Genomic DNA, 1,153,433 nt, shown 5'->3' on the forward strand with positions numbered 1-1,153,433 from the left:
GAAACACAATCAATTTAAAGACATTCATTGGTACCCAATTTGAATTGCAAGTAGTACTGCAGACTATAGTTATTTGTCTTTTTAGATATTATATATTCAGTTTCATTCACTAAATGATAAACTATGGCGAGATTGAACATTTGATCTTGCTGCATTAAATATGAGTAATGATTATATGTATTGTAAGAAGTGCTAAGTTTGTAAATTGTCGGCACTATATAGATGAGAGATAATAATAGTAATAATAATAATAAAATGTCCACTATGATGGGATTTTTGACACCATACAAAGTGCACAAATGTATTACTGATCCATATCATAATCAACTCTGCTTTTAGAAAAGCTGTGTGAACGTACAACCAATCCTTCATGCTTGGTATAGTGATATAGTTCACTTTTTCTACATTAACTCTTCACAAGTGAACAGATTAGAGTTACGCTGGAGTTCAACTGGACTAAAACTGCAGCACCTCTCCTTTTAGAAGAACTAGATGCTCTGTTTAAGTTATATTCTCTGTTTTATTTACTTACCTCATCTAACTAGCTTCGATTTTCCAAAATAGTTTCCTGCTTATCATTTCTCTTTTTTTCCTACTTCATTAAACTTTGTTGACTCTTGAGAATGTGATTAAGGAAATCCTATCTATATTAAAAGTAATGCTTGCAGAATTGCTTCCTTGACAGTTTAGAAGAAAAAAGTTAGTTTACTTAGTCTGCGGAAGCTGACTATCACCTGTCGTAAAGTCCCTGATGTTCACTGCAGAAGCCTGTCTTTGCCTAGATGAGCTGGCTGTGTCTGAAAAGCATACTCAGCTCCTCACTTCAATCCATATCTTACCTTCTCATCTGGAATGACCTTACCTTACATGAACTTCTCTACTTTCTTAAAAAATGTTCTATTACTAACCAAACTTAAAGGCAGTTCTTCCTCCAAATTCCAATCCCACTTTTTTGTTCAGGGAGCTTGAAACCCAATCTATCCCCATATCCCTAACTTGCTGCATGACTTTTTACAGTTCTCTCGTCTATCATCTCTACACTAATCCTGAATTATTACAAATACACACATTGATAATCCCACTGCTCTTGCTACCGATAAACTGCTGTCCCTCACCTTCACTCACTATCATCAAATGGACCTACCCATTTTTCAATACCTTTTTCTCTGAGGACTTCCTACACTAGAAAGTATGCTTTATTCTTATACCTCTGCTCTCTATCTTGACAAACAAGAACACTTTGGAACTGTAATTTTATCTCTCCCTATTCCATTTTTTGGGGGCTTTTTACAAGATTTTGAAATGTTTCTGTGAAAATTTTTGCCCATTCATTCAGTACAGCATTTTCAAAGTCAGGCACTGATGCTGGACGAGAAGGCCTGGCTCGCAATCTCTGTTCCAGATCGTCCCAAAGGCAAATTTGATGGGGTTGAGGTCAGGGCTGCGTGGGGGCCAGTCAAGTTCTTCCACACCAAACTCACCTAACCATGTTGTCATGATTAACTCATATAACGTAGTGGATGCATGGAAGGGTAACCCAGCAGAGGTGGTTAGTTTCTTTGTTTAAGCATTCAATGAGTTAATCTGAGGTTGATTTAATGTGTTTCTTTGTGCATGCCCTGTGTATCTGTTCTGGCTAGAGGTGTCATCTTCCCAAAGGACCCCTGTGGTGATTCATGGCCTAACAGATAAGGACCCTGAGTTATAGGAATTCCATTCCTATCTTAAGTGGAGGGGTTTCCATCACCTTTACCCCACCATAACTTATTGGCACATCAAAGATGGGACCCAGTTCTTGGGGATGGTGTCATATAATCAGTCATGTGGTCAGAGGGGCGTTTGCTTGCAAAAGTCTGATTTAGGGACAATGCAGCGACCTCAAAGCAGAACTCCATGATATACTCTGATCGGAACAACATCGTAAGAAACCATCTGAATTTAAGGAGTTCCCACAGGCCTACTTATTGGAGAAACTCGTGAGTGAGGGTCCTGTGTTTAAGTCCCTTTGTTTTTAAGAACTGTTTGCTGTTTTATTTTTATTTTGTATGTCTTGTTTTTGTAATTCTGGCACTGTGTAATCTTTGTCTTTTTGTTATTAAAATCTTCAAAATCCAAGTCTGTTTTTGGGCTCTAGTATTGATATCCACAAACCCTAAGAGAGGATAACTCGTTACCGTATTGTTATTAAGTTCTACGGGATATATATATGTTGGTTGCCCGGGGTGGGTTGATATATATATAGAGATAAAGGTTCTAATTCGGATTTCTCACAAATCCGGTATCAAAATAGTGAGTGGTGGCAGACTACCTGGGGGGATACAGGCAGGATTTGGGGGTTAATTTGGTATAGCTTATGCCTTGTTAAGGGGTCAAGTTAGTAAATCCAGAGGCCTGGTGCTATTAACCCCTTCATGCCCACGCCCTCCACACAGTCACGGCTTGGCAAGTAGTCCTGACCGTGACACATGTCTTCATGGACCTTGCTTTGTGCACTGGGGCACAGTCATTCTGGAATAGAAAAGGGTCTTCCCAAACTGTTCACACAGAATTGAAAGCATAGCATTGTCCAAAATGTTGGTGTGCTGAACCATTAAGATTTTCCTTCACTGGTGGAAAGGGGCCTAGCCCAAACTAATTAATTAAGAGGTGTGTCCCAATACTTGTGTCCATTTAGTGGTCCACAAAGCCAGGTCCATAAAGACATGGTTGGATGAGTTTGGTGTGGAAGAAGTGGACTGGCCTGCACAGAGCCCTGACCTCAATCCCATTGAACACGTTTGGGATGGAGTGTAACAGAGATTGCAAGCCAGGCCTTCACGTCAAACTTCATATTAATGTCTATGTATTTAGAATGAGATGTCATCAAACTCCCTGTTCATGTAATGGTCAGGTGTCCCAATACTTGTGCCCATATAGTGTAGCACATGTCAGAAAAAGTGTGGCTTCATTGCTGCTGCATCACAACAATTAATTCCATTGAAACAGGAAAATGTATTACACCCTCGCTTAATCAAAGCAATGAATTAGCTCTTGACTCAACTTGACATTAACATTTGACAATTATTACAGGAAATATTGATGTCAGTGATCTTTAGTTTTAAGGCAATACCTTCATTTAATTATTTGGTTATTTGGGTGATTTATCCAGCACTTTTATGCTAATATGTGCTTCCTAAAATCATATAAACTGTGTCTTGGAAAGGCAGGCTACCTGATTAGTCAGAATGCAGAAATGTAAGAGTGAATGCATGTCTAAAATTAGTTAAAAGTATGAAAATTCTTGACGATATCAAATCTTATTATGAACAATTAGTTACACGCATTTTGGTTCCTATCTGAAATTCAGTGGTCTTTGCAATCAGCACCTAATGAAAATTTTAGATGAATTTACATCAATCTCATGTGCGTGTTTTTGGCAAATTCTTAATTTACAGTTCAATGTATGGCTAAAAAAATGCCTAGAAAATGACTTCTTTTACATTGTTCCACACAGATATGGGTGCATGGCAATGTAACAGAGCTCAGTTATTCAGCCCATTTTCATGCTGGTTTAGAGGCAGAGCCGGCCTTAGGTGTTCTGGCGCCCTGTGCGGACTACTCCTCTGGCGCCCCCCCATCCCAAAAAAAGAAAGGAATAAAAACTTGTAACAAAACTTGTAACAAAACCCCAATCACTATATACTACGCCAAACATTGATGTGATCTAGGCCTACCGCTTCATTGTCTGGCTTAGTAGTAGGGATGCACCGAAACGAATTCTGGACTAAAACCGAAAGTGCAGCATTTACCTGGCCAAAACTGAATATGACCCCCCCCACGCCATAAAAAAATCTAACACTTTTATTTAAAGTATATACCAATCCACACACATACCAATCCACACACATACCAATCCACACGTATACCAATCCACACGTATACCAATCCACACGTATACCAATCCACACGTATACCAATCCACACGTATACCAATCCACACATATATACCAATCCACACACATACCAATCCACATTTACCAATCCACACATATATACCAATCCACACATATACACTAATCCACACATATATACCAATCCACACATATATACCAATCCACACATATATACCAATCCACATTTACCAATCCACACATATACACTAATCCACACATATATACCAATCCACACATATACACTAATCCACACATATATACCAATCCACACATATATATCAATCCACACTTACCAATCCACACACATACCAATCCACACACATACCAATCCACACATATACCAATCCACACATATACCAATCCACACATATACCAATCCACACATACACTAATCCACACATACACTATCCTTGAACCGGATTAAAATCACTCAAGGGAGCCGGAGGTCTGTTAAAGACCTCCGATACCGCTCCCTTGCGAGCCTGCTCCTCCAGCGGTGGACATTACTGTCCGTCTCTGGAGGGGTGCCGGGTGCCGCAAGTTGGCACCCGCTGATGAGCGGCACCCGGTGCGGACCGCCCCCTAGAGTGTGACGCCCTGTGCGGTCGCACACCCCAAAGGCCCCCCGCTAGGTACGCTGCTGGCGGCAGCGGTACGCTACAGTGGCATCGGACCCCGCGGCGGCGGCGGACCCTGCGGCGGCGGCCGTGGTGGCGTCGGACCCCGCGGCGGCGCCCCCTGGAGTGTGGCGCCCTGTGCGGTCGCACAGGTCGCACACCCCAAAGGTCGGCCCTGTCTAGAGGAAAGCAGGGAGATTTGATCCTTCATATGAAATTTAACACATATCTTTCTTTACATTCTCCCTGCTTTTCAAAATCTTCCTAAGAACACAGTACATTGGCCTTTGGATTCATTAACCACCACCAGAGTCCCTACCAAAGTGCAGAACTTTTTTGACCAGGAGAGGAGATGTGTAGCAACACATCCAGCCACCCCAGGAGCACCAGACTTTAGACATATCGACAAATAATGCATAGGGTGAAGGAATGAGTAACTATGGGGGAGATATTTGATCCTACTATTTAGTTATACTAGTGGATGTCTCTCACTTTCTGGGTTTGGCATGCAGTGTGTTTGGCAGACAGGGGGTGGCACACACAGTCCAGATGCCAAAGCAGTCCAGATACTGAGCCTTTCAATTGGCCTGTTGGTCCTGTACGCTTTGTTTCTTAAAAAAAAAATGGTTCCTACCTCTGTACCGAACCTGCACTGAAAGAAGGCATTTGCTGATTTTGCGGCTACTAGAGATGTCCTTCTGTTCCGACTGCCTGTCTGGGTATATTGCATTAAGAAGGGGAAGCCTGGTCTCTGTAGCAGCCAACAGCTGCCACATATATACATGATGATGTGTACTTGCCTGTAAGTGACTGGCGCATTAGAGAATAGAATAGCGTCACTGTTTCTTCCCCTGCTGATACAGTTTTACTTTAAAGAGCCACCTATAATAAGAATATATAGTAATTTAGAACCCGTTTGTCTGTTAGTATATAAATTAGTTAATGCTAACTTGTGACCGTGAAGATCAAAACTTTGCAAATGGATTTAAGAATCCATTACAGCCAAGCTATACATTAGAATTATCTTCATGGCACTAAACAAATTGATAGTGGTTGTAGAAGTGATATCCTGTCTTCCTAATGCTCCCTTATCTTTATTTTAATTACTCTTTTTTTTTGTAGATGAAGGGACAGTAACACCCTAGGGTAGTTAATCTGGTAAGTAACATTGCAACTATCTCTGTGATCAAGTCGTAATTTCTTTGAGGGTTTTCTTTTACTAACAGAGTGATTTACAATTGACAAAGACAAAAAAAACTTGGTCTGAGACATTGGTTTTAAATAATTTTGAGCCAGTATATTCTCCTGAATAACATTCATAGGATATTAATAGGATATTAGTGGAGTTTATCACGGGGAGTAATGGAGGTCCTTCAATATAACCCATTCCTTTGTATCCATCTTTCAAACTCGACTAGCTTTGCTGTAAACCCTTATTGAGAAGAAAAAGCTTTGTGTTCCTAGTTGTCTATAGAGTGTTCCCCCAAAACTAAGGTTGTTTTGAACACGGTTGCTATAAGAAAAAAACTACATTTTTAATTAAGCCTTATGGTCACAAAATTCGTGCCTGCTTTATTTCATTGTGGAGAATATATTTGTAAGACTATTTAACACAGCAGGTGTTTATATCAAAGGAAACTTTGAAATACTTGTTACCATGGGGCAATGGTCTGAGGGCATGGATTGAAGGTTATGAAAAAGCACACAGATGGTCTGGATATATAATATTCCCTGTACATATCATGTTTTCTCTGTATACAATGTTGTTAACAAATATTTACATTCACACAATGTTGTTGAATGCTGTTAAAACGTGGAAATTGAGACCTCGTTGATGTGTTAAACGTGTCTTATTGCTGTTACAGAGATCAGCATTAATATTTGATGATAAAATATGACACGACAAACGTCTGATTAAGACACGCACCTAAAATGAATTAGAACCGACAAACATTATCTTCTTGCATAAACAATTGAAAAATAAGGGCTCTGACGATTTCCGCGTTTTAAAAGATTAGCCGTTTGCGTTGGTAGACAGAAAAAGAAATAATCAAATCTAATTGCGGAATTTGAGCCGGCACATTTTTCCAAGAGGAATATTTCTGGAACAGTGACAAATTCTAATTAGCAAGTCTGACAAGAATCACTGTGCGATCTGAAGGAATGGTTGGAACAAAGTTGGTTATCTAATGTCTTTCCCACCCTAACGCAATGCCGTTTTCCTCTGGGCCTGGTTACCATAGAAACAGACACTCTTGGTCATTTCCCTTGAGCGCCACAATGCCAATCACACCACCAGCTGTGCATCTCCAAATAAAATATAAAATATATAAAAAAAAGATTTCAAAGTGTCTCAAATCAAACTTTCCAGAATATGAAACTGTTAAGAAATATTCATGAAGGTTGTGCAGGGAATATACCGTTTCTATCCAGATTTTGAATGCATATTTTTTTTGTTCTTGGCAATAAAATTGGAAAATGAGCAGTATTAGCCGGAGGCTAGGACATTTTCTAGACAGCGCTATGGAGATACACATATAAATCCGTGTATGGGAATGTTCATGGATCTGCAGCTACCTGGCAGTTGGCCCTTGCAAACAAGTACTAGGTGCTCAGCACCTGCTGTGAAAGAAGTGTCATTGCCTGTCAGTATCACTTAGGCTTAGCCATGATAATACTTCCCACTGGCATAAGAGTTATCAAAACTAAAGCTTACTGACAAGGCTTTAGACAACCTCATATTGGCTACTTCAGAAAGTGTTAGTCATGCAGAAAACCTTCAACGTCCCGCATGTTTAATGAAAATAAAACCTCATGGATCAGTGTAATTCATTCAAGAATTATGGAAAGGGGGAAAATAATCATAATTGATAGCTCCAAGAAAAAATGAAGGGACTAAGGAACAACTAAGTTATATTATCTATTGTTTTATAATGTATGAGATGCCACAATGTCTGTAAAACTAATACTAGGGTGGGGGGGGGGAGTCAAAGAATTTCAGTGTTGGTTTTTGTTTGTTCCACATTGTAGAGAAGATATAATACAGTTACATTCCTGATAATTTAACAGTCCAAGCCCACTTCAATTGGAAATGATCTTACAAATTAGAAAAAATATACACCATTATACTACCATTAAAAGTGTGGGGTCAGAAATACAGCGTAGATGTTGTTAATGTTGTAAATGACTATTGTAGCTGGAAATGGACGATTTTTAATGGAATGTCTTCAAAGGCGTATAGAGGCCACCCAGTATCAGCAACCATCACTCCTGTTTTACAATGGCATGTTGTGTTTGCTAATCCAAGTTTAAGTTTAAAAGACTTATTGATCGTTAGAAAACCCTTTTGTTATTATGTTACACAGCTAGAAATGTCCTTGTATGTTACTCTTAAAACCAGACCCACCACCCCTACCTCGCAAAAGACACATGAAGCTCTGCGTAATACCTCTATAGGGGTACGATAAGTGTTGAATGAGTCAGGAATTTTCCTGGCTCCTTCTTCAGCACCAACCCAGGGGTAAAACCCGCAGATCTGTCCGTGGAGAGGAGTTGAATAGGTCATGCCATCCACCCCAGGGCCCCCTCTTTACCCAGTTTTTCCATGACCACCCCTGGGTGGCCAACTGTAAATTCCACAGGCTCAGCGGAACTTCCTGGTGCTGAAAAGTGATCCAAAAACTCTCTTCTCACAGGAGAATGTCTGTTGCTTTGCTGTCCCTATACCTGTTTAGCTAAGGGCACATCTCCGCCTTGAAGCAGAGAGAGACAGGGTGAGACTCCCCCCGAAGATGTGTGCTAAAAATGACAGCTTGCATCCCACTTGCACTGGCTGTTGTTATATTGCCAACAGCAGCCTGAGTGTCGCTGGTCTTCAAATGGAGTGGGAGAACAAAATCCGTCTCTCCCCGAGAAAAGACTATAAGCCACCCTGATGCGACGCAGGTCCTATCTCCATTTGATGCCAGGTCATGGACTGGTAAACCGCCAGCCGTTGGCAGAACTACTTGTCGTATCTCGATCAACCTAGACCACCATAAACGGGGCAGGCGTTCCATAATAAGAAGCTTTCAAAAGTCGCCAGTTTTATCTGCTGAAGCTAAGTGTTAGTGTTAGTCTAAGTGCTTACGTGTAAAGGTGATTGGAAACTATATTATTCAAGATAACTACACATTGCACCGCCACCAAATGATTAAAAAGCTGCCCTGGAGGCCTGACAACCAGTTATCATACCCAGAAGTTCCTGAGAAAATCCAGTGAGTTCCAAGCTGTAATTTATTCCTTGAAGACAATTGAGACATACTGTATTTTAATGTCCTCAGATTTGTTGCGCGATGTGACACACCAAATGTGAACATTGTATGCTCACACATTGCTGATGCTATGTTACAGGCACTAATCTATTGGCCTTCATTAGAGGGTGGAGGGGAGAGAGATTTTAATGTCAAGCATGACATATTTATCTCAATACTTCATGTTTATTGCGTATTTCATCTAAACATAAATCAGTCCTAGAGATAGGCCCACAAATCTTCCTGTTTATGAACTGTAAAGTTCTAGAGATGTTTCATTTGGCGCATTTGTTTCTATTACATATCACATGGATTTGAAAGATGTACTGTAGGTTTCTGAGTCTTTGGTATATCTATATTCCGTCTGTATTTTTCCTTTATATCTTGAACAACACAGCGCAAGGGAAAAAAACACAATGTACATTGCAGAAAACTGATCCATTAAACAAAGTGAGTAAAGCGCTATCTTCTGTAATCACTCATTGGCCTTTTAATTTGTACAGGGTGTCTTTAGTAAGCTATTCCATTCACACTCCAGCTCTATCATCTGGTGTAAGGCTAGTCCGCATACCTATCACTCTCTCAGTAAAGTGGTACTAGCTTACATTACATCTAAGCAACCACAGAATTTAGATGATGACCTCTTGTCCTAGCATCTCTGTTCCTTAATGAGAGAACATGAACTCAAATGTATTATGTATAAAACATGAATGCAGTGCTAAAACCTGGACATAAATGTTCTGTCGTACGGACCACTGGATTTATTGCTATGCCAAAGAGCTGTAAAATGTACAGTGTTAGCTATAGAAAGAAAAGCACAAGCAGTCTATTTTGGTGTTATAAGCTGGACAGAGCATTCTGTGTATAACACCATCTAGACCTCCTCATACCAAAAATCAATGGACAGGCCCAGTGACCTTGGAAGCAGCAACTTCCATCTACAATATACAAAAAACCTCCATAACAATATATAAGAACATTTGTTCTTATACCAGAGACAGAGATGAACAAATTAAAAAAATCTCAGTGCTTTGCCTGCACTCTAGCTTTCTTTATCTATAGCTTGTTTAATTATTTATTTTTACCTTATCCTACACGTCAGCAGCAGCTTACATGTGTTCGCACCTGATCCTATCCAACCTTTTAGAATGCAATGCCTTTTAGAAGCCTACCTTGCCTTTAGCGTTAGAACGTTACAGTTTAGTTCTGGATGTTACCTGTTGTTTAAGCTTGATTAGGAGTTCTTGTTACGGACCCAGGCCACCCTTTGACTACTCTTTCCTCTACTATTGATTTCCACAGCTTGCTTTGGCTTTCATACCGACTAGGCCAGGGGTAGCCAATCTTCGGCTCTCCAGATGTTGTGAACTACATTTCCCTTGATGCTTTGCCTACCCCTGGACTAGGCCGTTTGATCATACAGATCTCCCAGGGCCACATGCTGGAACATGGCCTTCCATCAGGACACCATGCTAACAAGATACCTAGCAGCAACATTCAACGTCTTAAGAAATCATCCCACATAGTCCATAAAAAAACAGGATGTAAACTTATGCAGCCAGACATTCCCGTGCTGCATAAAGTGATTTGGCAAAACTAACCATTTATTTGCTCCCCATTAGAAAATATTTTTCCTGCCGCTTTAGGTTATGAGGGGAAGATTTGTCTGTGGCATTGAAGGCACTCTCATGAACCAAGTTCACACCTATATCCCCTGTGACTCTTAGTTACACTGATGGCTCTGTCCTTAAACCTACGACCTCCATATAGAATACAGGATTTTAAAAAAATGTATATAACGTATTTGTTCGAATATAAGACAATGTTTTTTTGCTTTGAAAAATACCCCTCGTCTTATATTTGAGGTTGTCTTACAATCCGACCTCAAATAGAGGTCTGACTATAAGATTAAGATCTAGATCCCCCCGCAGCGATGGACTATGACGGCGCACCGTAAATATGAAAAAATAGTTTACATGTGAATTAATATTTACTAGTAAAACTTTTTTTCCTATAGGGTAGTCCTATATTCAGGGGGGTCATCTTATAATCAGGGTCTTCTTATAATTGAGCAAATACAGTAAGTCTTTGTGTCGTGAAGGCACAGTCTGTGACTTATTTAACAAATTTACTCACAAAAAGATAGAAACAATACCTTATTCATAAACATATTTTTTTATATACATGTAGTGTCTTTTTTTGCTCAATTATTATTAATTTTTTTTTTAAATGTTTCTAGCAAAATCCCTGCTTCTGGTTTGTATGGTGTCTATTAAAGGGTATATTTAGGGTATCCTATAGAAATGCCTTATTATTTGTGTAACCTAAATTGGGTGAAACGAGAGGTTTTCGAGAATAATGTTGTTAATTTATTAGTATTATTCCCTATAATTGATATAGTACCAACAGATTTTGCAGCACTGTGAGATGAGGCTATGAATAAAAATGACATGCTTGCACCATAAAGCTCACAGGCTTTCGCAGTTTTCAACGACATGAATAAGTCCCAGTATATAAGAAAGATGTCGTCCTTTTAGTAGGTGTGTGTAGGACCTAATAAATTTAAATACTGTTTAGACACCACGCTGACAGGTAATTTGTGGCAAAGAGGTAGAGAGAAAATTGCAACACAGCACAACGAGATCAAAGAAGGCAATTTGCTTGATTAGAATATAAAATAAGACGCATCTTCTTTCAAAGTTGGAAAATTGATTTTTTTCCCCCTTCCTAACCAAGTGATTAGCAGCCTCCTACTAGGTATGTTGTGAACTCTTTGTAGTATATGCACCTAGCTTGTTTTGATTCCAATCTCATTAAGAAAGGATATCATTTTCATGTTTGTATATTAACCACGCCACTTAGATCTATTCTGCATTAAACCAAAGTCTTCATTTGATTTTATTCCAAATTAAATACATTCTAAAAAAATATGCATTGATTTGTAATTAAGGGCTTAGCTATAGAAGCAGGTCTGTTTACGACAATCTTCCCAAGTGGGTAAGCAACCTCTAGAAAATGACAAGTAACTTTTTGCATCTGAGCGTCTATATCCAACCGATTTGAGTATGTAAAGATAGTTTGTAAATATATCATGCTAAATCGGACAGCCTCCCATCAAAAGTGGTAGAGGCTAATACAGTGCTGGAATTTAAACATACATGGTATAGGCATATAGCTCTCTTGAAACTAAGATTGAGGTCTGAGTCTTTACATCAGGAAAAATGGGCAGACTAAATCGGAAGACTGGTTCTTAATTGCCATCAAATTCTATGTTCCTACCCAATGTTTGGCAGCTGATTGTTTTCACAAAAACATTTTAAAACTAATATTTTTTTTCCATTATAATGTTTTCTTCATAATGCATTCATCATCAGGAGTGATTATTTGACAACTAAATATATGCCTCTTTTCATTTAGGCTTAAACATTCTCAATTGACACAGTATTTCCACCCACAACGTATGAATGTTGCTGGCAGAAGGTGCACAGTGGGAACTTCATAAGCCTTTATCATTCCCAAAATAGGTATTTTGAAGCCTTATAATAGCAATGACTGGATTCACACTGTCAGATCTTTAGGCCTACCATGATAGTAATTAGTTGCTGTCCCTACATGGTACTCCAGAGATTGTGTAGCTGCCTTTTTAGCTGAACGATCAAGTAGACATGAGCAAACATTGTAGCATAAAAACATGGTTACTCGATTCAACAAATCAAACTGAAGAAACATCAACTCAACCTAAGCAAGCAGTAGAAAGTTCAAGTCATTCAAAGTTATAAGACAGAAGGGAGGATCTTCCCAAGTAATGGAAAGTAAACCTTTCTGCTTTCCTTGGATTCTTTCTCCATTTGTCCCGGAGAAGGTTGGAGGTGCGTTACTTAGCTCCAGTAGCATTATACATTGCGATCTGTCTCTTCATTTTCCACACAGTGGTTTGAAAAGGAGTTTTAATATGAACATATATATTTATTAGGTATACATGTTTATTTTATTTTGTAAAAATTACCTTTTAACATCTTAAAACATTGTAGTTTATAAGCGCTGGGTGGATGCATTTAGGAGTCAGACTTCCGTGCGCCCTTTTGCTTTTGCCTGATTGGAGGTAAACAGTTGTGCTTCGAAGTTTTACAAACATTTCCTGATTGTTTTACAGACCTAGTGGTATCTACCTGTTGAAGTGTGTCAGTTCTGTTATCGCAGGGAGGAAGCTTGGTCTACTAACAGATCAGTAAATGCGCACCAGTCAAGAGCGTATCTGAGTAAAGGCAGATTAGTTATATGTGGCAAAGTCAGAGCTATTATTTATGGATTTATATGGAGTGTCATCATATTCTGCAGTGCTGTACAATAGATAACACAACGTAACAAGTAGTGCATAATTTGACTTAGAGAAAAAAATGCATGGAGGGCTCTGCTCAAACAAACTTCTTGATGTAGAGGTTAATAAGTTGGCCGAGATTTGCATCGTGTGTGTATATAGAATATATTAAACAGCCCCATACTTTTAAAAACAAACATTTCAAAACCAATTTGAATAATAGCAACACCATCTTAAAAGCAGTGCCACTTTTCATGTAAGCATTTGAATGGTGAATTGTTGCAAGCCAGGGACAATAACAGTTGTTGCTGCTTCCTGCATGTCACCAAACAACTTTTATTCCAAAAATATTAGCGATCACAGCTGTGTCTTTCACTCAGCAGGGCCATTTACATGCTAATCGACAGCAGAACTGTAAAAAGCCACTTCATTTCAATTCTAACTTGAGTGAGTTGTTTAGCCCAATACAGATCTCCATTTATTTCATCATTTGGCGTGACAATGGAAAATTCCCGACACATTTCCTTTTCAATAAAAGTAACCCCCACACAAATACCCCTATTTTATCATTAATTTAGATATTGGTTTGTGACCCTAAACAAAAACGTGAAACAACCTTCTTGGCATTATGTCTGTATCAGATAATCCTGGTTAAGTTAAAGCGACAGTTAAAAGCAATGGTACGTCTTTATGCCCAATTCTAAAGTAGGTAGAATGTCACCTTGGTGTTGTTGATGCGATAGCAGCTGGCACAACCAAAGGGAATTCCCAAGTTGCTGACGGTTTTAGAACAAGCCAAAATCTGAGCAATATGAACATTTGCCTTTTTATAATACTCATATAACTATAGGTGGGAGAAGGAGCACTTTTTGAAGTAGTAGTCTCAAAAGCTTGCAATCCAATGCACTTAAGCTAGCTGATAAAAGTATCACCTTCAGCAAATTTGATGGTGTAATAAGATAATGAATTCTAAATCATTTGTGTCCAGTAAAATAATCATTAATGCTTACAATAAATTGGGCCGCTTTTATAATTTTATATTTACTATTGCTGCTTCATTGGTTGCAATCGCACTTCACCATTCCAACTGGAAATCTAACTTTTAATAAAAGATGCATGTAAAGTTTTTATCACATTCAGAGGTCTCTGGATTACTCTAGGTGTTGGATTGCCAAAGCTCCAGCATGTTTTTAAACAGTGTTTTGGGAAGGGGTCTTGAACAACAAAAAAAAAATCTATTCATTGGGAATTGTGTGTTAATAGTGACATGGTGGCATTGTTTAACATTTCAAAAAGTAACCTCATTGGTTGCTATTAGGGTTGCCACTGTCCCGAAAAAAGACATAAGCGTCGGGCCCTGGTGTGCGTGTGTCTGTCTGTCAGAGCCTGACCTGGGGTGTGTGTGTTTGGGTGTCGGTGTGGCAGAGCCTGTTCTGGTGTGTGTGTGTGTTTGGGTGTCCTTATGGCCCATGAAACGGTGGGCTGGTGGGCATTTAAGCCTGCTGTCCACAGGGGAGGAGGGGGGACTATGCAACCATTGGCAGTTTGTCGGACTTAGCAGGGTCCTGGAATGCAAGTGGAGGGATGGCATTCAACTTAGAGGGAGCTTATGTGCATTGAATACTTGCTTCAAAGCACAGAGTCTTTTCTTTAGAGGTCTCGGAGGTCCCACAAGCTTATGTGATCTTTTATTGGGGTGGCGTAAAAAAAGAAAAGGGAAAACAAAGTTGCATTGAATAGACCACAAGACTACAACCAAAAGATCAGAACAGGACATTTCTTATAAGTAACATAATTGCGTGCTTTATTGATATACAGAGTAAAGCATCATATAATACAATAGTAAGGCATATTTTTGGTGAATTTGATATGTTGTGAAAATGCAGGAACAAAAACATTTATATAAAAATAATTAACATTTTTGCAGTGTCGTTAACACTATTTATCAGGATGGCCCAATTAATAAAAACAGATACAGGATAATGATATGACATGCCATAAAATGGCAATGTAATGAATTATACTGCTTATGTTTTAAACTGTAATACTCTGTGGTTAAAAACAGTAAGATAGTTTCCAAATAACACCCAAAACAACAATAAAGCTCTTTTTTCTTTAATTTCTAAATATAGAAATATATATTTGAAAAGAAAAAAAACTCACTCCAAAATTAATGTGTAATAGATAAACAAAAAAGACAAAAATAAGAGGAAACAAACCGTGCAAATTCCTTTTAGATTAAAAAAAAATAAGTCACACACGCACACAAACATCTGTCATGAAGTCTTGATGGGAGCTTGGTTAAAAGACCTTGGGAGAACGAGAGGCGATTCTTTTCAAAAGTAAAGCTTTTAATATATTTATAATAATACAAAAAGAGTAAAATTAAATTTGAAGGAACATCAAGGCAGCCACATAAGCACTGAAACAAAAAACTCATTATATACCTTCTGCTACAATGTACTGTAAATTGAAATGTTAAAATGGGTCACCCATTATGATGTTAATTTTACTACACTAGGTAAAGGATATATATACGTGAATCTTCACTAACAGATCCAATGTACCAATAGCCAATTTAAAGCTAGAGGTTATCTCAACGGGTAACTGCTAATTGGAAAAAGAAAGAATCCCATCGTTGATAAGATCAGTAGGCTTTGCAAGTGAATGTGCTGTGATCCTTCAGAGCATTTTTAAAATCTAGTCCTCCTCCTAGGTAGGTGGCGACACTATCACGTCATCTCTATTGGAATTTAAAACCAGAGCACCCAAGGTCTTGAGACTTTAAATAAAGCATGGTAGTATCTGGTTATACAGAAAGTAGTCCATGGCATACTAGTTTATTAAGGCAATGGTCTGGTATATTCAACCAATTAATAGCTGATGTTCTACCTCAATTAACTGCCCAGACCACTGGTGGTAATCCATGGGAAAGCTTCCTACACAGGACACCTATGTGATGTGCCTTGCATGTAACATAACATGGAGTTTATAAGTGTTTTACTTAAATAGTTAATATTATTACATAATAGGAACTATTCTTGGCTTTGGCAATCCAGCAATTATTATTTAGGCCTATTATTAAAACTGAATTATTAATTACATGTTACTATTTTTAGTCATTCAACAAGGACATTTCATAAAAACATGTTTAATAAATCCTTGTTCAGGTAACGGGTACATTTGAAATTTAGTAGTTTAATGCCAATACTCCATGCACTACGTGAGCATAGCTTTCTCCAAAAGTGCAGTCCCATGGACTCAAGTGAACAAAAGACGGTCAAAAATGGCAAAAAGCTTTAAAAGTAATATGTTCAATACAGAGGCATGGATGTGCAACATATACACATTTATTTCTGGTCTGTTCCCTTGTTAATCTTGCTTACACCAAATCGTATGGATTAAGAACAACCCAAAAAAGTTTGGGACCATCCATTGTGAGCAGCAGTCAGAAGCCTTCATACCACGTCGTACTCTTGAATATTATTTACTTGCTTCAAATTGTACATTCACTACTTAAACATTTAGTAAGAAAAGGCCATAAAGGGACCTAAATTGCTCTCTTGGTCATATCCCTATATATTCACTTAACGTTCTCAATGCATATCAGGTTACGTACCTCCTATATGCTATACTGAACTTTTAGCTCTGACATCACATATGCTTTGCAAGGCCCACTCTTCTTGTAGAAAAGTGCAATATAGCAATATCAACTGCAATACTACATGTTTAACAATGACCGACATCGGTTCACACTGGCATGAGACTTTTAAGAGCAGTTACAGTGGCGTTTGGTTTACAGGGGAAGTGTACTGGCTGCACAATGCCCATTCATACGATGGATAACGTGGCAAAGATGTCACCTATCCTACTCAGGGACACCACAAAACCAAAGTGAGGTAGGTGTAACGTGGCACCCAATGATTGATGATGTTTACACAAAAACACAAGAGCCCAGTAGGACCCAATGAGTAACTGCCAGAGGTAAAATGTTTCCTTTGCCATCAATAGCTGTCTTACTAATAGTGTATGTATGATAAAGTCAGCCATCCTTTCCAGCAAGACTCATTCAGATTCTGTCCTGTCACACTGACCCTTCTGACAGGTAGTAATGAGCACCTGATCCACTCATGTCAAAATGCCATCTAGTCTTCCTGCAGCTTAGTACCGATTGAGATGGAAGGATGACATTTTATGCTAAATATGGGTCTGTGAACTGTTTAAGGTAAAACACTCAGTTGTAGTTTTTGTACCCTGTTTCCAAAGTGTTGACACGACGAGATGCAGCCGATCTAAACTATGTTATGAAGCCGAGAACACATTTGGTGAAAATGGATTTTGCTGATTGCTTTTTACTGGAGAGCTATCGTTTCCAGGAAGTCTGTTAAAGCAATTCACTTCCCAATAGCATCTCTTTTCACATGACATGACAAAATAAGTAAATAGCTACAATTTTTTGGTTTGCAATAGCAGCAATCAACTACCGTCAGTATAAAGGGGAATCGATGCTCCTGGCAATTAGTTGAATAGTCACTTCCATTGCCAGAACTGGAAGTCTGGTACTGCAGGTGTATCTCCCAGTAAGCGACCTTCCTTTTACTAACATTATCTAATTATAAGCGCCACTGCGATCACTGACATGGGTTCAAAAGTATTATTTCTAAAATGTCACAATGCTGGCTTGACTCATATCTCATGACACAGAAATAAAACCAGTAGGCAAGATTTAATTTTTCACTTACAAAAGAATAAACTACTGGTCATAGTCAGGTCAGGGGTTTCTAAAGCCACGGTGACAGGGCAAGGAGGACAAAAGGTTTTCTGAATATTTCCAGGTATGGCTGCATTTATTTAATACACAATACTGCAACCCCCCCCCCCCAGAACTGAGGTTCTTTAAAATCATTAGTCCTGGGGAACTGACCTTACAGGATCAGTAGTTCACCATGTGGATGGCCAATGGTCTTGTATGCATATAAGACAAGAAAAAAAAAATAGTGCTTGGTAAAAACCCTAGAAAAAGACTTTTTTAATAACTTTCCCTTTTAAGCGTTTCTGTGCTGGACTGCTCACCTTTAATGGAACAATGCCCATGGGAAGCTCTAATCTCTGACACATGATGTCTCTATAACCAAATTTCAGTAATTAGCTTGAACCGTTTAGTTACACTACCTGTGTGAAACCATTATTAACATTCTTAAAATCTGCTTGCCTCAGTACTTTCAACATGGGTTATAAACCTAAAAAAGTGTAACCTAAAAATGTCTTAAAAAATATGATATATTATAATTATATTTCTGGGTGCTAGACCATTAAGGAACAATAAAAGCTTGATACATTTGTTAGCCCATTTTATTATTGCTTACATTTAAATAATAAATAAAACTACAAATCCTCAAAACAATATTTTTATTTTATGTATTTGTAGTTTATTTTAGTCTTGGTCAAATTATAAAAATAAGGTATTTGAATTGACTTTTTGTGGAGAATAGAAGCTTTTCTTCTTACTACGTTTATAACATCTAAACCCAAAAATGTCACTTATAACTTGAAACATACTAAGTAACAGTCATCTGCTGCAAGACACATTAAGTTTTGAAAAATGGTCATTCACAGCAGGACAGGAGTTGTGAAATAAACCACAACCTAAATGAGTCTTTCAGCACCGAAAACGGTTGGTGGGGAACCCAGAACCTTAGAATCATTTCAGAACCTTAGGTCTTTATATTTTAAGATGACTTCTCTATTATAGATGTTTCATATCGATATAAAATGAATACTTGTAAGCAACATATCTGCGTTACAATAATTCTTAACGGTGCACATGGATTCAAACTTCAATAATTTCATAGACCATTTTTAGCCACCACAAAAAAAAAAAAAAAAGACTTTCATATTGCACTAGTCAGGGCATAAAAAAAACAAAACAAAAAAAATGCTATTAATACACGTACAGTCGCCTTGCAAAATACCTCCAAAACCCAAAACAGTATTCCTGTTGTGGTATGAGCAGGGTCCCTTTCTACTAATCTTTGCGTGTGGGTTTTTTGTGAGCTGTGCATATGAAATGTAATAAGCATATCTGTGGGGATAACCCACATCACCTTGGATGGGGAAGGGAGTGGGGTAGAACCTGGATGGAAGTGTACGTGGACAAGCACTGTTCCTCCAGCACCGACCTTTGATTTCGAGAGCCTCCGAGTGAAATCCAAGATTTCCCGGGCAGTGGATGATCAGTATTGAGGATGAGCTTGGGTGGCCTCAATGGCCTAGTGTACAAAATGCACTGGTCATTTTTTTTACTGTTGAAATTCTGATTATTCTAAAAGCAGTCTAATTCTCTAAATTATTGGATCAGCAGCTAAAATACTATTATGGTTTGGAGGTATAAACGTATAAATGCGTGTGCGTTAGTGTACATTTGTGTTAAAGCCCAGTATTAACCTAGTTTCCATAATGCCAAACAATAACATTTGTTTGGGAGTTAAAATGAACATGGGACATGCAAATGGCAACAAATAATAGATGGAAAAACAAAGCAGGATAAATCCCGTCAAACACATTTTTACATCATCACATTGATACAACATGAAGTAAAAGAATAAAGCTGCATCAGCCTATACATCACTGATCCCATAGTCTACAGCACCTTGAGTGTCAATAGACGCTGCAGAAAGGACTAGAACATACATGCGGGCTTTGCATCCAGACTGGTTCCCTTTTACTTTTCAATACATCCAAGTAAGTCGTCGGCAGAGAGAGCATTAATTGTATTCATCTGTAGGTTATTTGGTGCTATAAGTGGTGTTTTCAGATACACAAGAAAAATGACACAAAACATGTATATATTGTTGTTTTACAGATACAAAGCCAAAGTGGTCTTAAAGTTAATGTGCTGCCTTTTTTTCTATTATTTTTCCAAATTTTTTTTTTTATAAACAAGTTTTGTTATATAAAGCACACTTTAGTTTACAATCTTTTTTTTTTTTTTTTGATTTGTTACCGATATAAATTTTTCTTAAAACAACCCAAAATTTTCCTCCATAAAAAGAAATGGCAAGTTTTATTATTATTATTTAAGCTATCAAGACTTTACATATAGTTTTGTTGTTTTTTTTGAATTTTGTACAATTGCATAGACATTAAAAACCTGCCATTGTTACCAAAACAATAACAGACTTAAGAAACTAGTTAAATCTACAGTATTGTACCACTACCCTTCACAAAAATAGATATTTTCTTGTAAACTCTTACAGTCTAATCCCCTTTTGTTGTACGAAGTTAATTATATAAAAACACATGCGGTGTGTGGGTTCAACGTTGTCATTCTATCACCTCGTCGTCGGTCATAACCATAACCAAAGTTTCCATCGCTCTTCCCAAGTCATCAGCCATGTGGAAAAGATTTCCTACATGGTTTCCTGAAAGAAAGAAAAAAAAAATGGAGTTTACTATTTTTTTTTTTTTAACTGCTTTATTTAATTTCCAAGGCACAAGCTGGAATTGTGTTGGAATCTGCAATTCGATGCCATCATTTCTTTCTCCTTCCTTACATGCTGTGCAAGATCATGTACATCTTCCGAGATTAAAAACCATTCTCCAGGCAAGAAAATTGAAATCTATTTTTATAGAAATGTTCCGTTTTTAATATTGTTACCTATGGATTTCAATTATTTTGCCAAGGGGAAGACAATATAGCACAGGTAAAAAGGTCATGGTAAAATCAACCAGTTAGTTTCATTATATATTAGGTGGTACGTAAACTGGGAAGCACAACGGTGAGGTTTCAATAGCATGGCAAAGGGGTAAGCACACAAGATGGCCAACTAGACTTCACAGATGGGTACCTGGTGATAATGGAGTGGCAATCTATGCTATAGTGCTGGCTGAGCATCACAAGAGTTTATTTATCCATGCTTGAGATACTGGGTAAAAAGTGGAACAATGTTCTACATGATGCTACCAATTGCAAAGAATAGGGACAGAGCATGCAAAACACATTAGCGCATCAGCAACTTATAACATTTGTTTTAACGCTAGAAAATACAGGATTAAGGGTCTATCCATCAATCTGTCTTAATGGGAAAACAGCAGTAGAAAATGTATCGAAGGAAGAAGAAAAACAAATATTTATAATGCCGAGCAGGGAGCCACTGAAGAACATTTCTTGACGATTACATGTCCTTGATTGAGACAATTGTTGGATAAACCAAATACACTGGTAAAAAATATTAAAAATACAAAACCAAAAAGCAGCAAAGGTGATTTTGGTTCCTCGGCAATACATGAAGACACGGTGAATTAATGTAATTATATATAATAACTTAATTATATAAGAGCATAAATAAAAATGAGGCATGGGATAAAGTGTGAAAATACATACATTTAAAATAAAATATATGCCTGGAATGGTTTTCCTAATTGAGTTACACAACAAAAACATCTTTAAAAGGTGTCAGAATGTTGCACAATATTACACATTAAATATACATAAGACAAACAAGCCAAATAATTACGTAAAAGAACATTCACAAGACGGCAATGATGGTGTCAAAATATGAAGGCAGCATATGAAATGTATACGCTTTTTTTCACCTTACAGAGGAAAATGTTACTTCTGTGAAAACTAAGACATCTAAACTTGCTACTGAGCCCTTAAATTATAAGAGTTCACAGAGTACCAGACACTCCTGTCCGCCATGTGTAAGATGCACAGGTTTGTATTGTATATTTATACCCCATCAAAAGAATGACCAACATTAGATCTACAAATAAAGGATTAATGGGGAAGCCCTGATTTCAAGGCAAACCACTTCCAGCATTTAACTGAATATTGTGTACTGATCTCGCCCAAGTACACATTGTTAACGATGGGACGTATCTGTTCTATCATTGCTGTGGCTCTCTACATATAATGCAACGTTAAAAGGTCTAGACTGTAAGCTGCTTTGACTAGAGCTCTCCTTATAGTTTGTTTCTGTAATGTTATATTGTTATGCACTATTTGTTATGTTCTGTTTACACGCTGTAAAGTGCTGTGAAATATCACTATAAATAATAAATAAAAAATAAAAGGGGGTGAAAAAAAAATTTGTATAACAATGCTAACTTATATATGACTAAACACCAAATATAGACATCGACATAATGATGTAATGCTTACAGAAATAGTTAGTAATGATCAGACAGTCACGGCAAACCACAGAAGATCCTTTTCACAGTAGACAGAATGCAAATGTTAATAGCAAATGGACTTCATACCTCTCAACACTATTTAATTACTTTCAAACGCAGCTACTGATCTGGAAAAGCTAGTGTGTGCAGCTAAAGATCACTTGTAAAAGATGCTAAAGTCAGAGGACATTCAAATTGTGTGTATATGTACAGTGCGTGTGTGTGTGTATATGTACAGTGCGTGTGTGTGTGTATATGTACAGTGCGTGTGTGTGTGTATATGTACAGTGCGTGTGTGTGTGTATATGTACAGTGCGTGTGTGTGTGTATATGTACAGTGCGTGTGTGTGTGTATATGTACAGTGTGTGTGTATGTACAGTGCGTGTCTGTGTATATGTACAGTGCGTGTCTGTACAGTGCGTGTGTGTATATGTACAGTGCGTGTGTGTATATGTACAGTGCGTGTCTGTGTGTATATGTACAGTGCGTGTCTGTGTGTATATGTACAGTGCGTGTCTGCGTGTGTATATGTACAGTGTGTGTGAAAATAAAGCTCCAAACAACTTTGTATTCTCTACAAAAAGCTTCAAACTGCAGCTGTACAAACCTTCTTCCACAGAAAAGAAAAAAAAAGGTATTACTTGAGAACAACCTAAAATTGATATCAACAGACATGGCCAAATGATGTGGGGTATAATGACCGTGTCTAAATCAATTCTAATTTATTCTGGGCAAAATAACCGCATAAACACTGAAGCCTTCCCAGAAGTTTGTCATTGCCCTGCTAACGGTTGAGAGGTACTAAATGTTGGCATGTTAAAGCACGTTTGTTAAATGCACTCGGCTAAAGAGACCGGTAGCTGCAAAAACGCCAGGCACAGAATGTGAGATGTGAAACACACAGGCTGGATGGCAGCGAGCCCAGATCTCACTAACCTCTCTCATTTGCTTTCCAGGGACATTCCTTCCTTTGGAATTGTGAAAAAGAAGAAGATGGTGAGGAAATAAAACAAAGGAAAGAAAGAGAAACATAAATATCAAAGCTTAGCCTTAAAAAATAAAGTATATGTGCACAAATGTGATTTCATTTGTAACAAGTAACACAACGGATACACAGACAGAGAATTCTGGACAACTCAAAGAGTGATCTAGAACGTCTAGAAGCGATGTACCAACTGTTAAAATTAGCAGTTTAATTTGCTTTGTTCCCATAAGGTAATTAGCCTTTTACTATTAGTCTATTCCTGTAAAGATGTCGATATTTTAGCCAACCCAGCTAAATCTCTACTATACATAGATGTTTGGCAGACCCGTACTATATTTACAACAGAACTTGTTTGGTTAAATCTGTCTCCAAATTTGTTTCCGTTATTTTTCTTCTTGGATAATAAAACACAGAAAATATATTATATTCTCCCCAAAACACCTTGGTAGCTTGTTCTTAAACAGCCGGTGACACACTTAATCAGTAAATTGATCTGTATCCATTATTGATGCTTTTCTATCTAGCGGGAACTCCAATGCTATTCTATGGAGACTCATTGCATTTTCTCAATACACATCCTACCCAACGCTACGAGAAGCACAATCTAACTAAATATTTTTTTTTACATTTATGAGACCAACATTAGACTGGTGGGCCGATGGCCACGGCCGCAAATTGGAGGATATACACAATATTAAAAGAAAAATATTTGCAAGAACCATGAATGACTTCATAACGTAGAAAGCTTACAAAGCCTATATAGTTTTCTTATTTCTCTCAGCCAATCCAAACATGTTTTGTCTATATATTTTAGTTAGATTTAAGTTAAGCCATTTTTTTTTTGCTAAACCTTTTGTGGCTTTCTATACTGGAGCCAATAAAATTACTTACAAAATAGAAAGATGGTGATTGTATAATTGGCTGGGTACTTTAAGAAAAATCGGATAAAAGCACTTAAAAAACTGTTTAATCTTACTATCCTACCAAGATCGTTTTTGTGTTCTTTTCATGAGTTACTGATTATAAAGCAGCTATAACTTAATATGACATGTACCATGTCATGTAGATATAAACATTTTTTGGGAAGTCTTGATGTGCCTTTTGTGGCAAACTCTGTATATGACTATTCAAGCTCAGCTCCTTACAGCTAGGACATAGAAACGAGAAACATAATGGGAGGAGGAAGAACCCTACAAACATTCAGTAACAGAATTTCAAACAGAAACGTTATTGTGTTCACATAAAACTTATTTTTGAACAGTGCTATTTCTTTAGCACACACGCTAACATCATATCTTCACAACATTCTGTACCACCTCAATGCCGAGAGAAGAAGTGGCACTGAGATATATTACTCTGCTCTGTGCAATTTGCCGTTTCCAAAGTAAAATCCTTTTCGCAAACAGCCAAACTTAATAATGGTGTTCCTTAAGAAAAGAAATTAAGTTTTGCAGGAAGAATTCTTCACAAAGAATTAGGTGGACATTATGCATGGACACTTTCTGCCGGGGATAGACAATGGGCATTGCAAGTTTTATGTTAAGCCTAAGAGATTTATTTATGCCCACACTTTATGAGCAAACATTTTGTTCCATGGCTTTTTTGGGGGGCTGTCAGCGTTAAATAAATGATTGTGGTGGTATTTAATCACATATTTCTCCTGAACAAAAGACCTCTGGCTTTGACATCTGTTTTGATTTAGCACAACAGCTGCAAGAGTCAGCTGTAACAGATGTGAATTTGCTGTGTGCAGTAAAGCTCCAGGACCTTGCATGGGAGAGTACGAGAAGGAAACGACAAAGGGGAGAAGAGGACTGGAATAACAATGTCCTTGCATTAATTCACAAAGTAGCATCTCAGGATGTGGAAAATAATAACAAAATATCGAATACAATGTATACGAAGTCCAAGTAACTGAACCAAACCAATGTTAAAGATCTGCTGTATAAATACAGAATGCGATGGGGCTACTAGTATTATGAGTGAGTATGAGTGGTTTAGTGCCATCTTTAAACTAAAACGACTTGCCTAGTGAGGTGGGACTCAAACAGAATGCGAAGAACTCTGGGATATACCGTATTTTCTCGATTATAAGACAAGGTTTTTTCCAGAGCAAATGCTCTGAAAAATACCCCTTGTCTTATAATTGAGGTCGTCTTCTAATCAGACCTCAAAATGTCCGCTGGGGCCAGGCTGCTTACTGGGCTTTGGTCGCGAGCAGCAGGAGAACAGGAAGCTAGAAGAGTGTCACATAACTCTGCCTCCCCCTCCTTCCTCTGGGGGCGGGGCCAGAGAAGTTGCTCGCACAGCCGGGCCCCTGCAGAAGTCTTCCAGTGAGAGATCTGCAGTTCAGGTAAGGGGGTGGGGGAGGGTTTCTGAGTATGTGTGATTAATGGAATGAATGAGTATTTAAATGTTTGTCAATGAGTGTGTGTTAGTATGGATGTGTAAGGGGGGTGGTGGTGGTAGCATGGCATACGGAGGCTGTACTCAGACTCCTATCATCCCCAGGTTCCAGTATGTACTGGCTGCCTTGGCTTGATAGGAGTGTTATTGCTGTTAGCAGTTATATATATATATATATATATATATATATATATATATATATATATATATATATATATATACCTCCAGAAATGCCTTTTAACCCCCTATATGCCACTCTGCCCCATGATATGCCTTTTAACCCCCTATATGCCACTCTGGCATATAGGGGATTAAAAGGCACATCATGGGGCAGAGTGGCAAATAGGGGGTATAAGGCATTTCTGGGGGCAGATGTGCATAACTGGGGGGGCATGTTGGCAAATAAAAGGAAATAAAAAAAAAATATATTTTTCTCAATCATAGCTTTTATTAAATATGAAAATATTGTTTACATGAATTAATATTTACTAGTAAAACTTTTTTTCCCTATAGGGCAGTCTTATATTCAGGCTTTTTGTTTTTTTCCTAAATTAATATTTAGATTCCGGGGGGTCGTCTTATAATCAGGGTCGTCTTATAATCGAGCAACAGATTGACTAAGTGAGGGACATGCCTGTACTCATTTCTAACCCTTCCTAAACACTAAATAAATATAGTTTTGAACAAATATTTTTATTCAAATGGAAAAAAACATTTGAATTTCCCTTAACATATAAACAGGTCTGAAATCAGGCCATATGGTTCTTCAACGGGACCACACTAAATTTGGGCTTCGCTGTGAGACCACTAAAATGTAATATTAAGATGATAAATGTTATACTTATATTTATAAATGTCAAAGCTTTGATAGAAGCATATTCTACTTATGCTGCGCTGAAGTAAACCATCACTGATATTTACAGCAGACATTCACATTTGCCTGCTAATGATGGTCATGTTATGAATGAGAAAGATCAAGATCAATTTCTTAGCAGAAGAAAGATATGTGAGAAGAGTTTGGGAAGATTAAGCAATCCATTTGCAATTATGAATATAAAATTTGCAGATCAGATTTTTTTTGCTATTGATAGATATAAAGAAAACAAATGTGCAGAAATAATAAGAATAAAGTGCAAATTAGCCTTTATACCGCTCTGTGAACACAAAGTTCAGGGTGTGTCTAAGGCATAACAGCTCTTGCAGTGATTTGACCGGCATATGATCACAGTGTTAACATGTTGATTAATCAATGAAATTCCTTATGCCATAAATCAATTCCCACTGCCAAATTGACTTTAGAGTGAGGCTGAGCTCACATTCAATCATTCAATCTCAGACAAAAAGAGAGCTAAATTAAATGTTAATGTCTTTTGCAAAGAGACAATTTCTGATCACAATATTGGATATGTGAATTATTATCATTCCCAGTGATCAACAGAGTAGGAGGAAACAAGTTTCACAATTAAAGCTTCAACAAGGTCTTCTAACAAAAGAACTGCCACCCCAACCATTCTTCTAATTGCCGCAAAATGTAGTAGGAAAATAACATGGAAATTATGCAGCAGACATGGAGATTAAACCAGTATGAAATTAAATATATTTGCACACAAAAATATGCTTGTCAATAAATATACTGTATAACGAATATCACCTAATTAAACATATTCCTACATATACCTTCCATGAGTACATTTAAAAAGCAATATCATTTTGCATCTAACATAAAATTCTCACATATAATTAAGTTTCTTGCCAGTCTTTTTTTTTACCTCTTGCTGTTGGGAAGGAATTGTTAAGTTGCTCCATGACTTCTTCTAGACCTGTGCTTGTGTCATGTGGAGGGCTGAGAAGATCATCCTCACCTGAAAGATAATAAAATGCATAACTATCTCACTTATGTGGTAATAACTACATACAGCAAAAGGACTAACTGGAAAAAGTGACTTTGCCAAGCAGCTCTCTTCCATTAGTTTTTTTCTTATATTATATATAACATACAAACAGGTGGAAAAAAGATAAACAGTAAATGGCTAGAACACCTGTTTGTTATTAAAAAAACATGAACATACTAATAAATATATATATATATATATATACATATATACACACACACACACGGTATATATATATATATATATATATATATATATATATATATATATATATATGCTATGGTATGGGTTACAATATTTACATGAATGATGCCTAATACAAAATAAAAAATATATATGTGTATATATGCTTCATATCATATTATAAAAATGGTATCCTTGTTTTACCCCATTTAAGAGATATATTTAATTGAAGTACCTAGAATGAGAATTACCAGCATCTTATATTAATAACTCTCAGTCTGATTAAGCATGCAATCTGGATGGCTGAGTACAGGAAAATTTGTCTCTGAAGTAGTTTATTTAATCAGTGCTTTAATTTAGGTGAAGGTTTCGGTCGGCTTAGAACGATTTGTAAACATTGTGTTACGTCTCTGGCTTAATGGGGACAAATCAATGGTAGGATCAAGGACTTTCTCACGTTTAAGGAACGTTTCCTTCATTTGCCCTAGTCACTCCCGGCAGATTAATAAGTAACATGTCCCAGACACATAACTCGTTTGGCAAAGATATTTCTTGGCAGTCTTTCAGCAGAAGAGGTTACCTTGTTGTCATTATGACATGCAAGGCCTGCTAGGACGCTGTGACCCCTTGAGTCGGAGGCACCTAAGTCTTGCCAAAAACAACATCTTTTCAAATCTAGTCTGCTGTATGTGTACATGCAACTCCATGCAAAAGTCAATTATTTGTTAGTCTATGACGCATTCATCATATTCCATCAAGCTTAGCAGGGTGTTGACGTGACTTATAAGCTACCGGTGCAATTTCAGGTTTAGGAACCGGAACAAAGAGCGAAGGACCTAGGCAACTGCTGTGCAGGTTTTCCATTAGAATTGGTGGTCTCGGTGTCTCTGCACTTCCAACCTGAAAGCTGTATTTTCTATCATTTCTACGTTCTAATCAGTGTTCATATGGATACATTGCTACAGTTGTTGCCTTTATACCTCCCCTTATGCGGTCACTGCTTAGATAAATGATCCTAGTCAGTCAGGAAAGGAGGGCTTGTCTGCAAGACAAGCCACCCAACAGTTGGTTTCCATTGCCATAAGGCCGCAAAGATTGGCATCAAGCATTTCTTATTCAAATGATATACATTGTCAGCTAATGTATACTGTCGTTTTTAAAACCAATGTAACATTAATGAAGGAATACTGTATATAATGTTACAAAAAAGCTTCCTTATAACAGTACAGATCTTGCCTGTTCACATATGGGTTCCAGAAATTATTACATTCATTAAAATATGCTGGGTTGCAAAGAGGCTGCCCCGGACAACAGAGAGAGCATCGTTATGCATTATGATTGATATTAGATGTAAGAGAGATCATACAATGTGCATCCTACACCTGACCTTGGTACATTAAACCACAGCTACTTAAAATAAAGGTGCTACCTTACAATTAACAGCACTGAATTCTATTGCCGTCTATTCCAGCAGCCACCACACAAAAGCCTTTGGTGTTTCTATCATCCCAAAACTGTATTCATAACACAGGCAAACGAGAATAATCATAGGCCTTATGATCGCTGTTCCCTGTAATTACACTAACATTTTAGCTTTTAATACACAAAGCTGTTATTTCTAGACTTAGGGTACTGGATTCAAACATATTGTGTATGTGCATTACGGCCTACGGCTGGCTATTTGCAAAACCACACAGTTTGACAAATAGTTATTGATTATGTCCGATGGCATAATTTTTAATTGTCACAACAGGCAAAATTAATTACACACATGAATGAAAACGTAACATTATACTATTATGTCGTTCATTATGGCTATATGTTACGAAACCATACGTATTTTTTACGACAAACATTATACTGAATTTTACTAGTAACCCAAATATTTATTTTGAGCTGTACTGCTACATCCCTTAAGAAGGCAGACTGGCCCCCTATGTTCTGCAAAAAAAAAATGCGTCTGGCCTTGTAGATATACAGTATTTAATACAGACTACAAAGTTAGTGGAACCCTTTGTAACAATGGCTATAGGACAATGGCTTTACAAAACTATGCAGAAGGTAAGTATCTGCGCAGCTGTAATTGCTCCCAAATATAAGTAACATGTTATGTAGCTAGTGTTAAAAAAATGTTAATCAATGGAGTTGACGAAACGGGACCTTAAAAGAAGAAAATACATGAAATATCAGAAAAACACAAGAAAACGTGGCATTAGAGACGAGACATGCTGTGGAATGTCCAACCCCTTCAGAAAAGGGAGTCTTTAACCCCTTCGTGACAAAGGCTGATTTTACTTTTTGTACCCTTCGTGACAATGGCCTTTTTAACATTTCTGCGCTGCTCGTGTTTAGCTGTAATTTTCTTCTTTCCAGTTTACTGAACCCACACACATTAGATATTGTTTTTTTCAGGACAAGAAGGGCTTTCTTTAGATGACATTGTTTTGATTGTATCATATTATTTACTACTAAAAAAAGTATAAAATATGGTGAAAAATTTAGAAAAAAATGACTGTTTCTAACTTTTAGTTGAAAAATCTTTTACTCATCTATAAAAGGTAATGAAAAAACCTGCTAAATGGATTCTACTATTTGTCCTGAGTTTAGAAATACCCAATGTTTTTATGTTTTTTTGCTTTTTTCTACCCATTATGGGGCAATAAGTACAGGTAGCGTTTTGCTATTTCAAAGCCATTTTTTCCAAATCTGGTAATTCTTCCCCCCATGTGCCATTTCGGGTATCTTTGAACCCGGCCAATGCAATTTACCCCATCAAATCATATATTTTTGAAAACTAGACAGCCCAGGGTATTCCAAATGCTAGTATTTTAACTATTTCCATGCACCATATCTACCACCAGTTTTTGTCAAAAACTTTGTGGTAGTCATTTTTTTGCATTTGTTTTGTCACACACATTTTACTTCAGGTATGAATTAAAAGGTTCTCGTTTATGTCACTATCACAAAACACCCCAATATGTGTTCAGCAACATCTCCTGAGTACAGCGATACCTCACATGAATGATTTTGCCTGGCTGTTTGGGGGCAAAAGGGCCACATTTGGGGCATGCGCATTTTTCAATGTTGAACTTTGGCATTTGAGGATCCACTGCCCATGCCCTATTTGGTACATCTTTGAGCTGGGCCATTTCAGTGTGCCCAACAAAACCATATATTTTTGAAAACTAGACACCCCAGGGTATTTCAAATGCTAGTATTTTAACTCTTTCCATGCACCATATCTACCACCAGTCTTTGTCAAACTTTGTGGTAGTCATTTTTTTGCATTTGGTTTTCCACACACATTTCAGTGTGCCCAACAAAACCATATATTTTTCAAAACTAGACACCACAGGGTATTTTAAATGCTGGTATTTTAACTCTTTGCATGCACACATTTTACCACCAGCATGTTTTCAAAGTTTGCAGTAGTATTTTTGTGTGTGTATTTTTCCCACACACACCTACTTTATGTATGAATTTACAGCTCCTGGTATATGCCGCTGTCACACGACACCCCATAATGTGTTCAGCAACATCTCCCGAGTACAGTGATACCCCACATGCATGGGTGTGTCATTTTTGTGGGAACTAAAAGGCCACATTTGGTACGTGTGCATTTTTCTAATTGGAAATTAGGTGTGTGGCCATCCTTCCCCCGGTGTTAATTGGCATGTTGTTGAACCTGGCCAATTCAATTTACCCCATCAAATCATACCTTTTTTAAAAGTAGACACCCCACGGGCATTTAATATGCCAGTATTTTAACTCTTTCCATGCGAGAATTGTTTTAAGCTAATATGCTAATTTTAGGACTTGCTCACAAAAATATATTTTTTATATATATATATATATTTTTTTTGTCTTTTAAAAAAAAAAAATTTAACATTTTTTTTCAACTTGGAGGTTCCCCTGATAGTGACATCAGTGGGAAATGATTTTTACATTTTACTATTTTTTTACTATTTTTTTTCTAATTATTATTAATTTTATTTTTTAATTTATTTTTACTAATCACACTGTGATTAGAAAGCTGGGTTCCATTGACTTGCATGGTGAATGCAGTACCTGTATTCAACCTGCAAGTGGAGCCAAAGTTCTCTAGATGGTCTGGACCATCTAGCGAACTTTTAAAATTTGTTGGTTCCTGTTACAGGGCAGCGGCCATCTTGCTTGATGGCGAAGATCATCGGCAGCTGCGGCTGTGACCGCTCTCCGGAGCGGTCACAGCCCATCGAAAGGTAAGTGTTTGGTGTCGCTGGATGCCTCCTGATCGAGGCATTCCAGCGACACCATTTAAGTTTAGGAGGCGATCGTCGATCGCCTCCTAAACGCTTTTAAAACGGGCGTCCGCCGCCATACAAAGTATGGCGGATGTTGACGCCCCGTGGAGGGGCCAGAGATGGCCCCTTCGTTCCGATCGCGGCGTTGCTGAATGCCCAGAGGTCGAGGCATTCAGCAACGTTTTTTGGGTGCAGAAAGCGAAAACAGATCGCTTTCTGCACCCGTTTAAAGACGTGCCGGTGCTGGCACGTCAATTGTCGTAAAGCACATGCTTTTCCGTGTCGTGCCAGGACCGGCAATTGTCGTTAAGGGGTTAAACATGTATTTGGCCTTGTTTACATTTTTCAGGTGATTCTTGATTTTTGTTTAATACAAAAAACAGGTACCAATAGGACATTGGCCTAGAAAAAGTTGAGTATTATTGTATTGGCAAATAAAATACCCAACCTTTAGCATGATATAAATTCTGTCATTGTTGCTCCATGCATATAACTTGAGGTTCTCTCTCTCTTTTGGAAGATAGCAGTAAATAAAATTTAAGACAAACCTTCAGAGGAAAGAATACAAAGACAGATCTACTACGGCGTGTATGCTCAACATGCCAGAGAGCGCTTTGCTTTGTCTAAGCAGAACAGCACCTTTCATTGTAATCTTCCCATTGCAAGAGGCTCATAGGAAGGCTGCCAACACAATACACACCGAGTGCAGGACGTGTGTCAAAACTTCCAAAATGGGCTGATCATAGGACTCAATGTTTACTTTGGGATCGTAGGAAACCAAAAAATGTTTGGAGAAATTACCCGGTCAGGTGTCAGGTGGAGGTAAGAATAACATCAGTTCTTGAAAACCTTAATTTTAATAACAGGGAAAATGGAACAGTCAATCAAAATAACACTACAAGAGGGTTCTGGGGAAAGATTCAATTACGGTGTGATCTTAGATGCGGCTATTCTCTTTTAAACAAACTTGAAACTCACAGCGTGTACAATAATGGCGCTTATAGGCAGTGGCATCTCCAGGTTTCATATTTAGGGGGGGCACATGGGGGGCCAGGGACCAAAGTAGGGGGGCCAATTATAAAACGGTACATATACACTATATTATATATATATATATATATATATATATATATATATATATATATATACACACACACGTTAGACGTGCATTTTTAACTACATAATATGCACTCTCTTTGAAGTAAAGACTGTGATTAAAATATGATTTCAAAATAACAGCTAAAGTGACAGTTATTTCTCATTCTTTAATATTAGCCCCTGCTGACAATATATATAAATATTAGACCCTGCTGCAGATATATAGAAATATTACACCCTGCTTCCGATATATATTAATATTAACCCCTGCTGCGGATATATATTAATATTAGCCCCTGCTGCGGATACATACTTATATTATACCCTGCTGCCGATATACATAGAAATTATACCCTGCTGCCAACATATATTAATATTAGCCCCTACTGCCGATATATAGTATTAGTCCCTGCAGCCAATATATATAAATATTAGCCCCTGCAACCAATATTTATTGATAATAGGCCCTGCAGCCAATATATATTAATATTAGCCCCTGTTGCCGATATATATAAACATTAGTCCCAGCTTCCGATATATATTAATATTAGCCCCTGCAGCCAATATATATTAATATTAGACCCTGCTGCCAATATATTTGCCACACTGACTGCAGATCAGGGGAAGACAGTGAGAGTCAGTGCAGTGTTCCCTCCTTCTGACTGCACCGTGACATTGAGAGGTCCTCTCCCCTTTAATCATCCCCAGAGTCCCCTCATTCACTAAACCATAGCGCTCTTTTACTTACACCCTGTAGTTCAGGTATAGCTCAAATAAACAACACATGGAAACAGCACATGCAACTGAATGAGATTAAAAAAAACTTGTATTTGCAGGTAAACATAAATAATGTATGGAAACATAGCATTGCAGGTATAAACCAACAGAACACACAAACCCAGCATTGCAGGTATATATCAACTGGAAATCACATGTACACTCAGCACTGAAGGTTTAGATCAAATAATCAACACATGGAAACAGCACTCCAGGTATTGATCAACTGAATAAGACATACAAATCCTATATTTGCAGGTAAACATTAATAATGTATGGAAATATAGCCGATACAGATGGACAGAATGACACAAAACCCAGCTTTGCAGATATAAATCAATTGGAAATTACATATAAACTCTGCATTAAAGGTATAGATAAAACCCCCTAAATTACAGGCATAGATCATTGGTCACACACCCCAAAGCCAACCCTGGTGTCCACACTGCCCACATAAAACCTGACCAGCACCTAAGTTACACATTATGTCAACTTTGTCCCCAAACAGCTGAACGTACGCCGTTTTTGTCCCATAAAGACCTCTCCCTCCCAATCTATCCTATCTACCCCCTCTCCCTCCCAATCTATCCTATCTACCCCCTCTCCCTCCCTATCTACCACCTCTCCCTCCCTATCTACCACAACTGCCTCTCTATCTACCACATCTGCCTCCCAATCTATCCTATGTACCCCCCTCTCCCTCCCAATCTATCCTATCTACCCCCTCTCCCTCCCAATCTATCCTATGTACCCCCCTCTCCCTCCCAATCTATCCTTATCTACCCCCTCTTCCTCCCAATCTATCCTTATCTACCCCCTCTTCCTCCCAATCTATCCTTATCTACCCCCTCTTCCTCCCATTCTATCCTTATCTACCCCTTCTCACTTCCTATCTACCTCTTCTGACTCTCTAACCCCCTCCTAACTTTCTAACCCCCCCTTTGAAGTTCACTTACCTTGGGCTTGTCCAGCGGTGAGATTGCGAGGTCTCTGTATCCCTGGTTCTGCCGGCTTCACTGCTGGGCGCCGGATATGACGACATATACCGGCGCTCGGCTTGAAATGCCGGCACTGCGAACCAGGAAGAGGCCTCGCGGTCGCGTTGAAGAGTGAGAGGCGCCGAACGGTTGCTGAGAACTTATTCCTCAGCAACCGCTCGGCGCCTCTCACTCTCTCCTCCGGGTCTATTAAAAAAAAAAAAAAAGACGGCGTTTCAATTGGGGGGGCACACCGGGGGGCACAGCATGATGTAGGGGGGGCCATGGCCCCCTCTGGCCCCCCCTGCCGACGCCACTGCTTATAGGATCTCATGTTCTCATTATTCTGTGAAACCTGAGCCACCGGGGAGAAAGTCTACCCACGTCAAAAGTATATGTCACAGTTTACTTCTTCCCAAGACTAGAATTAGAATAATGGGCTAAAATATGTGCTACAAGGTCACAGATTATATATATATATTATATGGCTGAACCTAAATACACACAAAAATAAGACACGTCTGCTACCCTTATTTACACTGGAAATCAATACACTGCGAAGGGCTTTGAAAAATACTGAAGATGACTTTGCATATGGATGGATCGTTGGCTGTATCCTCTGTTGCCATGGGAATAATGATTTAGACAATTGATTAAAGAAAGCTGCCACTGGGAAATCCAGACCTAGGTCAGGCCATGATTGTTAACTTAAGGATAATGCCATCTGATGAGTCTCTGGAACACGCAGACATAGTAGAGGCTAACAGTACAGGAGTTCAAGAATCCCTGGAATGAGCACAAGGACATCCTGAAGAATATATAAAGTATGCATCAAGTATGAAAACATGCAGACCAGGCAGACCTTTTGATTCCTACCTGCTATCATATTTGGTTTTATATGTTATTGATGTACCTTGCTTCTAACATAGGGAGAGCAACTACTGAACGGTCCTGTAGGGAGGTAGATCCCGTAGACATTATGAAACCACTTAAATTATTAGCTAAAATGGCAAAAGAAAACAGTCAATGACTTGTACATGTAGTCAATGGGGGGGGTTTTTACAGTGAAGAAAATTAAACATGCACGGGATAGGCATCACGCTATCCTGAATCTAAGATGAGACCAAGGACTGACTAAAGTCTTTACATCAGGAAGAATGGGCAGACTAGATGGGCTGAATAGTTCTTCTCTGCCATCAAATTCTATGTTTTCGCATAAGCACATGTGTTTATTAACATTATTTATATTGTTTTGTCAAAACATGTGGTGGAGAGATTTGGTTAAGAAGTATGAGAAAATTGTACCCACACTCAGGTTAGTGACAGAATTACCAGAATCAATTTCCCATTTTGAAGTAAGCTCCTCTTCTCCTGAACCAATCAGACACCACCAAAATGGCGATTTAAACCAAATGAGAAGAATACCTTAACGGCGAGGAATAATATGCAGCACATTTTAGAACTGAGAACATTCTTTAAGGGCTCGTATTTACCGCACACGTGTGGCCCGTTATAGGGAATTGACGCAGCTAGTATCCATTATTTAGAACCAGCATGTGCCAGCTTTCCTTTATCTATTTAAAGGTCCAAAGGCTTGCTCCTGCGCCTGTAATCAAATCAGCCACTATTAAAAATGATTTTACCATACAGTTGTGAGAGTTCTACTTTTAAAGGTCAGGGTGACCGGACATACATGGAACAAAACGTAGTTTCTATGGCTGCAGAGAAGCTTAATCTAATCGACATGTAAATAAGTCAGTGACGTGAACTGCAGAAAGTCAAGGGACATTATAGAAAACACCAACTCCCAGAATGCAAAGTCACTACCAATCTAAATCTGATTTAGTTTTCAATTCCATGATACAAAACCTCAGTCCTTTAAATCCGTAAAAAAACAAAGCATTGGAGGAAAAAAAAAATACCCAGACCCGGCTATGTTTTCTTTGTTGACTTATTTACTTGAAAGGTCTCCCCGACGTCTCATTTGGCATTTCAATGTTTTGTTTTATACTGTTGATTAAAAATTGAATACAGAACGACAAGCCCAAAAATACCTTCCTTCAAAAAAAAAAAAAAAAAAAGTGAAACTGCCAAAGCAAGCTGTAGTGGTCTGTGGATGAATTCCATCCTCACAGACAATTCTTTTTACTTATTTATTTTCAGATACCCAGTGGTGCAGTAGCTAATGGGTCGAATACACCTAACGGAGGAAATATTTTTTGTTTGTTAAATCCCTTAAATGTGCTCTTCCGGGACTGTTTGCCAAGAGAGTCCTCCCTGGCTGCTTTTGGGATCACAACTCCAATGGTAGTCAGCCACTTCCAATTTAACACGGCACAAAAAGAGTTATAGAGCCACAATAGCAGGAAAGCTGCTTAATTCCAGTATAAAATTTTGTGCATTTGACTTATACCGCAAAACTGCTAAGCAGGCAGTATACAAACAAAACATATTTAACAGTTGTATGTTTGCATTGCCCTGCAGACAGATCCATTTGATTCAGTTCTCAGCAGGTACAAGACAAAAAGTATCTCCAGACACCACCTCTCTAAGCCTTAATGTATGTCTTTGTATTGGCACACATACATACACACACACACACACACACACACCATGTCTGTGTGCTTGAAAGGCTAAGGCTTGAATTTTTAATCCACCTTTGGACATTTTGGCCACTGTCCCTTTAATGAGAAACGAAATGCCATCTGTATTAATGCCATCTGAAATGAAGATCAGTTCTAGCTGTAAGATCTATGCTTAAGTCTTATTGATCTAAAAGGCTTGCGTCGTACAGCAGTGAGCACTATCAAATTTGGATATTATGGAACACAGATGGTGATTGACAGACCCTAATAAAAGCAACGGAAAAACAAAGCTTGGAGGGGTTGCTGGCATCCTGAAGTGTGGGGTATATATCCAGCTTGTGAGACACCTCTTGACAGCTCTTTAAGAGCTATTGTTCTGTCTCTTTTATCTTGGGTACATGCTAATAGCGGGTTATGCAAATACAGAGCACTAACTCCACTAAAAAAGACCAGCAGCGCAATGTCAGCTCCTTAATTCATCAATTTAAGTGCATTGTGTTCTAAATTCCAAAATGTACATTTCTCATTGATAGTTCTTATATTGGGTTTAATGAAATATTTCAGAAATAAATCACAATCCCATTAGCATGACATTTGCAGAATAACTGGCAGACAAAGCAGACAGTCTACTGTAGCACATTTGAAAGGGATTCACCACCATGGCAGTCCACCCACACACCCTAACACACAGAGATTAGAAATGCCCTTCCCCCTGTTCAGCAGCTGGCAGAAGGTACATGGCTGACTCTTTCAATCATAAAAAAACAGCATGAGGGGGGAAAAAAATAAATAAAAAAAAAAGAGCAGGAAGCATAGCTTGAATGAGAGAGAACGCTGCCGTTTACTGAAATGTTTGCTCTCAATAAAGAAGCAATCAAGCAAGACCAGCATATGGAGCATAAGTCATCAGCCTCGGTCAAGAGCAAAAGCATGGACTAAAAAAAATTTCAATAGCAAGTTAGTAGACAAAACATTACTGAAATTTCTGCTCCCTTACTGAGTGTAATTACAGACCTCAATAACCCCATAATGCCACAGATCAGTATTCAATCAGAAACCGAAGATTTCATTATTCCGCTTTCACAGGGTATAGCCTGTGCTGTAAAAGGATGGACTCTCTCAACTCTGCTATGCAGCTAAGCTCCTACTGTAAGAAAAACATTATTCAGCTAAATGTAAACCGCGTAAAGAACTTTGCTGTACTCTGCGCAGCACGTCTTGTTATAAACTAAATAATGGACCAAAAACAAATGATGTGAATTTACCAAGATTTAGTAAAGTGTGAGTAAAATATGTGTACTAAAGAGGATAACTTGAAAGAAAGCTTGCAAGAGAGGTGCGTGTAGTCAACTTTGATTTAAACTGAACATCTCCTACCAGCTCCTGCTTTAGTGAATAAACCCCACAATGTCACTTTCCTAATCTGTTGATACAGTACATGCTTTGTATAACACAAAAAAAGCAGTTTGGCTTAAAATTTAGCAAAATATTCTGTGGTATTGTTCTAGCATGTAATATGACAAAAATACAAAGTACTTGGTAAATGATCACATTATGGAAGTGTCACGTTAATATTGTCTTTATGAGTATACTGATAGAAAGTAAAAGCTAAAGGTAAGCTGGACACCATCATATGTGTTTACAGTACATAATATTACTGAACAATGTTTTTGCTAAGGGGTTATTACAAAAGGTTTTTCAGATAAAAATATATTGCATCGACGGAATGGACCCTCCAAAACTTGTACAATGGGATGACAGAAGGACATATTTTGATATGATGGGTGGCAAAAAGGAACCATTTCTGACCTTTGGATATTTTATCTCAAATACTTACTCATGGTTTCTGATGTTTGGCTGCCAACAACACGAAGCAACATGGGCTGACTGCTGTCTGATCTCTGCAGCGAGGGACTAGGAGAGGAAAATGTCGTACCATTGACCTTTGCTTCTGCTTGCGGCTAAAACAAGAGCAAAACCAAGACGTTTCTTTTACATGGAGAGATCAGCAATCAAATTATTGATTTTCAGATTAAATATGGAATTTCTAGTAAAACATGTGTCAAGAACATACCACCTCAACGAAGAGATCATATTTTTGTACAGGTTATACAAACAGGCCCGGTATATAATTCTAAAGCTCATCTTTGCACCAAACTTTTAATGTACATGAAGAAAATAATCCAGGAAGCTTGTTACACGATGGGTTTTAACACACAAACTAATTTCCCACCTTGAAGTCCTGTAGTCCACCCCCAACAAGAACTCCAAAGGAATAGAGAGTTTGCACTCTTTGTCATACTCATTTATGGCGAGATCAAAGTTTCCTCCATCCACTACATCTGCTCTGTACCTTTCCTTTCTCTACGTGACCCAACCAATAAATACACAAATGTTCACTTAAATCAGTGTATTTTATGACAAAAACAAGCTCTATTGGGCTGTTGAGATAATTAGATATGTGACTATGTACATTATTGAACATAAAAAATGAGGACCATGTCCCTCACCTGCTCCAGCAGTTGTCTCAGTCGATGGAGCTGGGATTCTAGCTGTTTATTGTGATCCTCCAAAATCTGCATCCTGGCCTCCAGGCGCCCCTTGTGCTGACGCAGAAGCTTGGCTTCCGCAATGAGCTCTGCATCGCGTGGACTCTGCGGGGAGGCCGGCATCATTTCAGGAGGAGAAGGCAGAGGGGATAATCCTTTGTTATCATGCTGCTCCTTGAGTCGATCATATTCGGACTGCAAATTCCTGTTAAGGTACAAAAAAAAAAATAGAAATAACTTAATGTAAGATAACAGGAAAAATATCAACTTGCTTAAAAAAAATGGGATACTTATTTTTTGACATAGACACACCAAAGTAAACACACCAATTTTTATTGCAAGCATTTTTCTTAAGGAATATGTTGTTAGCCATACCTTAATCAAGGAGGGTTTTAATACATTACATCTAGCTAGGGTAGACATAAATACATAACATGTCTTCTGTTTAACTAGAAACCATCTCCACCAGAAATCTTGACATTTTTGGAGGCTGCTTGTACGTAGACGTAAAATGTAAAGAAGACTGACCTATTCTCCTCCTCCAGGTCAGCTAGAATTCTCTCAAGCTCTCCTCTCTCTTCACTCTCCAAAGAGATGAGTATCTGGGCAGGGCTGCGGGGCTGGCTTAAGGGAGATTCCTGGTTCAAGCTTTGGCAGTAGTGCTGAATGAGCAAGTGTTCATCATCTCTACACAGAACAAACCGTCACTATTTACATTAGATTAACAAGAGCAGTATCAATTACACTACACAGTAATAAACAGGGCTGATTTCCTGGTATGAAAAGTTAGGGAAAGACAACATGGTTTGTTAGGTGCCTGTGGCATCTGATGTCATACTGACATTTATGTCCTACTCATTAATGAGTAGGATCTGCTCTGCATCCAGTGGAAGTAACATTATCTTACAATATCACCTCTAGGTCCTCACTTATCCATTATGGCATACTGAACAGCTACTTTTTGGGGTACTATTGCATCAGTACTGTGCATATTTACATACATGTCCTTAATCCCTAGAAGAAGAGAAAGCGCATAACCAAAGGGAAAAAAAACCCAAATCCAGTTGTCAAAACGAGCAAATAAAGCCTATTAATACAGCAATAATGAGATGACAAACACTATTTCGGTGTAGCAAGTATTCACCATCCCCAGTCTAAATTAATATATTTGCATTAATTAGCATCTAGCGTGAGCTGCAGTGCTATACGTTCCTAGTCATCTGGTTAATCCATGCTTGGGACAGAGAAAAAAATATTTAATATATTTTATAAAGATGGTTATTGTTGTGTATTGTAGCATCATTGATAAAAATTTACAGTGAAATTGTACTTCCTTTTAAAGCTCAACTTCACTTTATGCATTTTACAAACACAGATATTCTATATAAAATATTGGACTTATTTTTGCCTTGTGTTGCTCATTTTCGTTATGGTAGATGAGCACTAGGGGATTTTAGAGACATTTAATCGCAAAAAATGTTTCTGATCATGCTTACTTAAAGGGAATCTACTGTAAGCATTATATAAAAAGACCTTTATGTAAACATAGCATGAAGTAGTGTAGTAAATTTCTCACTTCCACATGTGTGACAATTTTTCATACAGTAATTATATTACTCCAGGAGTGTTATTGTGTTCACAATTCATATATCCATAGTCGTCTTCTTCAATTTATGTATGAAGAGTTTACTTTTATTCTTGATGTAAACAACTGGTGATTGCTTTAATGTGACACTCCAGCCATCATATGCACATTCCCATGGTATCTCCTTGCAATAGACCTCTATATCACCTGAATTTTTTCTTGAAAACTAGAATATCTATCAAATGAAAATACCCTAAATTGATTATGCAAATCTATTTGTCATTCACTATAATATTATTGTAATATTATAAAATTAAACCATATATTTCAATATAATTGTAAACCAACAATATTAGAAACTACAGAATACAAGAAAAAAAACAATATAATAATACAGCCTATTGACAGTATACATACATGCTTTCATTGGGAGAAATGCTATCGTTTAGGTAGGATCCATTGGTGTTCTCCATTTCTGCTAGCCTGTTAGAAATATTGAACAAAGAAAAATGTACCTCGGTTATCAGTCTACCAAAGCCCTTAAATTGCTTATGACCCAAATACAGAAGTGCTTATCTCTGTTTATAATACATATCTTACATATGTGACCAATGGGAGGGAGGTGGCTCATGAATTCTATACATATGGATCTCACATCATCAATAACATTTTTTTTTCATTTGGTTTAGTGAATTAGTTCACTTTATCCAATGAACACTGCAGGTCTTGTGAAAGTCCACCACTGCCTTCAGTCTAGTTCTTGAAGAAGACTAGCTGCAAAGTTTCTTAATGGTCCATTTGGGCTCAAGTTTGTCAGATATGAGAATAATGCACATTATTTTTTTCTTTTGGGTTCACTAAAGAGATACAAAGGTGAAATGTGCTTAACAACCCACTTATCAGTAGCTAAATTTGGTTGGTCATTATTTTGATTGCACTCAAAGCATATTGATGTAAACATGGTGATAATCTATATGCTGCCATGCTGTGAAGAACATATATACATAGCATTTTTTGTAACTCTTTGCAAAACGATTACATACCAAAACCTTAGTTGCCACAAGACGCAATAATCTAACCAGCAATGTAATGATGATTACGCCACACTGATTCTACTTAAACCAAATATGCCTAAAAAAGTTACTGTTTGAACAATATTGTCAACTTAACAATAACAGCATGGGAGATCTGTATAAGTATTAAGATGCATAGTATGGTGATGGGAGTGGCATCTTAACTATAACAGTTTAAGGGGCAAGAACACACTTTTGTAGAAATGTTTAAAACTCGGCCTTATACAGAGTAGAAATGAAGCTGATATGCACAATTTTAAATCTTGAAGTTTAATAAAATAAAATACATAATAACTTGCATACTAGAGGCTTAAACTGTTCCCCTGAATAGTGGCAAGTATGTCAAATGCTCCCAGTGCCTCACTATCGTGAGTGCCATAGGAATGAGCAAAGCACTCAAATTACTAACATATTAAAGGGCATATTGTTTAGGCAGCTGAATGAGTGACTGAACAGAATATACATGAATGGACATGAAGGGACATAAAATAGGAGTCTATGGATACTTATGTTACACTGTTAACCTTACTGTAATACATAAGGGATAATTATACAGATATATAATATATTATATATATATATATATATATATACACACAGTCATGTCAAGAAAAAAGTAAGAAAGTGTGAATTCTATTGTTTTACATAATCAGGACATAATCATCTGTTCCTCAGCAGGTCAAAATTAGGTAAATATGACCTCAGATGAACTACAACACATGACCCTGTGTCATGATCTATTCAACAGAAATGAAGCCGAAGCAGAGAAGCCATGTGTGAAAAACTAAGTACACCTATGATTCAATAGCTTGCAGAACCACATTTAGCAGCAGTAACTTAAAGCAATCATTTTCTGCATTACTTTATCAGTCTCTCGCATTGTTATTATGTCCTGATATGTAAAACTACTTTATTTTCCCCAAAGAATTGTGTGTGTAAATATATATATATATAAATTATATACATACATATATTTATCTACAGTTACACTTAAAAAGACATTTAAAACATATGTGTAGAACCCAGTCCAGTTTCAAGACTTAACAAGATCAGGCACTTATTTTAGTTTGCTGTGAATCCTGATAAATGTTGATTATTACTTGGACAATCTAGTTAAGCGATGGTGAACCTATGGCACGCATGCCACAATGTGATGTGATCCCAGAAATATAACATCCCAAATACTACAGGAATTAAGGTAAGACATAAGGGAGAAAAGCAAGATAGTAACTGTCATGATTAACTCATATAACGTAGTGGATGCATGGAAGGGTAACCCAGCAGAGGTGGTTAGTTTCTTTGTTTAAGCATTCAATGAGTTAATCTGAGGTTGATTTAATGTGTTTCTTTGTGAATGCCCTCTGTATCTGTTCTGGCTAGAGGTGTCATCTTCCCAAAGGACCCCTGTGGTGATTCATGGCCTAACAGATAAGGACCCTGAGTTATAGGAATTCCATTCCTATCTTAAGTGGAGGGGTTTCCATCACCTTTACCCCACCATAACTTATTGGCACATCAAAGATGGGACCCGATTCTTGGGGATGGTGTCATATAATCAGTCATGTGGTCAGAGGGGCGTTTGCTTGCAAAAGTCTGATTTAGGGACAAAGCAGCGACCTCAAAGCAGAACTCCATGATATACTCTGATCGGAACAACATCATAAGAAACCATATGGACTTAAGGAGTTCCCACAGGCCTACTTATTGGAGAAACTCGTGAGTGAGGGTCCTGTGTTTAAGTCCCTTTGTTTTTAAGAACTGTTTGCTGTTTTATTTTTATTTTGTATGTCTTGTTTTTGTAATTCTGGCACTGTGTAATCTTTGTCTTTTTGTTATTAAAATCTTCATAATCCAAGTCTGTCTTTGGGCTCTAGTATCGATATCCACAAACCCTAAGAGAGAATAACACGTTACCATATTGTTATTAAGTTTTACAGGATATATATATATATATATATATATATATATATATATATGTTAGTTGCCCGGGGTGGGTTGATATATATATAGAGATAAAGGTTCTAATTCGGATTTCTCACGAATCCGGTATCAAAATCGTGAGTGGTGGCAGACTACCTGGGGGGATACAGGCAGGATTTGGGGGTTAATTTGGTGTAATTTATGCCTTGTTAAGGGGTGAAGTTAGTAAATCCAGAGGCCTGGTGCTATTAACCCCTTCATGCCCACGCCCTCCACACAGTCACGGCTTGGCAAGTAGTCCTGACCGTGACAAACTTGGTGGCAGCTAGGTGGGATATCTAGAGTTTTTTAGTGCTATTTATATTGCCCGGTTTGGTGATTTTAGTACTAGAAGAAATTACATGGGTTTTGTGTAATTTCCCAAAGACATTACTCAGTGCCTAATTACAGACATACAGTGCAAAACGGTTCGTTCCTCTCCCTTTTATTTTTCTCTACCATACTGCATTATGGAGGCATATCGACGACAGCCAAAAGAATCTCTGGAGCTGGTTTGTCAAGAAAGGAATATACAAATTTTTGGCAAAAGCAAAGAGCAGCTGATTTTGGATCTCCTGGAATATGATAAACTCTGTGCAGAGCAGGCCATTGGAGCAGATGTGATTTTGGAAGAGCCTGTGGATCAAGGATGTTTTCCTGATAAAGTTAACGCCTTGAGTGTAATGGACTCTGAGTTACAAGTGGCACTAAAAGATCTGGGGAGCGTGGATCCTCAGCTAAAGTTCAACCTGATTCTGCAGTACAAGGAGAGAGAGAGGGAGGCTGCGGAAAAAGAGAGAGAGAGGGAGGCTGCGGAAAGAGAGAGAGAGAGGGAGGCTGCGGAAAGAGAGAGAGAGAGGGAGGCTGCGGAAAGAGAGAGAGAGAGGGAGGCTGCGGAAAGAGAGAGAGAGAGGGAGGCTGCTGAGAGAGCTGCGGAGCGGGCAGCTGCTGAACGAGAAGCTGAGCGGAGGTACCAGCTGGAACTTCTACGGTTAAAGCAATATAGTCCGTCTCCCCAAAGCATAGTTAACGGAGATGGATATGCTAACCGACCTCGCCTGGAACACTTTCCAATGCTGGAAAAGGACACTGACTTGGATGTGTTTTTGAGAGGATTTGAGAAAGTGTGCCGGCAGTACCAGCTGCCCAAGGAAGAGTGGGGAAAGTATTTAACCCCATGTCTGAAGGGGAAAGCCCTGGATGTGTTTGCTTCCTTACCAATGGAAGTTGATCAGGACTATGAGGCCATAAAATCTGCCTTGTTAAAAAGTTTTAACCTCACCCCTGAATTCTACAGAAAAAAGTTTCGAGAGATGCAGCAAGCTACATCGGACAGTTGCACCGAATATGCGGGACAGCTTCGGACTATTTTCCGGCAATGGACTGGAGGCCTACAAGTTACTACATATGAGGCCCTGGAGGATCTGATGACTTTAGAGCAGTTCCTGAGGACACGAAGTCCAGAGGCCCGAGAGTGGATTCTGGACAGAAAACCTAAGACCACGGCAGAGGCGGCAGATCTGGCTAACGATTATGCCAACAACCGTACTCCAACAATAAAGCGGGTACAAGCATCACAAGGACCATCTACCTGGAAAGGAGCAGCCTACCAGCCACCAACTCCTAAGCCAGCCCGGAGATTATCACCAACACCTTTCCTAGCCAACAGAGCAGGGGCCACATCGGGCCAGGGGGATACCCGCCGGTGTTATCGGTGTAACCAGAGTGGGCACTTGAGTGCCACCTGCCCCTCTAAGAGACCATCTCCATGGACAAGTGGAAATGGAGGTACAGCTGGGGGAGCTGTACCTGTTTTATTTGTGGCTAGACCAAAGGAGGCACAAGGAGACAATTTGCAGTGTGTAACAGTTGGGGAACACCCAGCTGTCTTGTTTGTTTCCAGGTTTCAGGGGAATGAAGAAGAGAACCTACAAAGAGTAACTGTAGGTGGCCGTGTGACTATGGGACTCAGGGATACGGGGGCTGCTTGCACTCTGGTGCGGCCCGAGATGGTAAAGTTGGAGGATCTTATCCCTGGGAAGACCATGTCCATCCATGGAATTGGCGGGGTGCGCCCTGCAGTGCCAGTGGCACGTGTGTACCTTGATTGGGGTGTGGGCAAGGGTTTGCGGGAGGTGGGGATATCCGAGGATATTCCTGTTAATGTTTTGCTGGGCAAGGATCTGGGTCGACTTGTTTGCCAGTATGCACCAGTTGAGGAAACCTGCAAACCTGGAGGGCTGGTAGAGAGCCCTGTCCAACCTAAGGTACTGTCTGAAACTTTGGGAGTAGTGGGTAGCTGGGAGGGAGCCCAGAAGGTAGAGGTATGCCTGTCTGAACCAGCACCCAGGATCCTGTCTCCTGAAGGGATGAAGGGGGATGTGCACCAAGGGACCACACCTAGCGAGCAAGCTCTAGGGGAAAAGTGTGGTTTGACCTTTGGAGGGGCAGAGTTTCAGGAACAGGGAGTCTGTAGTGGCTCTTCTGGTTCAATGCCCCCTGATACGGAAAAGCATAGTGTTACTATGGGTGATCAGGTAGCCAAGGGATTTGGGCATGCTGGGGATACTTCGGCCAAAGTGTCTTCAGAAGTTGTATGCCCAGAAGGTATTATCCCTGAAAAACTAAAGGGGACTGGGGATGTGTGGCCAACCGTGCCTACAGCACCTGAGTATTTAGGTTTGGGTGCAGGAGAAAGTATACATGATATAGGGGTGTCTGCGGATATTCATGTTACTGACTTTCCTCAAAGGGAAAACAAGAGATATATGGAATGTGATGTATCTGTGTGTCAACAGCCAAAACCCTGCTTTCATGCTCCAGAGGAAATGCTTCATTTAACTCTTAAAGTGCTGGAGGTTAAGAAGCAGGAAGGGGGTAGTTTCTCCACGGTGCCTAAGACCCCTAAAGCTGTACAGTCTGGAGATAAGGAGGAGGGGGAGGAAAATTCACATCTTCATATCCCTTTTGTGTGTTCACTGAGTGGGCAGTGTGAGGGGCAGAATATTTCCCCTGTAGCTGTAGTGGCATACCAGCAAGATGCTGGGGCAACAGCTACAGAGGATAATATAGTAAAGGTTGATGAAAAGACAGCTACATTGACCAGTCAGCAAGAAACCCTTAGCCCTGTGAGTGTAGGTGAAGCGCAGAGCCTGGGATCCACACAGGAAGCCCAGGACAATGGACACCCGTTTGCTGTCTTGCTTGGGAATGGGCAGCGTTTAGCTATCCTAAGCAGGGCAGAGAAACAAATGGATGAGGCCTTAAAACATCCGAGTAAGTTATCGCCAAAGGAAGAGGCTTATTCAAGGGTTGGCAGAGAGTGCTTAGCTATGGTGTGTGCTTTGCAGGAGTTACGGCCATGCTTGTATGGTTGTGACTTCACTGTTATAATCTATCACAACCCTTCTCTTCAGGCAGATAGAGTAGATGGGAAGTTTAGCAAGTTGCTCAGATGGAGTCCCGTGCTGACAGTTTGTCTTGTCAGGGGGAGACTAGGATTTAGGCAGACATAGTAGATCAGCGTGTGCTGACCTCCTCTGTCCACCATCTTAAAGGGGGAGGTGTCATGATTAACTCATATAACGTAGTGGATGCATGGAAGGGTAACCCAGCAGAGGTGGTTAGTTTCTTTGTTTAAGCATTCAATGAGTTAATCTGAGGTTGATTTAATGTGTTTCTTTGTGAATGCCCTCTGTATCTGTTCTGGCTAGAGGTGTCATCTTCCCAAAGGACCCCTGTGGTGATTCATGGCCTAACAGATAAGGACCCTGAGTTATAGGAATTCCATTCCTATCTTAAGTGGGGGGTTTCCATCACCTTTACCCCACCATAACTTATTGGCACATCAAAGATGGGACCCGATTCTTGGGGATGGTGTCATATAATCAGTCATGTGGTCAGAGGGGCGTTTGCTTGCAAAAGTCTGATTTAGGGACAAAGCAGCGACCTCAAAGCAGAACTCCATGATATACTCTGATCGGAACAACATCGTAAGAAACCATCTGGACTTAAGGAGTTCCCACAGGCCTACTTATTGGAGAAACTCGTGAGTGAGGGTCCTGTGTTTAAGTCCCTTTGTTTTTAAGAACTGTTTGCTGTTTTATTTTTATTTTGTATGTCTTGTTTTTGTAATTCTGGCACTGTGTAATCTTTGTCTTTTTGTTATTAAAATCTTCATAATCCAAGTCTGTCTTTGGGCTCTAGTATCGATATCCACAAACCCTAAGAGAGGATAACACGTTACCATATTGTTATTAAGTTTTACAGGATATATATATATATATGTTAGTTGCCCGGGGTGGGTTGATATATATATATATATATATAGAGATAAAGGTTCTAATTCGGATTTCTCACGAATCCGGTATCAAAATCGTGAGTGGTGGCAGACTACCTGGGGGGATACAGGCAGGATTTGGGGGTTAATTTGGTGTAATTTATGCCTTGTTAAGGGGTGAAGTTAGTAAATCCAGAGGCCTGGTGCTATTAACCCCTTCATGCCCACGCCCTCCACACAGTCACGGCTTGGCAAGTAGTCCTGACCGTGACAGTAACAACATAAAGAATAAAAAGAAAGATATAGGGGGAGATAATGAGGAGAGAGAGAAAGGGGAGACACAGAAAGAAGGGGGGATGAAGAGAGATGCAGAGAAATAGGAGATAGTGGCAGCAGAAGCACATAGTTCCATCTCATAAACCACCAAAAACCTTGTCCCTATGCTGTTTACTCTAAATATATTTATATACAATGAGATTAAAGGATGGGGACAAGGTATTTGGTGGCTTCTTAGACGGAACCCATGTACTGAAACCCTAGGCTACTCACTTCAACAAACGCTAATTGGAGTCAGGAGTTATCAAACCTGGAATCCGATCGGAGGTGTGTTTGAGCTACTAAAAAACTTACTTTTTCCACCACCACTGTGAACATTTATTGAGTGGGTTTGATAAAGACATCATTGTCTTTGTTTGTGTGTTATTGTGTTTGTCTATAGTTACATGCAGATCAGATTATATTTTATAAACAATTAATGCAGAAAACCATTATCTTAATGCCAAAAAGATTCACTTTTTCTTGACAGTGTGTGAGTTTGAGTGTGAGTATCTGCATGTATGCACTTAAGCAAGTGTGAGTATATACTCGTGTGTGTCTGTTATGTTTGGGTTTTTCCTGTAAGGTGAAAAGGACACTTCACCAGGGGCAGGGACCAACAGGCCGTGTTGGCACTTTGAAGTCTGCAACTTGGTTCCATGCAGAAAATGGTCTACTCAGGCCCAAGAACGTTTGCAATCACTGATCTAGTCAATACAGAAACGTGCCTAAGAGTGGGGAGAGGGCACACAGAGCCGGCCAAATTAACAGTACATACCCGTATCAACAAACAGGGTTAAACGCATGATATGTCCATTCACTCATGCCAGGCAATTAGTCGATTTCTAACCCTGCGTCACTTAAATATGGCATGCTGATGTTCCCGTACATGGATAGACATTTATGTAAAGCTTCAACATGATCCCGCCTGCTTAAAAGCTTCTTGAGAACAGAATCTATAGAAATACTTACACTTATGTAAATGCAAGACCAATGCCTCCTTTACTAAATCAAGACACAAACGTTAGTGGTGCTGTCTAAATGCCAAAAACATGGCTTTACAGTGCTTATCTATATTTCACAAAAACGCACACTGTGTTTAAACAAAAATATTCATCTTTAACTCAAGAAGCCACATTTACACACGTTAAAAAAGTCTCCAGGCTGAGAGTGAAATAGTGGAATTACATGAAATTGCATACATTTTACCGCTTCATTTCTCAGGTACCTACTGAGTAACCAGCATGAAATCCAAAGAGAAATAGACTTTTAAATGGCAGGTTGACAGACCAACCAATCGCCGCGGAGTGTGATGACTAAACGCTTTAGGGGCTTATACCGACGGAACGAACTAAACGGTAGAATTATCTCTAGCATTTTTTTCCCCCCGATGCTTGTGCCAAAGAGCCATACCTGCTAGCATAATGTTCAATTCGCGAGTGAGTATCATCATGTGAAAGCTGGGGAGAGGAGGCAGGGCTGTGGAAAGAAGAATTCAAAGACAATTCAATCTTCACATTAAGATATGAAAGTAAACTGTAATGGTCATTCTTCATATTACTTGAAAATTCCTTTAGGAACAGTTCTTTATATTCCATAAAAAAATCAATTGGTTCATTTTTTTTTTAGCTTTGAGAGGAAAAAAAATATTTGATTTAGCCAGCTAAAGGGCCTACAGTCCATTTGTCTATGACGGCGTGTTCTGATTAGCTTTTGGCAACTTTCCAGTCTACTGTAATGCTTTAAAAAATAAAGATAAGAGCAATAGCCAATATTGACTGGCCTACTTAGGAATTTAATGCATGGATTTATCTTCCAAACAAGCTGCTTGTCATGTAACAGACTGAAAAAGTCTTGCTTTTGAGAAGTGTTAGCTACGGAATATCTGCTTAGCCCAATCCTCATATGCCCCAAGATGACAAACAGGCCACAAATAGCTACTAGATCATTATATATATAATAATATCAAAATATTCTTGCAGAAAAATGTAAATAGATTTTGAAATAGGTGTTGTGGCTCCATGTATGGCCAGTAGGCGAGCTTTACCAGGACTTCTTATGTTATTTTCAGTCACCGACTAAAGAGGAAGAATAACGTATTTTACTTATGTAAAGATTTGGAATCATATTTTAGCTGTTTATATAGATGCTATTAAACATTTTAGGGTTCTCAAACACAGCCATACACTCATACACATCAAAATTATGAGCTACTAAAAAAAAAAAAAAGAAAAAGGATTTTGGTCCAGAGAGGGACCAAATCATTCACTTGCAATCTAACAATATGCTGATATACAAAATGTACAAAAATCCTGTATAACTCTGTGGGTAACATTTTATGACGGCTTTCATCTTTCTACTTAGGTCAAACAGATGAACTCTTGTACAAAAAAAAAAAAAAAATTAGAAAAAAAAAGAAAAGCAAACTAAAAAAAAATTAACAGAATATACCAAATACTCTGTATACACAAAGGGAAAAAAATCTCTATCAATAGAGGTTTTTAAGCGTATCTGCCATTGATTTTATGCTTCCACAGCTACTTTTGGACTGACTATTTTCTTATCCTTTATAGTATACTTATCTATTTGTTCCAGCTTCCACACAAGTTTATTAAAGCTATGGGATTTGGCATTTTAGTTCTGGACTGTCAGAAACGCAATGAATTGAGATGCATTTTATTTGATTTTCACACATATCTTATTGCAGAACTAACTGAGCTGTGAATAGCTGTTGGATTCAAACTGAATGCTGCTAAAACTTAAAACTGCAGACCTGTTCTTAAATTATATTTAGATTTCCACCAAGTTTTTAGACTCGTTTTCGACTACTTTATCTACAGGCAGCTATCACACTGTAATTATGCACATATTTTCTGCTTAGCCTAGGTTAGACAGAAACATGAAGATAATATTCCGGCACAAGTAGCTCTTTTCCTTGTTTTCTTGTGTGATGTAGTATACTACGAAGAACACATTGTGTTAAGTATTTTAAGGAATTATATTGTTTTTGAGGATAAAGAAAGTACTTTTGGACAATTTTCTTGTTAATTATTATATGTGTTTTAGGACGGATGCGTCATGATCCCCTTGTGTAATAGCTTCTGGTTATGTTCATTTTTTAGCGCTGTATTTATGGGGGACACAGCCCCCCAGCCAACCCCTTAAACCTACAGAGGATCTTCTCCTTAACTAGGTGTCATCAGTACCAGCACTCATGCCAACTCCTATGGAAACGATACTGCGGAGGTCAGCACAAATCTCAATAATACAACCGGGCCAGTTTCAGGGGAGATCTTTAAGTGGATGGCACCCAGTGAAGTGGCCCGTGAGCTGCTGACCCATATCTTAAGCCTATATCACAATACTCCACTTGTCATGTGTGTGAGGTCTCCAATCTCAAGGAGCATGCACAGTAGAGCTTTTCCCGCTACAATTGTGTAGTTGAATTATACTGTACAATACAGGTCAGTCCATTAAGGAAATGTTTAAAGCCTACAAAGACAGGGGTTCGACGACGACCTGTATGAGAACCATGTCGCCAACACTTTTAGGAACTTCCAGTGTATGGATACAATGTAATACAGAAGACAAGGCATTCAGTATTTTAGATTTCAGTATGATGCCAAACTGATGCCGGAAGACATATAAAAAAAGGAACCCTAAAACCCTTGGAGAGATGTAGCGGTAAATGTCCTTTGTCTGCCCGATCCGAAAGCAGTGTCTATAGATACCCATCGGTAGTATTCCAAGAAACAGAGCGGTAAAATGCAAGGGAAAATCTTCAATCATGGAGAGCATCACATCTCTTAATGGATTTTGTTAGTGTTAAACAGAATACACACCAGTTGACATGCATTTATGCAGTTCATGCGTGAATGCAAGCTTCTGTTATACTTGACTTTTTACATAGGTGCATCTAATTCAAAATCATTACACTTGCTATTGTTATTACACATTTGCAGTGCATCTGCTAGCTCTTCAATAAAATATATTCTAATAATGTATGGCTTTTTACTGTAATGGCTCATATGTGCCTTAGTAGGGATTTCAATGGCCCATAGTTTGCCACAGAACTCTACATGCACTGCCGACGAAAACCGCTGACATTTAGCAACATTTGATAAAATGTATTCACTGGAGAGGGTAAGGAAATAAGCTAGTCCATTCAATATAATGTATACAGTATATATACGGAAACATTTCACGTATGGTAACTAATCACATTATGGACATATACTACTTTATGCATATACATCATTGCTTAAATAGGGCGCATCCCATCTAACTGAAAACCACTTACCGTATTTGCTCGATTATAAGACAAGGTTTTTTTCAGAGCAAATGCTCTGAAAAATGCCCCTCGTCTTATAATCGGGGTCGTTTTATAATCAGACCTCAAATAGCTCTGACTATGAGACGACTAAGATCCAGATCCCCCGCAGCTGCAGGTGCCCTGGATCCTCCTGTCCCCCCCCCGCCCCACTTACCGGTACTTCTGAGTCCCCGGTGTGTAGCTGGGGCAGCGTGTAGACGTCTACGCGATTCGCGTAGACAACTTCCGCTGCAGCAGGAAGGAGGTGTGGCTAGCAGCGGGGGTTGTCTGCATCCATCGCGCAGACCTTCCCCGGCTGTCAGAGATCAGAGTTCCCCGCACCGGTACACACTGCCCCGGCTACATGACAGGGAAGTCAGAAGCGCCGGTAAATTTGGGGGGGGGGGGTGTTAAATGGGGGGCATAAGGCATTTCTGAGGCAGAGTGCTCTGTGAAATACCTTTTAACCCCCTTAATGCCACTCTGCCTCCAGAAATGCCTTTAACCCTCTATACGCCACTCTGCCTCCTGAATGCCTTAAACCTCCCTATATGCCACTCTTCCCCATAATATGCCTTTTAACCCTCTAAATGCCAGAGTGGCATGTAGGGGTATAAGGCATTTCTAGAGGCAGAATGGCACATAGGGGGTCAAAAGGCATATCATGGGGCACAGTGGCATATAGGGTTAAAAGGCATATCATGGGGCACAGTGGCATATAGGGGGTATAAGGCATTTCTGGGGCAGATGTGCATAACTGGGGGGCAGGTTGGAAAATAGAAGGAAATAAAACCAAAATATTTTTCTCAATCATAGCTTTTATTAAAAAAAAATAGTTAAGATTAATTAACATGTACTGGTAAAACTTTTTTCCTACAGGGTCGTCTTATATTCAGGCTTTTTCTTTTTTTTCCTAAATTAATATTCAGATTTGGGGGGTCGTCTTATAATCAGGGTCGTCTTATAATCGAGCAAATACGGTAAATTGGTTGGACATTTCAGATTTACGAAAACAGCAGACTATAGGGTACCCATGAATCTTATACAATTTGTAATGCCAATATTTTACCTTTAAGACTTGAGAGTACCCTACATTTTGTAAACATACTGATTTACACTTATAATATAGCTTTTGAGAAAAGTATCCCAAATCATGCTTAATATAAAACTATATTGTAAATAAATCCTGATGTGAAAAGACAAATAGTTCATTGCAGCGGAACTCAAAAAGATTTATCCTTATGGTGCTTTAGTGGCTAAAAGACTTAAACCCAACAAAACTATTTGTGCATTGCGTTGCTTGAATATAAAAGGCATCTCGTGTACATTCTGAAAAAATTGAACATTGTAAATATTTTCCAATACGGAAGGTGGACAGTTTATACTTTACGCAGAAGTTTGAGCTTTTCTTTTTTTTTTTTTTTTTGTTATCACAATATTTTCTTGCATTTAAACTGAAACCTTAAACCACAGGTGTGGGGGGGAAACAAAAATATGAAAATGAGGTCATGGGGAGAAATGAAATTATTAACACACATGAAAGCAGCAAGAGCAGTAGCGCAAAATAAAAAGTACTCACGCAGAATCTACTGGCCAGAAGTTGATCAGAGTAACAGGACTGAAAGACAAAAAATGGGGAGGTGAAGATAAAAGATCGAAATCCCACAGAGAACAAAAATAAATAAATTAAAAATGAAACGCGGTATGATAATTGTGAAATCAACATTAAAGGCCAATTTAAGCAGCCAGTGATGAAAGATCGAAAGAAACAAAAAGGTGTAGAGAAATACAAGCTGAATAATTGTAATGTATGTACCGTATTGGCTTGGATATAGGCCGCCCCCGTATATAGGCCGCACCCTAAAAGTTTGGTGCTTTTTTAAAGAAAAAGTTTTTTTTTCTTTAAAAAAGCACCAAAAAAACATGCTGCCACTCTGTCTCCCCCCCCAGATATGCTGCCACTGTCCTCCCTCACCGAGATATGCTACCACTGTCCTCCTCCCCCCCGAGATATGCTACCACTGTCCCCCCCCGCGAGATATGCTGCTACTGTCCTCCCTCCCCGAGATATGCTGCCACTGTCCTCCCCCCCGAGATATGCTGCCACTGTCCTCCTCCCCCCGAGATATGCTGCCTCTGTCCTCCTCCCCCCCGAGATATGCTGCCTCTGTCCTCCTCCCCCCCCGAGATATGCTGCCACTGTCCCCCCCCCCCCGAGATATGCTGCCACTGTCCCCCCCCCCCCGGGATATGCTGCCACTGTCCTCCTCTGCCCCCCCCGGCTTACCGGAGCAGACTCCCAGGTGTCTTGCGGGGCCGGCGGGGGACATCTACGCAACCGGATGTGCCGGCACCGGAAGTTGTATACGCGTATTGCGCAGATGTCCCCCGCCGGCCCCGCAAGACACCCGGGAGTCTGCTCCGGTAAGTCGGGGGGGGGGGGGCGGAGGTAAAACGCATCGTGCGGACGGTCCGCACGATGCGCTTAGACAACCTCCCGTGCCGGCACCCCCCCGTGGGAAGTGCTGGCAGGGGAGGCTGTCTGAGCGTATCAGAGAGTAGGATACGGGTCCCCTGCACCGCTGCGGGGGATCTGTATCCTAACCCCGCTGCCTGCCCGGTGCCCGGGACTGCATGTCCCGGGCGTCGGGCGCTAGACCCCGAATATAGGCCGCACCCCCACTTTAAAGACTTAAAGTGGGTGAAAAAAGTGCGGCCTATATTAGAGCCAATACGGTATTTTACAAATGTCTTCTTAGATCATGTTATTAGATTAGAAAAACCAAATAAATTAAAACTCTAAAACACTTTTGCTAATAAAGTTTTATACTATATGAGAAAAGCATTTAGCAGCACTAAATGGAGTATAACTTCACTCATCTTCAATAATTTATTCTTTTTTTTTTTTTATATTTGAAGGGTGTGAAGGTATAAAAAAAAAAGTAGTGCAAACAGATTAAAGTGGAGCAAAAACATCGGAGATAGCCGTTAGTGTTGTGTTCATTCAAATTAGAAATCAGCTTGTGTTTCCTACAATGAAAATAAAAGGAAATGTGCAAAATTTGAAACAAATTGAGTCATGAAGAGGTAAGGTGGACCAGCATTGACTGCCTCTATGCCAGCTACTCACGTTTCCATGTTGTCTCCTTCTAACACCGTTTGAACAGGGAGATAACCCATCCTTGGGTGTTTAGCAAAATATCTTTTTGTCCTGAATTTATTCTTGAGGACCTTTGCAAAGTCGCGAACATCTTCACCAGAAGTAGTCTGAAAGCAGTAAGAATTAATTAAATGGAAAAGAACACATTTTTTTTTGGATTTTTTTGTTAACATACTAAGGGGCATATCTGCATATCACGTGGTCAGCCTGGTCTTTGAGCCCTTCTTTTAAAAAACTAAATAGCTTTTGGTGAAAAAGCGGCTGAAAAGAAGTCAACGTTGTTGCTTTATGTGTTCTATAAATGCAGGATTTGGAATCTGTTCAGCATTCTCCTTGAGAAAGTAGGCATCCAGGCATTAAATGCTTTACAAGAAAGTGTTTGGCACTTACCCATTATTTAGTGGCTTATGACAATGTGATTTAGCATTTCTTAGGTTCCTTTTATTGTACTTTAAAGTTCAAAGCTAAATTCAGTCATGGATCACTGTTTATTGAACCAACAGTCAAAACCCATATACCAAACGAGACCTGGGCACCGATAAACAGTTCAACTTATTCCAACTAAAGCACAGGACCACATTCAAGGATAGAGACTTGTTTGTTTTGTAGAATCTAGAGGTGTGGTATATCCAAGAATACAAACAGAATAACATTTACAGACACAAAAATCTATCTGAGAAATATGAATGAACTCCTTAACCATATCTAAAAAAATGAGATGAATGATGATGAAATCATCTAGTTTAAAGTGTATAAAAAATAACTGCCAAGAACTAGGGATGCACCGAAATTAAAATTCTGGACCGAAATCGAAAATTCAGCATTCACTTGGCCGAAACCGAAAAACGACCCCCCCACCTTTAAAAAAAAATTTAAACAAATAACCACACATATTTAAAATAAGTAACACCAAAATTGGACAACAAAAATCAATAAAAATACTAATATCAAAAATAACAAAGAAATCAACAACAATTATATATATATATATATATAAAATTGATAACAGCAATCACACACCTATCATGCTAAGGAAGCCAGTACATGCTGGAACCCGAGCACGATAGGAGTGTAATTACAGCCTCCCTATGCCATGCTATCCCCCCACACTTACACAGCCATGCTGTCATACACAAACATTAATTTACTCATTCATATACTAATACTCATATTCATTCCCTTAATCACACATACTTGCTCAGACACCCTCCCCCACCCCTTACCTGAATTGCAGCTCTCTCACTCGCAGACTTCCGAAGGGGCCCTGCTGCTTCCCTCTGTGTTGCTTGCACTCTGTGTGAGCAACTTCTCTTGTCCCCCCCACCCCATGGGAAGAAGTAACGGAGCAAAGTCACGTGATTCCGCTGGGTTCCTGCTTCTCCTGGCCGGTACAAGAGACGCTGCTTGCACACTGTGCAAGCAACTCGCAGGTAAGCAGCAGGGCCCCCGCGATTTTCATCCGTTTTTTTTCATTTTGGCATTTTGCCGATAATGCCTTTTTCAGCCGATATATTTCGGCCACCTATATATTGGTACAACCCTACCAAGAACACGTTATGCTCAAAGAGTCATTTTAATAGAATAAAACTATATTTTGCCTAACTGAAGTGAAATGCTAAATGTAAAGCCTAGCTAGGTTTTTTTTTTTATTTTAAGAAAATGGAGTTCAGTAATCTAGGTCTCCAGACACACTAGGTTCATTGACTGAATCCCTGATGTCAAGAGAGATATCCATTTGTCAAGACAACACTGCTTACAACTTCAAGAGAATGGAGCAGTGAAGTAAATCAAGTATCCCTTCACTGATACTTCAGGAAACAGGAGCATGACTGCATCTTGACACAGTTTTCAGACAGGAGAGTTTGGAACTGTACTCCTTGTAAAGGTAATCCACATTATTAATCTAAAAAGGCATTACAATAAAAATCCTGTTTTTTTCCTAGTATATGCCAACAGCTTTTCACCAATTATACATAAAATCAGCTTTAAAAAAATATAATAAAACAAGGTTGTCTCCAGTAGACTCATCTTACAGACTTATTAATAAACAGGATGTGGAAAACATATTAATTAAGGAGATTGGCCTCACGAATAAAATTTTACATTACATAAGTATCACTATTCTAATAATAAATCGGAATAAATATTCTGTACAGTACTTACCGGAGTGCAATATTCCACCATCGGGTAGTGCATTTTGTGACCTTTTGCAACGCGGCCAGAAAAGAAGCAGCTTTGGCAGATGTCATAATTAAAGTGCTTTAGACTTCGGTACCTATAAAAGGGGAACAACATAGCAATATAAACATGTAGCACAGCAGGCAGACGCTTAGTCTCCATTTGGAGTAGTATGAAAATATTTAAAGGGTTGTAGTTGCAGTCAATTCTAGATCCATTCTCCATGCTCCCTTAAGTTGCTAGCCCAGTATGCCCTATCCCTTCATGGCCCATTTCATTAATTTTCAAAGGTGGCCTCCACGCATAATCCTCTGTCCATCACAGAACAAAAGCCCCAATTGAGGTGCCTGCTAGCGCCATCACACTCACATCTTGGTATCAAGTAGCACCGATAACGAGATATACTCCCATAATCGTAATGTGTATTTTAGGTATTTGTCCCTAAGAAAACAATCATGGTGACAGATAGGTTGGGGGGCACAGTCGTAGAGTGCACTGTGTAAAGTGCGCACTCTTTAGAGTTTCTGCTAATGGCACAATAGTCTGCTTCCGGTGTTCCATTTTATGAATCATTTCATACTTGCCCGTTGAGATCACTTCTATTTAGTATATTAACACTCCAGAGAAGCTTCTAGTTTTTAGGGAGAAATAACTGGGGAGTATAAAGTCGCTATCTCGGAGGTAGTAATCATTTCACAGTCTACTGAATAAATGCATCCTGCATGATTTTGAAGAAGTTTACAAACCACCGAACATAATGTGGAGAATTCATAAGGAACATTTGATTTCTTGCATTCTGATTTGATAAATTCATTGAGACAGATTAACCATGGTTCTTTGTTATGGGTAGAAAACATCGTGGATAAATAATTTAGGAGACGGTACTGCTCTGGAAAGATGCAAGGAACCATTTCTGATTAGCGTGCTCATATATTATCTTAAAAGAAGTGGATGTCAATAAGAATTTATTTTTGGAGCATATACAAATCTTTGGAATAATGTGAGATAACCACTCATTTTTATACAATTCGATTGTCAAAGAAATGAATTTATTTTATCAATTAAACGTGCTGTGCTTTACTTTTGAGAGCTGATGTGAGCCATACCACAAATTGGTTAGGCAACAACATTATAAAATCTGACCTGAGTTTGTTGATGCAAGTTTATCTGCATTTAAGCAGATGAAGACTACACAGCGTACATGCACATCCAGCTGGCATACTTAAGGGTAATGGCACTAAATGCAGCGTTCTTGTGAACATGTGATCAAGTCATCAGTCAAATTGGAAGACGTTTGCATGAAATCACTGAATCATATATCCATCTTGGCTGAAAACCGAACAAGAACCCGACTCAAGTGCTTGATAGTGGAGTTATATCATCTTAAAAATAAAAAAACTCAGGAATTTGTCAAGCTCTGAGAAGCAGTTGAATTGCAATCAAGTTTAAATACCCCCTTGTAATCAGCATTAAGTAAGAGGATATAAAAAATAAGCTGAAAGAATAAAGTGTATAGGAGGGTCCCCAAATTGCCCATTAACCAGAGGTTTTGACCTCCAATGCTCATCAACTTCCAACTCCTTTGAATAGTCCTGCAACACATAATCCTTTTAAATGTGCACGTGAATAATCAACCTGAATTAAAGAGCCAGTAAAGTAAACCACTTCTGTCATAGAAGAAAAAAAGTTAATTTGTGTGCCTCATGTACATTTTCTAATTCACACTTGATTTTCCCAAGCTGTCTCAATGATGATGTCAGAACATATTTCACCCAATCAGTGGAGATGAGAGGTTGACTCTGCAATCTTTTCTTACTGCTCCTGAAATGCGAGTCAACTTTGAAACAACGGAAGCGACCGGTACATCAGCTCATTAGCTAATCTTGCATTGGCATCCTCACATGATGTGGTAAGCAGGAGAACAAAACCTTGTCCTATTACTTCCAGCAATACCCATCTTATGCCATATGAATTCTGATTTTACCAGATAGTAGACTCTAGGGCTTAGACCAAATGGCATCATTCTTGCACTTAGGCAAAGTTTAGGAAAAATATATATCAAGGACATTCCACTTGAGTGACGAGAAAACCAAGGAAATGAGTTGTCCTCAGAAAGCTAGTGTTACCTGAATCCAATAATTGGGCACTCCTTACAGATATTGCACTTGGCTTGGTGTTTGGCAGTTTCGGCAGCGGCAACTCTGTGAAGTACAGGGAGCCAGACCATTGACTGTGGCTCCAACCTCATCCAATCCAGAAATAAAGCCGCTTCTATTTCTGGTTTATTGTTAGCCTGTAGGAGGAAACACAACAGAGGCATGACATGAGTCATATTAAAAGGACCACAAAGTACTCAGAGACATAGAGCTATACTATAAAGAGCTACCCTGGGGCAAGGAACTAAATGTGAAGTGTTCTCAAGGAATTTTCACCGGTTGCTAAGGTGATTACTCCAGGTACCATGAACTTTATAAATGGAAATTGCTGCAGAGAGAAAAACTGCATGGTTAATGGGCATAATGGGGAAAACCACCTGGTATCAGTATATTTTAGCTTCTTACAGGCAAAGAGTTGTGTTAATGGACACATCAGCTACAAATACAATCAATTACATGGAGAAATACAAGCCGAGACTGCTCTAAAAGTCTCAATTATAGAGGCGTTTATTACCGTGTCTGGGAATTCCCAGGATTAGCCCCTTTGGTTTTGCACCAAACTCATACCCCCATGGTTAAATATTAGGGTCATACAGTCTACAGCAAACCCGTACATATTATAATTTGCTGTAAGGATATCCAGGCATCGCAGCTAGTGCTTTACTCACTAAATGTTTAAATTCCTGCTTAAATAAAGGTGCTTTGATTCATAATATTCCTACCACAGCACAAGTAGCACACTTCTTAAGGACCATTACAGAGAATCTTTGTACTGGAACAAAGTTAATACATGAACGGTCTCAGTGACAGCTCCTTTCCTAGGAATGTGTATTAACCCGAGGGCTAATCACTATAAATGAAAAACACCAGTCCAGTGAATATGATCATTCACAGATATATATATTTTACACACACATATACACCACCAACATTGACAGACAGGCAGTCATATGAATACTGGAAAACCTGTATTATAAATATTTTTCATTTAGGATCACGTTCTGTTTCTATAGACATTTTTGTGACTTTTAGGGCTGAAGAACACTCTGATTTGCTCATACTCGGCAAACATTTTGAGATCATTTAAAAGAGGGATTAGGGTTCACTGGAGGACCTGTAGGGAGCATGGCAACATAGTATTTTACCTTGTGAAAGGTGGCAAAGATACTTATTTGCTATGACCCAAGGTCTCGAGACCCACTGCACATAATATTGCATAATACATTGCATTCTATTTCATTTCATCATTTACTTCACATCAGATTTCATGTTTTTTATCCTTCTATAAAAATAATAAGAACTGGGACTTGCAGAAATCAGGCTTCTATAAAGTTAAACCAAGCTTGAGTGGACTGTCTAAAATACTCATATTTCCCTTGTTCATTCATTGGCTGATTCGGCCTACTAATTTAATGCAAATTAAACATATTCTTCTAAAATATGAGAAGGGAAGATAAATCATTACAATATGAAAATAGGAATGCATACACATTTTCGAGAAATTGAGAGCTAATCATTAGAGGGATGTTTATCTACAGAGACTCCGATTCTTCAGGAATCAATAAGCCAGTACATTAATGGAAAAGCTGATTAATATGCATTTTTTAATAGGAAAAGATGCATTCTGTATAGAATAGTGCACTGCATGTTCCAACTAGAATAAGAATGAGCAGTTAAGAGCATCAGACTCCGTTTCGGTAATCAGCATAAATTAAGACGGCAGAAAAAGCCACACAGAGAGGACAGCAATTCAGTAAAACCATATATCTGATTTATTTTTCAGCCAATAATCAATGTTAATTTGTTAATTGTAATAAAGGTGAACCGATGGACGACCCTATCTCCGGAGCCCACACAGGCAAATAACCGTGCTTGGCTGAGATTAGCACGTCTAAAATGTATCAAACATTTGAGAATTACTTGGAGATTTAAAGTCACGTGGTAGAAATCCGGTCAAGGGCAGCCTCTGCTTTTTTTTTTTTTGTGGATCATTTTCTCAGCCGCTAATACAATTTCCTAGGTGACCTCCAATTCTAGGAACGAGCAGGCACAGAGGATTTCACTGAAAATAACAATACACTATAAATCATCAGCAGGTCACAATGGGTTTATGAACCTGTTCATTGCCCAACACAAACCTGCATGCTAGTGTCTTGAACTTAAGATCTGTTATTATTTCATTATTAAATTAACTTCCTCTTCTTATGCCTAGTGGATTTTTGCTTGTACAGGGCCTGATCCATCCATCCTTTAATATCTACATCTATGTATGTATTTTGTTTCCTATAAAACACGGTCATTTTTTCTCCTTAGTAGAGCGTGGAAAGATGTGGACCATGACCATCCATAGTGTAAGCCCAGGAAGAACCAGGGTTGCATTACAATAAGATTTACCTACATGTGAAAATATGATAACTGTGAAAATATTCTATAATATATTTTATGTCCATGAATAAGACCATGTAGAATTTTCGTTTTTACCCTATCTACTGAAAGATAGCTGGGTTGTGTAGAAGTTTACAATGATGATTGTAGGACGTACTTATAGTTGGTAAAATATGTTTTTTTTTTATTGGTACAAGGATGCTACTAATACACACTAGACATCCCATTTTTTTTAAAATCACAATCAAATGGTACATAAAGGGTGGTGACCTTATGTACTTATATGGTGGGCACAAAACACAATTATACTACATACTACATTTTTGATATGTCAGAAATCAGTTTTTAGTCGAGATGACAAACTAAGGTAACTTGGTTAAAAAATTACTGAGGAAGTCCAGTACACAGCCCGTGTGTCCAACCAGCCCATGAAGTGCCCACAAGTTAGAAGGTAAATGTCTAGATAAAGCTCAATAGATATGAGGCTGACAAGAAGCATTGGAGGGGTCATACATGATCTCCGTGGTGGTTTTATCAACCTCCTACCAATAGTGCTTGAATCCCACCAAATGTGGAAGAAGGTCCCTTTATTTCCACTGATTAGTACTATGATAGCAACAACAGCAGCAACCATCAATTGGTTTATCGAGTGAATGTCAGACAGCCTCGCAAAGAAGAAGCAAACCTCGGTTTGATCTGCTTTGGGTTTTTCTTTTGTTTGCAATTCAAATGAAGAAATATAAAGCTGGCCATGGAATGCTTGGGTTACGCTAAAGTAACTGTCTCTTACACGGAACAGAGGTTTGCTTTCAGACTTTCATATCCCTGCAGGCAAACACCTAACCAAAGAGCTCTGCAGCCTGTATTTGCTTTTTAAACATTTGTTTGTTCAGGCCGCACAAACCCAGAATAAAATACCGAAGGAGAGCTAGAGCTGTTTGGATGACATTTACAGACCTGTATGGCTAAAGGGGAGGACACATTACCATTCTCTAAGGGCTAACACGGCATGTCAGGGGACCACACAATATGCCAGACAAACAAACTGCAGCTTTAACATTCTTCTGCAGCACACAATACTGCAATCAGCATGTTCCGGATTGTCCTACATTCCCGAAGGAGAACAAAGAGGGGCAATTTTCCAGTTTTTATTATTTATTTCTATAAATAGATTCAAGTGGGGAAAAAAATGGACATGGGAAAAAAGCAATCAATGTTTTTGACAGTTCCTTTCTATTTCATTGTTTCTTTTTGGTCAGCCTGCAGTGTATTATGGATGGCTACTTTCAGGTTTTTTTGGGGGTTTTTTTTTTTTAAGGGAATAAACTGGAAAAATTGAATAAATAAAATCCCAAAATAAGTAAGGTGGCTGGCAGAGTACACTTGCATTTCAAGAACACCACACTGAGATGATTCTTTATGGTAATGCTAATGAAGTCCTCCTTTAATAATTTCCTCCATAGGCTTTAATTCATTTTTATAAATGTTTTTAGATTTCTTAGTTTTAAAACAATTCTGATAACTTTCTTTCTGAATACCTATTTTCCTTCAAATCTATTTCAACTTGAACAGATATTAGATAAAAATAAGGAAAGAAGTAAATTAAGCCTGTTCTGTAGTTGGGCAGAACTTCCATTAATTCTCCATCACAGAATAGGTCTACATTCAAAAGCTGTATCAGAAAGAGAAAAACGTTATCGTGATTGGTCCTAAAGCCTTTGGATGATTAGTGATAAAGTTCTAGGCTACTAGATATCTGCTTGTAGATTAAAGATAAAGAATTCCAGAAAGCCATAGGGAAAACAAAGCAGCTTTTCTTTTAAATCTCTTTAAGAAATACATTTCGAGTCCAGCAACTGATTTATTCAACAAGGCTTCCTCGGCTCACGCCGCTGATCTGCGTTTTACTTCTAGAGGAAAAAGCACTTTCCAAATGTATATATGCAAGCAAACATTTACTCGAAACGACAGCATCTGATGGGCAGAAGGGTTTAGGATGAAGCAATGCTGTTATTACATTTATTACTTCTCACCCAATTGCACTTTAGTAAACCGAAGCATTGTGAGATAAAATAGGTTGCCCTGTGTCGCTGGGAAAAATTGAGTCTGTATTATATTCCCAAGAGGACAAGAGATTTGTTTTGTGGAACACGGCAGCCATGACCCTGGTATGTTTTCAGCTAGGACCTCGTTCCTGCATAATTAGTAGCAAAGTTGGGAACATATTTGGGATTCTAGAGTGCTCGGTCTATGTTCCGGTAGGGGTTCTGTAAGCAGTTCTAAACTAAAAGGAATAGGAATTAAGCATAAGTGCACATATCGATCAAGTGAATTGCCACGCTTGTCAGTGGTGGCATTTACATGATATGATGCATGATGGGTGGCATTTAGGATAAATGAGATTTATCTCAGTGTACCTTTCCATTTTCTTCCTCTTTGGTATCTATCTTCTATAGTGATGCTTCCTAACACTAGCTAAATGCAACAGGCTAAACAAGGTACACATGATGCATTCTTACTAAATAAACACTAGTGACAATAGAAGAAGAATGCTTACGTGGATGATTTTTTTCATTATTTAGTTCAACAAAACAGATCAGAACACAACGCTAGCTGAACGCAAAGTTAAATATCATCTAAATTGGAGTTGGTCCATTTGGGCTTTGTAATCATCATTTCTTTTCTGTTTATATTTGATCATTATATATATATACACATACACACATACACACACACACACACAAAACTGATGCATGGTGGTGTTATTTAACCCTCTACATGTAGCAAGAAATCTAGTGAATATGTCATTGTGAACAGTGCATTCAACTATCACTATGCCAGGGGTGGATACATGTGGATATGTAATTGCAAAATCTGCAGATCATGCAACATGAACATAATGCATACTCATTAAACATAATAATGCTTTTATACTCAAACATGTTTTGTTTTCGATGTAAAAGTTTCAGGAAACCGTCACTGTCATACAAGTACTCACATATTGAAAGCAGCTCCGAACACTGGGTTCGATGTTGCTGCCACCAAAGGATGCCACTTCTCCCAGCTGCCTTGGTATCTGAATGGCATCATGTAGAAGAAGGCCCAGTCTGCGTTGGTCACAGAATCCAGTCGAACTTGCCACCTGCTTGAACAGGTCTAGAAAACAAATGATTTATACTCAGGATAATTATGTATATGTTTGAAGGTTACAATCAGAGTACAGTTTATACCGAGTTGTGTGTTTCCTAACGTGTTAAATGTGTTGGGATTACTCCAAATAATTCAAATGTCTGCTTAAACTACCGTGTTCACGCTACTGAAATTGTAATCTTGTAATAGTGGGTTCCGGTATATCTAAATGCACATTTATACGGCAAAGCTGATATTCAGAAATGTCAGAAAAACGCTGGATATATATATATATATATATATATATATATATATATATATATATATATTTTATACACATATATATATATATATTTTATACACATATATATATATATATTTTATACACATATATATATATATATATATATATATATATATATATATATATATATATATACACATACCATGTACATTTGGGAAAGGGTACAGGACGTGCACAATAGCCAGGGGGGTAATGGATTTCTTAAAATAAACTCCATGGCAGCAGGCATACTTTTAATTGAATTTTCATCAATTACATTAATGCTTAACAGTCCTGGCTGGTAACAACGGGGATTAATAATAGTAGTGGTTTGGTGTCAGATCTGCTGGGTTTGTTGTACACCAATTTGCAATAGTTCCTTGCAGTAGAAAAGAAAGGTTTTAGGATGATTTAAATTCATGAAATAAAAAGTCCCAGCTGCCTTAGGCAAAAAGGAAAAGTTAAAGACGATTCATGTGGTCCATCCGAAAAAAGTAACTACTCACCATTTCAGCTACTAAATATATAATATATATATATACTGTATATTTATAAATAGATATATGCACACATTCATGATATATATGGTATATGCATACACACACGTATACCGATACAGGTTCTGAGCTACATAACAATACCTATATACTAGTATCTGAAAGCTAAATTGCTATTATTCTCTTCCACTGAACATAGGTTAATTATATGTCTCATTGAGATTTAGAACAGTTAGAAAATACCATAACAGGCACTGTATTTTTGTTCCTTTATTTTATTGGACTTTCATTGTGGAAATCAAACTAAAGTACATGGAATCATTTTCTTAAGAGCTGCCACCCTGATTCTCAAACACCACAACGAGTGCACCGCGTGTCACTTATACGACTATCTCATAATGCGAGTCGGACAGGCACCCTGTGATTTTAATCCGAAATGTTCAAAAGCCATTTAAAATCGTGCAGTTAAAGTCAAAGTCAATCTGCCCTCCCCAAAATAAAAGGAAATCATTTTAAAAAGACCTACCGAATTAAGAGCGGAAATTAAACCGAGCTCCGAACTTACAGCACTGTGAGACATTTGATGTACTCTACTCTGTATTTAATGTCACTCAAAGAGCGAGGGGTTACTTTAGGTATAATAAGGTACATTTTAAAACAAAAAGGGAACTTTATGGCCAAGATGAATTACTAAAGGCACCATTGCGCTATAACAAAACACTTTAGATGATGGTCTTTTAATTCCATACATGCCACCCGTAATGCGTGGAACTGGGTAAATTCCTCGGCAACGTTGAACTGTTTCCCTTTGTATTTGATTTTAAATATTTGCGGGTTTTCTGATCTAATTTGCATACCAATATGCGCATACGACAACAAAAAGGTACATAGACCTTCACTAACCAGCGATGAATGAATTTCCATGCGAAGCCTGCTTAAGGTATACATACTGTAGAGATGCTAAAACAGAGCAATATTGCACAATTTCTAGTGTCTTTTTTTTAATTGAAATATTAAGGCTTTTTAAGACTGTATGTAAAGAACAAATCTGGTACAAAATGGTGAAAGTGGAGATATCAACTGGAAAATTCCATACGTTGATATGATGAATGCCCCTAAAGGTCTTTAACCCACATAAATCACTCACTTAACCATTTTTTTTTTTTTTTAAAGGCTGCCACCTTTAAGATATTTCCTTATGTCACCCGCCTACTTAGAGATTATCATTTAGCAGAGTGCCAGACGCTATCACGGACAAAAAATATTAAAACTGCTTCCCTGTTAATGTCACTCTGTCCTCTACCTTATTTAAAAATATGACATTAAGTGTGATCTGCCTTTTTCTTTTACTAAAGCAAGGCTTTTTATTTCCAAGCTACATCTAGGTTTTCCCATATGTGGTCGCACACCTGGAAGACAGTCAGTGCGCCAATAGGTTTTAGATTACATGCAGGTATCTTATTTGAGGGAAACCTCCTCAGATGTCCTCATGGCCACGTACAAACGACCCAAGACAAAAACCACCATATCTTTGGAGAGCAAGCTATTATTTTCATAAAGAAGTGGCAGTCAGTTCTTGTTTGAACTCTTCAGTCTATTTAAGTGTGCTAAACTATTTAATAAGTATGCACTCATGTGCACAAAGTCTTATTTCCCGTAAATCTAAACTGTAGACACAGATAAATTACTGTGCCTTCCGACGGTGCCATTTTATCTCCCTCTAGAGGCCGCGTTCCAAGTTTCCTCCATTAACACCATATAGCTCAGGTGCATTTCTGTCCTTAAGCCTCAGCATGTTTTCAAGTTCAGTACATTTGATTTACAGATTTGTTTACAACTCGGAAATTTGTTTCGGAACTGGAAAAAGGTGTGAAAATGACAGTTATAAATATACGGGTTACTGACATATTTACGATAATAACGTTGTTCACAAAGAAAATTGCGTGCGCTTCCAGTACTTTGCAACACATTCTCAACAGCTCATAGACAACTGGATTTTGAAAGAGGATTCCGAATACAGAAGAATTACAAGCACAAAATTCAATTTTATGGTTTTTACCGATAACTTTTAAAGAAGTCATCTATACAATGTATTATTTGTATTGAATAAACACATGATGCTAATCCATGAAAGATTTCTGATAAAATTATGAATTAAAATGTACTAACAGGAAGTGGCATAAAAATAAATGTAATATCATTTTTAGAATATATAGACATCCTATCTGTAATTCTAATAGATGCCTTGGATAAATAGCACAGATAACGTAATTCCATTAAGCAAACTGTAAGTACTTACAGTCACAGAGTTAAACATGAGTGAAAAAAATAAACAGCATTATCTACATACAAAGTAACTTCTGGTCATTAAGCAAATGTTAATTTTACTGCATTTCTAAATGAAGCATCATTAAAGGAATACATACATCTATACTTATCTTCCAAATGTGCTTTACACAGGGATATAACGCCAGTTTTAAAAGACAACACACGGATCCTTCCCGTTCGACCTCTGTGTAGAAAATGGAGGGAAAATGCCGCTATTAGATGTACTGTTCAGGTACCAATTTTTTTTTTTATTTTTAATATACTTGTATATTCTGTATATCACCCATCATGTTTAAACACACATGGTTAATATTTCTATTTTACATTTATCATATATCTATCTATATATCACTTCAAAATAAAAGGAGGTTACTTAAATTTTGAAATTTCCCCCGGCAGAGCTTTATTCAATTGAAGCTCAAACTAAAAAAAACTGTATGGAAAACTACTTTGTTATTTAATACAAATATTTAAGTTAAAAATATTTACAACTTTTTCTCTAGAGATTCACCCAATCTTCAAGCTAAAAAAAACAAAGGTTTTAAAGATAGCCTTATTTTCATACAAAGCAATGGAATTGTTCTGCTGATTGCCCCATTTTGATTGATGGGGAAATAAGACCACCTTTTCAAGCTTCATCAGAATCAATTTATATACAAACCCCCCGTGGAGATGTTAATGTTAGTGCAGCCTTCTCAATTCTGAATAATCAAGCAATTTCCTGCCACCTCTTTTTTATTATTATTATGTATGCTGCCTACATCAGGGTATAAATTACAGTCCAATTTGGGAGAAAGGAAAGTATTTACTCCAACACAATGTGTAATCATTACGTTTTGCCTTGGTAGATGAGTTGCGATGACCTCATAGACTTCACTATGCATAATGCAGAGCCAATCCTGGTTTGATTCTTCTCCAAGCAAAAGCAACTATTTATTCGCTTACGTACGGTACGCGCAGTCCATGTTAAAGGAGAAATCTGTCAAGGTTTTCCATTAAAAATCTGTGGGCCCAAATATAGTGAACCGACACACTGAAAGTTTTGCTATCCATTATATGGATCAACGCGAATACATGCATGAAGCATGGTTTTATAAAGTTTGTAGGAATTTACTGTTCCAGTAACTCTACTTACCGTACCGCTACAGATAAGATGCTGGAGTACCAGAAAAAGAAACAACCTATTTCCAACTGATCTATAAATCTCCGGCTATGGGAATGGGGGAGTTAGAGATATTGTGCGCACGGTTCAGCAGACATCTCTAATGCTAGAAACCTCTCGGCAGGGTCATACAGGACAAAGATGAATCCTGTCAATTTATTGCAAGCATTTCCTGTAATTCTATTTACTTATGCATTCTTGCTAACCTGTCACAAAATACATGTGGTTTGTAGAGGCTAGTTTATGCAGAGCATATTATCATTTTCAATCCCTACCGGAGGAGGTGGCCGTGTTCAATGTGTGTCTGGGGATCTTATTTGAAGGCCTCTAAAAGCCTTTTAGATTTATGAAATGCTAACTGTGGCCCTGCTGATTCCACTCGCCGGCATTCGCTGCGTAACAAAAGGTGACATTCCATTATTCTAACCCTAGCGAGCAGTACAAAGTAATCAGGACAACAGCACCCACGTGTCATAAACATTCAGCAGCCAGTTGAGGCACATATCCACACAGAGAGGGACGTTCACTAGGTTGTTGTGCTCTTGTTCCAGTCGATCGTAAATGGTGGTCAAGCAGTTAATAATCTGTAGGATGTCCATGAGCTGGTCGTTCTGCTTGAGGTTGTGCTGGTCCAAGGCATCACAGGCTGCAGACAAACCCAGCAAATCCACTAAAAAGAAAAACAAACAAACACAAAGCACATTATTCTATATTCCATGACAAATATTACGCTAAGGAGAGAAGAAGAATATACGCACTATGCCTTGCATTTCCTTCCGGACTTGCATACAAAAAGACTGGTGGAATGGTAATTGTTTACGTAACGTGTTTTGTCCCACAGGTATTAGAAAAAATACAGTTCAAAAACATGCTTTCCAAAGAGGTTAAGGCCTTGTGTGTTGATGTCGTCAATTTCTAAACAGGCATTTTAACCATTCCAATGATGAGAAGGTTGAAAGGAACAAGGGTCCCTGAAGGTTTCATGAACGGTGTTTTTGCAGGTCACCAACATACCTGACAGAACACATTTCTTCAGTTATTTGTACATTCATGGTCAGCCTCCACAAGCATACTGTCTTCTTGGACTGATTATTATATTCTAGTAGTCACACCATCCATCACTACTACATATTTCTTAAAATTTTGCCTATGAATAAGTCTCCTGAGGGATAAATATACGAACTCTCCCTTAAACGGCAATCTACAATGTCAACAGTGACCACATCTTCACAAGCACGTCAATTGAAAGCTTTAGAAAGAACCCTTGAAAAGGAAGAATACAGAGATACGTCACAGCACAACTAATATTCTCTTATACAATTATACAACGTGACGTGACTTTTCATGCGTATAAGATGCACCAACTAACAAATGGCCGTAAGCTATTTAAATATATTTCAGCAATCTTTGTACTTAGTCATTTTAATGGGGCGCGTTCTTTAGAAAATTTACTTTCTACAATTTGTAATACTACATTTTAAAGTTATACAAATCTGAAAACGAACCTGATTTACTGAAACCTAACAAGAAAGAGTATTCCTATTAAAGTAATATTTAAGACAGGAAAGATGATTTTCAAACATTCAAGGCAGTTTGGCAGTCATCGTTTACTTTTTATTTGATGAACGCAGGGCAATTATAGAAAGGTTGACTTGGGTTAAACTGTGGGTTTCTTCCTCTTCCCACAAAATGAACCCATAGGATACTGGCGCTTTATTATACCGCTATGAACTATTGAAGCAAGGCTGGTCTCACGAGGCTGTAAATCTGTAATATCGCCAATTATCTTACTACCCAGTGATGTAGGAGAAAAAAGAAAAACACCACTGTATCTGTGCATGCACATCAAGCCAACAATAAAGGGATGCACGGTCAGGATACAGACTTAGATTATTTTTAGTATCCCATAAAAAAAAAATGCTGCAGTGTAGTGACCGTAGCATCTATAAATACAACCGGAATCCATATAATTTCACCCATGCTTACAAAGATGGAAACCTTAAGAAGATCCAGTTGCATCATTATAGTATTATATGAAGTGGTCCCATTAAACCACTTACCATATGTCAAGCATGTAATCATAAATGTTCTGTGCACAAGGGGGACACACGGCTGGTAAGCAGATGATATTTTCGTTCCTTGAGAAATCTGCAGTGTTTTAATGAGTGCGGAATCATTAATGATGGCGATAACCTGCGCATTAGCTACAGTCATTAGTCACTGCCACAGCAATCAAGCACCAGCACGGATTTTTTTTTATTTTTTAATTGAGAAAATATGAGCTTTGCCGCCATCTAAATCAATAAGGCAAATAAATACACGATGCTTTGCATTATGTTCATTACTCCATTGGCACGGAAAGCGTTAATACCCCCACTAGCCATTTTAGAGCATAAAACAGCACGGTGCCAAACCACTGGAAATGACCTAGCTTCAAGGTTAGGGACAATATAGCAGCATAATTAATAAAATACATCCAGAAAGAGCAACCACACACTGGACAGTGCAAAGCAATCTCGTAACCTTCTTTGGTGGCAGAGATACCTATTATTTCTAGCTATTATTTTCTACATCCTGTGCGGTGGATGAATAGCGAAATCAGCCAATATAATTGCCGACGTAAAAAAATTATCTAAGATTAGAATTAAATGGAAAACCACATTTCACTCAAATTCTACCTGTCGTTTTGGAATACTAAGAAATCAAAATATATCATTGTGTGCATCGAACTCTGTGATGCATCATAGAACATTGACGCGTGGACCAGAGAGGTAGCGCTACAGTACAGCAGCTACATAGGGTCCACTCAGACGATGTGAAAGGCGAGACACATGCTGCATCGCTTAGGTTATGTATAATTATTCTTTTCATCACTTGTTTCAGACATGGGCCCTTAGATGTACAATATTTACTTAAAGGCCCCTTAAAAATCTAGAACCATCCCTACCTACCAACAGCTTAACCCAATGGTGTAGTTTATATCTCAACTAGACATCACAGACTATAAAACTTACATTTGTAACAGGATAACTTTTCATTTACATATTCCATACTCTCATATCTTAAATGAATGAGAGACCGTTAATAAATTATGGTTTTAATACTCTATACCGAATAGAACATTCTTTCTATACAATATGCTGGTAAGCTCATGATCAAATGTACAGATTTGAAAAATAAACTATTTCTTCCATGTATGTGGACAAAACAGTTGCTATATCAGTGTCCTTCAGAGGAATATCAGAGTAGTCCTCCTTATCTGAAACCTGTGTCGCCAGTATCAGCCTCTGATAAGATACTTGTGCTGTTCCCATCATACAGAGACAACAAACCACCAGATGTAGAGAAATGGCAGATCTAGGGTACTGAAGCTCACCGGAAAAGAGAGGTTCGTAGCTGGATAACCTTATAACATGCCTTCTGGCAGTAGACCACAAACTCGCTTGGTTTACTATGTCCAATATAATACAACAACAAGACATTATGTCTGTAACATGGATGAACAATGACATACCTTCTAAAATAATTTTATAAAAATAAAATTAGAGTGAGGCAGGATCTAGTATCCGCAACAGACCAATGGAATGTTTATCACAAATCCACACTGCATTTTAAAGGAAGGAAGGTTATGTACAAAGAGCAATTCTGGTGAAAAAAGATGAAAGTTGCACAATCAACTATCCTATTGGTTGCCATGGGAACTGCACCACATTTAACTCTCGAAATCATTCAAGTGGTTGTTTAATTTCCTTCCAAAGTTTGTTAATTTTAAAATAATGTAGTCTCCTGCAAAACAAAATCTTCCATTTCATTTAAGATATTATAGGTCGACGACCAAAAACCAACTTCAAAGTTTAATATCATGTTTCTCTAATTGGATTCTGGAAAAAAAATACTGGTTCAGAGAGCCCCTGTGAATAAAAAAAGGTTTCTAGCTTATTATAAACCTTGAGGAAAAGGGCTAATTTGGAAGACTGGGAGGCATCGTCTCTCAATTTGCTGACAAATAAAACCTCAACCATGCTTAGATGCACGTCTTGTCCGACATCAGCAAATCAAGGAATGGCTTGTTTATCAGCAACATTCCCCATGGGTTACAGAGAAACACTTCTGTCTAACACCAATTTATTAACCAGATTGGAATTGCTGCGCTGTCTTCGGAACACCTTTAATTCGACGCTTTCGGCTAAATGCTCGGCTCCTCGGGGACTCAGGATCAATGGTAATTAAGTGAACCCCGCAAGCTTTTGGGTGGCAGTTCAATTATCAGGACGGCTGCTGACAAACTTTTCACGCTACCAGATAGCAACGTCCTAAAAGCAGTTAGTGGAACACTTTATTACAAACCATCTGTCGAGAGTTTACAAGACAAAATGCACGGGAGTGATCACCATGGAACACTACACATCCTTAAGCCTGTACGGCGTGAATGAAGAAAAATACAACGGGAAGCATTATGGAAAGTAGTGAACGTGTGAATATTTAACACGATTAGAAAAGAATTACAAATTAGCAGGCTAGGTGAGGTTGTCTCTCATCAAACAAAAGGAACCGCCATCTAGGGGTAAAATAAAACCTTCCTTTACTCCATTTTTTATGTCGACCTTCCTGTTTTTCCTGTACCTCCCTTGCAAATGCATGAAGGTAATTCAGCGGCATAAAAAAATGGGACCACAGATGGGGTGTTGTGCTGCAGCCGTAGCGTAGCAGCTTCTCCTAAAATTAAATGGTATTTATTCCAGGTTGAAGAATCTACGTTATAGTACTGTATTTTGCGTTCCTTGATGAGGCTGCATGGGACAATGGAGGGTCCATTTAAGCCTTCCTTGTGTAACGCCATCTTTTTACTTGGAAACATAAAACGTAGTAGCAGGAACATTAAATAAATGCATCTAGGTGTGTTGTAAATGCCTGTGATATGCTTCCAATATCACGTTTATTTTATTGGCCTCCGTTTTAATACTGCCATAAGGTATGAAACAGAAAGCTGTGCATTTGCTGCTACTTCATGCTGACTTATCTATGCACAAGGCTTTCATCGGACCCGTCTACCAGAACAACATAACCAGTACTGGGAGCTGTCAGATCAGTGGGTGGAACCAGAGATCTCAAAAAGCCCCAGGCTTGAGATCTTTCTTCAACTGCACATGATGCTACTAAAAATAACATTTAAAAAAAACCTTGAAAAATTATACCTTACCTATTTAGAAGCCCAACCAGTTTACAAGACACAATATATTTGTATATATCACACATACATATATTAATATAACTAGTATTGATATTGCTCTTTTCCCCATGCGAGACTCAGAGCTTTTAGCACACAACCTCGGAATTTACCAAATCAGCAGCTGAACAATAGAGGTTATTTTTACCCAATTAGATGTACTTATACCATATATATATATTAAATATATAAAGCATAAGGACAAAGGTATTGGGACACCTGACCATTACACCAACAGGGACTTTTATGACATTCTAAAACACATAGACATTAATAAGTAGTTGGTCCCCCCTTTTCAGCTATAACAGCTTCCACTCGCCTGTGAAGGATTTCCATAAGATTTTGCAGTGTTTCTGTGGGAATTTTTGCCCATTCATCCAGTAGAGCTTTTGTGAGGTCAGACACTGAAGTTGGACAAGACGGCCTGGCTCGCAATCTTTGTCCCAGTTCATCCCAAAGGTGTTTTTATGGGGTTGAGGTCAGGGTTCTGTGCGGGCCAGTCAAGTTCTTGCCACACCAAACACATCCAACCATGTCTTGATGGATCTTAATCTGTGCACTGGGGACAGTGATGGTAGAATAGAAAAGAGCCTTCCCCAAATTTGGAAGCATAACATTGTCCAAGATGTCTTTGGTATGCTGGAGATTACTTCCAGGGAAGGGTAGCCCAACCCCTGAAAAACAATCCCATACCATTATCCCTCCTCCACCAAACATTAGACACAATGCAGTCAGGTAGCTAATGTTCTCCTGGCATCCGCCAAACCCAGACTCGCCCAACAGGCTGCCAAACAGAGAATCTTGATTTGTCACTCCACAGAACACATTTCTGCTGTTTCAGAGTCCAGTGGCGGCGTGCTTTACACTGCTCCATCTGATGCTTGGCGTTGTACTTGGTGATGCGAGGCTTGCATACAGCTGCTTGACAAAGGAAACCCATTCCATGAAGCTCTGCACAGTTTTTGTGCCGATATTAATGCCAGTGAAAGTTTGGAGCTCTTCGGCTATGGAATCAGCAGAGTGTTGGTGATTTTTACACACCATGCACCACAGGGCTCGGTGACCCCACTCTGTGACGTGACTGAGTTGCTACAGTTCCTAAACTCTTCCACTTTCCAATAATACCACTTACAGTTGACCGTGAAATATTTAGTAGGGAAGGAATTTCATGAACTGATGCCTCAATTCACTGAGCTCTTTAGAACGACCCAAATTGTTTTGATTGATTGAAACACCTGAATTCAATAATTAGGTGTGCCCCAATAGTTTTGTCCACATAGCGTGTGTGTGTGTGTATATATATATATATATATATATATATATATATATATATATATATATATATATATATATACATACATACACATACATAGATAAATACATACATACATACATACACCCACACAAACAGTGCATAAACCTGCTTATTGATCTGTTAGGATATATCTCATACACTAATATAATTTATGTGCAGCATTAAAAAAACCTACCGGTGAAGGTGAAGCAGATTATTTAGCAGGTTATAGCTCCAGGCCTACAAGCGACTCGTGATATACGACGTCCACCGTTATATTACCAGGCTTCACCTTTCCTATGAATTTCTATTCTACAAGGATAGAGGAGGCGACTTGTTACTTACTTCATACCAAATGACCCAGGACCACCTCTCTGTGAGTCTGGTAACATCCAGGGCTCCCAAATCGAAGACACTGCATGGCAGTAAAGGCTATTTTTATGAGCGTGTCACTTATCAAAGCTATCTCCATCTGTTCTGCTATACATGCTAATACAGAGAAATACAAGCAGAGCGGAAAATAGCAAAGACGACCTGATTTTCGCACGTACGTACATACTGGTTTTTTAAAAGCATCTGTACAATGGTCTGTTAGAATAACAATACTTTTTTTCTTTTACAAGTATGGGAAATAACAATGGTTGATGTTAAATCCCCACATACTTTACATTGAGTTCCTTTGTAAAGCCAGCATGCTTCTGTTCATACTTGCCCTTCTGAGCCCTAACTTCACGTGCATTAGAAAGATCTCCTTGATAAACACAGCCTCATAAATTCAAGGGATTCCATAATTACGATGATGTATATGCACTTTAAATAGAGGACAAATCCTTTGGCAACCATACACATCCTGCATTCATCAAGACAAGCTACAGCTCATCCAACAGCCAAGACCACCACTAAATGACAAACTTGGCATGCAATGCGGTGTATGACCAGCATATCCTAGGAACTTCTCTTATCCAAGAAAGTTAAAGGGAAAGTCCCATGGAAAAACTAAAGTTTTTCTCTGAACAAAACAATTATGTATATAAGCGGTTCCTACTCCGTAGTTTGGATAAACCTAATTTGTCTGGCTTTAAATGCTCAAACATCATACTGAGGCGATTCTATATGGCAATGCTAATGACTATAACTACACAAAGAAAGAATAACGGCCGTGGTCACGTAGAATTATTTCTGAAAGTGGATTTAGTAGAAGTTTTAGGATATCACGTAACTAGTTATGGGTTTCTCATAGACTTTTATTAGGCAGAGTGTCCCTCTGGGTGATAAAGACATTCTATGGTTTACCATAAGGCAGCAATATATGGCTTTTATGTCCACGGAATACCAAACTTTTTAGAAAAGCACACCAATAATATATTATTGAAAAACTATGGTGAGTTTTCCTTTAATAGCAGGGCTGCACAATTCTTCCTTGATCCCAAAATGAAATGTTAGCCAGGTTTTAACCATGTCAAACAAAAAAAAATGTATGCATTCCTATTATTCTAGCATTTTGGCAAAAGTAAAGAAAAATATTTACTTATGCTGGCAACTTAGATTTCTAAATTGTCAAAGCATAAGGAGACAATAAATAACAAAATACAAATGAGTTAATAAATGGTGCCAAACACACAAGTAGTTTGGCTAATGCCACTAGCATTTCTTGCAGAATGAACAAGTGAAGAACTGCTGGGAGATAACATTTTACTCAACTATTCTCTACAACTAAACAGGAGTATTCAAGCCATATCTGAGTAAGGATTCTAATCCGACTGATCACACTACTTGGTAATTGTACATGACTACCAAGCTCATCACACATCAACTCCTCACCAGTACATTGCTTTTACTTTGTAGAGCACTAGTGGATTCTGTGGCGCTATTACAGTGAAAATCAACAATATTAAAATTGACAATAACATGTAAGACGTTTGGACCACTCTCGCGGTCTTACACCCCATTATAAATTAGATAAAAATATTTCTTCATCTAAACAGTACATTCCTATCTAGTTATTACCATCAATTACTATCCTTTTAAGAATGCCCCACACTAGCTTGTTGACCTTTTAAATATATACTAATTGTAAATCTAAAACATTATTACGCTTAAAGTTCAGAAAGCTCTGAATAATGAAACCAAATGATTTTGCCAGCAGAAGGTAACATCTTCCCATGTTCTAAACAGAGATAAGAGTGAGCTACAACATTTCACAAAATGTAGCAGCTGCTAAAAGAGTTTGCGGATGAAGAACATTTTCTCACAGTGAAACAAGAGGTGTTTGGGACAAAGTATTCAAAGGAACCCAGTGTGCAAATATTAAACTAATCAGGGTTGCTTGCATCCTAAGTGAACTAGGTTTCTGTGTGTACTTGCTAGCTAACTTGGGTGGGGGGCGTGGGGGACTACCTAATCGTCATAACCAGATGGGAAACCAATTTATTGCGTAACTACATGGTGTCATGTTCTTCACCCCTAAGCCAGCAGATCACTTTATTGTATCTCTTGCATCTTTAAGATAAATGCTTTTATTTGAACCAGTAAATACAAATAATGCTTTGATGATTCACCAAGATCCTCCCTTCCTTGGATAGAAGCAAAACACAGAAAGCATTATACCGATAGACCATTATCAGATCATTTAGGTGCAACACAAAGTTCAACTCCCAAATGATAATGTCAGCTTCATTTAACGAGCTGAAAATATAATCAGGAATCTAAAGATCATTAACCAGCTGCTATGTTGCAGTGAGTAATTTATTTATAAGCCACTAACACAACTATTTTTCCCCATATTCTTTGCTTCGAAGCGAATATAAGCGAGTGTGTGGAAAGGAGGGTTAGAATAACGGTGGACTTGTGGTGACAGGTGAAGAGCACTCACAGCATAAGGCCTTCTGTAGTCTCCTTAACTTCATGGCGGTTCTGTAAGCCGAGAATCTGACATTGTTCAGGTCAGCTGAGGAGGGAAAAGAAAAAAAAAAAGTTACTTGAGTGGAAGGTACAATTCATATCTAGATCATCAAGCAATAAGAATGCAGAGAGAAGATGTGTTAATCTATTAGTTGTCTTTTTTTTTCTTTTAAATCAACAGACACTTTACTCACGCAAAACAATATGTTATACATGTCACGGGGTCATGATATTTACAAGCTTCTTTACAATAATCATTTTAGAGCAATTGTCGGTTTGGGCCACAAAGGGCTGTGAATTCTTCCATAACTGCATAAAAGGAAGAAAAATGGCTGTGGTCACAACACATTTGTGGAAAGTCCTTTCTGAATTCCATTTAGAATTATTTCTGAAAAAGTGGATTTAGTTTTAGGATATCGTGTAACTAGTTATGGGTAACTGCTAGCAAGGAAAATATGCTAAATTAGGAATAGTCTTAATGAACTTCCTGTTTATATGGAACCAGATTTTACTCAGATTGTCTAGAACAGGAAGTAGACATTACATCATTTTCTCCTGGGGCAGTGGGAGGCCGTGCAGTTATCACCCAGTCTACAATAGAACAAGTCTGCAGTGCCAACACCAAGCACTTGGTACAACACTGAAAAGGGCCCTGTATTCAACAATGTCAGCCAATTTCATGCCATCTAATTTCACAAGATAGCCTCGTATAAATGGTAAAAAGTGAACAAAAATACTACAATCCTAGCATAGAATACACACAAAATTGTAGACGGACTAAAAATGAGAGAAGGCTGCTACCGTAGGCCCTGTGGATCTGTGTAACCATGTCAAAAGAACGAGGTAGGGAATTCCAGAGGCGGTGTACAGCACGGGTGAAATCCTGAATACGGGAGAAGAGGTAACGACAGTAGAAGAAGAGAGACGCAAGTCATGAGAGGAACGAAGAGGGTGGTTAGGGGTGTATATTGATAGTAGGGTAGAGAAAAACAGGGTACGAATTTGTTAAGGGCTGTATAGGTCAGGCTCAGCAGCAGATGAGGAACGGTGGGAAAAGGATGATAAATCTAGCTGCAGTGTTAAGGATCGATTGGAGTGGTGAAAGGTGGGAGACCAGTAAGTAGGGAGTTGCAATAATCCAGAAGGGATATCACAAGGAAGTGGATTTGTATTTTGTGTTGATTCTTGTGTGAGGAATGGGAGAATTTAGAAGATGATGTTTTTTGGGTGAAGGTGGCAATTGATGTGAGGCACTGGATGCGAGGGATGAAGGAGAGAGCAGCGAAGTTGGTCTGTTGGTAGGATAGTGGAGTTGTCAACAGTAAGCGATATGGCAGGAATCGTGGACAGAGTGGTTGGCGGGATTACCATAAACTCAGTCTTTGAGATGATAAGCTTCAACTCCAGAAAGACAGTCTGTGAGGCGAGTTAGAAAAGATTTTTAGCTGTTCTTTTTAAAGGTTTGGAGGGCATTGGGTTGGATAATAAATTAAACTTTGCATAACTAAAATAAACATTAATAACAAATAGTTTGATGCAATGGAAATGCAAATATCATTGACCTATGAAATGACTTTGATTTGGTGGGACCAGACATTTAAGATTCAAACCCATTTAAAAACTAATTGAGCGTGTTTCTAAACAGCTTTCACTGACTGCAACAGGAACGTTCTTGAGATAACTTGAGCTGCCCCTTCTGAGAATATGAAATTGATTTTTAGGCTTGTTCTTGGATGGTAAATCAGACAACAATAAATCTCGCTTATATCAACACCGCTTACTGATAATGTATGTAAATCAAATACATTTACCTAATATGATTTGAAGACAGATTAATAGAACAAATTTCAATGTCCTACAGCAATGTGGCCAAGTTCACTTTAATTTCACCCTTGTTCAGTTGCATACATTATTGAGTTGCGGGAGGCTAGAGTCCAAATCGGCAAGGCTTTACTCCAGGTAAATCGTGTTTAATATTTGGCTTCTTACAATAAACACAGTATGCGACAAAACTAGGACTGACAGATTAAGACAAACTGATACAATAGGGAAAGAGTTCATTTTAAAAACTTTGATGGCCTCATTTATTTTAAATAATTTACATTAATAGTTAAAGGTGGAAACCATAGCATTCCAATAACCTCATACCATACAAGGGGAAAAAAAAATCTATAAAAACATATCAAACTAAGAAGGGTCTCCAAGATTAGGTAGACCTGTGAAATATGCTTCATGTGGTATACAGAGCTACTTAAATTAAGGCAGGAGAGAGATGTTAAGCCTCAAACTAATTGCTCTACTTGAGCCACGATATGGCGTTCACTGCTTGGCAGTGCCTGCCGCAGACGAAGTATTTACAGCTGCAAGACACAGATGTTTCTCATACCAACTGTAAAGGAAAAAACTGTGAAGAACTGCTACTTTAGGTCAGAAAACATATTTCTTTATATACATACATACCATCATGTAGCCTTTATATCAGAATTTTCTAGACAATTTTTTTGCCATATTTTAATGGTCTAGAAAAAACAATTTTAACCCCTAAAGCCCAAGTACCGTACATATTTTCTCCTTTGTAATTGTTAAAAACAAAAATTTAAACTCCATAATGCTCTATGGCTATTTTTCTTCTCATACTTGATCCTAGTATTACCACAGGGCTATAAAAACTGGATGCCCAATCATAAGGGTTACCATTAGCCTAAATAAACTGTTAAGGACCACTGAAAACTGTTTTAGTTTGCATTTGGTTCTGAATTACTATCTTTTTCAGTTTCGCGCAAACACAAAATTCACAAAATTATTTCATGTTCCTGAATCACAGAATGTTAAGCACATTATTTACTTTAATCAATTAATGCTGTTAGCGTTCTTCAAATACATTTCAATTGCCAAATTAAGAGAGTGACCCGGAGTTCATTATTTACCTCTTTGTCAGGATCATTTGCAATAAGAAAAGGACATTTCTGTGATTTATACACACCGGAAATTGTAAATGTAGGATGAACTGTTAAATGAATTATAACAATCACTCAATATAACTCAATTTAGAATTATTTACATACATGTGGGAATAATAAATTAAGGAACAGTGTAGAGCTGTTAAATCTCTTCAATGTTTCCTGATAACTCATGGATAATTATGAGCCGATAATGATAACTTGAAAATACACGTACACGTCTTATGTTGCTGACTAGCACACGTTAAGTGCTGCCCGGCACTCACAGAAGGGAATTCATTACCCAGGTATACAGCAAAATGAATATAATGGCTGAGTGTAACCTAATCCAGGACTTGACAAACCCTGGTAGAGAAACCATTTCTTGGCGCTCAGGGTTTTGCAGGACAAGAGGGATAAAAACTGGTTAGGGCTTCCATCCTGAATACAGCACCCTACACATTCCTGCAGAGCATGGCAGGTCTCCACGAGGTGAGAGAGGGAGGGAGAGTGTGTATGTGTGTATTTACTAGTGTCATAGTCAGTGTGTATGTGTGTATATGTATAGCGTCAGTATGACTACTGTACTGGTCATAGTGTTAGCCAGTGTGTGTATGTTGTAGAATAAAAGTGTGGTGTTAGCATGTATGGTGTTGTGTATGCTATAGTATGGCATTAGCATGAATGTGCATCTCAGCACACAGTCTGCGTATTAGTGTATGGTGTTAACATGTGTGTACATGAAAGTAGAATGTTAGTGTGTGTAAGCATAAGATGTTAGTGTGTGTCTCTTACTGCATGGTGTGAGAGTGTGTAAGTGTAAGAATAATTGTTAAACAGACAAGCTTCAGTCTTTATGATGTAATATACCCCTTGTCATTAAGAGGTTAATTGGCACAGCACCAAAGGTGTGTTTTATGTCATATTGCCCCAATAAACATCCTTAAACTGCAGACTAGGGGGTAAAATTAAAATAAAAATGTTACCGAGGAAGGAAAAAGTTGTCTCCTAAATTTTTTGGCTGGCTCCTTAATCCATTTTAGGAGACATGTTCCACTGAACATAGCTACTGCTCAGCAGTGTGCAAATGCGGACGCTATGCCAGCGGGCTCCTACGATAACAAGACCCCAACAACATCCAGAGACTTGTCTTTTAAATGAAGGTATTCTGGCACAGACTGTACATTGTACAAACTCTGAATAGCAATAATTTGGTAGCAAAAAAAGTTCCTTTTTCAAAAAGCCTGCAGTAAGTGTTATAGGAATGTCTTCCAGCGTATATGCAAAATATTGTCCACTATTACTTTCTCATTACCAAACAAAGGTGAGCATGCTGGCAACAGAACAATATTCCAAACGATGATTTAACAGGCAAAGAATTCAGCGTTCAGGGAGAATTTCGGGCAGAAACCACATATTTACTCGCTAGAAATGTCAATTGGAATGCACACATCTGCAACTAAGTGATTGGTTGGTTTGTGTGGTCACAAAACATTTCACCCAGGGCGTGGAATAAGTAAAGAGATAAGCACGTCTCCATGTACACCATAATATCTTTATTATCCCGCTCTTATATTTCCCTCGGCTTTTTCCGTCTAATAAACATTTTCATAGATAACCCAGGAAAGTACTGGTATGAGTGTGTGAATGAGCAAGATCACGTGTGCAACAGAGAATGCTAGAGCGTGTGTGCCAGGGTACGAGAGTGCACGTTGTTATTATATGTTGAATTATATTGCGGCATCATATTCCGCAGTGCTGTATGGGTAAACAGGACGCATAGTACATAACATAACAGTTTTGATTTACAGAAGTGAAACTTGAATTTATAATCTAGAAGATGCAAGAGTGTGTGTGCTCTGTGCAATTGTGTGTGACATATATATATATATATATATACATACACACACACACACACACACACACACACACACACATACACATACATATATAATGAATAAATAAATTGTGAAAATAGAATGTGTAAGCAAGATTCCTATATTATCTTTTAGTTACAGCAGTTTCTGTTGTGTTGCAATATACACACACACATCTATATATATCTATATATAGATATCTATCTATCTATCTATCGATATATATCTATATAGATAGATATATATATATATATTACACACACAAAATAAAATTCTGCTATTGAAATATTAACACCGTTTAGAAGAAATACGAAATATTTTACAGAAATCTACGTAATGTTAAATTTAGAAATGCTGATTTACTGAAATATAAGCAATTTGTTTCTCCACGGTGCGGATAGGCTTTATAATATGCAAACCAGTTGGTACATAATAAAGCATCTTAATTCTTTGACAGATTAAATGTTCAGCATAGCTACCTGTTAGATGTGCAGATGGCTAAACTGAACATAATGATGTCTCAGTTACAAAGAGCAAACATATTCCTAGCAAGAATTAAAGGGAATAAGGGTATAAAATCACTGCTCACTGGCGACGAACGTATCACACTATAAACTGGAATAAATTGCTCCGGCGACTTTTACAAAGCCCAAAGCCAAACTGCTGAGCATAACGATGGCGGGGCTTACTCACCAACCTGTCGAAGGGGGTAGGAAGCAGTACAGTGAAAAAGGCGATAGGGACACATTATAAGAAGGTAAATCAGATCTGCAATATATAGGGGTGTATTCGCTACCTGGGGAGTCTGCAAAAGAGATGACTATTTCAACTCTCTGATCAACAAGCTTCTCCTGCAAGAAGAGCCGAGCTGGTCCATAATTCATAGCTAAATCCAGAGTAGTCTTTAATGTGGAGAAAAGGGGCAAGTGCCGTGGCACAGGCTTACATTAGGAGCCCATTGCAGTTGTCCCTTGGTCCCCCAAGAGCTGCACTGTAATTTTTTACGTATTAATTTACCCTGGGCGCAGGAACACAATATTATGAATGACGGCGTCCCTACTACTGATTTGATGGTGTTGAAGAAGAAAGGGCACGGTGCCACCGTGCATCACCGTAACTGGGCTGGTGGGCACACTGGATGGTCACTGGAGGGAAGGCTTGCAAAGAGTCCTATTATGAATAAAGGCATGTCTGGTTTTTTTTGTTTGCATTACCACTTACCTAAAATTCACCATTTAGTGAATAAATCCAACAGCATAAAAGACTAGAAGTAAATGTTCCTATACGCATGCAATTCAATTTACACCCAGTTTTATTGTTTTTAATATTACTTCTTTCCTTTTGTTTTGTTGGAGTCAAGATTTTAAAAAAATCCACTTAAATTATTCTGATGGTACGAGCCCTTGGTGAAGAGCCGACAGCGCTATATAGACAATTTGGCTTTATTTCCCTTGGAACAGAATCGTGTTATGTCAGAACTTCTAACTTTGTTTAAACATCATAATGTGCCCAACTCCAATTTAACCTAAATCAGTTTGCATAAGAATCAAGCTGTTATCGTATAAGCCCAGATACCTAATCAGTGAGGGGATTCACAAAGCCAAAAATCCTTATTCAGACACAACCTGGCTGCATGCCTTCGCTTCTCTCAACAACCGACTGGGAACCTCTAATAGCGTTCACATATAAACATCTTCATCAGTGTCACTGACCATTCTGAAATAACATTTCATGCAATTCTATCCATAAAAAAAAAATTAATAATTTGGACTACATCTTATTAAAAAATAAAAAAAATCCGATTTAACAATAGAAGAGATGGAAACTTTTTTCCCTTTCAAAAGAGATTTTCCCCCGATTCAGAAGCCTCTCCTTCACACCAAGCTTAGAGTAAGCTGCAGCAAGCACCAGGTGGGTGCATGGGACTGTGTAATGTCTGCTAATAGAGGGGTCCATTTTCTGAATTTGCTCATGTCTGGTAATAGAGAGGTTAATTATCTGAAACGGCTCATGTCTGGTAATGATTGTATGTACATTATATATAAATGTATTATTACATTTGAAATCAACATGTTTCCAAGACTTACTAACAATTAATATAAAATGCATTTTACCTGTATGTGATGGTGTGTGTATATGTGAATCAGTGTGTATGTGCGATCTTATCTGCTTCATAGTGTGTCCCTGAATGGCAGAAATAAAACGTGGTCACCCTAGTGGCAACGTTAATGCGTAACATATGCACACAAAAAGAAGGGTGTCAAGAAGCAATCTACATCTCCACAATAGGTGAAGCATATGATTGCATATGATCACTCCAAAGGGTCTTCATGGTAATTGGCATCCTCAGCCCAAAACGGAAGTGAAACAAATCAATAATCCAGACAAGCGTCACGAAATGCGCCAATTTGTACACAATTCAGAAAAAAAGCAAATACACTATTACATTTTCGATACAATGTTTAATAAGAAGCCTGTATTCATGGGTTCAGATTAATTAGAACTGCTGAACATTTGTTTTGGATGGCAACCAGACCAGGATCAGCATCAAAATTAAAGTTAATCTTCTTTTAATCAGCTTTTTCTTTTTTTTTTAACTGGAATCTGCACTTGTGTGGAAAAACAACCACCAAATAAATAGTAAAAAGGCATAGCGGTGGGTTCCACATAATCGCAACATTAACACAAATACTTTGCAGCTCTTGAGAAGCAGCAAGTTGATATTGCCCCCGTGTCAACTTAGGCATCCGTCTTGTAATAAACACCAGAGCTTGTAAATTACACAATGCCCTAAGGAACCACATTAAATTGCAAGCTCCGAGGGCAGCATTCCAAAGCACCCAATAACAATAGCTTAAAACAACCAGTTGCATGTAAATAAGTGGAAAATGTTGTTGCAACTTGTAAGTAGAGATAAAGTAGCCTCAGGAAGGAACCCAATAGCCTTGTGAAAGGTTTCCAGAAAAAAAATGTTTCTTACCTAAGGACTGGTAGAGCTCAGTCATCTTGGGATGATCCCAGCAGGTCGTTTGTGTTTCATGGCTATAAAAGAAGCAATCATTTGTAAATACATACATTTCAGAACGCAAATTTCACTTAGAGAAATACACTATCTGTGTAATATTGTACAGGGGACATCACCTACGCAGTTGCCATGCTTGAAATACCAAGCTTAATTACACTTGATTGTCATGCATAAACAATCCACATACAGATAGGTATATTTGAAGCTAGGTATAAATATAAATAAAAAATCCCAATAATTAAAAAAGAGAGAATACCAAAGAACACATCCATCCGCGATACACAACACCCTGTTTGAGCATAAAGAATTCCACAGCACACGGTGCCTCCGCTTCTTCAGTCACTATTTGTCTACATTATAAGAGAGTGCATCCTATTACTTGTATTTATTGGAAATGTTAACTAAAATGTTAAATAATCCACAGTTTTATCATTACCCAATAAGCCATCTGGTTAAAAGTTAAAACATATTTACAAAGAACACCAATTTGTCCAATGACTACAAACATAAAATTGTTATTAAAGTTTATTATTAAAAAGAAGGTATAAAAGCATGCTTACGCCGCAAAAGGCCCTGAAATGGTTAACGATTTCCTTCTCTTGTGAATACACTCATGGTAGAAAAGTCAGGTGCTTTGGAAACCTATAATACTGGAGGCACAGATAACACTCTAGATATCAGCTAGACCTCCGTGGGATGGAGCTGCAGAAGATGCAGAACTTGTTACCCCTCGATTCCACTGCCAGAGGGTACATTTATTTAATACTATTGTATCAATTCTCACAGACACCGCACGGAAACCGTATGGAATCCAAATCAAAACATGATTATATTTCATTTTAAGCTGTTTCTACTCCTTGAGGTGTCTTCCTTGGATTTTTCTTTATCCATAATTATCATACCTGAATTACTTTGTCCAACCAATAACCCATAGTATGTGTGTATAACATTTATAAATATAAGTTAGCAATATACCTGTAAAGATGGCAAAACTCAGTTCTATGTAACTAAGTTTCATGAAATAACAGTTATTTTACGATAAAGGTGTAACAACTGCTATGCTCATTTTGTGGTTATTTTTCCAAAATTCTGACATTAGTAAGCAACAATGTTCCCTCAAAGGTGTGCGCACACACACACGTATTTCAAGCAGCGCACAATGGAAACGCATGCACACAAACGGTCACTAATATATTTCTCCCCTCGGTCTGGCAGTCTGCGTTGCCGTCTCGCATATGGCAGACTCAAAGGATGGGGAGGTGAGAGGAGAAATACGTTTGGGTGGGTAAGGAGATGATGAGAAGTTACAATAGCGGGAGCATGAAGATGGAGAGGAATGAGAGTGATGATTGTGATGTGCTCACTAACATTTTACACATACATACATAGACACAGCCACTGTAATACCATACATTTACCATACATACATGCACTCAAACACCATACATGCACACACACTCTTACACACATAGCCACTCTAACACATACACATTTACATGAAGCAAACCCCTGCAAACAAAGTAGTTCAAACTTCAATGTATAAAATAAAAAATTAACTACATTTGTGACTTCATAGAATGCATTTATATTTGTATTGTACATTAGCCATGAGTGCAGGGCTGTACCAAAATAATCTTAGGTTTACACTTGCACAAGGATTCAGTGCACACATATTTTTGTAACAGTGAAAACAATTTGCACAACATACGATTTCTGCATACCCCAACTATTAAAGGTTAGAGGAAACGTTGGAGCGCAATGCCACTTTTACTATTTTCCATGTTTTAGTTAATTAGGCTCTCCTATTTGGTAGAGTACTAATATGACACAAATATTGACATGAAGGAGATTTTGGATATTTAAGTCAAAAATAAAACAGTCAAGCATTATGCAAGGTGGAGCAATCACCCTAAGCATTTATTGCATAGAATTATACAGTATTGTGGTGATCATTTTCCTTCCCATAGAGATCCGCAGCAAATGATCAGTTTCCTTTGAAATTCTCAGATATATGACTACGATCAGAAAGAATCCAAGGACACAACGGAACATTGTGTATTTTACAGAAGTCTCAAGTTTTAATAAAACTTCATAGTTTATTTTATCTTTCTGAAGAAGCCAATTACACTGATGTGGTCCCCCCCCCCCCTTCTTCAGCCCAAAGTATAGAAATTTATCGTTGAGTGGTTGACTGTATTTTGGAAAGTTTAATACAGTTATTAGCTTTGAAAAATGTATTCCTGAGAGAACAGTACAAAAACACAGAAGATGAAGGATTACAGGCAATATCAGAAGTATTTTTTTACTGGGTGTCTGAAAGATAATAAGCTATTATTATTGCCGCGAAGCAGAAAGCGTACAAGTTACTTTAATCACAATAGGGAAAGTTAAGGAACAAATTTTAACAAAATAAGGATTACACTAGATAGACTAAGTGACTTAACAGATCAATAGGAATATTTAAATTGTATTGACTGCTAATTAATGATCATTTTATTGAATTGTCTCATGACCTTCTTTTCCTCAGTCCCTATATACCTTTGGTTTTCCGTTCTGCTTTCCAGCCCTGACGCGATGTCATATCCATTATTTTCCTATTGATGGTACAGACAGACCCAGTACCCTTTTTTTTTTAATTTTTAATTGCTTTGAACACAGCTGCCGGCGGCTGCTTCATCCTTCAGCCGGGTTTAAGTCTTAAGGCTACACACTGGAAAAGTGGGGTATTTGCACGCCCAGGAGGAACAATCTTTTTCTTGAAGTTTAGAATAAAAACAGTATCTTTTTATTGAAGTTTAGAATAAAAAAAGTACCCGTTAAAATGCCAAAGCGATGTTGGTGTCTTTGCTCTTAGAAGTATTTCTACCAGTTCAGGGGGACAGTAAGGCCTTGTCCTCGCTCTCCGGACCCAGCGTCCATACCCTAACAATTGCATGGTGTTTAAACACACAGACATTCACACACTTAAAAAATACACAGAAGTCACATGGAACACTAGTTCACTGTCACTAATATACATTCTGAGAAACCCTGCCAATTACCGATTTCTCAGTCTTTTCATCCTCCACTGTTACCTCCTGCCATTTCACCTTTTATATGTCACTCTCTCTATTGCCTACCTACTAGGATGGAGGGGCCGATAGTAGGTGAGAACCCTTTTGGAATAGTCCTCTGCGGTACAGCTCAATACCTGGCTATTACATTTCATTTCTAGGAGCACCAACATAGTCCTTGTCTGTCTCGCCAAAAAGTAACAATTCACTGTATACAAAATTGACAATGTCATAAACAAACATTAACACATTCTGGTACAGAGGAAGAAAAGGACTCTGTTCCTATGAGCTTACAATCTAAGGTTATGACTATTATACAAATGTGAATATAGCGAATGGCAAGTAAAAGCAAACAATTTTGGTTAAATGCCAAGGATATAATGACATCTTCCTATAAAGAAATGTTTCCAAACGGACGACTCCAAATACAGAGTATTTTGCAGGCAAATATTCTTTATCTTTGTTCAGGAGAATGCGGCTACCAATTTAAATATAAGTGAACTTTTTGGCATGAGAAAGGATTAAAATAATTATCAAGTATTCAATATATAAATATATAACCTCAGAGCACTCAAGAAGTTAAAACAGGCTCCATTCCAATGGGAATCTAATTCAGTGGTAAACAGATTTTTTTGGCAAATTGGTTATTTTCATCAACATCTGCAGATATGGATGGTGAAAGAGAGATGTACACCCTATTCCCATGCCAGGGGGCCGCCAATCAAGTAATGCGTAGATGCTCTCCATTGGTGATGTCATAGGATGGAAATCCCGTTAGGAAATCTGACACATGCAATACAGCGAAACTTGCTTTTGGTTATGAAGGTTTCTCAATGCCATTAACCCCGACAACCAAAGGGTTAATGAGACAGACATTTTTTTCCCAGGGAGTCAGTGAAGCATCCAGGATTACATAGAAATGTACAAAGTAACAGAAAGGTTTTTCAATGGTTTTAAAGAGACATACTTGTTTGTACAGGTGGCTACAGAAACATACATCCTCTCAAATTATGTACACAATGATACAGTCAAGAAGACAAAATACAAATGGAAGGTAAACCACATTTTGTAGATAATTAGATGTTTCTCCTTCCCATTCACTTCCATAAGGTAAAATCCTCTGAATATACCATGTGAATGTGCAACGCTTTAACTCTTTAACTGCCATGTGCTACAGTATTAACACCGATTGCCCTACGCCCAACATTTTAACCCTCTGAATCTTCTGTACATAATGACTTAACTCTTTCAATAGTAACCAAGATGTTTAAAATTTAAAAAGAGACTACTGCTTCGCCAACTTTTAGCCGAGGCATACATTATTTGTTTGTTTTTTTTAAATTGTCTTACAACCAGGGGTTGTGTAACACAAGGAGAAGGACCCGATATCCTTCAGGTATTTATAGGATTAAGGCAAAAAAGGGTTTTGCTCAGTACTGCAGCAATCGGTAGGAAAATATTTCCAACGACGTACCCAACATGTTAGGTCTGCGCTCCAAGTACTGGCAACATCGTTGGGTACAGTAAGATCTGCCCTCTACTGCTTGTAGTTCTAAATTCATATACAAAAATGACATGCTTGAAGTTAACCTGTAAATGGTTAATGCACTATTTTATTTCATTTGAAACCTCAGATGGAAGCCAAGAGTAGGAAACTACAATTAACAAGAAAAACACATTGAATGATGGATTAAGACGACTGAAAGCGTTAACTGCAATATTTTGACAAGAGTTAACATTGAAAAGAAACCAGTCAACCCATCAAATCTCTCCATTCACCACTTCTGCTGAAAGGATGTGCCATTTATCTACCACCTTCCCTGCTTTATATAACTTCCAATGGATAGCAGAAATTTATCATTTTGTCTATATGGTATGCTATAAGCAAAAAAAATAAAATAGATGGGGTGGGGGAAAGAAAAGCCCTTGATTAATAATCATGCAGCTCCCTCACTTATTCTGAATCACAGAAGTGCGATCTAGAAAAAGAGATCCACTCTAGCACACTTTAAGAGAGTTCTCCCTGACCTGTTGAAAACGCACATTGATTGTCACCAATCACACTTTACAGAAGACGTGAAAGGGAACCGTAACAAACAGAGCTGGAGTTGTTCTCATAAATATTTAGCGATGCATTACCAGGAACATTACATTGCGATGTACATCTCCACTCCTGGTATCTCAAGGGACTATCTTCGAAAAAAAGCCTCTGGAGGCTTGTGGCTGCTTCCCATACACTTTTAATAAGCAAAGCTCTGCCGGAGAATTTCTAAATCTAAAGGGTAAGTAAAACTTCAGTAACGCTGAGGTGAAGCCATCACAAGGTCCTTAAAAAAAATAGAAAAAACTCAATAGGCAGATGGAAAGCCAAGGACCATCGTAGCAAATTCCAGAGCACGTCCCTTGGCAAACCGCCTGCTGTGCTAATTGACAAGTGGAGAATTTAAACTGTCGAAAATTATTCTGTGTGGACTGAGCTGAGACTGACAAACATATGACCCTTTAAAATAATTTAAAAAAAACAAAACAATTAAATGTCCTACAAGAAGGATGTGACTGTGTGTGCGGAGAGCGATCGAACAGGACACTTTGGCTGCTACTGATTTTCTGGAGTCTGGTGGCTCTTAACAAAGAGGGCAGATTTTTTCCATGGTATTTTATATGCAGAACGCAAGAAGGCTGCAGCTTTTCCACTTCTGGTCTGAAAAGTAGTGCTGCCCAAACACCCCCGCCCCCTCAACCCCACACACTTTGAGCTCAGAAAGTTATCATTAATTCCAAACACAATCTCGCAGCTTAAGAAAAAAGGTTAGACTCCAAAAGCCAGCTCCTTCCTTAAGCTGTTCTGCCATTTTCAAAGGCCATTTAATTGTTAGCTTTGGGACCGGAAGGTGCGGGAGCCTAGAACTGGGGGAGGGCTTCTTGTGCGAACCCTGCAAGACAAAATGCCAGCTCAGCACATCTCAGCAGCCTTTCCAACACCTTACAGTACTTAATTAGGACTTGAAAAGAAGGGGGTAGCCATAGCAATTTGGACAAAGCAGAAAGAAAAAAAATATTGTTTGATCTTGAGATCAAACTGCAAAAGGATTATTTTCTGTTTTATAGTCATTTCTTAAGGTGATGTGGATAAATGGATTAAAATTTCTATTATTTTTTGTGAAGCCCAATGAGCATCTCAACAAGCCTCAGCAGATACAGCACACTAACTTGGTAGACAACAAGCAAAGATAGAAAGGAGTAAAGAGCTGCTTTAAACCATCATAAGGTTGGAATAAGAAGTGTGAAATTGTCTTGGGTAGAATTAAATGGGATCAAGTAACAGGTAGAACAAGCACTTCCAAAATCAAATGTGCATTTTATAATCCTATAAAACTATACAAGTCTTCCACTGTACCACCAAAACTTGGTCTTGAGAACCTCAGATATATACTTTTAAGATGAAAGAAGGTTTGAAAATGATTGGCCATGAATATATAATCCACAGGGACTACAACAGCAACATCAAAAGGTACAAATGTTAATGGAGGTGCTTAAACAGGTTTCCCGCCAAAAAAAGTCCTCATGGCAACTTGAGGGTAACCAGGGCCACTTTCAATAAAACCGCGACCCCTGAAATCCTTGAAAGACGAAGCGGCATAACATGAACACTTTATAAGTGTTACTAGGTCATTGCTCATTAACGCACTCAATCTAGTTCACGTCAGCATTAACCTGAAGTACTCTTAATGAGTAACCATGATGTTCCTCATTTCCAGGCACTTCCAACTCCTCCAAGTACAGCGATACCCTTCACGAGCAAACACTCATGTGAGAATAGGATACCCAGAAGAGTAGCACGGCCATCAAATCTGAATCTTTACTGATTATTTTATGGCATATTATATATATATATACACATATATATATATATATACACATATACATACATACACACACATTTATTTATTTTTTATCTCCAAGGGAGAACAACCTTGCCACATTTTTCACAATAAATGCTCGCCGGTACAACAACCGCGCGTCCCCTCTCTACCACAGTCACTAGAGATGAAATTATTTCAGCCGCTGCACTTCATAAATGTGGAACAATCAGTTCCCTGTAGATTTGCGGAATAGCAGACTTCACTATGCACGAAACAAATCTGCTGTACCAGTAAGAAAATCCGAAGACTTTACCGTCCCGCAAATCTGACCTAGTTTCCAAACCTCCATTTAGTTTGCTTCCACCGCCTGAATAGCCGAACAACCCAACGCCCGTCGCAATTCATGCCTTATATTAACATCGCTTGTGTCTCCGATCTCACCAAAAAAAAAAGGCCATTCTACAAAGACTCACGTAGAATTACCATATTTCACGACAGCCCAAATCACCATAGCGACAACTGCTGTAGACAGCTTCAGCGAGAAGGTATCTTGAGATTGGTAGCAGAACAACAATAATCAGTACTTTGGGGGAGTTACTTGTGATCCCACATATACATCTATCACATGCACAAGGAAATTATTTCCACTAAATCCCGGGATGAGGCTGATCTTAGCCGAGCATTTCTTTTAATGTGCAGGGCTGTGCAAACTCCGAAAAACCAATAAAAGGGGTTTAGGTAAATATTGAAATTGGGAAGGATTGTGTAAAATGAGCACAAAGGTCACCTATGTGCTAGAAATACATTTTCCAAACTTTTTTTTTTTATACTGTTTGCATTCCCTGGGAGGAGAGAGGTAATGATTACTGCTCGGTTACTTCTTCGTCTTCAGCCAGACCCTCCAGCAGGTCCGCCGGTCTATTTGCCTTTCAAAGCGGACCCCCCCCAACCCGAAACCCCTGCCTCTGGTGGGCTTTGCAACAAATTGTTGAACTATTGTAACAATTGCTGGGCGCTTAACAAACAAAGACAGTTATACAAGAAGAAGAAATATGTACAAAAATCCATTTTGGGGGGAAAAGTGGTCAAAGTAGCGCATTTAGCAACAATAGTCTCTTGGTATGCAGTATTTTAACCCCGTAATGCTTTCTTCAGTTACATTCTCTGATGGAAACGCATATATTTTCCCTATAGTCAATGAAACGTAAACATTTCTTGCCCCCCGACCATGTTTTGGCTGACGGGGAAGACGTGCGTTTAATTTGTGTAGCAGTCTGTAGACACAGCGCTGGGTTACGCGAGTCCAGCATTAATCTTGGATTCAGTATACAGGTACGAGTCCTAAGGCTATATTCTTTCAGAAGGATATTTATCACTATAGATGCCGTGTCGGCAAGTGATCCCCAGAGGCCTACGGATGTAAAAAAGGATTTCACAAAGAATGACTTATTGGTATTGTGCTAGACGGTGTGTGTGTGTGGGGGGGGGGGGGATGTCACCCCCCCACATAGTAAATAGCACACTTTACACTCCTTTCGTATATACAAGAGCAGACAAAATAAAAGGAGATGGCGGCATCATTTATTATAAGATATATCATTTATTTATCCACCTGAACTGCATGGATGAGCAAGACGCTGTCTAGGAAGATGGTGGCAGGTGAACCAACAATAAGAAGCTGGACCATGCCTTCCAGGAAACAACGAGCAAGCCAGGTGTTTGCTAAACTCTCTGCAACTTTTACTTACCCTGAAGCTGTGGGTTTTTGCTGAGCGAGCCCTCCACTGTCCCTAACGACACATTTAAGCGTGACACCGATGTATTAGAGTAAATAAAATCCGTGTACGGCAGCTACTAAAATGCCACTGGGCATTCCCAAAAGAAATCAGGCAGAAAGTTGACCTTTTGAGAAGTTTGAATGGAGCAGATTTAAAAAAAAAAAAGAGAAATGGAGGTGGTGGGGGGGGGAGCAAAGGAGAGTGGAAATCAGATCTCTCCATGCATGTCTCCCACCAAGGTGCTTAATCACCTGCTCTCAAACACCTCCTGCTGATCACAGAGGGGCATCGGGGCTTTAATATGATTAATAAAGCCATGGCGGAGGTATGAGGAGAGGAAGCAAAGCATGCATCCCATGTCCCCAGTTCAACCTGCACATCAGCTGCCTGCCGAGCCTCCAGCATCTGAACCTGAGAACAAATCTCAAGGCTGGCTGCGGAGGGGAAGCACGGGAGAGGGGAATGCTCATCCCCTATAGATAAACACTGGCACCCCAGGTGTGTGTGCCGATCCTGCCGGCGAGGCATGATGGGAGTTGTAGTCCTGAGCAGCTGGAGTGCCAGGGGTTCCCTTATCTCTCTATTGCCGTGATTAGCAGGGGACACGGCTCGACTTACATCTGTTGATGTTGAGGAGGGAGGCTGCAATCCCGCTTTCTACTTCCTCCTTGTAACACCGGTTGTCACACAGTAACACACAATGTCACACTCAGACGGGGTAATAAGCCATTAACCCTTACAATCACACTATGTGCCCCCCCCCCAAAGCAGCCCTGTCCCCCCGCAACTACACGCGATGATTCCACGCACAAAGTTTCCCAAGGTCCCTTCCAGCTGATCGCCACAGCGGCGGCTGCACGGCACGATCACTTACCCTTTCTTGAGCAGCTCCCTCATGGCTGGGTGAGGAGGAGGGCTGGCTGTGGAGGGGCGCTAAGTTCCCGGACTCAGGGCTGCCGGTGAATGAGACTAGTCCAGCAGCAGCAGGATTGCACTGCGGTGATCGGAGCACTACAGGGCTAAGGAGATCTGGGGGAGGGAAGCCTGCAGGCTAGACAGGGCGGGGTTACCGGCCTCGGCTCCTCCTCCACCTCCCACCCATTCAACCTGCCACGGGAGAGGAGGGAGGAATGCATGCAGGGGACGGGACAGGGTGATGGGCTGGGGGACGGGGCAGCTCTGCTCAGATGCATCCCGAACGATTAGCAGCTTTAAAAACGTACTGTGCCTCTTCCCACCTGCACCTAGAGAGGGTAATGCACCTAGAGAGGGTAATGCACCTAGAGAGGGTTGTGCACCTAGAGAGGGTAATGCACCTAGAGAGGGTAATGCACCTAGAGAGGGTTATGCACCTAGAGAGGGTAATGCACCTAGAGAGGGTTATGCACCTAGAGAGGGTAATGCACCTAGAGAGGGTAATGCACCTAGAGAGGGTAATGCTCCTGCGGCTGGAAGTGATGATCACTAAGGACATCACATTGTTTTGGACAGTAACTTGTTAAAAGCACCTGAATACTTCATAAGCTTATAGAACTTAAAGGGACACTCCAGCCATCATATGCACTTTAATACATAAAACAGCCCAGAGGTCCCTTGTAAAGAATTTCCATTGCATTTGCCCCTTACCCCACCCCAAAGGCTATTTTGTATGCAGGACATGTATCCCGTGATACACAACCACCCTGCCCGTATCTACACATGTAAAATAATGATAGTGTAAATAGAAAATACAGTGCCCTGTTTACGGATGACAAACATGGGGCAATAATCCCACTGTGCCCCATTTTCCACCCAGATGTCCCTCTTTTTCATTCCATGGGTATTCCATGGTGTTATTCAGCGGGTAAATGGAAATACCTGGGAACTCGCTTGGTTTCACTCTGAGTCTCCAGGTGAAGCGCGGCTTCCAGGTCACTGCGGAGAAACTCCTGGTTGTTGGGTACGCCCCACTCCCTGCCACACGCCCCACTCCCCGCCTACTTCCCCTCCAAGTAGGCGTGTCCCACAGCATCGGAGGGACCACCCACAGACATCATTGGGACTGCATCGCAAGAGGGGGGCTCCAGGTAGCCGGAGCCATAGAGGTCCCAGATATGTAATTGGGACAAAAGACTTTTACACCACATACAGGGCCGGCCCAAGGCAAAATGCCGCCTGGGTCGAATTTTAAAATGCCGCCCCCCCCTTATCTACCCTTCCTCTCCCTCCGTCCCTGCCCCCCCCCCATTATCTACCCTTCCTCTCCCTCCGTCCCCCCCCCTTGTACTTACCTTTCAGCAGTCCTGCGGCGAGTCTCCCTGTTCGGTCTCGGTGCCGGCTTGTAATGCCGAGAGAGAGGGGCGCCCTTTCTCTCTTTCGCTTTAAAAAAAAAAAAAAAAAAAAAAAAAGGGCTTGGGGCGGCAAAGTGCCGCCCCTTCAAAAGTGCCGCCTGGAGCGGTTGCCCCACTTGGCTCCATTGTCGGGCCGGCCCTGACCACATAACAATATGGGCTAACAGAAGGAGGACCCTGCTCTGTCTGGAAATGTGTTTACTAATGAAATTGTGTAATTACAATAGATTATTCTTCTAAATGCGTTACACATTTACATAACTAGCTACAGGTCACATAAAGACCTGCGTATTGGCAACATCTTAACTGCATCCTCTAATACAGGGGTGTCCAAGTTTTTTCTGCAGTGGGCCACTTCATCAGAATTGTATACGTGCGCGGGCCGCACTAATTTTTCACTGTGAGAAAATATAGCCTTTAATAAAATATGCAGATTAAAATAAAGTAAACGACACAAAACCTGGTTGGCTGGGCATGATAGGAGTGTGATTGCTGTCAACAATCATATATAAATTAATGGTTATTGTATTTTTTTTGTCCAATTTTAGTGCGTTAACCACACTTGTTAAAAGTAACACCACAATTGGACAAAAAAAAAATCAACAATATGACTTGGCATGATAGGAGTGTGATTGCTAACAGCAAACACACTCTTTTTATACCAGGCAACCAGTGAATGCTAGAACCTATGCAATCACACTCCTACCATCCCAAGTCAGCCAGTACATGGTGGTTGTAAGTGCAGACCCCATACTGCTGGCAGCATCAATACACAAGGGGGGCAGCTAGCCAGGTTTCAGCATGTACTGGCTGACCTCGCATGATAGGAGTGTGATTGCTAACAGCAAATACACTCTTTTTATACCCAGGCAACCAGTAAATGCTAGAACCTAGGCATGGTGGGACTGTGACTGCTATTAGCAGATTGCTGTTATCTGTTAGCAATCACACTCCTATCATCCCAAGTCAGCCAGGACATGCTGGTACAGGGTGGCTGTAAGTAATGTGCAGACCCCATACTGCTGGCAGCATCAATACACAAGGGGGCAGCTAGCCAGGTTTCAGCATGTACTGGCTGACTTGGCATGATAGGAGTGTGATTGCTAACAGCAATCACAGTCCCATCATGCCTAGATTCCAGCACTTACACATCCATGCTATCACACACAAATTCATTCATTCACAGATTCATTCCCTCAATCAGGCATACTCATTGAAACACCCACCCCCTTACCTGCACTACAGCTCACGATGCCGCTCACAGACTTCAGCAGGGGGCGTGGCCTCCCGCTTCCTCTGTGCAGGACAATAAGACCTCCCACAAGTAAGCAGCAGGGCTCTTGTGATCCTGGCTGCCGATCTCACGCGGGCCGCACCTCAAGGTCCCGCGGGCTGCATGTTGGACGCCCCTGCTCTAATACAAGTGTCCCTCTTTGGCCACTTGATGTGCTGAGAGTTAATGCATGAAGAGGGATGGTTAACATCAAAGCTTTTTACCATTACCAGATGCGTTTATCGATACGACCCGCCTATAGCGTCCCCTCTCTGATTGTTAAATGCATTAAAAGGTTCCTCTATGGGACCTGTGGCTGTATGTGGCATGGCCAGGATTTTCCGATTCATTTCATTTCCTGAATTTCCCTCCCTTCTCAACAACAATTAACAGACACCATTGCTTCTCATTGAAACACCGCTTGCTTGCTTGCTTGCTTGGTGGGAAACACCGAAGCAACCATGGTGCGGCCAACGCTTTAAGTACCTAAAAGGCCATAAGGCAATCACTTAGCAAACTTACAAGAAACACTAGCACAAAGGGCTAACCAGCCATAATCTAGGTCAGGGGCTAGGCGATTGTTACTGATAAGGGAAGTTCTTTGAGCCCATGAAATGGCTACATGGCGCTTGTTAAAGTGTCACGTGACCTAATTTAATTACACAGGTCGGATTTCTAGCTGAATTTGCAATGTATGCCAGCAGGGCCGGCCCGACAATGGAGCCGAGTGGGGCAACCGCTCCAGGCGGCACTTTTGAAGGGGCGGCACTTTTTTTTTTTTTTTTTAAAGCAAAAGAGAGAGAAAGGGGCGCCGAGTGGTTTTCGCTTACCAAGCTGTCAGTACCCGCTCGGCGCCCCTCTCTCTCTCCTCTGCGGCGAGTCTTCCTGTTCGGTCTCGGTGCCGGCTTGTAATGCTGAGTGCCGGCACCGAGACCGAACAGGGAGACTCGCCGCAGGACTGCTGAAAGGTAAGTACAAGGGGGGGGGGGCGTCAGGGGGGGGGGGGGTAGATAAGGGGGGGCGGCATTTTAAAATTCGCCCCAGGCGGCATTTTGCCTTGGGCCGGCCCTGTATGCCAGATATATTTATATATATTGTAATTATTACATATGCATTCCTTTAGGTTGTACGCTTGCAAGTAGGGACCTCTCTAACTAATGTTTCTTTATTTATTAGCTCTGACTGTCCCTTTAAATCTCTACTAGATTTACTAGATTTTTTTTTTTAAATCTAGTTATTTCTTCTTCTCTTTTTGTAAACAAGTTATTTTGGAATTTTGTAAATCACTAAATCATTGAGTGCGCATATCAAATACAGTATTTGCTCGATTATAAGACGACCCTGATTATAAGACGACCCCCCAAAATCTGAATATTAACTTAGGAAAAAAAGAAAAAGCCTGAATATAAGACGACCCTAAAGGAAAAAAGTTTTACCAGTAAATGTTAATTCATGTAAACTATTTTTTTTAATAAAAGCTATGATTGAGAAAAATATTTTTTTTGTTTTTATTTCTGGTATTTTCCAACCTGTACCCCAGTTACGCACATCTGCCCCCAGGCTTGCCACTCCAATATGGCACTGTGGCCCATGATATGCCTTTTAACCCTCTATATGCCACTGTGCCCCATGGTATGCCTTTTGACCCCCTATGTGCCACTCTGCCTCCAGAAATGCCTTATACCCCTATATCCCATTCTGGCATTTAGGGGGTTAAAATGCATATTATGGGGCAGAGTGGCATATAGGGAGGTATAAGGCATTTCAGGAGGCAGAGTGGCATTAAGGGAGTTAAAAGGCATTGTATAGAGCACTCTGCCTCCAGAAATGCCTTATACCCCTATATGCCACTCTGGCATTTAGGGGGTTAAAATGCATATTATGGGGCAGAGTGGCATATAGGTGTATAAGGCATTTCAGGAGGCAGAGTGCTCTATTAAATGCCCCCTTAACGCCACTCCAGAACTGCCCTATGCCCCCATTTAACACACACACACACACACACACCCTATACCCCCATTTAACTAACACACACACACACACACACTCTCCCCTCCCCTCCCCTCTCAGCCCTCTCTTACCGGTGCTTCCAGCCGGGGCAGCGGGTTGACGTCGCCTTCTGCTGCAGCCGGAAGGAGGTGGAGTTGGCAGCGGGGGTTTGTCTGCGTCCGTCGCGTATACTTTCCCCGGCTGTCAGAGATCAGAGTTCCCCGCACCGGTGCGGGGAACTCTGATCTCTGACAGTCGGGGAAGGTTTGCGCGACGGACGCAGACAACCCCCGCTGCTAGCCACACCTCCTTCCGGCTGCAGCGGACGTTGTCTACGCGGATCGCGTAGACGTCAACCCGCTGCCCCGGCAATACAGCAGGAAGCACCGGTAAGTGTGTGTATGATGGGGGGGGGGGGTGAGACAGGAGGATCCAGGTCCCCTGCAGCGGTGCGGGGGATCTGGATCTTAGTCTCCTAATCAGACTCTATTTGAGGTCTGATTAGAAGACGACCCCGATTAGAAGACGAGGGGTATTTTTCAGAGCATTTGCTCTGAAAAAAACCTCGTCTTATAATCGAGCAAATACGGTAATTTTTGTAGCCTAAATACATATTCATTACAAATATGTAATAACAGCACAACTCATATCATCATCATTATTATTGTTATCTTTTATTTGTATAGCGCCAACAATTTACGCAGCACTTAATACAATACATATATTTAAGGGGTGTGACGAGACGGGAATTGACAGACTAAGACAAACCGATATATTAGGTGGAGAGAGCCCTGCTCGCAAGCTTACAATCTTGAGATCATCATCGTCTTGCTTTACAGACTTGACTGTTAAATTAAAAATAAAATTTGTGAGGTTATTCAACTGCATAGAAAATTAATTTCAGGGGTCATTGTTGTTATCAGCCATCCGAATTCTTCGGATCTCTTTGTTACTAGAACTCAATGCTGAATTATCTATACAACAGACCTAGAACTATTTCTTTTACTCCAGTAACAGAGGGTCTGTGGATTCCAGCAGAGCTATGCATTTTCCTTATAAGACTGTACCGTTCTTAGATAAGGAGAATGTCAGTCCGTGTAGTTTGAAGACGCATAAGAGTATCGTTAAATGTGAATCAAATGTAGGATATATCTTGCAACCAAAGGGCAAGAAGCGACAACCAGTTTGGACATCAAAGCAGCGGAGCAGATTACGCTGTCATACCTGTTAATGTTAGAAAAAAATGTGTTGAACATGAATCCATAAAAGAAATTCTGCAGATAAGCCTGGTGTGCCCCTTATGATATGGTCAGTGACAGCAAACACATCATATGCTCCTTTAATCTCAAAATAAAAAAAAAATCACATTAAATGCTGGAGTTTAAAAAGCAGCTTGTATATCCCAACTGAAATAGCCATCAGTGCTTCACAGATCCCTGAAAATATTGAGGATGTTCCTGTAATATCTATTTTGATTTCTGCACATATATACCTTTTATTTTTGATCTATTATTTTACACTGCACTGCAGTTATGAGATCCACCACCTTTCCATGCAGAATGTGGAAATAAGCTTTGCAGAAGATTGTGTCCCTCCAGAGCATTATTTTTTAATCAACCAAATTGTCAAAGGTCATTTTTTTACCTCTACTGGTTGAAGATACATAGCCCCCCAACATTTTAGCTGTCCAGCTCAGGACACCTGCGTTGGGACTGCGGCTAGAAGTGAGATGGGGGGGCAGAGTCACAGGTGAGACCATCTGTCCACCTTACTCAATGAGATACCTCACCGATTTGCCCCTAGGTATGCAGCAGGGGGACTGCCACCCCAGGCCTGGTCAGCCAATGCCAGAATACACTAGTTGTAGATATTGCCAAATGGGCACATGATCAATTTGTAATATAGATAGACTCTATAGATGCTCCTTGATTTTTCAATCTGATTTACACAATAGGTCATTTCTGATCTCTCTGTCGGAAAGGGTAACGCTTTGTTACTAAATTACAAAAATGATCTCATTTGACAGCTGATTTAAAGGACAAAAATAGCGAAAATACGAAACCTGGAATGTAGCCCAGAAGAAAATGACATTGAAGTTATTTCAATTCAAACAGAGTTTTTTGTAGGAAGTTGTAAACTTCACTGTCTATAATTGATATACGTGTGGATTTCCGTGCCATTATTTCACAACATGTTTCTCTTGGGATTGATAATTTTGTTCTGGTGGGATAAATGGGAAGGTTTGTGGAACAAAAGGATGCGGAATGAAAATGACAGGATGGGTAGTAGAACTGGCAATTTACTTGGCATGCCAAGTGCTGTAGAATAGGGTGCAGCTAGCCATTAAAAAAAAACCACGGGAACAAGAGTATTAAAATGCCTGTTAAGGGGACACTCCATACACACTTTAATGCATATGACAATATGCATAAGATAGCTGTGTGTTCTATATAAATTAAAGTCTTTACTCCCCTTGCATTTGCATGGAAGAATTTTGCATAATTGTCCAATGAATTTGCCTCTTTCCCCATCACTAGCAACTAGGCTTGCAGGACTGCAGCACTGGCTCCCATGTACAAAAATACATGGGACTTACAGTCCTGCCATTAACTGTCTGCTTAAAACAGGGCCACAGCGGGGGTTCTGCGTTGCAGCTCTGGGGTGCTGCGTTCCAGTTCTGGGCGTGCTGCATTGCAGCTCTGGAGCTGTTGTATTCCCCTACAAATGCAAACTGAAGTACTTACAAACTAATTTAATATGATTCCTCGTGGTGTGGCTGTATATGAAACTAGATTGTCAGTTGAAGGCTATTTCATTCAAGTTTAAGTCTAGTTTGAAATGTCACCAAATAGTTTGTTCATGTAAGTTTTGGAAGAAATGCCGCCTGCTGTTGCAGATTCACTCTGATGCCCTATTTTTCTTACGGATTTAAAAAGCTTCCTACTTCTTTATTGCACTTATATACATTATTTATGACCACTTTATTGGCTTTCCTATTGATATTTTCCTGTCCATCAGAGGTATTGTTACAGAAGGGATGCATATTCTTTATTATTATTTATTGTTTTATATAGCACCATCAAATTCGGTAGCGCTGTACAGTGGGCTACCCTGCTGCTGTAATATGATTGAGCCCCGTATAGAGGTCCACCTACCATATCAATTGGAATGAGGAGTGTTTTGGACATTCCTACCATCTTTATAATCTTTAGAAAGTGGTACATTCTGGCTTTTGCTGACTATTCATAACACAAAAGGTCCGATCGACTACTTTACTGGGAGCTGATCATGGTGCACCGCAACTCCTTTTGAAAGATCAGAGATCTCCCTTGAAACTGAAAGGGGGAGATCAACAATGGTCAGAGGGCAACAATGTTCCTAGGGGTCCTGCCAATAAATATATGTGTGGAACCTTATTATTGTTATTTAAACAATGAACAGTCCTAGCCTGTTAGAAATCCCTAGTCAATTCCCTTACCAGGAATCATATTTAAGGTGACATGAAGGGGACCACAGACTATCATGAAAAGTTATTAGTCTCACAACGTGTGTCCAAACATAACCAGACATTTATGAGATAGAACATTGTAAAGATGTATGTGTACATATATCAGTGACTGCTAACCTGAAATGCATAATTGTAATAATGTACATACAGACATAAATATACATATATGCAGCCAGTTAGGAGACTCAACCAAATGCATTTATACAGAGATATCCTACATAATTACTAGACTTGGGCACCAGGGGGCTCTTCGTGTTCGTCTTCGTGCTCGTCTTCGGGGAAAAAAAAATCTTCGTATTCCGCGAATATTCGCCCGTTCCTGTCTTCTCTTCGGGCGAATATTCGCGGACATTCTTCGTGCTCGTTTAATCTTCGTTTTCCTCCTGGTTGCCTAGCAGGGGTTAATACGGGGTTAATAACACATCACAGCAGCAGCAGCTGCCGTGAAGGTACGTGTGTGCAGCTCTATTGGTCGTTTCGGCAGGGGGCTGGTCTGGCATCAACGAGTGAATTGCAGAACTGCAGAATGCACTTCATTCGTTGATGGCAGGCGAGCCCCCTGCCGAAACGACCAATAGAGTTGCACACACATACCGAGGTGTACTGTCCATAGATGTTTAATAAAAGAATAGGGAATATTTTACATTTTTAAATTGATTTTGGACCACTTTACATGCCTAACATTTGCTACCTATTTACAATGGCATACTTTGCAACAACCCAACTTACTTATTGGACAGGACTGGAAAATAGCAGGACTGTCCACCAAAATCTTGGGTGTGTTGGCAGGTATGCTGATGGAAAAATGTTGGACAAGAACTAAAAAATAGCTTAGGGTTAATGTACGGTTATGTTTAAGATTAGTAGCAGTGCACTGGTTTGGTTAAAGATGGATTATGTCTAAATAATAATAATTTAATTTTAATGTTTTTTTTAAAAAAAAAATAAGGGTTTATTTAAATGTATTTTAAAGTTAGATTTATTATTTAGTACTTGATTATATTTATTAAATGTTTATAGTAGCGTTACCTACCGAGCTATAACTACCTATGTGTATTTGCATTTTGCATACCTAGTTTAGCTAAATTAGATGGGACAGGACTGGAAAAAAGCAGGACTGTCCCTGAAAAAGTTGGGTCTGTTGGCAGGTATGTGGATGGAAAAATGTTATAGGGTGAAGTGTGAGTTATAGTGTTAATGTAATGCTATTAGTGAGTGAAGGCCAGGGCAAATAACAAGGAAAAGGTCCTTGTGTTTTGTGCATTGTAAGTGTGTGTGTATGTGTGTTATGTGTGATGTCACTGTGTGTTATATGTGTTATTGTGTGTGTTATGTTTGGTTGGTTGTGTATCAGAAGGAAAATAATGAAATGGAAAAGGAAATGGGAAAGGCAAATGAGTGGGCAATTGGCGACCCGCTCACCTGTTTCACCCCAGGGCAAAGCACCCAAACACTGTCAGTCTTAGACGTTTGGCAGCAGACTTCCAGAGCTCAGACACAAGGCCCTAGCGTAAGCTGGCCACTCCGGCGGAGGTAGCAGGCGTTGCCACACCGCAAACAGAGGCAGCCAGGGGGGAGAAACTGCCCTTACCATTAGGGACATTTTGGGCATGACTCTAGCCAGGAAGCGAACTGGCAGAGAAGAGATGCTGGCACCACCACCAGCAGCAGCATTGAAAAGGCGAATGAGTGGGCAATTGGCGACCCACTCACCTGTTTCACCCCAGGGCAAAGCACCCAAACACTGTCAGTCTTAGACGTTTGGCAGCAGACTTCCAGAGCTCAGACACAAGGCCCTAGCGTAAGCTGGCCACTCCGGCGGAGGTAGCAGGCGTTGCCACACCGCAGACAGAGGCAGCCAGGGGGGAGAAACTGCCCTTACAATTAGGGACATTTTGGGCATGACTCTAGCCAGGAAGCGAACTGGCAGAGAAGAGATGCTGGCACCACCACCACCACCACCACCACCACCACCACCAGCAGCATTGAAAAATTGGAAAGGCGAATGAGAGGGCAATTGGCGACCCGCTCACCTGTTTCACCCCAGGGCAAAGCACCCAAACACTGTCAGTCTTAGACGTTTGGCAGCAGACTTCCAGAGCTCAGACACAAGGCCCTAGCGTAAGCTGGCCACTCCGGCGGAGGTAGCAGGCGTTGCCACACCGCAAACAGACGCAGCCAGAGGGGAGAAACTGCCCTTACCACTAGGGACATTTTGGGCATGACTCTAGCCAGGAAGCGAACTGGCAGAGAAGAGATGCTGGCACCACCACCACCACCAGCAGCAGCATTGAAAAATGGGAAAGGCGAATGAGTGGGCAATTGGCGACCCACTCACCTGTTTCACCCCAGGGCAAAGCACCCAAACACTGTCAGTCTTAAACGTTTGGCAGCAGACTTCCAGAGCTCAGACACAAGGCCCTAGCGTAAGCTGGCCACTCCGGCGGAGGTAGCAGGCGTTGCCACACCGCAGACAGAGGCAGCCAGGGGGGAGAAACTGCCCTTACCATTAGGGACATTTGATTCATGACACTAGCCAGGAAGCGAACTGGCATCGAAGAGACACTGGCACCACCACCAGCAGCAGCAGCAGAATTGGGAAAGGCGAATGAGTGGGCAATTGGCGACCCACTCACCTGTTTCACCCCAGGGCAAAGCACCCAAACACTGTCAGTCTTAGACGTTTGGCAGCAGACTTCCAGAGCTCAGACACAAGGCCCTAGCGTAAGCTGGCCACTCCGGCGGAGGTAGCAGGCGTTGCCACACCGCAGACAGAGGCAGCCAGGGGGGAGAAACTGCCCTTACCATTAGGGACATTTGATTCATGACACTAGCCAGGAAGCGAACTGGCATCGAAGAGACACTGGCACCACCACCAGCAGCAGAATTGGGAAAGGCGAATGAGTGGGCAATTGGCGACCCACTCACCTGTTTCACCCCAGGGCAAAGCACCCAAACACTGTCAGTCTTAGACGTTTGGCAGCAGACTTCCAGAGCTCAGACACAAGGCCCTAGCGTAAGCTGGCCACTCCGGCGGAGGTAGCAGGCGTTGCCACACCGCAAACAGACGCAGCCAGAGGGGAGAAACTGCCCTTACCACTAGGGACATTTTGGGCATGACTCTAGCCAGGAAGCGAACTGGCAGAGAAGAGATGCTGGCACCACCACCACCACCAGCAGCAGCATTGAAAAATGGGAAAGGCGAATGAGTGGGCAATTGGCGACCCACTCACCTGTTTCACCCCAGGGCAAAGCACCCAAACACTGTCAGTCTTAGACGTTTGGCAGCAGACTTCCAGAGCTCAGACACTAGGCCCTAGCGTAAGCTGGCCACTCCGGCGGAGGTAGCAGGCGTTGCCACACCGCAGACAGAGGCAGCCAGGGGGGAGAAACTGCCCTTACCATTAGGGACATTTGATTCATGACACTAGCCAGGAAGCGAACTGGCATCGAAGAGACACTGGCACCACCACCAGCAGCAGCAGCAGCAGAATTGGGAAAGGCGAATGAGTGGGCAATTGGCGACCCACTCACCTGTTTCACCCCAGAGCAAAGCATCCAAACACTGTCAGTCCTTGGCGTTTGGGAGCGGACTTCCAGAGCTCAGACACAAGGCCCTAGCGTAAGCTGGCTACATTGGCGGAGGTAGCAGGTGTTGCCACACCGCAGCAAGTGCAACCAGGGGGGAGAAACTGCCCTTACCATAAGGGACATTTGAGGCATGACACTAGCCAGGAAGCGAACTGGCAGAGAAGAGACACTGGCACCACCACCAGCAGCAGCAGCAGCAGCATTGGAAAAGGCGAATGAGTGGGCAATTGACGACCCGCTCACCTGTTTCACCCCAGGGCAAAGCATCCAAAAACTGTCAGTCCTTGGCGTTTGGGAGCGGACTTCCAGAACTCAGACACAAGGCCCTAGCGTAAGCTGGCTACACCGGCGGAGGTAGCAGGCGTTGCCACACCGCAACAAGTGCAACCAGGGGGGAGAAACTACCCTTACCATCAGGGACATTCGAGGCATGACACTAGCCAGGAAGCGAACTGGCATTGAAGAGAGACACTGGCACCACCACCAGCAGCAGCAGAATTGGGAAAGGCGAATGAGTGGGCAATTGACGACCCGCTCACCTGTTTCACCCCAGGGCAAAGCATCCAAGCACTGTCAGTCCTTGGCGTTTGGGAGCAGACCTACAGAACTCAGACACAAGGCCCTAGCATAAGCTAGCTACACCGGCGGAGGTAGCAGGCGTTGCCACACCGCAGCAAGTGCAACCAGGGGGGAGAAACTACCCTTTCCATTAGGGACATCTGAGGCATGATTTCAGCCAGGAAGCGAACTGGCAAAAGATACTGGCACCACCACCAGCAGCAGCGTTGGAAACGGAAAAAGGTGAATGAGTGGGCAATTGACGACCCACTCACCTGTTTCACCCCAGGGCAAAGCATCCAAAGACTGTCAGTCCTAGGCGTTTGGGAGCGGACTTACAGAGCTCAGACACTAGGCCCTAGCGTAAATTGGCTACACCAGCGGAGGTAGCAGGCATTGCCACACCGCAGCAAGTGCAACCAGGGGGAGAAACTACCTTAAACATTAGAGAGAAAAAATTTAACTTTCCAAGCTAAGAGCTGGGTAACCCAATTTGGGCAGATTGAATTTAAGAAAGGCAATCTGCTCCATCAGATGAGGTGCCATGCGTGAGCGCTGTGGACTCAGTATGTTTCCAGTCATAGAAAACACGCGCTCACTTTGAACAGTGGTTGGCGGACATGATAGAAGCTGCTGCGCAACCCATGAGAGTGCAGGCCACACACTCTTCTTTTCATCCCAGTAGCTAAGAGGATCAACATTAGGAGCAGAAGGAACTTCACAGAGGTAAAGTTTGACCATTTCAGCAGCACTACTCTCCTTTCTGCTGCTAGCTCTGTCAGATGGTCCAACTATACTGCCAAGTGCCTCTTCCCAAAACGCAGCTGCTCCACTCAGCTGTGTTGTGCTGCTTGTGGCACTGCTGCTGATGCTGCTGCTAGGGGTAGCAGACCACATCATCTCTTCCTCCTCCTGCACCTCACCCTCCTCGGACAGCATTCCCATTTTACGCTGCCAGTCACGCACCTTGTTGACCAATTGCTCCCGGTAGCTACTGAGAACATTGAATTTCAAAGCTAGCTTTCCCTTAATTCTTGGATCACAAAGGCACGCTAGCATCATTTCGGGACTCTCTTCCATTCGCTTGCGAAGGTGTACTTTTAGCAGATCCTTCAGCTTCCTGACTATGGCTGCTACGTCAGGATGTAGAGTGCCACCTTGAACAGCCTCACGGTTTCCAAGGAACACATCCATCTTGCTGCCTAGATGGGAGAACACTGGGATTACCTGGGCCAGACTGGCAGTGTTTGAGCTTAAATTTTCTGTGGCATCCCTGAATGGTTTAAGGACTGCCACTAGCTGGGCGATCACTGTCCAATCCTCCCTATTCAATGGAGAGGTAATCCCAATATTGTGCTCTGAGGCAAGATTATGGATTGCCCTCTGCTGCTCCAAAATCCTCTCTAGCATGTCTAACGTGGAGTTCCACCGTGTACTGACATCCTGACGTAGGCAGTGTACGGGAAGACCTGACCTCTCTTGCTCTTCCCTCAAAAGTTGGCTAGCCTTAACACTATGGTGAAAGTGCCCAGCGATCTTTCTGCAGCGGGACAGAACTACTGCTGCCACATTAGTTCCTTCTGACATTGCTGCCTTCACTACAAGATGGATGATGTGGGCTGCACAGCGCACACCAACAATATGACCATCTCGCAGCGCTTTCACCATATTGGCACCTCCGTCAGTTACCACAAAACCAACTTCAACATTGGTGCCCGCCTCTGCTCCCACCCAAAGGCTAAACATTTTCCTAATCGCATGCAGAATATTTTGGGAAGTGTGCTTTTCATCCATCACTTCTGCATGGAGAAGGAATGATCGGTAGCCTGCTGCAGCAACTTCCTTAGACACACCGGGCTGCCACCAGTGTGCTGTCAAAGAAAGAAAGGCATGCTGGGCGCTAGGTGCACTCCACAAATCTGTAGTGAAATGAACACACTGACCAGCAGCCTTGGAAAGCTCCTCTTTCACTGCTGCAACACAGGACCGATACAGCGAGGGGACAATGTTCCTGCTGAAAGTGGAACGTGACGGAACTGTGTATTGTGGAGCCACAGCCGCCATCAATTGTTTGAAAGGCTCCCCTTCAATCATGGAGAAGGATGCCCCTCCAACAGCAATGAACTGACCAATAAGTCGCGTTACTTTATTGGCCTGCTGTTTGGGCATCGTTCTCTTGGAGTGGAATGCCCCAAATTCTTCCAGGGTGGGCTGGGCATGCAGTGCTCCAACCTGCCTTGGTCTCTGGCTGCCAGCACTAGTTGCTGCTGCTGCTGCTGCTGCTGCTATTGGCTCAGAAGAAGAAGCTGTTGGGGTTTTTCCACGGCCACCAGCTATGCTGCCTGCACTAAGTTTTACCTCTGCATCTTTCCCCAATAGCACAGCGTTGTGTTGAGTGCTGAGGTGATGCTTCATGCTAGCACTGGTAAAATGGCCAGACACTTTCCCTCTGCTTATTAGCTTCCCACAATGTTTGCACTTTCCATAGCGCCCTTCTTCAACATTTTCAAAGTGCTCCCAAATTGGGGCGCGCATAGCCTTGGAGTGTGCCTTGGGTGCTGCTCTTACTGCTCGGGGTGGATGAACAGAGGCAGAACTAGTGGTGGTGGGACTGGTGGTAACAGTACTGGCCATAGTGGGACTGCTAATTGCTTTAGATTTGCTAGGTTTTGCTGCTGCTGCTGGTGGTGGTGATGGTGATGATCGTAGCGGAGAAGGTGGAGGCTCAGGGGAAAATTGTGCACTAGTCATTTGGACACTGCTCCCTGAGGAATCTGATTCCTGACCACTCATCTCCTCTACTTCCTCTGGCTCATAGTCTAGCTCTTCATTAGCCAGATCGAATGGAATTCCTGCTAGGCTGGAGCTAAGACTGATATCGTCGTGAGACTCGTGACTAGTAGTAGTGCGAGCAGGAAGAATAGACTCTGCACTTGGCCTCTCAGTCTCAGGCTCCTCTGCTACCTCGCTAGGTGGAGTTCCACTATGTGTAGCCCTCTCTCTAACTGTCTTTACAAAAATTTTGTAAGGACTTGGTGGCTTGCTAGAGGTACTAGGAGGACATGGCGTGGCGGTACCAGTGGGAACAGTAGGCGCAGCACTAGTGGTGGTAGAGGCGGGGGTGGTGGTGGTGGTGGTTTTCCCTACAAAGGAATGAGATCGCTTTGGTTTGGGACCCCTCTGAGTCTTGCTGCTAATTTGGCTCTGCTTGGTACCTTGCATGCTGCTGGTGGATGGGGAAGATGCTGCTTGGGGCAAAAGGCACTTCTTTTTAGTCACTGGGCTGGTACTACTTGTGCTACCCTTTAACTTTGAACGTGCTTCTGGTGCTTTAGGCTTTCCGTAAAAAACCATAGAGCTTGTGGGCCTAGCCGCACTACTACTGCCTGCTTTTGGTGCCTTTCCTTTACTTGATGATCCTTCAAGCAATGCTTCCCCAAATGATAAGCGAGAGCTTGGCCTACTTGGCCGACTAGACTGACGCAAAGGCTGCATCTTAGAGCTGGTGGTGGTGCTGGTGGTGGTGCTGGTGGTGGTGGTGGTGGTGGTAGATGGAGCTTGTCCCTCCTTAGTCCCAAAAGGAGGATCCATTTCAAATTTTGTGTTGTGTGTGTAGTGTAGTGTAGTGTAGTGTAGTGTAGTGTTTAAAAAACTATAAAAAAAAAAATAAAAAAATAAAAATAAAAAAAAGGAAAAACGAATTAAAGACAAAAAAATTAGAGGAAGTTCTCTTCAGTGCTACTGCTTAAAAAGTAAAACTATGCACTACTGCACTGTGCTGTGTGCAATCTGCCAAAATCCTAAAGTTATTGAAATTATTAACTCAAGATTAACTATTTAATAACTAGCAGTATTTTATTTTTAATTTGAATTTACACGGGCCTAAGAGCTTAGCCTACCACTATGCTAGCCTAAAGCTATATTTCCTTACTATAAGTCTACCTCTAGGCAGACGCTCTCAAACCCACTAAGCTAAAGTGAGGTTAAATCAGATTCAGTATATGATTTATTAATTAATATTAAGTTATATAATATTAATAGATTAGAACTAATTTACTTATATATTATGTATTATAGATAGAAGAATATAGATTATGAATTAGAATTTAGAATTAGAATTACTTATATTATAGATTATGAATTAGAATATTATTATTTATAATATATTATAGATTAAGATTAAAGAAGATTAGAATTATTTTAGTACTACAGCTAGTAGCTTGAAGCTTTGCTTAGTACAGCTCGTCACAGTCAATTTTTCTTGAAAAGAATTAGAAATAAAATAAAATGTCACAGCAAAACGGTTATCTTCACTGCTTGCTGCACTCACTAGCCCAACAAGTTCACTTCACTGATGGACTGAGGTGAGCAAAACACTAAGGGTACTTTTAATAAAATTGAAATAAAATGTAAAATAAATGAGAAAATCTTTGCAAAACAGTTAACGTCACTGCTTGCTGATCAAAAAAAAACACAGCACTTATGCGGCTGCACTCACTAGCCCAACAAGTTCACTTCACTGATGGACTGAGGTGAGCAAAACAAATGAAATAAAATGAAAGATTAATTAAGAAAAATTGACTTGGTCTCTTACTGTTGCTAAAACAAAGCACAAACTATAGAGCTGCAGCACCAGTACTAATAAGATTAGCTGAACTATACGCTAGTAGTAATTAATTAATATTATTACTTTTATTTATAGCTAATTTAATTAACTATTAAGATAAGAAAGAATTAGAGAATTATTGATATTACTGATTTTAGATTAGACACTAGTAGATGTTCTGAATGTCTACAGTACACTCTACACTAGTATACTATTACTAACTATAACTGACAAATATATATATAATTTTATAATGAATTCAATTATTAATTATATTAATTAATATTACTGATTTTAAATTAGACACTAGTAGATGAATGTCTACAGTACACTCTACACTAGTATACTATAGTATATATATATATATGACTGACAAATATATATATATATATATAATATTATAATGAACTATTAAATTATAGATTCTATTAAATTGTAATTTATAAATTCTATTTAATTTATTTAAGCAGGACAGGCAATAGGCACTAGTGCCAGCCCAGGGCAAGGGCACCCCAGTGCCACTGAGGCACTGGGTGCACTGTCAACTCAACAGCACTTACACTAAAGTTGATGACAAATTAATTTTAAAAAAATTAAACTAATCAAATTATTATTATTAAATATATTAATTAAGTAGCACTGAAGTGAGGATGAAGTACACAGTGAGAAATGGCAGGCTAAGGCTTACCAGTCTCACACAGAACAGAACAATCTCTCTCTGTAACGCTCGGATGCAGCACAGCAGTGTTGCCAAAGCAGTCACAGCGAAAAATGAATGGATCTCTCAGGCAAGCTCTGGTCTTATAAAGGCGCCTTCAGAATTCAAAAAACAGCAGCACAGGCATTGGACGAGACCCTTAGCGTTACGTCACAAGAGTGAGCTGATTGGACAGACGAGGATCAGCTCACTCCTGTTTGAAATTTTGGCGGTTGCGCGGCAAAAACGAAGACGATCACGAAGAATCTTCGATTCTTCGTGATTGTGAGTCTTCGTCTTCGCCTACGGTTTGCCGGCACTGTATTCTGTTCTACGTTCCTTCGGAACGAACAAAAAAACGGCCTCTTCGTGCTCGTTTTCATGTTCGCCCGAAGACGAATGCACAAGTCTAATAATTACATACACACGTGTGTTCTCAAACAATATAATTGTTCTCTAGATCAGGTGTCTCCAACCTTTCCATTAAAGAAAGCTTCTTATGGCCAACAAACACATTTTAACACTACTGCCAGAATGTATTGGGAAAAAATAGGTAATGACTGGTCTTTCATCTTACCGGCATATTTTCAGGCCCTTACTACACGAAGTTCAGGTTCGTTATTATTATTTGATTAATATAGCACCATCATATTCTGCAGTGCTATACAATGAATACAAAGGTATATAAATGCATTATATAGCAATCAGGATTTGCAGTAACAAAAGTTAAGAAGGGTGCATTCAAATGGGCCCACAATCTAAAAGATCATATGAGATTAATTGGAAAGCCTATGATATAAATATTTAACATTTTTGTTATATTAAGGTTTTTTCTTCTGTATATTATAGTTTAGGTTTTACCCGGTTCTTAGTGATTAGGCTGCAAAAGTGAGTAGATTAAGCAGATATAAACACATAAGTACGCAGGAGTGTGATTAACATTACCTCTGCGATTATGGGGAAGGTGACATGCCACCAAGTGGGTTGACTGTATTGTAAATATACTCTGAAGCAGAAATATCTATTTGATCTAATCTTCTGTAACATATGGTTGGTGGGAAAGACACAAGAGCTAAAAATAGGACAGTTCATTTTTATGGTTAATAAAGCTTAAAGGGAGATTGTGTAAACAGTTTAATACAGAAGGGGTTAATCCCACGCCTTCTCTGTAGGGAAGCGCTATTGTTACCATGGATTATCTAAAACGGCAGTAAAAAAAAAAAAGCCCTTCAATAGAAAACTGCAGATTGAGGGGACTGGAGAGGCTTTTTAAGGGAACCGGATTTCCAATTCAGGCGCCCACATACCTTTTTACTTACAAGTGCTATGCCAGCCATCTAGTCTACCCATTACTCCTGCTGTAACTACCTCAAACCTTATTCGCACATTAGTCCTATTTATGCTTAGAGATACCCTTTTCATAAATATAAGTGATGTTAATCATCCTTTAGCATATTCTAAGGATAAAAGGAAAAATTAAATTACCATTCTAGAGTCAAAAGTTAGCACAAAATGATAACAAATCATTGGCACTTATTAGAAAAGAAATTGCAAACATGAATTTAGCATTACCATGAACTTGTCAACAAATGATATAATTACTGAACGTTCTCCATGGCAAGCCCATGTGTGCTTGTACTAGTTTGTGCAACTGATGCCAAGGACCTTCTCCTAAGGCTATTAATCAGAAATAATACCTAAACCATACCAAAGAAAAAAAAATTACCAAAATGACCAATGAATGCCTCCTACAAGTCTCCTTTTTTCCACAGGAGAGTCCCAGGTTTGTAGGCACTGTCCTAATGTCCAAGGTAGCTTCCCATTTTCCCACTTTTGGAAGCAGTTGGCAACATGGGCTGGTTGGGGAGACCCTATGATCCCATGATACCTACAATGCACTCTATAATGAATATTCACCTTGTTACAAGTTGGACAATTTGATGAAGACCTCTGTAGCAGACTAGACTATGGCTAGCTTTAGACATATTATTGCCAATGATAATAGAGATATTTATTAGGGAATTCAGAGCTGATATGACAGAAGTATTAAGAATAATTTGATTTATTGTACACGTACACTCAAGCATCAACTTTACTTGGGAAAATGAAACCCACCAACCAGAATCCGTAAATAAAACACGGAGGTCACATTCACTTCCACTTTGTTTTTATTCCTCATTTTTTTGTCGTTGCATGCTCTCCCTTTTTATCACATCACTGCTTATCCCTGCAGGCGGTTACATCCTGATAAATGTTTATATTAAACTTGCGAAAATCAGCAACAGAGTTAAGATAAAATTTCACACTTAATTAGAAGCCCAGAAGAGTTGTTCATTTTTAATTTAGAAAGATTATGTGTCGCTTTAGCGTGATTCTGGTGGCTCTGCTGCAGAAATGAACAGTGATCCTTTGTGATGTGGTAATCTGCCTTTCCTTGTGCGGCTTTTTATGTTTTCATATTAACATAGAATTAGGACAAGGACATCCAACCTGGATAATAATAATATTGACTTTGATTTTTATTATGTGGGCTTTACCTGTTTAATCAGTAGAGGCTGATAAGAGCATTTCCAGTCCATATGTCAAAATTAGACATTTATAGAAGGCATGTATATACCATGGCTAACTTTTAATGCCATTAGGTATAGTAGTACTTAATTATATACACTTTTTTTTCCAAGCTGCATGACGAAAAGCCTAAGCACGTGCAAGTTATTAAGAAAAAAGGTAGTCTACGGCTAACCAGGTTAATAACTGGCATTGTAAAAATACCATGGCTGCGTATCTCCCCATGTTTGTTTGGACAACATTTGTCTTTACATATCTAATGTTACATGGTTAATGCAGTTTATATGTTTTTTTTTTTTTATAATTTAAATCCCATTTTGTGTTCTAGAAATATGAAGTAGCTGTGTGTTTTCCAAGGATTTTTACATGTATATAATATTATGCACGTTGCGAGGTATTTTGAGAATGCTCTTACATGTCTTTAGGGTTAACCTGGGGAACTTGAATCTTAACTTTTGCTGGTTCTTCTAGCCAAACTCTTATTAAATGTGTAGCAGAAATGTTGTCTATACAATTATGTAACAAAAATGAGAATGCTTGCACTTGATTGTCCTTATACAAAAAATCCTTATATGTGCAATATATATATATCTAAATAACACATAACTTAGACCCAGTTAATGGGTTAATGCATGGGTTTCTCACTGTTTTCTCATCTTCTGTTCCCCATTAGTCTACATGACTCCCTATGGATCGTATTGAAAATGATAGAAAAGAAAATTTGCATAAATTAATACAAATTGGCAAATAATTCACCCTCAAGGGCTGAAGCACGCATACCCACAACTTTAATACTCTATACCAGTGCTGGTTAAAGAAAACCAATGCTTGAAAAGGTTATGTTGGGCTCCAATTATGTGATTGCTTGGCTATGCCACTTAAGATAGACGGTTACTTGCTAATACACCTCCTCCATAAGAATTTCCAGATCAGAGCTAATTTCTGCTGCCAGTGATATACCTACCAAATTTCAGCAGTCCATGTTGGATAAAGGACTGTATGTTGGTTCACATGTTGCTCAGGCCAAATGCAGACAAATGCTACACTTCCAATAAGTGGGACGTTTAGGTGGACAACCTACAGCTGGACATATGCCTGGTTGGAAGTACTGCCCCAGAACATTTGGAGCTGTTGAGAGCAATGTAATAGGGCACCAGCTCAGTTTTATGTATATAAATTAGGCACAGAAAGGTCCATTCACCAAAAGGAGAGTTATTGTTTAAACTCGCTCAATTCACTGTTTGTTACAAAGGGCTTTCACTGTCAGGTTCCTCCAGTGTAAAGTGCTGATCTGGACCATTAAAATGCACAATTCAGTGGGTGAGGAGACTTTGAAGTGATGTCACTAATTTAACTACACATTACAGGGGGCCAGCCAAGCTCACTGTGGTTGGACCTTCAAAATATATAGTGAAATCAAAGGGCTGAAACAGAACTCTCATGTAAACTCTCCCTTTAGTAACTAAACTTTGAGGGCTGTATTAAAATGTATTTAGAATTCATGTTCCCAAAACACTAATAGAAAAAAATGATCTAGCTAAAACACCCCATCAAACTTGATGTAAGTCTAAGCATACATACAATGATTTAGATCTCTTTGTAAATCACGCAGATGGTGTTTCCATCCAGCCAGAATTCGTATAAAGAAGGTGAATAGCACTTTAGGATCTTGCCAGTTGAAGACACTCAAGAGGCAGAATAGTTTACCTCTGCAGCAGATGTGTGCCGTGAAGCAAATTATGGGAAATAAATACCAAAATATATATTTTAACTTGATAACTTAAATACATTTGCAACACACACACATCTGAACCACAAAGGGTTGATCGCATAAAATCTCGCCCGTGCACAGAAAGACAAATGATGTATTAGCAAGCTGAGCTATCTCCTTCTCATCTAATTCAGAAACATTTGCATTCCTTATTCTCTCCTGGCTAATTAGTTTTGTTTCTTTCCTTAAATGAAAGCATCAAAATCTCATTCTCCACAAATGCGTAAGCTGCAGCCTCTGGAGACACCTCACATTAATGTGCAATATCTCCACCTTCTCTGTATGCCCTCTATTCGGAAACATCCAGAGCTTCCACGAGGCCCTCTCCTGTGCCCTTCCTGACTGCAGGCGTTTTCTTTATATCTTTTGATGTGATATCTTTCAGCAATTCTTAGATATGCCTCCAGATCTGTCTGACATTAGTCATATTGTAAAAACTTCACACGGATTCTAAACAACGCAGATCTGTCGCCTTTAAATATGGCTCCGTCTCCAGAATATACTCTGTTTTGTTGTTCACATGGAGCAAGTAAACAGATCTTGCTCCAAATGTTGGCATTGTTTGCAATCGCCATCCCACTTAGCGTACAAATGAGTATTATATTCAATTAAATTAACAGCAGGTGGAAGACTCAATTAGGAAATAAATAATTTGGGTGGTTTTGTATGATTTTCACACACATTATGTTACGTTTCTTTTTTTCCTCACACAAAACAGGAAGCTCTGAGTCACAGGAGAAACCCCTCTGGTTTTCGGAGTGATAAATAGTTGCTAACAATTTTCAATGAAATTAAAGAGAAAAAAAAAAATCTAATGATTATCTCCTCATTTAATAATAGTTTCTGCTGAACGAAAAAGATGACTTTTATAGAAATGCTATGAAGAAGCCTATTCAGAAAACTTCAAGTAGCCTAGGGCAGGATTTGCTTGATCAGCCCTGGACACCATAAGCTGTAGACCAGGCTTTGGGAGGTCCAGCATGACAGCGTGTAGAATTTATAGACAGACATGATTAAATTATTTCATTATATAACGCTACATACAGCCAGGGAATAGTATTACGATGTGAATCCAAAATCATTGGGTAATCACCGATGTGGACATAGACTCCACTGGTCTTTCAAGGTAATTGGACTCCATGGTGATAAAACCATTTTTCAAGTGGTTGCTTTTTATACATAACCCCATTGTGCTGAGGACACCTGCGACTGGTGGGATCGCACAAGCAACATTTTTGAAATTTTTAAATGTTGTGTTTGGTTTATTTTCGCAGTCGGTGCTGTATTCAGCAGGTTTTTAGTAACTCAGAAATTATCCAAATGTTCCCTTTACGTTGAACCTCAGTCCAGTAAATGTGCATGTGAGCTGCAATTTTCTGGGATGCCTGACTAGGTAGATAGAACCAGCGTGAAGGAGAAGAGCAAAGCACTAACATGCCTAATAATGTTGTGTAAGAGCCTTCTATTATCTGGCGATCCACATAAATGATGATTAGGACAAGTGTACAACTTTGAAGGTTCTCTGTTGTCCGTAACGCAACTGAAAGAAGACCTTAGTTACTTATAAAATAATGAGTTTACATAAAAAGGAAGGCCTTTTATACTATTCATCTGTGATGCTCTGTGGTCTGCTTGGTTGTAACGCCAAAGGGTCTGTCACCTCATTATGCTGTAGTGCCTTGCAGACCCTGTGGCAGCAAATGGATTATTACGCTTACACTTTAGCAGCTCGCTAAAACAACAGCTCATCTGCATTCACACTGCGCGCTGAATTACTGCTATGTGATAACATTTTTCTTCTCTATTCTTTTAGGCAGGCAAGAATGCCAATGTTTAGGTGGGCATTAGTTCCTAAATACAATACTACTTCTAGCTGAATTGCAGACAAATAGGTGATTTTCTGAGGACACCTCAATCATTCATAAATGTTTCTTTTCCATGTTCCCTAGCACTGTTATTTTAGTATTATTGTGTATTATTCATATTGCTTTAAAATATTCTACAGTGGTGTATAATTAGATTTTTAAAAGTTTAAACAAACAACGAAGATGAGGTGAACTGATACACAAGGGGATTTTGGCTGGTGATGGTGGGCTTCATATGTGAAAGCTTTGATTTCAGGGAAATCTGTTTGGAGACTAACAGATACATGTGCTAGAACATTCCTTGCATGCGGAAATAAGAGAATGTGATAAGAGGTGAGGTAAGCATATGTTGAAGGTGCAGTGCTCCAATATAAAACAAACAGAGGATGTACTGTGCCAAACCAGGTGCGGGCTGGCCAAAATTATTCACAAAACGATGATCAAACCTGCACCGGCTCGGCCCTTTGAACAATTTTGGACTGGCCTAGGGAGACATTGTTCCCTCTCAGGGCTAAATCAACTGTGGATCACAAGTAATGTGGCCCCACAGTAAAAACAAGGCTAATCGATGAAGGCCAATTCTGCTGCAAAGCGGTAAAAGTAGAAAGAGCACCAGGGGTATTTCAGCGATTGTTACGATATCTGCACAATTTCTAATTCAATTTTATACATAACACCACCTTATCCAGTGTTCTACAATTGGAGACCCACATATTGGGTGACCCTACACTATAGTTTATGTCTAAACATGTCTGCTACAGTCAATGGACATCTCTAAAGTCTACCATCAAATTGGGCACCAACCCTTAGTTCCATTGCAAAGTGAATATACCAACTGGCTGCTCAATGCATAAGAAAAGAAAGGGACAGCACACCCCAGAAGGGGCCTTTTTCTTTTCCATTTCCTTTCCACTTTTAAATATATCAAAATAAGAGACGTTATAATAGGCATCTGTAAATAGAGGGGAACTTTTAAAATAAAAACAAAAAAAAACAAACTAAAAAAAGCAGCGCTTAAGGAAAAAGGTACACCTGTCTTCATTATCCACAATTTTAAAATGTGTTAAAAATATCTGGTAAATGTAGGCGATTGCATTGTATGCATGGTAATTATGTTTCTACAAACAGTATAAATTCTAACGAGAGCATTTCCATGCGCATGTATGAATATATTAAAATGCATGTGCTATCTCTGCAAGAAATAGGTCAGTTTGGTGAATCTAGCCTTCAAAATGTTAAATGTGTTCTGCTAAGGGTGAATGTTTTCACTTTTCTCATCATCAACATATGTTGCCCTATTGTAACTTTACTGCTTCCCGCTTCTCCAGCTGTCATGTTCTGTGTTAATACGAGATTTTGTAGATGACTTGCAGCTACAGAGCTGACAGCATGTACAATTTCACATTTTATACCACTTTACTGCTATTGAGACCTGCCAAATACCGCAAAGACTCTCAAGTGGCCTGGTTATGCACCTTGAGTAGGCAGGTGGCCCAAGAGGTCACAATTCATGAACCTTGTTTTAGACCAAGTTGCACATGATACAAAGTATGTATTTTGTATGTTGCAGGAGAGAGACAAATAAAGAACTACGTAGGAGTTCACCTACATTCCCTGTCACAATCCGAAGATCGAGTGCAAGGAGATTGTCTGTTCTACAAATAGCACATGCATTCTTGAAAAATAAAGGCTTAATAACATATTGTATTGGTTATCACAAGGCCAAACAGAGTAGCCTAAATTTGTACACCACAAGAATTACAGTGAAGGAAAAAATTATTTGATCCCCTGGTGATTTTGTACGTTTGCCCACTGAGAAAGACATGATCAGTCTATAATTTTATTTGAACAGTAAGAGACAGAATAACAACAAAAAATCCAGAATAACGCATTTTAAATAAGTTATAAATTGATTTGCATTTTACTCAGTGCAATAAGTATTTAATCCCCTATCAATCAGAAAGATGTCTGGCTCCCAAGTGTCTTTTATACAGGTAACGAGCTGAGATTAGGAGCACTCTCTTAAAGGGGGTGCTCCGAATTTCAGCTTGTTACCTGTATAAAAGACACCTGTCCACAGAAGCAATCAATCAATCAGATTCCAGTGTCTCCACCATGGCCAAGACCAAAGAGCTGTCCAAGGATGTCAGGGACAAGATTGTAGACCTACACAAGGCTGGAATGGGCTACAAGACCATCGCCAAGCAGCTTGGTGAGAAGGTGACAACAGTTTGTGCGATTATTCGCAAATAGAAGAAACCTCGTGGAGTTTAAATGATAATGAGAACGGTGAGGAATCAGCCCAGAACTACACGGGAGGATCTTGTCAATGATCTCAAGGCAGCTGAGACCATAGTCACCAAGAAAACAATTGGTAACACATTATGCCGTAAAGGACTGAAATCCTGCAGCGCCTGCAGCACTCAAGAAAGCACATGTACAGGCCCGTCTGATGTTTGCCAATGAACATCTGAATGATTCAGAAGAGAATTGGGTGAAAGTGTTGTGGTCAGATGAGACCAAAATTGAGCCATTTGGCATCAACTCAACTCCCCCCCAAGAACACCATCCCCACCTTCAAACATGGAGGTGGAAACATTATGCTTTGGGGACAGAACAACTTCACTGCATCAAAGGGACGATAGATGGGGCCATGTACCGTCGAATCTTGGGTGAGAACCTCCTTATCTCAGCCAGGGCATTGAAAATGGGTAGTAGATGAGTATTCCAGCATGACAATGACCCAAAACACACGGCCAAGGCAACAAAGGAGAGGCTCAAGAAGAAGCATATTAAGGTCCTGGAGTGGCCTAGCTAGTGTCCAGACCTTAATCCCATAGAAAATCTGTGGAGGGAGCTGAAGGTTCGAGTTGCCAAACGTCAGCCTGGAAACCAAAATCCCTCCTGAGATGTGTGCAAACCTAGTGGCCAACTACAAGAAACGTCTGACCTCTGTGATTACCAACAAGGGTTTCGCCACCAAGCACTAAATCATGTTTTGCAAAGGGGTCAAATACTTATTTCACTGAGTAAAATGCAAATCAATTTATAACCTATTTCAAATGCGTTGGTCTGGATTTTTGTTGTTGTTATTCTGGCTCTCACTGTTTAAATAAACATATTTTATTTCAATGTATGTATCATTGAGGTTTATTCAATAACGATAGAGATGGCAGGAAAGTTGTGGTTTCAACTCCCTAGCATCAGGATTCATCATAAAGGGCCCAAACTGTAAAATGTATAATTCAGTGTGTAAGGAAAGTAGGGAAAAAACTCACTGATCTAGCTCTACATTACACAGGGCCAGCCAAGCTCTCCCTGCAGCAAAAGCTCACTGGAGTTGGATCTTCATAATGTATTGTGATGCCAAGGGGTTGCAACTACACTTTTCCAGCAGACAACTCTCCCTGTGTCTGGGGTAGAGAAAACAACTCTAGTGAATTTAACATGCTGTGTTCGTTACCAGTGAGAATATGCTGTGTTCTGTTACCAGTAAGAATATGCTGTGTTGTTAGAAGTAGGAATATGCTCTGCCGTAACCAATACGAATATACTATGTAATGTAACCAATAAGAATATACTATGTAATGTTACCAGTAAGAATATACTGTGTTGTTACCAGTAAGAATATACTGTGTTACCAGTAAGAATATGCTGGGTTACCAGTAAGAATATGCTGTGTTCTGTTACCGACGAGAATATACTTTGTTCTGTAACCAGTAAGAATATGCTGTGTTGTTACCAGTAAGAATATGCTGTGTTGTTACCAGTAAGAATATGCTTTGTTGTTACCAGTAAGAATATGCTGTGTTGTTACCAGTAAGAATATGCTTTGTTGTTACCAGTAAGAATATGCTTTGTTGTTACCAGTAAGAATATGCTGTGTTGTTACCAGTAAGAATATGCTGTGTTGTTACCAGTAAGAATATGCTGAGTTACCAGTAAGAATATGCTGTGTTCTGTTACCAATAAGAATATACTTTGTTCTGTAACCAGTAAGAATATGCTGTGTTGTTACCAGTAAGAATATGTTGTGTTGTTACCAGTAAGAATATGCTGTGTTGTTACCTGTAAGAATATGCTGGGTTACCAGTAAGAATATGCTGTGTTCTGTTACCAGTAAGAATATGCTGTGTTCTGTAATCAATAAGAATATACTTTGTTCTGTAACCAGTAAGAATATGCTATGTTCTGTTACCAGTAAGAATATGCTGGGTTACTAGTAAAAATATGCTGGGTTACCAGTAAGCATATGTTGTGTTCTTTAACCAAAATAATATACTATGTTCTACAACCAGCAAGAATCTAGTGTGTTCTATTATCAGTAAGAATATGCTCTATGTTTTGTTACCAAAAATCTCTTCGTCAAACACACCCAAAGTATCCCACATACTTGAATAGGAAAATACAGTTTGCTTTTTAGTGCCTGAAATCCACTTTGGGTCTGAAATCCCTTTGGTTTTACAAAAGTGGAGAAAATGAAAAATTTAAGGTAGCTATCGTATGCATTATACTGCATTATGCCTGCAATATGCCTTTAAATCAGTGAGAGTTCTTAAAAGTCCCCTAACAACCATACAGATGTCTCATAAGACACAGTGACTATTTGCTGTCCAACTTCCAGATTCTGAGGAGATGCATAGGCAATCTTATAATATTAGGGCTCCTGGAGCTCTACTTCTATATCACAAGTAGGGCAGGTAAGAGACGCCCAGCCGTGGTGTGCAGAGCACGCTTAGCTTTCTTCCGTGTGTCTGTAATTGCCTAATCCTTCTAGAGATTCCACCAATATCAGGCCCTGTTCTTGTATGAATAATTAGCAAGAACAAAAAAATGTCTTTTGTGCATCCAGACTTTTTGCCAATCTAGAGCGCGTGATGATCTCATAAAGCATTACCCAAGAGATTTAGGGTTCATTACACACCTTGGGTGTGTAAAGGAAAATAAATCAGTATCTTCTTTGCTATCCATTATTCTTTTTATAAACACAGAGACAGAAGTTTCTTTGATCTTGACTTGACTCACTGCCAAAGGCATGTCATTGTCTGTGCAGCTATCGTTAAATAAATGTTCTTCAGTATGGGCAAATGTAGCTTATTCTTGAATTAGCTCTGCCCCCTCCCAGCACCCTTAAAGGGAGGTCTCAGTTGCAGCATTTCTCACAAGTTTTTAAGTATGAATAGAATGCATCTTACACTTAATCAGTCTATTCTGATGTTGGATGGACACATTACGGCCAAAAGATAGACTGGGTATTAAAACAGTCCCTGGCACTTTAAGGCCAGCAGGCGATAAATGATGTACCTCAAAAGTGTATCCAGCATGCAGCCGCACCATGTGCTTTTGCACTTTTAGAGTGTGCAGCCGCATGTTTCCAGCAGCATACGAGTCAATTAAGGTGCCACAGGGCATTCTTGGTTTGCCTGATGGCAAGTCTGGGCCTGGCAGCAGAGGGCACGGAGCATGAGCCTTTCTTTAGGGCAGTTTTACACCACTGGGGCGAGCGGAAAAGCCCTGTTTGGGACCAGGTAATAAACAACCACCATTGCACATCATTAAGTCATAGTGGACAGTTTGTTGGCTGGTCCTACTTTGTGGATTTCTTACTGCTTGAGAACGTAGGCGACAGCCTAACTCCTGTTTACATGCGTGTCTCTGCATAGTTTGTATGCAACATTAAGCAGTATATGCAGCAAATCCCACAAAGGGTTGCAGCCCATTCAGTGATGGCTGTTTAGTGTTTTTTGTCTCATTAAACTAATTAATAGTATTGTGTATTGGTATATGGTTTTACACTCAATAGATTCTATAGAGAACATAAAAACAATGATTTCACAAATCAGGACTCATTTTCTGATGCGGATCATTAGGGTGTAGCCTGGTAATTATTATCCTTTACAGGTCCGCCGAATCCTGCTGGATCTAAGTACTACATGTTTTGTTTTAAACACAAAGCTGTATTTTCTTTTTTACTATTTTTCATCAGTAATTAATATTCATTGGAAACTGTTAATCCTTTACAGACATTCATTATAGACACATGGAGGTTAAAGGTTAATGTACAGTTCCCTCGCTAAATAATTACTGATAATTCACTTGTATGTGGTATTTACCTTTCTTTGAATGGAAAGTGACAGATAAATTACATGGACTCACAGCTTGCAGTTTATACACGGAAACATTTTGTTTCGGTAAAAAGAAACCATAATTGGGTAACTGTTATATTTAAAGTGACAACACACATTTTGTGTACACTATATATATATATATATATATATATGCGTAAATATATGAGTGCTATTTGACCTAATGTATCGGTTTTTCTTATATTTGTCTGTGTATTCTAGTTTTGCTACACCTTGGGAATGCATGTAGTATAAGAAGAGCTGCTTAAATTGTTGTTGCTATATATAAAACAAACCCTAATGCTATAATCAAGGCCATGCAGACTATGTTTATACGCCCATGTAACAATTTATAGAAATCGAGGAGAACAGGACATCAAACCGAAGCTCTACCCATTATATGCAAAGTAAAACACAAAGTTGGAAGCATAGCCTTGTCCGAAAGGTTTTGATATGTTGAAGGGGACATACAAGACGTTATGGACAATGCTATGCTTCCAACTTTGTGGGAATAGTTTGGGGAAGGCCCTTTTCTATTCCAGCATGACTGTGCCCCAGTGGACAAAGCAAGGTCCATAGAGACATGGCTGGATGAGTTTGGTGTGGATGAACTGCCCCACACAGAGCCCTAACCTCAACGCCATCGAACACCTTTAGAATGAACTGGAACGGAAACTCTGAGCCATGCCTTCTAGTCCAACATCAGTGCCTGACCCCACAAATGCTCTATTACTATTATTTATTGTTTTATATAGTGGCGACATATACTGTAGCGATGGGTACAGGATGAATGGGCAAATTCCTACAGGAACACTCCAAAATCTTGTGGAAAGGGAGGACCAACTACATATTAATGTCTATGTATTTAGAATAATAGTTATATATAATAATACTGTGTGATATTGTAGAACTGTAAAAACAAAACACAACTTTTACCAAATAAAGTAAATTATTTAAAAAATAAGAAAAGATAAAGCAACAAACACGTGTTACAAGCAAGATCTGTTACCATAAAAAGGATAGCCCTCCTGAATGTTCTTATCTGCGTTATTCTGCTGTTTATCTTTCCTGCTCTCTCTTTCTGCCGTACTATTGTTCTTTGTTTTCATCCAATAATTTAAGTTAATTAGGGAGGTGTGGGGGGATGGAAGAGTCAATCTGCTTGTAATGGAATTCCAGTGAAGGAGACCTGCATTCTAACACTGAAATAAATACTTGTCCTTCCATCGAACTGATTAGCTTTACCAGCTCACTTTCTTAGAGTAAGTAATATTTAATATAAATAAAACCAGCTAAATAACAAAACACTTTAATCAATAAAATCAATTTAAGTCAATAAAAGAACTTTAATCCTGTTGTACAAATTTCCAGTGTATTCTAGGTGGAGGCATACACATAAGGACATAATGAAGGTCATTGATTCCTTATTCACTGTTACATTGCCTCTCTCTTATTTGCACACTCGTACTACTTTCTACAGAGTTTTGGCATAGAAGTGTGAACCCAAGGGTTTTACCTACATATAGCCTTTCCTTTATTCAGTATTTACACCCTGGCATGGCCCTTTTTGTGCTCCTTTCAGTGGTTTTTCTCTACAGTCTATTTTGGTGAATGAATATTGGAGAAAGCATTGAGCTTTTTTTGGCCACTATATTACTGGTCCATTTAGCTGGGTTTGCCCCAAGGGCTGAAAGTTGTCAGTCCACCCTTGTCAGGCCTCAAGGGCTGCAAACAGGCCACATTTTATTTTGCCTGCATGAGAACATGAAATTATTTGCTTTCAGGCAAGGATACAACATAATTAAAATGCACTGATCTAGATTCTGATAGTTAACCTTAGAGATCCCTTCTTTCTTTTAAACGTCTAAAAGACTATGAACATCGGTTCACTCAAAATGATCACAAACATCACTAGATTTTCTTCATTTAGAAACAGCTTGCTTTTTTTACCAAAGGCTGTTGGCCATCTCCTGTTGTAATTTTACCTCAGTGACACTCAGGTCTGTGGGAATTTGAGGCATATCCAACATAGAAAAAAAAATCTCTGTCCTGAACTTCCCCTTATTCTCTTCTCTAAGCTTTTAGGGACTGCCAGAACCTATTAAATTCCAACAAACGGAAGACTATCCTTCAAGGGAGAAATAATCATGCAAAGCCTTAAAGCTGGATGTTCAGGAAGGAAGAAAATCATAGGGTACCATAACGGAGGAATAGTGGGTCTATATATTACTGGTTCGTGTTATTATAGAAGTGAAAATATGGCACTGGAAGAAAGCTAAGCCCAAAGCTTTCATGGTTTATGAGCTCCAGTGTAAAAACTGAAAAGGTCACTGGGTACTGAATACAATGTGCTTAGTAACTCATTACCAAAGCCTATATTCTTGTTCCAAACCAGTGAGCTAAAGTAAAATAATGTAAAAATATTACCAGCAATATTGGTGATAACAGAAATGATGTAGTAGGATCTTAGAACAAGGTAGGAGATCATAATACCCCCTACTGGAGAGCTACTCTATATAAATTAGGGGGCCCTTCTAATTCACTTGTAAGATATTCATTCCATTATCTTAAGTAGTCCCTACCGAATATTCCACGGAGAAAGTTATCAATATTATTTTCTTAGGGCCTGAATGATTATTCATTCCCAATATGTCTCCCCTTTTGCTTAGATGCTTTTGTAGGGGGAACGAGCAGAAGGAACAGAACCCGGAAATTTAGATACCCCTAGTGTTGCTACATGCTTCTGCCAATCTTATTTTCCATAAGGTCCACTTTTTAAATATCTCCAAAACACAGACTGACGACCAAAAATAACACACTATAGCTACTTTTCACGATGTAACAGCGACAGTTCCCCTTCAAGCCATTTGGTAGCCAAATGTTTTTTTTATCAACAATACCAATATGAACTATATATTTCCAGGGTCCTGCATTTCATTTTTGTGAGATTTTTGCTCTCTTTTTGAATTGCTAGTATGCAAATTGTGTCCAGGGATGAAGTTTTAGAAAACACATACCGACACAGTTCAATTTGCAATGCATTTCCTTCGGATCTATGCTTCTGTTTTAATGCAGCCACCTATCCGTATTAAGAGGTGCACACTGTGGTTGAAATCAATTTTATTTTGACAACGCTTCCCCCCCTCTTTTTTGGGACCAGTTCTTGGACGATTGTCTGATATCAGGCAGCCAAGTACAAGTTAAGCTATTACAGAACTGTGGACAGGGAAACAGCTACTGTAATGTTTTACCGCAGCGGGGTGGCTTTGAAGTACTCTACGCTCTGAGAGTCTGTTGATTATTGGATCGGCCCCATGATGAGTCCTGCCAGCGAGCACGCACTGAACCGGTACTGCTTCACCAGCCTCAGCAACCGATGTTGAACTTGATTGTTAAGGAATGAGCTTTGTACCGTTAAACTAATTAAACAAAAAAAAATAGAAATCCAGTGTTAGCTTTTGTACGAGAGCCATGTTGGAAATAAACAATTGCTTCCCCTCCTACCTTTACCCGGTGGGAGATTAAAAATGAGCAGCAATATTTTATCTCCCGGCTGCAGATGACTCTGTCCCTCCACACCCCCCACCTTTCTTTTCTCTAACACATCCATAAGTTTACTATTTGTACTATTTGTGTACCTTTCTGAGAATGACTCCCTAAATCATTAGCTTTTCAATCTCAGTTTTCTCCAAAAAAGCCCAAAAGTAAGGAATCTTGCAAGATTTGGCTTTTAGGAAAAAATAAGTATCCAATTAAACTGCACTTGTGACAACATTCCTTGAACACGTTTATTACAGACATAATATTATTTAGACTTCGTAGTTAGACTGAGTTCTTACAAATCAACGTAAACGAGGGCGATCTCCGACAAAACTGGCGAAAACGAACTGCGAAAGTTCTGAAAATTTATCATGATTCGTCCATTCATCGCCACGTGTAACCGCCGTTACAAGCTGTGTAGGAAGATACATATCAATGACTGATGGGTAGAATAATAGTAATAATAAGTGGGAAAGTCTTTCCAAACAGTATGTGAGAAAATACCTTCCATTTAGTTGTTGCACTTACGTTTCACCGATCCACTCAATCATCATAGATACAAAATTAACTCTTTGTGTTGGCCTCTGTTAATTTAAATAAAATAGTAGCAGCTTTCATTAAATGTTTACCTTATTGTATGTTAGGATAACTGAGAGGCTAGTAGTCCTTCGTTTGGGCCTGAAATTGATGGGGTGAGCATTTGCACATATCAAGTTACTTATTATAGCACCATCATATTCCGCAGTGCTGTACAATGTGCATGACCATGTCTGTGATTGGTTTAAATGACTAGGCCACCTAACACAACCCCGGGGTGTAAACCTGATAACATTTTTAGGTATGTATTTCCTTAAACTTTGTTCATGTGTTGTTGATGCCAGCCAACCTTACAAAACAATGGGATTTGTTTCTGGCTCTGCCGATTCTCCATCATTTTCCAACACTATGCTTGACTACTTAAACTTAATATACACCCCAGCCCAGTTAGAACCAGCTCCAAAGATATGGGAGAAAGCTCATGAGAAGTTTCACTCTCCAATCCACTTAGCTCTATACAATAGCATGATAAATAACTTTTTGAATTGAGTATTGCCCATTAAAACGGTTATAAATAATAGATTTATTTACAGCATCATTCCCACCTTTTATTCCTATAAACTACATTTAAGCCCTCCTAGACATATACTGCTTATTGAATAATTTACTTCTAGCCGCTGAAAACATTTGTATCTGCAAGAAATACAAAAAAAATGTATTAAAAAAATCTATTTTTCTTTCACTATACAATAACAGATAACTTTTGGAATAAAGAAATTCTGCATTCTAATAATGAAATGTGAAACACCAGCATATTATATACTGCAAAGTTAACAAATATGATTAATAACAATAAGTAAAATTAAAGTTAAACAGATCTGAAACCCAGATACTGCCCGGCTCGGTGTTTTCATGAGAGTACTTTATCATTTCTGCTAGGCAGTTGTCTTCTACCATCTCCCAGGACTCACTCAGCTCTCCTGGATGAATAATTACTTTTTCCTCTATCGCTGATAATTCTGCAATGCTTACCGCCACTGAAATGAAGCAGGCTTTGGATGGGAGATTTTCTCCCCTGCCAGCTCAAAGATATTTATAAAATGATATGGTTTATTTACAAATTATTGCAGTGTATACAGACAGGTTTCTGCGGGTTCGTTTGAACAGCACCAAGTTAAAACCTGTTGAGAGCGGGGGGGGGGGAGTCTTATACCAACTAATTGTCCCTATTTAGTAGTGACAGTCCCTCTTTGGGATCCAAATCCCTATGTCATTCTCTCTCACCTTGATATCCCGCTCAAAATATTTGTGCCCTGCAGCCACAAAAGTGGCAATAATGTGCATATAAAAAAAGCTGAAATTATTAAAATGTATAGATATATTCCTCTTCTTCTAAATGCATTGCTTCATTACATAAACAGTGATGAGAAATTGTCATAAAGTTGCATTAAAGTCCTACTCCATAGTCATTCCTCTAAAAATATAAGTAATTTAGTCACACAGTAAAACATTTTGGCCGGAAGTTCCTGCCTGGATATGTCCGCGGAGATGAGGACGGAGATAAAAGAGAGAAGAGAAAAGATTCTTCTGCGGAAGTGGAAGCAGAAGCGGAGGTGGTTGGCAGAAAAGGTAGGGAAACATTTAGAGAATGTGAGTTAGAGAGTGAACAAGAATGAGAGTTTGAGTAAGTGTGCGAGAGAGAATGAATGATATTGAACATGGGCACCAGACAACGGATTTTGTTCCCTAAGTAAACATGCCCCCCGATTTACATAGAAACCGAATAGGCAACGAACGTAATTTATTGCCCAAAAATTGATGGGCCAAAAACTGAACCACAAAATGTGTCCAAAACGTTTTTTGGCTTGGTTGCACATTTCTGGTAGTAAAAATAAAATAAAATAATTATATTTGCCTTAAAAAAGAGAGAACGGGGGCGTGGCCGGACGAACTCCAAGATGGACGTGCAGTGAACCTGCTCCTCCACGACGCCCTATAATTAGCACCGATAACGGCTACCTACCTCGATTTTCCGCACACCATTCGATAGCTGAGATGCCCGGCATGACTGGGGGCTCTCGCAAGCTGCCGAAGAGGAAGACAGTGCCAGCCATCTTCCAGAAGAAGACACCTGCGGCCGAAGTTCCCGCGCTTCCCATGATGGCGGCGTCGGGCCCAACCAACGACGAAGCCTCAGTTTCCTGTACTAAGAGAGACGTGGAGGAACTTAAAGATTTGGTCTTATCACTCAAGAAAGACCTGATGGATCACATCCATGCTGAATTACGCAAACTGACGCGCGATATCACGGATATTGGTTCCCGCACAGGCGTTCTGGAGCGCACCCATACTGACCTACGACGTGGCCAGCACTTGCTGGAAACAGAGGTGGCTGCTCTTCGCCATGAAATTGACACACTACAGGATGCCCAAGAAGACCTGGAGAATAGGTCCCGGAGGGCCAACTTCCGTATTCGAGGTGTCCCAGAGACGTACCAAGATGCCGATGAGGTGTTGGGCCGGATTCTCCAACAGCTCTTACCTGATATACCGACGTCAGAAGTTGCCGTGGATAGAATCCACAGAGCGTTGAGGCCTAAACCCAAGACGGCGGACAACCCCAGGGACATTATTGTCAAACTACGCGACTACGCACTCAAGGAGGACATCATGAAGGCGGCTAGATCCGTGCAGTTGCGCCTTGATAATTTTGAGCTTCTGCTTTATGTGGACTTATCGCCCAGAACACTCCAACGGCGCAAAGCTCTCCATTATATAACGGCTCACCTACGCACCCACAATGTGCCATATAGATGGAGATTCCCTTTCGCACTCCAGGTCCTCAAGGAGGGTACCAGCTACATTCTCAAGACCCCATCGTAGGCCGTAGAGTTCCTTCACTCTTTAGGCCTTCCCCCCTTAACATCGGGCCGCAAAAGTAGCCGTCAAGACCGCGGACCCAACACACCTGACGACCTGAGTTCTTCATGCGCAGCCCCGTAGGCTGTGATCTCTCAAGGCTCCGTTGCACATCGACCTTCGAGATGGCAGCTCCGGATTGCTCCCGTTATCCTGCTGGCCTGCTCATCCCGAGTACGACCACCCCGATCACCTGGTTGCAGTACACTACACTCCTGACACCAACTCGCCCTTCAACCGACCTCGTCGCAGACACGTTCTCCTGCCTGACCATCGCCCCGGTATTTCCTCCACCTCGAGGAGACCCGTCGCATTCTAGGACTCTCCGCTATTTCGGTATCCTTTGGGGTATTCGGGGGTCATAGACTTTTGCGGACTCCTTCCACTGCGCTGTAGCGGGAAGACCCTAAAGTGTTGCTGCTATATATACCAGGCTCCATCAGGGTGGCTTCGATATTGGGGCCCGCTCTGGTTTAATATAGTTTATTGTTTCTTTTTCGGGATATCGCGTTATTATTATTATTTCTTTAATTTAACGGCATTTTTTCGGCGTACCGAGTTCGTTTCCGTACACACGCTTGTCTTCCTCTGGCACACACCTTTACTTTGTTGCCTAGAAGTAGACTCATGTTATATAGGGCCGCGGAGGCCATTGAGGTAGAGCGTGCCACTAGTTCCCCTTTAAGACCAATGCTGGTCTTCACACAGTCTGGCGCTATGACTCTTCTACCGCCGATACATCGGCGAAGGGGTTTGATAGCCAGGTTGATCCGTCGCATACAGCCTAGCACATTACATATTTTTACGCATCATGTTTGGTGCTGTATGACCTTTGTTACTCCCTCTCATTCTTTCTGTTCCTCCTGCCTTCCTGCCACACCCCTCCCAAAAGAAGAACGGAGTCAGCATCTTTATCAAACCGTATCAAACCGTCACTCAGCTTTCAGCTCCACACGACCAAGAAAGATAAATGGGACAGATATCTCCTTCTTACGGGTCTACTGCACAATAAACCAACAGCAATTCTTAACGTCTATGCCCCTTCCACCTCGGCTGCCTCTTTTTACTCCACCCTTACTGACTCCCTGTTGCCTCTGAGAGGTCATCAATTATTTGTTGGGGGTGATTTCAATACGCTCTGGGATCCGCACTTAGACAGAAGGGGCCCTGCTCTGCTGGCCCATCCTCCACTCAATTCTAAACATCTCAAAGACTTTGCAACGACATCAGCCCTAGTTGACGTGTGGCGTCTCCTTAACCCGCGGACGTTGGATTATACTTTTTTTTCACATCCCCACCAATCCTACTCGAGAATTGACTACCTGTTCGTGGCCCAGCATCAGGCTAATATTGTCTGTTCCTCGAAGATTCACCCTATTATTTGGTCTGACCATGGAGCTGTTGAGTGCGTCTATTGTCTCTCTGACTGGCATCCGGGCCCCAAGCAATGGAGACTGGACGAGTTTATACTTACAGATCCGTCGGTGCTGGGGGAGATCTCGGGCGACCTAGATGAATTTTTTTCGTTTAATGAAACCCCTGACATGGACCTGCTTTTGATTTGGCAGACTCATAAAGCTTATATTAGAGGCTCCTTCATACGTATAAAGGCACGCCGCAAAAAGCTGCGCCAAGAGGCAATAACATCCCTCACCAGTAAAGTGAGCGCTTTGGAAGCCGCGCACAAGACCTCCTTGGACGCTGCTGCACTACGCGAACTGATCCAACTGAAAGGGGAACTGAACCTTCTCCTCAGTAAAGATGTTCTGTAGTCGCTAAATGCCACTAAACAGAGATTCTTTGAAAAGGCCAACAAACCCGACACGATGCTGGCTAGGAGATTGCGCTCCCAGAGAAAGCCACAAAATATCTCGAAGATTATTGACTCGAATAACAAAAGCTGGTTCCACCCTCGCGATGTAGCGGATCAATTTGCGTCTTTTTACCAAAGCCTCTATGATGGCAAGAAGGCTCCACTTACAGCTCAGGACCCGGCTCACCTCCATGCTTTTTTAGACTCGGTGTCCTTGCCCCGGCTTTCGACGTCCCAGATGGAGCGACTCGGAGAGCCCTTCAGTGAAGAGGAACTTCGTGACGCCATTGCCTCTCTCAAGGCTTCCAAAGCCCCAGGGCCTGATGGCCTTCCAGGCTCTTATTATAAGAAATTCCAACATCAGTTACTGCCTCGTCTGCTTTCAATGTTCAATGTATTCCTCACAGGGGTGCCTCCGACACGAGAAATGCAAATGGCCAAAATTATCGTCATCCACAAGGAGGGGAAGGACCCCGCTAGCTGCAGTAGCTATCGCCCCATATCCCTCATCAACACGGATATCAAGTTGTATGCGAAGTTGTTAGCGACCCGTCTGGGGACTGTCCTGCCCTCCTTGGTGCATCCGGATCAAGTGGGATTTGTTCCCAATAGAGAGGCCCCAGACAATATTCGCCGCACGGTCGATCTGATTGAAGTCGCCAAACTCACAAACCAAGAATCCCTGTTGTTGGCTTTGGACGCCGAGAAAGCCTTCGACAGCGTCAATTGGATGTACATGTGGGAGGTCTTGCGGAGATTTGGCTTTCATGAAGGCTTTCTGAGGAGTGTCCGTACGCTCTATGATCAACCGTCAGCCACAATTGCCCTGATGGGCTGTGAATCTTCTTCCATCGACATCAGGAACGGTACCCGTCAGGGGTGCCCTCTATCCCCGCTCCTGTTCGCACTCTGTATTGAACCCCTGGCAGCAGCCATTCGACAACACCCAGATATTAAGGGGATTGTGGTTCGGGACACTCAGTACAAATTAAGCCTTTTTGCTGACAACGTTTTGCTTACACTTACTAACCCTGTGGTGTCCCTACCTAATCTGTATAGCACCCTTCGAGAGTTTTCACGGATCTCCGGCTAAAAAATTAATGAGACAAAGTGTGAGGCACTGAATGTCAACTGTAAGGATCCAGTCCGATCGTCTGGTTGAAATATCTGGGTATTTACCTCACCCATGACTTTCACTCCCTCGACGGGACTAATTATCCTCCGCCCCTCACAGCCCTACGGAAAGAACTTAAACGCTGGTCCCAATACCCTATCTCGTGGATGGGACGTATTTATGCTATAAAAATGAATCTTCTGCCCCGTTCTCCTCTACCTTTTCCGTGCCCTTCTATCACCAGTTAGACGGGATGAGATTGACTCTTTTGAAGCTTCTGTTTTCCGCTACATATGGGGATCAAGGCGAGCGAGGATCAACAGATCCACTATGTATAAATCGAAACACTCTGGAGGATTGGCGGTTCCCAACCTTTACCTGTATTACCTGGCGGCTAGGATATCCCAACCGAAGCCTGGTCCCTTCCCCCAGGTACTCTCCCCTGGATCGACATAGAAAGGGGATTTATACCTTGCTCTGACCTTTATGTGGTCCCCTGGCTGGATCCTCTGGTACCCCCGGAGGCTCCCACTTTACCGGCGATAACCACTACTCTCACCATCTGGCGCAAATGGAGACGTAAGCTATCCCTCATGGGCGCCGTATCCCAGCTCTCTGTTGCACAACCCCCTCTTCCAGGATGGTGTACAAGCGTCTAAATTCAAGTGGTGGCGGGATGCGGATTTGACCAGACTCGGAGCATTGGCCAAAGGGAATAAGGTGCTCTCATTTCAAGAACTCCAGGAGACTAAACGCGCCCCCAATTCGGAACTGTTTCGCTACCTACAGTTGCGACATTTTGCTCAATCACTGCTTCGTGCCGGGGATCTCTCGGCCCTCATGACCTTTGAACAGCGCTTTCTACTTCACAAGCGACTCCGAAGTTCTATATCGTTGCACTATGCTCCCTTTGTGTCCATGCTCTATCCCCAGCCGCCGGCCTACAGATCTCTATGGCACAGGGAACTCCAGGAGGAAATCCCCGATGAAACGTGGGATGAGGCCGCGGAGCACATCCACAAACTGACCGCCAACTGGCTCATCCGTGAAAGATCTTATAAAGTCGTAGCCCACTGGTATCTGTCGCCTGTGAGACTTTCGCGCATGACCCAGAAGGGGGGCGCCCGCAGTTGCTTCAGGAATTGTGGGGAACCTGGTACTTACCTCCACGCCTGGTGGACGTGTGAACACCTTCGCCCGATCTGGTCCTCCTGTTTTGATATGTTGTCACGAGCGCTTAGCGTCGTCATTACGCCATCCCCTGAGCCCGCCTTGTTATTCATGGACACATTGTCCCCCACCGCTTCTCGTCTTATCCACCGCGTCTGTGCGGCGGTCAAACAAGCAATAACCCGACACTGGAAGGGCTCTCCCCCCACTCAGGGAGAAATTAACGCTAACATCTGGCATATTTTTACTATGGAGAAAATGACGACTACCCTACGAGATGAAGTGCCAAAATTTGAGGCGATCTGGGATCCTTGGATATCTACCTTTATGGACCCTGTTGGAGTCCACTCCGCTCTGCACCTCTAGGTGACTGGAGACAATTTTTTTTTTCTTTTTTCTCTCTCTTCTCTTCTTTTTCCCATCCCCTCCTTTCTTACTCTCTCCCCTCTTCATCTCTCCCCCCTCACTCAGAAATAGTCTCTCGACGTTTCTGTATAAAAATAGAAAATCGCTTTGGTGTCACGACACTGTATACATGGTCGTTCACGTACTATTATGGTTGGTCCTTCCTGGTCCATTTCTGTGTCTCCGACATATCACGCCATAATCAACATTAACTGTCATGTGCCTTCTCTGTATCTGCGCGTTGAATGTACTAGTGTATTACATGTATGTTTCGGACCTCATGTGCCGGATATACTTGCTCAATGACCGTGCGACTATTGAGTTTTCTGTCATTTATTTCTGCTTTGTGACCATTGCTAATAAAAAGATTTAAACAACAAAAAAAAAGAGAACATGCTCTCTATGCAAAGTCTTATTAACAAATTACTTAGATTTGTTTTTATTTAGGTGAAATGAATATTATCAGCATAAAATATTCCCAGTAATATACAAAAATGCTGAAATCTTGTTAATATCTTTATAGGATACAATGGCTGAATATCAAAGAGTGCCAACAAGACACAGTGTTGCTCCACTGTCTAATTAAGTAATTTCAGGGGCATGGACGCTCAAAAATGCAGCAAACTAAGGCTATAGTAATAGCAGAGATTCATTAATTAAAATGAGGCTGCACCCATCACACTATATTAAATTCGTAATTACTTATTACAACAGCAGACTCTAGTTATGTTTAAAAAAGCCAAATTGTACTTACAGATAGGATTTAAAGGGCAAATGTTACCAACACAGCTTTTAGTACCATTAAATAAGAGGATATGTGGCAAAAATCTATAAAATAATGAAAAAAGTTCTAAACAGTTAAATAATTAAACATAAAAGATACTGACATTAAAAGACCAGAGCATCAGTACTAATTAATGTATACCACAATAGAGCTGCTGTTATCAAAGATGGCAAAAGTGGCAGAACTAGAATATCAATTAGTTCTTATTTCGCAAAGGCTGCTAGAATCAGCTACAACCAAAGCAAAGTATTTATAAAACGGGGAGAGGTGTCTACATGCAGACAGTCACCCAAACCGCGAGGACAGGAAGACAAGCTTCTTCCATTGAATAAACATATAGATATGCACATAGCTGGTTTTAATCTGTAAATACAATTACCTAGGTTTATATAGTATAATATGCTACAAAATTTAACAACTGCCTTAATTGCTGATGTAATGGACAAAGTGATTCATGAGTACATAATCACAAGGTTCTTGTATGTCCACCTATCATATTGTTAAAGGGACAGTAAAGCCCCATTAGAAATTACCCAATGTTAGCCCTCCTATGCCAGTGGTGTATTCAGGTTTTCTGCTGCCCTAGGCCCGACTACACTCACGCAACCCCCAATCTTAATTTGCCCCACCTCTTCCTTCTCAGGCTGCACTTCTTCCTGTTTATGATCCACCCCTTCCCCAGTAAACTCCACCCCTTCCTGTGCTGGTCCCACCCCTTTCTTAATCCACCTTTTCTTAAAAAATACAGGCCATAGTCACTGGTTATGATCAGTCCGCACGGGTGGAGCCAAAAATGGGGCAGAGTCACTCGTCTTTAAGTTCCCCGTTACAGGTAACAGGTGCCTGGAGCTCATTTCTTGCCCATTTAGATACATTTCATTGCTCCCTTGCGATGCTGCTGGTGAGTAATGCTGAGAGATCAACTGGTCCTCCAACAGCAGGTGGACCAGTCTGCCGCAGAGGAGGCACCCCCAAGACTAGGCCAAGATACAGCACAGCCCTATGCTACACATGGTTTATGAGTTAAATATGTAAATACATTTATTATTTACATAAACAAATATCAACTGGTCCCTGCCCCCAACTATGCCTCAAACTAACCCCTCCCCAAAACCAAACTTATTAACTTAACCTATTTGGCCATTTGAAATGGGGGGAGGTATGCTGTATTGAACCATGCTTACAACAGTGTTGAGGCTCACTAAAGGGTTGCATTTCATAGAGGCTGTGCTCTGTGAGTACTTTTTTAAGACCACCCCCAAACAGGACAACCATTAAAAAGAAAAGAAATAGTAAACTACTACATTACGGGGCTGTCCATGCCTGCTACACAAAGACCAAAAAAGTACCAAGCAGTTGCTTCTTGGTATTCCTTGTGGCTGGGTCTAGACAGAAAACAAAACTACTCTAATCTGGAAGGACCTTACCATAAACCCCATCTAGCTTCCTTTTCTTGAACACACTTCAAACCACATTTAGAAATGAAGACAACTGAACTTCCTAGAACATTTTGGAAAAATAATAACAAAAATAACAGATTTTGTACTAAAAGGCATGCAAGAAAACAAGCGATCGCCCATGGTATGAATTAGTTTTATTGACAACAATCCTTCTGAAAAACAAAATATTCTTGGTACAAGTAATAAAATACCTCTAGCATAGTGAAGGTTAGAAAGTGTTTCACAGAAGCAGGAGTCCAATAAAAGGAGCAAATCATCTCATAACCTTCACACAAAGTTCTAACTTCCTTATTGAAATTTTGGCCACAAGTCTCTTGACCAGTCTAAAAATGTAGATTAACATTTAGTACCATTCATTAAACGAATTTCATTCTTAAATAACCAGGAGTTGAAACATGACTGTGTACACTACATAGAGCTGCATCGTGTACCTATTTCTGCATTCTGAGATTGGAATAATGTTCTTTACCCGATTTATTGCTATGATGTCCTGATGAAGCACGCACCCCATTGACATTAATGTGTATCATACCTGCTGGCACTCAAGGAAGTTAATCCATGGATACATTCCTTGGAGGGAACTGCTTTATGTTTAAGGGTGATTATATTTAATTGAGGTAGCCAATTATAATATATTCATAGACTGCCAAAAAATCCTTTTGTCATAAGGATGAAAACGTACTCCAAGAAAAATATGATGATGTGCATTCATATGGAAATTCCCACAGTATTGTAAATACACCCTTCAGCTGAACAGATTTTAAAAATACGGGGTTTAGAGTTTAATGGAAATCACATATTTAAGATACCGTGGTAAGGCACAATGTTATTTAAATGTCGTTTTTCTGTAGGCTATGTGTAACAATATGCCCTTTTCAGATAGCAGTATTCCGAGGCCTCTTACAGGTAAACATGATGAGAGAGATTCATACTTCTGTTAATGACACATTTCAGGTAATTGTTTAGAACACAGACATGACTTCAATTGTAGTAATTAGTTTTAGCAACGCACAAACACACAGGCAAAATCAGGTATGGTAAAGTGGTATGGTAAATTACTAAATGGTGGATATAGAAAGATTACTAGTTCCGTAGCCTATATGAAAACCCAATGCCTGCTGGCACATGGGTGCCACGGAATTCAGCCAATGCAGTATGGATTTCAAGTGAATATTATTTGCTTCACACCATGCACAGATAAACAAGCACAGAGAGGAGCTCTTTGCACTGCCTAATGAAGGACAACTATTTGTTTCCAGCCCAACTTACTTGCTACAAAACTCCTGGACTCTGGAGGAGACCCTCACCCTTACCTTATTTCTATGATTTGCATGGTTCTATCATGATGTCCTGAGAGGTTTATGCAGAATCTGCTTACTCGTAGGAGAAAATGAATCGTCCACATTCAATATGGGCCTGATATTTCTATTCAAAGTGTGAGTGGAACTTACACATTTTACACATGTTGTCACACATCTGACAATATCACACTATTTGGATTTTTTCTTTTATGTTATTGCGCTCTCATTTTGGACACATCTACTTTAAGCCAAGTCAAAAGACTCAACACACATTGAACGCATGAATGTGTGCCCACTACCTCATTGTTTCGTATTAACTCCAGCCATCTATCCATATGCACCTTAAGGCAAATGCATGAAGGTGTTCACATGGAGCACTTTCTTGCACTATTTGTTGCCCAAGATACCTCTGAAGCTGCAGCATTTTCACCAGGAGTTTGTTTTTAATTTTTTCGGGCGTGAAAAGAATGCACATTACAAACTACTTTAATATTCATACTTTGCTGGCGGTTCCTTTAAACCCCTACTTTTCCAATTGCAAGTCATTTGTGTCAACATGAATTAATTGGAACCTTGGTAATATATAATTGGATGTAATGCATAATTTCATAAATAAAGGGGAAAAAAATGTTGTTTTTGTTTATCCTAATTTAAAAAAAAGAAATTCTGTTTATTACAGCAGGTGGCAAACTGGTTTGATTTTGTGCTAAGCCATTGACAAAACATGTTATATCAAGTTTCTTTAGCCATCTGTCATTATCCAATTCAATGCTAATTCGTTTGGTATATATTACATAAAAGAGTAGCTAAGCTAGTATTCATCTCTAATTCAATAAAATGATCATTTGATAATAATGCACATTGCCGGACTGCAGATGGAAAAGGTAATGGTGTTTGAACACTAGTGCTGTTTCATTATGGCAACCATTTGCATGTTAATGTTGCAGATTATACAGTAAAAGAATCTGCCAATTATCGGGGGGGGGGGGATAATAGGAAACAAAATCATATGATCAATGGACTGTTCACATTATTAGATGTAATGATTTCATTTACATTGTTGGTTTCAAAAAAAAGCAATGTTCAGAATGAGGTTTTTGCAGAAATTGCCTTGCTAGAGAAAAATGAATGAGCAATTTTTACAAATGTACTCAGTTGTACCAATAAAAAAAGGTAACATCTGGAGAAGGATTAAAAAAAACATATCTTTTGACGGTAAAAGCTAGTTTAAACAGAATAATAAAAGGCATTCTGTATTAGTGTTAATGTAAATAATTGGTAAACATAAAATCAAGAGATAAATAGTGGGACTATCATACCAATGGTATGATATATATATCTTTGTGTTTTTACGCTGTCATTACACTTCATTGTTTTCTTCACCCTTAAGAAACTATTTTTACATTTGACATTAAAATATGTGAAGCCCAAAGCCTGTACAATAGCAGCCTATTTATAAAGTCCTTGCTTATGCAGGTATAACAATCAGCTCACAGGTTGGAACAGCAAGTTTTTTTTTGGACATAAATTGTGATCTCAACTGAACTTTTTCTACCTATTCTGCCAACTGTAAAACACTTTTGTAGTTAAATGCAGTATTAGAAACATAATTCTTTAGCACTGCTTATTATTACGTATAATGATTAAAAATATTCTTTATTATTCATAAAAAAATGTCTCATTGATATTTTTTAAGAGAATCCTCATGCGAGACCAAAGCAGACAGTGATAGGTTGTTGTCATAGAAACTAAAAAGCTTTTTTTCTTGTTCTTTTGGTATTGGGAAAAAAAGCATAAGAACTAATAAAATGCCAGTTCTGCTAAGATTTCTTTGTTTTGCAAAATAAATGAATGTTTAAGTGAAACAGCAGTTTTAACAGATTTTTACTTTGAGTTACCAAGTTCAAAGTCATTTGTATAGCTTTTTCCAAGATCTAGGGTCTGATGATTCTTTGCAATATAAAGATGCTAACAGTACATCTTGACCACTTGTGTCTGGGTTAAATTACCCATTATTCTATGCAATTCACATAGTCATTCTATCATGGAAGGAATAACCTATATTTGATTTGTCCAATAACCAATTATCAGCTTTTTTTTTTTTTTTTTGCTTCAGAGAACCTTTTTAAGATCAATTATAACAGAATGTGAAGAGAGCGATCCTCGTGAAAAGATTTATCATTAATATAATTTATGGCTAGCCTTTTATGCCTAGGATGTTATGATGGTAGAGAAATCCATTGAATAATATAATCTAATAACAAGTTGCATATTACAATGTTGATTACTGAAATAACAAAACTTGGCAATATACATAGAACTATTTTATATTTGTATTTGTTTTATCATAAATTAATCAACATTTAACCAAAGATTGTGTGAGAATGTAAAGGTTTCCATGAAGTTACTTCTTCTAAAGTTTGTAATTTTCCATTTTTTTTCCAAAGGTGCTTGACTAATCCCACTTGTTTTCACAGGTACTTTATAACAGGTAAACATAAGGGCTGTGGCATCTGGCTAAAGCACCTTTCAGATAAAATAACAAACCTGTTTGCCTCCTTAATGAGACGGCAAGGGAGAACACAGAGAACTGAAATCTAGACAGATACCAGACGCTCCAGGAAATCCAGCAAGGATTCAATCCAAGCAACATGTTAAAGAGGAAAGAAGGGGAAGCGGGTAAAAAAGATAACAAGCAAAACATGAATGCAATTTATTTTGGTGTGACTTTCAAATTATTTATGAGAAAAGACATTAATGGCCTTGTTTCAGAACTGACCTCTACTGTATACAAATCCCACTCTCATCTTATCTGACAATCTGTGCTACCACCCCCCAATTTTAACTTCTTCTTCAAAATCCAAAAAGAACATACCGCCTCATTGGACAGCAGCGAAGCAAGGATTGTTTGCATCACTCACCCCTACTACGATTGCCTTTTTAACATGACTTTGCCTCCACTCATTACCCTATTATCATGTTTCCTCTGTGAAGAAACAAGAAACAAAAGGCAAGGATAATCGGAAAATCAGTTTAATTAGATCAATAAGGATGGACCAACTACTTTGTGGTTAACTGTAAAAGAAACCACAAACTGAATCTGCATTGTCATTTGTCAAGCTATGTTATGTGACTGATCCATAATAAAGACTGTCTGTTTAAATATTCTGACACTCAACTTAGTATAGATACATTCAAAAAGTAAGATCCTAAACTAAGAAGCTGGAACTCCTACATTTCCTGGTGGTTAATATATATTTGAGACACATGTGGCCGCTTGCTTTGCTCTTACATTTTTGCGCTCTGTAAGTATCGAGGAAACTCATTAAAGGACAGGATCTGCCTCACTAGGAGTTATAAAGGGGACAGACTGTTGACACCGGCCCACTTGGTAGTCTGGTGGCCAGTCCAGCCTCGCTTCTGAAAAACTTCTGTCCAAACAATCGCACCATTGTCAGTCTGATAAATCTGGGAGGCTTTACAAATCTTGCATTGGCAAACTACTGTGATATCAAACAGGGCGCATTAGATTTGGTGTTTTTTAGATGGTTTCAGCTTAACTCAGTCTAAACATAAATATATCATGTTTTTTAGATTAACTTAGCCTAAACATAATATATATCATGTTTTTCCATACAAAGTAGAAGTGCTGATTGCTCTACTGTGGGGCAGCAACCAACTAATGTCAAGGTCATGAATGTATTGCTCATAAAGTTTTGAGGGTAAAATTAATTATAATGATTTGTGGGATTTTCCATGAAATGTTATTACTTCAGCTCACCCCAGCTGTTGTTCCACAACAACAATCTTGTTTCAGGCTGCAGACAATCAGGTAGAGAATGAGTTTATGCTCATTACACATCATTTTCCTAATGTACTATGTAGATAGCATGAAGCAAAATCCTTGGAGGATCTTTCCTCATAAAAATAGAGGACAAGAGGTGAAATATAAATTGAGCGAAGAAGATAATCAAAATTCAGAGCACAAACTTCAACTCCCAACAAAATATTTTTTTACTTTAAAATGGCACATTCTACTAAGGATACTCAAGGGATATGATTAAAATGTTATGACAGAATAGTTTAACATCCACTGATTAAACAGACCTGATATATATATATATATAGATCTAGGTCACGCAAAGGACTTCATCTACATTTTGTGCAAGGCCAGCCTACCACTTTTCAACAGGCCCGGACTGGTGGCCAACAGTGCTACACCCTCATCCATTCTGCAACTTGGTGTGTGGCCAGCATACCTGGGAACTTCTGGGCTCCGGCTACCCGGAAGTACCCCCTGACGTCAGTGGAAGTACCCCCTGACTTCGGGGGCGTTCCCTCTGGCGTCAGTGGAAGTACCCCATGACGTCAGTGGGAGGTCCCGCTTACATCGGGGGCGTTCCTGCTGGCGTCGGTGGGAGTTCCCACTTAAAGGGCAAATGGGCGGGGGTGTCAAGACCCCACTCCCGCAACTCGGAGGATTCAGGTCTTGACCCGGAGAACCAAAGAAGCAGTGCTTCACCCAGCAATCTCAGGGTCAAACCCGGAGAGTTCCCAGGTATGATTCCCAGTGGTTGTATATGCCAAGCTGCACGCTACGGGCGCATAAAAACATAGCATGCGCATATCTAGCTGCTGGCTGCACCTTTGTTCCGCCCCAGCATCGCCAGTCAGGCCCTGCCTTTCAGCGTCATATCAGCAAACCTTAGAACCAGCCCTAATTTCAATATTAATTTTTACTCTCCCCTGTCTCTACTAAAAGCAGACATCGCAGTATGATTCTTACACATGCTCAGTAGAACTCCCATTCTAGTCAATACGAGCTGAGCTCTCATTAACATCAATGAAAGTAGCAGCCACCAATATGTATGCTATCTGAACACTGATGTTTTGCTAGCATACATGTGATTGGCTGCTGCCTCGCTGACTTCCTGGTTCCAAAAGAGTACTTCAAAAACTAAAGAATATAATCTAATAGATTGTAAACTCGAGTGGAGCCTTCACCGTTTGCATTAATAAGTCTTAACTTGTGTTAATGTTATTTTCAATTTAGTAAATTATTTTAATGTTATCATTGGAATATATGAAATCTGCTTGTGCAAGGTAATCTAGTAAAAAGACACATAGATAAAATACACATATTTCAATATTACAACAAAGTAGAGCAAAAAAAAAAACCTGTAAAGTCAAAGGTAAAGAGAGTTAAATTATATTAGCTCAGAAAATGGTATCCCTATTGTCAAAATGTGCTAGACTGTACCACAGAGATACAACTAAAGATAATGATCGCAAGTAAGACTATTGAGCCCATCATGTCAAAATGTAACATAACTTTCTCACTAAAGATGTGAGATTAATAGTGCTATAACCAAAAAGAGACAGGTTCCAGAAACAATTGGTTGTCTTACTTTGTGCTTAAGAGATAACAATGAGATGAAAGACCTGGAAAATACCTCCATTTCCCCTTCTGCTCTTGTCTTCCAAATAACTGACGATAAGTAAAAGAATGAGATGCGGTGTGTAAAAAAATGCACGTGTATGTCAGACACGTATGTGATTAGGCTCTAGTTTGTCAGAAGACACGTAGACAAAATAAAAAGGTGCACATTCCATTACTTTACAGTAGCGTGTGATTCTAGATAAAAACACTGCATGGGAAGTGATAAGTGAATATACTTGCAAAAATCATTTTATGAAACACATTCCAAAGTTCTGAAACAGAAAAAGATCACAATACTATTTTGAAGATGTGTTATACCCGCTTTGTACACCCTTCCACATGCTGATATTCAAGAGAGTATGTATAAGCATACATGCAAGCTACATTATCAGAATTATCCATTAACATCTAAAATTTGGAAGTTGGGCTAACATTGTAATTTGGAGCACATGAACAATTCAGTTTCAAAAACAGGGGAAGCGTGTAATGATTTGGTCATTAAATTTGTAGGAATTTGACTTTATGAGAGACCCCTGTGGATTTTTCTTCAAGGTTTACCAAACTGCACCTAACTTTGCCCATAAACATACAGTCAAATGAAGACCAAAGTGTGCACATTTCCAATCGCTAGCTCACTCTGTTTCCCTTGCACTCTCTCATGCTCTCTCTGACTACCTTCCACACCAACCGTTTCTGCATCCCTGTCTCCTTGCCTCGCAGCTCTGCTTCTCCTCTTGCATCTTGTTCTTCTGTCTTCTTTCTTCATTTGCTGCTCTGTGGACATGGCCTCCCAGTGAATTTTGGCAGATTGGTGATGCCTCTGGGCGCACCCTCTCCCCCGATTGGCAGAACAGGGAAGAGGGTGTCCCTGTTGCTCCGCCCTTTTGCAGAAGTGCACAGAGAGGCCATAATAATGGAGACAGATTTGCTGAGAAAGAGAGGTGCAGAAACTCTCTCAGCTAATCTGTCTTCATTATTCTGTCCTCCCAGTAAATTTACGCAAAAAGGGCAGAGCCTCCGAGGACACCCTCTTTCATGTCCACAGAGAGCTGGACAGAAGACAGAAGAACAAAAAAATGCAAGGGAAGAAGCAGAGCTGTGGGGCACGGAGACAGAGACAAGAAAGTAGTCGGCGGAGAGGAAATGAATACACATGCAAAAATATGAATGAGAGTGAAAAAACGAAATTTTTGGAAATGAAAATTCGGAGCTCTTTGCTCATTTTCTATCAGATGGTTCATTTGAGGAGACTACAGTGCTGCATTAAAATCACAGCTACCTTGCTTTATGTAATTCTTCCTGGTTACTCTGCTCATCCTCACATTGAGGTTTATGAGAGTTCTACCCAAAAGGAGTGTGGCTACTGTCCTTCTGTTCACCAGGATAATGACATTTCAGCAGGTCTCTGTGGAAACTCATACAGCTGGGTCCTATAAATGCCTTTATGCACACAACCCATCTAGTTTCACCTCTTATGAAATGCATCCACATACATTTTAACACAAGCACATTCTGTATACAATCACTCACGCAACTGGTCAAAATCTTGAAAAATACACATGTAGACACAAGGATAGAAATACAAAACTGACCTTTTTTTTTTTTTTTAGCTAAAAACATAATTACAATGGAAAAAAAATGTTTAAAAGCATCGTATTTGCATAAAAGCCAAGTCATATTTCAGGCAACATGAGAAGAGAAGAAAATTTCATTGGTCCTGTGATCACTACATAAACATCTTTGACGTGATCGTCCTTGAAATGATATTCAGAGACGAGTGGATCGGCCAGCCGCATCCACCGCGAAAACTTTCTGTCTTCATAAAAACCTTTACTATTATGATCATTCCTTTGGTAGATAACCTTACCTGATTAGTTTGATAGCTGGATTCTTCTTGCATTGAACTATACTTTGTAAAATGAAGACAAAATAAAGAAAACAGAAAGGCTCCACATCCCTTTCCTGATAATTGTTGGAGACTGTTTCCATGGCAAAGCTAATTTTAACATGGATGCCTCTGGACTTCGCATGAACTCCCCTGTTTTAATTTCTGCAAATGTCAGTTACAGAATAAAAACCTACTGATGACTGGTGAGGGCACAATGTTCCACTTTAATTAGACTAATAAGCAATGCTGATGCATAAAGTACAGGTTTGTGAATTACTGCAAAACCCACGCTGTCAAAATGAATTACTGCTGATGAGGGTTGAACTGTACAAGGTTTTATTTTTTCAGAAGAACCTTATAAATACTTCACCTGAATCAGAACTGAAAGTCAACGGCAAGGTGTATTCTGTATTTTTTAGAATGTCCGCTATTTTCACCCACCTTACGAGGCATTCAATTTAGCGACCCATGAATAGCAACAAATTTATACTTAACAAAAATCAAAACATTGAAAAAAAAATCCCTTTTAATAGGCAGCATAACGGGTGCTTCCATCCAGTTTTGTGACGGGACAACAACAAATGCCTCCAATTGTTAGACTGACAAACTATGGGTGGTAAAGGCTTGTCATGACGATATGAAGACTCTACTGTACAAGAATATTATGTAGCGGCTTTTGTACCTTTCATATATTCTCAGCTGGCATCAGGTCTGTGCTGAGTTGAATGGACTGATCTGTGAATTTAAAGGGACACTCCAGCCAGCACATGTACTTTATTGTATATGATAGCTGAGTGGTCCCTTTAAATTTTCATGATGTACCCCCTGCAAACGCATGGACAGATCTCCACATGCACATGCACAGATTGCATTCTTCTTCAATGGAGCTGTCAGGGACAATAAATTGTCCCTTTAAAATAAATAATTTTACCTATACCTCCTAAATATCCAAAGAGGAACACTGTGGTTGTAGGGCATGTGGTTAGATGATGGCTAGTGGGCAGGGATATATTAAATATGTTATGCAGCTGTGCAACCTATAGCAATTTGTATACCTGAGTATAGAACAATTATGTATTCTTAAATTTATAAATATATTTCTTACTGATTATATGCAAATTATTGCAGGTTTTAGAGGTATTTTTAGATATTATATGTAGAAAAAAAAAAGAAATTTTGTAGTACAAGAAATATTTTGTAATATAGTTTGTGTGAGAAATTATGGGTGTGTATAGTGTAGTCTAAAATCACTACTTTACTTTATTAAAAACAGGCTTCCACGCTTGTTATGAGGGGAAGGGCTTAGGTCTTAAGGTATCTTAATACTAGAAACGTCCAATTCTTTTAATTTGAGACACAGGCTAATTTTGCACATTTAACTTTGTTTCCATCAAGATCAAGAATATCATCGGGAACATTCATTTAAAGCATTTTTTATTTTCTTACTTTAAGAATATTTTTACTGCACAGTTTAATTGTTTTAATAAATCTATGTTAATTAATACCACAGTAGAGATTAGTCATTTCTGCACTAGGCATATTGATGGATTTCTCTCTTTTTTTTTTAAAGTATTTCTCTCAACTGACATATACATTCTTATCACATCCACAGTAGCCAGCAGATGCATCAGATTGCTGTAATGATTTGGCTCGTATTACAATTGCTACTTCGGTGCAATAAGCCCAGGTAGAAAATATTTCTCATGGAAATTAACAGTGCTTGGGCAACCACACCAACAGCTGGACCTTCCTTATCTCAACTTTTACAACATGGTCTGCACCTGCACCCCACTTCTTGCCTAACCATCTTTTTTTTATAGTAGGAACGACATCTGAATAAATTGTCTATCCATTATATATTTTGGGAGAAAACTTGAATTACTCAAGGAATGAGTGACATAAAGGTTTAATACATAATCAGTTTTAATAAAATCACAAATTCAGCTGTAAATTGTAATCACAACTGTAATAATTGTAATTGCCCTGGTTTCTCCCAGAGGCTCCGGGTGGGAAGCCACTTCTCTGGGTCACCACAAAGAATCTCTGGTTGGTGGAAGTGGTGTTTAGGCACAGGTCGGGGCTCTGTGCAGGCCAGTCAAGTACAGTATATATATATATATATATATATATATATATATATATATATATATATATACTGTATACACACACACATACCCTCCTTAATTCTTGTGTTAACATATTAAAAACATCAGCTGCATTAAACAGAGTTTAAAAACACCGACATTCACATTTTTCCTTGACTAGATGAGCTGAGTTATACTTTCTAAGGTATCAATTTGCTTGATTTTAGGCAGAATTGGATTTTAGCACTTTAGGACATGATTTAATAATAATAAAAGACTGCACTTTATTTCTAAATTGCAACCTATATGATAGATGGTAAATGATGGCTTAAGATTTTCTAGCAAACAATGGAACAGAACTATAAATAGAATTTTTAAGGTCTGTGACCTAAAACGCTTGGTAAGTACATGAAAACCACACTTCATTAATTTTGGATTGCATTGCTTGATGTTGTTTAAGGCAATGCAAATGTTATTACAGAGTGCAAAATGATATCTTTAGGTTTTTGAGTGCAGAAATGTTATATTATGTTTAGAGAAACATGTTTAGAGAAAGTTTAACTGTTCTCAATATATGCGTTAAAATAATTCCCTACATATAGATCGATAGGCTCCCATAACAAACATTGAAAAAATAATCTGAGTGCAGATTAGGACCATGAGACCCATAGTCTGCCTATTTTCTGCCTATTCCTGATGTAAAAATGGGGGGGGGGTCAATAGCAGAATTAGAGGCCTGGGATAGAAAGTGAAAAAGGGTAAATGACACCCATAGAATACAGTATATATCCTCCGAAACGCAGGTTGTATGTTGAGGCTACAGGGAATGAAGCAGGCACAGATCTGGTCTAAATTGCCTTGTGGGTAAATATTTCTTGTTTGAAAGTTATCCTTATTCCCTCACTTAAACCTAGATGATCACGTGACTCGGAAACCACCAGTTGGCAGCACTGCATATATACAAACTCTTTACCTATTGATCAACTAACTTTACTTTTATTAGTGTGTCTGAATGTGCTTTCTGACCTCTAGTGCCCTTTATACAAAAGGAAACCCTTCCGCAGCTTTTGATGGCTGTCCTTTTCGGTGTGTGACCCAGGTCGTGCAGAAGAAAACCAGGCACCATGCTTCAGCAAAGGTGTATGATCACATACAAAAAAATACTGAACGATAACAAATATTTATCTAATTATAGATACAGGCACAGTTTTGCATAAGCTATGTATACTAGATTTTCTCAACCTTTGGCTTTCAATACCACCTGTATACAGATGACACCCAGATTTACCTATCCTCATAATCTCTCTCCCTCTGTTTTAGATTGTATAAAGGACTGCCTTGCCTCTGTCTCTAACTGGATGTCTGCATGTTTCGAAAGACCCAATCTCTCTAAAACTGAACTCCTCGTCTTCCCTCCCTCCAATGTTACCGAAACAGTTTCCCTCAACGTGAATGGTGCAATCATCTCCCCGTATCCTCATGCTCGCTGCCTTGGTCTCACCTTCGACTCACCCCCCACACTAAATCAGTGTCAAAAAACTGCCGTCTCCATCTTAAAAACATTGCCCCGATTCGTCCTTTTCTTACACAAGATGCCACCAAGGCTCATGTCCATGCCCTCATCATCCCCCACCCTATAACTCTGTCATAGCTGGTCTCCTTCATATCCATCGTGCCCCTCTACAATCCACCATGAATCCACACTCCTGCCTGGTCTCTCCGCTCATTCAATGATCTCATCTGTCTGTAATCTCCTCTCACTTCTAGTTCTCATTCACTCTAGCAAGACTTCTCAAGGGCTGTCCATATCCTCTGGACTGCCCTTCCCACCCTATCCATCTTTTTCCCTGCCTTCAGCCTTTCAAAAAATCCCTCAAAACCCACTTTAAGGATTTCTATGAATTTACACATTGATGTCCTTCCTCACATATTTCTTTGCTCACCTTTCCTAGTCCCTCTCCTGCAGTACTTATACTAGTGTGGCTGGTCCATCAATGGCACTTTTACCTCTTGTGTAATACACCCTAACTCACCTAACAGGGTCCTCCTCATCTGCAGTTTCTGTAAGTGAAATTGTTAAGTTATATATTACTTGTTATGTCCTCTTTACCCATTGTACAGCGCGACGAAATATGATAGCATATAAAACAATAAATAATAATAACAGAGTCTTTACAGGAACGCAGCACACAAAACAATGGTTTTCTAGGTCATTTATAGTACTTGCACATTAAGCATGTTTTTTTATCTCAGTAACATTCCAACTTTAATGCCTTGCTTAATCTCTCTAGTCTTCCATTTCTTAATGAGAAAAGTCTCTGTAGATGAAACGGATCAGTTCACCAAAAATCAATAACGCTTTTTTAGTATCAGTCCCTGTGCATATGAGTGACACATTATTTTGCTTACACCAGGCGGGTACTGACTTGGCAGGATGAAAATTCGGATTATTAAAGAGAAAGTCAACAAAGCTCTGTGTGAATAAAATGCTGGATCAATGTTTGGTTAATACAAGGTTTTTGACGTCTGCCATTTATAATTTATATTCAGAACCGAAACCAAACATTTAAATTGTTCTGCTTACAGTACTGATTGACACTGTCAGCATTCCTTAAACATTAAAAAATGTTTCATACTAGGCATAGGCAAGGTGTAATTTTAATAATATCACTGGCATACTTGAATGAAAAATTGGCAGCTAGGTTTGGTGCTGATACCCCTGGCAGCTTATACTGTATAGCCATATAGGCAAACATAGTGACACATACATTTCTGAAAGTGTTCATGTGGTTGTTTTAATGTTGGGTTGGTCCATAAATTATTTCGATTTGCTGAGGGGGTTACTGTGGGCAAATCGGCCATAAACCTTTCTGTTTTAATACAATGTGGTATATCTTAGAAAGATTAAAGTTAAGGTGTGTTGTGCCAACATAGTACCCTTAAATGTTTTATTTATGTGTATGTAATTCTTCATCCCAAACAGTTAGGGAAGGGATCCAGTAAACATGCATGGTTATTTCTTAAAATAGCATAACATTCGTATCCATGTAATTCATAATCTAGGCTAGAGGATGAAAACATTTGGCATCTTTGTAGTAATAAGTGTCGTTTTCAATAAAGGACTTCCTGCAAAGCTGGCATCTGTTAAAAATATATTTTCTTCAGTTTCTGCTGTATTCTAATTCGAGGAGGTAGTTGTGCACCGTCCGTTAACGCATTATGTGGCAATTGTGTGGTAAAAGGTTTAACCAATCCCTTCGGCACACAAAGATTTCAAGGGTATCATGGCTCTCAAGGGCATAATGTACCTTTTATTCACACGTACATATCCTAAACGTTTGTATGTAGAAACCACAGGCCGTGGTGCAAAAATTGCCCCGACCCCCCAACTTCACCAAGCAACATGTCCCACAGTGCCGCCTTAGCCCTCAAAGAGCTTGTGAGTGCCAACTTTGCCCCAAGAAACTTATCAATGCTACCCTTACCCCCAAACAGCCTGCCTGTGCCATCGGAGCCCCCAAACAGGCTCATATCCAAGCTCACATACAATTTTACAGACATCCATGCTTGCATACACTTATACATAGACATCCATGGTCACGTACACTTATACATAGACATTCTTGCTTTCATACATGCAAACATATTAAACCCCCTCACCTCCCCTACAGATTTAAGTGCAAGGTCACATGTCATAGCGTTACATGACCCTGATGCGTTCCTGTCTCCCCATGCCGGCTCAAAATTGTTTGGAAAGGGCCCTTCCAACCGGCACAAGAAAACAAGTACAAGTGGCCCCCTAGAGTTGTGACTGCTACGACCCCTGTAGTTATGCCACTGTATAAATTAAAGAGAAATGACCAAGTAGAGATTATGTTTTTTACAAAAGGATAAAATGGGCAGACTAGGTGGGCCAACTTATTTTTATCTGCTGTAACATTACATGTGTTTTAAATGTTCTGCACTTTAAGGAAATGGTCCTGGCATTTAATATTAAATAAATGCTCCTCGACAATGCCTCTGAATCTCATGTTACCCTCTCTCTATTAAAACTGTCCAGAACCGATCTGTACTTGACACTACTTTATACAGACCAGTTTATAGTCACCTTTAAGATGAAAAAAATATATTGCTACATGTAAAAGAAAGCGTTTTCTACCTTAAACAAAATGTTTAGTCCCAAAAATTGTATCTATAATGCATGTTGGAGTCCACCGTGTGTGCCCAATGGCCAGTCCTGGCCTACGTATAAAGATGTCACAAGCGACACACATGTACTACTAAAAGCCAAAGCACTTTGTATCACATCCTCTACACAAAGCTATTGAATGGGTGTTAAGATCCTGAAGATGATGGGATATATCAATTTAGATGAGGTTGTGTAGCAATAATGTTTATTATATACATCTACATGATTCTACAATACTAAGGTCTTTGTTGACTTAACAGTATGGATTCTATACTTCGTTCTTACAGAGGCTTTAGATAAATGCATCTGCAAATCTCATAATGCCAAAATGCCAAAATTGTTGTTTTTTTTTAAGTACTGAAACAGGCGGGTTCAATTCAATCCAATTTAGTTATCCTTATAAAGATTTATTGAAGTTGGACGGGCCTTATTATTAAATAAGACACAAAGATTGAGTCACACAATAGAACAAAAGCAAGTTTTTCTTCCTCACAGGTATGATCCTATATGGTTTTATGAGGTTTTTTGTATGTAATGCCTTTAGAGCATTGCGTAAGTTTGACATTGATGCATTATACGCACTGCAAAATGTGTAAAAGTTTCTGAGCTCTCAGAATTAAATTGAAAGAAAGGAAAAAAAATGTATGAAAATATACATAGTTCAATGGGAGGAGGCATCATGTTTTGAGGTTTTCTACTGAAACTCTTCTGCATGAGGCTTGTGATTTCTGAGTAACAGGAATATTTATCCAGCCACAGAGTGGCTGCATGAACAATAAGTGTATTGTTCGTGTATTGTTGGTGTACTTCAACCATTTGGATGGTGGTCTGCAATATGGTATGTTCTTTGGAAGCCTATGTAGTGTATAAGAGGACTTAAAAATAAAATATCTCATACACTAGCAGACTTGGGAATGGTCTCATGAACTGGTGGACTTTCTTAGTTGCTCTTTCTATTTACTTTTAGTAAATTAATTATACTAGCTATTGAGAGATGTTAAATAATCACTATGACCAAACTACCATGATGGAGTGGGGTGGGGTGAGAGGCAAGTCCAAACTGGGGTAACTATAACATCAATGGGTATGCTCACCAGATTATCACATTCATCCTGCTATCTACTCGCCCAACCAGAGTCTCCCACTAATGGTAACCTGAACACAACTTCATTGATTAAAACATCCCCTAAAATTGTAGTATAATAGAAACCTATTTTACATAAGCATCATTTCTGTAAGATAACAAACTGTAGCTTTACACAAAATAATGTTTCCTACATTTCTGTATTTATCTTTCTAGAATTGCTGCATACGTTAACCAAACTATAATCTCAACACTATGGATGCCGTGCTCAATGAATGTTCTGTAATGATATTTGATGTTATATTATCATTGCGCTATGAGCCTCGTTTTAATATAACCTTCAGAATAAATGCAGGACATTTAGTCTTCCTTTCTACTGCATATCCTTATAAGATTAGCTTCTTTCATTTCTATGCATTTAATTTAAGTAAAATGTTAGAATAAACTTCTTATCATTGACATATGCAAGGATGTATGGGGACATAACTGTCTCAGTCAAATGTTCAAATTTAAAGTACAGTTTAGCCTATTGTTACAAAAGCGTATAGTCTGTCATTTGATATGATAATGGGGTTATTTAATATATCCAGTGACTTTACAAGCTATAACATCTATTATGGATTCTGATCTATTTATGCAGGACTAGCGCCATGACTAGATGGGCCGAATGGTTCTTGTCTGCTGTCAAATTCTATGTTACATTACAAGCTTCTAACTGTCTTCACTCATCTGAGTGCATCTAATAATCAGGAGCATAAGTAGGTGTTTGGTAATTATCTACAGGTAAAAGGATTGTGTGGTAAACATCCCTGTTGAAGAAGACTGATGATTATCTGACAATAGTTGGTGGGAAGGAAAGAAAAGAAAATCACTTGCATAATACAAGTACCCCTATCTGTCCTTCTGTACTAGTCTTTTTGTAATGGCATGACAGAAAATGTTTCCTCGTTTCCACTGGGTAAACCTTTCAGGGCCACGGGGGGTGAACAATATGCTTTTCGTACTTGCAGCGCTGCAGTGGTTTATTTATGGTCTTCAATTTATGTTCATCATCTTACAGTAGGTCAATTATTCAAAAGTAGAGCTATCTCTGCACAAAGAATGAAATTCTTCTCCCATCCTTACTTTATGCCTATTTGCTTGTTAGAATACAATAAATTCCATTAAATGGCTTAAAATGTATACAATCTTACATTATAACGTGTGCAGTGATTTATTGCTGCTAGACTTGTCCCACACATTAGCTTAAATTATATCCTTTTATCTAATCAAAGTGATTCATAAATTTCAGGGACGCAGGAGGCTATTTTTAATCTTGATCCTAAATGATCACGTGTGCAGTGACAGTCCATTGCTGTTATATTCTTATTATGTGCAGTATTATATTTACATTTTTTTAAGGCATATCGGAGTCCAATTTGCATGGTTTGCAATATATTTTCCTGCATGCAAATGGGTGCAGGCATTCCTTAGTCAGTAGAGTACTTCTGTCCTATTTTCCTTCTTACGTGGCCACAGCTAATGAGACAAAGAAGCATTAGTATGTACTCCTTGTACATGCTCAGTAACACTACACTGAGCAACCACTAGCAAGTCACTAAAACAGCAACCAATCACATGTGTGCTTGAAAATCATGCATGTTCAGATAGCATATAGAAAAACATGTGTTAAGATAGCATTTATGTGCTTGGCAGCTGCTATCCTTATTGATTTCCAAGGGAGTTCAGATCCCATTGACTAGAATGGCAGGTCCACTGAGCTTGTGTAAGAAATATATAGTGGGTATGTTCCCTGTTTTTAGTAGAGGTATATTGAGGAGCTAAATGAGGCAGAAGGAATGCCTGCACCTACATGCAGTAAAATACACTGGGGCACACGTAAAAATGTCCAATATGCAGTTAATGTAAAATAGGACTAGAGTGGTCATATTGTGTAAAAACAGGGTCTAAAAGGCATTGTAGTATAGTAAGGCTTGGAGTGTCCACTTTTATCCATTTGAATTCTTTAGTTATAGAAGGTAGTGTGAAACAAGGAAAGAATACTTTTGTCAAGGACCTTCAGTATTGTATGTCAAGTCAGCTTGGTATTTTTTGGTACCTTTAACTCTTACTGTCCCTATAGTATTAGTATCTGTCAGTCTGATGATACCTACCAAAGGACTATGTATAACAATTTTTGGCCAATCAATAGGTTTTAGTCACTGATTCCACATATGAGTTGCAGAACGAAAGAAGATATATCACTTGTTAACCAAATGACTAAACCGTCATGGTCACAGACTGTGCCTTTGATATTATCTCCAGACCCTGGCTAAATGAGAAGACCATGCTTGGCTGCTAGAGTAGGAGGAACCTCAAAGGCAATATTAAGAAGAAAGTCTGAACAAACTCACAAAAGCAACAAACAGACAATTTTTTTGTATCCATTACAATTCAGAACAATATAATACAACATAAAAAGTAAGGACTAGCAGTATCATTTCATGCTCCAAGGCTACCTTGCTCCTGGGACTCATGTATGCCTACCTGCCGGAATCAAAGTCACTAATTCAACTGGCCGTTTAAAAACACTAGACATAAGGTTGCCGTGAACATATATAATCGTTTCAAAGATAATTTAGCACTTTATAAAAATGTGTTGAGCCTAGAAGGCCAAATTGATTTTTAATCTACATTGATTTGTTCTGTATCACAGTATATTTTGTATCTGCCATCAAATTCTATACTTTATATTATTTTTAAAATCTGACCTATAATATCTGGGATTTTAATCGATTAAGCTGTCATGGTAAAAAAAACATATATATTTATTGCAGATTTATTTAGCTCTTCCTTTAAATGAATAACCAGATCACGCATTTCTGCTGGGGATAAATGTCTACTCCTTGTGACAAACATCTTCTGCTACTCCTGTATTTACTTAAGACATTTGCTATGTTGTTACTTCATATAAGCCTCACAAGATATATGGAGAATATTCCCTAGAAACAAATTATAAACTGATGAAGACTTAAAGGGAATTTCCATTAACTGGTGCTTAGTACAGATTTAAAATACATTAAAAGTCATTGCCTTATTAGGGAATGATTTCCTAAAGCCAAACTAACTTTAATGGGAATAAGTAAGGTTTCTAATAACAAGGAGCATGGTTACTGAGCTTGCAAATAGGATTTCCCTTACAAAACACAACCAGACATGAATATTACTCTTAATGTAATAATGCATAATGTAAAAGGTAATCTGCTATGTTATGTACAAATATAAATGTTAATACAGCTCTTTCTTGGGGTGAAAGTGATCAAATCAATGATTGCTTAACAAGGTGAACTTTAAATATTTCATGAACACGCAAAAGGGAGCAGATTTCAGATTCAGATGAGAATTAACTCTTGTCTATAGGTTCCAAACCACTTTTGTTATAATGGGCTTTCTGTTTAGCATGTGGAAGACAGGATATTAGTGTTGTTTGGGTGATATTTACACATCTAACATTATATTCAAACTTTTAAAACAGATGTTGTAGAAGTGAGATTGGGTTATATCATAATTTTAATAGGCAGTTCTGTAATTTTCTTTAGCGTAGTTAAACCACTCAAAAGCAAGATGTAAAACAATAAAACTGGAGAGAAAAAAAAAAACCATAAAGGATGACACAGAGCTTCTGGATGTAAAGAGGCTCATTGTGAAACAATTTTATAAGCCATTCATCTTAAACACAGAGATGCGTTTTGTAGACTTTTAACATTTTAACGTTTTTATATCTTCTGAACTTTAACATTGGAACCACGAGTCCTGTGACATTCCATCACAAGGAGTTCTCTCTGTAGGATTGCCCCGGAATGGGGACCCTAATGTAGTGCCCAAGCTCGCACTGTTAATGTACAGTTGTCCTTAGAAACTGCGTTTCTGTAAGTTTTTTTGTAAGCCGTTTACCATATTTTGTAAACATTGCTAATGTGCATATTCTCCAAAGACTTTATCTCCTGCAACATGACAATCAAGTCTAATAAAAAGAGACATTGTTGATTGTTTGACTGTTCCTTTTTGATCTTGTCTGCATATCTGTAGTTGCACTGTGTGGCTTGAGGCTTAGCAAAATGTCCTGTTGTTACTTGTTCTGCTGATTTATGTAGCAGGCTTAAATTATAGAAAAAACAGGTGGTGAGGCAACATGATGACTTCAGCAGGCAGCGAGAAATCAAAGAATAAAAGCTATTGTTATTGTATTTGCTATTAAAGCTTAACATCGAATTTATTTTGAATTTATAAAATCAATAGTATTCTGAAATTCACAAATCCAGTTCCCTCTACCCTCGCTAGCCAAATTAAGATCAGACTGGCCTTTGGGGAAGCCAGCAAATGAGTTATAGGCCAGTGCCGGATGGAGCCTGATGCGTACCTTTATTGTCACTCATGTGGCAGATCGTGCCCTTTAGTGAGCGGCCACCAGTTGGATACTCATGCCATTTTTTTATCAGCTGCTGGCCTTTAAGTGCCAGGACTGATTGAAATCCCGTTTGGCTTTGAGTCCAAGAATATGTTCACTGGTCTGCATACATACAGAAAATGGTGATCTGTTCACTTGTAAAATCATTGAAATCTGCAAGTAGCAACATTTTTTTTACACAAATTTCATATTTTCTCAAAATACTCTGAAAAGCAAATGTAATGTATATTTTACATAGATTCAAAGATTCCAGCATAGCAGGAATCTGAATAACTAGATACCACCATAGGATGACCAATGGACAGCTTAATATTATTTACACAATGAAGGAACGAGTCCTCGGTATCAAACACCTAGCAGACTGCCGATGTTTCCCATAAACTCGTTAGATATTAAAGCATGAACATCTAGATAGCAGAAGAAGTAACTAGGGAAAACGATTAACTTACACTGAGGTTAAACGTGCTACCACACTGTGCATAGAATGGGTCTATTGAAGGTAAATAATAACTATATTGTCAGATACTATTGCAATAAGAAAATGTGAACTGTCAAGTGCTTCTCAAATACACTCTTCAGTATTGTGCATTTAAGACACAGATGACTATGTTCTTTTGGAGGTGCCCATTAAGGGTATCATACTCATTACCAATGAAAACTAACAGATTGCAAACACCTTAGGCCAAGTTATAGGATGCAAACCGATATACCAGCTGGCTTGCTTCCTGTTGGGTGCCGTGAAGAACTTCTGATCTGGTACACCAAGAAACTTTACTCCCTTCTATCCTGCTCACTTCATTTCCTACCCTTGCAAGGGTAGGTGAGCTCAGTAGCCTGAGCGCTGTTTCAAGACCTCAGTGGTTTTTTTTTTTTTTACATCTGACAGTTTCTAAAGTTCGTTGAGGGATTTGTAGGCTCCACCCTACACTAATAAAAATATAACCATTTACATCCAGGGCCGGCCTTAGGGGTGTGCGACCTGTGCGACCGCACAGGGCGCCATGGTTGCAGGGGCGCCTGACCGGGACTTAGATTAAAGCATCGGGGTTTTTTTTGTGTTTTTTTTTTAAACTTTATTTAACATCATTCATGTTAAATAAAGTTTAAAAAAAAAAAATGATGCTTAAATCTAAGTCCCGGTCAGGGGCGCCGAGCGGTTGCTTGTGAAGTTCTCGGCAACCGCTCGGCGCCCCTTACTCTCCGTGACTCCGTCGCTGTGCCGGCATCTCATGTTGAGCGCCGGACTATTCCGGCTCTCAACATGAAATGCCGGCACCGCGGCAGAGCGAGAAGACGGATGCCTCCCGCTCTCACCGCAGGACTCCGGCAACAAGGTAAGTGGGGGGGTAGTTTGGGGGGGTAGTTTGAAGGGGCAGAGGGGGGTGTAGTTTGAAGGGGCAGAGGGGGGGTGTAGTTTGAAGGGGCAGAGGGGGGGTGTAGTTTGAAGGGGCAGGGGGGGTGTAGTTTGAAGGGGCAGAGGGGGGGTGTAGTTTGAAGGGGCAGAGGGGGGGTGTAGTTTGAAGGGGCAGAGGGGGGTGTAGTTTGAAGGGGCAGAGGGGGGGTATAGTTTGAAGGGGCAGAGGGGGGGTGTAGTTTGAAGGGGCAGAGGGGGGTGTAGTTTGAAGGGGAAGAGGGGGGGTGTAGTTTGAAGGGGCAGAGGGGGGTGTAGTTTGAAGGGACAGGGGGGGTGTAGTTTGAATGGGCAGGGGGGTAGTTTGAAGGGGCAGAGGGGAGGGGTAGTTTGAGGGGCGGTAGTTTGAAGGGGCATGGGGGGGTAGTTTGAAGGGGCAGAGAGGGCGGGTAGTTTGAAGGGGCAGAGAAGGGGGGTAGTGAGGGGGGGCGCCAGAGGAGTAGTCCGCACCGGGCGCCACAACGCCTAAGGCCGGCTCTGTTCACATCAATATTAAATCTGCATCTTTTATCATGTGGCAACAAAATACTTGGGAGGCCATTTATGGCACTAGAAAATAAAAGTCTAAATATTTCAATAAATGCTCGGCAATGCTTTGTAGTTTAATAAAACAGATTGGAATGTAAAATTTCATTGTAAAGTTCTCCAAAGGCATGGATTATCCTACTAAAACAGACTATACTTAAATTATATAAATGATAGAAAATGAATGTTAAAAGAGGTGGAATTATATTTGAAAAATTGTCTACTGCGGCAAACGCAATCTTAAAAATACTAGAATTCCCATGAATACAAATTATACCTATTAAACAGTATGTTGCACCATAATATGCTTTAAAAGAGAAAAAATTTTAAAAATACAATTTTTTGCTTTGCATAAAATGCAGACAATAGCAGCATGTGTTCCAAAGTATTATAGTAAAATATAAAAGCTATGTAAGAATAAATTAGAGAAGAGAATTAACACATTGACTCTTAACAGAATGAAATGGAGCATCAGCTGCCAAGAGTGATCTACCTATTCAGTGTCACTGCTGCTAGCGACACGACCAGTGGGTATTTCTGCAGAAGTACTATGTATTTCCTTCGGGTTTGAAATGCGTAATAGGCCTGTGAAAATGTATTGGATTAGACAAAATCTTAATGCCGTGGACTTTGTAAAACAGCTAAAGCTTTGTACAAAAAAAAGTAATTTCCTTTACAAGGTGGCTGACAATTCTACCAATGTCCTACTGAGAGAGAATGGTTTATTTCATTGTATCCATTGCTGTCTGTGGCCAAGTATAGATGCATTTGTGTGGGAAATTCCAGAACAATGCTACAATTGGGCCTGGTACACTTTTGTACACAGATATCTTGCAGCTTGTCATCTGTAAATAATACTAACAATCTCATTCTGAATACATACCAGCCAACCACACCAATTTAAGAAGGATAGTCCCATTTTTCAGGCACTGTCCTGCCAAACTGTCCTACTGTCCTGGATGATGTGCCAGTTACGGAGTTTGACTGGCCCATTGAGCTGTGAAATCTTGGCTTTAGTTTAAAGACTCCCACACTCAGCTCCCAAGTGACTTCATTTTGAGACAATGAAGCCGTGTACTTGGACTTGATGTCATATCCCAACTTTCTGCTTCAATGCGTTGCGAGGGGGTAAAGAAGGTACATGCTTCTGCCCTCGGCCTCGCATCTTCCCCGTGATCTCTGACAGCCGGGGAAGGTCTGCGCGATGGACGCAGACAACCCCCGCTGCTAACCGCACCTCCTCCCGGCTGCAGCGGAAGTTGCGTACACGAATCGCGTAGAGCTCTACACGCTGCCCGGACTACACACCGGGGACCCAGAAGCTCCAGTAAGTTTGGAGGAGGGAGGGGGAGGGAGTGTTAAATGGGGGGCATAAGGCATTTCTGGAGGCAGAGTGCTCTGTGAAATGCCTTTTAACCCCCTTAATGCCACTCTGCCTCCAGAAATCCCTTTTTAACCCTCTATACGCCACTCTGCCTCCTGAAATGCCTTATACCTCCCTATATGCCACTCTGCCCCATAATATGCCTTTTAACCCCCTAAATGCCAGAGTGGCATATAGGGGTATAAGGCAATTCTGGAGGCAGAGTGGCACATAGGGGGTCAAAAGGCATATCATGGGGCACAGTGGCATATAGGGGGTATAAGGCATTTCTGGGCCAGAGTGGCAAGCCAGGGGGCAGATGTGCATAACTGGGGGGGGGGGGCAGGTTGAAAAAAAAGGAAATAAAAACAAAATATTTTATAAAAAAAAAATTGTTCACATAGTTTACATGAATTAACATTTACTGGTAAAACTTTTTTCCTATAGGGTCGTCTTATATTCAGGCTTTTTCTTTTTTTCATAAATTGATATTCAGATTTTGGGGGGTCGTCTTACAATCAGGGTCGTCTTATAATCAAGCAAATACGGTATATTGACTATAGTTAAAAGTATGACATTTCAAAAATAATATAAATCTTTTTCCACATTTGTGATACTTCTGGTGTTCATCAAACACAGGAAATCGATTTATGCATGAAATAGGTGTTTTTTTTACTATTCTTCTAACTTCTTTTTTGTTCATACAAACTATATTCTCTATACAAGCTATGAAGCCTATAGATACTTTATTCTATGAAACCGGTAAAGTTCACTTTTAATAAGGTTTGGGTTCGGATTTGCAAGCCAGTTGGCTCTGTACAAGCTACTGAACATTGTATCATAGCCGTAAAGCATACTGTCTCACTGTGAAAGACCACGTGGCATCATTTTCTTTGAAAGAAAAAAGATATAGCTCCATGTAAGCCATCCAGAATGTCTCCACAGACATCATAAACATCTCTATTGAAGACACAAAACAAATCTCTCTACCAATCACAGCACATGTGTCTCTCTGTACTAGCCACAAGACATAGCACATATATATATATATATATATACACACTATAAACCATATCTGTAATAAGTGTCAGTTACTTCCACTTTATATTGGATGCACTATAGAAAAAACACTGCAGAGGTAACCTAAGTGAATTGGGGCTGACGCACCCAAGAGAATATAGCAAAAGGCAAAAAAGGTGCATTTGTGCTGCAGTGAACTTTCGTTTCCAGGTATAATCTGACAGTGATTTATCTGATCATCCTCTGTACTGTCTGAAAGTTTCATAAATCAGTTGCAGGGGGAGCAAAAAAGGCAGGACAAAAAATGATGCTTCTGTTAAAAAAGTGGGCCATTGTGTCAATATATGTACAAAGTATGTTGTAATTCCGCCCTATATACAGTCTGGCAGGGATATGCAACCACATTGACACCGTTGACTGGCTTAATTTACTGAGAGTTATAGATCATAGGATGTTACCTTATTTTTTTTTCTGAAGTTACCTTACCCTGAACATTGATATAAAGCTAGCTGGAAAATTTCAACAATTACCTCTCTATCCAGTTGGTTCACCTTGCTGAGATGAAAGCACAACAGTTTGCATTGAAATCAAACTACTAAGCAAAATAAAAAAAAACAGTCTTATTTCATTATTTCTCCATTTTCCCCTCAATCTGCTAATACGGAATGCTTACACTAAGAAAAGCTACAAATTACGAAAAACTGGGATTTACAGTTTCTCGTTACACACTATATTTAGATAGCCTGGGGAAATGTATGCAGTTGCATAATTCCGCTCAAAGAGACAATAATAAAACCATTAACTATTTCCCATTAGCTGGGATCGCTCATCAGACTTCAAGATGCCTCCGTGGTGCTCCGAAAAGCTGACTTTGGTTTTTATTCCCTGTATTTTGCACATTGTTTTTGAAGAGCAAAGAAAGAGGGAAAAAAGCAAGACTGCTATTCCATGACTAATAGTTTTTTTATAGGGCTGATTGGGAATTATTGTTACTGGCCAACTGCCGGCACTGTTAGTATTGTCCTCTGAAATACAGATGTGCTGCCCAAACAATATTTCACGGCTGGCAGCCGCAGTTACACCAAGCGGCCCACATAGTGGGAATAAACTTGCAATCCAGCATAGGCATACAGTAATTCATGATGGTAAAATCAACACACGCAATTTCAGACGGCAGTTGAGTTATGGCGTGCTACTGAGGGCTTTACAACTGAATGTGCAGTTTAATGCACTGCACCATATTCTAAGAGTAGATATTTCAAAAATAATACATTCAAATTAGATGACTGGAGAATAAAACATTTGACTGCTGTTATATCATTATCATGTGCCTTCTGTTATTGAGGACCAGCAAGAGAGCAGAAGTGATGATCTCAAAGGGCCCATACAGAAGGCCAACAGAAGCTTGGTTTTCGGGGGGGAATTAGGGCTGAAACCTAGTAGCAGCTGCTCGCCATGTTGTTCTGTCACCCCTGTTTGAAAGCGTATGGACAATGCTATTCAAAAAGTGATTGCCATTTCTTATTGCAATAAAATGCTTGACTGAAAAAACGAAATGAATACTTATACAGTATATCACAGCATTAGTACTACCTGTTGAATACTTATACAGTATATCACAGCATTAGTACTACCTGTTGAATACTTATACAGTATATCACAGCATTAGTACTACCTGTAGGATTCAGTCACTGTTTTTAGCTGACTACCTCCTGGCATGGCACTGCCTGTCTCCTTCAAGGTCGTAAACGTCTGATACCACAAAGCGTTGGTCCCCGACCAAATAGCAGCCTAGGAAAGACGTCATTATATCACCTCCTCCACACACACCTTTTCTTAACTTTTAGGATGCCAGTATAGCATAGATTTCTCCCACTGCATTGAGGAGACTTCAGTTGCCCACCTGGCAAACTCTAGACCTGCTTCCACATCTTGTTGGCCACACTCGATCCAGCCCAGCGTTGGTAACATGTGACAAAGATGACCACGGAGGAAAGAAGCCTAAACTGTTTAAACTGACATGATAGTGAATACAGTATGTTTTTTTTAGTGCAACACAGTACAGGGCTCTATACTGCTATATATCAGTACGAGCAATGATATAAGGCATACCTGGGAACTACCTGTGAAGAAATCTGTCCTAGGGGCTCTGGGTTAAACTTGGGGAGTTCCCGGGTATAAGCCAAGGCACTTCGGCAGAGCAGATGAAATCCTGCCACAGGGCTCTTTTAACATTATATTTCAATTATCTGAGTATACAAATTTCTGTGTTAAAAGTAGAAATGGATGTAAACTGTCAACATGATACACACTATGTTAATCTCTCAATGCTAGCAGCATTACCTATGGTGACCTGTAGAAAGATAAAACAGTATGCATACCAAGCGTTACAATGACATTCGTTTCCAGGAGTGAAATCATTTATAGGCAATATATACAAAATCATTTAGTAGATATTTGTCCACTGACAAATTTAGTCTCTCCAACCCAAGTTCTCTGATCGCAGAAACAGTTGATATCAGTTGGGTCTCTGCATGTAGAATTCATTAACCACAGTTACTGAATCCTTAATTAATTGTCTTTCATCTTCCGTTTACACAGGCATAATTCATCTTGGTTGTAAATTTTACATTAATGCCTCAAACAGTTAAATACTTTCCTAGCTACATAATAGGAGATACGTTGCGGTAATGAGGGAAATTCACGTTGCTTTCCTGCCAAGAGACCAGATTCCCATTGGCGAAGAGGGCTATTAGCACAAATCAATACATGCACATCAATTTATTCAACAGGTCAACACTGGTGTGTAAAATCAGATACTTTTCCCCCTAGGCAAATAGAACTCATTCTAATAATTATGAGGCTGTTACCGGCAATTCCGATTTATTGTTAAAACATAAGAGTTGGAAGATATTTTCCGCTGACCTCTGGCTCATTGCGTTTTTGTTTGTTCACAGGTGCTTGACAGATAATAGCCGTCATTAAAAGACCAAGTAACTGTCTTTATTCTGCAGCTTGTCAATAAATGCGACCCACACTTTACGAATAAGTCCATTTAGTGTAGCAATACAAGCATCCAAACCCATGATCTGTGAATGCCAATGTTAGGCACATGCCTTTCACATTCGACATAACAACAACAGAATATCAATATCCCTAAACATAGTAGGCTTAAGAATATCAAGACCCCTAAACATAGTAGGCGTCTAGATGTTCGTCCAATATTCTCGGGACTTTCCATAGAGCATATTAGCAGTACAGGACACAGTTTGCAATTATATTATCCCTCTTTAGATGTCACGGGACTGCACTTAGGAGCAGAACTCAATCTAAAGCAGAACAGTCCAAGACAAATGTTATTTCTGAACAACTGAGCTTTCAAGGGACTACGCAAAAGTATAAAAATTGAGTTTGATGGTCACATAAGTTACTTTAAGGGCACATAAAGGACCAATGTGTGCAGAATGGAAAATGGACAAAGTATGTTTTTAAAAAAAAAGATTAAAATATTGCGCTTGCTCACGGTATATAGTACATAAAAAATATAGTCCAATCCCAACCGAATCCCTTTAAGGAAATCAAAAAGTATGTAATTTTATTTTAATTATAGTTGTTATTATCTATCTGACATTCCAGGGAATAGCACTTACACATTGTATTGAGCGTTAGAAATGAACACATACATCAGTGTATGCTCATTAGATTACCTCCAGTAGAATTGTTCAGAAGCAGCTAATGGCTCTAACCCCTAAGTGGATCTATCACATAGTGTTTCATTTATATCCGTATTATCAAAAAAAATGTTTCTCACATTTTACACAGATAAATGTCAAAACAACCTATTGTTTAAGCACAATTCTAATCATCTTTTGGCATGGGAAACCAGATGGATAATGCCAGGTATATGAATTTTTAAATAACATTACTCCGGGGAGTACCCCAAGCAATTAGGTTGCATCATTTTGTGAAAAACAAAAACCTCTCCATAGCACTCCTAGGAAAGAGCAGTGTTAACTGCATTGACCATACTTAATGAAGAAGTGTGCCCAAAGGAGAACACGGCTACAAGCTCATTTCATATATGCCACCAAACAGATGTCACATCATTCAAAGGGCAGCAAACTACAGCATATTGTATACTAATAAAAGTATAATTATATATGTTATCTGGTTTTAAACTACAGTCTAGATCAGAGTATATTGATTAGCTTCAACTCCTATTATATTTATTCCTTGTCATCCAGATGGGTTTTAGCTACTTACACATTATATTATGAGTACCTAAGGTGGATCACATTTTGTTGTAATGATCAGAAAGTCATGCACAAGGTCTTAAAAATCTGGGTACTGTTGGCCTAGGATAGGCTTGAACCCCACCACCCCAATATTCAGTGAAAGCAAAATATGTCATCAGATCTTTAGTTATATAGATCGCTCCTTGAGAAAATAGGTTAAATAGCACTTACTTTATGTAGTATGGTACTTTATTTGGTGAGACTGCCCTCTCCCAAGGTCCCTGGACAGAAGCTGAAAAAAGAAAGGTGAAAACCTTGGTCAGGTTCAAAGTAAACAGCAAAAGACAACATTAATCTTTGGAATTACAATTTTACACTCGGCCAGGCTGGTACTGGTTTGCTCACTTGTCCATGAGCACCGGAAGGATTAACCTGGAGCTGGGTAACTTCTACCCTAGTCTGAAAAAAATGAATTTATTCCACTGGAATGAGTAAATACAAACCAACCTCTTAAAATACGAACATTAAATTCCTCTCTAAAAAAAAAAAAAAAAAAAAAAAAAAGAGGAAATAAAAATCCAGCATACGTATTATTTTTATCACTTTCCCAGCTTTTTTTATATTTATTTTTCATGATTTATTTTTTCCATTTTTTATACATAGCACGGCCTGTTTTGTAGGTGTTAAATATGAACACTCACCTGGATATCTAATCCTGTGGAGAAGCTTTTGTTTAGCGTTAGGTAAAGGTATTAAATATACTAATTATTTTGCCCTTTTACTGTGATACAAACAATACTTTTCAAAGTTACAGTAGTTATGTTGTTTCTGGAATATATTGATGTATTAAAATAAACCTTTAATGTTGAAGGTTTTATATTTAGAAAAATCACCAACTAATAAAACAATCCAAAACTAACTGAAATTCGTGTTTTAAAATATGACAAACATGATACAAAATATATCATATTAATAATCTTATACAGAGGCATTCACACAAATAAATGTACTCCATTGGCCTCCCCTGATTATAGGTTAAATTTGGATGCATCTGAAAGCTATATAGATTCTGTCAGTGTGGCAATTGTAGCTACATATTAGATTAAATAATAATAAAGGTGAGTAAAAGGTGATGCATTTTTATAAGCCATAGGCATTTATATCATGTTTGCCAAAGAGGATAAAAATAATGTATTGATGAGGATGAAGCATGATGACATAATACCCCATGCAATGTAGTAAGGGTGTACATATGACATCACCACGCAGCCATAAACATCTAAAGAGACAAGTATGGGATATATATGCATAAAATCAAGCTATTTATGTTCTGTATACCCTTGATATGTCCATGCACCTGACATCAGCACGCAACAAACTCTATATGGCATTGGCATATACAGTGTCCCTTCAGTCTTGAAACTAGCCTTTGGAAACGTTCATTGGAAATGCTTTTTTGCACAAATCTTGTTTTTTCCGATTAATGCACTGAATTGTATTATTGTTGACATAAGGCAATATTGTATACTCTTGTGTCTATATGAAATGAGCAGCAGGGTTTAGGACGTCTTCGAGCAAACTGCCTTCACCTGCAAATTCTTTGGAATAGAGGACCTGAACAAAAGCAAAATCAGGTATGCCTGCCATATCGTTTGGTCTTAATGGAGACATTGATTTATTGCATCCACAGTTGAGAAGTCCTATATTATAAATGGAGGGGGTATTTGTCATCTGTTACACTGTCGCTGTCCTGAAGATGTGATAATAAACTTCACTTGTTTCTATCCAGGCTGGTGATTGACTGTTTATCTAGGATGTGAATAAAGAGAGTGGACAGGAAAGCTAACCTGTGATTTATCACTAAGGTTATTGCGTTTGACAAAGGAGTGCTATTGTGGCACCTCAGGATTTCAAGAAGGGCCCAAATGATGTGATTTGTGGATCATAAACATCTATTACAAACACCTAATTTTGTATGTAGTTTCAGAGCCAAGCCCTCTTTTACCTTACTTTTCCAAAAAGCACACACACACACATTATATATATATATATATATATATATATATATATATATATATTTATTTTAAGATCATGTTGGCTCTTGGAGTTCCCATGTTCAGTTAATTTTTATTTGAGTTCATTAAAGTCTCCACGGTTGGTTTATTGTTCCATCAGGAAATTGCTAGTAATATGGGTAGAAGAAGTAACTTCTAAGTTAGGACTGAAAACCCAGGTCACTAAGGCACATCATATATGCATCGTGGCGCACAGCTGGCCACACAAAGCTTTATGGAAAGTCATTTCATTTGCAGAGCCGGCTTTATCTTGGTTTGACCCAGGGTCTCTGGGTGAAGCACTGAATCCTTGGGTCTCTGGATCACTTTCCTCTTTCTCCAAGCAGGGGAGCAGTGTTTGGCCTGGGGCTAGCTCTGCTTTCATGTATGGCTAGCCTCACCCCTTGTGAAGCCATTCCCCTCAGAAGAGGGAGAGCTCCAGCTAACCTACCCAGGCTTTGTATGCTCTGCTGGGAAGCGGGAGCTCAGCAACATTGCATGACCAAAGTAATGCCATGGATGTTCCTGGAATCTTTGGCTGGCTCTTGCATGTGGAGCAAATTTGTCAAGCCTTGCTTTACATGGACAATAACATCCAGGGCCACCACCAGGGGGTACAACTGGTACTTGTGTACTGGGACCAGCTGCCCTGCTCTCTCACCTGAGGCTGCCCCCCCCCCTCCTTGGCCCAGCAGGGGTCACATAACATATGTGACCTTGCAGTAGTAGAGACACTGGCCCCTACAGGCCCCTAGCATCAACCCCACAACCCCACTGGACATAGCACTAGACTAGAACTGTGAGCTGTTCTTCCTCAAGCCAACATGCTGAGTGGGAGCGCTGGAATATGACATTATTTCCCAGACATAGCGTGTGAGGACCTTTGAGGGAGCAGAAGAGCTGGCACCGGCCTACCCCCTCCTGAGCCAACATAGGTAGGTTGTGTATGTAGAAGTAAATATGTTTGTGTGTAAGTGTGTTTGTATATTGCTGTTCTGTATGTGTGTATGTTTGTGTGCATGTATGTCACTGTATGTGTATGTATGGTAGAATGTGTGTGTAAGTGGTAAGTGAAAGATAAACAAACAAAATGTTTAGGCCCTGAACTTGATGTGATAGCCTGGTAACTGCTTCAACATGAATTCATCCTATTAAACTACTGTTTTACTTTGAAAAATACACATGAGAAACTGTGCCAAACAATGAATTAAGGTTGTTTATTTATTTACAGCAAATACAAAGAAAACATCCCCACTGCTTGCTAGCTAAGCTTTATGGAATAATAAGCTAGTGCCGTGAAAAATCGTCTCCCACAAAATAAAATGACATTGTTTGATAATTCCAGGCACTAATATCCCTTTTGTGCTGCAAATAATTTTTAATGGGCTTATGTTTTTTGCCGTGCTGCAGATTATAGATTGTTTTCCAAGAAATAACATTGCACAGCCTTTGGCAGAAGAGCTGAAAACCAATTGAAATGCTAAATGGAAACAACATAATTACTATTTCCTACATGGTTTTTACTTGGTTTTCTTTTGGTGGTATATTACACAATTGGGTTAAAAAAAACATAACTAAAGCCTTTCTACTGGCTTTGTTATATTTAGTTTCTGAAACCTCAATGATCATTGACCTTCTTCCCTGCAGAGAAGGCTCATACCTCCAACGGCAGCAAGCTATAACCTTTTGAACTAACACATATCATGCAGGTATACACAGAAGGCAACATATATACATTCTGAATGTTAGCATCTAAAAATAACCTTATCCCGGTGTCATGGAGCCATCTGGCCATCAAAGCCTTTTCTCAAACCCCATAAGAAATGAAATTCTAAGTAATTGCCATGCTGTTCACTTGGCATGAGTTCCGTTGCGGATACCTAATCTGCATATTGATCTGTAATCTCTACTGTTTTACGAAAACCATATTAATATTCTAAAATTATAATCTAATGAATATACATAGGAAACCATCCATGCCACTGCTATGAATAAAACATGTGAAAAATTATGTTCCACGATATTCATTGGAACGGGGCACTACTCATTATGCTTGATTGTAAGATTCCTCGTATTAATGCTGACCTCACTTGTCTCACTAATTGAGATATTTCAGATGATTCCAGATCCATGGATGATTTTCCAGAGTTATTATTATCTTTTATTTACATAGCACCAATAATTTATAAGCACTTCTTACAATACATATATTCAAAAGGTATGACAAAACTAGAATTGACAAACCGAAACAAAGACTTCTTAGGACTCCAGTCCATATACTTAAGATTTTTAACAATACTAAAAGAACCAATGTCCTTAAAAGGCAACTATTAGTGATTGTGGTGGCAGATACACTATAATGATACATGTTCTAGTTTATCATGGCTTCTCTAGAGCTGCGAAACATTTATCTATATTTTTCAGAGCAGGCCCAAACATTAGTTGTTTGTAATGTACTTCCACAGTGTTTTCTGCCTACATCAGCTTCTTTGCTCTCTGACTAAATTAGGTTACAATCATTTGTTATAACTGACCCAGTTAATCTCAAAGGTAAACAAAAAAAAACAATAATAATAAACATCTGCTTAGCTGACGGCAAATTATCTTTGATTTGAAAAATCTCAAAGAATATTGCTGTACAGTGTTTCTAAACCCCTTATTAGATGTGTCTTATTTTTTGTATCTGCACAGAGTAGCCAAACTTACCCCATGTTATCTCCCTTGACACTTAGCACACCTGTCACTTTAACTAGGTTAGGTATTTACCCCCTTTAAGCACTGGAGTAAGCGAATAAGGGGTGGGTTTTTAGGCGGAGAATTTGAACATCTTTGTCATGTGGAACCACCACAGTTATATTGAGTAACGTGGAGCCCACAACTGGACATCAAAAATACATCAGAACCAGTTGCCTGATGCTAAAGGTCTACCAGTGACACATCCTTCAGTTCCTAGAACCAGCAGTAGATGATGTCATCCTGAAAACCTGCAATACTGGACCATTTTTAGAACCTGATGATACTTAGTGATGCATATCTGAACCCATCTCCAAACAAATATATTGTGGGTATTGTAGAATATCTAGATATTTACATATGAAAGCAAATGTCTATCACTTAAGTGTCTCCCTTATATGTAATGACTGAATATAATGCAGAGGAAACACAATAGGAAGATCAAACTGTTAGTGACAAAGTTTTATTTTCTCTGGTAAGCATTTTCAAAAGAATTAAACCAAGGCATTTATCACAATAAGTATTTTAAATATGTTTTTTTTCCCTATGTCCATGACTATGCGCTCCTTGTAGGTATATCACATAATTATATCTCCATAGGATGTAATTTTAAAGCATTTCTTTGTAAAACTATGGCCAATGATTGTATAGTTTATGGTGATATGACAATATTGTGTTCCATTATACATTTTGTCCACCCAGCACAGCATGAATCTGGCCCAAAGTCTGTTACAATTTATTACTTTTAGCTATTCTAAGAGGAAGTGAGGCCAGGAACTTGCTGACTTCATGTCACCAATGATAGGACTGTAAATGTGCAACCTTAATGAAGACATTTGCATTATTTAGTGGATACTACCCTACAAAGATTAGATCTATGTTAGCGATGAGGTTTATCCTTAAGCACAAGCCGACACCATTAATCTTTACTAAATCACATCCCAGACACTGATCCCTTTGGACTATATTCAGATAGATGAAATGCATGATTCATATTTAGTCATCCAGAAAAAGTAATAGGTGACTAGTGAGATGTCTGTAAATACAGTTGTTTATTTTATAGATCAATGTAACAGTTTGTGGTATTGCAGTAATATCACACAGCGGCACAATATTTGATATTTACCAGAGGCTATGTTGTTATTAATGGAATTGTGTTCTTTTCATAGTAAGATGCTTCTTTTACATTTACAAGGCCAACCCTCGCCATACACATGACCTAGGCAGCTCTCTAAGGTCCTGAGCTGTTAGAAGGCATGACCAGGGCTGGCCCTGCCATGGAGCAGAGTGGGGCAACTGTCCCAGGCAGCACTTTTGAAGAGGAGGAGAGAGAGTGGTTTTCACTTATCGAGCCCCCTAGCTCGGTCTCGGTGGCGGCTTGTAATGCTGAGCTCCGGAATATGACGTAATTTCCGGCGCTCAGCAGTGAAGCACCGCTGACCGCGGCAGAGCAGAGAGACTCGCCGCAGGACTGCTGGAAGGTAAGTGAAGTACAAAGGGGGGATAGGGTAGATAATAGGGAGGGAGGGGGGTAGATAATGAGAAGGTAGGGAGATGAAGGGTAGATAATGAGTAGCGTGGGGGGGGGGTTCAAACTAAGCCCCAGGCGCACTATGTCTTGGGCCGGCCCTGGGCATGACTTTTCTGTAACAGCAAGCAGGTGTATGCAGTGGGCTCCAATGACAGATTGCTTAGGATGCCAGAAACCCCAGAACATGTCCTGAATATATCAATACTCTGCAAAGTAAAGGGATGCTCTGACTGTTGCTCCAAAGGGTCCATCACTTTATGTACATTCTGGACCTTAAGGGAAATGATGCAAACCTCCACAAAACATGGGTCTAACAAGGGATCTCACAGGCTTTTAAACAAAGAATGCAAGGACAGATAAGAACCATCTGACCCACCAAGTCTGCCCTTTTACTGTAATCAGTGCTTGGTCTTAGATTCAGGATAGTTCTATGCCTATCCCATGCATGTTTAAGTTCATTCACTGTATTAACCTATATCTCTTCTGATGGGAGGTTGTTTCACTTGTGTACCAGCCTCTCAGTAAAATAACATTTCCTTACATCTCATTTCTAATTTGGACAATATAAGCATGCATGGTCTTTTTTGGTAGTAGACACAAGCACAGACACCTGCCTCATCTTAAGAGCTTGTAGAAATACACTCTTTTGGAGGTATATGGAAATTGACCTTAAGAAACTGCATAGGATGTATGCTTTCCTGTATTTCTCTTTTTTTGTTGCTGAGATCATATCCACACAATTTCCCAGTTGCGTGTGTTTATTAACCCTACCATAAATATATTATTCTACTGCTGAAACCATCTGCAATTTTATTTAAAGGGAACTTTTTGTGTTTCCTTGAAAGAGAATCAGATTTTTTAATATTCCACTTTAGCAGATGTGATTGTAATCATTTATATTCATTGTGCATTCACATACAAATTTGTTTCTGAACAATAAGGCGCACAAAAACTTTTCAGAGATTATATAAAGCATGCAGCTGAAGAAACTTATCATAATTCTGTATCAATATGCTAGGTAGAAAACAGCCTTGTCGGGAAAGATATATAAATATATGTATTTTTTACATTGTAAAACACAAATCAAAAACTTTTTTTTTAGAATGGAAGGTATAAAATCATAATTTAAATTCTGGAATTTTAACAAAATAGTTCAGATTGAAATTTGGTAAATTGTAGCATTTTTTCACTTGAAAAATATTTCTCGGGGTGCCTATGCCAATAAGTTTGTAGAAATAATATAACTTATTCAACACATTCTCTAACAGTATTGGAGATGCAAGTAGTTTTACATATATATATGTACTCAAGTCATCATATGCACTTTAAATTTACATGCATGGGGGATTCTGTAAAATTCCTCCATATGTATTTGCCCCTTTCACCACTGGCCAACACAACTCCTGTCAAGTGATATACGTACCTTAAGTATCCGTTCCAGCAATTACTCTGTGAAAGCTCGAGTATCTAACAAGACTCCCCTTGTGTGGGAGGAAAGCTTTCCCATTGGTTTCAGGTTTGGGCCCTTGAGATGATACTATTGGTAGCAATGTTCCCAGACTTACTCTAACCAATCAAGCCACTTTTTTACTCATCTTCTTACCACAGACAGATTTTCATTAAGGCATATTAAGTACTTAGCCCTATAATGCTACATTATATAGACAAAAGTGTTGGGACACCTGACCATTATACCAACATGGACTTTTATGAGATTGCAGTCTAAGTACATAGACATTAATATGTAGTTGTGCCCAACTCTCTTCTGGGAAGGCTTTCCACAAGCATTGGTGACGTCAGCCTCTGAAGGCGTGGTTCACAATCTCTGTTCCAGTTCATTCCAAAGGTGTTTGATGGGGTTGAGGTCAGGGGGTCTGTGTGGGCCAGTCAAGTTCTTGCACACCAAACTCATCCAAACATGTCTGTATGGACCTTGCTTTGTGCACTGGGACACAGTCATGCTGGAATAGAAAATGGCCTTCTCTAAACTGTCCCCACAAAGTTGCAATCATAGCATTGCCCAAAATTTATTGGTATGCTGAAGGGGACAATTTGGGGAAGCTCCGTTTCTATTCTGGCATGACTGTAATCCAGTGCACACAGCAAGATGGATGAATAAGCAAAAATTCCTGCAGAAACTCCAGAATCTTGTGGAAAGCCTTCCCAGAAGAATGGACGCTGTAATGGCTGGAATTGCGGGGACCAACTACATATGAATGTCAATGTATTTAGTATGCAATGGCAAAAAGAAACCAAAAATTGAGTTGATCCTGGACAATGTGATTTTTCTCTAGACCTAGTTATTGTCCCCTCTACCAGTTGTGAGCCAAAACAAATGCTCTTGATCACAAAATTCAAAGGGAAAACAAAAAAGGCTTCTATCACATAAACCAAAGTTATTTTGAATGTTTACTAGCTCTTTAAATAATCCTGATAACTACTAGTAAAATAAATTGAGGATAAAATTTTGTGAATTAATCCATGAGAGTCTGCTCATTTTCATGCAGATCCTGAGATTGAAGCAAAATTCAGGGGAAAAAACCTTAGCAACCTCAGTGCACGTAAAGAAAGGAATTAATATTTTTTATTAATAAAAACCAGAAATGGTTTCCCGCAATGCAGTAAATTACTGTAGAATTATTGTATCTTTAAATTACAAATTAATTCATAGGGAAGAGGGGTTAGTGAGCCACACCAGGCAGCAATCACTGTGAGGAGCAACCAGGTGACATCTGTGCTTTCTGTGGCTCAGTAGAGAGAGCAAAATAACTAGTAACCAATTATCGGAAAGAATGTTAAAATGAAACTATGTAGATGTGAATTTTTTTAATGTGGAAGTGGGTACATTGTATTGCAAACTCTAATCCAAAGAAGAATAATTCAATGTTCCATAACAAAGTGCTTAACCTTCAAAACCAGTTTGCTGAATCTCCTAGTTCTTATAAATTGGAAATGGAGGGTGAACACAGATCCTTCTAGGGAAATTACCTACTATTAACTGCTCACCACCTGGACTCCGCTGCACCCAACCAGAGATCTGGCGAGGAGAAAGGTGCCTTGCAGGTTCAGGTGGAAAATGAAGAAACACAAAATTCAGTAGTACATTAACTTTTAGTTTGTCTAAGTGTTAGTCACTATAAACGATTGGATTGTAAATTAATGGGCTGATCGGATTAATTAGGCTGGTTATTCGAACTTCCAGAAGAGGGAGAGCTCAAGGTAGCCTAGTCTGGAAAGTTCCCAGGTATAGGGAAATCAAGCAGGCTCTTACCAGTACTATTACAATAGGGAGAATGAACATTGACAACATTAAAATTAACAATCTACAAAAGTAACAATAACATAAGATTCTTTTTGTTAAGACATAGTGCTACAGAAGCAGAAGAGGGCCCTGGTCCTTACAATCTATTAGAAGGTGGACGGGAGATATATACAGTATAGGATAAACAATACTCCTTATGAAAATGTTTTTAAATTATGTAATTTTAACTAGAATCAATATTTTAAATTTAACAACAATAAAGCCAAAGACAGAATAAAATAAAGGCAACACTAAACTAGTTCCTCACAAGATGTTAACTGAACTGCAGATCAAATGACAATTTTGAGCAACATAGTACCGGTTCTTTATAGGATGCCACAAGCTTTTCCATTTTATCATGCTATACAGTGCATGGCTGGCCACTGGGTTTCTAGCACCTTGGTCTACGTCTTCAGGTCTCCCTTCTTGAATTCTCTTACTTGCTAAGTGTCTTAGGCTGCTGCCTATGGTAGAGCGGGCCCTTATATAGTGTTCTCGATATTAAATTATTATTGATACCCCTCATTTTAATAACATCTATGCATACATGGGAACTTCACAAAATAGGCTACTAGGGATTCGCATAGGGATTGGGTTTATCCAAAAAGTTTTTAGTGGAACTGAACTGGGAGAGAAGCAGGGGAAAATTGGGGAAGAGTATAGACACGATATAAGGGGATAGTGGGAATGGCGAGATGCAGCTCTCTTGCACAAACAACGAAGAAACTTGATCAGGTCAAACCTGGAGAGCCCCCTGGTATGCATCTATGCAATATGGTGCCTACAATTAATTCAATCCAAACATATTCTAATTATGGGTGTTCATTCTCAGTATACAATATAGCAAAGTAGCTGATGAATGGCATAGATATTCAACAGCAATACATTCTTTTAGGTTACATGCTGAAATTGCTTTTTTCACTTAAGACCAAAACATATTTGGAACAAAAGAATGGTTTATATATTGATAGCACACCGTATTTTAATGGAAAATCATGCGAGTAGACTGCTGACTTGCTGAATTGTGTCTTCCCTTACAAATGAATGACATTTTTCACCATCATACAGATAATTCCCCCGATACCTGACTTATCTGATTTCAACCAGGCAACGGGTTAATTCTTCTGTTGTGCAAAACTGAATATGACAAATTGGTTTTTTTTGCTTCTATCTAGACGAAATTGCTCCATGTTCCAAGTGTCTGGTTCTATCGGAGCAAGCTTTTATTTTCAGAATAAAGTAGTACTTTATTTTGACAAAGCAAACTGGTAGACGAATAATGCAAACTGATTTAAACACTGTGTTATTTTCCGAAAAGTAAAGTTAGAGAACTTTCTTCTTAAACACTGGCGGCAATACCCTGTGCAAGAGCCAAGATTAATGGCAAGCTTGGATGAAAGCATTAAAACGGACTGCCATGCCACACGCTTTCTCTCCTCGTATCTCAAAGAGATGCACTAGCTGTTCTTACAAGAACAGATGGATCCTTCAAGAGGAGAAGATGGATTTTAACCCTGTTCTGATAAGAATTGTATGAGTCTTCACAAAATGTTTAAACATCATTTTAATATTCCCACTTTTGTAGGTCACTTAATAATCAAAAGCAGGGTACCAGTTATCTACAAATCACGTCTTACAATCCTAGTATTCTGCTGAGAACTGCTAAAAAACAACCAACAAACAATACAAACACATTTTATTTGGCTCAATGTTGGTTATCTAGCTATTTTATTAATAGACTGTGATTGATTATAGCTGTAAAAATGAATACAACTCTAGCAAGGCATTTATAAAATATATCTTTTATATAATACCAATAGATGAAGTACATAAAGATCTGCATGGCAAATTTATGGTCTATGCTACGCTAACACACTTCTGCATTTCAACCTCACGTTGTCCTGATGATTCTGTTGTCCAAGTTAAGACTGCCGTTAACAACACTGTACCACCTATATAATCATACTTGGGAACTCTAAGAGTTTGGCCCCGAGACCTCTGGGAGAAGTGCCCGAGTTCTCTGAGTTTCCAACTCACCTGCAACTCATGATATAATGAACAAACTCCTATATCATAGAAAAATTATTTGACCTATATGCAATTTGAAATTGATATCATGGAGCAAATAACCCTTTGAGGGTATAAAGAGATGAGGTGGATATTAGGATGCCATTTGTGGGCCAGCTTTGGCTGCTTGCAAGATGGAAAATGCTGGAGTATAGTGTTTGCTGTAGTTTCAGAGATAGATGGCTTAATTTACAGCTCTCTGCTGAGGCTTGTGATGGTCTCGCAGGACGTCATCATGTTTTGTTTGCTGCTTCATCTGAAAATCTTACAGCAGCTCTTCTTTGCTCTTAGTCACATAGAGACTATTACCACATCATCACGGGGGAGCAACAACATGTTTGTATTAATGCGAGGGATATACAACTGCCCCACTGACACTTACATGGTTATATTTAACTTTAAGGGGGCATTACAGAAACTATAAGGACATTAAAAAGGTTAACAATATGATTAAAACAAGCATACCCTCACTAAAAAAACCTTTGTTATTAATGCATTGCCTTTCTCCCACGCTGACTTTGAAAAATATTAGACCATTTTAAAAATATATAATTAAAGTAATTAAAGATCACCAAACTGCTAATCCTGCTCTACATACACTGTTTTTCATTTTATGCAAAATCCAAAAATAGCTTGATGCTAGACTGGTTTAAGGGTAAAGTACAGGACTAAGACCCCATGGAACCCTTCTCACTTCTAGCTTCAGGAACCACTACTATCTAGTAAATAACCCTCCTAACCTAAACCATCTGACAGGGTTATGGGGGATTTGGCTCATAAATCAAAGGTCACAGAATTTGATGGCAAATAAGAACAATCTGGCCCATCCAGTCCACGCAAAGGTCTTTACCGTACAGGCTCCATTTGGGTTCTTCTTTACATACCCTAACAAGAGACCATAGTACCAGCAATGTCAATGCTTTCTCCCATTTCTGGCAGTGTGCAGGAAGACAACAGGGGTACCGAAGCTCTAGATTATTCCAGAGTACTTTCAGTGCATGGAGCTTTCCTTTACTGATACTTACTGTGCTTTATGGATAGTTAACAGTTGGGTGGTCAAATATTACTTTTCACTGGGGACATCTAAAAAAATACTCCCATACTCGATCTTTACATTCTTCCTATAGGCGAAGGCTTTCCTCCACACTTATGACCTCTTCATTTTCCCATCTACAAGTCTTCACTTGCGCTGCCTCATACCTCTGGAACCTACTTCCACACTGCCTCTTAGCTTTCTCTATTCCTTATGTTTGTCCTTATCCAATTCCCTCAAGATTGTAAAGCTTGCAAGCAGGACCCTCTCCACTTAATGTCTTAGTCTGTAAATTCTGGTCTTGTCATACACCTTGAATATATGTATTGCAAAAAGTGCTGCGTAAATTGTTGGCGCTGTATAAATAAAAGATAATAATAATAATATGTAGGGCAGTGATGTTATTAATAAAGCTATGTAGTAGATACAGAAATAAATAATTTGTGAAAAAAAACCCTCCAAGTATGAGAACAAACTTTCTGCAATAAACCTTTGGATTACGTGTGTATTTTTTCATATCAAGCTCCAAACTCTGCTCAACCAGTGAAAAGCGCACAGAGCTGGGCTGACTGCTTGGCTGACTCTTGCTAACTGCTTGTCAGCAGTCTGGCTGCCGCTATATATACCAGGTGCTGTCTACAAATTACCTGGCAAAATAAGAAAAGGGCAAACCTAAATGGTGTATCTTGCTGAAATCTAAAATAAAATGTCAGAGGAGAAAGATGAACTACTGAAGAATAAAAAAAAACCTTCCCAAATCACCCACCGTGCAAGGCTTTGCAGCTGTGGTCTATGGTCTATGTACCCGCTAGTGAGCTGGTTCCATTATTAATATATCATGTCAATATTATTGGGAGATCTTTTGTGTTTACAAAGTAAAAAAGTAAAATTGCATAAATACTTTTTATTTTTTCATTCTACATGTTAGTGTGAACATGTGCGTAGATTTAACTTCAGATATCTATTTTGGGGATGAAGTAATTATTACTCACAACTAGTTTTGTCCATATTTTTGGATACAAGAAGTGTAGCCTGGTTAAGATGCCACCTCCTTCTAATGTCCGAGTACAACTTAGATACAAGTGCCCCCTCTCCAGGATCAATGTATACTTAGACTATATATATATATATATATATATATATATATATTTATAAACTACAAATATATAACTGGATGTGCTACATAAAGCACATCAATGCCTGTCTAGATATATTTTAATATAAGTTGAAGAAATAATTTAGACCAATACATAAGGGTTTTATTTACCGGATTGCCGAAGTGGCAATTCATAGGCAACAGTATGGGAAGTTTAAAATCACCATTACTTACAAGGATAAAAAATGGATAAACCTGTGAGCAGCTGAACTTCAGAGGAACGTTGAACAAACTCGACCAGCATGGGTTTCTCATTAAACCTATTGGGGACTCCATTTAGCTAACCTTGATAGTGGGGGAAGGCAAATCAAAGTACTTTTACTGATCTTCTTAAGATAACTTGAAAGAACTAGACATTAACAGGCAGGCCCGGACTGGGACAAAAAATAGGCCCGGGCATTTAAGCCCAAGCAGCCCATTTTTATTTATTTATTTATTGTTAAAGCCCACCCTTCATGTACCATCTTTGCACTTACTCATTCACACAAATCATTAACACATTCATTAATGCAGTCTCACAAATCATTCAAGCAATTCATCCACACATGAATTCATTAATTGTCATACGCATTCACACAATTCATCCACACATTTATTCATTCATTCATTCTCATACGCATTCACACTACCCCCTCTCCCCATCTTATCTGCCCCTTCTCACTATGTTCCCCCTTTTCACTATGTACCCCCTCTCACTATATATCCCCTCTCCCCATTTCTCACTATCTAACCCCCCTCTGCCCCTTCTCACTGCACCCCCCTCCCTCACCCTACTTACCTTGTTGCCGGAGCAAGCAGCAACTGCGGCCGGGCCCGCGGCAGGACCGGACTGACTGGGCCTATGCGGCCTCTACGGCCGCATTTAAGCAGGGCATAAGGGGCACCTGCCCCTTAAGCCCGCCGCAACTGCGACCGGGTCCGCCACTCCAAGGGGCCGGGAAGCCCCCACCAGGGCCGGCCTTAGGGGTCTGCTGCCGCACAGGGCTTCCATTAAAACATCGTTGTTTTTTTTTAAACTTTATTTAACATCCTCCATGTTAAATAAAGTTAACAAAAACTTTATTTAACATGGAGGATGTTAAATAAAGTTTTAAACCCCCCCCCCCCCGATGTTTTAATGAAAGCCCTGTGCGGCCGCAGACCCCTAAGGCCAGCCCTGGTGGGGGCTTCCCGGCCCCTTAGAGTGGCGGACCCGGACGCAGTTGCGTTAATGCGGCCGTAGAGGCTGCATAGGCCCAGTCAGTTCGGTCCTGACTGGGCCTATTTTAAGGTAGGGGCCTGGAGCTGTAGCTCCATCAGCCCCTAAGTCAATCCGGCCCGGCCCACCGGGCAAACGCCCAGTTTGCCCGATGGCCAGTCCGGGCCTGTTAAAAGGCTTTGGGGTTTTTAATATATTGTCACTCTTGTGTTACTTAATGTTGAAACTGAAATAGATTGGACCACATTTATAAAATTCAAGTCCTGCATGGTTGCCAAGCTGTTAAAGGGAAAGGCCACTTCGGTACCTGCATTCCTTCACCCCCTTTTCCTCCTCTGATGCTCCTCTTTTGTAGAAGCTTAGAATGTTGTGCACTTACAAGAGCGATGATTGCACAGTTAATCAAAATGAAGGAAATTAAATGTAGGTGAACTTGTATTGCAGCAGAGAGTAGGGGATAGCATGGTCCAGATAAACAGCTGGCTGGCTGATAAACTACCATGTCCCTGTAAACGTTTCTTTCGACTTTATTACTTTTCCTTTCTGTTATTGCTATTCTGTACTTAATTCAGCGTCCGACATATGAAATCTCTTATCAAGCAGATACTGTACTCTGCTATCTGGGATCATATACATTTTCTGCTGGGACTCAAGAAATTCCAGAAAATCAATACTGTTGTATAGGGTTATATACCCTATCCACAAATTATACCAAATCACAAAGTGTAATGACCTCACTAGACTTTGTTGATCAACAGTTCAACTTGATGGAATTGCTTCTTGCTTCAACCTAAATTACTATGTTACAAGGTTTTTGTTTTTTTGTGGACAATGTTGTCGAAGCTTCCCCACCCACCCTAATGAAGACACAAGGTCATCATTTGGAGACAGAAACAAAGGCCATGCTATTGAGAAATAAGTCTTTAGAGGATAAGAAGGAAATCTAAAACTGACAGTTTCTTATTATTGATCTTGACTTACTACATTTATCTCTATAAGAGCATACCCTGCCCTCTACTTTAAATGAACGCGACAGATAATTGGAGCCTAGTGATATTTCTTCACGGTTAAGTATATAGGTTGAGTTTTGATCCACAGAAATCAATAAAAAAGGGAACAGTGAACAGTGCCAGATGTTGCTGGACTAATGATTTGCCCTGCAATGAAATAAGGCTGACACAGCTGACAATACAGGCATAGAGGCAACCGGGGCTATGCAGTGGGATGTATTCAAAGAAGATATATTATTGGAAGAGACCTTCATCTATTTGGCTGTCCCATGTCCTAACAAATGACACATGGATATTACGGGTAGGACAACAAGAATGGATAAATACAACAAATGTCGTGTCATCATATGAGATTACTGCAAAATAATTTTGGGAAGTAGAATTTATGCTGTGATATCTATAATAGGGAACATTTCAGATACTGGTTTGATGGAGGAACATGATAGGTTAGCTACGAGGATACACATTAACTCCATGAGTCATATGAGCAAAGATGTGTTTTCATGAACAAATAATACTACATTTGTAATGATAGTTCCTCTTTAAATGACTCCCCTATGTTTTTAAATCCCTAAGTAGCTAAAGTACTAAATACGCTTTTCACAAATTACATAAATGGTGGATTCTCATTCAGTTCCTACTAATGTAATTTAAAGAAATCCCTACAGTAACAGATCTTTGCGCTGTACATCCCATTCCTTTTTCATGGAGATAGCTGTCTGACATCTGACCCTTCCTCTTCGCACAAATATTAGCTTTACTAATTTAGCAAAAAGAAAACCATTTAGAATGTATTTTTAATGCCTTCTTTGCTAAATCCTTAGCGCATGCCCCAATCGGACAGAGAGAAGCCACTGTCTTGGGTCATACCATTTAATCAAGATGGTGTCTGTGTAATATGGGTGGTGCTGAGCGTGACAACACTCACTGTTGTGTGAAAGAACATATGTTTGCAACCAAATTATGGAACCATTCACCAGTGAAAAAATGGAAGATCATAAACCTAACAGTTTCTTATTGAAAAATATGGGCTGGGTAATGAATGGAAAATCCACAGGAGTTTGGTATATGGGATTGCCATTTTTTGCATCTGGCTCTTTAATAACGTTAATTCGAAAAAAGTTTTCTGGCTGAGCAGTATTACAGTTCCTAGGTAAAGATCCTACGTAAACTATTGACAGCTGGAGAAAAGAAGGTTCATCAGCAATTTAATGAGGTGAACTAAGGGCATAAAAACTGAAGGTTAAAACAATTAGCATGGCTGGTCACCTAAATTAATAGCAGATTAGGAAAGAAGGCCAGAATTAAATCGACACTGCAGCATTCTGGTGTTAGCTTATGCCTCTTGCATGAGAATACCTGGTTTCATTTAAAGGAGCAGTTATATTGTTTTTTCAACATTTCTGTTTCAGATAAAAAATAAACAAGGTTCCTGGCTACACTGTGTCACACTATGCGGGGCTATGTTATGTATCAATTGGCGGATTTGTGTTAGGAGGCGAGACCCCAACCAACCCATGCTGCCCACAGCTTGAAAAAGCAGGACAACGGGGCAGCTACCAAACCCAGGACCGTTGGGTGGTATGTGTTTTTTTAGTCATAAACCATAATTCTACTGGGTGGCTGCTATCAGAAGAATATTAACACTCAGGTAGGCTGGTGATATGATCAGTAGCCAAGCGTAGAAAAGAATGAGACAAAATAGAAAGTCTTCTAGAACCCTGCCACTACAATATGCTTATAACCACAATCATAATATTCCATAATAAATTACTTATTTATTTAACTACAATAATATTACATATATTTATAACCTATTAAAAATATTTATAACCTATGGAGTAGTTATGGCCCAACTGTACTTTTATGATGAAAGCTTGATTTATATAAATCACTGTATATATAACTAGTAATGCATGTTTTCTGTTTCTCTAGGAATAAACGCATGTGACACGCTGATTAACCTGGCTCTTCAGTGAAACATCATCCTGTGTCCATCTAAGTACATCCTGAAAGCATGCACTCTTTACAGTAAACAATGTCTGACTTACTTTACACCAGAGTTCATATTTATATTGTATATTGATGTTGGGTATAAAGGCTGCTGAAATGCTGATGGTTCAGCCACATTTTAGGTTTTTCAATAGGGCAGGGCTGATTTTTGAGCAGTTATGGAAGATTAACAATCTGGTTCCTTTTACGGGCAACATGGGTACTCTTACAGGGAGCTTTGGCAAAGGATCCAACTGAAGTACCCCTCTGTCCCTGAGACGTACAGTCTATATCATATGCTCCTATTTATTAGTCAGACCTTGGTTTGCTGGCAAACTAAGCCCAAGCCTAGTGGACCTGTCACCTTCTGTTTTTACAACATCGGCCCTTCTCATAGGGATAATGAAATATGGGTTAACCGAGCTAAAGGCATGCAGGTTAATTAATGTAAAAGTGCTTACTGGAAAGAAAATGTTGTGATGTGGGGCCAAAATCCCTATGGGCTTCATGTAACTGTCTGATTCTCTCACCAATGGACATCTAGGAAGAAAAGAAGAACACATGATTATTTCAACATGTAGCAACGAGCAGCAATTAAAGGAACAAGATATTATTGCTTTGCGAGCCTTAGGGTCTTAGACAGTGAAATGCTGCGGCAGACACAAAAGCTAATGGGTTTTTTATTATTATTATTGCTTGAGATACATTGCCTCATTTAAACTCTATACCAAATCAAACACTACAAAAACAAATTGCTATTTTTTTCTGCACACCATTAAGACAAAATCCATATGTCATCACTTTATGACCAACGGCTACAAAACAAACTGCGAAAGGTAAAATTCTTGCTTACTCAGCCTAGGTTGCAAAGTACGTTGTCGCCTTTTAGGAGCCTTTATTGTTACCATTTGTTATTATTACCAAATCACGAGGGTATACAGGACTGATATATAAAAAAGGCTATTCTCGGGTCAAACATTTCAATCAAGGCCCCACCACCTGATTACTTACACAATAGAAGATTAAACATGTTTCTGCATAAAATGCATAAGGAGTCCCCTGGTATCTTTTCTAAAAAAATTCAAACAGCCTACTTAGCTACGGAACAAATCTATATAGCGCCTTTAAAATGTCATTTTACGTTATTTACACAATATGTGTTGTGGATTTAAAAAAGGAATATTCTGGTAGAACCTTTACGAACATAGGTTTACTAGTAATAAAGAGCAAGTGGCAGGTAAATTTCATTTCATCCAAGGCTCAGTACCACTTGTTTGTTCTTCAGAGCAGCAATTATTGTATTAACTGTATAAATTAACATGCCGGAAAATAACATCTGTTGGACTAGTGCAGTAATGGGTAGAATGAATTGACTTCTGTTTACAGCGTTCCAGGTGAGTAAAACCAAAGGACAAAGATGTGATCAACAGACAGCAGGTTTGTGTATAGAGTTTTCTCATATCAAGGTCAACGCTTACTTTTAGTACATGTATTTAATGTCTAATGGTCATTTTTGGATGGACAGTACCACCTAGGGACCTAAATCATTCTTACCATATTGTGTAGGAGCAGTTTTTACAAACCTAAAATTACCTAATGATCATGACTCCTAGAGTTACCTAAAAGGTCTTGGTAAAACCATGTCCCATAGTCATGCTTTCAACCATATGGTACCCCTTCCAAAAAGTGTTCATATACTATACGGCCATCTGTAATGTTTTTAAGGTATAACCACGATGGATGCTCTGGCGTTTATGTAACTCCAAAAGCTAAATGTATTACTAAAAATTACTTAGTGCTACTGAACTTAAATACCATCAAATAAAAATCACTTTCCTGCTCTTAAAAAAACTTTTTTAAATGGCAAATAATCAGAAGTAGGTAGTTCAGTTCCTTTACATTTGAGAATTGAGTATACATACAGGGTTGAGTAGCAAAGAGAATCCATTACTTAAAAGGAGCTTAGCAAAGGTTAATGACTACTTGCACTGGATGGTGAGGTCATAAAAAGTACATTGACTTTAAGGTTCTGCTGTGAATAACAAAATATGAAAAGTCAGAGCATGAACAAATTAAAAAGAGATACTGTGCAGGATAGAGGGGTAATTTAACCCTAAGATCTCAAATATCCATAGCTAGAAACTGATGGCAGCATCTTATGAATGAGAAATAAATACATTCATGCGCTTATGCAGAATACCTTAAAATCAATGTGCTACACATGCAATAAATATTTAGGCTGTCATTATTTAGTAAATCATGCCTTAGTATGGCTTGCTGCCCCCAGGGCACTCAGAGGGAATGTAAATGAGACATGTTTCACTGCTCAGTAAATTATATTGTATTTCCGTGGTGTACAACGTTAAACTCTAATACTACACTAGTTCAATGCTCTCACTTCAGTTGCTTTGCAGGAACGAGTGAGCTGGAATCAATATTTCTACAGCACTAATGTTATATACAATATTGGGCTGGTATTCAATGTGCCGTGAAAACACATTCACTGCAGTACAGGAGGTTTAATCTCCATTCATATAAATGAACTACAATCTTCTCTAACACTAATAGGAAGGTATCACAGAGTGATGAATAGGTGCTTATTAACATAGGGAGTGCATTATAAGTCAATGAATAGAAGGTGAGGTTGGGAAATGATAGAATAAAATTAAATCAACTGATATATTGAATTTTATATTTTGAATGGAACTAATCTAACTGCGGTTAAATCGTGTTGTTGGAATCCAAAGTACGGTATGTTATACATTGTTAGAGAACAGGGAGCAATGGAAGAAAAATATACAAAAAGTATAAAATGAGTACATAAATTGAAAAAGGCAGAGAAAAGGATAACTTAAAAGAAAAACAAGATGGGTTAAATACTTTTGTGACAAAACAACATAAAAATTCCCAGACACTTCCCAGAAATACTTTTTTAATCATGTAAAATTGTGCGTCGTTTAATATTGTTTTCTGCCGAGAACACTTACATTTCATGTTAGACCAAAGCAGGTAACTGGAAGGTGGTTTGATCTAAAAAAGGTTCTTGGAAGATTCTACATTATTGTGATTAAACCATAAAAGGAAGGGATAAAATGACAGATTTGCTTAACATACTTGACAGTATTTTTGTCTAAGTGGAACTGCATCTTTAAAAAAACTTAGGTGAACATTACCGGTTGTATCACCATTGACACTAGTAATGACTGTCAGGCTTCTCCGAGTATATCTTTGTTATCATTGATTAATCATAGGTCTACAGTCAGATAATGGCTCTCTTGCAGCCAGGGATTGAGAGTAAGAGCATGAAGGAAGCATTAGATGTGCGCTTGCTTCCACTTTGCCATGGCTCACTTCAATTTTATTCCTATGTTATCAGAAAGGCTTCAACGCACATCGAGGTCTATTGGAGATGACTATGTTTTTGTGCTGACATTGATGAAAGATTGTACGTAATCCACAGATTATGGACCTTCCATGGCATTGAGAAGCAGAGATATATGCTAATACAATCACTGAATGGTGGTATCCTCATGCATGCCCACCTGTGTCTTCAGAGCTGAAAAAATTATTCTGTGTGCTTGCTTTGTTTCTCTAAGCCTATGTAGTTTTATCATAGAAAAAGATTTAAGTAAAGCAGAAATCTGTTGTTTTAAGATAAAAAAAATGTATTTGTGTTGATAATGGCTTCCTCTGTCTGAAACCAGTTTATCCTTGTTTTGTGATTTTATAACCCTGAAAGAGGCTTTGGGTGTACGCTCTGATATCTACATTTTTTTGTAATCATGGAAATAATGCCAATGACTCGCTGAGATCTTGTCTGGATTAGCAAACTGCAGTTGATATGCAGGGCAGATGGCAAACTTTATCATGCAATTGTATTACTTCTTATCGACTTAGACAAGTAAGAAATATTTGCCTTGTCTTTAACGGCAAAGTTGAAGTCTGTACTGGCTTTATATATATATTGAATGCATGAGACATTACCTACCAACAGTGACAATTAAACAGTCACATCTACACTGAACATATACAATTCAATATAAGCACACCTCCGTTAACCTTTAGATTGCCATGACATACTTTAGATTTCACAAGGGGATCTTTTTTCTTTTGGAAAATTGAGTTTGATATTCATAATGGCTTGAGTGGCATTAACTGTTGGAACAAATTGTTTTCTGTTGCTTCTGCAATGTTTTCGGTGATGTCATTTTTTTTTTTGTGTGTGTGCGCGTGGTTATGCAGTAATTTATTTATACGGCTAAGTTGGTTACAGGGAGTGATGAGCAGATGGGGTTCCTTGAACACTCCTGCTGTGTCACCTCCTTTGGTCCTATCGGTACAAAGCCGACCTTGAAACCTGAAAATGTGCAACCCACATGAAAGCATTTTAAACTTGGGACTACAGAAACGAGCTTCTGCAAATCTGTTATACCAAAGGAAGAAATTTTCAAGTATGCTGAAATACTTTGAGATTCCATTTCTTAGTTAGGCTACTGGTGTATACCACCCACATCCTATATTTTTCCCCAAAAAAAGTTTTAGAAGGACAACATTATTTGAGGTCTTAAGGGAATTTTAAAAAATGCTATCGCTCTCATCTAAAATAAACATATATTGGCTACATGCAAAGTGCAAGTATCAAACTTGTAACTCATTTCCATATATTTATATTCACAAAAAACTATTGAAAACATCACAGGATGATCTCTAAAACTTTAAAATCTGTCAAAGAAAATGCAGAAAGAGGAAAAAAAGGGGGTTAAGTGTTCCTAGGGACTCCCCAAACCTGCCATTCACATAACATCTCCTACTTCACATAGGATAAGACAGTAATAGTACTCATAGGGGCAGGGGTAGACCTCATGAAACCAGGGAGTAGGTAGGACCTGGGGTTTAGAACACACAGGCAGTGGACAGAGACAAATACTATGCCCACCCACCTGGAGGTGAAGCACTGCCCCTATGATGGAAGACCTTGGCTCCTTGGCAAGTTTTCCCAGCCCATCTCAAAATATAAAGAAAACCTATACACATATTCACAACAAAACTGTACTGTTATCAACCCTTCTTGTTGACAGCAAAAGTCTACATAGCAGAACTAGATCTATGCAGCTCTCTCAGTTAAGTTAGCAATTATTGGAAACCCTTACAGATGCAATACAAAACCACACTGGTATTCAAAGGATGCAGTTGATGGCTTGGGAAGGAAAACACTTAGCTAAATGCTTTGACGCAGCTAGGAACACCTGTTATTCTGTACCACATACTACCCTTGTTTACATGACTGCAAATACTTACATAGCATTCAGATTTCAAGCAACAAAAATAATACAGATGTTTAAAGTAGGTGGACAATAATGAACACAACATACAAGTCAACACATCGGCTATTATCGTTGTAGGTGTGAAATTTATACGTGCATATCGTGAATAGAGAGGTTAATGATAATGTGACTATGCATGATTTATATGAAAAAAGGTAATTTATGCAGAGGACGGTTTTATTCAAATGTCTGAAAGCAGTATAATTGCAGAGCATGCAAAAGGAATAAAACACAAGCTGTGTTGTGTTTTTGTTAAAATGAATGTAAGAAGAAAAAAGAACTGTCAGCCTAGCTTTTTAGCAGAGTCTCAAAATTATTTTTCTCATTCTAAAAGTCCCTGTTATCCAGTCGCAAAAACTTCATCCACCATTTTTTTCAGCTGGTATTAGGGTTTTGTGTTCTTGTAAATGTCACCTTTACCTGTGGTTTATTGCCCATTTGTAAAATCAAGTAGTGAGCCTCTATTAGGATACTGTCTGAACACACCAACCGTCAGATATGTATAAAAATGTAAACACTAGAGGTCCTACAGACTGGACCATACCATTGGATGTGTGATGGTAAGATCATGCTGCAAACTTTGAATCAGAATACTTATACATAACCTCAGGTGTCAATAGTTATGATATAAAATACAAAAAGTACACAGTGAAGGATAAACTGCATATAATAACGTAATTAAGCACAGATAAGTACTTAAGCTAGCTGCAAAAGCCATTGTGTTGTTGACCACATCTGATCAACAGGTCAGGATTAGCTCATCCCACATACATTTATAAAGCTTTTGTAGCAGATTGCAAGCTTTAGTGCGTGCCTACTAGCTGGATACATACAGCTGCACACTGCAAAAGTGTAAGATCGTAGCGTGCAGCCATGTGTTTCCAGCCAGTGGCTGGACGTATGTCATTTTATCAACTGCTGGCCTTAAAGTGTCAGATACGATTTTAATTCTCACTCTGACCCTTCGGATGGACTAGACTACCTAAGTGTATTCTTCTAAACAGTCCCGATAGAAAAGACAAACAAAACCCCTTAACAATTTAGTGTATATCTTCCATGGGACACTACAATTAGACTAGAACATTAGACTGCACAATGAGTATCTGGAGACATCACTGTCCCTTATATAAAGAGCTTTACTATCAAGGTCTTGCCTTTGGTCTGACCTCTGTGGTTTATATTTGTAATAAAGTAAATATTAGGGATGTTGTAGCTGTACTAGTTTGTTACAGATAAAACTTCTATACATTTTATTTCTATTCCAATAAAATAAAATCAATACTTTAGAAAATAATCTACTTGATGCATGTACTTCCTTACAGCCTGCTCTAGTCCTGGTTCATGCTAGGCTTCCAGGGGGTCTTTGGAGTTGCTGTGTTTTCAGAATGTGAGAAATGCATATTAAATTACTTACTAATATGCATTAAAGCTGTCCCTTTGATACTGGAGATAGAATTAAGCTTAATTTCAATCCTGCCTAAAATCTGGAATTGGAAAAAAAGAACATTATTGCCTTCAAAGCTCTGTGAAAACAAAGCATTCAGCATGAGCTAGAAGCCCAAAATGGTCCTAGCCCAAAAAATTCACAATAAGATTGTTGACGTAAGTTTCATTGATTTGAGTCAACCCTACCACCCAGTAACGGCTAAAACGCCTTTTTTGTTCCTCTCTGTCAGACCAGTATGTGACTGTCCTTTTATAAATCAATAAAAGAGGATATCAGATCTATTTCACATTCTTACGGAATTCAGTACTTCTTTGTTCCTCAAACATCAAAAGATAAAGGCAGTATTAAAATAAAAGCTGTGTGTGCACGTGTCGGCTAATGAAAGTCACAAGGAGCAAGAAACTGACTACAGCTGTTCCTGGCTGATGATGAACACTTCTGTTCTGACACCTGCTTTGGTCTCCCTATTAAGGTCTCCAAATTGGCTTTACCTTTAGAAATGTCATACTAGGAACTTGGCCTACTTTTCAGATGTAATATGTTTAATCCTGCCTTTTATACGTTACAATAGTTTTCTCAGTCACTTAAGTGAATATGATAAATGTATTCTCATATGTTATAGTGGGGTTGGGTCATTTTAACCATAGACTTAAGACATATTTATACCTGTGTGACAAAATTTGCCTTTGCAAACTAGATGTTATATGGAATTTTTCACTGAACCCACCGAGATATATTGGTGATATATTTTTAATTGTAATAAAAAAGCAGAAGCTCACTGGGGTTGGCCCTTTATAAGAAAATTCCTTGTATCCTGCAAGATAAACTGGTTCTGGCATTGAATGCTGCATAGCTAACTAAAAGTGTACTAGAGTACAGGAGATGGCTGGTGCAACCAGGCCATTGTAACAATCTATACAGCACCACACACTAAAGCTCATACACAAATATGCCCACCTGGATAACCACATGTACTAGTATTTTTGGGGCACAGAAATATCATAAATAAGCATACCTGGGAACTCTCTGAGCTTGACCAGGATAACTCCAAGAGAAGCACCGCTTCTCAGGTTCTCTGTGGTAAATACCCGAATCCTCTGGGTTGTGGGAGTGAACTCTTGACACGTCCGCTCCCTGCCCATTTCCCCTTTAAATGGGGGTGTTTCCCGTGATGTCAGCGGGAACACCCACCTACATCAGCAGGAACGCCCTCAAAGTCAACGGGACCGCCCCATTGAATCAACGGGACCGCCCCATTGAATCAACGGGACCGCCCCACCAACATCAGCAGGCAGTCCTGGCCGTGTCCGCAAGGGTAGGCTCTGGGTAGCCGGTGCTCAGAAGTTCCCAGGGCAATTGTCCCCTGGGCCTGTCCAAATTCTCAGAATAAGACTGATCTAAATGGGGCCAACACCCCCCAGGAGGATATATATATATATATATATGGACACTTGACAACCACACCTATATGAGCTTCTTGTAGCTCCCATTCCAAAACTACGGCTTTATGGTTGCTATTGTTATTGCCACAAGGAAAGCATACAATTGTCCAAAAATGTCTTTGTATGCTGTAACATTACTATTACCCTTCACTTGAACTAAGGGGCATAGCCCAAAACAAGAAAAACAGCCCCAGATCATCATGCCTCAAACTTTACAAAAGGCAGTATGTCTCCAGTTAGGTAGTGTGTTCCTCACTATAGGACTATGGGGGATTATCGGGGATGTCTTTACCCTATTTTGTAGATGGTTACTAAATTGTCTCATTATAAATGTGCTCTTTGTATTTTTTTCTGGGATTGTTTTTCTTTAGCCATACTGCTGTCTTCTCGGTTGGGGTTTCCTTTCGGCCTCCCAGCAGTTCGGGAATTGCTGCTGCACGTAACCCGCGTTCCTCTGCCCCCTCTGTCCAGCGTGACCCTCTGTTATTTTGGTGACACACCCTTTACACCTCTTCCCCTTCTTTATATAACCCCCCCCCCTCGAGGAGTCTCTATCTGATCATCAGTGGGAGAAGATCTGCACTTTAGCGCACAAATGTTCTATTGCTTCGAAGATTCAAGAAAATGCCTACAAGGTGCTCTCCATGTGGTACCGGATGCCTGTGGCTCTTAGCAGGATTTTCCCAGGGAGTGATCCAACCTGGTGAGGAACTCGGCTCCTACCTGCATATCTGGTGTAGCTGCAGCAGGCTCCAGAATTTTTTGGATAGGAGTCTTTCGTTGGCAGAAGGGGTGACTGGGCGGACATTCCTGCTCTCTCTCTGTGCCATGGCTTGCTCTTTCACTATGACGGGTCTCTATCGACCATGAAACGCTGTACTGCTTAACGCTGCTCGCTGTCTGATTCCCTTGTACTGGAGGCGTACTGAGGCCCCTTCTCTCCGACATTGGGTTTCCCGGGTGGAGGAGGTGAGGGTTATAGAAGAGTTAGTTCACCTGTCTAACGATAGGATGGAGGCTTACACTGGGGTCTGGGCATGCTGGATAGCTTTCCAGTCCTCTATGGTTATGGCGGAGATCCTGTAATGTTGTGTGAATCCCATGGGCTCACTTTCTTCTTTTCCCTGTTTATGCAAAATGTTCCCCCTTTTTTTTTTATCCGGTTTCTCCCCTCCCTTACCTGTCTTCCCTCTCTCCCTCCACCCTCTCTTCTCTTCCCTCCGTTTGTAAGGTCTAATTTCTTTATCCCGGTCTCTCCTCTACCCCACCTGTCCCCCCTTTTTTTTTCTCTCCTCACCAGTCTGGACAACGGGGTTGCGTGCCGAGGGGGGCGGGGGCTTTTGCAGACTGTCGCAGGCGCTTACTGGTTCTGTGATTCTGTTTATTTTCACACCTTTTGTTGTTTTTTGTTGTATCTAATTTGACATGACATCTTTGCTGATTGTTCCTCAAGTGCAAAGAAGTATCTGTACACTTTTTTTGTTTTTGCTATATACTGTATTGCATCTGGACTTCTTACTTATTTATCACCTTGTTTCAATAAAATATAGTTTACCTAAAAATGAGGAAATATATGTACCAGTATATTTGTGATGTGAATGACACAACACAATCTCAGGAAACTACTAATTAAGATTCAGAGATATAAAAACATGCACGCTAACAAACCCCTTGCCAAATCAATGAGCTTATCTGGCGCTCTTGCATCAGATTTGATGGTATTGGTATTGTAATTAATATTGATGAGTTGGCACATGTCTGCTCAATACATGTTTTCATAAATTTTTTATTGTATCAAGGAAAAAAAGAATTAAACATACGGTTCAAATTCAGCAATAGTAGTGCATGCCTTGTACATGGGGTAAAACTCTTTGAGGTCTAGATGAGTTCAGATTTTCTTGAAGCTGTGATATGCATTTGGAGGTTACTACACAGTTAAATGTAAGATGCCAAGATTTTTACAACATGCCCTGGGGAACCAAGAAGGATGTGTACAGAACATGGCAGAATGAAAAAGATATGCGCCTATCATCAACATACATGAGGTTTCTCAAGGGTAGGCTACCTGTAGCTCTCCCTCTTTTGTAAAGGCGCAGGGCTAGCCCCTGATAGCCTTTAGTGGGAGTGAAGTGGGCAGGGGCAGGTGAAAGTAGGCGGGGAGTAGGCAGAACGTGGGTGGGGATCAGGCGCCCAAATAATTATTTTTTTTAGAATACTTGGGAATCCCCCAGAGACTCCTGGTCCACCACAGGGGATTCCCGAGTATTATAAAAAAAAAAGGAAGTGTAAGAAATTAATTAATTTTGTCTGACAGTACAAATAAATGTAATCATATTCAATATAACTAATAATATTTTATGGGTAGCATTCAATAAAATATATTGACTGGATTTTTTTAAACCTGCTAACTATGGTAAATGCCTTTAATGATAGTTAAAGAAAAAGAGAAACAAAAATATTCTTGTAATATAATTTACCTTTAGTATATACCTTTAGGTTTTAATGTACATGCATTCTAGGTACAGACAGAAATATGGTAAGTACAGGACTTCTGATGACCCTAGACTAATCTAGCTTGTTTAAGCTTTTTGGGACTCTTACATTGAGAAGAATGGGCAGACTAGATGGGCCGAATTGTTCTTATCTGCGGCCAACTTCTACGTTTCTATGAAAGACCCTCTTTAGGGATAGTACTACGACTCCCTGTCAACAGGTTGAGACCTCGCTGTGCCTTTAAAAAGAAACAAAAAATAAAATGCTACATTTTTACCAGCATAAATTATACTCTAACAAGTTTATTTTAGTGAATATTTAGAATGACCAGATCCTTAGTACTTGGGCATTTCAGATCAATAGACTGACAATAACTGCAAACCTAGCATTTTTCACATACACATTGTGGATTCAGGTTTTCTAAGCTACCCATCAAAGCAAAGAAGATAGATGAAAAGCACAAGTGCTATATATTTCTGCTCTTAATATATCGGTATCAAAGATATATCAACCTTTCATTTTGTTTGACATTTTTATTTCTTGTCACAAAGTTTGCACAAAAAATGACTGTATGAAACTCAGAACAGTACATTCTCCTGGCAAAACTTTCTTGAAAACACCTTGTAAATCATTGTCAATGAGGGCAAAAGGTGCCACCTTCACTTAAAAAGCCACATAAATATATACATATATATAGCTCAAAATGCATAGTTTTTTTTTTTTAATTCTGGTGACAGCTAATGGGATTTAATGCTTAAAGCAGAATTTCCACCCAAATCTTAAAACCTGTATGCCCCAGGGCATCTTGGCAGGTTTATTCACTAAGTGTAAATGTGAGTTGGCACAAAATGAGCAGCAACCAACTCACAAATTCACTAATGCCTATTCACATATACATGTTTGACTTTAATGGAAGTCACCAAATCACTCCCATGGCATACATAAAAAAAGCAGGGGGGAATTATTTCTGCTTCACCCCTTCTTCATCTGCAATGTGTGAGGGCATTTAAAGCATATTTAAAATGCAATAGTTCTTTCTTCCAATGGTTCTTTTTAATTAATACTAAGGCCATGTCAATAGAAACATAGAATAAGCACACACGACAAACCAAAGAATTGCCAGCTGGGATAGGCAAAGTGTCCGTAGAAGGACACCGTTGTCTGTGGTAAGGTTTGTGAGGTCCATAGAATATCATTAAATTGTCCATCACAGACCCCAGTAAATGTCCACCATGATGCATGCAAACAACACATACCATTTTCTGAAGCTGTATGTTGGATACGCTGGCATAGGCGTCGCTACAGGGGGCAAGGGGGGCAATTGCGTGTGTTTAAGGGCGGTATATGTCTATATGTATGTTTATGGGTAGGTGTGTGTAAGGGCAGTGTATGTGTATATGTGTGTTTATGGGCAGGTTTGTGTAAGGGCAGTGTATGTGTGTATGCGTGTTTATGGGCAGGTATGTGAAGGCAGTGTGTAATTTTCAATTCTTGCGTTGCAAAAGGAGCTAGCTACAGCTCTGCTCACAAGAACAAGCCGTTCTGTCTCTGCACTTATTTCTAAACTATAAAGAAAAGCTTTCGATTGTTTTCGCTCTTTCTTAGGTCTGAAGCAATACCTGAGGAAGAGAGGGAAACTTTTGAAAGCTTGTATTTTAAGTATTATGTTAATCCAATAAAAAAGGTATCATTGCATACTGCAATACTCTGGTATTTTAGCATTTTATTTATATATATTTAGTTTTTTCAGTGGCATGATTTAGTGGTAGAACTTATTTGTGCCCCCCCAGTTGTGACTGTGGTATCTTATGTGCCCCCTATATATTGTTCCTAGAGTCGCCACTGTGCGTAGGACTCTTGAATGCAGTACAGTAAAGGAACCTAATTATCCTAAACTTCACTAAGTTGCTAATTCCATTGATGTCATCCAAGATCAACAGCACAACTACACAATATAAAGTTATCACGAACGTATTACAATATATCACAGAACATGTGGATGTCTAACCCACATTACCAACACATATGGATTTCATCACACACAAATTATAAGGCTGTATCTGTGTATCACTGTGCCAAAATGGGATTTAATGTCGCTGGCATTACTGTTTGGTAATGTCAGAGACAAAGTCATTCTATTTTTGTAGGAAGTTTGTAATCTTTAGTATTTAGACTATAATCATGAATACCATATCTTTTTCTTATAGCTCTAAAAGCAAATTAAGAATAAAGGCATGAGACAGTTCTTCAGCAGAACATCATAGCTAGGGACCATAATATCATTAAAATCATTAACAAAAAACACCTGCTAAATCCTAGCTGTTTGCTGTATGTTTTAAAACTTAGTGGTAGACCTAGTGGCCTTTCCTTGTGAAAGGTACAGAATCATTTCCATCTAGCGTACATAGTAAATGAAGAGTGAAAAGAAAATATAATCATTCCTACAATATATCCAAGGTGGATGATATATGAACATAATTTGCTATGCATATGGCCAACAGAATAGCTGTCCTTCATCAGTTCACATTTGTATTGCTTCAGATCTTTAATATGTTCTTCATTTTTTTTAGTATCACAGCAGACTAACGATACAGTCTACAGATTTCCATTTGAATGTTCTCATTTGAAGGATCTGGGTGTAATTTATATCAAACACCCTGAACAGTGGAACATTGGCTGCTTTTTCTATTATAAAAAAAAATCAGTCTATGAATGCTACGTGCAAACAGGCTTTACGATGCATGGAAAATGTTATTTCTTAACTCCGTACCCTGTGGCTAGCCCTGTTTGATCCTTTTTAGGTGATTTAAAGGTCAGAGCAGACAAGCGATGGTCTTTACAACTTTAGAAAGACCATAGGCACAAGCTGTCAGATCAATGCAAAATACCCCTAGCTCACGTGAAGCATCAAACTATGTGAATGCCCTTGTATAAAAGTTATCATTCTAGTTATAAAAGCAAACAAACTGAAATAAAGCAAAAGAAAAAGAAGCACGTGATAAAGCAGCTATAAAGCATTTTTAGAGAGAGGCGATTCCATGGATCCCATTAAAAGTATCTAAAAGGTACAAATAGACGGTTTCAACATCCAAACATAGCTATCCTGAGTATGCTATTGTATGAGCACATCTATGTTAAAGAAGCAATAGTGTTGTTGGTATATGATAGTATGCTGTACCTTTCATATGCTCTTCTTAAAGTTAAGTGAACCAAGCAATTATAGTGTCATTCACATATTTAATAGAGCTTCATGATAAAATAGGACAGCATTTAACATGGTGATGCAGTATCGTTGTTGTTGTACCCAGCTGTGTATTGGACACACAAACTTATAAGAATTGGAACGTTCTTAAACTTATATATTTCATATTGAAATGGGAAACCACCATTCGGTGCAGTCTAGTCCAGACCTCCTAGTAATGAATTCTAGAGTTGGGATAAACAGCCAAGCTCTACATTATTAGTGGTGACAGGTGGAACTTTGGAACCAACAATGCTTGGCAAATGAAAAGGGGCATTTGTACATAAACAAAAGAGCAGAGATGCACCAGAGAGTGGATGTAAGCAGGCTTTAGAATCTCCCAACTGTGTTTTATAAAATTATTCTGGCAGCTGAAACAGCTGCACGAGAAACGAAGAAAAAAAAAATCCAAGGGCTATGATGTAAACCCCTCGGCTACAGCCGTACAACGAGAATGTTATATATTGAGTACATCTGCACACCCGGTCCTCTTCATGCCCTCTGAGTAGGTGTTAGAGAACATGTGAAAAGTTTTTGTGCCTGTGGGATTGCATGTTAAGAATTATTGCAAATCTGTTGTGATAATTGGAAATCATTCAGCCCTGCCTCAAAGGTCTCAATTGTTTCCAGTTTGCTAGTGTTTTGAAATAAATTATGCAGCTAGACAGGCTAGGTGTTGAAAGCCTATAATTATAGTTAATAGGGAAACAACCCCAGAAACTTCACAGTGCGGTATGTTCTTAATACTCTAAAAACCTCTGCGATGAGTTATTCATACCCAAGAGTTACATGATCAACCCATCACTGACGAAGAGATGGGAATGGGGCACTCATACATTTTCTTGTGGTCAGAAGAGTTGAAAATGGTTGATATGGTTTCCCCCTTCATGCCATGGCCAACAAATTAAATGTAAATGGAATTCAACAAGGTCTGAAGTACCCTTCAGCTGTATGAAAAGTACTCCAAGGGGTACATATAACACAGACGGAGAAATGTATGAGAAACATCTACAGGTATAGCAGATCATCATACCACCCACAGGATTTAGTGGACAAGCTAAACACTATGATCAGACTAATTTAACCCTATCATGCTTCCTCACATTCTTGTTTCATTTATTTATTTTGCTCATTAGATTTTTTGCCTTTTAACCAGAAGGTTGTTTTATTATACGTTGCAAAGGCTAGACTCTGCGCAGTGCATTCAAAAAGATGGTTAAGTGATTGCATGGTGGGAAACAACCACATGTTTACAAGAACGAATGCACTTTTAATGTAAATTAAGTAAGAACGAGTGAGCTTCAAATAAACATTAAGCAGTACAAAATTGCTAGCATCTTTAGGGAACTTTTCTTTTAAAATAACCTTATTCACTTTAAGCAATTATAAGTAAATTTACACAGCTTGCAAGAACCATTTAAAATTACATGTGGGTGTATTGTCTGTTTTATTTCCAAGATTTTTTTTGATTTTTTTTTTGTGTATTTCTCAAGAAAAGCAGTGCTAGGATGTGTCAGAGACAATTTAGAATCGTACAGGATCATATCAATCAACAAGACTGGAAATGAATTAACTATTATCTTTTGGAAAAGTCCAAAGCTGTATACCGACAGCACCAACCATGGCTGTAAATTATAAACACTCATAAATTACTAATGAAAACACATATCATGTACCAGGTACTGCTCGATTTAAACTGACGGTTATATTATAGATGAGGGTTCTATTAAAACCTGTGTAACTTCATATTTTTCTTGATGAAAAAACACTGATGAAAATAACTAATTTTCTGGTCTGCACAATAGTCCCTGAAACCCTGCATTATAACACAGAGTCGCTGCCATTCACAACAGCTGTCAAATAGAATTATTTTCTAGAACATTGGTATGCAGAGAGGAAAAAGATTTTTTTTTTTAAATTATTTTTAAAAGGATAATCCAGCCATCATATGCACTTTAAGGACCTTCAGCCAGCTCCAGGACTCCCTTCCACAGGAGTTCCAGCGACACCATCCACTTGCGTGAGCAGAAAGCACGACCCTTTATTTCAAAGGAAGCACATTGCTTCTACTGAACAGCTGCTTTAGTCAGTCAAAAGTGGAGTGAAAACTAGGACACAGTAGGATTTTCAATCCACTCCGTTCTGAAGCTGCAGCTTCTCCTAAAAGTACGCAACTTTTCTACCAGTAAAGAATGCATTTTAAAGTACTTTAATATGAGTTCTTCGTCGGTGAGGTTGCCTGGGTCAGCTAACTGTTCCTTTAGAGTGGTCAATCATATAAAATATGTTATTGTTAAAAAAGAAAAAACATTTTTTTGAGTATTTTACACTCTTTGTAACACAAGCACAATGAGACTCCATTTTCCTTTTCTTTGGGATCATAACATAGTGAATACTTTATATTTGCTATCGACCTTTGATATAATCAAGAAACTCATTATTTTGTGGAAAGAGCACCCAATGTTCCATAATGTGTCAATCATTTCTTTAGTTAAATTCCAAGGTTAAACAAAACTGTTGAAAAAGTTAATCTTCTGTAAATTGCATAAAAAGATCAATTGATGAGATTTTAGTTTTCTGAAAAAATATTTCTAATGATATTCAATGTTTTTCCTATATTGACAAAGAGGGGAATATTAGTCACCAAAAACGAACAAACTACCAATGGTGGTAGAGGTACGTGCACTGTACATATATAAACACCAAAACCTATTGCAAGGAGAGCACGTAAGGAAAAAAGGTATATAAAAAGTAAATCTTTATTAGACACTATGATTCAAATACATATAAAAAAATATATAATATAAAAGCATCTCGGCACCAAGACACAAATAGGAAGGTACATATGAACAGAGGCACAAGACTACAGGAACTAGGATGGAAATACGTATGTATATGAAGGCACAAATAGGAAACACATGGATGACCAAAGCGATAAAGACGAAGCTCATTGCAGCGAAACGTACGTTGGGGTTGGTACGTTTGGATTTGGCACCATTCATTACCAGGCTTTCTGCTGTTTTCAGCCTTTCTTCTAGGTTTGGTTAGTAGCTTTTGAGCACCGATGTACCATTGTTGTATGTTATTTCATTTGTTCCTTTTTACTTTATCGCTTTGGTCATCCTTGTTTCTCTTATTTCTGCCTTCATATACATACGTATTTCCATCCTAGTTCCTGTAGTCTTGTGCCTCTGTTCATATGTACCTTCCTATATGTGTCTTGGTGCCGAGATGCTTTTATATTATATATTTTTTTATATGTAGTTGAATCATAGTGTCTAATAAAGATTTACTTTGTATATACCCTTTTTTCTTACGTGCTCTCCTTGCAATAGGTTTTGGTGTTTAAAGAGGGGAATATGGAACGTCTTCCATACGTTGTTCTGTAACACATTCTGTGCTTAGTTGACTAGGCCTAGGGCGTCAGTCCCCTTGCCGCAAAACCATGGGGAGGGGCAGATGGCGCTCTTAGGTGATCAGATCCTCCAATGTGTTCCTGCTAAATGCATTTACGTGCAGAAGACACATGCACAAGACCCATATTAAATAGAAGCTAAAAGTTCAGACGCTAAAGTTGACTTTTTTCTAACTTGGTCCAGTATTGTAACATCACAAGGAGACCAATAGGCAATATTTTCCATATAAGCCACAGTGGCTAGATAACGTACATGTACGATGCTGTCTAGGATAACCTCAAGGAGAGATGTTTTGCCTTATTAAATACATTTTTTTTTTAAATATATATATATTTTATAATGATATTACATTAGATGGTTTAAAAGCACAATCTGTTTTTATCATATATATTCCACAGACATTCAAGTTTTCACACCAATTAACTGTGTTTAGTAAACCACAAAGCACTGGCATAAAGATTGGTGGTCAAATAAGTAGGCAGATGTTTCGCTCATAAACCATTTTATGCACGGTAATTAGAGGACTGGAAACAGTAAATGTGTCAATCTCATGCAATTTAAATTTAAAGCATTTACCTAAATTGCTAAATGATCGGTATTTGTGCTAATATGCCCCTAAATGTTCTGGCAACCAAAGTCTTCTATATACATCATCTATGTAAACTTGGGTAAGCGAAACCTGGCTACTTAATTACAAGAGCCTGCCAATCACACTTAAGTGTGCCAGTGTTTGTTGTGACTTTGTCGTATTTACGCTTAATTACTGACTTTAATTATTATGCCGTCAGGAGTTTTGTCTTTTTCTGCAGCTGGTATTTTTATTTTGTTATGGAGATAATTTATGATGAGTCTATCACTTTACCCCAAAGATATTAACAGAGACAGAAACACACACTGAAATTAACATCGACATGTTAATGCCACTTATAGCAGTCCTAGAAATGTTTTTATGCCTCACATAGGAGAAGCATTTCTTGTAGTCCCCAAAATGGTTTCTCACTGGATCAACAAGCTAAAACCAATTTTACCCCTGTATATTCTTTGCTAACAAAAAAAATCACCTAGCCCATATTTAAAGGCATTTATTGAATTTGATAGCACAACATCTGGGATATTTAGTGATCTTTATTGTTCTTACTGTAAAGAACTCATTTCATTGGGTGACCTCTTGGTCTTTGTACAGTCCTATTAATGAACAGGTCATCAGAATGCATCTAGTATTGTCTCCATACTTCCGTTACTCCTTTGCGTTATACCCAAGTGCATATTATACTCAATCTTACAGTAGTTTGTGTTATTTCATTATTATGTATCTAGGAGATATCTCAAGCAAGCCAGCACTGGAGCTGGGTAAAGGTCAGTATCCCACGCGTGTGGATTGATAAGCATGAGATCCATTCAGCCAGATGGCAATTTTCCATAGGGGCATATCCATTGAGGAAAAACCGTAATTTAAAAAGGAAGCTTTGCTATTACATGCATTAAAGAGCATATGATGGCTGGGGTGTCCTTTTAAAGTGAGAGTTGCCAAAAGAGAGGAAAAATTGTGCGTTCCTTTTTTCAAACAATTTCAAAGCATAAGTGTAATGTATTACTATACCTTCAGAAGTTTGCAAGTGAGAGAATAATTGTAGTTGGGTACAAGGTAGGTAGACCTTGGCAGAAATCAGTCCCTATGTAATAGCTCAATTAATCCCACATCTATAAATAAAACTGAAATCAAGAACATAACGCATAATCATTTTCTGAGGATGAATCTATTAGCGCAGGCATATTTGGCGGCTTTATGTTTCTCTACTTAAAGTCTACTTTTTTTCGGAACTTTCGGATTACAGGGTTTTTATTTATTTTTCGCTCCTGGTACACTGAAAACACAAACCAATTAAATCGCAAAATATATGTAGAGCCATTTAATTAAATGCCTACTTCAGTTTACAAATGTTGTTAATGAAGCTGCTATCTAAAATTAAATCATACCAAAAAACACTTTAAACATTACAATTTACATTTGTTTATTTTGAGAAAGATAATTATATTGTTCCTGGAAAAAAAGATGTTTCCTATATCATTTACAGCTTTAAAGCCTAAATAACAATGTCTTTAAAATATGAACACTTTAATAAAGCATGTAGATTTTTGTGTTAATTTGGGACATTCTTTAGCAATTACGAGCTGTCAATTAAATACAATGTGCAACGTTTTGGAAATATGTTCATTATGTTTGGTTCTTCTTAGTAGCACAGCGCAACTGTATTTATTAAAACTACATACACCAGGGCCTTAACTGCCATGGGGAAAAAAAGGGGCAGCTGCCCCAAGGCCTGCAAGGTGAGGGGCATGCTTAAGGTGCCCATTGGTAATTACCCTGCTCCCCCCCTACAGAAGCCAACATGACGTCAACACAGGCTGAGATCTTCGATGTTGCCCCAGGTGCCAAAAGCCCTAGTTAAGGCTCTGATCTAAACACCACAACAAAAAAAAAATGTACTACTAAGAATTTCTGAATATCTCAGAATGTCATACTAATGAAAATAAGGTAGAGTCTACTACTGAAAGGAAAAAAAAAATGCAACTGTCGTTTTTCTAAAGAAATGGTGAGAACTTCCATCCTACAAAAAAATACATCAAAGGCTTGTGTAAGGAGATTTCAGAAGAGCTTATTACACCTAAAGCTATGAAAATCAAACACAAGCGTCTTTTAAGACTAGATGAAAGTAGGTTTCTTGTCCTCCATAGAGAAGGGATCTTAACTAAGGGCAGTTACAGTTTTTAATGCACTCCCTATTGAGATGGTACTAGCAGCTACAAAATATGTTAAGTAAAAAAGTACTTGCGTTTTCACAAAATAAAGGATTAATGCGCATTTTACAGAGGTCAGAAAGGATTTTCTTGTTTTCCAACGGGATTTAAGCATAAGCATTTCTAAGGACTTGTACCGAAGCCGTAAACCACAAGATAATTGAGAAGAAAATGCATACTGAAGTCTTTTCTTTCAATTTATCTAGATAATTGTGAAAGCTGCAAGCAATATTATACGTAAACACTGTTAAAAAAAAAAAAAGGAGAACTCACAAATCAATATACTTATCCCCATTGACTAGTTTTATTTGTAATTCCTTTTTAGCACCTGACTTATATATATATATCTATATATATATAGAGAGAGAGATCATTAATTATCTTGTTAAATAAATTAGTGTTATTAATCTGGACGCTCCACATTCAGGTAATTGTTTAATGAATAGCAAGGAAATATTGGAAATGTGTCCTGGGTAACCTGGTACCCTAAGAATGCACATTTGTTCTGGACAAGGAATATGGTTCATACCCGACAATCATTTGGGGCTGTTTATTGAGAAAGCACAGGTAAAATGAAGGAAAAATAGATGACAATTGTAGCATCAGCATTTAATGTATTAATCCAGAGAGAGAGGTGAGACTAGACCTTGTTGACCCAAAAGGGACAGATGCCCCTTGGGCCCCTTAACAGGCGCCTCCATCTGGAGGTCTAATGGCACAGACCTCTCTGAGAGTGCTTTTTGCTTTGAGGCCTCATCATTTGCTGGTGCCCTGGTATATGAAGGAAGCAGTTGTGGAGAGGTCAGTGGCAAAGACCTCCATCTTGCAGTCAAGCACAGGGTGCCACTTTGGAAAGCTTGCCCAGGCACTATCAGGTATAAAGATGGCCCTGCCAATGACCTCTATTCAGAAGGACAGCCATGAACACAGTGGCACCTCAGCATGTTCCTCTGTAGTGTAAATTCGCCAGCTAGGAAGATACCAGCGACCCATTGAGCAACAGGCTCGTTTCACAAAGGAGGGGCTGCTCCATCTCTAGACTTTACATCCCAAGGTCTAAGCCAGAATATGTCACTGTACAACAGTGATGTCATAAATACATGTCTTGTACTTCCTGATTATATTATGGAAGGGGTAATGATCTTTCACGTTATATAAGTACAAATCTATTGCAAGCAAGGAAACATACCGTATGCAAATGAATACAAGGCCATTAATTAATAAAAAAAAAAACAAGTATCTACGATAAAGCCTGGGGAGAATATCTATTTAATTGTTATGGAAATAAAAGTGTTGCTAATATAATTAGTTCCTCTAAGTGTGTGAAGGGCACAATCTGATATGATTATAGTTGAAGGGTCTCCCAGCCGTGCCAGTTAACATTATTTTCCTTTGCATCACTCCTATCTTGATAGACCTTTGGTAGGAAATAGAAAAATTCTTAATTATGAATACATTAGGTAAATTAGTAACAAGAGAAAGATATGCAATTAAGGGATTGTTAATTGAAACAGGAAACACAGCTGTATATATCACTTCAAGATGAATCACATCAGTAATGACGCAGATGTTTTGGAAATGTAATTATTTGTACAGGGCATGCATTGCTGCTGTTACCCAGTCCAATCCTGTATTGTGCGGCTGAAATGATTGCAGAATCCACCACTAGCAGGGAAAGTATCTAAAGCATGACAAATTACCCTCTGTGTTATGTGAATTAATGCTGTGTCAATACATGCTATTTCATCCTCCGGATTTCAAGCAATGCAAATAGAAAATGAATGGAAAACATCTGCTAGGAAATGTTACAAGCTCCTTGAAAAGAAAGCCCTCTGTCTGTGTATCAAGGCCTAGACAAAAGTGCAGCCTAGGACGCAGCACACTCGAATATAAGGTCCTCGATAAAAGTTAAAGGGATAGTCCCACCCAAATTATGTATATAATTTATAATATATATTTATATATATATAAAATAAACTGATTCACAGTTGCTTCTTAGGCTCTTACTGTGTATCATATAGGATTAAAATGTAGATGTAGGCTCCGGTGGGAGACAACAAAAACTTGGTCACAATTGTCTCCCGAGCAACAAGCATCAAACTTTTCCTAAAACAGCAGCGGGAGAAAGAAAATGGCATTACTGTGCCATAAAATCTCTCCGCCTGCCAGCTCAGCTCTATAACCTACAATAATGTGCTTTACCCTCATCAATAATAGGTGTTATTTGACCAGACTGTCTTGCAAGGAAGACACTAGGTTGCAAATTTTGCTAATCAAAGGAGCTTTACTTTCATCGTTCCGCTATACTGTTGCATTTTATAGTAGACTATAAAAAAACAAAAAAAATAAAACACAATACTGAGGCTTTAACTTTTTAAACTGCTGTGGACAGCTGCGGACCGATTTCCGTTACAGCTGCAGGAACGATAAGGTCAAAATGGCCCTTGTGGAGATTATGGCATTTCTAGCCTGTTAAAAAAGCTTTGGAAATGATGCATGGTCCAGTCTCCCAAACAATAACAGAATCTGCTTTCGTTCTCAAAGAAGTGGAGCATTGAAAGGTCATTATTACTGCGTAAATGCAATAGCAGTTATAGCTATGGCTAGGCCAGGACTAGGGCAACCACCACTTACATATATATGCCATGGGATATAACTATATGCTTTAGGTATAAGGTATTCTCAACACATTTTCACTTTTAACATAATTTTTTTCCAGTCAAAAGAGTCTGATGGAGGGTAAATTAAAAGGTTGGGGAGCAGGGCATCCAACCAACTGACCAAGTTCAATGCCTTGGTGTCACACTTGACGCTGCTCTCTCCTTCATCCCTCACATACCAAATCCTGCCCTCTTCACTTGAAAGACATCCCCCAAATTTGCCCATTCCTCATACACAAAACCACCAAAATACTAATTCACTCCCTTGTGATATCCCTTCTGGATTAGTGCAACTCCCTACTAACTGGTCTCCCACCTTTGACCAGTTGAATCCGTCCTCAACACTACAGCTCTGTCACCGTTCCTCATCTGCTCATCTCACTATGTTAATGACTCCACTGGCTCCCCAAACCCTGAATCAAATTCAAAATACTGACCCTGACCTACAGAGCCCTTAACAACTCCGCACACCCTTTTATTTTGTTGCATTACAGTTCTCATGTATAGTTGAAATGTTCTTAACATATACAAACCTTGTTTTTCCATGTACAACATAAAATAATAAAGTTTTAAAAAGCAAATGTAGTTTATTACTTACTAAATAAGCTTTACTATTTCAAGCATGATATTTTTATATACACTGCATTTCATGTTCCCAGTGTAACAAAATCATTTCAAATTTGTAAAACTACTCCACTCGTTCATTTTTTTTTTATTTTTTATGAAAATTTCCTTTTTTTCCTGTTTTTTTCATGGCTTCCGGAAATTTTACATCTCTATCTCAGCCAATCTCCTAATCAAGCCATCTGAACAACCAACAAACTCTACAGTTCTGACTCGACCAACTCTTCCTCTCCCACTGCTTCACCTCGCTTCAACCACAACTAGATTGTAAATTTGCAAGAGCAGGGCCCTATTCTCCTTTTGTACCAATTTACTATTGTTCATGACTTTAAAGAATTTTACTGAGAAATCTGCTGGCGCTATATAAATAAATGTAACGTAACCATGTGTTCTGTAAGGGGCCCCAAAATATCTGATGGCGGCCCTGTTGGGGCATTAACAAGTTAAAAAATCAGGAACTTAAACTTAATTTAAAGATAAGCAGTCTAGATGGGCCAAATGGTACTCATCTATTGTCAAATTTGATGTCCATATATTTGAAAAGTATATTGATATAAATATAGATCCTTAAAAATGGTAAACAAACATATTAGGGGAATTGGAAATTAGTATACAATGGATTACACTGCTACGCATTAATTTAGATGGTCATTATGAATCCATTCTTAGCTTCCATTGATTAGAATCTGTAGACTAAACAGCAAAGAGCCTTAGCTTGTTTCAGTATTCTCCTCTCGCATTCCTCCTATGCAAAAAATATTATCTGTGAAGTGTGTTTATTTTTTATCGCCATTGGTTAGCAGGGCAGAGTTTTGCATAGAAGTGATAAAATTGGCAAGGTCATTTAAGCGTTCATACGGCAATAACTCATTGTTTTATCTAAACTGATATCTCAACCAGGTATTCTTTACAGTCTGAGGTTTCAGTGACACAGCAGGTAATAAATATACTGCCAAGGACAATACGAAGACATGTGAGGACAAAACAGATTTAACTATTGGGTAGTTCCGGGATTATAATTCTTTGCGAGTGACGGCCCGATGTGAAACGCAATATAATGCTAAATTCCACGTGAGCATGATAGATTTGGAGGATTTTAGTGTTATGTGCTTACCTATCATTTTTCTTGCAGTAAGTACCAAAACATGAAATATATATGTATATATATATATTTTTAAATCACAATCAGAAATAGCACAAGAGAAACCTAAAAGTGATTGAAGGCTGGCTGGCTTGCAGCAGCACCTTGTCTTCGTTTGTGATTAATGGAAGTGCTTTCGATGGAAGGATTATTCTTCCATAAAGGAGAGAAAAGAGAACTTACTACTTTTACATGATCTTACTTTAAGTAAGAAGGATAACCTATCCCAAACAACATGGTGAAAAGCACCAAAAAGTAACAATATGCTGTCCTATTGTAAAATCACCAAATCATCATTTCCTGACATATGAATATTTTGACCTTTTTATTTGAGCATATGTAAATTGTATTAATCTTCTGTCCATGAAATAATTACTGCTGAATTAACTTAATTACAGTCGCAGGTGATGCGCACAGATAATTGCACTTGATGATGACCTAGAGGTTTCACCAGCCACAGCCTAATTATTATATATGTATACATTATAAATGCATTCAAACATATATATATACCGTATTTGCTCGATTATAAGACAAGGTTTTTTTCAGAGCAAATGCTCTGAAAAATACCCCTTGTCTTATAATCGGGGTCGTCTTATAATCAGACCTCAAATAGGTCTGACTATGAGATGACTAAGATCCAGATCCCCCGCAGCTGCAGGGGACCTGGATCCTCCTGTCTCCCCCGGCCCCACTTACCGGTACTTCTGAGTCCCCGGTGTGTAGCTGGGGCTGTCTGATCTCTGACAGTCGGGGAAGGTCTGCGCGATGGACGCAGACAACCCCCGCTGCTAGCCACGCCTCCTTCCGGCTGCAACGTAAGTGCGCGGGATCTACACGGTCCCCCGGCTACATGACATGGAAGTCAGAAGCACCGGTAAGCACAGGTATGGTTAAGGAAAAGAAACCAATGCACAAATTAACATTGAAATGGAATGCTGACATCCCATGATATCCCTTACTCTAATTAAAGGTGTTCAAATATAAATCACCGCACTTTTTTCATCTTGCTTCTTAAATGGCTGGTTTGCTCTATAATAATTATAATAACTCTACAGAGAAGCTATGTTCTAAACAATGTCTAGCATTGGAGTCTTGTCTGTTAAAACATTGCAGGTAGAGTATTGGAAGCATTTTTCAACTTCCTGGCTGTAGGGGTTTAAAAGTATATTCTGCAGATAAAGTTCTGGCTATTTCTTTAGTTGATGCCAGAGCTGGAAAACAGAAATCTGAAAAACTTCAAATGATATATTAAATAAAAATAATAAGAGCACAAGTAAAAGATGGCATCTAGTGCAGGTTTTATTCCAAAATGACATCCATTTTTAAAAGCATATAGAATGCTGCACACAATCCTTATGATTACTAGATACCATTAGAATAAGCCCCCGCAAACAGTCCAGCATATATATACACAATATCTGTCAATCACCAGCACTTTGTAGAGTGTTTATACCAGATCAATATGGCATACCTTTCATGGAGCACATCGGGGTATTCACTTGTTCTTCTTTACTTTATAGGAACCTCCTATCAGGTTCATCTTTCTCTTCCCAAAGCGTTCTGACCCAAGGCTCAAGGTCAGATGATTAATCCTTGAGACATGTGAGCACCAAACAAGGTTCTGACTCTTGTTAGTCTGGTAAATAACAGTGAAAAACCTAGAAGAACCTAGAACCTTAAAGTTTTCTATCAGGTTGATAAGGTTTGGCTATACTCTGGTCCCTGATGATAGATCCACTGACTCATCTCAAAGTACTAACATTAGGCCACCAATGCTTTGTCACTTGCAATACCTTTCCAGCAACATGACCATGATGACAACATATACTTCCATTGGCTCGAGTACACAATGCTCCAGTACACAAATGGTAAATGTTATAATTCATATATACCCCAGTACCAAAGAAGATCCATTTGAAGCACAGACTGTTTTCTGTTTGATTTCTTTGCAATATCATATTATGTTCCAATCGACTTTCTAATTTTAATGGGTAATGTCAAGGATGAATAATATCCATTTCTTGTTTAAAGGTGTGAGATAGCAATGTAATTGTGACTTCTGCGAAGATAATTCTTCTCTGTGATTTTGAAATGAGATGACACAAGAATTGTAGCCAAACTCATTCACTTGTCCATGTCACCAAAAAATATATAAATCATGCAATTTAGCAGACTGATGTTCTGAAGAGGATGTTTACATTTACAAATGACAGCAAGGATTTATTCCCTTGCTATTAGCCTCAATACTTGTTTGCAGATACCCCAGGCTACATAATCTACTTTCCCACGGAAATAACAAGATAAACAAGAAGGAAAGAGGTCACAATTTTTTTTAGATTTTTGACTAGATGGGAAATACAGGTTACTTACAGACACAGCTCTTGAATTAAAATAGAAATGGTGGCCATATTGACAGAGAAAGCACATAAACACTTAGCAATGTGTAGAACTATTAGTGAGAGAAGAAGTCAGCCAAAATAAAGGATTCCTGCTAAAGTATTAATATGTGTAGTTATTTTAGAAAATTTCAGTCCTTTGACATTATGGATTATGCATATTTTACTATATTTTTCTGGTATGCTCATAAAACCGCTTTAATGCAACCAAAAAGAATAATAAATAATTTAGATCCATTAATGTTAATAAAACAAACTAATGTTATTTTTAATTGCATAAAATATTGCTACTTTATTTTCTAAATGGATTTTTTATTTATGAAGCAGCTTTACCGAATTTCCTCGTGCAGTGGGTTCACTTAGTAAGCCATTGATAATAGCAAATGGTTGCAGGTATTGTAAATTCAACAATACAGCACAATTATACCCTTAAAAAAGAGCACATATTCTAGGACAGAACTTGTCTTAAAGGGGTAGTTATAGCCTTATATGTTTCGGGGACACAAGCAGTATTTCATGCAGTAACATACTCATTCACCGTACTAGTGACAGCTGCCCACCTAAAGGCAATCAACACTTGCTGTGTGTTCTATGCATGAACCTGGGACACTGCTTGCACATGCAAAGGCGATATAAATCAGTAAGTCTTTTATTTTATTTCGTTTCGAAAAATACATATTAAAGTAAATACGGAGTGCCTTAATATCCGTTCCACTTTAGTAAGGGTGTCAGGCTCAGAAAACTGTCCCTTTTATGTGAAATGTTATTCTCATTTCCTATGAGCCAGTAAAATGTATGGAAGCCACACCTGTATAGTGACCTGGGGGCAATCAAATAGTCCGATGGAGGACAGCAGAGAAGAGATAACAGTGGGTGGGAAGGTCATTTCTGAGTCCAAAGGCTTTAACATTATGTATATAGATTTCTTGAATAGGGAGCAGGAGAATACTTTTTCGTTAAACAGTATGGGTTTTATGCTATATACAGACTTTTATAAAATAAAAAATAAAAATAAACCGCCCTTCAGCAGGTTAAATATAATACACATACAGTATATTTTTAAACAACCAGCTTTGTAGTCCTATTAGTAACTCTTCAAAGGTTGTGAATTGTTTTTATTATAACTTCCCCCTGGTGCCATTTTACCTACCCTAGGAGGTTCTGCCTAAACATACAGTAAACAGCAATGCTAATTATGAACATACTGTTTTGTAAATTAATGTGAAATGATACAGGAGTGAGTTTCAATTAGACCAATAAACTTTGTAGACATGCATAAAATAATATAATAAATATGATAATAAAAAAAAGAGAGAATAAAAAGTACTTGGGAATAAACTATACAACTATTATGGTTTTTAGAGGCACGATAAATTGTTTTAAACATAGTTACATATTACAATTTTATTTTGAAAGCTAGTTTGCCTTAACTAAAAATATAATGGAATTCATGTGAAAGGCTGTTTATGTAGGAGGCTGAGGTAGAGCTTGTTATGTGTCACAGGCATATAATCAGCACTGGTAGTGTTTGGGGGCTAGCAAATTGATTTGGGAGAGGTATCACATCAAATACTTTATGGATACAGATGTAGATACTTATTCATGGCAAACAGTTTACTCTGTTTTTCCATACTTTTTCTCCTTTTCTTTTGTGAACATTAAAATCCACCCTTTTATTTTATTGATTTGCTAAGGCAAATGTGCATGAATGGGAGCAGATCAGTAAAGAGGGTCTACTAGATCGCCTTCCTAGGAGCCAACTCCCCATCTAGCATAGACCATTGTAAAGTCACTATATATCCCGGCAATGTCTACATTAATCCGATGAAGGTGATGTATCATCAGTTTATATATCTTTATATATACAGGCACAACACCAACTTAAAAAATACAATGGAATGTTAGATATGATGCCACGTGTTACAATTAATGTTAACATTTTTATATATTTGAAATATAACACCATGTCTAATATCCACATACCACTGCTCAAATAAACTACATTGAACAAGAAAACCCAAGTATCTGATATTTGAATATAATAAAATGTATTTCAGTTACCTGCAAAAGATTCCACCTTGTATTCAATTCATTCACACGACTTAAATTGTAAGGTGACAGGCTGATATCTGTTCCAGTGAATCGATGTGCAAGATCATTGACTTGGTTTACATTGTTTTTTATTGGTGCAATTTCTGCTTGGAAGGCCTAAGGGGCAAAAAAAAAGCAGACTTGTTTATGCAAATTAAGAAAAAAAAGAAATAAATCAATATAAATGTGTTCAGAAATACACGAGTTCCTGGAATCTGCAATCTAGAGTGAATGGTCAATGAAGAGTTTCATAATACCTGTTGTAAATTGGTTCCTTTGTGATTGGGATCACTATTTGCTATGTTGAAGACAAAACCTTCTAAACTTATATTTTTGACAGATTTAAATAATAGTAATTACAATGTCAGCAAATTACATCCTGTAAAGGACACTGGCTTTATAAATGAGTACAGGGTCAAAACACAATTATATTGGGATCACAAACAAAGTGGGTGAAAGTAATTTTTTAATGGTTTTATTCCTACAAAATAATCTTCTCAAACCCACTCTGAATTCCCAGTCCACCTATAACCAAAGCCCCCAAAACAATATAAAAATAACAGCCTCACTTCCAGTCTTATGGTAATGGTAAGGCAGGGAGAGTGGGAGTTTTAATATTGTGATTGCTGTGATCATGATCATGCAACAGCGCTACTGGTTTCAATGGGACAGACACCACAAAGCAGTCAGTAGCAGCATGCGTACAGAAGCATGTCACTCACTTAATAGTATAACTTCCATGACATCATGATTGAGTTAATGTGATCACCCCAACAAATGAAGACTTTAAACATTACTATCGATGCAAAAAGGGTTAAACAAGCAAGAGCAATGTTTACTGCAAGAGTTAACTGTAGTCAATGTCTTTTTGAAGAGTGAGCTACATGCGTGTCTGAAGAAGTATGTCATATTCTGTTGTAATTTGCTAGAATTCTCAAAGGCTTTTATCATTAATTTTATCTTGCTGCCAGTCATACTATTCTAGGTTATGCTGGCAAGCTCAACAAGATGCAATGCTAATTATGAACTTACTGTTTTGTAAATGAATGTCAAACGATGCAGGAGTGAAGTGCAATTAGAGCTTCCATTTGAGACGAAGCAATCAATAACAGTTGTTAAACAAACACAGACACAGGGACATTGACGACTAAGGACACACTATTGTAAGATCTATTTTATACAAGAAGAGTAGAAGCAAATTAGTATTTGTATTACATTTTTCTAGTTGTTTCTTGTGCACTAAGGATGATACACTTTGATGTGCTCTGCATTTAAACAGTGACAGAGTATTATCTACTTGCTTTTGTCTTCTCCTGGAGTGACAATAGAGTAAACATGGCAGAATTACCCATAAGACAGACTAACCACTGTTTATAATAATAATTTGCAATTTTTACAGAGCTTTTTCCCTGTGAGACTCAAAGCGCTTTACCAACATATAAAAAGACATATAAATTGAGGGTTTCTGATGGGCAGATGAGCTGACTGAATGCCTGATAAAAGAGGATCTTTGGCTTTTATTTAAAGTTTGTAATAAACTCTTTGATTGAGCTGGGTAGAGCGTTTCAGAGTGTAGGGGCAGCGAGGCTAAATGCCCGGGAACCTGACTTAGTCTTTATTAGACTTGGGCATTTGTATTCGGGGGAACATGAAAACGAACACGAATGTTGCGTCTTCATTCCTCAAACTGAATAACGAACAAACAAATATAGCAGCGGATAAATGTACACGAAGACACACAACACGAATATATATATATATATATATATATATATACTAGGCTAGCCTATTAGTTAAGACAAAATCCATAAAATAGTCATAGCTAATCTCCCTGGTCTCTTCCCCCATACAAGTCACTGCCTCTAGCCTGTCTTAAATCTTCCGTAGTAGAGCAGGGGTTAATCTTCCGTAGTAGAGCAGGGGTTAATAGGGGAATCCACAAAGGAGAAAAAGCTAATATTGTTAGAAAAATATATCCCCAGCATCCCAACCTGAAAAAGACAACCTAATGGCATGAGAAAAATAAATCCTTAACACTCTACCCAATGCTCGTTTCACTGAGATGTACCTCGGCTTCATCAGGGCAGGGAATCACTAAGCGGAAAATCCGGCTTTGGCGACAGGATTTAAAGGTCTGTATGAGCGACACTATTGGTCGCTGGCAGTGGGCTCGTCTGGCATCAACCAATGAAGAGTCTGAGCAGCTGCAGCTATGTCAATGCTGTTGCTAACTGTTACAGTGTTATACTAGTGTTATATATTAGAGGGACAGCATTAGATCATTCATATAAATCGCCAGAAGCAAACCTATGAATCAAACAAATGTATAACACTGTAACAGTAAGCAGCAGCAATGACATAACTGCATTCACACTAAAGAATGAATGGGAAAGGGCAGCTGCTCTTCATTGGTTGATACCAGACGAGCCCCCTGCCTGTGACCAATAGAGTTGCTATTAAATCCTGGCGCCAAAACCAGGTTTTCGCTTAGTAAATCCCCACCCTGATGAAGCTGAGGTGCATCCCGAGCGTCGGATTACAGTGTTAGGAATCTATTTTTCTCACACTATTAGCTTTTTTCTCCCTCTTTGAAATAATTTTTATTTATAATTTAGGATAACCTTATGTACATCCGGGAATATTCTATATACATTTTAACAACATGAGAAAACATTGTAGTAGGATTTGTTAGTCAGCAGACCTACAGTATTATATATTTTTTAATCATATCCTTATTTTACATTCAGGAACTGTGAAATGGTGAGGTCATGTTCTTTAAAAATGGTGGCTAAACGTCCATAATATTTAGAAAATGTTATGAAAACAATGTTTATGGAATATTTAATAAAGATTGAATCTGACACAATATCAATAAAATATATTAGAGTTTATATCATAAATAGTATATTTATAAGACATGAAGTATCAATAAATGGAGATTAAATAGATTAAAGCAGATTAGTACCACTAATCCCCTTTGTGGCACTCGATTTAGAGGAAGCCTAGTGTGAAATAACTTTCATATAGCATTAGTGTGTAAATGTGATCAATGATTATGACTGTGTATGAGGAGCATTTGTGAATGTTAGGGCCCTAATATCCTGTCAAAATAAAATGTGTTCTTCCATTCTGCTTTGGGCAGTTATTAAACTGCTGGAATCAAGCTTGTTACTTTTCTTGGTGTGTGGCTGTTTGAATCATTTGTTTAACTTTTTTGGGCAGCTGTCATAAGAAATACAACTGATAAGCTGCTTATTGTTCTGTTACCTAGAGAAACTCCCGTACAGAATAAAAATAAGTAGGTAATTAGGTACTCATTAGATCACCAATCTGTCTTGTATGTCTTCTCTATAACATCCAGGTTGTCAATGTGAGATGTTTCTCCATTATAGTTTTTGGAGTAAAGTTGGAATATGTTTGACGATATTTGTAATAATCACTGTAAATAACATTTTGTTAGGAAAATATATAGCAATGCATTTCTTAACCTAGTGACAAAATCAAATATAATTCTTTGAAAAGGGGGCCAGTTGAACAACTTTTTGAACTATTAGGTAAGTTCATAACTGGCAACAATTAGGGTAATACCGTATTTGCTCGATTATAAGACAAGGTTTTTTCCAGAGCAAATGCTCTTAAAAATACCCCTCGTCTTATAATCGGGGTCGTTTTATAATCAGACCTCAAATAGGTCTGACTATGAGACGACTAAGATCCAGATCCCCCGCAGCTGCAGGAGACCTGGATCCTCCTGTCCCCCCCCCCCGCTCCACTTACCGGTGCTTCTGAGTCCCCGGTGTGTAGCCGGGGCAGCGTGTAGATGACTTACGCTGCAGCCGGAAGGAGGTGTGGCTAGCAGAGGGGGTTGTCTGCATCCATCGCGCAGACCTTCCCCGGTTGTCAAAGATCAGAGTTCCCCACACCGGTGCGGCACCGGCACCGGTGCGGGGAATTCTCTCTGACAGTCGGGGAAGGTCTGCGTAATGGATGCAGACAACCCCCGCTGCTAGCCACACCTCCTTCCGGCCACACCTCCTACACGCTGCCCCAGCTACATAACAGGGGACTCAGAAGCACCGGTAAGTTTGGGGGGGGGCATAAGGCATTTCTGGAGGCAGAGTGCTCTATGAAATGCCTTTTAACCCCCTTAATGCCACTTTGCCTTCAGAAGAGCCTTTTTAACTCTCTATACGCCACTCTGCCTCCTGAAATGCCTTAAACCTCCCTATATGCCACTCTGCCCCATAATATGCCTTTTAACCCCTTTAATGCCAGAGTGGCATATAGGGGTATAAGGCATTTCTGGAGGCAGAGTGGCACATAGGGGGTCAAAAGGCATATCATGGGGCACAGTGGCATATAGGGTTAAAAGGCATATCATGGGGCACAGTGGCATTTAGAGGGTTAAAAGGCATATCATGGGGCACAGTGGCATATAGGGGGTATAAGGCATTTCTGGGGCAGATGTGCATAACTGGGGGGGCAGGTTGGAAAATAGAAGGAAATATAGAAATATAGAACCAAAATATTTTTCTCAATCATAGCTTTTATTAAAAAATAGTTTACATGAGTTAACATTTACTGGTAAAACTTTTTTCCTATAGGGTCGTCTTATATTCAGGCTTTTTCTTTTTTTCCTAAATTAATATTCAGATTTGGGGGGTCGTCTTATAATCGAGCAAATACGGTACTTATATTTATGTTTCACATTTATAAATATTTATGTTGAGCGGCCAAGCTTCCCAGTGTCTGATAGCAGGATAGCAAGTCCTGGGTTTTGCCTGGTCAAAACTTTTGCAAAACGTTTGCAACTGTAAACGGCTCAGCTTGGGAAGGTCACGTCTTGATGGAAGCTGATGTGCAGAACTAGAATGGTCTTAGGCAGACCTTAAATATATATAGGAACGTCATGATAAGGTCAGCTATTATGTGTCTGCTGAGTAATTAAATTCAGTTTATCTAGACGCTCATCAGCAAAAAAAGATTCCCATTTCCCTCATTATGTTTCTGGCTCTACCTTGTCCTATTTCCAATTTAATTGCATCGTTGTTATAATTAAATTATTAGGAAATATATGAAATGTTATCTCTGTTGTTATTAGTATCTAGTCATTTGTAATGATTGTATAACATAGTTATATCTGGAAAAACATTAAGGTCAATCAATTGTTGAAACTTCAGCCAGCAATGGCTGCACATCATTTTAAATTGCCTATATTCCAAATACCCATTGCTATTGTTATTTAAGTACTGCAGTAAGTAACTGTAGCAGAGCTAGGTAACTAGACTTCAATAGGTTTTGGAGCCAGTTACATGGAACATTTTGTTGCCAAATTACATCTATGACCATGTTTGTCAAGATAAATGTGAGATGGTATATAGCGGAAAAAAATGTATATGTTACGTAAAAATACAAATCTAGAGCACACTTACTGCCTTAAACAATCTACTGATTACTCAGAATCAGAGAATAAATATTATCAATGTTGTTTACAATAGTATAAACTTTGTTAAACAACATATTGCAGGGCTTGGTAAACCTCGGGTGCTAGGTCACCATGGCGACTAGAAACCACTTCCTGGCAGGGTTTTATTGGGTTGCCATCATGAATCTGGCACCCTATGTTTTCCTGTGGGGGCATGGTGTAGCGGCACTCTTCTTACTGCGCTCCCGCAAGAAAGCATAACAGTGCCAGATTCAAAATGGCAGAGGATAGGCAGGGGGGTGGCTGGTCTTCACAAAGTAAGGGGATGGGGGGGGTTATGTGAGTGTGTGCGTACTGTAGTGCCAGAGTTAGTGTGTATGTGTGTATATGTATAGTGCTGGAGTCAGTCTGCAAGTGTGTGTATACTGAAGTGTCAGAGTCAGTGTGTATAAGTATAGTGCTGGAATCAGTCTGTGAGTGTGTGTATACTGTAGTATCAGCGTACATGTGTCTAGATGTACATTGCTAGATTAAGTATGTGTGAAAATGTATAGTGCCAGAGTCAGTATGTCTATGGTATTGTAGTGCCAGATTCCGTGTGTGTGTGTGTGTGTGTGTCCGTAGTGCTAACAGTGTGTAATTATATTTATATATATATGTATAGTGTTAGCCAGTGGAGGTGTGTATGTGTACCTGTGTATAAGAATGTGGTGCTAGCCTGTATGGTGTTGTTCATGTTACAGTATGGCAGTAGCATGAGTGTGTATGTCAGCATATAGTATTAGAGCGTGTGTATTAGTGTATGGTGTTAGCTTGTGTGTACATCAGCACAGAATGTTAGCGTGTGTGTTACTGTAAGGTGTCACAGTGTATAAATGTATGTTTGTGTATCGCAAGGCTCAACAAACCCAGAATAAAACTAGAATAAAAACAGTTGACTCTGGCTCCTAGAGCCAAACCAAGAGTTGGTGGCAAAATCCCCATTGTTAATCAGCTACCAACTGAACTTGTCTTTGATCTTCTTATTTCTCTTATATGTGTAAGGCGACCAATTAGATTCAAGGGGAGCAATGAGAAAGTATAGAACTTTAAAATGTAGGATTTTGAAAAGTTATAAATAATGGACTTGTTCATTCAGATTCGTACAAATCGCAAATGTAACAAAATTTTTATATTTTCTCAATTTGTACCAAACTCTGAAAACAAGGCAAAACCCCCTCAGGAAACGAACACAACAAAGCAAAAAGCTCCTAATTGGCAAAGCTTCTGGTGGCATCCTCTACTCCGATTGGAGGATCAGACCGGAAGCTCCAACATTTAGCAGAAAGATACCCGTGAACTTCCACAAAAATGCTGGAGTTACCTGTGACATGCTCTCTCCCAGATCGGGGGAGAGGGTGTGCCCGGAAGCACTGCCATTTTTCCAAAAGATAATCTAATGAGAACGTCCCCAATTGGAGGATGTCACCGGAAGTGCTGCCATTTTGCAGAAGTTCACCGGGAGGTCATGTCCGCAGAGATGTGGACAAAGAAAGAAGACGGGAGAGAGAGGAACAAAAAAATAAAGAACAAGAAGATAAAATGGATGCATATGGGAGCATGTCTGCAGAGATGGTAGGGAGACATTCAGAGAGTGTGTTTCTCAGAGTCAATTCAATGCATATGTTTAATAAACATAGACACACAAGTAAAAATATTATGTCATTTTTTTTTACTTGCATGAATTACTATATCATATATACGGTATATATATATATATATATATATATATATATATGTGTGTGTGTGTGTGTGTATATATCTTTTTTTACCACAAAGGGGTCACAAAGTGCAACAAATCCAAAAGAAAATAAAAGAAATAAAATTCACACTAATTAAAATGTCATAAACTTCTTACAAAAATGCTTATGTAGGGCAAAAAAAAGTAAGATACAATATAATTATAATGTCTAGGATATGTTAATATATCACAGTTTATACAAATCTAGTAATACCTGAGTAGTTACACTGTAAACTTATCAGCTCTGTAAGGTCACCATGTCATTCTGCATATTGAGTTTGAAGAAAACGGTAACATGAATAGCAAAACCATTTATTTTGTACAGAGAGACACACCTCTACAGAGAAGATGGCTTATTCCCATAGGTCCTACTACCTCGCAAATTTATCTTCTTAAAATAGGTTTCGGTGTACTTTACATTCAACAGAGGGCCCGGAGAATGTTGAGTATTTTACACTTATATATAAAAAAGGATCTTAAAATATTAACGTGAAGGGAGAAAAATACATTCTCTGCCCTTCACGCTTTTCCCTATCCATTGCAAGCAAACATCCTTTCTTTAAAAAAGGTAATTGAGGTCTGACACATATCAGATGAATAATAACATGATGTGCACAGGCATGGACAGCTTTTGTAATTCTAGTAATCTTGTTATTTTCTAGAATATATTTTTATAAAATTCAAAAGAAGATTTCTCAATAGCGGGTGCCCCTGGGGCGTTCTGAGGGCAGACACTAAGCCACTGTGATGTAATGGAGAAGTTATCAGAAATGCAGTGCCATACTCCTGTCAAGGCTGGAAAACACAGCAAAATCACAAGTTAGACTTATTTTTCACTTAGTTTTTTAACCATTTCCAGAAGGCTTTAATACTATTCTGTTATCTAGTTTAAGTAACAAAAGTCTCCAATGCCCTTTAATATGTTTTAAGTAGATTAAGCTGCCTGACCAGTTAAAAAGGGTGTTGACAAAGACCATACCAAATATGTAGACTTGCTTTCTTGTAAGTGCAACTAAGGCAGAAGAATTCCATATGGCGAAGAAACCAAGGGGTTCTACCTTTTATTTTTAACCCCTGGCCAATATACTAGATATTGTAGGCTATTCTTTACTGTATATTACAGTATTAAGTTTGGATATCTGCTCTAACTCTTGACTACTGGTTGGTAGGTGAGGAGGCTTAATTCTGGTGAGTTCTTGCATTCACCTTAAGCGAGTCTTTTTCCATAAGGCTAGGTTTCCACTTGGGTTTTTGTCCTGCGTTATTTTCTTGATGAAAAACGCCAGGAAAAACGCCAAGAAAACTGCCACTGCATTTACCTGCGTTTTGGCGTTTTTTCTGGAGTTTTTTCTGGCGTTTTAGCCTTTCTGTGGAAATTGCTTTTTTTGACCTTAGGCAGTTTTTCCAGCCTTTCCAAGTTAGAAGTTTCACCCAGCTAAAAGGGATTAGGATAAATGGCAAGTATCTGCCCTTTCCTGATGTCATTTACTTGGTAGAGTTCTACTTAAACACGCCCCGGCGGACCCTTTTGTCTCTTTTCTGTGGTTTGTAAGGCATGCTTTATTCCGAATGTCTGCTCCTCTAGGAAGATTGGCCCCAAATGATGGTGCAAATTGTTTGCTGTTGCTTTTGGCAGGCAGGATCCAGTTGATGCGTCGGGTATGTTTGTGTCAGAAGGTAGGGGAACGGAGCACAGCGCAGTGAGACGCTAAACACAGGTGATTCCAGAGTGGTGCAAACAGGTATTTATTCCACAAAAGACAGGCATATCCCGGAAGCGATGTCTTAATACAAGCCGTGGTCAGGGATTACAGAAATACACAAGAGTCCATTTAAACGTAGCCAAGGTCAAGGGTAGTAGATAAGCCCTCTAATTATCCACCCTTAGTGAGGAGCTGTCAATCCTCCCTATTCCCCGCCCTCTGCTTACCTAAGCCTCTGCTTAGGCTGGGGATGCGGCCCACTCCGCAACCGCGTGGTTCTCGTACGGCGTCTTAGGTGTCCGGACATGGATGCAGTTCGTGGTGGGACCCTGCACGGCCGCCGAGGTAGGTTGGATGCCTGACAGTTTGTTTGTAATGGCATGTTTGTTCCCAATGGTGTAAAATTCAATATGAACTTTGTTTTGTGTGAAACTGTTTGTTTCCAGCCTATTTGTCGTAGGACACACAGATACTGGGTCCATCCTCTGCATTGTAACTGTGGAAAAAAACCCATAAAAAACGCCAAGGCAAAAAACCCACATAGCTTTTTCATGGCGTTTTTTCTCTCCCATAGACTTCTATTGGAGAAAAACGCTAAACGAGTCCAATAAACAAGCCGAGGTCAAAAATAGCCAGGAAACTTATGTAGTCCAGTAAACAAGCCGAGGTCGAATAGCCAGGAAATCCACAAACAAGATAAGGGTAAGGAAGGGCAAGATTCAGGTAATCAGCATACAGGAATGGGGCACCGCTTAGTTAACAAGCCAGCACTGACTGAACAGTGCTGGGGGTTTATATAGCCCTGCCAGATCCCGACTCCTCCCCTCTAATTATCCACCCTTAGTGAGGAGCTGTCAATCCTCCCTATTCCCCGCCCTCTGCTTACCTCCTGCACTAGCTCAATGGAACTGGGAAGTTGGACACGCCCCCCCGCCATGAACATCGTGTTCGCGGCCATCTTCCGCGAGGTGCCTTTCAATCGAGGCTGGGGATGCGGCCCACTCCGCAACCGCGTGGTTCTCGTACGGCGTCTTAGGTGTCCGGACATGGATGACAGTTTGTTTGTAATGGCATGTTTGTTCCCAATGGTGTAAAATTCAATATGAACTTTGTTTTGTGTGAAACTGTTTGTTTCCAGCCTATTTGTCGTAGGACACACAGATACTGGGTCCATCCTCTGCATTGTAACTGTGGAAAAAAACCCATAAAAAACGCCAAGGCAAAAAACCCACATAGCTTTTTCATGGCGTTTTTTCTCTCCCATAGACTTCTATTGGAGAAAAACGCCAAGATTTCCTTGCAAAAAACGCCAGAGTGTCAACATGCTGCGATTTTGAAAAACTGCCACAGAGCCCAAAAAAGCAGAAAAACGCCAAAGAGGACTGAAAAAACGCCAAACAGAAAAACGCCAGGTGGATATGGCATTCTGCGATTTCCTATTGAAGAACAGCTAACATCTGGCTGCAGCGTTTTTTCACAAAAAAAACGCCATGTGGCTGAATTGGCGTTTTTATGGGCGTTTTTAGCAAAAAAAAACCAAGTGGAAACCTAGCCTAAGAGCAGAATCCATCTTACTGCAAAGGCTCAGTCACAGTGAACAAGGATTTCCTTCCCATAGTGACTTAAGTTTATACCAACCTGAGAGAAAGAGCTAACCAAGATGGTGAGATCAAATGCACACCTTGTGTTGGGCCTCCAGATGGTGTCTCTCTTATATTACTGCCCTAGTAACTACTACAAATGTGCTGTGACTAGTACTATTTATGTAAAAGGATAAATGATCTATCTACACCAAAGCCATAATCCAAACATAGGGAACAACATAGGGGGCTGCCTATGGTTGTCTCCCATGTAGGCCCAAGGACTTTTGAGAGAGGTCTGATAACCCAACACATAAGCCAGGTTACAGCTGCAGCCTGTGTAGTTAAGCCACTGTGAAAATTGTTTTGTGCATACACTTTGCACTTATATATATATCACTGAAAGCATTAAAACACCATTTAATAGTCAATGCAAAAATATGTGTGTGGGGGGGTTATTTTTGCTCCATGAAGAAGACGTTTATTTTTCAGGGAATGTTTAGCTTTTTTGTTAAATGTATAAAATCCTAGAACCAATTTGCAAAGTCAATTTTGTTTTATTCCCATTATACCAAAGCAATTGTCTGCTTCATATAGTGAGCCCAGCTCTTTATATTGCTATACATGGACTCCAGGGAGACAGAATAGAGTAATCAGTGCAAACAAACTAGTAACATTATCCATTAATGCAACAATGTTGACTTAATAAAAATGCAATTTGCCCTAAAATTAATTTTGCAACAGCTTATGTTTTAATTAGCGAACTCTAATAGTGTAAATAACAGTATGAAAGCAAAAGGTTAATTCATTGTCATCGTCTGTGCATGATGTGTTTCCTAATTACATAATTATATTATAGATTTCTTCTCTTACCTACTTTACTATGGTAAAGCTTATATTGTTTTCACAGGAACACAAGCAGAATTAAAGCAGACAAAACATTATTTTAAATGAAGACTATTATGAAATTTATATTTTATATTTTAATCAGTCTTGTTTATCAAATGTATTCTATAAAAAGGTGTTTCTAGCTAAACAAGCTCTAGAACAACTAATGCTTTAGAAATGGTTATCATTGTTACAGAGAACCAATAACTAACTGCAATGGAATGACTATACTATAATAAAAAAAGAATAGCACAAATTGACTAAACATTGGAAAATAATGTGAAACAAAAAACTACAATTCTAATTAATTATACTTATATTCTTGTGTTGCTCCCTTTTATGTAAATGTCATGCTTTTCATGTGGTTCATGTTTATGCACCTATACATTCACTTTGTAAAATAAATGATGCTGTGCTGGAGTTGTTGCATGCAGAGATGCATCTGCACAGGTATTTTTATTCTTGTTCTCTAAAAAAACACTGAAACGTCTTGCTACGTTTTGGTCTCCCTCGGTCACTTTGTGTCTGTAGGTCATTGCATTGCACGCAGAGATCAAACGCGCTTTAGTGTTGTTTTGCCTTTCTTTTAGTAAACGCCTTCTGGACCTTATTGACGATTTTAAAGATTTCACAGCCCACTGCTACTTTGCCACACAATGTACTAAACTGATTTTGTGAAAGTGACATGGGGGTTGAAGCTAGATTCTATAGTATGGAAAACAAAGGAGTAAGAATCACAGAGAAGCGCTAATAGATAAAAGGAGACAAATATTCTCCTACTGTACATATCTATCTATCTATCTATCTATCTATTTATCTATCGTGTAAATAAATAAAATATATGGAAAATAAGTAAACTTGCAATTATGTACTCACAAACAACCAGAAGAAGAAGAGGGCTTATTATATACTGTATATCCATTTATTTCTTGAAATTTATATTTGAAACTCTTTGGGATGCACTCACTAATTCCCAATGGGAATTCCATCCACAACTTCAACCACCAGTTTTATGTTCCTCACTCATTTGGGTTTAGTTTGTTAACCCTGCCCATGAGGTTTAATATTCTGTATTGAGACCATTGCACGAGGTTCAATGTATTAAGTAACAAAATGGGACACCATTTGAAAACAGGAAGACTAACAATAATCGATAGACTAATTTTGTGTACTTCTGAACCAATTATCACAAAATATATCCTATCTTTAAAGCATCCTTAAGAGGGAAATATTTTTTTTTGAAGGAACGACTTGTGAATTAAAGTGGGACAATTTATAATTCAGATTGATTATAGACTTTGATGCAGACAGATGGAGTTCAGATAAAACTAAAAAAGATCTTATATACACTTCAAAGCATGCTAAGCGTTTGTCTGAAACAATTATTTCCCGATAGTGTCTACAAAGGCACTGTGGGAATAAGCAGTGAGAAAAAACCTCCAGCCCTATTTATGTTAGCAGATGCTTGCCTATCTATGCAAATGGAAATTTGTTTTAATATAATTCTTGTAGTTGGATTGTGACCATCTGCACTGATAAAAAAAAGTATCTTCCTGTTTTCATTTTCCAAACTAAAGTGAGATCCTTAACTTTTCAAGTTTGTTTAAACAAAAAAAAAAAGAACAAAAAAAAAATACTTTACATATGACATATACACAGTAAATTATTTCTCTTAAAATGTGCCCGTTAGTTTAGGCCTCCTGCACTTCTATAAATAACATTTAGCAAGTTTCTGCTTTGGTTGTCAGAATAAACGGTCCACGCGCAGACATAAGCTTTCATTTTCTGCTATTCTAAAGTAAACCATTATTCATTCTAAAACTTATACATCCCCCTTAATCTTCTCGCTTCTGAAGATATAATTTATTTCCTTAAAGTGATTTACTTTTCAGGTAGTCATTAAAGTGAAGATCTTGGTGAAGAATACAATTGTATACAATATTTTAGCTTTGCATAAGTAGTTTAGTAAAGTTAGATATTTCACTGTTGTGAAAGTAGTCTGTAATACTAAGTATTCTCCATGGACTTTAACCACCAATATCAATTTTGACTTTCTTTGTCTTTTCTGTGTTTATTTCTAATCTTCCCCTTCTCAGCCAAGCTATCGTTCTGTAAACAAACCTATATAGGTTCCTTACAACTACATCACCTAACATAATCATGAAGAACCTCACTGCTCTTAACTTGCCTACTGCCCCATCTACAAGAAGTAACACATTCATCAGTCCAAACACATCAAAACTCTTTTCTGTACCTCTGTTCTTGAGTAACTGCTGTGGATACACTCTATGTAGTTTGCAGCTGGACACTTGGGTGTCCATAGTGGGGATCAAGAGAAGGCACTTGGAAATTCAAAGAGGATCAGCAGCAGGGGAGTGAGAAACAGGCTGTTTAGAGTAGGTTAACTAGACACAGAGCGCAGAAAGATACCTGGTAGTCAAGGGAGTACAGAAAAAAGCTTTTACTTAATTCTGTACATCCCCTGCATTGTTTGATCTGTTCTCTTCCTCTCCCTCTAGCTGGTCTCCACCGCTTCACTCTGGCAGCTGCTCCTTCACAGGTACAGATTCTCTGCCTGGGCATAGACACAGTTTGCATGCTGCAGACACCAGGTAGTTTATTTCAAACACGTATAGCAGCTAGGGCTAGTTAATACTCCAGCTGTTGAGACTACACATCTGACAAAAATGTCAGATTTAACATTTTCTTTTTACGTTTTTGGTCCATTTGTTTCCTGACAAGAAATGTTGTTTGCTGACCTTTCAGTTTGGACAGAATTTGATAGGGGTTTTCCGTTCAGAAATAAAATTTGTTGTCACTCACACTCATTTACTCTGTCATGATGTCATGATGTTCTCATCATCTTTCACACCCTCTCACTCTTGCTCTCTTCTACCTGCATTCCAACCTTATCCTCCAACTGCTTCCATGTCTCTGTCTCGTCTCCTTTCCTGCAGCTCCACTTCTTGTCTTGCCTCTTCTTTTTCTTTGCATCTTCTGTAGTATTTCTTCTCTTTTGGTTGGCTTCTTCCTGCTGTCTGTTGCATTATCCAGGCCTAACAGAGCCCACACAACCTCTCCCCCAATTGGAGGAATAGGGGAGAGACTGTTCCCGTAGGGTGCGTCTCCAGAAGTACTCCAAGACGCCAGAATAATGCAGACGGATTCATGTGAAAGAGAGGTGCAGAAATGCTTTTCTTGTTGGTCAGCCTCTCCCTATTCTTCCAATCAGAGAGAGGTTGGGTCCGGAGACATTTTGCAGAAAAGCTCTGGGAGGCCAGGTTAACTGGGTGGATAGCGAGGAGAAGCAGTCCAAGAATGAACACTGAAGAAAGAGTACAGAAAACAGAAGCAAGATGCAGGGCTGCGGAAAAGGAGATGGGACACGGAAGCAGTTGGAGAAAGGTAGGGAGACATAGCGTTAAAGAGTGTGAGTGCGAAAAAAAAACTAAGAAATTGTTTGATAGCTTTACGAATTTCACCAATGTCATTAAAATTTAAATTCATACAAATTTGAATGCAAACGTGTACTAAACTTGATGTATGTTATGTGTATTATCCATATATGCCATGGCATAAAGATTTTTGTTCCACTGTAATCATTTAAAACATATATTTCTTAAACTGATATTAACTTCACAGCACCTGGGTGCTCAATGTATTGGCATCCTATGTGTGGTTTCATAAAATGCATATACCTTGGAACTCTAAGGGTTTTTGGTCCAATCTCAGGGTGAAGGGGCAAAATCTCATGGTCATATAGTCTGTAGCTGACTCATTCATACTCGTCATCTGATAAAATTTAATACGCCTAGTTACTGCTTTTGCTACCAGTATGTTAGGCATGGTATCCCTGTTTAAATTATTATTAGTATTATTTGTTTTATATAGCGCCATCAAATCCAGTAGCGCTGTACAATGGGTAGACAGGGCATAACAAGTAGTATATAACATAACAATTTGACTTACAGAGACAACAGGCGAGGAGGGCCTTGCTCAGACAATCTTACAATCTAAAGGGAATTAATTATGTTATTCAATTAAGTATCCTTAAATAACAACAAATCGAGGTTTCCATGAGGACATGTCATTATGTCATTTGTTTAAGTCTACTAAACTTAATGAATTTAATGTATGTTATGTGTGTTATCTATTATGACTACTAGAGAATCTGCATGATGGGCCATTAAAGGGTTGATATGTAACGAGTCTCAGGGTGAGATCATTTACAAATTTTCCAGGCATAAAAATGCAGTTGTTGGTGTCCCAGGAACATTCTTTGCCAAGTGTGCCCACTGACGTATCAAACCTAATCTGTTTCCTAAACTAATGCTAGTTCACATGCAGTGAGCTGAGAAAAAAAAAAGAATCAAGCTGTATTGTGTGGCTCCTTACACATCAGCAAACTCCCCACAGACTGTAATCACTGCAAAATCTTTTTTTTTCTTTAACATGCAGAAAAAAACCCAGAATGTGACCATAACGGGGGATGCTTCCGCAGGTTATTTGTATATTGACGAGCACATAGAAAACACACTAGATATTTTAAAAAAAATAGCTGTGGCAAGCATTCTGATTATTAAAATATGCTATATAATACATTTTAATTTGTAGGACAACACTGATCTTTTTAAAGTTTTGCCTTCATAAGTGTACTGTGTAACAGAAACATAGCCATTTCTGTAAAAAACATGTTTTTTTTTAAATAATAGTCTTTGTGAACCACTTGGTGTGCTTTCAACTTACGTTGTGTGTGATCTATTGACTTCTATAAACGCTGGCATAGCTTCATAATGAACTGACAAAATCACTTAACATGCTGAAATGTGGCACACAGCAAAAACATTTTAAATAAAGGAATAAATGTAACCCTTTGTTTGCAAAGCAATGTAGGGTTCGGGTCACTAGCGTTCAATGGGCTACAGGTACACACACATTATCCAGAAATTATGTTCGTTAATATATCAGAGTAGGGATCCATTCCCTATCTCTAGTCATAAAGCCCCCCAAGCAGTTTTGTTTTCAAGATATTCACACAAATGCGAGATCTCCAATTACAAAGGTGGCCCTATTGGGAAAAACTGGGGGTGATTTAAAAAATGTGTCACAATCAGGAAATGGTAAAAACTGAGAATGAGTAAAAATGTGCCAACAGTTTGGAACAAACTGAATTCTGGAATTAGTCAACACAAACGTTAAGTCTAGCAATGAAAAGCAACATTTTAGGCATTATCTGCATCTTAAACAGTCATGACCAGCATTAAGAATCTGATTTAAGTACCACTACTGTTGTATTGAGGACATGAAGAATTTTTACTAAACCTGAAGAAGGCGCTTCACTTTCACTAAGGGTATGTTATCACACAATGTAGTGCTCCAGCCCATACCATATAGCTGCCTCATTTGATGTACTTCCTTAATAACCAAAAGCACTAGATTAATGTTTCTCTTTAAGATGTATAATTTCAAAAACTGAATACAGTAGTTGCAGTATTATGGACTATACCTTGGTTTTTTCTAGGTCATCCTGTAGTGAGTCAATCAACAAATTCTCTACTGGTTGCCAGGAACTTTCCATGGCCTCTGCTTGATGCAATTTATGGTCCAGCTCATCCATTGCATCTTGGAGTTCTTGCAGTCTTTCAAGTGCCTCGTCTAATTTTTTCTGCCATTCAGCAGACCGTACATTCAACCTGTCCCACTCCATCTTTACTTCGTCAACTTGCTTGCGAAGAATCCTGCTAACATTCTTAGACTGTTCTTCACTGTGCGGCTCTGCAACGTGAATGAAAGAAATGATTGTTCATAAAGGCCCTACTGGCTTGCTGTCACTCAGGTGGAGCATGATATTGTAATGACAATACAATTAATGACCAGCATTATTAAGAAACTGCCTTAAGCAGCAATAAATGACACTTGCTAATTATTTAGCAATATAATAACATGGGTGTTTTCATCTGTGTTGAACAATTGTTATGTTTTTTTCTTAACTTTTCTAACCTGGTAATGTAAACAGACAAAATATCTTGGCACTGGGTTTATTATTGATTGTGACATTCTAGATATGTAATGGCCAGGTAGTAATCACAATGTGAAATAATTTATAATGCATCAGATCTGAAAGTTTCAGAATATATGCCAGACAATACTCCGAGGTTCTGGCATGTTGTTGTTAAACACCTGCAAAGTAATTTGTTTGCATATTTATTATTTTTCCCTCCAGAAATTATTGATGTCAACTCTTGTTGGCAGACTCGCTGTCTTAGCTATGCCTAGTTATTTCAGGATAAAAAAAACACAACAATACATTGTAACTACAAACTTCTGTTCACCAGTGAAACATTAGTAAGTGTACATCTACACATTTACACAAAAAAGGGGTTTGTTCACTAAAGTGTGAGCTGGCTGTTGAGTTTACAGGAGCGCTGCATCTGATCGGGAGCCAGGTATCTCCATGCATGATCGTCCCATTTAATAAATACAAAGAACAATCCGAGCAAAGGTGACTGTAAGATCGCCACTCTGGATCTGATCAGCCGCAGCTAATTGTTCTCTTCTCACTCCCTCTGCTAAGGCCTGTGTGGGATCTGCCCGTCATCACTGTTGTGAAACTTCTGATGACCATAGGCACCGTCCTAATGGGTTGACCTGAAATCCCCAAGAACCAGTTGATATTGATGGTATGAAAAACATGTCTATAGATAGTCAGCTTTGCCACAATTGTAAAAAAGGCAATATCTACTTCTAAACGCAAGTCTTGGATAAGTGGACCATTTTAAATCCCAAGGATTGCGGCCGCTCGTATCCTGCTTAATTTATCTGATTTATTAATGTATTCATGTTACATTCCAAAGATAGCAGTGGTATAAATTCATGAAACTCTAAGTCACCATGATCCTTTTGTCAATATGTGATTAGAACTCTGTACTTCAATTACCTCTTGGCTCCTGATACAGCTTCTCCAGTCCCTCAAAAGGCTGCTCTGCTAAGAATATTCTCACAGTATCAAGTGCACTCATGATAACAGGTTCTTTAGCTTTCACTTCCCTCTTGAAGTCCTGTAAAAATAAAACATACGCGAACTGTAAGTAAGGAATAATGGATTTTCTTTTTCCGCAGCGTGCTGTCTCTCCTGACTGCCCTTAAAACAGCACGTTCGGTAAGTAAAACAGAAAATCAAATGTTTCCCATTTACATGCATCACATCTTCTTGGTGTGGTTTCCAAAGGGAATAAAGTTGAAATACATATTCTTCAGAAAATATGTTTTTTTTTAATAAAATGTGTTTTTATTGTACTGTTCTCGTTCTACTGAGGGCCTATGGCTTTGACTATATGCATTGGTTTGCATTTTCTAACATAATAGAACAAGGGTTCAACCGAAATCCTATTACTTCTACAGTGAACTTGGGGCAACTGGTGGTTTGGAATAGACAAACATAAATAGATCTTAAATAAATGAAACATATAGCATGTCATTTATGATGCTTGATATTTGAACTTAGCTTTTGACTTGGGTCAAGGGTTATCTTTACGGACCTAAATAAGGGTCATAGTGTTAGCCTATATTACAATTTGGATGAAACCAAGCATAGGTCCAGCATGGGATTTGTAATAACCCTGTAACCATTGGGTTTGCAAATTGTAAACTAAGATATTTCCCACAATGCTGATAATGGTATTACAAAATGGACAGGCCAGGCATTTCAACTCCGAAATCCAGTTAACAATGAGTTCTTTAATAATTTAAAGGTCATCTTTCACATTATGAAACTTAATTTTTGGACCTTTTGAATAAAATCAGAATGTTTCGGCAAGCTGTGCAGAAAGCAATGCTGGGAATAGTTCTAAAGGCCTACATTTTAATTGTGCCTCCCTCCAACAAAAGATATTATTTCACTGGAGATTCATTAGCTTCCTCTCTGCTTTTGAAATTAGTATTTTCTTTCTTTTGTGTTAGATTTCAGTTGCTGGCATTTAAATCCTAAAAATGACTTTTTGAGACAATTTCTATCTCCCAGGAAATAAAATGAATTTATTCAGCCAGTGCCGACAAAAGCTATGCCAAAGGGAAGGAGAACAACATTGATAACAGAATTAGCCTAAATGAATGTCTAATTTACAGCTAATGATTCTAAGCTATTTTTATTGGATTCTTGAACTTCTCCCACAGTTTGTGGGCCCTGCTGAGAAAATCGAACATGCCTTATATATGAGCTGACAAATTAACAAGTAAACTACTTTATTTAAGTCCTTCCATTTGTCATATGCACAGAAACAATAATGGCATTCTGTCCTTTGCTTTAATAATGTATATTGATTAGGCCATTTAGGACCCCAAACTAGATAGTTTCGAACATTGGAAGATTAAAAAGATGTTATTAGTGCTTTCAAACTACAAATATAACCAAATTAAAACACTGTATAAAAGGGGAAAACAACAATTTAGGTAACCACATGAAATGCGTGTGTGTGTGTTTTTTTTAAAATCCTACAATAAATGTATTATTGTCTTCAAAACATCATACTTATTGCCTGGTTAATGAACACTATCTTGATGTTCTCTTATCTAATTGCCCCCACCCTGTGTAACGCGCAATCAACTTCACACAGTATGTGGGTTCTTATTAGCATTTTTAAATATGTAAATTTAAAACAGTTTTATATCAGGCTATGGCATTTTTAGCAACAAATATCCTTAATGTTCAGTTTATTTCTTTGTGGCACCCCTACATTTTTTTTATCACCTACTATTTTATTATTATTCTAGTTACAAATGCTGGATGTTTTCACTCCTGAAGGAATACAGTACAAGGAACCGATGAGTCCAATACAAATGCATGTGTCATCTATCGGTTATAAGGTAATGCCTGTACTTGAATTTTAACTTGATTAATATGGGGGAGAAATTGGAGAAACTACAATTGGCATGTGTAGTTAATTCGTAGGTTAGGCTAGATTCTAGCTCTTATCGGGGAGTGGATTCGTGAAGGGCCAGAGTCCCAGATGGCCTTTAGCGTGAAGTGGGAAGTGGCCACTCCACGCTATGACCAAACACTAGCTCAGGGAAGCAGTCTTTCACCTGGAGACTAAGGGTCAAACCCAAGGAGTCCCCAGGTATGGAAATTAGTGAGGGTGGCCCTTAATACTACATTAATTTTGGGAGTTTTAATCTACAACTCTCCTGCACACACTTCTTCCACACTCACATTTAGTGAATACACTCCATTGTGAATGTTATACACAAAGAAGTAGTAATACAAACCACTTACACCCATGGCTAAATGATCAGAGAGCATTGAATCATAGGAACAATGCTCACACGTCTGTCAAATCTTCTTTTAGATTCTGTAAACATCTTTTAGATGCTTTAGCTAAATTCAGAGACCGTACTGCTGCCCAAAATATTTAAGACCAAATCAGCTCTGAAGGCAATTCCCTCCATGTCCTCTGTATCAAATTGACCCTGACCAGTGCTAAAACACCATAACATTCTAGGATAGAAAAGCTGTATACACTATAATAATCTGTTTTCTGCTGAGTGTCCCAAGCTGCATCTAGGATTTCAAAAGAAAATGTTTTTATTTATGTTACAGTTGCTCTCATCTATTTCATTTAAGACTATACACACATTATATATATATATAATAGATAAAAAGAAATGTATTTAATATATACAAAGAAATGACTTCTCCATTTTGGTTTTATTTTTGATGAATAAGTCATGACACGGTGTAATATGTTATGTGTTGTTTATCTGAGGTTGTATTTTCCCCACTCCCCAACTACTTTGTCCAGTTTATCTCCCAGTCACCACCCATTAAAGGCTATCTGGGGATAGCCCTGCCCCTACATGAAGCCACTCCCCCTGAAGAAAGAGCGCTCATGAAAGTCTTTCCTAGGTTCCAAGGTATGCCAATGGGGTCCCAACACAGCTACTTAAATGTAACATTCAAGAGCAGCAGAGCAAAGTATCAAGTATCCCAGTCAAACCAAAAGTGATTTTTTATGACAAATGGTAGTATTTTGAAACTGAAAACAGAAAAAAGCACATAAATAGGTATAGCTCGGAAAAAAAAGTAGACTAGCCCTTTTACCCTTTTTCAATTTTAGCATAATACACACAGGACAATAGTTATAACTTCTCATTGATTTTTCTATTTCAACTTATAAATAGCGAGTGTAAATATATATTCCATTAATCTTCTCTGAATTTGAAGTCACGTTCCCCTTTCTCATTATTTCCAAGCTTTCCTTTCATAACACATCTATTTATTATGTTTTTTTAGCCAGTTCTGCAGAACTTATTATTTATGGTTTTTTTCTCAGATGTAGCCTGCTCTTCCTCATTTTGCTTTGTTTCCACATGAAAATTAAGAAAGCATATTTTCCTAGAGATTCAAACATAAGCATTTCTCATAAATGCATTTTCTATTTATTCTTCAACCTGTTCAGTTTTCTGAAGTCAATAACTATAATGAACCACTTGTGCAGTTCTAAGCAAATTTGCCAGATGCTGGATGTATTTTGTCTACTGTTTTGCAGGCCAATGTATTTAGGGAACAATTAAAAAAAAGGCACACATGCCCTAACATTCCGTGACCAAGATAATCCGAAGTCATAAGCAATGTTCCCTCTAATTTTTCTTGGGTGATGTGCGCAGAAAATTTCTGTTGTGCAAAATTTTTCCCAGAGCCAAAATTTTGTGCGCACAATATGCTTCTACAGTCCATATAAAGTTGGTGGAGCTGAAAAAAAAAATCACATTGCAAGGGGGTGGAGCTATATATTTCCAACCCTTTTGACTCCATGGTCTATTCTAAAGGTGAAATTCTCACCGCAAAAATTAATTATGAGCGAATCATGAGCAGGGGCTCCGGGCTGCATAAAGGATCAATATATATATATATTATTTTTTTTTTTTATTGGGAAAAACTGCATACCATTGACAGGGGTACATCATAACACCTATCACTATATACTGAGGCACACATTGACTGGGGTACAGCATATCACTATATACTGAGTCACACATTGACTGGGGTACAGCATAACACCTATCACTATATACTGAGGCAGACATTGACGGTGTTGCAGCATAACTGCTATCATTATATACTGAGGCAAATATTGACAGTGGTCCAGCATAACTGTTATTATATACCGAGGCACTCATTGACGGTGGGACAGCATAACTGCTATCATTATATACTGAGGCAAACATTGACGATGGGGCAGCATAACACCTATCACTATATACTGAGGCACAGCACAACACCTATCACTATACATTGAGCCAGACATTGCCAATAATGTAGCATAACCCCTATCACTATATACTAAGCCAAACATTGATGTGGTGTAGGCCTACTGCTTCAGTGTCTGGCTTAGTATATAGGGATGCACCGAAATGAAAATTCTGGACCGAAAATTCAGCACTCACTTTATTAAAAATAACACACCAAAATTGGACAAAAACCCCCAACAACAATATTATATATATATATATATATATATATATATATATATACACACACATATATATATATATATATACACATATATATATATACACACACACACATACACATATATATATACATACACACATATATATCTATACACACACATATATATATATATATACACATATATATATATACACACACATATATACATATATGTATATACACACACATATATACATATATATATATACACACATATATATACATATATACATATATACACACATATATATATACACATATATACATATATACATATACATATATATACACATATATACATATATATACACATATATATACACATATATATATATATATATATATATATACATATATACATATATATATATATACACACATATATATATATAAATACACATATACACATATATACATGTACATATATATATATACATATATACATATAAATACACATATACACATATATACATGTACATATATATATACACATATATACATATATATACATATATATATATACATATATATATACACACATATATATATACATATATATATATATATACACATATATATATATACACACATATATATATGCATATATTTATACACATATATATACACATATATATATACATATATATATACACACATATATATATATATATATATATATATATATATATATATATATATACACATATATATATATAATTGCTAACAGCAATCACACTTCTATCATGCCCAGGCAGCCAGTACATGCTGGAACCTGGGCATCATATTAATGTGATTACACCCTCCTTATGCCATGCTATCCCCCCCTTACACATCCATGCTATCACACACACACACACACACACTCATTCACAAACATTCAGCATAAACTACAGCATAACACCCATCACTCTCACACACTTACTAATCCACTCTCACTTAATGTTTTCCTACCTTTCCTCTGTTAGCTACTTTTCCTCCTCCTCTTCGTTCTTCTTCTTGACTCTTCTTCTTCTTCTGTGTCCTGTCCTTCCGGTGCAGTAAAGAAGGTGGGCGTGGCTTCAGTGCTGTGTGCCGGGATCTGACATCAAATCCCGACGCACAGCATCAGTTGCCGCGCACATAGCAAGGGAGCCGGATCGGAGGTCTGTATTAACAGACCTCCCGCTCCCTTGATTGATTTTAAGCCGGTTGGGGTGAGATTTTTGATCTCCCCAACCGAGCTTGCTCCTCCAGCGGCGGACATTAATGTCCGTATCTGGAGCCCTTACAAAAAAAATACTGCGGTTTTTCTGAAGTAATACTGCAGTTTTTTGGACATGAAAAAACTGCAATACTGCACTTTTACTGCAGTATTACTGCATTTGCACTTCACTGTACTGCAGTTGTACTGCAGTTAATTTTGTACGGAAGTACAAATGCAATAAAGCTACAGTACTTTGAAGTACAACTGTAGGTTTGCAGTATAAAAAAAAGTGCAGTAAATGTGCAGTAATACTGCAGTAAAAGTGCAGTAAATGTGCAGTAGTACTGCAATAAAAGTGCAGTATTGCAGTTTTTTCATGTCCAAAAAACTGCAGTATTACTTCAGAAAAAACTGCAGTAATTTTTCGTAAGGGAGGAGTGCCAGCGTCATCCTGGACGGACTGCCCGCCCCCCCCAGCTCCCCGTTAGGTACTGTGTGCACAATGTTAGAGCGTGTGCGCTCCCTCGAAAAGTTATGTGCGCGCGCACAGCTTAGAGGGAACACTGCTGGTTATACCGTTTATGATGGACTTACTAAACGGGTGGTTTGCTAAAAATCATGTATAACTTGCATACCCGCACCTGCAGGAGTGTCAAATTGATACATGTTAAAAACAGAAAGCAACTAGCAGATGTGTTAACCTGTGAGTTTGCGATGTTAGAAAACCCACTTATTCCCTCTGAATCACATCCCCTGCTCAGGGGGGTTGGAAAGGTTAAAATTGCCAAGAATTCACTATGGATTCCATCTCTCCCCTCACCCCCATATTGTTCCTTGTGGAATAGGGGAGGTTAACAAATACCATGTGATGCTTCTATGCTCTCCTCCCACACAGTGGTGAGAGAGAGGTTAAAAAGAACTCTTTGGAGATGCACAGGCTCTATCCTGTGTCTCGCCTATGCCTCCATCTCTGCCCTGTAGGATGCAGCAGTAATTTAATTATAATATACAAATAATTGTAAGTAAGTCCCCCAGATGGTGGGTAGTGAGGTCCATCCAAGCACTCTGGGCACAGAGAGGATGGACAGTGGAAAGCATTCAAACTGTGTAACCTGTACCCAATGATAGCAGAGAGTAAATTGGCTATTGGTTGGCCACTGGCTGAGCAGGAGAGTATATATATTCCAGTGCATCAGCAGCCCCGAGTGGTTGGAGGATTGATTGCCGCCATTGCTTTGTGAAAAGGGTAGTGTTTAAGAAAAAGTTTGCCTAGCAGGAGCTCCACAAGTATGACATAATGGAGTAAAAAGCATGTGGATTTGGATCTGTGATTTGGTGTAAACAGTTGATTTTTTCATGGAAAATGTGCAGCAAAATGACTTGTAAATTCTTGGGATTTTATGTCAGAAAATTTTCCACAATCCACTCTGCTTAATTGGTCATACATTATTGCATATTAAAGTAAAGTATATCTAAATCAGAGTTTAATATTATTTTATATACCCCCTATTTTCTAATTTGCTATTATTACCAGACATGAATTATACTGTAAAATACACCAGAACAGACCTTTTGGCTGAAACTAAAAAATCACCTAAGGAAAACTTTGAAGACTATAAGAATATCCGACCGTTGAGCGTATTGTGGCTATGGCTTCTGGTTTCCGTTGTCATGATAGTTCTGCTTTTTTCAAGCAAACAGGCTAAAATTGTAGAGTGTGCATGGGGTGATCCCATTTTGTGACCCATAAGAGGTATTTCAGAATAATTTTACAAGGGAAATGCATTTGAAATTCCTGCAATTCCCCTTCTTGGAGTTACAAGCAATTTGAAGTGAACCTATAATCAGTATAAATCCTATCCAAAATCTATTTCAGCTACAATGGTATCAAGTGAAAAACAGTGCCAATCATTTTGTTCTGGCCTTTTACTTCTAACAAAGGAAATAACCAAAGATAATAGCAGAAAGATCTACAACTACTATTCTGCAGATACTGTGATGCTTCATCTTCAAAACTAAATATCCTAGGACAGTTATTCCCCAAAACATGTGAGATTTTACAAAACAATTCTCCATTGTTTCAGAGAATTCTCTCTGATATCTTTGCTTGTCACAAAGAAGAAAGTACAGTATTAGGACTGATTTCAAGCTATTGCCACAAAATTCAACAAGGGTTTAAGTTGGTGACAAGTTAAAAAATGCTGCGTTGTTCCTTTTCATTAAAAAAAAAACAAAAAAAACTACTGTATATAAAACCAAGATCATACACTGAAAAAATTAAAGAAAATGTAGGCCAAGTCAGAGCCCGAGGGGTTCAAAATATCAACAGGGTAAGATGTTGTGAGAGCTATAGGGATGCACAGTTTAGGACTAAGACCTGCTTTATTTCATAGTAAATTATCTTCAAATGTGTGCTGCTCAATGATACTATTCCAAATGCATTGTAATGTTACAGAGAGAAGAACGTTGACAAGAACCATCATTTGTACTGTCTGTTTGAAAAAAATGTCAATGTATTTTGGAATCTTCACTATCCTAGGCTCCTATCTTATTTGGCATTTTATAGATAATAATAATTATTATTACACAGCACAAGTTTTACCTTTAAATTACTTTGTATGCAAATGCATAGAGGAATTCAGAAGAATCAGAAGATGGCTGGCACCTTCTGGCCCGGGGGGAGGGCGCAGGTAAATCCAAGCCACCTATCAGCCTCTTATGCACTGGCACACATGTTTACACACATACTTACACTAACAAACACACTCATGCTAACACAAGCTCCATCTTCCACACACTTACACATACATGATCACACACACATTCATGCTGGCCCAAATTCCATGCAACACTAAAATGTCGATATACAGTAGACTTTGATTACATTAAACTACCTTAAAGTCTGATTATGATTGATTACTTTTTCATATGCTTTATGATTTACTTGTTCAGGGTTTTTTTAATGGCAAGAAGCCTAAGCAGATCTGTTCAAGGAATAAAAAGAACAAAAAATGTCTTGCATTGGAAGGGGACACGTTTAAAATGCATATAATACTCACTTTTATTCATAGAAAAACACAGAAATATAGAATTTGACAGCAGATAAGCACCACGTGGTCGATTCATTATTCCAGCTGTAAAAACCTTAAAGATTGTTTCAATTCCCTCAACTTATTAACCTTGTTCTCGAAAGTGGCTCCACTTATCTACCACCCTGCTTTCTGCTTTACCTCTAGAAGCATTTTTAATATTTTGCCTGGCTTAATTAACAGTACATTACAAAGTCTTTCTTGCAGAAGAAACTGACTGGCATCGGCCCTTCATAATGTATAGTTAAAAAACTTTCCACACCATATGTTTATAGTGCTTTTAAAGACAAATATAGGTACACTAAACAGCCATACCCGATGTGCATCAATCTGACTTTGCACTTTGGGAAGATCTCCTCCAACGGGTGCTTGTTGCTTTAACTCCTCATTCTTTAGCTGCAGCCAGGCCAGAAGTTCCTGTAGAGAGAGGTGTATTCGCTTCCAGTGCTCTGTGCTGGCTTCCAAATGAGACCTGCAACACATTATACATCATACAATCACCAGGGGTAGAAAGATCATGGCAAAAGCTCCATTTGATACTGTTAACAGAGAAATAATGATTTATGTATGAACAGCTCCTTGATGAGAATTTATAGCTGGTGGTTAAAAGCAGACTTACAAGTCATGTGTTCTTGCTCATTGCTACTTTGTAGGAAGTGGTATCACCTAATTTATTGGGATACAACACAAAACAGCATGTATTAAAAAATGGCTGCTAGTGTTACATCAGTGATTAACATAATTAATTCAATTAATTACTGTAAGTTTATATGAAAAGTATACACAGATTCTAAAGAACTAGGGGAGTGTAAAAAGGAAACAGATAGTAATTCATTTGACAGATTTGGCATGCGGGAAGATTTTTTTCTGCCAAATTCTTCAGTGTTATAAACAGGCATCCCAATGGGCTATTTTCTGAACATTTTTAGAATTTCAAGCCAGAAACTAATCTCAGTATCATAATCGCCCCGAGTCTCCACTTCCTAGCTCAATAAAAAATCTCGTGGCATAGCAGCTGCGTAGTTTTTCTACATGATAGGATCAGCCCAACCTAAGAGAACAACGGAACCAGGACTTGACAAATTCCCTACAGAAGCCAGCCACAAAATGCAGGGTCCACGAGCTGCTTCTCTATTACTGCAGGACCACCCAGCAGTGTATAAAAAAGGTGTGATGCCTAGGGGAGGCGTGATGGATGTGGGAGTGCTGGTGCCCAGCAGGTGGAAAGGTGCCCCAGCATCGGACGGTAGCATATAATAAAGGATGCAACCTGCTGCCTTTGATGATCGCCATTGAATAACATGGGGAAAGTAGGCACTTCTCCTAGGGGAAGCAATTTTCCCATGAGCCGCCTTATCCTCAGCCAAAGGGTTTGCCAAGATATTTTTGGTTCTTTCCACGTAAGTCCCTCTGTTTATCCGTTTAAAAAATCTCCTTTGATTCCCATCCTCTGCAACATCAACACAAATACTGAACTGTAGCCTGCTAGCATAGAGGAAAGCCTGGCAACGACACAGGAATTAATCGGGTAGCCTGGTTCCCCTTACAGAAGGAAAAAGCCAATTGTTGGACGCACAAACCGGCTATGTCTGGAGCCAGTTGCTGTGTATAGATCTGGTTCGTTGGGCCAACAGGATGCAAGGATGCAATTCCTTGTCGGCCTGGTCACTTTAGGCATGGGGTTTGTTGAGTCCTGAACTAGGCCGTGCATTAGGCATACATGCCAAACCATAACATAAGCCCATCATAAATAGGTACGGAAAACATACAGCTGTACGTTGAAAACCAAAGCTACGAACAGACAGAGTATGAGGAAAAATCTAAAGAGGAGCAAAAAAAAAAATACGAAGGGAAGGACACGTGTATTAGCATTATGAAATGTAGTCCTTGAAACTTGAATTATTATATGAACAAATAGAAATTTGTATTCAGTGTCTTATTCCAGTCAGAAGTTGAAAGTATGTATACAATACTATAGGGAATTCCAGCATGATGAATATTTTTCAATACTATTTTAATCATTTCTGTAAATGTAATATAAGTATTTAAAACTTCAAATGTTAAAATTCTATTTAAATATTGATAAAACAAGAAAAAAGTGGCAAGGTCATTTCAAACGAACACAAAACAATTATTTTTTTTAAATCACTTTCATCAGTGTTATATAATTCAATATATAAATCCAGTTATCTCAAATTGGCATCTTCATTTGGACATGAAGGCATATACATCTTAATAAAATATGACATCACATGTGAAACAGTCCGTACTATTTTCCAGCACAATGACACCAGGGACATTTACTTGCATTTTAATCATTTTTGAATGCCACTGTGGGAATAATGATCAAACATTCCATCAGTTATGTTTTATTGTATCTGCTTTATGCCAGAATCTACTAAATCTGACTCAAAAAGATGTTGAGAATAAATCGGTAAGGGAAAACATAAAAAAACGCATCAAACAGACAGTAAAGGGAAACTTAAAAGGATAAACTATCATGAGTACTAACCTCTCCTAAATGTGTCACCAGCAACGCACAATCCATGCAAGAAAATATTTGATAACTACTCCGTGGCAGTCCCCAAACGGCAATTCTAATGAAGGGTCCATGGCTCATTATTATAGCGCTAAAGAGGAGGATGCCATTGGCATCTGCTACACCTGATATGAAAAAGACTCTGGGAGGGACTATGCCAAACAACTTAGGTTGTTCATATGGCTGGTAGTGGCTACTATTCAATTAGTAAAAAAAGATGCATGGGCACCAACGAAACTTCCACTTGTCTTCATGGGGAAGAGGAGGCATAAATGCTGACCCCTTCTTGGTAAGGGTACCTGCAACAGGAAGGCATTGGCCCAAAGGGGCATACAGCACCAGCAGGGTAAATTTAGGTTGGCAGCACTTCCTAATTACCTCTTTTCCTTTCTGGAGAAATAGCAAAGGATGTCCTTCTCTATTCCACCTACCCTGGTATGGCCAGTCATTATTGTGACAACATTGTTATCTAGCAAGGATTTCTAAACAGCACTCACTGTGTAAGTGTTAACAGGGGAGCTGAGGTTCTTTGGAACTTTGGGAAAGGCAGTTCATATGTGGCTTAAAGCTTCATCTAGGCTTAGGCTCTCAGAGTTTAAGGGTTTAGAAGTGCCTGGCAGGTGTCCCCTATAGAGCTTCCAGCAGGTGGCTGCCTATTTTATTATATAATGGTATTCCGTTATAGTTGAAACACAAAGGATAGAAACACTTCATTGAGAAACACACATTTTAATGGGCTTTCCACAAATAAATTATCTTTTTAACCATGTTTTAGGTACTTAATTCCATTTTTTGTCAAAAAATATAAACACAAAATAGGTTGCTTTTCATAATCACAGTTATAAATATAATAAGAAAATTTGATTAAGAAGATGCCTTTATTGGCTAACTTAAGCCAATAATAATATCTAGGTCTCCAAAGCTTGCAATCTATTATACTTCAATTAGTTATCATCAGGTGTCGTCTATATTGAAAAAAAAACCTTACTATAATGTGAATTCCATATCTTTAGATGCCTCACTGTTAAGATGTTGATATATGTAAATGTCTGTAAAAGCAATATCATATTTCTAGTTTACTGTATCTGAAATAGTATTTCTGATATTAGGATATTAGATACCTGATATTAAGGGATTTTTTCCTGAGCTCATTCCATCTGATAGTCATGCTATCAAGTCTTTTTTGCAATAGGACTCCATCTTCTGATCCCTCCAATGATTTAAGCATTTTCTGCCCATTTTCATCGAGGGAATGAAATACTTCTGTGTGTCCATCAATCTCCCCCTGTAGTTCCTGTAACCAGAAGGAAAACACACACTATAACTTAAATCAGAAATATACCACAAATGCATGACTCATGTGACAAATCATTTATACTTACTAAAAAATGAATTAGAGCAGTTTATGGCACCGTTTCTCATCTCTTTTCTATAAAAATCCATGAATGTCTGAAATGAATTACTTCTTGGCCTCATACAAAGCCCCCGTGCTGGTAAAGTGGCTTAAAGAATAATTAATTTGCAACGTGATAATTACAGAAATAATTGTATTATAAATAAATAGCTCTACTCAAATAGTGACTTAATTGACAAGGCTGGACCAACTTGAACTATGGTTTGCTAACAGGAAATCAGAAACATCTATATACTACGACTGCACAGTTCCCAAGTAGTAAATCATGTTCTTACAAGCCTTATTTTCCAGTAGAACTGCTAGAACTAAGCACTAGTAACAGAGGGGTCCCTAGGCCACGTGACTACTATTCTGGCATGGCTCTGCTACTACTGTCATTTGTGTTTATCGATACGAACAATTGTGATATTTGTCAGCATACCTCAGGCCCATCAACTATGGTACAAACTATTTTACTATATCTGCACTTGCATTAGTGTCTAATTATAAAATGATTGGAGATATGTATAGCAGAGGAGTAATTTTTATGTGATTAAAAGGAGGTAGAATTTAAAAAAATACAAATAATATAAAATATAATGCATGCAAAATCATGGCATGGGGAAAGTCTAAGACTAACATCTATGGGACAATGACCTCCTTTCCCAATGTATTCATGCTGATGCCTACACTACTATACTTAAATAACTGCACTTATTGTACACGCTTTTTATTATACTGTAAACTGTAAAGTCCATCAGTTAGCTCTTAATTGATAATTGATTTGTAAATATACAAAATTACAGCTGTTTTAGTGACTTTGTCTTCCCACTGCAAATGACCTGTTGTAGGAGTGTTCCAAAATTTGAAAAAGTTTCCTTACCTAATAATGGGGAGGGTGGGCAGTCTGCTGATCCCATCCTAATATTCTCCTACTACCTCCATTGCCCAAGCCAAAAATCTATACAACTATACATGAATGGCCCTCACTAATGGTCAGAGAAAAATAAATGGTTGTCGCTAAATGTTTGGTAGGGCTTCACTCAATAAAGATGAGGTTCAGTTTAGCATTGTGCGTTATGCCACTGACCAGTTATTCCAAAATATTGTGTAGTATGATTTGAGAATGGAGACCACAACCTTAGCTCTTAGTTGTAGACTCACGTCATCAAAAAGAAACCACTCTGCTAATATATACATTAAGCTACATATGATGTCTAGCATGTCCATTTAAGTAGTAGATAAATAAAAACCTCACACACATTATCATTGCCAGGTGCCAAGATGATCCCATCAAATAGTATTGTATGCAGGTGATTCATAACCAATACCAAATAATGTTTCCTGACAAGTCCTACTTAATAACTCTTATTTCCTATTCTACCTAGGAACACATTTAGTTGAGGCATTATTAATACAATGGTGAATGTCATGTTAGTTTGATAACAATACTGACTATAAAACCATCAGGGCTGTAGAACATATCAATATAAGGCAGCCTAAGTAGTTTTTCAGTGGAAGTGCCATGTGGGCCAAATGTGCAACCTGGAAAATCCACTTCCAGAGTGTCCACCTTATCCATATGCCACCTACTGCCCAACTATGCTTGTCTAGGTGTGGGGGGAATCACTTTACTCAGGATATTTATGGGGTATACATTTCTAGCTCATTAGGTAAAGGAACAGCTCTTATAGACTCAATAGTAGTTCTTAAATAAATGCCAAAAAATAGAGTACAAATGGAGTACTTGGCATTAACATTCTCTGTAAACCATAAGGCAGCTAGTACACGATAAGTATTTGTTTAATAAGAAAAAAATATTTTCCAATATGTATAGGTTAACCCACTATATAAAATAAACATTTGTTTAAGAACTGTAAAAAATTTAACTTCTTCAAAACAAGCAATATGAACACACTATGATATATATATTAATAGATTGTAAGCCTGTACCAGCAGGGCCCTCTTCTCCATGTGTTAGTTATTGCCCATTTTGTGTATTGTCAGTTTAAATTTTGTTAGTTTTTACTTCCCTTTTCCAAAACAATGTGTGCCAATAATTGTTACAATGCTATACAACTAGGATAGGCTTATAAGCAAGTTAAAAAATTACACATATACTCGATTCCATATATCTATTTAAACACAATATTGCCCATTCCTACTTTAACATTTTCCAGTCTCCAGTATCATCCAGAACATAATTTAAATATTCACATGTATAAACATCTATGTCTTAAAGACGTTAACATAAAACATTTAAAGCCCAGCATTGGTTTAACCCTTTGAGTACAAGAGCATCTCGTTGCCCAATACCTCAGACACCCAGAGAGATAGTGTTAAAGGATGCAGCCCACACTGGGCTATTTGGCCAAGGTTACGAAGATGCTGTTGGTTTAAAGAAAGTCTTTGTCATTCCCAGCGTTCTGACCTGTACTTTGTATTTCTTCCTGTGCAGCATTTTTAAAGCTTTGAGGACCGCAACATCAGCTGTATGGCTTGGTTAAGGCATAATCTATTTGAGGCTCTCTGTGCAGAAATGAGCTGAAATCAAAACTTCTCCTACATTATGTTCTCCAAAATATTTCTCAACACTTGCTTTGACATAAGAGACAACAGCTATGTTGTAATTGCAGTAAATTCTGGTCATGTGTAGGATGAACTTATCTATATAGGAAAAAAAGGGCAAAAACACTACTTAACCTCTTCAACTGTGATGGCCAAGTGGTGCTGGATCTACAAGCTATTGTGCTCCATGTATTGGGATCAAACTGCAATGGGTTAATACTTAGCAGACTTCAGAAACACTGCAGACCATGGCCCCCACTCTCTGATTTAAGTGTGCCAGGGGCTGCCAGAAAAACATTCTTCAACAGGCCGACTGGCATTCCACTCTGCCCACACTCTGAATGGGGTCTTTGTGCAATAACTGAACCTTTGTAGTTGCCTAATTCTGTCGGGCTTTGTTGCACTTTCCATGCCCGTTTGATTCACTGGAGAAAGTTACACATAGAACAATAAAAATAGGTCACATCTCTCAACGCAAGTTTGGAAACTGTAATTTCCATGGAGATATAGAAAAAAAAGATGTGTGACGATCTGTCATACATACTGGAAATAGCTATGTATTTTTATTAATAAAAAAATGCATTAAATGATTTTTTTTTTAAATAATAGCTATTATTTAACTATCATTTAAATTTTATTGTATGCAATCATGAGAACAATCCCACCTAAAATAGTCCCATATTTTGATCCTGGCTGATATAAAACGATGTGATATTTCTTTTTTTTTTACGATAGAATGGATGGGCTTTAACAGTTGCTATGGCAACTCGCAGCTGCCTGATGTCACTCAAGCGTTTTAACTATTTTACATTTAATGTGTGGCATTACCGCTGTAGTCTGATGAATACAGAAATGCCTTATTAATCATTGGGAGACATATGCTGATTAAAAAGGCATTAAATTGGGGTTATTACCCGATTATATACACAGAGTAAGCCTGATAAAACTTTTAAAAGATGTCCTACCACCATAGAAAACAATAGAATGGTTAAGTCAGGAAGAAAACTGGTTGCTATGGTGAATAAGACAACATTTTTAAAGCTACCTGACAGATTCATTCTTGGGTTCATGGCTTAAAACAGAACTTTACATGAGGTTAAATGCAAAAAGAACATCTAAAACAGAATTTATATAGAGTAGATAGATTCCAGGGCACGAGACGCTACAACTATCTTTGTCATCCTTTAATTGAGAAACGCTTATGTTATTATTTTATTACAGGTTTTTTTTGATAATGTGAGAAAAATCACCATTTATGTTTACCTTCCTGTAAATAGGGCCCATAATGGTCTGGTAGCCAGAAATATAAAATGATTACTGTGTTTGCCAACACTTATAAACCTACATATTGTGTGTATATGCAGCTTTTCTTAACTTTTACCTGTAGCAATCATTTCTCAGAAGGGAACCTCTCCTCGGGGAAGCCTTGTAATTGCCTAGAACAATTTATGAGAGTATCTTTAATTATACAGAAGAACCCTGCAACAGAGTTGTGTTTCACTTTCTACTCTCCTGTTTTCGATTCAACTCAGTTCAGATTTGTGATAGACAAAATGCATTTCAAAACAAATGTCTCTGTTGATAATATAGCACAAGGCAAGTAGACACTTTTATTTAGATGAGAGTCACATCTCAAGCTCATGACAATATATTATTTTATTATAATGTACCGCTGACAATGTGCCTACACATCTGCAAGCAGTGCAAGCTGTTTCAAAAATGATTTCTTGCTTTATTTTGCTAGCTGAGAATCAAAACTAAACAAAAGATGTGCTCATCTTGAAGACGGAAATTGACGTATTGCAAACTACCCATTGCACTTCAACAAAGCACAAATGGAGCTTACTTGACTAAGCTGCTGAAGACAAACAAGGTGGTAGGTAATTACCTACCAACTTCATTATGTCTATATATGTAGCCTAAATTCACAGCCTAAGTGCCCCAGGCTGCCCCTGAACAAGTAGCCATTTGTGACAGGAAAGTGCTCCAACTGAAATCATTGCAAGCACTTTCCACACATGCACATGGGGGTCTCATTAGACTCCTCCAAAGTGTTCACCAAGCCAGAGCTGAGGTTGACTGGTGGTAAGTATTGGACTTGTGCATTCAGATTACTACAGATTTTAAATTTTAACAAAATTTGCCAATTGTGAGAAAACAGGGAGAGAGCCCAATGAAACAAACAAAATTGAAGAAGAGACCTCTGAATTTTATGTTTGTGTTTTTTTGCTTTTTCACTCACTTGATGCTCTTTCACATTCTCATTCGTGCTCTCACTCACTCAAGTTCTCAGCCCCACTTCTTCCCTTGGCTCTTCTTTCCCAGTATCAGCTCCATTAACTAGGCCTCGTGGAGCATTCAAATTTGCGGAGAAAGGTGCAGAAAAGCATTCTCCGTGGATCAGTATGCATTATTCTGGCCTCTTGGAATAGTTCCACAACAGAGCAGAGCCGTGCTCATTACAAGGACAGCCTCTACCCCATTCCTCCGTGGGAGAGGTGTGCCCTTTTGCGGAAGTGCTCCAGGAACCCTGGGTAAGAGAGAGTGTGTGAGAGTGAGTGAATGAGAGTGAGTGAATGAGAGTGTGCGAAAGTGAGTGAGATTGTGAGAGAGCACGAGAGAGTGTGAGACAGCATGAGAGGGTGTGAGCGAGGGTGAGTGACAACGCATCTCATTGTTAAATGAGAAAAGTCCCAAAACAAATGGATGAAAAACAAAAAATTAGTTTGAATCGTTTTTGGTCTATAGGTATATCACGTCAGGAGATGTGTTTGGCTAAGCACATCTCCTGCACAGCACATTGCTGGGAGGTGGGGAAAGAGACAAACTCACCTATGCATTACTCAAAACATATTGTTTCATGCTTTTCATATGGATTGGTTGGATACCCCTCTACTAAAAGAAAGAGCAATATGTTTTTTCTAAATGTGCCAAATAATTTACTCATTAGAGGACATGTGGACACATACAATTAAAACTACATCCTACTTAGGGCCTCAGAACTTTTCTTACACACTTTAGATTATTCTTTATCTAAAATGGAATACAAAAACTAACTTAGCTCTATAACAAACTAGCCTTGTGTAGTTTATAAATGACTATGACATTATTATACAAACACATGGCTTCAAATTAGTAAATTAATAATCACTCTACTGTCCAAGAATAAATGTTAGTGTATAAAAGAAAATGTCAAGTGTAAGATTTGTCTTTCTTAACACCAACGATAGATCACTTCAGCCAAGAATACTGACAAAGAGGTAATATACTAGGACCGGTTATTACAGATGGGCATGTTAAAACCGCTAGCAGAACATATACCGCCTCTTTAATATAGAGAAAATGAGTTTCCTCCTTCACTCCAGTGTGCCTAAAATGTCATCAATTAGATGCAGATATAAGGCACGATCTCTGGATAGTAGAGGAAATAAACCACTTCTGGAGAATAAATGTATGTCTTTATGTATAACATCTCTCTTGTTAGGCTAACTGCACATCCAATTTTCTGTGTAATGGAAGCTACTTCTAAGTGGGATTTTTTACCGGGTACATTACAGACTATACAGAAAAGGAACTATACCAGTTCACAGAATCAGTTCTTCCCTGTAACGATGGCCTTTTGGGTTGTCTTAAAGTAAATGCAGGCATTTGGGCATTAAAACTGTGCACAGCACTTTCACCTTTATAAGCATTTTAATAGACACTTTCTGTAAAAGAAGATGTCAACTGGCAAAATAATTGGATTGACAAATCCTATTGGCAACATACATAGTTATGCCAGCTGTGATCATGTGGGGTCTCCTGGGTTTCTGTCCTACTAACAATCCTCTGTAACTTAACTTTCTATTTGTTAAATTATTTGCATAACTAATGGGCCAGGATCATCGTTCTTATTATATACCAATTTTATATACTGCATTTTACCCATATTACTGTAAGGATGAGGAGAGGTTTCTGTAAGTAGGTAATTACCAGGTATCAAGTCTGAAAAGCCAAGGTAAAGAGAACACAAGCAAAGTACAGACAAACAAGCTAAAGTGAGGGCAAAAACAAAGCTCAAACCCAAGAACAGAAAGTCTTTTAGCCAAAGGTACTAAAACATCAAAGCATCCCATAGTTAAAGCTAGGGGGTTTTATTCTGGAACGTTGGAGCCAAACACATTTGGCAATGCATGCACAATGTGCATCATAAAATTATCTTACAGGAATGCTGTATGGATGTTCATGGAGGAAATCTCAAGTTTAATAAATCTCATGCAAACTGTTTTCATTCTTAAAGAGTTAACACTAGCTTACATGAACTTACAATTATTTAAGGTCATTTGAATGTTCAATGCTAAATGAATTAAACCTCTATAGGTTTTCAGATGCAGTCAAAGTAATTTCTGAGGATCTGTATAGTAGTAATCAAATTGTATTATATTTTGCCTTCCTTTACCACCCCTGCATCTTTTTTTTAACTGATTTTCATCTTCAACCCTACATAAAGCATTTGTGGAGAACCTTCTTACTCTTTATAAGACTTCGGGGCTGAAGTCCAGCCCCATCCCTGGTTTTCAACAAATAGCATTATCAGTCATATAACATATTAAGTGTAATCAGTATGAAAGCCAGATAATAATAATGTATTCCTAGATGGTATTAGTCATGGTTAACACATATTTAGCTAAATACTAGGCTGCTGTAGAACACATGAATGCATAGACATGATCTTTACAATATGACTCCAAATAACCTAGTAGGAAAAGTACTTTACATGCATTCTCTGTTGGTGTTACTGTATGGGACATTCGATTGTCCCTTTAAAAAGCATTTGACGACAGCAAATGCACCATATTTTTAAGAATCTCGGAATACTATGATTTACCATGATTTTTACCATGACATGTTATCCCACCATCTTTTTTCCAAAGCCTGAGAGCTTTTAAGGTATTTTCCAGTTTTTTTCTAAAGCATACCTGTTACAATAGCTGAGCCAGGGATGAAAAGGCTGTCCCTGTGATTTGTTTATTGTAGAGACAAGGACTTTTCTGTGAAAATAGCCCGATAACATGTTGGTAAGAATATTTCGTCATTGGGGTATTGACGGCAGGATTTACAGCAGGATATGCCTTCCACAGCTACAGAGAAAATAAACCCCTAGGAACACAATTTTGGTAAAGGCTTGGTAAAATGTCTTCTCTATAGTGGGCATTGGATGGTGTATGCGTTTAAGTGCTTTGTTTAGGTCGTTATAATCAATGCAGATCCGCAGCTTGCCTGGTTTCCTTGCAGAAACCATGCTGCTAATCCATTCAGCCAGTTCTGTTATTTTCTTAGCACTCCAATATTTTTTAGTTTGTTTCTATAAGCCTGAATTGTTATGTGAGGGAGGAACCAAGGAGCTTCTGGAACAGGACATTTGGCAACTAATACGCATGCAACCAACACCATCATAACGAGATGGAAGTTGGAGGAGTGGCATTTGCTTCCAGAAAGTAGTCTTCCGCTCTTTCATTGAAGAAGCGGGTGGACACCTGTCCAGGAGGAACAGGAAATTCCTCTGAACTACTACAGAACCAGGAGAACAAAGCCCAACACAAGAAAAGAATGCAATGGTTACGTGTGTGGATGAGATTGCAGATAACGTGGATGCAGAATCACTGGAAGGAGGGGAGCATGAAGTAGATGGTGAAGAAACACTGAAAACACGAGCAGCTCTTGCACCATTTATAAGATATAAAAACTATATTAAACATTTTATTTGACTTTACTTCACTTAACATAGATATCAAACTTTATACGTTTAAATGTTGTTCTTGACTGTTTATAAAAAAAATGGGATCTTTCAAGATTAAAAGTACTGCTGCCACCTAAGAACATTTGACTATTACAGAATGCGCATGTTGATGCATAAAACCTATAGCTGGTCTTACAAACAATGACAGTTTATAACTTTATTTTATGGGTTAGATTATGCAAAAAGTTCATTACACAAAGAAATTTTTTCTGCTAATGATGTGAATGATTCCAGGGTTGACTCTACCATATAGTAAAACAAAGCAGCTGCCTCGGGGGTCGACCTGGTAGGGTGCGCCACCATGAGGTTTTTTCTTATAGCTCCTGTTCAGCTGAACACATCTCCGACAAGGAAAAGGCGCTGGGGGTGGGGCACATAAATAAACCAAAAAAGTAAATTACATGGTTACACTCTGCTATCATATTCATTAAAGTGCATATTAGGGCTGAAATGTATCCCTTTAAGATATGGAGACAAAAACAAAATTGCATGCTCTATTTCACAAGCATGAAATAAACCTTAACTTTTTTGTTGCATCTTTTTTTTTTTCTTCAAGAATGCTTCATTGAAAGTTCTAAGCCTGTTTTATTTTAATGTTTGGCTTCATGACATTTCTCAGAAGTGGACAATAAAAGGCCGAGGTGTCATGATATCTCGTTTTCTTCGCGCAGCCGACGATTTTAATGATTCTGTTGAAATATTATTTTTCTGCAAACGCATTTTGCATCTTGCAATGATACAATCATTCTACATTTTTTATACATAAAAGCCTTTAAAAGACTTTGCATCTTATTTCACACATTTGGCTGCATGGACGTATAAATCCATTTTAGACTGATGCTGATTTACAGTCAATATATCTGGAGTTTCTGTGGTCTTGAAGTGTAAAATATACATTCACTTTAAAAAGATGACATTTTTGTAGCTGGAAGACTTTTTATATTTTTTTAATGTCACTTGTAGTCTGAAGAATGTTGGCTATTAATACCATTTCATGTATGCCAAATATTTTATTTAAAAGATATAAAAAAAAAAATCACACAAGTCCCAGACACAAATTACTGTTATCCTACCTGCTTAGGAACCAAGAAAATGTGTTTGTTGAAAATGTAAGATTTGAGTACCTTATCGGCCCAAATATAGGTTGCTACTGACTATATGCTGCGCTCTTTAATGTGGATGCATTTCGAACTGAAAATATGATTTACAGTAAATTTGGTGGAGAGGTTTAAATAATTTTAAGGAAAAGTGAGGCTTACATTCGGGTTAATATGGTAAATTTGGTATTTTTGTTTAATTTTGTTTACTAATTAAAGGATTCTTTGTCACTCAGCATGAAAGGACAAAAATCAGACGCAATGCCTGCAGTATTTAACTTAAGATAGCTGACATTTCTAAGGTACAGCTGAGGATTATCCATTTTCTCAGTATGAACAAATTTCCTGCCTGCTTCCCCAGCTACCAACAGGTGACTGCAGATGGTAGAAAAAAGTTCAAGAGAACTTATTTACTTTTAAGATGCCTGATTTACGGAAAACAGTATGTATCGAGAGGTGCTCAGATTTCCCCAACAGTTTTTGTATCCGATCATCTTGAGGTGCAATCTGATGCGTCCGTACATACTCCAGGGTATCAGCAGAAAATGGCCACACGTTGGATTCTGGAAACCTTAAAACTGAATTGATTTGGAGACTCTACACATGTAAACCTTTTAATATCCCATCATATAAATGGTATTGAACTCACATCCTAATGGTAGCAATCAAATAGTTTTAACTAACATTCCATAAGAAAACCATTAACTGTCAGAAGGTATTCTGAATAAAGCCAGCAGGGATTTAAGTTGGGATTCTCCGGTAAGAAAAGCACCAACTGGATGCTCAAATATCATTCAGCGACACTCCTAATTTTTTTATATGATGATGATATTGCTGTTAAGTTAATATACTAATGTGTCCCTAGTAGAGGGTCAGGGGTACGTGAGTATTGGTGTTAAATAAACAGGAAGGTACATTTAAAGAGATTTAAAATAAAGTATTACTTACATACTTCATGCTTTATTAACCCCTTAATGACAAAATGCATTGTTTTCAATGGGTTTAGGGACCACCCATTGTCCTTAAGGGGTTAAAAAAATGTGGTGATACAGGGAATGTCACCCAAAATATCACATGGCAGACAACAATGGCAACATCCAGGTCTCCAGATAAAGGAACTTTATTGGAACCACATTTTTGTCACCGCTGACTTACCGTACAGTATTGTATTTAAAAAAAAATAAATTATTTTCATACAACTAATCTTGACCCATATTTATTATAGAGCTGTCAGTGTTCCTTTAGATTTTCTTAACGCTGTTAAAAGACAATTGAAATTATATCCTGACAAAACATTTTCTAATATGATTTCAAATGTCCTTTAGGAACATGTATTATATGCACACGATTAAAACTCCATACATCATAATGTCATAAATCTCCCCATCTGAATAGCCCGTGTCATGACCCTACTCAAACTCCTGGCTGATTACATTTCTGAACCTCATGCAAACGATGTTATTAAAGAAACACAGAATTTCCGCTATCTACCAGGGAGATAAGTCCATGAATATCATTAGAGACAATTCGAAGATCCAAACACAGTTTTCAAGATAACAGGAAGATAAAAGGTATGTACTCTGCAGGGAAGCCATCACTGACAAGCGAGAGCTGAAAGGGCAAAGCCACCACACTGATCACTGCAGAGGCAAGCAACGCTTGCTGTTGTTTCAGATCTATAACTGGAAAAGCAAAGCCATTTACTATACTACAGAACACTTGCCAAAGTAAAGGCACTCACGATACTAAGGAATATTTGAAAGTCTTTTTTGATGCAGTAAAGAGGGATGGGAGCAATTTATCTCTCGGGAATTCACGTTTTCTGAATAATAATCCAAAGCACTGTCTTTTAAATGCATTGAGCTTTGCTATTCCTGAATGCACCAAGAAACTGTTTGTAGTTTGGTAGCGATATTGTGTTACAATAACAAAAAAAACCTGTTGATTATTCTAATAAACTCAATCGAAAATGTACAATTTTTTTGCTTTAATATTCAATATATTTTCCCTGTTTCTTTCGCATTAAGGTTGCCAAACATCCCTTTAAGTTGTAGGCAAAATTAACTATGACAACTTTATTGGTAAATGGAAAGGTCTAATAAATGTTATGGTGCATTTTCATCTTGCGCTGTGAAGATAACTGATTAAATATATAATAATGTATTTAATAAAAGTATTGTTGGTACTTTCTTTATAAGCCAGAAATAGTATTATTTACACCAGTTGTGGTACCCAAGTACAAATATACTCAATATGAAGAAATCTTTACCCGGGGAGCAGAGAGCTTTTCACCCAATGTTCAGAAAACACGTTTGACAGCAGAAAGCTTTTTCATAACAATAGCTAAAATAAATATGTTACGACCAAAGAGGCTTGGATTTCCGTTTCAAAACCATATTGGATATAATGAGGATGGATGCGCCTGACTGGCAAGCACTAGACCTGCTTTAACGAATTGGTACACCCTGGGCAGTAAGTTTATTTTTGGGAATAGTAATTAATTATATGGAATTTCCAAAAACAAATTTTGCAAAGATTATTTTTCACACTGAAGTATTTTACCACTTGGACAAATCTTTCAATTACAATTTTGGCCGAGGTACAGCAGACAACAGTTTATGTCCCAGAGGTAAAAAGTATCATGATTGGTTATGTTAAGTTTACACAGAAGGACTAGATAAGGCTAGCTGCATTAATCACTGCAGATTTAAAGGAAATCAATACAATGACCTAATAAAGCTGTTTTTATTTAATAACACGGCAGAGCCCTGGATTCATTAAATGGAAATCACTTTTAAAGATGGCTTTAATATATAAATCATACAGTTCATAATTGTACCATACATCACATATCAAGCAAACAATTACATGTAACAGGCAGTTATTTGCAGTGATGTCTTAAACTAATGTTCTGTGCCTTGTTAGATAGTGCTTCGGTTTTGATAGAATTGGGATTCGTGAATTTTCTGGCACAATCTGGTGACTTGATATCTTTGCATGGCTCTACCAAGATATACATACACACAGCGTTGGTGTACTTATGGCATTGCTGCCCTAGGAATAGCCCCTAGCAACTACCCCGAGTAGCGACTTCTCCCCACTGTGCATCTATTGTGCTGAGTGCTGGGACATATCCTGGTTGTCTACTTCTGAAGAATGCCCCGGTTAAGGTATACTAAGAAACTGTTCTGGGTAATTACAGAACTAAGCAGTACGAAAACATAAACGAGATAGGTCTCCCCAACTAACCCATTGAGTTGGAGAGCTCAGTCGCTCAATAAGCGATAAGCCTGCCACTTAAGGCCTCCTGTTTTGACAGTTGGGCCAAGCTGTCTAAGCTATTAATCACCCCCAAAAATATCCAGTTTATTGAGCATTTAATATGCCAATGTATGAGGTGCTAATCAGGCATGTAGCATCATCAATAAACAATGGAGAAGATGAGGTGTTGTATGACCAGAAGGTCCTTTGATGTCACATCCTCACCCACATAACTGATTCAGGAGAAGAGACATGCAATGTGCAGATGTATTGTATTACTTAGAGTACATAATCAAACCAACCTCTTGCAGTTGACATAAGATGTCTTCAAACCCATTAACCCCTTCATGGCAAGACTGTTTCTGTTTCGTAGTACACTTTGGGACAAAGGCTCTTTTAACATTTTTCAGTTTAGCTGTTAAGCTGTAATTTTCTCATTTTGTGCACCCACACACTTTATATATATATATATATATATATATATATATATATATATATATATATATATATTGTTTTTTTCCCAGGACAAGCAGGGCTTTCTTTAGATACCATTTTTTATCATATCAACTAATTTACTATAAAAAAAAGATAAAATATGGTGATTTTATGTTAAAAAAGGACTTTTTCTCACTTTTATTTGAAAAATCTTTTACTCGTCTGAAAAACTAATGCTAAATAGATTCTACTATTTGCCCTGAGTTTAGAAACACCCAATGTATTTATGTTTTTTTGCTTTTTTTTCTGCGTTTTGCTATTTCAAAAACCATTTTTTCCTGAAATCTGGTCATTCTGCCTCATGTGCTATTCTATCAAAAAATGACTGACTGAGGGCTGCATCCCTAGCCACCCCCTCCGAGGTCACCCTCATATACGCATCGTTTTTTAATGAAGTCTGTAACAGTCCGGAACAATCTTCCATAATAAACCAGACCGGTTAAGGAAATCAGAGATGTCTCTTGTAACCTGCCCATTGTGCAGCTGCACATGGGCGGTCTGATCTTGCTGTCCCTCTGGACCTGTGGCCCTATGCTTATGCCAGAATATGACACTAATCTAGAGGACTGCATTGGGAGGCGGGACCCGCCAAAAAACTTGCGGGCACGATCGGTCTTGCTGGTGCTGCGGGTGGTCAGGCACTGTATCTGCGGGTCCCGGTAATCCCGCGCAGTCCCGCAAGGCTGCCTTCTTGCTGCTCCCTTACAGTGTCTCCTCTCTTTCTCCGCCCAGGAACAACACAGAGTCACGTGATGTGAAGTTACTTCCCGTGACTCCACCTTGTTCCTGGGTGGAGCAAGAGAAGAGACGCTGTGAGGGAGCAACTCGAGGGCAGCCTTGCGGGACTATGCGGGAAATCTGCAGTTTAGGTAACGAGGTGGGCGTGATTGGCCACAAATATGGCGGGAGCGGGCGGGATTGGCCACAAATGTAGCGGGAGCGGGCAGGAGTGGAACACCCACATTGCGGGAGCAGGCGGGATTGGGCAAAAAATCAGCAGGAGCGGGGTTAAAAAAGCCATCCCATGCAGGGCTCTACACTAATCATAGATTCACTTAGGTGTCTTCATGAAGATAAACTATTCAGAAGGTAAAAAAGCTGAATTTCTGCATTAAGATAATATCATATATTTATACAAAACACATGCAGAAATGGCCAATGTTAGGAGTTTATTAGCACTGTCAATAAGTTACTTTGAGTTTCTAGTAAAGCAGCAGCATGACCTAACTTTGTAAATCAGGAATTATATTCTGTAAACACCAATAATATAATTCTGTAAATATGCATACTGTGGATTGTAATATGAAAATCAAATTTCATGTTGTGACTCTTAAACTCTGCACCTGTTGTTAATCATCCTGATGAAAGCAAATAGTGAGAAATATCTGACAGAGCAAATTAGTTTTATTTTCATGACTACAGGATGTGGGAGCTATATTTGGTTTTCTAGGAAAATGTCTCATTAAAGCATCGCGGTGCAGGTATGATAATTTTTCGGCCCCGGCATAGACATTTAAAATGTTACAAAAAGACAGCACAAGACATCAGATATCGGAACTATAGTTAAATGTGTGTCAAAGGGGAAAAAAGATTGTACAAGTTCATTATCTTCCAGGAGAATGGGGGGTGGGACAATGCATAGCTCAAATTATGAAAAATAATACTTTCTGTTGAGAGTCAAATTAAAGTCTTTAGCGTGTCTCTAGAACGTAACTGATCTTATCCTTGATAAAGTCAACATAACTAAATTCCTGTCGGGTCTTTTGAACTAGTCTTCTTCTAAAACACTTATATCTGCTGTATGTTTTCTCCTTCATGGACTTTTTTTACAAAGTTACTTATATGAAATAATGGACAAATACTGGCCTACAAGGCTCTTTGATGATTACATGAAACCTGATTTGCTCATTAAATACTGGCCTACAAGACTATAGGTTGATTTGAGAAAACATGATTTGGTTATTAAATAATGGCCTACATGGCTCAAGGATGATTAGCACAAATAGGATCATTTAATCCACCGCAAGGCTCCACCGCATAAAAGGGAATACAACAGAAACTCTTAACAGGGGAGGTTTGGTAAGGAGGGGGTCCATTAATGTTTGCTAATTTTGTTAGTCTTATTTAATAAAAAAGACCAAAAACATCTGTAACAGCATGCACTTTACAATATAAAACACAGTGGTAGAACCTATTAACCAGAACGAAGAACAGTTCCTTTGTACAATCACTCATTCATTTAAATGATGTAGTATTGTTACAATTCAAAATGTAAATGGACATTCAGAATAAAATTTATAATCTGTAATAATGAGTCTTGTGCAGACCAAGAAAAGGAACACTTTAACAATACTAAATGTGTGTTTTAAATCAAACATCACTGTAAAATATGAAAACAGCACCTTCAAAACGCCTAAAACCTACAAAGGTCTTGCTATTGAAATGCTGGGTTCTGGTGGGTGATTTGGAGTTCTGCTGTCTCTGCTAACTCCACATCCCACTGCTTCCAATTAGTACCAATTTTCTCTGCCAGCAAGTAGTCAGAAGGCCAGAACACTACAACAAGCTTCTCAGAGTCAGAGATAACGCTCAAGAATGAAGAATGAATGGAAAATTAAATTTTCCAACCAACTTAACAAAATGGAAAATTATAACTTGAATTGTGGTTCAGAAACGCTGACATGTTAATTAATAATTATATGAATCAACGTTCTAGCCAGTTCACCTACTGGAATGCAAGGTCTAAGAAAAGAAACTAAAATACTTTTCATCTGCCTTACTTATTAAGGCGGAGGCAAGGCTAAATTAAGATAGAAATAATTAAGCTTCCTTGCGCATTACAGCATGGTGCACATGCATCCAAAAGATTAAGGAGTCTAATTCCCCATTATACACTACATATGACCCACACAGTTGTGAAAGCAATTTGTGAAGACCCTGCTCATACAGTCCCATTATCTTTAGCTTGTTGGCTTGTGTTATCAACAGTTGATCCTGCTATAATTTTCAAAAACATCTATACTTGATAACAATCTTCTAGAACAAAACATCAAGATTAAGAATAGACCAATTTTGTCTATTGTCACCTCTGTAACAAGAATTTCTTATCATTCAGATACAAAACTCCTTTGAGTTTTTCTTTTTTCTTTTGCCAGTTTCTGTATTTTATCAATGTGAATCTGTATGACTCCGTTGCATGGCTGATTTGAGACTCTGAAGACAGCACCCGTGAATCAGTTTTAAAATGCCTTCTGTTCACTGAAGTGTGATATATTGTTATTAAACTAATCCCCGCTACATATGAGAAACGTATGGAATGAATGTTTCATATTCAAAACTCTACTGGCAGTAAGAAGCATGGACGGAAAGGAACACAATATTTGTTTAACTCAACAGAGCTAATCATATTTTTTTTTTAGTTTGAGTTGAAATACACTGAAAATTATGATAATATATTTTTATATTGGGAATGATTGCTTGTGCTGCATTGGGAAAGAGAAGACACATTTTCTTTTACAGATACACCTATACATCATTTACAGCGTACAGTTCAATGGCTCAAGATAGATGGAATAAAAACTCCAATAAAATTATGTGAAATCTACAGTATCAACTTCACCTCTACTAGCTGGTTTCTATGAAGGTTCCCTAAAGGGGCCAACTGTGCACCTGAAAATGTTAAGATCCATTGTGGCAGGTATGATTGTCAGCTTAAATGTGTTGTGGGCCAATTGAAATTACAGAATAAGGTTTACTCAACTTGAGAAGGTGATAAAGAATAATATACAAGAATACATTTGGAACCAATTATCTTTGAAAGGTGCGATCTAACAAGGAAAAGAAAACTAAGGTTGATTCTGAGAAACTGTCATATTGAATATATGTATGAGTAACATACATAAGATTTTAGCTATTACATGTCTTATCGAATCGTGGTGTATGTTTGTCTATTCTACCAATAAACTCTACACTGTTTATTTTTTTATCTGATTTTTTTCTTACCCACAACTCACTTAATTAACCAATCTTTATGTATGCCATATATAGTTTAGATCCATATCAGATTCATCATCCAGTGATAAAATAGAATGTGAATACTGCCAAATAATAAATGGGCATGAAGTATATTTTCCATAAACATTAGTGTTCTGCATTTAAATAAATTGATATTATTGTTTTTGAACTCAAAAATGGTCTTTACAATACATTTGCTTCTGTTATAATTAGGAATGATGCCTATTAAATGTGCTGCAACAGAAGGTAATTAATATCCATTTTGGGTGGCCTGGATGTTTAATGACTAAAAATCAGCTATATAGAGCCGTATTGGATGCTGTTTCACATCTGCTGTCTTTACAGAATAGAACGTGCCAAGAAAGTAATTTCCCTATTTCGAGCATGCATTGGTGAACGTCTGATTTACACACCAACTTTTTCCATTAGTACGGAGTAGAATAAAAGAAGATAAAATGGCCAAGATCAAACATATTACACAATAAATACAATTCAATTTACAATAATATTTAAAGTGTGTAGAAATGTACCTTTATAATATAGGTTGATGCAAAAATCATGCAGCACTGAACTATTATCCGAGATCCTTAACTTTAATGGGTGGTACATCTCCATTCTAATCCCACGTGCAGACACATTACAAATGGGAATTAACTATAATTGATAGAAGCCTGCAAACACTGATGTACCTAGTCATGTTGTTTAATGCATTATATTAAATCAGCTTTCACTCTAGGTACTTTTACTCCATCATAAGCTACACGCTAGCCATCTTATAATCATTACTTGAACAAACAGTTTCAGTTCTTTTTTTTCTCTTTAAAACTACCAACAGGAAAGATGCAGTGCCATATGATAAATCAAATAAGTGTAATAATGGTAAGTGATGGTCAAGTGTAGTGAACTAGGACTCCATGAATTGACATTGAAGACCTTGATTATATAACTGATTTTTGTTGGCAGGCAGAGTGGCAAATGATCACCTTGGAGGGATGCTGGGTAGAAGTTAGTATTGGGATCATTTCTCTCGCCTGAGTATTTAGAAGCCTTCTTGTGGTCTTTCCCACACTGACATTTTGTCAGTAAGTCATGTCAGTACAACAGGTAAATGAAAATAGAGAAACGGTGACTATGGATAGGATGGTCTGCCATAAACAAATATACAGTTTGACTAAAGATAAGTACCATTTGGACCATCAAGTCTGCTGTGTTTCATAATGCAAAGACTCAGGCTAAGGTCTCTTCTTCGATTTCAGAGAGACATATGCCTATCCCATGTATGTTTAAATTCTCTCACTGTATTAACCTCTACTACTTCTGATGGGAGGCTATCTACCACCCTCTTAGTAGGTACCACTTCCTTACATTAGATCTATGCCTCTGACCCTCTAGTTTTAGAACAAATATTTGAAGCTTTTTGTTCCTACTCTCTTACAGACAGATAGACTAGTAGTCCAGTATTGTGTCTGTCACAGTTTGGGTATTACAAGCATTCTATGTAACAAATTATACAATATGCCATGAAACATCCTAAAGCTCCCAAAGGTATCTATTTTCAGAGGTGTAGCATCATTCTGTCACTTGCATAGTCCTGAATTTTCGCTAGAGTACGTAGAGATCCCAAGAATGCCTAATAGTTTTGAGGCCCATTTGGGAAGGGTGTGTTGCTTGGGCTACACAGTCTTTTGCCAGTAATTATGAAGACATGACTTTTATGTTTTAATTATGTTTGTGGATTACTGCAAGAACATTCACTAAAGACTTGACATCATGGCCAGCTGAAGCTGCTATAAATAGGATCTGGTATTTCAGCTGCCAGATAACTTAATGTATATGTATTTTTATGTGCGGTCGAGGGATATACTGATCATAATATTTTGAATGGAAAGTAAAACAGATAATCCTTGCATTAGTAAGGGTGTGAGTTCACCCTATATAATCAAAACTGAACACTGTAGTACTATGTTGCTCTAGCTGGGTAAGCCAGTGTTGACTATTATCAGTCTTGTGAAGAGTGGAGTAGTAAAAGACGGAACAGAGATAGTTGAGATCCCTTCTCTTGATTGGGACCTAGCCTATTCATTAAACTAGGTCAGTTCAGCAAGAGAAGTGTGGCAAACCGTTTCAACTTATTAGAACCTTGTGGCTTCGTGAACAAGCCTAACATTTGAGTATGAAATGTACTTCAATAATAATTAAGATCCATTATTCAGTGTATATTGATCAATGTCTGGGTAATGTGCACCAGTATGGAACCTAATTACTAACTTGAATACTTTGCTTAGATTAAAGTCTGAAATTGAGATAAGTGAGATGGCTCTTAAATCAATGCAGAAATTACATTGCAATCTGACTTTAAAGGCTTAGCTACTGCCACAGTGAGTAAATACTACTCCACACTGTCAATTCTGCACTAATCATATATTGCCCTCAGTTCATTTCTTAATGCTCTTTGGTATAATCATCTACAAGTTTATGATCGGTAACACAAACATACTCCTTTTATATATTGGCACATCTCATTAGCTGGTATTTAATATATATATAATAGTTTTATAAAACAAAGTGCAAATACTGATGCACTACTTATTAGAGACTATTTATGAATTGCCCCGCCATGAACGCCATTTATTTTCATGCGTATAGCTTTTCAACACTGCAAGCAGCCTTTGGTGAATGTATCAGATCTTTTTAAAGTAATTTGGTTATCATGTTGTGAGCTTAGCTTTTACATATACTCTTGGGAAAATGGAGATCTTTTTCAAGTACAGCAATTTGCTTTTAGCATCCATATGTGTGTTCTTGTCATTGCACTAAGAGTAAACCATTAGCTCTCAAACATTGGAAAAATGTGTGGTTAAATTGTTCTAAAAGTCCTTGAGCAGATTGTCATGAGACATTTTTTACATTGTCACAGATACAGTAGACTAGTCACACATACCAGAAAAATAGTCACTAATGCCTTCTAAGAACTTCCTTCTAGGATCGTGTCCTTAAAACATTAACCGTATGTTTATAGTATCACATGGCAGAAAACACTTTCCCTTTTTTTAACAATAAGAAAAGATGTTTCAAACTCAAATTCCGATCAAGCAAATAGTCTGGTCATTTATTCAATTCAACATTGAATACTTTAATTTATTTATAGTATTTATGAGCAGACAAATAATCTCAAAAAAACATGTCCATTCAATAAACCTAATAGAGATCTATATTAAGATAACCTATAGATGGTATCTGGTCCCAGTTAGACTCAATAAAATTAGTACTACACATTCAAATAGCTGCTGGCGCTGTCTCACCGATATTGGCACATTTGCCCATATATGGTGGGAGTGCCCGCAATTAATACGTCTAAGAAACAATCTTTCGCAACTGCTTGGATCACTTTTCTACTTTCGGGATCAATTAGATCCACAGATGTTTTTGTTTCATTTGGGACTTGAGAAATTCCGCCTAAATCATAGAATTTAGAGGATATTTTCTTAAAATCAATAGGATTGATAAGTTCGATAATATTTGGCTACCTTGGAAACAATTCCGGGTTATTGAACCAGAGAGCAGCAATCCTACCTGAGGCTTAACCTTTTTGTTTCTCTTTTTCTTTTCTTTTTTATGTTGTTTAAATATCCCTGGGTGAACGTTATCCAACTAAAGATTAAAAGCTTGCTCCTATATTGTTTCTCATGTACTCCCATGTGCGATTGACTGTATGAATGTTTTATGTGGTCTTGTGACTGGCACCTGGTTGCCAGATTTACAGTTATACCAAGAATATACTGTAATTGACATCTTCTTTATTATTCTCTTCTTCATACGGTTGGGTCACTTTCCCTTTTTGACTGTCTACATATTTCTTCAATTATAAATTTTAAAAACAAAGCTTTTTGGGTTGTCTTTAATGAAATCGAACTATGTTAAGAAGGTAGTATACTAGTATATGCTATGTTAAATCAATAGTATAATAAGCTAAGAATACCTCAGTCAAATCTCAAAGGTTGAGTACTTTGTGTGTGTAATAAAGAGATTGTACACTCATAGATTGGAAGCTCCTTATGGCACGGCCCAAGGTAAGCAATCCACTTCAAAGTTTTTGACATAAACATTTCTTTTGCTTGGCTGTTTTTTCTAGGCTCACTCTAAATGAGAGCAATTCCTTGTCTTAGGGCAGATCTTTGGGCCAATGGTAATTGGCTACAAGGTAATTCTTCATTGAGGGCTCTAGTTGGGACAAGACTGGGGTAGTTCATGCTGACTTTTTTAAGCTAAACAACATATAAACTGCCTTACACCCGACCAATTATTTTTAATATCAACCTTTCTTTTGTTATCAAGTACCATTAATAGCAACTATTTAACGTGACATGCTGCTAACTTCAAAATAAGCTCTAAACTCCAGTGTCATGACACAAGGCATAAACATGCTATACGTCATAGCCCATTAAAATATATATATCATGTATCATATTAGGGCAGTATTAAAGTGTATTTAAATAGTCATAGCCATTTAGTTTGCTGTCCACTACTTTTATGTGCCATGGAAGCCCTTATCTGAGATTCTGCTTTGGACTCAACATGCTCATGTCTAAAGACTGAAATATGTGCAAAGGTAACAGAGAAAATAATGATGCAATCTGCATTGTTATTTTTACATTATCTATTATATCTAAATTTACAATATAGGCCGGTCATTACAATTAATGGCTCATGGGTTTATGTCTTTATTGATATTGCAAAGTAGCCCTGTAACGATTACTGGTACCTGCTATAAATCTAAAAATTAATGGCCTAGTAAAATAAATTATTTTTAAAATACATATTTAATTAAATGGGAGCAATCAATAACAAGAGGGAGCGAGAGGGATAATGGCTTTTCACTGGACTAAGCAAACAATGTAGCCATCAAACAGACTTAGCTTTTGATCATCCTCTAAATGACCTGTTTGAAAGTTATGATGCTTACTATTACTGTCACTATTTCTTCAATTTCTTCTTCTTAAATTTCACTATAGAATGCCTCAGTATGTGGTAGTAGTGCTAATTGTTCTTCTTTCATGTATTGTTTTATACCTTCTTAAGACACGCACCAGCTTACAACGAGGACCACCTTGACAAAAATAATTTTTGTAAATGCAGTCCTGTGAGGACCATTGAAAGTAGAAATCTGCTTAATTTTGGAGTAGGTTTTTTCCCTATATATATATATATATATATATATATATATATATCACAGATTTCACAGAATATTTCTAAACCTGACTTGAAATATAACAGTAACAGTACCTTAGCGTAACTATGTTTTTAAAAGCTGATTGATTCAATTTAGAAATGGCCCTTCTCTCTGTGCCCACCTGTCATTCTGTAACATTTTACATAAATAACACTCCCAAAAATTCAAAAAAAAAAACATATTTATCATACTGGGACACATTCAGCTCATTCCACAGAACTCACAACTGGATTTCTGTGGCGGTCCCAAGCACACATGGATTTTTTTTATTTTAATAAACTCTGCGATGCTACACAAAAGAAAGACAAATTCTATCAATATCTAATTACAGCAATATTTCCTGCAGCTCATCCTTTTTCATTAAGACTTGGACTGCTGGGTTTTTTATTATCTGGGTTTGTTTATGGTGGACTTTTGCAAAAATTATTTGGATAGGGCGGCAGCAGCAGAAAATTACCAAGGGAAGCCACATTAAACTGCTGCACAGTCAACAAAATGAATTTTACTACCTAATAACCAATTTATTGTTTGTTCTGTGTCAACAGGGAATTTAAAACAGTAACATCGGATTAATCATTAAAATATCTGATGTTTATCTTCGTGCCACCTACCATAAACAAAACTGAGACAGGAAAATCCACAATTTACTGCAGTTATATTTGTATGTATGCTTTTCACATTGAATGAGGTACAATCTTGTTCTGAAACAGGAATATAACCTTTCTGGACTTGGTACTTTGAAGATTTTACTATGAATGCTGGTTGCCCACAAATCATATAAGATGAGAAAATCAACATGGGAGCCTCATCTCAGATCGAGATAATAATACTTTTGTCCTATATTAATACTTTGGAACTGTCACGATTTGACTCTGGGTCTCAAGCAGCAACATATTTATCTTCATTGCTACATTGCAGTCACCCCTCAGCGGCTGTAGTGCTCATTGCTGACAGCTAGTGTATGAAGTCATCTCCCAATGCTCTACCGATTACGGACATGCAGGGGGATAGCATGCAATGGAGATCTGCCTTGTAACCAGCCCCATCGAGCAACAGTGAACAGAGGAGCCTGATAATCAACAGGACAATCAGTCCTCGGTTTGTTGGTGGCAGAGAGGCTTCCCCTTCCCCCTGGTCTTAGTATTCCTCTGGATTCAAGGCAATGGGGTGACTAGGCCAATTCTGATTTAATGATCGAAGAACATTCCAATGGGAACTTCCGAGGGTAGGCCATCTGGAGTTTTCTCTCTTCTAGATGGTTTTGTGTGTGGTCAGGGCTAGCCACACATGGAGGTGGGGCTATCTGCTTGAAGATATGGGGTAGTCATGTCAGGAGGCAAGGCTAGCCCCAGATAATCTTGAAATAGCTGGGAGTAGGAGGGAGTAGGTGTTGCCCCTTTCAAGAGAAAAAAGAAGGTTACCAGGAGACTCAGGGGAGTAGAGCTTCTCCCATAGGCTCCGGGTCAAACCTGGAGAGTTCCCAGGTATGTTGGTATATCCCAGTGAAATCCTTGCTTTAATACAGGTAACTGATGGCAGAATCTGCAGAGTATTAGAACTGTTGGGTTGGCACAATTATCACCAATAACAATCATCGTGGTGTGCTAATAAAAGGTTAATATCTGAGTTACGGTCAGCACATGTAAAAGGTTCCTATGTCTCGGCATCTGTGCATTGCATTGTGTTGCAAAAAAACAAATGCTTTTTATATGCATTACAATTTCAATACTTATTCGATTTTGCTCACGAGCAAAGATTACAATTATGACTGTTTTGGCTTTTTGGGGACTTTTAAGTCTTCAAGCAATTAAAATAACATATTTAAGTAGGTTTACAGTTTTTATCTTTTTTTTTTGTATTTTTAAATTTACAGATCCCTAGTCATTTCTTTTCTGGCAAGCTCAATTTGAATAAATCATAAGAATTCATATGTTGTCAAATATGTGAAGCTAACTTCAAAGTCCTATGCAGTAGCCTTGTAGTAACGAAAGCACATCAGTGCCTGAAGTGGGAAAGCTCAGTGGAATTTATTTGTATAAAAAAAAGCAGAATGCAAATTGAATTTGCTATAACTTCATAGTTTATTTTACTTTTATTGGATTTTAACCTTATAATTACATTTGGCGTATCTATGCGGATTAAAGAACCTGTCTTTGTAGTGGCTGCAAAGGAGGGATTGGCAAATTAATTCAAGATGAATTTTGAGTCAAATACAACTGATCCATGAAAAAAAAAATTACAAGCAACAGAATCTTCAAAGGAAAATGTGACAAAGACGACCTTATTTACCAGTGAGTTAAAATTTTTATGTGTCCATGCTAAAAATTTTGAAGTAAAACTGCAAACGGTGTTTACATACATATGCTTAACCTATTGAGTACCAGCTATTACCTGCCCCACTTTTTGAGCACTTTCAATGCAAAGTTTAGGTTTCCTAACCCTTTGAGGGAAGGAGGTATGAAGACAGAATAGAAGCCACGTGTTGTGCTAAGATTTCATAATTTTGACTATTACTTATATTGTGATTTAAGAATCTCAAAATACACAAAGAGTGCTTCATTTATACACATGTAAACGTGAGACAAGAGGCATGCCAATGGCTTCATACCAGTTTACTCTTATCGTAGCTATATAGGCACAGAACGGCACACATAGGAAAGAATGATACAGTGCAATAATAGGAAAGGCTGACATCTCCATAAGCCGCTGGAAGCCCCAGGTGAGAGAAGACTTGCACAGTTTAGTGAAAGAAGGCCCTCTCAGCACATTTCTTCCTGCTCTGCATATTTACCGCATCAGCTAGCACTAATCATCCAGCACCCAAGAATCTGCAGACGGTGCTTCCCCCAGGCTCATCTATTACAATAAAATGCATATATTTAAAAATCAAGGCCTTCTTAATCGAGCTACATGTGTATCAGTACGAACTGATGTATCATAAAAGCTCTTGTTGTGTATATATTCTAAGCCAGGGTATGTTTGGAAGAAAAAGAAACATAAAAACAGCATTGGGTAGCATTTGTTTGTTTCTCGCTATTTGCATCAAAATGAATTGTCAAATAGGCTTCTCTGCTACATATAATGTCTTCCAAAAGGGAGATGTGAGAAGGTAAACGTCACATAATGATGGTGGTGGCACATTTTATTATTATTTTGATAGGTGAGGAGGAACCCAATACCTTTTTTCAGATTGTTTGCGGTAAATTCAATATATTCAACAAATTCTATACACAAGCCAACATGATACAGCCAAATTCAAAGGCATGCTTTCATTGCTGGATATAGATTGCTGTGAAAAGGTATTTGCCTCTTCCTGGTTGATTTTTTTTCATATTTGTCACACTTAAATGTTTCAGATCATGAAACTAACTTTAATATTAGATAACAGATGGAATAAGTATCTTGTGATAATACCTTTTTTATTGGACTAACAGAATTTTGGAATGACAAGCTTTCGGGAGCTCTTCGCCCTTTCTCAAGTCTAAAACATTTCTGAGCAAAACGACACATAGAATTCAATGTTGTGTGGCAGGGGAGGGGGGGCTTACTACCCAGATCTGATAAGGGGGGGTGAGATGTTGTAAAAGTATGTGTCCCTCCAGAGGGTCATAATTGTTCTGAGTGGGGAATTTTGAGGGGGGGGGGGGATTAGCACTGCTGAAGATAAATTGACAAAAAAAAACAAAAAACCCATAAGATGCTAGTGCTCACATAGAGGGAATAGGAATACAGTGATGCATATAGGGATGGGAATGTCTACACATGTTATCATATATACAGGTACATATAGATGAAGATGGTGCACTTAAAAATACAGTCCATATAGCAGGTGGGGGGGTTATGTAAAACCTGTGTAGTGGTATTACTGAAGTCCCCTTTCAGTACTTTGATTTTTAGGTCCTTGATAGAATGGTCATTTTGGGTGAAATGGTGTCCCACAGGGGTCCAGTAGGAATTTTCCTTGTGATGTTTAATGGAATGTCTGTGCATGTTCATTCTGCCATTTAATTGCTGGCTGGTTTCTCCAATGTAGCATCCTAGGTCACATTTCGTGCATTGTATCATATACACCACATTGCTAGATGAGCAGGTATATGATCCTTTAATACTGTAGGTCTTGCTGTTGTGGGTGGCTATGTTGTCTGTGCATATATGTTGGCACAGTTTGCAGAGGGGCCTTTTTCACGGTGTGGTCCCTTTTTCTTTATTCATTCTGTCAGTGGGTAGTTTCCGGTTAATTCATTTTTGTTGCAGGTTTGGGGGTTGTCTGAAGTCCAAAATGGGGGTTTCAGGGAAGATGTTTTTTAGTGTCTCATCTTCTGCTAGCATTGGCGGTCTTTGATGACTTTCCGGATTTCTTCAAGCGCTGGGTTATAGGTGACTACAAGTGGTACACGTGTAGAGATTCTTTTTTTTCTATATTGTAGCAGGTGTGTGCGTGGAACTTTGAGAGCAGAGTTGATTTGTTTGTTGATAGTTTTTGATTGGTAGCCTTTCTGTTTCATAGATTTGGAGAGGTTGTTTAGATGCAGGTTGCGGTCATTGGGGTCAGAGCATATTCGATGGTACCTGGTTGCTTAGCTGTAGCAACCTGCTATATGTACTGTATTTTTAAGTGCACCATGTTCATCTATATGTACCTGTATATATGATAACATGTGTAGACATTCCCATCCCTATATTCACCACTGCATTCCTATTCCCTGTATGTGAGCACTAGTATCTTATGTTTTGTTTTTTTTGTCAATTTATCTTCAGCAGTGCTAATCCCCCCACTCAAAATTCCCCACTCAGAACATTTATGACCCTCTGGAGGGACACATACTTTTACAACATCTCACCCTCCCTTATCAGATCTGGGTAGTAAGCCCCCCCTCCCCTGCCACACAACATTGAATTCTATGTGTCGTTTTGCTCAGAAATGTTTTAGACTTGAGAAAGGGAGAAGAGCTCCCGAAAGCTTGTCATTCCAAAATTCTGTTAGTCCAATAAAAAAGGTATTATCACAAGATACTTATTCCATCTGTTATTTGATATTGACACCACTAGACTAATACGGCTACAACCTCTACTCTATTTAATATTAGAGAAAGATAACTGGAGTAAACACAAAATAGAGTTTTAGACATGTAGTTTCCGTGGACATGTAGAAGATGTGACTAAACGCCACTAAAATCACACTGAGTTTGGCATAGAGGAGATGAGAATTGGGAATGTGGAATAAAATGGCAGTACAAATGTGTGTGTGTCTGTGGTTTTAGCTGTTTCGACCTACTACACATCTTCAATAGTACATGATATTTTGGAATATAGCTTTGTTGGCTTCCTCAAGCACCCATCAGTCAAGCCCAGTACAACTGCCACAGAGTTAACTTGCGTACTACGACAGATCTCTTCCTAGTGGTATAACGTATACACACAGGCCCATCTTAATTTTTATTTATTCATGCAATTTTACAAATGCCTTACATTATTGTTTTTATTAACAGTTGATATTTCTGTAATTTGGTTTATTTTATAAAGCCTAAGGTGGGTGACTTCCACCACACCATGATCTTGAATTAAGTGTCAATAATGTGTACACACCTGTACAGCTCTTCCTCCCTCCCTATAGACATTTTGTAGATTTTTTTTTTTAAATCTGCTAAATCTGCTAAAGATTATGAGGCTATTTCTCACATCTCTAGTAATCACTAAAGTCCAACGTTCTATTACAAATTACAATTCATCTAATCCGTCTATATCACATTATTTTCAACTGTAATGCTTTTTGGAATAAAAGGTTTCCAAATTACATTTTTAATTATGTTTGATAATAGCATTAAATTATTAATTGACTGGCTCCCACACAATGCATCAATGATAATTTAACTACAGCTGGGTGGATTTCCAAAATACTGTTTAGAAATTCTATGCAGAAAAAAGTGCACGGTCTGACTCACGGATTATTCCAGTGGTGCTCCATGTCCCTTAGAGAAAATGAGATTTTTATGACTGCTAGAAATACATGTTTAGAGGATTAAGACTCTAAATGGAATAAACATTTCATAAAAACGGCTGACTTTTCATCCAGCATAATAATATCTGCAAGGCCAATTACCCTTAAGAAACATTTTAGAAATATTTCTTGAAATATTTTCTGACATTTCCCTTCCTATATTTCAGAAAATCTTATGAAATAACGCTTGCCACCTTCAAAGTAGTCTCTTTTCACAATAGCCCTAAGCGTATGTCCAAAATAAAACTTTTGTCTACATGTATGCACTTAAGGCTTGATTTGTGAATGTGCTTATTTTTATGTATCTATTTAAAGCATTTATCATGTTTTCCGACATCTCAAATGAAAAACGAGGGGAGGTTTTGTTTTAGAAGCTATGATTAGATGTCTGGCGGGGGACAGGGCTTTATCAAGACATTTTAGATATTGTGAGCCATTAGTTGCTTTTTTTATAAAGTGTTTCTAAGAAGAAGGGAACATTTTTTATACAATTTAGTACATTAACATATTCCGGTTGTTTATATTCATAGCATTATAAGTTTTAGGACTGCAGGACGCTACAATAAACTCATATCTGATCTCCCAGGGCATCAGAGCAAGAAGGATTTGGGTCCAAAAAAGGATTACCCATCCTAAAAAATACTGGAAAGGTATGTTTAACTCATTCTGTACACAATTTATGTCCAGGAATTAACAGAATAAAAAAACAGGTTAACACACAATCTATTTTAATAATCTGAACCAGCATGGAGGGCAAATGCCCCCCTGCCTCTCCTGGCTGCCTTTTGACTCCTGACTGTTAGGGTACAATTTCCTCCTGAAAGACATGTGCAAAGTTTAGAACGTTACAATATTTTTTATCACTCTTAGCCAAGGAAGACTTATGGGGCAAATGAAAGAATAAATGGTATTTCTCCCTGAAATATACTTTATTTTTGGTGGTGTTAAAGCTGCTAATGCCAGGTTATCATCAAACTTGACGTAGTTAGCTCCGGCCATCTAGCTGACTCAAATTGAAAATAAAATATAATCTCTACATGGGATTAAACACAGGAACCGTCACATAAACCTTTTATGAAGGTGGTAAATCCTTAGAATATGGAATATGTGTGAAAGGTGTGTCACATAAATAAAATGTATAATGCAATAAAATACGCTTGCCCTCAATATACTATGGTTTCTGCTGCTCATGCAATATATGACAAGTAAAATGCGCTGTTATCAATAATAACATAATTAATATGTTTGGTTTCATCTATATGCGGTATATATATATATATTTATATATATATATATATATATATATATATATTAGGTATGGTTAACTGAATAATACACAGTGTAGAAATAGAAGAACTTCCAGAGTACTATTTATCAATTTCGAAGAAATGATTAAATCAATTCATGCCAAATTAAGTTGAGCTACTGCAAAAGAAAAAACATTTGATGAAAGTATGTTTTATACAAATTTTTACCTCTTATTTCATCTACAAAACACCCTTAACCTTAAAAGACTGCCAAACCCAAAGTATAGATTTATTTAAAGCCCCAGGAAAAAAACCTTTTTATAACCGGCCTCATTACTCTTTACATTATCCAATAGCAAATCCTTCACCATACATTCCATTCTGTCCATCCCCACCTCAATATCATCCTCAAATTCACTAAATAAACAACTTTTCAGTTACCACCAAACCTCATGCCAAAAACACTACATAATTTCTGCTCTCCGTAATCCTTATTCTCAAGCAGAAAACCAACTAATCTGAATCCCTTTATTAGATGATCCCATGCCATTACACGGCTCCCTCCCACGGCCCGCCTTCCAATGGTTCTCGATGGGTCCATTAGATTAAAGCCGGATTAAATGGGGTGCGGCACATGGGCATATCGGGGGAGGGCAGAACAATCCTAATTGTTAATGCCTGAGTCCAGGACTTTTTATCTCCCTAATTTCAAGATAGGTGGCACGGTTCAGCAAGGTCATGTAATGTCGTGCTGCGTGACTCTGCGGCAGACTTCACCAGGTTAAGAGAGCTGTATGTGTGTGTGTGTCTGGGTATGTTCCCTTGTGTGTGTCTGGGTATGCTAGCGTGTGTCTGGGTAAAGAAAATATATGCAGGTAACATAACAGTTTTGGGGAATAGTATTAGTGATTTTTTTCTCATTTTGGGGCAGCATTTCAATATCGATCCCAGACAGCACAATGTGTTGGGCATTAATATCTATGATGTGTGTGACTTATACAGAGTATCTAGCAAAAGGGGCTTCCTGCTACAAGTTAGTAGACTATGCAGCACTTTCCTGTTAGTAATGATGTCCTCTTTACTAAGCAATACAGTAAATATTAACAATACAGGTTATGTAAAGGAAATGCATACAACATATATTATGAAGTGGTCTAATAATTAAGTTTATATTGTGTCCCAAGGCATTTAATTATCACCACATTATTACTGCGTCAAAGTATGCTATTAATCACTCTGAAGAGAAAACAAAGATGTGTTAAGATTGTTGTTTTAAGCATTTTTAAAGTGGCTGCGTTGAATCATCTTCATACAGGGCAGTAATAATAAGTCTACTGCACACAGATTATCCAGGTAGGAATAGAGTGCATAATTAAAAAAGAAATTAGAACATAATTTAATTTGAAATCAACTCATAAGACAATTACCATTTACTTGATCTACTACAAATATGCTTTAGTTTGTACGGTGCTTCTGTTAATTTAGTTGAGTCACATTGATAAATATATCTGTCAGGTTCACTTTGCATTAGGTTAGGGGTGGCTGTGAATAAGCATGCTTGTCACAAACTCTATTCTAGATTTGTGTTTAGTCACCTTGCGGTTTATTTTTTTGGAATATTTGACATATTTAGTCTTTTTTTAAAGTATGTCCACAGCAGCAGTCAAGGACCACACTTTTCCAGTAAGGTATCTTAGTTTAGGCCAATAATAGCGGTTACATTTTCAAGGTGCAGCTCCCACCCCCTGTTTGTGTATGACATTTTGTTAAGGGCATTTTAGACTATTTTCAATATATTTTTGCTGTGAATGGTGTGGTCTAGGTCCCTGGTCGGTTGGGACATAGAATTACGATACACAATGGTCTGCGTCCCAGACATGTCCATGGAGACAACAAGGGGCAGTTGTTAATTAAAGGCAATTGTGCGTTATCTTACCCCAACTACCTTGTATTACTTTTAGTATTTAATTAAAAGTACTTGAAATTAATTCATCATGTTTTTAGTACTTCCTACACTCCAGTAAAGACTGCTGAAACCTTTAACCCTTTACATTTTAATTTACATTGGTAAAGGACAAACTCATTCTTAGTTTTCAGACCAATAACTGCCACTCATACCCATAAACATAATGGTGGACTTCACATTGTGGTGTTGCTAAATTTAGGTGAGATACATATATATAGAATACATGTTTTCCATCACAAAATATATACTTGATTGTTATATGCAGTTATATAAAATGTGCTGTTTTATTTGTTATTTTTTATTATTTTCTGGGTTATTTTTCTTGTGATAATGTAATGCTTACTTAACATGTAAAGAACAATACTATGATTTCATAATAAGTATTTTGCTGTTATTTTTAACAGTACTTGTTTTAGACTAAACGCTTTGAATGAATAAATGTGACTTAATTCACAATTTTGCTCAATTACCTAGAATCTTAACTAAAGCTGTTATAAAGCCTAGATATAAATTAACTTTAATTGGTAGAACTGTCATAATTCCACTATTCGCTAAATGCTTACAATTATTTATATTGCAACCTTAAATTGACAGGTGGAAAATGCAAGTCATGGATTGTTGCAAAACACAAAATTGTGTAGTATTACAATGTCACAGTAATGTGTCAATAAATCAATAAATAACAGGACACTAATGGGTTACTCTACTACAGTGGTAATATAACACAACGATCTGGGTAGGACCTACAGGTTAAGGATAATACATATCTTGTTGTCTCTGACCAATTCCTTTATTGGGTAACTAAAGCAAAACAGATTAAAACCTTTGAGACTATCTAGGTCTCCTCTTTGGGCTAAAAAAGAAAAGATAGCCTTAAAGCTTTTAACCTTTTATATTTCAGTTAGCCAATAAATGTATCAATCTCACCAAATTACGTTTTTCTTTCTAAGGCTAACATGGTACAACTATACACCCAAAATGAAGATTTTAATTTAAAAAAAAACGGGGTGCCAACCACAATTCAGGAACAAAGATTAAAAAGTGATCTTATCTCCATAACAACCAATTGAATAATCCAATCATCAGGGACCGTCCACGGGTTGGTTTGGTTGTAAGAATACTTATGAAACTCTATGCCAGAACGATAACCTCATTGTTTGTGCACAGGCAATGTCTGGATAGCTCATATTCCATCAAATTCTTCATGTTCAGTTTCATGAAATGCCACTTTGGGCATGGGTTATGGTATTAGGGTTGAAAAAGAAGCCCTTAAATCCAAGAAACTCCTGATTTCACAGATAATAATAATAATAATAATAATAATAATAATAATAATAAAAGGAGAGGCACTGTTTCACACAAAGCAAACACCCCGACTCACAAAGCAGAAGGATGTTCCATAAAGCATACTACAGACAATGAACAGCAGGTTACCATTTCAATTTAGGTAAATCTGCTTATAATGCATTAAGTTGAAAAAGCTCCAGTGACCTTTTGAATGCTTGTAAACACATAATGCAAGTTCTTGTGGAGTGGAGAAAACACCGTAGAATGAATCAGTCTAAGTACATTTTACTGCCTGATGAGGCCAAATTTGCATTATTATATGGGGGATACAAAGACTTTGACTTCCTGATGAAACATGTTCTTTGGGTACCCTTTTTTATGCAGAGCAAGTCAGTTTATTGTGTTTGTATGTTGTACAAGTTTTGCTGTATTTTACTTTGTTTCTTCTATGTACATTGTCTTTACTTCAGGTTCAAATTGAGGCAACAGAAATCCCTCTTAAAGCACGTGGGAAGAAATTTAATATAAGGCTAGAAGGGCTCTTCAAGTAATCCCTGCATCAAACATAATATATTAGAAAAAATTGAACAATGAATGTTCTTCATTGTCCATAAAAGTCTATCCACTTTTAACAACATACACACATTCTGCAATGCATTTATAAGGACCATTATGTATGTGACTGCAGTTTTGTGTTCTTTGTTGCCGTTTTCACTGGTTACAGCTGGTGCTTGTTTGTAGAATTTGAACAGATACAGTATATTGTAGTTTGTTGACCTAGATTATTCTTAATTAAACAGAAAATGAAATATGAAACTAATAAAATGTCACATGATGTTTTAGCGGAGATGATTATACATCAATACAAATTATTTTTAGAAATAATATACATTTAATGTTTTCTGCAGCCCCAATTGCTGTGGTGATTTATTGATGTTATATTATTCATTGACAATTGCAATAGCAAGCTGTTAATATATTACATCTCATATCCAGCCAAAATAAGATGTCGGGTATGAGAACAAAGCATACCCCCAAATAAATTTGTTGTTAAAAATCCAGTACTATAATCTGGTAATCCCCACGGGTTATTAATATTATCCAACATTCATTTGTGGCACTATGTCTTCCTCGTTCTTTCTACCTTATAGTGTTATAAAACCCATTCCCTATTCATAAGCAGGGCCATATTTACCTTATCTAGTTTTGTCATACCCTTTGAAAGTATGTACTGTTGGGTAGATTATCAGTGCTACATGAATAAAATAATATACATATCACCTTAGATTTACTGTACCCTGGATGCATACTATGCACTTCCTTACTAGTGTAGGCAAGAGCCGGTTGGTGGTGACCCCCTTCTCCCCCACCTGCTCATCACCTTAGGCAGCCACTACACAGCGCTCCGACTGCTGCTTTGTCGGATAATGAATCGAGTCTGTTGAAGAACGTAGTTGGTAGATTGGTGTCTTCATTGCCTTTTGCCCTCGTTTTCTGAGCCACTGTTTGCAGAAAACATGCTGCACCAATGCCCCTGCTGCCTTGGCAGAGAGAATAATTTATGGCACCAGCGATCAACTCAGCAAGTAATACATTTATGATGCTAAGCAGCCACCTGGTTTGCATACATGGCCGAACGGTTCCTTATATTTCAGAAAAATGCTCAATTATGGCTAACAAAGCAATTATGCTTAAACTGGAAAGGCGAAATATCACGTGCTATCTGATGTGCAGAAACATGAGAGTGGATGCGATTCTTATGCACCTCACAACAGAATAGTTTTCACTTTCAAAAGACCTACTCCACACTTTTATATTCATGTGTTTTGAAGTTTGCAGCTCATCTTTTTTATACAATGTAACTCACATAATCATAATTCACTCGTGCTACTGCAGTAATTGAGAATGCTGAAGGCATTCTTTTCCATTATTTATTGTAATATTTTCCCATAATTTTATGGGGGGGAAAAAAAAACTTTCTAAAGAAACATTTTATCCTTTCATGTTAAATTAATATACAATGCTATAAACCAAGGTACAGAAACTGAGAAATGATCAGCAAAACACAAAAATGTTAATAAAGATAGATTGCCCAAAGTGTAAAAAAGTACTGCATACAAAGGAATGCATTAAATCTACTGTAATGTATCTGCTTAGTTGTGTTGCAGAGGCTCTGTTAATTATTCTTACAACACAAGTAAATTGCAGCAGGAAGGAAATTTTATCATCAGTAACCTAGATGAGATCATATCTCATTTAATCCTCTCGTTTCAGCTAGTTTTTGCCATCAGTGTGATTGCTTTGGTGATATTTTGTTTAACTATGTGATGTCCCTTTGGATCTATTATTACTCCTTAAAAAAATTGGTATTCCTGGACTCAGAATGACCATAGGGTATAACGGGATGTCCTATGTTTCTAAGCCCCTGAAAAAGCCACATTAGGTGAAACACAGGATATGCTTCAGGGAACGGGCATATTTTTGGTGTTTCAAAAGTAAAGAAAGTAATGCAGATAGGAAGGACAAATCACCAAAGCTCAAATCCTAACCTACAAATTTATGATTTCAATAAACTTTAGTATTGAATTTTGGCCAAAGCACGCCATGGGTGGTAAGTCCTACTGATATACAATGCCACTTAACCAAGAGGTTGGGTTAGGGAGCAGGCTTTCTGTACCTGATCCTTTTAACCCCTAACTGGGCATCTATCGGACAGTAGTTCAGATAGACCTATAATGGTACAGAGATATGAGGAAATTCAATTGTTTGGGGTTTTTTTTCATCCCAAGGCTGTTAAAGTACTTATATAGTGTAGTATTTATATAGTTATATAGAGTGTTTTCCCAATATTTAACACATGAGAATCAACTTTAATAGTTTTCGGACCTATTATTTACCTTACTTTGTTACCAAAGTAGTTGCCCAAAATTGGTTTCCTCCCGTCAGCAGCTACCACCAACCTTTCCTAAGGTGCAACTACTCAAATTAATTAATGAACGCCTGATGGCATTAAACGTCAGTCCATTAAGCAGCATTTTAAAGAGCTGTGACAAATTATAACAACCCTACCATAACTAAATTTGGCTAAAATTAACAAGTAAACACATTATGGCTGCTAGTTCTCTATTTAGAAAAAAAGGTATTCCAAGACTATGTTATTGTTACCCTACTGGGTCTATGATACATATAGGCCAGAATTAATAATCTTTCTTAATCACTTCTAAATAAATACAGTGCTTTCTAAGACAACATTATGCAGCATTATTCAAAACGGTACATCTAATCTAAACTGTTAAATAGTCCCTGGTTACATTATTTAAGTGCATCATTAAGGGAAAAGAATGACATAAAGAAAGGTCAATGACTAAATGAAATTATTCTGATGGAGATAAAGGTTGAAGAGAAGCGTGGATTAATGCATTCAATAGATTGTAGATAGAGGACAAGTGATTCTCTTTTTGCTTTCTGAAGAGACCGAAGAATCTTTGAACTCTTCTTATCAGAAGCAAAGATGCTTTAACTTTTTTTTTATATGCTAAATTATTCTGGTCAAGCAAAGTGTTTTTGGCACCTAAAAACAAATTCATATTAGGCGTTCTGTAACGGATATGCTTAAATGTGTTCGTGAAAGAGCAACACTAACAGAAATTACGTTCCGGAGTGGATTTTTTTTATGATTCTATTCTACCCAAGTTTTAGTAGTTGCATTTAAAGGAGACATATATATATATATATATATATATATATATATATGCATCAATGCACTGTAGGGTTGCGTTCCGGGACACACATACAACATTTAAATGAATACAATTTCTAGAGCGCGTTAGACACATTCTTGCTTTCTCTGAAGCAACAATCATAGATTGAAGTCGAGCTCCGCTATATTTATCAGTGATCACTTATATCAGACGCAGGTTCGCATAACTGCTAATCAAGTGATAGAAACCCAGCTGAGGTGGATATTTTAATAAAGCAATGATTTGCTACTATGATTTGTTTCATATTGTGCCACAAATTACCGATGTTGATTTTGCAGGCTTGATTGGACTGGCACATCACATTGAATCTGTAAGCGACTAATGTTCAACTGGCAATATTTAAGCTCACCGAGCCCTGATGCTGGCACTCTGTGAATTAGTAGTTTTTGCCAAATTTGACATTTTTTAATCATGTGTCATTACTGATTTGCCAGTATCATTATTTTTCTTGCCTTTTATCTCACCCAATACAACGTCTTATCTCGTACTTCTTAATTCAAACGTGTTAAACATCTAATAGATTGAAAGCTCGCACTTTTTAACCAGTATGTCTTCATGTGTGTTAATGTTATTGTCAATTTTATATATTGTCAATTTTAAGGTTATTGTTAATTTTCACTTTTCCTCTATTGTAATAGCATTACAGAATTAGCTGGTGTTCCTTAAATATAATTTATAAGCGATTCTAACCCATCAGTGTTTTAACCCGGAAATAGTGTTTGGTGCCTAATAACCTCTATTAACCTCTCCTCTTTTTTGTAAAGGTTTACAGTATCGGTGCCCGATAGACCCTCTTCACAAATTGTGTCACACAGAGGAACATGGCTACATGCTGCCAAACAAGTTATTCAGTATTTATGAGATCCAGCTTGTATTAATACAGGTTAATATACTACAATAGCCATTTTTCCTAATTTCTACATTAAACTAATAGGCATAACACATCTACCATTTGCCCTTTCAGTACTAAGCCCATGTTACCACACATGATTAACATAAGCATTCCACATGTACGTTAACCACTAACATAGACTAACGCGGGGAATGGGTCACCATTAATAGATTAATCAAAGGATCTCTTTGAATCATCAGCTAACTGTAAGAAATATAATAATATGTCCAATACAGCACCACAAGTCTGCAAGCAGGACCTTTGCAAATGCAGAATACAGAGGTAGACAATGAAGAAAGGTAATAGCAAGATGGTGATCTAACAAAAGGACCTAGTTGAGGAGGGGTATAGTGTTTAAGGACAGGATGGATAGGTGACAGCTGGTACAACATTGCATCACTGACTTGGACATGGCAGGACTAGCCTGTCCACCTTTTAGAACACCTTAACATTCATATGTTAAGATGTCATAGAACTCTAAGAACCAGGTAAATCATGCCACACCAAGAATATACAAACCTTCCATTTTTTACCAAAGTTTCCATTAACTACTTTTATATCTCACATTGGCCAGCAGAGGACTGGTAGAAGACTGACTAAACAATTTATATTTGTCTATCATTTTTTAATTTCACTCCAGTTCTTGAACATGATAGCACTAGCATACACGGGGAAACGTAAAAGGTGGTACGGTAATATAAATCTCCATCAAGCTTTTCTTTGCATTTCAGCACAGCCATTGTTTCATATCCTTGTTTCCCATTAACATACATTTCCTTTTTCAACTTTGTTGTCCAATAATTATTTAGACTCTTTCATTTAAATAGCTTCTGAAAATTCTCTAACTTTTATAAATGTACAAGTCAGCTCAGGTGGTACTTTGCTGTCAGTTATGACAAACGACGAATTCAAGAGCATGCTCCTGGAAATAAACACTGCATTCATCATGCAGAGAATTCCTGTAATTACGTTACCTAATAAAATATACAATTATGATGGATTTTCAGCAGTGGGGTTACATACCTACTAGCAAATGACATTTCTAAACACATTTTTAGATCAGAAAAAACCTTTTGTTGGATGTTGTTAACAGATCTCGTAATTTAATGGTGTATATATGCACTAGATGCTATTTCTAGAGCATATTACACAGTCTTATTAGTAGCATCTACATAGGTACTGGTCAATTAGAACAAGAATAAAAAAGCCAATGGCTCGGGTCCCTCATACCTTTCATTGTAACATATCTAATTATTCTGAGTGAAAAGCAAAAAAACAGCTGAGAAGAGTGGTTGTACCGAGTACACTTCAAGGAGGAACTCCTTTAACTCAGAGGGTTACCTACAATTTGCATATGGTTTTATATTTAACTATCCCCCATCCAAATGGGCAAAGGAACAAGGTTTAAAAAAATTAAAAAATAAACTAAAATACTGAATAATAAAAATATACAAGTACATAAAAGGCTAAAAAGGACCAATATACGGTTACCTTGACACCATCAGAATGGTCTAGACAAGACAGATACCTGATCTGAGACCAACTACTTTCTGAGAGAGAAAAACTGAACATAAAACATGTGTATGCGGGATATAACTTTAATCTAGGTATGTTGCTGAACATAATTCAGTTTTATGTCCAGTTCAGTTGCATCTGTGCTAAGGGATCCCAATATATGAGTGTTTACAGAATCAGGACAGAATCCTGGATATATATATATATATACATATGTAGTGTGTGGCTGTGAATTTCCAGCTGGTGGCTGCAAACAGGCCATAAGGCACCCGCTGGCCTTAATGTGCTAAGGCTGCCCCTTCATCTCCAGCCCGGCTCTGTATATAGCAAACTAAATGAGACAGAGAGCAAATACATAACATATGTTTACAAGTAGACCTTAGGAGTAGAGCAAAATGTAAAACAGCATTGGCTTAGGGAGTTAACAACTGGGAGGAACTTGGGTAATTTCACTAGAACAAATATGCAGACTCAGGACTTAGTGAGTAAACCCCTAGTCTGTTGATCGATCGATGCATTTTAGCCGTGTGGTTTGGATTGCAAAAAAAGAAAAAAAAAATCCATAAGAGAATGAAATGGATACCAGGTAATTTGTTTCACTGAGAGGTCAAAACTGCCATAAATTCAATATCATGTCTGACTGAAGTATACTTCTATAAGATGATAAGAGTAATCCTCCAACAGTTTCTCAGTGTTTCTCCAAGATGTGATTGTGCATAAGAATGACTGAGGAACAACTGCAAGGAGAAGCAGTTGGGAGCAATGTCATCACATCCTATGCAAATCTATTTATGGAGCTCTGTGGAAGGCATGTATATGAATCATGTTTTTACACTTATCTCTGACAAATTAGAGGTATATTGATTCATGCTATAGACAGGACTGAGAGCTGAGGCAACATCTGCTCTGTTGTTATTGCTTCAATTATCCAAGATTCTAAACAGTTGTAGACACTGGTGTAAAATGTATATGTGTATTTACACACTATATAGACAAAAGTATTTGAACACCTGACCATTACACCAACAGGGACTTTTATGACATTGTATTCTAAATACATAGACATTAATATGTAGTTGGTCCCCTCTTTGCAGCTATACCAGGTTTCTGGGAAGACCTTCCACAAGATTTTGGAGTGTCTCTGTGGGAATGTTTGCCCATTCATTCAGTAGATAATTTTCAAGGTTAGGCACTGATGTTGGACTAGAAGGCCTGGCTTGTAATCTCCATTCCAGTTTATCTCAAAGGTGTTCGATAGGGTTAAAGTCGGGGGTATGTGCGGGCCAGTCAAGTTCTTCCACACCAAACTCATCCAACCATGGCTTTATGGACCTTGCTTTGTGCTCTGTGGCACAGTCATGCTGGAATAGAAAAGGGCCTTCCATAAACTATTCCCACAAAGTTGGAAGCATAGTATTGTCCAAAATGTCTTGGTATGCTGAGGGGGACATACTGAGACATTTTGGACAATACTATGCTTCTAACTTTGTGGGAACAATGAGGGGAAGCTTTTATTTCTGCAAGGAGGGGGCAACTACATAATAATTGCTATGCACTGTATGATTGGACCTGATGGTGGCTCATCTCAAAGGCTCACAGTTCTCCCCCCTAGTCCCTGTATTAATATATTAAATTTATGGTCTGGTGGATATGTATGGATGGGTGGGTTCTAAAAACAAACAAAATATATATTTATTTAGAGAGTGAGCCACCATCTATAACCTTGTTGTAGTGGGTCCTTTGCAGATGACTACTTTGGCAAGACAATTAATAGGCATTGATATGGGGACATTAGCCAGTCAAAGACAATCTAAATATTACCGAATATATTATTGAATGCACGGAAAAAAATTAACATTTCCTTTTCCTAGTAGTCCAACAGTAAGTCAGTAAACTTTGCACCAAAATCACTTATTATATATAAAACTGCTGCCACTGTACCCGTTTGGTACCTATTCAAAAGTATATGATTTAGCACATTCTAACTGGATCTTTATCTCAAGGTTTGTGTTCAGTTTCAAACTCGAAGCATGGGAGAGCCCTAATATAAAGCTAATTTCGGTTGCTCTATACAACGTTTACAATTATATTAGCACAACGTATAGGTCTCTGTTATTCAATGCATTCATCTCTTAGGTGAGTCCTTTTGTATATAAAGCATCCGCTCCAGACTTGGTTAGCAAAATTAAAGTCAAAAGCAGAGCTAAACGCCCATTCCTTAGAATGCCATAGTAAGGGAATGAAGACAAATGAATTAACCAGTGGATGCAACACTGTATACACAAATACCTTCATTCTGCTTCATCACAGGTGATGTATCATCTTCAAACCACAATATGTTGCAGCATGAGGAAACATTTTATCTTCTCGTTTTCCAGTATTAAATTAGGGAAACTAATTTCTTGCTTCCAAAAGAAAACAATTGACTGGAAATCGTATCACCGCTAACTATGACAAATGTATTCAGCATTTGTCTTTTTTTTCTTTCCTCTTGACGCATTGATACAAAAAACCCACACACAAAATGCAGGAAACAGCCAGATTTAAGGTATATTTTCAAAATAAAAGTTTTGTTTTTTCCAGATAGTCAATTTAATTATTCCAATTTATTGTCACAGCTATAACATCTAAATAAACATGATAATAATATAGTTATATATTGTAGATATTAAGCAAAAGCCAAATACATACAAACTGAATTATGAGGCATATTTAATGAAGATAAAAATAAGTATCAAAGCTTTTGCATTACTGATAAGTTATTTCATTAATTGCCATTTAGCAAAATAATGGGATGATTTTAAAGGGGAAATATATCAGGTTGACAATCTCTTTACAAATGAGAATTTCTTATAGTTTTACTGTTGTTTTATCTTTATTTTATATAATGTTATCTTATATATTATATTTCCATTTTCTGTGGGAATTTTTGCCCATTCATCCAGTAGAGCATTTGTGAGGCCAGGCACTGATGTTGGATCTCGAGTTTGATGTGGAAGAACTTGACTGGCCCACACAGAGCCCTGACCTCAACCACATTGAAAATACCTTTGGGAGGAACTGGAACGGTGATTGCTCACAGATCAAATACACAAATTCATATGTTGCAGTTAATACTGTAACAGTGGTTATACTAGTAATTGAACATAAAGCACTTTTATGTCTAAAATACTTTCTGCCCAGTTCAGATGTCTGGTTCATTTGTTCTATGAGTTACATTCCCTGACATTTTTACAATATAATAGAGCAAATGGGTTATCATTATTAAGCTACAAAGTTAATGTCACAGATGTTAATATTTATTCATGTTTTCACTATTCTACTGATAATCTCAGTACTTTTAATTCTGTCATTGTGTAGCATTTACAGAATAACTTAACATTTTTTTTCCCACAACGATAAAGTATAATAATAGGATCTAATTAATACTATCCTGTGTATCCAACGGAGAATTAGGTGTTATTAAACTGTAGGCAGATGATTATAGGAGACAGAATCTGTGATATGTTGGAATAGCATTAATATGGCATCACATTTAGGGGTACATTTATGGCCTTGATTGCAGGGAAAATATTTTACAAAAAGTTAAATAAAGAAAAGTTAAATAAATTAACATATATTTCGATACTGCAGTTTTCTACATAAGCAGTAACGTAGATGCATTTTTTTTAAAAAAACTTTGGTTTTACAACAAAACTTATAAGAGGTTTTAGCAAAATGTTTTGCAAGTCAGCTGTATGTTAGCCTTATATAGATATATGTGTTTCCAATAATGGCAATAGACCTACACTTCCTTCCCTTGAAATACAAAAAATATCCACTGCCAGGTTCATACCTGCCACTGGTTCATGACCTCTCGAAGGCCGTGTGCACCCTCCAACACTCCATCTTTATGTGCTGCATCCTGAAGGACATTGGCGGTGGTTTCAGTCTCCGTGAGCCAGGCCAGGAAATGTTCCAAGTCTAGGTAGAATTGCTGCAATGAATGAAGAGCTGCTTCTAGGGATCCATCACGCTCGCTAACCCTGCATAAGCGTAGAAAACAAACACCGTATATCAAATGAACAAAGACCTTTATTCAGACAAAGTAAAAACAACTGCTTTATTATATCAAAATGCATGCCATAGTAGATTGACCTGATTATTTAAAAAGTACCAACATTTCAGAAATTCTCTAGTTTTAATCCATCATTTTAAGTTTGGATTCAACAAATATGAAAACATGTAAAATCATAATGATAAAAAATATTCTATCAAAATGATAAAACAAATTGTATATAAATAAAGGGAGACATTTCAAGTATTTATATTTTTTTCTACGTGTTTCTGAATCATCCATAATGAATATGCCATTTTATATCATAGTAATGTATTAAAATTCATATCAAAAATATTCTGTAAATCATATTCTTCTAAGTAATACAAAATTACTTTCCGAGCAAAACATTGTTTTCAATTCTACAACTATCATTTATTTCAGCATGTTGTGTTGTTTGATAAGCAATACATCAAAATGACATTGCAATGCTTAATTAAAATTACTTACCGACATTGTAAATTCCTGGATTACAAAGTCAGTTAAATGTAATTAAAACTGATTATCTAAATAATTGGATTTCAAAGTTACTAATTTCGCTTGCATTTAACTACAGCATAAATGACAAAATATTATCTGAACCAAATACTGTGGAAAACACTGATAACATTATTAAGGAGTCGCTTGTGATATACGATAGTAACGATTAAGAAATATTACGCATTTCTTTAACTCTTGTATGAGCACGATTATACTTTATAACAAGCTTTTCTAAAACAAATTACTATTTTCTTCAGTTTTTTTCTCCAATTCCAAACCTACAAATGCTCTTTGTGAAAAGGAAGCTAAGGTTGCTTCCTGCTGACCAATTTCAAAGCCACCGAGGAGAAAATGGCTTCGCAGGGAATTAAACACAAAAGCTTGGCCATTCATTTGGAATATTAAAACTATATACATATTATTTACTTCACATGATGCGCTCAAAGATTTTGTTTAATAGGAAAGTAGGATACCTACTGTTAGAAAAAGGGGGGAAAACTATCGGACCTCGCTTTTGTACATCAAAATAAATTGGTAAATGGTACAAAGGTATTTTGGAAATTAAGTGACTACCTCAGCATGAAGATTTGGTGCATCTGTCCTTATAGTTTAAAAATTAAAATAAAAGATTATCCTTTTTCAATTATTAGTTCAATAGTACAATACTGAAAAAAGCTTTTCATGTAAATCAATGACATTGTGACTCTTGAGTCACAAGTTAGATGCAACTTTTATCCTGAGGTAAAAAATCTAATAATCAGTATTGTTTCTCCCCCCCCCCCTCCCAATCATTTTAATTATCAAAACCACAATATTTCAATTTAGTTGAATTGAAATGTAATTCTATGCTCTAAGACAATGCAATCATTCTTGTTAAAACAAGGCTCAAGTGAAATCATACAGATCCTGGTTATTTTTTCATTCTCTAGAGCTTATCAATTTAATTAGCCGTGCTAGATTAAATGGGCTTCCATGGACACGTATGGTAGAAATGTACAATTCTGCATGAGGTGAAAATGAGGGGGGGGGGGGTTTGACAGATTTCTTTTTAGCACTTGTTCATTAATAAAAGTGTAATAAATCGCAAAAGAACTTGATCTCCGCTTCTGGCATGGATTACTTTAATATGTTCTTTCTTAGCCCCTAATAAGATATATCTATTGCACTGCATGATTCTCTCCTACAAGGGATCACATGAGTGAGGTATCTTTTGCTCCATTGTGAATAGAATAAGGAGATGTGTGGGGCCAGTTGATAAGCTTGACTGGGTGCTGTGCCAAAAGCCGTACCTATGTATCATCACAGTACCTTAGGTATCTATTTATGATATAAAGCAACATCTCCCCACAAACAAGCATCACCTTTATCAACCCTCTTATTTTCCCACAATAAATGGTTTTAAAAGAAAATTGCAAAAAGTGCGAATGTTTATACGAAAGTAGGTTCTGCTGAGATCTGTGAATGCAAATGATACATTCTTGATTTTTCTGCCTTAAACCATCCCTGACTATGTGTTCACAAGAGGTCTACTTTATATAAAAAAACAGAATTAAAAACAACCAGCTCTCTTGTCAGTTCAAGGCCTGCATCCTTGATTGCATTTGACACAATAATCATCATCATATCTTAAGACTCAAATCAGCTTGACAGAACTCAACTCGGGTCTGCTTCTTCCAATTACTTGAAAATTGCAGCCCAGCTTATCTCTCAGGAAATAAGTTTGCATTTACAATTCCACTGAGGTGCAAAAGTGATGCAGTAGATGTAGCAATTTAACTCGCTAACTTATACAATAACTATTTTCTTTAAATTCACTCATCTCTAGTGAATGCCTTTTCACACGGCCAAAAATCCTCGAGCTGCATGCTGTTCAGACTTTCAAAGGATTACGCAGAATAAGCATAAACAATATTAGTCTGATATGGAGAGCTAGTTCAAACAAAGCCTACCATATACTTCCAGACCACATATTAATAGGTCTGCCTCATATGAAAGGATGTTTTAGGTCACGATATTTTCTTTTAATAAATCCACCAAATGTTAGGAACTACTTAATTTGTGCACTCAGTTCCTAAGGCTGTTCTTTACATAGAATGGCCCCTGAAGCATGTTCCTTCAGTAATGCCTCTTGTCTTATGCAAAGTTAACTTTAATGTTGTGTTTTTGTCTAAGCAATAGAAAATCCATAGCCTTAAAAAGGTACAATTTATCATTTTTCTTGTAAATTTGTAACAACACGTTTTACATAAAAAATATTTCTAAGAAACAACTTATTGGCAATTGTGCGATCAAACTTTTTAAAAACAAAACTCTCAGGCATTACAGAGACACAGCAAAGTTGATTAAAAAACAGATAATAACATTTTTGAAAGAGACAGAAACTGTAGAAATTAGTACAATCTTACTAACATAACAACTAAATTAAGTTGAAACTTATTTACGGGTCTCTCTAATGCTCACCCCTGTTGCTAGCCCTATAGCCTCTAATTTCTGCTTTTCTTATACTTTTCTCATACGTATTTTTAGTGGTCGTAAAAGTAAACGTGCCTTGAAAGTGAAAATGAGTGAACTAAATGTATTGGGTTAATGGTACTCCCACAGATCTTTTTCTAATTCCTTCATCTTCTTTCCAATCTGCATTGTAATATGGTAGCACAGAAACAGGAGTGTGTTGGGAAAAAAAAGAATAATGGAGAATAGATAATTAAAGCGAAATAGGGAAAGGCAAGGTGAATGAAAAATGTGCATGTCATTTTTATCTTTAATTAAAAAAAAGGTAGATAAATTGAGCCAGCCTGTCATCGGGGTGAACATCCTTGCATGTTGTTGCTTTGGGCAGGAATGTACTCTAGAGGTGTGTGGGATTATCTGTGAATTGGTTGTTCAAAAAAATAAAAAGTTTACATTTAGATGCTGATAAAAGAATAGGGGCTAAAAAATTGGATGATTCTATTTATGTGAGATTCCATGGCCCACATCAAAGCTTGTATATTTTCTACTCTCTTTTTCTTAACTCTTCCATTAACTTTGACTAAAGACTATCATAGTATAGTCTCTGTCTACTTACGGCATGAGTCAAATGTAAAATTTCAAGGCTGGGGGCCTGATATGTTGTCATAATTAGGAGCCTCTCTAATTTTGATCTATTTTTTTTTATGTAAGACTGGTTTCATGCCAGCCGATTTTGTCACTCTATCTCTCTGTCCCACCGAGCTCTATCTCTGTCCCACCGAGCTCTATCTCTGATTTCCCAGACACCAGAGAGTGTGGACTGCCAGTTTGAGTGACACTCTACCTTCCAAGCTCCATTCTGTGGTGCTCTGATTCGCTGGGGTTGGAAAGTATGTCGTTTTAAGTGATAAGACTGGATTTTAAAGTCAAAATATCTAGTAAAATATTAGATAATATCTTTTCGATAATTTTGTCAAGTTTGCATTGAATATACCCATAAACACGCACTATTAACATTACTGAGAAGGCTTGACCATAGCTAAAGAAATATTACCAACTTTTTTTTTAACAATGTTCTGCTACCTGAATAGCTGCACATTTGTACCTTTTCAAACATGTTTTGATTTTTATTTCACACCAAATCAGGTTTATTCACTAAAGGGACAGTTGAGAGGAAAGTTGTCTTTCAGCAACTTCGCCTCACTATGTCCAACCCCAGCAAGCTCCTGCGGCAGGAAGAGATGGCTGGTCCTGTGTAATGTATAGTTAAAAACAAATAAATAAACATAATATAAATGAGAGGTTTTGGTTATATGAATTGGCCAAAGCATAATTAAGCTCACCCGCCACCTCAAGGCACACTCTCAATAGGGTGAGATCCTACTCTCACCTCCTACATAGTGGGCACACAAAGCAGTTTACTGCAAATACAGTGTGTTGGCTGTGTAATGTATAGTTAAATCAGCAAGATTTTCTAAACTCGCCTTACATCTGGCCTTTATTTTTCTTGATTTTGAAAGATTTTTGTGGCCTCAGACTTAACATATTACACATGATGCTACCACCCTAAAATAATGAAAAATGCAAGGGCTTTGTGATTAGGACACAGTTATGGCATATAAACAGAAAATGTATTTTACCCCCATACAAATAACAGATAACAAAGTGTACCTCTTATTAATTCTTGTCCATGTGGCATTAATGTTATCTTTCATCAATTCCACTTTTCTGGTGTCATCCGTAGAATAATCACGTATAAGCTTAAGAGCCAAGTCGTTCGCAGCGTCAACGTTCATCTGCCACTGGCGAAGTTCTTTGCAAAATTGCTGGTCGAAGAAAATAATTGTAGTCAAATTACAGATATAATCAAAAAATAACAAGACGAAGAAATGAGCATTCTGCAGGATCGTGTGAATCCTTAATAGTTTTCCGCTCTGTTATACAAAACGAGTACAAAACATCTTTCGTTTTAATTTAATAACAATTGGAAACCAAGCGGGCTAAATTATTTTAGGTCTGTGGGCAGTTGTAGTTTAAGTGGGAGTTATAGGCAGAAAGCAATGCAAAAAGGTTTTCATTATTAAAATAGATTGTGGAAGGGATAATCCAGAGTATAGAAACAGGCTACTTCAGGTATTAGCCACAGAATTACTTCTACACAGACACTGCTGAACATTTATTGTTATCGCAAGTTGCATTAAATTTGTCTTGTAATTAGTGCCATCTGCTGGAAAGCTATTGTAAAACACAAACATGATGAAATTAAAGGTACAGCATTATCTAGCTCACGGTCTTATTTAACTTATTGCATTTCTTGGCTTATATATTCTATAAGCATAGATATTTCACAGACGCTTTTACATTTTGTGTTCTAAAGGGTGAGCGGTGTTTAAGGATAAATGGATTTCATCAAAAACCAGCACACTGGGAGAAGTTTCGACCATTACATAAAACCTGTGAGACTTGACAGTTCCTTCTTTTATTGCTGCAAAAAGACATGTAGCAAAGAGAAAGCAGGTGACAGAGAAACATTTGTCTTTTTTGGTGTTTTAGACATCAGACAAAAATGTACGTTTATGGTCAATGATCATAAAATGCACAAATCATGTGTGCTATAAACCTAAAAAGTCCTGTAACATTAAAAATTAACATATATATATATATATATATATATATATATATATATATATATATATTGTATAATATTATGTATAATAAAAGGCTTCTCTATAATGTTAAAGTATTAGTCCAAAAGATGATGTGTGGATAAGTAAAATAGCCTACCTAAAGAAGCAGTAGCGGTTAAAACACTGAGTGAATTTAAACATGTATGGAAGGATCACTGTGATTATAATGATCTTTATGCAGTTTCAGTACTAGAAAGTTTCCAGCATTTCAGTGTTTATTGTTCCAGAAATCAAGAATGCCGCATCCAGCATATTTATCGAAGACAAGCATTTTGAGCTTCTACATACAAACACTTTCTTTCTCATTGGAGTGCACAGTGGGGTTGCATATATATAGACAAATGTTTCTTATGCAAAATGGTAAAAATAGAGAAATCATCTGGAACACTATGGCGGCTGCACCACATTTACCAGAACGCCCATTGTCTATTTTTAAGCAGTTGTTGCTGTTAGAATAAATTGGCTCAATGGAAATTTCTTTTGGCTATGTGCGATTGTTTTATTATAGTTTTCTTTACAAACTGTTGTTAAAAAACTTACGGAATAAACAACATGTTTTGTCATCAGAACAATGAATAACAGGTATCCAATCATACTACATTAATAAAAGCATACCGACTACCCAACATTCCATATTTTGCTTAATACAACATGTATGACGAGTCTATGTTCATTACTATATAAATGAATAGGATATTTCCAGCGGCGTGCAGTTTTGTGATATATAGTTTGTTGGTTTAATTTCATTAGTTTATTTAACATGTATTGTATATACCGGTATTTGAAAAGCACGGATGACTTATATTATCGTACTTTGCGCTTACATTGTCTTAATTCCAAAATAATATTTTGGGGGATGCTATCCATTTTATTAAACTGAAATAATTAGTGATGGGCAGTCATCTTACCATTTACAGTTATTTTTTATTTTCTGTAATGGGGATTCACTTAGGAAGACAAGTTAAAGTAATTAAGGGCCATCATTTTTTTTTTTTAAATGCAAGCACTGCAGGGGCTAACTAACAGCGAATCACCCAAATGGCATGAAATACCCACAAAAGAATGAGCACAGCAGAAAGGATAACAAAAAGGATGCAGCTGTGTTTTGTTTTTACATTAAAATTAAATGTGGACTGTCAGTCTCAATATACAATGCCTGCGAGACAGCGTATGAAAGTAAATAGCTGACAAAAAAGTTCATCTCCTGTACGCAATAGAGATGGCGATGAGGCATGTCTCTTGAGATCAGTGTAAAGGGATGTCATTAACAACAATGTGAATAATGGAGTAGCAATGACTGCATGTGGTTCTGATAATGATGACGGGTATTGTTCTAATATATACATACAGATGTATACATATTCATGAGGAAACATGTACAGTATTAACCAAATACAATGTCCTGTATCAATTGGAGTTCAGATGATGGCACCAGGCTTAGCAATTCCCACTGAAACTGCAGTTTAAACATGAATTGTCACTTCTAAAGCTTTTGCCATGACTAACCAAAAAGGGACAATAACTTAAACATATTTTGAAAGCTAGACGTTAAGATGACTGCTCCCTTGGAATATTCATATGGTGGGTTTCTAATACATATATCTTGCTTATTGTAACTTATTAATACCATGAAATGGGTTTATTCAGTAGGATAAAATCCAACTATATGTCTTTATCCCCCTCTCCCCAGCCATGACCATTGTATTTCAATCCAATCTCATATTCCCAACCCCCCTATTTACAGTTATGACTCTGCTTTCACTGCTCAATTACTAAACAACTTTTCTTTTTTTTTTCTGTTGTTTCATATCCAATTACTTTTCTGTTACCCAAAATATGCGATGAGAGTATAATTAAATTTTTTATTCAAACTTGTGCTTGAATACATTTACTAAATATCATGTTACCAGTTGTCTTGTGAAACATTTCTTTAAAAGTAGAAGATTTACATTTGTATAATCACTGGATCTCACAATGATTTAGCATGGATTCTGTTTATAGTTAAAGGGCCAAAGTTCCAGGGGTCAAATTGCATTCAGCCAAACATGGACACTGCATATTACCTATATACTATAATGCAATTGGCGCGTCTACCTAATGGAGTAAAAATTGGATTTCAAAAAACTCCTTGGCTCTACGTAGTTTTGTATTATTCATATATACGTTTTTAGAAACATTTGGATCTATTGGAATCATACCTTTAAAAGTTAATTAGAAGAAAACTAAAAAATGCATTAGACAATTTTGTGATTTTGAACTTTGTATGCATTTTAGAGAAATTTCCCTTAAGCTTATACTGACCTTCAGATCTGTGTTCTGGCTCTTTAGTGCTTCTACCGTGTAAGAGATCTCCTTCCAAGAGTCAATCCTTCCTTTTGCTTTCTCTAAAACCTGTTCAGCTTCCCCTCGAGCATCTAACCACTGATTAGAGTCCTTCAGCATTTCTTGTAGCTCCTGTCTTCGGTTCTGAAGACGGCATTGCACTTCTTCCCATTGGTTTTGAATTTTATCAACTGAAATGCCAAAAAAAATGTAGTGTGTTTGTGATGTTTCAGCTATAACAAGAATAAAAGGACAACTGGTAATAATAGTTCTTTGCATTCCATGAATTATCATTCATGGCCAACATGGCAGGAAGTCAAAGCTCTATTACATACAATAAAGTTTCCATCCTGCTGTAGCATCTGATCAACATACATCATACTTCATGTAATTAGTAAACTTCTAAATCCACTGAAACATCTGACACAATAAACATTATCATTAATATAGTTTCACACACTTCATATTATTGTTAGGATTTACAGCTTTCATTTTTAAAAGAGACAGACTGAAATAGTAGGTTGTGAGGGCCTGGCTTGTAAGCGTACAGCCTGGGGACTGTAAGAAAACCCAAGCATAAGGTATCTACTAATAATAACATTTCTCACTGTACATAGTTTTTCATCTGGAAATTGAATACTGAATCACAATTAATATTTATGTAGAAACACTTTTGGTCTATTTTAGTTTGGGTGAGCTATTTTGTAATAGCAAAATGTATGTTGCCTTTAGAATATAAACTCACAAGTATTGCCTTCAGAAACTCAACATTTTTAGTAGGTGCAGCTCATTGGTGGGATCTTTATGTTTGAGTGTTTTTTAACGTACTTGTTAACCAAATCATACGCACAAAATTACTATGCGCCGTTTACTTATTATTATACAATAACAATTCAGGAGCTACAAAATGATGTTCTTGGCACTTGCCTATAGTTGGGTGGTTGTAGTGATTACTTAGTTTATAATTATAACTCAATAACAACGTCATACAATACCTTGTATATTGTTATATTAATTTTTATTTCATTTTAACAAAACTGACGTAGTAAAAACAATGATTCGCATTTATGACAGAGCTAAATGACAATATAATTCCCAGCTCTATTTTAATTGAGAAAATTAAAGATTCAACAATAATTCATGTGTGTGCATTCTGGTTATGGTTTTCTGATTTTTGTGGTAACACTATTTGACATAAAGATATACGGGACATCATCTTATTTATATTCAAATGAAATTTTCATACTGAATAAATGTTTCAATTAGTGCCGTGAAACTATAAATATTCCATGTATGAATAATTCATCACTTTTTCATCCAGAAATTCTTATATTAATTTCTACATTTTAATTTATTACAGTGGAACTCTAATTAAATCCATATATTATCCATTTCATTCATTCAGCTTTTCACATATTAATTGCTCAGATTTCAACTAAATAGCATAGTCGCTCACCTGAAAACTCACCTTAAAGTATAAGGCTTTAATGAAAAACATAACTTGGATAATAGTGGTAAGTATTGTACAGTATATTGTATTATATATAAATATTTTCATATATACACACATATATACAGTTGTGGTACGTTGCAATATATGGCCATTTAGTGTGACTGTATTCCCAATATTAATGCTTCAGATAGGTGTTTTTAAATAGTATTTGCTGGGTTGTATGTTGATTCGTTGCTTTGAAACGATCCAGCACAGACCTCAATCACAGCTTGCACATGGCCACCTGATGACACTCTGAAGCAGAATGCCGTGATATGTGATCTTGGCATTCAGCTTCACGGGGTAGGATAAGTAGCCCTAGTACTGAACATGGATCTGTCGATAGCCTCACCCACACCTCTTCCTGCCTTTAGCTACAAAGATGTCGCAGTTTGGTTACCTGAAATGTTGGGGGTATGCAGGAGACTCGGTTTAGTAACATAGAGAAGGAACATTGCTATACTAAAAAAGAGCTATGTAGTTCTACATAGTGCTGCCGCAAAAAAAACACAACAGCAGCTGGTTCTACTTATGAAAAGTGTGTTCTCATGTAAAGGCTATAGTGGAAGTATAGACCCAATACAAACTATAATAAATAGACCTTTAACGTACAACCGCTGAAGAACCTCTACTCTTGGTTCTAAGTTAGAAAGCGCATACGCCCTCTGAATAAACTAGAAGGATTATCTACATGCCCACAATATAGGACAGTCCTCCAGAGATCACTGTCAGACACATCATATATTGTAGTTGCAGATGGAGCTTGACAGTATTGTTCTAATGAGTTTTTCAGTGGGGGAACTTGACCACTTAAAGATGCTTAAAACCTAGATGCTTAAAACCTAGAAACATATACAATGGAAACAAATATATTCATACATTATATGTGCAATAACACATAAGAACTATTATCACTTCCATCAACTGTTCCATCAACATCATATTTTTCAACAATACTTAAAAAATGCATTTTATTCTAATGTAATACAATTTATACTTTTCTTAAAATCCAGCTCCATTAACACCACAAATTATGTATCCCAGCAGGAAGTTGACTTGTCAATGCATATATTTGATGATGAAGCTGAAAATTTACATTTATATTTTCATATAATCCCTTAATTAAGTATATTTGCATTTTCTAATAAAATGATAAATATAGATTTCATAGGCTTTTTGAGTTATTACTAGAAAATATCATGGATTTCTTGACAACTTTGCCAAGAAATATGTGTGAGATAATCAAGCACTTGAAGTGAACAAACTATATGGGTTTAGGACCTCAAATTATTGAGAAGTGAGTCCAAAGTACTTACATATTTTTTTGTCTAAAGTATAATACAGTCAACTCATCTAGTGTGTGGCTGCTGGCTGGATGCACATACAAAAATGTAAAGATCGGCTGCATGAATCCAGATGAAGACACCTTGTATGTCAAGTGCCAGGGCCACTTAATCATACTCAGTCTGGTACTGCGCTCTAACAATACATATTATACTACAAAAGAAAAAGACACCTGTGGTCTGGTGGCAAAAAGGATAAAAGCTGTACAATAGTTAAATATCTTCTTGCCAAACATCAGAACAACTATTTAGTTTTTTTTGGATTGTATCTATATAAGTCTGTTCAGAGCTTTAATTAGAGTTAGAGGTTACCACAACTGACCAGACTCTATTTCAGTTGCATACACTCATATCGTAACCCTCGCAAAATAACAAATCTGCAACTTGTTTGCAAGGACATGCAAGTGTCTTGGACTTTAAATTGTGAAGATTACAGGAGAAGGCATGCAAGTTCAAGTTAACCAGTCTATTACTCCCATGCATGTGATTGCTGGTAGAGACAAAGCTTTTGTTATTTTCTGAAAGCCAGATATCAAAACTGAAAATACTTTCATCCTTAATTGTAAAAATGATGTAAGACCTCATTCATCCTGAAAGGGTTAACACGCCACAAAATAAAATCTTCCGCTAAACTATACTAAAAACCATTTTAAAAAGCATCTTCTTAAGAAAGAAAATGTACCATGGGTACTCCTGGCTCTGTCCCACACCATCCGGCAGCTTCTCCTCTAACTCCCTCTGATTACTGTGGCTGCGTCCTCGTGCACAGCCGCACCACACACCAAGTGTCCGTGACGTTGAGACGTGACCGGAGTGACGTCACTCTGTTTTTTTTTAATGTTGCAGCCAAATCCGGATTTGGGGCCCTTTCTCCTCCCTTCTCCTATTTATACTACACCTTGTTATCTGATGGTCTTACATATGTTCCTCATACCATATCCTGTCCAAGAGAATTCTTCTGATATTTCTCTCCTGTGTTTGACCTGGCTTGATCCTGATTACCCTGAACTCTGGCTCCCTGGCCTCAGCTTTTGACATAACTATTCTGAACTCTGGCTTCCTGATCTCAGCTTGTTGTACGACTTATTTTATTACCAATGGAATATTTAAAGTTAACTACTAACAGGATATGAGGAAATATCAAGCAGGATCATTCAAAAGATCGATATTGAGGTCAAAGGAGTAACAAGGTGAAACATGGGATACAAAAAGTTAAGTGACACAAGCTGGTGGAAGCAGGGTTGGTGCTAGGGTTCATGGCATCTTAGGAAAACAATGTCTCTGTCACCTCCTTCTATTGTGTGTTTTATGTTCAGTGTCTATTCATTTCAAGTAAATTACACCTTAAAACATTAAGTGACGTTAGATCATATAGTTTTTGGCACACTGGACCTTGAACCTACCATTAGTGCCACACAGCAAATCCACTGTTGCATGCTAGCCTTAAGCATTGAGAGTTAGTGTGAGAGCTGGCATCCTGGTACAGTCAAAGTAAATTCCCATGTCAAGGAAAAGAGCCAGTTAGAACACGATGTTGTTTCTTTGATTTTAAAGGGCAATATAAAAGAGTTTCTTTATTTCCCTATTTTAAACGTCTGGCAGTTTAATATTGTAGTTACAAAAATGACAGGTTATAGCACACACACTTAATCACAAAACATTTTTGATGACCATAAAGCTGCCACTTGTTCTGTTGGCTTGTCATATCAACCATTTACAGATATTGTAATAATAGGTTTTACTGCGCATAATGGAACTTTACAATGTGTAGATATGCAGTTCCGAAAAGATAACAGCTTTCATGGAAAATGCAGAGCACTTAATTTATTTCTTTAACATGTTGAAGAATGCATTTTAAAGTATTCACAGGACGCTCTAGTAAAGATTTCTGGACCATGAAACTGTCTGACTTGTCATCCTCATTGTTGACTCCTGTGGGACTTTCCCAGTACATACTAAAACCCCAGTTTCTGACAATTTCTGACCTCCATTAGGGTGATTTAGTTCGTACTATTGTTGAAAGTCATTACTCTGGGGTCTGGGGTACAGATGCTTAGATGCCTAGTTGCCTAGTACAGGAAAAATAATAACATTAAATTTTCTTCTAATGACTCCAAGTAATGTCATTAACTTTATTTACTTTGATTCAAGTCGTTGTTATTGGCAATCAAGTTACGAAATCAGTTTTTAACAAAAATACATTGTATTCATTATTTTATAAAATTTCCTTTTGAAACGAATGAATGTATTATAATTTCTCAAAGAAATACACACTTGCTTCTTCCGCTTGTTGGTACATTCCCTGTCATTATACGTGTGTGCCTATAGCATTTAGTAAGAGAGAAACACTGATAATATCTGGAAAAACATCTTACATACATATTGATGAACTTATTTCAAGAAACAATATAATATGTATACTTTTGTATATATTTATACACATTATTTGAAGTATATTGCTACAAAGATCAGTATATCATATACTCAAAAATATTCCAAAGCCATTTTCATTTCCTTTGAGCAACATTTTAATTATCGTACCCATATAAGTGCAAATCCATGTATGATTTATCTAGAATGAAAATATATTACTGCATAATAACAAAGTATTTCATTTTAGGTTAGGTTTATATTACTTGAACATATAAGTTTCTTTTTATTATATCTTATGAGTTCAGACTTACAATGACTTGTAAGAAAATACCATATTTTTTCATAAATTATTTCACGGGAAGTTCCACAGCAAACAAACAAATGGGCAAAGCTATCATATGGAATGTTGAGTGACAATGAGAAAGGGGAGAGTAACTGAGAAGAGAGATGGGGGCAAAGGGGAGAGATAAAAAGAAAGAAGAAAAGAGGAGGAGAGATAGAGAAAGAAAAGAGATAAGGAGAAGGAAAGAGGAAATGAGAGATAATACGAAAAGGGGCAATAACGACAAAAGCAGGAGATAATAAGAAGGGGGGATAGGGAAAAGGTGAGGTTAAAAAAGAGGAGGATAGATAAAGAGAAAGGGGAGAAAAGGAAGAGATAAAGAAAAAATGTGGAAAGATAAAAGAACAAACACGAAAAGAAAGAGTGACAGAAATGAGAGATAAAGAGAAAGGAGCACAGATAATAAGAGATCAAAGAGAAAAGGGAGAGATAATGAAAAAAGGAGAGGATCAAAGTGAAAGGGTGGGATAAAGAAAAATGGGAGAGGTGGGATAAAGAGGAAGAGGAAGGATAAAGAGAAAAGAGGATGAGAGATAATGAGAAGGGGCATCAAAAAGAAGGGGGATAAAGATTTAAAGGGAGAGCTAGCGAGAAAATGGAGAGATAAAGAGAAAAGAGGTAGAGAGATAAAGAGGAAAGGTAGAGTGGAGAAGAAGAGCAATGGGAGAGATAATAAAAAAGGAGACTCAGAGAGGAGAGATAATTAGGAAGGGGAAATATAAAGGAGGTAAAGAGGTAGAGAGATGGGCAGAAAGGGAAATGATAGGGAAATGGGTGAGGTAAAGAGGAAGAAGGACAACGAGAATGGTAGAGATAGAAATAAAGAGAGAGAAGATTAAAGATAATGAGAAGAGAGTTCAAAGAGAAGGGGAGATAAAGAGAAAACAAAGAGATAAAGAGAAAATGGAGATCTGAGATAAAGAAAAATGGGCAAGATAATGAGAAAGGGGAAGATCAAAGAGAAGAGGAGATAAATATGAAAAGGAGAGAGGAAGGGTGATAATGAGAAAAGGAAGATAAAGGCCGAAAGGGAAGACATAATAAAGAAGAGAGATTATGAGATGGAGGAAATAATGAGAAAGGGGAGAGTGTGTTTGTATTTTGAAAGTGCTTGTATGTTTGAGCATGTATGTCTAAGGGCATGCAATTGCGTGTATGCAAGGGCAAGTGTAATCCAAGAATGTTTATTTGTAAGGGCAAGTATGAATGTGCGTGCGTATATATGCATGTAAGTATGGGCAGGCACGCATATGTTTATGGGTAGTCATTTGCAAGGGTAGAGTATATATGTGTATTTTGACAGTCTATTCATTACAGTTACTGTTTTAGGCCTAAAGGGTATAGAATAAATAAAGGGTGTGCGGGACCCTGACTGAAAGGAGACCTTAGACTCTGACCGGTGACCACCATGGTTGCAATCTGGTACTGGGTAAATCATGTAGATGTCATCTGGGCAAGTCCTGTCTCTGTGTATAATTTGGAGGTTGATGTAGATCGTGTGAATGCAATCTGGGTACTTGGTTACATATTTAAAAAAACTCAGAATTTTGTTAATCTATAAATGTGAGTGGGTATATATGTGTGTGCATGTATGTATATATATAGAGTTTAATAATTGCCCCCCTACTTTTGTCCCTGTCCACCCATGTGCCTCCCCTAAATATGAACATATGATTTGAAAACAATGTATTTTTTAAACCAAATAGGTTTACTTTAAATAATATCTGCCTTTTAAAGCCAATGTTTTCACTTACTGCGATCTGTAATGACTGCCCTGGCCTCTGGACTGCTGGTTTTGTTTTTCAGGTTCTGTGCTGCAGTAATAAGTTCATCCAAATGAGGGCGCCTTTGTTCTAAATCCTGCAAGGTTACCTATTTATGGATAAGCAAAGAGAAGATACCTTTACTGCAGTGTTCCACAAAAAAACATATAGCATTTAATTAAGGGAACCTGTTTACACTATTAAATCGGTTTCAGTCTTGTATCCAACCCAAAGCTACAATCTATAATATAAATAGATAAATATTTACATAAAGTGCATTTTCATGTTGTTGATGAGCCATTGTTTAGTTATTGGTTTGTACAAAGCACTAGCAAAAAAGGTATGTCACCAACTTTATTATGAATTATGAACATTGTTGATGAATTTTACTGACAGGTCAGTGCATAGATTAAAAAGAGAAGATGTGATTCTTTGTTTCACCAAAGCTCACTGTTTGTTACACATACTCATTTCACTTGAAGGGGCAGTTTAATGTTCCGCACAAATTCACCAAAGAGGGATGCACATTAATGTACTTTATGAGTACTTTATTATACATTCTGCAAACAGGTTAGAAAAAATCAGTTACCTTAGGAAAAAAGCTGCAGCTCCCCACCTCATCCATGAAGTAGCCAATCAGTAACACCATGTTACTTACTCCATGTAATATTCACCGGGCCAGCGATGAAGCTGTCTGGCCATAAGTAAAACCACTTTGGTCAAATACATCTCCTGCATGGAAAATAGCTAGGGGAAAGGGAGAATACAGGGGATTCTTCAGAATCCCCCATGAATTTTTCAAGGGGGATACCATGTAATTTAAAGGGACCTTAGATCTATCATATGATTCCTGGACTGTCCCTTTAAGAAGCCCACAAAACCCTAGAGCTTTTGGATCTATTCACCAAAGTGGGAGTTGGCAGGGTAATTGTGGTTTTAAGAAAACACTGGCAGGTTTCTCTAGCAAAAAATGCTCAGCTGGCCCTGTGCAGTGGTGGGACTGTTGATTTAACTATAAATTATATAGGGCCAGCCAAGTTTTTTCCTGCAGCAGAAGCTCACTTGTGTGGGCTTTTATAATGTATAGCGAAGTCGAGGAGATGAATCCACAACTCTCCTGCAAACCCTCCCTTTAGTGAATAGATCCCACATTTATTTACTGAAGGACATGAGTGACAAAACACAACGGTCTCTTTTCACATAGATTAGCGTTCCTATAAATACATCAAGTAAACTACACTACAAAAAAGAAAACCTTAAGATTTCTTAGATGCCCTCATACCACCGTGATTATTTTACTAATCTGATCTGTAGAGGTTTACAAAACACTGTTAACAAAAACACCTTATATGGTTTGTGACTGGTTAGGGTATTTCTTAAACTAAATGTCTATCACACAGGTCAATAGTATTGTTATGACTGTCTTTGGCACGCATGGATAGACAGATGGATCAAGGGTAATTATTAAATGATTTATTTTTTTTCCTTACATTTATTCTTTTTTGCATTTTTAACACTTGACTAACACAGCTATTTACATTTAGTTAAATAAGTTACATTATTTAGAAACTGACATGATCTGGGTTGTTTCTCCAACATTATCCTTAAGTTTCATGTACATTTTATAGAGTTTTCTTTAATCTTTTAAGACATTTCTCTACATTCAGTGCTGTCTTTTCAACCATGAGAAAAAAGCAGTTCTTCAAGTTAAGCAAACAATAAAATAAAATGTTCTGTGCAAAAGTAACGGATTTAATGCACCGATATCTCTTCTGGAGAAAGACAAATAAAAATTAAGTGACAATGCTTGAAAACAAAAAAGAGAAATTCAAAAGGTAACTCAAAGCTATATAGAACAAACAAGTCACTGGATTGCTGTTGAGCCAAAAATGTATAAAAGAAAACAAAAGCATTTTGTTTTCAACCTTTGAATGTTTGGTTTAGTCGAGAGAAAGGAGAGGAGAGAGAAGGCAGAAGGGATAGAGTCGGAAGAAATGTGACAGGAGAATAGAGAGAAGAGAGAAAGTGGAGAAGGCAGAGGAGAGAAAGATAGAAAGAAGATGAATGAAAAAGAAAAAAAATTGTCTTTTAATAGAGTGCACCACAATGATGCACCACAAACCCAATTACCTACCTAGCAGCCAAAACGTTGACTTCTTCCATGTTCTACCGTATATTTGTTTTTGTTTGTTTTTTTAAATCACTTTTATAATAATCTGCTGGTTTGATCACTACTGACATGTTAACTAAATATATTAATATCATATTAAGAGGCTATCAATTTAAATATAAACATATAAACAACTCATGGAGTAATATGGTCCTCCATAAAGACAATCTTAAAGCCTGGAGCTCAGACTGAAATCCATCCAGTCAATTTATGGTGCTTAAAGACAGTTTCATTTGTATTCCACAGAGGTTTCTAACTCAAATGCATAAGTTCAGTTTAAGCTGAAATCGCCTTGTATATTAATTTAATTAACTGCAGGTGTTGCTATTTAATTAACAAGAACTCTCTTTCAACCGAATTCAGTGTGGTCTGGAGAACATCCAAGCATAGAAGATCACATCATCCAGTAGCCGTCATATTTTCCCAACACAAATTTGTCACCCTGATTTACAAGGTTCTTAGAACTTGACTTGATATAATTAGCATATAAAGATTAAATCAAAATGCACTGGTGCACTGATACATAACTTCTAGTAATATGTTAAAGTGCATTGGAACCAGGGCCGGCCGAAGACTTAACGCCGCCTGGGGCGAAGTTTAAAACGCCGCCCCCCCGCCGACGCCGGGGGGGGGGGCGGCATTTTAAACTTCGCCGACGCCATAATCTACGACCCCCCCCCCCGGTACTTACCTTTAAACAGTCCTGCGGCGAGTCTCCCTGCTCTGCCACGGTGCCGGCTTGTAATGCTGAGCGCCGGAAATTGACGTCACTTCCGGCGCTCTGCATTACAAGCCGGCACCGGGACCGAACAGGGAGACTCGCCGCAGAGGAGAGAGAGAGAGGGGCGCCGAGCGGGTAAGCGAAAACCACTCGGTGCCCCTCTCTCTCTCCTCCGCTTCAAAAAAAAAAAAAGCGCTTGGGGCGGCAAAGTGCCGCCCCTTCTAAAGTGCCGCCTGGGGCAATTGCCCCAGTCTGCCCCATTATAGGGCCGGCCCTGATTGGAACTATCACAAATGTGAAAGAAATCTATTTCAAATAGAGTTTCTGATCTGTAAAAACTATTTACTGATATTGTCATACTATTGATCAGCTGGTTTAACTTTTTGACCAGTGTTTAATTAAGTCCCAATATAAAGCAAATAGAAAAAGAGAACTTTTTCTTAAGCAAATGATTACAGATTCAGCACAAATAGCGAAACGCAATTTTATATTCCTTTTAATTCAGGGAAAACCAAAAAGGTGGAAAATGGCCAGTGTCACAGATGTGATTAAATGTACATCGGTGGACTAGGTATTTTCTGCTGTACACATAACTACACAGGCATGCACCAGCACAATGACCAACTGAGCATTTGCCCTTTGTGCATATTAAACAGTCCAGGCTTTTCTACTAGCAGCCCTCTGGTGTTAATGGGGTAACTCGTTATATTTGTTCAGTCTAATTAAGTCTGTTCAGACTTGATCATTGTTCATTGTTATATTTACTAGGCATTGACTCATGCAATAATGTTATATATTTTTATGGTAAAAAAGCTAATGGAATAAGAAGTCAGACCCGGCATTGAGGGGGTCATATTTTATAGCACATGGTGAGCAGTGAGTAGAGCTATTTGTGATTTCTCCTCTACATCAACCATCTGTAACCCTGAGTCTCTGCATCCCCATGTCCCTGCACAAATTCCTCCCTTGTCAGAGTTTACACTAGTAAGATTATATTCCTCCTTTGATCCACACTATTTCAGTTTTCTTTTCAATCCTTTCTTTTGGGGAAAAGTTTATTTTATATATTGTTTACTCCACTTAATGTTAAGTTGTTCCACTGTCAATATACACACATTTTTCAATCAAAACAGTTTTTAGAAAAAGGGAAAGCAGAGCCAGTAGTGTACCTAAGGGGGGGCAGGAGTGGTCTGCCCCGGGTGCCACTGATCCAGGGGTGGGTGCCACCTCCCTGGAAAGCAAACGTGGGCACGCAGCTTACCACTGTGGCCCCTGCACACTGTGTGAGAAAACTCTCTTTTCCAGCCTAGGGGAACCAGGAGCCTGAGCTCGAAAAGAGTTTCATTGCACAATGTATCAGTTTCCTGAAATTCTAATTTTATGAATGAATGAGTGACTGAATGTTATTAGGGGCAGAGGTGGCACAAGCAGATTACTTAAGGGGCAGAAGTGACACAGGCAGGCTACTTAAGGGGCAAGAGTGGCATAGGCAGGCTGCTTAAGGGGCAGAGGTAGCACAGACAGGTTGACTGATTCAGGAGTAGAGGTGGCACACGCAGACTACTTCAGGGGTCGAGGTGGCATAGACAGGCTGCTTCAGGAACAGAGGTGACACAAGCAGGATGTTTCAGGGACAGAGGTGGCACAGACAGGCTGACTGTTTCAGGGGTAGAGGTGGCACACACACAGACTACTTCAGGGGTAGAGGTGGCATAGACAGGCTGGTTCAGGGGCAGAGGCCTACCACATCAACGTCTGGCTTAGTATATTGTGATGGGGGTTATGCTGCACTACTGTCAATGTCTGGCTCTGTATATAGCGATAGGAGTTATGCTGTACCATATCTGCTCAGTAAATGTTATTTACCTAAACTTATTTAATTTATTCAAAGGTTAATAATTTATTTTTTCAGATTTATTTTCCAGTTGGCATACAGTTTACAAATTTGTGAAATAAACATTCTTGCCAGCATTATTTTTTTGTTGGTGTCTTTACATTTTAAAATGTGTGGGTAGTGCCACATAGAGGATCCACCCTGGGTGCCAAATACTCTAGGTACTCACCTGAGCAGAGGTATTATAATTATATGCAGAAAACACTCTATTCTTTACTCAAATTATTCTTTCTGAAAAACTGACAGCAATGAACCCTACATATAAGCTAAAAAACTATAGGAAGAGAGAATGAGAACTAACCATATAAAGTCTGTAGACTAATACAAGCCTGCACTGGCTTTTAGGTGTACAATTTCCCAGCCGCTGGTTTTAAAGCGTCATTCCAAGTCCATTCCTGGTCTAACAACACATAGCTAGAACACAATAAAATACAGAAATGGTTGACCGCCTAAAATATTCACCACCTGCCTTAGTAGAACTGTTGGTGACATCTTACATTGTGCTTGTACAATCATGATTTAAGTATGACATGGGTTGTGCCCAATCTGGGTAGATTCAAGGTTAGAAAAAATTTGAATGATTGTCTAACTAGTTGATTTTACTGTTCCTGCATTGCTTCACTCTGAAGAAGCAATTTTCGGTCATTAGTGAAAATATATTTTTACATTTAAAATTAATTAGTCATTAATTGGCAAATTTTGTTAAAATGAAAATTTGCATGAACTCTAATGCACAAATCTAGCAAATATCCAAAATGACTTCACCCACACTTCATTTTACCAACACCTCGAAAAAATGCATCTTGATTCAGGAAATATATTATATTACATATAAAAAATATAAAAATATTATATTCCTATAGCATATATTGTAATAATGGCAACCTGGTATAATAATACCATATAACAATTGAAGATTATTATCAATCTAGATAAAACGTTATTTCATGAAAATCAGTACATATATTATATGGGAAGCTGGTGCCCACATACAATGTCATTTTATTTAATATTAATATTATAGTGATGTTGCACTTTCCATTTCATCAGATTACCAATAAGCAAAAGAGAGTTGAGCAATCTACACTATTATGTATTCATTAAATAGTTTGTGAAAGGGGATAGCTCTTAGTATTGATTTAATAAATTAATTACATTATACTGTTGTAATGTTAAAAATGACCCCACCTTTACAGCAATACTATTTGCATATTTTCTGTTTATCAGACATAATAACATGCCACAAGCATGCAAGTACATGTCATTTGGTTACATGTTTATAAATAAGATTTCCCATTATTATATTACATTCAAATAGTTTTATATAAGGCTACATATGTTGGTCAATAAAGATTAAAATGACTCAAAGGTCAACTAATTTAAATATAAGGCAAAGACAACGTGAGTAAATACTAAAAGCACCTTTTAAATGATCATTTCATTTATTGAAGGTTAAGAGTTAATCAAAACCTTTATCACTCATGTGAAAAAGTAATTGCCCCTCTACACCTAATAACTGGTTGTGCGACCCTTAGCGGCAACAACTGCAATCAAACATTCATGATAACTGGCAATTAGTCTTTTACATTCCTGTGGAGAAAATTTGGCCTGCTTTTCTTGGTAGAATTGTTTAAATTCAGCCACATTGGAGGGTTTTTGAGTATAAACAACCTTTTTTAAGGTCATGCCACATTATCTCAATCAGATCCAAAGGACTCCACAACCTACATTTTGTTTCTTTCGAGATTCAGAGATGGACTTGCTTGTGTGCTTGGCAGTGGCGGATCTACCGGGGTCGCAGGGGTCGCGACTGCGACCGGGCCCCGGCGGCAGGGGGGCCCAAGCCAAGGGGCCGCCCGAAATCTTTTTTACGTTTTTTTTTTGTTTTTTTTAAATAAGGCAGGGGCGTCCAACATGCGGCCCGCGAGACCTCGAGGTGCGGCCCGCGTAAGATCGGCAGCCAGGGCAACCGAACTTACACGAGCCGCACCTCAAGCCCTGCTACTTACTTGTGGGAGGGTCTTCTGGACAGCACGGAGGAAGCGGAGTTCACGTGACTTCCTACTTCCTCTGTGCTTTAGCAGAGAAGGCAGAGGGAGGCCGCGCCCCCTGCTGAAGTCTGTGAGCGGCATCGAGGGAGCTGCAGTACAGGTAAGGGGGTGGGGAGGGTGTTTGAATGAGTGTGTGTGATTGAGGGAATGAATCTGTGAATTAATGATTATATGAATAAATGAGTATGTGTGTGTGTGTGTGTGTGAGTGTGAGTGTGATAGCATGGATGTGTAAGTGCTGGAACCTAGGCATGATGGGACTGTGATTGCTGTTAGCAATCACACTCCTATCATGCCAAGTCAGCCAGTACATGCTGAAACCTGGCCAGCTGCCCCCCTTGTGTAGTGATAATGCCAGCAGTATGGGGTCTGCACTTACAGCCACCCTGTACCAGCATGTACTGGCTGACTTGGCATGATAGGAGTGTGATTGCTAACAGCAATCACAGCGAGCACAGTCCCATCATGCCTAGGTACCAGCATTTACTGGTTGCCTAGGCTAACAGCAATCACACTCCTATCATGCCAAGTCATATTGCTAATTTTGTCCAATTGCGTGTTACCTACTTTTATTAAACATGTGAGTTTTTATTATTATTTTTAAAGGTGGGGGTCATTTTCGGTTTTGGCTAAGTGAACCCTGAATGTTTTGGTCCAGAATTTTCATTTTAGTTCATCCCTAGAATAAATCTAGGGAATCCTGAATTTGTAGTCGCAAAACTTTCAAGGCCCAGAAATCAGTGAGAGGAAGAGTAAAGGTTTTGTGTCATTTTACTTTATTTTAATCTGCATATTTTATTAAAGGCCATATTTTTTGTCACAGTGAAAAATGAGTGCGGCCCTCCCACGTATACAATTCTGATGAAGTGGCCCACTGCAGAAAAAACTTGGACACCCCTGGATTATGCCCTTTGTACATGCGCCCCTTTTTCTTTGATTATGATTCAATATGTAAATTGAATTTGTTGAATTAGTTGAAAAAAAATTGTTGGGTAAAAATCATGTTTTTTGGGGGGGGGGTGAGGGGGTGGGGGCCCTTAACAGATTCTCGCACCCGGGCCCTGAGGCGTCTAGTTACGCCCCTGGTGCTTAGGATCGTTGCCCAGCTACATAATGCAACTGCGCTTGAGCTTTAGGTCAGAAACTGACAGCCTGACACTCTCCTTCAGGGTTTTTTTTGGTGGAGAGCAGAATTCATGGTTCCATCAATCAGCAAAGCAGCCCCAGACCATCACACTACCAGCACAGTGTTTGACTGTTGGTATGATGTTCTTATTGTAGAATGCTGTGTTAAGCTGTATGGCAGATGTAATAGGACTCATAGCTTTGTTTCTTAGAGGTCATCAAGATTATTTTTTGGCAAATGTGAGATGATCAATCCTTGGTGTTCTTTTTGGCTAGCAAGGGTTTTTGCCCTGCAACTCTCCCATGGATGAAATGTTTGCACAGTTTCTTTCTTATTGTGCAGTTGTTTACATCTTAATCTGGGTTCATTTTTGACATCATCAATTAGTCATCAATGTGCTCTTGGAGGAATGTTGGTAGGGAGGCCACTGCTGGGAATGTTTCCAACTGTTCCAGGTTTTGTAGATATTGTCTCTCTCTGTGGTTCCCTGGCGTCCCGGAGCCTTAGAAATTGCTTTATATGCCTTTCCAGGCTGTTAGATGTCAGTTACTTTGTTTCTAATCTGTTCTTGAATTTCTCTAGATTGTGGCATCACGTGCTGTTTCTTGAGATATTTTAGCCTACTTCACTTTGCAAGACAGGTTCTATTTAATTAATGTTTAGACTTAACAGGGCTGGCAGTATGCATACATGACTCTACACTTGTGTCTAAGTTGGAACAACAAAAAGGTATGACTCATTTTTATTAACACCCCTTAACTGATTGCAACTAATAGATGTCCTTCACCAAAATATACTGCGTCCTAAAGACAAGCTCCAGACAATTATTGTTTGGAATATTCATATCATGTCAGGGTGTTATATTGTAAAATGTATTTGTCACTTATAAAACATACACTTGATTGCATTACATTATTACAAATGGTTGTAACCAGTCCCCAACCACTGCCAGGAAGCTACACAGAGCAATCAAAAACATCTGCAAATTGATATGCAGATTGAAATGAATGTGCAAATTGCACTTCTGATCGATTCAAATTTGTTGTCGATTTGATTTACATGAGTGAATTGTTAATCCTCAGAGAGGTGAAATCTGGCATTTGTGTTATTACTGTGCATATGACGAAACATCATTTTGTTTTTCATTGCAGCTTATCAAACCAGTGAATTGCAAATTAAAATTGTATTCTAAATAAGGATCCCAAGAAGGTCTACTTGAGAGCCTCAATGCAAGATTGCATGGATATATCTGTGTGTTATAGCACATATAGACTGGTTCCTTATAGTAACTATTTAATGTTATATTCCCCCATTGAATATAAAGTGAAAAACAAATACGGGTTCAAAACTGGGAAGCTCAGCATGGCTACCTACTACAAAGTCAACGTTTTAAAACAGAATTGCTTTTGCATTTATGAATCATTTTCTTGGTTATCATTTGTAAAGTTGACCATTATCTTATATCATAATATAAATTAACTATATATGACCGGTGTGCTGTTGGACCTCTTTATTATGGTATCTGACTTGCTTACAATGGTAAACCTCAATTTGTATATGCTTTACTGTGATGCTATTGTCAATCACCGGAAACATGCCCACCACACATTTGTCTTTATGTATGAAGACCAGTACTTGGACCTGGTGCAACATGTGGACCAATCCGCAGAAACATTGGAATCCTACACACTTTTTTGCTCATTCATGCGTAACCAAATATTGAACAGTGGACTGCTGTTAGTAGCTTTCTCAAGCCTATGGCATCAGGTCCGGATAGGCAGGAGCAAGCCCTTCTGCCACATTACCAGGAACAGGTGACCCTATTGGGCGACCAAGCTCCCTGGTACACCGCTGCTCCATGGATCAGTTGCAAAGATCAAAGATCTCCCTTGCAACAGACTATTTACACAAAAAGAGGTTTATGCATAGCTGTTACCTAGAGCTATACCTCCCAAAACATAGTAAAAATTAAAACTACTTAAGTTTGCTTCCTTTTTTCTATTACATAAATTTAAAGAAGTCAAAATCTAGATGTAAAAATAACTTGTTTTGCAGAGGTGACAGAGTTAGATTGTCGAAGAATTTGCTGAAACGTACAGATTCTCTGACTCTTAGCTATTTGGAGATATGTATATTCTACGCTCCATTACTCCTGCACCAGACAGGGAGATGTTTTCTCATAATAGCATTTTATTCTTGATTGAATTTACAATGTCTTTTCTTTAAATATTGTGGCTATATTAGGACTATTGTTTTATATGATAATTATACATCTTTTGAGAGATAGTATTGAATCACAAGCAAGAAAATGAAATAACTATAATTTATGTTTTTTCAACATAACAGCATTTTGACTCTTGTCTCCCTTGAAATTAATGTACACAGCCATACATCATAATGAAATGAAAAATCTAAGATACTTTTTTATACAATAAAAATATGAAGCATTGTAAAATATGAATGCATAAGACTTTCAAGAGATATTTCACCTTCCTGGTCTAGGTCAGTTGTCAGTCCACCTGCTGGGTTCATCTCATGCTTTTGACATGGTCCTCTGCATTATGAAATTAGTGTAATATTATTTCCCATCCTGTCTCTCCAGTAAAGAATTCATATTAAGATATTTAGCAAGTGATTTAATATATATTCCATACTTTCCATTACAGCAACACTGCTTAAGCGAAGAAAACAATCTTAGATCGCTTTCTAAGCTTACCTAATGCCATGACGTGCCAATGGATTTGAATGAGGAAAGTTAGGCTTTGTGTTAAATTTAAGGTATCATGGTGTCAATTGATATATATGTGATAGATTTTTCTCTTCGGATTAAATTGATAGCTATAATTAATATGTGCTTTTTTAAATATTGTTTCTGAATAATTTTTAATAGGACATTCACAGCTTCAATGACCATGTAACTATCATATAATAATAACAATACTAGTTAACACAAATACAACCTGTCACAAACATATAAATTTATTAAGACACAGAAGCATGATCATTAAGTGAATGTGATGATAATGAGTGGCAGCTTGCCTTCTACATCCAGCATACTACAGTGAATTTTGGCAACAGTACACTTTTTAAAATGAATGTTGGCACACGTTCCTCAGATTAAGAAAGAGATCACTATTCGTGTTGAAGGGGTGTTCTATAACTTACTTAACACTTGAGTGGGCAAATGTGAACCAAGTGCAAGTAATTGAAAAGTTTCCTCCTACTGTTTGCAAACAGAATTCAAAAAAAACAGTAGGCAACATCTACAGTTTTTAATTAAAAGCAGATGGAAGACACTGAGCAGTTCTTTTTTTCCTTCTACGTGCTCAATTTTAGCTGCCTATAGTTAAGTGTGATGAAGCAAAGCAAAATGTGTGGCTGTAATTATCAGCCCTGCGCGCAAGAACCGGCTTGCATTTCGTTATACATGTCAGTGGAAATGACAAGTACATTTTTATATGGAAAAGACTTTTTATGGAGACTATAAAAATATGTTATTTAAGTGCCCTTTGCCATTAATGTTTAGTCATTTTCAGACAGAGATGACCACAAAAGTTTTATGTTTAAATAATTAGGATATCGATCACTTAAATATGATTGCTAAGAGAAAATAGTAAAAACAGCATGGGGCAGGTGATTTCTTTTTGACCTGCCTAAAATTATTTTCTAGAAGAAAACAAAGCATTATTCAGTCTAGCCTTTTCACATACTTGGGAACATCCCAGGCCAGAATATCAGAAGCTCTTCCTCTTCTGGGAGGATGGCTTTGTATGGGGACTTACCCCAGAGTGCCTTTTGTGGGAGGAACTGTGAACAGGGATAAGGGAAAATGGGTGGCGAGTAGGCAGAACAGGGATAGGGGAGTGGGCTCAGACTAAGAAGAAACTGACCCAGAGACCTGTAGAAGCAAGGCTCCAGCATGACACTCTGGGTCAAACCCAGGTATGCTTACAGGAGGCAGGATAAGGGGATGGGGCTAGCCATTGGGCAGACATTGGGATTTTAATAATAAAAAAAAAAATGATAAAAGCAAAGCGGGGCCAATTCACAAATGGATTCATTTTATTATTGTTATCACTGTGAAAGAACAGTGGTCACCCTGGGAATGAAGTTTGTCAACATAAGGTGCAAGAAGGTCTAGCCATCCAAACAGAGTGTAGTACTAACCAAATCGCTCTTTGGACAAAATATAAAATTAACAATAACATGAACACAGGATATACTGCTAGAGAGAGAGAGACATCCTCTTGTGCATGTCCATATACATAGTACCACTGGGTCTTGTGTCTTGCTTGCAACTGCAACTCCTGCAAAATGTCACTGGTAATCTCACATCAATACTGTCTGTTTAATTCAAAAATATATTATTATACTGATTAAGTGTGCTCTTTTACCTATTCTGCTCAAATTAACACTTTTAGAATATTTTAGAACATTACAAACATCATTTATAGTGCCATTGATTGCTACAAACCTTCCCAGAAATTATTTTTTTATCATGTCTGATTTTGCCTTATTAATTTGTAATTAATTGTTAAGTGCCACAATTTTTTTAAAAATGTTTATTATTTTTACTTGATTAATCATTCAAGGAAATAATTAAATCACAAGTTTGCTTAACATACAAGTGCATTTTTCTGGAAAAAAGGGGAACAGCACCTTCAAAGGAAAACTCCTGCTATTTTATTAGTATTATCAAATTAAAAATATCTTTTAAACATATTGTGTTGTTTTCTTTCTTTTTTTTTTTTTAAACAGCTCAAGTTTTTGCATATTATAATGTTGTTAGACAGCTGCATAATAGCCATGGGTATGTGTCCTGGCTCGATTAAACTTGCACAGACTCGTTATCATACTGTCTGTAGTAAACAAATGAATGGTTATTTTTTTAATCATCCAACCACAAACACTCTGGAAGAGTAGTCCACAGCAGCAGAGATGTTTTTTTTAATTAAAAAAAGCTAATGTTAGCCTCCCTCCCAGGACCCCTACACACTGCCTTTACACGCATCTGCCCATAAACACACACATATACACTGCCTTTTGACACACATATACACATACACTGCCTTTTGACACACATATACACTGCCCTTTCACACACCTGCCCATAAACACACATATACACATACACCGCCCTTACACACAGACACACTGTTACACTATAAGCAGTTGTGTGAATAAATATGTATATGGACACGTGTATGCGGGTGTATGGATGTACATGTGTGTAGATATGCATATGTAGGTATGTATGTGTATGTGTATGTGTGTATATATATATATCATGGTTTCTGCTAATAGTTAAATCAAGATGCATGGGAGGTGGCCGGGAATGATAAATATTTGGGAAACCTTTTATCTTAGTTTAGATAACACTGATATGCGTGATGAAGGGTGTGTGGAAGAAAGACAGGTTTTCTCATGAAATAGATTGAATCAGGTCAGGAGATCTTTGGGTTTTATTGCCCCATGATTGTAAAGACCCCAGGGTGTGGTGTTGGCCAAAGGGAATAACTTCAAAGGGTAACTACGGCAACCACAGGGTCCAATCAGTGATCTCCCAGTAGACTCAATTGGGACCCTCTAGTATATCAAGGGACAGGTAGTGAAAGTAAGAAAGAGGAAAGAAGAGGAGAGAAAGTAAAGAGACAAAGGAACATCACTAACCTGTAGCTCTCAGGGAAGGTAACTATGAACATGCATGTTTGAATATTGTAAATAGGAACTTATATATATGTATTTGTTGTAAGTGTGTCAATTAATGTGGGGATTATTGTTATTGTACTGTTATTTGTATTGTTTTATATTTGGAACGTTCTAGTAAAAGTTTGTATTGTTGTATCATAGCCGCATTGTGGATTCTTGGATATCCTGTTGTTGTTTCAAAATATTCTGTTGCATTCTGGAAGAAGCGAAAGTTTTCAGTTCAAACCTTAAAAGTTAGAAGAGATAGAACAGGGATTGTTTAACTTAATAAGCCAGTGGGTGGGTTTATCGGTGCATATTTCATAAGTGTATCCATATACCCATTCACCTGGATAAGTGTAGTTATTGTAGCTAGAACACATTAGCCTTCAGGAGATATATCCGAATACATATTGTGATTTCATTGATATGTGTTTGGATGTATCTGTTGTTGGATCAGTTGTAATCTTAAGCACATAACACATTCATAAGTCTTTTAGATGGTATGCTGTAGATAAAGCATTAATCCATCTGATTGATATTTTAATAACACAATTCCCTAGTTCCCTCAAAAGAAAACTTAACACACACACATATACACTGCCCTTACACACACACACATATACACGTACACTGCCCTTACACACACATATACATGCACACTGCCCTTACACACACACATACATGTACACTGCCCTTACACACACACATATACATGTACACTGCCCTTACACATATACATGTACACTGGCCTTACACACACACATATACACTGCCCTTACACACCAGCTTATAACTATACTGCTCTTACACACACTGGCCCACACACATACACAAGCTTACAAACACATACATACACTTCTCTTACACCCCTTTCTCCCCATTTCTTACCTCTTCCTCCATCCTTCTTTTTCCAGCCTCCATCCTGTATCCTGTGGTAGGAGCGCGAGGTCTGTCACTTCAGACATCTCTTTACTGCACTCTCATCACTACGCGCTGGCTATTGCTGCAGAGTGCAGGGATGACGTCATATCCCCGTGCTCGGCATTATTTACTGGTGCATAGTGATTAGGGAACAGTAAAGCTTCTATGGTGGAACATGATGTTCACAAGTATTCCTGTGGCCTTTTAGATTTATAGTATAACATGTTAGCTATTGGTTTATTCTGATAACTCCAACTCAGTCCTCTATTTTATGATTTCTAGATCAAACAACAGTATATAAAGCAGAAATATGGAAGCCGTTGAGAGACATGTTCAAAACACAAATGGATGGATTAAATCCACCGCTATTACCAGCGGCTCTCTCTGCGCCACAATCCTTCTTCTGAGTGTCGGCATATGATCGCCAGCACTCTGCCATGTAGGGTCATGCAAAGTTTATAATAATAATAATAATAATAAGGTTTGTACATTAGAATGAATATACCAGTCAGCTGATAAGTTGTTAGGGCAGGTATCATTCTCATAAAATCCATAAAGACCTTTAAAGCTAATATCACCGGAGAATTGTTTTATATAATTATGATTACTGGATGTTTCTGGACATCATTGCAACACATAATAAATAGATGTGAAGTGTGATCCTGTAGGGGTACATAATTTTACTACATAATTTACTGTATAACACATTGTTGTATAAAGTTCATTAAAAGACTACATCAGTACTGTAAAAAAGTTTTGCTTGTCATGTAATTTCTACTTGTGGCCAACAAGTTATACTGTTATATACACTATATGACTAAAAGTATGTTGACAACATATTGAGTTTAGGTGTTTTAGCCACACTGATATATGTGTATATAATCAAGCATGTAGGCAGTCATATCCATAGACAAACGTGGCAGTAAAATGGGTTGTACCGAAGATCTCAGTTAGTTTAAACATGCCATTGACATAAGATGCCACCTTTGACATAATTCAGTTCATGAAATTTCTGCCCTGCTAGATCTGATTTGATGGTCGGAAATTTACAGGTACAAATGTACCCATGTTAGTATTCATACACACTGCGCCTCACAAAATCGCTGTAAGGGAAGGGTTTACTATAGTTGCAATGTATCATTTTCTTTGAGTTTATACTGTAATTACATTACATTGCATTTATATAGCGCAAGCAGATTCTGTAGCACTGTTACAACAGTCAGTAAAATAATTTAAAATCACACACAATAACAAACTGGTACAGAAAGAGAAGATGACCCTGCTCTTGTGAGCTTACAATCTAGTTAACTTGTGATAGTTATATGAGTTAGGCTTACTGTCATTTTTTTACCCATTGGTTTCATCCTGAAATCTTGTTTGTTTGTTTTTTTTCCGATTGTTTTGGATCAGTGCATTTTCAATATGAGTTGAACTTGAGCTTCACATGAACAAAACTGTAATAACCTTAAAGCAGTTAAAAACGACTCTTATATAGTCAGTCAGGTCAGAGCCGGCTTTAGGTGTTCTGGCGCCCTGTGCGGACTACTCCTCTGGCGCCCCCCCATCCCAAAAAAAGAAAGGAATAAAAACTTGTAACAAAGTTACAAACAAGTCCAAAAATAGTTACCGGCACTCCAGGGACTTTCCAAATAACCACACAAACAACTTCGGTTTTCAAGTCTATATATATCATATATATATATGATTAACAGCAATCACATTCCTATCATGCCCAGGCATACCCAGATTCCAGGATTTACTCGCAGACTTGGCATGATAGGAGTATGATTGCCCTATCTACCCCTTCTCACTCTCTTCTGCCGTATCTACCCCTTCTCACTCCCTTCTCCCTATCTACCCCCTTTCCCCTGTCTCACTCCCTTCTCCCTATATACGCCCTCCTAACTATCTACCCTTTCCCTCTTTGAAGTTCACTTACCTTTCAGGAGTCCTGCGGTGGGGGTGCAAGGCCTCTGCCTCCCAGCTCTGCCACTGGATGGAACAGTATAGAATGATGGGAGTTATGATGTACTTTTAGAGCATAATTAGATCATGAAAAAGACATTGGAAATGGTACAGCATAACACCCATCACTCTCACACACTTACCAATCCACACATATACTAATCCACACGCATACCAATCCACACACATACCAATCCACACGCATACCAATCCACACGTATACCAATCCACACGTATACCAATCCACACATATATACCAATCCACACATATATACCAATCCACACGTATACACTAATCCACACATATATACCAATCCACACATACCAATCCACACATACATACCAATCCACACACATACCAATCCACACACATACCAATCCAGACGTATACCAATCCACACGTATACCAATCCAGACGTATACCAATCCACACGTATACCAATCCACACGTATACCAATCCACACATATACCAATCCACACATATATACCAATCCACACATATATACCAATCCACACATATACACTAATCCACACATATATACCAATCCACACATATATACCAATCCACACATATATACCAATCCACACATATATACCAATCCACACATATACACTAATCCACACACATATACCAATCCACACATATATACCAATCCACACATATATACCAATCCACACATATACACTAATCCACACATATATACCAATCCACACATATATACCAATCCACACATATACACTAATCCACACATATATACCAATCCACACATATATACCAATCCACACATATACACTACTGTCCGTCTCTGGAGGGGTGCCGGGTGCCCCCCTGATGAGCGGCACCGAGTGCCGCTCGCCCCCCCCCCCCCTGCTAGGTACGCTGCTGGCGGCAGCGGTACGCTACGGTGGCAGCGGCGCCCCCTGGAGTGTGGCGCCCTGTGCGGTCGCACAGGTCGCACACCCCAAAGGCCGGCCCTGAGTCAGGTTAAACCTTAAATCCACTCACCTTTTGTGAACAACTTACTGGCACAATAAGACATGATAATCAAGGAAATGTAGAATGTTAAGCTGATACCTGAACAAGCTGGAACCATCCATACGGAAAATCCCAGGGCCTTTTTTGTGAGGATTCGTAAAAATACCACAATATATATCTTATATTGTCACCAATATTCACTTACCAATGAAGTTAAATAGATGAAACGATATAAAGTTTACAGGTTTGTCTGGTAGCATAAATGGACAACTGTCTAAATCAACTAAACTCTACTCAGGAACAGGGGGAAAATGCCTGCTGCAGTCCCCGCAAGTGAAATATAAATTAAATGCATACACTACAGTAGTCACTACAGCTTCTCCTATTCATTCTACAGTTATATACTGTATCTAATCCTTGTCCCTGCTCCTTGTAAATGCTGATTGGCCAGCATGAAAAAAAAGTAAGGAAAAACTCCCACAGGTTGTTGGACCTATCAATCACATCCGTTACCATCAATGAGACCACCTCTCATTTTTGGCTACTTCTACCTATCAGTAATTGATATGTACCCTCCTATTCACAGTCCCTCCCACATTACCTCATCAATGAGTGCCAAAATGGCATGTAATGGCAGCGGCTACACGTGGTGACGAATGGATGAATCATGATGAATTTTCAGAACTTTTGCAGTTTGTATTCATCAGTTTCATTGGAGATAGCCATCGTTTTCATTAATTCGTAGGAATGCACGAATCAGGCAATTTCCATTAAAAAAGTTCACACTAAAACTAATGCACAAGTCTAATATACAGTACTGTATATGTATACTGCAAATACAAGTCTAATATACAGTACTGTATATGTATACTGCACATACATATAAGGTTCAAAAAAGAGAGACGTAATCAATTATAGAACCATGAAATGTGTCAAATAAAATGTGTAAAAAGCAGATGATATACAAGAGTAATACAGAATTTCACGATATAAACCACAGTTTTACATGGTGCTTAGAATAATAATATAATAGCCATCTCAAAAAAATCAAAACACTATAGCTCACAGAATCCAAACTGAATGCTATACTAAAGGTATCTCTGTAACAGTTTTTCCTTCTCACTGGCTTTCACTAAAGATGAATGTCTGACTTCTAGAAAAATATTACTGCAGATCTCAGCTTCAGCTATGAATGTAACTTACCGCAGGATGTGTAACCCAGCTAAGTATAAGTTACAGCTACATAGTGGTGACAGCACTGCCACATACAAGAGATGAAAACTGTATTTGTACAGCCAGCATCTCCCCTGCATTTAAGGTATGGCCCAGGCCACCTACTGCCCCAAGGAAAAACACTTTGAGGTACTCATAGACCACAAGAGCTCATAATTGCCTATTTACCCATCTTATGTTAGTACATCATATTTACTTAACATGAGAAACTGTTCATTGGCATTACTACAGGAGTCGCAGTGGTTGCAACTGCGACTCGGCCCATGCCTCTAAGGGGCTTGGGGTGACCCATGAGATCATTTGTTCCTGTCTCCTCTTACCTCTCCTCTAAATGCCCTTCCGACCTAGACTGGTCTGGCCAAGGTCAGAAACGCCCATTCTAAACTATTTTGAACTGACACGGAGAGGTAGGAATATAGGGTCATGTTACGTCAAGTAACCTGAATGAGACTCCCTGCATAGTCTGCGAGCAGTCAGACAGAGAGCTGCCCGAGAGGTGAGAGTTAAGCGGGTGCATGTATGTTTGTATGCATAAGTGTATGTGAGCATGAATGTGCATGCATAAGTGTATGTGGGTATGAATGTGCATGCATAAGTGTATGTAAGAATAAATGTGCATGCTAAGTGTATGTAAGCATGATTGTCTATGTATAAGTGTATGTGAGCATGATTGTCTATGTGTAAGTGTATGTAAGCATAAATGTCTATGTACAAGTGAGGATGAGTAAGTGTGTGTTAGCATGTGTAACTTGTTTAAGTGTGTTTACATGTGTGCCAGAGTGTATGTTGGGGGGGGGGGGGTAGGGGACAAAGAAGGAAATGATGGCACAGACAAGCTGTTTGTGGCAAAGATGACATATACAAGCTATTAAGGTCCACTACAAGCTGGGGCAGAGATGGCAGAGGTAGGCTGTTTGTTGTCAGGATGGTACTGATAAGTCACTTGGGGCAAAGGTGGCACTGTGGACAAGTTGATTGCTGAAGTTGGGTGGCCCAGGGCAGTTTTCACACCAGCCCCCTATGGTGTCTATATATGTCCCTGCCTAGACTAGAGGTATTACGAAGATAAAACAGAACGCATTTTAGGACACGCCATTCTTCAGCTGTGATATGTCAGAAACACACAAATATTTTTCTGATTATATTTCTACATAGGTGGGTTCATCTATACACCTCACAAAAACCTGATGTCAGATGTCACTATCAATGTTTAAAGAGCTAATACGACAAAACGGCATAATTTATTTGCAAAATACTACAGAGCGCTAAGTGTTAAACTAAACTGTTCCGTTATTATTTTCCATTGTCACTACTGTAGTTGGGGCTAATTTCCTAGGGAACTATAGCAACGATACTTAGTGAAATACTGTTGTCTAGCAACAAGGAAGTCTCAGATTTTTTTTTAATTCCATTGCAATTTCCAAACGATGGTCTGTTATTTCAGAACTGCAATGAAAGATAACACAACCATGATTTATATTATTTTAGTCTTAGAATACATTTTTCATCTAATAATTGAATTAAGCATAGGCAAGTTGTCAAATTACGCAAAACAGGGTGTAATAATAAAAGTTAACATTAAATCTTTAAATAGTTTTAAGATTGAACAATAAAGTAATTCAATTAATTAGGCATTTGATATAAAAATGTGCTTGTGACTCTACATTCAAATTAAGAAGGATCCTTAAACTGAATGATATTTAAACTTTTAGAATACCCAGTTGCCTTTACACAAATTGTAACATTTTAAATGTTTTTCTTTTCTTTCTTGTGTGAGCACATATTATTTCATGAGTCTATCATTTAGATTAATTAAAATCAAGTTTCCAATGCACCCTGTTAGATATAGTCCTGCATCCAAACTCCAAAGCCAGTCCCAACTATGTCTTATTTCATATTTCCTTCCATATTTTGTTCTATATGCAGTTATCACACTTACATCAAGTGTGGTTCCTAGAAAAAAATATGTATAAATAAATATGTATTTTAAAGAATAAACTAAAGTGTAAAAAATTATAGCAATGACCATGAATACCATATTTATTTTACCATATTAACAACATACATGTAATAAGTTAAATATTTAGTAGAATACTTTTTCACTTAAGATAGTTAAATATGTTTATTTGAAATATTACAGAACAATTTTCAAAAAATTTAGGCAGGTGTGCAAAAAATGCTGTAAAGTAAGAATTCCTTCAAAAATAGACATATTAATTTAATTTATCAATTAACAAAATGCAAAGCGAGTGAACAGAAGAAAAATATAAATCAAATCAATATTTGGCGTGACCGCCATTTACTTTCGGAACAGTATCAATTCATCTAGGTACACTTGAACAAAGTCAGGGATTTTGTTGGCATATCGTGTATGATTAAAAAATTATAACAAGTGCTAATGATCATCAATTTAATATGTAGGTTGAAACACAATCATTAACTGAAACAAATAGATGTGTAGATGAATAAAATTGGGTGAGGAAGAACCCAAATCACTAATAAAGGGAAGATGCTAAAGACAAAAGTTTAAAGTCCAAAACAAAAAGACAGCACAGCAACAACACACAAGGCAATTATCCTGCATGAGCAAAGTCTCTCCCAGACAGGAATGTCTTTATTATTTTGATAGACAAGGGTTTAGGATCACTAACCTAATAGTCATCAGTTCTTTGATTGTTAGTTCATTCCATTGTAACTGCGGCCATAACACATTTGGTGTCTTGTATGTATACGTAAATTGGCTTTTACACATCTCCAAGAAATCCAGCATTACACTACCGTTCATCAACAACAGGAGGCCACTAACTACAGTACTTTATCATAGAGACAGCTCTTCAGAGACACCTGCAGAACCACATATATGGTATATTACCTATTTCAGTAGGGGTAAATTAAGAAAGTTCACTATAACTGGGAAGTCTCTGTATTTGACCCATAGTCTCCAGACAAAGCCCCACTGCCAAGAGTCTCTGGGTCTCTACTACTTCCAACCCAATAAAGGCTGTCAGAGGCTCACTCCGTCACTTCACAAAGTCACTACTTTAGGAGCGGGAGAACACTGGGTAGCCTACTCTGGGACTCTCTGCCAGTCTCTAATATATACCTGGCAAAAATAAGCACAGACAGCATAACAGACCAAGAGCCACACTTTTTTGGAAAGCGTGGCATACATTATAATGTCACTGTTTCCTTAAGGAACATCAGCTGTTAAAATTCTCTAAGTCATGCAGTATATTATTAACTGTGTATAAATGATCCATTAGCTAATTATCTGGTACAGTCAAGAAGATCATAAAGACACTCCAGAGTAATGTTTCACTCCCTTATCAGTGTACTTAATTATTTTGAGGTCAGTCTATGTTCATTTCTTTAAGGCTTTTAAATTTTTCATTGATGGCCAATTGCTAGGAAGACTTGCCTGAGTCTTGCTTTTGGTTTTTCTTTTTAACTTTTCAAACTCAGCCATCAATTTGTTTTAATCATATTTTGCCAAAGGGTACCTGTTGTGCACCAAAGGTCACCTATCAGTAAGGTACTGACTCTCAATAACAAACATTCTAATAAAGGCTGAAATAATAAAGTAAAAAGAGGATGGGAAAATGTGTAAACTAATAGGAATTTTTATTATAGATGAATTAGAAGGACCTAAACCATACTTACATTACATGTTCTACAGAAAAAAAAAATAAAAAAAAAATGTATATATATATATATATCAGGGGCGTCCAACATGCGGCCCGCGGGCCAAATGCGGCCCGCGAGACCTCGAGGTGCGGCCCGCGTAAGATCGGCAGCCAGGGCAACCGATCTTACGCGAGCCGCACCTCAAGCCCTGCTACTTACTTGTGGGAGGGTCTTCTGGACTGCACAGAGGAAGCGGAGTTCACGTGACATCCTACTTCCTCTGTGCTTTAGCAGAGAAGGCAGAGGGAGGCCGCGCCCCCTGCTGAAGTCTGTGAGCGGCATCGAGGAGCTGCAGTGCAGGTAAGGGGGTGGGGAGGGTGTTTGAATGAGTGTGTGTGATTGAGGGAATGAATCTGTGAATGAATGAATGATTATATGAATAAATGAGTGTGTGTGTGTGTGTGATAGCATGGATGTGTAAGTGCTGGAACCTAGGCATGATGGGACTGTGATTGCTGTTAGCAATCACACTCCTATCATGCCAAGTCAGCCAGTACATGCTGAAACCTGGCCATCTACCCCCCTTGTGTAGTGATGCTGCCAGCAGTATGGGGTCTGCACTTACAGCCACCCTGTACCAGCATGTACTGGCTGACTTGGGATGATAGGAGTGTGATTGCTAACAGCAATCACAGCGAGCACAGTCCCATCATGCCTAGGTACCAGCATTTACTGGATGCCTGGGTATGATAGGAGTGTGATTGCTGTTAGCAATCACACTCCTATCATGCCAAGTCATATTGCTAATTTTGTCCAATTGTGTGTTACCTACTTTTATTAAACATGTGAGTTTTTATTATTATTTTTAAAGGTGGGGGTCATTTTTGGTTTTGGCTAAGTGAACCCTGAATGTTTTGGTCCAGAATTTTCATTTTAGTTCATCCCTAGAATAAATCTAGGGAATCCTGAATTTGTAGTCGCAAAACTTTCAAGGCCCAGAAATCAGTGAGAGGAAGAGTAAAGGTTTTGTGTCATTTTACTTTATTTTAATCTGCATATTTTATTAAAGGCCATATTTTTTGTCACAGTGAAAAATGAGTGCGGCCTGCGCACGTATACAATTCTGATGAAGTGGCCCACTGCAGAAAAAACTTGGACACCCCTGATATATATATATATATATATATCAGGGCTCCACAAATCCCAAGCGCCAGGTCGCCATGGCGACAGAGAATTTTGTCCTGGCGCCTAGGTGTTTGTCAGCCTGTTACAGCCACCAAAAAATTGCCACGCGAGGGCGCTGCTGCTGCTGCTGTCTGCCCAGGAGTCTGGGCAGACAGCACAGCCACTCAGAGCCCGCCCCCGAGATCACTCCCACCGCGAGTTGCAGTTGCAGGAAAACCAGCAATCGCAGGCAGCTTCACGGAAGGTGGTTGAGTGTTGATTATGTCCCCACACAAGTGTGGGGACCTGACCCAACACGCCCCAGCTGCCTGATCGCTCCATGAGCGCGACAGTGCAGCGTTAACCCCTTCAATGCCACAATTGTGTATGACACATTTGTGGCATTGCGGGGGTTAACATTTGTCCCCACAAGCTTGTGGGTACTAAATATCAGTCAATGCTGTGCTCCAATGGAACATCAGCATTGAAAGAGTTAAAAAAAAAAAAAAAATCAAAAAATAATTATAAAAAAAAACCAGCACTGACCTTAAAGTCCAGGGTGCTTCCAGGTCAAATGCTGTGAGTTTAGTAAGTGGGCTGATGATGATCTGATCACTCCTGACCAACTGTTGGTTTTAAAAAAATCCTGGCTCCTAACTTTTTTAGCTGGCGCCTAGATTCACAACAAATTTTAGGGGTTAATTCCCGTTTTGTACGAGGCTCTGCTGCAGCAACAGCAAAAACGATCCCCCACAAGCCCTGTGATGACTCTTGTAGGCATGGAAGCCTACAGCAGTCATCAGAGACTCCCCCCTGCAATGGTTGGTCTATAGACCAGCAATTGCGTCCCAGCTGCCAGAGGCAGCTTCAGGGACATGGGGAGAGGGTTCTTCGGTCTCCACATGAGTGTGGGGACCTGACACAACACCCCCTGCTGCCTGATCGCTCCATGAGTGCAGCGTTAACCCCTTCAATGCTGCGATCGCGGCATTTAGGGGTTAATTCCCATTTTGTAAGGGGCTCTGCTGCTGGTGGTCTGCCCAGGCAGGCCAACAACAGCAAAAACGAGCCCCCACAAGCCCTTTGATGATTCCTTTAGGCATGGAAGCCTACAGCAGTCATCAGAGACTCCCCCTGCAATGGCTGGTCTATGGCAATGGCTGCCATAGGCAGCTTCAGGGACAGGGGGAGAGGGTTCTTCGGTCTCCACATGAGTGTGGACACCAGCCCCAACCCTCCCCTGCTGCCTGATCGCTCCATGAGAGCGACAGTGAAGCGTTAACCCCTTCAATGCCACAATTGTGTATGACACATTTGTGGCATTGCAGGGGTTAACATTTGTCCCCACAAGCTTGTGGGGACTAAATATCAGTCAATGCTCTGCTCCAACATCAGCATTGAAAGAGTTAAAAAAAAAATTAAAAATAACAAAATAATAATAATAATAATAAAAAAACAGCACTGACCTGAAAGTCCAGGGTGCTTCCAGGTCAAATGCTGTGAGTTTAGTAAGTGGGCTGATGATGACCAGATCACTCCTGACCAACTGTTGGTTTTAAAAAAATCCTGGCTCCTAACTTTTTTAGCTGGCGCCTAGATTCACAACATTTGTCAAGCCCTGATATATATATATATATATATATAGATATAGATATATCTATATATATATATATATATATATCACAATGTACAGATGTTTCCACCCCAAGTCCAACACCCAGAGACTGTACACCAGTCGGAAAGAAGGTGAGTGTGGTCTGGTAAGTGTCAAAGCCACCGTCCTGGATGAAACCCAAAGCATCTGGGAGTACATAAGTAACGTGGCATTCAAAGATGAGCTGCTGAGAGAATATCGGAACCCGCGTCAGACGTGGAAGGAAGATCAAGTAGAGGAAGTACCATGGCAAATCAGGACCCTGCATGGGATGTACCATCAACAAATAGCTGAGGTGGCTGACATTGGGAAATCCTACCAATGGCTAGACAGGGCTGGACTCAAAGACAGCACTGAGGTACTAATAAACGAATCTTACCATCTATTTTACCCTATTCTGTGGACATATATGTATTACTTGTTTCTTTTGTTTTCCATATAAGTGAGCCATATCATCTGGAAAAATTTTGATACTTAAATATAAGTATACATTTTTTTGCAACTTTGAATCACAGGGTGTAAAAACACATTTTTATTTTTATATTTATTTTTATGTTTATTTTTACTTATATTTATTTATGTTGTTCACAGCTCACCTACTCTAACCTCTATTTGCTAAAGCTGCTCTACTATTTAGTCTCAATGCATGGTTTTCCATTTTTTTTTCTTTTAAGAGCGTTTTTCACCTTTTCTAAAATATTATGTGCTGCAAGGCTTATAAAAGCGAAATTAGAGATATTAATATATATAAATATGTTTTGAAGCTATGAAAACCCAATCCATGAAGCACCCAATATTTTCTATTTATGAAAGTATTTCTATATGTTTGTAAAGATTAATGTCGCTCAAAATAATAAGCAGAATCATTACTTGCACTGTAGGCTGCCTAATTGTTATGCTCTTTGGGAGTGTTTGTTCTAAATGCACAAACACATTAATTCTAATTACTGAAAAAATATTAGGTTACGTAACAAAGTCTTTCAGATTGTTGTTTGCTCATATTTATCAATTTTTCTAGTGAAGATTTAATATATCTCATTAAGAGTTGTAAAGGTGCAATAAAATTGTATATATATATATATATGTACATATATAGTATATATACTTTATGGACAAAAGTATTGGACAACTGACCATTACACCAACAGGGACTTTTATGACATTGCATTCTAAATACATACACATTAATATTGTAGGTATTACAGCTTCCACTCTTCAGGGAAGGTTTTGCACAAGATTTTGTAGTGTTTCTGTGGGACTTTTTGCCCATTCACCGAGTAGAACATTTGTGAGTACGCGGTACGCACTAAGCAGCAGCTTTGGCGCCAGGATTTTAAAAGTCCGTATGAGCAACTCTACTGGTCGCTGTCAGGGGCCTCCTCTGCCATCAACCAATGAAGTGCACCTGTACTTCATTGGTTGATGGCAGACGAGCCCCCTGCTGGCGACCAATAGAGTCGCTCGTACAGACTTTTAAAATCTTCGTGCCGCAACTTGGCCGGGAGAGAGCACTGGTCTCCCCACTCTAAGAGTTAAAGGCCCATACGAACAACCAATAGAGTCGCTTGTACGGACCTTTAACTATTGGAGCGGGGAGACCATGGTCTCCCCAGGCCAAGTTGCGCCGTCAGGAGTTAAAGGGCCGTGCGAGTGAGTCTATTGGTCGCCTGCAGGTGCCTCCTCTGGCATCAACCAATTGGTTGATGCCAGAGGAGGCCCCTGCAGGCGACTAATAGAGTCATTCGCACGGCCCTTTAACTCATGACGTCGAACCTACGGATTTCCACTCCCGTTAACCCCTGCGATGCTGCATAGATAAATTAGGCTACATGGGGAAGGGACCAGGGAGATAAGTAAAAGAAGACGAACACGAAGATTCTTCGTCTTTGTATAGGTTTTGCCGCCACCATGTTCGTATGTTCGGTATTCGGGCTGAACAACGAAAACGCATCCTTCGTGTTCGTTTTCATGTTCGCCCGAATACGAATGCACAAGTCTATTACCATACAGACACACTTACATACCCATACACACATGCTTACATATCTGGACAAACACACTAAAATACCCAGACGTTCACATTAACATACAAAGACATGTTCTTGCACTAAAATACTCAAATATACTAACATACCTAGACACACAGACACTAACATACCCATGCCTGTATGCCTATAAAGATATTACAGGAAAAATCTGCCTTTTTCATGTACAATAGTCAATTACAACATTAACAACATCTACACTATATTTCAGATCAATTTCATGTTATTTTAATGGACAACATTTTCTTTTCTTTCAAAAAACAAGGACACTTGGAAATGGTAGGGTATATCATGCTCACGCACACATTCATGTAGGGCCACCATCAGTGATGTACAAGCTGTACGCGTGTATGTGGCCAGAAATGGCAGGGGCCTCTTCTCTATGATCTGTCACATGACTCTCATTGGCCCCTGTGACCTGCCACCTGAGACTGGTGCCATCCAGGCTTTAAGACCCAGATGCCCCCTTTCCAGGGACTGGGGCCCTGTAACTCTTTTCTGGACACTAGAGCCCAGTGGGACTGGGTAGTGGGAGGAGCATGGGGCAGGGCGGTGGAAGGAAAGCCCTGTCTTTAGGGCCCCATGATGTCTGATGGCAGCCATTCACACACAGGGAGGCCCTATGTCCCCAAAGAGCTCTAGAGCAAATACTCATTTTGCCTCATTGTTAATCTGGCTGATGGGTTGTCTTAAAATTAACATGTCTAGTAGAAAACACATAATAAAGATAATTTAAAAACAAGACATTTATACTAATAAATGTGATGATAGGATCTGTTTACTATAAGATAAACCTCTCAGTAATATATTCATAAGAAATTGCAAGCAGTTCCATGTTTATAAATTCTAAATATCCCAGTAGCTACTATGGGCTTCTGCTTGTTTGATAAATACGACTATAGATAGATCTACATTCCATTTTAAGTGGAAAAAATGCTTATCCTCATGTAGATTCGACATAGACAAACTCAGCTGGTTAAACTCTATTATGGTAGTAGCACCATTGAAAACAGTAACCTTGAATACCTGACTTTTCCTAAGATTATATTTTTTTATGTGTCAACGACATTTATCCCCATATTCGCGAAATTTGGATATGCTTTCGTCCAAAGTCCTTTATCTTCTTTTGTAGCCATTTACATACAGACCCCACATTGGCAAATGCAGATCTTAAACAGCTGATTAAACTGTTTTTATGGTTTCACAACTGCTCAAATTAGTGGCCTTGAATACCTGTGTTGCTTTATTACCTATGGGTTTGCATGTTAATCGGTTTATAAGAAAATACCTATGCGTATGTTAATCACTGTCTAAGGTATTGCATGCATTTACTCCCAGGAACTAATTAGTTCTAGTACTCTTACCACTCCAAATATAATCACCTCCTGCTATGTATATATAGTAAATAATCTAAGGTCTGTGAATACAGAAATGCCGCCAGTGCATTATACGTACACACTTCACAAATTGTCTGTCCTATAAATAAATAACAAGAATGATCAAATGAAGCTGTGAGCCTAAGTTTAAACTGTACTACGCTTAAAAAAGTAGTATAAGCCTTAAAAATGACATTCTATTTTCTATTAATGATAAAGAGTAATTGTTTAAAGAATGTATCGACTACGGATGGGTCTTTTTATCACATCAGAGACAATATATTCAAAAGTATCACTGATGCATAGTTTGTGTTCTTTTTAAATTAAATATATGGAACTCTGGATAAAATCCTTTTAATTTAACACTGGATACTCTAGATTGTAAGTTCTTCTGATCAGGGCCTCCCTCACCTGTTTTTTTCTGTAAATTGAATTATGATGTTATATACTACTTGTTATGTCCTGTCTACCCATTGTACAGCACTGCTGAATATGGTGCCGCTATAAAAAACAATAAATAACAACAATATGCCTAATAAAGCCCCAAATCATTTTACATGAATGCGTTATAAAGCAAAGTTAAGGGTGGTAAGTTTCTAACTAAAAGAAAATGCAATGTATCCAATGTAAAATCTTCTAATAAATAACATTCTACCAAGATAACATTTAAGATCTGGAAGCAGAGATCATTTCTGGTCATTGCACGTGAACTTCTGACTGATGCTGGCTCTAGTTTACGACAATTTATGTGAATGGTCTTTCCTTCTGATAAGATGAGTGAGTTCCATCAGCTGGAACAGCCAGGCAAGAAGAGTAACACAAAATAATTTCACTACCAAAACACTAGTTCATCATAAAACATATTTCGCCGGCACATTGAAGGAAATGCATGTCTACATACCAAAGTGGATAAACATTGTCTTGTTAAGTGTATGTTTAACCTCCATCCGCTCATGACTTTACATGGAGGACAAGAAATCAGTAGCAGAAAATTGGAAGCAACATTCATCACTGGCATTAAGACATGCATCAACAGTTGCCATGGTACAGTGGTTAGTTGAAGGTAAGGAGTTTAAACATTTCACGTTTGTTAACCATAAGGAAAGGCCATACATTCTGTTGAACAAATTGCCATACTGCAAATCAAGTTGAGAAAGACATATGACCTTGTAATGACCTTGCTTTCAATGCATTCTTTGTAGTTATCCTGGCTCCAGACTGGAGCTTGTGTATTAGAAAATAAACGTGTTTCCTAGTTTCAAGTATTACATATTTTTCCAACTAATAACAGCCTTCATAATATGCTACGTGAACAAAGTTAAGCTTACCGTAAAGTGTTCATTCATGAATTTAAAATGTACTGTTAAAATTAGGAACTAGAAAAGGTAATATATATATATATAACCTATATTTATACAAAAATGTAAGAATCTCAAACTAAGTAACATGATCAAATTAGAAGACTGAGTGACTTGTCTAAAGCTGAAATTCATACAGATGTACCTAATTTAAAGTTCCTAAATTATTCATTATCTTGATCTCCCTCGACTGTCAACAATATATTATTCCCAGGAATAATCCTAAAGGGAGCTTCCACCAATTCTTTAAATGCTAGCATCAGATTAAATATAAATTTACAAAATAAATATAGCTGTCTTTATTTTGAACCCAGTTCTAATTTTTGCATAAAATAATGTTTCCAGACAGCTGCATACAAGCTGTTTGTAGGTGTTCTAGCTCTCTTATCTTAGCACAATCGACTAGACAAACACCCTAATTCCATACTGCCTACAATAGTATTTACTCTTAATCCTAAACTGGACACTCAGACTAATGAAAGTCTATGGACTTCATTAGCATTGCCATAGAGAATCAACTCAGTTGGGAAAAGTGACCCAAACGATCAGAGAATTGACAATAAAGGCAACCTCCAGGTCTGCAGGACATTTTCATCAATGCTAACCTACATTACTGCATACAACTTGTACGTTCAAGGAGAAAACTATTTTATACAAGAATCGCCTTTAATGTATACAGATGTAAAATGGTAAATTAGCTTATACCATTAAAAAATGGTCAATTCTATTGATAAGGTCCAAAGCTAGGGAAACATAATGCCAGAATAAGGCACTTGCTAAAGGAAGGGATCTAGGGAGCACAGAGATTAAATGGAAGTGACCAAGGTTTACAGAACAAAATGTTAATAAAGAATATTGAACTTATTTCAATACAATACAAAGTCGACAATACTTTTATAAGAATAAAACCCATTGTTAGACTTATTTTCATGCACATTACAGGTTATAGTCACAGTAATGGAATGGAATTTTCAAATGTGCCTTGAATGACTGAGAAATTATATATGGCACAATAATTCCCACTGAAATTGAACATTTGACTACAAGTTACTGCAGCTTTGTTCAAGCATTTGAAAATGTGATACACACACCACTTCTCGGCTGTGAAATAGGCTACATTGTTTCATAGACCTCCTCTAAATTCCCTTTTGAGATTTATTCTTTTATGTAACTTTATATTGCAACACACTATAGTTGAATGAGCTGTCCTTTACTACAATAGGAATTTTCCAGTTCTCAGTTAAGTTGTAAATCCGTCCCCCAAATTATCATCTATGCCTGGGGATAAGAGATGGACAAAAGATTAACTCAATCACAAAGCTATATTCACACTTCTTCTACATAGGAGAAGGAACCCCACTCAATTCCAGCAATGTACACAGGCTTCTGTAAGAACACTTTTTAAAGGGGCACTTCCGCCATCGCATGCGCTTTAACAAACAGGATAGCTGAGAGGTCTCTTTAAATTTCTGTTTGGCCCCTGTATGCACTTGACCCTTTCCCTACCCTCACAGCCAATCAGCTCCAGTGCTGGTGCAGCAAGGGTTGTAGGGGGTCTAAGGAGACCCATGTGTGCATTTGTGCAAAGTGTTCCCATTTATTTCAATGGTAGTGTTTTCCTGCCACTGAACGGCTGCTACAAGCGGCCAATCACTTGTGTAGAATGTTACACCATGGAGAATGTATATTAAAGTACATAAGCACATACATAATATGAAGTATTATAATTTTGAGCATTCTTCAATGTTGAGGCTGCCTTGGACGTGAAACTGATTTGCATTTCTGTTTGGCCCCTGTATGCACTTGACCCTTCTCCGACCCTCAGATATTTTCTCTTCAGCCGAACACATCCCGTGCCACCTGGTATTCTCACAGCCAATCAGCTCCAGTGCTGGTGCAGCAAGGGTTGTAGGGGTTCTAAGGAGACCCATGTGTGCATTTGTGCAAAGTGTTCCCATTTATTTCAATGGTAGTGTTTTCCTGCACCTGAATGGGTGCTACAAGCGGCCAATCACTTGTGTGGAATGTTGGACCATGGAGAAGCTGCGGCTTCCCCTTACAGGAAGTTCTTTCTTTTAACATCTTGAAGAATGTATATTAAAGTACATAAGCACATACGTAATATAAAGTATTATAATTATGAGCATTTTTCAATGTTGAGGCTGCCTGGGACGTGAAACTAATTTGCATTGATTTCCATAAAATATTGACTCCCTAGAAAACAATTAACTAGCCCTGCACTCAACAGACTGATTGTCATCACACAGAATAATTTGGTTGGTCATTACCAGATACAACTAGCCAGGTTAAACATACCGTATATCTTCCTTATGAAGAAGAGAGTGAGTAATATTTATATTATATAGGTTTGAAGAGGAATCTCATGTTCTAGATGAAAACTGTTATGTAAGAACATTATATTTTTAGTTTTTGCTTCCTTGAAATTACTTCTTCTAGTAAACCAGCAATTTGGGAAACACTACAATCACCATATAAAACTATTTCTGTGCACCAAGAAGCTCTCAAGTTTTATTCCAAGGATTTTTTTCTTTTTATCCATTAATGAGCATCAATCAAAACGGTTATATACTATTCAAATATATCATTTTCATACAAATGCAGTCTATTTCCTCCGAAAATATGTTTTATAGTTTTATAGTCTTTAAACTTAGACCATCGTAGAAAGATAATCCAATTGCCCACTGCTATTTCTATAAAGGCGAGGGTCTGTGCAGCTGCCGGCACACGTCTTTCCCAACACTTCTTCTGTCGAGTGCTATGCATGCCCTGGGGCATGCAGGGGGCATGCAGACTGCACAGGAAGCGTTTGTGGCGTGTTCTCTGCTGCACAGACCTTCACTCATGGATTTGCGGAATAGACCACAAATAGCAGCAGAACTTCTAAGGACAATAAGACTACTTCTAATTGGAATGCTGTTATTGTTGTAATGGCCAATTATTATCTGTTCTCAACCAGATGCAACATAATACTGTTCTATAGTGACATTTTTTTTTACCTTTTGTTTGATGATCATATCATTAATTTCTTCCACATCACCAACAGTCACTATTTGAGCCTTTATCACCCGATCAAGCAGAGTAAGCCAGTCTGTTAATTCTCCACAAGTCTTGTTGAAGTCAGCCAGTGCAGGGAACTCCAATAGAAGTGATGAAGGCATTTCCGTTGCAGGTTCAGTTGTTCCTGTTGTTACCAAAGTTTGAGTAACCACAGACACAGTTTGAGCAGGACCTGCAATAAATAAGTAAATAAATAAATCTAAGTGTACCTGATGCAATGAAAGCAACAAAAGTACCTACTGTTTCTTTTTTTTCCATTTTGCCATTTTATTAATTGGGAATGCCAGGTATGGGAACAGTGTTATTACTTTTAAAGTATGAAATGCTATAGCATGTAATACTTATATGCAGACAATATAATAGTAACTTTTCTAAACGGATCATTTAAAATGTTTTTTGGACATAACCACTGGTAACTGGCAGTTGCTTAGTCTGTTTATGTGGTAGCACCAGAAACAGTTCCAAGAAAGAGGAATCCTCTATGAGGAACAATTTCACTTAAGAAATGTGAGCAGTCCAGTGGCTGTCATAATATGACTTCAGTCATTTAAATCTCATAGTGACTTAACAAAATGAAATAATGAATATTAAATAAAATATAACTGGAATTCTAGTCAAACCACTTAAAATTATTTGGTGGATCCAAAAAAGATAGCCAAGCCTGGATTGGTCTTCTCTGATTATCATCTCTGACTTGAAACGGAACCCTTCTCAGGTATTGCCCCCCTCCCCAATCTGTTACTACCCACTGATTCCGACAGATGGGCCATGTATACCTCATTAGCAATCAACCCTTTATTTGAAAGCCAAGAAAGAATGTTTCACAGTTATGAAATGAAATTAACTTGTTGGGTGGAGATACATCTTCAATATTACTACATTCATTTTATTGACACCATATTAAGATCACTCATTAGTTTCCACATAGCTACTGACAACTATGCTCACCATTATCATAGTTACCTTGATCATAAAGCTCTAAAAAAAACCACACCAGTCTTTCAGTGTTTTAACCCCTTAATGACAAAGCCCGTACATGTACAGGCTCAAAAAGCATTGTTTTCAATGGGTTTAGGGACCGCCCATTGTCCTTAAGGGTTTAAGTAACTGCTGTTTTTAAACTACACGATATTCTGGAAATCTGAGTCTTTATGTGGTTGTTTTGCATTTGGGGGCCAATATTATGCCCACAATATTAGTCCATATACTGAATGCATAAATTAACAATTAAACATATCCACACTCCTTTGAGTAGTTAGTTAAATTTGTTTTAGAAAAAAACTGAAGGGCAAAGCTGTACCTATGTCCTTGTCTCATACATTAGAAAAGATCTATACGTTTTTTAACATTATTTGACAATATGAGTGTTCTTTAGAAATGGAAAAATGCTGAAAATCCCTGGAAAGCAGACAATAAAAACTGTATTGAGATCTGTGCTTGTTAAGGGTTAATTGAGCATTATAATGAGAACAGGTGTCTCAAGATGTCATATGCTTAACATAAGGTACATCAAAAAGTCCCTGATGAGCATGTTTGGAAACAACATATATCTCAAAGAGTTTTTTAAGTCAATCACAGCACTCATCTGAATATTAAGACTGAGCAGAAAATCTGCTATATGACTTCTTTTCAGACACTGCAGGATGATGAAATATTCATAGTGCAGATGTATGAATCATATTGTGACAGCATGGTGAAGGGAAAAGCCAGGCACCTGCCACATTAATTAAAAGATTTCAGGATTTTCATTTTTTTTTCTTCTTGGGGGGGGGTGAGGGGACATTAACACATTTCTTACACCATAAACAATAGCTTGTTTTATCTTTATATTAGACTCGCAATATACTTAAATATTATCTATAACTACAATGAACAGTATATATACTGTATTTGTCTTTCAAAAGAAACCAAACTGTGTGCCTTAAAAATTTGCTTCAACGGGATTGTTTAAAATACTTTTTGGAAACATGGGGCCCGCAAAGAAGTAGTGTCTACAATAATCAACAAACAAAAGTTAAGTCAACTAAGACTTTGGTCTGTAATTTCTATGTTTGCATGATAATCATAATAATCATCACGAGAAGGAAGCAAATTCATTTATGAAATGAAAAGTAGCTTGTATGTTTTTTGTCAAACAGTACAATTTCTTTAGAGATATTTAGTTTACCTTTATACCTATAGGAAGTTGAGATCTGTAATCAAAATACTGTCCCGAAGTGCTCTGCTCACTCCACCCTTACAAAAGCTGCCTGAACCAATTAACAACAATCAGCAACAGCCAGCATGGTGATACTAAGCAGATCCTGAGAATCAATCTATCTATCTATCTATCTATATTAATTTATAGATTATTTGTTTATTTAGAATAGTGGATTCTAAAATGTAGGCGTTGGGATGTGTTTTAAGGAAATTACATTGATGTCGCTTCCCGCAAAACAAAAAAGTGCTAACTACTTCTGTTCCATTGCAACACTGCTCTTAAATTGTGTGATATTCCCATACGATAATATTAGCCAGTTAACATTCTGGTAAATAAGCTGCATGTACTAAATATGTTTAAAAATAGTTACAAACCTTTGTATTGCACTTTAATTAGATTAGTAAATTGAACAAATTATATTAATTTTATACACTTAGTAAGTGAAAATATTATGATTTTCTAAATTAAATTAGTGTAATCTAAATTACTAAAAAAACATGAATTAGGACATGAAATAATGGGTTATAGTTTTGTAAATTACATACATTCAAATTGGTTATAATTAGCAAATCCAATATTTCGAAAGACAATACATAACCATAACTCCTATGGTAATAAAAAGGGTGTTTTGCAAACAAAAAGGACATGACTTTCCGTCTTCACATACTGTATCTAAGTGTTATTTGATCACATAATTGGTGGCGACATAAGCCAAGAACAACCAATAAATGGGTCTTGCTATTAATAAGTAATTGTGCACTTATATATATGATATAGTGCATTTTATGCACTATAGTTGATATATATTTTTAGCATTGCAATGTAGCTAACTTAGATATCCACTGTCAAGTGAATTTATTTTCTTCATTCTGTTTTACAGGGATTGGAAAATGTGTGATCTTTTAATTAAAAAAAAACAACTCTTACCTAGATGGCTTAAATTGCAACATTTGTATTATTACCCAAGGTATAGGAGCTAAATTTAATTAGTTTTCAGGTGCATATTGTAATTTGAGTAAAAAAAAAATCACAAAGATTTGTTCTGAGGAGTAGTGGTACTACTAAATTTACTTTTAATGTTTAAGAATAATGTCTCGGTTAATAGACTTGTACTAAAGCCCGAAGAAGAACAAAGTCAACAGGAGACAAAATATGTAGGCCATGCTAGAACATCTCTGAAATTGAAATGCATGGCATGCCTCCAGAACGTGCCCCCTAGTTGCCCATGATTGCTATTATCAGGTACCAAGGTCTGCTTGGAACGCTGCAGAATTTGCAAGATTAATTACACTGATGCTACACTTCACTTCAGATTAGATAATAGTTTCAAGGTAAACTGAGAAGTCAATTAAAAATTTGCCCTTTGGAGGTTTGCTTTGATGTATTCATATGCAGTTTATTTTAATAGGATGGCAAGCATCTGGGTAGTGATTGGTGACATTGTGCCTGTTTTTTTCTACCAGTTCTCTATGGGTAAAATTAATTCAAGCTTTGATAATGTGTGAAGGGGCACATTCACACACACATAACAAATATCTCCAATTACTTCAAAGTGATTTTCAGTGAAGCAAAACGTTCTTCTTTCAACAGTATGTGCTTTTGTTGGAAAATGTCCACCCTTCCCTTACACCTGTATGTCCCTTCTTTATTTTCACATTTCCTTTTATTTTAAGTACTTGTACTGTTACACACTTAAATTCTGACTGTTTTGTCTTTTTACCGTATTTCCCCCATGTATAAGATGCACCTTTTTTGAAAAATGTGTGGTGTAAAAACAGGGTACGTCTTATACAGTGGTTGTAGATTTTTTTTCCCCGCTTACCTCTGTGTTGCTCAGCAGCGTCTCTTGTGCCGTCGAGGATACACAGGAATCCAGGGGAGTCACGTGAATGTACATCACATGACTCCGTTGCTGCTCTCCTGGGCTGGACAAGAGACGTTCACTCAGAGTTCAAGCAACGCAGAGGGAAACAAAGCCTGCAAGCGGCACTGGAAGATCTGCAGTTCAGGTAAGGGTGGGAGAGGGTGTATGAGTCTGCGTGAATGAGGGAATGAATGAATATGTGTGTGTGATAGCATGGATCTGTAAGTAGGGGGGCAGGGCACAGGCAGACTGAAAGTGATGTGCATGTGTTGGCTGCCTGTGCATAATAGGAGTGTGATTTCTATATTAAATATACATGATTGCCAACAGCAATAACACTCCTATCATGCCCAGGCATACCCAGATTCCAGCACACCTAACATCACACTCATCCTGGAACCTGGGCATGATAGAAGTGTAATTTCGGGGCCCCAAAATGAAGGTGCGTCTTTTACATGGGGAAATACGGTAACTTCCTAGCCTAGTTTTAACTACCCCAGCCAAACAACCTGATCCTGATTCAATATTGCCTACCTTTTCAAATTGGTTCATTCAAGCACCTGGTTTGAATTGGTTATGGTTTTTGAATATCAAATGTGTGGGTCCAATTCAACAACATTGTTTTACAGTACAAGAAAACCTGTATTTGTTTCATAAACCAATTGTTGGCTGTCCTCCATAATACCAGTTTTGACTGCTTTATTGAGAGAGCCATAGTGCGGCTCGATTCTGTGCCCAGTGGTCTACCAGAGTAAAGAGATGTGCATAAGGGAAAGCAGAAGCTTGTCAAGATGATTTGGGGATTTGCCTTTGTAACTCAATATATGTGGATGGCTTCTATCTGTGTTCACCTACCGCTATCCATCATTCTCATCAATTAAGCTGTTATGATTATGTGGTTCTGTAAGGGATTGAATTCTGCCATATGTCATCAGTAGTATCCCTCCAAAGGCAAAACTAATAGGTATCATGATCTGGAAGCTAGTGTGGGTATCAATTTTAATACTTATGTAAGTCATTTTAGAATTGTACATCTCATCAAAAGGATAAAATAACAGTTTTATCATAGAATTCTACAGAGTGTTATGGTAACAAGTAACAATAATAATTTATCCATTGAAATAAGAAGTATAGTGTAATTAGCTCATAGCTTCGATATCATATGTAACTGGTATTAGCTATAATAACTCTACAAAGTAACAGGTAACATGTATAATTAGCAAGGGAAATTATGTCCCATTGAAATATAGTGTTACCTTGTAATGAAATGAAATCTTTATTAGGTCGGCATAAGATTAATACTTAATGATCGCACATTTTGCTGATATCATTATGCTGTAACACAACAGTTTAATTTTCAATCTGCCATACTAAATAACATTAAAATCTTGTTTATGCGCTTGTATATAATAAATACAAACAATTGAGACCAAAACTTCTAGGTAAAATTGATATACACACGGTCTTCAAGTGCCCTAAAATAGAGGAATAGTGTATTATATCTGAGATTTTTATCTCATAAATCTGCAAACATTATTGAAGCAGTGCTTGTTTAAAGTGAGACTTCATAGTTATGATTGGAACAGACTAAAGAGACTTAATGAAGTTAAAGCTTACTTTTATGTCAATAAACTTTGATTAAAACAATTTTATTTTTTCCCACTTAATCTCTCCTTCATTCTGTGTGTGTGGATGGTTTATGTATAAAAATTGATTCTGGTGCAAAGAGTGGAAATTGGTCACCAGTGCAACTAGAGTATATATGACAGATGGATTTAAAAAATGTTAGATAATCCCTCTACTTATCTCATCGATTATTATATAATACACACCCAGAAACGCATTATGAGGCATTAAGATGGACTTAGTTGTAAAAGCCCGAGAGTAGATGGAATCTTTAGCTGAAGTTGACAAGGTCTCTTCCTCAGATGGAAGAATTGCAAAGCAAAATTAAATAGGCAAATGAGTAATAACATTTTCTTTTTTTGTGGTTCTGTTCCCATAAGGTCATAAAGAATCTGTACTGAGTCATAAGTCATAAATGTACTTTGTAAATAACTTGACTTCTTGTAACACAATCTGGTTTTTTTTATAGTTTATGAGGACTGACGATCATTTTTTTCATAATTTATGTCACGGTCTGCCCAGGCTGCGGAGCTGCATATCTGTCCTGCTTTAGTTTCTCTGCTTTGCTTTGATCCATTCCTGGATTTCCTTTTGCTTTGTTCTATTTTCCATTCCTTGCTTCTGCTCCGACTCTTTGCTTCAGCTCTGCTTCCTTTATTAGGTGTGCCCCACCTGTGTTCTGTTTGTCTCAGTCTGCAGTCTAAGGTATGTCTCTGTGCTGTGTTTGGTTTACATGTGTGGTTTGTTTTGTATCTTGTCAGCAGGGATTAGCGTTAGGACCCACCGTCATTGGAGTACTTTGGCGTAGTGGTGGGCTAAGCATACTATGGCCATATCATGTGACGAAATCTCCAATAGTTATCTTGTAGTCCTAGGCTAGTTTCTGTAGTCATGTTTGTGTGTCTTTATGTACCTTTGCCCTTCTTCCTTGAATCATCTGAGGATTCCGGTTCCTCTCTCCTCTCCCCATGTCCCTGTTAATATGTCCTATCCTTGCTTATAGGAGAAGCGTCCGAGGGTTCCGGCTCCCCACTCCTTCCCCTGTGTTCCTTGCCTTCTTCCCTGTCCTTTGTTGTGCCCTGTACTATGTATGTCTTGTCTAGTTATGTTTATTCCTCGTCTAGTGCCTGTTTATATTTTGCTCTATTCATATCTTGTTTCTAGCCACTTCTCATGTATATTCTATATCATGTTTCTTGCCTGGTCTCCCTTTCCTTTGCTGTGTTATGTGTCTGCTACATTAACCCTTTGCTTAGCCTTCATTCTCCCAGCCTGCAGCATCCTGCTCGTGATCAGTGTGATATGCTTCATGCCTGCTCCTGGGTGCCTGCAGGATTCGTTTTATTCTGGACTACATCTGCTGCCATATCAGGGCGCTGGTGTTTGGCTGCACTTCCTAGGTGCTCAACGCCTGGGTGAGTGTGGTCACCCTGCACCAGGCCCTGCCCCAGACTCCACTGCTGCATCGAGACTCTTGCAAACAACCATCGGGCGCGCTGGGTCCTTCTGCCATCAGCTTGGACCCAGTCCGTGACAATTTAAAGTTGCTTTAAGGTAATAGGCCCCAGAAATATGAGCCGAACTCAAATTGAAAATATGACCAGAGTTGTGTCTACATTTGAGGTATCACAGGCCAGTTGGATAAGGTGGACAGCACAAGCTTTTATCATCCTTTTATTCACACAGGTTTAAGTTAAAGCACTCCTCCTTGAAATTGTTCCCCCAAACTGAACACAAGTTCCTTATACGTATGGGCAAAGGGTACGATTAATATAATGTAATTTTGTCTCTTTGCATAGATACGACTGGAGAGCTTCTGACTTACACAAATACCAACAGTTGTTGACCTTTCACGCTATGTGAGATTATGCGTTTAGGTTTTGTATTACTTGTAACACAATTGACTATGAAAAGGCCATTTCTTAATAAATGTATTTATTTGTAAGTATCTTTTATCTTTCTATTTCATTTTAAGACACAGCGTAATGCACATGTAGAGCAATGTTGCCAATGTTTGAAAAATCTATTGATTCAATTATTTTATATGAATGTTGCAGTTATATTCTGTACATCTAGAAGAGATTGACATACAGTCTGTCATAATCTGAATACCCGTTAATATTTGGTGAGTCAGTTTCCTAATGTTTTCATTTCAACTCCTAAATTACCAGTCAGAGATAAAGACAGAAACATAATTACAAACATATTAACTTTACAACCAAGATTTAAGTATCTTTATTCCAGAAACATCTTCAAAGTCGTGTTTCTCCCATGAACTAAGACTAAGGTGTCTTTGAACGTACAGCTACACAATATAGAACTGTGACTAATGTTAGATGATCTGTGCGCGGCTGTCATAACACGGGATATAGGCCAGATTTCAAGATTTATGGACGTTAACGCCTATGAATAAATATAACAGGAGCCGTGCTATTGTTCTGAACATCTTTTGCTGCATATCGTCAGTTCATTCATGCAGCTATTTAGAGTTAATGTTATCGGTGCTCTTTTTCATTACTTCTCCCTGTTGGTGTCGAACGGCATGCTGTGAATGACCTCCAAAGATTGCTCGAGTTTTATGCGGCAGATACATTGAATCTGAAAGCTTTATTAAATAAGTTTGTTGTTTAGCTTCTTCTTGCTATCAGCTACATTAAAAGAAAACTCATAAAGCAGAGTTGTGACCTTCAAATAACCAGAACAGCAAAGTGAAATGTTCTAGTTTGAAATGCCAATGATACAAAAACTTCAAAAATTGTCAGCTTCCGTGGTTTGATGTCAGAAACAAATGTTATTGCCAAGAGTTATTTTTTTAAGTCTAAGTTTTAAATGTAACAATATCTTTTATAAGTATTGATCATTATAGAGTGACAAGAAATCAAATGTTCACAGTAACTAGGGCATGATCAATATTGTTATATGTTGTATTGTAGGTAATTTGATACGATTGAAAATGTTCCCTTTTTAAGTATCTTTGGGCAATTTATTTATTTTTCTTCACATAATAGGAAGCTGTAACATACAATTCAAGGACATAAGGACTGTTCCTTTATTTTGGTGAAATAATGTGAAATTTTGGTAGGGACAAAACTACAGTCCTGAAAGTTACAATAACGTGTAGAGAAACCCCCAATCCAATATTGTGTCTCTGCTTTCCTTGTTAGAAAATCTTTCCAAAAAAAGTATTAATGAAAATGTCAGCCTTTAGAAAGTGCATTCCTGTCCAGTATGAATTATCTTTTAATCTATAACATAGCATTTAAAAATGATTGTAGTTTACTAATGAAACATAGATTATTGATTTTGTCTAACCTAGTAGTGCATGGTGCCACATCCAGCCGACAACTTCTTGTTGTGCTTATCTATAAAGCTATGTTTTCATTTAGAAGTTCCAAATATATTTATTCTACTGACATCTAGAATTTCTATTAAAGGTTTATTTCTATCTCTGTAGTCATCAGATCTCTGCATAATGGACCAAATAAATGAAATGTGAATTTGTATTATCTTCTATTGCTTTTTTTTCACATCTTGGGAATTATACACTATACACTATTCCATAATCACATGCCAGCATGAACATTTAATACATTTGTTGGACAGGTATTACATATTGTGTGTGATAATCCAATATAATTATTTAAAGGCAGTCTCATAAAAAGCTACAGAGGAATACACATTTTAAACACCTACAATGAAAGAGTAAACATAGCAAATTCAGCCATAAACAGTGCACATTTTGCTCATATACCCCATATCTAAATAATAATAATAATGCTAATTTTCACTAAATGTAAGTTTAACAAGGAACAATGTTTGTCTGTAATAATTTACCTATAGTTATATAATCAATAATAAGAAGCTATTGACTATGGTTGGCCAAACTACTCAAGTTTATACTTTTACTTGCTCGTGGGAGTGTGAAATGGAACTATGGACTCCTTGCCTCCTACTATGAAGAAGTCCACGACCTAGAAGGACATGAGTGATTAGACTGAGGACCAACTCATAAATGCCAACCTATCCACTGCTTGGGGAAAAAAAGGATGTCTCTGGACATTTTTGTGGAATATCCAGCTTGCAGTCTTTCTTGTCAACCAACTCTCTAGAATCTGCTTCTTGTCTTTCTTTCTATGTATTTGTTTCTATGTCACCAGATTTTTAACTGTTCTTTATTGGGCATCAATTCAAATAATACTCACTTCTTAGAGTCTCTGATATTCATTCAGATGATTACCAGTCTTCAGAATAGATATTTATATGGCACAAAAGCCTTAATTTTACTAAATGCTTTACTTTATGAAAAAGTGCTTAAAGTTCTTGTTCAATCAGTCATTACTGAAATGAATGACACTTACCAGGAGCTGGCCCAGTTGGCTTTCTTTTCAATTCCTGTAGTAATAGATCCACTGTCTTCCACTCTGTGTTCAAGTGCTCTAATTTACGCTGTCCAAAATAATAAAATACATATATATAAATCCAAAAAGGTACAGAAATACTTAAATGGGCTCTATTTAAAACGTAAATTGCTAAACTGTATTGACACTGAATCTTAATACAGATATTTGACATTTATATTTCTTTTTTCGTATCCATCCATATTTCTTTCTTTGCATCCATTTGTATGCTTTCTCCCTGGGGTACACTAAGCAGAGCTCTGGGATATGTTCTTATATAAGGGAACACCACGCAGTGCAAACTGTGTAAGATAGAAAATCACAGATATTGGCGGAGTGGGACAACAGCAGTAAGACTCCACTGCATAGTAAATGAACAGGGGGCAAGAACTGGAGGTGTATGATTAGGAAGTGCTCATCATTGAGTTTTACATAGACAAGCAATCAGTCTGTGAAAAGACTTGCGGATGCCGGTGGATAAAGGCAAACTAATTTGTAATAAAATACAAGATATCCAAATACTTTATAACTTGCAGTTATCTTCTACAGAAAGACAAAAACCTTTTTTTCACTATTACATTTACTAATTTTTATTTCTAATATCTGAGAGTAAGGATTACATTTATTTTAAGTTGTTTTTCATTCCTTTTATGTTGAGCCTTAGAAAAGAGCCCACAAAAAAGAATTGCGCATGGAAACCTTAGCAAAAAAGGTTGAAATTACTAGTCTGATTTAAAATGCACAATCCTAATTCACTCCCCTGTGCCAACTCAATCGCTGTAAGCCCTAGTTTCTTTTGAAAGACTCATTTGGAAAGGGTGAAGAAGTTTGCCCAAAGTCATAGTTGCAGACGATGAGGTAGCAGACGTACAAATAATTTATGACACAAAACTAAAAAGGTACATTCCTTACTTTTATCCTATTTTCCCTTTTTTCTAAGCACTTTATGAAAATGTATTTTGCCTGCTGATTCAGACAGTATTTCATCGGATTTTGCCCATAAGCATTAAGAAGATAATACGTATTCATTTATTCCTTTAAATGTTGGAAAAGTAAGACACATTTCAAAACCTGCATATTCAAAACAAAATATATAAACATTATTTTATGTGTATATTTTATAAATAAGAACTATAATTATGTGGAATTTCCCAAAGAAGCTTTTGAACAGTAAATCATGTGTGAAAATCCTGGTTCTTTTATTTGCAAAGATGCAGAATTTCATCCTATGCATTTATTGGCGGTAAATAATTGGCGTGCACATGGATGTTCCCTTACAGTAAAAACAATTGCGCATGCATGGGCCAAAAATATAGAAAGGTTGTGGACCAACTGGACATTACAGAACATAAAAAAGTGAGCCCAAAAATTATGTGTGAATTTCAACTGCATTCTTCTTACACGGCTCTTTGTAACAGCGGTGTAACAACACTTATACCCATGTCTTATTTTGACTCATTGATGGATTCATGTGAATAGAGGTTGTGGATTCATCAGTGCTAAAACGTACTTCAGGATGTTGATAATTCATCTTTACATTTTATATGAGATGTAGGGAGCTACTGTACCTATTTACAAATCTGTCTATGACCACAATTCGATTTTTTTGCATAAAACTACACTTTACACATTATACAAGGTTGTGCTGATTTATACAGAGGCAAAGTTATACTTTCTTCATTTTCTACATGACAATATCTTGGGGGCCCTTGCATCAGCTGACTGGCATTGAACATTTTTACTAAGATTACTGTCTATGGTTCTTCCAAATAATTCTTATTTTATGATTTCCTTAATGCAACACGATTAAAGATATACCGTATTTGCTCGATTATGCGAGGTCGTTTTCTAATCAGACCTCAAATAGAGGTCTGACTAGAAGACTAAGATCCAGATCTCCCGTAGCTCTGCAGGGGACCTGGATCCTGCTCTCTGGGCGATGCGCGCAGACAAGCTCCGCTGCTGCCGGCACACTTCCTATGGGGCTTCTATAGCGGAGCGCCAGCATCACATGACCATCTGGTGCTCATTCATAGAAGCCCCGGTGGAAGTGCCGGCAGCAGCGGAGGTTGTCTTCACAGAACTCCACCGGCTGCCCCATTAGACACCAAAGGAATCTGAAGCACGGGGGACAAGTCTAGGGAAGCACTGGAAAGTAGGGGGGGGTATATGGACTTTCTGGAGGCAGAGTGTCATATAGGGGGTTAAAAAGAATATCAGGGAGGCAGTGTGTCATATAGGGGGTTATAAGGAATATCAGGGAGGCAGAGTGTCATATAGGGGGTTTAAAGGAATATCAGGGAGGCAGAGTGTCATATAGGGGGTTTAAAGGAATATCAGGGAGGCAGAGTGTCATATAGGGGTGTATAAGCCATATCTGGGGGGCAAAGTGGCATATAGGGGGGTTAAAAGGCATATCTGGGAGGCAGAGTGGCAAATAGGGGGTCAAGTGGCATATCTGGGAGGCAGAGTGGCATATAGGGGGTATAAGGCATATCTGGCAGCAGAGTGGCCTATCAGGGAGGCAGAGTGGCATATAGGGGGGTTTAAGGCATATCTGGGGGGCAGACGTGAAAACTGGCGGCAGGTTGGCAAATAAAAGGAAATAAAAACAAAAAATGCATTTTTCCTCAATCATAGTTTTTATTAAATAGGAAAAAATTGTTTACATGTGAATTAATATTTCCTAGTAAAACTTTTTTCTTATAGGGTAGTCTTATATTCAGGGCCTTTTCTTCTTTCCTAAACTAATCTTAACATTTTTGGGGGTTGTGTTATAATCAGGGTCCTCTTATAATCAGGGTTATCTTATAATCGAGCAAATATGGTCATTTGTCCATTTTCCAAAAAAAAAAAAGCATAACTTTCCTTCTGTCAGTGTTAAATCATAGCTGCTTGGTTCTCCACATCCCCTACAGAGAAATACCTTACCGGTCAGACTGTGTTATCTTATATAATTTTGTGTCAGCAAGTGGTAAACAAGAAATAGTTTTTGGCTTGTTCAAGACATAAATAATGTTAGCAAGCGCTTCTTGCCGTATTAGTATGTGTGTGTGTGTGTGTTGAGTCTTATGTACTGTACAGCACAGGAAACTAACGTAATAAATCCATATATTAGAAAAACATTTTTTCTAATTAATGCAAAGCTCAGTTCATGTTTTGCTTTTTAATTTGAAAAATGCACCAGAAATTTCACTTAGCAAAAACAATTGCATTAGTCATAGCCACATTACTTTACATGTTGATATAGGTAAATCACCGACTGTCACTCATCTCATACATACAGTCACTCTATCATATTCCTGTGTATACATAAGTGATATGCCAAGGCAAGTTGTGTGTCACTCCAGCTCTAAAATATGTCACTGCCTACATTTACTATATTAATGCACACAAATATGTTTTTGTTTACCTTAGGAGCTACATCTGAGGTCAAGCAATTACTTTTGGCGGGAAAAAATCTATTTCTTTTTATAAAAAGTACATTTCTTTAAAGCAATGGCAATTACAATGCAATTCCAACCCGTACCAAAAAATACATGATAATATGAATATGAAATGACAGACATAATTCTGTACATGATTGGCTGTCTGTATATCCCCTCAGGGGGCCTTAAAGAGGGTAGGCTTTGAGGACTGCCAAAGAGTACACATAAGTCACATTAACAGGGGTACACTGAGGGATTGCTTTGGGAATCATATGACACCTAATTATGTTCAGTTTTACAAGTCAACAGTACTGAAATACTGCAATAAATGTATTACTTTAAAATGTTGTTCTGTGGAAAAGCCTAATTGCTTTTGGAGTAAAGAAAGAATACTGGGACAAAGCCATCAACCTATTCTACCCTAGGCCCAATAAGGGTAGTAGGTGAAGGGGAAGTGACAGACACTCTGCGACCAAGGCAAGGGCAGATTGTCCTTGTTCCTCAGATCTCCCTAACCACCCCATTTACGCTATGGAAGATTGTGCTGACACAGCCCCCATAAGCTGCTCTTTCCAGGTGGCTCAGGTCCTAAATAGGCAAACCTAGGAACTCTCAGGGTTTCTCCCGGAGACTACAGGTTGAGTGTCACTTAACCGGGTATCCGGGTCACTATGGGGAAACTCCGGGTTGCAGGACAGGTGTTGCCGCACAAACACCTCCCGTCCACTTCCCCATTAAAAAGGAGTAAACTGCCCACTGACATCATCGAGACCACCCGCAACGTCAGCCGGGCCACCCACTGACGTCAGCGGGACCTTCTACCTGTAAGGGGGGCTTCGAGTAGCCGGAGACAGAAAGTTCCCAGGTATGTAAATGGGGAGAGCACCAGATACAACATTAACTAAATTACAAGGATAAACTAAAATCCTAGTTATTTATATTTCTAAGCTCAAATCAAATAAATAAATATACCTAAATTATAAAGAGGATCATTACTGCGCAATAAATGCCCTTGTGCTGAAATGAAAAAAGCCTTTGTCCTTGGGAATAAAACTAAAGTAACTTATGTAAGCTCATTTGAGCAAGGCCCTCCTCACCTGTTGTTTCTGAAGTCTAATCGTTATGTTATATACTACTTGTTATGTGCTGTCCACCCATTGTACAGCGCTACAGAATATGATGGCACTATATAAAACAATAAATAATAATAATTTATCCTCATGTAACTTTGTGACAGATCTGCATCAAACTAAGCATGTCTACACAAGTTTCATCTCTATACTCTGAGTAAGCTATACACCATCCTGAGTAGCTTAAGTGAACCAGCTATGTTTATTGAACACTACAGGCTACAGAGAAACATTATACTATATGTACTGGATTGCAACCTGGCAAGAACAGAGCCCTTGTCTCCTTTTGTACCAGTACGTGTTAATGTGTGTTATTTTAAATTGTTTATTTTTACTGTTTTTTGTAAAAGTGCTATGGAATCTGTTGGCGCTATATGAATATATGTAATGCAATGTCTGTGATGTGGGCACATGGAAACTGTGAAAGTATAATTAGAGCAAGTGAGTGGTCTGAACTTTGATTATTATTTGTCAAAAAAGGAAACTAAACATCTTAAAAGCTTACAAACACTTTAGGGTTCAGTAGAATGATTGATATTTATTTACCTTTAATGGGTATGAAGCTGATTGATCGGTGTATAGTTCTGTCCCCTTAGACAAGATTCCTTCCACATGTGGCTGTTTAACCTTGATCCTTTCCTCCGTTTCCTAAACAATCAAAAAGGGAGAACAAGTTAGAAATGTAAGGCTATTTCAATTCAAGGGTTAAAATAATGGATATGTTATTTTGCCAAATGTAACATTTTTAACACCCCATCGTATTCCTCACCATAGAGTTATTTGCCATTTTATTACGTCATGCCTTTTCCCTCCCCCAGGCAGCTGGCTTATTTTGCAAGATTGGGGGAGAAGAAACAAGGGTAAACTACAACAATTTTTTTATATTCTGGTCGTCTCACCTTCTGTTCCATACCTAAATTAGGTAAAATATTACTTAATTTTAAATGAGATACTCCCAAAAGAATTTACAAACAAAACCCCACAAATTCTAGGTCATTTTTAAAACTAGATTTACTCATGCTATGTTAAGACAGCCGCCCTTTGCAATGGGCAATAAAAAGCTAGAGCTACGTCTAATAAGAGTTGCAATTCCAAATCCTGGAGTTGGTCCCATATCTGCTCTGGATTATTCTTTGAAAACACAAGCTGTACACCTTGTCCTAACCTTCTGTGACAAATGCCCACAGTGTGCGTTTAAAGAGCTCTAAATGCCATTTTAGTGTCACAACGCGAGCAAATCAAGAGGCCGAAGACATATGAACAGCAATTTGTACATCTTAATATGTCAGCGAGAAACATTTTAAATACATAAAACATTAACAAACTTTAATAATAGATTCTTGAAAGGCCCATTTACTAGTAGGAAGCTGAATTTCTGACAGATTTTGCCTGTCAAGCGCCAATTTTTTTTTCCAAACGTCTACAAGAAAATATCGAACCATAAAAATACTTGTAGACATTAATAAGGCTGTCATGCTCAGTATCAGTTTAGATACGGTGCTTTGTTACAGTTATTTCTAAGACATAAAAAATGCTGTTGCTTACATACTGGTCATTAAGCTCTGCTATATTTGGTAAAAGGTAAAGATAACAAGGAAAGTTGCAAGACCTTAGATTCCCATTAATGGTTTACCTTCAAGTTAGACTTTCTCGAATAAGGTGTGAAACATGGGATGAATGGCAGGGAGGAACATTATAGATCTCACTCTCATTCCATATTCCAACTGTTGTCAAACACATGGTTTATCATTACATATGAAGTTTGCCTGCCCTTTATATTGATACCCAGGAGTTGTGTCTCCTAAGTTTCGGGTGGAAATATGGCTCCCTATGAAGACAGAATCAGTAGGTGGTTCTGTACCTATGACACAGGAGGGCACTTTGTTCAAACTGTTCCCAGTAACACAACTCCACATTCTGTTTAGCCAAAAAAGAATACTAAAAACATAGCGGGGAAAAAAAAGGTCTGTGTGGGTGATATGTAATATATATGATTCACCCATTTCACATGCTTTTACTATTGAAAAGAGCCTTCTTCTGGCACACAGTCTAAACTTAGCCGTCAGCCACGGGTAAATTAAGGCTGATCGACAGAAAACAAAACATTGTGCATTCAGTTATTTTTTTCTCATTTCCATCATGCTGTGGAATTTTCTATTATTTTTCAACAATTAGGTTTACCAGATCCAAGCCACACACCTAATTCACCGCCTAAGTGCAACCTGTCAGATATATAATGAAGTGATTGACAAGGGGTGGCAGTTGTTAGACCATTATTCCAGAGAAAATCGATAAAACCCCTTGGACAAAAGCATTTTATTCGAGTCTTCCTCTTTCCTTTCTTGCCCTTGCAAATGCTTAATCTAGTTTAGCAGCCATGCAAAATGTAGCTCATTTCAATTTGTATTACAAATCTTATATTATGTGGAGGCGTATTGAAATGTAATCTCTGGTGGTGTCATGAATCAAAAATCTGTAAAAAGCACTCAAACAATGGCAAACATCTAATAATAACAATAATAATAACACTACAAAACAATAAAAGGTGTTAATTTCTAATACATTTTGGTTTTATTGGTACAAAAGGACATTTAATCATTATGCTAAAATGAATGCCTTTAAGTAATATTTTTTTCACTCAATGTGGCCAACTTATGATTTTAATAATAATATAGTGGCAGCAGGGCCGGCCCAAGGCCCAATGTTTGATTTATGTATACAATTAAAGATCACAAACAAATCAATATTAAATAGCAAAGTGAACAGAAGAGATCACATTATTATCAATAATATTTCACCCACATTATTGCGTCCAGCTTTGCATAGACCAGAACATGCTTTTTTTTTGGGGGGGGGGCAATGTACATCTATTTATCTCATGTATTCAATGAAAAGTCCATGAAAGAAATTCAATTCCAATATAATTTCCCTCTCAGAGGTCTCTTTCCATCAAGAAGCGACATCTGAGATCAAGTTTGTTCCTACATCTTTTACTATGGACAAATAAAAGGTAACAACTAATTTCCGGTATTGGGTTAAAAAACATTACATGTTATATTTAAAGATATGTGAAGAAGGGAGATTTCCCTATACAGGAAAAAGGGACAGGAACTCTTACTTAACTTGGATAACCAGGTATATATATAAACAATAGTATTCTATATACATCAGGTACTGTAGTATGTCAGTAGAAATGTATACAGTATACAATGACTGATTTCCCCACAGATCCACCTATAGCAGGTCACAGGATCACCTTTTAAAACAATGTTACTAGCACATTTTTAAATACCGTATTGGCTCGAATATAGGCCGCCCCCGTATATAGGCCGCACCCTAAAAGTTTGGTGCTTTTTTAAAGAAAAAGTTTTTTTCTTTAAAAAAGCACCAAAAAAACATGCTGCCACTCTGTCTCCCCCCCCGAGATATGCTGCCACTCTGTCCCCCCCCCGAGATATGTTGCCACTGTCCTCCTCCCCCCTCGAGATATGCTGCCACTGTCCTCCCCCCCCCGAGATATGCTGCCACTCTGCCCCCCCCGACTTACCAGAGGAGACTCCCGGGTGTCTTGCGGGGCTGGCGGGGGACATCTACACAATACGCGTACACAACTTCTGGTGCCGGCACTCAGCTGATGTTTTGGGGGCAGAGGTAAAACGCATCGTGCGGACCATCCGCACGATGCGCTTAGACAACCTCCCGTGCCGGCACCCCCCCCCCGTGGAAAGTGCTGGCAGGGGAGGCTGTCTGAGCGTATCGGGGAGTAGAATGCAGGTCCCCTGCACCGCTGCGGGGGATCTGTATCCTAACCCTGCCCGGCGCCCGGGACTGCATGTCCTGGGCGTCGGGCGCTAGACCCCGAATATAGGCCACACCCCCACTGGGGGAAAAAAGTGCGGCCTATATTCGAGCCAATACGGTATTGTTTAAAATAATCATAACACCAGATATTAGTATTTTTCTTAACCATTCTTGCTCATGCCAACTGCGTGATATATATATATATATATATATATATATATATATATATATATATATATATATATATATATGATTCCACAAATCAATAGAGCAGTTCACATGGGAAACAGATAGGTTTGGCGTTTTCGCAATGTAATATACACATGTAACCATATTAATGCAATTCACTATACTGACATAGTGTCCCACGCTTTTCATTTCAGCCACTTTCATTGCTACTTAAAAGTGGTAATAGAGTTTATTGTCATCAGATTCATTCCATATCCCGACAGTGTTAAAACATCAGGCTCAGCATTTTTTTTTTTTACAACATTTCAAAGAAATAATTGCTATTAGATGGGGCATGCGGTTCTATATATTTCTTTTGAGAATTCTAGACACATTGTACTTGTCATTCTTATTCTCACTTCACCGACGCTCTGCCGATATCAGTCAAACTGAAATTTGATGAACTGCCATCAAATCAAATACGTTTACAATTAGCATACATTTTACATAACTTAAGGCGCCAGCGAGATCACATTTTCCGAGCCTTGCTCGGCATGGGATGAAAATACAGACTGTGAAGTTCTCCCCTGTTAATACACGTTAACAGCAAAAGAAAATGGCAAAGCATATCACAGTATCTTTTGTTCCTATTTGTAAGGGTAATCATTAATGCTTCAGCCATATGGTTACATATAGGTCAGTTGGAATTATTTAACATATGACTGCAACTGGATATCCAACTAAATTAGGGTAATGGTATGAAACATTTGATAACACTGTTAGCCTATGGTCATAAATCAGCCACTGGCTAATTAATCATAAATTGTACAGTCTATGGAGAACATGCAGTAAATGAGGTTAAATATACCATCTGTGTTTTTTGGTAAATAAAAATGTATTCTATGTAATCTTTTATACAGCATTTTGGTGACATTACTAGAGCTGTTTGACACATGGGAGAGACTACCATTTGGAATTCCATCACACAAAGCGGGTAAACTCAATACAAAGACGTTTGGGTCAATTTACAACGGGGTGAGTTGACTTGAAAATATACAACGTGAGATCATTTTAGATTTTTCAAAATATAGTAGAAATTAGACTTGTGCATTCGTCTTCGGGCGAACATGAAAACAAACACGAAGAGTGCGTTTTCGTGTTCGTTCTGAAGACACGCCGAAGAGAAGGTAAACGTAGGCGAAGACGAAGACACACACCACGAAGATCTTCGTGATTGTCTTCGTCTACCATTCTCCCCCCCCCCCCTTCAAACTTACCTTGTCTTCGCGGCATTGCGGCAGTTCCCGGAAGTGGAAATCCGCAGGTTCGCTGTCACGGGTTACAGGGCAGTGCGAATGAGCCTATTGGTCGCCTACAGGGACCTCCTCTGGCATCAACCAATTGGCTCACTCGCACGGTCTTTATAAGTTAACCCCTGACAGCGAACCTATGGATTTCCAGTGGCATCTGCAGGGTAAGTTGCAGCATTGGGGTTTTAAAACCCCAATGCTGCAACTTACCCGGCACATCCCACTGGTCTCCCTCCCTGTTCAATTAGTTAAATGTCCGTACGAGCGACTTAACCGGGAAAACGAAGAAAAAACGAACACGAAGAATGTCCACGAATATTCGCCCGAAGAGAAGACAGGAACAGGCGAATATTCGCGGAATACGAAGATTTTTTTCCCCCCGAAGACGAGCACGAAGACGAACACGAAGAGCCCCCTGGTGCCCAAGTCTAGTAGAAATACCAAAACATGTTTCCAGCCATATAAATGTGACCAAGTAACAATTAGCATTTTGCAATTTTATGAAAAAAATATATAAATTGTTTCATGTATTAAATAAAATGGGTTTACATAGCACTATTTAACCAATGTACCAAACCCAAAACCTTATACCAAGCTTTACTATGAACAAATGTGGAAAAAGAATTCATGAAGTCCCTAGAAATTAGTTATCAGCCAAAGAACATTCAGCCAATTTAATATTCAAGTGCCATCCTGCTAATCAATATAAATGGAAGGTGAGCTGATCTTGAGATATACTCAAGGGAGTCTGACATAGCTAAACGAAAAAACTTGACATTTATTGTAAATCCGCAGTTTGTGTTTAATGTTATCATTCTACATGTTATTAATAATAATGCAATTGTACAGCCCACATTTGACTATTTTGACATTAAGTTGATTCAATCAAGCATTTTCAAAAGAAATAAGTATGCACAGGAGACTGAATCAAAAAACAAAACAGGTTCTCTTCAGACTGCCAGTAGCTTATGTGAGAAGAAGATGGAGAGCGAGAACATACACCAACTTGTTGGATCACATGCTGCTGTTTCTGAACGAAACCAATTACAATTAATTCAGCAAAATAAAAAAAAACAACAAAGCAAAGGCACTTCTTGTAGCTGCATAGCATATTTTTTGTATTTGGAGGGTGTTCAAGGAAAATTGATCCAGCCATATTGGTTAAAGAGAAAGTGCAGTGGTGTACACTCTCAAGATCTTTTCTTCAGATGGAAAGTATGGAATTTCTTCCAATGAGACTTCTAAGGTCATAAAAGATTGCATGAGTTTCTTTGTAGGGCTAATAAAAGAAGTAATATAAGTAATATATATTTACACATTTAAAGAAACACATATCTTAATCTGATTAAACTAATAATACAGACCATACAATAGTATACATTTGTGCCTCCTGGAGACAATCATATGCCTGAGTACTGGGTGTTTCTTAACCTTTGCTGTCTCTGACTTGACTTGAGAGGCAGAGAAAGTGCTGCACATATAAATTATCTTACTGCAGTTAACCACATACGATGCCATCAGGCATGCAGGGCCACAGGACACACAGACAAATCACAAAAAGTAGTGGGAGATGCATATTTTGTCCCTCTTCATAAAAAGTATCTTACCTTGATGTCCAATGCTCCTGGTCTACCAACTTGATTGTAAAAGAGCAGTTGATCTTTTACAGAAGACACCCAGAGAGTTAACTGATTCAGCTGGAGCTCAAACAATGCCAGATTCTTCAAATGATCTTCAGTTTCTTTCTGTTTGTCATGTAGATCTTTGGACACCTAAAATATAATTAGAGTATCATTTTAAAAATGACTGGGGCATCACACAAAAGCAAGATCATATTTTATCATTTAAAACTCAAAAATATTTTTTTCTCCACAGAAAGCTATGTGACATTAAAAGGTAGGAACTTCAACTAAATTTTCACGTTCTTACCAAAATAACTCTTTGCCTTGCATACTTTTAATCATTTTTGTTTCCGTGTACTAATTTAATACCCTTGGTCAACCCCGCAATATATACAGCTGAATTATATCAATGTTGTAATAGCCATAAAAACTCGCTTACTGAAAGAAGGCAAAGGCCAAAATGAGAACTGCTAGTCAGACAGCCTCAATAGGAAAATAGAATAAATCTATTTAAGTAATATATTTACAGTTGTTTTATTACCGTTGTCTGGTCATCAGGACAGCGCAGTGTTAGTGTGCCTAGGAGAATGTCAATATACAGGCATACATAGTAGTTGTCATTAAAGACTTATTGCTTGCTATAACCCCGCTGTTTTTTTGATTGTTGTTAATAGTAGAATCTTAATATGTGCATGTTTAGGATCTGTATCATTTATTGTATTCATAATCATGAACACAATAATGGGAAGAACAGATGCTTATCTGTACAAGATTTGAGCACAATGCCTATTTTTTATTGAGATGTGCAGTATAACAAATACATAAAACCAATAAATCCTTGTCCCTAAGGAGCGAGACATTACGAATTTTCAAGCCCTGCATTATTGTATGACCAGGTGGTATTATTGATGAGAGCCATCGTGCTAATTGCCTATGATAAGTTATTTACAGAGGAGAATCAATCGAACTCTACCTGATAGAAATGCAATGATGGTTGCTAGGACAACGCTATGACAATAGAGAAAAAGGAAGAAATGAGTCCGGTGGATTTTTTTCCAACTATTTTAAAAGTTCCTTATACAGTTTAGGAGTGTTATCACAGTTTTGTAGTTGTTCCTCCAGCTCCTGCGCTACGACCAGGTAAAGTCTTGATAGTTCCTAACATTGTAACTTCAACATTGTAACTTGAATGACATTCATATACTCTACATATTCCAAGATCACAGAAAAAAGGCCACAAAGATAGATGAACCCTTAAAAAAACATAAAGGCTATGGAGTCTATTTGCTAAATGACAGGGACCTGCTGGCATGGGTAAAATTCTTTAAACATGGGCAGTCTAACATGGGCCAACCCAGTTTTGGGTGTCCACTCGCACAGAATGTGAGCAGCTAGAAAAAAGGTCCAGTGAAGGTAAGGTGTGAGGAGTATGTATGTTTGTGTTAGCATGAGTTTGTATGTGTACGTATGTGTGTTAGCATGAATATGTTTATGTTTAGCGTTAGTATGAGTGTCTAAGTGTGAATGTTTAAGTGTGTGTTAACATGAGTGTGTGGGTGTATGTGTTTGTGTGTGCTAGTGCATATATTGTATATGTTACTGTGAGGGTTAGAGGGGGGACTTAGTTGGCAAGAAGGCACCTATACCCCAAGTGCATTATGATTGGACCTTGGTTCTAAGCCCTACCCAGCATCATTGACAAATCCCATGGTGACATACCTTATACAGTATATGTGTAGAACAATAATTCAGTCGAAAAATGTATTTAATGGAATCAGCCACTAGATTGGATACAATACTGGGATTACTCTATCACAAGTAATTTTAATAGCAATCCCTGTAATGATTTCAATGTATTCAAATGCATTTGAAACAGGTATATTGTGCAGATTGATTAACTAAGATAACATGTACACTATTATTAAATCTAATTTTTATACTGCACTCTATGCGAGGATTACTAGAATACACTCTATCCCTAATGACTAAAACAAAGCACATATGTTCAGATTAAATCCCACCACTAAATTGCAGATGTGGTGAAAGCTGCCATAGCAGGAGAATAAAATGTATTATCACATAATATCCGTAATGGATTAAAAAAAAAACTTGTTTTATTGATAAACAGCCAACATGTTCAAAAATTTTCTTAAAACAACTAGTTTTAAATATTTCTAGATCATATATACCTAATAAATCCATCTATGGTGAATACAGTGCACCAAGGGTTTAATATATTCCGCATGTCAACATCTCCCAAGCGAGTTCCATCCAAATGAACACCTAGACCCTCATGGGAGCTCCAATAGACTTGTTAATTGAGAGAGCTCTGGAATCGTAGAATGCAATCCTCAGTCAAAATTGCTGACAAATTAAAGAGCTATTCTGATTTGGTGATTAGAAATCATGCCTTCATACTAACAAATTCCCATTGCAATTCAACAGGACACAACAAGTCTAGGACATATTTACATTTTTATTAGATAGCAACTTCAAACTTTCCAGTTAGATTCGAAATGCAATTCAAATTATTCTGTCTAAAATTCTATTATCCTCCCTAAAATTCTTAATAACCATTCTCTTTAAAATCCACAGTCTGCAAACGTATTAAAGAGCCAACATACTTTAAATCACAGAAACAAAAAAGTAGAGATGTCAAAAATGTTTAGATAAGTAAAAACTACTATCATACACTTACAAATATTTGACCTTATTAAGTGGATTCACTAAAAATGAGTTTATAGGAGAGAACATTTAAACCCTTCTAACCACTATGAAGGCCAAAGGTCCTGTAAAGCTTCTCTTGCTGGGAGGGCTGAACAGGTTGTGCTTAATTTATTTCAATGAGAAGCATTTTCAAGGAATTTGAAGTATTACTTATGGATTATGCAGGCAAGCTCAGCCCATTGTGTTTGACCCTTCATAATGTATAAAGGAAAAAAAAGGGCTGATACATTTTGGCTTGGGGCAAACAAAACATCAAAGACACAGAGTGGCGATCAGGGCAGTGATGGATTCCACACCTAGATCTCATTGTGTGCTTCCTCATCTTGGGCCTTTCTGGTGACCCCCAATTGTGCTGTCCATGTGATCTGAGTAGCCCTGGCCCCTGATACACATTTACAGCACACTGAGGCTCCTCGGTCATCCCTACAAGTATCCTTCTCCATCTCCTCCAGTTGCTGCCACTGATGTGCTGAGACAGGAGGAAAGGCACAAAACCACTACACAAAGATTTTATGGGACACGGTTATGAAAGTGAGTGGGATGTTGACCATCGCTTTAATGACAAGTAGCATTTCAACTAGTTTGGTGATATTTATTATTTTGCTAAGCAAGTTCTTAAACTTTTTCACTTTATTTGAAGGGAAATTCATGGTTGTCAAGAATAGCCTTTTTCCGAATTAAGTTATTTTCATGACCCGAGGGAGTGCAAAAAAACAATGCTTCTTAGAATTACATTTAGTGTAATAAAACTCAGCTAATGTAGCTGATGTACTACCTACTGGTGCATTGAACAAACCCTTTATTCTGAAATATAGTGTATGCATAATGCATGTTTGGATTTAATTGTTAATGCAGCAATTAATGGTGTGCGTCCGAAGTAGAAAATACTTTTACTCTTAGCTGTAGGCAACACATTTTTGTATAAATGTCTGATAGTGATAGTTTTTAAATATTAAATATACCATCTGCATTTTACTGTTTAACTAGCACAACATTATGCCCCAAACCACCACAAAATCTAACAAAAATGAAAAAAAAAAAAACAATGTAATAAATGTTCACTTCTTTTAAACACTGTAAAATGGAGAACACCCTTTAAAGAATAAAACAAAACTATATTTTAAACCAGATATTAGACAGGATATTTTTTTAAACATTGAGGTCGGCTAGAAAAGTTTGTCAGAATTTGTCATACATCTCTATTCAAGATTTGTGATTTCTTCAACCATTATTTCCCTCTATCTTATTTAGCATATATATATATATGTTTTTTTAATTTTTTTTAAACAACATTTTATATGCGTAAAACATGGGAGTTTTAAATTTCTTCACAGTTTTACAGGTATAGAAATTATCTACAGCTAGTATAAATGTGAATGTATTCATTTACTTCCCCTCATTTAAAACCATAACTTTCATTTATTTTAAGTTTTCGAATTTCTAATTATTCTTTGATTTTATTTTTTTAATCCCTACCCAATCCTAAACCTAACCCAAACCCTATCTAATTCCCCACATTAAAATTTGCCCTTGGTAGGAAACTAATATTCACAGATATTCACACCTTTAGGCACATCTTTTCATGATGTACCAAGTACATCACTGGTTGCATAGTGGTTAAGACGGGAAGGATCTTGTGCATACATCTCAATATATTTTAGGTGTCCAAATCAGGAGAGCTTAGTTCTCTGCCTGTGGACAGAGAAAGTAGGGGCCGTAGGTAAGAAGGTAGGAAGGGTAGGAGGCTGGGACTGCCACCTACCTTACCTGAGGCCTCTTGCTGCGCCCCGCTGCAAAATGTTGCAAGGGACCTGGTGGCAGCTGAAATGGAGGTCTGTGCTGCAACAAACATTACAGCTCTTTAGGCCAGTCAGGAAAAATCAGAGGGTCTCCCCAAGCAGCAGACGATGGATGGGGCAGCTCAGCTGGACAGGAAGACAATACCTGAAAATTGTGGTTGTCCCATAGAAACTGGACAGTTTGGAGGTATGCATTAATATAAACAGACACTAAACCAATTATGTTTTTTTTAAACAAGCTATTGATTGAATAACATTACTGATTTAATAGTGTTTGACTCCAAGCCTATGCTACTGAATGATACATGGCTATTAGTGGGTGGGCATTAAGTTTGGGTAATGGGATAGAATTACCATTGCATCTACAATTATATCATGGTCCATGGAAGTTTATGCATCTGTATTTGTGGAGTTAATGACCCTGGCTAGGACGTAAATTAAAGAGTGCATCCCCTAAGATCAAGGCATGACCAATTTGAATTCAATTATAGCACACTTAACAACATTTTAAGGGTTGTTGGTTTAAGTCCAAAAGAAGCATAATAGTCTGTTAGAGTCTGATCTTGTGCAGTGCAACAGTGTGTAAATTCAACAAAAATCAGAAACTGATTCTCAGAAACGATCTTAAACGCTAAGTCCGTTTTACATAGAATATTTACACTATTTCAGTTTAAAGTTGACATTAAGTGGAAAAATAGTTATTTCAATACAATTTTATAATATCTATTTAAGGCTAAAGGCTATATTTTATGGGTTGACAAAACTAAAACATCCCTGTGATAGAGTTGATATATAATACAGAATACGATTTTTTATCCTACACGTTGTTTGGTGTATGTTTATAAAAATATTATAACATGGATTTTAACAGGCTTTTATATGTATATTTTTTGTATTTTATTTCCACGTAGTATTTTGTTTTTACATAATATTGTCTTTCCACATGTCCCAGGCTAAAGCCTCTGAAAGCTAGTACAAGTATATGTCAGAAACAATGGAGTGTAAAGGTAGATAATTATCAGGGGCAGGTATGTCAGAAGTCTTGGCCAGCAGGCCATTGATTTACTGCACTTCCCACCTGCAGCTGTATAGCAGCATGGATTGCATGCAAGCTTGACTGGCCCAGTATTTACTAGGAGCTTTATAGGCATACCTGGGAAAACTCCGGGTTTGACCCGGAGATTGCCGGGTGAGCGCAACTTACCCGCAACTTAACTTCCTTACATCAAATAAAATTAAATACAATGAAATACAAGATAAACTGGTGTAGTAAACTAAAAAAACATACACAGGGTTCATGTATACCTTTCAAATAAAAAAGATGAATGAAGAGATCTAATAGCAGTACTGACCGTGGAAATAATTACTACGCCAGCTAGATGGTTGTCAGATATGCATCAGTCCTTATGCAGTTAAAAATCCCCGATACAGACAACCATAAATATCAGAAGGTCTAGCACAGGGCACAACAAACCCCAGGTGCCACATCACTATAGCAACAAGAAATACCCCTTGTCATGAAGGGGTTAACTGCAGTACCACTGCAACACTGAAGAAATTTGTGTTTTATGTTGTACTCCTCAATAAACAATCTTTTAGCTGCAGACCAGGGGGTAATATATGAAAATAAAAACATGATTGCCCTCTGTTTTTTGCTCTTGCTTTCTTCTGCCCCTCTTTGTTCTCCCTTCATTTCTTTCTTCTCTTTTATTTATCCCCTCCAACATTATGCAGGTGACCTTCCCCCAACCTGAACACAACATTATTTGGCAGCCCCTCTCTTTCCTGTACATAACATAATCTGCCAGTTAGTTTATTGAACACTACCCTTTAATACAACATCACATTTTTTTTTTTTAGATTAAACTTTTTTATCTCACCAAATACAGTGCACAGTTGCTGCTCATTTTACCTATATACATTTTTGAAATATAAATAACAATTTCCTTGGTTTTCAGATGAAAAATAAAGTCAGCAAGTTTCAACCTGAACATTCTAACTTTTCATTTATTTAAGCATACACTGCATTATATTGCTATATGTTTTAATTACACAATATAAGTACTTTCTTGCACAATTAACAACTTTTTACTGAATATAGATTACAACTTTTTTCTTATTTGCATTCACAAGAACCTCACTTTCTTCTCTCTTTTTGTTTACTGGCATTATGTGCCAATGTGTGTGTATACAGTTTTCCATTTTAATTAAACATTTTCTAAAAAAAATTGTAAACAATGGCAGCTTGAAACCTATAAAAAAGAAGTGTTTAAATGAAATGCCTCCAACAAGCACTTATCAAAACTTTTATGATGCATGAAGTTGATGTCTTGGAGGCTAAAGAGAATAAATGAGGAGAATTTTTGTTCCGGCACCCAGCTTACTTTCTGATAATCTAGCTCATCCTTCTCGGCTGACACTAGACCAAGAATAACATTAAAGAGTAATAAACCCTTTCCAGCAAACCTCTTATTCCATGGTTCACTGGCCCCAGGTCTAATCTATCAATCCATTTACAGCACATAAAAGGTAAGAAAGCCATTATAAGTCTGCAATGTGCCTTTGCAGGTGGTATGTGACAAAAATGAATTTATCACCAAAGCTCATGTCTCTTTGCACATAGGGCATCAAAATACCAGATGGGCAACTAGATAAGGGGTGTAGATAAAAACTTATAGCACACTGAACAATTTTCTTATTTGATTTACATTGCTTTACAAATAGAATTACAACTCGAGATGTGTATGTCCTTATAATATTTATTTCAGGTTATATAGAGCTCTACCTTTCACATATATGTACAGTATGCATACTTCGACTCCTAAAGAAACTACAATGCCCAGTTTGAACACATAGCCAGATCACTCTTTCATATATCCATGACATATTATTTTTTGCTCTTTCATCTAACTTTTGTTTTTTATAGCTGTAGGCCACCAATCTCCTGAACTAAAAGCCTGGTAATGGCAGGAGGTATTTTTAAGTATGTCACTTGCAAGGTCACAACTCAGAAGGTATTTTCTTTTTCTATATGAATGCCAGATAAAAAAAAATGAGAAATTTCATTATCTGCCTTAAATAATAAGCCTTTTGTAATTTGCTGCTAGGCACATTGTACGTTTAGAACTAAAATACAGTTTGCATTAGCAAATATGATTTTAAGAAGAAAAATTAGTTTTAATTAGAGACTATTAAACAGTTTCAAGCAGCTGTGATAAACCACCCCCTCTGATGATGTCTGAACAGAAGCCATGTGGTTGGGGTAATCAGCTTGCAGCTGTGTGGCCAATGATCAGAAAATCATATAATTAGTCTTATTGAGTTAATATATTTTGTATATTTTGTGTATTTTTGTTTCATTTTGGTAAAATGGGTTACTGTGCATTGACAGATTTGCCTTTGTCATAAGATCTTCAGGTAACATGTTATCATATTATGTATTATAGCATAAATATAATAATATCATAATATTTTTATGTGGTTTTTTTTTTGCTATATTTTAGATTCCTCTATCTTTAGCTCTATTCCCCCAAAAGGTGGCTAATTATAAATTCCCTCTGCATCCCACAAGACATTGGACAAGGGGAATTGAGGGAGGCACAGGACAGGTTGAAAGTGTGCAGGTGGGCTCTATAGTCTAGTTTAAATTTGTATTAACTGCAAAAAAACATCTCACATATAATGGGTGAGAAAGGGGCCCAGGGTACCCCTATTTATATAAATATTTTTTTCATTTATAAGTTCCAATTTTCCAAGTTTCAGGTGAGGACATGGAAGTTGTCATTTAACTTGCATGCCTTTGCAAAGTGAATATAGGAAATGTGTTGTGAGTGTTAGCCAGTGATGGCATGCAATTGAGTCAATTAAGTTCAGATTACTTAACTGGCCACTCAACTTTTTAATCAATAGACCATATTAGAGAACCAAAGACTGTAGGCAACTAACATTTCTTGACCCTAAACTTCCTCATTGATGTCAACAGTCATCCCTAAACTCTATGTAAAATGTATAGATAGATCTAAAATAATATGCTATGTTAGCATATCATGCTAGTATACCAATATACAACGGATACAGTTTCTAATGGTAAACTATGAACTCGCCTTTTTATGTCCCGTAACTTGCCCAATTACTTAATTGCACAAGACATGTTCAATTGACCATTTTTTTTTCAAAACTATAGTAGGTGGAGAACAAATGGTCCTTAAACAATGTCTAATGCTAACATACACCAGCATTTTTTTGTCTGCTCAAAAAGAAAAAAAAGTTTCTTAAGCAAAGCAGTAGAAATGTCATCATTCCTCAAATAAGAAAAATGCAAGTTTTTTTTTATCGTACTTCACATACACTCTTAAGTGATGGTGGTGAGTTTAACAATTAAACATAAAATGAATTATTGAAAGCTAGAGTTAGTTTGGTACTTTTGAAAAAAAAAATGTACGAAAGGTGTGGAGAGGGGGGTCGCTACTCCCAGGAAAGAAATATACAAGATAAATCAAAGCACACATTGCTTCATGTTAAAACAAAAGATCAAAGATAAATACTAACATCTGATAGCAGGGAGGTAACACCAAAACTATTTAGTTCCATTTTAAATGTCATCTAAAACTAAGACTTTATAGGCAGTGTTATGAAGTTTGTATCTTAAAATGACATTTAAACGATACTAAAGAGCACAGCATCCATCATGTTCTATGGGAGTTGGATAGAGTCCCAAACTGTTTCACCAGTACCTTATCACAGAGCAGTAAGGATATATCATACATACATAACAAAGTAATGTGTGTGGGGGAGATATTAATGTGACCTATGAATATATAACAATGTATTTAAAATATAACATATGGCGCATTTTCAGAAAATATGAATAATTCTGTGGATATCTGGAACACGTATTATGAGCCAAATGTGTACCCAAATAAGGAAATAATTGTATCCCCATCAGTAGTCAAACAGATAAACATTAATACCTGATATCCTGAAAAAAGAAAAGAAGCAATTTAGATTAATTTAGCCTGAAATAAACAAGACAGCTGCTTTAACAATAGTAGGATCTCCCTTACTGAACCAGTGATAACAATACATTTATAATATACAGTACCTGTCAAATTTAGCTGTGATAATTTAGACTAGAGACCAACTCCATTCTGTTGGCTTACTTAAATAATCTGTTATAGTAACTAATATTGCAGGCCAATTAAATAATGCAAAACATGCAGGTAAAAAATGTTTTATTACACTTGTATTGCTTGAATTAAAGGTGAGTTTTTAGGACACAGCTAAATCCCTCTGGATAAGTTCAATTGATAACTTAATTATAAAAATGTCAAACTTTCTTGAGTTCATTTAGTTATCTTTGAGCAGGTGAGGGTTGGCAAAGGGGGCAATGGGACTGAAAGGTTTTTTTGTGTTTTACATGCAGTTCCATACATTTCCACCATGGGGTCCAGAGTAATAAGGACTTTAGGCAACATTTACTTAACTGAATTCTTTCTGGTTTTCCTCTATAGGCTTTATACTCTTTCATGCTCTGTACAAGACTAAATATTGCATTACTAGGCCACTAAGATGTACTTGACCCATGCGTTGCCTGACTTTACCTGATTCAAGTAACTGTCAGGTGGAAGCCAAGGCAACATTTTATTGTAAGATGCCCAACTAGCATATTTATTACTTTAAAGTGGATTGACACTTAACTCAACTTGCATCGACATGACTGCAGCAATGTCAAATTGGTGCTAGTTGAGATACAAAAATTCAGAGATTTATTATCCTCTGTTATTTTGTTCACAGAAATTTTAAACCCCCATTTCTTCACATGCGATTTGGAGGCTGAGTAAGTTTGGCTTACAACTATCATGCCTTCAACTGCAATTCATAAATTTCCTCCTCTCAAGCACTAACTCTAACTCAGTTAAAGACCCCACTCTCTTGTAGTCCCATTTTACATTATATCGTTATGGTCCTGTCTTTTAGCACCAAACAGCTGCTGTGCTACCTATATTTCTTAACTTGCATTTGTATGCCAAGACATGATGACAATAATGAAGACATTAATGATTTAGTGAGCTTCCAGTTGATGTCTGTGAGACATGAGAGAGCTTGAGGAAATCTGTGTCCCTATCAATTTTTTTTATCTCCTCTGAAGATTCTACAGCACAAGGTGTGTCTGATATTATCAACTGATCTTATAAAGCATCATTATAAACTAGAGACTTCTCACTGGAGGTTATCTGCCCTGCTTTTTAAAAATGCTGCACTATATGTTGAAATGTCCGTGGACACCTGACCGTTACAATTGTAACAATGTTCCAATTCACCCCAAAAGCTGTTGGACAGGGTAAGGCCTCTGTTTGGGCCACTTGACTTCCTCTACACCAAACCCGTTAAACCATGTCTTTATGGACCTTGCTTTGTGCACACGGGCACAGTATTGTCGGGATAGTAAGGGTCTTCCCCAAATTGGTTCCACAAATTGGAAGTATACAATTGTCTAAAGTCCCTGGAGCATTAACATTTTCCTTCTCTGGAAGTAAGGGGCATAGCCTAAAACCCCCAAAACAGCCCCAGACCATTATCCCTCCTCCACTAAACTTTAAAGTAGGCACTATGCATTCTACTAGGTTGCTTTCTCCTGGCATCTGCTAAACCTAGGTTTGTCAATCAGATTTCCAAATAGTGAAGCTTTCTCCATGACTCCAGATAGCATGTTTCCACTGCTCCAGAGTCCTGTGGTGGTGTACTTTACACCATTCCAGCTTGGCATTGTGCATAGTGATCTTTGGCTTGTATGCAGGTACCCATTTCATTGTGCTTGTGCGTATGTGGCTTCCAGAGGCAATTTGGAATTCTGAAGCAGACAAGCAATTTTTATGCACTTCAGCACCCAGCAGCCTCACCCTTAGCGTGTCTACCACTTTGTGGCTGGGCTGTTGCTACACCTAGATGCTTCCACTTCACAATAATAGCACTTTTGGACCGAGTGAGATTTAGCAGGACATAATGTACGACTCGTTCTACTGCCAATGTTTGTCCAAGTGCTTGATATCATACACCTGTTAGTAATAGTAAACACCTAAACTCAATAATCAGGCGGGATGTCCCTATACCTTTGGTCATATAGTGTGCATGAAACATTTTTATGCTTTTCTTATAAATAAAATAAATATTTTGAAGTATTAAAAGTATTTGAAAAATATTTTTTAAATAGCAAAACATATCTGGCAACTACTTTAATAGAAGAATTTGAAAAAATCAGCAGTAATAATCTTGAATCTACTGGAATACCAAGGGAGATCACACCATGTGGCAATCAATACACTAAATCAGTGTGTTAGCTGCTCAGTCAATTACAGATAGCACTAGCCGTCTACGATATTGGAAGATTAAAAGCTATTTCATAATAATAATTACAAGAATCACTGATATCCACTGGATTTGTTTCCCAAACAAGGGATTCTCTCGTAATATTATACCAGAATCAATGGTATAAATCAATATTATTTCCCAAAGAAACAATATGTGGATTATTAGATGTGAAACCCAAATGATATTATAAAAGCAATCGATATTTAGTGTAAATCCTTTAAAGTAGATCATGCTTGAAACTTTTCATCAATTACAATAAAATGTCTTTAACTGAGGTAGCTAGAATATTGCTTTTAGGTCACCAACATTTCCTTTCCACTTTTCCTTGAACTACAAGAGGCAAATGCTGAGCAATATATGTATCATTTTTGCACTTACCTTTATCCAGCGCTGGTTAGCCTCTTTGAGGCCACTTTCAATTTTTCTCTTTTCTTCAGGCGCTATTGTTGGACTTCCTATTGCAGTTCCACCAGTTTCATTTAATTGTTTTAAGAACTCTTTACGAGGCAGAAGCTCTTCCACTCTAAACTGTAATGTGAAAGGGTATGTTTTTAAAACAATTGACAGTTGAGTATTTAGGTGAATCTTAGTGCTGGAGAATCTCAGAAGATACTACAACATTAAAAACATTATGTTGAGCTTTTTGCTTTGCAACTACTGAAAATGTTTCTGAGATATTCATCTATGGCTGAAATTAGCATATAATTTTATATCCAATTTTTTTCTATTCTTATCTTACCTCACTCTTAAAAATACAACCTTATACCATTTAGCTACCAACAAAGAGGGACAGTTGCTTAACAAACAGAAGAAAATAACACAGTGGTGGTGCCAAGAATTTGTGCAGCACTTCTTACAGTACATACATTTAAAGGGTATGGCAAACTAGAATTGACAGAAGAACAATTAGGTAAAGAGAGCTCTGCTAGCAATCCTACAATCTTAGAGGAATTGTAATGGGTTTTTGGTGTGGACATCTCCACTATTTTCCTAATGGCATAATAGGCACACTTTCTTACTCGTCAAATTCAGATTATGTTAATATTTTTATTTCACTGGTGAATATATATATATATATATATATATTTATATATATATATATATATATTCATTTTTTTACAAACTATATATATTTAATGGTTAACACGCATCATGAACACTGATTAATATGCTATTATTATTATTATTTATTGTTTTATATAGCGCCATGAAATTCTGTAGCGCTGTACAATGGGATTGTACACAGTTACAGTCTGGAAATCATATTCTAATAATTTGTTTCAATGTGTTTATAGCATTTACACAATAATCAATAACAAATGTATTTTGTAAGTATCTCAGTGAAATGTTAGTCACCTTCACTTTTTCCAGTAGGTCATTCAACTGAAGTTCATTTCCAGGTTCAGCTGGTGTGCGTGCAACATCCTCTGCATCCTTCAGCCAAATGCCGAATTTATTTAAGTCCTCTTGCAATCCAAACAGCTTCTTCTTTTCGTCTTCTAGTCTGGAAAATATAAACACGGAGATATTACCAGAGCAAAATAAAAAAAGAACAATTTATCTCTCATAATGTTAATATTTAAATAAGAAAAAAATAATGCAACACCTCTAGAATCAAGATTGCTGTATATTTCATTTAACAGCATTTTTGCATTACATACAAAAGAACTGCCAAAAAGTTGCCTCTTTTCTGGTAGTTGCTTCAGTAATTTGCTATGAAAGGTGTTTGGAAAGTCGTTCTCATTATTGGAAAACCTTAAGTGTATATTAAAATCTTCTCATTTGGCAAGGCAAACATATTGATTTTCTGGGGGAAAACCCCCCACACATTTGCTATAATAGACAAGAGTCAAATAGGATGTATTTTGACTGTTATGCATGAAGCGCCAAACAAAATCTGCATTTTTTATAAAAAGAATAAAGCCTCTTGTCTTCACTTTTATTACTTTATTTATTTTTGTATTTTTCCCCATTATTCATTGTGGTTCTGTATACTGGTTTTGTGTGATTGTTTGCTTGTTAGAAAATTCCAAGGATCATTAGGTGGTTTATGTATCATCACCCATGTATCATGACCCTAAGGGTTTAATGGGGCACTACTCAATGGGCCAATTAAAAGAGAGATCACTGATCTCCCCACCAATCCCATTAACACTGCACAGTTCTCCAGTTTCCTTCCTTCTTCATTTAAAAGTGGAGCGCTGGGATTTGACATTATATCCTGATGCCCAGTAGAAAGGATGATGGCCCGGAGGGGACAGCAGGTGGCGCTACCATGGGTTTAGTATCGCGCCAAAGGTAAATGTGCCACTGCCTGGCAAAAAAGTTTTAAAAACAGACTACTATATACCTTATGCTTACATTTTTATTTGCTTTTTATGAATGGCATGACATTGGGTAGGTAGAGGGCTATAAATAATTTGGCAGTTTGTCTTGCAGGTAGTGGGAATGAACTTGCAACTAAGTGTTAGGGACAGCACCAAATATTTTCATACTTTAAAATGATGAGCCACAGGTCTACAAGTATGTAAAAATGATGTAGCAATATGATCAAAACATACTGTACATTTTCAGTTCTTCACTACTGTATAACTATATCAATATATTCCAAAGTATGATTATTTAAAATTGTGATTAAAAAATTAAATGTTCTTTTTTATTCCAAGCAGTTTATTTTTCAAATGAGATTTATTAATATTTTAACGTTTCCATCTTTATAAATGTTTAGATTAAAAATGTCATTCTACTTTTACTATTCTTCTAAATGAAAAAAAATTGAAGGGTCCTATTAAAGATAGCGTGGTTATTAAAAATTATATGAAACTAAAATACAAATTGTTTTCCTCTCCATCTCTTCAATATATATTAGAAATTTGAGCGCGCCAATGATGTCACATCTGTGCATGTTATGTGAAAGAATGTAGATAGTTGGCAACAGTGCGTCAATGTGTAATTATTCTTGCACATTATTAATTTATTATTAGATAAAACAATAAAACATGGATCATTATAACATTTGCCATAAATAATTGTCTTAAAAAAGACCAAAAAAGACCAAGTTACTTTTGATACATATGTTACCCTTAAGCTTATAATGGATTCAGGTGGCTCTTACAAGGTCAAACAGCTGAGAGAGACTCTTTAATACGTGAACTGTTCTCTAAAAACAGGGACAGTGTGTCACCCAATGGACTGGGGACTTGACTTGTTATTAGGGCATTCTTGATCTTGAATCTATTACTACTGGCGTGTTCTGGCCTAGCCTAAGTGGGTGATAAGTAGCGCCACTGTTCAACTGGTCAGTTAAAAGGGAGATCACTTATTTCCCCAACCGGGCCACTTACACTAGGAAGGGCTGTGCCAAGTTAGCAAAGCCTCAACAGTTTACATTTGGAGCTTTTGGAGGTGTGTAGGTTGTTGTCACTGCCCTGACTTGGGTCTAAGTTAGCGCCAAAGATTATTCCGCCACTAGCTCTTAGTGACCACCCAGTGCATTTTTTACAGCTCTTATACACAGATGTATTTGTACATTGTGGCAAGTGCAAAAAAATACAGTAGTTGATTTCTTGCTATTCAAATACTGATCTTGCAAAATATTTCAGGCCCAAAAATGTCCTTAGTGCAATTAAAGCATTTTCTGAATGTTTAGGAAATAGTCAATCTTGGACAACAATATTAAAAAAAATTATACATTTGAAAAGAAAAACATAAATGTGTGTACCAAGTTGCAAGCAACCTTGGGTACAGGTGGTATAGAGATATGTAGATTTTTTTGTTCCACACATTTATCCTAAAGGCAGCAATATTTGCACCTGCACACTTTAATGACATAAAAATCTAGCAGCTGTGGTAAAACAAAGAAATGTTTATTAATTCAACGATAGCTTATCAAGAGTTTGATAGCTGTATGTGCAGCATTACAAAAGTAATGACAGAACATATTCAGGAAAAACTACTGTAGGTGCATAATCGGTGAACTTCTGTCAACTTCAAAAACTGCAAACCCATTCACTGAAAAGAGGACATTCATCTTAATAGCTACTTTTTCATGTTCCCAAAGTTAAAGAGAACAAAAATGTATTATATATATTATAGATTTTGCATACATTATACTATACACATTATCCTTTATTGAAATTGTATCGATCGATGAAGAAAAGTCCATACCCTGTATAGCTGTAATAAACATGCACATTCTTAGGCCAGGTGTTGTCATAGATATTATCTGGGACACTGACCAAACCCCACCCTAAAATCAGCGGAACAAGAATGGCATCTTCAAAGGATGCCAGATTGCCTGTCCTTGGTGCCAAAAAATCTTACAGGGGCCCGAGAATCAGGGTTACACATGGGATTCAGCTCCTAGCATCTTCAGACTTATGATATAAAAAATATGGTTATGTTTCCATTGTAGCATCGTAAGATCAAGAGGTGCAGACAGTGTGCCCTCCAGAATGAAAGACTTACCAATGCATAGCCAGACTTGCCCCCCGTGCTCCAGACTCCCTGGTGTCTAATGGGGGCAGCCGGTGGACAACCTCTGCTGCTTGCCGGCACTTCATCGCGCAGGCTGCGAGAGAGGAGGATCCAGGTCCCCTGCAGCACTGCGGGGGGTCTGGATCTTAGTCTTATGGTCAGACCTCTATTTGAGGTTGGATTATAAAACAAGGGGTATTTTTCAGAGCTAGCATCTAAACCTAGCATGGCATCTATAAGTAGGCTTCACTTAGTAATGGGTACTGTGATTGAATTTCAGTGTTTACTAATGCCACCCTTGCCAGGCTGTGCTATGTACAATACATATTCTGACTAAAAATGAACAAAAATACAGATATTCTTCTTGAAATATTCATAAACTCTTTATCATTTCAATAGATATTAAGATGAGAGCCTAAACTTCTAAAAAAAAGGATGCTGGATCCATTTTCAGACATCAAAGGCAACCCAACTGAAGGCATATCGCTCATTTCAAAGTTGAGATTTAATATCTTAAATCAAGAAGTAAGGGACACGATCAGAATGTATTATCTTTCATCTTTCACTGGCTGAAAATGATTAGCAGTAATTTATACAGCTGCAGAGATTAAATATTACATATTTATCAGAGGTTTTGTGGTTACACACTTCACTTATCACTTTATATCTCAAATTAACCTTCTCCTCAATAGACAGAGAGGGATTGTGGGATTGCACATCATTAAAGTTGAGGCCTACGCAACAGTAAGCCATCTTAAAACAAGGAAGTGTGGGAATTTAAGCCTAGACTTTTAGGCCATTAGAACTTGATTTACAAATAATTGACTGTAACCCTACAGTAAATGAATGTGTTCACACACACACTTGTTCCTTAAGATATGAATGAATTATTTTCACAATGATTGACACATTTCACAAATGATCCAGTACTTTAAAAAGACATTGCAAGGGATATTGCAATAGAAGTCAATAAACACCCGTTACTGTTACTTGCAAATTTTCAACTTGCCCCTCATAATGAGGAGAGTTTGACGTAAAAAAAAAGTACATTTATGAAATTCATCTTTCAAGGAAGGGAAATACCATGGCCCCTGATTATTGAGTTAGCAAGGCAGCAATGCTGAAATGTATTTGCTAGCCAGACTGATTTGTAGCATTTTTTTAAATGCCTATGAATCAACCTGCAAGCACCCTATGGCATTTTTCTTGTAAACTTCAAAAGTTGCCATATTAGTTAGAATTTGTAGTCCTTGCTTCTTGAGGCACCTCAACCGTTTCAACAGACTGAACTTTCTTCAAACCCTACAGCTACTTAAATACACCAACAGAGATATTTCGATATGGAACATTAACTACAATTTGAATAATAACAAAATACAATGGAAAATGATGAAAGGCAGTAGATTTTAAAATGGGAGTGTGCATTTATAATCCCATGCACCAGAATCCCCAAGTGGTTGAGGATGAGTTGCATCCTCTTTGGCCTACAACTGAAGTATATTACTCATGGGTGAAAGATATGCGAGCTTGAACACTTTTAACGTGCAAGCATCTCAGGTATAATAATTTCCAGAGTTCCTGTTGTGTTACGACTTGCGTCAACTAGACCAGTATAGTTTAAGCCGAGTATAAATCCAATTTGACAGTGGTGAGTAATATGAATTAGACTCCCGCGAGGTTGCTACTGCTAACATTCAGTTACATTTTATTAAATAGAGCCATTTTCATTAATTTACAAACAAGAATACAAAATATTTATTGCATAAGCAAAGAGCCCCTTCTTATAAAAAAAATACATTTGTATTCAGTGGCTTGAAGGGGTTCACATAAAATCCAGTTTAATGTTATTATTGTCATTTCATATCACCAAACAAAAATTCTGAGTTGATTGCTATTGCCGTTCACAGATGCTCAAAGACATTTTGGGTAATACCTTTAGCCAATGGAGCGGAATAACTAAACAGTCTCATCAATTGTTGCATACAATATATAGTATCACAATGGCCTCTTTTTATGTATATAGTCAGCATTTAAATTATCTTCATTCAATTGTTGTAGAACATCAAAAAAATGTATCTGTGTTTTGTGTAGCAGAGTACTTAGAACTTTACCTGTCCCCATGTTGTATACATATCTCAGGTTTAAAAAGTATGTATTAAAAGCAAAGCGATCATGGTGCAATGTGCTAAAAGTAAATACATGGCATGAAGATGGGGAATGGTTCTTGTCCAATTAGAAGCAGAACAATTAGGCATTCATTTGCAATATGAAAAACTACATGAATACCATTGATTAATTTTAGGTATGACGTGGAATTAGAGAAACTGGTGTCTGATTGGCTGGAACCTTTTTTCTTCTCAAATTGTATAACAAATATAGATTAACACACTAACCGAGCTTTCAAACATGGAGGGCAAGGAATAATTCAGGCTGAGGTGCCTAGACTGGGTCGTTCAGCACAGTTGTCCGTTAATACTGTAGCACAACTGTTTTCCCAGTTTGTTTACCTGTCGTAAATTCGCTGTTGACTACTGCTGTTTGTTGCCTTTTATACCCATACTTCCGACACTTAATGATGGGTGAACAGGTGACTCTGCGCAGTATGTGAAGCCAGAGTGTTGTCGCAAATAATGACGCATATTGCTATCTCTGTGACAATATGTGGCTTTTGTAAGGATTATACACTGTGCATCAATATTTATGTGATCATATTGCGTGCTATGTCATGCATGACATAATAAAGTGTTGTGTTCAGATCTCCAAAAGGATTCCAGATCACAAGAAATATCTTCCCAAATAGCAGAGGATCATTCTCTGAGTACTCATACGAAACATAAAGTAAAAGTTACTACTTATATGCATTTTTTCTTCCAAATTTTACACATATATTACTTACAACCATAGGAATACAACAAAAGGATACAAACATATAGTAGGCGTTTCCTTTGAAGATTGGACCAAGTATAGGTAAACCGGCATACTTTTTCTATATAATATTAAACATTATGGAGACAGATTACGCAAGGAAAAAATGTACTACTCATAAAAACAAAATAATAGAGAACAGATGGAATAACTGCTTAGTAACAATTACTTCATTGAAAATTAAAGCAGGCATGATTACTATTCAAGACTTAATTAAAAAAAAAATCATAGGAAATATTCCATATGCTTGAAATTGTATTGATTTAGAAAACTGTCCTGCTGTTTCCGCTTTTCTTGTCATTAGTTTTATTTGTAAAGCTTTAAAGAACTTTACAAGAGAATAGAGGTTCTCACTTAAGACAAATCACTCCAAACAGGCTGATTTGCATAATATTATGAAATATTCCATAAAGGCCTGCAAATTGGTTTTATTGGGAATAGGCAAGGTAGTTGTCATTAGGGAATTTTGTGAGTAACAAAATGCATGATTGTGTTAACAACAGAATACAGAACATATGTTACTAAACCTCTGCAGTTAGAGAACAGCTGGGAAAATATGAATTATGTTAAAACTCTGATTTTAGAATATCCCAGAATTCTAAAGAATCCAATGGAAAATTTCAAGGCTTATATGAGCAAAGATTTGTAGACACTATATAATGTTTAATACATACAATTTAAAAACAACACAAAATAAACATTTTTCAGCACCATTTACAGAACATGTACAGAATGTACATGATCTATGCTTAAACTTTATAAAAGGGAAGTGAGCTTTATGAGCTATAGTGTCATCAGTGCTTAACTTCGTTATTTATATTTATCAATAGTCTACTTTTCATTTTTTCCACAGCCTATCCTTTTGAAACCACAGGAACCATTTAACATTGATTCCTATTTACTCTACATTTATAGGGTTATCTAGGTTACAAAATATAGAAGTAGGTGAATATAATCAAATTTTTGTTTTTGTGGGGCCTTGCAAAAATGAGCTAAAAAAATCTATAAAAATCTGTTAGCAACTGTAAATATATTGTTAAACAAAAAAAATTAAATAATAGTTGTGCACTGGCATGACATTGTTGTGTCTTTGTGCATTCATCCCATGAATTAATGTGTCGCAGGAGACCAAAATGCAGGAAAGTGCAAGGACACAATGTAAAGAGTTTTTCTTTCACTGAGAAAGTGTTAGATAAATGGAACAGCCACCTATCAGACGGGCTAGAGGTTACTACAATGAGGGAATTTAAACCCACATGGGATAGGCATACGGCTAAGACGAGACCAAGGACAGAACATGGTTTGAAGTATTTGCAGAAGGAAAAATGGGCAGACTCAATGGGCCAAATGGCTCATCAGTCGTCAAATTACCTGTTATGTGTTTCTATGTGTGACTGATATAAATGTTATGTGTAACGTCCCATGACAAATTATCTGCAAACCAATAACTGATACTGCCCAAACTTTATGTTACTTACAGGTTTATGATACTTAAAAATGTTGAGATAACACAGAAATGCTCCCTTGCATTATTACCAAAAAACAAACTAGGAGTACAAATTGCAATAAAGATTGATCATAATCCCCAAATACCACTTTTCCTGCATAAAATGATAAAAATAAGCTTAAATCAACACTGGGTTTTTTTCCCTTTCTGTTCATTTAACGTTATCTGTTAGGCATTACCCCATTCGCTTATCCGATCATTGATCACACAGACTGAATCAGCCTAGTCTCTAGAAAAGACAGGAGAATCCATAATAGAGCCCATAGCATAATGGGATCTTTGCCACCATTATATGGAAGAATTATTTGAATTTCTCTCACTTTCTTACAGTAATATGTCTGTAACCTTTGTTGTCTGATAAAGCAGAATTGGATAAACACACAAGAACCGTAAGCTATTACAGCAAGCTTCGATAGCATTACATAAAAGCTAGTATGCTGTGTTTAATACATAACAATAAGTCACAGCTGTGGTGTGTATCCTGAAGAGAAGCGGAATCTTTTGAATAAGTATATCCATTTACTCCATGACTCCACCGCTTCCTTTCATAGCTGCATCATTTCCACAAAATCTTGTTGTTTGAACATTATTGCTCTTGTTCATCTACCAAAGAAGAAAGCTTGTATTTGGGCAATCCATCTCTAATCATAATATCATAGGCTATATGACGAGGTCAGTCCTTAACTATTACGCACCAATTCATTAGTGTGATTTCTATTCATAGGCAAACACCTCAACTTAGTTTTCAACACCCCTTGTAACCCAGTACCCTATAATTAACTGTGACTGCCAAAAAAAACTTCTCTCTGCGGAATAAAACCTAAGGGCTGAGAACTTGCATTATACACATTTATGGATAATAAAAATTCTGGACCTTCTGAAAGTGTAGCTTATATAATGGAAGTGCATTATATATTTTTAGCATCATTTGGTGTTAATTATGGCTTTTTTTGTGTTGTCTTGCACAGCGTCATTAATTTGTTTTATATTTTAAAGAATAGCCAAGGTGGAAACCAGAAATACTAAAAGGTCCCCAAAACTGGACACAATACTCTAGTTGAGGCCTGACCAGAGAATTGTAAAGTGGCAGAACCACCTCCCTCTCCCTGCCTCTAGCTATACAACCCAGCTGGGATTTCCTGATACTTTATTGCACTTGCCTGCTTATCTTTTTAGCTACTCAGAAATAATTACCCCTCAGTGCTTATCTTCTGTTGTCACTGACAGAACAGTGTCCCCAATGCTATATTCTGCCTTGGAACTTTTACATCCCAAGTGCATTATTTTCCATTTATTAGTATTAAATTGTAGCTAACACACTCTTGACCATTCTTCTAATTTAAATAAATCATTTGTCATTGGGCTTGTTCTACCAGGAATGTCTACCCTGTTGCAAAAGGTGGTAACCCTACCTTTTATATACAGTTATAAACAACTATATAGAAATATAGTATAATACATATGTTGTTTCCAGGATCAGTATTCTCATCATTTATAATTATTAATGTTTATTAACTAGTCTCTAACACAAATAATTAAAACAATTCTCTTAAAGATGCTCAACAACCTTCCATGACAAAACTATTTATGTACGTTATATTTTTTCTAGCAATTACATATCAAAATGTATTTAAATATGTGTACAATGTTATATAACATTCTGTTATGCAGGTGTTGTTAACCATTTATGCTTATGTTAATCTTTAGGGTAATTCTATCAAGCCTGATCAAAGGTCACCATAAAGAATAATTCACATTCGAATTCACATTCAATTGCTATGATAAATTAAGGTTAATATTTTCTTATAGCAACACCTGCATATAAAACATAACTTGTTTTAAATGTTTTATCTTGTTTGTTTATAAGGGTGAACAAAAAGAGTATGGAGGTGGTGGCATCCATAAGGATGATCTAAAAGGTACTGTTAAAATGAAACAAGCAAAATATAATATTTTTTTTACATCCAGCCATAATAATAGGGCTCTGTCTATATTTGCACAGACAAAAAGGGGGCAAGAAGTGGGTTTGGCACTATACATTACTCCTTTCATCCCAAGGTCAAAAGACTATGAGCCCTAGTAACCATGTGATATCTAGGTTAAAAAGAAAATTGTTTGATCTAATACTACAAACCTAATTTCTTCTGAATGTAATTCACTGCTTCAGGTATTTGAATTTCAGAACAGAATATCAAAAAATCCCTATGAGATCAAACACGATAATCCAGGAGACTAAATCGTCAGTGTTTCAATTACATTTTACTTTAGAAACCCCCAAATGGGAAGGGTTTTTCTTTAAAAAAAAAAAAAAATTCTAGTCTCAGACAGCCAGCGTCTTTCAATTTTAGGAAGGTCCTCCGATGTGGAGTAGTAGACGTTCAAATGAACACCTGGAAATATAGATATACATCCCTTTTGTATGCCTAAGGCTCTTCTGCAACGCACCTGGACATGGACTTGAAAGACTTCCCTTAAATCTGTCCATAAAGTTTTAATGAATACTAAACACTGCAATAATCTGCAGGTGCTTTTTATCCTCTGCATCTTTGTGCATGGTTACATGATTCCGAGTCTTTCTACTTAATGCAGGAGGATGTGAGCAGGTATTCATGCATAGAAATGTTTTTCTGCACAAAAGTAACCTGCATGAATATTCAACCAGCTTGTAATGCTTTTGAAAGCAATAATTTCACTTCCACTGGCAGTAAAACTTTTTTTATCCCTTGAAGTGTGCATTATTATTACAAGTTATTCCTTGTAATTGACCAAATGTTCTGCAGAATATTGTTAAAGCAAGAGGCATGGGACAACACACTTAAAGCTCATACATGAAAAGTATAGCAATGCATTCAATTTGTGCCCAGGATTGCCCAGTGCCATTGCGGGTGTTCCCGCTGACGCTGGTGGAACACCAGCAGGACCCCCTTCCCGCAACCCGGAGGATTGGGGTGTCAACCCAGAGAAGCAGCCCTTCTCCCAGAGTCTCTGGACGAAACCCAGAGAGTTCCTAGGTATGCTAATCACTCAAGAGGGCGATCTGGCTCGCGTTTTGGCAGCAGAGGGACTGCCCCCCCTTGATCTGCCGGCCTAGGCCAGAATACGTCACTGGTTGTGCACATGCTTCTTGGTACTGTAATGGGAATTTTTCATGTATGGCGGACACATGAGCCACCCACAATGTTACACTGAGATTTGTACATATAACTACAGATTCTGGGCAACTTCTGAGAAAGAAAATATTAGATACAGCCATGATTACAATATTATAATTCTCCTTGTAAAAGCAGTCAATAATGGATTAATGTAATTAAAAGATTTGCCAAACTTCGCTCAAAGAAAAACTACTTGTAAAAGTAATTAGCTTTATAACAGAATTTATAGATGAACAAGTTACAGGTTTGAGCAGCAAGACATTTACTGCTATACATTTAAGAAGAGCTTTCAAGCAATGCATACCATGTTTTCAGAATACATTACAGTTTTTATTAAAGCATTCCATATACCATAAGCCCCTATCCACCTTAAGGCAATAACATGTCTCTGCAACTTACCTTCTTCTTCTCTCATTTAGCTTTTTGTTGACTATATGCCAGCGGGTATTCAAGCTATCCAAATTCTCTTTAATGCGACTAGCATCGGCAGCTGAGGACTGCTCAGCAATCTCTCCCCCAGATACATTCAGGGCTCTGATTGTAGCCTGCTTTGGTCCTATGCCATCTTCAAGCTCCTGAAACAAGTAAAAAAATTAAAAACCTTTTAACCAAAACCAAAAGTTTAACAATTTTGTCTTTTGTAGCACACATGCTAAAAAGAAATACAGACCGATGAGTGGTGTTGGAAGAGTTGAGCCAGACCTAGGTGCGAGTTACTATGGTGTGAAAACCAACCTGACTACCGCTTTGCAGGAAAAGGTCCACTAAGACAAATTACATGCCAGAGGTGGATGGCTCACTTTGAGCTGAACTTTGGAACTTCGGGCAACAAATTGTTATAGCTAATTTAATGTGTACGTTATTGGCAGTTTGAATTTGTTTTCAATCCTCTTCCATTTTGAAATTTTGAAATTAACAAAAAGTAGCCATTTTTGTGAATGGGGCCTAAGGTTATTCTATGTTTATCATGAGAAACTTTGAAGCAACCACATTATTAAACATAAGAATGTTTCACGTCACTTACTCAAAATGCAGAACTTTGCAGCAAAATTATACCAAATTGAAATACATTAAAGTAATGGATGAAAATTTGTGATATGCATAACATTATTAAAAAAGAAAAAAAGAAAAAACCTTTTGCATTTTATATTATATGCATTTTGAGTTTTTAGTTATCCTCAACCAATTAATCAACATAAGGTAAAGCAAAGCAATTCTCAGTATGGTTGCCCACTTTTTAATATCAAAAAGTAAGATATTCACACATTTTACAATGAGATATTATTCATGCACTTTACACTGAGATAATGTTGTAAAGTGACTTCAATGAAGTTTTGAGTGAATTCCAGATAAATTCTATTTTTATGCTTGTGCTGAAGCACTTGATTCACAATCATCCGCTGTTTGACAGAACAGAAATATCCTTTTACTGGTTGAACATTGGGAATCAAAGACAGGCTTTTTTGAGATTCTGTCAGATGGCACATCGTGATTTGTGTGCCCGAGGGAAAGACTCTAAAGAAGATTCACATGGAGAATCCAAACACACACACGCTAAACAACAGCCTAGAAACCTGTGAATTCACAAAATAAAAAAAAAATACATAACCAAATATCAAAACACACCATAATCGGAAGTAAAAATAGCCAATACAAATGTATATAAAATAGTATAAAGCAAATCCTTTCTCTTATAGAGGGGCATGTGTTAAGGTGTTACAGGAACAAGAAACATGGGCACAATTATGATGGCGGAGGAGTATAAGGTGTTTTGCGATAAACGTGTCAAAAATAGGTTCCATAAAAGAGAAGGCATGCAAACAAGCCATATAAAGCAGCTTGTCACACCACCTCAAAAGCATTCAAAGATTTCAGGTCAAAGACAGATTTCTAAAAAAGAAAATGTGTCACATTTATGCAATAAAGAAATGTCTGTCATAGCCACAAATTATGGGTTTAGTTTATAGATGCACAGATCTGTTCACTGAAGTGTGAATGCTTGGGAGCTGAAAAAATGGGGATCAGGAGGAGGCATGGCTTGGGTTCTGTGTCTCACGGAGGGCTTTTTAAAATGTCTTAACTCCCATCCCACACCCATTAGCAAGGGATGGAGGATATGGGAATATAATGGGGGCTATACCCCCTAGAGTGGGGAAAGAAAAGGCCAATAGAAGTGTCATCTTGTATGTTATGTATATATATATATATATATAATGTGATAAAAAGGACTACCTAATGTGTTAACCTATGTTATATGTATACGTTATTTAATGTATATGATTTTTTATTTTCAACAAAATCGTATTATATAACTACAAGATATTAAGTATCAGATATGGGTTATTTTGATTGAGAGGTTCACACAAACCATTCATATTTTTTTATTAATAGCAATCACTTTGCGGAACTACCATCGCACAATGCTATTTATAAAGTTGTGATACATCTATCACATATATAATGTTTTTTATTTATATATTTCTAGGCGGTGAGATTTTTTGATTTTAGACACATTAATCAAGTGAAAAACTATACCTCTGAATAACAAATGAAGTGATGAGATTTTCACTCTGGATAAATTCTCACCTTTTGCTGAATCTAGGACACGGTAACACCACTATTTATATCTCGTTCTGCAGATTCTAAAGGAAAAGTGTCTGCTCCTTCAAGCCACAGAAAATCATCGTCTGCTTGACTAATAAGTGATAATACATGCACCAACCAGTTTAAAAGCTTTGTGCACTTGAATAATTGCATTCTTTTTATTTTCTTTCTATTTCTCAGGAGTATTTCTTTACTGACAGCAAATAAAGGATGATAGAATTAGGATGTGACATGGTTTTAACACATTTCCTGCATTTCCTCATTTATTACATTTCAAAATGTCAGGATTTTGCTGATTTACTTGTAATATGACAAACCTTGTTTACTCTGGACAAATATTACAGCATTTATTATGATGATCACGCTAATACCATACGGACATTGTATCATTTAACGTCACACACATATTGTAGACCATAAAACAGACATTAATTCAAGAATTAAATGGGTGTGTCAGCCATCAGATGCACTTTCACCAATATGATTCATTATAGTAGTGTCCCCCTTCCAAATGCATTGGGGGGATTCTACACAATCCTCCTGTATGCATTTTTACAGAGGAAAAACAAGGCTGATGGGGTCTTATCTGCCACCTAATTCTATGTTTGTGTGAAGTGCCACTATACTAACATATACAGTAGCAATCTAAAAACATGAAAGACCATCAGGTTGATGGGTTTGTCTACAATAGCTTATGTACTTAATTACCAGGAAAACATTGTTTTATTTAACAGATAAAGTATTTTACATATGGTGTATATAAAAAAAAGTTAGTAGTGACCCGCTAACTGGTGCTAGCACCAGTAGGGTACTACATGCAATAAAAAGACCGGAAATAAGATACAATCGAATGAAACGCTTTTACACCAGGGTAACAATACTACAGCTTCTACATTCCATATTATAGAAAAGTGCGTGTCCAGTGATCTATTCTTATGCCTGTTCACAACAACAGTGAAAATGACCTGTACTATTGGAGGCATATATACTGTATTAATGCACGACTCATATAGCATAGCTCTTCCATAGAAATGTCTTGACAAATTACACTATATTCTTTGCTCTTTTTTTTTACAGCTCTGGAAAATCAACTTTTTTTCTGGATAAAAAAGACGTAAGATCTTACTGGGCAATCACCCCATGCTCCTAAAAGGGAACATTAATGGTAAAATGCACTTGGCATTTTGCCAGTTCGACTTGTCCATATTGACTTGGCCCCTGTTAAAAGGTAAATCCAGATATAAAAAATGCCCTTCACGCAAGTGGCCAGCAGGTCATTGAATAGAATAAGAATACTTCCCAACTGAATGCAGCAGCAACCCAAGAAAAAACACTTTCCAAATGTCCAACACAATATAGATCTACCAAGGGGCGCTTGCACAATAGCATAGATCGTTTTGTTACAACAGAAATGATGTTGTATATCATTTATCCACTTGTGAGCGCATAAATCATATACATCGCCTTTTCTGTTGCAACAAAACTATCTACACTATTGTGTTTTCTTATTTTTTTGTCCTAACTGTGCAAGCGCCCCTTGGTGGATCTATAAAAGGTAAATCCACCCAGGGCAACATTCAAAGAGAGACCCTATTGAGAGAGAATAATGTTCTCTCTCAATATGTTCTAATGTGAATGGCAAACAATGACAAGTTATGCAAGTATTTCTGGGGTCTCAGCTTTTTAAAGTATGTATTAAAACCAACAATTATCCTTTCAACTAAGGTCCGAGATAGATGTATAAAGTTTTTACTTATAGATGGTAAAGTTCCTTACCACCAAGTTGAGTGTTTACATGATCAAGAATTGGAAAGGAAATGTAAACTGGAAAGAAATTGAGGAGGGGTATAATTTAGGGATTTCAGCATAAATTATGGTAAGAACAGAGAAATTTGGATAATCTGTTAATAGAATTGCAGCGTGCAATCTCATTTTCTATATCAACATTTACAAAAACAACATTCATTCTGACAATTTTCCCCACTGTAACCTCCCACTAAAACAATGCATTTGTCACATAGCTAATGCTCCCTTCCGCTGTAGTGGCTTTATAGATAGTTTAGAGTTTAGCCTTTAAAAACTAGCCCGTTCATACAAGTTTGGGACAAAAGAAGATATTATATTGAGCTTGTTCTTGATTTTTTTTTTAATATATCCTGAATTTATACAAAATATATTTGAAAGAAAACATGAATCAAAGAATTCTTCTCAAGAGCATCCCTCATGTTACTAAAGAAACAAAGTGAATTAAACCAAAGTGGGCATTTTAGAATAACTCTGAAAAATGATATTGTGTTAACCCCTTAACGTCCATTGCCGGGTCAGGCACGTCATGCAAAACGGTCACTTAACGACCTATGACGTGCCTGACACGTCATCAGACTTAAACAAGCTTAGAAAGTGATCAACGATCACTTTCTAAGCTTAAACGGTGTTGCTGTAATGCCTCGATGTCGAGGCATTCAGCAACACCGAGATCGGCATGATGGGCCATGTCTGACCCCTCCCCGGGGCGTCAACATCCGCCATACATTGTATGGCGGCGGACGCCCGTTTTAAAAGCGTTTAGGAGGCGATCAACGATCACCTCCTAAACTTCAATGGTGTTGCTGGAATGCCTCGATCAGGAGGCATCCAGCGACACCAAATACTTACCCCAGGGCGGGCTGTGACCGCTCCGGAGAGCGGTCACAGCCGCAGCTGCACGCAATCTTCGCCATCCGCAAGATGGCGGCGGCCCGGGAAAAAAAATAATAAAGTTGAAAAAGTTCGCTAGACGGTCTCCAGACCCTCTAGAGAACTCTGTCTCCACTTGCAGGTTGAATACAGGTACTGCATTCAACCATACAAGTCAATGGAGCCCAGCTTTCTAATCACTATGTGATTAGTAAAATATTTTAAAAAAAATAAAAAAATAAAAAAAAAAAGGAAAAAAAGAAAAAGCTTAAAAAAAACATGGTAACATTTAAAAATTATTATGCTTTAGAGGAACTATCCAGTTCCAGCAAAATGTAAAAAAAAAAGTCCAAAAAGAGTAAAATAAATAAAATAAAAAAATAAAGTTTATTATTATGAGCAAGTGCTAAAATTAGCGCTGTATCTTCCCAAAAATCCTGACGTGGAAAAATTTAAATAAAAGCATTTCAAATACCCAAGGGGTGTCTAATTTAAAGAAATTAATGGTTTGATGGGGTAAATTGGAGTGGCCGGGCTCAAAGATAGGGCATAGGCACAGACTGACCGAAATGGGGGGAAAAAAGCGCACTTCCAAAATGTGGCATTTTAACCCCAAACACCAGACAAACCCATACATGGGTGGTATCACTGTACTCGAGAGATGTTGTTGAACACATATTAGGGTGTTGTTTGATAGTGACGTATACCTGGAGCTATAAATGTTTTGGAAAAAATGGCTTTGAAATAGCAAAACGCTACTTGTACTTAATGCTCCATAACGTGCAGAAAAAAGCAAAAAAACATAAAAACATTGGGTATTTCTAAACTCAGGAAAAATAGTAGAATATATTTAGTAGGTTTTTTCATTAGCTTTTTTGGATGAGTAAAAGATTTTTGGGGAAAAAGTCAGAAAATGTGGGGTTTTTTTTACATTTTTCATCATATTTTTTTTTTTTTTTTATGGGAAATTAGATAATATGATTAAAACAATGGTATCTGAAGAAAGCCCTTCTTGTCCTGAAAAAAACAACATATAATTTGTGTGGGTTCACTAAATGAGTGAAGAGAAAATTACATCTAAACACGAACACCGCAAAAGTGTTAAAACAGCCTCGGTCCCAATGGTACAAAAGGTAAAACACAGCCTGGTCCTTAAGGGGTTAATTATATTAAAAAAGAAACAAGACGCAGCAAGTACAAAAGACATGATAAAACCCTCAAGAGTTTAAAGAGTTTCTTTTTGTTTCTTTCGGCTAATATGTTTCTTTTGTTTGTACACAGGCAAATTGTGACAAGTTGGTCCTTTTCAATCCCAAAGCAGAATTTGTCTGAAATGCTCTTGAATCACAATGGATGCTGGATTTGCAAATTTGCCAGTGAGGCTTTGAAGACTATCTAGGAACACTTCATTGTTTACTGTTTATGCGTCAAGTCGTGTGTAAAATGTCCTTATTTGTAGGAATTTTGGTGTTTCCTTGGGGCTTGTGTATCTCAGGGCTGCAAGTCCTGATAAGGAATGAGTACCAATCGAATGCTTAATTAGCAAAATAAGTGTTCTCATTTGATTCAACTTTATTATCTCTGAAGATAACTTACTGGATACATTTTTGAAGAAGGTGGCAATAATTGAATAGACTTGGGAAATTACCCACTCACTAAGCCAGATCACAATACCCATTATTGGGAGCAGTGGGAATTGTAGACTGTCTTGATTGCCTTCCTATTAAAAAGGTTGGTACTAGTCAATTTTCTTTGTGCTTCATATGCACTATTCACTATGCTATGGGGGAAGAAACTGCACAGGGATAAAACAACTACATGCAGAATAGAGATAAGGGGACCAGTCATGCATGGAGACAATTTTCTTCTTACTGTTTGGAAACCTATTTTAACACAGTTTGTTGGCAGTACAGAAAATAGTAGTATTTATTAACTGCTGCTTTTATGGATATACATGTTGTATAGTATAATAACATGACCTCAATGGCAACTCGAGTTAAATGTTAAGCATATTCAAGATACCTTGGGTTTAAGTTAATTATGACAGTTTACTCAATTTTTGTATAGTGTTTTTAAGAGACCTAGCAGTGTCTAAGTAAGAAGGAGATACTAGTTTCCCAGCAATATGTGAATAAAAGCTGCTTTAACATCAAAATCCTACAAAAAAAAAATCAAAACAATAATGATTTCATAAACTAAATAAAATAATAACAATAAATATCAAAAGGAAATGTCAAAAAAAAACCCCAATCACAGCAAAGGTAAAGTTTCTAACATTAATTTACAATATCCCTAATTAATACAGTTTATTCGGTATAGGAAATACGGTAAGCAAAATATAGCTTGAATAAATGTTTTTAAGTCTGACTATTATTACTATTTTTTATTATTTAGTAAAACCACTCAAAAGCTGAACTTTCATTTTACCAAAAATAAGTAATGAAATATAAGTGGGGGGTTTTTCCCCCCGAAAAGGAATCACTTACTAAAAGTATAAAGTAATGTATTACATTGCCTTTTTAACATCCTTAATGCATTTTAACCACAGGGAATAAACAGAAGACCGCAAAGTACTTTGTGGGTTGGGTAGGCATTATAGATGTGATTACTATTACTTGAATAAGTTGTGACATATGTTTTCAGCCCTGTAATTGTCAAGGCACTTTAAAGTAATTTAAAAAAAAATCATCAGGTTAGATTGAATATCATCTAGAACTCTGATCGCACTGCATTTGCCTTTTAGAAATTATCACTTGGGACCCACAGTAATGTTAATACTGGGTATGCTCGTAATACAAAATGACAGTGCTAGGTTATCAAGAGAGTTGGATATCTCAGTCAAACTTGTTTAATTTTAATCATGGAAGTATGCTCGCTCAACATTCTATTCATTTTTTCCTAGAAGTAATAAACATTTCGCAGAAATACTAAATACACAAAATATGCAAACATTGAGTTACGAAGGCACATGTACGTTGTATTAATATAAATTAATGCAACGTACATGTCTACTACTAGCAGATATATAGTGCATGTTTACCCTAATCTGATATATACAATAAATAATTTTTCATATATCAAACATTATAATCAAAATTATATACTAATAAACTACTAATTAACCATCAGAAAATGCTTAAGATATTCAGCAGTTTCTACAATCAAGAAATTATTAATTAAAGAACACTCTTTATAATTATCATTTTCCACATTACAAAACCTAATAGCACCAGATAAATTGAATTACAGCAATTGAAAGGCTCAACACTTCATTCTACATTTGTTTCATATTTAGTAAATTCAGTTTTAATTGTGGCACATTGTCAAGTTCCCAAATACTGCTCTCTCTGCGTGTACCCTCCATTTTTCTGGCTAACAATGTCATTAGAAATAAAATAAAACCTCAATCACTTACTGCAGGGAATGAAACAGTAATAATAATTTTAGATAGAACAGCTATCACATAAAATGTGATCTCTGATCTGCCACAAGGAATGTAGGAAGCATTTAGTTCATAACACTGTCCATCCTAGTGCTTGGCTCAATGCCTCCCTTGGCTATTTGGCTTTGTGAGTGCCATTTCTGCAGTAACATGAATATTTTTTTTACGTAGTCCCTGCAAAGCTCCTAAAGTCAATTTTGGGACAGTTTAGCCTCTTATATTTTACCGCAATGTCTTTTTAGTAGGATGGGAAGCCAGGATGGGAAGCCAGGATGGTATGTGTCTCTGTTATATAAGAGCTGATACAACTTATTGCCAACCCGTTAATGATCAATTAATGGTTTTTGACCCATTATGGCATAATTTATAATGTGGCTTGGGTGCCTCCACCACCACATTCCATCACTGATACACAAAGCAGAAATAGAAATATTTATTTGTATCTTTCTAATTAAAGGGGTCACTACATTTGTTACATATCAAATCCATATTTTAATTAGAAACTCTGAAAAATCTTCTTTTATGTGATGACTTTGTGAAATGTGTCTGGCCTTGTAGATGATAATAATGAGTAACCTAATATCTATGGCACATTTTATATATAATAATATTTTTCTGCCCTTCATAGATAACCTGCAAAGTAATTTTATCTAGTAATGACTAGATAATAATAATTTGAGAGTTTTTCTGAGCCACTGAGCTGACACTTTTCTTGAAAAGACATCAAAACTTTTGTATTAACAGAGATCTATTCCATCATTATCTAGCAATTAGGAAAGATGGAAGCAAATGTATGCGAATTAGAATTATATATCTATAATAACACTATTTATACAATATCTTGCTAATGTAACAGTAACAACTAATAAACCATCTTAATCTAAGTCATCTTCTTACCTTACCTCTGCATTGTTTAGGTCCCCATAATAAAGCTAAGACTAACAAATAATACACAAGGATTTATGTCTGTCTTATCCCCAAACATTTTTTAAGTTGATTCATTCTCTCACTATTTGTGTCACATCTCATTAAGTAACATTCTATCTTAAGACTGATCTTGGTGAAAACTCTAACCTTGCCTTACTGGATTGAATCTCTTATAGAATAAAAAATCTACTAACAAAAGTTGTTGCATATGCATGTTTGGCTCATGATGATTAAATGACTGGGCAGTATTAACTCATTTTCTATATCCCTTCACACGATCCTCTAAGTTTGTTAGCTCTGCCTTCCTTATGTCTTTTTTTCTTCCTTAAAACATGCGTTATGGATGTGGAAGTAGAACAGTGTGCGGGAGGGAAATTATATGTATAGAATTGCTTTGCTCACAAATGATCACTTTTTTATGTAACTGGATATGTTGGCTGATAGAGTAATTGTCCTCTCAGCACTGGTCTGCCTTTTCACCTTGGTCTATTACTTCAAAGGCATTATTTACTTATATTTCATTAAGTCAATAAACATAGGGATTATTCTCTCACTGTAATGACAGATATACAGGGTGAGAGGGTGGAAATGTGTGTAAATTGTAAAGAACATGTTTACATAAATGATAGCTTAAACTTCTCTAATTACTTAACGGTCTTCCATGATGAATAATTAGTTGTCTTGGCTGTAAAGGTACAGTCCTATATACCACAAGCCCTCTGCTAGCCATCATTTTATGAGAGGCCCCTTACAAGAGTGAAAAACCTCATTTGGACTACTTTGACAGATCTACAAGAAAGATTATTATTTAATATTTTGTCTTATGCACTTATTCCTATATATGTGCCAAGGCTAAGTATGTCTTTTGGGGACATTGTTTCTTTTTGACCAAATGTTGTTGCTTACCTTTTCAAATGCACATTACTTTCCAACTGGTCCCCTCCACCTCTGGCATCCTACAGCCATAACTACTCCCCTTTTTTACCTTCATAATATCCTCTCACATTTTCATCTCTCTCTTTCCTCTCTTGTAGTTTTCCTGAAACACAACAATCCCCCTGCTACCTACCATCTTAAGCCAGACACTTTTTATTAGCTTTAACTGCTTCAAATGAACAAAGCTACAAATACCAGGTCGGACCTCAGGCAACCACAGAGCAGGCTTTCATGATCTCTTCATAGGAACACAAGTGAAACAAACACACCCTACACAAAAGGGTTTCCCTCCTTATAAAAAAAAAAGTTGTGCTTCTACACACACTGTTAGTCAGGCATGTCCTTCAACATTATGAGATTGTAACCACCATACAGAAGACCTTTTGAAATGAGCTAACCCGTAGGATCAAATATGAACTCTTTACAAATATTCCATTGCAGTGAGTGGCTGCAATCAAATTATTCTAAGAATGGACCTCATGAAAATAATTACTTGTCAGGAAGATATTCTAAATACTTGACCTATGTTCGAGGATGTCAGTGAGGAGCGCACAAATCAGAATGCTTATATATAAAATCAGATTGAAAGAATCACTTTCAGACTGTGTGACCCTTAGAATGTCCCCACTCATCCTGAGACCCTGAAAATCGATGTAAAAACCTTGACACTCCGGGTCAAACGTTGTGAATCACATTTGGTTATGATCTATCCAGCCTATTCCTCCTGTTATAAGACTGTCAAAACGGTAATTTCACTGATCTACCTAATCAGCATTTCAAATTCAGAAAGAAAGATTGCAGCATTAGTGTGCAAGTAAGAGTACCATTGTAAGTCACTTGCTGCCTTAGCGATGGAAGCTGGACTTCACTCTAATTTCCATGTAAGCATCCTAGAAGTGTCTTTAAATAGAAACAAACAAACTGTAGAAGAAATGCATAAGGCAGGCAGTGACATATTCTGGCCTAGGCCATCTAGGCCTAAGGCTGCAGGTCCAATGGCTTTCCCTCTGGTGCAAAAACAGGGATAGATTGCCCTCTTGTGTGCCACTGCTCAATAGGCTATGAAAGACTTGACTTTCACCTTTAAGATCTCATATGTAGGTAGCTTTTGATCTCGAATATGTATGTGATGCCTTAAATTATCACATGCTTCCACAGATAAATTGATTTGCTTTCAAATTTTATTTGTCTTCATTTGCTTTTTAATTTGGTATGTTTGATAGTTATGTTTATCAAAGTTTCAGAAAAAAAATGACCCAGAGAAGTTCTTGGAATAATTAAAAAAAACAAGTGTGTACCAAAATACAGAAGTATTTTACTTTTTCAAGCTGTGCTACCAAAACTTTGGTACATGACTTTACTTACAAAGACATAAGAGACACACTTCAGTCCATGTGCTGAAGAAAACAATAAAATTAGCAAAGAAAGAAAACCCAGTATCAAAGTGCCACCGAGGCTGCATTGTTCCATTGGCTGCTTACCAGACAGTTAAGCCTGTCCAGAATTCTAAAGCAGGAACGTTCATAAAAGTATACTGCAAAAAGTACCACTGCTGGAAACATATTCTTTGTTCTGAATGTACTATATTGTATATTTGTACATCTGTGAACTTCCTTAAACAACCCATGCCTTATTTATTTGCTGAATTCCCATTAGCCAACCATGATCTATTTGAACTTCTGCCACAATTCACAAAGAGTAAAGTGTAACGGCATGTGGATTAGAATACGTCTATACAAATGAACTGAGAGACAAATAATATTTACGTTTAATCAATTTTCCTCAAACTAGTTTAACCGCGCAATATGAATTACTGATGTTGGATTAAAAAATAGAGTCTCTGATGAACAATTCACAAGATGTTTTAATAGCACTAAAATAAGGATGAAGTATAAAAAGGTCCCGACAGTCCTAATTAAGACTACATAATTAGACTGTAGGCGCAAATGACATTCTATAAATACAAAGATAAATCACACTGCTTATCTCGTCAATAACATAAATCTAAACTCTTTCGGTTGTTGTAATGAGTCAGGACTTTCCATGAGAAGTTGCTCATTTGCCACAATGCTGATGCCAATGACAATATGCATAAACTTTTTTTCATAGTTAAATCCTGTAGAAACTTGGTAATAGAGTAAACTAAAAGTTACAGAGACTGCCAGATCATCACTGAACAATTATGACATCTCTTACTATAAACTGTATTAATGTTTGACCTTCTGCTCTTGCCATATACCAGTGAAAATGTCAGTACTAATAAAAAGGTAATTAGACAAGCTGCACTGCACTAAAAGCTCTAAAAGCGGTTAATGCTTGCATGCCAAACAGATGAGCAAGATGGTAAGTTGCTTTAAAAAGTCATATTTACATAATGAGAAATCTACCAATTACCTATTTTGAATATCACCACAATATCTCGCTGAGCTGGTAAGAATAAAAATATCAATTATATCTTAACGTAAGGGTGCAAGTTTGCATGCAGTGACATTATGATAGGAAATCAACGACAAAGCGATCTATTAACATAAATCTAAACCAGTGGCCATAAAAAAAGAATTCAAATACTTCTGTCCCTCTTCCCTCCACCTATGTCCCTGATTTTGAAGCGCTCAAAATATTTTATAGTCATAATTGTTATAAAATCAACTACACTGTGCACATGAAATATTTTATTCTTCTCCTAGATGCTTTCGCCCTGTCCTCTAGTCACTAAAGTGACCTCTTTGGCCTTTTGGAATCTTGGGAATAATGAGAATGCAGATAACTGAAATGTTCTTACAGTACATCCAACCAAAACGATATTCTGAATTTTCAGTGTTCTCTATAATGAGCACGCTAGATTAAATCTCTGTGGATATTTCATTAAAATGTGTGAAACTTCATTATGACAGCTAAATCCTCACATATAATAATTTTCAACTTCAAATCAGTTCTTGAAAACTTAGTTGTTTTTTTTAAATCCCATACTCAGGTAGCAGAAGCATTATATGCTATCACAGAAAACTACAAGTACTTACGTATATATTCACACAAACTGCCATTCTTATTCTGGTATATTACACTATACTGATGCATTCATTAATGGTAATGAACTCAAAACCAGACAGAATCTCATTAAGGATCTTTCTAAGTCTGTAAAGATAGGAACTCCCACCACCCTGCCCAATATTATACACACAGTAATACATACTTAACTCTTTATATTGAGCACCCATAATGATTTGATTTTATTTACCATTATGTTTCACACAAGTACTCAACGTATTGCAACATAGCATGCGCATGTCATAAATATGGAAGCCACAAGTGGCGTCCAACATTACATACAGAACTGGGTATTGTTGGAAAGGCCTTAAAATGTGGCCATATTTTTGGCAATAAGTGGCTTTCCACATGGGGTACCTGATATCAGCAGGGGATTTCTCTGCAAGTTTGGACCAAAATCCAGCTTAGAGAGGCGATGATGGAGTGTTTTGCGAATATACAGCAGCCTGTGCACATGGAAATGGCGAGTTACTAAGGACACCTACGAACAACTTCCTACGAACAAGTTCCAGCATGCAGCGTCACCTAACACTTACATACTAATCACACTTAAAAGAATCCCCTACTGATTACACAACTATATTGCCATCATAAGAAAAAACAAACAGTGGTAGTACTCTTCCAAACAGTGGTAGGAAAGTGCTCTGGTGCTGACTGGCAGTATGTATATGGAGAGGCAGGAGATGTTTGGCTAAAGGGATGCATATGATGGATTCTGCACAATCCCACCATGCATTTGCAAATGTGACACCACAAAAAGGACCACTCAACTATTGTATGCATTAAAGTGCACATGATATCTTGAGCGCCCCTTTAACTTAATCGCTTGTAACCTTTTTCCGTAATCTTTTCTATATTGCTTCTCCCACCTCTGCTGAACAAAATGCTTTAAAGATGTAAGTAAATATCCTGTTGTATACCTGATCCTGTCTGCTTTAATGGGTGTTGTCATGATGTTAATAGAGCTAATAAGAGGTAATGTAAACAGATTTCAATAGTTCCTTCCACCTACAAAAGGTCTGATAAGATCAACTCTGTTTTCCCACTACTTCACACAGAGGGTAGAAGTAGCATTTTGAACAAAACAAAAGCTTAAGGAATACTCATGCAAATAAAAAATAATATGGTACTAAACAAAATACACAAACAATTCCATAATCAAATACTATACTACACTTTAGCTCAGGTGTGGTCCTCAATGTCTTTTAAAGAGCCAAATGTAAATCCTGAATTCAAGAATTGTGGCTTCTGAGCCTCTTTGTTCTTTACTCTCTTCGGCAAAACGTATTGTGCCAAACACAACATCTGTGCTGTCTCTTTCTGGATTTGGAGATACTTTGATCACTGATGTTGTAGCAATATTGCTTGTTAGGACATCTTGAAATTAATAAGGTCAAGGTGGCTGACCTTTAAACCTAATAATTAGCTGGCATGAATCCAGGCACTGGGAACATTGGCCAGAAAGCTTTGTCACAGAATCATCATGCCTCAGATGATTAGGTCTCATTACTGAATACAGAACCTGTTTAATAATATAATTTCTTCAAGTATAAATATGTAGAAAATTGTTGCTTTAATCAAAATATGTATCTAAACTTTTATAAAATAAGAACTATGTAACTCATATTTTCTATATATAATATAATATTAGTATATATTTATGAATACAGTGTTGACACAGTATATTTCCCAGCAAAATAAATAGAAATAAAAACTTGAATAAAAAGTTGAAATTGGTATTTGATATTCAAAATATGTTCTTGTGTTTATAGGAGGCAGCAATATACCATCTTGTATATAGACATCACAGATTATTATGGGTCGACTCTAGTCCAGCATGGATCTAGATCCAGCATGGATCTAGATCCAGCATGTGCTCCAGAGTTCTTGCTCAGGAAGGCACTACAATGCTATTTTCACAACGAGAATCTCATAGCAATACTGTATGTACAAACCACCCAACATTTTGGGGAGTGGCAGGACTGGCACCAGAGGCTCTTGCCAACCATACCAAAAGAGCCATCACACAGCTTTTAGCTGTAGACTCACATTCATTTTAAAAGTCTTTGTGCCGGTCAGGGAAGATAAAAGGGTATCCCCAACTCCACCATGATCCCCCCCCAAATGGACTGTGTTCCCCACAGCCTGCAAGAGAGGGACAGTAGGGCGTCTACCTGGGGCAGTGGCCAAAAATCCGCACTTTGTATTTCGAATATAGGCACTTTTCAATAAACTGTACATTTATTGATCATTTGCTCACCTTATTTGATCATTTTTTTTACTTTTACGGCTCATATTATCATAATGCCTCAAGAGCTTTTTATTCCCAAATGCATTCAATTACACAGCCAGAAATATTACTGATGTCTCTATGTAATGATGAAATCATGAGTTAAAGGAGCTGTTCCACTTAGACTAAACACTTATTGAGCTCCCTGGTATATGAAGCAAAATGCCTTAGTAGATCTGTTTTGTTTCTTTAAAGTGCTTGTTTTTTGTGTCACGTGACAATTACAAATTCCCTGAAAAATGTGGACAAAAATGGTTCAATACTGCAAATAAATCTACCACAAGTAATTGAACAAGAAACCTCTAGAACATTGTAATGGAAAAATAAACAGTGAAATATTTTATCTCATGAATCTGGCCCGATATATCTCTGGTTTTATATTATAATGTTCCATTTGCATCTGTGTGAGCATTGCTTTTCACTTAGTAAGAATGTGAAATGCAGACAAATCGGTGAAACAGCATGTTTAAAAGGGGATTCACGAAAACTAGCCAGTCAGATAACATCTACCTCATTCAATTGATTATATGACACACTATACTCAAACTATTAATTGTAAAACTAATGTCTGGTCTATAAACCCACGTCAGGAGTATCAAATTCTAGCCCTCAAGGGTTGCAGAGTCAAAATTCTTTATATCTTTGTTTAAGCACAAACGATTTAATCAATTTTATTCTGTGATCTTGCAGCCTGTTATCAAGCTGGGATATACAAGATTCCTGAACTATAGAGAGCTCCTAGAGTTGAGCACCCTTATTCTAAGGCATACTGTAAATACTGTGGATTTTGGGGATTTTAATCAAGCATGGCCTATAAAACACACACATTTACTAGCACAAAACGTTAGTTGTAGGATATGTATTTTGAGCATCGGGCATTGCAAAATTCTGGCTATTAAATGTAGGAGAAATCTTAAATGAAACAAACCTTCAAAGCTTGTAGTCCAACTAACTAGTCGAATTGTTAATTAAATATCTGCACGTATAACTATAATTTTTCCAAAAGTGCAGAGGTCCCAAGTCTCCCGGAAATTCTAAGTGTCTACCAGAAATGTTATTTCTCCTGCCCCCTTGACGCATGCAAGAGTATCCCTGATCCACGGCTGATTGTTGTAAAACCATCAAACTGAAACGAGGAATCACAAGTGGAGAGGTCTGTGTCGGTGACAGCCCGGTTATCCACCTGAATTTCACTGTGACAGGTACTGCAGGAGTGGACGCTAGGGGAGAGTTCCCTAGGGCCTCATTGTTGTTAATGGTGTCCATGAGAACTTGACAAAGACCCCCAACAGCTCAGACTCCTGGGTCACCTACATGGTAGAGTTGTCTCTGACCACTGGATACACAGCTCAACTGTCTGGTTTGTCCTGAAGATGAAGACGAAGGGACTATTCTTCTGTGAATTAACCAATTAATTCAATTCAACTTTGAACCCAGGTGTAATGCACATGGAGATCACGCACACACTTAGTACTAGTATGTATGTGCAGATACAGTGATTTGCTGTCTAAAACAATTTCAGGAGACAATTGCTGAGAAAGTGATAGCAAAAGAGTAAGCAACATCACCCTTTAAATAGGTGGGAACCTAATATTTGCACATGACTTCAGAAAGGCCATGGAGAGAGAAAATTGTGCAGAGGGACCCTTGGGCCTGAAGGAGAATGGCTAAAAACTGTCCCCCCTTTCTCTCTGGTTTGGAGCCAAGGGGTATGTGTGGCACAGGTATAGATAAGTGGGCTTTGCATGATGACCCCAGAGAGTTTTGAGCAGGGGAAAAATGTTGGATAAGTACATGACCAATACAAAGAGTAAAGAGGACATAAGTATTGCATCACATTGTAGGGTGCTGGTCCACCAGGCATTTGGCTAGTCTGTCAGATGAACAGTCACATCCTGCTCAAAGGAATCGCAATGCATTAAACAAGGGGTAGCTCAGCATTTCTTACAGGACAAGCTCTTTGACTACACTATGTAGTATAAAAGAGCAAACGTCATAAAAACAAATAAATTTTTATGTTGGCAGGTTTTAATTTGAAATCCAAAAAATGACGGTATTGACTCCTCGCTGTTTATCATCTATTACTTGATGACAAGTGAAAAATGAGAATGGTATGAATGAAGGCAAATCATTACCAAACAGCAGTTTAATACTTGTATTGCCTCATCTGCTACAACTGTGCCTTGAATCACATATTGACAGTTCACCTTATGCCATTTGGCTCCTTCTACAATGGAGAATAGTTATTATTATTAGAAGATGCTATTTATAGAATTGAACGTAGATAGTCAGCGTGCTATTTTGTGTGTAACTTGTGGAGCCACAGCCTACTGTGCATTAGCAAAATATCCTCCGTCCAGACATTGCTTCCTTTGCCAAAACTTTAAAAGGACAAATATGGTCTTGTTCCTCTATTATTATACACTAAAATATGTTTGTACATAATGAAAATCACGCAGTGGTGACCAGGCAACTAATCATTTTGCGTTCTTGAACATTTTCAGAAGACAAAGCACTTTGTAAACATTAATCTTTCCTTTCAGAAAATCCCAAAGATAATGGGACATTTATTTGTTCCTAGCAGATAATTAAAATTTTATTATTCATAGTAGCGTGTCACTGATTCCTCTGCTGTCCTTAAAACATCTGGCCCACTGCTTAAAATTCAAGCAGCACAGTAAATGTCAACCCATGCTGATAACCAGAGGACCTCCAATTAAGAACCAACACAGCAACCAATGGTAAACAAGAGAAAGGAGTGGGGAAGAGTGCCAATGGTTTTTTTCCACAGCAATTAAAATCGGTTCTTCGGCTATAGGTTTAATAAATTGTCATTCAAAAATAAAATCTGAACTAAGCATAAGGTATGCAAATTTAGATGTACTCTTAGTGTCTGCATTTTTTCACACTACCCTAGCATAATATACAGACATACTGTATAGGCAGGTGGTCATAATGTTTTGGCTGACCGGTGTATATATATATATATAATTTGCTATAAAGTGCTACTTTAGCTTATCTCAACACAAGATCCTTTCTCGTAAATGTAATTTTATTAATGTAATTTTATTATACCAGTATGTATATCATTCTCTAGGTATTATTTAATATAATAATATTGCATGATTTGTGTGAAGTCTAAGCGCTGAATTGCTCTACATTGAAAAAGAATTTCTAAAATCGAATTTTATTTTAGCCAAATACATTCCCAATGTGACACCAGAGTAGAAGAGTAAAGTGGTTTATGACATGATGGCACTTAAGATGGGACAAAAAAATCCACAAAATGATTTTCCAATATGCTAATCTATTTCAAGTATCCATAGAAACATTACATATCCTGTAATTAGTGTTCTGAGCTTGAAAAAATTTAAAGCTATTTCAATTTTCTAGCTACATAGTTATTGCTTGGACCATGCAAAGCAATTTAAGTGCAAATTGCTGGACGTTTCAACTGCCATTTTGGTTGTTGAGGAACAAGTTTCATGACCTGACAATCACCTCAATTCAAGTGTCAATAAAAGCAGCGCAGAATGTGATTAGTTCATGTATATAGTGAATGAACGGGAACTGCATTCTGCATCTCTGTAAGGACAACTGTTTTTAACCCCATCACAATGGGGCGCCACTGAATTCAGTCTTGTATTTCTAACAGTGCTGTCTGACTTAGGTCTGGCAATAGCCTACAGGTATATGGTTAAACTGCTTTTTTAAAATAAATAAATCAGAAACATATCATGGATTTACTGCACTTTTTAAAATAATGATAAATAATATAATAATATAAATAATAAAATAATCTACAATAACAAATATATCATCACATTTTCTCAAGAATGGCAGAAAATTTAAAGCTGTGATTTTAATGTGACTTTGTAAAAGGGTTATAGCATCAGTACCTGGAAGACATAGACCTGCAGACACGACACTGATAGCTATTACGTTACATATATTCTTATATTATTTCACATACCTTGAAGGAACACTTCAGCTCACAGTCATGTAAAATGCATTGAAGTCAATTGTGCACAAATTCCAGCAAATGCAAAAAGGACTCCAGCATGTGAAAAATGGACTTCAATGTGCATTCAAAAAAAACAAACTGAAAAGTTCCTTTAATTTGTTTTAGGTCTTGTAAATTGGTACCTGCATTTCAAAAAATCCAGAAAGCCTTAGATAAGTATGAACTGAATTATTCTCTGATCAAATAACAAAAAGCCTACTATCTCTAAATTGAAAGCTAGGAAAATAGGGCACACGAGGAATGTAAATATAGAAAATGATTAAAGACATTGTTAAAATTAGTTTGTAGACAGGAAAAGCCTCTCTGAACAATAAGAAAAATAATTAAGCATGACGACACAACAGGGAGTGCTTTGCTTAGTCATATGAATGTGTTATGGGCATAAACACTCTCCAAAATTCACCAGGGATGTGTTCTAGCGCGAGGTAAATAATTTTTGAGCTATCTTATGTTAGCTATGTTATTATATGTTAATTTATTGGCTAATATGACTTAAATACCACGGACACAGTTTTCAAACATATTACTGTAATATAAGTAACATATCTATGTATAAATTGTCTGTAGGTAAGCAGAGAAAATGTGTTTTATTGTGCATATGTTAAAGAAAATCTAAAAATTGTATGTCTTTTCTATAACTTAGGCTTGATTTAAGAATTTAGCTATTATTGCACCGGGATATTGGAATGTGGGTCGGGAATGAGACATTCTGCTGGCAGAGCACCATATGGTTTCATACCGCAGACACAAAAGGGATGCAGATTAGTGCAGCGTCTAAATGTCACATACTGTACATACTAGGGACCCAGACGCAAAATGGTAAGTATGAGTCCAATGACCTAAACTATGAATTGCTGTTAATACTTAGATGGTCCAATGCTGCAGGGCAGCATTTTATCTGGGCTGGTCAGCAATATGTAAAAATTATAGGTGTCCTGGAATACATGGCAGTTGTGGTCACCCTACTCTGAGCAACTGCAATAGAGTAGACACACAATGATAAGGCCGTGCAAATATATGGTTGCATCATGGTTTCATGCGCAGAATTGTCAGTGTTATGGCTATGTGTTTCAAGGAATACCTTCAAAATCTATGTATTCTGAAAGGAGCATCCACAAGCAGAGGACGGGGCTGTTCATAAATCCACACAATCATAACTTGTCTACTTCACAGCATTAATACCCCAATCCTTTACTGATTGTAATATCTTAACGCCTTAAGTCACAAGGCTCAGATTGCTTGTTAACAAGTATTATTAAGGCCCCTTTCAGCATAAGGAGTAAAGTGTTAAATACTCTGCTTCTATTGAACTAGCAGTTAATATTTTCAATTTAGGTCTCCTACAAGTTTAATTCACTAACCTTTACATTGCGGCATTTCCAGTCTATTTATAACTGGGTGAAAAATAATGAATTTTATGTCTAATTTACTTATGTAAATAATCATCCAACTGCAGAGCAATAGTCTTTCACGTCTCCCATTCAATGATGTATGTTCTTACAGCTTGCAAGATATTAAGGCCATCGTTATAATGAAAGATTCTGGAAAAATATACCCTGTTTGTAATATACAAAACTTCTATTTGACCTTAAAGAGACACTTCCTTTAAGAGAAAAAATATTACTTACCTTAAAGGGAAGCTACAGCTCCAGAGCATCTGAGCTTCATAATTTCCCTATGCGTTTGCAAAGCGGACACCAAGAACATTTCTGTCTGTTTAGAAACTTTTTTGATAGCAAGTTTATAAAGGATACATTTATTACTCTATAAAGGTAGAAGTGTCTGGCTTTCACAACTTTTTAATAACTCATACTATTATGCAAGGCCGCTCCGCTAAGCAGTGCAACACCACATTAGTGAACTCATATGCGCAGGCAGGCTCCAGGGCAGTTCTGCAAATGGAATCAATGAAGAAATTACTCTTTGTGGCCCTTGAGGCCAGCTATCAGTCATTATATTTTTTCTCTTACTTCACTTCCCACAAAGGAAAAAGACACCTCTTCATTTTAATCAGAAATGATGAGTTTCTACCTTGCTGTTGAATTAAATTTACTAGAGGATTTTAAATTGCACCATTACAGGGAAATGCAATTTACATGTTTTAGGCCAAATAAATCCACCTTGGGAAATATCAACAATTTTTTTTTTAAATGCATCGATAGCCACAGATTTATAGCTTTGCATGATGAGCAACATTTTGAGAATACAGGATTGCCTAAGCGTAAGCATTTTGATGCATGAAACATAATAATATACATAGGAATTTAAAATATTTTTTTGTAATATTTTATGGAAATTAAATGTTATTGTAATTTCTAGAAAACCTTTTTTTATGAAGGAACTAACCTACACAGATCCATGCATATTTAGGGAAAACCATTAGATTCCCCATAACTGCTGTAGTGCTAAGATTGCATTATTTTGGGAAGATACGTCTTATTTTAAACTACCACCTTAAAAAAAGGAAAAAAAAAATATTTATATTTCAGTAAAGAAGCCCCTATTTTGAATCCCAGTTTCCGAGCAGATTATGTATTCATTCATTCTTTTTTTTTTTTTACTTTTTTTTTTAATATATGCTTACAAATATATAAAAGGTTAAACAATAAAGATAATTTTTTACACTCTTCTTTATTCAGCTCTGTGGAATCTGATGGCATTATAGAAAAGAATAAATAATAATAATGATAATATTCGCCAAAGGTGCCAATTTTAGTGCACTGGTTAATACATGGGCTGTTCAGAGCTATCCAGCTTAATAGCGCATATCAATGTTACTTTATTAACCTACTGATTGTGCCATAGGGTTTTTGATTGTATTGGTTATATTATTGGTGGAATGTCTCTGGCCATTGGTCTTTTAGTGGTTAAGATGGAAATTCTATATAAATTAGGTATTTCTGAAATCAGGACACCTGAATTGATAAACTTGGAGGGAATTTTACGTCACTTCACCTAATTTTGTTAGGATTCAGATGGGAAAATATATAAAAAATTAGGTTTTTTTTCTAATTTTCACTAGTTTTTACTAAAGTTCTCATCCTAAATTTTCAGCTAATCATCCAACTATGGTATCAAAAGAAAGCTATCTCTCCTTGAAAAAACAATATATAGTTTATTTTTGTACACTATTCGCAGGAAAGGGGAATAATCGCTGAACCGACATACTGCAAAAATGGCAATATTGCTTCGGGCTTTGAGGTACCAAAAACCTGAGGTAAAATCTGCAGTGGCCCTCCATGGTCTGATGGTTATTGCGACTGATTGGTTGCTTGAAGGAGCCAATCAGTGGAAGGAAAGGGCTCTCATTTAAATCAGTAGGAACTCTTTCCATGCTGGGAGGTCTGAACAGATCCACATCTGCAGCATTCCGAAAGTCAGTTCTGGACATGACTGGCGTAAGTACTGTATATTATACGCATGGCATGTGTTCAACTGAACTGCACAGGGGATATCAGGGGAAACGCATATGGAGGTTCTGCTGTATGCAACAGTACTAGAAATTATGTTTCCAATGCAGCAAGTGCTAAACTCGGCATCAGCGGTGGAAGAGTGCCTTTAATCAGCCACATTTATCAAGGCAGAACAGCCAGAGAACTACACGAGAAGCATTTAGCTGGAAGATCCCATTGGCTTCTATGCTGACTGCTCCACATCCTGTAATATCCAAGAGCTGCTGCTAAAGCACAGTGTTCCACAGTATCACTGCATATTTATTTATTCAGTGTATTCACATTATGTAGATCTGTGCATCTGAGATACAGCGACCCCTCACTATTTGCCCACCACTCTGTAATGACTGAAAGTACATATTTCCAATCAATGTCTTTATAGGGGTTCAGGGATGAAGAATGTACATAGTTTCTCTGTCTTTGCAGTCATGCGTCATCTATAGTTTTTCAAGCAACTTAGTACCGAGCCAAAGTGCACATACCGCTTGGGCCAGACTTTCCATCTACTGCCTCTTTACACCTCAAATCACTCTGTCCCTACACGTTATACATATAAAAAGAGCTATGTATTAGTCGATCAGAGTGAAACTTGTTCTTTTCGTCCTTCATTGACAGTGATTCCTCCATACACAAATAATTCACTGGTGCCTGGATTGTACGACAGAAGCACAGCCAAGGGTTTTATAATAAAACAGGGATTAGCTAGCAGGTGATGTTTTGGACAACAATGATTTAAACAAATATAATACTAGCTTTGTTGGAACCCATTTAAATGTTTAATCTTTACAAAAATAATAATAATGTGCACGTTTTATAAACAGTGTGTACCAGGAGGATTAATATCATGATTCAAATGTTCTTAGTTAAACATTTATAATAATGCAAGTGTTAAATAGTAGTGTGAGTAAATTTGTATCAGGGAAGAAGAGTACACATTGTATTAATTAACTGCATACTATATCAACTACTGTAACTTCTTTTAGATTATACCTGTACCAGATATTGTAATTCCTCTCTAGAGGAGAACTAGCACAAACCCTAGATCTTTACCTTGGCCCCAATAAGGTCATGTAAGCAAGGTGAATCTTATATCTCTAGGTCTCATTAAGCAAGAGTTTCTTATGATGGCCAAGTGGGTTAATGGGTTAATGGATATTTTCCTGATGCCAAGGTGTCAGAACGCCAGATAATGAACAAAAGAAGACAACAATATCTGTGATGTATTTTTTGGAGTAAGTAGAATATGCATTTATTGATTGCATTAAAGGGACCGTATACTATCTCTGACACCCCACTGCATTTGCAAAACAGACAACATGAACATTTAAAGTACAAATGATGGCTGGAGTATCCTTTTAATATAAATGAGTTGCAGATTTCAACAATAAATTGCAGGATTAAAACTACAACTTCACACCAGAATAAAACAACTCTCAATCATGTTGATTTATTTGAGCTACTGTAGAACATGGAAAATGCACTCATACTCGAAAGGCACTACGCGTTGACAGCGGTAAACACACTATTGGTTAACAACGCAAATCCGTATTCATGTGCTACAAAAAATGCTTAGCTAAGGTGCTTTGTAATGTAAATGTGTCACTGAACATTGAAGCTCTAACTAGGTGATGAATTCCATTCCAGTTTGGTACTAGATGTTTCTACTAAGCAATGCTGTCAATCATGATGGGGGGGGGCACAAACTGGAAAATATGGTATATCTCACACAATTTTGGTAAGAGGTCATTTTGCTTGATAAATCTTATTTTTTTTACATACATCTGAGGAGTAAATGAAGACGAGATCTTTGATTTGTGAATGTATTTTTATGTTTTTTATGTATTTAAAGTATTGTTTTTTCCACATTCACATACATTATTATGTTAGTATTTATATTGTGTGCACGCAATTTGAGTTTTTAATTTTGTAATAGAAACATGTTTATCCAGTAATTACAATCATGTTTAAATTACAAATCAATTTAAGAGTTCCCCCACCATCTTGTTCTAATTACCCTTCTGTTTTTAATTTTTTTTGTCAGATTTTTTAATGAAATTCTTTTAGCTGAAAAAAGCCATTGGCTATAGAAAGCTACACGCGCCATCATTACATGTTAACAGCTACACTCTTTCTAGCGGTTCAGTCTACATTTAAAAAACAAACAATGCAGAACCTTTCTTCTTAAGCCATTCATCAAAAATGTCATGCTTGACCAATACATGTTCTTCAGTCTTTAATCCACTTTCTAATAATATATCTTTTTATTGAGAAGTGTGGAAACAGAATATCTAATTTTGTGGGTTAAAAGCTAAATGCAATCAAATATTTAAACAATATAACAAGAGATTGTAACAGTTTCTATGAGTAACCCAGTGACACCATCAACATTGACCATGACTGGGAAAACCATCTTTAAGAAATAAGGAACTGAATTGGATATTTGGTACAAAACTCATTCTAATTGTGCAAATGTATTTCAGTTGTAATCAGTATATTTATTTATCCCATAGCATTATCATGGCAATGCTACAAAACTGGAACTTTTTTATTATCATCTACCATATTTGCTCGACCCTATATAAGACGACCCTAATTATAAGACGACCCCCCCAAATTTGAATATTTAGAAAAAAAGAAAAAGCCTGAATATAAGACGACCCTATAAGAAAAAAGTTTTATTAGTAAATATTAATTCACATGTAAACAATTTTTTCATATTTAATAAAGACTATGATTGGGGAAAAATGCATTTTTTGTTTTTATTTCTTTTTATTTGCCAACATATATGCCACTCTGCCCTCCGATATGCCTTATACCCCCCATACCCCACTCTGCCCCCCAGATATGCCTTTTCTAAATGCAAGTATGGTCTTGATTGGATTTCTAAATATGAATAGATCCATATTTAAGACTCCCTGTGGAATATGGTCTTGGAACTTGTGTTGTGAATATTTCTATAAAAACAATAATAAATAGCGTATAACTTGTACAAGCGGCACACATCACTCCTTTTACCAGCATATGCTAAAGTAACAAACACAAAACAAAAAGCAGTTATTTGGATATTGTCTTTAATCATCTTTGTATTTCATTAAGCATCTGGATACTTGTGCCAAGGTATTAATCCTTAGAAGTGCTGATTCAACAACCCTTTTACGACGAAGTGTGGAAAGACAACTTGTGCAGCACTGATAAGGTTAAATCAATGCATTCTGTCCATACCAACATTTTTTTTGTAGACAACAAAATACAGTGTTACATGTGCATCCAACCATTGAATTTTAACCAAATAAAATAAATAAAATAAAATATTTTTTAAAGAAAAAAAAATTCTTTATACACAGGCCTTGTTAATAAACAGAGGCAATGTACTCAGTTCATTCCCACTCTCGCTCTCATTATTGACAATCTCCCCCTTTTTTCCTTTACATAATTAAAAAATATGTTGGAGGCAAATACCCATAAGAACAATTCAGAAACACTGAATCATTATGATTGGGCTATATTCCGTTTCATTTGTTTTTCATGTGATAATAAAGCAAGACATAAAACATTTGGTTACTGAAGGTAATGACAGGGTAAGAGCATAAAAAGTGTGCATCTGGTTTGCAATCTGCTTCAAGCAGAAATACATTTTTTAAAGCATTGAAATATCAGAGCTTAGAGAAATGTATTACTTAGGATAGTTCTATTTGAGTGTCACTTAAGCCAGTACAACAAATTTGGTAAAAAAAAAAAGTTATTTTAAAATATTGAATTTCAAATCCATGTAATGCATATATATATATATATATATATATATATAAAAAAATATATATATATATATATAAAAAAATATATATATATGTATTTTTTTTGCACATGGTCATTTTCATTAAATAGAAGTTGCTAATACATACCTCTTTAAACGTTGTTTTATTATAAATAATAAACATTTTATATATGTAATAATTCTTGATTTTTTTGTATATGTGAATATAACATGAACCCTGGTTTTATCTCGCTAAGCGTTTCTCTTATCCAGAATGTCCATCTCCATTGTCTTCTGCCAACCAGTTCTGGAACCAAACTCAATGTTTACACCTTGTCTCATGTACTCAAAGAACTCGTCCTTAAAACTTCTCCTTTAGCAACAAAATATGGTCAGACTATATCTACATCAACATAAAAGTAAAACAAAATCCAGAAAGTCTTTCTTCGCAGTAAGTGCTTCCAGAGGTGATGACTGCAATGTGGATTCCTTTTTGGGATTTTCATTTCCTGATCCTGGGATTAGTTTTAACATTTTCCCCCTTCCGGCATATGCTTAAAAGGGTTTTTTGTTTGTTTTCATCTGGATCAATGCAATTAAAGATATATCAGGAAAGTGGACTTTTCTCAACATTATTTACTACATCACAATATGCATTAGTTGACAGACTCTTAATATAAGTGGTGGTGACCCAACCTCACATGCAATATAAAGTTGAGTAATGGAGATAAAGTAGGTCTAGGAAATGGTGTCTGGATGTCCATCATGCAGGGCACCAAATAACTCAATGCACCTGTCAAGTTCACAGTTTTCAACAGATAAACAACAGAAGCTAGGCTACTCCCTGTTATTTGACTAATATCTTATTACTTAATTATTGTCCCTCAGTCAGCTGCTTTTAACCACAAAACTACAGTGCTTATGTTTATTAACAAGATTTGGTTTAGGGGAGCCACCGGTGATATACTGTATATAAGATATACACTATATGGACAAAAGTATTGGGACACTTGACCATTACACCAACAGGGACTTTTATGACATCACATTCTAAATACATAGATATCAGTATGTAACTGGAGAGCCTGCAGACAAAATCAAAGTGCAATGTACAAAAACACAGTCAATTCACTTCTGATTCATGAGCATAGGGACACTTAAACTCATAACGTCACAGTGTATGGAAACTGGTGAACAACGTGTACGTGTTTCTATATCGGTGGTGCTACAGAAGGGCCCACATTTTGACGTATGCCTCTGAATTCAACATCCAACTTTAATTACAAATTATCTTATTAATTTGATAACAATTTCTAGTAAGGCAATATATTTAAGTACAATTAAAGAATATGTAAAATATCTACATGTTTCTCATAGTTTCTACATTAGAAACATTTGGTGTATATATGTCATTCCACAAAGCGTAGATCAAAGACACCAGGGTGGAAACCTTTACAGCTAAAATTCATCTCCATAGACAAGAAGACCCTTTCTTGCCCCAACATGAAGGCAACCATGTATTTTCCATACATTTAGACCTATTATGCACCCCCCCCCCATACACTGTGGAGGATCCCATTGCACCCCGGACCAACTTCTATACATTAATGCACGGGGTAAAGATGCACTAACCAATCAGAAATTATAATGTAAATTCTGTAAACAGGTCATTAAAATGATTGCTTCATGCACTATATATATGGAGTGTGTTTCTAGTTCATATATTGTGTATCAGTATGCTCCATTACATACAGTTACTACATATAATGAGCTAAATTTAGTGAAGTGACAGATTATTTAATCAATTCATTTAATGACCCGGTGAACTTGGCTAGAGAGTCTATGGACAGGATTGATATTGTGGCTGGGAACGACTCATCCTTAGACATAAAGTTTAATATTTTTTTATGATGGACAGGTACAAAACTATAATTGAATATAAGTGTTCTCCGAATGCAGGCATTGCTAAGGAGCCCTTTATCATTAAACTCAGGGGACGGGTAACTGACAGCATGGCAGCACATCAGCTTTCATTCAGAAGAATAGAATGTGATGGATAATTAACTCAGCATTATATTCTCTCCCATTGCAAGCACTTAATATACAGTGGTATACAAATGAATAGTATAACAGTCTTTCAAAAGAAAAGCAAACAGTTTAATTTCCGAGCAATTCAATGCAGTATCTCACTCTTTATTATTCTATGGATGTCCCTGCCAACCTGTTTTGATTACAATTCAGTGATAAAAAAACTAATATTGATGTTTGTTATTTTTGCTGTGTTTTCAACAAATATATAAATCAGTGGAGACTACCACTGCTAGGTAATAATAATGCTAATAATAATCTGTATGTACAAGGATTAACAAAATATGAGCATTAGATTTTAACTATTACAAAAATACTTTATAAATAATTTATATTGAACTATCCCTATAATATATATATATATATATATATATATATATATATATATATATATATATACACAAATTCAGTAGTCTCTCACACTCTTTAATACAAGATAATGACATAATGTACATGCCCAAGTGTTGTTCAGTCAATATGCAAGTCCAAGAAACCAAACACACACATCAGAGCTGTAACTAGTGTTTTTGGCACTTGCAGCATAATCAGAGGTCCTGTCCCAAACTGACATCACATCTGCTCCTGGACACAGGAGATTTGCCGATGGACAGCTCAAGAGCACCCCTAAACACGTGATACCTCTTGCTCCATGAAAATATATACATATGCACCGATCAACCATAACATTATGACCACCGAGGGTGAAGAGAATAACACTGATAATCTTGTTATCATGGCACCTGTCAGTGGGCGGGATATATTAGGCAACAAGTGAACATTTCATCCTCAAAGCTGAGCAACTTTGACAAGGGCCGAATTGTGATGCTATAGACGACTTGGTCAGAGCATCTCCAAAACTGCAGCTCTTGTGAGGTGTTCCCAGTCTGCAGTGGTCAGTACCTATCAAAAGTGGTCCATGGAAGGAAAAGAGGTGAACCGGCAACAGGGTCATGGGTGGCCAAGGCTTATTGATGAACGTGGGGGGGGGGGTAAAGGCTGGCCCTTGTGGTCAAATTCAACAGACAATCTACTGTATCTCAAATTGCTGAAAAAGTTAATGCTGGTTCTGATAGCAAGGTGTCAGAACACACATTTCATCACAGTGTGTTGCATATGGGGGCTGTGTAGCCTGAGACCAGTCAGGGTGCCCATGCTGACCCCTGTTCACTGCCGAGTACCTAAAATGGACACGGTAGCTTAAGAACTGGACCACAGAGTAATGGAAGAAGGTGGCCTGGTCTGATGAATCACATTTTCTTGCGTTGCTTACCTGGAGAACACATAGCACCGGGATGCACTATGGAAAGATAGCAACCTGGCGGAAGCAGTGTGATGATTTATGCAATGTTCTGCTGGGAAATCTTGGGTCCTGCCATTCATATGGATGTTACTTTGACACGTAACACCTACTTAAATCATTGTTGCAGACCACGTACACCATTTCATGGACAAGGTATTCCCTGATGGCATTGGCCTCTTTTAGCAGGTTCAGGAATGGTTCAGAGATGGTTTGAGGAACGCAATCAGTTCAATGTGTTGACTTGGCCTCCAAATTCCCAAAATCTCAATCCAATCAAGAATCTGTGGAATATGCTGGACAAACAAGTCAGATCCATGGAGGCCCCACCTCGCAACTTACATGACTTCAAGGATCTGCTGCTAACGTCTTGGTGTAGATATAACAGCACACCTTCAGAGGTCTAGTGGAGTCCATGCCTTGATGAGTAGGGGCTTTTTGGAGGCAAAAGGGGGACCTACACAATATTAGGCAGGTGGTCTTAATGTTATGTCTGATTGGTGTATACAGTATATATATATATATATATATATATATATATATATATATACTGTATAGCGTGCATTTATAAATCTAGTAACATGCATTTATTTCTAATGATGTTGTCTCATTTCTTTTCATCACTTTCACGTTTCCACCATTTTCTTTTTTATGTGCATCTTGATGAAATGTTGAAGAGTGAAATATTCTGATAATGTTTTTGGATATAGTGTGCAAATAAAATTAGAATAACAAGTTTGAATAAGCAATTCTGGCAGGCTAATTTAAGCCAGGTGCATCAGCCTCAGGGTCAGTGAAGGCAGAATGTCAGCCTCTATCCATTATGTGTCTGTAGCATACACAAAAGGGTTAAACTATCCCCATTTCCAACTGAGGAACTGTTAATTATAAATGAGAAGCATCTGCATTGTTGTACTGTAGGGATTTCTCAGCCATTCTACGAGGTTCAGTTGCAGTCCACATATGAAGTCTGATAAATCCACAGATTTAGAGGCATTATCCAAGATTGATTTTTTTTGTTTGCCAAAATATTAAAAGTTTTATAAACTGCAATAGTTGCAATGCAGATTTTTAAAATGTCTATAACTTAACTTTTATAACAAGGCCTAGATTTAAACAAATGAATCATTGTAATCAGAATAAGTTTTTAGGGACATCAGCATGAGGATTAGGGATAGAAGAATTATGAGATTATGGGAATTTTTTTATTTTATAAGCGACAAGATATTCAACAAACTTCAAATGATAATTTGGAAAATGTCTTGTAAGCTATAAAGGTAGGACTAAAAAGGAGAAAAAGTGCAGTCAAGGAGTACTTAGTGATAGGAGGAGAAAAATGAGATGGGGAATAAATATTTTACATTCTACTATCCAAACATAGGGAAACCAGTCTAGCGTTACACAAAATGGAGTAGCAGACAGAATTATGGGGTCAAGTAAGAGGAATTATGAAAGAATGAAAGAATGAGAGAATGTACTTTGCTATTGGGATAAAGTAGGTGTCATAAAAATATATTCCATTTTGTAAAATGTTGTACTGTGCCACTCACAATCAGATTCAATACTTACTCTGTAAAGGAAATACTCAAAAAGACCAGGCTCTAGATCTAGTATTTAAACTGTTAAAAATATAAAATGTGTATTTCAGGGGAACCAGCAGAGCAAAATCAAATCTATCAATCCACCAATGCCAGTTAGACAAATCATGTTAAGATTAAACACCAAATGCTCATTACATGAGGTGCAGTAATTTGTATATGCCAATGCAACGTAGTGGAAGTGTGCATCTTCTATGCCATTTAACAGCATGATTTAATCCTACAGAGAGAGATTGCTCCTTTATGTGTCGCTAATCTATTTTCCTCTTTAAATTGTCCATTCTAATACAGTTAAAATACTTTCACTAAATTTAAAATTATACCAGTAATAATACAAGGGAAAACACGAATGGTAAGGACATGTTCAATTTGGAGGCACTAAAATAGAACATGCCTTTTTGCTTGATATATATACTTCAAAATATACTAGTCTGTATTACAGAAACAAAAATACAAAACAAAACAATACAAAACTAAATTCTGTGCCGTTGTTCACTTTGGGAAAAGAGTAGACAGCAGGTTATGATTAATTTTTTCATATTATTTGTGTTTAAAATATTGAAACATAATATGAAAACATTGGTATCTCATTCTCATCAAAATTAAATCTTGGAAAAAAAAATCCCATGGACTAACACTCAGAATAGATTTTTTCAGCATTCAGTGTTCAGTGTGTTCCATAATCGTCTTTCAGGTCTTTTAACTAGAGTCACAATAGGAGCTCAACCAGGTGACTTTCCATGAGCCAAATTTGCAATATCTGCTAAACAGATGAATTCAGCACAGCAAGCAAACTCACTCTATGCATTAGCACAATGATAAATAGTAAATGTACAATAAGAATAAAGCATGTAGAAAGATGGACTATATTCATAATGAGGGTTCCATACTCTATTTAGGAAGCCACAAGTATCTGGCTCCATGCATCTCATAGCTTGGAATATACAGTATGACAGTTGGAGAAATGGTGCTAGAACCATACGACATACACCTTTGCGATCCAGAACCAGTTGCCAGTTTGTAATATCATTATAGAGACAAATTATATGGGTTATGCAAAAGTGAAAATTTAAGTCTATATAAACAAAAAAAGAACAGTATTAGAAAGGGCTACATATGGGTCTGTGGGCAGCCATCATAAGGTAAGTGTAATTATTATACTTATGCTAAGTACTAGACTTGTGCATTCGTATTTGGCGAACATGAAAACGAACACAAAGGGTGAGTTTTCGTTGGTCAGCCCGAATACCAAAGAAACAAACATGGCGGTGGCAAAACGTACACGAAGACGAAGACGCACAACACAAAGAATCTTCGTGTTCGTCTACGTCTTCATAAAATCTCCAGTGTGAAACTGGATAATTTCAGTGAATATCCAAAAATTTGGGGCTATAAAACACTGAGAATTTGACATGCCAGTGGTTCTGAAACTGTAGTTAAATGCCTGAGCTGGGTAAGGATCTATTATTCAGGTTCCGTGGCCTGTTAACTTTGCCATTTCATTGTGAATTTAGATATCACGGTGTACCTGCACAATTCAAGAAATCAGCACAAATCCTGTTGTTCCAACAAATTATAATTTGGCTACCAATCTAACAAATTGGACAAGTTGGCCTTAGTAAGTTCACCAATAGTTACTGTGGTGACATAACAAGTATTGTTGTCAATGTTTTTACACAGTTCCATGTGTCTTTTGATGTGTTAACGAGGGCACACCTCCAGTGATCTCACAATTCAATATGCTTGTTGAATGCAAAATCTAAGTTCAGTCTCCCTCTGCCCTCCAACCTGCGTGGATGGGGCAATCTGTGTTGTGCTGAGTGATGTTGGGCATTTTGGTTGCAGGTTAATCTTGGAAAGTGTTGCATTGTATGTTAGGCTGTCACTCTATTGAATGTTACTGTGTCTTTGTCTCTTGTTAAATATCTGTTAAAGCAGACTAACCTTTGTGATATATTTTTATATTTGGTTTAACACCATAGCTACTATAATCAGTGGCATATTCTAGTTTAGGCCAACCAGGCCCAAGCCTAGGACTGCAGGTCCAGGGAGCGGCAGATCCTCTGCCACATGACTGGGATCAGTCATCAGCAATCAGCTTCCCTGTAATGACACTAGTCAACGGGCTGCTCCCCAACCAGACCAGTAACACTATTAAAGGCTTTCTCACTGTGCTTCCTTTAAAAGTGGAGCTCCAGGATATGATGTCCTATCCTGATGCCCATTAGAAAGGACAGCAGATGGGGCGGCAAAGGAAAATTAGTTTATTATCTTGTAATTAGCTTGTCAGGGTCAATGTGGATAGATTTGACTCATTAATAATTTTTCAGTGACTGCATATGAAACAGCATATTGACTAAAGTTTATTTGTTTACCATGCTGAAGAGCTCAATAAAGTGGAACAGAAACTTTAAACTGATGGTTGGCTATAATAATTTGCTACATTTACAAGAATTACCTCAGAATAATAATCCTTCAAATCAGCAGTGCCCAAATTGTATAATATAGCCAATGATGTCCACTTTGGTTTATAATTATGCCACGGGAGTTCTTCATGTTTCACTGTGCAATGTTATGGTTATGAAATATTATGAATAAATACATCCTCACCTTACCAGCACTAATACTGTATGTGCTAAATGTCCTCTTACATAGCTTTGATAGCGACGGACTTTAAAAAGACGCTGGAACTGAAGTCCACCTAGAGAGCCAGTTAAAAAAACGCACGTACAGCACTTTACCATTCCACTAACCTTCTCAAATAACTCAATTAGACTCAACGTCTCACTGGAAGCCTAAGTATACTGCAGTTCAAAAAACCTAATGAGGGGGCGTGGCCTGGCGACGGAGCTCGATGGACGTGTGAGTGCAGAGCTGTGCCACCACACGAGCAAATAAGCGGCTCTACCGGTTGATTTACCGACGATTTTCACATTTTTTTTCGATCTTTGCTTTCCTTACGCGGCGGTGATGTCGATGAAACATTCTAAAAAGACCCCGCGCAAGCTTCCCCACTATTTCTCCAAACGTGCCCGGCCGGGTAGTGGGCCTCAAGATGGCGGCGACTTACCTTTCTCACAACCTGATTCTGATGGGGAAGATCAAGACACGGATCCTACTGCCCAAGTAACCTCGGAGATTTTGCGCAACATGCTGAACGCTATGCAGGCATCTATGACGGAGGCTATTAAGGGGATGCTGTTGGACCTCAAATGAGATATCACCCAGCTTGGGGCCAGGACTGACCACATGGAACATAAGTTTGAAGATTTTGCTTCAACTTTTAACGATCTGGTGGACCGACACAATTCACTGGAAGACAAGTACGATAAACTTCTTCTGAAGGTGGCAGATCTGGAGGACCGTTCCCGGCGTAATAATCTTCGAATACGTGGTGTGCCGGAGGACATGCCTACTGATGCCCTCAGGTCGTATGTCCATGATTTTTTCCACACACTCTTACCTGAAGTGCCTGAATCGGACCTCAGGGTCGACCGGGTCCATAGGGTGCCCAAGCCTAGGTCCTTGCCGGCGTCGATACCACGAGACGTGATCCTCAGGTTCCACTATTTCTCCTCTAAAGAGGCCATAATGGACCAGGCCTGCCGCTGCTCTCCATTTCCCACGCCTTATAATCAGCTACACCTTTTCGCTGACCTCTCGGCTGAGACTCTCACCCTGCGCAGATCTTTTGCCCCTATCACTTTGGTGCTGCGGAAAAATCATGTTCCCTAGCGCTGGGGCTTCCCTACTAAGCTGTTGGTGTCTCGAAATGGGGTTCTGCACATCATCCGCCAACCGGCGGAGGGTCTCCATCTCTTGCAACAATGGGAGCTGGTTCGTGTCGACGAGTCTACTGCGGAGGATCCAGCTGACAGACCTGTTCCCCAGCATACAGCTGCTCTACAGCCATCGGTGCGACCCGAATGACGACTCCCATCTCGGCGATTTACCAGATTTGGCTCTGACAAGGCGACGACGTCCGCGACTGCGTCCCCCCGGCCCTGTCTCGACCTGATTGAGGGGTGCCCACGCTGTTCACCGGCTATGTGGTTCCAGTGTCAGGACTCTTCGCCTTCACGCCGCACGGGGACGGTTTGCCGGTTATGGGGTTACCTATACGTTGCCCGGTGATGTTTTTGTGCTATCGGTTTACATGGTTTTTTTATTTATTTTTCTGTATTTGGTTTACGGTGCACTTATGATTTGGAGACACTAGGCTGCCTCCTTGTTGACCCATGTTACATGACCTGCTCTTTTTCCTGCTTCACCCAGACTTGCACACATATTTTTGTCCATACATTCTCCATGCATTCCTCGTGCGGCAGCACATCTGCCGCCCCTACATTCAGACCTGACACACCATTCTCATTTATCTTTATAATTTATCATATAATTTTTTTTTATTGATATTACGGGCCAGTGTGACGGCGTGCTACCTCCTGCCTGACTCTCTATGAACCCATTTTGCCGTACGCTACTGTGGTGGCTGTTTACACACACATACGCATTTCACCTTTTTTTTTGTTTGTTTGTTTTTTCCACACACTCTCCATTCAATCCACATGCGGCAGCACATCTGCCGCCCCCACACTCAGGCCTGACACACCACTCTCATTTTTTATTTTTTTTCCCCACACGCTCTCCATTCAATCCTCATGCGGCAGCACATCTGCCGCCCCTACACCCAGGCCTGACACACCGCTCTCATTTATCTCTTTTTTTTCCACACACTCTCCATTCAATGCTCATGCGGCAGCACATCTGCCGCCCCTACACTCAGGCCTGACACACCACTCTCATTTATTTATTTATTTTTCCACACGCTCTCCATTCAATCCTCATGCGGCAGCACATCTGCCGCCCCTACACTCAGGCCTGACACACCACTCTCATTTATCTTCATTTTTCCACACGCTCTCCATTCAATCCTCATGCGGCAGCACATCTGCCGCCCCTACACTCAGATCTGACACGCCACTCTTTTTTTTTATTTATTTATTTATTTTATTTTTTTATTTTTGTTGTTTTTTTATTTTTTATTTTCTACATATATACACAGGTTCTACGGGAGGGCAGAGTGATCGTGGGTGGCGACTTCAATATCCTTGACAGGAGGATCCAGGTCCCCTGCAGCGGTGCGGGGGATCTGGATCTTAGTCTCCTAATCAGACTCTATTTGAGGTCTGATTAGAAGACGACCCCGATTAGAAGACGAGGGGTATTTTTCAGAGCATTTGCTCTGAAAAAAACCTCGTCTTATAATCGAGCAAATACGGTAAATAAATTCATGCAAAATGAGTATTTGATGAAAATGCTCATAAGCACTCAAATTAATTATCATTTTAATATTACGCATCTAGCTTTCATGTTCTGCTACAAATCAGTGAAATTTGCATAAGCTGCCTTTGCTTTTGGAGTAAAGTCACTTTGTAAGTGTATAACTACACAGAGAGAACTTGATTTGGTGAGCTGCCTGCCTTCAGCTGGTCGGTGTACCTACATGTCCGCTACTAGCTAGTCGGGGGACCTACATACAACACAGCTGCTAGCGTCTTACCACTTACAGAATGCTCACACTTATTGCCCCAAAGAAATACTCTGCAATAGTGAGAAGATGGTACTGACCAATGTTATCAAAGGATTTGGTTACTTTTTGACCAAAGGGGCCAAGTAAAGTCCAATGCCTGTTTGTGCCAACTACCTCACTAATAGTGCAGGGCACATAAAGACAGCTGACTCCGCTGAGTACCCATCCCTAAGACCAGGCCAGCACTTTGTTAAGGGGGACAGCAAATTACGTTCACCCCAGTTTTAGTGTTTTGCCTTTTAACCTGGCTTCATGTTATAAAGCTATTGCATACAACTCTCATTTCTTTAAATAGCTATTTATGGAACGGAGTAACAGATTTTGCAGAAGAACACTATATTCTTATCACACAGTTTTATGTATTCACATAGTCTGTTATCTCTACATTTATATTATTAATAACGAGATTCTTTTTTTTTTTGTTGCTTGAATTTATGGGCACCAAGGTAATTGCAACACAGTTAACAATTCCCACCACTCTTGCCATAGAGAGTTTATGCCCGACATTACTGGCGCGGAAACAAGCCGGCAGTAGACAGATTTGAATTTACAAGCAATGGGGTGAAAGTCCAACTCCTTAACCACAACTCCAAGTCAGAGATACTGGGCATACTCATATTATTTAAGGGCTGTAGAACACTGATAAACTTATACCCAGAAAAGATTTTCAGCTCCTAGGAAAGAGGGACATCAGCAGGGTAAAGATGGAGAGATTAAAGGAATATCTTTCCTAAAAACAGGGATACCTGTGAGGTATTCCACTGGTGCCGATCTAAACCTTAGATGAACAGGTTAAAAATATATATGTATTCTAGTTGATGTATCTGCCCTGTGAATGTCATCATTATGATAGCTTGTGAAATAACCCCTGTTCCAAACAAGTCTGTTTTGGCACGTTTAAAAAAATAAATGTACCTACAAAGTAAAAAAGTAGTGATGCAAAACTAATGTACATGACCGTTTCCTCAAATAATGCATGGAAAAAAATTATATTTGTCTTTTTTCTGTATAGCCTAACCAAACGCCCTAAATAAATAATGTAAAGACATGGCAATTTAATCAATCACATTAAAGATAAGCTTGCATATAACCCTTTTCCATAGCAGGTTTACTGAATTTAGTATGGTTTTCACAAGCCGCTTGTATATTGGTTATTTCAATTTTACAGATTTTACAGTACATTGGTCCTGTTATGAACACAGGAGAGAAAATTGATCTTGCTGAATATGAATGTTTAAAACGCACTATAGCATGAACAAGGATTTGCAGCTTCTGTTGCTTAATACTTCAACAATAAGGTATTTTTTAAATCATTCTTTATTTAAATAGTGAATACCTACTGGCCCATGAATAGAACAAACAACTGATTAATTATATTTTTTCTAGTTGTGAGAAATTTAAACAAAGTGACATAGGGATTATACAGATTAAGGACGTTAGGCTAAATTGTTAAAGGAATAATCCAATATCTCCGCCAACGAAGAATGCATATTAAAGTACTTTTTATGTACCTCAATATGTATTCTTTACCAGTAAGAAAGAAAAAAGGCACTCACCTTGTGAAAATAATGCAGCTCCAGAGCTATAGTTTACTACTCCTCCATTGTTTCATGTCTGGTTTGACTGCTAGAAGCAGCAATCAATTGGAGTGCTCCCTATATATGGGTACCAGGCAGTCTTTCGCGAGAACTGGCACTGGCGGTGAGTAAACATACCTGGGAACTCTCCGGGTTTGACCCGGAGAATGCCGGGTGAGCACCACTCCTCCGGGTCAAGACCCCGAATCCTCCGGGTTGCGGGAGCGGGGTCATGGCAGGCCCCGCCCATTTCCCATTTAAATGGGAGCGGGAACGCCCACCGACGGCAGTGGGACTGCCCACCGACAGGGTACAGTCCTGGCCGCGTCCCGCAAAGGAAGGCTCTGGGTGGCCGGAGCCAAGAAGTTCCCAGGTATGTGAATAAAGCATGCGTGCTGGCTCACATTGCCTTCTATCAGATATGACCTAGGGCAGTCTAAGTTTCTTGAGGCCATGGGCAAACCATTGTTGAGCCACATGCACATATTTCATGTGGATAGACAATACATGTCCATGTGATTACCTAAAACTCTATTGCTCTAATAGTTAAAGCAGGATAGACATTATCATCACTGACAATATCAACTCAGGGATGTATCAAGCACATTATTAATAAAGCAAGAATATACTGCCTTTTTCATCCCACTGCACACACCAAAGTGGCATCCCAATGCCTATGAGACAGAACTAGCTGCTAACAGTTCAAACAGGAAATGTACATGGAACCAACCACTTGAGGTTGGGGAAATAGAATCCATTCTCTTCAGTTTTAAATAACATCTTTTTTCTCTGCGTTCTGCCACTTGTGATCTTTTTACCTTCCATTCCATTCTTTCCTTCTCCCTTTCCTTCCGTCTTATTGTTTCTTTTTCCTGTCTATTTCTTCCAACTCACTACTGATATCTTTTCCTAACTTTTTTATCTTCTTTTCATTTTTCTTTTATCTTGCTTGTCTGCCTTTTACAGTTTTCATCCTCTTTCTAACTTCTGTTGTGCCCCCCAACCATACATCTATACACATGTGCACCCAAATACATCTACATATACGTATTCACACCTACAGACATATGCACACATACACACAGTACTTACCGCATCCTCCACTTCCCTCCTGAATGAACAGCGATCTGTGGCAATCGCCCTCCATCACTGACACTGCGCGCCAAGAAGTGGCATCATTTGTTGGTGCGTAGTGTGAGGGAGGATGATTGCCGCACATCTAGGGACCTGATCGGTTCTTTGCTTCGTGGTACATGTGTGTTTCACCATCAGACCCTTGAGACCCCTGCCCCTGAGGATGTTTACACCCTGGACCTTGTTGTCTTGTGCCAAGGATGTCCATGTGTCAAACTCAGTACCATTGGGCAATTTGTTATGACACAGACACCTAAAAACATGCACATGTAGGCACACGTGTGAAAGGCAACCCGCCATTCTTGGCAAACAAGGAAATTATTCATTGATATTAATGATTTCCATTTGTAATAATTTAATTGATTTTGTTCTGTGAACACAAAATGTGAATTTCTAGCTTTCTCTAGTAAGTGAAGACATATGAAATTAGCTTGGCAGACAAGATAAAGGATAATATAGAATATAAAAATTTTCGGACATGCTTTATGAATAATGCTTGTTTCATGAAACACAAATATTTAAATGGCACTGTCACTCAAAGATTGGACGTTTTTAACACTACAAATTGCAGTGCATTCAGAACCAAAATGACCCCATGGTGGCAAGTAGGCTTTGGATATTATGATGTAGTATTTCATTGTATTTCATGATATCACAATTTATTCTAGCTATGTCAGTCAATGTCAAAACTGATGTTGTAAAAATATCAATGCTTGCATGTGTATACCCATAACAGATTGTGAGTAAAGTGACAATGTTCCATAACTATATTTATTCACAGCAGTTCTTTAATCACACAAAATATAGTGTTTTCATAATTTCCCAACTGACAGCAATGAAACTTGGATAAACTAAAGACACACCTGCAGATTAAATCAAAGTAACATATTTCCATTCTGCTTGTGAATGCAAATAGAGCGAGTTGCCTCTGATTCAATATACAGCGGGAAAAAGAGATAAAGTAAAGATATTGGTTAAGTATCATATTTATGCCATGGGACATCATTTCTAGGACTTGAATGAAAATGGATGCCAGTTTGGTCCAAGAGAAGATAACATTTTTGCATATTTGTGATCCTTTTATTGCAGCCACATTTTCATAGAATAAGATGTAATGACACAAAAAAAAATCCACTTTAATAAATCACTATTTTATGAAGAAGAAGAAGAAGTAGATAAAGATATGCCTAACTTTCCCAATGCTGAAATTTCTAAGTCGTATTTATTTGAGGTACAGAGTTGGAAGACTCACTTCCATGCTCCCCGATGACATTACAGGTTGTTAAACATGGCCTATCAAGAGAGCTTGAAAGTATGCATCTAAACGCTAATAGTAGTACAATATGTTGTGGTATTACTCAGTATTTAACCTAGAAGGACGACAATATATTTTACATACTGTTTTTTCCCAAACACCTATGAACAAAAGAAAAATTGCCATAATAATTTTTGTACCTTAATTGTAAGTAATGATTTGGGGGGAAAAAATGATTTATTCCTTCTTTGTAGAAACAACACTTTTGCAAGCCATGATATATGTATTTTTTTACCTGAATCTGATTCTGTGCATGATTACAGAGCATAGTATAATTTATACGGCTCTGGTTTCTATTATATAGGTAGATGAATCCGCGGGGCCTATTATATAACAGCAAAATGTAACCCCTAAAACATAAAATCTACAAAAACAGAGAACACTTCTCAATCCTAGTTATTAAATTCTGGGTAAAAAACAAAACAAAAAATAAAATAAAATGACCCCCTAGGTGCGTTCTTTGCGGCAACATAAACTTAGTCAGATTTCAGTTTTGTAGGCCCTGTTGTGATTTGTTGATGAACCCCCTTTAATTTTTTTTTAAATACTAATGAAATATATTTTTTAAATAACTAATCAAAATTAAATCTGTAAGACTTTTTTTTTAAGAAAATACAAATCATCCGTATTTATATTGCGACTAAGCAACCTTTTCCCATTAGCTTTTTTGAAAACTGCATGAAGGCTGCCTGCAAAAATGAATTATGAGTTAATCACATTCACCACATCACAAGCTCACTTTGCATGAAATAGCTGACCTTGAGAAATTTAGAGGAGAAATGTAACTAGGGGAATGGCGGAAAATGTGAGTTACTTAACCAAAAACATCAACGCATAATTCCAAACTCATAAAGGAATGTTTGTCAAAATTAAGTATATTTAAAGAAAATGTATTCACTTCCCAAAAAGGATAGTGTATTCAAAACTAAAATAATGTTTGGGGAAGACCGAAAACAGGAAATTATGCGGGATGTAATGTCTTGTTGCTCAATAAATTTATTTTTCTATTTTCGTGATCTAATGTGCAAGCGATTCACATGGGAATAGAAACCTGTAGTGACAAAATGTAGTTTAACATAAAGCGATACGCATATTGTAGAAACGGAAATGTACTTGAAAGGTAGTACCAGCAAAACATACTTATGCTTGTACACTGAATAAAACAAGTTAATTTAACAATTCTAGTAATTAAAAGGCTCCTAAATTGAAAGTATTTTTAAGTCAATAGCTGCAACCAATATACTAGGGCAAAGGATAATTTTTCTCAAAAAGGGACTTGGTACAGGGGCAGATCCAGATCAGATGGGACACTGGGGAAACCCTGTTACAAGGGGGGCTCATCAAGAATATATATAAATACAGTCACTGGCCACTATATTAGTTACACCTGTTCAATTGCTTGTTAACACGGATAGCTAACCAGCCAATCACATGGCAGCAACTCAATGCATTTATACATGTGGATGTGGTCAAGACAACTTGCTGAAGTTCAAACTGAGCATCAGAATGGGGAAGAAAGGGGATTTAAGTGACTTTGAACGTGGCACGGTTGTTGGTGCCAGACGGGCTGCTCCGAGTATTTCAGAAGCTGCAGATCAACTGGGATTTTCACACACAACCATCTCTAGGGTTTACAGAGAATGGTCCGAAAAAGAAAATATCCAGTGAGCGGCAGTTGGGTGGACGAAAATGCCTTGTTGATGTCAGAGGAGAATGGGCAAACTGGTTTGAGATACCAGAAAGGTGACTCAAATAACCACTCGTTACAACTAATGTAGGCAGAATACCATCTCTGAACGCACAACACGTCGAACCTTGAAGCAGATGGGCTACAGCAGCAGAAGACCTCACCCATAGATATTCACTACACAATACAGCCTGAGATTGGAAAGCTCCAGACAGTATCATTCCCAGAATCACATTCAAGGGGAGAGCAAGAGAGCTACAGAAAAAGCTAGGGAGACCATCATAGAAACCCATCAGATAAGACAGTATAAAAATAAATCTTTACGTTTGTCATGGAGCAGATATGTGTATGCCTATATGTTATGGTGATTGTGTTGGAGTAAGTGTGTGTGAGTGTGCACATTACTGCTATAATGTGTGGTAATGTTTGTGTGTGTGTTACCATATAGTGTGTTAAAATGATGCATGGAAAAAAAGTGGATTCAAAAGTTTGGGAAGGTAGAGGCACCATGGAAAGCTGGATGAAAACGAGAGATATTACATTATGGTATTACAGTATATATTGTATTATCGTTATTATTGCATTTTTCATTGAAAGGTAAGGATATAATTTGCAGGAGGTTTCTATTTTTTCATTTCTTTTAACAATACCTTAGCCTCATTATTTTCTTTTCATTTGAATCACGGATGAATAGTTCTTAGGAAATTAACTTTAGTGCACCATATAATTTCCCTAATAACCTATTTACAGTTCATGTACTCAACTTCACACTATGTGACCAGATGAGAAATCACATCCGATAAAGAAACATCTCCGTTGCGAATAACTGAAATTATTCTTTACAAACATTAGCACTATGTAAGTGGAAATTATATTGTGTTCACCCGTCTACAAAGCTAAAACAATCTATAGTGAATTATTACTTTTTATCAATATTTGTGGAAAAGAAATTGTAATAATATACTATATATATATATATATATATATATATATATATATATATATATATATATATATACAGTAACTGAATGAATATGACTTCCATGGATAAGAACGAAATGCCTTAGGTGGGAAATAAATAAGTGGAAGAAACCTGCCTGCAAATCTCTCGTAAAATAGCACCACATATCCCATCAAGATAAGTCATGAACAAAGAAAGATCATCAGAGAAAAATAGAATACAAGGTATGGTAAACAGGGCTGATTTTGTAAAACATGACAGATAGTTTAAAACTGATAGCAGCAGAAAAATACAAATCTCACACTAGGGAGTCTCTTTTCCTCTAAACAAGTCAAGCAAATTTGTTTGGCAGAGCTGATAAGTCACAACAGAGGAGCAGGATACTAGAATATAACGAGAAAAGAATAGCTGGTATACCCCCTCCCAACTTCTCCCCTACAGTTTTGAATTAATGATGTAATACATACTTTTCTGGCGGATTTCACTTACATTTTAAAGCTGCCATTTACTATCGCATATAAAACAAACATCGGTTATCGTTAAAATTTATATGAAAGGTGTATGTTTAATTTATGGATTTGCAGCAATAAAGGTTTTCCTTTGATAATCCAGACATCTCCAGACACAGACAAAATGGATGGGAAGTGGGTGAGAGCTAGAATGGGCAATCCTGGGGTGGGAGTAGATGGCTTTGCTGCTTTCACCTGCCATAGGACATCCATAAAGTTGGGAGTATAATCTTTGACAGAACACCTCTTCAGGGCAATCTATCCTAATACATATACGGACCACTGACCTATCCGCATGACCCTTGCTACAATCAAATCGGGTTTGCCTAAGCAGTCCTTCACTTTCTGCCTCACTCCCCTTCAACCTCCTAGGGTCATCTTCTCCTTCTGTAACAGAGAGTCTTCACCTTTGTCAGTGTTATTGACAATTCCGTATATTGAAAATGTTAATGTCATTGTTAAATGGAATTTTCCCCTATTGTAACAGCACTACGGAATCTGCGGGCGCTATATAAATAAAATGTTCAGCTATCCTGAGAAAGCTACTCAACATTCCTTTTCTGGATTCCATTTGTTTGCCTTGCAGTAACCTTCCATACCTTTTAAAATAGATCAAAATAAATATTAGCATGTTTGCCTAGATAATAAATGTTTCATACCATTTCCCCTTTTTTTAGATAACCACCACTAAAACATCATCAGTCTCAAAATGATTGCATTGGGGGATGAGTCAATTTTAACAGTTTAGCCTGCTTATAAAGTTAATTCTGAGTGTTAATAGATCCCCTTCCAAATTAAACAGAATGGCAATATATACCATACAAACCATCAAATGTTTAACGTCTCTAAAGAAAATCCCACACTTGATATTATTACTATTGTTATGATTCTTTAGTAAACTGATGTTCTTCTATACAGTACCAAAAATGTTAGTGTATACCGAAGGATTATCTGCATTTTTTGGTCAGGTTACCCTGTGTACTCTCAATAGACTATTGAATCAAAATAAATGTAGTGGTCATTATATAGAAACCATATACGCTAATCAGCCATAACATTATGACCACCTGCCTAATACTACATAGGCCCCCTTTTGCCACCAAAACAGCCCTGGCCCATCCAGGCATGGACTCCACTAGACATCTGAAGGGTAGCTGTGCTATCTGGCACCAAGACGTTAGCAGCAGATCTTTTAAGTCCTGTAAGTTATGATACGGGACCTCCATGGATGCATCCTGATGCCATGTGTTCTCCAGGTAAGCGACGCACACGCACACAGCCGCCCACGTGATGTAAAAGAAAACATGATTCATCAGACCAGGTCACCTTCTTCTATTGCTCTGTGGTCCAGTTCTTATACTCACCTGCCCACTGTACGCAATTTCAGCAGTGGACAGGGCTCCGGATGGGCACCCTGACTGGTCTGGATAACAAACTGCAATGCACTGAGATTAGCTCACATTTTTCAAAATGTTTTCATTTTTTTGCTTGAAATATAACTTATGCACATCACATATCTTGCAGCACAGATCATGACCAACATTAATATTTTTCACCAATTTGAGCTATAGTAGCTTGTCTGTTGGATTTGACCACACAGGCCAGCCTTCACCCCTACATTTATCTATAAGCCTTGGCTGCCCATCACTGTTTTTCCTTCCTTGGATCACTTTTGTTACTGACACTGTATACCGGAAACACTCACACGAGCTGCAGTTTTAGCTATCACAATTTTGCCCTTGTCAAAGTTGCTCAGATCCTTGCGCTTGTACATTTCTCCTGCTTCTAACACATCAACTTTTAGGACAAAATGTTCACTTGCTGCCCAATATATCCCACCCACTGACTGATCAATGTTATGACTGATTGATGTACGTATGTATAAAGATTTAGCTTACATTAGTCTGCAGACATTTTGATTGGGATACAATTGGTATGAATACCTTAGAAAATGTGGTCCCTGCCCTGTAGATCTAAGAAGTAATAGGAAGTGGCCAGACATACAGGTACACTTAGGGAGAGAGAGTAGGTACAATTCACAGGAGTCCTAATATTGACATTAGGACTACTTGGCTCATGAGATATGAATTTCAATGCAATGATATGACCATCTAAGTACAAGTACCGATGATCACCTTTGCAAAGCTCGTATTTTCAATAATTCAATAATGGTCACAGAACACTAACAATGTAAAATGGAAGGCTAAATTAAATAGTAAAACACACAATTATAGGAAATGACTTATGATAAACCAGTCTAGTAACTCTAGGAATCTGTTGTACTTTATACAGAATGCTAATTCTGTGAATATTGTTCCTATTTGATTTCATCGCACAGACTGCACCGTCTGCAGGCAACTGTCAACACGCCAAGCAGCCTGAAAGAATGAGACATTTATTAGGTTAGAATGAAAGACCATTTGGAAGCAAAACCAGGGAATATTAAAACGCTAAAAATTCTGGATGTTTTTGTTTCACTGTTTGTATTGCTTTTGCATTAAAATATAGTATTTATGTGAAATCTTAAAGTGAAATAGCTAAGTGGAATCTGTATTTTGTTTTATGCAAAATCTTTAGATATTTTTTTTCTGTGCAGACATAAAAAAAGGAAAAAATAAAAAGGATTTCCTACATATTCAAATTCATTGTAACATGAATGATCATTTGCAGAATTAATAGTTCAGACCCCGAAATATCTAATGGAATATATGGGTACAGTGATGATCAAATTAAATCTAGAACAATATCTCTCAATAGCTTTCTACAGGCAGGTAGATTTGTTACAAGGACACATGGTATTCCACAGATTTTTTTTTGTTGTGTGCTATTAGTAACTGCATTCAGAAATAATATTCTAATCTAATAAAATAAGTAAGACAAAATCTCTTTACTCTAGCTAAAATAAACCCAGATCCTCACACCCCTGGACCACCAATTAGGGCAGTTATCGAACAGTTTGATGGAGGCTTTTTGATGAGTGAGCATCTCCTCAAACACATCTCTTCTGTTACCAGACCTAAGTATGGAACCTGCTGCAATCTACTGTAGGCATTCCGTATAGACCAACTTATGTCGTCTGTATTTTATATACTTTTCGTGTTGACTTTCTGTTGGATTTGCAGTATTTCCTCATTTATAAGGGCAGCACAACGTCTGTCTCAGTTCCTCTTAACTACACATCTAAGTAACGCAGTATATTTTTGTGCCTCCTAGCTAATAAAAGCTCAGTCCATCCATGCATCATGTGGACAGATTTATTCAATAAGCAATACATAACTAGAGCAGTTCATTCTGAATTAATTATTATCACCATAAAATGCCACATCTTTATCCACATAAATATATGATTTATATATTATATCTTAATGGATAACATTTGTTAGAGCTACAATATGACTTGACATAAGTCATAGATACTTATTTAGTGATAGCAGAAAAAATGTCTCATCACATATCCCCCTATTGAATCACTTTTTAGCTATTAATTCTTTAGGAAAGCTTTATTTACATCCCCAGCTTCCTTGAATGCCTTCATAACTTCCACTTGAAGTTTATTCTAGATATCTGCTATCCTTTTTATAAAGTAGAATTTTCACAAATCCCCTGGCCTTTCACCCTCTAACTTTAAATCATGTCCTATAGTTCCTCTGCGCATCTTATATAAATGTGTTGTCATACTGACAGAGAAGCCATCTTTGATGTTTTCTGAAGTTTTTCATTCTAGCCTTTGAGTCTTAGCTTTAGAATGTGACAAGAGTGAGCTCTCTTTAAATGTATTCTATAAAAAAACCTTCATAGAGTCTCATAATGATATTCCTTATTAGTTTGTAATTTTGTGGCTTGCATCATAAAAATGATTTGATAGATGAATAAAAATGCATACAAACCATTTCAAATGTTAAGTTTGTACATTTGCAAAATTCCTTTGATGTCCTTAGAAGAGGTTGTCAAAAGGAAGCAAAAATCCGGCATAATAATTGAAATAATATTCAACAGTGAAAAAAATATTTTCTTCGTCACAATATGGGATTAGCTTACATTTTCCACAGTTTTAATTTTTTATGCTTGAAATCATTCATGACCGTGTTTTATATTAATGCACAGATGCAGAATTCTTATGAGATTGTTGTTTTAAAATGGTGCCACAAATTATTCAAAGGACCTTGACATATTTTGAGAAAGCCAAAGTTATTTTACCCAGTTGACAAGAATTTACAGAAAACTTGCACTTTAAAAGTCAGATCATTAGATCCAAATTATATCCCCTCCTTCCTAAAGCCCTCAATACTCCAGTCATTTTTGGTGGAATTACAAGTTAAAACACTATAAAACTTTAGGTGGTTGTACCAAAATCTTTAAATCACTGCAGCCCAGGGGGAATTGCTTAAATTACACTGCATAGGATGATTTTTAATACATCATCTCCAACACATCTCTGTTGGAATGGAGAAAAAGGAAATACAAATGATTTGTACTTTCTAGAGGTTCCTCAGTTTAATTCATTGTCTAGCCTCGATAGACACAGGTTGAATGCATGAGAACATTGTTTCACTTAATAAATCTGAAAACTGTATACATTCTATATATTAGGATAACAGATATTGAAGTATATCACATTTTGTTTCATAAGAACCACCCTTCTGCTTCTTACTTATTTACCAAACAGATGTTGGCAAGATGAAAAATGTAATCTCAGGAGCAAAAAAGCCCAAGTTATACCATCACAAAGCCCAAGTTATACCAGTGGGACTGTGACATTTTATATCACGTGCCAGTTACAATATAGGAGTTGTTAGTAAAGTAATTCAGTTATGACAACTTTATTGTTTAACTTGTTTATATCTATCTATCTATCTATCGATCTATATATATATATATATATATATATATATATATATATTGTGACAGGGTGAAAGAGGGCTTTTACTTGAGTAGGAGATTGGAAAGGGCAGTGTTTCTCTGTGACTAACCAGCTAACTCAAAGTCCAATTAACACAGCTGCCCAAGGTATCATCAATCCATGGGTGTTATATATACATGGCTGAAATTTGAGAAAACTATTTCCTGGGTAGAAGTGGAAGGAAGAGAGCTGGTAAAAGCACCAGATTTATTGTTAAAAGTTGTTTTCACTGGGAACCGACTTAGTTGGCCAGTCCATCATTACTTAGTGAGAAAGCTACTGTTTAGTCTCCTAAACAGGAGTAGGTGTTAGTTGATGGGGTTAATTGGGAGGAGGCTTAATTGCACCTCCCCCAACTCATTAATAAGGTTTTGGTAGCAGTATAAACTGCTTTGTGTGCCCACTAACGACCATTGGCAATAGAATTGGTCATACTGAGGAGTTCAGTGAAAACGCTACTTACCGGAATGCATAGTGCCCTCTGTAGAGGAGGGATAATGGTCTTGAACTGTTTTTCAGGGTTTGGGCTAGACCTCTTATTTCCAGTGAAGTGTGATGTTAATGCTACAGCATACAAAGAGATTTTAGACAAGTATGTTCTTCTAACTTTGTGGCACCAGTTAAGGGAAGGCCCTTTTCCATGCCAACATGACCGTGCCCTGTGCACAAAGCAAGATCCATAAAGACATTGTTGATAAATTGGAACGCCAGTTTCAAACCAGGCCGTCGTATACAAAATCTGTGCCTCACACACGCTGAACACACAGACATACTCTAATCTTGTAAGCCTTCCCAGATGAGTGGAAGCTGTTATAGCCACAAAGGGGGATGGGGACATATTAATGCAAATGGTTTTGGAATGGGATGTCCAATAAGCTTATATAAGTGTGATAGTCAGGTGTCCATATACTTTTGGATACAGTGTGTTTAGTCATGTCTGACATTATGATTTCAATAGAAACAATAAAATACAATAAAACATGTTAGATATATAGTAGCCATGTATAACATACTTGATGATGAGTTATGGACATTTTATGATCTCCAGACGGTGTTCAGAAGCCTCGGAAGTGTGGGGAACTCAACAACACTTAAGAGTTTGGCCTCTATGCATGCCACTTCTCATATACACATAATGCATGTGCACATTTTAGTAATGGGAAAGGGGGTCAGTAATATGAAATAACCAGCAAAATTCTGCATCGGTTCCTTTAACTCCCACCACTGCATATATTCAGTACGTAACGCTGAGGTGCTGGCTGTGAACCAACACCTCTTGTTAGAATGCAATGTGTGTCAGCTACCGTCAGAGCAAGACTGCGTGCAATGAGAATGTAAATGCTGAAGCAAGCTAGGACACAAGCCCGGTTGTTAACAATTATTTTAGGCAGTACTGCTTTATTAATTGAAGTGTGCTTGTTAAGTCTGATGCACAAAGATACTAAACTAGATAAATCACCAATTTATATTCCCTTACTATTAGTTTTAGAAAAAAAGAGTTTTGAAGAAAATATATATAATCTTTGTGTTATATAGTTTGAAATTAGAAACATATTAAAAACTTGAAAAAAAAGCTTCTTATCCAATGATGCAAATTAATGCAATTTCTATTTTCTAAATTAAACTACAATATTTGTAATGAGTTATTCAAATTCCTCTAAATGCCACTTCAATAAACAAAAAAAAACACCGGGAATGCAGGCTGCAAGGATGTTGAATAAGGGATGTGGCTTGAAGCCAACACACTAGGAAACGTTGGGTACGGATGCAGTGCGTTTATGATTCCTGGACAGCCTCAAAGCCTACAGCAGATCTTGGCAATGTGAGATGGGAAATTATTCTAAAAATCAGCAGTGCAGGGAGAAAAATAGAAACAAAGTGGTGAATCCCCAAAATGAAGATAATAATTGGAACAGATTGGGTTCTCAGCAATATAATTGTAAGTAAAAGTGTTTTCTTGAAAAAAAAAAAAGAAAGAAAAAAAACATGGCGTATGAATGGAAAATTTAAATCGAATGCATTAAATATTGCTTATGCGCATCAGATGTAAACTGCAATAGCAGCACAATGTTAGTAACATTCTTGACAAGTGGGGAAAAAAGCAGAAGGCTCTGATATGTTCACTTAGTAGTCATATGCAAGCATCCACTGAGCCATGTTTTGTGTCACCGCCACCAGCACCAAATGAAACATAACTGTCCTTCCTTCTTGTATTCTACAATTGTAATATATAGAACCTTAATAAATTACTAGAATTAACAGAATTGGTCACTGTTATGTCTCATTATAACATAACTTACAAATACTGGATGTGCAGTGTTGTTGACCCATTGGGTTTGTATCTCACTATACATAGGCTCAAAGGAAATGATCAAGCTTCTATATGGAATTAGCGCTTAACATGAGTTAATTGCTTCTTTATTTTTAATTAAGATGCTTAAATATTAATCAGAAATATGTCTGACTTAAACCTATTTTTAGTCTTGTAAGCGTACTGATCATAGGTAGAGCAAAACATAATTAAATGTGGTATACTGTGTCTACTCAACAACACCAGGGTACTGTTGGTTTTCTGTGATTTATAGAAGGTAATTAAAAAGTTGAATTTATTTGGGTTCATAGGCATCTTAAGGACGTTTCCGTCATTTTAACTTTAAGTGGTGATAGGTGTTTGCTATTGTTTGTGTCAGCTGGTTCCATAATATGTCAAATACCTGCCATATAGGCAAACTAGGCGGCTGCTTACTTTGGAAACCAAAGCATAATGTAAATTTAAAGCAGACATATTAGTAAAACTTCCAATGTTCTAAGTTTAACCCACACCTTGTTCTATTTTTTCCTTCTGTGCAAACTCTATTTTGTAAAAAAAAATAAATAATAATAATAATAAAAAAAATATATATATATATATATATTCATGCACATTTTGAGTCATTGCATGCATTTAATGGACCATACATGTAGCCATCATTTTTCAATACAAATACTGTATAAACAAACGTCAGGAAAGGCATTTAATAGCATTGCCTGACAACAACAAATTTGCAGTGTGAAATTAATATCAAAGCTCAGACAACATTATTAGAAATATGATTATTTTTTTTAAATCTGAAAGTATTCCAATACAGATGTCTTCTTGATCGAAGCCGTTTGACATCAGTACTGTGTCATCAGACCAGTGCACCTGGATTTAATAGCTAGACAGGCACCATGCTCTCTCAGTTTCGTTACATATTGATTGCCAACATGTCAAAAGATTAGGAACTTCAGAAGCTAAACAAGCAACGCAAATACAAATATATTAATTGGTCATAAAGTCGAAATATAACAAAACAGATGAGACTGACTTTTTAAGACATAAAGTGGAGCTCTGGTGCCACTAGAATGACTAATTCTCAGCATTCATATACACTTCTATGCATTTGCCCCTCTCCACCTCTTCCACAAATGAGACATTGTACTACAGCTATGGAGCTGCAGCTTCTTCTAATGGTATATTTTATTTATATTTTTCAGGTTTAACAAAAGCATATTAAAGTACTTCCAAAGTACTTTAAAATATATTATTGGTAGAGGAGGCTGTCGGGAACACTGGAGGATCCTTTTAGAACTGGTTCTTCTGAATGTGATCCTCTAGGTTGTCTATGCCAATGGTTGACACTGGTTTGACAGGAAAAAAACAGACAAGCCTGTGTCTATAGAAAGAAATGATACATTCATTGTTTTACTCTTATCAATATTATTTTTCAAAGTTCTATATTAGACACCTGCCTGTTTTCCATCAATGGCCATTCTATGACTGATTCATTACCATAATATTATGTTGCCTCATTGTGTTCTATCTAAAAAGGGATTCTTTTCAAGCTGTGTCAAAGATTGCCCTGAAAACCATGTTCTTGTTCACTCATTTTCAAAACTAGAAAGTATAGGAAATAGGTTATACATACATTTCAGTCTTGCATGATATGTGTGGTGCTCAAACCAATTCTAAATCCTAAAGTAGAACAATTATTTAGTTACTCATATGGACAAAATATATTCATGGTTATGTGCCTTGATTACTACCAATTCCATATTCATAACATAAAATCAATAAGCAATCATACTCATTTATAAAAGCGAGTGCATCTGGCAATTAAATCGGTAAGCCTAAAGATAAAGCAAGATGCATCTGCTACCAGGAAAATAAAAGATGACAATGAAATATAATTATTGCAAACATTTCAGGTCTGATAACAGTTACACTCTTTGACTTGAATATATAATGTAATGTATATGGAAACCGAGTCAATGCTGATATCACCTTTTAACCCTTCAATTACACACTAGGTGCCCTTAAGACTTTCTGCACTCCTCACATGAATACCATTCATAGACCCCAGTAGGGTGGTTCCTAAATATTGTTTCACTCAAATAGTTTCCCAGTATCTAGTATTTTAGAGCAAGTACAACTAAAATGCATTTATGGATGTATGCAAGTATATTTTATTCACAGCTGAAACAGCAGATTGGATAAGTATGACGGGTTATCGGCCAGAGGACCACAAGGCCTCTGCCCAGAGTGCCCGGTCCAAGCCTAATTTTATTAAGATTAATTTAATTTGTACTTTATAGTTAACATTATAATAAAGGGGGGTGTTCAAGTGCAATCATGTAAGAACCATGGTCCATAGGCATTTGGATTGGGTACAAAATGCATAAATACATTAGGAAAGGAGGTCCTTCCCTGTAGAGCCTACAGACGATCGAGAATACAATCTCTGGGGAGTAAAATGATCATCTGTTTTTTATTGAGAAAAGCAAAAGTAATGTTTAAATTGATTACCTGATTCAATTGTGTATTCATATCATTCACTGTAACTTTCGTAAAAATATACGGTACTTATACTGTATAGCTTATAATCGTACAGCTATATTTACTATATTAAAGCTATATTTATTTTTCCTGGATCAGCATTTTTTGCTGTGCAGAATACAAAGCATGAATCCTACATGCCCTATACATTGTGCATCCAGGATATGAGCTCCGTCACGTTCAAAAATTCAAGTGCTCTCTTTCAATACCAGTATGACAGCAATACATTAAAATAGCTTGGCAAGTAAACCGTACACATATTTTATGATAATATAGCATTTAGAATGAATTTGAATTAAACAACAATTCTCATACCCTCATTATCAAATCTAGGTCATGGTTAAAACAAAAATAGTAGTTGCGGGATTTACTGCCATGAATAATAAGAACATCTTTGCCAGAATCTGCAAGTCATAAGCTACAGAACATGCAGATGAAAAGTGTGTGAATGGTACGGATTTAGATGAGTTTGAGAGTTCACTGTAATATTACCAGATATGCCCTCTAACCGGAGCTATATTTAGCTTGGATAGATCTCCCAGGGTACTTGTTACACGTGGAGCTAACATAGAAGGTTTTATAAGTTCAAAGCAGCGCACTTCGTAAAAAAAAATATATAATGTGACTAACCCTTTTGGGTTTATTATTATCGATTATTGTTTTATATAGCACCCTCATATTCCGTAGCTGTACAATGGGTAGATATGACATAACTAGTAGTATATAACATAAGATGATAGATAAATAAATCACATATTTGTTCCAGAAATTGCCAAAAAAAAAATCTTTTTATGAAGCTCTGTGTAACTATATATATAATATTAACTATATTAGCAACATTGAGGACGAAAGCAATATTATTGCATTTTTATCAGACACTGATAAAACATGTAAAAGTAAAACACGTGAATTTTGCTTAACGTATTAAACTGGCCCTTGATATACTTTATAAAGTTCAAGCTGCTTTCTCGCAGTTTCGGATGTATCAAAGTAACTTTTAAAGTTTATTTTAATAAAATAAAGGTGAATGGGTATATTGACATTGTGTGGCCAACAAGACATGCATATGTAGCACCTCCTGCGTTACAACCATTTTCTGTGTATTGCATTGCATTACACATCACCCTCAGCCACCAAGATACTGTATGCTGCATCACTAGAACTGTGGACTGTAGGACCTGACAGTGGTGGAAAAGCAGGGGCTGTGGCCTAGGCAACTCCTGAGCTGGAGGTCAGGTGACCCAGATCCATCAGTAGGGTCAGAGACTCCATGTTGGGAGGGATTAGAGAGGAAGGAGGACCATGCTGCTGTGCAAGGCCTACCTGGAGGCACTGATCCTGGCAGGAGCAGACCTGGAGGGAGACTGAAATCCCATCAGTGGGGTTTCCCAGGGGCTGCCATTCTGTGGAGTTTAGGCCGATAGCCACAGTAACTGAAGCAAGTGCCCAAAGAGTAAAAGGCATCCATTCCTGGGTGAATGATCACCAGAGCGATAAGATGGAATCCTCTCCCCCTGTTCTGCAGACAGGGGACCACTTGCATTCAGCACACTAAATAAACTTTTACTCCTGTGGATACAGTCCTATGGGCCCCAACATGCTCCTGCTACTACAGCAAAGACTGGAGGAGGTGGTAGGTTAGTTTGGGAGGGACTTGGGAAGCTGGGTAGTCAGATCCAGGTGTCATATGATCATTTTTTATGTTTTATTTTGATATATATTATTATTTACTGGTACCATTGTGTATTGTCCTTATTTATATCAGGCTCTTGCTGGAAGATATATCTATACCCTAGATATCTAGATTGGTGGAGGGACTGCCACATGTATGCCAATCTCCCATTAACAGAGTCTCAGGATTTTACTGTAGGAGGTCACAAGGCAGCCATGGAGGAGATAGCAAGAGTCAGTATAGCCCCAGTTTAGATTGAACTGCATATACTATTTGGGTTTTCCATTAGAACACCTCATTGGATCTTAATACACCATTGCCATTCATAAAGCTATACTATATGTACAAGTATTGGGACACCTAACTGTTACACCACCAGGGACTTTGATGACATCACATACATATACATTAATATGTACTTGGGCCCCCCTTTGCAGCGATAACAGCAGCTACTCTTCTGGGAAGACTTTCCCCAAGATTTTGGAGTGTTTATGTGGGAATTTTTGCTCATTCATTCAGTAGAGCATTTGTGAGGTCAACCTCATGGTCCTTCCATGAAAAGCAAAGGACCTTCCTGAAACAGTTCCCACAAATTGGAAACATAGCATTGTCCAAAATGTCTTGGTATGCAAAAGCATTAATATTACCTTACACTGGAAGTAGGAGGTCTAGCCCAACCCCTGAAAAACAGCCCCATACCATTAACCTTCCTCCACCAAACTTTACAGTTGGCACAATACAGTCAGGCAGGTAATGTTCTCCTGGCATCCACCTAACCCAGACTCGCCCATAAGGCTGCGTGATTCATCACTCCACAGAATGCGTTTACATTGCTCCAGAGTCCAGTGGTGCTTTACATCACTCAATTCGAGGCTTGGCATTGCACTTGGTTATGTGAGGCTTGCATGCAGCTGCTCGGCCATGGAAACCCATTTCATGAAGCTCCCGCTGCAATGTTTTTGTGGTGATATTAATGCCAGTGGAAGTTTGGAACTCTTCAGCTATGGAATCAGCAAAGCGCTGGCGACTTTTGACCATGGAATATCTACCAGGTAAGAAATTTCACGAACTGACTTATTGCAAAGGTGGCATCCTATTATAGTACCACATTTGAATTTCACAAATGTTTGTAAATGCAGACTGCATAGCTAGGTACTTGATTTTATATAAATGTGGCAATGAGTCTGATTGAAACACCTGAATTACAATAATTAAGAGATGTGTCCCAATACTTTTGTCCATATAGTGTAGTTCTCAGCTTCCGCCATTCAAATCAACCTTCTAGAAGTTCCCGTTGGCTGCAATTTTGTAAAGCACCTCTCTTTCCAACAGTAACAACTGGGAATAAGAATCCAACAAGGTACACATGTATATTATTGAGTAAATTGTGAATGCCATAATTAAATATCTGTTAACATTTAATTCAAGCAGGTCAGTGCTTTCTGCATAAGTGTATGTGTTCGGTGTAAGTTTATTTCTAAACACTTGGTAATATTTCCCCCCCAAAAAAGAGAAAAATGTAAAAATTCATAGCAATACATATTTTAGTGTATTTGCTGCTTAAATCACATTGCAATATGACATCATCTTTTACCAATCAATGTGCAGTATTGCTCACAAACAATTCTGTTTCCAGTATCTGCTTTTATATTTCATCCCACAAATAAACAGTTTTAGCGAATAATTTACTAGGGCAGGTTGGCAGCAACTATTAAATATTTTTATTGTTTTAAAGAAAAATTGCATATGCGTGTCATAAATTGTATAACATTAAAAAAGAGATTGTATGCATTTTGCAATATGTGAGCTTAAAACAAAGTGTACAAACATGAAATGCTAAGTATTTCCATTTAGCTTTTAAAATGTGACTTACATAAAGGTTGTGTTCCGATGAGAGATCACTATCACTCCCTGCAGGAAATCAGGGTTTTTTATATACAATATCAATAACGCGATGTAAGCTAATGCAAAATTGAGGCAAAGCCTTTATCTGATACATATTCTGAAACAATAATGAGTCAGCCCTCTATTGATTCCGTGATGATGAAAGGAAAACTGTCAAGGATCAGCAGATGCAGAGCTGAATCTTGGAGAGATGATTCAGAGTACCAAGGAGCGGCTCAGAACCGCCCTGGGTCAGTGGGTCTTACATCCAGCATGCAACGCATAATGACTTGCCTTCAAGGAAAATAAAGCAGGCAAAGTAACCCCCACTGATAAAAATCACTGGAACATTATCGAAGATGTTCTGTGTGATTTGACTTTTCCACAAGTGAGAGTAGTTTAACCGCTGCAGAATTCAAAAATGAGATGGCAGATAAGAGCCAATTGGCCATTAGTGTCTGCCTATTTTTTGGAGGACAGCTGTAAGCATATGGCAAGTATCTGAAGTCTTACCTTACGGCTAAACGCTCCAGCTCTGGTTTACAATTATTTTCAGATATTTTAAAAGTATATCTGTAGTATGCCTAACTGTCTGATTTGATCATTGGACTAACAGAGTAGAAAATAAAACATTACTTAATAAGAGTACAAAAAGTGAAAAAAATATTTTAAAAAAAATTCTGAAGTTCTGTCTTTTAGAAATTAATATTATTACACGTTAAATGAAACATAAATTAGTGCTATTAATTTCACAACATTGGTATTTTTATAGCTTTGTCATGGAAAGGACTGGCTGACAACATGGCTTTTTAAAAAATCATTAATCTTCATGTAATATACGCTTAGTCTAGCAGAAACATCTCAAAAAAAGTTATCTTCTGCCTAAGTAAGTAAGGAGACAGTCATCCAGCCTGTGCCTATGGCAATAACCCCAATGGATTTAGACTTGTTAACACTTTTATGTCTTGGAGTTCATGTCCCAGAGCTGGAATTAATTCCTTTTATTCTGCTGTCAAGAGATTTATTTTCACTCATTGCCTTCTATTGCAGAGAGAATAATAAACCATGAATAATAACTTATGAGGAGAAAGTAGGAATGCTAACTATGTATTTTTCATTGCATAAAAAAAGAGACAAACTCAAGAGAGCGAGACAAGCAGGACATTGAGCAAACTGGCTTAGCATTTGGTATAATATCAATAAGAACAACTACATTTTGTTTATTATATAAAGCCGTCACATACAGTGCAGTTCGACGTAAGAGGGCCTTCAAACAAATTTCCCTGAATCTCACCACAATATTGCCAATATCACCAAAGGGAGGCCAATTTTGTTTTAGAGAGTCTAGTTAAAGGTGTGGCTGGGGCAGAAATTTAATGGTATTTGTGACCTATTGACGTAGCTAATTAAGGTATTAAGAAGAAGCATATTGTTTTAGTTACACAATTTAATTAGCATTTTATTTCAGAGGCCTATATATATATATATACATAATCCTGTGATTTTAGGGCTGTAGAAAACTGTTACCAGGCCAGGCTCCTAGAAAAGGTTTGGGTTCCACAAAGGACTGTCACTCCTAAAAGGGATATATGAGCGGTATCGGGGTAATACAGTTGTTTATACAGCCGTTTAGGATCTTTATTGTTTTATTTGAAGTCGTTAGCGGCTACAGGATTGAATGGACATCCATCCTCCGCTCTATAGGTGTAGAAAGGTGCACTTTCAGACAGCTCATATGTCAAAACAAGATTAAGAGATATAAAAACAAGCCTCGATACAGAATCAATAAACCAGAGCCCACTAGAATGAACACATTGCTTTGCTGTATATTGTATGGCATACAGATAGCCTACCATAGGATTCTAAGCATTATTGTACCAGCGGCAATGATACACGAACCACTGAAGTGCTAAAGCGATGTACAAGCATTAGAAAGGTGTAAAAAGATGCAGCACTGGAGTACAGCACTGGTATATTATGTATCTGGGATTTAGTTGTTCAGACTGATCCTTAAAAGAAAATCCAAGGTCAAGGAACTCCATTCCCAGTATTTAGTGTATGTTATATAAAGAAAAGTGCACATTTTACAATGTTTCTAAATGGAGTGTCCATTAACGAAGATTTAATATGTCTTAGGAATGCCCATTTAGCAAGAATTAGCGTCTGGTTAAGTGCAATACAGTTTAAGGCCCAGCACTTGTTATTATTATTACTATTAATATTGAGAATAACATGCTTTTTATCTATTGTTACATCATGTTGTAAGTTCATTAGTCATTAAGTAAGGGTGGTATTTATTGAAGAGTAAGGTATTGTATTTTATTTGTCTATTTCTAGGAAACATCGATGGGGAGTCAAATGCATTATCCCTTTATAAGTGTGACTTAGTGGTGATTGCCTCCCTATTATAAGTTCATATGAGGGCATATGTCAATACCTTCTCCTGACTTCTTGTAGGCAGGTTCAGCAATAACCCCAGGAGAACCCTGTCCACGCACGGATGATGTAACCCCCTTGTAGTAATGTGGTAGTTGCTCTAGAGATATGCTATGTGCAAGATGAGTGAGTGTGAGAGTAAGTCTATGTTATAATGTGTGTTTTTATGTTAGTTATAGTCGGGGAGGACATGATAATATGTGGCTTGCAGAATAATTAAGTTGTGACAGTTAGTGCACTCAGAACCACTGATGTAAGAGTTTGTTTTCTAAACTTCTTTAACCCCTTCGAGACAAAGGCTGATTTTACTTTTTGTACCCTTTGTGACAATGGCCTTTTTAACATTTCTGCGCTGCTTGTGTTTAGCTGTAATTTTCTTCTTTCCCGTTTACTGAACCCACACACATTAGATATTGTTTTTTTCAGGACAAGAAGGGCTTTCTTTAGATGACATTGTTTTGATTGTATCATATTATTTACTATTAAAAAAATTATAAAATATGGTGAAAAATTTAGAAAAAAATGACTGTTTCTAACTTTTAGTTGAAAAATCTTTTACTCATCTATAAAAGGTAATGAAAAAACCTGCTAAATAGATTCTACTATTTGTCCTGAGTTTAGAAATACCCAATGTTTTTATGTTTTTTTGCTTTTTTCTACCCATTATGGGGCAATAAGTACAGGTAGCGTTTTGCTATTTCAAAGCCATTTTTTCCAAATCTGGTAATTCTTCCCCCCATGTGCCATTTCGGGTATCTTTGAACCCGGCCAATGCAATTTACCCCATCAAGTCATATATTTTTGAAAACTAGACAGCCCAGGGTATTCCAAATGCTAGTATTTTAACTCTTTCCATGCACCATATCTACCACCAGTCTTTGTCAAACTTTATGGTAGTCATTTTTTTGCATTTGTTTTGTCATACACATTTTACTTCAGGTATGAATTAAAATGTTCTAGTTTATGTCACTATCACAAAACACCCCAATATGTGTTCAGCAACATCTCCTGAGCGCAGCGATACCCCACATGAATGATTTTGCCTGGCTGTTTGGGGGCAAAAGGGCCACATTTGGGGCATGCGCATTTTTCAATGTTGAACTTTGGCATTTGGGGATCCACTGCCCATGCCCTATTTGGTACATCTTTGAGCCGAGCCATTTCAGTGTGCCCAATAAACCCATATATTTTTGAAAACTAGACACCCCAGGGTATTTCAAATGCTAGTATTTTAACTCTTTCCATGCACCATATCTACCACCAGTCTTTGTCAAACTTTGTGGTAGTCATTTTTTTGCATTTGGTTTTCCACACACATTTTAATTCAGGTATGAATTAAAATGTTCTCGTATATGTCACTATCACAAAACACCCCAATATGTGTTCAGCAACATCTCCTGAGTACAGCGATACCTCACATGAATGATTTTGCCTGGCTGTTTTGGGGCAAAAGGGCCACATTTGGGGCATGCGCTTTTTTCAATGTTGAACTTTGGCATTTGGGATCCACTGCCCATGCCCTATTTGGTACATCTTTGAGCCGGGCCATTTCAGTGTGCCCAACAAAACCATATATTTTTCAAAACTAGACACCACAGGGTATTTTAAATGCTGGTATTTTAACTCTTTGCATGCACATATTTTACCACCAGCATTTTTTCAAAGTTTGCAGTAATATTTTTGTGTGTGTATTTTTCCCACACACACCTACTTTATGTATGAATTTACAGCTCCTGGTATATGCCGCTGTCACACGACACCCCATAATGTGTTCAGCAACATCTCCTGAGTGCAGTGATACCCCACATGCATGGGTGTGTCATTTTTTGGGGGAACTAAAAGGCCACATTTGGTACGTGTGCATTTTTCTAATTGGAAATTAGATGTGTGGCCATCCTTCCCCCCGTGTTAATTGGGACGTTGTTGAACTTGGCCCATTCAATTTACCCCATCAAATCATACATTTTTTAAAAGTAGACACCCCACGGGCATTTAATATGCCAGTATTTTAACTCTTTCCATGCGAGAATTGTTTTAAGCTAATATGCTAATTTTAGGACTTGCTCACAAAAATATATTTTTTATATATATATATATATTTTTTTTATTATTTTTTTTTTCAAAAAAATTAACATTTTTTTTCAACTTGGAGGTTCCCCTGATAGTGACATCAGTGGGAAATGATTTTTACATTTTACTGTTTTTTACTATTTTTTTCTAATTATTATTAATTTTATTTTATTTTTTAATTTATTTTTACTAATCACACTGTGATTAGAAAGCTGGGCTCCATTGACTTGCATGGTGAATGCAGTACCTGTATTCAACCTGCAAGTGGAGCCAAAGTTCTCTAGATGGTCTGGACCATCTAGCGAACTTTTAAAATTTGTGGTTCCTGTTACAGGACGGCGGCCATCTTCCTTGATGGCGAAGATTGCCGGCAGCTGCGGCTGTGACCGCTCTCCGGAGCGGTCACAGCCCATCAAAAGGTTAGTGTTTGGTGTCGCTGGATGCCTCCTGATCGAGGCATTCCAGCGACACCATTTAAGTTTAGGAGGCGATCGTCGATCGCCTCCTAAACGCTTTTAAAACGGGCGTCCGCCGCCATACAAAGTATGGCGGATGTTGACGCCCCGTGGAGGGGCCAGAGATGGCCCCTTCGTGCCGATCGCGGCGTTGCTGAATGCCTCGAGGTCGAGGCATTCAGCAACGCTTTTTGGGTGCAGAAAGCGATAGTAGATCGCTTTCTGCACCCGTTTAAAGACGTGCCGGTCCTGGCACGTCAATTGTCGTAAAGCACATGCTTTTCCGTGCCGTGCCAGGACCGGCAATTGTCATTAAGGGGTTAAGGAAAAGTAATAATACCCATTATGAAAAAGGCAAAACGCTCCCTCACCCAACGTATGCAACAGTGCATGAAATTGAACTAAAAAAAAAAGAGTCCCCATTCTGTGTGACTTCTTGGCTGACACAATTTAGATATTTATAGCTTTACGAACAGGCCACTGGAGAAGAACTTGAAGCTTTTTCTAGCCAGGAAGGATTAATGAACATGTGCACCTGGTAATTATACCACTCCATCTTACTGAAAGCCCTCACACTGCCTCAATGGCAGGGGCTATAATGAACAACCCTTGAAAATATCAATCTGGAGTTGTACAAGTCGTCTAAATACTTAAATTTAGAACCCGCTTTCACACCTATTCTCCTTGCATTTATTGTACGCTAATGATGAGCAATGTGAATCGGATGTTTCCATTAATTGCCAGTGTTACTGGTCATGCTTCACTTAAAAAAAACTAATATTAATAAAGCCCAATTGCTCGTTCAAGTACAAACACACCAACACATTTCAGCAATACAATAACAGAAACATGGCTTAATACAAACAGCACCAAAACCTTAACAATGTCTTTCTGCGTGATCATGCATAGCATAGCCAGTTTCTGTACGAAAAACAAGTACTTTGTAGACAGACTTGAGGAAAGGGTTTATTTTTATGTTACGCATGCACATCATTCAACACAATAATACAGATTTCATAGTTTTCCTGAAAACCCCTTAGCAGCATCAGAAGTTGGGATAGTGCTGTGGCTACTAGAGGCACTGGCACTTTTTAAATCATGCGTACCATTCACTTCCAACATAGATCGAGTAAACATGTGTATAACTTTGTATTACGTTCCACAAAGCACTTGCGCATCAGAATAAAGCCAAACCTGCCAATCACCACTTAGGGTGAAAAAAAGTTTCTTAAAGCTATTTCTGATAGCTTGTTCAAAAACGTTTAATATATATATACATTGTCGCACAAACGTGTGCCTTTTGCTCCCAGTAAAGGCAATCCCCTAAGTTATCCAGATATGCTGCTTGCACTGTGCCGACCGTTCCAAGCAGGGACAGCAGAGCAGCTGAAGGCACCTTGCAGTTCTGCACTGATGGCGGTTATAAATATCATAATACAATTACATCTAACAGGAGTGAAGGAGAAACATCAAGGGCTTTCGGTTCGACCTGCTCAGAGCATCTGTGTTTTCAGCTTTAAATAGCTAGCCTCGCAGTTCATACAGACCACTGTAAAAAAAAAAAAAGCATTCCCCTCCCACCCACTGCTTCTAGTCTTCTGCATCAGACAAGGAGGACTTACTATTAAATGCTGCCTGAAATGAAGGAGCAGGAATCCCTTACCCTTTATAAATAAAGCACTGAATGTATTCAATTTAGCTAGCTTACCTTGGAGAGGATGCTCGAACAAGAACAATCTTTCCTAAGGTCCCCCGGACGATATTAGTTCAGAGCATCCAGCAGTGCATCCGTACAGAGCCTTGCCATTGCTAGTCTGAGGAGGAAAGGCAGCTACCGGGATGCTGAACACCACACCAGCCAACTTTGTGTGTAGCAAAGGCTCTGTAGAAAATCTGGCCTGCAGCTCTGTAGGATAATGGATTGGATTTCTTTCTACACTCGTGTGTATTGTAGTCGTGAATTACCAAGACAAAAGGAAAACAAAAATCACGTCCAGTGAAGGAATTTAAACACGGACGGGATAGGCATAAGGTTATTCTGAATATAAGTCGAGACCAAGGAACAAAAAAAGGTTGCACTAGAAATAAAATTCTATTTTTAAACGGTTTCTTTTCTTTTAAACACATTTGTATTAATGCTATTAAATCCTAATGTGTACACTACAGGTACATTGTTGTCAAGGAATATTAGTCAAACTGGTGGAGTATTTATTACTATACCAAAATAGTTGTGATATCAAAGGCTTATAGCTAGAGGTGTTTGCAAAATAGACAGTAGATAATTTATAGAACATATGCCTAATTATGAAAATCTGATTAGGTCCCATTTCCCTCAAGATTGCAAGCTTGTGAGCAGGGCTCTCTCCACCTAATGTATCGGTTTGTCTTAGTCTATCAATTCCCGTCTCGTCATATCCCTTGAATATCTGTATTGTATTAAGCGCTGCGTAAATTGTTGGTGCTATATAAATAAAAGATAATAATAATAATTGGCATGCCTGGGAACTTGCCACGGTAGGCTACTTAGAGTTGTCCCTCTTGTAGGGGAGTGACTTTGCAAGGGGGTGGGGCTAGTTGTGCATAGGGCAGGGTTAGCCCCAAAAAGTCTCTACTAGCCGTGGAGTAGGAGGTGAAGTGGGCAGGGAGTGAGCATGGCCAAACGCCACTCCCCAGCCCAGAGAAAGAGAAAAGTGTCTTGGGGAAGCAAGGCTTCCGTCGGAGGCTCTAGGTCAAACCCGGAGAGTTCCTAGGTATAGCAATCAACAGGAGAATTTTCTAAATTATTTTGTATATATATTTATTATTTCAGCAGTTTCAGGAATCTCATAATTTGAGATTCATTTCATACTCAGCATACCTGTAAACTTTCTATTGAAGGCTAACTGGAATTCTCCTTATGGAGGAGTGGTGCTTCATGCATGTGGTAGGGCTAAACACAAGCAGTCTTAAACTAATTAGGGCTAAGATACGGAAATTTTGGCCAAACACAGCTTCTAGAAAAAGAGGAAAGTTACCATAAAAAAGCATTGCTTTACCTAAAGACTCCAGGTCAAACTTAGAGTTTCCAGGTATTGTAATAATATATATATATATATATATATATATATAAAACCACCAAGTGTGATAACATGAAAGGTTACATGATGATGTAAGTCTGTTTTTTTTTAACCTTTTTTCACAATACACTAAGAGATGTCAACCTAAAAAAACACATAACAAAACTACAGCAAATGTCTGTGAGATTGCAGAAAAATGGACAGTACAAGCTGACAGAATCTGAATTCAGTCGTTAGTAAAGAGTTGCTTTTAACCCGTTCAATCCCAGGGGTTTTTGGTACCTCAAAGCCCAGAGCAATTTTGCCATTTTTGGGGTATGTCGGTTTAGCGATGATTCTCTTTTCCTGTGAATAGTGTACCCATAGAAACTATATATTGTTTTTTCAAGGAGAGATAGAGCTTTCGTTTGATACCATAGTTGGATGATTAGCTGAAAATTTTGAATGAGAAATTTAGTAAAAACTAGCGACGATTAGAAAAATAAACTAATTTTTTTTTACATTTTCCCTCTGAATCCTCACAAAATTAGGTAAAGTGATGGAAAATCCCCTCCAAGTTTATTAATTCAGGTGTCCTGATTTCAGAAATACCTAATTTATATAGATTTTCCAGACTTTCCCAGCACCAGGGAGCATACTATAAGGTGTACAATTTTGTATAATTTTTATGCCTATGGCTTAACGGGTTTGGGGGTTGTGAACGGGGCAGAAGGGTTATACTGGCTAGATGTTATGCTAGGGCAATGGGAAGTAAGGTTTTTTTAATAATAATAATTTAATAATAATTTTTTATTATCTTTTTTTATATATATATTTTTTTTTTTAAATTTATTTACATTTTTTTGCATTTTTTTTTTTTTATATATTATTTTTACACAGAAATGGTTAGAGGTCCTCCTAGGGACCTCCTGAACATGCCAGTGATGTCACAATGACATCACAGCTCACATTATATATTTTTTTTGTATTATATATATTATTATTTTAATGATTTATTTAATATTATTTTTTAAATGAATTAACTTTTTTTTTTTTCTGCTTTTCTCTTTCAGGACGGGAGGGGGAGTGAGAGAGATGGTTTCTCACTCCCCTCCCCGCGATCCCCCTGCACCGATCACACCTGCAACGTCTCTGTGCCTCATCGGAGGGCAGGATATCCCCGCAGGGGATATCCTGTCCTCCGATGACCTTCCGGGTTACGTCAGCAGTGACGCAACCCAGAAGGGAATGCCCGATCGCGCGTTTGCAACTGCGCGATCGGGCACTTTCAACTGTAACAGCTTACCGGCTTTCATGCCGGAAGCTGTTACGGGAGATCGGGCAGCAGTAAGCCGGCGATGCCGGCTTCTGCTGCCAGGGGCGAGTCCAGGCTGTCAAACGACGATGTGTCCCTGATGCTGCACGAAGGGCTGGACGTACCGGGAGGTCCATAGGGGTTTCTTTTTGGGGCGTTTTTTGGACGTCCCGGTACGTCTATAGGGGAATGAAGGGGTTAATCTAGAAAACACCTAACCTTGTCTTGGCTAGTATCTATTTCCGTTATAGTTCTTTTTTTCTATTTATCCGTTTATATGTAGTTATTGAACAACTCTGAGACTTATTGTATATCATACTTACAAACAGCATGACATAACATGTAATGGTGTCCAATGCCCCTCAACTAGAGAAAGAGAACACCCTTCAGTCTTATCAAATACACAGCTTGAGCCCTTAGCTTATTGTTTAAAAATACAGTATCCTTACTCTCTTTCAAGTCTATCATATGAATTTTGATTGTCTAGAAAATCTAAAATGTATCAATTTAACATGAGATATTTGTCCAAGGAAAACATTGAAAAGCTTAGGTGTAGACATCCCTATTAACTTTAATTATGACATCTTTTAGTGGTGGTTGTCTAGTTTCTCTGCTTGAGCAGCAGATAATTGATTTGCAAAGTATGCATTTACTAACCTCTGTCTACTAGTATCCTTAAAATGCCTTAAGTATTCATAAACTATTCTGTTTCTTAATTATTTTGCTGATATTAATGTGAAGACCCTGGCCTGATTTCCATATAAACCTTTCAGCTGCAACAGAAGCTTCTCTCAACAAGGCATATTACACACATTTCAATATAGCGTTTTTATAGAGAGTATGTAAAGCAGATTACAACATTGGACAAAAAGATGACACAAAGAGACAAGCAATCTTACATTAGCTTTTATTATTTTGCACAGGAATCTATAGGAAGCCCATAAATCAAAATAGTGGGGTTTTTTTCTGTTTTTAAAGGAATTTGCCATTTCTCCCAAGATAGAAAGCTGCGCTGAGACAAATCTGCTTTAATATCAGCTCTCAGGAAATGCTTCTTAATTCTTAAAATCAATATCTCAAAAAGGAAAAAGTAAAAGTGATAAGAATCGAAATACTGTACGTAGATTTAAAAAAAAAATTTGTTGACAGAAACAGGCTTTATTAAACTGGATCATCAAAAATGAAAAATCAAACAAAATATAGCGGGAGACAACATAATTGCAATGGTTGCTTTGGCATTTTTAACATTCGACAGCATTGCAATCATCGCATCCTTGCCAAAAGCGGTCTGCTCAATATATTTTATGTGCAAATACAAATTACTGCTCATTACAGACAGAGGAGTCATGACCTGAAGTCAAATTTCCACTGCTTTATTCATTAATTGAAGATAGAATCACATTCTTGTACAGATTTGCAGTTTAGGACCATACATTTAGAAAACTTAGGCAGGATTTGGGTTGATGACATCATCCTAAAGCATATGTTGAGTAGGCAGCAATATCATTTTTAAATGGGATTGTTGCAATCTCAGTGTATTACATTTACTGTAAGTCAACAGTAAATAACGCACCTATTCAGTAACCTTGTTTGTGTGCCTGTGATACAACACAACACTGACAGCTAGATACTAGACTAATAAACTTATCACATCAGTGGCATATGATTGCATTTTCCTTTATGTTCTGTTAGATGTATATACATGAGATATAAATATGCCTTAGGGCTCAAATGGGTTCTAGAATTCATTGCAACAGATAGACCCATATTCTTTGGACATGGGGAATTCTAGTTAATTCTAGTGAACACAAGGTAAAATAATATGAATATGTCTGAGCCACTGATAAGCTCCAGTGAAGACATATAGGTAAGCTGTGTCTAAAAATGTCTTGAGTAATGCCTTGGGCCCAGTCCTAAAGTACTTTAAAGACATATAGAATGTGACCTATATGTCTTCACTGGAGCTTATTAGTGGCTATCAAGGCTATCCTGAACTTTTTGTGCCTTGTAGACTTTCTAAGAACCAATGATCTAGATAGCAGAAGGTAAGATTTTGCTTTGATTTATATGTGATGACACTATAGAAACAGTATAATGTTAGCCAGCTATAAGCCATTGTGGTATGCATGTGTTAGGCAGCCTTTCTTGAATGTTTAGCTATATTAAAATGTTATTCATTCATTCACTCCATTATTCATTAATGGAGTAAAAACAAAAACTACTGTGATAGAATGGGAACAAGGTAACCTATTGTGTGTTTTACTTGCAAGTCCACATATTGCCAATAGAATGTCTAGAGAAACATAGGTGTTGGTAATGAGTTGCCTACTGTCTGAATCCTGTGTACCCTTTATGTGTTTATAGACCTTCCTTTACTTTAAGTGTGGCTGGACAACACTGGATAATACACATTTGGCCTGTTGTCTTACAAATTAGCAAGAATATATCCTGTTGCCCCTGGTCATATAAATATGACAAAAACACATTAGTTTACATAATACATAACAGTGTGTATCTGTTTTGTTTCTCCGTAACATCACAGAAGAGCTTCTTCAAGGCCACAATGTCAATGTCAATGACAGCATCTTTTAAAATGGAGTTCTGTGATTATAATGTGTCAATATTTATTTGATGCCACAAGACAACCTTAATGACCACAGTTGGGGCCACAAATGGCTGCATCCATTGAGATCAATATCATATAAGCGAGCACAAAAAATGATGAAAATCCAAAATGAATGAGAAAACAAAACATAACGGAAAGAAAAAACAGTAAAAATGGTATATGCAGTCAAGGACCAGCCTGTGAAAGTACAGAACAATTAAAATAAGAAGTAACAAGTTTTACTTGACTATATACAGTATTACAGCTAGGTTTGACCATCAACAAACCAAATTTTGAGGTTGAAGCATGTAATTTCTTATTTTGATAGCTGAACAACCACAATGAAAATTAGGTACTGTTCATAAATTAGCGAATTAGCTTTTTTAGATATATGCTAACAAGTTTTTTCTATTTTTTATTTTATTTTATTAATATAGTGCCCAATGCTTCTATACAGATACTTCTTAATTTCAGTATATACAAGAATATTCCTTTACTCATTGAAAAAGAACCTTATCATTTAGATAAACAATATATGATTGGAGATGTTAATTTAGAACCATAATACAGTAGGTGACAATGGATTCTGCATTTCCTTTGCAGGGACTTTTTTCTCTTGTGACTAGCAAGAACCAAATACATTCTACTGCTTAATGCTTAAATTCTAACTGTTTAATGTAGTCGTCACCTTATCAGCATTCAGACACGCTGCTGAGAACCCTGGGAAATATAGCTAAAGCATTTTAGCGTTTTTATTCTTCTCTAAGGTGTACTTCTTCAGCTATAAAAATTGAATATATCCTAAAGTTACAAGTAAGACCAACCTTTACACTGACATTGTTTAAAGAAACATTTTGATTAAATGCCATTTTTAAATACACAGAGTGGAATTTCAGGCATGTTCAATACATCCAGTGATTATAAAATTTCACTTTCAAATTAAGCATAAAAATAATAATAATAAAAATAAGAGAATTTTTAAACATGTATTTTTAACCTTATGGGTGCCTGGTAAGTTACCATTCACTCCCTAAATTTCAAGCATCATTAGTGGCGCCAATAATTATTAAATAGTATACACAAGAACAATGCACAAATATTTGAGGACTGTATACGTCAATTGATAAAGTAACACACAATGTTTGCAATTTCTGTACAATAATAATGTTGATATTAGTGTACACAGCACTCCTCGGTAGTACTTTTTTTTTTATAAATTCCTAGATGCCCCTGTACCCTAAACATAAAGTTTCCCGTACAACACAGTTACAATATGGTTTCCGAGTCAATGTCAGGCCCCAGTCCATATTCACAAAAGTGTATGGTATCTGACTCCTTTTTTCTTTCTATGTTGTAAATTGCTATAAATAACGGTCAGCTCAGCCCTGTTTGTACAGTAAGCTCGCTGGGGTTGCTATTCATAAAGCAAAGTCCTGGAGCAGAAATGCTCAATGAAGTCAGAGAGCTGAATGAACCACAATGTCGACTGCATACAATCAATGAAACATTTGCTTAATGTAAGTCTGCAAAACACGTATTCGCCACAGGGGTCGCCTCTTAACCTTAGTTCTTAACTTAGAGGTAACATTGCTAAAGATTTTGTACATTAATTTTGCACACTACAGCTTGTCAAAACCACTAAAGCGCTTCTATTATCTATAATATGAACAGGGAAGACCTTTTCATCCTTTTGGTTTTAGGAATTATTACATTCCAATATCCTCCTAAACCTCCGTATGATGCATATTTGCCAACTTGTGGATTCTTTTTACTAGGACACCCAAAATCATACACACTAGTTTGCTGGATATAATTCTTTACGGCATTCCTTCTAAACATAAAAATTAATTCTACATTACAAGTAGTGATTGCAATCTCAATTATTACAATAATAATTCCATAATCCACAGCCCAAGTTTAAAGGCAAACTAAAGAATTTGAAGACAAGTTCTAGACACACAAACAACTTTATGTTACATTAATAGTAATGATAATGTAGTAAACTTATCACCAATTATAAACAGAAATTAGACATTTAAATGTTAAGGCGCTTAATGAAGTACTTTGGGGAGTCCAATGCATTATTTCGTTTAATGTTTTGATGGTCTGTGGCCTCATTGCATGGGTTTAAGAGCCAGCCATATGCTCGTGTCTACTGAATTCACTACAGTTTGAGGATAACTGCTTATAATTATGTATACATATATTAAATAGGTTCATTTCAGAAAATTAAAGAACAAAAATTGCATAGAAATTGACAGCTCAGTAAGGTTCACATTGTCAGAAAGGTAGCTTGGTTGAGTTAATTTAAAACCGCTCAATAGTAAATCACGTAGCTAAAACAAAAAGATGTCGGTAAGTTGTGGTAGACACCTTTAGAGACAATGGTAAAATTGGTTGTTAAGCTTGGAAGCCCTATTAAGGTTAATCGAGTTCTGCTGATTTTTTTTAACAAAACCCCCAACTCAATTCTACTATAGAATGAGGTCCTGCATTATGTCCAGAGGATACACTGCAACTTATCTAGAAAGGGTGGTGAAAAGTGAAGGGCTGTCACCTATGTCACTGGGGTGGCCCCATCAGCCCCTTGCTCCCTCCTCGGTAACAAACATATGCACTGGCACATATATTCACACACACACACTCATACTAACACATACTCTCACACTAACACACACTCATGTCCTCTTGGAGGATACAGCTGGATTACATTAAAAAAATTGTAAAATACATATTTTTGATTGGGTTTCATTCCATTTGTGAAAACCATTGGAAGCAATGGAAGTCAAAAATAACTGGAAAATTTACAGTCAGTTAGACACCAACATTTATAGCAACATTCGCTAGTAAAGTAACTACTTATTTTACAAGTCCCTCATGTACAGGAAACTGTACATTATGGACTAAATATACATTATTTAGACAGTTTCGGCAGGTGTAGAGTACATTTACTTCTGAACAGAAGACTAAAATATGACATGGAAATTAGACAAAAAGAAGCTCTTACAAAAACTGCGGCATACATACAATGATACATATTTACAGTATTTGAAAATGGAATTTGCATCCAAGTTAAGCATTTCAACACACAAAACTGTGAGCACATTTACAGCAACTTATACAGACCACTATAATATTTACGTGTAATTGATCAAATAAGTAATGTAATTCATTACAAAGTTTTTATATTGGGGGAAAATGTTGTGTGCCACCAATTCTAAAGAGGCTACCTACAACCTCCTAATATGTTTTGTAGCAAACTGCATAACCAAAATAAGGTTAATAATGGAAGCAGTCACCTTCTGTCCAGAAGAATGGTGAGTAGAGGTGGGTTGGCCAAGGAGGCAATTGTCCCCAGGCCAGTCAAAAATTCTTCAAAAGGGGCATGTCCAACTAAGACCGACCCACTTGTGGGGGCAGGAATGTAACAGGGTCACATAACACAATGTTATGTGACCTAGTGGTAAAAATGAAGCTACTCATTGGTAAAAGTGAAGCTCACATAGTGCCTGCGAGCAGTAAGAAAAAAGACTCCGAGCAAAGTAATATATGTAAGTAAGAGAGTGAGGCGGTAAGGGACTTAGGGAGCGAATGAGTGTGCATGTTAGAGTTAGTGTGCCTGTGTAGGTGAGTGTGTTAGCATAAGTGTTTATGTGTAAGTGAGTGCATTAGTATGAGTTTGTATGTGTAACTGTGTTTCTGCATAAAAGCGTGAGTGTGTGTGTTAGCGTGTGTATGTAAGTCTGTGTAAGTGTGAGAGTGTGTGTGAATATGTATTGCATGTGTTAATCACCGGGGATGGGGGTAAGGGGCTGATGGGTTGTTTATGAGATATTAATGGCCCAGGGAATTTAAAGAAGTCCTGCAGAAGTAGTAGTGTTCAAAGTGTTCTGAAGTTTTAATTCTCTAGATCTACAAATAGAAAGTGCAAATATTATGTTCAAAAGTAGACTTTTAGTAGATCACATAAATTTGTTGGAGGTTGTGACACCAAATCATCAGATATATATATATATATATATATATATATACGCTATTCTATTTGTATTTTGTATTTAAGTGCAAGAAGAAATTCATACACAGTAAGCAGTATAGCAGTAAATGCTCAATATTATTCAGATGAACTGCATTTTACACAGTAGGCCTTCCTTTAAACCTTTTATAACAGATGCGCAAGATTAAATGCAGCATAAACATACATTTTTTCAATATAAAGTGCTTACATTCCTGTAACTGAAGAGTAGTTCATCCTTTGAATAAATGAACAAGTTTGTTTTATTGTGTTGATCGCACTGAATTTAGTATTTGCTCTGTATGATAGTCATTATTTATTTAATGGCCACTTCGAAATGTCACCGGTACAGATTACACACATCATACATTCAAATTTCTAAACCAAGTCATTTAAATAGAGAGATTACGAAAGATCCCAGCTGTTCCAAAAACTTTCCTTAGCACATGATTTAAAGGAGTTATAAAAAGTGTTACATTTGTATGTGAAAATGATGCCGTAATATTTTCCTCGCTGGAGCCATAAAGAGACTGGAGTATAGTTTCTGCTACAGAAACAGAGATATGCACCTCGCAGGGATATTTAATCACAAATTGCTGTCTTAGAATTAAAAATCCATTTTGTATAAAGTCTCACTGGAGCAAAGGAAATCTGGTTGTTTATAAAAATCAATTTAAAACTTTTAGCACACAAACAAAAGAACATAGGGGCAGATGTTTTTCAGATTTCAATTAGGTGCAATCATGCTCCTGCAAGAAGAGGAGGAATTGTATTGTGCCGTACGTCCAACTGCATTTGCGTAAGTATATAATTGCCAGTAGCCATAAAAGCCTGTTTGTTAGAAAAGGACAGCATTCAATCAATGATTACATTTCTGCAAAACAAATCATTTAAATTAATGTCACATTTAATGAGTCAATTTGATTTCGTATTGAGTCACCGGTATGAAATTAAGATGATTCTAAAATAATTTGTCAGTCTGCTGATATTATAGTTAAAAACTGAAATATATTCTGGAGGAAAAACCTGAAATTTTAGACAGAAAGAGTTCTGACAGACTGCCAACATCGAGAACCAAACAATGCCGTGTAGTCTTCCTTTAGCTCAATCTAATTTGGGTAGAAAGTTAACACCAACTCGTTTGTGACTGTTGCATAGAACGATAGATCATTAAAGGGAGAGCCTAGTGGATAACCCAAAGAGACTTGCTTATCATAGTAAACATTATAAAATAACTTAAAGTCATTTAGGGAGGTTTACATCTTTTGGTTTTACAACAATGGGAAAAGTACACAAGCCAATACCTGTTACCACTAGATGGGGATTAAAACAACCAAGAGAATGAGACAATTTGTAAAGAAACTTTACACAATTAAACTTACATGCTGTTTCTAAATGTATCTTAAATCATTACTCCTGAATAGTGTATTTTTGTTGGTTAAAGAGCTGGGTTTTTTCAACAATTGTTCCTATCGAATGATTAAGTGAAAGTATTCATTTTTCCATCATAATTTGCCTTTGCATCCAAAAATTTACCACCCAATTACATACCGTAGGCTGCTGGAACCAATACACAACACTCGACAATTTAACAGGGCAGAGATAACTTTATAAGGAGGAATAATCAGGCAGATGAACATTCCTTTTCTCAAAGTATCCATACATGGTGTTTAATACATGTACATATTAGAGTGAGTTTGTATGTATAAGTATGTTAGTGTAATTGTATACAATTGTATACGTGGAGATATTTCATTTACAAATTCACCTGTGGTACTTGGAGCTGTATATGGGTGGATATAACTTATAAGTGACAAATAATAATGCAGGTTCTGAAAAAAATAAAATTCAATTTCTCATAGTATCCATACGTAGCAGGTTTTTAATGCACATGCGTGTGTGTGTATATATATATATATATATATATACACATATATATTAATCTGTACCATAATACATGTTTATCTAGTGTGTAGATCTGCTTTAAATCTGCTTGATCTGCTTTAAAGCTGTGGATTATTTCTAGCCACAAAATAACATTTTTACATTATCAGCTTTCTGGAAAATGTACATTGGAGTCCACTATGCAAAAGGATGCCTGTGAATTCTGCCGCATGCAAATTGAGCTTACATGCTTCAGGAGAAACAGGCAGAGGAGGTGGGAAATGAAAAGGAAAGTAGAACTGTCCCCTGTACTCTTGTAAAAAATAAAGAAAGCATCGATTTACATGCAGTAAAATGCACTGGAGTCTAACTGCGATGTGCATTGAAAAAAACAGACTTTAACATAATCACTTCTTCCTCTGAACCGCTATCAATTTATGCTTCAATTATCAATAACTGATCATATTTTTAAACACCCATCATTTTAGCGATAAAGGCTTTTTTTTTTCCTATAAAAAGTAGACCCTGAATATCAAATCATTGCAGCTGTTTCTGCCAGTTGTATCTATTCATGCGCGTACCGATTACAAATGTGAAAATAAGCATCGCTCGTGTACGTTCCTGGTTATGGTGCATTCATTGGGATCTGTCTAGTACTGACAAGATGTTCTTCTATGCTTATGAGCCTCCTTTCTAGAGCGTTCTAAGAGGAACAAGACAACATTTATTTACCAGGAGAGTGACAGAAATATAACAGAAATTTCATTCCACTGCTGTGAGCATTTCCACACATTCCATTTTCTTCCCAAATGAGAGATTTTATACACTTTAACCATAAATCCCATTTCTATAGATTGAAATAGGTCTAAATAAAAGAACGTGGGACTGTTTTATAAAGAGCAAAGCCAAGCTAAATATGGAAACATCTGCAATACCGTTCCAGTCGTTTCTATAGTGATTTTCTTACATTTAAAATGTTTACCCTTGAACTGCATTTATTAAATTTAGCCTTGTATGTTAAATTATTATGATGTTGAATTGAAATGTGTAAAATGTACAAATATTTTTGTGAGCAAAGTTGCGTTTAAATGGATGATAATAACAGGGTTAGTGTAATTGGGAGGTTTTAATAACTTGACAGGGCATGATGAGTTAGAGAATAATGGTGCAAATGGACCAGAAACGATTCCAAAAATGAATTTTGTATGTTTTTGGTCCATTTGTTTTCGGACAATGAATTTCGTATCCCGCCCTTTCTTTCAGGCGAAATTTGGAGGGCCCGTTTTGATTCAGAAGCGAAAATAGGTTAATAGTTTAGTTTAATCATTTAACAAAATGAGTGAACAGAAGAAAAATCTAAATCAAATCCATTTTTGGTGGTGTGACCACTCTGTCTTCAAAACCTCATCAATTTTTCTCGGTAAACTTGCACAAAGCCAGGGATTTTGTGAGAAACAGCCAAACTCACTAACAAGGTGAAGACATTTAATGTCAAAAGCCATACACCATGGCAAGACTGACCACAGCAACAAGACAGAAAGTAGTTTTACTGCAAAACACTATATTTCTGATGTGGAAACAAGGCCAAAGGACTTAACTATTCACAAAAAATAGTACAGAAAAATGGCAGCAGGCGCTGTGGACTGATGACGCAAAATTGGAAATCTTTGGCTGTAGCAGAAGGCAGTTTGTTTGCCAAAGGCCTGGAGAGTAGTACAAGAATGAGTGATTGCAGGCAACAGTGAAGCACGGTGGAGGTTCCTTGCATGCTTGAGGCAGCATTTTTGCAAATGGAGTTAGGGATTTGGTCAGAATTAGGGGTCTCCTAAATTCCTGAGAAGTCATGTCTATTTTTGAAACCACTTTTACTGTGCAAACGTTTTAGGCTGGTGTAATATAAATGTTGTACAGTAAACTGTATAGAATTTTTGGTTCGTCTAGTCAAAAGGGTAAAAAAAACCCCCCTAAGGTTGCATTTTTTTGCCAAGGATTATAATTTACAAATTAATGGTGCCCTACATTAGTGTTCTTCTGGGGGGTTACATATGAAACTTCAAATAGAAAATGTGGTCAAATAGTTAGCACCATGCCCAGCTCTCTTTCTGCAACTTTAGTGCTGTAAAAAGGAGCACATAAAATCTTAATGCATCTTTTCACAAGCATAACATTTCTGTTTAAACAGATATGGTAACATTCATTATTTATAAACTCAAGTCTGTTGGCCTTTGTAAAACATTGTTTTAATAGCGTGCTTGTGTGTGCTGATTAGGGAATTAAAAGAAATAATACATAAACAAAGGTTTCTATTTACTGTTAAGTAAAATGTCTATTCTATCCAGATGTGTGTGATTGTACACAGATTATTGTACATCAAACTATATACTATTGTGTATAGTAGTGTATATACAGTATGTATAGTATATGGTATGCACATATACATAATATATATATATATATATATATATATAGTTCTTTAACACACACACATATATATGTCTATACACACATTTGAATTTATTTTATGTAATCTATTTAAAGACCAGTCATTTATTTCTAGGTGTTTTCACATGCATGTGTTTTTATTTGTCTATTTACCAAAACGGGAAAAAAAATTTCTCACTCAAGATGACCTAAGGGCTATAATACTCAATTTTTCTTATTAACATTGCAGGAATTTGGTGTGTATAATTTGCCATTAAGAAAAGGAAAATGCATCTTGACAAAGAGAGAAGAGAAGAGTATATGCCATGTTACTAAGCTCAAACAATAAAGAGATCACCTTAAAAGGTCAATCAATATAAACTTCAGTTTGACAATAGCTGTTCTTAATTAGTTACCCTTGAAATCGATAGGAATTAACATTCATTAATAGTTCTGACGCATTAGTAAATAAACACCATAAAGAGGTGTGATATTGTAGCTTATCTCAAGAGCACAGAAGTAATTACATGTTTCAGACAAATCATAAATGGCACGATCCATAACATGCCATTCTGCCAATACAATACTGATAAATTAATGATAATGACCCCAAAGCCTAGTGCAATTAATTAATTAATTCTGGTAACAGATACCCTGCAATATAGGGTAACTTAATATTTTGAAAATGATTTGAGCTAAATATTTATATACAACCATGTAAGATAAATGTAGAAATATTTTAAGTGTTCTTAAGATAAAGATGGGGAGAGGGTAGGGTCAGAGTGAGAAGTGGGGCACACTTGTCCGCCCCTTTAAAGCAGCTAGGTGCCGATAATACCCACAGCAAGTGGCACAGAGAGTGTAGAGATCATCTTTGGGGACAAATATAGCACACACAATCAGCTTGGGGGGTAAGATGGCACTGATAAGCTGTTTGGGGGCACTGTGGTTTCCAGTTATTCCCCTGCTTTCATGCTGTCTTACATTCCCATGCACTCTCACTCATGCTCTCTCCATGTCTCCCTATTTTTTCTGCCGACTGAAAGTACCAAGACAAGCTCCCAAGATCCCAGGACTGTCCCAGTAAAAATGAGACAGTTGGCAACTATGTACATAGTGGCCACACGGGAGCTCTTTGGGCTGGTTTTAGTATTTTATTCAAAGTATACTTGATTAATTATTAATTATAAATCACAATATTAATGGTACTATTACTACAAAGAGTGGTACTAATTACTACAAAAAGAAAAAATGATTGGGGAAAAAACAAAACTGCTTTCCCCAGTTATTACACTTAATTGATTCTTTATTTTTTTATTAGCATAGACAAACATGCTAAATGTTTAATTAAAGTGTATGTTTACTGTGTGCGTATTAATATTTCTTACTGTGAAAAATTCACAAATTCAATCTTCTAGAACCCGGTTCAACTAACACATTCCTTAAAGATAGCGTACAGTCATAACAAATGATCACATAATAAATTACAGTCTACATCTGTATGGCTTTTGTTTAATTGTGAGAAATTAGCTGATCTGAACATGTCCAATTACCGTATTTTTCGCTCCATAAAACGCAGTTTTTTTCCTCCCAAAGTAGGATGAAAAATCAGCCGCGTCTTATGGAGCGAAGATGCAGGCAGGGAGCGAAGATGCAGGTAGGGAGGGAGGGGGGGGGGCAACGATATACCGTATTTATCGGCGTATAACACGCACTTTTTTAACTAAAATCCGGAGCTTAAACCCTACCTGCGTGTTATACGCCGATAAATCCGGGGTCGCAACTGAGGCAGGCGGCGGCGGCCGCCAGCAGAGGAGTCCTGGATTTCTGCCAGTCAGGGGGGCCCAAGGGGTGCCGAGCGGTTGCTGAAGACAACCGCTCGGCAACTCTCGGGCCCCCCTGCCTGACAGATATACAGGAATCCTTTGCTGGCGGCTGCCGCCGCAGCCGCCACTGCCGCCTGCCTCAGCGCTTCAACTCCTGTGTTGGAAGCGTTTGTCTCGGGTGCCGGCGCTTTACGCTGGGCGCCGGCATATGACGTCAGACGCCGGCGCTCAGCAGTGAAGCGCCGGCACCCGAGACAAATGCCTCACGCTTCCAACACAGGAGTTTAAGGTAAGTGACCGGGGCGGGGGGGGGGGAGATCCTGAGAAGGGGGGGTTAGGGAGTTAGAGGGGAGATACTGAGAAGGGGGGTTAGGGAGGGAGGTCTTACTGTGTGTGTCTTACTGTGTTTGTGTGTGTGTGTGTCTCACTGTGTCTGTGTGTGTCTTACTGTGTGTGTCTTACTGTGTTCATAGCTTATTCAGTTATTGTAATAAATATTTTAGCCCATTTTTTAGCTCAAAATATCTTTTCCTTTTTTTTCTCCTCTAAAATCTAGGTGCGTCTTATCAGCAGGTGCGTCTTATAGAGCGAAAAATACGGTAATCAAATTAGTCTATAGCATTAAAGAGGCAGGCATGGTCATGGAAAGCCAATGGCAGTCTAGCATATATCGATGTCCTAAACACCTTGCATGCATTGACCAAAAATCAGATCATATAAAACCATGCCTGTGACAGCATGGTCAAGTGATGATGATGATGATGATAAGCATGTGCTCTCTAGGGACAGGTTAAGATAAGTAACTGCTGAAGGACGACAATGTCTTTCCATAAGAACTGTGCGCACATCAATAGCATGAGTGGCCAGGGTCCTAAAGAAAACTATAATGGCACAGAAGACTACCTTTCTACAATAACTTTTCTGTTTAGCAAGTCATCCCTATCTGAGATTCTAGTGTGTTACACTTTGGTGATGCAACATAACTGCAACTAATAACACAGGCCAAAAAAGAAAATCTCCAGGAAAACCAAATGCTTTACAAAAACAAAAATGATAAATTGACTTTTATAGAGAAAACAAATTACCACAACCCTGCATTAGATATTCTGTATGCTGTCTAGATCATTCTCATCATTATACCCATTGCTCAGTCATATTACTGAAATATGCTTCAAGACCCTAGCAGTTACATCGTGTCTGCAGGACATGTATTTCTGTCATATGCATTATAATCACATTTTTCAACAATAAGCAGATCGCCAGGCATCTGAAATCTGTAATTCACCTTCAGGGCAAACCTCCGATCAAATAACGTAAAAAGCAAATATTTTTATAAACAGCAGCTTTGAACATTTTCCATGCATTTTCCCAAAGGCATACTTCCATAGTCAAGATGATTGTTCTCTGTGTATGCATCTTTAATGGATTTTTCTGAATGCCATTAAACAAATAAATCAACATGATTTCCTTTGTTTTCTTGTAGTTTGCTCTAACACTAACCAAAAATTTCCCCTCAGATTCATTTCATAATGAAGTCAACTGACAAAAAATAAAGACTCTTTGGCATATCTGCCTAGTGATATTTATGTTATCGTTCCTCTTCTTATTATTATGTACTAGCTGAAAGTGCTTCATCTGTTAAATGTGGGATGTTGCTAGACAAACTAATAGAATCATAAATGGTTTTGAGTTCCTGATGCAACTGCAATAATTCTCTTCCAGAGCTCCAAGGGGCATAGAAGGGGGGGGGGGGACTTTGCAGGAAACTTTCTAAAAGTTGCATAAAATGTTTTTTTACATTGATTTAGTTGCTTAAGGATAAACAGCCACTCACTTATCTCAAGTAGATATCTCAATTTTACTGTAAACTGACAGGGGGATCTTACCAAATTACAGTTAATACGTTTGCTCTCTCAGCCCATGGATGCAGCATTAGCAGGTACAGAAAATGTTTTCTCAAAACCCCTCTAAACAGAAACCAGTTTGTTTTAAATTTAATGTTGCTTTAAAATATAGACGTTTTAGGGCTTGAATACCATTGATGGTAATAAGACATGAAACACATTACACACCAAACAAAGTTAAAACCCATGTGAGCGCAAGGAAGTGGGAGGAACTGTTGGTATACCTGGGGGAGTTGGTTGATTTTGGGTGGTGTTAGTCACACTTAGGGGCTAGCCTATACAGTCTATAGTGGGTTGAGAGAGAGGGAGAGACAGGAGAGTGGACAGGTCCAAATGCCGCTTGTCTGCATGGAGAACGAAGAAACTGACCCAGAGATCTAGGTAAGCAGGGCTTTACCCAGAGACTCCAGGCCAAACATAGAGAGTTCTCAGGTCTGACTGTCAAGAACCAGCCATTAACACTGAATTATCATTATAAATAATAATAATTTGAATAACGTTACCATTAGCTTGGTGAGGCTAGGAAACATAAGTGCTAGCTGTAGATTAAATAGGTAAATATTATTTTATACCTAGATGTACATTGTTAGACACAAATTGTATTAACCATATATAATACTCCATTAACACTCACTGGACTGGATTTAATGCTGGGAATAAAGCTATCACTAATTGAATATCAATCTTCAGATAAACTTGCAATGGAGAAAAAGAGATAAAAACACACAAATATTGGTTTAGATTAATTATCTGAGATAAATTGTTATCACATTTATGTTTTCCCTTCCACTCTATGGGTAGATTGTTCCTCGCTAATTTATGATAAATTTATCTCAGTCATTTTTTCCAGCATATTATCTCACATTATTATCTAATCCTAATTTTAATGGATTTTGCATTCATCATATTTTATAATTTAGTCTAAATTTTAAGATTTTTATATTATTTCTGCTGTATCAAACAAACAAAATTCTTCTTATAACTGGTCTACATTGTGATTATACCAATGCTTTTTAGTCTTGTTGGACAACGCATGAATACAAATGTTGAGATTACAGATTATATTAATTAGAAGCTGCTAAAATTCGCTGTCAATTTAAATCAGTTTCTTTTCAGCCGTAAAACCAATGATACAGTGACAAAAGTAGATGAGTTTGGGGAGATTCCAAATTGGAATGATAATTTCTACGGTTTTAATATGTGACTATATATACTTATATCCACAATATGTACAATGTTTATGAAAATGAACCTACCACTGCGATTTCATTTGAGTGCCATTCTTTATAATATTAAATAATTATAAAAAAAACTATATGCATGTGTAATAATGGGAGTCAATAAGCATTTCCGTAATATAATTAACATCCCTTTTCATATCAGAAGGATTTAGCATGGATACAGACTGTTCCTGTGAAATAGTACCGTTAAGTATAATGTTTTAAAACACAGTTTAGCTGAGATTACAGAACAAATGTCAACATGAGAAACCTGTGCTAGGGAGAAACTTTTACTCAATAAATCTCTTTGATTTTATTACCCAGAGCACTAAGAATGCTTTAAATGATTCGGCAGGAATATCAAATATGGCTTCAGAATTGACTAAGCCACTACCATCTGCACTGATTACTCAACATAAAATATAAATACATCTGCTTCATTAGTTGGAGGTTTGCTTTCTATATTTTTTTACTAATGTTATATAAACCAACAGTGTGCAATAAGAGTTGTTTAAATATTATGTTCCATTTGTGTTCTCTGGGTAATGCTGCAGAAAAATACAAAAAAACTAATTCAAGAGGGGCTGTTTAACATATAGATCAATTACATCTACATGTGCTCATCATTCAACGAACACACGTACAATGGTCTTAATGTTCTAAAACTCTAACTTCCTCTTGGAAGGTGTCTGCTAAGATGCGGCAGGTTGTTCAGTCTAGGGCAGTCTAAGCTCTAAGTATAATTAATACAGCCAGTGCCCCCAGAATTTCTTGTATGTTCAGTAATTTAATGGAATAACCTCCCAATTTTCAATAAGTCAAAGGGCATCTGACTTTGCATTAGCTGCTCACATTGTTTTCATTTGCAAAATTACTTTTAGCTAATCAAACTGGCAATGGAAATTACATCTAAAATAAGCTGTCTAAGCACATAGATACAGTATGAACTGGAAGCTAAAAATTAGCTTATTCAATATTTTAATATTATTGAAAAGTATCATTAAAATCTACAGTAGCAATGGACCTCCACATTAAAATTTCTTTCAAAATATAACTTTCTAAAAAGGAAAACAGTGACATGGATATAATATATATATATATATATAAATATAATAATTGTCATCCAATCTTGCCATTATATCATATGGCCTATTGTAGGGGTGTCCAAGTTTTTTCTGCAGTGGGCCACTTCATCAGAATTGTATACGTGCGCGGGCCGCACTCATTTTTCACTGAGAGAAAATATGGCCTTTAATAAAATGTGCAGATTAAAATAAAGTAAATGACACAAAACCTTTACACAAGGGGGGGCAACTAGCCAGGTTTCAGCATGTACTGGCTGACTTGGCATGATAGGAGTGTGATTGCTAACAGCAAACACACTCTTTTTATACCCAGGCAACCAGTGAATGCTGGAACCTAGGCATGATGGGAATGTGATTGCTGTTAGCAGATTGCTGTTAGCTGTTGGCAATCACACTCCTATCATCCCAAGTCAGCCAATACGTGCTGGTACAGAGTGGCTGTAAGTGCAGACCAGATACTGCTGGCAGCATCAATACACAAGGGGCACAGCTAGCCAGGTTTCAGCATGTACTGGCTGACTTGGCATGATAGGAGTGTGATTTCTAACAGCAATCACAGTCCCATCATGCCTAGGTTCCAGCACTTACACATCCATGCTATCACACACAAACAAATTCATTCATTCACAGATTCATTCCCTCAATCAGACATACTCATTCACACAACCTCCCCCACCCCCTTACCTGCTCTACAGCTCTCGATGCCGATCACAGACTTCAGCAGGGGGTGCGGCCTCCCTCGTTCTCCCCACAGAGGAAGAAGGACGGAAGGAGAGAATAGACCCTCCCTCAAGTAAGCAGCAGGGCTCTTGTGATCCTGGCTGCCGATCTCACGCGGGCCGCACCTCGAGGTTCCGCGGGCCGCATTTGGCCCGCGGGCCACATGTTGGACGCCCCTGGCCTATTGTTTTGTAGGTCATAGTATATTCAGTGATGGAGCCTTACTACAACAGGGAAAGAACACACCCTCTCCATCCCATCTTCTGCTGATCAATGGCAGTACTCCCTTCCCATAAGGTCTTCTGCTTCTTTCTCATTGGTGGTTGGCAGCAGAGGGAGTATGGATCTGTATTTTGGCAAAATATATCTACAACTTGCTTACTGTTGAGGGTGGACAGTGTAAAGCATGTGATACAACATAATATCCAGGGGCTATGCTTATTGTAGAGAGAAAAGTCCAAGATCTGTGTTGGATGAGCGTAAATGTCCAGGCCCTCATGGTCTAATGCCTTGCTAAGTCCTAAGTACAGCACTGCATGCCAGAATATTGAGTTAATTATTACTGACAATTAGGGATATTTAAAATATTGCCTAGTTTTTACAATCCAATGGCTAAGCTCACTGAAATGATGCATTTATTGAAACAATTGATTAGCTTGAATTTTACATCAAGTTAGAGGTGGCCAATTAAATTGCCAACCTGAAGCAGTCTCAGGCCCCAGTTCCTGGAGCTGACTAACAAGTGAACATTATATTCATTACAATGAGCAAAAAGCATCTAGATATTCAGACCTGGTTCCGTCAATTAAAATCAACAGTAAGGGCATTTGAGCATTTGTGGGATGTCTGAGCTTTCCTTTATCTATGGGGTGGCTAGTCTGCATAAGCCAGGGCTAGTGGGGTAGGAGAAGAATTTGGTGTGGAGTGGGCACAATAAAAGCACAATAAAGAACTGCTGCCCAAAGAAACTGCAAACTAACCCCAAGACCAGGTGCTAGACCCGAAGACTCCAAATCAAATCCAGAGCATTTCAAGGTATGCATACAAAGTCATGGAACTACTTTAAACATCCCCCCCTTAAAGTTACACAAGCAGAAGATTTGGAAAAGATCTCATACTCTGGTTTGTGTCCTGGTAGACAGAATGAAGCAGAAGAGGGAACCTAATGCAGAAAAAAAACCTGTGCAAAGCTGTAAAAAATACAGTGCTTCATCAGGGACACAATCAAAAAGGATTATGAATTTACTTTTAAACAGCAGGATCACATTCAAACGTCAATAGATGTATTTACAGCGTCATACCAACCCGAGGATAGACTGTGCTTATTTTGGATGAAGACTGTTCATCAATAACTATCTATTTGGCACTCTACAGGTTAAAAACATTTAGTTTTTAGTCAGCCACATATAATGTATGGGCTACCTAAAAGTTACAGTTACATTGCTGACAAATGTATGCTAGTCATTGTGTTATAGATCTATAAAAATGCCAATGCCACAAAAACGCACAACCCATCCTAAAACTGATTACCAAAACACTAAAAATATATATTCAAATGTGTTTAAACAAGCAGACCACTTTAATGAGAAAAAATTCCACAGAAGAGGATTATGCTTATCTGAACTTCATGGAATTGGCTTGAAATGAGAATTTCCTTGGTCGGATCAGAAGGTCATATGTGTACTTGTGAAGGCATTTTCAGAAAAAATCCTTTAATTTTAAATATGGTACTCAATACAGAAAGATCACATAACAACAAGCTGTTCAGCTAATAAATGATGTAATGATCTGCTCTGCCAGGTGCTTAACCTAATAAAGATTTGTTAACCTGTTTGTAATATCTCACCAGCCATTCAAATCTATGAAAATTGGTCTCTAGAAAACAGGAAAATTCACATATTTATTTGTATTTTATATACAGTACGTATTTGTGTGTGTGTGTATATATAAGTATACATATATATATATAGCTAATTTTATTCACATCACAATAAACAATAAAATCAGTCCCTAATCACGCTGACCAACGACTTCTTAGACCCAGTTCCAAGTGCAAGGTTCTTTCACTAGTCTTGTTGCTTAAAGGTTATTTCCCACTCCCAAGGTGTTCGCCCCTTACACATGATTTTTATTTATGTCTTAGGCTCTCCCAGGCACAGGTGTGCCACTCTGTTTTCTGTACACTTCATTGGGCATCACTTTCTCCGCTTTCTCTTTTTCTATGTTTTACTCTTTATAATCTGTTTGTAGTGAGTAGTACTTTGTCTGTTCTATGAGCCAGTTATCGGAGCTTTGTGTGCTTTCAGTGTGTTCATTGAGACAGTACTGGTCTGGAGGGGCTCATTCATGCAAAGCCAGCATGACTGGGCTGGCTGTCAATCACTTAATGCATCCCCTCCCAAGGTATAAGCAGAAAGGTGGTCCTGACTGGGAGCTGTATGATAATTTTAGCATCACACACTGTGGTATTTACTGCCTCACACAGAGTATGCACCCAACTGTAGAGTAAATTTAGCAGGTTGGCTACATGCAAGACTCCGTGTAGACTGGTCCTGCGGTGTATGTATCCGTTTTGCTACTGTGCAGGGATTACGTTGGTAAGCAGTTGATCGTTGGTTATGTGTCAGTATTCCCAGAGGCCTATCCTAGTAGGCTAGCACATTTAACATTTGGTTGGTTATGCTCTTATGGATATGTAGTAGTAGTTTATGCTAATTTGGAGGTTATTCCAATTTGAGTTTATGTTTACATAACATGGGTGATCATGTATCAGCCATGGCCCTGTCATTACCGCAGCTAGCGTCTTTACCCTCTGACTCTAGCTAATCCATTTCTAAGTCCAGGTGGCCACACAAATCCTAAGACTCCAACTGAGGGAACGTGGGTGTTATTGGTGAAGATCAGTACCTATAGTCATTTAGCTCTTCTTTGAATTTAGTGAAGTGGTAACACAAACCCAAATGCTCAACCTGAGGAGGATGTGACTGTTATTGGTGAAGATCCGCATAGATAGTTTTGCATATTTCTTGATATAGCATACAGTCCTTGAAACAATTTATTTTGCAATGATCCACCAGTGACCTAATAAGGTGGGTGTGTATTCTACAACACAACTTGTTCCTACAAAATTGTGTAAAGTTCTACCCACATATTCTGTCGAAGTGCGTATTATATCCAAGATTTTATAGCAATAGACTATTATAATTACAAAATTGTGTACACAAAATGTTTTCATCAGTTGTACCAAATCAAGCATCCTATAAATAGGGCAATCTACAGTAGAGTACTTAATGATTCTGATTATGGATATATATAAAAGGTATTGTATAATTCATCTCACACAAGTATACACCTATATCATGTAACAATGACCACAAACCTATAAATAACTGCCATGCCTGATATAATCTAGCGGTACTCCACCCACCTAAAAAGAAACATTTTATATGACAACTGTAACTTCATACCATCTGGCACATCTATCCTGAATTTCTCTATTCTACACAAATCTCCGCAATAATAATGGCAAAAATTGTGGCTACAAAATGTTGTTACTGGTCTTTGACCACCAGTGCTACATAAAAAAAAAATATTCCTCAGTGCAATGTAATTCTTTACCGCCTTCTACAGGCCATATGGATGGCTGTTGTATAAAAGAAGCAAATCAAATTTTCCCAAATTCACAATGAATTGACCCACTTTCTTTTAAGAACAAGTTTGCATGAGTGTTTATGGATGTCATTATCTGTGGACCTAACAATTTTATATTTTCTTTAAAGGAAGGAAAGTTTGTAAATGAAGCAAAACAAAGATTCGAATCTTGAGTTTCATGATAATTCCAGATAAAGATTTTTCAGATTGTTCTTGAAAAAAAAATCTTATATTCTATATCCCCTTTGGGTAGAAGTGACACTTCTCATTTTGAAATACCAGCATACAAAAATAAAATCAAAAGAGCAGCAACTGAAAAAAGGGTCAAAAAACATCAATGGAAAAGGGGTCATAATTCAAAGCTTGTCTTACCTTCACCTGCTGCTGATGTCTGGTCTGCTCTGAATCTCTTCCATCACTCTCAGCTAAGATTTGCTCAGCCTCACTTAACCAGCGGTTGAGGTTATCCATGTCATCTTGTAAATTCATCCACTTCTCTAGAGAGCTATCAAACTTCCTGTATGTGAAAAGAATGCATCTGTTTCAGAGAAGTACAAATACCTTGTAGCATACACTTTATGCACAGTCTCTCTCTCTCTCTCTATCTATCTATCAAGCATAAAAAGATGATCCAATAAAAATAGGCAAAAATGTGCTTATAGAATACTAATAGAAAGTAAAAGTAACACCAGGCACATCAGGTTACTGTTAAATAACTCTTATAGTTGTGACCATTTAAATTACCGTATTTGCTCGATTATAAGACGACCCCCCAAAATCTGAATATTAACTTAGGAAAAAAAGAAAAAGCCTGAATATAAGACGACCCTAAAGGAAAAAAGTTTTACCAGTAAATGTTAATTCATGTAAACTATTTTTTTTAAATAAAAGCTATGATTGAGAAAAATATTTTTTTTGTTTTTATTTCCTTGTATTTTCCAACCTGTCCCCCAGTTACGCACATCTGCCCCCAGGCTTGCCATACCAATATGGCACTGTGGCCCATGATATGCCTTTTAACCCTCTATATGCCACTGTGCCCCATGGTATGCCTTTTGACCCCCTATGTGCCACTCTGCCTCCAGAAATGCCTTATACCCCTGTGACAGGGCCAGGCTAGCTGGCTCATGTGTCATATGAAGTTTAGCCGGGTCACGGAGCACTTTTGTGTCCGGTTCTGTATACTGTGACCCGGTAATATATTATATTGTGTTTATTGTGTAACCGGCCCAGAGACTGATGTGGATTCAGCCCCAGCCTTCAAAGAGACGATCCTATAATCTGGCTGGGGCTCTTAATCAGCCAACACAGCCCTGTCTGCCCAGACGGCACCCGCACTACAGGGGGGATAACACAGGTGGGGGAACCCATTGTATTCTGTAATCCCCTCACCTGATACATCCCCTGTATACTGATGGGATTTGTGATGGGATGTGGCTGATGGGATTGGGGGTTGGGTTCGGTACACATTGCATTGAGATTGTATATAAGTTCTGTGTGTTTGTAATAAAGAGAGTTCTTCTTGGTTTACTACGAATGGTGGTCTGGATGATCCGTGGATAGCTGAGTGCTATCTGTATGAGGGACTGACTGGTGATTCCTCAGCCTTCAAACAGGGGGACCCAGCCTTGGGTACGGTGACCCTGTAACATTAATTAATGAAGGGTCACCGTACCCAAGGCTGGGTCCCCCTTTAACGCCACTCTGCCTCCTGAAATGCCTTATACCTCCCTATATGCCACTCTGGCCCATAATATGCTTTTAACCCCCTAAGTGCCAGAGTGGCATATAGGGGTATAAGGCATTCCAGAAATGCCCTATGCCCCCATTTAACACACACACACACACACACTTACCGGTGCTTCCAATTTCCTGCTGTATTGCCGGGGCAGCGGGTTGACGTCTCCTTCCGCTGCAGCCGGAAGGAGGTGGAGTGGGCAGCGGGGGTTTGTCTGCGTCCGTCGCGGATACCTTCCCCGGCTGTCAGAGATCAGAGTTCCCCGCACCGGTGCGGGGAACTCTGATCTCTGACAGTCGGGAAGGTATCCACGACGGACGTAGACAACCCCCGCTGCTAGCCACACCTCCTTCCGGCTGCAGCGGACGTTGTCTACGCGGATCGCATAGACGTCAACCCGCTGCCCCGGCAATACAGCAGGAAGCATCGGTAAGTGTGTGAGTGGGGGGGAGACAGGAGGATCCAGGTCCCCTGCAGCGGCGCGGGGGATCTGGATCTTAGTCTCATAATCAGACCTCTATTTGAGGTCTGATTAGAAGACGACCCCGATTAGAAGACGAGGGGTATTTTTCAGAGCATTTTGCTCTGAAAAAAAACTCGTCTTATAATCGAGCAAATACGGTATTCCTCACTTATGATGACTTCTTATACTACGTTCCACAGTAGTTTTGTCCACATATGTTAATAGACATCTAAAAAACAAGAGATGCGTTAACAAAACAAATGTTTTTTTGTTCAGTTGTGATTAATGTTAAATCGTAGCCTGCAGTTTCTCATAAAGTTGCTCTCAGACATTATGTAAACTTGGTGCGGTTGTGCCCTGAGCAGGTATGGGTCAACAGTCACATTCCCTGTTCCTCATTAGGTCTAGCGCTAGAAGTAAAAATAAATAAAAATAAATGAAAAAAAAATTAAACTATACCCCCTATTACAAAAGTGCCGCTCTTGGGTTATTTCAAGTACTAGGAGGTATAATTACATAAAAATAAAATATTACTAAAAGCAGATTAATTGTAAAGAAAGTTCCATATAAAATGTAAAATAGGCTGCCTGTTTCTTTTTCACTATGTATGCACATGTAAAATATGTATATAAGATGATTTGGTGTGGGTCGAAGTGAACACCTAATAGTGTTGTGCTAACTTTACCAACATGTGCATTTTTTCACACTGGAATTTGAAGCAGACATAATTAGCAGGTGACGATCCTGAAAGTTCCGCAATGCGTGACATCAGAGGAGCTGAGTCTCTCTTGTCCTTTATTGACCTTCCAGTGGGTGTAAGCGATGGACCATTTCTTATATAACGGCGTACTGGCACTTGCGTCATCCTAATGGGTATCTTGGCAGAGCTTTTAAGGACATCCTGGTACATCAATATGATCGTGAAAAGGTTAAAGCAGGAGCAAACGGGTAGACTAGATGGGCCGAATGGTTCTTATCTGCTGTCAAATTATGTTTCTAATATGCTAGGCACACCGTTCCTGTGTTCGGTTCAGGGGAGAATATTTGTGTACATTGTTCGTGTTCATTTTTTTTTCTTCTTCGTTTTTTGCCGTTTTACTCCTGACGGCAAACCTACGGATTTCTGCTCCTGTTAACTCCTGCGATGCTGCGTAGATAAGGTAGGCTAGATGGGGAAGGGACCAGGGAGATAAGTAAACGAAGGCGAACATGAAGATTCTTCGTGTTGTGTTTCTTCGTCTTTGTATACGTTTTGCCGCGGCCATGTTAATTTCTTCGGTATTCGGGCTGAACAACAAATATGCACCCTTTGTGTTAGTTTTCATGTTCGCCCGAATACGAATTCACAAGTCTACTGACTACTATAAAAATATAAAATAAAATAAAGACATTTACAGATATGCTGCCTTGGGACCTCTATATCCCTTTTAATATCAGAGCTGGGAGGGGAATAGGACCACCTACCAGTGGTCCGGAAAAGTAAGCGGAATAGGGTTGGAATCAGCAAGTTAATAGTGCTAATACTGCCACTCAGAGCTCTACCCCGCAATCAACTGCACTACTCAGAATCTGGAAAAAATCCAAGTTGTGTGAGAATGTAGACAGCTCATTATACTAGCACTAGTTCTAATAACAGAACATTAACTATCCCAAAAACAGCTCTATCAAGCAGTGTTACCAACATACAATATCCTTATTAAGATATTGCTCATATGCAAAAGACAATGCAAAAATATAAGGATTTATGAGAAAATAATGTGCGCTCTAAGTCAGAGTATGTCATACCTTGACAAAATTCCAGTAAAATGTCAATACATTGCTAGTCTTATAATGCAATTAGCTACTTATCAAAAAAGTACGAACACAATGCTATATTTATTTTCACAGTGCAGTATGAAAAGGAATAAGTGACATTGCAGTGTGAGGGTAAAAGGTATCAGCCATAATGTGTTTAGCAAAGGCTAATCTTAAAGGTACACTCCAGCCATCACATGCACTTTAATGGTTCCTGTCTTGTAATATCCCTTTTGCAGAAGCATTGGGAGATTCTTTTTTTTGGCCAAACACATCTCCTTGTATGTGATATACTTACTACCAGTGAGCTCCAGTGCTATTCAGAGCCACGTGGACATGGATGGCCATTGATTTCCACTTCTTTAACAACCCGAAAAACAACCCTGAACAACTTATCCATGTATTAATTATTGCATATCTCATATTCACTCTTCTTATTTCCTGTATTCCCATTGCTAATGTATCATGCTTTACTTATATGCACATGCATGTGGGCAAGATGATGCCCAATGATCGTTTAGATAATCTTTGTTGTTTTACTGCATAGGTTTTCTATAAATTGAACAGTGATGTTTATATTTCAACAAAGGCAATAAAAATGATCATTTTAGCCATAATCGTATCCCATAACTTCATGGAATGGGCGAAAAGTTGAGGATATGGGATGAATGGTGACAAAAGTAGGGCAACAATATCACATATTTTAATCAAAACAGTATCCAACATTTTAATGGGCTTATGCACCTTCGGACAAGGACCTTTGGCATGGGTTTGATGATCTTACATAAGTGAAAACACTTTAGATTATAAGAGGATGTTATAGTAGCTGTTAGCTTAAGCAGATTCAAGTATAAAAATATTCTAATGTTAGATAAAAGTGTAAAGTTAGCTAGCAGAGCTGAACAGAAAGCCAAGTCCCCATCTAGCTAAATTATATCTGATATGGTTGTTCTATTAACTCCAAAAGAGTTTGTAGAAAATACACAACATAGTTTTGAGGAATGCTGTGGACTTAGAGATCAGCTGTTACCATGACGATGCACGTTGAGCATCAGTGCACAAATAATGACCTGCCATCCACAGATCAGGTGCCAGGGGAAAGTGCTAAGATCTCCAGATCATGCCTTGTGTAATTATATCAAATATAAAACACCAAACTGTACTTTTCTTGTTCTGCCTCACTGAATTCTTTTTGCAACGGCAGAATAATAAAGTAATACCAAATGACAGATAACAAAAGTCTTATAGAGCTCCCACACATGGCCAAGAGATTGCATTTACCCTAATCTAGAATTGAAGCACATAGTAAGTCTAAACATTTCAAACACTAGATCGAATGGCATGGCAATGAAAATGTTTTAATGGTTTCTTTAGGTTGCTTTAAATCGAGTTTTTGAGCTATGCATTACTTTGTGACAACAGACTAGCATATTTCAGTATATGTAACACGTGTTGGTACAAAATAACATCCAAAAATTCTTAATTCCACATAATGGACAATAATCTACAACTGAGATGTCCTAACTCCTCACAGACTTAAAAATCCCAATGCACCCAGGTAATGTTCTTTAAACACACTAAAAAATACACTATGTCTATATCCAGCCCATTGAAAGAACTCAACCAGAATAAACACAAAAGTAACAATTATTCTTACCATATCACCTTGGTCTCATTGTATCCCTAGAAACTAACCAACAGGTATCCCCAAACTGTCTATCCACTCAACCTCAATACTTATTGACGTACTCTATAACTACTTCAATATGCATTCACTAAAGCTTTAAAAAAAGTTACTTTCCTTTAAGAGAAGATGTAGTTCCACATCTGTAGTGCAATACTTCCTCAGTGGCCCAAACTTGTGGCCCAATGTTTTGGACCACAGCAAACGCATCTCAGGCTAGCATATATATGTGTATGTGTGTGTGTGGGGGGGGGGGGTATAAGCAGAATCCTTTCATGCATTTCCCACTGGGATAATGCAAAAGTGTAGAAGGAACACTCAGCTATCATATCAATCAGTGCACAATATAGCTGAAGTTTCCCTTTGAAGTCATATTAAATCAAAATGTAAAAATGTACATATGGTGGGCATAATTCCCTTATTACACTACAATCCAAAATTAAACATGTTCTGTTATATATCGGCCAATTATGGTAGCTTATAAGTAGTAGTTAGAATAGAAAAACCTATGAGTGCTGAAAAACTGATACAAAAAAAAATGCCAGTGCAGTGTGAATGATAAGCATTGTAAAAGCTACAGATGCCTAAAATAAACTTATGTGATTTGAAACACATTCCCGAAAACAACCTCTAAAAAATATGGTTCCATCATAAAATCAAATTGCCACTAGCAGATAAGAAAAAAAAGAAAAACATGATTTAGATTGTACCTAAAATTACTAGACAGCCAAGGGGAAAAATTCATTATAAATCTATTCTTTTCATTAAAAGATTGTTACCTTGTCTACAGCGTGTAATTTGATCAGGTAGGTTACAAAGATTTAATTAAAAATGGTTCCCCCCATTTATCATTTTAGAAAATGGAAGTCTGGCTTGTCAGCAGACTGAGTAAAATACATCAGTGTGTCAGATACTTGCCAGTGTACTGGATAGAACATTGTCTGTATTTATTAGAATGTGCTGATGCTTTTACAAACGGCTAATTAAACTGTTTTGCATTTTCAAGACCTATGGAATGACGTGAGTAAGATACATCCATGTCTTTAGTCCGGAGCTGGTATTATCAAGAATAAAAAAGTATGTGCTACAACCATAGCGGGGGAGTAAAATGTATCAATAACCTGAAAAATCACAATATACAAATGACAATTACCTTAACATTTTAAGATGTTGTGGTAGAGGAGGAGTAGAAAGCCATGCTCTTGAGAGCTTGCAACCATTTAGGATGTTGAGGAGGAATAAAATATTGGTAATACATTACACATGCATCCAACATTTACTACAAACGTCCATATGTCTCTTTATATTTTTAAATTTGTCCAAATGTACCATCAAAGACTGTACTACAATCTACGTTTGTAGGTAAAAAAAGGTCTGATGAATCATCATGAAGACCCCTAAACAGAACAACCGTTGGCAAATCATCCATGCCACATGTGGGGTAGAAGGCTTGTAGGTAGCCACAAGAAATGGTAATTTTTGTGTCATAACAGGAATGTTTACTGTCCCTTACAGCCTCACTAAAGAAGAATGGATACTAAGTACTTTAATATGCAGATAAAAATGGAAAAAAAAATAAAAAATTTATGTCATCATTTCCAGAAATGGCCCTTGAAATGTGAAACTGGCATTCATTCATAAACCTGGGTGAATGTCTTTGAATGAAAAAAAGAAATCCATAAGTAAGATATATATAATAATAGTAAAACCCATTCTAAAATACTTCAATGGCAGTTTCTCAGCTTGCTGTACTGCTCAGCTGCTGTTAAATTGATTTACAAACACACTAGAAAATAAATGTAGACACAGTAGCCCAGCAATAGCAGAATCTTAAATATGCATGTTGTATATGCAGAGATAACATATCTGAAACATAAATATTTTGAATAATGAAGGCTTAAACTTTGAGATATAATAAACATTAATTTGATTTATTGCCTGTTTTCTTTTGTTCAGTTAATAATGAAGCATATTTTTTATTTAAATTTAATTTAATCTTTTTATAAAAATGTTATATTATATTAGGGGACAACTGATAGATTTGATTCTAAAAGCAGGCTGAAATATGTATGTATTATAAACTAAGATAATTTGCTGTGATTAGATGTATGGCAATGCTTTTATATTCATGTTTGTTTTTGCATGAATTGTAATGGGCACCTTGAACCTTCCTAGCTGTGGTATAAATACATGTTCTTCACAAAAGTATCTTGGCCCTGATTAGTCAGAGAATCAGTGGTGGTGAAGTGGTACCATCAGGCTCCAAACTTACCTGGGAGGGAGCAGTGCCCTCCAGTGGCAAAAGGTCTGCCTGTCTGTATAAGCCACACATGCACATACTAGCCATGGCTCTTTATGACGCTGGGACTAATTAATATAATTTCCTGGACTTTGCTTGTGTTAACAAATGGTGCCCAGCTGTTTGGGGATTCCCCAAATCAGCTTGGTATTGTGAGACCTTCATAGAGACCCTGCATCTGACCTCCAAGCTTGGCACCATTGGCTTCCGCAGATTTTTCAAGGTGGAGGCAAAATATTAGCCCTGCCAAAGAGATAGGGCATAGGCAGGATAAGAAGGAACATGCACAGGGCTAATATGCCATTACAGTGTGGTGTGGGATCATCAGAATGATATGGAGGGTTGGCAGTGCTGTCGTTTATCATCATGTTGTAGCCTCTCCTGAACAGTACACTGACAGACACACTTGTCTTTTGAATTTATTATTTGTGCCAGGGCTAGCCTTAAGCAGAAATTCAGGAATACACTGCTCTGCAGTGCTCTCCTGAAAAGGGATGTGTGCGCTGATGCAGTGTGTCTGTGCAACGACAGACCTGAGTTTTAAGTGAAATTAGATGCAGGAAAGCTTGAAATAGATATATCCCCGCCATTGTGCAGGTTGTCCGGAGCATCCCTGCTTGGTAGGATAGACAATTGAATTATTAAAAACTACCCTTGTCTTTTTTCAGTCGATCAGTCCAGTGAGAACCCTTCCAATGGGAGGGCAAGTGCCTCCTTTGCACCCCCCAGATGACCATGCCTGGCCCTGTTCCCACCTTTGTGCCGGTTTGATTAGATGTATTGGATTAACATTTGGCTTGTGGTTCTGGACTTTGCTATCTGCCTATTTTTCCAATTTGTCTTCCTGGCTTCAAACTTTGATCTATGCTTGTCCATACTCTCCATGACCCTACTTCAACGTATTTCTGACACAAACTACTATGACAGTCCCTGCTTATTGGGTTTGTACACTGTCACCTTTAATCTTATATAGTGTTTCTACACCTACACTCATCGCTAAGCCCCACAACATTCCTATGCTTCTGAGAGGATGTAGGATGTAGCTAGGTACAATCGGGGGTGAGGTTGTACTCACGGGGTGCCCTGTTGCAGAAGGGCCCCAGGGGGGCAGGAATGGAGCGGATAGCATGGAGAAGACCAAGAAATAAGACAGAAGGTAGGGAGACATTGAGAGAGCATGAGAGTGAATGAGAGTGAAAATTATTTGTTGGTATTATTCGGGTCTCTCCTCGTGTTTGGACATTCAAATGCACAAGTCTACTAAGTAATAAATACTGTATAGTGACTCTTTTGTCTATACCACTTTAAGCAGAAAATATTTCACAGCAATAACAGCAATAACACAGCAAGACAATAAGCATGATCAATATTAAATAATTATAAAGGCAACTTATTTTTTTAGATGCCAGTAACAAAAAAGTAACCGTAAAAGTATTATGTTGGGCTTTTTGAGGGTGAATTTTGTGTGGATACATATAACTGTTAAAACTAGCTTTGCAAACCAGTGAAAAAGAGGGTTAGTAGACGCAAGACTGTCAGTCTCATGCACAAGAATTACATGCAACTGCTCGGTAATGCCAGCCTATCAATAGTTTCAAAAAGTAGACTAACCAAGTCTTATCTTAAGTAATAAGTCCAACAGCCCTGTTAAAATGCCCACTAGCACTAAGTGCTGCATTCCAGTTCCTGTTGAATGCCCACATCCTTCCCAGATATCATTATTTCATCAAATTAAAATTTGCCTCATTCATATTTTTTTAGGTGCACTTAATCATATTCAGGTGCCATTGAGGTCTAGAGTAGTAGGTCTGGTGGGGCAGCAGCCCTCTGAACTTAAACCGTGAGTGGATTGAGGATTGTGGGCTCAAAGGGTGGTTTCCCTAACAAACCCACTTAAACTATGGGACGCTTTTGCTAGCCTAGCTGTGGAATGGTCATGTGACTTAAAAAGTAGGCACTGATAGAAGGTGAAAATATTTTTTAAGGTTTCTGCATTGTTTTTTAAAATAATATTTTATAAAACACTGCGCTCACTGTAAAACACTGCTTTACACAGACATTGAAAAGTCAGTCATTTCTTATTGTTCCCTGACAAAAATTAGCTTAATGTTACAATTGGCAAAGGTTGATGCATTACCATCATTTACTAATTAATTATAATATGAGTTAAATCTAAATCATAGTTAGAAAACAAGCATAAATGCTCAAAGTACTGTGCTGGTTGTTTCCTTGCAAAGAAAATTAATGATTTATATGTCTGTTCTAAAGACCTGGTTACTCCTTTATATTTTATTTCTGACAGGTTATCACAAAGCTATTTGTCTAAGAGTAGGAGGGTGAGTGGGTAGTAACAGTTGTGACCCGGGGAGCAGGGCTTTGCCTGAAGACTCTAGGTCCAACACAGAGAGTTCCCAGGTATATTAATATGTCAACACCGACTAAATTCATATCTGTTACTATAGCTGAAGAAAAGGCTATTGAAAGGATTTCCATGCAGATTTGTCGGCTGCACATCCACGATGCAAATCTCCAGTTACATCACATCCCAAAGGTGCTCTCTTGGATTGGCATCTGGTGACTGTGGAGGCCATTGGAGTACAGTGAACTCATTGTCATGTTCAAAAAAACAGTTTGAGATGCTGTGAGCTTTGTGACACGGTGCATTATCCTGCTGGAAGTAGCCAGCAGAAGATGGGTACACTGTGGTCATAAAAAGATGGACATGGTCATCAACAATACTCAGGTAGGCTGTCACGTTTAAACAATGCTCAATTGGTACTAATGTCCCCCAAACCATTACACGACCAGCCTGAACCGTTGAGACAAGGCAGGATGGATTCATGCTTTCGCAGCTGGAATCAAGACTCATCAAACCAGGCAACGTTCTTCCAGTCTTCCATTGTTCAGTTTTGGTGAGGATGTGCGAATTGTAGCCTAGGTTTCTTGTTCTTAGCTGACAGGAGTGGCACCAGGTGGCGTCTTCTGCTGCTGTAGCCCATGTGCTTCAAGGTTTGATGTGTTGTGCGTTCAGAGATGGTATTCTGCATACCTTGGTTGTAATGAGTGGTTATTTGAGTTACTGTTGCTTCTCTGTCATCTCAAACCAGTCTGCCCATTCTCCTCTGATCTCTGACATCCATAAGGCATTTTCGTCCACACAACTGCCGCTCACTGGATATTTTATCTTTTTCGGACCATTCTCTGTAAATGCTAGAAATGGCTGTGCGTGAAAATCCCAGTAGATCAGCAGTTTCTGAAATACTCAGACCAGCCCGTCTGGCACCAACAGCCGTGCAATGTTCAAAGTCACTTAAATCTCCTTTTTTCCCCATTCTGATGCTCGGTTTGAACTTTAGCAAGTTGTCTTGACCACGTCTACATGCCTAAATGCATTGAGTTGCTGATATGTGATTGGCTGATTAGCTATCTGTGTCAACAAGCAATTGAACTGGTGCACCTAATAAAGAGGCCAGTGACTGTATTTATATACACAGTATATATATACTGCCTTCTTACTGATGCCTTCCCAAGAATACATCAGTAAGAAGGGCTAGGTTACAATGTATGTTAAGGAAACATGCATTAAAAATATATAAGGTTTATGAGTCTATGTATAATACCATACAGAATAAATTTAGGGTACTATGTATATAAGAGACATTACTATTATATTGGTACTTGCTGCCCACATGCCTGTCTATCACTTGAAAAGCTCATGTTCCTTCAGCCTGTTTCAAATACAGCTGATCCAATGCACTAAGCAAGCCTAATCAAAACTCAGAATTTGTACAATTACTCCAGAGATTTTCTAAATAACTTTTATACATATCAATTTGCAGAGGGACCCTTTGGAATAATAAGATTTTATTTGTGAACGTATGTGGAATATAGTCTGAAAAAGATGTTGGTTGCAGCCATTAAGGTTACAACTGAACTAGAGCTGGTTAAAATAAACAAACTACTCACTTTTGCCGCATCTGGTACACCTTGTTAACATTTTCCCATTGAAAACTGAGTTCAGACATTTTTTCTTGGATCTTCTCGTGTTCCTGTGGTGTAGCACACTCAAGAACTGCTTTCTTCCTGTTCTGAGTGAACTCAATCTGACCTGATAGCTTTTCAAGGCCCTCTTTCACAGTCTAAAATTACATTACATCAAGGGAGAAAAAAAGAAGAAAAAAAAAATTAGACTAGCCACATACTACTACATTATATGTAACAAAAGATGTATTCATGTTTTTTCCCCATGTTCTTATTATCCTCCGGTACCTTTCCCTCTTTCAAACATCTTCCAAAACTTTTATACACACTAGGTAGGGTGCCTTACTTTCGAAGAACCTCTATGTATGTTTGCCCCCTCGACCTCAAAGCTTATTCAGTATACAGCGTGTACATGTATTCTAGGCTTTCCCAATGCACTTCAGGTTGAATACAGAGTGTGTCTCAGATATAAGAGTTCTCTTAAAAAAAAACATATTAAAACTTTACTATTGCCTGTTTTACAGGTACTTCCATCCTTTGAAATCCATGGCCAACACACTTCTATTTCCTTCCTACCCATCAGTGTGTAGAAATGGTGCCAGCATTTGTACAACAAACATAGACACACCGTAGGAAACAAGCATAGATGGACGGTTTTTATGCCTGGTAAAAACCCTGCTTTTAATATAAATTAGTGCCTGTTTATTCCCAAAAAGCTATGTTTTGTAAATCCAGAATTGATCGATGTACCCAGTTTCTTGTTTCTTAAAGACGCATAGCATTAGCATTGCATACTTTGTGGAGAATGCTGTTGGGGTTACATAAAACAAACACTATATTATTAACCTTTTTTTTTTACTATATTATTATATTTAGGTCATGATACAAAATCTCTGACTACAGGGTAAAACTTACAAAAACAAAAAAGAAAGCAAAATAATATCCATTTCTGTTTGGCATCATGGCCAGATACACTTTGTACTTGCAATATCATATTCAATTGATTCTCATAATAAAACACACAAAAATGAAATATTACCAAACTATGCGACAGAATGGAAAGTTGTGTCTCCATTTCCTTTCAACAAGAAAGCCTTGGCATAATGGGTATCACTTGCGGAATTTTCCCTCTTTACGCAGTAGTTAATGCTGGTGCTGCTAAATTTATAATTGTCCACAGTATGTTAACTAAATAATGGAATTATTTCCATTGACACATTTTTACGTCCTTCAGGCCAATAAAATTTGTCATGGATAATCCTTTTCATTGCTCCAATTGTCTTTAGCCGAAAGGGTGACTGTTCAGACATAAAACGATTCTTAAATGCAGCACATATAAACTATGTCCAGGACATAAACTGGAGGTATTATTTTTCATGTCCCAATATTGTCTACAACTAAATCTATATGCATTACTACAATTTATCATACATTGGAAGTTAAATTTATAATAAAAACATAGCAAAGAGAAAAAAAAAATATGTTCAGCTATTGCCCTCTAAGGGAAGAACAAAATGTCCGATATAAAAACCGCTTTTGGATTAATCTCTAATTAAACGACATGTTCTGTTAAATAATGTCACGTTCATCTTTCTCCCAAAGATGCTGCTCCACTAAACATTAATTACACCGTGTAGTATATTATGCAGATGCCATTTTATTCTCTCCTCTGAAGGTGTAATCACATAAAATGATTTTTTTTGTGATTAACTAACACAACCAAACACAATCCAGATAGAATGAATTGGATAATAACATCGTAAATGAAGTATTAAGAGTAGGCATGTTATTGTAATTTGTAATACATCCATGAAGCTTAACATGTAAGTAGCATGTAAAAAAGAAAAGGTAATCAGTTATTCTTTGTGGACAACTGGGGGAAACAGTAGCTCCAAGCTATTTTAGGTATGAAAGTACCAAGGGAGATTCTGTAACCTGTTTTAGAAAAAAATACTCACAACTTCCACTTCTAAGAAAAAAGGATTAGAGAAACCCATTAGCAGCTGGAATGACAGTAGCCTTTAGGGAGATGATCCATCTCGGTGCTTTTGAAGAAGAAAAATCAAAACAGTAGCGAGCCATAATCCAGTTCATTTTCACTATCGCAAAATGTATCTTTTGCTGACAATGAAAAAGACAACACCTGATAAAAATCTATTCCCAGTCTTTACCTGCGTAACCATTTTCTAAATGGTGAGCTCTGATAGATTATGTTTACAGTGTCCTCAATCACTAACTCCTGAGTGGCTGATAAAATGATTACTTAAAACTTAGACAAAGACATTTGAACTTGTTTTAATTTTATAGATGGCTTTAAAGGACATCGCGGTTGCTTAATGAGTTCTTAATGCATTAAGAGGTCTATTTATCAAGGAACTTAATATTGCATGGACCTTCAGGTAGTGCATTCAGTCATTAATCCCTGATTCATCATGTACAAGCTCAAGGCATTAAAAAACCTTACTGCTGTGAAAGGGTATTTTAATGTGTATACACAAAATGGTATCTTCCTTTGTCCATAGTAAGAGTTAGTTATTTCAGTGTGTTCCTTGTATAATACATTTTTTATAAAACTATAACTGTATATATATATATATATATATATATATATATATATATAGTTATAATATGCACACACACATCTATATATATATACACTTTTTGTTTTTCTATTTAACTGTTCATGTTGCATGTGAGTAATTTAAGGCAGAGACTGTCCTTTCTCCCTTTCATACACTTGCTTATTTAAAATCAATATCTTGTTACATATATTATTGTTCATGATCGGCATAATACAGAGATGACCATTCTGCCCATCATACACTTGGTATCACAATACATTAATGTGTCAGGATGGGCAAGTTTTCATGACACTACATGGAAGTTTTAGAACATAAAGTGAAAATTATTGTCCATAACATGAGATACAAATATTCTTAGTTCATATCAATAAATTGTCCAGTGAGTAAATGTATTTATCTATTTCTCTTGTGATAACATTTATAAAACAGATACAATGTAATAACTAACTGTAGATCAGTTATCAATGAACCGTTTCATTTATTGTGAGTGGAAGAAAACATTGTTCATCGCTCAACGTTTATATTGAAATTAACTTTGTGAACTATTGGATTGGAGTGTCAGTTTGCAATATAAATAATGGCTCAGATTTATTACATGAGATAAAATGTATTGTTTTTTTATTTAACTTTTATTCCATTGCACTGTATGCAAACTTGTGATAGATTTATGTCCAGAACTGGATCCAGCCCACTGACATGCCTGTATATGAAACGTTTAACACAAATTACCAAACCTGTAAATATATACAGTGAACAAACATGAGATTTCAGTACTGTATTTTGGCAAAGCATATAGGCTCACCTGTAACGTCAAGGGTCTTTGGGACTATTCAATAAAAAAATCCACCTGTGAATGTCATTCTCCAATTTTGACACTGTTTTCAGACTCAAATACTTGAGCACAATATACAGTATCGGCCAATAATTTGCTCAGCACAGATCTATCTGGACTCAAATCGCCCTCAATTTAATTTCTAGATTCTCAAACAGCAGCTGTAGAATTTATTCACTGCCATGCTAGTTTTTACAGCTTTATTATGACAATGATGAATGCTTTTATGCAGAAATAAATATTCATTAAAGAGAGTTAGATTAAAAATATGCCCCTTCCGAAAGGCTCGGAATACTTAGGAGATTTATTTGGAAGGAGACAGAAATGTGCCCATAACCATATCATATGACAATTTAATAGTCCCGCTAAATTAAACTAGTGGATACACTTGCTTGTATCCACAGCAATCAATATAATTAAAGACAGTGTCTGTTGTAATAGGATCAAGTATAAGTGGAAGAAAAAAAGTGCTTAATTATGGATATAAATCAGACTACAGCTAAATGTATAAAAAAAGTGAAGGATTGGATCATTGGTAGGATGCAGTTCCATTGAAGAAAGTCTTGTTAAGTTTAACCGACCTTCAAACCAATATAGCCATGAAAATGTAGAAAACATAAACATGGACTAGATATTAACTTGATAATATAGAAGCTTTATCACTTTTAATGTATAGAAATCATTATTTTAAGAATTACTTTAAATAAAAAAGGACATAAGAGCTGGGATGATTGGTTTGTAACTTGATTCATGCCAAGGGGACATTTTGTTTGTCATATGTACATAAATTACTATATATATATATATATATATATATATATATATATATATATATATATATCTATATATATAGACATATATATATATATAGTAATTTATGTACATATGACAAACAAAATGTCCCCTTGGCATATATATATATATATATATATATATATTGAAAGAAGGTGCCCAGTAATGACAGCAATGGCAAAAACTTAATTGACATAGTACACAGACGCAGGGCTGGCCTTAGGTGTTCAGGCGCCCTGTGGGGACTAGTTCTCTGGCACCCCCCCTCGACAAAAAAGAAAGGGACGTCATATTCTGGCGCTCATCGCGACAGAGGCCTCAAGCTCCCACCACTGCAGTCAGGGCAGCGGTAGGGAGGTGAGGAGACAAAGGGGGCCGAGCAGTTGCTTAAAACTTTTTCATGTGCGACCACTCGGCACCCCTTTCTCTACTCCTCCTCTCCCTGCCACCTTGGCATTGGTGATAGGACGGCCGCATGGAGCCTCTGCTGCCGTGGCACAGGTCGCACACCCCTAAGGCGGCCCTGACACAGTGACACATTCATGCATTTCTGTAAAATGTTAGGGAAAAAAATAATAGACCAATTGCTGCACTTGCCACTTCTGAGCCCTGAACATAAAAGGGTCAGCAGCGAAGCAGCCCTTCCCTAGCTAATCTGAGTGGTGGTTGAGGAGTTCAGCTGCTCTATCAGCATACTCTACAACCAAATACTCTATCTACCCTTACAGATTGTAGACTGCATTTTCCAGCAGAAGTAAAAAGGTGTTGTTCTGCTGCTGTTTTTTCAACTTGATTAATTACAATTACTGTAAGAGGCCTTGTCTGCTAACAAAATGACATCTAAAGAAAAAATCCTTACTATTGCTTTAACCCCTTAATGTTACATCAGGACCTAGACAACACCAGTAGTGGACCCACTATGCAGAGACATATGTAAGTCACGGAGCGTACAGGTAGAAGTCCAAGGCGGAAGAACGATACAGGGCCAGAGGCTGAAACCGTGGTCAGGGAATAACGAGGTCGGGTCAGGCAGCACAGAAGCAAATTCCAGAGACAATCCTAGGTCGGGGCAGGCAGCACGGGAGCGAAGTCAGGAAGCAGTCCGAGGTCTGGTACACAATAAGGGCAAGGCAGCGAGAATGAACACCCAGAGTACATCCAGTAGCTCATTGAACGGGCACTGATAGAAGCCAGGAGTGAGTTTAAATAGGAACAAGGGCGGGGACAAACGGACAGGGGGCCAATGGGCAGTGACGTCATTGCGACCGGCGCCAAATAATGGCGTTGGTGTAATACAAATCTAACATAAACGAGTGCTAAACCCGCGAGTATCGCGGGTCTCGCACTATTTAGTAGTTTTGGAGCGCCGCGAGCGTGCCGCAGTACCTCACTTATTACTCTGCGAGTGCTGCCGGCACGCCGCGGCAGCTCCCACAACATTATCTTGCCGTCGTGTGCGGTCTACACGCACGCCCCTCCGTGTGCGTGCAGTATGCACGTCACTCGGAGAGGGCGTGCAGTATGCACGTCACTCAGAGAGGGCGTGTGTGGGTATCCGCGAGCGCGCCGCCCATTCGCGTCCGACCGTCGCGGGACATGGGCAGACCCGGTAAGTGTAACACTTAAGGCCCAGGCTGTTTATTCTTTTTGTACCCTTTTTTAAAAAAATACATTTTTGTGGTGCTTGCGTTTAGCTGTAATTTTCTTTTCTCTCATTCAGTGTATCAACAGGTATTATAGGTATTTTTTTCAGGAAAAGATAGATTGGATACCATTATTTTGAAAAAATCATATAATTTACTATATAAAAAATATTTTACTCATCCATAAAAGCTAATGAAAAACTGATAAATAGATTCTAATATTTGTCTTGTGTCTAGAAATATGTTTTGCTTGCAAGTAATAGAGCAATAAGTACAAGTAGTGTTTTGCTATATCAAAACCATTTTTTCTAAACTAATCATCTTGCCCCATGTCCTCTTTGGGACATATCTGGAGCTGGACAATTTAATTTACCCCATCAAACCATATATTTTAGAAAAAAAGACTATTTCCATGAACTAATTCTACTATGAGCCTTTTGTGCCCCCCCCCCACACATTGTACTTCAGGTATATGTGAATATATGTTCAGAACCTGACCAATTCAATTTACCCCATAAAATCATATATTTATGAAATCTAGACACCCCAAGGCATTTCGGATGGTAGTATTTTAACTCTTTTCAAGCACTAATTCTATCACCAGCCTTTGTCAAATTCTGAATGCAATAATGAGGCATTTCAACAGCACCTTTAAGCTTAGAGGTGATCTGTGATTTTTAACCCCTTAATGACAAAGCCCGTACATGTACGGGCTCAAAATGCATTATTTTCAATGGGTTTAGGGACCACCCATTGTCCTTAAGAGGTTAAAACAGGTGGCCTCCGCCATATTGTTTATGCTGCACATTGTTGCTCTGGGGAGCAATCACAGAAGGCCCCTGCAGCAGTTTGTCATTGTCCATTAAGGGGTTACTACAACTTTTTGTTAAATGATATTTTCCCTCTAAAAAATATTTTACACTAATGTGCTTATGGGTTACTACAATAAATGCAGAACCTGGAAATCTAAGCGCACATGCTTGATCATGCACTGCAAGAGTTTCTTTAAACAAAGTTGTAGCATGTATGTATTTCAACAAATGTAACAAATTACTCCAATGCGAAATAGAACTTGTATAATGATAATTTCATTTCAAATCTTATTTTCAATATGCATTCTATTATATTGCCACTGCACAATGCTGCAAGCACATTTAGCCTAATTCAGTTAGTCCTCTTTTTTTCTAGACCAGGAAAAAGAAAAAAAACTAAGTTGTTACACATTAGTCAATGATCCAACACATAGGCATGCAATCATGTACGTATTCAGAGTAAAATTTCCCCACAACAAACACTATTTTCCATTAAGAATCACCATTTGTCTAAATTAAGATCAACGTAACTGAACAATTAGGTTCAAGAATGCTAAAGAGCCATAAAAATGTGGCCAGATACCCTTGATACAAACTGAAAATGATATACAACCTTAACATATATATTTAAAACCATAAACATGATCATGATATCCACATTATTTTGCAGATTTTAATATCCAAACACCGTACACAGGTCTCTCCACCTGCCTGCTATGAGGTAAACAGCAATTGAAAAGGAAACAAACTTGAATTAAGTCAATTCATAATTAAAAAATATTAGGATCGTAACAGCATGAAATAGCATAAAGCAAGCCTGACGCATTTCATCCATAATAGACTTAATCATAGTTATCCTACCCTTAGGATTTGCATAGGTATAAATACCCTGAGGGAACCTGGGTGCAGCTGTAACACATTATCCAACTTATGCACCACTCGTAAAATATACTTTGTATACAGCATAAAAACAGACAACTGTATAAAAAAATATATAAGGAAAATTGCACTGGCATTCTTAAAAATATGCAATATAATAAGAAAAATTTATATTTTATAATGTGATATTTAAGTATATTTAAGTAGTAGTTAAATAATTACTAATAACAAACACATTAATACATTTAAAAAGTAAAAACAAAATGTCCCACCTTTGCAAAAGTTAGTTTAAACCCACTTTTTACTGTCAGAATCTTCTCAGCTTGCGGGAACCTTGTGTTAACTCGGGCAATATATTTAACTAAATGAATTTGTAAAACCTTGAAGTGATAGCTTGGGCTTTTTGTATATTAACCACTGTGACTATTTTGGAGATACTTAGTTTAAGTGTTCACCTAACTGAAGCAGTCCGCCAGAGCCACCATTATCTCATTAATTTTCTGCACTGAGGTTCTCTCCATTCTTTTCAATCCACCTTTACAGAGGCTGCCTGAACCAATTAACAATAATCAGCAACTTAACAGGACAGAGATAAGGGGAAACAATATTAATGCAGACCCAGGTAACAAAAAGTTAAGATGACTTTATTTTTTGTCTTTAGTGAACCTTTGTAGTCTCATATTTAACAAAACTGCCTATGCCAACACCCCATGTCCCCGTGAATAGAAATGGTAAGGATGTTTATTTTAATCTAAACATACTTACGCTTTACATCAGACTATACATAGGTTACACTTATACCTTAGTGTAGGAGACACCGTCAACATTATCATGAAATGCATATTTAAATAGATAATTAGAATCCCTGTATATTAAAAATATGATATGCAAAATATGCCAAGTCTTTTTATGATACCGATATAAATAAGGTGTGTTTAATGCAAATAATATAAACCAATAGCAAATTAAACACAATTTAACCATGCAAGTCTAAACTACTATATCAGATATGTATCTCATTCCTGTACAATGTCTTTCTCATAAATCCTTAACCCCTTAAGGACAACAGATTGTCCTTAAACCGATTAGAACAAGGCATTGTGAGCCCATAAATGTACGGGCTTGGCCGTGAAGGGGTTAATGGTGCAGCTTAGCTTTGTTGCAGCACTTTAATTATGTCTCTCTGGCTCAAAACTTCTATTTGACCGTGGTACTTTCTTTTGTTATAGCTTAAATTCATATTAATGTCACTAATACATTTATAATTGCAATAAATACAATTAACTCTTACCTAATTGACTCTGGCATAATTGATTATTAACATTTGATTATAGTCTACTTAAAGCAAGTTTCAAATTAAATATTACTCATTAATAAGTGAATTCATATTATAGAAGCATTTCCCTGTGCTCATTATAGCCTCATCGTGTAGCGGGAATAGGCAATGTACTTTTGTTTTTACAAGAATGCCTCCAACATACTAATGGTAGCAAAGATTCTGTTCTGCAGTATCAGTACCATAGAGTAATATAACCAAATGTCACTCTCATAACAATAAGTTATATAGATTCTATACAGTACATAATACCTTAGTAAACATGCATGTGGAACATGTTGTGTCACCAAATGTCTAGCTTCTTTCAAGAATTTACACTACAGTTAAAAGCTGGGAAGTCTCCAGGTTTGACCTAGAATCTCCTGGTCAGTTTTTACTTCTGCAGGGGAGCGGTGTTTGTTCAACCCATTCCCTGTCCACCTAAAAGGGCTGGATAGGTCCAGCACTGCCACTACATACAGCTCCTAATGATGTTAATGCCTTAAAGGAGTGTGAACTCTGGGTATCCTACCCTGGGAAGTTCCCAGGTATGGTTACTGTGCTTATTGTACCTCCCCTTTGTTATACTGTAACCTATAGTGCTAAGTAGATTTGTTAATGCAATGTAAGTACATACATGCATACATACTTTCATATGCCTTACCTTTAGGCACTCTTCTTGTTTGGCAAGATCTTCATATTCTCTTTTACTTAGACTTGGTGAGTGAAGAAGGAGTTCCACCTCAGCAATAGACTGCAGAAGACGGGCAATTTCAGTCATGTAGGCAGAAGGCACATTGGCGGCATCCACTTTCATTCTTTCCAACATGGGACTGGTACTTTCTTCGTGGACTGTTTGCTAATGTAATTGCATAACATAACATGTTTATATTTTTAAGGGACCATGTAAAGCAAGTATCAAAAATGATCTAAAATCTGTAAAACTACTGGTCTTGTATTTTGGCATCCGAAAGAACTGTAATACAATGCACTTTTTTTTTCAATATCTTCTGAAGGCAATTTGAAGAAAAAAAAAAAGTTTTTTAAACAATAAAAAAATACAATAAAATATATGTTAAGGATTTGTTTTCTTTCCTTAAACCATATCCTCAACAGGTCAATATTGATCTTAAACTAGTAAATTAACTGCAAATGATTGTCTAAGGTTCAACCATTTTGTGTGTAGTTAATTCCTCTATGAGGAGCTCATTTTGACTTGAAAAAAGATATAAAAAACGCACTGTTTCCTTTCTCTAAACTCAGTGTCCTGGAGTGAACAGTTGAATTTCTCAAATCGGAGGATATTATAAGGGAGTGTACAAAGCTCTTTGCTTTGTTTTCTTCTGTTTTGTGGGGGGATCTGGTCTCGTTTGAGGGTGTAATGCTCTTAGCTTAACTATTTTCATTAACAATTATTTGTAATATTGGTATATTATTACAGCAATTTATTTGGTGTATCAAATTGCTAGTATTTATCACACATCAGCCTGTTAAGCACTTGTACCCTCTCAAATGCAGCATAATAGTACGGTTCCCAATGATCTGTTTCAAATGTTCAATATCATTTCTTGTATTTTATGCAACATTGCAAAGTGAAATGTCCCATAACCTTTTATTTCCAGTGACTTGATTGACATTTTATGTTTACAGTTTAAGGAACACCGTCAACATAGCTTTTATAACTTCATGAGCTTTTAGATAAGCATGGATGTACAGAAGCCACAACAACAGAATAATTTCCTGTAATTACTACTTATATTTCTCCCCCTCTTCAGCTACACTTGAGACAATAACAAGTCTTTGGAATACATAGAATACAGACATAGTGAAACTATACCTATCATAAAAAAAACAAAAGAAAATTGCGGTATACCAAAATTATATTTTATTGCACTCCCAGTACAGGTCTAAGTAAATAATGAAAACTAAATGGGTATGAAGGAAATTAGATTTTTTATTTCTTACACCACCTTTTTCCACGTAACAAGATTTGCTACCAACAAAGTATATATGTGAATTATAATGTTTTGGAAAGTAGCTCTGATTTTGTTATTATATTAAGATTACTATGTTTTATATTAAACCATTCTCAACGTGGTCCCAATGAATTTAATCTACACGTTCAATACTATACAACAGAGTTTATACGTGGCATGTATTTCCTTCTAGACTATGCATGTGTTAGAGCTCCATGTTTTAAGAGGTGTCATGGAGTCAGAAGTGCTGGTACTTTTATTGGTTATACCCACCTCCACCAACATATTTTTCATTTTCTGTTTATCCCCCAATCATCAAGCATATACCCATCCTACAGAGCATTTTATGAAAAATAACAATGAGAATGGGATCCCAGAGTTTTTGGTATTAAGGAACCTAGGACATACATCTACACAGTAAAGGAACTGTCATGCTAAATAAAAACTAAAAGAAATACAATTAATAGACTATTAATCATTCATCTTGTGCATAGACAGTCTCAAGGGCCTACAGTGCCAGTGGCACATATGGTGATAAAACCAGCTGCTAGGCGTCAATTCAGTGGGCGTTCATGGACACACGCTGCTATTACCTGTGCACATTAGTGTACACTAACCCATGCCAAGACTGATGGAGAGCCAACAGAACCTCCCACCGATCTTTAGAGTGTAAATGTATGCTTGTGATTTACAGGTTGCTGGCCATAAACTGTCAGGGCCGGTTTTACCTCCCCAGTCTTGTACTGTGTCCGACTGACATCAAAAAGAGAGCTACCGGTGTACGGCAGGAACATTTCACAAAATGCATGGAGGAAAAAGACAGTAAAGCTAACACTATCTGTTTTCCGAAAAAAAAAAATACAGCTATTACTATTATGGAGTTTATTGATTTTCTTGGTAAAGATGTCTACAGAATAATTTTGGAGTTTTCAATCTAACTTTTGGTGTACACCCTTCATCACTTTTGTAACATAGAATAGATGTTCAGTGTCTTTCCCACGTGAACAAACTAGCCTTGAATGTGTTCCCTGGATCCATTCAATGTAGTGTTATTTCCATGGTTGCTACATATAAGCCCAAGCAACTGTTGATTTAACGGACTTGACTTGATATTTTTTTCTTTTGCAGGGGCTGCGGTACTGCAGGGCAAAACAAAACGTTCACATTTTATGGATTTCCAAGTAAAATTGATTGCATAGCTCAAAGTAAAGAAAACGCCACTTTGTTTCAATGTGAATGTAGAACCTGAAACAGTATTTTCCCGTAGTCTTGGCAATGTCACAAAGCCATACTTTCCCTTAATAATATATAGTGTTTTACTTTCCTATTTCCATTAGCCTTGGGGTAGAGGAAATAATTATGTCCTTTAAGTACACTGAGCTGCATTTCATTCACAACTGGGTAGGAATGATTTTGTTGCCATGCAGATCATCTTCAACATTGCATCAATTCATTCCAACCCGGTGGAACAGAGCACTTATATATTGGTGAAGAGAGCAAATAAAATACCAGAAAATATATGTGAATTTCTTAGTATTTTATTGTTCACTTTTAAATGTTATATAAAAGTGGCACTTTGTTTTCTACAATTCAAGTGGCAGAAGTTGATTTTAAATTGCCCTTGTAAAGGAAAATATATAAATATGTGCCATGTCCCTGGTCGTACAGGTGATACTTGCATTAAGGTATGAACCTTTGGGGGCTCTTTGACCCAGTGGACCACTTAACATGTACAAAAATTATGATTTAGAACAGTATTCTTTTTCACAGACCGTCCACCTTGACAAGATGTGTCCAGTCAAGTTAATGCCTAATAAAGGAAGGAAACACAAGACATCACCGGCACTCAGCATGTTACCTAGAGCGCTGGGCAGTAGAGTCTCTGATGCAGCAACAGGGCTTGAGCCTGACAGCAGGGGCATAACTAGAAACCACAGGGCCACGGTGTAAAAAAATGCCCTGGGGCCACCTGACTTCACTCAGCAACATGTCCAACAGTGCCACCTTTGCCCCAGTTTATCTGTGCCATCTTTATGCCTAAACAGATTGTCAGTGCTCCCATACAGCTTGCCTGTGCCACCTTTGTCCCCAGTTTGACAGTGCCCCCAAACAACTGTGCCATCTTTCTCCCCAAACAATGTGTCAGTTCCCAAACAGTTTGCATTTGCGACCTCTGCGATCGTGATTCTTACATCCCTGGCTTGAGGTCTGTGCCCATGTGGCATCCCCCTGCTAAATTGTGCCCAAGGACCCCCCTTTTATGCCTAAAATGGTCTAATGCATAGCTGATAGGTCCCTTTAAATGTTTGTGGCATTACTTTTGCAAATGCATGGCATTCCCCAGAATCCCCACATATGCATTTACCCCTTTCCCTGCCCCCTAGACGTATCCCTTGCAGGAGATATGTGTTTGGCCGAAAATACTTACTGTCAGTCAACTCTAGCCACCTTCCCAGAAACCCATGTGGCAGGTCCTTCAATTGTTTTCAATGGGAACACTTTCCCATCACTCATTGACTTTTGTTTTGGAGAATACCTACACAAAGAGTACTTTAATATGCATTCTTCTTTAGTGTCCTGTCCCTTTAAGTTTTATTCATACTACAAACTTTTTGGTTATTTGAGTTATACGTAATCATACTCACAGAAGAAAAATGGTGCTAATTTTAAAAAGGCATGGATGCTTGCCCATCCAAATTTTGCTTGAAAAAGACAAGAAAACATTTGAGCTGAACATCATCTGAAGTTTGTCCAAGCTAAAGGGTTTTAATACCTTTGTCCCCTGCTGTTATAAGGCACGAGGGAATATTTTCTCTTGGATAGCTTCTTGATGATAAAGTCATGTTTTTCTCAAAGTGTATTAAAGATATTACAGATTATTCTTTGGCGATATATGTTCATAATTAAAGCTGTCCAAAATCAGTAGGGATGCAGTTAAAAAAGCACATTTTAGGATGCAATATTTTTTTTAGAGAATATTTTTTGATTATTATTAATTGTGCATGGTTAACCATGTCATGGTGTCTACAAAAAAAAGTAATAATTGCTTCCAAGGTAGCTTTTAGTAGCATCTGAACATTAAATGTACAAATAATAAACATCTTAAAACTAGACATTTTAAATAGCAGCAAAAAATGTGATACACGACCAACACTCTCTCTCTCATGAGATGCACATGCACCTGACCACCCATGATGTTATGGCTGATCAGTTTATATATACACACACACTTAGTTTTGGACAAATTATAAAATCAGTCTTGAGTTTTATATAATCCGAGTCTTCTAAAGATTGAGTATTTCTCAGTAATTACTGTGCAATAATATAGTTTTTTTTTCCTCTCTATTGTAACTAGCTAAAAGTTTTAATTAATTGAGAAATATTTGCCATCATTCAAGATAGCTCAAATTCACCCTCCTTTCCTTGTATCTCTGCAAAACTTTTTAGCCGGCAGTATTCACGCAGGCAGGACAATATCTGCCTCTTGTCTTTTATAGATGGTTATCTTAATTATATGATTTTCTCCAGTTCATTGTTAATGAAAATTAGAAAAGTGAAGTTAATCTCCATAAATAAGATTTGACACAGTGTTTTTTTAGACTTATCAAGATGCTCAACTTAAACCTTTGGATAAAGAAAAATGAGCACATCAAGGACAACTATAAAGCAAATAACATAAGTCCTAGATCTTACACAAATTATATAAAATAAACCATTAATTGATGTATTCGTTATCAACAGGATTAAAAAATACTTAGTAAATAATGGCTCATAACACTGTCCATGAATTGGATAACATTGTATATACAGTATATAGTGTAATATAGTTCTCTATGTTCTCATATACCTAAATATGTGACACCATAAAAGTTTCAGGCATAAATATACACTGTTTCTATCTGCTTTGCTGCTAAATTCTTAAATCAAGATTTTAAAAGAATGCTCAAATATGGTGGACTATAAATACTTTTTACTATATAGGATTATTGATAACAAAAATGTAAGATCCTATGGATTTGGGTTGTTTTTTTTCCACACACTAACATCAAATTCACACAACTCCCTGACACCTGAATGTAAATGGAATGCCAAGATTATCATGGGTCATACAGAATGGGTAGATTCAATTTTAGACATGAGTACAGTATACCAGCAATACTTTCCTCATTGCTAGATTGTTATTATGATATAGATAGATGTGTTATTTTTTAATAGCACATGTGTAGGACTAGCTTATGAAGATATGATAGAAATGACACATCAAAAAGATCAAAATATATTAAATTTGCATTTATTTCCATGCTACCCTTGACAAAGTTGAATGTGTTATGTGAACTTTATACAAATATAATAATTCATTTATATGCAAATCACATTATAAACTCACCATAGCATTGAAGCACCAATCAATTAAATAAAAATTAAATATTTCTGAAATATATGCACCACTATATCTCAAAATTAACTAAAAAAAAGTGATGTCATATGTTATGTGGTCTATAATATCTTCGATTATCCAGTTGGTGCAGGGGTATCCATATCCAACCTTTCTCTGTTTTTATTGGGTGATTGAACATTTCATATATGAATCATTAATAATTTTGGGAGAAGGTATATATTACATTTAATTATTTTAGTTTATTTTTTGTTAAGTTTATTTTTTTGTTTGAAGGATGGTTGTTGTAGAAATGCATGAGAGCTACTTGTGGCTTGTGACCTACTTGCAGTAATGTAAACTAATTTATTAAATCTGTATTTGTATAGGATTTACATTCTGATGTGGTAGTTTGGTCTCCCAGATACAGACACTGGATTACCCCCCACCCCAATTTACATATTAAATTCTCACATCTGAAAATAAAATGTGTAATTATTGCTGGTGGTATTTCCCTTCTTTGGGGCATTTTATGGATTAAACATCTTTCTAATTCTACTGTCATACAATTTTTTCATCCATTACAGCCATGCTCTTGACACAATGCAGTTATTAAGACTTCTAATTAGCACACCAATTGCACAAATGTCTTATTTTAAGCGTAGGTCTAGAGGAAGAAAAAAAAAATATAGAGAATTATAGATATTAATGTACCATGGATAAATCCAACAGAATAGGGCATACAATCCTGGTCAGATGTCTTGCCTTGACACTTTCCAAAAACAAAACAAAAAAACAAACAGAAAAATGGGATGATATAGATAAAAAAAAAACCACACAGAATGATAGCAAATTGAACAAAAGATAGGTTTACTTAACACATATCAGATTTAGCCTGATTAGCATTATGTTAATTATTCAACATTTTAATGGATTTTCCCCCCAAAATAAATTTGTTCTGTTTTTTTGGGGGGGGGGTTAGCTTTTTGTTTTTTTGACTCTAGGTATTTAATTTCTTCTCATTTGTATACTATGGAGATAGAAGAATAAAAATATATATATTTTTTAAGATACTTAATATTACTAGGATCCTGACATTACATTTAGCAATTGGTGATTACAGTACACAGTCAAATATAACTTCATACTGTATTTTCATCAGGAAATTTAATTGAGCTAGATTCTCCATACCATCTACCACATGTGTTTTTTGTTTTTACAATAACCTTATGAGGTTTGTGAACTTTATACTATATACTCTGGCACTAGTTAGTATTTCTTAGTATAACGAGAGCCCAGTTCTATTACTGTGACTAGTAGGTACATAAGACTCCGACTGATCCCTGTTTCTGAAGTGGTTCTAGACACCCAGTTTGTTAACTGATTTTAGAGCCTTGCACTTACACAGTATATTGCCATTATACACAACTGCTGCTTCACAGCTTTTGACAAGTGCATTAAATGTCCGACAAAATAAAAGAAAAAGAAAATGAGAGCTGAAGATGTGTGCATTTTATGATAAAATAAATTTAAAAATGCATGAAGCTGTTAAAGGTAATTTTTAAAGAATCTCCTGTCTCCTTCTAGAAAACATAAAACACCAGATTTATGGTATTCACAAGTTTTAATTTCTCATCACTGGTGTCAGTGTAGGGGTATATGAGTATCTCAAAATTTTGTATTTCATGACTTGATCAAAACCATTTTATGAGAAAGAATGGTTATTAAAAAAAATCTATGCTTGTAATGTGCCACTGACCTGCTGGTTAAGCTACGATTTTCTATATCTATACCTTTTTATCCTATATTAAGAAAGTAGAATAAAAATGGAGAATATATCACAATACAACTATTGTAGATTACTGAAAAACACCACATTTTGGTTGATTTGGTCATATTATGAGTAAAATTACATTTCCAACAATCTCCTACCTCACATGTGGTCATATTAGGGTGACCACATTAGCCACTACTTCCAGAATACATATATATATACTTCTTATGTTACAGAGCGGCATATAAATGCTATACCACGTGGGAAGTATTTGATTGGCTTCCGTGAGTTTATACATCCTGCATGCTGCAGGGGGCTGCATTTTTACGCCTGCTGTCAGCTACCTATGAAATAAACAAATGTCCTGGAAAAAATATTAGATTACGTCACCATATTAAACTATCTTCTCATTTTATGATTTAGATATACATATGTCTTACTGTTTGTTGATGTTGACAACAGAGAATACAAAAATAATATTTCCAAATTAGCTCAAAAAATACCCCTCCATCATGAAAACCTGAGTCCAGGTACCTTTACTGGGGTTTTAGTGATTCAATAATTTTCCATTTGCATTAAAAAGCAGAAAAGTCACAAGAGATAATATTTAAAACTTGTGTCATCTCCAAACTTTCTAAATTACCTATAAAATACAATATTCTTTGATATACGCTGTTTCAATTTTTTTAATTTAAAAGTACATTCACACTAATAAAAAATCTAATAGTTTGCTACATGTAACAGTAACCTTTTAATAATTCATCAGGTTAAAGTCATTTTTTACAATTAACTCTACTTGCCTGATCTGTTGCCAGCTACATTATCTTATATTTACCAGTGGACACCTATGTTGCTTGTTACTAGCTCCTCATATGGAGTACATATAAACTTTCTAACTTGTCACTTGCTTGGTATGGAAAAAGGGAGGCATTTCAAAATAAACTAGTTAATTAGAGGTCATGAACACCGGATGTACCTTCATGGAACCAGGAAGCTTTAATTTAACCACAAGGGGAGAAATTATTTGCATAATAGGGTAAGGGCCAATTAATTTGGGACCTAGCTTTCTGGTGGGACAATTTAATTTCAAGTGTCTGGTGGAAAGCCACACCTTGTCCCCAACCTGATATACGGGTGCTGCCGAACGGTGACAATTGGCAAAATATTTGTATCTTAGTTGGGCCCTGGTAAGTGTCTCTCTCGCGCAGCATCTTAAAGTTCCCAGTGATGTGGGAAATGTGATCAGTAACTGAAGGGACAGAGCTCGGAATTGGGGAACCCAGGAGCATGGAGGGAAGGAATCTGTAATTAGATAGAAATAGGGAGCATTCTGGTAGAGGCGTGAACATGGTTATTATACGCAAATTCTGCTAAAGGTAAATAATTGATCCAACCGTCATGCAGATAGGTTGTAAAGCAAGCAGGAAATTGTTGCAATGTTTGATTTGTATGCTATGTCTGCCCATTGCTCTGTGAAAGGAGGTAGACAGGGAGTGCTGAATATGTAACTCTTTGCAGAAGGCCTTCCAGAAATGGGACGTGAACTGAGAGCCTCGATCAGAGACTATATTCTCGGGTAGGCTGTGTAACCGAAAGATCTCCCTGAGAAACAGTTTGGCCGTTTCTGTAGCGGAAGGGAGAGTTTTGGAGGGGATAAAATGAGCCATTTTAGTAAATCTATCTACCATCACCATAAGGGTGGTAAACTTGTTAGAAATGGGTAGGTCAGTTACGAAATCCATAGAGATTTCAACCCAGGGTTTCTCAGGAGATGGTAATGGTTGCAATAACCCTGCAGGTTTTTTATGAGTATCTTTGGACCTAGAACATATAGTACAAGATGTTACAATTTTTTTTATTTGGGCCACCAGAAAATTCACTGTATTAATACCTAAATTAAGGACCACCTGGCTAGTCTTGGTTGAAATTGTTTGGCAGATCTCAAAAATTCCAAATTTCGATGATCAGTAAAAACAGTGATGGGGGGGAGGGTTCCTTCAAGCAAATGTCTTCACTCCTCCAGGGCTAATTTTATGGGTAATAGCTCTCTCTCCCCTATACAGTAATTCCTCTCTGCAGGGGTTAGGGTTCTGGGAAAGAAAGCCACTGGGTGTACCTGGTCATCCCTGTGATCCCTGGTGAGACACTTAATAGGCCCCTCTAGGAGCTCCCAGATTTCCCTTTACACTGGTAAATTTGCCCTACAGCAGTCTGTGCTTAGCTGGTACATCCTCTGAGCTGTCCGTACTGCATCACAGTACATAACTTCATAGGGCTCACAGTTCGTAGGACATATGATAAGCGAAGTAGATCTTGTTATCAGTAGGGATCCTGGAGATCCACTGCTAAATACTACAACTGGTGCTTTGGTGATTTTTAACAAATATATAACAGTATATTTGCTTTTGCCCTAACATAGAGTAAAAAAGATATACCCATAAAAAAGATTTATTCCTTTCTGACAGTTTTGTATTGCCTGCCTTTTGTGCCAAACTGAATTATTTTGCAGCAGTTACACTGCATATTTTATATAAGCCCTGGGGAGGCCCAAACATATTTTACAGTTTACTTCGTTTTGCTGGGAAACCTTTTCCCCTTCTCAGGTAGCATGTGGCAGGATAGGTTAACACGTTTGTTTAGGGGGTCAGAAAACACAGCAATAACTTTTACAGCATATTGTAAGTTTCTAGCATGATACTGAAAAAAATGTCTACTCAGCAATAACTGTGGTTCAGTTCTTTTAATGTAAAGAGGAGTAATAAATTCATGGAATAGATATTGGGACCACATGCAGTGGCGACTCTAGAAACAATATATAGGGGGGCACACAAGATACCACAGTCTAACTTGGGGGGCATTCATAATTTCCACCATTAAATCATACCACTGAGAAAATATATATATATATTGCCAAAAGTAATGTGCTATGGAATGATACTTTTGTTATTGGACTAACATAATACTCGGTCATTCAACGGGAAGCCTGAAGCCACAATTTAGTACGACTAATCCTTGAAATAAATATTATAGCATAAATAACACAATACCTTAACTTTTCCACTAAATGATTTAAGGGCCTTGAATGTTTTGTCCCCTGAAGTCACTACAACTTCAGGAGGGCATTTTATCTCTGGATAAGTATAAATTAAATAATTCCAACTGCCAGGAAACAGATAACCAAACATACACCAGGACAGGCTCTGCCACACCGACACCCAAACACACACACAGGACAGGCTATGCCATACGGACACCCAAACACACACACCAGGACAGGCTGTGCCGCACCAACACCTATACGCACACACACCCCAGGACAGGCTCTGGTACACTGATAACCAAAAACACACAAACAGCAGGACACAATCTACGTCACTGACATCTACATCAGGATCGATTTTTCACACTGCATTGTTGTTTATACCCCCTTAGTGTTTTTGACCCTTGTGTATTGATGCCCCAGCCAGCACCCTTTTAGTATAGATTAATATGGTGCCCCCACACCCTTGTATAATCGCCTCCAGCCACCACTATTTGTATTAATGCCCCAGCAAGCCCCTCCTTTTATTATTGATTTATGTGATGGCCCATCACATATACGCATTAGACATGCATTTTTATCTACATAATGAGTACTTATCTCTTTGAAGTAAAGACTATGATTGAAACATGATTTCAAAATTACAGCTGAACTGGCAGTTTCGTTAATATTAGTTCCTGCTGCCGATATATATATATATATATAAATATTGGATCCTGCTGCTGATATATATATATAAATATCAGCCCCAGTTGCCGATATATATTAATATTAGTCCCTGCTGCCTATATATATATATATATATATTAGACCCTGCTGCCAATAGCTGGTATAGATCAACACATTAACACACAAACCCAGCTTTGCATGCATAGATCAATTGAAATTCACTTGTGATCTCAGCACTGAAGGTATATATCAAATCAACAGAATCAGACATACAAATCCTGTATTTACAGGTATACAATAACAATATATAAAATGTAGGATTGCAGGTATAGATCAAATAAATACATGGAAACAGCATTGCAGGTATTACCGTATTTGCTTGATTATAAGACAACCCTGATTATAAGACGACCCCCCAAAATCTGAATATTAATTTAGGAAAAAAAGAAAAAGCCTGAATATAAGACGACCCTATAGGAAAAAAGTTTCTTATAGTAAATGTTAATTCATGTAACATGATTGAGAAAAATATTTTGTTTTTAATTCCTTTTATTTTCCAACCTGCCCCCAGTTATGCACATCTGCCCCCAGGCTTGTCACTCTGCCCCATAAATGCCTTAAACCCCTATATGCCACTGGGCCCCATGATATGCCTTTTAACCCTCTAAATGCCACTGGGCCCCATGATATGCCTTTTAACCCTCTAAATGCCACTGGGCCCCATGATATGCCTTTTAACCCTCTATATGCCACTGTGCCCCATTATATGCCTTTTGACCCCCTATGTGCCACTCTGCCTCCAGACATGCCTTATACCCCTATATGCCACTCTGGCATTTAGGGGGTTAAAAGGCATATTATGGGGCAGAGTGGCATATAGGGAGGTATTAGGCGTTTCAGGAGGCAGAGTGGCGTATAGAGGGTTAAAAGGCATTTCTGGAGGCAGAATGCCTTATGCCCCCCATTTAACACCCCCCCCAAAAAAAACAACTTACCGGTGCTTCTGACTTCCGGTGTGTTGTCCGGGCAGCGTGTAGACTTCCGCTGCAACCAGAAGGAGGCGTGGCTAGCAGCGGGGGTTGTCTGCGTCCATCGCGCAGACCTTCCCCGGCTGTCAGAGAATTCCCTGGTGAGTGCCATCTTTGCCCTTCCACAATTACACATCTATGATACACACATACTCATTAACTCATGCTCTCCCTCATTCAGACTATTCATCCACATATTAACTCATGCTCTCCCTCATTCAGACTATTCATCCACATATTAACTCATGCTCTCCCTCATTCAGACAATTCATCCACATAGTAACGCATGCTCTTCCTCATTCAGACAATTCACATATTAACTCATGCTCTCCCTAATTCAGACAATTCATCCACATATTAACTCATGCTCTCCCTCATTCAGACAATTCATCCACATATTAACTCATGCTCTCCCTCATTCAGACAATTCATTCACACATTAATGCATACTCTCACGCATTCACACAATGCATCCACACATTAATTCATACTCACTCATTAACATGTACCCCCTCTCCCTCCCTTATCACATTCTACCCCTTCTGCCTCCCTTATCACATTCTACCCCTTCTGCCTCCCTTATCACATTCTACCCCTTCTGCCTCCCTTATCACATTCTACCCCTTCTCCCTCCCTTATCACATTCTACCCCTTCTGCTTCCCTTATCTCTTTCTACCCCTTCTTCCTCCCTTATCACTTTCTACCCCTTCTCCCTCCCTTATCACATTCTACCCCTTCTCCCTCCCTTATCACTTTCTACCCCTTCTCCCTCCCTTATCACATTCTACCCCTTCTCCCTCCCTTATCACTTTCTAACCCCTATCCCTCCTCTTTCCCTACTCACCCCCTTTGTATTTCACTCACCTTTAAAGTCCTGCGGCGGGAGAATGAGGCTCCTGTCTTCACTCCTGAGCGCCGGATATGATGTCATATACCGGCGCTCAGTATGAAATGCCGGCACTGCGGCGGAGGTAGAGGCCTCGTGGAGGAGAGTGATTGGGGCCGAGCGGTTGCCAGGCGCCCCTCTCTCTCCTCCGCGTCCAAAAAAAAAAAAAAGCGTTTCAGGCTGCCCAGAACTTAAAGTCCCATTGCGGGACTGTCCTAGGCAATCCGCTGGATGGTTCCAAATTCGGCGGGGGGGCAAGGAATAACCTGGGGGGGCAATTGCCCCCCCTTGCCCCCCTGTAGCGACGCCGCTGACCACATGCATATTAACTACACATTAATAAATATATGTTTTAAAGGTATTGTGGTAAAAAAAAACTTGCTTTATTCCAATCTTTATGAGAGTAAAGATTTTGTCCTTTTTCTCAGACTTTTCTGTAGTATGTATGTATTTTTATTGCGTACCAATAGATTTACTTAGAGCTTTGTGATTTCAGATAAAACAATGGTACAGTAAGTGCTCTCAAAATAATAAGCAACATCGTTTACAGACATTTTGATTGGTGAACAATAGGACTGAATACATTAAGAAAGGAGGTCCCTATAGAGCACCTAAAGAAAGGAGTTTAGTTTAACTTTTGCCCTGTAATGCAATTCTGTACCACCAGAGCCTTACAGTTTTGGGAACTTCACAGGACCGCCTAGCCATGCAAGGGCTGTGGTTATCCATGTAATGGACAGGGTAGGTTAATGAAAAGGGAGGTACTAGCCCCAGATTAAATGTGCTAGGATCAGGAGGGTAGTGGATGTGGCTAAATATTGCGTCCTTGTCCCGGAAAAAAGAGAAGAGTAACACGGAGACCTATTTAAAAACAACAACAACAAAAACAATCATACCTATTAATCCAACATGGAACCTTTATGTACTGGAAATTGAGTTGACAGATAATTGATATATTAAATTAGTGATTCAGTGCGTCAAAACTCATATACCGAAAGTGCTAGGATGTTCTTATATAAAGTGTGTCCACAACTGCCTTTAACATGCCAGACTGTGATTACATCTGCATTCCAGAGATTCTGTAGGTTTTATTGCAATCAGAGCTAGAAGGGTTTAATTAGAAAATATTATACGGCACACAAATGGCAAAGAACATCATACAGGACAACATCACTATCTCAAACTGTCTTCTGGGAGGGATAAGGTGAATCACTTTTATGGGCCAATAAAATAGGTTTCAAAAACTCTCCCTTTCCCAAAGTAAAATATCAGTTTTATATGGTCAATATTTCTAAACTTTGTATTGTTCGGGAGAACTGCTGGAACGGTTGTATTCTAAAGTATCATAATCATAAAACCAAGGATCATGCTCGTAACTGTTCTGAACATTATTGAACAATAATGGAAAGTAAGCCCAGGATTGTCATTTCTTTCACTCAAATCAAATCTGCAGTGTTGCTTTTTTTAAAGATATTTACAGTAACATAGTAAGATATTGTAAAAAAACAAGCAACCCCCCCCCCAAAAAACAATTCTGTCAATTTTGCCGACTGAGGCACCAAACAAACAATACTAAGCTTCTTGGAATGCCAGTGACGTTCATTAAATTCAAGTTTACATTTGCCCTTCAACCTTCCAAAAAAAGTATAGCATTATATATAGGCAATAAAAAACAAAATAAAAAAAAATTAGAATTAAAATTCTTATTAAATACAGTCCTACTTTTTTCTGAATACAAGCTAAAATGACTAGCACACTTAATTTTGTTTTGTTTTGTTTTGTTTATATCGTAGTACCCAGCATTAAATGTGGACAGCCACATCATCATATATAAGTTCTCTTGGTCTATTAGGTACTATTTTGCTAGTGTGACGATCACGGTACTTTATACACGCTGTATATATAATCTAAGCATGTGAAATGGCTATACATGAGTGTACTGTATATGGTCACTCACACTCAATTTAAACTGGCTTCTTCATCATCCTCTTGCCCATTATATGGGCCAGTTCTTCTACTTATATGATGTCATTTACAGACACATGTTGCTTTGCGTGGCCTAGAAACTAAGAATTTGATGGTAGATAAAAACCATTTGGCACACCTAGTCTAAAGTTTTTACAATATGAAAAAAGCAAACCATGGCCTACTACTAGATTCATAATATACTGTATTTATGGGAATTTTGTCAGCCATTTAATATGGCTCAACTGAACCATACACCTCAAAAGGTATTTAACTAAACAGCTTGCTACAAATGTAACAAGTTAAAATGGGGGTTTTGCCTGCACCACACCATTGGCTTTCAGAAATAAATCTGACCAAGAGTTACAGTTGATATGTAGAGTAGTGACATCAAGCACACCACCCTGTAAATAAAACACTGAATTATTTTTTTTTTCCTTAAATGAACAATTACCTTTTAATTTTGTAATAAAAAAAAAAATGTCCGTGGGGAAGAATAAAAACTTTGTGTATCAGTTGGACAGTGCGTTTTTCATATGCAGTTGAGGTATGTATTTTTTACAGTATTCTGATTAATATATATATTCTTATTCTTATTCTTATTATTATTATTATTGAAAAAAAAGTGACAGAAAAGAAAAAACAAACTGCAAAGATTTGTCTTTTCTGGTAATTATAAAACTTCTGTAGACTTTTAATAATGCCAGGCATTGATTTATCAACAGAGATATAGCTCAGGATGTTGATAATAAAGATGATAAAATAATTCCTATATGGCACCAGATCAACTGAACCAATATAACAGAAAATCCTAACAAATTCAAAAAATTTGTTATTTCATATGTCCATCTAAATTTGATAGACATATCCAAGACTAGAAAGAATCCAAAGGGGGGGGGGGAATAAATAAATAAATAAAGTGCATGGGATGGTGCTCTGGGGATCTATGTTTACTAGGTTCATATCATTTGAAATGTTATGAAAAATGGATGAAGCAAACAAAAAAGTAGCATGCATTAATGACTCGCAATGTTAGCAGTTGGCTTGGGTAAGAATATTTGTATAGAAGGAAGCCTTTGGGCTGCAATACAGCCTTGTTAATTATCCTCGGTTCTGAAGAGATCAAACGGCTTCCATTGTTAGTAGAATTTTGGTTAGTTGCAAACAAATGGGTTTGCGAGTAACTCACAATTTGTGCATAGTGCAGTCTTCGGAATGGAGCAAATTTGCTCTCAATTTCTCTCCAGCGTTTGTTAAGTTGGATGAGAGTTGGCTCCACTGCCTTGGCAGCCCCGTCCTTAGACAAACTCTCAGCTTGCCTGTTCAATGCTTTCATCTCTTCTTTCTTCTTCTCCAAATCTCCATCAATCTCCTAGTAAGTAAAACCAATACAGGGCCCAGGGCAGTTAGCTAACAACTTAGTTAGTTAACAAATGTCCATTAGAAGTTGCAACAAAATACCCCTGGTAACACCGTTCACTGCTTTATTGACCAAACTTTTATTGTAACCAGTGGATCGAAAGCAACAATTACAAATTAGATCTAATGTTGGAAATAAATAGGTTTGGTTATGTCTAATAACTGGGGTCAACACATGTATCTTAAGTTTACTGTTAGATTCTCATAATTTGATTATTTTTTTTTAATCGTTTCTAAAACGGTTAGGATTTTTATCAGTTTTATGCATATTTATGTAAATTATCAAGTATAAATGAAGGCCAATATTTACTTTATTACTGAATGTGAAACGAACATAATAATGAAGCAAACTAAAATGATGAAGAATAGGAAATCATTGGATTCTGTTGACAAATGAGTAATTGGACAACAACAAACAATGAACATGATATGAAGAATGAAGTGTGCTAACGTGAGAGAGTTCATCCACGTACTGCTAGGGATTAGTTCATCTGGAACAAAGATATACAACAACACAGGTTAAGTTAACATAACAAACATTAAAAAAGTTATTTTATGCCATACAGTACATACACTGTGCATGCAGATTTTTTTCTACCTTAAACAGTTAGTAATGCCTCAATATACTAGGATTTTATGTAAAATGGCATTAAGACGTTCAAATAGGTACATCAGAGATAAAGACTTATCTATATTGCTATATTTCAGAGAAAGCACGCAGAGGAACACAAGTTAAGTAATAACATTTGAAATCAAAGCTTTATTCTGGTCTTGACATTTTAGGTTACTCAAACAATAGCTGACCCCAAAATGCATAGAAGAGAGTTTGGATGAGCAAAGCCAGAGAGATAAAGGTGGGGCTACAAACATCAGATGTCACCACAGGCCATCTACCTGGAGAACAAACTTCTCAGAGGCCAGGTGATTACCTGTGATACCTGGAAATTTAGAGAGCAGGTAGCTAAGCTAAACTTGAAAAAGAGTTAACACAAAAAACTCAAAAATAAAATATGCATAGAGAAGGTATATCGCGAGCAGTGACATAGTCATAATGCATGGCAGGAGCTACCCCCTCCTCATTGCTGAGGGCTAGACTATAATACTCGGGCACTCTGCCTTTCAAAGGCATGTTATGCTGCATAAGGCATGCTGTGTCAACTCAATACAGTCATCCCAGGGGTAAATTGGACATTTGGAGGGATCAGATGTGTCCATTGTAACTGTTGTCCCTCCACCCACCGCTCTAGGCCTAGCTGTGAGTACATCACTAATTGTAAGCAGGCATGTGTTGTGTAGTTAGTAAATAACAATGAACAACAGTACTGAAACAAAACAAGCTAAACGACGGGAGTACCTTAAGCTTCTGTTCATTTTTAGGATCTGGAAGACTTGCTATTTTTTTCTCAATGTCATCCAAACATTTGAGTAGGTCATCAGACTGTCTCTTGTATTGATACCATTGATGCGAAATCTCTAATGCTTTTTTCCTTCTTTGAGACCTTAGATCCTGAAGTAAAACAAAATATATTATTGCTTAGTTTATCTTTGAAAACTCCTGATAAGTCACTTTTTATGCAAAAAAGATTCCTAGGAATTCAAGTTTATTGACAAAACTGCACGCATCAGAGGCAGCACGCAGCGGCACTATAGATTTGTTCTGCTAATTGTTTACGTAATGCAGTATATATGGTGACAGTTCACTGGCTGCTGCACAAAGGTACGCGTTAATTAAAAGCCGTTATGAGCTAATGCAGCTTTTCCAGCTGTATAACACAAATTAAAGTCACGGAAGGTATACGTAACAAACTTCATAAATCACCCCCAATGTTATCGTTTTAAGCAGAAATTTCAGCTATGCCTAGTTTATATAATGCTGAAAATACATCAACTAACAATAAAAATGTCAGCAGTGTTTGTGTGAAATATTTGATGCTGTTCTCAAGGAAGACAAAGGGGGTACCTATTTATTTGACCTTTGTGTTTTCAGAGACAGACTTATGAATGTCTGTGTAGAACTTCACAAGCACAGAGCTCAAGAAAAGGCCTGCAGCTCAAATAGATCAAATCTAAACAAGGAAGTCCATAACTGGCATTTAAAGTTGAGAAGCTAGATCATTCTTATCCAATGAGTCAACATGGGTAAAATGGGCCCATGAGTACCAAGAAATACATTAATATGCAATAAAAATAATATCTGGTTTCAAATCGGGCTGGAATTTACATCTTTCAAATTGTCTGATGTTTTAAAGGGGAACTGTCACAATAATCATTCCTACAGTATATACAAATGATGAAGCATTGTATTCACATTCACTCTGCTAATATAATAAATTCCTTAAGTTGTACTGTATATGAGAGTTGCCACCTTGTTACCAAATTGTGTTGTAAAATTGCTGCTTCATCCTAGGATTTGTAATAATAGCTGTATAAACTGCATGTTTGCAGCAGGGCTGGATTAAGGGATCCAGAGGAGCCCAGCAACATTTACTCCAAGGCCCCGGCATTCTGAAAGGTCCATACCTCTCACCTGTCCAACGAAGCAGCATCAGGTCCTGCAACATTCAACGACATCTTCCCTCACTGACACTGTGCATAACTGGGCATACCTGAGAACTTCCCACGGAAAGGCTACATGGAGCTTGCACTCTCATGGAGAGTAGCTTTATGAGGGGTATGGCTAACATTGTGTAGGGGTGTGGATACCCCACCTTTAATTGGTGGAAAGGGGGCAGGGAGTAGGCATGGCCAAACCTCACTTACCTACCCAGAGAAAGAAAGTTACTGACCTGGAGAACTGGGGACACAGGGTTTACCTGGAGAAATTATTTCATTGGAAGGGACAGTCTTTACTGCTATGCAAATTTGGGCATTTCTAGATGATGAAAATTCTTCTTTAACACAAAAATGTACAGAAAGTTGATTAAAAAAATTGCAGTGCAACACTACTTTGGTCATGTCAATCCAATAGCTTCAAATAAACACTGTTAGTCTATGATAGTTCACAAAATTGGAGCATCTAAAACATTGCTGGGTATTAGTTGTAGCTCTTAAATTTTTAAAGCATCCCAGGCACATTTTATTTCCTAAATATTTTGCTATAAATCATGGCACTACAGGTAATTCTCATATATCCAATATTCATAATAGCAGTCTTTATAATCAATGATACATGAAATTAAAACACAAATACTATACATCTAAGAGAGATAAAGAATTCTAATTAGATAACTCAATATTTCCAGAGAAAGTTAGATAACGACTCAACTTTCTCATTATCAAAATGTAACTGATGACCTGCTTTCAGATATTAACCAAAGGCAAAATCACACAATACAATATGCAAAACTAGATAAGAGTGTTTTCTGGTTTTATATTTAAACCACTTTAGTAAATGCACATATTTGGGAACTTCTCGGGGTTGGCTCCCCAGAGCCCCCCCTCATCTCAGAGTATGGCTTCAATCGGGAGGCAAGGCTATCTATGCATGTGTGAGTAGGTGTGAAGGAGGCAGGATGTGGGTGGGAAGTGGAACGACCCCGCTGGGTACCTCAGGGCACCTGTCAGCAGGACAGGTGGGAGCATGGGCCCTTCTCTTTTTGTCCTATGCCCTGTCTGTATGTCACCACTGTGCAGGCAAAGTAGTATACATACAGCACTAATTGAAGACAAATGGTAGTAGAGCCTACAGCACTCAACATCTTACTAAGTTCTTGAAAAGATGGAGGAGAAAGAGACCTCATCCTTCTAAACATGAGCTTTTATTCCCCTTTAGAGTATCAGTAAGGTATAGGTTTTACCATATATTGGTAGTTCCTAGTCCTATTGGTCAAATCATGTAACATACTAGCATTCCAGAAAAAGGCTCCTAATGTGAATATATGTATTGGGAACAAAGAAAACAGTTTCTAAACATATTAAATGTCAGCATGATGTAAGCACATACATGTAAGCAAGACTATTGATCCAAACACTGTATTTTTAATACAATATTGATCACTTTGTGGATGAGCTTACTTTATTTATGCAGGTTCTATAATGCAATATAAGTATTACCGTAGAATTAAAAAAATGGCCACTGCACAAATCCTGATCGGAGCAATCTAATAAAAGCTGTTTGAGTTCCCTTAAAGCAACCAATATTCCTTGGAGTTTGTATCTGTCAAGGGTGAATGCCCTTATTGAGTAGCATAAAATGAAAATCAATGACCTTTCTTCTTGAAAACAAAACCAACAATGTAGTGTTCCATAGGAGAGATCCAAAGGACAGTTTTTCCATAATAAGAGATGATGCTAAACCGGTATAGGAGCCTTTTATATTTACATACACAACATCTAGAGCAATTCCAACTTGTTCTCTTAGTAAATGTACTTATTCCCAGTTCAGGTTTAAGGGCTGTATATGGGTGCTCAAAAGATCAATAGTTGGTTAATATTGGGACAAACCAATATGTCTTTCACAAAGCAAATATTAGTTTGTCCTAAAATTTGATGAGAATGTGTACATTATGTCTCTCAGAGAACTTACTCACCCTTTTATATTAGCTTTACATATTGATTTTTGTGTTGCATTATTTATTAAAAAAACATTGTGAATTAATAATTAATTAATGTTAAATGAACAGGATATATAATTAAGAGAGCCTTACACAAAGTATTTATGAAAATGTATTATGTAAGGTATATTAGAAATTTAAATGAGTGTGATATGAATCACTGACTGACCCTGTGCCACACATGCACAACCATTTCTAGCCAAACAACGCTAATCATGCTCATTCATTCAATAGAGGAGAATTATAAGAGTTGTAATTGCCTGGCACCAGTGAAAACAGATATTTTTAATGATGTAGAAGCCTAGGGTGCAGATTAATTGGGGTGCCTCCTCTGCGGCCGACTGGACTGCCTGCTACTGAAGGGGAGATTATGGATGTCCTTCTAACCAGCATTGCACCCGACTTTGCTGCTACTTAGCATTATTCACTGGCAGAACCACAAAGTAGCAGTGACATCACTCTCTTGTGAGGCTGCCAGCGATTAATGCTGAGTTCCGGAATATGACATAATTTCCTGGTGCTGAGCAGTGAGGTGAGACTCCCTGCGAAGGAGCCATGATCAGAGGCCTGCAAGTAGAAGACCTCAGGAAGGAACGTGATGGGAGAAATGGGAGAGATGTAGCATAGATGGTAAAAAAAATAAATACATGAACATAAAGATATAGAGGAGCGATAGAGAGAATGGAAAGATAATGAGAAAGAGGGAAAAGGGGAAAAGATAGTGAAAGGGAAGATAATAAAAAAGAAAAGAGATGGGGAAAGGAAGAATGATATTGAAAAAGGGGAGATTTAATCAATAAGGGCACAGATAGAGAGAAAGGGGAGAGATATTGAGAAGAGGGAGAGATGAGGACAAATAGGAGAGATAAAGATGAGAGGTAAAGATAAAAAGATTGACAGAGAAAGAAGAGAGATAAAGAGGAAAGGAAGAGATGACAAGGAGTAAGGAGAGAGATAATGAAAGATGAGGAGAAATGAGAGAGTTAATGAAAGATGAGGAGAAAGGAGACAGATGGGGAGAAAAGGGAGAGGTATAGAAAAAAGAAGAGAGAAAGTGAAATTGGAAGAGAGATAATGTGAAATGGCAGAGATGAGATACAGAAAAAGAGGAGCGATAATAAGAAAGGGGGTGATATAAAAGGGGGAGAAATAAAGAGAGGTGAGTAAACAGAGAGATAAAGACAAACAGGAGGAAAGATAAACAGGGGGAGACAGAGTGTGAGGTAAAGAGGAGGAGAGTTAAAGAGAAAAGGGGGAAAAGGTAAAAAAGAGAAAGGGGAGAAAATTGAGAGAGAAAGAATAGGAGGAATACAGACGAAGATTGAGGAGATATAATGAAAAGGTGGATCAAAAGGTATATATATTTGGAGAACTAAAGAGACAGAGAGAAAGACGAGAAATAGAGAGAAAGGGAGGAGATATGGCGATAAATAGAAAGATATAAAGATAAATGGGAGAGATAATGAGAAATAGAAGATCAAAGAAAGGGGGATAATGAGAAAGGGGGGAGAGATGGGCAGGAAAGGGAGAAAGGGGGGAGAAAAGGAGTGTTTGTGTTTTGAAAGGCATTGTGTGTTAGAGCAAGCAAATGTGTGCATGCAAGGGCAAGTGTCAGGCACAAAGGGGGTGGGATGCAAGGGACAGAGCCAAGGAGGTGGAAAAATTAGGTTTTGCCTAAGGTTGCAAAAAATCCTTGCACCAGCCCTTGGTACTATGCTAGGCTAAAGAATAATACACAAATAACAATAACGTTTGTCATGCTAAAAGAAAAAAAATTCTTATTGTCCAGAGCCTAAAAATACATTGAGATTAATTTTCCATGTTTTCAAAATGATAAATGCATTGGTATTCCAGTTCACTCTAAATACCTTAAGTGCATTATGTTTCGATTGCAGCAGCTGTTGTTTTAGTTTGATTTCTTCTCGTTTTCTATCATCGCCAATTTTTAGTTGGAGATTATTTCCTCTCTGTAGCAATTCTTTCACAGGCTCATCATTATCTTCGCTCTGGTCACAAGAACAGTCAGAAAATGTAATTATTATCAAACCATAATAAATCACAATACGGATCAGGTTATGAGTGTTTAGTAGAGAAAAAAGTGGTCACATTGTTTTGATCTTCTACATGGTTAAGCTTCTGAGTTATGCTATGGTCTATTTTAGTTTTAAAACACATTAATTACTCATGAAGAGCTGCAGATTGACACTACAACTCATCTATAAATACAATAAGATTGGATTGCACTCTATAGGCCATTCTTTTCAATCATGGATTTACCAAAATCTTCATTATCTAGCCTATAAGTGTAGTATGAATGTGCTGCACTCTGCATTTAACTTGACACAATATCTGAGTGCTCCAGGATCAAAGCTTTGTCGATGAAGCCACTTGATAGATATAGTCATTAAACAAGGTCCACTACTGAGATCTTCTTCAAACTCAAGTACACTTAAAAGCAGTTGCATTCATCACTGGAGAACTTTGAGGTCCCTCTGCCGTGGCTTATTATGAACTTATTATGTGGTCCATATTTATATATAAATAAAAAATGATGATTAACAAATTGTAACTGGTACATAGATGTGTAAGTTTACGAGCAGGGCCTACTTACTAAATGTATCGATCCCGTGAAACATACAGTAAGTTAGGCTTTATGTGATTTATGGCACGCATAACTGATACATTGAATCCTTTAAAAATATTGTGGCTACAGGGTGACTGCCTGAAATAATATTAGTTTCTTTTGTACTATATCACCCTATTTAGCATGATTCAGCTTACTCAGCTTATGTTTCTGTGTTTGACAACACTACTTTAAACTAAAGAAAAAAGTAATATTTTAGTTATCTCAGTGTTTATTCAATGTTAACTGTTTGAAAGGAGCATATCTATTTAGATCAGGGTACGTATGACATTTAATTAATAATATTTCTCCTAATACTTATCATAACAACTGGATTCTTATATTTGTGGAAGTGGAACACATTGTTGAAGATCTGCATGGGAGCAGTCGCTTAGTTTTGGTCTTTTGTTGTTCTAAGGCTCTGTCACAACCAATTTACCGTATCTTTATTGAAGTCTTCTTCTGTAAGATTCACTCCTTGCTGAATTTCAGCCTCCAGTGGTTCAAGCAATTTCTGGATATCAGAATGAAATTGCTCCAGTTCCTTTAAAGAGACCACAACCTGTACAAAATAAATAAATAACAGCTTAATGGGGCTGTCAACTTTTTTTTTTTAGACGAACATAAGCATTTTTTCAGATATGCAGTATTGGGCAGAATCAGCCTATGCTTTTAAATTCTGGACTAACATCTGGGTCTTCTATGCCATTTAAGGATGTTCTTACACTAAATAATTTGGTTCTGGAGGATCTCATTTTTAGAACACCTGCTTTTTTTTAATTAAGATAAAAAAGCCACTTTAATGAGCACTTAATGGTTGTTTCTTTATGCGTTGAGTGACTTTAATCTTACTTTGATTAAGAAGCATGATGAAAATCCATTTTATTAAAAACTCCTCTATCAGCTGTAAAAGAAGAAAAATGACAAATGCCTTTCATTTCATAAACGTTAAACGATGAGTGTGTTTTGAGGTATGCTAAGATTCTACTATCATTTTTAAGGAAATAAAATTGAATTTAAAACGCTAAGTGGATATTTATCAATCCTAGTAAAGCCATGATTTAATTCTAACAAGTAGATAATCAACATAAAAACATTATGACAACCATGTTCTACTGAAATTACTACGAGCTGCATGTTTTCTGCATGTTTAATTGCCACATGGGGAAATTGTTTATGAGTGTTTATTTATAAAGTATATATATATATAGAACACTAATGGTACTAATGATAACATTGTATCTTTGTCTTTGATGGTCATGAATTCCAAAAAGTAAACCCAACCAAGTTCCGTAATTAAAAAAAAGGGTTTAAATTGCTTGAGAGTCTCATTTTGTGTTGCAATCCAATCCCACTGATTCAGCTCCTTGCTAAGCAATATAGCCATAGAAAATTAAATAGGACTTGATAATTTTGGGGTACTCTGACGTAGTGGCGAGCAGTATATGGCCATATAGTGTAATAGAATCCCCAATATTTATGCCTTAAATAGGTGTTTTTTAATGGTATTTGCTGGGTATATGCTGAATTTTTGCTTTGTTTTGTGCCAACCAAGAGGTTGTCTAAAAGTCCTGAACAAACTTTTCACACATCCTCATAAACAGGCTGAAATACATGAGGGTAACCTGGTAAATCACGCTGGCATGGCTGACTATTAGCATATCCTTAATCCCACATTAGGAATCCCATAGTCTGTACATTTTGGCAACATAATGCCTTTGCTTTGTCTATATATATATATATATATATATATATATATATATATAAAAACCCTTGTATAATATTTTATGATTACCCCATCCGGAGGTACTAAGCTAATTGAAGCATTGTGGCGGCAGCATGAGGGCCGGAAGGAAACTTTCAGAAAATACAGTAGATACTAGATCTTAATCAATATCCTCTAGTGCCCCTTTTACATTTTTATCTTGTGTATATGACTCTTTGCTTAACTATTTGATGTCTAATCATTCCTTTTTAAGAAAGACTATTAATAGAATTGAAGCAAATTAATAGTTTTACATTCCTTGTATAATTTCTTTAGGTATACAGCATAAAATAGTTTTGCAAGTTTTACAAGTGGAATTCAGTAGATTAAGCCGTTTGAAAGCCACATACATGTTTATACTTAGGGTAACTCAGTTTTTGTTCATGTTGAACGTGCAGTATGTCGATAACAGTTTTGCTACACTGAAAATATAGGGTTTGAATGTCTGTTCAATCAGTCTCAGTGATGCAAAATGCAAACATAATATAATGTAAAATAGGTGCAATGAAGCACAAGGCAACACGCTATTAAAATAATCAACTAAAAAAAGTCTGAACTATTTATCATACCTTGCCACTCTTGATTCTGTTAGATATTAAGGTAAATCGTTGGTCAAGATCAGAGAGCTTGGATTCCACCATTTTCCTGCAGCGATCACCACGGTTTGTCGTCAACTCTAGAGCTTGATCATGCACAGAATCCATCTTTGGCTGCATATCATTCAGCTCGAATTTTAACAGCTATGAAAAAAGCACATTGAAAGTTAATGAAAATGTATGTATAAATATGATTAATACATATTTTGTAGAAATATCAACTATATTGCATATTGAAAGGATATACATACTCCATTTGGCATGGGTACACATTAAATCTAGGCAGGTTTGGCACACATTGCTGTTGAATCAGAGTTTGATTAAATTATCATTTAATCCCTTGAGGACAGAGTTGGACGTACCACCATGCCTGAACACTAATGTGAGTTACATGTATGACCTATTCATAGTAAAAAGTGATATTTTACCTTGTGCGTCTCTTCTCTCTGTTGTGGGGTTTGCCTTTTCAACTCATCCAATAATATTTCAGCACGATCGGTCCAGGCTTTGACACGTTCAACACCTTGGTCAAAATGTTCAATCTGATTCTGGTATTCCTAAACGTATTTCAACATAGATGATATGTTAAAGGTATGTGTGAGGGATGTATATCAGACATCTGTCCAAAGCAATTTAGCGTAATGTGCGATGCAATAGAAAACAAGGTACTCACCAGCAACAGGCGAAACCATTCATCAGCTCTAGAGGTTACCGCTAGCCAGTTGCTGTTTAGAAGGGTAAGCTTGTCATCCACAAGGTTCGCGTTTTCCCCAAGCACTGCTCTGAGGGAATCTCCTAGATCTCGAATGCTTTTTAATTGTTGTTGTCTTTTTTCCATTTCTTTTTGGGTAACCTGTAAAAATGTTATTGTGGGCACAGTTCACTTTAGTTTGGCATGACAGGCATTCACTTGTCTTTGCTTATTGCTATATTTTTCTTGACACGTTCCTTGCCTACGACAAGGCAATGAAAGTTCTGTCCATTAAACGTAAGAAAATGTCAACCAATGGAAGTGATTCATAGTCAAGTGGATTTTATGATGAGACACTCTCTCATTACAGCACAACAGCCTTATTCAAAACCAATTCAAAACACACGATTCAGGCCTGTTCTAGTAGACTTACTTTATAGATAATTTATTTGAAATGCTATAATCCATTTCTTTAGATGTTTCAAGTTTATTTATATTTCTTTTCGCTGCCGGTTTGCATTAATTTCAATGTTTTTGAGTGTTGTCCTTATAAATTAGAATAGCCTGTGGAATTTAATCTTTTCAGTCCCCTATGTTAATTTATAATTTTTTTTTAGTAGCAGCAGTCCCTTATCACATTACGTACAAACGAAATATATATATATATATATAAATATTTCACATGAACAAACAGTATTACATGTTTACAAGGTATTACTTTCAAATAAGGTAGACATAAGGCACACAGGTACAATGAGACAAAACAATCTTGTTTGTAGTTTTATGAAATGAAGTAAATATTACATTATGATAATGTTAATGGAAATATATCCCTGCTGTTTCATTATATATGATTTTTGAAAATATGCAATTTGTTCTTTGAAATGTGGAATTTCACAGGCTGATGTTCAGTGTTATACTTATTGAGATCCTCACCCAAGGCTCGACACACAGTATCGCCCCAAACTGCTCCTTCTGCTCCAATCTGAGCAGTGGAGGACCTCCTTACTTGATGGGTATTTTTCTCTAGAGAGTTGGGATATGATATCGTGTCAGGTCAATTTCTCCTTAATAAAGTGGGCCACAGGCTGCTGTGCTCCTGGATTTGCTGCCGTAGGCTTCCTTTTCTATTTATATACTTTTTATCGAATATTAAAACAAGATCTCTTTTCTTTTTTTTCTAGTTTGAATTGTTTCTGGTGGCATGTCATTTTTCAGGTTTACTGAGACCATTGTTATTTAAACAGAAATTGAAAATGCTAAGCAGGGCTAAATTAGCAGCTACAACATTACTACATGTGTACACATTATGGTTTAGATTGTGTATGGATAATATGGCCATAACATTTCTTAATTGTAAACAAGAAAGAAGCAAATATTCTACAAATAATAATGAAAAAAAAAAAAAAAAAAAAAAAGCTCATCTACTCTTTTCTTTTAATCACTTTTTACTTGTTTTACGATTGCTTCATGTACATTCTGTACTCATTTCACCAGAATTCTGTACTAACCTTGCTCCAGGCAATCTCCTCATCGAGGTTAGTAGGCATGCCCTCCTCGGCTGATCTCTTTGTTACTTCCGTGTCCACTGTTGCTAACCATTCTGTCAAGCTGTTGGTTTCTTTCCTTATTTTGCGAGACAATTTTAAGCTTTTCTCCAAGATCTGCTTACCCTCTGTCACCTGAAATAAAGATATTGTATGACGTTTTCATTTATGCAATACATTATGCAACCATTTAGCGAACCATTTATCATTTTATCTTCGTTATTAATTTTATATAGTGCAATAATAATCAGTGTTGTACAAAGGGTAAACAGGGCAAACCAAGTAGTGCAATTTAGACTTGACAGAAACATATATATATGTAATGTAGACTATACATCAACAAATATACACAATTTAAATCCATGTCTTCCCGTGGGAATAGCTATTTACACTCAATATACAGTATGTTACATAGCTGAAATTGTTTACGTAAATCCAAGCTATACATTCATACATATAGCTCATGTTATAATCATATGTTGGTTTCTGCCATTGTGGATTTTCCAAATGAATATAATTAACTTCAAATGGATTTCTTAGCTACCAAATCCTACATTTAGGAGCATCCATTTTGAATGTGTTAGCTTGACTTTACTGCCATCACATCATCAAAAAAGGAAAAGAGACAATAAAATAAAATTTGAAAAATGTGTGCGTTTAAAGAAAAAAAGAAGAAAAGAAACAATGCAATCACAACTGTAATTTACAAATATGTTTTGTAAAATGCAAAATAAAAAAAAGGTATTGTTTTGGTCTGGTATATTCTCATTAGAGCTAATTTCATGTTAAAAACATCAGTATTACTTTAAAAGTGATGCAAAAGGGGCATTATTATGATCTCTGCGACATCACCACAGTTTGTTTACTATAATCCCATGATTTCTTAATTTGTCCACAGAGACATTTTATTGAATGCAATCACAAAGTTTTAAGTGTTTACTTCCTACACTATTCAAGATTTGCAAAATCCACTTATCAATTATTTATCTTGTATTTTGCAGCATTTTGCAAAGGTATACATTGCACTCTTTAACTTCCAGAACATCAAAGTACAAGTTTTAGGTTTTCAGTTGAACAGACTGTATCAATCCAGAACAATTCAAAGGCTGCCACCTACAGCTTAAAGTGCCTTGTCATACGTTCTTGCGGTCACTTGTAGAGATATCCTTTCCATATTTATACAAGAGCGTTTTTTTTATACTTTCCATGCAGTTTTTGTTTCTTGAATGAGTCATCATAGACTACACAGGGTAGAGAATATAGTAAAAGAACATTTCATTCCACCAAGGTTTGCAGTGTCAAGGACATTGCCGCCCTTTGTTGCAGGAGAAATCTGGTTGTCTCTTGCACAATCAGATGTTGGTGAGTGTTAGTTAAGCTCATTCAGTGTCTCAGCTCATTCGTTAATCAATAAAGCCATCATAACCCTCAACAAATGTGCGACTCAGCACTGTGACCGTATCTGAGGGTGCAAGTCATTGCATGACCATGAAGACACAGAGACATTTTTTGGACTATATAGTTGGACACCTGTCCAAACTTGTTCCACCTTAGTTTATTACATAAGAATAAAAGCAGCATATATGTTGTAATAAGCATACCATAAAATATCAGTAATAAGAATTTTAGCCAATTTGTGGTACCCACTCCTTAAGAATTCTGCTGACAATGTATAATTTAAAAGTAACTAATTCTATTTCTATATAGTAACTATTTTCAGCAGCAATGTTCCATGTCATATGTACATAAATACCCAATAAGAATTTTTCCGATTAGAGCTATGCCAATGTTTTTTTTTTACTAAATGGTCAATTAGAACACTTGTTGGCTCCTATAGGGAACGTTAAAAGGCAACTCTCACCAAAGTTCGACATTAAAAATGGGTTTTTTTAAAACGTTTCTAGTGTTTACATAATAAACAATATTTTTAGGTGGTTGTATATTTACGCACTTGTAAATGTTTTAGCTCTTTTATTTTAGTCTAATCGACTAGACAAACACCCAAACTCTGTATTATACCGCCTGTGGTAAAATAGAATGGCTCAGTGTTAAGCACTCAGGTGGAAATGCTGACAAATGAAAGTTTATGGAGGAAAGAATCAGCTCACTGAGGTGTTTGTGCAGGGAAAGTCCTCTAATATATCACATGACTGACAACAATGGCAGCCTCTAGGTCTACAGATAAAGGAGGTTTATTGGAATAAAAAGAAAAAAGTGACATGTTTTCTTCAGTACAGTACTTTCCCGGTTAGGAGCAATTTTAATATCAAATTTCCCAAAACGAGCAAGCGACTAACACAAAACACATTTTGATCCCCATAGAATTTCATTGTTTTCTTTTGAAGCCATGATACACGGATAATATTTGCTTCACAACAGCAAGAAATCCGTCACGTTAATGCATTTATTGATTCAGATAGCTAAGGTCAACGAATGTCACTAATGGATTTTCTATAATGTAATTATTTTTGTCTTAAATTGCTCTATGAAATGATTGTCATACAATACATCTATATGAAGTTGTGATTCAGTCCAATTGAGCATACCGTCATTGACTGAAAATGTTTTCTTTATACCTAAAAGAGTACATAGAAAATTACATTTATTAGCATAAATTGCCCCAGAGGAAAGCAATTTATGTCGGGGTGATTACTACTGCACAAATGAGAGGACATTGCTAAGGGCATACATAGGGAACAATATTAAAATACTTTCGGCAGAACCACTAGTTAGTCAAAATGTGCCAGTCGCACAAAGGTACCATAAAAGACTGCACGGGATAGAAAGATGCCCTAATGATCCGTGTATATAGGAACAGAAGTGGATAGTTTCAATGGTATTGCAGTATATCTAACCCTAACCATCAAAGCAAAAAATTGGATTCTTGCTTGAACATGTGAAGGAGGGGAAACATTTTTCAAAACTAAGATTAAAAATAACTTACAGTCATTTCTATAACTAAGAATTGACACCTAAGGATTTTTAACTCAACGACCATAGTTTTTTCTTTTTTGCTTCCTTGCTATGTACACTGCGTAGATGGAGCACTGAATATATGCAATACCTTTTTTTTTTTTTTTTATTTTTTTTTTTTTTTTTTACAAGCATTAAAGTAGAAATGAACCTCAAAATCTTACTGAACAGTCAATTTCACCCTGTAAGGAATAATTTAGTAAAATACCTCCATGAAATCAAACATAACAGAAATAAAAGGCCAGCAATCAATGTCCTGTCTCAAAGCACTCTCATTACTACACCTAATCCCCTATCTATCTTGCATAGCCAACTTTGTGCAAAGAGGGCAAAATGAGCTCATTTGTCATAAAACAAAATGTCATACTTGAGTTTACAATGTACCTGTCTAATTTCCTGGATCATCTGTGTGCTTTAGAGTAGTTTGTAATTCATGAGAATGTGTAGTATTTTCTAATATTTTGGGAAAACTCTTTTGCAAATGTTTATCAAATTAATGAACTTGAAAAAAAACCAAAAAACTATATATATATATATATATGTATATGTATATATATATTTACATTTCCTAAACAAGGAACCACAGATGGAAAGCCATTGGGTTCAGTATACACTAGAGGAAAATGCATGATTTTGCTTGATCATAAATCCCTAAAAAATATATATATCTAAGACTATAAGCTGTACGCGGCAACACATTCATTACTGATGTACCCTGATGAAAATGTCTATATTACTACTGTTCTTATTGCATGGCAGCACTTTATTGGACCTACCATTATACTGTAAACTTTAAACCCCATAAATAAGTAATAACATACAAAAAAACATATTAGTAAGTTTACACAAAGGTTAATTTTCACCTTAACATTATTGATGCTTTCCTAATTATTCATGTTATTGACTAGCAAATGTTAATACTCATGTTTATAATGCTACAAAGATAATAAAACAAAGATATAATTGAAAGAAGTCAGCTGTTGAGAACCAAAGTCTAAAAAGCCCACAGTAATAGTGTAAGGAACGGTATACTGGTCTGGTTAGCAACATATTCCATTTACTTCGTGTTTAGTATTCAGAAACAATTCTCTTTATCCTGTACACTATCCTGCTCTGCTTGTTATGCATTGCACCAGTTTGCACAACTTTAAACTTTAATAATCTTAATCATTTGAATACCAGATGGCCAAGCAACACAGAGCAGCAATTACTCCCCATTGTGAAACCCAAACCATCCACCCTAATTAGCAGCAATGCTTCATCTCTTCCATTCACTTTGCCCTGTATCATTTAGCATCCGGACAGGGAATTTCTATTATGGTTTAAACTCAAACCAGAGATTAATATCTATCTGGAAGCTTTCTATTGTGTTTGCGCCTCTTTGTCTGAGTATTTAATATGGAAGATGGATGGTTTAAGTCACTGTGATCTAATGTCCGCAAGCCCATTCAGGTGGCATTTCTTAATGTTGTTCTCTATCCAGACAGAATGTTTCATCATCTTGCTTTATATAACGTACCATTATATTTTAACCCCTGGCATTCTTCTACTCGTCTACTGCGTCAACTGCACTAAATATGTTTCATTACCCAGAGAATTGCTTAAAAGCCAGAAAATGGTTTTACCAGGACATGATGTGCAACATCCAACAGGAAGTTAAATATATTGCTTCACTAGAATGCAAGTGCACATAAAAATGGATTGTTAATGTAACTGATTCTGCAACACATAGACTTTGTAAGAACACTACGATACTATGTAGAGTAACTACATTATATAATCAATACAAGAACATGATTTAGAGTTATGCTACACTAAATGTAAAATATTGCCTTAACACCTCCTTAACTCATTAAAAAATTGTGTTTGTTCTTCTCTAGCAAAGTGCATTTGTCAATAATGTAATTCATATTTTACTTAAGTTTCACCAAACACTTCATGTGCGACAACAGAGGATACAATATTCATCTTTAAACTTTTTGAATGTTTTTTCTATTCTATCCTGGTTTTTGCCCCATATATAATACACTATTTGTCTTAGACAATTAAGAAAGAGAAGGTAACATCCAGGTCTATATGGGGAAACATCGATCCATGTAAAAGAGACGTTTTAACAAAAGTTACTGAAATTCTCTGTAGAACTGCTGATCGTTTAAAAAAATCCCTATAAATATGGTATTTTTTGGATTTTAGTGGCTACATCTTTTTTCTTTTATGTGTAGTGTTTCCAATAATGATGAATAAAATGATCATGCGGTATATTAATTTACAACACAGAATATAAATGTATGTCTATAAGCTATATTTTGCACATTAAAGAGCCATTAAACTGCTACATAATAAAATAAATTACGTTTCCATGATTAAAGAAAAAAAATCTCTTATTGTTGAGTAGAAGGAGTAACAGAGGGTAAAATCTCAATCAAGCGATGAAGCAGGGTCACTGTTGTATGCCTCTTATTGAATATATATACATTGTTTAAAAGAGTTTATGGTTCCTTTTGATAACACCAACACAAATAAATTGCTATTTAACGAGTGTCATAGTCCTTGATGCAGTAATATTTAGTGACACCTATAGCACTCTTTTTGAATATCATCAAATTTTTGAGGATCATGAGTCTCTACAGGAATTGCTAAGCTGTAACTGCCATGTCTCATTTAATGCGTGGCTGAAAATGATGAAGGTTTTGGCGAGGGGAGCAAGAGTTGCCAATCAAGTATTGAAAGAGATATGGACAGTAAATGTTAAGATGAAAAAAAGCAAGAGAGGGACTCATGCTGGGATGATGCATCAAAGACTCTCACTAGAGGTGGTTAATATTTCACTTTTGCAAATGACAAGTTAATTATAGAATGTGTTCTATGAAAGTGAGCATTAGGAAGTACTCTCAAGGTTAGAAGTAGTTATCAAAGAATGGTAATGTACATGGTTCAAATCAAGCACTTTAAAATTGGACTTTCATTTTCATTGGGTAGAAGTAATACACAGATACGTAGGGATATCTTTATAGAGAAACTGTCAGCTACACAGCAGTTTGCATCATTAATTTATTAATACCTATGGATTTTTGTTCCTTAGTCTAATTAATTTGAAGATATCTAACTTAAATACATGGCATTATTTTACATGACTAAAGAAGAGTTCAGTAGAATTTAAGGCAAAACCCTGCATATGTTATTTGACATGTTTTGCTCAGAGCGTGATTGTAGATGTTATTACATATATGTTATACCATATTCTAGTATGCAAGAGGAAAAGCTCAAGTAATCACCGTAGTTGATAAAAAAAATCAGATAAAATAAACATGGCCGTTGAATGGTAGACATATAGATGGGCCCCATTTCTTGCCTTATAAATAGAGGTGGTTCACACTGACTTGGTCTTTAGATTGGTTTTAACTAGGCCTACATTTTATCTCACTGGTTCAGATTCAGAACAAGTATTCTAATGTATGTATCATTTAATGATGGCTTATATTTACATAAAGTGGACCCTTTAGTAGGACAACCTTAATAAAATAACATACAAATGCAAGCATGGTTGTCCACACCTTATATAACTCTTTAAATAAATGTCATTATGTATAATGGAAGCACTGCAGGACTTGTTGGCAGTATATAACTAACCCATAGCAGCGATAAGAAGATATATTTGATTCCCCAGCTCCGGTTACACCATAAAAGTGTTGCTTTGTGATTCATCTTCTACCACAATATTTAGGAACAGTGCCACCCCTTGTTTTTTTTAGCACACTGGTCAAATTATGTCTTCAGTGCTCCCCTTCTTCATGCCCTCATTGCCTCCCACAAGCTTGGTCGCCTAGGTCAACTCTATGGTTGTTCCTACCTTCCTTGGACAGCACTAATTTACAAATCAACCTAATCTATTATTGTATCTTCTTCAAACGTTAATCATATGTGATATATATGAAAAGCACAAACTGACAAATAGTTTTGTAGTATTGATGTACGTATTCCCCTTACCAGATCTGATATGTGTTTATGGAATATATAACTGAGCTTACGAGCAGGGTTCTCTCCACCTAATGGATCGGCTTGTCTCAGTCTGTCAATTCTAATCTTGTCATACTCCTTGAACATATGTATTGTAAGAAGCGCTGCGTAAATTGTTGGCGCTATATAAAGAAAAGATAATAATCATGGTGTAAAAGTAAAATGTTTCATAATAACTAAAATAAATCAGTCATGTCCTCAATCTTTACTTCGACATCTTTATCAGTTTTCTCTATTCAGAATGCTTTAGCATACGCTACAAGAAAAAGCGTTCACAGAGAAATTGCTCTCCTAACTGAATATAAAATAAATTATATTTGTGAATAACTACATTTCCATATGCTGAGATTTTGCAACCTGGGCTGTAAGACATATATATGTAATCAGGGCCGGCCCTACCATGGAGCCGACTGGGGCAATTGCCCCAGGCGGCACTTCAGAAGGGGCGGCACTTTTTTTTTTGGAGGAGAGAGAGAGGGGCACCGAGTGGTTTTCGCTTACCCGCCCGGCGCCCCTCTCTCTCTCTTCTGCGGCGAGTTTCCCTGTTCGGTCTCGGTGCCGGCTTGTAATGCAGAGCGCCGGAAGTGACGTGATTTTCCGGCGCTCAGCATTACAAGCCGGCACCGTGGCATCACAGGGAGACTCGCCGCAGGACTGTTTAAGGGTAAGTACCGGTGGGGGGGGTAGATAATGCCGCCCCCCCCCCGGCGTCGGGGGGGGGGGCGGCATTTTAAACTTCGCCCCAGGCGGCGTTAAGTCTTCGGCCGGCCCTGTATGTAATGGGACATGTTTGATGCATGTCCACCTAATCTTTTACACCCTCACTAAAACGTGAGGGCACTGAACATCCTCTTGAGTTTCTTTCCTGTTCATTATACACCAAAATTAAGCAAGATGTCTTATTTCAAATGGCATTAAATAAAAAGGTTGAATCATTTTGGCAGCTTAATTAAGAACTGCTCCCTAGTCATCTTTTTAAATTAGCCTATGGTCTCCTACCAAGAACATTTCTGGATTTATAGCACAATGCTATAGTATCAAGGCACATAGCATGAAAAAGACCTTTGTTGGTTGCAGATAAAAATGACTTAACACTAATACTAAATTCACAGGGAGTCTTGCAGACGGCAATGAAACAGATTAAAATAATGTATGCTGTGACATTTCTGAATCTTATGCGCACTAGACTGAGAATGGCATAGGTAGAAGAAGTAACGGACAAACACCCTGCTGGCAAGCCTACAGCTAAATTTTAATCAGACTAACATTCCTGAATTTCAATCACCTGCCTACGGTATATACTTACATATTTCAAGGAAACGTGCCATATGAGCCCCATATATTTTGCGTATATTAATTATTATTATTTATTATGATTTATTGTTTTATATAGCGCCATCAAATTCCGTAGCAAAAAAGAAGTAAATATATCAGAAGTCTTGCCGTATTCTAAGATACAAACCTGTTATTCATATATGTTTATATCAAGTGTCTGCTTTGAAAGGACTGCACTGTTTTAGAATCTAAATTTTGTAAAAAATGACTGCAAAAATCCTGTTTTCAAGTGAATGAGTTAGTATTAAATCCACTAATGTTATTGGTTTTGTCAGCTGAGTAGGTCTGAGGATGGCATGGGCTTATGTCCAAGGCAAAACCCACCAGCTATCGAGGCTTTGGCATTTTATTGATGTATATATATGTGCAGTACTCGGGAGTATGACTGCTGATGGTTAGGATATATAGTGGTCAGTATATGGGAGGTGCAACAGAAAATTGGACAAGGTAGCCAAGGGTCATAGCAGTATAAAACTGTTACGGTCAGGTAGACGAGGGATCCAACAATGCAGGTAAGCACAGCTAAAGAAAGTCCAGAACACAGTCCGAGGTCGAGGGCAACAGCAGGCAGCAAGGTCAAAAAACAATCCGAGGTCAGGGCAGGTAGATCAGGTGCAAAAACGGTAAACAGGTCCGGGTTCGTAGGCAGGCAGAGAAGAATCGTGGTCGTTTAAACAGGCAAGAGGTCGGAACACAAGGCAGAGATCAAGTAGAACGAGAAAATAGCACACCCAACGCTAGATAATGCTTAGAACGGGCAAAGACAAGGCAAACAAATGAGGTTTATATAGAAAAAGGAAACACTCACGTCATCAGCCGCGCCGTAGAGCGTGTCGCGCCCTAAATTGATATCAGGTGCGTTTGCTGGTCCCACCACTAGATGGCGCACTTCCGTCGTGTTCCCTGCGTGTGCGCGCGGCCACGCGCCTGGAGCGTGAGCGGGTGCGCGTGCCCGAAGAAGCAGGACTGCAAGCCTCCCGAGTGACCGCGGCAGGACCGGAGGAGGAGACGCCGACGTCGGGGGATTCAGCGTGTGCGGCCGAGGTAAGTGCCGCAGCGGCGCGCGTAACCCGTCGGCAACTCGCGTGTGGGACGGAGGAGAGCCGGCGTGAGCAGCCGGAGAGCGAGCCGTGGCGGCGGCGCGCGTGACAAAAACACAGTCAGGATAACCATTGGTCAACATATAGATAGGGGCAGAAAGTAATGTGGTTGAACGTAGCCAATGGCTTTAGCATGACAGGAAGTTGTCTGAATAAGTGATAAATGATCAGACAGGTAAAAAAAACATAATACATGTCAACATCTTTTGTTTTATGAACATTAACATTTTATATTCCCGTTGACCAATCTGTATCACAAAACAAAAATGATTATTTTAGTTGAATGAGCTTTAAAGTGTAGGTATTAGGTAGCAACTGTATAATGAGTAGTGAAATCAGGGGATTTCAAAACATTCACTGAAGTATGCAACATACAAGGCCAGCTCAACCCATCTTGCAGGGGAACGTATGCCAACTCTCATGCAAATGCACACTTTATGGGGGGCCAGGAAGAAGTGTTATATACCTACAACAATGATGAGATGAGACCTCTAGCATTTCCCTCTGGCACCTGGGACCCTTTATAGCTAGTGGAGACAGATTTCTACATATTTCAGCTTCTTTAACTTGCCATGACCAGTTGGTCAGATCTTTTTTTAATTATATCAAACCAAAAACAATGAAACAAGCAAAATGACTTATAATAATACGGTATTGCATTATGAATTCCATCAGAATTTTATTTTCTGGAACGAGTGGTAAAAACCATATGAAAAGGTAATACAAACTATAGGTAGTAGATTAAAGCAAACTAAAGCCAGCTAGGAAACAAGTAATCCCTTATAAACCGAGTGGTGGTGTGAAAAGAAACGTGTAGGTATTATTGAGTATCAAGTTTATTGTTCTTCTTCTATTTGAGTATGTGAACTTTTCTTTTGTATTTCTGCCTTCTTGGGCTTTTCTCCTTTCCATATGTGAATAGCTTCACATATAATGTAGAAGGGTATGGAGCATTGGCAAGAGTCAAGAATATCTGAAGCCTTTATAACCAATCGAGAAAAGATATAACTGGACCTTGGAATAATGAATACATCTCGGTGAAGATTATACTCTTGAGGGTATTACAGTCCAGTTTGAGTCATAAATGGCCTCTTTACACACACACACCAGGTGTTTAAATTCAATATAGTGTAAAAACATACTGCCTTTCTTTTATGATTTATACTAAATTTCTATTTAAATACTACTAAGTGAAGTGGCATAATGTAAAATATTCTGAGCCTTTACCTTCGGATAAATAGGTAAATTATGATTGCACAAATCCCTTTGAAGTTTTTCAGCCTAGAGAATTAAGAAGAAATGTCTAACAAGTCTAATTGAATTACATTAGGCAACTGTTATTTCCATTCAAATAATTTACTTAAGATTTATCTAAAATGTTCTTCTGAATATACTTGGCAGTGAATTTATTTTTGACCGAAAGTAAACAGGGAGTAATTAATCAGTGATTCATCGGGACTATAATAGCCCATTTGCTCTTTTTGACAGATCTGAATGCTGTTAAATGAATTCCTTAAACCACGATTGTGTTTGCTCTTGCATAAAATAAATGTGAACATATTGCCGAAAAGAGAAAAAGGAGATGCAAAATCAAATAACTTTTAAATGGGTGCACACGCACAGGTGCTACAATCAGATGTATATGTGACTACATGACAGGTCACTGTCGCACAAATGGAAGTAGACCCTCATCTTCTGTAGCGTGTTGGCTTTTCAAAATCATCAACATTCTGATAAATGTAATCCGTCAGAGCCTGGCATGTAGTACTCCAGGGTGAAGCACTTTATATGCCAAGACACCCTAATAGCTACATTTATTCAAACCAATGATTTCAGAACATATATAACCATAAAACTCATATATTGTCAATCAACGCTTGAAGACATAATAGCAGTTCAGGATTTAAAGACTTCCCTACTGGAGCAAATGGGATAAGTCTTCAAACTTTTCTATTATACATATATATATATATATATATATGACACTCTAATCCAATTGCTGTTCTCGGTAGAATAATATTGCACGTGTTTCTTTTATCTTTGAGAAACCATACATCAATAAACATTTTTGACGCTTTGTGACATAGAACACACTGACAGGAGATATCTATGTGCTTGCACAACATAGTACTGTACCTTTGCTCCTAGTTCATTGTACTGCAGTTTCAGCGCTGTTATTCTTTCATCCAAATCTTTGGGGTTCTCCGTCTGCTGTTTCTGTACTATTTGACGGCCCGTTTTTATAACTGTTTCCACTTCTGATTTCACTTCGCTCAAAACCTTGTACAGTTTCTGTTGATAACAATTATCTGGGTTACTTTTTGCTAATTATCACAGTCAAATAGTCTAGAGTGTCACCCTTTGACCTTTATTAAGCACTTAAAAAGCTGAACATGCTGCAGCATCTACACGTGACATTATATTTTTTATAACTCTGCTGAAGCTACCTTTATAAGGCGGTCTATTTTTAATGAACATATGCGCACATGATATTTAAAGGTCACAGGGGATCTATGCTTTCGACACTGCTCTAAAATTATTGGAGGCCTTATCTACAGTAACATAGTAACATAGTTCATAAGGTTGAAAAAAGACCAAAGTCCATCAAGTTCAACCTATATACATATTGTGTCCCTACTGTGTTGATCCAGAGGAAGGCAAAAAAACCCAGTAATAGCATCTGCATTTTTTGGGAGCCTGTAAAATTCATGACATCTTGGAAATGATACGATAAATATCAACGATAAGCCTCTCTTTCTTTACTTTTATTATTCCTGAATGGTAGTGGTTCTTGAGACCACATGTGCACTAATGTTTTATGTTAATTACCTTTATTTATCTACTGTAGTGTGACCAACACTGGAAATAAGTTAAGTATGAATATTTAAATTAAGCAATTACCAAGTATCTTGTCAATAAAAATCTAATTTTCCTACCAGAGCAGAATGGATATAAAGAATAATAACACTATAATATACATTATTATTTAATGTTGATTTATAATTAAAACTGATGAGTGTGTATCATTAAACATATAGGAGGAAATCATTCTTACTAGAAAAAGTTAAATGGCTTTTCAAACTCATCTTCATCCTAAACGCTTAGAATAATTTACCCCTGGCTATGCTTACTGGACCCTTTGATGACCTTACAAACAAACAGATTAAATACACATTTATTTTCTTCTGCTTCATTAACCACAATAATTGAGAAATACACAAGTTGCAACAAGAAAAACACATGCACCAAAAACCTACTTAACACAAGTAATATTGACTGTTGCCCTTCTACAGAGAAACAAATATTTGTATAGCTTGTTCATCTTCCATAGCATCATTTACAACATTTTATTCAATATTGACGATTTTTTTAATTAAAGGATTAATTATGGTTTAATTAGATACACAAGTTCCAATGATTATACAGGGGAAAACATACCATACAATGATCCAATTGTGTTTGAAGTGTCTCTTGTTCAATGTTCCTCATGCCCAAGAGAGGCAATTCAAATGTCACCTCATCTAGAATTCTTTTAGATTCTTTAAGACGGTGTTCAAAATTTGCTGGCTTCTGGAACAGTCGAAATTTTGCAGACACCTCTTGAAGTTTTTTCTGTAAAATAATAATGTGCTTACTGTACGTCTAGTAGCTGACATAGTTATTAACTTCATAGTCCTTACAAGACATGTCTACATTTAAAGATAGTCTTCAAAGTAGGAACATTAACTAAAAGTGAATTGTGTTATCACAATCATTCTAAGCTATCACAATGTTTCCATTAGAACAATATGTCCAATTGAGCAATGCGGCTTTCTGTTACTAATATTATTAGTGAATATTTGTAATAAGTTACAGGTGTTTATGTCAATATGTCAAAATATAATTAGCATTTTAAAATGTTTAGGGCCATGTGCTAGGAGAGCTCATAAGAAATAGTTTTCAGCTGAATGGTATTATGATCATCATAAACTTAACCTAAAACAAAACTAATGTATCTGATAAAATGAAAGTCTTCCATGTATATCTGTTTGGCCAATAACACATCTATAAGGTTTATAGGCAGTTTGCAGGAGAGTAGTGATTTTGACTCTGTACTTACTATGTAGTATATAGGCTCATACCTGGCTAATTGTCGCACCTAATGCATAGTGCTATAATGGAGAAATCCACAATGATCTTGGAGCAAAAACTAGAGTTGCCTCTTTATCATGTAAAACGAAGTCTGGGAGATGAAACTACAGCACTGCCTCAAATGTTCCTGCCAATGTGAATAAAGCCCCACATGTCCATTATCTTTATGCTTGGTGTCTGAGATTAAAAAATGTCCTACCGTGTTTCCCCGATAGTAAGACACCCCCGATAGTAAGACGTATCGGGAGTTTCAGAGGGGTCAGCTAATATAAGCCGTACCCCGAAAGTAAGACATATGTCTTACTTTCGGGGAAACACGGGGGATTTGCCTACGGCCTACGGCCGCATTAACGCAGGGCATAAGGGGCGCCTGCCCCTTAGGCCCGCCGCACCTGCGACCGGGTCCGCCACTCTAAGGGGCCGGGAAGTCCCCACCAAGGCCGGCCTTACGTGTCTGCGGCCGCACAGGATTTAAATTAAAACATCGGGGTTTTTTTTTTAACTTTATTTAACATCCTCCATGTTAAATAAAGTTAAAAAAAACTTTATTTAACATGGAGGATGTTAAATAAAGTTTTTTTAACTTTATTTAACATGGAGGATGTTAAATAAAGTTGAAAAAAAACCCCGATGTTTTTATTTAAACCCTGTGCGGCCGCAGACCCCTAAGGCCGGCCCCTTAGAGCAGGGCCGACCTTTGGGGTGTGCGACCGCACAGGGCGCCACACTCCAGGGGGTGCCAACCTGCGGCACCCGGCACCCCTCCAGAGACGGACAGTAATGTCCGCCGCTGGAGGAGCAGGCTCGCAAGGGAGCGGTATCGGAGGTCTTTAACAGACCTCCGGCTCCCTTGAGTGATTTTAAGCCGGGTTCAACCCGGCTTAAAATCACTCAAGGGAGCCGGAGGTCTGTTAATGACCTCCGATACCGCTCCCTTGTGATCTGCGCGGCAACAGCTGTTGTGCGCCGGGGTTTCTTGTCAGATCCCGGCGCACAACACTGAAGCCGCGCCCACCGCTGTCCGTGCCCTCTGACCCGGAAGGAGACAAGAACTGGCGAAGAGGAGGAAAAGAAGCTGAAAGAAGAAAGGAAAGGTAGGAAAGCATTAAATTCGAAAAATTTTTCCCAATATAAGACATACCCCGAAAGTAAGACATAGTGGGGCTTTTAGGGATAAAAAGAAAGTAAGACGCTGTCTTACTTTCGGGGAAACACGGTAGTTCATCTCAATCTCATATGCAGCAGGGCCAATAGGTAGGTTGGATCTTGAAACACACACACCACATTACCTGAGCTACGTCAATCTGAGTCAGGACTTTTTTGGACATTTCTTTACCCTGGTTTCGTTTTTTCATTTCATCCAAAGAAATCTCATGGCTCATCAAATCAGACTGCATTTTCTAAGGAAAAAAAAAGAAAAAAAAATATTATTACACAGTGAATTTTTTTCAAATAGACCCCAAGGATTGCATATTAAAAATACAAAATGTCTTGAGCCAAAAATGTTTTCCTGCATGGAAAATAGCTGTTAAAATATTGACTGTTATTTTTAACATTGTCTTCCTCTATCTAATTACTAACTTATCAATAACCTCCTGGAAGGGTATTAATGCCACCCTCTAAATGCTGGGTATGGATAATACATTTGTCAACCTGTACAAGAGAACCATTTTTATCCTTAAATGGTCATAAATAGACCAAAGATTCTTCAGTTGAAGGTCATTTTTCTTATTGGGCCAACAAAGAAAAAAATGTGGAGTCACAAAAGCTTGTGGGACCTTAGAGGTTTCTTCTTCTGAAGAAATATATGCTATATACATTTCCCTTAATAAAACCAACAAATCGGGAACATAATAGTAATAATAAACAGGAGATTGGTGACTATAAACCAGGAGTTTATTAACTTGTCCATACAATCAGTAGGTGTAGCTATAACTATAGAACTATAATAACACTTTGTTTTAAAACAGGTTGGTCCCTCCAGAACTTTTGGCAAATAGAAGTACATCCATATGATAAATACTTTTTTTAGGTAGGCATGTTCAAGATACTGTACATTTTCAGTTTCTTTATATGTATAGATATGTAGTATGTGTAAATATCTATATTTTTAACAAATTCTTTGCAGGGATCAGTGTACTTATTGAGCCATGAATCCTGGGTATAGACAATCCCTACACCATAATCACAGACTGTCTAGCAAAAAGTAATGATTTTTCAGCACAATACATCGGTTATGTCTTTACTGCATCTTAGTGTAATATTTGCTTGTTTTTATGGTCTAAAAAATAATGAATTTAAAAATAAGGTTGCATGAATAGATATGAGAAACATTCGATTGGATTGGAAAAGGGGTGCTGTCCCTTTTAAAAGATACACTTGGCACCATATGCCATAAAACCGTGTGAGATCAAAACATACAAAAAAGTTCTCACAAAACATTGATTTGTGGACCCAGGGTCTGTATGTAAAAATAGGTTGACGTGCTTTTCCATGTTATTGTATAGCTTCCTTACAGTGCATAGTTACCTAATATTGTGGTACTTCAATAATGCATGTATGTGTTTTGGCTCTGTAATCTTACCCCAACCCTCTAGACAAACAGTGCCCCCTTATCATACCGCCTTATGGTAAATAATAGAATGGCTTAGTCTAAATAAACCAAATTTTCCCTTTGACTAATTAAAGTCTTTGGAATAAAGGATTTCTTTAATAAGGAATTTGTGGGCAGGGAAAGCCACCCAGGACATCACGTGATAACTGCAGCAGCCTCCAGGTCTACAGATAAAGGAAGTTTATTATAGTTATATGTAGTGGTGCAGCGATAAAGTTGTGTTCAATGTGATTAAAAACACAAAGCGCCTTTTTTCCCCCTTAGTAGTATACTATGAAATGGCCATGACCTCATTGACCTCTGCTAGTAAATGTCCAAATGCTTGGTGTAGGCAATTGTAGATTTGTTTGCAGTGATGTAACAAACAGAACCAGGGTTAAATGGCAGGGATATGTTGCTAAGAGGAATTAGTATCTGTGGCCCCTTTACCTTTTCTTTGTGTTAGTTTTGCAAATGCATGAGAGGATTCTGCAGAATCCTCTACTCAGCTATTTTGCATGGAGAAGATGTGTTCAGCCAAACACATCTCCCTGCACATGATATACATGTCTCCAGTCAGCTCCATCACTGGATCAGAGAACACAGCAGACCCCCATGTACATGAGTGGCAAACTCTTCCACTGATTTCAATCACAGTGGTTTCCTGCTGCTTATAGGCTGCTTCAAGCAGCCAATCATCTGTCAAGAATTGTCGGACCACGGATGACAAAATTATCATGAAAGACTTACGGATCTATATATATATATATCTTGAAGGAAAAAAGAAAGCGGGAATGTGATTTAAACATTTAAATACATAAACAAAATACAGTAGGAAAATGTATTTCAAAGTTGGAGAAATGTAAGTACAAGTCAGTGGTTTAGAAAAAATTAGAAGACGTTTTCCTTTTAACGAAAGGTGGAAGAGTATCCAAGGAGAAAAGTTAGAGGCTACAATTTAAACATGCATGGGATAGGAATAAAGTTATCCTTAAGACAAGACCAAGGTATCATTAAGTCTTTACATGAATGGTTCTTATCTGTCTGGATAGACCTCATGTATGAACAATGAAGATTTTGTGGCCTAGGCAACAAGGTCTAGCGGGGCAAAATTAGAAAGGATAACAGGCCATATGGCAAACTGGCTGCAAATACGCTGAACTCTGTTTTCCTGCAGCATACCCTTCAGTGACTGCTTCACCTGGAAAGCTGTAAAGGACATGGTGCCTGAGATAAGACATTATCTTTTTTTTCTACCTGATGAAAATATATGAGGGAAATAATCGTAGCACTATGTTCTGGAAAAAAACACAGGTTCCTGATCCCTGTAAAACACCAGAACTGAGTATCCTCATTAAACAACTTAAATGAGCATGCAATCTCTAGAAAGTAGGTGTGTGTGTGTGTGTGTGTGTGGGGGGGGGGGGTATTTGTGTGTTGATGGAGGATGCTGCACTTTAGTCAGTCTTAGCCAAACATCCCAGATTTCTGAACAAAGTTGAATGTGAAAGGATTTGCAATTATTTACAAAAGAATATAAAAACTACTTTAAAAATCTTGTTAGTAGCAAGGTTGCCTAAAACGTTAATGACATTTTTTAAGTATTTTTGTTGTAATTTTCAGGGGATGTATGAATAAAAAAAATCAAACAGAGCTTTACTAACATGCCAGGATGTTTTGTTGTTTTTTTTTTGCTCAATTGACCATGATATGTATACTGAGTCATTTGTATGTTTGGAAGAGATAATTCACATTGCTTAAATGTCTGTTACCAATTTAAATGTTTGGTTTGACTTTAGTAAACATGAACAGAATAAAGCAAAATATAATTAACATTTTAGCCAATTCAGGCTTGACAAATCTAACATTTGAAATTGCTTGTTTTTTTTTTTTCCTTTCTTTCCAGTAATGCAGTACACCCATACTACCACATGGTGGCGCAACATACACATCAAACTTCTCATACACTATATTTTTGACACAAAAGTCTATTTTTATACGTCTCTGCAAAATCCTAAAGGCCTAAGCCAATTTTGAATTGTTCCTTAAAGTTTTGTATATTCTAAAATTTTTTGTTTAAATAGATGAAGCATAGAAGTATTTATTTTTTGACACTAAAAACCAAACTTAAAATGAGTTAGCACTTCAACCCAATAGCATTATGTACTTGAAAAGTGTACTATAAACTAATGTTACAGTTAGGAAGCCTGTTTTAAATGCTTCCCCTAGCATTAGTAATTCTTACACCAATACAGAATATATTAATTTGTTATCCCCGGTTAGATAATAAAAACATTAGGTCGCAGATATAAACCATTTAGCCCATCTAGTCTGCCCATTAATGAAATATGAAATTTCCCTTTGAAATGTTCAGATAGTATGAAACATGATTGACTACTGCTGCTTTCATGAATTTCTACTGACTTGCTACTAAGCAAGTCCAAAAAGTATACATAGGAATGCTCCCAGTACAGGCAGCTTGGGGAGGAGAGCGAGAAAACGTTTAATTTTCCAATAACTGAATTGTTGCACTGATTTGCAGACAGTAAAACACATTGGAATTAATGCCAAATAGACTCCAATGCATTTAACTTACAAATCTGGGTGGACTGGTTGTTTAGTTTTGTTTGATGCCTTGGTGAACATTACATTGGTTTAAATCCAGCTGCCATTCCTAGTAGAAAAATGAGAACATAGAGCTACATGCACTCCACTCGCATGGTAGTAATATGTTATAAACCAGCATCTGGTGCTACAGATTAACAACTGTGCAACTCTTTTGTAAAGCAATTATAGTAAATACCCTTCTTTAAGGAAACAATTGATAACATGATAATGCACAAAATATGGCAGCTTCCATATTCAGAACAACAGAAAGTAAAAAAGGTATTTTTATGTTATTTCCCAAGAGAAAAAGAAAATAAAAAACTTCATTAATGTGAATGTACGCAAAACAAAACAAATGAGCCTCATGAATAGTTTGGAACACAGCAGTGCCGTTTGATATGTGTGTCTGTCTTAAGATGTTTGTACAATTTACAACTATGCGGTTAGAGAACCGTACTGTAGTAAACCATTTCAAGCACCAGAAACTTCCTGCTTGGGTTGACAGTAGAATTCCAATGTAGAAGTCAATATGGAATCATGGGATATGTTCCATTAAAATGAGCTAGTTACGAATTTGATGGATATAAGAGATATAAAACATTGACAGACGGCTTTTAGTGCTGGGTGAAATTAAGGTTTGATCTGAGATGTAACAAATATTTAACATGATTTTACATAAATTGGTTTAGAAAAAAGTGTTTTCATGGAGATTAAATTAAAGGACAGTCACTAATAAACTGGGCCAACATGCAGTAAGTTTTTATCAAAAAACAAAAACCGGACTGGAAAAAAGATGACCAAGCCAAAGATTTAGTATGCTTATGCTGAGCATTAAGTGATATAAGCCCTCCTTTGTATGGAGAACGGTTGACGTTTGTGAATTTGACATGTGCATATTTAAGTAAGCGTATATTACATTACTTGCTGTTTGAGAAACCTTAAATAAGTTATCATACATCTGTTACTCTGCGCCAAAGGTTTGCTTGGTGTTAAACGTCTGAATCGAGTCTCAAAAAAGAACGCAAGGTCATCTTACATGCACACAGCTGACATTTAATCAAATCTGATTAAGTAGCCAAGCGATGGAGCAGATACAGTAATCAGCTTTCCAGCGTGTGAACAATAGTCACTGTACCAAAGGAAACTGTTTGCAAGCACATGGTCAACTAAATACACATTAATAGTGGTATATGTCTTGTAACAGGATATTGGATTGTCAAAAATGGTGACTTATTATTTTCTGCATTTTATAAAATATCCCCTATAGCCAATTAACCAGTCTTCAAATTGCTACATTAAATAATGAGAAAAATCCTAATCCCATTATACAAAGACAGAAAAAACCAACGCACTTCTATAGATCAATGGTAAATTCAGGAAGAAAAAAAAAAAGTTAACTGTAGCCTACCTGCGCTTCTTGAGGAACCTGCGCAGCATCAATTCTGTCAGCAATGTAGGCCATCAGCTGTCTATCAGTGGTGCCAAGAGACTCCTGAATTAAGCCAATAGCTCTCTCAGTCTCCTGAGCTGACTGGATACTTTGTTCCAGAACCTTCTGTCTTCTCACTGCCTGGAAAAATAAATACATACATATATGTTATTATATTATATTACTATTATTTCCATATGCATTCTTACATAGGTTTGATGGGCAATCACCTTCTTGTAGGAGGAACGCCGCTGGCTTTTGCCACTCATTCAGGCTACTTTAAGAGTTTAATAGGGATAACTAGTTAATGAGAGAGGATGACACGATTTCAAATATAGATGCTGTAGCTGAATTATTTTTCCCCGACACGATTGTCAGGGAACTGCTAAATTTGTTAAAACAGAACCTGTTCTGAATCCTGTAATCTTCTGTTCTGAGGCCTATCCCACTTCTGCCTGATCTCATTATGTAGTTCAAGAGATTTCATTCCCTGAGAATAGGGTCACGGTCACTATGATCCAGAATAAGCCATTGCAACAAGTAAGAGGCAAGAGAAAGAGAAGTGTTTGGAAGAAATAGTGACTTAGGATGATACAACATAAAACACTAATGAACAGACCAAAATATACCAGGCTTCACTCTTGACAAAATGCACAGGGTAAATTATTTGTGAAATGTTTCACTATTTTCTTTTCAGTTCTGCATAAGCCTTTTCAAAGAATGGAAAGAACATTACCTTTAATTATAAGGTGTCGTAAAACTCACTTGTAATCTATGTTAAACAGTTTCCCACATCTGCTATGGAATATTTCATTTCTCAAAATTAAAAATAGAATCTATTTAGTCGAAGCTTGTATAATTTAAGCAACATGAGATTAAATAAATGCAAACATTTTAGCAATGCACATATTTTTTCGAGCATTTCTGTGACAAGCAGATTACAAATTATAAATCATACTTGTTTATGTAAAAGAACATTTGTCTAATATGTTTGAGAGTTTAGTCAGTATAGTTCATATTCACTTAAATGGTTAACGCAACTAACAAAACTAAAAATAACTGGACAAGCAACTCCAAGGATGACTCCAGCCCTATATTTACCTTAAATGCATATTGGAACATACTACAATATACTTCTTGCACATGCTCCATAGAACTCCCATTCTAGTCGACCACCCACTTGGTAAAGGAAAACGTCCTTACATTACATCTAAACCTCTGACCCTCTAATTTTATATTATGATAATAATAATGTTCTAACATGTCTTCCTTTGAAAAAATCCCCCCAATACTTTGTTAGATCCACTTAAGTCTCTTTCCTTTCCTCCAAGCTATACTGTACATATTTTGATCCTGCAAACTATTCAACATTTTGGTAGCCCTCCTCTGAACTTTCTCAAATGTTTTTATATCCATCTGGAGATGGGGGTCTCTAGAACTGTACACAATACTCTAGGTGAGGGCTGAAAAGAGATCTGTAAGGTGGCAGAACCACCTCTTTCTGGTACTAATGTCTCTTGCTATACAGCCCAGCACCCTGCTTGTGTTATTGTACTGCTTACCTTTAAGTCCTTAGAAATAATTACCCCTAAGTCCCTCTCTTCTGTTGTCACTGACACTGACTTTATTCTGCCTTGAAAGTTGTATCTCCCAAAGTGTATTATTTTACAGTTATCAACATTAAACTGCAGCTTCCAAACTCACAACCAATTTACTTAAATCATTTGCCACTTGACTTGTTCCACACGGAAGGTTTACCTTGTTGCAGACCTTTGTATCATGTGCAAAAATAATATCACTAATTATTAGACATGGGCACCAGGGGGCTCTTCATGTTCGTCTTCGTGCTCGTCTTCGGGGGAAAAAAAATCTTCATATTCCGCGAATATTCGCCTGTTCCTGTCTTCTCTTCGGGCGAATATTCGTGGACATTCTTCGTGTTCGGTTTTTCTTCGTTTTTCTCGGTTAAGAGGTTAATACGGGGTTAACGCGTACCACAGCAGCTCTGGTGCCAGGAGTTTAAATGTCCGTATGAGCAACTCTATTGGTCGTCAGCAGGGGGCTCGTCTGCCTACGTTTTACCGCCACTGTCTTCTCTTCGGCGTGTCTTCGGAACGAACACGAAAACGCACTCTTCGTGTTCGTTTTCATGTTCGCCCGAAGACGAATGCACAAGTCTACTAATTATTATCACTAATAAAAATATTAAAAGGTATTGATCTTTGAGGCACCCCACATGTAACAAGACCTTCCTCGATATATACACCATTAACTACAACCTTCTGTCTCCTGTCACTCAACCTTTGCCTTATCCATTTAACTATTTTAACATTGAAACCCAAAGACTGCAAGTTATTTATGTTTTCTATGGGGGACAGTATCAAATGCCTTACTGAAACCTAGAAAGGCGATATCAACAGCTACTCACTGGTCTATTATTTTAGTTACCCAGTCAAAAAATGTAATTAAGTTAGTAGATACTAAACTCCATGGATTCAGTACAGGCAGCCTGCTATATATATATATGTGTGTGTGGCACAATTACTTGCACCCTAATTAATTCATATGAGAAAAATATATTTGAAGTATATTCCCATTGATATTTTACATTTTCTAGTACACCTGGGTTACAGGAACAGGAAAATGTTCAACCATGACTTCCTGTTTCACAGGGTTATAAATATTAGTTAACACATAGGCCAAATTCCCTTCGTTCTACACAATGAGTAAGACCATAGAATATAGCTGTAATGTGCGGCAAAAGGTTGTTAAGCTTCACAAATTGGGAAGTGGCTATAAGAATATAGTAAAAGCATTGAAAATGCCAATTTCTGCCGTAAGGGCAATAATTAAGAAGGTCCAGTCAACTGGAAATGTTATGAATCAACCTGGAAAAAGACGTGTGTCTATATTGTCTCAATGCACTGTGAAGAGGATGGTTCAACTGGCCAAAAATCTCAGAGGATCCCAGCTGGAGAATTCCAGAAGTTAGTGGCGTCTTTGGGTCAGAAAGTCTCCAAATCTACAATCTGATGTCACCTACATCACCACACGTTGTTTAACCCCTTCGTGACAAAGGCTGATTCTATTTTTTGTACCCTTCGTGACAATGGCTGTTTTATCGTTTCTGCGGTGTTTGTGTTTAGCTGTAATTTTCTCTTAACCCATTTACTAAACCCACACAAGTTATATATTGTTTTTTTCAGGACAAGAAGGGCTTTCTTCAGACACCAAAATTTTTTTCATATGATGTAATTTCCTATAATAAAAATAATAAAATATGACGAAAAATTGAAAAAAAAACACATTTTCTCACTTTTATTTGAAAAATCTTTTATTCATCATAAAAAACTACTGAAAAAACCTGCTAAATAGATTCTACTATTTGTCCCGAGTTTAGAAATACCCAATGTTTTTATGTTTTTTTGCTTTCTTCTACATGTTATGGGGCAATAAGTACAAGTAGCGTTTTGCTAATTCAAAACCATTTTTCTCTGAATCTGGTAATTCTGTCTCTATGTGGTATTTGGGGCATCTTTGAAGCCAGCAAATTAAATTTACCCCACCAAACCATATATTTTTGAAAACTAGACACCCCAGGGTATTTTAGATGCTGATAGTTTAACCCTTTCCATGCACTAATCCTACCACCAACCCTTGTCAAAGTTTGGGATAGTAATTGTTTTTGGTGTTTTTTTCACATACTTTGTACTTCAGGTGTGAAATTACAGCTCCTGGTATATGTTGCTGTCACACAACACCCAGATATGTGTCCAGCAACATCTCCTGAGTACATTGATACCCCACATGCATGGGTTTGTCAGATTGTTTGGGGGCAAAAGGGCCACATTTGGAACATGAGCAATTCAAATTCAGTAGGAATTTTACATCTGGGTAAAGAAAAATGCTTGTACCCAACTATCAGTAGGGACAGGTTACAAGAAAGCCTGGCCTATCTCCAAGAAGGGATTTGATCTAGCACCTTAAGTGGTCCCTCATGCCACGGAATGGACACAGGGGTCACTTGACAGTGCAAATAAAAACGCTTAAAAATGGTGGAGCAAATAAAAGCTAAAAAACAGTAAATGTAACAAAAAATTAAAAAAAATACAAAAATGGAGCAGGAACAAAAAAAAAATTAAAAATGGGAAACTGTGTGATACAGCTTGAAGCAGTCACCGACACAGAGTGCAGGTTTTCCAGGGCAATCTGGACAGTAAAATGTGGTGTCCTTTCTTTGCCCCCTGCTGTAGCATACCCTGCATCTCTTTTGGGGATTCTGCTTCTTTGCTGTAGGGGGGATTTTAAAAATAAAATGGGTAGCCCCAATTCTGTTGGTTCCCATCACTACTTCGGGACCAGGTGCATCACGGTACAAGATACCTGAAATTACTTCGAGCTGAAACTGCAAAAAAGACAGCTTCAGCCCAGTGTCTGCTTTTTTGTGCAGCAAAAAAGCGTTATAGGTTGCAATTTGCATTAGATAAATTGCAACCTTCTTGTACCAGGCCTTTGTCTTCCTCATAATGAGGTAGGGCTGTAGGAGTTGATCTGACAGATCAACTCCACCCATGTGCTTGTTATAGGCCCTGATGCACACTGGCTTTGTAGTGACCCCAGCTCTGCCACGGACAGAAACCTCCACGGTTCTCTCATCGTGGATGGTGCTCAGCATGCACACCTCTTTTCTGTCCTTGAACTTCAATGCCAAAAGCTCCTCTTGGCGTAGAGCTGAGGTCTCCCCCTTTCCTAGCCGGGTTCGTACCAGGCGTTGTGGGAAACCCAAGCGGTTCTTTTTTATAGAACCGCAAGCTACCGTATCGAAACAATACAGCAGCTTGAACAAAGGGACGCTTGTATAGAAGTTATCTACATACAAGTGGTAGCCTTTGTTCATAAGGGGGAATATTAGGTCCCAAACAATCTTGGCACTGGTGCCCAGATGATCTGGGCAACCTGGAGGGTCAAGGTAGCTATCCTTACCCTCGTATACCCGGAAGGCATGAGTATATCCTGTCTCGCTCTCGCAGAGCTTATACACCTTCACTCCATACCTGGAGCGCTTGGAAGGAATATACTGCTTGAATCCCAACCTTCCTTTATATTTCATTAGGGATTCATCCACGCAGATATTCTTTCCAGGTGTATAAACCTCTGGAAACCTGGCAGCGAGATGGGTAATCAGGGGGCGGATTTTGTACAGCCTATCAAACTGGGGGTCCTCCTTAGGGGGGCACAGGCTGTTGTCGCTAAAATGCATGAAACGAAGAATCATTTCATACCTTTGCCTAGTTATAGTTTGGGCAAAAATGGGGGTACTAAAGATGGGGCTGGTGCTCCAGTAGGAGCGGATGGAGGGCTTTTTTATAATGCCCATTAACATTGTGAGTGCCCAGAATTTAAGAAATTCTGGCACGTCAATGGGAGTCCATGGCTGTTTTGCCCAAAAAGAATTAGGGCTAGCAGCACGGTGCTGCTGGGCATAAATGTTTGTTTGTGTGACAATGTCTCCCAAGACATCGTCTCCCAAAAAAACCTGCACAAATTGCAGTGGAGTGAATCCTGTAACATCAATATTGATGCCAGGAATTCCAGAAAAAGGAGGGATAGCTGGCTTGTACCTATTAGGCGCTACCCATGCCTCTGGTGCACTGCCACGACTACGTGTGGTAGGCGTCCTAACAGCCACAGATACATCACTAGATGTATCTGTGAACTGACCAACGTCAAAATCTGACGCTGTATCAGTGGCCTCAGAATCTGTGGCCAAAAAGGCATACGCCTCCTCAGCCGTATACCGCTGCATGGTAAGAATTGCAGCAAAAATAGTGGGGAAGGAAAGGGTTAATGGCTATAATAAAAAATAAAAAAAAAACCTAAAAAAAGTAAAAAAAACTAAAAAAAGTAAAAAAACATGTAAAAAAAAAAAAACCCAAAAACAATTGCCACTATGCAAGATCACTGTTTATGCAGTGATCAATGGCAATGAAGGGGTTAATATTATATGGGTGGCTCTTATAAGAGCCTTTGGATCAATATATATATATTTTTATTAGGGAATACCTGAAATACCAGAACACACCGATCTGTCTCTCTCCCTCACTAGAAGCAAGTGAAGGAGGGGGGCAGATCCAATACTGATCAAAGGCAATGTTTAGAAAACATTGCCTTTGATTTATCAAATCATGATCACTCTTATGAGTGATCTGACCACTAGGGGTGTTATTCACTGGATGTCCATGACATCCAGCAACACCCCCCCGATGATGTCAGCAGGCTCCGCCCCCCGGCTTGATGGGCGCCGCCATCTTGAAACACCGCGTGTGTTTCGAAGACACCGGCACCGGGAAGGTAAGTTGAGCATTTAGGAAGCGATCGCGAGTCGCTTCCTTTGCTAAACAGGTGTTGCAAAGATGCCTCGATACTGAGGCATCTTAGCAACACCAGCTAAGCAAAGGAAGCGACTCGCGATCGCTTCCTAAACCCGTTTTTCGGCGGCGGGCGCCGCCATGTTTGAAAGACGTGCAGTCTTTCAAACATGTTTTTTTTTTGCTCCTAGGAGCGATCGGGGGGGGGGCGGGAATGTTTTTTTTGGTGTTGCTCAATGCCTCGATGTCGAGGCATTAGAGCAACACCGTTTGAGTGAAAAAATCGATCACGGATCGATTTTTTCACCCGTTTAAAGGTCCTGGCACGTCAATTGTCATAATCGTCACGATTTTCAGTGACGTGCCCGGACCGGCAATTGTCACGAAGGGGTTAAAAGGATTTCAAGAAAAATGCCTCTTCTCTCATCCAAAAACAAACTCAACCTTCTTCAGATTGCAAGACACTGCTGTAACTTTAAATGGTATCGGGTTCTATGGTCAGAGGAAACCAAAATATAATTTTTTGGTATAAACACCAGAGGTGGGTTTGGTGCACACAGAGAGGTAGGCATATGGAAAAGTACCTCATGCTAACAGTTAAATATGTTGCTGGCTCTTTAATGTTTTGGGGCTGTTTTTCTGACTATAAGGGTGCCAATAACTGTGCCACACATAGAGTATATTTTTTTTAATGTTTTTTTGGATAAACCTCTGTTGTGTTTGAAATTGCTTGATATCCATGAGAGCTGAGTATTTTTGTGTATTTTGTGAATAACAGATCAAAAGGTTAAACAATAAAGACCATTTTCACAGCCTTCTTTGCTCATATTTACCAAGGGTGCCAATATTATCGGACTGCATTCAAAGCCAGATACTTATATGTAGTGTTGGACCAAGTCCACAATATTACTAAAAAGTCATTGAAAATATTATAACAGTATGCTGCTCTTAAAAGTTTTTTACCAGCAACTACATGAAGACACTTTTGCTGGCTATGAGTTTGTTGATCGTTTGTCTACTGCCCACACTTGCTAGATGTTGCAGGACAGCCCAGATCATTCTTTTTAAGTAAGTACCTCAAAAAACAGTTACAGAAAACAGTATTGAGGAAGCACAGTACATGCGCCATTACAAAAAAAAATATATAAAAAAGCTACAAACATTCCTTTGTAGATTACTTACTGAGTGAATGATTGGGTAACCAGGCTAAATGTTTGAGACAGAAACATTTCCAGTGACCCTACTGTTGTGTTCAAAATGTAAGAAAATGGATACATACAAACCGGGTGCTCATTTTCTGTCTATGAATTTGGCGCTGAATGCACTAAATTGTCTGGGAATGTAATTCATGTTTTAGCAACACAACATAAACAACCGTTGTAAATGTACAAAGTTCAATTGGTAATACCAATAGGAACCTCTTCTTTTGTCAAAATAAAATTGTGCTGTAGAAACAAACATCCTTCCTGTGCCAATGTGTTTCTTCCCACACAAAAATGAACCGGAGAGAAGTACACTGCAAGCATAGACAGCAATACTGAAATATATAAGCCATAAATTATACCTCTCCAGAGCCATATTTAACCAAAGGCCAATTGATAAATATGTCAAGTCAATGTTTAAGTCAAGGAAAATATTGCATTTGATGCAAATGGGGATATGAATATGTGGTTATGGTACAATTTTTTAAATTAGTGCAATCATTCATCCCAATGGGATGTTTTTATTACCCCCACTTTTACACTAGATTTTAAGTGCAATAAACTTGTGAAAGGATTCTTTACAAAAACCCCTACAATGATGGCGATTTGAAGTTTGTTTATATACTCTTCCATGCGCAGAAAGGTTTGGCTTCAATGATTTAGGTCATTCTAAATGACATCTAGAGGAATGTCAAATTGTTGCTGCTAATAACATCAATTTGTTATTATTGATAACTTTTTTCTCTCCACTCTAACTGTGTGGCTTTGTCATTCCAGATATGTATATTCTTTACAAAGGCACTGTTTTGTAAGATGTAAAAAAAAAAAAGTCTGTTCTAATGGTTACTCATTATTTGCCGAACAGTATGATTTTATTTAAGATTATCGAATAATTGTGTACCAAAATACTTTAACAATTACCTCTTGTTGAACTTCTTCCCAACGTGTGTTAAACTTCTCTAGTTTCTCATTGATCAGCTCATCCATCACACCCCCATCAGTCAAGGTTTGCGCCAATTCTTTAATTTGGGTACGGTTATCTTCTGGATGTTTCATCATTTCTTCTATGGACTAAAAAAAACAAACAAATCTATTGAACTAAAATAACTATTCATTAATGAACTTTACCACTTGATGAATAATACAATCAAAAGTCCAATGTATACAGGGAGCTATGTGTGTATCTTTATCAATCTATGTATCTCATCCATCCGTATGTCTGTGTAATACAGGATAATGACCATTACATAATACCTTTAGTGTTTCTGAAATCTCCTCTGCACCTCCCTTAACATTTTCTGTTGCTTTTAGTTTCAACTCAACATCATCAAGCCATTTCTTTTCGGAATCCAAGTACGACAAGAGTTCATGCCAACATGCCCAAACCTCCTGTGGACCACATACACAGAGATTTATATTAGTCGTTATGCTTTGATTTCTTTGCCTGATTTGACCATTTATGGAATAATGCAGTAACTGAACGAATCCATGCCTTATTGTGCAGCCCATATTGTATAGAGTTGGTCATGTTGCATTATATTGTAAAGCCCCAGTGCAAACTATCTCCACTTATAAACCACTGCAACTCCAATTAAATCAGGTGCAGAAGCTCATTAACCCCTTCGCGACCTTTGCCGGTTCAGGACCGTCATAACAAGAAGGTCACTAAATGACCTTTGACGGTCCTGAACCGTCAAAAAATTAAATAAGCTTAGAAAGTGATCAAGGATCACTTTCTTCGCTTAAACGGCCTTGCTGCAATGCCTCGATGTCGAGGCATTCAGCAAGGCCGAAATCGGCATCGGGGGCCATGTCTGGCCCCTCCCCGGGGCGTCAACAGCCGCCATACATTGTATGGCGGCGGACGCCCGTTTTAAAAGCGTTTAGGAGGCGATCAACGATCGCCTCCTAAACTTAAATGGTGTCGCTGGAATGCCTCGATCAGGAGGCATCCAGCGACACCAAACACTTACCTCTGGGTGGGCTGTGACCGCTCCAGAGAGCGGTCACAGCCGCCGCTGCCGGTGATCTTCGCCATCAAGCAAGATGGCGGCGGCCCGGGAAATAAAACAATAAAGACGAAAAAGTTCGCTAGAGGGTCTCCAGACCCTCTAGAGAACTGACTCCACTTGCTGGTTGAATACAGGTACTGCATTCAACCATGCAAGTCAATGCAGCCCAGCTTTCTAATCACTATGTGATTAGTAAAATATTCAAAAAAAATAAAATAAATAAAAAATGGAAAAAAAAATTTAAAAAAAATGTGCTAACATTTAAAAATAATTATGCAGTGATGTCACTAGATGAACCATCCAGTACCAGCAAAATGTGTAAAAAAAAATATAAAAAAAGTATTAAAATAATAAAATAAAATTAAAAAATAAAGTTTATTATTTTGAGCAAGTGCTAAAATTTCTCAAAAATCTCAACAAAGAGTTAAAATAAAAGCACTTCAAATACCCAAGGGGTGTCTAATATATAAAAAAAATGGCTGATGGGGTAAATTGGAGTGGCCGGGCTCAAAGATAGGGCATAGGTACAGACTGACCAAAATGGAGAAAAAAGCGCACTTCCCAAATGTGGCATTTTAAATCTGAAACAACCCGACAAACCCATGCATGTCAGGTATCACTGCACTCAGGAGATGTTCCTGAACACATATTGGGGTGTTGTTTGACAGTGGCATATACCAGGACCTGTATATCTATAACTAAAGTACAATTTGTGTGAAAAAAAAAAATTACTATTACAAAGTTTGACAAAGTGTAGTTCTATAATTGGTGCATGGAAAGGGTTAAAATAACAGCATTTGGAATACCCTGGGGTGTCTAGTTTTCAAAAATATATGGTTTGAATGGGTTAAATTGAGTTAACCGGCTTCAAAGTTAACTGCAGCTTCTGCAGCCACATCTTTAAGTTTAGTCGGGAAGCTGAATCGCAAACCTTGCTCTTTTAAAATCTGGTACCAGTTAAGATCTAGATGTGTCATTAAATTAAGTCTATTATAAGGAAATTGCTTATTTATTAATAATATTAACCAGAGCTAAGTGCTGATAATTAGCACAACACAGTATTAATTTGATTAAAAATAACTAAAACTATTAGCTGTGTGATTTTCTTAAGGCATGCAAATGCAAAACTGTAGATCCTTAACCATTGTGTGATATGCTTCCCATATCTTGAAATGAAAATAATAACAATATTATATAATTTTACCAGAGGGTTTGAGTTAATTAATTTGACAAATTAGTAAATACTAAAGAATAATGAATCATCTTGCTGATATGAAAAATTGTCAGAGCATGGTGTAATATCAACAGGAATTATTGTGTACCTCACTCACAAATTAGTTTGAACTTTACACACACCCACAGTGGCCTCATTAATTATTTGTGTTAATAATTTATCTTTGTTATTTGATATAACCTTCTTTTAGACAACAAATGTATCTGAATGAATACTTTCCTTTAAACTTATAACACTTAATACCACAAAAGAGAGTTATACAAAATGCATACCCCAACATTTTAGGTGAGCTGGACCAGCGTTACTAGTATTATGGCCACCTGCCCATCTTACACGAATAGCAAGCATTACAAGGCGGCATTAAGCAGGAGCCGCTACGTCTGTGCTACAACAACACAGATGTCCATTGATTTTTTAAGTTCTCTGAGCCAGTCAAGGAGGTTCAGATAACCTCCCAAAACCAGTCAATGTTCCCCACTGCCAACAATAACAGGACAGTGGAGCAGCTACCTGGGACAGTTGGACAGTGCCTTAAACTTTTGGGAGATCTCAAAATGTACAACGGTCATTATTGGAATTTTGTTGTGCTCATTGGAGGATTGTAATATTGCTTTTCTTACCATCGACAAGGATGGAAGCTTAACTCTTTCCATGCACTAATTCTACCACCAGTCAAACTTTGTGTTAGTAATATTTTTGCATTTTTTTTTTACCAACATTTTACTTCAGGTATGAATTTACAGGTCCTAGTATATGTCACTGTTAAACACCGCCCCAATATGTGTTCAGCAACATCTCTCAAGTACGGTAATAACCCCATGGAAGGGTTTGTTGATTTGTAAAAAGGCCACATTTTGAAGTGTGCATTTGTCAAATTGGAATTTTGACATGCGGTTATCCTGCCCCTATGTGTTATTTGGGACATTGTTGAATCCAGCCAATTCAAATTACTTCATCAAACCATTTATGATTTAAAGCTAGACACCTAAGGGTATTTCAAATGCCAGTATTTTAACTCTTTATGGGCACTAATTTTACAAGCAGCCTTTGTCAAAATGTGTGGTGGTATTTTTTTTGTGTGTTTTTTTCCACACACATTGTACTTCAGGTATGAATTTACCACTCCAGGTATATGTCACTGTCAAACAATACCCCAATATGTGTTCATCAACACCCATGCATGGGCTTGTTGGGTTATTTGGGAAGCAAAAGGCCACATTTGAGAGATGTGCATTTTTTGGAATTTGGACACCTGGTCAGTCTGTGCCCATGTCTTATTTTTGGGACATCTTTGAACCGGGCCAATTCGACTTCACAAAACCCATCAAATCATTTTTTTAAACTAGACACCGCATGGGCATTTAACATGGCAGTATATGAACTATTTCCATGCAAGCAATAGCTCATAAAAATAAACTTATACAAAATGGTTTGTAGAATTTCTTTTACTAAACACATTGTGATTAGAAAGCTGGACTCCATTGACTTGCATGGTTCTCAGGAAAGTCGGGAGAGACCCTCTTGGGAACTTGTTTATTGGACCCCAACATCTTGTTAGAGGCAAAATCTCTCACAATGGCACTTGTGACCACTCTTGTGACTGCTGTGAGATACCAAATCTGACAGAAGAACCATTATACCAAATTACAGACAATAAATTGTAAATTGTTATGGAATATGACATAGAGAATATTAGTTTTTTCTCTTAACATTTTTTATAATACCATGCGCAGCTCTGTGCTATTTCCTAGAATGTTATTACAATTGACCATTCTAAATGGTCAAAATGTCCTGTCTTACTAACCTCCAGAGTTGCACACTTTCCAGTCAGCCTGCTGCACAGTCTCTCATAGTTGTTGATTAAAACATTTAGCTCCTTCTTCAATGGATCGTGAGCAGCAGGTGGAGCTGTTGCAATAAAGTTGTTCACCAAATCAGTTAGAAGCTTTACTTTTTCCTCCTTTTGTGCAGCTTCGTCTCTTGCCCTCTGAAAGAGAAGGCCGTTATTTCTAGCATTGCAACAGAAAGCAGACTATTTGTTTAAACACTAATATTCCCTGGGCAGAAAATGAAACACATAGAAAAGAGAATATAATCAGATATATTTTGCAGTTTCCCTTTCCGAAGCAATCCCTTATCAGCAGAACTGAATATATATGAGACAAAAGTCCCAATGCACTTTGTAATTCATAGAATGGCGAAGGCATACACAGCACCTGTAATAGGAAACGATTATTTTGCCATATAGTTAGCTGCGCACCTTCTATTTTGTACTTTTTTTAACTGCAGGTCAATTTACTAGTGAAAACAATAAGAACATGGTTTTGCATGGATTATCAACTGAATCACACTACATGAACATTTAATAAAGCCACACAACAGCATTACATATTTATTTAAGACCAAGGCAGCTGCTGCACAAAATAGAAGTCAAGGTTTCTTCTGTCCTATAAGTATAGCTTTGTTCCTCTTTTTTAGTGTGAAAATAAGAACAGGTAAACCATACGTTGCCCAACATGTTATATGTGTTAAAAAATGTACTGCAGTGTATGAAAAGCTGGTACTGCCAGTCTTTTCCAAGTAGAATCGCATGACACTAAAATAGCTGCTGGCATTGCATGATGGAGAATCTTTCATCTATTGTATACTATTATTTTAAAGGTTATATTATACAAAGTTATTGTAAATTCATTTGTTTTATGTATGTTTTCTGACATGAAGCTAGACATGAAGTGAAAACAATTAGATGTCCTGAGAGTTGGCAGTATGAACAAGTATGAAGACTCTGTAAGACTCTGGGTTGGATCTCTAACAGGATGAAAAATTAGGGCTACACTAGACATCACTGCGGGTAATCAAGAAGAGCAAAGCAAGGTAGTTCAAAGACTTGTATTCGGTAAGAGACTGGAACGCCAGGAACACAGAATGGTTCAAACTGACTTAAAACAATTATCTTATTGATCTGAGACATTACAGCTATTTGATATGCCTAATCCAATTGTTTTTCATGGTTGTTGAAAAGCTGTGTGCTAGTATATGTATCTAAATGCTCAGCTAATATAAGGAACATTCCAGGTGATCTATCCACTATATGGCGAGTTGGAAAGATTGTTTAAAGGACAGTTGTAGTTTCAATATCAACAAGTTTCTCCAGCAAGAAGAGCTTAGGTAGCCATGGATAATGCATAATGTAATAGTGTAAAGTGAATAGACCCCAGGGTTTACATTATAAGAGGGGAAAAAGCGCTATATAATTGCCTGTTGGCGTGGTTTTATTAAGAATTTGTTTGCTTATATTGAGTTGCCAAAGCTCCTCTCCAATGTCTGTACAGTTGAGATCTCTATAAATCCAATTAGAGATGCATTCTCGCAATCTTTTAATTTATTCAGGATTTATTTGTAGCGATTTCAGTAGAACCATCTGAATTCCCAATAAGGATGTTCGTTTTTTTGTTTGTTTGTTTTACACAGAAGTTATTATTTCTAATAGAATTAGCTGTTTTCCGTAATTATTTGCGTATACCAATACACCTTTATATGGTGAGGAAAAATCATTGAAGCAAACAATAGCTAATCACTAGCCTTCAGCTACAGTTCGTAGTTATTGATCTGTATAAAAAAACAAGACCTAGGAAAAACCATTCCTTTTCTATTGAATAGTACATCAGCATTCCATAAAGTCATCAAGCAATTACCTGGTCAGTAACTATTGCTAAGAACTAATTTACTGTAGACAAGTTCTTAATTAAAGTAGCCGGTGTAAGAAATTAAACTGAATTGTATGAACATAGTAAAACAAAGTTCTAGAAAATGTTTAAATAAGTTCATTTTTGACACACGTACAGCTCTTAATAATATATCAGAAAATATGGACAATAAAACAAAAAAAAAAGCTACCTTTAGCTCTTCCAGTGCTTTTTGCAACTCTTCCGGTGTCTTGTACTCAAAATCTCGTTCTGAATACTCATCTTCTGCTTGTGTTATCCATTCTTGCATTTCTGACAGACCTTTTCTGAGATGTATGGTTTTATCCAAGCCACCTTTCAGGGCAGCCTTTTTCGCATGGGCCTTAAAATAAGGAACCAGCAAAAAATGAAACTTTGAGTAAAAGTAAAAAAGGCTTGGCACATCTTACATTATTCCTTTAAGTTACGCACAAACAATTGATTCCAAGTACAGACATAGTAAGGCGTAAGGAATTCAGGCTATGTTGAGTATTCATTTGAAGTCGGGACAAACATTTTGAACTGACATTGCTCACATATAAAATTGATTTCATTTAAAAATATAACAAATGGCGAGGTTGTAAACAAGAGCAAAGGTGTTATGAGCAGACAGTGACAACTTGTTGTGAAAGAGTTTTGCATTGACTCAAAAGAACCCTCCTTAATAAAATATATCTGTTTAGCCACACAACAGATAATTTAATTAGAACATAAAATGAATATTAATGGGGATAAAACAATTATGCTTTTTCACACATATGATTCTCATGACGCAGTTATACAGTCTACATTGCAGTTTAAGTTTAGGAGAACTTAGCGGAACTTAGGCTATGCTGTGGGCGGTTATTAAAAATGTTTCTCTCTCTGTTGCTATCCCTGCTACACTAATTGCTAAAAAGGGGTAAATCTATAAAATCCTCCCAACTATCTAGAATCCTTCCGGAGTACTGTCAATCAGGGACAAATAAAATGGTCCGATGGCTCCCATCAGAGTCACTAGGCTGGGACAAGCAATATGCGTAGGCAGTTCTCCATCATATGTATGCTTCTGTGGCTAGCCTTGGCCATATGTGGTATTAGACCCGCCACCCTCACAAAGCGGCTACATCAGAATACAGAATCAGGTATGCCAATGAATACTAAATACTAGTGAGAAAATAGTATGCTTTAGAGGATTATTCATAAAGCTCATGAAAATCTTCTCATGTTTTTATTTACTTTCAAATGGTTGTTAGTCTTGAAAAGTGGGTGGACAAAATAAAAAATAAACGGTACTGTGATTAATGATTAACATATTACTTTAAAGAATAAAATGGAAAAGCACTTACAATCATTTAAAGTTAGGTCCAGCACAATCTCCAAATACATAACTAGTTTGCTGCAACCATAAACAAGCCTACCTTCAATGATGTTTTATCACTAACCAAACCAAACCATTATAAACCAAAGATTCTTAGTGACTTAATATCAGTTCTGTACTTTAGCTACATTGTGTAATCATTGTTTAGTAAATATGATTGAGAGTGATTGGAATATATATTAGAGATACAGTTATCCTGTTCGCAACTACTACAAGCCGCTCATGGGCTTGCAAAAGAAATATTATAATAAAGTGTAATTCACCCAAAATATTATACAAGTATGTATGTGTATACAATGTGCTCGCCTAGTATGTATGAAAACTTGCAATGATTATTACATGGCATAGCATGCTACCGTATATCTCCATAGAAGCACGGTATGTCTCTAAAGATTGCATTACGTTTAGGTTTTAGCAAACCATTGTTGTGCATACTCCTCTGTGGAGCTGACTCTGCATTGCAGGAATAAACTGGAAATTAAACGGATTCCGTTTTGGCAAGATATAAAGATCACTGACTGTATTATGACCACATCAATCTGTTAAAAAAAAGAATGATTCAAGTCTTTTCACCATGGATCAAAAAACATGCCTTTGGGGAACTAAGATTGTATTTGAGGCATTTTATAAAAATGAACTGGAATTTCGCTACAGGTATTGAAACATAAAAGTATATTTCAAGATAACAACAAAAATGCTTCTAGTGGCTTCCAACGTTGCTGCACTGCTGCATGCATTGAATGCCAGCATCCTAATTCCTTTGAGGCACAAAAAAAAAATTATATCTAAAATACTTATTTTTTATTCCCCATAAATATTTTTCTTGCATCACTCAATATGGAAACTCCCGCAGAAACTATCATGTTTTTTTATGGCATCATTTCCATTTTTGCATGTGTTACTAGTGTCATGCCAGGTACTTTATGTGACCTTTTGCTTTGTGATGATATGCAAATGCGGTGGGATGTCGATCCTGGGAGAGTTACAGCGGAAGGCCAAAAAAAAAAGGAACTTTACCCGGTAGATCCCACGGGAGCAATTTTTAATATTTAGACTAGCACTAGTTTGGGTTTCAATTCACCGACTTAAACTATGAAAATAATGACAATTTACCAACAGCTAGATCTCAGCTATGCTAATTAAATGAACAAAATTAGCACGTCTGAGTTGCTATGTGTGGGTCCACATATCATCCGCTCTGCTACAGTAGGATAGTGACAGTCGCAGCCGTGCACTTTGCTGATTTGCTTTGTAGATCTCAGACATTTCAGCTTCCTTTAATGTGCTATATAAATCCTTTATCTTCTTCTGCCTCTTTAGCTTTTTAATGCCTGCAATCTTTAGGTTGATGCCTCCAGTAACAATGTTAAAACTTCAGGACCAATGTATAGTTACCGCAAATGTTAATTTTATGAAATAAGAGCTTAGCTCTTTTTACCAAGTATAGAAACAAATATATACATAGAAATACACCTAATCTTGTATTATCTGACATACTCTATATCGTCACACTGATGGCAAAATCAACTTTACTTAACATTGAGATCCATTGTGCCAAATAAACAAACAAAAAGTACAGATAAATATATAATGTTATTAATATACCTGTTTGCATATTTGATCCCATTGCTCATTAAGGTTTTTAAGGTCGGCTTGTAGCTTGGAGGAATAGTGTGGTTCAGCTTTACTGATCAAATTTTTTCCAGCGTCATTAACACTGCTCACACTGGGCTGTATCGTCTGAATGTCATTTACCAGAGCCTGCAAAATAAATATATATATATATATAAATAATTGATATAAATATCTCGTCACACAGTAATATATCTATTTGCTAGGTACAGAAGTTTAATTCACTCAATTAATTAATTAATTTTGATGAACCATTTGGCAATGCACAGATACATATGACAATTTTAAGGATATATTTTTTTTTACACCCACACGATAATATTAACCGTCTTCAGTGTGACTAATATTATTATCTTTCACACAGAGTTCTCTTTAATTTAACAACTACACAACCGATGCCAGGAAAATTCTCTATCTTAAAAATGAATGAATAATAAAAGGACTCTTTTGTATAGGGCTGAAAATCGTGTTACACAAATTTCTTAGTTTGTTCTTGAAACGTGATTTCATATATCCTCCTGCGTGTGGTTAGGAGCTGTGTTACGGTCATGAACAACACCATTTATCAAATAATGATACGCTGTGTTGGAGCACATGGGACTGTACTGTCTTTGAGCTCCCGTTAACGTATTCTTGTGTACTGGAAAATATTAAAGAACAGTCTCTCTTGCATTTCTCACGTTGACATGCTTACACTGCATTGTTCTAGTTGCTTTTTAAGAGCTTCGGAATCTCCAAGGGCTGGCCATTCCTCATTTAGGAAAACAGTCACTTCTTCCATCCACTTGTTTAGAGTCTTTTTGTCATTCTGTGAAAGATTGGATATGAGTTATGTTAGAAAAGGTGAAACTATGTGATTAGTAAATTTTTTTTAACATACAGTGTTTATGTAAGATATAGCTAGATAGTGTAGTAAAAATATAGGGCCAATACAAACTTCATATTGGGAACAACACATATATATGTATGTGTGTCAAAAATAGGCAGAGTCACTTAGATGCAAACAAAGGTGAAACATTTAATACGAACAAAAATAGAAGAAGAAGAATATAAAAAGAAGATAACAAAAATAATACGAAACAAGTCTTACAAAATCTTGGAGAGGAATTTAGTTGATGGCCTCTGTCCTATGCATTCCTGAGGATGGAGGGAGGGAGGGAGTGTTGGGACGTGAAGAGTCCGTGGATGGCAAGTACATCTTCCCTCAACCTCTCTTCCCATGCCTCTCTCATGTCTTGCAAATGCCTAGCTTATATACGGTTTGGATAATGATGTCAGTCTATTGGTCTTCACCTAATTGGGTAAACATGCTCACTAAGGTCTTTACACGTCGAAACCCTATTTTAGGTGGTCACTGTATGCATACTGTAATGCCCTTTTACAGTTACAACTATACCATGCATTAGCAAGTTACTGTCCTATCTATAGAATGCCTGTTCAGCAAATCCTTCATTCCATATTTAAGGTCAAGGAGACCCTGAAGCCTATCATTAAAACCTATTAATATATCTTATTAATCATTTTTTTATGAACAATGATTACATATCTTTGACTATTGCCTATACCAATAATTACATATGGTCCTTTTCTTAATTGGGGTTAGAAGAGATGTTACATGTGTTAGAATCTTTTACAGATAGATAGATAGACAGATAGATAGATAGATGGATAGATAGATAGATAGATGGATAGATGGATAGATGTGTGTGCTTCTGTGTGCATGTAAATGTCCGCTTAATAAATGTAATAGGCTGACCAACACATCTTTTTAGAAAGGAGATGAAAAGTAGCCAGAGATAAAAAGGAGAAAGTGAAGAGCACAGAAGATTTTTGAATTTGCAGATCTCACAGTTACTGCCAGCATCTTAGCAATATGTATGAGTAGAACAGTTACTCACTATTAGAGTATGAATAAAGCCAAACAGATGTATAAAAACACACCCATATAACCATCCCTAACATCTAAATAGAGCCTTACAGTGGATCTGTCAGTTTCCTAAAGCTTGGCTTCAAGCAATATATTAACACAATATTATATCATTCATAATATATATTTATTTCTTCTGTTGGTAAAGCCACCTCCAGATCATAGTTAATATTAAAACACAGCTTTTACTTAATATCAAACTTAAAATCCCTGACGAAGCCAATTTGCCAATGAAACAAGCGTTGGGTCCTGGGTACGTACCTTGTATGTGCTGCCATTGATTGAAACGCTTAGGTGTTTGGCTTAGGAATCTTGCTGTATTACTTTTGAGATGAATTTTCAGTATTGTTTTGACTTTGGTATTAATTAAAAGCTAAGTTTTAATATTAACTATAATTTGGACGTGGCTTTACCACCAGTATAATTTTTTCCCTTCTTTCCTAAACTACATAACTGTTTACAGATGTATTAGGTTAATGTGTGAATATACTTGCAAATGTTTTAAATCAGTTGTTTTATCTAACAGGAACTATCCCTCCATATGTCACGAGCCAAGATATTTTATTGATAAAGAACTAATTGGAAAAATGGAACCCACTATTTTATGAGCTCGTTTGCCCTAGCATCGTTTGAGCGCTGAGATTTGTAGTGGGTAGATCTATCATAATTTGGGTCCTTCCTGGATTTCAACTTTGTGTTGTGTCGGTTCCAGGTTGTACATGATTAGAGGTTCTAGGAAAAGGTGGAAAGGCTTTTTATATGTTCTTGTTTGTTCCTTGCAGGCATTGAATTTACTTGTTACCATGTCAACTTTTTCTGCAAGAATCATATTTAAACTAAAATATACAATATATACAATGCACTGAATATAAAAGGTATTTATTTTTTCAAAAACATTATATATATGTGTCAAAAAAATAAATACTTTGTAGAGATGATGCAGTTAGACTATAATAGTTTTCTACAATAGCTAGAATGCATCAATATTTAAGTAAAAAGTAAACGAGATATAAAATCTTACAGTAACGTTGAAACAACAGGTCAACTTTAACCGCAACTATGTATAAACAATTATCTACTCTGGCACATTTTAAAGTCATTAGTGTTATTAGTAGTGATATTTGAAAGAGTCAGTGGAAATTAGTACTTGCCAAGTCTGATTAGTACATGCTGACAGGTCAGTTAGTGTAGCAGCAGAGGCAAAATCATATTCAATCCAAAGGGAATATGTTGCTGCCATCTTCTTTTAATGGTGGACCTACTCCACACCTAGTCCACGAGCAATCTGAAGTGGAAAAAGTGCAAAAAACAAATGCAGATAGTGCAATAAGGTTTAATAAAGTGAATATTTTAAACAGTCGGGGTACTCAGAAAAAGTAAAGAGTTGATCTAGCTCACCACAAAGTCCAGAACTTATTGATTTAGTATCCCTGCACAACTGTGGCCCATCAGCTTCACCAGTGATGTAAGAAACACTTTAAGCGATGGATTAAATAACATGAACTAAGAAATGTAATGGATCTGTCCAATTATTTGTCTTACAAAATGTAAACATTATTGTGATGCAACATTTTCGTAGGTCGGCACGTTGCCAGTAGTATGGGACAAATCAAGTGGGGCCAAACAGACCCTGAGCTGGCCTACAGAGCTACTCTTGAGCTGAGGTGGGTGGGTATGGTGAGTTCCATAGCACATCCTTACAGCTGTAAAAGGGGATGAGGTGCTTTAGTTGTCTCGGGTCCAGGTTGCGGCCCTACTTTAACTGAGAAGCTAGGCTGAGCAAGTCAAGGATCAAGCACCATACTGGCTCATATAGCTCCAGGTGAAATGTGTTGTAGATTAACACCTATCCCACTGCATTTCACAGAGATGTTTTGTTCACAATGTAGCTAACATTTGTATGTATTTGTATTGTTCTTGTTGTTCTGGTGTCATTAATACCCCCCCCAACAAATGTCTTTTTATAAATAAAAACTTTGAATGCTTTTTCCTATAATCAAATGATACCCAAGCAGATGAGCAGAGATGGGCATGGATATTGTGAAAAGCTAGATCATCATTTTACTTTTTCATATTGGTTAAACCATATTGCTCTATCTGCTTTGTCAGTTGCACTTGTACATTTTAGATTTAATCTAATGCGCCATTTATAGAGGATTCTTGTCTGGTATGGCACAGTTCACAGGTAGGTCATCCAAACACAGTTGAATATACCTTATTCCAATGGATACATAATTTCAAGTATCTGATAACTAATACGCGATAAGCGGAGGACTTACCTGCAGTTTGTACCGTTTCTAATTTATTTCCACTACTGGCATGGTTCTCAACTGTCCTAGTTTGTCTTGGACAGTCCAGCCAGTGACACCTGTGTCCTACTGACTGGCTCTCTCCTTCTTACTAGCAGTTGCATCCACTATGAATAAGAATGCCATGGCAGCTATGTATGAACATTAGCTAAATTACATTGAGGTGGACATGGACACTACGTATGTACCAAAAGCATAGCTAATGGACAGAGATGTGAGTTAAGACCATCACTTAGTAGATGTTCTTACTGAAGATTGTTAGCAATGTATGTATATGATTGGTGCTTAATTGGGATTAACATCTATTGGGATTAAATCCGTACTCTTTCACTTGATTAGTCACAGAATGTGGTATGGAACCCACATTTCTTTTAAATCCCTTCCACAATAAAAAAGAAACAATGCAACATTAACACATACCTGAAACTGTTTAAGTTTGCTAAGTAAGTCTTCCAGTTTTTGACTTTGCACAACCAGCTGATTTGATAGAGCCTTCCATCGGTTCTGGACATGTTCAATTTGTGACCAGTATTTCTGTTTCACATGAACAGGTGCTTTGCTTGACAAATCCTCTGCTGTTTTGCAAAGATAATTCATGTCTGCCTGGTGGTCCTGCAGGGAACTCTGTAGGGCCTGTAGGAAAATAATATATATTAAATATATATATATATATTTATATATATACATACTTACATACATGCATACATATAGTATATATGTGTGTCTTATGTTTGCATCAAATTTCCATGTCATTTGTGAAAAAAAATGAAAGATAAATGAGAATATCATTGGAATGTTGCAAGCTGTGACCATTCAAGCAACAAACTGTACAAAAAATTACTTCTGCGATTGTACTGATACATCAATAAAAGTCTGCGCTACATCTGCAATAGGCACTAAATATCAAGGCAGACATTAAATCATGTAATGCCACATATTGATTTTTTCCCCGCTGATTTACAGTTCATTGCTAAATGTTTTATTTAGTAGACAATGTTTTTTTAGAGGACAAAGCAATCCAATCTGCGGATTCCATAGAGGTGTGTGAAATAACTGCATAATCTCTCATCCGCATATATGGAATATTGTATTTGGAATGGGGGGGTATGTATGAAAAGGGAATCTGCTACAAATTGTGGCTATGGCTATTATTACTCTGATCACATGACCATCTTAAAACATTGCATTCTACATAGCCCCAATAATGTTGGCATACTTATAAATATCATCCCATAAAAGTATAACAATAGGATGTCAGCAATAACTGGCTTCTTAAAGGACTATAAAGTGGACTAACACATACATACAATATGATACAAATGCTTTCCAGCTGCAAGATGTAGTTCTTTATTGGTTATTTATTTATGACTAATTGTATATATATCTATTTATGCGTTAAGTGTGCTGTGGCATTTGTTACTGTCTCCTATGAAAGCACTGGGCTGCAGAGAACCTAAAGGGACTACACACAATAATGCCTAAATGGCACAGTTGCAAATGCACTTTATTGACATTGTATATACCTTTAGCTCCCTGAGTCTTTGTTCCATGATTTCACATTCAGTAACAGTAACCTGAGGTATAGCGAGTTTGGTTTCAGACTGCTGGATCCATAGATGTATAGTGCTCATTTTTTCATTGTACTGTGTAGGAGGTAAACTGTCTAGAACTGAACAAAAAAAAAATATCCATCCATAATCTCATTTACTCACATATAACGGTGCAGAATATACCCAATATTATATTTGTTCCCTTGTGTATCCAATTTATAAAGGTAACTATTTATAATTTGATACACAGTGTATAAGAAACAGCATTTTACAAAGCTATACATTTAGAGAGACATAGTAACGAGTTTACAAACTAGAAAGCAAATACAAATTTATGAAAAAATAGTTGAATGATATTGTACAGCCAAGAAGGAAAGAGTATATGTGGTTAGATATAGTGCTACTGGCACTCTATGATATAAATTGTTAATTAATAGATGACAAAAAGAAAATTAAACCCCCCCCCCCTCAATTTCCAATACATGTCAAATGTTATCCAATGGAACTATAAATCTCCTTGGTCATTACCTTAATCTGGTTTAGTTGTTACAGTATTTTACTTACTCTTTATTTGTTTGATACTTGGTTCAACCTGACATGCTTCATGTTTTGCTTGTTTAATGCCTGCATCGGCTACTGCCTTCAAGTAATCTAACCTATGTATTTTTTGAAACATGGAATGAAGGATGTTTGACCAATATCTCTTCCCTAACCCGAGTAACTTTAGTATATCTGAGACATCTGAGACAGTGGGAGATGGAACAAGAACCTAATGTGGTCCTTTGGGAGATTATTTTTAATTTATCACATTGTATTCAATTTAAAGTGCCTGTATACTTCAGTAAATGTGCGCTAACAATTCGTACAGCATTTTGCTTTCAACACATGTGAAATACACACGTACTGCTGTTGTATAATCCTAAACCTTTAACCTGCTACTATGAGTCAGGTTTAAATGTAGTCATAGCGTGTGGCACACCAGGGATCTCTTTGATGTTTTTTGTTAGTTTAAAATTAAAAGTAGAATCGAACTCGTTGTGTAGTCACTGTTAACAGCAAAGGAGGAAAATTCTCCCAAGGGTCCCTCTTTTATGCTAAGCTTCAAGGACAAGTACAACAAAATAAGCCAACAGGGGACCAGGTAAAATATGTCCATAGCACATAATGTTCTAATAAAAATGTGGCAAGGTGCTTGTTTAAGATCAGTTCCTTAAATCCTACACTTTCATGCATTTGTTTGCACATTTATATGTTAAAATGGTTAGGCAGCTCCAGTTCTAGTATGGTTTGTTTATCTATGGTTTTTGATACGGAAATAAGATGAAGAGATACATACAGATGAAAAGAAAATGTAATCAGCCATAGCACAGTGTATTTATGGATGCGGGCTTGGAGACGAAGAAGCAGGAAATTGCAGATTGGTTATTTAAAGATCGTAGCTTTATGGATCATATCCAGTGCTTACATATTAAGTCTGACTAAAGTTAATATACAATTTCATAACATATTAAACATACACACCAAAAACATTTATATCCCTATGATTTACAGATAGATGATAGATAGATAGATAGATAGATAGATAGATAGATAGATAGATAGATAGATAGATAGTACATATAGTAAATAGATAGTAAATAGCATATTATTATTAAGTAGCTGGGATATCTCAAAGAAAATTAAATGAAATGACACAACTCCATGAGTTTTATGTAAAGCGAATGAATGTTTCTACAAAGACTAAAATCAACAACCAAAGGAGGCCAAAAATAACACACATTTGAAACTAATAAAAGATTAATTCAAAATGTTCTATTTTGTTGTAAAAGCTCCTCAAAGGAAGTCTGTCAATTGTTTCCAGCTTTAAAGACTTAAACCATTAATCAGTCCTTGGCCTCATTCTTAGATTCAGGATAGCCATATGTCTTATCCCTTAATGTAACTTATATGATAATTTTCTAAAGACAATGTTATTGTTGATTTGCACCCTCTTATTTTAATAACACTACAGAATCGGTTGTGGCACTATAAAGAAGATGTCACGTAATGTAATACTTGGTAAACCTATGAAACGGTGCCTGAAGATACAAATATACAATGCAAATGTGTCAGAAATTCAGAAACGATCTTGACTTCCAGTTCAGGATTGCTATAAAAATGTTCCCTATTTAATAGACGTTTTTGGATTTTAAGATAAGGTAATTGTTAGTGTTGTCTGCTTCACTGACGTATGCTAATTGGAAAAAAAGCACAAGATGTAATCAGTTATCATGATAAACACATTAAATAATGATCTATTTAGGTTACAGCTGCTCTTTAGTTTATATAATTCATGATAGTCTGTCCACAGTCTGTTCTATTTTGCGTGAATGGTTAAAAAATATATTAATGTCTTATAGGTGGGATCGCTAACTTGTAACAAGCATTTTCAATTGCTTTTTATATACGTTTAAGAATACACATAAAAATTGTTAATTATTAAAGAAAATATTCTTTTCACATAAAAGTGAGCAGTACACATTTATCAAAATGAATTTTTACAAATATTTTGAGGGTTTTTTCCTCTTCCTTAGAATATTTAGACAGGTTCCGCCCATAAAGAAAGACTTCCTCAGAGGTGAATATATTAACAATTCCTCAGAAAAATAAGCACTATATGTATCCACATGATGGAAACCTCCACAAAGGAGAAAACCCTGCTTCTTATAGAAAACCCTGCTTCTTCCTCCTAAAAAAAGGTGAATTTTTCTGGTAACAAAAAATCTCCTTTCCTTTTTACTTTATCAATTTTGATGTCTTCCTTATTTAAGACTTCTCACCGATGCACTCTGCACAGGGAAAAAAACTGAATGATTCCTGCATGTATTAGCGGAGCTGTGGTCTTATTGACAGCTTAGTTGAAATTATTGAAATATAATAGTGAATTTATTTTCAAGGTTAGAGTCATTGAGGCAGCTGAAAATGTAAAACATGATAATTACCAATCAAATTATCATGAAAATGTAATATTCATACTAATTAACGTGGGCCATCACACACTATGGAACTATGCTAGATTGCAGCTTTTGTAGAGCCTCGTAGTAGAACAAAGACAATTTAGTATAACTTGTGCCTAAAAATTATTATTTTACCATGAAAGCTGAGTTCATTGTTAATAGCTCTTTCTCTTCCCTTTGATAGGAATTCATCTTTAAAGCATAGTTCAAACATTTTAATTTTGTGTATTAACAAGTACATTTCTGCAGGAAACTCTTAGATATTAACTGTACAGCAAAAGTCTTGTCAATAGCCTTGATGATATGGGGGAGAGTCTGGTTTATACTTGGCTAGCCTCACAGCTTTTATTAATATGCCCTGTCATAATATATACACTATATGGACCAACAAGGACTTTCTAAGTTCTAACTACATAGACATTAATATGTAGTCCCCCCCCCCCTTTGCAGCCATAACAGCTTTTACTTTGGAGTGTTTCTGCGGGAATCTTTACCCATTCATCCAGTAGAGCATTTGTGAGGTTAGGCACTGATGTTGGACTAGACAATCTCCGTTTCAGTTCATCCCAAAGGTGTTCGATATGGTTAAGGTCAGGGCTTTGTGTGGGCCAGTCAAGTTCTTCCAAACTAAACTCATCCAGCCATGTCTTAATGAACCTTGCTTTTTGTACTGGGGCACAGTCATGTTGGAATAGAAAAGGGCCTTCTCCAAACTGTTCATATAAAGTTGGAAGCATAGCATTTCCAAAATGTCTTTATGTCACCTTCAGCATACAGACATTGTTGTATGAGGTTGGTTTGGAAGAAGTTGACTTGTTTGTGCAGAGAACTGATCTCAACACCATTAAACACAGAAACACTCCACAATATTTTGGAGGATCGGGAGAGAAGACATCACCGAAAGCACCACGATCGATTTTGGCAGAAGTTCACCTTACGACAAAATGGCAATGCTTCCGATAACGTCCTCTCCCCGATCCTCCCTGCAAAGTGGAAGTTCGCACCATGTGATGTCCGTGAAGATGCAGATGAAGATAGAAGAAAGATGATAAAAGATAAAAAGGAAGAAGAAGAAAGAGAGAAGTGAATGTGGGCACCAGGTAACAAATATTGTTCTCGAAATAAAACACAAATGGGCCAAAAATTAACAGAAAAATGTGTCTGTTTTTGGACTATTTGCATAAGTCTAATATTGGAGTTCATTTACTAAAGGGAGATTTTGCCACTTCATCATACATTATGGATGACCAGCACTAGCAAGTTTCTCAAACCAGAAGACTGCGTTGGCCCTGTATAATGCATGATTCAATAGGTGAGGAGACTTACTAATTAACTATACATTATACAGGACCAACCAAGCTCTTTCTGCAGCAGAAACTACAGAAATTTACAGTGAAGTCAAGATGCTGAAACAAAACTGCAAACTCCCCTAACAACTCTCCCTCTAGTGAACCCGATTGGCCAGGGGCCCTAGGTAATAGCCTAGGTTGTAGATGATCTGTCTGTGTTGGGGTTATCTTATGAACAAGCAAGAAGTTCAATTCACTTTTCACATTTTGAAAATATGAGACAGACAGAGTCATATATATACTAGATAACTGTTAGTGTCATAGAATAATATGTGTTATGCACAATCAGCCATAACATTATGATCACCTGCCTAATAATGTGTAGGTCCCCCTTTGGCTGCCAAAACAGCCCTGACCACTCAAGACATGTACTCCACTAGACCTCTGGTGTGGTATCTTGCCCGAAGACATTAGCAGTAGTCAACACCTTGAACTCGTTGCTTGGTTCCTCAAACCATTACGGAACCATTTTTGCTGCATGGCAGGGTGCATCATCCTGCTGAAAGAGGCCAATGCCATCAGGGAATACCGTATAGCATGTACATGGTATGGAACAATGCAGAGGTAGGTGGTACGTATCAAAGCAACATGCACATGAATGGCAGCACCAAAGTTTTCGCAGCAGAAAATTACCCACAACATCAAACTTCCTCCGCTGGCTTGCCTTCTTCCCATAGTGCATCCTGGTGCCATGTGTTCTCCGGGTAAGCAACAAACACGCACAGGGCCATCCACGCAATGTAAAAGAAAACGTGATTCATCAGACCAGATCACCTTCTTCAATTGCTCCGTGGTCTAGCTGTTATTCTCACGTGCATATTGTAGGCGCTTTCGTCAGTGGACAGGGCTCAGCATGGGCACCAGAAATGTTCTGTGGCTACACAGCCCTGTATTCAACAAACTGCAATGAACTGTGTGTTCTGCCTTCGTCCCCCTGTTCACCACTTTTTCTTCCTTGGACCACTTTTTGTAGGTACTGACCACTGCAGACGGGGAACACCTCACAAGATCTGCAGTTTTGGAGATGCTCTGATCTAGTTGTCTAGCCATCACAATTTGGCCCTTGTCAAAGTCGCTCAGATCTTCGTGTTTGCCCATTTTTCCTGCTTCTAACACATCAACTTTGAGGATGAAATGTTCACTTGCTGCCTAATATATACCACCCACTGACAGGTGTCACGATTACAAGATTATCAGTGTTGTTCATTTCAACTGTCAGTGGTCATAATGTTATGCTTGATCGTGTATATCACAACCTGAATAACATTGTGACAGTCTACTCATAACTGTCTCAATACAGTCACATGTCTGAGCATTAGACATATGAAAAATCAAGATATTGATGAATTAAGGCAAGGAGTTACACACGCATTGATTTATCTCCACATCCTTTTACATGAACAACAAGCCTTTTTTATCCAAAGTCAATGGATTCATACAAATCATAATGCATCTGAAGTTTCAAGCAGAAGAGCACACCAAATTGGTATCATTTGTTACTTCTCAAATATCCATTCTATTAATTTTGACTTTGCTGTGTAGTTCATTATGTTAGTCAACTTAAGTAAATAATAATACCAATATGTGTTATTTTATTCTTGATTGTTTATTCTCTTGTTTCTCGTACCATATACATCATACCACTTAGACTCAAAGAAACATATGTTACACCACTTACACTGACAGATAGGAACAATACAGGATAAGCTAAGCATTCAACAAAAGGGGCACAACTACAGGAAAACTACAAGATAAAGCTCACACTGATAGAAAGATACATTACTACACTTACACTTAAACAAATGTATACTAACCACTTAAATCTCTTAAGACTACGCAAGGAAACAATCAATCATGCTATACACGTTAGATAGCTTGTAACCAACTTAAAGCAATTGGAATAACATTCTAAAGGCAGTTTTGCCATGATTTAACCTAATGTATGAACCCAATCTATCATTCTGCCTCACAGATTAGTGTTTATGGAGTGTAATGTGATTGACTGCAGAAAAGTCAATTAAGTAGGAAGTTATTCATTAACTATAAAGCATAAATCTTACACAGAAGAGCCAATACTGTTTTAACTGATATTTTAAACTAGGGGAGTATAGAGGTGACTATGAGCACTGATATAAATAAGGTACACCCTTCACTGAAGGATGAGGAACATTTTAAATTATGGTTGTGTCACAGCCCCGGCTCCCAGCACTGACAGGCAGCTATCGGGTGTCGGGTTTCAGGGGCTTTGCAGAAGCTCCCCGTTGCCAGGGTCCCACTAACGGCAGGTAGGTAGATGCCAGTCAGTGCAGAGACCTCCAGAAGCATATACTTACCCGTTCCCAGTGCCCTGGAGGCTCTGGCAGCAAGAACACAGGGGGCATGACTATGCCACGCGGCTGGAGATGCGGCTCTGATGGACGACTGGAAGTGTGCCGGTTACATATGTTTGAGGGGCGAGGATAGAGCTGGTGCTGGATTTAAAAACCCACAAATGCTCTGCTCTGGCACCCTGTTGTGGTCCTATACTGTGTATTGAAACTTGTGTTCCTGATCTCCATATTATTTAAGCGCTGCATAAATTGTTGGCGCTATATAAATAAAAGATAATAATAATAATAATATTGACCTTCAACCTGTCTGACTACTCTTTTGCCTGGTGATTTTGTACTTCTGCCTGTTCTCTACGTGTACCAGCTAGGCTTGTCTGACTACTCAACTCGTGTAAGGACCCCTGGCTTGTATTACTGCCCGCTATGTGTAGTGGCCCGTCTATCCTCATTATCCTGTTTGTTTTAACCCCTGCTTTGCGGAGTTACCAGTTATGTATCCTGTCCTGATCTGGCACCTGAAACTTGCTAAATCTACTTGGTACTGATACTTACCTGCTTGCCTGAAGGCCTCCTTGCTGTTGGGATCCTCTAAGTCCTGGTTTACTTTTCCCTTGGTAGCTGTATTCTGGGCAGAAGAACCTTTGACAAGTTGTTTGGCTTTGTCTTGAATTACACAAGGCAACCACACAGATGACTCACATAAAGAAGAATGACTATGATCATCATCAGCATCAGGGCTGGCTCATGAGGTTACATAAAGCAGGCATTTTCTGAGCCAGCCCTGTAAAATAAAGATATTTAATGAAACCCTCCCTCAATCCCCCAGTGACTCACATACACACTGGCACACATATTTACACACACTCTCACACTTACACAAACTCATACACTCACATTAACACACATACACACTGATGCTTACACATACTAACATACACTTTAGTCCCTCCCACTTACAGATACACATTCATGTGCATACACACTTACACATTCATGCTGACACCAGCGCCATTCCAAATTTGACTGGCCCTTTGGACCTCCCAGGGACACTGCCAGGTCCGGACTGGGACAAAAAATAGGCCCGGGCATTTAAGCCCAAGCAGCCAATTTTTATTTATTTATTTATTTATTGTTAAAGCCCACCCTTCATGTACCATCTTTGCATTCACTCATTCACACAAATCATTAACACATTCATTATTGCAGTCTCACAAATCATTCAAGCAATTCATCCACACATGAATTGATTCATTCTCATACGCATTCACACTACCCCATCTTATCTGCCCCTTCTCACTATGTTCCCCCTTTTCACTATGTACCCCCTCTCACTATCTATCCCCATTTCTCACTATCTACCCCCCTCCCTCACCCTACTTACCTTGTTGCCGGAGCAAGCAGCAACTGCGGCCAGGCCCGCGGCAGGACCGGACTGACTGGGGCTAGTCGGCCTTTACGGCCTCATTAACGCAGGGCATAAGCCCGCTGCAACTGTGACCGGGTCTGCCACTCTAAGGCGCCGGGAAGCCCCCACCAGGGCCGGCCTTAGGGGTCTGCGGCTGCACAGGGCTTACATTAAAACATCGGGGGATTTTTTTTAACTTTATTTAACATCCTCCATGTTAAATAAAGTTAACAAAAACTTTATTTAACATGGAGGATATTAAATAAAGTAAAAAAAAAAACAACCCCGATGTTTTAATTTAAACCCTGTGCAGCCGCACACCCGTAAGGCTGGCCCTGGTGGGGGCTTCCCGGTCGCAGTTGCGGTGGGCTTAAGGGGCAGGTCCAGGCCTGGACACTGCCACTGATGAAAATGTTTCAAGGATTTTGTCTGGTAAAAACACATTCAGATGGGTAATATGCAACATACATATTATGCAAAACTACAACTGTTTTAAGGACATCTCAGAAAATACTTTTTAAAAACTGTCTTTTATAGGCTAGTACTAATACATTTTTGTGGGAGTACCCCTTTAATGGTATACAATACAAAAATGGGATTAAAAAGAGCACATTAATTTGTCTCTCACTGTTAAAATCAAATTAATTATCTTTAGTAGGAAGGAGCATGAGATAAGGAAAATTGCAATGAAAATTATATTTTTACGCAAGCTGCCTCTGTCGATGAAGCCTGCTGATTAGATAATTATGTGACCTTTGCCAGGCTTCATCAAATGACAGAAGCAGCTGATAGTAATGTTCATTTGTTTAAAATCAATTAGAGGAAAATCATAAGGTTAAAAAGTATAAAAATGATTTGCATTCTACCAAATAAACAATATTAGAATTCTGTTGGATCTGCATTTAAATGTTAAATATATAAATGTGAAATATATATATATATATATATGACTGTTTAAAACCAAACTACAGAGGGAAGTGCCTAAATTGTTGAAATTTCCACTATGCCCCTTAAAAGTAACAAGAGGTTGATATTTAACTCTATATACCAGCTGATAAATAAAATTGCCTAATTTATTATATGGTTTTACATTTCCCTTTGGAAAATAAGCTAAATAAAAAAAGAAACATAAAAAGAAAAAAAAAATACTATTAATTTTCTTTTTACTTCATACTAGCTTTACAAAAGAGAAATTGAGAATGAGCAAATAAATAAAACCTGAAAAATAAATAAAAAAATGTGTCCCCAATCACCTGCTGTGGAAACAAAATCACACTAAATAATCCCAGCACACAGTTATTTTGTGTGGTTTAGTTTTACTCTTTAGCCTGTTGATTTAATTGCTGGTTTTGGTATGATTAGGTATATCTTTTTTACCACTTGATTTGATTGAAGGACTTGTATGATCATATATCAGTATATATGTGGATAACCACACTGGCCATTTTTTTTCCAGGACACATATACATTTCACATGACGCTGATCTATGTATGTAAAGGGTTGCCCCCTGCAGTATGTGGGTGGGTGTATCAACAAAATAGAAGTCAGTTATACAGTTGGAAAAAAAACCAAAACAATAATACACACACATAAAATGTGCATTATATCCCCATACTCATTACAGTCTGCAAATGACAAGAACGAGTACACATATTCACAATTCTTCTATACACATCACAATGTCAGTGCGGTTATTTTATCTACAGTAATTTGTGGTTGCCAGCTCCTCCTAGAAAGCAAGAGGGACACCGGGGATCAGATAGAGGGAACCTACATTGAATAAATGATGTGCCGTGTCTTCCTCTGGTTACTTTCCCTGCAACCCAACTTAAAGGATAACTGTTATCGTTTTTCATTTCTTTTAATATATTACATTAACTTCAAATCTAGCCGAGGAAATTGTGATGATGTGACATACCTAATGTCATAGCCAACCTCTTACAATGTGCAGTAAATAATATTTTTCGGTAATTTATGTCAAGTACAGGGTATAGTCAATGAAAATGATATAGTATCCGTGAAATCTGCATATTTATTTATTGGCATGGTTTGAATAAGTCTGCACTACAGACTCAAATTAATGCCAGAATGCTAAAATAAATAACAAAGGGGATGTTTTAATTAGTCTTTTGACATTTAATTAAACATTCATTGCAAAATGAATTACTTTATTCTAGCACCAACATAGATTGCAAGAAGAGCATAGATAAGCAATCCTTTAAGATTTGTTTTTAAGGGTTTGGAATAAATCTAAGAGGATATAATTTTTTTTTATTGTAGAATTTTTTTTGTATTGGGTAGAAAGGAAAACAAACTGGTGTAATGACTATTAGTCATATGTAGATCATTGGGTAATAACATTAAGTGTAGGTGCACAAATAATTGGCAGTTATTGTCAGAGTACACCCAGAGAACATCTGGGTCTCCATGTATTTGAATTTCATTTCTGAGAATATATTTCTTTTATAATTAATAAGTTAAGCAATGATCATCCAACAACATTCTGTTCACTTAAATGTGCCATTAGAATCCTTATAGTTTATTACTATTCAATAATTACAGTTCCATATGCTTTGTTGGTAGCACTTACTGTTCTGGAGCTGTTTTTCTCTAGACTGTAAATTAGAGAGAACTAGATTATAATGGTTGAGAAAAGCTGCTATATCGGCATCCAAGAACATTGGCCTGTGTTCCTTGTCTTTCAGTTGTGTTCCTTGCACTTGTAAGGATCCGACTTCAGGTTTAAGAGCTGACAGATGGCTAACTTCATCCTGTTTCAATGAATGAAACAATCATTATAAAGCGTATTCAAATGAACATGGTCTGAAGAAAAAATCTTAACCAGACAAGATAATTAATAAAGAGCTTACTCGCACAGGTGTTATTCACACCTGAGCACACACATCTTTGACATTCCTTTTAAGACAAAAGTGTGACATTACAAAAAAATATGTTGCATTATCATCATTTTGAAAAGGTAATATATACTGTATCGGTATATGTTTCAGTGTTCTGTCTTTCTGAATACACAGTTCTTAGATGCCCTGTTATGTATAACATAATTTGCCCTAAGTGAATGCAAAGGGCCTGTAATGATATGCCTTCAAAACCTTGACGATGTCTAAACTATTGAGAAATCTTAGAGGATAAATTAGGCAGAGTTCAGAATGAAATAGAAACCAACTGGAAGTGCAACAACTGGATACAAAAGGAGAGCATAATGTGCTTCAGAGTAACAAAATAAAGCAAAATGTACAAGCCCATTACAGATTTTTTAAGTTCTTTAAAAATGGACACTCTAATTGTACTCCATCACCACTGTAATTACAGAATAATTTGTATGAATTAAATAGGATGCCAGCTTGATATGATCTGTCTTCTCCTGCTCCTTATCTTATCCCTCTTTTATAATCTCATATTGTGCCAACAAACCCAGTGCTGGCCCTTTTTAGCATCCTAGATGAAAAATGTTACAGTGGTAGCCTGGATCAGCCCTGTAACCTCAGTTTGCCAGTATGGCCGAGCTGGCACTGTAAAACCCACTCTTCTTTTGTCTTATGCATTATTATTATTATCCTTTTGCATTGTTCTTCTGCTCTTTCCCTACATGCCCCTCAATGGAAACAAGCTTGCCTGGAAATGTGGCTATGGTGGCCTCATCCCAAATTAACTCATAATTAGTGGACAGATTAAAGTTAAGATGTAGTTAAACTAAAGGATGTGATCACAATTACTTCCGGCTTTTCTTTTCTCTCTCCTGAAACATATTTATTTTCCTTTATCCCTTAACAAACCCTTCACCTTTCCTCAAACCTTTCTACTGTAACCACAGCACTCTTTTCTCCTGTGGCCCCTAGAATGCATTCTTTGTGTTTAGCAAACTGTGCATCGCCTTTTCGTTTAGCCTGCTTGCTCTCACTGAAATATGCCTCCACTGGCACTACCTCTCTTGCTCTGTGTCTTAAGGTGGCCTCAACTTCAGCCACACCACTACACTTGGAGACACACAGAGAGGGAAGCCTTCTCTCTCCCAGCAGTACCTGCTGGTATTTGCCACCAATTCCCTCTATTTTGTTTCTTCTGAAGTTCACTCTATCAATCTCTTTCCTTAACTTTCCATGTTTGCCACTGTGAATTCCTCCTGGGCCTTATTCCCAATTATTTCTTTTTTCTACATGACTTTCACCTTCTCTCCTCCTCCATCCCCACATCTATCTTGGGATCTCTATTGATGGTCCAGCCAAATCTGCTTCTGCTAAAACATTGTCTCTCCCCTCCTCCTTCGTTCTTTCACTATGGACCACTTCCCCCATGCAGCCATGCATTTACCTTCTGTGCTGCATGGGGTAGTGACATATTCTGCCTAATCGGCCTAGGGCAGACTATGCCACTGCCCCATGCACTGTGATGGCCACCAAATTGACCTGGAGACACTACCATCTGTTAAGTAACAATAGTTTTTACTCTATGATCTTTGACAGCAAAAAGCAATTAAAACACATGTAGCCAACACAGCAGGTAAATAAACTTAGTCCCAAGGGTATAAGTAATCCAACAACTACTTACTTCCATATATTACAGATGTCACTGTGTAATACAATTGTGTATGGGATGTTTTGTAACCAGCACAGAGATCTTAGAAACATAAAATTCTAGATTTTCTGCCAAAGTTATCTTGCCAATAAGTTTTCTTGACTGGAGCAGTGCCACTTATCATGAAGTTCATGAAATGTGCTATATATAAAAGTTTATTCCAAGTCCTAAAACCTTCCCTTAGTATGTCTTATAACTGATCTTTCGAACCATTAGACTGCGCAGTTACAGAAAGTAGAGCTAGCAACCTACATCGTTTAACCTCTTTTGCCACACAATAAAATATTGTTGTTGCCATCAAAGACAAGAATTAGTGATGAAGTACAAGATTGTTGCTTACGTTCCTGACATTTTTGCTTTAAAGGTTTGGTGACTTGGAAGACAAACACAAACTTGGAACAGTGACATGTTTACGGTGCAGTTATTAATGTTTTTTGAGCCAGGTGTCAAACTGCTGTTAAACATGAAAAGAAGACAAATCCTAATTGTTATTTATTAGAAATAAGTAACAATGTTCTCTTTAGTGATTTGGAGTTTTTAATACAGTTATTGGGGATATATTTAAAGGCCTGTTATTTTAGAACCAAGGATCATTTCTAAGGCCAAAGTATGAATGTGTCTTTGTAATGTAAAATGTTCAAGAAAATAAGTTGTGTTTTTTTCTGCTCCGTATTTATAGTCAGAAACAAGCAATCTTTGCTCTTAACAGAATTTGGCGAAACCCCAAATAAATACGGCATAGTAGAAACTTAAGAACAAACAATTTTACTCACCTTGCACTTTTCTAATTGTATTTTGACTGCATTTGCCTCTTCCGCAGGTGTACTTTGTGCTTTTAGCCAGTTCTCAGCAGAAATGACTGCCTGTTCCAGTTGCTGTAACTGGGAATAAAAGGCGAGTATACTGTTCTGATACTCCAGCCAGGAGAGTCTTTCACTCAGCAACTGACAGAAGTCTGTCCATCGATTATTCAGATGTTGAGAGGCCTGTTTGATGCTGTCAGTGTTAAGGCCATCTATAAGAGAAAAAATATTATTATTGCACAGTCTATTTTGTAAGCAAAACACTTTATTAATTTAAGCAAAGAAAAAAGCTGATTGGAATACTTAGAGGCACTCATTTAGAGAAGTAGTCCAGGCCTGCACTTGCTCACCTGGTGAGACAACAATTTTATCTCACACAAGTGGCCTCTGAGATGCATTAAGATAAAATGTCTGGATTTTTCTTATCTTTCTTCCTCTTTTGCAGAGGAAATGTGTCATTCTTGAACTAATATATAGTTTGATTCAATGCACCAAAAAAGTTCAGATTGAGAATAATTTAGAATAGGATGTCGCATGGGCTTTGACTTTCCCGATTCTAACTATGGAAATGTCAGGGTGACACTAGAGTATTGGGGTTTTGTATAAAAGTTTAAAAACGCGTGTTTTTATCATATCTACAAATGTTTCAATTAATTGGAACATTCCATTGATTCGATTTGAATATTTTTATACATAAAACGAATTCTAACATAAAGCATGAACAGTGAAAACTAAAATTACTGCCCCAAATAATATTCAGTTGCAAATTCTTTACATATTATTCTTTTTTCATTATGAAATATTTTGTCATAGTTTTGATATATTAAACTGATGCAAATTAAAATGAGCTCAACGTAAATTGACGCACTAAGCATTTTCTTACCAGTAAAATAAAAAAAAAACATATAAATACAATCTTGTCTCCAAATCTGTCATTCCACACATTTATAGCAACAAGTCCCAGGCAACCAAAGCACAATTAATAAAGGTTAAGTCACTTAAAGGTTTTCCCTTGGAAAAAATAAATTTATTTGTTTGAGCGTATTCTAACAGAAATTCTAGATGAAGATGTGATTTGCTACTTATTGTTACATGATCCCCAATGGAATTTCACATAAGCGTTATGTGACATTTGTGTACTGCAATTTACTTAGAAACTCACAAATCAACCCCAGTGAGGGTCTCCTGCATAATGCATTGTTAATGAAATGAAATGAATTTCAGTTGTGATTTGTATGTTATTATGGAGTCCAGATCACATGCTCATTCCTGGTTTAATAAACCTGTTCAGTACTGTAATAAATCAGATTAGTCATATGGCCCAATTGGGATATTCTTTACCACGGTGCAGAGTGATACTGACCTCAGTATTTGTATTCTAGGTTTGGATTAGCAGTGCTTTAAGGGGAACTCCTACTTTACTTTTTTTTTTAACTACAGTCATCTTCTGTAACAGCACAAAGTACTCACAAAATACAACAGTTTGTATTAAGATGTGTAATATGTGTGGCCTGCTTTACTAGACAAACAAGTCCTTATCCCACTGCTTTAATGTAACCAATACAATGTTCCAGTCTTCTTTTGCATTCTCATAAACCACCAGCTCAATTTGCAGTTTCAGTTTGGAAGGCCACCAACATATCACATGACCTGACAAGTGGCCTGGTTTTTGAGGGACAGTCCATGTTGTCAGACACTGTCCTCTATGGTTGCCCCACAGTTCCAGTGATGTCCCTTAATTTGGCCAGGGAGCTGTAAAAACAACAGGGGTCTATGTAATTGCAGTATAGACCTCCATTGCAGCTCCCACATGGTCTCCTCATGACACTCTGAAGCTGAGCACTGCAAGGTTGCTCTTTGCGTAAGGTAGGTGGGTGGCCAGTGTTCCTACCCACAGTGTGAACTTCTATGTTCACACTCCTTAATGTAGATTTTTCAATTTGGACACCTAAAAGGCTGTGGTATCTGCCTATCATGGTAACTTTAGATCTGTACAAATTGAAAAAGCTAATTTGAAAACCCAATTCAAACAGCTCATCATCGAATACATTCTGTTTAATCATTATTCTAATTGTTTACTTTTTCAGGCCCTAGCGACTAGCTCCATATGTTTTCAGGTGTGGGAACATTTATGTCCCTATGTGATTTTATATTTTGGCAACATCTTCCTATTGTCAGTTTTCTTGCTTGCTGTGGGCCAATTCAATTTTCTTTTGCAAACAAATTATGTCTACTTAATCTGGTAACATTTGGACTGCCATTCAGGTGTGAAAGTCTGAATTCTATTAATGCATATTAAACAAGGTGAAGACATTAACCATAATAAAATTACATTATACATTCAGAACTGCAGCTGAAATAGTGAACTGATAATTTATTTCCAAAGGGATATGGGTCATTACGTATAGTGCAATTCATTTAGTTCATCATCTTCTCTACTAGTCTGCACGATATTTCTTAAGAATATCATGTGCAAATGCACATGAATTGATACATTAACTGGCAACCTGTCAAACATGCTTGTCATTAACAATTGAAATTAGAGAAAAATAAGATATCACTGATTAGGTTGATGTGCTGCAACTAAGTGGTATTTGAATGAAAAACATAATGCGAAACATTGATACAATTGGGCCTGTGGTCATTCAAGTTAACTGAGGTTGCATGCTCTTGCACTAGCAAAACTCAGATATACACTAATACACTTATACAAATGGAACAAAAACATCTCCGACACATTTTTTTATTTGTTTTTTGGTCAATTTGTTTTTAGGCAAGTTTTGTTTCGGTTCATAGCAATTTGGTAACAAAATTTGTTGTCACTCACCTTCATTCACTCTTTCATTCTCTTCCATAATCTCTCACACTCTCATTAACACTCTCATTCACACTTTCTATGAATGAATGAATATCCCTACCTTCTCAAACCACTGCTTCTGTGTCCTTTACACAGCAGCTCCTCTTGCCTCTTCTTGTTCCTGTCTTTTTTCTTCCTTCACTTCTGAACCTGACCTCCCAATGAACTTTTGCAAAAGCAGAATGGGGAAAAGCTGTCCCCATGGCTCCTCCCTTTTACAGAAGTGCACACAGAGGCAAGAATAATGCAAATAGATTTGCAGAGAAACAAATGCTTTTCCCGTCAAAAGGGTGTGGCCGGAGGCACTGCCCTTTTGCAGAAATTCAGCAGGAATCCAGGTTCAAAAAGGGGGTGAAGAAAGAAGACACAAGGAGCAGCGGGCAAAGAAAGATGAAAAAAGACAAAAGAACAAGAAGCTCTTTTTCATTGTTATGTTGAAGGTCCCTCCTTGTTTTCAGAGATTTGTAGGAATTGCCAAAATTGGCAAATTATGTTAAATTGCACATTTTGCCAATTCCGGAAAGGCCATGCCAGGAACTCTTTCTTAAAATAATTTTAAATCACCAATCCCACTGGGAACTGGATGGGTTAGAGGTCACAAGGGCTGGGGTCTTTTCTCTCTCATGTTTTATGTAGAGCTATCATAATGCACATTTCTCACAGAAACACTCCAAAATATTGTGGAAAGCCTTCCCAGAAGAGTGAAAGCTGTTCTAGCTGCAATGGGGAACCTACTACATATTAATGTCTATGTATTTAGAATGCAACATCATAAAAGTCCCTGTTGGTATAATGGTCAGGTGTCCCAATACTTTTGTCCATATAGTGTATTTACAATGTCACCAAATGCTGATTCATATGAATAAAACAGTATTTTCTCCAACGTGAAACAACAAAATTCACACACAGAACAGAAGCCCCTGATGTTGACAGTGACATGCAAAATCTGTGTCAATTTCTACCATCTGGTATAGTGTCAAGGGAAGTATAAGGGCCTCAGGACCTATAACACCTGTCCAAACACTAGCTCAGACAAGCAGCATGAATTCACCTTATACATACTAAAATGCTTTCTGACATCATATCATGGAAGTGGATACAGCATCCACTAATTACAACATTTCACAAATACAATAATACAAATGTCAAATTGTTCAATACATTACAACAAATGGAATATATACACATATGTGTAATCATATTTTGTCAAGTGTAGGTCAGTGATACAATGTCTGTCTCTATCCATGTGTCCAGAAAATGTGGTTGCCTTGTCATTATATCTATTCTAGCTAAGCCAAACCCATGAATATATTGGCGATAATATGCCAGAATATTACTTTCTGACTTAGTCCGATAACTAAAATATTAATTAAGCTCACTTTTTAACTCTATGCTCACTTAGTTTTTGTTTCCAAAAGAGATGATTCAAGCAAGAATAAATTAATTACCATTCAACATCTGTTCCATCAAGGTTTCAGCATTTCTGTTGGCGTCTTGCAGTTTCCTGTTTTTTTCTGGTTTTTCACGTTCTATGGCCTGTAGTATAAACAATAAATATTAAGACTTACAATGACACACTGTATAATTTGTTTGCAAGACTGTGTCACTGATAGGTCACAACTACTGTTGAAGCAATGCATTTTAATTCTTACTCTTATAAAGATAAAAGCAAAAGAGAAATCGGTCAGTGACCGATTAGCGACATCTCTCTAAAGACAGTTGATCTGTTTTTAGATCTGCTTGTCACCATGAAAGGAAGATTATATAATCTTGGTTTCATGCCCCTTCACACACCCATCAAATGCCTTTATAAAGGTGACAATCATCAGAGCCATAACCGGAAAAGCGGGTGCACCAGATGTCCAAAAGACTGATCTTAGATAGTATGGCATTGTGTGTCCCATGCCATCAATGTAATATGCTTAGTACTGTCACCTTCATAAGTGTTATGCTTAATCTACATACATGCATAACGACAAATATAGGACACATCACAAATATTGGACACATTTATTAAGGAGAGGGCTTTTCAGAAAAAAGTATTTAATTGTTCCTACTATATTTGAAATTACATACACCGGGGAATGATGGGGAAAATACCTTTTTAGATGGGGGATGTATGGTGTTATGCCAAATGTTATTATGGTATTATTGAATGGTATTATTAAAAAAAAAATACTCACACCCCTGTCACTTAGAGGGTTAAGCAGAGATATCTTACTTTTACTTTCTTTGTGAGGTCAGTGAGGTCTCCTTCTTTCCTATAGATTGCAAATTCAGAACTTTGCAGAATAGCCTCAGAGCGTGTCATCCAGCTGTGGAGTTCTGTTAAGTCAACATCAAATCTAAAAAAAAAAGAGAGCAAGACAAAAAGCTCTATTATTGATAGTATAGCAAGCATCCACCTCAAAATTCAGAGTGGCAAATTAAATAGTATCAATAGTAAAAATAATTTCCAGTCTTGCACAACAAATGTGTATATATATATACGATGTCAAAAAATCAGTGTATTGGAGAGTATGCGGTGATACCTTTTTTATTGGACTAACATAATATTTAAAAGACAAGCTTTCAAGAGTTATCCTCTCCTTATCAGGTCTGAAGCAATACTAATCAACATGATAGAGGTTACAACTTAAAACAAGTGATGGTATAGGAGAAGGGGAGTTTGGGGGTATAGCCTAGGCTATAAGAAGATTGCCAAGAACCTGAAACTGAGCTGCAGCACGGTGGGCAAGACCCACAGGTTTCACAGGACAGGTTCCACTCAGAACAGGCCTTGCCATGGTCGACTAAAGAGGTTGAGTGCATATGCTCAGTGTCATCCCAGAGGCTGTCTTTGGGAAATAGATGTATGAGTGCTGCCAGTATTGCTGCAGAGGTTGAAGGGGTGGGGGGGCAGTCTGTCAGTGCTCAGACCATACATCAAATTGTATCCCAGAAGGAAGCCTCTTCTAAAGATGATGCACAAGAAATTCAGGAAACAGTTTGCTGAAGACAAGCAGACTAAGGGCATAGATTACTGGAACCATGCCCTTTGGTCCAATGAGACCAAGATAAACTAATTTGTGTCAAGCGTGTGTGGCGGCAACCAGGTGAGGAGTACAAAAACAAGTGTGTCTTTTCTACAGGCATTGTGGTGGGAGTGTCATGGTCTGGGCCTGCATGAGTGCTGCCGGCACTGGGGAGCTACAGTTCATTGAGGGAACCATGAATGTCAATATGCACTATAACATACTGAAGCAGAGCATGATCCCCTCCCTTCAGAGACTGGGCCGCAGGGCAGCATTCCAACGTGATAACCCCAAACACACCTCCAAGATGACCACTGTCTTGTTAAAGAAGCTGAGGGTAAATGTGATGGACTGACCAAGCATGTCTCTAGACCTAAACCCTATTGAGCATCTGTGGGGCATCCTCAAACGGAAGGTGGGGGGGCGCAAGGTCTCTAGCATCTACCAGCTCAGTGATGTCATCATGGAGGAGTGGAAGAGGACTCCAGTGGCAACCTGTAAAGCACTGGTGAACTCCATGCCCAAGAAGGATAAGGCACTTTGGGCTCATTTTGGACATTTCCACTTAGGGGTGTACTTTTCTTGCCAAGGTTTATTTTTTTTTTTTTATACGATAATTTATTGTTTTTTTTTTTTTAGAGTATATAAAAAAACATACATTCGCAAACAGTATCATACAAAGTTTGGAAAATATATGCAGCATAGAATATCGTACAAAAACGTACAAGATGTAAAAATATATACAAGATCGGGATTCACGTCTCTTGTATATTAGGTTGATAATTGTACAATACCATACAAAAGTAGTAGATTATACCAAACAAAACCAGTCACTACACTGACTAGGACACATTCACATACATGTGGCAGCAGAATGGAGCGGCAGAGCATGGACATCCATAGCTATAGATAGAAAGATTTCGAGACACTATACCCATAGGGGTGTTCACAGAACACAAGTAAATATAAATTAGTGTGTAAAAATCAAGAAAAAAAACATATACAGCAATAGTATATATAATGCCGAGAGAGAAATAATTGCTAAAAAGAGGAGTCAAGATTATCTAAACGGGACTCCGCAATGAACTTAAACCATGGGGACCATACATGATTATATTTGGAGATCTTTTGATTTTTCAAAGAAAAATATTTTTCCATCTTAGCCTGATGATTTATTTGCTCAGTTATTTCCTTCCAAGTAGGAGGTTCGTCTTTCCTCCAAGCTCTTGCTATACATAGTTTAATAGCCAATAAAATATTGACTGTTAATAATTTTTGTGCAGTCTCTGAGAAGGGAAGACATAAATGAAAAAGCCAAATATAAGAATGAATAACAAATTTACATTTGAATATATAGGAAAAAAGTTTCTCAGTTTGCATCTTAATATTATCCAGTTTAGAACAGGCCCACCATATATGAAATTGGGTCCCCTCCTCATATCCACACCTCCAACATAGATTAGAATTTAGACTGGAGAATTTGTTTAAGCGGGACGGAACTAGGTACCAGCGATGGAGAAGCTTAAAAAACATCTCTTGAATATTAATCGCGTGTACCGCGATTCTAACTTGCGACCAAGTATCCACCCATTTTTCCATAGGAAAAGTAACATCGCAATCGTTTTGCCATTTCCTTACTGAGAGGGGTAGTACATCAATTTCCTGGGTATCTAAATGTAATGATATCAAGGATATTAAATTTTTCTTATAATGCTTATTAATAAATATGTCAAGTTCTAAAGGTGGGTAAACTATCTGAGTATTCAAAAAATGCATCACTCTGATATACGTGAATAATTCATTCTCAGGAAGTTTAAATTTAGATTGAAGCTCAGAAAAACTAAGAAATGAATCATTTGATTTTAAATCGCCAAGTGTACAAATTTTACTTAAAGTCCATTTATTAAGATTAATATTCTGAATATGATAGTTGAGGACTTTTAAAGGTGTAAAACCCGTAAAATGCGCATCTGGTTTTTCAGACCTTCTAAATTTATAACTTGTTTTTAAGGTATCCAATATAACTTGGTTCGTAACGTTTAATTTTTTCCAACTAGATGGTCCAAGCCAAGAAAGATTAAATAAATCTTGTTCATTTGTTTGATTCCGTTCGCAATATAACCAACCTAAGTTAAGGTTCTTTTTAATATTCCAATGTAATACGTGTGTGAACATTACAATTTCATGTAATCTTCTAATATCTGGAAACCCCAGACCCAAATGTCTATAACTACTCTTAATTGTTTTCTGAGCTATTCTAGCTCTACCCGCTTTCCAAATAAAAGATAACAGTATTCTTGAGAGTTTATCCAAAATATACGCCGGGACCCGAAGTGGTATTATCCTAAGAGGATATAAAATTTTAGGAATTAAATAAGATTTAACCATATTAACTCTTCCCAGCCAAGAAAGTTCTACGGATTTAAGTTTCCCTATTAAATTAACAAGATTATTCGCTACAATCTCGTAATTGCAAGAGATTAGTTTTTTAAAATTAAACATTATCTTAATTCCGAGATAGTCCAAGGACTCCTTTGAACAATCCAGATGATGTTGTTCCTTAAGATAAATCTTTTGAGAAGTAGACATATATGCTGAGATCACCTGTGTTTTCTGAAAATTTAATTTATAATTAGAATATAAGCTAAACTCTCGAATAGCTGACAGAGCTGCAGAGACTGATACCTCTGGATTGGTCAAAGTAAGTAAAATATCATCTGCGTATAATGTTATTTTAAAAATTTGCTGATTAATATTCACCCCTTCAATCTCTTGCATCGATCTGATTTGAATCGCCAAAGGTTCAATGGTTAATGCATAGAGCAAGGGAGCTAACGGGCATCCCTGCCGAGTACCATTAGCAATATTAAAGAATGTAGAATTCAAAGCAGGGCCTGTGACCTTAGCAGTAGGTATAGTATATAAAGCCATCGTACTTGATTTAAAAAAACCCGAAATCCCTAATGCATCTAAAGTTGCACTCAAAAAGTTCCAACTTACCCTATCAAATGCCTTCTCGGCATCTAAGGCCAAGAAAACTGAGGGAGTACAGGTGTTATGTATCTGGGCAATTAGATCTAATAATTTCCTGGTATTATCTTCCCCATTTCTGCCACTGATAAATCCTGATTGATCAGGGTGTATCAGATCTATTATTACTTTACTTAATCTTTTTGCTAAGATTTTAGAATAGATCTTTGCGTCAACATTTATCAGCGAAATCGGCCTATAATTGGAAATAAAACAAGGATCTTTCCCTGATTTTGGGATTGGGCAAATAGACACTTGAAGAAAATCTTTAGTAGCAACACCCAATTCTCCAATCTTATTAAAAAATCTCAACAGAAGAGGGGAAATCAAAGGGTCTAAAACTTTGTAAAACATTGCTGTGTAACCGTCTGGACCAGGAGATTTCCCATTCTTTAAATTTAGTATGGCTTCCTTTATTTCACTTAATAGAAAAGGTCTATTAATCTCTTCTGCTTTTTCTCTAGATAATTTTGGTATTGGGAGCTTACTAAGAAAAGATTTAATACGAGTAAATGAAACATCTCTTGATCTAAGGTTGTATAAGGATTTATAGTAATCTCTAAATGCTTCTGCAATTTGTGAAGGATCCAGAATTACCTCCTTATTTACTATTAATTTTTTTATTCTGTGTCTTGGGACTGCTGACTTGATTTTGTTTGTTATCCACTTATTCGGGCGGTTACTATCATAGTACCACCTCTGTTTAGTATTCAAAATAATTCGTTCCAATCTCTCATCTAATTTAAATTTAATCTCATTCTGAATTGATGTTATTTCTTTAGAGAGATCCGAGGTAGGGTTTAATTTATTAATACGTTCAGTCTTTGCAAGTACTATATATAGTTCAGCAATAGGTTTACCTTTCTGTTTATTAATAAAGGCATCAGTTTTAATTAAATATCCCCTTAATGTGCATTTAAGTGCCTCCCATAAAGTAGATTCTTGCACAGATCCGTTATCATTTATCTGAATAAATTGCTGCGCTTCTTTAAGAAGATTTTGTTTACATAAATCAGATTTTAAATTAAATTCATTTATTCTCCATCCCGGTCTAGTTTTATAATTAGATTGATCGATTAACGAGAAAATAACAGGTGCATGGTCAGACCAAGAGATATTTCTAATAAGGGAAGATTTACAATTTTTTAAAGATGATAGGTTAGTATACACTGCATCGATCCTTGAATATGATAAATGTCTTTTAGAGAAAAAGGTAAAATCTTTTTCGGAGGGATGTTGTGTTCTCCATATATCAAATAGATTATAATTTTCAATAAGTGTGGACAATCTCCGGGCTATGGTCCCTGCAGCTCTATCGTTGGATCTACTATCACTTGATCTCCTATCCAAATCAACATTAGGAACAGAGTTCAGATCCCCACCAAATAATAAAATGCCCCTATTGAGTTCCTCAGTTCTTCTAATAAGTGACTTCAAAAAATTTACCGGGTAGTCATTTGGGGCGTAAAAGTTAACCAGTGTATACACCATGTTATTTAGTTTACATATGAGTATAACATATCTGCCTAATGGATCACATTCATGAAAAATATATTCGAAATTAATCTCAGCAGACAGAATTATCGCTGCACCCCTTTTCTTTTTAGATGGTAAATTAGATGAGTAGACAATGGGATACTTTTTAAATTTCCAATAAGTATAACCCTTCTGATCCCAATGAGTTTCCTGAGCGAAACAGATCGATATTTTTTCTCTGACTAACATTTCATATAAATATGAACGCTTTTGAGGTGTATTTAAACCTTGAGTATTTATAGTCACTAAATTGATTTTTACCATTTTATTTTGAACTTTGCCCCATAGTGTCTGTTCAAAAACAAAAAATTACCACAGTCCATCCATCTGCCGCCACAGAAACTATCATAACTAACACTCATACACAAGAGATACAGCAATCTATGCATCTCCAGCTCTGATACCAAAATAAAATCAGAGCACAATCGAGTGGAGGCGTATGGGGGGGGAGAAATAGACACGAAAAAGTCAGAAACAAAAAAAAAAAGAGAAAAAAAAAAAAAATAAAAAAAAATTAATTATAATCTCTGTCATCCAGATTTGATGATGATATAGAACCTAATAACTAACTATTGATATGTCGAATATATATCATCCGTTCTAAGTATATCGTATAAAGTGCAATTATCTAATCAGCATTTCCTCATGTCTATTATAATAAATTAATATCATAAAATCCATTGTGCTCATAAGTTAATAATAATAATACACACTAGCATTTAAGTGCTTTATTATCAAAAAACACTAAGTGTTTAAGAAAGTGCGTAATTTTGAAATGTAGATAATATCCGTTTTAAAGGTACTAAGGTGCTATATACTTAAGAGATGTGCTATAGTAAAAACATAATTAAGATATAGTGCTTAATTTATCAAGTGTATACATGCTGTATAAGTAAATATATACTAGTGTAGCCATATTTGGGAAATAGTGCACTAAATCAAAAAACTATATACTTATAAATTATACTATGATAAAAGCATGTTTAGAATATAAACATACTATGTAATTAAATATATTCTAAGAAATAGTGCGCTACAATGTTAAAGCTAACTAAATGTTAAGAAAAAAAAATAAAAAAAAATTAAAAAAAAATAAATAAAAAAATATATATATATAAATTAATTAGATGATTGCGTAGGCTCCTCATTCTGTAATATCAAGGCTCTCGCCTTATCTGGATCTTCGAAGATGTATTGTTGTTGTCGAAATGTAAAGGAAAGTCTAGTTGGAAAAAGCCATCTGTATGAGATTCCCATTCTCCTCAATATGGTTGTTACCTCCGTAAATTTGCGTCTGCTTATTCTAGTTACCAAAGATAAGTCTGAAAACAGCAATAGTTCTTTATATGGATCCGGAAATTGTTTAGCTCTAGCCGCCTTCATCAAAAGTTCTTTGATTTTAAAATTATTACAGCAAATCATTACATCTCTCGGTTTCTCCAAATCTGTAAAATTTCTTGGTTTAGGCAATCTGTGTATACGTTCAAATGGGAAATTTCCCAGATTGGCATCATTAATTACTGAGGAAGCCCATTTCCTACAAAATAACTCTAATTTATCATTAGAGATATCTTCAGGAATACCTCTTAGGCGTAGATTCCTCCTCCTTGAACGATCTTCCATTTCTGTTATCTTAAGCTCAAGTTTGTTTAGTTGCAGTTTCAAGTGATTATTATGTAGATGTAGTTGTTCTATTTCATTTCTCAGAAATTGTGATTCGGTCGCCAATTTTCCAACATTCTCTGATATTAGGTGGATCTCCTGTTTAAGATCTGATATATTTTCTTTAAGATCCGCTTTAATTTGTATGCGAAGGGTTTCCAAAGCTTTTGTTAAGGTCTCATTGAAAGTTAAATCCATGGAATCATTAGAGCTTTCAAGGTTAGTTGGATCGGAGGTTATCACAGGCCCAGATAGGGATTTCCTTGAAGTATTTGCGGCTTTAGGAGAGTAGTATCCACTTATTGAACTCATTGGCTTTATATTATGTGACTTTTCCTTTTCTCTCTCTTTATCTTTATCCCTTTTAGGCGGCATTTGAGGATATATATAGAGTAACCAACAATTTAATTCAATTGCAATTGGTGTAATATTCAAAAAGGTGTTATTCGAAAATATAAAAATAGTACTCCAGGTAAACTGAGAGAATAAATTTGTTATATAGAATCAGAGATACACACTGAAGCTAATATAAAAGACAGTAACCATAGGTGGATTTCAATTAGTAAAGATTCAAAGGAATATTATTCGGAAAGTACTGCTTTAGTGCTCCAAATAAAATTCGTTGTGTAGAATCACAGGTAAACACTGAAGCTGTTATATTAGTCAGCAGCAAATTTAACTTGATTGCAATATAATATAATATTCATTCCAAATAGTATAATAATCAAAGAGATATTATTCCAAACATATTGGTTAAATGCTCCAGATAAACTAATAGAATAAATTCATTATGTGGAATCTCGGGCTGATATTGGACGTTTATACAAAAATTCGGAGGCTTTTACTCACTATTAAATAAAGGAGAAAAATCGAAGGTCCATTTTAGAGAAGGATTATCTCCCCTCTGTGCCTGCTTAATACTTTCTTCACACTTTAATTTCTTTGCTCTCGCTCCCCTGTCGTCCTTCTCCTCTCCTTTCCACGCCAAACGACTTTGGGGAGAGCCCCTTTGTGGGTGACCGCACCGCCGAATACACCGGAGACAACTCCAATCCGTTTCGGCCCCGTATACGCCGCAGAGTCACTGGCTGGGACAACTCACTGCCGCGTGTTGCTGCGTGTTACTGCGTAGGCAGCCGATCTTCTGTGCCCGGCGGCTCAAAGAGGCGCGATCGGAGGGGCCGTCTACCGTCTGCCGACAAGTAGGTGCGGATCCAGGGGACGAGGGAAGAGACCGCCAACGGTCTCAGAAGATCACCGGAGTTTCGCAAGATTCGCGCCACTGCTCACCCCCCCGTCGCTCAGCCACGCCTCCAAAACGTGCGTCCTACATCACATCCGAACGTGGTAAAGATTCTCTTGCCAAGGTTTAGACATTAATGTGTTGAATTATTTTGAAGGGACAGTAAATTTACACTGTTATACAGGCTGTACACTCACTACTTTACATTGTAGCAGAGTGTCATTTTCTTCAGTGTTGTCACTTGAAAAGATATAACATATTTAGGGGTGAGGGGTGCACTCACTTTTGTGAGATATTGTATATATAGTTATAATATGCAATATATTTCCAATATAATACATTGTACAATTATTAGAGAAGTCAGCTAAATAAATTATTATCACTTTGTCAGTGATAATTCCCACGCTAACATATACTCATGTTTATGCACATTATTTGACACTAGATGGTGCACAATACCGCATAAACCTTACTTGTATATTTCCTTGAAGTTTAACATATATTTTTATACTGAGCTATAGAAAGAAGTTATATTTTGAGGGCACCATATGAAGCATAGGAAAGTATCATAAGGTATTCCAAGTGTACATTATTTTCTTCAAATACAGGATGCTGTATGAGGCAGCTATCAGAACATGCCCGTGTGGTATAATAATGGTTGTGACAGTAAACTATAGACATTTATTCACACTGTCCTTAGCTTCTTCTTGTCGATTACACTTACTGTATATTTGCTATAGTGGAGAACTGAACAGAATATTTCTTACAATAGCTTTTTATACTGTAACGGCTGTTACAAAGAATTTCTCAGGAAATGATAAGCAAAAGAGCATCGGATTCTTCTGATTGATTACAGCCTTTCTGAATGTGTTTTAGGTGAAATTATATTACTATGCTACTTTTACATGGGCCAAATATTATCCACTTGCCCCATTGTACATGAGTAGGGTCAGGGCCGGCCTTAGGGGTGTGCGACCTGTGCGGCCGCACAGGGCGCCATGGCAACAGGGACGCCTGCCCAGGACTTAAACTAAAACATTGTTTTGGGTTTTTTTGTAACTTTATTTAACATCCTCCATGTTAAATAAAGTTTTTTTTACTTTATTTAACATAGAGGATGTGAAATAAAGTAAAAAAAAACCCAAAAAAACCCTGACTGTCCTGACGTTTCATGCTGAGCTCCGGAATTATTCTGTCGCTCAGCTGTGAAGCGCGCACCGCGGCAGATCGGGAAGACGGACGCCTCCCGCTCCCACCACAGGACTCCAGCAACAAGGTAAGTAAGGATAGGGAGAGGGGGTAGATAGTGAGAAGGGGCAGGGGGGCAGTGAGAAGGGGCAGGCGGGTAGATAGTGAGAAGGGGCAGAGGGGGGTAGATAGTGAGAAGGGGCAGAGGGGGGAAGGCAGTGAGAAGGGGCAGAGGTGGTAGATAGTGAGAAGGGGCAGAGGGGGGATCGTTTTTTCCTTTTTTGGGGGGGGTGGGGGCGCCAGAGGAGTAGTCCGCACAGGGCGCCAGAACACTTAAGGCCGTCTCTGAGTAGGGAAACAAATGTACAGTATGTGATATTACTGAACTGGGCAACAGGGGGAAAAGTTTGATAAACACTACTAATTTTTTCTGTAATACATACCGGTAGTTATTGTATATAGAAAGTGCTATATGTGTACATGAGACAGCACCCCAAAAGCGGTACTATTAACAAAAGTAAGCAGGTGCTATACATAAGAGTGTGTCATTTGTATACAATATAAGAGAATCTTAAAAATTTAATGAAATACTCAAAACCTTGATGGCAAGACAAACAAGAGCCAGGTCAGCAAATATAACAAAAGGCCTAGGTAATGTTCCAGCATCTCAGAAGTCAAGCAACTACCTACGTAGATGTGTAGCAACCTTACGCACACAATTTAGGAACTGTAGGTAATCAGAATATGAAGAAGAGCCTCATTAAGAAAACAAAGTAATACAAAGACAAAAAGAAAGAAATCAAAAGCCAAAACTATGACGGCACTAGAAATACAATAAAATGGATGGATGCCAACAAGCAATAACAAATCCACAGCACTTACTGTCAGTATTAATGATGATAAAGTCAGCACGTGTGCAATACTCCAGCCAATGGCAGGACAACTAATCTTGGGACTTTTTGCGATGGCTCTTACCAAAGTCTACATTGATAGATTCATTGGGAGTGATTTAGTGGGAGCTAAAATGCCTAAAATAATATGTATTATGCCATAATAATATTATGTAGAAACATAATTGTGTGTACATATTTCAGTTTTTTGGATGTAGAGGATAATTTCATTGTTTGTTTTCACACAAAAACTTGTTTATGTTAATGTATGAGAAGCGCCATCGCTTACTCCATGATTGTGAGCCATATTGTTCACAGACCTAATTCTTTAGCATGACAGTTAGCAAACCATGTCCATACATTGGTGCAACCCTTTACCATTTTCTCACCAATTAAAATACATTTTATTATTGATGTTATATTATGGTTTTTATTTTGTCAGCCCATGTTAATTCTAATACCGCTGTACCCTTATATAACATATTAGTATCCTCGCAGCAAACTTTTATCATTATTCTAGCAACGTGACTATTTTCCTCTTAATATATACACAACAGGTATGACTTTTATCTTTTCCTCCTGATCAAATGCTTTTGGCGCTACATACATAATAAGTTATAGATAATCTACGTTGCAGGAGAGAACAAACATCCTGCTGGTAGCATTCCTTTATTCCTGTATCAGGGTTTAATATTCAGATATATTTACATTGTCATTATCAAAGCGAGCTTTTTAGAAATCATTATTCATCAAAGGAAGTTTGAGACACTGTTCACAGACAATCCAGCTGGTGTGTGAACTTGGCAACCATGCTATATGTGTCACGCAGAAGGGAGGGGGGGTGTTCAAAGGTTAAGGAGAGATTCTGGTTCATCAAGCAATTCATTATCTGCACATCTGTTACAACATCATATTGGTAGCATCACAGCAAAATGTATTAGAGGCGAGAAGAACACTGCCTTTTAATTAAGCACTAAGAACTTGATGAGGTTGTTTTTGGAGGACTACACAGAAACCATAACCCACACAGACTGCAGGACGCATAGACATTGTTGGATGCTTCATGATGTTCATTTTTTGTTTTCGGATAAAATTAGGCATGGTATATGCTAAAAGGTCTGGTTGATTACTTGTAAATTGACCCTGTATTCTATATTATCATAAAACATGATTAATATTTTTCTGTGTTTATTTCAAGGATTGCTGCTCTGCAAACATGTATTAATGTGACCAGAAATGCTCTTCTCTTTATTTGTGCCGGAAATTCACTTAAGCAGCATAAAATGTAAGACTCGAAGATATGCTTATCTAGCATTAACTCGCATATTAGTGCACACAATGGCTCTCATATCCAATGAAACATCATTCGGTGAAACTGCAGGTTATGTATTCAAGAACAACTCTTGTTGCAGATCATTATTTGAAAAACTTATAACCAAAAAACAAGAAGTGGATTGGTGAACTCAACAAAAACCTTATATTTGCTCTTTATTAACAACCCCACAGGTATAAACTACACTTCTGGTTCAAAATATTCATAATAATAATCTTGATGAAAAACAATGACTTTCTAGGGGCTACTCAATGTTCTGCAAAATCTTTCTTTACATTTTAATAATGATGCAAGGTAATGATCTTATAATTACTAAACAGCAATAAGCTACTATATATTACCTGAGCCAAAATGTGGCAATTGACTAGTACTAATCTTTGCATTTACAAACCTAAATATATTTGACTTATTACATATGAGTTTTAGTATTAATCTGCAAGTTCACATGAAAAAATATGGTCTATTTTAAGAGAAGGCAAGCTGTTTTTTTTTAACTTAAAACCTGAAAACAAACCCGCGGTTACAATTATTATACAGAGCATATAGAGTGCAGAACAAATAATCCTCAATGCAGGTGATAAATGTAGTAATTATTTTGTTCCCTCTGATGATGCAAGTGTATTTTTACGATGATTGTTGGAGTTACTTCTCTATAAGGTGACCAGTGTATCATGGGGCAATCAGTTAAACGGGAAAATGCATTGGATTCTGGTTTGCCAGACGGCTAGTTCAGGCTTAGGCGAGTCTATTCTTCATAGCTCAAAGTACGAGAAGCCATGACAAAATGTAGTCCTGGTACTTCTAATATACCATCGCTCATAAACATGCAGTGAATGTGGTAAAGTGCATGACATTTTGTTTTCATTGCATTATGAATATACAGATGATCTGCTTCAAGGGATTAAAAACTCATGCATTTCAGTGTTTAGTTGTGACACGCATCCCTACATATAAGCATACCTGGGCTACCTGGAACCTTCCCTTGCGGGACGCAGCCAGGACTGCCCACTGACATCAGGGGTTGTTCCTGTGACATCAGAGGGAGGTCCCCCTGATGACGGGGGCGTTCCCGATGACATCAACGGGAGGTCCCGATGACGTTGGGGTCGTTCCCGATGACATCAGTGGGAGTTCCCGACTGTGTCAGTGGGAGTTCCCGACTGTGTCAGTGGGAGTTCCCCCTGACGGCAGCGGGAAACAACCCCATTTAAAGGAAAAATGGGCTGGGAGTTCCCAGGTATGCGTATCAGGTACTCTCAGGCAGTAGCTGCTCTTAGTGGATCATCATAGACCTTGATTAAAGCTGACTGGAATGTGGACCAGGAGTCAGTGACCGAGTCATTAGTGCGGAGGAGGTGATGGGCCCACTGCTGTGGTTCGCCTGCTAGTAATGAAAGTACTGTGTGTACCCTCGCTCGGTCTGAGGCAAAGGTGCGGGGTTTCAGTGTAAACATCACCTGGCAAGCTGTAAGAAAAGTCCGGAATTGGGACCTGTCTCCGGAAAATTTATCAGGCATAGCTATCTGAGGTTCCGGGTCCAAAACCCCTCCAGGAGCTAGGCATCCGGATCGAAATTCCTGTAGCTGAGACCGGAGATCAGCTACCTCCGCTTGAAGTTCCCCCACAGAGCGGTTAAGGGAGGTTATCTGGTGAGACATAGACGTCATGGCCTCAGCTAGCCCCGCGGACTCCATGTATGGCTCAGATATTATCTCAGACACCAGCAAGTGTCTGTGTTAGCAGGGTAGAAGGAGCCCAGAATGCAGGACTACTGGAGGTAACCGGAATAGTCCAGAGTAGTAGAGATAGGACGCAGTAGAAAACTCAGGTAGAGGCAGTACTCAAAATAGCATAGACAGGTAACAGGCCAGGGCCAGGTCCAGGCAGCAAAGTAGCGAAAACAGGTCACAGGCAAGGGTCAGGTCCAGGCGGCGAAGTAGAGTAAACAGGTCACAGGCAAGGGTCAGGTCCAGGCGGCAAGGTAGCATAAACGGGTCACAGGCAAGGGTCAGGTAACAGATCAAATCAGGAGACAAATGGGTAAAGGAGCACAGTACAGGAGACGCTGTGTAGGGCACAGAGCGTCTCAGAATATCTGAGCGCCGACATAAGGGAGCTTGAGGGTTTTATTGAGATCCCAGACGTGGCGTCTGACGTCACGTCTGGATCTCCGCCCTCGGTTCCGCCCCCAACCATCTCTCTCCTGTGAGACGGCACCAGAGGTGCCGCCCCTCCAGGGGAAGCCTCCACTCCTCCCCCTCCCCCCTGCATACTGTTAGCAGGAGGAGAGGAACTTAGAGCGGCGTGCTGGAGCGCCGCCCCCTCCGTGGGGACCAGAGCCGCGTTGCCGGCGTGTTCCCCAGCTCCCCGCGTGGACGCGGGGAGTGAAGAACAGACTGCCCGAGCCGGCGACAGGGACCGGGAGCCTGTCACGAGCAGACGCGGTCTGCCACGGGAGGTAAGTCCCGGACCTTGAATGGCACGTACCGTACGCCGGGCGGTACGTGCCTTACAGAACCCCCCCCCCAGACGACCCCTCCGGGGGCGTTCAAGTTTGGGGCGATCAGGGTGGTTACGGTGAAATGCACGGAGTTTAACAGGCGCATGAATATTACTAATGGGTTCCCAGGAACGATCCGTCACCCCATAACCCTTCCAATGTATGAAATATTCTAACCGGCCGTTCTTTATGCGGGAATCAAGAATGTGCTGAACCTCGTATTCATTCTCTCCTGCAATCTGCACAGGAGGTGGAGGAGGAGGATCTGACGAGCGTCTCCAGGGTTTCACAAGGGAAACGTGAAAAACAGGGTGGATACGATATTTGTTGGGTAACTGGAGACGGACTGCAGCGACACCAACCATCTCAATGACGGAAAACGGACCAATAAAGCGAGGGCCAAGTTTCTTCGAGGGACAGGATAGACGGAGATGTGTAGTGGAGAGCCATACTTTGTCTCCTCTTTGGTAACACGGGGTTGGAGAACGAAGGCGATCGGCATAGTTCTTGTAGGACTCTTGGGCTTTAAGGATGTTGGTTCGTATGGTATTAAAGGACTGGATGAGATGCTGAAGTCTCGTTGCAGCTTCAGGCACAGAATCGGATATAGGCACAGCTGGCAGGGAAGCAGGGTGATACCCAAAGTTGGCGAAAAAAGGGGAACAGCCAGTAGTCCTTTGTGTTTGGTTATTATAGGCATATTCGGCTGTTGGCAATAATTGGATCCAGTCATCTTGAAGGTAAGTTATGTAGCAACGTAGGTATTGTTCGAGTATCTGATTAACTCGTTCAGTCTGCCCGTTGCTCTGAGGATGAAAAGAGGAGGAATAGTTGGGCTGTATCTGTAGTCCCTTGCAGAAGGCACGCCAGAAACGAGAGGTGAACTGTGTTCCACGGTCAGTGGTGATTGAGCGGGGTAAGCCATGAAGACGGAAGATCTCTTTGAGAAATAAAGTGGCTGTTTCAGAGGAATTGGGTAGACCTTTGGCTGGTAAGAAGTGGGCCATCTTGGTGAACCGATCCACCACTACCAAGATAGTTGTGTAACCATGTGAATCAGGTAAGTCTACAATAAAATCCATTGAAATATCAGTCCATGGTTGTTCAGGTACTGGTAGTGGTTGAAGAAATCCGGCAGGTCGTTGGCGTGAGGTCTTAGAAGTAGCACACACTTGGCAAACTGAAACGTAGGCGAGGATCTCTTTGCGCATAGCCGGCCACCAAAAGAGACGTTGGATTAACTCCATCGTTTTACGTGAACCTCCATGTCCTGCAGCCAATGTAGAGTGGTGAAGACGGATTACCTCCTGTCGTACAGGAGGTGGAACGAAAATCTTGTCGCGGAAGTACAGCAACCCCTCCTTACGAGTACAGAAACGAGGGGCAGTAAATCTCTTAGAGGTGCTATGGTAACGAAGTCTATCCCACATAGACGGGAAGGATGCTAGAAAATGACCCTTGTGTAAGATGGTCTCATCAATGTCTGGTGTACTCTCAAATCTTTCAGTCATACGTGACAGGGCATCCGCTTTGCCATTCTTGGATCCCGGACGGTATGTAATGTTAAGATCAAATCGACTAAAAAACAAGGCCCAACGAGCCTGGCGAGGTTTTAGCCTTTTAGCTGTGCGGAGATACTCCAGGTTACGATGGTCAGTGTACACCAGTACAGGATGAGTAGCACCTTCTAAATGATGTCTCCATTCGTCAAGGGCAGATTTTAGGGCAAGTAATTCGCGGTCACCGACATCATAATTCCTCTCGGGAGGAGTCAGTCTCTTAGAGAAAAAAGCAACTGGGTGTACCATGTTCTGAGGGCCATCTCTTTGAGACAGTATAGCCCCTATCGCAGAGTCAGAAGCGTCTACTTCCAAAATATAAGGTTTGGAGGGATCAGGGAAAGCAAGGATAGGGGCTGAGGTAAAGAGGCCCTTGAGACGATCAAAGGCCACTTGAGCGGGAGGAGTCCAGGCGAACCTACCCTCCTTCTTGGTCAAGAGTGTAAGAGGCTGTATTACTTTAGAGAAATCACGAATGAATCTTCGATAGAAATTAGCGAAGCCTATAAAACGTTGGACCTCTCTTTTATTGGTAGGGCAAGACCAGGAGGTGATGGCTTGAACTTTCTTGTTATCCATCTGAATCCCTTGGGGGGTTACAAGGTACCCGAGGAACTCCACTGTGTCAGTCTCAAATGCACATTTCTCCAATTTAGCATAAAGATTATTTTCACGTAGACGGACGAGAACCTTGCGTACATGTTCTCGATGCTCTTTCAGGGTTACTGAATATATCAATATGTCATCCAAATAAATTACAACGAAGACATCCAAATAGTCCCGGAATACATTATTCAAGAAATGTTGAAAGGTTGCTGGGGCGTTGCATAAACCAAACGGCATCACAGTGTACTCAAAATGTCCGTACCGTGTCCGAAAGGCCGTCTTCCACTCGTCTCCTTTTCTTATTCGTACCAAATTGTATGCCCCACGTAGATCAAGCTTGGTATAAATATGGGCTGAGCTAAGACGATCTAAAAGTTCGGGTATCAAGGGCAACGGATAACGGTTTTTAATTGTAATGTCATTAAGAGCACGATAGTCTATACAAGGACGCAGTCCCCCATCTTTCTTTCCCACGAAGAACATGCCTGCACCGGCCGGAGAAGTAGAAGGTCTTATAAACCCTTTATTAAGAGCATCATCAATGTAGTCTTTTAAACTCTTGAGTTCAGGACCCGAGAGAGGATAAATACGTCCGTACGGAATGGGAGCACCAGGAAGCAAGTCAATAGGACAGTCATAACTGCGATGAGGCGGGAGTTTGTCTGCACCCTTCTTTTCAAAAACATCGGCAAAGGTATAGTAGTTGGAAGGGATACCCGGCGTTATCTTGTTGACAGGTTGTGACTCCAGAGAAAGCAACTGTCCATGTGGAGGAGTGCGTTGACATAAACAAGTAGTTCTGCAATGGATGGAGGAGAAGGAGAGTGTTCCCTTCTCCCAATTTATACAGGGGTTATGCCGTCTTAACCAAGGTAAACCGAGGATAACAGGAAACAAGGGGGACTGGACTAAATCAAATTGAAGAAGTTCATGATGACGGGTTCCCAGGCAAAGAGTAAGGTGAGTGGTCTCTTGAGTAACAGGACCAGAGGCTAGAGGATTACCATCGACCAGGTGAATATGCAGAGCTTTGGACTTGGTGAGACGAGGTATACGATGCACGGAAGCAAATGCTGAATCCATGAAGTTCCCGCTGGCACCGGAGTCCACCATGGCCGACGTGGTGACGGAACCCTCAGTCCACTGTAGAATGAGAGAGACGGATAAGTGAGGAGCAGAACGAAACACGGTGGGTCTTTCTGTGGAATGCATCGTAAACAGCTTACCTCCCAACTTAGAGGGTCTTACAGGGCACTCGCGGAGCATATGGCCAGCCTTGCCGCAGTAAAGGCAGAGATTCAATGTCCTTCTTCTGGAATGCTCCACGGCTGAAAGTGGTCCCCGAAAGAGGCCTATCTGCATTGGTTCCTCCATGGAGGGAGAAAAGATCTGAGGAGATCGGACAACCGCAGGAGTAGGGGCTGGAGCTGGAGCAGGAGCCTGATAGAGCCGACGCCTCGGAGGGCTGGATTCCAAGGTACGCTCCTGTCTACGTTCACGTAATCGGCGATCAATCTGAATCACCAAGTCTATAAGTACCTCCAGGGAGGTAGGTATCCCAACGCGTGCCAGTTCATCTTTCAAAGGGTCCGAAAGACCTAAACGGAATTGATCAAGGAGGGCTGCCTCATTCCACATAGATTCAACCGCAGCTTGACGGAAGTCGGTAACATACTCTTCCACTGGTCGCCTACCTTGCCTGAGGTGGCGCAGTGTTTTCTGGGCAGTAGCTGCTCTTAGTGGATCATCATAGACCTTGATTAAAGCTGACTGGAATGTGGACCAGGAGTCAGTGACCGAGTCATTAGTGCGGAGGAGGTGATGGGCCCACTGCTGTGGTTCGCCTGCTAGTAATGAAAGTACTGTGTGTACCCTCGCTCGGTCTGAGGCAAAGGTGCGGGGTTTCAGTGTAAACATCACCTGGCAAGCTGTAAGAAAAGTCCGGAATTGGGACCTGTCTCCGGAAAATTTATCAGGCATAGCTATCTGAGGTTCCGGGTCCAAAACCCCTCCAGGAGCTAGGCATCCGGATCGAAATTCCTGTAGCTGAGACCGGAGATCAGCTACCTCCGCTTGAAGTTCCCCCACAGAGCGGTTAAGGGAGGTTATCTGGTGAGACATAGACGTCATGGCCTCAGCTAGCCCCGCGGACTCCATGTATGGCTCAGATATTATCTCAGACACCAGCAAGTGTCTGTGTTAGCAGGGTAGAAGGAGCCCAGAATGCAGGACTACTGGAGGTAACCGGAATAGTCCAGAGTAGTAGAGATAGGACGCAGTAGAAAACTCAGGTAGAGGCAGTACTCAAAATAGCATAGACAGGTAACAGGCCAGGGCCAGGTCCAGGCAGCAAAGTAGCGAAAACAGGTCACAGGCAAGGGTCAGGTCCAGGCGGCGAAGTAGCGTAAACAGGTCACAGGCAAGGGTCAGGTCCAGGCGGCAAGGTAGCATAAACGGGTCACAGGCAAGGGTCAGGTAACAGATCAAATCAGGAGACAAATGGGTAAAGGAGCACAGTACAGGAGACGCTGTGTAGGGCACAGAGCGTCTCAGAATATCTGAGCGCCGACATAAGGGAGCTTGAGGGTTTTATTGAGATCCCAGACGTGGCGTCTGACGTCACGTCTGGATCTCCGCCCTCGGTTCCGCCCCCAACCATCTCTCTCCTGTGAGACGGCACCAGAGGTGCCGCCCCTCCAGGGGAAGCCTCTCTCTCCACTCCTCCCCCTCCCCCCTGCATACTGTTAGCAGGAGGAGAGGAACTTAGAGCGGCGTGCTGGAGCGCCGCCCCCTCCGTGGGGACCAGAGCCGCGTCGCCGGCGTGTTCCCCAGCTCCCCGCGTGGACGCGGGGAGTGAAGAACAGACTGCCCGAGCCGGCGACAGGGACCGGGAGCCTGTCACGAGCAGACGCGGTCTGCCACGGGAGGTAAGTCCCGGACCTTGAATGGCACGTACCGTACGCCGGGCAGGTACAGACAGTCGTATGTTATCATAAGCATGAGCAGGGGCGGGCTGGGCCGGGGGGCAATTGCCCCCCAGGCCGCCCTGAATCTGGGCCGGTGGGCTGGCCAGGCGGCCGGCAGACGAACATTCATGGCAGCCGCAAAGTTAAAAACTAAGCGGCTGCCACCGGGACTGGCCTCCGTGCCGGGACGGGCCTCCAAAAACAATGCGCGCGGCAACTGTGGCTGTGCGTCGGGACTTGATGCGCACAACACTGAAGCCACGCCCACCGTCTTCCGCGCTCTCTGCACCGGTAGGACGGGACACAGAAGAGGAAGAATGAAGAGGAAGAATGAAGAGGAGGAGGAAAAGTGACAGTGCCAGAGGAAAGGTAGGAAAATATTAGTAAGTGTGTGAGAGCGATGGGTGTTATGCTGTAGTTTATGATGAATGTTTGTGAATGAGAGTTTCAGATTGCATGGAAGTGTGGGGGGATAGCATGGCAAAGGGAGGCTGTCTAGGAATGATAGGAGTGTGATTGCTGTTTTCAATTTTTTTGTCCAACTGTGGTGCGTTAACAACACTTTTATTACATACCAAAATTGGACAGAAAATTTCAATAACAGTATTAATAGATATATATGATTGCAAACAGCAATCACACGCCTATCATGCTAAGTCAGCCAGTACATGCTAGAACCTGGGCATGATAGGATTGTGATTGCTGTTAATTATATATATGTATATATATGTATATATATATATTAATATTGTTATTGATTTTTTTTCGTCTAATTTTGGTATGTTACTTTTAATAAAGTATTTTAAAAGTTGTTTTTTTTTTTCGATTTTGGCCAAATGAATGCTGAATTTTCAGTTTCGGTCCAGAATTTTTATTTCGGTGCATCCCTACTATGTACTAACCCAGTCACTGACGTCTTAGGCCTACACCACATCAATGTTTGGCTTGGTTTATAGTGATAGGGGTTGTACTGCAGTATTGTCAGTGTCTGGCTCAAAGTATAGGCACACATTGACGGTGGTACAGCGTAATCCCTAAGTATATAATGATAACAGTTATGCTGTACCACCGTCAATGTTTGCCTAACCATAGAAACTATGCAGTTTTAAAGTGTGTGTGTGTGTGCGGGGTGCCACATACAGGATTTGCCACAGGTGCCAAATACTCTCGGTACGCCCTTGCCTTGTGCGGCAGTCAGACCCAATGGCTGTGCCTCAACTCTTCGTCCCACGTCTTAAAAGGGGTGGGATGAAGAGCTGAGGCACGGCTATTGGGCGGCGCGGTGCGTGCATGCCGGCCGCTTTAATGTCATTAGGCGCCGGTGGAGTGACTGCCGCACGGCGGCCACTTTCAATGTCGCTCGCAGCCGCTTTGGTGGCGCAATGGGCCACTTGACTAGACTTGCCCCCCAGGCCTTAGGCTGCCAGCCCTCCCCTGAGCATGAGCGATATACTACCCTTTTCCAACAATCACATCTTGGCAAGAAGAAACATCAATACATTTTCCATTGTAATACAAATTTGTGTGTTTTATAGGAAAATAAACAGAATTATTCTTTTGGCACCAAAGAGAAAAATAATCTTTCGCACTAGCACCTCAAATGCTAAGCTCTATTTGAATTGTGTCTGTTCTCTGCTCAGCATCAGAACGTAAGATTAACAGACTGTACAAATGTAAGCCCACCGAGAAAAAAACCCAACACATTTTAATAGATAAAAAGCTACTTTACTAAATCATAGCTCAATTCCCACACGTGAGCTTAACATTTAGACTGTTGTTATAACAATTATAAACACTGCTCTTGCCTGCACATTGTTTCGGTGTTTTTAAATATTTTTGTAAATCCGTTAATCTTCTGTTGGCAATGAAAATGATGTATTAATTTTTACTGATTTAATATTGATAGGTAATAAACCATAATAATTCAAAGTAATAATCTACACCGTGTCTTTCAAGTTTAAACTTTATAAGGTGTCCCTAACGCTATTAATTCAGATTAAGTAAGGGAAAAATATCACATGACTGGCAAGGGTGGTGACCACAAGTACCTTAGAGGCATTTAGGAGTATGCAATTTAAAAGTTGTTGAGTCACAACTTTCTAATTGTGTATTTCTAAATGCCTCTACGGTACTTGTGGTCACCACCCTTGCCAGTCATAATACAGCTTTATGGTCCCTTACTGTTAAGTATGTCCTTCTTTGTTTAAGACAGAACTGTCCTCCCTCTAATCTATATACCGTAAGCAGTAGCGTACCTAGCGGGGGGCGGGGGGGGCGGTCCCCGGCGCACAGCAGCAGTTGCCGCGCGGATCGCAAGGGAGCAGTATCGGAGGCAAGTTGGCACCCCCCTGATGAGCGGCACCCGGCACCCCTCCAGAGACGGACAGTAATGTCCGCCGCTGGAGGAGCAGGCTGGCAAGAGAGCGGTCCCTTGCGATCCGCGCGGCAACTGCTGCTGTGCGCCGGGGTTTGTTGTCAGATCCCGGCGGCACTGAAGCCGCGCCCACAGTGCCCTCTGACCCGGAAGAAGACAGAAGAAGAGGAACGAAGAGGAAGACTGCTGTAAGAAGAAAAGACTGCTGTAAGAAGAAAAGAGGTAGAAAAGAAGGTAGGAAATCATTCAGTAAGACTGAGTGACAGTGAGAGTGGATTGGTATGTGTGGAATCTGTGGATTGGTATGTGTGGAATCTGTGGATTGGTATGTGTGGAATCTGTGGATTGTTATGTGTGGAATCTGTGGATTTGGATATGTGTGGATTGGTATATGTGTGGATTGGTATATGTGTGGATTGGTATATGTGTGGATTGGTATGTGTGGATTGGTATATGTGTGGAATCTGTGGATTCGTATATGTGTGGAATCTGTGGATTGGTATGTGTGGAATCTGTGGATTGGTATATGTGTGGATTGGTATATGTGTGGAATCTGTGGATTGGTATGTGTGGATTGGTATGTGTGGAATCTGTGGATTGGTATATGTGTGGATTGGTATATGTGTGGAATCTGTGGATCGGTAAATGTGGATTGGTAAGTGTGGATTGGTAAATGTGTGAGAGTGATGGGTGTTATGCTGTACCATTTCCAATGTCTTTTTCATTATAATTATGCTCTAAAGTACATCATAACTCCCAACACTCTATACTGTTCCATACAGTGGCAGAGCTGGGAGACAGAGGCCTTGCACCCCCACTGCAGGACTCCTGAAAGGTAAGTGAACTTCAAAGGGGGCAGAGGGTAGATAGTTAGGAGGGGGTAGATAGGGAGAAGGGAGTGAGACGGGGGGATAGGGGGTAGATAGGGAGAAGGGAGTGAGAAGGGATAGATAGGACAGAAGGGGTGATAATGGGTAGATAGGGAGAAAGGAGGGTAGCAAGAATATTGAAATAAAGAGTCAGAATGAGAGAGCGAAAATGAATGGATTAATGTGTGGATGAATTGTGTGAATGAGTGAGAGAATTAATGAATTTGTGAGAATGCATCAATAAATATGTGTAAATAATTTGTGTGAAAGAATAAATGATTGTGGGAATGAAAGTGAATTAGTGAGTGACTGTAAAAGTGTTTGTGTTAATCATAGGTGTATAGTTGATTTGTCAAAAAGGCAAAGATGGTATAAGCAGGGTGTTTATGGGACAAAAATGGCACAGGCAGGGTGTTTATGGGACAAAGATGGCACAGGTAGCGTGTTCATGGGACAAAGATGGCGTACACTCGGCTGTTTGGGAACAATGCTGACTCATGCTGGGCTGTTTGGGGGCAAAGATGGCACGTCCTATGTGTGTGTAATTAGGTGCTGGTCAGGTTCTATGTGGGCAATGTGGACGCTGTTTTTTTTGGAGGGTTATTAAAGAAAGCACTATTATATGTTCAGTAAATGTTATTTAAACGTATTTATTTTACTTATAAGTTATTAATTTATTTTTTCAGATTTCTTGTTGTTTACAGTTGACATACAGTTTACAAATTGGTGCAATAAATATTCTTAACATAATTTTGTAGATGTCTTTACATTTGGTGGGGGGGGTGCCACTTACAGGATCCGCCCCGGGTGCCAAATACTGTAGGTACGCCCCTGACCGTAAGCGATCTCTTGCTTTTTGTACTGTCCATGAGATGAAGACTTCTCTTGCAAGGTCCCCCTAGAGACCTTAGATGTATTCATACAATGTGAGGAGGTCATACTTCAGGCACCTCTTTTCTAGAGTAAGAACATCAAGCTTAGCTTAACTTGTATCATAGCTAAAATCTCACCCTTAAGCAAAGAAATTGAACAAATATACTCAAATGCACAAAAATTATTTATTCAGAGATTAGTAACATTTTGGACAACTATTTGACATTGGTAAACTTTAATGCTAGAATTAATATCTGCTCGTAAGGAGGTTTTTCATCACTCCTTGGCTTTCCAAAAAGTTTGCTTTTTATCAATATTTCATTTTCCAGAAAAACATATTAGTTTCCCTTTTTTTATTGTGGTTTTAATTCAGTTACTGTTGCCATTGAAACAGGAAAAGGATCAATAGTACCGGTAATAACATTTTTTATATGTTTGTTTTTGTTTTACTTTGTCATCCACTAGGAAAACTCTGTGTTTGTTGCTAATTCAACCATTTTAATTTAACAAATGAATATTAAACACAAAAATCTATTAATTGTGTCCTAACGACATGGATTGCTTTGTACATTTGCCCATGGCACTTATGAAAAGGTGTTAAAAGGGGAAGCGTTTATTTCCTAATGGATCTACTACAGTTATAGAGGAAAAAAAGCAATCCATAAATAGTAGGTAATTTCTTTATTAGAATAGCTGATTTAGATCTGAGAATCAAATGCCCTCCAGGTATTTGCTATAACATTAGGAGACAGTATTTTATCTTCGGCAGTCATCAGTGGAAATTAGATGTGGGTCACACTAAAGGGTTATTCCATTAAGATTACATAATGACAAGATTAGTAGGGGATGGTGTCAGTTACTGACAAAGTTGCTTTAAAAAGGCAGCTGACACTGTGTTATGTCAAAGGTGATATAGAATGGGCCACTGACTTCACTTAAATATTGAGAGCAGCTCATTGTTAAAGGCTACTGCTACACTTTAAAGGGCCATTCACTGTGTAATATCTCTTTGTGATGGTAGTTTCTCACAATACCAGGGCACGGACTAATGCCTTGGTAGTGGAGATATACTGATATATATAATATATGGATATTAAACATGTTGGTTGGTGAAAAACTCGTGATCTACTATTAATGTCCTGTCGTAGTTCTAGTTCTAGTTGATGCCTTTCATTTGGCCAATATAGAAAATGATGTGAAGCTGCATCAGCTTTTGGGATCTGAGAGGTCTCTTCAGATGGAATAAACTAAAGAATTTTGGGCTAATATGGCTATATCGCTTTTTCTTCTCTTCAACGCCACAAAAGCAAAAAAATAGAAACTAGGTAGGACGAGTACCTTAACTTGGCAACAAAGGAAAAAAATAAAAAATAAAAAATACTTTGAGATTAAGCTAGTAGTGAGTGTTTCACATTATGAACATGGGGTTTCTCATATGGCAGTCCTAGTGCTCCGGACTACTATCTCTCTGAAAACAGTGATTTACATTATATATACACTATATACATGCGCATTACAATAAATAGCGCAGGCCATTTGTTTATTGGTGCTGCCATTTTGCACATTACTTTTAAATCCATGTATTAAGAGAATAAGCACAAATCGCCATTCATTGTAATGCCCGCTACAGTAACAAAAATGGCAGGTGCGCATGGGCGAAATGTCACATTCAGACAGGAACACATGTCTTCGGTCGGATCCGAACAATATTTTATGCAATACAGATGTATGGGTCTGAGCAATGGGCAGACCAGATGGACTGAAAGGTTCTTATCTGCCATCAAATTCTATGTTATGAAGAGCTTAACTGGCCCTGCATAATGTGTAGTTTGTGAGAATTCTTTAGTCTCCTACAATTGTACATTATACAGGGCAATCACAGCTCTTGTTGCTATAGATACCTGCCTCCATAATTTATTGTTAAGTGAGGAAGCTTGCATGGGGGGAGGGGGCAATTGTGTGTGTGTGTGAGAGAGAACATGAATGCTTATGTGTAAGTGTGTGAGCACGGATGTGTATGTTTGTTTGCCTGATAGCATGCATATGTATATGTTAGTGTGAGTGAGCATGAGCGTGTATGTGTGTGAACATGAATTTGTATGTGTGTGTGAGAATGAATGTGTATGTGTATGTTTTTTGTGTGTTAGCATGAATGTGTATGTGTGTGTTAGAGAGAGTGTGTGTGTTGGCATTACCGTCCATGTGAGAGGCAGTGTGTGTTAGCTTGACTGCGTAAGTGTATCTTAGTGAATGTATATGTATGCATGGGTATATGTGTTAGTGTAAGTGTGTACATGTAAATTATGTAGGCCAGTGTGTGTGGGGGGGGTTAGTAATAGGCCAATGAGGCCACATTATAGCCACAAGAATGCTATCATTTATGTGCAAATTACGTAAAAAATCCACAGCATAACATAATATTCTTTCTGACTGCTTGCTTACCAATACTTCATGATGTAGTATATTTCAGCTCTGAATCATAAAATGTATCTGCCTTTCTACACTCAACCCACTATTTTAAGCTGGCATTATGTTGCGATCATGCAGTACGCTCTTGTCAAAAAGTATTAATCTGCTACATTATTTTTTTGTAAACCCAGCAACATGCTCGCGTGTTACAACAGCTTGTCAAATCCAGGTCTGTGGTTTGCACAAATGTCATTCTGAAGCATGTACGGATTCACAATCCAACGCGTGCTTGAGGTCAGAAACTCTATGTAAGATTTTGTTTTGCAGAATTCTTTTACAAGTAAACAAAAAAAGAAATCTTACATAGAATGCTTAATATTTCTAAGCTTTATAATAAAATGGCTTCAGTTCAAATCCATTAAAAAAGCTCCCTGACATAGTTAGCATAGGTAGTGTGCCATGTGGCAGTCAAAGCAAGACCAGCTAAATACAAGAGACAGGATAACAAGCATCTGCAGATGTCAATCAGGACATAGAGTCCAAAAATGAATACTCGGGAGGTCAGGAGTTTCCTTAACCAGCACAAATAAACAAAAAAGGGACTGGTGTCTAAGGATAGGGTATATACCTACCATTCAAAAGTTTGGGGTCACTTAGATATTTCCTTGATTTTGATGAAATGGATCAGAAATACAGCGTAGACATTGATAATGTTGTAAATGACTATTGTAGTTGAAAATGTCTAATTTTTATTGGAATATCTTCATAGATATACAGAGGATCTTTATCAACCATCACTCCTGTGTTCCAATGGCATGTTGTGTTAATCCAACTTTAAAAGGCTAATTGATCACTAGAAAAACATTTTGCAATTATGTTACACCGCTAGAAATTTCCTTGTTTTTTCATGAAAACATCTAAGTGACCCCAAACTTTGAATGGTAGGGTGTGTGTGTATATATACAGTAAACACACATACACACATTAGACTTCTTCATTCAGATTTATACCAATTTGAATTTTACCAAAATGTGTCAATTTTGTTAATTCATACAAATGACCAAAAAGGATGAAAGACCCCCAAGGAAACAAAAAACAAGAAGCAGCGAGCTCCGAAGTTTTGGTTGTATTTCATTGATTTTTTTCACATTCACTCTTACTGATGTTCTACCACTCTCTCTCACACACTCTTACACTCCCAAACACTCTCTCTCTCAATATCTCCCTAACTTTTTTCTCTGTTTCTGCCCTTTTGCGACTGATTCGAGGAGTAAGAGAGGAACAGAAACACTTCTCTGCATTATTCTGGCCTCTTGGAGTACTTCTACAATAGGGAGGAGCCATGGCGCACTCCATGGGGACAGCCTTCTCCTTCTAATTAAGGAGAGGGTGTGTGCAGAGGCCTGGATAATGCAGTGGATAGCTGGGACAAAGTGAAGAACAAGAATAGGCAAGATAGGAAGTGAAACTGTGGAAAAGAAGACGGTAGGGAGACATCGAGAGAGTAAGGGAGATTGAGTGAGAATATAAGCGAGTGAATGTGGATGAGTGACAGCAAATTTTGTTTCTGAATGGAAAAAGTGCCAGTATAGGGATCTAAAAAATTCTGCATAGAATCCAAAAAAGTTTAAGGATTCTACGATTCTAGGCAGCGATGTCCAAATGTATGTCACAAATTGTTTTTTTGTGTATCTTTATACTGTTACCTTTGAGTATAGCCAGAGTAGAATTTTATTCAAAATTTTTGAATCTGGTGACACAAATTAATACTCAATCTAATATAACTCCATAAATTGTCCCTTTATTTACAATATCTTTCAGCAGGCCATGTAATTTCTGTTGTCTCCATTGTTTTGCTGCAATCGTAGAAGAATTATCTAGCCTTTCTTTAATTCCATTATAATTAAAGATTTTTAGTCTAGTTATAGGGACTGCAGTCTATTCTATGCTTATTTTGCTTTAACCTTTACCTGTTTATTAATGTTTATGTGGCTTACCAACAAATGAACTGCTTTAATTCACATAGGTATCAAAATTTATGTGGCTTAGATAGATGCCGGAGGCTGTGCACTAAAATGAGCTCCATTTGCTAGCAGTATAAGCGGTATAAACTTTTTCGTGATGAGCTTGACGAGTTGACAGGAGAAAAAGCACTTATAACTGTATTTTGCTTGCCTTTTCGTTAGCTGATTGATCGAACCCTTCTTTTTCAAACAAAAAGGTAAACTAAAGTTTTTAAATTTTAAAATTAAAACTTGATCTTCTATAATTAAAACTAAAAATAGTCAATAACTTATGTTCTAAGTTAAACGTGCAAGGCCATACCACTGCAATTATGCCATGTCAGCACTGCTGTCTTAACTGGTTTATATGATGATGCTATTCAATAATGATAAAGCATATAAGATTTCCCATAACTGATCTGGAGAACAGCAGGAACATCTGGGCAATATGATCATTTCAGTATTTTACATAATCTACATTTCCTTCTGTATGCCACCTGCTGCATCACTGCATAGTTAACATACTTTTTTTTTTTTTTTTTTAAGAAAATCTGTATATATAAACTATTTAAGATTATTTTTGAAAATGCAAAAATGTCATCCGCTATAATAAAGAAAAAATATTCCGCAACCTGCGAGCATTCACACTAAGTTTACTGCAACAATAATAAATTTTCAGAACCTCCTCTAGACTGTAGAAAAAAATAATTCTTCAGTATGTTTCTCACCTCTTTCTCAGTTCTGATTCCACAAGGACCTGTCTCTTCTTCTGGGGTGGAGGAGGTGGGAGTTCATCCTTAGCATGCTTAACGAGAATTTGTTCCCTGGTGGTCACCATAGTTACAGTTTCCATTACAGTTGTCTTCTGTGTTAGTGATGTCTGACTGGCGGTGACAGCCTGTGAAATCTGTTAGAAGTATTGAAACATAGGTCACACATTATTCGAGAGACTTCAGACAAGACGATTTGGTGTGTCAATAGAAAATAATGAGGAGATGCTGTTTGTCTGATCATAGACTGACCTGCTGAACACTGAGCACAGAATATACAAACATTTCTGTGTTTGCCTAAAATAACACAAACAGAACATCTAGAAAGGAAAAATATCGCAATGTAAAATATTTGCAAATAGTGTAATTTTTAGAATATAATTGAGAGTCCTATGTTGATAGAAGGTTTAGAATATTTATATGTTTATGTGAACAGATGAAAGTGTCAGTGTCCTTGTGGAAATCAATAATATAGATATAAAAATAGCCTGACATGTATTTAACTGGAAAAACACATAATGTTGTTTTTCGACACAAGCATTTACTTTTTTGTGAATGTTCAAAGGGGTAATATAGACGTCTTCAGATCTCTAGTCCTATAGCTAAGCAATAGTTTAACATGCACAGTGGCTTTAGGCTATGTTCCAAAATCAACGGGACCTCTGTTCCCCTAGGAGTAAGTAAAGTTCAAAATGGTGTAAGAGCGACAAGGCTACTCTGATTTGAAGATTTTGGGCCATTGCCAGAAAACTAGTTTTGTGTCTACTTGCAATTTATTGTATAACACCAAGATATGTGGAGTAATTAGGCATTAGGCAGCAGTTACAGGGTGACTTAAACTTTTTACTAGCTTTTTATGTGGTTTCACAGGCTAGAAACACTGGGCATGTTGTATGCCAAATATGCTGGGCAACTGGCTGCACCTGCCTCGAGGCAGAATAGTTCTAGAACACTCTTCTTAGGATCAACAACTATATGGATAGCAAGTAAGTAGGAGTTGGCGGAGAGTAATGGTTGCAACCAATTATGTTTTGAAAAAAGGATTCCAAACAATGTTCACTCATGACCTAACCAAAGACCCACAGTAATAACTACCAAGGATCATACACTAGATAATAATGAAAAAGATAGATAGATAGATAGATAGATAGATAGATAGATAGATAGATAGATAGATAGACATTCAATCTAAGGGGAGAGAGACAAGATAGATAGACACTTGATCTATAGGGAAAGAAATGGACCACCAATATTCTGCCCATTATTCTATCAATTTTGAATTTGTTTCCTTATTTCTTGCACAAAGCAGAATTGACTTTCACTGCTTAAAATAGGTTGCAGTCTTGACACATTTGCATATATAATTATGATATCGAGCACACTGAGGTTTTTTGTTTTTTTAGCAAACATGAAAGAGATCTGTAGGGATATACACTGTAGCATTCCAGGAACACCATGCACAGACTGAAGATTTTTGGCAAGCTGCTAATTCTTTTCCAAGCTGATGATGTTTGAACAAAAATAGTAATCATTTTTTCTCCCCAAAAAATATTTTAACTAAAATAATATTTGTACTGCCACCTAAATCTCAGCTGATATCAGTACTGCAGGATTAATATCAATCATAACATTACATGTTATGCTGATGCTGATGCTGTAATAATACTGTCCCCATGCACAGAAAATGCCAGTTAAATCAGCCTGTAGCAATCTATAATCTAACATGAGCTTCTTTGTTCGGCTTTATTATCTTTCCTTGTCCTCTGCAGAATCAGCCCATATGTATTTCGCCCTGTCCCCATGCTATTTTCCATGCAGGAGATGTGTTTGGCCTGCTAGCAGCCAATCAGTGGCAAGAACTGTCACGCCACGGAGAACGAGGGCAGCTGCAGTACTCATGTAAGTACTTTTATTTTTATTGTTTATTTTGAAAAATGCATATTAAAGTATTAAGCATTCTTCCATGCGGTCATTGAGAGTAAATTGTCCCTGTTAATGTAGGGCCATTTATGGATGGAACTACCACATAAGCAGATTAAGCATTTGCTTAACCTCCCCTCACCACCACAATAATTACTCATGTTATGTTACTATATAGTGAGTAATATAAATATTCTATATCACACTGGCTAGATAGAAGGGATTGAAGAGGAGGGAGGGAATAGAGAAAGGGAGAGTGAAAAAGGGACATATGGTTATGGGCAACATTATGCTTTAGGTTAATTCTAGAGCATTACTACACAACTAGGATTGAGTACCTTGGCAGAGATGTGATCCCCCATTTGAGTAAGGAATATAAATATCGCCCAAAAGAGGTAAATACACATGACAATGTAAATGATTTTAAAATTAAAATGCATATTTAATTATGCTTTGTATGTAGACTTCTATGGCATTTGGACACTACTCTGGTAGGTGGGATGGTTTTATTATTATTCTAATAGTGTCCATATGTATTTTATTAACATGGCACATTTTAGGCAGCTGAATAGCTGAGTAGCTTAATACATAAAGTGATGAAGCACCATTTTATACTTCAATGTGTTCAGCAGGGAGTCTGAGAACATTTTAAGCGGGTTGATATTACAGACAAGCAGAACGGGAAATATTCATAGGTTTTTTCTTGTATGCTTTCATAAAATAGGCATTTCAAATCTACTTGTCACTGCGAGCTACATCAACCACATCCCTCAATGCTTAAGCTGCTTTACTATTCCTATAAAAAGTCAGCCATAATTTAAATTGATAACATTGTCATAACAGCAGTAAGGATGTCATTCTGTGAGTGGGCAATAAATTAAAGGTGTTATTAACCAAAATCCATAAGATATTCCCAACGTGAGTTTAATTGAAAAGTATGACTTTTCTGTGGCATTATTGGCTTTGAAACTTAAACATTTGCTATTTGATGGCACATAAAAGCTATTCAGCAGTTCACAAATGCAGTTTTTTTTATCTTTTTACCCCACCCATACTTGTTTCTTGGGGTTTTATGTCTTACCCCTAACCTACCCTTACCCTACCCTCTAAAATGTTCTTACACTTTAAGATTTTTAGGCTACTCCATACATTCACAACCTGATCAATTTGGTCAACATTAATTTTTTGCTACAATTATGTAGAATATTTGGTGATATATATTATATATAATATATTCATAGTTTGTTTAATTTTGGTGGATGTGATACATTTAGATAAAATTATTTGAAAAGGAAGATTTCTTTATACTCTTAGCAAGCCGGAAAAATAGTCGGCCATTATGCCACCAATTCTCCAGTCTAGCTCAAACGTAAGATCATGAATACTTGTTTTCCCTGGCAACCCTATGATTTTTTGCCAGGTATATGTTCTCCTTTATTCCTTATCCAGCACGTTTGATGAAGATGATGCAAATGGCACAAAACAAAATAACAATTTGTGCTCATGTTCTATGGAAGACAGCTTGAGAGAGATCAAAGTGACGAGACTGGATGTGTTTGGAGACTTGGGGTTATTTTCAATAAACAGTTATATAATGAGTTTTCTTTATTTACTTATTTTCACCCATGCTTGGTGAATTAATTCCAGAAGAAAAGAAAACATGTGGGAGTAAGTTTCCTATTGTCATAAGGCCACAGGATATGGTAAGGTTTTCTGCAACATTTCACTACACCTACACATCTATCAGGATATATTTCCGAAAGTGCAAAGAGCATCACAGTACAGATTCAAATAAAGGAGTGGGATGCGAGAACTGTGACTAATGAAATTTAAGGACTGCATTTAAAAAAAAAGAAAATAAGTGGTTGTGTTCCATTTTTTTTGCTTATTTTAAGAAAACAAAATGGGATGGCAACACAATATAATATGAATGATATACTGACTTGTATTTGCAAACTTTCCTTAAAATGTTAAAAAAGGTAGATTCAAAAGAAATGGGTGTAGAAAAATAATTAATAGGTAAAAAGGGATTTCATGTATTAGTTTGCCCTTTTTAATATATGATTTATTGTATGGACTACTTATGGTATCTAGCGCTACATAATATACTTTTACTTTATAAATATGTGTGAATATACACAAACCTGCACTGAGCTGCTCTCCATCCTCTGCACAAGATTATCCCATCGACGAGCAAAGTTTTCCAAATGCGCCTCATTTTTCTGAGAAACAATCTTGTTCTTCAGAGTGGAAATCAGATCCCGATTTAAAGAATAAAGTGTATCCATTGTCGTCTTCTTCATTTCTAGTTCCCCTTTCAGCATCTGTTAAAAACACTTTTCCAGGTCAGAAAACACGCCAAAACCTTTTCCTTAATTATTCAAGCGGCGGCTAAAACCATGCTGTCTGTTTTATTTATTAGCCAACCAAATACCGGCAACATAAGGAATAGCTCACAAACACAAACAAATGAACAATAAAAATAAATATTACATTAGAGGGTTTTTTTAAGCTTGCAAAAAATTTGAAACACAGAAACAAAGACATATTCATTCAACAGTTAACAAAAATAAGTTTAAGAACAAAAAGTTACTTTGCTGAGCACTATAAATAATAAAAATAACTATTGAGTGCTTCCTGGATCAATATATTAGTCCTACACAAAAAAGGCTAAACAGGCTAGGCTTCATTCTGAAGTAATATCACATATAGTTTACACCTTGTAAGCATGATTTCAGCTTTACAACATAGAAATATATCATGTGTGCATAACATATGCACATTATAGTATGAGACGATAACTAATAAAAAAACTATGACTTGTTTGATTACTTTTCATTTGCAATAAGGTGACTTTCATTAGTTTTATTCATTATGCATTTGGTTTAGAAAAAAAATCTGCAAGGCTAAATTAGGCTTTGAGGTTTCTATCACAGTAGAATTGTAATATTGTGAATAAAGATGCAAAAAAGGATTGCACATACCGCTAATTTTCTTAGGTTGGAAAGCATTTCATTTTGATCCTTGAAATCCGAGGTATGGATAGTGCTCACAATCTGCTCTTTTTCTGTAAGCCAGGCATCAAACAGGCACTAAAATACAATTAAAACTTTAGTTGGAGCTGGTCTCAATGCCTAAGAGTTAAATTGCAGAAGGGATTAATATTAATTATAAATTAACTGCAAGACCAAATTTACCCCATCCAGCAAATTAGCAGTTGACGGGTTTTTTTTCTCCCAAACAAATATATTTTAATTAGGAATGCTGCATTTGAGCAGATTTATTCATACATTGATTTCCTGCACTCTGGAATTAGTGTACATTTAACTTTTGTAATATCTAAAGTGATACATAACCAACTCAAGTATTACCATCTTGGGTATTCAGTAGGGTTAGCAAAGGTGAGACATTAGAGGGAAGGCAGGGTCTAGGATCAGTGAGGCCTGTTCTTACTGCCTTCTTTATAAAGTTTATCAACAGCAACCATGCAGAAAGACTCTACCAGACTTGTCAACTGCTTGTTGATCAGGTAGACAGCCAAGTAAACTTTGAAATCAATCAAGATTATTCAAGATTAGTTTCTTGCCTTCCCAACCAGGATGTGAATATTTGAGGCAATAAAGCTACTTATGTAGATGCAGAAGTATAGATTTCTCAATAATAATGCTAATACTGGGTTTTGCCTACATAAACTGTGCTTAACAAATTAACAAATTCAATAAATCTTGTATGTCTTCTAATCGAGACAATTCTAAAAGAAATAGTTTTTAGTAAGGTATAGTTTTCTAACCTGTTCCTCAGCAAAACGCTGCCATTTTATTAGAACGTCTTGCAGCAGAACCCATCTGTCTTCTGTCCATCTGCATATAGAAGCCCAGCGATCTCCCAAATGCTAGAAAAGAATAAATAAATTAGCCACAACCTTTTTTTATCTATAATGCATGCAGCTCATTAACCAAATATAACCCTGCACCTCATTTTGTGCCTCTGAGTAGAAGAGTAATTTTCTTTTGTGGGATACAGCGTCCATCAAGAAGGAGCACTAACAGACAATACAAAATAGGTGGGAGACAGAGGGCTTCTTTCTATGGCCTTTTTACTACTGTTAAATACATTTTAATAGCTAATATTGACAATACTACCCCCCTCTTGTTATTATTATTATTGTCTTTTATTTAGACAGCGCCAACAATTTATCCAGTGCTTCTTACAATACATATATTCAAGGGGTAAGACTAGAATCGACAGACTAAGACAAACTGATATATTAGGTGGAGAGAGCCCTACTCACAAGTTTAAAACCTTGAGGGAATGGGGTGAGAACAAACAAAAGGAATAGAGGAAAGTGAGAGGTAGTGTGGAGGTTGTATCAGCGACAGGGAAGTTCTAGCAACTAAGATGGTATGCTCTTCTGTGGATTTTTCCAATAAAGTTGTGTCCACCCTAATCTGCCTGCTTTCCAACCGGGTTGGTTTGCCACAAAAGTTGTGTATGCCAAGAACCAATTTACCCTCAGAGTTCAAACTTCATGCTAATATGTTCCAATCAGATGCATATGCCATAAATGTTACAAACACAAACCTAGAATTTCACGGCAGATAATTTGGGCCCATCTTGTAATCCTTATAAAACACTAGTACAACACATTATAGTAATTCATCTTAATTTAAAACAATAGAAAATAACCAGGAATACCGTATATTCTTTGCGCAATAAAATTAATCTCTAGGGTTAAAGTTGTTTTCTATTAAAATTCTATTAAATATCTATTAAATATAAACCAATTCAGTATACATTGGGGATCACCAAGATTTTCTAATCACGCAAGCTTATAAAAAAGGAACAATGTGTAGAACTGCATCCAAGGCTTCCAATGGAGAATTAAATAAAGAAATCAAGAAAGCAAATAAAATATAGCCTTGTGATCAACTCAAGTTTGGGTGATGTTCTTTCCAATAAACCTTCTATTATATCTGCTCAAATTTAATCTTAGTTATATTAAATTTTATTGATAACTTAGATTTTTTGAGTAGGATGCCTTTTTTTAATATTTTCAACTTGAAGCCACTGACACAATAACCAACCCTTAAGAACACTCCATATTGCACACTATGTAAACACTTCTTGGAAATTAAAACATAAAAAATGTAATTAAAAAATATCTTAAAATATATATTGAGACCATCTTTTTTTAGGCCAGCACCAAATATTGCTCCTCGCTAAGTTGTTGTATATTCAGAAAGCATAACTATCTAGAGTTCATTTCACTGAAACATATTCAGCAAATACACTTGTTATGCATCACTAATGTCTATTGTATGTTCCCATTAGTTTCACTCATCTGTAGAAATGGATCCATAGAGAAAAGATATAAAAAGGGCTAAGGTTTCTGGCAACATAGGGGCTAATGGAGCCCATGTCTCTTTAAAAGGGCCAATGGCAGCCAAACTAGATTGACCACGGTTTCCACGGGACATATGCTACATCTAGAGCAATCCGGTTCCAGGCATACTGTCCTGAAATCATGCGAGGCTGCATTTTGCCCCACAACCCACTGTTACTGTAAGAGTTCCCTTAGCAAGGAAGCCCTGGTATGCTAGCATGTAGTTTCTTTTGATGGAGTCTGAGGGAGGATACTGAAAGAAATGTGCTGTGATGGTAAACTGCATATTGTTTTCTAAACTTCCCTTCTTTCCCATCTTTTTTTTTTACAAAGTGTGAAAGCACAGAAATACAAGAAGATGAGAGGAATGCTTGCTGTTGCACTGTTTTCAGCTCTAGGCCCACAAATCCCTTAATTTGGCACTGATGAGAAGTTGCAGACTGATCAACAGCATTCCCTAGCCCACTTTTGTAGTTCAGTACTTACAGGAAGTCTAGCTAGTACAATTAAACACTCTATACTTCAGATAAGTAGGATCTTGAGTGGTTCTTACAGGTCTTTTTAGGTGTGGAGCGATTCTCTGCACCGTGCTCAACATTTAATTTATTCTACCATAGCATCATTAATGCCCACTATTTTAATGCCAGCACATCATGAAGGGTTAAACAGATTATGCTTTACACCATGTGACTCTGGGTAGACAACTGCACTCACACAATTATTTCAGGTTTTCTTTTGAGAAGCACTTTGAAGAAATGTGCCACTTGAGGGCTTTCATATTGTGAAATGCGGTGTGTGTGTGTGGGGGGGGGGGTAAATGGGGCAATGACTCCTTACAAGCCCATGTGGAATTCTTAAAAAAAAAATTAAAATGCTTTTTTGAGAGACAGACATTTAAGACTGTTCCATTCTTTTAATTCTTGGTGTTGGGATATGATGTAATATCCTGGCATTCCCTATCACAGACATGAAAACAAGGGAGCAGCATTTTAGATATCTGTAGAAGCAGACGGACAGATCTTTGTCACTTTCACTATATTCTTGTTTATTTCTCATCCCAGAGTGAAAATACAAATCAAAATGTATTAGTCATAATTAGTTATTATTCTTTGTCAATGGAAAAATCACTAAGTAAATAAAAATAACTTCAACTGGTTTGAATTGGTACAGTACAGTATCAGTTCAAACAAGTTGAATGACTAGAGGTGACTTGTAGGAAAGAATTAAATCACAATCACAAATCAGTGAGCTAATTTAGATGACATAATGGATTGTAACAAATAACAGTATTTTTGTTGGTCTGAATGACAGCATAAGTGAAACCTGCAATTGCTAATAGCAGCCTGACATGTTTCAAGCAAAAGTTTTCATTATACAATGTCTACAATACCTACAATTTAGCTTGATACAATAGATTGCTTGCATTTAAAAAAAATATTCATTTGACTGTTTTTATATTATGTAGCATTATCATTACCAGGACAATAAATTATTTACACTACTCTATCTAGAAAAATACAATTGTTTCAAACAATTTATTTTGTTGGCAGGGAGTTTACCTTGTTATAAGGAATTAGCCTCCATATGTAGGTCTTGCACTAAATTTATCAAAGTAATGTATACCCATTTTAACCATGCTTTAAATAAAGGTATATTGCTAATTCTTTTTTTAGGTGAAAGTGAAAATGATTCAGTCTCTAAGGGATACTGATTTTAGATATATGACAATAATTCACTGTTATAATACTGGTTTTGAAATTAATTTTGTTTCGATACAGCCAAGAGTCATATAGAGACATGTTCATTGTCTGTGTGTAGGAGGATGATTTATTTATGTCACAAAATATATATATTACAATAATAATATAATTGACTAATATTCAAGTGTATAAGATTTCTTTATTGCTGGAAAAAAATATTGTCAATGAGAAGAGATGAGAGTGAAAATTCAACTGAAATATTATTTCATAAATAAAATAAAATAGGACATTTTGGTCCAATCTTGGAGAGTGTAAACATCATTAAATCCACCTGTGTTTTGAAACAGATTCATCATATCTTTCAACTTGTGTGCATACCAATGCATTATTATTGGCCACATACCAAAACAGAGAAAAGCATGGTACTGTATGAAGCCAATAAGTTTTATTTTTTGTGTCTGACTGAAAATCAAGAATTTTTTTTTTTACTAAGCTGAATTTATATTAAGTACTGTTATGATCATCTAAATTCAGATTTGCTAGCCTAAACTGTAAATATATAAGCCAATAAAGGCTTATATTAATTTATTAAAACAGATATTTTCGATCAGCAAAAAACAACACACAAAACCCCCTTAAAAGTGGCAAAGGGTCCCTTATTGGCAAAATGTCATTCAATGTCATAGGAGGGTTTTTGAGTATGAACTGCCTTGTCAAGGTCATGCCACAGCATCTCAATCAGACTCAAGTCAGGACTTTGGCTAGACCACTCTAAAACATTAATTTTGTTTCTGTTGAGTCATTTTTTTCCATGAGAGGTAGACATAAACCAACTGCGCTAGAGCTTTAGGAAACAAACTAATGGCCAGACATTCTCCTTCAGGATTTTCTGGTAGAGAGCAGAATTAATGGTTCCATCAATTATGGCAAGTTACCCAGGCCTTTAAGCATTAAAGCAGCCCCTGACCATCGCACTACCACAACTGTATTTGACTGTTATGGTATGATGTTCTTATTGTGGAATGATGTTCCAAAGTGTGTTAGCTTTATGCCACATGTAACAGAACCCATGTCTTCCAAAAAGTTCCACTTTTGACTCCGCAGTCTACAAAATATTATCCTAAAAGTCTTGGGGACCATCAAGATGTTTTTTGGCAAAAGTGAGCCTTTGTGTCTTTTTTGATTAACCTTGGTTTTCTCCTTGCAACTCTCTCATCAATGCCATTTTTGCACAGTATCTTTCTTATTGTGGAATCATGAAAATGGACTGTGAAGTCAGGCCACAGTCCTTTACATGTTTGCCTGGGTTCTTTTGTGACCTCCTACATTAGTTGTTGATGTGCTCTTGGAGGAGTTTTGGTAAGCCAACCACTGTTACACTGGAGTCTCAAAGCCTTAGAAATTGTTTTGTAACCCTTTCCAGGGGTATAGATGTCAATAACTGGTTTTTATCCATTCTTGAATTTCTTTACATTGCATCATGTGCTTCTTTTTGAGACTTTTTAGCTTACTTCACTTTGCAAGGCAGGTTCTATTTAATTGATGTCTAGACAGTAATCACATCTATGATCCCCATAGAGTAAATTCCTGCCCTGAAGAGAGAAGGGCAGAATACTGAGGACAATATAGCACTAAGCTGCCATAGATTGTGAGGAGGTAAGTGGCTTAAATGGCTAAAGAGTGAGTTAGCTTGGCAGGTTACAATGAAGCATAAATGTTAGTTTCATGACGACAACTTGTGTTTAAAGCCCTTTGTAGGAAAGTGGAAATGCTATACATTAAAAGGTGGCATAAGTAGCCTTAGTGGTTTATCCTGTAACAAGGTACATTTACTGTGAGATTATAGGAATAACCAACAATATGTTATGTGATTACATTGCTGGTCCAGCATATGGCTTAATTGCTAACTTGATAAAAATATAAAGACAGCAGAAACCGGATAAACATTAAAGTAGCGACTATATGTCATATAAACCATTATTTCATTTGAGAAAGTACTTGAAATATCCAGTAAATGATATACACACCTGGAGTTGATCTTCTAATGCAGCCGTAACTTTGTCTCCACTAGATTCTTCCACCACGACTACCATATGAGTGAGAGCATTGACTCGGACCTGTTCTTGTTCCAGATCATCTTGCAATGTCTGAATCGAGAAACATTGAGTTATAGAATGTAACAAACATATAGAATCTTTACTTTCATCAACACTAAATAGGGAACAACCAACACCGAAAACCGATGTAACAATTCATGATAGGAGCTGCTCTTGACACCTGTGTACAAGCATACCTACTAAATTACAAGAAATATTTTGTATGTAGCTTTCCATTAATGTCTGTTAAATAGATGACTGGAATATATTATAGGTAATATCACCTGAAAATGGATCCATATCCAATTAACAATTTATACCATTTAAAGATCGCACACAGCAATACAATTCTTGTGATTAAAGTACACAGAGCACCAAATCTATGCAAAGCGCCACTATAAATGATATTATAACAGCTGCACATGGCAAGATTAAATGTAAATGCAGTGGCTATTATAGTGCGGAACTGAGAATTATAGAAGGTAAATATACTATATCCAAGTAAAGTGCAATCTAATAGCAAATAGTTTGGAAAGGGTAACTGCTATAAATAGTCTGTGGCCAGTAACATTTTTAGGTTTGTAGCAGGAAAGAGAAAAGAAGGGTGTGCTGATGATAATATATTAAAGAAAACCTTTACAGAAATTACTTTTCTAGGGCACTGCATGAGATTAAGAAGTGGGCATGATTTTTATTTTAATAACTGCTCAAAATACAAATGCATATACTGTGAATAAAAGACTAAATTGAATTAAAACCACTATGGCGTGTTGCAAATGTGTTGCGTGTTGTTAGTATGTTACAGTATAAAACGTGTTTTTTTGTACACTTGCCATTATATTTATTTTCATTAAGATGACTATGGTGAAAATATAGCACTTTATTAACATGTAATCCATCGTCTTTGCAAGATATCATCCTACTGTATGAAAAGCTTTGTTTTATGTCCCCTGTTTCCTACGTTAGTCAGTGAATCATGTTAAAGGTGACAGCTAGAAACAATACAAATATAGGAATATATATATATATATATACACACACACTATAAAGCTATGTGTATAAATAACATATATATATAGAGAGAGATATATCTATATCTATCTATCTATCTATCTATATATATATATATATTTAGCATGAAACTGCCTATATATCGCATAACCCTGTCTGTATAGATGATATATTATAAATATATAAGATTTATAATGATTTCTATATCGATATTACATCTAGTTACAGCTATGCCTTCAAAGTTAACCTACATAAAGGTGTGGTTATTCAATTAAAAAAAAACCAATTCAGAGACCTCACATTTTATTTCCTTTCAATGATATGTAATACATTTTCTTATAGAAAATAAGGAAAAATGTTCACAAAAATAGTTATTACCAGTAAAGAGCATGTACATTATAAGTATTTTACCATGACTTGCATGCCAGCAAAATCAACTTATTATCTATGGTCAGACCATGCAGTTTCAGGGAGCCCTGCTACTATTGTAGTCCATATTAATAATTCATGACAGTTTATGACCATCTTGTCTACTGAGAATCGGTGCATTATTTTTTTGGGACAGTAGAATCTTCAGAACAAATCTTAAAACACATATTTTATTAATCTTTGCTAACTACTCATTATCCAGTGTCTCTAAAGAACTTTCAGGAGTTATAAGAATGATAGAACACACAGAAATATTATTTCACAAAGATCATGTATATTTTGTACCCATTTCCAGTGTATGTGATGTCAGAGGCTTGCATCATAATGCATTTCTAAACTTTGGGTTTATTACTTATATCAACCATTATCAATCACTGAAATCTAATTTTCAGTACAGTAAATTTAACTCCTCAATATTTAGAGGAGTGTAATGTAAGTTTATGCAGCTCCTGAGGTCCATTGGTTTATTAAGATTCTTGGTGCTCAAGGGGGATTTTTGAGGCTGAAGGTGTAAGGTGTATGTTACCATATCGCTGGTAACACCTTGCATTTATTTACTCATCCCATAAAGCAATTATACATAGGGAATACTTATTTCATACTTAAAATTATATCCATTTAGAACAACAGGATTCATACATGAGCCATAACACTGTTTGGGGTGGTGAGGACATTCCTAAGCAATGCTTAGGTTGAGTGGCTATCAATTAAAGTTTACCGTTAGGTTAAAAGAAATTGTAACATCAGAAGTAAACCCATAACTGGACCTAGCACTAAAATGTATATCGCTTGTGTTTTTTATGCAAATATCTTATTTGGATTTATATTTCCAATTCAGAAAAAAACATCTGCATCTACCAAGAGCATCGCCACTTCATTTCATGCATTTGTTCACCACAATCCCTCAATAAAGAATATATTGTAGTGCTACTCTTCAGCCCATGTAAGGAAAAGCCTCTTGAGCTCTGGCATTGCTTGAGAAGCAATTGAATGAGTTAAGTTAAGAAGAAATATGTAAAATAATACAATGCACGAGGGTAATTTCTTTAAAGGTCTAAAAAAACAACAGCAATGAGCCTTATAGGATACACAAAAGTGAGCATACTTATGACATATTCAGCAAAGTAGATTGATAGAGGAAATAAATCTGAATGCATCCTAACTGTGCTGACAAAAAGTTTACAGAATGAAGAATAAAAGTGCTTAGCAGTTATTTGATATAAATTGTGACTCCTTTTTACAATTATAATAAACAAATTGTTATTTGAAGCTAGCTAGGAAAATGATCACCAACCCTTCCCCCCTTGACATTGGCAAGGGTGATAAAATCAACCATTAGGGGATATGAGTCCCAACAGCCAAGTCCACCACATTCAACCATTCCATGATATCCCATTGCACAGGTCCAGATAAAGGCAAATAAAAATTACCCATGGTAATGGTTGTGATGTACCAATCACAACCATTACCTACAATCATCCTCATACCGCCAAATATTCTGTTTTACCATAAAAAATGCTTTTTCTGTAAATTCCTCTAAAAATGTTCCTTGATACCCTTAAAAAATTGTTTTTATTTTCATTTGTTTCTTTTAAGCTGTATGTAGTAATAGCTAACAAAATTCAGACAGATTTTACAGAATGTGTATTTATAGGAAACAATATTCTGTGCTACAGTGCTTATAAGTTACTCTAAACTGTTAAAAGCTTTCCAGCAGGGAAGAGTTAGCCAAAGGATATAACATGCAGATAAGCACATTGTAAAATGTCACACTTCTACAGGGGAAAATAATATTTTTTGTACTTTTTTTGCCTGGAGCAACAGGTTATTTGAGGGCAGTTGTTTATAGCAAAGAATCATTAGGTTTTCCAAGTTAGGTGGCTAGAATGTTCAAACGTACTTGTATAGTGAAATCATTTAAGCACAATTTAAAGAGCAAGTGAAAATATGAACAGACATCTGACCATGACCAGAGTCCAATGTTAATGCTACAACATACAAAGACACTTTAGAGAATTGTATGCTTCCAACTGTGTGGGAATAGATTGGGGAAGGCTCTTTTCTGTTCCAGCATGACTGTGCCCCAGCGCACAAAACAAGGTCCATAAAGACATGGTTGGATGAGCTTGGTGTGGAGGAACTCAAGTTGCCTATATGAGCTTGTTGGGCATCCCATTCCAAAACCATGTGCATTAATATGGAGCTATACCCCACTTTGCTGCTATAACAGCTTCCATTCTTCTGAGGACGCTTTCAAGAAGATTTTGGAGTGTGGCTGTCGGAATTTGTGCCCCTAAAACACCCTGCCTGTGCAACCACTTCCCCTAAAACAGCCTCCCCGTGCCACAGCTGCCCCTAAATCAGCCTCCCCATGCCGCGGCTGCCCCTAAAACTGCCTGCTTGTTGCACCTCTGCACCTAAAACAGCCTGGTTGTGCCACCTCTGCCCCTGAAGCACCCTGGTTGTGTCACCTCTTCCCCTGAAACAGCCTGCTAGTGCCAACTCTGCCCCTGAAACAGTCTGCCAGTGCCAACTCTGCCTCTGAAGAAGCCTGCTTGTGTCACCTCTGCCCCTGAAGCAACCTGCCTGTGCCACCTTTGCCCTTGAAGCAACTTGCCTGTGCCACCTCTTCCCCTCTAAAAAGCCTGCCTGTCCCTAATAGAACCGTTCTAGTAAAAACTGATTAAAAACTTTCTTTGACTAGCTGTTTGTTCTAGGCTAAATCATATGCAAGACTGAAAAATACCAGATAAGATGTGTCAAGTAGTTCATAACCAAAATTCATGTCTGTTTAAAAAAAATAATTTAGGACAAGGAACAGAAAGGCAGTCTGAGGTCTAAAATAAATCAATATTTTCATCAAATTTAGAGCGATTATATGACAAAAAAACAATAGTACTCTGGTTGTTATGGCAGCTGAACTTCTCAAGGTTATGATTAGATCAGGAAAGATAAGAGGCTGTTGCTGCCTAGATATAGCAACAAATGGCCAATTTAAAGCAATGCGAGATATTTCCCAGAATATTACATGCTTTAAGAGACATAAATAAATAAAAAGAAACAAACCCTATGTTCTTCTATTTGACGCTTTATATCTTCTAATTCTGGGCCCAGTTCAGCATCCATCCTCTTGGTTCGCTCTTCTGTTTGAGAGAGCCAATCACTCAATTGTTTAAGACGTTGATTTTGGAGGTCCATCAATGTTTTATGTAAACTAGAAGAACAAAAACAAGGTTCTTTGTGAGTGATACATTTGCCCAATCTTAGATTAAACATTTTACAAATTAGAAAGCACAGTAAACCACAACAGGTAGGATAACCCAGTTTTTCGGGGGAAAAGTAATTTCCATATGGAAGCTGAAAGCTCTGTGCATAGTTACATTTTGTCAGACTTGGGCAGGATTGTCACAATAGCAGGACATACATATAATTGACAAGACCTGAATGTAACATGTGTGGTAGGTGGGGAAAATGCATTCCCTAAGACATATTATTTCCAACTATGTTTGTGAACAGAACCCATCCGCGCCATACACTCAACAGATCTGCTGCATCCATGACCTAAAAGTAACTGGCTGGATATGCCCAGCTGCACGCTATGTGAGCATAAAAACGTAGCGTGCGGCCGCACATATCCTACCTTCAGTCATACTTATGTCATCAGGCTGATGCTGGCCTTAAAGTGTTGTATTGCATGCCTTGTTGATTAATGTATGAAGAAGAAAAAAAAACAATAAACATTAAAAAAAACAGAACATTTTTTTCAACTTATTATATCTTAGCATTGTTTTCCTCCACATGCTTTGAGCTAATATAGATACTGTAGAGGTGTATCTCGAATACTAACTGATCTCTAACTGATTACTATTAATAGATTCTTGGCAAGGTCCAAAGCTATTAGGAAGCCATAGTAATTACACTACTTTTAACTTATTAAGCCTATCCAGCTAGGCAAGATTAGAGTCTCTCCAGCAGAAGAACTATTCATTTTCCAACAGATTATTTCAGCGTTTAGGCAGTATGAAGATTCCGGGAGAGCATCTAATGTATAATCATTTGTAGACAAGAGATTATTTAAAAATACTCATGGAATTGCTACTTTATTTTTTATTTTTATTTCCAAAAACACGAATAAACATAAACCGCTAAAAAAAGTCAGCGTTATTAATCCAAAAGACAAATGCGATTCTGATGGATCTTGCATGATATACCATCAAATATTCTTTATAGCAAACTCAGTATATTCATACAGCAATAGCTCCCAAAATATGACGCATTATTATTCATTCCGTACAGTGTTCTGGACAGTTTTCTAGTCGTTCTGCAAAGATGCCAGATTGCATTAAGGTATTTCTGTATAAAATCACTTTGCCTTGAGCAACAACACTGAAAAAGGACTAATGCTAAAATGCCACATCCTGCTCAATCAACCATGAGCCTATCTGACATGCCTTGTTCATCTGGGATTGGTACCCTTCAAACGGGTAACAGAGAATATACAAACCTGCAAAATGATGCCGTGGCTGACAGATTGATATACGCAGAACTTTATGTGTACATACTGTGGCAAGGTTATCATTCCTGCCCTGTTGAATGTATCCTGCGTTGTGCTGTATATTTAATGCTTTTCAGTTCTTTTTAAAAAATTTGTAAAAGAAAAAAAAGCTTCTATGAGGACTACTGTCGCCAATATTGAAATAAACTAAAATTAAAAAAAGGACACACAGTGCTTACGGTACTGCAAGTTAATGCAAAATTAACAGAACCTGCCTTAATTATCCACAGGAGCGTGCCAATGCGAATATCCCCTGTCGGTTGGATACGCCAAGGTTATAAGCATCTGAGCACTCTGAGTATTCACTAAGCTCTTAAAAGAAGACTTTCATGATCAAAATCAAGTTTATGCAGTTAATATATCAACAAAAAATTATGTTGTGATGTTAAATGTCTTATTCAGTAGATCAGCAAAAACACTTTTTATAACAATCAGAATTCAGTATCAGAATTACCAAAGATTGGTACAAAAAGATGTGCTATTTTTTTATTATTAGTTTCCAGCTGAATAAAACGTGTGTACTTGACCCACTGTTAAAAGCATCATTGACTGTTCTTAGTGGCTCCCCAGTATGCCTCAACTGCATTGTACTTTGGTCATATGTGCACCTTTATAATGATGCTTTTAGCTACTGGGAATAACATGGATAGTGACAAAAGAATTATGTCTAAGAAGTGCTACAAAATATGTTTTAACTCTGTATTCAAAAGTGTAAGGCACAGTTACCAACTTTTTGCAGTATTTTTCCTTCTACACTCTTTTGTTCACATTTTAAAATCTCAATCAGCAACTAATTTAGAAATTTTAGATGTTATTCACGCGCTTGATCATTTAAATTATGTTTTATCTGTTTTATGTTTAAGTTTTAGAAAACCTGTCCCACAAATAAAGATCGAAGACATTCTGCACGCTACGCATTTGGCATCTGGTAAATAAATGGAAAAAAATACAACTGATGGGCTTTTGCTGAAATTGTCATTAGCTGATTGCATTGTTTAAATAGGCGTTTGTTCTCATTTTGGGTAAATGGGATTTCTTCTGAAAGCGACTTCATTTCTATATGGAAATATCTTCTCAAGGAACAGTCTTTACATAAATGTCTTAAGATACGCCATCCATCTGCCGGGGCAGTGCATGTATAAACAATTCAATAAAGGACTGCATCTATCAGCTGGATAATAGATACTTGTGAAAATAAAGTAGCACTTTATGAAAACAATAATATTTCTGAAAGGGTTTCCAAAAAAACAGAAATTCATGTTCTTGCGATAATGTCATTTATCTACAAAGCAAGCAGTTGGTTTGGGATGTGAAATGTAATAAACCTTGTTAAGAAGAGGTAATTATGACTACTTCTCTTGGGATTGTTTCTAAGCCATTCTGGAAGCCAAATATTTTTGTTCTCTCCAAAACTGTCATACACAAACCAACCAAATTGGTTAACTCTTCTGTTTCACGATGAAACATATTATATCGTCACTTTGAGTCACTTTACTCAACCATTGGACATTTATTTTAATTTGTTGATTTAAATATGCAGTATGCCAAGGTTGTTTAATCTTATATTGTTATATCTGTTTACTTAAACTTAAAATGAATCATGTGTGAGATGACTAAATCTAACTCAGGCTTATTCAACTGTTAATTGTTTCCTTTTAACCAGAATGTTCCTGCTTGAAACAAGTATAGTCCAGGCCTGGAATTGCCGATAGGACCACATAATTACTTTTAGTGCTCCAGTGTGCAGCTGCTGGCTGGATACATGCAGCCACATCCTGGGTGAATATAAAAATATGACATGCAGCTGTCCAGCCGGTGACCACACAAATGTCATTGGCTACCACCGGCCGAAATTACCGATTAGTCATCCCTCCCCAGTCAGGCTCTGCTTATTTCTGTATAAATACAATGCTTCTATCTGGCAAGCCTGAAAAGTTGATATTTATATTATTAAACCTAAAAAATCCAGGCTAAAACAAAATATTCACACTTTTAAGACCAGCCACTATTTTTTTTTAGTGTGACAAAGGTCTTCATTCTGGAATTATATAAAATACAACTGAGCCATATCAATGCATGCACAGCCTAATTGGTGGCACTATCTTCAAGAAATGGGCCGTGTGTGCCAACTACAACCACTCTCCAGTGGCTGCAGCTTGCACACGCGGCCATCCTCTGTCTGTTGGATGCCCTCCACATGACACAGGGGCCGTTTACCTCCCTGGCTTTAATCCATACAATTTCAGTAGCATGTGTCATTTACACCATTAATATTCCTACTCTGATTCTAAACAGGTTTTATTTATGTTAAAACAAATAATCAATTTGGGAGGGTGTAGGAGCCTGTGTAGTGGCACATCAGGCAAAGTCAAAGAGTCACACTCTGACAACAGATCTGACAACTCCCCTTGTTAAGAGCAGTTCACAATCCTTTTACATAGAGTTCAATACAAGTCTGCTCACATCTTACATTTAAACTTTTCCTGGGGTGGTTTGCTGAATTCTAATTCAATATACCAATGCATATTTTTTGTAGAAGTTGTATTGATTATAATTTAATTTGGTGTATATTCTGCCTAAAATAGTAACTTTTGGGTATCTTCACATGTGCACAAGTAGATCAATCATCAGTTATTATTATTCAAACCTCTAGTAATTAAAATGATATCTGTAGGTACAGAAGCAGCTTCAGATTCCATCACGTTGGAGAGGATCAGTGCCAAGGAGGGCCTTCCAAAACCTTAATGTGCTAGGGTATCGAACAGTTAAGCTGAGATCCTTTTCATCACGTAGATGCAGAATTCAGAATTACATTAAAGTTACTGAGGAAATCTATGACAAATACAAATTATGAAAACTTTTCTTCATTTTAAACTAGCTGCCAATTAGAGTTAATTGCACTTTTTTTTCAATGACTAGACATCAACAGTGAGAAATGCAAGTGGCTCCATCAGTCAGTTTGTAGAGAAAGCCAAATCAATCATTATAATAAGATGTGCGTCATTACATCCAGAGGTTAGTAAACATGGCACATCAAATGTCCACTATATCAATTAATTAATCATTATTTGATTAAATTAACTGAATCAAAATTAAGTGCTTTCAGCTATGGCAATGAAACAAAAGAATGGATCACAAGAGTCTCACATACCCATATCCATATTAAACTTAGCAAAAACATAGAATTTTTTTTGTTTTTGAAATAAAAGCAAAATTTGTCCATTCAAATAACATCAAATGGATCAGAAATGCAGCATAGACATTGTTAAGTGATCATTGTAGCTGGAAATGGCTTGATTTTTATCTTCAGAGATGTACAAAGGCCCTTTATTAGCAACTATCGCTCCTGTGTTCCAATGGCACGTTGTGTTGTCTAATGCAAGTTTAAGTTTAAAAGGCAAAGGCAGTATGTGTGTATGTGTCTGTATGTGTAATATATATATATATATATATATATATATATATATATATATATATATGTATATGTTCTTCATTGCCCCCAGTGCCTAGAGTGCTTGTGCAAACAGCAGGGTTTGAGTGTTATCTGTAAAGGTTCCGTGTTAAGCTTCTGTTAATAGAATGTTAAAGAGAACATTAACAATGAGTATATCCAGCCTCATTACTTATACTAACTTTCATCAAGCATGTTATGTTAAATTGTTCGAAAAAAGGACAAGTCTACAGATGTTTATTATTAACACACTCAGAGCTATTTATTTTACTTATTTGCAATAGAGTTCTTTTCACATTAAAGGAACTGCAGGTTACCAACAAGTTGTTTATTGAATAGAGGGAAATTGCCGTGAAACATTAGATAGCTGTACTGCACAGGAGTTAGAAATAAGACAGGAATGTGATTAACACATACTGGGCTGCCATTTCAAACGAATCTCACTACTAATTTTTGAGGGATGTCATCTTTTTTTTTTTTAGGAATATCAGGCAGTATCTACATTCTGTATTCCAATATCTATAACCTCATTGAGAAACAAACCACAAAAGTAGTCATCGTAACTCTAAATGTGGTTTTAGTGGTAGTGTTATGAGTCAGATGAGATTAAGCAACAGCGAAAGGTCTTTGTGTGTATATTTATTAGTGACCACGCTCTTTCTGTTTGACTAGAAGTCTCAGAATACTTCCCCAGGTCAGTTTTCGTTTTCTCTGAGCAGGGGAGCAATATTTGGATATGACCACTCTATGCTCCCTTCCTCTACTACCCCGTGCTCAGTTAAGGCTGTGGAGGTTACTGTATGTTATGGCATGTTTTGATGGCTATGTTATGCGAACACGCTGCCCATTTAGGTTTACTCTTTTCAGATTATCTATAATTGTTGTCTAGGTGAACATGAAAAAAGCTCAGTAAGCTCAGTAAGCATTGGATTTTTGCCAAAGCTCTGCACCTTCGTAATTATATGATATGCCTATTACCTACAGCAACCAGGAACACCAAAAAAGGTATAAATCACATCAAAAAAATTTTGGGGGGTGTAATTTTAATGGAATATAGGCATTCTATTTCCCCATAGAGTGATGTATTCTGGCCTAGAGTAACAAGGGCCAGGCCTAAGGGGGCAGGTCCAGGCGGCTGTAGCCCTTCTGCCACATAACGGGGAGCCTGATCGGTGATCTCCCCAACCAGACCATTTACACTACGGAGGACTGTGCACAACCCCCCATAGTTTTCTTCAGCAATGTGTTTTCTTTTAAAAGTGGATATGACATTCAGTAGAAAGGAGATGCTAACAATACAACAACAATTAGTTTATTTGGGATAGCTAATGCAGACTATGCAATTTTCTCTTTATAAAAATTGGATATATATGAGTGGCGTCCCACATATTCAATGGGCTAATGATAAGCTAAGTTCCAACGCCATTGTTTATAATGCAAAAGAATAATAGTCAATGCTATTATAGGTTCTTTAAACTAATTAGTTTTATACTGGTTATTTAAAGAAAAAATAATGTTGTTGAAAACAAGAAGATAATGGCAAAGCATAGGTTATACAAAAAAGAGAACTTAATTGGCATGTGTGTTCTACATTACATGTCATACAGCTTAAGCATTGAATGTTCATTTGTGATACGCAGACGCTTCTTTCAAGATTTTTGAAGCACAAACACAATTTAACTAATCCTCTTGATTCTTAAGCCCTCTAAATATGAATACTGTCATGCATTAACAATTCATTTTAAGACAGTACACAGTTGAAACAACACTGTGTCCTAATTACAATTACTGATTCTGGTAGTTCCAAAACTCTACAAGATCCAAGTGATGGAAACAGTCCCGCTGTATCCAATTTATTGAAACTAGACTTTTTTTAACATTCTCATTTATTTGAGCCTGTAAGTCAATATCACTATGTAAAATATTTAAAGGAGCAATGGAGCTACATGAAATATGCCCACTAAGAAGGTGTTGGTGGTGAGGTGGATGGAGTTAAATTGAACAATGGTGCAATGTACCTTTGCCTTTTCCTTTAGCTTTTGGTGTGCCACTTCTTTTCTATCACCACAGCTTGGTAGTAAGTGTTTCCTTGTCTTTGGATAATATGGGGATTACTTCTATACTGATCCGCAAAAACCAGAATACTTAGTTAAGAAATAAGGATGGATGTTTCTAGCTGCAGTCAGACCTATACAGGTGAAACTGCAGCGTTAGCTAACAATATATATATATATATATATATATATATATATATAATGGTAGTTAGATGATATATTAGAAGTGTAGCTTGTATAGAACCCTTTTGTATAGATGGTCACCAGTAGGCAGTATGTGGTCTTCTGGGGCTTCCTTGTATGGCTCTCAGTCGTTATGAGAAGCCAATATGCTACATCTGTTACATATGTTACACACTAGTATAAAAAGGCTCTGTCCCTCCCAGCCTATGCTTTTAAATTTTATACCGCCTCCTGTGAATACATCGGACAATGCTGCTTTGATGGTAATTTTTATCCAGCAATGAATGTAGAAGCAGAGCGCTTCAGATAAACCAAATTATTACTTACTTGCTTTGTCTTTCCATGCTTGCAAGTCTGAGACTTTCCCATCGGGAATTAAGGAGATTCATTTGTTCTTGGATTTCATTCTCTTCATCGTTTGAAAGTTTCCCGACAGCTAATAGTTGACTTCCAGCTTGCAAAACATTGCCAACATTTCCCTGATGAGATGTTAATTCCATCATAAAGCCCTAAAATGATAGGAATTTTTATAGCAGGCATGAATAACAGCTAAAATTTTATACCTGTATAATCATATGCAAGAATATAAAATTGCCTTTCAGCCAAATACAGGTATTAAAGATATTTTATATGCCTCTCCCTTACATCCAAATCAAATTAGAGATACATTGGGAGTATCTTGTGCAACATGTGCGGTAATGTCACATTTTCACGAAAGTATTGTTATTGAAAGTAAATTCTAAACACAATCCTGTTGGTATGTTACCAATTATTGGCTAATAAAATTAAATCAATTATTTGCCATGTATCAGTGAAATTCTTATATTTCTGAAACCGAACGGCAGAAATACTATTATACTCAGCGCATAATTAAAAACAACCATACAGGGCTTCAAAGAAGAATTTACACCTGTTTTTGGTTTTTTTATTATTATTATTTTTGTTTTACCACTGGACCTCTGAAAATCCACTATACTGCCAAGTTACTACCATGGAAATTTGCTCCACTACACTACAAAAAGTGTTTTATGCATTTTTAGAAATCAATTACATTATTTTTTGAACATGGTAAACATCAAAATAGGACTTTTTAATAAATTAGAATGATTAGAATCAGAATACGGTGGCTGTGGGCCAACCGAAAAAAAAAATCTTCAGCGAAAATAAATCACTTCCCTGGCATAATAGGTACATAAAACCATAATTACTACCTGAAGGAGACTTTGTCTTCACATCTGGACCACTATAACACTGCTTGACTCAGCAGCATGTATACCCTACAGATAGAGGTTCCGCGCCACTGTTTTTCTACTTTTAAACATTATAAAACTCATTTACGCTGTTAACATACCTCGTGAGCATGAAATTGTTCTTTTACTTCTTCAACATTGCCAGAGATCATTCCTTGACTTTGCAAAACATCCTCTGCAGAAAGAAGCCACGTAAGTACTTCTTCGAGTGAAGATTGATAGCTTTCCAAATCCACTTCAGGCTCCATCACTAAACTCCCAAATGGTCTGTCATCTAGACCTTCCATCCGCTGCAGAGTAAAGAATTTTTAGAAAGGAATGGATAAGGTATAAGATTTCAGGCGTATTTTTTTCTTTATGTCTCAACTAAAATAACAATATACAAATAGCATACAATCATTAAACCATTAAACACATCTTTCAATTATAAACCATCAACACATTTTTTGGCATAAACATATAAATATTTCATAACACGTGATTGACATATTTTCCATAACAGAATTATATCCAAGCTCTAGCTAAAATATTGCAGATTTAAGAGCTGTCAATCAGACATAATAACTTGTATTGCAAGGTGTTTGTATATTTAAGTCTATTATTGTATCTACTACATGTACAATCAGTTGGGAAAAACCCCACTTATTTAAACATTAGTTTTGAATAAATTCATGCCTATTTAAATACATAAATATTTTAATTGCTTCTTAAAGAAATCCCTAGTGACACCCAATTTTCTCTCCTTTTTTATGAAAGAAACTACCGTACCTTTACTGAGCCGCAATGTCCTTTACTGAAATACCAGTAAGTATGGCTTAAAATGAGTGCATCTATATGTAAATCCATTTAAAAAAAAAAATCTTTTATTAAAAAGTCTTTAGATTGAGACTGGAGCCCCATGTACCTTCTGTATATGTAAGCCTTTGTCAGTTTGCTTTTGTCATATATTATATACTATATCGAGCACTCATAAATTATTTGCATTACATAAACAAGCATGAAGAACAACTACAATAAATACGTAGTAATACATTATGTTGACTACTTCACATACTGCAAACCTAAAACAGACATCTGTTTTAGTAGTACTCCATGATAATATTATCTTATTATTATGAATTAACCCTTTGAATGCTAGGATTGTGGTACATCCCCTCCAAGTAGACTGGATATCATAAATTGTTGTTACACTAAAACACTTACATATTCTGTAATGCTTCATGGTTTTAGTGCAGGCCAAACAATACAATATAAAAATATACGACATTCTGAGAAACCTGTCCATCAGCTTACAGGCTGTCGCAGTAGTGCTTTTATAGAGAAGGTTGGCAAAGGGTGTGCTCATTAACTTACACAGTCGACAAGTACATTTAATTTGAGACACAACTTGTGCGTCTTTATAGCTGCATTTTTCAAAACACTTCAGTGAAAAAAAAAATTCCTTAACTACACACAAAGACTATGGTGAGCTTTTGAGTTTAAAACCCTACATTGAATTCATATAGTTGTATGTTTCAGTTTGTATGCTCAAGAAAGAATACAGCCACCAGGGGGAGTAAGCAATAAGCGATAAGCAAGGTATGCAAAACATGATGGCTACTGGATGTTTTAACATGTAAAATGCAAGTTAACTGGGTTCAAAATACCAATGTATTTCAGATGAGATTAACAATGCTATTGTTTTGCACCCAACGTTACAAATAAAATAACGTGTGATTTTTTTTTAATACCAATTGAAGTTAAATAACATTACATAGAAACATAAAATGCGTAGACAGATAAGAGTTTATATAGTCTCCTAATTTCAGAATTTTATCCTTAGCCTCTGGCCTCATCTTTTATCTAGCATAGCCTTATTCCTGTCTTATGCATGCTTAAACCCCTTCAATGTTTTAACCTACACTTACTGCCCCTTTTTAGGTACACCTGTTCAATTGCTTGTTTACACAAATAGCTAATCTGCCAATCACATGGCAGCAACTCAATGCATTTAGGCATGTAGACGTGGTCAAGACAACATGCTGAAGTTCAAACCGAGCATCAGATTGGGGAAGAAAGGGGTGTCCAAGTCTTCTATGTGGGACAGTGTCAAAGCCTTTCTGAAATGTAGATATTCATTGCATATTATTTTAGTCACCTAATCAAAACCCTGAAGAAAACCCAGGGCCGGCCCGACAATGGAGCCGAGTGGGGCAACCGCTCCAGGCGGCACTTTTGAAGGGGCGGCACTTTGCCGCCCCAAGCCCCTTTTTTTTTTTTTAAAAAAAGCGAAAGAGAGAAAGGGGCGCTGAGTGGTTTCCGCTTACCAAGCTGTCAGTACCCGCTCGGCGCCCCTCTCTCTCTCCTCTGCAGCGAGTCTTCCTGTTCGGTCTCCGTGCCGGCTTGTAATGCTGAGTGCCGGAAGATTTCCGGCGCTCAGCATTACAAGCCGGCACCGAGACCGAACAGGGAGACTCGCCGCAGGACTGCTGAAAGGTAAATACAAGGGGGGGGGAGGAAGGGTAGATAAGGGGGGGTGGCAGGGGGTGGAGAGGAAGGGTAGATAAGGGGGGCGGCATTTTAAAATTCGCCCCAGGCGGCATTTTGCCTTGGGCCGGCCCTGAGTAAACCCATGTTGTTACTGATCATGAAATTCATGTGACAATCCTAGCCTGTATTTGCTGGACTCCTCCCTACTGCCTTTCTAGTGAATGGACACAACATTCACTAATTTAAAATCTTCTGGGACTATTTCCTTTAACATGTATTGATTAAATAAATCTGTTAATGGTTTTGCTAGTACACCACTAAGCTCTTTTAATCAGGCCCCATCAACTTATTTGTCTTTACTTTAGACAGCTGAAGTACAATATCTCATTAATCTTTTTGTCTAACTGAGGTCCCTTTCCATCATATTCATCTGTAAAAACTGAACAGAAATATTGGTGGAGGCAGTCAGCTAGAACTCTATTCTCTTCTACATACATTCCGTCTTGTGTTTTTAATCTAACTAATCCTTGTTTTACTTTCCCTTTCTCATTTATGTATCTAAAAAACATTTATCTCCCTTTTTTACTGACTGGGCTATTTTCTCTTCTGTGTGTGCTTTGGCAGCTCTTACAATTTGTTTTTCCTCCTTCTGCCTAATCTTATAGATAGAATTTAGTAATCATGAAAAAACCCTAACTTTCTTTTTTTTACTGTTTTGGCCACTTCTGAGGAGTACATTGAAGATCATGTTGAAATTGTAATTGGAACATGCTTAAAAATCCTCATTAAGTGTCATTAATTAAGTCTAATTTAACTTTAACTATTGTGCTGAAAAGTTGTTGTGGCAAAAATTGTCAAGAAAACAAGCTTGTTATACATGTAGGGTGGCAGCTTCATAATTACAATGGAAGAAAAAGGAAAAAAAAGAAAAAGATCACAGAGAATATGTTTATATTTTGATTTTAAATGACTCTTTTAGTAAATCTGGGCAGTTTCTAATTAGGTGTACTAGATCTGCTTTGCATGTGAAGGTCTTGGTTACGCTTTGCTTGACTTTTAATTAAACCACATATCAGCTATCAAAATCTAAATCCCATAACAGAACTTGTGCTCATGAAAGCAAAGCTAAGAAATGATAAAATAACTCCATATACAGTTCACAGAGCATTTACAACTGTTGGGGAAGGAAGTAGGGGCAATATGTATTTCACCATATATATTTCTATATAATATACAGTATTTGTCTCTGTTAACCAAAATTTACAAAGCTCTCTGAAATGATCTTATATATATTTGAAGCAGCCAATGGAATACATACAATGGACCATTCAACTGGTTGATATAGTGATATGTATATGGATTTTAGTTTTGTGTTCTTTGTCCAATATACCAGACAAACACCCTTTCTTAACATGAAAATCTATATAGACCTGTACCAGGAGTGAATATACTTGGTAAAGAAAAAGAGAAGAAAGAGTTAAAAAGATGTTTTTTATAGGCTGCTACAACACCTTATTGAAGCAGGTCTCAAAAGGTCCTAAGATGAAGGTACAAAGATAAATGTGGTAGGTGTTAGCACCAAGGATAGGTAGGACATAAAATTAAAATTTATTTAATTATACAGTACACAATGCAAGTATATTTTTTGAAATATATTCACCGATCTGTCATAACGTTATGACCACTGACATGTGAAGAGAATAACACTGATAATCTTGTTATAATGGCAACTGTCAGTGGGTGGGCTATATTAGGCAGCAATTGAACATTTCATCTTCAAAGTTGATGTGTTAGAAACAAGAAAAATGGGGCTGCGTTGCTGCAGATCAGTCAGGGTGCCCATCCTGAGCCCTGTCCACTGCCAAAAGCGCCTACAATGGGGACGTGAGCATAAGAACTGGACCACGGAGCAATGGAAGAAGGTGGCCTGGTCTGATGAATCACATTTTCTTTTAAATCACGTGGATGGCCGGCAGTGTTCCCTCTAAGCTGTGCGCTTGTGTGCGCGCACATAACTTTTCGAGAGAGCGCACACGTACTAAAATTGTGCACACAGTACCTAACGGGGAGCTGGGGGGCGTGCAGTCCGTCCAGGGTGACGCTGGCACTCCTCCAGAGACAGACAGTAAGGTCCGCCGCTGGAAGAGCAATCTCAGTTGGGGAGATCAAGAATCTCACCCCAACCGGCTTAAAATCAATCAAAGAAGCGGGAGGTCTGTTAATACAGACCTCCGATCCTGCTCCCTTGCAATGCGCGTGGCAACTGATGCTGTGCGTCGGGATTTGGTGTAATTTCCTGGCACACAGCACTGAAGCCACGCCCACCTTCTTTACTGCACTGGAAGGACAGGACACAGAAGAAGAAGAGGTAAGAGGAAGAACGAAGAGGAGGAAGAAAAGTAACTAACAGAGGAAAGGTAGGAAAACATTACGTGAGAGTGGATTAGTGAGTGTGTGAGAGTGATGGGTGTTATGCTGTAGTTTATGCTGAATGTTTGTGAATGAGTGTGTGTGTGTGATATCATGGATGTGTAAGTGGGGGGGATAGCATGTCATAGGGAGGCTGTAATCACATTAATATGATGCCTAGGTTCCAGTATGTACTGGCTGCCTGGGAATGATAGGAGTGCGATTGCTGTTAGCAATTATATATATATATATATATATAATATTGTTGGGGTTTTTTTTGTCCAATTTGGGTGTGTTATTTTTAATAAAGTGGGTTGGTTTTTTTTAAAGGGGGGGTCATTTTCAGTTTCGGTCAAGTGAATGCTGAATTTTCGGTACAGAATTTTCATTTCGGTGCATCCCTATATACTAAGCCAGACACTGAAGCGGTAGGCCTACACTACATCAATGTTTGGCTTAGTATATAGTGATAGGGGTTATGCTACATTATTGGCAATGTCTGGCTCAATGTATAGTGATAGGTGTTGTGCTGTGCCTCAGTATATAGTGATAGGTGTTATGCTGTACCACCGTCAGTGCGTGCCTCAGAATATAGTGATAGGTGTTATGCTGCCCCATCGTCAATATTTGCCTCAGTATATAATGATAGCAGTTATGCTGTCACACCGTCAATGAGTGCCTCAGTATATAATAACAGTTATGCTGCACCACTGTCAATATTTGCCTCAGTATATAATGATAGCAGTTATGCTGCAACACCGTCAATGTCTGCCTCAGTATATAGTGATAGCTGTTATGCTGTACCCCAGTCAATGTGTGCCTCAGTATATAGTGATAGGTGTTATGCTGTACCCCTGTCAATGGTTGGCTATATAGCTATGCAGTTTTTCCCAATAAAAAAATATTTTTATATATATATATATATATATATATATTGTGGTAAAGTGTATGGGAGAGTGGTTGATGGGATATATATCTCACCTGGTTTCCTCAGCCAGGCATGGTAGCAAACCCAGGAGCCCTCAGGTGAGGCTTCCTAAACTCATTACTGGGGAGGAAGCCTTAAAAGAGAGGACTGTTAGGTTTGAAGGGGAGAGGAGAAACTGAGTAAAGGAGCAGCTACAGCCAGCGCTGCAGCCCACCAGGTATGAAGCTTTACCTATGGAAAACCTGTTACTTTGCTTTGTGCCAGACCTTAGGCTTGTAGAGAGTTATCCGGATGTTTAGTTAGAGCCGGACAGGCTTAGAGTTTGTTTTGTTTACAAGGTGCTCTGTGCCTACAGCATCCAAATAAATACACTTTACGTTTGAAACCTGTGTGAATACTGTCATTGCCGCCCCATGCGTGAGCTGTTCCCTACAATATATATATATATATATATATATACACACATATATATATATTGATCCTTTATGCAGCCCGGAGCCCCCGCTCGTGATTTGCTCATAATTAACTTTTCCAAACCAAAAGGGTTGGAAATATATAGCTCCGCCCCCTTGCAATGTGATTTTTTTTCAGCTCCACCAACTTCGCTTTATATGGACTGTAGAAACATATTGTGTGCACCAAATTTTGGCTCTAGGAAAAATTTTGCACAACAGAAATTTTCTGCGCACACCACCCAAGAAAAATTTTAGGGAACATTGATGGCCGGGTGCGTGTGCATTTCTTACCTGTAGAACACCTATTGATGTCAAATGTTTTTCCTGGGTGCCGCTAGAACGTTGTATATGTATATATATATATATATATATATATATATATATATAAATACATATATTTACAACAAAGACATCATGTCTTCTGTTCAAATTTGGCCAAATGAAATTATTCTCCTTTTGTCTTAAATAACCATAACCTGCCATAAGGGCAGTGGTTCCCAACCCAGTCTGCATTATACACCAATAGTCCAAGCTTTAGGAATATCCCTATTACAACAGAATACTGTATATTAGTAATTACAAAACTGGGTTGGGAACAACTTCTTTAGGGTATAAGAGCTGTAGTCGCCATTCCCCTCAACAGTGCTGTTTATTGGATTACAATTATTGAGAAATAAGCAAAAATAAAAAATACACAATAATCTCTTCCTTTTGATGATATGTTTTTACCTTTTAAGATACACTTCATTATATGCACTTAGCTATTCGGTGTACCAGAAAATGAAGTAAAATTATTTGTTTGAACATTCATTTCTGCTTATTTTGGAAAATTGTGCTCTGCTCACTGATCAGATAACAATGATGTATTATTTGCTGTTACCATACACAAGGATAAAGGGCATTTTAAATTGCATTCCTGTTCATGAGTAAAAGTTCCAAAATATTTCTAAAGCTAGCATTTTCTTTTCTATGTTTACATGGAAATCAGACATATAAAAATCAATGACCAAAGTGAAGAAAAGGAGCAATTGAAATGACTCGAAAAATCCCTTTCATTTTTTGTTGCTGATGTAACCAATTAGCTTAATTTCCAGAGAAACCTAAGGTTCTGGTCCACATCTCTTATATTTATTTAAGCTTGTTTTAATTATCAAGCAATGTTAGTTGATGCTGACCAGCTCATATATACAGTAGCGATACCTTGGAGTATGTGGGATGCAGAAATGCACAAAACAGAATGAGTTACATACTCCATACTAGACTTGGGCACTGGCAAAGTCTTCATGAAAAAAAACGTTGTATTTAATGAATATTCTCCTGTTGTCATGTTCTTTTTGCGCGAATATTCCTGTACGTTCTTCATGTTCTTTTTTTTTTTTAGGAGTTAATACAGGGTTAACACGGTAACAATACGCAGCAGCTTTGGCGCCATGATTTTAAAAGTCTGTAAGAGCGACTCTATTGGTCGCCGACAGGGGGCTCCTCTGCCATCAGCCAATGAAGGGCAGCTGGTAGCGACCAATAGAGACGCTCTTACGGACTTTTAAAATCCTGGCGCCAAAGCTGCTGTCTACGTAGCATTGCAGGGGTTAACGGGAACGGGAATTTGCAGGATCGCGCCACTAGTTAAAGGGCTGTATGACCGACTATATTGGTTTCTGGCAGGGGCCTCCTCTGGCAGAGGACCAATAGAGTCGGTCATACGGCCCTTTAACTACTGGTGCGATCCTGCAGATTCCCGTTCCTGTTAACCCCTGCGATGCTAAGTAGACAAGGTAGGCTATAGGTATTGATTAGTATTGGGGGAAGGGACCAGGGAGATTAGCTAGGAGATATTAACGAAGACGTACACAAAGATTCTTCGTGTTGTGCTTCTTTGTCTTCGTGTACGTTTTGCTAGAAAAAATGGCCATGTGGTCACCCTGTGACAATTGTGACTGGGTACATTACATTACATTTATTTATCTGGCACCAGCAGCATCCGTAGCGCTGTTGTAATCAGTGGGATAATGACAAACTAGTATAAAAAGAGAAGAGGGCCTAGCTTACAATGTAGTCAGTGGTTGAGAGAGAAGTGAAACGGTAGGAGAGGTCAGCTTGGATGGGGATGAGTTTGTCAGGTCTGGGTGATCTGTTGAAGTTATTGATCATTCAGATGGCTTGATTATGATGATGGCTGAGAGTGTTAGGAAGAAAGGTTTCTACGCTTCTCGAAAAAGGTGGGTTTTCAGAGAGCTTTTGAAGGTTGCTAGGGGGGGAAAAGTCTGACAGAACAGGGAAGGGAATTCCAAAGAATGGGGGAATGGGAAGAGGTGATGACAGTCTAAGAGACCCACAAGTCATTAAGGGAACAAAGAGGGCAGTTAGGGGTGTATTTATATAGGAGGGTAGAGATATAGGGGTACAGATTTGTTAAGGAAACAACATTTTAATCTGAGGTAGATTTGGTACTTACTCATGATACTTACTTTGTAAGGCCTGGACTGGCCACCTGGTCCTACAGTGTGCAGCCGTGGTCTGGGTATGTGCGGTCAAATGCTGGGAGAGTATAGAAAGATAATGTGCAGCCATGCATATTCATACTGCAGGAGTACCGTATTTGGTGGCAGCTGATTTTTGTGCCAGGGCTGCTTAGTTTTCCTTAGTCCAGCCCTGTTCTTTGTAGCAGTGTGCAATTTTATAAAAACAGCTTTTCAAAGATACCAACAACACTACCTACAGAATTTTAACAGCATACACAAAATGAACAAATCTATTCAATTTGGCACGTCAAACTATGTTCTTTTTAGTTTAGCTTATTAATATATCATTCATATTCCTTATAAGCATGAATTAATGCAATGCAATAACATTATCCTATCAAAATGTTGTAAATCATTTTTATTATGTCAGTGTATTGGGTATACATGTACCACAATTACTGCTTTATCGTGTATTATCATCACATAATTTTATTTAAGTATGCAGAGTTTTTTTTTAAACAATACATTTTCCCCATTTTGATATGAAATGTGTGTATATATATATATATATATATATATATATATATATATATATATATATTTATACATATATCAAAAGGAACAAAAGGCTCTGTCTACTATTTTCATTTCCCCCTATAACAGCAGTTTAATTCGTGCCCTGATTCTGTCTGTGTTGATCGATAGCTGCATTTTTGGACTTCTCTGCCCCACTTCCTATAAAAAACCCAATATAGATGCAGGAACTTTAAAATAACTAGTTTTGTGGTTTTTTTCAAAAATACAGTATCATTTGTACAATTAATAGAATTACTATTAATTAGTTTGTTGCATAGGTAATGGATGAAAAAAGGATGAAAAAAAAGACAGATAAAACCATAAAGTTTCAACTTTTCCAAGATAATCCCAATCTATGTTGATCTTGATGAAGGCAAAAAAAACTAATATCAATTCCTTCATTACTCTAATAGGGAAGTCCTACTGATGAAAAACAAGTTGCTTTGGCAACTGTTTACTTGAAGCATCCATATAATTCAATACTTTTTAAAGAGTGTACCTGTTAAATTTAGAGCCATTAACCAACTTTCAGTAATTTCTGGTTCATTACTATACTTTAACTTCACTAATTTTACCCACTGAGCATCATGTATTAATAGATATACATATTCCTCTCTCTTTGCAATTTTACTCCCTTCCCCCAGTCTAAACCCTTTAGTAATATCTGCTTCTCTTTCCTTTACCACATCGGACTGAACATTTTCCTTCCTCCTCTGAGAAATGCAAGGCACACACGAATGCAGAGCTGCCAAACCAAGTGAACTGCTCTAATAAAAAATCTTGTTAAAAAGAATTTGCTTTTTTTTTTAATTTATTTTTATTTTATTTTTTTTACTTTTTGTGCTTTACTTTCTAAACAGAATAATACATCTCTGCAAAATCAGCTGGAATCAGATGGATTAATTGAGGATTAGACCATTTGGGCAATATATCTCATAACATAATCATAGTGGACAGTGGCCGCCATAAAATGTGGTCAATATTTATAAGAGGATAGCTTAGTGTCCTATATTGCCCCACCAACAAAGAATGGACATGAAATATGCATTTAAAATACTTATTTTAATGAGAAGCTACAGCGGACCATCACTGTCCATAGACCCATTTAAAGCAGTGGCAGGGAGGTGCTCTGAGTGAAATAAATTAACCCCTTAAGGACAATGGGCGGTCCCTAAACCCATTGAAAACAATGCATTTTGAGCCCGTACAGGCTTTGGCATTAAGGGGTTAAAAACTCTAGGGGGAGCCAGATGCTAACTAGCAATGATTATACCATGGGAACGTAGTGGTGGCAGGATATGTGTTCACCTACGGAGCTGGGGTAAGGGGAGAGACAAATGTATATAAGAGAATTCTGCAGAATCCTTCCATGCATTATGAACAACACCTGTGGGGACTACTCTGCTTTCATTAAAGTGCATTTGATGTCCTTTTAACAGCAAAAAATAGCAGTATAAAGTTAGACATCTTGGTTCATGTCAAATGTAACACAATGGTGCTTTTATCCTGGCCAATCTCCCCATTTTATTTGTTGTATTTCCCACCTCTCAAGACACTCGTGTTCAGAGTCTGGTCCTCTGAAATGTCACAGGAGCGAGTCAGGAAGAAAAGTCTGAATACATTTAAGGTTTAAACATAGCACATGCTTGTAAAGCCCCAGTCTTTTTCCTGCTGATTTAATCGGGGGGAAAATGTTTGTGAAGCAACAAAAATACAGGACGTCTGGAAATTTGACATGCAGTTACCAAAGTTTACTTCTCAATTGGCTCAGATTCAATGGCCGCGATAAATCTGTCACAAGTAATCAAAAAGCAATCCTCTTAGATTGCAATTGAACAAAATGAGATAAAAATAGAGCTATATTCACCTAGATTCATTAACAGAGATAAAATATATTACTGCTTATTCTTTTCAATTGCACTCAATGCGCGCATTGCTTTTCAAGTACTTGTGATGGATTTATCTAAGGCATTGAATCCAATGTCTGATTGCATATTAGTAAAGCCTACATTTCAACGGAGAGGGAGAGCTGTAAATGAAGTTATCTACAAAACAGCGTTTCAAGATAAGTACAACAAGATACTGCATGGCATGTTTTGGAGGAAAATAGGCATCAAATGACTGCTACCAATTTGTTTTGAAAAATCTTTTATGAAATATCCAGCTGCACAAAACACAATGTTGATGGGACCAACATTTTGTTTTCAGCAATTTAAATAGAGTTTTAGCAACCTTAACTAAAATGTCATACTGGGAAAACTTGTTTTTTTTACTTTAGGGGGAGAAAAGAAAACCATTTCAAGGAAACGGTCCAACTTGCTAGCCTGTTGACAAGAAAAAACTTTCTTTTTTTTTGCCTGTCACAATGATGAAGAAGAAATAGAGAATAAGCCATATCAAGACAGATATACAGAATGTTACAGTATCAGGAGAAACAAAATTGAGGGCATACATTCTATAGTGTTCATAGCTTAATGTATGTATTACTACAGTATATCTCTTAAATAATGGTCAATGATCTTAAAAAATAAAAAAAACACAGGCAATGACATCATAGTCAATGCGCAAAGTTTTTCTGAAGAGTAATGGCTATGGCAGATGGCATTTGCCTTAGAATCTGACTCATTTTCTACTCCCTCCTGTTTATAAGTCTTTATGCCTTGGAGAGGCTACCATTAGATTCTGTTCTGGACTAGGGGTGGATTTGCTGGCTGGTCATCCAGCACTGCCCAAGCTTCACTATTCAAGCCGGACATAGTCAAGTTTATATAAATGTCTCTTTAGATACATATTTAAGTAACAGACAAAAAATTTCAACTTCTCATAACTTATTTAGGGGTTCTTTTTTTGGGAGGGGGTGGAATTATCTACGATATCTGTAATTATCTGTTTGAAGAGTTTAGGAGAATGTGCATCTTACTGCAATGATCTCTTTTTTTTAACATATCAGTGGCTGGTCTGGCAATGCAACCTGATTTTCTGCAACAAAAGAAAATAAGGCTATTTGTTAAGGAAAGGAGATGATTATTTAATACCATGTTCTCTCAATGACTGGATATTTGATGGAATTATTTCAGCAGGAGCGATGACTTAAGTAATACGGAGATGGATATGCAGACACCATTCAGTCAGCAGTAAATGCACTTCCATGTCAATTCATCTGATTAGTGATCGCAGGGAATCCTTTTAAAGTCTGCCAAAACCTTAAGAAATATTGCACATCTAATACTGAGGGTTGGCAGGAGACCTTAATCACAATCATTTTTTTTTCTTTTCTTCTCTTTTGTCCTTGGTGTTGAAAGTAATGGCTTGATTATACAATATAGAAAAACAAATTCATTGATGTAGAAAAATGCACTGAAAGCGAATATTCAAGGAACACCTTGACACCCATTTCTCTGTAGCGTGCTAACCAAACTCACCTTGTTTATGCAAAGTTAGAGTAATACTTCAATCCAAAGACGTTTCCTAGTTTCTTGTTAAATAAATAATGTATTTGATGGAATAACCTATGTTTCTTCCTAATAGTACACTCACCATTTGCAAGTTAAACAAATTGAAGAATTATCTTCTTCACATCATATTAACCCATACACCAAATAAAAGTATTTAGCCATCCTGGTCCAAGTCTGATTATTTCCCCAACTTGAAAATATACCATTGTCACCAATTTAATAAATAAATTCAAAATAAAAAGGTACTGAAAACTAAAGAGAAGACAAGGGTACTGTAAATGTCAATGCAGGACAGCCCCAACACCCTATTGTATATGGTTGTCTTTTTTCTCAAAAATAGAAGGATTGTTTCTAGATCAGTTGGTGTCTAGCACAGCGCCACTGCTCAAATGATACATTAATGCACCTCACATCCTTTTCAAAGCACCCATTGTGCTTGATTACATAGAAGACGCTGTAATATTGTACCCTTGTCAGAGAGATTGTGCGGAGTATATCTTTACAGGTGAATATTTGTCAGTCTAATAGTATACTGTAGTGTTCAAAAAACACAAAAATAAAAATTAAAAAGCTGCACTGTATCTCAACTAATAGTCTTCAGAATATTTGCTTTCATGCTTTCAACAAAAAAGCAACACTATAAACAGACATGACAAGCGCAAGTTTTGCCAACCGCGCTGAAACAATAGAAAAAAAGGAATTTTTTTTGTTAACTACCGTATTTGCTCGACCCTGATTATAAGACGACCCCCCAAATCTGAATATTAATTTATGAAAAAAGAAAAAGCCTGAATATAAGACGACCCTATAGGAAAAAAGTTTTACCAGTAAATGTTAATTCATGTAAACTATGTGAACAATTTTTTTTTAAATAAAACCTATGATTGAGAAAAATATTTTGTTTTATTTCTTTTTTTTTTCAACCTGCCCCCCCAGTTATGCACATCTCCCCCAGAAATGTCTTATACCCCCTATATGCCACTGTGCCCCATGATATGCCTTTTGACCCCCTATGTGCCACTCTGCCTCCAGAATTGCCTTATACCCCTATATGCCACTCTGGCATTTAGGGGGTTAAAAGGCATATTATGGGGCAGAGTGGCATATAGGGAGGTATAAGGCATTTCAGGAGGCAGAGTGGCGTATAGAGGGTTAAAAGGCATTTCTGGAGGCAGAGTGGCATTAAGGGGGTTAAAAGGCATTTCACAGAGCACTCTGCCTCCATAAATGCCTTATGCCCCACATTTAACACTCCCTCCCCCAAACTTACCAAGGCTTCGGAGTCGGTGTGTAGTCCGGGCAGCGTGTAGAGCTCTACGCGATTGCGTAGACAACTTCCGCTGCAGCCGGGAGGAGGTGTGCTTAGTAGCGGGGATTGTCTGCGTCCATCGCGCAGACCTTCCCCGGCTGTCAGAGATCACGGGGAACTCTGATCTCTGACAGCCGGGGAAGGTCTGCACGATGGACGCAGACAACCCCCGCCGACAACCGCACCTCCTCCCGGCTGCAGCGGAAGTTGTGTACGCGAATCGCATAGAGATCTACACACTGCCCGGACCAAGCACCGGGAAGTGCCTGTAAGTGTGTGTGGGGGGGGGGGGGGCAGGAGGATCCAGGTCCCCTGCATTGCTGCGAGGGAACTGGATCTTAGTCTCATAGTCAGACCTAGTTGAGGTCTGATTATAAGACCAACAGGATTATAAAATGAGGGGGATTTTTCAGAGCATTTGCTCTGGAAAAAACCTCGTCTTATAATCGAGCAAATACGGTATTGTGACACTCTGGATGTTAAACACACTGTAACAAGTGACTTTTCTTTTCAGTAATGACTTCTTGGGTATTTATTGATTGTATGACAATCCATAGCATTCATATTTTACTAATGTATTTCCCTAATATATTCACACCATAGAAATAATACCCTGCCTGCTCATCAAGTGCAGCAAGCATAAAGGGAGCACAGTTCATTGTCCCACCTCTGCCTTCACACTTTTTGTAGTATTCTTGAATTTGCTAATGACCTTCCTCTAGGTTGCATAGGGATTTGCTTTGTGTATATTTCATTGGATATATTTTACTGAAACATAATGGTTCAGGGAATAGAAACATTTTCTTTTTCTCATGAGTTTATATTTCAACATCCTCCTTTTTCTCTGTGTCTGGAAGTTCCCAATTAAAACAGTGACTCTTGGATATCTAAAGGGACGCTCCAATGCCCCACACAGCCCCACCAATGAAGAAAGCACATTAAAACCCACTGTAAAAAATGTGTGCATATTTCGAGACAATGTAACTGTTAACATGTTGTAGCGTTCTCTCAGTTATTCGGAGCAAGCTAACCCTTACAAAAAAATACTGCAGTTTTTCGGACATGAAAAAACTGCAATACTGCACATTTACTGCAGTTTTACTGCATTTGTACTTCACTGTACTGCAGTTGTACTGCAGTTATTTTTGTACGGAAGTACAAATGCAATAAAGCTGCAGTACTTTGAAGTAAAACTGTAGGTTTGCAATATAAAAAAAAAAAGTGCAGTAAATGTGCAGTAATACTGCAGTAAAAGTGCAGTAATACTGCAGTAAAAGTGCAGTAATACTGCAGTAAAAGTGCAATATTGCAGTTTTTTCATGTCCAAAAAACTGCAGTATTACTTCAGAAAAAACTGCAGTAATTTTTCGTAAGGGAAGGCACTGAGAGACAGGAAAAGAGAAAGAATGCACGTCGAAGGCAAAAAAAAACATTAACTCAATGAGGACACTCAACTATATGTATTAAAGTGCACATGATGGCTGGAGCGTCACTTTAATATTGTATCCATGTTGTTGTTCTCCCACAGGTGCTTCCATCTTTTTTGTTACAACTGGCCAGTTTCTTCTACATGTAGCCCAGTACTGTGTGTTCACACATGGTAAGATACTCCATATTAGAAGCAGAAAGTACAATTGATTTTATGGTGATGGTAGCATCATTGTGCCTTTGGTCTAGGTAGGGTGCTCCTTAGTTATTGTAAGAAAGGATTGCAAGAATTTTCAAATACTGTTACTCAATTTAGAAGCTGTAAAATATTAGACACTGCACACATACTTGAATAGCAACAACAAAAGAACACAGCCTCACAGCAAACATGCCAGATATGTTAGTTATTGTTTCTCACATTTAAGACATTTGACAGACCTGTGGAGGGTACTGCCCTCTTTTTTGGTCAGGGTACATGACATAAGCAGATTGCGTGTAGGCATAGCTTTTGAAGCCAGGTTTAGGAGGTGGTGAGGGGTTGTGCGCACGACCTTGTTCTACACTCGCAGTGATCTAAGAAGAGATGAAAGGAACAAAGGTACACAGAAATCGATAAGTACATAGATCACAAAAGCTTTTCTTTTTACCAATTTTTACATGCTAGCACACAAAACATTCAACTTATTATATTTGTTATACAATATAACTGGCAAATGCTGCAATTATGTTAAATATACTATTAGGGTGGGTAATTATTTGCAAGTATAATTCAGCAGTATTTTTTTTATTTTGCCCTGCTAAGTATTTGTATGAAAAAACACTCTGTAACTAATTTCCTAGGCTGTCTAGCAGGATTCCCTCACAATAGCATTAATAGGGCTGAATTCAAAACCAAGTGACATGGGGAGATACAAAGAATACATGAATGCACATTTTCAGCTTCTGTGAATAACTAGGGTTGGCCATTTGAATAATAATAATAATAATAATAATAATAATAATAATAATAATAATAATATTACACTAGGTGCTTGCTGTGTGATAAATTGAGACTAAGGTATTTGGGATGGGGAAAATCTTAAAATTTGCCTAGATCCCTTTGGGCCAGACTTGTATATTAGGAAATTGGTAAATAAGTAAGAAAGTTTACTGCAAGATTAACTGTTCATAACAATGTAAATTATCTATTTGGTAGATGCTACCACATATTGGACCTTTTTGCTTCTTTTATTTTTGCTTCTAAGTTGAGATCCTGAGATTCTTCCGCCACCAGTTTAGCTGGATATGCTGGCTCTACCCTACACATTTCATTTTTTTTAGTTTTGCTTCCCTCATTCTCCTTTTCTTTAAATATCAGTATGTAATATAGTTGTTGACCAGATTTAATAAATCTCCCCTAGACAAATACTGAATCTGGAGTTTTATAGATTAAATGTAAACTTTTGTTCATTACGATATTACTTGATATTAAGTCAAGTTAAGATTCAAAAAAATAAAGACCAAACTCTAAATTTGATGGCTTTATAGAAAAAAAGTGATTGGTCCAACCCCCTCCATATCCAGATATGCAGGGGTCAAAGAACTTTCCCAGTGTTTGACAAAATAAGATTTTAGCAATTATGTAGATGTTTATTGTGCTAAACACTGCATTAGGCATCTTGAAGCAAGAAATAATTTTATATTGTATAAAAAACAATTGGTTTGAGGTTAGTAATAGTTTTGCTTTTTTCATAACTAAGTATTCTTTTATTCCTAAGGAAGTGGACATGTAAGCCATACTTAGCATGACACCATAAAAGTCATCAGCCTGGACAAAAAATCCATTATGTGTGTCTCCTTTGACCTTAACTATGCAACATCAGGCGACTGTTTTTATTAGCAGGTATTACCAATATTAACTAATCTTTTCGCACTAAGAGCAGAGTAGATGATGTTCTGATTACTCTGTCACTGTTACTATTACACCAGGACTATAGATACATTGACACACAAAGAACATTATACAAAATAAAAGATTCTAAGACTGCTAGAGAGAGATAATAGTCTCTGCTGATTCCAATAAAGGGAGTTGCTAATCACAGTTACTTGTTTCTGTAAGCATAGTCCCCACTGCTTTATAATCCAGTGACTGCTCTATACATTAGCCTGAACATCCCCTGCTTGTCTGGATAGATCTTCCAGCTTTAAGATAAATTGCCCAACAGTTGCAGCCAGTCCACTGTTGTGCACAAGACCTTATCCAGCTGTTCACTTTAAAGATGAGCATAATGTGTAGTCATTCTAAATCAAATGTTTTCTAGAAGTACTGTAGTAAATAAATTCCTTCATTCAAATGCTAGTGAAATCCTATGTGCTTTTTTAACATCAATGAAGAAGTATGCCAGTCACCTATGCAGGTGCAGAAATGCATAAGATCATGTTCTTCTTTTTTAATTGGGGGAACTAGACTAATGTTTTTTTCATCACATGTACAATTGGTTAGAGTGTTCGAGGTACAATATTATTAGTCACACCAAGAGCATTTATTGTGTAACTTGTCACAAAATAGCTATACTATTTTGTCTTATATTTTGAATATATATAAAGTTAAACATAGGAAAACTATTGGTATAATGATATAAGCATTATTACCATGTAGGGTCTCACAGTAGATTACCTAGATAATAGCAGTCATGTTGTGACCTACTGAATAATTCCCATAATAATAATAATGCAGACATATTGCATACATATTGCATACCACGGGGACAACCTCTCCCCTATTACTCCAATCAGGGGAGAGGTTGTCCCCATGGTGCTTGCTGAGGCTCAAATCTGATGCAGAAGTGCTCCAGGAGGCCAAAGTAACCCAGCAGATAACCAGGAGAAGCAGATCACCAGAGAAGAAAGAAGAACAAGAATAAGGCAAGCAAGAAGCAGAGATGTGGAAAAGGAGGCAGACAAGCTAGGAAGACATTGCGAGATAACATGAGACTGTGGAAATCAAAGTTCAAACAAACATTCTGAGCTTTTAGCTTCATTTTTGTTTGTTTCGCTAAAGCTCATCCTCCTTTTTAAAATTTGTACAAATGCCCAAGTCTAATAAACACCCTGACTAGATGGTCAACAATTAGCAGAATGTAACAAACTGTTATCTTCTATTACAGTCTATGTTTCTATGACTCCTTATCATATTGCTAGTTGTTAAAAATGGAATGGCTCGCGGTTTGTCACCCAGCCGGGAACTACTACTGATGAAAGTCTATGTAGGAATGGACTTCATAGCACTGCCATCAAAAGTCATCTCAGTGTGGTGACTGTGCAGGGAATGTCACTCAAAATATCACATTCCTGACAACAACAGCAGCCTCCAAGGCTTTATTAGATTTTCGTCAATGCTAACCTACATTACTTTACACAACACTATGCTTTGTGTACAAAGATATTTTTTCCCATGGGAGCTCCTCTTAAATGTTTGTTTCCCTGGATATACTCTTCAGAATCTTCTACACAATGGAGGACATTGACTCCCTTGAGGTCCATTTATTGGTATTAACTTTTCAAAAATTTATAATTTATCAAAATAACATAATTCCATGAATGATTATCTTTCCTCTGAAAATATACTTACTATCCCATAATTAATAAGCAAATACATTGCATAATCCATTGCAAATTCTTTATTCTCTATTGCTAATGAGTATTCCTATAGATTTCATACTTGCGTAGGTATATTTCACCTGGAGAGATCTATGTTTTTAGTTTGACTAGCCAAGCCAAATGTAATATATTGTTTTGTGGTTAAAAAACATTTAGTTATTGTTAAACATCTACACCTCTGACCGTCTGATTTTAGATTATAATCTCTTGTTCTAACATTTTTCCATGTTTAAAATAATTGTCCCTCCTGTTAAATCTCTCTTCTTTCCTCCAAGGCATACGTTCGAGCCATTTTGTAAAATGGCTAATAAAAATAATAAAAAGTAGACTTGGGCGCCGGCCAACTCTTCGTGTTTGTCTTTGTTGGGAAAAAAATCTTCGTGTTCCACGAATATTCGCCCGTTCCTATGTTCGGTTCGGGAAAATATTTGTGTACATTCTTCGTGTTTGGTTTTTTTTTTCTTTGTTTTTTGCAGAAGGGGTTAATATGGGGTTAACGCGCTATGCACTACGCAGCAGCTTTGGAGCCAGGATTTTAAAGGTCCATACAAGCAACTCTATTGGTTGATGGCAGAGAGGGGCCCTGCCGGCGACAAATAGAGTCGCTCTTATGGACCTTAACTCCTGACAGCGAACCCGTTATCTATGCAGCATCGCAGGGGTTAATGGGAGAGGAAATCTGTAGGTTTGCCGTCAGGAGGTAAATGTCTGTAGGAGCAACTCTATTGGTTGATGGCAGACGAGCCTCCTGCTAGCGACCAATAGAGTCACTTGTACGGACCTTTAACTCTTGGAGCAGGGAGACTATGGTCTCCCCAGGGCAAGTTCTGCCATTAGGACCTGACAGCGAACCTACAAATTTCCGCTCCATAGGTCTGATGCCAGAGAAGGCCAATGGAGTCGCTTTCACGGCCCTTTAACTCCTGACGGTGAACCACGGATTTCCGCTCCCGTTAACAATTGTGATGCTGCATAGACAAGGTAGGTTAGATGGGGAAGGGACCAGGGAGATTAGTTAACGAAGACGAACATATATACATTCGTATACGTTTTGCCGCCGCCATGTTCATGTCTTAGGTATTCGGGCTGAACAACGAAAATTAACGTCATTTCGTGTTCGTTTTCATGTTTGCCTGAATACGAATGCAAAAGGCTAATAAAAGTATGGGTCCAAGAATTCTGTCTTTCAACCATTGCTTTATCCGGATAACACTGTATTACAACCAACAATAAAATGATTATACTTACAGTGCTATTTTTAGAAATACAAGTAACAAGATTTTTCCAAAATGTGATTATATGATTTTATTCTGAAATACCAAATTAGTGTTTTTCAGGCTTCTCTTCACCCAGAATGCATTTAAATACTATATTTATAGAATATTGTGCTATGAAATGCAAATATATTTTAAACATAATTGTAAAGTGATGCCTGTTATAAATAGACTCTTTCCAAAAGCAAAATCCAGTTTTGGGTTCCCCAGGCAACAAGAAGAAAACAGTAGCTTAATAGCAGAACTTTACTTTCTTACTGTGAAGCAATAATAAGCAATTAATCCACCTCTGGTCTGAGTAAACTTGTTTTACTTTAAACAACAAAGCCAACTTTATGATATGTATAGAAAAATAAATAACGAGTCTTACTTGCTGAGAGAAATGATGCTGATCAAAAGACTTGACTTGTTTTTCTTGAGTTAGCGTTTGGCGAGGCAATGTGTCCAATTCATGAAGTGATTCAATGGATACTCTTTGTGGCAGAACTTGAAAAAGTGATGTGACATACATTAAAATGGACTTCTTGTCAGGATGAGGAACTGCAATATCTGGGGAAAAAAAGATTCGACATAATTTACCAAAATCAGCTCACGACAATGCAGACAGGCTAACGAGCAGAAGTTAAGTACACTCCAGAGACTAATTAGAGCACCATAATCATCTGTAAACTTTTCTGTGGAAATGGCATATCAATGAATAAAATCTCAATCTAAAAATGATAATGGTTTCTCATCTAAGGACATTTCAATCTATTATACTCCTTATTGTACTGAGCTACGACGTAACTCAAGATTTATTACAGCCTGGAATTTTGTGAACAACACTGCATATCAACTTTTATGTGGCATTTGGCTATCCATATTTAATACGAAATGTCAAATAAATTTCAGTTACATGTGTGATTTAAATGGATTTTCTAACTGGTATATGTTGAAAATGAATAAAATTAATACCAATAATAGCAGTTTTGTTGATTATTTTAGTCTACTAGCACACAAGTAAAGCTTGAATTCCAGTTTTAAAATATAGTTAAAGAGGTCACCATTTTTACACAAATGTATGGCTCAAAAGGAGACTAATAAAATTACAAGATACATCCGTGGACTATTATAGGCTAAAAGTGTAAATACAATGTCGCATAAAGAGTTACTAGTCAAGTACACAAGGGAAATACCACAATGTTAAAAAGATCCCTAGGGAAGCTTATACCTTTTCTTTTTTTACCTCTTTGTACATAGACAGATACAACTTTACCTCCCAATTTATAAAGGTGATAAAGAAATATATTATTCTCATATAGCATGATTCGCATGTGTCTATCTTTACAGGGTAAGTGACTACGAAGATATTCCAGCTACAATGATCATTTACAACATTAACAACATTTACATTGTATTTCTGATCCATTGATGTTATTTTAAGGAAACAAGGAAACCTCTAAACTTTTAAAGAGTAGCATATGTATCCACTGATATATGTACACACATCTAAATTATTGAAACTATTAACTTTCTTTTTCTCTCACCACTACTGTGTTATACCTGTACAAATATTGCTAAACTTTACAGCACCAAGAGGTGAAAATGTGAGGAAGCGTATTCAGCGAGTGTATGCAAGTTGCGGAAATTGTGAATTTGCAGTAGCAAGTTAAAGAAGTTAGAATATACTCCAACTCCCATTTGCTCTTGTCAAATTTCACACAACACACATAAAATCAATTACAGGCGAGCTGAGTTGACATGAATTGAAAAAAACAAGCAGAATTCATTAGCCAGCACGTTCTAGCTAGAGAACATCGCCTCTGTAGAAATGCAAGGTGATATGCGAGTCATACAACTCACACACTCCTATTATTATTATCTTTTATTTATATTGCGCCAACAATTTACGCAGCGCTTACTCCTAAGGAACCCCTACTCACCATGGAGTAGGCAAAAATCACCATGCCTTTTTCCATACCCCCTGACCCGTGGAGTGGAGGGTAATAAATGAACTTGGGGTACTATATAGCTAAAATGTGAGTTTCATTATGTCAGCACTGGAGAGAATATACTTTGACCCCATACTTTTTTACATGGACAGTGGTACAGGGTTATTTCTGTTCTTATTAAGAGAAGATACTGCTCACAGAACCATTACAAACAAATAATTAAAAAAAAAATTCCTGTTGTAAAACCCCAAACTTTATTGGGTTCTAGGTCTGGTGATTTTTTGCATAGGCATACGTCTATCCCATGCATGTTTAACTCCCTTCACTTCATTAACCTCTACCACTGTGAAGCCACTTATAAACCACCCTCTTGTTCTAATATATGATTTCCATTGAAATATACATCGCTCTTGCACTTTGATTCACTTTATGTATTAAAATATTTCTATGACATATTCTATCTCTCCTTTCTCCTCCTGGCTATACATTTTAAGATAATTTAGTATTCCCTAGTGAGTATATCATTTTAGTAGTCCTGGTCCTGGTGTGTGTATAGGTGTCGGTGTGGCAGAGCCTGTCCTGGTGTGTGTGTGTTTGGGTGTCAGTGTGACAGAGCCTGTCCTGGTGTGTTTGTTTGGGTGTTGGTGTTGCAGAGCCTGTACTGGAGTGTGTGTTTGGGTATCGGTGTTGCAGAGCCTGTCCTGGTATGTGTGTTTGGCTGTCGGTGATGCAGAGCAAGTTGGCACATGCAAGCTATTTGGGGGACACTGACAAGCTGTTTGGGGACAAATATGTCACAGACAAGCTGTCAGGGGACACTGACAAGCTGTTTTGGTGAGAAACATGCTTTTTGAGGGCAGATATGGCACAGACAGGCTGTTTAGGGGCAAAGATGGCACATGCAAGCTGTTTGGTAACAAAGGTGGCAGAGGCATGCTGTTTGGGGCAAAGATGGCACAGACAAGTTGTTTCGGGGCAAAAAGCAGCCCTGTGGGACATGTTGCTTGGTGAATTCTGGGGGCTGTGGGGCACTGGGACCTGGTGGCTTCTAGTTATGCCCCTGCCACAATGGATCTTCATTTTAGAACTTAATTACAACTCTGACTGTGTCAATGTGTGAACCTAATTTGGGCAGTTTGGAAGAGACAGAGAAAATCTGTATCGTCAAACACTGATGTTTAACATAATTGAAACTCAATGACATTACAATATACTTTTTGTGAGCATCTTGTATGATGGTAATATAATTCATTATTATCTTCAGAACAGTAAATGAAAATATGTTTGCTTTTGTTCTGTCAATGTTAGACCATCCAAAGAAGATGGGCACTTCAACCCAGCCAATGGTATGTCAGTCAACTTTCATTGGTTTACCACTGTATTGTGTGTGATATTTTCCGTTTATATTAAAAATGTTGTACCTATTGTATTAGAACTGATGTTATGGGTCATTTGTCAAACAAATTCTTATTAACGTCAAATGATTTTTGAATGAGGCCTCTTATCAAGATTAATTGCTGCTTCAGGCTCAAACACTGTCTAAGTATAGAAATAGTGACACATTTAACAGTTCGGTAATACACTAATTTATAATCACTTTCAAAATTTGAACTAATGTTTAACACCTGCTTAATTTGGACATATTTTGCAAAATAAGAAAGCCACTTTTTGGAGCCCAATCACCGATGGTGTTCTCTTTTTTTACTCATCCTTCTACTCCACCCTTTCATGTTTCAATAAAACACGCCAACCTGAGCCTAGCTTAATCCTTTCCAAGATTATTTCAGGCATGCTCATTGTTTCTTGTGACATGGTTGTAAAGGAAAATAATGCTATACTTTATGTATGTCTAATGTATCTCAAATATAGAAGCAAGCGAAAGAGGTGCACTTCATTGTGGTTACCCAGTAATTCCCCTTAATTTTTCAACATTATGCTGGTTTCTTTTATAAAAGAGCTATAGCTTTTATAAAATATAATGTTTTCTGGAAGTTGCATATTAGTCATGTGTATGTGTTCTTGCATAGTTATCTTAGTCCAGTCTACAAGGTAAACACTCTGACTCTTTTATCATACCACCTTGTGGTGAGCCTTAATCATCCAGACATTCTGACTAATGGAGGAAGTATTGCCACAAAGAATCAGCTCAGTGTGGTGCTTGAGCAGGAAAGGTCCCAAAAATATATCACACAACTGACAGCAGTCTCCAGGAAGTTTATCGGAACAAAATGAAATAAAATCAGGCTTTCGTTATTGCTAAAAAAAAATTACTGTATATTTTATGCTCAAAGAACAATATTTATTTTTCCATGCCATTAACAGGATATTGATGTTAATGTTTAAAATGAGTATCTACAAAAACATTTACACTGATTGACAAAATTAAATCACAAGCTATGGGTAGTTTTAGTACATACACTTCAAAGACCACAGCACAGAGGTATTTTCTTTATATTCTGCATAACGTGCAAGTATTTGAATACTTTATTTTATACGTACATAAAGTTCAGGATTTTTGGTATAAACAGGAAAAAAAGTAAACTAATGTATTTGGGAAACCAAATGTTACATTTCTAATAGGAACAGTAAAAGTTTGAGAAGAGGTGTTTTTCTTAGTACTAATGAACAGGTGAAAAACCTACACATGTTTATTTTTCACAAAATCCCATTTATCTATGATAGTCATCTACCCTGTAATGCGCGGATACTTTATAACTGTAATTTTTGCCGTGGCAAGCTAGATACAGGTTATCAGGGGAGCTTGCTTCAATTAAGAGTTGTGAAAATGGCTCTTGGTTCTAATCACAAAGTGGACATGCTGAGGACAAATAAGCAGCTGGTGCATTGTAATATGTGAGCCGACTGATTTGATTTAGGAAAGTGTCTATGATCCATGCAGCATAGGCCATTACCAGCAAAACAGTAAATTGGAAATTTAGGTCTGGCTTTATAGAGAAGCTCTCTAAAATGAACAATTTCAATTAGGAGTGCAAAGTAGAAAAGGGAACTGTACTTAAAACATGCTGTGCCTTTTTTAATTTATTGTGTTATACAGCATATAGGAATAGCTTCACTGCGGCGTGATAGGCAATCTTTTCATTTCCTTTCTTACAGGTAACAGAAGAAGAGTGGGTATTAGGTAATCTTAACCATAATTGATTCACACATAACCACCCTCCTGCCAGCCATTTTCTATTAATGCAGGGTTATAGTTCAGGGCGTTTCATGGACCATTTATTTAGGTTTAGAAGTATTATTACATTGTATTTATGCCAGTGTGTATTAATCCTATTTAAAAAGATATAGTCCCCATTTGGCAAAGTGAGAGTGCTTTATGTGGAGAAGTTCATCTGTATGTACCTGCTTATGAATGAAGAATATATGCAGCCTGCTCAATACCTTCATCCAATAATGCAGGTATACCATTGCTTATGACTTTTATTAATTCACTCTCCTGATTGTATTTGTATGTCCCTTGAGCCCCTTTTACTTAGACTGTAAGCATTAAGGGACAGGGACTTTTTTTCCCAATATATATATATATATATATATATATATATATATATACTTATTGTACTAAATTTGCTATCTTTACTAAGAGGCAAAGGAGTAAGATCAGATGCACTGACGAAACAATCAAGATTTGTTCTGGCTCTGATATTAAAACTTTTAAGAATTCAGTATTTTCAGAAAATGAAAATGTAAGTTCATTAAAAACAGAGAGGTGAGTGTTGGTTAAGGAGGACCAGGAAAAAGCAGAAACTTTAAATGACTATTTTTCCTCAGTATATATTAAGGAGGAACCTATGGCAATGGATATACATAGGACCACTGAGAAAAATTTTCAGTCAAACTGTGAGTGGATGGCTCAGGACAAGGTGCTGCAGCAACTAAAGAAAATTAATGTTAACAAAGCTCCGGGCCCTGACGGTATTCACCCATGAGTACTTAAGGAGCCGAGTCAGGAAATAAGTGAACCTCTGTTTCTAATCTTTCGGGATTCTTTTCTTTCAGGAATTGTACCAGAGGATTGGAGGAAGGCAGATGTGGTTCCTATTTTCAAAAAGGGTTCAAACTCTGTGCCCGGAAATTATAGACCTGTGAGCTTAACTTCCGTGGATGGGAAAGTATTTGAAGGGCTGTTTAGGGATAATATTCAAGAATTCCTTGGGAAGAACAGTATTATTAGCAAAAATCAGCATGGTTTTATGAAACATAGGTCCTGTCAAACTAATTTAATTGCATTCTATGAAGAAGTAAGTAGAAGTATCGATCAGGGTGTTGCAGTGGATGTAATCTACTTGGATTTTGCCAAGGCGTTTGACACGGTTCCACACAATAGGTTAGTATTCAAACTGAAGGAAATTGGTCTAGATGCTAATTCTTGTGCTTGGGTAGAACATTGGCTTAGAGATAGAGAACAGAGAGTTGTTATAAATGGTAAATTTTCAAGCTGGTCAAAAGTGGTAAGTGGTGTCCCTCAGGGTTATGTTCTGGGACCAATTTTATTCAACATATTTATAAATGACCTGGCAGTAGGCGTTGAAAGTCATGTTTCTGTGTTTGCAGATGACACTAAACCAGGTAAAGTTATACAGGGCGAGCAGGATATTACTGTGCTGCAGAGGGATCTAGATAGACTGGGAGGCTTGCACACAAATGGCAGATGAAATTCAATGTACATAAATGTAAAGTTATGCACTTCGGGGTAGCGAATGTACAAGCAACCTACACCCTAAACGGTAGTGAATTAGGGGAAACGACAAATGAGAAGGATTTGGGAATTGTTATAGACAACAAACTAGGCAACAATGTGCAATGTCAGTCAGCAGTTGCTAAGGCCAGTAAGGTATTGTCGTGTATAAAAAGGGGCATCAAGTCGCTGGATAAAGATATAATTTTGCCTCTGTATAAATCAATGGTAAGGCCGCACCTTGAATATGCTGTGCAATTTTGGGTACCTATTCTAAAGAAGGATATCATAGCATTAGAAAGGGTGCAGAGGCGGGATACAAAATTAATAAAAGGAATGGAGCACTATAGTTATGAAGAAAGGTTAACTAATTTAAATCTGTTTAGTTTAGAAAAACGTCGCCTCAGAGGGGATATGATAACATTATATAAATATATTTGGGGCCAATACAAACCATTGTGTGGAAATCTGTTCATAAACAGGACTATGCATAGGACACGTGGTCATGCGTTCAGACTGGAAGAAAGGAGATTTAGACTAAAGCAGAGGAAAGGGTTTTTTACAGTAAGGACAATAAGGATGTGGAATTCTCTGCCTGCAGAGGTAGTTTTATCGGGGAGTCTGTACAGACGTTTAAACTGCAACTGGATGGATACCTGGAAAAACATCATATTCCGGGATATAATCTTTAATTATGGGTAAACAGCTTATTGATCCAAGGAGAAATCTGACTGCCATTTTGTGGTCAAGAAGGAATTTTTTTTCCCTGGTTAGTGCAAAATTGGAAAGAGCGAAACCGGGGTTTTTTTTGCCTTCTTTTGGATCAACAGCAAGAAATTAACAGATATAGGAAAGGCTGAACTTGATGGACGCATGTCTTTTTTTCAGCCTATGTAACTATGTAACTATGTAAGTATGATTTCCGAATTAAACCCTTATGATAATAGAGTAATATTTAGGCAAGTGTTGGAGAACTGAAGACTGCTGTATGTCATTGTCAGAACACTCAAATCGTTTAATGCTTGCTTGTATATACTAACCTTTTTTGAGTTGGACTTCCGCTATAAATCTCATACTCTAGCACAAAACTTATGTGGCTAAATCAGAGAAAGTGAACAAATAGTGTACAAACTGGGTACTATTATGCTCAACAGGACTATTCTCAAAATAGGGTTAGTCACCGACCGTCAGGTTCTAGATGGTTTAGTGTTTGTATGCACATGTGCATTTAAGTATTCATGATCTCCTCCTGCAGTCATTTTTTTGTGAGAATAAGGTAATTCTAAGGAAGGTCGAATTTGTCTTTTTCATTTTAAATTATAAATTGGAAAATTATTGCTAATATACAGAAGGCTTATTCCAATAAAGCCTCCTGCAAAAAATACTATTTATAAAGAAAAATGATTAAATTTGGTCACATATGTTGGTCTAAATCACAGGGAAAAAACTTCTAAAGGAGCAAAAATAAATAAATAGAAAATAACATAACATCCATCTTCCTTCAGGCAAGGACATCGTAGCTGAAAAAACTGAGTGACAGATGCAACATTTTAACGGTTGCCTTAACCATTAAACTGCATATGGGCGACATGCGTTCATGTGGTTTGCTGTTATACCAAGAGTACTGAGTTATGAAATATGCATACAAATCTCTTCTATGTTATAAAGACTAAATCTTGGCAACAATGTCCTACTTTCGTAACTAAGGTCAAAGTTAAATCTACAATATAACACATATTTTTCTAAGGCTCTGACATACTTTGAGAACAAAAGTATCTGTGCCCTGGTCAATATTCCATGTGTAAAAGTATCATAAGGCTAGATGGCAAGCTTGGATTGTCCATAATGGCTCATTTTGATTTTAATACATTTAAAAGCTACTGATTACAATCAATATATTTGCTTCAGATCCTTATTAAGCAAAGGGTTTAGGGATAAAAAAAAAATGTATTGAAATGGATGGTAAAAGGGGTTTCCCTACAATACGGAACATTTGAAAGCTTTTTAGGTCTTCACATTAGTAGAATGATTTGGTTGATGACAAGTATGTCATAACCTGAGCACTCAACGCAGGAGTAATTCTGCCCAGAACCCTAGAAACTGAACCAGGGAACTTAGATGATCCCAACAGTGAGGAGGCTCAGTTATAAACAGGTATGTACGGTTTCTGATGACAAAGTGTATACGGTAGCCAGAGGACTGGTACATGTAGCCGATAGTCAGAGGGTCTGGGACACATAGGGGGCAGTCTGATAAGCCAGGGGTCCAGTACACGGAATGGCAACAATAGCAAAATCACTAGGCAAATGTATAGCTAGACAGGCAAGGGCCAAATCCAAAAAAACAATACAGCAACTCTCTAAGTAGACCATACCAGTGTACCAGAATGATGCAGCTCCAGGTATTTAAACCCAACGCCAAGGTAAGACACAGGAGTGGCAGCAGAGGAAGAGGACAGCCAGGAGCAAGTGTTCCAGCTATGGGCGAGTACACGCTGCTCGGGAACTCCGCACCAGCTTTTAGCAGCCTGGCCGCTGGCCGCAGGACCCAGCAACATGACAGTGGATAAAATGTTGAAAGACTATAAACATTATACAAGTGGACAGCTTTTTAATATGCCAAGTATAGAACAACAGGATATGTGCACATGGTGGTGTCTAGAATGGGAGCCAAAGAGAAAATGCTCCATGTCTTAAAACATCAGATTGCTAAACGCAAGTCTCAAATGAAAAACCTCTTGAAATGTTTTTTTTTCAATATTACATTTCTGCTATTAATCATTACAATGACCTATTCTTGTCTCCAATTCTTAATTTACCATAATGGCTACTAAGACATATATCCTAGCTTATGTATATCAAGAAAAGTATTTTTAACTAAAAAGATTCCCAATGTATTTTCAGCCTTTCAGTTGTAGATAATTAAATCTTAATCCTTTTTTTCCCCTTGGATTTTCTAAGATTGTGTGCGACAAAAATGTAATTTTCTTGAAAATAATGGGACCCTAAAGGTTTTAATACACAAAAACAAACAACAAGGACTGTAAGCATTTTCATGCTGCAGCAGTTTAATTGGTTTAGCTGTGTTAGATTATTATAATCTTTGAACAGCTCAGAATTTCTGTCATATAAGTGGAGACCCTTTTCTTAGGAACAAATATGGGTGGTTTAAACAGCTCAAATCATATGCATGATCACTCGAATACCCCATGCATAAAACATTCAGTAGACTATTTATTTCTTCTTGCAATGCATATTTGTAGTTGCATAGGTTGAGAGGTTCTATAATTTCAAAATCCAGCCACCAAAAATGTTTTAAAACATTATACAAATCACATTTACTATGTTGATACCAATACCAAAATAACCTAGAAAAAAAGAGTTGTGCTAAACTACAATAGATGTGGAAGTGTATGGGAGTAAGCAGAACTCACATCTAGTGAACAGATTTGAGTATGTTCCCACATGTGCATGTATCTGATATTCGAAACATTTATTTCATTAGTGTTAGAATGGTTGATTAGTATAATAATGGAAAAATCTAAATTGTAGGTAGGTTTTTTGAGTAATACGTTGTAAACAAAAAAAGGATAGCTTTTTTATTAGTACACATTATTGAGGTATTAGCATTATCACATACGGATAGTGGGCTTTATAAATCTATCACAAATAAGTGAATAAGAATATAACTTCCTTAAACTGCAATAGAAAAAAATTAAGATATGGAGATACATTTTTTTGAGTTAATAAATCCGGCCCACAGTATGTGCTTTTTCATCTCTCATTTGCATTGCAGTCAACAGCAGTATTACTATTCAATTATTAATCATAGATTTATCTCTGGCAGTTGAATCCATCCTAATCCCTAACCCAGCACTATTAAATTAAAAGGCTGAGTACCAGATGTGGGCCATAGACTTGTGCAATGGACAAAAAAATGATGAAGAAAGAAGACACAGGGAGAAGAGGATGAAGAAACAAGGCAAGGTGTAAGAAGAAGCAGAGCTGTGTGAAGGTAGACAGGGACACTGAAGTAGTCGGTGGAGAAGGTAGGCAGACATTGAGACAACATGAAAGAGTATTAGAGAAAGAGAGCATGAGAAAGTGTAAGAGAGCATGAGAGTGAATGAGAGTGTGAGAGAATTAAATTATGAAATGCAAATGAAAAGCTTTCTTTTTTCAGAGCTTTCTGCTTCGTCTTTCAATTGTTTTGTTGGGGTTCCTCCTCATTTTTGGACATTCATACGAACTGAGGAATTTGGCAAATTTCATTTAAATTCATACAAATCTGAAAGCACAAGTCTAGTGAGTGACAACTGTCTCCACACAGTTTGGCTTGCATGAAAAAATAGTTTATTTATCATATTTTATTATTTCTTTAAGAAGACCTAGCTCATTAGTACATGTATTTAAAAAATATATGTAGGCAAAGTTACATATTTAGAATATTATGGTATGTATGTAGAAGACAGAACAATGATTTTCCAAATATTTTATTATAATAAGTAACCAATGTGAAGCAGAACCACTATATGCGAACAACTAATATTATAGCCACTGCCTTTCTACAGAAAATACTGCAAACAATGTGTTTATTTTTCCATCTAGCATCTCCCTCTCTCTTCAAATGTGCTCTGCTGGCATATTAGATATAGATCCCTTCTTTTGAAAACTGCTGAATCAAACTATGGTTGATTATCAGTACTGCTAATTATGTGCTGTTCACTTAACTAATGAAACCTATATGCTTACTTAATGTATATTAAGTAATATTTATAGTTTAATAATAAACAGTTGCATTAATATTCAATCAGAATAAACTCTGAAAGAAAAACAAAAATCACCCTTGTGGTTTGGTCTCTAACTGCTGAGTTTTCGCTATTGAGCTAGGTACATAAATCAGACTTGATGTCAGATGGACCCCAGGCAAACTCTGCTATTATAATTTGGAAGTTTGTGTTCTGCTAATTCCTTTCTTTTTCTTGCAAAGCAGTCCGTCCAGAGAGTTCTCAAATTCTTGTGGATTAAATTCATACTGAGTTAGTGTATTCCATGCCATAGGGAAACCCACAGAACGAGGTCACAATAAAGAAATAAAGGGTAATGTACCTCTGGTCTTTATTATTCAAAGTATATAAATCAGTCTCCTAAGCCTACTATGTGAAAGATTTTCATATTTTTAGACTATAGCAACATTATTAGCAATTGCTGCCACCCAATTCTCCAGACTTCCTAATGGCTTCCTTGAGCATAAATATCTTTTAACCTTTTCAGTGATTATCACATATCCGGTACTTGGTCAGCAAAAAAAAAAAAATGCCAGCATGGTCCCTTAGAGTCATTTGTACACTTTATTTGTAGAGCAGTGGAGGTTGCCAAGTACGTCCAAACCAGCAACCATATCTCCTTGCATGTTTAGTCGTACATAAGAGATGTTAAAGACGAAAGTCTTATGTTTACAGTCATATAGAATAGAATCCTACTCATTGATCAGAGACCATTTGGTACAATCAGCAGCTTCTCTAACAAAAAACAAAAAGTCAAATCAGATTGCAGCCTTCAGGCAGTAATTTGCCCATGGAGCTATTATCGTAATAAGGTCATATTAAATAATGATGTACTTGTTAATCACCATGTTAATTTCATTAAATATTTCATCTAATATTTCATGAATATATTAGCCTACCAGAACGTATGAGAAACAACAAAAGGCACCATCTTCTTTACTTTTATAAAGAGATTTTCTTAAGAAAAGTCTTACTTCATTGTAAGTAAATGCTTATTTATATAGAAAGACATTCCCAAAGATTCAGCTCCTTGGTAAGCAATATAGCCATGTAAAATTAGATAGGACTTGACAAAATTGGGTTTCTTTGACATAGTGGCGGGCTAAGGAATAGATGGCCATATAGTGTGACAAAGTCCCCAATATTTATGTCTCAGGTGCCTTTAAATAGTAATAGCTGGGTGTGCACCAGTTTCTTGCTTTGCTGTAGGTAGATATTGGTCCGATTTTATATGCTTTATAGCGTGTTGTTCTCTTTCTGTATTCTTTATACAGATAGATATATCAGAACATACAGGCAAGCATTAAAACAAATTAACGTGGACCATTTCAGTGTTGGAGCATTTGTCGATTATACAATTATGTCTGAAAATCCACATATATTGTTCTAAGGTGTTGTGCCCCTAGAATAAAGACTTAAAAGACTATGCAGTGTAATAGATCTATAATGAAAATGAACGCTGTAGCAATAAGTGGATTTATATCCATAAGGTTGTGCAATATTCTACGAGACTCAAGTTTTATAAATTATGAGATGCATCTCAGATTGCATCTCAAGTATGACTGCCGTATGTTTACAACACGGGAGTTGTCAGTCATGGTTGAAGTGTAGGATCAACAGAAAGTCTAGCATCATTCTTGTTTCCCTTGTGTCAAGCCTTTTGAGATTCTGCTTACTTTTCACAGATCACTGATTCTAGTTATAGAGAAGCTTCGGGCATTTTTTTGTTTAGACAAGTTTACTACAACTAGAAGGCAAGTGTGCAGTAAATCACATTAACAATGTAACCTTTAGCAATGTAACATGGGGAATTACTTTATATATAATTATGAGCCTCCAACCTTTTATACAGAACTATTTTTTACTCATGAAGCATTTATACTCTTGCTACAAAATAGGTTTCTTTTTAATATAGGAAAAATATTTATATACAAGTAATTTTTATCTTGATACATATTATCATTTAAGGATGGCTCATAAAAAGTACAACTTTAGTTAGTTTAATATTACTGGATACCCCCTAAATTGGGATGTGTGGCAAGAGGCAGGAAGGGCTGAAAATGGAAGTGGACGGTTCCAGCATTAATAGTACACAGGGCTAGGGTGTGCCACATTCACCTTACAAGAAGAGCCACATCACAGCACTTGGCTTCAGAGCATCAGGAGGTGGCCACATGGGAGTTGTAGTGAAGGTCTGTGTTTTTGAAGAACACTGATTTTTACAGTTACCTGGACCAGTCGGGAGATCAGGGCATCTCACCAACTGGTCCATGATTTTTCACTTCCCACAAAAGCAGGAAAATGCCAGAAAAACCATACTGTCCAGGAAAAAACAGGACTGTTAGATGTATGCTACTGCAGAGCTAACTAATAGCCGTTCACCAGCTGCCAGAGAGGTGGATCCAGGTCCCCTGCAGCGCTGCTGGGGACCTGGATCTTAGTCTTATAGTCTGATCTCTATTTGAGGTTGCATTTGCTCTGAAAAAACCTCGTCTTATATTCGAACAAATAAGGTACATAGTATGTGTAGTTTATACACTAAATCAAAGGTCTGCAGCAGAGTTGGAAGATGAGTTGTGGTCCATTATAAATGGACAACCCTAACAAACTTTTCCAACAACAGTTGAGCTTGCCTTCCATAATGTATTCTTCATACAGTCAAGTTATTTAGACCTAGATAATTTCAGGGAGTTGAAACCACAATTCCCCTGCAAACTCACCTGCCAGCTCCTGTGCTTAATAAAAAAAAAGCCTTGCTATGAAGTGCTGCCCCCAGTGGATTTTTCATGTATGAAGGGCTGAGTTGCCTTGCAAAATATATTCAAACGATGTTGAAATGTTCAAGTGAATGCACCAGATATACTTTACTTATAATGAAGTCATTTGCACATCTCCTTTCTTTACAATGGTAATATCTTGTCAGTTATTAATAAAGTACTCTAAACCCTAGAACAGACAACTAAAGGATAAAAATAATAATTATCCTTACAATAATAGTGAAAGAAAATATAGATTGTATGTTAAAAAAATAACCGTACATTTAAAAATATATATTTTACTCCTTGCATATTCTTTAATATTTCTAAATTATTAATTTTCAATACATCTTATGTTTGAATATTGCTATGAAGGGTAGTTGGAGACTGGGGCATGTTTTCTTTATTAATTGTATATATTTTATAGAACAGGCATTCTACAATGAATCAAGAATTAAACCTCTTACTCAGCTGCAGCTGGATTACTGTTATCGGTAATTCTTTGCTATGTAATAGAAATCAAAGCACACTTCGTATTCAATCAGAAATACCAACACTAAAAAGTAAATTAAGACGCTTCATTGAAGAAAACAGACATTAAATCAGATTAACAAGTGTGCTGACAATGAATGTGTCTAACATTAATTGGTTGCTATTTATCTCTTTTCCTTTAGTGAAACGTGTTTTAGCCTAGCAACCCAATGTCTCCTATTTAGATCGCTTTAAAAACATAGAAAAAAACCTTCCTTATACAAAGCGAGTGTTAACACCTGGGGTATTTAGGTAACATTAACATGAAAATTAGACCCAAAAAAATATTTTAGCAAAAAGGCTATATTATAAAAAAGGGGCACTATTAGTGGGCTTCTATTTATCTATAATTAAGTTATTTCTGCTATTTTTAACAATCAGTAGTTATATTAAGTGCTAGAAATACACCAAGGAAAACTACAAAAAACAACAGCTGCATAATATTTACAACCCCTTAAATATAAACATATACATTATGCTTATAGTGTGTTTGGAATTCTTATTTTCACATCATTCATCCATAAATCTTTCTCTACTCCTTTCTGTATAAAAAGGAATATCTGGATGTAATATCAGACTAGACAACTTCAAATCACATTATTGCATTGCTTTTTAGAGCCTGATTTTTATCTTTATATCGACGAAGCTAACACATCTTTCTGGTACAACTAGATTGAAATTTGTAAGCAATATGTTAATATCACAAAGACCCTGACAAATTCTGCCAGACAGACATTAACTTATTTGTGGAAGATTAATTTAGGAAGATGTCACTAACTCAGAAGAAACACATTTCCACCAAACAGGCCATCACTATCTCTGAATTTAGCTATGAGACTCTACAGTATTATTGATTCCCAGAGAGTTGTCTTGTTAGACCTTCTGGAACTCTCATGCGAGCCAGTGCTGCATCTGGCTGGAGGTGAGTACACCACCATGTGCAGGGGCAAGCAGGAGATGTGTTCAGCCCAGGAAGAGAGCTGGCAGACACCAGACCGGTAATCAGCCCTTTGAAGCTAATGCCAGAAGAAGTAAAATACACGCAATGCAAAGACGGTATTTATTCTTCTTTTTTTTTTGCAACAGAGGGAGCAGGCTTCCTCAAAAGGGCAGAAAAGTGAAACTCTAAAGAAAGAAGAAAGAAGCGAAGCTGTGAAAAAGGAGAAAGAGATGTGAAGCATTGGGCAGAGAAGGTAGGGAGACATTGAGAGTGAATTAGTAAGAACGTGTGAGTGTGAGTAAGAGTGAGAGTATAAATAAGAGTGAGTGAATGAGGGCATAAGTAAGAGTGAGTGGAAGGGTGAGTCTCAGTAAGACTGAAAAAGCTACCAAATGCAAACAAAAATGATGGGAGTTATGCTGCATCATCAATGTCTGTGTATATCAGTATATAGTGATGGTTGTTATGGAGTACTACAATCAGTGCCTGGCTCTGTAAATAGTGATGAGAGTCATGCTGCACCACCATTAATGTCTGGCTCAGTATATGGTGGTGAGAGTTATGTTGTACCACTGCCTGTGTCTGGCTTGCTATAAAATGATAGGAGTTATGCTGTACCACCACCTATGTCTGGATCACTATATAATAATAAGTTATGCTGTGCCATCCTTAGTGTCTGGATCCCTATATAATGATGGGAGTTGTCAGGGAATAGCAGAACTGATGAGCCTGAAGGACAATCTCATAGTAACATTGAGTGGCTCTGCCCCATTTGTGGCTCCACCCTCGCCAGCCCACAACTATTTTTTTAAGGAAAATGTGGGCACCATACATGAGGGGGATTTCACTTTGAGTATGAAATAACTCCTTCATCTATAAAAATAACTCTACATAGCTCTAAATTGCCATTATCTAGTGTACTGTGTTGTTTAGCCCTACATGTAGTATCTACTTTTAACAAAGTACACAAACGTATAACACAATGGAGGAACTGCTTGCTTTTTACAAGCTTTCCGCCTTCAGCCTAAGGTGATACCGTCTATTTGGTCAATGCAGAAGAATATGTAAAGGTTTGTAAGCCTTCAGGATCTCAGAGGTCTCTTCAAATGGGAGGTGGATTTTATTTCCATCTAAAGAAGAGACCTATGAGGTCCCAATGCTTCTATAACCTTACATCTGTTTGTATGCTGGCCCATTTAATAAAAATTCCAAAACACTTTAAACAGCGAATTTTATGCCCTCTCTGTAAACATGAAAAAACACTATGAACAAATCTGTTTCCCAACATGATGAATTAGTTGTATATAAACACAGTAAACATACAGTTTCCATGTGAAAAATAATGCTTACCAAAAATGTATTCAGCTGTTTTATTGGATAATAGGTTAAATATATTGTTCAGTAAGTGGTTCTTTTATCTAACTATAAAACAATATGACTACCTCATTGCGAGTTTATGTTTAAAGTGAAATACTCAGATGCCATGCTAACAATATTAGCAATGGTAGGAAATTGCTGATTCAATCTATAGACTTTATATAATGTGATGACATTTAGAGCAATAAACTTAGTAATCAAACATCAACACTAGTTTATGTCAAACAAATGCTCCATTTTTGAAAGATCTATGGCATTTGCTAACAGTTTCAGTATCCAGGGATATTTGTACATCGGTTTTTATTTTAGCAATTTAGTTTTTTTATAAAAGGAAACCTATAACCCTCATGAATAAAAAAGGTGAAAAATGAGCTCTATAATAAATCGTATGAGGAGAAGTAAAAGTAAAGTTAACTTTGGACCCTATTTTTATGTAATTGAACATTAATCCCCATAAGACTTAATATAGCGTGCAGTTTTAATTTGTGTATGAACTTAAGGTTAATTGTTTAAAAGGTTTATATTTATACTAAAAGCCATAGAAGGATTTGTCTGACTTTAATAGAAGGATCTGTAATATTTAATTGATATTTGATTAGTATCTTAGCATAGCAGTGATTTTCTAATAGAGATTACATATTGTAGACACTATGAACCAATGCAAAATTTTTAAAAACAAAAAATCCAAAACACAAGGAACAATACATAAGGCTTGCCCTAAACTTTCAAGTGGCCTAGGTAATTCTCTGATGGCCCCTCGTGCATGCACTTGTTTGATAACGTGTTTAATAAACTTAAAAAACATCTCCTACCAAACATTATTTATTCTTGTTTAAATTAACAGCATTTTAAGAACATACTACAAGTCTTTATCTCTAATTTTAAAGCTAGCAAAATTCATTAAGCTGATACAAAGTTTTCCACTTCTATTCCAATTCAGCTTTGTAAATAAATGATTTGTGTTTAGAAAATATTTTCATAAGTTTTAGTACTTGTTATTCAATATTGACTCCATTATAAGTGCTGTTTTTCCCTTTTCCGATTAAGTTTTCTATTACGTATTTGACATATCCATTATCGGTAAATGTGTGTGAATCAGGCTTAAAGATGACTCAAAGCAGACATAGTAAACTATACATGCACAACAGACAAAACTTTCATAAAAATGCGGATGAAAAAAGAAGATGGAAAAGCAGAAGATGACGAATATAAGAGGAATGAAGTGGAGCTGCGAGGCACAGAAGCTGTCAGCCAAGAAAGTAGGGAGACATTCAGAAAGTGTGAGAGAGAAAATGATAGTGTGAATGAATGAGATTGTGATTGAGTGGGAGTGAATGAGTCCATGAAATTTGAATGAAAATGTTGAGTTTTTTGCTTTGTTTTCTGGGTTTTCATATGACGATATATGTAAATTTCATAAAATTTGCGATATATATGAATCAAAATTCACAAGTATTTTTTATCAGTCCAAATTGTATTTTGGGGGGGGGTGAACTGCAGCTAACACTCTTGAAAATGAAGAGCTGAAACGCATTTTCATGCTCCCTTTTCAGTTTTCTTCTGCACCAAGTTTTTACAACATAGCTGGCTGCCAGGGAAGTCTTCACCATGATGATATTTAAGACAGTTGTGACAGAGCTCCTTGCTTTGTCAAAAACACTTGATACCTGAAAATGATTTCCAGTATAATAGCTGTAAGCCTTTCTAAATTCTTTATCACTTTGTAGACCACGGTTAACAGAAATATTGCGTGATATCAAGCTGGAACAATTTCCCCTTGCAGGTTTACTTCCTGTCTTCCCTCATAGCAAAAGTGTGATCATAATGAAAATTGTTGGCCTAAAACAACCTCACCATTTTAAACAACATTATAGAGTTTGTTATAGTATATATATAGTTGGACACAAAACGTATGTGAGTATAGAAAACTCAGTTCCCTTCAAACACAAAAAACCAAGAATAACTCAAACTGTCTATATTTGGCTTAATAAGAGCAATCGCAGAACAGAGTGGGCTAGCCTTGCACAAAATAAAAACAACATTATTGTAAATTGAAAGCTAATTATATGTAAGCTAGTTCTAATTAAATTACATATTAATTTAGGTAACTTAAAATGCACAAAGCAGGGTTTTGTGCACAAAGCAAAATTAAAATGATATTTACATACACAGCTAAATAGAGCACAATATGAATAGTTTAAGTGTGTGTGTGTATCAATATACAGATTTTTATGTGTGTATATAACTATATATATATATATTTTTTTTTTACTAAACAATGAGAAACCTGAGCCGTATAAAATGTCCTGCCTAAAACACCTATTTTACTCTATTCAATAATGCATTGAACAAAAAACTGTATTATTCATTATTGTTACAATTACAAAAGTTCTTCTCTATTTGGTATTAGAATAGCAGCCTTACAAAATTATCATTATGCGTGTACAACTAAAATAGCTCTATTAAACTCTAAAATGTTATGTTTCATGCTCGCTGTGTGGACGCAAGGGCCCTATAGCAGTGACTGCTTCCTTAAGACATGGTACTTTCATCCATAGATGCATGTAGAAATGGATTTCTTTTAATTTTTTTATTATTTGGCTAGTCTTCTGCTCCAAGCTGCGATTTCACTGAAATAATCTTCAATATGATGTACATACCGTATTTGCTCGATTATAAGACGAGGTTTTTTTCAGAGCAAATGCTCTGAAAAATACCCCTCGTCTTCTAATCGGGGTCGTCTTCTAATCAGACCTCAAATAGAGTCTGATTAGGAGACTAAGATCCAGATCCCCCGCACCGCTGCAGGGGACCTGGATCCTCCTGTCTCACCCCCCCCCCCCCATCATACACACTTACCGGTGCTTCCTGCTGTATTGCCGGGGCAGCGGGTTGACGTCTACGCGATCCGCGTAGACAACGTCCGCTGCAGCCGGAAGGAGGTGTGGCTAGCAGCGGGGGTTGTCTGCGTCCGTCGCGTAGACCTTCCCCGACTGTCAGAGATCTCTGATCTCTGACAGCCGGGGAAAGTATACGCGACGGACGCATACAAACCCCCGCTGCCAACTCCACCTCCTTCCGGCTGCAGCAGAAGGCGACGTCAACCCGCTGCCCCGGCTGGAAGCACCGGTAAGAGAGGGCTGAGAGGGGAGAGAGGGGAGAGAGGAGAGAGGAGAGGGGAGGGGAGGGGGGGGAGAGAGTGTGTGTGTGTGTGTTAGTTAAATGGGGGCATAGGGCATTTCTGGAGTGGCGTTAAGGGGGCATTTAATAGAGCACTCTGCCTCCTGAAATGCCTTATACCTCCCTATATGCCACTCTGCCCCATAATATGCCTTTTAACCCCCTAAATGCCAGAGTGGCATATAGGGGTATAAGGCATTTCTGGAGGCAGAGTGCTCTATACAATGCCTTTTAACTCCCTTAATGCCACTCTGCCTCCTGAAATGCCTTATACCTCCCTATATGCCACTCTGCCCCATAATATGCATTTTAACCCCCTAAATGCCAGAATGGGATATAGGGGTATAAGGCATTTCTGGACGCAGAGTGGCATATAGGGGGTCAAAAGGCATACCATGGGGCACAGTGGCATATAGAGGGTTAAAAGGCATATCATGGGCCACAGTGCCATATTGGTGTGGCAAGCCTGGGGGCAGATGTGCGTAACTGGGGGACAGGCTGGAAAATACAAGAAATAAAAACAAAAAAAATATTTTTCTCAATCATAGCTTTTATTAAAAAAAATAGTTTACATGAATTAACATTTACTGGTAAAACTTTTTTCCTTTAGGGTCGTCTTATATTCAGGCTTTTTCTTTTTTCCTAAGTTAATATTCAGATTTTGGGGGGTCGTCTTATAATCAGGGTCGTCTTATAATCGAGCAAATACGGTATATTGTAATTTCTTAAACCACCCTGGTGTGTATCAATACAAAATGATATGATTGTTGCAAAGTTACCACTGTGGTGCTGTTATTTCTTTTTTATTATTATGGGGTTACCCCTGGGAGGAATCTATCACATTTAGGAGCGTCTCATCCATAACACCAGATGTGTAGAATACCTAAAATGTATCATGGAAATGTATGCAGCTAAATAAACCTAAGGAGCCGCTGGCAAGCAGCTACATATTTATTTGTTCCATCAAATAAACTTTTTGTCGTTAAGAAACTATATTCACTCAGCGTGTCCTCTCTACCTGAATAGTCAAGCTGCCCCTATCAAAACTGAACTGCTCGCAGTCTCAATGCATTCTATTCAGCTATCTACTCTTGTATTCATCCGCCTGCCTTTCCACAGGGATTTTATATTTGTGTACATATTTAAATACTTGGGTTTTTTCTTCGCTTACCCCATGATTATTTCTCTGTATACACATTCTGCATACTTACATAGAGATAGTTTGGATTTCAGCATAGGGTGCCAAGGGGGTGAACAGCGTATAGGTTGGACCTTGAACCTGCGTTCTTGGACTCCATTAGTTGCTCCACTGAAAATGTGGTTTACTTGATAATGTGTCAAAATTGCAAAATTCAGTATGTTGGATAAACCACGCGTCAGTGGAAGGCTAGAACTAGGGGGCATTTAACGAGTGTGAAAAATAAAGATAATGTGTTACCTATCGGCATGTGTCTAGAAAGGATTTACCTCATCCCAAGTGTAGGTAGTATAATGGGAATGTAAAAGCGTTAAGGAACAGCAGCAACTCATCCACGAAGCGGAAGACCAAGTCAAGTCACAGAGCGGGGTCATCGGGTGCTGAGGTGCATGGTGCCTAAAGGTTGCCAATGCTCTGCTGATTCCATAGTTGAAGAGTTCCAATTTAAGGGGGTTAATGAGGAATGAATGCAGAGGGGGGTGAAAAAAAGAGCAAAGAGATAAACATTTCATTGAAAGGAGAGAAGGCGTAGCAGAATGTTAATGAGTTAAAAGGCACAGCTGCATCCTAAAACAATGGCACATCATCATAATATTACAATAGGTGTTGTTTGATTGAAAACTACTGTTCCATTTAACCAAACCTTAACACTCACTAGCATGTTAAGAAACTAAACCCTAGCAGATCTATAATTGTATGCTTTCTATAGATCAATTACTTTGAAAGAACACAGGATGTTTCAGAAGCCTTTTTTTCCCCAGTTTCAATGGCAACAACCAATAATTACCTGCTTTTGTCATCACAGTTAGTGTTCCCGGCACAAAATGTATGAATGAGGGGAAATTTTACTTGATTAAACATTTATTGCTGGGAAATGTTTGGGCATTCAACAGCAATAATAATAATGCCGCATTTAATGACAAACGTGCTAAATGCAGCAAAGTAGGTGGAAAAGTACTTTTAAAGCTCCATTCTAATAGCAGGTAAATAGAGTCAGTGGCTGATAGATAATCAAAAAAGAATTGAGACCATTTTATATGGATTTTATGCCGCAACGAGACCTGTGATGTATTATGCATACTGTCCAATAAACCAGTATGCATATTTCCTGATTGAACATACATATGGAAGTTGAATCAGCTGTGATTCAGTGAAATGTAAATAGTTTCAGTTGTACAGTCCATTGAATTGCTGAATTGCCTTCAACGTAGAATATATTTGAAATATCTGCTGCTTTTTATGAATAATGCAGGCAAAGTCGCACATCTAGACACATTGTATGGGAACTGAGAACTCTTCAGTAACACCATTCTTTGATCAGAATTAACCACCTACGGTGTGGATGACAAATTGACGTGAACATTAATGGTTCTATATTACATCAATTCACTTAAAAAAGAATGTACTAAGGTAATTGAAAAATCAAAGTAGAAAAGAACTTTGCCGATCCATATATTCACACTCTATTGTGACAGGGATGTCAAAATCCAGTCTTCAAAGGCTGCACACGCACAAGGATTTCACTATAACATTTAGTACATTTCTTGGTGATACACATTGGATTATGTGCTTTGTAAACTGAATATTATGTCCTTCAAGGAAGGCTTGAGTGACGTGCTTATTGTGTGGTAGTGTCCCACTGTTTTTAGTTAGGGCACTGTCCCATGTGGCAATGGGACAGATCTCCTGCTCCAATGTAAGTTGTCCCGCCAATAACACAGGGCTTCAATTGCCACACTAATCTTGGAGGTGATGTGACGGGGTTGGGCACACCGACCAATCACACTTATTTGGCCTTTTCATTTATTGCCCAGGCATCACAATAATTAATAAGGGCCGTGGAAAAAAGAATGTTTGCAAACCAACACACAGCTTTCTACCACAAAACCTGCAGCCAAATTTAATTTTATGCAAGTTGTTATTTATGTAAAACTGAAACTTACAGCTTACTAGTTAATGGTGTGTTAAGTATAACTACACATATAAATGTGCCTGCATTGCAATTTCAGTAATACCCTTTAGGGAATGTGATCTGTCTGAAGCATTATTACCCACAAACCTACCACAAGCATTGCTGTTGTTCCATATCAATCTTCATTAATTAAGAGGCAACCTAAGCATATGAACAGCATATTTTAATAAAGATAAATATACCCTGAGAGTTTGAGATCATCAATTACCCTTAATGTGTCTTACAATGTCATTTAAATAGTGCACACAAATTCTGAGTAATTATGATACATTAGACTCAAGTAATGGTTAAAAATGTTGAAATTGATGGGCGAAGCCAATCTAAAAAGTAAGCTTATTTGTCAACTAGTAACACATTACAAACACGTATCTGTCTGTAGTGCAGTTATTGACTCAATGGTATTAGTAGGGCAAAGCAACTCGACAGGAGAAAATGTAATAAAAATGAAGCTCTAGTGTAGAGTTCATAACACCATCATCATTCATTGACATATCTCAATTTGTCAAAGCCACTTTAGAAGTGGGTAGGAGCAATTCTCTGCCAAACTTCCCAGAGTCTGGCATGCCAAATGTGTGATTCACTAGCTGTTTAAAATCCAAGTATTGTAAATCTTAACAAATACAGTTTGATCTATAAATTCTACTCATATGATATTACATATACATATATATATATATATATATACACATATATATATATATATATATAATGTACTTTCATCAGTATGATTAAGCTATTTGTTTTTACACAAAAGTATGTTTATGCTGTAAACAAGAATTACACAATATTTTGGAACCAAAGTAATTCTGGCAATTTTGCTTCAGATTTAATCAGTATTTCCCATTTTTGTCATGTACTATAATATAATGAAATACTGTGGGGAGCTTTCTTTTAATGGTAGCTTCACAGATAAAAGTCATGATTTAGTATAATGATGATATAGAATAAAAGCTAAACAACAACCTCATACAACAAAGGCATTTAATTCAATTTCTGCTATAAATAGGTTTTCTAAGCCCTCTGTCTAATGTAGAAAATCATGCAAAACATTTGAAATGCGTGTAAACCTGAATGTTTGATAAATTATTTTTAATGGACTTACCAGCTCATGATACGAACAAAAACATTTTATTTGCATAAAAGAAAGTTTTCACTATTCAAAGTAAACCAACTGGTTTAGAAAGTCAGAATTTAATGGCTATGTTGAAAGCAAAATCATTTTTTGTTATTGGAAATGAAAAAACAGCCTCCAAAATATATTTTCACCTAAATAATTTAGAACAATCTACAGTAAAATCTACGATTAAATGCACAATGCATTTCTCTGAATTAAAATGTGTTGAATAAAAAAATTATAGCTATATTTCTAATCAGGGAAGATAAACCAAAATGTCCTTTGCCGCTTGTTATTTCTGGTCACTAGTTTAGTACAATATTCAGTGTTGTAAGAAGTACAACCTCAGTCTGGATGTTTTAAGTACACTGTATACTTGGTTCAGAAATATATGGCAACGATGTAATACTTCCCTATGATTTTTGCATTTCATGCCCGTGGTTAATTTTAATTCAATGCCCTTGGTAAGAATAATTTGAGGAAATATGCATTGGAAATTTATGGAAAATCCAGATTTAAATTAATGAATGGTTTAAAACATTGCTACAGATTAAAGGAAAAAAAATCAATGAAAATATAAATTTATTTTATTTGTATTGGTCACGTTTTTTTGCTCTGCTGCAGACTATCATGGTGTTTCTTAAACTTTGCACAGTGTGGCTGTAAAGCCACATTTAGTCATTTTGAAAAATCAGAATGTACCATTGGTTTAATTTTATGGTTAAATATCATTATATATACAGCTCTTCATAATTTATATATACATATCATAATTTTCACTTTGGGCTATTTCATTGTAAGAGCGAAGTCCTACATCACTCTTCAATAATAAGAAGTTGGCTAATTTACATTCATACAATGTCTTAAACCTGAAAAATGATCACGGATCAGATTGAATTGGGTATTATGAAGCAGTCTTTTCTTTCTTCCCAAAGCAAATAATGCTGAGTCAAAATTATTTTGTTAAAAGTGTTTTCTATTGAGAAAATAATGATCTCCTCCAATTTAAGAACCTTACTGGATTTTTTCAATTTATTGTATAATCTCATGTAAAATTCTCACAGACACAAGTGTAATTAATCTAAGTTTCTTATATTGAAACTACTAACGGCATATTGTTTCTATTATATTATTTTAGATCTGTTTTTCTCCTGATAAATATAAAACATAGCATTTATAGGCATAGTCATAGGCAAAGTCTTCCCTTGCGTCTCAAATTTTCTTTCCAAGTTGCCTGCGCTGCATATGTTGGTTCAATATGAATAAAATATAACTGTAATAGTGCCTGAGGCTTTCTTACTTCATCATGAACGTATGAATAAAACCAAAGTGTTATTTTATCATGTTTGACTTCACAGCTAAATATGTCTATGGCAATCAGTAACTCTTCACATATTATATAGCAATTTAGCAATTACCTGCTTTAATCACTTTATAAGATCACACTAGTAATTTAAAGATGTTAAACATATGGTTTTCAAGTAAATTCTGGAACCTATTCTAACATTTTTGTTTAATAGAATTAAAGGTGATATTTTAAACTGTAATTTTAAAAGTAGAAACAGCAGTATCTATATGCATCTGAGGCCTGTACATCGCATATGTTGATGAAATCTCTGGGAAAATTGCCAACAGTTCTATCAGATTCCAATGAGTACAGTTCAGTTGATTTGGCTTTATCAAAGCTGCTTTGTGGAGGCCAGTCCTCAGACTACATACCATTAAGCACAATTTTAGCCAACAACCCTATGTAAAAAGGATAGTTTAGTGTCCCAGTAAAGATACACAATGAACTGTACAGACGGCGTTTTGTTAGAAACGTTACTCATTTAACCAGTGCAAGTTTACAAGAGACTTACTATTATCCATAACTACAAGAAAACACGTTTCAAAGCTATGGGTTTTTTTAAACTTTTTAGAATCATTGGAATTTGGCATGTGTTCACAATTCTCTATTCTGCAACACCATATGACTTAACCTGCTTATCTAGATACAACTGGAATAAAATGAAATTGTGTACTGCATTCCAAAACACATAATAAGTATGATGTTGTGAAGCATGTACTGTAAATTTAATTATAGAAAAACAGGTAGTTGTTCACTAAATTTCACAGATCCATTCAGGCATTTTGTCAGTGTCTAAGCAATTTCTGGTAGTCTGAGATTGAGGACAAAGTCTGAGCAAATACAAAATCAGAGCCAAGCTAGTGTTGGGCTCTACATACCTGGAATAGGCTCCCAATGGATGTAATACAGACATAACATAGCAAAGGAATGCAAGAAAGGTTCGGGTGTGCATAAAACTATTCCCAAGAATGAACAAGGTAGACTAGATTTGCCAGTTGGTTCTTCTCTGTTATCATATTTGACAAAGAAAATAAAATGTAAAAAATGTAAAAATAATAATAATACATTGCTGTTATGTGGTGATTTTCCCGATATTTAAAAAAAAAAAATTAAATTAAGCCTATAGGTTGCATGCTAACGGCAAAAAAGAGAAAACCATTCTATTCTATTGTTCTTAAGCAACATGGTCAATGCAAAAGTGCTAGAGGAGGCCTGAGGCATTTCTTTTATTTAGACTTTTCATTGTAATTCTCCTGATGGTACAATTCTTTCTGTGTACAGTGTTTACTGTGGCTGGGAGTTGATCTGCACAAATTGTGTACCCACAGTAACTTGCCCGTTATATGCAATTATTATAATCGAAAACAATTAGAATATTAGGAGGACCCCATACAACAAACAATAACAGTATAGTGTTCTTTGTGAAACTCTTCCTAAACACACAAACTAATCCTAGATTAATAATTTTATTGGGACAGTCCGGATTTTAGGACAATGTACCGGTGTCCCTCGTAGCTGCTTTTGCTAGCAGTGGAGACCATAGGCCAGTTGGGGATGATCTTTCTGAGCATTATACGTTAGTATGTCTGTTACTGTATGGTGTGAGAGTTTTTAAATGTATGTTAACATATGGAAAGGCTCGCCAAACCACAGGCACCAGAAAAATAAAAACATGATCGGGGAAGAAAAAAAAGCTGGCTCCTAAATTTTTTGGCTGGCTCCTACATCTAAGCCACATTTGTCGACCCTTGGGATAGGCATAAAGTTATCCTGAACCTAAAACAAGACTAAGGACTGGTTAATGTGTGAGCTTCACATCAGGAAAAATGGGCAGTTATAATGGCATTGTCCACGTTAAAAAGAATCTAGCTAATGGTGCAAAGAAATGAGTGCTGCCATCTGCAGAACATTTTACTGGTTGATATGGTGCACTAGAAGATTACCTTGCACATGATTAGACTTCTACACATAGCTCTATAGCGCTAAGGGGTATTAGTACATGGTCTTTTCAAAGGTACACATACGTTTGCCGCTTGCAATTAATTTCCCTTAGCTTTTATACATTTTTCTATGGTGAACACTGCTCGACACTCAGTGTAATCAATTATTTCCTTCTTTTCACTTTCCAGTGAACATTTTTTCTTCTCCATTTGACAAGTGGCACTTTGACAAAGGAGTATAATAAACGGTCAGCTAAAGGTTAGGAAGTATCGATTTAAATAGCACTTAGCACACATTAAATCTAAACATATGTAAATGTCAATATCCTCTAAAGAATATTATATAGTTTACAGAATATTTATATATTGTAATATTTTAGATTTTTAAATTCAGACATTTTTAAGTTAACGTTTGCCTATTGTATCATATAAAATAACCGTTTTCTCAACAATGCAGTTTAAATAGATTGTATTTATCAGAAATGGGGAAAACTACTGGAATGTGTGTTCGGACATATGCCATAATTCAATCGGAATTGATTCCCTTACAAGAATTAGCACCAATTAATGGTTTAGGAATTCAAGCAGCTATTGCATTTTCTGCATTTACTCATACACATTTGAACTAAGAGTGGAACAGCCACTTGAAAAAACTGTGGGTACATACCATCAGTATAATCAACTAAGAAGCTACGCAATCACATTTTTAAAGTAATTTTGACCCAATGGTCACTAAACAATTCCCTTGCCCCCTTGGGACTGGAAACAGCAATTTAACTGCAGTATATATATACATATATACACATACATATATATATATATATTCTAATTAGACTTGGGCACCAGGGGGCTCTTCGTGTTCGTGCTCGTCTTCGGGGGGGAAAAAATCTTCGTATTCCGCAAATATTCGCGTGTTCCTGTCTTGTCTTCGGGCGAATATTCGTGGACATTCTTCGTGTTCGGTTTTTCTTTGTTTTCCCGGTTAAGGGGTTAATACGGGGTTAACGCAGCTCTGGCGCCAGGAGTTTAATTGTACGTATGAGCAACTCTATTGGTCGTCAGCAGGGGGCTCGTCTGCCATTGGTTGATGGCAGATGAGCCCCCTGCTGGCGACCAATAGGGTCGCTCGTACAGACTGTTAAACTCCTGGTGCCGTAACTTACCCGGCACATCCCACTGGTCTCCCTCCCTGTTCAATTAGTTAAATGTCCGTACGAGCGACCAATAAAGTCTGCTCGTACGGACATTTAACTAATTGAACAGGGAGGGAGACCAGTGGCATCTGCAGGGTAAGACGAAGACGATCACGAAGATCTTCGTGGTGTGCGTCTTCGTCTTCGCCTACGTTTTACCGCCGCCGTCTTCTCTTCGGCGTGTCTTCGGAATGAACACGAAAACGCACTCTTCGTGTTCGTTTTCATGTTCGCCCGAAGACAAATGCACAAGTCTAATTCTAATACATATTTTAATATCATTCCGCATGATATATATTTTTCATGTTAATAATAGACATAATTGAAATTAAAAAAATGGAATGTTGCTTCAAGTAATATATATACCACAAATATAAACTAAATTATTTAGATGTTTCTGATGCAACTCTGGTTATAAATAAAATGTGCGTGCAAACAAAATACGTATACTAGATTTATACGATATTTATCTAGCAGAACCATGCAAGACAAACTACAGGCAAAAATGAACATTCTACATGAATTATATTTGACATTAAAGTTTGACAACACACAGTAAAAAACTGATCTTAGAGGCAGTGCAGTGCGGTAGAAATGAATCCTTGCATGAATTCATATATGCCACCAAAAAAAGAAAGACATTTTGAAGTGTCATGTTTTTTTGTAAAGCTGTAAAATAAATTAATAGGCTGGAGTGTTCTTTCTTTGTGAGTTTCTTTTTGTTATCAGAGAAAAGGCCGATCCAGGACATCAAGTAATTGTCATACATAGAGAGAAAGCCTGCATTCACTATTTGTAGTTCACTTTTTCATTCTATCTATATTTTGCTGAATTTATTTGAAATATTCTAATCAGAATGTGCCATTTATTCCTCCAATGAAGAAAAGCTGTTGCATTCTGTCTGTGTATTATAAGTATTAAGCAAGGATGTAGAACTCGGTTTTTCTAATTTAAATTGACAGACATCTACTGTAGAAGTTGTTATAGATTAAATGACATGAGGGTTATTATTATTATTATTATTTATTGTTTTATACAGCGCCATCAAATTCCGTAGCGCTGAGGTTAATCATTTCAATAAATTTAAGAAAAGTGAGGAGCTACTAGGAAAATGTTCAATAATTTCTACATGTCTGCAAGTGATAGGGATTGTTTCTTTTGTCCCCATTTTTTAATGGAATAAACGGTCATGCAAAAAACATATATTTTTAATTTAAAAAATAAATAAATATATATATAAATGTATATTTACAGAAAATAAAGAGAACATAATAATATAAAATAGGTAATCTAGCGGACTAAAGTTATTTACTAAGTAAGTGTTAAATTAACTTCAGACACTATGTGTTCTTAACAGTTCATACCCAAATTTTTATGTTAAATGTCATAAGACGTTACTTGGCAATGAAGTGTTAAAATGAATATGCCTAAAGGACTGAAAGTAGGCTGCAACTAGTTAAATAATATATTAATACTGTACATTCTGGATTCAGGAAATAGGTTCAATTAAACTAGAGGCATATTATTATTATTATTAAAGTTGCTTCTACCAGACATTACAAATTTACGAGTGACCCAAATTCTTTTTCGTAACAGGCTTGAAATTAGGCCTATGTAATAATCTAACGAACCAAACAATAATAATAATATACACCATACGTGATTTGAGGTTTATTTCACGCTTTTCTATGTAATAATCTATCCTAGTGTGATACTCAAAGCATTACAGAAAACCCACCTGCTTACAGAACTATCACTTTGTTTGTTTGTTTTTTATAAAGGAAATATCTCTTTAATTGTAACTGTATATGCACAGAATGTAAAACTAATACTAGATATCTTCTTATACCCTTTGTGAATAACAATGTACAGTATTTATGGCATATTATTGAAGCAAAATAACAAGTTTACTATTCGTACAATATCGCCACTTTCTAAACAGTTGTTAGAATACACCCTGATTCATTGCTGGACTGCTTTCCAGTGCTATAAAGTGTCTATTAAATTCTCAGGCTATGTCCCTGTCCAATAATTAATGATTTTCAATAAGGAATATATTTGAGCTCAAGTGACGAAGACACATTACACTGTGTCCATTGATGTATTTTTTTTTATCATTATTACACCTAGCTTAGTAAATCGTCAGGGGATCAACAAATTATGACACGCTGGAAGACGTTTTACTTAAAAGACATTGTCATTTTGGTTAGTCTAAACTGAAATTTCCCTGCAGATATGTTAGCTGATTTATAACCAGTTCCATAATTCGAAGCAGTGTAATTATTTATGAACTCATTTAAAAATAGTAGTTGTTTTGGTTAAACATAAATAAGGATAGGCTTCGCAGAATGTTGAATTATTAAATAGGAATCATAGCAGGCAGAACTGGAATCCTGTCATTTGGTAAGTGTGTGATAAAAGCATATCATTTTTGTAACGGTTTCTCTTGCTTATAATGCTTGTGTTGTGAGCTTTAAATCTCCCAGCCAGAGACATGAAACAGAAAGCCACGCCAAGAAAAAGGCTATATACACAATGAACTATGCATTATAAATGGCCAACTCTGGCAAATCTCTAGGATGTAGGAAAGGAATGGAATAGTCTGAGCTGGCCCTGCATAATGCACAATTAAAACCAGAGACGTTATCATATCACCATAATGTGTTGTTTGCAGAGAGGGAAATTTTGATTTTTAATTAATGTACTTAAAATTGAAACAAAGTCAACAAACCACAACAATTTTTAAAGCAGAATAATACAAAACAAATAGCGCTTGATACCATTCACCCTACAGAATGGCAAAACATAACCGAAGTGTATATATTAAGTTCCAACTGCATCACATGCACAAATGTTTGAAGATAAAGCCGCGACTTTTATCCACTGATTGAATTTTAATCTGCATCACTTGAACTTGATGGACTTCGGTCTCTTTTCCACCTTATGTAACTAAGATAACGGATTACTTTATGATAATATCTACAACATCTTCTTAAAAAAGTAATAGCAAAGTCCAGCTTTAGAATTGTAAAAACCCCAACCACCAGTGCAACATTTGAACATTATTTTAAATGCTTCAAATGCTTATGATGAATCTGTTGTACAGCCCTGTGGAATATAACAGTGCTATAGAAATCAATAAATAATAATAATAATAATTCTTCAACTGGACTAAGCTTGTAGTACACAAAAATCATGATCAACCCAATAAATGATAGCTGATAATACACAAAGAGGTCCGCTACTGCTTATACTTCTGTCTCTTGACCCAACGACGGGTCGTAGAATCCCTTGCTTTGATGTCATGGAGTCATCCTCAGTTTGCATACTCCAGAGGCAAAGTTTCAACTTCAATTTCAATCGTTTTCAGTTTCCAATTGTGTACATAATGCCAGCCACACATAAAAATGCTAATCATCACAGCTGACCGCATAAAACAGTCAACTTGTTCCACAGTTATTTATAAACGTCCGTATGTAAATTCAGAATACTAAACAGAACGTAATTATTTGGGGCGCACACTATCATGGGAAATTAGCATGATGAAATCCGGGACCTTCTTTTTATGTTAATGGTGAAAGACAGAGAGGATCCGGCACTCCAACAGTGTCGCACAATATTTTGTTTATTTGGCATACTAAGATATCTGGAACAATGCATCTGTTCCGAGATATCAAGTCCCTATGGATAACTTTCTAGCCGTTATTGAAAGATAAAAGTTCAAGTCTGTTTACTCACCATCAGGATCAAGAATATTTGCAATTCCCAGGTGTCGTTGGGCAGTGTTAAATGCATGATCCAGCCGTTGTATAGCAGATTGCTGGGAGACTACACTGTTCCAGTCAAACAGGTCTGATCTGTTAAAAAAAGCAGAATTGAAAGGGTCTTAATCACTGTATTTTTTACTAACCCGTAATATATATACATGAGACTCTCAGGATTTCTATGCCAATCTCAGGGTGAAAAAGCTCATTTAGCTGTGACTATTAAAAATGTTTACTTTACACTTAATTTAGGGAGTTCCCAGGTACACCTACAGTATCCAAATATAATTTGCTTATATGGAGGTATGAAGGAAAATCTGCATTATATTAAAAGGCACAAAAGTGAGTAATAAACCAAACACAAACATAATTAAGCCACTTTGTTGGGTGAAGAGAAATGAAAGGGTTTGAAGGGTTTATATATAAAGAAAGTGATTGATGCAACCAAGGCGATTGATGGACCAACGTAAAGGTCTACGATTGGTTGAAAGGGTGGTTGATATCATAACAAGGTTATGTTAGGTGTCTGTTCCACTTATTCATCACTATTTCAGTAACTTTCTTTACAATACAAGAATGAGTGTCTTCCAGTAATGTTGATATTTTCATAAAGAGAATACAGGCATGAACCTCTAAATGTTGTATACATTTATTCCACGGCACTGATGAAAAACTGCATCCTAAATGTAAATCATCGGGCATGAATTATCATTTTTGAACTTAATAAAATGTTAAACGTGCAAATTTTCCAGTAGGACGGAGAAAGCCCCATTCACTTGATCCCGAAAGAGCAGGTGAGAGCGTAAGAGCTTCAGCTCAGTATATATAAAGGAAGAGGAGAAGGCAAATGAAATCTGATTCCATGGGCTACCGAGAGGCACAAATTAATTGTTATGTATAATTTACACTTGTATTTGTCAATGTTGAAAGGTCTCTTTTTTATATAATACTGATGTATGTTATGGTGTTAGTCTTCCCAGTAACTAAGTATGCATGGATTGTGTAATAATTATTGGCCATAAAGAGCTACCATAAATTAGCAGGAATTTCCAATAACTCTGGATCCATTTAAACACAGATGTGTATGAATTAAACCTTTCTTTTACAATGTCTTTTTAACTATATGTTCTTCATGGCCACCATGGTCCTTCTTGGGTTGTGACTTCATAATAAGTAGTGAAGGGATCTTTCAGTTGCTTTCTAGAACGCGAAAGGGAAGTGAATAAGCAGCTTGATTATAAAATGATTATAACTGAAGATATATGGTTGATCCATGTTAAAATCCAACAATCAAAAAGAGATCCAAATATTTGCCTTTGGAATCAGCAACATGGATGTGTGATGGGTTGAAATTGAAGTCTCTTTAACCTTAATTACTACTTAACTGTATATGCCTCAGAGGCACATGGGCAACTTCCAGTTGAATGATTGAGGAATATTGCAGCCCCAAAAACACATTAGTCAATGCTCATACGGATTTTATGAAAATGCTTTCTGGCCAACCCCGTTCAACAGCTGCGGTATGTTTTTTCACACTATATGGAGCTTAAACAAGAATAAAACAAAATGGCATCTACTAAAACATTTCAATTTTATGCCACAATACTACTAAAATTGAATGACTGAGTCACTATTTGATTAGGATGTTTAAAGATTGTAATTGTGTATGCATTAGTGGAACAAATCAGTTAACTAATGCTAATGACTTCTAAAATGACAAAATTACTCTTACTCTGCTTAAAAAGAATATTTCAAGAACACGTTTCCAAAGAATATATATTAGGAATATCAAGTTACATTTTACATGGTTTGAATCACACAGATACATTTATCGCAGAGAACTGTGATTCTTTTACTGGGGTGCCAGGGACATTAAACTGTCCCTTAAACGTGTTAATTGTAGTGCTAATGAGTTTCGCAATAGAATGAAAAGTTTGATGGAGGCTCTAGAGTTTTCAGCAGCCCTAAGCAAAGCATTTACTCAGGTCTCATCTTTAACACAAGCAATAAAAAGAATAATAATGTAATCATGTATAATGTATAACTACTCATTTGTATTGATGAAAAATAATAGTAATCATTTAATAATAGACAGTAATAATTTTATGATGAATATATATCACATTTGTAAAGGTCTCCTACTCTATAGGTCTCTTAGACCATGGGGGCCCCAAGCGAAATCTTTTTATATGCTATCACTACCCCTGACCTTTTCATAGCTGTATGCAAACATGCTATAATGAAGAACACCGGAGCACTGCATAGGGTCTATGTTTAAGTACTTCCCTGCATGAAACACATACGGCATTTCTGTTTAATAAACTTTGCTTTTTATCACTTTGGAAAGAGTTCAAAGCTTAAACTCCTTCCTATAACGCAGTTAGCACATAAATGTTTCATATTTAGCTGAACCATTCTTTTTTGACTTTGCTAACACTTGATGTACAGTGATCAATAAGACAAAAACCTTTCAGGTGTGCTCTCAATTAGAAAACATAAAGAAGAAATTTTTTTGCATTACTGGAAAATACTTATCACTCAGGCAGATTAATTATATTTTGATGTATGTAGTACAATAATTTATATACCGAAGTGTAACACACTGGCATTACTAAACAGCTAGCAGGAATAAGCATTGTAATTTCATACATCTGCAGTATGGTAAAGGTTTTTGGCAGCTTTATTTGTGTAAAAACGGTTTCATTTCATTGACGGTACACTTGAAGCAATATGCCAACAAAAATAACTACGTGTTTATCTACATTGAGTAAACAAATATTTTACGTACACATTTAAGATATTTACATTAAAATGTCCAACACTAGCCCAAATCAGTTTTTGGTTTTAGAAAACAAAATAAGTTCTTAATGTTTTTACAAATGCATTTTACTGCTTCTTTGTTGGAAGACGCATTTCACTTCTTCCCAAGATCAACCTAAGATGTATGTCTATATCTGGAAGAATCCAAAGGTTTTTCTCACCATACTAAAATGTACAATTACCACTCCGGCTTTTAATGTCTAAATATAAAATAATTGAGCTTAATCACATCATTATTTATGACTTACACTGCATCTAAAGAACCAAACCTGCTTGCTCCAACGCAGTATGTAAATTATTGTTGTTACATTGGCCAGTCATTCTAGTAACACGTAGATCATTTGCCTTCATTTAGTTGTCCAACTGGCCGCACACCTGGGTGTTTTTTAATGATACCTGGTCAGCTAGTACTGGGTAGTGCTGCTAGACCATTCTCACTGTTCATTGATATACTGAATACATTTGCCATTTTCAAATAGAGAGGTTAATACTTCATACATACATTTAATAAACGTATGTAGTAGACTGACACTCAGCACAGAGCAGAAACATATGAGCCATAATATTCTTTAGTTAATAACTGACTGGCTCTTTCTGATTTTGTGGATCATTGAATATTTTGGTCTCGCAGTCGTTGGGTGTGTTCATATCCTTATAAAAGATTTCAACGAACAGACTTTTTAATTTGCCAAAAAGTGCATTTTTCCTTTTTGTTGGGAATACCTACTAGGACTATGTTCAAACATTAAGTGCTTGCAGCGTTACCCTTATCATTAATGATATATCCAGGTTTATGCGTACTTAATCAATTTATCATGTAAAAATGTATAATAAATGGGTTAAATCATTGATGGTAAGGCATCTGGAAAATACGTGTTTCAACTGTAATAAAAGAATAAAAAAATATGACATACATTTTGTTTTTTTTAGGAGAATAGATGGGCATATATTATACGCAGGAACTAAAAATGACCAAATTGTAAACTTTTTGTAAAAATGCAGTTCTAAATTAAACATACGTATTATATCTGGGATTTTTTGGTATGTTACAAATAATTCAACAGGTCTAATTGAATGCAGTAGCAAAGTGCCTGTAAACAAAGTCAGAAAGCAATTATCTCTTATTTTCATAAATAAATTGTTTTAGGTACAAACAGGATATCTGTGTGTCAGGTATGTAGTTTGATTGATTTATTTCATGGCTGTCCAAAGGAATTATTCAGTTAGTTGCCGAGGGCAAGGCTTTCCAACCCAATCATTTAGGCATATAGAAAGGATAAATAATAATAATAATACATAAAACAGTGTGTTTCTCTGCATCATTTTTGACACATAGATTTAATAATGTGATTTTTGTTATTTATTAAAAAAGTAGAAACATATGTCCTGGTTTTCTTAGTTTCTTAGTTTATGTGCAAAGTTACCCTGAATTGTAAGCTACGGAAAATGCTGGAGCTATATAAATAAATGTAATGTAAAAGTAAACTTTAAATTGACTCAAACAACAAATTACCATTAAGAACGAGAGTAAGAGAAACTTGTGAACAAGAGAAATGTTGTACATTTGAATACACCATATGGTAGTTTTACAAATGTTTGAAATAATAGATTTGCACCCAGGCTTTCTGTCTCTGGAGATTAATATGATGTATGCCAGCATGCAGCTGTCTTCCACCTTCCTATCTGTATGTTTATTTAACAGGTTTCTAAATTTCTAACATGTGAAAAGACTGATGCAAGGAAACCATAAAGCATGTCACATGACCACATATTAAATAGAGTTATTATTTGCGGCAATTGTTGGGTGGGAGGACAGCACAAACAGTTTTAAAGGGACACTCCAGCCACACACACACATATGCACATTGATAAATACGATCACCTTCACTTTTGAATTAACTTTTTTGTGTAAATGCATCGAGGGATCCATTAGAATCTTCTCTATGCATTTGTGCACCAAAATAGTTTTCACCACGTAAGTCTTATTTTTTTCTCACAAGTTAAGAATGCATTTTAAAGTCCTTATAAAGTAATTTAATATACATTGGGAATTAGACTGCTCCTTTAATCCCTATCTGCCTTTTATATTTATGTCAGTTTTCTAAGAATGAATATACTGTATTTACTCGATTATAAGATGACCCTGATTATAAGACGACCCCCCCCGTATTTAGAAAAAAAGAAACAGCCTGAATATAAGACTACCCTATAGGAAAAGCATTTTATTAGTTAAAATGAATTCATTTAAACTATTTTTTCATATTTGATGAAAACTATGATTGAAAAAAATGTATCTTTTGTTTTTATTTCCTTTTATTTGCCAACCTGCCTAGTTATGCACATCTGCCGCATGGCTTGCTACTGTGCCCCCAGATATGCCTTATAAACCCCTATTTACCACTCTGCCCCAGAGATATACCTTATACCCCCCTATATGCCCCCCCTCCGACTTACTGATGCATCCCTAGACTTGTCCCCTGTGCTCCCTGGTCTCAAGTGGGGGCAGACGGTGTATGTCTGTGCAATGCGCAGACATCCTCCACTGCTACCCGCGAGTTCCACCGGGGCTTCCATGACGGAGCACTGGAAGGTCACGTGGGTGCTCCGTCACAGAAGCCCCAGCGGTAGTGTCGGGTAGCAGCGGAGGTTGTCTGCGCCCATTGCACAGACGTTGACCGGCTGCCAGAGAGGAGAATCCAGGTCCCCTGCAGCACTGCGGGAGATCTGGATTTTAGTCTTGTAATCAGACAAGTTGTGCTATAATCGAGTAAATGCGGTAACAGGAAAAGGCAGGCAAACTGACTAACTTATTTTTACATTATGTATTTGCTCCTGTGAAATGATTCATTTTCTCTGTACATCACACAATATTGCTAATTTTCTGAAACTTTTGTTAGTATAAAATGGATTTTGAATTCTCTTTTTCCAGTTCTCAAAGTTCATAGATTCAGTCTTTGGGTAACAATTTGCAACAAAAGATGAGGAAGTCACCCTCTGCATTACGTATTTCTAGATGTGATTAACCATTAGGCTGCTACTAATTACAAGGAATATTAGACGCGTTGAACAGGGATTCTCAGGTTTTCTGTGTATAAGCACTTCTGATCTGTAGGCCTAACCTAATCAATTTACTAGATAATTATAATTTTTTTCTACTCAGTCTATGCTAATCGAAGGGTAATTTAGGTAATAAGGATAGGACCTTTTCGGAGAAAAGCAAGGGAATTCTGGGTTGCGTATTTCATGGATTGAACAAATTACATTTGCCATAAAAATTTTCACTGTGTTACTCAACTTTGATCTACAAGGAGAATGTGCTTATTTAAATTCTGTTAAGCACTTACTGACTTGTATAACGTCTTGTATTAAGAGATTTAGAAAGCAAATATTATTCAGTAAGGTTTATGGAACCTAGAAAGATTTCATAGTTCATATCGATGTTTATTCTTCTACACTAACTTATTTGTTTTGCCTACTGTAAATAATTATCAAACCTTTCAATAGTATTGATATTATGCAGCGCTACAGTAGCTGCATATTAAAACTTGACATGTCTAACTTTGGAAATAATTAGAAGGCCATTCAATATGATATATACCCAGCTAAACACAGAATTCATTTTTTATAATGATATAGGCAAACACATCTAACACATTTGAAAATTGCTTCATTGAGTTTGCTGGATTGCTTTCTGCTGTCACATTCTTTATGTCCTTCCACCACCTCAAACTCATCTTCTATTCCCCTGAACTATACCTCGATGCTTTTTTGGCATTATCTTTGACACAGCTCTTTGCTTCATTCCTCACAATTAATCAACTTAATAAATCCCACAACTTTCACTTACCTATTGTTTCAAGTATCTGCCTTTTTCTTACTCAAGATACCACCAAAATGTTCATTTAAGCCCTAAATATTTTTGCCCTATTAGCATTCACTTACCTGGACTTCCTTATTTCCTGACTTGTAGGCAATGTAGGCATTTTGTGTACCTAAGTGAGGCTAGTCTTTCTTACCTGTCACTCATCTTAACACCGTAACTCTTTGTCATTTCCTACAAGCGGATGCTAAAATCTGTTAGAATACAATGCAAACAAAACTTACCTAAACTTATAAAACCCTCACTTATATTACTCTTGCCCACTTCACTTATCCTGAATTGAAATATGTTCCAAATTCTCCCATGCATTTGACCTTACCTTATCATCACTACCTCTAATTGCTGCCTAGAAGATTTTATTCATGCTGTTCACAACCTATGGAATCATCTACCCAGTCCTTTCCCCCATTTGGGACTAAGCAAGTATCACCTATCTCCATACCTGATGCCTTTAATGTTTTAAATGAAGACAAATATGACATGTCACAAGGCAAAGGGCGGTCACACCAAATATTGATTTGATTTAGATTTTTCTCACTTTGCATTTGGTCAAATGATACAAATAAACTACCGTATTTGCTCATTATAAGACAAGGTTTTTTTCAGAGCAAATGCTCTGAAAAAGACCCCTCGTCTTATAATCGAGGTCGTCTTCTAATCGGACCTCAAAAATATGTCCGCTGGGGCCAGGCTGCTTACCGGTGCTTTGGTCGCGAGCAGCGTCTCTTCTATTAGCAGCAGGAGAACAGGAAGCTAGAAGAGTGTCACATAACTGTGCCTCCCCCTCCTTCCTCTGGGGGCGGGGCCAGAGAAGTTGCTCGCACAGCCGGGCCCCTGCAGAAGTCTTCGAGTGAGAGATCTGCAGTTCAGGTAAGGGGGTGGGGGAATGTTTTTGAGCAAGTATGTGTGATTAATGGCATGAATGAGTATTTAAATGTTTGTGAATGAGTGTGTGTGTGATAGCATGGATGTGTAAGGGGGGTGGTGGTGGTAGCATGGCATAGGGAGGCTGTACTCACACTCCTATCATCCCCAGGTTCCAGCATGTACTGGCTGCCTTGGCTTGATAGGAGTGTGATTGCTGTAAGCAGTTATATATATAGATATATATATATGCCTTTTAACCTCCTATATGCCACTCTGGTATATAGGGGGTTAAAAGGCATATCATGGGGCAGAGTGGCATATAGGAGGGTATAAGACATTTCTGGAGGCAGAGTGGCATATAGAGGGTTAAAAGGCACATCATGGGGCAGAGTGGCAAATAGGGGGTATAAGGAATTTCTGGGGGCAGAGTGGCAACCCTGGGGGCAGATGTGCATAACTGGGGGGGCAGGTTGGCAAATAAAAGGAAATAAAAAAATATATTTTTTTTCTCAATCTTAGCTTTTATTAAATATGAAAAAATAGTTTACATGAATTAATATTTACTAGTAAAACTTTTTTTCCTATAAGGTAGTCTTATATTCAGGCTTTTTGTTTTTTTCCTAAATTAATATTTAGATTTTGGGGGGTCGTCTTATAATCGAGCAAATACGGTATTAGCATGTCTATTTTTGAGAGCATTCTTACTTTATAGGATTTTTTTCTATCTACCTAAAACCTTTGCACAGTACTGTATTATATGAAGAACTCGTGAGCCAAGACAAGATTTGATTCAAGAGCTATTAATGATTTTGGGCAATGAGTTTCCACATGTAACTTGTCTCAGTCACCCTTCTATTTTAACAGTAGAATGTATGCATAAGGGAATGTGATATGGATAGTTGATAGAGAATTACAAAAGCAACTTACTAAAATAAGACTCATCATTTCAAATGTGAACACAAGATGCTAGCAAACAATGTATTCAATGTAATCTTAGTTCTTAGTTTAATGTATAAGTTCTGCATATATGAGTTATTTTAGGCCAATACATGTTTACCCTACACATCTGGGGTTATTTGGAGTCCGCTAATTTCCTAATATTGTCTGTGAAGTCCAAAATGTCAAATGCACATGGAATATTGAAGAGCACATAGCAGTCATAACCATCATACTTGGCAATAGTACTACCTAAATAAATGTGGATAGAAACTCTTAATAATTACACAATCCTTAAAATGCATATTAAGATACTCGGTTTTCCAGGAGCAAAAGTCCAATATTCTGTGTCGAGCAAGTAGCAAAAACCTAGACACCATATCCATATATGCAAATGCAGCTATTCGACAAGCATGACCCTCTTCGATACAGTTCTGTAATTATCTTGGTGGTTATGAGTCTAATTACACACAGGATACAATATTGAATTCTAGTTACTTGTTTTTGTTGGCGTCCAGAATAAAGATTTCCCTATATCTAAAGTTAATGTAAATAGTAAACATCATATGTAATTGTATTTTGACTCCGTAAGGGGTGTTCAGCCCCACATTCTAACTTATCTCCAGGCACATTGCAGTAGTTTCGCAGCCAACATAAATTTCTATGTGTACCTTGGTAAGAATGAATACATCTTTTAAATGCTATATTGATAATCATGTAATGGAGCCTAGAAATTTTGCATTTTGGACCATTGTTTAAACTGTCCCACTGAGCAGTCTCACTGTCCCACTTTTGCAAGCAATAGGAATCATGGGCCATTTGGGGAGATCTTTTAATCCTAGGGATCTGTAAAAATGGACGGAGCATTTGACATCCATATTAGTAATTATATGGGAATAACAAGGTTTTAGCCTGCAAGATAATTACAGGTTTCGGCATTTATCAGGAATGTGTACTTCTGCCCTTGCTGTTATAATTCAATGAAGAGGTCTTCAACACTTTCATTTGGTGCTTCCAACCTGCCAGAGCTACATTCTGTTTCTTTTAATTTCTCTAATTAAAATGTAATTTATTATATAACTTGGCTATTTATATCACTAAGTAGCATGTTGAGAAATAGATTAGTCTGAAAAAGCCTTAGACACTGTTGAATCAACACATATGCAATTAAAATTATAATGTGTTGTTTAATTAGAATGCTGGACCAGAAGCAGTATCTGCCACTGAACATTCAGTGCCTGAAACCTTTTTACTTTATATTTTGGTCATGTACCTAAAAATGCAAATGTTCATTTGTAAAAATAAAAAGATCTCTCATGAGTATGTTTTCCGACATGCAGCACAAACCTGTACAAAGCGGATAAGTTTAGGAATAGTGACACAAGTGAGTTTTGGCTTTATATTTTCTTCAGAAAATAAAACCAAAAAAAGGCATAGAACTTTAGGATTATTAAAACAATCATACTGCATGGAATCTCCTAGGTGGCTTTAACATAATATGACATATATGATATCGCCCTACCCAAGAAAAAAAAACATATATTGGCAATAAGGCTTTTGTTTGTCAAAGTTTTTTTTTCATTAACTTAAATTCCACAAGAAACAGTGATCACAGCTGTAAAGCCCGTTAACTACCACAAATGTTCTAAGATTATGACAATTGCAAAATAGGGTTCTGCTTGGTTTAAAATATGTACTCTAATGCATGATCGTTAAGTGGTCCCTTTAAATCCCCTACATGCATTTGCCACTTTGACCATCACTCTCCCCTTGCTATTTGCAGTGAAGAAAATGAGTTTGTGTTAAAAAAAAAAAACTTAAACAAAACTCTCCAAGCAGAATCGCTAAGAGGAACTAAATCCTATAAAGAACCTCTTGTACATTCATGCACATTGCACAATGTTTCCAGTACACGATATGGAGCTATTGCTACTACCTACAGTTTAAGTGGTTGACATTTATGTAAACACCATGTACTTTATGGGTTAAAGTCTCACACCGTGTGTATATTGTTTAAGGCAATCCATACATTGTACAATTGTGTTGCTAATTTTGTTTTTCTGCAACTTTTGTTACATAAGCAAAACAACTTGCACTCCAAACAAATGTTTAGGCTAAATTTGAGGTGGGCTACATCTGTGGACCCCTTTCAGTTAACATTAATATCCATGAATGGTCTATACGATGGATTCATTTAGTCATCTGGCATTCTATTTTCTTCCTGTTGAGTTTGAAACGTTTTCCACTATAAATTATTGTAAAATCATTGTATCCGAATTGCAAACAAACCTCTTAAACTACTGATTTGCTGCTTCTACATAGCAGATTGTGGTGATTTCTTTGCTAAGTAAAAGCACACCTCTTCTATCTGAAGTATGTTAACAGTTTTTGAATGTTTATTGTGAGCATAATGCTTGTCATCAAAATAATCAATAATGGCAATATCAAAAGAAAGGTGAATCATGTGTTTGTTAAAGCTTTACTGTTTTTTTTTCTTCCTACCGGTAACTGTGGATAAGTGCATTGAAAGCCAATCCATCAGACCAACTGCTGGTGAAATTGATAACGTTGACCTGTGGGTAATTGCGAGTTGATTGGCGGACCCAGCTCAATAAGATCTTTTCACTATTCGTCTGCTGCAAGTCAGCCATAATCCCTTTCATTACATTCTTCACCTGAAAGATAGGCAGCCATCAATGGACATGAACATTAAGCAGAATAAATTGTTCGTTTATAGTACTATTCATTGTTAAATGAATAGGAACTTACGTCTTTTCGGAAATAAATAAGTTCTATATTACTTCTAGCAGTAGAATTAGTGTTCATGTGTTATTTGAGCTCATGGAAAAATGAAAGCAAAGGAAATGGAAATATATATATATATATATATAAAAATCTATTAACCTGCCAGTGGAGAATTATGCTCCAGATCAATCCAAGAGTCAGCTTGTGGTTCCCATCCACAATATCTGCGCTGCCAATATTCACCAAATCAACCTGTTGTGTAAAGATACAAAATAGTTTAGATTCATAAAAAGTCATTTGAAAAAGCAATGATGTTTGTATTGTAAATACAGAATACATATACATGTTAAGGTGATTTTATAAAGCAATTTTCTTTCAACAATTCAAAAAATGGATTTCAAGGCTTCGGAAATTGTGCATTAAAAAAAGTCAGTAATTTTTATCCTTCAGACTAATGTTATATGGCACTGACAATTATTTTTGCTGGATTACATACAATGATTTGCGCATGAATACCATGTGATCAAGAAAATGTAGGCTTGTAGAAAGATTAAGTCCATGCTAAATCAATATTCTTTGTTTCTTTAAAAAAAAAAATAACAGTGCCGGCTTATCCGTTAGGGACACTAGACACGCTCGTAAAACTCAGAGGCACAGGGGACTCCTAATCTGTAATGAATAATTTGGCTTTACTTTATCCAGGAAATGGATTTAGGAGGAGCGGGCCAGGTGTCAGGAAAACAGATTTGTGTAGTATTTGTGTATTTGTATATATCTGTTCCTGTGCACCTAGAGGCCTTGGAGTGTCAATCTAGATTCCTAGAATTAACCTACAATGTTCTAAACAACTTGACCGTCTAGATTTCATTTCGTGCTAACAAATGCCTCACAAACCTGCCCTCAGAGTGACTTCTGTGTGTCTCAAGCCTTCTTAACCATTTTGTTGTTTTGCTTAAAAGACTTATCCAGGGCTCCTTTTATAAAGATATGTCATCGATCTCCTTGACCCAACATCTGGACAGCATGTCACTTTCTCTCTCTGAACTAAACGTGCTCCTTTTCATTATACTGATCGGGTCCAGACTGGGCATCTGGCACACTGACAAATGCCTGTTGGGCTGCTGACTGATAAAGCCCCATATTTACTCAATCTGCTACTGAAGCACCAAATTGGATCCTGCAGTTTTTGGCCACCCACTGTATATGCACGGTCACGCACCAAGTGTCTGTAAAACATAATGTACAGCCATGCATATCCAGCTGGCTACTGCACAGATGTCATTTGTTGGCCACTGGCCTTAAATAGCCAGGGCAACTTAGTCATCCCCAGTAAGCCTCTGACACTGATTTAAAGGACCATTTAAGCATAATATGCGGAGACCCCACTAACTTTCTACCACTTCATCAGCTTGCATAGTTTTACTTGATGTAAACCTAAAGTGGCAGTCTAGTTCCCATTCTCAACGCATTATGGAGTTCATTAGCATGCATTATTTTGCTATTGTATTTAAAAATAAGACGTATGTATCATTTTCGTCCTTTCCCTAACAGTTTTAATAAAAGCACTGATTTTTCCTTTGAAATCGATGAGCTTTCTCATTGAAAGCACTAAGCTCAAATCAACTTTAGTATGCCTCCTGCTCCTGGTAAGACAGGCAGGGGGAGGAGGATAACGAGACAGAAGCATTTTCTACCTCCAATAAAAAAATGCATGCACTAATTTACATGCAATAAAAAGTAGCAGAGTCTATGTATAATTTACTTGAATATAAAATGTACTTAAATATATGAGTGGGGTGTACTTTAACGTGTAATAATAAGCTGCATGTAGAAATATATATTTTTGTTATTATTGCACTGTGTTTAAACATATTAATAGCAGGGTTTATAAGTGTACCAACTAAGAGTTTTAAATTTACTCACATTGTTCTTTTGCAAGATTTGCAGAGCTTTGTTGACATTGTTTAGAGCATGAACCCTTGTGGAGCCTTTTTCTTTTACCTGAAAGAAAAAAAACAGCATAGATGATGATGATGATTATTATTATTATTGTATTTATTGTAAATGATGAGTGTTTGATGGCATGTTTTCCTGTCCAGCGGGCTAGCATGTCGATCATAAACCCAGCCACTATGCAAGATCATACTTAGCATAACTCCCCACGCCTATACCATACATGAGCCCATATGCAGTAGATCCTTTTTCCCACCATCTCAGGTGTATGAATGAGGTGGTGGTGGTGGAAGTGGCCATGACCACCCCCTTGCCTTACACTACGTTGCAGTGATCAGCTTCAGAGCATGGCAAGGTGACCATGTAAAGCGGAACACCTTTGTTGAGGAATGGTTACGGGTGGGACTGGTAGGCTGGATCAACTATCTACCTTACTTGTCAAGCCACATTATGCTTGAATACACCGCTAAATGGCCACTTGGAAATGGGGGTCTGTATTGAGAAAGCACATGCCCTGATGTATTTCACACTTGACTGGTCAAGGGGAATCCTCTGATCTACCTAACCAGTCCAGGATCCCCACTGTTTTCCTTTGGAGGAGAAGCTCGGCAGACCAATGCATGAAAATCCACACTGTCCAACTTAGTATTAAAAGGGACATCCTGAGCCACTGGCACCAATGTAACATGGCACCAATGTAAACTGTATCCTTTAATATCAAAGATCACTTAAAAGTGTGATCTCTAGATTAGAGGTGTTTTATTCTTACAAAGAATAATTCATTTCCACTACAGTTCTAAAAGTGAAGATAAAGTAAAGATTTTGGCGATTCAGTGACATTTATACTGAATTGAAAGCTCTGTTAAAGAAAACTTGTATAATTAGGTTCAAGGTCAGGTGGGCTACAATCATAAAAAGACAGAATGTTTAACAAAAGTAAAAATCATTGAACGATACAAGCCAAGGGCAAAGTGGTTATAAAAGAAGACAAATGTGTTATAGAGAAATTGGAAAACATTAAAATACCCTTTAGATGCATAACAAAAATAAATCCAGGGTCCTTTGTACATTTTTAAATGCCTGTGCATAAAATCCACACACATTTATCATTCTTCCAGGACACACACACACACATATATATGAGAAAGAAGATATAAAATGAGAAAGGGGAGAGATAAAATAGGTGGACAGATGAAGAGAAAAAAAAGATAAAGTGAAATTAGAGAGATGAGATAAAAAGGAGGAGTGATAGTGAGAAAGGGGGAGAGATAAAAGGGAGAGGTAGGAAAATAAAAAGAGAGATACAGAGAAGGAGGAAGAGATAAACAGAAAGAGGAGAAGAGATAGAGGAATGTGAGAGATGTGAAAAAGGGTAATTAAGCCTACACTTAATCAGGTCATAATCTATTATATTAAGAAAATAATATTAATAGAATACCGAATCACATTCTACTTGAAAATTAACAGCAACATTAAGCCTTGGTCATTGCTAGAATGTCTCTAATTTGCATATGTGTAGTTTGTGAAAGTAGAAACATCTGACCCATATTATTTCCTACATACTTAACAGACTAAACTGAATTTCAAATATAGCATAGTATTGTGGTGTAATTTTGAATGTCAAAAAGGAAAATTGCTTAGCTTAACTAGGGAATAATGAGCACGTAATATAATACAATACAGATTATTGCATTACTATTATAGTGCAAAGAACATTAAAGTGAGACACTCTAGCTGTCATTTCCACCATAATGTTTTTTGGTTGTTTGTTTTTTTCCCATGCAAAAGTGTAGAGGGATTCATCAGAATCCCCTATATATACTAACATGTTTTCTTGCTCCCAAAATATTTACCACATATACCACAAATATTTAGCCACAATTACTGCTATTAGATTGTAACCTCACAAGCGGGGCCCTCAGAAGCCCACCATTCCTGCCACGAGTAAACTTTGTATAAAAGCACCATAAGACTATATAGCAAGCTCACAGACAGGGTTCTAACTCCTGATGTGTCTAATCAATGTGTATTTGTTGTGTATGTGTTAACTGCATTAATTAAATAGCACAGAGCTGTATAAATAAAAAGAGATCAAGCTCTATATTATCTCTAGAAAATGACGATCCAAGTTATAGCAAGCAATTCCTCTGTAAATGCACTTTATAGAAGTCCCTAACTGCAAGATAATCATACAGTACATGTGCTTTGCCTTTCTTAATGCATACTTCACCAAGAATTCCATATAATAATTTTTATATCAGTTCAAATTATGTGTTTGGATTGTACTGTAGGTTTGTGTTTATATAAACTGAAAATGTCTTGAAAATGTCTTGAATTTCAGTAAAAAAATACCAAACCTGTTTGTTGAAGGACTTTTCGTCCTTTATCCAGCTGAACATTGTAGGGTGTTTTTAAAAACGTTGTGACAATGGTAATCTGATTGCATAATGCTCAGATTTCACTAGACAAATTTTTGTTTCTCAAAATAACTGGCTAAGAATGGAAACAATATTCTGTTTGAATAGGAATATAGTTTGCATGGCTTTTCATATGGAGAAATTAAGCCTAAGGAGAATTTTCAGTATTCAGTATTCTTTATTGATCACAGCAGGAAAACAGCTAGCAACGTATAATGGCATTGGTTAAATACGCCCAGGGTGGCAGGTCCCCTGGTTTGTTTATTTGCCAGCTACAAAGTGAGATCTTGGGCAGTGCCCAGGGTAAATGGGCCCATGAAGACAGCACTTAAAAAAAAACTTATGAATATCTTAAACACATTTCTAATAATGTTTTAGAGGCTTATATATTTATATATAGACACTTATGTATGCATCCACACCCTAGGTTTGTCAATAATCATTGCTAAACAATTCAAAAGATGGGAACACAGCCACACAATTGTTCCAAAATGTTCCAAATAAAAAGATCTTTATTTGTCATACCTAGGAACTGTGCAGGTTGGGCCAGGAGGCGCCAGATGACACTCTGCTTCCCTTGATCTCTGGGTCATTCCATTTTCTCCTGGCATGGGGAACGATCTTTAGCCATAGCCGCTCCCTATGCACTTTCCCTTCTACTTAGGACTGTCTGGGGCTTGATGTACCTCATGCATTAGTAGCACAACCTTACGTATCCAGTTTGTTCCAACCTCTCATGAAGTAACTACCCCAGATAAGGTAGAGGTCCACTTGTGTGCAAATGGTAATTACACTTGCTTCTGGAGATTGTTAGCTAACATAACTAAACAACATTATGAAGGCCAAGGAGCTATAAAACAGGTTTAGGATAATATCCTAGTGATGCAAAAAGTGGGGATGGGTTATAGAAACCAAATTATGAATATTGCCTGAAACTCTATTGAATTAGTTATGGAAAAATGAAAATTGTGTGAAGAAGGTCCACCAAAATTCAGTGATTATGTTAGGAGGGCAACTAAGAGACCAATGGAGAAGCTTCCATCCACAGCTTGGATGGAGAAACTGTCCATTGAAAAAATATCACCTTGATGCTCCACAAAGCTGAAAAGACCTATATTAAATCTAATTTGTATTTTATCAAAAGGCACATGGGAAACACAGCAAGTATGTGTAAGTGCTATTCTGTTCTGAAGAGACCACGATAGAACTATTTCATCTTTGCTTAGAACACTCATACGAATCATTGCTAAGAAAACACGATCTCTATATTAAAACAAGTCAATGGCAGCATCATGTTGGATTGGATGATTTTCTTTTGACAAAACTGTCAGTATTGAAAGCAATACTGTACGGAGAATGTGTAAACAATGCCAGATCCAGGTATGCAAAGCTGAGAGAGACTTAAACAAAAAACAGCTAACCATTCTAATTACTACCAAAGCTGTTTTTAACAAGTATTATGAAATAAATGTTTTCTTTCTAAAGCAGAGTTTGAATTACAACAGAGATATATTTTACCTTTCAAGTGGTAAATATGCTGAAAATATCCATTTCCAAACATTTTAATTCTAGGTTGTAACACAACAAAATGTGGAATAGCCAGGGATGGGATGAATACATATGCAAGGTAACGTGTATCTATAGCGATTCATATTTTACATTCGATACCAGGGAGCACACTGTCCGCCAACGCATAGCCCACTTTCTCCAACTCCCCCGCCCATTGCCATAAGAGAAACACATGCCATCTATCACCACTCTGGCCGTGCCTGGCACACATGGTGAAGGCTGTGTCCTTCTTCCTCAAATCAAACTACCAAATGTAGAATGTCCAAATACTTCCAGGTGGGCCGAAGGTCTCTCAGTGTGTGGCTGTCGGCTGGATGAAGGCAGCGTATGATGCAAGAGAACACAGTTGCATCCACTGGCCTTAAAGTGCTTTCCGTCCATGGTATGGCCTTTTATCTGCTATGCCTGATTTGTTTAGCATACTAAAGAGTGTAACTTTACATATAGCTGCTAGAATGGCTCTGTCCACAGAGCATACTATGCACACATTCTGGGTATATATCCAATGCCATGTATTTTAATGTTTTGTTATGCCAGCACTACCTGATACCAAATGCATTTACAGTAACATTACTTTTCATCTATAGGTTTGCTTGCACAAGTATTGCAGAAAGGTCTGCATAATAATGAAGACAGAAAAATAGATTTTAAAAAATCGTAAACCTGCTCACATACAAAACCGCATTAAAAAGATTCAGATGAGGAAAAAAAACAAAGACACAGAAAGAAAGCATAACAGGAGGTTTCACAGTTCAAAACTTTCTTTTATGAAGTCATAATATTTTATAACGGAAATCTTTGCACAAAATACACTGCATAATAAGATAGTTTAAAACCCCATTATATATGTATACAGCATAGATTGCATTACATAATGTAAAATGCAGATAAATATGTTTTAAGACGTGTTGGGAGGATGAATTATGCATTACGGACCACTTAATGCAAATCAAATGCATAACTGAAAGTTTGCTGCATATACAACTTGCATTTTAGGTTATTTGTGGCAAATATTGTTATCACAGTACTACTCATGCAGATAAATCAGGGTATTATACATATAACATAATATCTGAATATTGCATTAGGGACAATTGAAATGGGTATATTTGCCAAGGCTAAATATATTTTATCTGGTAATGCAACTATACATTATCATTAATGGGGAGTCCCATGGAAAAATGAAGTAATATAGGTGACTATTAACAAAGCTTTTATTTTGTTTTGCTCAAAGAAACTTCCTTTATGTGGAGACCTGGGGGCTCCCAGTGTTGTTATTTTGGGTGACAACAGCTTAAACACCATAATAAGCCGATTCTTTATGGCAATGCTAATAAACTCAGTTCCTCCATAGACTTTCATAAGTACGAGTGTCTGACTAGGTAATTGAGACTGAGTGATTCCACTGCTTATCATAAGGCAGTATGACAAGGAGTCTGGGCAGTTGTCATCTAGACTGGGATTAGATAACATAACTAGCACACGTAAAATGCATTTGCCAGAAAATATATAGGAAAAATGCTTCAACAAAGAAAACAAAATATTTTTGAAAAAGTATTATTATTCAAGTACTAATGCAAATCAGTGGGAGTTTCCCTTTAAGGGAAACATTTTCAAGGACATGATTTCTATTTAAGAATTAGGTGCATATTTTAGACTTGATATTGCTTTAGTTTAAAATTTATTGCTAAGTGAGGCAAGTGTTAAAGGCCAGTGCTTTTAATTCAATTCAGAACTGAGTAAGTTCTGTTAATGTCATACAAGGTCATGCTAATTGGTTATGTGTTTTATGACAGATATTATGGAAATCGAGCTTGAATAGATTTCAGGCACTATTCGTCATTAACATCTTGATATGGAACAACTCACCAGCTTTTGGCCTGTAAGACCTTCAAGAAGATCCAAAAGTCTTCTTCCATCCTGAAGGTCGCTGAAAAGATCTTCAATTGGATGTTTTCCAAACTGCACAAAGAAAAAATATTTTACATTAAATATGTATGTATCAAGAACAAGATTACAACTTATAACATACAGCAATATATAATTCTAAAATGTACTGTAAATTGTATTAGTTGTGCGTTTACACTTTTTATAATAAAATAATAACATTCAACTTTTAAGAGGTTTTTGGATTTCTAGACAACAATGAGCCAAGACTCTACACCTTCAAAACTTGTACTTAATATGGGATATCACATTCTTAAACCCCATCAAAGAAACATTGTTAATACTGCAGACAAGATACAATTTGATACAGATATGTTTAGTGAAAACCATGCATACGGTAAACAAAATCTATCACATTCATTTTGTGCAATACTACTAGGCATGTCATGTAAAGTGACATGCTCTCATGGAGTGCATTTGAAAACACCTGTAAGTAAAGATAAGATGCTAGAAACAGTTTTGTCTTACAGATAACATAAAGGCACACTAAAGAATAAAATGATCCCATCTTTTGCTCTGACCATGCACCATTCCCTAGCCCCATCCAACTGTTCTTGGGGACATATCAGACTATTAATCATGAGGATTCAGAAGGAAAAGAAAAGTGCAAGAGTTTTCAATTCCATTCATTTTCACATGTGTTGTAATGTAATCCACCATCTAACATCCCTTCTGCATCCCTCCTTTAGTCCCTATAACTGTTTTCCTTCACCATGCCCTGCCAATTACCAGCCAACCTACTTCATTCAGACCTAAAATAAAGCTGAAATGATCCTTTACATACATGAGATGGATCTTCTTAATTTGAATATAACACTAATCTCAGACCTGCCAATCTGAAAAAGAGTCCATGATATCCAGCAGCATATTTCTGAAAATCTCAGGAAAACATACAAGCACTTGTACCTGATGCAGGGGTATACAAATGACTTTCAATCATTGGCATTCAATATTTGAAAGCTAAGTATGGATATTGTCGTATATACTCTGTAGATGAAATTTGGAAATAAAGGTATCTGGTGTCCCCAGTACAATTTACAAGGAAAGATCCTCTTATCGTTAGATGGTAACCTTTTTATTATATCCCTGTACCGATGTCTGAGAAGAAATTGATTAGATACTAAAGAGAAATCACTGAGTGGAAACTGTTTGGATTAAATCAGAAACCTTTCAGCAAGTTGGCACCAAATTGACATTAGTGTATACCCAAGTCACCCCTATGCATTAAAATCTGCTGTATTTGAAAGAAAATACAACTCAGAAATCAATTTAGGACTTCTCTGAGTTTAATAAACTCCACGAGGAAAGCTAGCCCTGCATGGCTGATCGACTAGTGAGCACTGCAATGGAATATATATATATACACCGAATTGGAGGATATAATTATAAGATATTCTATATAATAAAAGCACAAAACTACTAGAAGGAGAAAAACTACAATTTAATAAGGAAGAGAAAGGCATTTTTATTGAAATGTCAGTGACCAATGCCTGTCCTTAGAAGGTTGATATAAAACTTAACAGACTAATGAAGCTCCCACCAGCGCCCGGTGAATCCACTGCACTTTTGTCATGCCAGCCACCAGTAAGTCTACTGTAAGAAGGAAGATGAAAAGATGGCCCCTGGCATTGAGCATCTGAATTTGTCAATAATTTGGCAATGCAAGAAGAAGGGGCAATGATGAACCACCTGATGAGTTTTAGACCTGCGTAATCATGGGTATAAAGACATACAGGACAAAAACACTAAAATACCCTCACTGCATAAACTGAATGAAATCAATTATGAACACCCAAATAATGAATATAATATTCAGATACCAAATATTTTAACAAATTAATTAAATTAGGAATTACTTTGTTTTTTGCTTAAATTGGCAAAAATACCCTAATTAAATATTGAACTTTGTGTCTTTGTCCCTATGTTTAAGGACCAGTAATGCAAATTGCATAAAGAGGTGCAAATATGGACAAATAATAAATCTGTTCAAAGCGCCTTTGTATGTCTTTAATCCTAACCTCCCCCTACAATTTCAGATAGGTTTATTTATTTCATAATTTAGACTATAGACATATGTGTAAACCCGGGGAAAGGTTTCATTTGATTGCTGAATAAAAGGATCATAAGCTAAAACATAAAAGAAGCAACTGACTATGACCATGGCCAAAACACTTGAGTGTCCCACATTACCTAGTTTAAGGTTCAAGGGTACTTGTTAAATAGACACTCCAGCCATTATAAGCACTATGTAAATGTATGTGGTGTTGTCTTTGCAAATGAATGGAGGGACTCTGCAGAATCCTCCCATATGTATTTGACCCTCAGTGAACATCACAGGGGCTCTAACGAGACACCTGTGCATATGTGCCGTAATTGTTCCCATTTATCTCAATGGGAGTGCTTTCCTTATGCAGCTAATATGTGGTGAGAATGTTCGGACCATGGAGGAGCTGGGGATCTGCAGCTTCTCCCTAAGGTGTTTTTCTTTTACCTTTTTTTTAAAGAATGCATATTAAAGTACGCATATGGTGGGACAGTCTTGGACATTAAGATGCCCCTTTAACTTTAAAGGTAAATATATTGGCAAAATAAGGCCAACAATGGCAATCAATAAGGGTCTCAGATCTGTTACCACCATATAGTTGCATTATTAATCAATTCTGCACTATGCAGGAGAAAAACTGCACAGCTGTACGTACCAAGTGCTATACAGGCATAAGTTAATAATTAATATCTGGATCACTGCGGCACTGAACAGCATACAGGATAATATATTTTTCCACCAACAATATATGTATATTTAGTGCTGGAACAGCCTTGACAATAAAACCAAGACACTCTGTTCTATTTCAATACTCTCTACCTATTCTAAAGTTAAAACTATCGACACCAACTAGCTAGCTTTAAATTTCATGAAGTGATTTATCTGTCAGACTCTTCTGCTATCATGTATTTTACCCTTGGTTCATTGAAGGAAAGTAGCTCACTTTGGCAACTAATCCTTCAAAAGACTTTCAGCGTGCCTGTGGATCATCATGGATGGTGACTGTCACAGTCATGCTGAGAGCAGAATTCTGATTCTAAGGTCTACATTTAACGAGCAGTCCTCAAAAAAAGAAAAAAAAAATCTCAACGTTACCAAAAAAAATCTCTCAAATGTTATTCTAAAATACTTTAATTGTAGGAAGCGTATCTGGTGCTGTAAAACGGGTAGTATTAATTATATCTTTCAAACTTTGCTATAGAGGGGAATGTGGCTGAAGAGACAAAGGCTGTGTTTGATTCCAGATGAATGGGTCCGTGCTACCGCAAGGACCTACCCATTCCGAATTAAGCTCAATAACAGCTCACCTGCTCTCAGTAGGAATAGAGAGTAAGACAGCAGTCATTTGTGCTACTTCCTCTCGTTCTGTGATGAGTGAGAGGTAGCTGTCACTTATACTGCCAATCTTGCAGAGCAAACAAAATGAGATTGTCTGCTCTCCAATCCTCTCTAATTTAGTCAAGTGAATCAATCAAATAAGTGAGCTTTTTTTCCCACATACATCACTTGGGGAAAAGAGACACAGAAAGCCACAGAAATAAAAAGATATGTTGTGGTGCTTAAATCATGTGACCTGGATTTCTTTACTACATACTATTTTTCTTATATAGCAAAGAAAATGGATTCATTGGTGGGACTTGCCTTCAGATATAAAACCTCTCCCGGTGGCCTTATCTCGGTTGCCCTGCGTGCTCCTATTATTGTTCCTGATTCATCTAATCTGCTTCTGACTCTTCTCTCTGCTTCCTGATTTAGGATTTCTGATTTGTTTTTATTTTGGTGGTTTTTGGAACTACGCAGAATTCCTAGATTGACCTCAGCTTGCTTCTGGTTTGCATTTTGGATCCTGATCCAGTTTGACTGTTATTGAATTTGCTGGTTAGACCTTAGGTTGCTTTTGACTAGACTTCTTTTATACTCCTTTGGACTAATTGCTTCAAGCACAGTCTTCAGCACAGTTGCCTAACCTTGCTTGTGACTGTGACTACCAGACTGCTTGCATTACACCTGAGCCAGGTAAGACTCGCACCTGGTAAAGGACACTTTAACTAGGCAGATGACACCATGTTTTTTTTTAAAAAAAAACATTACTTTTTTGTATGCATTTCTAAAGCTCTACCAATCTGTTTGGTTTTTTTTAAAATATATATAGACAAAACACTATGCCAGCACGAAATCCATAATTTGGATTATGGATTCAAATTATATAGTAAAATGAATGATTTGATTTTAATTTCTGATTAGGAGAGTACACTCGTTCAAAACATAAAAGCGTTATAGCTTTTGCCTGGGGCAAAAAGGACCAAATTATATAAATGAATAAAACGAGCTATTAAAATTTCATTATGTTATTACAGTTTAAAAGATTTTTTTCATGATTATTTTCTTGAATAAAAAAACATTTATATATTATACACCGCTATAAGAATGATGAATACTGGCACATATAACACAGTCTACAAAGAACTTCTGAGTTTTAATACCATAAATTATATTTTTATGTTGGTATTTATTGTGAAACACATAGGGGTCTATAGTGAGTTTGGGGCCTAGTAAAAATAACTTGAATTTCACTAGTTTGTTTAGTCTTTTTTTTTTACTTTTTGGGTACTTGAAATGAATTGCAGGATGTAAAATATCAGGTGAATACCTGTTGAATTCTATGAATGTACAAATAAAAGCCCAGTGGATTCATATCTAGATAATGTTTATTCAACAGACAGGACTCAAAGAGAGTTATGCTTATCCTATGGTGAGCAGCTTGTAATAGGTAGCGGTAATATTTTTCCAGTTACCAAAAATATCTGTTGAGACCTGTCAAAATCGACTCAGTCCTTCCAAGTTGCCTTGACAATGATTAATCTGGAAACCAATTTGGGAATAAAAGCTGTTAAAATGAAAGTGCTAATTTAGTTGGAACCTTCGTTATTTTGTAAATATTTACCCTACTTTATCAGCAATGTTTTCCTATGCCAAAAAAAACAAGCACACACTTTTAAAAATGTGTAATACTAAATAGCTTGGTATTGACAATTTCCTGATCCCCTTGGAAGTGCGCATTTACTTAATTCTAATGCATTCTCTACTGGTATGACGATTCAGTACCGAACCTGGCGACATGTCATACAAATGAGCAATCACACCAAATGGATGACACTTTGGGTCAGAGCAGACTGTTTTACACTGCAGGTGTCAGAAATGATGTAAGCCACTTTTACTTTACTAAGAGAGTGGTACGTTTTTATTTATTTTTATAAAGTGCCATCATATTCCGTAGCGCTGTACAATGGGTAGACAGGATAGAACAAGTAGTATATAACATAACGATTTGACGATCTTAGTCTCATAGTCAGACCTAGTCGAGGTCTGATTATAAGACGACCCCGATTATAAGACGAGGGGTATTTTTCAGAGCATTTGCTCTGGAAAAAACCTCGTCTTATAATCGAGCAAATACGGTATATTGCAGTTAACAGCCATGGCATGACTATCCCTTTAATCTTTCATATATGTATATCAGAACAAATAGGGTATATATTTTGTTGTCCTTTATCATTTTTGCATAAGCTAAAGTAATTCCTATATCTATATGTTCTGCAACACATATATTTGACATATAATACACATACTTATTAATATAAATAACCCTTCATTGTCTCCTAAGCTATGTTTGTCTTGCTGATACCCCCATGTTTCAATTAGAAGCACAGTTTTTCTTTTTGTTTCTCCTAATACTGTGGTTCTGAACCTTCCCAATGCTGCGACCCTTTAATACAGTTCCTCATGTTGTGGTGACCCCCGACCATAAAATTATGTAATTCTATATTGTGAAATATGTGTTTTCCGATGGTCTTAGGCGACCCCTGTGAAAGGGTCGTTCGACCCCCAAAGGGGTCGCGACCTACAGGTTGAGAACCACTGTCCTAATCCTCATCCTCTAAAGCCAGGGCAGGGGTTTGGGATTCAGTCGGGCTGTGGTTGTAACTTGTAGCATCCAAATCTGCAAGAGGGGACAGTGCCTTAACTTAAAAGAATTTAAAAGCGTCTCTGGCCATTAATGCATATGATAGCTGAGTGCTCTCCAAGCAATTGCATGGAGTGATTCTGAAGAATCTTTTTCTTCCCAAACGTCTAAGCTTGTAGGAGATCTGCTTGGCCAAATACATATCCTGCTTGCTAAAACACATACGAGCTATACTCATGTGAATTCTTCATTGATGAGGCAGCATGGGACACTGCCGTATCCCTTAATGGTTTGAGCAAAGATCGAGCTTTGGGAAAACTAGGGGATCTTCTTTAATTTACTTAAAGGAACAGACATATCAAGTTTTTTTTTCTTTAAAGATATCCATATTGCCATCAGCTACCTGCAGTAAACTTTTCCACCCTTGCTATAGATAATGTCTATGGAACAGTTTCTTTCTCCATTAAATATATCTCCTGGCTGTATGTATGTCTTTATCTAGACAAGGTTGCTTTGCATCACTTGTAAAGCCTTACATTTCTTATCATGCGCTTTTGATATTAACACAATGTTTTCCCAGGTAATGTCTATCCTTATCCAGCTAGCCAAGTCTTTGCCATTTAAATTTACAGATGACAGTTTTTCCCCATCTGTTATTGAGTAAACATAATTTAGCCTATTCATCCCCAAACATTAGTTGCAATTTTGTTTCAGTGTTGTAGTGCACTCATTACAGCAAATGGGGAGTACCAAGTACAGACAGTTAACCAAACACATTTCATTTGGGTTTGGTCCAAAACCTTAGCCTTGGTCCATTAGATTTGCAAATGTAGCTAAAAGCAAACTTGCTTCAAATCTATAAACACAATCTCAATTCTACAATATTTACTCACATATGTAATTCATGCACAACTGCTTCTCCAGCATTTACCAACGTATGTTTACTTTTTTCCTTCCAATAATAAATCCTACTTGTAAGCAGGAATTGTTTTTATTGCCATGCACATATTTCAATAATTGTTTTACTCTATTTTCTGATTGCAAAGAGCTCTGAAAGCCATTGAAGAAAACTATATATAATTAAAGTTATTATGGAATCATAAAACAGAGTCCTGCAATTTTCTTTATATTGAAAATCTCGCTCTCATTGTCTGGTGGGACCCTTGGACTAATAGAGGCCCTAACTAGTTGCCCAATCTTCTTATTATACTTGCGCATTCGTCTTCGGGCGAACATGAAAACGAGCACGAAGAGGCCGTTTTTTTGTTCGTTCCGAAGACACGCCGAAGAGAATACAGTGCCGGCAAAACGTAGGAGAAGACGAAGACTCCCAACCACGAAGAATCGAAGTCTTCGTTTTTGCCGCGCAGCCGCCAAAATTTCAAACAGGAGTGAGCTGATCTCGTCTGTCCAATCAGCTCACTCTTGTGACGTCACGCTAAGGGTCTCGTCCAATGCCTGTGGTGCTGTTTTTTGAATTCTGAAGGCGCCTTTATAAGACCAGAGCTTGCCTGAGAGATCCATTCATTTTTCGCTGTGACTGCTTTGGCAACACTGCTGTGCTCCATCCGAGCGTTACAGAGAGATTGTTCTGTTTTGTGTGAGACTGGTAAGCCTTAGCCTGCCATTTCTCACAGTGTACTTCATCCTCACTTCAGTGCTACTTAATATAATTAATAATAATAATTTGATTAATTTAATTTTTTTTTAATTTAATTTGTCATCAACTGTAGTGTAAGTGCTGTTGAGTTGACAGTGCACCCAGTGTCTCAGTGGCACTGGGGTGCCCTTGCCCTGGGCTGGCACTAGTGCCTACTGCCTGTCCTGCTTAAATAAATTAAATAGAATTTATAAATAATAATTTAATAGAGTCTATAATTTAATAGTTCATTATAATATTATATATATATATATATTTGTCAGTCATATATATATATACTATAGTATACTAGTGTAGAGTGTACTGTAGACATTCATCTACTAGTGTCTAATTTAAAATCAGTAATATTAATTAATATAATTAATAATTGAGTTCATTATAAAATTATATATATATTTGTCAGTTATAGTTAGTAATAGTATACTAGTGTAGAGTGTACTGTAGACATTCAAGACATCTACTAGTGTCTAATCTAAAATCAGTAATATCCATAATTCTATAATTCTTTCTTATCTTAATAGTTAATTAAATTAGCTATAAATAAAAGTAATAATATTAATTAATTACTACTAGCGTATAGTTCAGCTAATCTTATTAGTACTGGTGCTGCAGCTCTATAGTTTGTGCTTTGTTTTAGCAACAGCAAGAGACCAAGTGTTACCTCCTCCGTCGGGCTGCCGGCAGGGACGCCGAGACGCAGCCCGCGCGGCCGGCTCCCTGCTCGTGCCGTCGCGGTGAGCTGCCACCGGGTCCGTCCTCCTGCGAGACGCGCGCCGCCGGCGAGTTCACGAGATAATTCCGGGGCGCGCGCCTCTACGTCGTGAGAGCCGTTCGCGCATGCTCTTAAAGCGACATATATTCCTTTTCCTCCTCCCCCTAATTAGGAGGGTAGGAGGATCCATATTGTTGGAGGGATATTTAAACCCTCATTTGGCACTACACCATTGCCTGTGTTAGTGCCTTTTTGCCTCTCACTAGCGTTGTTATCCTGATTTAGCTTCCTGGTTTTGACTCCTGCTTGTTCCTGACCTCCGTTGTTTCGCTGCCTGCCCTGACCTTTGCTTGTGACCCCGACTATTCTTTTGCCTGACCCCTCGGATACCGTTATTATTATTTATTTATTTTTGTTCCTGAGTTCCACCTTTACGTTATTCTTGGTGGTGTACGTTCTGTGTCTCCTGTGCCTGGTGGCAGTACGTCCTCTCTCCTCCAGAGGGCGCTGATTCTGCAGCGCGGATCCAGACCCTGTACCCCGGTCGTGACAGTTAACACAGGCCACTAATATGGATCCCGCAGAATTGGCAAGGATGTCCAACCATCAAGAGAGACAAGATCAAGTCTTAGCCGCTCATGCGTCGCAGCTCCAATCCTTGGAACGAAAGTTGGACGACGTGGCTGACATGCTCCGATCTTTGGCCACGAATCTTGCACCTTCAGTCTCCCAAAGTGCGTTGTCAGATGCCTCAACCCCTGCGCCTGGAATAAGTCCTTCTGTTAAAGCACCAAAGATGCCCTTACCTGAAAAGTACTCTGGAAACCCAAATGAGTGTAGAGGGTTTCTGAATCAATGCACCCTACACTTTCGTGCACATCCTCACACCTTCGCTTCCCACAACAACAGAGTGACTTTTATTATCAATTTATTAAAAGGAGAAGCGTTAGCCTGGGCCTCGCCGTTATTGGAACAGGACTCTTCCATTTTGGACGACGCCGACGCCTTTATTTCTTCATTCAGGGCTGTATTTGATGCTCCTGGGAGACGTGAAGCAGCTGAATCCAACTTAATGGAGATACAGCAGGGAAGAAGAACAGTGGCGCAGTATGCTGTAGAATTCCGCACACTCGCTTATGAAACTGACTGGAATGTCAGCGCGTTAACTTCTGCCTTCCGTAGGGGGCTGCATGAGTCCTTGAAAGACGCTCTCACCTATCGTGATTTACCTCGTGATCTGGAGAACTTAATTACCCTATGCCTACGATTAGAAGCCAGAGGTCTGGAGAGAAGATTTGAACGAGAGAGAGAGCGAGACAGAAGGCCACGTCAATTTCGGCCTCCAGTTCGTCCAGTTGTTCACACTTCTCCTGAACCAGTTCCTGCGGCCGCGGAACCTATGGAAATAGGCCCGGTACTCCATCTTTCAGCCGAAGAGAAACAGCGTCTTAGATCCTTGGGCCTATGCTTGTACTGTGGGCAGAAGGGACATTTGATTTTTGCATGCCCCAAGAAGTCGGGAAACGCCAGAACTTAGTGAAGGTCGGAGGTGCTTCACTAAGTGCTACTGTAGCCACACCTCCTCAACCTCAAAGACTGTTTGTTCCCATCAAGCTGCAGTGGCAAGGCCACCAAGTGGTCACCCAAGCTTTCATTGATTCAGGAGCAGCAGAAAATTTTATAGACAAGACCTGGGCTATGGATAATAACGTACCCTTAAAGCCAAAGACTCCGAAAACAGCTATTTCTGCATTAGACGGGACTCCCCTGGGAACAGGAATGGTGTCCTCTCAGACGGACGTTATTGGTGCAGTAGTCGGCGTACAACGATTTGTGGGATTTGCTAATTATTATCGTCGCTTCATCCGGAACTTCTCACAGACCATTGCCCCCATCATTGCTCTCACCCGAAAAGGGGCGAATCCCAAATCCTGGACCCCAGTGGCAAAGGAGGCTTTTGCAAAGCTAAAGTTGGCCTTCACGACGGCTCCTATCTTACAACGTCCTAATCCAGACTTACCTTTTATCCTGGAAGTCGACGCATCGGAAAGTGGAGCCGGGGCAATCCTGTCCCAGCGAAATCAGGAATCTAATCGTCTTCATCCATGTTCATATTTCTCTAAGACTTTTACCCCAGCTGAACGTAATTATGACATCGGAAATCGGGAACTGTTAGCTATCAAATTAGCCTTAGAAGAATGGCGTCATCTTCTTGAAGGCACTATCATCCCCATTACAATCCTGACCGATCACAAGAATCTGGTCTATATTGAAAAAGCCAAAAGACTTAATCCCCGTCAGGCTCGATGGGCACTGTTTTTTACCCGCTTCAATTTTTCGATTTCATTTCGCCCGGGTTCAAAGAATTGCAAAGCAGATGCTTTATCCAGGAAACACGAAGCACCTAATTTTGACACCCCTGTTGAACCAATCATACCTCCTACCAAAATCATTGCCACCATTCACAACACCCTCATGTGGCACATCTCCAAATCACAGACACCTCATCCTAAGGGACTGATGCCACCTCCTGGGAGATTATATGTTCAGCCGCGGTTTCGTAAAGCCGTATTATCTTGGGGTCATGCTTCTCCTGTAGCGGGCCATCGGGGAGTTCGGAATGTGAAATTTCTGCTCCAGAGACATTTTTGGTGGCCTTCCATGACTCGGGACATTGTAGACTTTGTACAAGCATGTAACGTATGTGGTCATAATAAAATACCTCGCATCAGACCAGCAGGATTGTTATGTCCACTACCCGTTCCGGAACAACCATGGCAACATATAGCCATGGATTTTGTTACAGACCTACCTCCCTCCAAAGGCCACACGACAATTCTGGTGGTAGTTGATCTGTTCAGCAAGCAAGCTCATTTTATCCCTCTCTCCAAACTGCCGTCTGCCAGTACCTTAGCCGAGATCTTCATGAAAGAGATCGTACGTTTACACGGTGTACCTCAAAGAATAATTTCTGATAGAGGATCACAATTCATTTCCAGGTTCTGGAGGGCCATGTGCAAGCTCATGGGAATAGAACTGCATTTTTCATCTTCTCATCACCCGCAATCCAATGGACAGGCTGAGAGAGCTAACCAGGTACTGAAACAATATCTTAGGATGTATGTCTCAGAAGACCAGTCAGATTGGTCTACATTATTACATCTTGCTGAATGGTCTTACAATAGCTCATTTCATGAATCTTTAAAGATGTCTGCCTTCAAAGCAGTTCATGGATACGAACCCCAGTTATGGCCTCAGGAAACCAGTTCCACAGGGGTTCCAGCGGCAGAAGCCCAATTTCAAGTTCTGCGAGATCATTGGGCAAGACTGGCCGAACATTTAAAGCACACTAAAAAACTGCAAAAGAAGACAGCTGACAAATATCGGTCCAGAGGACCTATACTTAATCCCGGTGACTCTGTGTGGCTCTCAACTAAATATCTGTATCTTCAGCAAGCCGCCAGAACTTTGGGACCCAAATATATTGGGCCTTACAAGGTTAAAGCAAGAATTAACGAAGTTACCTATTCCCTGGCTTTACCTAAAACTATGCGCATCAATAACGCATTTCATGTCTCATTGCTTAAACCAGTGGTGACTAATCAATTCTCTTCCTCGGTCCGTGTCCCTGAACCAGTAATGATACAAGATGAAGAAGAATATGAAGTTCAGACTATCTTAGACTCCAGAAAGAAACGGGGGCAATTACAGTATTTCATTAGGTGGAAGGGATACGGTCCTGAGGAGACTTCTTGGATCCCGGCCTCTGATGTTCATGCTCCGGCCAAAATTCGTTCTTTTCATTCCAGATTTCCACAGAAACCTGCTCCTGATCGCCAGGATGGCTCTCGTAGAGGGGGGGGTACTGTTACCTCCTCCGTCGGGCTGCCGGCAGGGACGCCGAGACGCTGCCCGCGCGGCCGGCTCCCTGCTCGTGCCGTCGCGGTGAGCTGCGCACCCCCGGCGAGTTCACGGGATAATTCCGGGGCGCGAACGGCTCATCTAATGAATATTCATGTCGCTCTTAAAGCGACATATATTCCTTTTCCTCCTCCCCCTAATTAGGAGGGTAGGAGGATCCATATTGTTGGAGGGATATTTAAACCCTCATTTGGCACTACACCATTGCCTGTGTTAGTGCCTTTTTGCCTCTCACTAGCGTTGTTATCCTGATTTAGCTTCCTGGTTTTGACTCCTGCTTGTTCCTGACCTCCGTTGTTTCGCTGCCTGCCCTGACCTTTGCTTGTGACCCCGACTATTCTTTTGCCTGACTCCTCGGATACCGTTATTATTATTTATTTATTTTTGTTCCTGAGTTCCACCTTTACGTTATTCTTGGTGGTGTACGTTCTGTGTCTCCTGTGCCTGGTGGCAGTACGTCCTCTCTCCTCCAGAGGGCGCTGATTCTGCAGCGCGGATCCAGACCCTGTACCCCGGTCGTGACACCAAGTCAATTTTTATTAATTAATAATCTTTCATTGTATTTCATTTGTTTTGCTCACCTCAGTCCATCAGTGAAGTGAACTTGTTGGGCTAGTGAGTGCAGCTGCATATCCGCAGCTGCTGTGGTTTTTTTTTGATCAGCAAGCAGTGACGTTAACTGTTTTGCAAAGATTTTCTCATTTATTTTACATTTTATTTCAATTTTATTAAAAGTACCCTTAGTGTTTTGCTCACCTCAGTCCATCAGTGAAGTGAACTTGTTGGGCTAGTGAGTGCATCCGCATAAGTGCTGTGTGTTTTTGTTCAGCAAGCAGTGAAGCTAACTGTTTTGCTGTGACATTTTATTTTATTTCTAATTCTTTTCAAGAAAAATTGACTGTGACGAGCTGTACTAAGCAAAGCTTCAAGCTACTAGCTGTAGTACTAAAATAATTCTAATCTTCTTTAATCTTAATCTATAATATATTATAAATAATATATAACAATATAAATTCTAATTCATAATCTATAATATAAGTAATTCTAATTCTAAATTCTAATTCATAATCTATATTCTTCTATCTATAATACATAATATATAAGTAAATTATTTCTAATCTATTAATATTATATAATTTAATATTAATTAATAAATCATATACTGAATCTGATTTAACCTCACTTTAGCTTAGTGGGTTTGAGAGCGTCTGCCTAGAGGTAGACTTATAGTAAGGAAATATAGCTTTAGGCTAGCATAGTAGTAGGCTAAGCTCTTAGGCCCGTGTAAATTCAAATTAAAAATAAAATACTGCTAGTTATTAAATAATTAATCTTGAGTTAATAATTTAAATAACTTTAGCACTTTGCCAGATTGCACACAACAGCACAGTGCAGTAGTGCATAGTTTTACTTTTTAAGCAGTAGCACTGAAGAGAACTTCCTCTAATTTTTTTGTCTTTAATTCGTTTTTCCTTTTTTTTATTTTTTTTTATTTTTTATTTTTTTATAGTTGTTTAAACACTACACTACACTACACACACAACACAAAATTTGAAATGGATCCTCCTTTTGGGACTAAGGAGGGACAAGCTCCATCTACCACCACCACCACCACCAGCACCACCACCAGTTCTAAGATGCAGCCTTTGCGTCAGTCTAGTCGGCCAAGTAGGCCAAGCTCTCGCTTATCATTTGGGGAAGCATTGCTTGAAGGATCATCAAGTAAAGGAAAGGCACCAAAAGCAGGCAGTAGTAGTGCGGCTAGGCCAACAAGCTCTATGGTTTTTTACGGAAAGCCTAAAGCACCAGAAGCACGTTCAAAGTTAAAGGGTAGCACAAGTAGTGCCAGCCCAGTGACTAAAAAGAAGTGCCTTTTGCCCCAAGCAGCATCTTCCCCATCCACAAGCAGCATGCAAGGTACCAAGCAGAGCCAAATTAGCAGCAAGACTCAGAGGGGTCCCAAACAAAAGCGATCTCATTCCTTTGTAGGGAAAACCACCACCACCACCACCCCCACCGCCTCTACCACCACTAGTGCTGCGCCTACTGTTCCCACCGGTACCGCCACGCCATGTCCTCCTAGTACCTCTAGCAAGCCACCAAGTCCTTACAAAATTTTTGTAAAGACAGTTAGAGAGAGGGCTACACATAGTGGAACTCCACCTAGCGAGGTAGCAGAGGAGCCTGAGACTGAGAGGCCAAGTGCAGAGTCTATTCTTCCTGCTCGCACTACTACTAGTCACGAGTCTCACGACGATATCAGTCTTAGCTCCAGCCTAGCAGGAATTCCATTCGATCTGGCTAATGAAGAGCTAGACTATGAGCCAGAGGAAGTAGAGGAGATGAGTGGTCAGGAATCAGATTCCTCAGGAAGCAGTGTCCAAATGACTAGTGCACAATTTTCCCCTGAGCCTCCACCTTCTCCGCTACGATCATCACCATCACCACCACCAGCAGCAGCAGCAAAACCTAGCAAATCTAAAGCATTTAGCAGTCCCACTATGGCCAGTACTGTTACCACCAGTCCCACCACCACTAGTTCTGCCTCTGTTCATCCACCCCGAGCAGTAGGAGCAGCACCCAAGGCACACTCCAAGGCTATGCGCGCCCCAATTTGGGAGCACTTTGAAAATGTTGAAGAAGGGCGCTATGGAAAGTGCAAACATTGTGGGAAGCTAATAAGCAGAGGGAAAGTGTCTGGCCATTTTACCAGTGCTAGCATGAAGCATCACCTCAGCACTCAACACAACGCTGTGCTATTGGGGAAAGATGCAGAAGTAAAACTTAGTGCAGGCAGCATAGCTGGTGGCCGTGGAAAAACCCCAACAGCTTCTTCTTCTGAGCCAATAGCAGCAGCAGCAGCAGCTAGTGCTGGCAGCCAGAGACCAAGGCAGGTTGGAGCACTGCATGTCCAGCCCACCCTGGAACAATTTGTGGCATTCCAATCCAAAAGGTCAATGCCCAAACAGCAGGCCAATAAAGTAACGCGACTGATTGGTCAGTTCATTGTTGGAGGGGCATCCTTCTCTATGATCAAAGGGGAGCCTTTCAAACAATTGATGGCGGCTGTGGCTCCACAATATACAGTTCCGTCATGTTCCACTTTCAGCAGGAACATTGTCCCCTCATTGTATCGGTCCTGTGTTGCAGCAGTGAAAGAGGAGCTTTCCAAGGCTGCTGGTCAGTCTGTTCATTTCACTACAGATTTGTGGAGTGCACCTAGCGGCCAGCATGCCTTTCTTTCTTTGACAGCACACTGGTGGCAGCCCGGTGTGTCTAAGGAAGCTGCTGCAGCAGGCTACCGATCTTTCCTTCTCCATGCAGAAGTGATGGATGAAAAGCACACTTCCCAAAATATTCTGCATGCAATGAGGAAAATGTTTAGCCTTTGGGTGGGAGCAGAGGCGGGCACCAATGTTGAAGTTGGTTTTGTGGTAACTGACGGAGGTGCCAATATGGTGAAAGCGCTGCAAGATGGTCATATTGTTGGTGTGCGCTGTGCAGCCCACATCATCCATCTTGTAGTGAAGGCAGCAATGTCAGAAGGAACTAATGTGGCAGCAGTAGTTCTGTCCCGCTGCAGAAAGATCGCTGGGCACTTTCACCATAGTGTTAAGGCTAGCCAACTTTTGAGGGAAGAGCAAGAGAGGTCAGGTCTTCCCGTACACTGCCTACGTCAGGATGTCAGTACACGGTGGAACTCCACGTTAGACATGCTGGAGAGGATTTTGGAGCAGCAGAGGGCAATCCATAATCTTGCCTCAGAGCATAATATTGGGGTTACATCTCCATTGAATAGGGAGGATTGGACAGTGATCGCCCAGCTAGTGGCAGTCCTTAAACCATTCAGGGATGCCACAGAAAATTTAAGCTCAAACACTGCCAGTCTGGCCCAGGTAATCCCAGTGTTCTCCCATCTAGGCAGCAAGATGGATGTGTTCCTTGGAAACCGTGAGGCTGTTCAAGGTGGCACTCTACATCCTGACGTAGCAGCCATAGTCAGGAAGCTGAAGGATCTGCTAAAAGTACACCTTCGCAAACGCATTGAAGAGAGTCCCGAAATGATGCTAGCGTGCCTTTGCGATCCAAGAATTAAGGGAAAGCTAGCTTTGAAATTCAATGTTCTCAGTAGCTACCGGGAGCAATTGGCCAACAAGGTGCGTGACTGGCAGCGTAAAATGGGAATGCTGTCCGAGGAGGGAGAGGTGCAGGAGGAGGAAGAGATGATGTGGTCTGCTACTCCTAGCAGCAGCATCAGCAGCAGTGCCACAAGCAGCACAACACAGCTGAGTGGAGCAGCTGCGTTTTGGGAAGAGGCACTTGGGAGTATAGTTGGACCATCTGACAGAGCTAGCAGCAGAAAGGAGAGTAGTGCTGCTGAAATGGTCAAACTTTACCTCTGTGAAGTTCCTTCTGCGCCTAATGTTGATCCTCTTAGCTACTGGGATGAAAAGAAGAGTGTGTGGCCTGCACTCTCATGGGTTGCGCAGCAGCTACTATCATGTCCGCCAACCACTGTTCAAAGTGAGCGCGTGTTTTCTATGACTGGAAACATACTGAGTCCACAGCGCTCATGCATGGCACCTCATCTGATGGAGCAGATTGCCTTTCTTAAATTCAATCTGCCCAAGTTGGGTTACCCAGCTCTTAGCTTGGAAAGTAAATTTTTTTTCTCTGTAATGTTTAAGGTAGTTTCTCCCCCTGGTTGCACGTGTTTGTGGTGTGGCAACGTCTGCTACCTCTGCCGGTGTAGCCAATTTACGCTAGGGCCTAGTGTCTGAGTTCTGGAAGTCCGCTCCCAAACCCCATGGACTGACAGACTTTCATGCTTTGCCCTGGGGTGAAACAGGTGAGCGGGTCGTCAATTGCCCACTCATTCACCTTTTTCCTTTTCCAACGCTGCTGCTGGTGGTGGTGCCAGCATCTTTTGCCAGTTCGCTTCCTGGCTGAAATCATGCCTCAAATGTCCCTAATGGAGAGGGTAGTTTCTCCCCCTGGTTGCACTTGCTGCGGTGTGACAATGCCTGCTACCTCCGCCAATGTAGCCAGCTTACGCTAGGGCCTTGTGTCTGAGTTCTGGAAGTCCGCTTCCAAACGCCAAGGACTGACAGTCTTTGGATGCTTTGCCCTGGGGTGAAACAGGTGAGCGGGTCGTCAATTGCCCACTCATTTACCTTTTTCCATTTCCAACGCTGCTGCTGGTGGTGGTGCCAGTATCTTTTGCCAGTTCGCTTCCTGGCTAGTGTCATGCCTTAAATGTCCCTAATGGAGAGGGCAGTTTCTCCCCCCTGGCTGCGTCTGTTTGCGGTGTGGCAACACCTGCTACCTCCGCCGGTGTAGCCAGCTTACGCTAGGGCCTTGTGTCTGAGTTCTGGAAGTCCGCTCCCAAACGCCAAGGACTGACAGTCTTTGGATGCTTTGCCCTGGGGTGAAACAGGTGAGCGGGTCGTCAATTGCCCACTCATTCACCTTTTCCAATGCTGCTGCTGCTGCTGGTGGTGGTGCCAGCGTCTCTTCTCTGCCAGTTCGCTTCCTGGCTAGTGTCATGCCTTAAATGTCCCTAATGGTAAGGGCAGTTTCTCCCCCCTGGTTGCACTTGCTGCGGTGTGGCAACGCCTGCTACCTCCGCCAGTGTAGCCAGCTTACGCTAGGGCCTAGTGTCTGAGTTCTGGAAGTCCGCTCCCAAACGCCAGGACTGACAGTGTTTGGATGCTTTGGCTGGTGGTGGTGGTGGTGGTTGTGGTGGTGGTGCCAGCATCTCTTCTGTGCCAGTTCGCTTCCTGGCTAGAGTCATGCCCAAAATGTCCCTAATGGTAAGGGCAGTTTCTCCCCCCTGGCTGCGTCTGTTTGCGGTGTGGCAACGCCTGCTACCTCCGCCGGAGTGGCCAGCTTACGCTAGGGCCTTGTGTCTGAGCTCTGGAAGTCCGCTGCCAAACGTCTAGGACTGACAGTGTTTGGATGCTTTGCTCTGGGGTGAAACAGGTGAGTGGGTCGCCAATTGCCCACTCATTCGCCTTTTCCATTTCCTTTTCCATTTCCATTTCATTATTTTCCTTCTGATACACAACCAACCAACCAAACATAACACACACAATAACACAAATAACACAGTGACATAACACATAACACACAACACATATAACACACAGTGACAACACACATAACACACATACACGTACAATGCACAAATCACAAGGACCTTTCCTCTTGTTATTTGTCCTGGCCTTCACTTCTACACTCACTAGCATTAATGCTATAACTCACACTTCATACTATAACATTTTTCCATCCACATACCTGCCAACAGACCAAACTTTTTCAGGGACAGTCCTGCTTTTTTCCAGTCCTGTCCCATCTAATTTAGCTATCTAGGTATGCAAATACACATTGGTAGTTATAGCTCGGTAGGTGGCACTAGTATAAACATTAAATATAATAAAGTACTAAATAATAAATCTAACTTTAAAATACATTTAAATAAACCCCTAATTTTTTTTTAAAACCCATTAAAATTAAATTATTATTTAGACATAATACATCTTTAACCAAACCAGTGCACTGCTACTAATCTTAAACATAACCGTACATTAACCCTAAGCTATTTTTTAGTTCTTGTCCAACATTTTTCCATCCGCATACCTGCCAACACACCCAAGATTTTGGTGGACAGTCCTGCTTTTTTCCAGTCCTGTCCAGTAAAAGTTGGGTTGTTGCAAAGTATGCCATTGTGAATAGGTAGCAAATGTTAGGCATGTATTACAAGTGGTCCAAAATCAATTTAAAAATGTAAAATAATCCCTATTCTTTTATTAAACATCTATGGATGTGTGATTGTGTATGATAAACGGAGGCCAAGTTCCTTGGAGCATTTGTCTCTAGGTCATTTTGTGTACAGTACACCTCAGTACGTGTGTGCAACTCTATTGGTCGTTTCAGCAGGGGGCTGGCCTGCCATCAACGAATGAAGTGCGTTCTGCAATTCACTCGTTGATGCCAGACCAGCCCCCTGCTGAAACGACCAATAGAGTTTTACACACGTTCCTTCACGGCAGCTGCTGCTGCTCCGATGTGTTGTTAACCCCGTATTAACCCCTGCTAGGCAACCGGGAAGGAAACGAAGATTAAACGAGCATGAAGAATGTCCGCGAATATTCGCCCGAAGAGAAGACAGGAACGGGCGAATATTCGCGGAATACGAAGGTTTTTTCCCCCCCGAAGACGAGCACGAAGACGAACACGAAGAGCCCCCTGGTGCCCAAGTCTACTTCTTATATTATAGTTCTACTCTTGGTAAGTGTCAGCCCTCGGGTGAAGGGTATTAAGTATTTTTGTTGAGAGTTCTGCTTGTTCGGCCTCTTTTTCTCTTTTATGTTAGAAAGGAAGACAAATGCCTTGGGGCACCTGTATGGACTTCTGGCATTGTACAACTTTTCTTGAACTGAACTTTCCACAAAAGGTAAGTTTTATATTACACATTCAAATACTTAATTTATACTTGTTTATTATTAGGAGAAATCAATTTATTTGTTTCTCCTAATACTGTGGTTCTGAACCTTCCCAATACTGCGACCCTTTAATACAGTTCCTCATGTTGTGGTGACCCCCGACCATAAAATTATGTAATTCTATATTTATCAGCATACCTGGAAACTTCTGGGCTCTGGCTACCTTGCGGGACGCGGCCAGGACTGCACACCGCTGACGTTGGTGGGTGGTCCTGCTGACATTGGTAGGAGGTCCTGCTGACGGCAGCGGAAAACACCCCCATTTAAAGGAAATATGGGCGGGGATTCGGGTCTTGACCCGGAGAACCGGGAGAGTTCCCAGGTATGGCCATCAGTTAGTCAGGAACATGTGTTGTATTATATGACAATGCCAGTCTTTTTCTCTCAAGGTCCAGTTCCACCAACAATAGATCTATATTTAGTGCTGGAACAGCCTTGACAATAAAACCAAGACACTCTGTTCTATTTCAATACTCTCTACCTATTCTAAAGTTAAAACTATCGACACCAACTAGCTAGCTTTAAATTCCACCAGTTCCTAATATGAATAGTCAGAAGGATATAGGGTTTTCCGGGTATAAAAATCTCTGTTAAGTCTTGTGTACACTGTGTAGGAGTTTGCAACAGAGTTGTAGTTTCAACTGTAATTATGCAGTTTTCAACAAGACTTGCTTGCATAAATAAATGCAAAACCATTTTAGGTCTGTAATATTAGTTAATTTACACTTGCTCCACTAGATTGCACTCGTTTTTACTTTTGAATTAATTAGAAAGTTAAAAACAAGGAATTACATAGTTTAGTATGAAATATCCTATGGAACTCAAATCTGTATAATCTCATCATGTTATTACAGGCAGTTTATAAGACAATGGATATATATATATAATACAGTGCCAATTACTAGAATAATGCATATAATGTGAATCATGAACCTTCCACTATTTAATAAGCTATATCTTTGGCATTAGACACCATTAAGACTGTACTTGGATTTTCTGTCATCCAAATGGAAGGTTTAAAGGTGATACTGTATGAAATCAGTGCGTTCAATCAATACTTCATGTAAAACACAAATGTCTATGCAATGTCTATGTAAAACAAGCAAAAAAATGAATATCTCTATATCTGTTTATATTTATATTACTCAATGTAAATCACAGTAAAACTGATTGTAGTTTTCATTAGATTATACTTCTTGAGTCAGAAAAGTGTGTATCTGTATCTGTAGGTATCAACTTACTGGTAATTGACCATAGATCTGACAATTATAACTGCGGGTTTGACCAGGTCGACTCCAGATGAAGCGCTGCTTCGCCAGGTCATGCTCCTTTTTCTCCTGGGCAGGAAAGCAGTATTTAACCATGCCTGCTTCCCACCCATTTCTTATCCCACTCTCATTTAATCCTATCTGGCTCTAGTCCTACCCTATGTAGACAATCGCAATGGGCTAGATTATGGATGCCCCTAGAAATGTATTTTCTGGTACAGCCAGAACATGCTGAGTTCATTTAATATCAATGCAACCTTGTTGGCTATTCTGCTCTCAGCTGTTTATTTACCTTAACAGCCTTAAGGGTATGTGTTCACATGTATTTTATATATATATATATATATATATATATATATATATATATATATATATATACATTTTAATGTGTGTTACTTTGTGGACATATGTGTGTCCAGCTTTAAAGTACCCTTATTGATTTAAATATGTGTTATACTGGGCCAACCAGGCTCTCTTTGAAGCCAGTATATAAGGGTTACCCCTTTATAATGAATAGTGAAGTCTTTGCAAATCTTCTACAACTAAGTGAATGAACGTAACCATGGGTGTATATTTTATATTTGTGGATCTCACAAAGGGTGTCCTACTATGAGTTCTGGACTACAATATAGAGGTTCAGACAAGGGGGGTATAATCACAATATGCCAATGACAACTGCCTTGTTAATATATCTTAAGGAAGGACATATCAAGACAAAAAACTGCCGGTGAGGAGAATTTCAATGGTAGTTCCTGTTTGAAAATACGACTAAATGTTACATTAGGATTCCTGAAAGGTCTTCCGTTATCACAGACACTAACAACAGCTCTGCGTCAGAATGTCAAATGCTGGGATTCCTGATTAGTTTCAGTTTAATGCTTGCAGCCATGCACAGAAGTGATCCACTCCGGAAAAAACACCACAGGCTGTTTACTTCTGTTATCTACAACGAAATGGTGTGTTGTTGAGATGGTACACTAAGGGAAAAAAATCACCATTTCCTTTTAATGTACTCAACAAATTTAATGAGTAATCCGTTTTGTTCAGCTAAATAGCTTAGAGGAACAAATCTGTCCAGATGTTTCAAAAGATTCAGCATTCATCTTATTTTGTGAGACAAACAAAGGAAATGTGTAGGTGCAACAGTATCCCAATGTAGGTAGAGTGTCTAATACATGAGACTGACTTCCCCATGAGGCAATGGGTAAAATAATCATTTATATTGATATTCCAAAACTATGGTTAGAGAAGAAAATTGTTAGCAAGTGAAAATGAAAAAAATACCAAACACTTGTTCTAAGAACCTATGCCATCATTTAATATAATCTGATAGTAGATAAGAGCCTTTTGGTTCATCTAGTCTGCCTATTTCTTTCTGCTGTAAAAACCTTTAAACCGTATTTGGTAATTGACCTTGTCTTATAATAAGGACAACTGTATGTTTAAATTCTATTTAAGCATTAACAACCACTGTGGTTTAAACTCATTGACCACTAAACATTACTAGCCAACCTCAGTAAGCTACTGAAGCAGGAAAATCTTGACCGGTCCTCTATAATGCATTGTTAACGCAGCAAGATTTCTTCAAAATCCCCTTACACTCTAAATTACGCATAATTCAGAGACAGCCCTTCACTCTGGAAAAACTTGCAAATGCTGGCTCTTCATAGTGTATATTGAAGTGAGGGAGGAGGAACCAGAACATTCCCTTTAGTTAATTTCAGAGTGATGCCCTAAAATTGTGGCACCAGTCTGAGTATAACAATCTATACTATGTGTTGAAATCATGTGTGCTTGTCAGTATCCATTTTCCTACAGGTCAAAATGGGTAGTAGGCTTTTGTTCACCCACACACCCATTTTATCCAGTGGATGTTCATCACATGTTGACCGGGCAAAGGTTACTATTTCAATTAGTCATTACAGTGATTAAAGTATGATAGATGCTCTCTCAACAGTAATAATAATTAATTCTCCAATATAACCTAATAACAACATATTACATAATAGAATAAGATACGTTGGCATCTCTTTTAGGAACTCCTTAGTACATTAAGTATTTGAGAAACAGTTAAACCAACCAATCATTCTCTGGTTGAAGAACAATTGTAGCAGCAGTACCATGGCCTTTCAGAAGCAGGAGCAGAAAAGCAAAACAAAAGGGAAAACAGACAATCATATTTCTCCTTTCTGTAGGGCGGATAACTGCCAACCACAGGTTGTGTTTGATGATCAAGTTTAATATATATATTTATCAACCCATATGTTGTTCGGATTATAAAACACCTAACAAACAAAATCATTTTTGCTGCTACGTGTCCCATAATTACTAAATTCTTTTTTTTTTTAAATAAGAGTATTTTATAACAGAGCTTTACAATCATAGTATTATACACAAGAGAGATGTTAAAGTTTCTGAACTTTTTTGACCCTATAAAATGTCATTTGTGGTTTCCCTTCAAGTAAGGAAATTATTAAATGCTAGTAATTATACAAGAATTGTCCGAAACAGTGATCGGCCACGCATTTCAAATCACAAAGCACTCACTTTCTTTTACAAGCATAACTACCCTATTTCAAAGAATCATTTGTGTTTCTAACAATGCAGCTTTCACATTCCCAGACAGAAATTATGTTTAAAGTAGGTTTCATATAAAACAAAAATCAAAGAATTATTATCAACAGTGATGTAGTGGAAAAATCCATAAGCCTTATTCATGCACGTATTTCCAGCTCACAGAATGTTCTTACTTTAGAGATATTATTACTAGATATTTAAATAGAAATTAGTATCAATATCATGTCTTGCTTGATTATTAGCCTTAAAATGTATAGCACCGACGCAGAACTATAAAGAAACTATAGAAATATTACTTATTGCTGTTCGTTTAAGTTTAAGACCTGCAATTCATTCATGCATACTGAAATTTCTCTTTAAAATGCAGTAAACTCAATAATTAAGTACTTGATTATGTTTAATAAATACAATTTAAGGTTGGAGTTGTCGTAGACATACACTGCAAATGTATTGTTGCAAACTAAAGCAGTGCATGTTACAACCGCCAGCTTGAGCTGACCATAGAAATATAATTCTTATTTTAAATAAAAGAAAAGTATGTATGAAGTGCCCTGGCTATGCCTTTGGGTGGAAGTGACTATTGAAAAATATAAATTCTATTAATTTTAAAATGGTACATTAGATGAAAATAACACCACAAGTGAAAGTTGATTTTCAATGTTGGATTCAATTATGGATTTATCTCAGAAGTTCTCCTTGAGTGTTTGATACAGAAAAGATACATTAAAAAAATGTGGATGCCATTCCACAATTGCTTTGGAAAGTACAAAACAGTTTTCAAATTTAGCTAAAATCTCAAAGTCAGTCTGAGCACAAAATTTGCTGTCAGTCAACAGGATTCTAATTACTATAATGAATGCCTTATAGACAGTTAATATCTGGATCACTCAAGCATTAAAGCTTTACAAAATTTTCAAAATTGCTATGAATTAGATTTCTTTGCCTTTTTTGTTGTAAAATCAATTTGTGATCAGCTACACACTGGTATAAACTTACTGAGGCACAATGGGGTACTTACTACTTTGAGGACCACTTGCTACACTATATAACCAAAGTATGTGTGCATGGGCATTATGATGGAGTCCCCTCACTCCCTTTGCAACATTTGCAGTCTTCACTTTTCTGGGAAGGCTTTCCACAAGATTTTGGAGTGTTTCTGTGTGAATTTGTGCCATTTCACCCCAAAGTATGTACTTTTTGTGGGGTCAGGCACTGATGTTGGACAAGAAGGCCTGGCTCGCAGTTCGCATTCCAATTCATCCCAAAGGTTGAGGTCAGGGCTCTGTGCCGGGCAAACTTATTAAACCATGTCTTTATCGAACTTGCTTTGTGCACAGGGGCACAGTAAACCGATGCCACTTATCTAAAATGTCTTTGTATGCTGTAGCATTAACATTACCCTTTACTGGAACTAAGGTGCCTATCCCAAACCCCAAAAAACAGCTTCAGATCATTATCCCTCATCCACCAAACTTAACAGTGGGCACTGTGGTACAGTAGATATTGTTCTCATAGCATGATTTATTATATATTGATCAGACTTCCAGATAAGTGAACCGTGATTCATCCCTCCAGAGAACATGTTTCCACTGCTTCAGAATCCAGTGGCAGTCTTAATAATAATTAAGTGGTGGTCCTAATAATAATAATAATAAACTCATCTAAACTCAATGATTAGGAGGGGTGTCCACATACGTTTGGTCATTATGCTTATATGTTATGTAATTTACAGACACAAGTAACAATATTGTGTTGTTTTGTAAATAATGTAAGGGTTGAATGGTTGTGCTTTGTTTACTCACTTAAGGACAAGGACTTTTTTTTATACTACAGGACCGGACCAACATTCATGTTTTCACTATGTCTTTGTTCACCCGTAATGTCCCTCTTACTACAATTAATATACCTACACAAATTATATATTGGGTTTTTTTCACCACAAGTGGAGCTTTCTTTTGAAGCCATAAACATAATTATTTATATGTATAAAAAATCTAAAAAAAAAAAGGCAAAAAAACAAAAATAATCAAACTGCCTTGATTTGGAAACTACTCTACATAGTCAAGATTTTCATCTATATTGTCTGTTACAGATATTACAAGTTACCCATCAGATTTTTTAAACTTTTTTCAAATTTAGCATGGTGGGACTCCCCACGTCACTGATCTTTAAGGGGTTAAAGACAAAACCCCTGACATTCTTCTTTGGTGTCCTTTAACATAACAATATTGGTTCATTTTGCAGTATACAGAGCAAATAGAGCATGTACACTTCCAATGGCATACCTCCCAACAGTCCTGGTTTTCATGGGACAGTCATCTTTTGGCAATGTCCTTGGTAGCTGCCCTACTGGCCCCAGTCCTCCACACTTCATGTCATACTTCCCAACACAAGTGTCCCAAAACATCTTGGCGAACGTGCAATGGGTATTCCAGGACTTGCAGATTTCCCCTTTCTCCCTTCTAGAAAGCCATGCTTTTTCCCAATCCAAAGGAGCCATTAAAATAAGTGGATACAACAAAACTAGCCAGCTGGCCTGGTTCTCTGTTGGAAACAACTTTAAAGATGCTGTGTCACATACTCTGCTGAACTGAACACTTGTACAACCTAATGCAGCATTAGAAACATCACTCCTAATTATGTAAAATATTGCTTCATTAATGATTTTTCAGGTTTTCCTATTTTTATTAAAAAGGAAAATAGGACTTTAATTATTCAGTTTTCTTAACAGACCATGGATGATTTTAAACAGTTAAGTTATCCCGTTATCTGGCAGTGTTAAGCATTTCCAATTGCTGTTATGTGGTTTGCTGCAGCTAATTACATACTTCACTATTAAGAAGCCTACCAAGAAGTGGCCACTAATCTCTTAGAATATCTAATGCAGATCAAATAGAGTATCTGTGCAACATACCGTGCCATTATATTAATGTCCCCGTGTGCTAGTTATCATCCGTTATCAGTGTATTTGGCCATGTTGTAATGCTATTTATTATAGCATAGTGTTTGGCCTAACATTAGTAAATCCTGGGTGGGTTTGGAAGGACTTGAGTTTTTAGTTTAAGAATTGGAGAAAAGGCAAGGATAAAAAAAAGACAAAAAATAACATAACAAGCTATATTATCTATCTAATGTCCAATGTGAAATAAACAAGACCTTTGGATAAACATAACATATTGTGCAATAACATTTTCATTTTGTTAAACAGGGAAAAGAAAATTCTATAGAAGAGAGACATTTAGTTTTAACACCACATATTTCTGGGTGGGACATCTGAATGAAAGTTTTTATCCAGCAATCCCTAAAATACACTGAACCTGTAAACATTCTGTTTTTTCGGCGATTTACTGTAGCTCTACTTGCATCTATAATGATGTTTCATTATTTTCAGGCCACATTAAATCTATCAGGATGACAAGAAACCCCATGGCTTTAATTGGGCCACATGGTGAAAGGGACTGCCACAAAAGCAAGGCAGTTGAATCAGAACCAATAGCGCTGTCACTGATAACATGATTTCTGTTATTAGTGAATAATAATGACCCTGCTATTCAATCACCAATCTCTTATTGTGATTTTGAGGATGGGGGGAGACTTGTTTTTTCTTCTCCTGAAGTTTGAGAGTACTCATCAATTATCAATTATAGAGCGTGTTAGTAAAGGTTTATTTTTGTGGGTTTTCATATTTAGGGGTATTTTTCTTAACTATAATTAAGTTTATTCCAGAAAAAAAGTGAAAAGTTTATTTTATATTCCTCTTTTATCACAATATTTTTCATATTAAATTATACGTAAAATACATAAATGTGGTGTTTAAAAAAAGGCCATTCTCTCTTGATGAAAACAGTAAATTACTTGCATAGGTTTAATAGTGAAAAGTTGTATAATTTTTTTTATTGGATTATTGTTTCCAGACCTTTGTATATCTCTAGCTAACACCTATGATTTTTATTTTTTTGTTGCAGAAAATTTGTTACGCTGCCAGTTGGAAAGGTGGTGCTTAGGAGAACTTGATAACAATATTTTCCAAACAGCAGCGGGAATAGTCGACAGTGGCCAGCAATTAGTGACTATAGAGATTTGCTTTGAATGACTTGATATCTGGAAAGCAAATGCAGCAGCTGATGCCCTTGAACTTTACCAGTTCTCTCTTTGTCCATGTAACTTTACATTAATATTAAAGAAATGACAATCCTTTATATTTTTTTAACAAACCACTTTCTTCTCAAGTCCAAAATAAAGGTCAGAGTTGTGCTTTTGATTTCAAACAATTAGAATATTTCACATCCATTCCCTTTGCTGGATCCTGCAGCAATGTCATGGTTTATTTGCCACAACTGAATTAACTCAAGGGTGCACACATTAAAGCAAGCTTACGGTAGTTTATAGATTTGCTCCTGGAGAATTGCTTTAATAAGTGTTATTAAAAGATTTTCCAAAAGATTATTTTTTCATACTTACTCACTGGTTTTCATAATTAAAAGGAAATCGTTATAGTGCAGAAGTTAAAAAAGAGAATATAAGTTCAAAGTTGCCTTTTGTGAAACATTTAAAGCAGCCAATCATCATCGGGAAAGTGGAACTCTTGTGCAAGCCTAAGCTTTTGCTGACTGGCGGTGAACATAGCATGCATATGCACTGGTAAACACTTCAGCTGAATTCTAATTACAGTTTGCTGTTTTTACAAAAAAACTTCCGTGACTGGCCCCCTAGAGTTCTCCCTATCCTACTACTGGGTGGGGGAGAGCATAAGAGCTGGAACAAGACTTGAAAGGACCGGGAGTAGGGGTCAAGGAGTAAGTAGAACCTGGGAGGAAAACATGGTCAAAAAGGCCAAAGTCACTTTTAATGGACCGTGGAGGCCTCTTGCTTCGGCCATCTGTTCTCCCTCCACCGCCATTGTGTTAATGTTATTGGCAAGTTTGTATACTGTCAAAGTTATTATTAATTTTACCCCCCATGTTATAACAGTACATAGTCACCTGGAGCTGTATAGAAAACAGTAATGTAATGTTATTGATTACTAACCATTATGATATATTTACGCTACATTTAGCTGTCTTCAAATTCATTCAGACAAGATACCCTAAATTTTACATTTTTTAGATAATATTTCTTTTTGTAGTGTTATGTTTCTATACTCTAATATGAATTATTAGCATAGTTTAATAATATGTTTTATGATAGGGTTTTGTTCCATGGTAACTTACTCAGAGATACAGCCTAGTATTGAAATTCTGTGAAGAAAAATATCCAGTAGGACCTCCTTGGTCAAGACCCATGTCACTCCAAGTTTTTAGGCGAAATAAATTAAAGTATGATTATATTCTCTTTCTCCCTTCAGATTTACCCTTGCAGTCATCATAAGCAGAAGGTCACAACAGCTGAATATCCTACTGATATAAATAGAAAATGTTTTGATGACATGCTGACACAAAGGTTCATCTCAAAGAATTGACTGAAACTAAATTGAGACAGACAATCACATCAGAAGGTGTTGCATAAATACTCCCAATGAAATGGATCTAATAGGATAGTGCCTTATTTTCTCAGCCATAAAGGTTATGCTAAAGGTAGCTATACAATATTTCAGTCATAAGAAACCATTTACCATAGCAATTCTAAGCCTCTGCGATAGGGGTTTGGTGAAAGTCTGTCTTTTGCTTATGGGAAAATCTTTAAGCTCAAGTTCAGTTTTCCAATTTGCTTATAATATAATTAAATACGGTACATTTTATATAATAAATCATATTTGGCACTGATGTTGAGACATGCCTTGGGTGGATAAGGCTTCTTCATATACATGCTTTCTTGATTCCATCATACATGTACCAACCAGTTTGTCTGAGTACTATGGACTTCTTTTGCCAATTAACAGAGACCTCTTTTAAACTCTGCTTACCAGTCTCCAGCCGCTACTTGCTGTTTGGCTATAGACTTTTTCTGGTGCTTATGGAAGCTAATCCAGACAAACATCCCCACTTGTAGGTGTAACCCCCTTGTAGGCAGAGGCGTATCTACTGAAAATAGCGCCTATGGCAAGCACTGAAATTGCGCCCCTGTCCAAATATCTAAAACCAATTTACTAGCCCCTGCTGCCCATATATATAAATATATAAATATTAGACCCTGCTGCCGATAGCAGGTATAGATCAACACACAAACCCAGATCATTTGAAATTCACTTGTGATCTCAGCACTGAAGGAATATATCAAATAAACAGAATCAGACATACAAATCCTGTATTTGCAGGTATACAATAACAATATATGAAACGTAGCATCGCAGGTATAGATCAAATAAATACATGGAAACAGCATTGCAGGTATTAATCAACTGAATAAGACATATTAACCCTGTATTTGCAGGTATACATATGGAAACATAGCATAGCAGATATGGATCTACAGAATAACACAAAAACCCAGCTTTGCAGGTATAGCTCAATTGGAATTCACATAAAAACACGGCATTAAAGGTATATTTAAAACCCCCTAAATTACAGGCATAGATCACAGGTTGCACACCCCAAAGCCAGCCGTGGCGTCCACACTGCCCACATAGAACCTGACCAGCACCTAGATCACACACATTTTGTGATTTGCCATCTTTGTCCCCAAACACAAGTCAACTTTGTCCCCAAACAGTCCGGCCTGTGCCATCTTTGTCCCATATATACCCTGCCTGTGCCATCTTGGTCCCCAAGGCTCAAACCTCTTGCTAGTGCCATCTTTGCCCTTCCACAATTATACATCTATGATATACACAAACACTTTTACAGTCACTCACTAATTCACACTTTAATTCAGACAACTCATCCACACATTAACTCATGCTCTCCCTCATTAAGATAATTCATCCACACATTAACTCATGCTCTCCCTCATTCAGACAACTCATGCTCTCCCTCATTCAGACAATTCATCCACATATTAACTCATGCTGTCCCTCATTCAGACAACTCATGCTCTCCCTCATTCAGACAATTCATCCACATATTAACTCATGCTGTCCCTCATTCAGACAACTCATGCTCTCCCTCATTCAGACAACTCATCCACATATTAACTCATGCTCTCCCTCATACAGACAACTCATCCACATATTAACTCATGCTCTCCCTCATACAGACAACTCATCCACATATTAACTCATGCTCTCCCTCAGACAACTCATCCACATATTAACTCATGCTCTCCCTCATACAGACAACTCATTCACATATTAACTCATGCTCTCCCTCATTCACTCAATGCATCCACACATTAATTCACACTCTTTACTTATATCTACCCCCTCTCCTTCCCTTATCACTTTCTAACCCCTCTCTCTCCCTTATCACTTTCTAACCCCTCTCTCTCCCTTATCACTTTCTAACCCCTCTCCCTCCCTTATCACTTTCTAACCCCTCTCCATCTTTGTAGTTCTCTCACCTTGTGGTCCAGCGACGGGAGCACGAGGCTTCTGTCTTCCTACACTGTTGCAGTGCCCGCTGCTTCACTGCTGAGCGCCGTAATATGACGTATTACGGCGCTCAGCAGTGAAGCAGCGGGCACCAGCGAGCGGCTTTTAAACGCTGTCTTTTTTTTTGATGCGGGGGAGAACGAGGGGCGTCAAGCGGTTGCTAGGCGCCCCTCTCTCTCCTCCGCATCAAAGAAAAAGACAGCGTTTAAAAGCCGCTCGCTGGTGCCCACTGCTGAGTGCCGTAATACGTCATATTACGGCGCTCAGCATGAGATGCCGGCACCGGGACGGACGTAGAGGCCTCGTGGAGGATAATGAGGGGCGCCGAGCGGTTGCTAGGCGCCCCTCTCTCTCCTCCGCATCAAAAAAAAAAAAAGACGGCGTTTGAAAGCCGCTCACTGGCGCCCCCTTTTAAATGGCGCCTATGGCACGAGCCATAGGTGCCATACCCTAGATACGCCTCTGCTTGTAGGGGTCATTTTTACAGACAGAAAGTTCACTATGACTTCACAAAATATATTTTCATTTTAATGTGAAATGTGTTGTTTTTTTTAATAAAGACTGAGAATATATCTCAAGTCCTGTTCCTGCAACAATACACAGGCAAAAGGTTAATGAATACTTATTCAGCTAGACATTTACATTTAGAAATTACCTTAAGATTTGTGTTCACATCACAGCTTTCAATGATAAATAGATAATTTCACAGTAGATTTTTATCTTTAGTAAATATTATATAGTAACATGTTAAAAGCACTATTCAACTCAGCAGCTATTAATACTGAATAGGAAACAAACACTTCAATAGCCTTTTTTCACTGCACTCATTATTATGGAATACCTGGAATTTTAAAAGGAAGAAAATCATTACATATCATCTTTGCAAATAAAACTGCTGAAAGACATGTCACTAACCATATTCAAAAGGTAAAAATCTAAAATATCTGCTTGTCATTTAAAGATAAAATTCAATTGGTAAAATAAATTGTCCTGGTTTTTGAAAGCACAACGCGCTTACGTGATCTTTGGCCACTTAAGATGGCCAACTGATCTACGTTTGGCAGTAATTACATGTACTAAATAATTAATGTAAGGACAGATGATGTGACCAATAGGTATACAGTATAACATAATTAAAATAAAAGTGGATCTTCCACTCAAAAACAACCTAAAATGAAAGAGTCCAAAAAGATCCTGAATGAAAGTGAGGTTACTTCTTTCCCCATGTGTTGATGCATCTTTGACTCTCCTCTCCTTTATCCCTCACATTTAATCCCTTGTCAGATGCTGCTACTAGTGCCTAAAAAAACACATTTCTTGCATCTGTCCTTTAATAACTCAAGAAGCCACAAAAACCCTAGTTTCATTCCCTTACTGTCCCCTAGCTTGACCATTGCAACACTCTTCTGGTTGGTATTTCTCTGTCTCCTCTGCAGTCTATACAAAATGCAGAACCTAGTCTTATCTTCTCTTCATGAATCTCTTCTTCTGCTTTCCCATTTTGTGAAACCATCCACTGCCTCAAAAAAAAAAAATCAATAAAAAATCAATTCAGTTCGAAAACCTTGTACAAACATACAAAGCCCTCCACACATTTCTGCCCTTTTAAAAAATCCAATATTTGATCTTTCAGCTCTTCCTATGGGTTAAGGCCCATCTCCTATCTTATCATCTTTTCCTTTTCAAGCTTGCAGGATTTCACCCAAGGTGCCCCATACCTCTGGAAATCACTTCCAACCAACCTCCAGCTTTCCCCATCCCTTTCAATATTCAAGAAAAGCTCAGTATAATCATTTTAGATATAACTTATCTACCATTAATACAACTCCCCCATTCATCTATGGCATTGCTCACTTTTTTCTTTATCTTATGTCTTTTAACACCCTCTACATTGTAAGCTAGCGATCAGAGCCCTCTTTACCTGTATTGGTTGGTTTCCCTTATCTTGACCTGTAATGGATTGGTTTCCCTTATCTGTCAATTCTAGTTTTGTCATGTTCCTTGAATGTATATGCTATGAGAAGTGCTGTGTAAATAAAATATAATAATAAAATGTGTCCCACGGTGAATATGTAGATAAGGTACAATCAGTTGTGCACAGCAACTTTTGTAACCAATTTAATAATTCTAAGATGCTGACAACCTTCAAACCATTTTTTTCATCTGTCACTGGTATAATCTCATCGCAATAACTTTAACATAGCCTTTAGGTTAGCTGACTGCTTTTCATCTAGCCATTGTGCGTGACAGATTTGTAATCAATAATATTGTGTAGCTCCTAAAGGTGCTCTGAGGTTGGATAGATATCATTCCTTCATGGGCTAAACATTAAAATTCTTAAATAGGAGACAGTTCTCATTCAGCCAAACAGTTCAACAGAAGAAAAATGTTTAGGGTCTTCTTCATTGCATTCACTGATAGGGATCAGAGGTCCTTCGATACCAAAACTTATAGGTCTGCCTTTTTTGTTAGTTCAAAACATTTTGCATGAGTATGATTGTGTCATAATGTTCTACAGCAACATAACTGACAATAATATTCCGTTAAACATTAACAAATGTGTGGAAAACATTTCTATATCAAATTAAATGTGTTATCCAAAATATCCCTATTAACTTAATTAACAACTATTAATAAGGTAATAGTTCACCAACAAACATCTCGGAAAAAGCCCTGCCTTGTGTACATCTACACCATGCCAATGAGAACCTTGGCTATTAGAAATTGTGAAAGATGTGTACATTCTCCAGCTACGTTATGAGTTGTGTAGACATGAAAAAAAAAAAATCTTTACCAGCTTTCACTACTAGTTCCAATATAGGATACACATGATTCACCAAAAATGTTGGGGAGGAACTTTTTACTCATTGTAAAATGTCACGCTGCAGTTCGGCTTATCATGCTTTTCAATCTGATTGTCTCGGCATGAATGAGCGAATTCTCATTGTGACAAGGTTTATAAAAAATGTGTAATAAGTAGAATCCTAACACACAGCAGAGTGTTACATAAATGTTAATATTACTTATCACTTATCATTGAGTAGACCTCGTATTGCTGAAGCGAGGCAAGAATTTCCTATTGACAGTGCTTCATTATTCAGGTGATTGCATTTAAACTACCACAACTGATATTTATGAGGCACGTTAATTGCAAACAACATTTCTAAACAACTAATTTCTAGCAGCTATGGGGATTTCATTTTCCACTGCTTATTCCATAAACAATAAATAGGGGCAATGTTTCTGCTTTTTTATTACTACCATTTTTGTAAAGTGCTGGTAGATGGCTGATGTTTGAAAAAAAATATCTGCAAAGTGCTCAGGTGAATATCACAGGAAATACACTTCGATATATAAATTATATTCTTAAGACTCCCAGAGAAAAGGGAGAGTTCCATGTAGTCTACATTACTGTTTTTAGGGACATCTTTAAAGGGACCTAAGGTGTTCCCCATGAGTCACATTTTATTATTAGCTTTTATTTATATAGCTCCAACAATTTACACAGCACTTCTTATAGCACATACATTTAAAGAGCATGAACATTGACAGAGTACAGAAAAAGAGTGAGATGTCATAGATGAATGAGGGTGTTCTGTTAATGGCAGATACGTTTTATCTTAAAAGATTATACTCTTCTCTGAAGAAGTGGCTATTGAGCTTTTCGTGAATATTGAAAGGGATGGTGAAAGCTGGAGGTTGGTTGAAGTGAACTCCAGGTATAGGGTATAAATATAGGGAACCATGGGTCAAATCTTGTAAGATAGGAGAACAGAGAAGTGCCTAAGACCATAAAAAGAAGTTAAAGATCAAGTAATGGAGTATTTTGTTAAGAAGGCAGAAATGTGTTGGAGAGCAGTATCATGGAGGGCTTTGTATGTTTGGTTAAGGTTTTTGAATTTGATTTTAGGGGTAATAGGGAGCCAGTGAATGGTTTCACAAAGTGGGAAAGGAAAGGAAGAGCTTCATTCAAAGAAGATAAGCCTAGCTGCAGCATTTTGGATAAACTGCAGAGGAGACAGAGAAATACCAACCAGAAGAGTGTTGCGATAGTCGAGCCAGGAAATAGTAAAGGAATGAAACCAGAGTTTTTGTAGATTTTGAGCAATGAAAGGATGGCTGCGAGGAATGTGCTTTTAAGGTACTAGCAGCAGGATATGACAAGGGATTAAATGTGAGGGATAAAAGAAAAGGCTGAGGCAAAGATAACCTCAAGGCATCAGGCTGGAAAAAGTCATATTGTTTATGTTGGATGACATTTTAGAGGTGTGGTGATGGAAGAACAGAAGAATATGAGTTCCGTTTTGGCAAAATTAGTTTCCTAATATTAGATCAGGAAAGACTAGAGGATCTCAAAATATATGGTTTGGAGGAAAGAAGTGAAAGGGATATCTACAAAAAAATTGAACAACATACAGGATGTAATCTTATTTCAAAGGAGGAGAAATGTTAGAATAATAACAAATTTACTGAGAGGGTGGCTGATAAGTGGAACAGCGTCCCAGTAAAAATGGTAGAGGTAATACGGTAAAGTAATTTAAACAAGCATGGGATAGACATAAAGCTATCCTGAATCTAAGGCAAGACCAACGACTGATTACGGTCTAAATCTTTACATCAGAAAACGATGAGCTGCATGTTTATTATCGGTTTAAAAATTATATGTTTTTATGTTTATGGGTTACTGAGGTAGTGTAAGGTAACTGAGGCAATGCTGTTGAGAGAAGGAAAATATTTTGTAAAAAGGCTGCTTTATCGGGACAGGATTTGTTTAAAAGCCAAAAGCTACTAATTATTTGCCCAAGTATAGATGAGAACACAGAGGGAGCAAAAGAAAATTGAATTTAAATGATGGTGGGGAGATCCTACAATGAAGCTGAAATAAGACTGGTGGTGGAGAACTTGAACCAAGTGGCCTATGTAACTTGTTTAACTGTTTTGATGACTTATTTACCATAATACAAGGATCACACTATATATTTATAATAACTCATTCTGACATTTTCATATTTTATGCCTGCCTGGCAGATGACTCGGAAGGGAGCATGAGAAGATGACCTCATTAAATTTCAGGTGCCCTTATTTCATGGGACCATTGAATTCTAAGTACAGAAAATAAACACATTGTTTAAATCTATCCAATTTCTAAGCTGGTAGAGCAAAACATCCAATGCTAATGTGCATCACAGACTCGATGAAAAGACTACATACACATGCTCAGTTCCAATTCTCCTTCTGTCTTGCCAGATCCCTACACGTGCGAACTGATGCCACATACTATCTAGGATTTTAACCTTTAGTAAGAAATGTTATGCTGTGTCCTCCTAAAGCCACGGTACATCACTAAAACTTAAAGGAAAACTCCCACCATTTTAACTACAAAATTGTGATGTTTTCTTTTTTTAAGTTTAACATAAATTAATGTTTTTAAGGTGCTGCATTTACTCATTTGCAGTCTGTTATCTCAGCCCAGTCTACTAGACAAACTAGAATGGCTTAATTTGAATTAAAAAAAATTCATTAGCATTGCCATAAAGAATGAGTGTTTCAGCTGGGAAAATCAGCAAAAATATCACGACTGACAAAACGTCAGCCAAAATGAAATAAAACTAATTTTTTTGTTAATAAAAAACACATTATTGTATACAGCACTGTATTTTACACTCCTTGAGAGCTTCCCATTTAAGAACTGCATGTCAGCTTATCCTACTCCATCCATGTAAAGAAAAGCTAATAGTATTAATCCGGCGTTTCTAAGGTATATCTGCCTTGATTAGAAATGTCAAGTCTTTTATCCAGTTAGTTCAATGCACACAATTGAGGGGATTGTATTGCATGTACGTATGAGGCCAGATTCAATCTGTTATAAGTAATTGAATGGCAACACTCTAATACATTGCAATGGAAAAAATGAGATATATTGGCCTAGCTTTACTAGGTGAGATAAAATGTATCACTGTTTTTCAAGTCATTGTTTTTCAGTGGAATCTAAAAAATTATTTTAATAAACTTATCTCAGACACGGATTCTAGCCAATTACATTGATTTACAAAAAGTACAGACTTTAGGTGTGTAGTTTTGACTTTGGCTATCCTAAAAAGTTGTTATGGTTACATGTTAGTCCTCGCAAGTTTTATTCTATGTCTTATACGTGCAAGCTGGAGTTTTATTATAGAATCAATAATGGTAAGAAAAGGGAGTCAAAGGTGACTTTGCTTGTTCAAACTATTTCTCAGGACACCATTAGAGCACACAAACACTAAAAGAAAGAAAAACAGAGTATCTCAGTGTGGCATGTTTACAATTATTAATTGGGATCATTGCACATTATGTAAAAAGGTCATTTTATAAGGACAAATTAGAGACATGCAAATATTGCAAGATTTCTTTCTTAGATGAGGTTCTTGTAGATGTGTAGGATGTGTAAGTGACATTATTTTGTTATATATCCTTACTCTGACTGAGTCCTTCTCTTATGATAGCAAAGAATGAATAAAACGAGGATGAAAGAGAGATGGATTTTGCAGCTCAGAAATAAACACTTATTTCTTCCGAACCTTGTGAAGTTCACAGGTAGAGCAAGTTCGTCTTAAGGGTCAATGTTGCAGAAAGTATGTCTCTAGTTGGATGGTGGAATGCATTTAATTCTATGAGAGCTGCACTAAAAGAAAACTGCATGCAAATAGTTGAACACCTGCTAACTGCTGTGATGTCATAAACTGGAGTAAAACATGTCATTTCTACTTTCAGAACTATACATTCCACATCACTTAGGGACAGAGAAAGGTGCCAAGTTAGTCTTATTAAAATGCCAAAGTTGAAGGTAACTGAATAAATGGTCAATCAGTTTTCTTTAATGAGCATCAACCATAGTTCAGCATGCTATATTTTGTATGTTTATCCCCTTAGTCTGTTTGTGGATGTGCATTTCATAAGCAAATTAAATTTGTTTTGATTTGTTTTTTTATGTTGATCGGTTCAGACAACTTTTGTAAGGATTGGTGAAGAGATCACTATGGTAGAGGGAATTGATTAAATAATGCTATACATGCCGCCTCTAGCATCTTATGTATGCTAATAGCTACATTTACCATTTAATGGAGGCAGTAATGGGTAGTAATTGATGGGTGAATCTCTGTAATAGATAATGTGTTTAATGCTTTCTAAAAGTATTATGGACCAACAATATATCTTAGAGCAATCATATAAATTGGAACTACAAGATAGAAGTGAACTGAATAGTTGGGCATCCTGGAATGTATAGAAGATCCACTAAGAACCCACAAAGAAACAGTGACTTAATTCAGAAAAATTGTTAACAGGGAATACCACTGGAACTACAAGGGCCAGGTCTTCCTGCAAACCAAGAGAAGAGTATATAGAGAATGGAGGGCTGGAAGTTCAATAATCTAGCTGACAAGGAAAGCTGACAGATAAAATAATTACAAAAGAGGTCATTTGTTTTGTCGCTTAATCAAATTTTTAATGAAAACAAAGTCAGTAGAAGGATTAATTCCCTTCAGAACACATTGCTACAGTGCCACGTGTATTGTTAACAATACAGCTCATCCATTCTATATAGCAAAATACAAGCCTATTCTACATATTCTGTTGCCAAAGGTATAATTGTAACACTATGTCTATTTGTTGCATTAGACAGATACACTAACATTTTGGGGCTTCAGCCACTTCTTCCCAGCTCCTACCCTGATCCAAATATCAGATCATGAAGCATGGCAGATCATATTCAGGCTTCATAATCTTCTTCTATAGGCACAGTTAATTACTGTATGATGACCAATATCTAATTAGCAAGATGCATCAATTTCATATGGGTTAATGATTTTTTTATTTAGTAATTCACTATGATAGACAAATTACTGCTTGTTATTTCTATAGATTTCCTATAAATAGCTAAGTTGAATGTAGAAACAGAAGCCAACTCAACCCATAACTTGCTATGCGCATATTCTAGACACTGTGCATATGAATGCTTGAGATAATAAAAGTTAACAGAATTTTTAAGAATAAAAGTATCATGTGTTGTTCTTTGCCCACAGGGCCAGATTAAAATATTAATTAAAATATAAATTAATATGCTTATGCAGGACATAGAAAAATCATGAGTGTTGCATAAATAAAAAGTGATGATTGAAAGTGAGTGGGACTGGAACATGGTATAAAGAATAATGGGTACGTGGGAATAGGTGGATCCATCACCTAGATTCTTCTCTGTGACTTACAAGCTGCACCACAGAAAATGGCTCTCTAGATGCATGCTTTTTTGTTGTTGTGTGGAAAACCCTACTGTCATCTAAGTTTAACAATGAAAAACATGGTTGACAGCAGAAACTAGATTAACTAAGGCCTGATAAAGGCATTATTGGTCCATAGGCAAGTAGTAGTAATATATCAATGTCCCTAACCCATGTAAAAATCAGTAATGGCCTGTGACTGGATATATTGAGCCACTGACCAGGTTCACAGTCTTAAACCCTCTGGGAAATAGAAAGTATAAACTGTGGTACAGCCAAAAAAAAAAGAAATGCTATCAATAAAAATAAAACATCACTTTATAATAATTTGCTGATAATATAATGAAAATAATACATTAGGGATAAAAGGGCTAAAATGGTTAAATGAAACAAAAAGAAAAAGGCATACTAACTCAGGATCAGTTTCCCTGAAAAAAAATGGAAAAATGTAAAGCAGAAAAAGTGACATAAAACAACAATATGTTGTCATTTAGTTGACTTTAGAGGCTGATAGGAAAATGCATTTTAAATGGCACTTTCAACATTTTTGAGCAGATAACCGCAAGCAATTTGAGGTTTAGCAATCTGCAGGATGCTCCAAGAAAATCAATACATATTTTTTTCTAGGCTGCTTGCATGAACACCCTGGACATCATAGTCTAACTTTGATTGCTCTTCTAACTACCGAAATCCATCAGTACCATGGCATATCAGCACCAAGGGTACAAAAAGGTAAAAATTTAAAATTAATGTAACAGAGCGACATTTGATTTATATCTCATAAATTTACGATAACAAGATGAATTCAAAATATTTCCCATTTTAAAAAGTTGAACTATTTTTATCAGAGTATGCGTTTATACAAAAAGTACATTTGCATATTATTACTTTTTTGAATGACTGAAACAAACTTAGTATAGGTATGTATTTTATTAAAATGAACAGTAATCTGGATAAAATGCCCAAATTTCATGAAGCTATGCTCTTACACATAATGCATTTTGATGTTATCTGAAATGTATTACATATATATTAAAAGAAAAACTACCAGAGTAAAAGTAATTTTGGTAACTGCTCTCAAAAGGGAGTATCTCCAGGCGCATGTTAAGCCCTTGGGTGGCAGGAGACACATTTGTCCCAGTGTTAGCATGGGCCAATATAAGTAGTTTTGCTGTAGTTAGATATAGGTCTACATCTGTAGGGAGGTCAGGGCTGCCCTCAAGATTTTCCATGTCTGGGAAGACCCAGTGTGGCCCTTTTGCCCTTAGGAAGGGACAAGTGGGGTTGCCTCTCTCTCACTTGTGGTCTAAGAAGGTCTGAGAATCCTGGGATATGACATCTACAACGTGAAAGAACAGTAAGACGTGGCATTGCGTGAATCCCTATGCCCCTGCCTAATAATGGCCCTAGGTCAGCTTATGCTAACTGAAATACTATCTAATGATTATGATTATGATTATAATTTCATGTACACTTCATATTGTCCATCCATAATATTCATTTAAGGTTAGGATGAGTTTGAAAGTAAAGTAGACTGAAAATAGAGTTAAATTTAGAACAGTTACATATGTCTATTTCTTCACATACACCTGGGGACTTTTACTCATCTCTACTCCCTACTCCCTACTATTTAATTGTAGTGTCATTTCTTCAGTATTTTCACATGAAAAGATATAATAAAATATTTACAATATTTACACTTCTTATATATAGATACTGTATATATATATATATATATATATATATTTATTTATTTGTTTATTTATAAATACACACATTCTACAATAATCTGCAAACTTCCTCAAAGGTCTAAACAGCAGGAAGCGATAATCCACAGAGAAACATTTAGCAAAACACCATCTGCACCAATGCATTTTCTTGGTATACTCATGGTATTAGAATAGTAACCGATTTATCATATTGTAGGTGAAATTCACATTTGCTTAGCATCCCAGAAAAAAAATATCACAGATCCCAGAAGCACACCATATGCAACTAAAATCACAGTACTATGGTAAATAACAGAAACATTGCCAAGGGTGTGAAATTTTTATAGATACTGGTGAAAGCCAATGGTTTTTTTTTCCGATAATTGCTTTTTTGAATCAATTGTTCTGTTTCACAAGGTCCACACTGTTCCTCAACTGAGTTATGCTGTAAAAAGTGACACCCATTACCCTTGTGCACTGTAGAATATTGATGGGAGAATGCAGATGTAACAGTGTATTTTACCCATTGCACAGCACTGTGGAATACACAGCACTATATACATCAATAAATAATAATATATCTATTATGCAGCAAAGAAACACACAAGAACAAGAAGTTTGCTATATGTGATTGAAAACAAAAAAACAAAACAATAACTGTGGAAAATATTCCTATCCTTCTGGGTTACTGTTTATCCTAGTTAAATAAATATATACTAACCTGCCCGGTACTAGATATACAGCTGGGCAAGCTACTCTTGAACACAAACCCTACCTAAGCCCTAATTGGCAGGCAAGGAAGAATATAAATCAGAAGCCACAAACGTTTCCTCCCTTGAAATGTAGATTTTCAGGGTGCATGTGACAACCTATGTCTCCTAATTAATAATGTATTTAGCGTGTGACATTTCCTAGGTGTGACCCATTGCAGCACCGCCAGCCAGCTTCCCCTTTGCACCCGCAGTACTCACTGCTGAATGCCAGGATATGATTCATATTCTGGTTGTTTACATCTTAAAGGCTTGTAGCTCCTTTTGATATAAATGGGCTTGTAACTGGCCCATTGAGCAGAGGCACCCTGGGGAGGCCGGATGGGCAACCTGTGCCCGGCTTTTGTAAAGTTGGATCAGGATGTGTAATCTTAGTGTTCCCTTTAATTTTTGGAGCAGTGTATTTTAGTGGATGGTGGTAGATTAGCGAGAGAGCCTCCCATTTCATTTCATCAACACAAAAAAGAACTAAATATATATTCTAATACAACAACACAGACCAAAAACACTAAAATTCATTACAAGTACAATATCCTTTACAGGGGAAAATCACATCTTCGGTTTAACAATGTGGGGGAGGGGGACCCAAAGGGGAAGATACTAACCCACTGATGCTCATTTATACTGTCCAATACTCAAAAACATTGAACATTCTTAACCACATTAGCCACACGGCCCCTGCACCGTGCAATCAGAAACCCTCTGGAAACGTAATTACTATGTCTCACATAACCAAAATCTAAATTAGCTCAAAATTCAATTAATTAAGGGAAAGGTAAGCTAAATAAAACCAGATTAAGTTGTAATTTGCTTATGTGTCCTACTTGGATGAAATGCATCAGGCTACTCTCTAAAGAACCTTATTTGCTCCTATGTCTTTACGTGAAGAATTTCAAGTCAAGACATAGAATGTTAAAATTCCCTCACTGTATTAGCTCCTACCACTTCTGCTGGGAGGCTCTCTCGCTAATATACCACCATCCACTAAAATACACTGCTCCAAAAATTAAAGGGAAGACTAAGATTACACATCCTGATCCATCCTGATGTAATGTCCTTAAAACAAGTCACAATGAGGCTCAGTAGTGTGTGTGGCCTCCTCGTGCCCGTATGACCTCCCTACAACGCCTGGGCATGCTCCTGATGAGGTTGCGGATGGTCTCCTGAGGGATGTCCTCCCAGACCTGGACTAAAGCATCCGCCAACTCCTGGACAGTCTGTGGTGCAACGTGGCGTTGGTGGATGGAGCGAAACATGATGTCCCAGATGTGCTCAATCGGATTCAGGTCTGGGGAACGGGCAGGCCAGTCCATAGCATCAATGCCTTCCTCTTGCAGGAACTGCTGACACACCCCAGCCACATGAGGTCTAGCATTGTCTTGCATTAGGAGGAACCTGCACCAGCATATGGTCTCACAAGGGGTCTGAAGATCACATGGAGGGCTGTGCGGCCCCCCAAAGAAATGCTACCCCACACCATTACTGACCCACCGCCAAACCAGTCATGCTGGAGGATGTTGCAGGCAGCAGAACGTTCTCCACGGCGTCTCCAGACTCTGTCACGTCTGTCACTTGTGCTCAGTGTGAACCTGCTTTCATCTGTGAAGAGCACAGGGCGCCAGTGGCGAATATGCCAATCCTGGTGTTCTCTGGCAAATGCCAAACCTCCTGCACGGTGTTGGGCTGTAAGCACAACCCCCACCTGTGGACGTCGGGCCCTTATACCACCCTCATGGAGTCTGTTTCTGACCGTTTGAGTGGACACATGCACATTTGTGGCCTGCTGGAGGTCATTTTGCAGAGCTCTGGCAGTGCTCCTCCTGCTCCTCCTTGCACAAAGGCGGAGGTAGCGGTCCTGCTGCTGGGTTGTTGCCCTCCTACGGCTCCTCCACGTCTCCTGATGTACTGGCCTGTCTCCTGGTAGCGCCTCCATGCTCTGGACACTACGCTGACAGACACAGCAAACCTTCTTGCCACAGCTCGCATTGATGTGCCATCCTGGATGAGCTGCACTACCTGAGCCACTTGTGTGGGTTGTAGACTCCGTCTCATGCTACCACTAGAGTGAAAGCACCGCCAGCATTCAAAAGTGACCAAAACATCAGCCAGGTAGCATAGGAACTGAGAAGTGGTCTGTGGTCACCACCTGCAGAACCACTCTTTTATTGGGGGTGTCTTGCTAATTGCCTATAATTTCCACCTGTTGTCTGTTCCATTTGCACAACAGCATGTGGAATTGATTGTCCATCAGTGTTGCTTCCTGAGTGGACAGTGTGATTTTACAGAAGTGTAATTGACTTCGAGTTGTATTGTGTTGTTTAAGTGTTCCCTTTATTATTGTGAGCAGTGTATGTATTATTCATACAGTGGATATAAAAGCTTGGATTGGTTAATTCTGAACTCAGCCATAGCCCCAGTTATAAGAGGGTGTGCAGATGTATGCAACCAGGTTATTGTGAGGTTTTTATTTTTTCCCCCTCAAAGATTTCAGTTTTGCAATTGAATTGTTCACGTTATAGGTGACATTAAAGTTCTGACATGATTTATCTTTGTCTCATTCTTTAAAATCACAAGAACCTGGCATTTTAACAGGGGTGTGTTTAGAAAGGAATATTTTGTTCTGATGAGAGCTGACCAATTTTAAACATTTTCCATGGCATAAATGAGTATGCTTATAATATTAAAAGTATCATATATATATATAGAAATGTAGAATTGTTCTGTACCATATGAACTAAATATACTTAAGAATACCTAAACACTAGACTTGAAAATGGTCCCAAAAGGTTTTTTGTTTCAATTTTGTTTCAATTTCTGATTTCGGATCAGACAATCGGATGCCCTGGTTCACAGATGTAGAAAGAAGACAAAATATAAGCAGAGCTATGGGAAAGGAGATGGGGGACACAGAAGCGGTTGGTGGAGAAGGTAGAGAGACAGTAAGAGTGTGTGAGCGTGTAAGAGTGGGTAAATGAGCGCGTGAGAGTGAAAAATCAAATTTAGTTAAATCCACAAGTCTACTAAACACATCAAATACTATAGTAATTCCTGTGCTCTCTCCTTTGTAAGCGGAATACTTTTAGATTCAAAACTCTGTGCATACAGATACAGTCTCAAGTGTCCAATACTAGGTACAAGACAGATGACTGGCTGTTCTCATCACTCTGTTTGCCACAGGGTGATACATTCTATAAATAGCTGCCACACTCTATGAAAGTTCTAGATACACAAATAACAAACACAAAAAAGATATGGTCACATTTGGTGCTTTTGTCAATGCACACAATATTAACGTAGAGCTGTTTCAAGCCAGTCTGACTGGCAGGCCCAATGCAAAATTGGTTATATACATTAAATGCAACTGTGACAAAATCGCAACAGGATTTCTTTTTTAATGACCATACTGACGCGCAACAGTGACACTTCTTGCTGCTCTCCCTTGTGGTCTCTGTAGGTCTAAGTGATCGAGGGTACTGGCATATGATGTCATATCCTGGCATTCCTGCTCATGGGAGGGGCTACCCACCAGAAAAGAGGGGAAGCAGCACGTTGTGTAGCCAGAAGCAGCACTTATATTCTCTTTGTATCCAATAGCTATAACCTATCTCACGGGCACTGTGTAATGGGCCCTGGAGGAAAAAGTAAATCCAGCCCTGACAACAACTTTGATCGTATGGACACCTCTGAAGTGAACAATGGGATCAGCTATTAGGCAGTGACAAATTCATATTAATTAACCCCTTAATGACAAAGTCAGTACATGTACGGGCTCAAAATGCATTGTTTTCAATGGGTTTAGGGACCGCCCATTGTTCTTAAGAGGTTAAAAAAAAATGAGGCCCCAGCTCTGAAGTATTTAAGTTGGTAAAATTTTATTCAACATCAGTGTAACTGCATTTATTTAAGGCTGAAAAATGGATTTACATGACATACATTATATTCATAAGGTAGAAAGAAAATACGGACAAATTGTAATACGTGTGAGATCCATCACTCAGAGTCGTTAAATGCGAACCACAGAGAGTCTCATAGTGTAAAATAGTTTATGTATATATTGGTTTGCAAAGAAATGCAATCCAGCGCCTCATCAATAAAATACTGCTCATTATTCATAAGTCTTAAGGAATAAGTATATGCCACTAGTTTGTGCGTTTTGTACGCCTTTTGAGAAAAAGTCATTTTAACTAATAGATTAAATGTAAGACCATAGTGTCATATTAATTAAAATTCTAAAACAAACAAAGGTCAAGGCAATATTTAACACAGGTAAAAAGGTAGAGAGAATAGGGTGGGAAGGAGGGAGCTGAACATCCTATGTAATGAAGTGAGACATATGCTATAAATAACCCCAGCAGATATGATTACAATGACTGAAAAAGCAAGTGAAGAACAACAGGTGCTACACAATCAGGAAGGTATTTAAACCTCAAACAAAAGACACATTTCAGGAGAACAGAGCAAGGACACAGGAGTGAAAGACGGCTCAGTAAACAGATCTGGCAGTTGCCATGATAACGGGCTTCCACTTTAAGCTGCACATTGCACAAGTCAACACACTCTGACTTATCAAGATTAGTGATGTGCAAATTCACGGTAAATGCGGTTCTTTATGTTATTTAATTTTATCGCATTTGTTTTGAAATGTTTTCAGCAGAAATGTAATAAAATAAAGCATTATAATTTGTCAAGCAAAGAGACCTTGACAAAGAAACGGTGATTTACAAGGAAAAACAGTAAAGAGATCAAAAAGTAAATATTGTAAAATTCAAAATGGCATTAATAGCCACAGCAGATGTATAGAGCAATTTTTTTGTTACAATACAGGAAATTTTGAAATTAGTAAATACAATGTAACATATAGAAGAAACCCCTTCTCACTCCTATGGGTGGTATGTGACTTCCTCAGCCTCAGGTCCTCTGCCAGAGGACTGCCAGCGGGTTCTCCACAGTATCTTAGCTATTCCTAGCACTCTTCTGGATAGAATGTTGTTCATGGAATCTGTTAAAGCCACTCTCCCAGCTTAGGAGTCAGAGCCCCAAGTGCTCCTATGACCCCTGGGCCGCTTTGGTCTTCACTCTCCACATCTACTCTAGTTCTTCTGTGGTACTACTCCAGCATGGTGCTGACACCGCTACCTCTATCAACACAGTTGTTTATCATGCATAGATGTCTGCCTCTATGGATCTGGTGCTTAGTGCCTGCTCTTGTGCTACCAGTTCAGTTCTATATCAAAGCTAGTGGACGTCTGCTATTGTGATTGGAAGATTGCGCTGATCTGCTCAATGGTCCTCCAGGTCCTTTCTCCTATATGTCCTTCCAGTACCACTCAGTTTCTGCTGGTGGTGGTACTGTGTTGTTGCAATGTTTCCAATCTTTCTCTTGTCCTTCCTGCATAGCGAAGCTTTTCTGGCACATTTCTCCACTGAGCACATCTAGTGAAGTTCTGACTTTTGTTGTTCTTCTGGATATCAAGTGCATTATTTTATATTTACCTGCCTCTATTACATCCCCTCTCTCTTCATTCCTTGGATACACATTGAGACAGACCGGGAGTGGTTGTCTCCATTTCTCCATTGGTAGTCTACTGCAAAGTATTGTAGGGAGCATGGAGACATAATATGAAATTGTATCTCCAGTTCAAGCACTCTAATGCATTGCGTCTTCTAATGCAGAGTGCAGACTACAGAGAGAGTGCTGAGAAAGCATATCCCTGTAACTGTCAGGCTTACTCAGTGGACTCCTATGACACCAGAGCTTGGAAGCTAAGCAGCCTTGACCCTGTTTAGTACTTGAATGGGAGACCACCTGGTAATAGCTGGTGCCTTTTTTCCCTTTAACAGACTTTCTCAGCTGATGTATAATTAATAGCCTTTCCATGTCGGCTCATTTGCTCCTTGCCCTGTTGTTTTGTTCCAGCCACCAAGTGCATCCCTGGCGAGCATGACCTGGCTTTGTCTGACTTCCCTCCTGGCTCCTGTTACCTTGCACCCGTACCCTCATCTCCCTACTCCTGACCCCGGCTCGTCTGATTGCCCGCTTTGGTTACTGACTTTGGCTTGTTTTTGAAATTACGTCTTTTGCATCACAATTTTATTACCTTGCTTTTGCTTAATAAAGGAGTCTTTATATTTTACATTCTCTGTGTCTGGTTCCTGGTCTCTTCCACCGCCTCATTAAGCAGCATGATACGGGAGGGGGGCTTGATCACCCAAGAGGGAGATCTACCCCCTCGGATTGGCAGCAGGCCAGAATACATTACTGGGTCTTGACCAGACCTTGGTGTTAAGAAATTCTCATACCCTAAAGGTGCCTCATTAATGGTGTCCAGGGAGGGCTTTCATTTGCATAAGAGTCTCAGTGGGCTAAAAGACAGTGCAGTCCAACTGACTTAGCTCCCAGGTAAGCAATATAGCCATTACAAATTGGTTAGGAATCACCAAAATTGGCCTACTTTGACAGTGGCGAGCTGAGCAATATATGGCCATATAGTGTGACGGAATTCCCAATATTTATGCTTCAGGGACTTTTAAATAATATTTGCTGGATGTGCCTGGATTCCTTGATTTGCTTATGAGATACATGACTGGCATTTCAGTATTTTCTGCCAATCACATTTCTAATATATGGTTGACACTCAAAATCTTAAACTAGATTTTTTTTTTAAGTTCTTCCCTGTTCCTATGAGAAGTCTCTAAAATACTGCTGGTGCATGCAATGTGATGTTTTTTTAAGTGTGGAGATACATGAAAAAAGTATACTGCAGGGTTGTATTAAAATCATTCTTGTCCTGCATGATTCTTTTTTGTGTGTCCCTAGTTGGCAAAAACATCTGGTCATTCTAATGGAGTAGCTCAGAACAAAAATATTTTTGCCCCTGAAGTCAGCTTCTGTTTTATAGACTCCAGTAATTGGAGTCATTACAAAACAAATCACTGTCATAAAATATGCACTGCACACTGAATTACCTTCACCTGTTGTAGGACACTGTTATAGAATAAAAATAGGAGACCGAAGACACTTGGTGGTAAATGAAACAGGGGCTTCATTCAAAAAACATGCACAGCAGGTGTTTCTAATCTAAGGAACCAGCAATGACGCATGCTCACAATCTCAATATCCGGCTGTGAATCACTGGACATTAATGGACAGAGGCAGCTGTTACTTTAAGTTTGTCAGCATACAGGGTTTAACTCAGTGAGAACCAGATCTTTGCCACAGTCATTGTATTTTACAGTAAACAATGATTGATTGCATTTTTTATGTTTTTTTATTGATTTTTTTCCCCCCAAGAAAACATAAAAGTATTCTGTTATGTGAAAGCTTTTCATGTGACAACACTGAAGAAATGACACTCTGCTACAATGTAAAGTAGTGAGTGTACAGCCTGTATAACAGTGTAAATATTCTGTCCCCTCAAAATAACTCAACACACAGCCATTAATGTCTAAACCTTGGCAACAAAAGCGAGTACACCCCTAAGTGGAAAATTCCAAATTGAGCTCAAAGTGTCAATATTTTGTGTGGCCACCATTATTTTCCAGCACTGCCTTAACCCTTTTGGGCATGGAGTTCACCAGAGCTTAACAGGTTGCCACTGGAGTCCTCTTCTACTCCTCCATGATGACATCACGGAGCTGGTGGATGTTAGAGACCTTGCGCTGCTCCACCTTCCATTTGAGGATGCCCCACAGATGCTCAATAGGGTTTAGGTCTGGACACATACTTGGCCAGTCCACCACCTTTACCCTCAGATTCTTTAGCAAGGCAATGGTCATCTTGGAGGTGTGTTTGGGGTTATCATGTTGGAATACTGCCCTGCGGCCCAGTCTCCAAAGGGAGAGGATCATGCTCTGCTTCAGTATATCACAGTACATGTTGGCATTCACGGTTCCCTCAATAAACTGAAGCTCCCCAGTGCCGGCAACACTCATGCAGGCCCAGACCATGACACTCCCACCACCATGCTTGACTGTAGGCAAGACACACTTGTCTTTGTACTCCTCATCTGGTTGCAGTCACACATGCTTGACACCATCTGAACCAAATAAGTTTATCTTGGTCTCATCGGACCACAGGACATGGTTCCAGTAATCCATGTCCTTAGTTTGCTTGTCTTCAGCAAACTGTTTGCGGGCTTTCTTGTGCATCATCTTTAGAAGAGGCTTCCTTCTAGGAATTTGATGCAGTGTGCGGCGTATGTTCTGAGCACTGACAGGGTGACCCCCCACCCTTTCAACCTCTGAAGCAATGCTGGCAGCACTCATACGTCTATTTCCCAAAGACAACCTCTGGATATGACGCTGAGCACATGCTTCTTCTTTGGTCCACCATGGCGAGGCCTGTTCTGAGTGGAACCTGTCCTGTGAAACCGCTTTATGGTCTTGCCCACCGTGCTGCAGCTCAGTTTCAGGGTCTTGCCAATCTTCTTATAGCCTAGGCCATCTTTATGTAGAGCAACAATTCTTTTTTTCAGATCCTCAGTTCTTTGCCATGAGGTGCCATGTTGAACTTCCAGTGACCAGTATGAGAAAATGTGAGAGCGATAACACCACATTTAACGCACCTGCTCCTCATTCACCCCTGAGACCTTGTAACACTAACGAGTCACATGGCACCGAGGAGGGGAAATGGCTAATTGGGCCCTATTTGGACATTTCCACTTAGGGGTTTACTCCCTTTTGTTGCCAAGGTTTAGACATTAATGGTTGTGTGTTGAGTTATTTTGAGGGGACAGCAAATTTACACTGTTATACAGGCTGCACTACTTTACATTGTAGCAGAGTGTCATTTCTTCAGTGTTGTCACATGAAAAGAAATATTTATAAAAAATGTGAGGGGTGTACTTACTTTTGTGAGATACTGTATTTACATTTGTGTTTCGATTCCATACTAATGAGTTGACTAAGTGACCTGATTTATTTATGAATGACTGGTTTTAACAAAATATAATTGCTCCAGCACTTGAAATGTTCCATGCAAATTAAAGAGACTATGAATAGCAAAAGGTATGTCAAATGTGCGCTGAGCAGTCTGACACTTCGGAGAGGAATATGATTTATACCGGCTTTGCCCAAGGTATGCAAGTGTGCTGCGAATACCAAATAGTGGAAGTAAAACAGAAGTCTAAAATACATTTTGTTTGAAAGCAATTAATTCAAAGCATCAACATGTAGAAAACGCAACCATTATATTATGGTACATGATCTTACTAGAGCTATTTTGCATTCTAAAGCTGTTTTGTAATCTTTAGTTTGTATTTGTTAAACTCTAATTTGCTTCTTCCTAATGTACTATACCTACACATACTGTTTTATTCAGGAGAAGCAGAGTAATCATTTGGTACTATATAAATATATGTAACACAATTTCACATTTAAAAAAAACATAAAAAATGCAAGAAATTTGAAAAAATAACCACAATTTTGTGTATCATGATTTCCACACAACTAAAGCAGCTGAAGAATATTACCCCAAAATATAGCAATTTAGTTGTCTCAATTTGGAAACCACCATGATATGCATAGGATTTCCATACAGTTTACAAATTAAAGGACAAATATTACATGGTGCACATCACTCTTTTAAAGCTGTAAGGTTTTAAAATCTGGAACGCTTACTTTAATAGTCGTCACACAAGCAGTGGTGACTCTAGAAACAATATATAGGGGGGGGCACACAAGATACCACAGTCAAACTGGGGGGGCATTAATAATTTCCACCATTAAATCATACCACTGAAAAAACACACACACACACATATATATATATATATATTGCCAAAAGTAATGTGCTATGGAATGATACTTTTGTTATTGGACAATACAATACTTGATCATTCAACATGGGAAGCCTGAAGCTTAGTACGACTAATCCTTGAAATCCTTTAAACAACACAATACCTTAACTTTTCCACTAAATGATTTCAGGGCCTAATATTAGTCCGTGCTGCCGATATATATATATATAAATATATACATAAATATTAGACCCTGCTGCCGATAGCAGGTATAGATCAACACATTAACACACAAACCCAGCTTTGCATGTATAGATCAATTGAAATTCACTTGTGATCTCAGCACTGAAGGTATATATCAAATCAACAGAATCAGACATACAAATCCTGTATTTGCAGGTATACAATAATAATATATGAAACGTAGCATTGCAGGTATAGATCAAATCAATACATGGAAACAGCATTGCAGGTATTAATCAACTGAACAAGACATACAAACCTGTATTTGCAGGTATACATAAATAATGTATGGAAACATAGCATAGCAGATATGGATCTACAGAAGAACACAGAAACCAAGCTTTGCAGGTACAGATCAATTGGAATTCACATAAAAACACGGCATTAAAGGTATATTTAAAACCCCCTAAATTACAGGGATAGGTCACAGGTTGCACACCCCAACCACGCTGCCCACATAGAACCTGGCCAGCACCCAGATAACACACATAAGATTTGCCATCTTTGTCCCATATACACCCTGCCTGTGCCATCTTATTCCCCAAGGCTCAAACATCCTGCTAGTGCCATCTTTGCCCTTCCACAATTATACATCTATGATACACACAATCACATTAACTCATGCTCTCCCTCATTCAGACAAATCATCCACATATTAACTCATGCTCTCCCTCATTCAGACAATTCATCCACATATTAACTCATGCTCTCCCTCATTCAGACAATTCATCCATTTTAAGAAACTACACCCCTTGGAGCTTCAAATGAGGGGCTACATGTATTTCTAGGACAAAAGTTGAGTGCACAAATAATGATGGAATATGTCGCTTTGGCTTGAAAATATGTTTTTTCTAACCATAGTTCATGTTCATTTGTGTCTTGCGCACTCCAGGTTTGTACTAGAAACACATGCAGCCCCTCATTTGATGCGCCAAGGGATGTCGTTTTTGAAAATGTGTACTTTTTGTGCCATAATTTAACTTCCCACGTGAGCAGTAATGCCACGTCAAGGCTTCAACCCTAATTACTGATCATTCACACCCCTTTCATATCTCAATTCACTCACAGAAGCACACGCCATTCTTTCCATACATTTACTCACAGTAGCACACACCATTCTTTTCCCTTACAATCCCAAAGAAATGATGGTAAAGGGAGAAAAAAAAATCACTTTTACAGCAAAAATAAGTTTTGCAGTAAAAATGCAAGGCGCTCCAGGGATGATATGGTTACTCACGTACCGCACAGGCTAAATGGCTGATTTTAATAATATTTGCAGTTCATCAGGATTTAAAAAATTGCCTCCCTCTACCGTTGGCTAAATTTAACCCCATGATCAAAGGGATCATAGGATTAAAAATTAGTATCGGCCATTTTTAAAAAGGGAATGTGACTTTTTATAGCTATATGATCGCTGTGGTAACATTGGCTACCACAGTGATCATTTAGCTAGAATACTTAAACCGGTGGCCCCGGTGATGCCCTTCTGTGTGAGGGGCAGATCGCCGGGGTAGGTGGTGATGGAGGTCCACAGACCTCCATCAAGGTAAGATAGTGCTAGTGATGGCATGGTGCCGTCGTTAGCACCTGACTGGGACTGCTAGCGACGGCACCATGCCGTTGTTAGCAGTCAAGGGGACTGTCCTGGGTGATTACAAATTCGGCGGGGGGGGCAACAGGGGGGGCAAGGAATAACCTAGGGGGGGCAATTGCCCCCCCTTGCCCCCCTGTAGCGACGCCACTGCACACACGTAACACTAGTAACTATGATAGGCGCAGGGTTTATTTTAAGAAAAGGACACTGACTTTATTATATTTAAACTTTTTGCAACATGACCAAGCCAATTTATATCAGCATCGGCTTTCTAATGTGAACAAACTTGTTGCTTTGACCGGTTATCACCACAATCGCACAAGTTGTTCCTTGAGAGCTACCTTTGGTATGAGATGGCACTCAACACTGGGATTGGGCAGAAAAGCGTGTGTGTGGAGAGGCATATGTTAGTATGCATTAGGCTATGGGTTAAAAAATAAAACATAATAATTGATATTTTAAAATACATGAAATATATTGCCTGTTTTTTAAAATACATGAATATATTGCCTGGTTTAACATACACATAAGATTCATCATGCATTTGTACTTGTCCATAAAAAACTGTTCATTGCAGAATATAATATAAAAGAAAAGCAAAATGAAAACCAAAAGAAATATGTAGCTAATGATGATGTTGACATTTTTTTCTGTAATCTTGCAACGTATTGTTTAAAAGACTGCTGGATATTTCATAAAGATGTATGTGCTTTATTGAAAAAATAATAAAGGTGGGCAGAGTAATTGCATTGTGGGAGTCTCAGGTTTTTCTTGTGAAATCATTAAAGCAATCCTTGGAATTATTGGCAGAATGCTTCACTGAATCTAGAACCAGGTAATTAATCATGCTGAACAGGCTGATGGATTGAAACCTTGGCTTGTTTTTCTTCAAATCGAATCTGGTTGTCTTGGCAAAGTTTTATTACAGCTTCCCAGTTTATATTTATAATAGCTGTGACATTCAAACAGAGTTCCAAAATTGAGAGCTATGTTACAGTTGGCAGTGACTTCTTTGTCTTTCTGTAACTCATGCTACATCATTAGAGGGTCATAAGGTTCTGGATCAAGATGTGTGATACTGTACATGTATACTGCAATATCTTTGTGCTCATAGTTCCTCTTTACTGTGGAGATTGATGTGGAAAGGTTTCTACTCCTTTAGCACATGGGTATGCCAAATTCCCTTTACTATACTGTATGAGTATAGTAATATATATACTTGAGTCAATGCGTTTGAAAAGGCTTTTTAGTCCAAAACGATAAGACAAAAGACATAAAAGAAACAGATCTATGCATGACAAAAAGGGACCACAGACTTCTATGGCAGGTCTTGATGTGACATCACAAAGTCCTCTTATGTAATGTGGTGATTTTGCATATTTTCCAAAAATGTTTTTGTTCAGAGTTTCAATATGATCAGTTATTGGAAAGTATTTGAAGGAAAACAACACACAATTTTCTTAACATCATTAAATAGAAGATTCAGTAAACTGTATTCACTACTCATATCTAGTATTTGCAATTAAAGCAATTTTTCTTCTGATAGATCATTTAATGCCACTGTTAAAAGATGCTGTGTAATTTGAATAATTGCCTGAATAGTTTAGTAGCTCATTAATTGTGCTAGCACAAAACTCTGTGGTTTCATCCAAATGAAAAGGCTAATCATATACTGACAGGTTCCTGATGACCTCAACTAGTTTATTTCTCATTCACTCACATTGTACTGTACAACATATGAATAACTTGGAAAATATATTGCTTAAGTTGAATATATTCATACAGAAGCTGTTATTGACTTTAAACCTCATATGCAAAATGACAATGATGAGGATAAACATTTAAAAGTGAAGTTTGTTAAGGAACAAATGTCAAGCTGTGTAACTGCCAAATTCTAGTTTTCTTGTTTTTGATTTATTTATTTTTTGGATCTTGTAACCAAGCCTTTACAAAGACATATTATTAATGTGGAATGCTTCTTTTCCCCCTATAATACAGTGGTATTGCTTCGTGATCGGATTTATAACATTTTTAATTCTTAAGTTTTGAAGTGGTATAGCGGTTTTTTTTTATGGAGATAAAGGAATCTTAACAGTAGGAGTTTATTTAGCATTAAGACATTATTCATTTTAGCCTAATGACCACCCCATACATTATTATTATTATTATCTTTTATTTATAAAGCGCCAACAGTTTATGTAGCGCTTAATACAATACATAAATTCAAGGGATATGACAAGACAAGAATTGACAGACTAAGACAAACTGATACATTAGGTGGAGAAAGCCCTGCTCACAAGCTTACAATCTTGAGGGAATGGGGTGACAAACATAAGGCACAGAGAAAGGGTGAGAGGTAGTTTGGCGGTTGTATCAATGACAAGGATGTTCTAGCAGCTAAGATGGTATGGCTTCTCTGAAGAAGTGGGTTTTGAGATGTTTCTTGAATGTCGGGAGGGAGAGTGAATGCTGAAGGTTCCTTGGGAGTAGATTCCAGAGATATGGGGCAGCTCGAGTGAAATCTTGTAGACGGGAAAAGGAAGAGGTGATAAGTGAGGAGGAGAGCCTTAGCCCATGGGAAGAACATAGGGATCGAGTAGGAGAATATTTGCTAATGAGGTCAGAAATGTATGGAGGAACAGTATTATGGATGGCCTTATATGTCAGTACCAGGATTTTAAATTTCATTCTAAAGGTAATTGGGAGGGTTTCACAGAGTGGGGAAGCATAAAAGGAGTGACGTGCAAGGAAGATAAGCCTAGCAGCGGCATTTAGGGTAGACTGTAGAGGAGAGAGTCGAGAATTCTTGTGAAGAGTTTTTGTGGATTCTTGGGTGAGGAATGGGCGGATACGAGAGATGTTTTTTAGGTGCAAGTGGCAGGATCTGGTGAGGGACTGAATGTGAGGGATGAAGGAAAGGTTAGAGTCAACGATGACCCCGAGGCATCGGGCCTGGTTAGTAGGAGAGATAGTTGTGTTGTTAATGGTGATAGAGAATTCAGGTAATGGAGTGGAGATGGAGGGAGGGAAGATAATGAGTTCAGTTTTAGAAAGATTAAGTTTCAGGTAGCGTTGTGACATCCATGAATAAATAGCAGACAAGTAATTGGTAATACAGGACATGAGAGATGGAGAGAGATCATCTGCATAAAGATGATACTGGAGGCCAAATGAGTTGATTAGTTTCCCAAGAGATAAAGTATAAAGCGCATGCTTGAAGGCTGTGGTACAGTTCCAGATGATAGAGAAAGTAGGTGGGTAAGTGATGGACCAAGGGATGGACACAGAGACTTTGTGAGGTGTGATGGGATGGGGTCAAGGGGACAGGTTGTTGGGTGAGAGGAAGAAAGGAGAGTGGCTATCTCTTCTTCGGTTGTAGGGGAAAAGGCAATTAGTATAGGAGGAGCGGAGAGAGTGGTGGTGGGTGGTGTAGGAGGGAGTTGTAAAGAAGAGAGGTCTTTTCTAATAGTCTCAATCTTCTCTTTTAAGTGGATAGCAAGATCTTGGGCAGTGAGAAAGGTTTGTGGTGTGGGTGTGGAGGGACAGAGAAGGGAGTTGAAAGTAGAAAAAAAGGCGTTGTGGGTTGGAAGAAAGGGAGGATACGAGAGTGGAGAAGTAGAGCTGTTTGGCGAGAGAGAGGACAGAGTTGTAGGTGTGAAGCATGAACATGATAAAGTTTGCTCACTGTATTCACCTCTAACCATTTTTGCTTTTATTCGGGTTCTCTAATAGCTAATAAATCACATTCTTACACTTTGCCCTGTCTTTCTGCTTTATCATTTGTCCCTTTAATTAGCATAGAGGTGCATCTGGTTGTATCTGACTGTTTATTGTAGACTGATTTTAGAAGGCTTTTTACCCCATTCCAAGTCAATCTATTATGTGCTATGTATGTTCCTGCGCAAGCTCTGGATTGTAACATTATGGTAACAGATGCAATTGTCAAGCATTCTATTTTTACATATAAAGCTTCTTGATTGTTGTCTAAACTGTAAAGGATAATGATAAAAAAACACATTATATAATAAGGCAACTTTGTCCACAGTGTGTTAATACACCTAAAGCCTGGGCTTCAAAATTGTTACAGTTATAATGGCTGAGTGGTCTTCAACACTTGAAGTTAGAGTGAAATGTATTCCCAGTGGGATTGAGAATATATCTTTACACTTTGGGTCATTTGGGAGTAAAAGTTTCTCAATTAATTCAGTATCATTGTTATTTTTTCTTAGTTTTTCTTAACAATTTTTGTTTTTTGAAACTGTAATCCCCCCACGATACTTGACTACCAACTATTGGACATGGAAACAATGGAATTGTTTGCATATACTGATAGGTATAGACAGAATTAGGATTGCATTATATTGTATCTCTGTTGGATCAGGTAACATTTACCTTCATGCATTAACTAGAGGTAATAGCAGTAGTGATCCAAATATAAATGCTGATGAATTTAATTATCAGTTTAAAAACCATCACACTGAGAATGTTACGTAGCATGCTGCTTTCCAAGCTGTGCAAATGAAAAGCACTAACATCAATCTTTGTGTGGCTAGATCTATGATTGACCTACATTTCATTTTGCTTATTAAACAGATTGGTTTTCAACACTGTTGGAAACCTGTATGCTATTATGCAGTTCTTTGTTGTCCTCATTATCAAAAGTTTTTTTTTCCCTTTGTATATGACTTTTTGCTGCGTTGAAGATATACATTTCTGGAAGTTTTGCTGCGGAGGTCTAAAATGATTTTGCTCACTCGTTTAAAGTTTAAATATTTTAACACTTAAAATGGACTAAAACGTTACAGATCTTGCATTCTCATATTAAATATGGTAGCGGCTGCTCTGAGACTCGATGTGTCTGTTTTCTATACAGAGATCTATTCTGAGGATTTAATGGTAAGTTGTGCCGAGTGCCAATGACATGGAATCCCATCATAATCAGCTGCATCTCCACACCAAAATTATCATCTCAATCAAACTAAAAGTAACACTGCAATCATTATATATATATATATATATATATATATATATATATATATATATATATATATATATATATATATACACGTATACACACATACACACAAAAGATGTAACCTTTGAAAGATGCCTACAGCCATACCTGGGAACTCTCCAGGTTTCACCCAGAACCTCCAGATGAAGCAGTTTCCACAGGTCTTTGGATCACTCTGTGATCACTAAGTGATGTTTAGCCTTTAAAGCATATATATTTGTCTAAAACATTATTTCTTATAAATGTTTTCTATTATTAAAACATAGGGTATTGTGGGATTAACTGTGCCAATTTCTGCTAATAAATATTTAAGTAAACACTGTTTTTCATTTCATAATTCTTTTAAATAGAAGAAATACACTGTCTGGATAATTTTATATTTGGAAAAAAATGCAATATGAACAAAACACACGGACAAAAAGGTATGTAAGGGGTATACAACATATAATGTGGCTAGTTAAAGCAAACGAAAAATATATACACTCGATTCTCAACTCCCTTTAACTTGTCAGAATAAGTTTGGACATGCTGGCACTAGAAATCCAATTGTACAAGCTCAACCCTGTAAAAATCCAGCACTATCACAATTCTAGAAAAGAAATGAGAAAAAAAATTGTATATTTCAAAAAAAGCTGAGTAATATTTACAATTTCTTAGCTACATTGATTAATATGAGAATGTAGTTTTTTTCCTAATGTCTTAAACATACTTTCCTAATAAAACTTAATTAGTACAGCTCAATGTGTTGAAGATACCATCATACTGGCCTCTTTTTAATGGGCATTTTTGTCTTTTGGTCCTTTTAAAAATGAGTATATCTTATGCAGAAAGACCGGAGAATCAACTTGTGCTTCAAGGGACATAATCATTTCTAGCAAATAAAATAAAGAAGTACGAGAATCAGAGCTGGGTGATATCTTTGCCGCTACTTTATGCCAAGACTTTGGGTAAAGCCATCACATTTTAGTTTCCTTTTTGGCTTTCCAATAAAACTTACAAATAAAAATAAAAAAAGACTCATATCTGGAAAAATGTTTGCAATCAAAAGAAGTACGTGTAATAAAAATGTACTTATTACTGATCAATAAGGTCACAATTAAAAAATGTTTGTATTTTTATACAGAAAAAAATATTTTTTTCCAGAGAGATTTTGTCCATTATTAAAATAAAATAGTGTTGGTATTTTTTATTTTTATTTTAGATATACTTGCTTGTTCTTCTATCCAGCAGGGAAATCAGTCAAATTTGATATCAAGCCAGTTGCCATTTTGTCACATGCCAACCCAATTAAAATGCTGGGCTGTAATTCCACTAAGGTTAATCATTACTAAAGGAGATTTTAATGGGTAGTTTAAACTTTTAAAAATGAAAAAAAGAAAGTTGAAAATATCAAAATGATTAGTAAAAAAATAAATAAACTGAATTGTATTTTATAACATTAAGATATCTACCAGGCCATTTCTACTAACTTTCTGCCTTTAGGTTGCAGGGGTTGAACAAAGAGCATTTCATCTACACAGATAATGTATTTCCCATTAAAACAGTGATAGGCCTTCACTTATTAAAGGTAACCTTAGGCCTTCCTAAACACAACAGTATAAAATGATAATGTGCAGTAAGTGAGGAAATACAAGCAAACATTTAGCAAGTCACTGCTAATGCTGTAGACTTAATTTTGTAAGATAGTTAATGTGAAGAAACATCGAAAAGCCTATCAACTTAATGAAACATTTTGTTACAATCATGGCAGACTAACACTAAATTCAAATCAAATTGTAGAGTGGTAAACTGGCAACATTAAAGGCTTGTAGTGTATAAGACCAGTGTACTGTTTTGATATGAGTAAAGAATAACACCATTTTGCCCTTTCTTCCATACCTCATATCTCATAATAACTTTAATTGATTTCCTTGGGTTGTGATTAGTTTTAATAATTTAGTGGGGTCTGAGGAATAAGAGGGGTCTGGGAAAAAAAATAGATAAATAGACACTGAAAACCTACATTTTGCTTTAATATAAACCACAATTGGAAGGAGAAAGAGCTCTAAAGTACTCCACCTACACTAGGAAATACTTGTCTATGAAAGAAAATACTACAACAAAGAAATATACTCCTTAGATAACGGCAAGAAGGGACTTAGTCATCTATCATGGTATAAAACTGGTTTTAGTAATAAAATTATTGCTGCAGCTTGTGCAGGAAAAGTCATGATTCTTAGCAAGGATGTCATAAATACCCACACAAATGTGATTATTGACACCTCCCATGAGCTTTTTAAAACACAGCAGTCAAAATATTATATTGAACAGTCTTATACACACGACAATTGTGTTTTTCCTGTCTCAATTTTGATGATATAGGATCAGATTGAAAACAACGCACAAACCCATTTATCTCATACTCACACCGGCATATAATCGACAAGCTGTATTTTTTCGTCATCAACACTAATTCAAAATATTGCTGTCAGAGACAAACTGAATCGCAATGAGTACGAGTAAAAAAATGTATCAGTTTCATCTCTGTGATCTACAACTTGGATTGAAGCGCTGAGGACTCCGTATGTTTCCCAGACAGTCCTCACTCAGGTCAGTTTTCACATAAAATTATACCATCAAAATGTTATATAATTTTCACTATTTTACCTATATGATTTTATTTTCATGCTTATGCAAAATACATCATTCAGTTCTACTATGCCTGGATAACAGAGTAGATTTAAAGATCTCCAGTGTCTCCCAAGAAGCAATTTCTTAAGCCCTATACCACTTGACAACCCTACTTTGTGATCAATCTTATCTCCAGTGGTGGAGTCGTAAGAGTGCATGATGTCTGTACCTCCAGCTTATATGTCTCTGGTACTTAAAATTTTTATTAAATAGTGAGTGATGTAATCTCGGGTCATTCTCCACCAGGACAGCTACAAAAATTTGAGAACTATAACCATAGTGATCGAGCATTAGAACACAGAAACCATACCCCAATTTCCATGGTCATACCCGGTGGCTTGGAATATTATTATGCTGGCATCCAAAGGCCACTGACTGACATTAAGACTGATCTTCAAATTCATCCATGTAATTCAAAATGTTAGGACATTCCAAGATGTGGCAAAAAAACTACTGCATGATGACACAGTCACCCACAACAAGGCTTACAAAAGACCCATTGGTTAATACTAAAACAGAATAAAATAAAAAATAAAAGTGTAAAATGAGAATTATTATTAGGACAGCAACTAAGGTGCATGGAACGGTTCTCTTGTGTCACTAAAGTATCAGGAAAAAGATATTACTTAATTCATCCTAAATTTGGCATTACTACATTTAAAAATCTAATGCTAAAAGCAGCACATGTTATGTAGGAATGCACTTTAACAATACAGCAATGTGATGTTTCTAATGCAAACCATTATTTCTGCTCAGCAATGTTTTCTCTCTGTTTTTCAAGCTGAATAATGGCTAATAATCTGTTGTAATACAGGCATTTCTATGACCCTCATTTTTTTTTCCGTATTTTTCTTTGTTCAAGATTCTTCATGCCTCACACATTCAGACATAAGTACATAAATTAGAGTTGAGATCATTTTTACAGATGAATTTCTTATCATAAAACCAAAGATGGCATTTAGCAAGTCAACAATAGAATCCTTGCTTTTTAGGCATTGTGCAGCTGTCTGACTATAGGGGCATAGTGGTTTATGTTCAAGGGCATTTATACCCCCTTGAAGATAAGACTCCATTGACAGTTTCCTTGAATTGAACACACATTGAGACAGTTCTGTGTTCATATATTTAATGTAACTACAAATGGTTATTAATACATTAACCTCAGCAATTTATCATTTCTAATAAACATCCAATGCTGCAAAACAAAAACCTAGAATCAGTTGCCAGTAACAAACTATCCAAGTTAACCATGAACAGGTACATATATAAGATACACTAAATGGACAAAAGTATTTGGACACCTGGCCACTACACCAACAGGGCTTTTATGACATAACATTCTAAATACATAAACATTAATATGTATTTGGTCTCCTCTTCACAGCTATAACAGTTTCCACTGAAATCTTTCTTTGGGAATCTTTGCCGATTCATCCAATAGAGCTTTTGTGAGGTCAGGCACGGATGTTGGATGAAAAGGCCAGGCTTGCAATCTCTGTTCCAGTTCATCTCAAAGGTGTTGGGGTCTGTGTGGGCCAGTCAAGTTCTTCCACACCAAACACATCCAACCATGTCTTTATGGACCTTGCTTTGTACACTGGGACACAGTCATGCTGAAATACAAAAGGGCCTTCCCCAAACTGTTGCCCAAAATGTCTTTATATGTCTCCTTTAGCATACTAATATATTTTGGCCAAAATAAATAAAAATTAATTAAATCGTGCAGCACTGACTTAAACATGCATGGGATATGCAGATGGCCTGAATCTAAGACAAAACTCAGGACTGATTAAGGTTTGAGTCTTTACATAAGGAAAAATGGACATACTGGGTGGGCCAAATGATTGTTATCCTATGCTTCGATGTAATTATTACTCTGAAGAACATGGTCTTAAAACATTGATCTACAATAAAAATAGAGAGATGCCAACATTCTAATTGGCTGAGAGCATGGTTGCTATTATCAAAATGTTGTAGACTGCTAAGTCTGCTTCAGACAAAACATTTTTATTATATCGTGCCAACGGGAAACAAACACTAAGAATTACAAACCTGAAAATGATAAACCGAGCCTGAAACCACAGGGACTTAAATTACCAATCACTGATTGATATCCTAACAAGCCAGATTTATGCATCTCTCTTTGGCAGTTTTGTTTCTTTCTGTAATACTTTAAGCTTTAAAGTCATTTGATTTTTGTGAATCAACCTGTCAGCCTATTTCTCTGATAGATGTTTTCTGTAAAATAGTTGAAAGTGTATTAACTGATACTGGGTATACATTTTCTTGCATAATGGCTGTCTTCTTCATATAATTTGTGACAGAATTGTAGCAGCTATCTTCTTTTGTTCCGTATGGAAATTGCTGCCAATAAAGTCATACTGTTCCTGAAATAAGAGATAGTTGATGAGGTATAAAATGTGTTTATATTGATGTACTTAGCTGGGTGTTTTTTTAATTAACGTATGGTTTGAGGAATATTGATTCTTTTCTAGTTATTGCATTGTGTCTTGTAAAGAATTGATGTTCTTTTTCATTTAAATTAAGGGGGGGGGAATCTAAGTTTCAAAAAAAAAATTCTATATGAAACACGTCTATCTCAGAAGAGCACGAAGAAGAGATACTATAGAGCAGGGACAGACTGGTCATCTGGCCACAAGGCGAATGACTAGTGGCCGCTGTCCGACTGCACCACACACTCCAGCGCTCCAGCGGCTATGTGAGCATTGAATTGTAATGTGTGGCAAGCATGTCCAGCCTCATCATCAACAGTCCGACCCTACATAGGAGGCTGATTAGACTACTGAATATGAAATATAATCAGTATAGGAATATTATGAAATGTGGAAGCTCACTTGTTATTTGGGAATACCTAATAGTAGGTAGTTATATCAATAAAAAGTTACCATGACAGTAAAAGCAACAATTTATGTCGCATATTATTTTTAAATTATACAAAGGAAGAATAAAGATTTCTAAACTCCATCCTATTCAAATATGGCAGACTCTGACCATTATTGTCTTGTCTTACTTTACTTTTGACTAATTAGCAAGGGGACATTAATAGCCGAAAATACTTTGGAAGATCACTTTTCTGTAGTTTGTGGATTCCCATTTATCCCACTTGGGATCATTCGGTGGGGGATTGTCCCTATTAAAGATTAAGCACATAACATTATAACAATTAAAAAGGTAAATTTTGATTCATAGAAACACAGAAAGTGACGGCAGATAAGAACCACTGTTACAATGGAGGAAGCTTTATTTTTCAGTAAAAGCAACAGAAGTTCCTTTTTCAAGTATAACTAAACTATAGTGTCAGCATTATCAGTGTTATGAAAATCAGAATGCAACATATGGCCTAAAAAATAATCACAACAACTTTAGTCCATTTAAATTAATTTAAAATATTTTTGCTTAAGCTTTCACAGATTTGCAACACAGATTGCATTCCATCCACCAATTTCCAATTTAATAGTAATCATTTAATGGTAATTAACCCTATCAACATGTAAGAATGTGAACATTTAAAACTGTAGTTTGTTTGTTTTTATTTATATGTCTACCTTAGTTTTAAGAAGAGTTCCTTTTGTCATTCTGTTTTTACGATCTGCATGATTATTTAACCCCATTCATTTATTGCTCTCTATTTATCTGTTGACTGTCCCATTTAAAGTAAACTTGGTCTGGCTGCCTCTGTTATTGTGAGAAAGGACAATGGATGTGAGGTCAGCACAACTAACTAATATTCTATGTTGCAAACTAATTGAAGAAAGGAAACATATCGTAAATTTAACTTTTATAGTTTTTCTGTATTGAAGAGAAAAAACAATCTACAAAAAGGTCTTTTCACTATTACATATTACATATTTTGGCTTGCCCAACAGCCATTTTACATGTTGCAGCCATTGGATGTGGAGTAAATGCCTTTTATCTGCTTTAATTGCCTATGGCAGTGATGGCGAACGCGTGGCACGCGTGCCGCTGTTGGCACGCCGAGCCGTCTCTGTGGGCACGCCGTGACTACAGTCATACACTGTAGTCACGGCGTCCCGCGGAACTACATCTCCCACAGTTCTCAGTGCTGAGCGCCGGGCGACTGGATATGACGTTTATATCCAGCCCCGGCGCTCAGCATAAACAGCTGTGCGCAGCCGCACTGCACAGACTGCGAGCGGCAAGGACAGTTAGAACGGAAGAAGCAGACAGGAAGAAGCAGAAAGGAGGAAGCAGAAAGGAGGAAGAAAAGGTAAGATTTGTGGAGAACCAAGGTGGGTGGGTCTGATGTGGAGAACAAAGGTTGTGGGGGGTCTGATGTGGAGAACAAAGGTTGTGGGGGGTCTGATGTGGAGAACAAAGGTTGTGGGGGGGTCTGATGTGGAGAACAAAGGTGGGTTGGGGGGGTCTGATGTGGAGAATGAAGGTGGGTGGGGGGGTCTGATGGTAGATTTGTGTGTGCATATACATATGGTAAGGCATATGTATGGGCACTTGGGCAGGCATATGTGTGTGTGTATAGGGCAGCTGTGTATATGTGCGTTTTTTTCTAAACTAAAACCTCGTTATTCAGGTTTAATTGCAGTGTTGGCACTTTGAAAAAAATAAGTCGTTTTGGTTTGCAGTTTGGGCACTTGGGCTCAAAAAGGTTCGCCATCACTGGCCTATGGTATCATTTGGATAAACACATTTCATGGGTTTAAGATGAGGTGGCAACTCAATCCACCCACCTTCATTGCAAAATGGCCTAAAAGTCTCTATACCATAAGTATTAATGTGTTAAGCATTTATTGCCACAAGTGTTTATTGCCACAGCTTTAAAAAATATTAATTTCACTTAAAATGTGTCAACAGTGTATGTATATAAAGAATACACGTACTAATAGGCAAGTTTTTATCTTACTGTAAAAACTATACATTATACATTATACAGCAAAATACATAGGTAATACGTAAAAATATTCACTACACAAAGAACTCACCATAGTCACTATTTGGTTACTAAACTCCATTGTACTTATAATTTAAATTAGGATGAACAATAAACAATACATGTGGCAAAAGAAAACAAATTACATGCAAAGTAATCTGAATAAAAGATAAAAGCAAATAGGCATTTATTTTTAATAGGTACAAAATGTAAAAACAGGATTATATATGATGAAAAGGTGTGTAACCGTGGAAAAGTACTGATATATTTTTAAATGTATTTTATATTTATACTAAACTGGACCAGATCTGTGTTAACAACTGTCTCCAAACCCATTATAAGATTTACAGATGGATCAATAAGACATATATGTAGGTTTAATTGCAGAACATTCACAAGCGGCATCGGCTTCTGTTAATAGCTGTATATTTAAGACAAATCACCACTGGTTACTCAAGCAATGTGTTTCATTAATACATTGCAGTGCTTGCACAATGAAAACCAAATTGTATTAAGCTAACTCATCTACTACATTGCAACAATTAAATTCCATTAATGGACAAGTAAACAATACCAAACCATAAAATCAAGTTGCCTATAATTAGTGCAGGTGGAAAATGTGTTTATTGCTTCTTGCCTGCAAACAAGTAAACCGAGAAGGCAAAAACATTACTTGAAGAGAAGCGATGCAAGCATCTAAAATCTCCACAGCAGATCCATATCTAATAATTTCTGTCAATCAAGGATAGCTGCTTTTCACTACAACGCTTATAATGCTCAGACAGCTTTGTATTAAATACTTTTTATTTATCTTACTTATTTTTTTAGAGAAGATTAATTTAGTTATTTTATTACAACCCAAACTCAAACTCAGCCAGACTCATATATAGAGGATCAGAACACTGGCATTTTGTACTCTTATTTGTAATGTATTTCATCTATTATATTGGTGGGTGCCTGTGAAATGTATTGTACTGCAAACCTTTTGTTTTTGTGGCTCTTGGGCACTTGAGCCTACAATACCAGTATTGCAGGAGCATAATGTGAAGGACAGCCCATGGTATTTTCATTCCATTATAAAACCTTATATAAAACAGGGAGTTATATTATCCCTATTCTTGGCCCAGTCCCATTGTTGATAGGCAGCTGTGGGGGCACATCAATACACAAATACACATGCTTTTAACCCCTTAAGGACAATGGGTTTCTTTTCTTAAATATTTGTTTGGGACAATAGCAATTTTGTTACTTTAACTATGTTTGCGTTCAAACAGAATTGCACGCTTGCTTTCTGAATGCATATTATATATTGTTTTTTAAGACCATTGAATCACGGCGATCGGCCACTTGTGAGGCTTCTAGGAAAACCGGGATGTCGCTGATCACGGCGGAAATGCTGCGATCAATGGCAAATAACACTACCATGTACATGTACGGGCATTGCAACTAATGCATTGCCTTGTGACCCCGTACATGGACGTGGCTTTTTGAGAAGGGGTTAAGGTTGTGCGCTGCTCTGTATGTATATTCTGCATATCAATAAACAACCAAGTAATGTTTGCTTTAATATGGGATGCCTTGATATTGCCATTTCAAATGTAAAATACAAACATGGCATCAGAGCATGTGGGGCAACAGAGAGGATTCTTGGTTGAAGAATGGCTCTGGTGATATATATCAACTGTAGATTTGATACAGGCAACTGGTAATTTCTCCTTTTTGTCCCATGTATCATTAACTTCCAACAATAAAGATGGTATTAAGACACCGTGTAGCACCATCAAAAGTCCAATTAGCAGGTCACATATCAAAAGTTAGAAACCAGTAAAAAAAATTTAATAATTAAAGTCAACACATTTTATTAAAATAGCATAATTAATTTATAATTATTTGGTTAGTGAAAACTGTGAATGTGTGATATTGAGGGATGCTTGGCACCTACCTGATCATATAATCATACTAGAAATTACTAAGCTATGCAAGTTGTCAAAGGAATGTAAAGAAGGAAAATAAATCTTGATATTGTGAGCTGCTTGAGTTTGACCTGTGAATAATGTGTAATTAATTAGGTTTCAGATATATTTTTCCTCTGACAATATGTGCTGATATGTAAATAGATCCAAATCTACAGCATTCCCAAATGAATACAGAATTAGAAGCTTCTGTAAGAATTATTTAGTGACATTTGCTACTTGGAGACAAAGATTTTCAGAAACAGATGGCGGAATAATTATTTATGACTAGTTGGGAAATACATTATATTTTAACCTGTATACATCTTTTCTACTTAAAATCAAAATCAAATGTACAAAAAGTCTTTCAAACACAATTCAAGTTCAGCCTTTAAGCTATTAAAATGTACGTTTAAAATGTCTGTGTGCTAAACACATCACTCAGATAAAACCAATAATCTAGCTACTTTACTGTACATCTTGCTTTTTTGGACTATTGCCTCTGAAAGGACCATTAGGAATAGAAGTGCCAAATTGTATTTGACATGAAGCAGAAGGCCACAGACATAGACCATGGAAGGTCACTGTGTTCATATTTAGTTTTCTCCACCACACATTGCAATGTGCCATTTTTATACTGGTACAAATTTCCTGGCAGAAAGAAAGAGGTTGACTGTAAATTCAATCAACTATTTTTATAAACTGCACAGTGCTCTAGAGAGCAACAAACAAGGTTGAAGTTTCTGAAGGAATTCTGGGGATCCAGCTTAGGCTGCCAGACAGTCACTTTAGAAAACATTTAAACAAGTACATTTTTTCTACAGAGAGTAATATGGCAAGATTCCTGAAATTAACCTGTCTTTACTTGCATATGCCCCCAAAAATAAAAAACCCTATTTTGCTGATTAGAGAAGATACTGGTTGTTGTTACTAATTATTAATTAATAGATTAATAATACTAATGCTAATAATACTAATAATAAATACACTGATGGTGTATGTGATAAGAAAAACAAAAAACAAATGACAGAATAAGTAAATTAATTGATCAATCTAAATCTAGATGTATAATCCCTTTATAACACATAGAACTCTCTCATTTTAGATGGTATCACAATTGAATCCATCACTAAAAACCAGTTTGGATTAATGCAACACCACATCACCATCCTAAACACCTCTGCCAGACTAATGTTCTTATTTCATGACCCTTTATCTACTGTCCCACTGTGCTAGTCCCTTTATTGGCTCTCTATACCATCCAGAATTACATTGAAACTTCTGATCTACAGAGCTCTTAACATTATCTTCTCTCTAAGTACTCTCCTAACCAGGCCCGGACTGGCCATCGGGCAAACCGGGCATTTGCCCGGTGGGCCGGGCCGCAGCAGGGACGGATTGAGTTAGGGGCTAATGGAGCTGCAGCTCCAGGCCCCTACCTTAAAATAGGCCCAGTCAGGACCAGACTGACTGGGCCTATGCGGCCGTCCTTAATGCAGGGCAAAAGGGGCACCCGCAGCAACTGCGACCGGGCCCGCAACTCTAGCAACAGGCCCGCCACTTACCTGGCAGACGTGCGTGAGCAGCGTCTCTTCTACCGCCAGGGGGACGCAGGAATCCAACGGAACCATGTGACGTACGTCACGTATGTCACATGACCCTGCTGCGCATCTGCTTCCCCTGTGCAGATCTGCAGAAGTCTGAGAGCGGCACGTACATCATTAGTTCAGGTAAGGGGGTGAGGGAGGCTGTATGGAGTATGTGAGATTGAATGAAAGAATGAATTAATGAGTATATGTGAAGGAGTGAGTGAATGAATGTTTGTGAATGAGTATATGTAAATGAGTATCTGAATGAGGGAATTAATGGGTATCTGAATGAGGGAATTAAGGAGTATCAATGTATGAATGAATATCTGAATGAGTGAATGATTATCTGTTGTCGTACCTACCCGGCCGGCTGGGGTCCCTCGGCGTCCTTCGCGCCCGTCCTCCTCGTGTGTTGCCGTGCGTGTGGCGCGCACACGAGGGGGCGTGTGTATCGGGCAGGCACGCCTTCCTGCCACTGTCAGTCCTGATCGGGCTGCCGCTACATGTCAGCGGCGATCGAAGAGACGATCCGCCGCTACATGCTCGCGGCGCCCGACCAGTACCTCTTCTGCCTGTGCGGCGCTGCCGCGTCGCTCGCGGCGGCAGCACAGGCAGAGAGGAGATTGTGGTTAGCCGCCGCGAACCTGTCCACGGTTGCTGTCTCTTCCTCCCCTGCCTGTGTGGCGCTTCCGCGTCATTCGCGGAGGTACCACAGGCAGTAGGGTTTGTTTTGGTTCGTTGTCATCGCGACGACGCTTCTCTTGCGCCGGTCGCGATGACGTCATCGTACCTGCTTTCCCGCCATTGGTCCTATTTAAACTTCCTGGTCCTGTGTTTCCTTGCCCGTTCAACGAGTCCAAATCATTGTTCTCGGGGTGTTTGTTTCGCTTGTGCCTTTTGATTGCTATTCTTGTGTACCAGACCTTGGCTATTGTTCCTTGACTACGATCCTGCGCTGCCCGTCCCGACCTTGGCTATTGTTCTTTGACTACGATCCTGTGCTGCCCGTCCCGACCTTGGCTATTGTTGTTTGACTTCGCTCCTATGCTGCCTGCCTCGATCCCGGCTTGTTTATTGGATTTGCTCGCCATTTCTGCATTGTGGGTCCATCACCTGCGGTGCCTGATTCCGTAACACATTGAACGGGCCATACCATGGACCCCGCGGATATGGCTAACGTCCTCTCCCGCCAGGACCTGCAGGAGCAGCTGCTTACGTCTCACTCCACGCAACTGCAGTCCTTATCCAGCAAAATGGACACTATGACTGACTTGCTACGGTCTCTGGCTGTCGCTCCCTCTGCTAGACCGCCTTTCGTACCCAGGGATCCCAGCCCTGAGGACGGAGGCGCTGCCGCTCGCTTGCCTCTTCCGGACAAGTATGCTGGGGATCCCAAAGAATGCAGGGGATTCCTGAATCAATGTTTGCTACATTTCCGCAACCATCCACGGGCGTTTCGCACCTCCTCCAAACGGGTGTCCTTCATCATTTCATTGTTGAAGGGTGAGGCACTGCTGTGGGCCTCTCCCCTTATCGAGCAGGGATCCGACCTGATGGACGACTGTCCTGCTTTCATGGAGGCCTTACGATCGGTCTTTGATGTGCCAGGCCGCAAAGAAACAGCCGAAAACTCCTTGTTGGAGCTACAGCAAGGACATAAGACTCTAGCCCAATATACTGTGGAATTCCGTACTCTGGCATGTGAACTCCAGTGGGATCAGGGTTCCCTCCGAGCAGCTTATCGGAAGGGTCTCAATGAGAAGATCAAGGACGTGCTGTTGTTCCACGATCCCCCATCTGATCTAGAGGACTTTATTACCCTCTGTTTGCGTGTGGACAAGCGCATTCAGGAGAGAAACGCAGAGAAAGACAAAGGCAGGCGACATCGGCCGCTTCCCTCCCATAGCGGTTCTCACACACCACCTACTGCACCCAGCCAACCTCCCGAGGAACCCATGGAGATTGGCACTATACGGCACCTCACGGAAGCAGAGAAAACGCGAAGGAGGACTCACGGTCTCTGTTTCTACTGCGGACAAGCGGATCACCTCCTACGTACATGTCCGTTACGTCCGGGAAACGAAAAAGCTTAGGGACCAAAGGAGGAGAACCCCTAAGCAGTAAGAACACATCTCCTCCCCATCGCATGTTGATCTCCGTCTCGCTTAGGTGGCTAGACCACTCTGTGGTCACCCAAGCTTTCATAGACTCCGGGGCGGCAGGAGTGTTTTTGGACGAACAATGGGCCGTACAACATGGGCTACCACTACGTCCCAAAGAGACTCCTTCTGTGGTGACCGCTGTTGACGGTAGCCTCTTAGGTCGGGGAGTGGTCACCCGAGAGACCTGTCCGCTCTCTATGTTCATTGGGGCAACCCACAGAGAAACAATCACTTTCGAACTAATACAATCACCTCATGCCCCCTTGATACTGGGGTTCACCTGGCTAAGGCTTCACAATCCACGCATCGATTGGGACAAAGGCGAGTTCCTTCATGGAGTCCTTCTTGTCACCGCCTTTGTTCCTTACCTTGCACAAGGGTGAATCTCGTTTTGGAACTCAAGCCTACAGACCCCAAGCTGCTAGTGCCGCAACAGTATTGGGCCTTCCTGGACGTGTTCTCCAAACGACAGGCAGAACGCCTACCTCCTCACAGATCCTATGACTGTGCCATAGACTTGTTACCAGGTACCACGCCTCCTCGGGGACGTACATATCCCCTATCTGAGCCAGAAAATGAAGCTCTGGAATTATACATCAAAGAGAGCCTGGAGAAGGGCTTCATCCGACCCTCCTCCTCACCAGCAGGGGCTGGATTCTTTTTTGTCTCCAAAAAGGAGGGCTCCCTTCGGCCATGCATAGATTATAGGGGACTAAATCGTATCACCGTAAAGAACCGGTATCCTCTTCCGTTAATCACGGAGATCTATGACAGGTTGAAGGGGGCTACGGTTTTCACCAAGCTCGACCTAAGAGGGGCTTACAACCTAGTACGCATTAAGGAAAACGATGAATGGAAGACCGCCTTCAATACGAGATTCGGTCATTATGAGTACCGGGTGATGCCCTTCGGACTATGTAACGCTCCTGCCGTGTTTCAAGCCTTCATCAATGACGTGTTCCGAGACATGTTGCTGTCACACATGGTCGTCTACCTCGATGACATCCTTGTCTATTCACCGGACATCATAACACATCGACTGCATCTACGGTCAGTGCTGCAGAGACTGCATGAGAACGGTCTCTATGCCAAAGCCGAAAAGTGCGACTTCGAAAAAAACAGCCTCCCGTTCCTCGGGTACATCATCTCCGCTAACGGTCTCGAAATGGACCCTAGCAAGTTGAAGGCCATCCTCGATTGGCCAATCCCCCATACCGTAAAGGCAGTACAACGCTTTTTGGGATTCGCCAATTATTATCGGCGCTTCATACGCAATTATGCCTCCATCGCAGCGCCTATCATCGCCTTTACTAAAAAAGGGGCTGATCCCAAGTACTGGTCTGTGGAAGCTGTGAAAGCCTTCGAACGCCTCAAACATGCCTTCTGTTCAGCTCCCGTTCTGCAACGCCCAGATCCTGCTTTGCAATACCTGCTTGAAGTAGACGCATCAGAGACCGGTGCGGGGGCTGTGCTTTCTCAGCGGAATCCGACAACCTCCAAGTACCACCCCTGTGCGTTCTTTTCCAAGGGTTTCTCGTCCGCCGAACGTAACTACGACGTAGGAAACAGAGAACTTCTCGCGGTCAAACTGGCCTTCGAGGAATGGCGTCACCTACTCGAAGGAACCAAACTGCCTGTTGTGGTCATGACAGACCACAAGAATCTACAATATGTAGAATCCGCTCGACGCCTGAACCCTCGACAGGCCAGATGGGCCTTGTTCTTCACCCAATTTAATTACGTCATGACATATCAGCCCGGAAGTAAAAACATCAAAGCAGATGCTCTCTCCCGTCAATTCGACAGCCATCGGGACGTCGCCCAAGAGGAACCCATCATTCCTCAGGCACGCATCATCTCTTCCTTATCGTCTTCCGTGATGCACCGGATTCGTATGCAACAGACGCACATCACAGCGTCCCAACGACCTCCTTCGGGAAGGCTCTATGTCTCCCAACAGTTTCGTGCTGCTGTTCTCCACTGGGGTCATAACCCACCACTAGCCGGTCATCCTGGAGCCCGCAAGACCGAGTACCACATCCGGAAAACCTTCTGGTGGCCGTCCTTAACGCGTGACGTCAGCGCCTTTATTGCCACCTGTCCTCAATGTTCCCGTCACAAATCCATACATACTCGGCCTTCTGGTTTCCTATTGCCTCTTCCAGTCCCAAGAATCCCATGGACTCACATCGCTATGGACTTCATTGTCGACCTTCCTGTCTCTCAAGGGTTCACTACCATCCTCGTTGTGGTTGACAGGTTCACGAAGCAGGCCCACTTCATTGCCCTACGCAAGCTACCCACGGCATCCCAGTTGGCGGATGTGTTCATCAGAGACGTGGTACGCCTGCATGGTCTGCCTCTCCACGTGGTATCAGATAGGGGTCCCCAGTTTATATCCAAATACTGGAGAGCCCTTTGCTGCAAGTTAGGGATCCGGACGCATCTGTCCTCGGCTTATCACCCGCAATCTAACGGCCAGACTGAACGCACCAACCAGACCTTGAAACAATACCTACGCCTCCACGTCAATGAACGCCACGACAACTGGTCTTCCCTGTTACCCTTGGCCGAATTATCCTACAACAACGCTGTCCATGAATCCTTGCGTTGTTCGCCGTTTTTTGCTGCGTTGGGATACCATCCCGTTGTCCTGCCGCCTCCTGCCACCTCTCGCGGTGCCACTATCCCTGCCGTCGAGGAACGGGTCGCTGACATGCGTGCCCATTGGAAGGCTCTCCATGACCAGCTGGTCAAGGCCCAAGCCCGCAGCAAGACGGCTGCTGACAAACATCGTGCTTCGCCTCCCCACTACAGGGTCGGCGACTACGTATGGCTATCCGCGCGGAATGTTGCACTCCGTCAACCCTGTAGGACCCTAGGTCCCCGGTTTCTCGGTCCCTTCCGCGTCGTCCGGCGTATCAACGAGGTCGCCGTGTCCCTTGCTCTTCCTCCTTCCATGCGTATCCCCAACACGTTCCACGTGTCTCTCCTCAAACCCTGTGTGCGTAACCGCTATTCTGTGGCCCTTCGTCCTCCTGCCCCTGTCCTTGTCCGCGGCCACGAGGAGCACGTCGTCCGCCGCGTGCTCGACTCCCGTTGGCACCGCGGCTCCCTGCAGTATCTGATCGACTGGCGAGGGTACGGTCCGGAGGAGCGGTCCTGGATACCTGCCCGTGCTGTGCACGCGCCTCTCTGTGTCTCCCGATTCCATGCCCGCTTCCCTCTCCGTCCCGGTCCTTCGCGCCCGGAGCGCGCTCCTGGGAGGGGGGGTTGTGTCGTACCTACCCGGCCGGCTGGGGTCCCTCAGCGTCCTTCGCGCCCGTCCTCCTCGTGTGTTGCCGTGCGTGCGGCGCGCACACGAGGGGGCGTGTGTATCGGGCAGGCACGCCTTCCTGCCACTGTCAGTCCTGATCGGGCTGCCGCTACATGTCAGCGGCGATCGAAGAGACGATCCGCCGCTACATGCTCGCGGCACCCGACCAGTACCTCTTCTGCCTGTGCGGCGCCGCCGCGTCGCTCGCGGCGGCAGCACAGGCAGAGAGGAGATTGTGGTTAGCCGCCGCGGACATGTCGGCGGCGATCGAGTGTTCGATCGCCGCTGCCTGTCCACGGTTGCTGTCTCTTCCTCCCCTGCCTGTGTGGCGCTTCCGCGTCATTCGCGGAGGTACCACAGGCAGTAGGGTTTGTTTTGGTTCGACGTCATCGTACCTGCTTTCCCGCCATTGGTCCTATTTAAACTTCCTGGTCCTGTGTTTCCTTGTCCGTTCAACGAGTCCAAATCATTGTTCTCGGGGTGTTTGTTTCGCTTGTGCCTTTTGATTGCTATTCTTGTGTACCAGACCTTGGCTATTGTTCCTTGACTACGATCCTGCGCTGCCCGTCCCGACCTTGGCTATTGTTCTTTGACTACGATCCTGCGCTGCCCGTCCCGACCTTGGCTATTGTTGTTTGACTTCGCTCCTGTGCTGCCTGCCTCGATCCCGGCTTGTTTATTGGATTTGCTCGCCATTTCTGCATTGTGGGTCCATCACCTGCGGTGCCTGATTCCGTAACATCTGTGAATTAGTGAATAAATATTTGTGAAAGAGTGAATGAATATGTGTGTGTGATAGCATGGATGTGTAAGAGGGGGGCAAAGATGCAACAGGCAGGCTGTTTTGGTGGCAAAGATGCCACAGGCAGGCTGTTTTGGTGGCAAAGTTGCCACAGGCAAGCTGTTTTGGGGGCAAAGATGCCACAGGCAGGCTGAGTGAAACCGTCCTTGGAAACCCTCTGGATGCGGGTGTCAGTGTGGCAAAGCCTGTCCAGGTGTTTGTGATTGGGTGTCAGTGTGGCAGAGCCTGTCCTGTTGTATGTGTGTTTGGGTGTCGGTGTGGCAGAGCCTGTCCTGGTGTGTGTGTGTGTGTGGGGGTGTCAGTGTAGCAGAGCCTGTCCTGGTGTGTGTTTGTGTATGGGTGTTGGTGTGACAGAGCCTGTCCTGGTGTGTGTGTGTTTGGGTGTCGGTGTGCGTCTGGGTATCAGTGTGGCAGAGCATGTCCTGATGTGTGTGTTCGGGTGTCAGTGTGGCAGAGCCTGTCCTGGGGTGTGTGTTTGTCCTGGGGTGTGTGTTGGTGTGGCAGAGCCTGTCCTGGTGTGTGTACGAACACAGAAAAGAACCCCAGCACTCCAATCAGCTTCTAATCCTTAGGTTACTTTATTCAAAGAAAGTAAAACAAAAACAACGTTTCGGCCAAACAGGGCCTTTGTCAAGCTCAAAAGGCCCTATTTGGCCGAAATGTTGCTATTTTTGTTATGCTTTCTGTTTTTGTTTTGCCCTTTTTAGCTGCTAGCTCCCAGCTTCCAGGGAGTTGAGTGCTGAACCATTTCTTCCTTTTTTAACTGTCCTGGTGTGTGTGTTTGGATGTCAGTGTGGCAGACCCTGTCCTGGTGTGTGTGTGTTTGGGTGTCGGTGTGGCAGAGCCTGTCCTGGTGTGTGTGTCTGGGTGTCGGTGTGGAAAAGCCTGTCCTGGTGTGTGTGTTTGGTTATCTGTTTCCTTAATTTACAGTAGGAACTATTTCATTTTTGCTTATCCAGAGATAAAACGCCCTCCTGAATTTGTAGTGACTTCAGTGGACAAAACATTCAAGGCCCTGAAATCATTTAGTGGAAAAGTTATTTATTGTGTCATAATATTTATTTCAAGGATTAGTCGCACTAAATTGTGGCTTCAGGCTTCCCATGTTGAATGACCAAGTATTATGTATATGTATGTACATATATGTTTTTTCATAAAAATGGGCTGCTCAGTCTGAAATGCCCGGGCCTGTTTTTTGTCCCAGTCCGGGCCTGCTCCTAACCATCCTTTTTTCTCACTAAACGACTTTTGTCTGTCTACTACTACTTCTTCTACTATTATCACCTCTTCCTACTTGCGCATCTAGGACTGAATTAATATCATTCCTTCTTCCATACCTCCTTCTCCTTTCAGCTCATCCCCACAACCTAGAAAGTCTAAGATCAAATGTCAGCATGTGTTAATTATATTGTTTGTTTGTCATCCTGCTCCCTAATATTAATATTATAGAATCTTCTGCTGTTATATATGCCCTCTCCAATGTCAAATTAAAAATGGTCTAGTTGTTACCATGTGGGTCACAATTTTGCTTTCATGACGTTACCAAAATCCAATATAATAGGATAAAAAATTAAGAAATCCTTAAACCTATAATGAAATCAAGTGTGTAATGTACTGTTATATGTGTACAATACTCAACTTCCACCACTCTAAAGCCCAGTATTCTTCTACTCCGGTGACGTACTTTAGGGGGTGTACCCTGAGTTCCACTCAACAAGGGGTGCCACAACGGCACAGACCTCAAGCCAGGGGCATAACAGTCATGGTCACAGGGGTTGCAACTGTGCCCACACCTGGCACTCCACTTTAAAGCGGCTAGGTGTATGCTGGATCAGTCTGCGCACAGCACAGAGGAAAAGAGACACGCTCTGGTGTAAGCAGGGGCACAGGCAGGCTGAGTCAAAGATGGCACAGGCAGGCTGGGGGCAAAGTTGTCCCAGAGGAGCTGTTTGGGGGCACTAACAAGGTGTTTGGGTACAAAGATGGCACAGGCAAGCTATTTGGGGGCACTTACAAACTGTTTTGGGGAAAATATGGCACAGGCAAGCTGTTTGGGGCAAAGATGGCACTGGCAAGCAGTGGGAGCAAAGGTGGCATGGGCAAGCTGTTTGGGGGAAAAGATGCAACAGGCAAGCTGCTTGAGACATATTCAAGTTTTTAGGATCCCCGACAAGCCGTGTAGGACACAAATGGCACAAGCAAGCTGTTTTGGGGTAAAAATGAAGATGTGAACTTGAGGGCCTCCCTGGACAATTTTTGCACCAGAGCCCCGTGGTTTCTATTTATTCCCGTGGCTCCAGCCTCAAGACGGTGACCTCCAGTTGTGCCGCTGCTTCACAGAGGTCTGTGTGTGTTTTACTGCGGACCGCTGGGCTCTGTCTGTGTGGCAACTCTGTGCTGATACTATGAAGTGCTGATCACTTAGTGTCCTGGGTAATATTCTCAGCCCCTGGGGTGTGCATAAAGGGAGGAGAAATGCTGGGATAAAGCAGTTTACAAATGTATGCAATACATATTCTTGCAAGCATTACATTTTATGGTTATTTTTACATTTTAAAGTGGTGGTAGCGGGGTGACAAATATAGGATCCACCCCGGATGGCAAATACTCTAGCACTCCTGTTGTATTCATCCCTGTTCTTGGTGTTCACAGTGTACACCATACTTTAGGCTAAGAACGTCAGGTGGTTTTAAAGCTGTACTATTTCTATGTCCTCCCACTATTTCTTAATAATAATTATGTAAATAGCTTATGACAACGATTAATGTTTTAAAAGGCAAAATGAAAGAGGTCTAGAGTACATTTATTTAGTATATCTGAAAATGAATGTCCATCTATCTTTTCATATTTTCTCTGTGTGTTCAATGTAATTGAAGATATTTTCAAGGGAATCCCAATTTTCTAGACACAATATCAATCTTTTAAATCTCTAACAGCTGAAAATCTGTAAGGTGAAAAAAGTACAAGGAAGGTTAACTATGTTTTGCAAACTACAATTTCTTATTTCACGTTTTCAATTTTTAGTTAAGAAGCACAGCTGAAATGGGCTCTCCATATTCAAACCACATTATGTTTTTTTGAGATTCTAATCAGTGCTCCGTGTCTTGGGAACATATAAAAACCAATGAAACAGTGAATGATCTTTTCTAATAAAGAATTTAACCAGAAACATCTGACTGTTACGCACTTTTACACAGTGTCAATGTGAAGCAGTTGCAAATCAGATAAACCATTGATTTTAATCTACAGGATTGTGTTCAACCATCTAATCTAAATGCAACCTAGTTTTATGTACTACTACAGGTAATGCAGTAGCGCAAGAGTCTATATTACAAGCAATCTTCTGTCTCAGGAACATGATGGTTTATCTAGTGCTCTCTGACTCACCCAATCCTCCCTTTAAATGTGCTCAGAGCTACTGTATATTTTTATTTATTTATTTATATAAAACCATCATATTATGCAGTGCTCCACAAATGGACACGGCAAGTAGTGCATTTGGATTTACAGAAATAAAGGGTGTGGAGGTAATACATGCAACTGTTTGAGGTGGGCCCATGTTGGCATATGTAGAAACTGACTGAAAGAGAGTAAATAAGAGACATGAATGAGTATGTGTGAATAAGTAAATGAATGTGTATGAGTGAATTAGTATAAGTGCATGATAGCATGAATGGGGAAATGTGAGAGGGGGCAAATATGGCACAGGCAGGTAGTTTGGTAGTAAAGATATACCAGAAATGCTGTTTGAGGACAAAGATGGCAAGTCCTATGCATCCATTATGGGAGCTGAGATGGTCCTTTGGATGCAATCTAGATGCTGGGGCAAGTCCTATGTGTGCAATCAGGGTACCAGAGCTGGCCTTTGGTGTGTGCAACCTGTGATCTATGTCTGCAATTTAGTCTTATCATGCATTATTTATTTGATCTACACCTTCAATGCAGACTTTATATCTAATTTTCAATTGATTTGTACCTGCAAGGCTGGGTTTGTGTGCTATTTGGTTGCTCTATAGCTGCAATGCTGTGTTTCCAATTGTTATTTACTCTATGCCATCACATAAAGGGTTTGTATGTCTTATTCAGTTGATCTATACCTGCAGTGCTGTATTTCCATGTGTTGCTTCTATACTTGGACTACATAAAGGAAGAAAAGAGAGGTGAAACCCGGTGAGAAGGGGAGGGGGCACGTACAGCGAGCCAGAACACCTAGCTGTCCCTGATCACCACTCACATGTCTGTTTCGGGTCACTCAGCGGACTAGCACCATTCGTTATCACTCACATGTCTGTTTCGGGTCACTCAGCGGACTAGCACCATTCGTTATCAATGTCACGTATCAAACTAACAGACCTTTACCTAAACAAAGGTCTGTGGATTTGATATGTGATCAAACACCATTTTTTCTCACAATAAATGCAACCATTAATGGATTCCTGTAAATTCATACATATACAGTCACTTGCAAATTGATGCAAATATCACTGCTTTAAATATTCATATGACTATGCAACAATATTCAACAATGGTAATCTCAATCATGAAAGCCAAATATATAAACCTATAATTACACAGTTTTTCTTTAAGGAAAACTATAGACAGATTAAAAATCATGGCATAATCATGTAATGATGTTAACAGCACTCCTGTGTTTCACTTAACAATTTTTTATATCTAAACATTGTGTGACAATTTCTAAATCTTTATTACTTTGTACATTGAGTAATTAATGTCGCAGCGAAGGCAATTAGGTATATTCAAAATGTGAGCCATTATAATATTTTTATGAGGCAAGCAAATTAAAATTACTCTTGCTTTTGGCCAATATGCTAATATCCCTATAGTTTTTTTTTTTAATCAAGTGCTAATTACTCCTTCAGTCTATTCAGTACAGAACATGCTAGTACAGTCCCTGCTGCCTTGCACTTTTAACTTTTAAGCCATCAGACAGAATCACATGGCAGAGAAACATTAGCCAGATAGTTTTCTTAATTAAACTTTTTATTAATTTAAAATTCAACATTTTTCTATGTAATTTTATTATTTAGATCATTCTAGAATATTCTTCTTGCACACACTTGCTATCTGCTCTGCCCATTGGGGCCCGGTGGATGGGTTTATATTGACCAAATATTTGTACAGTAAATTAGGCACCTCTTTTTTAAAGTAATGAAATATTTTAAACTAGTCATAGCATGTTGCTTATTGCCAGTGCAAATAAGTCATCTAATCAGACATCTCGATTAACTAGCCATGTCTTGGAAAATTATTTATTAGGTGATAATATGTAAAAAAAACACTTTAAACTGATGTAGCTGCTTATAATACAACATAAAACATTATCATATTATAGATCACAAATCAATAAATCATATTGATTATGGATTGGACCCACATGTATAGAGACATAGTCAATTAAAAAAAGGAGTTCCTTTTTTTTTAAATACAGTAATTTGTGTAGCAAATGAAATTAAACTTCCGGTTAATTTTGTAGCCCACAAAAATAACAAGACACAAAAACTAAATCAATTACAACAACCAACGTATCTCTCCAAACACAACTGGCACAATCTGGCAGAAAAGATATAATAAAACCTAATAATGCTCTTGAGTCCAATAGAAATATTCTCAATACTCAAAGGTTACTTATTTTTCTTAGTCTGTGCCAAAGCTGTATACAAAATGACTTCTATGGCCTATTGTCCTTACACCTTATATTTAAGTGCAAAAAATGTTCTTTAAGCTTTGCGACACCATCCTAATGTGTGTCACCATAGTATTACATTTGCAAGATTTTGTACGTTGAGCACACTGCAATTTAGATCCAGATGACAAACCTCTGTTTTGTGAATAAACACATATGTACACCCAATGAAACAGCTAAAATATACTGTAATATATTAAATACTTAGCAGTAATAATAAATGGGGTGACTACAGTTTCGTACAGTAGTTCCTACCTTCGCAAGCTGAGCATTTATCCATTTGGTGAATGTTTTTCTTTGAACATCTTCTCTTTCATCTACAAAGAAACAAACAATTTATAAATAAATACTGTGTTTCCTGGTAGACTATCATGAACATGACAAATTACATAATAAATATAATAATCATGTAACCCAGTTGAAATAGCTTCGTGGGGTTGAATGGAGGATATTTTAATATTTTAAATGAATGGGAAATCAATTGAAAATATTTTTTTAGATTGTAAGAACCGCAGCCAATCACACATTTCCCCTCTGTTTGTTTATATATTTTATGCATTGGGTAAATACACAATACTAATAATCGCAAACAATAAAAACTATTCAGATTATTTATGAAACATGTTTTGCTTTAGTAAGGGAGGGTGTTCTTCAGAGATGTAGCAATTTAGCTCATAAATGTTCTAAAAAGTGGGTTATTAAACATGGAATACAATTAACCCCTTCAGTACCGGGACGTACCTGGTACTTCCTGGTTAACAGTCACCGGTAGACCGGGACGTACCAAGTACGTCTCCTCCAAAAAACGCCCCCACATCACCACAATCGTGGTGATCGTGGGGGCGCTGCTGCTGTCTGCCCAGGACTCCTGGGCAGACAGCACAGCCTGTCTAAGCCCGCCCCCAAGCCCACGATCACTCCCACGGAGTGATTTTGTAGGCAGAAACAGCGATTGCAGAAAAATCTGCAATCGCTGTTTCAGCTGCCACAGGCAGCTTCAGGGAAGGGGGGGGTATTGAATGGGTCCCCACACAAGTGTGGGGACCTGATCCAACACCCCCCTGCTGCCTGATCGCTCCATGAGAGCGTCAGTGCAGCGTTAACCCCTTCAATGTCGCGATCGCGGCATTCAATGCCGCGATCGCGGCATTGAAGGGGTTAATTCCCGTTTTTTAGGGGGTTCTGCTGCTGGTGGTCTGCCTGGAAGCCCAGGCAGACCAGCAACAGCAAAAATGAGCCCCCAGAAGTCCTCTGATCAGTCCTGTAGGACTGATCAGAGAGACTCCTCCCCTACAATCTCCAGTCTATTGGAGATTGTGTCCCAGCTGCCAGAGGCAGCTTCAGGGACAGGGAGACAGGGTTCTTTGGTCTCCACATGAGTGTGGAGACCAGACCCCCCACCCCCACCCTTCCTCAGTTAACCCCTACCCCCCTCTTCCTCAATTAACCTCTTCAATGCTGCGATTGTGTATGACCCCCATCGCAGCATTGCAGGGGTTAATATTAATCAATGCTGTGCTTCAATGGAGCATCAGCATTGAAAGAGTTAAAAAAAATAATGTAAAAAATAATAATAATTAAAAAATACAAAAAAAAAAAAAAAAAAAAATTAATAAAATAATAATAATAATAAAAAAAAAAATAACAGCACTGACCTGAAAGTCCAGGGTGCTTCCAGGTCAAATGCTGGGCTGATCAGATCGCCCCTGGCCAATAGGAGTGATCGGATCATTATGGCAGCCCACGGATGACCCTGCTCTACAAAGAGAGAGGGGTCATCTAGGGTAATTATGAAAAAACACAAATTATTAATAAAATGAAAAAACCATAATTATTACCTGATCACTTGTCGGTGACATTTTAAGTCGCTGATTATTGATCGGTCTCCCTGATTGATGTCAGCGGCCTAAACCTGTCACTTACAAGTAATCTGATGAAAAAAAATATTAAAAAAAATGTAAATGCACATGTTCCAGTTTTCCCCTCATAGCTTCCTCAAAAAATACATGAACCATGCATGTGAGGCCTTGTTGGAACCGGGGGGTGTTGGTGAACAAAATGTGGTGCTTTCTTCCACTGTTGCACATATGCTGTGCAAGAAATAAATTTTTACATTGAAATGTATTTGTTAAAAACGCAATAAAATAAATTTTCCGTGAACTTTGGCAGACATCAGTGAAGAAAAGGCTAGCTGAAAACTGTCAAAACTACCCTAGTTGAACACCTTGACTTGTCTACTGTTCATAAATATATACTTTTATGGGGTAATTTACAGCAGGGGGCTTCCAAAATGTCCCAAATGGGATATGGGCCCAGGAAACCAATTTCTGAAAATTCCAAATGTGAAAACGAAAATGCGCATGTTCCAGTTTTGCCCTCATAGCTTCCTCAAAAAATGCATGAACCATGCATGTGAGGCCTTGTTGGAACCAGGGGATGTTGGTGAACACAATTTGGTGTTTTGTTCTGCAGTTGCACATATTCTATACAAAATATAATATAAAATCTAAAGCAACATTGCAACATATGCAAAAAAAAACAAAAAAATATAAAAATACCTCAAAATTTGGCAGCAATTGGCGATAAAATCCCTGTTTGAAAAGTGTCAAAATGACCCTAGTTGTACACCTTGACTTATCTACTGTTCATAAACATATAATTTTGGGGGGGTAATCAGTATCTGTGACAACTATTGCAGTTATTAGACTGCCATGCCAAATTTGAAAAAAATTACATTTCAAAAACGTGATGCATGCCTTGCAATATTTGCCCTATACTGGTCAAAATAGATAAAAATCCTGGCCATGTTGGGTGGTTTCCAAATCAGGACAAGTTAATGAATATATTTGGGATAATTTTTTCCCATTGGTTTAATGTGTGTACAATTTGTATGTATACAAAACTGTAAAAAAAATGCGTTTTTTCATTTTTTCCCCACTTTTTCCAGTTTTTTTCAAACAAAACAATGTGCTACCCAGCTTACTATGGTTTCAAATGAAAGCCCTACTTGTGCTGAAAAAAACAATATATGATTTGTGTGGGTGCACCAATTGATAAGAGAGAAATTACAGTTGAAGAAAGACATGGCAAAAACACAAAAACGGCTCCGGTCCTTTAGCGACACCTTAGTATCAAAATCCCGGTCCTGAAGGGGTTAATTAACATCTAATGACACCATCATCAGTTTTCTTCCGATACCAACTGTTATAACTATATTTAGAAAATGTCTTCTTCTATATGTAAAGCAGACCAATTTTGATATTTGCATAATCAATGTGGACATTTCTATCCAACAGAAGACATATTGTATTCTATCCAAGGCAATTTCTAGTAATATTGATCTCAAGAATTACTTTATTACAACTCTTTATTTTCATACTTTTTTTTTAATCTCCATTAAACTTAAAGGAAAGGTTAACATGACATGCACTGGAAGATAGTGAATTAACATGTATTTCCAAAATACTGGAAAGCACCTGTTTGCCCCTTCACCTGAATAACACATGAGATGAGAATATATTCTGAAGTTGTTTTTTTTTTCTAAGCCATCAAACATCTTACTTGAAGCAAGCAATTTTTCATATGATATGGTAAACAGGTATAGCTTTTTATACAGGAGCATTTTTAATCTAACCTTGTATCTTTTTTTCCTTTATCTATTGGGGTCTGGGAGTTCATGCCCCTGTCCATCTGAAAGGGAAATGGTGATCTATGCAATTGCTACCCTATTGTGAGTATTAGAAGGAGGACTTTCTAAATGATCGTGGCTTGAGACTCTCCCAAATATTAAACCTATATGAATAATAAAGATTCTATTGTAGTCACTTTAAATACCATAAAACAATAATCACACGTCAACAGTAAGGACATTTATGTGAAAAGTTATATTTCATGAATACTTAAACACTACAGTAACAAAACACAGATCCCACGCTGATAACTTGCTAAAATAATCATCACAGTGAGTTGGTATACAGAGTTTTCTATTGCTTGAGTCTATTAGAATTATGATTCAGCACATAATAACAAGGTACACATTATATTACAGGTTAATGGTAAATTTCAAAGAAGCAGTAATAAGACTACTAAAAGAACACTTAATCAGTCTCCTACACATTTTAAACACTGCAAATATTATGCAAGCAACTATATTATTTCATTCAATTAATGACAAAGGTGTACATGAGATTTATGAAAAATAGTTCCTAGGTGCATATTAAGATGTGAAGTTTGTTTTACAGACAACCAGACCCCCTCAGGCTTCAAAACTATGAAGAACATTTCTGATATGGCCTTTAACAAGTGAAATGCTTGTTTTTCTAGGGTGAGTTTTTTGCCATTATCATTAGACTGTTTCTTAGTTTTCCTTGGTTTTATTGTATCTGCATGTAGACTTAGATTCAGATTAGGGAGTTTTTCATTTAGAACCAGACTTGACCTTAGCTCTGGCTCTATAACACAAAGTTAATGGCTCAGACAATGGGGTATATAATTTCTGCTTTAAGTGTGTGTTGTGATCATAACCTCAGAGCACTGACAGCTCTGATGTACACTGTGTTTTTGTTTGTTTTTTTGTATATATTTTTATAGGGATTCAGTGCTGCCACCATTTATGGTCTAATTTGGTATTTTGCTTAGATTAAAGAAGGGACTATTAGATTTACAGCTAATCATAGGTTGATCCAGATCTTAAGGGAATTTTAAAATAAAAATAAATCAGGAAAGGCTAAATATTCTTTTACGAGTCCTTATTTAAAGTATAACTATAGACAGATTAGAACCCTTTGCCAAAAAACTGAATGATTTAACATCAATGACACCCATGTATTTTGTGATCTTGTGGGAGTCAGGGAGATATTCGTCTCTGTCAGCACAGATGTATGGAGAGAAATTAGAAGTAGCCTACTACTGCATAATTATTAATGTAGCCACTTATTAGTAGTGTCCTCTATTACTACTTATGAATTGGAGAAGTCAAATGTAGTGTTGCAATAATTTTAACCCCTTAATGACAAAGCCCGTAAAATGCATTGTTTTCAATGGGTTTTGGGACCGCCCAATTGTCCTTAAGGGGTTAAAATGTTAATTGGTACCATAAGTGACCACTAGTTTTTTAACCGTCCACCGTCCAGCCTTTTCAATCATTTAAGTGCTGAATATACCAGTAATGGATGCTGGACCCTTGTTTTACTCCAGTGTTACTTCCCAAATCCCTTTACCTCATTTGTGTATTTGCCACTTTTGTCTGTGTGAGGAAATTCGGCTGGTGCCATTTTCATCTGTGCAAACCGTTGCCATTGTGTTATGTGTAAATCTGTTCCTGTTTCCTATTGTATGTTAATTCCCCTTGCCCTGGCAATGTGGGTTTATAAACCATTCCCATTCGTAATTGAGAGTGTGTTCTATTGCATGCTGACTGGTGTGTTGTGTCATGACTGATACAGTTCTTCTGGAGACTGTTTCCCTGAGGAACACTTTTACTCTGAGAACCAAAGCGGCTACCCATCTTGTAACCGGCTTTTATTTCTAGGAACGCAGAAACTATGACCAGGGGTAGGCAGTGCGGTTGTTACACTATGTTTGACATTTGTAATTTTTTTTTTAAAGAAAATATGGTATCTTGATAACATCAGGGTGATTATACAAGCCAACAACATATGGTTTTACATATTCACTAAAGCGCCTGGTCCCCCTTTATTGCCAAATATTTTTTAGCAATAAAATATGTTGGCCCTGAATATGGTTTCCTGATTAGAGCCAGAGATCCCCTCTGCTTAGGAAATGTAAACTGTAACACAGTAATTTTATAGCTGAGACAACTAATTAGCTGCCACATGTGTCTCTTGAAGAACAAAGTTTATCTGCTGAGTAAAAGACATCCAATTGTACAGATCCCAATAGACAAACACAAAAAGGAAGACATTGCATTAAAGTTACATTAAGAAGATCTGTCACTAATAAAAACACACATTTACAAAGCTTTTATTCTAACAGAGTTTTATAACTTTAGTGTGCTCATTTAGTATATTTTTTGCACCAACGGTGAGGAAACATTGTGAAATATACCGTGGTACTTTTATTAGACACTCCGACATAGAACACATACCTAATTCAGGCTGAAGTGGAAAAATGTTGTGAGGGTAGTGGACTGCTGACTGGAGAGACAACAGATTTTACAATAACAAAGTATTGAAAGTCTGCTATGGGTACCTGTTTTGGTGTAATGTCTTGAATGTATTTTCAAGTTAACCTTTACTGACAAAACCTCGTATAAAATATGGTTCCTCGTGCAACGTTCTCTTTTTTTCTTCTTTCTCTGAGTCAATGGTAACATTGGACAATTGGACATTTTGGCAAGCCACTTGTAAGACTTTCCATGTAAATTTTCGGAGTCACTTTGAGAAGCTAATGTAGATCATGGTGACTAATCGAAAACCTCAACAAAGCATTCCCATGTGATCCTTCATAAAAATGTCACTGGGTTTGTGACTTTGCTCAACAAATTATACAGTGGTACACGAAGACGAGACCCCTGCCTGCGACCAATAGAGTCGCTCTTATGGACCTTTAAATCTTGGTTTTGATGTTAGGGATCTATTTAGTTCTCACTCTATTAGCTTTTTCTCCCTTGTTGATTATAGGATTTAATCCTGCTATACTACAAAAGACTTAAGATACGCTAGAAAACCATCGGAAAATGAAGAGAAAAACGAAGAATATATACAAATATTCCCCTGAAACAAACACTGGAACGGATGAATATTCATAGAGTATGAACATTTTTTTGCCCCCGAAGACTAAAAGGAACGCGAAGACGAAAGAGAAGACGTTGCCAGCGCCCAAGTCTAGTTAAAAGTAGAAAAGAATCAAGATTGTTTCCCAATAACTGATTCATAAATATGACAATTAATAAAAATTGTCATATACAAGAATATCTTTATTTTTAAAAATTTAAAATCAAGAGATTGCAGGGTATATATATCTAAAAAATATATCTATAAAAAAAATGCATCATATAATATATAATTCTGCCCCTAAAATGTTTTAGGACATTATTAATATGAATAAAAATATATGTTATTCACAACTATAAATAGCTCAAGGCTGTTTTAATGAGATTTTATTAAAATTGTATTTATTAATTAAAGAAGCTAAAAATTTTACTCATTTTATAACATTTATATTTGCTGAAATTCAAGACAAGGTTGATTTTTTTTTCCAATGTCATCACCCAGCGATATTCCTAAAAATAGTTTAATTTGATAGAGCCCTATTAGGTTTGATGTATGTTTATCTAGTGCTATTTACAACTTTGATGACACAAATTGAAATGAGTTCCTTAATTTGCATCTCTTAATAGCTTTGAATGCTGGATGATTATTCATCATCTAAAGTAATTTTAAATATGTTGTAATGTAGAATTAAAAAAAGAAAAATTAAGATCTTAGATTTTGTTCTGTAATCCCGGATATAATTTATATACGTTCAGTTTGTTTTCATAAATGTTAATATAAATATACTTTCTGTATGATTTTTCGATTTTGTGAGAACAAATGGCAATTGAATTGCAAGAATATCAATGTAAAGGTGGATTTTCTTCTTTATAGTATTTTATCCAAATAAAGATTCCTAATTCAGATTTAAAATTGCCATCAGCAGGCATGCTATTAGAATGCCTACTACTGACATTAATATTTAAAATGCTGTAATATAACTCTAAGCTAAGTAGGTACTAAGACCTTCATTAAGTCAGTGGGGGTAGTGTCACATTCTGCCTTTTCGCATAAAATTAATTTACTAAAGCTGTTTGGAGAAATCTGGGTAAAATATATAATTTATCTTAAATATATCATTTATCATTTATCTTAAAGAGCGGCTCATGTTCTGGTCATATACCCAATACTTACCTATGGCCACCTGGCATTGGTGTATACTGTCTAGGCCAACTCAGCTAGTCATCTAAATATTTAAATCAATTATGTGGTACTATTTGATGTATGCCACTGCATATAAAAGTGCTGTTACCCTGCACATGCACAGTAAAATGATACATGTTAATTCACAATCCATCCTTATTGTTATAAATAAACACTGTTCTATAATTGATTATAATTCACAGAATAATAACATGTATAGAAACAAATCTTAGTTTATACCCACTAAAGGAATGGGCTTTGTTAGGCTACAATTTGATGCAAACTGAATGGCACCGTACACCTGAAAAGACAATAACAGTGGTGTTATCAAGAGAAAGGCAGCAAACACCATAGAAAACTGCATATACTCATACATCAAACAATCTAAATAAGATAATTATGAACTCTACTGTGACTACAGAAAGGAAAACTGATATAGCCACAGTGGTGCAAAGAAGATAATTTATTTAGTTATAGATGATTTCTTTTATTGGGCCAACATAAAAAGATGTTCGGTGACATAAAGGTTTTGGGGCCTTAAAGTTCTCTTCTCTAGAAGGAAAGGGACAACCTTATATAATAATATATTTTTCACAGCTTTTTCATTGCATTCATAAAAAATGTCTTATATCCCAGATTTGTATTACTGGGCAATAGGAATACTTCCGGCGTGAAATTAAACAACTTTTGTTTTGGATCAGCAAATCATGCTGTGTTTACAAGCTCCCTTAAGGAAAATGTATTTACTCACAGTGTATGTGAGCGTGAATGTGTATGTATAAATGTGTGTGAGCATGAATGTGTATGCGTAAGTTGTGTGTTTGAGAGCATAGATGTGTATGTGTGTTTATGTGTGATCATGTATGTATAAGTGGTGTGAGATGCAGTGTGTGTTAGCAGTGGTGTGAGAGGAGGGAGTGTGTGTTAGAATAAGTGTGTACAGGGGAGGGCTGGCAGCCTAAGGCCTGGGGGGCAAGTCAAGTGAAGTGGCTCCGCCCTCTCGCACTCACCTTTCACCCCTCACGCTGCTCCCATCACTATGCGGCCATCAGACTGCTGGAAAACTTAACGGCCGCTGGGTGCTGATGCCACTACTTTAATCCTTTTTTTTATTTATTTAATATGCCGGATCGGCTTGCCATATTAAAAATAAATAAAGTATTAAAGTAGCGCCGGCCGGCAGCATCAGCACGCAGCGGCCGTTTAGATTCGATTTCCAACAATCTGATGACCGCATAGTGATGGGAGCAGCGTGAGGGGTGAAAGGTGAGTGCGAGGGGGCGGAGCTTTCACCCCTCACGCTGCTCCCATCACTTGGCGGCCATCGCATACGGCCGCTGGGTGCTGATGCCGCCGGCCGGCGCTGCTTTAATACTATTTTTTTTTTCATTTAATAGCCGATCCGGCTTGTCATATTAAATTTAAAAAAAAAAGTATTAAAGTAGCGCCGGCCGGCGGCATCAGCACCCAGCGGCCGTTTAGATTATATTTCGGGCGGCCTGGGTGTGTACATGTGTGTTAGTGAGTATGAGTGTGTGTTAGCATGTGTATATTTGTGTAATTGTGTTTACATATGTGTGCCAGAGTCTATGTTGGGGTGGGAGGGAAATGATGGCACAGATAACCTGTTTGGGGGTTAGGATGGCACTGATAAAATGCTTGGGAGCAAAATTGGCACGTTACTTGATGAAGTTGGGGGGCCCTGGGGTAATTTTATCACCAGGGCCCTATGGTTTCTAGTCACACCTCTGGTTTTAAATGTGTTTTTTTCCTATAATGTAAGCCATAGGACTCCTATTCCCAATTTGATAACCACTCTTAATCAGTCTTCAAAAAAAGGATTCATATGGCATTCTACACAAATAAATAACAGAGTATATCATATAAAGGTTATTTTTTGCAACATTACCTTTTCAGTTTAAAAAAGTTATTTTGTGAGTTATTGTTAAAAAAAAAATACAAAAAATATCTGATTTATTTCCCTAGCCTTGAAACATCAGTTTATTTGCCCTGAATATTCTGCTAAGAATTTACAGGAAAATGACAGGATAGCTAAATCATTATTGCAGAGAAGTCAGTGCAAAATGAAGCCTATCCATCAATATAAAATACCTTATGAAATATTAAAATCTCAGAGGAACTGGATTCTGGAAAAAATCATTTTAGGTGATGAAAAAAGTTTTTATTCACATGCACTTTGTTGTGGTAGCTCATACATAGACACAAAGTAGTCTACCTTCTATATTTTAATTATGATACCTAGAATTATGTGATTAGACTTACCCAAGAAAATATAAAGGGCAGCAATTCAGCACTCTATAAGACAGGGGCGTCCAACATGCGGAACCTCGAAGTGCGGCCCGCGTGAGATCGGCAGCCAGGATCACAAGAGCCCTGCTGCTTACTTGTGGGAGGGTCCATTCTCTGCTCCAGTCCTGCCTCCTCTGTGGGGAGAACGAGGGAGGCCGCGCCCCCTGCTGAAGTCTGTGAGCGGCATCGAGAGCTGTAGAGCAGGTAAGGGGGTGGGGGAGGTTGTGTGAATGAGTATGTCTGATTGAGGGAATGATTCTGTGAATGAATGAATTTGTGTGTGTGTGATAGCATGGATGTGTAAGTGCTGGAACCTAGGCATGATGGGACTGTGATTGCTGTTAGCAATCACACTCCTATCATGCCAAGTCAGCCAGTACATGCTGAAACCTGGCTAGCTTCCCCCCTTGTGTATTGATGCTGCCAGAAGTATGGGGTCTGCACTTACAGCCACCCTGTACCAGCATATACTGGCTGACTTGGGATGATAGGAGTGTGATTGCTAACAGCAATCTGCTAACAGCAATCATAGTCCCATCATGCCTAGGTTCCAGCATTCACTGGTTGCCTGGGTATAAAAAGAGTGTGTTTGCTGTTAGCAATCACACTCCTATCATGCCAAGTCAGCCAGTACATGCTAAAACCTGGCTAGTTGCCCCCCTTGTGTACTGATGCTGCCAGCAGTAAGGGGTCTGCACTTACAGCCACCCTGTACCAGCATATACTGGCTGATTTGGGATGATAGGAGTGTGATTGCTAACAGCTAACAGCAATCTGCTAACAGCAATCACAGTCTCATCATGCCTAGGTTCCAGCATTCACTGGTTGCCTGGGTATAAAAAGAGTGTGTTTGCTGTTAGCAATCACACTCCTATCATGCCAAGTCATATTGTTACTTTTAATAAAAGTGTGGTTACACACTAAAATTGGACAAAAAATACAATGCCCAGCCAACCAGTACATGCTGGAACCTGGGTATGCCTGAGATTGCTGTTAACAATCATAATATATAATTTTTTTGTACAATTTTGGTGTGTAACTTACTTTTATTAAAAGTGTGTGAGGGGGTCACTTTTAGTTTCGGCTAAGTGAACCCTGAATTTTCGGTTTTGGTCCAGAATTTTCATTTTAGTGCATCCTTAAAATAAATAGAACTATTTTATTTTTACTTATCCAGAATCCTGAATTTGTAGGCCCAGAAATCCCAGAAATCAGTGAGAGGAAAAGTAAAGGTTTTGTGTCATTTACTTTATTTTAATCTGCATATTTTATTAAAGGCCATATTTTCTCTCAGTGAAAAATGAGTGCGGCCCGCGCACGTATACAATTCTGATGAAGTGGCCCACTGCAGAAAAAACTTGGACACCCCTGCTATAAGACATAGCTTTGCATTTAAATTAATTCTGCCATGATTTTGCTTTGCCCTATTTCATTAATGTTTTCTGCAACCATATAAAAAGATAGTTTTCATATAAGTTTTATTATTTATCGGATACACAATTCACTGTAGAAGCAAAGTTAGCCAATTAAGATCTAACTTCTATTTAATGGTGGAAAACATAAAAAGTATATAACAGCTTTATTTACATATTAACAACCTTAATTTGATGTGTTTGACGAAAAAGTGGTGTCACTTTGCACTCTGTTCGAGAGAGAGAAAGGGTAACTTGTTAATATACTTAAATAAGGGTTTACGCTTCTAAAACTGGGAACTGGGAACAGCACCAACCAATTTAAAAATACATTGTAAAAATGTTATACTTGGTAAAGGGACACTGCAGGTTTCATATGCAAATGAATGCATAGTATAGCTGGGAAGCTATGCAGTATTCGCCCATATTACATTACATTACATTTATTTATAAAACGCCGGCAGAGTCCACAGCACTGTTACAGTCAGTAGAACAATTTAGAAACACATACAATAACAAACTGGTACTAAGGAGAAGAGGGCCCTGCTCTTGCGAGCTCGGTGGTTGAGGGGGAAGTGACATAATACGAGAGGGCTGATTGGAAGGGGATGAGTTGATCTGGTACCGATGATTTGTTGAAGCTGTTAATTATTCAGATGGCTTAATTATGATTATGCATTTGCCCCTTCCCAAATCCCAGCTGTTTGCAATGCAGGAAATATGATTGGCTGAAAACATCTTTGGCACATGAGATAGTTATCTCCATCGCTGCCTTGGTAAGCACTCTGGGAAACAGGACTCTTTTCCTCCACAGATTGGTGGCTTTAAGTAGCCAATCAGTGAAGGAAAAGGTCGGACCATGGAGCTGCAGATTTCCCATTATTTTATACGTTAAATAAATGCAAATGAAATGACTTCAAAATTTATCTCATATGTAGGGCTGCAACTAACGATTATTTTAATAATCGATTAGTTGGCCGATAATTTTTTCGATTAATCGGATAAAAAAATTACATTTTTTTTCAATTTAAAATAATGTAATAAAAAACGTACAATTTACACTTTCATCTCTTTATTGCAATGGCCTCTCTCTATTCACCTTCTTATTTTACTGACATAATAATAAAAGCTACAAGAACCCAAACACAGTGTTTCTCAAACTAGGTTTTAATACAAAGTTATTAGTAAATATTAATTCATATGTTAACTATTTTTCATATTTAATAAAAACTATGAGAAAAAAGCCTTGGTTAAATTTTTTTTATTTACCAAACTGCCCCCGGTTATGCACATCTGACCCCCAGCTTGCCACTCTGTCCCCATATATGCCTTATACCTCTTATATGCCAGTGATATGCAACTGAGCCCCCTGATATACCTTTTACCCCCAGATATGTTTTATGCCCCCCTGATATGCCTGATATCGATATGCCTTATACCCCCTATATGCCACTGAGCCCCCTGATATACCTTTTACTCCCAGATACGTTTTATGCCCCCCTGATATGCCTAATATCGATATGCCTTATAATTCATAATACCCCCCATACACCACTATAACTCACCCATACACCACTCTGGCTCCTCCCCCTCCCATACACCACTCTGGCTCCTCCCCTCCCATACACCACTCTGGCCCCTCCCCCTCCCATACGCCACTCTGGCTCCTCCCCCTCCCATACTCCACTCTGCCTCCTCCCCCTCCCATACTCCACTCTGCCTCCTCCCCCTCCCATACATCACTTTGCCTCCTCTCCCTCCCATATACCACTTTGCCCCCTCCCATACTCCACTCTGGGTCCTCCCCCTCCCATACACCACTCTGCCTCCTCCCCCTCCCATACATCACTTTGGCTCCTCCCCTCCCATACATCACTTTGCCTCCTCCCCCTCCCATACACCACTCTGGCTCCTCCCCCCTCGCATACACCACTCTGGCTCCTCCCCCTCCCATACTCCACTCTGCCTCCTCCCCCCTCCCATACACCACTCTGCCTCCTCCCCCTCCCATACATCACTTTGCCTCCTCCCCCCTCCCATACTCCACTCTGCCTCCTGTCAGCCACGGAGGTTCACAAGACACCAGGGAGCCGGGTAGAGAGGCAGAGTGCAGTATGGGAGGGGGAGGAGCCAGAGTGGTGTGTGGGAGGGTGGCTCCCATACACCCCTCTGACTCCTCCCCCCTCCCATACACCGCTCTGCCTCTCTACCCGGCTCCGTTACTGACAGGAACTTTCACTGCAGCTTCATAGAAGCCTCAGCGTAAGTGAAGGTGAGTAACGGAGGCTGTCGATTTTATCGATTAGTTGTTTCAGCCCTACTCATATGCATTAATTGTTCAGGGGGTTCACTGGGACACTGGTATGTTCCTTTAGCATGTTTATCAGCTGTGGAAATAATAAAACTACTATTTTCAAGTATACCATATGCCAAACATGCTTTGGCCACAAGCTACACTATATGACCAAAAGTATGTGGACAACTATTTTTTAAGTTTAGGTATTTCATCCACACCCATTGCTAACAGGTATATGAAATCAAGCATGTAGGCAGCCGTAACAAACACTGGCAGTAGAATGGGCTGTACTGAAGAGCTCAGTTACTTTCAAAGTTGCACTGACATAGGATGCCAACTTTGCCATAAGTCAGTTCATTAAGATTTCTGCCCTGCTAGATCTGCCCTGGTTCACTGTAAGTGCTTTTATTGTAAAGTGGAAGCATGTAGGTGTAACAGCAGCTCAGACACAAAGTTGTAGACCACGCACAATCACAAAGCAGGGTAAGAGTGCTGAAGCAAGTAAAAATTGCCTATACACTGTAGCATCACTCACTACGGTGTTCCAAATTGCCTCTGGAAGCAACATCAGCACAAACACTGGGTGACGATAGCTTCATGAAATGGGTTTCCACAGCTGAGCAGCTGCACACAAGCCAAATATCACTTTGTGGATTTTCAAGTTTCAGCTAGAGTGGTGTAAAGCATACAACCGGACTGTGGAGCAGTGGAAACATGTTCTCTGGAGTGATGAATCACACTTCACTATTTAAAAGTCTGATGGACAAACCTGGGTTAACGTAGAAACATACAATTTGATGCCAGATAGGAACCATTCGGCCCATCTAGTTCAGGATAGCTTTTATGCCTATCCTATGCTTGTTACTGTCTTACTGCTCATACTGTGTTAGCTTCTCTCACTTCTGATGGGAGGCTGATCCATTTATCTACCATCAGTGGCGACTCTAGAAACAATATATAGGGGGGGCACACAAGATACCACAGTCAAACTGGGGGGGCATTAATAATTTCCACCATTAAATCATACCACTGAAAACACACATATATATATATGTATATATATATATATATATATATATATATATATTGCCAAAAGTAATGTGCTATGGAATGATACTTTTGTTATTGGACAATACAATACTTGATCATTCAACATGGGAAGCCTGAAGCCACAATTTAGTACGACTAATCCTTGAAATCCTTTAAACACAATACCTTAACTTTTCCACTAAATCATTTCAGGGCCTAATATTAGTCCCTGCTGCCGATATATATATATATAAATATATATATAAATATTAGACCCTGCTGCCGATAGCAGGTATAGATCAACACATTAACACACAAACCCAGCTTTGCATGTATAGATCAATTGAAATTCACTTGTGATCTCAGCACTGAAGGTATATATCAAATAAACAGAATCAGACATACAAATCCTGTATTTGCAGGTATACAATAATAATATATAAAATGTAGCATTGCAGGTATAGATCAAATCAATACATGGAAACAGCATTGCAGGTATTAATCAACTGAACAAGACATACAAACCCTGTATTTGCAGGTATACATAAATAATGTATGGAAACATAGCATAGCAGATATGGATCTACAAACCAAGCTTTGCAGGTACAGATCAATTGGAATTCACATAAAAACACGGCATTAAAGGTATATTTAAAACCCCCTAAATTACAGGGACAGATCACAGGTTGCACACCCCAACCACGCTGCCCACATAGAACCTGGCCAGCACCCAGATAACACACATAAGATTTGCCATCTTTGTCCCATATACACCCTGCCTGTGCCATCTTGGTCCCCAAGGCTCAAACATCCTGCTAGTGCCATCTTTGCCCTTCCAAAATTATACATCTATGATACACACAAACACATTAACTCATGCTCTCCCTCATTCAGACAAATCATCCACATATTAACTCATGCTCTCCCTCATTCAGACAATTCATCCATTTTAAGAAACTACACCCCTTGGAGCTTCAAATGAGGGACTACATGTATTTCTACGTCAAAAGTTGAGTGCACAAATAATGATGGAATATGTCGTTTTGGCTTGAAAATAGGTTTTTTCTAACCATAGCGACATGTTCATTTGTGTCTTGCGCACTCCAGGTTTGTATTAGAAACACATGCAGCCCCTCATTTGATGCACCAAGGGATGTTGTTTTTGCAAATGTGTACTTTTTGTGCCATAATTTAACTTCCTACGTGAGCAGTAATGCCACGTCAAGGCTTCAACCCTAATTACTGTTCATTCACACGCCTTTCATATCTCCATTCACTCACAGAAGCACACACCATACTTTCCATACATTTACTCACAGTAGCACACACCATTCTTTCCCCTTACAATCCCAAAGAAATGATGGTAAAGGGAGAAGAAAAAATCACTTTTACAGCAAAAATAAGTTTTGCAGTAAAAATGCAAGGTTACTCACATACCGCACAGGCTAAATGGCTGATTTTAATAATATTTGCAGTTCATCAGGATTTCAAAAATTGCCTCCCTCTACCGTTGGCTAAATTTAACCCCATGATCAAAGGGATCATAGGATTAAAAATTAGTATCGGCCATTTTTAAAAAGGGAATGTGACTTTTTATAGCTATATGATCGCTGTGGTAACATTGGCTACCACAGTGATCATTTAGCTATAATACTTAAACTTTTTTTTTTTTTTAAAGTTAAACTACTTTGTTTGAATAATTTAATTTGGGGGTTTCTAGGCAATTTTGATCTTTTTTTTATCTGCCTTTAGAGACCCCCAAATCATTTTTTTTACATTTTTATTGTTTTTAACTTAATATTTTTTATTATTTTTTACAATCTATATACCGTTGGAAAGGTGAGGCGATTACCTTTCCAATGGTATATGTTGGGGGTATGTAGCTGAGATACAGGCATCTAAGCAGCATGCCCCCATACCTCTTTAACTGACAATTGTCAGTTGTTAATAAAGTTGCGCGGTGACGTCATCGCGTCATTGCGCGAGACGTCACCGGGCAGATCGGGTGGCCCCGGTGATGCCCTTCAGTGTGAGGGGCAGATCGCTGGGGTAGGTGGTGATGGAGGTCCACAGACCTCCATCAAGGTAAGATAGTACTAGTGACGGCATGGTGCCGTCGTTAGCACCTGACTGGGACTGCTAGCGACGGCACCATGCAAATTCGGCGGAGGGGCAACAGGGGGGGCAAGGAATAACCTAGGGGGGGCAATTGCCCCCCCTTGCCCCCCTGTAGCGACGCCACTGTCTACCATTCTCTCAGTAAATAGACACTTTTGGCTATTACCCAGAAAATGCTACCTTGGTGTTTTTTTAACCTTTTTTCTCCTGAGGAAGTCAGGAACAAGAAGATTGGAACTTTTACTAGAGAGGCGGTGGACTTTTATCTGAAGAGCTATTTGTTATTATTAACTATTACATTTTCTGCCACCAGTGTACACAAATAAATTGATGTACTTGATTAGCTTTCTCCTTACAGTTGTTTGTGAGTGCACAGATTCTTTTAATTTTTGTAATTAGGCAGACTTACAATGTATGTTGTTTCCCTTTTTTATATATATGCACCTCTTTTTTGTGGATTTAGTTATTCCGAGTACCTGAGGAGTACTAGGAGTACTGAGGGGTCAACTGCAATACATTAGGGGAGTATTTTAATATACAATTATGGTTTGGTATTTTATCACGTGGTGGTGACAATTACAAATCAAGAGAAGGGATAATGGCCTTGGGCTGTATTTCAGGGTCTGGGGCTAGGGTTCTTAATTTCAGTGAAGGGTAATGTTAATGCTACAGCAAATAAAGACATGTTTTACAATCGTATGCTTCCCACTTTGTGGCACAAGTTCGAGTTTTATAACTGCGCCCCTGTGCACAAATTCTCACAGACATACTCTGAAATCCTGTGGAAATCTTTGGCTTGGGATACAGTAGCATAATACAATCAAGCAGTGGAGTAGCTGCACTTGAAATGAGACAGGGAGTAAAGAAAAATACTATTTCTACTATAAATATCCCATCACTATTCTGTCTATACTTCCCTAAAACAGACACCACAGTTCCTATTAAGATCAAACACTGAGTAGAACTAGATGGCTCACTATGGATAGCCTACACATGCCTCCATTTTCTTTAATGTTTTCCTATTATAAATACCAACTGGACTTTAAAGAAGAAAACGTATTTGTTGAGTTTTAGCATTTTTGTTGCTATGCTTTTCAAGCGTCAGTCTTATTAATAATCATGCATTTCATTCACATGTTGCAGCTGCTGGCATACTCCATACACAGATGAATGAGGATGTGTTGTCATTAATACATGTTATTAAGTTGTCTTGCAAAGGGCTCCAATACTAAGATGATTCGCCAGCCACCCCTACCTTGCCTAATGTAGCTGCTGACAGAATGAAAGGACCTTTAAATAAATGATTGCAAAATAGAAAACGACCCCATCAAATGATTTGCAAACATGAGAGATATCTCTTAATTTCCAGATTTTATAATATGTTTTTTCGAAACTATAAAAAAAGAAAATCATCCTCCTCTATCAATTTCATTTCCATTATTTTAAGCTAGTAGAGAATATTGTCACAAACACTGAAGGCATGAAAAGTTTGCAGGAGAAGTAGTCAACAGTATTAATAGCTGCAGAGATGTCAAAGAGAATAAATAACAAAAGTGGCAAATTGTTTAGTTTTGGCAGCGAGGAGATTGCTAGCTATACTGCCATCTGTTATCTAAGAAAAGATCTAGAGATCCAAACAGTTAAGTAAAGAGTTAGAGTCAAGAAATCTGCTTACACATAGTTATTTCAGTAACTTTGGTTAGTGATTTAGGATCTAAGGACTATTCTTCAAGATGTATAACATGATGTCACAAGCAGACAACCTAAATCCAAATAAATTAAATAATCCCAAAATGGACCCACAAATTACCGGTCGACTGTGGTTAGATATTACACATTTTCTTTACATCAAAGAAAACCTTTTTTAGTTCCATAAACCAAAATAAGCAAGATTCTAAGACAAGAAACACCGGAATTTATATGTATATATATTTGATAAATAAAAGCTTGACACAAGTACACATTTCCTTTTCTGAATGTATGTATTTGCCAATTGCTGAAAATGAAAAATTACAGAAAATTACAAGGTTTATGTAATGTTTCTGAAATATGTTTAAGGGCATATTTGTCAATATCACAGATACATAATACCTTTTTTTATTCTACCAATTTAGGTTTATCATAACGGTAAATCTTGCCAACTCAGATATAAATAATAGCAACATAGGGAAAATGGGGTATATGTTTAATTATATATAATTAACGCTATAAATTAATAAACAAAATAAGTTGTCTTACAAAAGAGTATTGACTATTTTTATAAGGCCATATCCCTTTCTACTGAATTTAAACATCATCATTAAGGGGGAAAAGTCACACATTATCCTGAATCTAGTTGCCCTTTCAATATTTTTTTTTTTCTGTTGGTATTTTCTTATGAGACATGTGATAAATGTCAAGGTTGTTCAAGACTTACAAAATGGGAAACAATATAGACAAAACATAAATACGCCCTAAAGGAAGCAGTCAAAGCACCACAAAGTGTGAGGCATCATCTTTGATTACATACACAATTCATTAATATTGTAAATTAAACATCTGTTCTACAATTTACGCCAGAAATGTTACACACTGGAAAAACAAGCACAGAATAACATTTAAATGTGGTTTAATATACAGACAGAGGCTGAGTTGCGCTGCACTAAAACTAGGCTTTCATATTTTAGAAAGGCTGATGCTTCTAAAAGGGAAATATATTTAGTCTTTGATGGCCTGGGCATCTGGAGAAGGAGTCCATGAGAAACAGGATCATTTAAAAGATATTCCACTAAAAGCAGCAGGACATCGCATTCAACTTTTTCAGAAGTGGCGTATATATTGAAGAAGGTAGCATTTAGGAACCATAAGCAGACTCAGAATGGGGAACATGACAGCAAATACAAATTTAGGCTTCAGAAGGCAAAATGCATTATTAGAAGCTCTAGAACACACACATAAGATAATAATGGTGTGTTACACATTTTTAGATACATATGTATATTTTGATTACGTACATGCTAAGGGATTCAATTGGCAGTTTACAGAATAATAAAAAGGGAGTTTGAGTACTGTGATATTATAAGTACACTAGTCTACTGACAGTTTGATAGGTATGGAAACATTGGGAAGAGAGGAGATATATAAGTTAAAGGAGAAAAATGAAACAAGGAATAGTTAGACTGAACACAAAAGAAGGGTGTAAAAGGTTTAGCTGAGTAATATTTACTGCTTACTACAATTTAACATAGGAAGGTGAAGGGAATGTGAGTTTACTTAGAGAATGCTACTGGGACCCAAAGGTAAGGTTTTTGTAAGCAATAAGAAGGTCTGCAACAGACTAGACATCCCTGTGAAATAAACCAAATTGCTAATTATTTAAATAAAAGGGAGTGCGGCAGCTGTAGTTTAATGTTGATAAATGCAAAATAATGTACTTGTGAGTAATTATCTGTGAGGGCTTAAAGGTAAGCAGATAGGGTGTCAGGTTTACATAGCTAGAAGAGTTGGCAGCAAAACGAGGGAGAGGGTTATGGCCCATAATATTAATAATAATATTAATAATAATAATGTTAATAATTATTAACTTATCTTATTTCTGAACTCTGAAATTGAGGCTTAAAAGCAAGCTTAATAAATATTTTAAACTTTAAGCTATAACTAAGCTATATCTCATGACATTTAAAGACTTTATTTAGTATATTGCAAAAACAAGTGTTTTAGAAATACTGTACATTTTACTTTTAACTATGAAAAACAAGTACAAGCCATGGTGAAAACTTAAATGATCCTTAGAAAATTAATTCTTCTGACACACTTGAAAAAATACTAATAATTTAGCAATCATAAATAATTTCATTACATAAAGGTTTCGTGCAGCTTTTAATATTTAAGCAGTACTCAGTCTCTTGTAATGAGTAATTAGCAGACCTTCAGCTGGAATTAATTACTGTTTAAGCTACCATTTTCAGTTAATTATACTCAGGGAAGCACTGTATTTGTAAGCTACTATTTTAATGCTCATGTACGACACTGCAAGGCAATTGCTCTCTGACTGCAATAATTTAATAGTGCTTGATGGTATACAATAACACTAATAACAAAGCTTGTTGAAAATTATGGAAATAAAATTGTATCGTATGCATTTATATGGCGGAGTCTGCAACAGCTGTAGGGTAACTTATTAGAGGTACACAAAGTGTTCTGGTTAGGCCATTTAGAATTGCTAACATGTTTTAACCCCTTAAGGACCGGGCTCATTTTTCGTTTTGTACCCTGTGGGACCGAGGCTGTTTTGACACTTTTGTGGTGCTTGTGTTCAGCTGTAATTTTCTCCTCACCCATTTAGTGTACCCACATAAGTTATATATTGTTTTTTTCAGGACAAGATGGGCTTTCTTCAGATACCATTATTTTGATCGTATCATCTTATTTACTATAAAAAAAAATAAAAAAAACATGGTGCAAAATTGAAAAAAAAACACATTTTATGACTTTTATTTGAAAAATCTTTTACTCACCTAAAAAAGCAAGTAAAAAAACTAGCTAAATAGATTCTACTACTTGTCCTGAGTTTAGAAATACCCAATGTTTTTATGTTTTTTTGCTGTTTTTTGTAAGTTATAGGGCAATAAGTACAAGCAGCGTTTTATGATTTCCAAATCTTTTTTAACAAATCTGGTCAGTCTGCCTCCATCTCCTCTTTGGAACATCTTTGAAGCCGGTTAACTCAATTTAACCCATTCAAACCATATATTTTTGAAAACTAGACACCCCAGGGTATTCCAAATGCTGTTATTTTAACCCTTTCCATGCACCAATTATACAACTACACTTTGTCAAACTTTGTAATAGTAATTTTTTTTATTTTTTTTCCCACACAAATTGTACTTTAGTTATAGATATACAGGTCCTGGTATATGTCACTGTCAAACAACACCCCAATATGTGTTCAGCAACATCTCCTGAGTGCAGTGATACCCGACATGCATGGGTTTGTCAGATTGTTTGGCTGGTAAAAGGCTACTTTTGGGGCATGCGTAATTCAGGTGGTCATTTGGTCATTGTGCCTCCCACTCCTCTTTGGAATATCTTTGAAGCCGGTTAACTCAATTTAACCCATTCAAACCATATATTTTTGAAAACTAGACACCCCAGGGTATTCCAAATGCTGTTATTTTAACCCTTTCCATGCACCAATTATAGAACTACACTTTGTCAAACTTTGTAATAGTAATTTTTTTATTTTTTTTTTCACACAAATTGTACTTTAGTTATAGATATACAGGTCCTGGTATATGCCACTGTCAAACAACACGCTAATGTGTGTTCAGGAACATCTCCTGAGTGCAGTGATACCCGACATGCATGGGTTTGTCGGGTTGTTTCAGATTTAAAATGCCACATTTGGGAAGTGCGCTTTTTTTCTGCATTTTGGTCAGTCTGTACCTATGCCCTATCTTTGAGCTAGGCCACTCCAATTTACCCCATCAGCCATTTTTTTATATATTAGACACCCCTTGGGTATTTGAAGTGCTTTTATTTTAACTCTTTGTTGAGATTTTTGAGAAATTTTAGCACTTGCTCAAAATAATAAACTTTATTTTTTAATTTTATTTTATTTTTTTAATACTTTTTTTATATTTTTTTTTACACATTTTGCTGGTACTGGATGGTTCATCTAGTGACATCACTGCATAATTATTTTTAAATGTTAGCACATTTTTTTTAAATTTTTTTTTTCCATTTTTTATTTATTTTATTTTTTTTTTATATTTTACTAATCACATAGTGATTAGAAAGCTGGGCTCCATTGACTTGCATGGTTGAATGCAGTACCTGTATTCAACCAGCAAGTGGAGCCAGTTCTCTAGAGGGTCTGGAGACCCTCTAGCGAACTTTTTCGTCTTTATTGTTTTATTTCCCGGGCCGCCGCCATCTTGCTTGATGGCGAAGATCACCGGCAGCGGCGGCTGTGACCGCTCTCCGGAGCGGTCACAGCCCACCCAGAGGTAAGTGTTTGGTGTCGCTGGATGCCTCCTGATCGAGGCATTCCAGCGACACCATTTAAGTTTAGGAGGCGATCGTTGATCGCCTCCTAAACGCTTTTAAAACGGGCGTCCGCCGCCATACAATGTATGGCGGCTGTTGACGCCCCGGGGAGGGGCCAGACATGGCCCCCGATGCCGATCTCGGCCTTGCTGAATGCCTCGACATCGAGGCATTGCAGCAAGGCCGTTTAAGCGAAGAAAGTGATCCTTGATCACTTTCTAAGCTTATTTAATTTTTTGACGGTTCAGGACCGTCAAAGGTCATTTAGTGACCTTCTTGTTATGACGGTCCTGAACCGGCAAAGGTCGCGAAGGGGTTAAAGAAATATTTCCTTGTTTACCTTGACAAGTGGGACAGGGTCATAAACAGCATATATTACCGCTTTTTAATTGCCTTGCATTCTGGGTATTTATTTTATTTATTACACAGCAAGTAATCCTTTGGTCCAATTGCAGGTGTCAATACAAAAAGACTGTACCAAGTTCACTAACAGATATAAATTTGCTAGGATTCGGTAACATGACCCCTGCGTGTGAAGAGGAACTGCCATGCCCCTGGACCTGACATTGCTTGAGAATGACAAGGCTGCCCTGGTATTTTAAGGCCAGCGGCCGTCACATGACAAGAGGATGTCAGCTGGAAACACTTGTCCGCATGTTGCGTTTTTATACTCATGCGGAGTGTGGCCTGAAAATAGAGTCTATGGGCACACGTTGCAGCATCAAACTTTTTAGCCAGTGGCCCACCAGGCATTTGCCAGATGGCCAGCCCAGGCATGCTAGGTGTGATACTTAACAAGTTCTATCCAGATTGTTTAGGATAGTCTTGCCAATAATGCAATCTCCTTTTTTTATTTTCTGAATGAGAAATGTGAAGAAGTATTTTCATTTACACTATGCAATATTAGTCCAATATGTATATATTGTCCTGCACATACTGTATAAGGTTTATATTCTTACTTTGGTCCATTGTTATCATTTATGAATAATAATAATAATAATATATAGTCGTCTATTTTTAGACCTGAAATTTAATAAAATAAGTGATGAAAAATTACATATTTTTTCAAATTTGGTAACTATACATTATTAGCAGTCCAGTGTGTTTTTAACTGGAGAAAACACAATTTCTAGTTAAGAAAACTTCTACCCTTACTATTGGAACAGTTGACAGCAAAAACCCCAGCACATTTATACATTCAAAAGTAACACTGAGAAGCCTTTATCTAATTAATAAATTTTCCAACTGCCTTTTGGACAGACAAAACTGTAAATTCAGATCAATTATGTTTTACTAAATTAGTCTCCATCAATAAAATAAAAGTGAAGCCCACGGCAGTTGCTCCTATTAAAGCTCTCTCAAGAATTGTTTTGTTTATAAGTACCTTCAGCTGAAATGTGACTCCAGGCAGAATGAAAAGCTATGGTTTGAAACAGCAGATTGGATCTGATTATGACATGTTTTGCAGCTAATAAATCTTTGCTTGGGAAACCAGTGTGTGCCTCCCTTGTCGCTGTATGCTGAGATATTGACACAACAACTACAGCACATAGGCCAGCTTGCTGCTTGATTCACATAAACAATCTGGACTCTGCCTGGCCAAATACAATGAAGGATTGACATCATTTAACGAAACGGAAACACATATATATATATATATATATATTACATTAGAAATGCATTCATCATTCTCGGAAGCCGTTTCTTAAATTTTCAAAAGTACAAACAGGGACATTTTCAGATAACTCAATGCTTGTGCTATGTATATTAGTAGTAACAGAATTTTAAAAAGGGATTCTCTTTGCCATCATGACACAGCTCTAATTCTGCTCCACACCTACCTAGGCTCCAGGGAGACCTGACTTAATTCAAGGGTTTTGTTCAGCTCTTTAAACCTTGGGATGTGATTGTGCATGGGGTTCCTGATGGTTTACAAGCATAATAGCCCCAGTAGTTGTGCTTTTAGAATCTATAAATGCACTATAAGTGCTCTATTATGGTTGGCCTCAAAAACTATCTCACCCCACACCCATCCTGCATGCACTTGCTTAATAACATAGGAGAAGACCTTATAGTGGCGCCTCTACCAGTTTAGTGCATTACCGAGCTACATAAATTGCTTATATGGCAGTGCAGGCCCTGAGTTCACTTACAAATTGATACTTAGTGGTTGACGCCAACAGCCACCTGGCTTCCGGACCCAACCTTGGGTAACCTTTCAGTAAATATTGAAATATTCCAAAAGTAAATCCCAGCTAGTTAACTGGTCTGGTTTTGAAGAATATGAAAGAAATAAAATCGCACCACTGGTCTATAATGCAGTGAGCAACAGAGCAATCTTCTATTATATCAATTGTAAAACAAAACAATGCAAAAAGTGAGAAATAATAGCTCTTGTGTTGTAGTTCAGCAGGATCGCTAGATAACTAATTCATATGGAAACGGACACATTTTGTTCTCATTCCTTGGGTCTTGTTTCCATTTTCTCATATGTATGTTCCACAGCTGCGATAATGTCTAAAGTGATAATGGCTAAAGTGATAATGTATCTTCAATAGTGTTAATAAATGCACAGGGTAACATTAAATTACATCTAACTAGATATGCAAATTCTTAGTATGGTCCACATTCTGTAAACAACATAAGAATTCAAATGAGTGGTATACACGATATATACCAAAAACATCCACATCACTGAGAAATGTTGACATTTATTAGTATCAACAAATCCTCATTCTGCTAGCTTCATAAAAAAGGCTCAAAGGCATACATTCATAGTACATTCCAATATTTTCATCCGTTATGCATGACATACATTTTCATGTTGTTAAAGAAATAAATGTTGCTTCATTCTTAGTTATCCTTCTTGTTTCCCTTTTTAAAACGAATTATGTAAATTATGTCATTTTGTATTGCTAATTATAATTGCATGTAAATTCCCCAATACATTAATATGATGAGTTCATCAAAGTGCACCCAAACTGTGATCTGATAAATACTCTAGTTTGCATAAGCTGTCATGCATGAAATCTATATAATATTTGTATTTGGCGATATATATATATATATATATATATATGTAACATCTATACTGTGTCTGTATTACGGTAGCTAATGCAAAATAAATTCCATACAAATTATAAAATAATGTTTTTACATTTTATACAACAAAAACAGTTAACACTTCTTTAAGACCTAAAATGACCAACAATAAATATTCTACTCTCAAAAGCAAAATCTACCCCTTGCTGACAAAATATAACATTATTATTTTTGACTTCTGTTTATTACAATATTTACAGTATAAAAACATCCAATCATAAAAAAGTTTATTTATGAATGAATATGTATGTATTAAATTAACTGTATTAAATGGTGTCGCTTTATAGTGCATAGTGCCAGCTCATTGGCCGCCAATGAAATTCTACACAATCATCAGCATATCTTAGAACTTCCCCGGGTTAGCTAGTCAGAACTCTCTTCTCCTGGGGGCTTTAATTAGCGGTGGGGCTAGCTGTACAAAGTGGCAGGACTAGACCCAGTTAGTTTCAAGTAGGCAGTAGTATGTGGAAGAGTAGGCAAGAAGTGGATAGAATCTTGGTGGGGTGTTGACGTGGACAAACGCTGCTCCCTCTGGAGACTGACGAAACTGACCCATAGAAGCACTAACTTGGTTCGTTGATTGCTACTTTGAATGAAAACAATAGATTTGTAGACTCACAAGCCCTTGATGAAAGTGCCCACTGATGAAAGTCAAGAATTACCAACATGGTAGTTATAAGCATTCCTAGGAACTCGTTTGGTTTGACCCGGAGAACTCGGGGGGGGGGGGGGCGCTGCTTCTCAGGCTCTCCGGGTCAATACCCAAATCCTCCGGGCGGTGGGGTGTTTCCCGCAATGTCAGCCATAACACAAACTGACGATGGTGGGAATGCCAGCTGACATCAGCAGGAGCACCCACTGACAATGTCAGTGGGCAGTTATGGCCATGTCCCGCAAGGGTAGGCTTTGGGGTAGCTGGAGCCCACAAGTTCCCAGGTATGCTTATGAGATATTTATGCCCTTTACTCAGGGATTAGTGAAGCAAGATGGATTCTTATATCAACTCATGGTTTTATGTAACTGCTCCTTTCAAGTTTATTTCAAATACCTGTTATATATACAGTAAAAACAGAAAGCAGGCCAAGAATAGGTCAGTATGGTACCCTAAATTTATATTTCCAAATAGTAAGTACCCTTACAGCAAACTCTTTTTTTCACACACTGTATACTAAAACAACCATCCCTACTTCATATACCAAAAAAAAAAATAAATATATATATATATATATATATATATTAATTAGGCCCTCTAGGCCCTACCATAAGTAGTATCACATATGACAAGTTGGGAAATATAAAGAATAAATAGAAATACAAAAAGTGTACCTTATTTCTTCGGGTCAAAAGCAATGTTCACATTTCTTACTGTTTGCTTTAAAACTGTTCTAGAAGTCACATATCTGTAGATTATATTTACATGTTTACATTATGCTTCTGGAGCCTAAGATCCCCTCTGTTCACCTCTTCCTATCAGCATCAGGACAAATGGTGCAATTGAAGCACTGCTCCACTAATAAGCTTCCAAATAGCCAAAAGCAGCTTGACCTCTAATTTATACAAGAACTATCATATGTGAATGTAGCTCCTACGTTGACAACAGCTTTGCCCACCGGCACTAAGGATTTATTATGGTTCCTTTTTAAACTTTGTAAAACGCTAGAAGTGTAGTAATATTATCATCAACTCTACATTTGTGTTATTAGGATATGAAAGTATATCAACCTGCAGACCCTCAGTGACTGCAATTTCAGGTTCCCTGCTGCTGTCGGAAAATACTTTTGTGTAAAGCTTGCATGAGCAAGAGGTTGTTTGAATGTGTAGCATACACGATTCTGGCAATAAACCGTCTAGTTAGTTTTTGTCACTTACATAAATATACAACATTAGGTGTTAAATGATGTATGGCGGCAATACAATAGTACAAAGGAAATAGCTATATATTTTACTAATTTGTTTCCTTAACCTGCTGTATAGTTTGCAAGAATAACATTAAACTTTTGCATTATTTGTACTGCTGTTGATTTTTTGTAGTGTTATATATCCATATAATTTAGCATTTTGGAGGTGACCTTAAAACCGGAAGAAGGAACAGCCCACAAGATTAGAGGTGTGAATTTCCATACAATTAAAACTGTGGGGCAAGTTATATATAGCGTTGCAGTGTACACAGCTAATTAAAGAGAAACCTACACATTTTTTGATGCATTTTTAGGAACAATCTAGGAAATAGAAGGGAACAGATATGAATTGTAATTATGCAATATGAAAAAATATATCTCCCCATATCTATAAATATAAACCAATTTATAGAAACTAAATATTTTTTCATACATGTAAATGCATGTACACAAAGCCTTCCTGCGAGAAGGCCTAAGTCTACAGTAACAGTTTATACCAATGTTAAGTAAACGACCAGCCATAATCTTCCTAGGTGGCTCGATAACCCACATAACTCCTCAGAGACCTCCCCAATGAGAAAAACTGTGTACTAAAGCTCCTCGGCTAGTGCTGTCAGCGTAACCCTCACTGTGAGCTACTCTGGGTAGCTGTGGATCATGGGAGCTGTAGTTTATAATGGCTAAAGAACTTACTGTTAGTTGGCTACCTCTAGTCTTACAAGTAGGCAGTGTTGGTTAAAACGGACAATTATGCAACTAGGTTCTTTGCAGAGTAGATAAATTCAAGACAAAAAGCTGAAGTTGTTTTAAAAATACATTTCTTGAGACAAAAAGTGATTTCTTGCAGTATCTCTGATTTATTTCATAAATTTAGGTCACTGCTCAAACTATGTTCATAGACAAATCACAATACAGCAATTAATCAGAGAGAACTTCTACTTAATGCAGTGCTGGAAAATAAAGGTGGCCACACAAAATATTGACACTTTGGGCCCAATTTGGATATTTCCACTGAGGGGGGAACTCACTTTTTTTTGCAAAGGTGTTAGAAATTAATGGCTGTGTGTTGAGTTATTTTGAGGGGACAGCAAATTACACTGTTATACAGGCTGTACACTCACTACTTTACATTGTAGCAGAGTGTCATTTCTTCAGTGTTGTCACATGAAAAGATATAATAAAACATTTACAAAAATGTGAGGGGTGTAGTCACTTTTGTAAGATACTGTATGTGTGTTTATGTTATGTTTTTTTCTGGAAGGTGAAAACAACACTGTACTACAGTACATCAAGGGTAGACACCAACATGCACTCTTTGCACTTTGAGGTCAACAACTTGGTTTCAAAAATTGGTCACTCAGACCAAAAAATGTACAGCATCAATGGGTTAAACCCACTCATAGAAATTACTTTTAAAGCATTTGATAGCAAACATTGCAACAAAGCCACATTGTAAAATATCTGGAATGTTCCAAATGTCTTACAGAATTGTTGGATGTTAAAGTTAAATGGAGCATTGTTTGGCTTGGAACATAATAAACCATTGAAACTAATGTTGGTGTATTTTTTCAAATGCTTTTGGTATGCAGGATTAGAAGCAATCCATATTCGTTTAAAATATTTCTTCCAAGCAAACCCAAATAGGATTTTTCCACATAATAAACCTAGAATAATATATGGGTTTTTATCTATGGTGAGTCCTCTGGGTAGTCTCAAGATCGAGCAGGGCTCTCTCAACCTAATGTCACGGTTTGTCTCAGTCTGTCAATTCTATTCTTGTCATACACCTTGAATATGTGTATTGTAAGATGTGCTGTGTAAATTGTTGGTGCTATATAAATTAAAGATAATAATGATAATAAGAATAGTTAATATTATAGAAGTAAATCTGTAAAGCAGACTCAAAACCCAGGGAATAAATTAACTGCCTGGGTTATTTGTCATTTTTACCATATATTTGTTAAACCATGATTTCCCTTTTACATATTTGATGAATCTGCACAAATTATTAAATGTTTTGTTCAGGAGAAATAGGTAAATAATAGAAATACATAAAACATAATTGAACAAAGTCAATGTTTGTAATTCTGCTTTAAATATCTCCTGATTACAGTTATACTTCACATACATATTTTTGTATGTTCAAAAGGGCCACATACATCCTTTACATATTACTGTATATTACATATGTTTTAATACTATTGGCTTAAAGGGTTTGAGGGTTTTTACTTGACGTGAAGGGCTAAGGTGCATGGGGCATGTCTTAGAAAGTATATTTTGATTTATTTATTAATTTCTTTTTTGCATAATTCTCAATGCAGCATTGCTTGAGAACCCATTTTTGATGCAGTTATGTAATGGTTATGACTAGGCTCCCTGGGAAATGACATCATATTCTGGTGGTCAGACTCAGTGTATTGGACCTGAGGAGGCATGGCCTGCAGTATATTTGTGGGGAGTTGATGTTGGTGCTAGGGTCCTGTGAGGCCCTCTTTACACTAGTGTCTCTAGGACTATGTGGTCACGCAGGGCCAATTACATGACTCCTGCTGGGCTCTTCCTGCCACCAAGCCTTGCCTCCCTGCTCTCTCAAGTGAAAGAGCAGGGCCGCTGTGCCCCTTGTCGGGCTCAGCACACTAGTACCGGTTGTACCACCCAGTGGCGGCTCTGAAATTCATTGGATTTTTTACACAGTAGAAGCAGTGGTGTCGCTAATGGTGGAAATTATTAATGCCCCCCCCCAGTTTGACTGTGGTATCTTGTGTGCCCCCCCCCATATATCTAGAGTTGCCACTGAGTAGAAGGCACAGTAAATTGTACTGCTGCAAAGAATTCATGTCTTAGATGGATTTGTTTCCAGGAAAGGCAAATAAAATATGGAGAGAGACATATATCCATATTAGAATGAACATTGGCTAGGCTGTAACCTTTAATCTGGTCTAGTTTTGCGATAAAAATAAAACAGATTGTACAGTTTCGCAACTGCTTAAATGCCAAGAAAATTGCCATTCATGTCGGTTATTAACCATTTCAATTATGCCTACATTTATGGGATTAAATATACGACCACTTAAACAATTAGTGGCGATTCTTTGCAAATGGCAATATTCTTTATTCATGTATACATAATTTCCTATATATGGGCTGTTAATGTGTTGCTTGATTAAATGGTTACAATATGCTCTGTTAGGATGTGCAATAGCAAAGACCAAATAGTACCTGGTAATTGCACATCTCTGAAAATATTACGGCAACCTCAATTGGAAAAGCGCATTTGAAATACAGCTGTAACTATTTGTAGATGAGAAAACGAAAAAAAACTGAAAACAAAAAAATGCCACTTGTGAATCAGTTAGACAGAGCTAAGCAGCATGGAATACTGATCTTAAAGCTTTAAGTAGCCCTTTTGCCCAACTACTTGATAGATCATCAAGGCTCCTAGCTAGATCTACCAGTATATTGTAATTCATCTACCATCTAATGTTCCTATGCTTTGTTGTCACCTTTCTTGTTGATTAAGCTTTGCTATGACCATAGGATGAGCACAAGACGCATTCATTTCTAGTACATTGCATCAAATGTCATTAGCTTTATTATTACAAAGAAATTCAAAGATGATACTTCTGAATTTCCTTCAGTAAACATCAGTAGTGATTAGAAATACAAGGTGCATATTATTAATTTTTTTATCACAAAAGACAACTCTGGTAGTAATAAGTTAAAATATATAACTAGCATAATTGCATCTGGAAAACTGCCAGATCTTCCAGCAGTAATGATTCCTACCTGTCAGAGGAAGCACATTAAATTGCATCTTAGAAATGCTTTAGTGATTAAAAATCATGCATATTTAAGGATATGCAAAACTGGGTATTTTAAGAAGATTTCAAAGCAACTGAAGAGTCAAAACGGTTACAGTACAAATCTTGAATCTTATATGGCGAGTTATACTACAATGAACAAGATAAAAATACCTTGATTTGGCATTCACAAAGGTTTAGCTACTTAAGAAGCTTGCAGTGCTTAAAATGTAGGGTTTCTTGTAGGTATCCACTAAGAGTAGCCTTCATTTACAGTTCTCCTGCAAATTCCTGCTTTAGTGAATAAACCCAATTTCTTACCCTTTCAACTCAATGAAAGTGACTAAATAGCAATTCAGAGATCATTATACATGTGCTGTCCTACGTAGGGCTTCTCTGGGAGACAACATGGAGCAATAAAATGACAACCATTCCCACAACTCCAATCATACTCTGCTCCTTTTTTTATTATGCCTCACTGCCAATACCCTTCAAATGCCATTGACATTAAAAACAAAGTTGTTTATAAGGTGCCCTTTTGAGTATGCAGCATATACCTTTTTTTAGTTACTGACTGGTTTCTCAAGCACAAATGCACAAACTTGGGCAGTCATTTTAACACTAGACATTAAAAAAGGCAACATAGCTGCTGTGAATGCTTAGAAACAAAACTACTAGTAACCCCATATGTGTCCTAGCTCTGTTATCCTAGTCGAATCTAGTATAACAAACTCCCTCTGTATCAGATTGTATTTTGATAAAGAATGGAATGCCTCAGTCTTAACTACTAACACTTTGACCAATGAAAGCCATCTGCCATGATCAGCTCAGTGTCAAACGTAGTTTGCCACTGATGTCACATGGCTGCCAACAATGGCAGCCTCCAGGTCTGCAGATAAAGGAAGTTTATTGGAACAAAATGAGATAAAATTTGTTTGTATGCTAAACTATACAACTTCATACAGCATTGTACTGAAAGCTCAAAGAAAAATACACTTTTGCAAATTACCATGTTTCATTTGTATTGACTTAAAGTGGCATACATTTACTCAGCATTTGTTTTGAGGAAAACTGTAATAAGAGGCATTTCATACAAGTGATATATCCAAACACATAGTTACAGACAGTCCTCTCTTCTCGTAACTGATATAGCTGAACCGCAAATGCCCTGACTACTGAAAGAGTCATTTTGTTTGCCTTTGTAAATCAGAGTTTAGTATATGCATGTGGGATTCTACTTAATGTGCAGTATGCATCAAATTGAGATAATACAACTGCAGATGTTTCATTCAAAGTATGGAAGCATACTAAAAAAAAAAAGAGTTATTTCTAAATGTGAGTTTGTGTTGGAAGCTAAAAAAAGTCAGTAAATGTTTAACGGTGAAGACGCTGTGCTTAAATCATTTTACACACCTTCACATAGCACTAAAGATTAGATAAAGCAAACTTTTCTAAACCAAAGGCAGCCACCCTTGAAAAGACCTTTGAAGTCTATATGACCTGTATGCCGACTAAGCCTAGGACGGCAGGTCTGGAAGCAGAAGAGATCTCTGAACTGCCCAATAGGTCTCAGTGACACTTGTCCATAATTCAGCAGTACAGGTGGCAGCCAAAGAGAAGGCATCTTAGGTCAATACATAAATACAATATAGATATATATATATATATATATATATATATATAAAAATCGGAAATCTCAGGCATATCTTGGAGCCCTTGATCCCCGGGTCAGGTTCTTTCTCTGGGCAACTCAGCTTAGATCAGTTGCAATGAGTTGAATAAAAATGCATCATTCTCTGTTCATGCTAACATGACAGTTCTACCAATGTTAGGAATATTCTAGGTGAGTAGTGAACAGCAATGTCTCTATGAAACGTTTAATGTTACCATTAAGACACTCTTTGGAATATTCATGTGAAATTAAAATGACAGACTAAACATTTGTTTAATCAAATTTGGTTGAAGATAATATTTACTTAAAAATGATATTCAAATGATATATCTCAGTGCCTGATAAGGATCATGACAAATTCCCTTTAAAACATCCTCCTAAATAAATATGGCAGTTAACCTTTAAGAAAATATTTTGAAGGTCAGAAAATATTTGCAGGGTCAGCAGTTAAAGACTCAATGACATTCTCCTTAAGGCATATAATGTTTCAGTTGTCCTGGCTTTCTGATGAATGTATACGTGGTCAGAACAAATGGTGGAGAGCAATTCACATTTTCTGATAGCTGTAATTATATATACGTGTCCAATTTTAGTAATGTAATAAAATTCCACTTGAGGCATTTAAACTTTATTGGAACCTAGTGAAATTATAAAAATTAAGGCTCCTATAACACTTGGTTACAGCTTCTGATCATAGCAGAACATCTAGTTGTACAAGTTATTAGGAAAGATTGGAATCTATGAAAAGCTAGACGGATACTGACTTTCAATAAACCTTTACCAATAATGTCTATAATTATACACTGATGAGCCCTTAACCATATGAATCCATATTGTGATACCGATTTTCAATGAACATTTACCATTGATATATATAATTATACATTGGTATAATCACCTATTTGTGAAAACATCAGGCTTACGAAAGGACTTTCTAGTATGCATTTGTATATAGTAATCTGTACCTTCTTTTGTTACTTGAAAAACTGCATGAAATCATACAGAATGTGGCTCAGAAAGAGTTGAGAGTATCCCTTATTTAATTTCATTGGTACAAGTTACTTTATGCATTTGTATGTGCCTGCAAGTTTATTTGGGCAAAATGATACCCATTACAATAAAGAAGTCAATTTAATTGTCTATCATGAAGTGTTATCTAAAATTAAAGAGTAAGCCATGGACAGCCCTTCATAATAAATAATTGTCAATAAGTTTAAGATTTTCAGATGTCCTCTGCTGGTTCAAGTTCTTCATGTTATGTGGCCCCTCTGTGGTAGTAAACCCAGGAGACAAGGTAAGGCACGTTATAATTTGGAGAATGTGTAAGGTGTGTGTATGGAAAGGAATGAGGCTAGAGGGGAGTACTTATGAGTGAGTAGGTGAATGCAAGAAAAAATATTAAATGGGGGGTTGATACAGAGTAGTGGGGGGTTTGAGGGGACACTTGTCCTTGTGCAAAAAGGTGCCAGCCTTCCCCTAAGGTCTTAACAGCAAAATCAAGCTGTAATTGACACCTTAAAGAATATATTTACTATAAATATATATATATGTATATATATATATATATATATATATATATATATATATATATATATATATATATATATATATATATATATATATATATATATATATACCATAGGGTGTTTTGATAATAGAGATGCTTTTAAACTGTCTAAAATCTTCCAGTTTATCTATACTACTAATCAATCTACTTTAACTACAGTAACATATCTATATATTTAGATTTGCTTAACAGATTAAAGAGGATGGAATTATTCTATTAACCAATTAATAGTGCTATTCATATCCATTTTACATTATATGAATTGCTGCCACTTTCTAAATATTGCGCTTATGGCTTTATTTGAGAAGATTGTGTTCAGGCCCAGACTGGCCATTTGGCACACTGGGCAAACGCCCTGTGGGTTGCTGCCCAACATTGCTCTATACACATCCAATCTGCATTAAATGTGTGGCCAGTCATATCCAGTTGCCAGCCACAGTTATGTCATTAGGCATTCACAATTCTCAAAGTGCCAGGGCCACCTCATAGAACCTACTCTGCCCCTAGTTGTGGTTGTTGTTTTGTAACTTTTTTTTATTAACTGAAGGCTACTAAACTAATGATATGAAATTAAAGGGTACTGAAACCTAATCATTAAAATCAACCTTTAAGCTTTTTAAAGGTTACAAATGTGACTGCACCTATTAAAATTTCAGCATATTCTGTATCAATAAAGGATGTACTTTTAACCTATTGCACATTTAACTGGACTTCTTTAATACCACAGTTGAGAATTAATTTAGAATTTTAATCCCAAGCAAGAAATATGCCAGTGCCTCTTTTACAAGCACACATAACTTCTAATATGCTTTACCTTTTCAAGTCTAAAGAACTGTCTTAAAACCTTATTATATACATATGTGAGTAATTTGTTGACATATGATACCGTATATTGGGAAAGCATAGAACTAAGAGGTCTCTAGGGTAACACCATTCAGATTATTCTATCTGAAGAAGACACCTCTGAGGCCATAAAGCTTGTTTATAAAAAATCTGTGATTACTGAACATATTCTAAAATAGAAGCACCATTATCACTGAAAACCTCCACCAGGAATTACAGATTGTGCAGGGAACAGCAGTGAGTACATTCTGTTTCTTTACTCTCAGGCATATGGAAGGTGAAAGCCTAAAAGAATGCAAGCGCCATGGGTATGGTTTTCTTTTCAGCATTACTGTTCAGTTTTAATTGTATATTTGCTTTCCAAACCTATATTTTGCATTTTTTTTTTCTTTTTACCCTGTGGGCCGGGCCGCAGCAGGGCCGGATTGACTTAGGGGCTGATGGAGCTGCAGCTCCAGGCCCCTACCTTAAAATAGGCCCAGTCAGGACCGGACTGACTGGGCCTATGCGGCCGCATTAAAGCAGGGCATAAGGGGCACCTGCCCCTTAAGCCCGCCGCAACTGCGACCGGGTCCGCCACTCTAAGGGGCCGGGAAGCCCCCACCAGGGGCGGCCTTAGTGGTCTGCGGCCGCACAGGGCTTCCAGTAAAACATCGTTTTGTTTTTTTTTTACTTTATTTAACATCCTCCATGTTAAATAAAGTTTTTGTTAACTTTATTTAACATGGAGGATGTTAAATAAAGTCAGTCAGTCCGGTCCTGCCACGGGTCCGGCCGCAGTTGCTGCTTGCTCCGGCAACAAGGTAAGTAGGGTGAGGGAGGGGGGTACAGTGAGAAGGGGCAGAGGGGGGTTAGATAGTGAGAAATGGGGAGAGGGGATAGATAGTGAGAGGGGGTACATAGTGAAAAGGGGGAACATAGTGAGAAGGGGCAGATAAGATGGGGAGAGCTGGTAGTGTGAATGCGTATGAGACTGAATGAATGAATAAATGTGTGGATGAATTGTGTGAATGCGTATGACAATTAATGAATTAATGTGTGGATGAATTGCTTGAATGATTTGTGAGACTGCATTAATGAATGTGTTAATGATTTGTGTGAATGAGTAAGTGCAAAGATGGTACATGAAGGGTGGGCTTTAACAATAAATAAATAAAAATGGAATGCCCGGGCCTATTTTTTGTCCCAGTCCGGGCCTGCTTAAGCCTGTGTTTTCTTAATTATTCGAATGCAAACATTCTCTTAAAAGCAAATTACTATGTGACAATAAACTGATTTTTTTATTTACAATGTTATGGTATTTAATCCCCCTGTTTAAGAATACCCACTGCATGTTTAATACATAAGATATCTGAAACTAATTTAAGTTAAATTAAATTAAGACCAGGATGTAGCCTTTCTTCAGAATGATTTGGATAATCAATATAGATAAGTGTAAGGCAATGCACTTTGGTACCAAAAATAAGCATGCAGCTTACACTCTAAAGGGCATTGCATTGGGAAAAGCAGAAAATGAGAAGGACTTAGGTATTATTGTACACCATAGACTTAGGAACAAAGTGCAGTGCCAGTCAGCAGTTGCAAAAGCCAGTATAGGCATGCATAAAGAGAAGTATTAAATCACAAGTTAAAAATACAATTTTACCTCTTTATAAAGCAATGGTGAGGCCTCACCTTGCACATTTAGTGCAATTTTGGGCACCAGTTTTTAAGAAGGATGTTATAGAGCTGGAGAAAGTGCAGAGGCGGGCTACAGTTAATTAGAAGAATGGAGAATTTTAGTTATGAAGAAAGACTAGAAAAACTTAACTTGTTTTCACTTGAAAAGAGATGTCTAAGAGGGGATCTGATCACATTGTACAAGTATATACAAGGTCTCTACAAAAAACACAGGGTCATCAGTTGAGACTTGAGGAAAGGAGATTTCAGCATCACCAGAGGAAAGGATTCTTCACAGTAAAAACAATAAGAATAAGGAACTCTCTGCCTAAGGATGTTGCATTATCTAACTGTGGATATTTTGAAGAAAGGTCTGGATGCTTTTCTGGTTAAGCATAACATAAAGGACTACAACTGTTGTGGCATAATTGGTAATTGCCCCAAGTAGGTTTTTTTTGCCTTCTTTTGGATCCACTTCATAACTAGGTATGTGTGAAAGGTTGAACTTGATGGACTGAAATCTTTTTTCAACCTACTATACTATACTAAGACAGACATAGTGTCCGGAAGCTGCTGCAAACTGTTTTTCCTGGAGGAATAGAGTAGAGCATTGAGATCTGTTATTCAGTTTCACATGTCAGTTATGGACCACCGCTCCCTGCTTCACAACACAGGAATCATGCATCTCACTGCTCCACACTAGACCCCCAGGTACAGATGACCTGTGTACCCCTATATCACCTGTGCTAATATATGTGCAGCAGCTTTGGGGAGCCTGAGCACACCACTGCATATTATGGCCAAGGAGCACAATTAGTTGATGTGGAAACATTCTTATTTAAATAGCCGGTAGAAAGCTGTCCATATTGCCTATCCTGAGCTTTGATTTTGGTTAAGTTTTATATGAATCTTGCATTTCTTCATAAACTTCATTTGCATTTAACTATGTAATAGGATGAGTCAACTGTTTGTAGAACCTTGGTAGAGATATTTGATAACCATGTAATCACTTTGCAGCTAAAACTTTTATGCCACTAATACACATCCATCTATCGCACTATTGTTCATCATTCTCCATACCTTATGTTTTCCAACACCCCATTCCTTCTAGAGTAGTGATGGGGATTGTTTTTGGGTATGAGTGCCCAATTTTTTCCTCAAAGTGCCAACACTGCATGCTGGTACCTACCCCTGGTGTAGTGCAGTGTTTTCACCTTCCAGAAAAAAACCATCACACACCCACAAGCATATACTCACATTCACTTACTTGCATACACACATACATACCCACACACATGTATACACACACTTACATAAATCACACAGCAGGTACAGTTTACTTGGGTAAGATTATGATATATATGTATTATATATAATTCTGTTGGGTTATAAATGCAGCATTTTGAAGAATAATCTGCATTATGTTTAGCCTTTCTTTTCTCATGTCTTATGGAAGAAAAGAGCAGTGGCAGCAGCACAGGGGTTCTGTCTGATAAGACAACAAACACCTTACACCCATCCTGTTCAATCAAATGTACATACATTTATTTAGATTACACAGGATGGGTGCAAGGTTTGGTGGCTTCTCAAATGAAACCCATGGGCTCCCGCTGCCGCCATATCCCCCCCCCTTCTCCCCACAACCTGGCCACGTGCCGTTGTGGCAGACATGCCATAGGTTACCCATCGCTGCGCTAGAGTGCAAGCTTGTGAGCAGGGCCCTTTTAACTGAGTGTATTGGTTTGTCTTCGTCTGTCAGTTATAGTTTCTTCATACTCTTTGACTGTATGTACTGTAAATAGCGCTGCATAAATAGTTAGTGCTATATAAATAAAAGATAATAATAAATAATGATGTCTCTCATACTCAGAGAACAGGGCAGGCCCTACCACATAGAGGACATGTACTCCTGCCTCGGTGCTGGACAGCTGGTGGGGGCAACCTCCGCAACAAATATCTCCCTTTTGTTACCAATCTAGTCCATTTAGGAGTAGGGCTCCTGAGAACCAGTTCACCAAGGACATTACAAACTCTAGGGCCGGCCCTGTTTGTGTATGCAAGAGATCCTAGCAAATGTCTCTGTTGGCAATCTTCTAGCCTGCTTTCACTGACATGAATTATATAGGAAGTGGCTTAAAAGCAATACTGAGGTGAATTGCCATTTAATCAATGCTAAATCTAATAAATCTTTGTTTGATATTAAAAATAAAAACATGGCCAGGAAAGCAAATATTTTGCGCAATGGAAATATGGCTTAAACTGTTCAATAACCTTACATAAACCGGCTTCCAATTTTTTGGGGGGTTCCATGCATTTCCTTAGGAAAAATTTAACTTTAAGTAATAGCGATAATATGTAGCGTATCAGAAACAATGCATCTTTCACTGTTATTCTTCCATATTGACAGCAGACATGTAACACAGTTTGGTCACTTCACCTTTGACCAAGGACAACTTGTTCTTATTGAACTTCTATGAACACAACCAGTAGATTGTTACATCAATACACAACCCATTGTCTTCTAGTGGTTTTTATAAGGCATATGCTATAGAGGTTTATTCTTCTTTAACATGTACTAATGTGTGTGCTTTTTTTTTACTCACCACAAAAGCCTCCAGACATTTCAGGTTGAACGTTGTATTACTGCTGTGATGAGAAAGTTTTTGTTTGTTGCTCTTTCCTCCTGGCACATCTCTTTATTTAACACATTCCACAGGGAGCCAGAACAGGAGACGAAAAGACAACGCTATCCGCAGGTAATTCAAAAAAAGGCAACCTCTAACCACCAAAAACAATGAAAAATTCTGTAAAGTTCCTTAGATCCACAATCAAATTTCAATGCCAGGCTGGTTGTCACAGCAAAAGGCAATTCTTTCTGACACGTGGCAAATGTATGCCCTCTCTCATAGGAATAGGTTCTTCTGTGCAGTCACAGTCTGACTGATTATGTATTCCACTAATTGGTAATCCGTGTTGCGCAAGGAACATACAGAGCCATCAGATCTTTCTAGCTAGAAATAGCAAGTGCAATAACAAACACAATCTCTTGGTAAATCATCAACGCTCTGTGACTTGATTTGGAAGTCTTAAAAATCCTGGCCTTTTCTTATTGTTGTTTTAAAAGCTTTCCAGCTTCATTAATATGCTTACAAGAGGAGATTTTCTTCCTTAATCCAGCCATCTATAAAATGGACAGCAAAGCTGTGAGCTTAAAGCTGCAATGTGGTGTGTATTAACGAGACTTGTTGATGGACTTGTGATCGTATTCCTTCCATTTCCTTTGATGAATGGAAATGAATTAATCTTTTATCTTTATTAAACTGATTTTTTATGGTAGGGCATAAAGTGCATATTACTGGATGACAAAATCAACGGATCTTCAGATTCTGACAACAATTTAAAAAATGAATTTATATAAAAAAATGTCCGATCTCCATGTTGGAACTGTCCGGTCACCATACCCAAATAGCCACCTTGTGATGCTCACCTCCAAAGTGTCATAGGGAGGATGCGTGAGAGCTGCAATCGAGACCTCTTATAACCCTCAATGCCCAAAATTGGGTAATGCCCCATGAAAAAAAGGAAAATTGAAAGCAATCTTGGAGTTTGTGCAAAAAGTTTATGTACTAATGCTTCCCGCTTTCGAAAGAAACAGTCAGGATCTTTCTAACTACAATAACCGCATGCAGTAAAATGCATTGAAACAACATTACCCAACATTATACTTGCATTTATATGAATATTGCATTTATATTCTATGCTAATTATATGCTAATTAAAGCCTAGTAAGTATGTACCATAGATGTACACTTCATTGCATGTTCCAGTTTAAATGAAGGATCTTTGAATGTTACATGCATGATATGGAAAACACGCAAGTGTGTCTTTCAAGGGCGTCTATTTACAAAAGACCAGAGGATCTTTTTAAAATTATATTTGCACAATGAGTAGTTTGGTGAGATTCATGTCTGGAAGCACTTTTTTTTTTACATAATGCAAATATCTGGTAATTAAGGAGTAAGAAAAAATGAGGTTCTGATTGTGGGATAATAGCTAAATGGATGGATGGATGGAATACTGTCTAGTCAGACAGTTTATTTAGTTTCTAAAAGTAGTGAACCTATGGTAAGACTGCATTATATACCACACATAATCAGGTTGAAGTCCTGGGTCTGTTCTGTTGAAGGAAATGTTATTTCCAGTTGAAGGGAATATTATGTTGAAGGAAAATAATATTAAATATTATAATAATAAATAGCCTTTTATTTGGCGATATGTGGCCTCAATCAATCAGAACAAAGTTGAAACAGTCCAGGGCAAAATTGTGGGGTGGAAAATAGACTCACCTTGGCTTTCTAGGTTCTTCAGTAATATACAGTGCAAATCACCGCCCCTGTAACTACTATTAGTGCCCCCTGTTTAACTTAGAAACTGTAGAACTGTTTCCTAAATACAGACAGTCTACTCAAAACCTATATTTCCAAATGTATATAAAAAAGGTTCTTACTCAAATAAAACCAACACACTATGAATGGATCATTAAAATGTGTACAAGCAACCCAGATGCAACAGTTCAGCTGTGTAATTCCATGAGGGGCATTAAAATCATGCTTCTGGCACCAACAGTAATATAGAGGGAGGAAAATGATAGGAAGGTGCAACTGAAATCCAAATATATGAATAAACTAAGATAAAATATTTATAATAACATTAAAATGCATTGAATAGTTGTCCTGTTCACGCATTTTTAAAAGCTGATTCAGTGCGTATATACATATAGAAATACATTACAAAGAACAATAGCTATATAGAGGTACCAAATAATACACCTGGCCATTCAATTCTTATCAACCGCTGTTATTGAAGTCTCTGTGGTTATACAGACAGAGCTTTCTTAATGGGAAAAAGACAATCTTTGCACTTTTCTTACAAAGATGAAACTTTTAACTTTTGACAGGCACATAAATCTCAACTACTAACTAGGTCATAAGATGTAAGAAAGACTTCCAATCAAACAGTATTGTAATATAGATATATTGCTTCTTCCTTGCATCCAATAAAGTTTCTGGCTTACAGCTATATAGAAGTTGAGAAACAACATTTTATTTTTATGAATCATTATCTTTACTTCTAGTTTTCCATGGACAGCTATTGCAGTTTGATCAAATGTTTCTAAACAGTTACAATTTCTTTAAAGCTGCCCTTACCACATAGCATGTATAAATAATTTATTAATTAAAATGAATTCAATTGGAAACACCAATAATTCAGTTTCTGAGGAATAATCTACATCTAATGGTATAACAACGTCTCCGCATTGTGAATGTTCTGCACTGTTGTATATTATATATATATATATATATATATATATCAGTATCTCACAAAAGAGAGGGTACACCTCTCACCAGGGCCGGCCCTGCCATGGAGCAGAGTCGGGCAATTGCCCCAGGTGGCACTTTTGAAGAGGCAGCACTTTGCCGCATAGTGGTTTTCGTTTATCAAGTTTTCAGTGCCCGCTCGGCACCCCTCTCTCTCCTCTGCAAGCCCTCTAGCTTGGTCTCGGTGCCGGCTTGTAATGCTGAACGCCGGAATATGACGTAATTTTTTCAGTCACATGAAAAAATATAGTAAAATATTTACAAAAATGTTAGGGGCGTACTCACTTTTGTGAAATACTGTATGTATATATATATATATATATATATATATATATATAATGTGTAAGTGTGTATGTATATACCGTATATGTATGTATATATATGTTGAAATAGATGCCCCTAAAACGTTGGTGAATTCTGGTTCCAATAAGATTGTTAGGAAAAGAAATACTATTAAGCAATTACTAAGAGGCGATAGATGTGTCACTTGAAGGGTTTTGGTATTCTGTTCATTAATTGAATAGTGTCAGATCCAAACCAAACCAAGATTCTAAATGATAAATGCCCCTCATCAAAATCAATATCTTGTAAAGACTGGAATTTTACACATGTTTTTGTTCATTTAAAATGTAATTCTTAACAAGAAAGTTACTGACCTGAAGTTTAATGAGAGCAGATTCACGCTTAGATAAAAAAGAATTGTGTACTAATGTAAAGGTATTATCGGTAATAAGCCGTAGACCATTTGCTGCACAAAAGACTCAGAACACAGAGGAAATGAAGTGAAAAAGCTAATATTTGATAAAACATCTTCACGCACTAAGCACAGTTTTGTTAAACAAGGATAATAAATTGACTCAACTGTGCAACTGAACATAAATAATGTTCTGTGATAGAACAGGAGTTAATGCTGCAATAATCTGCAATATATATGTATATTTATAAATATCTATCTCTGTACATAAGGAACTGCATTGTTTCTTGCTTTAAAGGTTTTTTTTGTTTCCTTTATAATCCTAAAGTTCGAAAAATAAAAAGTATAGACTCCATCATGAAGCAGAAATACAGAAATAAAGTAAATCAATGCAAATTTAGTACATCTTAGGGAATCTGCTTTGAAGATCTCAGAATCTGAGATGGCGCACATTTAAATGGATTGATGGCTGAATCACCAAAGCTGTCAAGAAAACTGCTTTGGGATAACACTTGTGGAAGTAAATAGATAGGACTTTAAAAGAAATTCAAGTTCATATGCCCCTCAGCTTCCAAAATATTGATTAGACTAACAATCTTTTGGATTTAGCAGCTCACTTGTCTTTGGAATACTGCAAGAACATTGACTAAATTTGAGATGCTTTTAAGTAAAGCTGTCAGAGTGAAAGTGCAATGAGATTTGCAACATGTGCTATGCATACAAAATCAAACTCTTCATCTCTTTCTGTAGAATTTTATTGTTAATTTGTCATTTCTTTCTAAGCTATGACGTGGAGGGCCAGACTGTGAATAAAAGCCCTGAAAATGATATTAACACCATCCCCATATATCATAGTACCATCATTGTACACACATCACATATTTATCCTAGACTCAATATTTTTTGAGCACCTCCATAATAAATACCACAACCCCGCATCCTCATCATAACCCTCAATATCATTATATTTACAAAAAAACTGTGACCCCTCAGCCAACCAAAGCATATTTGACCCTTAGAGTACAAGGTGTGTGGGAGATACATAGGTGACAAAGTGGGCCCATACCCTCAGGTACATATCTCCTACATAGTAGCAGTCTGAGGGGTGTACTGAGCAATCACTCCTAAGTGTTTGCTTGGATCTCTTTCCTGTAGTGTAGTGGGCTGCTCATTGGCTTAACTCATTTTAAACCCACCAGAACAAGAAATGCTCTGCTCAACTTAGAAAGGCTTTAAATGCATTAACAATCAACCCATTTCAAGCAAGGTTGTGGTGAATCCTGGTGGGTTTCAGCCCTAGAGATGGCCCTTAAAAACTCAACGTATTTATGGAAATATAGAAATTCAGGTCATGTTTCAGGACATCAAAGCAAAACCAAGCTAGATCCCAGGTTTATCCAGAGAGACTCTTCCTCTACAGATTCAGGACACTCTTACGACCAACTAGGAGGGAATGCCTGAGCCATATCCAGTTCTTTGTGGCTCTGGATTGGGTTCCTTCTGGTTTTGCCCATCCAGGTTGAGCCAGAACAGGGACTGCAATTGATTGCCCAGCCTTATTAGTTGTCAGGCAAAATAACGTAAATATTTACACCGATTGCTCGATTATAAGACAGAGTGGCATATAAAATGAAATTAAAAAAATGCATTTTTCTCATAGTTTTTATTAAATATTTAAAAATAGTTTTTCTTATAGTGTAGTCTTATATTGAGGCTTTTTCTTTTTTTTCTAAATTAATATTAAAATTTTAGGGGGTCGTCTTATAATTGAGCAAATACGGTATATATATATATATATATATATATATAAATATATCAACGTATACACATACACATATATTACATAAAGTCTGACAGCAGCATTCATGGTGGATTGCAGAGGGGTGAGACGGTTAAGAGGGAGACCAGCTAAGACAGAGTTACAATAATCAAGGCGGGACATAATAAGGGCATGGACGAGAGCCTTAGTGGCATCCTGTGTTTGGAAGGGACGGGTGTGGGCAATGTTTTTAAGATGGAGATGGCAGATTTTAGAGAAAGTCTGAATGTGGGGGGTGAAAGACAGGTTGGAGTCAAGGGTGATGATATCACCATTAACACTGAGGGAAACTGATGGGGGAATCTTAGCATTGGAGGGAGGGAAGATGAGAAGTTTTGGAGAGATTGAGTTTCAGGAAACGTGCAGACATCCAGGTAGAGACAGGGGTGAAACAGTTAGTTACACAATCTAAGACAGAAGGAGAGTGATCAGGAGAGGATAGATAGATCTGGGTGTCATCAGCATACAGGTGGTAGTAAAAGCCAAAGGATGCGATCAGTTTACCAAGTGAGGGAGAATAGAAGGGGTCCTAGAACTGAGCCTTGGGGTATCCCCACAGAGAGGGGGAGGGGAGGGGAAGTGTTACTGGAGACAGAGACGCTGAAGGTACAATCAGAGTGGTAGGAAGTGAACCAGGAGAGAGCAGTGTCACGGAGACCAAGAGCATGTAGAGTTTGAAGGAGAAGAGGGTGGCCCACAGTGTCAAAAGCAGCAGAGAGGTCCACTAGGATTCGCCAACTACTTTCAGCAGTGCGGGAAAGACATTGTAGGTGTTGGGTTACAGTTGTGTGCCAGGGTTGGAAGTGAGAACGTAGTGAGGAGCGAGTAGTAACTGGTGCTACATGCTCAAGAGCAGATGTGAGAGTGGAGTTATAGAGAGCGGTAGTGTTGTTAGAGATAGGAGAGAGGAGAGGGAGTAAATTGGTTGAGAAATTCTGAAGGTTAATAGAGCTGAGGTCTCTGGTTAGGCGAGGATAGGGTACAGGGGAGTGAGTAGGAGGCAAGGTCAGAGAGCAGGAAAGTAAATGGTGGTCAGAGAGGGGGAAAGGAGAATTAGAGAAGTTGTTGAGAGAGCACATGCTAGAAAAAATAAGGTCCAATGTGTGACCATCATCATGAGTAGGGGAGTTAATATGTTGTGTGAGATCAAAAGATAAGGTAATAGAAACAAATTTTGAAGCCATGGGACTTAATGGGGAGTCAACTGGGGTGTTGAAGTCCCCAAGGATAACAGAGAGAATATCAGAAGACAGAAAGAGGGGCAGCCATGAGGAGAAATGGTCAAGAAAGATGTTAGCCGGGCCAGGGGGATGGAATATAACATCAATGCGTAAGGATATGGGATTAAATAGTCGGATAGCATGGACTTCAAAAGAGGAGAACGAGAGTGATGGAGCAGAGGGAATAGGTTGAAAAGTACAAGTTGAGAGGGGGAGGAAGCCTACCCCACCACCCTTCCTGTCATCAGATCGAGTGTGAGTGAGGTGGAGGCCACCATAGGAAAGAGCAGCAGGAGAAGCAGTGTTACAAGAGGTAAGCCAGGTTTCAGTTAGAGCGAGAAGGTGCAGGGAACTAGAGACAAAGTGGTTGTGTAAGGCATTCCAGGAAAATGGGGGGTAGGAGGTGCGGCAGGGTATGTGGACAAGATGATTGAAGTTTTTGGAGTGTTGACTGGGAGAGGATGAGGAAGAGAGAACCAAACGAGGGCAAGGATTTGGGAAAATATCCCCAGCTGCTAAAAGAAGTAGAGCAGAGAGATTGCTGGGAGTGAGGGGAGGTGGGGGAAAGGGAGGAGGTGAAGTTGAAAAGTGCTTGGGATGAGAGAAGGAGAGAAGAAAGTAATGATGGTGCAATACAGTTTAGAACTATTGTATGTTGCTGATTGATTAATTCTTCACAAAGCCAATATAGAAATCACATAAATGTTTTGGCCTGCTGGGTGATATAAATTGAGTCTTACCTTATTCATCTGCTGTGGTTAGACCAAACATGTTTTACTTAACAATTGTATTGCTAAAAATCAATATAAAGACTTATGTGACTGTAGTTTTTATAGAAGGAAGAATTTGCAAAAACCTTAAGCAGCAGTCACTAAGTAAAACAAGGTTGGAAGTCTCTGACTTAATAAAAATTATAATTTTCACAATAGGGACCTGTCCTAGTTTCAAGACCAGCCCCATTTCAGGGAACAAAAAATAGAAGCTCCGAAAATCCCTGTGGATATTGAAACGCCTACAATTGGAAGTATACATGGTTTTGTTTATTCAGTTTTGTTATCTATTTTTCCATACTATATATTTAGCAACATTAAATTACCATCAAGTTTGATATAATTGAATAAGATTAAGAAAAAAGGGAATGTATTTCTAATAAAAATTAACCTACACAATATTATATAACATATTCTTCCCTCCATTTATTTTCATTCCTATTTTTCGACAATGCGCCTCCCTTCCTCATTCCATTTTAATTGTTTTTGATTATATTTCACCCTTGATCAGAATCTACCTTGATTACCCTGTTTCTCCACTATAACTTTTACACTTTATTTTCTTTTTGTTTGTTTTTTTACATCTGTACTGCCATGCCTTATTATTTTAGTTAATTCCCCTTTACTATTCTTTAGGCTAATCTATGTATAAAGGTCTGTGCTTTATTACAGAGAACACAATACCGCTAATCCTTTCTGTACCATGTACAAAGTTTAATTTATAATTTATCTGATGTGACATCATTGTAACTTTCAGGGCTACGGAACAATGGGATACCCTCATATTAAGCAAACATTCTGGACACCTAACAGACAAGGACATTAAGGGAGGGAAGTGGGACATAGGCTTTTGCATCCCAAAAAGGGACAAGATGCTGAGGCTTCTGTTCGACAACATGTGCATTATATGGGGCCAAAGGGCTCACAGGGGTTGGCCTGTTTTAGGGAATAAACCTCTAAATTATTGTAAAGAACAGAAAGCCTAGCTCTGGTCAGTGATAATACTTTAGATACATTGTGTCTCATTATTGATTCATGGACCTCTTAGTAAAAATATCCAGACACAGGGAAGCTTTTAGTAGAAAAGGAAAATTATTTCTTAGCCGGCAGGTAGACAAGAAGTGTTGCAGAAATAAGTCATATACACAAACCATTTTTCTTGCTAATGTCCCCTTGATAGCCAACTGTAATAATAATCCATGACGTCCAGGAAAAATAATCTCAAATGGCAGTCTTTGTAGTATGATAAAGACTTGATTCGAGACAATACAATGATTTCTTTTTACATGCATAATAATAAAACAATCATATTTCTGCTTATTTCGTTCTTACAAATGATAAACCTCTTACCTAAATTAGATATAATTATTTTACGTTATATCAATTTACTTATTTCATGAACTGTGTACTTTATCTCCTTTCAATCTTTCATTCATGCACTTATTCTCAGCCATCTCGTCTTCCAGAGGCAGTGGCGTCGGCAGGGGGGGGCCAGAGGGGGCCATGGCCCCCCCTACATCATGCTGTGCCCCCCGGTGTGCCCCCCCAATTGAAACGCCGTCTTTTTTTTTTTTTTTAATAGACCCGGAGGAGAGAGTGAGAGGCGCCGAGCGGTTGCTGAGGAATAAGTTCTCAGCAACCGTTCGGCGCCTCTCACTCTTCTCCGCGACCGCGAGGCCTCTTCCTGGTTCGCAGTGCCGGCATTTCAAGCAGAGCGCCGGTATATGTCGTCATATCCGGCGCCCAGCAGTGAAGCCGGCAGAACCAGGGATACAGAGACCTCGCGATCTCACCGCTGGACAAGCCCAAGGTAAGTGAACTTCAAAAGGGGGGTTAGAAAGTTAGGAGGGGGTTAGAGAGAAGAGGTAGATAGGAAGTGAGAAGGGGTAGATAAGGATAGATTGGGAGGGAGAGGGGGTAGATTGGGAGGGAGATGGGGGTGGATGGGATACATTGGGAGGGAGAGGGGGGTACATAGGATAGATTGGGAGGCAGATGTGGTAGATAGAGAGGCAGATGTGGTAGATAGGGAGGGAGATGTGGTAGATAGGATAGATTGGGAGGGAGAGGGGGTAGATAGGATAGATTGGGAGGGAGAGGGGGGTAGATAGGATAGATTGGGAGGGAGAGGTCTTTATGGGACAAAAACGGCGTACGTTCAGCTGTTTGGGGACAAAGTTGACATATGTGTAACTTAGGTGCTGGTCAGGTTCTATATGGGCAGTGTGGATACCAGGGCTGGCTTTGGGGTGTGTGACCAGTGATCTATGCCTGTAATTTAGGGGGTTTTATCTATACCTTTAATGCAGAGTTTATATGTAATTTCCAATTGATTTATATCTGCAAAGCTGGGTTTTGTGTCATTCTGTTCATCTGTATCGGCTATATTTCCATACATTATTAATGTTTACCTGCAAATATAGGATTTGCATGTCTTATTCAGTTGATCAATACCTGGAGTGCTGTTTCCATGTGTTGATTATTTGATCTAAACCTTCAGTGCTGAGTGTACATGTGATTTCCAGTTGATATATACCTGCAATGCTGGGTTTGTGTGTTCTGTTGGTTTATACCTGCAATGCTATGTTTCCATACATTATTTATGTATACCTGCAAATACAAGGTTTTTTTTAATCTCATTCAGTTGCATGTGCTGTTTCCATGTGTTGTTTATTTGATCTATACCTGAACTACAGGGTGTAAGTAAAAGAGCGCTATGGTTTAGTGAATGAGGGGACAAAGGGACTCTGGGGATGATTACAGGGGAGAGGACCTCTCAATGTCACGGTGCAGTCAGAAGGAGGGAACACTGCACTGACTCTCACTGTCTTCCCCTGATCTGCAGTCAGTGTGGCAAATATATTGGCAGCAGGGTCTAATATTAATAAATATTGGCTGCAGGGGCTAATATTAATATATATCGGAAGCTGGGACTAATGTTTATATATATCAGCAGCAGGGGTAATATTAATATATATTGTCTGCAGGGCCTATTATCAATAAATATTGGCTGCAGGGGCTAATATTTATATATATTGGCTGCAGGGACTAATACTATATATCGGCAGTAGGGGCTAATATTAATATATGTTGGCAGCAGGGTATAATTTCTATGTATATCGGCAGCAGGGTATAATATAAGTATGTATCCGCAGCAGGGGCTAATATTAATATATATCCGCAGCAGGGGTTAATATTAATATATATCGGAAGCAGGGTCTAATATTTATATATATTGTCAGCAGGGGCTAATATTAAAGAATGAAAAATAACTGTCACTTAAGCTGTTATTTTGAAATCATATTTTAATCACAGTCTTTACTTCAAAGAGATAAGTGCATATTATGTAGTTAAAAATGCACGTCTAACGTGTGTGTGTGTATATATATATATATATATATATATATAGTGTATATGTACCGTTTTATAATTGGCCCCCCTACTTTGGTCCCTGGCCCCCCATGTGCCCCCCTAAATATGAAACCTGGAGACGCCACTGTCCAGAGATTGTGTCATAAATTAAGTAGAAGGTCATATTGAATTTTGTTTGGCTTATTGCAAGTGTCAAGCTACTTAAACTAGCAGTTTACAAACCTTAGCTTTCATTCGCTTAAGTATGGGCTCAACTTAATTATCTGGGTCAATCCTCTTCTACTGGTTTCACCCTGTGGAATTTCTAACATTTTTGTATGTATGTAAGAAAATTGCCCACATATACATACCGTGATACTGACAAAAGCAAGAGAGCAGATGGTGGGTGTTTAGGGCCAAGCATATGCCTACAAATAGTACAAGGTAATACAGCCAAGGGCAGAGTCCTGGGAGGAAGATACTTAGGGCCTAGCATGTTTCTTGGCATTTACCCACTAGCCTTATCGACAGAAAATAATTAAAGGCTGGGGACTTTATAAGACAGCCTTCAAGAAGCAGGGCACAGAAACATTCTTAGCTTTGAGGCTGTAATTTATACTGCTAAAACCACACAGTACACACACATTACATTTGCTTTCTGTACTCACCATTATTATGGTATTTTATGAAACGCTTGTCATTCAATGACACTAAAAGCGATCAGAGGGGTCATCCAATAATCCCATATCTTAAATGTGAAGTTATGATGTGTTTGTAACACATTGTAACTCATTGTCCATACTCCCACAGTATTTAATTTACATTTAGACTAAATTTTACACCTTGTGAAATCGGATTGGAGTACTTTTGGGATGAGTGAATATTAATACTCTTTCATAGGAGACATCACACACCCTCACAAATTCCGCTGTGTCCAAATTATTAAAATATTGGTCCAGAAATAAAGGTTATAAAACATATTTTTATCCAAGACATGATGAGTGAGTAGTATCCAAGAATTTAAATTGCAGCCAGTGTTCGGATACGATTTTGTACATGTATCTCTGCATTAGTCGGATCAATTATTAAAAACAGGGTTTTTAGCCTCCAACTCTCAGGATCAAGGCCTAACCAGATAACATTGACCACTTGTCAATTAGATACATTTAAACACTATGTCATTATTTTACTACTTATCATTAAATATATTTAAACTGTCAAAAAAGGAGAGCTGCCCAGCTCCATAATTCGTTAATATTGTGCCGTGTCATGAGTCCTGGCTTCTTAAGTAGTACAGCTAGTCTACCTAATGCGTTATATAAGCTAAAACAGCATACATTGTATATTAATATAAACTGCATGTAATGGGAAATTATTTTGCAAGAGTTACATAATTCCAAACTGAAATTGATTGGTTTTAAAACATACACACGCATTCTTGAACTAGCTATTCTGTCTTTTTTCTGTAAAACAAGAGAAATGACTAGCATATTCAACCATAAAAACAGAGAAAATAATGGGCAAGAAGTATGCATTTCCAAACACTGACCCTAAGAAAGAAACTCACCCAGCGGCCTAGGGAATAAGAGCTTCACCTGGAGACTGGGTCAGACCCAGAAAGTTCATGGGAAAGGATATATCTAAGCTGGTTGGGCACACATCATCCATTTTCAACCATGTTTACATGAGGGAGACCTAGTTTGTCTAAAATGCTAGAATGCCCTATTTAGCAAGTATACCTCAGTATTACTACTTACTTTAGCAATTGTATATGGAACATATTCAAAGAAAACATTTGCTTTTCTGTCTTGACAGATGCTCTTTTGTATTTTAAGGAAAAGTGTAATGGCTAGAATCAGTAAGCCATTATTTCTCATTGAGTTATGTTTTCTGTTTGTTTTGTGTATTATTCTAAATTCATCATTGCATTAGTGGAATAGTTCAATAAAATTAAATTTAACGTCCTGGTATGGTATATTGGCGAAGGATACAGGATTATACTTTCAAATATTTTATGTCTGGCACAAGTAATGTTAACATCCTCAGTCTGACATAGTTGATGTTACATAGTAATTGGCATTAAATATAGTTTAAAAATAAGACTTATGAGTCAATTACTGCATAACCACTGCTTATGAAAGCGACTGGATATCTGAACATGAATCGGCCATGTCTTAATATGTCTCTAATGATGTACCTTTATGTTCTGGCATCAATTGCCCTTTAAATATATCCTCCCCCTACTCAGGTTTATTGTCTGAAATGAAGTGTATTAGAGTAAGCAATTCATTTATGCAGCCCACATACAAAGCTAAATTAGAAGCTATAAATCTTTTGGTGATAACATTAGCATGTTCTTTGTAAAGAAATGCTTGCTGGTTGTTTATTTAAAGCACGCGGCAAAGTAATTTAAAAAAATGTAGCATTATCCTATGGAATTAATACATTATAAACCTTATTGTTGTTAAATAGAGCTAACAGAGATGACAGCACATGAAACAATGATTAACAACCTACCTTAATGTTTCATTATCATGCAACATATGTTGCAAACTAATCTTTTTTGGCTTCTACAATCATTTCCACCACATTAAAAATAAACTTTTGCCTTCAAAACAGGATCAACTCTTCTACACTTGCACAGTTTAATGAACTCAGCAGAACACACAGTTTTTTCAGTGGATTTAGGCAAGCTCAGTTGTTTCTCTCTTTTTGTAATCCCAGGCAGACTCGATCAGGGCTCTGTGGGGGCCATACCATTATTTCAGAACTCTGATGTAGTTTTTAATGACTTTGGTTGTATGTTTTGGGTCCTTGTTGTGCTGTAGAATACGTTTGGTTTTAATCAGATGTTATTACATTATCAATAAGCATCTGCCTGTATTCAGCATTGAGGAGACCATTAAGTCTGACCAAATCCCTAACTCCATTGGCAGACATGCATCCTCAAACTTTACTGTTGCCTGCAAACACTCATTCTTGTACTACTCTCCAGCCCTTCGGCAAATAAACTGCCTTCTGACACAGCCAAATATTAAAAATTTTGACTTATCAGGCCAGAGCACATATTGCCATTTTCCTGCAGCCTAGTTCCTGTGTTTTAGTGAATAGTTGACTCGATTGGCCATTGCTGATGCAATGTGCCATAGTCTGTATCTTTTGCCATTAAACAGTCTTCAGCAACCTCACGTTCTGAGGTTGGCTCTTCCTTTCCCAGTTTTATTCCTCCTACACAGCTGTTTTAGTTTCAACCTACATATTAAATTGATGATCATTGGCCTCTGTTTGGTATAATTGTTTAATCTAAATATATAACCTAAATATTTGTCTATAAAATCCCTGACTTTGTGCAAGTGAACCTAGATAAATTGATGCTGTTTTGGAGTGAAAGGGTGATCACACCAAATATTAATTTGATTTAGATTTTTCTTCTGGTCCGTCACTTGCACTTGTAACATGTCTATTTTTGAAAGCATTCTTACTGTGCCTTAAACACACATATATATATATTTGACATGTGCAAATGGACCAAAAACTATTTGTTTGGCCAGTTTTTGGCCCATTCATTTTCGGGCAACGAAGTTTGTTCTCCGTCCATTCTTTTCACAGAAAACTCAGGGGCATTTTTAATTGTGTAACGTGTTCTCGAGGTAAGTGACACACAGGCACCTGACCATCCACATGATGTGAAAGAATATGTCATTCATCAGACCAGGCCACCTTCTTCCATTGCTCTCTGGTCCAGTTCTTTTGTTCACGTGCCCATTGTAGGTGCTTTTGGCAGTGGACAGGGGTCAGCATGGGCATCCTGACTGGTCTCCGACTACGCAGCCCCATACGCAACAAACTACGATACCCCTTTCTATCAGAACCTGCTGATTGCTTTTCAGCAATTTGAACTACAGTAGCTCATCTGTTTCATTTGGCCACACGGGCCAGCCTTCGCCCCCCACATTCATCAATGAGCCTTGGCCCCCATGACACTCTTACGAGTTCACCACTTTTCCTTCCTTGGACCATTTTTGATAGGTACTGACCACTGCAGCCCAGGAACACCCCACGAGAGCTGCAGTTTTGGAGATGCTCTGACCCAGTTGTTTAGCCATCAAAATGTGGCCCAGATCCTTATGCTTGCCTATTTTTTCTGCTTCTAACACATTAACTTTGAGGACAAGATTTTCACTTGCAGCCCAATGTATCCCACCCACTTACAGGTGCCATGACAAGATTATTAGTATCATTCACTTCAGTGGTCATAATATTAAGTATGATCAGTATATATATATATATATATATATATATATATATATATATATATATATATATACACACACATTACAAACTGCATATACACATTTCCTGAGAACTTTTATAAACATATATACACTTCCTCAGGGCATGGAATGGTTTAATTTTGTATTTTAAACTCTATATGAAGAAAAGAGGTCCTAAAAAGTATATGGCACTGTACCTTTCTCAGTCCAATAAAATGTGTTACATTTGTCTAAACCCCTTTTCTCAATTGCCAATATGGCAGCCATACAATACAGAACTACACAAAATGTAATTAACAAAATGTTGGTTTTTTACCCCATGGCCATCAAACTGTTTAAGCAGATTTCAAAGGAAGTAGAAATGGTACGGTTTTACATTTTAGCACCGTGACTCTGTGAAATGACAGCTTTGTGTTCTCCAAAGCAGAGATTAGTGTTGGGATGTGCACTTAATCTCATATTTATCTGTTTTGAGGATTAGGAGAATCCTCCATATGTTTAGCTAATTATAATGAATGCCAAACTTCTGTTATTGAGTTATATTAAAAAGGCAGATTTAGATGAATTACAGTTGTTACTAATACAAAAAATTAGACGAAGGAAAAAACTATATAGGAATCAAATACTAATTCCATGCACAATAAAAGTGAACGTATAATACTTGTTGAAAGTATCAATCAATGTTTCAGTTAATTTGAGGGTTGTTAAGATTGTATTCTTGAAGTTACTATTCTGAACAGAGTCTATGTTTACATTTTTTTTTAAACACAATTACTATACCACACAAATCAAATGAGGAATAATTGGATGCATCATACTCTTAATCAATAGGTTTTTTTTTTTGTTTTTAAACGCTTCCATTTCTACTTGACAGCAGGCCCATCTGATTTATTTCTTAAGCTTTAATGCAGTCATGAGGGGTAAAGAAATCCCAAAATTGACTGGCACATTTTACTCTCCTCACATACTCCTGATGTGACCTGGTTTCAAATAACATTTATTCAGAGATTATTAGACATGTGCGTATGGGCCAAAAATAATTTGGACACATTTTTTGGTTCGTGTTCGGGCAATTAATTTTGTTTCCCATTTGGTTCGGCCACAAATTCGGGGACTTGTTAATTTGGGAACGAAATTCTCACTCTCTCACACTGTCAATCTCTCATTCACTCTCTCTCTCTGGCGCCTTTCTAAATATTTCTGAATGGCTCAAAAAAGAAAGTAGGTCCCTACCCCAAAGGGCTTTCTGTCTAAGTAGTAGTAGTAGGGAATAGGCTGACATACAGGTACAATTTCAGAGGAGGCAAGCACAATGTAAGAGAGTTCTGACTCTAGAGTGTCAGATTGCAAGCTGGGCCCTATTTACCTAATGTGTTGGTTTGTCTGAGTCTGTAAATTGTAGTTTTGCCATACCTTATGACTGTATTTGCATATCCCTAGGTAGAATAGAAACTTGTACATTTTGAAATCAGTGCAGGATAATTAATAGGAGTGTCCATATTGACATGAGTGTTTTTAATATATTAACAACAAGCATGTTTCATTTTACTGCTAGATTTGAATTCTTACTTATAGACAATGTATATTCACGTTTTATTGAGATAAAAGCAAGAAGGTTGAATATATAAACAACATACTTTAATATGAAATCAGAATTTTTGGTAGTGTAAAGCACGTACTGTATATTGTACAATATCCTTGTGGAGACGTAGTAACTCAAAACTAATATGAAATCGACACCATATGATATCTTATTTATTTCCAAATAAACAAGGATGTATACAAATAAAGATGGAATAGCAATGAGTATAGCTTAAAGGTTTATCATATTAACATTGTTCTAGTCGATGTATTCTAGGAGCGGTTGTCTATTGGGAAAACTAACATTTCAAGGCATATTGATCCCTGGCCTAGCAGCAGGATGTTTTCAATAAGTAAGTCATTTGTGACCTATATACATTTTATTTGAGAACAATAAAACAATAAAAAGAAGACATTTGAGAAGCCACAAGGGCATATCTATCTTTCAGCTTGTATGTGTGGAAATAAATGTGATTACATGAAGTATCAGAATGTATTCCAATGTTAATAATGGGGGTTATATACCCTAGAAATTCCAGGAAATGACCCTAGTAGAAGAAACTTGAAAAGCATTCCTCAGAATAGCACTGTATAGGGGCCCCATGTTGGAGAAAAAAAATCCTGTTAGGAACTAACAATCCCATTTTAACTACTAAAAAAACCCAAAATAAATATCCCTAACTTGTTTAACCCCTTCGAGACAAAGGCTGATTTTACTTTTTGTACCCTTTGTGACAATGGCCTTTTTAACATTTCTGCGCTGCTTGTGTTTAGCTGTAATTTTCTTCTTTCCCGTTTACTGAACCCACACACATTAGATATTGTTTTTTTCAGGACAAGAAGGGCTTTCTTTAGATGACATTGTTTTGATTGTATCATATTATTTACTATTAAAAAAATTATAAAATATGGTGAAAAATTTAGAAAAAAATGACTGTTTCTAACTTTTAGTTGAAAAATCTTTTACTCATCTATAAAAGGTAATGAAAAAACCTGCTAAATAGATTCTACTATTTGTCCTGAGTTTAGAAATACCCAATGTTTTTATGTTTTTTTGCTTTTTTCTACCCATTATGGGGCAATAAGTACAGGTAGCGTTTTGCTATTTCAAAGCCATTTTTTCCAAATCTGGTAATTCTTCCCCCCATGTGCCATTTCGGGTATCTTTGAACCCGGCCAATGCAATTTACCCCATCAAGTCATATATTTTTGAAAACTAGACAGCCCAGGGTATTCCAAATGCTAGTATTTTAACTCTTTCCATGCACCATATCTACCACCAGTCTTTGTCAAACTTTATGGTAGTCATTTTTTTGCATTTGTTTTGTCATACACATTTTAATTCAGGTATGAATTAAAATGTTCTAGTTTATGTCACTATCACAAAACACCCCAATATGTGTTCAGCAACATCTCCTGAGCGCAGCGATACCCCACATGAATGATTTTGCCTGGCTGTTTGGGGGCAAAAGGGCCACATTTGGGGCATGCGCATTTTTCAATGTTGAACTTTGGCATTTGGGGATCCACTGCCCATGCCCTATTTGGTACATCTTTGAGCCGGGCCATTTCAGTGTGCCCAATAAACCCATATATTTTTGAAAACTAGACACCCCAGGGTATTTCAAATGCTAGTATTTTAACTCTTTCCATGCACCATATCTACCACCAGTCTTTGTCAAACTTTGTGGTAGTCATTTTTTTGCATTTGGTTTTCCACACACATTTTAATTCAGGTATGAATTAAAATGTTCTCGTATATATCACTATCACAAAACACCCCAATATGTGTTCAGCAACATCTCCTGAGTACAGCGATACCTCACATGAATGATTTTGCCTGGCTGTTTTGGGGCAAAAGGGCCACATTTGGGGCATGCGCTTTTTTCAATGTTGAACTTTGGCATTTGGGATCCACTGCCCATGCCCTATTTGGTACATCTTTGAGCCAGGCCATTTCAGTGTGCCCAACAAAACCATATATTTTTCAAAACTAGACACCACAGGGTATTTTAAATGCTGGTATTTTAACTCTTTGCATGCACATATTTTACCACCAGCATTTTTTCAAAGTTTGCAGTAATATTTTTGTGTGTGTATTTTTCCCACACACACCTACTTTATGTATGAATTTACAGCTCCTGGTATATGCCGCTGTCACACGACACCCCATAATGTGTTCAGCAACATCTCCTGAGTGCAGTGATACCCCACATGCATGGGTGTGTCATTTTTTGGGGGAACTAAAAGGCCACATTTGGTACGTGTGCATTTTTCTAATTGGAAATTAGATGTGTGGCCATCCTTCCCCCCGTGTTAATTGGGACGTTGTTGAACCTGGCCCATTCAATTTACCCCATCAAATCATACATTTTTTAAAAGTAGACACCCCACGGGCATTTAATATGCCAGTATTTTAACTCTTTCCATGCGAGAATTGTTTTAAGCTAATATGCTAATTTTAGGACTTGCTCACAAAAATATATTTTTTATATATATATATATTTTTTTTAATTATTTTTTTTTTAAAAAAAAATTAACATTTTTTTTCAACTTGGAGGTTCCCCTGATAGTGACATCAGTGGGAAATGATTTTTACATTTTACTGTTTTTTTACTATTTTTTTCTAATTATTATTAATTTTATTTTATTTTTTAATTTATTTTTACTAATCACACTGTGATTAGAAAGGTGGGCTCCATTGACTTGCATGGTGAATGCAGTACCTGTATTCAACCTGCAAGTGGAGCCAAAGTTCTCTAGATGGTCTGGACCATCTAGCGAACTTTTAAAATTTGTGGTTCCTGTTACAGGACGGCGGCCATCTTCCTTGATGGCGAAGATTGCCAGCAGCTGCGGCTGTGACCGCTCTCCGGAGCGGTCACAGCCCATCAAAAGGTTAGTGTTTGGTGTCGCTGGATGCCTCCTGATCGAGGCATTCCAGCGACACCATTTAAGTTTAGGAGGCGATCGTCGATCGCCTCCTAAACGCTTTTAAAACGGGCGTCCGCCGCCATACAAAGTATGGCGGATGTTGACGCCCCGTGGAGGGGCCAGAGATGGCCCCTTCGTGCCGATCGCGGCGTTGCTGAATGCCTCGAGGTCGAGGCATTCAGCAACGCTTTTTGGGTGCAGAAAGCGATAGTAGATCGCTTTCTGCACCCGTTTAAAGACGTGCCGGTCCTGGCACGTCAATTGTCGTAAAGCACATGCTTTTCCGTGCCGTGCCAGGACCGGCAATTGTCATTAAGGGGTTAAAATAGCCCAGAATGTATAAACTGTACTCCCTAAAATAATCAAAAAGAAAAAAATACACGTGCAAAAGGATTTAAAGATACATTAGATTGTACAAAACATGACTAATATGAAACCTATTATAGCATCATGAATAATATATTATAAAAGGGGTTAATATATGTAGTAACGAAACATAATGTTTTTATGGATGTCTAAGGCATTGGTTTCTATTGTAATATAGATATTGACTTGAGTATGCAGTATGACAATTTAAGACTGTATTTTCTCGATTATAAGACAACTCTGATTATAAGATGACCTCCCAAACTTTGGATCTTAATGAAAAGAATAAAGAAAAGATGATCATATTGGGGAAAAAGTCAACACTGTTTTTCTTTTGTAGGTCTCACTCTATCTGTAAATGTCTCTCTGCCTTCTCTGCCGACCCCTTCCATGTTCGTGTCTACTTTCTTGTAGCTCCACTTCTTCTTTTGTCTCTTCTCCTGTCTTCTTTCTTTGTCCGCTTCTCTATGTGAACCAAGACTTCTGAAGCACTTCCGCAAAAGGGCAGAGCCTCTGGGCAGGGGCTGTCTCCGTGGCTCCACCCTTTTGTAGAAGAACTCCAAGGGGCAGGAATAATGAAGACAGATTTGTGGAGAAAGAGAATCGTTTCTGTACCTCTCTGCAAATCTGTCTGCATTATTCTTGCCTTTCAGAGTACATCTGCAAAAGGAAGAACAGCCTCTCCCCCGTTCCTCCGATACAAATCTGGTTCACGGATACACGGACAAAAGAAGAAGATATGGCGGGAAGAGAACACAGGAAGAAGCCAGAAGAACAAGAAAAGACAAGTGAAGAAACTGAGCTGCGGGAAAGGAGACAGGGACATGGAAGCAGTCCAAGAAGGTAGGGAGACATTAAGAGAGAGCGTGAGTGAGGGTGAGTGACACACCTCTAAAGTCTGAATAAACGCAACCTAGTTTTTTCAGATTATTTTTTGAGCAAATAAATTTTATTATACTTACTGTTATTTTTACTTTTGTTATAATTGTACTAGTATGGAGTAATTGGCTATCATAGAGGACATGCAAGCTGTACAGGGTTCTAGGCAGAACACCATTCTGTTGCATATCTGTCTAATAAGATAGTGAACGTGAAAACCACAGAATAGAATAAAGTATATAAATAATAACAGAATAATGTATATAAATAATAATGTGTGTAGAAACACAAAAATGACTTACATGTATCTGTCAAAAATGGAACATTATTTCAATTACAAATACAGGCATTTCAAATAATTAAATTTTCTGTAGCAAACTGGTCTATGCAAAGGAAAAAAAATAGAACTAAGAGCTTCTGATCTTTGCCAGAATTATATTAATTTGTACATAAAATGGAAGAGAATTTGATTGGAGTGTGTTAGTATCCTGAAGATAAAGCCAAGCTGAGATCAGACTTAATCACAATTAAATGTGTGTCAATCATAACCCCCTACTCTGCTATAAATATCTTTTTTGCATCTGCAATGTGCATAATACAAAGCATGTGCATAAATATTTACAGGGTATCAAGATGAGCCATTTGACATATCTCATTTATCCAAATTGACTAAATTAAGACTCCAAAGTAGAGAAACAAAGCAAGTGTTTCCAAAGGTCATTAATTTTAAAAACGCTGCTGGTTTAGAGAGCATGAAAGCATTCGAAAATTTAAGACAAGCATTTCAACGGTGATTAGAATGTAGTGAAACAAACACATGCAAATCTTGCGAACCCCAATATTTTCATAAGATAACATGATCAACTGGCCCCTAGTTATGAGAATTCATATATATATATATATATATATGTGTGTGTGTGTGTGTGTGTATATTTAAGAGAAGCCATGGTCCCAGGAGTGCATTTATTAATATTATGTGGCATAAAATGGATAAGTACATATACTTATACTGTACCTATGTATATGTTAATTCTCACCTCATCTCAAATCACTCCAAGTTTCTTGGGTCAGAAAGGCTTAGTCTTCTGGCTTCTATATTGTAGCAGAGTAGCAACTTCTAAAGTACACAGGTCTAAAGGTTTAGATCACACATCCCACCTTACATGGTGTCACGGTCAGGACTACTTGCCAAGCCGTGACTGTGTGGAGGGCGTGGGCATGAAGGGGTTAATAGCACCAGGCCTCTGGATTTACTAACTTCACCCCTTAACAAGGCATAAGTTACACCAAATTAACCCCCAAATCCTGCCTGTATCCCCCCAGGTAGTCTGCCACCACTCACGATTTTGATACCGGATTCATGAGAAATCCGAATTAGAACCTTTATCTCTATATATATATCAACCCACCCCGGGCAACTAACATATATATATATATATCCTGTAAAACTTAATAACAATACGGTAACGTGTTATCCTCTCTTAGGGTTTGTGGATATCGATACTAGAGCCCAAAGACAGACTTGGATTATGAATATTTTAATAACAAAAAGACAAAGATTACACAGTGCCACAATTACAAAAAACAAGACATACAAAAGAAAAATAAAACAGCAAACCGTTCTTAAAAACAATGGGACTTAAACACAGGACCCTCACTCACGAGTTTCTCCAATAAGTAGGCCTGTGGGAACTCCTTAAGTCCAGATGGTTTCTTGTGATGTTGTTCCGATCAGAGTATATCATGGAGTTCTGCTTTGAGGTCGCTGCATTGTCCCTAAATCAGACTTTTGCAAACAAACGCCCCTCTGACCACATGACTGATTATATGACACCATCCCCAAGAATTGGGTCCCATCTTTGATGTGCCAATAAGTTATGGTGGGGTAAAGGTGATGGAAACCCCTCCACTTAAGATAGGAATGGAATTCCTATAACTAAGGATCCTTATCAGTTAGGCCATGAATCACCACAGGGGTCCTTTGGGAAGATGACACCTCTAGCCAGAACAGATACAGAGGGCATTCACAAAGAAACACATTAAATCAACCTCAGATTAACTCATTGAATGCCTAAACAAAGAAACTAACCACCTCTGCTGGGTTACCCTTCCATGCATCCACTACGTTATATGAGTTAATCATGACACATGGTAAGCAGTATATACAAGAGCAGACGGTCGAAAGGGAGAGGATGCCTGTAAATAGGGACTCATATAACATACTTCTCCCTAACCTCCTCCCCTCTGTCTACCAGACTGAACTTTATGGAGCTTTAATTAACACATCTGTAATTGGATACCTGTGTACTGTGGATAGAAGTTTAAACCATTGAAGCTGTGAGTGACGTGATTCTCCCTTTCACAGTGACTTTTAAGGGACACTCCATTCATCATAGGTTTCATCAGAATCCCCTCTATGCATTTGCACTGGGCAGCCTCCCCCATGACCAGCCATATAGCTGCAGCTTCTTCTAAAAGCAAATGTGTATTTTTATCTTGTAGGATATGTTTTTTTTATCTTGTTAATTAATTTATTATTGTATTCTTTGTTAATATAGCTGTGTGGGACACTATTTTATTTAATGGATGGCATATGCCCTTTGACAGAAAACCACATAAGCTTTAGTTAAAATATTCTAAAGTGAAAGATCATAAGAGTAATAGATACAGCATGCATGATAATAGAAAATTAGGTAAGGTTCATCCAGGGGCACTCAAAATATCCAAATAAATATTTTTTTATCCTGCAGAGACCTATTTATAAGTGAACAAAATTATACTTTATTCGAAAAATGTACTGTTGGCAAGCATTATGGTTATAAAACTATTTTGCTAAAATATTTGCCTTAAAAATCTTACAGTATCGTATACTGAATTGGGCTCTAACTCATCAGGCTATAGTATGACTGAGTATGTGTGAATAATTGAGTGTGCATTTTTACATGTATAAGATGGCACATATAGACTGTTTGGGAACAAAGATGGCATAGGCAGGCTGTTTACGGGGCAAAATTTGCCACAGGAAGGCTGTTTGGGGCAAAGATGGCACAGGACTGCTGTTTGGGGTCAAAGATGGTACTGTCATGCACATACCACGTGGTATCCTTCTCCTTGCCTCACTGAGGGAGGGGTGCAAAACTATCAGAGTTAGAATTGGAGGTTTTCCCAACTCGGCTAGTTTGGCCTCAGTTTTGAAATTCTCCTACAACTTTACTCTCTGCATCTAACATGATAATTTTCGCAGTTCGCATATAATCTACAATAATTTTCTTATCTTCCCTTTCGCAACATCAGCTTATCCAGGGCTGCACAACTCCAGTCCTTGAGGTCAGGAATTCTGTGAATCCTTTCTGAAGACAAATCATTTAGTAAATTTGTCTGTGCTGGTATATCCAACAATTGTGGCCTATTTGCTACCCTCAAGGACTAGAGATGTGTAGCTCTACACCATCATATTGTCTTTCCTTTTCCCAAGTGTCATACTCCACCTTTCACATTATGTCCCCCTTGTACTATATAACAACACCAACCACCATACCTCTTCCACTAGATCACCTTACACTCACCCCAGTATCTCACCAGTGCCAGGTTCTCCTGTATTGCCCCCACTAGCCCCTGTCAAGTTTCCCCCTGAACTGTGGGAGGGGGCATAAGTCCCTGGTGGTCTAGTGGAATGGTGAAGCCATGGCAGGTCCCACGGAGCTATATCAGAAGCACCAGATGTGAAATGACATCCAGTGCTTCTCATACAGCTTTCCGTGGCTTCATCAATCTGCATTTTAGTGCATTTAAGTGGGACAGTGAAGGGAAATCCTGTGTTCTCCTACACCTGCGGGCCATCATTTGCACATTGAGCCTGACAACCAGTCAGGGACTGGTGCCTTATAAAAAGCAAAACTGGAAATATATAAGGCTCTATCAAATGGCTCAATAGCTACTGAATTTACAGAAGTTGAATGAGAAAATCTATTTTATTTTACAGATATTTTTCATTAGGTACTTGGGCAACGTGAATACATTGAAAACATTTTTATTTTATGTATAATCAGACTAGCAAGCTATTTTCATTCAATCATTATATTATACACTGATTCTCATAGCTTTTTAAATGTAATTTAATTTTTAATTTATTTCTAATTTTGTTATAAGAGGCAAAATAACCGCAAGATGAACTGCTAATACCGGTATTTACAGTATATATATATATATATATATATATATATATATAAATATATTAGCCATAAAAACATCTTATAGAATTAATGGCAAGTTTTTTTTAAAGAATGAATGGTTATTATCAAGTATTTCTACATTCTTAAACAACTTAAAAACACATGGATGTTTTTTATATTCATACAGAAACACATTGTGCCTATACTGCATATTGAGGCAAAAATTGGTTTGGATTTATACATTTTCACCAACCAACTAGAAAACTGTGGCAAGCATATCTTCCGAGAGTTATTGGAATATGTAATAAGGTTCAAGTTTAAAATAATGGCAATACAGGTGAAAATTTGAATCATGTATTGTATTTTTGACAGCTATACGGTATTATGTGGTTATTCATGATTGTATGGATCTGTGAACACTCTCATATAATGGATTATTGACGCCTATGATATGTTTTTGATATTATATTAATATAAAAATGCACAAATTATTAAAAAATACTTGAAATGCTTAAATCAGTCTAAAATAATCCATGTAGTTGATTAAATTGGTTATTGGCAATATGAATGAATGAATAAATAACAAAAAACAGATTTGCAGAATGAGCTATAAATAACTTATGTAAATAAGATGAGACTTACATATGCTACAGCAGCTGATTCTTTAACTATTATGGAATAATTGCTTGCAGGTAATTGATTTGGCACTATACCACATGCAATAAATACAAACACCAAAACTGCCTACATGAGAAATAGAAGACTAATAAAGTTCTCTGGCTTTGTTAATGGAGTAATTAAGTTCTTCATCTTAAAGTACAACAGACAATATAAAATACCTGATGGAAATCAAGCAGGAATTAGATGTTATGGTTTTTTTTTATGATTCACACTTAATATTAGGGATTTTTTTAAGACAGTCTATATGCGAAGTTGTGGAAATATCTATGAAATTAATTTTAAAATCTTAAGTATAATTTGCATACTGTACATGGGAACTTCCAGCCCTCCCTTTGCGGGATGCGGGTGGACGGTCCTGGCTACCTTGCGGGCAGTCCCTCTGACATTGGTAAGTGGTCCCGTCAAAGTCACGGGCAGACCTGGTGAAGTCAGTGGGCATGCAACAATGCAGCTCCTGCGACCTAGAGAAGAGGAGCTTCGCCTGGAGTCTCTGGGCAAAACCCAGAGAATTCCCAGTTATGATAATATGCACACGTTAAATGTAAAACTAAAGCTGCAGGAAATCTTTCCAAGTCTCATTTTCTTTTGTCCACATATAAACACTGCACCACGTGTCCTAAATTAAAGAAAAATGAATTGCAGACTATAATATCCAAGGCAAAATACCTATAACATTGAGGGTCATAATGACATAGAAACATAGAAGCAGAAAAGCAACAATTGGCAAATCGAGCCTGCCCTTTTTGAACCACATTTTACTTCTTAATTCTCTATGCATTCTTGAATTGCTTTACAATGTTTCCCTTTCTATAAAGTAGAATTTTATCGCATTACCCCTTCAACTTTCCACCTTCTTACTCAAAAAGTATGCCCTCTAGTCCTTGTTAATATGGTTTACATATGTTCGAGATAATATAACTGGCAGTAGAATGTCAAAGCTGCAATACAATATATGGCCATAAACCAGATATCTCTACTTTATAGAGCCTGGGGTGTCAAATGAATGTTTGCAACAGTATGAGTTTAACAAACAGCAGTAATGAAATCCTCTTTGGAGTAATAAATAGAGTATAGTATTAAGCAAAGAGACAGCAATTAGCCATCACTGGCAATATTTTATTAAAAAATATGCACCTTGATACCATTTATATTTCAAGGATAAAGGTTTCTCGTACCACACTTGACCTGGATGCAGGGTACAGACTGACCTATATAACAATAATTGCATTTAGAAATAAAACCTCACAATTTAACACCGTTTTTTTTCTTAACTGTCAAAGATTGTGGATTTAATAGGTTGTTTGTGCCTTGCTTTCTTTGATACATATAAATAACTGAGCTTAGATTCCATCTAAATGTTCTAGTTTCCAGTACCTTACTGATATTTCAATATTTAATGGAAAAACCTTGAGCATATCATTGTAGACCATCCTCTGGAGAGTAAGTCCCTCTACAGATTTTATTACATGATATTTTTCTTAATATACAAGCCTTTGACAGCAACTACTACTTGTGGTCTAGCTCTTTTTATCACAGCCTAATCTATGAGACAAACACATTACGTGTTTATGATATCGTGTGATAAATGATGTGTCCAGGTCTTCAATCAATCAGAGACCCATGACTCAATAAAATGTACCAAATATAACCCTACATTCCCATAATCAGTGCAATGTAGTGTTATATTGAGGAAAGTCCCTGAACTATTACCTGAAATAGCACCCTCTAGGTTTTCACAGGGAATATAGTACAAATTGCATTTCTTTGGTGCAATACTAAATTACTGCACATACCATTTTATTCATTACTCCATAAAAATTTGCCATATCTCGTTTTACAAATAAGTCTTAAGGAACATAACCTTTGCCTAATTGGAGATATTATAGGCCTATACATACTTACTGTGGCACCCTAATTTTTATATAATATATAAATATATATATATATATATAATATAATATACAAATTTATAAAAGAGCATTTTTAGCGAACAGACTGAAACTTTAATAACTGAGACAAACTGAAAAAAGCATCAATGTTTTATCCTCCTATAAAATCATATAAATATTAAGCATGGGAAATTCTTCTGTATGGGGAACTCCAAGCTTTTCATTATGAAGATACAAAGTGTTGGCCCTAAGGATGTTTATGGCAGCCAGATATCCTGAAATATTCTCAAGAGAGGTTTCTTTGCAGAAATGTAGATATACAGTATGTTTTACTACATTTCCTGTGATTTGTTGCACAGGCGACTAGTCCCTTGACTAAGATTTTAACAGAGGAATATAGAAGTAACTTTGTTGTAATCTTAAGAGTTTTAGAAAACTGTAAAGTCAAAAGGATTTTACACAAAATATATATTTTGTTGTGAAAAGGAGCAGCAGCATAAGCTCAATCTATTTGTATATTTCATGTGTAATAAATACCACCCAAAAGATTGGCTAAAAATGCTGGCACTTTGATGTACAGTTGGTAGAAATGAATGCAGTGAGGCAAAAGGGGAGCTGACTCCCAGAGATATGAGGAAAGCAGTCAAGCCAATTGTAAGGAGGCATTCCATTATTATTATTAATATTATTATTATTATTCAAAATCCATTTTTTTACAATATAATATTGTATTTAGTTCTGCATGGCATTTTAGCTTCCCTCTGTCCTTACAGCATGCAGACATTTTATCCTAAAAAATGAATCACACCACTTGTCAGTGACTGACTGTTTTCAGAAAGGTCACTTCTCAAGTATGCCAAATAACTCAATATGGTAAATGAAAAATGAGACTGCAGACTTGTAGAAATATGCATTTAAGAGCTATAATGCCTTTATACACTGCAGAGACACCTTCTCATTTGATTTTTGAGGACACATGTGAGTGTGCGAGGGTCTGCATGCAAACAAACAATACCATCATGACATGAAATGCAACGATCTGAGAGACCACCCACATCTGTAATACACTAGTCATATAAGGAATCTCAAACCTCATCCAACCTCAGTAGGGGTCACAAACTGCTTACATGCTAGCATCAACCCTGTACTTATAGGAACTTTATATTTGACTTAATCATAAATATTTGACCTACAGTGTTCATAAACACTTTACAACGATCATGAGATGCATTTTTCCTTTGTATGTCATGGAAGACTTACACTCTTAAAGTGATGACAGCAAGAATGACATCAGCCATGGCATGGAGAACATCACAGCATGACATGTAAACAGAATGAATGAAGCAAAGCACAATAGGGCTGAAACAACGAATCGATAAAATGGATAATAATCGATAACGGAAATCGTTGTCGACGATTTCCGTTATCGATTAATCGAGTGATCGATTCGTTGTTTACTTACCTCCGCGAGCGTTCCCCGCTTCTGCAGTCTCCGCCTTCTTTTAGTTACTTACCTCCGGAACGCGTCACGTATTCTTCATGTCTGTGCGAATCGCTCTGTGCGAGTGGCTCCATTCGCACAGAGCGGTTCGCTTCGGGGGTGGGGAGGGGGTTTCAGGGGATGCAGGGTGTGAGTGTGGGTGCAGGGCAGGGTGTGAGTGTGGGGGCAGGGCAGGAGACTGGGTGCAGGGGCAGAGTGGGGGTGGGGATGCAGGGTGTGAGTGTGGGTGCAGGGTGTGAGTGTGGGGGCAGGGTGTGAGTGTGGGGGCAGGGCAGAATGTGGGGGCAGGGCTGGGTGCAGGGCAGAGTTGGAGACTGGGTGCAGGGGCACAGTGCAAAGTGCTGGGTGCAAAGTGCCAGGGCTGGGTGCAAAGTGCTGGGTGCAAAGTGCCAGGGCTGGGGCAAAGTACTGAGTGCTGGGTGCAAAGTGCTGGGTGCAAAGTGCCAGGGGTGGGTGCAAAGTGCTGGGCGCAAAGTGCCAGGGCTGGGTGCAAAGTGCTGGGCGCAAAGTGCCAGGGCTGGGTGCAAAGTGCTGGGTGCAAAGTGCCAGGGCTGGGGCAAAGTGCCGGGTGCAAAGTGCCAGGGCTGGGTGCAAAGTGCCAGGGCTGGGGCAAAGTACTGAGTGCTGGGTGCAAAGTGCCAGGGGTGGGTGCAAAGTGCTGGGCGCAAAGTGCCAGGGCTGGGTGCAAAGTGCTGGGTGCAAAGTGCCAGGGCTGGGTGCAAAGTGCTGGGTGCAAAGTGCCAGGGCTGGGGCAAAGTGCCGGGTGCAAAGTGCCAGGGCTGGGTGCAAAGTGCCAGGGCTGGGGCAAAGTACTGAGTGCTGGGTGCAAAGTGCCAGGGGTGGGTGCAAAGTGCTGGGCGCAAAGTGCCAGGGCTGGGTGCAAAGTGCTGGGCGCAAAGTGCCAGGGCTGGGTGCAAAGTGCTGGGTGCAAAGTGCCAGGGCTGGGGCAAAGTGCTGGGTGCAAAGTGCCAGGGCTGGGTGCAAAGTGCTGGGTGCCAAGTGCTGGGTGCAAAGTGCCAGGGCTGGGGCACAGTTTCTTGAACAGTAATAGTCCACCTCTTTTCAGAATGTTTGGGGTTATTTTGTTTCATAAATATTGTGTTTGGGTTTTTGTACTTTGAAAATATTGTTTTTTTATTACATCATAACAAAATAAGAATGTTAATGTAAATTTTAAGTTGTTTTTTAACATCCAGTTCATTAAATTATTTTAAATAAACGAAAAATGTGCATATTGTTTTTTTTTATCCGATTAATCGATTAATCGAAAAAATAATAGGCCAACTAATCGATTATTAAAATAATCGTTAGTTGCAGCCCTAAAGCACAATATAAACCAGTTTACACTTTGTATATTGTAAGAAAACAGTTCCTAGTTATTATAATTCCCATAAAGATAGAATGATTGTAAATCCAACCCTACTTTGATCTTTGTGCTATAAAGCAAATATATGTACAGTAAGCTTATGTGTTTGAAAAATACCATAGAGATAGGTTATTCAAAGGAAAGGTTGAGAAACAGTTGGAAGACCAGCTGTTGGTTCAATTACCTGCAGAAATTTTTCCCAGTTCGCTTATAAATCAGTAGAACAATTTTCTGAAGGTAAGATAAGTATGATTGTTTCAAGAGATATATAACCCTACTCTACATTTCCCCACTATCTTATTTTAGTGCTTATATTTCAGGCGCTTCTATTGCTGCTTAGAGAACACTTCCATGTATGTTCAAATGTTCCTTTAAAAAAAACCCAATGTTTTATCAAGAATACTAAATATGCTACTTGCAGAAATATCCGTAGTATTACATGACAAATTATGCAATTTGTAAAAAAATATAACTATTATTGTTGACAACAATAATGAATTTCCAGCACCTTGGAGGATTATGTCCCATTTTATGTCCCGTTTGTTAGGAGCACAGTGCTCAAGTCATTATATATATATATATATATATATATATATATATATATAATCATCCAAGGGAATTTTGATTTACTAAGGAGTGTGTGGAGGGATTTTTTAATGCCCCTGTTTCATAAACTATTCACATGAGATGCCATCTATGTTTAGAAAAATAAATCATGTAGAATGTTTTTTTTGTTTGTTTTTTGGAGTTTGTCTTTTAACAAGCAAAAACCTAAAATAATCTGACTACATTACCTAAAATATTACTAACCTAAGTCATGGACATGTAATTACAATCATAGTTCATGTTCAAGTAGTCCACATCAGCAAAAGATAAAAGTTCCTGAAAAAAGTTTCAAGGCGCCATAAGAACAAATTATAGTGCTATTATGAAGCACAATTGTACTTTAAGTTATAAACATATATTGTTGTGGCTAAAACAATGCATAATATTGTGACTATTAAGAAAAGAACATGATGACACTTATCAGTTTAGGTGCCTAGATTACAGCAGTACCAATGAAAAGTACTTTACAAATGCGGAATCGTGTAATCATGGAGTAAGACACAACAGAGTTATAAGATCGGGTACAAAGACATATCTCTTTTAGAACTTCTTACCTTCTAAAAAAAAGTGTTTATGAAAAAAAACATACTTTATCAACGCTATTTCCTTGATACTATTATCAGTAAATTAAATCTTTCTCACTCTCTCTCTCCTACTCTCCTAGAAAGGGTACATAGGATCCAGAGTCTTACAGTTTAGCTCTGGAAACTACATTTCCCAGCAGGCAATTCATCAGGTATAGACCGCTAAAGACATACACATGTGTTTAAAAGGTCAGCATAACAAAGGGCCTTCATATCCCTCCTGGCAACAGAGGGAAAAATACTACCTGTGCATTTACATTGTACTTGTTTTGTCGGTAGTGAGTTTATTTTTCCAAAAAACAGATGCTTCTGTACGGCTTACAGTATTTCGAAGGACTCCAATGTCTCAGCTTTAATTTCAATCACGGAGCAACCCTCAAGTTTAGCACCAAACAAACCAAACAAGATTTAACAAAAAAAAAATCAACATGTAACAGAAGTGATACACATGCCTTGCTTACTTAACTGAATAGTCCAGGTCAGTTCAGAACCAGAAGTAGTGCAATCTAATCCAAACTAATACATGACCAACGAGAATGCTTAGCATTCTTTTTTATGCCTTTCTTTGCTCAATAGCCTGAGCCACAGACAAGAATCATATTAACGTACCCTGCCCCAGAGGCCATAAGGCCGTGTACCCGGTAATCTGAAATCAAGATGGAAGTGTGTATAGTATAGTTCTTGCTTTTTATGAATGGTTGCTGTACGTCCTTCAAATAATTCAAATAATATTCTTCCATACAGCACATAAAAAAGCAGAAGTTATAGACAGCGCTGTCACACAGTCGCAGCTATTCCAATCAGTTCCTGCATCTTTCAGCAGTGTTGCCATGGTGACAGGGAAAGTGAAGAGATATGTGAAATTATATAATGCCCATGCTTTCATGTACCAACCTCCTTAGAATTAGAAGGTATGGGAATATTTTTATACGACATTATGAAAATATAATTTTTTTTCATTTGGAATAATATTCTTTTATTTTTTTTGCATAGAGAAAGTGTAAAAGAATGTTCAGAATAAACCCGGTTGCTGATGCAATCAAGGATTGTGTAAAATTTCAATGCCTGATCTATCTCCGGCTTCAACAACCTAAGAAGCAGATTTGGTATCCCACTGGATTTTTTAAAATCTTTCTTTGTTTTCATGAAAAAAATAAAAGTGTAAATAATATATATTAGTGAGATCAACAAAAGAACTTTGTGTTCTTAGCAGTGGCTGTAATAAGTGAGTTAACAGAGTCTTATAATAAAACAAGCAGGTCAAAGGCTTAAAGGCGTCAGAATATAAATATTTTCTTGAAGAACCTGGTACTGTTCCTCTATAAGGGAATATTTTTTCCACTTTGTCTAACCCACGACCTTCAGAAAAATAAGTTCCACTGTGAGTGTGCTTCTTTGATAACAGAATTCAAGCCTCCAAGGACATGCATAATGCTATGTGGGAAAGAAAATTGTTGCCTCATTCAAAATCCAATCAAAACTTGAGGGCATTTGAGTAAAAAATAAACCAAGGTCATCATTTCTTTTCATTTCTATTTGGTGTGCCTTCAAATGCCCTGTGCATATGAAACAACAAAGACTTTTATTTCTTCGTCATTTCAGATCTTTAAGTAAAAGATTTCTCAGGGTAAACGGCAGATGTGTCACATCCCAATTGACCTTAGATTTTGCCCTCTTATATGCTCCATAAGTCAAATAGAATTCAAGCAAGTTGATATGCACAAAGTAAAGTATCTAAAGTAAGTATACTTTCTTTAATGTGCACATACTTATGCAGAACAAGCTGCATATGGAAACTAGTATATATATATATATAGCAATGTACAGTATACATAATGTATGTCTGCTGATGTAGTTATACAGCACAAAATGCCTACAAAACAGCAGTATTATATTTATTAAATGCAATTTATGGATGCAATTTCAAATAGCAAATGCCTTAAAACTTTGCACAATTAGTATTAACAAATAAAGTTCTAAATCAACCATGATATAGTTTATGATTACTTTAACTTGTTTGTGACATTTTTGAAAACTTTTCTTTGTTTTAATTCACAAGGAAACAAATGTCTTTAAAGTATACACACACAGCACATCAATCACGTGTGCCAAGATTCTTTTTATTTTTTTTTTAGTTGATGTACCTATGACCTCAGCCGCGGACTAATTATGTAGCTGGCAGGTGTCTTAAATGCATCTTATTTTCATCAACAGCAGTCTGTAGATAAAACGCGGAATTATACACTGTTCCTTAAAATAAAAGTGCATATCATTTAGGGAATGGTTCTGTAATTACATTGCATCTTTCTAAAGTAAGGAGAAAAAAGATAACACAAAAAATAAGTATTCATTGCATAGGAAAAAGCAACCTCCTATATTATGAGATTTATGCATTGTTTTTATTATGGCTTTAGAGTAAAAGATAACATTCTCATCTTGTGAGTAAAGCTTTGCTATAAACTTTAGGATGTTCTCTGCACCCTGTCATTAAATTCCTTCACACTGTGTACCTGTAATAAAAGTGTTCAGTCAGTATGTACTTACAACTGTGTTCAGCCTCTTCAAACCAGGACATCTGGGCAAGAAATGAAACCGTGAAGGCAAAAAAAAAGAACTGACTCAAGAAGAAGATCTTTTATCAGTGCCGGTGAATAAAACTGATTCCACTGTGTTTCTGGCTTTGTTTGTTGCTGTCAAACTCTCGGTAACAATGGAGCAAATAAAGTAAGCCCAAGAAAACAATAGCGCTTGGTGTCTCTTTTTAATTACTGTGACAACTTTAAATGCTTCAGAAGTCTTGTTCATTTGCGGTTAAAGGGATTATTTAAAGTCCAGTGAGAGGAGAAAGAAACCGATGCCAGAGTATTCTGGAGGCCCATAGATGTTTGGCATTCCAGGACTTGCGCACTAGCTATAAACAATTCACTTTCCTGCAATAGGGCAGCCTGTGTTGAGCCTACATATAAGGCTTTGCTTCTTAAATGGCATTTGTGATAGACATAAATGGTTATGATTGTTCAAATCTGAGACATAAAAAAGATACTGCCTAAGGCAGGGGAACTCTTAGAAAGTCTTTTGTATACACAGCGTAGCTCTGCTAAGTATCTTTTCTAGGATTCTTCTAAGCGCTGTACTGCAGTTTGAAGAATCGGCATATATATATACAAAGACACTTGATTTTTTAAAAATCCAAATAGTGAAACAGCCAGGTTTTGAGTTTATGCCAGCACAGTATAACCTTTTCTATGTCAGCATTACTCTGTATTAGACTGTGGTTGTGTTTAATTCATTGCAAAATGTAGTGTGATGTGGGTATACAGAAGCCATTAAAAAGTGAAAAGGTAGAGCACAGCAAAATAGAAATATCTGCAACCGTCGCTCCTGTGTTCCAATGTCAAGTTGTGTTAGCGAAACCAAGTTTAAGTTTAAAAGGCTAATTGATCATTAGAAAACCATTTTGCAATTATGTTAAAGCTAGACTCTATTGGTCGTTTGTATGGACTTTTAACTCCTGGAGCGGGGAGACCAGTGGTGAGCGACTCTTTTGGTTGCAAGCAGGGGGCTTGTCTGAGCAGCTGCACTTCATTGGCTGGCGGCAGCGGAGGCCCCTGATGGTGACCAATAGAGTTGCTCGTATGGACATTTAAAATTCTGGCGCCAAAGCTGTACCGCGTTAACCCGTATTAACCCCTTCTAAAAAAAAAAAAACCCACGAAGAATTTACATGAACATTTGCCCGAACCGAGCACAGGAAAGGGTGAATATTCGTGAAATACGAAGATTTTTTTCCTCACGAAGACGAACATGAAAAGTTGACCCAAGTCTAATATGTATATATATATATATATATATATATATCCCCAGATTAAAGGCAGCAGTTTTATAGTTTGGTGCCATTTTAGTAGAAAAGTAAAACCATATTTTTTCATACTCTTACACAATGTCTCCCTACCATCTCCCTGACCCCTTGTGTATCCCTGTTCTCTTTTTTCTCCTCGTCAGCTCTGCTAACTGGGCCTCCCAGAGTCTTCCTTAAAAAGAGCTCTGTCCCTGAAACAGCCTGCCTGTGTCACCTCTGCCCCTGAAGCAGCCTGTCTGTGCCACCTCAAGCAGCCTGTCTGTGCCACCTCTGCCCCTGAAGCAGCCTGTTTGTGCCACCTCTGCCCCTGAAGCAGCCTGTATATGCCACCTCTGCCCCTGAATCAGCCTGTCTATGCCACCTATGCCCCTGAACCAGCCTGCTTGTGCCACCTCTACCCCTGAAGCAGCCTGCCTGTTCCACCTAAAAATGTATGCATTCATTCACTCACTCATTCATTCACCCTCCTGCACACTCTTACCTCAGCGGCAGATTTGTCAGGACCCGGGCCAGCAGGTTAGGTAGGAGCCCAGTTGCAGGGGATACTAGGGGCTCTGTCTGTACCCCTTGATGCATTATGACTGGTAGGTAGGTACAGACAGGCACACAACAGACAGAAAAGCAGGACTGGAATGAAAGAATAAAGGGGAACTGTAGCAAAGACAGGGGAACTGTAGCGAGGGGAAACCAGAGTGGCAGGGCACACGGCTTGGAAGCCCTCAGGCAGGGCACACGGCTTGGAAGCCCTCAGGCAGGGCACACGGCTAGGAAGTAGACTTGGGCACCAGGGGGCTCTTCGTGTTCGTCTTCGCACTCGTCTTCGGAGAAAAAAAAAAACCTTCGTATTCCGCGAATATTCGCCCGTTCCTGTCTTCTTTTCGGGCGAATATTCGTGGCCATTCTTCGTGCTCGTTTCATCTTCGTTTTCTCCCGGCTGCGTAGCAGGGGTTAATACGGGGTTAAGAACACATCGGAGCAGCAGCAGCAGATGCGTTCGCGCCGTGAAGGTTAGTGTGTGCGACTCTATTGGTCGCCGGAAGGGGGCTGGTCTGGCATCAACAAATGAATTGCAGAACTGCAGAATGCACCTCATTCGTTGATGGCAGGCGAGCCCCCTGCCGAAACGACCAATAGAGTTGCACACACGTACCGAGGTGTACTGTACACAAAATAACCTAGACAAATGCTCCAAGGAACTTGGCCTCCTTTTTATCATACACAGTCACACATCCATAGATGTTTAATAAAAGAATAGGGATTATTTTACATTTTTAAATTGATTTTGGACCACTTGTAATACATGCCTAACATTTGCTACCTATTTATAATGGCATACTTTGTAACAACCCAACTTTTACTGGACAGGACTGGAAAAAAGCAGGACTGTCCACAAAAATGTTGGGTGTGTTGGCAGGTATGCAAATGGAAAAATGTTGGACAAGAACTAAAAAATATCTTAGGGTTAATGTACGGTCCTAGACGTTTGGCAGCGGACTTCCAGAGCTCAGCACTAGGCCCTAACGTAAACTGGCTACTCCGGCGGAGGTAGCAGGCGTTGCCACACCTCAAACAGATGCAGCCAGGGTGGAGAAACTACCCTTACCATTAGGGACATTTTGGGCATGACTCTAGCCAGGAAGCGAACTGGCAAAGAAGAGACGCTGGCACCACCATCACCACCAGCAGCATTGAAAAATGGAAAAGGCGAATGAGTGGGCAATTGGCGACCCACTCACCTGTTTCACCCCAGGGCAAAGCATCCAAACAACTGTCAGTCCTAGACGTTTGGCAGCGGACTTCCAGAGCTCAGACACTAAGCACTAGCGTAAGCTGGCTACACCGGCGGAGGTAGCAGGCGTTGCCAGGGGGGAGAAACTGCCCTTACCATTAGGGACATTTGAGGCATGACACTAGCCAGGAAGTGAACTGGCATTGAAGAGACGCTGGCACCACCACCAGCAGCAGTAGCATTGGGAAAGGCGAATGAGTGGGCAATTGGCGACCCCCTCACCTGTTTCACCCCAGGGCAAAGCATCCAAAGACTGTCAGTCCTTGGTGTTTGGGAGCAGACTTACAGAACTCAGACACAAGGCCCTAGCGTAAGCTGGCTACACCGGCATGGGTAGCAGGCGTTGCCACACCACAAACAGACGCAGCCAGGGGGGGAGAAACTACCTTAAACATTTTGGACATTTGAGGCATGACACTAGCCAGGAAGCGAACTGGCAGAGAAGAGACGCTGGCACCACAACCAGCAGCAGCATTGGGAAAGTTGAATGAGTGGGCAATTGACGACCCGCTGACCTGTTTCACCCCAGGGCAAAGCATGAAAGTCTGTCAGTCCATGGCGTTTGGGAGCGGACTTCCAGAACTCAGACACTAGGCCCTAGCGTAAATTGGCTACACCGGCGGAGGTAGCAGATGTTGCCACACCACAAACACGTGGTGCCATGCGTGAGCGCTGTGGACTCAGTATGTTTCCAGTCATAGAAAACACGCGCTCACTTTGAACAGTGGTTGGCGGACATGATAGAAGCTGCTGCGCAACCCATGAGAGTGCAGGCCACACACTCTTCTTTTCATCCCAGTAGCTAAGGGGATCAACATTAGGTGCAGAAGGAACTTCACAGAGGTAAAGTTTGACCATGTCAGCAGCACTACTCTCCTTTCTGCTGCTAGCTCTGTCAGATGGTCCAACTATACTCCACTCAGCTGTGTTGTTGTGATGCTTGTGGCACTGCTGCTGATGCTGCTGCTAGGAGTAGCAGACCACATAATCTCTTCCTCCTTGACCAATTGCTCCCGGTAGCTACTGAGAACATTGAATTTCAAAGCTAGCTTTCCCTTAATTCTTGGATCGCAAAGGCACGCTAGCATCATTTCGGGACTCTCTTCAATGCGTTTGCGAAGGTGTACTTTTAGCAGATCCTTCAGCTTCCTGACTATGGCTGCTACGTCAGGATGTAGAGTGCCACCTTGAACAGCCTCACGGTTTTCAAGGAACACATCCATCTTGATACCTAGATGGGAGAACACTGGGATTACCTGGGCCAGACTGGCAGTGTTTGATCTTAAATTTTCTGTGGCATCGCTGAAGGGTTTAAGGACTGCCACTAGCTGGGCGATCACTGTCCAATCCTCCCTATTCAATGGAGATGTAATCCCAATATTGTGCTCTGAGGCAAGATTATGGATTGCCCTCTGCTGCTCCAAAATCCTCTCCAGCATGTCTAACGTGGAGTTCCACCGTGTACTGACATCCTGACCTAGGCAGTGTACGGGAAGACCTGACCTCTCTTGCTCCTCCCTCAAAAGTTGGCTAGCCTTAACACTATGGTGAAAGTGCCCAGCGATCTTTCTGCAGCGGGACAGAACTACTGCTGCCACATTAGTTCCTTCTGACATTGCTGCCTTCACTACAAGATGGATGATGTGGGCTGCACAGCGCACACCAACAATATGACCATCTCGCAGCACTTTCACCATATTAGCACCTCCGTCAGTTACCACAAAACCAACTTCAACATTGGTTCCTGCCTCTGCTCCCACCCAAAGGCTAAACATTTTCCTCATCGCATGCAGAATATTTGGGAAGTGTGCTTTTCATCCATCACTTCTGCATGGAGAAGGAATGATCGGTAGCCTGCTGCAGCAGCATCCTTGGGCACACCGGGCTGCCACCAGTGTGCTGTCAAAGAAAGAAAGGCATGCTGCCCACTAGGTGCACTCCACAAATCTGGTGTGAAATGAACAGACTGACCAGCAGCCTTGGAAAGCTCCTCGTTCACTGCTGCAACACAGGACCGATACAATGAGGGGATAATGTTCCTGCTGAAAGTGGAACGTGACGGAACTGTATATTGTGGAGCCATAGCCGCCATCAATTGTTTGAAAGGCTCCCCTTCAATCATAGAAAAGGATGCCCCTCCAACAGCAATGAACTGACCAATAAGTCGCGTTACTTTATTGGCCTGCTGTTTGGGCATTGACCTTTTGGATTCGAATGCCACAAATTGTTCCAGGGTGGGCTGGACATGCAGTGCTCCAACCTGCCTTGGTCTCTGGCTGCCAGCACTAGCTGCTGCTGCTGCTGCTGCTGCTATTGGCTCAGAAGCAGCTGTTGGGGTTTTCCCACGGCCACCAGCTATGCTGCCTGCACTAAGTTTTACTTCTGCATCTTTCCCCAATAGCACAGCGTTGTGTTGAGTGCTGATGGTGATGCTTCATGCTAGCACTGGTAAAATGGCCAGACACTTTCCCTCTGCTTATTAGCTTCCCACAATGTTTGCACTTTCCATAGCGCCCTTCTTCAACATTTTCAAAGTGCTCCCAAATTGGGGCGCGCATAGCCTTGGAGTGTGCCTTGGGTGCTGCTCCTACTGCTCGGGGTGGATGAACAGAGGCAGAACTAGTGGTGGTGGGACTGGTGGTAACAGTACTGGCCATAGTGGGACTGCTAATTGCTTTAACTTTAGATTTGCTAGGTTTTGCTGCTGCTGGTGGTGGTGATGGTGATGATCGTAGCGGAGAAGGTGGAGGCTCAGGGGAAAATTGTGCACTAGTCATTTGGACACTGCTCCCTGAGGAATCTGATTCATGACCACTCATCTCCTCTACTTCCTGTGGCTCATAGTCTAGTTCTTCATTAGCCAGATCGAATGGAATTCCTGCTAGGCTGGAGCTAAGACTGATATCGTCGTGAGACTCATGACTAGTAATAGTGCGAGCAGGAAGAACAGACTCTGCACTTGGCCTCTCAGTCTCAGGCTCCTCTGCTACCTCGCTAGGTGGAGTTCCATTATGTGTAGCCCTCTCTCTAACTGTCTTTACAAAAATATTGTAAGGACTTGGTGGCTTGCTAGAGGTACTAGGAGGACATGGCGTGGCGGTACCGGTGGGAACAGTAGGCGCAGCACTGGTGGTGGTAGAGGCGGTAGAGGTAGGGGTGGTGGTGGTGGTGGTGGTTTTCCCTACGAAGGAATGAGATCGCTTTGGTTTGGGAAAACCCCTCTGAGTCTTGCTGCTAATTTGGCTCTACTTGGTACCTTGCATGCTGCTTGTGGATGGGGAAGATGCTGCTTGGGGCAAAAGGCACTTCTTTTTACTCACTGGGCTAGTAGAAGTACTAGTTGTGCTACCCTTAAACTTTGAACGTGCTTCTGGTGCTTTAGGCTTTCCGTAAAAAACCATAGAGCTTGTGGGCCTAGCCGCACTACTACTGCCTGCTTTTGGTGCCTTTCCTTTACTTGATGATCCTTCAAGCAATGCTTCCCCAAATGATAAGCGAGAGCTTGGCCTACTTGACCGACTAGACTGACGCAAAGGCTGCATCTTAGAACTGGTGGTGGTGCTGGTGGTGGTGGTGGTGGTGGTGGTAGATGGAGCTTGTCCCTCCTTAGTCCCAAAAGGAGGATCCATTTCAAATTTTGTGTTGTGTGTGTAGTGTAGTGTTTAAAAAAAACACCAAAAAAAACAAAACAAAAAACAAAGGGGGATAAAAAAATTAAAGACTTTGAATTTACACAGGCCTAAGAGCCTATCCTACTACTATGCTAAACCTACAGCTATATTAGTATTCTAGTCTAACTCTAGGCAGACGCTCTCAAGCCCACTAAACTAAAGTGAGGTTAATATATAATATTATATTATATTAATAGATTAGAATTACTTATATTATGGATTATAGATAGAATATAGATTATGAATTAGAAAGAATTACTTATATATTATAGATTATGAATTAGAATTTATATAATATTATATAATATATTATAGATTAAGAAGATTAAAGATTAGAATTATTTTAGTACTACAGCTAGTAGCTTGAAGCTTTGCTTAGTACAGTTGTTGTGGTCACACAGTCAATTTTTCTTGAAAAGAAATTAGAAATAAAATAAAATGTCACAGCAAAACAGTTAGCTTCACTGCTTGCTGAAACACACAGCACTTATGCGGCTGCACTCACTAGCCCAACAAGTTCACTTCACTGATAGACTGAGGTGAGCAAAACACTAAGGGTACTTTTAATAAAATTTAAATAAAATGTAAAATAAATGAGAAAATCTTTGCAAACAGTTAACGTCACTGCTTGCTGATCAAAAAAGAACACAGCACTTATGCGGCTGCACTCACTAGCCCAACAAGTTCACTTCACCGATGGACTGAGGTGAGCAAAACAAATGAAATAAAATGAAATATTATTAATTAAGAAAAATTGACTTGGTCTCTTGCTGTTGCTAAAACAAAGCACAAACTATAGAGCCGCAGCACCAGTACTAATAAGATTAGCTGAACTATAAGCTAGTAGTAATTATTAATTATATTTATAGCTAATTTAATTAACTATTAAGATAAGAATTATAGAATTATTGATATTACTGATTTTAGATTAGACACTAGTAGATGTCTTGAATGTCTACAGTACACTCTACACTAGTATACTATTACTAACTATAGTATATATAACTGACAAATATATATATATAATTTTATAATGTATTCAATTATTAATTATTAATATTACTGATTTTAGATTAGACACTAGTAGATGTCTTGAATGTCTACAGTACACTCTACACTAGTATACTATTACTAATACTATACTAACTATAGTATATATAACTGACAAATATATATATAATTTTATATGTATTCAATTATTAATAATATATTCTATTAAATTATTTATAAATTCTATTATTTAATTTATTTAAGCAGGACAGGCAGTAGGCACTAGTGCCAGCCCAGGGCAAGGGCACCCCAGTGCCAGTCAACTCAACAGCACTACACAGTTGATGACAAATTCAATAAAAAAATTATTAAATTAATCAAATTATTATTATTAAATATATTAATTAAGTAGAACTGAAGTGAGGAATAGTACACTGTGAGAAATGGCAGGCTGAGGCTTACCAGTCTCACACAGAACAATCTCTCTGTAACTCTCGGATGCAGCACAGCAGTGTTGCCAAAGCAGTCACAGCAAAAAATGAATGGATCTCTCAGGCAAGCTCTGGTCTTATAAGGGCCCTTTCAGAATTCAAAAAACAGCAGCACAGGCATTGGACGAGACCCTTAGCGTGACGTCACAAGAGTGAGCTGATTGGAGAGACGAGGATCAGCTCACTCCTGTTTGAAATTTTGGCGGCTGCGCGGCAAAAACGAAGACGATCACGAAGAATCTTCGATTCTTCGTGGTTGTGAGTCTTTGTCTTCTCCTACGTTTTGCCGGCACTGTATTCTCTTCGGCGCGTCTTCGGCACGAACAAAAATACGGCCTCTTCGTGCTCGTTTACATGTTCGCCCGAAGACGAATGCCCAAGTCTACTAGGAAGCCCTCAGGCAGGGAACATAGCTAGGAAGCCCCCAGGCAGAGCAGATATGGTCAGGCAGGCCGGGTCAGAACCAGAAGGACGGTATCATTGCCAAATCGGAATCCAAGAAACGAAGCCAAAAGCAAGCCAGGTGACGGGTTAATCAGAATACTGTAGCAGGAGAACTGGGCCAGGCAGTAGGCAGATAAACTGTGATGCAAAGGCCCAGACTGAAGGGCAGAGCAAAAGTGCATGGCTAAATTCAGGTAACGTGGCTCAACTGTCCCAAAATAATGAGAAAGAGGGTACTCCTGAGAATGAAGTGTGCCCACTAGCTGTAGGTTGACATGACAATAATTAATTATCGCATAGTCCAGGCTGGCAGGGTGGAACCCTGACAACATTTCACTGGTCTGGAGGCTGGCTGATCAGCACTGGGGCCACGCAGATGTCTATGCGGCCCGAGGTCCGCCTACCGCTGTGGCGCCAGCATACTGTGTGAAGAAACCTGGGAGAGAAAAGAGAGTTTCCTCATACAGTGTGCAAGTGCCACAGTGGTAAACTGCCCCAGTGCTGCTCTGCTGGCATGCATCCTACCCCTACCCCCCCCTTAGGTATGCTACTGCATTGCGAGCATGTGCATCAGGGATAACTCTTGTGTGCATCGGGGAGACAGGAGAAAAACACATTTCTTGGAGACTCAGACCTGAGACAGCACAGGAGAGGTAAAAACACACCACTCGCCATCCTGAATAACTAAACCCTGTTTATAGGCCGCTCCCCGTTTAAACATTTAAATTAGGAGGGAAAACTGTGCTATATAATCAGGACAATACGGTATAGGAAAGTTCAAGTAGGTAGTGATAAGAAACAGAATGTGCTGCTTTTCAATTAAGATGTGATGACAAATCTGTGATGAAATCCATCCTGCCTTTTGTGACACTACCACTGCACCCTCAAATACTAATCTTCTACAGCATATTCACTTCAAAACCACGTTATTTGCTATTCTGACAGATTATTTACACTGACATAGAACAGAAGTAATCTTTCCATTTAGGAAAAAAAGGTGCAACTAAATATTTTGACTACCATCTGATAGCACTTTACAAAGTACTAGATGAGAATATTAACTAGACTTACTATTGTCACGCAGCAATACATTGCTTGCATAATAATAAAGTGATAATAGCATTCTACAGCCTTAAAGCCATTTAAGTGTTATTTAACCCTTCAAGCATCATTATAAAGCACCAAGTACTTTAGAATATTCATTTGTAAACATTTAATGGGAAAGTTCCTGTTAGCAGACACCTTACTTGGCCTGCCTCACCTGAGCTCTTTAAGAAGATGCTTGTGAACAAAAGTTAAGCCTGTTCAAACACCTTATCATATACACACTTTCATTCTTTGCTTACGTATAGGGAATACACATCTACATCCAAATATACCACAAAAGTGGTACCCATAATTCATACTGTTACACTGTGCTAAGGAATAGAACCCCTGAGGATATTGAGCCACATGGACAAAACAAACCGGATCAGGACAACCCAGGTCAGGATACCAGAGAGCAGCGAGGTCAGGAAAAGCTGGGTCAGAGTGACAGAGAGCAGCGAGTTCAGGACAAACCAAGTCAGGATACCAGAGAGCAAACAAATTCAACACTACTGGAGTGAATCTCAGGAGTAAATAACAAAAGGGCATCAATACAAGGAGTGTGGAGGCTTAATATAGGCTGCAGGGCACAGACTAATCACGACAAACATTAATTAGAGGAGGAAACAGCAGGTGCAGTCTCCCTAGCAGCAAAAAGATGCAGCCACACGGTTTCTAGATCTCAGGTAAGCCCTCATACCAACATAATGAGTTTAAACTGCTACTGACCCTTAAAGTATAAATAACAGGATGCTAAAACATCCCATTACTGTAGGTCCTGTATATTACAGCATGTCTAGTCCCAGCCTAAGTAGGACATGGACCTGGTTTTCAAGATAATACAGTCTGCATTGTTCATTTAACATGTGATAAAACTAACCTTATCACTGAAGATTGCGGCAGGAGCAAAGCCAAGAATTAGTGACACTCATTTTCACAACTGCTACATCTTGCACACTTATAAGTTAATTATTTTAAGAAGAAAGCTATAAAAAAGGAAAACAATGCCTAGTACTAACAGGATTAAGAAATGTTAAGGTTCCATAGTGGTTTGCATCTTAACATACTCGTTTCCTCACAAATTCACAATATCTCTTTAGATGTTTTGTTTTTCTGTCATATAAACCATTATGTACTTTTTTCTTATTGACCTTCATAGCCATACCAATAGGAAATGGAAGCGAGCCTGCAGTATCTTTGGCAGACTCATTAAAAGCTACCTCAACACAAAAAAGCAAAAGAGTAAGGGAAATAAAACCGTGAAAATTGACCTAGAAGAGATAACATTTTCTTCTAAGAAGCAGCTGATGAAATAAGATCATCAACCTAGCAACTTAGGTGCATTCATCTCAACAGTGATAAACAGAAAACTGAATTTTGCTTTAATGGAACAAGTCAAAAGTCAAAATGAAAATTCTTCAAATGTTTCTAACTGCTGTTTTACAATAAAATGGTAGAAAATGGTAAAATGCACGTATTTTCACAGGGAATTCAGAACTTCATGTGTACTAACAAGAAGATGCAAGAGAAGAAGCAGAGCTGCGGGGAAAGGAGACAGAGAGAAACCGTTGGCTGATAAGTTAACAAAATATTCAGAGCGTGAGAAAGTGAATGAGAGTGAACGTGAAAGTGAATGAGAATTAGTGACACGGTGAGAATATGAAAGCGTATGGAAGGGTGAATTTCATTTCTGCATGTAAAAAGCTCTCTGATTTCCGCCCGAACCAAAAGGACAGGAAACAAAATTTTGAAAACTAATGGACCAAAAGTGAAGTTAAAAATGAACGAATAATTTTTGGTCCATTTGCACATGTCCAGTCGTAATAATTAGACTACAGTGGATTTGTCGCTTTCTTTTGCAGTTCAGTAAACCAAGTTAACTTAGAAAGCATAAGCCAAATATACACTTTTTCAGCCTCTCACTCATGTCTTTGTGGAAGGCCTCAGTATAGAAACAGAATATTTTTAATTTCTAATAAAATTGTATAATATGTTTTCTGATTCCAAACAAGTATCACATTATTATAAAAGGCAAACACACTGACTAACAAAGGCTGTTACAAATCAATTATGTTATTAGAATTTGTAATTCTAATGTTCAGGATACACTCATAGCATATATAAAAAGCAATTTACACAGTCTGGTATTTAATTGTATGTTAGACCATTGGGAAAATGACCTTTTGTTTATTGATATTTTTTCTTAAAATGACAGTCAGGCATCGATATTGTATATATTAAACTAAATGGGTCACATAAAAGAAACTATCATCATTTAGAAATTATGATATTGCTCTATCATAATGTTATTAACATGAACCTATTAATATTAGTAAAAATTAACATGGGGCCTAACTGTACATATTCCATTCATATAAAAGAAAACCTACACTACACTCAAAGAATACGTTAATACTATATAATTATTGTTAGTCCCTTCAGAAAATGGTACTTAACATGTTAGAATGGGTCCAAGATTACATAGTCACTTAGATTGCAAAAATAAGTAAAATCCACTAAGTCCAATTACTTATATCAATTGGTCCAGAACAAAAACTAGACTTTTATCAAGATTTGAATTAACATAGTTAAATTGTTATACCCTTAAATACATGTTTTTGAAAGAATTACCTGCATCTGCCAAAACCACTTCACATTGCAGTGCACTCCACATCTTAACTGCCCTGACTGTAAAAAGGGGGAACATCTTACTAATAATGAACTCTTATTTTTCTCTTAACCTTTGAAAATGACCTTGTGCTGTCTGTAAAGTTCTATGAATGAAAGGATCTCCAGACAGGCCTGTGCATTGTCCTTAAATATACTTATGTTTGGTAATCCTATACTCATATAGGCAGATATGGATATTTCATCATCATATAGGTAGATATGGATATTCCATCCTTATATAAGCAGATATGAATATCCCATTCCCTCAATTAGCTTTGTTGCCCATACCTGAACCATTTCTAGTGTGGTCTTATCAATTTTATATGTAATTGTTACATAATGATTATGGTATATAATGATATATAAATAGGCAAAATTAACATCTCATACTGTACACTTTGTTGTTTTTACAGAATAACAACCTGCTTGACTTTGCATTAACCTTCTGTGACTGTGCACTGCTGGAAAGTCTGGAAACGTGCTATACTTACACACAGCTACCTTCACCTAGTGAAATTACCCATAAAAGCATATTGAAGATTTTCCCTCATGCTTTACTTATATTAGCTCCTATTCATCCCTTCAGGCACTAAGTGTTAAGCTGTGGCATTTTAAGGTGACAGGGGTTGGATTGGTACACTATTCCACTATAAAGTCATTTATAAACTGTATTTCTCTTGACTCTACACTTGGCAATGTGCAAAAGTGTAATTTTTATAGAACCCAAAAGATGAAAAGACCTCTACTGTTAAAGCCCAAAAGCAGGCTTCATGTAAATAATCTGGGTAATATAATGTGAAAATGGGTTTTAAAGATTGCTAAAGATTTTTTTTCACAACTTACAGAAAGTAATTTAAAGGTACTGTTCTACCTATGCTGCTACAATATAAAACCTTTGCTACTAAATGCATTATTTTCTTCTTAATACCATTGCCAGAATTAATTTTTGATCATATAAATTGTAGCCTCATTCACATTTTTTAGGGAATGCTTTAAAAAAAGTAAATCTTTGAAGGAATAAAATTACAATTCTGCAAAGTTGTATTTGTTTAACTGGAGAGCTTATGTCAAAGTGGAAGAAAATAGGTTCTATTAACTTTTGTGGCATTTGACAGGTCTGCATTAAAATACAGTTTCGATAGTATAATATTTTGCGATGCCTTCTGTTTAGGAAGGGCCTTTATATCTAAAGCATCTACATTGACACTAAAAGAAATAAAGGAAATCTTTGACTGTGTTATATAGGCACATGTATAACAAATATGCATACTCTAATGATGATATTGCACGTTAAATTACGATAACATGAATATTCTCTTAATAATGTTGCATATTTTTCAAATAATTTGTATTACAATGTATGGAAAAAGATTATGTTTACCAGCTGATAGGCACAACAAATAATTCTTATGATCTTTCCAAAGACTTTAGGTCCCTAATTTTAATGTGCCTGTATGTTTATATGACTTAATAAGATTCTCTTAGGAGTGGAGATTGGCATCTCTTGGCTTGGTTTATGACACCAGAGTTTGAATGTAGAAATGTCAGTTCCCACGTTGCAGCTTTGAAATGTTTCCCTGTTGAATCTACACAATATACTGTGGAAATGATTACCAAGTTCACAATGTGAACGACAAACGGTCACAGCTTTGGCCTCTTTGTGCTCTTTGTTCAGAGAAACTGGTTTGCAGGATAAACATTGTAAGGAAAGACCATGGGCTGCTTCATATATCTGATGAATTTCAAATTAAAAATTCAACAAAAATATCTTATTATGCTCTAATCTACCTATACTCATTAACTTTAAGCATAGAAACTCTGTAAATTTCCATGTTAAGCAACCATCACATTTTTTCATGTTGCCAAACATGGTCTCTAATCTCCATTTCAAATCAAGGAATATTTATATACTTATTTAATCCAAGGACCTATAAAAAGCATTAATATATGTATTTTGTCGCTCTTGTCTAATCCTTTTTTTATAGTTTTAATATCATGCGGTTTAATTCCACATATATCATCTAATTTTACCTTGATCAAGAACTCAAACAGTAGTTTGGAAAATTTAAGCCTCTTTAAATATCCCATAAAAAGCAATTCACACAGGTTATCCTAGTATTAGGATGTACAAGTACAACTTACAAGACACTAAAAATATCTGAGCAAACCTCACCTGCATAGATCCATCAAATAACCTTTCATGTATGTAGATAACAGAGTTCCAACAGTAAACAATCTCACCCGTTTATGCAAGATACGCTTGCACATTTTAATATTCAAAGTATCCATTAAAATATGTTGGATACACCCGCCATGTATAGGGCATACCATTTTTTTTACCATAGCTCTTGTCACATTTTAAAGAAATAAACTTCAAGATACCATAAAACGTTGATGAATGTAGGTCCAAGCAAGGTAATTTAATCTCAGTGCTGTTGATGTTAAAAGGTCAGAAATTACTCTTTGAGCACCAGCAATGAATTACTTAAATGCCTGGAATGCCATAGTACGCAAGGCTGCATTAAGCTATTCCAAAGATGGAATGTTTGTGTACAAACTAGGGCATGTGCCTGTCATTTAAATAATATAATGTATTTCTCTCTCATTTTTACTTCTACTGCCCTGCACACAACATGACCCGACAGCCCCTATCCTACCTGCACACCTGACCCAGCAAACCTTTATCTTCCCCGGACACAACGTGGTCCAGCAGTCCATCTCCCTTCTACAAACATGATCAGGCAGCCCATCTCCTCCCTGTACACAACATTACCTGACAGAGCCTTAGAGTAAATTGCCATGCTGGTTTGGGTATACAACAATGGTTCTATTATAGTCAACCTTGATTCAAGCCCCACTTAGTTTGACAGACAATTCCCAGACATGGGATTTAGATGAATATGTGTATATATCAACCCATGCAAGGGTCCTGATTGGACCTACTAGCTAGCTGTTAAGGTGATCACTTTATGCCAGAATCACTTCATACAAAAGCCTTGCGTTTGCTGATGTCATTATTATACTCATTATGTCACATTAAACTTGTATATAATGATATGTATGATTATATAATATGACTATATAAAATACTAAGATGACTATTTATGATAATATTATATACCAACCAGAGACTGCAAGGTTATATCTTCTTAATATAACTAGACTACAAAAAAAGGACAATACTCTTTAAATATATATGAATTACTGTTTTTTTAAAAAAATTCCAGTGCCTGAAAAACAAATTATACAGTGAGCGGACAAAAGAAATCTGCCCGTATAAAAGAGCTCTGGCAAAACAGCCAAGCTAGAAATCAATACCCTGCATTTTCATGAGCTGCTCTGCAAAGCAATCTGTTTATTTTTAGAATTTCTGTTTAGCGCTTGCTTATTTCTTATTGCAACTTTTCATGGTTCAGCCTTAAATATTGAATTGCATACTTAGCAAATTGAAAAGAAAATGTAGAACTATCACTGTTCGAGTGTAACAAAAGAATACTTAGATTACTGAGTATTATACCTGTGATTTCACGGGAATGGCAAAAGTGACACATTGTAACAATGTACTACAATTTGCTAATTGCTATAATTAATCATTGTATTCTCTACCAATGTGTTTTTTTCTTACAGGCACCATGCTGTTTTAGCTTCATCCAGGGCTCCAGCTTTGCTTATGTACTTGTAAAATAAATTGAACATGTGTTAAAAGAAACAGTTATCTATAAAATGCAAGACAACGGCAAAGTGGAAAATCATGTTTATAGTTTCTGTGTTTAGAAAGGTAGTCTGGAAAAACAAGAAGGATACTTAAACTAAGCCAGGATGATGTGCCCTGCTACTTGAAGGGTTAATGAGGAATCTCATGTGTTCTGGTTTTTTTAAACGTGCCACTAAAGAGGTACCTACTGCTAATAATGTATATTGAGGCATTACTTATTTGACTAGGCTTTCAGTTTAAGTAACCACTGAATGTATTGATATTCCCTCTAAGTGCTCCATTACACTTTCATATTGCTGCAATACATCATATTAGTTCTGTTAGTCCCAGTTATTTATTTTAACCCCTTATGTGCTAGGCAGAAAGGCAGCACATTTGACTACTACTTGTTAATAGCATTGTATAAAGCTCATTTAGACTTAGCCTAGCCATTTATCTAGCTCAAGCCCACATTAGCCTGTCAACATAAATGTTCCTTTCTTTAAGAAATCGAAGTTCACTATCATCAACGGCTTTGGTTACTTCGAAAGATTAACTAAGGAGGAAAAATTTTCACTACACAGAGAAGGCTTAGAATGAAATATTATTTGGTTTTTCGAGGTTAAGGTAGAAGACAGATCATGGAAACATACTAATATACAGAAAAAGTAGCAAATAACTAGAGTAGCACTTCATGTGTATTGAAGGCTAACACTAAATGATCCAAAGAAGCCAAGGGCCATTCTTAAACAACTGCACCCACAGTCCAGCACTGCCAAATGATGCATGAAATTATGCACAGCGAGAAGATAGATGAATGGCATGCCAATAATAGAATTCCACTCCCTTCTGCAAAATAGATCAAACATTACTTTGGAAGTTGCCGCCCAGTAAACAGATCTGTAGGATAAGAATGACCTAATAATAGTAAAGATCCACTTTTGAAACAATTGAAACAATTAGGTAAGCACTAGAATCATCATGAGCCTGGAATCCATGTGGAATAGTTTCAACATCCTTTACAGTTCATGCGCTTATTGATTTGAAGCTGTTTAGATGAAAAACTCAATATTAGGAAGTTCATCTCAATTTGTTGAACAAACTCAGTATAACACATATAAAAAATAGGAAGCTAACTCTAGTATGTTAAATTATCAGTATATTATTGTATATCAGTATTAGGACATTTTTAAACATGAACATTTCAACAAATACACCAAGTGGGATGGAGAACTTGCCCTTCTACTCTTCTGGATACTCCAGCCCAGACAGGGACCCAAATTACACAACACACCAATTAAAGTATGAAACCCCTTAAGCATCACTCCCTGTTGCTGTTTTTTCCCACTTTTTAGGGTAAAATGCATGTACCATTATAATTCCTGGGACCATTGTGCTCCATCACAATAATATATATATATATATATATATATATATATATATATATATATATATATATATATATATATAGTTACACTGTAAACCCCAGGGAGATGATATGTTTGACATTTGGGTGCAGGTGCTATACAAGTCATGCATATGGGTCCCTGGGGTTGAGCCATTGGAGAGCAGGGTGGGCCAATGGACCATTCCCCCTTCCAGTGAAATATCCACTCCCTGTAGCCTGACAATCAAACTGTTGTGGGAAGAGGAAGTTCCCCCTGTGCTCAGCGGGCAAAGAGAGGCCCTGAAGAAGACTATCCCTGAGCCAAGTGAGGCAATACCTGCCTTGACCTTTGTGTGTTGTCTGGGGGAGGTTTTCCAGAATCTGGCGTAGCTGGGTCTGGGTGGGAGGTCTAGTTAATGGTTGTTTAGGCTGGTCAGTCTGGGCCAGCATAGTATAGCTAGAGAGGGCTCCAACTGAGAGCTATGTTTGTTTCTTTTATGATTTTGTTTTGGGGTGTTTCATTTGAGCAGTTGAAAATAAACCCCTGTTTGATACAAGTCAGTATTTCTGAGCCTTATTGCCCTAGAGGACTGTGCTTAATATTCCTAAATGTGACATTTATGACATTTATATATGCACAGTATATATATATATATATATATATATATATACATATATATGCATAAAAACATACACACACATAATAGCATGGTCTGTATAAAGGCAACATAACCTTTTTAATGAGAAATGTACTGAACAGCACAACGATATAGCCAATATTTTATTTCCTATAATTTAATAAATGTTAACACTGATATATTATAATAAAAATATAAATTAAACAATAAATACTGAAGTAATTTAATGAGCCTTTACTATGGAAATGTTTGACAGTTTATTACCATAAATAATAACATTGTTTTATAGTCAACAATAAACCAGCCTTGGCTTTCAATGTGATTTAAAACTATTATGACTTACATGAAGGTAAGTGCATGATAACTGAGTAAGTTGTAAATCTCGATAATCAGAACTGAGCCAACAAGTTCTTATGAAAACCGTGTTTATTTGAAATGTTGGATGCATACTGTTGACTTTCCTTGTTAACATTGTTAAGAAAAATGTTAATACAGCATTTTAGTGTATTTAGTAAGGATTCTTCTATATTCATTATTCTATTGATTATACTTACTAAAGCCCAAGTAAAATACAATCTTAAAAAATAGGCATTCAAATAAATAATCTTTGCAATTCTACACAGCATCGCTCCAGATACCCGAACAAAGGCAGAAGTAAGCCAGCTTTAGAAATAGCACTGGATACTTTCAGTTTGTTTCCATTAATATATATTAATATTAGTATAATAGTTTACAGTTTGAAACCCTCTGAAGATTTTCTCTTTTATTCTTTTTTTTTCTTTTCAGTCTGTAGTCCAGAATAGATCAACTAGACCAGGCTTTTATTCTTTAGCAGCTAATTAGTGACTATATGGCTCGTGCTACACTAAAGCGGCAGATGTATGTATTTTGATGGTTATTTGAATATTCTTTGTCTTTTTAATAGTTTAATTATTTATTTAAATGTGTACCATACTTAACGTTCCAACAACCCAAGTACATACTGCCTAACTTCATAATAGCATCACATTGCACTATTTTCAGGGGTGTACCTAGAGTATTTGGCACCTGGGGCGGATCCTGTATGTGCCCCCCACAAACACTTTAAAACTGCATAGCTTCTATCGTTCTATACTAGCGTAGACATTGAAGATGGTACAGCATTACTGTTATAATTATATATTGAGGCAGACATTGACGGTGGTACAGCGTAATCCCTATCACTATACATTGAGCCAGACATTGATAATAGTGCCGCATAACTCCTATCACTATATACTAAGCCAAACATTGATGTGGTGTAGGCCTACCACTTCATTGTCTGGCTTAGGGATGCTAAGTTCAAAAGGATAAGGTTTGTGCTCATTTTTATTTTAAAATTTTTGTTCATTTCAATGCACCTCAGTATTATTCATTGTATCCCATGTCTATGCTAGAGATAGGCTATACAAATATACGTACTTAGGAAAAGGTTGTGTTGATATGGAATTTTGGCATCCCTTTGTTTGAGATTCTGATAAACAAGCACTTTTTCATCTGATGACCTTACTAATTGACTGTTCACCAGACTGGAGAGTTGACATGATTTAAAATTATTTTCACTCAACTAATTTGACAAATGTGCTGGAAGAAAGTAGGTCATTGTTGTGATCGAATCTTTTAAAGCAAACCCGTTTGGAAAATCAAACCAAATCATAATGCTTGTGTTCCAAAAAACATGTAATTTTAAAGGATTTAGCATGAACAATATACTGTAATTTAGGGTCATTTTTCAATTGGTTAAGTGATTAAGAGACTTAGACTTTCAGAAACATGGAAATCTATTGTTTCATTGGAATTAAATTTCCTTAGAATACAATTACACAGTGTTTGGCCACCTGTATCAAGAGTCATTTTGACAAAATGACGCATGATGCTTGTATTGTATTTGCATGGTTTGTATGATTTATGAGCTTTTTATGGCTTGGATTTAATGACTGAGCTCCATTTAATACTAAAAACAGAACAGTAATAATCTAATAAATTGTAATGGAAAATTAGATAAAACAAAGATATATTGGCCAACATATCCATTATAAAATGATTGTCAAAAGTGTGTTTGAAAATTAAGGATTAAAAACTGATATTCTTAAGGTGGCTTTGCCAAATATAATAATACTAATACTAATAATAATAATAATAAAAACTATGGGGGGTACTGCAGACAATTTTAATAAATTTATACAGTGCTATTATATTCTGCAGAGCTATACAATAGATAACAAAGTATATAACTACTAGTGCATCGTTTATCACTTCGGACTTACAGAAACAAACGTTGAGGAAGTTCCAGCTAAAATTACCTTATATTCACACTTTTAAAACCTTTACAGACTTTAGAGTTTTTTCTGGCCATCATGGCTTTTGTGTCACAATAATTAATACTGCCACAGAAAAGTGTCAGTTTACATTAGACTTGTGTATTCGAAAATGAGGCCAGACCCCCACAAATTGGATGAAAATGAACCAAACAGCTTCAGATTTTCGTCCGACATTCATGGGTCCACATTCACCCACACTCTCCCTCACTCCCTCACGCTCTCATACTAGTTCACTCTCTCTCTCTAAATGGTTCCTTACCTTTTCTGCTGACCAATTCCGACAACCACTTCTGCATCTTCTATCTTCTCCATTCTATTCTCTCTTCTATCTTCAAGCTTTAATCCGCAAGCCTCAATCTTAACGTATTTGACCATTAGAATGATACAGTAATGCAGTTTAGCATTGAAGAAGGTCAGGCTTCCTTTATCTGCAGACCTGGAGGCTCCCATTGTTGGCAGTCATGAGATATTATTATTTACCAAAAAGGCAGTATGATAAGAAGTCATAGTTTTTGGACTAAGATAACTTACTAAGATCACATACAAACAACTAATATGTAGCTGTCTCAAAACATTACATGATGTAAAAAGTAGAACTGTTACAATCTGTTACAAAAAATATAAAACAGCACGAGATTTTGAAAAATAAATTTTTAATGTAATGCTGCTAATCAAAAATGGCTGGTGTTCCTGTTTAAGGAAGCAAGACAGAAACCAAAGATACCTCATTTGCATTATTTAACAAACAATTGGCACTTGTAATTGTGTGAAAAAGCTGTGAAGGAGAAACTAAGAAAGGTAATTTTGCCTTGTGGTATTATTTGTTTTTCAAAAAGAGCTTAAGTAATTGCAGAAATAATAAGAAAAAAGCCACAGGCAATGCCAAACTTATCTTCTCGAATACCATTTCAATTTATGTTTATATGATTTTTCTGTAATTTTTCACAAATCAATAAATCTATAAATAATCAAAATAAATGTGGATAGTTAGCAGAATATAAATACGAGTATAGACCACAAAATATTGTGCTTTTAATACGCAAAAACTGTATCCATCTTACAGTGCCTATTTATCACATCTATAAAAACAGATCTTGATATGCTGTTTTAGTGAGTCATACGCTAACAATGACAAATCTTGACCACTTGCTCAAGGACTGATTCATTTATATAGATTGCTTAACCTCAACAATGCAACAAAGCTGTATTGTAAGGAATGAGTGAAAGGAACTGTGTGCTGGATTTCTTTGTGATAAACTTTTAATTAACTAGTATATGATGGTAGAAAGTGCTCCACAAGGATATGAAGTGTCACAAAGTGTCATGTGTACAGACATTTTAAAACAGACAGGATGCGTTAATATTACCAGATCAACTCACAACATATATTTATATTTGCTCTGAGCACTGGAATGGCATAGACGTTTAACTTGCCTAGCATTACCTAATTTGGTACGCAATGAAAGGTTTTTTGAAAAAGTTGAGAAAGACGGAGAACGTGAAATAGATGAAGATAATAAAATGTGCTGGGTCCAGAGACACCAACAGAGTAATAATTGCTCTTGGTACTTATTTTAAAGGAAAGCCTGTCTTATCATTATTATTTTCCAGGCATAATAACTGATGTCAAACAGTAGTGATTTTCCTGTGGGAGGTCCTAACAAATGCTTACATACACACACAAATACACACCTGTGGTGCAATGAATAACAAGAATGTGTATTCCTGGGGTGCTAATAATCCAGGCTTCAGAAAACATATAATTGTTATAAATGTAGGACATGGAAATAAACTGACACTAGGAGGCCTTGTTGTGAAGCAGGCTAAAGCTGTGCCTAGTTTTATTAAAATTATCATTACCATACCATAAAGCCATGGCATATGGAAAACAGTAGCAAACATGGGAAAAAAGCTCAATATCAACATAAAAAACAAATATACATAAGATAAGGCTAAAAGAAACTGTTACAATAGTTATAATTGATATTTTACGTAGGTATTTACTTTTTTTGCTTTGTTGAACATAGGTGGGTTGAATGGTTGGTAGATGTGTTTATTCACTAAATATGAGTTTACATTTCATCTAGATGATGTCACTATAGCTTATGAGCTGATCCTGCAACCTTAAGTTCTTCTCCATGGCAAAGGTTACTGCCATGACCAGGACCGGCCGGACAATGGAGCCGAGTGGGGCAACCGCTCCAGGCGGCACTTTTGAAACCTTTTTTTTTTTTAAAGCCGAGAAGAGAGAGAGAGAGGGGCGCCACAGTGGCAGGAATGCGTTTCCAATGGTAATTCTAGTCGTGTATGAATAAATGGGTCTAAACTCTTGTTGCACGCAGCACCCGAGCTGACTGGAGGGGAGTGTATCACGTGTAAGCTGAACACATCTCCTGCAAACATTTAGCTGGAGGGTGGGGAAATGGTTTAATGCATTTTGGAGAATGCATTCACAAAACACAACAAAGGGGCTTTTGAAGATTGAAGATCATCATTGAAGATCACATGATGGCTGGAGTGTCCCTGTAAACAGTATAACATGCAAATGTTCATCTACACATAGAGTTATTGTGGTGCAAAGTCTGGAATGGGCATTTCAAAACATGCACCAAAATCCTTTTGTATAGGTCATCCCCAAAGGCTCAGTGTGTTTCTATATATGCTTACATCTTTCTTGGCACATGCCAAAGTGAAAGTGAGCCAACTGCTTACCCCTACACTGTAAGCTGAAGGATGTCTCAGTTTATATCTTGGAGAACATTGTTATACAAAGTATACCAGCAATATATATAAAGTAAAAAGTAACATGACGGCAATGATAAAAATGTCATTAATATTTCATTTTGTCTGAAAATGGGGGGAAAAAAGCTTATTTTGGTGTTCAGGAGATAAGGTAATCTTTTAATACACTTCAATGTAACAGAGACATGCTTTATTTCATACTCTCTGAACTTTTTCAGACAGTATGACAGCCACATGCAAAATAGGTTCAAGTGATATGTAAAATGCGTACAGCTGTCCTTATTATCATTAAACTCTGCACTAGTTCGACATATTTTCACAAAACAGAGAAAACTAATCAGATTTATAAATGAATAAACAAGTTTCATTTGGATCATTTTGGGGTAATCAGCATGATATGATTCAGAACATGCAAACCCTGTATTGCAGGTTTAGATCAACCGAGAAACATAGATTAACAGAAATACCTATACATTTTTTTCCCCAATATCCCAATAAGAATGAATATATCAAAATTATAATAATTGAATAATAATTCTCACTTTTTCTTTGCAGTTCAATAGAGATTGCCCTGGTACTTTAAGACCAGCACCAAATAAATCTGGATACATAAGCCCACGCACTACACGCACTGCCGGTGGATACATAAACCCACGCACTACACTTTTACATCACTTTTGTAGCATTCAGCCAAATTAATACGGTATTAAGGAGGAAGCCACACAAAAGTAGTTTAGCAAAAGTAGGTTACACCGTTATTTACAATGGGCCAGGACTGGCCACTCGCCAACCAGCATACCATACAATATCCAAGCACCCTACCTCTCTACCCCCGGGATGCCGATTGGTGTGTTTACTGATGTCAGCGGGTGGTTAGCGGGTGGCGTTACCCACATTCCTTTATTGATGCTCATGTGGCATATTCCATATTCCGATTTTAATCCCCAGTAGGTGGGCGTTGATAGACTAGTATACTAAAGTAATTTTTCATAAAGAGTCTTGATAGAAAACACAGACAATAATGACCAAGAGTGGCATTTGCTGGGTCATAAGGTGGTCTGAGCCAAATGGTCAGAAATCTTAAGTGCAATAATTTTATTACAAATATCAAAAAGTCAATATGTAGTATTTTAAAAAATGTATCACAATGTATGGGCAGCAATTCAAGCTCTGCCAATAATTGCAGTAGCATGCCTCCCAACAGTCTCTGGTTTTGTGGGACAGTCCTGCTTTTGCGGGCAGGTAGGTATCATTGGCCAGTTGAGGAGATCCTCTGATCAATCCTGACTGCCCCTGGAACCTTTGCAGCATAGACCTCCACTGCAGTTCCCCCCATAGCCACCTCATGATGCTCAGCTGCAAAGCATCACAAAGGTGGCTCCTCGGGTAAGATGGTTGGGGTTGGCCCTGCTTCTGGCCCACTCCATTTCTGCCAATGGTCCCTTGTCACCTCTTGTCACCCCCCCCAAAACAGGTGTCCTGATATAGACATCTGAAATGTTGGGGGGTATGCGGTAGAGGAGACAAATATGTATCACTTGTTCACCATATTAAGGTATCTATGATGTCTTGGATGACAATGAGGTCTATAGATTAGCTTGAAATTACACAAAAAAAATAAATTTGAGTTTTTCCTGAACAATGCAATGTATGTTGCTGTATGTTGTCATAGCCTCACTTTTCCCAGTATTATTAATATTGTACCTGTTGTTCAAGTACAGTGACATAATCAGGAAATCTTACAAGGTACTGACAATGCCAAACATTGAAGCTATAAAAATATATTTCTTTGAAAAAAAAAAATATATATACAATATATATATATATATATATATATATATATATACAGTATATACATCAGGTAACATATGGTCTGCTAGAAACTAAATTATTAAGACACTCTTTGAGCAAAAGTTTATTAAATCAACAGCTCTGATATCTAACTTTGCACCTCTTCAATTTTGTTCCTCTGGAGACTTTATTGCAATTCTGTCACAGCATCCTTTAAATTAAAAGCTAGGGCATTTTAAAGTCAAGCTCCTTTTACTGAAACTCAAACAATAAATACATAAAACAAGTTATATATAATAAAATAGATTGTTTAGGCATGATGAATATGTTTTTTTTCAGTGCACCTTAAAAAAGGTGCTGTTTCACCTACACTATTTGTAACTAAATGCAGCATTAGAAACAATTCTCCTTGTACTCCTGAAAACTCAATAGATATTCTTTACAGAAATAATTCATTAATAATGCCAGGAACCCTTAAGTGTCATGTGACGTGAAAGCAGCTACTGATGAGCTGTTCCCATAGAAACAAAAAAAAAAGATTCTTCACAGCTGTATGTTTTTTATGTGATTAAACTTTTAGAGTAAAATAACAGATCAAATAAGGTTTCTTTTCAGAATATACGAGAAAACGCAATTATGTTTTTGTCTATGTGGAAGGGTGCCTTTTGAGAGAAAACCACAGATTATTAAGAAACACTTTAAAACACTTTAAATCAAACAGAATGAGAATGAGAAAAACTTGAGTTTCTCAGATATAAGGTAGGTATTTTGGAAAGCCTTCTTAATTCTGGATTGGGGAATAGCACTTCCTACTGACCACATTCTGTACCCTTCCTCATACCTCCCAAGTGTCTCTCTTTATGAGAGATAGCTCTTCTTTGGCGTCCAGACCAACCTATCCTTCTTTCTTCCCTAGAAGTCCCTCATTTCTGAAAGTTTAGAATATATGGCAGTTGTAAGTGACTCACCATGATCTACACGCACAAATGTCAGAATAATATGTGTATGAACCGCAGGAAAATTGTACTAAGTGAAATTTAGTAAATAAAATGGTATTCTGCTTCTAAATACCATACTCACAAATATCTGAATGAGTGACAGACCCATGTAAAGCCCTGCACCTGGCCATATCTGTAGCCTCAAACTCTATAATAAAAGTGTCCTTTGTTGGCTACTTAAAAGGTGGGGAGGTATGCTCCCCATGCCAACTCACCCAGGGAGAGAAGGCGTTCAGGCCATCATATAGGGCAAGTTGTATAGATTTATATATATGTACAGAATGGTCAATGAAGCCCATTATAAAAATGACATTAACACAAGTTTGGTTGTAAATGACCCTAGGTCATATTAACACACCATAAATGATTTAGGATGTACTCGGGAGAGTCAAATATCTGAGAAGTAAGCAGAAGTAATCTTGTATATGAGTTTATGCATTTTTTTAATTTTTATTTACCATGACAGCCCCGTCTAAATCAAGCATTGGCACAGCCAAATTCTAGCTGTGCGGCCAGGCAGATATTACAATAAAAGTACAAAAATGACATGCTCTGTGATTACAACATGTAAAACATGAACAAGATGCAGCATGGTGTACTAGTAGAGACCAAGCTCCATCAGCTGTTAGACACTTTGTGCATCTTGTTTGCTTAGCAATACAGACAACAACTAGCTCCCTCTAGTGGCATTTGTTTGCATCTGTTACATTAATCTCAACCACACCACTTGAAGATGACAAGTGTTAGTTTTTCTGGGTCAACAGAGAGCTATTACAAAAAAAGTACGTTGCCTTGTTTCTGTTAGAAATTAATGTGTTACAAAAGAAAGAAAATATACTTAAATTAGCACAATTCCTTTAATATGCATAGCAACAGCTAATGATTACCAACAAAATAGCTTGTTATCATTTTTGACAATTATATTTTTTGTTTGCAAATGTATTTTTCTCTGATGCAAATAGTCTCATTTTAAATAAGTAAATACACAGGTACCGTACACTTTTAAAATATGCATCCGTCGCAATATTTATCTCAGTAAAAGTTAACCTTAAGTTGAAGTAAAGTCCAGACCAAAGCAGGTTCAACACTATTTTCATCACAAACAGCAAGACAATCTGGTTTTAAAACATAACACGCAACACTGGATATTTTTTTCCACTTTATCAGTTACATTATACCAACATAGCATAAAATGTCCAAATACATAATGCAACATATACATTTTACAGACAAGAAGCACTCCACTTACATTACATCGTTACAAAACGGTATTGTCAACTGTAAATTACATTAAATTACACTGACAGTGAAATGTCTAGCTGTAAATGAATACTGTGTACTTCCTTAATTCGTTTAAGTTTCACAACAGGTGATTTTTTTTTTCCAGCAGAACGCAGAATTCTCAGTGGTAGACAATATGCCTCGATAATGCTTTAGCTTATAAAAATTGCTACAGTAAAATGATCATTTTTCTTCAAGTTAATTTTTGAAAAAGATTACAAAAATTAAATAAGAAATATTAGAAAGGGAATCATTTTTTTCCCCCATGATCATTTAAAAAAAACAAAACAACCTAGCTGTCATTACTTGTTAACAAGCTTTCAAGTACTTCGCTTAATACAAGCTGATACACTGAAATTAAGAGCACTAATCAAGTGAGAAATGAAAGGCCAGCTGGGTAGGCATCAAGTTGGAGTGAAATGTGAATACAGTTCAATAGCTGAAACAGATGTTAGAGTTGCTGGAAAACCCTGCACGATATCAATACATTTCCCACCCCATATAATGTTGCTTAACATCTGGAGAAAACTGAAAATGAAAAATGAATGAACAGAGAACAGATACTGTCCTAGATAAACAAGCCTAGGAGAAATGTTTTGCCAGTTTATAATACAAAGTGAGCTGCTTTGTTTTGACATACGAGAATGGAAAGCATTGATTTGCGAATCCAACCTAATCATTCTTGTTCTTTGGTGTCAAATGAGGGGCTTTCCTATTGACATCTTGTTCTGTCCACCTGCAGCATCACACACTTTCAAGAACCCCTTCTTAATTAAATACAATTTTCATTGTGTGCATCAAAGCAGAACCACCGAAACAATTATTATTGCAAATCAAACCAAATCATTGCTTCATACAGAGTTTAAAGTCCAATAACAGCCCACGTTCATCCACTATCAATCTGGGGATCGCTCTTAACACAGCCTTTTGTCACAGTCAGTTTCTTATTACATTGATAATATGATGACTTTGCTAATCCTACCTTCCATGCCAGCAGCTTTTTGCGTGTCACTCCATCATGCCAATAAGTTGGCTGCTGTAACAAATGAGAATAGTGCAAAACAACATCCTTCCCCTGCATCTGTCATCTTCCACAAAGCATTCTATTACTGCCGACTGCTGGGAACAAGAAAGTCTATTTGAATTCCAATAGCTCCCCTCACGCATGATTCAAGTTAGGTTAGGTGAGCATGGCTAACAGGATTCTCACCATCATTTGTTATGCAGCAGCTACAAGCGTCCGTGTGGCAACCAGTGACTGAGCCGTCGCTCCTTACAAACCTAAAGCTTGCTACCAACGCACACGAGCACAAGCAGCATCTTGCATTTAGCGTTCCTTCTTCCTATCGGAAACACACGGACGGTGCATCTGCAAATCTGTTTTAAAAGATTCTTGCTGTTCTATTGGCTGGCATGGCTTGAAGCTGAATATTTTTTTTTTCACTGGAGGATGGGGAATTCATGTTATATGTGCTTTAGAGACAGATTTGTACACCGATAGACCAAGTAAACTACACAGCGATAACAAAAAAAAAACCAGCCGTCATCTGACATCCTTTGATTTCCTTGGATGTTCTGCAACGTTATACCAGAGAGCAATTTTCCTCTGGAAACATAGCAAGTTCTTTTTATAGATCAACTCTCTTATTAATTTGCGCGCGTTGCAAGGAGTTTAACCTTTTCAGTGTCTTTTCCATGCGCAACCTTCCAGAGCTGAAAAAAAAGAGTTAATTACAGGTTTCACTTGTTAAAACCCATTAGTAAGGTGAATAGAGCACATCCTTGTCACACTGTGAAGCCGTGGGTTAAAAAAAAAAAAAAAGCGATAGCCAGGAGAGAATGGCTAATTAAGATTTCACTGAAATTGCTCAAGAAAGTATGCAAAGGCAGTTATAGTGCTGTACGTATAAAAAGATTTTTGGTTACAAGGTGATAATAACTATAAGCACAATTAAATAATGAAAAACTCACTGGCTATAATGATTATATAAGCAGGTAGTGTTGCCTATGGAAGATAGTCTGCAAAATGTAGCCCTGTTTAAAGCTCACGCATTATATGCTTGTAGGTGTATATGTTGTGTGGGTATATTTAGGTGTCTCTAGATAACGCCTATTATGTTTTTGCCTTGAGACTAATCACAATACAGTGAAGTATTCTGACAGGTGTGTCATCCGTACCATGGTCAGTTAAAGGAGAGTGTATTGCATTCCTCCCAAGTTCCCTTTTTTAGTGTAATTTACCAACAGTAAATCCAGTGTTTGCTACTGTTGTGTGTCACCTTTCCTAGCCTTCAGACATTACTAGATTGAGCTGACATACGTGAAGGTAAAGCATTGTGGCAAGTAAAGACACAATTAGCTATTTTTACAACAATAATAACACAATGTGGTTTGTGTAAGGATATTTGCCACTATTTGCATAACACAAATGCTCAGAGGGACAGCGGGACAGTGCCCAAAATTGGGACACTTGAAATTTGTATAGACTACTTAAGCTGTCCTTCTGCCAGGACACAACAAAGAAACGAATGCATAAATGAAAATATGATGGATGTCCCAAGTAAATGTCCTTTGCTTCTTGCATGCCTCCTTGCAGTCTCCTAAGTTGATCCATTACTTTTAACAAATCCTACGGACCAGGACACTAAATAAGCGTATGAAGTGGTATTCATGGTTAATGCCTTAACGACAATTGATGTGCTAGGCACATCACATAAAAACATGCAGTTAAGGACAATTGACGTGCATGCTACCTCATGGGTATAAAGTGATCAACAATCAAAAAATGTGCAGGCATGTCGTGTGATCATCATTCGGAGCAATCACATTCACCATATTGAATGCCAGTATGGCTTTCAAATACAGCGGGACCCTGCTGTAAAGAGTTTAGGAAGCGATCAATGATCACTTTTTTTGCTCAGCTGGTGTTGCTTAAATACCACGATAACAAGGCCAGAACCAATGACAGTATAAGGGTTCCAAGAAGGTCTGTCTAGACCCACCTGAGACCTCTGAGCTCTCCCTGCAGGCTGATCACAGGTACTGCGATCAGAAATACAGGGCAATGGAGCCCTGTAAATAATAATAATAATAATCTTTTAATTTATTAATTGCCCAAAAATTACGCAGTGCTGTACAAGTTAAGTGGGATAGTTAACACACATCATAAATATACACTAATACATACAGACACATCAGGAAAAAATAATGCTGCCTGTGAGCTTGCCATCTTACTTTATGGTACTTCCATCCAATTCCAAGAAAATGTAACAATAGGTGCCTAAACACCTTTGGACTCTCCTGCTAAAAATATACATTAGAAAATCCTTTTTTGCCCCCAAAGTACAAAAAAAGGAAAAAATTGTGTAGACTGTAAGAGGGCATCATATGCACCAATAAATAGCAATATGCTACTTTTGCTTATGGCCCTATACATAAAAAAACATTTAATATTTCTAAACTCAGGACAAATATTAGAATCTATTTAGCAGGTATTTTTTCATTAGGTTTTGTAGATGAGTAAAATATTTTTCAAATTAAAGTCAGAGCAACCTATACATATTCACCTTATTTGTATACAATAAAGAAGTGTATCAACATAACTTGTGTTTCATAATTTAGTTAGATCGTGCCTGTTAAGTTGTAAACTGTTGTTGCTTGCTTCAAGCAGCCTTTGTAAGAGGGAAGTGAGCAGACGGTAGCTAATTCAGAACAGGAAATGAGTTAGAAATTGTTAGTTGTGCCACATTATGACACAGATCCCAACTTCCCTGAGGTTAAACGTTACCTATTACGGTACTAACACTTAAATACAGTGCCGCGGTTTGGCCTGCAGGTGGTGCTGGTAAGTTTACAGTAGAGACATTTGTGAAGTGAAAGAGGGAAATTAAAACTGGGGTGAGATGAAGGGGGTATCTCCTAACTCTCTAAGAACTGTAGGGTTGGCCCTGCACCAACCCCTTCTCTACACATTTCTCTGTTGACTCTGTATTTCTTCTTGAATCGCTTCAGCACATTGCTTTGGCTCAACACTTCCATTAATGTTGCATTTTTTTTATTTACTATTAGAAGCAGATCAATGTAACCTCCTACGCATATCTAGGCAAGCAGTGACAAGGGATATTGGAATGTGCGGTCCTTTTAGTTTTGTTACCGCCATCAAAATATAAAAATCCATTTTAAGGGACAATCTATTTCTTTTCTCTACTGTATGTTTTAATTACATAAAATATAAAATTCTCTTCTTTTTGCAAATGTAAAATTAAACCACGTTTTCCTTCTGACATGTTTTGACTGCAGTTAGAAATCTATCATTATCTGTAAGTACAATAACATACTTATTGTAGGAAAATTGAAAAGCCCAGACTCTATTTAGCAGTCTGGGCGGCATGTGGTTGTGGGGATAGAGGGGTCAAGTTCAGGTCAAGCTAGATTCCAGCTTAGGTAGGTCTAGAAAGTTCTGGTTGCGCTCGAGCCGCTTAGTTGGCCGCGCCCCTTTGTGTTATTGGGTGTCGCGTGCCACTTAGTTTAACCGCGCTTTTGCGTTTCTGAGGGGAAAGTGGTCTCGCGCTGCGCTCGCGCTGCGCTAGAGGGCGGGAATTTGCCCTATAAATAGGGCGTCTGAGGTGAGGTGTTTCAGACCTGCGGCGAACCGCTAAGCTGACTGCACTGACCTCTTGTAGCGTCTGGTGAGCGGCGGCGTAGCGGGAGAGCCAAGGGTTGAAGAATGGAAGAACTTCTGCTGAGGCGCCCGCCCTCCCACCCTATGTTTATATAAAAAAAATAAAAAAATATATAATATAATAATCTATGTCGTGGCTTTTATTGGGGTTAAGGTTGCCCCCCCCTTTTTGAGGGCGAACCAGTGGTATTTTTGTGACTGTCCTGGCTTTAGGGCGGATGGTCTTTGAGTATTTGTTATGGTGGCACTCTGGGGCTTGGGCCAAGAGTGTATCATGGTTATAAGGTTTATGTTATTAAGTATTTGGTTTATGTTACAATGTAAACTAAATAAAAGACCACGGCCTGTTTTCTCCATTTCTTGTTGTCAGTGTCTTTATTTACGGAGTATTTGAGTAACGTATTTGTTTTATACATATCCCTTACAATCACATGCAGAATATCTGAAAAAAACCTGTAGAATTTTGTGCAAGAAGCATTTTGTTATGGTTGCTGGTTGCCTGTCAAACTGTACCTTGAAACTAACAAACCTATGCATATCAGCAAAACAATCATACAAGAACTTGCTATGAAAAAGGTACAAATACTCTAGTGTCCCTGATATCAAGGTGTTTTGCAAATTGTAAATCAAATATAATTCTCCAGGCACACAAATTGCTCATCCTTGTCAAAGCAATAAATGTCAGATTTATCAGATAGTTCTAGATTCGCTGGATCTACAGTGACAAAAAAATGTAAATTGTAAATATCAAGAATGTTACTTTATTTCCATATTTTTACCAAGGTTTCTGTCCATAAAACTAACTGGTGTATCACAATGCAATAAATACCACCCAGTCTTCTAATTTTTGTATTTTTATTTTTTTAAACTGTGATATGTCATCACAGCTTAATATGTCAAAATGACCTTACTACACAGTCACTGCTATTTATTAGAGCATAAATAATAATAAGCTATAGTCGAGAGCAATGTTCCATCTAATTTTTCTTAGTTGGCGTGCGCAGAAAATTTCTGTTGTGCAAAAATTTTCACAGAGCAAACATTTTGTGCGCACAATATCCGCGCCGCATAAAGTTTAAAAAAAATTATTATTTTTTTCTTTTTTGGGGAAAAACTGTTGTGCGCACAATTTTTGGACGTGTGCGCTCTCTTAAAAAGCTATGTGCTCCCGCACAAGCGCACAGCTTAGAGGGAACACTGGTCGAGAGCTGTGTACTGCCCTTGAATTTAAATATTAAAACAGTCCATCCTTAATTGTGTAAATTGTGTAAATTTTAACATCATATGAAGCTACTGAGAAATCATAGGATAAAAAAAAAACACAATTACAAAGTTTGTGATGTTGCTGACTGTTCTTTGGAGGTGACACTCAATCTATATACTGTATATATACATACCTGGGATCTTTCCAGGGACTGGCTCCCTGAAACATGTCCTCTCCTGGAAGTATGGCTGAGATCATGTTTGTGGCTATCTTCACATAAGTATGGTTCTGACCCAAGTTAGACATAAAGTGAGTGAGAAGTGAGTGTAGAGTAGTTGTGGAGTGGACAGAAACTGTGGAGTAGAAGTAACAAAATATGCACTTCTACTTGGAGATTAAAACAACCAGGAGACTCCAGGTGAAACTCAGAAAGTTCCAAGTAATGATTATTTGGTTTGTTACTTTTTTTATAATCAAATTGAAGCTGGTAAATCAGCGAGCACAGCCAGTGTTTGATACACTTTTGTTGCACTTGATTATATATCATATAATTATTCTAACTGTTCACGTGTATGTTTTGTTATATGTAATTAAATAGAACGCATATACAACGCAGTTGGTGTTTCTGTTTCAGTATCTATGATTAAGCCGTGTAGTCGAAACACCTGCCTATATGTGCTCAATATGTGCAAAATAATTTTTTTTATTTTTAAATCTGTCATCTAATAAATGTTAGAGTTTTATACCCGGAGTCATCTGAACTTTTTCAATCCCAATGCATGCTGGATTACAAGCACCATCTTGTTTGGTTTTGTTACTTTTTGTGTCAAATTGCTAGAACTTAAACTGGACATAAGCAATAGCTACTTGTGCAAATCGACCAAAAACGATTTGAATTTTTTTTGTTTCGCTTTTGCTCCATTCATTTTTAGACAATGTTCCTGCCCTTCGGTTGGACGGAATTCAGGGTTTTTTTCAATTCGGAAACTTAATTTCATATGAATCCAAATATATAAGTTTTAAACCTACTGATGCCTTTTCTTTGAGAGTAACAGACATAGAGTTTAATAAGTATTCAACAAAAGTCTTTTGAATATACCGTATTGGTATTTTTTATTGCACTACATTATGAACGTTGTTAAAAATATGGAACCAATAAGGTTAACAGTTATTTTTCTTACAGAATCCCCTTTTTAGCTGCATTCTTTTCCTTGATGAACTGCACCACATTTTGTAATGAGTTTGCTTCAACATTCATTCATGAGTTTTGACAAATTTATCTGAAAAGCAATTGAAAATCCTATTATTTAGTGACACTTGCAGCCGTGATTCACTTCACAATGCGGGTCAGAATCCCTGGTGCCTTGTTCATTTCCGTTTTCATTACTTAGGTGCAAATGTTGTTGCTGTTCAACATTGGTTCAGCAGTCAGCCAATCACTTTAGGTTCAGTGAATTTGACCAGGCATATTTTCTCTCGCTTAGGTGATTTGTTTATGTTTTCTAATAAAAATGGTTCTTTTCTATCATCTTATTTGATTTAGATCAGCCCATGTGTCCCTTCATTTTTGTACTTTAGCTGCTCTGGCATGTGGATCTTGTTTAAGAAATGCTCTTGTGTCTTAAAATGAATGCACAAAAACCCCCAAAGTAAAATATATCTGTACACCTGTAAAAATAATATTCAAATATCTGAGTACTATACAACTATAATAATAGAACTATACTACTATATGAGACTGAAAAGGGGAATGTTCCAGTTCTGTTTTGAAAAACTTTTTTCAATGAGTCATATACTTAAATACACTTAAGAGCTTGTATCTCTTGGTTTTGTTGCCGGTCCTTTAGGAAACTATTTTGGGCAAAGATGGCACAGGCAGGCTATTTAGAGCAAAAATGGCAACGGGGGCCTGTTTGGGCAAAGATGGCACAGAGATGCTATTTGGGGACAGAGATGGCACAGACATGGTGTTTGGGGACAAAGATGGCAAGTCCTATGTATCAAATCTGGCAAGTCATATGTGTGAGTGCCAGGACTGGCCTTTGGGGCTTGAGACCTGTGATCTATGTCTGCAATTTAGGGTTTCCATGTATTATTTATTTGATCTATACCTTTAATGCTGAGTTTGCTTGTGTTGATCTATACCTGCAAGGTGTCACGCTCAGCGTAGAATAACGGAACCCAGCAGCGGAGACCGGAGAGCAGGGTAACCAGAGAAGATTGATAACAGTAGCCAGTAAATCAGGATCCAAATACAAGGTCAGAGACAAGCTGGTTCAGCAATGGGAGGCAGCTTCCGTGGTGCTGTTACACTCAGTCAGTAAAATTAAAAATCACAAACCAACACAAAAGGAGAAGAGGGCCCTTCTCTTAAAAGCTTACAATCTAGTTGACAGTGGTAGAGTATAACTCCTATGACTATATACCACCGTCAATGTTTGTATCAGGGTTCATGTTTTCCATTGTTCATGTTTTCCAGGACATGTATAAGTTTTTCATATAGATGATCAGCACAGGTAAAGTGCTGCCCTGCAATATGTGGGATGTATAGACTCATGGTAGGGAACTGCAGCATGGATGATCCATACTGCAGGGCAGCACTTAATATGGTCTGGTCAGCAATATGTAAAAATGTGTACACCTGACAGAAAAAAAGGGGAGTTACACACAAGCCCTTATATAAAATATATTATTTATTTTACAAGTATTCAATTCATAAAAAACATTTCATTATATAGACAACAGAGGTTATAATAGGAAAGTAATCAGAGCATATGGAGGCAATATGGCTATGTATATATAAAGTGTCTTGAGTGCATGTAAACCATCATATAGATTATAAAGTGCTAAATCATTCAAGTACAATTATATTTTTTGCTCTATATATAGAGTGCACCTATCTATTCTATAATCATAATACATTTTAGATGGTTCAAAATCCTCACTATGGAGTTAAATAAATATATAAGGCACTTATAGACATTTATAATAAATATTTGAGCAAGTCCAAAAAATCAGGATAATAGCTACGAGCAATGTGCTCCTTACCCATATTGCCAACCACTTCCCCAACGCCGTTTCGGTTCTCCTTTTTCAAGGGGTCGCTCCAGCTATTATCCTGATTTTTTGGACTTGCTCAAATATTTATTATAAATGTCTATAAGTGCCTTATATATTTATTTAACTCCATAGTGAGGATTTTGAACCATCTAAAATTTATTATGATTATAGAATAGATAGGTGCACTCTATATATGGAGCAAAAAATATAATTGTACTTGAATGATTTAGCACTTTATAATCTATATGATGGTTTACATGCACTCAAGACACTTTATATATACATAGCCATATTGCCTCCATATGCTCTGATTACTTTCCTATTATAACCTCTGTTGTCTATATAATGAAATGTTTTTTATGAATTGAATACTTGTAAAATAAATAATATATTTTATATAAGGGCTTGTGTGTAACTCCCCTTTTTTTCTGTCAGGTGTACAAGTTTACAGGAGTTTCCCTGTTTTGAGGATGAGATCCTTTATACATGCCACAATATCTATAACATTATGTTATTTGTGAAAAGTGTGGTTGGATTCTTTTGTGTTATAATATGTAAAAATTATATGTGTCCTGGAAAACATGGCTGATTTGATCACCTTAGTCTCAGTATGTAATGATAGCAGTTATCCTGTACCACCGTCAATGTCTGCGCCAGCATATAATGGTAGAAGTTATGCAGTTTAAAAGTGTGTGTGCGTGTGTGCGGGGGTGCCACGTACAGGATCCGCCCCAGGTGCCAAATACTCCTGGTACACCCCTGCAAGCAAGTCCGCCTCTGAATGACTCAAAATAAACAAAATAAAGGTTTTAGAGTGGCCTAGTGAAAGTCCTTACTTGAATCCAATTTAGATACTGTGGCATGACCTTAACAAGGTAGTTCATGCTTGAAAACTCTCCAATGTGGCTGAATTAAATGTAGTTGTTGCCGCCAAGGGTGACACTCTTTACCTTCAATAACATGAAATGATGATTTAAAAGTTGAATTTTGTGTTTACTCACAATGTCCTTGTCTTATACTTAAATTAGTTGGATGATATGAAGCATCGAAATGTGACAAATAAGAAGAAATAGAAGAAAATACTTTTCACAGCACTGTATGCAGTTTTATGTTTTTACAATGTTTGTTTTAGAAGTGACTTTAGCCGTGAGCTTTTTCACGTTACAATTTAGTTTTTCATATGCTCTTGATGCTACGTAATATGAGCAATTTAAACATTCCTTGAGGCATACTATTGCTTTTGTTTATCAGTTCACACCCGCTCTGCTCCTGCAAGTTTGAATACCAACATACTATGATTTAACCTGACGTCTCACAGTACTATAATCTCATACTTATTTCTTTTCCCAAAGCTCAAGAAAGTTGAGCTTTTTTACTACCACACTATGGGTAAGAAAATATTAATAGATGAAGTGAAAATATTTCAGATGTGTTGGATAAAAAAATACCAATAATATAATCTAGCATAAGATCAGCCAATGATTTTAGCTAATGCTAACGATAAGTGTATTATCACTTGAGTTGCAAAGCACACCAATAACAAAAAATGGTGGAAACACTTGCAATTGTTCTTAAACCTCTTGTGGTAATGTTAAAAATAAACGTATAGTAGTAAGCCCCTAAGGTGTGGGATATTATGCATATCGCATATGAAGGTCAAGTACTGTTTTTGATATTTTTTATCCCTCTTTGCTAAGTTTTCTCAGAGAAAATAATTTGCACTTGTGTAGATACAGGTGCCATCAAAACAGCCACCGTTTTATACATCATACCTAAAGATGTTTGCAAATAAACCTAAGACTCTATATGCTTTCCCTAAGAGACAAAGGGTCTACATGCTGACCTCTTTGTTCACTGTAGCTAGGGGTGGCAGCAGATCACAGACAAGGGCCACACAGGCCTAAACACATAACTGGAGTTGTTGGTTTTATTCCTCCATAATGTCGTAAGTAAGCAAAAAAACTTGAAAAGCCCTATCAGCATACCTCGGAATTCTCTGAGTTTCACCTGGAGTGGAGGTCTGCTTGCTTTGATTTTCAGGACACTCTGCTTTTTCTCCTCGACGCTGAAGAACTGTTTAGATATCCCATCCCTTCCCATTTCTCTTCCCATTCCCATATAATTCTGTACTATATGGTGCTAGGGCCTCCCTTATCTGTGGCTAGTCTCACCCCTCATGTGGATAACCCTGCCCTTATGCTTGTCCCTCACTAAGCCATTCTCTCAGAAGAGGCAGAGCTACAGGTAGCCAGATTTGGGAAGGCAGAATTACCTAAAGGCAAACTATGATGTGATGCCCATTCTTGGTTGAATTTGTTATTCAATATGTTACTCATATAGCACAGGCATAGTATCAGTGCCTACAAAATAGTATTAAGATTTCTAAATTATGACCTAAATATCTCTCTAGTAGGATATGATTCAAGATTACCAAAACAATTAGTAAAGTGTTTCTTTAATTTACACAAATAAAAGATATAAACATGAAAATTACCTGGTACCTTTTTGGCTGTTGTACTTCCATTCTCCCCAGCAATGTGTCTGAGAATGACTGGAGGCACAGTAAGTAATTGAATACCTTTGGCTAAATGGTTTACATAATGCACTTCCTATCTCATAAACACATTAATTTCTCATGGCTGCTGCTTAGGTCTTAAGCAGCAACCAGAGTAAACAATAATTACGTTGAATTATTTAATGTGATGCTACTAACTCTATAATTAGTTTCTGGTTCTACATGCTGTACAGTCAGTGGTCATATATATAAGCTTTGCCCTCTAAGAGCCCAATAATGCTACTACTCTACATGTTTGTGAATTAACATGATGATGAACAGGATATCATATATGTTGAAGTGATTATTGGTAGACTTTTTTGGGGAAATAATGTCATTTTCTAATGTCACTTTGTACATTTTCCATTATATCAATTTTCTCAGGACGCTGAGGGCTGCTTTTATTATAATCAGAAATGCGTCATTAAACCGAACTATAATCTATAAGATGAATGGCTACAAATAACATCTCAATAAAGGGAACATTATGTATCCATACATGGTTTCTCAGCAATTTAATACGGATCCTAGAGTTTAAAGAACCTACATTCCTTCTTCTTCTCCTTCTTCTTCTTCTTCTTGTATATTTTAGATCTTGACACATTATTAAGCCCTGGAGGGATGTTTCCTTAATAGGCCATTTAACAGATCAATTAGGACAGCACAACCAAATGACAGCCGATATGGACAAAATCAAATGACAAAAACAAAACTAGAAGAGTAGTTATTTGATAGAGATGGAGTATATCTCCATGTTGACATATATATATATGTATATGTATATATATATATATATATATATACACAACTTTATAATTTGTAATATAACATTTGTAATTTGGATACAAAAATCTGTAACTGTACCTTAAACAAAACATATTTTTATCATTTGAAATATTATTTCCATTCTTCTGTTGTCTTTTTTGAGAGATTATAGAAAATCCTCATTCTTTTACAGAAATGTTTTTTTCAGAAAATAAAAATGCCGTTGGCCAAACAAGAAAACCAATAACACTACTACATTATCCTTCAGCTGATAAACAGCCCATATCGTTTGTTAGCTGCATCATTTTGCCTACGCACTTGCAAGACTGCGAAGTTAACCCTTTCAGTACCAATGTGATAAACAGTTTTTACGTGTTGGCCTTCATTATAAATCCAGGGTAACTGGGGACAGATCAGTTAGCGCTTGGTTTCCTCCTTTTTTCACTGTGTGCTTAAGTGTTTTTGAGCTGTGTCTGTGTAAATATAAAAGTGGCAGTGTTGCCATGATCTTTGAAACACAGCACCAAACTAATTTTTATTAACGGAACATTAACAGTTTCATAGTAATCAGTAACTATAGTGTATGATTATTTGTTACTACACATTCATAAATGAAATCTTAGTATTAACTTCTTTGTTTTAACCACTGGGATAAATATACCATGCATGTATACTCTGATCTGTAGTTGCTTATATTAGGGAAATGTATTTTGAACACTATAGTTCAGTACACAGGGTTTACAATGGGTATGAATGGAAGAGTTTAATGTACTTGAATGAAAGCTTTACTTATCATGTTAGTACTTTTTTGTCCTAAGAAGTAGGTTCAAACATGCTGTATAAATGACTTACAAGTATAATGACTCATTATAAAATCAAGAAAAAAAACTCAGAAAAAGCAATACCCTTACTTATTTTAATTACTATTTAATTATAAATAAGACACCTGCTGAGGCCACATTGCTGTATAATGCATTCTAAAACAAGTTTGTAACTACTTTCAAAGCACAAAAACAAACAATGTTTTGCCAATGAATAATAGATCAGAGAACTAGAAGGAAGTGTTAATAAGATCAATCTCTATATCCTTTTTTAATTATTAATTTGCAGTGAAGTATATATCAAAGAGGTTTCTTCTGTGTCACTAAGATCCCACCGATGCCTAAACTTATCATATTACACTGTTTGTCCTTATGCTTCTTACTGTCAAATACATCTTCTTGTATAACATGCAGTGAATCATTTGAATGTTAAATTATCTGAAATATACATTTATGTATACATATTTCACAATCTACAAATTTGCATATATTTTTTTCATTTTGTGCTCTTTCGTTTCATTCGAAATTCAGAAGGCTTTCTCCATTCGGAAACTGAATTCGCTGTCACTCAGCCTCATGCTTTCTCTTATGGTCTCTCTACATTCTCCATAGACAGCTTCCACGTCCCAGTCTCCTTTTCTACAGCACTTCTTCTTCTCTTGCCTCATCTTGTTCTTCTTTCATTGGCTGCATCTTTCTGGAATCATCTCCATTAACCAGGCCTTCTCGAGTGCTTCCAGAAAAGGGGAGAGCCTCTGCACATACCCTCATACAGGGTTTGACCCAGAGTCTCCAGGTCAGTTTCCTCTGGATCACCTTTTTTATTAAAACACTAAGATTTGCATCACTCTAAACATTAATTTTTCTATACTTATAAAATATCTCCAGTTTTACAGGTTTGTTTTATCCAATATACTTAAAAAGCATAATACACAATACAATATTTGCTTTACATGGGCATAGACACAATAATAATAATAATTATTGAGCGGTATCAGAAACATATTAGTAATGCATTATGCCCTATTATATGTGAATGTATTTTCTACTGCAGATGATTGTTACTTGCCCAGCAAGTGGATGGAATCAACATTTTAATAAATATTCACTGGTTAATAAAGTCTAAATGTAAATATAATTTACAAATAAAGTAGGTCAAATCTGTAAGAAAATACTTTACGTATTCTAGCTATAGCCTCAATAAACTTGAGAAACGTGTGAGATTTGAGAACCACTTGGGCCCTACATGGGCTGGAGTGGGTACAACTAAGCACCCCTACCTCATCTAAAGATTAAACACTGAACTGGAAGCTTGGCAGTCAGCTGTTATTTCCAGGGCTTTCATGTAATATCTTAAGGATTTGTCTTGTTTACTGGAGGATTACACTTAATTATATAGAAAGACTATTACTTTGATCATTGAGATTGCTTTGGATCAAAGGAATATCATTATTACAGCCTTCTTAATGTATTTCATCCCCATAATAAAAATCATAGTTAAAAAAGGAATATGTATAAACAGAAATCAATGTGTATATATATATATATATATATATATATATATATATATATATATATATATAACCTTACAAGTGTCAGACAGTTATTACAGATTGCTTAAAGTACTGGAATTTTTTCTGTGACAATGAAATAACATCATGAAATATGAATATAGTATTCCACAATTTACATTAATAACACATTCAATTTGCTGACCAAGATATATGTTTTTATATCTTTTTTATATCGTTTAGTAGTTTACCACTTCCACAACCCTTCCCAAAAAAGCAATTGATATCTTAATTTTGCAAATTTTGCGATTTGAACACCACTGCTTAAATGTGTGAATGGTACAAATGACAAACGCTGATTTTTATACACTCTGGTCTATGCAATAATGTGCATGATCTAAGCATTTGGTGGCTCTGACAAATTACTTTTCTCTGATATATTCTCCTTTGGTAATGTTGCATTGTACATATGAAAGAGAGATTGTATATGGGGAAACTTTTTTCTTTTCAAACGGATTTTCAAAGACATAAATTGTTAGCAAACATGTATTGCTGCCCTTACAATTAGAGCAAATGGCAACTCTTTTTTTTTTAAATAGTTAATGAAAGCCCAAAATTCCCATTCTGACATGAAACGATAAAATACTTCAACAATATTACAATTCATTATTTCTCAAAATACGTGGCAAATCATGATTTATACATAACCATGCATAGAATATACAAACTGCATTTCATTTTAGGCATTGATTGGATTAAGCTAATATATCATGCTAGAAAAAATACATGCTGTCAGATGCTATATGCTGGGTTTTATCTAAAGACATAAAAGTTATTTCAAAAATCAGTGTAATATAATTTATCATAAGCCTCTGCATTTTTCATTTATCTCTCCACAAAACTATGTCATAAATTTTCATCTCTCAGGGCTAAGGTATTGCTTTCATTCTAACCCAGTTTCTGAGATAACCTTTTTTTTTTAAAAAAAAATTACAGCCTGGAGTATAATTTGCAGTAGTTTTGAAATGTGATGTAAATACCTCATGGAAAATATATGGTTTCGAGGAGCAAGACCAAAAATTGTTGTAACTTTTTCCCGGAAGGCCATGTACTTTTCACAGGGTTGTCGAATTCTAATGGGACCCAGTGAGCACATCTGTCTGTTTATCTCTTTGGGCAGACAACCTGTACCCATGTGATCACGTAAAACCCTGTTGTGCTGACATTACAGAATATATATATACCGTATAATAGAGTGTGCCTATGCACCAATATACATTGTGTGTTTCTCCACTCAAAGGGCATCTTTTCACTAATCTGTGAGTGGCTACAACTTTCATAGAACGGATCTGGACCCCATTGGCAGACAAAACTCAAGGTGATTGCTGCAGGGACCATACTCTGCCATACGTAGTACGTAGCGTGGAGGCAAGTTTCACCAAAGATGGCTGTGATAGAAGCAGTAACTTTGAGTCTGAAGCCAGACCTGAATAGGAACCAGGAATTCTGGAACTGGAGACAGCTTCCACAGAGAGTGTGAGCTGCAACGGAGACAGGCCCCCAATGAGAAAAGAGGGGACTAGTGTGTGTGTATATCTGTATGTATGTGTACTGTTGTATATGTAAAGTGTGTCAGTGTGTGTGTTTTATACATATGTGGTGTTAGCGTGTGTGTGTTGTGTGTGTGTTAATGAATGGCGTCAGCATAAGTGTGTATATTTGCATGTAGTGTATAGGTATATCTTGGTCAGATGTGTGTTGGTGTATGGAGTTAGCATGCATGTGCATGACACTGTCTGCGCTTCTCACCCTTTTCCCTGTTTGCACATATTTGAGGTTGTTGGCTCCTCATCAGTCTGGTTGCAGCTTGCTGTCCATGGGTTAAATGGGAGGAGGTTTAATTGCACCTCCCCCAACACATTAATCTGGTTTTGGTAGCAGTATAAACTGCTTTGTGTGCCCACTATGTAGGAGGTGAGAGTAGGTTCTCACCCTATTGAGAGTGTGCCTTGACGTGGCGGGTGAGCTTAATTATGCTTTGGCCAATTCATATAACCAAAACCTCTCATTTATATTATGTTTATATATTTGTTGCCAACTTTATTAGGGTGAGAAGCGCAGACAGTATTTTGTTTTTTGTATACATTGTACAGCCAACACACTGTATTTGCAGCATGCTCACACTGTTTGGTAGGCCTCATATTATACATTTGTATTATTTGAGCCTGAGACTAGCTTAGCGCACCGACATTTTTTCTTTTCCCTGTATGTATATGCATGAGTATATGGTGTTAGCATGTTTGTGTTAGAGTGTGTGTGTTACTGTCATTGTTAAGGTTTGTGAGCATATGATGTTAGCATGTGTGTGTCTGTTTCCATAGGGTGTTAGAGTGTGTAAGTGTATGGTGCTAGCATAAGTTTATGTGGTTATGGCATTGGAGTGAGTTTGTGTGTCAGTGTGTGGTGCTGGAGTGTCAGGGGTGAGCTTAGGTTTGGTACCGCGTATGTACGTCAATAGAGTGAGTTGGTGTTAAAGCAAGTTTGCGTGTTAGTATGTATGTGTGTTAGTTATAGGAGACCTTGAAGATATACTGCACATAGACGCTAGGCTTGCCACAGCTCTCATAAAGTATGCGTAAGGCAGAGTGACGAGTGAAGCAATGGGTGGGACACTGGGATGGACATGGGATAGGATGTTGGGAGGGGCATAGGGGCATGAGTTATTGTACAGGAGACAGTAACCTAGAAAAATGAGGTGTATCTAAAGACCTAATTGATTTCAGAATGGGAACAGCTAGGGGATAGCTAGAAGGTAAAAGCCAGCCAACCAGCCTTCTGGTAGCTACCGGGATAAGGCACACTGGCTCCCACAGCACAGCTCACTTCCTCAATCCTTGTGTAACCATACCAGTGGGGATAAGTAAATATTTAATCAAACTTGCAATAGCACTTGCTTAAAAAACATCCACTCTCATACACTTGCCTGTAGGTGAGTCGAGTTCAAGTGAGTTGAAAAAAAAGTGACGTGGATACGCTGACCTGAAGGAAGCAAATGCGAGTTGGAACTGAACATGCATGTCCCCCTTTCCCTTTATCAGGAGACTGTATTGTACCAGTTGAAGTTAGTTAACGCTCTAGACCTCATAACCAGCTAATTTATGCAACATTGCCGTATATCTGTACTCGCATTTTAAATTTAATGGTAAAATAATATGGTGTGATTTTGTTCCCCCTATAATGGCAACTTGTCTGTTTTGTTTTTCACACTGATAACAATGCTAAATCTATCTCAGGAGCTTTCAAAAAGGCAGCTGAGATCTAATAAGGTTATTTTCTAATACAATTATGCTGTCAACAATAATTACAATGCAAAATATTATTATTATGGTTTATTTCTCTAATACAGTAGACATGATTTAATCAAAGTATTATTTATTATGAGGTTTGGGGCTTTATCTAAAGAAGCTTACATCTTATTAATACTAATATAAGCCAATACTTAGCCAGGGATTGGTAAAGCATTTTTTCTGAGAGTTGAGAGGTTGGAAGCATGGGGCCATCAACACAAAGATCTTGGTAATGTGCATTTAATATCCAGTATAATTGTTTATTAATAGAACAATTTATTGTAAGCTGGCAAACAAAAAAGCCATCTTGTTTGAAATGCTTGTTCATAATAATTGTAAGATCTAGAAGCTGGGCCTTCTAAACTTTCTATTTAAATTTCATTATTATATATCATTTCTAGCATAAAGTGCTTCAGTATTTCTTGGCACTGTTTACTGGTAATTGCTTTTTGTGGAAATTTTCTGCAGAAGATTTTCCAGGGTGGGAGGCAAAGCCACTTGCACAGCTTCTAATACTCCTTTATTTCATATGCATATATTAACCTTCACTACTCTTTATTTAGTCGCCAAAATTGCCTGGTAGCATTATTATGGTCCAAAAGGCGGGCAATATCCTGTCTTGCCCATGCTTATGGACACCAGTATGCATACCTGAGAACTCTACCGATTTGACCCAGAGTTTCCAGGTGAAACCAGCCCTGCTTCCTCTGGCCAGTTTTTTCCTTCCCCAGACAGCGAAGGGGGTTTGACCACACCAACTGCCTACCTACTACCCGGCTCCTAAAGGTTGCCTGAGGCTACTCACTCCCACAAGACTAAAAACTCCTGGAAGCCTTCCATTCTCGTAGGAATACAGTAGCACACCATATAGGAGAACATTTATCTAAGAATTGGTGCAAAATGCAACATTTTAGCAGTTAGAGACCAATGGAATATTTCTACTGACCCATCCTAATTCCTGAAAATACCATCATTGTTCTAGTCCTGCCTTGGTAAAGCTGGCTCATAGATATGAAAATAACACATTATATTCATAACCTGGCGAGAGATTACAAAGTAGAACCATAGCCGAAAAGCACTGTTCAGTCGGCAAAAGGAATGTGACAGGTTCGAGACTCACTTACAAGCTAATTACTGTTCATTATCGTGTTGAATTACCAAAATGTCAGATATATTAGAAAGCCAGTGTGACATTGCCTTGGGCTTTCCTCTTTAGTATTATCTCTGTAATGGTTTTCTATAATTGATTGCTAAAACAGATTTTAGTTATATTATGGTACAGAAAGTTTCTTTTGTTTATATGGAAGGTTTGGGGCTATAGAGGCTAAGTAAAAAATAACTGCCAAAGCAGACAGTGTGGTCGCATTACAAAAATGGCAGGATTCACAGCTGTAGGGTGAAAAATATAGGAACAATTATACAAAACTGATTTTTTTTTTTTAAATCTTGCGTTTATACAATTTAATTGACTTGCCTAAAGATATCAATTCAACCCATTATTTTATGCTGTTTTTATGTTGTTAAATGTAGCGTTTTATGTCACACATTTCAGATATGCACTCTGGTAGTTATACACATTTAAGTTGTACATCGGTAGTTAAATACAGTCTTGTGGAAAGTAGTAATCACAGTTTTTCTAAATTATAAATTAGTGTGTGACATTGCATGTTTGTCTTTATATGGTTTTTTGTGTGGTTCCAGAGAGAAAAGTCGAAAGAAGAAAACAAAAAATATATATGGGTAGTACCAGGTTAATCGGATCATGTGGAATCTTCTGTTTTTGTCCTGCCCGTAAAACTTCCACTTCTCTACTATCTTAATATCTATCTGTCACATCATGCCTTTTTTTTATCTTCCTTCAGCTCAACTTCTTTGACTTCCATTCTACCCTACTTCGATAGTTCGATACAATGCCTAATTGTTGTGATCCTGTCTAACATTTTTACATCCTGGGCAGCTGCCCATAGTGCCCTGGAAAACCCAAGGAAAAGGTTTGCACAACAAAGTAAATGCAGCATAATGCAATCAAAGTTGTAGTAAACCTACTTTACAAAGACATAAGAAATATCACCATCTGTCACAGCATATAAATTTAAAGAAGGGAAAAAGGATAATAAGGTTATAGCACTTAATAACCAGAACAAAATCGCTAAATTTACACTGAAATGGAGGTATTTGTTTTTCCACTTTTGTTGAGGACATGAAAAAAAATGTTAGAAGATTGAACTCACATTAAGTGTTTGTTTTTTTTAATTCTCATTTTGTACTATTTACTAATTTAGAGAATGGTTGCATAGCGCTTTTTTTTTTTAAATCCAGTAGACGCTCACAAGGCTTCCCAAGGGATGTATGTTGAGTTTTGTTGAAGGTAAAATCTATGTTAATTATGCCTCAATATTATAAAACTCTGGTGTATTATTCTACTGAAGACAAATGGAAATTAGAGACTTTGTAATTCAAATACATATAGTAAGTTCAAATTGTTGGTCATTGTTCTTATGGTTGATAGACACTCAAAAATAAAATGACAAACTGATCTACCCATAATTATCTGGATCTTTTTTTTCTATAAAACACAACTAGTTCTAAAATTGTTTTTTTGTTTGTATTCTGAACTATTACTATCCCCTTTATTGTCAGTCAACCAAAGCATGGCTTGTCAATTTAGAGGATTATTGCGTGAAATTGATACGGTAATTAATTGTAATATGTTCATGCCAATATCACAGGAATACATATTTTTTATAATACCAATAATGCAAATATTTGTAACATGTTTACAGAAAAAAAACCTCAGAGAACAGATAGCTATAACAAATTGTATATAGTGCAAAGCAATGAAAAATAATGCACCTTAATGATTTAAAAATGTGAGATTAGTACTGCCAGGTTCCCTACAACAGGAAAAATTGGTGGGAGTGCCTAATCTCTAGTGATTAAAAGTGTGGCAGAATTCCAGGTTACTTGGAAAAGAGATATTCTTTCAGGGAAAGAGTTGCTGTACACACTTGCAAATCATTGCCAAGAGATTACTGTGTGCTCCAGTGGAGCAAAAATTGATTAGAGACATGTCAGAAAGATTCAATTCGGTCCTAAGTACTACAGAGCTATAAGGTTTTATGATGTGTGTATTAGATTCAAAGCAGCCAAGAGGAGCTAGTTCTCTAGTTTCTTCAAATGTATATTCCCCATGACTCACAGGAGTTCTGTGTAAACATTTTAACCCCTAGAGTACTAGCAAGTATATATGTAGCAGGCAAATTGGGCTCAGCCAGCCAGCTACATGCCTCCTATGTCGCAGCATTGTGAACCATACCTTATAACCATACCTGGGATATTCCCAGGGAACTCTCTTCTGAGAAAGAGGCTTAATGATGGAGTGGGGCAAGCCCCCCATATGGATATGGCTATCCACACTAGAGACATGGTCAGATGTATGGTGGATGGGACTAGCTATGACAAGGGCAAGTGCCAGAGAACATTAAATAGTTTGGGACATTATGGTGGGTGAGGCAAATGCCTACCCTATGGAAAAAGGAGAATGACCCAGAGAGGCAGTGCTTCACCCAGGGACTTTGGGTCAACACTGGGGAATTTCCAGGTTTACGTACAACAGTCCTGAATTCTGGGCACTTTCATACTGTCCTGTGTAGTTGCCCCACTGTTCTGCTTTTGTAGGCAGTGGGGATCATGGGCCAGTTGGAGAAATCCTCTGATCTCCTAGGACTTGTCCAGGAAGTTGAAAATGAATCCAATTTGCCCCATCTGAAATCAGGGGACATCTGAAATGGAGGCATACTATGAACCCTGTAGTGTGTGATTGCTAAAAGTGATCCTTATATAAGACTTCTGTAGCTTCAGCCTTCTCCCGCATTCCTAGATCTCTTAAACATATACAGTGTTTTAAGAGAACATGTAAGACTTCCATTAAATACAGATGGCCCACATTTACTCTTAACTGCCATGCTTCATCTGGGGAGAAAATAAGACTGTGAGTTAAAGTTCTAAAAAAAAAAGGATTGCTACCGTTAGGTCAATGGAACAGGCAGGCCATATGGCTGCTTGCTACCCTGGTAGCTATTGATGCCAGGTGAGATGTTAAACAGACAGTATGGTGCCAGCTAATCAATTGTGAGACCCGCTGGGTAGCGTCCTGGTAGTGCAAGTACAAGTGCTCCCCCATTATAAAATAACCCCCTTCATAAGATAAATGCAAAATAATATTAAAAAAAGACATGGACAGACAAATATGTGTATGTATGTGATGCAATATTTTGTGTACTGTGGGTTTGTGTGTTGAATAGAGTTGCGGAGATTGTAAAAAATATATAATACCGTTCATTTAGCTACTTTCATGGAATACAATGACATTTTGTAGCAGTCCTAACATAATTGCACAGCTAGTTTATATTGATCAATTAGCCTTTTAAACTTAAACTTGGACTAACACAACAGCAAAGTGTGATACACTGAGTGTTCTGATACCATTCTATCAGACCCAACATTAACTTTTTCAGCAATTTGAGCTACAGTAGTGTTGGATTTGAGCACACGGCCAGTCTTTCCCCCATGTGCATCAGTTGGTCTTGGCTGCCCATGAACCTTTCGTGGTTCAGCGCTTTTCCTTGCCTGGACCATTTTGATAGGTACTGATCACTGCAGACTGGGAACACCTCACAAGAGCTTCAGTTTGGGGGATGCTCTGACCCAGTCTTTTAGCCATCAAAATTTGGCCTTGTCAAAGTATTTAAGGATGAAATGTTCACTTGCTGCCACATATATCCTACCCAATGACATGTACCATGATAACAAGGTTATTAGTGTTATTCACTTCACCTGTCATTGGTCACACTCTGACATTACATTGACACATCTGATGCGTGTGAATATGTATTTTATAGCACACACCCTGGTGTGAGATGGTGAACCTGTGACTTGACTGTCAAGTTGTGTTTAGCACATTTAACTATTCTTAAATATTACAGCTATATTCATTAGGTTATTAGCATATACAGATTTAAATAATTAAGTTTATGCCTAGCTTACACTGAAAGCTTGGATGTGGCTTAAACTGGGTTATGTGTAGTTAAATGGGCATATTTTGCATAAATTTGTAAGATCTGTCGAGCATCTTCAAAAGACATTGGATTGGCTTACTTGCAACTATAATGCATAGAACAATACAGCATTCAAAGTTTTCATATGATAATTTAATTTTAGGTAACTAAGAGGAAATTATCTACTGCCTGGCCTTTATTTTAGGTATACTGTCACATATTACTTACAGCATAAACCAATTAATTTGGCTAACCAGTACCAATAAGGGACTCATTTTCCAGATTAATCACTAAAAGATATTAATTTGGCCAATGTTTGAGTAATAAAATTATGACTCATAAATCATCCATGCAAAACATTAAAGTGAGCATTTTGTCGTTTCCCTAGGATAAAGTTCTCCTGTCAAAATTCATACCTCTCCCCTGTCTTGGGTTTTCCAAGAACAGCCTCAATTTTCAGACACTGTCCCAGGTAGCAGTGTGAATCATGGGCAAACATGATGATCTTTTGATCTCTCAGTGAAGGTCTTTCCTGTTGCAGCATAGACAACTATTGCAGCTTCCATGTGGCTACCTCACGATTCTCTGAAGCTGAGCTATTCAAGTAAACAAAAACAACTGTGAAAAAGTTGAAATCTCTTTGCACTGTCTTGATTTGGGGGTCTCGTGTGACTTGCAATACTGACATATCACACATATGTGGTATCTATGTGCTCAAAATATTATTGAATTAATTTGACAATTAGATAATTTTTTCTGTTTTTTTTATCCTGTCCCAGGTATCCAGCACCCATCCTAAAATGTGCCTGACGTGTGAAAAAGTGAGAAAAATCAGTGTTCTGGTTAGATTTGTATATGTGGTGCGCTCGTACACACCTTTAACTCCTGAAGCAGGGATACCAATGGTCTCCCGGGGCGGAGTTTCACGGTCAGGAGTTAAAGGTCTGTATGAGCGACTCTATTGGTAACCGGCAGGGAGCTCCTTGTCAGTGTTGCTCTAACTTCATATAATTACCCTGGTCCTTAAGGGGTTAAAATGTAAAATATTTTGTATGGGGAAGACTGACAATGGATAGTCAGGGCATTTGGTAATGGTTAGAGAAACCATTAAAGTCACTCTTCAGCCATCACATGCTCTTTAATGCATGGTATTTTCATGCGGTCCTTTTTGCAAATGCATTGAGGGAAACTTCATTAGGATAGTGGCAATCTGTAAGAAATCTTGCATATGCGCATGGGAAGTAGAAATAAGAGTAGAGAACAAAGATCAACCAGTGAAGAAATTGACAATGGGGAAAGAAAAGCTCACCAAAGAGGAGAGAAAGCTAATAGCGGTCTTGCAATCAAGCCTCATTTGTTTTATTTATTACTCCTGAATGTTTGTTGAGTCTCCCTAGGAATAGATTCATTTTATTGTCAAGGAATACTCATCCTAGATGCTTGGCACTTCTAAAAGGCATTTTTTAAATTCAGTTTTAACAAAATCATATTAAAACGATTGTCAGAAGGATATTGCTTTTACCTTATGGAAGATTAGGCATATGTCACTTGCACCAAATCTGCAGAGGTGTCATGGGAAGCAAATATTAACACTCAAATACATTTCACCATTTTCTTGCCTCCACCTCACCTACAAAGCACTAAAACCAGAAATTCTAATTTTAATTGAATTAACTACATATTGTATAATATATCCACAATAGTAATACATTGATCTATAGGTATACACTTAAGATAACTAGATTTATTTCACAGGTCTGTGAGTATAAGGATTGTTACAAAATATTTATATCTTTTAATTATGTAAGTCTTTTTGACCTTCTCACAAATCTTCCCCTACACCTTAACCATTAGTATTCTGTCTATTTCTTCAAAGAAAATGTTTTTGAAACTTAGATAAAAAGAAACATTACAAAATAAACTGAAAAGGCATCTTAGTATGTGACACTGGCAACCTTGGTTGATTCGTCACGTATCTCTTGTGTCTCGAAAATAATTTGAGCGTTCAGTATGATAGTCTGAATATTAAAAAGGTTTTGTTGCAAATAAAATAATAGGCGCTGAAACACAGTGTCCTCAGGTCCTCAGGACCTCACTCATAACAGAGAAAATAATTATTATAATTGTTCATAAAAGCTGGAAGATAAATATTTATCTAATTTTATGTCTGTGCAGATAGCTATTATGTTTCTTTGAAAAAAAAATAGCCATTCTTATCATTTTAAACACATCAATATGATTACCTTTTAAAAACATGACAAATAACTGTTTGAACTAATTAAAGATTCATTACACTTTTTTAAGAGATTTTCTGAATGGGGCAACATTTTATCCAATCACTTTTTATTGTTTGGAAAATCGGTTTCCTTTTTCCTTTAAACGTGCATTCACATCATTACTGTTAAGTACGTTTTAACTAACTAACTGCTTTATATCTGAAGCCTATTTGCATGTCAACAAATAAGATTCCATGAACATATCCTACTTAACCACTTTGTGACACAGGATTTTACTCCCCTAAGTGGTAGGAGCTTTTTTTGCCATTTTTTACCATATCTTTGTTCACCCAAGGTTCCCCTTTTGCATGTTTACTGTACCTATACAAATTATACAGTATATTGTTTTGTCAAGGACAGATAGGGCTTTCTCTTTATACCACTTTTTGTACAGTCTGTCATTTAGTTTGAATGTAATGTAAAACAAAACTAAAGAAGCTGAAAACAACAAACTGTGTTTTTACATTTATTTACGTTTTTACCCCTTATGATGTCACAGTGACATAACTGAAGTTTGTTAATTCATTATTATTGTTCAAATTATATTTCATTTTATATTTAAATTTGTTTAAATATTCTTATTTTTTATTTTTAAGCATTTTTTAAGAGGGAGAAACTGCTTCTCCCCCTTTTTACTTTTCTTCTCACTGCTGCTGATCGCCGAGGGATCAGCAAGCAGGGCTCCATTGCCCTCCATTGCTGATTGCAGTACCTCTGCAGTTTTACATTTTCTATTGTTTCCAGCAAAATGTTCACCACAGTACTATTATGTCCTCTGAGGGTGTTTTAAGCAATGAACTCTCATTATGATTACTTATGTCAATATACTAAATTAAATATACTGAATTCAATCAATTCTGAGTGCCTTAAATTTTGTTACTTCAAAAAAATATATATCTATATATATTTGTGTTTTTTAATAAAATCATATAATATATGCATGATACATTTGCATACAAATTTGATAATCTCAAATAGTTCCCTCTGCTTCTTAATCAGTTTTAATAATCAGTTAATACCTTAATTGTATTAACAGTTTGATCATTACCAGGGCTGAACTGGTGATGGTGGGGAGGTCCTGGCACTAGGTTTTTATGTTTAGACTAGCTGCATGCTGTGGCGAATCATTGTTAAACAATGATTGTTAAAATGTATTTTTGCTTTAAGCGTAATGTGGGCTGTGCTTTCTACATGGCGTTACATTTTAAAATTATTTGCTATGTTGTGCTGAAAGTTCTCAAAAAAAACCATACACGGTATTACATGGTATATTACAAATAAGATGTCTGTCTCATTTCCTAATGGACGCTGTAAACCAGGAGTTGGCGGACTTCTGAAAATAAAAGGTAATTAGCCAAGTAAGTTTGTTTTTCACATCACTTAATTCCTTGTTTAAATCTACATTGTGTTGTAAACCCCTGCTGTTGGATATCTATATTTAATTGCAGTAAATACAGAAATGTTTGCTGTAACAAGAAAACAACTCATCTTTCATTAAAGTTTCATTTAGCTTCACAACTTTTAAGGACAATTCTTAATGACTAACAAAATTTTTAAAAAATCATAAAAGTAATGTAGAAATATTTATATTGTGATTAGTTTCATGAAAAAAAATTACATTTAAACCTATATCCCAAAACACATCCTAAATGATATGAAGCTTTTCAGTCTGCAAAATCTGGAACATACAGCTCTGCTAATTCACTGTACAGTGATTGGCCTTCAATTTTATAACCCGTGTTTTATAATGCACATTTAAGTTATTACTGGTAATGTTTAAAATTAATGGGTGAAATAAAAAATCAGCCCCTTAAGCATAATCTCTGCAGTATATATTTAGGATTTGTCATCAATATTTTATCACTCCTTTATGACACTTTGTGCCAACAAATGTGACTTAGTTAGTCTGCAATCTCCCTCTACTCGGCTCAATATTAGGAAGTGCGAAGTCTGTGACTTCAGACCTTGCTTTACTTTTCCCTCATCACTACCTGCCTAAATCGGGACAGTTGGGGGGCATGCTATTACTGTATTCCCACTGGATGACCTGGTTAAAATGCTAGTCTCCATGTATTCTTTTAAGTGCATAGATCACCTATTTCATTTCATTTCCATTTACTTTTGAATGAGTATTTGTGAATAAGTACGTGTGAATGACTGAATTAATATCTGTGAATGTGTGAGCATGTGTGAATGAGTATGCATTTATATATGTATGTATAAGCGTATGATAGCATGGATGTGGATGTGTAAGTGGGGGCAAATATGGCACAGGCAGGCTGCTTAGGGGCAACAATGGCACACGTAGGCTGTTTGGGGGCACATATGGCACAGGGAGGCTGTGTGGAGGCAAATATTGTATAGGCAGGCTGTTTAGGGCAAAGATGGCACAAGCATGCTGTTTAGGGGCATTGATAAGCTGTTTGGGCACAAAGATAGCACAGACAAGCTATTTAGGACCAAAGATTGCACAGACATGCTGTTTGGAAAAAAGCTAGCAAGTCCAATTTGGGCTCTGGACTGGTCCCGTGGATGCAATCTGGGTGCTGGGGCAAGTTCTATGTGTGTAATGTGGATGGCAGGGCTGGCATTTGGGGTGTGGGACCTGTGATCTATGTCTACAATTTAGATATATATATATACATATATCTTGTGTAGATTGATTAAACGAGAATGAAGAAAATTACAGCTAAACATAGGCACTGCAGAAATGTTAAAACAGCCATTGTCAAAAATAATACAAAACATAAAATCAGCCATTGTCACGAAGGGGGATATATATATATATATATGTATATATAGATATATGTTTGTATATATATATATATATATGTATATATATATATATGTACTACTATTACTGCTATATATATATATATATATATATATATATGTATATATATATATATATATATATATATATATGTGTATATATATACATATATATATATATATATATATTGATTTGTATTTATCCTTTTATTTTATGTTAAACTGTTAAATAAAAAAAGTAAACAAATGCAGTCCAGTGAAACAAAAAAATTTATTAATCCTTTAGAAAAGCAGTAGATGACAGTACAAACAATCAATGGTTCTGAATACTGAATGTACATTACATTCTTATATCACTATAAAAAAGAGAGTTTGAAATGCCCCATTTTAATTATAACAAATCTTTCTGATGTCAAAAATTATAATAAAAGTATTGATTTAGCTTTTATCCAGCCATATTTCAGCAAAAATACAAAATGTAATTACTACATGACACAAAATGTGACTACATTAAATTTAACTTGTATGCAGGCTTAATGCATTAATTTAGCTGGAATATTTGGAAATCTAAGGACAACTAATGGTGCATTACTATGTGAGAAATAGCATCAGCTCAACTATCTTACTTTGAGACTGCAATCTACACAATTGGGAGCATGATGAATATCATATTAACTAACATTATTGGGTTTAATAAATTTATATCTGCAATCTCTTCACAAGTAAAAAAAAAAATATCTGATTTACAGCCTGTAAGTGTTCCATTCATTTTTGAACAGATCTCCGACAGCTTGGTTTGCTTGAACCTCAGTTTTTAGAATTTTAACAGTACAGTATACAGTATATCTATTTGAATTGCCATCAGTATCAATACAATATCAATATATATTTCATTGAAAACATAGTGCTATAAAACTGTATCCTTTTTTTGTTCAGGCATCTCAGGAAATATTAAAAGCCATTAAAGTGACGGTAAATTGAGTCATTTGCTAGAAAATGTAGGTTTATATTGATAAAAAAATCTCCAAATAGTAGTGAGGAAGAGGCTTAGCTATATATATCTGGTATTTGGGATATCTAAACCTGTTCATTTAACCTGTTGTTTGTGTGTGTGACAATAATTAAATAGTTAAATTGAACAGCAGTTACCCTTTGTCAGTGGATCAGTAGTAAATTAAATGATCAATTTTACAGATCATTCATAGTTTTGCCCTCCTATTCAGTACGTTTAAATACCTCCAAAACATTTTGTGAACATTTGAAATCAAGAAGACTTATGTAGTGTTTCATACGACTCAACATTTCAGGTGTCTATAGAAGGAAACCTATGTTGGGGGGTGTGGCAATAGTTTAGACCTATATTGATTATACAGCTCCCTGGGCAAGTCTGGGGATATCAGAAGATCTCTTCAACTGGCCCAAAAGTGGCATACTGGGATTAGGGTTGCCACCTGGATGGTATTTAACCGGCACAGCCGGTATTTAGAGCACCCTGCTGGTATTGGTATTTTTAAAATACCGGCCATGCAATTGCTGGTATTTTTGCAGGGGCAGACCAGCAGGGTAATTCGCAGGAGGGGGAGCGCCCAGAGCCACTTCGTCCCACGTCTTAAAGGGGGTGGGACGAAGAGCTGAGGCACGGCCGTTGGGCAGCACTGTGCGTGCATGCCGACCCCTTTTCTGGAGGCAGAGTGCCCCATGATATTCCTTTTAACCCCTTTATGCCACTCTGCCTCCAGAAATGCATTTTAACCCCCTATATGCCACTCTGCCTCCAAAAATGCCTTATACCCCCTATATGCCACTCTGTCCCATGATATGCCTTTTAACCCACTATATGACGGATTATGCAAATTAGGCAAATTAGCATGGCCGGTATTTTTTGGCAAGAAAGGTGGCAACCCTAAATGGGATTATGCAGAAAATGTCCAGCAAAAAAATCAGACTGTTGGGAGTTATGGTATTTTTATCTCAAAAAAAAGACACTCCATCTGGGATATCCAGAAAAAATACAATAATACAATCTGTAGTGTTGCCTACTCTTGAAACCAGGTCTCCAAGGAATTGTATTAAACTGCTAATGTTTAGTTTTTTTGTTGTTGTTTGAATTTGCCATTTATGTATACAGCTGCTGCTTTCTCAACATGTCTCAACATGTTCTTCCCACTACAACACTGTAAATGAAATAAATTCTGCAGAAAATTTAAAATCTCAAAACAAAATGTTAATACAGTAATATCCTGTTAAGGCACTTGGCATCTTAGAACAAGTCTGCAGAGGAACACTGTAAAGTGTTCACAATAGCATCATCAATAGGAGACATTATTGCATCCTGTTATAGCAATAGTCATTTACCATAATCTGTTAAAAGGAAAAAGGAAAGTGCACTTAGTAACCCACAGGTAATAAAAGTGACTGGATAACTCGATTAAACACGCATTAGTATGCATTAAAAAATCATCCCTGTGCACACAAAGCAATGGATTCATGTACCTGCATGCATTATAAGCCAAATCAAGTACTGAATTGAAATATCATGTCAACAAACCAAATGTGCAAGCAAGCCAAATAACGTATAAGAGATACACAATTAAATATTTTCTACGGTTGATTAGAATATGCAGTGCCTGTTAACTCCTAGCAACATATCTTCAGTCAACTTAAATGACCACAAAACATATTTTATATGTTATAAAAACATACAGGAGATGCATTTGGCCAAATGTACCACATTGTCCCGAATATAGACCATACCTGTTTGTAGGTCGCACCCCTAAATTCTGATGTTAATTTAAAGAAAATGTAATTTGAAAAAACATTACTAGAAAGCTAAAACAGTATTTTCTCACTCATTCTCTCGCATTCTCACTCTCTTACATTCTCACTCTTTCACGCTCTCTCACATTCTCACTCTCACACGCTCTCTCACATTCTCACTCTCACACGCTCTCTCTCACTCTCTCTTAATGTCTCCCTACCTTTTCCGCTATGTTACGCTTATCCCTGTGTGTTCAGTCTTGACAGCGCAATTCCACAAAATGGCGGAGCTTCAGGGTACACCTGTTCTCCTGATTGGAGAAACAGGGAGAGGCTGTTCCCTGACTCAGCTCTTTTGCGGAAGTACCCTAAGAAGCCCCAATATTGCAGATAGATTTGCAGAGAAAGAGAGGTGAATCAATGAATCAATAAGCCAATCAGTGGCAATAAATGTCAGATCGAAGAGGAAGAAGGCAGTTTTGCATCCTAGCTGCAAATTCTGTGTCAGGTAAGTGCTTTATTTTATTTATTTTATCTTCATTTTTTTGTTTTAGAAAAATGTATATTAAAGTACTCAAAGAGTACTTTAACATGCATTCTTTCATAGCAGGGGGCATTAGATTGTCCCTTTAAAAAATATGTATTTTAGACATATATCAAACACAGATGATACCAATAACCTTGCATTTAAAAAGTTATTAAACAGAAATGTGATTCTGATGCAAAGTGTGAAAAAAAGGTTTTAACAGCTTAACAACTAAGAAGCCTTCCAACGAGCAGCATTAAGACTGACCTATAAAACTTTGCACCCCAATGGAGCATCTTTCAACCTTTACTGGACTAATGTTATCAACAATAGAAATAACAAAACAACTTTAGAAAATGTTTACATCATTTTATTACGATCTGCTATACCTTAATAATTAATGAATGAGGGGTTTATTTCTTAAACCAAGAACTTGACTGGAGATAAGAATCATTCAGACAATTTGGTATGCTTGTTATTTTTGTGGTAACTGATGTTGTATTATATTAAAGTTGTTTTTAGCACTTTATTTCCTGATCATTTTTAGCCTGCAAATTATTTGTCATTGTAGCAGCTCTTCTCGGAACCTTTTTCCAGAATGCTTATATGTTTCTGGAAGTCTCCAAAACTGTACAAAATAGTCTAGGTGAGGTCAGACCATATCTAACTGACAAACATAGACACATCTGCACCCTGATGATAAAGTAAATGTTCAAAAAACCTTTGTCAGAAAATGTTATTTATAAAGTACTTATTTATGATTAGCTTAAAAAATGTCAGAATTTGACAACCGTACAAGGACAATACAGTTGTCACAAGAAACCTCCAAGTAACCATCTTTGGGATGCTTGCAACATTTACTCAAGTGCTCTGAGAAGAAGTATGCCAAACTCCCCTATACTCATACCTGGGAAATCTCTGGGTGTGACCTGGAATCTTGAAGTTAAGCCTGCTTCCCTGGTTCACCAGGTCAGTGTTATTTTCTTCTCAGAGGTAGGAGGGATTGTTTGCAGTGGCGTCGCTACAGGGGGGCAAGGGGGGGCAATGCCCCCCCTAGGTTATTCCTTGCCCCCTCTGTTGCCCCCCCGGCAAATTTCTAACTGCCGACTGCCTACCGGGAAGCTGGGAGATTTCCCGGTGGACCGGCTGATCTGGGGACCGGTGGATCGTGATGCCGTGCGGGCGCGGCGATGCCTCTGACAGCTGCTACGCTGAGGCTCTTCATCCCGCCCCCTTGAAGACGAGGCGTGATGCTTGCGGGGGCGGGCTCACGCGGTCATCGGAGCTCCTCGTGTGCAGTGAGTTCCGAGTGCAGAGCAGACAGGAGGCTGAGCAAAGAAGTTAGCCGGGAAACGAAGAATAAATACGGATTATACAGTATTAATAAAATTGTTGCTGGTGGGACTCTAATCAATGTGGAGTGGACATATATTAAATCTAAATAACATACTAAAGGGGGCTGGCTGGGGGGCATAAGGGCGCAAGGCAGCGGGGGTAACAGTAAACAAGAGAGGGCTGGGTGGGGCATCATATATAAAGGAATACTAAAGGGGTTCCAGGCTAGCTAGGGGCATAAACACAATTGTGTGGGGGCACAACTACACAATGGAGGCAACATACAAGTGTGTGGGAGAATTAAAACATAATGGGGGGTCGGGAGGGGCATCACATAAATCAAAACATAATTGGGGCATAAATAAACAATGTGGGGCTGGCTGGATGGCACAAATACAAGGGGGTGTGACAGTGTGGGCATCAATAAACAAGTAGGGGCTGGCTGGTGACATCACATAATCAATAATCAATACTCTATAATATTTATTTCAAGGATTAGTCGTACTAAATTGTTGTTTCAGGCTTCCCATGTTGATTGACTGTTGTTTTTAGTGGACTGATTACTCCCAATCCCACCTCATACTATCTGCCTCGCACTGATCTCATCTTTATCCAGTACACATGGATGCCATTGAGTTAAAATTCTGTCTGTTCCTCAGTATTTTAAAACTTTTGTTTCCTAAGGATTTTAATATCAATGTGGTATTCTGTTATCATTAAGAAACTATTTAATATATATTTTAAAAATAATTATTCATAGCTATTTGAATGGCAAGTGTGACTTCAAAAAAGGTATGTGTAAGGGTAGTGGCATGTGCTAACATATATGGGGCTGGTGTCCCAATATTTCCAGGTCTGCTTTTCATTCTCAGAACAAACCTGTGTAGAGTAATGCAGCAGGCTCCATAAAAGGCATAGTATTTTTTTTTTTTGGCTCGAGTGGCACTTTCAATGAGCACAGGTCAAAGGTGTCTAAAATGTCACATTTCTATTTGTATTCAACTGACTTTAGCGTCACTGATGCTAATTAATGTGGTAGATGCAAAGCTAGGTCTCGACGTCCATTAATACCGGTATTTCCGTAGCTTTGAAATATAAAATACAACTTATAAACATGTTTTAAACATTGCAATGCTTGATACGCATATAACAGGCCTGGTGTCTGCTTTCCGCAGGAGGCACCTAGGTACACCATGGCAAAAAAGCAAGCTCTGCTTCTTATGCTCTCCGTTACTGCTAAGAAGGCAACGCTGTCCCAGTGGGTACATAATACCCCCCCTTCATTGGATATGGCTCTTACTAGATATCTCATTTTCATTTCGAAGTAGGAAGTGGCTGGCTGTGTAAAATTGGTACATAGTACTTAGTATTAGATTAGTAACACACACAAAGACTCAGGGTCTGTTCATTGGTCTTCATTAGTGACGTATTTAAAGTAGGTGAATATTCAATGGTGAAAATTGCAGTTGTTCCAAGGGCGACAAACTTCACAAAAGACATATCAGGGAAGGGGAGCTTTACTGATGAATCATCTCCTGCCATCATTTGAATTATTAGGGTTTTGTACCAGTGGCATGGTTTAATGGTGGAAAATATTAGTGCCCCCCCAGTTTTGACTGTTGTATCTTATGTGCCCCCCTATATTTTGTTCCTAGAGTCGCCACTGATTGTTTGGTCATACCCTTACACATATCTAGCCACATCAAAAGAGGGAGAGCTCTGGGTAGACCACCCTGGCAACTTCCCATGTATGCTCACATTCTAAACTTAAGAGTAGACATGGATACTCCTTTAAGTAGTTAGTTCTATGTAGTGAGATAACAGAACAATATAATTAATTAGTGACAAGTACACAATCTTAATTAATTTAAATTGCTAGTACACTTTTCACAGAAACAGACTTTTTTTAAAGTACTTTTATTAATTAACATTTTGTAACATTCACCAACATTGGTAGCGTCCATATGGTGATTAAATATTTTGAATATAATATTTTATTTTTTTCAGGCTAGTATAATTCATTAGTATTTTGTACTGTTTGACAAAGTTATGGTTGGATGCTTCATTCAAAAATGTAAGACACCGGTAAGAATTATTTTGTCAGATAGCTGAAATAAATCCCATATATTTTGAAATATTTAAAATTCTGTTATGGAAACACATGGATATTAATTGAAATGAGCATCTGTATCTTGCTTTCTGTGTGCTTATGTGTTAAATTGAATATCTCATTTGAGTAATTGAGGTATTTATTGTTTTTTTCATATGTATTCATTAAATTAATAATTGTATTTATAGTATTATGTAGCTTGAGATAGCCGCGTTAGTCCAGTTGTGTAAATTTAAAAAAAGAAATGAGTATTGCAATATAAAATAATACCTTTTTATTAGACTAACATTCCATTTTAAGGATGATCTTTAGAGAGTATAAACCTCCCTCTGTCAAGTCAAAAGTATTCTTTATGGAAATGCTATATTTATATATATATATATATATATATATATATATATATATATATATATATATATATATATATATATTATTTTTATATAGCATTATTTACTAAATCATGTGCTTTATGTTTGAATTAATTTTATATTTCTGATGCCATTGATTATTTTATTGAAATATATTTTATTTTTGTTCATTATCTGTACATGATCTGTGATTTAACATTACATTTACAGTACTTTCTTATGTTTTTAACCTTAATGCATTGATTAAGAGGGGTTGTTTGTGCCTTTTTTATGCAAGGCACGCATTAGGTACACAGATCAATTAACACCTCCTTGTGACTTTGGTATGGAGTGTAGAGTGGTGTTGATTTTTTTACCTGATGTACTGAATAAATAATAAGTTTTAGAAGACTGAGATCAATACCATTTCTTTTTTTTTTCGGTGTCGCTTGTCTTTTGAAAATTTCTCATCTGTACATTACATATATAAAATGGATGTATTTTTGTTTTTAAAATTAAAAAAAACCAAAGTATTATATTGTGTGCATATACCAATGCAAACAGCAATCTAAACTTCCTGTTTTCAGGATTTTCATAATTACTCCTTTGCTTATATAGAATCTATTCTGACGGATTTAGAAGGAGAAGTCAAAAGAGTGAGTCCGGGACATTTAATAAAAAAATAAATTAAAAAAAACCAGACTCACAATCATATACATCTCCATCATTTTCTGTAATGTAACAAATGTTCTTGAAGTCAGCTTTCTTTGTCTTATAAAGTTACTTGAGTACTGTTTCTAGTGTATATATACAGGCCCGGACTGGCCATCGTCAAACCGGGCGTTTGCCCGGTGGGCCGGGCCAGATTGACTTAGGGGCTGATGGAGCTGCAGCTCCAGGCCCCTACCTTAAAATAGGCCCAGTCAGGACCGAAATGACTGGGCCTATGCGGCCTCTACGGCCGCATTAACGCAGGGCATAAGGGGCACCTGCCCCTTAAGCCTGCCGCAACTGCGACCGGGTCCGCCACTCTAAGGGGTCGGGAAGACCCACCAAGGCCGGCCTTACGGGTGTGTGGCTGCACAGGGTTTAAATTAAAACATCGGGTTTTTTTTTTTTTACTTTATTTAACATCCTCCATGTTAAATAAAGTTTTTGTTAACTTTATTTAACATGGAGGATGTTAAATAAAGTAAAAAAAAAAAAAACCCGATGCTTTAATGTAAGCCCTGTGCGCCGCAGACCTTTAAGGCCGGTCCTGGTGGGGGCTTCCCGGCCCCTTAGAGTGGCGGACCCGGTCGCAGGTGCCCCTTATGCCCTGCGTTAATGCGGCCGTAGAGGCCGCATAGGCCCAGTCAGTCCGGTCCTGCCGTGGGCCCGGCCGCAGTTGCTGCTTGCTCCGGCAACAAGGTAAGTAGGGTGAGGGTGGGGGGTGCACTGAGAAGGGGCAGAGGGGGGTTAGATAGTGAGAAATGGGGAGAGGGGATAAATAGTGAGAGGGGGTACATAGTGAAAAGGGGTACATAGTGAGAAGGGGCAGATAAGATGGGGAGAGGGGGTAGTGTGAATGCGTATGAGAATGAATGAATAAATAAATGTGTGGATGAATTGTGTGAATGTGTATGACAATTAATGAATTCATGTGTGGATGAATTGCTTGAATGATTTGTGAGACTGCATTAATGAATGAGTTAATGATTTGTGTGAATGAGTAAATGCAAAGATGGTACATGAAGGGTGGGCTTTAACAATAAAAAAATAAATAAATATGGGCTGCTCGGGCTTAAATGCCCGGGCCTATTTTTTGTCCCAGTCCGGGCCTGTATATATGTCCAACGCATTAGTTCCCATTAATTATGGATCTGCTAATCATAAAGACTTCAGTGAGTCTTAAATGTGTATACCATCAATAGGACCTTAAAATAAATATTTTTTAAACCTTTTAAAACCATGTTTGAAGTTCAGTGTCTGCTTTTAAATGTAAATCTTCAAAACGACTATTGATTATGCTTATGCAAACATTTGAATAAGGGCTGGGCAGATGAAATGCGTTGACTTTCAATGGAGATCTGAGCTTGCATTGAACTGCTAAGTATCCATGGAAACCAGATACCGGTAAAACAGTTACAATCGGTGCACACTCTCATGCTTAGCTTTCATATTAATGAATAGTCAATGCATTTGATATGTTCCCTGACTATTACTTACTAAGTAAAATTTTTTATTGTGTCATTCACATAATGTAATATTTTACAAAATGTATAATATTAAAATGTGTCTATTGTGATCATTTTCCAAGAGTCACCTTTTCCTCAGGTTTACAGTAACTATACTAATTCTGCATATACACTACCAACATTAACTTGATAATGACGATGATGTTAATAGTAACAAAAAATCATTGACCTAAGCAAACAAAATTACGATGCAATACATTAAATATCAGTCAGTAACTAATCTCCTCATTTATAGAAATATAGCCAGGTTTTTCATGTAATTGTATGTGTAATTTCATTTTTCCCAGATTACAGGATATATTTATTTTCATAGTTTATGAGGTTAGGGGCCTTTTGTTTGTAATTCAAGGATGAAACCGCACTTGACAGTTACATAGTACATGAGGTTGAAAAAAGACCTAAGTCCATCAAGTTTAACCCTTGTTCAACAGGAGTATGAAATGTTTTCAGTGTTTCTATTTTGGAGAGTCTATCCCCAACTATGGCTCCAAGCATTGTACCTTCTACAGTACCTTCCATAGTATCTCCTCAAAACTCAGAAAAAGATCTCTCTATCTGAATTACTGAATAAATTCAAACAGCTCCAAACAATGACATGCAGTATTTTACTAGTAGTGTCTGAATGCAGGGCTTGCATTAAGGTGCCTATATTATAGCACCGCTGTATTCATTAGATTTATTTTACATAAACCATGCAGTACCTGAATGTTTGTGAATACAGGTTGTTGGAAACATGTTTTTATTATATTTTTAAAAAGTTGTGCTTCAAACAGTTCAATCATCTTCGTCTTTCCACAGAATCTGCTCTGACAGGACAGTGGGTCATCCCGCCATCTACAAATCTATGAGTCGTTCTTTCTCCTACTCATCAGCATGAGTATGTGCAGCACATCATTCTGATGGATGTTGGCAGAATGGACCAATCAGGTACAACTACTGTATACCCCCGGTGATTGTTGCCAGCAAAAGGTTAACTGATTGCTTCTGTGAATACATACATACTGTTAGATGGTTGGCTAGTAGTATGATGATAATAAATGTGTCTGTCTACCTACTATAAATAGCTGCAGTAACATAACCTAATTTGATGCACACATATATTAGGAAACATTTTATAATGTATACATAAAGGGTTCTGGATATACACACGGCATAAGCAACTCCTCACCTCTGGTCATGTTTTTTCTCTAAAGTGTGAGTTCATCATAACTCAAAAATAATTTTTTTATTTCACCTAACTAATGAGTTGTGTGACTATATTCCAGCTTTGACAAGTTTGTCTAGCTTCTAAGTAAAAAGGAATATCCTTCTCAAACATTTCTTTTTTATTTATTTTTATTTTAAGTATTTATTTTATTGAATTTCTCAAACATTTCAGAGTTGTTGTGCCCATTTGGTTGTTGGATGAGAATATAATAAAATAAATATACCATAAAAAGCTTTCTATGGGAAGAAACTGAAAAATTTGCTCAATGCATGATGGCTACTTTTTATACAGTACATATCATACCACAGTGTGGTCCAACATTTTGTGGAGAGCTTGCATGCATTTAGCAAATATAGTCTGAAACAGATAATATTTTAAAAAGTATCGTAATGCAATGAACAGGCAGGGGACCATACGTAAATCCCAGGGGCTGCTCTAGCCTGCAGGTCCACAATTGGATAATAATGCCGTAACATATTAAGGCACGAAACAATGGCAACAAGTTACATTTAAGTAATTATTTATAATAGGGCAAGTTACACTTAGCATTGTTGTGTTTATTGGAAAATAATCACAAGTGTGTTTTTCATTTTGTTCTCTTAGGTTCACATAATTTACAGATTCACCTTGGAAAAACAATTGTTTAGTTTTAGTGTTAAGCATTAAGGTTAAATCATGTGAAAACCGCAGTGATTTGCTTCACGTTTATATATCTTGACTTTGACAAGTTGTAAAAAAAACAAGAGCTGAATAATTCACTAAAGAAGATTCTTAACTTGTGTTGATTAAAGAAAAATTCTGGTCATTTATGCTTCATTTTTCCCAGTCAGCAATCATTTATCATAGACAGAATCAGCATGCCATTAAGTTCAAAGCAATTTGCTGCTTAGTATTTAAGATAGGCAGATTAAAGAGTAAATAAATGAGTAAAAAAAAATAGCACTAAAGTGTTCTGCTGCATATTTATGGAAAATGTTCTCATTGTAGAATTTATTATGCAATGAAATTATTTGAGATTTCAGATACTCATAGCTGAATTTGTTGAAGCGACAGGGCATTTAATGAAGTCGAAACAAGAGGTTTAATACACCATGGAATTATTTGCTATAGTCTTTCTGGGGGAGCCCAAGTTAAAAAAAGATTCACGTGGAAAATCCATTTGAGCTATGCTAAATATGTTTGCATTGAAAATTAGCGTGCAGAGTCTTGAATGTGATTTCTGCCATTCTTAATCATTTACCTCTTGGCCTCTGGAGGTTCTCAGTTTAATTTTTATAAAGCAATCTTGCTTTGATTTTAACATCAGTTTCACCTATGGTGGAACCTTAACTGGAAATTTAAGAGGTATATAGTTTTCATTCATAAAAATGTTTTACAAAATCTCAGAATTCAAAATTATTGCATACCAGTTAAAAAATGTGTCACATATAATAAATGTGATTTTCTTTTCATATTGTAAGGCAATCCAAGAGTGGATACATGTGTTGAAAACATAATTTCTGTGCTGGGCTGTCCAAGGAGAAAAAGCTGTTCCCTTCCACCAAAACCACACCCACATCCATTACATCATGATTAATAAATTAATTTTCTCATGTTCTTTCACACTCTCATTTACACTCTTTCATGCTTTTAATGTCTTCCTACCTCCTCCGTTGACTGCTTCCGTGTCCCTCTCTTTTGTCTTCTTCTATATTCCTTCTTCCCCTGCTTCTCCCCATGTCATCTTTCTTTGTCCACTTCTCCGTGAACCTGATCTCCTGGTGCACTTCAACAAATGGGCTTCATGACACACTCTCCAGATTGGAGGAACAGGTTAGAGGCTGTCCCCATGGCTCTGCCCTTTTGAGGAAGTGCATGGCCAGAATAATGCGGTTAGATTTGCGGAGAAAGAGAGGTGCAGAAATGGTTTTCTTTCTCCATGAATCTATCCTAAAAGAGCATGCCTTGGAGTTGCAATTTATCACCCCTGTCAAAGTGATGTCTGGCTCCCAGGAATCAGTTCTTATAGCTATTATGGGCAAATCATGCCCACTGAAACTATTAGATTTCTTTATATTACATTCCAAAACAAAAGATTTTAAAATACCGTATTTGCTCGATTATAAGACGAGGTTTTTTTCAGATGCAAATGCTCTGAAAAATACCCCTCGTCTTCTAATCGGGGTCGTCTTCTAATCAGACCTCAAATAGAGGTCTGATTAGGAGACTAAGATCCAGATCCCCCGCACCGCTGCAGGGGACCTGGATCCTCCTGTCTCACCCCCCCCCATCATACACACACTTACCGGTGCTTCCTGCTGTATTGCCGGGGCAGCGGGTTGACGTCTACACGATCCGCGTAGACAACGTCCGCTGCAGCCGGAAGGAGGTGTGGCTAGCAGCGGGGGTTGTCTGCGTCCGTCGCGTAGACCTTCCCCGACTGTCAGAGATCAGAGTTCCCCGCACCGGAACCGCACCTCTGATCTCTGACAGCCGGGGAAAGTATACGCGACGGACGCATACAAACCCCCGCTGCCAACTCCACCTCCTTCCGGCTGCAGCGGAAGGCGACGTCAACCCGCTGCCCCGGCTGGAAGCACCGGTAAGAGAGGGCTGAGAGGGGGGGGGGTGGAGAGTGTGTGTGCGTGTGTGTGTGTGTGTTAGTTAAATGGGGGTATAGGGTGTGTGTGTGTGTTAAATGGGGGCATAGGGCATTTCTGGAGTGGCGTTAAGGGGGCATTTAATAGAGCACTCTGCCTCCTGAAATGCCTTATACCTCCCTATATGCCACTCTGCCCCATAATATGCCTTTTAACCCCCTAAATGCCAGAGTGGCATATAGGCATATAGGGGTATAAGGCATACCATGGGGCACAGTGGCATATAGAGGGTTAAAAGGCATATCATGGGCCACAGTGCCATATTGGAGTGGCAAGCCTGGGGGAAGATGTGCGTAACTGGGGGACAGGTTGGAAAATACAAGAAATAAAAACAAAAAAAATATTTTTCTCAATCATAGCTTTTATTAAAAAAAATAGTTTACATGAATTAACATTTACTGGTAAAACTTTTTTCCTTTAGGGTCGTCTTATATTCAGGCCTTTTCTTTTTTTCCTAAATTAATATTCAGATTTTGGGGGGTCGTCTTATAATCAGGGTCGTCTTATAATCGAGCAAATACGGTATCATACAAATTACAAGAATTTGAGTTAAATTTATAATCTGTACCAGGCCTCAAAGACCTAGTATTCAGTCTTAACTTTGTGTTAAATAGTTTCTGTAGAGGTTCAGGTACAGTTAAATGCATCTTCTACTTTTGTAAACAGTCATTATACATAGCTGAAATTTAAGTGTGCATTGTTTTATTGTTAATAGTATGTTACTTCCGGTTTATTTATATTATCATTTAGTTTGTTATGCATAATGCAATCCAATTTTCATTTCTCTTACAACAATTTAAATATTCATAACATTTCAGAAATGTTGTAAGCTTACTATAAAGATGTAAAAATTGGATACTGAATAAAATATATTCTTGAATATAAATAAAGGAAGATCTTACATTTAAAGATAAACCCATGTTTTTTTTATGACTGGAAAATTATAATAAATTCAATACTAAACTGGATGGTTTGCTTTATGGGAGGACTGCCACCATTCAGCCCAGCCTAAGTTAAAGACCCAAGAATAAAGTGTCCAAAATATTTGGCTGACAATGGCAAGAAGGCAATGCTCACTGTGCACAATCTAGTCATGTCCAATGCATATTTGTTAAAATAGACTGCATAACAGGAATATAGAAATTAATGTGAGGGTGTAAATGCCACCTAAAGTTATGTTAGATACCATGTTGCTATATGTGACACAAAAAACTCTTATAGAAGTGCTCAACACATGGGCAGGCCATCCACCCCCTCCCTTTGCCAGCCCTCTCCTGCGTTATTTAAAACAAGCATATATTGATTGCCCTTTATTTATCTACCCAGTGTGAAATCTCTCTTCTTGCCAAGGTCTGCAGATCTAGCAAGAAAGAAGGACAAACTGAACTGGAAGAGTTAAACCATATTTTGATTAAGGGATTCCTGCTCAGTGATTAAAGCTACAGTCCTGGGTGCCTCCTTTTTATATTGCTATCTCTGCTATCAAAACTTTGAGTTATGAGGAGAAGAAGCATCTCATTTAAAGAACAATTTACTCTCCAAAATTGTATTTTGTTTTGTATGTTGGAGACCAAGTTGCATTGAATTCAATGTATTGACTGCATGTAAATGAATGCAGGCAATAGTTTTTGGAGTTAGAAAATTAGACTTTTAACTGGTTACCTCCACAGAAACCTGGCAGTAGCACCCACATTGAAGTCACCGAAGCAGTGGCCAATTATATGTATGCTAAGAAAACATCAGTGTTCATATACATACATGTGATTAATTTACCATGGAAACAGGACTGGAATTGAAAACATATAGTCAGTAAATATATATATCAAAATGCTTGCATTTGTACATTTGCACAATAAAAATGTTTATGCAGAATGATAGATGATATAACTTCTAGTCACCTGAGGTCATAATCAATGCACATTAGTTTTGACTCTCAGTTACTGTCTTATGTGTTTTCTAAAATATTACAAACATGAAAATATTCAAAACATTTTACAGTTTTTTTTTGTATGCCTCATATTCACTTATGATTTCCAGCTTTTGAAGAGAATTTTGTTGTATGACACCTTGTTTTTGGCGAAAAGTAACAGTCCTAAATGGTTATGATACTCTTACTTTTGAGCTGTACAACTTGTTCACAAGAGTTTAAAATAAACCCTTTCTCAGTAAAAAACAAAAACAAAAAAACAAAACTTGAATAAAAAGAAGTAATCATATAAACAGTGAATTTATGGAAAGCAGGTTCATTGCTAAACGATAACATATGCTGGGCCTATTGTACATTTATACTCCTGAATTGTAAAGCCATTTTAAGAATGATGAATACCTCGAGTGAATCATGGAGTACTAAAGTAAAATGCAGTTACAACATGTAATGCACTATGTAAAAGAAGATTGCAAATGATCAAGCGGGTAATTCATCTTCCCCATTCTTTCAAGCTTTACTATCTGCTGATAGATTAAATCTTATCTCTGATTCATATAACGCATAGACTGTTCATGTATTAGCTGGACTAATGTCCTAAGACACTAATTTTACCTTGTACTTTACTTGTTTTATTGTTACACTATAAGGGAAAAAGGCTGTTAAACTATCGTGCAGTCCGTAAAGCAATCAAGGTATACATTAAGAGCACCCACATTCAACAGAGCTTTTTAATGTTCTGTCTCTAGCACATATAAATGATTAAAGGGGCAGCATATTACATGCATAAAATATTATTTTCAAATTACATTTTTGTTTTACAGACCTAATAGACCATATGTTTGAGTTAAACCAAGAATAAGCTTAGTGATGATTCAGTTGAACTCCAGCTACTGCAACCCTGGCGTCTGGCTTGAAATAAAGTTTTATATAAGGCTTTCAATGTTTAGTCAATAGAAAGTAATTGTGTACATATACTTTTTTTTTTTTTAACTGAACTCTGTGTGCCTTGTAGAATATATGCTGATGTTACAACAGGGTCTTGCTGCTCAACACCAAAGCCAGTCTCGAGGGGAATATGCAGTGATTTCACTGAAACAAGAATCACTAACTCAAACCAAGAGAGAGAGAGCCACGACATTCAGCATGAGGACTAAGACAAGTGATCCAATAGTAACCACATTTTTCAACATTGGTAGCAGGCGAAACATCAGCATGTGCAATAGGCAATAACCCGTCCTGGTCAAAACAAATACATATAAATTACAAAAAAAACCCTAAAGATTTTCTTTTAAAAACAGAATCAACAGCTTTATCCATTATATATATAGTCGATAACTAGGCAGACTTTGCAATTACAATAAACCATAAACAAGGAAGCAAGTGGACCCTAATTGTATAGTGGTCTTTACTTTGCCAGTAACCCAATGATCTGCTTTGGTTACAAAAAAAAATTCTTGGACATGACTTCATGAACAGGAATTCTAGTTGTTGTAAATGTATCTGTCAACCGTTGGGAGCAGGTGACTAATAACCAGTGTGGGCTGTGTACTACAGAAGGGGAACAACATTGTCAGACATTACGAATTACATTATGTATTATTATTTAAAAAAAAAAGGTTAAGTGTCTAGGTAAAATACAAGTTTTAAAAACAAAATTTTAAAAACTAAGCCTTTGTCAATGCTAACATATATTTCACTGTACAGCACTTTGTGCTCAAGGATGCACCCTAAGGAGATCATCTGAAAAAGAGACCACTCTGTTCCTAAAAGCTTATGTAACTTTATGTATTTTTGTATATACCGGGCCAATAAATGGTATCAGCTTCAAACAAAGTCTCCATAATTTATCTTGAGCTAATATGTCGATATCCATTTTTCTTTAATTAATAATTTGATATTTTGAATGCTAAGTACATCTTTTCAAATTTATTTACCTTGCCAGCAACATATAGTCAGTCCCTAGATGCAAATCTAATGGGCCTACATGTCCATACAAAAGTGTTTATATTCTGTCTCTCACACCTCTGGGACTTTGTCTCAATTAAGTGTGAAATTAAGTGTAAAAGCTACTGTTGAATAACCGTCAGAACACTCGGATGTGTTTAATGGTCGTTTAAAACGAGTTTCTGTTGTACTTAGAATTTCTGTACAAATGGTCCCGCTAGTAATAAGTGAACCCGTCTATAGCAGCTTCTACTAACATGCATTGTAACATTATCAGAATGAAAAGCTGTTAGTCTGCAACGGTCATATAACAATTACACCATGAATTGATAGAAAGATCTTAAATTGTTTCAGCAGCTGTTAACATGCATTCAATGGGTCCTTCTGTTAATGTTTAGTCAACTTCACAAATACCATAGTAAGCTCCTCAACCTTATATAGCTTTGTTAGTGAGCTTGTAAATAAAACTAAACATTGAATGGTCTATAAATTACTATTCAGAGCTGCTTCCATAATGAACCAGATTGAAGCACGGCAGCTGAAACTCTATCTTAGGGGGGGGGGTTCACAGGCACTTCCATTTAGAGATCTAATGACTTGCCCCATTACACAAATAGTATTGGAAGCTGTCAAAATATGTCACGCTACACACAGGCTTGATGCTTCTTTTACAACTTTACATGTAAAAGTTGAGGTTACAATCATCAATTTCACAATTTATTCTGTATTCATCCATTTAGTATTAACCAACATGTAAATAAAGCAGAAAGCTTTTTATACAACTGGATGTTAAATCATATTGCATATTAATGTAATGTCATATTTTCATTAATTGGGAAAAATAAAATACTAAAAAAATGTAGGCACAGATTAACAACGAAGACATTTAAAAGTCTACAAACAATTTAGCACTATAATTTAAATAAAAAAAATATTGCCTTTACCAGATCTGTTTTTGATGATGTCATTAAATTCATCCACGGCAGTATCATCCCTTGAATCCTGTGGATTTCCACTTTCAGCCATAACTTTCAGTCCAGTAGAAAATGACTCTTCTAATCAAGAACTCACGTTTTGTTATTGTAGTTGTTTCTGCTGTTTCTTCGTATTACACTGTTCTCAATAAATCAAATTATCTTCAAGAAAACTCTAGAGACTAGGTTGTGTGCTTTGCCCTCTAAGGGAGACAGCCTTGCAAATCTGCTAATAGTGGCTGCAATAAGAAGGGAGAATAAACTGTCAAGCCCACAGACCAGAGAAAACAGGTGCTGACCTTAAAATAGAAGTCCCCTTTATAAACTACAAAACATGAATGTGGAGTAGGGACTATTAAACTTGACACTCTATAAATCAGCACCAACTTGTAGATTCCAGAAACTATTTCCGCACTTTGCTCAATCAATACAAAGACCAATAAAAGTACCAAATTGCCAAAATAAACTCAGAGGACATACATAATTTAGTTATACTTCACTTAGATGCTGATAGTAAAGATATGATGGGTATGAGTTCAATATCTATTGTATCATTATAGTTAGATCAGGAGCCAAAAATGAGTTGTGGCCACAATTTTTTTTTGTTGCACTAATGTCTACAATAAAGACTAATGAGTACAATACATTTTGCTTTAAGGGCTTTATATACAGTATATATAATATACTGTACTATTGATGTTGTAAACACATTAACTATTGTATTCTACAGCTTAGGGCATTCACCTAAAAGTCAAGCAGTTATTAATATACCTATGTCTTATCTAACAATACATTTAAAAATATTTACATTGGCCAAATGTAAATACCTAGTTTTACCAACATTTAAACGCTTAGCTATTCCAGTTAAAATTAAGTTGTACTATAAAGTTTCTCAGTTGTATTATGTGTATATTTTTTAAATAAATGTGCATTACAATCTTTTGTACTTTGCATCACCAATGACAATAAAAAGTGATACAATTTAAAACATGCAATTATTATTATTTTTATTATTATTTTGTATAATAAATTCTGGTTCTGCTGTGCAGTACTTGTTCACAACTCTCTGAGTTCCCCAGGATGTAAAGGTAACTTTCTCTGGACAGGGAAGTGACTTTTCCCCATGTCCATTCCTGCCTACTTCCTTCCTACTGTCAATGCAATTAAGTTTGCCTGGCTAGCCCTGGCCATATGTGCTGTTATTTATGCACAGCCCCCCCCCCTCCATGCGCCACTAGCCCTGCCTTCACACAAAGCCACTTCACAGAAATTCTGGTGGCACACCAAGGGACAGATTGCCCTCTTGGGAGATCAGGCCCCCAGTGTGCCACATTTCTGATCTCCCCAATAGGCCCACTTACACTATGGAACACTGTGTTGAGTTGGCACAGCCACCATATACCTTGTTAAATGGCTCCATGCAACCTAAAGACACAGTGTATGATGTCATATATCTGCACACTACAGTGAGGACAACAAGGGTGGGTAGCTAGGGGTACTACACAGGTCTGGCCTAGGGCAGCATCCAAGGTAAATATGCCTCTAAATATAAAATAGAATTTATTTTTTTCCAGAACCCCTTCATATATATATATATATATAAACCCCTCCCGCATCATTGCCTTACCTGTCAGATACCTGACTCAGGGTCCTGCAATGTTTTTAGTTATCTTGCATAACACCCATCTCCTTGAGTAGCAACCACCCCAGCAACCAAATGCATGCAGTGGACAACTTCCTACTATAGAAGAAGGATGGATCAAAACTAGCCATTGGGTAGGCAGTCTGTGATGGAATTGTCCAGTTTTCTGGGTGACCAGTCTGATTATGATGTTATCAGCCCCATAGCTGATTTTTTTTCATACCAAAGTGTAGCTTTTGTAGGCGCTGTTGCATCTTCCAGTCACTTGACAGGACATTATTCACATCAACTTTTTTTTATTACCCCCTGCCCCACAGCACAGGTAGGGAGGAGGGGATTCTCATCCCTTATTGAGACTTAACTTTATATTGGGACCAATTAACATCTGTTTAATATGCATTTTTATAACAGTAATACTAATAATTACATAATTTAATACATTAACATATTTTTAGTTTAGAAACATATTACTTTGAGGTTTATAGATATAGACCATGACAATAAACTCCTGTCCACCAGAAATTCTGAACTCTCAAAAGAATGACATCAATGGGGGAAGATGGATGGAGGGATGTGGGTCCAAAACAACTGGCTCTCATAAAGAGCGACATATAGGTGGTATACTTATAACACTTTTGCTAGAATTGGTTTGCAAATATAACTTACATAGATGTTTGAGTGAAAACAAACATTCCTAAAAGTGTGGCTTTTAAACTGTTAACATTGCAGTGATTCATTCATATTTTCTTTGATTTATCATACTCATCAATTGCCTATTTCAGGCTTCATAGCATTTAGGCTTTTGGGCAAAATAATAAACTGGTTTGTACTATGTATATGCTGATTTGTAGTAACTCATATACATTGAAATAATAATATTTCTGCATCATTTGCTTGCTCTGTCTGGGTTACTCATTGCTCCGTCCTTCACTTGGGTCATCTTATGCATCTATTTCTAGAATGACAGCAGTCTTCTAAGCAGCAATAATTTTTCACAGATAAAATATTTTTTTTCCTTAATCACTACCACTTTAGCCACTTTTGTTGTTTTATGTGTTTAATTCAGTAACACCCTTCAAGAGGAGACCTCTTGATTTTAATGTACAATGTAAATGCCTGCAATTTATGTTGTCCTTGCTTCAGCTAACATAGTGAGATATAAAATAATTTCCATATATAACAAATGGAGAAACAGGAAGACTAATACATTTAGATACTCTTCATAAATATGATTTAGCACATATTATGGAGGGTCTTTCTAATTCACTCAGGTACACACTTGTAAAACTCCAATGCAACTTTTATAATTGCTAGGTAAATTTCTCAACAACAAATGGAAGCTTTTGTGTACCAATGGAAATACAAGGAGTGTCACTGTGGCAATTGTCTCCTTGTCATCCACACTGTCTTTGGTGCTATAGGGGATAATAAATTAACCTTGGTGGGCAAAGGGCCAAATTATGCATCACTCACTCCCATTCATAGTCCCTATTCACGTCTAAGGATCCTGTTCAAGTCAACAGGGTCACAAAAAGTCAACCAGGACAATTCAAGTCAATGGAGAATAGAATCTATGTTCCAAGTACTTGGGGTTGGTGGTGAACAGGTGTGTATATAATTGCTCCTGTGCAACCTGCAGCAATTTTATGGCACAGAGTTGGTTAATTTTTATTTTGTGTTTAGTTTTTTTGCATTTTTTGTCTCACCCTTGTGCCGATGATGTCGACTTAATAACTTCTGCTGGATGGACTAATAAAAGGTAATCACTACGAGCCCGCAATTGATGCCAAGCACCGGGATATGACATCATCCCTGCGCTCTGCATCAATAGCTGGTCCATAGTGATGAGGGAGCACTAAAGCAGTGTATGTGTATATGTGTGTTTATGGGCAGGAGTGTGTGTAAGGGCAGTGTATGTGTATATGTGTGTTTATGGGTAAGTGTGTGTGTGTAATGACAGTGTATGTGTATATGTGTGTTTGTAAGATGGTGTGTGTAAATGCAGTGTATGTGTTTATGGGCAGGTATGTGTAAAGGCAGCGTGTATGGGCAGTCGTGTGTAAGGGCAGTGCATGCGTATATGTGTGTTTAGCCTTAGCCTTTTGGGTTTTTATTAATAAAAAATCTGCTGTTGTGAACTACTCTTCCAATGAAGCTCAGCCAGCATTATGGAAGCAGTATGTCTGGCTAAGCCTCATGGGAAGTGTAGTTAACAGCAGATTATATGACAGGTGTTACTTGTGGATTATAACTCCCATTATGCCTAGTCATGGTGGACACCTGGCTTGCTTAACATCATGGGAATTATAGTTCACAGGTAACATCTGCAGCTTTATCTACTGTTAACTGCACTCCCCATGATCCTCAAACAGAATCATGGAAGTAGCATGTTGGGCTGAGCCTCATGGGAATTCAATGTGTTAGTTATTTTTAATATGCATGACTGTGCTGAGTTGCGCGAGAGTGATTTAAAAAAAAAATTGTCCCTGTTTCACATTTTGTTTTACATATTTACAGCATGCAAATAGAGTTGATGCACTCAGCGGGTCTTCTTTTTATAAAGTTTATTGGCTTAGTAAAGGTCCAACGTTTTGGCTCTCAATGAGCCTTTCCCTCTCATACAGTATCTCCCCACACATTTTTGTAAATATTTTATTATATCTTTTCATGTGACAACACTGAAGAAATGACACTCTGCTACAATGTAAAGTAGTGAGTGTACAGCCTGTATAACAGTGTAAATGTGCTGCCCCCTCAAAATAACTCAACACATAACAATTAATGTCTAAACCTTGGCAACAAAAGTGAGTTCCCCCTCCACGGAGATTGAAAGAGGCCCACCATAGCAGCAGTAGGGGAGGGAGAAACAGTACAATGTTTATATTAGGTTAACTAGACATAGAGGCAGAAGAATCACCTGGTAGTTGGCAAAAAAGCTCTGTCAGAGTGGTTTGATCTGCTCTCTTCCTATCCCTCTAGGTATTCTCACTCTGGTAGCTGCTTCTTCATAGACACACAGTCCTCACCTGGGCAGAGACATAGTTTGCAGGTAGTTTTATTTCCAACATTTATAGCAGCTAGGATTCGTTAGTACTCCAGCTCCCATGACTCTCAGCCAGTCTGGGATGGGAAAGTAAGTAGTTTTTATCATTATTATAGGCGTGGAAGCTGCTGTGGAATGAACATTTCACGTTTCCCAGCCATCCTTTTAATTGGCTGAACATCATGATATATGTAATAATAAATGTAACAGTACTTTGTTTGCTAAATGTTACCAGAACTGCTGGAAAACTACCAAGTAGCCTCCTCTGCCTCCTAACCACCCTGCCTGTACCATCTCATATACAGTCTGCTTGTGCAATTTCTGCTCCTAAAGACTAATACATTAATTTAATTCACTCATTTATTTACCCTCCCGTACCCCCTTACTAGGCACACAGCTTACTGCTGTGCATTCCCACACTTGCTTCCCCTTGGCGAGAAAAAAGAGTTTCCTCGTACAGTGTGCGTGGCCCCAGGTCTGGTCGGCTTGACCCCGGACCGATTGACCCACTGGAAATATCCACCAAACTATTGTAAATTATAGTTCACATGCTATGCAGATACATCATGGTCTGTTAACTGCTACAACCAAGTACGTATATTTTTTTCTATTAATGAGTAACCGACATTTGCCTCCCACCAGGAAAGCCAACAAAGTTAGGCAATTGGGGTGAGGTAAGGCGGTATTGTAGAGGGAGAGGAGAAAGGTGGGGAGGATTTTTTTCTTCCCCCTGGAAAAATTCCTGCAGATGCCCATGTACAGCATGCAAGTAAATTGGACCTTTCTAGGTGGTATGTATCATCCTTCCTAAAATAGCTTGGTGCCAGTCAGTTAAGGATATTTAAAGATGTGGTTAGATCTGCCTTACTATGTCAGAACAGTTATAAATATTGTAACATAATGCACACTTAATATGCACCTGCATTAAATGTTCTAATTAGATATTTTGAATATAAATTAGCTGATGGTTTGCATTTAATTAACCAGTGTTCTATGCATAATTTGTTTACATAAAGTTATATAGTCAGGCCTATTTGTCTAATTAACATTGAACATTGTACTGCCACAAGCCAATGACTAATTTATAGTCCATGCCTGCATGAAACAGTGTCTCATCAGTCATTGGACAGGGCTAATACACAGGGATAGGTGAAGTATACATGGCCTAAACATACTGTTCTAATGCATATGAAACACAATTAAGAATAAAGATTATAGTTTTGGATGAGTAATGTGAACGATTAAGATATTTATTCAATAAACAATTAGAATTAAAGTATTTAAACACACTGACCCCTAACCTAAGAGCAAAGAGATGGTCCTGGAAATTGTATAGCAGAAAAGGGTGGTTGACATTCCATAAATATTGCTCTACATATTGTGCGGGGGCCAGCACCGCTTTTCCTGCAGGGGACCTTGATCACGCATATTGTCTCCTTCATCTCACTGGAACTCAGCTAAAACCTACAGTAAAACCTAAATTAAAAAACAAATAAAAGGTTTATGTTATTATCATAAAAAATTCATGTTGGTCAGGAACATTTGAATATGTTAGTAATATACTTGTTACAAGACTGTCCTTATCCCTGTTTCCCTTTCCCTGCATCCCTTACTCTGACTACAGGCAGCGTCGGGAATTGCAGTACGCTGCAACCTACACCTGACCAGAGGATTCCCCTGGAACTCCTGGGCGGATCACAAATATGCTACTGTCTTCTAAAACTTCAAGCGGGTGGCGCTTCCCCAATAAAGCCTCTGATCAGTATGCTATTTGGGAAAGAGGGAGTGAATTGTGAGAGGCATCCGGGGATATACAGTGTATGGGGTCGCTCATTAGGGGGATCCAGGGACACTCTGTTTCCTGTACACCGGGACCTTTATCAAGTTTCCGTTGATTGATGTTTGGGTGGGGAGCTACAGTATATATCCCCGAACACTCCGTGCAAAAATATACAATATAATGATAGCAAAGAAATAAAGCCGGAAATATAATTTGTCATAGAAATAAAGGAATAGACTTGTACATATTACCCTGATTATATGTTGCTAAATACAGCTAGGTAAATTGAGGTTTTAGATATTGAGATATTAGTACCAAAGGTATTGTCAAACAATATCTACCTTGCTGTCTTCTCAAATGTAGACATATCCTACATTATATTTTATATTTTCGTTTCTTTGTTGTGTTATAGGTTTTAACAAAGGAAATAAAAGATATGAACTGGCAAGTAGAAGCAATGCTTCATGGGCTGCTATTTTATAAGGATTTTAGGCCCTTACCTAAAGGTTGATCGTGTGTTTTTCTTGCAATTGCAGACAATGTAGAGGTACATGTTTCCTTTACATAATTTTATGCTTTTCCATTATGTTAACGTGTTTTGGGCTAGACTGGATAGCACACATCACATGTATTGCCTTTTAAATGGGTTTTGTGTTTTTTTATTATTATTATTTTGGGACACCTGACTGGAATGGACCATTGGGCTGATTGAAGCCAACAATCACAATGCTTGTATTACAGGCTGGGAAAAATATATACATAAACAAAAAATATCCAGGTCTAGCTAACAAATTTATTAGTGCACATAAATGTATCAATTCAAATAAACACTCATTAGAATGAAGCACTTTAAAGTCTCAATGAAATCCACTACGTTTAGGAAAGGATATGAAGAGCTAGGTTTCAAAGGTTTAATAATCGCCTAAGAGTATTTGCCGCTGTTGAACTTTGATGTTTTTGCTATCATGACAAAACTTCACAAGCCATTGATGTTTATGTTCTATGTTTGAGATTCAAATAAGGCACTATATCTGTGCCAAACAAACAACATAGTTCATTGTTAAAAATATCAGACTCATGCTGTTTAGAATTATGCATTTTTTTTAATTTAATATGAAAACTTAAAGTGAGTGTAACAATTATTATTATACATATACAACTATACAAATGTTTATTAAAAGATTTAGAATGTTTGTGATGTAAATTGAACATACACTATATGTACAAAAGTATTGGGACACCTGACCATTACACCAACATCAACAACTTTGATGACATTGCATTATAAATACATGTACGGGCTCAAAATGCATTGTTTTCAATGGGTTTAGGGACTGCCAATTGTCCTTAAGGGGTTAACCTTTTCTTTTTTTTTCTTTTAGATTAAAGGTGCCCAGGGACCATTAAATGTAAACTGGATAAAGCAATGGTATCTACTTGTGGAGATTTATTGCCCCCCTGCCCCCGTTTAGTGTTTCTATAATGATACCCTAAACACATGGTATACTAAATTCAAAGAGTGAAAGAAACAGAAGGTACGGGTTAATCCCTCGCCAGCTTTGACGTTATTTATTGTATTGGTATTCCCACTTGTTAGCAAAAGGCCAAAGTCTGAGTCCAGAACTGCTCTGACCTGATCTGTGGACACCTGCCAAAAGCAGTGAAACAGATCTACTTTATATTTTATACAATTTGAGTTGAGTACAGGAAAAACTAGGCATAGTGTTACGATCTACCCAGAGTGCGGAGCTGCATGTTTCTGTTTGTTCCCTAGTCCTTGCTACAGTTCTCCCTTTGCAGTAATTAATTTCTGGATTTCCCTACGCTCTGTCCTCTACCTCTGATTCCTTGATTCCAGTCTTGCTCTTTGCTTCAGCTCTGTTTCCTTTATAAGGTGTTCCCCACCCATGTGTTCTGTTTGTCTCAGTCTGCAGTCTACAGGTATGTCTTTCTGATATGTGTTTAGTTCAATGTTAAGTTTATTAGTAATTCAGTAAGCAGGGTTTAGCATTAGGACCCACCGTCATTGGAGTACTTTGGCGTAGTGGTGGGCTAAGCATACTATGGCCATATGATGTGACAGAATCCCCAATAGTTATCATACAGTACTAGGCTAGTTCCTCTATTTATGCGTGTCAGTCTGTGATGTAACCTGTACCCCCAGGAGAGGGGTGTCCCATCTTGAATCCCCGGTAGAGGGGTGTCTCATCTTGAATCCCCGGTAGAGGGGTGTCCTGTCTTGTATCCCCGGCAGAGCGGTGTCCTGTCTTGTATCCCCGGCAGAGGAGTGTCCTGTTCATGTCGGATCTTGAGTATTCCTTGTCTTGTTCCCTGTTGTGCCCTGTATTATGTATATCTTGTTTGGTTATGTTTCATGCTTGGTCTCCCTGTCCCTTGCTCATTATGTTTCCACTATATACTCTGCTTAGCTTCCCTACTCCCAGCCAGCAGCATCATGCACATGATTCCAGTGCTATGTCTCATGCCTGCTCCAGGGTGCCTGCAGGATATCTCCAAGTTCTGCTCTGTTCTGTCATCATCCGCTGCTATGTCAGGGCGCTGGTATGTGGCTGCACAACCCTAGATGCCCACCCGGAAAGTGCTGTCACCCTGCACCAGGCCCTGTCCAACTCCGCTACTGCACCGTAACTCCTGAACACAATCTTTGGGCGCTCTGGGTCATTACAGTCGTCTGTATGGACCCAGTTTGTGACACATAGTGGGCTATTGAGCAGCATATCCCTATACATGGGTGCCAGTATCACCTTATACCTCCCATAGAACGCATCATAAATGTCAGTCAGCTGTAGGTGAGGTAGGTTTTGGGCAGATATTAATCTATCTGCAAGACCAGATTTAAACCTGCTATGGAATGTGTCTGATCCCCGGTCCATCTAACCACATCGTCCAAAGGGTTTTCCCAATCTGTTGGGGGTGAGATGTCTAACCTCCGTGTCAATGGCTACGTTTACGTTTATCCTTTGTTTACGTTATTTGACTATCCTGCTCTCCGGAAACCTGACCTCTGCTTGTTTGACCTGTTCTGTCCTGGAGTCCTACCTGACCACGGTGTCTCCTAACTACTTGTACGTGACAGAAACAGAAGGCCATCATGAGACCCGCTTCGGTGGGACTTCAAGGTTCCTGTGAGGCTCATCTGGATAACATGGATCATCGTCTAGATCAGTTCGCCCAGGCGCTCCAGACCCTTCTACAGCACACGGATCCCGGACTACAAGCGCATCCTCCTGCAACTGTAGCTCCTCCGCCTGTACCGTCTCCAGCTCCTGTGCCGGTGGTTCATGCTCCTATGAATCTTCCACCGCCCCAACTATATGGAGGTGATCCTGCTACTTGCCGTGGATTTCTCAACCAGTGCGAGATTCATTTCGAACTTACCCCTTACGCCTTTGCTTCTGATCGGGCGAAGGTTGGATACATAATCTCGCTTCTCACTGACAACATCCGTCAAGGAGAGCGTACCCTCATGGACTATGCTATTGAATATCGTACGTTAATGGTGGAGGTGAACTGGACCAGCGAGGCACTTATTGCAGCCTTTCTGAACAGATTGTCAGAGACTTTGAAAGACGAGATCGCTGCTCGAGATCTTCCGTCCGACCTAGACTCCGTAATTTCCTACGTGACTCAGATTGACCTTCGTCCCCGAGAGCGGCAGGTGCAACGGGACAATATGAGAGCTCGGGAGAGAGGTGTTCGTTCCCTCCCGCGTATTGCCCCTCAGTTCATACCACCACCTACGTCCCCTTCCGCCTTTGAGGAGCCTATGCAGCTGGGAGTCACTCGTCTGTCGGAGAACGAGAAAGCCAGGAGACGGAGAGAGGGCCTCTGCCTATACTGCGGGTTGACTGGACATTGGGCACGATCCTGCCCTAAGAAGTCGGGCAGCACTCGGATGACCGTTCCGATTCGGATATCATGGCCGGAGGGATCCGTTTGCACAAAGGCCTTCTTGGATTCTGGAGCCGCAGAGAACTTTATTGATGCCTATTTTTGCGAGCGGCAGTTTATTCCCACCGCACCTAAAGACACGCCTGTGAGAATTGAAGCCATTGACGGCAGACCACTCCATCCGCCACAAGTCACCCGGACTACTATACCAGTGACACTCTCCGTAGGGATGATGCATAACGAGAGGCTTCAGTTCCTGGTAATCTGCTCTCCCTCTACTCCTGTCGTTTTGGGATTTCCATGGTTACAGAGGCACAACCCTACCATCAATTGGACGACTGGGGAGATCACGTCCTGGAGTCAAGCATGTGAGGAGCACTGTGACACACCCATTCGACTGGCCATGGTGTCTACTGGGTCAGAGATGGCCGCTACAGTTCTTCTAAGTCATTATCGGGATTTTGCAGACGTGTTTGACAAGAAGGAGGTGGAGAAGTTACCCCCACACAGACCCTACGATTGCCCTATTGATCTCCTCCCGGGCACTATGCCACCCCGAGGTCGAGTCTATCCCTTGTCGGTTCCTGAGACTAAGGCCATGGAGTCCTACATCGAGGAGAATCTTAGGCGGGGTTTCATCCATAGGTCTACGTCCCCGGCTGGAGCTGGATTTTTCTTCGTCAAGAAGAAGAACGGAGAACTAAGACCTTGCATCGATTATAGAGGCCTGAATAGGATTACAAGGCGGAACTCCTATCCTATCCCCCTCATCTCGGAACTTTTTGACAGATTACGTGGGGCTCAAATCTTTACCAAGTTGGATCTCCGTGGGGCTTATAACCTGGTCCGTATTCATGCCTGCCACGAATGGAGAACAGCTTTCAACACTCGTTCAGGACATTATGAGTACCTGGTCATGCCGTTCGGTCTGTGCAGTGCCCCGGCGGTGTTTCAGGAGTTTATCAACGACTGTCTACGGGACTTTCTCCAGCAGTTCGTGGTCGTCTACCTGGATGACATCCTGATTTACTCAGCGAACTTATCTACCCATCGCGACCAGGTTCGTCAAGTTCTGAGCCGTCTCCGACAGCACGGGCTGTATGCCAAGTTGGATAAATGCGTTTTTGAGACCCGCAAGGTGACCTTCTTGGGGTACGTGATTACTCCTGAGGGTTTCGATATGGACCCATCGAAGGTTCTGGCAATCAAAGATTGGCCACGGCCTACGGGTCTCAAGGCTCTGCAACGTTTCCTCGGGTTCGCCAATTACTACAGACGCTTCATCCGGAATTACTCGAGGATTGTGGCTCCCCTAACGGACTTAACAAAGAAATGGGCCAATGTGTCTGAGTGGTCCTCCGAAGCAGTGTCCGCGTTCACTCTTCTCAAGGAGAGGTTCACGACGGCTCCAGTATTACGGCATCCCAATCCTCTTCTACCGTTTGTCCTGGAAGTGGATGTTTCTGAATCTGGGGTGGGAGCTATACTCTCCCAACGAGCTTCGTACAGCGGACCACTACACCCTTGCAGCTATTTCTCCAGACACTTCTCTGCAGCCGAGAGGAATTATGACATCGGGAATAAGGAACTGTTGGCGGTTATCCTGGCCTTGGAGGAGTGGCGTCATCTGCTGGAGGGGGCCTCGGTACCTACCTTGATTCTGACCGATCACAAGAATCTCCAATACATGGAGTCGGCTAAGTGCCTCAATCCCCGCCAGGCAAGGTGGGCTCTCTTTCTCTCCCGATTTCCGTTTGTGCTGACGTACCGTCCCGGTTCAAAGAACACTAAAGCGGATGCACTATCCTGCATGCATACGCAACCAGATGAGGAGAGTAGAGAGTCTGAACCCATTGTCCCTTCTACCAAGGTCGTTGCAGCCATTCGGTTACGGGGTTATGCCCCTCTGCTGGATCGCGTCACTCGCTCCCAAGGTCAAGCTCCGGATTCCTTGCCTCCGGGGAAACTATACATTCCTCCCAGTTTGCGGGTATGCGTTCTACGCACTCTACATGGGGCCAGGACCTCAGGACATTCAGGAGTGGCACGTACCAGGGAGCTACTTTCACGGACTTTTTGGTGGCCTCATTGGGGCAGGAACGTTACGGCGTTCGTTCAGTCTTGTACGAGATGCGCGGCCAACAAGTCCTCTCGCACTCGTCCGGCTGGCCTGCTTCGACCTCTCCCTTGTCCTTCGGTTCCCTGGACTCATGTGGCCATGGACTTTATTATGGAATTGCCTCCGTCCAGGGGACATACCGTGATTCTCGTAGTGGTCGACCGTTTCTCTAAAATGGCCCACTTTATTCCGCTACGGAAACTACCCAGCGCCTCTACCTTGGCGGATATCTTCATCCGAGAGATTGTGCGGCTCCACGGAGTACCGTCCGAAATCGTGTCGGACAGAGGTACCCAATTCGTGGCAAGATTTTGGTGTGAATTTGCAAAATCCTTGGGCATCACGTTGGCCTTCTCTTCGGCATATCACCCGCAGACAAACGGTCTGGTGGAGAGGGCAAACCAACATCTGGAACAGTACCTGCGTCTCTTCATCAATGATCATCAGGATGATTGGGTCGATCTGTTGCCATTTGCAGAGTTTGCAAGGAACAACACGCTCCAGGAGTCTACCAGGATTTCGCCTTTTTTCTGCCTCTATGGTCTCCATCCGCAGTCCCTCCCAGAGACATTACCAGTTTCGGATGTTCCAGATCTGGAGGAGAGACTTGCTTCCATTCGTACCACCTGGGCTTCGGTACATTCTGCACTAGAGCACGCGGCTTCACTCCAGCAACGTCAGGCCAACAAGAGGCGCTCTCCCAACCCCTGGTACCGGCCTAGCAATAGAGTTTGGCTGTCTACGCAATTCCTGAGACTCCGAGTTCCTTCCATGAAATTGGCCCCACGGTTTATTGGGCCTTTTCCAGTTCTACAGCAGATCAATCCGGTGGCGTACGAACTTGCACTACCCAGAACGCTTTGCGGGTATTTCACGCCTCGTTGTTGAAGCCCCTAGTCTGCAACCGGTTTACCCGAGGCGAGAATTCAACTACCGAGACTGCCAGGAGGGCTTCGGAGAGATGTACTCCCCAGGTAATTCTTGATTCCCAGCGGCAACAGGGCAGTTTACAGTACCTGGTACAATGGAGGGGCCTCGGTCCTGAGGAACGATCCTGGATACCTGCGGCACGCCTCTCCGTACCACGACTGATACGTGCGTTTCACGCTAGACGTCCTTCTCGCCCTGGTGGTCGCCCTGAGGGCGCCCTTTCAAGGGGGGGTACTGTTGCTTACCTGCCCCCGGCTCCCACGTTGCCTCCACAGCCGCCACGCAGGAGAGGGAGACCCCCCTCCAACGTACGGCCACCGGAGCCGCCACGCAGGAGAGGGAGACCCCCCTCCAACGCACGGCCACCGGAGCCGCCACGCAGGAGAGGGAGACCCCCCTCCAACGCACGGCCACCGGAGCCGTCACGCAGGAGAGGGAGACCCCCCTCCGACGCACAACCACCGGAGCCACCACGCAGGAGAGGGAGACCCCCCTCCAATGCACGGCTGCCACCGCAGCAGCCGCCTCGCAGGAGAGGGAGGCCGCCCTCCAACGCGATGCCGCTTCCGCCGTCATCTGCTGAACTGCCGCGCAGGAGAGGCAGACCTCCTGGAACACGGCGTCCCAAACTGCAGGCATATATGAGGGGAGATTACGCCACAACCATGATGGTGGCGATTCCCGGACATTGGAAGTGACGTCATGAGGTTTGGCGGGAGATTTGAACTTCCTCTGCGGTTCCTATTTAAACCTCCTCAGTTCTGTCTGACATTGCCTTCTGTTGGTTGTCTATGCCTTGTGCTAGTACCCAGATAGCGTTTTGATCCTGTATTCTCGTGTATGATCCCGGCTTGTCTGACTTCGTTGATTTCCTGAATCCTGACCTCGGCTACGTTTACGTTTTTCCTGTTTTCCTGAATCCTGACCTCGGCTACGTTATATGACTATCCTGCTCTCCGGAAACCTGACCTCGGCTTGTTTGACCTGTTCTGTCCTGGAGTCCTACCTGACCACGGTGTCTCCTAACTACTTGTACGTGACAGTACACTTGTATTTATGTACTGCTTTGTTTTTGAAGCATGGATATTAACAAAAACAATTAGTAAAACCAATTGTATTTTAGTAGTCAAAATAACTTTTTAACTGGATTTACAGTTAAAATCTCCTTTCACCAAGGCAGAACATTTTACTTTCATATAATATATTTTATTGGCTGACTGAAATTTAGAAAAATTAGAAAATCAACATTGCTTTTTTGGGGTTTTTTGTTTTTTTTTTTTTACTAGTGATGGAACTGAACAAATGTGCAGTGTCTGAAGTGCAGCCAGCCCAAGACTGGAATGCAATAGCTATTACAACTCATGCATTGGAAATGTCAGAAATAATGATAATTATAGTTTGTGAATTGTAAATAGCACGACTGGACTCCTTTACAATGCGAATACATACTCCTAAACACTACAATAACCAATGTATATTTATTTTAACATGCTTATAATGAAATATTCATTAACTTAACATGGGGAAAAATAACATTCATAAGTATTATATTCTTTCAGTGCAAATCACACAAGAAATACACCCTTCAAAATGCCTCTGTTATGCTAATTACGTACTTATACAAGAAATGTCACTGAAACCAGACATTTTTAATAATGTGTGTGGTAACTGCAGGTGATTAAAAACATATAGCAGAAAGGTCCACACCAAATACTTGTAAAACATTTTTTCAGTGTGAAAGTTAATAAATTAACTTGGCAGATGAACTGGGATTAGTGCTTGTAGAAGTCTGCAATCTGCAAGTACTGTGCTTGTGAAGCAGTTATTTGTTATTCATGCACCTTACAATTCACAGAAAAGGGCAAATTATTATAACAGAGGAAGATTAAGTATCAGTGTGCAGATTCAACGAAACCTCAAGATCACAATGGGGAATCCAAAGAGCAAAAATTAAATTGCAACACCTTTTGCTAAAACAAAATTTTACTAAATTATATGACACCTTGTGGAAGGAGTGAGTAGGTATACAGTACATGTTGACACAACATTGAATACCAATATATGAAGATGAATACATAACAGACACATCTGATCAACCAGAGAGCAACTAAGAACTAAAGATTTGGGTTAGCATAATAGCCATGAGACCACAAGATGTTAAAACATTTTGCAAGCACTTTAATCCTTTGAGTGGCAGGGAGGAGATCATGGCAACACAAGCTGCCCCCCTCCTCAAAAAAACATAATCTCCCCCAAAATCGCTGTGCTTTTGCTCATGTCCTGTCCCCCAATCAGAGGATCAAAGGAGAGGACGTCACTGGAAGAGCCACCATTTTGGTGGAAGTTCGCTTATATCTGTGGAGATGCAGGCGAAGATAGACGATAAAAAAAGGGGATGAAGAACAATAAGCTGTGTAAGCTGAAGTGGTCAGTGGAAGTGGTCGACAGAGAAGGTAGGGAAGTTAGGGAGACATCGCAGGTGGGACGCCATCACCAACAGCCCTACAACTTTCTTCATATCAGGAAGTCATGTGTCAGCTCAAAATTTCCGTGCCAACAAAGAAGAACTTCAGTAGCTTAGTGGGAAAGCTAAGGTGGCCTCCTTTAGAGTGGAATTAGCAGGCCTGGACTCCCCCGTTTCCTCCCTGGAGACATCTGCATCCACTACAAAACAAGTAGTCACAGGAGTCACCACCATGACAGCTCAAACTCAAATCAGTCACTGGTGAACGCTGGTGGCTGATAGAGGATCATAGTACACATAGTACACCCTGGGCTCGATTCTCCACTGGGAAGAATAGTTGTCAATAGTTCCCAATTGCTGTGCCACCTAGCCTGCTCCTCTTCCCCCTTACTGGGCCATACGCTTCTTCCTGCAAGCTCAAGTAGGGAGCATTTCCCGGGTTCAATACTTTCTGGTAAAGCGTAGGAGGTAGTACTCCCGCAAAACCAACTTTGACTTGACCTCTAGGCATGGATAGAGAAAACTGCTGTATATGTGAGCACTTGCTCGTATGCACAAAGATTTGTGCAGCTTTTTTGGTGCCTCAGGGTGAACCACAGGGCCCACAAAAACACATATTAAAAGTTTAACCTGTTCACTGAGACTCACACATGCAGTGTTTCCATCAAAGTTGCCTACATATGATATGTTATAAGGATGTATAAAGCAGGGTATTTTCAGTTTTTTGTGGGGCCATATTGGCCTTGCATGAGCAGGGGTTGAACCTGCCCTCTTCAGTACACTGGACAATGTTTTTTTCACGCCTCTGGGAGATCGCAGCAGATAACTGCACTCACACTTAATGCCGGTCATACAGGTTCATTGAACTTCACACATGCTGCACTTTCTGCTGGGTTGCCTATAAATGCTAGAGGTTAATGTAACAATGATTGACACTGTATTGCGCCTTCTACTCTTCAGTTCCGGACATGTTGTTATCGGAGTGGACTGACCACTCCCTGGTTTCCCTAGTCCTGAGTGCCCCCAGTTTCCGGACGTCCCAAGCATCTTTTGCGGCTCAAGAAGCCGCTCCTCTCTGACTTTGGGGTGGCCTCTGAGGCAAAGGAGTTCCTGTCACTTTCTGTCACTTTCCTGTCACTTTCGGCTGGTCAGGAAGTCCTCTTGTATCTGTATGTCAATTGCTTGTCATTTTGTACTTGTCGATATCTGTAAAACATTTACCTTGTACAGCGCTGCGGAATCTGTTGGCGCTTTATAAATAAAGTATAATAATAATAGGTCTGGGCAGGCAGCAAACAATGGGTAGTCAGGAACAAGCAGAATTCAGAGAACCAATAAATACGGAGAGAGTGTCAAAGCGCTAGTGAAGGTAATATGGCACTATCAGAGGCAAAGGTGGAATACCAACTGAGGGTTTAAATATCCAAAAAAAAATGTTGCATACGCGAACGGCTCTCATTATGTTGAGACGCATGCCCTGTCTTGATCCCTCGATTCTTGCAGGGGCGCGCGGCTAGAGGCAGGGAGGACCCAACAGCCTCTCCCGCAAACGGAACAAGCAGGGGGCTGAACACGCGGGCTGCGTCTCAGCTCCCCTGTCAAGGAAGCATCGGAGCATCGAGATAGGTAACAGTTCCTTGGACACTATTTCTGTGAGAACAACTTCCAGGAGTATAGCCCCACCAGTATTTAGGAACCCCACAAATACGTCTTGAGGGGATTCTTAATACAGTAATCTTTCTACCTCCAATTGCCTGAGATAGCCACTCTATTCTCAGATACAGGCAAGTAAGCATACCCTAGCACCAGAGACCGATGCGGAACCTCTTACACATAGGCACAGTCTCTTCCTACTTCAGGATCCAGTGTTCCTTTTTGACTTCTAAGGGTTTCTTGTGCACACATGGCAATAAATATGGGAAACTTTTAGCAAAGATCTTCCGCAAAAAGCCATAAAAATCAAAACCCTACAGGGGAATACACGTCTCTATATAACTTGCACTCGGGTGAGAATCCGCAGAGAGAGTCTGACTTTCGGTCCTACCTTGCATCCCATCTGCAGAAGAAAATTATCCTGAAGAGGGCTGCAGAATCAGAGGCTCCAATAACAGTTGAGGAAGTTTGCCTGACGGGTTAGGATCATGTTCTAAGGTATTCGCAGGTCACTCAGAGTGCTCTTGGTCTCACTCACATTCTCTAGCAGCCAACATTACTTTACTTCTAAAGGAGGGGAAGACCCCCTCGCTGTCGTATAGCTACCACCTAATCTCACTGCTTACAACAGATGTAAAGATTTTAAATCCTCATTAGAGGGATTGCACAGGTGGTCCCAACTCCCTTGACTCTGCGTGAGATGGTCCTCCGCCGTATCCATTTGGGGGTGTCGACATACAAACGCTCCTTCACGATACACTTTCTTAACTTTCTCTGCAAAATTATTAAGGCAGAGAAGACAAGAGCAATGGAGTAATTGGTAAAGCAGGCAGGGGATTAATATGAATAAAACATGGCAACCTGGTTGGTCTGGACCCAGTTCCCATCTTCCAGTGAGTTTGGGGCTCTTTGCATTCTCATTCATCCTTTTTAACCTCCTTAACTTCTTTCTTTATTTTTGCCCCCTTCCCCTTATGTCTCTGGAAAACCTTGATAAATTTTGATTTACAAAAAAAATTATCATGAAAGACTAGGGGAGCTTAATATGTATAACAATATGTATTGCTTGGAGGAAGGAATAGAGATAGAGATGTGATAATAACATTTAAATATTTAAAGGGAATTAACAAAGTACAGGAGGGAAGTTTATTTTAAAGGAGGAGACATGTTAAAAGAGGTCGTGGTTTCTCACTCTCTTCCCTTTGATCTTTGCTGAGCCATGTGATCAGCAAGCATGGCTCCATAGCCTTGCACTTCTAATTACAATTAATGCTTTAGCCACCAGGAGGATCAATTAGAGACCTTCTCGGGCCTTGCTAGGTCTCTTCTGTCCTCAAGAATGGTATATTATGAGTGAGGTGTATACCTGATCTGTTGGCTGGAGAGTCTAGGTTGTCAAATTATTTTATTTTGACAACCTAAAGCAAAATCTTAAATATAGGCATTGGTGGAGTTAATTCATCAGTATTTTACTTCTAGGGTTAGCAGAAACAGTAAAAAACACTGGTCTTATAAATATTATTCATTCATTACACACTTATTTCCAATTATCTTGGTTGTAAAGTCTGAGCATACCTTAGCTGTTTTTAACATATTTCATGTCCTTATTCTTCCAATCATTATCATAATTGTAGTGGAGATCATTCTGATTAGTATTCTCATTTGCATGCTGTTATGGAAGAAATGAACAACCACTTTTCTTTAAAAGCAAGTCTGAGCTTCTGGTTTTAAAATCAGACCATTTAAAAGCATACACATTATTTTAATATGTTCTGTCCTCTTAAGAGGGGTGAGAGATAACAAAAGTGTTTTTCTGGAATTATAAAATATGTAAATATAATGCAGACATAATTAAAATGCAAATAGATTAAAATGCAAATCAACATAATATATTATAGTAAGGTAATATTTAACTATTTACCTTTCATTTGCATTCTTCAGACTCCTGGTACCTTCCCAACAACTTTAGAAAAAACTTAATGAACTCAAGAAATTAATCATTTTACCTTTATATCATCAATTTCCCATAATCATTGCATTGTTTTGAAATAGTCTAATATCAGAAATCTAATTAAGTGCATTTCTAACATAGAGGTAGACTTGGACATTTGTGTAGCTGCCACTCCCTGGGGATGGAATAATTTATTTAATAAACTGAAATCTTAACACAATTCACTATTTAGTGAATCCCATGTATCCATGTAGTAAAAAATATTAGCCATTCGGTTGGCCACTGATTTACACCATTTACTTGCATTGTTTTAGTAACATCACTAAATGTCTTTCATCTGGTCAACATATGTTTCATTCATACTCTACAGTTAGTATGTGCTGTCAGTTCCTGAAATGCATACTAAAAAGAATCATAACATAATCAACAACCCATGCAATTTACTACTTCAGCTTACAGGGTATACTTACAACCTTTCTCACCCTAGTTTGGACATACTCCAGTAATACATTGCACTTACATTACATTGCTTCACAATGCCTTGATCACCAGTAATCATCTTCTGTAGCATACAATACAAAGAAAGTAACAGATTTATGTCATTGCCCCTGTGAGTTCTTTGGCATATGTAATAATTCCCAGTTTGGATTCCAGTTAAAGTGGGAGTACGATATAATAAAATGTTGCTTTTCAAATACAATATTATGTATCAGATATAATTAAAGGATATCTGATATTTATCTTTCAATGTTTTTTCAAATCCACGTAAATAGTAAAACTGAATATTTTGTTATGTAGCATAACTAAAAGACATACGTATGAAGTATACTTGATCAGATTACCCTGTATACACTGGAGATTGAATTGATATTAAGTCCTCTGAAAAAATGGGCATCAAAAATAGGGATTTTTGGAAAATGAATAGTGCATGTCAAAAAAGCAGATACAATTTGAATACAGTTGACAAAGCAGTACTTAGTTGTGGCAGAATAAAGAATATGAATGCCTAGATGTTTCAGTCCCAGCAATGTGAAAACTGCTGAACTTAGTGCCGATCAGGGGTGTTGCTAGGTCTCCAAAAATCCAGGGCTAGAGCTCACTGCAGATTTGATAGCAGTGAAGTCCTGTTTGGGGATGGTTGGTGGACACTATATATATATATATATATATATATATATATATAACATCATATTCCGGGATAGATAATGAGAAGGGGAGGAGAGAGGGTGAGAAACAGGGGAAAGTAATGTGAGGATCAATTGTCAGAATGAGTGAGCGTATGAATTAATGTGTGGGGGAATTGTCTGAATGGGTGAGAGTATGAATTAATGTGTGGATGAATTGTCAGAATGAGTGAGAGTATGAATTAATGTGTGGATGAATTGTGTGAATGAGTGAGAGTATGAATTAATGTGTGGATGAATTGTCTGAGTGCGATAATTAATTAGTTTGTGAATGAACTGTGTAAAAGATTGATCGAATTAAATAATTAATGTGTACATGAATTTTGTGAATAAATGAGAGAATGAAAGAATTAATGTGTGTATGAATTTATGAATGAGTGAGAGTATGAATTAATGTGTGAATGAATTGTGTGAATGAGTGAGAGTATGCATTAATGTGTGGATGATTTGTGTGAATGAGTGTGAGAATAAATTAATTCATGTGTGGATGAATTATCTGAATGAGTGAGAGTATGAAATAATGTATGGATGAATTGTCAGAATGAGTGACAGTATTAATTAATGTGCGGATGAATTATGTGAATGAGTGAGAGCATGCATTAATGTGTGGATGAATTGTCTGAATGAGAGAGAATTAATGAATTAGTTTGTGAATGAACTGTAAAAGAGTGAGAGAATGAAATAAATAATGTGTGGATGAATTGTGTGAATGAGTGAGAGAATGAAAGAATTAATGTGTGGATGACTTGTGTGAATGAGTGAGAGTATGAATTAATGTGTGGATGAATTCTGTTAATGAGTGAAAGAACAAAGGAAGTCATGTGTGGATGAATTGTATGAATGAGTGAGAATATGAATTAATGTGTGGATAATTTGTCTGAATGAGGGAGAGAATTAATGATTTTTTGAGAATGCATTCATGAATATGTGTAATTGATTTGTGTGAATGAGTTAGAGAATAAATGATTGTGTGAATGAATTACATGAATGAACGTGTGTATTATTGAGTGACTGTAAAAGTATTTGTGTGTATCATAGATGTATAATTGATTTGTGGAAAGGCAAAGATGGTACAAGCAGGGTATTTGAGCCTTGGGGAACAAGATGGCACAGGCAGGGTTTCTATGGGACAAAGATGGCATAGGACAGGCTGTTTGGGGATAAAGTTGACTCATGCTGGGCTGTTTGGGGACAAAGATGACAAGTCTTATGTGTTATCTGGGTGCTTGTCAGGTTCTATGTGGGCAGTGTGGACGCCAGGGCTGGCTTTGGGTTGTTCAACCTGTGATCTATGCCTGTAATTTAGGGGTTTTATCTATACCTTTAATGCTGAGGTTTCTATGTGATTTCAAATTGATCTATGCCTGCAAATACAGGGTTTGTATGTCTTATTCAGTTGATCAATACCTGTAATGCTGTTTCCATGTGTTTATTTGATCTATACCCTCAGTGCTGTGTTTGCATGTGATTTCCAGTTGATCTATACCTGTAATGCTATGTTTCCATACATTATTGTATACCGGCACATACATTATTGTATACCTGCACACACAGGATTTGTATGTCTGATTCTATACCTTCAGTGCTGAGTTCACATGTGAATTTCAATTGATCTATACATGCAAAGCTGGGTTTTTGTGTTAATGTGTTCATCTATGCCTGCTATGCTATGTTTCCATACATTATTTATGTATACCTGCAATAATAAGGTTTGCATGTCTTATTTAGTTGATATACATGCAAGTGCCATTTTATGTGTAGTTTATTTGATCTATAGCTATTTTTTGGTGCGGGAGCGGAGGAAGTGATTGCATGCTAGGGAGCGTGGAGCGGGCCCCAATATAAAACTTGCGTAGGGTCCAATTTAATAAAATACAAAATGTAATATAAAATATAAAATGTATTGGCAGCAGGGTCTAATATTTATATATATTGGCAGCAGGGACTAATATTTATATATATATATTGACAGTAGGGCCTAATATTAATATATATCGGCAATAGGGTCTAATATTTATATATATATTGGCAGCGGGGTCTAATATTTATATATATATTGGCAGCAGGGACTAATAGTAATATATATCGGCAGCAGGGACTAATATTTCTATATATATATTGACAGTAGGGCCTAATATTAATTTATATCGGCAACAGGGTCTAATATTTATATATATATATATATATATATATATATATATTGGCAGAAGGGACTACTAGTAATATATATCGGCAGCAGGGGCTAATATATATATATATATATATATATATATATATATATTGGCAGCAGGGTCTAATATTTATATATATATATATATTGGCAGCAGGGTCTAATATTAAAGAATCTGCCAGTTCAGCTATTATTTTGAAATCAAATTTAATCATAGTCTTTACTTCAAAGAGACATATTATGTAGTTAAAAATGCATGTCTAAGAAAATGTGGTCACCCTACCCTCAGGATTTGCCCCAGCACCCAGGTTGCAACCACAGGACTTACCTCGCACTCAGATTGCACCCACAATGCTCTCCTCTTAGGGTCTCAGGTCTCCTCTTAATCAGGGCTCCTCTCAGTCTGGCTCACACACACCCTTTATTGATTATTTACCTTTTAGGCCCAAAACAGTAATGTATTGATTGTCAAAATACACACATATGCTCTACTCTTACAAATGCCTGTTCATAAACACATACCCTGTTGGCTCGGGTATCAATTGTGGCCCCCCGCCTGTGAGTGGCAACCCAACCTGGACTGCCCCCCATATACAAATAGGTGCTCAGTGCTGGGATATGGCTCATTCAGAGCTAGCCAGGAAACAGTCTATGAGAAGGCAGTTTGCTACTTACTATTCAGTGTCAAGCAGTGTCTATTCTAAGGAATTCTAAGGTGACGTTATTTGAAAGCCATCTCCCAGGTTGATTCCTCTTCACTAGTAATCAATTTTAATGGGAAACTAATACCTATTGCTATAGGATTTGTATATTATAGTTATCACTTTCCTTCTCCTAATATAGTGGATAATATATACAATTCACAGGACCAGACTTGGTTTTAGGTTTTTCATTATTAATTATCACAAATCACCAATACGTCTTTTCACATTTTTTTTAATATATATTTTAATAAAGGCTAAGTTTTCTTCCCAACACATTCCTGCTCACACACATATACACATCCATACTCACATACAAACACACATACATATTCATGCTCACACACTATTTTTATTTTTTAGTAGTCTTATCTTATCTTGTTAGATATGCAATTGTTAGGACATGGGAACTTCATTTGCTCTGCTATGATTATTATATGATAAATATATACATGCATTTTAGCAGTTGGACATCTTTTTTTAATTTCTGCACTGTGAGTTAAATTGCTAACTTCTACAATATCCAGTTTCTGCAAAAATCGAGATTTTAGATATATCATTGAAGAAAGCCGCTTACAACTATTAAATGACTGCTCAAAGGTGACACCTAGTGTTTTTTTAACAGAGAACATTTTGAGATTCATGTTCAAAAATGCTGCTTACCTTTAGAAGAGAATAACAAAACAATAATTTGAAGTATCTGAAAAATATTATTTGCAAAGGTTATCATATTTTAAAAACACTGCTGATAATGTGCTCAATTGTTCTGGGTTATCTCTGCATTTTCTTTTGTAATAAAAATAAAATAATTATTAAACAAAAATGAATTCACAAAAAGTGGAAAAAATATGTCCATTAAAAGCATAAGGGTGTGATAAAACATTATAACAATCATTAGATGATTCAACATAAATGTATGTGTATGATTTAAATGAATACCTCCATATAGCATTTGTAAAGAAAATACCATTGTCCAATATCTTATCTACTTTAGTACATTTCTTGTTTCATGTTTATGAAAGACCTTGGCATGACTATTGATTAATACTATTAATACTATATTAATATTTCATATGATAAACACGAAAGAAAGGTAAAAGTTAGCGTTTATACATACAGTATACACACAAGTCTTACATAAAGAAATTTTAAATTACATTGGCGTCATTATTTGACATAGTTTTATTTTACTGTGAATGTAGAGTGTGTAAAACATTTACTGGCAAATAGATCATTTGAATGTGTTCATAAAATATTTACTTTAAAAAATAACAATAATCTTTCATCTTCCCTTATTTCTCCTGTAACCTTGAGTATGCCAGGGATTAACATTTTTCAGGGATTATTTTGTTTTCTGTTTTGCATTATTTTATTTTTTTATACAGTTTGCTCAACCATTTTTTTGTTCAATGGCTTAAAATGCATTGGAGATTGTTAAACTATGTTGTTTTTTTATATACTATATTTTATATGATTAAGGGAGTTAGCGCATGTATTTTCATATCCTTCTTTTTCTGTATCTCCGTAAATTTATAATTCATGTTTCATTAAAGCTGGACACAAAAACAGAAGCATGTTATTGTACTAGTGTTGACATGATGTAAATTGTGAACAAGTAAATAATTCAATAATGATAAATCTAACTTTATGTAATTTTCATTTCTTATGTATTACAAATAAACATTTGTCAGGCTTTCAGAATAAAGAAATTATTGTGAAGCACAAACTCATTTATCATTTTTGTGTAGAAAACCAGCCATCCATTTATTTAATACCATAAACACAAATTATTAGTTCATTCTTAAAAAAACAAAAAACACACAGGATACTGAATTCAGTTTTATTAATTTACAATAATCACAATAATAATTAGTTAGAATATGTAAATCAAAGAAAATATATTTGAAATTATTTTCTAGTTTACAGATATAGGTTGAATTGTAGTTTTTCTTTATTAACTAACTATGTTAGTGTGTAGGTGTGTATGGATATGTTAGTGTGTATGGGTGAGTGGGTATGTCAGTATAAATGTGTGTGTTTTTGTGGGTGTTTGCCTGGGTTTGTTAGTGTCTGTCTCGGGGTATTCAGTGTGTGTCTGGGTATGTTAGTATACATGTCTGTGTGTGTGCATGTGTGTGTATGTATGTGTGTTAGAATGAGTGTCTGTGTGTGTGTGTGGGTATGTGTGTGTTAGTGCGAGTGTCTGGGTATGTGTGTTAGTGTGAGTGCCCTTCCCGAAGTCAGGGTCTGGCCATGCTCTTTACATCTACTCCTCTTACTCTACACCATCTTTTTCACTCATTCCCATTCACATCAGTCTCCAGGCACCATGCTCTACATATTCTCCACCAATCTACTACCTTTTCTCCCATCTCTAATGTTGCCTGCCAGGATCTAACTCTATAATTCCACCTTTGCATTAGCTCCAACCAGTACCCACTCTTCACAATGTTCATGTTTACCACCCTAGCACATGCCATCAACCAATCCAACTACTCTCCACTTCTCCTCTTATTTGGTATATTCCAAGGGTTAGTTCTAAACCCCTAAATACTCACTTTACATTACTTCACTTGGCAAAATAATTTAATCTTTTTGCTTGCTTTGCTGATGACACATAGATCCTCCCTTGATCTCTTTCTTTTTTTGTTTGAGTTTCTTAATAATTGCCATGCCTCTGGTTCCAACTAGATATCTGCATGGTTCCTTAAATTTTCTCTCTTTTATTAAACATCTTCTTTTGCCTCCCTCTAACGATAACATTATTTTGCAGTCTCCCTCAACGTCAATGGTGAAACCATTATGCACGCTCGTTGCCTCTATGTTGCCATTGACTCTGACCTCTGCCATCCACTTAATAACATTGTTTGCATTTGTCTCTTCCTAACACAAGATGCAATCACAGTTCTTGTTCATGTAACTGAGTCTTAGCTAGTCTCCCTTGTAAATGTCTTCTCCCCTCATAATCCATTATAAGATTTTGTTACGAGGCTTATCTTCTTCACTCCTAACACTATTTAAAATTCTGACTCTCACCTACAAAGTTCTCCATAGCAGTTCCCATACTTACTCACTTATCTCCAAATACACATAGGGCCGGACTGGGAATAAAAACAAACCCTCAAAAGAAATGAATACCAGACATGAAAATAATTGAACAGCAGTGCTATATTTCATGGTTTTATCGTTGTGCACATTGCACATGTACAAACTGAGTGGATACTGGATTGCTAATGTTACCCAGCTTTGGGGACATCAGTCCAGGTTACAGAAGCATGACGACTCTACTGTAGGTCCAGATGGGTCAATTGGACCCAGGCAGCACTTTGTAGGGTGTGGTAATGGCAGGGAGCCCCAAGGCCCCAAATGAGACCGACATGAAAACATAAGGATTGACTGAATAACATGTGCAAACCCTGCATTGCAAGTATACATGTATATCATATGAAAATCACATGGAAACACAGAGATCAACTGAAAAACGCATGCAAACCTTCGATTGCGGGACAGATCAAATGAGAACCACATGGAAAAAATGATCAATTGAATAACACATACAAATTGCAGATCAACTAAGGAACATAGAGATTAATGAAAATGCCTATAACATTGTTTTAAATAAATACCCTAACAAGATTTGAAATTTTAATTAAAGGTTAATTGTATGTATTGTTCTGTATGTGTTAGAGTGGGTATGTATATATGCATGAATGTTTAAGTGTATGATGTTGGAGTGGATGTGTGTATGTATGTGCGTAAGGTGTTAGAGTGCATTTGTGTGTATGTATGTGTGCATGTATGTATAGGTGTACGTATAGAACTCCCCCTAACCATTTTCACACTCAACCACATCATAATAAATTCATATGATCCAACCACCATATTCATACCTCCCACCATCATCATCATATTCCTCCTCATCATCATTTTCTTCCCCTATCATTATTGCACCAAAATCATCCATCTCCATACCCACCCAACATAATTTTCCATTCACCGTCAGTATGTCCCCCAGCATGTCCTGATTCATATTCTTCTAAGTGCGCACGTGTGTAGTTATCCCCTCACTTCTTTGTCCATGGCATCTGACAGCCTGTCCAGTGGTCTGTGGTGTGGTCTTGCTCTGCATGTCTGCCAGTCGGTGCTGCACTGGATATGCCAACAGCAGATATACAGTGGATGGGAGACCTGTATCTTTAGATCAAATATGCCTCAATCAGCACAGATTTATCTTATGGCTGTGGCCGCACCTATAATTAAACAGCTGGCTTGAAGGCTAGCCCCAGGTGAGGTTGCCTACTGGGACATTTCCAGGTATCCTGGATAGGCCAGTCCATCCCTTGATAAAGTAATGTATAATTTATTAATTTGTGCAAATAGTTGTCAGAGACCCCAACAGAGTCACTCACCGGAGTACCCGCTTACAGCAGGTGTCTGGTCCTGTGCTGCTCCTTCTGTCTCCTCCTCTGCTGCCTCCCGAACGGATAATACTATGCTTCCACGAGCGGCAAGTTTAAAAACCAGCACTAAGTATCACTCAGTGCTCAGTTATTGTGCTTGATTTGCCCCTCTCTGCGTGCAGTTTATTTTGATTTATCTTGTTGCTGACCCTGGCTATTGTTACTTGGACTTTGCTGCCTTCTCTGAACCTGACCCTGGTTATCATTATTTGGACTTTGCTGCCTTCTGTGAACCTAACCCTGGCTATTGTTATTTGGACTTTGATGCCTTCTGTGAACCTGACCCTCCTGGAAAAATTTAATACGCTGTCCTGCTATTAGTCTTCACTCTAGCTTCTGCTTTCCTGCATACCGGACTGTTGGATGCATTGGCCAACATATGATACATTACATAATGGTGAAAAATAATTTTAAAATATCCATATTATTTTCCTTTATGTATCAAACCAAATAAAAAAGTGACATGAGTGTAGCTCAGCAGACCTCACATGGAAAACGAAGAAAATAACAATATATCTATAAAAACTAATGAAAAAAAAACAAACTAACAAACAGATGATAATATTTGTCCTGAGTTTAGAAATACCCAATGTTTTATTGGATTTTTGCTTTTTTTCATGCAAGTTATAGGGCAATAAAAACAAGATGTCATCTCCCCGATCTACCAATTGGATGAGAAGACGTCACTGCAAGCGCCATCATTTTGCCCTCATGTGAACTGAGAGCAATATGGCAGTGCTTGCAGTGATATCCTCTCCCACAATGGAGGATCGGGAGAGGACCTCACTGCAAGTACTGTCATATTGCCCTCAGTGGGTGTTTTGGGTGTCGTCCTCTTTCCCTCTGACGTCATTTTCGAGGGGCTTCATACGAATCGCGTAATTTACAAAATTACGGTAAATTTGCAATTTGTACAAATCCAAATAGACAAGTCTAGTATTGGAGTGGTTTTGTGTATGCATGTAAGTATGTGTGTATGTATGTATGTGTAACGGTATGGTGTTAGAGTGGGTGTGTATGTGTGCATGTATGTATGTGTAAGTGTATACTGTAAGAGTCTCTGTATGTATGTGTGTGTGTGTATGTGTCTGTGAAAGTGCAGAGCTGCCCCTGATCCTCATCACACCCACATCATAATTCACATAATTCATGTGCCCAAACTATATTTAAACCTCCCACCTTCATCATCATATTTTTCCCCACCATCATTTCCTTCCCCTTTCAATATTGCCCCGTATTGTACCAAAATCATCCCCCACCATCTCTATACCCACCCAATATTATTTCACATTCATCTTCAGACCCTCCTCCAGCATGCTCCAATTCATATTCTTCTAAGTGTACCATTGTGCAGTGCTACCGAGTATAAGTGGCAGTCTGTCAAAAGGTATGCAGTGCAGTCCTGCTTTGTGTGTCTACCAGCTAGTGCTGCATTGGGTATGCCACCAGCATGAATTGAGGAATGTGTGCCTCAGATTTGATATGCCTCAACTGGCACAGGTTACTCTTATGGCTGCAGTGGCACATATAATCCGATGGGCGGCCTCAAGACTGACTGAAGGTGAGAGACCTACTGGAATATTTTCTGGTATGCCAGTCCGGCCCTGAATACATATCTGTCAGATCCCTATGCTTATTTGATGGTCTTGATTGATTCTATCGTTTGTTTCACTTCTACTGCTCAAGAATGTATAATTTGCAAGAGTTGCCCCTATTCTTTAGATTGCCCTTTCTCTTAACTTATTCTCCCCTCATATCTAGTCCTTAAAAAAAAACTAATATTGGGTACATTTGTGGTAAGAACCACTAGCTATATTGAAGCAAGATATAGCTCAAGCCTTAGATCTGACTTAAGCTCACATTTTGAAATTAGTTATATCTCATGAGCTATATTTTAACTAGAGTTTTTGGAGAACCTCTGCTCTAGTGCTATAGATTTACTGTCAGACATACATTAGCAGAGACAGACAAGCTTAATCTATGCCCTATTCTAGTAAAACTAATGACGTTAAATGAACAGATTTTTACATTACAACTTTGACGTTTATATTGGTTTTAATGATATTGGTGGAACATTGCATTCATCACTTACTAATTGAGTTAATAAAATGAAAGGGCATGTAAAAAAAACATGCATTGTATGTAAGAACACCTTTCAGAAACCGCAATTTTCTTTTTAATTTATTCTTTAATACTAGATCAGAGACATGGCTGGTAGTTGTAAAAATAAATGATGTGCAGACCAAATGTATTTTCTTTGATCTTTTTAGAAATTCACATGAGACATTATAAATGTCAAAAAAGGACATTAGAATAGGTTAGTCATCATTAATATTCCATCAAGGCCAAGATGTGTCTTATTCACCAATAGTACAGATTCTGCTCTTAAGGACCCCATTTATTAGTTTTCAGGAGAGTACTCACGTATCAGTAGGTGGAACCCAGATGCAGGAAGAACCACATTTGCTCAAGTGATATGCACCTCTAAAGATCTGGAGATGGGACAGAACTCTAGGCAGGGCAGATTCAAGGCTCTGGTGGGACCTGGGCAAACAATATAATAGTGAGCCCCCTTCCCGTCCTGTAGTGGGGGGGGCAGGTGCTGTAGTGGGGAGTACAGGGGCTGTAGGTGGGGAGACAGGGCTTGTAGTGGGGAAACAGACAGGGGCTTGTAGTGGAGGGCCCACTAGCCCTGTTCCCCCCACTACTAGCATCTATTCCCCCAATACAGCCACTGCCCCCCCCACTGTGCAAGTGCTGTAGTGGGGGGGATAGGTAGTGTAGTGGAGGGGATAGGTGCTGTATGGGGGGGGTAAAGGATATAGTGGGGAAAAGGGGCTGAGGGAAAATTAGTTGATTATGAAAACAAAATGTATTAAAAAAAATATTCGAAGATGGCCACTACCGCAGTCCGCCGCCATGGGTCATTAAAAGTGCAGAGGGGGCCCCAAATAGGGTGACCACATTTTTTTCTGCCATTCAGGGACACACTATGAAGCAGATGAGATCACACAAACAGGTGTAATATATATATATATATATATATATATATATATATATATATATATATTGTAGGGGACAGCTCACACATGGGGTGGCAATGACAGTATTCACATTCGCACAGAGCACCTTGCAAAATAAAACAAACTCTAAGCCTGTCCGGCTCTAACTAAACATCCGGATAACTCTCTACAAGCCTAAGGTCTGGCACAAAGCAAAGTAAACGGTTTTGCATGGGTAAAGCCTCATACCTGGTGGGCTGCAGCGCTGGCTGTAGCTGCTCCCTGCCTCAGTCCCTCCTCCACCCTGCAAACCCAACAGCCCTCTCTTTTAAGGCTTCCTCCCCAGTAATGAGCATAGGAAGCCTCACCTGAGGGCTCCTGGGTTTGCTACCGTGCCTGGCTGAGGAAACCAGGTGAGATATATATCCCATCCACCGCTTTCCCATATACTTTACCACAATATATATATATATATATATATATATATATATATTTATACACTGATGCACACCGTCATATACACATAAAATAAATTTTATATATTACATATATGTATATATATATATCACATACACCCTGATTCACATATACTATTATATATTAATTATTAAGAAGCCTTGGAAACCATGTTGATTTCAGATGTAATAATATACATACACTCATTACAGACATGAGTAGATATAGAATGTTAACCCCTCTAATACCAGGCAGTAGATTCAGACCCTTATCTCCTCTATTACCAGACATTACACATACAGTCACACAAACAGACAAACACAGTGACAAACAAACACAGTGGCAAACACAGTCACACAAACAGACAAACACAGTCACACACAGAGTCAAACATACCTTGTGCTGGCTGCAGCTTACTCTGAGTTGGTGCGAAGGAGGAACTCAGCCTAGCAGGAGAGGCTTCTGAACTCTCAGGCAATCAGGAGAGTTGAGAAGTGTCTCCTGATCGGCTGAGACCTCCTTTACTCAGAGTCCTCATTCCGGGCATTGTCCCGGATTGAGGCTGCCCAGGACCCTGGACTTAAAGTCCTATTGCAGGACTGTCCCCGGCAATCTGGGACATGTGGTCACCCTAGCCTCAAACCGCCAGTATGACTGCCAGTGGGCCCCCAAAGGTAAGTGGGCCCTGGGCAAATGCCCACTTTGCCCATTGATTAAAGTGTATGTCTCCAAAGAAAACAAGATGACAGAAATAGCAAGAACTTTTTAATCAAAGCATTAATTCTGCCTAACAACAAGAAGAGCTACTGGAAGAGAAAAGCTGAAAACATCTTCCTAACAATTTAGGCCCCTTAGCAACTAAACTTTTTCCCTCAAAAGCTCACAGCAGACAAAGACTAATGAACATATCACTTTCACTCTTTCAGTCTAGAAAGCTCGAGGTTGATGAAGGACTTTCTGAGTACAGAGAGCTATCTATTCAACTTTCAGAATCTCAGCTATTTTTTTTAACTGAATAGTTTGTAAACACTTATACAGAATTTTAAAGTGTGCAATAATTTAATGTGTTCACTGTCAGTGTAAATACAATATTACAATATCACTTAAGCAAAGGGTATTATAAATACAACCAAAGTAAAAGAAATATTAATCCAATATTTAGTTCTAAATGACAGGTGTCTAAGTGCGTTTTACCTCTGCCCCCCCCCCCGACTTACCGGAGCAGACTCCCGGGTGTCTTGCGGGGCCGGCGGGGGACATCTACGCAATTTTTTTCATCCACTTTTTTAGGTGAGTAAAATATTTTTCAAATAAAAAAGATCATATTTTTTTTATAGGAAATTAGATGAGATGATATGATCAAAATAGTATTTGAAGAAAGCCCTTCTTGTCCTAAAAAAAAAAATATATATATATATATATATATATATATATATAACCTGTGTGGGTACACTAAATGGGAGAGGAGAAAATTACCGCTACACACGAGCAGCACAAAAGTACAAAAAATTTTAAACTGCCTGGTGCTTAATGTCTATGTATTTAGAATGCAATGTCATAAAAGTCCATGTTGGTGTAATGTTGTCCATATACTGTATTTTATTGGATACACTATTGTCTGTCTATATAGATTTTGTTTTGTGTTTATGCAATATCATTATTGTTCATTTTCTTATTTTTGTCCTCATTCCATCACTTTTTAGAAATTACTTTCTTAAAAAGAAAAAATATTACCAAGTGATTGTGTTGTACAATGATTGTACCAAAACAGATTTCCATATGTTTTTCTACTTCATTCAGACTCTGAGAGGAGACCAGTTTGGGTGGCATCTGGGTGCTGGGGCAAATTCTGTGGGAAAACTTTCTGTTCCTGCCTGGGGTGCAAAAGGAGCTAGCTACGGCTTTGCCCCTCTCATTCAGCAAATTCTTTAAAGTCAGAGTGCCAGATGTCATTGACACATTTAGTGTGATGCTGTTTGCGGGGGGGCAAATATGTCACTACAGACCTGTTTGGGCCCAAAATAGCACTGACAAGCTGTTTGGGGACAAAGATGGCCCTAATTAACTGTTTGAGGGCAATGCTGGCACTGTGGGAAGTGAGTGACAAGTTCCATGGTGAAGGCGGGGAGCCCAAAGAGCTGGAGTTGTCCCAGTAAAAAAAGGGTGTGGTTAGAGGGGTTATGTCAATATAGCCACATCCAACTGGGAGCACCAAAACTTATTTTGCACCCAGGAATCAGTGCCCTTAGACTCAGCCTCGGTTAATTACTTTTGACACATCAGAAGTTGAGAGTCCTACCCGTGAGCTTTTCATCTAGCCTTGAGGTACACAGTACACAGTTTACAAGTTTCTGGCAAGAATGGTGGGCTTTTGGGCCTTACTCCTGAGTTTACAATCTAAGGGAGTAATCTGGGCAATTGAAACAAAAGATGAAAAGAAGAAGTAGAAGCTCTCTTGTAGTAGTAATTAGACTGAAGTGGTTTCAGCTCCCCAATTGGTTGATGCTAGAGGTGGTCCCTGCCAGCGACCAATAGAGAAGGTCTTATGGACATTTAACTCCTGACGTTGAACCTACAGATTTCCTCTCCCGTTAACCCCTGCGATGCTGCGTAGATAACGTCAGTGAAATGCCTTAGGATTGCCATCAGGATTTAAGGACCTTTAACATCTGACGGCGGAACTTGGCCTGGTCTCACCTCTCCAAGAGTTAAAGGACCGTACGAACGACTCAATTGGACTCCAGTTTAACGATTCTGTGTAACTCCTCCTGTTCATCTAGCAACTATCTGCAACTTGTTTCTATTTTGTTCACTAACTATATATCAAGAGGGACAAATAAAAAAACTTACTAAACCCAATATTCTGATATCTGTATATATGTTTTTGCTTTGTATATATATATATATAAGGTTGATGCCTTACACTACCACCTAGTGGTGAACTTTGGTCATGTTTCTGTCAACTTCCACTGTAAGCAAGTCTGAGGAGTAGTAACAGTCATTGGTTTAAATGAATTAGTATATACTTTCACTGATTTAAGTACAGTTTCATGTTGGTGTATATTATTTCTATGCAAGTAACTTGATATAAGCTAGGCTAGATAGGTCTTTGTTTTCTGTCAGTTTATGATTGAATAGTCATGTTGTATGCCTGTCACTTGTATGCATTGTATTTTGAGAATGTGTACAAATATTGTTCTAATATATGTTCTTAATTCTGTATATTTTGCAGTTTTACAAACAAAGAGGAAAAGAGAAATCAAATATTAAGCAGTCTTAGTAAGAGTCCAAACAGTACCCTTGCCTCCTGGGTTTTTATTGAGAAGTTGTTTGCTGCCAAACCTTGTACTAGCAACACATCGTGAGGGCAGAACACCCAATATAATTAAGACTACATGTGTTTCACTGTAATAATCCTTTATGGTATCATCAGGGGAGCCCATATGCTCCATCGACATCGGAGAGACCAGTCATATACCTGGTTTAAAACTCACAAATTTAATATAGCATTTTCATTACAGATGTCTTCAAACACCTGCTCAAAATACCAGATCTCACTAACATGACTATCTCCCTGCCCAGAGAGTGTGCAGTATTGTAAATATAAACATGCATGCATAAACATACCCAATCACAACCCAGAAAAGAAAGTTAGTGCCACATTTAATTCAGGCAGAACACTGTCACAAATATATTGTTAAGAACAGATGAAATGTACAAAAGCGCATACAAGGTAATCAGCATAAAACCAGGCACAGTAGAGGCCACCGTCCAGCAGCAAGAGCTTCCCAATATTTCTCTCTCTCTCTCAAAGTGTTTCACCGGGCTTCCTCAGGAGATGAATCAGGATTTTCTTTTGCAGCTTGCCCAAAGATATAACGTAGACCACCTTTCTTATGGCTCAACAAAACCAGATTTTTTTACACTTTATCTGTTGTAAGTGCAATACTTTACCTTATCCACTTAACCGAGTGATACGGTGCTATTGCTGCTGTGTTTTCATATTTTTTAGCTATGAAGAATTAAAGAATATTTTCTGATGAGCTAATTTATCTCCTTGGAAATGTGAGTGCATTACTTACCTGCAATGCTGCTAAGCCCCATTTGCATACGGAGTTACACTATATTAGTCAAAAATCTCTTTGTCCCCTATGTGGATGTGCACCCTATTTGGAAGAGTTGTACTGGATATTCCCTGTCTGTACTGCATACCTGTCCACACTGCTCAAGTGATTCTTCCATCCTGCCTCTCTGAGCAGTGTTATATTGCAAGGGTGTGCACCATCTCCTGCAACTGGGCTCCGACTCCTGATAAGTCCTTACAAGTGCACTAGAGCTGCTGCAGAAGATGAGCCATGAGAAGGAACACTTTACTGTGCTGGATGAAGGTGGGGTACCCATCCTTGACTATCTTCGAATGACTTAAACACAATAGACAATCCAGTCAAAACTCAAATTATAAAAACGTTCCATTATACAGAGTGGTATAGCTTACAAGCGATCCATGGTAAAGCTCCCATCAGAGTATATGAAGTGGGAGGGAGAAAGATTGGGAGGCGATCATCGGCCAACAAGTGATCTTGATTGGTAGCCAACACAGAGAAAGTTTGGTTCTCAAAATCTTGATGTTCTATTCCTGTTTTGTTTCGTGTCTCTTTTCTTGGTTTATCGTTCTGACTACACACCTGATGCTGGAAGCCAAATGACTGGGAGGGCCATAATAATCCAGGGACAGGCTAATAATAGTAACACAGAAACTGGACCATGAGCTATGTTTATTGAGTTTATATACTGGTAACATAGCCAAGAGCAGAATGTCTCTACACTACAGTTTGGCCCCACTGGACGATCACTAGATACTTAACTAATGTATGCAGGTTGTATCATCTGATTTATGTTATTCATATTATGTACTCATGGTCCTGTTTGTTTCTTATACACCCAGAACATGTAAAATTGACTTACGTTTATAGAAAATGAAAAATCTGGTAGAATCTTAAAATAAAATATGTCTGAAATGCCATTTATCCTCATTAGTTATGCTTTTATAGGGAAATCTTTTAAACGCATTTGCACCTAGTTTTCATCTATTGTTTTGATTAAAAAAATGAATTAAGAGAAGGAAATAAGAAAAAAAATAACAGATTAAAATGAAAATCCTCCTGAAGAGTTTTTACTTCAAACCAAATGCATGCAACAGCATGAGCTGGAACGAAAACATCTCTTGCCCAATAAATTGAAAGATAATGACTAGTAATTTAAAAGCAAGTTGGGTTTCATTAATTTACTTTATATGTTGCCAGCTTGTGTTCTCTCCCAGCATTTCATTAACAGCATACAAATGAACTCTATGCCAATTCTCAAGATTTAAACTTAAGGATCCATATTTTGGAGTTTGACAATTTGGTTTAAACTTGTAAGTTTATACTTATAGTTAGAAAGTCAAATATATCTTGTTTTATGGTGAACCCCTTAGAGACTAGGGCTTTTTAATGCTACGGGACCAGATCGGGTTTTTCGTGTTTTTACTAGACTCCTGCATTCGTCTTCAGGAGAACATAAAACCAAACACAAATGTTGCGTCTTCGTTGTTCAATGGAATACCGAATAAACTTATGTGGCAGCAGGTAAACGTACATGAAGACGACGAAGCACAACATGAAGAATCTTCATTTCTTTTTCGTAAATATGTCCTAGATAATCTCCCTGGTCCCTTCTCCCCATAAAAGTCACTACCTTAAACCTACCTTAAGTCTTCGTAGTATAACAGGGGTTAACGGGAACGGTAATCTGCCAGGAGCCGGAGCCCAGAAGTTCCCAGGTATGACAATAAAACAATAAAAGTGATATTAAGAATTGGAGACCCATTACACTTCTAAATTGTGACTACAAAATGTTTCCCAAAATATGTGCAAACTGTTTGAAATATATTGATGAAGTGCTTATTCACCCTAACCAAGTATGAACAGTTCCTGAGCGCTGTATACATAACTTAAACTTGATTAGAGACATTATCAGCCACAAAAAAAGACAGAAAACAAGAACTGGCTATTTTATCAATTGATTTGAGTATCGCAAAAGTTTCTTCGAAAAGACGGCTATAGCTGATAATTTTTTATTGTCTCTCGGAGTGTTTTATGATGGATACTAAAGTGAAATTTTAATACATGGCTTAAAGAGAGAAACAGTAATTTTAAAATCTGAAGTGCAACAGGGGTGCCTTTTATCCCCAGTGCTTTTTACATGTGTCTTGGAGCCTATAACGCAGGGGTGTCCACGTTTTTTCTGCAGTGGAAAAAGAGATCACAGGGAACTCTGATCTCTGACAGCTGGGAAAGGTCTGCGCGATGGACGCAGACAACCCTTGCCGCCAACCGCAGATATAACCTGGCACACACCTCTGACAAAATGGCTGTGCTTCTGGTACCGTCCTCTCCCATATCCCTCCAATGGGCAGGGAAAATAATTAATTGCCAGAAAATGAATGGGCCAATAACAAAATGAAATATTTGCCAATTAAACAGACTGCTAACATAATATAGTTATAAAACTTAGCATTTTATTTAGTTTTGTGTCTTGTTCTCTCCTAAAAAATAAGCGAGAAAAGAAATGTATCTGTGTATAAAAAATATATTTGAAATTATGAAGCAGCAGCCAATCATATGCCTGCTAGTAAAACATAATTTTCAGCCTGAAACCTCAAATGCATCACCCACATAGCCTCCTGTCACGAAGGCACTCTACTCTACTCTACAAGCGTGCGCGTGAGTTGGTTCTGGTGGTAAAAGGGTTAAAATTCTACCCTAGACCGGAAATAGAGATAAAAATTTAAATATCCACCCTTAGTACCATCCACAATTAACTATAATGATATAACTAATATCAAAATAACGCTGCCACCACCAAGACAATTTATAAATGGAATGGCTTGGTCCCCCAAGCAAATCAGACTAAAATCCCACACAATATATTTTAACACAATTATGTGATTTCAATTTACCAATAAAATGGTCTAGTCCGTAGGGCTCTGGCAAGTAAAGATGGCGACTTTAGATCTCAAAATTAGATCTTGGCCCCTAGTAAGCACAATTACCAATTTTCTCTCATTAACTTTATACTCTTTCCCAGTTCATCTCGAGTTTCCAAGCCGGCCCAGAGGTGGTATAAGCGGAGGGAAGGTGTACCATAAGTGACCTCCCCCTTGTGTGGTGGAAACATATCAGTCAAAATAACTTATTTTCATTTTATCGTCCCTCCTGTGCTTGCCAGAGCAATAATTCATGCATTTATGAATTTCTTATAAATTGTGAAGTCCATAGATATGTCACACTTGCTACTTATGACTGAACATCATAGACTTCACAATTGCTTCCAAACCGTTTAGGTCGAGCCGCCATGTTTGTACTCTTTTTGTAGGGTGCGCTTTCCCCATTCTAGGTATGCACACAAGGAGGTATGATAATGAATATATGAGTTATTGATATGGGTTGGATATGACCTGGATATGAAATGGTTTTCCTGACTGCTAGTGGTCACTTAGAATATCAAAGAATCGAGTATCTATGAGGGGATACAGGAATATGGTGAATGACTCAGCTAGTAGACTTAAAGGCACCGCCGCCCTGTAACATTTCACACCAGATGGCCTTGGTTGGAGTCCCAGCTTCAAAAGACCAATTTATCTTAAAAGACCTTTTGGGACCACATGCCTATACAATCGAATTAACCCCTCACATACTGAAATTGGCCATACCATCTCTACCAGGTAGCAAGTCCATCTACGTACTACACAAGTTGGTGTGACACCTCCTCACCATGTAGTGAAGCTCTGGGTTAACCAGGTTTTTACATCACAATCCCAAACTCTTTAGAAATCTGTACCTCGGCATTCCCTGCTCCACCAGATGGCATCAAGAACACAGAAGATATTTGTCTTATTTGTGTGTGTTTTGAATCTTACAATCTTGAAGTATTTAATTTAAACTAAAGGTGTTTGAAACTTATAATGTACAAAATTAGAAGGAAAACATTAGAAGTAAATAGAAAGGTTGACTGTAAAATAAACACTGGCTTTCCTAAGGTTTTTGAGTTTTGCAATATATTTGTAAACAGTCCCTTGAACATAAATTAATCATTTGATGACAATTGACATGCTTGGCACATCATGACTTTAAACGGGTGAAGCAATTGATGTCAAAGCACTCAGCAACACCAAGATCACCAACAGAGGCCCCTCCCCCAGTCATAAATATCTGCCATACATCGATAAGCCTCCTAAGATTAAAAGGTTTTGCCTGGTTCAAAGATGTCCCACAAATAAGACATGGGCACAAACTAGCCAAATCCCCCAAAAATGCACACCTCTCAAAGGTGGACTTTTACCTCCCAAATAACCTGACAAACCATACATGGGTGGTATCATTGTACTCAAACGATGTTGCTGAACACATAGTGGGGTGTTGTTTGACAGTGACATATACCAAAACTGGTAAATTCATATCAAGTACAATGTATTTGGGAAAAAACACAAACCACAGATAGTAGTAGAATTAGTGCCTAGAAAGGGTTAAAGTAGCAATATCTGAAATACCCTGGGGTGTCTTGTTTTCAAACATATATACATTTAATGGGGTAAAGTGAATTGGGTGGCTTCAAAGATGTCCCAAATAGGACGTGGGGCAGAATTTTCAACATGTCAAAATCCAAGTTGAAAAACTGAATTGCACATGCAGAAAAAAGCAAGGGTTTTTTCATTAGCTTTTCTAGATGAGTAAAAGATTTTTCAATGAAAAGTCAGAAAAATTCCTTTCACTATATCTTTTTTTATAGTAAATTTTATGATATAATCATTATAATGACATCTAAAGAAAGTCCTTCTTTATAACTTGAGTGGGTACAGTAAATGAGAAAGAAGAAAATTACAGCTATTGTCACGAAGGGTACAGAAATAAAAATCAGCCATTCTCACAAAGGGGTTAAAGTATGTTCTTTATTGTTTACATATGATATGTTTAATTTTACTTGTGGCACTGTGCAATATGTTAGGCACAAATCACTTACAGTGTATAATGGCAATTACAGTGTACAACAATACTCTTTTCAAACCCTGTGTTTTTATTACCCACGATGCTACAGTTTTTTTCTTCGGTTTTTGATGAAAAAAATAAAAACTCTCATTTAAAATAAGGTGTTATTGCATACCAAAACAATATACCATTATTTTTTACTTATTACAATTAAGATTTTTTTATTTGATGCAATATTAAAGGGGTAATGATTACTCATGTAATGCATAGCAATTCAAGTTTACTTTCCAAAGTTATCACTAGCTAAAGAAATATTGTTAGCAAATCACTATTGACATAAATTTACATTTATGGTATATTAAATGTTTATCTTTATTTGTAGTTTAGTAATTGGCCATTAGATGGTAGCATATGATCACATATTTTGAATGTATGACACAAAGAGAATCATGAATCATGTGAACCAGATAAAAACACACTATGTGAACCCAGAGGCATTGCTATTTCTCCAAAAGCTCTGGGGCTTGTGCCTCTTTAGAATACTGGCACCAATTGCATGAAAGTCTAAAAACATAGCCCTCCATTAAAGGTAAGACCTTTCTGCTTAAAAAAAGAGGAAGAAAATGAGAAAGGAAGAGAAGGAGAGAGTCTTCCTATCTGCGAGCAAAGAAAAGTGGGTGTTATTTTATATTTGTACAATAGATGTGTTTGTGGACATGTAGGTTACTATAGTCTTCTAATGACATTCCCTACAGACAAAACCCTGAGCTGATTGTTGGTGGCAATTGTAATGAAATCCTTTCCCCTTGATAGGCTCATTAGCATACCTGGGAACTTCTCAGCTCCGGCTACCTGGCCAAGACTGCACAGTGACATCAGCGGGCGTTTGAAGCTGTAAAATTTAGCATTTTATTTAGTTTTGTGTTCTCTCCTAAAAAAAGAACTTTGAAGCAAGTGGAGTCTTTAATGTACGTGTACGTGTAGCCAAATACATGTATGCTAGTAAAACATTATTGTTAAGGTAGCATACATAAAGTTGGCTTCTATTAATCCTTTTGATTTCAATTGGACTGTTACTTAGCATGCACAGGACACAGTGGCGTCGCTACAGGGGGGCAAGGGGGGGCAATTGCCCCCCCTAGGTTATTCCTTGCTCCCCCAGTTGCCCCCCCGCCGAATTTGCAATCACCCAGGACAGTCCTTGACTGTTAATGACGGCATGGTGCCGTCGCTAGCAGTCCCAGTCAGGTGCTAACAATGGCACCATGCCGTCACTAGCACTATCTTACCTTGATGGAGGTCTGTGGACCTCCATCACCACCTACCCTGGCGATCTGCCCCTCACACAGAAGGGCATCACCGGGGCCATCCGATCTGCCCGGTGACGTCACCGCGCAACTTTATTAACAACTGACAATTGTCAGTTAAAGAGGTATGGGGGCATGCTGCTTAGATGCCTGTATCTTAGGCATCTAAGCAGCTACAGACCCCCAACATATACCGTTGGAAAGGTAATCGCCTCACCTTTCCAACGGTATATAGGTTGTAAAAAAAGAATAAAAAATATTAAGTTAAAAAAAATAAAAACGTAAAAAAAATGATTAAGGCAGATAAAAAGAGATCAAAATTGCCTAGAGACCCCCAAATTAAATTATTTAAACAAACTACTTTAACTTTAAAAAAAAAAAAAAAAGTTTAAGTATTCTAGCTAAATGATCACTGTGGTAGCCAATGTTACCACAGCGATCATATAGCTATAAAAAGTCACATTCCCTTTTTAAAAATGGCCGATACTAATTTTTAATCCTATGATCCCTTTGATCATGGGGTTAAATTTAGCCAACGGTAGAGGGAGGCAATTTTTGAAATCCTGATGAACTGCAAATATTATTAAAATCAGCCATTTAGCCCGTGTGTCACGAACCGAGGACACAGGTTGATAAGGAGCCCAGGTGCAGGGGATACGAGGGGCTCTGTCTGTACCCCACGATGATTTATGGTCTGGGGTTGTTACAGACAGGCGCAGGAATAAACCACAGACAACAGATCTGGATCAAGAGTTGTATTGAATGAGGTGGTACAACAATATATATAAAGAGTCACGCGACTTGGCAGGAAGCCCACTTGCGGGGCACACGGCAGATAAGCCCACTTGCGGGGCACACGGCAGATAAGTCCTCTTGCGGGGCACACGGCAGATAAGCCCACTTGCGGGGCACACGGCAGATAAGCCCACTTGCGGGGCACATGACTTGAAGCCCTCTTCCGGGGCACACGGCAGGTTGCCCACTTGCAGGGCACTCAACCAGGGTCGTCCGCTAGTGGGCAGTCATCCTGGGAGTCGCGATGCAGGGCACTCCTCTTGGGAGTCCACTTAGTGGGGCGCAGGCCGCAACTCAGGAACACGGCAGGTACTGGAACAAGGCACATGGCAGATAAGCCCACTTGCGGGGCACACAGCTTGTAGCCCTCTTCCAGGGCACACGGCAGGTTGCCCACTTGCAGGGCACTCAACCAGGGTAGTCCGCTAGTGGGCAGTCATCCTGGGAGTCGCGATGCAGGGCACTCCTCTTGGGAGTCCACTTAGTGGGGCGCAGGCCGCAACTCAGGAACACGGCAGGTACTGGAACAAGGCAGGTTCTGGAACAAGGCAGGTTCTGAAACAAGGCAGGTTCTGAAACAAGGCAGGTTCTGAAACAAGGCAGGTTCTGAAACAAGGCAGGTTCTGAAACAAGGCAGGTTCTGAAACAAGGCAGGTTCTGAAACAAGGCAGGTTCTGAAACAAGGCAGGTTCTGAAACAAGGCAGGTTCTGAAACAAGGCAGGTTCTGAAACAAGGCAGGTTCTGAAACAAGGCAGGTTCTGAAACAAGGCAGGTTCTGAAACAAGGCAGGTTCTGAAACAAGGCAGGTTCTGGAACAAGGCAGGTTCTGGAACAAGGCAGGTACTGGAACAAGGCAGGTACTGGAACAAGGCAGGTACTGGAACAAGGCAGGTACTGGAACAAGGCAGGAACCAAACAGGTAGTCCTCCAACTTCAATGTCAAGGCCCAGACTGCAGGGCTGGGCAGGTTTATCAAGGCTGACTTGATCAGGTAAGCCACTGCAGCTGGACCTGATAATCAGTCTGAGATGTCCTGATTGGCTAGGGCGGCCACTAGTGGCAGGAAACGTGAAATGAAAATGGAAAGTTTGAACAAGTCCAGCTAGCGCATGGTGAAACGTGACATACCCCCACTGTAAGGAGCAGCCTCCGGATGCTTGCGGACCTGTGGTCTCTTTGTGTCTGGGTCTTCGTGTTCACCACCGATTCCCGTGCTGCAGGTATCCCCGCGAACTCCTTGTGTTGGCCTTGACATTCTGTCATGAACCGAGGACACAGGTGTCTGTACCCCACGATGATTTATGGTCTGGGGTTGTTACAGACAGGCGCAGGAATAAACCACAGACAACAGATCTGGATCAAGAGTTGTATTGAATGAGGTGGTACAACAATATATATAAAGAGTCACGCGACTTGGCAGGAAGCCCACTTGCGGGGCACACGGCAGATAAGCCCACTTGCGGGGCACACGGCAGATAAGTCCTCTTACGGGGCACACGGCAGATAAGCCCACTTGCGGGGCACACGGCAGATAAGCCCACTTGCGGGGCACACGGCAGATAAGCCCACTTGCGGGGCACACGGCAGATAAGCCCACTTGCGGGGCACACGGCAGATAAGCCCACTTGCGGGGCACACGGCAGATAAGCCCACTTGCGGGGCACACGGCAGATAAGCCCACTTGCGGGGCACACGGCAGATAAGCCCACTTGCGGGGCACATGACTTGAAGCCCTCTTCCGGGGCACACGGCAGGTTGCCCACTTGCAGGGCACACGGCAGGTTGCCCACTTGCAGGGCACTCAACCAGGGTCGTCCGCTAGTGGGCAGTCATCCTGGGAGTCGCGATGCAGGGCACTCCTCTTGGGAGTCCACTTAGTGGGGCGCAGGCCGCAACTCAGGAACATGGCAGGTACTGGAACACGGCAGGTACTGGAACAAGGCAGGTACTGGAACAAGGCAGGTACTGGAACAAGGCAGGTTCTGGAACACGGCAGGTACTGGAACACGGCAGGTACTGGAACACGGCAGGTACTGGAACACGGCAGGTACTGGAACACGGCAGGTACTGGAACACGGCAGGTACTGGAACACGGCAGGTACTGGAACAAGGCAGGTACAGGAACAAGGCAGGTACAGGAACAAGGCAGGTACAGGAACAAGGCAGGTACAGGAACAAGGCAGGTACAGGAACAAATCAGGAACCAAACAGGTAGTCCTCCAACTTCAATGTCAAGGCCCAGACTGCAGGGCTGGGCAGGTTTATCAAGGCTGACTTGATCAGGTAAGCCACTGCAGCTGGACCTGATAATCAGTCTGAGATGTCCTGATTGGCTAGGGTGGCCACTAGTGGCAGGAAACGTGAAATGAAAATGGAAAGTTTGAACAAGTCCAGCTAGCGCATGGTGAAACGTGACACCGTGCGGTACGTGAGTAACCATATCATCCCTGGAGCGCCCTGCATTTTTACTGCAAAACTCATTTTTGCTGTAAAAGTGATTTTTTTTTTTCTCCCTTTACCATCATTTCTTTGGGATTGTAAGGGGAAAGAATGGTGTGTGTGCTTCTGTGAGTGAATGTATGGAAAGAATGGCGTGTGCTTCTGTGAGTGAATGGAGATATGAAAGGCGTGTGAATGATCAGTAATTAGGGTTGAAGCCTTGACGTGGCATTACTGCTCACGTAGGAAGTTAAATTATGGCACAAAAAGTACACATTTGCAAAAACGACATCCCTTGGCGCATTAAATCAGGGGCTGCATGTGTTTCTAGTACAAACCTGGAGTGCGCAAGACACAAATGAACATGTCGTTATGGTTAGAAAAAACATATTTTCAAGCCAAAGCGACATATTCCATCATTATTTGTGCACTCAACTTTTGTCCTAGAAATACATGTAGCCCCTCATTTGAAGCTCCAAGGGGTGTAGTTTCTTAAAATGGATGAATTGTCTGAATGAGGGAGAGCATGAGTTAATGTGTGGATGAATTGTCTGAATGAGGGAGAGCATGAGTTAATGTGTTTCTGTGTATCATAGATGTATAATTGTGGAAGGGCAAAGATGGCACTAGCAGGATGTTTGAGCCTTGGGGACCAAGATGGCACAGGCAGGTATATGGGACAAAGATGGCAAATGTTATGTGTGTTATCTGGGTGCTGGCCAGGTTCTATGTGGGCAGTGTGGTTGGGGTGTGCAACCTGTGATCTATCCCTGTAATTTAGGGGGTTTTAAATATACCTTTAATGCTGTGTTTTTATGTGAATTCCAATTGATCTGTACCTGCAAAGCTTGGTTTGTGTGTTCTTCTGTAGATCCATATCTGCTATGCTATGTTTCCATACATTATTTATGTATACCTGCAAATACAGGGTTTGTCTTGTCTTGTTCAGTTGATTAATACCTGCAATGCTGTTTCCATGTATTGATTTGATCTATACCTGCAATGCTACATTTCATATATTATTGTATACCTGCAAATACAGGATTTGTATGTCTGATTCTGTTTATTTGATATATACCTTCAGTGCTGAGATCACAAGTGAATTTCAGTTGATCTATACATGCAAAGCTGGGTTTGTGTGTTAATGTGTTGATCTATACCTGCTATCGGCAGTAGGGTCTAATATTTATATATATATATTTATATATATATATATATATATATATATCGGCAGCAGGGACTAATATTAGGCCCTAAAATCATTTAGTGGAAAAGTTAAGGTATTGTGTTGTTTAAAGGATTTCAAGGATTAGTCGTACTAAGCTTCAGGCTTCCCATGTTGAATGATCAAGTATTGTATTGTCCAATAACAAAAGTATCATTCCATAGCACATTACTTTTGGTGTGGTATCTTGTGTGCCCCCCCTATATATTGTTTCTAGAGTCGCCACTGACAGGACATGAACACAGTGCAACACCAGTCCCTGATTTCAGTAGAGGCATGTAGAGAAAGGAGGGTTATTGAGACAGAAGTCTCATTTTCTAGTTCCAGTATTTACCACAGTACTGCTCCATATGATTTAAAAGAAGAAATACTACTACAACAAGAGGACATAATCTTAAACTAGAGGGGCAAAGGTTTAAATGTAGCATCAGGAACTATTACTTTGCTGAAAGGGTAGTGGATGCATGGAATAGCCTTCCAGCAGAAATGGTAAATGTTAATACATTAGTGACCACTATGTCATGTTAATGGATACTCAAAGTGTTCTATATTCTGTGAGACAGTCCTGATTTTCAGGCATTATGCTGCTTTACCAACAAGCAGCCAGACTGCCCTACTTTTATAAATCTGATAAACTACAGACCTCCTCACCAGTTAACATGGCCTCCTCACCAGTTAACCTGGTTTCGACATCAAAATCCCTGAACCCCAATCATTTTAGAGATCTGCATCTCAGCATTTCCTGCTCCACAAGCTGGAGACTAAGAACAGTGCAACACATGGTCTTACAGCTTCACATCAATGTATATAGGAGTATAAACAAAATTTAGTTCAACATTAGAAGGAAACAGAGACATTGACGTTGGTTTTCCAAAGGTGCAGTTACACAGTCCATGTTATTATACATTTTGGAATATATTTGTAAGCAGTCCCTTAAACACAAAAAGTGTGTGTTCTTTATTGTTTACATATGATGAATTTTATTTTGCTTATTGCAATGTGCAACATGTTAGCCACAAACTAGTTATAGTGCATAATGGCAAATAGAGTGTACAGCAATGCTCATTTCAAACCTTGTGTTTCTATAAACAAACCAGTTTCAATTGTCCAAAAATATCACAAGCTGAAGAAATTGTAAACACATATTTACATTTTCATTTATATCATGTTATACATTTATTTGTAGTTTGGTAACTGACCACTAGATGTCAGCATATGATCACTTTTGTTTGAATGTACTGTATGACACAAAGTGAACCATGAATCATCTGAATATAGTAACTAACTGAATATATACATACTGTATGTTAACCCAGGGTGATTGCTAGGTTTCCAATTTAAGCAATAAATGCATATAAAGGATTAATATGATGATACCAATGAGCAATGGCTATACTTAATATGTGCAACGAGCAATAAATATATCTAAATCATTTAAATGATACCAATGACCATTATCTTGCTCATTGGACCATCTTTGCCCTCAAACATCCTGACTGTACCCAGGGCCAGATTAAGAGCATCATGGGCCTGGTGCTGAGGATTTTATGGAAATAAATAAAATAGAATCTTAACTCCTTGGAATCCATGTGTACTGGATAAAGAGAATATCAGTGCTAAGCAGATAGAATAGCATAGAATCTTATGTGATGGGATTGAGGGTACATCAGTACATTAAAAAAAGTAATCATACCAGTGGCGTCGGCAGAGGGAGGTCATGCCCCCCTACATCATGCTGTGCCCCCCCATGTGCCCCCACAATTGAAATGCCGTGAATTTGTGAGAATCTATTGATGAATATGTGTAAATGATTTGTGTGAAAGAGTGAGAGAATAAATTTTTGTTTGAATGAATTATGTGAATGAAAGTGTGAATTAGTGAGTGACTGTAAAAGTGTTTGTGTGTATCAAAGATGGCACAAGCAGGGTGGTTAAGCCTTGGGGCCCAAGATGGCACAGGCAGGGTATTTATGGGACAAAGATGGCACAGGTAGCATGTTTATGGGACAAAGATGTTGTATGCTGGGCTGTTTGGGGACAAAGATGGCACGTCCTATGTGTGTAATTTGGGTTCTGGTCAGGTTCTATGTGGGCAGTGCGGACGCCAGGGCTGGCTTTTGGGGTGTGAAACCTGTGATCTATGCCTCTAATTTAGGGGGGGTTATGTACACCTTTAATGCTGAATTTTTATGTGAATTCCAATTGATCTATGCCTGGAAAGCTGGGTTTTTGTGTCTTAGTGAGTGGATCAATACCCGCAGTGCTGTTTACATGTGTTGTTTATTTGATCTATACCTTCAGTAATGCGTTTACATATGATTTCCAGTTGATCTATACCTGCAGTGCTATGTTTCCATACATTATTATTGTTTACCTGCAAATACAGGGTTTTTATGTCTTATTCAGTTGATCTATACATGCAAGTGCTGTTTACATGTGTTGTTTGATCTATACCTGAACTACACGGAGTAAGTAAAAGAGAGGTATGGCTTAGTGAATGAGGGGACAAAGGGACTCTGGGGATGATTACGGGGGGAGAGGGCCTCTCAATGTCACGGTAGGGTCAGAAAGAGGGAAGACTCTCACAGTCTTCCCCTAATCTGCAGTCAGTGTGGCAAATATTGTTTTTGGTGCGGAAGTGGAGGGAGTGAATGCTAGGGAGTGTTGAGTGCGGCCCAAGGAAATGCTTTCCTGGGGTCCAATCTTTTATATTTTTAAATATATTGGCAACAGGGTCCAATATTTATATATATTGGCAGCAGGGGCTAATATTTTTATATATATATATATATATATATGTATATATATATATATAATCTCAGCAGGGTCTAATATTTATATATATGGGCAGAAGGGTCTAATATTAATATATATTGGCAGCAGGGGCTAAGCAGCAGGGTCTAATATTAAAGAATGAGAAATAACTGCCAGTTCAGCTGTTATTTTAAAATTATATATATATATATATATATATATATATATATATATATATAATATGCTATAAACATGCATATGTATGTATGTATGTATTGGTCCCTGTCCCCCCATGTGCTCCCCCTAAATATGAAAGCTGGAGACACCACTGCATCATACATGGGACACCTTAAGTCACAATTTAATAAAATATACACATTGAAATAGAGTAGGCTCTGCCACACCAACACCCGAGCACACACCAGGATGGGCTCTGCCACACTGACACCCAAACACACACACACACACACACACCAGGACAGGCTCTGCCACACCGACACCAAAACACACACACCAGGACAGGCTCTGCCACACTGACACCAAGACAAACACCAGGACAGGTTCTGACACCCACATCTGGATGGGCTAAGCTAACAATATATTTTTTTCGCCCCATACTTCTTATGTATAGCCCCAAGACTGCCCTTCCCTTTGGTATTGATTTATGTGATGGCCCCAGCTGCCCCCCCTTGTGTATTGGTGCCGCCAGCCCCCACATGTATTTGTGCACTCTAGGGAGCCCCCCATTGTGTATTTATGCCCCCAGCCAGCCCCACATTGTATATTTATCCCACCACACAGCCCCCCTTTAGTATTGATTTATGTGATGCCCTAGCCAGCACCCCCTTGTGAATTAATGCCCCTACACCCTTGCATACTGCCCACAGCCAGCCCCACATTGTGTATGACACCCAGCCAGCCTCCCCTTAAGTATCAAATCAGCCCTGGCATCCAGATTGGAAGTACAGGACTTGCCATATTTGCCTCCCTATGGCATCTTTATCCCAAAACAGCCTACCTGTGGCATCTCTGCCCACAAAACAGCCTGCCGGTGCCATGCCCTCCACTTACACATCCATGCTATCACACATATATACATTCACTCATTCACAAATATTAATTCACTTATCCATATACTCATTCACAGATACTCATTCATTCACTAATTCAGATACTTCAGATACATATGGTAATTCACAAATATTCAATTACCCCTTCACAGAGGCACTGCATTAAAGATGGCCCAGGCAGGATCTTCCTGCTACACTCGCAGAGTCCTTCAGAGCACATAGAATCAGTGCTGTGGAGAACTCTGTGAGAACAGAGAGTGGGATGGTGAAGCTGTACTAGGTGGCACTGTCCAGGAACGAGGAAAAGAGCTGCATGTGTGCTACTTCGGAGATTCAGGGCTAAAGTTATCTGAGCCTTTAGTCCAGGTAGACAGTGATGCCTCTGTGTGAACCTGATGGTGAAAGTGATGCATGCACAGCCATGGGTTACCACATCTTATACATGATTAGTGGAACTCTATAAATTTTACTAACAGATTGAAGAAATTGTGGTGGGTTGCTTATTCAGAAAGCAAAAATAATTACTCCTGTGACTTTATTGATTCATACCCACAATAACATAGAATAAGAAGAATAATTATGCAAAACATAGCATTTTAATCAGTTGAATAGACTACATGTTGCCAAAGCTTAAATAAATCAATCCATGATGTTCAATGATATAGTAGTGGAGTTTACAATGAGTGCACAAGGAGAAATCAAACATGACTCTCTGGGGTGGGGCATATATTTATAAATGTAATAATTTAAAAATGATTAACCTATTTTACTTTACATTTTACAAACCTTAGCAAATCTTCTAACCAATAGCTAAAAATATACTTTTAACATCATATAGCAGTGATAAGAAACACCTCGTTTCAGTAAAGAACAAGTTATTGCAGAAGTAATTGCAGTAATTAAAGTTAGTACACAAAAAGTTTCTAAAGCAACATGTCCTCTTAACCTAGCCTTCCTCATAGGCTCCTACACTCCATATATTTCACAATACCTCTTTTAATGTTAAAATACATTTTCCTAAGGATAACCATTGGTTGTTCCATATCTGGTTCCTTCAGCCACATGCAACAAATCCACTCTGAGTACATTCATAACATTCCTTCTGTATTTGGTAATCTATGTCATCATATAGCACAATAGAGCAGGGCTCGACAAATCTTGGGTGACTAGAAACCACTTCTTGGCGCCCAGGGTTTTGCAGGGCTGCCATCATGAAGCGGGTACCCTATGCTTTCCTATGGGGGCAGTGTGTAGCAGGTGCCGTAAGGCTGCCAGCAGAGTCACGTAATGCATGTTAAGTGACCCTGCTGGGTGCCTTCCAGCACTTGCCTCACCGCACCCCCTCAGAAAGCATAGGGTGCAGAATTCACCATGGTTGAATATAAGCAGTGGAATGGCTGGTCTCTAGGAGTTGAGAGGGGGAGGGAAGAGGAGTAGTGTATTTGAGTGTATGTATACTATGGTGTCAGGGTCACCGTGTATATGTAAATTGCTAGAGTCAGTGTATGTATACTGAAGTGTCAGAATCAGTGTGTTTGTGTGTATATGTATAGTGCTAGAGTCAGTGTGTATGTGTATACTGTAATGTCAGAGTCAGTGTGTATATGTATAGTGCCGGAATCAGTCTGTGAGTGTGTAGTATGAGTATCTATGTGTGTACATGTATAGTCGGTGTGTGTGTAAATGTATAGTACCAGAGTCCATATGTCTACTGTATTGCAGTGCCAGATTCAGCACGAAGAGACAGGAATCCAGCTGAGTCATGTTACGTTATGTCAAGAGACCCCGCAGAGAAACTGTGACAGAATGACCTGTCATACAAGGCCCCAAGGTAGTCAGAGATGGCTCCAGCCTGGCTGCCTGGCTGCCTGGCTGCCAAACAAAGATTGCACAGGCAGGAACCCCATTGTGTAAACTAATCTTATTAACAGGATTGTTGCCAGGGGGGCATAGTAGCTAAAGGGGATTAAAGGTTGGGTTGTCTACATGTACTTGTTTATCAATGTTAATTTATGTTAATGAAGTTCTGTGGATATATGAGTCTATGTTTTACAACAATAAACTGTTCATTCCTGCTGTACTCAATTCAAGGTAGTTGTGACTTATTGGGTACACACAGTATCGCTTCTCGGCCTTTTGGCTAAGATCAAGTGTAGTTCCCCTTGTGGTGGGGGGGGGGATGACACTGGTCCTCTGGCCTTAGGGTTCGGGAAAGCAATGGAGCCTGAGGTGGAATTGCCCCGGCAGAAATGCTGGAGTCACCGTGTGTGTAGCCCTGCGGTATAAAGGCAGAATAAAGGCATTCTGTTTTGGATTACCCGTTGTGACCTGGCTTGCTTCTGACTCTCCTCCTGTATTCGGATTTGGCTTTGATACCGTCCTTCTGATTCTGACTCGGCCTGCCTGATTACATCTGCCCTGCCAGTGGGCTTCCAGTCGCGTGGCCTGCATGAGGGCTTCCAGTTGCATGTCCAGCCGTGTGCCCTACCTGAGGGCTTCCAGCCGTGTGCCCTGCCAGTGGGCTTCCAGTCGTGTGCCTGCTGGTGGGCTTCCAGTCGTGTGCCCTGCCAGTGGGCTTCTATTTGAGCATCAGCCTTGCCAGTCCCAGTCCTGCTCTTCTGTCTGGTGTGTGCCTGTCTACCTTGCACCATGAATCGTAGCGTACAAACAGACAACACTATCCCTGCACCAAGGCCCCTCGCTAACCTGTTTACCCATTGTGTGACACTGATGACATCTGCTGCCCCTTGTGGCCATTTTTGACAATACACAGCTTCCAAATGGGGCATCAGATGTTATTTGTGCCCTCATACTAACAAGATGATATTGCACGCTACATTGCATACATAATTGACGCTACATTCGGAGCTCCAGGAGAATTCCGGGTCGTGAGGGAAGCAGCTGAAAGGATGGTTCATCATTAAAATAAAAATGTCTTACTATTTTGATTCATGAAAACAAACTATGTTTAAGGTGTGTTTTTGCATTGAATGTTTATATCACTTTAAAAATTGAATAGATCAAAGGGAAAAAAAACAACAACACACAAGCACACACAAGAAGAGCTTGAAATATATTTTATTTTGTAGACAGAAATGGAATCTCTAGGCACAGTATTAGGCAATATAGAGAACACATAGGCAACAGGTTTGTGTGCACTGTTCTGTACAAAAATACAGTCTGAATAAATTACATTGGTAACTATAAGTTTGGACTTCATTTACCAGTTAGTTCATTGCATGTTTTATATTATACAGTCACATGCTTTCCATATATATCATTTTTATTTCAAACACATACTCTCGCTATATTTATTTATTTTACTGTACTTACAAAAGTTTAACATAATTATGCAAGAAATTGAAGTAGGATACCTTATGTTGGCACACAATGCCATACATAAAATGAAGAGTTGCTGTAGCCTTGCTAGCATTATTCTGGCAATCTAAATATATGAAAATAAATTAGAAGCTATGTTTTAAAGACTTCAATTATTGTGACTCAAAACTACAAGGATCTATAAGCAACTGTAACCATCTATGTTAATTTAAAGCATAGATTCTTCACTCACATTTTTTTCATACAAATCTAGCTTTCAATTTCAAAGGAACAAAGTTTCATTTAAAACTATAAATTCTGCATTTCTACTATAGCACAAATATACTATATATGTTACTAAAAATAACAACAAAGGTTTCATTGGGTATTCCATTACCAAGTAAGTAAATTCATTACTGACATATATTTTATGAGAGCATTAATGCAAAGGACACAAAATATACTATAAGGTAGTGTTAAACATGTTAATTTTATAATGCTAGGTCTGGTTTCTATTACATTCTAATATTTAATATATTTTAGTTAATTTTTCAATATTCACTTCATTATCGATATTAATTGTACTAAGGCATACAACAAAATTGCTGTTTATGTCATGAGATTTAGTAAAACCAAAATATACCTCAAGGTTGAAACGTCCATAACTATCAAGATTCCATGACAATAATTTGTACATATTTTGAAATATTATTTTTGGGAAAAGACATGTCTATTATTTTTGTAATGACAATAAAAAAAGATGTTCAATTAATAAAACATTTTCTTTCTTTTATAGAATATGTAATTTATTATTCATTCATTTTCTTTAGGTTATTCAACTATTACAAAATATTACAAAATATGCTAAAATTGGGAAAGCAGGAAGATCTTTCCTTTCTGGGATTTCTTACATCCTCAAGTATAGGCTGTTTGCACATATTAATTATTTTATCATTCCTTCTGCAGCATTTTCTAGGTATTCTTTAAAATCAGTGATCATGTAACCATATGTCATTAAATAACAATCACTACTTTCCTCTGCTGCACCTTTTACTTTAACTTGCATGTTTCTTAATAGAATTTCCAACACCCTAAGTAGTCAGATCAATTTCTTTTTTTTAACATTCAGCTCCCTCTCCTCCAAAAAAATTGCTATGTTTTTTTAAAGTGCTATGTACAGTGTTTTTATATTTTTTATGCAGTTTGGTGAGTAGCATTTCAGGAGCAGTCATCTTTCTCTACCAGACTGAAAACTAAAACATTGCTTTCTCTGGTGCAACCCAAATAAAAAAAAGTCCAACAGAGTTCTAAAATATTAAAATATAGAACATTTTTGGGGAGGGATAGTTAAAGCAAATATATATAAAAGATAATATTTGGGTGTAAATCCATTTTGTTGAAAATACTTAAGGCGTAACTGTCTAAATTTAACTGCCCCATTTTACGGTTCCCAAAATAAATGAATATTTTCAGTCAGCTATGTGCTATGAAATCTTCTTTCATTTGCCACCTTCAAAAAGTAAACTTGTCAGACTTAAGCTTATGCATCAAATCCAAATCTGTGGAAAGATTCAGAAGCAGCCTCACTCAGTATAATGAGGATCTAAACCACATTGGGAATAGTTAAATCTGCCTGTCTTCTTTATAACCTAAATAATAAAATAATGTTGAAATTTAGTGCCATAAAAACAGTGCGTATTTAGATCTTCGAATACCGTATTATGTAAATTACACATCTTGCCCACACACTTGGCCTCTGAATAGTTAACAATAACACATTGTCATGAAAATGTTAAAAAAGTAATGTAAAAAGTTTAAAACTCTGGATGTAAATGGTTAGTAAGATTAGAAACAACATGGGTTTACTGCAAGGAGATCTTGTCAAACCCAATTTATTTTTTTACCTGGTAACTAAAATAATATACCAAGAAGGAGCTGTAGATATAACCTACCTAGATTTCAGTAAGGCATTTGATACCGTCCCTCATAGAAGACTCATAAATACATTTCAGCGTTTTGGTTCGGATGTTAAAATAGTTGAATGGATAAGGCAATGGTTGAGTGACAAGAGACAAAAGGTTGTGGTTAATGGTGTGTACTGGGACTCATACTTTTAAATATCTTTGTTAACAGGGGCGGGCTGGAAATTGCCCCCCAGGCCGCCCGAAATCTAATCTAAACGGCCGCTGGGTGCTGATGCCGCCGGCCGGCGCTACTTTAATACTTTTTTTTAAAATTTAATATGGCAAGCCGGATCAGCTATTAAATGAAAAAAATATAGTATTAAAGCAGCGCCGGCCGGCGGCATCAGCACCCAGCGGCCGTATGCGATGGCCGCCAAGTGATGGGAGCAGCGTGAGGGGTGAAAGCTCCGCCCCCTCGCACTCACCTTTCACCCCTCACGCTGCTCCCATCACTATGCGCCCATCAGATTGTTGGAAATCGAATCTAAACGGCCGCTGGGTGCTGATGCTGCCGGCGCTACTTTAATACTTTATTTATTTTTTAATATGGCAAGCAGATCCGGCATATTAAATAAATAAAAAAAAGGATTAAAGTAGCTCCGGCCGGTGGCATCAGCACCCAGCGGCCGTTTAGATAAGTTTTCCAGCAGTCTGATGGCCGCATAGTGATGGGAACAGCGTGAGGGGTGAAAGGTGAGTGCGAGGGGGCGGAGCCACTTCACTTGACTTGCCCCACAGGCCTTAGGCTGCCAGCCCTCCCGTTTGTTAATTACTTGACAAAAGATCTCAAATGTAATGAATGTCAACGGGATAGACATACCTAGTTGAACAGGCCAAATGGAAGATGACTTCCTGATAAGTAAATTAGAAGAATGGTGGATAGTGTGGCAGCTGTTTAATGAGGATGGATGTAAAATAATGCATTTTGGGGTGTAAAATGTCATAGTATTGGGGGCACTGCTCTCTAAGCAACCTCTGAAGAGATGGACTGAGAAGTAGGCAGGCAATGCCACAAAGTGTAGGAAAATGCAAACAGGGTGCTGGGTTGTATAGCTAGAGGCGTTAGTAGCAAAACATAAGAGACGATGAAGGACTGATTAGGGTTGGGGTCTTTACATCAGGAAAAATAGGTGGGCCAGATGTGCCGAACAGTTCTTATCTGCTGTCGACATCTATGTTAGTTGACACATGCTCAGTTGATGCTCTGTAGTAAACACAACATTAGTTAATTAAATGCACATTAAGGAAAAATTTCTGTAAGTGGTAACCTAGGCTAAACTGATTGGACATGCATTTTAACCAGCTCTAAGTATTGATAAACAGTTTAACAAATACAGAATGTTTCAAAAACAGGATTTGTTTGTGTTTGCCAGCTCGGCATTAACTTTCACTGTAGACAGCATTTATTGGCCTAGGTAGGGAATTACAATAAAAACGATAAATCCATTTTAGACTTAACTTAAAATGTCCATTTCCCCACAACACTCAGAGTCACATTCTTGCAGGGACTAATTTCATTTTTGTCTGTGTTGGAGGCTTGTACTATGTCAACCACCGTTTTGTAAAAAATACCAACCAGTAAAGTTTTTACTTTATAGAAATTGCAGAAGCTACAGTTGTTGGTTCTTCCAAATTTCAACTCATTGCATCCAAGTTCTTGATAATGCATTTCTTGAAAGTGGTAAACTGAGCAACAGTGGTAGAACTCCATAATGAATTTTGGGTCAGGTGTATCCTAATCGTATGTAGATATCCAATTCCTTCTTACGCAATTCACAGTTTTTGTATGGTTGTATAGTCACATGACGTCTACAGTCTAAACAAAATATTAGCAATATACAACTGCAGCAATTTTATTTCCCGCTTTTTTAATTTCAGTTTCTGTATGTGGATGTAAAGCTGTTTATACTATTGGCAGCGAGAAGGCAAGAAGGGATTAAATGAAGTGAGCAGATTGTTTGATGCTCTCTTTGTTTTCTATAAAACAGAGATAGAAAAAAGTTGAGTAATGTTATTTTTGCTTTTTCATCTTCACAGCACACATCTAGTAGTAGTCCTCATAATTCTTGGGGTTCAGACAGTAAAGTATGGCACCCCCAAAGGAAAATATAGTTGCACCCCAAGCCAAGCCATAGCCCCAGTTGAATTCGTGGTATATCTTCAAAGTGACTGTTTCGATGAATTTGATTGGATACAAGACAAGGCCACACACCTGGAGAACAACTGAAGTAGACAAAAAAGTTATTTGGGGCAATAAATGCAAGCAGAATCAAAACTATCATTAGGAAATTAAATGGAAATCATCTTATTTTTATTTCAAACCATAAACTTTTTATAAAACTATGTATGGGACATTTTGTTTTATTTGTAATACATAATCAACACATAAGTCCAACTCACATACTACTGGTAACAATTCCTAAGTCTGAAATACACACATATAATTAGAAGTTATTATGACATCTAAACCTATGTGAAGTTATTTTTGAATTCCTATTAGTTGTTCAACTTAGAATGGATAATCACATTAAAGCATATAAGCGCTATATAGTTTGGTATAGACATGTGATTCATATTTGATAGGACTTTCTAATAACTTGCTTTCCCGCTGCTGAGTGTTATCTCAAGAAGCATATTGAAGTTCCTGGTTTTAGTGTAATCTCATATACTCCACAAATCAGACTCTGCTTAGACTTTGATTGCTTTTCAAACTTTACAGAAGTTGGTGACTTGCTGAAGAATATCCCCTATTGTTTTCATTTATACCACATGTGTAAGCGCTTGGGTTTAGTAAATCACCTAACAATCTTTATCCACTTAAAGAGTGTTTTGTAATAATTCAAAAATGTTGTAAACTCATTAGTAATATAAGATCAGTAACTATTTAGTTTTAACCCAACTGGTGTGTTGTTACAATTAAAGATAATCTAACTAAAGTTCATCTTCCAACATGCAGAGGACTCTTTTTCTTTACTTTTCAAATATCGCCATGGGAAACAGAGCTACACTAAGCTGCGCTTGAACCAAATTCCTGCTTACAGGTAGGGATGAGATATTGTTTTTTTAACACAAGCTGATCCTGTTGATTGGTCTCTACCCTTTGTTGGAAGCCTTGGGGGTCAAGAAATGAATCTACAGTTCTGCAGAAAATTCCACTGTTCCACTTACTACAACCCTCTCAGTAAACTAGAAACTAGAACTTCATTACAATACCTCATAACCACTGATCCTTTAGTTTTAAATTATGACCTCATGTTCTAACATGTCTTCTTCTTTGATGTAGCCTTACCTTCTGTACCTTCAACTTACACTCCAAACCATTAACCCTTTTAGTATCCCTACTCTGAACTATCTCCAAAGTGTCAATAACCTTTTGGGGATGGTGTCTCCAAAATTGTACATAATACTCCAGGTCAGGTCTGACTAGAGATCTGTGAAGTAGCATAACTATTTCCTTCTTACAGCTACTAATACCAGTAGTTATACAACCTAGCAGTCCTTAAAATAATCTTCTTAAGTCATATTCTGCCTTGGGAATTTTTACGTGCCAATTGCATTATTTAACATTTATCAACAATAAACTACAGCTGCCACACGTTCAACCGCAATGTAGGCCGGAACAATATTTGTAGCCTCCTTAATTACACCAATATGTATGGTTATGGTGATAGTACTGATTTATTGTCAGAAATGGAAATCAAACCCCATATCATTGATAAAGATGAAGGGAAATGAAAACCATTACTAACTTTTTGTGATCATGATACCACAGAAAGTAGCATCTTGTTTTAAAGTATTTGTCAGACACAGATTTAGACATATAGTATTTTGTTAGGTATCAAGAAAAAAAGGTGACCATGGATTTGCAAGAAGGATTTGAGGCAAGTAGGCAACTACAGACAGCCTTTAGTGGAAGTGAACCATGCATGGAGTACATAGATTATGCTCATGAATTCAGCATGGCCACTCACCACAGAAATTCATAGTTTTTTTGAAATTATAGATAACTAGGCTGTTCGCTTATTTTTTGGACAGGAAATAAAAAAATAACATTGCAATGTATGTGTAAACACAACAAACCCACAACATTGCCACAAAATGTGGGAAATATTAGTGATAAAATAGCTGCATGAAAACTCCAAAATGGGCTTGAAATATCCTGGGTTGTCTTCTTTCCAGTAGCGTATAGTACTATGGGGTGGTTTTGATATCTGTGAACACTTTTGGACAGTCCCACCATGCTAAATTTGAAAAAAAAAAAGTTTGAAAAATTGATACACACCTTGTAACATTTGCCCTATAACAGCAAAATCAGATGAAAGCAAAATCTTAGGTATATAGATTGGTTTCCATAAAAGGTTATTGTGTTGTTTTTCTATTGGGTTTTGCTGTGTACAATTTCTATACATATAAAACTGTGAAAAAAGTCTTGCATTTATATATATTGTTTCAAAAGAAAGGCCTAATTGTTGTAAAACAAACAATATATAATTTGTGCTTAAGAGATTCAATATAAATCTCATATTTTATATAAATGTATCAAAATGGAATTAGCAAATTACTATAATTTAAAAAAACCCTACCGAAAGGAATATTTCCCATTGAAAAACACTGGGTAATGTTACTGATGTGCTCAAAGAAACATTAATTCACATCAGACAATCTATGCTGTTGGAAACCGCTCAGGTAATGTTCCATTATATAAGAGAAAATCTGGAAGTTATGTCCCCATACACAACTGCCGGGTCACCTATGTGTCAGGACCAATGCTGTTTGAGATTCACTAATAAAATATGCTAAAAAATAATCGTAATGAAGTAAGGTAATTGTTTATACTATTTGTAGCAAAGTTTTGTCAAAAACATATATAAAGCTAATAAATGATATTTTAAAAAAAAATTATGTTTATTTTGCAGGATGTTTAAAGTTACATCTTCAATCTATTGAACACTAATGTATACTTTAGTTTTTTTTTTACTTATCCTTTCTACCTTGAAATCTAATGATATGAACACAGACATTTTAGATAATATGATCTGAATTTTACACGGAATGATCTGAGCATGTGTGTAAGTCATTGTACACTGAATATATAATGGCAGTGTCAATTGCTCAGTTTCACCCAGGCATGCAGAGCACACTTGTATTAACCTGACACATTTTGACTAGTTGTGTGAACTATGTGCAATTCTGTTTGCTACAATTTGAGTGCATGCAGGTTGACAGAAAATGTAGCATACTCACTGCCTTTAAAATAAATGCCAGCTTCTCCATGGACATGACCTCCCGTGGACTTCTGCAAAATAGCAGAGCTTCCCTGAACACTCCCTACTCTGGATGAACCGGGGAGGGGGAATGCCTGAAGGCTCTGCCCCTTTGCTCTAAGTAACCTCACGTTGAACTTCTGAAAAATGGCAGAGGTTCCAGGCAGACCCCCTCCCGATTGGAGGAACGAGGAAAACTGTGTGCCATTAGCCTCCGTTCTTTTGTGAACTCCTGCCTCCCGCACATATTCTGACCTGTTCCTCCAATTGGAGGAAAGAGTGTGCCCGGAAGCTCTACCATTTTACGAAAGTTCCCTGAGAGGTTATGTCCCATTGTCCACGGAGAAGCTGACAAATAATAAGACTTTTTAGTGCAGCGGATGAAGAAAGAAAAAATAAGAAGAACAAGAAGATGCCTAGCACGGCACAGAGACATGGAAGCTGACGGCGGAGAACATGGAGACATTCCGAGAGAAAGTGAGAGAGAATGAAGGTGAGAGAGTGTAAATGAGAGAGTGTGTGAGAGCACCAACAACATTTCAAGCTCTTTGCTTCGTTTTCGCTTATTTAGTTGGGGGCCCCTACTTGTTTTTGGGGATTAATACAAATTGCACAAATTTGTACGAATCCGAATGCACAAGTCTAGTTTTTTTATATGTTGCCCCCTTTTGGAGGCACGTGGCTAGATATTGTCCCCACTATACCCAAGGTACTTAGAGGTGGGAGGATAGGCTTTTCCTTCCCTTCCTTACTGCCATCCTTCCTTCCCTTCTTTCTTCTCGTTCTTTCTCCCCATTCTTTCTTTCCTTTTCTTTCTTACCATTTTTACCTTCCTTTTCTTTCATAGCATTCTTTCCTTTGCTTTCTTTCTTCCTTCCTTTCTTCCATTAAATTCATGTTTAACCATCCCATCCTACTGCACAAGAATGGGGAGAATGGCCTCTTCTTAGGCTATTTTCTAAAATATTTAACCTTCAACAGGATTTGGGATAGAGGAATCCCAAATCCACGCCTCTGAGGGTTAATAAGTAGCCCTCACTTTACCACACAAAAATTGGGGGACGAGGGGGTACACAAGCTGGCATCCCTATTGGTCACTCGGAGGTCCTGGACAATATGTTACAACTAAAGACTCATTAAATTAATTTAACTGTATCTGTTGGACTAGTTGATACAAAAAATAACGAACACTCCAGAAAGAGTATGTTATGTGTGCTTTTCATCTAGTAACAAAGTATTGATCTGATTTTGTATTACCGTATTTGCTCGATTATAAGACGACCCTGATTATAAGACGACCCCCCAAAATCTGAATATTAACTTAGGAAAAAAAGAAAAAGCCTGAATATAAGACGACCCTAAAGGAAAAAAGTTTTACCAGTAAATGTTAATTCATGTAAACTATTTTTTTAAATAAAAGCTATGATTGAGAAAAATATTTTTTTTGTTTTTATTTCCTTGTATTTTCCAACCTGTCCCCCAGTTACGCACATCTGCCCCCAGGCTTGCCACACCAATATGGCACTGTGGCCCATGATATGCCTTTTAACCCTCTATATGCCACTGTGCCCCATGGTATGCCTTTTGACCCCCTATGTGCCACTCTGCCTCCAGAAATGCCTTATACCCCTATATCCCATTCTGGCATTTAGGGGGTTAAAATGCATATTATGGGGCAGAGTGGCATATAGGGAGGTATAAGGCATTCCAGGAGGCAGTGGCATTAAGGGAGTTAAAAGGCATTGTATAGAGCACTCTATAAGGCATTTCAGGAGGCAGAGTGCTCTATTAAATGCCCCCTTAACGCCACTCTGCTTCCTGAAATGCCTTATAACTCCCTATATGCCACTCTGCCCCATAATATGCCTTTTAACCCCCTAAGTGCCAGAGTGGCATATAGGGGTATAAGGCATTCCAGAAATGCCCTATGTCCCCCATTTAACACACACACGCACACACACTTACCGGTGCTTCCAAATTCCTGCTGTATTGCCGGGGCAGCGGGTTGACGTCTCCTTCCGCTGCAGCCGGAAGGAGGTGGAGTTGGCAGCGGGGGGTTGTCTGCGTCCGTCGCGGATACCTTTCCCGGCTGTCAGAGATCAGAGTTCCGGCACCTGTGCGGGGAACTCTGATTTCTGACAGTCGGGGAAGGTATCCGCGACGGACGCAGACAACCCCCGCTGCTAGCCACACCTCCTTCCGGCTGCAGCGGACGTTGTCTACGCGGATCGCGTAGACGTCAACCCGCTGCCCCGGCAATACAGCAGGAAGCACCGGTAAGTAAGTGTGGGGGGGGAGACAGGAGGATCCAGGTCCCCTGCAGCGGTGCGGGGGATCTGGATCTTAGTCTCATAATCAGACCTCTATTTGAGGTCTGATTAGAAGACGACCCCGATTAGAAGACGAGGGGTATTTTTCAGAGCATTTGCTCTGAAAAAAACCTCGTCTTATAATCGAGCAAATACGGTACTTTTATCCACATAGGTCTTAATGCATTCATTTCAAAAAGCCATGTACAATATTTACACCACAAGAGGTTTCTCTTTCAGCAAAAATATTTTGTTTACTACATTTCCAGACTGCAGTTCAATGTCAGACATTTGCTGCAGCTGTTATACATGGAGCCAAGCTTCCAGTGATTAATACATGAATATACAGAAAAATGAAAATAGTCAGAGAAATAGCTTTTTTTGTTGTTTAGACAAGAGCTATTTTTAATACCATTCTATTAGGCATTATTGCTTCAAGGGCTTGTACTTACAGATTCATTTGCTGTCTCAAGTGGTTACGAGAAACAAATGCTTAAAATATGTGAAATGCTGTCAGCTAAAACAAAATCATATACTTATTTCGGATATGCAAATAGGTATATAATTCCTTTTTTTCCCCAAAAATATCTGGGTTATGTGAAGTTGTCATCTAATTGTAGCAATGGCTGTTATTCTCCTAAAGCATATACTGTACCCTTTAATGGGTAATGGGTAATGACTAGGCTTGGGTAGACTGAATGGTTTGATAACAATCAGAATTACCTGCAGCAAACAGCATGACTGCCACTGGTCTGTAGAACCGTCTGCGAGATCCCACGCAGATGGAGACCAGGCCAACAAGGAATGCAATGAGGATGATTGCAGCACCTCCCAATAGTAAAGCAAGGGTGGCAATCTGCCAATCTAAAACAAATGGGAGAAAACCAGTTAGTTCATTTAAACTGCACAAAAAATACAACCTAGGGGAGCGCATAACCTAAAAAGCAACAAAGCATACACATTCAGATTCCCAGGTTGCTGCTAGAATAATAATGACCAATAAGTACAAAACAAAGCTTTGTTTAGTTAATTTAAACTGTTCTGATTGTTGGAGCTCTGTACTTCTTAAGGTGAGAGATGCACTTATAAAATATCATATTGACCTAAATACAAGCTGTCGCTGAATGTAAATTGTACCCTTAAATCTGGATTTTTTATGTTCTCACTACAGGTCACACATCTGTTTTATGATTTCTGAAGGAATTGTACTTATACTGCATAGTGTTGAAAAGCAAACCATTGAATTGTATTCATACATGTCTAATGTGAATAAGTGCAAGTAAGGTTTTGAAACTACCGTGCAATTTGAAAACTAGCATGTGTATTTGAAGTAAGCAACATTATTTAATGATAAAAAGCTAAATATTAATTTGCGTGGAATTAAATCAGAATAGTGAAACCAGAAAGCTATCAGATTAAAAGCACATTTGTTTACAAACGCAGATGTGCCACTCGTTACTGATAAGAATTTTGTCAAAAAAAAATAAAGACAAATTTCCAATGGTCAGTATATCAGAGCTGAACGATGATGGATATTAGCCCCTCTTCCAGCCAGATACTTTTCCCATGCAAGTTATGCCAATTATTTCCTCGAAAAATAGTTAATCAATTAGAAGCAGGAATGCATTTCTGTTCGCTTTGGACATCTGGTGCACGTATGAATTATCACAAATAAAAAGTGAAATAACTGAACTATTTTTGAATTGACGATAATGTATTCGAGTAAAAAATAAAAGTCGACGTGTATCAGCATTACCATTATACCTTGTTCCTTAAAATATTCCCTGCTGACAGTATGCAGTATATGGTTTTGATGAGGTTGCATAAAGTATGTTCTCATTCTGTAATCAAGTCATACAAATTGTGGCGTGTCAGACTAGGCATTATCCTGAATATATATTTTTTAATTTTCTAAAAAGATTGTCTTAAAAATGTAAAAGTATTAAAAAAATAATACTGCTTAACCATAATTTTCATACAGTTATAAACTCTATTATTATCCTCTCATGGTTGGCTGAGTCTCTCCAAGCCGAGATCAGTGTAAGCTCAATGAATGAGGGAGTAAATGAATGAATGAGTGAGTAAATGTTATGTGTGTTTATGGGCAACAATAGGACAGGCAGGCTGTTAAGGGGGCAGGGATGGCACAAACAGGCTACTTAAAGGGCAGAGGTGGCACAAACAGGCTGCTTCAAGGGCAGAGATGGCACAGTCGGGGTGCTTTAGGGGCAGAAGTAGCACAGGCAGGCTACTTCCAGGGCAGAAGTAGCACAGGGAGGCTGCTTCAGGAGTAGAGGGTGCACAGGCAGGATGCTTTAGGGGCAAATGAGGCACAGGCAGGCTGTTTCAGGGGCAGATGTTGCACAGACAGGCTGCTTCAGGGGCAAAGGCCTACCACCTCAGTGTTTAGTGTTAGGAGTTAAGCTACACTACCGTCAATGTCTGGCTTAGTGTATAGTGATAGGGGTTATGCTATACCATCATCAATGTCTGGCTCAGTATAAAGTGATAGGAGTTATGCTGCCCCTTATATGTTCAGTAAATGTTACTTATTTAAACATATTAAATGTATTTCTAAGATATTTTTTTCTCTAGATTTTTTTCCAGTTGACATACAGTCTGTGTGGCATTTGTAATTTTTTTGTGGGTGTCTTTACATTTTAAAGTGGGGGGTGCTACATACAGGATCCACCCCAAGTGCCAAATACTCTACGCCACTGATTTTATGCATTTGTCAAGCAGTGTGTATGTGAGATATACAGTATATGTATAAGATACATTTGTGTGTATAATCTTATCCACTGTGTCCCTGAATGGCAGATGTTAAATGTGGTCACCCCAGCTCTCGCTGGGAGGCATCACGATGCTTCAATAACCTTTTTGTCCCCAAATGGCTTGTCAAGTCTTGTGCATGTCATCTTTGCACCCAAGCGGTTTGTCAGTGCCCCATACAGCTTGTTTGTGCCACCTTTGCACCCTAAAGGCTTGTCTGTGCAATCTATACAGCCAAATGGCTTGTCAGTGTCCCCCAAAAGCTTGTCTGTGCCATCTTTGCCAAGAACGGAAAATTCTGATGGTGTGAAGGGAGGGTTATGTGGGGGTTATCTGGAGAAGGGGGGCCAAGACCTTTGGTTTTGTCAGGAGCCCCAAAACCTCTGATGGTGTCCTTGCTATTCCTAAACACTTTTAAAAAGCAGTAATATCAAGGACTAGGTTATTAAGTGCAGGGAAGCATAAGTGAATTAACATGCACAGAAGCATTCACTGTATACATTCATCTGGAATCTAGCTGCTTGAATCTAAAATGTGTCCATTTATGCAAAAAAAAAGTTGGTTAAAGTGAAAACAGAGAAAATCATTTAAAAGGATTTGATCAATATTTTCATATTAACTGGTAAATAGTTATTATTCCAGTATTTATTGGCAGCACCTGAAAAGGTAAGGAAATAGTTTTTCACCTTGATCCCTGATTTTCACTGTCTGCCCTTGTGGCAACCAAAGGGTTCTTGAATGGACTTCACCCTTTACTTGGGAGAGGTGAAGAGTTGGTAAGGTTTCTTTTTTCAATTTCAAACACCATAGCAGAGATTGGGATAGTTTCCTTTCCTCTCCAAAGGATTTTTATGATAGTCTAACTTCCATTTAATGAGCAGGGCTGGGGGTCTTGCAATTTTCAATTTTCATTGAATTTTAATGCATTCAGTTGGATCTTCATTTAACCAAAACCCACAAACTGTAAAATTGCATGCACTTGCACATACTCTCACATATTAGTGAATAATTCTGTTTCTGGAGGAGTGGCACCAACTGTTCAAGTGTAGCAGACTTGAACCTGGATTTAAATTGAAACAGAACTGCAATTCTGAAGTACCCTGCTGTGGTCCTTTTGTCCGAATCTCTTACTGAAGCTGTGTTTTGACTCCTGACTACTTGCTCTTTGTACTGACCTTGGCTACACCTGACTACCCATTTGGTGTACCAAACCCTGCGTACCTGATCTGGCTTCCATTGGTTACCTGTCATGGGCATCAAGCTCTGGCAATACATACAGTGTATACAGGCATCTGGCACCAACCTAAATGGAACTGACTCAACATTTAACTGTAAACATATTTTGTATAGCCCCGTATTCTAGCCCAGGCCGACAAGATGACAGTATGTGTGTGCAAATGTATGGTGCCAGAGTCAGTATGTCTACTGTATTGTAGTGCCATATTCAGTATGTATGTATGTATGTATAGTGAGTATCTATTGTATATATGTATATTGTTAGACAGTGCTCGTGTGTGAGTGTTTCTTGTTAGATAGGGTGCATGTGTATAAGAGTGAGGTGGAGAGAAAGGTCTCTAGCCAAAATGTTGAAAACTGAGAAAACAAAATGGGGGTGGGGAGTGGCAAACACATTTCAATGTTCTACTCTTTAAATTTTGGTGCTAATAAGAATATTTACTAGCATAAATATGGTTTAATATGAAACCTTGAAAGAACTAAATCTTTGACAGATACACTACAACACAAAAAGAAGAAGAATTGTTAAGCATACAAGCTTCAGGGTTTATGTGTAAAATACCCTTTGTCATGAAGGGATTAATTGGGGTACTGTATAAAGGGGAGCAGGACTGAAGAAAGGTGTGTTTTATGTTGTATAGCCACAATAAACATTCTGTAACTGCAGACCAGGGAGTAATATAGGAAAATAAAAACATGAGTGGGGGAAAAAAAGTGTCTCCTACATTTTTGGGCTGGCTCCTAGATCCAAACCAAAGGATAAAGGTGCATTGTTGTGAGATAAAACATATCTCGCAAAGTTAGCTATACCTTCTGAGGGATCAACCTCAAAAGTTGCATCTTTTCATAATCCACCGAATCCTATCAATAGAGATAGGTAGGGTTTGTAAGAAAAGCAAAACACCCAATGGAGTTTGTGGTATAATGTTAAAAGTGACAATTGATATACGGGATATAGTTAACCTCGGGATTGGTAAATTAAGTTTAGTAATGTCTACTTCCCACATTCCATCTCACCTCCCACATGCTTTCCACAATATGATTCATTAAAAATGAACTAAATATTACATCTTGACTATCCCACTACCTATAACTAGTGCTTGTAGCAGAGACATGGATTCCACCTATGCACCATTTTGGTAGTTATTGGCCAAAACATCTTGCATCTGAAGTTTACATGACCCAAAACCACCTCTAAGTTAGGAGTTTACTTTATCTTCATTAAATACTGGTGTGCCCCCTAAACTTTCACTCTTGATTGCTTTGGCATATGTAAGAGAAAACCCAATCACAGAGAATTTTCCTTAAAACTTAGAGGTCAGAATTATTATTTTTTGTGAACAGAAATTCTTGTTAATGTACACCACTTTACTGCTCATTTTAAAATAATTGGCCATTAGTGTTGCCGTATAGGTAATTGTGCTTTATGTATATTATCTCTGATTTAAATGAGATTTGTTTCTTTTCTAAAATGCAAAAATGGGATATAAATTATGTTAACGCTTAAATCACATTATTGCCATCGACTAACTTAAAATCTGAAATTAAAACAATGTATTTCTTTTACATTTAACCGTAGCCTAAAAACTGAATTAAGATTCCACACAAAAGCTCCACTATACTGAATTAGAAAAGACATTGCACTTACTGCTCAGCCATCTCTGAAATCAGTGAGAGTGGCTAAGTGAAGAAAATGATCTGATGAGGAAAATACCAATTTCATGCCACTTGATAATAAAACAACTAGTTCTGGACTTTTGCATGCATTTGAATCTATTGAATTTTACTTCTTTACCATATTTTACTATGCGAGTGTAATCTAATGCCCTGATGGTATGCAGTGGAAAAAATGGTTTCCTTGGAACAGTTTCCTCTGCTTTCAATGCCTTTATAAAAGAAAAATAACAGAGCAACAACTACTAGACTTGTGAAGAATGCTAGGCAGAAACATGAATAACAGATAAAACATAAATGCCTTTCGAACTGTTGCCAACTTGCATTTGCATTCACGCAAAAATAAAGCTCAACTCACATCTACCTGCTTACAGGAAAAGAGAGACGATTAATAAAGTTAATAAACTGGTGAGTGTCCTGACATGAAGGGAAATTTCAGCCATCATGTCCACTATGCCAATCAGTGGAAAGAATCGTCAGACCACAAAAGGAGGAGTACAGCTTCTAGCTCAGGTAAGTGTTTTATTTTGTTTATTTTTTTATTTTCACGGATGGATATTAAAGTGGTTTATACAGCACCATCATATTCCTCAGTGCTGTAAAGTGGAAAAACAGGACACAATAATTAGTGCATAATAAAATGTGTTATGTGAAATACGTATTCCTATTATCATTATTATTATTTAAAGCACCAAGCATATTGTATGTTCTACACTAGACAGAGGAAATAGAAAGCAAACACACTAGAATAAGAAATGAAAAGCAGACTCCAGTAATAACTTAAAACTATAACTAATCGATAAGGCTTATAGATGTTTGAAGGAGAGACTTGCACGTACAATAATTAAAGTTTTCCAAATAAAGTTAGGATTCATTTAGTGTCATAATTAAATTAACATAGTCTTTGGTAACAGAAAATAATATTTTTCTAATAACGTAACACTTTAGTAGTGTATTACACAGTATTTGATATGGAAATAATGTTCTATCTTTAAATGCACAAAAAACGATGTTATTGTGATTGTCCCCTTCATGTGAGAATAAAACTATTTGAAAATATCAGAAATGCATGTTTAATATATTAAGCACTATTAATAAATCTGAAAGAAGAGGCACAACCCAGTAGATGTGCAATTGACTTAGTTTAACATTGGTAGCCTTTATGAACTAAGAAGGTACATGACGTTTAACTGTTCGTATCTCACCTTACTGAATAAACTCCATTCAAAACTTTGCTGCCTAACAAGAACTTATATATACACACACATCTAATAACTCAGGAAATGAAGTCAAAGTAAACATTTTTTTTAAAGCAAGTTCAGTTTCAAGTTAATACATTAGAGTTTTGTCAAAGAGCATTATTGGTAGCACAAATTGTCAAATTTGAGAATAAAAATCTGGAGCCTAAAACGGTACTTTTATTTACACTATAATCACAAATGTTATTTTTAACTCTCACAAAAGAGGCGATTTTATTGGGTTGAATTTTCATCCAAAATATTTTTAAAACATTCGAATTTATGAAAAAAACCCATTAATTGCACTCTCTAGGCTAGGAAAGTAAATCTAAATAATCTAAATAAATGTAATTTTAGCTTTCCCATATATTTTGGTGTAATACCATAAAAATAACACATACAACTTTATGAAGCATTTTCAGTTCATATGGAAACAGTCAGTGTCTGGTTCTATGTCATATGACAAGTGCTCATTGCACAAAAGAATTGTGAATAAGGCAAACATATTCACCATTTAATAATTCTGAGAAGAATTTAGGCATTTAATTGTAACGACCCCTTTCCACCTACAACCTGTGCCTCTACTTATACTGTCTCAGTCCAAGAACACATCATTTATTCCACCCCTCACTTATAAGAGGCCTAAAAATCTTATAAGGCGCAACCTTATGCTAATTTATACAGAATATGCTGCCTATACAGACCCCTCATCTTTACCTAATGTACTGCCGTTCTCTACCGCGGAAATTGACTTTCAATTAGTTCCATGATCTATGCATACTTAAATGAATACTAAGCGTTCCAATAGTATGCAGAGGTTCTTAAAATATCCCTTAAATTCTGCTAAGCTAGAGCAATCTATATTCAGTCTTGATAAATGTATTATCAAATCAATAGGATATACAAGGTCACACAATATTCCAGAAACTAAACATAAACCTTTCATAAAATAATAAAATCACTTAGTCACCCTTATACTATGTACATACTATGTTGTCAAAATACTACGTGACACAACCACAAAAATTATATTTAAACAAGTGTCAAAAGGCCCTACTATGCTACATATATATATATATATATATATTGGACACACTGACTACATTCAAGTATTAAATTTTTTTTTTAGTATTTAGCTCATAAGTTTTGCAAGCAACTAACAAATATATATTAGAAGATAATATGTTACATTTCTATTCACAAGTAAGATCGTTGGTGTAGGGACTGAGTAAATTTTGAGATATGTGGGTAAAAACTGTTTTCTCCTATCGTTCTACAGATCGCTCCAGTTGTAGATTGAAACAAGGAACACTGAATCGCTCCATAACCCAACATATTTATAATGCTTAAAATAGTATTGAAAATGAATGCATTCAAATAATACTGTTCTGTATATTCTTGCATTCAACAGTACCAACTCATTTTCTTATCGAAGAAAGACTATTTCTCTTGACGAAAGCTAAACTTTATGATTCTATAAACATCTACTAACTAACTAACTAACTTTTTTTAATGTTCTCTTTTACAGCTGAATAGCTTTGTTTCCATGACAGAAGTCAATGGCCCAAAAATGAATAACTTTTGGTCTAAAAAAACCCCAAAAACCCCTGCAAACAGACACACGTTTCTTCTTTGTTGTTGCTGATTCCTGAGTATATACATTGCGCTCACTGCAGGTGAGAGTGACATAATCAACACCAAGAAAATAAACCACAATAACATTTCATTTAGGAGTATGATTAGCACAACAAAGGTAACTATTTTCTCTATATAAAACTCATGTGAATGGTAGGTCCACTTTATACCCACATTATGAATTATTATTAGGAAAACCCTAAACATTTTTAAGAACTACTGCACTATAACCTTAACTGCCTATAAAACTGTTGGCTTTTTTGGATTGGCACATACAGTGAGTCTTGTGTGCTCTTAAAAGCAAATTTTTGATCGGTAAAGTTAAACATTTTCTTATACTGTACTTTTATCGCTATATGTGGAGTGGGGGGTTCACCACGTGAGTAAAAGCAATTACAGCAAGCGGAAGAAATCTTTTTCTAACATGCATCTCTTATGCTTCACCAAGGTATTTCACATGTAAACGTGAATGCCTCGCAATTATATAGTGCACTATATCATGATATCCAATGCAGCAAATGCAAGAAACTAGAAATTAGCTATATAAGATAAATGCACATGCATGTATCATTTAAAGTGTCTATATATATATATATATATATATATATATATATATATATAAAAATAATCTGAAAATTATACCAGCAAACTGGGTATAAAAATACCCATGGACCCTTTTATACACCAATACTGTTTCAATGCACTTAGTATTGTCAATGGTAATGTTTTAGAAACAAAGCCCCACTGCAACAGCAACATATTCCATAGAAATTTGCAGATTGCAAACCCAATAAAATAAAAAAAAATGAATGCTTGAAAATGAGGTTTCTGCTCTAAGAAGTAATATTTTACCATATAGCTGGGAAACATACAAGTATGACAGTAAACCAAATTCGCCTATCTCTATTTAAGTTCTTAAAAACATTTGTCCCACCTAGTCAGCTTTTTTAATGCAAGTTAGTTGAATTACTTTGCTCTTAGATTCCATATGTCTATCTCATGCATGTTTCAATTACCTTACTGGATTAGTGCTACCATTTATGCGACGATGCTCCAATTATTTACCACTCTATCAGTGAAGTTAACAGATTTACTTTTAAATCCATGATGACAGAGGGCATTTTGACTGCATTTTCACAGAGGGCATTTTCCCAGATTGCTTATATCATTTAATAGATCACATTGCAATGTTTACACCACCTTACAAAAGAATGGCCCAGAGACCCATACTCCCGACAATACTTTGGTGACTAAACTAAAGGTGTTTGCTGGCATCTCTAAACAATGTACTTTCACAATGGCCCTGGTTTCTTAATCAGCAATACAATGTAAACAAGATATGGTTTTAAACAAGATTCTATAGCTGCATAAGTAGTACATTTGAAGTAGTTTTCTTATTAGACAAAGTAAATTATTTGATGTCAAGAAAGCTTTGCAGTCTGTATATATATATATATATATATATATATATATATATATATATATATATATATATATATACATACACCGGTATATATATTGCAGGGAGATGAGATGGTGACATTATATATATATATATATATATATATATATATATATATATATACACACACACCGGTATATATATTGGGGCGAGATGAGATGGTGACATTGTAACACATTTCAAGATGTCTTTACTAAACACTAGTTTTCCAAGAGTAAACATAACCTTTAGGCTTTGGTCATAAGTCATTGGAACTTTCCTCTAGAGCAGGGGCGTCCAACATGCGGCCCGCGGGCCAAATGCGGCCCGCAGGACCTCGAGGTGCGGCCCGCGTGAGATCGGCAGCCAGGATCACAAGAGCCCTGCTGCTTACTTGTGGGAGGGTCTATTCTCTGCTTCAGTCCCGCCTCCTCTGTGGGGAGAACGAGGGAGGCCGCGCCCCCTGCTGAAGTCTGTGATCGGCATTTAGAGAGCTGGGGGAGTGGGGAGTGTGTTTGAATGAGTATGCCTGATTGAGGGAATGAATCTGTGAATGAATGTGTGTGTGTGATAGCATGGATGTGTAAGTGCTGGAACCTAGGCATGATGGGACTGTGATTGCTGTTAACAATCCCACTCCTATCATGCCAAGTCAGCCAGTATATGCTGAAACCTGGCTAGCTGCCCCCTTGTGTATTGATGCTGCCAGCAGTATGGGGTCTGCACTTACAGCCACCCTGTACCAGCATGTACTGGCTGACTTGGGATGATAGGAGTGTGATTGCTAACAGCAATCTGCTAACAGCAATCACAGTCCCATCATGCCTAGGTTCCAGCATTTACTGGTTGCCTGGGTATAAAAAGAGTGTGTTTGCTGTTAGCAATCACACTCCTATCATGCCAAGTCAGCCAGTACATGCTGAAACCTGGCTAGCTGTCCCCCTTGTGTATTGATGCTGCCAGCAGTATGGGGTCTGCATTTACAGCCACCCTGTACCAGCATGTACTGGCTGACTTGGGATGATAGGAGTGTGATTGCTAACAGCTAACAGCAATCTGCTAACAGCAATCACAGTCCCATCATGCCTAGGTTCCAGCATTTACTGGTTGCCGGGGTATAAAAAGAGTGTGTTTGCTGTTAGCAATCACACTCCTATCATGCCAAGTCATATTGTTGATTTTTTTTGTCCAATTGTGGTGTGTTACTTTTAATAAAAGCGTGGTTACACACTAAAATTGGACAAAAAATACCGGTACAATGCCCAGCCAACCAGTACATGCTGGAATCTGGGTATGCCTGAGATTGCTGTTAACAATCATAATATATAATTTTTTTGTACAATTTTGGTGTGTAACTTACTTTTATTAAAAGTGTGTGGGGGGGGTCATTTTCAGTTTCGGCTAAGTGAACCCTGAATTTTCGGTTTTGGTCCAGAATTTTCATTTTAGTGCATCGCTAAAATAAATAGAACTATTTTATTTTTACTTATACAGAATCCTGCATTTGTAGTCACAAAACTTTCTAGGCCCAGAAATCAGTGAGAGGAAAAGTAAAGGTTTTGTTTCATTTAATTTATTTTAATCTGCATATTTTATTAAAGGCCATATGTTCTCACAGTGAAAAATTAGTGCGGCCCGCGCACGTATACAATTCTGATGAAGTGGCCCACTGCAGAAAAAACTTGGACGCCCCTGCTCTAGAGCATTGTCACCACTATAGTGACAATGAGCTGGAGAGATAAAGCTACCATTAGTAATAGCAATCATTCCATAGACTGCAATGGAACAAATAAGATAAAAAAACAATACACATTATATTATCAATTCACGCATCTAGGCCAATACATCTCTTTTTTATGTTATTGCTTCCTTTGCAATCTATGTGAGATTCCTATTCAATCACTTGTTGTAGATTTATCTCCAGCAATGAATCCAGCTCAATATGAGTAATACTTAATAAACTGCTATTGTATTGTGGCGCTATATAAATATCACCAATGTGTGTAAAGTTCAGATTAAGTACATCTCTGTACATAAATATATCTCAGGAGGATACCATGAAGCGAAGGAGGATGCAATATACATCTTGCTTAACACAAATTGGTATATTATCACATTATAGATTTCATTTAGAATATATCACCATGTTTCACTGAAAGATGCAGTGTCAACAGGTGTTAAAGGTTTTTAGAAGATTTAGAATGTACAGGTCACCCTACCTTGTGGAAAACTGTGCACACATGAGGAAGTGGATAGATTATTACTAAAAACTAAGAATGGGCACACCTGGCAAAGTTCTCCAAATTCCAATATTCTTCCAATATTCCTTTTAGTTATCAATTCTACATTCCACCTGATCAAACATTAACAGGACCGTTTTAGCCAATTAAAATACTATTAATAATTTCTAGTATCTCTATATATTTTCAAACTGCAAAGGATCTCATTTGTGTTTCTCTTTGTATCTTTTCCATATAACGTTGACCGGTCATGCTCAGGGTACTGGAAGAGAGGCTGGTGCAGGGTAGGACAGTGTGTGTCCACGACAGAAAGCCCTGTCGGTCTCAGGAGAGTTCTTCCCCTTTCAACCAGTTCCACCTTGGGTTGTGCCTTTTGGGTTCGAGTGGCAGTGAGACTAACTCAGGGGTACACATGTAGTCAGACAGGAGTCTGTGGATAACCATTAAGCAAGCCAATGTCAGGAAGCCGGAGTTAAGAATAACCAAGGTCAACTCGAGGCCAGGAAGCCAGAGTTCAGTATAATCAGGGTCAAGTCAGGGTTAAACAGGAGTGGAATATAAGATAGAATGCGCTAGGATAGGATACACTACTGAAAGCATAGCTATGACCATCTGAGGGTAAGGTGTAAGTGAATAGTGAGGACTTATATAGGGCCAGGAAGGTGGAAAAATTGGTGCAACACTCAACGTGGAGTGACATAACTCCATTCATGTAGGGCTATGAGAGCCATTTTGTGTGTGGCAAGGCTGCAGCTGGCAGCGTGGAGCCACATGGAGGTAAAAAATAAATTATGAAAATAAACCAGGATCATATTCTATTAACTAGGCCATAATAACTATTATTATTATTTTACGATTCTGGTCGTGGGGGGAGGAATAAATATAACTTCCCGAAAAGGAATTAAGCCAATGCACAGAGCTCTCCAGTGCCCTGTTTTTTAACCAAAATACACAAAGAACCAGAGGTCATCCTCTGAGACTGGAAGAGCGAAGATTTTATAGACAACAAAGGAAGGGATTCTTTACAGTAAGGACAATAAAGGTATGGAATTCACTGCCAACAGAGGTGGTGCTATCAAGCACAATGGATATTTCTATATACATAAATGATAAAACAGAACATTAATATTTTAGAGGTTCTGGATCCAAGGAGAAATCAGAAAAACAGCTTAATTGGATTTATTTCCCTTCTATTGTATTAAAAGTAGGAAGCATATGTAAAAGGGTTGAACTTGATGGACTTAAGTCTTTTTTCAACCTGAATTATTATATAACTATGTTCCCCTGAACATAATTCATAGACAGTAGATGTAAGGAAATAGTCTGTTAAAGAATTTTGACAACAAATATTTCGGCAAAATTAGGCATACATCATTTATTGGGCCACAATATGGAAAGTATGTTGCATTTCACATACGTAAAACATTGATGGTAAGTATTTTTTTACTAGAATGTATAATGTTAACATATGGAAAATTACAACCCACTCATGGTTGCCATCTCTTGCATGTATAAATGTATAGGTGCTGTTCCGCCTACTCCTATTTATGTTTTTGTAACGAAAAGCATTAGAAACATAATTCTTAAAACTGCTGAATGGCCAAACCCTTCCCTCAATTCATTCCTTTAGTCATTTAAAATGTTGTCTCCCAAATAATTTTGCTAGAAACGTCATGTGACACAAAAGTAGGTTGTTGCCATAGAAACTGAAAGGCTTCTTAAAAGTTTTCTGTAATAAAATAATAAAATGCCAAATCTGCTATTGTTTATTTCAGAGTTTCAATGTATTGGCTAAGGTGAAACAGCACCTTTAAAGTGATCTTGTCAGATTTTAGCATAATACCGTATTTGCTCGATTATAAGACGACCCTGATTATAAGACGACCCCCCAAAATCTGAATATTAACTTAGGAAAAAAAGAAAAAGCCTGAATATAAGACGACCCTAAAGGAAAAAAGTTTTACCAGTAAATGTTAATTCATGTAAACTATTTTTTTAAATAAAAGCTACGATTGAGAAAAATATTTTTTTTCTTTTTATTTCCTTGTATTTTCCAACCTGTTCCCCAGTTACGCACATCTGCCCCCAGGCTTGCCACACCAATATGGCACTGTGGCCCATGATATGCCTTTTAACCCTCTATATGCCACTGTGCCCCATGGTATGCCTTTTGACCACCTATGTGCCACTCTGCCTCCAGAAATGCCTTATACCCCTATATCCCATTCTGGCATTAAGGGGGTTAAAATGCATATTATGAGGCAGAGTGGCATATAGGGAGGTATAAGGCATTCCAGGAGGCAGAGTGGCATTAAGGGAGTTAAAAGGCATTGTATAGAGCACTCTGCCTCCAGAAATGCCTTATACCCCTATATGCCACTCTGGCATTTAGGGGGTTAAAAGGCATATTATGGGGCAGAGTGGCATATAGGGAGGTATAAGGCATTTCAGGAGGCAGAGTGCTCTATTAAATGCCCCCTTAACGCCACTCTGCCTCCTGAAATGCCTTATACCTCCCTATATGCCACTCTGAACCATAATATGCCTTTTAACCCCCTAAGTGCCAGAGTGGCATATAGGGGTATAAGGCATTCCAGAAATGCCCTATGCCCCCATTTAACACACACACGCACACACTTACCGGTGCTTCCAATTTCCTGCTGTATTACCGGGGCAGCGGGTTGACGTCTCCTTCCGCTGCAGCCGGAAGGAGACGTCAGTTGGCAGTGGGGGTTTGTCTGCGTCCGTCGCGGATACCTTCCCCGGCTGTCAGAGATCAGAGTGCGGCACCGGTGCGGGGAACTCTGATCTCTGACAGTCGGGGAAGGTATCCGCGACGGACGCAGACAACCCCCGCTGCTAGCCACACCTCCTTCCGACTGCAGCGGACGTTGTCTACGCGGATCGCGTAGACGTCAACCCGCTGCCCCGGCAATACAGCAGGAAGCACGGGTAAGTGTGTGTGTGTGTGGGGGGGGGTGAGACAGGAGGATCCATGTCCCCTGCAGCGGTGCGAGGGATCTGGATCTTAGTCTCATAATCAGACCTCTATTTGAGGTCTGATTAGAAGACGACCCCGATTAGAAGACGAGGGGTATTTTTCAGAGCATTTGCATCGAGCAAATACGGTAAAACATAAATTTGGGCCCCAACATTTGCCCTAAAAATATAGTACAAGAACCATAATTCACAGAACTAGCCAAGGGCAATGTCCTACAGACAAAACCAAACAAGAAATAAGCTCGTCTAGAACAAATTCAAAGGTTTCTAATTGCAAAATTCTGAACAGATTCCAGCTGAAACATTTGAAAGATCTCAAAACAAACCCACATACAACACTTTAGTTAAACAAGCAATGGAATATGCGTTGGTATCCACAGAAATGAATAGTGCTGTGTTAGGTATTTCACATTGTAAATTGTTCTATTTTAATCTTCTAGACCAAACTGATGATAAAAATAAAAGGAAACACTAAACAGATCGTCTAAATGCACTGTAGTACTTTTTTATTTTCCTCCTGTCATTAAGCAAAGTGATGTTAAAAAGGACTCACAAGAGTCCTTTATGATCCAATAGCAAGCTTCAGATGTCAAACATAAAGGCTCTGTTCAAGCATAATTATTCATTTACTCAAGAAATAGCTTGAGAAACCTGGGTCTTTTCTTTGACCTTGAAATTCTCCAAAGCAACATTTAGCAAAATAAGAGTAGCTTACTGCAAAAACCTTTGTAAAAAAAAAACAAAAACACTGAACAACCCAGATGAGGATAAAGAAAAAAGTGGGGGAAGGGAAAAAAATAAGTGTGAAACCCACATCTGCTTTTTATTTCTGACTTTAGTATGTGAAAAAAAGGACTCGATTTCACATTGTTCAACATATCTTTTGTTTTCTAATACAAAAGCCAGACAGCTGACATACACTGAGCTATTTGAGAAGGCAGGGGCCACATTATGTAGGGTTTAAAAGCTTTGTCATTGTTTCTCAACTTAGCAGATACAATCTTGGATGCGTAATTGCTCAAAATATGCATTCTGGGGGGGAAATGAAACCACTGAAATATGCAAATACTTCTTTTGAGGCACTTTTTCCTTTTCCAGTATAGAAAATGTGTCTTGGAACCATGATATTAAAATGCAAAGTCAATGAACTGAGATAATATATTGCGGTTGCTTAGGAGATACTATTTAAGCTTAAACTCTTCCATAAATTTACATTCTGGTAAGATGACAAAACAAATCCAAAAGGATTGCTTAGAAAAAATATTAAAATTAGACAAATAGCTGAGAAATTACCACATATTACACATTTATTATGGTATGCATCACCCCACGGCTGTGCTTCTCAGGTATATGTTAGGATGCAGCTAGAATGAGGAAATATTTAATTCCAAATGTTAATTATTTATCCAGCAACACTATATTTTTCTGAGAAAACATTTTGAAAGATTACACCTAAGTGATGCATTTAAATCAGTGGCCCTTGAGTGAGTTTGGTCATACTCACTAAAAGGTGTGAAAGCTTTTCGCACCTCAAAGTTGCTCCACAGGCTCAGCAATTTACAAAACCATTGCTTTCACACTAGTGATGAAGCAGATAATGCAGTCATAACTGGGCCGTGAGTCCTACCAAAACACCTCAGCCTCCGGTGTCTTCCATACTCAGTCTCTCTACTCTGATCTGAAAAAAAACCAAAAAACCCTGATTCTCCAGCCAATCACATGCCTTGTCCTTTCCAATTGGCTGTGTTGCAGCCAATCCTGAAATCGGCCCCATATGCTATGTAAGGGTATGTATCTGGATGCCTATGTACACACGTTTATGGCTTTGGTTTTGTGTGTGACTTTCTCTCTGTTTATGCATGTATGAGGTGTTGGGAAATGTTTGTGGCAGAGGACATGGGAGCCAAGTACAACTACTGCCATGTGGCAAAGACATTTCTACCTACTTTGCCTTTCAAAATCTCTCCAGAAAACTCCCCATTTGTTGTGCAGAAGTATATATTAATTGGTTAATTAGGCCATAACATTTCAGTATAAAAGCAATAATGTAGCAATGGGACTGGAAACATTTCTCTTAATTCTTAGTACATCTTCATCAGTGGAAATGGAAAAGTCAGGAGGCTACATAAAGCAGAATAAACACACTCTCAAAACACAAGCATAATAATTGCATGTTTTGGGGTTTTTGGTCCTCCAAAATTATACATCAAAAATCTGAAAGGAAAAATTGCGGTAAGGGCTCAGGAGGAGGGGGAGCAGAGTTTTTATCACAAAGAAACCAAACACGTTCTAATAACATGTTATTATGCTTGTGGGTTGATGAGGAATGAACATAACGTTCATTTTAAATTATTTGTTTAGAAACATAAACCTAAACTACAAAACAGAAGCGTAACTGAAACCAATTTATAAAGAAAAGATCACGTCTTGTAGAATGATACACATATGAATTGCATAGCAAGTTCTAAAAGTGGTGCAGGGACATAGAACCTCCCCAAAAATGTTCTTTCGGATTGCCCTACACTGGGTTTGCGGTTTGCACTAGAATTAGTCACACTATGCATGGCCCATTGATTTGATTCACTTGACACAAATCATTTACTAGAAAAATACATCCAGATTTTGGGCAGAATTTTTCTGTATTGCACAATTAATGACTGTATAGTAAGCAGTTAATAGCAATGTTTTTTTATGATTTCCATTAATGCATTTTAATACATGTAAAGGAAAACACCAGCAAACTGGCGAAAGAAGCATATAGTATGTTCAATATCATTTTCACATATGAGACTTACACTAAATTAGGTCATAGCATAGAATCCAACCATTCTAATACAGAACTTTATTATATGATTACATCATGCAAATTAAAGCATGTTTACTACCAGAAAACCTATATCCATAACCATATTATACCGTAAAAATACATAAAGAGCATTTATACCAGACAGGCTCCTGGCCACCTATTAAAGATAATGGGAGCTATCTGGTATATTCAATTATTTACCACTCAAACAAAGAAACTATGGAAACTACATCCAAACATATAACACCCTATACAAAAATCAGCACATTCACAGTAACCTGTAAGGAGTGCTATAGGGAGAGGTTTTATTTTGTTACCATTATAGCTATAATTCTGTTAGGCTACTACATATGACCATCTTTATAATAAAAATCAGGTATAATCGGTATATTTAGAGATGTTAGTCAATATCGAGTGTCTATTTTAAGCACACAAAAAAAACATAAAAAAACGTTTTCAAAGCTTAATCAATCATTTGGCTTTACTATACTGCAACTATGTCAAGTAAGCGATCTAAGCATGGGAAGGAAGGAAGCAACATTGCAAGAGACACAAAACAGCTACTGAAGCAAAAAAACAAATAAAAAGAAATATAAATAAGGCGAACCATCTACAACTACAATGCAGTTAAAACAACAACAAAAAATGCAACGTTGTTTTAAATTTTTTACTGATAATTTTAACCCTCTAAATGCCAGGCGAGCTCACAGCCCTCTTCAAACCAAGAGGTTAAAGACTCATCCTTTCTGTTTTGATGCACTTAAGTGTTTCTTTTTATCAGGACCGGAATAGGATGCAGAAGCATAAACAGCCGCACACAACAAAGGGAGAGAATCCAAAATCAAACTAAAAGAAGCTTTGCAAAGCCCGAAAAGCGCTGTACCCTATGGCTGATTACATTCTTTGATCATTAGTTAATGCAGCTAATAATAGTAGCGTTTAAGCATAGAGGAGATGGGTGCCAAGAGATAGTAAGCAGACAGATGGTAGTTTTATTCTTTCCCTAAAGCAGGATACTCTGCTGGTATTTGGTGTTTCTGGAGCAGCCCCGAGTGCGGGAAGCTCTGCATGTTTCTCACCGCTCTGCAGGGTGGACTCGCAGATCCAGTGGTTGGCAGGTTTCCTACAGGACTCCCATAGGGAAAGGTAATACTGGTTGTCCGCCGTCACCCAGGCTGGGCTCAGAACGGCTCCGATGTCCAGACACAGAGCCAGGAAGATGCACACAAGTCCCACCAGCTTCAGAGGGGTAAGAACCGAAGAGCGGACTTCTTCCATCCCGCTGGCAGATGAAGCCATAGTCCCCTCGCCAGATCAGCAGCGACCAGACACTACAGAGAAACGGGGGATCTAGACTGATGGTAAAAAGGGTCTAGATCAATGACTGCTGCTGCCAGATTCAAACTCTAGTCTATGAAGACTAAGAAAGTGCGGGGAGACCCCTGGATTAGCAGGTATTTGACGAAGGGAGAGGTGACGAAGTGAAAGGGACAGGTGGTGGATTCTTTTATTCCTTCTGTAGGAGATGATGATGATGATCTTTGCTGATAATAGGTGACTCCCTTTTCTCTGTGCCTGTCACTTGTTTTCTTGAGATCAGATGTTGCTTGCAGCTCCCTGCTCCAGGACAGAAAAGAACTGTTATCCAGTGACCTCCGTCTTTGCATAACTCCCTCCCTCCTTTCCCTCTTTTGCCTTCTTCTGCTCTCTCTCCCCCTTCTTCTCCTCCTCCTCCTGGCTACAAGGGGCACCGGCCAAGCTGTTGACGTCACTCACCAGCTCCAGAGGAAGGCTAAGAGGGGAGGGCCAGACATGGGAGCACACTGAGAAGGAGATGCCTGTTCAAGGAGAAGGAAGGCTCTCACAGCCACACAACCCTGGAGTCACATAAACACCTATCACAACTGCAGGGACATTTCACCTTGAGATGATGCAGTCGATTGCTTTTTCTTCCTGTAAGATTATTTTAGTTCTTTATCATGTCAGCCCAGTGAAGTGGAATGCATTATTTCTTATTCTTTTTTCTATTATAAATTTTGGATGCACACAAGGAATGCAATTTAAAGTTAAGATGATCCAGTTTTTGCTCAGGCAACAACTTATTAATAAAAAAGACAGACAATACATATTTTAATTGTCCTTTTTTGTTCTCTAGACTAAAAGTTATATTTCTTCCATGTAGTATATATATTGGTAAAGTTATTAGTATAAGGCTCCAAGCAGGCGGTATCTTTTTTTCTAGACAATGCCATTGCAGCCACATACTTGCTTGCCTTAGACATATTTGCCCTAACATACAAACACTTTTAAAACACAAACACACTCTTTCTCATTTCTATCTCTCCCCTTCCTTTTTATCTCTCTTTCTTCTCTTTATCTCCCCAATCTTTCTCTAGCTCTCTTTCTTTCTGCCCTTTTTTTATTTTGCCTCCTCTTCCTTTTTTACTTCACCCTTTTTCTTCTTTCCTATGTCTATTTATCATCCTTCTTTTTGCTTATCTATTCTCTTTTCTTTATCACTTCTCTTTATTTCACATCCTTTCTATTTCTAGCTCTCTATTCTCCCCACCTCTCCTCTTTCTCTTTTTTCTCTCCCACTCTTGCATTTGATTGCTCAATCACGTGTGTGTATTAGTGTGTGTGAGTATGTTAGTGTGTGTGGGTATTTTAGTGAACTTGTGTCTAATGGTACATTATTCTGAGTGTCTGAGTATATTAGTATGTGAACATGTTTTTTTGGGGGTATGTTAATGTGGGTGATTGTATCAGTGTGTGAACATGTATCTTTGGGTATGTGAGTGTGTGTCGCTGAGTATTTTAGTGAAAATATATTCAGGGTTGCGGGAGCGGGGTCTTGATACGCCCCACTCCCCGCCCATTTTTCTTTAAATGGGAGTGTTTCCCGCTGCCGTCAGCGGGAACGCCCCCGACGTCAGTGGGAACGCCCCTGATGTCAGCGGGAACTCCCCTTATCCTCAATGGGACCACCTGTTAACGTCAGTGTGCAGTCCTGGCCGCGTCCCGCAAGGGATGGCTCCGGGTAGCCGAAGTCCAGAAGTACCCAGGTATGAACATTTGTCTTTGTCTGGGCATGTTAGTGTGAGTGCCTGTGTATGTTAGTGTGTGTCTGGGTATTTTAGCGGGTGAATATATCTTGGGTATGTTAGCGTGTGTGTCTGGAAATGTTTGAGTATGTTAGTAAAAGTGTGTTTTGGGGTATTTTAGTGAAAGTGTTTGGGTATGTTAGTGTGTGAACATATGTCATTGGGTATGTGAGTTTGTGTATGTGTCTTGGTATGTAAGGTAAGACAGAAGCAATAAGACAGAATAACAAGAAGAGGCAAGAGAAGAAGAGGAGCTGTGGGAAAGCAGACAGGGACAAAGAAGCTGTCCAAGAGCATGAGTATGGTTTTGGTGTTTGTGGGGAGGGCAGCATTTCATGCTTGGACCCAGGCAGCACAATGTCCTTGACTGGCCCTGAAAACAAATACACAAAAATGCTTTGGTCCCATGGGACTATAATAGCCTGGACCAGATGACCCAATCTGAAGCTTCAAACTGTTAATAATGTTCTTATTTTAACTGGTTGTATGCGTTTTTGAATACCACTAGGTTTGTAAGCTATTGCAAAACTCAAAAAATATCAGTAATGATTTAAAAATGTAGATTAGAAATTATGTAGTACAACAAGTGTTTACATTATCTTTAATCTTGTATACTCATGGCAGATGATCACACAAGAGCCTTTGCTTCTTTGATATATCTGTATAAAATAGAATTTTACGCGAATGTGACATTTCTAATGTCTTTGATTCCTTTTGAATTGTATAGTTAGAAAGTTGGGTCAGTTCTAAGTATTTCCAATTGTTTGTAGTTTTTTTTCTGGAACTCATATTTTGCTTCAACTAACGTTAGTGTTTAAGTGCCATCATTTATAAATTTAGCTTATTTAATTATGTAACTTGTACATTGTTCTGCTTTTACAGGTAAAGTACAGAAAGGTGTTGTGTGATGTTTATGATCAATCACAGCTTCCTGTACTACTCGTTATGAGCAAGGTCGGATTACAGTGTTTTGGGCCCTGAAGCAATTTTATACAAAGGACCCCTTCTGTGGATTTTCTGCCTTTAGCAACCTGTTTCCCTCCTTCTTTCTACCTCTTTTAGCTGTTTTTATTTTGTTCTATTCTTTCCTCCCTCTCAGGATTTTTTTTAACCCTATCTCTCTTCCTCACATTATATATACAGTCATGTGGAAAAGAAAGTATACCCTTTTTGAATTCTATGGTTTTACATATCCGAACATAATAACATTCATCTGTTCCTTAGCAGGTCTAGAAATTAGGTAAATACAACTTTAGATAAACAACAACTCAATGTATATTACACTGTGTCACGAGTTATTCAACAAAAATAAAACCAAAATGAAGAAGCCATGTAAGAAAAAACTGAGCAACCATTATGATTCAATGGCTTGTAGAATCACCATTAGTACCAATAAGTTGAAGTAATCATTTTCTGTATTACTTTATCAGTGTCATGACTCCCATAATGTGGAAACAGCAAATTGCAGATGTATAGGTCAAATTTTATGTCTGGTTTTTTTTGTTACCATCAAGTTTAAGACCGCACATTGCAGTGTATGTATTGTAAGAAATTGCGTAAGTTGTTCGCACTAAAGATAATAAGATAATAATTACCTTTTATCATACGAGTGAAACATACAAGACATTATTGTCTTAAAACCATGTATTTCGGTTCATTTAGGAATTAAAGTTATTAAGCATTACTCCCATATTAAAACTGAACTTCAAACCTGAATTTATCTTGAAATAAGATTTTAAATGCCATCTCAAATACCTAGGGCAGTAAAAGCCAAACCCTTGACATTTTGAGGAATAAGTCTTATTGATGTTAACAGAATAGTTAAATCCATCAATAGTAAATCAATATCTACATTTTCCCATGAAGGCACAGATTGGCAAATGATGTTCGAAAAATGATAGAAAAATCCAAAGCTCGCATTACCAAATTTCCTAGCATAAAAAATAGCCATGTATTCATATAAATTAACCGAAGGTTGAAAGTAACACAGAACCCCCTCCCCCTAGATATAGAATGAAACTTAAGTCACAATGAATCTCATATAAAGAAGCAAGGCTGGAACAGAATTGTATGGTAAATCCAAAAAATTAAGCACCAATAGTGTCAGGAAAAATTGAATATACACTTAAACAAAAATCTGCAGTATATATTTTTCAATATTTACGCCAGATTTATTGGTAGAATAGTACTCTTTGTGGAATAGTTATACTTTCATTATAGTACCTGTGCCAGCAGTATTTATCTATTTATTGAAATTGTACGTGGCATAGGTTCTGTGTCAAAGGATAGATCACCAACTCCATGTGTCTCCTTTTTCTGAAACAAAGCCATAATCTGGCAGCACACAGAAGCACAAAAGGGGTGATATCCTTACTTTAGACAGTTGGACAAGTATTTTTTTTTTAAACAAAAGAATGGTTACACTTAGGTAGGCTACTTCATAAAGGCCCCTATACAACCCTAATCCGGCTCTGAATACTAATTCCTGGTGACCCAACATTGATGAAAACTTTCCAAAAGAAAATAAATGATTTCATCTAAGATTATTTTCTCCTGGTCTCTAAATTCTGCTATTGCATATATTCGAAATCCAAGTTTTTATGTGGGTTTTGGTACGGTTCTTACTTTTTTACTTTTGGACCAAGACCATGACTCAGAATCCATAAATTAAAAAAAGTATATTATACCATAAAACAACAGCCAGAATAACAAAAGTGTTTTTTATTTTTTTATTTATATATATATTTAGTTAGCATTAGAAATGATGAAACCATAAACAGATTAAGATGAGTCTAACAGGCCCCTTAAGATGATGTGGGAGGGGAAATATAATATATAATATATTTAGTTTATAAAAAATGTGTGATAAATTTATTTAGTTACATGTTTCTTCATTTACACATAATTAGCCTACTTTTTATTGAGGTCACCCTAAATCCTTTTGCTTATGGCTCATAAATATCAAAAACGTACATTGTTTGGCATAGAAAAAAGGGATTCAGATACAACATGGGAGTTCTTTAGCTAAAACTAATATAGTGTTCACAATAAAGATTCAAAGGTTGGACCAGAATCACTTTATTTTTCCGTCAATTTAAATTTAACAGTCGTTATTTGTATTTGATTTGAAATTCAAAGCTTTACAGGGCTTTCCCCCATGACTGTAACTAAAAGGGATTGAAAGTGAATGCTTCTATATTTTTCTCTTATAGCAGATTAAGATATATAAATGTATATAACATGTATTTCATGTTATATACATTTGGTAACATGCTTATACAGATGATAGGCTACATAGGCTCCACATCTTTAAATTAGTTGGCAGATTGATTGAAGTCATATAAAAGTTAGACATGTGCAAGTAATATGAAAGTAGTAATAACTTTCCTTTCTGATCACAGTGGGAGACAATAAGGTTTTGAAGGTAGATGATCTGAGTAAAAAATAATGTGTTAATCAACAGAAGGGAAGCTACTAAGTCAAAACAGGTACAAATGGAACATTATATTTGCCACTGTGACCACCTAGAGACAACAAGATGTACTGTGCCAAATTTTAAAATCTAAGTTTCAGATGGTTTACATTCATATATATATTGGCATTCTGCTGTATATGACACCACATGAACTCTGAATAAACATTAGCTGTTCAACAAGGACAGGTGGGGTCTGTGGCTGTTTTTGAGATTACATAGTCCCCAGAACATGTCTGTGTATGTGTCGGTTAAATTAAGGGGGTACAGCAGAAGAATAGACAAAATACTGATAGTAGAAAGGATATATACCGTATTTGCTCGATTATAAGACGACCCTGATTATAAGACGACCCCCCAAATCTTAATATTAATTTAGGAAAAAAAGAAAAAGCCTGAATATAAGACGACCCTATAGGAAAAAAGTTTTACCAGTAAATGTTAATTCATTTAAACACTTTTTTTAATAAAAGCTATGCTTGAGAAAAATATTTTGGTTTTATTTCCTTCTATTTTCCAACCTGTCCCCCAGTTATGCACATCTGCCCCAGAAGTGCCTTATACCCCCTATATGCCACTGTGCCCCATGATATGCCTTTTAACCCTCTAAATGCCACAGTGCCCCATAATATGCCTTTTAACCCTATATGCCACTGTGCCCCATGATATGCCTTTTAACCCTATATGCCACTCTGGCACTTAGAGGGTTAAAAGGCATATTATGGGGAAGAGTGGCATATAGGGAGGTTTAAGGCATTTCAGGAGGCAGAGTGGCATTAAAGGGGTTAAAAGGCATTTCACAGAGCACTCTGCCTCCAGAAATGCCTCAAACCCACATTTAACACTCCCCCTCCCTCCTCCAAACTTACCGGTGCTTCTGAGTTGGGGGGGGGCGCATAACACAGGAGGGTCCAGGTCCCCTGCATCTGAGCCCCAGGTGCTTAGTCCGGGCAGCATGTAGAGCTCCACGCGAATCGCGTAGAGCTCTAAGCACCGGGGACTCAGAAGCACCGGTACGTTGGAGGGGGCATAACACAGGAGGATGCAGGTCCCCTGCATCCTCCTGTGTTATGCCCCCCCCCTCCAACTTACCGGTGCTTCTGAGTCCCCGGTGCTTAGTCCGGGCAGCGTTTAGAGCTCTACGCGATTGTATCGTGTAGAGCGTAGAGCTCTACACGATACAATCGCGTAGAGCTCTACACGCAGCCCGGACTAAGCACCGGGGACTCAGAAGCACCGGTAAGTTGGGGGGGGGGGATTAACACAGGAGGATCCAGGTCCTCTGCATCGCTGCGGGGGATCTGGATCTTAGTCTCATAATCAGACCTATTTGAGGTCTGATTATAAGACGACCCTGATTATAAGACGAGGGGTATTTTTCAGAGCATTTGCTCTGGAAAAAACCTCGTCTTATAATCGAGCAAATACGGTATGTGGAAAATAGCATGAACTATTTTGTCCTATGTGTATTTAACTTACTTCACCTATAATTGTATTTGTATAAAAAATATCTATTTAAAAACACCATGGTGATTATGGTCTAATCAGTGCATTGATTGTTAAGGGAAATATTTTTACAGATGCTAGATGTACATCAATAGAGTGGTCTAACATACAAATTCACCATACAATATTATGGACTGAACAAAAGCGTATCATGATTAACATTATTAATAATAATGAATTGTTAACTGTATATTAATAATCACTTCTAAATAATACCAGTTTATGTCATTAAACACCAGTCCAGTTGTGTTTTCGTGTTCATTCAGATATAGTTTATATTTTCATCCCATTGTTTATTTTGGTTTCATCTGTAAGGTCAGTGAATATTATTGCTTTAGTTCTGTTGACAGAACTAATGAATTAATAATATGACATATCCTGTGTTTGCTTGAAGTATCTACAGTGCACTTAGTTTTCTGCAGAGATTTTTAATGCATATACTGTGCTTTTAAAATGCCTCAGTCGGGTTTTATTATTATTATTATTATTATTAACCATATCTCCCTACCCCTTTCTTAGTTTGTGACATAACTTTTATATATGTCCTTAGTTTTTATGTAATAGCCTGCCTATTATCTCCCACAGCATCGTAATGAAGATGCAGCCAATGGTCTATTGTTGCAGTAGCCATACCTTAAGCACTTATCTATGCAGCTGCTATATTCTATACTGAGCGCCAAAATATGAAGTCTGGTGGCAGCACCACCCCTTAAGGACACAGTTCCAGGTGAGGTACAAACTACCTTAGTGTAACTGGGCAAGTTACTAGGAGATCTCCCCAACCAGCCCACGCTTGGTGGCTCATCGGAGATGCCTGATCACCAAATGGGGCAATTTGCCCTCTGTTTCCGCAGAGGGGCTACCACCCTATTCCTACTCAGCTTAGGCAACAATACACTACTGGTTGCAGTTATTATCATTATATGAGAGGTTTATTGTTTATTTTTTTGCCACCAGAGTGGCAATATCCCTGTTCTGGGGGCTGCACATACATACATGTGTATTCTGTGATATTTAATTTTATGGCAAGACAGGAGGCTTCATATTTGCATAACTTCTTTACTACAAAACCTCCAGCAGCAAAGAAACAGTTAAAAAAACACAGAACAAAGGACCAATCAGAACCAGCATAGAGTCCATAAATAACAGTTCAGAACCTCCAACTTCCTCTTCTTTGCTGCTGGCCTCCAGGTGAGCACCCTGTGGAAACACAGATTCCATTGTTTTATTTGACATTATACCCTATTTTGCAAATATTTTGTCCTCATATACATTTGCTATGTGTTAGCCATTTTGTTTAATAGTGTTCGGTTGTTCTAGGTATCTTTGTAAAATACCGGATTGCCTTCCATATCTATCCTTCCTACAGTATCCTCCTACTTTTCCTGCCTTACCTATCGGTGTTTTGTCCGCCCTCTCTCCTCTCTTCTAAACCCAGTCTCACTGGGTCTTACCTCGCTCCTGCGCGCCGCAACGCGGCCCTCCAGGGCCTTTAGGCTATTCTCGCGGCGTCCCGCGGTCCTCACGGCATCAACAGGTCTCTGCTTTCACCTCCCCGGGTGCGGGGTTCTTTCTCCCTTACAGGTGCGGCGTTTCCGCTGCGGACCGGCTCCCCGAGCTCCCCACCCTCCTAAACTTTATACTACGCAACGGACTTACCTGCCTCCGTTCCTGCGTTTCGGCTACACGTGGCCGTTCCGTGCTGGGTGAGGGTGACCCCCTCTACTGGTGAGGGTGACCCTTCCCCTCGTGTGCTGCGGCCGCCGCGTCTTTCAGCCGGGACCGCTTACCGTGACTACTCTGATCCCCACACGGTCATTAAAGTTTCATCAAAGTATGATTGCAGATACGGGACTATACGATCCATCATGTCTGATTCAGATCTTCCTATGTCAGCGGCCCTCCAAGCATGGCTGAAGGCTGCATTACTAGAATCCCTTCCAACAGCCCTGGCTGCCTTGGATCGTACAACCCCTTCCCAGGTGGCGCCGCCTTCCATCAGCCGGCCTTCGAGAGAGGGGATGTCGGACTCTGAGGAGTCACAACCTGCAGTCGAGACAATCCACCCACGCAAGCGTCAGTGGACCGAGGGTGAGGTTTCCCATAAGGGCAAGGCCCCCCTGAAGAGGTCTAAGGCCCCGCTACCTGACCACTCACACCCATCTTCACCCCCAGTGGAAGCAGATGATCTGGCGGGGGATTATGAAATTGTGGACGAGTGCCCGGCTGAGACATCCAGACCGTCTTCCCCAACAGCCGGCCCTTCTTACATCCGAGAAAAGGTCACAGATCCACAACCCTCTACTTCGGTGGAAGCGGAAATCCTGGACGTGGCTGGTCTGCCCATGTTTGACCCTCGCACCCTAAGGCACCCGAGGTCTTCTGAGTGGGCACCTGCATCACACATTGCGGAGTTTCTCCGTTTTTGGCTTCGGCACCCGTTGGAGAAGGAGGCTCGTCTGAAGCTGCGCGCAGAGTGCGCTAGACCTACAGTCCCGGACAAGGTGGCGAACACTCCCGAGTTTGATAGCTCGTTTGTCACTTTCATGACCAGGAACGGGAAAGACCCACGAAAGGGTCTCGAACAGTGCTTCGCGCTTCGTGCTGCGCAGGGCAAGCTGTTGGGCGTGACAGGCCCCCTCACTCAGATACGGGACAATACGATCCATCATGTCTGATTCAGATCTTCCTATGTCAGCGGCCCTCCAAGCATGGCTGAAGGCTGCATTACTAGAATCCCTTCCAACAGCCCTGGCTGCCTTGGATCGTACAACCCCTTCCCAGGTGGCGCCGCCTTCCATCAGCCGGCCTTCGAGAGAGGGGATGTCGGACTCTGAGGAGTCACAACCTGCAGTCGAGACAATCCACCCACGCAAGCGTCAGTGGACCGAGGGTGAGGTTTCCCATAAGGGCAAGGCCCCCCTGAAGAGGTCTAAGGCCCCGCTACCTGACCACTCACACCCATCTTCACTCCCAGTGGAAGCAGATGATCTGGCGGGGGATTATGAAATTGTGGACGAGTGCCCGGCTGAGACATCCAGACCGTCTTCCCCAACAGCCGGCCCTTCTTACATCCGAGAAAAGGTCACAGATCCCCAACCCTCTACTTCAGTGGAAGCGGAAATCCTGGACGTGGCTGGTCTGCCCATGTTTGACCCTCGCATCCTAAGGCACCCGAGGTCTTCTGAGTGGGCACCTGCATCACACATTGCGGAGTTTCTCCGTTTTTGGCTTCGGCACCCGTTGGAGAAGGAGGCTCGTCTGAAGCTGCGCGCAGAGTGCGCTAGACCTACAGTCCCGGACAAGGTGGCGAACACTCCCGAGTTTGATAGCTCGTTTGTCACTTTCATGACCAGGAATGGGAAAGACCCACCTAAGGGTCTCGAACAGTGCTTCGCGCTTCGTGCTGCGCAGGGCAAGCTGTTGGGCGTGACAGGCCCCCTCACTCAGGTCCTCTCCTTGGCGGATGACGCCTTGTCTGATGGCGCCCAATTGGATCCTTACCTGATTAGGGAATGGGCGCAACGCGCCGTATGTCTTCTGGGCGACGCTTATTTTGCCATCTCTGCAGAGAGAAGGAAGGCGGCTCTTTACAAGTTGGACAGTAAATTGGCGGAGCTGGCAACTAAGGAACTGGGCCCAGAGGCCAAAGGTCTGCTGTTCGGGGACAAGTTCCTGAAGGAACTCAATCAACATGTAACGATATTTACGTCCCTGAATAAGGCTCAGTCTTCTCTACGCAGAGTGTTCCGCGGCGGGGACCATTTTTTATCCCGGGCTGGTCGACAGAGGGGCCGAGTCACCAGCAGGGCCGCGATCCGCGGCAACAGGCCCAGATTTCCAGAAAGTTCGGCGGCGCAACGCTACCAATATAGAAGCCCAGTCTTCAGAGGCTCGTCCAGAGGCAGAGGGACATCCTCCTCCTTCAGAGCCAGAAACACGTCAGGTAAGGACTTTTATTTCTCTTCCTTATATTCCTGTAGCGGGCAGACTTGTTAATTTCCTTCATTGTTGGGAAAATTTAACTCAGGATCCTTGGATCCTTCAATGTATTGTGGGGTTTCGCATAGACTTTGTTTCCCATCCTTATCAGGAAAGAACCCCTCCCCCTATCCGTATGTCACGGGACGCCCAAGCTTTGGTTCATGTAGAGCTCTCTTCCCTTCGGGACAAACGTGCGATCTTTGTCAGCAACATCTTCCTCGTCAAGAAAAAGACTGGAGACTTCCGTCCGGTGATAAACTTACGGGCGCTGAACGCCCACGTAGCGTACCATCATTTCAAGATGGAAGGGATCCATCTTCTGCGGGATCTACTGAGAGACGGGGACTGGTTTACTCGATTGGACCTGAAGGATGCGTACCTTACAGTCCCGATTTACGCAAACGACAGATGTTTCCTCCAATTCTGGTGGCAGGACGAACTCTGGCAGTTCACCTGCCTTCCCTTTGGCCTCAGTTAGGCTCCATGGTGCTTCACCAAGCTCCTCAAACCGGTTATGGAGTTTCTGCGCGAACGCGGAGTGAGGTCCATCATCTATCTGGACGACGTGCTCTTGATGGCCCAGGATCGGGGAACCCTGATGAAAGACACCCAACTTACCGTTCACCTGTTCCAGTCCCTGGGATTTATTGTCAACGAGGACAAGTCAGAGCTTTCTCCTACTCAGTCGATCCAGTTCCTTGGATTCCTCGTGGACTCGGTGGAGGCGGTTTTGAAACTGCCGACGTCAAAGATCGTGGCTATCAAAAAGAACATCCGTCACCTTCTGCGGTCCAACTTTGTCTCCCTGAGGGACATGGCGCGCATGCTGGGGTTGCTCTCGGCATCCATCCAAGCGGTGTTTCCGGGTCCGCTGCACTACCGAGCCATGCAACGTCTCAAGACGTCATACCTGCGAAGGTCCACTTCTTACGATCAACCCATCCGACTGACCGACAAGGTGCGCGTAGAGCTTCACTGGTGGCTTCGTCACATGGAAGCTTGGAATGGCCATGCCATATTCGGACAAGCCCCGGATTTCTATCTGGAGTCGGATGCCAGCCTTCTTGGCTAGGGGGCAGCTTGCGAAGACTTAGCCACGGGCGGGCTCTGGACGGAAGAGGAACGGGGTTTCCACATAAATTGTTTGGAACTAATCGCCGGATCCTTCGCCATACGAAGCTTTACCAAGGATGTCACCCACTGTTCCCTGGTCCTAAGGATGGACAATGTGTCCGCCGTCCGATACATCAATCGACTAGGCGGCTCAAGATCCAAGCTTCTATTGGATCTCACCAGGGATCTGTATCAATACTGCCTGGACAACCATCTCTCCATCAGGGCACAGTACATTCCAGGGAAGGAGAATCTCGTGGCGGACTATTTCTCCAGACATTGGAGGGACGCCAGCAATTGGCGTTTGCTGCCGACCGTATTCAGAGTTCTGGATCAAGTTCGGGGTCCGTTCACTTTGCATCTGTTTGCATCCCGGACGAACCGCCAGACACTGGAGTTCTTCAGCTGGCTTCCGGATCCCCTATCTCTGGCTGTGGATGCATTTCTCCAGAGGTGGCCTGCGTCGGGGGCGTATGCCTTTCCGCCCTTCTCAATGATCCTCTGGGCGCTCCATCTGGTGAACAGGCAACGGGTCACGATCTTGCTGATCGCCCCATACTGGAAGACACAACCCTGGTTTCCCCTGCTACTGGAATTCTCATGCGACGACCCCATGCTCCTCCCCACATCTCAGGATCTCCTTCTGGACCCGGAGGGCAATCCTCACCCGCTGGTGCTTCTCGACCAGTTGTCATTGGTGGCCTGGATGATTTCAGGGGATCCTGGAATACGGCGGGCTTATCAGACGAAGCTAGAGATCTCCTCTGGGATTCCTGGGCGCCGGGCACCAGACGATCCTATCTTCAGGGGTGGGGATCCTGGTATAGCTGGTGTGTGGAACAACAGGCGGATCACTTTACGGCACCTGTGGTGTTAGTCTTGAACTTCCTGGCTCATCTGTTCGTGACGGGGAAGTCTTATTGGACCATCAAGTTGGTCCAGTCGGCCATTTCGGCCGCTCACGTTCCTGCCGCTGGGGTTAGTGTCGGGAAGGATCCGGAAGCGTGGCCGGATAATAACGCCCTGACATTGCGTCAGCTTTCGGCGAAATTGGCCCTCCTCCTCTGTTTGGTATCTTTCCGGAGAGTCTCAGATATTCGGGCGTTCAGTACTGACTCTTTTTCTTTTACCCCGGACGGTGTTTCTGTTTCTATTTCTCGTAGGACCAAAGGTTTCTCTTCCTCTGTGTCTTACGCTTATTTTCCTGATCGCCCCAGGCTGTGTGTGGCTAGGTGTGTTCGCGTTTATCTGTCTTCCACGGCATCTCTTAGGCCAGTCTCTTCGGGCCCTCTGATTTCTTACGTTTCTCCCTTTAAACCGGTGTCGTCTCCTACGGTGGCCAGATGGATTAAGCTGATTCTACGGTTAGCAGGAGTGTAGAAACCACCCTGTGTTTCCCTCCCTGGTTTTTGTTGTTTTTCTTACGGTGGGTTTCATAGTCATATTGTTTATGTTATGTTACTATGGCCTTGTTGTTTTGGTCGTACTTGCCTGTTTGTTTTATGTATACTGTGTATACTGTGCATACAGTGTACTTTCACAAAGTTTTTGTTTCATTTACAGCTTGATTCCGTTGGGGATGCTGTCCGACTGGCGTTCATGATCTATGCCTTCGGTGGTCCACGTTTCTATCTCTAAATTGGTTCCCGGAGATGTTATATGGTGCTACCTGTTTCAGCACATCAAAGAAGAGGAAGTTGGAGGTTCTGAACTGTTATTTATGGACTCTATGCTGGTTCTGATTGGTCCTTTGTTCTGTGTTTTTTAACTGTTTCTTTGCTGCTGGAGGTTTTGTAGTAAAGAAGTTATGCAAATATTCGCCTCCTGTCTTTAATAAAATTTAGATTAGCTCTACACCAAGGCTAGAGTAATCCCCAATTTTGTACTCTGCTTGGCAGACAATGTCCCCCCTTACATTTTGATGCAAGTTATAGAAATTGAGAAACAAATAATATAGTATATCATAATATAGATTAATATTATATACAAGGGATGTTCAAAAGGTTTCTGCACTTTTATATTTATGTTGGAAACGGTGAAGGCGGGAGGAGTAGTAATTGGTCATGTCTTATTGTGTCATGTGACTAGTTTTGTCTGGAAAGCCTGCTGCCTTTACAGTTTAATATAAGAGTTTTCACCCTGGGGTGAAGATAGCTGTGAACAGTGTTCCCTCTAAGCTGTGTGCTTGTGCGCGCGCACATAGCTTTTTTAGAGAGCGCACACGTCCAAAAATTGTGCACACAACAGTTTTTCCCCAAAAAAGAAAAAAAAAAAAATTTTTGAAACTTTATGCGGCGCGGACATTGTGCGCACAAAATTTTTGTTCTGTGAAATTTTTGCACAAGAGAAATTTTCTGCGCACGCCAACTAACAAAAATTAGATGGAACATTGGCTGTGAAGCATATAAATTGCACCAAAGAGGAACAGCGTTCTGTCATACGCTTTTTGTGGGCCGAAGGTGTGCCGGGAGCACAAATTCATCTTCGCATGTGTGCTTAGTTGAAGAGGTTGCAGGAAAGCTGAATGTGAATGTTGGATCTACCTGTGCCCTGATTCATGACAGCCTTAAGCTCAGAAAAGTGTGTGCCAGCTGGGTGCCTAAGCAGCTGACAGAGGAGCAGAAGCACAAACGCTTAGACGTTTGTTCCTGACATATGGCCCGTTATCGTGAAGAAGGTGATGATTTTCTGCAGAAGATCGTCACTGGTGATGAAACATGGGTTCACCATTACGTGCCTGAAAGCAAGCTGCATAGTATGCAGTGGAAGCATCCATCATGCATCGTGCATCAGTGGCTACACGTTCAGCCAAAAACATTTTTTGCTGATAGCATTAAAAAGTTGGTACGACACTGGGAAAATTGCATTGCAAAGGAAGGTTAGTATGTAGAAAAGTGATGTATTTTGTTTTTGATGTAATTTATTTTGAAATAAAAGTTGAAAAAAATGTGGAAACTTTTGGACCATTTCCTGGTATATATATATATATATATATATATATATATATATATATATATATATATACCGTATTTGCTCGATTATAAGACGACCCTGATTATAAGACGACCCCCCAAAATCTGAATATTAACTTAGGAAAAAAAGAAAAAGCCTGAATATAAGACGACCCTAAAGGAAAAAAAGTTTTACCAGTAAATGTTAATTCATGTAAACTATTTTTTTTAAATAAAAGCTATGATTGAGAAAAATATTTTTTTTTGTTTTTATTTCCTTGTATTTTCCAACCTGTCCCCCAGTTACGCACATCTGCCCCAAGGCTTGCCACACCAATATGGCACTGTGGCCCATGATATGCCTTTTAACCCTCTATATGCCACTGTGCCCCATGGTATGCCTTTTGACCTCCTATGTGCCACTCTGCCTCCAGAAATGCCTTATACCCCTATTTCCCATTCTGGCATTTAGGGGGTTAAAATGCATATTATGGGGCAGAGTGGCATATAGGGAGGTATAAGGCATTCCAGGAGGCAGAGTGGCATTAAGGGAGTTAAAAGGCATTGTATAGAGCACTCTGCCTCCAGAAATGCCTTATACCCCTATATGCCACTCTGGCATTTAGGGGGTTAAAAGGCATATTATGGGGCAGAGTGGCATATAGGGAGGTATAAGGCATTTCAGGAGGCAGAGTGCTCTATTAAATGCCCCCTTAATGCCACTATGCCTCCTGAAATGCCTTATACCTCCCTATATGCCACTCTGCCCCATAATATGCATTTTAACCCCCTAAGTGCCAGAGTGGCATATAGGGGTATAAGGCATTCCAGAAATGCCCTATGCCCCCATTTAACACACACACACACACACACACACACACACTTACCGGGCTTCCAATTTCCTGCTGTATTGCCGGGGCAGCGGGTTGACGTCTCCTTCCACTGCAGCCGGAAGGAGGTGGAGTTGGCAGCGGGGGTTTGTCTGCGTCCGTCGCGGATACCTTCCCCGGCTGTCAGAGATCAGAGTTCCCCTGATCTCTGACAGTCGGGGAAGGTATCCGCGACGGACGCAGACAACCCCTGCTGCTAGCCACACCTCCTTCCGGCTGCAGCGGACGTTGTCTACGCGAATCGCTTAGACGTCAACCCGCTGCCCCGGCAATACAGCAGGAAGCACCGGTAAGTGTGTGTGGGGGGTGTGGGGTGTATGTGGGGTGGGAGACAGGAGGATCCAGGTCCCCTGCAGCGGTGCGGGGGATCTGGATCTTGGTCTCATAATCAGACCTCTATTTGAGGTCTGATTAGAAGACGACCCCGATTAGAAGACGAGGGGTATTTTTCAGAGCATTTGCTCTGAAAAAAACCTCGTCTTATAATCGAGCAAATACGGTATATATATATGTATATTGGACAAATGGTGAGATTGTGTCAGAAACAATGAATAAGTTTAAGCACATTAGTTTTTCAATTATTGTTGTTCAACTATCCAAGTTTAAAATGAATAGACTTCATCTTCTTGGATCTGTGCTGAAATGTACATGCAAATTAAATCATGTTTGGAGTTTGAGAGCACTGTTTAAATAAAACTCTTCAAGCAATATACATGTAATTAGTTTCTTACTAAATATAAAATTGTATGATTGCCAACTGTCTGTTTGACTTGCCAGAATTCAGCATTCTAAATCTATGTTAACTGCTTTCTGCCATAATTTGAACTACATAAGTAGCTGCATCTATAAATTGATTTTTTCTTATAATAAAATCAAAATAACTTTTTGTCAAATGAAACTGATGATACAAAAGAGTGTAAACAATATTCTCCTGCAGGTTGCTTTGCTCAGTGTCCTGGGGGTTGCAAGACCCTTGCCTCTATGACATAAATATCTCTTTACTTTGTAGGCCATCAGAGAATGTTTAAGGGATCTCCATCTATTATACAAGTGCTGAAAATGATAAGAAGCAGAATAATCATATGATCTGTGTCTCACCACCGCCATTCTCTTACCAAAGTGGGTCATAAGCATTCCTGGTAACAGTCCGGATTTGGCCCAGAGACTCTGGGTGAAGTCCAGAATCTCAGGGTTGTGGGAGCGACATTGAGTCACAACTCACTCCCCGACCATATTCCCTCCCGCATCCCCTCCTACTACTATCAGTTTTTATGCCCACCCACCGATTTTAGTGGGACAGCTCACCCACATGCCAAAAAGGGAGGACTTTAGGTAGCTGGATCCTGGAATTTCCCAGGTATGACCATAAGCAGCTGTTTAATATGATTTCATGTTAGCACTACCTTTAGGCTTGTACTCAGTGATTACACTAGAATATGACCACAATCAAACTTTAGCTTTTTCTGTTATTTAAGCAAATGATGTTAATTTTTTCATATCCTTTTTGAAAAAAATGTGAATTCCTGAATTCAGAAGCAGAAGTTGTGTTTAAGGATATACTTTCTACTCTAGAGTATTTCGTATCTTATGAAATATGCTACTTTAATTCCAAACAATAGCCACCACTTGTACAGTTGATACTGTTTATACACTGTTCACAGGTTACACAGTTTGCAGTAAGAGGTAATCACTCAAACAAGTACTGGCCATCCACTACCTTTCTATATGCTCTGTCACAAAACACTCTGCTCCCATATTTATATCTATAGGTATAGATTAAGAACTAACCAAAGTTGGTTAATTCTTTCATAAATGAGTGATGCAGCCAGGGCTGGCCCAAGGCAAAATGCCGTCTGGGTCGAATTTTAAAATGCCACCCCCCCCTTATCTACCCTTCCTCTCCCTCCGTCCCTGCCACCCCCCCCATTATCTACCCTTCCTCCCCCCCCTTATCTACCCTTCCTCTCCCTCCGTCCCTGCCGCCCCCCCATTATCTACCCTTCCTCTCCCTCCGTCCCTGCCTCCCCCCCATTATCTACTCCCCCCCCCTTGTACTACTTCAGCAGTCCTGCGGCGAGCCTCCCTGTTCGGTCTCGGTGCCCGCTTGTAATGCTGAGCGCCGGAAATTAGGTAATCTTCCGGCCACTCAGCATTACAAGCCGGCGCCGAGACCGAACAGGGAGACTCGCCGCAGGACTGCTGAAAGGTAAGTACAAGGGGGGGAGGAAAAGTAGATAATGGGGGAGAGAGAGAGGGGCGCCGAGCGGGTACTGATAGCTTGGTAAGCGAAAACCACTCGGGACTTGGGGCGGCAAAGTGCCGCCCCTTCAAAAGTGCCGCCTGGAGCGGTTGCCCCACTCGGCTCCATTGTCGGGCCGGCCCTGGATGCAGCACAATAATGTGTTTTAGGGGGATTGTTACCATCATTTGTTAAGTAAAACTACCTATAGCTTGTTTAGTCTAATAATTTTGGACATATTGAGTCTAAAAGCCGAGACTTTTTTTTTTACATCGGCATTCACAGATAGATATATTTTAAATGTTGTGGTTTATTTTAATGATAAAGTCTTTCAACGACCATTTATGATTTCTGTCAGCTTAAAGGTATTATTGTAGATGCAAAATTCCTCTTAAAATGTATTGCTAACCAGTTGGAAAAGTTTAATACTTGTGAATAAAAACTGTTAATATGCAAGGGAACAATAGCAGGCAGATAACAATGCGCTGCCTTCTGGGAATTAACCCCTTAAAGACAATGGGCTGTCCCTAAACCCATTGAAAACAATGCATTTTGAGCCCGTACATGTACGGGCTTTGTCATTAAGGGGTTAAAAGTGTTTACTGCCAAATTAAATAATATACAGAATTACTGAATTCAATAAAATGAAGATTTATCAATCAGTTCTGGAAACTCAACACTGCTCAAAATTCAAATTAGTATTTAAAACAAAAAGTAATGTCCAATACTGTCTAAGAATATTTTTCCCTTGATACAATTGAGACATATTTTGACTTTTTAAAGTTGATTAAATGTAATTTGGCATACTTTTTATCCATCACATATATTAATTGAAAAACGTGTGTGTGTGTTGTATAGTGAGAGTCTCCAGCTTCCTAGTGTAAGACATTGACAAGATCTAGACACAAGTGTTTTCTGCATTTATTTTATGAAAAGGCCCCAATATCACTTTTATTAATTTTTCTATTTCAAGGTCAGTGTATGATCTGTGTATGGTCACACATTATGCTTTTAAATTATCACACTTTCAAGTTAAAGATCTAAAGAACAAAACTGTGTATCCTGTTATTGCAAAAGCCGGTTTACAGAAAATTGTAACTTATTGTTTTCTTTAAAGGTAAAAGGTTGGGTTTCCATTAAAGTCAGCTCAAAGTGGAATAAAGAATATAGGTTTATAAAATTTGTGATTACTAATAAAACCACATAGCGCAAAGAGACTTTATAAAATTATCTTAGACTGTTTTTAGACAGGTTCTGAGTGATGTATCGTTATGTCACATTACTGTGATGAAACAGTGCAAATGGTAATGTCATCTTTGTTGAAGATTTACTCCATCTGCTCCATATTCTGTTGATTGAACAATGTTGTTATAATTACACAGTAATTAATATTCTCTTCTTAAAAATACTAAATATTGACAATGAAAACCATATTACATATATAAAACACCATACTCCCAGAGGCAAAAACTATGGCATTTTAAATAAAATAAAAATAATTAACATGTATAGTCAGATGTACTACACTGCGAATTACATTATCAGTTTGGCCAAAGGTAGTTGTTAACATGAAAATTGCATACATTTTAGTTTTATTTGTCATAACATGGCATGCAACCGCTGAGGCAGGCAGGAGACTGGCATGCAGCAGCAGAGGCAGTCTGGGAAATAGCTGACGGGGTCACACCAGCCAAGGTCAAACACTGAATAAACAATGCACAGTCCAAGCCAGAGGTCAAAATCTAAATATCATGATGATCTGAGAGACAAAATGGTAATCACAAAAGTGTAAGTCCAAAGCCAGGGTCAAAAGCAGAAGCAGAATCAAGGATGTATCAAAACCACAGGCTTAGCAAACAAGGCCAGGAACGCAATGCTCTAACCATGAGGCTGGGAGCATACCCAGTTAATATAGGCCCTTGATTGCTAAGGGGCAGGTGTGTCTCAGGAGAAGGCAGGCATAATATGTCCATAGGTAGGCAGAAAGAATCAGCAAACCTAGAGCCACCTGGTGGTGTAATGGATAGGTGATCTAGTCCTCTGTCGCCCTCCACCCACAAGAGCAAAAACCTCTGATTCCATGACAGTTGAAGAAGAAAAGCTCTGGTAAAAAATAAAGAAGCAGGACAGCAGCCCTCTATTCTGGGCTATGGACTTGAGATTTGGGGCTGTAGCCCCCTAGCAATGCCATGTCTTCAGATCATGGATGCCAATCATGCTTTAGTAAAAAAAAAAAATCTATGGAGATCAAGTTTTAATATAAGTTTAAAAATATGAATTACTGTTACGTTCATTCAAGTAATAGTAAAATAGCTTTATGCACATTGAGACACTGAATGAAAAATGTGTTTATATAGAGAGGATTGTGCAATCCTGCAGAGGATCCCCCTACACCAGATCGCCGAAAAAGTAGTGAGTAGACAAATTCTACCAGTGCTCAGTTCAGGAAAAAAGCTCACCAGGATAAAAGAAACCTTGTACATTAGGTCATAAAATACAGGATGAGTCCAAGGAATGGACACACTTTGCACAATATAGACAGAGGAAAAGTAAGGGCCAACAGGATACCCTATCCTCATAGATGTCTATCCTTGCGGGAAGGCGGGTTTAAGGTGTGATCACCCATTGCACAACCTTGCACCACCTTTTCTGTAAACTTGCAGGCTTTGTTAGCTGTTCCTAGCTGAGGTTAAGTGATATGATACTGTAATAATACTTTCTAGACTGAAACTAAAAAATAAATAAAACACAAGTATTTGTTGGCATGAATAAATAAAATATAGTGGACATACAAAAAACATAGTTCTGAATTAAAAAGTGCAAAGTTTCCAATGAATGTTTAGGTGGGGACATGCAAGGCGTGTCACGACTTACCTCCTTCCTGTCACCAGCCTGCTCCTCTGGCAACAGGGTTGTCCCTGTTGAGCCTCCTGCAATGTCTCGCTGGGTCTTCTGAGGTCACAGGTTCATGCAATGCGGGCTTGCTACCTTGTTCTGTTGTCCAGCTCTCCTTGCAGTGTGTAATTGCATGTATGGCTTAATTGACCCCTGACTGACCTCATGTGACCTAAAAATGCCTTGTTTTCAGCTCTGATGGCCTATATTACTCAGTTTATCATTGCCTTTGGTTGGTGTAATTCTCCCATACTGTTTCTGCATTTGTGTTAGTGATTTTTTCAATTTTGATCTGGCTTATCCTGGTCCTGCCTACTGTTTTACGATTTGCCTTTACGAAAGTGTTCTTTAGGTTTTGACCCGACTACATTTTATTACTGCTGTTCTATCATCTATCCTGGTCAAGGGAATCCTACCTACAGAATCTTTACAGTGTGTCACATTTTGATTCCTAATACATTAGAAATTAGGAATACAATTAGATATTAGGTTTCTAATTGGATATAGACATACAGTATACGCTTGACATCTGAAATGGGGGAAGTGATACTGTGATAGAAAAAATATATATCACTATCAGCAGTATTGTAAGTATTTTTCTTTTAAAAAATGGTTATTTGAAACAAGTTAACTCACGTTAAATTCCATGTGCATAGGACATTTTATTAAGCAGGAATAGTTGGTCCTATGGAAGAAAAAAAATGACAACTTGCTACAAGTGTCAGACTTTCCTATCTCCATTCTAACTGATTATGACTAATGAACAGAATGTGCAAATGTATTCTTCAGTAATTTTCAGATACAATTGTGTTTCGCAAAGTAAAAAAATACTGAATAAATCAAATGATGAAGTAATATCTTTTGGCAAGTGACATTGACAGGTTGCATTCGTTGTCATTGCAGGCACTTCCTTATAACACTGCCAATTTTAATTGGCTAGTAAAAGTGACAGGGCCTTGTATGGACATGAAATTTCATCAGAATTGGGGACAAATTACATCAACCACTTTACATACCTATATTCTTCTTCAAAAGAATACAAATTTGCAAAGAAAGTGCAGGTTATTAAAAGTAAAAGAAATGCAGTTGTTAATTTGAATGCATAGAGAGACTGAATTGGCTTATTATGTTTTCTTATTTCTTGAGATATTAAATTCATTAACCCTTTAAGGACCAGGCTGTTTTTACTTTTTGTACCCTTTGGGACCGAGGCTGTTTTAACACTTTTGAGGAGCTTGTGTTTAGATGTAATTTTCTCCTCACTCCTCACTTGAGTTTTTTACACTCAAGAAGGGCTTTCTTCAGATACCATTTTTTGATCATATTATCTAATTTCCTATAAAAAATATATATATATATATGATGACAAATTGAAAAAACCTTTTTCTCACTTTTATTTAAAAAATATTTTACTCAATTCAAAAAAGCTAATGAAAAAACATGCTAAATGGATTCTACTATTTCTCCTGAGTTTAGAAATACCCAATGTTTTTATGGTTTTTTTTACTTTTTTCTGCAAGTTATTGGGCTATGTACTAAGTACAAGTAGTGTTTTGTTATTTCAAAACCGTTTTTTTTTCCAAATCTGGTCATTCTGCCCCATGTGTTATTTCGGGTATCTTTTAAGCTGGCCATTACCCCCATCAAACCATATACTTTTGAAAACTAGACATCTCAAGGTATTTTAACAATTTCCATGCACTAATTCTACTACTACCCTTTGTCAAACTTTGTAGTAGTAATTTTTTTTTCACACAAACTGTACTTCAGGTATAAATTTTTAGCTCCAGGTATACGTCACTATCAAACAACAACCCAATATGTGTTCAGCAGCATCTTCCGAGTAGTACCACCCATGCATGGGTTTGTCTGGTGTTTGGGGGCTAAAAGGCCACATTAGGGAAGTGCGCTCCCCCCCCCCCCAATTTTGGTCAGTCTGTGCCTATGCCCTATCTTTGAGCCTGGCCACTCCAATTTACCCCATAAAACCTTTTTTTTTTTTAATTACACCCCTTCGGTATTTGAAATGCTTTTACTTTAACTCTTTCCATGTCAAGATTTTGGGGAAAATACAGTGCTAATTTTAGCACTTGCTCATAATAATAAACTTTATTTATTTTATTCTTTTTGGACTTTTTTTTACATTTACCATTTTAGAACTGGATGGTTCCTCTGATGCATAATTATTTTTAAATGTTACCACTTTTTTTAGCTTTTTTTTTCATATTTTTTTTATTTTTAAAATTGTGATTAGAAAGCTGGGCTCCATTGACTTGCATGCATGAATGCAGTACCTGTATTCAACCTGCAAGTGGAGCCAGAGTTCTCAAGATGGTCTGGAGACCCTCTAGCGAACTTTTCCAACTTTGTTATTTTTTTAAAGGATGCGCCACAATCTTGCGAGTGGCAAAATCACTCGCAGTGGCGGTTGTGACTGCTCTGGAAATTTAGCTGACATCATTTCCATAGGGTATTTATAAATAAAAAAAACACAAATATTTTAATATAGTTTTTTTATAATAAATCCCATATTATTGTCACAATATCACTTAACCTCAGTACACAAATATAATCAAATATAATTAAATATAAATCAATGAATCCAGTCATCCACCAATCAATGAATATATAACACTGATTATTTTAAATCTCAATTTAACTAATCTAAACTGGTGGTTTTAAATTTGCTGTAGATTATGGTTGAAGGTAAGTATTGTTTCCTTATCCATTCATAACAAGGCCAGGTTTTTGGCGTCCTCTTTATCATGTACCTTTTAAATCAAGCAAGCTCAGAAAGGGGGCCCGATGTCACCATCTGTAATACTGGAAATGAACCATCCAGAAAAAGAGCAATACCCTCCTTTTAATATTTGCAGTGGCAGAAACTATAGCAACGGTAACATCTGTATAGCACTTTGTACTTATCTATGGTGATCAATCAGGTTTTAGTCTAGTGAAAATATTGTGGTGCATTGAAACACTGCAATAAAAAGGAAGAAATAGAAAGAAATGCAAATACATTAGTCAGCTACAGCTATGAGAAAAAGTAATATCCAGTTAACGACAAATCAATACCTTAATGGATTCTGGTAACATCACTAAATGCTTGCAAAAGGAAAACTCTAGCAGATTTAAATTGCACAAGATAAAAATGTATCTTTTGATTAGGCAGCTAGATTCTACATGATAAAAACACACTAAAAACTAAAAATAATGATTTTTTTCAAACTTTCTTTTGTAAATTCTTCACTGATACTATGGTCAGAGGTAGATTAAAACATTCTCACATACAACTGGTCTGAATGTGTTATTAGTGCTATACACTTCCACAACTCTATATTACTAAAACAATTATGGACATATGATTAGTGTTTCTTATATATACATGACCACAGGGCAGGTTCATAGTAATCCAATGTTTACTTTTTTCCCATGAAACATGCTTTGAAACATATCTGTTGCAGAAGAGGATGTTCATTTTCATTTAGAGGCAGGTAGTTTGCCTTAAAAAAGACACACAAAGGTACAAAGGGCTTTCAACAGTGATAAAGATTCACTTGTCATGGCTTCATGCCAGAATTCTGTTAGTCTTCATTGGTGAAACCATGTTGTACCTTACATGCATACATTGAAGTAACTTGCTGACTTTCACCCAGAAATCAGTTCTGAGGGAAGTTTAAAAAAAAATGTAAAACAGTCAAAATAACCCATGCAATGCTAGCATTTCATTTGGATTAGTTAAATCCAGTCTACCACTAACACCATTGGTGTATTCTAAATCTAAACTGTAGTCCACTGCTGCATAATAGGAAGTCAATTGGTCCTATTGGGGGATCATGCTCCCTGTAGCAGTACTATGCAATAGGCCAATTAAAAGGAAGATGGGTTATCTCCCAAACAGGCCTGTTAATACTATGGAGGTCTGTGCTGAGTCAGCAAAGTCTTCATAGTTTATTTCTGCCCAACTCCCCACATCCTTAAAAGGCAGAATGTTGGGACAACAGTTAATTGCATACTGTCTAATGGAATAACATATTCCAGCCATAAACAATACTGTTAATTTGCCACCTTATATTTATCTTTGATGCTAAAGTAAATTGCATTGTGCAATTTTAACAGAAAAAATGATGAATATAATTTTATTTTATAGCACGTTCAACAGTTATGAACATTTCAATTTATACATATTTTGAATAAGACTGTTTATCATGTTATATGACTAAATGAAGCCAATTATAATGTTTTCCTTCAAAGAAAAACGCAAATCTCACTTAAAACTTGTCAATCTCTTAAAGGCTCTTCAATGTTCCCTCGATCAACTGGCCAGAGTAAAATTGCTGTAGAAGGAATAACGTCTGGTGTTGGTACAACACAGTTGTTATCTAATTGCAAGCCACAAAGTAATCTTCAACCCCTTCGTAACAATGGCTGATTTTATTTTTTGTATCCTTTGTGACTGTTTTAACATTTCTGCGGTGCTCGTGTTTAGCTGTAATTTTCTTCTCTCTCATTTGCTGAACCCACACAAGTTATACATTAGGTTTTTTTAAGGACAAGAAGGGCTTTCTTTAGATACAATTATTTGGATTGTATCATCTAATTTACTATTAAAAATATATAAAATATGGAAAAAAAAACTTTACAAAAAAAACGAAAAAAAAACTACTAAATAGATTCTACTAAATAGCCATTTTTCTTATTTTTTTTTCAAGTTATAGGGCAATAAGTACAAGTAGCATATTGATATTTCAGTTCAATTTACCTCATCATATCACCCCAGGGTATTTCAAATGCTGGCATTTTTTCATGGCAGGATTTTTGGAATGATACAGCACCAATTTTAGGACTTATTTTTTTATATTTTTCAGACATATTTTATTTGAACTAGATCATTCTCCTTTTTTATTTTTAAATTGTATTACATTTTTTTAACTATGTTTAACTTTAAATATTTTTATATTTTATTTTCATTTTATTTCATTGATCACATAGTGATTAGTGAGCTGGGCTCCAGTGACATGCATGGTTGGCTGGAGTACCTGTAGTGAACATGCAGGGGGAGCTCAAAGTTCTCAGGAGGGTCTGGAGAGACCCTCTTGGAATTCTTTTATTTTGAGAGGGTGCCGCCATCTTTTTGGGAGAGATCAAGCGGGGCCCCTGACTTTTTTGTGTTGCTGAATGCCTCTATATAGAGGCACTTTAACAACACTGGCTAAGCATACTTTTTTTCAGCCACCGAGGGCTGCCCTAATTGAGAGGCATATAGCCTTTCATTATGGTTAATATCACCTTTTTTGGTGTTGCTGGATGCCTCCATATTAAGGCATTGCACCAACACCAGATGGGCAAAGAAAGTAATTGTTCATTGCTTTCTACGATTGTGTTACCTCATGATGTGCCTGGCACTTCAATTGTAGTTAAAGGGATGAATTTTTGTCAATGAGTTAATAATATAGTTTACAGCTACATATATATATATATATATACACAGTCACTGGCCATTTTATTAGGTACCTTGCTAGTACCGAGTTGGACCCACTTTTGCCTTCAGAACTGCCTTCATTTTTCGTGGCATACTTTCTACAAGGTTCTGGGAACATTCCTCAGAGATTTTGGTCCATATGGACATGATGGCATCACCCAGTTCCTCCAGATGTGTTGGCTGCACATCCATGATGCGAACCTCCCGTTCCACCATATCCCAAATCTCTATTGGATTGAGATCTGTTGACTGTGGAGCCCATTGGAGTACAGTGAACTCATTGTCATGTTCAAGAAACCAGTTTCAGATGTTGTGAACTTTGTGACATGGTGCATTATCCTGCTGGAAGTAACCATAAGAAGTACACTGTGGTCATAAAGGGATAGTCAGCAACAATACTCAGGTAGGCTGTCATGTTTAAACGATGCTCTATTAGTACTAAGGGGCCCAAAGTGTGCCAACAAAATGTCCCCCACACCATTACACCACCATCAGCCTGAACCATTGATACAAGGCAGGATGGATCCATGCTTTCATGTTGTTTAAGCCAAAGTCTGACCCTGCCATCTGAATGTCTCAGCTGGAATCGAGACTCATCAGACCAGGCAACGTTCTTCCAGTCTTCCATTGTCCAATTTTGTTGAGCTTGTGCGAATTGTAGCCTCAGTTTCCTGTTCTTCCTGCTGTAGCCCATCTGCAGGTTCGACGTGTTGTGCGTTCAGTTATGGTATTCTGCATAACTTGGTTATAAGGAGTGGTTATTATTTGAGTTACTGTTGCCTTTGTGTCATCTTGAACCAGTCTGTCCATTTTCCTCTGACATCAACAAGGCACTTTCCACACAACTGCCGCACTGGATATTTTCTCTTTTTTCAGACCATTCTCTGTAAACCCTAGAGATGGTTGTGCGTGAAAATCCCAGTAGATCAGCAGTTTCTGAAAAACTCAGACCAGCCCGTCTGGCATCAACAACCATGCTACGTTCAAAGTCACTTAACTCCCCTCCTCTTTATCATTCTGATTGAACCTCAGAAAGTTGTTTACATGCCTAAATGCATTGAGTTGCTGCCATGTGATTACCTGATTAGCTATATATATATATATATATATATATATATATATATATATATATACTTCCTTTAGGGGTCCTTGGACAAGATTCCTTAATGCATAATGCCTACCTTAATAATATGAGAGCACAAAATAAGAGAGTCATGTCGCCCGGATGTTGAGGAACAATGACTAGAGGGCTACTAGAACAAACCATACATGGACAAGACAAGAGAACCTGGAACTGATGGGTGGCTAGCACCACAGCAGACCTAACGCAAGGGGATATATGAAGCGTATGAGGGAACTGTGGATATAAAACTTTCTCTACACTAAGTGAGAAACAGCTGGTTACCCAATGCTTCAAAATAGTGAAAATGAAGCTACTCTCACAACTGGAGATAAACTGACTGTACAGTACAACCCAGATGCGAAGAGACCCACAGATGCAAGAAGACCCAAAAGAACAACAGACTGTTGGAACTTTACACCACCCCTGCCATTACAGAGCCCAGCAGCCGACATAAGATCATGGATCAACTAGCTAAAGTCTACCATCAAGAGCGATTACCAACGCTCAGTGGAGAAAGATCATGATCTAGTATGCTAGATAGATGCCAATAGATGCCCCACAACCATCCCTATTACCACCATAACTAAGAACAATAAAGTTATATATGCTACAGCGGCTGTAATCCTGAAAAATGCTTGGCTACACACTCAGGAAAGACAACAGAACATACCCTCTATGGAAAATTAGATTGGTAGCCAAGTTCCAGGCTTGAACCCCCTCAGCCAGCTTATCAAAAGAACTGGAGCCGGGTACAAGTTGAAGAGTGTAAATTCCATCAGCCACATCCTCTACATAGATGACATCAAGCTGTATGCCAAGAGCGAACGAGATATCGACTCGCTGATCCACCTGATGCAAATTTATAATGAAGACATTGGGATGTCATTTGAACTGACGAAGTGCAGCCTGATTATCGTAAAAAGATACGTAAGACAGATGCAATGGAATTACCAGTAGGGCATATAGCACATGCAGACAAGCTACAAGTTCCTTGGTATCCCACAGTCACATGAGAATTACTATGAGGAGGCAAGGAAGGCAGCAAAATCCAAGTACCACCAAAGAATGAAGCAGATCCTGAAGAGCAAGCTCAATGGGAAGAACAAGATTCATGCCAGTCATCACATATCCTGCCAGCATAGTGAACTGGCCAAAGGAGGACATGGAGGCTGCCAATGTAAAGATCCAGAAGCTCCTCGTAAGGTAAAGAGGTTTCTACCCCAAGTCCAACACCCAGAGACTGTACACCAACCAGAAAGAAGACAGATGGGGTCTGCTAAGTATCAAAGCCACCGTCCTGGATAAAAGCCAGAGCATCTGGGAGTGCATCAGTAAGGTGGCACTCATAAATGAGCTGCTAAGAGAATGCCTGAACCAGCAACAGACATGGAAGGAGGATCAAGCAGAGGAAGTACCATGGCAAACCAAGACCATGCATGGGATGTACCATTGACAATTAGCTGAATTGGATGACATTGGGAAATCCTACCAGTGGCTGGACAGTTCTGGACAGCACTGAGGCATTGAAAATGACAGCACAAGAGCAGGCAATAAGTACCAGATCCATAGAGGAAGGCATCTACCGCACCAGACAGGACCCAAGACAGACCTGCAGCTTTCTTCTACTGTTGTTACCTCTTCCCACTCCCATATTCAGGATTTCATCTGCGCGGCTCCCCTCCTGTGGAATTCCCTTCCCCGTTCCATCAGACTTTCTGCCTCGTATGTGACTTTCAAAACCTCTCTGAAAACCCACTTGTTCAGGGAAGCCTACAACATTCCTTTACAGTGCTCCCAACCATCATCCTAATCAAAGCCATCTGAACAAACAGCTTCAACACATCATCGCAACCAGATCAACTCATCCCCATCCAAGCAGTCCTCTCCTATTGTCTCACTCCCCTTAACCACCGACTAGATTGTAAGCTCGCAAGAGCAAGGCCCTCTTCTCCTTTGCAGCAGTTTGTTATTGTATGTGTTATTGTATGTGTTTATAAATTGTTCTAATTAATGTAACAGAGCTGTAGAATCGGCGGGCGCTTTATAAATAATTGTAATGTAATGTAATGTAGAGAGACTTCTGAGACAAACACATAGAGGTTAGTTGTAAGATCTTCACAGGAAACGCATACACTGAACAACACAACCAAGTAACTGGCATTGTGTACAGGAACATCTGCACAGAGCATAGACTAAACTCTCCCAAGTCCAAATGGGAGATTCCACAGAAGCTTGTGGAAAATAGCAGGGCTAAGATCATGTGGGACTTCCAGATCAAGACGGACAAGCAGGTAATGGGCAATCAACCTGGCATCATGGTAGTAGACAAGACCAGAGGACCACAGTGGTGATAGGTGTACTGGTGCCAAGTGACAGCAACATCAGGAAGACGTTTGAGCTGGAGAAGTACCATTAAGATTTAAAATCTAGTCATCCATCTAGCAGGTTATTTTTTAACAATAACACCACATCCTACCAGGGCAAAGCAGAGTAATAATATTATTTTCTTGCACACAGTACATGGGAGGTTAAAATGGTGCATATGGGCTCATACTTTTAAATGTATTTATAATGTGTAAGATGTATATATTTATATACACATAAATATATGTATGTATTATTCTACTACTTTGACATAATGGCCATTTGCAGATATTTAGCAAGCATATGAGAACCATGTATTTGCTCAATATCTTTTAAGACTGGTCTCTTACTGGGAGCTGGAAAAGAAAATCTGTTTTATAATAGGACCAAAGATTACTAGATTAATGTACATATCAGTTTTGGACATTGATTAAATACCTTATTCTCTTGGTCAACTGTGTCTTTATAAATTTGAAAAAGAAACACATTTCAGTAGCTTAATGTTATCATCCTGTCTCCATTCAAAGCTTACATAGATAAATGAGTTAGAATTATGTTATGACACATCAGATAAGAGCATGGGAATTTCTTAGATAAAAACACACTGTAAAGCTTTTATTTACAGTATATAGTATTTATTTATTGTACAGAAATGCATGAAGGTATAGTTAAATATCTGCCTTTCTTTCTATATTTCTTGTCATATTATCAAATATTATTCACTCTTCATTTTTATACAAATCTGGATTTGAAGCATACCATTGTATGCTTTTACATATTATAAATGTTACCAAGTATAAAATAGCATAATGATGATCAAAAATAATATGTATATATACATACATACTGTATATCCATGTGTGTTACTAGATCCCTAGTCTGTTTTAGTAGATCCTTATATTGAAAACCACATAGCTAAAAAAATGCACAAGTTAGAGCTAGTTTTATTAAGATTAGTTATGCTAAACTAGGATGATTTTAAAAGTATCAATAAGGGTTTTTGAGGAATGTTTGTGATAATGTATTAAGCAAGAGTCTTGTGTTTGACAAGTGTGCAACAAATGTGAATAAAAAGGTGCAAAATCATGCTATTAACTGTATCACATATTATGTATAAATATCTGTTGCCACATCTAGAGTGGTGATATAAAAAGCATATGTATCATTTCAGTACCTGTATAAGTGAGGTTTAAGGCATTGTGCTTATTGTGTGCTTGTCACTTTAAAATGCTGATAACCTCAGAAGACTTAACCCCTTAACAATGCAGGTATTTTACACGATTTTACTCTTCAGGAAGCAAAGGTTTTCAATATTTTTGCTATGTCTTTGTTTAACTGAAATGTGATACTCTCTCTCTTGCACCCACACCAATTATATAATGTTTTTTTCACATCAACTTTCTTATTAAACTATTCTCATTTATATATGTCCTTTATGTTTTTGGGATTTTATAGGCTCTAAATTTTAACGCACAAACTTTTACCAACTTTTATCAACTTACTAGGCCCATGTCTTATTTGAGGCACTAAGGTGGTCCAAAGTTTCAGCTTAACTCCAAAAAGTACTTATCAGCTTTCACACCAACATCTTCCAAAGTTGATGGTAAAAAAAACAGTATATATATATACCGTATTTTCCGGCGTATAAGACGACTTTTTAACCCATGAAAATCTTCTCAAAAGTCGGGGGTCGTCTTATACGCCGGGTACTGAAACTTACCGAGCCAAAGAATCCCGATTCCCCACAAAGCCCCTAAAACTGTAACGTATCTCTAGGGGAGGGGCGAGCGGAGAAGCCGCGGCGAGGTAGGTGCAAGATCGTGATCTCCCCAACTAGCCCTGATCAGCGGGCGCCCGATGAGCAGGGCTGGTTGGGGAGATCACGACCTCCCTCTAACTAGCCCAACGTTAGGGAGCTCGAGGTCGGACACTTCAGCGCTCCCTAATCACTATGCGCCGGCTATTGATGCCGAGCGCGGGGATGACATCATATCCCGGCGCTCTCCATCAATTGCCGGCACGTAGTGATGAGGGAGCAGTCAAGCAAAGGTCTGAAATGACAGACCTCATGCTCCCATGCTGTTTGTAAGCTGGTGTGTATATATATATATATATATATATAAAACACTTTCAAAAAGATGGTCAGCACTCCAGGTCTTTAAATAGACAATTTCATTTTATTCAAAGTCAAGTCGACGTTTCAGTCATTACTGACTTTCATCATGACTGAAACGTCGACTTGACTTTGAATAAAATGAAATTGTCTATTTAAAGACCTGGAGTGCTGACCATCTTTTTGAAAGTGTTTTACATGGAAACTGCTGGTTACTAGCACCGGGCTTGGAATATTTGGAATGGTGTGCAATGGACTCTGTGAGTAAATGGATATATATATATATATATATATATATATATGTGTGTGTGTGTAAAGGCAGGGGTGTGTGGTGAGGGCAGTGTATAAATGTGTATGTATGGACAGGCGTATGTTAGTATGTGTAGATATATGTGTGTGTGTAAGGGCAGTGTATGTATGTATATGTCTGTGTATGGGCAGTGTATGTGTATGGACAGGTGTGTGTAAGGGCAGTGTATGTGTATATGTGTGTTTGTAAGCTGGTGTGTACGTGTATATGTGTGTAAAGGAAGGGGTGTGTGAGGGCAGTGTATGTGTATATGTGTGTTTGTAAGCTGCTGTGTATGTGTATATGTGTGTAAAGGAAGGGGTGTGTGAGGGCAGTGTATGTCTATACATGTGTGTGTGGACAGGTATATGTTAGGGAGAGCTGACCCACCCAATCCAAGCAGGCTTTGTATACAACAACCAGGAAATCACTGGTAAGGTACATCGCTTGCCGTAATTGGCTGGTTGTTGTATACTGGGTAGAGGGGTAGTCTTATACGGCTAGTATAGCCCTAACTCTATATTTTAAAAGTTGGGGGTCATCTTATACAACCAGTCGTCTTATATGCCGGAAAATACGATATATATATATGTGGACATACAAAAGAAAATTCATAATTTGTATTCAGCAACATTCCCTGATTTCGTTAATATCCCACATGCTTAGGTTTTGTATGGTCATAAGGCATAGGACAATCTAAATTGGAACATTTATGGTTTTTAAACTTTACTGTGCCCATGTATCATTTTAGGCAGTATAGTGGTCCCATAATTCAATTTAACCCAATCCAACCCAACGTATTTATCCAGGGGCATATGGCTATTTTTTTATGCAGCTGCTTTCACACTAACATCTTCCAAATTTAGTGGTAAAAAAATAATGTGCTTTTCTCAGAAAAAATTATGTATAAAATGTGTATAATTGGTTAAATAGCCGATCGCATGTGTGGAAGCACTGGGGATGGGATTAAGCTGGTCTGCCAGCATCAGCGGGGCATCCAGTGGGTAATAGAGGAGGGCACAACTGGATAGCATTAAAACCATAAGAGGGAGGGAGTTAGAATGTGTGAGTGAATGGTGTCAGAGTGGATGGGTTTGCATATATGTATGTATGTTTAAGTGTATGGTGTTAGAGTGGCTGTGTGTGTGTATGTATTTATGTATGTGTGTGTAAATGTAGAGCTGCCCCTGACCATCATAATTAGCCACATTATAATTAATGTCTATCACAATATTCATATCCCCATCAATATGTTCTTTCCCCACCATTATTTCCATCGCCTACCATTATCAACCAATAGAAAATAGTGTCAGAGTGTGCTTCAGTGCAAACAAGTGCAATAAAAAAATATATATAACCTGAGTTATATAATTTTTTTATTCTATTTGTTTGCCCTGAAGCACACTTTAACACTCTATTTTTCTTTTGTGTGTTTTGGGGAATTACACACTAGTCACAAGAACTGCTGGTGCACTTTAAATTGGAACTGGGTTCTTCACATATTTTTTTTGTATTGCAATTTGAGGCAACTGTAAACAATGTATGTCTGTATTATATTCAAACTGTTTCATTGCACCCATCATTGCACATTAGCTTTGTATGGAATGTGTGAATAGCTTTAATCAAAGCATAAAAATTAATGAGAAAATGCAAAAAGCTCAATTGGTTTGCTTTATATTTATGGTTACAGGTCTTTTTTATAATGTTTTCATTATCCTTTTTATTTTGATACTTTGTGTACAAAAAATATTTCAGTCCTTCTCTGCTATGAGTGCAGACAACTGCAGTGTCCTATTAGCTTAATAGGAATAATGCTGGAAACACTTCAGACCATGCACAGAAATAGCACTGTGATAACATCACTGACTGGCAGCACTAAAACTATTTTTCCATATATAGTTATGTTTGTTAGAAACACAACTCCAGTCAGGATCTGCCAATCTCAGAACTATGTAAAACACTAGTACTCTGAGGGCAAATTTTATTAAGAAATAAAAAAAGTTATTTACAGCTCCAACATCTGGCTAGGTTAAGATTCTTCTGTTGCATTTGGATTGTTATAATTAGGCCAGTTTAAAATATTTAATAAAGAATGTAAAGAATAAGTGGTTGCAATAGTTTCTCTTGGTATAACATAAGGAGAGTGTATAGGGATGGAACCATGGCTAGCGCACTTAAAGTGACATTGTCAATAAAAAGCAGAATTTTTGGACAGTCAACATTTTGAAGTGCAATGCTGGCAGTGGTTAAGACTTCATGAACCGTTGGTTAATCCAGAGTGACTGTGCCAATAAAAACTTCCCAAAAATCATTCTACCATTTAGGTACACATCTGTTCTATGGAATAAGAATGTAGATTGAGATAGTTGTGTTATTCTATTAGCATAATTTTTTATGCTAGGTACGTTAGAGCTAAGTGAGCTCATTTGTTCTGTGACCTACCTCGTACCACAAGTGTGGGTACCAGCCACAACACTCTCCTGCTGCCCGATCACGCTATCAGAGCGATAGTGCAGGCCAGCAACAGCAAAAAAAAAGAGCCCCCACTAAGCCCTTTGATCACTCTTACATGAGTGTTTTATCAATAATCCTTATTGCCTGATCAGTTAGTGACATTTTTGGTAACTGATTATTGATCGGCCCCACTGATCAATGTCAATGGATGAAACTTGTCACTTAGAAGTGATCTGATAGCTATTCATATAAAAAAATAAAATTTATATTTAACCTAGATAAAATGATATGCCACTACTGATGAATGACCTTTTTAATGATTCACTAATCATTGATCAGTCTCAGTTCATTAGCCTAACCTGATCATCATCCCTAACAATACACAGTACTGTAACCTAACATCTAACCATACCTATAACTATCTACCAACAGGATCCTAGTGTTACCCCGTATGCTATCAGCTAACCCCTAACCTAACACCTAGGTATTTTCATTAAACTGAAAGGTAAGGGTGACTTTTAGGTCCTTGGGCGTTTTGCTTTCAGGGAATATATAGTTCATAGGATTATTTTGTTTAGGTATAGTTTTACCCTCAAAAGCATGAGGTGTGCCTGGTTCAGTTGTTAGAAAAAGTTGAAACCTCTTTGGACTCTCATGATTTGGGGGTGTCTTATAACCGTGTGTAGCATCAGTCCCAAAATGTGCCTGACATTTTTTATTTGTTTCGGGCCACATGAAAAGGTAAGTGGGGTGTCTTTGAAATGCTTAGGTGATGTACCTGCAGGGAATATAGACTTTATGTTTTTTTAATGTTAAGGTATAGTGTTACCCCCAGAAGCATGAGGTGTACCTTTTTGGTTCAACTGTAAAAGAGTTGAAATCTCTTTGCACTCTCATGATATGATGGTGACTGTGTAATGTTGACATACCACACATATGTGATATCTACGTACTCAGAAGAAATGTGAAATTATTTAATTGTGTTTTCTTATGTTATTTTAGGTAACCTAATGTGAAGCACTCATCATAAAATGTGCATGGCATGTGAAAAGGTAAAACAAAAACCTCAAACTCCTGTGTTCCCATTAGATTTGTGGTTGTTGTGGGCCACCTAGAAAGGTTAGTATGATGTCTTTAAAATCTTCAAGGGGTAAAATCCTGAAGATGTCATTAATTATAGACCTATTTCACTCATTAATGAAGACATGAAAATATTTGCAGGGATATTAGCAGAAAGATTGAAGCAGGTTATTGCGCTATTAATACACTCCGACCAAATAGGATTTGTTCCTAATAGAACTTATAATAACGTCAGACGTATTATAGATACCATAGATCTCGCTAATATTGAACGAAGACAAACTGGCATAATAGCATTAGATGCAGAAAAAGCGTTCGATCATATTAACTGGAGTTTTATGTTCCAATCTTTTCAAACATTTGGACTGGAGGGCGGTTTCCCATCGGCAATTAAAGCATTATATTCTAATCCTACGGGTAGAATTGTAGGTCAAGACATTAAATCTGATTGGTTTTATATCAATAATGGTACTCGACAAGGCTGTCCTTTGTCTCCAATGCTTTATATATTAACAATTGAGATTTTGTGATTATAATAAGGAATAATGAAATGATAAAGGGTACAGTGTTGAAACAAGAGGAATTTAAAATCTGTCTATATGCAGATGATATTCTTCTAACAGTGGAAAATCTAGATAGTTCCATTAGAGAACTAATGAAAATCATAAGTAAGTATGCAGAAATTTCTAATTATAAATTAAATATAGAAAAATCTGAAATTCTCTATTTAAATACTCCAACTGATATTAAGCAAATAATTTATGGGGAATTTAAGTTTAAAGAAGTATTACAAGAACTTAAATATTTAGGCCTAAAATTGACCCCTAAAGTACAGAATATGATGGAAAGGAATTTTCTTTCCTGTATTAAAGAGACTAATTATTTACTAAAAAACTGGAAAAACACCATGTACTCTTGGGTCGGAAGGATAAATATAATAAATTCTTATATTCTCCCCAAATGGACATATCTTTTTAGACACTTGCCTTTAAAAATGCCAGCTTCTTGGCTTCACATGATACAGACCTCCTTCAACAAGTTTATTAATAACAGTAGAAAGGCTAGGTTGGGAATTAAACTTCTTTCCAAAAAATCAAACAGAGGGGGCCTGAGTTACCCTATGATAAATCGTGCATATGAGGCATGCATGCTAATACACATATATAATACACAATTAGAAACTAATAAGAGCCAACCTTGGTATAAGATAGAACAACATTTTTCGGGAACTGGAAATTTATCTACTGTTATATGGGAATTTCAATCTACGTTGAAAATAAGGATTTCCACAGGAAACAATATTGTTTGCGGAGATATTATACAAGAATGGTTTAAAATTAAGAAGAAACTTGGAGTTAAGGATAAAATTCTAGATACTGCGGGATTGGATATTATTGAGCTTAATTTACAAGATATATCATTGATGAGATGGAAAGACGCGGGGATTATGTATATAAAAGACATTTTGACAAACAACTCTATTAAAAAATTCCCCCAATTAGTGCAGCAGTTTCAGTTACCATCTATCGAGATTTTTTCCTATTTAAGGATAAAAAACTTCTTAAGGAAGACCCTGACACTCACAAAAAACCTAAAATTAGGTTATATATTTAATGGGAAAGAAATTAAGAAAATATTGACAAAAACGTATGAAGTAATAAAAAAATTAGATGAAGTAGATTGCTGCAATACTATTTCTAGATGGTCCAAGGAACTGCAGATACCGATTTAAAAAAAAAAGTGGCACAACGCAATATCTATTACGAATAATATTATACACTCAATCTTAATCAGAGAGAATTACTTCAAAGTTTTAAATCACTGGTATTTGACTCCTTTAGGTTAAATTCAATGTTTCCTGGTGTATCAGAGATGTGTTGGAGATGTATTAAAGAAAAAGGGAATTATATACACATATGGTGGTCATGCAGCATAGTCAATCAGTTATGGGATATGGTGTTTGATCTATTTATAAAACTTACTAATTGTAGAATAAGTAAATCCCCCGATAGTGCTCTTCTTCATATACTCCCACCTAACCTATCCATGGAAAAAAAATTCTATTAATTCATGTTTTGGCAGCAGCAAAAATTTTGATAGCTAGAAATTGGAAAAATAAAGACGTTTTCCTTTGGATACAATATAAAAATCAATTATTATTCCAACTACAAATGGAAAAAGGATTAGGTTGGGTGAGTCAGACCTATCAGAGAAGAAAAGCAATATATGAGGACTGGATCCTTAAAATAAATAGTACTCAAAATATATTATAAATAGTAAATACCCTCGGCTCTCCCCCCCCCCTTTTTTTTTTTTCTCTTTCTCTCCTTCTGTTCATTTTTGGGCGATCTAAATGAAAAGAAGGTAATATAGACAAGCACCCATGTACTGTATACATATATATGTGGTATATACACTCTTTGATTGTGCAATGCCCCCTTTTCCCTTTTCTTTTCTGTATCCTTTTTTATTTATGGAAAAAGTTATTTTTAATAAATAAATATTTGAAATAAAAAAAATAAAAAATAAAAATCTTCAAGGGTGTGCTTTTAGGGAATATATAGTTTTATGTCACATGAGACATGGGCCCAGCAAAGTGATGTGTCAAAATTCCAAGTTTGAAAACTGAAATGCGCATGTCTCTACAATGTCTGAGAAACATGATTTATCCATGCATGTGGGGTATTGCTGTACTTGCAGGGGGAGGGTGTTAATGAACACAAATGAGGACCTTTTTTGTTCTTTCACGTTTCCAGTCAGAAAAATAAACATGGTGAAACTGCAAGGTTTTTTGCTACACCAACTTTGGAAGAATCAATTAGGTGATCTAGTATTTGGGGGATAACATTATCACCAAATATTCTGAGCACAAATATTTATTGTATTTTTCTGTAATAAATTATTACTATTATCTAATTATCTTACACATTCAGACACAGTGCTGTGTAGATATTAAGTAACATATTCATTTTTTTACGTTGGTGCACATCTTTAGGCATTAGGCTCTGCTCTTTTAATATTTTTTATATTTGCTGCTCTTCAACACATTTTAACGTGCTTTGCAGAAGTGCTGAAGGGAATGCAATGTATGATAAATAACATTTCTTTCAAGGCATTTGGGAACAGTTCATACAGTACATGTGTCTGCTGTCTAGATATCAATTCACTTTTGTCTATTTTTAGCACATAAGAAATGTGAAGGCATAAGGGAGGTGAAGGAAACAAGTCAAAAGTAATTTGTATTGAAACAATAATAAGAAAGGAAAAGCTGTAGAAATATCTGGATGTCGTCAATGAACTAGAAATAGGTCATTATGTCTCCATATGTATCCATACAGACACTTTTTTGTTTTACATTACAGCCTACTTAATGTACGTCTTTTTTTGTAAATTCATGTATTGAATGAGAAATGCTTTTACCAAGTACATTTGAAGGTTTATTGTATTTACTGTCACAGTTTAGTGTCTCGATTATCAGGTTTTTGATCTGGGGTTCTGAATAGGAACTTTACATATTCAGATTTTAATTAGGATGTATTAAAAGGGGATAACATGTCAGTTTTCAATCCAATACCTCAGTTGATTTATGACAAGCTGTTTGGGGAAGCAGATGGCACAGACAAACAGACAAGTCCCTATTCCGGGTCAAAGTCAGCATAGAGAAGCTGTTTGTGGGCACAGACAAGCTTTTTGAGGTTAAAAATGGAACAGACAGGTTGTTTGGGGTAACAGATGGCACTGACAAGCTGTTTGGGTACCCTGGACAGTTTTGTTTGTGACAAAGATGGCACAGACAAGCTGTTTGGTGGCAAACATAGCACAGGCAAGCTGTTTGAGGGCCCTGAAAGTTGTTTGAGGACAAAATGGCGCAAAAAAGCTGTCTGGGGCACTGACCAGTTATTCGGGACACATATGGTGCAGGCAAGCTATTTGGGGGAACTGACAAGCTGCTTAGTGAGAAATATGGTACTAATGAGCAGGAGGTAAAGATCTCACAGACAAGCTGTTTGAGGGCCCTGAAAGCTGTTTGAGGACAAAATGGCACAAACAAACTTGGGGCACTGACCAGTTATTTGGGACACATATGGTGAAGGCAAGCTATTTGGGGGAACTGACAAGCTGTTAATTCAGAATAGACAAGTTGTTGGTGGCAAAGAGGCCACATACAAACTGTTTGGGGGCATTGATAAGCCGTTTGAAACACTAGAGCCCCGTCCTCAGGGGTACCACACATACACCACCAGCATTTTCTCTCCTACTTATCATTTTGGTGGCATGATGGCACAGGAAAGCTGTTTGAGGAAAATGTGGCACAGACAGGCTGTTTGGTGGAAAATATGGCACAGACAAGCTGACTGAGGCACTGACAAGCTGTTTCATATCAAATATGGCACAAATAATCTGTTGGGGGTGGTATAAATTGTAATAAATAGTTTTCACAATGCACTCTAACTTATTTGCCGTTTTTTCCACCACCTCGCTGCCACTCTCAGATCACGTCTGCAAAATCCAGTCCCAGCACCCAGACATCATGAAGGTGTTGCGGAAGACTAGCGACATTTCTTCTAATGATTTCTGCACTTTGGTAAATCCATTTACGTATTTAAATGCTTCTATCATATCCCCTCTCTGCTGTCCTTCAATCTGTACATATTAAGATAATTTAGTATTTCCTGGTATTTTTTATTCTGCAAACCATTTTGATAGCTCTTCTCTGAACTCTCTGTAGAATGTCAATATTGTTCTAGTGATGAGGTCTCTAGACTGTATACAGTACAATAGGTGAGGTCTGTAAAGTGACAGAACCACCTTGCTCTTTTTTACTAATATCCTACTAGGAAGAAGGCCTTAATTTGAATATACACCATAAAGTACAAAAGGGTGTTTTTTTTGTTAATGCAATCAATTATATAGTGTTTACACAACTGTAGGGGTTTTGTAGTTAATAGAATAAACTATTTCATACTGTAGGCTTGCGAGCAATTAACTGCTTGTATCTAGCAGTAGTTTATCATTTCAATACATAAAATAAATCAAATGAAAAGAGTAGTGGATTTATAAAAACCTGTATTTTTACTGGCAAAATACTGGCTCTCTTATATCTGGTAGCAGTAGTATACTATGCAGGTTTTCATTTTTTTTCATTTTTATTACTAGAAGAGGAAGTTAATATGTCAGATATGGCACACACAGCAATATCTTTCTTAACAGGAAATTTGTTTCTCTGTAGCTGATAAAAAGTTTGTTGACCATTACAACTTAAAATAAGGTCATTAGAACAAATTAAAAAAAAGTTTCTGTGGGAATGTAAAAGTGAGTTGGAAAGAAATGCTTATAATACGTATGTATGTATAAATGTATGTATGTATCTATCTATCTATCTATATATATGTATATACAGATACATGGGTTTGTATACATCCTACGTAATCACATACTCAAGACAAACACATAGCACTGAAGAGTTTGTCATTGTCAAAAAACAACTGGAATTACCGGTAATAGTGCACTTCATAAATGCAAAAGCAAATACTGATTGATTTACAGTAAATTGATTCTTAAAAATATGTAAAATACATGACTGTTTTAAAATATACAGCAGATAAATATAATAGAAAAACTAAGCAGGGCTGACAATTGGCACTCAAAAGTCCTTTTACTTTAACCCCACCATCCCACTTGGAACAGGATGTGACTAGGAGGTACATATTTATGTGAGTAGGCGTCACTGAATTTGGAAGTTGTACTTTTGTGTGCATGAAAGGTGGGCAAGATACCCATGATATGAGCCACCTATAAGATCTTTCTTTTTCTTTCAACCGTCCTATCAAACTGAGCATATGACGGTGTTCAAGGAGGGTATTGTTGGGCCCTATACTCCCGAGGGTTATTTTATTACCCCGACATGGAGTTAGGAAAGAGAGTGGGATTATTTTTTTTGTTGATTTTTTTTTTCTTTTCACCATCCTCTTTGTTCAAGTGTACCAGTGAGCAGTATACTGTATGTTTATAGATCTTCTGCTTGGTCATGTTGTACTACTCAAAGGCTGATAATTTTCAACATGTAATAAATTCTGTAAATCCATACAGAATGAGGCAGACATCTCCATTATTCAAGTATAATTTTCTTTAACCCCTTAACGACTGTGGACGTAGGGGATCCATCGCAAAAAATGGTCCTTGAGGGCAAAACACATACAGTATCCCCTTTTTGCACCGGCAAATGACAATGTCTCGTCTCCCCCTGATAGCTAAGGGCCAAGGGAAGCCATTTGGGGACTCTAACTGAGCACCATTACATTCAACAGAGACCACCATTAGATTCATGAGGGATTTAAATTGTCAAATGGAAGTTTGAGTATGTAACGTCATTGAATAATTCCCTTATTCTTCAGGAGCAGATTAGATTATGTATGTTACGTAACCTCACTGCAGTAGGGCAGCTTGCACAGATAGTGTGAGCTGCAGTCAAGACAGGGCACTGAGCAAGGTAAGGGGGGTTATAAGAATTTAGGTGTGTATGTATGTGTAACGTATGATGTTAAAGAGTGTGTGCATGGGTATGGTGTTAGCATGAGTGTTAAACAGTATGGTGTTACCATGAGCATGTTACGAGTGTGTGAATATATGGTGTTAGCATGTGAGTGTATGGTGTTGTAGCATAAGTCAGTGTGTGTGTGTGTGTGTAAGCATATGGTATTAGTGTATGTCTGTAGGTGTATGATGGTGCTTGATGCCAGAATGGGTGTTATTGTATGCTGTTAGCATGACCATGTGTGTGTTGGCATATGGTGTTAGAGTATCAGGGGTCAGCCTAGGGTTGGTGCAAAGTAGATGAGGGTATGTATGTGTAAGTTAATGGTGTTAGAGTGAGTGGATGTTTGAGCAAGTTTGTGTTGTTTGTGCATCTCTTTTAGTTACAGGGTCCACAAAAGGAGTACTGCACCCAGTATCCCAGATTTTCAAAGTTCCTTTGAACAGGGCCCTCTTTTTATAAATTATGTGAAGCATTATTTGGTTTGCCATTGTACAGTGCTGCACAATACAGCGGTACCGCATAATTCAACAAATAGTAACTAACTACATTTTCTACTTTACATTTTACAAATAAAGCCATCTAATAGAATAAAATCTTCCACATACTTGTATATCATCTTAAAATATTTAGCAATATTTTATTCCTTAAACTGAACAATAAAGACATGCTTTATGATACAGCTCTATATGTTTGAGCTGATTCAACATAATTTATACACTCTGGACTTAACTCCCAGTTGATAAGTGTCACCTTTACTATACAATTTATGCATTGTAACTTTATGATGCTGCTGTATTTCATTGTCAGGTTTACAAATGTTAACGTTAATTAGGGCTTTTGCTGTCTGAAGAGGAAATGCCTTGCAATGTGACCATAAAGCCCTGATTTATGACCCTGATGCCTAACAGGTTCCTATAATTTGTTAGCACAGATCACTGCTTTATAAATTTGATGCTCTAAATCTCACCTATAAATTGTTGCAGCTGGAGTCCCAGTGCAACAAAGTTCTCACTGTGTTCTAACCTTCAGTGTCATAAAATACATCTTTTGAATACTTTTTCTTTTGGAAAAAACCAGATGGAATACATTTGCCCATATAACATCATATACTGCAAGTATGTAATGTTAGGTAAAACTGCTTTGAAAATATTCTAAGTTATTATTCATAAAGAAAGACTTGCGAACTGTGTTGAAATATTTCAGGTATTTTCTTAATTTAAATTAAATTGCATCCACTTTTTTAAGCATGATCATTTGATTGTATAATTAAGCCCCTTAATATGAATTAAAAACTATTTCCCCAAGATTTAGAGAAAGCATTGTGTTTCTATACTGAAATAGAGGAGAGTTTTACTTGACATTTATCTAATCAGGGCCGGACTGGTACCTCCCATACCTGGAAACTCCCAAGGTAGACTGCATAGAACTCTTCTTCTCCGGAGTAAGTGGTTTCATAAAGGAGAGGGCTTAGCCCAAGAGAGCCTGTAGTGGGTGGAAATTTGAAAATATAAACCTATAACACCCTGTCACGTGTTGAAGTAAAGTGGAAAAACAGAGAAATCAAAATAAAGTAAAAAAAGTAAAAATACTTCCTATTTCACACTGCCGCAGCCTAACAAAACACTCCTCTCAGTGTTCAGAAAATGTACAGAAACAGCAATCGGGGCGCATGTGTATATAGGAAAAAAAGAAAAATATATCTGATAGTGTGATAATGTATGTAAAAATCAATAAGTGTGATGAGTATATGCACTCACAAGTATAGCCGGTGAAAGAGGCTCTTCAGAGGTAAAAAAAACAGTTCTTTATTCTTTAAAATCTATAAATATAGAAATGAAAACAACCACATAGTGCAGTAACTTCCTGTGATGTGATAAACAAATGTGAATGCACTTACAGGATGGTTGAATTCATATGGTTTGTTCAAACTCATAAAAAGTCCAGGGTTCAGAGAAAGGAAGGAAGATCCTCACGTCAGGAAATACCAAACCTCCTCTGTCTCAATGCGTTTCGCCTCTTAATGGGCTTCCTCAGGAGAACAAATTCGGAGTAATCTGCAATATTAGCATGTGTGTAGCAGTCGCGGGGAGTTCCCTTTAAATACCATCTGGATCTATGCAGTTGCCGATGCGTATAGGAGGGGTGGGAATTTGGTGGGAGTAGGCATGGCAGCTCCCCTGACCAGAAGAAAGAGAAAAATTAGAAAGAGACCCAGGGAAGAACGTCTTTCCCCAGGGACTCTTGGCCAAACCCAGAGAATTTCCAGGTGTGTCCTAAACCATAATAGTGTAGCGTGCAGATGCATATATCCAGCAGGCAGGGGTACATCTATCATTAATATGCCACTGACCTTAAAGTGCCACAGTTGATTTGAATTTCCAGTCTGTTCTTATATATATATATATATAATCACCTACTTTCCTAACACTGCTTAAGTAAGTTCTAAGAAAGGGTGTATGATCCGTGAGAAGGGATAGCGATGGGTAGGTGAGGATAAAACCCATGAAGAAAGAGAACTATAAGATAATTTTAATGCAGGTTAGGTAGTGCCGGTGAGAAGAAACAGACACTGTTACAGAGAAGGGATGATGTTTCAGATACACCTGTGATTTTAATTTTTAAATGTTTGAAGAACAGCTTTGAGTTTAATCCTAACATCTGTTAATGTGTACATTACATGTGTTTGATATTATTATTATTATTATTAATCTTATCATTGAAGATACAATTCTCAGCATTAGTCAACTAGATCACTGGGATTGCTTTCATTTTGTAAATTCACCTGTAACTAGAATTTATCTTATAATCATTAGAACATGACACTTTATCCAACAAAAGCCAGGTGTCTGCAACTTAAGTCTCCTTTTTTCTATATACAGGAAGATTAAAACTTCTAACTTAAGATGACATGTCATACATAGCTTAATATCTACTATAAAGCATTTCCCCATGGTCAAAATCCTGTTGTTACATAGCCATCAATAAAAGAGCCAGCTGTTATTGCTTGGTACACATTTTTCTCCCAAGGCTACACAATGTGAAACTATAAATGTTCCTGGCAGACATGACCAGTCTAGACTTTATTACAATCACTTAAAAGCTTTCAGTGCTACTTCAGTGTCAAACGCACATTCCTATCAATTTCTTATAGATAACATCCATAGTGTGAATTGGGCACATTTAACATAGTTCCTAAATAGCGATGTTGAAGGAACACTTATATAACCATATAACACCATATAACAATTTATATATTATTTGTCTGCTAATGCCTTCCTCCTGTCCTCAGAAAGAATTTGTGACTGAACATCTTAGCAACCTCCTATCATGTACTGCCCAGAACAAAAATAAACTACTGTAATAGATTAACCATCATTAAAATGTCATATATGTGAACAGAATGTATAAGAAATCTAAAATACATGCCCCCCAAAGGTTTTGTACTAATTTTAACTCCCTATCCCACTGGGATTGGGAAAAAGGATGAAGGAAAGGAATGGGATGGGGTTTTATACCCTCACATAGAGTATATTATAAAATAACCTCCCATAACCCTGAGGCCCCAAAGTTGTACGTTATTATCCTCTGCCAAATGGTGCACAGGATAGATGAAGAGATCTGTGTATTTTCCTTATGTCTCCCCTTTCATCGTTTTGGCTCTACATGTTTTCCTGTTATGGCTTTTTCTAACTTGCCATATCTCTCTTTGTTCAAGTCTCATAATCACAGGTGCACAACTTCACGTGTGAAGACATTATCACAAAGCAGCTACAGTTCAGGTGGTGTCAGTGCACAAGACTCACCTTTTAGGAGCCTGAAAAAAAAATCTGCATGTTATACATTAGACTTGTGCAGAAACACTTCTCTTTCTACATGAATCTGTCTGCCTCTTAGAGTAACATAGTAACATAGTAACATAGTTCATAAGGTTGAAAAAAGACCAAAGTCCATCAAGTTCAACCTATATACATATTGTGTCCCTACTGTGTTGATCCAGAGGAAGGCAAAAAACCCTTATGAAGCAGATGCCAATTGCCCCATACCAGGGGGAAAATTCCTCCCCGACTCCAAATATCAGAGTACTTGCGCAACATACTCTCCCACCTTCTCTGATCAGGGTAGAGCACGTACATGGAGTCTCCGCCTTTTGTGAAAGTGCTTGGAGTGCTTGGAGAGGCCTGGACAATGCAGCGGAAAGTGGACCAAAAAGAAGAACGAATACAGAAGAACATGAAGAAGCAAGTGGTGAGAAAGTAGAGAGACATTGAAAGAGAATAATAGAGAGAGTGTGAGAGTAAGAGAGGGTGAGAGACAACATGTGAGTAAAAGTTTTGTTTGTTTCGTTAGGAGTCCCTCCTTTTTTTCCAGACATTTTCACAATTTTTTCTATGATATATAATTGTTCATTCAAGTATAAAATAATCATATATGATTGAATAGTTTGTTTTTTAATTGTTCCGTACTGCTTGCACATTTTTTGTCTGCTTGACTTATTTTATCTTTACCTTATCTGTAGTTTAGTGCATTAAGTGTGTTTTATTATAAAACACTATCCCACAAATCAAAAGTTTTGTGTTACTTGTCTGCTTGGAAAGCTTCTTAAATGTATTTTTAATGGCTTTAGCCCATTATTTATTGTTAGTTATTTCATGGCATTTTTGGAATTAAATATACATTTAACATTTCTTCAAGCCATTCTACAAAACTAACTAAGAAAGAAATTAATGCAGTACATTATTTATATTCATTTGCAGTAAGCACTAACACTTTAAGTATTGTTTATATCAGTGTTCATCAACTTTGTTCTTGAGTACCCTAAACAGGATTAATTATATTGTACTGTGTAGCTTTCAGGTTGTTGTGAAACTATAACTACTACAATGTGTAGGCAGCATACCTAAAGGGAAGGCAATGCATGTGGTTGGCCAAAGATCATTGTGCTCCTAGTTTTACATGAAGTGTTGTATTCTAGCCTAGGGCAGCAGGTCTTGGGGCAGGAGCCCCTCAGCCTCATTAGCATGACTGCTCAGTTAGCTAGTTAAAATTGGTTTATTAACAGGATGTTACAACTTTAAACAGTTTAAAAGACAAGGTTTCAGGACATGAAATTACATATAACGTATATATGGTAGAGCTTCCATGGCTTAGACCGGGGGCGAAGAGTCAAAGATTAACATGCCATTAGTCACATGAGCAGAACAGGTACACCTGATTTCATATAAAATATTCAAGGAGAAGCAAACATAAAGATTGTGTACATTTAGTCTAATAACTCCAAATATTTAGCTATATATTTTTCTTTTCTATGCCATGTCTTGGATATGACAATTTGGAAAAAAAAAGATTTCATTCTTTCTACTATGTAATAATAAAGGATAAAGTATACAAAGATAGCTGAGAAGGAGACTGAAGGCAAACTATATTTGTAAATAATCTATATAAACGCGTGCTAGAATTGTCAGCTTTTGTAGAGCTCAAAATGCTGTCTATTTATATTTCTGATCATGTGATCCAGTAGCAGATTGTCTTTGGTATACAAATCTTGCATAATGCAAATTATAAGAATGTTTTAAGGTCCTTTAAGGTAACATACATATTTAAAATGAAGGTCAAATTGGGACATATTCTGGGTAAAAAGGACAGGCACGTTATTAAACAACTAACATTATCCCCCTAACACTATCCCCTAACACTATCCTTCTATGGCCACAATCTTTGTGAAAAATCCTGAGGAAATGATATTATCATGACAAAAAATACCAACACATCCTCTACATATACTCATTTTACTGCTCCCTGTCAGAGGCATCTGGTGTGTCTTCTAGAGCAGTATTCAGTAGCATATTCATGCATACTGTGACTAGGCCTAGGGCAGCAGTACAGGGGTGGTAGCCCCTTTGCGGGAGAACAGGGAGTCTGAGCATCCTTTTGGGTAATCTGGCTCCCTGGAGTGCTGCTGCTTTATCAGGTGTGTAAAAGAAAGATCACTGATGTCTCCAAACGGCCAATTAACACTATGGAGGACTGTGCCAGGTTGGTACAGCCTCCATAGGTAATTTCTGCCCGGCACTCAGTGCTCAGCAATAAGGATGCCAGCTGGGAGGAGGCAGTAGCATACCTAGCAGGGGGCGGGGGGGGGGGGTCCGCACCGGGTGCCGCTCATCAGGGGGGCGCCAACTTGCCGGCACCCGGTACCCCTCCAGAGACGGACAGTAATGTCCGCTGCTGGAGGAGAAGGCTCGCAAACGAGCGGTGTCGGAGGTCTTTAACAGACCTCCGGCTCCCTTGAGATATTTTAAGCCGGTTCCACCGGATTAAAATCACTCAAGGGAGCTGGAGGTCTGTTAAAGACCTCCGATACCGCTCCCTCGCGATCCGCTCGGCAACTGCTGCTGTGCGCCGGGGTTTGTTGTCAGATCCCGGCGCACAACAGTGATGCCGCGCCCACCGCCGTCTGTGCCCTCTGAACCGGAAGAAGACAGAAGAAGAGGAGCGAAGAGGAAGAAAAGGAGCTGACTGCTGTAAGAAGAAAAGAGGTAGGAAATCATTCAGTGAGTGGATTGGTATGTGTGGATTGGTATGTGTGGAATCGGTGGATTGGTATGTGTGGATTGGTAAGTGTGGATTGGTATGTGTGGAATCTGTGGATTGGTAAATGTGGATTGGTAAGTGTGGATTGGTAAATGTGGATTGGTATGTGTGGAATCTGTGTATTGGTATGTGTGGAATCTGTGGATTGGTATGTGTGGATGTGTATGTGGAATCTGTGGAATGGTAAGTGTGGATTGGTAAGTGTGAATTGGTAAATGTGTGAGAGTGATGGGTGTTATGCTGTACCATTTCCAATGTCTTTGTCATTATATAATTATTCTCTAAAGTACATCATAACTCCCATCACTCTATGCTGTTCCATACAGTGGCAGAGCTGGGAGACAGAGGCCTTGCACCCCCACCGCAGGACTCCTGAAAAATAAGTGAACTTCAAAGGGGGGAGAGAGTAGATAGTTAGGAGGGGGTAGATAGGAAGAAGGGAGTGAGACGGGGGGATAGGGGGTAGATAGGGAGAAGGGAGTGAGAAGGGGTAGATAGGGCAGAAGGGGGTGAGAATGGGTAGATAGGGAGAAAGGAGGGTAACAAGAATATTGAAATAAAGAATCAGAATGAGAGAGCGAAAATGAATGGATTAATGTGTGGATGAATTGTGTGAATGAGTGAGAGAATTAATGAATTTGTGAGAATGCATCAATGAATATGTGTAAATAATTTGTGTAAAAGAATAAAGTATTGTGTGAATTAGTGAGCGACTGTAAAAGTGTTTGTGTTAATCATAGGTGTATAGTTGATTTGTCAAAAAGGCAAAGATGGTATAAGCAGGGTGTTTATGGGACAAAAATGGCACAGGCAGGGTGTTTATGGGACAAAGATGGCACAGGTAGCGTGTTTATGGGACAAAGTTTGCGTACACTCGGCTGTTTGGGAACAATGCTGACTCATGCTGGGCTGTTTGGGGGCAAAGATGGCATGTCCTATGTGTGTGTAATTTGGGTGCTGGTCAGGTTCTGTGTGGGCACTGTTTTTTTGGAGGGTTATTAAAGAAAGCACTATTATATGTTCAGTAAATGTTATTTAAATGTGTTTATTTTATTTATAAGTTATTAATTTTTTTTTCAGATTTCTTGTTGTTTACAGTTGACATACAGTTTACAAATTGGTGCAATAAATATTCTTGCCAACAAAATTTTGTAGATGTCTTTACATTTGTGGGGGGTGCCACTTACAGGATATGCCCCGGGTGCCAAATACTCTAGGTACGCCCCTGGGAGGAGGCGCCTGGTGGCGCTTCCCTGGGTTAGGTCTCGGGCAGTACGGAAGGTAAATACACTACTGGCAATATCTTGCTTATGACACTTAAGCAAGTCCTGACGTGATTGCCACCACAAGTTTGGGGTCTAAATCCAGTTTCCATATAAATAAATAGGCAATTTAACTCATGACAACTCAGAAAATGTTGCAGCAGAACTTATTGGCATTTTTCCATTGAAAATAGTAGTTAACAGTAAAGAACAAAACTAAAGGTATGCATCATTTTTAACCAGATAAGACCTTTAGAATACACTAAATAGAGGGTTTTTTACTACCTTACAACCAGCAGAAACAGAATTTGAGTGACAGTTATATAGGAGATATGTAGCAGGCAAAGTGGGCTAAGAAGGCCAGATATGTACTTTTTATGAAGCAGTAGTCTGTGCTTCCTCCCTTCCACAGAGGTCTTGTGTGTTTAAGGATGCAAAATAGACATTTGTTAAAGACAGATGGCTCATGTTTACTCTTTAATATGTCTGACCGATCGACAGCTCCCCATGGAGTATAAAAGCTCTTAAAGCATTTAAAAAATTTGACCACTGCCTTTAGATTACCAATGTTGTTGCCTTCCCCCACAATGCAATTAATACAATGTAATTAATATGATGTACAAATTATATAAAATACAAGGATATACTAATTTACTTTAAATAAATTAATGTGCTGATGATTTTATGAACCATGACTGCCATCACACTCGGACAGAATACTACTAGTACAAAAATATATGACATACATTTGGGTGTGTGTAGTTTTCTTTACCTGTTTTAAACATGGCCATACAATTTAAACCCTCTATGTATAATCCTTCTGTTTCAAGTCACAGATAAACTAATCCAGCCGACTATACCATTTTGTTTGAATTGCAGCAGAACTTATCATCCAAACTACAATTGTGTATTTCAAAACGTATATTGGTCGAAAATTTGGATAGTTAAGTACACAGACAGTTTGCAACACAAAGTGATATACTTTACCCAAACATCCAAACGTCAAAGCAATATATCTAAAAGGGTGATTACAATTTACAGCTTATGAATATAATCATACCTGGGAACTCCGGGTGAAGCACCGCTTCTCTGGTTCTCCAGGTCAAGAACCGAATTCTCCGGGTCACGGGATCTTGACACGCCCTGCTCCCTGCCTATTTTACCCTTTAACCCCTTGATGACAATTGCCGGTCCGGGCACGTCACGGAAATACAAGTCGTTAACGACAAATGACATGCCAGAACCGTCATTTGTTAAAACGGGTGAAAAAAATCGATCCGTGATCAATTTTTTCACCCAAACGGCGTTGCTGTAATGCCTCGACCTCGAGGCATTCAGCAACGCCACGATCGGAACCAGGGGCCATGTCTGGCCCCTCCCCGGGGCGTGAACATCCGCCATACAATGTATGGCGGCGGACGCCCGTTTTAAAAGTGTTTAGAAGCGATCAACGATCACCTCCTAAACTTAAATGGTGTCGCTGGAATGCCTCGATCAGGAGGCATCCAGCGACACCAAACACTTACCCTAGGATGGACTGTGACCGCTCCAGAGAGCGGTCACAGCCGCAGCTGCACGCAGTCTTCGCCATCCGCAAGATGGCGGCGGCCCGGGAAAGAAAACAATAAAGATGCAAAAGTTCGCTAGAAGGTCTCCAGACCCTCTAGAGAACTCTGGCTCCACTTGCAGGTTGAATACAGGTACTGCATTCAACCATGCAAGTCAATGGAACCCAGCTTTCTAATCACAGTGTGATTAGTAAAAATAAATTAAAAAATAAAATAAAATTAATAATAATTTAAAAATAGTGTAAATAATTTAAAAAAATAGTAAAAAAAACAGTAAAATGTAAAAATAATTTCCCTCTGATGTCACTATCAGGGGAACCTTCAAGTTGAAAAAAATGTTAAAAATGTTTTAAAAAAGGCAAAAAAAAATTAAAATATATACATATAAAATATATATTTTTGTGAGCAAGTCCTAAAATTAGCACATTAGCTTAAAACAATTCTCGCATGGAAAGAGTTAAAATACTGGCATATTAAATGCCCATGGGGTGTCTACTTTTAAAAAATGTATGATTTGATGGGGTAAATTGAATTGGCCGGATTCAACAATGTCCCAATTAACACGGGGAGAAGGATGGCCACACATCTAATTTCCAATTAGAAAAATGCACACGTACCAAATGTGGCCTTTTAGTTCCCCCAAAAAATTACAAACCCATGCATGTGGGATATCACTGTACTACGGAGATGTTGCTGAACACATATTGGGGTGTCGTGTGACAGCGGCATATACCAGGAGCTGTAAATTCATACATAACATAGGTGTGTGGGGGAAAAATACACACAAAAGAATACTACTGCAAACTTTGAAAAAATTCTGGTGGTAAAATGTGTGCATGCAAAGAGTTAAAATACCAGCATTTAAAATACCCTGTGTCTAGTTTTCAAAAATATATGGTTTTGTTGGGCACACTGAAATGGCCTGGCTCAAAGATGCACCAAATAGGGCATGGGCAGTGGATCCCCAAATGCCAATGTTCAACGTTGAAAAATGCGCATGCCCCAAATGTGGCCCTTTTGCCCCCAAACAGCCAGGCAAAATCATTCATGTGAGGTATCGCTGTACTCGGGAGATGTTGCTGAACACATATTGGGGTGTTTTGTGATAGTGACATATACGAGAACCTTTTTAATTCATACCTGAAGTAAAATGTGTGTGAAAAAACAAATGCAAAAAAATGACTACCACAAAGTTTGACAAAGACTGGTGGTAGATATGGTGCATAGAAAGAGTTAAAATACTAGCATTTGAAATACCCTGGGGTGTCTAGTTTTAAAAAATATATGGCTTTATTGGGCATACTGAAATGGCCCGGCTCAAAGATGTACCAAATAGGGCATGGGCATTGGATCCCCAAATGCCAAAGTTCAACATTGAAAATGCGCATGCCCCAAATGGGGCCCTTTTGCCCCCAAACAGCCAGGCAAAATCATTCATGTGAGGTATCTCTGTACTCAGGAGATGTTGCTAAACACATATTGGGGTGTTTTATGATAGTGACATATACCAGAACCTGTTTATTCATACCTAAAGTAAAATGTGTGTGAAAAAACAAATGCAAAAAAAATTACTACCATAAAGTTTGACAAAGGCTGATGGTAGCATTAGTGCTTGGAAAGGGTTAAAATACAAAAATATATGACTTGATGGGGTAAATTGCATTGGCCGGCTTCAAAGATACCCGAAATGGCACATGGGGGGAAGAATTACCAGATTTGGAAAAAATGGCTTTGAAATAGCAAAACACTACCTGTACTTATTGCCCCATAATGTGTAGAAAAAAAGCAAAAAAACATAAAAACATTGGGTATTTCTAAACTCAGGACAAATAGTAGAATCTATTTAGCAGGTTTTTTCATTACCTTTTATAGATGAGTAAAAGATTTTTCAACTAATTTTATACTTTTTTTAATAGTAAACAATATGATACAATCAAAACAATGTAATCTAAAGAAAGCCCTTCTTGTCCTGAAAAAAACAATATCTAATGTGTGTGGGTTCAGTAAACGGGAAAGAAGAAAATTACAGCTAAACACGAGCAGTGCAGAAATGTTAAAACGGCCATTGTCACGAAGGGTACAAAAAGTAAAATCAGCCTTTGTCACGAAGGGGTTAAAAAAAACCTGATGTCGGGGGGACCGCCCACCGACATCACGGGGCCGCCCACCGATGTCAGCCACCCGCTGACGTCAGTGGGTAGTCCTGGCCGCTTCATGCAATTTTGTATATTTCCTTGACTATAATGAGCCAATATAACTAAGTAACTTACTTCCATGATGCTCGTTGTGATGTTGTCTGTATGATATAGAATATTTATTATATTTACTAAAATAAGTGGAAGCTTTTAAGAAACAAACTTTTAAGAAACATTTAATTTTAGTTACTTTTACTGTTTAGTTTGGAATATATGTAATAAATAATTTTTTATGCATGTTTTTACCTTTATTAGATATCTTTGACTAGCTAGGTTTCCCTAGGAGAAGTGTATGATATGTATAAGGTTGTCACTTAAATGGAACTACAAAATCAGCCCTGCCTCATATGGGTAAAAACTTACCCTAACCACCAAAAGGTTAATACAGTGGAACGTACATCCTATACTTTAGGATATAATAATGTCTAATAACTATACACAAAATAATCAATCAATTCATTAAAATGACAGTAAATTTTGCGATTTTACATTTTGTTCTCCTCATGTCATGGATGTTTTTCCCTAAGGGATTGGAATGCATAGTTTTCTTAACTCGATAAGATCTTCAAAAACAGCTGATTTTACTACCTTACAACTGGCAGAAACGGAATAAAGTATACATGGCAGATTTTAGATAAATAATATGTTAGCAACTGTCTTTAATAGATTCAGGATATAATGATGTTTAATTACTTTATTCACTGCCAACGTGATCAATCAGTTTTATTAAAATGAACTAAATGAACCCCAACTGTAAATTATGTGCTACCAGGCTTTGGTCACAGATTCCTGATTTTTCCTTAAGGAATACATCATAGTTAGGGTTCTTTGCGTAAAATTAAACTTCTGGGCCTCATTTATCAAGGTTAAGTACCTGAGTAAATTTGAATTTCTTCTCTTGAGAAAAGTTTGCTCAGCAATTGTTTTTCTCAGAATGCATGTCATGTCTGCAAATGGTACCAGACACATTTTGTACTCTTCTGTCCTGGCTCCACATTCTTCAACCGTACCTGCAAAAGAACCCATGTGCTCACAATCATTTGGAAAATAGTCATAAACTAGGACCAGCAACTCCACATAGGCGATGCTAGCAACACATATGAATGAGGTTAGCCCCAAAAGACTTGAAAGAGTGAGACTAAAGGCTGTGCCCCCCCATCCAAAAATCAGACACTGACCTGGAGATGCAATAATGACTGTAGTAGCCTCGACTCCCGGGCTAGGCCCCCTGCAAGAACCAACCAACCATCCCCCCAATAAAGACACGACAACCATAGATTTTGGGTGTAAAAAAGGCCACAGCCGAAATTTATTTAAATGCAGGCCATTGCCACGCAGACCTAAAACCAAAAATAGGTGCGTTAACAGGACAATGACCAACACACAGAACAATAAATAACATAAATTAACATAATTCAACATTAACCATTTAATGTAAACCATCCCAAGCTTACCAGGTTATCCAGGAACCACACAGGGAAGGACATACCGAGATGCCCAAACCCAAACCTGAGGTTCCCAGTTCCACCTACCAGGAAACCTCCCAAAACCAATGCTCTCCCATCAGCATTAACCCCCTAGATACCTGGTAAGCTAACGCACGACCGTGACAACAAACACACACCAGAAGAACACACACACAAAAGGAATAGGGAGGGAGGGTGGGACAAAGAGTGAGTGTCAGGTGAGCCAAAATGGAGACTGCTCCATTGGCGCCAAACCCCTACATAGCCCACCGTTAACCCCTCCCCCCACATTCAAAAAATGCCGTCAGGACCTATCCCTGCTCGGCACACAGTCAACGGCCCACTAAGGCCCATTCTGAGCACGTGGGCTTCATTAAATACCTTTATACTGCGGATTCTATTGAATTTATTTAAGGTGAAAGTATTGCTTCTAGAAATCTTACTGTAGATTTTGTGATATTTATTAAAATGTTTTTATTTTTATTTGATATACTACTCACTGGCTTTTTTCCTATATTTCTTGATATTGATGTTTTGTCTTTTAATTCCATTATTCTGATTACTCACAACATGCAAGCCAGACTTTCATTATTAAAATGGCTACTTTAATGAACCGATGTATTATTTTTTTTAATACTGTAAGTCAAAAGCAGTTTTTTTAAAATATGTTAGTATTTTTGTGAAATTATATATAGCATTGTCTAGATTGACTAGATTGGAACATACTTAGCAGAATACAGGCCTTTCTCCAAGACGTTTGTGTGTTGTCTGGGGCTTATGTGTGTAGTGTGGCTTTGTTTGTTCATTCTGTGGTACTATTACAATAGGGGCCATTAAAAAAAATAACAATAACATAAAATTGTCAAAATACAAATTTTGATACATAAAGAGAAGAGGTCCCTGTTTTTGCAAATGTTAAAAGCTTACAGATTTTTTTTTGTTTTTACCTAGTCTTTGTTGATAACGGTTCTAGTACCTATATTATATCTCTACTCTCTTATGTGTTGTTCTTACAAATCCCTATCAAATTATGGTTACACCTTGGTCTTCTTATAAGCAAAATAAGGGAAGACAATGGGAAACGTATTGATAACTGTTGGCTCTTTGTCTGATTTTCAAGGGAGCTTTATGAGAGAACATAACTTAATCACCTTCCAAAAAATGTGAATAGCTTATTTAAGATAAATGAGAGTTTGCTTGATGGATATTATGTAAAATACAGTAGTTTGCCAACAAAGATAAAACCTTCAGTAGATAGAACACATTGTTATTACTCATACTAAATTCCCTTCATGTTAACGTGATTGAATCGAGATTTATTAAGGGACCTGATCACCTAACTAGTATTATTTACTTTAAAACACCTCTACTTGACCATATTTAAAAAAACAACAACATACGCACACAAAAATCAGTTGCTCCTATCGAGAGATCAACTGCATCTATGTAGACACATGGGTTAGACCAGGGGCGTCCAACATGCGGCCCGTGGGCCAAATGCGTTAGCAATCGCACTCCTATCATGCCAAGTCAGCCAGTACATGCTGAAACCTGGCTAGCTGCCCCCCTTGTGTATTGATGCTGCCAGCAGTATGGGGTCTGCCCATCACTTACAGCCACCCTGTACCAGCATGTACTGGCTGACTTGGCATGATAGGAGTGTGATTGCTAACAGCTAACAGTGAGAAATTTACTTTTTAAAAATACGGAGAGTTGGTGAGATGGTGGGGTGTCTGATGGTCGTGGTGCGGCCCGATACAGTCGGCAACCACGGGAAGGCATGGATAGGATGGGGCAGCATCTCCTCCTCCAGCAAAACCCACTGTTTGGGGGAGCGGATTGTCCACTCAATCACCCTATGCAGATGAGCTGCGTGATAACACAATTCCAAATGAGGAACCCCCAGCCCCCCACAAAGTTTAGGGCGAACGAGGTGAGCGAAGGTGAGGCGGTGCGCGCCGGAGGACCAAATATACTTCAGAAAAGTGCGGTGGCACTGTTTGAAATAGGCCCGAGGAATGAAAATTGGCAACATATGGAATTTTAATAACGGAGACTCTTCCGAACCATGATACATGTGGGAAAGACCATCGGCGTAGGTCCCTGGATACCCTATCCAAAAGGGGGAGAAAGTTTAGGGAAAATAATAGAGAAAGGTCTTCCGGGATCAGCAGTCCCAGGAATTTAAAGTGAGTATCGCACCATTTGATGGGGAAACGCTGGCGAAGGGTACATGCGACAGAGGTCGGAATCCATATTCCTAATATTTCGGATTTCTCCAGATTTTTTTTATAGTTGGAGAACTTATGATAAGTCTCCAGCTCAGTAAGAAAACTAGAGAGAGACGAAACAGGGTCCGTCAACATGCCCAACATATCATCAGCGAATAGAGCTAATTTATGTTCTACACCTGAGACAATGTCGGGATTGGCACATATGGCGTTTGCGAGAGGTTCCATAGCAATGATGAAAAGAAGGGGAGAGAGGGGGCATCCCTGGCGTGTGCCATTAGACAGGACCACAGGCTCCGAAAGGGAACCGTTGACCCGAATTCGAGCGGTCGGGTTAAAGTAGAGGGCGGATATCCAATTACAAAATGTCCGTCCAAAACCCAAATGCCGGAGGGCCTGGAAGAGATAGGGCCAAGAGACCCTATCAAAGGCTTTCTCCGCATCAGTGGAGACCAAGATCATACGGGAATCGTGTCGTTTAGCATAAGTAATCACATCAAGCACCCGAATGGTATTATCACGTGCCTGCCGCCCCGGGACGAACCCCACCTGATCCAAATGTATGACATTAGGAATGAGGGGTATTAGACGTGTCGCCAATATCTTGGCCAGCAGCTTGATATCGGTATTAAGCAAAGAAATCGGTCTATAATTGCCACAGAGGTCCGCACTTTTACCGGGTTTCAATATAAGGGCTATATGAGCCGTGTTAGTGAACGGGTCAAAATGATCGCCTCCCGCAAGTTTATTAAACAAAGCGACCAAGTGAGGGCCCAGTATATGCAAAAATTTGCGGTAATAGGCTTTCGTTAAACCATCTGGGCCGGGGCTCTTTCCATGCGGCAGAGACTTAATGGTGGTTTCCACTTCCTGCAAGTCAATAGGGGCATCCAACAATGCTGAATCCGCCCTAGAGATGCGGGCCGGAAGGAATTTATTTAAATACTGTTTAAGCGATTCCCTAAAGGTAGGGGTCGTGCCAGGGGCAGGAGGCAATCCATAGAGTGACTTATAGTAACTATGGAAACAAGACGCTATGTCAGGGGTGGAGTGAAAAGTCCTGCCTGAGTGGTCCCGTATTTTAGATATATATGACATTGCTCGCTTTGCCGGTATGGCTCTAGCAAGTAGTTTCCCTGCCTTGTCCCCCATCTCATAAAAATGACTACGAGTGAGGAGATAGTGCCTCTTAGCGCGTGCATTAACCAGGGATGCCAGCCTCTCTCTCAACACACCTAGTTGGATCAGAAGATCAAGTTTGAGGGAGAACTTATGGGACCCCTCTAGAATGGCTATTGGTAAGGTGCATAATTTCCCCCAAGGCAAGCCGTTTGAGGTGACCCCGGATAACAGATTTGTGGGCCTCCCACACAGTAGGGAAAGATATGTCAGGGGAGATGTTGGAAGCAAAATAGCTTTGCACATTCGCCGGGGAAGACAAAAGGGATTCGTTTAGTTTCCAACTCCACACTTTAGGTGGTAAATTAGCAAAAGATAAAGTAACGTGAAGGGGGGCATGATCACCAATAGTCGTGGGCCCGATGCTGGAGGAGGAGAGCATGGGTAAGTGATGATGCGTAATAAAAATAGAATCAATTCGTGTATAACGGGCGTGAAGTGGAGAGTAGTATGTATAATCCTTAACTGTTGGGTGCTGAACTCGCCACGCATCGACTAGTTGCAAGTCATGAAGGGTCCTCCTAACTTTGGAAATACGTGAATATGGGATGTGAGAGTGTCCAGAAGAACAGTCCAGTCTGGGGTCAAGCGTCATGTTGAAGTCACCCCCAACCACAGAAATCCCCTCTTGGAAATCGCCAGTTTACGAAGCACCGACACCAAGAAACTTGTCTGATTTCGATTGGGGGCGTATATACAGGCAAAGGTAACCATCTGAGATATAATATATCCTTTAATAAAGACACACCTCCCCTCAGAGTCCTTCCAGGAATAGCGGCCTCACGTAGGGCAGAGGTAAGGGGGCGCAAGGTCCGGCGATATTGCAAAGTTATGGGGGATAAATCAGGAAATACCTGAATTGGATGGCCTTCCCATTCCAGGGAGCCAGCTCTACGGTACTCAGCGAGTATGGCATCCTTTACCACATGCTCCGAAAAGCAGCAGACAACATCACGTGGAGGGCGATCGTCAGGTGGTCGAGGCCTCAACGCTAGGTGGGCTCTGTCAAATTTGATCTCGGCATCCTCTGGCTGCCGAAGCAGCCGGTTAAAGATGGAGCTAATGACAGGTATTACATCCGAACTGGAAACCGACTCCGGGAGCCCGCGAATTCGTAAATTACGACTTACCTACGGCTGCGATTGTCAAGATCCTCAATCTTTTGCATCAGCCGAGTAATTGTGGTAGCTTGCGTATGCAGTTGTCCTGAAATAGCATCAACCGTTGATCGGGTAATGAGAGCATCAGACTCCAGAGTGGAGACACGGTCTCCCATGTGTTGCAGGTCCTTCTTGATGTTGTAGAGATCAGCTTTTAATGGCGCGTGTGCCTCCGTGATAAAAAAATGAGGTCGGATTTAGTTGGTAAGTCCTTAAGTGTACTACGCCAGTTATCCTCGTCCGGATTAGATAAAGGATGCAAAGGATCTCGACCGGATTCAGACGGGAGGTCAGAAAATTTACTCCCAGGGCTGCCAGGCGGTGAGGCCTTCTGCATGGAGTCGCGGGAATCTGCATCCTGCAAGGTATGAAAAAACGACTTGACCGAGGCATGTCCTGGCTTGTCCTTCGGTGGAGGATGCTTCGGAGTAGCGGTGAGTTTGGTATGTTTCCCCATTTGCCGAGATTTAGTGCCAATGTAAGACAAATTAAGGCAGTGGGTCCGTGGAGCAAAAGATTTATGCGTCCATCTTGTTCAGCTGCAGGCCGCAACAATTTTTTTTCACATATAAAAAATGCCCTCAAATTTTAAGCTGAACCAAATGGACGTATGCGCCCAAACTTATCATGTGCAATACATTTGCCCAATTCAGAATATTTGTTGTTTTGTTTTATTATTTTTGTAACAAAATACATGACCTACATTTCAGCAATAATGGAAGCAATAATTATCTTCCATTACACATCTATTATACATTGTAATTATTTTATGTAGATATAAAAAAAATACAGAATATTCCATTAGGTAAGCATAATTCAGAAAGTAAAATGACCTTGCCAATGACCATCTAGCTACAGCTCATAATTTTTGGATAATGAACAGGTGACCAGAACTATTTATGTATAAGGCCTCCAAGGAACATAATTTAAGTGCCACTTATGCAAGGTCACAATATACTCTGGGCATTAATCAAAGGCCTTATATCTTAATACATTTGTTAAAAGTAAAATAAATTGCTCTGTTTGGTCTGTTGTGCTACAATTCTATGCATTGCCACTAGTTATTTGTTACTCACACTGGTATCAATTTAACAATCCCAATTGGGTCTATTCAAGAAAATATAATTGGTGAAGAGACTTTGGATAAATCTGTCTTCCTGCAACAGAATATTATTGGCAATGGTCCTTCATATTATATAGTGAGTAGATCTGTCTAATTCATTTTCTGTCCTGGAGTTCTCTCCCCTCTACTCACCTCAATATTACAGAAGTTGCCTGAACTAAAAATATATAAAAAACTTAACTGCCTAGTTATTGCTGATATCTTATGCAGTAGCAAGAAAAAGTAACAGAGCCCTTTGGAACAACCACCATTTATGTATGAATTTTTCTAAAAATATGTATAAGATGATCTTCACAATAATGAACAAATTCAATATGTTTTTACGAATAACACACAAATTATTGTATTGGGGATGTCCATATTGAATACACAATTCCAACATTCACAGTGTGGGTTGAAAAAAGTATGTGAATCCCTGGGCTAATCATTACTCATCAGGTCACAGTTAGGCAAACCACTAGAAGTGAGAGTGCCCAGCCAAGTAAGAGCTAAAGATTTGAAGGAATCATTGGACCTGTATAACATACAGCAAAACTGTTGTTCTCAACAAAAAAAAAAGTTTGCCAAAGAGTGCCTTAAGGCTAGGTTTCCACTTGGGTTTTTGTCCTGCGTTATTTTCAATTTTGTTTTAAAATCGAACGAGAAAAAAGAGAGGATTTTATTAGCTGCACACTCTGAACACTCTAGTGTTGTATGTACTTCAATATTCTGCATGTTATACACCCAATGTTGCTCAGGGTGGTTTTCATTTATGTATTATATAAGCACACAATGCCCCTCCCTCTTCCATAAAGGCTTATCAAAACCATAGAACAGGTCACAAATAGAAACTTACAGAACAACAGCAGATTGGCCTGGATAATGTTTTGACCTATAATTACATAAGTAGCAAAGAGCTGAGTTCGGTGGGTACAGGATAACTGCCATCAATATTTCCTGTGTCAGACATTGATGGTGGTACAGCATAACTGTCATCACTATATACTGAGCCAAACAATGAGGATGGTACAGCATAACTGTTATCACTATATACTGAGCCAGACATTGATGGTGGTATGGCATAACAGCACTATCAGTACCTGGTCATAGAAGTTAAGGTGCACTGTACACCTTATCTTCCATTGCTCTATGCTGAGCCAGGCACTGATGGTTGTACACAATTACATTGCATTAAATTTATTTATAAAGCGCAGTGCTGTTACAGTTACAGTTGAACAATTTCATATACAAAAACCCATACAATAACACAATGGTGCAAAGGAGAAGAGGGCCCTGCTCTTGCGAGCTTACAATCTAGTCGTTGAGGGGGGTTGAGGGGGAAGTTAGACAATAGGAGAGGATAGCTTGGATGGGGATGAGTTGATCTGGTTCCAATGATGTGTTGAAGCTGTTGATTGTTCAGATGGTTTGATTATGATGGTTGGTCGTACTGGGAAGGAATGTTGCATGCTTCCCTGAACAGTTGGGTTTTCTGAGAGGTTTTGAAAGTTGCGTATGAGGCACAGGCATGGGACGGAACGGGGAAGGGAATTTAACAGGAGGGGTTCGCTGGTACTTGGTATGTCGTTTCCCTCCAATTTAACTCTTAACTGTCCACTTGAGAAGAGACCACATCAGCTAAATTTTCAAGCAAGCTTGTTTCCAAGGGAGGCCTAGGAACAATGATCAGTGATGTGAGTTATTGTGTACCACCATCACAGGGCCATCACATACGCATGATGTTTCTGACACTCTCACAATGTTTCCTTGCCTTTCCTGTGTCTCTGTCTCCTATACATCTGTCTTGCATCTCCCTCTTTTTTTTTTTCTTACAGGGCCCGATAAGGAAAATTGTCCCAGGGCAACCCAACTTCACAAGCAACATTTCCCACAGTGCCACATTTGCCCCCAAACAGCTTGTCTATGCCATCTGTTCCACCAAATATGTCTGTGCCATATTTGTCCCCAAACATGTGCCATCTCTGCCTCCTAAACAGCCTGCCATAAACAAAGATGGTGGCTGCTGACCTCACAAGACTAGTCACAAGACACAGTTCCCTCATTGTCGTTGGACAAGGTCCGTGGAGGAGCCATGGCCTAATAAGGAAGTATCACTGAATCACCAACGTGTACGGCAACAGCTTAGCAACCAATGCAAGACATCTGAAGGTCGGATGGTTCCTTCAATAAACTTATACTTCCTTTCCTATTTATAGCTGGCTATGTTATTAGTTCATTGTTTCTTCAATGGTGAGCTACTCCCCAGTCAGTGTTACCTGCTGTGTGATTTCCCTTCTCCTGTGTTACCTGCCTCTTAAGTATTTCCTGTCTACCAAGACCTCCTACCTATGATGCTGACTACAAATCACTGCTGCCTTGACCTTTTGCCTGTGATCCTGATTATGAACCTCGGCTGCCTAACATGACCTTTTGCCTATGACCCCGACTACAAATCTATGCTGCCTGCCTTTGACTCTTTGCTTTAGTCTGACCCTGTCTCTGGATTTCCCTTCTGTACTTCGCCTCTAGACTATTTGTTGCCCTCGTGCACAGATTCCCCTTCTCAGCTGGTGTTTCTATCATCACCCAACTGAGAGAGTGTTTACATAGTATACATAATATAGTTTACATTGTATAGGTGTGCGGTTTTCTCCTTGCCATTACAAAAATAAAAGGAAATACCTCGTAAAAATTAATGACATTTATAATCAGGTACATGTTGTGTTTTTGCAAATCACTTTAGGTGATATTTTTTTGTGCTACTTTACATGTATATTTTTGAGGTATATATATTTTAGTTACAATTAACAACACGACTATCTCTCCCACTAACCAGCCTTGGGGTCATCCTTGACTCAAACCTCTCTGTCATCCCTCACATTCAGTCCCTTGCCAGATCCTGCTGTTTGCACCTAAAAAACATCTATTGCATCCTCCAATTCCTCACCCAAGAATCCTCACCCAAGTGGTTCATTCACTTATTATTTCCCATCTTGACTACTGCAACACTCTTCTGGTTGGCATTCCACTGTCTCGACTCTCTCCTCTGCAGTCTGTCCTAAATGCTGCTGCTAGGCTTAACTTCCTTGCACGTCGCTCCTCTTCTGCTTCCCCACTCTGTGAAATCCTCCACTGGCTCCATATTGCCTTTAGAATTAAATGTATTATTCTGGTACTAATACATAAGGCCCTCCATAACACTGCTCCTCCATACATTTCTGCCCTCATAAGCAAATACTCTCCTACTAAGCAAATACTCTCCTACTCCTACATTCTTCCCATGGGCTAAGGCTCTCCTACTCACTTATCACCTCTTCCTTTTCCCATCTACAAGATTTCACTGGGGCTGCCCCATATCTCTGGAACCTACTTCCACCAACCCTTCAGCATTAACCCTCCCTCCCAACATTCAAGAAACATCTCAAAACGCACTTCTTCAGAGAAGCATAACATTTTAGCTGCTAGAACTTCCTTGTCACTGATACAACCATGACACTACCTCTCACCCTTTCTCTGTTCCTTATGTTTGTCCTCAACATTCCATTCCCTCAACATTGTAAGCTTGCGAGCAGGGCTCTCTCCACCTGATGTATCAGTTTGTCTTAGTCTGTTAATTCTCATCTTCTCATACCCCTTGAATATATGTATTGTATTAAGCGCTGCGTAAATTGTTGGCGCTGTATAAATAAAAGATGATAATAATAATGTGTAAAAAAGGTATGTTTGCCAGAAGTAAAATGTCAAGTCCAAGTTATATGTACATATAAAATCCAAATGTATTACAATGATTTAAAGCAATGCACTGTGGTAAAGTGAGGTGTGAATGATGAAGGCTACATGCTCTCCTATATGTTTTATTAATTGCTGCTGATATTAATAATAACATTATAAATTAAATAGGTCATACTTGTGTATGATATGTACCAGAGGCATACCCGCTGCCATCGGTGGACAGTCCCGCTGATGTCCATAGATGGTCCCGATGACCTTGCATGCGGAGATAGCCCCGCACCTTGGAGACTTTGGGCAAAATCTGGAGCGTTCCTAGGTATGCTTAGAGGCTACTTCAGATAAAAGCATCTTGAAGGATTGTAGATTATTGCAGTCACAATCAAAATGTACACAATTTTCAAAGTGTTGTTTTTTTAATCTCATATGATTATCAAACTTTTACATCGATTCCACTATGACAATATGTATGAAATTATACAATTTTCTATTTGTCTTTCATGATTCAAAGTGCAGACACATTTCTCATTCATTATGTGGGATGTTTGTCTTGCTGTGGTTTCACTGATTTAAACCATTATAATAATGCAACAGTGTAAGTATCATCCACGTATCATTGTGACAGGTATTTAACTATAAAAAATATCATTACAGGTATTGGGGGAATGCATAGTCATGAACATTAGTATGTTCTATAAAGATTATAAATTAGAATTACTGCTAAATTATATTGTGTAGGGTATGCATTTTTACCTTCCTTGAATAGCAACTTTTATTTCACTGTGAATAACATTCCATTGGGAAATAAATGATTTAGAAATGCCACGTTTTATGAAATCTATCATATTTCAAGTATAAACTCACACAGGTAAGCCCCTGTAGGGATTTTGCCCATTTAATCTGTGAGCAATTGGTCCATTTGCATCCTCTACCGAAACACCTATAAAAGATTTATGTATATTAAGCACTGTTCACAGAATTTTTATGAGGCAAGAGATCTTAATTAAGATAAATGCTTCCCAGAGCGATAATTATGAAAAAGTACATACTGTGAAGGGACAATACTTTAATTCCATTATTAATTAAGAACATGTACATCCTTAAAAATGGCTGAAGTAAAAATCTAAAATATAATTTATTTTGTAATAAATCTTGTTATACATTATATATTTTTTTAGATAATATTAAATTATTCCTTTGAAAAGTCTCCAGGTGGTGCACCTGAAAGAAGAATTAAGCAGACCTAAAATTTTAATTTTCAATTGGTAATAGTTGGTAGATTTGCAGTTATATATTATGAAACTATGAGAGACATGCCATCAGACTTGTAAGCCATGATAATGGCTAATTTAAAAATGATATTGTGCTGAATTAATAAATTGATATGCTGTCAATTGTAATGAAATATTGTTTAATATAAAAAAGATAAACACAGCATTATCCATTACATATAACCTATTATACTTCTAAAATAAATTATAGAACAAAACAGAGAGGTAAAAAAATGGTCTAAAATGTAAAGCATGGTACATGAACAATAACAAAGTATCCACATCAAACTTTACTCAACTACAGTTGAGTTGAAAATGCAATTCTCATCAATAGTCCACCAGTCCATCAGTCTACCTTGGATTCTTGAGATGTGAAAAGCAATTGCATGTAAGTCGTTTCAGACAGGTTTATTATTTAATCATACTAATCTGATTTAATATTTAGTTAATATACAATATAGGGGGTTAGTACAGTTACAGCTGATACTATATATCATACAGCTGATACAGCTGATACTATATATCACATCTGTCTCATAACATGCAGCAGTCTAAGTTTGCCTATTGGTTCACTTTTCTTTCTTCTGAGACTGGATCTTAGATGTATATAAAACTAACAACTAGACTTGCGCATTCGTCTTCGGGCGAACATGAAAACGAGCACGAAGAGGCCGTTTTTTTGTTCGTTCCGAAGACACGCCGAAGAGAATACAGTGCCGGCAAAACGTAGGAGAAGACGAAGACTCACAACCACGAAGAATCGCTGTGACTGCTTTGGCAACACTGCTGTGCTGCATCCGAGCGTTACAGAGAGATTGTTCTGTTCTGTGTGAGACTGGTAAGCCTTAGCCTGCCATTTCTCACAGTGTACTTCATCCTCACTTCAGTGCTACTTAATATAATTAATAATAATAATTTGATTAATTTAATTTTTTTTTTATTTAATTTGTCATCAACTGTAGTGTAAGTGCTGTTGAGTTGACAGTGCACCCAGTGTCTCAGTGGCACTGGGGTGCCCTTGCCCTGGGCTGGCACTAGTGCCTACTGCCTGTCTTGCTTAAATAAATTAAATAGAATTTATAAATAATAATTTAATAGAGTCTATAATTTAATAGTTCATTATAATATTATATATATATATATATTTGTCAGTCATATATATATATATACTATAGTATACTAGTGTAGATTGTACTGTAGACATTCATCTACAAGTGTCTAATTTAAAATCAGTAATATTAATTAATATAATTAATAATTGAATTCATTATAAAATTATATATATATTTGTCAGTTATAGTTAGTAATAGTATACTAGTGTAGAGTGTACTGTAGACATTCAAGACATCTACTAGTGTCTAATCTAAAATCAGTAATATCAATAATTCTATAATTCTTTCTTATCTTAATAGTTAATTAAATTAGCTATAAATAAAAGTAATAATATTAATTAATTACTACTAGCGTATAGTTCAGCTAATCTTATTAGTACTGGTGCTGCAGCTCTATAGTTTGTGCTTTGTTTTAGCAACAGCAAGAGACCAAGTCAATTTTTCTTAATAATCTTTCATTTTATTTCATTTGTTTTGCTCACCTCAGTCCATCAGTGAAGTGAACTTGTTGGGCTAGTGAGTGCAGCCGCATAAGTGCTGTGTTTTTTTTTGATCAGCAAGCAGTGACGTTAACTGTTTTGCAAAGATTTTCTCATTTATTTTACATTTTATTTCAATTTTATTAAAAGTACCCTTAGTGTTTTGCTCACCTCAGTCCATCAGTGAAGTGAACTTGTTGGGCTAGTGAGTGCAGCCGCATAAGTGCTGTGTGTTTTTGTTCAGCAAGCAGTGAATCTAACTGTTTTGCTGTGACATTTTATTTTATTTCTAATTCTTTTCAAGAAAAATTGACTGTGACGAGCTGTACTAAGCAAAGCTTCAAGCTACTAGCTGTAGTACTAAAATAATTCTAATCTTCTTTAATCTTAATCTATAATATATTATAAATAATATATAACAATATAAATTCTAATTCATAATCTATAATATAAATAATTCTAATTCTAAATTCTAATTCATAATCTATATTCTTCTATCTATAATACATAATATATAAGTAAATTATTTCTAATCTATTAATATTATATAACTTAATATTAATTAATAAATCATACTGAATCTGATTTAACCTCACTTTAGCTTAGTGGGTTTAAGAGCGTCTGCCTAGAGGTAGACTTATAGTAAGGAAATATAGCTTTAGGCTAGCATAGTAGTAGGCTAAGCTCTTAGGCCCGTGTAAATTCAAATTAAAAATAAAATACTGCTAGTTATTAAATAGTTAATAATTTAAATAACTTTAGCACTTTGCCAGATTGCACACAACAGCACAGTGCAGTAGTGCATAGTTTTACTTTTTAAGCAGTAGCACTGAAGAGAACTTCCTCTAATTTTTTTGTCTTTAATTCATTTTTCCTTTTTTTTATTTTTTTTTTATTTTTTATTTTTTTATAGTTTTTTAAACACTACACTACACTACACACACAACACAAAATTTGAAATGGATCCTCCTTTTGGGACTAAGGAGGGACAAGCTCCATCTACCACCACCACCACCACCACCACCACCAGCACCACCACCAGTTCTAAGATGCAGCCTTTGCGTCAGTCTAGTCGGCCAAGTAGGCCAAGCTCTCGCTTATCATTTGGGGAAGCATTGCTTGAAGGATCATCAAGTAAAGGAAAGGCACCAAAAGCAGGCAGTAGTAGTGCGGTAGGCCCACAAGCTCTATGGTTTTTTACGGAAAGCCTAAAGCACCAGAAGCACGTTCAAAGTTAAAGGGTAGCACAAGTAGTACCAGCCCAGTGACTAAAAAGAAGTGCCTTTTGCCCCAAGCAGCATCTTCCCCATCCACAAGCAGCATGCAAGGTACCAAGCAGAGCCAAATTAGCAGCAAGACTCAGAGGGGTCCCAAACAAAAGCGATCTCATTCCTTTGTCGGGAAAACCACCACCACCACCACCACCACCCCCACCGCCTCTACCACCACTAGTGCTGCGCCTACTGTTCCCACTGGTACCGCCACGCCATGTCCTCCTAGTACCTCTAGCAAGCCACCAAGTCCTTACAAAATTTTTGTAAAGACAGTTAGAGAGAGGGCTACACATAGTGGGACTCCACCTAGCGAGGTAGCAGAGGAGCCTGAGACTGAGAGGCCAAGTGCAGAGTCTATTCTTCCTGCTCGCACTACTACTAGTCACGAGTCTCACGACGATATCAGTCTTAGCTCCAGCCTAGCAGGAATTCCATTCGATCTGGCTAATGAAGAGCTAGACTATGAGCCAGAGGAAGTAGAGGAGATGAGTGGTCAGGAATCAGATTCCTCAGGGAGCAGTGTCCAAATGACTAGTGCACAATTTTCCCCTGAGCCTCCACCTTCTCTGCTACGATCATCACCATCACCACCACCACCAGCAGCAGCAGCAGCAGCAAAACCTAGCAAATCTAAAGCATTTAGCAGTCCCACTATGGCCAGTACTGTTACCACCAGTCCCACCACCACTAGTTCTGCCTCTGTTCATCCACCCCGAGCAGTAGGAGCAGCACCCAAGGCACACTCCAAGGCTATGCGCGCCCCAATTTGGGAGCACTTTGAAAATGTTGAAGAAGGGCGCTATGGAAAGTGCAAACATTGTGGGAAGCTAATAAGCAGAGGGAAAGTGTCTGGCCATTTTACCAGTGCTAGCATGAAGCATCACCTCAGCACTCAACACAACGCTGTGCTATTGGGGAAAGATGCAGAAGTAAAACTTAGTGCAGGCAGCATAGCTGGTGGCCGTGGAAAAACCCCAACAGCTTCTTCTTCTGAGCCAATAGCAGCAGCAGCAGCAGCAGCAGCTAGTGCTGGCAGCCAGAGACCAAGGCAGGTTGGAGCACTGCATGTCCAGCCCACCCTGGAACAATTTGTGGCATTCCAATCCAAAAGGTCAATGCCCAAACAGCAGGCCAATAAAGTAACGCGACTGATTGGTCAGTTCATTGCTGTTGGAGGGGCATCCTTCTCTATGATCGAAGGGGAGCCTTTCAAACAATTGATGGCGGCTGTGGCTCCACAATATACAGTTCCGTCACGTTCCACTTTCAGCAGGAACATTGTCCCCTCATTGTATCGGTCCTGTGTTGCAGCAGTGAAAGAGGAGCTTTCCAAGGCTGCTGGTCAGTCTGTTCATTTCACTACAGATTTGTGGAGTGCACCTAGCGGCCAGCATGCCTTTCTTTCTTTGACAGCACACTGGTGGCAGCCCGGTGTGTCTAAGGAAGCTGCTGCAGCAGGCTACCGATCTTTCCTTCTCCATGCAGAAGTGATGGATGAAAAGCACACTTCCCAAAATATTCTGCATGCAATGAGGAAAATGTTTAGCCTTTGGTCTGCAGCAGTAGTTCTGTCCCGCTGCAGAAAGATCGCTGGGCACTTTCACCATAGTGTTAAGGCTAGCCAACTTTTGAGGGAAGAGCAAGAGAGGTCAGGTCTTCCCGTACACTGCCTACGCCAGGATGTCAGTACACGGTGGAACTCCACGTTAGACATGCTGGAGAGGATTTTGGAGCAGCAGAGGGCAATCCATAATCTTGCCTCAGAGCACAATATTGGGATTACCTCTCCATTGAATAGGGAGGATTGGACAGTGATCGCCCAGCTAGTGGCAGTCCTTAAACCATTCAGGGATGCCACAGAAAATTTAAGCTCAAACACTGCCAGTCTGGCCCAGGTAATCCCAGTGTTCTCCCATCTAGGCAGCAAGATGGATGTGTTCCTTGGAAACCGTGAGGCTGTTCAAGGTGGCACTCTACATCCTGACGTAGCAGCCATAGCCAGGAAGCTGAAGGATCTGCTAAAAGTACACCTTCGCAAACGAATGGAAGAGAGTCCCGAAATGATGCTAGCGTGCCTTTGCGATCCAAGAATTAAGGGAAAGCTAGCTTTGAAATTTAATGTTCTCAGTAGCTACCGGGAGCAATTGGTCAACAAGGTGCGTGACTGGCAGCGTAAAATGGGAATGCTGTCCGAGGAGGGAGAGGTGCAGGAGGAGGAAGAGATGATGTGGTCTGCTACTCCTAGCAGCAGCATCAGCAGCAGTGCCACAAGCAGCACAACACAGCTGAGTGGAGCAGCTGCGTTTTGGGAAGAGGCACTTGGGAGTATAGTTGGACCATCTGACAGAGCTAGCAGCAGAAAGGAGAGTAGTGCTGCTGAAATGGTCAAACTTTACCTCTGTGAAGTTCCTTCTGCGCCTAATGTTGATCCTCTTAACTACTGGGATGAAAAGAAGAGTGTGTGGCCTGCACTCTCATGGGTTGCGCAGCAGCTACTATCATGTCCACCAACCACTGTTCAAAGTGAGCGCGTGTTTTCTATGACTGGAAACATACTGAGTCCACAGCGCTCAGGCATGGCACCTCATCTGATGGAGCAGATTGCCTTTCTTAAATTCAATCTGCCCAAGTTGGGTTACCCAGCTCTTAGCTTGGAAAGTAAATTTTTTTTCTCTGTAATGTTTAAGGTAGTTTCTCCCCCTGGTTGCACGTGTTTGTGGTGTGGCAACGTCTGCTACCTCCGCCGGTGTAGCCAATTTACGCTAGGGCCTAGTGTCTGAGTTCTGGAAGTCCGCTCCCAAACGCCAAGGACTGACAGTCTTCGGATGCTTTGCCCTGGGGTGAAACAGGTGAGCGGGTCGTCAATTGCCCACTCATTCACCTTTTTCCGTTTCCAACGCTGCTGCTGGTGGTGGTGCCAGTATCTTTTGCCAGTTCGCTTCCTGGCTGAAATCATGCCTCAAATGTCCCTAATGGAGAGGGTAGTTTCTCCCCCTGGTTGCACTTGCTGCGGTGTGGCAATGCCTGCTACCTCCGCCGGTGTAGCCAATTTACGCTAGGGCCTAGTGTCTGAGTTCTGGAAGTCCGCTCCCAAACGCCAAGGACTGACAGCCTTCGGATGCTTTGCCCTGGGGTGAAACAGGTGAGCGGGTCGTCAATTGCCCACTCATTCACCTTTTTCCGTTTCCAACGCTGCTGCTGGTGGTGGTGCCAGTATCTTTTGCCAGTTCGCTTCCTGGCTGAAATCATGCCTCAAATGTCCCTAATGGAGAGGGTAGTTTCTCCCCCTGGTTGCACTTGCTGCGGTGTGGCAATGCCTGCTACCTCCGCCGGTGTAGCCAGCTTACGCTAGGGCCTTGTGTCTGAGTTCTGGAAGTCCGCTCCCAAACGCCAAGGACTGACAGTGTTTGGATGCTTTGCCCTGGGGTGAAACAGGTGAGTGGGTCGTCAATTGCCCACTCATTCGCCTTTTCCAATGCTGCTGCTGCTGCTGGTGGTGGTGGTGCCAGCGTCTCTTCTCTGCCAGTTCGCTTCCTGGCTAGTGTCATGCCTTAAATGTCCCTAATGGAGAGGGTAGTTTCTCCCCCCTGGCTGCGTCTGTTTGCGGTGTGGCAACGCCTGCTACCTCCGCCGGTGTAGCCAGCTTACGCTAGGGCCTTGTGTCTGAGTTCTGGAAGTCCGCTCCCAAACGCCAAGGACTGACAGTGTTTGGATGCTTTGCCCTGGGGTGAAACAGGTGAGCGGGTCGTCAATTGCCCACTCATTCACCTTTTCTAATGCTGCTACTGCTGCTGGTGGTGGTGGTGCCAGCGTCTCTTCTCTGCCAGTTCGCTTCCTGGCTAGTGTCATGCCTTAAATGTCCCTAATGGAGAGGGTAGTTTCTCCCCCCTGGCTGCGTCTGTTTGCGGTGTGGCAACGCCTGCTACCTCCGCCGGTGTAGCCATCTTACGCTAGGGCCTTGTGTCTGAGTTCTGGAAGTCCGCTCCCAAACGCCAAGGACTGACAGTGTTTGGATGCTTTGCCCTGGGGTGAAACAGGTGAGCGGGTCGTCAATTGCCCACTCATTCGCCTTTTCCAATGCTGCTGCTGCTGCTGGTGGTGGTGGTGCCAGCGTCTCTTCTCTGCCAGTTCGCTTCCTGGCTAGTGTCATGCCTTAAATGTCCCTAATGGAGAGGGTAGTTTCTCCCCCCTGGCTGCGTCTGTTTGCAGTGTGGCAACGCCTGCTACCTCCGCCGGTGTAGCCAGCTTACGCTAGGGCCTTGTGTCTGAGTTCTGGAAGTCCGCTCCCAAACGCCAAGGACTGACAGTGTTTGGATGCTTTGCCCTGGGGTGAAACAGGTGAGTGGGTCGCCAATTGCCCACTCATTCGCCTTTCCCAATTCTGCTGCTGCTGGTGGTGCCAGCGTCTCTTCAATGCCAGTTCGCTTTCTGGCTAGAGTCATGCCCAAAATGTCCCTAATGGTAAGGGCAGTTTCTCCCCCCTGGCTGCGTCTGTTTGCGGTGTGGCAACGCCTGCTACCTCCGCCGGAGTAGCCAGCTTACGCTAGGGCCTTGTGTCTGAGCTCTGGAAGTCCGCTGCCAAACGTCTAGGACTGACAGTGTTTGGATGCTTTGCTCTGGGGTGAAACAGGTGAGTGGGTCGCCAATTGCCCACTCATTCGCCTTTCCCATTTTTCAATGCTGCTGCTGGTGGTGGTGGTGCCAGCATCTCTTCCGTGCCAGTTTGCTTCCTGGCTAGTGTCATGCCCAAAATGTCCCTAACGGTAAGGGCAGTTTCTCCCCCCTGGCTGCCTCTGTCTGCAGTGTGGCAACGCCTGCTACCTCCGCCGGAGTGGCCAGCTTACGCTAGGGCCTAGTGTCTGAGCTCTGGAAGTCTGCTGCCAAACGTCTAAGACTGACAGTGTTTGGGTGCTTTGCCCTGGGGTGAAACAGGTGAGTGGGTCGCCAATTGCCCACTCATTCGCCTTTCCCATTTTTCAATGCTGCTGCTGCTGGTGGTGGTTGTGGTGGTGCCAGCATCTCTTCTGTGCCAGTTCGCTTCCTGGCTAGAGTCATGCCCAAAATGTCCCTAATGGTAAGGGCAGTTTCTCCCCCCTGGCTGCGTCTGTTTGCGGTGTGGCAACGCCTGCTACCTCCGCCGGAGTGGCCAGCTTACGCTAGGGCCTTGTGTCTGAGCTCTGGAAGTCTGCTGCCAAACGTCTAGGACTGACAGTGTTTGGATGCTTTGCTCTGGGGTGAAACAGGTGAGTGGGTCGCCAATTGCCCACTCATTCGCCTTTTCCATTTCCTTTTCCATTTCCATTTCATTATTTTCCTTCTGATACACAACCAACCAACCAAACATAACACACACAATAACACAAATAACACAGTGACATAATACATAACACATATAACACACAGTGACAACACACATAACACACATAACACATACACGTACAATGCACAAATCACAAGGACCTTTCCTCTTGTTATTTGTCCTGGCCTTCACTTCTACACTCACTAGCATTAACGCTATAACTCACACTTCATACTATAACATTTTTCCATCCACATACCTGCCAACAGACCCAACTTTTTCAGGGACAGTCCTGCTTTTTTCCAGTCCTGTCCCATCTAATTTAGCTATCTAGGTATGCAAATACACGTTGGTAGTTATAGCTCGGTAGGTAGCACTAGTATAAACATTAAATAAATATAATAAAGTACTAAATAATAAATCTAACTTTAAAATACATTTAAATAAACCCCTTAATTTTTTAAAACTCATTAAAATTAAAATTAAATTATTATTTAGACATAATACATCTTTAACCAAACCAGTGCACTGCTACTAATCTTAAACATAACCGTACATTAACCCTAAGCTATTTTTTAGTTCTTGTCCAACATTTTTCCATCCGCATACCTGCCAACACACCCAAGATTTTGGTGGACAGTCCTGCTTTTTTCCAGTCCTGTCCAGTAAAAGTTGGGTTGTTGCAAAGTATGCCATTGTGAATAGGTAGCAAATGTTAGGCATGTATTACAAGTGGTCCAAAATCAATTTAAAAATGTAAAATAATCCCTATTCTTTTATTAAACATCTATGGATGTGTGACTGTGTATGATAAACGGAGGCCAAGTTCCTTGGAGCATTTGTCTCTAGGTCATTTTGTGTACAGTACACCTCAGTACGTGTGTGCAACTCTATTGGTCGTTTCGGCAGGGGGCTGGCCTGCCATCAACGAATGAAGTGCGTTCTGCAATTCACTTGTTGATGCCAGACCAGCCCCCTGCCGAAACGACCAATAGAGTTGCACACACGTTCCTTCACGGCAGCTGCTGCTGCTCCGATGTGTTGTTAACCCCGTATTAACCCCTGCTAGGCAACCGGGAAGGAAACGAAGATCAAACGAGCACGAAGAATGTCCGCGAATATTCGCCCGAAGAGAAGACAGGAACGGGCGAATATTCGCGGAATACGAAGGTTTTTTTCCCCCCAAAGACGAGCACGAAGACGAACACGAAGAGCCCCCTGGTGCCCAAGTCTACTAGCAACAAATCTATACAGAAAAAAACCATGTTTATTTTCTTGCTTAATTTTGCTGAAATTGTGTTTAGCCCCCAGTGCACTCACAAACTTTAAAATAATAAACCTGTTTTCATTATCACCTTTGGAAATATATTTGAAAAAATTCAAAGCTTTAAGTCATTGATATGTTTTCTGCTGCAGGCACTGAGAAGGAACCAAGGGACCGTGGAAGACAAGTGAACGAAGAGCCAAGTAAAAGAAGCTTATTGATTCATTACAGCTTCAACTGCACAGTTTCAACAGTGTGCTTAAAGGCAAAAAGTTTCACCAAAACACTTACAAGCTGCTCATGCCCCCTGATATATATTATATACAACAACGATGCAAACAGTACACATTTGAATCACATGATTAATATGCATACTTATTTTTCAGAGATTGTGTTATTTCTTACTTGTTTGTAATATGCACCCTGCCTTTCAATGTGTTTACAAAATTGAAAAAAAATTGAGTTTTATATGGAATGTTTTACTATAAGCATAAATATAACTGCTATTATACATTTTTCAACTGCAACAATTACATCCTCAGAAAGGGTTGCCTCTCATCCCGGTTTGATCAGGACAGTCCCATGAATAAAAAGATAAATCCAGACTTAGCTCTTTATGTCCTGGAAACCACTGGGCTGGTGGTGGAGCCTATTTTCCTTACAGCCCTTTGTTTATTATTTAAATGGGTTAAAATCATTTAGTATATACAATTTTTAAATTATGCATTTATGGCTATTTTTTATGTGATGATCCCATATAGGACACTACCACTTTATTTGTTTTATTTATCAAATGTATCTTTATGTTAATTGAGTGGTTTAGTACGGAAGGGGGGTTTAATGGACTTAATTTATCAAGTTTAAAACCCAGCACTGAGTATTACTCAGTGCTCAGTTATTGTGCCGTATTAAAGCTCTTCACTGCTTGCAGTTCATGTTCTTATTGATATTTGTTGCTGACCCTGGCTATCCTTATTTGACTTTGCTGATCTCCGTGAACCTGACCATAGTTATTCTTATTTGACTTCCCTGAATTAGGTGATCCTGACTCTGGCTATCCTTGTTTGACCTTGCTGTCTAGTGTTTCCAGGATTGGTGGTTTTCCTGCATTCCAGCCATTTACCAATCTATACAAGAGATTCAAGCGAGTCAAAATCAATAAAGGCAGATGCGATAAAATGCACCCATTGATCAAGCTGCAGCAGCTCTAGCACCCTTAACAACAGAAGGTGCCTCAGCTCTCGAACCCCAGGTACCCTTGCCTGGAAGATTCACGGGCGACCGTAAAAAATATCGCACCTTTATAACTTCATGCCAGATCCTGTTTAACCTGAAGCCCCCTACATATGCCTCAGATTACGTCAAGGTTCATACCGTGATATCCCTCCTGTCTGAACCCCAACTTTGGGCATATCATCTCCTGCACAGCCAAAGCCCCCTTGTGGACTCCTGGTTCTCTTTTCGGCAGGCCCTCGACACTCTTTATGAAGATCCGTAACGAGCCTCTTCAGCTACCACTATACTAAGAGCATTGAAGCAAGGAAGGCGGCCTGTGGAAGAGAACATAACTTTCTGCTTTTGGAAGCAACTAAATATCCAACGAACGTTCCTTGTTCACAGCATTCCGGTCAGACAGAACATACCAATCACACTTTGGAACAATACCTTCGCTGTTTCACCACGTACCTGCATGGTACCATAGCTACATACCCAATATGTTGTTTGTGTTACATTAGCCCATTTTTTTGCATGCATGTTACTATGGTTGACGTACAGTTGTTTTGTTTTTTCAAATCATAGTTACCATGCTTGATCCTTTTTATGAACACTGTGCATTTAAGGAGCAACTTAGTGTTATGCTGCCCGAAGAAAGGTTACAACCTCATTAAAATTGCTGATGTATTCAACAAATGGTTCCTAAAGTTAAAAGCAATTTGTTGTCTATCTATTTTTGGTACTGGTTTTCAGATTTTTCTACACAATTGTTACTTTTAGCATTTATTGATTAAAGTATATTTGTGCTTCAAATTCTTAATGGAGACTATTACTCTGTTTGTTGTTTTTATGTTAGCCTGCATGGAAAAATAAAAATGAACTATGTTTTTTCCTCTGCATCACTGAATTCTCTTTGGAAAATTATCTTGATAATAATATGTCTGATATCTGATAATTATCTCATAATGAGAAAATTGTGCTATTGGGACTTTTTTACTGCAGAATACTTGTTCTCATAATGCTGTAGATTGCCAAGTAACTTTAATTCTAATTTCATGCAACTCTGAAAGAATATTACTTTGACAGATCACTCATTGAATTTTGCATGTTATTTCTGCAGTTTAAGAAAATTATGCGGGATGTATTCACCTGAAGAATTAGGTATCAGGAGACAGCTCGCAATTCAGTGAATTAATTTCTCTTTAAACATAAAAATTGATATATTGCATATCAGAAATGGAGCTTAGAGATCTTACTCAATTTCTATAAATGTTGGCCTTCTATAAAGATATCACAAACCTTTTTGTACTATATGTCAAACATCTACCTATCCTCTTCAAACTGACGATGTAAAGGTTTTAGGCACAGCCTCCATGGCACCTTGTACCCAGTGCCTCATGCCATATCCTGCTGCTCAGCAGAAAGAATGGCAACCACAGAGGTAAGTTTCATAGGCAGCTGGTGGTGTTATGGGTAAGGCCTTTGGTATCACCCAACCTAAATACATTACTGGTTGTATACAATATATATATATTTTTAATTTATTATTTTTAACAAATTTTCCACAACAACCATTCGGAAATTGCATCAATAGAGGGAAAGAAAAAAGCACACATAAACAGAACAGTGCTCTCAGTTATCACAAAAATGTACAATAAATATATTCTCAGACATCCGATTCCTTTATCCGGTGACCAAATTGTGATATAGTAGATTACAGTAATTCGCAGTATTCTAAAAAATTCGTACGTAGAGCGGCAGGTTGTTCTTAAGCCAGATCGAACAGGTTTATGGGCTATCAGGGGTGTAACATAGAGAAAAAATGCAATTGCCAAGGAAATAGAGTTAAGCTAAATCAGAATAGATCTCCCACCACGGCAGCCAAATTGTATTGTATTTTTTTTAAATATTATGTGTTCTGAAAAAATGCTTCTCCATTTTATGTTGGTACTCAATTTGGTTAAAAAATTGTGTCCAGGTCAGAACTACTTCTGAATTCCAATTGGGTGCAATACAGATTTTGGTAGCTGCAAATATGTTAATGTCTAGGTCTGAATTTGGTTTATTTTTCAGGGGCATGTCTATATGAAATAAAAAGCATTGAGGGGAGAAGCTCCATTTAATTCCAAACATCCTGTTAAATAGTTTCATAATTTCAGATTTTAAAGTCGTTAGTCACAATACCACCAAATATGGGCAGCTGTTCCTGTTTCTAGTTTACATCTCCAGCATTTGTTGGAGTTAGATGTAGACATTTTATAGAGAGTCATGGGGACATAGTACCATCTATGTAATAATTTGAAAAATTGTTCATGTAAGTTTATGCAATGAATGGCTTTCCTTAAATTAGCCCAAGAGGAGTACCAAACTTCTACCGAATACGAAACATCTAATTCGGTTTCCCATTTCCGAATGGTATTGGACTTCTCTGGGGCATATGTCTGTTCTAGCAAGTTCCCAATTCTGGAAATTAAATTTTTCTTAAAGTGATTTTCTATGAATCTATCTGGTTGTATACAATATTGAGTCTAATCTAGTGATTCAAGTAATTTGTCACACACAATACCATTTATCTAGGTATATATAGCATTATGTGTTGCTGTTGCTTAATTTAACACCTTTAGAACTAAATAGTATTGTTGAATCATATTTTCTAGTCCTGCTAAATAAATGTTGGTTATGTGAGAGAAGAGCAGTCATTAATATGTTTTAACTTTAGAAATAGATGAAAGAATGAAATGGTTTACTTGCTTAACATGTTAAAAAGCCCAATACTTTGTCTGGGTGGCATTGTTTAGTTAAATTGTATCACTGAGATTGATGCATTGCCTTGAAGATGTTGACAACATGCTAATTTTACAGCTGACTTTGTATTTAAATGTTTTATGCATTTACATGGTATAAATGTATACAAATGCAAATAAATAATGCATTATTATTTGTAAACTCAAATACAATTGCATTAGAGAGCAATCATATTTTCTATTGCAAAAGGTATTTAATACATTAGAAACATAGTTTCTTAAAAATCATGATTTCGAATGTTACAAGCAAGACAAAGGTTACCGCTATAATTTCGTTTTGTTAAATCCACTAGAGCTGACCATAAAGTGACTTCCCCAATTATGCTACTTAGTAAATCTTTCACGTTTTCGATGCCATCAAGATATCATTGATTCATTTGTTTAAGGGACCCCATACCACTTCACCCTTTAGTCCTAGTATCTGGAATAATTTAATCTGGAAGCGTAATAAAGCATTTTGCTTTAAACCAGATGAACATTTGATCATTAAAGTCTTAAAAGGACCCATTCCTGAGAAATACATACTAAAATACTTTGTAAGTACCTACTGCAAAATGAAAACTGGTTGCAAGTAAAAATCTGATTTATATTTATTTAGATACCTCACTGTTCTATATCACAAATAACCACATACAGAGACTAGACTTGATTGATATTAGAGGTGATATTTCAGTACTGTCATTGTGATATAGAGCTTGACTTTACAGCTTTTTAGGAGAACTGAACTTCTACTAACATACCATTATTTTCTGTTTTATTGCGCATCACATAAGGACTACAATATTGCATAAAAGGAGCACAACCACATTACAAAAACAGAATAAAAAAATAACCAGTGATCAAAAACGTGAGAAGAGGAACAGCGTTAGAAGCATGGAAAGAACAATATTATATGCGCAATTAGGCTCCAAAATAGACCTTTCCCCGTGTCACCATCAGGTCCTGTGCTCTTGGACGGTGGAGATAGTCGACATATCTAAGATAAGATATGGGATAGTCACAAACTTCTGTGACAAGTTCTATTTTATACTCATTAAATGGTTAAGAGTGAAATATCATATGTTTTTGGTTATGAGATGCTCCGCAAGAAGGTATCAACATGAAACTTAGCTTTAAGATAATACTAACAACGCAGAGTTCAGTAAGGTTCAACGTTACACAAATCTGTTGGTGCTTGTGTTATACTCTGCCAGCTTAGTTTTCTCCTGGAGAAAGCTGCCAGGGAGCAACAAAAACACAATATACAATGCACCTCTGCTGAGGTCAATTGCTCATAGTCATGTCTCCTCAAGGGGCAGAGGGCAGAGTAAAACTTGAAGAATCCAACCCACCTCTAGTTCCCCTCATAGGAAATATAGGGGACAAGCTGTTTGGGGGTAAAGATGGCACAGATATGTTGTTTGGAGCCACTGACAAGCTGGAGCAAAGGTGGCACAGGCAGGCTGTTTGTGGGCAAAGGAGGTACTCACAAGCTATTTGGGGGCAAAGCTGGCACTGTGGGATATGTTGCTTAGTGAAGTTGGGGGGCCCCTGGACAATTTTCTCACTGGGGCCTTGCGGTTTGTAGTTATGCCCCTACTTGAAAGGGATTAAAATTAGTTTGGAGGTAATGTGTATTAATTTGACATACAGTTGACAGAATTCACTCTATGATAGGCTAGTTGTGACCTAGCTGTACATAGCTAAGATTGTAAAAGTTAAAAGTAATGGTAAGAAGTCATTTCATCTTCTTTACTTCGTATGGATAACATAGAAATTGAAAACATACATAACAGCTGAAATATTATCAGGTCTATTTTAAGATATGCCATTGATTTGCTTGATTGAACACAAAAACATTTTCATCACCGGTAGGAATGGAAATGGAAAATTATTTCCCAGTGCACAAGGCTTTGTAATAGAGTTGATGGGGATTTAGATGAGCCATGGCACTTTAAGGTCAGCGCTGATTCATGATATATCTTTTACCGATTTGTAGTCAGATCTGCCACATTTAGGGCAGTAATGGTGGGTGATGCCATCAGGCAATGAACAACATATATATATATATATATATATATATATATATATATTTATTTATTTATTTTATTTTTTTTCTATGATACTCTATATTTTATGAAAATTAGTCTCTTTAGAAAATACTGATATTTCAACTGACATAAAAACTCCCTGACCTTTATTATTGTTGGAAAAAATCTTCCATAGAAGAAAGTTTTTCCTGCCTCCTCTGATTTGTTCATTGTGTAATTTAAGTACTCACATGTAAAAATGTAAAAATGATAACACTGATATAAATACCAGTTTTCAAGCTAAGAGTTAATGGCACGCTACATAGGTGAATGTAACAGTTTTACAACTTTGCACCAAAAGGTTTCTTTATTCGTAATCTCTGTGATCACTAACATTTAGTACTTTATTCCTTTTGTCTGGAAAGAATAGTTTCTTAAATGCAGAAATGGTCAAATATTAACATTCGTATGCTTTTCTAAATATAATATAATATAATAATATTTATAAAGGAAAGGAAATTTAAACTAAAGTTCTAAAACAGCTTCTTAGATGGGGATATTATACCATTGTACAAATATGTTCATGGCCCATATAAAGAGCTCTCCAGTGACTCATTCATTAGCAGAAATGTACAAGAAGAGCTCATTCTCTGAGAATGGGAAAGCAAAGATTTCATAGACAAAGGAAGGAATTCCTTAAAGTAAGGGCAACAATGGCATGGAATTTACTGCCAAGAGTGGTGGTGCTATCAAATAAAATACAGTGCCCGCCACTAATATTGGGACCCTTGGTAAATATGAGCAAAGAAGGCTTTACAATTGTCTTTATTGTTTAACCTTTTGATATTTTCTTAAAAAATACACAAAGATACTCTGCTCTCATGTATATGAACCAATTTCACACTCAACATATGCTTATCCAAAGAAAAGAAAACATGAGAAATATTTATGTGGCACAATTTTTGACATCCTTTTAGTTATTTTAGTTATCCTTTTAGTTATTTATTGACAATAATTTGTACTACCTCCCTTTAACAAGAAAACAGCTCTGATTCTTGGCTTTGATGTCCGATGAGGTTGGAGAATACATAGCAAGGGATCTGAGACCATTCCTCCTAAGAGAATCTCTCCAGATCCTTCAAATTTCAAGGTCGATGGTGGTGGACTCTTCTCTACAGTTCACTCCACATTTGTCCATGGGTCCATGATGCCATGTACCCTAACAATGTCCTGTTCCTCTGGTAGAAAAACAGCCCCAAAACATTAAAGAGCCCCCACCACGTTTAACAGTGGGCATAAGGTACTTTTCCTTATAGGTACCTCTCTGTGTGTCAAACCAACCTCTGATGTTTATTACCTAAAAGCTTTATTATGGTTTCCTGATCCCATTTGACATTTCAGTAGTGTATTACAAACTGAAGACAGTTCAGTTTGTTTCTACATGAGAGCAGAGGCTATTTTCTTAAAACCCTTCCAAACAACATGTAGTGTTGTAGGCGACGTCATATTGTAGTTTTTGAGACTCAAACTAACTAGCTAAATAAGTGCTTTGAGACAAAAAAGACACATGTCCTCTTCCAGGATACATAACATTTTTAACTTCTTAATTATTGCCCTGATTGTGGAAATGATTTTGCTATTTTCTTATAGCTGCTTCCCATTTTGTGAAGCTCAACAACCTTTTGTCATACATCATAGCTACATTCCTTTGTCTTACCCATTGTGATGAATAGGAATGTGGCCTATATGTTACCTAATATGTATACCCCTGTATAATATGAATGGGAATACAGTATACGTCAAATATATTTTTCTCAATATTTTTCTCAATAATTGTGCCACACATATATTAAACTTTTTTTTTTTGGAGAACCCTGTATTGTGTCTGGATATTTTTTTTAAAAAAAAGAATAACCATTATTTTAGAGCTTGTTGATCCAAGAAGAAGTCTGATTGCCTTTTGGAGTCAAAAGTTGCAACATTTGAAAAAAATGCTTAATTGGGAGGGGGATTGTTGGTTGAAATAATGGTCGAATTCTCCTCAGAAAGAGTTTTCCTTTATTTAGATCATGCGCATAATCGAGACAAGGCACACAACACACAAAAGTCGAAGCATTGTCTCATTACATGTTTGAATTACATGGTTTATATAACCTCTTATCTACTTCTTATAGCATGCATCATTATGATTGGTTACTTTTCAAGCAAGTTACACCTCTTTAAGCTGCATAATTAAGAATGGCCTAGACTTGACCCTTTGCACATATATATAGAACAACATAGAATAGACGTGTTGGCGTGCATATATCATAGACTAGACATTCCCTGCTTATGTCTTTGTCAGGAATAATATTTACAATAACATAAGCATTTTTCTAACATTTCCCTCCTGTTTATCAAAATATTATTCAATATCAGACTCTTCATCTTCAGTATCGGTCATTAACACTGATAATTTATCTTAATTTATCATGTCAAAAACGTCATTAATATGTAGAGTCTCAGATACTTTTAATAACTGATCATATTCTTCTTTGTCGATCAGGGAGTACATAGTCTGATTTACAGCTTTATCATTGTCTTATTCAAAAGTCCTCGGCAACATGGAATAAAACAGCATCCTCCGAATATCAATACTGCGGCTAATATAGTGATAGTAATTATTCCGGACATTATCATTCCTGACCATCGCCCGAACCATCCTTCTAACCAAGAGGTGAACACATTATGTATTCCTGCATTCTCGGCAAGTTCATTTGATAAGGATGTTAGTCCTTCGAGGGCTTTGGTGATGCTCCCCTCAGGGGCGGTGTTATTTGGTATGAAGGTACAGCATTGGTTCCCGAACATCTTGCACACGCCCCCTTTCTCGGCCAACAGCATGTCCAAGGCCATTCGATTCTGCCAGGCCATAAGGGAGGTCGCATCCAGTTGCTCATGTATTCCTTTAATAGCATCTCGAGTATAATTCACAAACCGCTGTTGGTTATAATAGATGTAGTTTATCCAGTCCACGTTTTTCGCTATTGTACTCCACCAGAAAAGGATTGACTCAAAACCTGCAGCAATTTGGTTTCGGGCTTTGAACTCCTCGTGGTACTCCAATTTCATCAATATATATTCGATCATCAAACGATCTTTTTGGTTGTATTGATCTTTTCGGCCTTGAAGTTGGTTCCTTCCGTGAGGTCAACAGATTCAAAGGTACGATGAGTTGTATTATAGCACATTTTCCTTTTCCTCTGGGATTGATGAAAGGTCTTATTTTCCGGTCTCCGCACAACCACCAAATATCTGCTCTCATCTGGGTTGGCTGTCGCAGTCCTGTGGAAAAAGTCTCGACACATAGTGAATTAGACAAATCTTTATAATCAAAATAGCAAAAGCAGGAAAGATAGGTGGAAGAGTTGAACATTATCGACTTTTTTCAACCTAAATTAGTTTCCAGTTACAATTATGAAATGGAATGAATATTTTCAGTTTGAAACTCAACATGACTTATTTATGAAAGGCATTAAATTTAAATAATGTCCTTCAAGAAATAAAATTGCTCACTACACGACAAATTTTCAGTGTCTGAATTCCCAAATGAATTCCCCTATTACAATTGCCTATTACAACTGTTTATATTGATGACATTTCTGAGTCACATAAACCTTTCATTTCATTGTTTGCCCAAACAAGGATCTTGTGAAATCATAAATATTGTTATTATGCTGCAGAGGAAATGCATTAACTTTCTCTAGGCACAAAACAGCTTTACTAAAAGGCAAAAAATAGAGAATACAGTGAAGCACACCCTTAAAAGGATATAAATTCAGATCCAGGGTGATGCTGAAATGACCAACATGCTCACACAACAAAACAATGCCATATGATTAAACACAATCCCCCACATTTATGCTTTAGAAGTGTCCTCTTATTTCTTGTTGTATGTACATGTTGGTAATTTTAGCAGCACCCTGGTTTTTCTGTATATTTGCAGGTGCTGACCAGACCTTATGGTTAAAAGGCAGTGCAGAGACCAACAGCGTCGCTCGTACAGACTTTTAAAACCCCAATGCTGCAACACTATCTACCCACTCTCACACTATATAGACAACAAACCAGGCAACAATGTGCAATGTCAGTCAGCAGTTGCTAAGGCCAGTAAGGTATTGTCGTGTATAAAAAGGGGCATCAATTCGAGGGATAAAGATATAATTTTGCCTCTGTATAAATCAATGGTAAGGCCCCACCTTGAATATGCTGTGCAATTTTGGGCACCTATTCTAAAGAAGGATATCATAGCACTAGAAAGGGTGCAGAGGCGGGCTACAAAATTAATAAAAGGAATGGAGCACTATAGTTATGAAGAAAGGTTAACAAATTTAAATCTGTTTAGTTTAGAAAAACGGCGCCTCAGAGAGAGCATTATATAAATATATTCGGGGCCAATACAAACCATTGTGTGGAAATCTGTTCATAAACAGGACTATGCATAGGACACGTGGTCATGCGTTCAGACTAGAAGAAAGGATGTGGAATTCTCTGCCTGCAGAGGTAGTTTTATCTGAGTCTGTACAGATGTTTAAATTGGATGGATACTTGGAAAAACATAATATTCAGGGATATAATCTTTAATTATGGGGAAATGGCTTATTGATCCAAGGAGAATCTGACTGCCATTTTGGGGTCAAGAAGCAATTTTTTTCCCTGGTTAGTGCAAAATTGGAAAGAGGTTTTTTGCCTTCTTTTGGATCAACAGCAACAAATTAACAGATATAGGAAAGGCTGATCTTGATGGACGCATGTCTTTTTTCAGCCTATATAACTATGTAACTATCTACCCTCTTTCCACCCCCTCTTCTCACTATCTACCCTCTCCCCACCCCTTCTCACTATCTGCCCTCTCCCCACCCCTTCTCACTATCTGCCCTCTCCCCGCCCCCTTCTCACTATCTACCCTCTCCCTACCCCCTTCTCACTATCTACCCTCTCCCTACCCCCTTCTTACTATCTATCCTCTCCCTTCTCACTATTTACCCTGTCCCTACCCCCCTTCTTACTATCTACCCTACCCCCCCTTCTTACTATCTACCCTCTCCCTTCTCACTATCTACCCTCTCCCTACCCCCCTTCTCACTATCTACCCTCTCCCTACCCCCTTTGTAGTTCACTTACCGTGATGAAGTCCTGTGGTGGGAGCGCGAGGCCTCTGTCTCGCTGCTCTGTCGCGGTGCGTGCGGCTTCACTGCTGAGCACCGGCATATTACGTCATATGCCGGCACTCAACATGAAGCACCAGCACCGAGACAGACGCCTCACGCTCCCACCATTGCAGTCGGGGCTCCGCTGAGGCAGGTCGGGGCTCTGCTGAGGCAGGTGGCAAGAGGGAGCAGAGGAGACAGAAGGACGCCGAGCAGTTGCTAAAAACGACCGTTCGGCACCCTTTGGGCCGCCCTGACTGGCTGAATTCCATGACCTGGTCGCAGTCACGACCCCTTCGACCCCGGATGTTCCGCCACTGTGGGTAAGTATATAGAAAATATAAAGGAAGCGACAAGCATCACAGGATCTGTATAGTGACTTTTGCAAAATCCTTTCAGGCAACAAATTTCATTATTCATAATTTTAGATTGATCTGAAATAGAATTTTGTAATATAGTTAATAGTTTATAGTAGTTTAGGCTGAGAAAAGACTCACATCCATCAAGGTCAACCCTTTTCCTATTCCTTGTTTACCGCTGTTGTTCCAAAAGAAGGCAAAAAAAACAAAACATATGTTTTCGAATTGTGCTATCAATGGGGAAAAAATTCCTTCTTGACTCCAAATGGCAATGAGATTTCTCCTTGATTCAATTTTATTTCCTGTTGCTGTCATTGATTGTTTCCTGTGGCGTTTACATTTGCTAATACTAGTAAATAAGCAGCACCTTTTATATTGATTGGGCTCTCAATGCTTAACACAAGAACCCACTTTGAATCTTAACCACAGTTTCTGGGAATGCTACCAAAAATGCTAATCATAGCTTGTTTTAGCCTTTATGGCCCCAGATAAAGGCACATTTTGTAATTACTGGCAACGGTCCCAGACAATGTGTGATAGCAGCCAAACTTAACAAGTTTAACAAAAGTTTTGAAATTCTGTTAGTTTCATACAGGATCGCCCTCTTTTTTCAGAGGTTCATACGAATGTACGAAAAGTCAATTTTTCGGAGGTTCATACGAAGCAAGTTTGTATAAATCCAAATGCACAAGTCTGGTAACTATATTAATGAATACTCTCAGAATGGCTCACTTACATGCTGTTGAGCAAGGAATGCTCATTGGTCAAGCACAGGGTTAAAAACTAAAGGTAAAGCACAATGTGTTGTTGAAGATGCAGACAACCTCAAGATCCACAGACAATAACACATATAAAAACAGGTTTTTTTAAATCCAAATGCTTATAGAACAGTGTTGTGAGCATTCCCCTTAGGTCTCAAGATTAGCATCAGAGGTTTGACCTGGAAGTCCCTAACTCTTCAGCTCCACGCCAGGAGCAGAACACGGCTCCCCTTCCGCCTATACATCCTGTTCTCGATCTGCCTGTACATGCACTTGGTTTGTATTTTTCAGTTACACAGTTACAGTGAATGGAGGGAATCACTGTTTAGAGTTTGGAGCATGCTCATTGTTAAGCGCTTATTTTCTTCTTTTTTAGTTGTATATTTTGATTAAAGAAGTCCAAGACTCTCTACTCATGAAGCAGGCTGTTCTCAGGTAGGGGGTCCAAACTAGATAATACAAACATATTTCTTATAAGGAATTTCCAATATTTTGATGTTCCTCTCAGAATCAGAAAGGCAAAATTTGAATGAAAAAAAAATGTTAACGCTTTTCAAGAAAAGTCATGGATTAACTTTCCATAAACATTTTTATTCTGTCAGTCTTTTTTGTTTAACAAACAGTGGCAATATACTTCAAGTATACTATCAAGTAAAAACCGCAAATAGTGATATTGTGTGCTTTCGTGCTATCTAGAGATTAGTGCTAGATTAGTGAACATACAACCTTGAAAATTTGTATTTTGTTGTTCTTTCCAATATTTCAAAAGATATTTATAAAAAAAAACAACAAATAAAAAATGTATTCTGTAGTAATCTCTGAGAACAGTGACATTTGTTCTTTTTTAAGACCCTTTAAATTAGTCTCCTGGAACTTCTTTATACACCTCCAGGAAAACCACAAGCTCAGAAGCAGAGAAATAATGGCATCGGTATACAACATAATATGAAAACTTTTAATAAATAAATACTTTTGAATTAAATTATTGAGTCTTGTTGAGTGTTATGGTTCAACATATAAAAAAAAAGACATCCATATGCATCCAATCCAATCTGTTATGCAATCTCTCCACGCTATGTGTTTCACCCTTACAAGGGCTTCTACCAGGCGTCTTTGGCTTTGCCATCTTTTTTTTTATACTAGATGTATTTGTGTACATAAATATTCTGTGTTTGTAGGATAATATTTGAAACTCCATTAACCCCGTAAAAGTATAGTTCTGTGTTTATGCATTTTTAATTTTCTATTATTAAAGCTATAAATAAACTTTCAAAGGAAGTTCTGCAACATGACTAGAAGATATTTCTTATGAATCATTTTTCTATCCTTTTCTTCCAATACCCTCTGCACATTTCTCAGCAGGTCAGGGTCATATCTTGTCTGTAAGATTTTTCCCTCAATAAAATGTGATGTCAAAATCTCTAACTTAGAAAAGGTTTTCATTAATCGTATAAATTGGTTGTGGATGACACTCTCCAATTGTAATAGATGGCGTCATGCTGTTTTATTCTGTAGGCTTGAAAATATTTTTAGTATCCATAATCTTATTTTCAACATTTCATTTGTTATCCTTAAATGACTTTTGCCTGTTAAACATGTCTATAAATTTAAAGTTAATTGCAATGTATTTTAGGATTGACTAAATAGAGTGAAAAGCCCACTGCTTCTCTAGGATCAGCTCCATCATGTATAAGGTAAAGTTACAGTGGATGACTACGTCCGGACGTAGACAGTACTGGGGTAGACAATCCTTCTTCTGCTCCTCTCTTAGCTCTTGACTTGCCTTCATGTTGCGTGTCAAGTGTCTGCCAATCTTTTTTAGACCAGTTTTTAATAGCTTACACTGCTCGTCCGTTGGAATTAGCTGCCCTAGATGTAGTACATGTGCCATGAACCCACAAATCCCCATCTCTAACACCATGTCTGCTGCCCCATCAGTCAGGACTAGTCCCATTTCTACTGCTGCATGCTTTTCATCCATAACCTCACCAAAAATTATATCAATATCAGTTTAAAAAACTGCAAATGCTTACACCAGACCACAGTGAGGAAAACCAAGGTGCTTATGCAAAAGAAAAGAAGAACAACAGTGTGCAATGTCAAATCATATGACAAATATGTGATGTGCAGTATGTTGGTTATATATCAAAAAGAGATACAAGTATCATGTGGTAATGTAACATTAGACTTTACTTGTGTGGATAAAATAGCAAACATTTAGAACACATCAGTTACTTGAAACAGCAGCCAGCACACTACAAGAAAATAAAAATAATAAAGGCTCAAGTGCTATTCATACATATTATACAGAACACGCTGTTGTATTTCCCAACACCCCTTCTCAACAGCATGTGCAGAATAATGTGAAATTCAACTTCTTTTGTAGAAAACAGTGACGTTCATTTGGCAACAGTTTGGTGAGTGTGTCTGCAGTCATCTCTTTTGATGGGCAATACCGATAACAATAACTCCTTGCACTTGTGTGTCCCTGGGCAGATGATGTTTTAAGTCAATGTCAATTCTAGGATTAAGCTTAAGGTTCTTTCTCCTTACTGGAAGATGTAAAAACTTGTATATTTGCAGTCAGTGGTGTCTCCAGTCCGGCATCTACATATCCAATTAAATTTAAGTGTAACTTTGCTGCAGTCACAGCTTCATCCAAATTGTTCCAATTAGGTTCTGTATCACCCTTTTTTACTGCGTTCCAGTCATGTTGACAGTGTGTTGTAACTTTTCTGCAGAGTATTCCCACTGCTGCATCAATGTCTCGTCTTGTCACAGCAGCAATTGCTATGCAGTAATTATCATTGTTGGGTAACAAGTTTTCTGTTCCGTTGATTTCCTGATAATCTAGTTCCACAGGTGCTTTCACATCTTTTGCATCGTGCATGTGAAACTCTGCTAATATATGTGTAATTTTCTGGCTTTGGTTAAGAAAATAGCTTTCATCCTTTTCCCTCTCTACTTGAATTCCTAGGTAGTGAGTGTTGTACAAAATCCCCTTCTTGTTCAAAACAAGTTATGATGTCATCAATGTAGATTAGGATGGATATACATTTTTTTCTTGATTCTTTGAATACAGACATGGATCAGCTTTACTCCTTGAGAATCCTACTTTTGTGAGTATTTCATTCACTTTCTCATTTCACATTCTTGCAACCTTCTTGAGGCCAAAGATGCTCTTGTGAAGTTTACATACGTGGTTCTTGCTTCTCAAACTCTGGTGGCTGTTCCATGTAGAGATCCTCCTTGATACTTCTGTATAGGAAAGCGGTTTTGACATCCAGGTGCTTCACTTGCATTCCCTGTCCAGCTGCAATGCTAAAGATTGCTCTGATGGTGGAGTACTTTACAACTGGAGAAAATGTTTCATCACAATCTTCTAAAATTCCAGGAAGTATCTCATGGCAACCAGGGGTTTATTTTCCTGAAGTGATTTTATTTCTTCTTCTGCTGCCTTTCTTCACTGATTGGCTTTCTTTTTGGCAAAAAATCATCTTCACAGGATGTTGGTTCCTGTGTCCCGTGCGCAGGGGAGGGCTGGCAGCCTAAGGCCTGGGGGGCAAGTCTAGTCAACTGGCCCGTTGCACCATCAAAGCGGCTGCGAGCGACATTGAAAGCGGCCGTCGTGCGGCAGTCACTCCACCAGCGCCTAATGAAATTAAAGTGGCCGGCGTGCACGCACCGCATGCCTCAGCTCTTCATCCCACCACTTTTAAGACGTGGGAAGAGGAGCTGAGGCATGGCCATTGGGTCTGACAGCCGCATGATGCAGGGGGGTACCTAGAGTATTTGGCACCTGTGGCAGACCCTGTATGTGGCACTCCCCCCCCACACACACACTTTAAAACTGCATAGTTTCTATGGTTAGGCAAACATTGACAGGGGTACAGCATATTTGTTATCATTATATGCTTAGGGATTATGCGGTACCACCGTCAATGTGTGCCTATACATTGAGCCAGACACTGACAACCCCTATCACTATATACTAAGCCAAACATTGATGTGGTGTAGGCTTACCACTTTAGTGACTGGCATAGTATATAGTAGGGATGCAACGAAATGAAAATTCTGGACTGAAACTAAAAATTCAGCATTCACTTGGCCAAAACTGAAAAAAAAAAACAAAAAAACCCTTTAAAATACTTTATTAAAAGTAACACCAAAATTAGACAAAAAAATCAACAACAATATTAACATATATATACACAAACACACATATATATAACAACAATCACAATCCTATCATGCCCAGGTTCTAGCATGTGCTGGCTGACTTAGCATGATAGGAGTGTGATTGCTGTTTGCAATTATATATATATATATATATATATATATTAATACTGTCATTGAATTATTCTGTCCAATAAAAGTGTTAACACACCGAAGTTGGACCAAAAAATAATTTATAACAGCAATCACAGTCCTATCATGCCTAGGCAGCCACTACATGCTGGAATCTGGGCATGAAAGGAATGTGATTACGGACTCCCTATGCCAAGCTATCCCCCAACACTTACACATCCATGCTATCTGAAACCCTCATTCACAAACATTCAGCATAACACCCATCACTCTCACACACTTACATTCAGCATAACACCCATCACTCTCACACACTTACATTCAGCATAACACCCATCACTCTCACACACTTACATTCAGCATAACACCCATAACTCTCACACACTTACATTCAGCATAACACCCATCACTCTCACACACTTACATTCAGCATAACACCTATCACTCTCACACACTTACATTCAGCATAACACCCATAACTCTCACACACTTACATTCAGCATAACACCCATCACTCTCACACACTTACATTCAGCATAACACCCATCACTCTCACACACTTACATTCAGCATAACACCCATCACTCTCACACACTTACTAATCCACTCTTTCCTACCTTTTCTTCTTTCACTCTCACTTTTCCTCCTCCTCCTCTTCTTCTTCTTCCTGTCCTTCCGGTGCACTGAGCGCGGAAGACGGTGGGCGTGGCTTCAATGTTGTGCCGCGCGCATCGTTTCTGAAGGCGTGCCGGCATGGTGGCACCCCTCAGATGAGCGGCAGCCGGGGCGGACCGCCCCCCTCCCCCCCACGCCAGGTACGCATGACGGCCGCATTCAATCCTGCTCGCGGCCGCTTAGTTTTTAACTTTGCGGCCGCAGCCGCATTGAATGCTCGTCAGTCCGGCCCACCGGCCCGGATTTAGGGCGGCCTGGGGGGCAATTGCCCCCCTGCCGCCCGGCCCAGTCCGCCCCTGCCCGTGTGTTCCCACTCTTGCACAGCTTTGGTCAGTGTCTCTTGCTGGTTCAGTGGGTAATATTTATTCACAGCTTTCAAAGACCATTGTTTGTAATGCTTCCCTTTTATCAAAATAAACACTGTGGCTTATTGTGATATTGCGATCTTTGGGTGAAGGATTCTATATCCTTTACTGGGCTCACTGTAGCCCACTAGAATGCCTTTTTTGACTTTAAAACATGTTGTTTTCCTGTTTTCTCACTTGGGACAGAGGCAGAACGCTCTGATATGCCCTATACAAGGTTTTGATCCATTCCACATTTTGTATGGGGTACTTTCAATAGTTTTTGACGGTAGCCTGTTCTGCAGGTATTTTCCAGTCATTATTGCTTCTCACCAGTTCTTGTTTGGTAAGTTGGCATCTGAAAGCATGCATCTGGCCATTTCCATAAGAGTGTGATTTTTCCTTTCTGCTACACAGTTTTTCTTGGGAGTATATGAAACAGTTGTTTGGTGTAGTATACCTTGTTTCGTTATGTATGATTCCACTTCCTTTCCCATATATTCCCCTCAATTGAGGTTTGCGTATTATTCCTGGTTTCCTTTGAAATTTGTTGCTAGTCATAGCTACACATTCTTTCAGTTTTTCTGATATCTCGCTTTTGTGTTTCATCAGATACATCGTTGTATTCCTGGAATGCTGGAATGGTCGTCAATGAAGGTCAGTAAATATCTGTTCCAAAAAGGTATGGGGGTTTTCATTGATCCACACACATCACTGTTCATGAGTTTCATTGGTTGAGTAGTTTTCCTTTTACTGGTTTGTGGAAGTAGGGTACGTGTGGCCTCTGCTTTGATACAACATGTGCATTTCAGGAGCATGTGGCAAGGCAATATTATCGTGCCTTCTGATAAACCTGTCTTTGCAAGTTCCTTTATGGCTTCTGGGTTTCGATGCCCCAATCTTCTGTGCCACAGGATACACTTGTCGTGTGGATCATGAGTTGTTGTATTGGCTTGCTCACTATCAGTGATGAGTTTGTACAGGTGTTCATTAAGCATTCCTTATGCTAGGATTTGTTTCAAATTGTGCATTCATTGCCTCAGAACTGGGCTGTGAGTGCATTGTTAGCAAAAGGTTTCACTGATAGGAGGCGTCCTTCTAAGCTTAGAACACAGAGAACATTTTTCACAAGGATGCATTGCTTACCCCCTGATGGTGTGATGCAATTCAGGAAACCCTTGACCATTACCATTGACATATACAGTGGATATAAGAAGTCTACACACCGCTGTTAAAATGCCAGGTTCACGTGATGTTAAATAATGAGACAAAGATAAATCATGTCAGAACTTTTTCCACTTTTAATGGGACTTATAACGTGAACAATTCAATTGCAAAACAAACTGAAATCTTTGAGGGGAAAAAAACTCACAATAACCTGGTTGCATAAGTATGCACACCCTCTTATAACTGGGGCTGTGTTCAGAATTAACCAATCACATTCAAACTCATGTTAAATAGAAGTCATTACACACCTGCCATCATTTAAAGTGACTCACAAATAAGATTAATCACAAATAAAGTTCAGCTGTTCTAGTAGGATTTACCTGACATTTGCTTAGTTGCATCTCAGAGCAAAAGCCGTGGTCTGCAGAGACCTTCCAAAGCATCAGAAGGTGTCAGACCCGGCGGGGACCACCTACCTCGCTGCGGGGTCCGTCCGCCCGGACCACGATCCCCGTCGGCCGGCCTCCTCGCGACGTGGCCGCACGGTCCTAGGACTGTGCGCCACGCCGAGTCTCGGGTCCCGCGTTGCGGGAACCGTCAGGCAGGAGGTCTACTCCTGCCCGCGGACCTCCCGATCACACGCGCCACGTGCACACACTCCACGCTCTCGGAGAGGAGGGGGCGGGGCTTAGCCCCGTGATGCAACCTCCCTCTCCACAGCCACCAGAGGGAGGGGGAGGAGATAGACTCTGCTCTGTCTCCCTCCCCTCAGGTGTAGCACTTAGGGTGGGAGGGGATCAGGTTATAGGGGTGGATAACTCATTACCTGCCCCTATATAATCCCCACAAGCCTCTGCACCTATGCTTCTTTGTTAAGCTTCCTCATAGCGTATAACCTCTCTGTATTCCTTGAATCCCTGGTATCCTGACTATTTGGCTTTCGTCCCACGTTTATGCTGTCTGCTGCCTGCCTTGACCTTTGGACCATGACCCCGACTCTTCTATTGGATTTGCCCCTCTTTGTACTGCGTACTGGACTTTGTGTAGTGGTGCCTGCGCCACGCTCCGCACCCCCCCACCTGACAGAAGGATCTCATTGTTGAAAGATATCAGTCAGGAGAAGGGTACAAAAGAATTTCCAAATCATTAGATATACCGTGAAACACAGTGAAGACAGTCATCATCAAGTGGAGAAAATATGGACGTCCCTCCAAAATTTATGAAAAGACGAGAAGAAAACTGGTCAGGGAGGCTTACAAGAGGCCTACTGCAACATTAAAGGAACTGCAGGAATTTCTGGCAAGTTCTGGCTGTGTGCTACATGTGACAACAATCTCCCGTATTCTTCATATGAATGGGCTATGGTGGCAAGACGGAACCCTTTTCTTACAAAGAAAAACATCTAAGCCCGGCTGAAGTTTGCAAAAACAAACATCAAGTCCCCCAAAAGCACGTGGGAAAGAACACCATACCCACAGTGAAGCATGGTGGTGGCATCATCATGCTTTGGTGCTGTTTTTCTTCAGCCGGACCTTAGTCAGGGTAGAGGAAATTATGAACAGTTCCAAATACCAGGCAATTTTGGCACAAAACCTTCAGGCGTCCATTAGGAAGCTGAAAATGAGGAGGAAGTTCACCTTTCAGCACGACAACGAACCAAAGCACCCGTCCAAATCCACAAAAGCATGGTTTCACTAGAAGAAGATTAAGGAATGGCCCAGCCAGAGCCCAGACCTGAATTGATTGAACATCCGTGGGGTGATCTGAAGAGGGCTGTGCACAGGAGATGTCCTCGCAATCTGACAGATTTGGAGCGCTTTTGCAAAGAAGAGTGGGCAAATATGGCCACGTCAAGATGTGCCATGCTAATAGACTCCTACCCAAAAAGACTGATTGCTGTAATAAAATCAAAAGGTGCTTCAACAAAGTATTAGTTTAAGGGTTATTGTGTTGTTGTTTTTTTCTTTTTTCCCCCTCAAAGATTTCAGTTTGTTTTGCAATTGAATTGTTCATGTTATAGGCCACATTAAAGGTGGAAAAAGTTCTGACATGATTTATCTTTGTCTCATTCTCACAAGAACCTGACATTTTAACAGGGGTGTGCAGACTTTTTATATCCACCGTAAAAGCAGGGCTGTTCTATTCAGGAATTATAGAGTACATTTTTTTAAATTCTAGAGCACAAATACATTATCCATGGGTTCTACAGTACCTCCATCCGCCAATGGAAATAGCAACATTGAATGGAAATAAAACTGATATTTCACAGTACTCACCTTTACCCCAGCTTTAATATACTGTACAGTACCTAAGGGGAACAATCTCCTTTGCACATCAACTATGCATTATATGGGTACAACTTCCTTCAAGATTGCCCTTTTATATATTTTAATGCATAGAGATGCATAGTGACATTTTATTACTAGGGATGCATTTGTTCTGATCTTAGCCTAATTACTATGGATAGACTGTTTTCATTGTTATTTTTTTTTATAAATGAAAAATGTAGATGCAAAATATTGCAGTATTTTCACAGTCTTAATAATGAAGTCTATTTTAGTTTGGGTTTGTGCTTTTGGATTTGTTGAATGCAGATATTCTGCCCACACTGTAGACTGTAACAGTAACTCACTTCTCTAATTGCTTCCTCTGCTGGACATAAATCATAAGCTGGCGACATACATTTTGTTATTGAGAACCTTTTTTCACCCAAAGGACAATCATTAATTACTGTGTTGCTTCCTCTTTGTTATGATTAATGTTAAGACATAATTGGCAGCCCTTATAATTCATGTGAAGATGTTGTAGATAACTATGGAAGTGTCATTATCTATGCAGAATTGTTATTAACTGATAATCTAAATTGTTGAATTGTTGAATTTATATGTGGAAACATATCACACTTTAGGATTTGCTAAATTATCTCTAACCTGGATAAAAAAAGCTAGCATACAAAATATATACAAAAAATATGGCAAAATATACAGTTTATTGCAACGGCTTGTTATTAGTTTTAAAAAGCTAAGATTAAATCTTATGTTTAGTAGGATAGACAGTATCCTAACAGTTATATCCAGAAATGAATTGGCAAGTAGATGCAGAATTGATTTTTTTTTGTACAATTCATAAGAAAGCATAGGTAACGATAGAACCATACAGCACAGGTATGTTTTTGTGATTTCTGCTTATATTTTACTGTATAATATTAAGAATACCGTATTGGCTCGGATATAGGCCGCACCCGCATATAGGCCGCATCCTAAAGGTTAGGTGCTTTTTTTAATGAAAAAGGTTTCTGCCCCCCCCGAGATATACTGCCACTCTGTCCCGAAGATGTACCCCCCCGAGATATGCTGCCACTCTATCCCCCCCGAGATATGCTGCCACTCTGTCCCCAAGATGTCCCCCCCACCAGACTTACCGGTGCAGACTCCACGGGGTCTTGCGGGGCCGGCGGGGGACATCTACACATAACACTTCAACTTCCGGTGCCGGCACTTCCGCCATGGGAAGTACCGGCAAGGAAGATTGTTCACGCAGATGTTTACCGGCAGTGGCGATGCGAGCAGAAACAACCTCCGCTGCCGGCACGTCTGCAAGATGTGCTTTAAAAATCTCCCTTGCCGGGACTCCCCCCGTGGGAATTCCCGGCAAGGGAGATTGCTAAAGCACATCGAGCAGACATGCCGGCAGCGGAGGTCGTTCACGCTCATCGCAGTAGCCGGTGAACGTCTGCGCGATGCGCTTGGACAATCTCCCGTGCCGGCACTCCCCCCGTGGGAAGTGCTGGCAGGGGAGGCTGTCTGAGCACATTCGTGAGTAGGATGCAGGTCCCCTGCACCGCTGCGGGGGATCTGTATCCTAACCCCGCTGCATGTCCCGGCCGTCGGGCGCTAGACCCCGAATATAGGCCACACCCCCACTTTAAAGACTTAAAGTGGGGGGGAAAGTGCGGCCTATATTCGAGCCAATACCGTATATGTCACCATTTAATGGTTAAAGCTGCTATCCTTTAATATCTAACATTTGTCAGGCCCTGAGGCCTGGACCCTGCTCAGCACAGGGGTATCTTACCTCAAACTGCCCCTTCCAGCTGCACTCTCAATCCCAACATGGCCACTCGGTTGAGGAACAGGCCGCATTCCCAGCCTCAGATTGCACACACATCGCATTCGTTGGTCCAGTTCTGGAAGCGGTCCGAATCCTCTGCCTCCAGTTGTGCCATACTGCCTTTGGTCGCAGAGAGGCATGACACACTGTCCCAGACATTTCCTTATTGCTATAATTCATGAAAGGACATACTGTCCCCTGTCCCACAACCTCGGCTTGTTAACCCGTTGTTTTCCTGTGCTGCCTGCCTTGACCTTCTGGACTGAATATTGGCTTTAGTTTATACTGTGTTCTAGACTGCCTGCTTCTGGATTTCTACTTCTCCTGCCTTAAAGCTCCCAACCCAGCCCTGACACCTTTCTACTCTTATGACACTAGCGGCATTAAAAAAAAAGCAAATGAGAGTTTCATTTTGGAGAGCTAATTTGTTTTGTGTTTGAAATGCATTCCAGTATTCATGGAAAAAATGTGTTTCTAGCTTTGTTATATCACTTAATAGCTAGACTTTACCTTGAATGTGCGATAATCCATTCCATATTATTATGATTTGCATCTTGAACTGTGAGGTGCTTATGTAAAATATGTTTAAAACTGTTTAATAACAGTAAGGTATTATGATGTTGAATACTCTCAATTATATGAAGTTGGTGTTACTCTCAATTCTATCAGCACCATGGACATTGATAAGCATTGCTATATAACAGTACAAAGTAAGGTTTAAGATTTCTATCTATCTGATGTAAAATGTTAAAAGATATTGTTTAAGACAAAATTTAATTTTCATACAAATATTCACCACTTTACATTCAGCAATGGGTATTAGATCAAATGTCGATTAAAATGTTATAATAATAGTAATATGTTAGCTACATATTTAAATCGGTTACACCCTCATTCTGTCTAGGTCAGGGGTGTCCAAGTTTTTTCTGCAGTGGGCCACTTCATCAGAATTGTATGTGTGAGGGCCGCACTCATTTTTCACCGAGAGAAAATATGGCCTTTAATAAGATATGCAGATTAAAATAAAGTAAATGACACAAAACCTTTACTTTTCCTCTCATTGATTAATGGGATTTCTGGGCCTAGAAATTCAGGATTCTGGAAAAGTAAAAATAAAATAGTTCTATTTATTTTAGGGATGCACTAAAATGAAAATTCTGGACCAAAACCGAAAATTCAGGGTTCACTTAGCCAAAACTGAAACTGACCCCCCACACATTTTAATAAAAGTAAGTTACACACTAAAATTGTACAAAAAAATTATATATTATGATTGTTAACAGCAATCTCAGGCATACCCAGATTCCAGCATGTACTGGTTGGCTGGGCATTGTATTTTTTGTCCAATTTTAGTGTGTAACCAACGATAAATCAACAATATGACTTGGCATGATAGGAGTGTGATTGCTAACAGAAAACACACTCTTTTTATACCTAGGCAACCAGTGAATGCTGGAACCTAGGCATGATGGGACTGTGATTGCTGTTAGCAGATTGCTGTTAGCTGTTAGCAATCACACTCCTATCATCGCAAGTCAGCCAATACACGCTGGTACAGGGTGGCTGTAAGTGCAGACCCCATACTGCTGGCAGCATCAATACACAAGGGGGGCAGCTAGCCAGGTTTCAGCATGTACTGGCTGACTTGGCATGATAGGAGTGTGATTGCTAACAGCAAACACACTCTTTTTATACCCAGGCAACCAGTAAATACTGGAACCTAGGCATGATGGCACTGTGATTGCTGTTAGCAGATTGCTGTTAGCTGTTAGCAATCACACTCCTATCATCGCAAGTCAGCCAATACACGCTGGTACAGGGTGGCTGTAAGTGCAGACCCCATACTGCTGGCAGCATCAATACACAAGGGGGGCAGCTAGCCAGGTTTCAGCATGTACTGGCTGACTTGGCATGATAGGAGTGTGATTGCTAACAGCAAACACACTCTTTTTATACCCAGGCAACCAGTAAATACTGGAACCTAGGCATGATGGCACTGTGATTGCTGTTAGCAGATTGCTGTTAGATGTTAGCAATCACACTCCTATCATCCCAAGTCAGCCAATACATGCTGGTGCAGACCCCATACTGCTGGCAGCATCAACACACAAGGGGGGCAGCTAGCCAGGTTTCAGCATGTACTGGCTGACTTGGCATGATAGGAGTGTGATTGCTAATAGCAATCACAGTCCCATCATGTCTAGGTTCCAGCACTTACACATCCATGCTATCACACAAACACAAATTCATTCATTCACAGATTCATTCCCTCAATCAGACATACTCATTCACACAATCTCCCCCACCCCCTTACCTGCACTACAGCTCTCAATGCCGCTCACAGACTTCAGCAGGGGGCACGGCCTCCCTCGTTCTCCCCACAGAGGAAGAAGGACGGAAGCAGAGAATAGACCCTCCCTCAAGTAAGCAGCAGGGCTCTTGTGATCCTGGCTGCCGATCTCACGCGCAGGGCCGGCCTTTGGGGTGTGCGACCTGTGCGACCGCACAGGGCGCCACACTCCAGGGGGCGCCGCCGCCGCGGAGCCCTCCTCCGCCGCCGCGTGGTCCTCCTACGCCGCTGCCGCCGCGGGGTCCTCCTCCGCCGCCACCGCGGGGTCTCTGCACCTAAATGAAAACATTGTTGGTTTTTTTGTTGGTTTTTTTTTTAACTTTATTTTACATCCTCCATGTTAAATAAAGTTTTTTGAAGGCACGGGGGGGGTAGTTTGAAGGGGCAGAGGGGGGGGTAGTTTGAAGGGGCAGAGGAGGGTTGTTTGAAGGGGCAGAGGGGGGTAGTTTGAAGGGGCAGGGGGGGTAGATTGAAGGGGCAGAGGGGGGTAGTTTGAAGGCACAGGGGGGGTAGTTTGAAGGGGCAGAGGGGGGTTAGTGAGGGGGGGCGCCAGAGGAGTAGTTCGCACAGGGCGCCGGAACACCTAAGGCCGGCTCTGCTCACGCGGGCCGCACCTCAAGGTTTCGCGGGCTGCATTTGGACGCCCCTGGTCTAGGTTATGCCCTCCAACCAGTTCATGTATTGGAAACACTTTGTGTGTCTTTTTGTGGTTGTCAATCAGAAATGAAAATTAGGTACTGAGAACTTTGTTTTGACTGAAACTCTCTTGTTCCCCTTATACTATATAATGCTCCAAGCATATGATTTATCGGATTACTTACTACTGTGTAGAATGAAAATCAATATGTTTTGAATAGTTCAGTTTTTAGAAATAGAACATATAGTATAAAATAATAATCCCTCTACTATGATTTACATGACATGCTGTGAATGTTTGCTAGTTAGCCATAAATGCAGCAGTCCAATTTACAACATTTCCATTGCATTGCATCCTATACTGACTTAAATTCAATTAGATTGGCCCAAAGTCTCTTTGAGCCACTGGTACACAGGCGTGTACATACAAAGAGTACTTGAATGCATCTCGTGCTCATAGGGCAAGGGTGAAGGGCAGTAGGAAGCAAGAGAGGCACATGATAGGGCCCATGTTTATCTCCAAATAGGTTTTTAGTTATTTAATGCCCCTCATGTGAATAGACAGAGTGTGGGAGCAGAGGGTATAGATGCCTCTGAAGGGTTTGTTTTTGAGTAGAACAGCAACAAAGACATGTGGTAGGTTAGTATAACAGCCTCCCATCAGATCTGTAGAGCCAAATACGATGAGGAAATTTAAACATGCATTTAAGCATATGGCTACCCTATAGTTAAGACAAGGCTAATGACTAATTAAGGTTTGAGTCTTTACAAACATGCATACTCAATGTGCCAAATGGTTGTTATCTCCCATCACATTCTGTTTTGGTGTTTCTATTTTATTATAACTTAGTACCCTGACAACTGATAACTTACCTTCTGCCCGCCCGAACCACCGCCACTACGTGGTCCCTCAACGCCAGCAGCCGCCACCAGGATCCGATGACGCCGAGCGCATGGTTTCTGGCACAAAAAGGTACATGCGCGCCCCCATGTGGCCAATATGGGCTGTACGGGATCGCGTCTTCTCCAGGATCCGTACAGCCTCCCAAAGGGACATGAACCTTATGGGTTCCAAGCCTACATTTTTAATTCTGGGCGGGAGATTTTATTGCAAGGAATATTTAAAGCTTGGTTCTTATGCAATGTCACTGCCTGTAATAGTGCATTTGGCTACGTATAATAAATATGTATTGATTTTTCGGTTCTGACCCTGGCTTGTTTGACGTTCCTGTCTGTCTCCTATGTTTGATATGGCTAGTTGGCTTTGTCTACTGACTATGCCAACTGAACATTTACATGTTCCAGATTAATTCAGCTTGTGTTCCTGTCTGCCCTATTTACATGGTTGCAGGCCCGGACTGGCCATCGGGCACACCAGGCGTTTGCCCGGTGGGCCGGGCCACGGCAGGGCCGCATTGACTTAGGGGCTGATGGAGCTGCAGCTCCAGGCCCCTATCCTAGCTACGGCCGCATTAACGCAGGGCATAAGGGGCACCTGCCCCTTAAGCCCGCCGCAACTGCGACCGGGTCCGCCACTCTAAGGGGCCGGGAAGTCCCCACCAAGGCCGGCCTTACGGGTCTGCGGCCGCACAGGGTTTAAATTAAAACATCGGGGGTTTTTTAACTTTATTTAACATCCTCCATGTTAAATAAAGTTTTTTTTAACTTTATTTAACATGGAGGATGTTAAATAAAGTTGAAAAAAACCCCCGATGTTTTAATTTAAACCCTGTGCGGCCGCAAACCCCTAAGGCCGGCCCTGGTGGGGGCTTCCCGGCCCCTTAGAGCAGGACCGGCCTTTGGGGTGTGCGACCGCACAGGGCGCCACACTCCAGGGGGCGGCGGCGGGGGGGGCGGTCCGCACCGGGTGCCGCTCATCCAGTGATCCGCGCGGCAACAGCTGCTGTGCGCCGGGGTTTGTTGTTAGATCCCGGCGCACAACACTGAAGCCGCGCCCACCGCTGTCCGTGCCCTCTGAACCGGAAGAAGACAGAGAAGACTGAAGAAGAGGAGGAAAAGGAGCTGTAAGGAGAAAAGAGGAAAGGTAGGAAAATATTCAGTGAGAGTGGATTAGTATATATGTGTGGATTGGTGTATGTGTGGATTGGTATATATGTGTGGATTGGTATATATGTGTGGATTGGTATATATGTGTGGATTGGTGTATGTGTGGATTGGTATATATGTGTGGATTGGTATATATGTGTGGATTGGTGTATATGTGTGGATTGGTGTATGTGTGGATTGGTATATATGTATGGATTGGTATATATGTGTGGATTGGTATATATGTGTGGATTAGTGTATATGTGTGGATTGGTGTATGTGTGTGGATTGGTATATACGTGTGGATTGGTATATACGTGTGGATTGGTAAGTGTGTGAGAGTGATGGGTGTTATGCTGTACCATTTCCAATGTCTTTTTCATGATCTAATTATGCTCTAAAAGTACATCATAACTCCCATCACTCTATACTGTTCCATACAGTGGCAGAGCTGGGAGGCAGAGGCCTTGCACCCTCACCGCAGGACTCCTGAAAGGTAAGTGAACTTCAAAGAGGGAGAGGGTAGATAGTTAGGAGGGGTAGATAGGGAGAAGGGCGTGAGATGGGGGAAAGGGGGTAGATAGGGGGAAAGGGGGTAGATAGGGGAGAAGGGAGTGAGAAGGGGTAGATGGGGCAGAAGGGAGTGAGAAGGGGTAGATAGGGCAATCATACTCCTATCATGCCAAGTCTGCGAGTACATCCTGGAATCTGGGTATGCCTGGGCATGATAGGAATGTGATTGCTGTTAACAATCATATATATATATACATATAATATTGTTTTGTCCTATTTTGGTGTGTTACTTACTTTAAATAAAAGGGTTTTTTTTATGGTGTGGGGAGGTCATATTCGGTTTCGGACAGGTAAATGCTGCATTTTCGGTTTCAGTCCAGAATCCCTACTACTAAGCCAGACAATGAAGTGGTAGGCCTACACCACAACAATGTTTGGCGTAGTATATAGTGATTGGGGTTATGCTGCACTATTGTCAATGTCTGGCTCAATGTATAGTGATAGGGATTACGCTGTACCACTGTCAATGTGTGCCTCAGTATATAGTGATAGGTGTTATGCTGTACCACCGTCAATGTCTGCCTCAGTATATAGTGGTAGGTGTTATGCTGTACCACCGTCAATTTCTGCCTCAGTATATAGTGATAAGTATTATGCTGTACCACCATCAATGTCTGCCTCAGTATATAATGATAACAGTGAGAAGAGGCAGAGGTGGTAGATAGTGATACAGGGGGATAGATAGTGAGAAAGGGGAGTTTTGTTACAAGTTTTTATTCCTTTCTTTTTTTGGGATGGGGGGGCACCAGAGGAGTAGTCCGCACAGGGCGCCAGAACACCTAAGGCCGGCTCTGCCTTAAAGTGGCGGACTCGGTTGCAGTTGCGGCGGGCTTAAGGGGCTCTGCCTTAATGCGGCCATATAGGCCCAGTCAGTCTGGTGGGGGCTTCCCGGCCCCTTAGAGTGGCGGACCCGGTCGCGGTTGCGGCGGGCTTAAGGGGCCCTGCGTTAATGCGGCCGTAGAGGCCTCATAGGCCCAGTCCTGACTGGGCCCATTTTAAGGTAGGGCCTAGAGCTGCAGCTCCATCAGCTCCTAAGTCAATCCTGCCCGGCCACAGGCGCGGTCGCAGTTGCTGCTTGCTCTGGCAACAAGGTAAATAGGGTGAGGGAAGGGGCTGCAGTGAGAAGGGGCAGAGGGGGGTTAGGTAGTGAGAAAGGGGGAGAGGGGATACATAGAGGCGGTACATATTGAGAAGTGGGGAAGGGGGTTACATAGTGAAAAGTTGGAACATAGTGAGAAGGGGCAGATAAGATGATGAGAGGGGGTAGTGTGAATGCGTATGAGAATGAATGAATGTGTGGATGAATTGTGTGAATGCGTATGACAATTAATGAATTCATGTGTGGATGAATTGCTTGAATGATTTGTGAGACTGCATTAATGAATGTGTTAATGATTTGTGTGAATGATTAAATGCAAAGATGGTACATGAAGGGTGGGCTTTAACAATAAATAAATAAATATGGGCTGCTCAGGCTTAAATGCCCGGGCCTATTTTTTGTCCCAGTCCGGGCCTGCATGGTTGTGACTATCAGGTTCCTGCACTGCTGGTCTTCTAGCCATGGCAGTACCCACCCCCAGGGGTTAGGTGTAAAAGACTGTATAGTTGAGTAGTATACCCCCTATGGCTGATTTTATTACCCTGAATAGGCTGGGTTAAAAGGAGGGGAGGTCATCAGCATTTCATTCTTAATTTTTTTTAATTTGCTTTTTTACTTTTTTTTTAGCCTTTATTTTACGTATTACTAAATATATTGCCTGAATGATTTTTTAACTTGAGGCAACGACTTGTATGTTTTCATTCAACTTGCATCCCCTCATCTGAAACTCACAGCATTTAAATGTTTATGCACTCACAAACAGCTCAGGTCACCACTCAACTACTTAATGCATGGAGTATTGTTTTGGTATTGATTTGTATATAAAGTAGAATATTTCTCTGACAAATATAGTTTAATGTCCTCAATCTAGTAGCCATTATGGCCACACTGCACATAATTAAACTAATAAATCAAAAAATGTATAAATAAAATTGTAATGGTTAATCAAGTAACAACAATAACACATACATTGGAAATATAACAGTGATTATATATATATATATATATATATATATATATATATATATACACAATTAAATTGCCTTTACTTGTAGATAAAAATATCCTAGTATCTAATGTTTTTTGGTTTTGAGGCACTTGAAACAGATGTATACACAGGGGCAAATACATATCTGATAAAAACATTAACATTACATATAATTCAAGGTCTTTTCTCTATACAAAGTATACAGAGAAAAATACAAAGATTGTGTATTGAACATATTGGTGTCAATTATATAGTAAACCTAGGATTTGACTGGATTTTGTCTATTATATATGACATAACTTGTATGGACTGTTGACTAAATTTGACAATAAATATTAGAGTATATATTACACATTATATATATATATATATTACAAAGATATTTGAAAAAAAATATTCTGCGGCTGAAAGAAGTATACAAGGTCCTTAGACCTTTAAGTTAGTTTTAAATTAGAAAGATGACAATATAACAGGGATTATTTTTGCCACAATGTAACATTATGTAAAAGACAATGTAAATTATTTGGTTCTTGTGTAAAATGTATAGCAGGTAATTCTTGTACAAAGTTTTAAATGTGGTCCTATCACCACAGCAACTAGTGTTTGCCTTGAAACTGTCAGATTTAGTCAACAATGTCTAAGAGTTGTCATATATATAATAATTTTAAAGATCAACAATTTTGTAAGCATTTTAATACATTAACCAGGGAGCTGATTATTCTGTTGGCATAAGGTGCACATCTGCTAGTCAGCCTCATCCATTTGGGAAACCCCTTTATTTCCAGGACCATTTTTTTCACAAAGCACACTATACAGGTGCCTAGACCAAGGATTTCTTAACAGACGCCTACCCATGTTGTATATACGCTGCCAACAAATTTCTGCCTATGCAAATAATTTTTATGGGATACAAGGAGTGCAATTACCAATAGGTATGCCTGGAATTTAAGCTAATACTGTCTGTATCTTGCATAATAATATAATAAGATACATGTAGTATGGAAGAAAAGATCAGATAAACCCTAGTACATCTCATGGAACTGAAAAGGAGCTTTCCAAATGTTCATAAAGATTACCAAGGGAGATGAAATTTACCATCTTTTGAGCCAACGTTAACCATTAAGTGCAATATTTTACGTAACTAAATATTTTTACTTAATTAGGCTATTTATTTGCATTGCTCTATATAAAAAAACATTGACCTTCAAAGTGATTATGCAGAGAGTTCCAGTTTATATACAAAAGCACTTCTTCCATATGGTTTGCTAATTTAACACAAAGAATCTATTAAAATTATGAAGCTACAAGCAGAGTTTCCACAGCACACATTTCCAATATAACCACCATTACCACTTTATAGCTTGCAAAATGAGCTAAAAAGTTAATCCAACAAACTATAAACCAGCTAAGGCTGATGTTACCAACTGCTGTCAGAATACTTATAACCTTCTTGGCAAAAAGAGTCAGTAAAGACCTTCAGTAAAACGTTATCAATGTAGGAAACAAGCTTGCATCAAAGCTGAAAGTTAAGTTAATTATCTAGCTAAGAGATGAAATCTCCATGCCCTAAGTCATCCAAGATGCAAATTTGGTCAAAGGAAATGAAAAAGCACAATCACATATGAATGCTTGAACAGAAGTTATGTTCTATGTACCTATAACATTTTCAAGAAGTATTAATTCAAATGAACAAAGTTAGCATAATGCTTCAATAACAGCATCAGTTACAACAGTACTTGCAAGTTGGCAAAAACAAAAATGCAAGTTTGCCACCGGACAAAAGTCCAACGCACAAATTCCCCAAAGCCAAGTTACATTAGCTATCGCAAAAAAAGAAGAAAATTCTCAGCTCCCATACAAAGGATGAAAAAATGCATATCCATAGATACATTGACCTGCAAGTCACCCGTAAGCTGCAAATGCGACCTTAAAAAAATAAAAAACAAGGAACCCAAGACCCCCTATTAACCAAGAGCAAGACCATCAATCGACCACTCTACTTCATCTGCAGTAGAATCGCGTAGACGTGTACACGCTGCCCTAGCTACACATGGGGGAGTCAGACGCACTGGCAAGTTGAGGGGGGGGACAGAAGGATCCAGGTCCCCTGCAGCACTGCGGGGGATCTGGATCTTAGTCTCATAGTCAGACCTATTTGAGGTCTGATTATAAGACGACCCCGATTATAAGACTTATAATCAAGCAAAAACAGTATATCATCATGGCTATTAAGTATGAAAAATTCTAATAACAATATTAAATATGATGGCCAGTAAAGGAACATAACTGGCATATCACCATATAAAAACCAGATATGTTTATTTAATGCCAATATTCTTCTAGTATTTGTTAATGTAAGTCCTTATTGATCTTAAAATGACGCGTTATGTTGAGTAAATGTAGCTGGAGAGAAAACTCACAATCACATACCCTTTGAATCCAAGGTGGACATTTTTGAGATACTAATCCCAGTAGTCAATGCCTCAATAAAAGCTGAGATGTAAGAATGGTTGGGTAAAGCAAGGCCTCTCTCCAACTTAATTTGGAGAAATCCAGTAGCTTATCTGAGGAGAAATACTTGATCAACTGGGTTCTTCACCTTACAAGCAAAATCTATTAAAAGCAATGTGGACTTTGGACAGCTTGGTATAACTATGAATTTTTGAGCAAATAGAAAAAGGGCTGTGTTATTTCATCTCTCACCTCACAACTGTCATATTCCTGATTATTCCAAACTATACTTACACCCGATTTAAATTATTAAACATGGTTTATTTTCAGTTCAACAAGAACATATTAAGAATATAAGTAATGTATTAATTGTTTCTACAGTTCTTGGTTAGATTTCCAATCAATAAAATGCTATTGGGTATATTTTTAGTTTAAAGCTAAGTGAAATTGTTATCCCTAAGGAAATTGAGATATGTGTCAATGCAGGCATGGTTAGTAATTGGCTTCCTCTGCAGTTCTCTCCCCTATCACCCATGATTACATCTGTAACACAGAAAAATAGATTTTGACAACATATAAGAACCATTAAGCCCATCTTGTCTGCCTGTTTTTCTGGCTGCAATGACTTAAAATCATTCATAGAAAAGATAGTTAAGACTCACAATCTTACATTATTGTTATGTAACACCATATTAATTTGGAAAGCAGGACATAGCACCAATTGGAACTGCAGCAATAAAGCAGTCTTCAGAGGAAATAATCCAGGAATTAAATGTCTAAGTATCCAGCAGGAATAATAATACAACTGGCTCAGCAGTTGACAATAACCAATGAAAATAACAAATGGCTTCCAGTGGATTAAGTGTGAGACTGGGAAGGGGTTTAGATACAGACTTACTAAAGGAATATATGGTTATGTTGTCCAAAGTATGGTCCACCGTGTCATATTTTATATTTAATCCATTACAGACATTTTCATAGTTGTCAATCTACTGCATGATCTATTGATAAATGTACAAACATGGCCATCCATGAACACTGACACTCCAGCAGTCCTTTCTAAAACTGAAAGTCATAGTATGTTTCCTGGATGCACAAAAGCAGTACTTTGGTGTTGTGAATGTTCTAGGGAGGTCAGTTGTTTCTATTTTGAACAAAGGTGCTGCAAAATAATGTAAACATGTCCCTGAAGTGGAATTTATGAGCAGCTTTGTGGGCTATAGCTCCAGCTTACCTAAATGGAGTTTGCGGTTTTGTGGTTTCTTTCAACTAACCAACTTTACTATGAAGGGCCAACCCCAGTATGCTTCTGATGCAAGAAGGCACAGGACTGCGCTGAGGTGGGTGCATAGGGTGCACATCATCCAGTAGGGAGGGAATGGAGGAGAGAGTGGGGCACAGAAATTTTTCTCACAAACAAGAGGGCGCCACTCGCCTTGGCAAGGCCCTGTCTGGGGTGGTGGGAGCAAGAGGCCTCTTTCTTGTTGCTCTGTTGCAGTGACAGCGATTCATGCTGAGCACCGAGATATGATCTAATATGTGCTAAATTCAGAGGGAAAGATGACACTGGTTAGCTGTTTCAGGGCAAAGCTGGCACTGTGGGAAGTGAGTGACATGTTACATTGTGAAGTCGGGGGGGCCAAAAGAGGTAGGTTGGTTACCTTTGAAAACGGGTGTGGTTAGTGGGGTTATGTTTAACGGAGGAGTTAGCAATATAGCCACACCTAGGCCTGGACTGGCCATCGGGCACACCAGGCATTTGCCCGGTGGGCCGGGCCGGATTGACTTAGGGGTTGATGGAGCTGCAGCTCTAGGCCCCTACCTTAAAATAGGCCCAGTCAGGACCGGACTGACTGGGCCTATGCGGCCTCTACGGCCGCATTAACGCAGGGCATAAGGGGCACCTGCCCCTTAAGACCGCCGCAACTGGGACCGGGTCCGCCACTCTAAGGGGCCGGTAAGCCCCCACCAGGGCCAGCCTTACGGGTGTGCGGCCGCACAGGGTTTAAAATAAAACATCGGGGGTTTTTTTTACTTTATTTAACATCCTCCATGTTAAATAAAGTTTTTGTTAACTTTATTTAACATGGAGGATGTTAAAAAAAGTTAAAAAAAAAAAACCCCAATGTTTAAGCAGACCCCTAAGGCCAGCCCTGGTGGGGGCTTCCCGGCCCCTTAGAGTGGCGGACCCGGTCGCGGTTGCGGCGGGCTTAAGGGGCCCTGCGTTAATGCGGCCGTAGAGGCCTCATAGGCCCAGTCCTGACTGGGCCCATTTTAAGGTAGGGCCTAGAGCTGCAGCTCCATCAGCTCCTAAGTCAATCTGGCCCTGCCACGGGCCCGGTCGCAGTTGCTGTTTGCTCCGGCAACAAGGTAAGTAGGGTGAGGGAGGGGGGTGCAGTGAGAAGGGGCAGAGAGGTGATACATATTGAGAAGTGGGGAAGGGGGTACATAGTGAAAAGGGGGAACATGGAAAGGGCAGATAAGATGGGGAGAAGGGGTAGTGTGAATGCGTATGAGAATGAATGAATAAATGTGTGGATGAATTGTGTGAATGCGTATGACAATTAATGAATTCATGTATGGATGAATTGCTTGAATGATTTGTGAGACTGCATTAATGAATGTGTTAATGATTTGTGTGAATGAGTGAGTAAATGCAAAGATGGTACATGAAGGGTGGGCTTTAACAATAAATAAATAGATAAATAAATAAAAATGGGCTGCTCAGGCTTAAATGCCCAGGCCTATTTTTTGTCCCAGTCCGGGCCTGGCCACACCCACCTAAGAGGTGCTAAATATTGTGTTGCAAATATTCATCAGAAAAAAAAGAAAACAATGTCTGGGTTGTGTTGTGAGGGGTAGCAGGCAACTTCAGCCAAGTCTGCCCAGCTTAACCCTTAATTTAACTAAGTTGGTACCTGTAAGAACCAAAAATGCATACTACATACTTACAAAAATCTGTTAAGGTTGCAAAAATGTGTTTTGGTTATTCACACAAAGTGTTAGGTTAAAAAACAAGAAATAAAGATGAGTATTTCAGGTAAATCATTACAGTGTGTTACTAACATAAGCATTTGATTTAATTTACTGTGAACATTTCAGCTTTATGGCCACAGATCAGTTTAATACTTGTAGTCAGAAACATATTTACTAACTTAAAATAACTGGGATTTTTGCCAAGGGCCTGTTTTAAGAGATAAACAAGGGAATTGCCACCAGTATATAAAGCCAAGAAATTAAAGGTCAAAAAACATTTTTCCATTGTTTTGTATATTTTATTTAGGCTCTCTACCAGAGGTATTTAAAAAGACATGTCAGAATTTGACATTATATATATATTCTGCCATCTCTTTTTAACTATATAGTTATTTTGGGAATGGTTACTATAACATTAGGTGGCTAATTCACTTATATAAATAAACTGAAAATGTTAAAATTACATAAAATGGATTCTAGCATTTATTTCTTGGGAATTTAGATGCAGCAAAAGGATGCCGACATGGATTGAAAGTGCAATGACAGAATGAATAGGGAACAAAGAGTCTTAATACAATAAAAAGGCATCTGGGGATATTTCCATTCAATGAATTCTGTGGAGCGATTCAGGAAAAAAATATTATTTGCCTGCTTTGATGGATGGGCATGGCCTTACTTAATATCTTTGAACTTTTGTTTAAAATTGTTCTCACATCTTAGCTTACCGTACATAAAGTTCATGGTCTTATTAAAATCAGCTTTATCGAACAATCCAAGGTTATCAAAGCATTCATGCTGCTGCCATAATGTAAGTGGTAGACAATTGGGACACAGTATATGATTTATGAAGTAGCAAAATAGCAGAATATCGTAGAAATGTATTGCTCATGTTGTTTTGCTGATATGAGTGAAATTTATAAGTTTTTATAACCTTGGCTAAAAGGTATATTGAATAACAGGAGTTCATTAATTGAAAGCGCAAGCTGCCTAAGCATTGCTGGACATTAGTTATATAATAGGGGTCACTAAAAGGTCAGGAAAGTTAAGGCATAAAGTTTTGGCGGGCTAGGTTAGCTATATCTAATTCTAGGTTGCTGGGCAGGCAGTTTATTTAGCGCAGCTGATTGGTTAATAAGCTGTGCTGCAGCACGAGGTTTGAGTGGGCATTCAGTGCGGCGGGAAAAATAAGCGCAGCTGATTGGTGCAGTCAGCTGTGTTCACAGCATGAGGCAACTCTAAAATAAATAAATAGCTGCGCGCAGGGAGATTAAATTCACCTCAAGAGAAATCTGCAAGGAGCTGTTGCTGAGCAAGCGTCCCACCCCCCCTCCCTTTTGTGTTTAAATGTAAGGTATGTAATATGTCCATTGCATGTACATATTAACCTCTAACAAATCAATAAAATAACCACAGACACAGAATTGTAAATTGGATAAAATTGGCCGTAGCTTTATTTAAAAGGGTATAAGAGGCATCAACAACACAAACCATTTAACGTAATAACCAAATAACTTCTTATAAATAATACACCAAATACAATCCGCCCCTTTACTCAGCCAGATTGTGTAACACCAAGCCTCTGTCCACCTCAACACAGAGGCGACCTTTACCCCTTATAAAACTACGACAATATAACATATTACATACCTTACATTTAAAACAAAAGGGAGGGGGGGTGGGACGCTTGCTCAGCAACAGCTCCTTGAAGATTTTTCTTGAGGTGAATTTAATCACCCTGCGAGCAGCTATTTATTTATTTTACAGTTGCCTCACGCTGTAAGCACAGCTGACTGTACCAATCAGCTGTGCTTATTTTTCCCGCCGCACAGAAAGCCCAATCAAACCTCGTGCTGCAGCACAGCTGATAAACCAATCAGCTGCGCTAAATAAACTGCCTGCCCAGTAACCTAGAATTAGATTTAGCTAGCCTAGCCCACCAAAACTTTATGCCTTAACTATCCTGACCTTTTAGTGACCCTTATTATATAACTAATGTCCAGCAATGGACAATTAGCGCGCCGCTTAGGCAGCTTGCGCTTTCAATGTTTTATTGTCGTAGTTTTATAAGGGGTAAAGGTCGCCTCTGTGTTGAGGTGCATTGAGGCTTGGTGTTACACAATCTGGCTGAGAAAGGGGCGGATTGTATTTGGTGTATTATATATAAGAAGTTATTTGGTTATTACGTTAAATGGTTTGTGTTGTTAATGCCTCTTATACCCTTTTAAATAAAGCTACGGCCAATTTTATCCAATTTACAATTCTGTGTCTGTGGTTATTTTATTGATTTGTTAGGGGTTAATATGTACATGCAATGGACAAGCACTGTCACCTTATACCACATGTTAGGTAAAACTATCACAACATCAAATTCTATAGGATTCTCATGATTCTCTTGATTTAAGCACAATTTGTAAATAAACAACTGGAATTATCATTCCAACAAGGAAAAAAAACTACACCAGAAATATTCTTGGCTAGAGCAAATTAAGTTTCAGTTGTGATAGAGCAATACAGTAACAGGACTATAATGTCTTAATGACTTGGGGTAGCATCATACATTTTCCAGAACAGGTGAAAGTTAATAATATTGTAAAGGAATGTAAGCATGAATGAGAGATAAAGTTATTCAGAACATATGACAATAGTAGGTCTTAGGCCCTGGAGTAGGTATAAAAAATGGGTCAGATGACAGCCATCAAACTCATCAAATTATTTCTATATTGAATATATATATTGAATATATTTTTGCTGGACAGCACTGATTTTGGGCACTGTTCCGCTGTTCCACTCTGATCTCTCCTATATGGCCCAGATAGTTGTAAAGTTAAAGAGTCTGTGCGATTGCAGCACATACCTTCACTGTAGCTCCTACAAGGCCACCACTCTGTTGCTGAGAGCTGGGTCTTTGGATATTTGTGGGCAGGAGGTCATACTCCCCACCTCTAGCCACAATAACATTGGGAATCAGCAAAATGCCACACATATGGAAGGAAAACTACGGCTTGCTCTTCTGCACCACTGCACTGAACAGAGTGGTGGAATATAAAAACGAATCATGTGATTATGTCTTAAACTAACTCCTTACTGTCCATTACTATTGAGAAACCAGTACTGGAGGGACTTTTTGGGAACGAAAGGGAAAGTACACTGGGAATAGGTTGCTGCCCTTATTTAGAACTAGGGTAGATAGATCACTGGAAATCATACCTTTTAATGTGTTCCTAAACTAAGCTGATAAATATTAAATTGTTCCACATGGTATCTACACAGACATCTGTGAGAGTTAGGAAAAACACATGATTCAAAATGACATATTACGTTTATATAAAATCATGTTTGGTGAGGAACTATATGCAATGTAGAATTGTCTGTTGTGTTTTTTGTCTTCTGACAATTTGGCACAAGGGCAATCAAATGCCACCCACCACCCCTTGTGGCTGCAAGGACTTCTACATAGATTGCACCACTTTGCAATCCTGTCAAAATATTATTATAAACAACCTTATAACAAGTGTTTTATTGCATGATGCTACAGTGTATTAATGTTAAGAACTAGATCTTTTCCCCAGTCAGGATTAACAGAATCCTTGCAGAAAGCTACAGAAAATGAATAATCTTTAATTAGTGACCCTACCCTATGCTACACAGTCCACATGCATCACCAAACTATTTAGAGTTACACTACACATGCTACACAATGCACACAAGTCACACAACAATATACGTATGCATGCTATACCATACAAGGTCACACTACCCTATACATAAGCACACTAAACAATACAAAGTTCATACTTCTCTTGTCCGAATGCACAAATTGGTCTAGCTATTTTCCTATGTGCCCTTGGAGATGGATCCCTCCTAGTGGTTTGTGGTTTTAGCTTTTGTTCTTTATTTTTATTCATTTTTAGTATTTATTTAAACAGTTTATTGAACAAAGCACAGATGTTTACAGTTTTTTTCAATTTATCACGGGTTGGTTTGACTGCTCTTGCATTTTTTCCAGGCATTGCTCCTTGGAAATTTATTCCGCTCATCAGTATAACAAAAGTGGACTAGTGAATTATTTCAGCACATTCCCCAGACATCTCAAGGTAAAAAGAGTGATGGAATATACCAAGTATCATTAGTCAAGGAGACACAATGAAATGCAACTTGTAACATTCTCCTCTGGTAGGCAAAAGATTAACAAATAACCATGAGCTTTTTTCATTTATTAAACACTTCCTGTTGTACAGTAGGTACATATTTCTTTTTTTCTTCTATTTATTTTGGAATCTACAATGTGTAACATAAGGCATGTGAAATAAGGCAGTAGCCAGACAACAAGATACAGCACTTAGAGGGATCTAATTTGCTTAACTCAGAGCAGTAAAACATTTCAGAATATGTTATACAGCACCATATAATTCTTTGGTACATAATAAAATCCAATGGTGCAATAGGGAAGGAAAATAAACATTTTCATCTATATGAAACCTCTTCTACATAAATGTTGCCAAATACAGTAAACAATACCATATTCCAATTGAAAATTCAAAATCATCTAAAAAACTGATATGATATACGATAAATAATAACATAATTTTAGAAAGTATGAAAATACTAGGGGTGGTTTTCCTGGTTTTCCATGATGAATAACATTACAGTGTGCATTAGAATTATCAAGGCAGCCAAACCGTAATTTTTAAGACAATCAGATCTGGATATGGTATTAGGTTGGTTGGAATTTAATTCATTTATGTAGGTAGCATTACATTTCAGACCTATATGCAAAGGTGTTTTTGTGTGTGGTTTTGGATTTTAATCCAAATGTATTGCAAAATACATAAAAATACATTAACATGCAGTTCCGTGTATTTTTATTCTACCTTACTATTCAAGAACCAGCCAGATGTAGCACAGTCATAACTGAATCCAACACAACGTTTCTACTGATTGCTCCAGGTTTAACTATTTGTCCCAGGACTGTTTGTTCTGTCCTTCATAAATAGAATCATGACTGCATGTGTTCCAGAATCAGAGTGAGAAAGGGGCTCATGTGTAATGTCTTCAGATGGAAGTCTTTCGTCACATACACTCCCTCCACTTCCCATTCTAACATACCACATAATGTAGGTAGCCCCTTCCTTTCTCCATTATGGAACAGGATAGGGGGACGCTGGCCAGCCAACCCTATTACTGTATTCAGGAGATGTTGCTGAAGACATATTGTGGTGTTGTTTGGCAGCAACATATCCCAGGAGCTGTAAATTCCTGGAACACCTGAAAAAAAAATTACTACCACAAAATGAATAAGTGGATGGTGGAAGAATTAGTGCATGGAAAGAGTTAAAATAGGGGGTAAATTGAATTGGCTGTTTTAAAGATGTCCTAGGACAGATATGGGCAGATTTGGAAAAAATGGGTTTGAAATAGCAATATGCTTTTTATTGCACTTTAACTTGCAAAAAAACATTGTCATTATTATTATTTATAATTATATTAAAATCTATTTAGAAGGTTTTGCATTCGCTTTTGTAGATGAGTAAAGATTTTTTAAATCAAAATAATGGTATATAAAGAAAGCCAGTCTTGCCCTGAAAACATAATATATAACGTGTGTGTACATGAAATGAGAAAGAAGACAATTACAGCTAAACACTGCAGAAATGAATTAATTTATCACGAAGGGTAATATGTTGTAGTCTGTGTGTATGTATGTATGTGCGTGTGCTACTTGCCGTGGGAGGGGTCACTAAAGAAATCCTGTACTGAGGGACCAGCTCACCCCCCTGGGATCAACTTCTCATTTTATAAGCTATGTACCGTATGGATGTGCCCCCTGACTGCATGCCCAAAATCCCACCAATTATGAGGTGCAACGGTAGTGCCAGCACAACCATGTGCTGCAGCTACCTGCGTACCCTACCCTGTTTGATATTTATAATATATGCAGTCGGTGGAAAACCTTCATGGTAACAAAAATACTATATTTCAAAAGGGTTACATCGCTTTGGAGCACACTGAAATAATAAAGAATTTGTCGCTTTCAGAAACTAGAGGTCCTTTAATTTTTCATCTTTTCATCAGATGTGTTTCTAGAGAATGTATGTTTGCTGCAAGGTGATTGGCAATTTATTGTGCCTATACATTGTTTGTGACATTTAATCAAGCCTGTATCTGATTCTGTACAAAATATGTCTCCACCTATCCATTCACATGGAAAATTGCAGAAATAGACGATGTTTATTTGTACAAATAAGTACAGCTTCTGCCTTTTCTCTGAATGCCAACATGAATTAACTTGATGCGTATTTGCAGGAGTACTTTGGGTTCAAATACTGAATACCTGGTAACAGCACTACAATTCAATCACCATAAGGAGCACATTCATCTACCAATGTGCTGAATTAACTATCTAAGCTCCAAATAGGTGTGCACAGCTTTCAAGGAGCACAACCATGTGGCACTAGCTACGTTAATGTTGGAATCCACGTTACTTCTTTATTCCTCCACCAAATAAGTTTATATTGGTTGTATTCTCAATATATATATTTAATTTTTTTTAACTAACTTTAACTGCTCATTTATTAAAAAGTGGAAAATTTGGGGATCTCTTGATACCAAGCCAAAGTCAGGTAGACCAAGAAAAATTTCAGCCACAACTGTCAGAAGAATTGTCTGGGATACAAAGAAAACCCCACAGGTAACCTCAGAAGGCTGAACTGGAAAAAGACGGTGTGGTTGTTACAAGAAGCACAATACGATGATACTTGAACAAAAAAGAGCTGCATGGTCAAATCGCCAGAAAGAAGCCTTTACTGCGCCAATGCCACAAAAAACCCTGGTTACAATATGCCCGACACCACCTTGACATGCCTTACAGCTTCTGGCACACTGTAATTTATGATGAAACTGTGAAGCATGATGGTGGCTCACTGATGTTTTATGTGAGCTCTAAAGGCACTGGGAATCTTGTGAAAATTGATGTCAAGATGAATGCAGCATGTTATCAGAAAATACTGGCAGACAATTTGCACCAAAGCTGCGCATGGGACGCTGTTGGACTTTCCAGCACGACAACGACGACCCTAAGCACAAGGCCAAGTTGACCCTCCATTGGTTACAGCTGAAAAAGATGAAGCATCTGGAGTGGCCATCACAGTCTCCTGACCTTAATATCATCGAGCCACTCTGGGGAGATCTCAAACGTGCAGTTCATGCAAGAAGAGTTTGTATGACCTGGAGGCATTTTTCCATGACAAATGGGCAGCTATACCACCTGCAAGAGTTTGGGGCATCATAGACAACTATTACTAAAATTGATAGCATGTCCAGTGATGTCACCATGAGATCGTTAGCATCAAAAATGAATGAGAGATCCCCAAAGGGATCGCAAGCCTGTACTGGAAACATTCCATATTAAAAAAGGAAAAATAACAAAATAAATCAAATTTTTTTTTTTTCTTTCTAAAGTAAGTATCCCTTATACTATAAGCAAAAGAAAATTACAAAAATCACTACCACAAATGCTGTGCCATTGTTCAGATGTGGTAAATTTAAGCATCCAGGTCCACAGTTAGACATCCATGATGAATTCGATCTCTATGACACCAGATGACAAGATGCCAGTTGGAGTTCTCCAATTCCATCATTTAATCTGGCACTATCTACTTATCTACTTATCCATCCATAACAGCATATTAAACACTAGTCAAGCTGATATTATTTTCATTTTTCACGGTAGATACAAAAGATTTAATATGGCTCCTTGCTTGTTAAATAAGAGAATGTATGTTGTGCTATACATTATATATTAAAAATATTTTAGTAATTTTGCATCACAAAGCCAAGCACTGTTTTTGTTCTTTGATCCACTCAGTGGTGTGATTTTTATAAACAGTGCAGTAAATGGAAGCTCACTCAGTAGCAAGGCTTAAGACAATGTATTCTTTGTGGCCTGTAATGCATAGCGTGATTTCACAGAAAGGTATAAATAATCCATCTAGTCTTTATTTACACAGCATTTTTACATAAACCACTCTGAAATATGTGGAGAGAATTTGATTCCTGAAAGTCTATCATGTTAATATAATTAAGTTCAATTTAGCTTTTTATTGCCAGATGTTCAAGTCTGATATGTGTCACTTAAAATCAACAATGGTATTTTTTAACAGCTTTTCTAATTACTTTTACTACATGTAATTTAAATAACTTGTTTAAACTTGTTGGCTAATTCAATCTCAGCCAAATGTTCCCTTTACACCTGAGAAACTAATTTATAGAGCGACACAAAAGAAGCAGTAAATTTATCTGTATTATGACAGTCATTGAAAGAATCATTGCGTATCAAACAACACTTGTGAACCACTGCTACCAAGAGTGACACACCATACACTAGTACCATCTCAGACACAAGGTGCAAATTCTAGGGCTATTGGGGCTTGCGATATAGATAGGATATTAAATAGGACTAGATTTTCTTGGGGGGAGTATACAGAGAATTTGGGAATGTGGTTCAGTTTATTTATCTTTTTTTCCTCTGGACAAATACAGGTTCTACCTTGAAATGTGCTTTTAAAATACACAATTTGATTCTGTTTTTCTAATGAAATATGTTGATGTTGCAGGCCAGATGGAAATATTTAGCTCTGGCTCATGTTGTCTTTCAATGACTTTTAGATTATAAAAGGTTGCTTTATGGATTCTTTGTATTTACACACATACCACTTTATATTGTGTATAAAAATAGAGTCTTTTTTATATGGCACTATCTTGCTGAATCCATTAACAATGCATTTCATCAAGCTAAAGAAATGGAAAAGGTCATCTAAATTCAAAAGCAATCCAGAAATAGGAGCTTTCAAAATGACATTCATTTAACTACAGCACAAAAATATTCTCATTTTACTAAATTTAAGCAGGAATTGTTTTTTTAACTAATTTTGTTTCATAAAAAATGTCATCTGTCACAGCAACTTTAGATTGGTTAAGGAGCCAATAATAGTTAAATTCAACACATTAAGCTGGGAAAAACACATATTCTTAATCGTGTGAGTAAACTGCAGGAATAATGGATTTCTAAATAATTATTTTAATAAACATATGATGATATACCACAGAATGAGACTTTCCTGAGTAGAGAGACACTGCAGGGCAGGCAATTAAGAATCTGTCTGTTCTTATATTATTATTATTATTATTATTTATTGTTTATTAGCCCCATCAAATTCCGTAGCGCTGTACAATGGGTAGACAGGACATAACAAGTAGTATATAACATAACAAATTGACTTACAGAGACAACAGGTGAGGAGGGCCCTGCTCAAACGAGTTTACAGAAAGCTAGTCTCTTTTTTTGTACAAACTGTCACCATTTGGGGATCTCATGGGGTTCTCCCAGAATGTAAAGGTGACTCTATGTTACGAGGAATCAGGCACCACAGGTGATGGACCCACAATGCAGGAATGGCGAGTAAATCCAATAAACAAGCCGGGATCGAGGCAGGCAGCACAGGAGCGTAGTCAAACAACAATAGCCAAGGTCGGGACGGGCAGCGCAGGATCGTAGTCAAAGAACAATAGCCAAGGTCTGGTACACAAAAATAGCAATCAAAAGGCACAAGCGAAACAAACACCCCGAGAACAATGATATGGACTCGTTGAACGGGCAAGGAAACACAGGACCAGGAAGTTTAAATAGGACCAATGGCGGGAGAGCAGGTACGATGACGTCATCGCGACCGGCGCAAGAGAAGCGTCGTCGCGATGGCAACGAAACAAAACAAACCCTCCTGCCTGTGGTACCTCCGCAAATGACGCGGAAGCGCCACACAGGCAGGAGAGGAAGAGACAGCCACCGTGGACAGGCAGCGGCGATCGAACACTCAATCGCCGCCGACATGCCCGCGGCGGCTAACCACAATCTCCTCTCTGCCTGTGCTGCCGCCGCGAGCGACGCGGCGGCGCCACACAGGCAGAAGAGGCACTGGTCGGGTGCCGCGAGCATGTAGCGGCGGATCGTCTCTTCGATCGCCGCTGACATGTAGCGGCAGCCCGATCAGGACTGTCAGTGGCAGGAAGGCGTGCCTGCCCGACACACACGCCTCCTCGTGTGCGCGCCGCACGCACGGCAACACACGAGGAGGACGGGCGCGAGGAACGCCGAGGGACCCCAGCCGGACGGGTAGGTATGACACAACCCCCCTCCCAGGAGCGCGCTCCGGGCGCGAAGGACCGGGACGGAGAGGGAAGCGGGCATGGAAACGGGAGACACAGAGAGGCGCGTGCACAGCACGGGCAGGAATCCAGGTCCGCTCCTCCGGACCGTACCCTCGCCAGTCGATCAGATACTGTAGGGAGCCGCGGTGCCAACGGACAAGGACAGGGGCAGGAGGACGAAGGGCCACAGAATAGTGGTTACGCACACAGGGTTTAAGGAGAGACACGTGGAACGTGTTGGGGATACGCATGGAAGGAGGAAGAGCAAGGGACACGGCGACCTCGTTGATACGCCGGACGATGCGGAAGGGACCGAGAAACCGGGGACCTAGTGTCCTACTGGGTTGACGGAGTGCAATATTCCGCGCGGATAGCCATACATAGTCGCCAACCCTGTAGTGGGGAGGCGTAGCACGATGCTTGTCAGCAGCAGCCTTGCTGCGGGCTTGGGCCTTGACCATTGAGAGCCGTCCAATGGGCACGCATGTCAGCGACCCGTTCCTCGACGGCAGGGATAGTGGCACCGAGAGAGGTGGCAGGAGGCGGCAGGACGACGGGATGGTATCCCAATGCGGCAAAAAACGGCAAGGATTCATGGACAGCGTTGTTGTAGGACAGTTCGGCCAAGGGTAACAGGGAAGCCCAGTTGTCGTGGCGTTCATTGACGTGTAGGCGCAGGTATTGTTTCAAGGTCTGGTTGGTGCGTTCAGTCTGGCCGTTAGATTGCGGGTGATAAGCCGAGGACAGATGCGTCCGGATCCCTAACTTGCAGCAAAGGGTTCTCCAGTATTTGGATATAAACTGGGGACCCCTATCCGACACCACGTGGAGCGGCAGACCATGCAGACGAACCACGTCTCTGATGAACACATCCGCCAACTGGGACGCCGTGGGTAGCTTGCGTAGGGCAATGAAGTGAGCCTGTTTAGTGAACCTGTCAACCACAACGAGGATGGTAGTGAACCCTTGAGAGACAGGAAGGTCGACAATGAAGTCCATAGCGATGTGAGTCCATGGGATTCTTGGGACTGGAAGAGGCAATAGGAAACCAGAAGGCCGGGTGTGTATGGATTTGTGACGGGAACATTGAGGACAGGTGGCAATGAAGGCGCTGACGTCACGTGTTAAGGACGGCCACCAGAAGGTTTTCCGGATGTGGTACTCGGTCTTGTGGGCTCCAGGATGACCGGCTAGTGGTGGGTTATGACCCCAATGGAGAACAGCAGCACGAAACTGTTGGGAGACATAGAGCCGTCCCGAAGGAGGTCGTTGGGACGCTGTGATGTGCGTCTGTTGCATACGAATCCGGTGCATCACGGAAGACGATAAGGAAGAGACGATGCGTGCTTAAGGAATGATGGGTTCATCTTGGGTGACGTACCGATGACTGTCGAATTGACGGGAAAGAGCATCTGCTTTGATGTTTTTACTTCCGGGCTGATATGTCATGACGTAATTAAAACGGGTGAAGAACAAGGCCCATCTGGCCTGTCGAGGGTTCAGACGTCGAGCGGATTCTATATATTGTAGATTCTTGTGGTCAGTCATGACCACAACAGGCAGTTTGGTACCTTCGAGTATGTGACGCCATTCCTCGAAGGCCAGTTTGACCGCGAGGAGTTCTCTGTTTCCTACGTCATAGTTACATTCGGCGGATGAGAAGCCCTTGGAAAAGAACGCACAGGGGTGGTACTTGGAGGTTGTCGGATTCCGTTGAGAAAGCACAGCCCCCGCACCGGTCTCTGATGCGTCTACTTCAAGCAGGTATTGCAAAGCAGGATCTGGACGTTGCAGAACGGGGGCTGAACAGAAGGCATGTTTGAGGCGTTCGAAGGCTTTCACAGCATCCACAGACCAGTACTTGGGATTAGCCCCTTTTTTAGTAAAGGCGATGATAGGCGCTGCGATGGAGGCATAATTGCGTATGAAGCGCCGATAATAATTGGCGAATCCCAAAAAGCGTTGTACTGCCTTTACGGTATGGGGGATAGGCCAATCGAGGATGGCCTTCAACTTGCTGGGGTCCATTTCGAGGCCGTTAGCGGAGATGATGTACCCGAGGAACGGGAGGCTGTTCTTTTCGAAGTCGCACTTTTCGGCTTTGGCATAGAGACCGTTCTCACGCAGTCTCTGCAGCACTGACCGTAGATGCATTCGATGAGTTATGATGTCCGGTGAATAGACAAGGATATCGTCGAGGTAGACGACCACGTGTGAAAGCAACGTCTCGGAACACGTCATTGATGAAGGCTTGAAACACGGCAGGAGCGTTACATAGTCCGAAGGGCATCACCCGGTACTCATAATGACCGAATCTCGTATTGAAGGCGGTCTTCCATTCATCGTTTTCCTTAATGCGTACTAGGTTGTAAGCCCCTCTTAGGTCGAGCTTGGTGAAAACCGTAGCCCCCTTCAACCTGTCATAGATCTCCGTGATTAACAGAAGAGGATACCGGTTCTTTACGGTGATACGATTTAGTCCCCTATAATCTATGCATGGCCGAAGGGAGCCCTCCTTTTTGGAGACAAAAAAGAATCCAGCCCCTGCTGGTGAGGAGGAGGGTCGGATGAAGCCCTTCTCCAGGCTCTCTTTAATGTTTAATTCCAGAGCCTCATTTTCTGGCTCAGACAGGGGATATGTAAGTCCCCGAGGAGGCGTGGTACCTGGTAACAAGTCTATGGCACAGTCATAGGATCTGTGAGGAGGTAGGCGTTCCGCCTGTCGTTTGGAAAACGCGTCCAGGAAGTCCCAATAATGTTGCGGCACTAGCAGCTTGGGGTCTGTAGGCTTGAGTTCCAGAACGAGATTCACCCTTGTGCAAGGTAAAGAACAAAGGCGGTGACAAGAAGGACTCCATGCAAGTATCTCGCCTTTGTCCCAATCAATGCGTGGATTGTGTAGCCGTAGCCAGGTGAACCCCAGTATCAAGGGGGCATGAGGTGATTGTATTAGTTCGAACGTGATGGTTTCTCTGTGGGTTGCCCCAACGAACAAAGAGAGCGGACAGGTCTCTCGGGTGACCACTCCCCGACCTAAGAGGCTACCGTCAACAGCGGTCACCACAGAAGGAGTCTCTTTGGGACGTAGTGGTAGCCCATGTTGTACGGCCCATTGTTCGTCCAGAAACACTCCAGCCGCCCCGGAGTCTATGAAAGCGTGGGTGACCACAGAGTGGTCTAGCCACCTAAGCGAGACGGGGATCAACATGCGATGGGGAGGAGACTTGTTCTTACTGCTTAGGGGTTCTCCTCCTTTGGTCCCTAAGCTTTTTCGTTTCCCGGACGTAACGGACATGTACGTAGGAGGTGATCCGCTTGTCCGCAGTAGAAACAGAGACCTTGATTCCTCCTTCGAGTTTTCTCCGCTTCCGTGAGGTGCCGTATAGTGCCAATCTCCATGGGTTCCTCGGAGGGTTGGCTGGGTGCAGTAGGTGGAATATGAGGACCGCTATGGGAGGGAAGCGGCCGATGTCGCCTGCCTTTGTCTTTCTCTGCGTTTCTCTCCTGAATGCGCTTGTCCACGCGCAAACAGAGGGTGATAAAGTCCTCCAGGTCAGATGGGGGATCGTGGAACAACAGCACGTCCTTGATCTTCTCATTGAGACCCTTCCGATAAGCAGCTCGGAGGGAACCCTGATCCCACTGGAGTTCACATGCCAGAGTACGGAATTCCACAGTATATTGGGCTAGAGTCTTATGTCCCTGCTGTAGCTCCAACAAGGAGTTTTCCGCTGTTTCTTTGCAGCCTGGCACATCAAAGACCGATCGTAAGGCCTCCATGAAAGCTGGACAGTCATCCATCAGGTCGGATCCCTGCTCGATAAGGGGAGAGGCCCACAGCAGTGCCTCACCCTTCAACAATGAAATGATGAAGGACACCCGTTTGGAGGAGGTACGAAACGCCCGTGGATGGTTGCGGAAATGCAGCAAACATTGATTCAGGAATCCCCTACATTCTTTGGGATCCCCAGCATATTTGTCCGGGAGAGGCAAGCGAGCGGTAGCGCCTACGTCCTCTGGGCTGGGATCCCTAGGTACGAAAGGCGGTCTGGCAGAGGGAGCGACAGCCAGAGACCGTAGCAAGTCAGTCATAGTGTCCATTTTGCTGGATAAGGACTGCAGTTGAGACGTAAGCAGCTCCTCCTGCAGGTCCTGGCGGGAGAGGACGTTAGCCATATCCGCGGGGTCCATGGTAAGGCCCGTTCAATGTGTTACGAGGAATCAGGCACCACAGGTGATGGACCCACAATGCAGGAATGGCGAGTAAATCCAATAAACAAGCCGGGATCGAGGCAGGCAGCACAGGAGCGTAGTCAAACAACAATAGCCAAGGTCGGGACGGGCAGCACAGGATCGTAGTCAAAGAACAATAGCCAAGGTCTGGTACACAAAAATAGCAATCAAAAGGCACAAGCGAAACAAACACCCCGAGAACAATATGGACTCGTTGAACGGGCAAGGAAACACAGGACCAGGAAGTTTAAATAGGACCAATGGCGGGAGAGCAGGTACGATGACGTCATAGCGACCGGCGCAAGAGAAGCGTCGTCGCGATGGCAACGAAACAAAACAAACCCTCCTGCCTGTGGTACCTCCACGAATGACGCGGAAGCGCCACACAGGCAGGAGAGGAAGAGACAGCCACCGTGGACAGGCAGCGGCGATCGAACACTCGATCGCCGCCGACATGCCCGCGGCGGCTAACCACAATCTCCTCTCTGCCTGTGCTGCCGCCGCGAGCGACGCGGCGGCGCCACACAGGCAGAAGAGGCACTGGTCGGGTGCCGCGAGCATGTAGCGGCGGATCGTCTCTTCGATCGCCGCTGACATGTAGCGGCAGCCCGATCAGGACTGTCAGTGGCAGGAAGGCGCGCCTGCCCGACACACACGCCCCCTCGTGTGCGCGCCGCACGCACGGCAACACACGAGGAGGACGGGCGCGAGGAACGCCGAGGGACCCCAGCCGGACGGGTAGGTATGACACTCTAGATGTGGGCTACTATTCAGATTTACTTTGAACATTTACTTTGTACTTTTCCTGCCCTGAACTTCTAAGCATTGTTATTAAAAATATCATTTGTACAGTGACATTATCCCAAGATGTGTTAGCTGATAGAACTTTCTATGCTTTTTAAAAGCAAACATTCATAAACGCAAGATTTTGCAGAGTACATGCCCATAAAATATGTTACCTTGTGCTTGTCAATCGCAAGAGAATATTGTTAAATAATCAAGGATGTCTATAATTATGCAGATTATGTTAAATGCAGACGTCTAATAAGTAGAACCCAGAGACCCCTCTCTCTAGTCTCTTTCTACATAACTAATCATCATGTAAGCAGGGTTTCTGAACTGCACTTCTGCTGCGTCTGGTGGTACATGATAAATTATTTATATTTAAGAAGAACTGCAGTTTGTGGACCGTGTTCACATCTCAGGTACAAATGCTATATGCTCGTCCTGGTGCCCACCAATATATAATAATATAAACAGTTGAACCTTGGTATAAAGTAGGGGGATTGTAGTTAATATTGCTCAAGGAATGCTATGGGTAGACAATAATAAGAGTGATGAATCTGGAAAAGATTTATGAACTTTCATCTTCTTTAAACATAGCATTTTATCCTTTTGAGACTGAATTGTTCTCAGGATCATGTCAACACTTTCAAGAAAAAAGGGAAAAAAAGACTAGCAAGTATTTTTCAGTTGCTGCAAAGCTGTAAAATTCATGTGAATGTTGACTCAGAGTATATTTTATGCATGAGTATAGGAAGTGTTGTTGCATACAAAGTGTTATTAAGTGCCAGAGGGGTAGGACACATCTCACAATATTTTGAAAGTCTCTTAAAGTGTTAAAGAATGTACGTCTAACTAGGATAAAGGTCAGTAAAAAATAAATCTGAAAACAAAAATATTGAGGTTTACATTAGTAGAGTCCTTATATTTAAATGGAAGTTGTTCTGAGGTTTATTTAGAGTTGTATTTACTATAGTGAATCAGTATATATATATATATATATATATATATATATAACATAAAACTTTATAACAACTCTAAAAACCATACACTTAAAACAGTTTCTTTAGCTGTATGTTAAAAGATTTCAGAATTGGAGCAATTACATCTGAGTTTTGAAAAACTATCCTAGAGGTATTCTTTATACCAAAGGTCACTCATGAGAACTGTCAAAATAAAGTTAACAGTTTGTGACAGTTCTTGTACCAGCGTTCTGCAAACCAAAAAGATAAAATGTTATATGTCAATGTCATTTGTCAAGTTTACAAAATGTTGCATAGGGGTATCAGGTATAAAATGATACCTAATTCAGTCTTCAAATAAAGTCTTCACAGAAAAGGGGAAGCCATTCTAGTTAAAAAATGTAGGTAACATTTATGATCTTTATTTCATTACAGAACATAATTCTTTAGATTTTTACTGAAAACCTAAACCAAGTGCAGTGTATTATTACAGTGTATGGTATAAAATATGAAAAGATTCTGGTACAGAGTTTTATTGTCTTTTCCACATACCGTATTGGAATATAGGCCGCACTTTTTTTTAAAGACTTAAAGTGGGGGTGCGGCCTATATTCGGGGTCTAGCGCCCGACGCTCCGGGACATGCAGTCCCGGGCACCGGGCAGGCAGCGGGGTTAGGATACAGATCCCCCGCAGCGGTGCAGGGGACCCGTATCCTACTCTCTGATATGCTCAGACAGCCTCCCCTGCCGGGACTTTCCACGGGGGGGGGGGGTGCCGGCACGGGAGGTTGTCTAAGCGCATCGTGCGGACGGTCACCGGCTGCGGCGATGCGGGTAAACAGCCTCCGCTGCCGGCACGTCTGCACGATGTGCTTTAACAATCTCCCTTGCCGGGAATTCCCACGGGGGGAGTCCCGGCAAGGGAGATTGTTAAAGCACATCGTGCAGATGTCCCGGCAGCGGAGGTTGTGTACCCGCATCGCCGCAGCCGGTGACCGTCCGCACGATGCGTTTTACCTCTGCCCCCAAGACTTACCAGAGCAGACTCCCAGGTGTCTTGCGGGGCCGGCGGGGGACATCTACGCAATACGCTTATACAACTTCCGGTGCCGGCACATCCGCTGAGTGCTAGCACCGGAAGTTGTATACGCGTATTGCGTAGATGTCCCCCGCCGGCCCTGCAAGACACCAGGGAGTCTACTCTGGTAAGTCAGGGGGGGCAGAGTGGCAGCATATCTCAGGGGGGGTGGAGGAGGACAGTGGCAGCATATCTCGGGGGGGGAGGAGGACAGTGGCAGCATATCTCGGGGGGGGCGGAGGAGGAGGACAGTGGCAGCATATCTCGGGGGGGAGTGGCAGCATATCTCGGGGGGCAGAGTGGCAGCATTTTTTTTGGTGCTTTATTAAAGAAAAAAACGTTTTCTTTAAAAATGCACCAAACTTTTAGGGTGCGGCCTATATACGGGGGCGGCCTATATCCGAGCCAATATGGTATATGACATGTATATGTATATATATATATATATATATATATATATATATATATAAGGGGTAGTAGAAGTATTATTAAACACTCATCTACAGACACCAGAAGGCTTGTTTTTCCCTCAGAAATCTCATGGTGCTTCCACAACCACAAGGGATTCTGGGTAGGCGCATGCAAATAAGGTTAACAATTATCACCTTTGCCTCTATATCCACTATATAGAGGCAAAGGTGATACTACCCCTTAAATTTAAGTGAAAGGGTTTCCATCACCTTTTACCCACCATAACTTATATATATATATACATATATACAGTACATGTACAAATCGGTTTCGGTTCATTTTTGGCCCGTTCGTTGTTGGTGCCCACATTAACTGTCTCACTCTCTCAAACTCTCGTTCACTGCTATCTTCTTCTTCCTACTTCCTACACCACTCCAAGCACCACTTTAACTTTCAGATCTTCCTCTGCATCTTCATCATCTTCTATCTGATCCCCTCTTATCTCTCTTCTCTATTCTATCTTCAATGTTCAATCCTTAATCTGCTATCATCTAACCCAGAGGCAACTTCCTCAGTTTAACTCCTGATCCTCCAATCAGGGAAGAGGACACCACTCCAAGCACCATTATTTTGCCCTCACGTTGAACTGTGGGGAGTTGGTAAATTCACAGATTCGTCCAAAGCCTGAAAACAAGACACCCACAAATTAGCGGAAAATGAGGCAAAAAGCTCTTAACTTTCACCTGAAATACGTAGGTCCATATTCACTCACTTCAATCAGGAGGATGTCACAGCAGATGCAGAGAGAAGGTCAGCAGAAGCAGAAGTAGTCTGCTAGAATAATCATGACCAATAAGTACACAAATCAAAGCTATACCCAGTGAATACTATTCAAAAAAACATCTATCTAAGCATTTATTTTTGTATATAGACGCATACCTTAAAACATTTCATTTGGCCTGAGAAAGATGCTTGTGTTAGGGATGTGATGAAAGGATACAAGACCTGTGACATCGTGAGTTTTTGATACCTGTTTGTGTAACTCACTATGGTACTTAGTAGAATACAATTGTGTTTTATTGATGCTACTAATAGATTAGTGGTGGTTTATATACACATCATGTTTAAGGCTACAAGGCACTGTGATAAACTGACACCCAACAAACCTTCTGAGCTCCAAGAAAAAAAAAGGGCCAGAAGGCAAAAAAGAACCATTGGGCAGTATGCACAATACAAAACTTTTAAATTAAAATACATAAATCAGTAATTCTTAGTATAAATAAATCTCCAAATGTAGATAAAACAAATTTTAAAAAATGTAGATAAAACAAATGAAGTCCCCCAAAAAATTAATGATTATTTTATCATTTTATTTTAAATTATTAAAGATAGCTCTTATTAACTTTATTAACTTATTTTATTTGTTCTGTCTATTCTGTCAGGATTTACCATCATTTGTCTCAAAATTGTCTCAAATACAATTTTAACAATAAGTGTAAAAAGGTTACGGTTCAATAGAAAACAACAG

The 1,153,433-nt window shown here is 38.2% G+C and overlaps 2 protein-coding genes and 1 non-coding gene across 3 annotated transcripts; all 3 read right to left on the reverse strand.

The window, feature by feature from the left end:
• Window positions 1–20,482: 20,482 nt before the first annotated feature.
• LOC149289279 (dystrophin-like) lies at window positions 20,483–895,445 on the reverse strand. Its single transcript, XM_089490922.1, is given in 80 exon segments — window positions 20,483–20,580; window positions 27,495–27,587; window positions 39,358–39,481; window positions 40,031–40,274; window positions 40,598–40,756; window positions 42,072–42,137; window positions 50,694–50,759; window positions 55,172–55,210; window positions 56,723–56,859; window positions 58,916–59,027; window positions 61,057–61,223; window positions 66,470–66,627; window positions 69,807–69,892; window positions 71,339–71,540; window positions 80,264–80,338; window positions 88,089–88,150; window positions 170,669–170,729; window positions 188,974–189,052; window positions 217,560–217,706; window positions 234,472–234,740; window positions 235,903–236,023; window positions 245,062–245,218; window positions 248,407–248,579; window positions 291,624–291,813; window positions 296,487–296,641; window positions 299,804–300,015; window positions 307,130–307,247; window positions 328,967–328,990; window positions 340,114–340,385; window positions 350,235–350,322; window positions 355,378–355,479; window positions 361,718–361,882; window positions 374,005–374,154; window positions 374,983–375,130; window positions 386,086–386,261; window positions 474,915–475,059; window positions 486,487–486,659; window positions 496,021–496,215; window positions 512,260–512,442; window positions 513,844–513,996; window positions 518,911–519,048; window positions 520,105–520,227; window positions 522,000–522,170; window positions 522,455–522,583; window positions 522,700–522,879; window positions 524,229–524,399; window positions 535,826–535,981; window positions 537,128–537,301; window positions 539,110–539,220; window positions 544,429–544,590; window positions 552,941–553,090; window positions 553,274–553,408; window positions 557,070–557,252; window positions 559,163–559,333; window positions 561,956–562,111; window positions 562,677–562,790; window positions 566,639–566,851; window positions 567,742–567,887; window positions 578,440–578,620; window positions 581,216–581,457; window positions 585,551–585,638; window positions 586,324–586,447; window positions 614,886–615,064; window positions 618,992–619,171; window positions 619,832–619,939; window positions 620,638–620,739; window positions 625,958–626,077; window positions 630,533–630,680; window positions 638,037–638,218; window positions 639,061–639,249; window positions 654,889–655,023; window positions 659,734–659,912; window positions 692,061–692,179; window positions 703,092–703,264; window positions 703,494–703,586; window positions 705,258–705,335; window positions 711,143–711,235; window positions 793,036–793,097; window positions 895,347–895,365; window positions 895,368–895,445. Coding segments are annotated over 80 exon segments (11,199 nt in total).
• LOC149289280 (small nucleolar RNA SNORA35) lies at window positions 548,356–548,485 on the reverse strand. The gene has a single exon (XR_016277372.1). It is a non-coding gene; the product is annotated as a small nucleolar RNA SNORA35 (small nucleolar RNA).
• Window positions 895,446–997,824: 102,379 nt separating the features above from the next.
• LOC149289281 (transmembrane protein 47) lies at window positions 997,825–1,022,694 on the reverse strand. Its single transcript, XM_089490948.1, has 3 exons — window positions 1,022,475–1,022,694; window positions 1,004,077–1,004,217; window positions 997,825–998,003 (listed from the first exon to the last, which is right to left on the reverse strand). The coding sequence occupies exons 1-3, from the start codon at window positions 1,022,692–1,022,694 to the stop codon at window positions 997,825–997,827; spliced, it is 540 nt and encodes a 179-aa protein (XP_089347074.1).
• Window positions 1,022,695–1,153,433: the final 130,739 nt, after the last annotated feature.

The sequence above is a fragment of the Sceloporus occidentalis genome, unplaced genomic scaffold, assembly GCF_023333645.1.
Source record: "Sceloporus occidentalis isolate IW3139 unplaced genomic scaffold, rSceOcc1.0.p SCAF_47, whole genome shotgun sequence".
Lineage (NCBI taxonomy): Eukaryota > Metazoa > Chordata > Lepidosauria > Squamata > Phrynosomatidae > Sceloporus > Sceloporus occidentalis.

Excerpts from the sequence above, each read along its gene's own strand:
- LOC149289281 (XM_089490948.1), bottom strand. The coding sequence starts at position 1,022,694 with ATGGCTTCATCTGCCAGCGGGATGGAAGAAGTCCGCTCTTCGGTTCTT. Across the intron at positions 1,004,218-1,022,474 it reads CGAGTCCACCCTGCAGAGCG|ATTGGCAGATTGCCACCCTT; the intron begins GTGAGAAACATG and ends CATTTGTTTTAG. Across the intron at positions 998,004-1,004,076 it reads AGTCATGCTGTTTGCTGCAG|TTGTTCTCCAGGTGTGTGGC; the intron begins GTAATTCTGATT and ends TGTCTACTTCAG.